Source organism: Rhinatrema bivittatum, chromosome 2, assembly GCF_901001135.1.
Source record: "Rhinatrema bivittatum chromosome 2, aRhiBiv1.1, whole genome shotgun sequence".
Taxonomy (NCBI): domain Eukaryota; kingdom Metazoa; phylum Chordata; class Amphibia; order Gymnophiona; family Rhinatrematidae; genus Rhinatrema; species Rhinatrema bivittatum.
The window spans coordinates 151,898,618-153,035,175 of NC_042616.1; the positions used below are offsets into that span (position 1 = coordinate 151,898,618).

The 1,136,558-nt window shown below is 43.5% G+C and overlaps 3 protein-coding genes and 1 long non-coding RNA gene across 14 annotated transcripts; 1 reads left to right on the plus strand and 3 right to left on the minus strand.

Annotated features, from left to right (window-relative positions):
* Nucleotides 1-472: 472 nt before the first annotated feature.
* NSUN6 (NOP2/Sun RNA methyltransferase 6) lies at nt 473-155,222 on the plus strand. Of its 8 annotated transcripts, none has more exons than XM_029588741.1 (13): nt 473-494; nt 58,671-58,786; nt 67,538-67,693; nt 73,329-73,388; nt 74,690-74,769; nt 88,701-88,810; nt 95,245-95,398; nt 107,581-107,662; nt 114,805-114,924; nt 126,195-126,339; nt 143,762-143,910; nt 149,044-149,169; nt 154,946-155,222. In XM_029588741.1, exons 2-13 carry the CDS (start codon nt 58,700-58,702, stop codon nt 155,180-155,182), a joined length of 1,506 nt encoding a protein of 501 aa, XP_029444601.1. In that variant the 5' UTR covers nt 473-494; nt 58,671-58,699; the 3' UTR covers nt 155,183-155,222. The 8 variants fall into 8 exon arrangements, with proteins under 8 accessions (XP_029444601.1, XP_029444598.1, XP_029444602.1 ...); XM_029588738.1 differs by lacking the exon at nt 473-494 and adding an exon at nt 46,956-47,219; XM_029588737.1 differs by lacking the exon at nt 473-494 and adding an exon at nt 48,007-48,414 and having other exon boundaries at nt 149,044-149,094.
* Nucleotides 41,487-46,549, minus strand: LOC115084200. The gene is made up of 3 exons (XR_003854503.1): nt 45,460-46,549; nt 42,716-42,848; nt 41,487-41,985 (listed from the first exon to the last, which is right to left on the minus strand). It is a non-coding gene; the product is annotated as an uncharacterized LOC115084200 (long non-coding RNA).
* Nucleotides 155,223-186,495: 31,273 nt separating the features above from the next.
* CACNB2 (calcium voltage-gated channel auxiliary subunit beta 2) lies at nt 186,496-918,412 on the minus strand. Of its 4 annotated transcripts, XM_029588744.1 has the most exons (15): nt 918,333-918,412; nt 918,140-918,212; nt 893,403-893,495; nt 439,502-439,621; nt 300,346-300,468; nt 295,771-295,907; nt 283,848-283,924; nt 281,078-281,211; nt 270,565-270,645; nt 259,780-259,838; nt 250,509-250,618; nt 225,941-226,092; nt 200,893-200,988; nt 195,900-196,085; nt 186,496-189,001 (listed from the first exon to the last, which is right to left on the minus strand). In XM_029588744.1, exons 2-15 carry the CDS (start codon nt 918,206-918,208, stop codon nt 188,507-188,509), a joined length of 1,932 nt encoding a protein of 643 aa, XP_029444604.1. In that variant the 5' UTR covers nt 918,209-918,212; nt 918,333-918,412; the 3' UTR covers nt 186,496-188,506. The 4 variants fall into 4 exon arrangements, with proteins under 4 accessions (XP_029444604.1, XP_029444606.1, XP_029444607.1 ...); XM_029588746.1 differs by lacking the exons at nt 893,403-893,495; nt 918,140-918,212; nt 918,333-918,412 and adding an exon at nt 515,981-516,312; XM_029588747.1 differs by lacking the exons at nt 281,078-281,211; nt 893,403-893,495; nt 918,140-918,212; nt 918,333-918,412 and adding exons at nt 280,909-280,928; nt 440,400-440,888.
* A 90,560-nt stretch (nt 918,413-1,008,972) lies between these two features.
* SLC39A12 (solute carrier family 39 member 12) lies at nt 1,008,973-1,123,527 on the minus strand. Its single transcript, XM_029588748.1, has 12 exons — nt 1,123,360-1,123,527; nt 1,119,351-1,119,635; nt 1,100,467-1,100,674; nt 1,087,860-1,088,062; nt 1,077,989-1,078,160; nt 1,075,519-1,075,691; nt 1,074,279-1,074,428; nt 1,061,034-1,061,141; nt 1,057,685-1,057,748; nt 1,040,096-1,040,254; nt 1,028,791-1,028,978; nt 1,008,973-1,009,239 (listed from the first exon to the last, which is right to left on the minus strand). Exons 1-12 carry the CDS (start codon nt 1,123,438-1,123,440, stop codon nt 1,009,099-1,009,101), a joined length of 1,932 nt encoding a protein of 643 aa, XP_029444608.1. The 5' UTR covers nt 1,123,441-1,123,527; the 3' UTR covers nt 1,008,973-1,009,098.
* Nucleotides 1,123,528-1,136,558: the final 13,031 nt, after the last annotated feature.

Below are 1,136,558 nucleotides of genomic sequence, written 5' to 3' on the forward strand. Positions count from 1 at the left end.
GGGAATTCAATAAGTGTCTTATCTATGTTCCCAGCCCCTAACTTCCCCCTCTCCCCAGGGTTTTCCCTTGTTTTGCTGCTTTCCAGCTCTGTTGCACTGCTACTTGGTAAATCATGTCTTCATCATTTGCTACTTTTATGTGCATGGTGAGCAGTTTTTTGGCATAAGTTGTCTCAGTTTATGAATATGTGTCTAAGACAGCTTCACCTAAATATAAAGTACAAATTAAAAAATGTCCTCATTTCCCCTCTGTCCTGTTCTAATTCATCCCTTTTAATTTAAAACATAATTGAATTTCTTAAAAGCATATCAGTGAAGTCACAGGTCATCAATTACATTCTGGTCCGTGGGGAAGACTTTTGCAGATCTCATTTGCATATAAAACAGGCAAAGTTCTTCAGATTCCTTAGAGAAGTGCGCTGATCCAACCTGGTGACCAAGATTCAGTATACTGTGACTTACTTCCTGACTCCCACAGGAGAGACGAGCAAAGCGTGAGTCTGATACATAGCTGATGTACTCAGGTGCTATAGTTTCTTTGGTGCTCTGATAGTTTTCTAATTTATAACCCAAGAGTTCACAGAATCTCCAAGGAAAAGAGAGCTTTAACAGTTCCTCACAAGCAGCATTTTAAGGTCTTGATTTTCAAGCTCTTTATGTACATAAAAACCCTATTTATGTGCTTAAATTGTGCTTTGAAAATGAACTGAGGGGTGGGGAATTGCATGGGTAAAAACCTGATTTTATGTGTAATTTTACCTACGCTCGAAAGAGACATTCCAGAGGGAGAAGTCCTGGCAGGGTAAGGATTTATGCATATGCTTTCACTTTTCAAATGTTTCCCATAAATGTAACTGCAGAAAGTTACATCTGTTCCATGCTTTCTTTACTTATGTCCATGCACATTCCAGGACAACTCACAAATTTTCAAAAGCAGATTTATGCACATAATTCCACTTTCAAAATTCAGGCTAAAGACTGCAGTTACAAAGCACCTGCAAACTTTCGCCCTAGGTGAGAATCTTGTAAAGGGATTAAAAGTTCTCTTGCACAGGCTGCTGCCCTTTCAGACTGGGGGACCTTGTTCTGTATAGTTTGTGTTTTGCTGCCACCCTGTGGACTGTGGTTGTATTGTTTAATCTGTATGGCATTAATTTACAAAAGATACAACCTGATAGGTCATGAATAGGGGATTTTCTGTGCTGTGATAGAACACGCTATACTTTCCATTTTCTGATTCAGGATGTACTCTTTATCCCAACTGGTCACCCCAAGAGATCCCAGGGCATTACAGAGAAACAGAAAGGGATAGCAGAAAAAGGCTGTAATATCTGCCCATCCATACAACTGCTCAGCTCTTCAATCCCTATCACTCCCTCAGAGATCCCCTGAATTTGAGAAAGCATGAAACAAACACAGATACTCTCCTTGTCTCCACTGCCTCCACTGGGAGGCTGTACTATTCATCTACCATCCTTATTTCCTTATGTTATTCCTAACCTACTCCCTTTCACCCTCATCCAATGAACCCTCCCTTCCAGATCCTCTTTTCTGTTGAAAGAGGCCCTCTTCCTTTGCAGTAATACTTTGGAGATATTTAATTGTCTCTAACATATGTTCCTATCCTGCCTTTCCTCTAGAGCAGAGGTTCCCAAACCTGTCCTGGGGGACCCCCAGCCAATTGGGACTTCAGAATCTCTGCAATGAATATACATAAAACAGATTTGCATGCACCAACTTCACTGCATGCAAATTTATCTCATGCATATTCACTTCAGGTATCTTGAAAACCTAAGCCTGACTGGCTGGAGATCCCCCAGGACAGGTTTGGGAACTACAGCTCCAGGGTATACATGTTTAGATCTTGCAGTCTGATCCCATATGCTTTACAACAAAGGCTATGGATAGGAACCTTCATTTTTCAGTTTTTAGTTTGCTTTGCCTGGGAATTTCAGTGTTAGAACAAAAAAAGAGATCAGAGGAAAAATGACTTTTCCACTGATCTTTCTCTTGTGTGTTATATTAAAGTCATTTTTTCCATTGATTTTTTTTTTGTTATAACATTAAAATTCCCAGGCAAAATAAAATATAAACTGAAAATGCAAGTCCCTAAATGTAGATCATTTTATTATCCATTTGTGGATCGACTCCATCCAGCTCATATCCTTTTGAAGGTTCGTGTTTCAGAATTGTACACAGTATTCCAAATAAGATCTCAGCAGGGACCTAAACAGGGCAATATCACCTGCTTTTCTCTGCTGACCATTCCTCTCTCTATGCACCCAAGTATCTTTCTGGCTTTTGCCATCAACTTATACACCTGTTTGGCCACCTTAAAATCATCAGATACCATCACCCCCAGATCACACTCTGGTTTCATCTTTAGAAGAACGTCACCTAATCTGTACCACTCCCTTGGGTGCACTTTTAAACATGGAGGGGTAGATTTTATAAATTTACGCGCGCGCATACTTTTGTTCGTGCACCAGGCGCGAACAAAAGTACGCTGGATTTTATAAGATACGCGCGTAGCCACGCATATCTTATAAAATCCGGGATCGGCGTGCGCAAGGGGGTGCACATTTGTGCAACCTGCGTGCGCCGAACCCGGCGTGCGCTGCCTGTTCCCTCCAAGGCCGCTCCAAAATCGGAGCGGCCTCGGAGGGAACTTTACTGCCACCTCCCCTCACCTTCCCCTCCCTTCCCCTACCTAACTGAACTCCCCCCCCGGCCGTATCTAAACCCCCCCCTACCTTTGTCGGCAGATTTACGCCTGCCGAAAGCAGGCGTAAATCTGCGCGCGCCAGCAGGCTGCTGGCGCGCCATCACCCAACCCGGGGGCTGGTCCGGAGGCCTCGACCACACCCCCTGGCCAGTGTCACGCCCCCGACACGCCTCCCGCCCTGCCCCGAAATTCGTGCCGCCCACCCGACACGCCCCCTTTGCAAAGCCCCGGGACTTACACGCGTCCCGGGGCTTGCGCGTGCCGCCGAGCCTATGCAAAATAGGCTCGGTGAGCGCAGGGGGGGGTTGTGGTAGGTTTTCGGGGGGGTACGCGCGTATCCCTTTGAAAATCTACCCCTAAATATTAGCTGCCAGAATCTAGACCATAACTCCTGCTTCACTAGATCCCTCCTCATGGTTTCCACATCTTCCTAGGTGTCTACCCTGTTGCAGATTTTGGTATCATCTGCAAAAAGACAAACTGTTATGGATAGTTCTTCCACAATATCACTTGCAAAAATGTTGAAAAGAATGGTCCAAGGACATATCCCTGTGGCACATCATTATTTTACTTATTTATTTAAAATCTTTTCTATACTGTCATTCAGTATATTACCGTCACAACGGTTTACATAGAGGCACATATAGTAAATTGTACATGTATCTGTTCATATTAGTAGTGGAGGTGCCTTATAAGCTCGTAGTAACATCCCTTTCCTTGGGGTGAACTCCACTTATCACTTCCTTTTGTTGCTTCCCATTCAGTTTGTAACACAGTCAGTCACTTTAGGACCCATAGCAAGGGTGCTTAATTTTATTTATAAGTCGCCTATGCGGAGCCATGTCAAAGGCCTTATTGAAATTCAAGTATTCTACATCTAGCACATTCCCTTGTTCCAACTCTCTGTTCGCCCAAAGAAATTGATCAGATACATTGACAAAACTTACCTCAGGTAAAACTATGCTGCTTTGAATCATGTAATCCATTGAATTCCAGAAATTGTACAATTCTCTGCTTTAGCTGCGATTTCATTAATTTACTTATCACCAAAGTCATGTGATAAGGGTTTTACTTGAATAGCGGCTGGCCAGCTCCATTTTGATTCAGATAGCACAGGGCCCGGAGCCTAGATGGCCCTCTGAGCCCCACTAGACCAACAGAGTTTTAAAGGTATGCCTGGAGGTGGGGATGGGGATTTTGGAGGCTGGTGTGGGTGTCTTTTTTTTATAAAGGAGTCAGATTGAGAAGGGTGGGGGAGAGACTTTCATCACATGAAATTAAACTAATTTTTTTTTAAATGTTGGCATTGGATCTGCCTCAAGAGACACAATATCTCACAAGGCTCCCGGGGTTTTGGGACACTTTTGGGGTTACTTCATTTAGACCACTCAGGCTCTTTAACATGACTGCAGCCCCAGGCTGAGGGGCTGCCATCACACGGTGTTAGTGGGACTTTTAACCCATGGTATTTGTCACCACAATATTTTTCTGCCAGGTAAAATACCATGCTTTTCCAAAGCAACGGTACCACTATGACATCAGAAACTCTCCTCAATGGAAAGCACTAGGTCCAGTATTACCCCTCCTGGACACTAGGTCCAGTGTTACCAACTGAGAGAACAGTTCTTTTTGCAGAGACTCCAGGCTCTCCCTACTTCTAGATGACATCTGGATACTCCAGTTAACATTCAGGAGATTGAAATCACCTAGCAATAGCACCTCCCTTTTCACAACAACTTTGTGAATATCCTCCATTAAATCTCTATCCAATTATTTTGCCTGAAATGGAGGTTTGTATGCCAAACCAGTATAGCTGTTCCATTCCCTCTTTCCAGATTAACCCACAGTGCCTGCTCTTTACCTTGTAAGCCCCACAGTTCTGTTGCTTTAATATATTTTTTTAATATAGTGACACTCCTCTTCCCTTTTAGTCTACCCGTCCATCCTGAATAGATTATAGCCTGATATAACTTGTTGTGTCCCGCGGCCGTGGGAGGCCACGACCGCGATCCCCTACCTCGTCCACGGCGGCGACCCACCGCAGCAGCTTCGGGGGAAACCCCTGACCAGGTGCTCACTGCCCCGGCACAGGTCCCCGGCCTGACCGTCGGGTGGAGAGTCGTCCCTGCTCTGCCCCCGCGCCGTTCCTGCAGCCGTTCTTCCGCGGAGGAAATCCAAGATGGCCGTCACCATCTTTAGGCGTGAGGCCGCGCCCCCTTCACAGATTTAAAGGGACCTGATCCCTTTAACAAGTTTCACCCGTCCTTGATCAGCCTGAGCAGAAGAAGTATAAAGGGAAGCTTCCTCTGCTCATTCTCTGACTTGGCAACGTCCTCCAGCGCTGTCTAGTCTGCTTGCTTCGGTGAGTTCCTTGAGCTACGGATCCTTGTTCCTGTTATGTCTTGGTTTTCCCTGTTCCTGACTTCGGATTGGCTTCTGGTGATTCTCTGGTGTGCGACTCGGATTGGCAAGTGGTGATTCTCTGGTGTGACTTCGGACTGGCAAGTGGTGATCCCTCGGTGTGTGACCTCGGACTGGTAAGTGATGACTCTCCGGCACTTGATCTTGGACCCCCTCCTGGACTCCGTCTCCAAGGGCCCGCCTAAGTCCCAGTGGTCCGGGTCCCTACGGGCTCCTCCTGGGGGGACCGCGGACTTCCAGGGCAAAGCTCCAGTCAGCCCTTGCACCGATACCGCGACCCCTCTGGGTCTACCTAAGTCCCAGCGGTCTGGGTCCCTACGGGCAGACTTCCAGGGCTGAAGACACAGCTCCTCTTCTAGCCTCTTCATCTGCCTGCAGTCGCATCCGTCTCCAGTGCTGAGGGTCAGCTGCTCTCCTCTTCTGTTCTGCCTCACCACCCGACGAGAGAACCTATGGATCCTCCGCAAGGTATGCCATCCTCTCGTCGGCCCAAGGGTCCACAAGCCTGAGCATAATAGATTGCCAAGTCCATGGACCCGGCGGAGGTATCTGCCTGCCAGGCCATTCCTGGAATGCCCCAGCACCTGAAGTATCAACAACAGACCCTCGATGCCCTGGTCTCTGCAGTACAGGGCTTGACCCAACGCCTCAAGGCATTAGGGCCCGCAAACCCTACGCTTCCATCTCTGCCTGGGGCTCAAGGAGGTCACCCTACCCAGCCACACACCGTCCAGGGCTCCAGGGACGACCAGGGGCCAGTAACGCCCACTCAACTTCCGGCGCCCTCTCGATATGCCGGAGATGCGAAGTTGTGTCGATGATTCCTCAGCCAGTGCCAGGTCCATCTTTCCTTGTTGCCTGCGCAGTTCCCCAGCGACCTGGTCAAAACCAGCTACATTATGTCCCTGCTCGATGGTGAGTTCCTTGATCTTCGAATCCTTGTTCCTGTTACATCTTGGTCTTCCCGGTTCCTGACTTCGGATTGGCAAGCGTTGATTCTCTGGTGTGACTTCGGACTGGCAAATGGTGATCTCTCGGTATGTGACCTCGGACTGGTAAGCAACGACTCTCTGGCACTTGATCTTGGACCCCTCGTGGACTCTGTCTCCAAGGGCCCGCCTAAGTCCCAGCAGTCCGGGTCCCTACGGGCTCCTCCCGGGGGGACCGAGGACTTCCAGGGCGAAGCTCCAGTCAGCCCTTGCACCGATACCATGACCCCTCTGGGTCCATCTAAGTCCCAGCGGTCTGAGTCTCTATGGGCTCCTCCTGGGGGGACCACAGACTTCCAGGGGTGAAGACACAGCTCCTCTTCTAGCCTCTTCATCTGCCTGCAGTCGCCCCCATCTCCAGTGCCGAGGGTCAGCTGCTCTCCTCTTCTGTTCTGCCTCACCACCCGACGAGAGAACATACGGATCCTCCCCAAGGTATACCATCCTCTCGTCGGCCCAAGGGTCCACAAGCCTGAGCATAACATAGCTATATCCCAAGTCATGGTTTTCCACACACCATGTCTCTGTGACAGCCACGGCATCCAAATCAACCTCTTCCTTGACTGCCTCTAGATCAGAGACTTTATTTTCCATATTATGAGCATTAGTGTACATAGCTTTCCAGGAGATCCCCTTTTTTTCCCATTTCTCTATAAATATTTAAAAATTCAATTACCTGAGTATCTTAGAGCTTTATTCATCCATCTCCAACCATCCTAGTTTATAGCCCTCCTCAGTAGTTTTGTCAGTCTGTTGTGAAAGATGTCGTACTGCTTCTTTGACAGATGGACAGATGCCAGAGGATATGGTTAGTGCAGTTAGTGTAGCTGGGTTCAAAAAAGGTTTGGATAAGTTCTTGGAAGAGAAGTCCATTAACTGCTATTAATCAAGTTTACTTAGGGAATAGCCATTGCTATTAATTGCATCAGTAGCATGGGATCTTCTTGGTGTTTGGGTAATTGCCAGGTTCTTGTGGCCTGGTTTGGCCTCTGTTGGAAACAGGATGCTGGGCTTGATGGACCCTTGGTCTGACCCAGCATGGCAATTTCTTATGTTCTTATGTTGTGTTCAGCCGTCCTTGAAACATAATCTGATGGCCCAGGAAGTCAAAATACTTGCTGGCATCAGCCATGCAGCTATAGGGGCAATTCCCTGTAAAACCCTCTGATTGTGTATGTGGCATACAAAATGGAGTCTCTGAAAACAAGATGGATGCTTGGCCTATTTTTCTCTGCATGTATGCTGAGAAGCTGGACCTTTCCAAACATAAAGGCAAATGCCTTGTGTGAGGCCAAATAAACAAACTTATTTGCAGCGATGTCCTGGAAACAAAGGAAGGACTATTTACCTGCAAAGAACAGGTGAGAGTGCATGTGAGAGAGAGAGGGAGCTTGTGTGAGGGGTAGTAAGAACATAAGAACATGCCATACTGGGTCAGACCAAGGTCCATCAAGCCCAGCATCCTGTTTCCAACAGTGGCCAATCCAGATCATAAGAACCTGGCAAGTACCCAAAAACTAAGTCTATTCCATGTTACCGTTGCAAGTAATAGTGGTGGTTATTATCTAAGTCAACTTAATTAATAGCAGGTAATGGACTTCTCGTCCAAGAACTTATCCAATCCTTTTTTAAACACAACTATACTAACTGCACTAACCACAGCATCTGGCAACAAATTCCAGAGTTTAATTGTGCGTTGAGTGAAAAAGAACTTTCTCCGAATAGTTTTAAATGTGCCCCATGCTAACTTCATGGACTGCCCCCTAGTTTTTCTATTATCCGAAAGAGTAAAAAAATGATTCACATCTACCCGTTCTAGACCTCTCATGATTTTAAACACTTCTATCATATCCCCCCTCAGCCGTCTCTTCTCCAAGCTGAAAATTCCTAACCTCTTTAGTCTTTCCTCATAGGGGAGCTGTTCCATTCCCTTTACCATTTTGGTGGCCCTTCTCTGTACCTTCTCCATTGCAATTATATCTTTTTTGAGATGCGGCGACCAGAGTTGTACACAATATTCAACGTGCGGTCTCACCATGGAGCGATACAGAGGCATTATGACATTTTCCGTTTTATTCACCATTCCCTTTCTAATAATTCCCAACATTCTGTTTGCTTTTTTGACTGCCGCAGCACACTGAACCGATGATTTCAATGTGTTATCCACTATGACGCCTAGATCTCTTTCTTGAGTAGTAGCACCTAATATGGAACCTAACATTGTGTAACTATAGCATGGGTTATTTTTCCCTATATGCATCACCTTGCACTTGTCCACATTAAACTTCATCTGCCATTTAGATGCCCAATTTTCCAGCCTCACAAGGTCTTCCTGCAATTTATCACAATCTGCTTGTGATTTAACTACTCTGAACAATGTTGTATCATCTGCAAATTTGATTACCTCACTCGTCGGATTTCTTTCCAGATCATTTATAAATATATTGAAAAGTAAGGGTCCCAGTACAGATCCCTGAGGCACTCCACTGCCCACTCCCTTCCACTGAGAAAATTGTCCATTTAGTCCTACTCTCTGTTTCCTGTCTTTTAGCCAGTTTGTCATCCACTAAAGGACATCGCCACCTATCCCATGACTTTTTACTTTTCCTAGAAGCCTCTCATGAGGAACTTTGTCAAATGCCTTCTGAAAATCCAAGTACACTACATCTACCGGTTCACCTTTATCCACATGTTTATTAACTCCTTCAAAAAAGTGAAGCAGATTTGTGAGGCAAGACTTGTCTTGGGTAAAGCCATGCTGACTTTGTTCCAACCATGTCTTTCCTTATGTTCTGTGATTTTGATTTTGATGTTTAGAACATGAGAGAGAGGGGGGCTAGTGGGCTGCGAGCGGAGCCTATCTCACTCACGTCTGAAGATTAGGTCCAGCGGGCAGAGTACATCCCGCCCACGGCTGAAGACACAGAGTAATGAAGCCTGAGAGAGAGGGAACCTATGTGAGAGAGGGTGTGCACATGAGAGAAAGGAAGCCTGTGTGTGGGTGTGTGTGTGTGTGGGTGGGTGGGTGTGTGTGAGTAAGAGAGAGAGAGAGAGATGGAGCCTGTATGATAGGGGTGTGTGTGAGAGAGATGAGAGAGCCTGTTTGAGGGGCAGTGTATGCAAGTGAGAGAGGGAGTCTGTGTGGTGGGGTGTGTATGTATGAGAAAGAGATGGAGCCTGTATGATGGGGAGGGGTGAGAGAGAGAAGGGGAGAGCCTGTGTGAGGGGGTGTATGCAAGTGAGAGGGAGTCTGTGTGATGGTGAGTGTGTAAGAGAGAGAAAGAAGAGCCTATGTGTGGGTTTGTATAAGAGAGGGGACAAACTCTAGGAATGGAGGGCTGTTGGGTGGAGATAGAATGGAAGGGGTTGAGCCTAGAAGGGGAGGGAGAGATATAGTGGAGAGTAGAGGAGTTGAGGCCTGAGAGGGCAGAGTGAAAGGGGTCTGGCCAGGGTAGTAGGGAGTGAGTATAAGGGACACTCTTGCAGTGTCCTTCTAGGGGAATTCTGCTCAAAATATTTAAAACTCTGCATCTTTGAGTAATAACATTTCTGTATTACATATTAAATTAAATTATTTAGAGACTGTGATATATATATATATAGTGTTATTTAGACCAATATAAAGTATGCAGAATTTTAAATTCTTGTGCACAGAATTCCCCCAGGAGTATGAAATTAAGACTCTTGCAGTCTCCAAATTTGGATCAGGGTTGCATAAACATTAGGGATGTGAATCGTTTTTTGACGATTTAAAATATCGTCCAATATATTTTAAATCGTCAAAAATCGTTAGAGGCGATATATAATAGAAATTCCCCCGATTTATCTTCAAAAATCGTAAATCGGGGGAAGGGGGAGGGCGGGAAAACCGGCACACTAAAACAACCCTAAAACCCACCCCGACCCTTTGAAATAAATCCCCCACCCTCCCGAACCCCCCCAAAATGTCTTAAATTACCTGGGGTCCAGTGGGGGGGGGGGTCCCCAGTGTGTTAGAAAAAAACTGAAAGGAGCAGCTACAAAACTAAAAAAATGTGCAAGAGGCATGGTCATTGTTAAAAAATACCATTCTAGAAGCACAGTCCAGATGTATTCTACACATTAAGAAAGGTGGAAAGAAGGCAAAACGATTACCGGCATGGTTAAAAGGGGAGGTGAAAGAAGCTATTTTAGCCAAAAGATCTTCATCCAAGAATTGGAAGAAGGATCCAACAGAAGAAAATAGGATAATGCATAAACGTTGGCAAGTTAAATGTAAGACATTGATAAGACAGGCTAAGAGAGAATTTGAAAAGAAGTTGGCAGTAGAGGCAAAAACTCACAGTAAAAACTTTTTAAAATATATCCAAAGCAGAAACCTGTGAGGGAGTCAGTTGGACCGTTAGATGATCGAGGGGTTGAAGGGGCACTTAGAGAAGATAAGGCCATCATGGAAAGATTAAATGATTTCTTTGCTTCGGTGTTTACTGAAGAGGATGTTGGGGAGGTACCTGTACTGGAGAAGGTTTTCATGGGTAATGATTCAGATGGACTGAATCAAATCACGGTGAACCTAGAAGATGTGGTAGACCCGAATGACAAACTGAAGAGTAGTAAATCACCTGGACCGGATGGTATACAACCCAGAGTTCTGAAGGAACTAAAAAATGAAATTTCAGACCTATTAGTAAAAATTTGTAACCTATCATTAAAATCATCCATTGTACCTGAAGACTGGAGGATAGCTAAAGTAACCCCAATATTTAAAAAGGGCTCCAGGGGCGATCCGGGAAACTACAGACTGGTTAGCCTGACTTCTGTGCCAGGATAAATAGTGGAAAGTGTTCTAAACATCGAAATCACAGAACATATAGAATAATGCAGGTAATATTGGGGTAATTTAATCGAACAAAGTCAGCATGGCTTTACCCAAGGCAAGTCTTGCCTCACAAATCTGCTTCACTTTTTTGAAGGAGTTAATAAACATGTGGATAAAGGTGAACCGGAAGATGTAGTATACTTGGATTTTCAGAAGGTGTTTGACAAAGTTCCTCATGAGAGGCTTCTAGGAAAATTAAAAAGTCATGGGATAGGTGGCAATGTCCTTTCATGGATTGTAAACTGGCTAAAAGACAGGAAACAGAGAGCAGGATTAAATGGACAATTTTCTCAGTGGAAGGGAGTGGGCAGTGGAGTGCCTCGTGATGTCATCCTGAGTGTTCCTCTTCAGCCCTACAAAAGGGCTCAGCCTTCAGTTCTTCTTCGCCTTCACAAGGAGTCAGTCAAGGAGTCAGACTGCTCCTGGATCCTCCGTTCCAGCTCTTCGGTCCAGGAGTTCCTGACATCCAGCTCCGCTTCTTCAAGGCACTCTGTCCTTCGTGGGAATTCCCTTTTCTTTCTCTGTCATTCCTGATCCTTCGTCTGCATCTTCGTTCCATGTTTGTTCTCTCGACGGATCCTAAGTCCTTGTCTTCAGATGTCTTCGTCGTCCGACCCTCCTGATACCTTCATCTTCAGATCTTCCTGAAGTCCTCGCCTTCTGATGTCCTGTTCTTCCTGATGTCCTGCATCTTGGAGCCTCCTCGATGCTCTTGGTTGGGTGAACTGGGAATCCGAGGCCCAGATGTGCAGATGTCTCAGATGTCTTGTTCTCCAGTTCTCTCAACACCTCCACGATGCTCTTGATTGAGTGTCCTGGGGGTTAAAGTCCAGATGTTCTGACATTCCAGACATCTTCATGTCAAGTTGTCTTCATCTTCAGATCCTTTTGACGTCTTTGTCTTCAGTCCTTTCTCTGTCAAGCATTCAGACCCTTTTTGGCTCCTAACATAAGAAAATAAGAAATTGCCATGCTGGGTCAGACCAAGGGTCCATCAAGCCCAGCATCCTGTTTCCAACAGAGGCCAAACCAGGCCACAAGAACCTGGCAATTACCCAAACACTAAGAAGATCCCATGCTACTGATGCAATTAATAGCAGTGGCTATTCCCTAAGTAAACTTGATTAATAGCAGTTAATGGACTTCTCTCCTCCAAGAACTTATCCAAATCTTTTTTGAACCCAGCTTCACTAACTGCACTAACCACATCCTCTGGCAACAAACTCCAGAGCTTTATTGTGTGTTGGGTGAAAAAGAATTTTCTCTGATTAGTCTTAAATGTGCTACTTGCTAAACTCATGGAATGCCCCCCTAGTCCTTCGATTATTCGAAAATATAAATAACTGATTCACATCTACTCATTCAAGACCTCTCATGATCTTAAATACCTCTATCATATCCCCCTCAGCCATGTCTTCTCCAAGCTGAACAGCCCTACCCTCTTCAGCCTTTCCTCATAGGGAAGCGGTTCCATCCCCTTTATCATTTTAGTTACCCTTCTCTGTACCTTCTCCATCGCAATTATATCTTTTTTGAGATGAGGCGACCAGAATTGTACACAGAATTCATGGTGCGGTCTCACCATGGAGCGATATAGAGGCATTATGACATTTTTCATTTTATTAACCATTCCATTCCTAATAATTCCTAACATTTTGTTTGCTTTTTTGACTGCTGCAGCACACTGAGCCAAAGATTTTAAAGTATTATCCACTATGATGCCTAAATCTTTTTCCTGAGTGGTAGCTCTTAATATGGAACCTAACATCGTGTAACTACAGCAAGGGTTATTTTTCCCTATATGCAACACCTTGCACTTGTCCACATTAAATTTCATCTGCCATTTAGATGCCAAATCTTCCAGTCTTCAAGGTCCTCCTGTAATGTATCACAATCCACTTGTGATTTAACTACTCTGAATAATTTTGAATCATCCGCAAATTTGATAACCTCACTCGTCGTATTCCTTTCCAGATCATTTATATATATATTGAAAAGCACCGGTCCAAGTACAGATCCCTGAGGCACTCCACTGTTTACCCTTTTCCACTGAGAAAATTGACCATTTAATCCTACTCTCTGTTTCCTATCTTTTAACCAGTTTATAATCCATGAAACGATATTGCCTCCTACCCCATGACTTTTTAGTTTTCTTAGAAGCCTCTCATGAGGGACTTTGTCAAACGCCTTCTGAAAATCCAAATACACTACATCTACCGGTTCACCTTTATCCACATGTTTATTAAACCTTTGAAAAAAGTGAAGCAGATTTCGTTGGCAGGACTTCCCTTGGGTAAATCCATGTTGACTGTGTTCCATTAAACCATGTCTTTCTATATGCTCTATGATTTTGATCTTTAAAATAGTTTCCACTATTTTTCCCAGCACTGAAGTCAGGCTCACTGGTCTATAGTTACCTGGATCACCCCTGGAGCCTTTTTTAAATATTGGGGTTACATTGGCCACCCTCCAGTCTTCAGGTACAATGGATGATTTTAATGATAGGTTACAAATTTTAACTAATAGATCAGAAATTTCATTTTTTAGTTCCTTCAGTACCCTAGGATGCATACCATGTGGTCCAGATAATTTGCTAATCTTTAGTTTGTCAATCTGGCCTACTATGTCTTCCAGGTTCACAGTGATTTTGTTCAGTTCGTCTGACTCATCACCCCTGAAAATCACCTCCGGAACTGGTAACTCCTCAACATCCTCATTAGTAAACACGGAAGTAAAGAATTAATTTAGTCCTTCTGCAATGATCTTATCTTCCCTAAGAGCCACTTTAATCCCTCGGTCATCTAATGGTCCAACCGACTCCCTCACAGGTTTCTTGCTTCGGATATATTTTTAAAAGATTTTATTATGAGTTTTTGCCTCTATGGCCAACTTCATTTCAAATTCTCTCTTTGCCTGTCTTATCAATGTTTTACACTTAACTTGACAATGCTTATGTTTTATCCTATTTTCTTCAGATGGATCCTTCTTCCAATCTTTGAAGGATTTTTTTTTGGCTAAAATAGCCTCTTTCACCTCACCTTTTAACCATGACGGTAATCATTTTGCCTTTCTTAATGTGTGGAATACATATGGACTGCACCTCTAGGATTGTATTTTTAAACAATGTCCATGCCTGTTGAACACTTTTAACCTTTGCAACTGCACCTTTCAGTTTTTTCTATTTTCCTCATTTTATCAAAGTTTCCCTTTTGAAAGTTTAGTGTTAGAGCTGCAGATTTACTTATTGTCCCCCTTCCAGTTATTAGTTTAAATTTGATCATGTTATGATCACTGTTGCCAAGTGGCCCCATCACTGTTACCTTTCTCACCAAATCCTATGTTCCACTAAGAATTACATCTAAAATAGCTCCCTCTCTTGTTGGTTCCTGAACCAATTGCTCCATGAAGCAGTCATTTATTACATCCAGGAACTTTATGTCTCTACCCATATAGATTCTACTGAGCATTTAGTCTCTTATATGATCTTTATCCTGTTGGACTCTATACCCTCCTGGACGTAAAATGCCACACCCCCACCAAGTTGATCCTCCCTATCACTGTGATATAATTTGTACCCTGATATAGCACTGTCCTATTGGTTTCCTCCTTCCACCAAGTCTCTGGATGCCAATTATGTCAATCTCATCATTTGCTGCTATACACTCTAACTTTCCCATCTTACTTCTTAGATGTCTGGCATTGGCATACAGACATTTCAAAGTGTGTTTTTTGTTTGTATTGACAACCTGCTTTTCAGTTGTTAGGGATAATTCGGAAATCATTAGCTTCAGTTATTTTTTACATATAGGCATATGGACTATGTTTGCTTTTATTGGAACCTCTCTGTTGGGATGCCCTAACTCTTCTGTTTTATTAGTTTCCTTCAAGTACACATTTCTCCAAACTATGCACTGCTGAGTGACTGTCGGCTTTCCCCCTTGTTCTAGTTTAAAAGCTGCTCTATCTCCTTTTTGAAAGTTAGTGCCAGCAGCTTGGTTCCTCTCTGGTTAAGGTGGAGCCCATCCTTTTGGAAAAAAGTCTCCCCTTCCCCATAAGTTTCCCCAGGTCCTTACAAAACTGAATCCCTCATCGCTGCACCATCGTCTCATCCACGCATTGAAACTCTGGAGCTCCCCCTGCCTCAGGGGACCTGCATGTGGAACAGAAAGCATTTCAGAGAATATGGAAAACAAAAGGGACCAGCTAGTGTCCAATTCAAATTATACACAAAACTAACTGTAACAACTTACATAAGTTATCTTATATTATTGATCTCTGTTAAAAATTATACTTTATTTTTTCCAAAAATATTTTTTGATTAAGCGACAAAGACCTCAGAACTGGCAAAAAAGGGGTCTAATTGACCACTAATTTTGTGACCAGTAAGTTCAATCATAGGTCTTAATTTTGTCTCTTTTTTCTTTTTTTATAAAAACATTTTTAATTCTCATTGTATATGAGCAGCTATTTGGTTCTCATCCAGTATCAATTGCTTTTTGGCAACAAAGTTTTTCAATAACTCAGCAAATTTTTTAATATTAATTTTCTAATGAAACGTTGTAAATCAACTCTAAACTGAAATGCATTATGTCTTTCTGTCGGGACAAAAGAAAGTCCAAAATTTAGAACCTTTTCTTCTTCCGTGAGGGGATTATTCGACAAATTAATTATCACTTTCTCTTCCCTCTGGCTGTCCCTCTGGATCTCGTCCAAATATTCGATGTCGATGTCTTCTGCTGATCTTTCCATCCTGTTTTTCCTTTTTTTGTGCTGTGTATGCTGTTCCCTAAAAAATCATTGTTATATGAGTGGTACATGCTATTTCTTCCTTGTCAGATGAACTACTCGAAGATGCATTAAAGGCAACCTTCCTTTTTTTGTCTTTGGGTAACATCCAGTTATATATACTTCCCCGCTTATAATCTTGTTCATCTCTGATGAATTTGGACAATTTGTATTCTCTAAGATCTCTCTTGAAATTATCGATACTTTTTTGCAAATCAGACAAGCTTGTTTCAAATTGTTTGGCTTCCATTTCTGCCTTCATTGCTACTAATTTTTCTTTTTTTCAATTATTTATTTATTGGGATTTTCAAACATTCTACATAAATATATTACTTCACATATCAAGGAAATCCTAACATTGGATACATAACCTTATATAACATAAACCAGTTCAAACATTACATACTCATATTTTCCAAGTTGGATATAATAATGAGAGGGGTCCACATCATAAAGAAAAAGCAAATACATATACATTTATATAATTAAACATCATGTGAAGGGACATTTTCTTCTTTATTTTCTAATGCCTCTCCTAGAATCGAATCTTGGTTAACAGCCTGGCATGTTTTATCTTTCAGGAAATTCTCTAACTGTAATGGTTCATTGAAGCTGAATTTCTTTCCCTTGAAATTTATAAAACATCTTGAAGGATATCTCAAATAAAATGTTGCTCCGATTTCAAGGGTCTTACTTTTCAGAGTCAAGAACTGCCTTCTACGGGCCTGTATCATTCTTGAGACATCTGGGAATATATACATTTTTGGGACACAAAATTGGATATCTTTATTCCTAAAGAATTTCTCAAGCATATACTCCTTGTCTCTCTCAGCCATAAAGAATACAAAGAGAGTTGCTCTGCTATTAATAATATCAGTTGATTCCTCTAGAAAAGTGGTGATTCCTATACTATTTTCTTCATTCATCTTACTATTTTTATTATATTGTGACAAAAAATAATATATCTTAGAAATAGCTGGGATTTCTTTATCCACATACATTAGAACTTCTTTTAGATATTTAACCAACATCTCTGTCGGAGATAGTAACCTAGTCATTGGAAAATTAACCAATCTTAAGATTTTAACTCTTATTAAATTTTCCACATTTTCTATCTCAGTATGTAAGAAGGTATTATCTTTAATTAACACATTTTCCAGATTTTGCATACTACCAATTTTCTCAGATACCTCATTAAACATAACTTCAGCTGCACTCAATCTTTTACCCTGTTCCAATATAGATGATCTATTAGCATTTACTAACGATGATAGAGATGAGTTAACTTGAGTTAAATTCATGTCAAGCTTTACCAGAACCCTCCAAAGGTTAAAGAGAGTCACATTTGCAGGGTCAACAGAATTAATCTGAGTATTACCAATGGTCACAACAAGGTTCTCTTCACATGCCTCAGTTGGAGAAACTTTGAGGCAGGGGGAGAATTCAGAGTCAACCAACGCTTCTTGCACATTTTTTGCACTCACGTTTGATGAATCTTTTCCATCCTGTTGTTCTCCACTTGGATTCCTTTGTGGTTGAGGGGGAGTAGGCTGGTTACCTGGACTAAGCGAAGCTTCAGATGAGTCTCGCATAGTATCCATTACAGGCGGTCCCTGCCGACTCACGTGGGCATCCATGGGGCCTATTTTGGTTGTGGTAGGCGACGATGTAATGAATCTAGCTTTTCTTTTTCGCCCTATCAATCCTCCAAAAGGGTCCAGTTGTGCAGTCAAAGCCAGTCTAAGCTGCGCGCTGGCGTCTCTCGGGTTTTATCCCGGTCACCTGGTGATGACGTAGGTCTCAGGATCAGCTGATTTTAATTGCTGAATCTTTCCGCTACTCGCGTCTCCCTGCAGCTGGTAATCGGCAGGCGTTCTCACTCCTGAGGACCAAACCAGGGCGGCTTGATGTCCCTTCACTCCACATCCAGACCCCTGTTGCTACTAATTTTTCATCCAATTGTATCTTAAGTTGATTACATAAATTTTGGGAAGATTCTATAATTAAGATCATCAGATCTAAAGAGCATTTATTAAGAATGGAGTTCCAATGCTCGAGAAATGTTGTATCATCGGTAAACAATTTAGGCTCTTTCTGTATTCTTAAACCTCTAGGAATCTTCTCTTGCTAACAATATTCTACTAGAGTTGCTCCGTGTAATTCGCTCCTTGTAATACGTTTTGATAATGTTAATAATTCTGACCAAGAGCTGGATGTCATTTTTAATGTGGTACTGGAAAACAAAGATGTAGTATTAAGTAAATTGGTCACATATTCATGGGAGTAGCTGAAGGTGCTCTGCAAGAATGTGCCATTCCTATAATATATCAATATATGGAAAACAAAAGGGACCAGCTAGTGTCCAATTCAAATTATACACAAAACTAACTGTAACAACTTACATAAGTTATCTTATATTATTGATCTCTGTTAAAAATTATACTTTATTTTTTCAAAAATATTTTTTGATTAAGAGACAAAGACCTCAGAACTGGCAAAAAAGGGGTCTAATTGACCACTAATTTTGTGACCAGTAAGTTCAATCATACGTCTTAATTTTGTCTTTTTTTTCTTTTTTTATAAAAACATTTTTAATTCTCATTGATTATGAGCAGCTATTTGGTTCTCATCCAGTATCAATTGCTTTTTTGGCAACAAAGTTTATCGATAACTCAGCAAACTTAACGATATTGTCTGCTGGCCAATGTCACGGCAAACTTAAAGAGGTTGTCTGCTGACCAAATTCAATTGGCATATATGTTGTCACCGCTTTACTGCCACAATAACATGTTTTAGTATAAGCCCATCAACTTAATGTATCTTTCCTTCAAAACAGAGTTAACGTGTTAGAAGTTTTGCTTGTTCATGAAACTTGCCCGACATCATGACAAAGCACTTATCTTAAAACTTGTTGTAATTTTCCTTCATTTTGAACAAGTTTGTGCTGCACATCACCACCAACGTTAACGTTTCGCCTAACACTTCCTCAGGGCGGGTTAGGTAAAATAATGCAGTTGACATAGCATAAGTTAAAAATCATTTCAGATGTCAGCTTGTTTCTAAATTTAAATTGTAGTCAGTCTGTACTCACGTAACGCTCTTAATCTTTCAACGTTCGGGCTCCATAATGCCAACAACCATGGCTACGTTTTTTATAGCACTCCCTAGCTTTGAAATGTAACCAATCAATGAACGCATCTAGACTTACTTAAAGCTCTTATTTGACAAGTGAATGACATTAGACTGCAAAAATTAAAGTTATCATCTTATGTGTGTTTCAATATTTCAAATTTATATCCGGCAACTTGTAAACAGGAGAATTCCGATTATTGAATCAAACTGTTCTACTCAATCTTACTGTTGAGACCCTTTGGCTCTTCAGAACCCAACTTAAAAGATCCATTCCTGTTCCCTTTGGTATAGTAATTTCTCTCGATTACCTCCTCTTGAATTCAAACTGATATGATCAATCGCAAACCAGCATAATTCCTGTACTTTATGATTTTTAGAAAGACAATGTTCCACAATAGGTGCTGTTATTCTTTTATTATTTAAGCCACTAATACGGGAACTCAAATTCCTGGTCGTTTGACCTATATAAATCTTCTGACATGGACAGATAATTATGTAAATAACAAAGTTGGTTTGACAGGTCTTAAAATGTCATAACTTGTATATAATACCAGTTTGAGAGCAGGTGTATTCTTTCAATTCAACGGTTTGACCACAAATTTACAGAACCCGCCCTGAGGAAGCGTTAGGTGAAACATTAACTTTGGCGGTGATGTGCAGCACAAACTTGTTCAAAATGAAGGAAAATTACAACAAGTTTTAAGATAAGTGCTTTGTCATGATGTCGGGCAAGTTTCATGAAAAAGCGAAACTTAGCATGGGGCACATTTAAAACTAATCGGAGAAAGTTCTTTTTTACTCAACGCACAATGAAACTCTGGAATTTGTTGCCAGAGGATGTGGTTAGTGCAGTTAGTACAGCTGTGTTTAAAAAAGGATTGGATAAGTTCTTGAAGGAGAAGTCCATTACCTGCTATTAAGTTCACTTAGGGGCGGATTTTCAAAGGCCTGCGCGCCGGCGCGCCTATTTTGCATAGGCCGCCGGTGTGTGTAAAGCCCTGGGACACGCATAAGTCCTGGGGCTTCCTGTCGGGGGCATGTCGGGGGGGCGTGTCGAGATGACGCGCCGTTTAGGGGGTGGGGCGCGGCGTTTCAGGGGCGGCGATGTGGGCGTGGTTTCAGCCCGGGGGCGTTCCAGGGGCGTGGCCGCGACCTCCGGAACAGCCCCCGGGACCAGACCACGGAGCGGGGCACCCAGCCGACGCACGCAAAGGTAAGGGGGGGGTTTAGATAGGGCCGGGGGGGGGTTGGGTTAGGTAGGGGAAGGGAGGGGAAGGTGTGGGGAGGGGGAAGAAAAGTTCCCTCCGAGGCCGCTCCAAAATTGGAGCGGCCTTGGAGGGAACGGAGGCAGGCTGCGCGGCTCGGCGCGCGCAGGCTGCCGATTTTGCGCAGCCTTGCGCGCGCCGACCCCAGATTTTATAAGATACGCCCGGCTACGCGCGTATCTTATAAAATCAGGCATACTTTTGTTCGCGCCTGCTGCGCGAACAAAAGTACGCGCTCACGCAACTTTTTAAAATCTGCCCCTTAGAGAATAGGCACTGCCCTTAGCAATGGTAACATGGAATAGACTTAGTTTTTGGGAACTTCCCAGGTTCTTATGGACTGGATTGACCACTATTGGAAACAGGATGCTGGGCTTGATGGACCCTTGGTCTGACCCAGTATGGCATGTTCTTATGTTCTAACACGTTAACTCTGCTTTGAAGGAAAGAGACATTAAGTTGATGGGCTTTTACTAAAACATAAGTTATCGTGGCAGTAAAGTAGTGACAACATATATGCTGTTTGAATTTGTCAGCAGACAACATCTTTAAGTTTGCCGTGACACTGGCCAGCAGACAGTATCGTTAAGTTTGCTGAATTATTGATAAACTTTGTTGCCAAAAAAGCAATTGATACTGGATGAGAACCAAATAGCTGCTCATATACAATGAGAATTAAAAATGTTTTTATAAAAAAAGAAAAAAAGAGACAAAATTAAGAGCTATGATCGAACTTACTGGTCACAAAATTAGTGGTCAATTAGACCCCTTTTTTTGCCAGTTCTAAGGTCTTTGTCTCTTAGTCAAAAAATATTTTTGGAAAAAATAAAGTATAATTTTTAACAGAGATCAATAATATAAGATAACTTATGTAAGTTGTTACAGTTAGTTTTCAGCATTTCAGAGAATGCCTGGAGGTTCTGGATTTCAGCTTCCTACCTAAAATCCTAAATTTGGCTTCCAGAACCTCTTTCCCACATTTTCCTATGTCATTGGTGCCCACATGTACCACAACAGCCGGCTCCTCCCCAGCACTGTCTATAATCTTATCTCGGTGATGTGTGAGGTCTGCTACTTTCGCACTAGGCAGGCAAGTTACCAGGCGGTCCTCATGTCCACCAGCCACCCTGCTATCTATATTTCTAATAATTGAATCACCAACTATGATGGCCGGCCTAACCCTTCCCTCCTGGGCAGTAGCCCTGGGAGACTTTTCCTCAATGTGAGAGGACAATACATCACCTGTAGAGCAGCTCCTTGCTCCAGGATCATTTCCTGCTACACCAGGGTGATGTTGTCCTACTGGGAGACCTTTCTGATCCAAGGCAGCACTGGGGCTGCCAGACTGGATTTGGGACTTGGCTACTATGTCCCTGAAGGTCTCATCAATGTACCTCTCTGTCTGCCTCAGCTCCTCCAAGTCTGCTACTCTAGCTTCCAGAGATTGGACTCATTCCCTGAGAACCAGGAGCTCTTTGCACCAAGTGCACACATACAATCTCTCACCAGCAGGTAAAAAATCATACATGTGACACTCAATGCAAAAGACTGGAAAGCCCCCCTCTTGCTGCTGGACTGCTGCCTTCATCTTAGTTTTATTGAGTTCCTAGTTAAGTTTAGGATACTATGGGAGTTGGAATGAGAGTACTTTAAATTTACAGGTGAATTTACTAATTAATCAGCTAGTGTCCTACAAGGGGATGATTAAACTTTCAATATGGGCTGGTGCAATAGTATGATTTAGATAAGACCCTGATTGATTTTTAATGAGAAAGTGTCTCATGCCTAAAAATCAAGGGTTGAGTGGGTGGGAAAGACAGATACTAGAATTAACTATCTCTGGCTTGCTTATTACCTCAAACACACACAAACTCTAAAGAATATATTCCTCAATTTCACCTTTCACCAAACTTTTATAAGTCCACAAATTTCTGAAAGCTATACTTACCATCCTCTTTAACCACCATTAAATTAATCTTCACTCAGTTAATTGAAGGGTTTGAGATTCACGTGCCGTTAGGCATGCGCTTCCGGTCCTCCTCTATTGTAAAGGGTGCAGGGCCTCTGGAAGCTGGGGCTGTGGAAGTCAATCCCTGAATCGCTTGCGGTGACCTCTGGACTTCTCTCCTGGGGGATCCTGAGAGCAGTATGCGGATGAGCCTTCTGGTCCTCCTCAACTGCAAAGGGTGCAGGGCCTCTGGAAGCTGGGGCTATGGAAGTCAATCCCTGGATCGCATGCGGAGACTTTTGGACTCCTCTCCTGGGAGATGCTGGGAGCAGTATGCAGATGAGCCTTCCGATCCTCCTCTACTCCTACATCTAGGAAGCCTTCAGACTCTTTGGCTCCCTCGTCAGGGTAGCCTTCCTCTCGGATGTCTTGGTTCTGGATTTTACCTCCTAGTGGCCCGTCCTTTCTTCAACTTCGGGATGACCATTGGATGCATCTTCCATGCTGGGTCTAAAGCCGTTGCTTCTTCAGGTTGGCCTGTGCCGATCACGCCTGTTTCCTGAAGCTCAGTGCAGGATGGATGCTGCTAGGAGCCATGGCCGAATACCTTCATACTGAGTTTTAATTCTTCTGTCGTCTATCCATTCAACAAGAGTCTTCATCAGTGTCCCTGATGTTCTTCTCTTCAGCCTTGCCTCATCCTTATCCAGTATCATCTGACCTCGTCTTCAAGTATTGTCTGATTATTGTTTTCAGTCTTCAAGTCTCATCTAGTCTTCATGTCTTGTTCCAGTTCCATTGTCTGCCCTCGACCTCTGTCCATCCTGGTGCATTTGCCGTTCCTGTATGGCAGGTCCAAAAGGGCTATCAAGTGGCCAGAGGGCTACCCCGGAGACCAGCATTGCGTTGTTGGGTCTCTACTGATGTGTCAGGTTCAGTAGAGGTCAGAGTCCCTGGTCTTCTGCCTGTCCACCTATGCTTGGACATGTCTCACCTGCCTCGGCGCTTCCACGGAGCTCCTCTCTGCAGTCACATCATGGTCCAAGGGCACAGCACTCTCCCTGGAAGTGGGATCGCTCCCTAGCGCTCCCCTAACAGTCACTGTTAAATCTGCCCTTGGCTGTAAGTAGCCTTGACAAGATACCATTGGGAAAGTGCCTATGAAAGCTTTCTGTAAACTGGATACTGATTTCTTCCCAGTAGAAAACCAGAACTCCTGCTAATACACTTCAGAAACCCCTTTGCTGATTCTTTCCTTCAAGCAGCTGCTCTGAAGGATATTCTCTCTGCAAGGCAGTCTTCCTTGCAACTCCCTACAAAGAAAATATATTTCTCTAATACACTGAATAATCTCTCTCGTACAGATGAGGCATATGATACTAATTCACCTCATCCTTCAGACCTCTGGTTCCTTGGAATATTTCAGATATCCACTCGGACCCTATGACCTCTCCGATCCTAAAGGCTTGGATACAACCCGGCACCCTCTCTGAACAGGAGACAGGAAGGAAGGAACCTGAGCTAAGTGGGTTCATGAGTTTTGTTAAACCACTCACTTCAGATAGACACCTTCCATTAGGGATTTTTAGACACACCACTTCACTCCTACTTTCTCTGACTTTATCTACCAGTGTTTGGAGATACTAAAGTAAGGACTTTTTGGTAACACCTTTACAAGAGCATACAGTTCTCACTGCTTGCTGAATTCATAGATTTCAAACAGTGGAAAATCACTCTGTATTGACCTCAGGCCAATGGTGAAGCTGAATACTTCATAAGAACACTCAAGAAAACATTGCAGACTGCGAATACAACTGGGTCTAGCATTCAGCAAGAGTTATTTCAATTTCTGTCCAATTACAGGGCTATATCAAATAGTTCCATTAGTGCTACTCTAGCCATTACTATTTTTAACAAACCTATACATACCAAATTTCCTCAATTTGAGAAGAGATGCCACAACAACCCAAATGCACTTCTACAGCAACATGACATCACTCCCAAATACAAAATAAAACCTCATGTGTACTGTTCTAGGAATACCAAAACTCACTGGGGACAAAGTCATAGTAAGGAATTTGAGGCCATAAAGCTAGTTGTACACATCAGCTTTTTAACAAAATCACCAAAATGAAAGGTACCCAGATCACTGCTCAAAGTCAAAGAGAATGCCGCTCATGTTAAAATACTATTATGAACCTCATTCTGTGACTGGTGATGCATTCAACAATGACAACAATGCAGGTACCCACATTCCATCATCCACCAATTTGAGAGAACCTGAAGATTTCCAGGTGACAGCTCTACCTGAATTGCCTCCTCCTGAACTGCTTTCACCATCTCCAACCTTACCACTTCTAGAAACAAAACAATCTGAGTTAAGCCCTTCCATTCCAAATGAGGCACCAACACTGAATCTCCTTGTCCAAGGCTACAGGTCAATGGGCATGCCTCCTCTTCAATTTCAGGACTAAATATTTTAATTTATTCAGTAACACACAAAAAGCAATACACTAATATATGTAAGAGATTTAATATAATGCTCTCAACATCAATATGTCTCCCACAATATTTTATTTTTTATCAATAAGCATAGAGTTGTATAGATTTTACCATCATACAGATTAAGGCTAAGAAATGATTGGATAACCATTTGAAGAAAAATTATATTTTATTTTGCATACCATATGAATAAATATATAGTACAAAAAAGTTTAACATTTGTCAGATAACAGGTGACCACAGATTATATTAATGCTGAATTACAATGAACACTATTAATTGGCACTATATGTGGATGAAGCCTACAATGAAGATCATATTTATACGATGTTATGTTCATTGATTAAAAAAAAATAAAATATTGTGGGAGACACATTGTTGATGAAAGCATTCATTTATCCAATGGCAATTTTTAATTTGTTTGGCAGTTTTCTCCAGTTTAAGATATATGCTGGATATATAATTTGGTTTGTTGAAAGAAAAGGAGGGATGTAATGTCCTGTTAAGACTTCCTCTGGCAATCCTTACCATGATTTGTTTGTGCTACCTACTAGTTCTGTTTATTCTTCACACTACCAACCTTCCTGGGGTCAGAGGTTCAGGTGCCATACAGAGGCAGACCAAAGAACTATAACAGCAACCACATTAAACTGTAATCATTAATAAATGTGTTTAGTTCAGTCTTGAGCCTTGGTCCTAATTTCTAAACAATATTGAATCACTAATAGACTGGTCAGGAGCTTAAATCTCAGGCAGCCATTCACTGTGTTGACATAACCAGAACTATCTACAAGTGCTTTATTACAGAAGAAAAATAGTTTGGGTATAGTAAAAAGTAGCTCCCTATGTCGCGTATTGCCATGGCACACATGAAAGAGATATTACTGTTAATACAATACTCATAGGAGATTATTTGAAGAATTACAAACCATCTCTCCCTAATCCACAGATGCTGTAATTTAAAAAAAAGCATGTGAAGCATACATATAAGTAAGAGACTGATAAAAGTGGGGCAAATATTCTCATGATATGCAAATAGCCAATTAGAGCAACATCTAAACATGTATTGCTTAAAGCAGAAATCTCTGTATGGGAGACCCTGCAAAGACCAGCAAGCTACCTAAATTATACAAATATTTTTACATGACTTGTGAGGAAATGAGAATAAAGTTGGAGATGAAGTAGAGTCTCTGTCATTGCAGTAGGAATAGAAAATGGGCAGATTAAATGTAGTCATTGTCTGCCATCTATACATGGGGCAGAGGTTGCATTTTATAGCCTAATCTCAATGTTCAAAATGCCTTATTCATTCAGTTCATCAGCCTGATTTACTGATTTTTATGACATGAAAATTGCAATCTCATCAGTAGCTAAGAAAAATGAAAAGCTGAGGTATTTATGATCCAGGAGCAGCTGCACATAATACCATAGATATAAGATTACAGGCTTCAAGTTTGTATTTAGATTGGATGTTTCTGGCATATCTCTGAACAATGTCTGAATTAAAGATGAGTAGCCTAGTTTGGATCTTAAATTAGCTCTGAACTGGAAAGACAGTCAGGAATTTCTTTACCAAAGCTCACTGTGGCAGTGTAGCTCATATTAAATCCAAGTCAACCGTGACTTGTCTCTGAGTCCTAACTTGTTCAGCCAGGACATGAGTGATTTAGGAACTTAATTAAATAACTGCATTAACTCTTTACAGTATGTTACATGCTTGCTTTGATGTCTGAGCATTAAAATAGCAACAATGCATGTTACAGGTAATATAAAACTTTGTGTTACCAGTAAAGCATAAAAATATCCCTGTACAGAGAATATTTAAATAAGCCATGATGCACATGTGAGGAAATGAAGAACATCAGGTTGTAAACTATTGAGGATACACACCATTAGTCAGAACTAGAACCGTTTCGATGGGCTCCACTTTAACCAGAGTGGAACTGTAAACTACTGAAGAACACCACACTATCAGGCACAGACAGATAAGAAAGCACCTAAGTTTTATTACAGCGGTTTCCTGACAATAACAGAATATAAAGTAGCATTTTTAATCATTTTCCTGTGTAATTATTACAGCACAATTAAAGAGAGCTGAACTTCCTTTCTCTCACTGAACAATAGACAGTATAAACATTATTTTGTGAGTTTAATAACTTATATATTCTTTCTCTTACTTTATAAGTACAAAAATTGTCATTTCCTTCCTCAGTTGTTTGTTGGAAGGATTTTTATTTTTTATCATTAGTTTCTTCAGTTGTTGTCCGTTAATATTCCTTTCTTTTCTAGACAACATCTGAAAACATGCCATTCTAAACTTAAAGTTGACTATATACAGGAAATGGTAAATCATAAACCCAGTCTCAAAATCTTGGATTCCTATTGCCCCAAATTAATCTCTAGGCTAACTATCTATAATTGTAATGTACAAATGGGCTAAATCTTAGTGGACCAGGTCCACGGGGGTCCGGGAGCGACCTCCTGCACGCGGGCCGTATTGCCAATATTCAAAATGGCGCCGGCGCTACTTTTGCCCTCACTATGTCGACATAGTGAGGGCAAAAATGGCGCCGGCGCCATTTTGAATATTGGCAATACGGCCCGCGTGCAGGAGGTCGCTCCCGGACCCCCGCTGGACTTTTGGCAAGTCTTGTGAGGGTCAGGAGGCTCTCCCAAGCTGGCCAAAAGTCCCTGGGGGTCCAGCGGGGGTCCGGGAGTGATCTCCTGCACTCGTGACATCGGGTGACAGGAACCAAAATGGCGCTGGCGCTACCTTTGCCCTGTCATATGGTAAGGGAAAGGGCCACCGGCGCCATTTCTTTTAACGCAGCCGTGGCCAGAGCGGGAGATCGCGCCGGGACCCCCCTACTGGACCCCAGGTAATTTAAAACATTTTGGGGGGCTTCGAGAGGGTGGGGGATTTATTTTAAAGGGTCGGGGTTGGTTTTTAGGGTGCCGGTTTTCCCGCCCTCCCCCGATTTACGATTTTTTGACGATAAATCGGGGGAACTGTTACTGTATCGCGGCTCTAACGATTTTTGACGATTTAAAATATATCTGACGATTGTTTTAAATCGTCAAAAAACGATTCACATCCCTACTTTACAAGGTCAGCTGTTTCTATTTTGATGATTGCAGTGAGTTGGACAGAATGAGTGTGATCCTCTTGCCCCAAAGAACCTCATCATCAGATGGGGAAAATAGATGTAAATAGGATACCCAAAAAGAAAATCAAAAGAATAGGTCACCTGTTTCAGAGGAGGGCCTGGGATAACCTGGGCTGAAGAGTCCACTGGCAATGTGGGAGTTCTAAGGTTTACCTGGGGCTGAGAGCCAAAGAAGAGACCTGATATGAAGGGGCTGGATGTAACAGAAATGCCGTGAGATCTGCAATACTAAGATGCAGAGTGATCATCAGGCAATGCTGGACAGGCCCAGGAGGAGTGTTGGAAGGAGGCAGGGACTGATCCAGCCTATGTGATGAAGAGGAGAAATGACATGATTGAGCTGGGGGGCCCAAGCTGCACTGCCATCTCAAAAGGAGGGTGGGAGAAAACAGCTGGCTGACACTGGTCAGTTGTTAGCAGGATCACTGCCACTGCTGGCCGCCTACCACCACAATGTCCTGGAGCCAGTGGTGACTGTGTAGAGAAAGAAAGGAGGGATAAAGAGTCACTACGGTTTTCTTTAAAAATTGAGCAGCTGGTGTCAGAGATCCCTGGAAAGCCCATGATGTGATGAAGCCGGCATGGATGCGATACTGTCAGTGACAGCTTCGATGATCAAGTCCAGACAGCATGAGAATGTGCTTTGGGACAGTCTTCCCATGAACCCTACTGAGGTTTGGAAGGAGCCATTTGCCGTGAAATGGAGGGTAGCCAAGAATTTGGCGAGGCTACGTACAGCATGGGACCTTGTGGTGACAGGATCCATATCCCCTCGGATGTCTTCATATAATTTCAGGATTGCACGAGAGCTGAGACGATACCTGCTTACCACAAAGCCGTCAGGCATGCCCAGCAAGGATGTTTGTGGCAAAAAGATATGCTCCCTGTATCTTCTGGGCCGAGGCCGGGTGCGTGCCCGCCGCTGGGCCAGGGTCTGAGTCTGCGGCAGTGGAGCTTCTGCCTGCATTGCTGGTCCTTCCCTTAGATGTCTTGGAAGTGGCCTTGGCTGTTGTTCTGTTTGTCCTTCTTCCACGTCTTGTTTGTCTGCTACGAGCCAGGCAAGACATGAATTGTGCTTGTACAAGTACACTTGACAGTGACAAAATGGTGTTAGGAAGGTTGCCATGGTAAAAACAGGCATTTGTATTGGTCCAGGAGTACTTGGTAGCTGTGTGGGGATTGTTTGGAGATATTATCACGTGCGACATGTGCCACAATAAAACAGCGGCCCGTGATACCACCCACGATCGGACCCATACCACCAGAAAAAAGGTGTAGCTATTAGCTGCGTTACTGACCCGTGATAACGTGCAATACTTATCACATGCCATGCTACCACCCCCTACATTACATTTATCGCACCCCAACTCCTCTCACTTGAATATAAATTAATCCATTTGCATATGCAATTTGCGATAGGCCATGTTAGTGTGCGGTATGGTAGTATCACATGTGATACCGCTGTAATGCATGCAATAACAGCCTATTGCAATTTGATAAATGACCCTAATAATTAGCTACCAGAAGAATTGTTGGTGTTAGGAAGTCACTCTTTCTTATTGATTTTGTAAAATGTCAGGAAGTAGGCACAGAGCTGAGAGACAAAAGGAACAATCAACGCACCCCAGCTATGAACTCAAAGAACACTAAACAAGCCAAGAAGAAAAAAAGTTGTGTGTGATGACAAAAACAGGCCTGTTCATTAAAGACAACAGAGGACACAGCACAATAGAAAAGACACTGAAAGAAAGGAAAAGAGAGTAAGAAAAAACACATAAAGCGAGGCAGTAAACAGGAAAGAAAAGTATTAAAAGAACAAAAAAGAAAATACTTAGCCAGGAACACTCCTGAAATAAGAACAAGTATCCACTGATGACATATTCATTGGTACCCTAAGGAGACATAAAAAACCACAAAGTATCAATTCCTAAGGTTGCACAAAAGAAATAGATAAGAAGTGAAACAATAGTTTAAAAAATATTGAACTGATACTTATCTGACAGAGTTACTTGATAGAGTGTATAATTCTCAAGTCGTGTATAATTCTGAAGGCTTTGTACTGTGCTCTTGAACTACAGTTTAGATATTAAGACAAGAAAGTTAGAGAAAACTTAGTGTATTCTGTCTAACATATCACTGTGTTTGAAAACATAACTATTGTGTGTTAGCTGTTGTTTTTAATAAATACTATTAAATTTGAATATCTCTGAGGGAAATTCATTCACTTGTTTTATCCTTGTCTCCTCACTTAACCCTGGGAGATTCTGCTGGATAGGTTTCAGACCCTTATCCCTTTGGGAGACATGGCTGAGAGGAAGGCTTTGGAATTGCACAAAATGGGGCAGATTTTCAAAGGGGTACGTGCGTAAGATACGCGCGTACCCCCCCCCCCCCCGAAAACCTGCCCCAAGCTCCCCCTGCGCGTGCCAAGCCTATGTTGAATAGGCTCAGCGGTGCCCGCAAGCCCCGGGACGCACATAAGTCCCGGAGCTTTGCTAAGGGGGGCGTGTCGGGGCAGCGTGATATTCGGGGGCGTTCCAGGGGGCGCGTCGGGGGCATGGTGCCGGCCCGGGGGCGTGGCCGAGGCCTCTGGACCAGCCCCCGGCTCGGGTGATGGCGAGCCAGCAGCACACCGGCAGGCGTAACTTTTCAAACAAAGGTGGAGGGGGTTTAGATAGGGCTGGGTGGGGTGGGTTAGGTAGGGGAAAGGAGGGGAAGGTGCGGTGGGGTGGAAGGAAAGTTACCTCCGAGGCCGCTCCGACTTCGGAGCGGCCTCGGAGGGAATGGAGGCAGGCAGCGCGGCTCGGCGTACGCAGGCTGCCGATTTTGCGCAGCTTTGCACGCGCCAACCCCGGATTTTAAAAAATACGTGCCGCTACGCACGTATCTATTAACATCCGGCGTACTCTTGTTTGCGCTGGTCAGGCGTACTTTTTTAAAATCTGCCCCACTGTGTAACATCAGAAGATCCTAACCATCGGCACAATGATTACATTTCTATAACAGCCACAATAGGAGGAAGGAATCTTCACCACGAGGGAGGGAGCAGTTCATATGCAGGTGGGGGAACCAGAAGGTGCCGGGAGATCAACCAGAGGAGAGATATCAGGACTCCAATTCCTTACCCAGATATTTTGGTGTGGGGTATTAGGGAAGAGAAGGGGGTAAAAGTATGATGTTTGGCTGTTAGTGGCCATTTGGTTTGCCAAGAGGGGGTAGAATAGCTCTACATTCCTGAAGTCAGTGACACTCATGCTTTACCAGCAAAAGAATGCAGATGCTGTGTTTACCAGTTATAAAGTTACCAGATTTTTGGTGATCAAATCTAGGATACCTGTTCCCATGGTACTTGTAGTGAGTGCTGAGCAGTTTATAGACAGTGGGCCAGATATTTAAAGGAGCGCACGCGGGTACATTTGTGTGCGCTACCCGGAGCACACAAATGTACACCCAATTTTATAACATGCGCGGTCGGCGCGTGCAAGGGGGTGCACACTAGAGATGTGAATCGTGTCCTCGATCGTCTTAACGATCGATTTCGGCTGGGAGGGGGAGGGAATCGTATTGTTGCCATTTGGGTGTGTAAACTATCGTGAAAAATCGTTAAAATCGTGAGCCGGCACACTAAACCCCCCTAAAACCCACCCCGACCCTTTAAATTAATTCCCCACCCTCGCGAACCCCCCCCCTCAAATGCTTTAAATTACCTGGGGATCCGGCGGTGGTCCAGAACGGCGGCGGTCCGGAACGGCCCCCTCAATAGAATCGTGTTGTCTTCAGCCGACGCCATTTTTCAAAATGGCCTCCGCAAAATGGCGGTGGCCATAGACAAAAACGATTCGGAGGAGGTCGTTCCGGACCCCCGCTGGACTTTTGGCAAGTCTTGTGGGGGTCAGGAGGCCCCCCCAAGCTGGCCAAAAGTTTCCTGGGAGTCCAGCGGGGTTCCGGGAGCGATTTCTTGCCGCGAATCGTTTTCTTACGGAAAATGGCGCCGGCAGGAGATCGACTGCAGGAGGTCGTTCAGCGGGGGTTCCGGATCGCCGCTGAACGACCTCCTGCACTCGATCTCCTGCCGGCGCCATTTTCCGTAGGAAAACGATTCGCGGCAAGAAATCGCTCCCGGAACCCCGCTGGACTCCCAGGAAACTTTTGGCCAGCTTGGGGGGGCCTCCTGACCCCCACAAGACTTGCCAAAAGTCCAGCGGGGGTCCAGAACGACCTCCTCCGTCGAATCGTTTTTGTCTATGGCCGCCGCCATTTTGCGGCGGCCATTTTGAAAAATGGCACCGGCTGAAGACAACACGATTCTATTGAGGGGGCCGTTCCGGACCGCCGCCGTTCTGGACCACCGCCGGATCCCCAGGTAATTTAAAGCATTGGGGGGGGGGGTTCGCGAGGGTGGGGGATTTAATTTAAAGGGTCGGGGGTGGGTTTTAGGGGGTTTTAGTGTGCCGGTTTTCCTGCCCTCCCCCTTCCCCCGATTTACGATTTTTTAACGATAAATCGGGGAAATTGGTATTGTATCGTGGCTCTAACGATTTTTTGACGATTTAAAATATATCGGACGATATTTTAAATCGTCAAAAAACGATTCACATCCCTAGTGCACACTTGTGCACCTTGAGCACTCTGAGCCCTAGGGGAGGTCTGATGGCTTTCCCTGTTCCCTCAGAGGAAACTTTCTTTTCGCTCCCCCCACACGTCCCCTCCTTTCCTCTTTCTTCCTGCTCTCCTGATATACCCCTTACCCTCCCTTTCTACCCCTCCCTGCTATCTGACTTGATACGTTAAATGTTATGAAAATGTTCTCACTCTACTGTTATACATCTACTAAGAAAAATGTATATTGTTCACAAAGTTTTACTGTGCCCAACTACTATGATAATTGCATATTTTTGTATGATAATTGCATATTTTGTAAACCGTTATGATGGCTCTACCGAATAACGGAATATAAAACTCTACAAATAAATAAATCTAACCTACCCCCCAGCCCTACCTAATTCCCCAGCCCTACCTTTGTTCTCTAAGTTACGCCTGCCCGAGGCAAGCGTAACTTGCGCAAACCTCCGGCACGGCCACTGTGCCATAGGACTCGGGCCCGCCCATGGACCACCCCTGGATTGGCACCATGCCCAAGACCCTGCCCCTTCCCGCCCCTTTTTCAAAGCCCCGGGACATACTCGCGTCCTGGGGCTTACGTGTGCCGCCGAGCCTATGCAAAATAGGCTCGGCGCACGCAGGGGCAGGTTTTCGGGGATATGCGCATAACTCTTTGAAAATCTACCCCAGTGTATGCAAAGATTTTAGCAATCTAGTCTCAAAGTAAGGAACTCTTTGAAACTTTAAAAGCACAACTTTTAAGGGTCCTTTTTTTAAATCCCATACCATTATTTCCTCAGCTGAAACTATCAGAGGCATATACTACATGCAAGGGGTACATAATACCAGAATAGGCCAAATCAGTCAAATGGAGAAATTCAGTCTTACTGGTTAATTTCCTTTCCTTTAGTCCTGCTACATGGTTAATCCCTGCCTACTAGCAGATGGAAATAGAGGACACAGACTTTTTCAGTGACATCATTGCCCCAGCAATAGCAAGTATTCTTATGTCAAAGCAATAGAAAATACCAACTATCTCTAAAACCACAATTAACTTTAGGAACAATAAATAGAGACTTCATAAACAGGAAAGACAGAAGAAAGTCTCCTGTATGTTTGTCCTACTTAGAAAGGAAACTCATCTGAGCTGATTTGTGTCTCACATATCTCCTTATAGCACTGTGCCTGCCCAGCAGTTCAACAGGAGAGATAAATAGTACAGAAGGAGCACTTCCTTAGTGCTACTTAAGTTAATGGTACCTGTACATATTTTCAACTGTACATAGTTCCCTTTATTTTATTCTATTCTATTTTATTTTGTTTTTTACTTCATTTATCTATCTGCCTCTTCCCATTCCCCCCCTTCCCCTCCCTCCCTCCCCTTGTCCCGACTCCTCTGCCTATCCTCCCCTACCTCTCCTTCCCCTATCCTCCCTTATTTTATTACTCCCTTGGTTCATTGTATTATTGTTATTGCTATTAATGTTATATTGTTTTATTGTATTTCCCGCCTGAGTTCATTGTAAACCGGCATGATGTGCTTCACAAATGTCGGTAAATAAAAGTTAAATAAATAAATAAATAAATAAATAAATAAATAAATAAAGGCAGCCTTGTGTGCACCTTAAAGGCAAAATCAAAATTTTCTGCCAAAATCAAGGGCTAATTGCCAAGAACAACAGGGCAGGCCCTGAATTTTCAAAAGGGTCCTGGATAGGTGTTATTGGGACTCAAGGAAAGAAAATTAACAGGTAAAACAAAATGTAGCCTTCCTTATCATCCTGCTACAGCAGTCCAGATATGGAGGATGGACCCAAGCCCATTCTAATGAAGCTGGGAAGAAGATTGGGCTGCTCTGAGAATGCCTACATTAAGGGGTAGATTTTCAAAGGGTTACGCGCGTAACCCCCGAAAACCTACCCCTGCGCGCGCTGTTGCATAGACTCGGCGGCGCGCACAAGCCCCGGGACGTGTGTATGTCCCGGGGCTTCCAAAATGGGCAGTCCGGGGGCGTGATAGTGGTCTGGGGACAGTCCCGAGACCTCCGGCACCGCGGCCTGTGCCGGGGGATGGCACGCCAGCAGCTGTCAGGCAGGCGTAACTTTTGAAACAAAGGTAGGGGGGGGGGGGGAATTAGTTAGGGCTGGGGGGGTTAGATAGGGGAAGGGAGGGGAAGGTGGGGGGCTGAAAAAAAGTTCCCTCCAAGGCCACTCCAATTTCGGAGCGGCCTTGGAGGGAACGGGGAAAGCCGTCAGGGTTCCCCTCGGTCTCGGTGCACCCGCTTGCATGCGCCGACCCCGGATTTTATAACATGCACACGGCAGGAAATCACATTATCAAAGGAGTTAGTATAAAGGGAGAAGAGAAGAGTTCCCAGGACAGAACGCTGAGGCACACCAATTGATGTTGGAATGGCAATAAAGGAGGAACCACCAGAGGAAATGTTATAAGCTCAATGGGAGAGGTAAGAAGAAAATCAAGACAGGACAGAGTCCCAAGCTAGGAAAGTGGATCAAGGTGTGATTAATGGTGTCAAAGGCAGTAGATCAGTTATAAGAACATAAGTACATGCCATACTGGGTCAGACCAAGGGTCCATCAAGCCAAGCATCCTATTTCCAACTGTGGCCAATCCAGGCCATAAGAACCTGGCAAGTATCCAAAAACTAAGTCTATTTCATGTTACCGTTGCTAGTAATAGCAGTAGCTATTTTCTAAGTCAACTTAATTAATAGCAGATAATGGACTTCTCCTCCAAGAACTTATCCAATCCTTTTTTAAACATAGCTATACTATCTGCACTAACCACATCCTTTGTTAACAAATTCCAGAGTTTAACTGTGCATTGAGTGAAAAAGAACTTTCTCCGATTAGTTTTAAATGTGCCACATGCTAACTTCATGGAGTGTCCCCTAGTCTGTCTGTTACCTGAAAGACTAACCGATTCACATCTACCCGTTCTAGGCCTCTCATGATTTTAAACACCTCTATCATATCCCCCCTCCAAGCTGAAAAGTCCTAACCTCTTTAGTTTTTCCTCATAGGGGAGCTGTTCCATTCCCCTTATCATTTTGGTCACCTTTCTCTGTACCTTCTCCATCACAATCATATCTTTTTTGAGATGCGTCGACCAGAATTGTACACAGTATTCAAGGTGCAGTCTCACCATGGAACGATACAGAGGCATTATGACATTTTCCGTTTTATTCACCATTCCCTTCCTGATAATTCCCAACATTCTGTTTGCTTTTTTGACTGTCGCAGCACACTGAACCAACGATTTCAATGTGTTATCCACTATGACACCTAGATCTCTTTCTTAAGTGGTAGCACCTAATATGGAACCTAACATTGTGTAACTATAGCATGGGTTATTTTTCCCTATCTGCATCACCTTACACTTATCCACATTAAATTTCATCTGCATTTCGATGACCAATTTTCTAGTCTCACAAGGTCTTCCTGCAATTTATCACAATCTGCTTGTAATTTAACTACTCTGAACAATTTTGTATCATCTGCAAATTTGATTATCTCACTCGTATTTCTTTCCAGATCATTTATAAATATATTGAAAAGTAAGGGTCCCAATACAGATCCCTGAGGCACTCCACTGCCCACTCCCTTCCACTGAGAAAATTGTCCATTTAATCCTACTCTCTGTTTTCTGCCTTTTAGCCAGTGTGCAATCCATGAAAGGACATTGCCACCTATCCCATGACTTTTTAATTTTCCTAGAAGCCTCTCATGAGGAACTTTGTCAAACGCCTTCTGAAAATCCAAGTATACTACATCTACCGGTTCACCTTTATCCACATGTTTATTAACTCCTTCAAAAAAGTGAAGCAGATTTGTGAGGCAAGACTTGCCTTGGGTAAAGCCATGCTGACTTTGTTCCATTAAACCATGTCTTTCTATATGTTCTGTGATTTTGATGCTTAGAACACTTTCCACTATTTTTCCTGGCACTGAAGTCAGGCTAACCGGTCTGTAGTTTCCTGGATCGCCCATGGAGCCCTTTTTAAATATTAGGATTACATTAGCTATCCTCCAGACTTCAGGTACAATGGATGATATTAATGATAGGTTACAAATTTTTACTAATAGGTCTGAAATTTCATTTTTTAGTTCCTTCAGCACTCTGGGGTGTATATCATCAGGTCCAGGTGATTTACTACTCTTCAGTTTATCAATCAGGCCTACCACATCTTCTAGGTTCACTGTGATTTGGTTCAGTCCATCTGAATCATTACCCATGAAAACCTTCTCCGGAACTGGTATCTTCCCAACATATTCTTTAGTAAACACCGAAGCAAAGAAATCATTGATGGCCTTATCTTCTCTAAGTACCCCTTTAACCCCTCGATCATCTAACCGTTCCACTGACTCCCTCATAGGCTTTCTGCTTCGGATATATTTTTAAACGTTTTTACTGTTTGCCTCTACGGCCAACTTCTTTTCAAATTCTCTCTTAGCCTGTCTTATCAATGTCTTCATTTAACTTGCCAACTCTTATGCATTATCCTATTTTCTTCTGTTGGATCCTTCATCCAATTTTTGAATGAAGATCTTTTGGCTAAAATAGCTTTTTTCACCTCCCCTTATAACCATGCCGGTAATAGTTTTGCCTTCTTTGCACCTTTTTTAATGTGTGGAATACATCTGGACTGTGCTTCTAGGATGGTATTTTTTTTTTTAACAATGACCACACCTCTTGCACACTTTTTATCTTTGTTGCTGCTCCTTTCAGTTTTTTTCTTACAATTTTTCTCATTTTATCAAAGTTTCCCTTTTGAAAGTTTAGCACGAGAGCCATGGATTTGCTTACTGTCCCCCTTCCAGTCATTAATTCAAATTTGATCATATTATGATCACTATTGCCAAGCGGCCCCCATCACAGTTATCTCTCTCACCAAATGCTGTGCTCCACTGAGAATTAGATCTAAAATTGCTCCCTCTTGTCGGTTCCTGAACCGATTGCTCCATAAAAATGTAATTTATTCCATCCAGGAACTTTATATCTCTAGCATATACTGATGATACATTTCATTTACCCAGTCAATATTGGGGTAATTGAAATCTGATAGAGAAACATGTCTATTTATCCACAGAACAACGATCCGAGTAACATCAAGAAAAATATGTTGTATCACAATTTTTTGTTTTTTAGGTGCTATAATGTTTAACTTGGTATTTCCATATAAATCATTTATGAATTTGGGACCTTCATAACACCCATGGTGCTGCAAGTATATACTTGTATTTCACACCTGTGTGGGTCATTTTTAATCATAGGCCCATTATTCCAACTTTTGCAAAGTAATTTTTAACTTTTTTACGTTTTTCTTAAAACTCAAAGAATTGTACTTCCCTTTGTTCTTTGAGGCTGTATCGGAGTCAAGGGTCCAATGCGCGCATTTCGCGAGCCACTGCTTCAGGGACGTCTCGCGCTGACTCACTCTGCCCGGCGCACCTCCGGATACTTCACAGGGTGCTGCTGCAGGGAAATCTCTAAATTCTTATATGTGATGATTTTATAGAGGTCCCTCCAAATAGTTCTAAAAATCAAAGTACTTTTAGTTATATAACCACCATTAAAGCCTCACTTATTCACAATTTGCAGTGTGCACATCCTAAGCAAACTGGGAAAAAACGCTGATCTGTCTTGCTTACCGTACCTGCCACTGTTGAAACAATGTGAACAGAAATGGATTTATCAGTTGAAATCAGTCATTCCGGGTGGCCTCAATAAAGAAATCGAATGGTTTCATTTTATGTGATTTCCCCAATTAAATCATGATTAAGACTGGTATCAGGTGAGATCTGTGAATCAGTTATAAATCAGACTCGTTTTCGGTCAGTAACTCGCCTACATGCCGAGACAGGAAATAGTGGCAGGTACGGTAAGCAAGACTGATCAGCATTTTTTCCCAGTTTGTTTAGGATGTGCCCACTGCAAATTGTGAATAAGTGAGGCTTTAATGGTTATATAACTAAAAGTACTTTGATTTTTAGAACTATTTGGAGGGACTTCTATAAAATCAACACATATAAGAATTTAGAGATTTCCCCGCAGCAGCACCCTGTGAAGTATCTGGAGGTGCGCCGGGCAGAGTGAGTCAGCATGAGACATCCCTGAAGCAGCGGTTCACAAAACGCATGCGTCGGACCCTTGACTCCGATACAGCCTCAAAGAACAAATTACTGATAAACCTATGCATAGAGCAGGACACTCTCTCGATATATCATTCATTAACCACAGCCACCTAGAACACATTAAAACCGATTACACACCCATCCCATGGTCAGATCACTTCCTCATACAATCCTTGATTAAACACATTGAACCCCAAACACAAGAAAAGAAAAAAGAACCCATTAAATTTAAATATCGCCCACCGTATGACTTAGAAACCCTAAAAGACAAGTTATAAGAAAAATTAACAAAATTAGACTACACCAACTGCTGCTCCACTACCACAGCATGGATGCAAACAACCAGAAAGCTAGCTGAAGAGATAAACCCAATCAAATATATTAACATTAGGGATACCAAACAAACGAACCCATGGTATAATGAAAAGATAAAGGAAATCAAGAGACAGCTAAGAAAAAAAGAAAAAGTTTGGAGAAAAAATAAAACTAACGAAAACCTAACAAAATACAGAAAACACCTAGCTTACTATAAACATGTTATTCTAGATACAAAAAAACAATTCTATAGCTCTAAAATAGAAAAATATGCAAACAACCCAAGAACCTTATTTACCATAGTAAGAAACCTCACTATTGACAAATCAGAATCTCCACAAAACCTTCCAGAAAATAGATGCAATGAAATTGCAACATTTTTCAATGACAAAATTAAGAACCTAAAAAATAAAATCCCAAATACAACGAAACAGGAAATTAAAATGAAAAAAAAAGATGTTAAACAATGGTCAACATTCAATGAGGTATCAGAACTGGAAATCGAATCTATACTAAAAAAACTAAATCCCGCCCCACATGCTTATGACACAGTAACAACCGCAGACATAAAAAAAAGTAGCCAATACTTTATCCCAGATACTGGCAAAAATCGTTAATCTATCCGTAGAGGAAGGATCCATGCCAGACGCACTAAAAGGTGCAATAGTAAAACCGATTTTAAAGAAGAAAAACAGCGACCCACTTAACCTGAGCAACTACAGACCAGTATCAAACCTACCATTAATTGCAAAATTAATAGAAAAAACTATACAAAAGCAACTAGCAGAACACCTAGATAGCAATAACATCCTATATCCCTCACAACATGGCTTTCGAAAACACTATAGCACAGAGACACTCCTACTTGTGCTAATAGGTAACATTATGAGGGGATTTGATAATGGTAAACATTACATTCTAGTGATGCTAGACCTCTCAGCAGCGTTTGATACGGTAAATCACAACATACTTTTAAATAGACTAGAAGAAATAGGATTAAACAACAAAACAATCAGTTGGTTTAGATCATATCTAAACAACAGATATTTTCAAGTGCAAATCAAAGATTCTATCTCAGACAAAATAGACCTCCAAACAGGAGTACCACAGGGATCCGCCCTATCTGCTACACTTTTCAACATATACCTGCTACCATTATGCCACCTGTTAGCTGGTCTGGGAATCACACACTATATATACGCGGATGATATTCAATTAATATTACCCATTGACAATACAATTGAAAAGACATTAAACTTAGCGAACATGTATCTAGATATTATCAAGCAGCTATTAAACCAAATGGAGCTAATGATTAATATAGAGAAGACAGAATTCCTACATTTAGAACGGAAAAAAAATATGGAAATCTCACAGAGCCCTATCACACTCAATAACAACAAACAAATAATACTAGCAGAGAAAGTACGGAATCTAGGAGTAATAATTGACACAGAACTAAGCTTAAAACAGCATATATCACTAAAAGTAAAGGAAGGATACGCCAAACTCATGGTCCTCAAAAGACTTAAACCACTTCTAACAACAGCCAACTTTCGATCAGTACTACAGGCATTGATATTCATAAGCAATGATTATTGTAATGCCCTTCTACTGGGTTTACCATACACCTCACTAAGACCACTGCAAATCTTGCAAAACACAGCTGCAAGAGTCCTAACTGGAAAGAGTAAAAGAGACCACATCACTGAAACACTGGCTGAATTACACTGGCTTCCCATTGAACAAAGAATACAGTACAAAACGCTATGCACCATACACAAATTAATACACAACGAAAACGCAGACTGGCTAAACACGGCCCTTCGTGTATACATCCCCAACAGAAACGTAAGATCAGCCAACAAAGCACTCCTAACTATTCCATCAGTCAAAACAGCATGACTAACCCAGGTAAGAGAGAGAGCATTATCCCTAGCGGGACCCATACTATGGAACTCCATGCCCCTGGGGTGTGGTCGAGGCCTCCGGACCAGCCCCCGGGACTGGAGGACGGAGCGGGGCTGCCGGCAACGCGCGCAAAATTACGCCTGCTTTCAGCAGGCGTAACTTTGCCGACAAAGGTAAGGGGGGGTTTAGATAGGGCCGGGGGGGTGGGTTAGGTAGGGGACGGGAGGGGAAGGTGGGGGAGGGTGAAGAAAAGTTCCCTCCGAGGCCGCTCCGAAATCAGAGCGGCCTCGGAGGGAACATGCAGCTCGCGCTGGGCTCGGCGCGCGCAGGTTGCACAAATGTGCACCCCCTTGTGTGCGCCGACCCCGGATTTTATAAGATACGCGCGGCTACGCGTGTATCTTATAAAATCCAGCGTACTTTTTTTTGCGCCTGGTGCGTGAACAAAAGTACGCACTCGCGTATTTTTTAAAAATCTGCCCATAAGTGTAACAAATTTTTCTTGAAAAGCATTTTTAGAACCATGTTCTTGTGGTACTGCAATTTTTAAAAAAGGTGGTTGGTGATTAGTTAATGTTTACATCTAAGACAAACAAGGTTACCTGGTTGTTACTGTAGATTGAGTATGAAACAACCATTGCCTACTTTCACATATTGAATAATATATTAAGCAGTTTTTTCCACAATAACATTGCTTTCCCAGAGTTGTAGAAGGTAGAAAACCCCAAAACATTTATTAACAATATAGTAAGTAGAAAAATTATCTAGAACATCAGAAAACAAGGCTATTGCAACGTATTGCATATTGGCACATTCCTCCTCAGTGGGGATGGTACTGGTTTCCAAAATAGTTCGCAATCAACTTGTGCCTGACCTCATTCTTCCTTGCTATGATTATCTACTTCTGAAGCAGGAGCACTCAGCTCTGTCTCTATTGCAAGGTCGGGATTCAGGTCTTGCGGAATACTATGTTGGAGGGCAATGTTATGCAGCATGCAACATACTGCAACAATATCTGCCACCTTTTCTGGTGAATATTGTAATGCCCCTCCAGAGTGGTCCAGGCAGCTAAGACTCTGCAGAAGACCAAATGTCCACTCGATCACTCCCCTAGTTCTGACACGTGCCTCTTGGTATCTCATTTCAGTAGGAGTATGTGGCACTGACAGTGGCGTAAGCAGCCATGACTTGTATCTATACCCGGCATCACCTGTAGAACAAAAAAAAAAAGAGATCATGATTTATGTTGTTTGGAAAAAAGTGAACTAGTTTCCTTCAGTACCCGCCCCTGCAAGCTGACATCTATAACAAATTACTGTGTGCACTGATACACAATAACATGGAATAGACTTAGTTTTGGGGTACTTGCCAGGTTCTTATGGCCTGGATTGGCCACTGTTGGAAACAGATGCTGGGCTTGATGGACCCTTGCTCTGACCCAGTATGGCATGTTCTTATGTTCTTACCCATGGACCAGAAAAGCCCTTACTATTCTGCTTTCAGTACTTACCCCCACATGCTGACATGTGTAGCATATTGATAGGCATACTGTAGCATCCAGTGTGTACAATGTTGCCTTTACTATACATGACAGCAGACAGATTAGAATGTTCTGATACATGTGCCAAAGCACATACTAATCTGTTAAACATGTCAGCTCACAGGGAAGGGTCCCTAGGGCAGAATAGTAATCTTTTTGCTGCATGGGTGCAAAAACACCCACTAAACAGTTATACATGTGAGCTTGCAGGTGGATAGCCAAATTAGTAAGTGCTTTGGCACCCCTGTACCAGAAAGCACGTACTAACTTGCCTTTGGTTCCCTCCCCTGCACACTTACTTTTGCCTAAACTTTTGATTATGTTAGTGTATATCCCTGATCCCACACATTTGATTGCAACTCAAAGAAAGTATTTGTATGGGCTTTTGTTTCTAACTTACCCAGCAACCAGCCTTCACCATTTTTCCCCTTCTATGAAATTTTTTCTGCCAGTGCCAGGATGAGAGAGTCATGATTGCTTCCAGTGAATTTGGAGACCATGCTTAGGATCTTCATTTGCGCATTGCAAACAACCTGCATATTCAGAGAGTGATAATGCTTCCCTGTTGTGATATGCCATTTTGCCATTTCTTTACCATATTGGGGGTGGCGGGGGAAGGTTGAGTACGACATGAGTGCAATCAATTGCACCCATTACATTTGGCATGCCAGCAATGTAGTAGAAAGCCCACTTCATCTCCTGCCACTTCGTACACTGCTGTTGGTACTTTATGTACTGCCTGACCCATTTCAACATAGCCCTCAGTACCTGACTGAAATGCCTGGAGAACGTTGACTGCTCCATGCCAGCCATCACAGCCACTGTATTCTGAAATGAGCCATTGGCCAGAAAATGAAGGGGTCCGAGAAGCTTGACTAGGCCTGGAATGGCACTGCCACACTTTTTCAGAGGATCTGTGTCTTATTTGATCTCTAGAGACAGAGGATAGCCCTGGAGCTTAGCCTGTAGTTACAGACCACATCAGTCTCCAGCATCCCCTGCAGCATTGTCCTCAGATGAAATATCTGCTGCCTGCATGCCCTTCTGTGAACAATGGCCTCCGACGTTAGCGCTTTCACTTAACTTCCTCCCCAACTCAGGCACTAAAAAACTCGCACTAACCTTTCTCCCTGCTAGAGTGGCTCCTTACATTGCCTGTGAATAGATAATTGCCTCCTTTACTTACCATTTGCATGCACTTGTGCAAAGCCAGTCACGGGTTTTCAAACGGGTTTTTGTGCATGCTTTTTCTGTGCTGAACATATTAAATCCACGCATAAGACTAGCGTGGGAAAACTACGCACAAAGTATGAGCAAAAACATGTGGCAGCTTTAGCACAGTTTATTACATTGGCTCGAGTGTGTAACACAGGAAACCCAACCCATCTTACAGTCACCAGTATAGGGCAGAGTCTACATTATGTAGAAGTTAGGGTCAGCAAACAAGTTGTAGGTAACACCTTTTTATTAATTAACTTAATCTAACCAATAAAAACGCATTACCTACAACTTGTTTGCTAACCCTTATTTGTACATATTAAAGTGTTCTAAAATGGAAATCACAATTCTGTAAAGTTTAGGTGAAACCTATATATTTAAAAACTCAGGAAACTGTGATCTGAACTAAGGGACACAAATGATAATTTAGCTATCTTTGTTGCAGATAGTATTGGTTCCTATTTCATAACTACATACAGTGCTATGACATGTTGATGTGCACAGGGTGGTGCAGTTGCCCAAGATCAGTCGTGATTGGAAGATCCAAGGCATTGGTATAGAATTTGGGGTGAAAAAGATGCTGTGAGAGCAGTGGGATCAGGAGCTGCTCGGAGCGGTGTCAGGAGCACAAAACCTGATCTCTTTTGGCTGCGGGAGCTATGGGAATGTGAAGCTTGAGCATGCCACTGTGGCTCTGTGAGTTCAGAAGCACTGAAGCAACAGGACTAATTTGGGAGGTGCAATGGCCCCCAAATGCTCTAGAAATGAATTAGACATCCCCACCCCATTTCGCAGGCAAATGCAACCTACTGATGCTTGTCTGATGGAATCGATGAATCTTTCAGAGCTGGTTTTAATTGCTGAATTCTACTTTAAAATAAGGTGCATACTGAAATTCAGTAACATTTTAGCTTTTTTAGAATTACAAAAGTCTGTGGGTCTTCAAGTTTGGAGATGTGTCATGCATTTGGAAGGCATAATAATGGTACTGGGCTTTTCAAGGAAAGTTTTTGAAAAGCAAATATAACTTGATTATTGGGGGGGGGGGGGACTATAGAGAGACTACTTTGTGCATAAGAAGACATCTGCTGAATAGAATATAAATCTGATTCAAAGTGAACTGTTTGTTCATACTGGGTGCTTTGTGATTAAAAAAAAAAAAATACAGGATGTGTACCTAAGTCACAAGGGTATTTAAATCAAATATGTCTTTTCATGTTCAAGTTATCTGAGCCCAACATTGCTTTTAAACACACATTTCGCTTCCTCCTTACTGCCTGAATATGTTGTCATGCACCAGCTAGTGCTGTTAGATTATAAATGGGGTTTAAAGCCCCAAACTAGCCCAACTAATTAGGGAAAAGGGAAATCTCAAGGCCAAAAATAGCCAAATCTTCAGAGGACCAAATAAAGCTAATATAAATGGTATTTTCAATAATTGTATCTCTTATGTATTAATACAAACATGCGTATTTACAGTATTTCAGATATACAAAACTGCATAAATACAATAAATATTGAAACCCATCCCTCACTACATTACACACAGAAAGACATTCCAGCATTACTGCTAGTCCACTTGGGAATAGTTCTATGAAAAGTTAATTATGACTCTGATAGAGCAACTAAATTCTTTACCAGTTTTGAGAGGACAGGGAAGGAGGGTGAAAGCAATAAAAAGAAACAATAGCGACTATACATCCCTAACATAACTACCTCTACCAATATTTCTTCCCCCAACAAAATGTGTCCAACAGACTTTGCACCTCTCCCACCATCTCACTCCCTACTCCCCTTCAGGCCCAGCACTATAAGTGTGCATTCCATGCAACTGCATGGGATGGCACTATGGTGGTGGTGGAAAATGGAAGCACACTTCAGAGTCAGCATCGGCCCGGTGTAAAGCCTGCAGGCAGTGGTCAGTACCTTCAATCCAGTGGATCCGATTGCAGTCATGTGCCAGCACAAGAAGATCAAAAGGGTGATGGGATGCAGCACCTGGAGCTGATGTCTTTTGAAGAGAGTGCAGATTAATAGGCCATAAGCATGAAGCCCAACAGACTTAAGTTGCTCTCACTTATGCAACAAATATGGACCCCAGCAGCATTATTTTTTTCCTAGTTCTGCATGGCTGCTACTGATGCGCTTCTCCTGCACAGCCAATAGTGAGGTTGAAAGCAGCAGGAGCAGTGGAGCTGTTTCAATGAAATGACCTGAGTTTCTCCAGTGGCAAGACAAGGGGGGAGGAAGGCAGGGGCAGCTGAGGCAAAGTTTGGCTACTCGGTACTTCTGAATACTTTTTTTCTGCTAGTGTATGGCTCTTGTGGTGCCCAGCAAATTACCTGTTGTTCTTGCAGGACTTTTAAGATCAGACTTCTCATTACAGTGGGAATCCTGCTAGAAAACCAGGAGGAGGAGCAGCACCCAAATAGAAGCCAGGAGGCAGCATACTAATGGAGCCCATCCTGTAGAGCAAGTGTGTATGTGAGGGGGAGAGAGTGTATTTGTGAAGGAGAGAGAAGGGGCGAGAGCATGGGTGAGATTTGTTGAGAAGTGTGGTATATTTTATTAAAAGTAAACAGAGAACGTGTGATTGTGAGCATTAGTGTATCTATGAAAGAGAGGAGAGAAAGAAATGTTACAGAATGTGTTTATATGAGAGAGGAGAAAGTTTGTGCACTTCACTTCGCTACGATCATGGATTGAGAAGGTGTCAGGTTTTAAAAACATGTATTTATAAATTTGTTTTTACAATACCATTACAAATTCAGTTGAAGAAAAGTCAGTGTAAACTATAAAAACCAAACAGGAATATAGATATATATATTAAAAAAAAGAAAAAACATTATTCTGACACAAAGCTAAAAGGGAATCTAGCTAGTGTTGTAATACAAGGAAAACAGTGCAATAAAGACAATCAATACTTATTCGATATACCCATTTCAGTTTTTAAAGTTCAGATCACTGGATGGAGCCAAGCTTTTCTGAGAAGACCCGGGCCAGAGACTGAAGCGGAAGGGGAAGACACTGTAATTGTGCAGGGCAGCATAAATGCTAGCCCTGACTCCGCTTCCCTTTCTGCCCTCCTCTCCCTTGCCATCCTCCTGTCCTCCATACTCTCTCTGCTTACCAATTCTTTCTTTGCCCCACACGCCTCTTGCCCCTCACCCACATCTCTCCTCCCTTCTTGCTTCTACCTTTGACACTGCACCAGTATCCTCACACTGCGTTTTCCCTCTTTTCATGGTGTTCAACATCGTCTTTTTTCTTCAAAACTCCCTTTCTACCCATCTCTTGTCCTCCACCTATCCTACAGTGCTACTCTCTCTTTTTCCCCCAGGAAGCTAATCCTCAACCAGGCAAAAAAAAAAGTCTTCACTTAAGCAGATAATTCTGTTTTCTCAAAAACTGCCAGCACCGCTGTGGAAGTAAAACCAGACACAGAAGGCTGGAAGAACTCTCCACGTACACCTTCCTCTTCCTTCCGTGTTCTGTAGTCACCCTGTGGTTTCTGACACTCTGGTTGGTTGCTGCCTATGAGTCATCACTCTGCGACTGTATGATCCTTCCTCTTTCTTCCGTGTTCAGTATCCACCATGCGATTTCTGTCACCTCTGGTTGGCTGCTGCTAAAAAGTCATCACTCTGCGACTGCTGGGCGGCCCGAGGCAAAGAAAGCGGATGAAGGTGAGAGTGAGGACTGGAGCAAAGAGGAGAAGCGTTGGGTAGAGAGTGTGTGGGGGACAAAAAGATGCCGGGGGCAGAGCTAGGTTAACTTTTTTGCTGCTTTGCACAATTACGGTTGTTCTCCTCCCCCAATTCATTCAATCTCTGTCCTGGGCTTGTACAAAAAAGCCCGGCTCCCTCTAGCGATGCAAACTTAAAAAAATGAAATAGGTATATTGGATAAATATTGCCTTTATTGTATTGTATTGCTTTGCTATGCCAATTAGATCTCCCTTTGTGTTTATTTTTTACATTTTACACTTATTTATTTGTTTTATATACTGTCATTCCATATGCAAATCACTAGATCATAATGGTGTACAGGTTTGACATTCATAAATAGTGAAAAACTGAGGTAGGCATATGTACAGGTAGTAAACTAGGGAAAATGACTTTTCTTCAATTGCACTTGTAATGGTATTGTAAAAAATTCTTTATAAATTATTAAAAATCTAACACCCCCTAATCCACGATTGGAGTCGGGGGAGGTGCACAAATGTTCTCCGCACATATACACATTCATTCCCTTACTCACATTGTCACACACTCATGCTCAAACACACTTCCTCTCTAATTTTAATAAAATATACCACTCTTCTAAAAAAAAAAAAAAATCTCACACACATTCTCACACATGCACTATAGGATGAGTTCTATTAGTACACTGGCTCCTAGTTGGGTGTGGCCCCTCTGCCCAGTTCTGCAGCAGGATTCCTGAGGCAATGTGAAGTCTGACTTGCCTGAAGGGCCTTTGAGAACAAATGTAATCTGGGCATCTCAAGAGCCATACACTAGCAGAAAAAATACATCAGCAGTAATAAGTAGCCAGACTTTGCCTTGGCTGCCCCTCCCCCTTCCCCTTGTTACTGGAGGTCCTCACTGGCACAGCAATGCTACTGCTGCTTTCAACCTCACTATTGACTGTGCAGGGGCAGCGAGTCAGCAATAGCCATGCGGAACCAGGAAAAAAATAATGCTGCTGGGGGTCTAGGTTTGCTGCTTATGCAAGAGCAGCTTAAATCTGTTGCACTTCTCGCTCATGGACTATCACTATGCACTCCTCTTCAGAAGTCATCAGCTGTAGGTGCTGCATCCCTACACCATTTTGATCTTCCTGTGCTGGCACATGACTGCGATCATACCTGCTGGACTGAAGGTACTGACCATTGCCTGTACGCTCTACATCGGGCTGATGCCAACTCTTCAGTGTGCTGCTGTTGTCCTCCCACCTCCCTGGATGCCATCCCGTGCAGTTGCATGGAATGCATACCTGATACTGCAGGACCTAATGTGGAGTAGTGTGTGAGATGTGGAGGTGGGAGAGATGCAGAGGCTGTTGGACACATTGTGCAAAAGGAAAAAATATTGGTAGAGGTGATAGGGATGTTTAGTACCTATTGCTTTTTTTTATTTCTCTCACGCTCCTGCCCTGTCCTTTACCAAAGTTTTGAGAGAGAATGTAGTTGCTGAGGAGGTATGTTGCTTTTATCAGGAGTCACAATTAACTGTCAAAGGTAGAACTATTCCCAATTGTACTAACAGTTATGCCGTATTTCTTAGCATTCAGACACGTTAATCCACAACCAGTGGGTTATGCACTTCTACCAGCAGATGAAAATGGAGCAAAGCTGACTCCACAATATATATACCCGCCAGTATTCTCCGTCTCCAGCAGATAGTGGATGTGCATCTCCCTACTGGGAATTGCTTAAAAAAAACTTTAGAAGGAGAAAAGAAGGAAATTTTACCCTGCTCTCTTGTGTTGATACCTTATGGTCCCTCCCTCATTTGAGTTTTCCTGAGGTGATATCTGCGGATCCCTCCCTCACTAGAGTGCTTTGGTCTGGTAGCTATTTTTCCGGCGTGGACTTTGCTGTAGAGAGAAACAGCTGAGAGGCTAGTGGGTGCAGGAAGGCGAGCTCGATGGTGAAGGCTTTTGCCCTCTCCCCTTGCAGCTGGAGACCTACTCTATACTAGGCCGAGGTGGGCTGAGCTCAGGTAAAGAGTAAATATAAAAATAAAAAAAAAAAGAAGGTGAGATAATTTTAGGGATTCCATTCCCCTTCTGGCTCCGAGCCAGAAGGGGAATGGAATCCCGTGTCCTTAGTGTGCGCTTATTGGACAGAACTTGTTTTTGGGCTCCCTGTCCAGGCTTGCTTGTGTGAATGCACAGTTGGGCGCGTAATTGTCAGATGTCTTTGGGACCATACTGCTTGTGGGTGTTTATGTATGGCGCCGGTAGCAAAGAAGCCTAAGCACCGTACCCTTGTGCTGCTTGCCATATTTGAGCATCTCAGCCTCTGGCGTCCCCTCTAACTTGTGTCAGCACTGCTTGGAGGCTCAGGGAGAGATGTCTTCAGCTGATTTTGCTGAGCCCGGCCCTTCCCAGCATGATGCGGGCATAGGAGCAGAGGGGGTCCTGTCAGAGTTTTTGCCTGGTTTTGGGGCTCCTCTAACTGGTTCGCCAGCAGTGGAAGGCAACTCAGTGGGCGCAGTTTTATGCCCCCTGGTTTTGGTATGGATCCTTCTGCCCTTTCTTGGATGGAATTTTTTTCAAGGGCTGCAGTCCTTTCTTCAGGCACAATCGGCAGAGCTAGCCAATCCTAAGAGTTCAGAATCGCAGACTGTGGATTTCTGCATACCTGGTGCCCCAGGTAAGCGTCTCAGTACGTCTAGACCTGCTGCGGGTCACACTGATAGGGACCCAGATGCACGGATACTCCCGGGAGGATGGGGAAATTCCTCTGGGGTTGGACTGATTCCATGTCTGAGCCAAAGAAGAATCCCATTTTAGTTTCTTTGTGTAAAGAATCATGTTCCTTCTGCATTATGGATACTATTCATGAATTGATTGATCTTGAATGGGGTGCCCCGGAAGCTAATCTTAAAGAGGGAAGCACTGTAACCCCTGGATCTGGTGACTAGAGAGCAGTTGTGTTTTCCAAAAGTGGATGCGCTGGTGTCTGCCGTCACCAAGCTGATGACTATCCCAGTAGAAGAGGGACCGGCATTGAAGGATGCATAGGACAGGAGAAATGAGCTATCCATAAGTAGGCCTTCGAGGCAGTGGCAATGAATTTGTAATTAACCTCTTGCTGTTCTCTAGTGGTTCACTTTTGCTTGCTTCTCTCTCAGGAAGTTGATGAGTTTGTTTTGAATTCCAGGGCAGTGATGGACCAGCAATCGCCTTTTTGGTGGTTGCGGGCTGTAACCTGGTCCGCACCTCTGCCAGAGAAGTGGCTTTCGGGATACCAGCCAGGCGTCGGCTATAGCTGAGGAATTGGTTGGCTGATACAATTTCAAAATCTAATCTTACGAAATTGCCCTTTAAAAGATTGCTCTTGTTTGGGAGTGACTTGAAAAAAGTGGTCAATAAGTGGGGTGAGTCCCAGGTTCCTCGGTTACCAGAGGATAAAAAGCAGATGCTGCACTCATTTGGCGTGAGAGGTCGTGCTAGGGGTTTCAAACGTTATTAACCCTACAGAGGAGCAGCGTTTCAGAGGGCTCAACTTTTGGGTAGGTCTCGGTCCTTCGTCCCAGGCAGCCCAGATGGGGCGCGGGCTCGAGCGGTGATGCCCCCGACTTCCTCAATGAGGGTGTGCCGACCCACCCCCAGGAACAGAAGATAGGGGGTAGCCTGCCTCTTTTTTTTTTTTTTTTTTCGGAGGTGAGTCAAGATCATGGTAGCCCAATGAGTTCTAGAGGTGATAAGAGATGGCTATGCTCTGGAGTTTCCTGGCGTTCCTCGGGACATATTCATGGTGTCTCCCTGCAGCTCTCCGCAGGAGATACAGTGGAGTATATGTTGTCAAGCCTCCTCAGCCTGTGGGCCAGGATCCCAGTGCCCATGTCACAAGAAAATGTAGGCAGATATTCCATTTATTTCATTGTACCCAAGAAAGAGGATTCCTTTTGCCCCATTCTGCATCCCAAGGGAGTCCACAGTCATTTGCGAGTGACTCGTTTCCGCATGGAAACCTTACACTCAGTGATAATGGCAGTACAATCGAGGGAGTTTCTTGAGACTCTGGATTTGTCAGAGGTGTATCTTCATTTTCCCATCCGGCTGAAACATCAACAGTTTTCTGCATTTCACTGTTTTGAGCACTACCCTTCAGTTTGGCTACCATACCCAGAACCTTCTCCAAGGTCATGATGGTGGTAGCGGCAGCGTTGAGAGAGGATGGCATTCTGGTCCACCCATACTTAGATGATTGGCTAATTTGGGCCAAGAACGTGAAAGAGAGTCTGCAGGCCTTGCACAAAGTGATCTCCTTCCTACAGGAACTAGATTGGGTGGGAAACTTGGCCAAGAGCAATCTGCAGCCATCCAAGACACTGGAGTATCTCGGTGTTCATTTCAACATGAAGTAAAGCAGGATGTTCCTATCGGAGATCTGCATGCAGAAACTTATGTCGCAGGTGTGACTATTGACAGAAATAATATGCCCGATGGTGTGGTCTTATCTACAAGGGCTCAGGTTGATGGCAGTCACCATAGATGTGGTGCATGTGTCCTCTTCAGCGCACACTGCTTGTATGTTGGAGGCCGCAGTCCCAGGACTACTCAATACAGCTTCAGTTACCGGTGGAGATCGACATCCAACTGCTGTGGTGGTTGTAAGCGAATCATCTAAGGAAGGGCGTTCCCCTACGAACCCCAGACTGACTAGTACTCACAACAAATGCAAGCCTCAGAGTTGGGGAGGGGCTCACTGTCAGGAGTTGACTGTGCAGGGGAGCTAGAGTACAGAGGAGTCTCTCTGGGGCATCAATTGGCTGGAAGCCCGTGCTGTTCGGTTGGTATGCTTGTGATTCATCGATTGCTTGCAGGGTCAAACGGTCCAAATGATGTTGGGCAATGCGACAGCAGTGGCTTACATCAATTGCCAGGGAGGAACCAAGAGCCAGCAAGTGTTGCAGGGAATAGCCCAACTCAGGGAATGGGCAGAAGTACATCTTCAGGAGATCTCAGCCTTGCACATTGCTGGAAAAGACAATGTATGAGCCTTCTTTCTCAGCACACAGAGTCTGGATCCTGGAGAATGGGCATTGTCAAACGAAGCATTCTAGCTCATAGTGGGCCACTGGGGCCTCCCGTTTCTAGACTTGCCGGTGACATCATACAGCGCATGGTTACTCGCTTCTTCAGTCGCAGGAGAGATCTGAAGTCTTTGGGTAACAATGCCCTTGTGCAGGAGTGGCCAGAAGGCAAGCTTCTATATGCCTTTTCCCTGTGGCCCATGTTGAGCAGAATGATTCAGAGGATTGAGAGAGACACGGGGGTTGGTGCTTCTGGTGGCACCAGATTGGCCCAGGAGGCTGTGGTTATGCAGATCTGCGGAGGCTCCTGGTGGACTCTCCTCTATGATTACCCGTCCACAGGGATCTTCTATAGCAGGGGCCTATTCTTTACAAAGATCTGACTCAATTTTGTTTTATGGTATGACCCTTGAGAGGGTTCGGTTGCTGAAGCACGGATATTCCACTGTTGTGATTCTATCTTACTTCAAGGGTGAAAGTTCTCCACTTCCTAGGCCTATGTTCGGGTTTATCGCATCCTCATTTGGTCAAGACCCCAGTTATTTTGGATTTTTTGCAGGATGGGTTGATTAAGGGCTTGTCCCTTAATTCCTTGAAGGTACAGATGGTGGCTTTTGCCTGTTTCCGAAGTCAGGTGAATGGTGAGTCCTTGTCGGCCCACCCGGATGTGGCCTGGTTCTTGAAAGGAGTGAAGTATTTTCGTTCCCCCTTGCATTTGCCGGTGCCCTCGTGGAATCTTAATCTGGTTCTGGATTTTCTGGCAGGTCCAACCTTTTGACCACTGCATAGCCTCTAATTGAAGTTACTTATCACGAGGTCTGTGTTCTGCACGTACAGTTTCCGAAATGCAGGCTCTTTCTTGCCGGGAACTGTTCCTGTGAGTGACTCCGGGGGTGGTCCAGCTGCAAACTGTTCCATCTTTTTTGCCGAAGGTGGCCTTGGATTTTCACTTGAATCAATCGGTTTCCCTACCGATACTGGACAGGGAGAGAGATGTGGATGAATATCGCCTGTTACAGTCCTTGGCTGTCAAGAGGCATATCTTGAGCTATTCGGAGGTTTCTGAACCCCTCAGGAAGATGGACTGGCTGTTTATACTCCACAGTGGGGGTATACACAGTGAGCCAGGATCGTGGTCTACAATAGCCCACTAGATTAAGGAAGTTATCGCACATACTCAATGACTTCCTTTTAGAAACCAAACCAGACATCTGTGCAACCACAGAAACCCGGTTAAAACCCACAGACACAGTGTTAATAAATCAGCTCCCCATTCAAACTTATGACCCCCTCTCAATTCCCAGACTCAAAAAAAAGAGGAGGAGGACTGCTCCTAGCAGCAAAAAAAGGGCTAGGCCTAACCCTATATCTCTCAAATGCTACAACCAATCCGGAATTCGCCTTTTTTAAATCAAAGTTCCTTCAAATCGGCCTAATCTACGCTCCGCCAGGAATTCTTGAATCCGACCCGTCTCCTGTTATCGAACTCATCGCGAAACACCTCATCGCGGACAAACCAGCCATCCTGACGGGAGACTTTAATCTGCACGTGGACGCCCAGCCACCCTCCGCGAACCGCAAAACCCCACCCGCCACTTCCAGCCATACGGGATTCAGACAAATCGTCAACAGCCCAACCCATAAAGCGGGCCACACTTCAGACCTCATTTTCATAAATGAGGGCATCTCGCTTCCTGCCAACCCAATATGCTCTCCAGTCCCAGGGTCAGATCACCAGATCATCTTCCACGGTCCTAGAGATTAAGGAACACACTCCCCAGGCAGCCCCTATAACCCCGGTAACATTCAGGAAACCTTGTTCCAGAGAACTCCTTAGCACGCAGCTCCCCAACGAATTAGTTCAACTCAACCTTTCTGACGCCAACACTGCGACCTCGTCTTGGATCAACATCACCAACAAAGTAGCTGAACGAACTTGCCCAACGACCACTAAAACACTTCTTCCGGAGAGGGACAACAGGAATCCTTGGTTTACACCTGAACTGAAGTCCCTCAAACAGGACCTTAGAAGCAAGGAACATAGGTGGTGTAAAAACCCCTCCGCGACAACCCTAGCTGCCTTCAAATCATGCCTAAATGTCTACAGGAATGTCATCAACAGAACAAAGAAAGAATTCTTCTCAAAAAAGATCCATCACTTCATCTTCGATTCCAGAGCACTGTTCTCTTGCGTATTAGCCCTCACTAAACTGTCCATACCTCTCATTCCAGACGACCAAGCCACCAGTAAAGCCAATGAATTGGCCGACTACTTTGAGAGAAAATTCTCCATTCTTATTGTGCCCCTCATGGCGCCCATACCTCCTCCGTCCTCCTCCTCCACCTGTCATCAACGAAACACATCTCTAGTCTCCTTCGAATTGATGTCTTCTCTAGAAATAGAAAACATCCTTAAGAAACTTAAACCATCTTCACACCCATCAGACCACATACCATCCAACTTGCTCTTTACCATTTCGAATATCATTGCCAAGCCATTAGCAGATGTCATAAACTGCTCCCTAGCTCAAGGTCATGTTCCAGACCAACTCAAGCTTGCAATGCTTAAACCTCTTTTTAAAAAACCCAACCTTTCACCATCAGACCCAGCCAACTTCCGCCCCATAGCGAATTTGCTGATGATTGCCAAACTCATGGAAAAAGTCGTAAACAAACAACTATCTGAATACCTGGAAGAAAATGATATTCTCGCCCCAACACAATTTGGCTTCCGCAAGGCACTAAACATGGGAACTTTACTATCTTCTCTCTCATCCTCCTAAACTTGGAAAAAGGACAACCATACCTACTCGCTCTTCTGGATCTATCCGCAGCTTTCGACACCGTGAACCATACGATCTTATTACAGCGACTAGCAGACATTGGCATCAAAGGATCTGCATTCAACTGATTCAAATCCTTCCTTGAAAACAGGTTTTACAAGGTGAGGATCAACAATAAAGAATCACACCCAGTCAGATCCAACATGGGAGTCCTCCAAGGATCATCTCTTTCACCCACTCTATTCAACATCTACCTCCTCCCGCTCTGCCATTTACATACTAACCTAAAGTTAACTCACTTCCTATATGCGGACGACATCCAGATCCTCATCCCTATCACTGAGTCTCTTCACAAAACCTGGTCCCATTGGAATAACTGTCTTCTAGCAATCAACCGACTTCTCACTAGCCTCAACCTGGTCCTCAATACCAACAAGACCGAGATCCTACTAATAGCTCATGACAACAACAACATTCTTCTCAACTACTCAAGTTCTTCCCAACTAGCCAAAACATCAATTAATCATTCATCACATGTGAGAGGCCTGGGGGTTCTGCTCGACAACCAACTTAACCTGAAAAAATTCGTAAATAACACCACCAAAGAATGCTTTTTCAAATTGCAGGTACTAAGAAAACTAAAACCACTCCTACACCTCCGAGACTTCCGCTTGGTACTACAATCTATCATCCTATCTAAAGTGGATTACTGCAACTCCCTCCTTCTGGGTCTACCCGCCAACACAATTAAACCACTATGGATGGTCCAGAACGCTACGGCCAGGATTCTCACAAACGCCAACAAAAGGGAACATATCACCCCCATCCTTCAGAACCTTCACTGGTTACCAATCAAATTCAGGATTCTCTTTAAAGCCCTCATGATGATCCACAAGGCCTTGCATAATATCTCCCCCCTCAATCTAACCTTCCAACTACGGCCGCACATCTCAAACAGACCCATCAGAAGAGCATACAAGGATACACTTTATACCCCACCTGCTAAAACCTGTTTAAGGAAACACGCCCTCTCCACAGCTGGTCCTCCCCTTTGGAACTCGCTCCCGCCGGACCTCCACCAAGAACCCTGCCCTCTGGTTTTCAAAAAGAAACTGAAAACATGGTTCTTCTGCCAGGCCTTTTCGGAGAGATAATTCCTCGCACTAAGGCTCCCCTGGTCTATGTCCAACTATAGACCAGATTTGCGACTCTAAGCCCTCTTATCTATACCGGCACTCCATATATCCCCCAGATCTTTGACTTCTCCGGGAGACAAAGATTACATTAATTCCTTAACCTAGCCGCGGACTTTCACACAGCTACAAGTCACGTAGTCCCTCTATGAATCCTCTTAAGTTTAATGTCTTATTGCACTTTGTGGACTTCTTCCCTCTTAACTTGCCCACATGCATAGTTAGTTCTCTCCTGTTACCCTTCAGTTACGCCTCCTTTCCTGTCATGATGACTTTCTCCTAAAGATTATTTGGAAGTTTCATCAGGCATAGCCCTAGGTTTTCTATTTTATTATTATTATTATTATCTTATTATTATTTTTTTATTATTATTATATTATAGTGTATTTCTAATGTTCCGCATGTTCATTGTACCACATGTTTCATTGTATCCGCCCTTCGGCGACAGTTCAGTTTCATGTAAACCGGTGCAATATGTATCCTATACAGGAACATCGGTATATAAAAGTAAAAAATAAATAAATAAAATTATCATGGTTGTGTATGTGGATGCAGAGCAGCTATTGCCTAGTCAGATTAGGGCTCATTCCACTAGGGCTCAGGCAGGGTATTGGGCAGAGATTAGACTGTTGTCTTCTGTAAAGATTTGCCGAGCTGCACTGTGGTCCTCCTTACATATTTTTCTAGGTATTACCGCTTGGATGTGCAGGCCCTGGAGTATGCAGCTTTCGAGTGTGTGATTGTTGATCGGACCGCAGGCTGCCTCCCGCCCTGTTCTAGAGTAGCTTTGGTACATACCACTGGTTGTGGATTAACCTCTCTGAATGCTAAGAAAAGAGAAATTATTACTTACCTGGTAATTTTCCTTTTCTTTAATGAAGACAGGTTAATCCACATTCCCACCCTGGGCTGCCGGGTGGTGGTTTTATTGACCTCCTATGTGGTTGCATGTTTGGGGATTTCTGGTAAGTGTCAGATTCAGTCCCTAGATTAGTGATGTTACACTTCTTGTCTGAGCTCAGTGTTTTCCTGTTAAGTGAGTGCTTGAATGGATGTCTGTTAATAGTTATGAGTACGTATTTTTATAGTTGTCCACAGTTGGCTTTTGCAGAGAATACTGTTGGGCTGATGTCAGTGCAGGGGTATATATACCATGACTTCAGCTTTGCTCATCTCTATCTGCTGGTCGAGGTGCATTAACCCACTGGTTGTGGATTAACCTGTCTTCATTAAAGAAAAGGAAATTATCAGGTAAGTAGTAATTTCTCCATGTCCTTCTGTGTATAATGTAGTGAGGGATAAATTTCAATATTTATTGTATTTATGCAGTTTTGTATATCCACCTGTTGACATACTGTAAATACACAAGTTTGCATGATTTAATACATAAGAAATAAAATAATTGAAAATACCATTTATATTAGCTTTATTTGGTCCTCTGGACTGTTTGTTTGGGCTTGAGACATCCCTTTTTCGCTAGTTAGTTGGGCTAGTTTTGGGCTATAACGTCTCTTACTTTGGGCTACAAACCCCACTTAAAACCTGGCAACACTGGAATTCACTGGGAAACCGGAAGCAGTGATAGCTTGCAGGGAGCATGCACGGCATTATTAGTCGGCGAGAGACTGGAAGCAGTTCTTGGATTCCAGCTGGCTCTCACTGGCAGGCTGCCTGTGATGTTTCCGTGTTGGTGCACATCCTCTGAGTACTGCCCATCCACCCTTGCTTCTACCCCGTCTAGAGCTGAATGTGAAGCAAAGATAAAAAAAAAAAAATCATGGTTCCTTGTTGGTGACAGCGTGATGAAAAACCCGCTGCAGGAAAAAAAAAAGCCTGCTTCTAATTTATAAAGTATCCCAATTTAGCAGACCTCCTACTTGGTACCACAGTTCACGAGTACTGTTCTATGCATGCCTTGCAACTGTACCGGCTTCTAGTCACAACTTACATGTATGTTCTGTGGATGGTCAGTCTCTGATCTAGTTCTGGAATTGCCGTCAGAGAGACCTGCCATCTTTTGTTTTTTCTCTACTGCAACCTCCCTGTTTTGCTTTTAACTCTGTTTTCACTCTTGTATTTAAAATGCAAATCTAAAAGTAGTCAAATTGTACAGTTTTTGCTTAAGCCCAGTCTGCCCTGTGCTCAAAGTGTTAACTTAACTTCCCTGTCTGAAGTGATGTAACTGTCTATTTGGAGTTGTATCAACTGTTGATGGTTGGTTATATTTGCCATGGTCAAGCTGAGTGTTATGATATGACAAGCGCTTTTGCATATAATGGTAGTAATCGTAGGTATCACTGTGTATGATGAGTATTGCCCATTGGGAGATTGTGAAAGTTACTTGTATCATGAATGGGCCAAATGGATGAACATGAATTCCTTGTTTGTTTCAGTTGGTTACCTGAAGAACATAAAGAGGTTTATGAAGAAAATGTCTGTGTTTCCAAAAATCATATTGAGAGCTGAGGTAGAAGATTACTTGAGGAATACCATCTTTAAAAATAAAGAGGTGTGTATTAGCTGTATAGTAGTAGGCAGTGCACAGTTTGCTTTGAACAGTGGTAGGCATAGATTGCCTTTGGCATTAGTTTTAGTGGTGGGTGTTTGTCCGGTTAAGAGATATTGGGTTGCTCTACATCTCTTAGCCTAAAAAAGGAAGAAACATTATAGCAAGAGTTTTATAAAACTATTCATTCCCTGTACGTACCCGGATCAGTCCAGACTCCTGGGTTTATTCATCCCTGCCAGCAGATGGAGACAGAGAAAAGCCTCGCTGACACTGCTTGATAAGCCCTGGTGCCACCTGCAGTAGAGCAGTATTTCTCTGTCTCCAGCAGATGGCTGGTGCATAAACCTTGCTTCGTTATCTCAAGGTTACTAATGATTTCAGGTGGTCGGATCATCTTTTTGTTTTATGGAGCAGATCGAAGAAAGGTGTCCATGCCTCCAAGGCCACCATTGGCAGGTGGCTTAAGGATGCTATTGGGTCAGTGTATACTCTCAAGGGCCGTCAAGTTCCTGAGGGTTTACGGACTCAGGCGGCTTCGTGAGCGGAGGCTCAGTTGGTGTCTCCGCAGGAGATTTGCAGGGCGGCGACTTGAAAATCTCACTTTTGCGAGGCATTACGGATTTGGATTTGGGAAATTTGGATTCCCGTTTTTTTGGTGAAAGTGTCTTGCGAGCGGGACTCTGCAAGTCCCACCCTCTATAGGAAGCTTTGGTACACCCCAGGAGTCTGCACTGATCCGGGTACATACAGGGAAAAGAAAATTGGTTCTTACCTACTAATTTTCGTTCCTGTAGTTCCAACGGATCAGTCCAGAACCCACCCGGGTTGGAGGGGGGAGAGTCTTCCACTCAGCTATAATCCTTTACAGCATGCTTCTGTTCTTAGTTTGTTCATACATTACAAGTTTTTTACAAGCTTTTAAGCAATTTTTGGCATATAATGTTTTTTTGGCTTGGGTACAGATTAATATTGCTTTACTGCAGGTGGCACCAGGGATTATCAAGCAGTGTCAGCGAGGCTTTTCTCTGTCTCCATCTGCTGGCAGGGATGAATAAACCCAGGAGTCTGGACTGAACCGTTGGTACTACAGGAACGAAAATTAGCAGGTAAGAACCAATTTTCTTTTGGCTGAGTACCTGCCCCAGTACCTCTTTGAAAGAGTCCTCTGTGATCCTGCTAGCCAGAGTGCTGCTGTCACAGTGGTTTGCATTGTAACTGACTCTTGCTGACCTGTGGAACACCAAAAAACATACTTTACTTTCATGTATCAGTTTATAATATTAATTCCCCTTTGAGTTAGTCCTGGCAGAGTTAAGGATCCAACGTGAATTTTCTACTAGGAAAACATCTGCTTGTTAGCATTATTATTATTTTTTTTGCTTTATATTTATTCAGTTTTAAATAATCACATAATTAAATTTGCATAGAAAACAAATATCTTCCTTCCAGGAAAAAAGAGAACAAAGTAATATAAAAATTATCACAGCAGACCACAATTATAGTATTATAAGGGGAAGAAGAGACTTACAGGAGAAAATAAAGGAATCTTAATTAGGAAAACTGTCTTAGCATGAAACCTGCAGACATATGCTGCATGCCCTAATTAACAAATGCTGTCTGGAGACTAGAGAACAGAAAACTTTTCATAGAACGTACAAAACTTTGTAATTGCTCAGGAAGAAAGAATCATTGTGATATTTAACTAAACCTTTGCAGGTATATAGCACAAATGAAAAGTGGCTCCCAAAGCAAAAAGTTCTTGACCCAATGACGGAAAACTTTTCCTTCTTTCCTGAGTTTCACCGGACAAGTTAGGAACAATTCTGATTTTTAAACCCATAAACTGCGCGTTCAAGTTTCTGAAGTAACTCTTCATAACTAAACTAAGATCATGTTCAGAAAAAAAGTAACCAGTTAAGTAACCCCATTCTTTTATGAGGCAGGATTGGACATTGTTTAAAGAAGAAATATCTTCCTCCACTTTAGAGATTTTACACAAAATTTCCTGTTGGTAAGTTTCACAAACCACAAAATGGGAGTCCAATCTAGTTGATAGGGAATCCACCTTAGCTGAACGTGAAATGCCAGCAAGCCCAATACTGGCCACCAGATCCCAGAGAGCATCAAGAATTACCACTACCGGCGTAGGGGGAATCAAATTCGCAAGGTGATTTACTTCAGTTTGTCAATCTGACCTACCACATCTTCCAGGTTCACCGTGACTAGTTAATTTCATCTGAATTGTCACCCCTGAAACTGTCTCTGGAACAGGTATTTCCCCAACATCCTCTTCAGTAAACACCGAAGCAAATAATGTGTTTAGCCTTCCCCTCAATAGCCTTATGTTCCTTAAGTGCCCCTTCAACCCCTCGATCATCTAATGGTCCAACCAACTCCCTTGCAGGCTTTCTGCTTTGGATATATTTTAAAAGGTTTTTATTATGAGTTTTTGCCTCTGTCCAACTTCTTTTCAAACCCTCTCTTAGCCTGTCTTACATTTAATTTGCCAGTGCTTATATTTCATCCTGTTTTCTTCTGATGTATCCTCCTTCCAGTTTTTTAATGAAGATCTTTTGGTTAAAATAGCCTCTTTCATTTCACTTTCTGGCCATGCTGGCAATCGTTTGACCTTCCTTCCACCTTTCTTAATGTGTGCAATACATCTAGACTATGCTTCTAAGATGGTATTTTTTAACAATGTCCATTCCTGTTGCACACTCTTAACCTTTGTAACTGCACCTTTCAGGTTTGTTTGTTTTTTCAAACTTTTTTTTCTCATTTTATCAAAGTTTCCCTTTTGAAGGTTTAGTGCTAGAGCTGTGGATGTATTTACTGTCCCCCTTCCAGTCATTAATTCAAATTTTATCATATTATTTATTTAACACTTTTCTATACCGACCTTCATGGTAGAGGACCATATCAGATCGGTTTACATCGAATTGGGGAACTGAACCATAAACTGTAACCAAAAACCATAGTTTGAGCAGGAAGAACAAAGTTACATTCAACAGGGAAAGTAAACTTGGAAGCATAGATTGCTGGGAAGAAAGAAAGGCTTAAGAATGTATGATCACTATTGCCAAGTGGCCCCATCGCTGTTACCTCTCTTACCAAATCCTGCACTCCACTGAGAATTAGATCTAAAATTGCTCCCTCCCTCATCGATTCCTAAACCAGTTGTAACATAAAACTGTCGTTTATTCCATCCAAGAATGTTATCTCTCTAGCATGTTACACTTACCCAATCAATACTGGGGTAATTGAAATCGCCCATTATTACTACACTATCAATTTGGTTAGCTTCCCTAATTTTTCTTAGCATTTCACTGTCCATTTCATCATTTTGGACAGGTGGATGGTAGTATACTGCTATCGCTAAACTCTTCCCCAACACACAAGGGATTTGTACCCATAAAGATTTGAATGTGCATTTATTCTCTTGCAGGATCTTTATCCTATTGGACTCCATGCCATCCCAGACATAAAGTTGCTGAGAGCATTCTATAACTGAAAATCCCTCCAAGCAATAGACTATCATCCAGGACTACTTGGAGTTAAAGGGAATAATTAAAAAAAAAAAAAAAAAAAAAAAAAAGTGGGTGGTCTGGTGGTTAGAGCACCAGGGCAGCCAGGGTTCCCACAGTCACACCTTGTGTCCTTCTGCAGGTCATTTCTCCTTACAGTGTCTCTGGTATGAAATAATTAAAAAAAAACTCAGAGAAAGGAATGGCAGATCAAACAAGGTTCAGTCTGAAAACGGATCTTGACTCTCCTTCAGGGTTTTATTGCACTGCAGGTGTAAGCCTTATTTGATTTTTTTATATCCTGCTTTTCAGCTCTTCAAAGCAAATATTATTCAGGTAGTATAATTATTTCTCTATCCCCAAAGGGCTCACAATCTAAGTTTGTACCTGAGGCAATGGAGGGTAAAGTGATTTGCCCAGGGTCACAAGGAGTGGCAGTGGTATCTGAACCCTGATTCGTAGCCTGCTGCTCTAACCACTGTGCTTCTCCTCCACTTATAAGTTGAGAAGGCAGTAATGATCCAGGTCAGCTGAATCATGGATAGGAATCCTAGTTCAGAACCAAGGAGTATAGATCTAGGCAGAGGGCCAGAGCTGGCCATGTAACATTGCAGAAATCCTGGCTTCTAGCTCAAAAAAAGGCAGCCTAAGCAGTAGAGGTTGAGGTAACACCTTTAGCTAATGAGAAGAAGTAGGTCTCAAAGTACCTGGTAAGTGAGTAAGATTTGGTCTGGATAGAGTCCCCCTGCAGGAGCGAGCAGTAGCCACATGGCCAGCACCTTCACCATACAGACAAATGTTTTGAACTGACACTCTTGAGACCCTGAAATGTAAGGATCAGCAAACATGGCCTTTGCCCTACTGGGGGCAGGTAGTGCATTTCCATGAGTGGATTTCAGACCAGCCAGAAGAAGTGACTAGATGAACAAGTTCTTCAGCCGAAAAAGGAAAGCTGTAACCAGGGAAATTCAAATTTCCTGGTAGAACCAGGACTGGCATGTATATCTCCCGAAAACCTGTGCATTTCCTGGACTGAGTTCTGAAGGTGCAAACGGGTGCTCCTTTACACTAGTCAGAGGATTCCTCCCTAGAAGATCCCCTTCTTGACTGTTGAGAGCCAGACTACATAGTGAAGAAATGTAATATCAGGGGGTTACTGCCTTTGGTGATGTGAAGGTAGATTACGCAGCAGATCTTATAGTTTGGAGCTTTGCAAAGTCAGTTCACGGAGAAGACTATTTCCGGTTGAGTGATCCATTCTTTTAATTTTGTCCTTCCACCAAAGGAGATTAGGATGAAGGCATAACTCGCAATCTCACAGAGGGAAGAGACTGGCTCTGGCTTGTTACAAGAGACACAAGCAGGGAAGCTCTGTCCCTACTCTCTCAGATTTAGACACTTTCTCCCAAAGACTCAAAATCCAAAGCCCTCCACTGTGGGAGGACTCCTTGACTCAGAAGTGAGCTGTTGTGTCCGTTGGTGCCCGATGCCCTCTCTCCACCCTCCTTACCTCTCTGGTGCCTCCCTCTCCGACTGCGGGAAGATTGACTGCCACGGCATTCTTCTACCGCAAGTCTTCGGGCATTCCCGGACCGGCTCAACGCTGCTATCCGCCATGTTCCTGGAGGCCTAGGGGTGCGCGCGCGGCGCGTCCCCAACTGAAGTACCGGCTATGGCGCGAACCTCAAGGGCATTCCCCGAAGATGACGTCACCTGCGACGGATATTTAAGGTTTCAGTATTTGCTAACACATCGAGTTAGCAAGGATTGACAACAGACTCGCTTTGTCTTTCTAAGCAACTCTTCCTCCTCGGACTTACCAGAGGTACCCTCTCCTCTAGGGCCTCGCTCTCTACTTTGTTTTTCAGATGCAGTCTGGAACCAGTGCTCGCTCCTCGAGGGCACTTGTTCCCAGACTTGCTTCATATACTCTTCTGCCTGGAAGTCATCACTACCAACTATACCAGCTACATCAGTGAGTTACCATCGTTCTCTCTGAGCTTTCTCTGGAACCAGGTACTCGCTCCTCGAGGGCCTATACATTCCAGTGCCTGGGCTTTATTGGGACATTGTGTGAGTGTTACCATCTGCATACCCTGCCTACTCACTATATCTCAGTTTCTCTACAGCTCAGCCTCCAGGGATCGCTGTTCCAGTATCTGAGGGACTACAGCCCAGCCGGGCTTTCCAGCTCACTACTGCCATCTCTGGTAGTTCAATATATTGTTTAATAAAAGAACTAGTGTGTATCTGTCTCCAAACTCTGAGCCTGACCTGTGGTCCCTTTCGGGATCTTCCCCCGGGGGCGTGGTCATCTGCCACCGGCCCAAGGATCCACCCACAACTATAACAGAGACTGCTAACTCCTTAGCAAATTCTGAACATGAGCTTAGTTTGAAGAGATCTGGCACCTCTTTCTCTCTTTGTAGGATAGCATCTCTTTGAGACTTGTTTAAGTCCTTAGTGCTTTTGATAAATTTAAAGGAAAGGGTATCTCTGAATCCAAATCACCCTTTGTTTTGGAGGGTAGTGCTTCACTCCTGTTGCAATTGGGCATTTCTCATTTAAAAGAGTAAGAAAGTTAGGCGATGTAGCAGGGATGAGGATGACCACTACAAGTCCATTGTAGGCTACCTTTGAGATATTTGTAGGTGACCATTTTATTCTCAGATAAATCTTTGATCTATTATTGTGTCTTGTTAAATCCCAATGAGTTCTAAGGCATCACTTTCAGGAGTAATCGAGGAAAGGAGCATGTTGGCCCACTCCAGCAAGAGCTTTTAGGTCTCAGTGACCCCACTTAATGATGTGGATGGATTCCTCATAGGCAGAATCAGAATTTGTCCTTCCAAAAGATAATGGCAGGGCAGTGCCCTTGCCCCCATTACATCCCTGGTCTAAGTACTTCAGTGGAGGGTGCAGGCAAAGAGTGTTGCGCTGGTGGTGGACCCTTGGCCCGAGGTGGGGTTGATGCTACTTGTAGGGCAAGCCCTACGGGTCCCCACTGTCAGGAGGCGGAGCAGACTAGGAGACGGAGGCCAACTGGAGCTTCGCCAATACCAGCCCTCGTTCCCCGCAGTTTGAGCTCTTGGGTGCTGGCGCTGGCTGGTCTTAGGCGGGCCTCCGTATGATGACTCCCAGTAGGTGGAAAGCAAGGGTTCGCCAGGGACCAGCAGATGTATCAGAGGACTGAGGACTGTCCGGACGAGGCAGGGATCCAGAGACCTGGACGCTGACAGGAACAGGGCAAGGCAGTAGGCGTCCAGGTAGCAATAGGCCGAAGCCTGAAAGGCCAAGTTCGAGGGATACCGTAGACAAGATCAAGGCAAGCTGGAGTCGGGGCAGGCGGCTGAGCAAGCAAGGTACCAGGAAGCAGAGCAAGGGTCAAAGCCAAAGGATCAGTCCAAGCGTAATCCAACGAAGCAGGGGTCAAAGCCAGAAGATCAGTCCAAGTGTAGTCCAATGAAGCAGGGGTCAAAGCCAGAAGATCAGTCCAAGGGAACAAGAAGGAGACCAATGAGCAATCAGGAACAGGAACGGAGTCAGGAGCAAGGAACCAGGAACGATGGGCAATGAGCACACGAGCAATAGTGGAGAGCTGTTGCCAAGGCTGGGAACAAGTGGCTAGGCCCTGCCTTAAATACTAAGGCCCAGTGATGTCATCATCCAGGGCCGGGGGCTATTTTCCTGCTGCGGCCCCTTTAAAAGGGCAGGAGTTGCGCGCCTAAGCCGGGGCCCAGAGGAGGCAGGATGGCGGCGTCTCTCCGTGGCCCGCGCAGGGAGGAACCGCAGAGGAGTTGGAAGCGGCAGAGGAGGCTGCAGGCACTTGAGGACGGAGGTGGCTGCCCGCCGCCACAAGCGAAGATGATCTGAGACTGGCAGCTGGGTTCCCGGGGTGAGGTAGGCCCGGACGTGGGCCTACTGCTGACGGGACGCGTAACAAAGTGCTTCAAGTGCTATTGTGTCTTTTTTCCGCCTGGGCTGCATATCCCTCTTGTCTGGATTGGTCTGGCAGAGGCGATAAGGAATGTGAAATTAGGTTCTTGCCTGATAATTTGCTTTTCTTGAGTCCTTTCAAACTAGTTCAGGGCCCTTCCAAAGACATCATAGAAGCAAGGACTCCTATTCAGCTAAGGTCAGAAATCTAACAGCGAGTACTTTCATGCCCATGCTGAAGGTAATAGGCCTAACTGAGAGTTGGTTGTAAGGATTCTTATTTCTGGAGCAATAACCATGGAGTGAAGTTTTCTGGCTGTATCAAGTTTTGGTTATGATAAGAACATAAGAAATTGTCATGCTGGGTCAGACCAAGGGTCCATCAAGCCCAGCATCCTGTTTCCAACAGAGGCCAAACCAGATCACAAGAACCTGGCAAGTACCCAAACACTAAGAAGATCCTATGCTACTGATGCCAGTATTAGCTGAGGTCATTCCTTAAGTCACCTTGATTAATAGCCGTTAATGGACTTCTCCTCCAAGAACTTATCCAAACCTTTTTTAAACCCAGGTACACTAACCGCACTAACCACATCCTCTGGCAACCAATTCCAGAGCTTAATTGTACGTTGAGTGAAAAAGAATTTTCTCCGATTGGTCTTAAATGTGCTACTTGCTGATGATTTGTAAGCCAAAAACAGCAGCACCAGATCTTTAAAGGGGACATTAAGTCAGCTTTGAGCTTTTTCTCTTTCTCCATCTGCTGGCAGGAAGACATAACCCACTTATCTGGACTGGTTTGGCAGGAATGAAGAAAAGGAAATTATTAAGTAAGAACCTAATTTCACATCATTTTTTCTTTCTGATGTATGTAGCATAATAATTTAATGTATACATCTTGCATTTCACTTGAAGTAATTATCTATATTTTAGAACTTTATTGTAAGTAAACCTGATTTATTTTTAAATTTGCAAGAAAAATCTTTGTGTGAATGGCAGACATGCTATCACAGAGAGGCCTTATTTAATTTTAAAAAGAAAATAATTAACTTTTAAAGCTTCATATTTAAATGTCTAAACTCTTTTGTGCCATTTGATTGCTGACAAAATAACAGATAAGCTGGGCAATTTGCATAAGAATGCTCATTATTAGTATGGTCTCATCAAGGTGCTAAGGATTATCAGGAATGCCAAGGAATAAAAATCAGTATGAAAACATCTGATTTGATTATGTGCAGAGAAGTGTAATTCAAAAGCAACTGACATATCTTAATTGAATTTTTTTTTTCAGCTTTTAGCTTCTGTGGGAATGCAAGAAGCGGAAAGAAAGTTTGAAAATTTATTAAGTCAGCTGTCACACCCTCCAGCTTTTACAACTGTCAGAGTTAATACCCTGTTGGCCCCTGTGGAGCAAGTGAAACAGCTACTGGTAGAGGAGATACATAAGGTTTGCCTAAATATTTTGTAAAATAGTCTTAAGAAACAGAAGTAGGCTTGATTTTCTTAAGAGTTTTCAAATCACCATAGCAAAAATGCTGGGACCTGCTTTTGTAGCACAGAACAGCAGATGTCATCACCCTGAAATTGGAAGGTTGTTAGCTCAAGCCTTGAGAGTACTTGTCAGTGAAATTGTTGGGAATGGGAAGAAAAGTGAAAAATTCAATACTAGTCACATTTTTCCAAAAGCACAATTTGGTTATGTGTACACATAGTGGATCTGAACAGAGGTCACCTTTACTCTTTGGTTAATCACAGATCCTGGGTGGTATCTGGTTCCCAAGAACCAAAACATTTGTTGTGGAAATCTTTCAACTGGAAAATGGTGCAGAAAACTATTTCCTTATCTCTGTAAAATGTCCTTACTACTGCCTAGAAAATGCTAAAGAGAGGAGACACTGGTTTTAGGGGAATAATGTATTGAAAACATTAGGTTTCTATAGGAGCCAGCACTGGTATTCTTTGGAGAGAGATGCTATAAAATAAATGTAGGCTGTCATTTTTCTCTGAACACAAGCAGGATGGCAGTCCTCACACATTGGTGTTGCGTCCGTCGGTCGCAGACGGCTGCGACCGCTCTGCCTCACCTCTCTTCTACCCTTTTCCTCCTCCCTGGCAAGGATGGCTGCCTCCGGTGCTGATTGCCGAAACCCTCGGCGTCTCCGACACAAAATGGGCGTCCCTGTCCACCATGCTTCTTCCTGAGGCCTCCTAGGCGCGCGCACGCCACCTACGCCTTTGAATACGTCATGGTGGGAACTTCGGGGTCGTCCTCACCTCATGATGTCAGTACCTCCGGGTATTTAAACCTCCGCTCCGCTCTAGCCCAATGAGTTAGCAAGAATTTCAGTTTTGCTACTCTGACCGCTTCTAAGCTGCTCGCTTGGATTCCTCACTACCCTCCGGGGTAACTCGCTTCTACAGAAGCTCTGGGTACCTGCTTCTCGGGGGCCTCTCGCTTCTATCTGCCCTTCGGGGTTCTACTACCTAACCTAAGGACACCTGCTCCTCGGGGGTCCTATCTACTTCTACCAGGATTCCTCGGTACTCTTAGGTATTCGCTCCTCGAGGGCCTATCCTGCACAGGGTATCCTGCACCTTGGACCTTAGGTCCCCCTTTCCATTCTGCCACCAAGGAAGTTACTAGCACTGCCTCTCTGTGAGTATCGCTACGCTCCAGCTCTCCTTATTCCACCCTTCAGGTTCGGCTTATCCCGCGCTGCGGAACACTACCCAACCTTGCTACATCCGGGTGAGACCATCATCTATAGAGACTGTCTGAGCTTACTGTGATATCGCTGGTCTACAGTACTATCCCTTCCTTGAAGCAAGATTCAACTTACATCAGTTCAATAAAGCTTTCTTTCCTCACTGTCTGCTTACTAGAGTCTAGCCTATCGTTGTGGTTCCCCATGAGGCCCCTCCCTGTGGGAGGAGTCATCACCACTTTGACCAAGAGTCCACAATATGCCACAAACCCAACAATGGGTGACGACATGGGATGGAGCCCGGTACGAAAAATTTATGTCAAAGTTGCTAGAACTTTGATTGAGCCTCATTGAGCAAGCTCTGCATGCATTATACCACGCATCCACATGGGGTCCCCTTCAATCTCTTCTTTTCCATGGAGCCTATTGTTTCATGGTTGGGTGAGAGCCTCACTTTACCAACTTTTTGGCCTACTTTTCAATTTCTAAATTTTTCTTGCAATTCTTTTTTGGGCCTTGTGCAGTCAACGTGGGGTCTCCCTAGTTCTCCTGTTAATGTCCTAGAAAGGTTTTTTGATATTTATTGGTAACTTTATTTTCGTTGTTGATGCCCCTGGGGGAGCAGTATGCTTGGTGCTTACTGGCCATCAATGGCTGCCACCATCAGTTTTGATCTCATGTCCCTATTATGTCATGATGGCATGTCCACGTCTAGTTTTATGCGATGCCCAGGTGTACGAGGACCATGTCTATCACGGACCACTATGATAGATGTGTTCTCTGCCTTGGGGCATTGCATGACGGGGGTTGCAGCAAATGTGCCAAGATAATCCCGAAGGGAAGTAAAGTCTGACTTGATAATACGGAGCGCCTCTTCGGGCTGGGGAGACGGATCCATCAGCATCGAGGGACCTTGGAGCCGCACCGATGGACCCAGAGCATTCAAAATTGGCAAGGTTGTCAGTTTCATCTAGGTCATCAACTGAAAGGCACGCCGACCGGCCATCATCAGGTTCCTCCAGGTCGAGGGCTTCAGGTTCCCTGGTACAGAGAAGGGCGACCAAAATGATAAGAGAATGGAACAGCTCCCTTATGAGTAAAGACTAAAGAGGTTAGGACTTTTCAGCTTGGAGAAGAGACGGCTGAGGGGGGATATGATAGAGGTGTTTAAAATCATGAGAGGTCTAGAATGTGTAGATGTGAATCGGTTAGTTAGTCTTTCAGATAATAGAAAGACTAGGGGGCACTCCATGAAGTTAGCATGTGGCACATTTAAAACTAATCGGAGAAAGTTCTTCTTCACTCAACGCACAATTAAACTGGAATTTGTTGCCAGAGGATATGGTTAGTGCAGTTAGTATAGCTGTGTTTAAAAAAGGATTGGATGAGTTCTTGGAGGAGAAGTCCATTACTTGCTATTGATTAAGATGACTTGGAAAATGGCCATTGCTATTACTGGCAACGGTAACATGAAATAGACTTAGTTTTTGGGTACTTGCCAGGTTCTTATGGCCTGGATTGGCCACTGTTGGAAACAGGATGCTGGGTTTGATGGACCCTTGGTCTGACCCAGTATGGCATGTTTTTATGTTCTTATGTCCTTGACCTCGGCACTGGGGAAGAACCGTGCCGAGCATCAAGGGAAGCCGAAGAAGTATCAGCATTTGTCCCCATCAGTGCATGGTGCCGAGCATGGGGATGCACCAATTCATGCTGTGATGCCTCCAAAATGACTACGCGGCGAGGAGCGCCATCCACCATCAATGTCAGGGATATGCCATGGATTCCATCAGTCCTGATGCCAACCACCAATCCTTATCTTGATTCCAAAAAGGAGCTGGTTACACCTCCTGCATCCCAGCCTGCCTTGGCATCGGCGATGTTCGAGGAGGAATTGGAGAAGCATGTGCAGCTGTCCATTGAGAAGGCAATGCATGGCCTCTGTGTGCAGCACTGATGACACTGGCACGTTGCCCCTCAAGCCGCTGCTGGAATCCCTGCACTCGCTTATTGGCGTGTTATTGACCCAGGTGATGTCAGTTCCTAGGGCGACATCAATGCTCTGTGGGGCACTGCTGCCAACTCCTGCCATTCCGGTCATCATAGCCGGGTCCCCCTAGAACGGCAAAAACAACTGGGGTCTGTGATCCCACATCTTGCACTACTGGACGGGCAGGCCACCTAGGGCCCCATACCCAGTTGATAACAGTGGAATGAGGGCATGTATGACCCCCTGGGGGACATCCGTGGTCTCTGACTATGATTTTGATGGGCTTCCTTCAGATCCATCTCCTCCAGAGGAGCAAAGAATCTTGCTTTCTCAGGGTTTGTCTGGTTGGTGGCGGAAGCCATCCCCTTTCAGTTAATGACAGAAGAGGATACCAGGCACAAAATGCTCGATATCCTCCAGTTTCTGGAGCATTCCAGTGCATGAGAGGCTTGTGGAGTTACTGTTTAGCATGTGGAAACACCCCCTTCACAGTGCCTCTGTGAACAGAAGGCAGACGCGGTCTATCTCGTCAAGAAGGCTCTCGGCTTTGACAAGTGTCAGCTGCCTCACCAATCATTGGCTGTCTAATCTGCTTTCAAGAAGGCCAAGCGTTCTCTGACCCATTCCTTGCCACAGATGGGGAAAGCCAGTGGAATCATTGAATTTGGATGCGCTAATTCAGAAGTGGCCGCTGAAAAGTTGTCTTTATGTGTTTCTGCTTTGGCCCTTGGTAGGCATGATTTTGCAGAAGATCTTCAAGCATTGGAGACTGGTGATTTTGGTGGGCTTGATTAGCCAAGTCATCCTGGTATGCAGATCTAGTAAGAATGCTGATGACAATCCAATGGTATTACCACAGTCTAGAGAGTTGCTATGCAAGGGTTTGATGGTACCCCAAGAGCCATCTCAGTTTTGTCTTATGGCCAGGCCCTTGAAAGTGTTCGCTTAGTCAAGGAGTGGTGATTACTCTCATACATGCCAAAAAAGTTTCTATGTCCTTGGCGTATGGAAGAATTTGGAAAGTATTTGAAGTCTGGTGTACGAGTAAGGGACTGTTGACCAAAAGAGCCTTGCTGCCTTCGATTTTGGAATTCCTACAGAAGGGTTTCAATAAGGTCTTAGCCCTGAACTCCTGAAAGTGCCAATGGTGACTGTTGCTCGTTACAGAGGTGGTTTGGGGAGGGGGGTGAGTCTGTGGCTGGGCATATCTTGGTTCCTTTGTAGTGTAAAGCATATTCAGCCCAAGAGATCTAGTTCCTGCCTGGAATCTGAATCTGGTGTTGAGATACCTTACCGGTCAGCCATTTGAACCAATGAGGAAGGCTTCAATTAAAATTCTTACTCGGTGTTTTTGGTGGCAATTTGTTCAGGCGTATTTCAGAGATTCAAGTTCTGTCTTGTAGGTAGCCCTTTCTGGGCATTTCAGACAAGGTGGTATACATTCCTTCCTTTCCAAGGTGGTTTTGGCATTTTATCTGAATCAGATGGTTTGTTTGTCACTTTTTCAGAGGGCTGTATGTGGAGACAAATATTGTTTGTTACAACATTTGAATGTGAAAAGAATTTTGTTGCAGTACTTGAAGGTGACTAATGAATTTAGGAAGTCAGATTATCTGTTTGTCCTTTTCAGTGATTCCAGAAAGGTGAAGCAGCGTCCAAAGCTCACTAGCCCAATGGATTAAGGAAACTATAGGCATTGCCTGTGTAGTCAAGGAGTTGCCTTTTCCTGAGAGACTGAGGACTTGCTTGACTTGAGCAAAGATGGCATCTTGGACAGAGTTCTGTTTGGTGTCACTGGTAGACATTTGCAAGGTGGCAACTTGGTTGTCATTGCATTCCCTTTCAAAACATTATTGTCTTGACATCTGGGCCAAGGAATAAGCAGCATTTGGCTCAAGGATGCTGAGTGCGGGGTTGGCAGTCTCACCCATATGAGTAGCAGCATGGGTACATTCCATGTGTAAGGACTGGCCTGACTGGATTGTGAGGAAGGAGAAATTTACTCTTACCATATAATTTCCTTTCCTTGAATCCAGCCAGACCAGCCCAGAAACCTCCTGGACTGCCAATGATTAATCTGCTCTTTCTGTGGAGTGGTTGTGATTTTAGTGGCTCATGCTGGAAAAATGTGTTGGTCAGTATCAGTGCTGGTGGAGCCATGGACTTCTTTGCTCAGTTGAGTGATCTGCTCAGATTCCTATCTTTTTCTATGTTATATTTCTTCTTGATTGTTCCCTGGAAACTCTTTTTGTTTCTTTGGTAGGGCAGTATGGTCTGATTTCTTTCTTAGTTTGTTACATAGAATACTGGCAAGCTGAGCACAGCACAAGACCCTATAAGAAGTGATGTCAGGAAACTTTTTATTCTTTGTCTCCATCTGTTGGTAGGGAAACATAACCCATCGTTCTGGACTGGTCTGGCTGGACTCAAGGAAAGGAAATTATCTGGTAAGAGTAAATGTCTCTATTCTTTTCTCTTTTCTAAGTTTATTGGATCTAGTCCATTGTGTTGGAGTGCATGTTTTGGATCACAAATATATGGTACTGTAGATTTGTGCAAGAACTTTGGTTCCAAATTACAGATAAAAATACATGTTATCATTAACACTAACACTTCCCTCACTCCCCCTGTTTGTTTGATTGGTTATTGGGGCTACACTGGTGTGGGGTTTTTTAAAGTAATTTTTATTCTGCAAGGATGCATATTACAACAAACAGCAAGAGGTATCACAGACAAAATTATATCTTTATTGTAGCACAAATATGCAGTAAAATATATAGAAAATAACGCTATAAGATCATCTTACAATATGAAAACCCACAGTTTTACACTTTAAATGCAGTGCAACCTAACAACAGCATAACACTAACATACCAAACATCCCACACAATCACTTTTACCAGGCCACACAGTACCAAATATCCATCCAAATAGGCATCAACAACCTCACAACACTCCACTCCACAAATAAACCATACTCACCACATACAAACATCCCTGCCTCACACCGTCCGTTGGAGGAATAAAAGGCTGGAACTGACATCAAGGTAACAGTAAAATACCAGCAGGTATCTGTCAATAGTTCATTAAATCTTATTTGATAGAGATTTACTCCAGTTCCACAGAATATTACAGATCAGCCAAACTTTGCTGAATATCTGATGGTAACTGAGTAAAAAATACATTCCATTCTGCAACATAGGAATATGGTATTCTTTGTTTAGATAACTACACATCTAACCTCTCAATTTGCATAAATGCAGACATTTTAGTTTGCCACAGGGTAATCTGTTTAACCCCTGGAAATAGCTTTGACAGTTGCCCTTAAAGAGTTTATTAAAGAGAGTCCCCTGCTTGTGAATGACTGACTGTGGCATGTCACAGTTCACCAGTTGTTTGCTCCCTGTCTTTTGTCTTTACCTGCTTACCTTCTCTTTTGCCCTTCAGTAAGAATGGTGTATACAATGTGACTTATCTATCAGGTCTGAAGCTTGGGCCTGTGAAGGGAAAAATGTCTTTGTTTACCTACATGTTTGGAGGCTGCTACTAATGGAAAATTTCAGATGCAGAATTTGCTGTGAAACAAAGGAAAACCTTGAGCTGGTCAGTCAGTTTGACTGATTTCAAGTTTTGGGGCATTTGAAGCATACTACACAGCTGAAAAGTTCTCTCTGAACTGAGTATTTGGTAGCACAACTTCAAGCTAACACCTGACTTCCCACAAATGTGCATTTGTGTTTTTGAACAGCAATTTGATGGGCTTAATGTTCCAGTCCTTCAGCACCCTAGACTGCTGGATGTTTTACTGATCCCAGTTATCGGTCCCAGGTTTGTAATTTTTTCCACTTCCAGTAAGTAATTTGATTTTCTTCATCCTATTGGGCATCTAGAATCTCTCATGCTATTGCAATGTGTGTGATGAAGAGTGGTGGTGTGAACCTACCACACAGCTCAGTAGCATGCTCGGACAACGATATGCATCCATCAGTCAGGAACTTTCCTCCACTCAAGAGATGCAGGCAGCTTGGAAGAGACCTGCAGATCGTGAGAGAAGAAAGATCACCAGAGACTTTTTCTAAAACCCATTCCCTGTACGTACCCGGATCAGTCCAGACTCCTGGGTTTGGCCCCCCCCCCTCTAGCAGATGGAAACAGAAGTTTACAAGCAAAAACTCTGCCTATATCTAGGCTGGTGCCACCTACAGTCCGGCAGTATTCTTCTGTCTCCTAGCAGGTGGAGAGGGTGCCAAACCTACAGTCTGTGCTGAGGCCTAGATTTTGGTGGTAGATAGTGTAAAAAAAAAAAAAAAAAAGAAAGATCAGCAAGAGAAGGAAGAAAACAGATTAGGGCTCGGACCGCAGAGGCTTGCCTGCTGGTCACCGAGCCTGCCTCCCAGAGGGTAGCGAGATCCTGAGGGGACCATCCCCTCTGGTTGAGGCTGCTGACACGTGGGGGAGCTCCACTTCCAGCGTCCATCAGTGCTGGGGGTGACACCAGGGTGCCCGGTTCACTCCCCCCAGCTGGGCCCAGACCTGCTTTGCCGGTAACTGTGTCTGTGTGTGGGAAAAAGAACTACGCTGACTGTTCTTTTGTTTGTGCCTCGTCTCTCCTGTTCCTCGTAGGGGGGTGGGGAGGTGGAGCACCGCCGTCGCCGGGAAGGAGTGGTTTTTTCTTTTTGTTTCCTCATTTTTTCTTGTTCGGCTCTTCTCGTCGGGGCTGCGATGCCGCGGAGGGCTGCATGTGGTGCCTGCGGGTCCGCGGTAACGCGGCTGTCGGGACAGCCTTTGCTCTGCGTGCGTTTCCGGTGGGAAGGGAGGGTCCACTGTGCCGGTAGGGACCCGGGGAAGCAGGCAGTTGCGCGCCGGACCCGAGGCTGGCAGGCCGGCGATTAGTGCCAGGCCGGCTTCGGGGAAGCCGGGTCCGGGTGCCATTTTGTTTTCCTCGCCGGTGGTTTCGGCGGGAATGGTGGCCATTTTAGTACCGCGGGAAACCGCGGCAGGTGCAATGCTGGCATGTGAGGGGGAGGATGACCCTCCGCCGAGGTTATCCCCGCAGCGGGGGGTTCCCAAGGGGGACAGTCTCACTACTGCCATTGGGCCCTTGCCTCTACATCTCTCTGAGGGGGAGGACGAGGAGGATACGGACTCGGACTCTTCATTTGGGTCCCCGTTCGTGCTCCTAATGCATAAGGCTTTCAAGGCCCGTCGTCGGGCCAAGAAGAGGGCATTGGAGACCCCCACTCTGGACTCGGGGCCTCGGGCAGAGAAAAGATCCAAAACAGGTCTGGGGTCAGAGGGCCAGAGTAGGGCCTGACCACTCTGGCCCTCGGCTCCCAGGGGGGGGACCTTGAATCGACCACGGATACGGATGAGCCAGAGGAGCCGTCTGGGGATCCCGAGCTCCCGTCCCAGCCTCCGCGGGGGGTTGATGCGGACGGAGAACAGGGGACCTCGGGATCCCGAGGGTCCCATGCTACCGAGGGGCATGACCCGAAGGTCATTCGATTGTTTAGGAAGGATGAGCTGGGGCCTCTTATCCCAGAAATTCTGGGGGAATTAGGGATCCAGGTGCCGCAGGAGGAGTCACGGCTCGGAGTAATGGACCCGGTCGTTTTGGGACTCAGAGGTCCTCCTTCAGCCTTCCCATTGCATTTTTCTGCCTCTGACTTAGTGTTTAAGGAGTGGGATACTCCGGATTTGGGGCTGAAGTTGGCAAAAGCGATGGAGTTGGCAAAAGCGATGGATAAGCTTTATCCCTTACCGGAGGACGCCCTGGAGATGTTGCGCATGCCGAAGATAGACTGGCAGTAGCGGCGGTCACGAAGAAGACCACCATTCCGGTCACCGGAGGTACTGCTCTTAAGGATTTGCAGGACAGGAAGCTGGAGGTGCAGCTGAAAAAGATCTTCGAAGTCTCAGCGTTAGGAATTCATGCGGCGATTTGTAGTAATTTTTCCCTTCGGGCAGGTCTCCGCTGGGCACAGCAACTCTTGGCCAATGAGTCTCTGTCGCCAGAAGAAGCACGCCAAGCGGGACGCTTGGAAGCGGAGATCGCTTATAGTGTGGATGCTTTTTATGATCTTCTTCGCACTTCGGCCAGAACGATGGTTTCGGCGGTGGCCGTGCGGAGGCTGTTGTGGCTACGACATTGGTTGGCGGACGTGACTTCTAAAGCCCGGCTAGGCTCCTTGCCCTTCCGGGGGAAACTGTTATTTGGCAAAGAATTGGAAGATTTGATTGAGTCCCTGGGGGAGAATAAGGTTCACCGTTTACCGGAAGACAGACCGCGGTCTAGGGGGGCTGCCCCTACCCGGTCGTGGTTTCGCAGTGGTTGCCGGCCTCGAGGCTCCCGGGGATCAGTTTCTTCTTTTCGTCACAGTGCCCAGCGCCAACAATCTTATTCACAGTCCTTTTGCGGGCGCTGTTTCGGTCATTCGGGCGCCGGTCAGACTGTGCAGGGGGGCAAGCCTGCACAATGATGGGCGGCTGGTCCATTCCTCCGTTCCCAGAATTGGGGGGCGTCTCAGCCGATTTTACGAGGAATGGACCAGGATCACATCGGACTATCGGGTTCTAGATGTGATAAAACACGGTTACGAGAGAGATTTTTCACGCCAGCCGTTCCCGTTTTTTCTGGTATCCCCTTGCAGGTTCTCAGCGAAGCGCCGGGTAGTACGGTCCACCCTGGCTCGCCTCAGGGAGCTCGGCGCAATAGTTCCCGTTCCGGACAACGAGCTTCGCAGGGGCCGGTATTCCATTTACTTCGTGGTACCAAAGAAGGAAGGAATGTTTTGGCCTATCCTGGACCTGAAGGGGGTCAACAAATGTCTGCGGGTTCCTCGATTTCGAATGCAAACTTTACGTTCCGTGCTCGCTTCCATGCGTCAGGGAGAGTTTCTGGCCTCCCTGGACCTCACGGAGGCGTATCTCCACATCGGCATTCGAGCGGAGCATCAACAGTTTCTTTGGTTTGCAGTACTGGGGCAGTATTTTCAATTCCAGGCGCTCCCGTTCTGCCTGGCCACAGTGCCTTGAACGTTCACCAAGATTATGGTGGTAGTGGCAGCGCACCTCCAAAGGGAAGGTCTGTTGGTGCACCCGTACTTGGACGATTGGCTGATTCGTGCCAAGTTGGAGATGCTCTGCCAAGCGGCGATCCAGCGGGTACTCCAATTGTTGCACAAACTTGGTTGGATAGTCAATGTCTCCAAGAGTCAGCTGAAGCCGTTGCAGTCACTGGAGTTTTTGGGAGTGTTGTTCGACACACGTCAGGGAATGGTTTCTCTCACGCAAGAACGGATGTTCACATTGCAAGCGCAAATTCGCTGATTGTTATCCAAGCAGGTGCCCATTGTCTGGGACTATTTGCAGGTGTTGGGGTCCATGATGTCGACACTGGAATTGGTTCCTTGGGCGTTCGCCCATATGAGGCCTTTACAGTCAGCGTTGCTCTCCCGATGGAACCCGGTCTCGGAAGAATTTCAGCTGCCCTTGCCCCTGACACAGGCAGCCAGGGACAGCTTGGATTGGTGGTTGTGTCCGACCAACTTGTGTCGACGTGTTCCTTTAGAGATCCCATCTTGGACGGTCATTACCACGGATGCCAGTCTACTCGGCTGGGGAGCGGTGTGTTTACGGCGCTCAATACAGGGGCAGTGGTCACCTCAGGAGGCGTCTTGGTCCATAAATCGATTGGAAACCAGAGCGGTCAGGTTGGCTCTTCTGGAGTTCCTAACACTCATTCGCGGTCGGGCAGTCAGAGTGTTGTCCGACAACGCGACCATGGTGGCGTACATCAACTGACAAGGGGGAACCAAGCGTCAAGCAGTAGCGTTCGAAGCTCGTCTCATGTTCGCCTGGGCGGAGCAACATCTCAGTTGTTTAGCAGCCTCCCACATAGCCGGGGTAGACAATGTTCAGGCCGATTTCTTGAGTCGAAATTGGCTGGATCTCGGAGAGTGGGTGCTAGCGGAGGACGCTTTTCAGCTCATTTGTGCTCGGTGGGGCACACCCGCGGTCGATTTGATGGCAACCTTCCGGAATACGAAAGCGCCTCGGTTCTTTGCTCGAAGGCGGGAGACGGCAGCAGAGGGAGTCGATGCTCTGGCACTGCCATGGCCGACGGAGGGTACTACTCTATGTGTTTCCACCGTGGCCACTCATAGGAAAGGTGTTGCGGTGGATCGAGGCACACTCGGCGGACGTTGTACTGGTGGCACCCGAGTGGCCACGACGCCCGTGGTTCGCAGACCCTTCTGAACTTGGCGGTAGAGGAGCCTCTTCGTTTCCCGTATGTTCCGGATCTCCTGCACCAAGGACCAGTGTGTTTCGACCAGGTCGATCGCTTTTGTCTAGTAACCTGGCTTTTGAGAAGCAAAGGCTGAGGTCCAAGGGCTACGTGGAACCGGTGGTCTCCACTCTCTTACGTTCCCGGAAGACGTCTACTTCATTAGCCTATGTAAGGGTCTGGAAGTTGTTTGTATCATGGTGCTTGGACCGGGATGTGATTCCTATGCGAGCAGCCATGCTGGATATCCTTCTGTTTCTGCAGGACGGTTTGTCTAAGGGTCTTTCATGTAGTTCCCTGCGGGTCCAGGTGGCAGCGCTGGGTTCCTTACGTGGTTTGATCCAGGGGAAGCCAGTGGCGGCTCATCCCAATGTAGCGCGTTTTCTGTGGGGGTTGAAACATCTGCGGCCTCCGGTTCGTCAGCCTTGCCCGTCCTGGAATTTGAATCTTGTCCTTCGGGCCTTGTGTGGCGCTCCCTTTGAGCCTATTCGCAAAACCACCTTGAAGGATTTGACGCTAAAGGTGGTGTTCTTAGTGGCCATTGTTTCGGTGCATCGAATTTCAGAGCTTCAAGCTTTATCGTGCAGGGAGCCTTTTTTGAGGATATCAGAGTCAGGAGTATCCTTGCGTACAGTTCCCTCCTTTTTACCCAAGGTGGTTTCTTCCTTCCATGTCAACCAGACGGTTGAGCTCCCGTCGTTCTTGCAACTCGATGATTCGGATCCCTTGGCTAAGGAGCTCCGTAAATTGGATGTGCGGCACGTCCTGTTACGTTACCTGGAGGTAACTAATGCGTTTCGGGTTTCCGATCATCTCTTTGTGCTCTGGAGTAGTCCTCGAAGGGGCAATGCGGCGTCCAAGACTACCATTGCACGGTGGTTAAAAGAGGCCATCAATTCGGCATATATGCTGCAGGGTCGGTCTCTGCTGTTGGGGCTACGTGCCCATTCTACTCACTCCCAGGCCACTTCCTGGGCGGAGTGTCAGCATATCTCGGCGGAGGAAATTTGCAGGGAGGCCACGTGGAAATCTTTGCATACTTTTTCCCGGCACTATCGTTTGGATGTCAAGGCTCCCGGTGCGGGAGAGTTTGGAGAAGGTGTGCTTAGAGCGGGCCTCTCCGGATCCCATCCCAGGTAAAGTGCGCTTGGGTACATCCCAGGAGTCTGGACTGATCCGGGTACGTACAGGGAAAAGAAAATTAGGTTCTTACCTTTGATAATTTTCGTTCCTGTAGTATCACGGATCAGTCCAGAGTCCCGCCCAGTTGAGTGCTGCTACCGGGAGAGGCCATGTTGTACGTGGGCTGCTGCTGTCTGTTCTATATCATGCTATCTCTGTCTGTTATCGGTATCTCTGGTTCGGTTTCCCAGTTGGGGGTTGAGAACCGGTAATGATGATTCTGTTGGACCGGTGTTAATGGTCCTGGTTATGTGGTTTGTTAGCCAGTTTGATTTGCGTTATTCTGCTCTGACATTAAGTAATACTGCCGGACTGTAGGGGGCACCAGCCTAGATATAGGTGGAGTGTTTGTTTGTAAACTTCTGTCTCCATCTGCTAGAGGGGGGGCCAAACCCAGGAGTCTGGACTGATCCGTGGTACTATAGGAACGAAAATTATCAAAGGTAAGAACCTAATTTTCTTTTACTTATGCATCCTAAGTCTAGTTAGCAGGTGTCACCAATAAGCAATGGATTTAACTCTGACCCTTCCAGGGACTGTGAGCATTGCTTCTGTAGCATTTCCAGTCTGGCCAGTCCAGGGAGCAGAAGACATTTCTTCTGCCATGTTGTTGGGCAAGTCACTTTACCCTCCATTGCCTCAGGTGTAAACTTATATTGTGAGCCCTCTGGGGACAGGGAAATCCCTACAGTACCTGAAAGTAATCCATTTTCAAGTGTCTGAAAGGTGGAATATAAATAAATATAAACTTCATCAGTGAATCAAACCCAGATCTTCCACATGGCAATGTACAGCACTGCTGCTCAGCCACTGGGCCCGTACCCACTTTTGGTTTTAAAAAGTGACTACACAATTAGAAAGAGATCTGGGAAGCCCATTCTCTCCCGTCCTACTTTATTCAAGCTGTTGCTTGTAGCTAGTGATACTTACTGCCAGTATGTTATGTCAGCTTCTGCTTCAAAATGACACATTAAAAAAAAACAGTGGTGAAAATAGTCCTTCCCTGTACGTACCCGGATCAGTCCAGACTCCTGTGTTTTGCTCTCCTCCTGACTTCAGTGCCAGGAAAAATAATGGAAACTGTTCTAAATATCAAAATCACAGTACATATAGAAAGACATGGTTTAATGGAACAAAGTCAGCATGGCTTTACCCAAGGCAAGTCTTGCCTCACAAATCTGCTTCACGTTTTTGAAGGAGTTAATAAACATGTGGATAAAGGTGAACCGGTAGATGTAGTGTACTTGGATTTTCAGAAGGCGTTTGATAAAGTTCCTCATGAGAGGTTTCTAGGAAAAGTAAAAAGTCATGGGATAGGTGGCGATGTCCTTTCGTGGATTACAAACTGGTTAAAAGACAAGAAACAGAGAATAGGATTAAATGGACAATTTCTCAGTGGAAGGAACTGGGCAGTGCAGTGCCTCAGGGATCTATATTGGGACCCTTAATTTTCAATATATTTATAAATGATCTGGAAAGAAATATGACGAGTGAGGTAATCAAATTTGCAGATGATACAAAATTGTTCAGAGTAGTTAAATCACAAGCAGATTGTGTTAAATTGCAGGAAGACCTTGTGAGACTGGGAAAATTGGGCTTCGAAATGGCAGATGAAATTTAATGTAGATAAGTGCAAGGTGATGCATATAGGGAAAAATAACCCATGCTATAGTTACACAATGTTAGGTTCCATATTAGGTGCTACCACCCAAGAAAGAGATCTAGGCGTCATAGTAGATAACACATTGAAATTGTCGGTTCAATGTGCTGCGGCAGTCAAAAAAGCAAACAGAATGTTGGGAATTATTAGAAAGGGAATGGTGAATAAAACGGAAAATGTCATAATGCCTCTGTATCGCTCCATGGTGAGACCGCACCTTGAATACTGTGTACAATTCTGGTCACCACATCTCAATAAAGATATAATTGCGATGGAGAAGGTACAGACAAGGGCAACCAAAATGATAAGGGGAATGGAACAGCTCCCCTATGAGGAAAGACTAAAGAGGTTAGGACTTTTCAGCTTGGAGAAGAGACGGCTGAGGGGGGATATGATAGATGTGTTTAAAATCGTAAGAGGTCTAGAACGGGTAGATGTGAATCGGTTATTTACTCTTCCTGATAATAGAAAGACTAGGGGGCACTCCATGAAGTTAGCATGTGGCACATTTAAAACTAATCGGAGAAAGTTCTTTTTTACTCAATGCAAAATTAAACTCTGGAATTTGTTGCCAGAGGATGTGGTTAGTGCAGTTGTATAGTTTGTTTAAAAAAGGATTGGATAAGTTCTTGGAGGAGAAGTCCATTACCTGCTATTAATTGAGTTGACTTAGAACATAGCCACTGCTATTACTAGCAATGGTGACATGGAATAGACTTAGTTTTTGGGTACTTGCCAGGTTCTTATGGTCTGGATTGGCCAGTGTTGGAAATAGGATGCTGGGCTTGATGAAACCCTTGGTCTGACCCAGTATGGCATGTTCTTATGTTCTTATATATACCCAGGTGCCACCTACAGTCCGACAGTATTTCTCTGTCTCCAGCAGATGGTTAGGGTGCCTAACCTACAGTCTGGTCTGATTGCTTAGTGTGAAATATGAGAGGTTAGGTTAAGTGACGGATAGGTTTAAAAAAATAAATAAATAAAATAAAATAGAAGAAGGCTGGAAAGGAGACAGTCTTCAACCTCCCAGGGGGTTGTTAGGTCCTGAGGGGACCATCCCCCCTGGTTGTTGAGGCAGCTGCAGCTCAGGGTCCAGGGCCCTATAGTCGTCTTTGTGCAGCCCTGGGGGTGATACCGGGGAGCCCGGCTCACTCCTCCTAGGCGGACCCGGAGGCGGTAGGACAAATTAAAAAAAAATACATTTTCTTTTTCGGGCTATTGACTCTCCCTTTCCTCGCGTTCACTTTTGGGCTTTTTTTTTATTGCATTTCGCCGCTTTTTCGTCTGCTTTTTTTTTGTCAGCCTTGTTCCTTTTTATTTTTGGCTGACATGCCGCGCAATGAGAGCTCGGCTTTTGAGGGACACGGAGTATGTTCAAATTGTCTCTCAGGGGGAGAGGGAGCCTCCGCGACCCCTGCGAGGGTCGTCCTAAGGGTCCAGACTGTCTTCGGTGCTTTTGGGGAGCTTCCGCCTCCTTCTCTCAGTCAGTCCCCACTAAGCACGGGAATGGGTGCCATCTTTGATTCCCTCGTGGCGGTGAGGTTAGCAACGCTGACAGCGGCGGGGAAGGGGAATCTCCTGTCGCGCTTATCCCCTCAAAAGGATGGTCCCTTGAGGGTGGCCAAGCGGGGGGAGGGGAGCTTGGTTTTAAAGCCTTGGAGGCTGTCCCCGAGGGGGATTCGAATGCCTCATCATCTGCTTCATCATTTTCCTCAGAATTTGTGCTTTTAATGCATAAAGCTTTTAAAGCTCGGAAGGCAGGCAAAAAGAGGAGTGATGACCAAGCTATGTTACAGGGCTCTATTCCAAAGGCAAAGAAGCTATCCTGGTGTATGGTGGACGAGGGTTCCGTGGGGACCAATCGGCCTTTGCGGTCTGTGGCTTCTCAGCCTGCATCTGATTCATCTTCCAGTTCTGAGGATCCTGACAGTCAAGACCTACCATCCCCGCCTCCGAGGGCGGTTGAAGGGGATTCAGACCCCCCACAGAATGCTCCACGTGGCTCGCATGTGACGGAAGGTGATGACCCAAAAGTGGTCCGTCTCTTTCGGAAGGATGAGCTTGGACCCCTGATTCCAGCTATTTTAAAGGAGTTGGGGATTGAGACTCCTCAGGAGGAATCCAGACTAGAAGCCACGGATCCAGTGTTGTTAGGCTTACGGGGTCCTTCTACGTCTTTTCCATTCCATTTTTCAGCCACGGATTTGCTTTTCCAGGAATGGGACACCCCTGACTTGGGCCTGAAGGTTGCCAAGGCAGTGGATAAGCTATATCCTCTGCCAGAGGAGGCTTAAGATCTTCTTCGGGTGCCCAGGGTGGATGCCGCGGTGTCGGCAGTCACAAAAAAGACTACCATTCCGGTTACTGGTTCAATGGCCCTCAAGGACTTGCAGGATCGAAAGTTGGAGCTGCAGCTCAAGAAAATTTTGAAGGTCTCCGCGCTGGGGGTCTGAGCGGCTATGTATAGCAATTTTTCTTTGAGAGCGGGCCTTCGTTGGCTGCAACAACTACAGGTCAACAATTCGCTTTCGGAGGCAGAAGCTGTACAGGCTGGGCGGCTGGAGGCTGTCATTGCTTATAGTTTGGATGCCTTTTATGATTTGCTTCGCACATCAGCCAGGGTAATGGTGTCCGCCGTCTCGGCACATCGTCTGTTGTGGTTACGAAATTGGGCGGCAGATGTCTCTTCCAAAGCCCAGCTGGGGTCCCTGCCTTTCAAGGGCAAACTGCTGTTTGGTAAGGAGCTGGAGGACCTCATTCAGTCTCTGGGTGACAATGAGGTGCATCGGTTGCCGGAGGATCGACCAAAGCCGAAGGGTTCTTTTTCTTTGAAGTCTCGTTTTCGTGGGGGTCGAAGGTCCCGAGCATCTCGAGCGCCCTTTTCCTCTTTTAGGCAGAACTCGAACAGAGTCCTGGCCTCAGTTCTTTTGTGGGCAGTGCTTCGGAAGACCTGGTAGCACCCAGTCCACATAGGCTGGAAACCTTCACAATGATGTGCGGCCGGTCCATTCCTCAGTTCTGGTAGTAGAAGGCAGACTGTCTCTGTTTTACGAGGAGTGGACCAAACTCATGTTGGACCAGTGGGTTCTATCTGGGTCAGCATTACCAGTTTCAAGTTCTTCCCTTCGGTCTTGCTACCGCACCCAGGACGTTTATCAAGGTCATGGTGGTGGTGGCAGCTCAGCTACGCAGGGAAGGATTGCTGGTTCACCCGTATCTGGACGATTGGCTGATTCGAGCAAAATCGGAAGTGCTTTGCCAAGCAACGATCACCTGGGTGCTTCAGCTATTATGGGCGCTCGGATGGGTAGTCAATCGAGCCAAGAGTCGTCTGATTCCCTCTCAGTCTTTGGAGTTTCTGGGAGTGCTATTCGATACACAGCAAGGGAGAGTGTTCCTGACAGCCGAACACATTGTAAAGTTGCAAGGTCAGGTGCGTGCCTTGTTGTCAAAGCATCCTCTGAAAGTCTGGGATTATTTTCAAGTACTGGGGTCCAAGACACCAACGCTGGAACTGGTTCCCTGGCCTTTGCCCACATGCCGTTACAGTCAGCATTGCTTTCCCGATGGAATCCGGTTTCCGAAGAATTTCACCTACTCCTGCCTCTGACAGAGGACGTACGGTCCAGTCTGGATTGGTGGCTGTGTTCGGACCACTTGCGTCGAGGAGTTCCTTTAGTGGTCCCAGAATTGACGGTGATTACTATGGATGCCAGTCTCTCTGGGTGGGGAGCGGTTTGTCTGCAGAAGTCCGTGTAGGGGCAGTGGTCCCGAGAGGAGTCCAGATGGTCTATCAATCGGCTGGCGACCAGTGCGATGCAGCTAGCGTTGCAGGAGTTCCTTCTGCTCCTCAGGGGGAAGTTGGTCTGGGTGCTGTCTGACAATGCGACCACTGTGGCTTACATCAATCGTCATGGAAGGACCAAAAGCTAGAAGCTCGTCAGTTAATCGACTGGGCAGAGCAGAACCTTATCAGCATAGCGGCATCCCATATAGCTGGGGTCGACAACGTTCACGCTGATTTTCTCAGTCGACATCATCTCGATCCCGGGGAATGGGAGCTAGCTGACGAAGCCTTTTACCTCATCTGTGACAGGTGGGACACACCTTGCATGGACCTGATGGCGACGTTCAAGAATTCCAAGGCCCCATGCTTCTTCGCTCGCCACAGAGATACGGGAGCAGAGGGAGTAGATGCTCTGGTTCTCCCCTGGTCGACGAATGTCCTGCTTTACGTATTTTCCCCTTGGCCTCTGATCGACAAGGTACTCAGGAGAATAGAACCATACCCAGCAGAAGTGATTCTAGTGGCTCTCGAGTGGCCGCGTCGTCTGTGGTTTGCGGATCTGGCCAACCTAGTGGTGGAGGGTCTGCTGCGGTTTGTGGATTTTTCGAACCTTCTGCATCAAGGGCCCGTCTGTTTCGATCAGGCCGATTGCTTCTGTCTAGCGGCATGGCTTTTGAGAGGCAGTATCTGAAAGGCAAAGGGTATTCAGACACGGTAGTGGCTACGCTTTTGAGGTCGCGTAAAACGTCCACTTCTCTGTCATATGTTCATGTCTGGAAGGTCTTTGAATCTTGGTGCGATGGCTTTTATGTTCGTGGGCAGAGTGCCAGACATTTTGGATTTCCTTCAAGCCGGTTTGGCTAAGGGATTATCATGTAGTTCCTTAAAAGTGCAAGTAGCAGCTCTGGGGTGTTTACGCGATGCTATTCAGGGAGTAGCGTTGTCTGCACATCCAGATGTTTCTCGTTTCCTTAGGGGAGCGAAGCATTTACGCCCGCCGGTCAAACATCCTTGCCGTCCTGGAATTTAAACTTAGTCCTTATGGTTTTGTGTGCGGCGCCTTTTGAGCCTTTGAAGAGAGCAACATTGAAAGACCTTACTTTGAATTTGGTATTTCTTGTAGCAATTACCTCTGCTTGATGGGTATCTGAGATTCAGGCTCTATCATGCAGGGAGCCCTTCTTGAGGATTTCAGATTCTGGTGTTTCCTTGTGAATGGTTCCTTCTTTCCTCCCAAAGGTGGGTTCCTCCTTTCATTTAAATCAATCAGTGGAGCTTCCATCCTTTTCATATTTGGACCGGTCGGATCCTTTTTCTAAGGACTTAAGGAAGTTGGATGTTCGCAGGGCTTTGATGCGTTATCTGGAAATTACCAACAGTTTTCGTGTCTCGGATCATCTCTTCATGCTCTGGTGTGGGCCCAAGAGGGGTAATATGGCATCTAAAACGACGATCATCCGATGGTTAAAAGAGGCTATAAATTCTGCATATTTGCTCCGTGGCAAGCCCTTACCTTTGGGTCTCCGGGCACATTCTACTCATTCGTAGGCGGCGGCGTGGGCAGAGTGCCAACAGATTTCGCCGCAGGAGATTTGTAGAGTGGCTACATGGAAATCCTTACATACTTTTGCCCGGCATTACCAGGATGTCCAGGTTCCAGGGGCAGGAGGATTTGGAGAAGGTGTGCTTAGAGCGGGCCTCTCCAGATCCCATCCCAGGTAAGAAAGCTCTGGTACATCCCAGGAGTCTGGACTGATCCAGGTATGTACAGGGAAAGGAAAATTGGTTCTTACCTGATAAGTTTTGTTCCTGTAGTACCATGGATCAGTCCAGAGTCCCGCCCTGGTGTAGAGGTAATGGAGAGTCTGCTCATTTCAGCATTGGTTTAGTTTGGGTCTGCAGATCAATTTTGTTTTCTCGTGTTCTACGGAATCGGGGCCCAATTGAGGTGAGTGACCCGGTTCAGGTTGTTAGGTTACTGTGTATATATATATATATATATATAAATAGTTTGGTTTGGTACAATTCTGCTTTGTTACTGAGTAATACTGTCGGTCTGTACATGGCCCCTGGGTATATATGGCAGAGTCCTTCAAAATTTCTCTGTCTCCATCTACTGGAGGGGAGGCAAAACACAGGAGTCTGGACTGATCAGTGGTACCGAGCAATAACAGTTTAACAAACAAAAACAACTTTTTATTATTGTTTCACTAAACGATAACAATAATAAAAAGTTGTTTTTGTTTGTTAAACTGTTATTGCTCAATATAATTATTTGCCGCACATTATTCTTTTGGTTATCTACCTAAATGCGTGTGCTTTCTAATCTGCACCCCCTTTGTGCTGATCTGTGGTACTACAGGAACGAAAATTATCAGGTAAGAACCAATTTTCCTTTAGGATTGTTCAAAGAAGAAGGCAAATCATCACTATTTTAAATAATGTTGTATTCTAGTTTTTAGTAAAACATAGGGCAAACATAATGTTGTAAATATTATGCATTTTTTTTGGCTGGGTCGGAAACTCTGTTTTTAGTGGTCATTTTGCATTGATGATAGGAATTCATTAATTTGATTTCATATAAAACTGGTAATGTAGGTAGCACTGTACAGGGTAAAGATACATATGGTCAGTACAGTTCAGTGTATGATTAACAAGTCATACAGGCTGAGGAATTCCCTGTTGTGTAAAGCTTATGATTTATAAGGGATATGCCATGAACAGAAAGTCGGTAGCAGTTTTTTTTTGTGGTTCTCTAACCCTGGCTGGCATGAAGAGAGGACTGGTGCTGCTTTGCCAGGCTTTTCTCCTCGCTTACTGATGTATGTCTATATCTGCAGGAGGAACTTGGAAAAGCATTCCTCCCATGTCATTGTGGATGTCCAATGTGGAAACGCTGTTTTGCGAGGAGCCCATGTCTATGCTCCTGGAATCCTGTCCACTCCTAAATGTGAGTCCAGCAAATAAGATGTGTTTCCCTGCTTATGCCTTTGTTCTCATCTACTGTTTAGTTTCTGTAATTTTTCTTTATGAAAACTCATTTCTCCAAGGAGCAGCAGGATAACAGTCTTAACACATAGGTGGCATCATCGGATGGAGCCCGACCCAGAACTTTGATCTCAAAGATTCTAGAGATTTCAAACATGCCCTACTGAGCATGTGCAGCTGTAGTTATCATCCTGCTCCCTAGGCAGAGTCCCTCAGTTTCTTTTTTTTTTTTTTTTCCGTAGAGCTGTGTAGTCGTGGTATTCAGCTTTGCTTTCTCCTCACATTTTTTATTGTGATTTTTTTCTGGAACTGCAGCTGTTTTTCTTTTTCTTTTCCTTATAGTAGTTTTTGTTAATTATTTTATGTTCTCTTCTTTTCAACTTTCTGCCAGCCGCATGGCAGGCTTATTTATTGTCCAGCCTGGCAGAGTCTAATTGTATTCCTTAATAAATACTGCATCTTCAGTTGGTTTCTGTTTCCTCTCCTTAATCTATCTGTTTGTGCCTTTGTCTGGTGCTGACAGGACTAACGGAATGCAGTCCATAGGTGATCTGTGTAGGCCGCTGAGGCTAGGGACTCGCCTGAGTTCTACCTGGGCAGGAGTTCCATGTAATTTCACTGATTAATCGACATCGATGGAGACGCAGATAGTGAAGGGATCAAGGCCCGCACTGCTCCTGTGAGGAGGAGAGCTCATCCTCCCCACATTGTAAGAAACTAGTCTCCACGGGCAAGAACCTTGGACAACGTAGCCTCCCCTCTTGCTTTCCAGTGCTGGCAGTTCAGTCTCCTGAGGGTGAGCAGGAGCCCGGTATTGGTTGCTCATTCGCACCTATGCCAGTGCACAGATTTGAAATGTCGATGACCAGGACTGCCATTGTGCACCATGGTCACCCTTGACATCATCAAAGTGCTGGGACGTCCTCGATGCTATTGAGGTGTGTGATTGTACTCAACACCGTAAGGGCTATACAGCGCTGTACACACTGTCAATTGCCCTGGCTAGGGTTGGGAGCCCTTCTGTGCTGTAGGTGTCGGCAGGCACCATCAAGTGCAATAGGCTCTCAATATACTGGAGAAACGGCACCGACCGGGGGGGGGGGGGCTGCTCTTCCAAAGCGCCTCAGTTGCTGGCATGTGTGTTCTCTCTGTTGGTGCCATGCACATCCATGCCAGAGGAGGTGGGAATGCCATCATCACATCAAGGTATCGACTTCCTCATTTGTTTTGTATCTTAGGGTGTGATGGCACCCTTCTTGTTAGCATCCCATCACACACTCTTGAATTGCTTTTTGGCAGTGTGCAGCTGCCAACTCTAACAGGTGGTGCTTGGTCCCTTTGTGCCCCGTGGGATTCTACCCACAAGCACAGTAAAGGGATACATTTGTGCGCTGCCATTCTCAAGCTGACGTACCGCTGCATGAGTACTGGTCATTGCACTTTTAAAAGCGGAGGGAACTATTCCTCCAGTTACTGTCTATTGTAGGGGTGTTTGTGTTTCCCTCTGGTGAGCACAACAGGTTGTGTGCCACTGCCACAAGACTGACCTAAGACCGCGTTCCTGGTAGAACTACTAGGGGCTGGATACCAGGAGGGTAGTGTTGGGAGTTTTTCCCTCCCACAGAAGAGGGATATGTCTTTCTCACAGGAGGAGCAGGATGTTAGTCCTCACATATGGGTGACATCATCAGGATGGAGCCCAGTCACGGAACACTTTCGTCAAAGTTTCTAGAACTTTGACTGGCACCTACTGGGCATGCCCAGCAATGCACTGACTCTGCATCCAGCAGGGGTCCCCCTTCAGTCTTCTTTTTTCCGCGTAGTAGTAGCCAGGCGGGTTACGGAGCTCTCTTGAGATTCCTGACAGGAATTTTCCTCACGGAACGTCTTTCAAAAATGTCAAAAAATGTTTACCCCATAGGTGTCCCTCTATCGATATCCATACTCCGCGGTCGAAAGGGCCTACCAGCCATCGATCACACCGCGGCTAAATTTTTTGACGGAGTCATGGCGTCTGGTTTTCGTCGGTGCCCCGACTGTACTCAAACAATGTGACGTGCGTGTGGTCTGTGTTATGTGTTTGGGGTCCGACCACGATGTCCTAACTTGCACCAAATGTGCCCAAATGACACCGAAGGGCTGTAAGGCTTGTTTAGGGAAAATGGAGTTTCTCTTTCAGTCGAAAACCCCGACTCCATCGATAGCTTCAACTTCATCTGAGCCGGTGCCATCAACCTCTTGTCAACACCGCTGCTGCCTGACCGGTGTCGACAATTCCAAAGGTGTCGATTCCCTCCTTGCCTCAAGAAAAGGACCGAGGAGATCATTGAGAAAGACGTCAACACCGTCAGCGCAATCAGTCCGCCGATCCAGGCAAGCCCTTGGCATCGGTGTCGACAGAGCCACTGGCAAAGAAGCCCCATCCAGAAAAGGGCCCATCCCCTTCTGTGACCGGGTCACCGAGGCATTCCCCACCTTCAGTGGTTCTGGGATCCGCGATTCCACCTTCACCAGTGGACCCTCCGTCTATGCCAGTGCTGCCTCCTACTCCGGAGCCGGGGTTCCACGCCCCAGGCTTCTGCGAGGAATTGGATCAGATGATCCAAGAGGCCATCAGTAAAGCACTTCAGGGCTTCCAACCTCCATCGACGCTGGTACCGGTCCCTGAGCCAGTCACTGATCCGATTCCCATAGCGCTCGCACCGCTACTGGGTAGACCGGATGTTGATCGGTGCCCTTCCACCGTTGGAACCGAGAGCACCGGTGGGTCCGATGCCTTCCACACTGATTCCATTATCATCGAATGATGAGGAAACGCCGATACCCATTCCACCATCTGGGATTTTACCACCGATTTGTCCATCAATGTCACCGGCACCTTTGGTGCCTCCATTGATGCCGTCGATGCCTCCTTCGATGCTGTCTGTTCCTCCATCGATGCCACCGATGCCTAGACCTGGTCCTTCAGGATTAGCACCATTTCTCCCCGCTGGAGACCCACTAGGTGCTGGAGATCAGCCCTATGATCCTTGGACCGATGATTTGTCCCAAGATACAGATGATCTACCATCAGAGCCCTCTCCCCCAGATGAAAGACGACGCTCTCCACCAGAAGATCTGTCTTTTATTAATTTCATCAAGGAAATGTCTGAAACTATTCCTTTTCAACTTCAGACAGAAGAGGACTCTAGGCACAAAATGTTGGAAGTACTCCAATTTCTAGTTGTTCCTAAGGAAATCATGTCTATACCTATTCATGAAATCCTGCTTGTTCTCCTGAAGCGAAACTGGGAACACCCAAGTTCGGTCCCACCTGTCAACCGTAAGACAGATGCCACCTATCTTGTGCAGTCAGCTCCTGGATTCCAAAAGTCACAGTTGGATCATCACTCTGTGGTTGTTGAATCAGCCCAGAAGAAGGCACGACGTTCAAAACCTCATTCCTCCATACCTCCAGGGAAGGAACAAAAATCCCTGGATGCTTTTGGCAGGCGTGTCTTCCATGGCTCGATGCTCATATCTTGCATTGCCTCTTATCAGTTATACATGACCCAATATAACAGAGACCCAGTATAACAGAGACCTTTTTAAGAGGATCCAGGATTTCTTTGAGTCTTTACCAGAGCAACTCCAGGTTCAAATTCATACTCTGGCTCAAAAAGGTCTGCGTCTGCGCTGCGTATGATATCTTTGACACTGCCTCTAGGGTGTCTGCAGTAGGCATTAGTGCAAGAAGATGGGCCTGGCTTAAATCCTCGGACTTAAGACCAGAGGTCCAAGACAGGTTAGCGGATCTACCCTGTGTGGGTGATAATCTCTTTGGGGAAAAGATCCAAGAGACCGTGGCGCAGTTGAAAGACCTATGATATTAATCACAAAAAAATAAGCCCTTGAAAACCCACGTATTCCAGAACCCTCACACACTGTAAACACACATCAAAATAAGGGGGTATCACTAGTCAAAAGTAATTCTGATAGGCACAATGGGCCTATCAGCCAATCAATGGACATGCTTCTGCAAAGGCATTCTGTCCTTCTGATGCTAGTGGCCCACAGTTTCTTTCTGCAGGGCTTTCTTTGATTTTTTGGTTGTCTTGTGACACAGAAGGAAATTGTGCGGTCTTCATCCAAGAGTTCTCTTGATTGATTCTCTATGCCTTTTCCTATATCCAGGGGGATCTAGACATTCTTTGCGTGTCAGGGTTCACTGATCCAAAACCCTGACTGTAATAGTCCTATGAGGCAAAGTATGCTTCTTGCTGGACTTTGCATCACATCTGTGCCTTAGTTGCCTCTACTACACATCGGGGTATTTGTGTCTCTGTCCGTTCTATGGTTTTCTTTTGTAGAATCTAACTCTTTTCCAGCCTAGACCCATTTTTGAGTCGGCTGCCTCACAGGCAAATGGGAAAAAGATGGTCCTTTCAGCACTGTGGGGTTCCCTGCTTTGACATGTTTTGAGCAGCCTTTAGCTAGGGTTTCACCCATGTGTGAGGACTGCTATCCTGCTTGTCCTTGGAGAAAGCAGAGTTGCTTACCTGTAACAGGTGTTCTTCGAGGACAGCAGGATGTCAGTCCTGACAAAACTCTCCCGCCTCCCCTGGAAGTTGGTTTCTCCATGTATTAGCTATATCATGGACTGAGAGACTCTGCCTAAGAGGCAGGGTGATAGCTACAGCTTCACATGTTCAGTAGAGTATGCTGAAAGCTCTACAATTTTTAGATCAAAGTTCCATGCCGGGCTCAATCGGATGATGTCACCCATGTGTGAGGGCTGTTGCTACTTCTTCTTCCAAGTGTTGCTTGGGTTTTTCATCCCATTGTTACTATTAGCCAATCATTGAGAGTGCTTCTGCAAATGCATTCTGTCCTTCAGATGCTAGTGGTCCATGGTTTCTTTCTGGAGGGCTCTCTGGCCCCAGTTGGTTTTTTGACTGTCTTGTGTCACCAAAGGAAACTGTGCGGTGTTTGTCCAAGAATTCTTCTTTTGATTGGTTCTTTAGGCCTTTTCCTGTACCCAGAAGGATCTAAACCTACATTACTCATCAGGGTCTGCTGATCTAAAACCTTAACTGTAATAATCCCATGAGGCAAAGTATGCTTCTTGCTGGACTTCGCATCACGCCCCTGCTTTAGGTACCTCTGCTATGCATCGGTGTATTTGTGTTTTAGTCTGTTCTTTGCTTTACTTTTGTAGATCCCAACTCTTTTCCCACCTAGAACAATGGTTCTAGGTGGGAAAAGGTGTTGGGATCTAGGTGGGAAAAGGTGTTGGGATCTAGGTGTTTGAATCAGCTGCCTCACAGGCAAATGGGAGAAAGGTGGTGCTTTCAGCACTTTGGGGTTCCGCGTGTGGCCCCTTGCGGTCAGCCTATAGCTTGGGAATCACCCAAGTATGAGGACTGCCATCCTACTTGTCCTTGGGGGAAAAAGTAGAGTTGCTTACCCGTAACAGGTGTGTTCCGAGGACAAGCAGGATGTCAGTCCTCATGAAATCCACCCACCTCCCCTGGGGAGTTGGTTTCTCCATGTATTAGCTATATCATGGACTGAGGGACTCTGCCTAGGAGGCAGGGTGATAATTACAGCTGCACATGCTCATTAGGGCATGTTTGAATGCTCTAGAATCTTTGAGATCAAAGTTCTGGGCCTGGCTCCATATGATGATGTCGCCCATGTGTGAGGACTGCCATCCTGCTGTCCTTCGAGAACACCTGATACAGGTAAGCAACTCTGCTTTATGCATTATTTCACCCACACCCCCCTGGTATAACCATTGTGGGCTGCTAAGTATATGAATCTAGGAGCCCTTTCACTTCACTCAAAAGTTTTCAGTCTGTTCTTTTATGTTTTTACAATCTCTAAAATTCTTTAATCTCTAAAATAGAAGAATGGAAGCAAGTCCACAAAAGCAATTATTTTTTGTTTTATTTTTTTGGGGGGCCTGAAAGTGTTCTCCTGTTCTTTTAGGCTTTCAGATTAATCAGAACTGGGGCTGGAATTTGACACCATGAGCCTTCATTCGCAGCTACTTGGGAACTCTTTCACCTCCTTGTTTTATGTCACCTTCTAACTCACTTAGCCCAGTTATTGCTGTAACAATCCTAAGATCAGGGCCCCATTCTGGAACACTTCTGTCTGGGCCTTAAATCCAGCCACTGGGCGTAGCTATTGTGTGATGAATGGGTCTTCCTCTCCTGGTAGTGTGAGCGCTGCTTTCACAGCATCTCTTGCTGATCTGGGGAATAGAAGACTTAAGCCAAGAATGGAACCCAGGTCCCAGTGCACAGCAGTGTGCAGTACTACCACCAGGCCGGCCTGAAATTTTTGTTGGAAATGCTGAGAGATTCTCATGCAAAGACATTTCAAATTAAAACTTCTTTCTTTTCCCCTTAGTTATGAAGGCTGGAGATGTGGTCTCTGTGTACTCTGATGTTGAAAGGAAGTGTAAAAGAGGAGCCAGAGAATTTTGGGGAACCAAAGTTTATGTCGGGAATGGGATTGCGGAGCTGAGTCGCAGTGAAATCTTCAGTTCAGGCAGTCCGTTGAAGTAGGTCATCAGGAGGTAGAACTGGATTATTTTTGCTTGAGTGTATCAGCAGCTTTTGTGTTTTGACTTTTTCAGGATAGGATTTATTCTTGTATGTTTATAGTGATAACTGGATGGTATCTACATATATGTTGGTAATGCCTTAGAACCAGATAGTCATCAACCTGTGATGAGTGATTCAATCACAGAACCATGCCAGTGTTTTGTATTTATGAGATGTTCTACAACCAAAAGTCTGAGAGAGACCATGAACAGCAACATCGCATAATTATGTGATTCATTGCATTGTGCAGCAAGAGCAGAGGTACCGCACGGGTGTCGTTCAAATGTACACTTGACAGAAAGTTCAATGGGGGGTGCCTGTGAGAGAATGTCTGGTAAAGCCAAAAGGGGCAGACCAGCTGGAAATAGCTACGGTGATGAATATTCTGACTGTGGTTTATCTATGCTACCCGCTCACTAGATAGGAACTAAAGCCGGTTTTAGGAATAGGCAACATAGGCATATGCCTTGGGTGCCAAATTCTGAAGGTAACCAAAAACAGGGCGACTCCTTCTGCTTTCCAAGGGAGAGCAAGGAAGAAACTCCTTGTTCTTAAGTCTTCTGCCTGTGGGCACTGTCATCTTAAATCCAGCACTGAGAGGGACAAATGTGATTTTTGTTTTCAGTTATTAAACTAATCTCTCTACCCTAACAAAGGGGAAATAATTTTAATTTAAAAAAAAACAAGCAGATGCGTAGCAAGGGTCCGGCGCCCGGGGGCCACTGCATTTGTGTTGCCTCCCTGGCACCTCCTCCCCTCCCCAAATCCTCTGTGTAGAAATGCTTAAAAGCAAGAAAGTCACACGAATAGAAACCCCAGAAGAGAAATGAACTGCCAGACTGTTGTGAACAGTCTATAGGGCAAAAGCTTCCCTGCCTGCAGACAGGCCACCAATATTGCCCCTTCTGGGTAAAGAATGAGAGTCAAGGACTGGGATGTAAAATTTATAAATTGTTCCAAAATTTCCAATTTTTCCACATCTGTCCATTAGGAGAAAAAAAAAAAATTACAGCATACTGCCTGTTAGGGATGTGCATTCATTACATTTGTTTTGGTGGGTATGCACATACCTCATTGACTTTCTAGTAGACATAGGAAAATGGATAGTATGCATGTATCTCATTAAATATATATGCATACTCTTCATTTCCTGCGCGTACCCGCCAAAACAGATGAGATGTATGCACATCCCTACTGCATGTCCCTTCACCAAATACAGAATAACTGACAACAAATTAGAAAGAGAAACATAGAGACAAAAGCTGAACTGGAAACCCTAAAAGCCAGGCTCTGCCTGCAATATAACACCAGAGAAATAATATAGAAATATTCAGATACACATTTCCCAAAAATGATGGTGAGGAAATCAAATTCTCCCACTTCCCATCTCAGAGAAACAGAAGCAGTAGAAGTCTCACTCTCCTACCCTCCCAGACCTCAGCAATCTTGCTCTCCAGCCCCCTCTCCTCTCTCCCCTCCCAGACCTCCCAGCCTCTCTCCCCTCAAAGCCAGATGTATATGCTCTTAACAGACCTCGGCCGAGGTCTGTTACGAGCATATAAATCTCCCAACATTTCCCTATCAAACCTGCTCTTGCAAACGACCCTGCATACAACACCCTTCCATCGCTTCTCTACGCTAGAAACCTCGGGGTTCAGATCGACCAACAACTGAACCTTAAGAAACGTATCAACATAATCCTCAAGGAGGGATTTTACAAACTCAATGTTATGAAAAAACTAAAACCCTTACTGCACCCTGGTGATTTCTGCACCGTCATCCAAGCCACACTCTCTGCCAAACTGGACTACTGTAATTCCCTCTTCCTCGGCCTGCCCTACTCCTCCATAAAACCCCTCCAAATGCTGCAAAATGCAGTAGCCAGAACCATCTCCGGCGCACGCAAATATGACCATATCGCCCCAATTCTCAAAGACCTTTACTGGCTCCCAGTATCATCACGTATACTCTTCAAAACCCTTACCATTACCCATAAAGCCATCTTCACACATAATTCAGATTGGCTTGAAGAACCCCTCTGTCGCTCATGCCCTAATCGACCTACCAGAACCTCCAACAAAGGGACCCTCTTTTTGCCCTCCCTCAAGAAGGCACACCTATCATCTACGAGAGATCGGGCCTTCTCCATTGCCGGGCCCACGCACTGGAACTCTCTCCCGACCAACCTCAGGCTTGAATCATGCCCTTTGAAATTCAGATCCCAACTTAAGACTTGGTTATTCAAACAAGCCTACCCTCCGGACCATTAAGAACTCCCCCCCCCCCCCAATCGCGCCCCATGCCCTCAGACACTTACCAATCCTTGTATTTAGTTTGTACATAGTTATGTTATAATTGCTATGCATTCGTTTCCTAGTTTCCTCTGCGCTTTGTTTTTTTTTGCTCTTTCCATGCTTCTCCTATCTGTTCTTTGTACCCCCTCCCCTGTTAATTGTATTTTCCATTCTTTTGTTCCACTGTAAACCGATATGATGTTTCGACTAATATCGGTATAAAAAAATTCTTAAATAAATAAATATGCATTGGAATAATACAAAAATAGAAACATCACCATGTATCATAAAACAAAATCAAGAAATATAAATCCATTATAATAGTAAACCATGTTAATAAAATCAATATTTCACAACAAATGATGAATAGAGCATCTAATAAATAATAAGGATAAAATTAATTTTAAACACTTCCCAAAAATCAATTAAATATTTCAGAACAGTAGACACATTAAATAACACCCAATAAGTAAGACAAATAAGGCTAAAAAATGTTCCCCTTGCTATACCTGGAACTTTTGATTTCCAGTCACTTTCAGATTGTCGTGGATTAGTAAGGAGGGGGGGGGGGGGCAGGAGAGGAGGGAACACACAAACTCCATCAAAAGTGATGCATCAGTCAAAGCTGTAGTCTCAAGTAAAGTGTAAATATAAACTTTTCATTGTAAATATGAACTTAGCATTCAATGTTAGAAGAATCTTATGTAGAAACAGGTCTACTTAGCCGATTAATTTTCCTCCCAGCATAGCCGAGCTTCGGAACAACATTCCTTCTTCAGGGGACCTGACACGGCCAAAAGGATAACAAACTTTTGTCTAGCTTCTTCACGACTCAGTCATACAAGCACGGCCAAATAGCCAACATTCTTGCATGAAAGATTCTTCTCAATTCAGTTATACATCTGGCACGATAGTCTACGGCTATGTTACTGACAACAGCTTCCTAGGTATAAATACCTATGCACGTCCTCCTCCCTCCTCCCCTGCGGGGTCCCAGTGTCGTACTTTGAACCATGTGGCACACCAATCAGGCCCTGGCAGGGGAGGAAGGAGGATGCACCTGAGCAGCTGCATGGCCCCATTCTCCTCCTCCTGTTTTAGGATAGGCGAGTGAGTGAAGGACTCTGGAGGAGGGAGGGGGCATTGTCCCGCTGTTTTGTTTCTTCAGCTTTCCCCTTACAGACGGACGCCTGGGGGTCTTGCCCCCCCTCCCCCCAATACGCCACTGAGAATAAGTTTAAAAATATAAAGAAAAAGCCCAGAGTATGTGGATTGTCTTTTGACCTTATAAACCTTCAAAAATGTATGTGTGTTTTGTCTAGCTTCTTCACGACTCAGTCATACAAACACGGCCAAATAGCCAACATTCTTGCATGAAAGATTCTTCTCAGTTACTTCATCTCCCCCATATCAAGTTTAATTAACTATTATTAAGGCTCAAATGAGAACATTTCTTTGGGGTTTATTGAGAAATCCGCGTATTTTGGTGTTCATATGTTATCATGTTTGCTTTTAAATGGGCAAATTTACATTTTGAGTATGGAGTACCCAGCATGCCAAATATCATGTCAGCTTTAAAAATTAAAATAAACTAACCAGTTCACAGTTTTAAATTGTAGAATGATGCCCAGTGATTTTGCATTTAAATTGGAAATATTTTCTCTGTTTGGTATCTCTTTTGCATAATGTATTTGTCTCGTTTGGCAGTTTACTTATAGTGTGCTGTTGTTTTTTTATGTGCAAAATTAGTTAAAGGAAAACCAGAAAAGTAGTAGTGTAGAGTTGATAAATTGGCCAGGCTTCTGAATGCTTTCAGGGCTACTGAGGTTCCTTCCTCAGATAACTTTTGCATTATGACCTTTGCAGTTTAGGCATAGATTAAACCAAGTTGCAAATAAATATCACTAGCAACATGGACTGGAATAGCTGAGCAGACACCAAATGTGGCTCAGGTTCAGTGACTGCACATTCAAAACCTGCTATGCCTGTGTTATTGAATACAGTTGGAGTGTAAGTGTATTTTAGGAAACATTTTCTGAGAGGGTAGTAAATGTTTACAATAATTGTATGCTCATTTGGCAAATCAACTTTTGCGAGGCCCATATAATAACTATAACAATAAAGTAAATATAGCCACCACTAAATCAAGAATTATATAAACATTTTTATTACAGCTGTTACTTAAAACTATAAAAGTATTCCGTAATTCCATCATATAAAAGATAGGAAACTGAATTTTTTTTTTTTTAATTTCATACGTAAACTTTAACAAACAACTCAATAACACATAGGAAATTCCTTTACAATCCTCCTATACGGTAGTACAGCACAACCTTAGCATGCCCATGTCAGGGTAGAAGGAAATAGCATCTATCATCAACTAGTAACATAGTACTCCTGGGGAAATTCTGCCTACACAGATGTGTAGAATTCCTCTCCTACACAGAATTCTGCATTTGCCTGACAGAATTAAGTGTGGTGACCAGGAAGCAACAGCAACGGCAGTGGAGGCCTGCCAGAAGAAAGGAAGGAATGTCGTCTGTGTAAGCTGGAAGTTGGAAAGCAGCAGCGGGCTGACCTAAGCGGACCATAACAGAGTTGGGAGAGTTGTCATTCCTGTACATACCCAGATCAGTCCAGACCAGTGGGTTATGCATTCCCACCAGCAGATGGAGTCAGAGAGCAAAGCTTTGAGGCACTGGTATCCCAAGTGTGCCACCGGCAGCTCATCAGTATTTCTCTGACTCCAGCAGATGGTGATCGTGTATACCTGCAGCTCTGTGTGCAGCTTAGCCCAGCGCACTGTATAACCCGCAGTTGGACGTGGGTTGTATAGGCGCTAAATAATCCCCTTATGCAATAAGGGGATTAGCGCCTCTACAACGTACGTCCAACATGGAGTGCAACTAATAGTGCTCATCACATGCAAATGTATGTGAATGAGGCTATTAGCTATTCACTCCCAATGCAAAAAAAAAGAGGTGCGTCTAGGACGCACATTTTAGCGATCAGAAATTAACACCCCCTAGTGTGTCTAATAAGAATAGAAGGTAGAGTAAAATAACTACATATAGCTGTTATTAAAAATCACTGTTTGTCTAGATATAAACATTGATGTGGAGTTAATTTTAAAGCAAAACTGAAAGCATTCCTGAAACAGCCTTGCTCTAACCAGCTTGGTCAGCAGACTCACAGAACCAGCAGGGGGCAATTAGATCATTTGAGGGCTGTGCTCAGCCAAAATACAGGAAATACTAAAGCTTCTTGTGTTCAGCTAAGTAAAACGTTTAACATAGTAAGCCAATCTGGGGGAGGCTATTGTCAAACACAATAGCAGATACAGGGTCCTGAGAGCAACCTTGACCAAGGGTAACTGTTTAACTCCCTCCCACCCCTGGGGTTGGGTTTCTGATATAATCTGCCTGAATACATAATTTGTCAACTATATAGGCTGGTAATTTGGTAATTCCTTAAGAGTTATCCATCAAATTTACCAAAATGAGGACTATCCAATGCAACTGTTGTGGAGCCTTTATATTGAGGGTAATCATATGGAAACTTAAGGCATGGCCCATTTGTTCAGAACTCTCTACTTTGGAAAAGGAGCTGGCTGAAGTTAAAGCTGAATTAGCTTCAATAAAGAAAGTCTCAGCCACTTTACATCATTCAGGAATTAATTTCCTATTACCATAGAATATCCAAAAGTCAAGGAAAAAGAGATTTACTGTGGGCTCAGGTAGGATAAGACCTGTGACCCACAGACACCCGTTATTGACAGCTGTGCAGCCCACAACTCTACCCCTCCACTCACGCAGGGCATTAAGGAACTAAAAAAACAGTATTACAGTGGGCTCTGGTAGAATTAGACCTGTGATCTGGAGACACACACTGTATCAAGTGCAATAAATACAAAATGCCTTCTCTGTATTAAATACTGAAGAAGTTCTTGAGAAAAAGATTGAAGTGTTATCTGAAAAGAGAGAAGAAACCCAATGCATACAGAAATTCCAGATCAGAAACCAAAGAAAAAAGCTCACTGTGGTGGATGAATCTGTCATCAGAGGCACTAATCTTTTTCCTTGCACAAATGCAAAGGGAAAAGTGGATAACAAAACTCAACTAAAGAGGTCACAAAAAGGAGTCCAGGAACAGCAGTATCCTGAACAAAGAAAACTGGAAAGCTATGAGCACAAATGCTCGTAGTTTGGGCAATAAAATCCCAGATCTGCAAGCCCTAATAGTGGAGGCGGACTTGGACGTTGTTGCTGTCACAGAAACGTAGTTTACGGAATCTCATGACTGGGATACGGCAATACCAGGCTATAATTTGTTAAGGAAGGACAGAGAGGATAGGAAAGGGGGAGGAGTGGCTCTTTATGTCAGAAACAATATCCAAGCATCTGAGCTACAAGAAAGATGGGGCAATGAAGAAGCACTATGGGCCACCCTAAAAATAGATGGGGCATCCATTTTTATTGGAGTGGTTTACAGGCCTCCAAACCAAAAGGAAGAGCTGGACAGAGATCTGGTTGAAGACATCCAAAAGAAGGGAGAAGTGAGAAGTGGTGATCGTTGGAGACTTTAATATGCCATATGTAGACTGGAGAATCCCATCTGCAAAATCTAATAATAGTAGAGAAATAGTGGATGCCCTGCAAGTAGCTTTGTTCAAACAAATGGTAATGGAACCCACAAGAGAACGAGCTATACTCGACTTAGTACTCACTAATGGAGATGATGTCTCTGATGTCCAGGTGGGCGCCCACCTCAGCACCAGTGATCATCAAACGGTATGGTTTAATATCACAAAAAGGATAAGGAAAAGAAGCACAAAGACCCAAGTTTTGCAGTTCAAAAACATGGACTTTGATGAAATGGGGAAGTACCTGGAGGAAGAACTAAAAGGCTGGGAGAACGAGAGTGATGTGGATCAACAGTGGACCAATCTAAAAGGAGCAATTACCAAGGCAACTAATCTATATGTTAGAAAAGTAAAGAAAAGCAAAAGAAAAATGAAACCTATCTGGTTCTCAAAGGAGGTGGCTGACAAAATAAAGGATAAAAGAACAGCGTTTAAGAAATATAAAAGATCCCAAAGGGAGGAGCACAAAGAAGAATATCTGGTAGAACTGAGGGAGACGAAGAAATTAAGATGGCAAAAGTCAAGCGGAAGAGAGGATTGCCAAGGAGGTAAAGAGAGGTGACAAAACATTTTTCAGATACATCAGTGAAAAGAGAAAAGTTCAAAGTGGTATAGTGAAATTGAAAGGTGGAAAGGATCAATGTGTGGAGAGAGATGAAGACATGGCAGAAAGATTAAACGAATACTTCAGTTCTGTGTTCACTAAAGAGGACCCTGGAGAAGGACCGTCTCTAGTTAACAAGAAACTGGAGGGGAGTGGAGTAGATGTAACTCCATTTACAGTAGAAAATGTATGGGAAGAGCTGGAGAAATTGAAAGTGGACAAAGCCATGGGGCCTGATGAAGTTCATCCCAGGATATTGAGGGAGCTCAGAGATGTGCTGGCGGGTCCGCTGTGTGACCTGTTCAATAGATCCCTAGAAACGCGAGTGGTGCCAGGTGATTGGAGAAGAGCGGTGGTGGTCCCGCTTCACAAGAGTGGGAACAGAGAAGAGGCTGGTAACTACAGACCAGTTAGCCTCACTTCGGTGGTGGGAAAAGTAATGGAGTCACTGTTGAAAGAAAGAATAGTGAACTATCTACAGTTGGGAGAATTGCTGGACCAGAGGCAGCATGGATTCACCAGGGGAAGATCCTGTCAGACAAATCTGATTGACTTTTTTGACTGGGAACCAAGGAATTGGATCAAGGAAGAACACTAGATGTCATCTACTTTGATTTCAGCAAAGATTTTGATACAGTCCCGCACAGGAGACTGGTGAATAAAATGAGAAGCTCAGGAGTGAGTGCCGAGGTGGTGGTCTGGATTGCAAACTGGTTGACAGACAGAAGACAATGTTTGATGGTAAATGGAACTCTCTGAAGAGAGCGGTTTTAAGCAGTGTATCGCAAGGATCGGTGTTGGGACCGGTCCTGTTCAATATCTTTGTGAACTACATTGCGGACGGGATAGAAGGTAAGGTTTGTCTTTTTGCGGATGACACTAAGATCTGCAACAGAGTGGACACGCTGGAAGGAGTGGAGAGAATGAGACGGGATTTAAGGAAGCTAGAAGAGTGGTCGAAGATATGGCAGCTGAGATTCAATGCCAAGAAGTGCAGAGTCATGCATATGAGGAGTGGAAATCCGAATGAACTGTATTCGATGGGGGGAGAAAGGCTGATGTGCACGGAGCAGGAGAGAGACCTTGGGGTGATAGTGTCTAATGATCTGAAGTCGGCGAAACAGTGTGACAAGGCGATAGCTAAAGCCAGAAGAATGCTGGGCTGCATAGAGAGAGGAATATCGAATAAGAAAAGGGAAGTAATTATCCCCTTGTACAGGTCCTTGGTGAGGCCTCACCTGGAGTACTATGTTCAGTTCTGGAGACCATATCTCCAAAGAGACAGAAACAAGATGGAGGCGATCCAGAGAAGGCTGACCAAAAAGGTGGATGGTCTTCATCAAATGACTTATAAGGAGAGATTGAAGAATCTAAATATGTACACCCTGGAGGAAAGGAGGAGCAGAGGTGATATGATACAGACTTTCAGATACTTGAAAGGTTTTAATGATCCAAAGACAACGACAAACCTTTTCCATTGGGAAAAAAATCAGCAGAACCAGGGGTCACGATTTGAAGCTCCAGGGAGGAAGACTCAGAACCAATGTCAGGAAGTATTTCTTCACGGAGAGGGTGGTGGATGCCTGGAATGCCCTTCCGGAGGAAGTGGTGAAGACCAGAACTGTGAAGGACTTCAAAGGGGCGTGGGATAAACACTGTGGATCCATAAAGTCTAGAGGACGTGAATGAAAAGTGGGTGGCTCGCGGGAATGATGGCTACTACCTGGAGATAATACCCTTATTCAATAAACATACACATGGTTAATGCGACTCCAACATTGCTCTAAGCTTCAACGGCAAGAGGAAATGTGGAAAAAAGGATTTGATTTCACAAAAAAGCGGGGAATAGCTCGCTTGTTACAGCGGTTACTACCCCAAACCAAATAAGCCTGATACTTCACTTTCAATGCATATCCAGCATAGCTCTCTGCTTCAACGGCAGGGGAGAAAGTCTGATACTTCACTTTCAATGCATATACAGCATAACTCTCTGCTTCAACGGCAGGGGGAATGAAGAAAAGTGGATCTATATACAGACAACAACCAACAAGGACTGAATTACATAGTCTGGGTTAAAAAATAAGCATGGGTGTAGCTCGTTTATTGCGGCGGTTACTACCCCTAACAAATTAAGCTAGATATTTCACTTAGATGCAGTTCCAACACTGCTCTCTACATTAATGGTGGGGGTGGAAGGGAAATAGAACCAAAAGGTTACTAAGAGCCAAGAGTAACAGATAAGTATGAGGGAAAAAAAAGTGTGAAACTTGCTGGGCAGACTAGATGGGCTGTTTGGTCGTCTTCTGCCGTCATTTCTATGTTTCTATAACGCCTGCCCGGAGCGCAACAGTGCGAGCCCTAATTTAAATATTGCATCGCGCCCCCAGGAGAGGTGTCTGGGGGCGCGTTATGAAAGCGTGAGCTGAACACACAGCGCCTGCTTTCAGCGCAACTTTTTTCTAATCCATCATACATACATATACATAAAAAACCATAATCTTCAAAAAGCGTATGCAACTTAGGGTCCTATTTACTAAGCATTTTTCCTGTAGACATAATGTAGGAAAAAACTTTTAGTAAAAAGCCTCCTTAGTTTGATATTTTTTGGAAATGTTTTATGCAAAAGCCACAAATCTGTTGTGTTCTTCAGAAACCTTCTAACCACTATCTGCTGTATAACTCAAACTCTGATGCAGATTATGTTTCACTGCTACCTCAGGTAAATTTCTAACAAATGTAGCAGGTTAACCTGCCACAGAAGGGGTGGAAAAACAGTACAGTGATAGGATTCAAGCAAGATGTGAAAAGATATAGAGAACAGTAATAGAATCGTGGTTGGTGGCTGTCGGATTGAAAACAATGCTGCCCTTCACGCCATAAAGAGCAGAGGCAAGGAAAAGTGACGAAGAGAAAATCTGGGCCAGACAAAGGAAGCATGACTTAGCGAAACTGAAGATCACAGTTACAACATCTTAGAAACCATTTGAACTGATGTCAGCAGGTTGGTGATAGCTGGGTAATATTCAGCGAGGCCATGGGACCTAGGCTTCCAGATATTTGGGCAACAACCTTGCTGGTTTTGGTAACTAAACATATAATTACAAAGATTAGTGGTAAGATATGGGGTGGCTAAACGTTGCATTAAGTATTCATGTCTGTGCAGGATGATAAGAAAACAGAGGAAGGGAAGAAAAACTAACTGGGATAGGTAGTGATGGCCTACAAGCAGTCAAGTTTCTACTGCTGGCAGCTGGGATATACCCTTAGCGTAGACTGCAGTATCTGATCAATGGGTCTTTAACTGCCGTCATCTGCCGTATTTCTTGAGTTCCCCATTTATTACTGCAGAGTAGTGGTGTGCCATACATTAATGCCCAGCTGTCACTCTGCAAGTGACTTTCTACGTCCCTTCGCACTCACCAGAATTATACCTACAGTCTATTGGCATCTACCCTGTGGATTCTAGAGAGAGGTCCATGTGTTTTAGGATGTTACAGTTCTCATGTTAAGGAGAGTCTGCTGCATTATGGTATCATTGTTGCAGGACACATTGAAGAACTGCACAGAAATAAAGGTTATCAAATAAAAACAAAATAAAAATATATAAGGTAATACTTATTATTCGCATAACTTAATATATTTCTTGAATAGCTTCTGAAAGCTCTCTTCCTGAAAAATTTCTACTGTTTATGCTTTAGTCTGCAAAACAAACTGTACAAATTTGACACGAAAGAATATTGTAAAAAAGTGCCATAAAATAAAACCATCCTTTTCTGGGATATTGAATATTAACACCATTGTAGATTTGCAAGCTCGTTCATAAATCACTTTTTTTTGTTTTTTTAATTTTTAAGTAAATCTTTTTATAGTGTAAGAAATCAGACTCCAGAAAATGTTCTTTTCATGCATTAGCTGCCTCTAGCTTTCTTCTTTTCTTTGTCATTGCATACATATATATATCAAGGTCAACAAGTAAGTTTTAAGTGATATATGTTGCTAGACTAACCATAAATTTGTGAATATTTAGTCCCATTGCAATGTTATTACCTGCAGCATGTTTGTTTAACCTTTATTTCTGTATATAGTGAAATATGCCAGCCACATTACTGCTTTCATTGCTAAAATTGAAAATGCATACTTATCTGCCTTTGGTTCCTAGGTTCATTCCAGATATTTTTGTATAAGAACTGATTGATTTTTTATTTTGCCCAATTTTGTAATGACAGATATCAGACTTGCTTCTTCATTCATATTTTTAACTAAAGATTTTGACTTAATATCTCCAAACCAGCAGGGACAAGAAATATATTTGAAGGGCAAATGGCATCACCACATTTGCCTAAAATGAATATTGTAGGATGCATTACAGGGCAGTATATGAATTGACTATCCTGTGGTTGAAAAAATTGTGGTAAGGAAATGGACTGAGGAATTACCATTAACAGATAGTTATCTATCTTGAGATACTGTCTGAGTGCTGCTAGAGGGGCAGCTTGAGTTAACCTGCCTGAAATGCTATACAGATGACAAGGAAAAGGAAGGGGGTGTGGCCGTCCATCAAGATCAAATTATCCTAATTTTCTCCTTCATTCTGTCTAGGGGTATGGGTGTCAGAATGACAGAGCCAGTCTACCTCAGTCCTTCCTTTGACAAAATGCTTCCTGGTTATTTATTTTTACAGGTGAGTTCCTTTTTTACCAAAGAGTTCAAAGCATGTTACAGGTCCTGAATTATTACATTTATAGTTTTAATTGTGCAAATAGAGGCTCTCAATAATATCACATCAGAAAACTTTAGTTATATAAGCTCATAGTTACAGAAGTATATAATTATAACAGCACAACAATAACAGTTCCAATAGTTTGGTGTTTGTGAGGCACAATGTCTTTAGGGCTGGCACAGTTAGTTTGGGTTTGGAATAGTGAGTGTGATGGGCAAATTGGATTGTATAGTGTGAGATAGCTTTTGAAGTATAGTGGTGGGCTTCCATTGATAGCCTTGTAGACCTGAGTCAGAATTTTGTATTTGGCATGGTAGAAAACTGGAAGCCAGTGGAGGGTTTTAAGATTAATATGATTTTGTCAACATTTCTCATGTTTATCATAATTAAACTCTGTAATTCATTGCTGGAGGATGTGGTAAAAACTGTTAGTGTAGCTGGATTTAAAAAAAGGACTGGACAAATTCCTGGAAGAAAACTCCATAAATCATTATGAAGGTAGACTTGGGGTAATCCACTGCTTCTCCGAGGAAAAGCAGGATGGTAGTTCTCACACGTGGGTGACATCATCAGATGGAGCCCCGACATGGAAAATTTATGTCAAAGTTTCTAAAACTTTGACTTGGGCAAATTGAGCATGCCCAGCATGCCCTATACCACGTGTCCATGCATGGTCCCTCTTCAGTCTCTTTTCCGCAGAACTGCAGCATCGCAGTTAGAGAGTCTCGTCTTTTTCAGCCTTCTGGCAAATTTTTGGAAAACGTTCCACACGATTTTTTCTTGGTTTGTTGTGGTTGCTGTGCCAGCAATCAACGCTGGGTCCCTCTTGGTCCTTCTTCTAGCATCCTAGGGTTTTTGACGTTTTTGGTAAATTTCCTTTCATACTCGTTACAGCTGCTACCATCGAGTTTGATCTACATCCCTTTTCTTTGGTCCCTTCATTGCTGCGTCTGGGTTTAACCGATGCCCTCAGTGCCTGAGGACCATATCCATCATGGACCCCAATGATGACTGTGTCCTCTGCCTGGGGGCATCACATGATGTCTGGGGTTGCCACAAATGCTCCCAGATGATCCCAAAAAGAAAGCAAAAAGATGTTGACTCAATAAGATGGAGTGCTTCTTCGGGTTGAAGAAGTCCGAGCCATTGGCATTGAGGGACCACAGAGCCGCACTGAAGGACAGTGAACTGTCTATATCATGGCACCAAGTTCCATCGGCTGATAGGGGCGCAAGAGACCGACTATTGTCGAACTCCTCCAGACCGAGGAAATTGGGTTCATTGGCACCATGGAAGGACCGTGTCGAGCATCAAGGGAAGCCGAAGAAACATTGGCATTGCGTCCCCATCGATACACTGTGCCGAGCATGGGGATGCGCCAGCTTATGTTGTGATTCCCCGAAGAGACCCCGTGATGAGCATAACCAATCTGGTCTCACCTCCTCCCTACCAGTCAGTTTTGGCATTGACATTGATTGAGGAGGAGCTTGAGAGGTGTGTGCAGTTGGCTGTCGAGCAGGTGATTCGGAGTGTTGTCACCGTGTGTCTTGGAGCCACTGCTGTAATTTCTTCATGCACGCATTGGTGTGATACTGATCCAGCCGGTGTCGGTTTCCAGAATGGCACCAATGCCCTTCGGGGCATTGCAGCCTCCCCATGCCAATAGGGTGGTTGTGGCCGGTTCTTCAGAGGAGGAGGAAGCTCCCCCCAGACCGGCTGAGCCACCGAGGCCTGCAACCCCCCCCCCCCTCCCCACCGTCTAGTGCCATTGGTGCCTATGTTGCTGGATGAAGGCCAAGCGCCAGGGCTCCATCCCCAGGTGATGACAGTGGGGATGAGGAGGCTTGTTAATTCCTGGGGGGGATGACTCAGCGGAGGTCTCCGACAATAACTCTGATGGTCTCTCCTCAGACCCATCTCCTCCGGAGGCCTGAAGAAGGTCCCTGCCTGAGGACCTTACCTTCACAGGGTTTGTCTGGTTGATGGAGGAGGCCATACCCTTTCAATTGTTACCCAAAAAGGATGCCAGGCATAAATGCTTGAGATCCTCCAGTTCATGGAGTCTCCTAAGGAGGTTGTGGCAGTCCTGGTGCATGACATCGTTATGGAGTTGCTGTTGAGGATCTGGGAACACCCCCTCACAGTGCCTTTCGTGAATAAGAAGGCTGACGTGGAAAGGCTGCCGGATTCGACAAGCGTTAGCTGCTCCACCAATTGGTGGTAGTTGAGTCTGCTCTCAAGAGAGCCAAGCATTGTAGGACCCATTCCTTGGCGCCCCCAGGGAAGGATCACAGAACGTTGGATGCTCTTGGGAGGAAGGTCTTTCAGGGAGCTATGCTCATTGCCCGCCTAGCTTCCTACCAGCTCTAGAGCCAGTACTCACAGGACATCTGGAAGCAGGTGCAGGACATGGATGACCAGCTGCCTCAACAGCAGCAGGACACCCTCATGTCACTGCTGTACAATGGCCTGGAGTGTGGAAAACACAAGGTCCGCGCGGCCTACAATGTTTTTGAAATGACATCGAGGGTCTCTGCAGTGGGAATCGGCACCGGCAAAATGTCATGGTTACGGGCCTCATCTCCGACCGGAGGTATAAGAAAGACTTGCTGACATACAGTGCACTGGAGAGAATCTCTTTGGAGATAAGTTGAAGGATGCAGTTGCCCAGCTTCTGGATCATCATGAGACCCTTCAGCAACCTTCTGCCAGCACTCCAGACCCATCCTCCTCATCTAGGAGGTCTGCGAGATCGGGACAGAAGTCTTTCTTTCTCCACAGGAAGTATTATTCTCTGCCCTCTCACTCCCGTCCGCAGTATCAGAGCTCTTGCAGCCATTCCAGGCAGTAAAGAGCTCCAAAGGCCCAGCCGGTGCCTCAGTCAACTCCAGGGATGGGGTTATGACTGGATCGTAGGGAGCATAGCCCAGTTCCTCCATACCAGGGTGGTTGATCTGCCAGTTCTTTGCGGACTGGTGGCCCAGTGTAACCTCAGACCCCTGCGTTCTTTCCATTATCCATCAAGGCTACCAATTGAACATTTTGGATGCCCCACCAAATTGCCTCTCCCCCCCCCCCCCCCCCCCCCCCCCCCCCCCCCCCCCCCGGGCCCAGTAGCACATCAGGTGTTATTGCTTACGGAGCTTTCCTCCCTCTTAATAGCCAGAGCAGTCGAGCCTATTCCACCAGGTCAAAGAGGGTGGGGATTTTACTCCAGGTAGTGTCTGATTCCAAAGAAGACAGGAGGACTCCATCCCATCCTAGACCTGAGGGTCTTGAACAAATTTCTCCAAAAGGAAAAGTTCAAGATGGTTTCCCAGGGCACCTTGATCCCTTTTCTGAAAATAGGGGACTGGCTATACTCCCTTGATATGAAGGACGCATACACCCACATCGAGATCTTCCCCAGTCACCGGAAGTATCTCAGATTCATGGTGGGAAAACAGCACTTCCAGTATCGCGTGTTGCCATTTGGGCTCACATCAGCCCCATGTGTCTTTAGAAAATGCCTGGCCATGGTGATGGCACATCTGAGCATGATGGGAGTGCATGTCTTCCCTTATCTGGATGATTGGCTGGTCAAGAGCACCTCTTAGACAGGCACCATTAGGTCCATGCACTTGACCATCTGGGTGTTGGAGTGACTAGGATTCGTCATCAACTACCCAAAGTCCCATTTGAGCCCTTCACCTCAATTAGACTTCATAGGAGCCCTGCTAGACACAGCACAGGCCAAGGCCTTCCTACCTCGTCAAAGGGCAACCTGATGACCATCATGGCAGAGATTCAGTGGAGTCAGCAGATGTCGCCTTGGCACATGTTGTGGTTGTTGGGCCAGTAAAAGCTCTATTATCCAGCAGAGAGGATGCCATTTAATCAAATATGCTGATTATCTGAGAGTTCCCCCCCCCCAAATATAATACATAAAAGTTTTCAAAACAGAAGCTAAGCTAGTGCTATTTCTCCCTCCCTACTCTATTGCTATTCCTCTTAGTGCTCACCTTTTCCAACCACACTGCACTCCCTTCCACCCATGTGGTCTCCCTTCCCTTAGTGCTTTTATTCAACAAAGCTACCAGATGTGCCATGTGCCATAAACACGTCTGAAAAAAAGGCCCTGGGTGAAATGTTGGTTAACAGAGCATTCCGGTTGGTAAAGTGCCAGATAATGGAGAATTTACTGTAAATGCTTTATCTTTTAGATCTTGCTGTATGCAGCATTTTTGTGTATAAGCGCTGCTTTCATAACATTAGCTGCTTTTGGGAACTGATTATAGAAACTAAGATGAATCTCATGGCTTTATCTGAAGTCATCCTAAAGATCAGTAAAAAAAAAAAAAAAAAGTTTATTAATGATTCAGTGAGAGGGTCCTTTAATTTTGGTGCCTGTAGAACAATTCCTGGGATTTCAAAATTTTAATATTGGGCTTCTGTTAATTTTTCATCCTGTATCTAAGGGCACTGGTGCCTGAAACATTTACTCTTTAGCGATGAAACAGCAGCTTTTAGCATGTTTTGAAAAAAGTTTACAAAAAAACAAATACTGATTCTTGAAGTCCCTTTCTAAAGTGCACTGCACCTCATTCTGGCAACCTGTCCCAATTTTTCCTTGTTCACTTTGTTTTCATCAGGAGTTTGTTAGGTGGTCTGATATTCAAAATGGATATTTCTGTCATAGTTTTAAATATTTTAATTCTTCCTTGTGTAATCCCATCCCTGGGTGTGGACTGCAACCTGCTGGGGCCATAAAAGAATTTGTTTGACTCTTTGGGGCTGGAACCTTACCTAGCTAACTCGAACACAGTCTCTTACTTCCAGGGCCTGGATTCTTGATTGAGTAGGGGGAGGGCAGGAGATTACTTCCAAGACCCTGAGTGCTAGGGGTGACTCTTTGTACCTTTTGCTCCCATCCCTAGGAAAGGGGTATCTGTATGTCATAATGTGTGCTGAGTGTGCCAGATAAAACCACTGGAGCCACTGATTCAGTGTCCAAAAATAAAATCTTTACTGTTGAAATTTGATGAAGTTTGGCCCAACAATTTAATCCACAGCACTACAGAGTCTTTTACTTTTACAATCTCTTTCCTCAACTTGGCACCAGAACCCAGGAAACTTCTACCTTGCAGAGCTTGGAAAAGTAGAGTCCCCAGGTGGGCAGGTTATCCCTTAGATGGGCAGGAAACCCCTTCAACTGGCAAAATTATAAAGTTACTGTTTTTGCACAGAGAGCCCAAACCAACTGTCTCTCCAGGGTGAAGACTCCAGATGGGTGTCCTCAATGATCTTAAAGTTCTTTTTACTCAGAGTTAGTTGGTGGTCTAGACATTGATAAGACAGGCTAATAAAAAGTGTGGTCGGTTGGAGGTTTTTAAGACCAATGATTACAATTACCTCATACATGTTGTGTGTTCTTGATAGTACAAACATGAGGCTCTGAGGTCTTTTTCCTCCATTTTCTAAATATCTGAGTAGACTCACACTTTAAGTTGTTGGTGAAAATTGGGGAGTGAAGTTTTGTTTGATTGTAAGAGTAAGCAGCATACATGAAGATGTCCACAAGAAATTGGCACACCTTCCTTGCTTAGGGGACAACTTTGTTGGTGAAAGGCTCAAAGAAATGATCGCTCAGCTTAAAAATCAGAATCTCTCTTGATGGCTCCCGAGCAGCCCTCTACTTTATGACATTCCTTCTTCTCTTATAAACAATTGTACTACTACAGATGCCCTTACCAGTCTGTTCAACAGTCTACAATCCTTTCCAGCCCAGCATCAACAGCCACTTCCAGCCAGACCTTGACAGAAGGAATGCTGTCAGCTAAAGTCTGTGCAACAGACCCAGTTCAAACCTGGGCCCAATTGTTGATTACTCTGAGCAATCCTTACCCCTCTGTCCCAGAGAGGTGAAGAATCCAGACCTTCTTAGAAATGTGGTACTTGTTTGAAACCTCTTGTAGGCCCTCCTGCTGGGAACTCAAGGTCTGTAGAATAGTCTGATTGAATCAAATATGTATATTAAAGATATATATTAGTCATCTCTGGTTTAATTAGAGATCCTTTCCCTTCTTAACTCACTTATCCTCTGCTATTCCCAAGTCAAAGGTCGTATATACTGACTCAGTAACTTATCTTGAAAACTTAAAGCCAATCAACAATTTTAAGCATCATTTATGTTGTCAGTGACCCAAATTTAGTAAAGTTTGACTACATTCATTTCAGAAGCATTTTGGCTATTTATCAGTGTAATTAATCCTATTATGTTTAAGAATGCAGTTAAAATATGTAAATATATCTTATGTATGTTTCTTGTGGCTAACTTGAAAAAGAGTGGGTTGGACAGGAGCTCTAGGATTAGGTTGAAAACAACTGCACTCTATTCTACGGAGGATTATGAAGAAAGATACTCTACAGATTACAGTTAAGGCAATGTGTTTAAATTATATGATAATTGGAATACCTTGTTTACAGGTATTTGTTTCCTCTGAAGAATGTAGTTTCAAAATACCATACTCTCAGTATTGTGTTTGCAGTGGTGGGACAAGTATTTGACTTGCACACTTTGTGTATACTCTGATCAAGCTTATTAATGTTGTAAAGCATCTACTGGATTTTCCAGAAATGTTTTTCAAATTTTCCTGATCAAAGAATTGTGGTTGCTTTGTTAGTCCACTTGGATATGTAAAATTAAGGGTCTACAAACAAGTTGTAGATGATACCTTTTTATTGGACTAACTTAATATCTCTATTATTATTTTTTGAGAGCTATGATCCATCTGTCAACTCTCCTCCCCCTTCCCTTTATTGAGCTGTAATGACATATGCAGTCAGCATAATATCTAGCTGACTTTGTACTATTTAAACCCAGTGTAACTGCACTGTTTCTTCACTGACCTGATGAAGAGAGAAAAACTGTTGAAAGTTAGATACAGATTTATTAAGTTAGTCCAGTAGAAAGTCAACTTATTTGTTGATCCAAAGTCGTCGTCCCCCCCCCAAAAAAAAAAAAAAAAAAAGAAATCCTTAGTAATTTTGTGCACTCAAGCACATTTCGGCTGAAGTGAAGATGTGCCTTGACTGCCATTGTCCATCCATCTTGTGTTTTACAGAACTTGCCATCTGCAGCTGTGAGCCATGTTATGAATCCTCGGCCTGGAGAAAGGATTTTGGATATGTGTGCTGCTCCTGGAGGAAAGACAACCCATCTTGCAACACTAATGTATGATCAGGTAAGAGCAGGGCTGGATTTAAGATTACAGTGCCCATAGGCAGAAGACTGGGGTGGGATGTTTTGTCCCCAGAAATAAAAATGTAGCAAGGGAGAGTCCCAGGTTTTGGGCACCTTCAGAATGTTGCCTATGCCTAAATCCAGCCATGGGTAAGAGCAGGGAATAGCTTCTGTCTTGAGGAGGATGTAACTTGCCTTCCCTTAACATGCCCTATTTCTCTTACCTTCTAACTGTTTTTAATATTTGACTAGGTGGCATATTTACCTGTTCTCAACGTTCAGTGTATTGGAGTTCCTGAAACAAATGGGGATTGTGCTATCTGAGTCACCTTACAGGAATAGGCCTCCTCAGAACTAAAGTTCAGAGATTGAGTTTTAAAGAAAAATGTTTGGAAGCATCTTTTGTTGAAATATAATTTTAAAAAATTGACCATGGCATCCCAGAAAGTCTTGGCAAGAGTGAAATATGAAGCACTGGAGTAACATGTAACTTTTCTGAATATGGGTAACCTGCACTGAGCAGCAGTTAGTTACAACCTAAACAAGAAGACGAAGGGGCAACCCGCACGGAGCAGCAATTACAACCCTAAACAACTTGCTGGCAAATTGGATGGACTATTTGGTATTTATCTGATGTCAGTTAGTATGTTACTATGTGTGGAAGAATTGTGACCCTCATTTTACTGTAAACAGTTCTGCAGCATAGTTGTTAGAGCAAAAATGAACAGAAGGTATTTTCCATACCCCACCTCTGCTAAAGCTTAGAATGGGCCCTTGGTTTGATTTATAATAGAGAAGCATTTTTATGTGTTTGAATGATAATGGAATGCTGCTTCTTTCCAATAATTGTGATTTGTTTTAGCAGTACTGCCTATTAGAGAAAGTACCTGTGAGTCTGTGTCCATGCCTGCCATACTAGAGCCCTCACTTGCAAATGCCTTCTAGTGAGAGCAGTATTATTACTGTAAACCTGATGTTAAAAAGAAATCATTTAAAAGTATTTGTGGTAGATAAAAACACTGTCAGAAGCAGAGATGACCTTCAAAAAAAGAGCTGGCATGGATTTGTACTCTTTCTCCATTGACATGCATGTTTGAGTTTTCGATGACACATGGGTGACATCATCCGACAGCACCAAACCGACCCTTCTCTCCTAGCTCATAAGACGTTTTGCTCTTCTGAGCATGTGTAACAGTTCCTGCACGTACACTGCCTCGTGAGCTCCTTGGTCTTTTCTTGCCTGAGCTCCTGCATGGACGTGTATCCTGTCTCTTCTGTTTTGGTACTTTGTAGTTTTTCTTTCTTCTTTGAACTCACTTCGAGTTGCTTCACTGCTTTGCCAGCCCCTCAACAGCACTTTTAAGTGCTATCCAAAAATATAATAAAAATACTTAAATTTAATACAGAAAAGTTTAAGGCGTGTCCGCCTCCATAAAGGCTACCTCTAGTCTAGTGGCTTCAAGGATTGTAGGTGTGGCCAAATGATGTATATCACTGAAGGCCATAAGATTTGTTATAAATGTCTAGGGCCAGTTCCATGTACGTACTGGATCAGTCCAGACTCCTGGGTTATGCCTCCGCACCAGCAGGTGGAAACAGAGCAAACCTTGACAGGCTCTGCCATATATACCAGGGTGCCGCCCACAGCCTGTCAGTATTTCTCTGTTTCCAGCAGGTGGTATGGGTGCATAGCTCACAGCCTAGAAAAAAAAAAAAAGGGGGAATAGGGAAGTTTGAGGACTGGTTTCTGGAGATAGAGAGTCAGTGTACTTTATTCTTTGGTTTTTTTGTCTCTTTCAATTAAGTTTAAAACAAAAAAACTAGTCTTCTGTTTGTTATTTCCTCTCACAGGCTAGAAGAACGGTTTCTGCTCCCAGGGGGTTGTCAGGTCCTGAGAGGGCCATCCCTCCTGGTCCAGCAGATCGCTGGGGCTAGGGGTTGAGGACCCTACTTGCGCAAGCCCAGCCAGGGTGATACCGGGGAGCCCGGCTCACTCACCCCAGCCGACATGTTCCAGTACTCGGGGGACAGCGCCGACAAGGTTAAAAAAAAAAAAAAAATTAAGATACAGTTTGTTTCTTGCGGCGTCTCTCCGAGCTGTGCGGCGGCGATTTCCTCAGTCTTTACCCCCTCCCTCGTGGCGCTCGTTCCGGGGAATTTCGCGGTTTTGCTTCTCAGAGTCGGGCAGGCCAATGCCACGTGGCATTGGCCTGCGGGACCAGGAGCGCGCGCCTTTCCCGGGATGCAGGCTGTACCTCAGCCTGCATCCCGGGAGGCGAGGGGCCATCGGGGGCGATTCGGGGGGGTGCTGGTACGGAGGACGTCCGTGGCGATCGCGATGGTTTCGCGATCCCCTCAGGTCTCTAAGTCATCCAGGAGGAGCGGGGGAACTCCCGTCATTTTGCCGCCGGCGCCTGTTAGTGAGGAGTCGACCACGGAGGGGTCCAGAGATTTCCCCCCCCCCTCTCCCCACAGCGGCCAGCTTCTCGACCAACTTCCCCTGCAGCGGCTGCGGGAAAGGGAGCTGCGCAGGAGACAGACTCAGATTCGGATGGCTCCTGCGCCTCTTTTAAAGCCCGCAAGGCTCTCAAGAAGTGCCCGTATCAGCCGGAGCCCCAGGGGACCCCACCCACGGCCAGATGACATAGCCGGTCCTTCCAAGGCTAAACGGCCACTGCAGGCCTTTCCACCCAAGGAGGATACGGATTTCTCAGATGTCTCAGAGGACTTTGAGGATCAAGAGGAGCCCTCCCCGCCCCCGAGGGGGGCACAGGGGGATGGCACTCCCACGCAAGGAGCGGCACGACAAGGCCAGAATTCGGAGGGAGATGACCCGAGGGTGCTACGTCTCTTCCGTCGTGATGAGTTGGGCTCCCTTATTCCTGCCATTTTGGAGGAATTGGGGACTGCAGCGCCTCCAGAGGAGTCCCGGATCGGCTCCATGGATCCAGTACTATTGGGCCTCAGTGGACCTCCTACCACTTTTCCCTTTCATTTTTCCTCGACTGATCTGCTCTTTCGAGAATGGGATACTCCAGATTTGGGTCTGAAGGTATTGAAGGCCATGGATAAGCTTTATTCCTTGCCAGAGGATGCGTTGGAGGTCCTGAGGGTCCCGAAGGTGGACACCTCGGTTTCGGCGGTGACAAAGCAGACGACCATTCCAGTCACGGGTACCACGGCGCTGAAGGATCTTCAAGATCGGAAGTAAATTCAGTTGAAGAAGATTTTCGAAGTCTCTGCCCTGGGTGCCCTAGCTGCGATCTGCAGTAACTTCGCCTTGCGGGCCGGCCTGCTTTGGGTGCAACAGCTTCTGGCCAACGAGGGCCTATCAGAGGATGAAGCCCGGCAGGCCGGACGCCTGGAAGTGGTGGTCGCCTACAGTGCAGACGCCCTGCATGACCTTCTTCAGACTTCGGCTCGTTCCAATGTGTCCGCTGTTTCGGCCAGACGGCTCTTGTGGTTGAGGAACTGGTTGGCGGACGGGACTTCTACATCTCGGCTGGGGTCCCTCCCCTTCAAGGGAAAATTGCTCTTTGGTAAGGAATTGGATGACATGATCCAGCTACTGGGCGAGAATAAAGGTTACCGTCTGCCGGAGGACAGGTATTGGTGTAAGGGGTCCTTTTCGTCCTGATCCCGCTATCGGAGTAGTCATAGGTCCCGGTCATCCCATCCGAGTACCTCTTCTTCTTCCTTTCGTGCAGGAAGCGGGAGGCAGCATTCTCAGTCCTTTCGAGGTAGACGCTTCGGTAGATCCGCCTCCACCCCTTCGGCAATGGGTGGTAAGTCCGCCCAATGATGGCCTGTCGGTCCATCCCTCGGTCCCGAAGGTAGGGGGCAGGCTGTCCCTCTTCTACGAGGCTTGGACCGCAATCAAGACAGACCAATGGGTCCTCTCGGTGATAAGATACGGCTACGCTTTAGATTTTGCTCGCCTTCCCCAGCACTGGTTTTTTCCCTCCCCGTACGGAGACACAGTCAGGCGGGAAGCAGTGCGCCAGACTTGGGTCCGGTTGGCGGATCTGGGTGCCATCGCCCTGGTCCCTGCCTCGGAACAACGAAGAGGACACTACTCCATGTACTTCGTTGTTCCAAAGAAAGAGGGCTCTTTCCGGCCCATTCTCGACCTGAAGGAGGTCATTCGGTGTCTCTGGGTCCCGCGATTCCGCATGGAGACTCTGAGGTCAGTGATTGCGTCCGTTCGACCGGGAGAATTCCTGGCGTCGCTAGATCTCATGGAGGCATATCTGCACATCGGGATTCGCAAGGAGCATCAGAAATATCTTCGCTTCTTTGTGTTGGGGAAGCACTATCAGTTCCAGGCGTTGCCGTTCGGGCTAGCGACGGCCCCCAGAACTTTCACCAAGATACTGGTGGTGGTGGCGGCCCAATTGCGCCGAGAGGGCCTGCTAGTCCATCCGTACCTGGATGATTGGCTGATCCGCGCAAAGTTGGAGGAGTTGTGCAGGTCAGCGATTCGGCGGGTTTTGCAGCTGTTACACTCGCTCGGCTGGGTGGTCAACACAGCCAAAAGTTATCTCCAACCCTCACAGTCTCTGGAATTTTTGGGAGCGTTCTTCGACACGCGACAAGGCAAGGTTTTCCTCTCGGTAGACCGCTGCCGCAAGTTACAAGCTCAGGTCCGGGCTATTCTGCAGATGCAGCCGCCGACAGTCTGGGACTACCTGCAGTTGATTGGTTCCATGGCCTCTACGCTGGAATTGGTTCCGTGGGCTTTCGCGCACATGCAACCCTTATAGTCGGCGTTACTCTCCCGCTGGAGTCCGATATCCGCGCAGTTCCCGTTACCTCTGACGGTTGCAGCCCGTTCCAGTCTGGATTGGTGGTTGGATCCGGGCAGTCTTCTGCAGGGGGTCTCGATTGTGGCCCCGGACTGGACGGTGGTCACCACGGACGCGAGCCTCTCCGGCTGGGGGGCGGTATGCTTAAGACAGTCCGTGCAAGGGCGCTGGTCTGCGACCGAGTCGCGCTGGTCAATCAATCGGTTGGAGACCAGGGCGGTTTGCCTGGCGTTGCAGGCATTCCTACCATTAGTTCAGAGGAAATCGGTCAGGGTCCTTTCCGACAATGCGACCACAGTGGCTTATATCAATCGTCAGGGGGGGACTCGGAGTCACCCAGTGGCCTTGGAAGCCCGGTTGCTCTTCCAGTGGGCGGAAAGGCACCTGGTCAGCATCGCCGCGTCTCACATCATGGGGGTAGACAACATACGTGCGGACTTCCTGAGTCATCCCCAGCTAGATCCAGGAGAGTGGGAGCTAGCGGACGATGTCTTCCAGCTCATCTGCGACAGGTGGGGACGACCGGCCATGCATCTGATGGCGACCTTTCAGAACGCCAAGGTGCCACGCTTCTTAGCCCGTCGCAGGGAACCAGGGGCGGAGGGCGTGGATGCCCTGGCGCTCCCCTGGCCGACGTCCGTCCTCCTGTACGTCTTTCCCCCGTGGCCTCTCATAGGCAAGGTCCTGCGTCGCATAGAGAGCCATCCCGCGGAGGTCATCCTGGTGGCCCCAGAGTGGCCCTGAAGGCCGTGGTTCGCAGATCTCATCAATCTGACCTTGGAACCTCCGCTCCGTCTCCCAGCAGTACCGGATCTTCTTCATCAGGGCCCCGTCTATTTCGATCAGGTAGATCACTTTTGTCTAACGGCATAGCTTTTGAAAGGCGCCATTTGAAAGGCAAGGGCTATTCGGATGCGGTAGTGGCCACTCTTTTGCGGTCTCGCAAGGTGTCGACTTCCCTGTCCTACATGCACGTTTGAAAGGTTTTTGAGTCCTGGTGTGTCTCCCGAGCGATTCGACCTACCCAGACTTCCATTCCCAACATATTAGCCTTCCTCCAGGAGGGCTTGGTCAAGGGTCTGTCCTGCAATTCCTTGCGCGTACAGGTAGCTGCCCTTGGTTGTTTGTGCGGCACAGTGGACGGCGGATCGTTGGCATCCCATCCTGATTTGATTCGATTCCTGAAGGGGGCGACACATTTACGTCCACCTCTGGTGTCCCCTTGTCGTTCCTGGAATTTAAATTTGATGCTTAAGGCGCTGTGTGGGCCCCCGTTCGAACCTTTGAAGGGAGCTACGTTGAAGGACCTCAAGTTGAAGGTGGTCTTTTTGGTCTCAATCACTTCTGCCAGAAGAGTTTCTGAGCTTCAGGCCTTATCCTGTCGGGAACCCTTCTTGCGGATCTCTGAGTCTGGAGTTAGTCTCTGGACGGTTCCTTCTTTCATCCCAAAGGTAGTGTCGGCCTTTCATCTGAACCAGTCAGTGGAGCTTCCGGCGTTCCTACAGCTCGAGCGATCGGATCCGTCCTCCAAGGACTTGAGGAAGTTGGTCGTGCGTAAGGCCCTTGTACGCTATCTCGAGGTTACCAATGGTTTCCGTGTTTCGGACAATCTCTTTGTGCTCTGGAAGGGCCCCAGGAAGGGGGACACGGTGTCCAAGACAACCATATCACGCTGGGTGAAGGAAGCTATAAATTCGGCCTATCTCCTGAGGGGTCGACCGCTGCCTTTGGGGCTGAAAGCGCATTCCACGCACGCCCAGGCTGCGTCCTGGGCGGAGTGTCAACAGATCTCTCCTCTAGAGATCTGTAGGGCAGCAACTTGGAAATCGTTACACACCTTTGTGCAGCATTATCGTCTGGATGTACAGGGTTCCAGAGAGGGAAATTTTGGAGCAGGCGTGTTGAGAGCGGGCCTCTCTGTTTCCCACCCTAAGTAATTAGCTCTGGTACATCCCAGGAGTCTGGACTGATCAGGTACGTACAGGGAAATGAAAATTAGGTCTTACCTCCAATAATTTTCGTTCCTGTAGTACGTAGGATCAGTCCAGAGTCCCGCCCTATGCTGCAGCACGTTCGGAGAGTCCGCTATTATGAATAAACAAAGAAATGTTTGGCTCATGGCAACATTTTTTCAATCTGTTGTAATTCGTTTGTCTGGGTCAGGTTCTTGTTGGGGGAAGTGACCCGAGGGTTCCCCGTTGCTCTTCATGTATATAGTTAGTTTAGTTTATATTGGGGAGCCACACTGCTCTGACATGGTGTAATACTGACAGGCTGTGGGCAGCACCCTGGTATATATGGCAGAGCCTGTCAAGGTTTGCTCTGTTTCCACCTGCTGGTGCGGAGGCATAACCCAGGAGTCTGGACTGATCCTAGGTACTACAGGAATGAAAATTATCGGAGGTAAGACCTAATTTTCATATAATGACATACACATTAGAGAACACACAATTCTTGTAACACATCAAACATCAATCCATGCAAACATTTTTTTATTGAGACCACATAATTAAAAAATCTCTATCTAGACAATAAATACTATCTAGCACATACATTCATTCATAATTCTATCATTCACTCATTCACAACCCTGCCATTCAACCACTAAAAAAGTCACACAATGCATATACTTTAGCATTCACAAACATGATATGACATATTCAACATCTAGTGAAAAATGTACATGGAGTTACAGCTCAAAATTTCAATGGTCATCTCTAAAAATTGAACAATATAATATACAGATCTTATAGCTTGTCCAATCAAGAATCAATGACCGCTGAACATCCAATATGTCTCACCGCTTGGAAACTAACACATCCCATAGGCTCATTCAATTTCAAAATGTAGAATCGGCACCGTCCAATGGACTCAACCGACAAGGAATCCTTGTTTCACCCGAAAAAAACCGGGCTTCTTCAGGGATAAATTTTCGCCAAAACTGTACTCACCAACAATTCTTCCACAACGTCCATGCAGTCTGGAATGTTGTGGTGGTTATAGATTTTGCTATTTTCGAAGGTAAGACCTAATTTTCTTTTCCCTGTACGTACCGGATCAGTCCAGACTCCTGGGATGTACCAGAGCTCAACTACTTAGGGTGGGAACCGGAGAGGCCCACTCTCAAGACACCTGCTCCGAAATTGCCCTCCCTGGAGTCCTGTACATCCAGACGATAATGACGTGCGAACGTGTGTATCGATTTTCAAGTTGCTGCTCTATAGATCTCTAGCGGAGAGATCTGCTGACACTCCGCCCAGGAAGCCGCCTGAGAGCGATTGGAGTGAGCCTTCAGGGCCAGAGGTAAGGGTCGGCCAGCCAACAGATACGCGGAATTGATGGTTTCTTTCAACCACCGCGAGATAGTGGCCTTAGATGCCATATTACACTTTTTGGGACCCTTCCAAAGGACGAAGAGGTGATCCGACACCCGAAAACCATTAGTAACCTCCAGATAACGTAAGAGAACCCTACGCACATCCAGCTTTTTTAAATCCTTGGCAAGAGAATCCAAGCTGTCAAGATTTATTTATTTATTTATTTCGGATTTTTATATACCGACATTCTCAATACAAGTATCGAATCAGGTCGGTTTACATAGAACAAAACTGTCGCAATAAAGGCGTTACATTAAACAGCGTTTCTTAACATATGAGATGAGAGAACGATGGAAGCTCCACCGACTGATTGAGATGAAAAGAGGAGACTACCTTGGGAAGAAAGGAAGGGACCGTCCTGAGACTGACTCCGGAATCAGAAATCCGCAAGAAGGGTTCCCGACAGGACAATGCCTGAAGCTCAGAAATCCTCCTGGCCGAGGTGATAGCCACCAAGAATACAACTTTCAAAGTAAGATCCTTCAGGGTCGCTCTCTTTAGAGGCTCGAATGGGGGTGCACACAAGGCTTTGAGCACCACATTTAAGTTCCAGGAAGGACGAGGAGCCATTAGCGGAGGACGTAAGTGCTGCACCACAACTTTTGTATCCTGCGTTACATAATTGCTGAATGCTCCTGAAGTAACTAAACATTAGTAGAACCAAATTTTGTCCTTTTGTATAAGCAAAACAGATAATGATATTGTGTTCCAATGCTTTTTTATTATAGTTACAATCTCTCGTGTCAAATTGAAAAACTGTAATGCGCACACTATCTCTGGCACATTTGTTAATTTTTGCATTGAAACAAACATAGTCCAAAAACAATGTGTGTTTATAAGTGCGCCCGATTACAGGAATATGATATCCATGTTAAATAAATGTTTGTGACATGATGTGGGCTGCTTGTTTACAGTTCTCTAATTGTTTACTTATATTGATATGAGAATTACAATGATTGAAACAGTCTACGAATTCCTTCAAATGTTCTACCGAACCAATCCATAAAAGGAATATATCATCGATGAAATGTTTCCACATCATAATCATAGCTGCATACTTAGACTGATATACCCATCAAGACTCAAAATCATTCAGAATCCTGCAATCATGGGCCTCCAATCCAACCACTAGGTGTCACCCCTCTTCCAGTCATATCCTTCTCCACTCACAATAAAAAATTATGCATTTATAAAATTAGATTTTACATAAAAAGGACATTCTTAGGTAAAAAATCACTTACAACAACATGCATTGCTGTTGTGCCAACCAGAAAACCCTCCAAAAAAAGTCGCTTGGAACCCATATGGGTATTAGGCCTATGGTAGCACGTGTTAGGTGTATTTATTTAGTTAGATATTTAAAAAATATTTGTTACCTGCCACTCCAAAGATCATAGCAGGGTACTGATAAAAAAATACATAATAAAAAGAGGTATGCTTGGCGCTCAGAAAGCCATAAATTACAGTTATACTAAATTACAGTTATATACTAAATCTCTCATACCAAAACAATAACTGCCAGCACTCAAAAAAAGTAAGAAGCTACCTATGAAAGGGCAACTCTACAAATATTATACCAGGCCCTAAAACACCAATACACATCCTATTAGGAAAACAGAACAAGCCAGGCTGTTATAGATCCCCATACAGGTACTACATGCCAGCAAAGCAATTCAACTTGTTCACATATGCTGAACAAAGACAGATCCTTATCAAAGGATAGAGAGACCATAACGTGTAAATAGAAACATGCAGACAAAAACTGAACTGGAAACCACAACAAGCCAGATTCTGTATGCATTGCAACTATGGAAAAACAGAAACCTAGAAAGGACAGCAGAAAAAGACCAAATGGTCCATCCAGTCTGCCCAGCAAGCTTATGGCAGTATGTGCCGCACGTATGGGTTACCCCCATGCTTATCAATTTCCCAAACCGTAAAAATCAGGGCCCTCATTGGTTACTGTCTGAATCCAATTCCCTGTTACTCTGCCGTTGAAGCAGTGAGCAAATGTTGAAGTTGCATCAAAAGTATCAGGCTTGTTTAAGGGTGGTAACTACCACACAAGCAAGTTACCCCCATGCTTATTTGTTTCCCCAGACTATAAATTTTGGGGTGTTGTTGGTTGCTGTCTAAATCCCATTCCCCATTTCCCCTGCCATTGAAGCAGAGAGCAATGATGGACTTTCATTAACAGTATGTAGGCTTATTGGTTAAGGGTAGTAACCTCCGCATCAGCAAGTTACCCCCATGCACTCTTTTCTCCATTTCCATCCTCTAGTTTTTAGGGATCCATAGTGTTTATCCCATACCCCTTTGAATTATTTCACTGTTTTCATCTTCACCATCTCTTCTGGAAGGGCATCCACCATCCTCTACGTGAAGTAATATTTCCTGATGTTGGTTCTGAGTCGTCCTCCCTGACATTTCATTACGTGACCCTTAGTTCTACTGACTTTTTCCAACAGAAAATGTTTAACGATTTTGCATCATTTCAGGTATCTGAAGGTCTGTATCATATCTCCCCTGCACCTCCTCTCTTCCAGGGTATACATATTCAGATCCTTCAGCCTCTCTTCATAGGTCTTCTGATATAGACCTCTCACCATTTTGGTTGCTCTTCTCTGGACCGCCTCCATCCTGTCTTTATTCCCCTTCAGATAAGGACTCCAGAATTGAACACAGTACTCCAAATGAGGCCTCACCAAGGACCTGTACAAGGGCATCAACCTCTCTTTCTTACTGGTTATTCCTCTCTCTGTGCAGCCCAGCATTATTCTGGCTTTAGCTATCTCCTTGTCACATTGTTTCGCCATCTTCAGATTTCCAGGCACTATTACCCCAAACTTTCTCTCCTGGTCCATGCACATCAGTCTTACATCCCCCATCACATACAGCTCTTTTGGATATGTAATGCAGCTTTCCATGTGTGTTTCTGAAATAGTGCACAGTATCAAAAGGTACAGTGCAAAAAGTATCAAAGCCTGCTTTCTTACTGTCTTTCATGCTTAGATTTCTTAGTGTCGTTCATTAATTTATAAATGACAATGTCTGAAAACTTTGTCTTCCTTTTTTTTTTTTCCTGCTAGGGAGAAGTAATAGCCATGGACAAGATTGCCAGTAAAGTAGAAAAAATTAAGCACAGTGCTGAATTGTTAAAGATAAACTGCATTAAGGCAATTTGCTATGATGGCACTAAAGCACTTGCAGTTGACAGGATAGACGGCAGTAAAGGTAAAAACATTACTTCTAAGAGTGAATCCTAATTTGCAAAATATAAGTTTTAATCCAGGCTTTTTCTGCTTGAAATCTGACTGCCAGGGTATTGTAGAAGTAAATTGTAGTTTATATTGCCCAGAGTCAGTAGAGAGAGGCAGAAATAACCTCTCACAATAGTCCTCAACCTTTCCTAGCTGAGTTTTTGCTTCACAGAATCCCCGTCTTTACCTGTGGCCCCTTATTATATTTTGTACTGTATCACTCCTACATATATATCTTCCTTGCAACTAAAGGCCTTGTTCACATGATTTCTAACAGATTTGAGGGAGGAATCCCACCATAAAATTAATTTTTCATCAATAAGCAGGCTGAATTAGCACAGAAAGCCTGTGAGGGAGTCAGTTGGACCGTTAGATGATCGAGGGGTTAAAGGGGCACTTAGAGAAGATAAGGCAATTGCGGAAAGATTAAATGATTTCTTTGCTTCGGTGTTTACTGAAGAGGATGTTGGGGAGGTACCCGTAATGGAGAAGGCTTTCATGGGTAATGATTCAGATGGACTGAATCAAATCACGGTGAACCTAGAAGATGTGGTAGGCCTGATTGACAAACTGAAGAGTAGTAAATCACCTGGACCAGATGGTATACACCCCAGAGTTCTGAAGGAACTAAAAAATGAAATTTCAGACCTATTAGTAAAAATTTGTAACTTATCATTAAAATCATCCATTGTACCTGAAGACTGGAGGATAGCAAATGTAACCCCAATATTTAAGAAGGGCTCCAGGGGCGATCCGGGAAACTACAGACCGATTAGCCTGCTTCAGTGCCAGGAAAAATAGTGGAAAGTGTTCTAAACATCAAAATCACAGAACATATAGAAAGACATGGTTTAATGGAACAAAGTCAGCATGGCTTTACCCAGGGCAAGTCTTGCCTCACAAATCTGCTTCACTTTTTTGAAGGAGTTAATAAACATGTGGATAAAGGTGAACCGGTAGATATAGTATACTTGGATTTTCAGAAGGCGTTTGACAAAGTTCCTCATGAGAGGCTTCTAGGAAAAGTAAAAAGTCATGGGATAGGTGGCGATGTCCTTTCGTGGATTGCAAACTGGCTAAAAGACAGGAAACAGAGAGTAGGATTAAATGGGCAATTTTCTCAGTGGAAGGGAGTGGACAGTGGAGTGCCTCAGGGATCTGTATTGGGACCCTTACTTTTCAATATATTTATAAATGATCTGGAAAGAAATACGACAAGTGAGATAATCAAATTTGCAGATGACACCAAATTGTTCAGAGTAGTTAAATCACAAGCAGATTGTGATAAATTGCAGGAAGACCTTGTGAGATTGGAAAATTGGGCATCCAAATGGCAGATGAAATTTAATGTGGATAAGTGCAAGGTGATGCATATAGGGAAAAATAACCCATGCTATAATTACACAGTGTTGGGTTCCATATTAGGTGCTACAACCCAAGAAAGAGATCTAGGTGTCATAGTGGATAACACATTGAAATCGTCGGTACAGTGTGCTGCGGCAGTCAAAAAAGCAAACAGAATGTTGGGAATTATTAGAAAGGGAATGGTGAATAAAACGGAAAATGTCATAATGCCTCTGTATCGCTCCATGGTGAGACCACACCTTGAATACTGTGTACAATTCTGGTCGCCGCATCTCAAAAAAGATATAATTGCGATGGAGAAGGTACAGAGAAGGGCTACCAAAATGATAAGGGGAATGGAACAGCTCTCCTATGAGGAAAGACTAAAGAGGTTATGACTTTTCAGCTTGGAGAAGAGACGACTGAGGGGGGATATGATAGAGGTGTTTAAAATCATGAGAGGTCTAGAACGGGTAGATGTGAATCGGTTATTTAGTCTTTCGGATAGTAGAAAGACTAGGGGGCACTCCATGAAGTTAGCATGGGGCACATTTAAAACTAATCAGAGAAATTCTTTTTTACTCAACGCACAATTAAACTCTGGAATTGGTTGCCAGAGGATGTGGTTAGTGCAGTTAGTATAGCTGTGTTTAAAAAAGGATTGGATACGTTCTTGGAGGAGAAGTCCATTACCTGCTATTAAGTTCACTTAGAGAATAGCCACTGCCATTAGCAATGGTAACATGGAATAGACTTAGTTTTTGGGTACTTGCCAGGTTCTTATGGCCTGGATTGGCCACTGTTGGAAACAGGATGCTGGGCTTGATGGACCCTTGGTCTGACCCAGTATGGCATTTTCTTATGTTCTTATGATCTTGGGTGTTGGGTGACACCTCTCTCCTAGTTTGTACAGCTTTTGCTCTACTGAGCATATGCAGGATTCTCTCCCCTGCCGACCATTGCCTCTGAGATCCCTCAGTCTTTTTTGGTCTGCGCTGGGGCATGGGTGGACTTCTCTCTCTTTTCTCTATTTTTTTCTCACTCTTCATTTTCGGCTTTGCCTCTCTCTCCAGCAGTCCCCCAACAGCACTTTTCAGTGCTACCTTTCCAGTTCACTGTTTTGTTTAAAAAAAAAATAAAAACAAAAAGAAAGAAGACTGGAAAATGGAGTCAAAAAAGGCTGTTTGCTCCTCTCGAGAGAGGCAAATAACGTCGGAACTTATACTGGCGAGACGATGGAACCTGCAGCAGCCTTCCTGATGGTCGCAAGCTCAGTCCTAGTGCGTACCTCAGTCAGAGGAGTAGCCTCGGTAGTGGCAGTCAGAAGACAGTTATGGCTGCGAAATTGGTCTGCTGACGCGACCTCTAAAGCAAATCTCATGAGAATGCCCTTTAAAGGATCTCTCCTATTCGGAAGTGAACTGGAAAAGTTAGCTAGCAAGTGGGGCAAATCACCATTGCCTCGGCTACTGAAAGACAGGGGTAAAAGATCCCAGTGCCCCTCACCCAGAAGAGCCATGGGCAGAGATTTTCAACACTTTAGACCCTACAGGAACTCACAGTTCCAAGCGCCCCGTCCTTCCGGAACCAACAGACCAAAAGAGAAACAAGCCCGGGGGCATGCTCCAGCCGTGCCCCCCAAGGAGAAGGGGCTGATCCATCCACAGGAAGAGGAAGTAGGAGGTCGACTTTCCCTCTTTTACCAAAGATGGGTCGAGATCACGTCAGACAAAAGGGTGCTAAACATCATTCGAGAAGTTTACTCTCTGGAGTTCCGCAGCATTCCTCGGAACAAATTTATTATATCACCCTGCCACACCCATACCAAAAGACTGGCAGTGGAAGCCACTCTAACAAGATTACTCAGCCTGAAGGCAATAACTCTGGTTCCTGCGCCCCAACAAAATATGAGGCACTATTCCATCTATTTTATCGTTCCCAAGAAGAAAGGATCATTCCGGCCCGTCTTGGACCTCAAGAACATCAACTGTCATCTGCGGATACTACACTTCCACATGGAAACCCTTCGCTCCGTAACAATGGCAGTACAGCCAGGGGAGTTCCTGACCTCCTTGGACCTCTCGGAAGCCTACCTTCACATTCCAGTCCATCAAGAGCACCAGCATTTTCTACGCTTTGCGATTCTGGGTCACCATTACCAGTTCCGAGCACTATCCTTTGGCCTGGCAAACCGCCCCAGAACATTCTTCAAAATCATGGTGGTCATGGTGGCAACACTAAGGAAAGACGGGATCTTGGTTCACCTTTACTTGGACGACTGGCTGTTCAGGGCAAAGTCTTCGGAAGAGAGCCAGCAGGTGACTAGCAAAGTCAAGAACCTACTGCAGGAGCTCGATTGGGTCGTGAACATGGGTAAGAGCAGTCTGCAGCCCTCCCAGTCTCTAAAGTACCTGGGGGCCCATTTTGACACCAAACAGAACAAAGTCTTTCTTCTTCCCCCGAGGAGAAGGAAGCTGATGGAACAGTTTTGACGATTGATGACCAATGTGCACCCCAGAGTATGGGGCTATCTTCTAGGCCTCATGGTATCAACCCTGGAAGTCGTTCCATGGGCAAGGGCCCACATGCGACCGCTCCAGTGATCCTTGCTCTCACGATGGAACCCACTGTCCCAGGACTACTCAATTCGCCTCCAACTTCCAGCAGAGGTATGTTCTCAGCTTCAGTGGTGGCTACAGGAAGAACACCTAAGCAGAGGAGTAAACCTATCCCCACCGAACTGGATCTTGCTCACCACAGATGCGAGCCTGCGAGGGTGGGGAGCCCAGGGACAATGGAGCGAGGAAGAGGCAGGATGGAACATAAACCGCCTGGAAGCTCGAGCAGTCAGACTAGCTGCGAGACAAAGCAATTTGAGTAATGTCGGACAATGCCACAATGGTGGCCTACATCAACCACCAGGGAGGAACCAGGAGCCAGCAGGTCCCTGGAGATAGATCCTGTCATGGCATGGGCGGAGATAAATCTACAAGGGATCTTGGCCTCCCACATCGCAGGAAAAGACAATGTCTCAGCAGATTTTCTCAGCAGAGAGAGCCTGGACCCGGGGGAATGGACGCTGTTGACCACAGCCTTCCAACTGATAGTGAATTACTGGGGCCTACCAACCATGGATCTACTGGCCACCTACTTCAGTGCCCAAGTCCCCAGGTTCTTCAGCCGCAGACGAGAGCCACAATCCCAAGGGATCGATGTCCTCGTCCAGACCTGGCCAGAGGAAGTCTTACTGTATGCCTTCTCCCCATGGCCACTACTGGGCAAGGTCATCCGCAAGATAGAACACCACAGGGGACTAGTTCTACTAGTAGCCGCGGATTGGCCAAGACGCCCATGGTATGCAGACATGTAAAGACTCCTTGCGGGGAGCCCTCTGTGCCTACCTCCACACAGGGACCTTCTCCAGCAGGGCCCAATTCTTCACGAAGATCCATCTCGATTGTCTCTTACAGTTTGGCCTTGAGAGGACTCGCCTGAAGAAACATGGTTACTCGAAACCCGTGATTGACACTCTGCTCCGAGCACGCAAGTTCATCACATCCCTGGCATACATACGGACCTGGAGAATATTCGAAGCCTCTCCCGTGGACAGCCAAAATCCCCATGATCCTACAGGACGGTATGATGAAGGGGCTGTCTCTCAACTCACTCAATGTCCAAGTAGCCGCCCTCTCCTGCTTCAGAGCTGAAGTGAACGGTATCCGTCTAGCAGCTCATCCGGATTTGACCCGTTTCCTAAAAGGGGTTAAGCAATTTTGGCCACCCGTAAAGTGGCCGGTGCCTCTATGGAACCTCAGTCTGGTATTAGACTTCCTAGCAGGGGCTTCTTTCAGACCAACATGTGGTCTATCACTACGCCTCTTAACACTGAAGCCGGTATTCTTGGTGGCATTATGTTCAGCTCGTTGTATCTCCAAACTACAGGCACTATCCTTCCTGTGACCCTTCCTTAGGTTCACTCCTGGAACCATACAGCTGCGCACCGTTCCCTCCTTCCAACCGAAAGTGGTTTCCGATTTTCACCTGAACCAAGCCATCTCCCTACCATCTCCTGATGAACATAAGGACTCTGACGACTCATGCCTTCTTCGCCACCTAAATGTCGGTAGAATCCTGATGCGATACCTGGAAAGATCGGAACCGATGTGCAAAATAGATTGTTTGTTCGTCCTTCACAGCGGGAAGAAACAAGGAGAAGCAGCCTCGTGGGCAACCATAGCCTGCTGGCTCAAGGACGTAATCAAGGCAGCCTACATAGAGGCAGGGAAGCCCTTACCACTGCAGGTTAAGGCCCATTCTACTAGGGCCCAAGCAGTATCTTGGGCAGAGACCAAACTGCTATCGCCCGCCGAGATCTGTCGGGCGGCAATGTGGTCCTCCCTACACACTTTCTCCAGGTTCTACCGCCTGGATGTTCAGGCCCAAGAAGACACAACCTTCACAAGGGAAGTACTAAGTGGGCCACGGGCAGCCTCCCGCCCAGTCCGGGAGTAGCTTTTGTACATCCCACAGGTCTGAGTCCATCTGGCTACACGCTAGGAAATGGAGAAATTACTTACCTGATAATTTCGTTTTCCTTAGTGTAGACAGATGGATTCAGCATCCTGCCCACAGTTGCTCCGAGAAGGAGGACCTGGGAAAGCAAGCCTTGAGACCAAACAAATACGGGTAAGCCATTGCCTACTCTTAGTTCAAGACACCCACAGTCTGGTGTCGGCGTTGACTTAGTTGAATGCACTGGCGGTCTCCAGTTTTTTAATTCAGTTGAATAAATTAATCAAGTTTAATAAGTATAACCAAGTTATGCAAAATATATATCTACAATGGCTTTTTGGCGAGGATACTGAGGAAGTGAGGTCAGTGCAGGGGTATATGTACCCTGGATGACGTCAGCTTGAAATCTGACTCCGTCTCCCATCTGCTAGCAGAGGAGGCACATAACCCACTGGTCTGAGTCCATCTGTCTACACTAAGGAAAACAAAATTATCAGGTAAGTAATTTCTCCATTACTCCAGATCTCCTTAAAGAGCTTTGAAGCATTTCTCTTCCGGAGCACAGAGGCATTGCGCACTTTCACCGTCTTCCTCAATGCATTTGTTGAGACCCAAGACATCCCAGCGAGTGACCGCAGTGTCAACGCCTGTTCATTCCACGAGACAGTCTCAACACAGGAGGTGAAGTACTTGAGGCCTGACTTGGACGTTTTAGGGGCGGTGCTTCCGGTGCCCTATAGACACTTACCCCTTCCGGCCGTCAGGATTAGTGCAAACACGGAGGCTTGTTCGAGCACCTGAGAATTGAAGAAATAACTGCTTGAAAAAGGACGAAATGAGGATGAATAGACCCTGAGGAAGACAGTACTTGTCGAAACTTGCGCAAGTCGGGATTATTCGAGACATTTTAAAGCTAAGTATAACAGCTAAATCTCCGACGGCTGAATGAACAGTTTAAGTGTGTTTCACACGAAGAAAATAAATTGATATTAAATTGAAGTATAAAATAAAAAACAAAAAGAGGGGTTTCTCTGCAGCCCATCTCATGAGATTTTTATGAAAAATATATTCTTGAATAAAAATAATGGAGGCTGGAGGGTCTGTTTATGATTAGAACAACAATGGCACCGAGGAGGTAGCCCATTAATATATGAAACCATCCCCCACTCTCCTATCAAATTTAATTTGAGTGGATATTTTGAGTAGGTTGACAGAGAATACCCTATATAAAACATAAGTACCAGGTGGAGGGGTTTTGTTTGGTTCTCTATAGAGCAGCACAGTCTTCTTGGATACTTTCAGAAAGAAGGACTTCCAGAGTTCTATGTTAGTGGCCTGCATAATACATCACAAATTCTACATGGTTCAGTATGTTCATAGTGGTATATAGGCCCTTAAGCCAAACATCCTAGATGATTTGTGAGTGCCAGTCATCCTGCAGCCTCTCCTGGAACTGGAGGAAGCGTTACGATACCTATTATGAGCCTTCTGAGTCGTTCCATCTAGTTGCAAGGATGTCAGCGACATCAGTGGGTGTCCGTCGGATGGCATGGCTGCAAGCGAGTTCCATCTGCGGTGATGTGCACGAGAAGCTAGCAGATCTCCTGTGCTTTGGAGCTAATCTGTTTGAGGAAAAGCTGAGGGAGACAATGTCTCAACTTAAAGAACAACATGTGGCAGTCCAGTCCCTGTCTTTCTTGGACCACTCTGGCATCCCACTTCACCCTTATTACAGTTTTAAGTGACCATATTACTCGTGCTGGCATTTCTGACCATTTCAACAATATCGCTTGCCACACTTACACAGCCAAAGACAGAACCAGTCACTGCTGAGCAGAGGATGACCATGCAATTGCAGGCAAAACCCACTCAGAGTTTTTAGTACAGCCAATCCTGATGAATCTCAGTCCAGTGGGAGGCACTGTAATGCATTATTTGATGGTTTGGTATGCAATAACAATAGATCAGTGAGTCTTCTCTATTGAATGATGAAGATATCATCTGAATTTCTCCCAACTTCCCCCTCTGCCATTCGTATCTACCAATCATGCAGACCAGCTACTGCAGGGGGAGGTCCAGAAGCTTCTGAAGCACTGGGCAATAGAATGGGTCCCCTTCCGGATCAGATCAGTATAGGGTTTTATTCCCGATATTTTCTTATTCAGAAAAATTTGGGGGCCTTTGCCCAATCCTGGACATTTGCAAGTTGAATACCTTCATACATAGAGAGAAATTCAAGATGAACTCTTTGGACACTTTTTGCCATTCATTCAGAAGGGAGACTGGCTACGCTTCCTGGATCAGCAGGGTGTGTATGCACACATACCCATTCATATGTCCTGTTGGAAATACCTCCAATTCCAGGTGAATGGAACGCACAAGCAATACAAAGTGCTTTCCTTTGGCCTTTCCGCTGCACCATGGGTGTTCACCAAGTGTCTTGTGGTGGTAGCGGTACATCTTTGCCGGCAAGGAATCCAGGTCTTTCCTTACCTGGACAATTGGCTGATAACTACTCCTACCAGAGAGGAAACCCACAAATCCCTTCTGTTCATTGTCAAGCTTCTTCATGATCTTGGGTTCTTCATCAACTTCGAAAAGTCTCACCTGAATCCCACTCAATCTCTACAATTCATAGAGGCACATCTGGACACCCTAGCTGCCAGAGCATACTTGCCATTGGAAAGGTAGGCAGTTCTGCACAATCATGTGAACTGACTTATCCATCAGTGGATTAGGATGGCTCAACAGCTGCTTGTGGTGCTGGGACACATGGTGTCTGTGATACATGTGGTGCTGTTCACACATGCAACACCTGCAATGGGGCCTCAGGGCACATTGGAATCAGTGATGTCAACCACTCGCATACTCTGTTCAACTCACTTTGGAAATGAAGGAAGATCTGGCCTAGTGACTCCACTCGAGGTCCATAGGAGAGGACATTCCACTGACTCCACCCCTTATCACATCATACTCACCTCGGATGCATCGAATGTAGGATGGGGAGCACGTTCTCTCGGTGCAAATGCAGGGAACCTGGACATGTGCGGAAAGATTGCTCTAAATCAATCACTTGGAATTGTGATCTATAAAAATGGTCTAAGGCCTTTGCCCATCTGCTGGAGGAACAGAGCATTCTCATTCGGACTGACAACCAGGTCGCAATGTTCTACGTGAACAAGAAAAGGGGAATGGGTTCCTGGGCCCTCTGTCAGACTAGAAATCTGGCAGTGGGCTCTGAACGATCAAGCCACTTTCCATGTGACGTATGTACCTGGCCTGGAAAACACACAGGTGGATCAACTCAGCAGAATTTTCAATCCACATCAGTCTATAGTGGACAGGATTTTCAGATGCTGGGAATTGCCCAAAATTGACCTCTTCTCATCAGAAGCGAATCAGAAACAGATTTATTTTGTTCAATCCGATGGAACCCTGTGAAACTTGTGCAAGATGCATTTCTGATCGATCGGTCACAAGACCTCTGTACGCTTTTCCTTCATTCCCTTCCATCGCCAGGACAGTACAAAAGTTAATCAGGGACAGGGCTTACATGATCCTAATCATACCTGCTTGGCCCAGACAAGTTTGGTATGCATATCTTGTACAACTGTCATCTCATCCCCCGATTTTGCTGGGAGAGAGCCCCGACTTGCTAACGCAAGAGGAGAGGAGCCTTCTGCAGCCAGATCTGGCTATGCTTCATCTAATAGCATGCATGTTGAAATGCAGTAATTGCTAACGTTGCTCTTCTAGCTGAGGTGTGAACCATCTATTGCTGGCCTTCCAAAAACCATCCACTAGAAAGAATTACACTGTAAAATGGAGATGCTACTCCTCTTGGTTCCTTTTTGAAAGGATATGCCCCTCATTCATATGAGATCACAACTCTAGAAAGCTATCTCAATCTTTCCTCAGTGGGTCTAGCCAGCTCTTCTGTATTGGGTGCATCTTGGAGCAATTGTGGTTTGCCATAACCAAATCAATTACTGCTATATCGCAGTACATCCATTGGTTGCTCTCTTCATGAAAGGGCTGCTTCACATTCATCCCCCAATGAGGCACCCTGCTTCCCCATGAGACCTTAATGTTGTTGTTCAGCAGCTCATGCGACTCCCGTTTGAACCTTTGGAGTCAGCACCACTGAAATATCTGATGTGGAAGGTATTTTTCCTCGTGACTAGAACGTCAGCATGCTGCATTAGCAAACTTCAGGCCCTTGTTCACTACCCGCTTTACCTGTTCTTCCATCAAGACAAAATGGTGTTGCAGACTAACCCTACTTCTACCAAAAGTGGTATCTTCATTCGATATAAATCATTGTTTTACCTACCTTTTTTCCTCATGCTCATCAGAGTGAAAAGGACTTTGCATAGACTGGCCTGTAACAGGGCATTGGCATTCTATAAGTGGAAGATAGAGATTTTCCAAAACTCTTCACACCTATTTGTCTCTTATAACCCTAATTACACTGTTGCAAAACAGACGATGGCAAATTAGCTGGCAAACTGCTTTTGTCACTGCTATGATGTGGCCCACTTTTTAACTCATCGGTTCCATTCATGACCATCAAATTTGTGCCACAGTGACGTCTGTGGCTAATTTACACAACATCCCCATTGAGGACATCTGCAGGGTGGTAATATGGTCTTCACTACATTCTTTCTCCTCCCATGATTGCCTGGAGAAGCAAGCGGAGGCGGACAGCACTGTGGGTAGAGCGGTGCTATCGCAAGTACGTCAGTCCTAGTCTGATCTCCACCTTGGAAGGCTGGGTTGCAAAAAAAAAAACAAAAAACCATATATATATATAGTTGTATTCTTTGATTTCGCAGCCCTTTACTGAGGACTCCCCAAGATCATGCCTAATTCAGCCGGCTTATTGATAGAAAAAAAGCAGGTTTGCTTACCATAAATGGTGTTTTCCATACATAGCAGGATGAATTAGCCATGAGTTACCTGCTCACCTCCCTAGAGATCCGTTGGGATTCCTTCCTAAAGCTAAATATAGATTGAGGGATCTCTGAAACAATGGGGTGCGTGGGAAATCATGCACATGCTCAGTAGAGCAAAAGCTGTATGAGCTAGGAGAGATAGGTCTGGTTCAGTGCCACCAGGAGCCATCACCCAAGATCATGGCTAATTCATCTTGCTCTCTATGGAAAACACCAAGCATACTAACAGAAGATCCCAAATGGGATTAGAGTCTTTCTGGTAGATTATTCAGATATCAGAGGAGTTGACTTGGGGACTAGATTGGATGTAGACAAGGAGGTTAAATGTCTAGTGGAATCCTTAATGAACTGGGATACAAACTGCATTGCTAAGATTGCTGATGAAGAAAGAAAAGAGAGGGATTTTGATACCAGAGTACACTTGGGTACAAATGACCTGATTAGCTGGAGCAAACGCACAAGGCAGTATAGTAGGAAGGAGTTTTAGGCAGTAGGCAGTAACATTTTCTGAAGTATTACCTTTGTATGGTAAGGAGGAGGAAAGGCAATGCCATATCATCTTCTTCAATATATGCCTCAAAACCTGGTGTAAAGAATGTTGCTTTAGTTTTATTGGTCTTTCTGTGAGAGGGAAAAAGATTATAGGTGAGAGATACAGATTCTACATTGATGCATATTTAAGCCAGAGGTGGGGTTGGGGGAAAGGAAAGGAGTAGATACATAGGTGATATTGGAAAGGGGAGAAGACAGTTTGACTTGGGCAGAAGAACTGGACATAAATATGGTCAAAGACATCCAAAAGTGGGGAATGTAGGGGGAAGTGATGTTGGGTGAATTGATGTATCACCTCTGTGGAATCCATTAAAAGTAGAGTTCCTGGATTCCTTTTACAGTAACATAGTAAATGATGGCAGATAAAGACCAAAATCATCCATCCAGTGTTTAAAAGGGCTTTCCTTTCCACAAGGGAATGGGGGATTTTGGATGTGATATTTGTGAACAAAACAAATGTTTCTAACATCCAGTTATGTGGCTAATTGAGCACCAGTGATTATCAGACAATATAGTTTAATAGAAAAGGCAAGAGAGGAGCTGCTCAAAAGCAAAGTCCAAAAATACCATTTGTCCAGTTAACTTTATCAACACACAGCAAGTTGAATTTTGGCCTCTGTTACTTTGTCTCTTTATTACCATTTTCTTTATTTGACAGCAGGTTGCTACTTTTTTTAATATCACAAAGTACAAGTCCCTTTTAGGTCCTGGTGATGTAATGCTGCAGATTTCTGTGTAAATCTATGAGCAGTATAAGGCATCCTATATTGGGTATACTGGAAGTTCTATCTGTACTCTCACCCATGCACACATTTCATCAGATTTCTGTGTTCTCGCTGTACACTTGCTTCATGCTTTTTCATGAAAATTCCTTATCCTGCTACACCAGTCCAGACTAATGGGTTATCTCACAAGTTGATGGAGACAGAGAACATACATTGTTGATGTAAACAGAGGAGTCACATTTCTTAATGGCATCATCATTTGGTATATAGGCTGGTTCTGCACCAGAATTAGCCAGTATTTCTCTCCTTCCAGCAGATGGACACACACTGAACTGGTACAGTAAGATTCCTTGGCCTTTGAGGTTACTTCCAGGGCAACAGCTTGTGTGCTGTTTTCCCTGATGGTGTAGGATCTCTGCTCCTAGGGCAACAATGTTTGTGTGTGTTCTGCTAGTGGAGCAGGCCTACATGATGACTCCCAGGGTTCTCTTCACAGCCCAGTTGAGCAGAACCTGAATCATGACTCTCTAGTTCCCTTTGGTGACTGGTTGAGAGAAGCGTGGGTTGTGACTTCCAAGTTCCTTTCAGAGCCTAGTTGAGAAAAGTCTGGATGGTGACTCCCGGATTCCCATTAGGACCTGGGAATTTGGGAGCAGGGTCTTAGCTCCCAGGCCTCCAGCCAAGACTGGTTGAGATTTTACCTTTCTGGTAGGGGATGTCTTTGGCATGTCCCCCTCTACTTGAAGCTTCTGGGTGGGGTGTGGGACTTCCTCCCACTTTTCCTCCTTGCCTCAAGCCCTGTCCCTCCTCCTCCTCCTCCCCTGCACTTGGATTTATTTTCTTTACAGCTAGACAGCAGAGGAAAAACTGTTTATCAAAGAAAACAATTGTATAGCCAGCTGCGGTTCTTCAGCAGCTGCTGCAGCAGTTTACAGAACTGAAAGCAGAGAAAGGTCTTTTCCTTTCTGGAGACCCTCCAAGCTGGCATAAATATTCACCATTGTGGGCGGGACTTGAGGCTGTTGGGGAACTCAGTTTGCCCTTTTGAAGTCAAACGCCTCTGGCTTTTTTTCCTTCCCTGAGGTATGTTTGGACAGGGGCTGCTGCTGTTGTGGCAAAAACCAGCCCTTAAAAGGGGGGGGTCTTTGCAACGTGATGGGAGCATTTTTGTTGGCAGAGAGAGCATTTTTGTTGGCAAAGAGAGCCGAAACTTTCAATTGTTTGTCCGTTGCATAGGAAAAGCCATGAGGTGGAGGGAAGCAGATAGCCCTGCTACAATCTGCACTAGTAGCGCCACTCATAAGTTTGGGGTATTTCATGCGACTACACATTTGCTACTCAGAGTGACTGGTTAGAGGTCCCTGAGGCCAAGTGATGCTCTTTTAAGTTTATATATACACAGGTGATGTGAATCCAGCAAGACCATGATTTCAGCACAGAGCTCATTATCAGAAGGCATCATGTTAAAGATATTATGAAGGCCTGCAGTTTGTTATGCATGGAGGGTCTGTTTTACTCTTGCATTCCTTGTACTTGTGGGAAAATTTGTGGGCCCAAACTAAAAAGTATCGCTTGCTCCTCTCTCAAACTCGAGTTCCGGTCCTTCTCAATTTGGGCTCTTAAAACGTGCGTGGAGTTGGGGGGGAAAAGGAGCTACTTCCTGACTTTTGTAGTCTATGAGCCTTAGTGAAACCCTTCTTCCCTCTCCCTAGGGACCTTCTTCCATACAGGGGTGTAGCAACCTTCCACCCTAGGCTGGCTAGTGAACCTCAGGCTTCTAGGAGGCCTCCTCCACCAGATTCCCTTGTGGCCAATTAGGTTCTCTTCCAGAAAGAGAAGCTTGTTCTCGCTTGTCCTTTGGTTTGATGTCATGGTGTTTGCTGTGGACTGCAAGACAGGGCAGCATGTTTAAAGTTTAACACTTGTCTTAGTATTTCCTTTTAGGGTTACTATTTGAACAAGATCTGGGAGGGCTAAATCACAGACTGCCAGAGGATAGTGTCCACAGGCCTTGTGACTGTTTGAAGGGCCTTGAGGATGCCAGAAGAGTCAGCCCAAAGAAGTGATATTCTATCCAGATATTGATCAACTCATTTGTAGGGTGATGAAGACAAGAATTGCTGATACAGGGATTTTTCCAGATTCAGGGATTTCTCCATAGAGTGTTGGTGTGTCTCCCCCTCCCAAGCAATTCTGGTAGATAGCTGGTTATAGTGGTCTTATTGCAAGTGATTACTCAACCGATCAGGCAAATGGTTCTGGTCATGGTATGGGATGGATGGTCCCTAAAGGTTGCCTCTCCTTTGTTCCAATGCCTTGGTAGTTTTTCTGTGCATGTCAGCCTCCAAGTGTGGGTGGCTGCTATTTTTTGGTACAAATCAAGGCTCATGGTTTAGACTGGTACTCCTGTTTGGGATTCTGAAAGAAAAAAGCTGGTCTCCTCTGGCACTTCCTTGGTCTGAAGGAGGGTTGATAGATGTCTTGGGATGCCCTGCTTTGATATGGAAACCTTTGCTCCATCAGTCTGGTGGTAAGGCTTGAAGAGTTCTTTTCTTCCTTTGACTTTTTAGAAGCTTCTGTCGAATTCCAGTCTGGGAAGATCTCTAAGGGTTCTATCAAAAGGAATGGATTTGTGTCCTCCCAGATTAATTGTGAGCATGTCAGATGTAAACCTGGTATGCTGTGGTGTGTTCTGTCACCTTTGGAATAGCCCAAGGGGTTCCAAGAAGAAGAGGTAATATGTGGCTTATAAACAAATCGGATGCCAAGGTTATAAGGACAGCCTAGCTGCAGTTTCTGCACTTAATGGTTGCTTATATGAATGGGTGAGGGGATACTCGGAGACCAATGATAGCCCAGGAAGCAAGTACATTGTTCTGATGGGTGGAGCAGAACTTAACTATGGTTTTAGCAGTTCACATTAGCAAGGGTAGCAGACATTAACACTGACGTGAACAGGAATAAGTTAGTCCTTAGAGCATGTGAGCTCAGACTTGGAAGCTTTCCTGAACAGAATAGATTATGGGGATCCCCTACAATTGAATATGATGGCAAATCACAAGTTTCCAAGGCCAAAAGATTCTTCAGCTGCCAGGGAAAAAAGTTCAGCATTTCCTAGCAGCCTGGTATGCCAAGAACTGACTTTGATTTTTTTTTCTTATCAGCCTAACCCTTGAGGAGCATGTTAGCTCAGAGAGGAATATTCTTCAGCAGTGATTCTTTCTGCTGGAGTTGATTAGACTTGAGGCTTCTTTTAAATCTCTGGCCATTTCATCCTAGCAGGTGAACATCTCATCCATGCTGACTTCCTGCAAAAGAGTTTTTTTCTTACAAGAGCTGAGCTCTTAATTCCCTGTTTTGTATAAAGCATATTTTCCCTCTCTTTGGGCTCTGGTGTCCCAATGGGATTTGGATCTGGTGCTTAGAACTCTTGCCTCCTTCTTTCAAGATACTTAGTCACGCTTTCTCAAATTATATTCCTTAAAGATAGTATCTCTAGTGGCTCTGGCCTATGCCCAGATTTACAGACCTTAATTGGCAGTGATTCCTTTTCCATAGAGTTGGTCCTCATATTCTGTTTAAATCAGACAGATGATCTCCTTAGCCTTTTGTTGATGAGTCAACAGGTTCTGAAGGTACTTCATGTTCATTCTTCAAGGGCTCAGGCTTACTCTTGGACAAAGTCTACAGTGCCTGCTCCAGAGGACATTTTGTTAAGCATTAAATCAGCTTAAAGGCGCTGCCCCATGAACACAAAGGTACCATACCAAATTTAGTAGAAACAAATGTAAGTTTATTATTGCATATAAAAAAACAATCAGGTACCTTTGGGAGAAACGGAGTAGCAGTTCCCTCTTTACCGAACTACTGCTGTGTGTCTCCCCATAAGGCAACATATAATAGTCCAAACCACAAGCAACTTAGGTACTCAGACATTACATAAAAACAATTTGTAAGGCAGCCACTTGGTCTTTACATTCTCTCATAGATGCTGTGATTTAGATGTTCAATCCAAGGGAGATAATGCCAAGGGGCAGGCATTCTTGGAGCAGTTCTGTCTTCTTCCCACCTGTGTTGGAATGGTCTTGGGTACATCCCACTAGTCTGGACTGGTGTAGCAGGATGGTAAGAGAGCTGAAATTTAGTCTTGCCTGTTAATTTCCTTTCCTTGAGTCCTGCTACACCAGTCCAGGACCCTCCTGGGAAGTCAGAATCTGCACTGTTATTCTTGGCAGCAGACCTTGGATTTAGTAGAAAATTTTTATTTTTGCCTTTGAAGTGTGCCTGAGGCTGCTACTTCTGGGCCATTTATCTCTCTTGTTGTGCTGCTTGGAGTGCACAATGCTGTATAGATATATGTAAGGTACGGTTCCTGCTCAGCAGAGTTTGCTTTCTGTGCAGGACAAACAGAAGAATTTCCTCTGTCCCTCCTGTTTATGAAGTCTCTGTTGTTTGTTCCTGAAGTTAATTGTGTTTTGGGGAAGTTAGTATTTACCATCACTTTGCTATAAGATTACTGGATATTGCTGGTGAATTATTATCCTATATACCAAGGGATGATGACACTGACAAAAAGTGTGTCCTCGGTCTCCATATGCTATTAGTTGGAGATAGCCCTCTAGTCTAGATTGGTGTAGTAGGACTCGAAAAGAAATTGATTGGAAGACTAAATTTCTCATTCACAGCCCCGCTGGCCACCCGCAAGTAATGTAGTTAATGCTCAGTTATTCATTCTATATTCTCTATTTAGGATAAAATACACAAGTGTAGTAGCAAGAGGATAGAAATTAAGCACTGGGGTAAAACATAACTTTTCTGGATGTGGGTAACCTGCACAACATTACAGTTTCATCCCTGAGCACCTTGCTGGGCAGACTTGATGAACCATTTTTGTCTTTATTTGCCATTATTTACGACGAGGTCCATATTCAGCTGCTGTGCGGCTCATCTAGTTAGCTGGATAAACGTATCCGGCTAACTTAGCCCATATGAATATATATGGCTAGCTTTAGGACATCCTATGTACCAACCAGACTATCCGGCTGATTATGAATATCTGAGTTAGCCGGATAACTTATCTGACTAAGTCAGCCTATCTCTGGAATGTCCTTGCCCCACCCACCATTTAGCCAGATAATTATTTAGCAGGATAACTAGTTATCCAGCTAAGTAGAGGACGATCGGCAGGGCTGGATATTTCAGCTACAGCTATTTAGCCAGTCCTAACTTATCCAGCTAAGTAGCATGAATATTGCCCTCAGCATTACTGTGTGTTGATAATTTTCCTTTTATATTCCATTTGCTTCAGAAGGACCTCCATTCTTGCCAGAGTCCTTTGACCGAATTCTCCTTGATGCTCCTTGTAGTGGGATGGGACAGAGACCAAGTATGTGTTGTGCCTGGACGTTAAAGGAAGTGACCTCTTACCCACCACTGCAGCGCAAACTCTTTTCTGTGGTATGTGTCCTGTCGTTTTCAACATGATTAACATGATTATCTGGATGTTTGTCTCACAATTGAACTACAAACATTCTTTCACTTTTTGTATTTAGATGCTAATCAAATTACTGCCACAGACTGAAATGCTAAGGGAGGTTTTGATTTGTTGTGTTTTTTTATTTTGGCCCAGCAGTTTCCTCCTGCTCCATTTGTCTTCTAGCTCAGTCATAACCAGCCTCCTTTGTGTATTGCAGCACTATGAGCATTCACAACAAACCTGGACAATTTTTCCACCTTTATTTTATATCCCTTTCCAGCTCACCTAGCTGAGCTTGTGGGCACATAGAGCAGCTCTTTCCTTAGCACAGTAATATTCCAGGGATTACCAGTGCAGTAAAAGATGGGAAGTTCTCTGAGGTGCAAGGGTCAGAAACAAGATTGATGTAGAAGTTGATGCTGTTCACAGAGTTTCTCTTTAGTGCAGTTGATGCCATCAGCAAGTAAAGGTGAAGTGTCTCATCGGCTGTCAGATTCCCTAGCACTGCTGGTACTCATGGGTAAGACTTTGGGGGTTAAGGCAGGGGGAGGAGTCTCAGTGTGCTGATGCTGGAAATGAGTCAGAACTAGAGCCTGCACTGGAACTTGGAGCTGAGCGCAGAGCTCTGAACATGTGCTGGAGTCTGAAGCTTGAATGTGAACCTGGAGCAGGAGTCTGCTGGAACGAGCAGCTGGAACTGAAAATCCAAACAGAGATTAGAACTGAGGACTTGGCACCGAGAACCGGAGCTAGAGCTTGATATGCAAACCAGAGTTGAAGCTCAACACAGAAACTGGAACTGCAGCTTGAAGCAAAGGCTGGAATCTTAGCTCAATGCACTTGGGAATTTGGAACAAGGCAGAGCTGGAACTTCAAGCAAGTAGCGGAGCTTGGCTGTAGAAGGAAGGAGTTTCCCCTTCTCAAGATCTTGGGTTGCTTTTAACAACTTTTAACAACTTTCAATTCCCAGCAGCCCCTCTTAACACTGGAACTCCTCTCCCCGCCTCAACCCCCAAAGTCCTATCCATGAGTACCAGCAGGGCTAGGAAACCTGACAGCCAATTACTCTGACCTTGATTTAATTACACAGGCTATCAATTCAACTGCCTGAAGACATTCAAGACCCTATTAAAATGGTTTCTTATTAAGCAGGCCAATCCTTAAGTTGAGACCTGGTAATTTTATTTCTAGATAATTTTACTAAATGATGTCACAATTTTACTGCATGTTTGAACTGTGTGAATTATGTATGTTTTAACTTCTACATCGCTTAGTGCCTATGCAGTTAAGCGATTAACAAATTTTAATAAAGATAAGGGGAATTATCTTCCCCCTTTCTGGCCTCTGGCCCTGCATATACCCAGTTCCCTGGTTGCCTCTGTGGCTAAGCCTCTGGCTCTTCATCTCCCAGCTTTCGCTGGTTTGAACCCCATTGGTGGTTTCCCCTGACATTGGTGCATAAATATTCTTGGCAGCAATATTTTTTGTTTGGTGGAGAGTAGTAAAAAAAAAAACCCATCTAAAATTACTCTAGCAAAGTCACTATAAAAAGGACAAGAAGGTTTGCACTGAAAATGCCCATTCTAATTGCAGAATCAAGCAGTTCCTCCTGCTCCGACAGATCAGCATTCCTTTCTGAAAAAGATATGGGAAGACTTTGTAAAGAACCATTTTACCATGTGTCCAATTTGCTGCTTCCTCCTCCATTAGAGAAAATGATCCCTATTTTGAACTCCATGGCTTTGAGATTGGATGGTCACATCCACTATTCTACTATATCTAGGCGGGGATGAAATAGTTCAAAGGTTTCTCTTCTTAAAGTGTTTGGTTTCTAAGAAGACTCTGTCTCCAGTGCCTCACTCTCATACTGTTCAGAAGATGAGCTATCCATAGGTCTTCTGTCCAGTCCCTTCCCTAAGCAACCTAGGAGTACATCTCTTCCTGAAGATATGACATTCACCTTTGTGTAGAAAATGGCTAATGAAATTCCTTTCAATTTGCATGAAAAATTGGAACCTAGAGAATATATCTTTGGTTTGTTTAATTACATTTACACATCTAGGCAAGTACTGGCAGTTCCAGCACACAAGCTGCTTCAGGAAATTAAGCCAGAATGTGTCAAATGCCTGTATTCATTACCCCTGTATCAAGGAAGTTAAATCTAAAATACAGAGTTCAGCCATTTCAGGTGCATGATAAAGTTTGTTCACCGTCACTCTGTAGTAGTAGAGTGAGCCAAAAGAAAAGAACTCCAAGAAATTTTCCAACACCCTTTCTAAAAAAGATGCCAGGATGATGGACAACATGGCAGAAAAAGAGCTTTGCTAAGCTCCAGAATAGCAGCTCATCAGTTACATATGATTGAATATATACATGCTTGTCTACAAAAATTAGTCTCCAGCAGTACAATTTCTGATAGATGAGATGAACATCTTTATTTCTGCCATTCAGAAGGCAAAAAACTGGGGCAAAATCCTAATAAGATTAACATAAATACCTATGACACTTATAGAAAATCAGCCAGAAGGTTTGCTTGGCTGTGTGCATATCATCTTCATGAGGGTGTACATGAAAAGCTCTCAGCACTGGTGATAATTGCTCTGAGGAAACAGTGAATGTTATTAAGAATCACTATGCTGCTCTCTTTACGGTGGCGAAATCTTCCAACTCCAGAAAGACCGAGCTTCATATTTATAGACGGAAATATTACTCTCCATGGATAAACAGAAACAGATTCAGCCACACAAATGGGATGATGTCATCCAACAGAGTCAACATGGACGTGTACTCACAGAGCTCAGAAACAGAAGTATTTCTGAGCATGCGCAGAAGTTCCCATACACTGGCCATGCATGAGTCTCCTCAGTTTTCTTCAGCTGATACATAACATGGACTTCTGCTTTCTCACACCCCCCTGCATTTTTGGAAGAGATTTTTCTTATTACTTTCTTCAGTAGTAGTAATAGTAATTTAGTTCTTCATTTTAGTTCTTTTTAAGTCTCCTAAAAAAAAAAATCTTCAGGATTAGTCATCTCAAGCAGGCAACCTTTTCAAATTGTGCCAAATGCAGCCACAAAATGGCTAGCATCAACCTCCACAATATCTGTTTGCTGCTTGGGCTCTTCACAAGATGTAAATAATTGTAGTCTAAGTAGAAAAATGTCCCTGTGAGCCTTGAAATTTCTGGAATTTAAAAGTATGAGACCTCTTCTCCAGCAGAAAAGTATCTCATTTTCAGATAGACCAGTGCCTTTCAAGAAAAAGAGTTCAGAGTCGCCAGAATGCCGAAGTAGAGAAACCTCCTCCTTATCCCATTCTCTTCCGGGCAAGTATAGTCCCCGTCAGCTCATAAATCAGTGCAAGAGAACTTGGTGCAGGTAAAGGTAAAACATAAGTTTGCACCGTCATTTGGCGATTCCTCAGCACCACCCACCTTGACTTCCTCTGTGCCTATACCTTCATCACTACACATTTTTGTATGTAGAACTATACTTCCATTGTAGCAAGGAGTTTATTGCACAAAAAATGTGCTCACAACCCTAAGTAATATGTGCACACAGATCAGTGTTCCTCCTTGCAAATCCTATTTTTGTTAAGGTATTAGCTATTTCTCCCTAAAGCAGAGAGATTTTATTCATGTTTTCTTAATACTGGAAATTTAACTCCTGGTCAGATGTGAAGTAAAGTTTCTGGGTCTAGTGATAGTCTACGGACTTAACCTGGAGTTCTTGGTATCGGGATTCTGTTCTCAGTATCTATATGCATAAAACACAATGGGGCGGATTTTAAAAGGGTTACGCGCGCCGAGCCTATGTCCCGGGGCTTGAAAAAATGGGCAGGGCGTGGGCATGGCCAGAGGCCTCGCCACTGCCTCTGGGCCCGGGGATCGCATGCCGGCACTCGGCCGGCGCGCGCAACCTACGCCTGCCCAGAGGCAGGCGTAAATAATAAAACAAAGGTGGGGGGGATTTAGATAGGGCTGGGGGGCGAGTTAGATAGGGGAAGGTGGTGGGGGGGGGGCGGAAGGAAAGTTCCCTCTGAGGCCGCTCTGAAATCGGAGCGGCCTCGGAGGGAACGGGGAAAGCCATCGGGGCTCCCCTAGGGCTCGGCGCACGCAAGGTGCACAAGTGTGCACCCCTTGTGTGCGCCGACCCCGGATTTTATAACATGCGTGCGGCTGCGCACGCATGTTATAAAATCGGGCATAGATATGTGTGGTATGCGCGTAGGTTACAAAATCTGGCCCAATGTGTCTTTTGTGTGCACAGCTTACTTATGCTCCTAGCTCCTGTTTTGTATGCACAGCTTTTGTGCTCCTAACTCATGTTTTGTGCACACAACGTTTATGTACTGTACCTAAATCATGTTTTGGTGCATTAACCATGACGTATATACACTAAACATTGTTTATGAGCATAAACCTTTTTTGTGCTTTTAAATTTTTGTTTGTGGACATAAATTATGTTTTATGAGTGTAAGCCATGATTTGTGCATTAAATGGGATTTATTTTATTATTTTATTTAAAATCATTTATGAATCACTTAACTGATATAATCTCCCTAAGCGATGTACAATAAAATCAACATCTAAAATAATACAATAAATCCAACTGTAAAATAAAGCATAAAATACTGCCTGCCTTATGCATGCTATTCAATTTTTTGCACACATTTTTAGGTTTGCATGCTTTTTTAGAACTCCCCATTTGTTTGCGTACTATTAGTTTACTACATTGGGAGTTAACATTGTTTTTCTTTAGCTTGTGAGTAAAGAAAATGTGCACTGAAGTTCAGCACACATTTTTGCTTGCGTCTTATTACATCAGGGCTTCATTTGTTTTTAGATATATATATATATATATATACAGCCTAGACTTCTACACAGACGTGAAGCCATAATCCTCCTTTAGGGAACCTTATGTATTTCATTTTAGATAGACATTCTAGATATTAATATAGGAAAACAATTTTTTCATTGAACGTTATTGTATGTCTCAGAGAGTAGGGAGAGAAAACCTAAAATGTCTAATATAACAATATGTGATTGTAGACTGATAATGCGGATTATCAAGACAAACGATTATGTTTTCCTTTATACTATATGTATCCTTCAGGCAGTAAAGCTGCTGAAGCCAGGGGGCGTATTGGTGTACAGTACATGCACGGTAAGCCTGGCTGAGAACGAAGAACAAGTTGCATGGGCATTAGCCACCTTTCCTTGTCTTCAACTTGAGTCACAGGTGAGGATGTGTGTTAAGCATATGTTCCAGTGCTTAAGCTTTAACGTTTATCAGTATAATGTCATTTGGGAACCTAACTTCAGGAGATAAGTGTTTAGATTTGCCTAACTAAAAATTCCCATCTTTTGAGCACCTAAATATAGGCACTGAAAAATGGTGGGTAGATAGGTGGAATTAGGTCATGAGATAGAAGGCCTAAATCTAGGGGCTAGAACCAGTAATGGTTCTCTTCCCAGAGCCATGATGCCCCCTCCACTCCAAAGCCTGAATCCTAATATTGTAAGGGGATTGCCCTCCCCGCCCATTCTGCTGGCTGTCCAATATCTAGAAAATCCTTGGTGAGGGTCTCTCCTCCCCTAGCATTAAGAAGATACAAATGCCACCTCTCTGCAATTTGGGCTTTTATTGTACACCAATAGATTTTGATGCTGAAGACAGGTGAATATACAGTGAAATCAGTGTCAGATATCAAAAAATAGAGCGCAATAAAAATAGAAAAAGCAGAGACAAAATAGGGACACTTGTATATGTATCTTTCCTCACAAAGACATCAGCTGGCCTTCGCCTTCTTACTTTACAATATGCACATAGAATGTGCTGGAATCCCTTGTGGCAGGGCTTCTCAACCCTTTTTATTTCATGGCACATTTTCAAGTTTGCTTGATCTTCATGGTGCATCAAACCAAATTTTGCACAATTCTCACTCCTTCCCCCCCCATTATCAGTAGGAGAAGAGTAGCACTTTGTACCTGTTTGTGCCTCATTCTGCCCGCTTCAGTTTGCCATTTGAACATGAGGAACCAGTTGATCCTATGAGATTACAGGACTCCTCCACTCATCCAAACATCAGTCTGAAGTCGGCCGTGGAGGTGCTTACTGGTAAGAAGCGCTGCTCTTCTCCTTCCATTGGGAAGAAGGGAAATGGGTAAGATTACCAGAGTTCTCGTGGGTGAATCTTGAGCACTTGTTTGTAGTAATCTCTTCTCAACATATACTTACAAGCATATTCTTTGTTTTGTAACCACAAAATATTTTTTGGCCAAATATAAAAGCCTCCGTGCAGGTAGATATCTCCTGCATGCAAGAGAATTAATTATACATCAGAAAGTCAAAATTAGTCCACAAAATTCACTTCCCAATGTGTAAAATCTATGTGGGAGATAAGTCCAGGTCAGAGTCTTTGATCTGTGTCCCAGTATATTTTATACTGATATATTATTAATATTCTCTATCTGGCAATAAAGTTTCTAACTTTCATGTCTCTGGCTTGCTTTTCTGGCTGAATGTGCTTTTTTTCCCTCATTCTCAAGTCTTCTCTCTGTTCTTTTTTGTTTTACCCCTCTTTGGTATCATCCTTCCATCTTTTTGGTCTTTTTTCCTTGAATAGATATTTTAATATCTACTAATATCTAATGTCCTAGCTAATCACCCTCACCTCTTTACTACTTAATCTCCTTTTACTCCGACTTCTCATACTTCCAAGTTATTTTCCCCTGCTCATTGTAACTTTGCCTCTTTTCCGTGTTATGCCACCCGAGTTACATATAAACCGATGTGATATTTATATGAATGTCTGTATAGAAAAGTTTTAAATAAAATAAATAAATAATACTTTCTCTTCCCTTGATGTTCTTCCTTCCTCATTCCTCCTTCTCTTTCTCCTGTTCTCTATCTTCCATTCCTCATTCCCTTTCTCCTACATTAGAATTCTCCCATTCCCAAATCCAGAATCCTTTCTCTCATCCCTTTTCTTTCTCTATTTCTGAGTAATTTCCTCATCTCTATCTTCCCAGTATCTGGTTGTCTCTCTCTCATTTTGTATCCTGGGTTCTCATTCCCTCTCTGTCACTCTGCCTCTTATCCAGGATCCTTTCTCCCTTCTTCCTCTCCCTCATTCCCTAGTCTTCTCTCTCTCTCTCACTCTCTTGTTCCTTCCTGTTTTTTTCTCTGGTTCCCTCTCCCCTGGGTATGGCCCAGCTTGTCCTTCCAATCCTCTCCCCACCCAGCAGTAGCAGCACATATTATACCCCCCAAGCATTCACCTCTTCTCCCTTCACCTCCTTTCCTTCCCACAAAACACTCACCTGGCTGCATCTCCACTCTGCTGTCATCCAGGTCCCCAAGACTCTGCAGCACAGAATCTAAGGTCTGGGGCAGTGGTTCTCCAAGCAAGCAGAGCACAGCAGAGAAGAGTCCTGTGGGGGAGGGACGTGAGCAAAGGCTCTTCCCTCTAATTCACTGCAGTTGTGTGAGCCTCCTGCTCCTGCCCTTCTGGTCTTCCTCAGTGTTGTCTGGTTGCTGTGGGGACAGGTAGGGTGGGACTGAAGCAGCAAGCAGGAGATTTAGGGCAATAAAATCCAGGAAGAGGATCATGCTGAGGCTGTCAGGCTCAGCAGTGGGGCAGAGGAAGAACTTTCTCAAGGCACACTGGTTGCGAAGCACTGCCTTATGGCACATGGCACCCGGTGGTTATAATGGACAAATTCTGTTGAGAATGGATGCCCAAGGCTTGCTTCCCATTGAACAAATGTGATGAACTTCTCAAAGTAGGCGCAAGATATGGAGCAGCCCATCAACAGGCATTTGTCGAAGTAATATTTACCCTGAAATTGGAACCCCAACAAATGAAAACAGCTGGGGCATATTGGTAGCAAACGGAAGGCTGACTCGATGTCTGCCTTGGCCAACCATGCTCCCTGCCCCCAATGCCTCACCATGTCTGATGCGTAAGATACAGAGCATACTTCAGGGTCCAAGTAATCGTTAACTTGGACCCCATCGGGAAGGACAGATGGTAAATCATTCTGAATTCACCTGGCTCTTTTTTAGGTACAACCCCAAGCGGTGAAATCCTAAAGTTGGGTAGTGGTTTCCTTTTAAATGGCCCTTCTACCCTGCTTAAAGAGCACTCTCTCTTAATTTTCTGAGCTATAATATTCTCATTGTCCCTTGCTGATGGGAGTATCAGCCTCTGTAGAGGTTTCGGGACCCTTGAAAGGGATGTGGAAACCTTCCAAGAATTTGTAATAGAGCCACCTCGCCACCTCAGGCTGATAATCCTTTAATATGCTCCATAACGTATGCAGGATGATAGGCGTCGGAGCTATACCCCAACTAGTGCTGCTCTGTCTGTTGGCTGCCACCTCCATTCGTACACTTGGATTGAGGGTGGCCTGCCCCACATCCCGAGCATGAGTTTCTGAATCTGCAAGCTCCTGCGTATCTGCAAAAACCATTATTGTGCAGGCGGTAGATGGGAGCGCCTCCCCTAAATCTCGCAGGTTGCATAAACCACTGTACTTGACGAACGGGTTGCCCTTGACAAAAAGGGGGCCTCCCTGGAAAAGTCTGGTGTCGAAACGCCGACCATGTATTAGGCTGGTAAGCGTTTCCTGAGAAGCTGGGGGTGACTTCATGCACCGGTCTATAAGGGGTGATTTTGGAAAGCCACAGATCTATTCCAGTCTAAACTAGGGTTCACTCTCATGTTTTGCCTAACTACTCGTCGTACTCTAACCAAGCAGTACCCCCATATGTGCGGTATGCGTAGATAACATCCAGATATGCGAACAGAGAGCAACATTTTTCCGGGTATTTTTCCCCTATAATACTGGGCAAAATTCTAAAACCCGCCAACCAATTGGCTAGAGATCTTGCTATAATGGGTTTGTCTTTAGCTGCCAGCTTGCATGCCTCATGACACTTTGGCTCGGCTCCTTCCCTTCCCTCCTAAGCAACTCGAATATGTCCACATACTCATTGCGGCAGATTTTTGCTTTCAATGCTTCGGAGACATGCGCGGTGAGAGAGCCCACAGTACATATATATTGTGCCGCATTAATCATTGTGGTGAATGAGTTTGCTGCATGCTCTTGACCTTTGTTCCCTGCATGTCTCTCTGCTGCTACTGCTGCTGTTGTGGGCTTGGGATCCGCCCCGTTTTGTGTTGCCGGTAACAGGAAAGCCTCCCCGCTGGCTCGCCCTGGTGGCCCCTGTCCCTGCGGAGAAACATGACTTGGCGCTACCGGGCCCCCGGCCCCATGTCCATTAATGTTCTCAGAAAGGGCTTTCATGGCAGCTAATATATCTGTTGTACCCCCTTGTGACCCCAGCCACACTTCGTTGCCACTACTGTTTAGCGTGTTTAGCGCTTGTGGCAGGTAAATGAGCTGTTCTTGGGTAGCCTGCGCATTAGCATGGCCCATGTTTAAAGCAGTCTCTTTCTTGTTAGTAATGGCTTGGCTCATGTGGAGTAGGGGTGTTGCCAGCTGCCCCTTGATGTGGGACGACAGTTGCATTGTTATACTGCGCGGGGGCCCGGTTGTTGTTCTGTAACCCCGCAAGCAGTGACCTCACTGCGACCAGTGCCTGCTCCGTGGCAAGTAGCAGCTCCTTTCCCGGTTGTGTAGAGCTCGCTCTGTCGTCGTGAGCTTGTTGTGGTGCTGCTGTTCTCGCAGGGGCCACACCTTCCATCGGGCGTCGCTCTGGCACATAGCAGCCCAAGTGGCTGATGCTGCATGGTTGCCGCCTGGTCCCTGCTTTGCGTGCCTTGTTCCTCTGTGTCCTGGACTTGCTTCTTGTGCGGTTGCCGTCATCCGGGGTAGCTGCAAAGTTTTCTTGTGGCTTGCTTGGCTTCCTCCTCGCTCTTTTTCCGGTTGGGGCATGATCTGCTATTGTTAGCCATAGCCAGATGGATGCAGGTGTGAATGGGGAGATGTAACCAGTAGGAAAAAGGAGGTGATAATGCCTTCATACAGGTCATTGCTGAGACCTCACCTGGCGCGTAGTCCGGTTCTGTAGACTATACCTCTGAACGGATATATGCATGGTTGAGGCAGTCCAACCAGAGAAGGACTACCAAAATAGTGCAGGGTGTGCATGACAAACTTTATTAAAGGAGACTTAAGGTACTAAATATGCATAATTTAAAGGACAGGAAAGACAGGGCAGATAAGATAGAAACATTGAACTACCTGTGTGAGGGAGTCTACAGGAAACTCCCTCAAACCACCTTAATAGACTGGCCACAGCTATCTGGCCCAGTCCTCTTTAAGGATCAGCCATGCAAGGGCTCTGGAAGAAGGGAGGATCCCCTCACCATACTATAAGGAATCAGGGCCCAGAAGGATTAGGGAGGCCATACAGTACCGCCAGGTGACTTGTAGTTCCAAAAGCATTAAACATAAGGAAGGATTTCTGAGGTAAGCAACCTTTGGAAGCTGTTTATCTTCTGTTTTTGTAAATAAAACTGTTGTATGCAAACCAACCAGAATCTGCCTCCTGCTCCCTTGGCTGGTTCCAAAGCCGTGACCTCCTCCCAGTTATCACAACCTGAAAGTATAAATAATTCACAAGAAACAAACTTTTTTTCATGGGAAAGAGTGTTCTAGAGCAAGAGGTCATAATAACTAAGTGAACAGTAACAAAAGAAAATATTCCTTCACACAAATGTTGGAACAGCCTCCCAGTGTAGATGGTGGAAACATCAAAAAAGGATGTGAAATGCACAGAGGATTCTTACTTGCAAAAAAAGTGAAAGAAAAGCCAGAGGTTAACTGAGATCTATGACATTGCACCAGAAATGAAATTGGCTGAGTAGCTAGGCCTTTATGGTCCTTATTTGCCATCTTTGTTTCTTTTATCAAACTATGTATTGTAGAAGTTTATTATATGCCTACATAAGCTCTGTTGAATTTGTTCTCTGTCTTTCAAATATATTTCCTCATTGCCAGACTGGTCCATTTTATTGATGACTATACCTTCTCATTGTATACAGGAACCACATATTGGAGGGGAAGGTATGATGGGAGCTGGATTGTCGACTGATCAACTGAAACTGCTACAGAGGTTTGATCCATCTAGTGCAACTTTGCAAGGCGTGGATATTAACCCTCCAAATTACCCTGGAACTGAAGATATGATTCAATTAGCAAATAAGGACAGTATAGGTTTTTTTATTGCAAAGTTTTGTAAAAAAAAAAAAAAGTTAGCAGATATGGTATTAGGAAAATAAAGCCTTAAAAACAATTTTTTAAATAAAGTCAGGATTCAGCCAAATGTTATTTGCATTCTTTACTGTTGCAGTATTGATAGAATGCTTGCTATAGAACCAATCTGCTGTTTAACTGAGGATCAAGAACCACAGGTTAAAGAAAGTCAGATGAAGAGAGGTGGGTTATTTTATTTGCAAAGCTTCCTTTTCTTTGCCTGTACTAAGAACATGTAAATAAATGCATCACTAAGAATTTTATTGATGTCAGAGATGGGAACATAAGTATAATTGTTTCATGTTTTAGTTTTTTATTCTTTTTTGTATATTTGACCAATAAATATAATACCTATATCTTAATGTATAAAATGTAAAGTTGCTTTATTTTATAACATGGAAGATTTAAAAAAAAAAATGAAAATGAATTATGTGAGGGTTCTAGCATGCCAACAAAAATGATGGCTGCTTAGACCCTGAGTATTGTCTTATCTCTACTCTTGAGATCAAATTTTGATAAGATCCAAGGAATTTATAATGCTTATTGTCCTCTATTTCACAGTCTCCTGCCTATGCACAGGTTTTTTGAGGTCTTTCAAATAATAAAACATGGGGACTAGTAAAAGTTTGTTTCACTTTGCCTTCTATGAACAGTGCAGCGAGGCGCAGAAGGGATTACTCGTGGTGACTGCTTATTATGCAGCTCCAGTTGGATTTCAGAATTAGTGAAGTTTCTAGCTTTTAAATACCTTGGAATTGGTGAGCAGCATGAATTGGAGTGCAAGCAACCAACCTCTGTTTCTTTATAGCACTGATCTGCCTGGAGAGATTGCAGAGTTGTTAGGCTCACCACCCACGGGACAGCCCGGTGAGCAACTCTACTCACTCTGATGCCGGCCAGACTTGGCCGCTCCATGCGAAAGAGGGATGCCACTGACACCGCTTCTCCAATGCTGTTCCATGACGTGCGCATGTGATACTGTTTCCTTTAAAGGGCCCGTGGCAGGGAAAGTCTTGGCACCCTCATATCATGTCATTCCTGCCTGCCCTATAAAAAGGTGGTTCTCATACTCCATCGTTGTCTCAGCAAGAAGGTCTCCTGGTTCCAATCTTGCTTTAGTCACAATCCCTTTCCAAGTCTTCAGCTACTTTTCAGCTTCAGCCTGGTTCCTGTCTTCAGTTTTCAGCTCCATTTCAGCCATCAGCCTTGCCTCAAACCTTCAGCCTTGCCTTTGCCAGTCTCAACCTCATATTTGCGTAGAATTTTGGACCCTGTGCCAAGACTTGCTCACCCGTTGTCGGCATGAGCCTTGGGGCCCAGCCCTTCAGGTTGCGCCACAGCAAAAGGGGCTCTCACATACGTGGTTCCCAACAGTTTGCTGAGGCCATGAGCTCAGTGAATGTGTCCCTGCAGTGAGGCATCGCTGCCTTGATCAACCAAATGCATGAGCAAAAAACACAATTGATTGGTCTCCTGCACCAGTTTATGCAACAGGCCCAGCAGCAACTTGATCAAGTAAAAGACTCATTACAGACCTTGTCACAGTGATTAGACTTAATACAAGTTCAATGTCTAGCTTCTGTCTCAGTTCCAGTTCTGGCAAACCCTGTATGGCACTTATCCGGATTGACGAGTCCATGATTCAACTCCCGCCACCTCCAAAGTAAAGGGTGTGAGAATTCCTTAAGGTGTGCAAGATGCAATTTGAGTTACAGCCTGCTCGTTTTTTCTCTGACCATGTCAAGATTACGTATATACTCTCCTTGTTATAGACAGTCTTGCCCTCACTTGGACGTCTCCCTTGTGGGAATAAGATGATTTGCTTTTCAGGAATTTGACAATTTCATTCAGCAATTCTGTCTGATCTTTGATCAACCTGCATGCGTCACATTCGCTGCCACAGAACTCCCTTGTATTCGTCAAGGCAACCGTTCTATTGGAGAATATGTGGTAGAATTCCGTACCTTAGCTTCCGAGTTCGTTTGAGACAAATATAGCCAAACTGCATTTTTTTGGCAGGGATTATCTGAGAGAATTAAAGATAGACTTGCAGCTCGGGATCTTCCTCTGTCCCTCGAAGTACTCATTGCCTTAGCTATTCGTATTGACCTGTGATTCCAGGAACAGGCTCGTGAAAAAAAAAACTCCCAGTGGACCTCGCTCATGGTTCCCAGACCTCCAAATCTTTTACAACCCATTCTAGAACCACCAAAGTTGGCCACCTTTGAAGAACCCATGCAATTGGGTAATACCTGACTTTCGTTTGATGAGAAACAAAGACAAAGATCACAAAATCTGTCTCTATTGTGCCACACAATCATTTTTTTCCCTTAATGTTCCCTGAGACCAGAAAATTCTATAAAGAGGAGTTTCTTCAGGAAGGTAGCCATGCACCATCCTGCTGTATCCCTACTACTAATGATTCCACTGGGTCTCACCTATGGAAAACACTCAGTTCAGACTGAAGCCTTAGTAGTACCCAGAGCTGGGGGCAACATTATCCAAGTGTCATTGCTACGTCAGTGTGGTTGCCCTACTACCAGCTTAATCACCCCCTGTATTATTTCATCCATTTATGGACAACTCCTACCTGGTCATGTGACTACAGCTTCCTTTCCTATTACAATGCAGATTGGGTCTCACCAAGAGAACCTTCAGTTCTACGTACTTTCCAAAGCATCTGGCCCTCTTGTACTTGGACTATCCTAGCTGAGTCTCCAACAACTGTCTGTTGACTGGAATTCCTTACAGATTGACCAATGGGGTCCGTCCTGCTGAGAGCTTGTATCATTTTACCCTTGTCTCTGGGCACTTCACTTCAAACTTCCTCTTCCAAAGTGTCAGTGTTACTGCTTCAATGAACTTCCTGTTTCTGTGTGAATCCTGAATTGTGTTGTTCTCCTGCTAAAGATTTCTTGTTTATCGATCAAAACCAGTCTCCGTCTTTGTCTAAGTCTCCAGTCTTGTCGTCGTCCAAGCCTTCAGCCTTGGTATTCCAGTTCAGCCCTGAAATCAAAACATTTCTGTATCCTTCAAACCCCCAGTTGGTAAAGAAGTACCTTGGTTTCCTTGAAAGCCACAGAAGAGAGGCTTGAGGAAGGGGTACTGTTAGGCTCATTGCTCGTGGGATGGCCCTGCAAGTGCCTCTGATCCCGCTGACACTGGTCAGATGCTGCTACTCCATTGCAGCAGAGGGACTTTGTTGATGCCACTCCTCTGATGCTGCTCCTAAGAGAGTGCACACCATATAATTTCCTTTAAAGGGCCCATGGCAGGAAAAACTGAGGTTCTCTCGGATGATGTCATTCCTGGCAGGAATGGCATCATCCGAGAGAACCTCAGCAAGAAGGGCTATGGTTCCTGCTGTCTCTTGATTCCAGTCTTGTTTTTGCCACAATCCTGCTCCAAGTCTTCAGCTACTCTTCAGCTTCAGCCTGGTTCCTGTTGTCTGCCTTCAGCTCTGTTTCGGTATTCAGCTTCAGCCTAGTTCCTGTCTTCAGTTTTCAGCCTTGTCTCAAACATTCAGCCTTGTCTCAAGCCGTCAGCCTTGCCTTTGCCAAGTCTTCAGTCTCGGCCTCATCTTTGCATAGATTCTTGGACCCTGTCTTAGCCTGGCCCATGCCAAGACTTGCTCACTTGCTTTTAGCGTGGGCCTTGGGACCCAACCCTTGAAGTTGCACCACTGCAAACGTGGCTCACACATATGCGGTTCCCAACAAGAGTGAATACTGAATTGGTACTCGTCCCAGCCATTCATGGCAGTGGTGTTCAGATAGTCTTTGGAGACCTGCAAGAGTGTGAGGTGCACCTATTGATCCTTGAACTGGATTTAGGAAAATTTAAAGTCAGTAAATGAGGATGTGATGGGGCTTGTTATGTTTTGAGGTGTGGGCCCTGGTTGCTGCAAGAGATGGCACCTCCCACAGGGCTCTGCCCTGTGGGGACTTGGCTAGCTCCAAGCAGAGATGGACACAGAGAAAGGTAGTCTTTATTATACTGCAACATAGATGGTAACCCGAGGAATGGGCAATGATCCCAGCCAGAAGAGGAGATATCTGATGGCAATGTTCTGTCTGAAAGCTGCAGAGTGGCAAGGCAGTCACACAGTCTCACCAAGTCCCGAGAGGGAGATGGGTCCGGTAGTGGTCTGCGAAGCAGGGTAGGCTGAGAACCTAGGCCTAGATGGAAGGCCAATGAGAGTAGATCCGGTAGTGGTCCACGGTGCGGGGTAGGCCCAGGATATAGGTGGAGAGAGATGAGACAATGCAGAGACAGAACTGGAGCAGTAGTATTCACTCTGATGCTGGCAGTTGTAGTAGGAGAGAACCCCCGAGGAGCGGAGGTCTGGGACGAAATAAGGCCCCCGAAGAGCCGGGTACCTTAGGCGTCCTTGTTGGTAGCAGGTAACCCTGGAGGGTGTAGAAGAGCGAGTCAAGGCCCCCGAGGAGCAGGTACCTAAGTCAGCCTGGAGATCAGCATGGAGGATTCCTTGCTAACTCGTATTAGGAATCGTTAACGGAGTTTAAATACCAGAGCTCGTGACGTCATGCAGTGGGGACGCCCCTCGATGTTCCCACCTTAATGCATGTAATGGACAGGGCTGCGCATGCATGCCTTAGGTGACTCCGGGAGAAAGATGGCAAATGCAATCGCTCATGCCGGTCTGGGGACGCCAGAGGGGTCGGCGTCAAGAAGCGGAGGAAGCCATCGTCCCAAAAGGAACAGAGTCAGGCAGAAAAAAGGTGAGCAATAGAGGGCGCAGCTGTCTGCGACTGGGCGCAACAGTACCCCCCTTCCAAGGGCCCCGCCCAGGGGGTTTAAGCTTTTGAGGATGAGTGATGGAAGCGACGGATCATCTCTTTATCCACGATATTGGCCATGGGCTCCCAGGAGTTCTCCTCCGGTCCGTATCCCTTCCAGGAGATAAGGTACTTCCAACATTTACCTCTCTTGCGCACATCCAGTATGCCATCAGCGGTATATGCAATATCCTCTTCGGCATCAAGCAGTGCTGGCTCCGGTGCTTTGTTGGAAAATTCAGACAAGATGAGAGGTTTCAGTAGTGCCACGTGGAAGGGATTATGAATCTTCATGGATGGTGGTAGCTTCAAACTGTAAGTCAAATTCACAAGATGTCGGAGGACGGCAAAAGGTCCAATGTACCGCAGAACAAAACATGCGGAGGAGCTTTGTACTAAGCCATACCTTATCCCCAGGCTGAAATTGAGGTGCCTTCCTGTGGTGAGCATCGTAAGTCTTTTTGGCCCTTTGGCTCGCCTTGAGGAGTAGATCCTTAGTCTGTTTTCACAATCGTTGTAATTCCATTGCGGTGACTTGAGCTGCTGGAAATGTCACGGAGAGTGGCAGAGGTAACGGAGGTAATGGTTGGTAACCATACACCACTTGAAAAGACATAGATCCCATAGCAACAGCTGGATGAGAGTTTAAGGAGAATTTGGCGCAAGGGAGTAATTCTGCCCAGTCACTTTGTCTAGTATTCACATATGAGAGTAGGAATTGTTTGAGCATCCGATTCATTCACTCTGTTTGGCCATTGGACTGCGGGTGAAAGGCCGAGGTCAGGTCGAACTTCCGACACAGAGCTCTCCAAAGGTTTGCGGTAAATTGGACGCCTCTATCAGACAAAATGTGTTTGGGCAGGCCGTAGAGGTGAAAGATGTGCTTCACAAATAATTTAGCCAGTTCAGCAGCAGATGTTAAACCTGGCAGGGCCATAAAATGTGCCATTTTCGAGAATCGATCAATGGTCACCCAGATCGTATTGTTTCCGTTAGAAGGAGGTAAGTCCACCACAAAGTCGGTCACAATGTGCGTCCCAAGGTTCCTCTGGTACTGGCAGAGGTTGGAGGAGACCCCAGGGGCGTCCGGCAGGAGGTTTTTGTCTCGCACAGGTGGTGCAGGTGGCCCCGTAAGCTTGGACATCAGTTTTCATAGTAGGCCACCAATAGAAACGTTGGAGCATGGCTAATGTACGACCTTGCCCGGGGTGGCCGGCCAGACAGGAGTCATGTGCCCACTTTAGCAATTTCTTTCTCATTCCCAGCGGCGGCACTGTTTTCCCAGTGGGGATGGCATGAGTAGCTGCTAACTCCACCTTCTCAGGACTGATGATGTGACGAGGTTTGGGTATGTCCACCGGAGAGAAGAAGCGTGAAAGAGCATCTGCCTTAACATTTTTTTCTGCATAACGGCATTTTAGTAGGAAGTCAAAGCAGTTGAAAAACAATGACCACCTCCATTGCCGGTGATTAAGGCGTTGGGCATGTCATAGATATTCCAAATTTTTATGATCGGTATACACTTATTTGGTGCTGCGCGCCTTCCAGCCATGGACGCCACTCCTCAAAGGCCAATTTTATAGCTAACAGTTCTTTATCTCTGATTCCATAATTCTTCTTGGCTGGAGAGAATCGCTGTGACAAGAAAGAGCAGGGATGGAGGACATGGGCATCGCTGTATTGGCTCAGTATTACTCCCACACCGACTTCAGAGGCGTCAACCTCAATGATGAAAGGATGCTGAGGATTGGGGTGACGAAGATAAGGCTTGGTTTGGAAGGCTTCTTTGAGAGTTTGGAAGGTCGCTAAGCCTCAGCAGACCATCGAGATGGATCAGCCCCTTTTCTGGTCATGGCCATTAGTGGTGCTGTGAGGGTGGAATAATGCTTGTTGAAGGTACGGTAGTAGTTTGTGAAGCCGAGGAAATGGCGTAAAGCTTTTAAGCCAGTGGGTTGAGGCCATTCTTGAATGCTTTTCAGCTTTTAAGGGTACATCTGGAAGCCATTCTTGGAAATGATGTACCCCAAAAAGGGCACTGACTCCTGATAAAAAGCACACTTCTCAAGCTTCACGTAAAGGTGATTGTCACATAGCCTTTGTAGTAACTTTATCACGTCTGCCTAGTGTGTCTGGAGGTCCTGAGAGAAAATCAGGATGTCATCTAAATATACCACCACACACTGGTACAGTAAATCTGGCAATATATCATTCATCATATTCTGAAACACCACTGGTGCATTGCACAATCCAAAGGGCATGACTAAGTATTCAAAGCGTCTGTCACGGGTGTTAAAAGCTGTTTTCCATTCATCCCCATGACAGATTTGGACCAAGTTGTAGGCCCCTTTTAAGTCCAGCTTAGTAAACACCTTGGCCCCCTGGAGTCTGTCGAACAGCTCGATTATCAGTGGTAGAGGGTAGCGATCCTTGATGGTGATTTCATTGAGACCTCTGTAATCAATACAAGGACGAAGGGATCCGTCTTTTTTCCCAACAAAAAAGAACTCCGCACCAGCCAGGGGCCGAGTTAGGCTTGAGGTTTATTGCACAATCAAAGGTTCTGTGTGGAGGTAATACATCTGCTGCCTGCTTGGAGAAGACATCCTGAAAAGACGCATATTGCAGCGGAAGACCAGGGAGTGAGGGAGTCATTGACATGCAGGGCAGCGGTGAATCTTTGGCTAGACAACGATCGTGGCAGCCAGGGGCCCCCTCAGAAAGCTCTATGGTGGTCCAGTTGAACTAAGGTGTGTGTTCCTGTAGCCACGGTAGGCCGAGTATCACGGGGGTGAATGGCCTTCTCAAGGAGCAGAAAGGAGATGTTCTCAGTGTGTAAGGCCCCTGTGCGAAGACATATGGGTTGCATGATAAGCGAGACTTCACCTGGAAGTGGTTCTCCATGTATAGAAGACAGCAGTAAGGGGGTAGCTATTGGTGTAGTGCGAATACGCAGATGGTCTGCAATTCTCTTTAGCATAACATTTCCTCCCGCACCTGAGTCCACGAGTGCGAGTGTTGAAAATTCAAGGCCTCCAGAAATGAGAGAGACGGGAAGAGATAATGGAGGAGAAGGTGCAGTTAGACCTAGGAGGAGTCCTCCAGCAGATCCTAGGTCTGGCCTTTTTCCGGACAGATAGGGCAGGTCTGAACAGCATGGCCGAATTGGCCACAGTACATACAGAGGCCTAAGGGTCTGCGAAAACATCTCTCTTTAGAGGTCAGGTGACTGCGTCCTAACTGCATAGGTGGTTCTTCTTCTTCACTGGGCACAGAAGATTGGGCTGAAGTCGTGTGCATGGCTCGAGGGCGATTACCTCCAATAGGGTGCTTCTTGTGACACTTTGCCTCGTGAGTCCGATCGCGTATCCTGCGATCAACTCTCCCTGCTAAGTCAGTGAGAGATTCCAGGGTGTCTGGCAAGTCACGAGCCGCTAGTTCATCTTTGATACGGGTGTTGGGGCCCTCTAAAAATATAGCATGTAGACATCCCAAGACCCAGTGGAGTTCAGATGCTAGTGTCTTGAATTCAATAACATAGTCCGGTAAAGGCTTCCTTGTTGAAGGTGAAGAAGAGTAGACCCTGTGATGGTCTGACGGTGCTAGATCATCAAATACTGATTTGAACAGTTTCAAGAAGTCAGACAGATCATTTAAAACAGGGTCACTGCGTTCCCAGAGAGGTGAAGCCCAGGCCAGGGCTCTTCCATCGAATAGCGATAGGATATAGGTAGTCTTGGAAACAGCATTGGGAAAGTAGTTTGGTTTGCAACGAGAAGTGCATACAGCACTGATTAATAAAACCCCTCCACATCTGGGCATCACTAGAGAAGCGTGTTGGAGCTGGCAGCAGTACAGTAGTTTGAACTGCAACCACTTGAAGAGAAGAATCTTTCTCTGGAACCGTTGTCGTATTCAGTTGGGCATTCAACTGGTTGAGAGCAGCGGTTAGTGTCTCCAGAGATTTCTGTTGCTCTGCAATCCGCTGGGCCAGGCCAAGAATAGCCTGTAAGACTGAGAGCTGAGCCGGGTCCATGGAGTCAGCAATCTGTTATGTTTTGAGGTGTGGGCCCCTGGTCGCTGCAAGAGATGGCACCTCCCACAGGGCGGAACCCTGCAGGGACTTGCAGTGATAGGCTAGCTCCAAGCAGAGATGGACACGGAGAAAGGTAGTCTTTATTATACTGCAACGTAGATGGTAACCCGAGGAACGGGCAATGATCAAAGCCAGAAGAGGAGAACTCTGATGGCAATGTTCCGTCTGAAAGCTGCAGAGTGGCAAGGCAGTCACACAGTCTCACCAAGTCCCGAGAGGGAGATGGGTCCGGTAGTGGTCTGCAAAGCAGGGTAGGCCGAGAACCCAGGCCTAGATGGAAGGCCAATGAGAGTAGATCTGGTAGTGGTCTGCGGTGTGGGGTAGGCTGAGGATCTAGGTAGACAGAGATGAGACATCTCTACCTACTGCTCCAGTTCTGTCAATGCAGAGACAGAACTGGAGCAGTAGTACTCACTCTGATGCTGGCAGTTATAGTAGGAGAGAACCCCCGAGGAGTGGAGGTCCGGGACGAAGTAAGGCCCCTGAAGAGCGGGTACCTTAGGCGTCCTTGAAGGTGGTAGGCACCCCAGATGGTAGACAGGAGCGAGGCAAGATCCAATGGTTCCAGAGAAAGATTCTTCTCTTCAAGTGGTTGCAGTTCGAACCACTGTACCACTGCCAGCTCCAACACGCTTCTCTGGTGATGCCCAGATGTGGAGGGGTTTTATGTAAGGAAATTTCTAAGTGGAAGTCTGATGTGATCTTCTTCAGGAAAGCCAATATATGATATCAAAAGAAATTGGTCTTAAGACCTATCCACTTTCTTAGAATTATTTCTCAAATGTGATTATGAAGATAAAGGGAGTTGGGATTCTCTTAGCAAAAAGTTTCCCTTTTCAGGTAGACAGAGAGCTGAGAGAGAGACAATAATGTCTAAGGGTAAGATTTGATCAGAGATTAACTGTAGCTTCTGTCTATACCCCCAGTGATAATCAGCTTTCATTTCTGATTTCTTCCTAACTTTGTCCTCTGCAGAAGGGGACATTCTAGTCGGGGATGACTTCAATATGACTGTGAATCTAGGTGATGAAAAAATGGGACATGTCTGTAAACAATTTTTAAGACATTCCAAAATATTTGAAAATATAGACAAAGAAGGAGGCCTATGCAATTTGTGGAGACATGTTCATCCCTGTGAAAAGGAAGTAACTTTTCTCTACCTCACAATATATATTCAGATATTGACCTAATACTAGGGAGCACGAGTCTTCTGTCTGTTATCACTAATGCTAAAATAGGCCCAATATTGCGGTCAGACAACATGCTGGTATCAGTATCATGTTTCTTGTAACTTAATTATTCAGAAGTAATGGCTTTTTGATGACACAATATTGCATAAGGAGAATGTTGTATGAATAAGTGGGTGTTTGTGGATTATTTCACACAAAATGATTCCCCAGAACTATCAAAAGCAGTTTTTGGAGGTCATGTTATTTTATGACGTGCTCAGCCTATAGAAAAGAGAAGAAGTAGAAATAGCCTAAAAAGAGAGATTAAGGCCTTTGACAACAGGAATGTGTCATAACAGTCTATTAAAATAAATAGGAAATTAGTACATAGCAGAAGCCTCAAGGGTAGTGGCAAACTTTGTAAATTAAAACTTCCTACTTTTACTGAAGAGCATCAAGAAAAATTTAGATGCCTTGTCTCTCTTCAGGTGTCATGGTTTGGGAGCATCTTGGCAGTAAAAATGAATATACTTCCAAGGATCATATTAAAGCTAGAAATGCTCCCTATTAGGGTCCTACCTTCCTCCTTTGATGATCTAAACATAGCTTTTGCTAAATATATGTGGGGTGGAAGAAAGCCTACAATTAAGAATAAATTCTTGATGGGATTAAAGGGTAGGGGGAAGCTTGGCCTACTGGACTTATTGAACTATCAAAAAGATATGCATCTTAAAAGTATTGTAATATGGAAAATGCCATCCACTAGTTCACCTATATCTACATGTTTATAAACCCCTTCAAAAAAAATGAAGCATATTTGTGAGGCAAGACTTCCCTTGGATAAATCCATGCTGTGTTCTATTAAATCAAGTCTTTCTATATGCTCTTTGATTTTGATTTTTAGAATAGTTTCCTCTATTTTTCCTGACACTGAAGACAGGCTCATCGGGTTATAGCTTCTCGGATCACCCCTGTAGCCCTTTTTAAATATTGGGGTTACACTGGCCACCCTCCAGTCTTCAGGTACAATGGATGATTTTAATAATAGTTTACAAATTTTAACTAATAAATCTGAAATTTCATTTTTGAGTTCCTTCAGAACCATGGAGGTGCATACTATCCGGTCCAGGTGACTTGCTACTTTTTAGTTTGTCAGTCTAGCCTACTACATCTTCTAGGTTCACAGTGATACTATGTTTGTTTTTCAATAAACATGAAATAAAAAAAAAAGAATAGTACCCAGGTCCTGGAAGGGAGAAAAGATAACCACGGCATGAATATATATAACCCTTGTATATTATCCTCGGCATACGAGCCTGGTGTATAAACCTATATAACCTTTGTATATTATCCCTTTGTTATATAATCACTGTTTAAAAATCTGCTGTATAATGAAACCAACAGTTGAACTGACCTCTTCTCCCTTTAAGTAACCGAACTATTTCCGAGCGAGTCATCCCCTATACCTCGTTATCTCAACCTATCTCTGACTCCTTCCACCTCCAAGTTATTTCCCTCTGTTTTATTGTAACTTTGCCTCTGCTTCTGTGTTAATCTACCCGAGTTCCATGTAAACCGATTTGATATTTTTATGAATGTCGGTATAAAAAAGTTTTAAATAAATAAAGTAAATAAATAAATACAAAATGATAGCTAGTATTTATTTTATTTATTTATTTATTTATTTATTTAAGCTTTTTATATACCGACACTCGGGAACATCTTATTGGTTTTCAGAGAAAATAATGCAGCAACAGGCTTTACATGGAACACTTAAGGGTAATAATATTAGTGGGAATCCAAAAACAGGAGAGGAGCTATAACGCATAATTGACGATAATATGATGGTTGAAGAACATATATACATAGGCAAACAATGCATTAGAATAATATTTACATATATACATAGGCAAACAATGCACTAGAATAATGTTTACAAATGTAGGTGTGTGGCTTTGAGATGCAGTGGAATAGAAAAGGGAGGTGGTTAGAGCGGGAGGGAAATGGGGCAGAGGCTATGGGTAAGGGAAAGTTAAGGAGGAAGTTAAAGGGAAGGGAGGAGGGGGAGGGTGGGGCGAAGGCAGGGGGATGGAGAGGCATGGGGTAGGGGTGAAGAATAGGGTATTAATTGTAGACTTGCTTGAAAAGCCATGTCTTGAGGTTCTGCTTTAATTTCTTATGGCATGGTTCTAGGTGAAGATTGGGGGGCATGTTGTTTATTTAAGATTTTTTTAAAGATTTTTATATACCGGTGTTAGTGGGGACATCACACCGGTTTATATTTGAACTGCAGGTGAGAAATTACATTTTAACAGGGAGTCAGTTGTTCCAATGTGTTGGACCTGCTAAGGAGAGAGCATGGTCGGAGGTGGATTTAAGCCTTGTGAGTTTGTGTGAGGGAGTACGTAGTGTTACGAGATGGTGGTTTCTTGTGGGTACTGGAAAAATCTCTGCCAGTCAACCAGTGGTGCTGAAGTTGTGTCTTGGATAATTTATTCCCTTTACCTTGTCTCGTCTAGGCATGCCAATTGAGGGAAGTGGGGATTAAAGATAAAAGGCTAAAGGAGAAAAGGCAGAAAAAACAAACTCTGCTACAAGTGCTATGGTGTACTGGTTTATAAAAATGTGATATCAAAGCATAATTTACTACAGGAAAAAAAATCCAGATTCATGAACTATATGAAACTTTATTAAGAGTACTGTAGATTTTATTTGCATTTCTGTGCAAATGCTATTGCTATATTATTGTATCTATGTAAGTCATTGGAATTGTGTACAGTGCACTTGTTCAAATTTGGAACTTAGATATTTGTCATGTTTGGCGAATAAAAGGAATTGCATGTTATGTTTAAAAAAATAGTAATGCTTCAGCCCTATATATATTTTAAAAGTTATATAAATATCTCCATTAGACGAGGCCCCATGCAGACCCATGTAAAACATTGTCAGGGTCATCATCCCTTTTCAAATGAGTAAAATTGCTCTCTTAGCATCACCAGCCTCTGAAATTAAGAAGATGAAGTACAGTGCCCATGCTCCTAGTAACAGAAGTGTCACACTTATGGTGAAGTCTGAAAAAAGAACAGAAAAGGGTCTCATGCACATTACAGAGGAAATTTTCAATAGGGTGTCTAATGGGCATTATACAAGCATTCTTTATTGAGCATACAAACCCCCTGCTTCTTCAATTTGAAATGAAGTTGGCCATAGAGGCAAAAACTCATAATAAAAACTTTTTAAAATATATCCGAATCAAGAAACCTGTGAGGGAGTCGGTTGGACCATTAGATGACAGAGGGGTTATAGGGGCTCTTAGGGAAGATAAGGCCATTGCAGAAAGACTAAATGAATTCTTTGCTTCCATGTTTACTAATGAGGATGTTGGGGAGATAGCAGTTCTGGAGATGGTTTTCAGGGGTGATAAGACGGACGAACTGAACAAAATCACTGGTACCCTGGAAGATGTAGTAGGCCAGATTGACAAACTAAAGAGTAGCAAATCACCTGGACCGGATGGTATGCATCCTAGGGTACTGAAGGAACTCAAGAATGAAATTTCTGATGAATTAGTTAAAATTTGCAACCTATCATTAAAATCATCCATTGTACCTGAAGACTGGAGGGTGGCCAATGTAACCCCACTATGTAAAAAAGGCTCCAGGGGTGATCCGGGTAACTATAGACCAGTGAGCCTAACTTCAGTGCCGGGAAAAACAGTGGAAACTATTCTCAAGATCAAAATTGTAGAGCATATAGAAAGACATGGTTTAATGGAACACAGTCAACATGAATTTACCCAAGGGAACGCTTGCCTAACAAATCTGCTTCATTTTTTTGAAGGGGTTAATAAACATGTGGATAAAGGTGAACTGGTAGATGTAGTATATTTGGATTTTCAGAAGGCGTTTGACAAAGTCCCTCATGAGAGGCTTCTAAGAAAACTAAAAAGTCATGGGATAGGAGGCGATGTCCTTTCATGGATTACAAACTGGTTAAAAGACAGGAAACAGAGAGTAGGATTAAATGGTCAATTTTCTCAGTGGAAAAGGGTAAACAGTGGAGTGCCTCAGGGATCTGTACTTGGACCGGTGCTTTTCAATATACATTACAGGAGGACCTTGCAAGACTGGAAGATTGGGATCCAAATGTCAGATGAAATTTAATGTGGACAAGTGCAAGGTGTGGCATATAGGGAAAAATAACCCTTGCTGTAGTTACACGATGTTAGATTCAATATTAGGAGCTACCACCCAGGAAAAAGATCTAGGCATCATAGTGGATAATACTTTAAAATAGTTGGCTCAGTGTGTGGCAGCAGTCAAAAAAGCAAACAGAATGTTAGGAATTATTAGGAAGGGAATGGTTAATAAAACGGAAAATGTCATAATGCCTCTATATCACTCCATGGTGAGATCACACCTGGAATACTGTGTACAATTCTGGTCTCCGCATCTCAAAAAAAGATATAGTTGCGATGGAGAAGGTACAGAGAAGGGCAACCAAAACGATAAAGGGGATGGAACAGCTCCCTTATGAGGAAAGGCTGAAGAGGTTAGGGCTGTTCAGCTTGGAGAAGAGACAGCTGAGGGGGGATATGATAGAGGTCTTTAAGATCATGAGAGGTCTTGAACGAGTAGATATGAATCGGTTATTTACACTTTTGAATAATAGAAGGACTAGGGGGCATTTCATGAAGTTAGCAAGTAGCACATTTAAGACTAATCGGAGAAAATTCTTTTTCACTCAATGCAAAATAAAGCTGTGGAATTTGTTGCCAGAGGATGTGGTTAGTGCAGTTAGTGTAGCTGGGTTCAAAAAAGGTTTGGCTAAGTTCTTGGAGAAGTCCATTAATGGCTATTAATCAAATTTACTTAGGGAATAGCCACTGCTATTAATTGCATCAGTGGTATGGGATCTTCTTAGTGTTTGGGCAATTACCAGGTTCTTGTGGCTTGGTTTGACCTCTGTTGGAAACAGGATACTGGGCTTGATGGACCATTGGTGTGACCCAGCATGGCAATTTCTTATGTTCTTGGGAATATGATGTGTGAATGTGGGTGCTGTGACCTCTCAGAACCTTGCCGCAGGAATCCTCATAGAGCCGCTGATTGGCTGCTTTCTTGGGGGGGAGGAAGAACTGGCTTTGCAACACTTAAAGAGCCTGAAGGTTTTCAACCCTTTGTAAACTAAGGGCCCAATTTTAAAAGCCTAGCGCGCACAAATCCCGGGAGATATGTGCGTGGCTGTGCGCATGCTAAGAGCATTTTTGAAACAGCCCGGCCACGCGTGTATCTCCTGGTATGTGCGAAAGTGCATGGCTGCATAAAAGTGGTGGGCTGAGGTCGGGGCAAGGGGTCGGCTGGGACAACGCATGCCAGACGTTACTGCTGCTCCGTGAAGCAGGTAAGTTCAGGGATAAAAAAAATTTGGGTAGGTAGGTGGGGTTTAGAGATCGGGGAGGAGAGGGGAAGAGGGAGGAAGGATAGGGTTAGCGTTAGGGAAGTTCCCTCCCAGTCTGCTCATTTATTGGAGTGGACAGGGAGGCAACTGGCGTAGGCCTACTCACGTCGTTGCGCAGTTTTTACAAAAATTTCCCCTCTATGTGTGCGAGTGAGGCACCCACGTGCGCATTTGTGCGGCGATGCACGCATGTTGTAAAATCACGTCCATGTGCGCATGGGTTTTAAAATTTACTCGTAACGTTTCTTAGAGTGGGTATACCCACCATGTCATAGAGAGATATTTGTAAATCCATTCCCAGCTGAAGTAATAAATTGTAATGCAGCTTACATTTAATGAATTGCTATTTATGTTTGTTGGTATTTCTACCAATAAGAATTTTGATTTAGCATTAGAGATGGCAAGTTATATTTGAAACAAATCAGACAAAGCATCGATTGATTTCTCAAGAACAATTCTAAATGTTTGCAGAAAGAACATTAAAATACATACATTTAAAGGGGCTGAAGCAATACTGTGCGCTCAGCCGAGCGTACTGTTTAACCCACTGTCGGACGCGGGTTAAATAGACGCTAATCCACCCCCTAATGCAATAGGGGGATTAGCGCCTATTTAACGCGCGTCCACAGAGTGAATGAGTTAGTGCTCATCACATGCAAATTACTCATTCACTCCAAGTGCAAAAAGATAAATGTGCATCTGAAATGCACATTTATCACTTAGATATTAACGCCTGCCTGGAGCAGGCAATTATAGCTGAGCGCATTGCAAAGAAGTACAGAAAAGCAGAAAAAACTGCTTTTCTGTACTTCTTTTTTAAAGTAAAAAAAATAAAATAACAGATAAACACGGCGGCCGTTTTCATTACTGGCAGACAGGCAGGTTATGAAAACGGAGGCAGATTTTACCGGCGTCGGTCTTCATAACTGGCAGCCGAGGCGGGTCGCGTTAGCAAGGAGGCGCTAAGGTCGCACAAGCGACCCTAGCGCCTCCTTCCTAGCTCCACCCCCTAATTTACATATTGCATGGCACCCCCCTTGCGGGTGCCATGCGTGCGTTAAGAATGCGGGCGCTGAAAAGTCAGTGCCCGCTTTCCGCGAAATTATTGCATCGGCCCCAAATTAACTATGCTGCAACAAACATGAAAATGCAAAAACATTTAAAACAAAATGATTAAATAAAAGCAAAACCATTAGCTATACTTTTCTTTACCATGGTAGAATTGTAAAATTAGTATCCATCAACAGACTTAGGGCAAAACCTCAAAATGTCCAATAGCTTTCATAAGTGTGGGATTGATGAGAGGATAACTTGGAGAAATGGAGGAAATCTCCAAAATGGAAAATTTCTTACACAAAAAAGAGAGACTATTTTATTCTATTTCTTTACTAATCAAAAGTACATTGGCCATATTTGTATTCTTTTGTACAGCAAGTTTGTGCAGCAGTGGTAGTTTTCTGGAAAATATACGCATTTGTAAGAAATGTAAAAGTATTGTTTTCAACCCTTTCACTGAGTTATGCACCTGAGTTATAAGAGGAGGGGAAGATATGGAAAACTGTTATTGGCTGTCTGCCATTTTTCATCAACCTCTGACAGCAGTAGATAGTAGAGATGTGAATCAGAACAGGAATCGGTCACATGGTAGGAGCACGGGATGGCCCGCGCCATTTTTAAAGATGGTGCTGGCCGTCCATTACTCCTACCATGTGACAGGGGCCGGCCAATGGCACGGATACCCTGTCACATGGTAAGGGCAAAGGGCCATCGGCGCCATTTTTATTAGTGGCAGCCGACGGCCCGAGAGTGGGTGATCGCTCCCGGGACTCCCACTGGACCACCAGGTACTTGTAAAAAGTTTTTGGGGGGGGTCGGGAGAGTGGGGGAAGCTAAGGGATCCGTTTTAAAGGGTCGGGGTGGGTTTAGGGGTTGTTTTTGTTTGCCGTTTTTCCCACCCTCCCCCAAAACAATAAGAGAACCCCACAAACAATTTTGTGGGGTTTTCCTATCGGTTTCGGGGAGCCCCCGATTTGTGACGACTTTGAAAATATCATACGATATTTTCAATCGTCAGAAGCACGATTCACATGCCTAGTAGATTGGGTATTCTCAGTATAGTGTCTTTTAGCCCTATTGCATATGTGCATAGCTCTCAAGATGTCAACACACCAGCGAATGAGATTTTCTTCACTCCACAGGCTTCCCCCAAGCCCTCTTACCTCAAAAGAAGCAGCACTAGTAATGGCAGTATGGACAGAGGTGAAAGTGAACAAGCTCTCCACCTCTTGTTCATGTGGCTGTTCTTCATCTCTGGCCCCAGCATGCACTTTCAGTTTAGGGTAGATGTACATCATAGGAAGGTGAAGCGGTGTAGGAGTAGGGAATATTGTCATTTTGGCCTGATTTGCTGCTCTTCCTACATCTTCCTACAGCAGGACTTTCACTATGGAATTCTATTCCTCCGGATCTGAGACAAGAACCATGCCTACCTACTTTCAGAAAAAGGCTTAAGACTTGGCTATTTAAGCAAGCCTTCCCAGATCCCAACTGAATGACAGCAACAGCTTATAAGAGATTTCACAATTTAATGTAAATAGTTAATCCTAAATGCTCAATTATCTTACTCTAATTCTCTCCCCTGCTATATTTACCTTGTTGTAATGTAACTTTATGAACTCTTTGCACTTGTTAACGTTCCGTTTTTTTTTCACACCCCTTGTTATATGTAAACCGGCATGATGTGATTTTAATCACGAATGCCGGTATAGAAAAAACTCTAAATAAATAAATAAAATAAATCAAAGGCCACAAAGTATAAACAGCAAGAGAGTGGGGAAACAGGAGGAAAGATAGCTCAGGGGATTCCTGGGCTTTCTACTCTGCTCATATAGGGATAGATTTTTAAACTGACACAGCTATTTTATAACACGCATGTGCGCACGGCCCGTGACTCGTGTGCACGGGGGGGGGGGAGGTAAATTTTTAATTTTACGCACAGCGACACGATGGTCCCTTTTCCCAGTTCCCTCCCAATCCCTACCCCCCTACTGTAACTCCTTCACTCTTCCCCTCTCCTCCCCACCCCCTAAATCCTTTCTCCTACCTTTCCTATTTTTTGTTTCATTGCTTACTGCTCCGTTGGAAGCAACTTGAGCACGCTGGCCAACTGCCGGCATGAGCTTCCCCGGCACAGCGGCAAATGACCGCTGTATTGGCCGTCTCCAGCCCCCCCCCCCCCCCTTCTCTGGGCCCGGCACTTTGGCGCATAACAGGGGTTACGCGTGTGGCCGGGCCCCTTTGAAAATGCGCGCAGTGCACGCAAGGCCTGGCCACGTGCGTAACTGATTTAAAATTTGCCCGATATGATTTAAATTTCACTATGCATAAGACTTTACATGAACATTTGTATGAAAAGAGTTGCAGAAGTGTCAGTCTCATAAATAATGCATGAGACTTGAGGTGTATGTGTATTATATCATCTGGGGGCATGGGATATCCATCTAAATATAAATCATAAGTACATGCAGTGAGGTAGCTGATCCTTAAAGATGCATAAACCCCATTTGCATGTTGTTGCAGAGATAGCAAATGTTGCTTACCTGTAACAGGTGTTCTCACAGGACAGCAGGATGTTAGTCCTCACATATGGGTGACATCATCAGGATGAAGCCCAATTACGGAAAACTTCTGTCAAAGTTTCCAGAACAGTTTCCAGGGTTAGTGCCCCTACTGGGCATGCCCAGCATGGCACTAACCCTGCAGCCAGCAGGGGGTCCCCCTTCAGTGTTATTTGAAAGCTACAGGCAGTGCCGAAAAATAAAATAAAAAAATGTTACGAACCTAACACCGCGGGGCGGTGGGCGGGTTTCGTCAGGACTAACATCCTGCTGTCCTTTGAGAACACCTGTTACAGGTAAGGAACATTTGCTTTCTCACAGGACAAGCAGGATGGAAGTCCTCACATATGGGTGAGTACCAAGTTGAGGATGTCCAAACATGCACCAAATGTACCCAAAGGCGTGCAACAGGCACAACAACTGGGGCAGAATTTGGTTGAGGGCATCCTGAACCCCATCGGGCAGGCAGAAGGGTGTTGGTACGTCACGTTGTAAACAGGTTACGAAGGACAGATTGGCCGAAGATGGAATCTTGTCTTCCAGCTTTGTCCAAGCAATAGTGGGCTGCAAAGGTGTGGAGAGAACTCCAGGTAGCAGCCCTGCAAATCTCAGGAAGCGGCACCGAGCGTAGGTGTGCTACTGAAGTTGCCATGGCCCTCACAGAGTGTGCTTTAACACGGTCTTGGAATGGAATGCCCGCTTGCTGATAGCAGAAGGATATGCAATCCGCCAACCGGGAGGAGAGTGTCTGCTTACCCACAGGCTTCCCTAACTTGTTAGGGTGGAAAGAAACGAACAATTGAGTGCTTTCCCTGTGGGCAGCTGTACGGTCTAGGTAAAACGCTAGAGCCTGTTTACAGTCAAGGGTATGCAGAGCCTGTTCTCCTGGGTTGGCATGGGGCCTGGGAAAAAAGGTAGTATAATGGATTAAGATGAAAATCAGAAACCTTAGGCGAGAATTTAGGGTGAGTGCAGAGTACCGCCTGGTCCTGCAGAAATTTAGTGTAAGGTGTATAGGTAACTAGAGCCTGCAATTCACTAACTCTGCGAGCTGAAGTGATAGCCAAAAGGAAAATCACCTTCCATGTGAGATATCGAAGGTCACAGGAGTGAAGAGGCTTGAACGGTGGTTTCATGAGCCAACCCAAAACCAGATTAAGATCCCAAGAAGGGGCCGGAGGACGTAGTGGAGGCTTGATATGGAGCAAACCCTTTAAAAAGCATGTTACAAGGGGTTGTACTGATATAGGGACATCCCCGACACCTTTATGGAAGGCAGCTACCGCACTGACATGCATTCTGATGGAAGAAGTCTTTAGACCTGACTCAGATAGATGCCAGAGATAGTCCAGAAACTTCGGGATTGGACAGAAAAGGGGGGTCAAGGGACTGAGAAGAGCACCATGACGTGAACCTTTTCCATTGGTAAGAGTAAGATTTTCTCGTGGAAGGCTTCCGAGAAGCAATCAAGACATGGGAAACTGGTTCAGAAAGGTTAAGTGGTTGGAGGATTAAACTTTCAACATCCATGCCATCAGGGATAAGGCGTGAAAATTGGGATGGCGTAGGCTCCCGTCGTTCTGAGTGATCAGAAGCGGGTCTTTTCCTAAGGGAATGTGCCTGCGGATGGAGAGATCCTGAAGTATTGGAAACCACACTTGGCGTGGCCAGTGAGGTGTTATCAGGATCATGGTTCCTTTGTCCTGACGTAAATTCACAAGAGACTTCGAGAGAAGAGGAAGTGGAGGGAATGCATAGAGCAGACCGGTTGTCCACGAGAAGGAAACTGCGTCTCTGGGTTGAGAGAGTTTGCTGAAAATGAGAGCAGTAGTTTTCCACTTTGTGGTTTTGTGGGGACGCAGAGATCTATTCGAGGATACCCCATTGTTGAAAAATGGAGTTTGCTACCGAGGGGTTGAGAGACCACTCGTGTGGTTGAAAGACGAGACTCAGCTTGTCTGCCAGCACATTGTCCACTCCCGGTAAGTAGGTGGCTTTGAGGTACATCGAATGGAGGGGGCTTCTGCCCAAATCTGTGCAGCTTTCTGACACTGAAGGAAGGAACCCGTACCTCTCTGCTTGTTGATGTACCACATGGCCACCTGAGTGAAGAGGCTTGAACGGTGGTTTCATGAGCCAACCCAAAACCAGATTAAGATCCCAAGAAGGGGCCGGAGGACGTAGTGGAGGCTTGATATGGAGCAAACCCTTTAAAAAGCATGTTACAAGGGGTTGTACTGATATAGGGACATCCCCGACACCTTTATGGAAGGCAGCTACCGCACTGACATGCATTCTGATGGAAGAAGTCTTTAGACCTGACTCAGATAGATGCCAGAGATAGTCCAGAAACTTCGGGATTGGACAGAAAAGGGGGGTCAAGGGACTGAGAAGAGCACCATGACGTGAACCTTTTCCATTGGTAAGAGTAAGATTTTCTCGTGGAAGGCTTCCGAGAAGCAATCAAGACATGGGAAACTGGTTCAGAAAGGTTAAGTGGTTGGAGGATTAAACTTTCAACATCCATGCCATCAGGGATAAGGCGTGAAAATTGGGATGGCGTAGGCTCCCGTCGTTCTGAGTGATCAGAAGCGGGTCTTTTCCTAAGGGAATGTGCCTGCGGATGGAGAGATCCTGAAGTATTGGAAACCACACTTGGCGTGGCCAGTGAGGTGTTATCAGGATCATGGTTCCTTTGTCCTGACGTAAATTCACAAGAGACTTCGAGAGAAGAGGAAGTGGAGGGAATGCATAGAGCAGACCGGTTGTCCACGAGAAGGAAACTGCGTCTCTGGGTTGAGAGAGTTTGCTGAAAATGAGAGCAGTAGTTTTCCACTTTGTGGTTTTGTGGGGACGCAGAGATCTATTCGAGGATACCCCATTGTTGAAAAATGGAGTTTGCTACCGAGGGGTTGAGAGACCACTCGTGTGGTTGAAAGACGAGACTCAGCTTGTCTGCCAGCACATTGTCCACTCCCGGTAAGTAGGTGGCTTTGAGGTACATCGAATGGAGGGGGCTTCTGCCCAAATCTGTGCAGCTTTCTGACACTGAAGGAAGGAACCCGTACCTCTCTGCTTGTTGATGTACCACATGGCCACCTGATTGTCCGTCTGAATCAGGATGACCTGATTTGAGAGGCGATCCTGAAAAGCTCTGAGAGCATATCTGATTGCTCGAAACTCCAGGAAATGTATTTGGTGTTTGGCTTCCTCTGGAGACCAAGAGCCTTGTGTCTGCAGATTGGCTACGTGGGCTCCCCACCCAAGGTTGGAAGCATCGGTGGTGAGAATGATTTGAGGATTTGGAACCTGGAAGGCAACCCCTGGAGGAGATTGGTCTGATTTTTCCACCAGGTGAGAGACAGACGGAGTGAGTCAGTGACGTGGACAATGGCAGACAGAGGCTGAATAGCTTGAGTCCAATGAGACCTCAAAGTCCAGTGCATGAGTCTCATGGCCAAGCGGGCCATTGGTGTGACATGGGCTGATGACACCATGTGTCCCAGGAGGACAAGAAATTGGCGTGCAGTCGCAGAGTGCTGAGACTGCAGTTGGTGAGCAAGAGATACAAGAGTCAGTGCTTGTTGTCGAGGCAGGAAAGCCTTTGTCTGTAAGGTGTCCAAGTCTGCCCCAATGAACGACAAGGTTTGAGATGGGACTAAGTAGGATTTGTGGTAATTGATGAGAAATCCTAACGAAATTAGAGTGTGTAAGGTTAGATTGAGGGACGACAGAGCAGCTTGCTGAGTGGGAGCCCTGATTAACCAGTCGTCCAGATAGGGGTAGACGTCAACACCTTGTGTCCTGAGGAAGGCTGCGATGACTACAAGGCATTTTGTAAAGACTCGTGGTGCAGACGCTAGGCCGAATGGAAGCACTCGGTATCGATAGTGCTTGGGGCCTACTAGGAACCTCAGGTACTTACAATGAGCTGGACTTATCACAATATGGGTGTATGCATCCTGGAGATCCAGAGAGCAGAGCCAATCCCCTCTTTGTAGAAGAGATCCCAAGGTGACCATCTTGAACTTTTCTCGCTGGAGGTACTTGTTGAGGGCCCGTAGGTCCAGAATAGGACGGACGCCTCCCGAATTTTTTGGGGATTAGGAAGTACTGGGACTAGAACCTTAGGCCTTGCTGAGAGTATGGAAAGGGTTCTATTGCTCTTGACTGGAGAAGGAGGGAAACCTCTTGATCCAGAAGAATGGAGTGTTCGGCTGTTCTCAACGTCTGTAGAGGTGGGGAGTCCGGTGGCAGGGCGAGAAAGTTCAGATGGTAACCCTGAGCAATGATTGCCAATACCCATTGGTCAGATGTGATTGAATGCCACATGTTGTGGAAGTGGCACAATCGACCTCCCACTGGTATGTGCGACAGAGGAATCTGGCTGCTGCTCTCTAAGTGGAAGTCAAAAACCTGAAGCAGGTTCTGGTTGAGGAGCTGCTTGTGGTTTTTGTTTACGGGCTTGACAAGACTGTAGTTTTTGATAAGGTCTCGTGGCATGGGATCTGGTTGGTGGCGGGTAAGACTTCTTCGGGCGGAACATAAGAACATAAGAAAATGCCATACTGGGTCAGACCAAGGGTCCATCAAGCCCAGCATCCTGTTTCCAACAGTGGCCAATCCAGGCCATAAGAACCTGGCAAGAACCCAAAAACTAAGTCTATTCCATGTTACCATTGCTAATGTCAGTGGCTATTCTCTAAGTGAACTTAATAGCAGGTAATGGACTTCTCCTCCAAGAACTTATCCAATCCTTTTTTAAACACAGCTATACTAACTGCACTGACCACATCCTCTGGTAACAAATTCCAGAGTTGAATTGTTCGTTGAGTAAAAAAGAACTTTCTCCGATTAGTTTTAAATGTGCCCCATGCTAACTTCATGGAGTGCCCCCTAGTCTTTCTACTATCCGAAAGAGTAAATAACCGATTCACATCTACCCGTTTTAGACCTCTCATGATTTTAAACACCTCTATCATATCCCCCCTCAGTCGTCTCTTCTACAAGCTGAAAAGTCCTAACCTCTTTAGTCTTTCCTCATAGGGGAGCTGTTCAATTCCCCTTATCATTTTGGTAGCCCTTCTCTGTACCTTCTCCATCGCAATTATATCTTTTTTGAGATGCGGCGACCAGAATTGTACACAGTATTCAAGGTGCGGTTTCACCATGGAGCAAAACAGAGGCATTATGACATTTTCCGTTTTACTCACCATTCCCTTTCTAATAATTCCCAACATTCTGTTTGCTTTTTTGACTGCCGTAGCACACTGAACCGACGATTTCAATGTGTTATCCACTATGACAACAACCCAACAACATATTAGGTGCTACAACCCAAGATCTCTTTCTTGGGTTGTAGCACCTAATATGGAACCTAACATTGTGTAATTATTTTTCCCTATATGCATCACCTTGCACTTATCCACATTAAATTTCATCTGCCATTTGGATGCCCAATTTTCCAGTCTCACAAGGTCTTCCTGCAATTTATCACAATCTGCTTGTGATTTAACTATTCTGAACAATTTTGTCTCATCTGCAAATTTGATTATCTCACTCGTCGTATTTCTTTCCAGATCATTTATAAATATATTGAAAAGTAAGGGTCCCAATACAGATCCCTGAGGCACTCCACTGTCCACTCCCTTCCACTGAGAAAATTGTCCATTTAATCCTACTCTCTGTTTCCTGTCTTTTAGCCAGTTTGCAATCCACGAAAGGACATCGCCACCTATCCCATGAAAGGAGCAGCTACAAAAGTAAAAAATGTCCAAGAGGTGTGGTCATTGTTAAAAAATACCATTCTAGAAGCACAGTCCAGATGTATTCCACACATTAAGAAAGGTGGAAAGAAGGCAAAACGATTACCGGCATGGTTAAAAGGGGAGGTGAAAGAAGCTATTTTAGCCAAAAGATCTTCATTCAAAAATTGGAAGAAGGATCCAACAGAAGAAAACAGGATAAAGCATAAACATTGGCAAGTTAAATGTAAAACATTGATAAGACAGGCTAAGAGAGAATTTGAAAAGAAGTTGGCTGTAGAAGCAAAAACTCACAGTAAAAACTTTTTAAAATATATCCGAAGCAGAAAGCCTGTGAGGGAGTCAGTTGGACCGTTAGATGATCGATGGGTTAAAGGGGCACTTAGAGAAGTTTGTTTTTTGTTTGTATTTTCATTCTGCTTTTTAATTGATAGGGATAAGTTTGAATTTTTTAGCTCAGGTGAGTTTTTAGTTAAGGCACTTGGACTGCTTTTCTAATTATTGGAACCTCACTGTCGGGATGCCCTAATTCTAATGCATCATTAGTATCCTTTAAGGATACCTCTCTCCGAACCATGCGCTGCTGAGCGACTGTCGGCTTTCCCCTTTGTTCTAGTTTAAAAGCTGCTCTATCTCCTTTTTAAAGGTTAGCACCAGCAGTCTGGTTCCACCCTGGTTAAGGTGGAGCCCATCCCTTCGGAAGAGACTCCCCCTTCCACAAAAGGTTCCCCAATTCCTAAGAAAACTGAATCTTTCTTCCTTGCACCATCGTCTCATCCACGCATTGAGACTCCGGAGCTCTGCCTGCCTCTGGTGACCTGCGCGTGGAACAGGGAACATTTCAGAGAATGCTACCCTGGAGGTTCTGGATTTAAGCTTTCTACCTAAGAGCCTAAATTTGGCTTCCAGAACCTTCCTCCCACATTTTCCTATGTCGTTGGTGCCCACATGTACCACGACAGCCGGCTCCTCCCCAGCATTGTCTAAAATCCTATCTAGGTGACGCCTGAGGTCCGCCACCTTCGCACCAGGTAGGCATGTTACCAGGCGATCCTCATGCCCACCAGCCACCCAGCTATCTACATTCCTTTCTTAAGAGTCCTTTCTGAAGGGCTGTTTTGAGGAGAAGTCGGAAGGCATCAAAGAGAGCTGTCTTAGGGTCTCATGATGGTCCTTTAATTCTGCCAAAGTCCGTTGAATCTGTTCGCCAAACAGATTATCTCTGACACAAGGCAGGTCGGATAACCAGTCTTGCACTTCTGTGCGAAGGTCAGAAGACTTGAGCCAGGCCCACCGTCTCGCTGAAGGAGCAGCTGCAGACACTCTGGTAGAAGTGTAAAAAATGTCATAAGATGTTCTAATCTCATGCATGCCTGCCTCAAAACCCTTGTTTACTAGGGTTTGTAATTGTTCTTGAAATTGCTGAGGCAGGGAGTCTGAGAAGTCCTGTATCTGCTTAAAGGTGACCCTGTTATATTGGGTCATATAAAGCTGATAGATGGCAATTCGGGAGATGAACATGGCCCCTTGGAATACTCGGTGACCAATGTTATCTAGGAACTTCTGTTCCTTTCCAGGAGGAACTTCTGTTCCTTTCCAGGAGGAACAAGATGAGTGAGGCTTTGACCTCTTTACCCTCTTTTGTGCAGACTCTACCATGACCAAGTGGTGATCAAGCTGTGATTTTTGAAAACCCGGGGCTGACTATACCAAATAGGTAGTGTCAGCTTTCCTGTGTAATGGAGCAATTGATCCAGGATGTTCCCAGTTCTTCTTGAGGAGATCGAGAAGGACCTGATGGATGGGAATAGAGGTGATTACCTTGGGGGCATCCAGGAATTGGAGCAACTCTATCGTCTGGTGCCTATCATCCTGTTCCATCTGTAATTGAAAGGGAACCAATTCAGACATTTCCTTCATTAAGTTTATAAAGGAGAGGTCCTCTGGAGGAGAACGCTTCCTACTCTCAGTGGGTGAAGGTGGTGAAGGTAAATCATCGGTGTCTGTTGAGGTATCATCAGCCCAGTTATCATAAGGATCAGCACCTGTCCCTCTAGGAACTAGAGGGGGAAAGGGTGGTTGGATACATGAAGGTCCCGGTCTAGGCCCCGAAGGAATCAGAGGAATTATCGGAGGCACCGATGATGGCATCGAGGGCACCGATGGATGGGTCGGTGGCGAGGGACGTAATGGCATCAATGGCGGAGGCAGAACTCCTGATGGAGGGATGCGGAATGGTATTTCTCCTCCCGATGATGCTGTCAGTGGGGAGGGCATCGGAGACCCGGGATCCATTGGTGGAAAAGTGGCCATAAGCACTTCCATCCTGGATAGCAGCGGTTCCTCGTTGCCGGAGGAACCTGAAGACGTTGCATCGCCTTGTCGATGGCCTCCTGAACCATCCGGTCCAGTTCTTCTCGGAGACCTGGAGCAAGCAGCCCCGGCTCTGGAACAGAAGAAGGAGGCAGAGGCATAGCCGGAGGGACCACCATTAAAGGCGGAGTCGCGGCTCCCGATCCCCAATCGGGTGAGGGTTGCCTCGGTGACCCGGTCGCAGGAATGATCGGTGCCTTTCCTGGACGGGGTTTCTTCGACAGCGGCTCGGACGATGGCGAGGTCGATGATTTCGCTCCTCGATGGTCCGAGTCTTACTGTGTCGATGGCGATGTTTCTCCCTGCGATCCCCTCGATCCTGAGGGGGAGTAGAAGGTGTCGATGGCCGAGAAGTCGTCGATGCCGGTCGATCACCGGTTGGTGGTCGATGCTGGCGCGAAGTTGATGGTGCCGGTTCTGACGACATCGATGCAATGGACGGAGTTGGGGTTTGAGCATGGAAGAGAAGTTCCATCTTCTCCATTCTGGCCTTGCGACCTTTCGGTGTCATTAGGGCACATTTGGTGCAGGTCAAGACATCGTGCTCGCATCCTAGACACATTACACAGACTTTATGGGGGTCTGTGATAGACATGGTGCGGGTACAGTCTGGGCTCCGACAAAATCACGACGGCATGGAAAAAAATTGAGCCGCGGTACGGTCGACGGCCAGTAGGCCGCGAGGGCCAAACTCGACGGTAATCGACGGGAAACGGGTAAAAACTTACTGGAGTACCGCGGACTGAGAAAAGTTAGAGGAAGGACCCCTGTGGGGCAATTTAACTTTTAGTAGTTCCGTGAGGAAAATTCCTGTCAGGAATCTCTTCAGAGCTCCTTTACCACAAGGCTACTGCTGCGCGGAAAAAAGAAGACTGAAGGCGGACCCCTGCTGGCTGCAAGGTTAGTGCCATGCTGGGCACGCCCAGTAGGGGCCAGTCAAAGTTCTGGAAACTTTGACAGAAGTTTTCCGTGATTGGGCTTCATCCTGATGATGTCACCCATATGTGAAGACTACCATCCTGCTTGTCTTGTGAGAAATACAGTTCCTCTCCGGCCTATTTTTAAATGTAGATAGAGAAAAAACAGTTCAAGTGTATATTCTAGGGATGTGAATCATATTTCTGACGATTGAAAATATCGTACGATATTTTCAAAATCGTCAGAAATCGGGGGCTCCCCGTAACCGATAGGAAAACCCCACAAAATTGTTTGTGGGGTTCTCTTATCGTTTTGGGGGAGGGCGGGAAAAACAGCACACAAAAATAACCCCTGAACCCACCCCGACCCTTTAAAACTAATCCCTTAGCTTCCCCCACCCTCCCGATCCCCCAAAAAACTTTTTACAGGTACCTGGTGGTCCAGTGGGGGTCCCGGGAGCGATCTCCCGCTCCCGGGCCGTTGGCTGCCACTAATCAAAATGGCGCCGATGGCCCTTTGCCCTTACCATTTGACAGGGTATCCGTGCCATTGGCCGGCCCCTGTCACATGGAGGGAGCACTGGATGGCCGGCGTCATCTTTAAAAATGGTGCGGGCCATCCAGTGCTCCTATCATTTGACAGGGGCTGCCCAATGGCACAGATACCCTGTCCCATGGTAAGGGCAAAAGGCCATCGGCGCCATTTTAATTAGTGGCAGCCGACGGCCCGAGAGCGGGAGACCGCTCCCGGGACCTCCACTGGACCACCAGGTACCTGGGGGGTGGGGGAAGCTAAGGGATTAGTTTTAAAAGGTCGGGGGGGGGGGGGTTTGTTTATCGGCTCGGGCGCAGCCGATAAACAAAACCGCGATCGGGCCGGACGAAAAAAAAATCACGCTGTGAATTGGAATCGGAACCGGTTCCGGGTCCGATTCACATCTCTAGTATATTCTCCTCATGTCCTTATCACAAATCAGCGATGAAGTGTGCAGCAGGATTCACAGTTGAAGAATTCTACAGGGGGCAAGATGTAAATGCCTCTACTGTTGTCGTTTGAACTGGATTGAGATCACCAACTCATTTTACATAGGCTACCAATTTAGGTCCTAAAACTATGAGCTGGATTTGACCCAGTGGTTTATGGGATGTAAAACTATACCTCAATTATTTGAAATATTCAGCTATATTAGTCTGGAATCAATTGAGAAAAGGACCTTCATATGCATGAACCATTCATCTATTTAGCTCAAGACTCATTGTTCATGGTTCTTAGGTTCTAATCATAGGTCCCATTAGATACCGCAACATATATTTTTTGTTTGCATAATAAAAGTACTTACTTGGTATTGATACAAATGTATAATTCTTGTTGGGCTGGTCCGACACAGAGCCATATTTCACTTATCACTGCATTAGGGAAATAAACTTTGCAAAAAAGCAGCAAAGGGTGTCTTATCACTTCACTATTCTATCCATCGTTTTTGCAAAAAAAAAAAACCCCAAACACTGCTTTTAAAAGTCTTAGCAGCCACTAGAATACATGTAGCACTTACTTGAGATCATACTAAGATTGATCAATCAGTAACTGTTATATATTTAAAGCAACGAAAGCTACTCCATTCATTTTGACTGGTTTTACTGTACCAACATGAAAAATTCAATATTGCTCCTGAAAATTAAGATGAGCTAAAAAGATCACCTCCCCTCCATGATAGGAGAACCTAATACGTCCTCTACTCTCTGTAAAGAAATGTTCCATTTTGTTACTGCTAAGTCTATCTCTCTGCAAGCCTCATATCATATCCCCTTGATCTATAAAAATGAAAGGCATTACCCTGTATTTTGTAATTTAGAGAATTTTGAGGTTAGCAGGCTTCAAGCAAAAAAATACCATCAACCAAAAACAGAGGACTATAGTTGCTTGTAGATGTTCTACGGTATTCATACTACAACTGTTTTGAGTAGTATTGATTAACAAGGATGCATAGTGGATCTGCTGCTGTACCTATTCATAGGCTGAGAAACATATTGGGATAATGCTATAACGCGTGCGTTAAATAGCACAAGAGTTAGTGTAGAAATGTGACATTTGCTATGCAAGTGGAAGGAGTGAATGGTATTCAGCAACTCCTAATGTCAAATGCAACAAAGTGACGCACAGCAATGTGGGTTTCAATGCCAGAAATAACTACACCTTTTTTCTGTGCATTGTGCCGCATTAGTTGTGTGTCACCGGGAAAAGGCTTTTATCGCACATGCTGCGAGAGAGAGCCTCAGTAGAGTGCAACAAGCTAAGTAGAGAGGCGCTCTCTCAAAACCTTGTCCCGGTAACGCACTCTGCGGTGCATTGATTAGCGCATGCAGCAAAAAAATAGCACAGGTGCAATACATTTACTGCACCTTGCGGAAATTACCTAAGCAATGCAGAAGCATGGAAATTAGCCTAACCACGCTCCCTTTTTTTATCACGGGCACTATATTTATAGCATTTCGCTAAATCTAGGCCATAGTTTGGTGACAATTAAAGAAGCTGATAGGAAAGATTATGAAAAAGTCAAAGGAATCATGGTGTTCAAAACCAGTTATTGCTTAGTAAGTATTCCATTAAATGTTGTGGCAATTCATTGTCATCATTAGATCTCCCAAACTTTGATACTGCAACTAGAATGTTCCAAGAGCTGCTCTTTATGAAAAAACTGTCCTTGTACATTCTATTATCAAATATCCCATGGGCCTGGCAGTTTTATTATGCTGTTTGTACATAAGTTTATTAATCTGTTTACATGTATTCCCAATGTACAGTGTTTTTATATTTCTTTAAATATTTGAAAACCTGCAAAACAAAGTCCATTAAAAATACTTTAGGCAGGACAAAAAACCTACATCAAGTAAAGATTAAAACATTTAAAACCCATGTTCAGAATGCTAAGTGAAATCCAAAGGGGACTATAGGGGAAAGAATTAACTGGCATGATACAGTAGTGTGGCGTGCATTCAAGGGAAATGTTATTCATAATTCAACAAGCTAAGTGTTATGGGTTCTGCAGCATAGCTAAATCAGAGAAATATTTCAGACTAAAGATTGATATGAGACCTTTTTTTTTTTTTTTAACAGCAAAAGTACTGAAAGAAAGACTGCTGATGCATTGAGATTTCAACATGTACATTACAGCCACCATTTCTACAGTATAATAAATACATCTATTTAACAGTGCAACAGGTCTACTTACCTACTATCATTCATCTACACAGGCAATTATGAGTATATACAAATGCTTACAAATCTGATTCTGGAAAAAATAAAAGTTATTGTGTACAGATGTACATGTAAATTTCCCAAAGGTTATATTTAAGAAGAAATACTTCAGTGCTTCCATTTTTCATTGTTGTAAGAAACATTTTATCAAATAGGGGTACATGTGATATACTGAAAACTGAAATAATCATTTGGAACTTTTCCTTAAACTGGGATTTTTGCACTATTCAGTTTTGATAAATAATATATTGGTGTACAGTAATTATGCCTGACTTTTACAAGACCCCAGAACTGCCAGAGAAAATATGTGAAATGATTAAAACCTGTATTTGTAAATCTAACCGAATCCATAGGGAGTAAATGCGTATGCTCTGTATTCTAGGTAAATTCTGAAAACTGCTAGAAAGGTTTTGTTGCTGTAAAAAATAGTATTGTTCAGTCTACACTGGGCAATTAATTGCTAAGAAAAATAAGTAGTTAGTTGGGTTCTAAATAAATAAGGTCAATATGGATGTGTTAGCCAACAGGTAGGACATCCTTTATGACCCAATATTTATTGCTGATTATGGCCTTACACAGGCCTCACCTTTTTGCATTGATATAAGGTCAAAATCGTAAAGGTGCTAGGAAAATGTGAGCCATGCTCTCAATCATTTATCTAAAATTATGATAGGAAAGTATGTATAGAATAGTACACAATATATTTTGGACACGTGATAGCATAAAAAATGGTTGGATTAGCACACATTTGAAACTTCTTTGTAGCAATACTTCATGTTCAAACCATAACATGGGATAACTACACACAAGTTCCAAAAGTGTGCAAATTTAACCCTTTTTATGTATGCAAATGCATATTAAATTTTTAATCACAGATAAAAAAAAATGCCTAGGCTGAAATTAGTTGCAAACTTTCTAAATTAATTTAATATAGTTTCAGTTTACAGAAACTGAAAAGCAAATCCACTGAGTTGTTATTAGGATTCTAAAGTGATGTAGTCAGGTAATGCGAAGGTGTTTACAAAATATGTTATAAGTGTGTATATATACACACATACCAATATCTATATATAGTGCTCTCTCTAAATATTGATATAGAGAGATAAATACACAGATATATGTATATCTCTGTTTCTCAGATCTATATATATATATTCATATATATTACAAAGATACACATATCTCCATATATCCATACATATCTGAATTTTCTCTATATAGATATAAATACACAAATATATACATACATATATGTACATATGTATACACACGCGCGCACACACATACATACACACTGAGTACACAGTACCAGTACATAGAAAATAGATTTTAACTTTAATGATCCCCTCTTATGTAAGGCAAGACTGAATTCTGTTCCCAAACTTAGTTGACTAGAGGTATGAACAAGAGATATTGGCCCTTAAATCAAAATGTAAATCAGGTGCATGCACATTAAAAATCAGAAGAAACAAAATTTAAGTTTTCTTGTGCTGATTCTGGTCTGTGAAATATATTGGAGGTTATTAAATCTCAATTAGGTGTTGTAAAACATTAACACCACCTTGATGGCAACAGATATTGTTCAAATGGCAGCTACCAAAACAGCTCAAACAAGCACAGTACAACACCAGATCTGTAGTTGTACCATTAGCACTAATGAAAAAATACATGTATAGTTATTCCTTGTATTTCTATGCAAGCAAAAGAAATACAAAACAAATTACAGAAGGATACTAGAGGCCTTATTCAATAAAGATTTTTTTTCCATAGGCACAGACTGGGGAAAGTTCTTTTTGAATAGGGCCCTATATTTTTTGCATTGCAGAACCCAACAATTTATTAGGGGGCCATTTTTATACATGATGTCAAAGAAACACAAATAAAGGCGCCAAAGTCTAAAGTTACTGACGGATATAAACATCCCTGTTCCAATCTCCTGCATCATTGCGTTTCTTGGATACAACATCCCCATCCCTGTCGCAATATCGATCCCTAGATTTATGACGACTTCGTTGTTTGTTGCATTCATTGTGGTCCTGTTCTCGGTCATGATCCTTTGACCTATGTCTTGATTCCCTGTGTCTGTGGTCAGTGTCCCCATGTGACTCATCCCTATGATTATGATCCTTATGGGGGTCTTGGTGGTCACTCTGCTCATATGAACAGTCATCCTTTGGCTCTGTATAGGCTGAATCTCTGCTGTCTTGTGTTTCAGAGTCAAATGTGTCCTGTCGAGACAGGCCTCGGCTAACACCACTTCGACGACTGTGATGGTGTGCCGAGGTGGAAGAACGATGTTGGGACCGTCGTGTTGGTTCAACATGCGTGTCCTCTTCAGCTTGGGAGCTAGTTCGTTCAAGTGCTGGATAGTCATCCTTCTGATCCACTTGGGTACCCTGGTCAAAATATACATATTTCATTTGAAAGAGTTAATAGCAGGGTTGAGCAAACCTCTTTTGAATCAGTTGAATTTTCAAAGATTTCAGAGTTAATTGGCACATTTTGAATGCAAATCAGACTGTTTTTCAAAACTTGATCTACTAGTCTTCAGTTACTGTCAGATTTACAGTATTCATGAGCATGAGGGTTTAACTTGCATGAATGTGCAAAAGTAAGAAAGCTTAATATCTGTATGGTATGGAGAAGTGTAATCCTGGGCAGGGTTTCATCACAAGTTAATGACGTCAATTTTTAGGGTACACTAATACATGTAAAACATATTATTGTAAGGCTCTGTCTTGCTCTCATATATTCAAGGTACATCAAAATGTTCAGATTCAAGTTATAGTGTGAGGCTAAGTCAGTTTGCAAATGTTTGATTTATCCCTCCTAAAGGCTGATGTACTAAACCGTGGGGTTTTGGCCATTTTGAACAAATGTTTGCTACCCATACAACATATTGCTATGGGGACCCAGCAAAAATAACTTCATTGAGGTATAATTATCTTTTTTCCAAAAACATGCATATAAAAATCTTTTCATACATTAGGTTATGCAAAAGTCATAATTATTACTAACACAGTAAATGATGGCAGAAAAAGACCAAAATTGTCCATCCAGTCTGCCCAGCAAAGTGATCAAGGTTGAAACTGCTGCTTTGTGCAGGTTACCCCATTGCTTTCTTATTCATTGTTATTACTACTTCTCCATGCAAATAAAACCCCATGCAGAAGAATTACCATAAGTTACCCCAGTGCTTCATTTCAATCCTCGTGTCATTAGGTTTCCTCTTTGTTTATCCCATGCCCTTTTGAATTCCTTCTACATTTCTGTCTACACCACCTCTTCCAGAAGGACACTCCAGGCATCAGGCATCCGCCAAACTCTCCATAAAAAATATATTTCCTGGAATTGTTTCTGAGTCTATTGCATTATTTTGCATAACCAGCTAATTGAATGCTAATACCAGGTCTAAATATAGTTGGATAGGTTTGTCTTTGCTTAGCCGGTTAACTACTTAGCTGGCTATCTTTAGCCAGAGCTAAATTTCCTGCTTACCAAGAATCTGAAATTCTGTGGCAAAAATTGTTGAGTTCTGCATCAATTCTGGAGCACCTGTGCATGGATTTGCATACAAGTTTACATTTTTAATATGTAAAATAGTCCTACACTATAAAAATAAATATTTGGATATTTCATTCTCTTATGCTTTTCTTTAATTTCTCTCCCTTTTTTTTTCTTTTTTACATTTTCATTGCTTTCTTTCTCCACTTTCTTCTGTCTTCTCAAACCTCCTATCATTACAACCTGTCTTAATTGCTCCTAAAGGTGCCTTTACTCTTGCCTGCATCTACTTCTCTAATATTATTTTCTGTCTTCACAAACTAATTCCCTTCCTTTTTATTTTTAATTTATTTATAAAAAAATACATTTCGCTACATCCAATTACAATTGATCAAATGGTTACATATTTATGTTCATAATATACTTACAACCACATACAATCAAATATAAAATCCTATAAATCATTTTACTTCATTCATCACTCATAAGCCTTGACGGCCTCCTATCTCATATACTTGGAATAGAATCTATCTTTTTGTATTCATCTTGCAGTTTTTCCTTCTTCAAGTCTCTCACCACTGTCTCCCAGTTCCACCCCCTGCCTTTCCTTTCATACAGCCTCATCACCCAGTTCATCCTTCCCTCATTTGTCCCTTCTCTGCCATCCTATCCCTGGACCTCTCCCTTCCCCTCCCTGGGCCAGTCCTCTTCCCAGGCTAGTGGAAAGAAGAGAGCAGCACGTCAGGCCACATTTGCCTCCTGGCACTTGGGCCAGACTCATGGTTTTACCATGTGGGACCGTGTAATGCTGTGTGGCTCAAAGAACAGTCAAGTCAGAATGGCGGGAGGAGGCAGATGCATCATGAAGTTCCGCCACATTCCTCCCCCACCTGCCACTATATCACCATGCAGATTGGTGGGGAAGGGGGTATAAGGGGAGCACTGCACGTCTGGTCAGCCTTTGCTTCCCCCTTGTTTGTCATGATTCCACAGTGATACTGCTGAGATTGGGGAAACCTGTAGCAAGGGTCAGATTTTGTGGCCCTTACCACACTTGTAGACTTGCAGGAGATAAATGGCCCTATCTTTAGCCAGCTAACTTTACTTAATTGTCTGTCTTTAGCTGGCTTACTATTGAGTTGGAATAGCACAGAGGCTAGTGGCACCTTATGGACTATAAATTATTGAGGCATAAGATTTGAAATACAAGAATCCAATTTACCAGATACATAGTGGAGAAAGTGGGTATATACACAAGTTGATGAAGTAGATGGGGTGGTGGGTGTAAGGATACAATGTATAGAAAAGATAATTCTACCTTGGCATAGCTAAGTAAACAGGGCAGAATGTACAGACTTTTAGCATAGTTTAATTAATACTTGCAGTGGATCAGGAAACTATTTACATGATAAAAGTTAATTTACTTAACATCTGAGTCCATTGTGCCTTTTTTAGGCCCAGGGTTACGGTATCCTGCTTAATTTTAATGCAGCAATTTCACAGTGGAGTATCCCTTTGAGGTTCCACTGTAGGAGTATGGTAATCTTAAAGTCAGTTTGGGTACTTGTCAGGTTCTTGTAGCCTGGTTTGGCCTCTGTTGGAAACAGGATGGACCCTTGGTCTGATCCAGCATGGCAATTTCTTATGTTGTCATGTTATAGAGTGTCCTAGGAGCTTTAAATGTTCTGGTTTATGGATATTGCCATTTCTGATATTAGGTTTATGCCTATCTATTCTTTTTCTCAGGGACTGTATGTAGACTGTAGAGGAATATTGTTAGTAGATGATGATATATATCATGTTGTGTATATCAGGTTCCTCCTGTTTTCCCCAGGGCCTCTCTTCCCTTCTGGGTTTTGCTAGATATCCACCTTACTAGAGGCCTCCTCCTAGACCAGGATTCCCTGTTCTCTGGGGCGTAAGGTGGACCAGGCCAGATCTCTGGACCCAGTCCCTTAATGTATTCTGGGGTTTTCTTGTGTATACCCTTCACATGTGGTTTCAGAAATTTTAGATATACCCACTTCCTGCACTACACTTTATGCATCTGACGAAGAAGACTTTTTTCCTCAAAAGCTTATGCCTCAATACATTTCTTAGTTTAATATATGCTACTGGTCTCTGCACTATATTTACTACTACAGACTAATATAGCTACCCCTAATGAAGTTTTAATTAGAGTATTTTTAGGTGGCTAATATACTTGCATATTTTTACTCCTGCTATTTATCTGGCCTAAGTGATATTAAACATGTTTATTGTGTAGTACTGACTGAGTGGAAAATTTGGGTGAATTGGGAGAAGTTCATGCCCAAAGAACTAGGAAGGTTTTGATGGCCTGGAGGACTGGGCGAACAGGCAAATTAATTGGTAAACTAGATCATTTCATTTATGCTCGCATGTCTTAACATTGGCCAGTTTACACGAGTAAGTCCTTTACTTTCGTGCGCAAAATATACATGTGTGTATTTTTAAAAGAGGAAAAGTAGGCATGTTCAGTACATTGATATATGTGGTTTTAATGCATTGCATGTATTCATGCATAAGCATAATTATATATGTGTATGTCGCGGGGTAGAAATGTGTTTATTTTATAAAATATGTGAGTTATAAAATACTTACATATATCTGCTCACAGTCATATGCATGCATATATGCTGCTGCTCGCATTTGCTTGAAAGTTATCTTTCATATGTGTAGCTGAGTTGCATGTCATGAATGATATGGAAATGGCTAATACTACATCCAGGCATTGGATATACGACCAACATTTGACTGCAAAGCAGCAAATATGGAAGCAACATCTGACATGCAGGGAAAAGCAAGATACAGCCTTCCTGCAGGCATTTGAGTGAGATTTGCCATATATTCAATGGTACTGTAGTTGTGCTTTGAGGTACCTACTCCCATATTCAAAGAGGCAGGATGGCTCAGAGGCAAGAAGAAGGGTTGCAAGTGAGGGGAATATAGCATTTTTTACCCTTTGTCCTAATTATGTAGAAGGAAATTGGCCTGTGGTCATAGCTCTTCTTCTCCCTCCTCTTTGCTAGATCTATGTCTGGCCTCTGGCTCCTGTGCTTATTACCAGCTAGGGGTTCTGGCACAGGATCATGACATATGGCTGGAGGGACCCCCCACACTCATCAATAATCCACCCCCCATATTTCTCGTCTCCTACTACATCTTCTGTTTTCTACTCTGTGGTTGTAGGATGTGACCCTCCTTAGCGTGCAAGCTCCTTAAATTCAAGCCGATGCAATACCGTGCGTTCGGGCTAGCACACCACTTAACACAGAAATGGACGCGTGTTTTGGATGAGCAAAAATAACTCCCAATGCAATATGGGATTAGCGTGTCCAAAACGTGCATAGCAAATAGCGCTCATCACATGTAAATTGCATGCAGATGAGGCTATTAGCTATTACTCTGAGATTCAAAACATACCTGGGTGGCCAATGCGCCCATTATAACCCGGCAAGTTTCTGCCAGCCCGCAAGCTGATGTTAAGGCATGCTGCACTCAAGGGCTTGATCACTAAAACAGAAATCCTGCTTTCTGTGGTTCCTCCTATAAGTATCGTCTCTATACTAAGTAGGAGGAACCACAGAAAGCATCATCATGCAAAAATAAAAAGTCTTGAAATAAAAACAATTCTAGACGCTGTGCCTGGCAGGGTGGGCAGCTCGGTGGCCGCTCTGCTGATCAAATGGGAAGGTGAGCGCTACAGACTGGCCAGCCTGGGGTAGTGGGCTTGGGCGGAGCTTGGTGGCTCCGGTGACTCGCAGAGGGAAGGTGCTGACACTTAAAAATTCATTTATTCACTCCATCACAGTGCCGATTGGTCCATTCACTGTCACATGTCAGTGAAAAGACCAATCCCCTTTCAGAATGTTGTCCTGAAAGGGGGGAGGACTGCTCCTTTCACTGACAAGTTTTAGTGAAAAGGACCAATCGGGAACAGCCCTGCCGGGGGTGGGGAGGGAGCTCTGGCCAGATCAGTTGCTGGGCGCCTGATGCTGTTGTGGGTGCACAGCCACGTCTCCTGATGCTTGAGCACTAGGGGCGCACAAGTTTTACCTAGCACATCCCTTTTAGCCCGCAATTCATTAACGTATTGCATCGTGCGCCCAGGAGTGGTGGATGTGCGCACTTTGGAAAAAACGTGCGCCCAGTTTGGAGACACATTTTTATGCGCGTCATATTGCATTGGCCTGATAGTTTGTTCTGTACCCTTTGCTAATAGTGGTGCCTTATGAGAGAGAAACCAAGAGTGTATCTTGAAAATCTATACTGAATGGATACTGAATTTTCAGACAACTGTGTATGCCCTCCAGGATTATGGACTGTACAGTTCTTTGATGTTTTGTTGTGACCTAGGAAGAAAAAAAAAAGTTGCTGATGGGTTGCTATAAAGGCAGAAAGATATCAAGGAGCACCCCATCAAATTTAAAGTCATTACTATATCATACAGAACATTTTTAGCATTCCCTAAGAATGCTAAAAATGACTTAGGGCTCTGTGATTTCTACACAAGAATAATGTATCCTTTTGTATTAATTGGAAATGTGACTGTTACATTGTGAAAGTGCTTTACGAAGGTAAGAACATAATGTACTGTAGAAAAATTGTTACTGTCTCTTTAAAAAATGGCAAGAAAGGCTTTCAAATTGAGACTTTTGGAAATCTCTGTTCTGACAACAGTTTTTTTTTCTTCCCATATTGTACGTGAATGGAATATGGACCTGTAAAAAAGGACATTGAATGACATGGCCTAGCACTATGATTTTCTATGGAAGGAATTGAAAAGACAGTTGGCAAATTTCCTTTCATAGCTGCTGTTCTCAGGTGATTGTGGTGTTCGAAATGATGATGCTCGGTTGATGCTGTTCTGCATAGGGGGTTGGTTTCTCTAGTTCTCCTAGTTGATGCTAGCATTGTATCTGTGCCTGCTTTCTGGTTTTATCTAAAATGCTATTTTTACTGTTCTCACCTGCTGTAAGAGTGTGTAATAAATAAACAAATGGTTGATTGAGATGGTAATACAAGCTATGCAGTGAAAAAGTTAATTTTAACTTAAATCTATTCAAGAAAGAAAGCCTCCAACTGGTGCATAAAAAGGCTGTGTATGTGTGGGACGGTGTAACTGTTTCAGGAATTAGGTTTAGGGCATTAATCAAACACCTATGATGGCTCTAACTTCTGTGCAGCAGAAAAATTTTGGGGTTTTTTTTCAAGTTCTGCTGAATTGATGTTTGTCTGACCCAAATATGGCCTGAACTGATCCTTTTATAACAGTTGCTATTTGGAATATCGAGCACTGTTCACCAAGGGAGGCACAAAATAACAGAAATGAATCGACCCTTATCTTGCTGTAGCTCAGTTTAGCCAAATGCAATAAGGTCATAATAATAACATTGTTCTTTCTCCCTTCACCCTTTACAATCTTTCATGCAGCCCGGATAATTGAAATCTGCTGCCAAGCCATCCATCCCAGATGCAGCTGCATTTATGGGATTTTTGGGTTTGTTTTTATTTTTTTTTTGGAAGATTAGATTATAAAAGGAATCCTGTTTGGGTGAAAGGTGCTCTATAAACTTTAATTATGAATGCATCATTATAAATGAGACTATGGATATTTGGACTAGAAAAAAATGCCGCAAGAGAAGTTTTAGGTTAACTGAAAGGAGACTTATTCGGAGAAATGACAGGATCTCTCAATTAGCAACAATTATATCAACTATGACAGGATATAAGGCATGCCTGCATTTCAGCAAAGGAATGAAAAGGCACCTGTAAGCTGGAGGCCGGTGCAGGGGTGATGGGAAGAGTGGCTGTGGTGAGTGCACGAGACAGAAGTGGATTGGGAAGATTGCTGCTGGGAGGATGAGTTGCCTTCCAGTAGGCTTCCAGGTAGTCCGCCAGGTGCTCACATGCATCTTCCAGCTGATTCTCATCCAGAATGACATCAAACATTTCCTGTGCAAGAAAGCACTGGTTAGGGCAATCGCTCCTTTTATGTTTCATATCTACTATGTCTTTGCCGAGTTTAAAGCTTGTTTGGAAAGCACAAGTGCAAATCCGGCTCAGCGGTGGCATAACTACTTACAGACTAAGTTGGACCTCAAGCCAAGAGCAGTACATGAAGGTAACACCCACCACTAAGAGGAACATCACTTTCAGAGAATAGAAGGATGGAATTGTGTTGTATGGCTTATTTTAATGCACATGTTTATTTTATAAAATTGCATATTTAAAAATGAAATGCTCCTGTCAGACAGGTCCATACTCAAATGCATTTAGCTGGATAGTTAAATGAATATTTGGCCACTTATCTGGCTAAATTCTAGCCTAGGAGTAGGCACTGTCAGTCTTGGATTGCCACAACCAAGTCTTGTTTTCAGCATATCCATAATGAATATGCATGAGGTATATCTGCATGCACTGTCTCCATTGTATGCAAATATAACTCATGTATACTCATTATGGTTGTCCTGTAAACCAGACTTATTTATGGAACTCCGGGACCAGAGCTGCCTACCTCGTTCTAGGATGATATCTATTTAGCCGGCTACAATTTGCATAGATAAGTAAGGGGCATTCCAGGGAGGAGCTGAGTTAGCTGGATAAGTTATCTAGCTAACTTCAATATTCAGATTTAGCTGAGAAACTTATCCAGCTAACTCTGGTCATGCTGCAGACCTGTCCTAAAGTTAGCCAGATCAGCGTATCTAGCTAACTTTAGGATATCCGGGTATATTCCATTGAATATACTACACTAGTTAGCCAAATAAGTATCTGCCTAACTAGCAGAGCTACACAGTGGCTGTAATATGTAACTCAAGGCTGATTGGCTTTTTGTATGATCCATTTTCTGAACCTTACATACATTACCGTAAACCAATACTGTACCTCAGAGCAAATAAGATAGTTTATATTTTCTAAGTAGATGTTCTCAAAGTAGTACATGAGAACAACCACCAAAGGCAAGAAGTGAAAAATCAATACCACCATCCCTGAACGGGGAAAACCTTTTGCTCAAAATTCAAGGCAACTTGTTTTCCAGACAGCTGAAAATACTCTTCTTGATAAACAGTTAAGCTTTATCCCAAAACAAACTGGAAGCTAGCTGGATATGAAGAAGGCTGCTGAAAACATCCACAATGTGCTGCAGCAGCAAAGCAGGGATATCAGCTTGTCCAACTCATTTGAGAGAAACTGGACACATGCTGGCACCTCTGAGGGTTCTGATCCTGCTCTCCCAAAACAGATGGGCCCCCATGTACTGGGGGGGGGGGGGGCTCCTTTACAATCAGAGAAAGGCTGACACATAATGGGGGCATATACATTCCCTTCAAAAACTGCCACAGAGAAAAAGTATTCACAGACATTTGTGCCTGCTTTTTTTGCAGGAACATTTTGTATTAAAAATCATGCAAGTACGTTTGAAAATGCAGTCTCCTCAGACTACTTTCCTTCCCTGATCTAAACACTTTGTGGAACTCTGAGCATAATTGTAGTCAGGCTGCGGGCTGGGCAATTTTCTAAAAGCCCTTTTATAGGGATGTGCAGAGGGACGCCATACGTTGCATTCGGGATTCGTATTCGTCGGGGGGGGGGGGGGGGGGCAGATACATTGCATTCAGCAAGGGAGGCCGCCGATACGTACATGCGTTAATTCTTATTTGTTTCCTGGCTAAAATTGAATTAAGTACCACCCCCCACCCTCCTGACCCCCCACAAGACTTGCCAAAAGTCCCTGGTGGTCCAGCGGGGGTCCGGGAGCGATCTCCTGCACTCGGGCCGTCGGCTGCCAGTATTCAAAATGGCGCCGATAACCTTTGCCCTCACTATGTGACAAGGGCCAACCGTGTCTGTGACATAGTGAGGGCAAAGGCTATCGGCGCTACTTTGAATACTGGCAGCCGACAGCCCGAGTGCAGGAGGTCGCTCCCGGACCCCTGCTGGACTTTTGGCAAGTCTTGTGGGGGTCAGGAGGGTCCCCCAAGACTTGCCAAAAGTCCTTGGTGGTCCAGCAGGGGCGCCGGCCATCCATTGCTCCTACCATGTGACAGGCTGACCAATGGCACCGGTAGCCCCTGTGACATAGAAGGCCAAAGGCTATCGGCGCCATTTTGAATACCGGCAGCTGAGGGTGTGAGTGCTTGAGATGGCTCCTGGCCCCCCCCCCCCCCCCGCTGGACCACCAGGGAGTTTTGGTAAGTCTTGGGGGAGGTCAGGAGGGTGGGGGGTTTGTTTAAATCGGCTCCTTTAGATGGCCGAATAATTTGGCGAAGATTCATTGTATTCGTGGGGAATCGCGATACGTTTCACTTCCCCACGAATACAACGAATATGGCCCTATACGTTGCGGATTACAAATATGTAGGAAATGAATGCACACCTCTACCCTTTTACCCAGGTAAATCAGGATTTACTCAAGGAAATGGCTTTTGAAAATTGCCCTTAATAGCAGACAGTGACTGCCAAGTCCCATTAACCTATCCCTACTGCCATCCTAGATTTGTCAAAAGGAACCCAATATATCTGTGCCTATGGTGGCAAACATTTAGGGGCAGCAGGCCGGCTAAGATTTGCTGTCTTACAGCTCTGCTGAATCTCATTCAGCAAAGAACAGCCTTTGCTAGCCTGTAACAGTCCCTTACAGAAGGGGGGGAGAGGGAGGTGAAAGCGCCTAGAGGTGGCAAAACCCTAAATCCATCTCTGCAGAGCTTATTGATTACCATATATACTCATGTATAAGCCGATCTTGTGCATAAGTCAAGGATATTTTTGGCCACAAAAGTAAGAAAATTGCTGTGATCCATGGATAAGTCTAGGGTAAAACCTAGAGGGCTTATGACTATCCCCAGAGGTTCACTCTTTCTCTCTCTCTCTCCCCACTGGCTATCCCCAGTGGTTCACTCCATGGCTATCCACGACTCAATGTTAGTTTCCTCCTCCTCCCCACCCCCCCAATAATTATTCTGATGACTATCTGTGGTCCTTCTCTCCCTTCCTCATGGCTATCCCAGCTCATTCACTCCTTCTGTCCCTCCTCCTCCTGATACCTTAACTCACGAGCTGCTAGCAGATGAAGACAGGAGTTTGGGGGCATCCCGGGCCTGGGCTTCAGCTGTGGAAATAACAGGAGAGGTTGCTCTAGCTGCTGTAATCATCACAAAGGAGTGGGATTAGCAGACTGAGGCAGCCAAGATGGTCCCATGCCCCATGGATGCAGAGAAAGTGCCGGCCAGCCCATGTTTCCCAGGTTGTGGTGAAGAGCTATGTGCCGGGAGAGGAGGTGGAGCTAACACTCATGATTGCAGCTGAACCTAGGACTTACTGTAATGCACTAGCTGCAAGCAGGATGATGATGGGAGTTGCCGATGTTCAGATGTGTCCTGTCTTCTCCCCTAAAAGCAAAGCGGTACTCGGTCTAAGGTAGCCACGGATGTGAAAAAAATAGGAAAGAAGACCGACGCCTTGGAAAGGAGATTTATTCAATAGTACAGTACCCGCCCGACTCTGGCCAAGTTTCGCCCTTACGGCTGCATCAGGGGCACTGCAAGGTTTTCAAGAGCATGAACATGATGTCAACCAATTATGGCCATTTTCTAAGATGGAGCCGGCCATCCATTGCTTCTACCATGTAACAGGGGCCGACCAATGGCTCCGGTAGCCTCTGTCACATGGTAAGGGCAAAGGGCCACCGGTGCCATTTTGTTTACTGGCAGCTGATGGCACGAGAGTGGAAGATTGCTCCCGGGACTCCCGCTGGACCACCAGGGACTTTAGGCAATTTTTGGGGAGGTCGGGAGGGTGAGGGAGTTGTAATTAAGTAAATGTGAAGGGTTGGGGTGGGTTTGGGGTTTTTTTTTAATTAAATGTGCCCCTCCCTCTGCGCAAACCCGAAAAATGATTTTTCGCCAAAATTTCTGGGAAAACCCGATCATTTTTTGGGTCCTCCAATCCATGCCGAATTGGACAATTTCACTGAAATTCTCCAATTTGGCAAAAACGAATGCACATCTCTAGTATCTTGTGTGGTTGTGGATGAGCAGTTCAATTTTTGTTTCATCACTTTAAAGCACTTTGTTCCAAAACGTTTTAGGCTTATCAAGGTTTTGTTTTGCATACTGTAGACAATGACTTTTGTGATGAGGTCATAGAAAAGGTTTTCTTCTGACAACTCTCCCATGCAAATCATGGTTGTGTAAGCAATGCTGCATGGTGCAGCTGTGGACAATTACTCCAGTGTCAGCTAAATTTTTCCACAGGTCATTTACAATGATCTATGAGTTTTGTTTTGCAGACCAGTTTCTGGGAAGTTCAATCACAAAATTTTCTTGGTCTTCTAGATCTTGCCTCGACTTCAACAATTCCATGTAACTTCAATTTTTTAACCATGTTTCTGACAATTGAAATTACTAGCTGAAAGTGTTAAGAGAGATTTTTTTAAAAGACTTCCCTTGCTTTCTAAGAATGAATTATTTTAATTTTCAAATGCTCCGACAACTGCTGTTTAGAGGAGCCTATGGTTGTTGAAAGTAGACAGAATAATGACAGACTGAGAGGTTAAAAGGGTTAGAGTATTTGTTCAACCATGGAATTCTCTCCACCTGATCCCAGTTTCAGAAAGGTTTCTCTCATTCTATGCCTCTGCAAACCTGTTGAATATAGAGCTCTAAACAGTTGTTATATGGCAAGTTAACAGATCAGGCCTACTGCTAGTTAAGTTTAATGCATTTTCAAAGCTACACAGTAGAAATTAACATTAACTTACTGGAGGACATTGAGCCAGTTTGTCAGCTGCCACCATCTGAACATTAAGGTGTTTAGCCTGAGATTTCCCTCTAGACTTTATTAGCCTTTGTAAGACCTGTTGGAGAAAATTTAGACTTAGCTGGAAGTACACATAGAAGTACAAAATAATTGTTGCAGCGGTGTTCTGGATTGCTATTCTGAAATTAGGCAGCTATGTGCCTCTCTCCTCGTTTCCTCACCACCTTGAGGCTGGTTAAGGGTTGAAACATGCGGGGAGTGATGGGCAGAGTCCAATGGGGAGCAGCTATGCTATGTGTTGTCATAGCTGCTCCCCAATGTATCTCCAGAGGATCCTGCTAGCAAGAAAAATCAGGATACTGTTTTGCCTACATAAGTTAACTGAATCATTGCTAAGCAACAAACATTTTTTTTAAATACCCTTGCTATATTTACCACAACAAAACAATAACATTGCCTATTCAATGCTACAATATGTTTTAGAGATGTGCTTTATCATTAGATATCATCAAAAACCATGTAAGCCTGGACAACTGTGAAACACCGTATAATACAAAAAACATATTCCAGAAGCAAATCTGATCAATCGAAACATGGATCTATGTTGAGTAGAGGGGAAACTTGCTGATTTTGCAAGTTAATGGGTTGATTATGAAAACATTGCGCACGTGAAACGTGCATGGTTGGGCCTTGCATGCACCGCGTGCATTTTCAAAGAGGCCTAGCCTCGCACATAACTCCTGTTACGTGCAGAAGTGCTGGGTCAAAGAAAAGGGATAGTTTGGGGCCGGGGAGGGGCGGAACTGGAGGTGGGCGGTATAGCAGCCATTTGCTGCTGTACTGGGAAGGGACAGAGGGCGCGTGCAAGTTGCTACTGCTCCAACGGAGCAGTAAGCAACAAAATAAGAAAAAAAAAAAAAGGTAAGGGAAAGGGTAACGATAAGGGAGGTAAGATAGGGAAGGCCGGGATGCGTCACTGTGCAAAGTTAGCATAAATGGTCTCCCCCCCCCTTGTACGTGCCGCATACACATGCATGCGCAGCCCACCGATTTTATAACATGTGCGAACTGGCGCGTGCATGTTATAAAGTCGGCTCATCCATGTGTGTGCGCTGGAAAGTGTGCGCATATATTAAAATCTACCCCTAAGTACAGTTATTTAAAGGTTGGATATTATCAATTCCAAAACATAAAAAAATGGACATTAATCTCTATGGAACAAATGATTAGAAATAAAATATGAAGTTCTATGTTAAATTAATGAGCCAGTTTGTCAAAGTATGAAGGTTCCTTGTCATTATTACCAATCTATTATTGTATGGCGGCAGTATTAAAGGTGAATTTTTGCATTATATGGCATTATCATAAGATGCCATTTTAAAAGTTTACTGTTGCAGCTCATCCAAAAAACACCTCCAAACCCACTACCGCCTTTTTTTTTTTTCTGTTTTAGTTTTGTACCTTGCTTGTTCGGGAATTGTGAAGGTTGATGAAGGTTCATATTACCTAATATCTTAGCTCCTATGAAACTAGTGGTATGCTTTTAAGAACATAAAATAAGAATAATGTGCAATATTCTCACATACTTCATTATGGGGTTAATTTTCTGTGTGTAAATGACCACTTAAAAATTAACCAAGGGGCTGTGCAAATAAAAGTACACATAAAAGTGATTTCATGCATACTCTTCTGTGCACTACAAAGAGCCATTCCGGGGAGGGAATTGGAATGATGACAAGATTACACATGCTTTCCATTTTCAAATGTATGCACATAAATATCAAGCAGATTTTAAAAGGCCCACACGTGTAAAATTCAGGGGTTATGTGCGTGCATAAAAATGGTGGCTATTTAACTTCAAAATTTTTTGCATAAGAATTCAATTCCTAACCAGAAAAAGCTATAAACCGGACGTTACCAGAAGCTAGCAAAGTGGTGTTTATTTTAAGACAGACGTCAATGGAAACTAAAGCAGTAAATATCAGTAGATGCCGTGCAGGGTCCAGAGATTTTTATGTTTGTGTTGCATTTTCAATGACGCTATATATTGAACCGCACATAGATATGTCTAAAATTGTCTTACTGAATTTTAAGTTGCCGTTTCCATCATGATTGTTGTCCACCTTGCTCTTAAGGATGTGTTTCTTAATGCAATCTGTTTTATCTTTTTGAACAACTAAAGTTTTGTCTGTCCCTCCCAACTCAGCCTCACGGCGAAGAACGGGTCCGTGTCGGGGGACCCGTTTGCACCTTAAACTGCTGTAATATACACGGTGGAGTTGTCGTTTAAAATGAAAACATTATATTATTGAACTTTGTGTGGACATTGAATTTTTCCTGCACATTTTCTGTGGTTCGCTGACATAAATATATATGCACATAATTACATCTCCCGGCACTGTTTCTGCACACATCTACAAACTGTTAAAGCGGATTTATGTGCATACATCCACTTTGAAAATTTGTGTTAACGTCTGTGGGTAAAAGGTACCCACAGACTTCAGCCTAGGCAGGCTGTTTGAAAATAACCCTTCCCAACCTTGGTGAAGAGTCACGGGATGGGTGGCGATGTCCTTTCGTGGATTGCAGGCTGGCTGGAGGACGGGAAGCGGAAAGTGGGATTGGGTGGAAGGTTTTCTCAGTGGAGGGGAGTGGACAGTGGAGTGCCTCAGGGATCTTATAATTATGTCTTCTCTATACCATGTTAATACTGAGTTAGGTTTCGACCCTTGTTGTTTGTAAACCGTCATGATATGATATCTATCATGAATGCCGGTATAAAAAAAGCACTAAATAAATAAATAAATAAATAAAATATCATGTTTCTATATGCTATCATTGTCCAAACCACTTATATCAGAATATCCGTAGAGTGGTTTAGGCACTCTATTAGACAAAATGGAGGGAATTTATCCTAGTTATGCTTCTTGCTAGTTTCCCACTACAGCAAAACTTTTATACATCTTCCCAAAATGTATTGAAAGGCAGGCAATGATGTCATGAAATTATTAGTTACCTCTGAGGAAGTGCAAAAACTATAGGGGTGAATTAGGATCACCTAAAGAATCATTTGGGGGGGCGGGGAGGGAATGGGAGGTTTCCTTCCATCAAATAAATTCTGAAATTCTCACATAAAAATGATGAAGACTTTTTTTTTTTTACACAGATTTTCTCCTGTTTTCATTCTTGTCAGCATAAACCCTGATAAATACCCAGGAAAAAAAATCCATAAATGAAGGTCCCTATGGATACAGCTAATCTGCAATAGTGGTTATTCTACATGCACAATTAAGGCTGCCAAGCTATGTCAGCATAAATTCTATTGTTCATTTTTTTTTTAAGATATTGTGACTTCAATCAATTCTTGTTACATAACAGGGTGTTTTTGTGTGCCCTTGGGCTTCAGTCCGACCCCAGACGGATCCAGGACTGAACCGAGGGTTGACGGCGTGTTCCACCATGGCAGACGGTCTTACCCTCCGCCAGGCCTGCAAGCTCCCAAGGCCAACAACAGGATGTTGTTGGAATGTGAATGGTCCTCTGACCATTCCGAGCCCTTTCGGACCTGCCACTTAGATCGGCATGGAGCAGCAGGCCTGGCCTGAGGAAGAGGGTAGACGGGCCTTGACATGAAGACATGACACCAAGATTGATGCAACAGCATCGCAGATGAGGGTTGAAGACATGACACCAGGGTTGTTGAAGACACCAAGGCTGATACTGACGGTATCAAAGACGTGGGCTGGAACAAGACATGACACCAAGGTAGTTGAAGACATGACAGCAAGGTTAATGCGAGAACATCACAGACCAATGGTCGATGCGATGGCATCCCGTACCAGGGTCGATGCGACGGCATCAGGAATATACAAGGAACTTGACAGTCCAGATGAGACAAGACGCTGGGCAGGAAGACATTGGCACTGTCTCTCAGGGCGCCCTACTCAGCCCACCTTCACGGGCGGACCCAATGGGCTGGTCGCGGACCACCCTGTCCCACTGCGCGCCCTACACAGCCCGAGGAGGCTGGTCACGGACCACGCTGAGAATGGGACGAGCGCAGGGAGGAAACCAGCCAAGGCAGCACTTCAACGACGAAGCCGTGAGTCATCCAAGGCACCATGAAGGCTGGCAGGACATGACTGTTCAGGAGCACAGGAACAAATTCCACCTGTAGGCTACTCCACGCTTGGGAAAGACGTCATCCGAGAGAGCAACAGCCTAACAGGACCAGAAGGCTCAGGAGCACTGAAGCAAACACCAAGAAGGGCAAGACACCAAGGAACCTGGAACATCAGGGAGCGGAGGATCAAGACGAGACACCAGGACACCTGGACGAGGACCTCAGGCACAAAGACTTGACTTGACATAACATGATGAAACGAAGAGGAGCTCCACGAAGAAGATCTGATGGAGCTCTGGCAGGCAGGAGCCTCCAGAGTGAAGTAACTCCGATGCAAGGCGAAGACGTACTGTGAAGATAGCCCTTATATAGGGCTAGGCAGGAAATCCAATCCTAGGTGGAGTCAGCCACACTTCCTGTGGCTGGCCCTTTAAATTCTGTGAAGAGGCGCGGCCGCGCACCTAGGAGGAGCAGGAAGCTGGCTGTGCAGGACCGTGGACAGCGGCCAGCAGAGCATTGTCATGTAAGAAACAGGGCTGGCCTGAGAAGCAGGCCCGATGACTGCAGCGGCTCCAGCCACCTCAGGAGACCCCGGGGGTGGCTCCAGCCGCTACTCGAGCCCGGGGAAGCGGCCTGCTGCCGCGAAGACGGAAACGGTGTTGGCGGCGGCTTCCAGCCGCGAAGGACGACAGAGAAGTCCGCGGCTCCAGCCGCGGTGAAGAGGAGACTCAATGGGCAGCCTCCGGGCCGCAGGGAAAGTCCAGTCCGCGGCCGACATTGGTGGCATCGCGCCGCGAAGAAAAAGGCAAAGATGAGCAGGGCCTGCTCGTGGGGGAACCTGCGGGCAGCGTTCCATAACAATTCTTGCAGTCTCATCAGCTTGGATTGGGATAATCTGCACCCCACACTGACTGAGTCCAAGCTGTATCCCCTAAAGGGGGAAATTATTAAAGGCATTTATGTGCATAAATCCTGTTTTATGTACCAAAATGGCTCTTTGAGAATAGTTCTGACCAGTGTGCGTGGAACACGATTTTGCACATACTTTTATGCACGGGGGGGGGGGGGGTGTGTGGAGGAGTTGGGGGGGGGGGATCAGGATTTGCATGCTTTTGATTTCCACATGCACAAAGTTAAAAGCTCATGCTTTAATAAATTGGTTAATCTATAAGGTGTCACTTGAACCCTGTCAAAGTTAAACCTGTTTGTGAGTAGGTGTAATTTTGTGCATCTATTTTTTTGTACACAGCCACACATTTTTAAAGAGTATGTATGCGCTTAATTCACTTTGAAAATTCTGGCTAAAGTATATAGGTAAAAAGTGCCTGCAACCTTTAGCCTATGCAGGCTGTTTAAAAATGGGCCTTCTGTTTTGTCATTGGTCAAAGAGATGCTGAGGCTCGCAGCTCCTGATTGAAAACTCTGGAGCATCTTTGAAGTCATTCTTGGGCCACAAAGAAGAAATCATTCAAAATAGGGGACAGTGTTCCTTGAACTAGTCACTCTTGAGAAAGCCCAATGAATGAATGAGCTAAACATCCCAAAGCAAGCACACAAATCAACATAAAATTAGTTATGAAAACATGCTGTATCAGACCAAACTCCATTACATCCAGCATCCTGTCTCCAACATTGGTCCATCTGGGTCACTAATTACCCAGAAGATCACAAACTATAGATCCATTTGTTATTGCTCACATCCAGGGATAAAGCGGTGGCTTTCCTAAGTCTACCTGGCTAATAATAGTTTAGAGACTTTTTGAAAAAAACAAAAACATAAGGTAAGCATAAATAAATCCAACATATGCAGATCCACCCTACTATACGCCCAGGTCTGCTCAAATCAATAAATTGTTGTAAAAGACCTTCATACAAGGGACTCACTATTTTTGCAAAAATCTTTTATAGTAGCAGTTCACAAATATAATCACAAGTCTTCCAAAAGTTGCTCTCCTTTTTTTTTTTTTTTTAGCAATTATTAGATGTTTTTATGATGCCAATAAAATTGAGATAGTAATGTTTATTATATCACTGTAAAGTTCACTGCCCTTATCTTGTTGGCCAGTATCACAAATATCTGACATGGCTTTGTATTTCGAGAATGTTTTTGCATCAGGGGTGTTCAATTTAGCTTGCATCCCACAGTAGTAGTGGGTCTCTTGGAATGATTTCAGCAGATTCTGGAGATATATGAGGGTGGATTTACATATTATGGCCTTTTCCTCATGGAGCTTTCTCAAACCCAAATTCCACAGCTTTATTCTGCACTGAGTGAAACATACTTTCTCCAATTTGTTGTAAATTTGCTGTTAATTTTTTGGGGTGTCCCCTAATCTTAGGGTAAATAACCATTCCCTATTTGTTCTATGCCACTCATAAATCTCTACCATATATCCTCTCGGTCATCTCTTCAAGCTGAAGAGTCCTAACCTGTTTAGCCTTTACTCATGAGGAAGCCATTCCATCCCCTTTATCAATTCTATTTGCCTTCTCTGCTCTGTACTTTTTCTAGTTCTGATATATATTTTTTCTGGAGATGGGGGTGACCATAACTGCACACAATAGTAAAGATGCGGTCACACCGTGGATCGATACAGAGGCATTACAATATTCTCCATTTTATTCTTTCTGAACAATTCCTAGCATCTTATTTGCTTTTTTGACCACATTACTCCTAACAATGGAAAATGGAAAGGAGTCAGAAAATTGATTCAATGTCAGCTTTAACATTGTGACCACAATCTGTGACTCATGACAGTACAATCAAAAGAGGCATATTGAACTGAGCATTCTTTGAAAGAAAAGTAATCACTGCCAGAGGTATTCACTGGGTAAGATAAGTTCTGTATAAGATAGAACTTGTTAGGTACTTTTTTGGTCATGACCACCAATAGAAAAGTGATCATTTTGGAGAACGTGTGTCATAGGAAAAGTCCAAGTCATGCAGGGAACCTAACCTTGTGCTCAGTTTTTGCTGGCATATTTCTTTGAACCAGTTTTTGAGTTACCTTCACCTATAGTTTCACTATAAGGGATATAGAAACCACAAGTAAAAACCCTTGTGCAAAATGCATACAGGCTACATTTTTTCTGTAGATATAGGAAAGGAAGCTCCAGAATACTGACAAATTAACTGGGTTGCATGGGAGATTTTTTTGCACATTTTTTAGAGCAACTACTTATTGGTTAGTTGGTGATGCATTACGAACAGAAGTGCCTAAAACGGCAGCCCTGAAATGAATATGTGGCTCTATGGTAGTGACAATACATGTCCACATCGATGATGTGTTTTTCTTATGGCATTCGGATGAAACGAGTCTTTTACAATTCAATCAATGGATCAACTCTTTGGATATGCATTTGAGGTTTACTATGACATTTCATTTTCACGTGATTAATTTTTTGGATATTTTGATTATCAAGGAAGAAGATTCTGTGGTTACTAGTATCTATATGAAACCCTATGAGAGTAATACTCTGCTGCATTTTTCTAGCTTCCACCCTTTTCATTTGTGAAAAAATTTGCCAGTGGGACAGGTTTTACGTCTCCGACGATTGTGCAGTACTAAGCATGAGTTCATACTGCAATCTGAATTGCTTTTTCGGAAATTATTGGACCAAGATTATCCAATGAAATACATCAGGAAAGCATATGACAGCTATAAATGCCGAACGCCAATGGCTATTGTTGGATAAGGCACCAGCTCAATCATCTTCACCGCTGTTTTGTACATTGACGTATTCTGCTAAAGCACCGGCTATAGCAGCGCTGATTTTACAACATTGGCCGGTTTTAAAAATGCATGAAGTTTTTGTGGATAGACCAGTGAAAGCATACAGTCGAGGAATGAATATTAGTGATCATTTGATACATTCCTATTTAAAGTCAGTCCCAGTGGTTGAAGAGACTAGATAATTAGGACTTTGGTCATGTCAGAATTGTAACTTATGTGATCAGGTGATTACAGGACCTTACTGGATTGATACACAAGGAAAAGAACATGTAGCCCATCAATATATGGATTGCTTGTCTAACCATGTGGTGTACCTAATAGTCTGCCCGTGTAATTTATATTATGTAGGCAGAACAAAGTGGACCATCCGTACATGTCTTATTGAGCATCAGAGTTGTTTATCCACCGGGAAGGTACAAGCCCCTATTGTTTCTCATTGTATTCAATTTCAACATACTTTACAAGATCTAAAGTGGAGGGTGATCGAAAAAGTGTATGAAAATCCATGAGGTGGTGATCCTAATGGGATTTTAAACTATAAAGAGCAACAATGGATTTTTCGTTTAAATACACCGCATCTAGGTGGTTTGAATGCAGCAGTAGAATGGAACACCCTTATTTAAATGTTATGACGAGAAAGATGGTTGAGTAAGTAGGAGGGGTTTTGAATGTTCACCAATCCCTGTATTCTCAATGATAGGAGTGACGTGTATTTGCAAGAATATATTTAAACGATGTTCTGGTTGGGACCGGAAAAAGAACGCTGAGCAGCCATGATATAGTTGAGAAAATGTACCAATAATAAGTATGAGACTTGTAAGTGCCTGTCATTGAAAAACTTATATAAGTATTCCTGTGTAATTCTGTCAATATATTGAAGGTTACAAAGAACATGATTATGATTCGAGTTCCTTTATAAACACAGATTCTGAGCCCTTGAAAAAGGATGTAGGCCCGAAACTCTGTCCCATGTCGGGCGTCGGCAATGTAATGCAACCTTAACAATGTTATTCTGTATTCAATGATTTCAACATGTTCTAGGATGATCTGGGCTTGAAGATAAGTGCATATAATATTTTTACAGCTTTTGGAGTATAATAGATGGTAAAATGCAAAAAGAAAAACTTTTTGATTAAAGACTGTAATTGTATGAGAAAAAGTAAAAAACATATTGAATATAATAATGGGGACATTAGGTCACTGGATACACATGACCGATGATTAAAAGTAAGGCTGAGTCTTGAAGTTTAAGTAATATACAATGAAGCCTAGTATGATGGTTATAAAAAAGTGAATAATAATAATAATTCTTGTTCCATCTTAATTCTTTGCATCTTTTGATTATGAAGGATTTTAGTGGATTTGGTTGGTTTTTTTAAGGTATATACTGAATTAGTGTAAGTCATGTTGTGACTGTAGAAGTTTTGACCTTCAGAAATGATTGACCTTGTCATCCCTTTACAACAGACTTGGACAATTGAATTCATTGAGGTCCACCAACCCTAATGAATGTATGTGAGAGATTAAGGTGCACCCTACCTCAACTGTATGAAAATCTATCATATACATATGCATTAGGGATATTCTTAAAACCCAACTGGGTGATGACCCTCAAGGACCAGAGTTGCACACTCCTTCCCTATTGTGTGCTTTATTAGTTATGTGCTTCAAGGCATGCACTTAATCAAGTATGCAATAAACATAGGGGTAGATTTTCATATGTATGTCCGATTTTACAACGTGCTCGCACATGTTATAAAATTGGGAGTCAGCACGCGCAGGGGGTGCACAATTGTGCACCCTGTGCACACCGATGCCCACAGGCTTCCCTCGTTCCCTCCCCCCTAAACTAACCTTCCCACCCCTTCCCCTAACCTTTCCCCCCTCTAACTCTATTCTTATCCCCCACCCCCAAATTGTTATTCTACCTTTTGTGTCTGCTGGCATCCTGCCAGCACACGATCCTCCAGCACAGCGGCAAATGGCAGCTGTGCCGGAGGCCTCTAGCCCCACCGCACTTCGGACCGCCCATTTTATAAAGCCCTGGGACTTAGACACATCTGGAATTACGCGTGTAGGGCTTTGAAAATCAATCCCGTAATATCCTATGTACCTCATTTTGTCCCTGAAATGCTTATTATTGAACAAAGCCCATCCTTCACAATCCTTCCAAGGTTCAAGAATGGGATCACAAAAAAGTGAAACCTCCCAATTTTAAATTAATTAAAAAAAAACTCCAACTCACTAGAGGTACAATAAAAAAATAATTCTGTGCAAAGTAAGATAAGATCAACTTTTGAAAAAATTGAGAAACCGCACTGGGTTAGTCAAACAGATATCATCATCTCTCAATCTTGATTCATTTCTCTTTTGAAAAAATACTCTCTCCAATTAAGTGAAATTTATTTTCAAATTTTCATTTACAAATAAAATAATTACTATTAAAAAAATGTCCATCAGGCAGATCTTCCAAATTTTATTTTATCTTTCAAGAAAACATAAAAAAATAGAAATATATATAAATCCAATCATCTAATAACATTTTTTTGCAGGAGAGATAATTATTGAAAAATCATATTTATTGTAAATCTAATTTTGTATCTTTGAAAAACATACCAAAAGTATCTATTTATTTAGTAATTTGAAAACATCTCAACTGCAAAAAGCACTTATCAGGATGGAAGAAAATCAAATAGTTTTCATGCAATAGCTCAGCAATCTAGTTCTTTCTTGAAATGTGATGTCCAGTAAGATGTTTACTAAACTATAGCACAATGTTTCGTAACCAGTGTGCCTTCAAGTCTGATCAGAGGTTCCACAGAAAAGTCACTACTGCCTAATGCTCAGATCAAGATCATTATCTGGGTTCTGCCCTCAGCATCTTGCAACAACAAAAGACATTAAGAGGTAGATTTTAAAAGGGTTACGCGCATAAGTTATGAGCGTAACCCTTTCAAAAACCCCCTGCGCACGCCGAGCCTATTTTGCATAGGCTTGGGGCGCGCAAGCCCCGGGACGTGCATCGGGGGCGTGTTGGGGGGCAGCGCAACGTTCGGGGCATTCCAGAGGGCATGTCGGGGGCGTGATGCCGGCCCAGGGATGTTTCAGGGGCATGGCCGAGGCCTCCGAAATCGCTCCCGGGCCGGGGAATCGCGCGGCGGCGGCCAATCAGCGCAAGCAAGTTATGCCTGCCTGGAGCAGGCATAACTTTCTCGATAAAGGTAGGGGGGTGTAGATAGGGCTGGAGGGTGGGTTAGGTAGGGGAAGGGAGGGGAAGGTGGGGGGAGGCCGAAGGAAGGTTCCCTCCGAGGCCGCTCCGATTTTGGAGCGGCCTCAGAAGGAACGGGCAGCGCGCGCAGGGCTCGGCGCGCGCAAGGTGCACAAATGTGCACCCCCTTGTGCGCGCCGACCCCAGATGTTATAAGATACGCGCGGCTATGTGCGTATCTTATAAAATCCGGTGTACTTTTGTTTGCGCGGGTGTACATTTATAAAATCTACCCCTAAATTTGCAAGAACTCCTTTTTGAGCACATGTAGTCTTAAGGCCTTCTTCCCTTAATGCGGGAATTAATGAGCAGCATTGCAGTGCACGGATAGCCCTAATCTAAACATTGGGCCCCTCCTCTGCATCAGTTAATTGCAAAATCACTGGAAGACCGTACCATTGTGATAGATCCATGTGTGTGTGTCTTTCCTTTCTCTCTCTTTGTTTTAAAATTTGGATGAAAGGCTAGGGCATTCAGTGCTTCCCTAGCTCTTTTGGCCATATGAGTCCTTTTCATGCCACACTGCTTGCTCCATGGAGGCTGGGGTGCCACACAACATTTTTATTAAAGTAGGTGTGCCTTGGGCTTGAAAAGGTTGGGAAGCATTGCTGCTGCACATTTAAACATAGAACTGTTGTCAGATATAAACTACTGCAGACTCCTGATTTGACCTGCGCTTCGCCAACAGGCTGCTTCAAGGGAAGTTTCTTTGTTTCAAAACATATAAAGATGAATTTTAAAAGCCCGGTGTGCGCCAAAGTCAGGAGATATGTGCCGACATACCATTTAACTGTAAACAAACATGGGGGTCACTTGCTTGATGCGGCAGTTACTGCCCTTAACCAATAAACCTGATACTTCACTTTTGATGCAACTCCAACATTACTCTGTGCTTCAACGGCAGGGGGTGGCAGGAAATTGGACTCAAACAGTAACCAACAAGGGCCCTGACCTTGGCGGTCTGAAAACTAAGTATGGGAAACTGTTAGGTATGGGAGCTTGCTGGGCAGACTGGAAGGGCCGATTGGTCTTTTTTCTGCCGTCATTTCTATGTTTCTATATGTAAGTCAGGCTGGCACGTGCTGCAGGATTTTAAAAGGCGTCCGAGTACGGTACGCACACAAAACATTTTTTGCCAAAAAAGGGGCGAGATGTGGGCATGGTCTGGGTGGGGCATGGGCATTTCAGGATTTATGAATGAAACCAGCGCGTAAATACTTACGCACACAAGCACGCACCAAGGTCCCCTACTGCTTTACTTCTGCTATGGATGGCATGTAAGTCCTAAAACAAAACAAACTAGGCTAGTCAGCAGAATTTTAAGGGTAGGGGCTAACAGAGTAAAAGGGAGGCTAATTAACTCTGGGAGTTAGGAAGTCCTATCTTTTACCTGGGCAAGCTAGTAATTGCAACAGCGTGCGTGTCTACTAAAATCCTTCCACTTCTGCAATAGAGGCGGCATTTGCATGTATATGCACACATCCATATAAAATTGTGTGCACGTATACGTTCATACAGCCCATTTTATACCATGCATGCATATGTTATAATATGTTCACGTCCTTTGCAGCGAGCCGGCATATGTGCATACATGTGCCCCCACGCGGCTGTTTCAAAGGTACCATCCCTGTGAATAAACTGCCTCCCACAGCTGAGGGCAGATTTTAGTGCTAACGGCTTCATGATACTACAGAGAACAGGTTTTCTGACATTTTCAGCCAGGCAATTGGCCAACAACCCTTTTGGTTGGGAGAGACTTGGCTGGGTAGTGTTGATTTTTAGGCACCTAATCATAAGCACACAAACATTGAAAAGAAATGTAGTGGCTAAGTTGCCATAAACTAGGAGCTAGGTTGCAACCTAAACGTTAGCTGGCTGAGTTGGATGGCTAGTGCTCATTCGAAAACTTACTCCGAGTAGTGAACCCAGTCACTCAGGTGTTAATTATATTGTTCTGATGCTTCACGCTAGTGATGCTAATCATGTTCAGTAAACAGCTGAATATACAAACACTAGTAAAATTGAATACCATGAAAAAGCATTGTTTAATATAAACACTCCATTGCAATAATGCCTGAATTTATTTTTTGCAAGAAAACTCTAGACACATTATTGAAATAGTACAGCAGAACTAAATTTATCACAATGACAGTATTTATATACCCCCCCAAAATGCTTCATTTTTCTTGTTTTATATGTGATGCACAAGTTCATATGTAATGCACTTGTTTTTATTGTATCTGCATGCTTTTATGTTATTTGTTAAAGGAAAATTAGTTCTTACCTGTTAATTTTCGTTCCTGTAGTACCACGGATCAGTCCAGACTGTGGGTTGAGCCTCCTTTCCAGCAGGTGGAGACAGACTAAAACTGAAAAGGGTATCCTATATGAGGACAGAGCCTATCCAGTAACCCTTCAGTATAACCAATGTCAAAGCAGAAAATAACAAAACCAGAATAGGATCAAGCAAGTAACCATAAAGCTCAATGGAGCAACTGTGGAACAATGTAAGAAACATGGCATAACTGTCCACGCTTGCATATACTTGGTGCATGAGCAACCAAGGCTTCCGGTGTAATTGCTCAGTATTCTTGCAAAAAATGAAGTATCAAAATCTGCGAATATGCAAGAAAAACAAGCTTCATGAGGACAGAAAAACAGACAGACAGGGAAGGGCGTCTGGACTGATCTGTGGTACTACAGGAATGAAAATTAACAGGTAAGAACTAATTTTCCTTTCCCTGTACGTACCCGGATCAGTCCAGACTGTGGGATGTACCAAAGTTTCCCTAAACTGGGTGGGACCGAGACAGTCCCGCTCGAAGCACTTGCCGCACAAAAGAACCAAAAATTGGAGCTTGCACATCCAGCCGGTAGTGTCGAGCAAAAGTATGCAAGGACGTCCATGTGGCGACCCTGCAAATCTCCTGCGGAGAAACAGATTGTCTCTCCGCCCAGGAAGTAGCTTGAGAACGTAGCGAATGAGCCTTTAGGCCCTCGGGGACCGCTCGACCTTGGCAAAGATAGGCCGAGGAGATTGCTTCTTTCAACCACCGCACAATAGGGGGCCACTCCAGAGGACAAAGAGATGGTCCAAGACCCGGAAATCGTTGGTAACCTGGAGATAGCAAAGCAGAACTCATTTCACATCCAACTTACGGAGATCGCCCCCAGCCGTACCCACAATCTCCTCTGGGGAAAACTCAGGGAGTTCTACCAACTGGTTGACATGGAAGTTGGAAACAATCTTTGGCAAGCAAGAGGGGGCCATCTTGAGGGATACCCCTGAATCGGAAAAATGCAAAAAGGGTTCCCGACAGGACAACGCTTGAATCTCGGAGATCCGTCAAGCGGAGGAGATAGAGACCAGAAAGACTGTCTTGAGCGTAAGATCTTTTAACGTAGCACAATGGAGAGGTTCGAACGGAGCAGCACAAAGGGCCCGAAGGACCAGGTTAAGACTCCACGATGGGCAAGTGGTACGAGAAGGCGGACGTAGGTGTTTGATGCCCTTCCAGAACCGGACCACGGCCGGGTGGCCCGCTAAGGGATGACCTTCTACCCGACCTAGGAAGGAAGCGAGAGCGGAGACTTGCACGTGCAGAGAACTGAAGGAAAGGCCCTTGGAAAGACCCTTCTGAAGAAAAGAAAGGACCAATGAAACCGGGGCGGAGTGCGCAGAGACACCCGACTCCGCGCAAACGGTTCCAAAAACCTTCCAGATACGCACGTAAGCCAGTGAAGTCGACTGCTTACGGGCCCGCAGCAAGGTGGAGATGACCTCCTCCTTGTAGCCCTTACACCTCAGGCGTCGCCATTCAAAAGCCTGGCCGCTAGACAGAAGCGATCGGCCTAGTCTAAATATACGGGTCCCTGCTGAAGAAGCCGAGGAAGGTGGCCTAACCGCAGAGATCTGTCCGTCGCTAGTGTGACGAGGTCCGCGAACCATGGCCTGTGCGGCCACTCGGGTGCTACCTGAACCACGGGTCCCCGGTGGAGTTCTACTCTTCTGAGAACTTTCCCCACCAGGGGCCACGGGGGGGAACACGTACATAAGGACGTCTGCCGGCCAGGAGAGAGCTAAAGCATCCACGCCCTCCGAACCGTGCTCCCTCCAGCGGCTGAAGAACCGATTTGCCTTGGCATTGCGGAGGGTCGCCATGAGGTCTAGGTGGGGGGGGACCCCACCTGTCGATGATGAGATCCATAGCCGCGTCCGAGAGTTCCCACTCCCCCGGATCGAGTGATTGACGAGTGAGAAAATTGGCCTGAACATTCTCCTTGCTCGCGATGTGGGAAGCCGCCAGGCACTGCAGATGTCGCTTGGCCCAGGTGAAGAGACAGCTGGTTTCTAGAGCCACCAGCGGACTGCGGGTGCCCCTTGACGACTGATGTAAGCCACGGTGGTGGAGTTGTCGGACAGAACCCTTACCGCTTTCCCACGGATGAGGGGCACTGAAGAGCCAAGAACACCGCTCGAGTCTCCAATCGATTGATGTGCCAGCGAGACTGAGCTGTCGACCAGATCCCTTGGGTGGACTGGGAAAGACAGACCGCACCCCAGCCCAAGAGACTGGCGTCCGTGGTTACTATCGTCCACTGTGGGGCTTGGAGAGGCATTCCCTGCAGAAGATGAGGAAGGGAAAACCACCACTGCAAGTCGGAGGACTATGTGAAACTGCTCCGACACTGGCTGCCAATGGGATAGCAAAGCTTTCTGTAATGGTCGCATATGAGCAAAAGCCCAGGGACTAGGTCGATGGTGGACACCATGGATCCCAAGACCTGTAGGTAGTCCCAGGCCATCGGAAAAGGTAGCGAGATCAGATTCTGAATCTGGTCGATCAACTTGAGAGCCCTCGCACGCGGCAAGAAGACCTTGCCCACCCGGGTGTCGAAGTGGGCTCCCAGGAACTCTAACTCCTGGGAGGGCTGAAGGTTGCTCTTGGAGAAATTCACTATCCACCCGAGAGACGCAAGAAGAGCTAACACGCAAGCCACCGCCTGCCGACAAAGAGCCTCCAACTTGGCCCACACTAGCCAGTTGTCCAGGTAGGGGTGAACAAGAATTCCCTCTCTGCGAAGAGCCACCACCACCACCATCATTACCTTGGTGAAGGTGCGCAGCGCGGTCATGAGACCAAAGGGAAATCCCGATTGAGGACATGGAAGCGAAGATACTTCTGGTAATTGTGGTGATCGGAATATGGAAGTACGCCTCTGTCAGATCGAGGGAGGCGAGGAACTCTCCGGGGCAAACCGCCGCGATAACCGCTCGCAGGGTTTCCATGCAGAAATGCGGGATCTTGAGGGCCCGGTTGACTCTTTTGAGGTCTAAGATCGGACAAAAAGACCCATCCTTCTTGGGGACGACGAAGTAAATAGAATACTGGCCTGTGCCAAGCTCCTTCTCCGGAACCGGGACCACCGCTCCCAGACTCAGGAGCCTGGCGAGGGTTTGCTCCACCGCTTCCCGCTTGGACCGCCCGCATGGGGAAAAGAGAAAAAGATCCGGTAGGTTGCGAACAATTTCGAAGGTGTACCCATCTCTAATGTCGAGGACCCACTGGCCCAACGTGATTTTGTCCCATTCCTCGAAAAACAGGGAGAGGCGGCTGCCTAGGAAGGGGACCGAGGAATGAGCCAAGTGAACTTCATTGGGTGGCCGGCTTGAGGGTGGAGCGCGCGGGCTGGCCCTCGCAAAAGGGATGACGCCCATGAAAGGGCTGCGACCAAGACTGAGAGCAAGAAGCATAACCCCTCGAGGAGCCACCCCGGCTATGTGGGGTATACCGTCTCTGACCCCGGAAGCGAGGACGAGAGGGTGTAAAGGAGCGGGATGGCCTCGGCCGGTCCTCCGGGAGCTTATAGACCTTATTGTCCCCCAAGGAATCCATAAGCTTCGAGGTCCTCACCAAAAAGCAGCTTACCTTTGAAAGGCAACGTGCCCAGCCGGGCATTGGAGGAAGGATCGGCCGACCAATTGCGCAGCCAAAGAAGTCGTCTGGCGGAGACTGCCGAGGCCTTCACCTTAGACTGGACACGAATGAGGTCATAGAGCGCATCAGCACCATAAGCGACAACGGCTTTGAGACGCTCAGCCTATTCCGCCTCTGCCGACGGGGGGTCCTGGTTGCAGAGTAACTGTTGAACCCACCTAAGACCTGCCCGTAGCATGAGACTGCTGCAAAAAGTCGCACGAACCCCCAGCGCCAAGACTTCAAAAATACGCTTCATATGTGCCTCGAGCTTGTGGACCTGGGCATCTTTCAGGGCCGCAGATCCCTCCATAGGGATGGTGGTATGTTTGGTGACCGCAGAGACGGAGAAGTCCACGGAGGGATTTTTTTAAATTTCTAAACAGTCCTCCAAGAGGGGGTAGAGCTTGCCCATGGCACACGCCACCCGGAGGCCTGCTTCGGGAGCCTCCCATTCCCGCAGGAGTAACAGCTTATGCATGGGATGAAAAGGGAAGGCGGTAGCTGGAGCTCTGAGTCCCGCCAGGACCGGGTCCATATCTTTAGGCAAAGAGGCCATAAGGGTGTCCACGGGGGGCCCCTCCAACCCTAATTCCTGGAGGATAGGGATGAGGGGTTCCAGCTCCTCCCTGCGGAACATCCGTAGGACCCTGGGGTCGTCCCCCTCCAGGGAGGGAAGGGTATCCTCTGCATCAAGGGAGACGTCAGGATCCGGAAGTACCAGGTCCACCAGGGGGTACACCCTGGACCACCCGCACCCGAATAGGGCCCAGGAGCTCCGCAGCGGGCCAGGCATCAACGGCGCAGAGCGAGGAATTTTTGCCGGGGGGGGGGCCCGTCCTCCTCCTCCTGCAGGCTAGCTAAATAGAATTTGTGCAGGAGGAGGACAAATTCTGTGGAGTAACGGGCCCTAGATTTCCGGGGGGGGGGGGGGGTGAGGGGGAGTTGGGGAACCCATCTTGGGTGGCCGCGGGGCTCAAATTGTGGGGGTCTCTGAAAAAAATCAGCCCCTCCCCAGCCCCAGGCAGCTCTGAAAACAGAGCCGCTGAAAAATCCAAACTGGCCGCCATTCCCGGGCTTTGCCGACCCGGGAACGGCCTGGCCATGCTTTGGGGACTCGATTCCCGGTCTAAATTTGCCTGCCCTGCCGAGGAGGGGCCTTCCCACCCGGCAGGCATACTGAGCAGAGGCGAGGCAGGCTGTCTGTCGCGGCATCGGAGCCGCATTGAGAAAAAAAGTTGAAGAAAAAAAGCTTTGAGTGACAGCCTGCAGGCCCGGAGTGAAGCAGGAGGGAAACCTGCTGACTCCTGCCTTTCTGCCTGCCGGTACGATTCCCCTGAAGAAAAAAAGAGGCTCTACTGCTGTCAGAAAAGGATAAATTAAAGACTTTAAACACTTTTATTTTATTTTATTTTTTTAACTGAGGACAGCAGTGGGGTGCTAAGCCCCTCAGGCAGCCAGAGATGGGGAGACGAGAACTGGACCACCAGCCTCGGTCCCCACACCTGGAAGCGCCCACGGACTCAGGCTATGCTCCGCACAAGGGGCGAAGCCCCCCTGAGTCCGGCAAGAGCCAGGAGATGACTAGCGTCTCCTATTCAGAAAAAGACAAAGTACTGATCTAACAAAAAAATCCTAGTTTTTGTTTTTTTTTTTTGAAAGAAGCCAAACACAAACTAAGGAGAAGTACTTGCTTGATCCACGAAAGAGAAAAAGAGACGGCTAACTAGCCGAAAACAGGAGACCGAAGGGTGAGCTGATACACCTGCTGGAGACAGACGAATACTGAAGGGTTACAGGATAGGCTCTGTCCTCATATAGGATATCCTTTCAGTTTTAGTCTGCCTCCACCTGCTGGAAAGGAGGCTCAACCCACAGTCTGGTCTGATCCGGGTACGTACAGGGAAATGCTGTTTTAGTGTAAGCTGCTTAGTCAAAGTAAAGAAAAAATACCATTTATTAGAGATGTGAATCGTGTGATCGATCGTCTTAACGATCGATTTTGGCTGGGGGGGGGGAGGGAATCGGATCGTCGCGGTTTTTTTAAATATCGTGTAAATCTTAAATCGGGGGAGGGTGTGTTGCCGTATTGCTGGGGGGGGGGAGGGAATCGGATCGTCGCGGTTTTGTTTTTTTAAATATCGTGTAAATCTTAAATCGGGGGAGGGCGTGTTGCCATTTTGCAATACGGCAACACGATTCGAGTGCAGGAGGTCGTTCCCGGACCCCCGCTGGACTTTTGGCAAGTCTTGTGGGGGTCAGGAGGCCCCCCCAAGCTGGCCAAAAGTCCCTGGGGGTCCAGCGGGGGTCCGGGAACGATCTCCTACGCTCGTGACGTCGGGGGACAGGAACCAAAATGGCGCCGGCGCTACCTTTGCCCTGTCATATGACAGGATACAATACTTCTGGCTATTAATCTAATATATCACACTACAATAATATTCAACAACATATAGTGACATATAAATATATTTCTCAATCTTTATTGATAACAAAAGGTATTAAAAACCTCTAAACAATTTTGTTCTAAATATACCCCGGATCACCACATTTAAAAGTACACCAATACCATATTCTTTCACATACCATCCATTCAACACATTCACACAACAAAGTATACAAAAAAGTTTTTTACAAACAATTCCTCAAAATTCACATTAGATACACAACAGCTAATTCATATATCTTTTATAAGCAGAAAGAGTCCAATTTCACCAAATTTTCTTCTTCGTTCCCAAAAACGTCAGACACTTCAATAAATCTTTTTATCCTCTCTCTTTATCCTCTCGACATGTTTCGCCTCTTGTCAGGCTTCTTCAGGAGAGCTTGTGTAAAGTCTCCTGCTGCTTATATTTTGATCTTCAATCGATATCCAAAGGAATTATTTTTCTACAAACATTTCACAAATTTAATTAATATTTTCTAAAAAAATTTTTCAATTCTAACATTTTACAAAATCATTCTAAAACATTTCATCATTAGCTATTTTACCTGAACGTCCTAGCTAATCTCTCCTGGACGTGCAGCAGATATCCCCGACTCTTTTTTTCACCATTTAAATATATCTTACTTCACCTAGAGACAAGTAATTTAAGAGACTTTAACTTTCCCAAACTCCAAAGAGAAAAATTTCACACATACTTAGAATATATAAGAGAATCCTACCTTTTCTTCATTTCAGCAAAAAACGCCATGACCAAACCTTCAGAAAACGTCCAAACCGAGTGAGTCAGCGGAAGTATGACCTACCACATCCTCCAAACTTTTTAAAGTCCATTGAACCAATCACAACAGAGAATATCTCCACACTCCACCCCTCAATCACCCGCGAAAATCAAACCTATCAGCACAATGGTTCATTTCCACACTACAGTTCTCAAAACTTAGAGACACGCCACCCAATCAATTTTATCGTTTAATCCCTTTGGCCACATAGTTCCTAAAGAGAAAATCCAACGCTGCTCCGTTTGCAATAATTTCTTATTCAGATTACCTCCACGTCTATTACAAATCTCTTGCAAAACAAAGAAACGGAGTTCTTCTACCAAATGCTGTTGTTCCCGCCAATGTTTTACCAAAGGTGCTGTCTCCACTCCATGTCTAATCCTACTACAGTGTTCAAGTATGCAAAGTCTAATCACTCTTAATGTCTTTCCAACATAAAAAAGCCCACAAGGGCACTGTATTATATAAACCACTGACCGTGTCTGACATGTTGTAAAATTTCTTAGTACATACGTTTTTCCCGAAACCGGGTGAATGAAGGATTGAAGCGATAAAGATAATCTACATACACTACATCTTGAACAAGGGAAGTGACCACCTTCACTCCTATCTTCTTTCATTTCAACTCCAATATCCGAGTGTACCAATATATCTTTAAGATTCCTCGATCTTCTAAACGAAAAAAGTGGAGGATCCATCATCCCTTTAAACCCGCTTACAAGATGCCAGTGATCTTTAATCACCTGTATCAAATCCCCTACTCTATTTGAATAGGGTAACACACAAACTAACGAAGGGGTCTTCTGATCTCTTTTAGGGTTCAGTAACAAATCCCTATTCATATACCGGGCTCTTTTATATGCCCGACGAATTACACGTTTAGGATACCCCCTTTTTTCAAACCTTTCCTGTAAGTCTTTCGCATGAGTCTTAAATGTGGTTATATCGGAACAAATCCTCCTAATCCTAAAGAATTGCCCAACTGGGATATTTTCCCTAATATGCCGCGGATGAAAACTACTAAAATGTAGTAACCCATTCCTGTCTATTTCCTTCCAATACAACTCAGTTACTAATACCCCATCCTTTTTACCCACTTTCATGTCTAAAAAAGGAACCCATCGTGTCTGGATATCACAGGTAAATTTAAGATTGATATCTTGAGTATTCAAATATTGAAAAAAATTTTTGAATTCACTCTCAGTTCCAGACCAAACAATAAAGATATCATCAATGTATCGACACCATAACCTTACTTGCTTGTACCATTGTGAAGAGTAAACAAACTGTTCCTCAAAAGATGTCACGTACAAACAAGCAAGGTCCGGTGCCATTGTAGCACCCATAGCGGTTCCATGAACCTGCTGAACCTGCTGATAGAAATCATCCTGAAACAAAAAATAGTTCTGGGTAAGTGCCATGGTACTTACCCAGGTAAGTACATCGACTTACCCATGGTACTTACCCATGGTACTTACCCAGGTAAGTACTTACCCAGGAGGTACATCGACAATTGGGGGATAAAATTTTTTATAGACGATTGGAATCTGATCCGACTGAAACATTGGCTTCTCAGATCGCTGAGGTGATTACAGAAGCACTTAGTGTGGGATGGGTAACAATAAAAGAAGCAGCATTTCTGGTGAATCGGAACCCCCAAATTCCTGTCTTTTATATATTGCCAAAGGTGCACAAATCTTTACAGTCCCCTCCAGGAAGACCTATAGTGGCCGGAATCGGCTCTGTGTTGGAACCTTTATCGATCTATGTAGATCATTTTTTAAGACCTTTTATTTCTATGGCTAGATCTTATATAAGAGACTCATCTCACTTGATAACTGTATTGAAAAGTCTTTCTGACATATCAGAGTCCACTTTGTTAATATCGATGGATATTGAATCATTGTATTCAAATATCCCCCAGAGGGCGACTATTCAGTTGATAGAGAGGGTTTTGGACACAAGGATTGATAAGCGGGTTCCGACGCATTTTTTAGTTGAGTTAGCAACCATGGCACTTACCCAGAACTATTTTTTGTTTCAGGATGATTTCTATTAGCAGGTTCATGGAACCGCTATGGGTGCTACAATGGCAACGGACCTTGCTTGTTTGTACGTGACATCTTTTGAGGAACAGTTTGTTTACTCTTCACAATGGTACAAGCAAATAAGGTTATGGTGTCGATACATTGATGATATCTTTATTGTTTGGTCTGGAACTGAGAGTGAATTCAAAATTTTTTTTCAATATTTGAATACTCAAGATATCAATCTTAAATTTACCTGTGATATCCAGACACGATGGGTTCCTTTTTTAGACATGAAAGTGGGTAAAAAGGATGGGGTATTAGTAACTGAGTTGTATCGGAAGGAAATAGACAGGAATGGGTTACTACATTTTAGTAGTTTTCATCCGAGGCATATTAGGGAAAATATCCCAGTTGGGCAATTCTTTAGGATTAGGAGGATTTGTTCCGATATAACCACATTTAAGACTCATGCGAAAGACTTACAGGAAAGGTTTGAAAAAAGGGGGTATCCTAAACGTGTAATTCGTCGGGCATATAAAAGAGCCCGGTATATGAATAGGGATTTGTTACTGAACCCTAAAAGAGATCAGAAGACCCCTTCGTTAGTTTGTGTGTTACCCTATTCAAATAGAGTAGGGGATTTGATACAGGTGATTAAAGATCACTGGCATCTTGTAAGCGGGTTTAAAGGGATGATGGATCCTCCACTTTTTTCGTTTAGAAGATCGAGGAATCTTAAAGATATATTGGTACACTCGGATATTGGAGTTGAAATGAAAGAAGATAGGAGTGAAGGTGGTCACTTCCCTTGTTCAAGATGTAGTGTATGTAGATTATCTTTATCGCTTCAATCCTTCATTCACCCGGTTTCGGGAAAAACGTATGTACTAAGAAATTTTACAACATGTCAGACACGGTCAGTGGTTTATATAATACAGTGCCCTTGTGGGCTTTTTTATGTTGGAAAGACATCAAGAGTGATTAGACTTCGCATACTTGAACACTGTAGTAGGATTAGACATGGAGTGGAGACAGCACCTTTGGTAAAACATTGGCGGGAACAACAGCATTTGGTAGAAGAACTCCGTTTCTTTGTTTTGCAAGAGATTTGTAATAGACGTGGAGGTAATCTGAATAAGAAATTATTGCAAACGGAGCAGCGTTGGATTTTCTCTTTAGGAACTATGTGGCCAAAGGGATTAAACGATAAAATTGATTGGGTGGCGTGTCTCTAAGTTTTGAGAACTGTAGTGTGGAAATGAACCATTGTGCTGATAGGTTTGATTTTCGAGGGTGATTGAGGGGTGGAGTGTGGAGATATTCTCTGTTGTGATTGGTTCAATGGACTTTAAAAAGTTTGGAGGATGTGGTAGGTCATACTTCCGCTGACTCACTCGGTTTGGACGTTTTCTGAAGGTTTGGTCATGGCGTTTTTTGCTGAAATGAAGAAAAGGTAGGATTCTCTTATATATTCTAAGTATGTGTGAAATTTTTCTCTTTGGAGTTTGGGAAAGTTAAAGTCTCTTAAATTACTTGTCTCTAGGTGAAGTAAGATATATTTAAATGGTGAAAAAAAGAGTCGGGGATATCTGCTGCACGTCCAGGAGAGATTAGCTAGGACGTTCAGGTAAAATAGCTAATGATGAAATGTTTTAGAATGATTTTGTAAAATGTTAGAATTGAAAATTTTTTTTAGAAAATATTAATTAAATTTGTGAAATGTTTGTAGAAAAATAATTCCTTTGGATATCGATTGAAGATCAAAATATAAGCAGCAGGAGACTTTACACAAGCTCTCCTGAAGAAGCCTGACAAGAGGCGAAACATGTCGAGAGGATAAAGAGAGAGGATAAAAAGATTTATTGAAGTGTCTGACGTTTTTGGGAACGAAGAAGAAAATTTGGTGAAATTGGACTCTTTCTGCTTATAAAAGATATATGAATTAGCTGTTGTGTATCTAATGTGAATTTTGAGGAATTGTTTGTAAAAAACTTTTTTGTATACTTTGTTGTGTGAATGTGTTGAATGGATGGTATGTGAAAGAATATGGTATTGGTGTACTTTTAAATGTGGTGATCCGGGGTATATTTAGAACAAAATTGTTTAGAGGTTTTTAATACCTTTTGTTATCAATAAAGATTGAGAAATATATTTATATGTCACTATATGTTGTTGAATACTGTCATATGACAGGGCAAAGGTAGCGCCGGCGCCATTTCTATCAACGCACCCGTGGCCCGAGAGTAAAAGATCACACCGGGACCCCCCCACTGGACCCCAGGTAATTTAAGACATTTTGGGGGGGTTCAGGAGGGTGGGGGATTTATTTTAAAGGGTCGGGGTGGGTTTTAGGGTTGTTTTAGTGTGCCGGTTTTCCCGCCCTCCCCCTTCCCCCGATTTACGATTTTTGACGATAAATCGGGGGAATTCCTATTATATATTGCCTCTAACGATTTTTGACGATTTAAAATATATCGGACGATATTTTAAATCGTCAAAAAACGATTCACATCCCTACCATTTATATTTGAATAATTCATACCTTACAATAATACTATTAGTTTATACTTTCACACATATGCAGATTAGATTTGGTATAAAATTTGTTTTTTAAATTCTGATTTTTCACATTAAAAATATAAACATATCCAATGCAGAAAGTATTCTGACGTTAACAACAATGACATTTACCTTTGGAGAGGAAATCTTTACGTAAACTATAATGGGTGCCAAAGAGGTTTTACAGAGCTGGGTGGGATGATTAATAGTATCGGCATCAAGTACTACCAACTGCAGTGTTCGTGCTAATTCAAAGATCCGTTCAATTTCACTCTGAACTTCAGCTGAAAGTGGAAAAAAAAAAAGAGAGAAATTTGCTGTTTTGGTTTATTCAAAGCTATAAGAAAAAGTTACATTGAGGTGAATTAGCATGTAATTTCTATCACTCAAAAGTGGAGAAAGAGCCCAGTGTTTAGAGCAGCAGGCTGAGAATCAGAGAACCCAGGGTTCAAATCCCACTTCTCTCACTGATGCTCCTTGTGACCTTGGGCAAGTCACTTGGACCTTATTCATTAAGCTGCAATATTTTTCCTGGAGGGGAAAATACTGCAGGGTTTCCTAAGGAGCAGCATTTGGTACTGCTACTTTGTAAACCCCATGGTATTTTCCCTGGTGGTAAAATATTGCCAGGAAAATACTACAGCTTTACTACCCTTGTAAATTATATGCAATGATGGCCCTAGGACTGTAGGGCCACTGTGCCTTACAGGGGCCAATCAGCCCTGACTAACACCCCACCCAACTGTCAGGCCGCTACAGTAAGGAGCGTAGGAAGAGGTGCGTTACGACCGGGCGCACCCGCGTTTGCCGCACGCACAGTTCGGATCACCTACCGCTCGACACTGTATTTAAATAGCTTGCAAATGCAAGCCGCGTCCAAGAAGCGTCCGTGAAGCGTTAGGCCTGCGCAATCCATTTTACTGTTCACAGCGCTATACAGTATCCTGGGTGCAGTGGTACCTGTCATTTCAAATGACGTTTGAAATGACAGGTACCAGGGGGGATTGCGAGTCCTCTCCCCCCCTCCCGAAGCAAGGCAGCGCGAAAATTAAAACAAAAGTGAATAAAGTGTAATAAGAGTAATAAAAGTAAACTTACTGCATGTGAATTTCCTTTGAACAGTCCTCTCTCTCTCTCCTCCTCCCGGGCGGGCGAAAGCGTATGGGCGAAAGCGTACGGCGTGCATTCATTCACTCACCTTCGCCGGCGGGCGTGCATTCATCCAGCGGAGGGAGCCGGCGGCGAAAGTGGCTTCCAGCAGCCCCCGCCGGCGGTGAATGAATGCACGCCTGTGCGTGCAATTTGGGAGCTCAAGGCGTGACGTCACGACGTTTGACGTCACGGCGTGTGACGTCAGCGTTCGCTAATGCACTGCCTTGAGCGCCCAAATTGCACACACAGGCGTGCATTCATTCACCTTCGCCGGCGGGGGCAGGGGAGCCAAAGCGGCTTCCAGCAGCCCCCGCCGGCGAAGGTGAATGAATGCAATTTGGGCGCTCAAGGCAGTGCATTAGCGAACGCCGACGTCACACGTCGTGACGTCACACCTTGAGCGACCAGATTGCACGTACAGGTGCGCATTCAATCACCTTCGCCGGCGGGGGCTGCTGGAAGCCGCTTTCGCCGCCGCCTCCCTCCGCTGGATGGATGCATGCACACCCGCCGGCGAAGGTGAGTGAATGAATGCACGCCCGCCGGCTCCCGCTGTGTACGGGTGTGCATTCATTCACTTTTGCCCGCACGCTTTCGCCTGCCGCTTTCGCCGCCAGCTGCCCCCGGGAAGCAGGGGAGCCGCAGTATGCGCCTTGGGAGGAGGAGGAGAGAGAGAGGACTGTTCAAAGAAAATTCACATGCAGTAAGTTTACTTTTATTACACTTTATTTACTTTTGTTTTAATGACATGTTGATTTTCGCCCTGCGCCCTGCTTTGGGAGGGGGGGATTTTGACCGGAGCCTGCCTATTGCTGTCACACCACACTAACGCCAGGGTAAGGGTCCCGGGGGGTGAGGGGGTCGTTTGCCCATGAAATTTCGTCTCTCTGACCTGACGCTCCACACTAACGCAGGGGTAAGGGTAGGCGGTAAGTTAGCAGGTTAAACGTGCGGCAAAACTACAGGTTAAAAAGGAGATAATCGGGGCGCACATTGCTGTATGGGAGGGAATAGCTAATCGGAGTGTTTACATCTCATATACATGCTGCGGGCGGAAAGGGTTACCCGGTGATTTAAAGAAGCGGTAAGGATGAGTTTAAAGGGGTAGTGAATCGCGGGTTGGACTTACGCAGACAAATTGTGAGTTAGAAGCGGGTTAGAAGCAGGGTAACCGCGGCCGCACTTTACTGTATCGGCCTGTGTGTTATTTAAGTTTTTATTAATCCAAGAGTTACAATACTCTTTGTCAACAGTTCCAGCCGTAGAAAGAACATAAAAGCAAGAAAATATATTTCCAGGGATATTTTCCATTGAATTCCCCCTTCACCCCATCCCTGCAATTGTCCAAAATGTTAACTAGAATTAAGCAAGCTGGCTGATATGAGATTTAAGTAAAACAACATGCCATGTCCATATTTAGCTTTACTTAGCTTTGCTGTTTATACCACCGTATGAAGGGTTCCCAAACAGCTACATGAGAAGCCACCTTATCTCTACGGATTACTGTTAGGTAGCTCATATAGGGGAGGATTTAAAAAAAACAAAAACAAAACAAAAACACGCACACGTCTATGTGCGTGCATTACCCAGCGCGCGCGATTTTATAACATGTGCGTGTCGGTGCGCACGTTACAAAATTAAGGGTGGAGCACACAAGGGGGGGGGGGTACACTTTTGCGATTTTCACGCAGCGACTCATCGGGGCCTTCCCCGGTCCACTCCAATTTAGGAGCGGACTGGGAGGGAAATTTCCTACCCCCTACCCTAACCTCCCTTCCCCTTCCCCTCTCCTCCCTACCCTCTAAAAACCAATTTTAAATGTTTTTAACTTTTATTTTACAAGTTACTTCAGGGTCCGACCTGAAGTCACTTGCGCGTGCCGGCAGCCGATCGGCGCACAATGCGCCGGGATAGCAAACAATGGTGCTATCCTGGCCCACTCCCCTGCCTCACCCCTCCCCATCCAAAACACACCCTCCCTCAGGCCCGCCCCTTCCAAGAGATCCGGCACTTGAGCACGTCCCAGCCTTTATGCGCTTGGTCGGGCCTCTTGGAAGATTCCCCCGGTGCATGTAAGGCCTGGCCATGCGCGTAAACACCGAGATTTATGCATGCCGGGAATTTAAAATCTGTCCTATAATATAATGTCAAAGTCTTCCAAAGAAATGACCTTTGCCTTGGAGTGTTCACCCTCTTCCAATGAGCTGTTACTTCAATTCGAGCTAAACACATAATATGGTTTACCAGCTTTTTCACGTTAGGAGACCAGATACTCGGATAAATAGACAGTAGAAAGACTATGGGATCCCAAAGAATTGTTATGGATGTCATCTCTTTGACCAGACCATCAATCCACTCCCAAAATTCTTCTACATTTAGACATGTTCCCACAGTTCCACATTGTCTCCAGCAATCCACCTCTTAATTGAAGTATATTTTATTTAGCTTATAAAGCATGATGTACCATCTATACAGAATTTCATAGTTTGTTTCAACAACTGTGGAGGATATTAAACTCTTAGCCATTGCCAAATAGCAATCTTCCCATGTTTTATCATCAACAGAATCCCCTCAATCCTTTTCCCACTCTACAACATGTCTGCATTTAACTTCATGTGTAGGGAACAACATTAAAATAAATTTTGGAAAGTAGACCTTTCTTTCTAAATTGTTTAATACACATTTCTTTAAAGTCAGACAAAACACAAATTACGTGACTCTTAATAGGGTCTCAAGATAAGCAGTGACTCAGTTGTACTTTTTTTCAGTTATATTTTTATTACATTTTTTATTGTTACATAAATAAAAAAAAACATCAGACCTGGGTCCTGGTCGAGGCCTAAGCATCAGAACCCAGCTTCAGGATCTGGTATCAGACCTGGGCCCGGGCTCTCTGGAGTGGGCTGGGACATCAGAGCAGATAAGTTTTCAAAGTTTTTGAAGCATGGGCTTTTGCTCGGGTCTCGGCAAAGGCCCTGGCAGTGGGCCAGGACCAAGGCTGAGACACTGGCATCATGTTCGGCCATATGCTGTGGCCCTTGCATTGGGTTGCAGCCTATGCCTAGGCCAGGCCCTGGTTTCGGGTATAGGCTTAGGCCGAGGCACCTGCATTGTGTTCGGACATAGGACGAGGCCCAAGCTTTGAGTCTCAGCCTATTCCCTATATGGGGCCCAAGTTTTGGGTGTAGGCCAAGGTCCAATAGGTTAATTTTTTTTTCTGATTTCAAAATGGAACAAAATTCCAATGAATTTTCATAAGAATTTAAATTGCTCGGTTTTGAAAATGACCAAAAATAAATAGGAAATTTTGTCTCATTTCCTATTTCATTTCTTCCAAATGCTAATCCTTATTGAGCAGGTCTAACTTATTTGGTTAACTTTACCGGATAAGTTTCAATATCGTTACTTATCTAGCTAAGGCCTATATTTATCAAAATGCTATAAATATAGCGGAAATAGTCCCCGCAATAAAAAAAATGGGGGTGTTAGGCTAATTACCCTGCTTCTGCATCACATAGGCAATTTGTCGCACCTGTGCTATTTTTTGCTTTACACGCTGATTAATACATTGCAGAGAGAGAGAGAGAGAGAGAACCTCTGTTTAGAGTCAGTCTGACACTCTCTATATATGTATCGCTGTAGAGGGGCACTTTGAATCGGGGTGGTTTCAGAAGGTGGCGGGTGGTTTAGGATTGTGGTGTCATAGAAACATTCTGAGGTATTCATCCCCCTAAACCCCCCCACTTTCCAAAACCCACCCCAATTCAAAGTGCCCCTCTACAGCGGTACATATATAGAGTATCATACTAACTCTATACTGAATCTCTCTCTCTCTCTCATTTTCTCCACAAGCACCACATGATTGGTGCACTTTCGTGGCTCTAAGTGTGCCAATCAGGCCCTGGCTTGGGAGGAGGGAAGACGTGCCTGAACAACTTCAAGTCATGTTGTCGTTCTGACAGCAGCGAGTGGGTGAGTTAAAGGATTGGGAGAGGTGTGGGGGATAAGCTGTCTGAATACCACACTGAGATGGGGGAGGAGGGAGGATGTGTCTTAGCCACTGCAAATGCTGTTATCGTCCTGACTGCAGCGGGTGAGTTAAGGGATCGGGCAGGGGAGCATGCAAAGAATTCAATCATGCATTTTGAATTACCGGTATTAATGTGGATTGACCTGTGGATAAGGCAATCACGATTTTAAGGATCTATTTTTGTACTAAACTTTTTCGACTTATACACGAGTATATATGGTAGTTATCCAGCTAAATGGCAATAGCTGAATGGGACCAGATATTCATCTGCCACCATTTAGCTGAATAGGGACCCTGATTATCCGGCTAAGTAGCGCTGAATATCAGCCCCTTAAAGTCCATTTCCTCAGTTAAACAGTTTTACCCAGAGCAGTGGCTTTGAAAATTATCCTTGTCAGTGAATTTTCTGAGGGAAGCTATCCAGGTAGTTTTTCTTTGAAAAGTGCTCAAGGAATCTGCCACTAGATGGTTTTGTGAAAATTGCCCCAGAGTGGGCAGCAGCAGTAAATGTGTACTTGTTGGGAATGCAGGCACATCAAGAAAGGGACTGCTAAAACCAGCAAGAAATGCATTGCAATAATGGAGGCAGGACAAGATGAAAGAGGCAACAAAAGTCTAGGAAGGTTGGGGGAACAGGAGTTCAGATCTAGCTCAGTCCGGCACTCCTAGAGAAGGATGAGTACCCTGATTAATGGATACATTCCCCGCTGACTTATAACTGCTCTTTAGCATTTTTCCTTGATATTTTCCTTTCAGGGCTTTGTTTCCCTTTATATTTTTGTAATTGGATCACCCATAGTGGACCTCTGGGTGTAGGAATGCAATTTTACTTTTTTTTCTTTTGATCATTTACTGGAGACGTGTTTTTCCTCTCCTCCACCCTATGCTATTTCAAGATTGTATCTCTTGATTTCAAACAAAATTGCATAAATAAAAAATTTAAAAAAAGGAAAAAGGAAAGCAGTGTTCAGGGTATGCTACCTTATTCTGGGTAAGGAAATAATCCAAGCTCCTGAGCTGTGTTTACTCGGTTTTTGGAAGAAACATAGCCTCACGGTTGCACAAAGAAAGCTAGCTGATCACTTTAATTCATGCAGGACAATTTACTATCGTGCTAAGGTGGAAATCACCTCCTACTTTGTAATGTTGGCTGTGACAGGTACACAAGATTGCTCTTGTGGAGAAGCTCGTAAATGAAAAGAATCAGTATACGACACACTATGGTCCCCTGAACTTGTGCAAGCCGTAGCTTCTGGACACCCACCCCTCCCACCCTTGACCACACAAAGGCACAGTAAGGTAAATCATGTTCCTTTATTGAGTGGAAGAAACGGCCACAGCCAATTAACATTACTTTAAACATTAACCATCAACAAATATTGAACAAGCTTAACAATTGGCAATACCTATAGCCTATGCCCTCACCGGTATAATTGCATGTTCTTACCCACCCCTCTGTTTTTTGGAGACGGCAGCCCTCCATCCTTCCGCTCCGTGAAGGTGGTATACCATTGGCATCCCGCTCCGTGAATGCCACTCCAGCCTTCCGCTCCATGAAGATGGAACACCCACCACTGGCATCCCGCTCCGTGAATGCCTCTGTGGCTACTGCCACTCCGTGCAGTGTTCTGCCGCCTCCTCCCACCCCTGGCCTTGCGGGCCCCGGTTATTGCTTATGCCAGGCCTTCATTGGGCCACCCCCCAGACTGGCCATCATCTTTGTCTGTGCCATGCTTAGCGTATATCCATACCCACGCTTTCCCCCTATGCAAAGTCCTTGGTGCTCTGCTCCTCCCCTTCCCCCACCCCTGACACCAAAAACTTCCCCCCTATGCAGCGACAAATCTCCTTATGCACCGGTGAGGACCCTGCCAAAGTAGGAAACAGTAACACCTTATTTGTTTCCTACCCCCACTAATCCACTAGTGCTGCTGTGGCCGTTTGCAGGGTGAGGATGAAGATATCCAAGCCCACATCGGATAGGTGAACCCCATCCGGCCTATACATGCCTGCACAGGTAGTAGAAATATCATCATGTCTGATGACGTGACCCCCTATCGCCGTCACCTAGGTACCCACTTCCCTATTTAATTTATGCCTGCATTTCTCGATGCCTTTATGTGACTTTGCATCCCTCCGTACCAATCGAGGGATAATGTGAGTCCACATCGATACCATGGATGGCCAAAGAGCCTTAACTGCAGTCAAATCTTTCTTGATAGCAATTATAAGGTCAATGTTTTTGACTGAGACCAAATCATTACCTCCTAAATGAAAGATGATAATGTCTGGCCATGGAAGTTGCGTGGTGTATTGCAGGATGGACGGCATTAGTTGGACCCACCTCATCCCTCGGTTGCCTAGCCAGAATATGCTGGCCTTGCTGTGAGATATGCCCATCTGATCACTGGAGGTCTTTTTTCTGGCTCTAATGTGAGCCCAATAAATGTATGAGTGCCCCAGGATCCAGATCACCTTCATGACTGCAGCTGACGAGTCTATGATAGATAAGAATAAGAACGGTTATGGGGAACTGGATATGTGGCGAAGTGCCCTGTTACGTTTTCCTAGGGAACCTGTTTTGTGGGCAGTATGTATGACTTGTATTTACCGGATTTCCATCGCCCTACCGCTTTTATTTGATCCTCGCTGAAACCAGGCAGAGCAATACTAAGTCCCGCAGTAGCCTAACGACCCTGGGAGAGTGAGCAGTGAGAGAGTTTATGGCCTGTACCACCGCCATGTTGTCAGACCAGAAAACTACTCTCCTATTCTGGAAACATGACCTCCACATGTGTATGGCCGCAACAATGGGGAGAAAAGTGATATCTCTGAGCACGCCCTCGGTTTCCCACTGTGTCAGCCACCGCTCCGCACACCATCCCTCGGCCAGGTAGGCCCCAAATCCTACGTTACCAGCCGCATCGGTGTAGAGCTGTAATTCCCTATTGGTCACTAACGGGTCCCTCCATACCGTCCTCCCATTATACTCTCCCAAGAAGTCTGCCATACTCTGAGGTCCTCCCTGAGCTCCTGGGTGACTCTAATGAAATGATGGCTCTTTCGGATACCCGCTGTGGATTGGGACATTCTTCTAATGAATGGGCGACCCATGGGCATGATTTTGCACGCGAAATTAAGATGACCGATGAGCGACTGCATTCGTTTTAAAGTGACCTTCCTTGAGTTTTCAGTGACCAAGATGGAGGCGCGTAATGCTTCTATTTTTGCAGGTGGGAGGCATGTGACCATTTGTTGAGTATCAATTTCGATTCCGAGAAAGGACAATATTTGAGCTGGCCCCTCTGTTTTTTGTTGGGCTAGTGGGATACCTAACTTGTCAGCTTTACAGATGAATGCTTTAAGGGCTTGGGTGCAGGCCTGTGTGTCCCTATGGCCAGTGAACAAAAAATCATCCAAATAGTGTATTATTTTTCCTCTCCCGATGTCCTGCTCCACCACCCATTGTACAAATGTGCTGAACCTCTCAAAGTAGGCGCAAGATATGGAGCAGCCCATCGGGAGGCATTTATCAAAGTAATACTTTCCTTGAAATTGAAACCCCAACAGATGAAAACAGCTTGGATGTATTGGTAGCAAGCGGAAGGCTGATTCGATGTCCGCTTTGGCCAACCATGCTCCTTGTCCCCAATGCCTTACCATGTCTAACGCCTGGTCGAATGATGTGTAGGCTACTGAGCATGCTTCGGGGTCCAGGTAATCATTAACTGACCCACCCTCTGGGAAGGATAAATGATGAATCATTTGGAATTCACCTGGCTCTTTTTTGGGTACCACCCCTAGTGGGGAAATTCTAAAGTTGGGTAGCGGTTTTTCATCAAATGGGCCTTCAACCCTACCCATGAAGCATTCTTTTTTAATTTTTAAAGCTATGACCTCTTCTTTACTCCTTGCAGATAGTAAATTGTTAGCTTCTGTAGCAGTTTCGGGGCCCATGAACGGTATGTGGAAACCTTGGGAAAATCCTTCATAAAGCCACCTTGCCTCCTCGGGCTGATAACCCATAAATATGTTGTGCAAACTATGTATGTTAATGGGCGTCGGAGCCCTACTAAATCTAGTACTGTTCTGAATGTAGGCTGTTACCACCCCTTGCGCATTTTGTTTGAGGGTGGCCTGCCCCGCATACCGTGCAGGAGTGTCTGAATTTAAGGCTCCTGCATATCTGCAAAAACCGGCGTTGGATGGCTGACAGAAGGGAGCCCCGCCCCTAAATCTCGTGGGTTGCATGAACCGTTGCCCTTGACGAAAGGGCTGTCCCTGACGAAATGGGGGCCTTCCAGGAAAAGTCTGGTAGCGAGGTGCCGACCATATACTAGGCTGGTATGCGTTACCTGAGAAGCCAGGGAACACTTCCTGTACAGGTCTGTACGGGGTGATTTTTGAGAGCCAGAGATCAATATCTTTGCGATCCCAGTCCAAGCTAGGGTTCACAGCCATATTTCTTCTGAACTGCTCATCGTATTCTAACCAAGCCGTACCCCCATATGTGCAGTATGCACCGCAAATAACATCTTGGTATGCGAACAGGGAGCAACATTTTTCAGGGTGTTTTTGTCCTATGATAGTTGACAAAATTCTAAAACCTGCCGACCAATTAGCTAAAGTTCTGGCTATGAAGGGTTTATCCCTAGCTGTTAGTTTGCATGCTTCGTGGCACTTTGGCTCAGCTCCTTCCCCATCCCTCCTGAGCAACTCGAATATGTCGACATACTCGCTGCGCCATATTTTCGCTTTTATTGCTTCTGAAACATGCGCGGTGAGGGAGCCCACAGTACATGTGTATTGTGTCGCATTATTAACTTTAGCGGTTGGGCTAACGGTGTGTTCCTGCCCTGTGGTCCCCACCTGACTCTCCGCTGTTTCTGTTGCTGTAGTTTGGGTTTGTGTTATCGGTAAAGCCTCCCCCATGGGTTGGCCTGAAAGCCCCGGTTCCTGTGTATCGACTTGTTTTGGTGGTACTGTACCCACACTACCCTGTCCAGTAAAGTTATCAAAAAATGCTTTCATGGCAGAGAAAATATCTATTGGAGCCCCTTGTGTCCCCAGCAACACTTCGCTGCCATTACCCCTCAGCGCATTACTTGTTTGCGGCGGGTAACTGGGCTGTTTTTGGGGGACCTGCGCATTAGCCTGGCCCACGCTTAAAACAGAGTACTCACAGTTCTGTCCCTCTTGAGAGTGCCGGTTTAAGCTCGTTGACGCTCGAGTGATGCGCTGGCAAATGGGTGCTGACAGATGCACTTTGATGTGGGCCGACAGGTGCTTCGTTGTACTGCGGGGGGAACGGGCTGCCGGTTTGAGTTAACCCTGCCAACAGTGACTTCACCCTGTCGGTGCCATGGATCGCCGCTGCCGCCAGTGCTTGATCCATGACCTGTCGTAGATCGTTTTCTGTTCTTGCGTCGTAAACTTCTTACGGCGCTGCTGTAGGGGTCGTGTCTTTTAACGGGCGTTGCTCAGGGACATAGCAGCCCAAGTGGCTGATGCTGTGGTTGTCGTCTGGACGCTGTTTTCTGTTTCTTGTTCTTCTGCGTCCTGGCCTTGCCTCTTGTCCGTTTGTCGTCATCTGGGGTTGCCGCGAAGTTTTCTTGCAGCTTGCTTGGCTTCTTCCTTGCTCGTTTGGCTGCTGGAGCCTGGTCCAGCACAGCGAGTTGGGGTGCGGCCAAGCCGGTGGCCATGGAAGAATGAATGGCTGACATGCTGTGTAAACATATAACAGGGTTAGATCCCAATCGGGGGGTGGATGAGTCGGTAACCTGCTGTAGGTTATGGGGGAGGGGTTGGGGCAGCATGGGGGTGAGTGGGGTAGTTTACCCAACAAAGTTGTTTGCCAATGATCAAACTTGATTGGGTACGTGGGGGGGAGGGCTGGCAAAACACTGAAAGGGGGGAGGAAAAAGGGGGGGGGGGGCAAAATGCTGGGGCATGGAAGAGGTTTACAAGGGGTTTGTTTCAAAAACCTGATGTGGGAGCTATTATCCCTCTGCCCAGATTAAATGGCTTGCAATCACCATTTGTTGGCAGATGGGGGGGCAGAATGTATCTATAATTAAGTGGGGGGGCAGGGGGGCTGCCGAGGGAACAAGGGGGAAGGCCCAAAGGGGAGGGGGGCCGGCGAGGGGCATGCGGCAGAGGGGGGGACGCCGTGTGGCTGTTGGGGGGGCGGAAGTTGATGCGGGGGTGGATGCGCCAAATATCTGGTATAATGCGGGGGAGGGGCTGGCACGGAGGGGGGGGGGCACGGCGACGATGGAGGGGGCCCTGAGGCAGAGCGAAAAAATTTCAGAGGGAGGGGGCGGGGCCAGCGGCGTGGTAGTCGGAGAGTAATCACGCGGGCTGGGGCGGGCCTGGACCACGTGGGTCGGGGTAGCAGGGACGCTGGCTGGCGCCGAGGAGGCATCCGCGGGCCGAAAAAATTGTCGGGAATTGGGAGAAAGGCTCGGGGGGGGGGGGGGGGGAGTTGCTGACGGCATGGGAGACCACATGGTGGGCCGGGTAGCTGGGGGTTCAGATCTGCCGGGGGGCAGGAAAGGGGGGGGCAACGGCTGTGGGATGGGGGGGGGGATAACAAGCATTTTTCTTGGGTGATTGGAACACGCGGCCGCATGGGTCTGGCTAGGAAACGCGGGAGGGGGCAGGCTGGGGCGTGCGAGGGCAAACATCATTTCATGGGGCGGGGGGGAGGGGAGGGAAGGGCAATCCAAGGGGGGCTGGTGGTAACGGGCGGCTGCTGAGGATGCTGATAAAGGGGGGGGGGGGGGGGGGGGGCTGTGGCGGGGCCTGGCATGGGGGAACCGGGGAAGGTTAAAAACAGCCAGGCAGGGAAGGGGCTGAGAGCTGCTCTGTGTGTGTGTGGGGGGGGGGGCTGTTGCCGGCTTAGTGTAGCATAGTAGGCAGAGGGCAGCGGGGCGGCAGGGCCCGGGGGAGAAGGGGAGGATGGGGGCGGGAAGGGCAAAACGGGCTCCGAGGCGGCATGACCAGGTGGGGGGTAAAGCTCTTAAATGAAAAGAATCAGTAAACGACACAATATGGTCCCCTTTATTGGGCTTACAGGAGGACATTCCTTGTATAATAACAACCTTCAGCTGATGTCAGACACTGTTAAGTGTTGCTGGGTTAAAACCTGGGTATACTTGCATAACCTATTTACTCTGTTCAATGTGTGCTCTTTGTCCGGCTGCTGGAAGGGTAGGTAAAGGGATAACTACTGGCTTATTTCATTCTGTATTAAGCTTTTATTCTCTGTATCAATGAAAATTCTAAAATAAAGAGTTAAAAAAAAAAAAAAAAAGGAAGTTTGGGGAACGCTAAGATGATGAAATGTGGCTTTTTGTTGGATACGGCCGAAGAGTGTGCGACAAACAAATTCACTTCAAAACACAGCAAACAAGAAATGCATTTCTTGGTCAGTTTATAGATTGGTGTGTTTAGGAGTTAACACCATTATGCACTTTTTAAACTGAAATAGTTTAGGATTAGAAATGCCTTTCAAAAATAATACACCCGTTTAAATGAATTTGTGAACATTGCTGGCATTTTAACCAGCAGTCTCTGAAAAGGCTGCATGCAGCTCTGCCAGTCAAGATAAAAAAAAAAGAAAACACTGATCTAGATTTTAGCCAGTAGATGTCTCTTATGTTTGACCCACTTACATCAAAAGCAGGCTCCTCAAATGGGAAAAGCCAAAGAATAAGAAAAGCTGTAGCTGACAAGAATATTTGGCTAAATCAACAGTTACAAATGACATGGAAATAGGGGAAATACATTTCATAAAGCCTGAGAATCTAAAACATGGACTGAAATTCCCTTGTCCCGTTTTAAATTTGCTTTCAACAGATCATACTGTGGAAATGAGCATTCCTGGTGCTAAGCTGAAATGCTGCCTTGTGCAAATGATTTTTTTTAAAAACCCTGGGCCACCAAACATACTTTATAATAAATAATTCAATATCCATATGGACTCAAGCAGTTTACTAGTCTAAACAGATCAGCTTGTTATTACAAAGAGTTCAGATGAGGGAAAGCCACAGTATAGTCAAACAAATCTAGGTACAGTGTATTTTAATATTATTACTGCTACTAATAGTAATATATCCTTTGCCCTAAAGTTATGTAATACTACTTAAGAAATTACTTACAATATGCCTTTGATTTTTCCAACTACGGCCCACATTTAGCTGGACAAACCATTTGAAGATTGATCCCCATCATTTTATGTCCCACTCGATTGTGAATACTGGTTTGGTTTATGACCCAGGAAAAAAAATTGTTTTTAAAGTTAAATGATTAGAATATATTCCTGCAAGCAAATGATGAAATAGAAACTCATAGCTATGATGTGTGTCGAGGAATGTACAAACATCTCTAGGATAAGGCCATTCTTTAACTCCTGATAAGATCCCTAAGCATTAAAGATGCATAATAAAATGCCAAACATCAATAATTTCATACATGCAAAAGGGCAATTTCAAAAATACTTTCTCTGACAACTTTAAGCTATTCAGTCTATAGATTACTCATTGGCCATTATTGATTTTGATTTCTTAATAATTATATACATTTCTTGCCTTGGACTATCAGCCTATTAGTCTTGATGTAGCTGACTTTGTAATTTTATGATCAGATCCTTTTCTTCCTGTTCTTTTAGAATTGGCCTTTCCTATCGCTATAGCACCATGGGCCTTCATTCATAACCAGTTGGGGTTTCCTTGGCCCCTCTCATCCATATTTTAACCCTCTCCCTATCCTTTCATCCAGCCCAGTTACTATGAAGACAAGAGGGGTCACTGAATGCAGAAAGCGTGTGGACACATGAGGTATTGCTGTTGTGTAAGGGACTGGGGCTGTGATCACTGACTGCACCATGGCAGGAGCAGAAGCTGGACTCTGGAATCAAACCTGGACTTCCTGTATGACAGCATGCAACACTGCCGTCGAGGTGTTGGGCTGGTCCCAACGCTGTCATTTTAATTGAGTTTTAGTAATGCTTAATTGAGTGATGAAATTAAAAAGCACATGGAGATCAAAGTGTTCATAGGTAAAGGAGAGAAAATTATATAATGATTAAGACTTTCAGGCCTGCTTTTATTAAGGCAAAAACAAACAAAGGGACAACCTTATGCCGTGGAAAGATTTTATTAAAGAGCCCGACTCCGGCCAAGTTTCGCCAATCAAGGCTGCATCAGGGGCTAAAACTTAAAATTAAAAAAGTTATATTAAAATTTCAAAATCGCGCCTAGGATTCAGACCTAGGAGTCAGACCCCTCCTGGGGCAAGGCGGCAGGTTCAACTCCTTCCTGAGGCAGCAAAGCAGTCCATAACCCCTCCTGGGGTGATAAGGCAGACACAAACCCTACCTGGGGCAGCAAAATAGTCCATAACCCCTCCTGGGGCAAGGCGGCAGGGTTAGACCCCTCTTGAGGAGACAGGGCAGGTGCTAACCCCTCCTGGGACGACAGCAGGGCCGGTACGGACCCCTCCAGGGGCGGCAGCAGCAGGACCGGTACGGCCCCCTCCAGGGGCAGCAGCAGCAGGACCGATACGGACCCCTCCAGGGGCGGCAGTAGCAGGACCAGTTCAAACCCCTCCAGGGGCGGCAGTAGGACCGGTTTGGACCCCTCCAGGGGCGGCAGCAGCAGGACCGATACGGACCCCTCCAGGGGCGGCAGTAGCAGGACCAGTTCAAACCCCTCCAGGGGCGGCAGTAGGACCGGTTTGGACCCCTCCAGGGGCGACAGTAGCAGGACTGGTTCAAACCCCTCCAGGGGCGGCAGTAGGAGTGGTTCGGACCCCTCCAGGGGCGGCAGCTGGACCGGTACGGACCCCTCCAGGGGCGACAGTAGCAGGACCAGTTCAAACCCCTCCATGGGCGGCAATAGGACTGGTTCGGACCCCTCCGGGGGCAGCAGCTGGACCGGTACGGACCCCTCCGGGGGCAGCAGCTGGACCGGTACGGACCCCTCCGGGGGCAGCAGCTGGACCGGTACGGACCCCTCCGGGGGCGACAGGGCAGGCTCCAGTCCCTTCTGGGATACTGCGACAGTCTGAGATGGCAGAGTAATAAAGTCAGTTGTGGATTGTTGACCAGTTAGGGGAATCATTATGCTGGGGTGAGAGGAGGATAAAGACTGGGCTGTAGAGGACATGGTAAATGAAGACAGATTCTTAAACCCCAGATCATGGTTCCTTGATTCTGCAGCGGAGACTTGCAGCTTAGTGAAGACACGGGCAGCTTTGGGCCGTCTTGGGAAGGTGCTCGTTAGTGTCCGATTGGCAGCTGTGGGAAGCAGAGCCCTGCTAGAGTTAATTACTTCCCTCAGCTTTCATTTCTGAGGCTCTAGTGTGGAAGTTATAGAAGCCTTCTTAACCAGGTGAGTCTTTTCTAAAATATCCCTTACTTCTTGGTGAGATGTTTTATGAAATGATGTACTGGAATTCTTAGTTTGCAAACTGCCAACAGTGAAAACCTTCTTAGTAGGACCAGAAGCATGATATAGTGTAGTAGAACTAGCTGAGCTTTTTGGAGAAACAGATGGCCCGTTAACTTTGCAGCGGGGGCAGGGTTCGCCTGGAGGCAAAAGGCACGGAAGGCAAGGGCAGGTCCACCATCCTGGTCTAGAAGTACTACAATTTAAACACTCTTGGTAGACCGAGACATTCCTCTTGTGACAACTGCTACATACCCAGTGTTCTTGATCTGAGAGCTGACAAGCAAGACAGTTCTGGTAACTGGGGTAGTTTAAGGTCTGGCAACGAGCACAGATATAAAATCTTGAAGACTGAGGCATTTTGTAATAGTGGAAAAAAAAGTTGACTCACCGGTTTAGCACAAAGACCTATCTCTTCCCCTGGAATTTGATGGCTTCGGCATTCTGTTACACTCGGGCTGTGTTCTGGTGTTGTGAACACCACCCAGAAGGGTGGCTCCAGGTGGAGAGAGATAGGGATGGCTGGGAGCAGTGTCAAAATCCAGGCTGCGTCAAGGCAGGTGGCAAGCAACAGTGTCAGGGTCCAGGCTGGGTCAATTCAGGCGGCAGGCAACAGTGTCAGAGTCCCAGCTGGGTCAAGGCAGGCGGCAGGCAACAGTGTCAGAGTCCAGGCCGGGTCAACGCAGGCGGCAGGCAACAGTGTCAGAGTCCAGGCTGGGTCAAGGCAGGCGGCAGGCAACAGTGTCAGAGTCCAGGCTGGGTCAGGGCACCTAGTAGTAAGACAGAGAGCCTGAAGGCCACACACACACACACACACACGCACGGCAAGGCAAGGCAGAAAGCTCGAAGGCCACACACACACAGCAAGGCAGAGAGCCCGAAGGCCACACACACAGCAAGGCAGCCGGCCAGGAGGCCCCACACGCACACAGTAGGACAGCGGACCCGAAGGCCTCACTCACATGGCAGAGCAGAGGGCCCGGAGGCCTAACTCACACGGCTGGGCAGAGGGCCCGAGGACCGCACGCGCAGTAAGCAAGGCAAGGCAGGGCAGAAGGCCCGAAGACCACACACAGCGAAAGGCAAGGCAAAGCAGGGTAGAAGGCCCGAAGGCCATACATAGCACAAGGCAAAGCAGGGTAGAAGGCCCAAAGGCCACACACAGCGCAAGGCAAGGCAAAGCAGGATAGAAGGCCCGAAGGCCATACACAGCGCAAGGCAAGGTAAAGCAGGGTAGAAGGCCCAAAGGCCACACACAGCACAAGGCAAGGCAAAGCAGGATAGAAGGCCCGAAGGCCATACACAGCGCAAGGCAAGGTAAAGCAGGGTAGAAGGCCCGAAGGCCATACACAGCGCAAGGCAAGGTAAAGCAGGGTAGAAGGCCCGAAGGCTACACACAGCACAAGGCAAGGCAAAGCAGGATAGAAGGCCCGAAGGCCATACACAGCGCAAGGCAAGGTAAAGCAGGGTAGAAGGCCCGAAGGCCACACACAGCGCAAAGCAAGGTCCAAGACCACACGCACAGCAAGCAAGGAAGGCTAGAGCAGGGAGCCCAGGCGAGCTCAATGCCAAGCCCTGAGGGAACTGCCAGGCAGGGATATAAAGGGAAGTCCTGAACATAGAGTGAACAGGGAGATGGACTGGGCCCATCAGGAGAGCCAGCTCTAGAGGGACCCCTGGTGGTGAGGCGGTTGCACAGCAGCCATAGCCGTAACACACTGTGGAGTTGCCGTTTCAAAAGAATATATTTCCTCACTCAAAATTATGTGTGGAGATTGAATTTATCCTGCACATTCTCCTGGTCTATTTGATTGTTTGCATGCAGTAGTGCTCCTTTTTTGTTTTTTGAGGATTATTTTCACACATTCTTTCACTCACCTCTTACATTATTACCATAGTGCACTGAGTAAAAGTTAAGTGCTCATCAACAGTCGCGCTTAACACAACATGTAGTCACAACCTGAGAAGGTGCCACCAAGTATTTTCATATTTTGAATGTTATAAGTGTTAAAGCACTGTTATCTGTACTCCTGTGTACTCTGCCTATACTCTCAACTGGGTGCAAAGTGATGACTCATAGTATCAGATGGTTTCCACTTAAGGTAGATAACAAAATAGTTCCTCTCACTTTAATAGCAGCTCTACTGTTTGTCACTCCCTTCTTTTCCTTTAGCTTTCTCAATGGGTTCTGTTATCAGCTTTGATATAAGGAATCTTACAGTTTCATATAGTTAGTCTGTCTCTCACTGCAGCACACCACTACAGTAAACTAGATCTTCTCCTGAATTAGACTCTGGTTCTCCTAGCACAGTTCAAATGGAGAGAATACACTTTTCAGAAGATATGTGTATTCTCTTATATTATGAGAGCTATAGCTCTCTCCTTGATCGAGAAAGTCAAGATCACTTATATTCTATATTTCTTAAAAGCAAGCCATAATAGTGGCCTAGACAGCCATATGTATGTATAGTGATTGGAAAATCTCTCACTTTGTCCACATTACATTTGCCAAATTTTCATTCAACTCTTATGATGCTGTCAATGGCTGATGAAAATTCACCGCGATACAGGCAGGTTTATTTAATATTAATGATTAAACTGCCTACCCTGAACTTACCTGGAATTTACCTTATTTTTAAAACAAATATTACACTAACACAGTCACATATACTTCAACAACCATACTGGAAATGTGCGCTTTCCTCTCTGTGCTCTACTGTTGTGTATTTCTGGAATTTCAGAGCAGTCTCTGAAGAGAACTGGCCAGGTGCCTTCTGCTCTCTCACTTAGTCAAACCAAGACTAATTGAAATTTCCAACTGACACCCCCAGGAAGATCAGTGCTCCTATGATGACCTCAACAAAAAATAGTTCTAAGGGGCACTTAGGACCAGTTTTAATATAATTTTGACCTATGGACAACACCCATCTTTGTATGAAGTTGTTGAAAAGAAAATTTGGGAATTTTGAGACATAGTTTGAGACTGACATGGAATCTGAATTTCTTTATCACTGATAAACTTATATGTATCAGTGCACTAGCCCCTTCACATAATTTCCCTCCAGCACTGGCTCAAAAAATGGTGTCACCAGCTCATTTGCATAGACAGATACTTTCGTCAGGATTCCAGTGACAAAATGGAGTTTGCTGGCATTTTAGTCCCATACGTTTCACCTTTTAAACTGTTTTGGTTCCCCTTTCTCCAATTCTGCTCATCTCCAGAGCACAGCCTCTTAAACCTCACAAAATCTCTCCAAAAAACACAGGATATATTTAGTTAGGCATCTCTTACCTGGCCAATAGGGAGCTTCAGGTCCATCTTAGGCACTCTGGGGTATTTTTGACACATTCTGAGACCCCAGACCACCTTTGGCTGCCAGGAGAAGTCCCTCCAACTTGGGTCCAATGCTTATTTTATCACAATTTTAACTTTAAAAAAGGCTGTGGGGACCCCCCCCCCCTAAAAAAAAAAATTGATTTTGGCAAAATACAATTGAGGCTATAAATCCAAGGTGGGAGCTCAGATGGAGCTCAGATCCATTTTTATAAAATGTATTGCACACACACTGCCTCCTGCTCTGCTTCTAATACAGTATAAATCAGCCGATGGCTGTCCCTGAGCTACAACTATAGGGTAAGACACTAGGGGTGTTTTCGACATATTGGCAATCCGCAACATATATGTCCCTATTTGTGGGGTCATGAAACATATGGCGAACCCCCACGAATACAACGTATCTAACGAATAAACCACCCACCCTCCTGACCCCCCCCCCAAGACTTGCCAAAAGTCCCTGGTGAATACTGGCAGCCGACGGCCCGAGTGCAGGATATGGGTCCAGGACCCCCGCTGGACCACCAGGGACTTTTGGCAAGTCTTGGGGGGGGGGTCAGGAGGGTGGGGGGTTGTAGTTAATTAAATTTAAAGGGCTGGGATGGGTTTTCTTTTGGGAAACAAATACATACGTAACTAATTAACGGATCGGGGGCCCCCGAGAATGGATGCAACAGATTTGGCTCCCCACGAATATGAATACCGAATGGGATGAATCCGTCCCTGCTGCACATCCCTATAAGATACTCTTGTAGCTACTTCTTTTTATTTTCTCTCATTCTCTTTCATTTGTTACAGCATTATGCAAAAACAAAAACAAATACTGTTTTCTTACTACACTGGCCACATTAATTTTAGTGTCAGCATTTTCTCCAGCATTTTTCAGTAAGTGTTCCAGGGACCATGACAGCCTCACTGAATATGCAGAATCCATAGCATTTAGCTAGAATCATAACAGCTATCTTTGCCAGATTTCTAGCAGCTCTCTCTCCTTGCAGGAACTCAGGATACAGTCATGTGAGCCATAGCAAAACTCCCAGTCATCAGATTCTCAGCAGCACAGGGAGGGGAGCAGGAGCTCTTACAGCTGCCTGCACATCTTCCCCATGCAGAAACATACACAGTGAGAGAGAACCGGGGTGGGCGGGGGGGAGAAACATGCCACATCCCAGCAATGCTTTCTTACAGCCCAGGTTTCAGGTCAGTAAAAAAAAATGTTTACTCCCCTTATTTCTATATTTTAACCTGTGGTTACATTTGCCTGTTGTTTTCCTTCCTAGACTTACACATGTTTCCAGGGCAGCCTTTTTGCAATCTGGCTACAGCTCTGCACATTGTGAATGCCTGTTCATGTGCCTTCAGTCAGACAAGGGCAAATCTCACCCAGATAAATGCCTTGTCTTAATATCTGAAACTGAGTTTCTGGCATGACGGTAACAAGGTTGCTGTGTTTGTCCACTCAAATGCATAGTAAGAAAGGTAACAAAATTCATTGCTAGACAAAGCGGAGGCTGTCCTGGAGGTGTTAAATTTTATTTTCATTTTATGCAGCATTTAAAATCAGTCCTCCTTGCTTTGGGAAGCCATTTCCTCTTCATGGAGGCTCTGCAGATAAGCTGGTGTGAGGGGGCTCTACCAGTCACTAACTTTTGCTCCCAAGTATTCTTCTAGCAATGGGCAGTAGGAGGCGTCTGATATTTAGGATTCCTCCTCTTGCTATAACCCCCACTTTTTGGAGGGAGGCTTTTGCAGAATATAAATATCCCCCCTTGAGCATGCTCAGTCTTCAATTGGTTAAGAGTTAATAAGGACAGAAGCTAGAGATCATCCCTAGGTCTCAAGCAACTGAGATTGGAGGAAGGAGTTTGGAGCTTAGCTGTAAGATCTTTTTTCCTCATCCCTGGAGGTTAGGATCTACAGTTGGGGCTTTCGGGTTTCTGGAAGTAGAGAGAACATTTTTAGATACAGACTGTTTCAGCCTGGATGGAAGCGTAGCCCCCTGGGGATCCTGTAGGACTGAATTCAGAGAGATATTTTTGACTGAGCACAAGAAGAAGCAAGGGTGAGAATAAGTATTTGTTTGGACTCCTGTACTAGGCACATCAAGAGACCCGCTGGAGATTTTTGCAGTTGGATTATAGTTTGAGTTTTTTAAAATGTTGTATTTGTTCTAATAATTTTGGACTTGGGGATATTTTTCCATCTTGACCAGAGTATGTTGGAGCTATTCTAGTTATCTTACCCTCACTGGGGAGGATAGTTTTGATATGGATGGTGGTGGGAGGCTAGTGAGATCTAAAATGAACAAGGAAACCATTGTTTTCATTATTCTGATATTGTTGATGCTCTTTTTTGATTTTCCTGGTTTTGGCTGGATAGTTCTGTTTAAGTTAAAGTAATAATTGAATTTGAACACCATCAAGAACTCTATGTGGTTATTTATTTATTTTTTTTTGCAGTGCTCCATGTGAATGGACGGACATTGGCTTGGTTATTTCTTTTCACCCTTTCTGATCATTTTTGCTTCCTTGCTCCTATATTGAACACTCATGCATGTGGTGGGAATCATCCAGCTGGAGTATGAGCCATCAGAGTGAAAGAGTAGTCACTGTGCCAGGGCCCCAGAAAGATTTCCTCCCCCCCCTCCATCGGACTTGAGCCTTGGAAACCCATAGCACCCCCCTGGATGATTTTTTTTTGTAGAAATGGGGGACCCGCTACACTGGACTATATCTGAAAGCTATGATTTAAATATGCAATATTATTTTTCTAGACCTGCTGAAAGATGCCTCGGTGCCCCTCATGACTATTAACAAACCACCATCACTATTGGCTGCGGTGAGGAGTGACATCATTTGGCCTTCCTGGAGGCCTGCCCACCCACCCCAGCTCCATATTTTTCTTATATTTTTTATTATGCGATGAACAGATTGTTTAGAAGGCAGAGGCCTGATTTCTTGCAGTTTAGGTCAATTAATTCCATCTAATAACCCACCTAGTACTGGTAATTCCCATTCAGGCCCTTGTTGATTTTAATTCTGAGAGTCTCTTATTTCTTTTGTCTGTGGGTCTTGACCAGAGTGTAAGCTCTAAGGCACAGAACTGTCTTATGTGTCTCTGGACAGCATTGCCTACATTTGGAAGGGCAACGCAAATAAACAATAATCATAATAATTTTGCTATTTCCATCTTAGCTCTCTGCTCTCTCTTTCCCATTCACACCACCACTGTAATATTATCTGTGATTCACTCGTCACAGTCAGGGAATGTCATCCCTCTGCCTGCTCATTTTGTTTGACTTGATGAAGTGAGTACACAAAAGCTGATCAAGAAATTAGTTATTAAAGGGATTGAATTAGTAAGTGTCCTTTATGGGAGTAATTTTATAACAGGCTCGAGTAAGATTTCAGGTTGTTAATTTCTTAAGTTACATCAATTTCCACAGCAAACTTACCTATATAAGTTTGCTTTCAAAATTATCCCATCTACTACCTTGTGCAGGAAAAGGTTTTGTGGAAATTTATATGCATACTTTTCAAAATAAATAAAGTATGTGTGTAAATGCAAACCCTGCCCAGACTCTGTCCCTCCGCCCCACCTCCTGCCTCTCGCTGATACTTTGTTTACCTTTGTTTCCAGGTATCCAAATGGACTCATAGAGCAACCAGACTGCCTTCATAAATTGGGTAAAATGAAAATCATTTACAAGAGCATACTGGCTACTTATCTAGGACATCAAAGCAACTTCTTTCCAGTACTGCTCTGTAAAGGTGTAAACACTTTCAGCATCAGAAGGTTTAACTTCTTGGGATGAAGGGATATTTTAAACCAAACCAAAGCACTTCAGTAGAAGGATATTAGAATGCCTCGGCCTAGTTTTTCTGCAAAAACCTATGGGGGCTGAGCTGCCAAGACTTTTCTCCCCACATGGCAAGCAATTTTCAAAGCCATTTCCCCTGAGGAAATAATGATCTACCTGGGTATAATGGACTGATGGAAACTTACTTTTCCTCTGCTTCCATGGCAGGCCACGCTTATTAGCTGAGTCAAGAGGCAGCATTTCTGTGGGCATGCTTAGGTTGGGGGAAGTAATTTAAAAAACCTCCACACATCCATGGGATTTTCAAATTGTAACGCACCCAGTTTTACCACTTTGGGCCACCCGCACAAATTGCTGGTGCAGCGTGCGTGGGTGCATTCAACATGCATGTTCTTTATGACTGAGAGCTAAGTGCGAAAATATCTGACAGATAAAGTCTTACAAAAGATTTTTTTACAAAAATGCACACAACATAATTGGTAAAAGGACCTTCATTTTTAACTCAATATCATCGCAAAGCTTCAAACGGCATAGTAGTCATTGCCTGGCCCCATAATAAATAATCATCGGTCCTGTATTCATGAACCACTCATTTTTTATACACATTTTTTATGCATGTAAAAATGAGTTACTTTTCTTATGAAGCCCGCAGCCGAATTGAGCCATCTTGGTATATAAAACATCTAAATAAAAATAAATAAACGTCCAATTCCAGGAATCAGGCACGTTTTCAAATTACAGTCTTTCCAGTAAATCTGCGATAGATCTGCAACTCCAGCACTGTTACCACGCTGCTCCTCTATCACTACCCAATATGGACCGGGTTTCAAAGGACAACACCTTCTTCCTCAGGGGATCATTCACACACTCGAATGTTGCAGTTCTATCCCAGATTTACTGGAGTCATTCGAGTGGCGTCAAATGCTGCGAAATGCATGTTTTGCTGCAGAATGCTGCTGTGTGAACGATCCCCTGAGGAAGAAGGCATGTTCCTTGAAACCCGGTCCATGTTGGGTAGCGACAGAGGGGCAGCGTGGTAACAGTGTTACAGCTGCAGTTCTATCGCAGATTTACTAGAAAACCTGTGCAATTTGAAGAGTTGCCCGATTCCTTGAATTGGGACATTTGATGGCTCGATTCAGCTGCGGGCTTAACAAGAAAAGTAACTCATTTTTACATGCTTAAAAAAATGTGTATAAAAAGTGAGTGGTTCACAAATACAGGACTGATGATTATATATTATGGGTCCAGGCAATGATTTCTTTGCCATTTGAAGCTTTGTGATGATATTGCCCTAAAAATGAAGGTCCTTTAATCAATTAGGTTGGGTGCATTGTAAATAAAATCCTTTGTAAGACTTTTTTTGTTAGAGTTTTTCACAAAATAATTTCTTAGAATTTTGTGTGGCCTTAAGTATTGTTGTTTTTCCACACTGGACATTTTTTGATTTAGATTGTTTTGAGAGTTAAGTGTGCATATTGCACAAAACACGAGTTATTCAGAACTGCCCTTTGCACCTATGGGAAAAGACTGATGAAACAAACCCATATATAAATTTATAATCATTTCAGTATTATTGACCAAAGCAATGTGCTATCAAATAATTTGAACTGCACCTTTTTGAAGCAAATAAGATTATTGTATTTATTTGTTTAATAAACCATTTAGAAAACAACCACGAATATGTATCAGTGATGTCCATGCCGGCATTTCTAGTCCCTCCCTTACATGACAATCTCTGCTAAGAAGGAATTTAATTCATACAGCCATATTTTACCAGTTAAATTTGGAATTCAGTGATGCCAGGAATCTTTACTTCCGGATGAATGACATCAGAGGTAAGAATAAGGCCACCAATGGGGAAGTACGTCAGGGGAGCAAGAGTGTCAATAATCCTCTGAATGTACACTTACCTAAACTTGACCTTGTATTAGAGCGTTCTATTATTGCGTGCTTACTGGGATTGTTTAATACTGAACGTTTGGCAAGCGAGATATCTGCTGTGACCCGTGTAATTGATATTCTGTGCAGACAAAAAAAGAAAAAAAGATAAAGACAAGATTTGTATGGCAATGTTCATCAGCTAGGGAAAAGTAAATGAACAAACTAAATTACAGAGCTTCTATTAAAATTGAATTATATTAGAAATTAGATACCTCCTTTAGGCCTGGATTTATCAAAATGCACTAAATATTGCATGCGATAGAAAAAGGGTTGAGTTTTTTATGGTAATAGGCAGTTTATCGCAATTTGCACTAATACCTATGTGAAGCGCTAACACTTTGAGATAAGTGTGAGAATTGTGGTACTATCAGGGCTGGGGGAGGGAGGGAGAGAGAGAGAGAGAAGTCATAATGTTCTCACACTAGATAGGTATTTATATCTCTATGGGAGGCCCACCTAGTAACTCGAGGTGAGGTGTAGGTATTAGTGTAGGGGGTTAGGGGCCACACTTTGACATTCAAAGTGAGACATACAAACAGAACAGTGCTCTCTTGTGAAGATTTGATGACCTTCGGAGTGAGGAAACTCACCCAAAGATGAGATTTGTGCAATGTTCTCTCAACCTAGCTTGATGTTAACCAGGGAGAGAAGCCATCAAGCTAGAGTTTCCTCAATCCAAAGGTCATCAGATCTTCACAAGAGAGCACTGTTCTGTTCGTACGTCTCACTTTGAAGGTCAATTGCCCCTAGATACCTAAACCTCACCTCGAGTTACTAGGTGGGCCTCCCATAGAGATATAAATACCTATCTAGGGTGAGGGCATTATGGCTAGGCTTTCTCTCTCTCTCTCTCTCTCTCTCTCAGACAGGCCCTGATAGCTAGGCTGGCTCTCCAGGAGCTTCAAAACAACTTAAACCAGCATGGGCAAAAATATCACAATGTTAAAGCCATGCAATAGGGCTTCACAAAACAGTGAACCCACCCCTAACTCCTCTTTTTCTGATTTGCATCACACCATGCGTTAAATGCATTTTCGCATGCGTTAAGGGGTTTTCGCATGTGTTAAAGGTGCTTAACACATGCGAAAATGCCTTAACGCATGCAAAAACGCCATAACGCTATTTGATAAATGACCCTGTTGGTTTACTCTGGTGACCTCTTCAGTAAAAAGAAATCTAACCTTAAAAATCCTTTGGGTGCTAGAATTGCTTTGTGATGTTACAAAATACTTTCACACCAAGAATGCACAATGATGACATTCTGTATGTAAACCTGTGCATGCAATATCTCGGTGACCTCTCATCAAGCTCTATTCCTCCTTTCCCCTCTTGCTCCAGTCTTCATGTCCCTATCTCATAAGAATTACTGCCTTCAATCTCAATACTGCAGGTTTCATAGATTCTCCTTTGCCCTCCTGAAGATCTTGAAACAAACTTCCTTTTGACTGCTTGGGCTTTTTTTCTCTCTCTTTTTTTGTTTTTCTCTAAATTGTACTATAAATAAAAGGCATTGAGCCAGGACATGCAGTTGCAGCCAAAAACATGGTGCCATGCCCTGACACTCCCTTCCCTCCAGTAAGACCCATTCGCCAGAGACCTTTATTATAATTCAAAATCACAGCAGAACAATGCCCACTGCAATGGATTGGGAGGATGTCAGGAAACTTTAGGAATTTGAGCTGCATTACAGGAAGGGTTTAAGAGAACAGTGGATTCGGGTACTCTTTTCCCTTCTCAGTGTGGTCACTCACTTCCAATCACCCATGAACACAGACACAGGTTGGGGACAGAAAGTTCAGGAGAGGGTATTTTTTGCTTTTTGAATTCATCATAGATTTAGGTTGAAGTTCTAGGGTACCTGAACCAAAGAGACGGGGGCAGGGGTGCGGCCCAGGCGGATGTCAGCAATGAGCAGTAGCTGAATCCAAAGGAATGTTGCTCAGGGGTAGGGAGCTACCTCTTCCTGGTCAGGCAGTCTCGTAGCACAGGGGAAGCAGCAGCAGCTAGGCCCAGGGGTTTCCCAATTGCTGGACCCATCTGGCTGACAGATATCCACTGGGGCGTTATGAACAGGGTTCTGTTGCACCAGAAGAGGACAGCCTAGCTGGTAACATGGCAGGGGCCCAGATGACAAAGCACAGCGTGCATGTGCGTTAGTGGCACTGAAGATCCAGAGAAAGCACTGGCAGTTAAATGAAGAACTTTCTGGAACTGACCAGAACTGCAAGTATTGTGGAATGCAGTAACTGTATGTACTCAGGAATGCAGTGGGGAGTCAATCAGTGCTATGAATTTGAGATTTGTAGGGTGCATGGCTTAGGTATATGAAACAGTTTTGTTATTTATAATAAATATAAGCTGCATATGTTGATTTTTCCACTAAATTGTTTCCATTTTAATTATTGAGCAACATGCTTTGTATTTGATTTGATGATTTGAAGTGGTAGGACTGGATTAGGTATAGTGTTTGAAATAGGGAAGGAAGGGATGCCAACAAGGGTCTCGACTGTCCTTATTATATTTTCCTGTCTGTTATTGTTGTCTCTCTGTATCTATACTGTATTAAAAATACTCTATACAACTATACTTTATTGCCTTATGCAGAGGATAACTTTCAAATAACATCACATGGTGGTATATATGTGTGTATATGGCAGCACATAGATTTACTATAGTATTTTATTATTTATTTATTTATTTACTTACTGCCATTTCTTCTGCTGATCCACCCAATCTCAGCAGATTACAGTCAACAAACACAGTAAAGCATAACAAACCTTACACAACACAAAACATAAACATGCCAAAACAACTAAAAAGCAACATTGCTATACATCTCTTGGACTTCAACAACCAACACCCATCCAAAAGGGAACTTCTCGTATTGTAGTTTCTTTTGTGCGGTGGCTAGCGTAGCGTCAGCCTTGATTTTGGCTTGACTCTATATGCCAGCGTCCGCGTTTTTATTCTTTATTTTTATTTGGAAATCACTTTTTTTTGTATCTATTTTTTTATAAATAGTTAAGAATAGTGCTTCATGGCGCTCCCGTTTATGCAGGCTGACCCGGTTTTAATAATAAGTCTTAATCTTCAGATCGCACTTAGCTTAATATGTGTCTTATTGCCGCTGCTGATTAGGGTCCGCTTCTGCTTGCCGGACCCTAATCAGCAGCGGCAATAAGACACATATTAAGCTAAGTGCGATCTGAAGATTAAGACTTATTATTAAAACCGGGTCAGCCTGCATAAACGGGAGCGCCATGAAGCACTATTCTTAACTATTTATAAAAAAATAGATACAAAAAAAAGTGATTTCCAAATAAAAATAAAGAATAAAAACGCGGACGCTGGCATATAGAGTCAAGCCAAAATCAAGGCTGACGCTACGCTAGCCACCGCACAAAAGAAACTACAATACGAGAAGTTCCCTTTTGGATGGATGTTGGTTGTTGAAGTATAATAGATAAGGGAACGAGGTTGGTTATACATTAGTGAATACATCTCTTGGAAACAAAAAACCCCATAGCTTAACAAGATCGAGCAATATTAATGCGAGCGTGGATGGGTGTTTCAGAGCATGAGGCCCTGTGCCGCGATGTGACCTGCACAACCCCAGGGCTGGCTATGGTCCACGCTGTTGGCGGGCGAACGCATACGGGCACGGGCTTGCTGAAACAAGAACACTCTTAGCTTGGAACCAGAAACACTTGGACATCCAACATGCTCCTAGAACTGAGAACCAGCAACCCATGCTGGTCTCTGGGGTAGCCCTTCAACACGCAAAAGCCCTTTCGGACTGCCGCTTAGAAGCAGTTAGAGCATGAGGACAGACAGAGGCTGAGGACTCTGGAACAAGACGAAGGCTCAGGACTTGGAACATGATGAAGGCTCTGAGAGAGTCTGGCACCACTGTGTGCCCTACACAACCCCGGGGCTGGCTGCAGACTATGCCAACAACAGCACAGGCATTGGACTCAAAGACCTGGAACAAGGCGGAAGCTGGAACATGAACTCCGAAGACCAGGGATGGGAACTCGAATTCAGACTTAGACTCAGACTCAGACTTTAAAACCAAGGAAGGACTTCCAAAGACTTGAACCAGCAACAAAGACTCTGAAGACTCTAGACAGGATGAAGGCTTGGAACAAGGAACAAGGCAAGGACTTGGATTCAGGAACAAGGTGAAGAGATCACAGGAATCAGGAGACCAGAAACGTGAAGCATGGATGACCTTGAAAGCGCTAGCAGACCTTTTCGAAGGCCACAAAGAACTGACTGAAGAGCCCTTTTATAGGATTTCAAGAAGGACATCATCAGGAGGGGCCGTGAGGCTTTTCCCACCATGGTCCCTTTAAATTAAGAAGAGGCATGTGGGTGCCTAGAAGAATGCTGCCGGTGGCAATCCGGCAGTGTCTGTGGAATTTCCACCTACGTCAGGACTACAGGGAAAGGCAGATGCGGCATTTCCAGGCCATGCAGGAGCGAGGTGGCCCAGCAGAGTAGGCAGCATACAGGCTGTGAAGAAGATGGCAGCAGTGGAGGCTCACAGTCACATGGCAGACTGCCAGCATCTCTCTAGCCGCATGGCTCACTTAGGCAAGGGCGCACAGGAGAGCAGAACCAGTAGAGGCCAGCATTGGTAAGTGAGGCTGCTCGTGGCAGTGACATAAATGTCATTTCCTACTAGTGGAATCACAAAAATACTCAGTCTGGGAAGGCTAGAGAAAAGAGATGTGTCTAAATTCTTCCTAAACTGAGAAAGATCACTCTCTGCTCTAACAGATGCAGTAAGGCTGTTTCAGAGCAGGGTCTATGATACAAAAGATCTGCTTGCAGAGGTTGTGAGGGTCTATGATACAAAAGATCTGCTTGCGGAGGTTGCTAATTAGACAAGGAGAGCGATGGAATCTCAACCAAATACTGTGAGGAGCGGAGGCAGCGGGTGGGGCAGTGCCTCTTTTAGAAGACACAATGCCTGGAGGGGCCAGACTGTGGAGAGCTTTAAACATCAAAAGGAGGACTTTAAACTTCATCTGCCAGTGAAGGCTAGCTAGAGCTGGAGAAATATGGTCACGAATTTTGGTACCAAAAATGAGACGAGCTGCAGAGTTCTGTATAAATTGCAGTACCTGTAATAGGTTTTGGGAATAAAACATTGCATTAGTCCAATGAAGACAGAATAAATGATTGAGTTACAGTATGAAAATCTGAGATTTTTATAACACATGCATATGTAGAGACCCCTGGTCTCTACTAGATGGCTCTCGATCCCTGCCCTTGAATTTAGTCAGCTAGAAGGGAGATACCATTCTCTATAGCAACTCCCCCCGAAGATACCGGAGGTGGTATAATCCCAACCCAGAAGAGGGGATTCCTCTATGGAGTAGTGTGGCAGTGTAGATTTGATTTTGGAGGGGATAGAAGTTTTTGATGTGCTCTCCAATTTGGTCCCTCTGCCTGGATAAGGAAGGAGAGATACTGCTTGCCAGGTCTCTGCGACAAGGACTGGAGGGAAGAAAGACAAAGAGTTTTTTTCCCCATTGGTAGTATTTTAAGATTTTTGTGTACCAGACTGTACCTTCTGGGAGGCAGGAACCCCTCTCCAAGAGTGGAGGGACTTGCACACCTCTTTGCCCCAGCCGAGGAGGTTGCAGAGATGCCAGGGAAGAGACATCCTTTTTCTATTAAAGATTTGAGTTTTCCCATCAAATTGGGAAGTTAAGACCTGCTTCTAGTGTTGACCTTTCCTCCAGGAGGGTCCCTTGATATCTGAGTGGAGAACAGTTTCAGGAGAGCAGAGAACAAGAAGACACTCTAAGACCGACCCAGAATGCAGGACAGCAGCCAGGCTGGAGATTGGGATTTAGACCATAGACCTCAGGTACCGTGGGAACCAGGGTGCCTTATCCACTGCTAGACACCCTGGCCATGTTGGGATAATTATTCTTGCCCCAATGGAGGATAATCAGATCTCAATTCACCACATTGAGGAACATTTACACAGAGAGGAAAAGACTAAATCCTGTACTTTTCTGCCATCGGTAAACCTGGATGTATTTGGACCTTATGTTATTTATACATCTTGATTACATTACAACAGATCACAGTAAACTTTCATTTGAACACCTAGCCAGTGAGTCTCACCTGGTCTGTACAAGTACCTGCCCCAAAGAGCCTGGATAATGCACACACAAAGTAAGATACACCTGCCCTGGGCCTTAAAAGTTATCCTTTCCCCCAACAAAAAAAGCCCACCCTGGGGACTGGAAGAAGGGAAAAGAGATTGACAAGATACAAATTCTTTTATGGCCCTTTAGGACACATGTCATCCTTGAAAAAAGGGTTACATGTATGATATACATATGTTATAACATGCACGCATCTCTACCCTGCAACATTCACGTGTATTTAGGCTTATGCTCTAATACATGCAATGTATTAAAACCACATATATCAATATGCTGAACGTGCATTCTCTACCCACCTATTTTAAAAAGATACGTGCATATATGTTACGTACGTAACGTTTTGAAAATTCACTTTAAAGTTGCTTCAGTAACATTCTTGGTCTAGATGTTTAGATATAAAAATCATTCAGTAATAAACATATTTGGAAGAGTATGGTTATAGCCTTAAATGGTGATTACTGGCCTAACTGCCTCTACTTTCAGTTGGGTCCCTGGATATAATTCAGATTTGTGAATGATTGAAGAAAAGCAAACCAGTGAGAATACTCTGATATTTATTCATTGATATTGATCAACTAGAGTAACACTTTATGCCTTCTCTTTATAGCATGCAAATAGCTTCTGCGGCTTTATTTTTCTTTAAGCATATAAATCCAAGCTGGAGCTCAGCCTTAGTGCTGGTTTGGCTCTGTCATTAATAAACCTGCTTTGGCCCAAGTCAGCTACATCTCACATTCTTCCAAAGATGTGAGTTTAACATGATCTAAGTTATAAACCGTTGCGATGGTACATAACTTAACAACGGTATAGAAAGATTTGAAATAATAAATAAAATAAATAAATATTTTTAAAAGAATTATAGATTTTTGTTTTAAGAGCAATCAAATTCATTGTGTCCAGTTGAACACAATCCATGCAGCGGGGAGTGCTGAATATAGCATATCCAATGCAGTCTTCCATTTCAGTACTGCTATCAGAACTTAAGAACTAAAAATTAAGAACTATCACATTTCTGTTGTTTATACAATAATGTACAACCCTTGACTAGAAACCGCAATTCCTTGCAAGTCAGACTTCTACTTTTTAAACTTTAACAGAAAGTACTGAATTTATTATATTTAGTTGCTAAAAGTTATCTATAAGGGTGATATTCAGTGTCATTTGTCAGGCTAAATCAGGTTCGGACTTAGCTAGATAAATTCAGGATTTCAAAACACTTCTGGCTGATTGGCTGCATAGCTAATCGGATAAACTAAGCCAGATAACTTGGAGGCATTCCGGGGCATTTTGAAGCTGTTAAGTTATCTGATTAATGCTGGTCATGCCGTAAAGCAGTCCCCAAGTTAGTTGGGTAAACCTAGCTTTAAGATATTTGGGTATACTCAGTGCTGCTGCTGCTGCTGCTGCACTGCAGAATATCTCAACAAAGTTAGTCTGATAAGTTTATCCAGCTAACTCTGCTGACCAGAGACCGGCTGAAAATTCTTCAGAATATTTTTGTGTGAATATTTGGGTTGCACATATCCATATTCTATTAAATATGCCTCAAAGCACTGCTTTGGAAGGAAAGCAGCAGTCATTACTGTCCTTTCTATAAGCAAGCAATCAGCTGAGCCACTGTTTTCCTGACCTCCTTTAATCAACCTTGTACAACACCGCTTTGGAAAGGTGAATGATGTTAGTGATTCTGATTTACAGAATTTTGTGTCTTTACATTTCTATATTCGGGGGAATATATTTGATAGGTGTGTGCAGGCCAATCAATTTAGTTTTGTTTTCTTTCACTGGGAGAGGTTTGCACTCAAATTTTGTTTCATTGAGGGGCTTTTTTCATTTGTTTGTTTTGGGAAATCTCGTGCACTATTTGCCGAAACAAAAAAAAAAATCCAAATTTCGGCAGGATTATCTTTTCAACAAGGGTGTTTCATTGCATTTTTTCTTTTTTTTTTTTCTTCTAACAAATGCACATCCCTAATACTCATCCACCTTTCCAAGTTCATTACTTTCCTCACCACATTATTTTTCATTAACACATGCATGCGCAAGTTATAAAATCAGGGGTCAGCGCGCGCAAGGCTGCCTTCCCCCGTTCCCCTAACCGCACCTGCCTCTGGGCAGGCGCAAGTTGGGCGCGCCGGCAGCCTGCCGGCGCTCGATCCTCCAACACAGAGGCAATGGCCGCTCTGTCGGAGGCCTTTGGCCCTGCTCTGCCCCCGGACCACCCCGTCCCCAGACCGCCCCTTTTGTAAATCCCTGGGACTTACACGTGTCCCGGGCCTCTTTAAAACAGGCCCGGCGCGCATAAGACAGGTTACGTGCGTGAATCCTCCTGATTTACGCGCGTAACCTTTTTAAAATCCGGCCCTTAGGGACTATGTACTAAACTACATTAAAATCAGCTGTTAATGTGCTGACTTTAATATGGACATTAGCAGCAAATTTAGCACCCAATGTACTAAAATGCATAGAGTCGTTAGTACACTGGGTATTAAAGTGGGTTTTACCACTAACTACCCTTCAGTGCTCCTGCTGCCATTAATGCAGTTGTTACTGCTACTAGTAACATTAGAGACAATGGGGATTCAAACCATCCTAGCCCAGACTCATCATTCAATGGGCCTCTGTGCATCAGACTCAAAAACGACCCGGTAGAAAAAACAAAGCTCATCTCTAATATCTACTATTTAATTTATTCTTAGTCAAAAAAGTTTAACAAAGGTATGCCATCACACACCTATATCTATCTATATATCTATCTATCTCTATATTAAATATATAAATATATATATATATATATATATATATATATATATATATATATATATATATACACACACACACACACACACACACAAAAAGGTACACGGATACTATATGTTCACATAGGGTGATAAAACTACCCATCTTGAACACTTGCCATTTACGTCTCTCAATAGCACTTCCTATTTATTGCCATAAGTGACCTTTTATGCCTATAAACATTTTCCAGTCTCCCGGTAGCATCAATGAGAAAAGGACCAGATGGAAAAATTGTAACATTAGCAATACTTACCGCCCTTCAAATCTGTGTTTTAAAAAATCAAATAATGCTTTCTGCATCATATCTGTCACCTGAAAATGAAAGCAACATATTACAAATTCATAAATTTTGTAAGCCATATCTAGATCATCATAAGGTGATATCCAGATGTTTAATCAGGTAGGATTCTAATTTTAAGTCAGTAGTAAATCAATGCTGACTTAAAAAAACAGCACACACTAAAGTTTGGTGAATGAAAACTCAAAGATATCACCGCTAAATCCCACATACTGTACATACCAATTTGTGGAAATTAAAATTTCAGTTTTTCAGTTTCTAGTCAGGATTCTTTTCCAGAGTGAGGGACCAAAATGTTGGAACTATTTGACCCTTCTATGTATGTTAGAATGAATTGAGAGTCCATTTCCAGGAGTTTTTAAACACTTGAACAAATCTCTCATCATATCTCAAATGTGCTTCGTGTATGAAATGCGAAATTTATAAATAGTAACTTGTACTTACTAAAGTGAAGGAAAGAGAAAAAAAAAATAAAAGGGACAATAATCAAAAGTGTTCATGTTGGATCAAACTACATAGATACTTTTGTCTGTGAGGCTTGCACCAAAAAGCAAGGAAAACTACCCTGGAAGTTTTGTTGAGATTATTGCCTAACAAAAAGCTACCTGCTCAGATTTTACAAAGCTTTTTTTTACGGGCCATTTACCAGAACAAAACTATGCAAGTTGCTCCATTCTCTTACCTAACCTCACCCCCTGGAAAACCTCCCCAGTTTATGGCTAAAAATAGAGGCATTTTTGCATTCAAAGTGGGCAATAATGAAAGGGTCCATTTCCATGGGTAAAAAAACAATTTTATCCATGGAAATGCCTTTGATTATTACACCGAAAGAGTTCAGAAAGGAACTAAGGTTTGGGTCAATTCTTTTCTCACCAAATAAGAATCAGGGCAAAATTCCTTCTTCATAAAGCAATTTTGGCACTATGTTCTTATTTCTTTTTTTGTTAAAGAGTTTTATCTACATTAAAAGATGACTTCTTTAAAAACTGACATTCATGAAAACACTCTATTTGTTTCCTGTTTTCCTTTTGAACATTCATAACATGTAAGTTTGCAGTTTGAATATTTTCGGGGTATATATTGGCTAAGGATAGGCATTTGTTTGAAATAAATGAGTAAAACACGATGAATGAGGCCATTTTTGGTTGGTACAAATAAAATGAACCAGAAATAGCCTCCAACGAAAATACCCCAAATTATTCTGGATATTTTCATTTTGTAAATTAAAAAACAAAAGGAGCCTCAGGCAGGAGTAGGCTTCTGATTGGTCCCTTTGCGGAGGCCTAGGCCCAGTGCAGGGTCCCTGGTGCCATTTCTGGGGCCCAGACCAAGACTAGGTTCTGTCTCTGACACTGGGGCCTGGCCAAGGCCAGATCCCGTTGTTGAGATCCAAGCATGATCCTGGTGCCAGGTTCAGACCTGGCACCAGGACCTGGCTCGAGAGCAGATCCCATCACCAAGTCTTAGGTCCTCAAGCCTAGACCCAGCCCAGAAGGCTGGTCCCATCGCCCAACATCAGGGTCTAGTCCAAGGCCAGGTCCTGCCACTGAGGCCCATGCCTAGCTTGAAGCCTAGTCTGAAGCCCAAGGCCAGGTTCTCATCACCAAGGTCTGGGCCTAGGCCTTACGTCAGGGCCTGGCTTGTCGCTGAGGCCCCAGGCCCAGGATGTCTGATGTCTTCCTTCTTCTGCGATGATCAAAAATGCGCTGTCTGCTGGAAGGATACACTACAGTGATGCCACTTGCGGCCCTCTCCTCCAAGTGGACAAGTAACTATTTGATGTACAGCCATTGAAATGTATGTTTATACATCAATATTCAGTCATCTGATTAGGGAGAAAGGGGGCCGCAGTGGCGTCACTGTGGTTCGTTCTTCCAATGGACAGCAATGTTTTCAGCAATTGCAAAAGAAAAAAGATGGCACAAGACCTTTTCCTGGGCCTCTGGAGCTTCCTGGGTCTGGGCCATGGTCTTGGACTGGACTTCTACGTTGGAATTGGGCCTGGACCTAGGCCTGGGCCTGAACAGTGGGACCTAGCTTTGGGCCAGGCCCTGACATCAGGCGTGGCATAGGCTCAGGCTTTGATGATGGGACCCTGGCCTAGACAACAGATCCAGCCTTGGACTGGGCCTTGGTGTTTGTTTTAGGTGATAAGACCAGGCCTTGAGGTGCATCCCAGTGTCAGGCCTGGGCCTCAGCAATGGGACCTAGCCTCGGGCCAAACTCTGGTATTGGGCAGGGGCCTCCACAATGGGATGGGCCCTGGCAGTGGACGAGGGCCTAGGACTGGACCCCAGCCTATTTTTTGTTTATATTGAAGTCAAGGGACTAAAGATCGCTTCCCCAATGACTTTAATGTAAAACAAGAAAGCAAATCTTATGAAGACATATTTTTTTTTTGTTTCAGATTGATTCTAACAAACAATTATGAGCTACAAAATGAATGAATGAACCAAAACAAAGTTTTTTAACTCTGTGTGTAATTGGGCTTTTTTATGATATTTGTTGATACATCTAGCACAAGGAATGGGGCCAGACAGGATACATTCAAAGATATAAGGGGGGCAATTTTCAAATACATTTCCATGCATAAAACACTTTTATGTGCAGAAATGTGGTTGAATAAACTTTCTTATCCAATGTGCAGATAAACTTATGCACATATACCTTGTTTGCATGTAAATTTTACCCAGAATGCGCAGACATACCTAATCCCAAGAGTGTAGTTTTCACTTTTATGCATACTTTTTTATTTTAATAAGTATGCACATAAATTTACATAGGAAATTTACCTGCTCTAGATAGTCAGTGTAACTAATGCAGGTAACTTTTGATGGGATAATTTTCAAAGCAAATATGTGTACATTCCCGTTAAAAATTGGTGTAACTTGGATGCATATTTTAAGCATATGTTACCTATGATATTACAAAATTAACCCTCTTAGAGAACTTGATGGGCCTACCAATTTTGCTCAGTCATTTTTGGAGACAGAAGTGGTTGTTGAAGACTGATATGGACAGACTTGATCTCCTTTCATAAAACTGGGAGCAAAGACAAGGCAAAAATTTCAGGTCAGTAAAACTTACCCTAATGGTAGGAATTTAATAGAGATGTGATTTGCTGAGCCTTTGGTTCAGCCTTTGTTATCAGCCTGCTGCAGAAATTTTTGTTTTCCTGCAGTTTGGGCCAATTTTTTATTTCGGCTGCCCCGAAACGAAAAAACCCGAACACACCCAACCCCCCACCTTCCCTACCCCACCCCCAAAACTTGCCGAAAGTCCCTGGTGGTCCAGCAGGGGTCCCAGGAGCCATCTTAAGAAATGTCGCGGGCCATTCATTGCTCCTACCATGTGACAGGGGCCGACCAATGGCACTGGTAGCCCCTGTCACATGGTAAGGGCAAAGAGCCCACCAGCGCCATTTTGATTAGTGGCAGCCGATGAACTGAGAGGGGGGAGATCGCTCCCGGGACCCTACTGGACCACCAGGGACTTTTGGCAAGTCTTGGGGGGGGGGGGGGTTTGCAATAATTTAAGTTGAAGGGTTGGCGTGGGTTTGGATTTTTTTTTTTATGTGCCCATTCTCTCCCCCCCCCAAAAAAAAATAAGAAAACCACACACACGGAATTTCGTGGGGTTTCCTATTGTTTCGTCGGCCCCCACTCCCCCCCCCCAAAACGCAATGAAATAGGAAATATCGTCTTTATTTTCTATTTCATTGCAAATCAATGCACATCACCTAGAATTAATGAATTATGTTAACCTTTGAAAATATTAGACTGCATGATTTCAGCAGAGTAAGTATATGCCAAGTGGAACCAGGGCTGGCTGGAGCATTAGGCCGGCCACTAAGGATGCCATGCCGTAGTGGAATGTGAGAGCGGCATTTTTGAAAGCGGAAAGCGAGGGTGGAGAGGTATGGAGCTTTTTGTTTTGGGGAGGGGTTAGGGGTTTGAATGTAGGGACTTCAGTGAAGCTGGGGGGATTGTTTGCTGTTACTTTTCGATGATGCGAGGGTGGGTTAGAGAGTTTTCAATGGAGGGCAGCGTCGGGGGGCTGGAGGGTTTTCATGAGGCACTTTGGGGTGGTGGGGATTGACTGATTTTACTTTGGGGGTGGGGGTGGCTCAGGGAAAAGTGGTGCCAGATTCCTGAAGTAATTTTGGCTGTGTGTGTGTGGGGGGCGCTCTACGTGCACACTTGTAGCTTTTTTCTCATTTTAGATGTGATAAGGCCACCTCAACTGGAAGTCCCAGTGGGTATCAGCACTGAGACTCCGCTCTCAAACATCCACCATTTGGCTCAGTGACTTTTTATTTTTTTTTTGCCGCTTTAATGTGTCTAGCGGGAGCCTTCTGAGACCTGTATTAGTGGTCCCAGATCTCCTAGCCGAGCACCTCTCAACGTTTTTCAAATAGGTGTAGATTTATTTTATTGCCTGGGCTGACCACCTTTTAGGCGTCAGTCGGCCATGATAAAATATTTACATAAAATTGACAATTAATGACTTTCTTTCCATGCATTTGCATTATTCATCATGCAAATTGCATGCAAGGAAGGTCACTGTAATAGGGGAGGGTATCTGGGCGGGGAGATGCAAAATATATCAAAGCATGTTATGGACCTAATGCGGTTTGCTGAATCACCTGGTTAGCCAGTTAGAACTGAAATTGGCTAAGTTAGGGGGCCGATGCAATAATTATGCGCAGAAAGCAGGTGCTGACAGTTAGCAATAAGGGGATTAGTTAGCGCCTCTACAACCCCGTCCAACTGCAGGTTAACAGTGCGCTCGGCTGAGCACACTGTATTGCATCGGCCCCTTAGCCCGGATAACTAAACCCCTCCCAAAATGCCTCTTTTTTTATCTAGTTATAGTTAGCTAGATGACGACTTATCCAGCTAAAATCTAGCCAGCTAAATGGTTCAATATTCAGAAACTTGCCATTTAGATGGATAGCTATGAGTTTTCCTATCTAAATGGCTTTAAATATTGACATTTTCGTGCTGAGAATGTGTGTGGGGGGTGTTTACCCTCTCGTCCTCGGTTAATTTTCATTTTTTTTTTAAAACCTGGGGTAGGGAGTAGGAGGGAGAAGGATCACCTGCTTGGCTCCTGCTATTCTTTTGAAACTCAGATGGGGGTGGAAGGGAGGAGGAGTCAATTGGTGCAGCTGCTACTTTAAAAAAAATGATTTTCTGTCTAAATTTAGGCCTACAGTTTTTCTGATCAGAGTTAGCTGGATAACTTTACCTGTTTAGCACTGAATATCAGCAGTAGCTAGATAAATTTAGGCCATGGCCCCAGAATATCCCCTCTTTACTCTTTTGTTTATCTAAGTTTTAGCTGGGTAATGAGTTACCCGGCTTACACCTAGCTGTTCAGTGAGTTAAGAAATACAAAACCTGAACTTGGAAAAACATTTTTTAATCCTGACCCCTACAGTAATATATCAAGTCCATGTTTTACAATTTGAAGAGTCCCAAGTCTCATAATTTATTCATTTTAAAATAAAATGAAAAAACCCACATTATTTGTTGAGTATTTTAACACCTGAAATATGTTTAATAATTGTTTTGTAGAACTGTCAGTTGTCTCTCATGGTTACCTAGAGTTCTAATGGTCATATTGGTCCTGGAGAAAACTGTATTTCTTTGCAGGTTATGATATCTTTTATGTAACCGAATAATCCAAAGATGTGGTAGTGTATTTTTCTTAGAATATTTTTTTAGGATGTAAATAGTTCACCTTCCCACAAGAAACATTCAAAGTAAAGTGTAACAAATGATTAAAAATATTTGTAACTCCCTTACAGTTGAGTAGACTGGTTTAAGGGGGCCATACAGTTCCCAGGATACTAACATTTTACCAGATCTCCTTTTTATTCCTCTATCGCACACATAAATAGCTCCTGGGATGCCAGGGTTCACTGGTGGGGAGGAGTTATAGACCTCCAGGGCCCTTGGTGTGGTGGTGGGAATCTGCAACACAGTCATTCAGTCTCAGACACTATCCAGTTTATCCTCACAATAGAAAAGTTCAATAGGCTATAGAGGTACTGAAGTGAAAATCACAGCAAGGAGCCAGTAACAGTGATCAACAGAAAAGAACATTTACTTTAACTTAAAAAAACAAGATCCATGCCAATATTGCAAAAAATCATAAACAGAAGAATGAAAGTTCATAATTCTAAATATGTCACAGTATCTTTGTCCATGGTGTAAACTCTTCCAGCTACATTTTCTACTTCTGAATTACAGCCTTGAAAACCCTCCCTGTAAAGGGTGGGAAAAATCCACAAATCCTCAGACTCCAAACAGATTCAAAATTAGTCTTCAACTCCAACAGTATCCACTGGAACTCCAGCTCTTCCAGCAAGGTGAGTTGGCCCTTGTGTCAGGAACTGGTCAAAAGGTGTTCTCAAATCTCCAAAATCTAGCAATAGACTTCAAAAATCTTCCAATACTCCAACTACATTCTTTGGTGAGCCGTGAGGCCTACCGAAAATCAGCACCTTCAGCTACACTCCTCTCAAAAATTCTCTACATCCTAATCAGCTCAGAACTTGAACAAAACCCAGAACTACAAGCAACTGACCGAGGCATCCTCAAACTCCAATTTCTAAAGGGCTAAGCCCATTCCAAAAAGGGAAGGTCAAAAACTGGGGGATGATCCCCGAAATGCAACACTCCAAAGCAGGTAAGGCAAGGAAAATATTTTGGGATGATGGAAAAGTCTCGTCACATATACTCAAACAACAAAATAATAAAACACAAAAGTAAATAATAATTATGCTTGTAACAGAGATCCATACCCAGAATAATTGTCTCCATCCACTGCCACACCTTTAACTTCATGAACAGTCCTTATATAAGTGGTACTTAAATTGTATATAGTCTTTTGTAATTAACCTATCTGTTACCGTTTTAAAGTTTAATTTTTTTTAAATTCAATACCCTGTGCTCTTTGTAATTACTCTCTCCCCCTTCCCCTCCCTGTTGATTGTATTTTCAGTCTTTGAGTTGCAATGTAAACCGGTATGATGTTTGCATACTAATGCCGGTATATAAAAGTCTTAAATAAATAATAAATAATAATATTAAAAAACTCACAGAGCAGGAACGTTACCCAGGTAACATTAGGCTTGCTATTCATTAGAAACTAGATATGCTGATGATTTCATAGCAATTCCTGATTAAGCAGAGTTGCCAAGCTTAATAGTTCTTCAGCTAAACCTGTTCTTCAGCATGAATTTTAACTCGTTTGTATCTAAATTTACAAATACAGACATTTTTTTTCTTTCTTGAAAAGGAGGCTTCTGCAATAATTGCCAATGCATCTATATAAAGGGGCAGATTTTAAAAGGTACGCACGTGGCGTACATTTGTGCGTGCTACCCGGCGCACACAAATGTACGCCCGATTTTATAACATGTACACGCAGCTGCGCGCATGTTATAAAATCAAGGGTCGGCGTGTGCAAAGGGGTGCACACTAGTGCACCTTGCGTGTGCCGAACCCTCGGGGAGACCATCTGGCTTTCCCCGTTCCCTCCGAGGCTGCTCCGAAATTGGAGCGGCCTCCGAGGCCGCTCCAATTTCGGCCAAGTGCCAGTGCCAGTGCCCAATCTCCCGGCACAGCAGCCGTGTGGAGGCTTCTGGCCATGCCCCCACCCTGGACCACCCAGCCACGCTCCCGAACCGCCCCCTGCCCGCCCATTCAGAAAAGCCCCGGGACATACGCGCATCCCGGGGCTTTACACGTGCCACCGGGCCTTTTGAAAATAGGCCCGGCATGCGTAGGGCTTTTAAAATCTGCCCCTAAATTATTTTACCAATGTATGGTGAGGAAAACTGCTGAATTTATGTAAGGCTTCTCATTGACATTTGATGGACCACACCACTGAGGATTTTACATTGATCTCTTGGAATAATTTTTACAAACAACATTCACTAAAATAATATTGGATTTAGTAGTCCCTTCAAGCAGGAGTTTCTGCAGAAACAGTCATGTCAGGACTTTTGTTTTAATTTTGAACCCAGTCTTATATTTTATGTATTTTTGTGTTGAATTTCTATTGATTACGGATGACTTTATGTGGATTTTTAATTGTTTTAACTATTTAGTGTTAAAAGTATTTTCATCCTGCTCTCTTGGTGCATGCATTCAGTGCTGAAGCGAAGATATGATGCAGGACTCAGATTTCTGGACCAATTAGCCAATTGTACAAAGAGGGTTTGATCAAGCCCTTTATTACCTTGAAAGGGAAATTTGTGGTGCCTGATACTACTCACTCCTATTTTGAAAAGCTTCTAAGAGCACTAGACAGGACACAAGCTGAGGGTTAGGTCTAGAGAGAGCCTTCTCCAATGGAAGTGGCCTTTATTGGTAATGAGGCCCCCATGGAAGCTGTGCTTGCATCTGTACAAGGCAGGGATCCCTCCTCAGTGGTGGAAAGACAATTATGTAGAGACTTGGACCTTGAGATAGATGCATGAGGTTGGAGTTGGAGCTTGAAGGATGTCCACAGAACAGAACTACTGGTCAAGTTAGTGCTCTGCTGTTACAGATATCCTCTTTTCTTTAATAGATATTGCCTCTTTGCATCCCCCCCTCTGTTGGAGAGGATGTGGTCAAGAGGGAATGCATAGTGGGCGTGCCCCTTCGTGAGCTCCTTTTCGTTAAGAGTGAGGAGAGTCAGATTATTGATAGCCAAGTGATCATCATACAGCAGTGGGTGTTCTGGGATTTTGGAACTTCCAAGGATTAGATAGATACAAGAAGTTGCTGGACCAACAACTTATACTTGTGGCTCGCTTTTCAGTAGCGACTAAATGAAAATCACCCCTTACCTTTGAATTTATTTATTTATTTTTATTTATTTAGAGTTTTTCTATACCGGCATTCGTGATTAAAAATCACATCATGCCGGTTTACATATAACAGGGGGTGTGAACACAGAAATGGAATATTGACAAGTGCAAAGAGTTCTTAAAGTTACATTACAACAGGGATTGTATAACTGGGTAGAGAAATAGAGTAAGATAACCGAGCAGTTAGTATAACTATTTACATTATATTGTGAAGTCTCTTATAATATTAGAATATTGGAGAGAATATTGGAGAGAACAGATTAATACAATTGCATTGATTGAAACATGATTTATATGCTGAGGGACAATATCGCACTGCATGATAAGATCTGGGAACAATATTGGCTGTTTTATAATACTAGCAGTGCTGTATAGACCATGTATGGATTTTTGTCATGTAGCTCCTGAATGAAGGCTAAATGCTCTCAATGTTGTAGATACAGACATGATTGGTTATGTTGTTATGCTGGATTTACAAATAAAAAGTTTATAAAAAGTATTTTCATATCTTTTTCATTACTGCTTAAGGTTTGCACATGCAGTGATCTTGAGAATTTTTCATTTTGCTAAGATCTGCCACTTTGTTCCTCTTTGAGGACCTCCTACTTTGTGGTGATAATGCCTCTCTTTGCTTGGTGTTTTCTGCTATTCATCAGGCCAGACTCATACAGAGAACTTCATCTAGCCAGCACTGAATATCAGTGCTAGCTGGACAAAGTAGAATCGAACCCCAGGAAACACTCCCAGCACAGCCTCCTTTTACCTGGTAAACATTGTCTAGGCAAAGATTTTCCTGGACAAAATTTAGCTGGTGAGCAGAGTTTTGAGGGGAGAGGGGGAAAGAAATTCAAACACTGGGGGGTTTTCTGACTAACTCCAAAAACTCTCCAGACCACCCCTTTGCATATGGACCTCTAAATCATAATAATAATGAAGAAAAACACTAAAACAATAAATAGTCCAAGGAATATTAAAATACTAAAACTTATTATAAAAGTATTATAAGCTCATCTCTTATCTTCTAAAGGCCCACATATCCAATAGGGATATGCATTTGTTGGTTGATTTGTCTCATTCGTTTCGGCTGTACATTCATATCTCATGAATAGAGAGTAGGCGTGAAAACTGATGGTATGCGCATATGTAATTGGCCACCCACGTACGCGCATGCCATCAGTTTTGTGCACCTATTCTCCATTAGAGAGATATGCGTGTACCACCAGAATGAATGAAATGAACCTACCAATGAATGTACATCCCTAATACCCAATACTCAATATATAAATCCGCCAACTAATCATTAAAATAGGACAGATAGTAATAAAAAAGATAGACTTAACAGCTGTGTGCTTGACAAAAGAGTCAGGATTTTAGCAGATGGTGAAAGAAGAAAAAAGTCCTTTGTACAACAGGCTTCCCTGGGGAGTAAATTGCACAGAACAGAAATAATACACAAACATGCTCATCTGTGAGCCCTCGCAAATCTTTAGAGATGGAATTAGGCAACCCCTCAAGCAAAGGTGGCCTTGATCAATCAAGGTTCTGAAATCCAAGCTCAAGGCCTTACACTGTGCCCGAAACAGATTGGCAGCATGAGCTACATTTGCATAAGGTGCCTCTGGTCTCAAAACTTCAGGTATTACAACATCTTTGGATTATCACAACCTACAAAGAATGTAGTTATTTCTTTATGAAAATGGTTCCATTTTCCACTGTTCCTGGTTTGGTTTTTTTTAGTAATTCATTTTAATCAGAAGTTAAGGCATCTCTCCCTCCTTTGTATTCCAAATCTCCCTCTTAAGAGCTTTTTTATCTTAGTACATATGCCTTAGTACAAATTTGGTAGCAGCACACTAGTAAAATTTGCTTACCTCATATCCCTTTAAAGAGGGCCCAACTAAAACTACTGGTCGCATAGAAGGCACTACGTCATAGGGAGGGATGTGCTCCGTCTGTACAAAGAGAAAATGTTTTCAGAATCCAAGCAGACAAAGAAACTGAGCTTGGTTTCATTTTACATAACACTGAATCCATTATAGCATCAGCAGGAAAAAACAGAGTGTCTGTTCCTTGATCAGTGTTTTACCTCTCAGGTTGGAAGTTATAGTATACAAATTTGTTGATCCATCCTGTTTCCTCAGTCAGTATTTGTAAAATAGGGATCTTTTACCCCAAATCCTGAAAGGCTGTTTGAAAAGTGCACAGGGAGCTTGAAAGAAGGCAGAGCAGGCAAAAGTGGAGATGGATATCTCTCTTATCTTGACAGCTGACTCGTGTTCTCTTCTTCGCCTCCTATTCCCTAACACCACCCCTTGCAGTTTCCTGTTTAACTTTGTTGGCAACACTCCTGTAGATTGCTGTAGAACTATAAAACATTATACAACTGACTCAATGCTTGTGAAGGAAAACTACCACACGACTGATTATACTGTGTTTATCCTTAGGAGAATATCAATTACTCTAAACAGCTAGGAGCTGTGGGTTTTTTTATCCAAATGTAAATGAAGCTTTATTTTCTGTATTAAGTATACTATAGATGATGATGGCTTCTATTTTAAATAGCTCAACACATGGTCAATGTGTCAAATGTTCCCTTCATTTTCTATACCTTACCATCTGATTTACTAAGAAGTGTTATTTTCAAGACTTTCAGTATTTGAAAAGGGCAATTTTCAAATCTGTTCAATGTTGTCCTTTGAAAACCGCTTACAGAGTTGCCAAGTACTTCGCATCCACTACTTCCGCAGGTAGCTTAATGGGCTAAAAGAGTGCACCTATGTTTGAAAATCAAATGTAGGCACATTGTCTTCTGCTCTCCAACATCCCGCCCTCCCCCCCAAGAACACCTCTGTTCAATCTGGCTACAAATACATGTGCAATGGAAGCTTATAGGAGGGGGGAACACTTTTAAACCAAGGCAGTCTACCTAAGTAAATGCCTTTGAGAACAGTTCTCAACATGGACTGATGTTTAAAGACGAAAAGTCATCTTTTCAGGTTGGAATCACGTGGGCTGTAGTAGGCTCTAGCAATATTATAATATCTGAAATTTCAAAACAAGTTTTTATTTTTTTTCAATATTTTATGTTAGGTTTAAATTATATAATTAAATATGGAACCATTTTGTTTTCCATAGTAGATGAAGCTGAAAATAAGCTGTAATATAAAAAGTGATTTCCTTGTATGGGGATGTTGTTATTGCCCTAAACTGGACATCTGACTACAGGTTGAGTTGAAGGTCTTCCTCTTGTAAAGGTTGTTGTCTCTGACCTCTATGAGTCTCAATAAGAAGGTTACAACTCTCTTCCTAGGACAGTGATCTCCTCACAGTGAAGTTTTTAGAGATTATATGCCATTAAAAAGTGGTTGGATTAAGTTTGCGTTCGTCCTTCTCTTGTTATTTTTCTTTCTTTTCCCCTATGCTTTTACCTGACAAAAATGTTGACCTTTCAAATTGAAGATGCCATTTTAGTTTCATCATTGCTCTTCAGTTTTAATTCCCCACAGCCTAAGGACTTTTCTATACTATGCTGTGTGAATCCAGCTTATCACAATGCAAAGTTAATCAGTTTCTACCTTTAAAGGATGCAAATTTCAAAACAGCCCAAACATCATCATTCTCCTATACTAACCATGCCCAAGAAGAAAGCTTCCTCAGTTATATCAGTTCACAATTACACATCAAGGTAAAAAATAAAAATAAAAAAAAGCAAAGTCACAAGATGTTGGTCATTTTTAAACTGAAAAGTAATAATCCTACAAAGCTTCCTATCATAAGAGTGCCTTGATGTTTCCTGCTACATGAAATGCAGAAACCAAATCTGAACAGTTCTAGCATCAAATGAAGGAGAAATGAGGTCATTCATCTAAGAGATGCTCAGAGATCCTTTCATATACTAATTGTCACAGAATTTAAAAATAAAAACAAAAATAGGAAAATACTGAAAATCCAAAGGACTTTGTTGCTATTTACCTTGATGGACAACTCAGACCTCAGAAAATAAATATAAACAGCTCTCACTCAAGGTGGTGAAGGCATCCAATAGGATGATATCGTCATAATTTCTAACTGCTACTTAGCTTAGCTTTGTCAATATGCCTATACAGTATGGGGCCAGTAATGAAAATGATCCAGCTGCTTAATTCTAGAGAAAGGCAGCTAAATGTATAATTTTAGAAAAAATTGTCTCTCTCTCTCTTTCTCTCTCTCTCAAATGGAATCAGCTTAACGCCAGGAAAAAAGATGTTGTTATTTCCGGTGTTAAAAGTGTGCGATAGTGCATGTTACACTATCATACAGTGCGATAATGCCCCTCATTGTCATTAATCCCGCCTAAACCCCTCCCCTATCCCACCCCTTTTAATAAATTTGTATTTGCGCCGTGTACTGCGATAACTATTGCAGGTGTTAACGTCATAACGCACTTTGATGAATGACCCTGTTAGTTGGCTAGCACCAAGCGCAGTCATAGATGGTTTAAATCTAGCCAGCTAGATTTAAGCATGTTTTCAGTTACAAACTAGCTGGCTCTGTTGTGGCTGAAAGTTATTCTGAAGATAGCCAGCTCATCTTAGTTGGCTGTCTTGGCTACTCAGTGGGTCTATAGGAATCTACCTCTATACACTTAAATTCTGATCAGTATCAGACTTTTTGACACGGAAGGTAATTTTTAAAGGCATTTGTTCATGGAAATTGGCTCTTTAAAAATTGCCTTCTCTCTACATGTGAGATTATATGTCTAGTGCCAGTATATGTGTACTTTTATGCATAGAGAGCAGATATTTGAAAGTTGCCCTCATTTTAATCAGAGCAGTCAAATGAAGGGCAGGTTAGCAAGAGGCATTCTGGTATATATATAGCAACTAGCAATTTAAGTAAGGTACAGTCATAATCAAATGAGTTCTAAATGAGGATTGGTTCCCTTAATTAGGATTACAATGAATAAATGCCAGTAACTGTCAGTGGGAACTTACACTTTAGAGGATAACTTTCTTAAACTGGGTGCAGAAGTGTAAAGTGTGTGGGTACTTTTTATCTGCAAACATTATGTCAATTTTCAAAGGGGAGACTGTGTGCCTATGTGCTTAACTCCTAGGGAATGCTTCCGTTCTCTGCGCATATTGTCACTATGCACATACGGGTGAATATTAAAATGTGTGCGCACACAAATACCAAGGGATACATGCATAGCCGGGCCCTGTGCACGCCGAGCATATTTTCAAAAGGGGCCGGCCACACACGGATCTCCTGATACGTGCAGAAGTGCCAGGCCAGCCAAAAGGGGCGGGCCAGGAGGCGTGGTTTGGGTGGGGAGGAGCAGGCGGGGGCCAGCCGGGACAGCGGCCATTAGGCCCTGTCCCAGACAAGCGCCCGCCGGCAGTCGGCCAGTGTATTTAACTTACTTCTGCTCCAAAGGAACAGGTAAGTTAAAAAAAACAAATAAAATAGGGTAGCTAGGTAGGGGTTAGGGGTCGGGTGGAGAAGGGAAAAGGGAGGAAGGTTAGGTGGGGGGAGGGGGAGGGAACTGGAAAAGGCCTACCTGGGTCACCATATGTATTTTTTAATAATCCCCCCCCCTTTGTGCATTAGATGACACCCGAATGCACATGCATGTGCCGATTATAAAATCAGCACGTCCATGTGCGCGCACCGGGAGCCGCACACACATGGTCAAGCATGCGCAGGTCTTGAAATCGACCCCATACTGCACTTCTGTACAGAGATGCCAGGGAATATACAAAGAGCCTATTTCCACTCCTAAAGCACCATTTTATTCACAAAACCGCTCTCCATAGACTCAATTCAGATAAAAAGTTAGGACCTGGCAGGGTTCTAGAAATGGTCAAGAAGCATCTTGGACAGCCTGGAATTTGTTTAGATCTCGTCCTAATTGATTTTCCCTATTTCTGTCTATGGTGAAACTCCTCAGATAATGAGGACATGTTGCAATGAACAGCAAGAGATTTTAGGTGATGGGTCATGGAAGTCTATGCATTTTTCATTACAGAAAATTTAGGATAACTATACCTTAAGAATATAAGTTTTCTTTCTAAATTTAAAATGCAATAGCAGGTCAACTTGAAAATCTTGAAATTCATATGCTGCATTCTCCAGTAGGAAGTCTATGTCCTTCGTATTCCTGTCTTAGGTTCTCTTAATTGGAGTGGACTGGGAGGGAAATCCACCACGCATGTGCGCACACCCCTCGTATTTTATAGCACATGCGCGCCGATGCATTTGTGTTATAAAATAGCCGCATCCATGTTTGCACGCTAGGAAGCGCGCGCACATGGACACATGGACACATAGGGGTAGTTTAAAAATCTACCCCTATGTGTTTCTTTTTCATGTTTTGAATTAAATTTACTCCTCTTCTGTATGAAGGCTGTCAGTTAGATGTTAAGTGTGCTGCTGTACTATTACATCTACCATACAACTGTTCTCTCCATTATAAAATCTTCCCATCACAATTATGCGTGTGTCCCCCTCCCCCTCCAGCAAATTGTTCTTCTATATTCAAATCCTAAATAAAATGATTTCAGACCACCTAGATAGATAGCTTCCATATATTATGGAGGTCTCACAGGATATTGGGAAACTAGTTGTGGTAACTTTTCATGTAACATGTGTCATAAGTGAAGGCTAGCAATCCTAAAGCCCACCTATAATTCCAGTGGGGTTTTTTAAATTGTGAGCGTAAACTGTGATTATATGATCCCTTAAAATCAGAGAAAAAAAATGGAAAACTCCCCTTTGCCATTTTCGCTGGATTTGAGAAATTGTAGAACCACCATCTATGATCACAATTAAAACCTGTACACCAGAAACTCCTTGGATCATAGGGAGAATTAAGGATTATGATCCTGGATCTGAAAATGTCACCCTCTCTTTATTTAGAAACACTGGTAGAATTGGCATACTGTAGTTTTTACAAATTGTCTTAGGACGAATAAACAAATCAACAATTCCAACCTCAGAAAACAGAAATGTAAAGAAATATTCCAGATTTTATGTTTTTAATTATTATATAAGAAAGAAACAATCAAAGGCATCACAGAAGATGGATTCAAATGAACCAAACCAAGAAAGCAGAAAACATTTTCCAATAAAAAACAAGACAAACAAATACAGTAACAGCACACAATGACAGACAAGAAGCTGCTTAAAAGCAATCTCAAACATTTTAAAATAATTGAGTGATTTAAGCTTTAGTGCTTGCAATGAAGTTTGATAGGTAACAAAATTATCATATATACCAGTGCCTGAGGCATCATAAGCATGAGTTATGAACTTGCTTACACAATACAGTGACAGTTTAATATGTTTGCATACCAAGGGTCTCATTTACTAAATCATTTAGTAAATCAGGCCCTAAGCTTCTGTAACTATATCTGCTCATCGAAAACAAACTGCATCCAATTTTTGTATCTGAAGAGTGAATAGAGTCTGATGCACATATTTTGTTAGAATCCCCAGGAATAGTCCATGGTAAGCCTAAAATGTCAGGCGTATTGGTGTTTTAACACTATCAAATCTTTCTTTGGTGCTGTTTGGTTGACAATCATTAATATCTACATTTCTGTTAGTAATAAACAGCTCTAGCTCTATGGGCTGCCTAGGGTTGGTACAGAAATTGCCTTATTTGATGGAATCTGAATGGGTTTGTATATCTACCAATTTACATGAAGTTTATTTTCTAAGAGGTAGATTTTAAAAGCGTTGCTCACGCAAAAACAGTCACATACATGCGTATGCGGGCAAGCAAGCAAATTGTAAGAATCCGCGAACTATGCGCATACATACTCATGTGCGCATCACGAATAAGGGGGCAGGAAAGGCGCGAGGCATGGGCAGTGCATGGGCATTCCGGGGCAGGGCTAAGACTCATGTGCGTAACTCCGAATTTTAAAAAAATCTGACCATAACGCACGTCCGGGTGTTGTCCCTGTAACTTTGCTGCAGGTCCTGATGAGGAGCAAGTCTACAGATCTTGAGTTTTAGGGCTTTCAGCACAGCGTGAAGGTTTGGGGGTCAAGTGGGGGGCTTAAAAGATGAAGAACCAGAGGAGTCTTGAAGAGCTCAACATCAACTGGACAAATTGGTAGACTGATTGGAAAAACCGTTTTTTCCCCTTGCGCGAGCACTTTTAAAATCCGCCTGCATACATGCGTAGAAGCCGCTAAAACCCTAGCGGAAATAAGCACGGGACATTTACTCGAGCCACCTGTTAAGATTATGTACATACATATGCACAGCAGGGGAAATTTAAATGATATGCATATACTTGCACGCATGATATAAAATTGCAGCGTATCTCCGCTCGTGCACCAATACGCGTGTTTATGGACGTATGCACGTTCCTTTTAAAATTAGCCAGTAAGTGTAAGATTAACAGAAAAAAATCCAAGTGATAATCATTTTGATGTTCGTAGAACTATTAAGGATATTGTGAAAGCAATATGATTTGGAAACATTTCTGAATTTTTGTATGCATATAAAACAAGAGTAGACGTGTAGCTGATAGAAAGAAAGAGAATTCAATAAACTGTTGTTCAGTCCTTCATACCTACAGTGGATTCATGCATTAGTCTCAGGAGCTCCATTCCCTGCGATGCAGTGCCAATAATTTAGGGGTAGATTATAAAAGGGTACGCCCAGGCACAAGCAAGTTATATAATCAGGGGTTGGCGCGCGCAAGGGGGTGCACAATTGTGCACCTTGTGCGCGCTGAGCCCCGCTGCCTTTCCCCTAGCCTGACCTTCCCACCCCTTCCCCTAACCTTTCTCCCCCAGCCCTACTCTAACCCCCCCAAATATTTTATCATACCTTTTGCGCATGCTGGCAGCCTGCCAGCACGCGATCCTTCGACACAGCGGCAATGGCCACTGTGTGGGAGGCCTCTGGTCCGGGGGGGACCGCCCATTTTTGCAAGCCCCGGGACTTACATGCACCCCGGGGCTTTACATGCGTCGCCGAGCCTTTTTGATAATAGGCACGGCGCATGTAGGGCTTTTAAAATCTGCTCCATAATGTTTTCTTTTCAATGAATGCAAACAGACCTAATATTTTATATTAAAACTATTCGCATCTGCAGGTTCTTTTTGGCTAATTATGCATGATTCTGTTTTGCTAGACTGAGAATAATAATTAGAGGCAGAGCCTCTTTCAAATGTTTTTATGCAACTGGCAGATTATTTGAGGATAAAGAATGTTCAATCCTCCCAATCTTTCACCTGAGATGATCATTAATATTTTTGCTCTATTGAACCTTCCATGTCCCCCATCTCACTATCCATAGTTAATTATGGCAGCACTTTTCCAGAACTCTTTAAAAAGAATTCACTAGGTTAACAACTAACTATAAATGCAGTTAATAGTCTGGTACCTGAAGCCAGGATTTTCTGAGTCACAAATAGACAGGTCGATACTCTAAGGCCGCGGTAGAAAGAGTGCGGCAGTGCCTGGCGCACCCTCGTTTCCCGCACGAACAGTTCTCTTCACCTACCGCTCGATACTCTCTTCTAATTGCATGCAAATGCATGCCGCGTCTGCAAAGTGTTAGGGAAGCGTTAGGCCCGCGCAACCCATTTTACTGTATAGAGCGCCTACACAGTAACCTGGGTGCTCGGGCCTAACGCTTCACGGCCACGCTGGTATCTGTCATTTCAAATGTCATTTGAAATGACAGATACCAGGAAGTCGGGATTGCCGTCCCCTCTCCCCTCCTCCCGAAGCAAAAAAAAAGTGAAAAAAAAAGTTGCAAGAGAGAGAGGGGAGAGGACGGCAATCCTACGCTCAGCAACTTACTTTTGCAGCCCCCCTCCGGACATTGTGGCTTCCCCCGTGCCAGTTCCCCTTCCCCTCTTCCCGAAGCAGGGCGCGAAAAGCGCGAAGCGACTTACTTTTGCAGCCCCCTCCGGACATCGGACGACCTCTCCTGCCTCCAGCTGCTCACGAAGATGGACGCCTGCACGGCCGCTGAAGACGTGACGTCACATGCCTGAGGCCAAACGTCGTGACGTCACGTCTTCAGCGGCCGTGCAGGCGTCCATCTTCGCGAGCAGCTGGAGGCAGGAGAGGTCGTCCGATGTCCGGAAGGGGCTGCAAAAAGTAAGTCGCTTCGCCGCTTTACACTGCCAGTCCCTTCTTCCCTCCTCCCGGAGCAAGGCTGCTTTTCGCGCCCTGCTTCGGGAGGAGGGGAGGGGGAACTGGCACGGGGGAAGCCACGATGTCCGGAGGAGGGGGGCTGCAAAAGTAAGTCGCCGAGCGTAGGATTGCCGTCCTCTCCCCCCTCTCTCTCGCAACTTTTTTTTTTCGCTTTTTTTTTCTTCGGGAGGAGGGGGGAGGACTGGGGCTGCCCCGGAGGCCAACATCCATGGACGCGGCCAGGGCAGGTGAGAGGGGGCTGGGGGAAAGCTTGCCGTCTACCCTTACCCCTGCCTCTAACGCAGGGGTAGGGGTAGGCGGTAAGTTAGCAGGTTAAACGCGGGGCAAAATGGCAGCGATAGTCGGGGCGCGCGTTACAGTATCGGAGGGGAATAGCTAATTCCTTCATTATACAGCTAATTCATTCAATTACATATCATATACATGTTGCGTGCGGAAAGGGTTATGCGTCTGTTTTAAGAAGCGCTAAGGACGCGTGAAACTGGAGACTGTATCACTGGATCGCCTTACGCGTCCGAATTGTGCGCTCCCAGCACGTTACAGACGGGAAATCTTCAACCGCACATTACAGTATCGACCTGAGAATTAGAACTAAAGGTACAAGCTCCAAGCCTAGACACTCTGCTGGGTAATCTGTAAAGGGTGGACATGGAACTTAGAGATTGATTTAGGTTTACATTTTTAATGAAAAGGATTTTAACAGATAGTTTGAGAATACAACTGCAAACTCATGGCCTACTGACTGGGAGTTCAGATTTGGAAATAGGACTAACCAGGAGTTCAAATTCCTACTGACTCAGAGTTATAATGTAGAGTCCCTAAGTACATTTTAGAATCTACTCAAAGCCAGAGCTGCAAACTGCAGTAGTCTTTAGTGGGTGTTTTTGGGTCAGTTCATGCAAAGCCATTGGCTCTAATAGGAGTATCTAGGCCTATTGTATTTCGATAATGGTAAGAGGAAGGAGAAGGAAGGAAGAGTGAGAGATAAATTATAGATGACACAAGGAAAAATGTTCAGTAAACCTCCAAAACAAGGCTACATTTTCCACCAGTCTTGATTATCTGCAGATTTTTGCATCTTGTGCATTTGAAGTTTAAATAGTGGCTAAATTAACGATTTTAATTTTCTTCAGTGCAAGCTGTGCAACTTGATGATGTAATTAAATTGCAATCATTGTTTTAATAGGCTGAACTACAAGCTTTATTTTTTTCTTAGAAAAGGTCAGAACTGTTGCCAGCTTAGAGGCAGTGCTGCACACTACCACGAAGAGTACCTGGGTTTAGTTCTCAGGTCAGGCCTTCTGCTTTTCTTGCTGGCCAGGGCTGGGATGCTCTGGAGATAGCTTTCATGGGGCCCTGGGGGAAGGAAGTCTCAGTCATTGTGCAACGGTGTCCAGCTTTAGAGTCCACCTTAGAAGACTTCCAGAGGGAGCAGTGGTTTGTGGCCTCACGCTAAGGACTGGCTGAGTTAAGGTGGGGAAGGGGATAAGAGTATTTGGTAGCTGCAAAGGAAGGATCATGGCACCATAACCCAAGAGACTGGTTCCGACTGAGTTGAAAGCCCAGAAGAGCAGGTTGAAAACTGCAGGGCCGAAAAAAAAAGTAAAGAAAAAGTCAAAACTAAAAAGAGAAAGATATAGACAAAGTGAATAAGCATGTCATTTTTTATTCTCGTACTGTTCATTTTTTTTCTTTTGTTTATGCTCGCCTTGAATGTAAACCGCTTATACCTACCATAAATCGTATAGGCGGTATAAAAAAGATTTTAAATAAATAAAAAATAATAAATAAATGTAGCTAGGTGCATCATAGAACTGGCAGCGGGTTTCTAATGAAACTTCCCACAGTGACCTATTATTCCATCAAAAAGGAGAGCTGTTCCGCTGAGTGGCTCGTCTTAATTCATGTCTAATGCAAGGAATCGACTAGCAGTATGATAGCTTTCTCACTGAATACTGAAATGATGGGTAGCATTGCATAAACTGTGGGTACTAATGCTAATGATGCCGGTGGCAGTATAAACACAGCCGATGTCAGTGTAAACTTACCGATTTCTGCTTCTGCTTAGCTATAGCAGCATGGAAAAAAAGAAACAAAGAACAACAAAGCATGCATGTTATTGACTTGCAAAAGGACACAAACAGTAAGCAGGACTTAGTGACGTGGCGTGGTGCATTGAAGCAGGTGGACAGACGGCAGCTTGGATGCGGGCGTTACCTTCTTAAAGAAGGGCATTCTTTTCTCTTTGGAGTGGGGTGACGTTACACTGTTTGCACAGGTTTTAGGGGAGCGATGGTTTGCCGGATTATCATTCTCTTCTGCCTCTAAGCCAGTGGCATCTATGTCTATAGCTATACACAGACAAATAATTCAAAATGATCAGGTAGGGAGAGGAGCAGCAACAGGTTCAAACATAAATTAAATTCTACTGAAATTACCCGAAAGTCAAAAAATAAAATAATGATAATAAAGGATAGGGTACAATACACAAAATAGAGGAAAAGGTGGAAGGAGCAACACATTAGGGTAAAATCTGCATACTATACACAATACTATAACGGATGACATCCCAGATAATAACACTGTTATATAAATAGTTATTGCATAGAAAACTTAATGCAATATTGCTCTGTAATAAATCAGTACGCAGGAAAGCTTGTACTGTGAACTTCAGTCTATTAAGTGAAATAGCTCAGTGAAGCTATGTGATTTGTTTTAATTCTATTTATCTTTTGGAAAAAAAAAATACCAAACATAAGAAATGAAAAGGCAACAAGTTCATTAATGTAGAAGCAAGAATCAAGAAAGGTCTATGCGTTAATGCTATTCAAATCACTTCCACATCAAGGAAATATTTTTAACTTCTCACCTACAGTATTCTGCTCTGTCTCATATTTAAATTTAGATCCCATGCAAGGGCTTAATAACCACCGCATTAAAATCTTAACCACCAAAAAAAAAAACCTTCCAGGAACTTCTAGGAACCCCTTAACAGTGCCAAGCCTGACAAACTGCAAACATTGACTTGTGTTGTAGTGGTGAAGTTTGCAGCTTGCCCCAGACAGCCATGGCTTGTTATGGACTTCTGTAAGCACATCTCTTCTTTAGTCTATGGAACCTGAAGCACTGCTCTGGAATGAGAGCACAGTCACACAAGGATCACATGCCTTTGAGGTTGCAGTGCCAGCAACATTCGCAGAGATCACTGGCATCATTGCATCCATAATTAAAAGGTTTTATTTCCACTGCTCACTCAGGAGGGGAGGCGTTTCCTTAACTAACTTGGGAGTGGTGGAAATACACCCTATCTCCCCTATGATCAAGGACAATAAAAAGTAGATCGACTGGGAAAAACCATTAGGATATTTTTTTTTTCCAAGCTAGAGTGTCCATGGCCTGTCTGATATCACGTGGCTCTGTGACTCAAGGTGTTATCAAAGCTATAGCTAATGAGAAGACACACTTTTGATATTTTATGTCAAGTGATAACCTGATTTACACAACTCTGGTTCAAAAGTTAAATCTACCCTTGGAATACAATTGTTTTGGGGAAACAATATGGGTAATTCAGTATCTATGACCACATTGTTAATTCATTTTTAGCAGCTACAGGTTCCAGAAAAGAAAGGATTTGCAATATCACAGATGCCAGAAATAAAATGACATTATTTTGAGGAATCAGATGGTTGTGTTAAACATCTCAACAGGTCTAGGACATAAATGATGTAAAATGTATTTCTATAGTGGCAAAATGTTACTATCTGAAAATGTTTAGGTAACTGAGAAGCGAATTGTATAAATATATCTGTAAAATGATATGGCATATTAATCGAAACAAAGGACTAGTCACATTTTAAGTCCAAAAGGTTGAAAGTAGTACACATTAACTAGAGAATAAAACATGCTACCATGCTTAAAACACTAATTTTGTGTATGTAAAGGAACCATTCCAAATCCACAGTGCAGAAAATAATTGACTCCAAACTGCTAGCAGTAGGTGATTTTGGCAACATAGTGGTGATATGAGAATATACTGCACCTTAAAGATACAGATTTTCTCCTAATGACAGGCTATTCACTTTCCAGAAAACCTAACTGTAGAAAAAAATACCTTGACTTAAACCATAGGTTTTAAAAACCGCCCATTTCACTTTGACCAGACATCTAAGGACTGTAGTTGAAGGACTTGATTGCGAATTTGCGTACAGCCACATAAAATGGTTGAGGAAGAAAAGTCAGTGGGGCCGCAGACATGACTTTTCCTGTCTCTCCAGTGAATCTCCCCAGATTTTGGTCTTCATACTTTAGATCCTCTACTTTCTCACACGTGTGCCTTTCAAATATGTCTCCCATCAATCAGGCCACTAAATATTTATGGTTCTTTTGGTTTCTGCTTCTCTAAAACACTCAGATCTTGGGTCCTCATCAGATCTACATTCTATGGGCAATCTAAGAGTTGGGTCTTTTTCTTCTTGGTTTTCTTTTCTGCAGATGAACTCACTTCTCCAAGTGACAGGTTCTCTATTATGTGATATGCAATTTTTGCAATGTTTGCTTGAAATATGAGATGTATGTCTAAAATTGTCAGCTACTAGTGTAAGTGCTGCAAGGATCTAAAAGCAACTAAACATTTACTGTTGAAATTTAACACTACTGACTGGTCTGTTACCAACTAATTCCATCTTCAAGATAATCAAGTGGTTTTCCCAAGAGGCTCTAATATAACCACATGCTTACTAGGAATTGAAATATTTCTCCTTTGAATCATACTAAGTCTTGACTGATCTAGTGAGTAAAATGACACCATTCTCGCATTGTGAGTCCCAAGCGAGGCTCAACACAACCTAATGGTACTATGCTGTATAGCTGTCATTTAAAAAGCTCTTATTTTCTGTTCTGCAGTACCACCCACAGTAATTTAAAGATTAAGGAAACATGCATGCTGGTGAATGCACTGTGAAAGGTGTCAGAATAGTTATCTACTTACCAGATGATGGAGGAGTCGATCTTCTGGAACTAGGTACTATGTCACCCAAACTGGAAGATGAGTTTGCTCCTGATTTACTAAAGAAATAAGATGAACACAATAAGAATGTTATTGTCAGTCCCTTGTCAATATAAAATGGAGCTCATTAACCACATTAACAAAGATTAGCAGCCTTCTTAGTTTTGCTACAATTTTTTATCCACATTATTGAAACCATTTGGCCAAATACTTATATCCTTTGTAAAGGGGGTTGACTGATTGGAAAAGTTAAAATCAGCTAATCTGCTCAACTAACTCACCATTTCCTAGTACTTAAAATCTCTAAATGCAATAGTACAGAGTTCAAGTTTGAATACATCCTAGTTATTTTTCATCTTTGACATTTTGGGGTTTGGGAATTTCAAGGTGAGAAAGAGAAATCAATTTTCATACTTGCCTATTCCTATAGAATAGCATATGTAATTTATTTCATTCACATTCACTGGAGTGAACAGTTCACTGAACATTTATTTAATTGTATGTTAGTTTTTGAGAGGCGTCTGTGAAAAAAGCGACTTGTGCAAAGAATAAATTTCTTTGCACAAGTCCAGTCATGCCTCCTGCTTCAGCTGCCTCTCTATTACCAACTGAGGCTTGCCTGCTTCAGCTCTCCTCTTCTCCTGGAAATGACCACCACGCAAACAAACGAGACTAAGACTCCTCCCCCTGCTGACATCATCTAGTGGCATGGGTGGAAAAGCGCGAGCGCACTGCCAGAGGCATTTTAAACATCTTGCCTCCTGCTTCAGCTGCCTCTCTATTACCAACTGACGCTTGCCTGCTTCAGTTCTCCTCTTCTCCTCAGAATAACCGCCACGCAAACCCGCGAGACTGTGACTCTTCCCCCTGCTAACGTCATCTCGGGACACGGGGTGAAAAGTGCGAGAGTGCCACCGGACGCACCGCATGCAGGACATCACATGCCGAAGGTGCGCGCACTAGTGGCTGGCCCCCATGTGCGCCCTTTCGTGTCACCCCAAAAAAGAACATTGATAACTCTTACTGGACTCGTCATTGGAAAGAAGTGAGTAAAATCATGACTGAACCTCAACAAAATTTTATAAATGTTATAATAAACTGAGGAAGGTATGGCATTGGTTCAAATAAGCAAAGACAAAAAAGAAATAGAAATATTCTTCAAATTCCACTAAAGCAGAGCACTTCTGTTACCTCATGTTTTTTGCTGTCTATACTTTTGAATAATGCACAATCTTTAACAAAAAAAATACCGGTAATTAATTATTTATTAGATGAATACTCCCCTGTGATTTGCTGTATTATTGAAACATGATTAAAAGTGTCGGATTCAGTTTTAATGAATCGAATTGCACACCAATCATATAACATTTTTTCAATACCAAGAAAAGACTGGAAAGGTAGTGGCCTAATGTTAATTGCAAAAAAAGATTTAAATTTGAAGCAAATTCAAATATCTTTTGAAGCAGGTTTATTCAAAGCCAACCACCTTCAATTATTTTTAGCATACTGCCCCCTGGTTTACTGGAATGTAATAGCTCTCCATTGATTGAATTGCTGGTAAACAACTTAGCAGGTGATGTTCTAGCTGATATTCTTGGTGATTTTAATCTCGACTTAGATACAATACCACATTTACCTGCATGTGAGGCCTTCCTCAATACTCTTACAGCACTAGAGTGGGATCAGATTGTTAGTGACCCAACTTATAGGGGAGGACAACAATTGACCTAGTCTTTGTAAATAACGATATAGTCGATAAAACAGTAATGGTTACTAAATCTATTCTCTGGTCTGATCATAAACTAATTCATATTACAATACCTCCCAATACTAGTTCTCTCTCTACCAAGAGTAAAAAACGTTTTCTCCTACCATAAGCCTATAAAGACAGAGGAATTAGAAACTACCAGGAGCCCTCCATAATATAACCTACGATAATATTGAAACAGCAGTGATAACCAGGAAAGATATAACCACTACGATCGCTGATAAACTGAGTCCTGTTATCAGCAGGCATCTGTTAAACAGAAAATTATAATCAAAAGCACCTACTTATCTAAAAACAGATTCTATGAAAACAGAATTGACTAATCATGCACCTGATGTGGGTAAGATAATTGATGGTGATCTCAATATAAAGAAGCACATCAGTTACAAAATTAGAGATGGTTGCAATAAATTATATATCTTTAAGTGCCTAAAACCTCTGCTTAATTATGAAGATATTCACTCAGTACTTCAAATAATTATATTTTCTAATCTAGATTACTGCACTGCTCCCTTATTTGGTTTGCCTGCAGGCACAATAAGACCATTAGCTATTACAAAATGCTACAGCCAGGGCCCTGATGGGTAGCAGCAGATTTGATCACATCACCCCAACACTGATGGCCTTACAATGGTTACCTGTAAAATTCAGAATTTATTTCAAAGTGCTATGCCCATTACATAAATCCACCAACAATCTCTGTACCTTTATACCCTACAATGAAATTTAAGATCTGCAACAAAGGTCTTTTAGATATTCCTTTGGCATGAACTGCGCATTTAAGTGAGGTAAGGAAAGAGCTATAACAATAATTGCAGGACCCTAACTATGGAACTCTTTACCCTGTGAACTCAGAGTGCAAAGAGACTTTATGGGTTTTAAGAAAAATTTGAAAACCTGGCTGTTTAAACAGGCATACAAGAGCACTGATTTAACTTAAATTAGATGAGTTATTGGAATTAGGTTAATGTACGGAGATAAGATAGAATTGGAAAATCACGAACGATTGAGGCATTTTTTCTTTTATTTAGGAAATGTACTAAATTGTTTTATTGTTATTATCCTAATCTTTTTATGCTATCTCTTATTTTAATGTAATTTCATGATTTTATTGATTTTAAGACCTGCGTGGGCGTCCATGTGAGCGCAGTTCCTGGTGCGTTCACATGGATGCACCAATTTTACAACATGCGAGCACCAACACCACATGTTATAAAATCCTCTAGCCATGTGCACATGTGCGCCCAATTTTATGTCGGCGCGGGCACCTGCGCGCAAATACCGACTCGCGTGTATAAGGGGGGGATTTCGGTAGATGCTCATGGCGACATGATAGGCCCTTTTCCCAGTTCCTTCCCAGTCCACTCCAATAAAGGAGCAGACTGGGAGGGAACTCCCTAAACCCCCTAGTTAACCTGCCTCCCTTTTCCACTATCCGCCCTGACCCCTAAAATCCCGCTAACTACTGTTCTTTTTTTTGTTTCATTACTTATCTGCTCTCCGTAGCTGGTTGGCTGCCGGTGAGCGCTTCATTGGGACAGTGCCTAATGGCGCTGTCCTGGCTCACCCCTCCCCACCCACACCCTGCCCAGACCCCACCCCTCCCCCGGCCTGCCCCTTTTTTTTTGCCGTTTCTTCTGCACATACCGGGAGATTTGTGCTTGACCGCAAGCGTTCGATAATCCCCGCGGCTGCGTGCAGCTGAGCCACACGTGTATCCCCTGGTTTTAACGCGCATAGGCCTTTTAAAATTAACCTGTTATTCTTCTTGTAAACCATTGTGATTGGTCACAGAATGACGGTATATAAATACAATAAATAAATAAGTAGATAGATAAATAAGAACTCTTTGAACTTTGACAGATGGTTGGCATTTTTCTTCCTCAACACTATATCTCAACATTAACACCATGAAGAAGAAAGACCTTTTTGATACGCTGCAGAGCCAGGGGTTTTTGTAAAAGAACTTGCAACTCGATTCATAAATGAACACACTTTCGAGGAATGAATGGTCTTGAAACCTGTCATGGTGTTTGTAGAGTTCTACAACCTGAGATAAGAATTGGCTTTTTATTTTACCCGTTTTGATCTCATCTGAGGCATTTTACTTGCATTTTAAAACACTTAAAAAGAAAATAAGCAAAAAACCAAACAATAACAGAGGGTGAATCAAACTTTCTAAGATCGATGACTGGAAACCTTAAGGCACTGTTTGATAGGATATAAGGCACTGACAAACAATATGGTGCATTCCCGGTGCTTTTCTTGTTGAGGTCTTTACATACAATTAAATACATGTGCAGGTGAACGTATATTCCTGTCTATGTAAGTGAGATAAATTGCATGTGCTGTATTGTTTTTTTCACTCATGCGGGTTCTCAATTTTTAGTATTCCTATAGAATCTCAGCACTATGAAAATACAGGGTTACTCATAGCACCTTTGGAGCTGCGCTGGATAAACTGTTTTTAGTAACATGACCCGTGTACTCGTCCTTTTGTTCCTTGAATGAACTGGGAGCCACTTCCACATGTGAATTTATTCTTGTCTGCTGAACCTCTTTTTAAAATTACGGTTAGGGCTTAACTATTAGGGATGTACATTGGGTGCCTGATCGTTTGCGCTTTCGGGTTCGTGTGGCTGCGGATCGGCATTTTGCGCACTAACCCCAAAAATGATTTTCATGAAAATTCGGGGGGAAAAGTGTTTGTTTCTTGTTTTAACCAATATGTAACGAATTAAGAAATATCATACGATATTTCAATTTGTTATTAAAAACAATTCACATCCCTATTAACTGTACCCCAGCTGATTTTTACTGACACGTCTCAAGGATCTGGTTGTCAACCTACTCACAAGTCACTATGTACTTTGATTTCTTTCTTTATTTTTTTGGCATGCCTGACTTTCTATATGGGATGACATATTGCTCTCCTGCTCTCATATCCTTCTGTGTCACATCTTGTCTGACAGCAGTTTTCTTGGCGGTCCTGTCACTATTTCAGACTTAGCACAGTTAAAACAGAACTTGGGTTCCTCTCTCATTCTAGCTTCCCTCCACCCCCACCTTTTGGCAAACCCATCAGATGGCAGTTCTCCATTTTCCCTTGCTGAAATGCAATTATTCTCCTCCACTCTTATTACATTTTGAAACTTGAATTGGAAATTCCATCATTTTCTTTCTCCAAAACCTAGAAACTCTTTGTGCATGCACAGCTGATAATTTGTCTTGATTAATTTAACTGTTTCTTGACCCAGTTTCCTCCCTTGATTATCAAAACTCTTTAACTGATTCAAAATGATCCTGCCAGACTAATTTTTGGCACACAATATACTTATCTTACCCTAGTTTCTCATTTTTCCTCACCTCCATTTAAAAATTCTGGCACATCCTTTGATATGCATTTAACCCATGGCCTCCATTTAATCCCCATTTTATTATTACCTACTACTATCCAACCTGCATATTCCATTCATAACAAAAATACTACCTCTAAGCCCCATATAACCAGGCCAAATTTTACACGTTTTCGTTTATGACCCTACTATGATAGATCGCATTCATTCACCATCTCCTACCCTATTCTGGAATCCTCCATTACACTTAAAATCTTTGGACAACACATGGTCACTGTGTTAGTCCAGCTGAATGTGCAGATATAAGGGTCAAATAATAATAATAATGATATATATAAGATGATACATTTTTATGGCCAAGAAATGTATTAAGTTATATATGCCAAACCTTTAAACTAACCTGAAAACCCGCCTGTTCCTTATCCAGTCTTAAAATTTCTATTGCTATTCCACTGAAAGTTTTATGATTATTTTATTGCCCTATATGCCTTTATGTTCAATGCTTTTGATGAAAAGAACAGTATCAATAAATAATATCATCATAAAGGCTATCTTTGTGGTGTCTGATTTAAAAGTGTATTGCAGAAGTCATAGAAACTTTACATAGATTTAGAGCATCTTGCAAATATCTTGATTCCAGACACCATAAAGTCATTTCTTTAGATTCTTATTTCATGCTCATGTATTGCAGATTCTACACTACAAGGCAGTGCTGTTTTAAATATAGTCCAATTTTGCTTACTATAGCTCTCTGGATATCTCCTTTGCATTTTTTAAAATTTGGCTCTCTAATGTTTTTATAATGTATGCAACTCTTGTTACTGCTAAGATCTGTGGATTAGCGGGCTACAAATTTGTAAAGCAAATAAATTAATTAATTAATTAATTAATGTGATTTAGACTAAGGATTGTGAATTGTGTTTCATGCTTTAAAATATTAATGGCTATATATAGTCTTCCTTAACAGCCTATCGGCCTAAAAAAGAATCGATTTTATGTGAAAAAGTAAAGTAAAATATTCCCACAATAACAACCTCCCACAAATCCTCTGAAGCAGCCAAAGACTGATCACAAAAATGACTTGCTTGAAGAAGATGGCGCTAGTATTTCTTTAGCACTGGAATCTCCCCCCCTTCTCCCATCTAATTATTTTCTTATATAACAAGCACACCCAGGAAACAGAGCACAGCACAGTAGAAGTGGTGGCCAGCAGAACACAGGTCGGATATTCCACTCTCTTCCTACTGACTGGTCGGGGTGGGGAGGGTTGGTAGAGGATCAGATGGAGGTCTAGGACCAGGAGCAGAGGCCTGAATCATGAGGAGGGCTCAAATAAGCAAGGGGAAAGATAAGGACGTGTGGCTGCGAAGAGGCTAGTGGTTTGTGTCGCACGTTAAGGGTTTGGTCCATAGCACGGTTAACACCACACAGTAAATATGCTGCATCGATAGGAGAATTATAGGAAACCTTGGGTCTCTGCTTCCAGGCATTTAGAGTCTTTGGACAAATAAAACATCATGGCAAGCTGACGTGGGAACATTTCATTCTGCTTTTACCAGTTTGTTATTCAGCAGCCTTGAAAAAGTATTTGCTTCATGAGAGGCTTCTTCAGAGCGCTGCAGGAGCAAATAGGTCATCAGTATTTAGGGAACTAAAGTGGGGGAAATTGGTTCCTCTCCCTACATCGCTTTGTGTGAGGTGTGACAGGCCACTGATTTGAAGATGCTATGGCACACAGAGAGGACATGTTTCAAAGTCATTTACAGGGCTAAATAGCAAGGTACGCAGGTAAATTAGCCTGTTTGAAAAATGCCACACTTTAAGGGTATGAACTATTAGGTGTTGACCTAGTTATTCATCTGATGACTTGGGAGGGAGGATGCATAAGAAGAAGAGCTCTCAGATCAGTGTTATCCATGGATCATGACAATAATGCAACCAAGATAAATCAGACTCTCTACATACCCAAAATCATATGGGCTGGATTTTAAAAACTTACACACGTAAAACCCAAACCCCGGGATGCATGTAAGTCCTGGGGCTAGCCAAAGGGGTGGTCCGGGTGCGGGGCAGGGCAGGGCTAGAGGCGCCCGGCACAGTGGCCATTTGTCGCTGTGCCGGGGATCACGCGCTGGCAAGGTGCCGGCACACGCAACTTGCTCCTGCTCAGAAGCAGGAGAAAAAGGTAAGATAAGAAATTTGGGAATATTTAGGATAGGGATGGGGGAGGGCAGGATAGGGAAAGGGGAAGGGAGGTTAGGCTAGGGGTTTGGGAAGTTTCCTCCCAGTCCGCTCCTTAATTGGAGCGGACTGGGAGGGAACTGGGAAAGGCCCTGAGGCGTCGCCGCACATAATTGAATTAGTCTACTCCCCGTTGCGTGCGCCAGAGTGCATGTTACAAAATTTCGCATCCATATGTGCATGCCGGGTAGCACACGCACATGGACGCGCGCGCCTACGTTTGAAAATCTACCACTATATTTGTTAATCTGGCTGCCCAAAAATAAAATTTAAGGTTTGATAAGGCCATTCTTTCCTGATCAATGGGCAATTGCATATCTCTGGCTCAGTTTAAATATTACTGGTTAATGATTATATAAATTGGCAAGATCTATACCCCACATGAAAGGGAAACAGAACAAGAAAATGGAGGCAAACCAGTTAAGGAACATTTTGAAAGCTGGTCTATTATAGTCACTATCCCCTGTTTTCCTGTGGCAAGAGTTATCAAATTCCGTGGCAGATTTTTCAAAATTCTGCTGCAATTATAAAATAAATTTGCATAATTCAGCATAGATTTGCATTTTAATTTCTTTTTACTTTATAAAAATACTTATTTTTTGACATTTCTGAGTTAATTTATTTGGTTTTTTTATTAGAGGAAAAGGGATCTTAAGTGGGGAAGAGGTATGGGAATGGGAGAGAAGGAATCTCAGAAAAGGGAAAAGGGATCTCAGATGCAGGAAATGAAGAAGGGATCTCAGCAGGAGGAGGAAAAAACGGGGATTCCAGGAGGATAAGGAAAGGGAATGAAAGAAGGGGAGGAAGGAGGGATCAGGAATGGGGAGGAGGGAGGATTGCGGATGGGGAGGTGAGAAGAAAAGGGGGATTGGAGATGAAGGTGGAAGAAAAGGAGAACTGGGGATGGGGTGAAGGAGAAGAAGAGATCGAGACAGGGTGGAGAAGCAGGAAAGATTGGGGATGGAAAGGAAAAAGAAGGATGGAAGGAAGATTGGGGATAGGGAGGAGGGAGAATAACAGGATGGGAGGGAGGTCCTGAGATCTTTGGCTGGAGGAAAGCTGGAGAGAAGAGAGGGGAGAAAGGTGTCCCTCCTTTGTCTATAGTCCTACTCCCTTTTATATCCCAATTGCGCTCTTTCTCTCTCTCTCTCTGTGCGTATATATATATATATATATATATATATATATATATATATGTTTATATATAGCACCCTTTCCACCCCATACACTCTCTTCTTTCTTTTCTCCATCCCCATTTATTTATTTTATTTATTTAGAAGCTTTTATATACAGATGAAAGTTGGGAACATCTCATTGGTTCACAATAAACTGAATGAAGCTAACAGAGCTTTACAGTGCAACAGAGAACAATATGCATAAAATTACATAAAATTAAAATAAAGTGCATAATAACAATAAAATGGTACAAATGATACTACTAACAGTATAAGTATTTACAAGAATAAAGTCAGAATTTATATTCCACCTTTGAGGCACTTCCAAGCAGGTTACATTTAGGTGATATAGGTATTTCCCTGTCCCCAGAGGGCTTACAATCTTACAGTTCTTTTATTGTCCCCATCCCACCTGACCAGGCACAAGCACTCAACCATCTACCCTGCCCCCAGCATCACTTACACACAAACCCTGATTCCCCCATCACTCCCCCCCCCCCCAATCTCCCCAGTCCCTTGTCAGACACCTCCCTCAGCCTCTTTCCAGGACTCCTCTAACCTATCATAACCCCATGCCCTATTTCCCACTACCCCATACAATCACACCCCCACTCTCCTCTTTCCCATACTCCCCCTCCAGGGTCTCCCCTGTTTCACAGACCATTCCCAATCACATTTCCCTGTCTACTCTTTCCTTTCTCCTCCAGGACTCTCCCTGTTTCACACAATCTCCATCACCTATTTCTCTAATTCCTCCCTCTCCACCACCACCACCACCTCTCCCTTGTTTCACACAACTTCCCCGACCATCAAAACCCCCTATCTCCTGGAGGGCCAGGTCACTGAAGAAGGTTTGCTGAGAGAGACCTGAACTGCAAGCTCAGAGGACAATATAGCTATGTAGTTACTCTCTTTACAAACAGCAGGAGCTGTCATAAAGTTTGAAAACACAGAAGAACGTCACAAGGTTATCAGTTCTGGAGCTGGCTATACAGAATGTTAACACACAAGTTATGTTATGATCAGGAAGTGGATCCTTGGGCCGACCGTTGAAGGCAACGATCGGGAGGCAGACACGTCCAGCAGAGGCCAGATCTTCACCTGGAAACCCGAGACGCCCCCAGAGGAGCTGTGGACGCCCGGGTCGCTAGGGCTTAGGTGTCTTCGCCCTGGAAGTCCGAGGTCCCCCCAGGAGGAGCCCGTAGGGACCCGAACCGCTGGGACTTAGGAGAGAAGCAGGCGGGGCGAACCCCGGACCGGAACAGGAGTAGCGGCAGGAGCGGAGAGAGGATTAACCGGGTCTGGACTGGAAGCAGGAATCAGGAATGAAGAACAGGCCTAGGTCTAGGCAAGCAGCTGGAATCAGGAACGAGAAATCAGTCCGTGATCAAGGCAGGCAGCAGGAATCAGAAACGAGTAATCAGTCCGTGGTCAAGGCAGGCAGCAGGAATCAGAAACGAGTAATCAGTCCGTGGTCAAGGCAGGCAGCAGGAATCAGAAACGAGTAATCAGTCCGTGGTCAAGGCAGGCAGCAGGAATCAGAAACGAGTAATCAGTCCGTGGTCAAGGCAGGCAGCAGGAATCAGAAATGAGTAATCAGTCCGTGGTCAAGGCAGAAATCAGGAACAGGAACGCTGAAACCGGCAAGCAGGAACAGGAGCACCTGGAACAGCAACTAACCCACAGTAGTGACCTCGTTGCAAGGCAAATCAGGAAGGGCTGGTGCCGACTTAAATTCCCCGCCGGTGCTGACGTCAATAAGTGGGCGGTCCAGCACATCCGGGTGCTGGACCGTCAAAAGCTCGACCCTCGCGCGCGTTCCCCCAAGGGGGAGGAGTCATCCGCGGAGCTCGGCGGCGTCTCCCACGCGGAGAGGCTCTCCCCATGCGGCCCGACCGAGCCCGAATCCCGTGGTTCGCGGCCGGCCCCTGGACCCAGCTGACGAGGTAAGGACTCGGAGGCCACTGCGGCGGCCGAGGCCGTAACAAGTTACACATCTAGGATCTGTGATCTAGGACACTAAACATATGACAAGCAGATTCCATCAATATCTAAATCAAATAACCAGGGAACATTGCTGTACACTTTTCTTCAAAATAAATACTTGGATCAAGGAGGTTACTATTATGCATAAAAAAAAATTCCAGTTAATGAAGCCTGGTATGCAGTGCTCATTTGATTACACTGTTAATAATAAAAGTATGATGGGGGAAACCCCTAATTCCTTTTATAACAGCATTGTGAAATCTTAATGTAACATTTCTGTCTGATAAAAATAAATCACCATGCAATTCAATTCCTGGAAGAAGACAATGCCATTTAGTTGCAGTTCTGACTGATCACATAGAAAGGTCCACTGCGCTCATATCTAAAACCCTTTCTTTTTTTCAGGCACCGTTTTGCAGTTTGTGTTCTCTTTGTTTACTTTTAAAGTTAATTTACACTGACAAATATTGGTGCATGGGTGTCAAGGTCTATAATGTAAGTGGGGGTAGCCGGGCTGAGGGAGAAGGAGAGAGTGTTGGAGCAGGGGGGGGGGGAGTGTTGGGGGACCAGCTGGGGGAGGAGAAGAGAGAATACTGAAGGAGAGTGAGAGAATGTAGGACGAGAGGATTGTACTGCCTAAGGGTTAGGGCTTCTGATTTTTCAGGAATTTTAATTTTGCAATTAACAACATCCAAAAGGAACTAAAGACAGCCCTGACTTCTTCCACCTGCTATCATTTAGTAACCACAAGTATCAGCAGCTGGCAGACCCAGATTTAGGCATAGGCGGCACTATAGGCAATTGCCTGGGCTGCCAAATTTTGAAGGCATCAAACATGCAGACCAGAGAGAAGCCAGCTTCTGCTTGCCATAGTGCCGTGTGCTAGCACAGCTTCAAAGGCCATGGCACTTGCCTGTGGGTGCCACAATCTTAAATCTGGCCCTGGCAGCTGGAAGACGCAGCACTGCTGCAGCTCAGATTGCTAAAGTAAAACTGCTGAACACCAGAAGCCCTTGCTATGATGCATTTTTACTTTACTCCTGGGGGAATTCTGCATCTTTCTTTCTATTTTGAATTTTATATTATTTACCACTCAGAGATAGTGATTATATTGCATTCTTTTGATAAGCTTATTATGCAGAATTTTAAAATATTGTATGCAGAAGTTTTAATTTTTCTGCACAGAACTTTACATTTTTTTTTTGCAAAATTTCCCCAGGTGTAATAATATGAACCAACTAAACTTGATGGTAGAGAAAAAGTCACATGGATATAAAGCTCGTTCTAATGTTGTTCTAATCAAAATTTACTAAACCATAATTCATTATGTGAAATTGCAGACAGATTGTCAAATATGTTGAGAACTGTTTGGTTTTTACCTTGTGTAGAACTTTCCTTGCTTCGCCTTTTGTTCATGCTGTAATCTCATATTTTCCAGTTTGACTGGACTTGGAATGAATCCTATTTCACAGCCTTCTTTTACCAATCGACCTATCCACCAGTCATTATTAAATTTCTAAAAATGGAAACAAAATCCATGCACTGTCAAATGTTATGCTGCCCAAGGGGATTACATGTTTCTCATTATTTCTTTATAAAATCTGCAATCATTTTACTTTGCGTTCTCTTAATAAAGATGCTGCCTCCCTCCTCCAGTGCTAATGTGTACCATTGATAGTTTAGTATAAGCTGTAGCAGACCAAGTACTGCAACGCTCCTGGCAAACAAACCTCATTGGGATATGCTTCATGAACTTGTGCTGAACTGACCATTTTGGATGCACCATAGGGAATCAGGAACTAACTCAAGCTTAGTAAGAAAGATGCAATAAATATTTTCCCTCATTTTCCCCATATGCCCCCTTAGTGTATCAGCCATTGGGGGCATACGGGGTGAGTCTATTCACCGAAATGTGATAAATCTCACCCCATTTCACACAAAACTCCAGACCTTTAAGTCACGGTAGTTCTACAAGGGCAATCTGCTGAATTCACCGAGAACTCTCTCTGCAAAAATATATGTACAGATATTAAAAAGACAGATTTCTGTAAAATATTGTGGTTCCATTTGAGGATGGCTCCATGTGAACATCTGTCCATGGGATGGTGGCATAGCCAGAACTGATATTTTTGAGGGGCCCTACTAGTTGTACTCTTATTGATAAATAATTCCTTACAGTGCACCTGACAATGAATTTTTTAGTAGTCTCCAACAGCCATTATGCATCATGAATGTAACTTTAAAATATTTTAACTCAATTATTTCAAGCACTTACCAACATTAAAAATTCCTTATTAATCTGTATTCATTTTATGTTTATTGCAGTTAATACACAAAAATATCATGTACAAAGCAAACACCACAAACACCAGATCCAATCAATCATGTACTAAAACAAATATCAATGTATTCTTTCATGAATTCTCTTTCCAGAAAGGCAGAGATAATCATACCTACAATTAAATAGCAATAATCTTAAGAACGGGAGTAAAGCAAAACTAGGACAGTTCACTTTACAACTCAACATACAAAAAATATATATGTTTAAATTCTGGTGTCACCTCAGCAAAACAAAATCCTTCCACTGCAAAACACTTTGGGGTGAATTTTGAAAGAGTTGCTTATGTTAAAAGGCTCACATACATGAGTATATGGCCAAGCATAAGCAACTCTTATATTAAAACTGGCAAATTACGCACATATATGTGCTAAAAAATGGGTTGTTTTGAGGCAGACCAAGGTTGTTCTGGTTCAGGGCCAATGTTTATGTGCATAAATCCCAATTTTAAAACTGGTAAATGCTATGGGTGGAGGGCTGTTACCTGTGCATATTTACGTCTGCTGCTTTTCAGGTGTATGACAGAAAACAATTGACTGAGTGAGGAGTGTGGCTAAACTGAGGGGAGTGCAGGCTGAAGAACCAGAGGGTCTTAATGAACTAGAGATAGACTGGGCAAACTGGTGGACTAAATGTTCAAACCAGTTGTTCCCTTTATACATGCATGCTTTAAAATATGCTCACTTGCATGTGTAAAAGTCAACAAGTCCTAAGAAAAGATCCATGACCGCTTTAAGGGGGTCATTCATCAAATTGGGATGGGCCGTTATCGCACCTCGATTTGAAAACGTAAATTAGGGAAAGGGGAGGAGTTTGGGCGGGGTTTAGGTAAATCAGGGGCCTGTAGTGCTGCGGGCGATAATGTATCACACATTATCGCCCTCAGCAGTGCTGGAAATAACTACAGTTATTTAATTGGTGCTAGGGGGGTTATAGTGTGCAACGCGGCCGCAACCGTGGCGAGCAAAAATGCACCGCTGCAATATGGCCGCCTGCTCACTATCGCTCCACCCCTTTTTTTTCACGGCTTATCATTCTGCTATAATTATAAGAACATCTTACTCCCCTGCCTCCTCTCCCCATCCCTTCCCTTCCCATCTGACTCACTTGCTCAGCTTCCCTTCCTTCCCCTTCCAGTCCACTGACAAGGGAGGGGAGGAAAGGGGAGCTGAGCTGAATAAGTGAAAGGGAAGGGAGGTGGTTTTGAGTGAGGAAATGTTGAGTGAGATGGAAGGGAAGGGATTAGTGAGAGGGGAAGGAGGTCAGGAGGTTGGGGTAAGGGGAAGAGAAGGAGGATGAGTGAGAAAGAAGGAAAGGAAAGGGAATGGAGGAAAAATGAGAGGCAAGGGAGGAGTTAGTGAGAGGGAAGGGAAGGAATGGGAAGGTAGGAGGAGTAAGTAAAAGGGACGGGGTAAGAGGAAAGGGAAGGGAAGAGGCATGAGAGAGAAGAAAAGGGAATCTATGAGGGAGAAGGAAGGGGGAAAGGGGAGGGAGTAAGTGAGTTAGAAGGAAGAAGCAGGAACAATGTTGCAGTGAGAGGATAACTGTGAGACTGTTGGGGATGGAGCAGCAGTGAAGGGTGAATGTGAGATTCATCTCTTTTGTGTGTGTGTGTGTGTGTGTGTGTGTGTATATGAGAGCAAGAGTGTATGTGTGAGTGTGAGAGTGAAAGAGAGAGAGAAAAAGCATGGGGCACTTATGTGTGTGTGAGCCTGAAAGCGAAAGCATGTGTGCGTATGGGTGTGTATGGATATGCATGTGTGTGAGGGAGCATGTGAAGGAAAGCATGTGAGAACTTGTGTGTGTTTATGTTTGCGTCAAAACCTGTATGTGAGAAAAGAGAGAGCATATGATGGTGAGAGCCAGTGTGTATTTGGGAGCCTATGAGAGTGAGCCCATGTATGAGAGAAGGGCGAGCATGTGAGAGTGAGAGCCTGTGTATGTATGTGGGTATCTGAGAGCACGAGCCTGTGAGAGAGTTCATTTGAGAGTCTGTGTGGTGAAAGAGAGAACATGTGAAAGTGAGAACATGTATATGTGTGAGCAGGAGGATGGGAAGAAGATAAGAGGAGAAAGAAGAAATAGAAAGAAAAATAAGACCCTAAAAAAAATTAAGAAAAGACTGATAAGGGGAAAGTGGAATAAAGAGACCAATGCCAACCAATTAGAAAAATAAATAGATAAGACAACAAAGTTAAAAAAACCCAAAAAACTAGAACTTTTAATAATTGGAATATGCCATCTTTGGGAATGTGCATTTCTTATATTTTTGTATTTTGCTCTGTTTTTTTTATACTTCCACTGTTCCAAGCTTGGTATCTTGGGCTTTCTATTTCAGTTTTGTCTGCATGTTCCTGCTTCTAATTTGTAGCCCCCGCAATTCCTGTATTAGGTAACAATCGGTCTGTGTTCTGCCTGTTTGTGACTGAGGTGCAGTATTTCCGCTAGTATGTATTTTCTTTGAAGAGGAATTGCAGCAGTCTGGCTGGTGTAAATAGGGCCTGGTGTAATATTTGCATTGCTGTTGTTTGATTCCTAAGAGTTAGTGCTGTGATTGTATGTGACGGCAAAGTTCTAAGCATCTTTTTTTTTTTTTTTTTAACAGAGGTTTGTGTTACTTCATAGCTCCGGTAACTTTAAAACGTGCATGTGTGTGTGCCCACATACACTGGTATTTTAGATCATGCATGCAAGTGCTTGCAATGCTCCTAATTCACTGCCTGTCTCCCTGTGGCCTGTTGGGCATGTTTTTCAGCCTCGATGTGGGCTTCCTCAGTCCGCAGGGGATGGGACACTCATAGGCAGATCATCACTATTCTGCCATGGTTTTACTCTTATGCCTATGGGGGCTGGGAACTTTGTGGCCAAGTCATCACTGTGCCACCATGGTTCTGCTCTTGTTCCCACAGGAAGTGGGATCCCTGTGGGCATGTCATCATTGCCCTGCTGCCCATACAGATTCATCTGTGGCTACATTACTACCTTGGGAATATGCTAGTTTGAAAAATATGCACACATAGGCCCAATGCAATCATCACACTCCTGTTTAGGGTTGTAACTTCCACTTCATGCAGGTTACCCCAATTAGTCAGGTTAGAGTCAACTGAGTCAAGGGACCATTATTAACTCTCAATATCATCTTAACTCCCTCATGGTGACAGCATGATACAAACATATTTAAAAATTTCATTATAAAGCCTCTGTATCTATAAATCCAGATATGCACAATTTTGTGATACGAGATGAGCGCCACAATATTAATGCAGTTTTAGGTGTTTATTTTCATGATGAGCTTGCGGGGGTCACTAATGAGTGAGATGCAATGATTACAGTCAAGGAATTGCAGTATATAGGAGGGCAATATTACAAAAAAAAATCCATAAAGAGGAAGTATGACTACCTTCCTCTGCAGCTGTCAAAGATTCAGTGAGGATGAAGTGAGAGGAATGGCTGCAGTGATGGCACATTACACTACAGGCCCTCAAGGAAATGAGAATAAAACTCCTGCAACTAAGGAGAGTATGATGGGAAAATACTTTTTCAAATGTCCATTCTGCCATTAACTAAGCTCGTGTTTCAGGGGCTGGAAGCTATACAGCTTTTCTAGTCTTCTTACTTCTTTGACATGAAGAAAGTCTTTCGCCTCAAACGAGATGGCCATGCCTGGAACTGGGACATCGTCATCATGAGCTGCGCTGTAGCCAACATTCGTCCGGACTGCAAATGCAACGGGCTTACTCTATAGAGAAGAAAACAAAAACAGGCATAGCTTCTTATTTCCTGAAAGCAATAGCACGATACAAACATGTTAAAAAGTGCAGGCTCCAAAACAAGAAAAGGTACTTCATTACTACAAATCATTCTTTAACATAAGGTACCCCCCCCCCCCCCACTCAATTTTCTTTTATACTTTGAGTTTACGATACAACATGAGGATATTACCTTCGTAGTATGAAACTGTATTTAATTTCTGTTGGACAAAATATTTCAACTGGAGACCAGAATGTTTCCAAAACCCAAATACCTTGCAAACAGAAAATAACATAACACAGTGGATGACAAAAGAAAAAGGTCAAATGGCCCACTGAACCTGCCCAATTATTTTAGTCCCTATTGTCAAATGACATATCCCAACTGCGAGCCACAGATGCTTGAGTCTGAAAAATATGTACGTCAACGATGATATGCAGCTACCAGGATCAACTCAAGAAATCCCGGGTGCTTCCAAAGACAATACTGTGATCGCAACAATCTATTCAAATGACATGGCATGCTGTCAAAGAAAGGCATACTAGTCATTAAATAAAATGCTAACATTTAGGGTTTTATTTAGCATCTTTCATTCAAATCATTTTACTATGCAATACTTAATTACACATGCAGATAAATGAGCCTGCACACTTCTAATAACTGCCCAGCATGAAAGCTTGTAAAGATTCAATGTTATTATTTCTAGAGAGGTGTGAACTAAAAAAAAATGTAAACTAATTCAACAAATGATTCACCAAATCCTCTAAATCAGTAAATCACTTTATTCTGGTGAGTCTGCTTGGGAAAACTTGAACACATTTTCCCACTAGATTTGGGGACAAGCCATATTCTGGCAAACTTGCCAAGGCTGAAATCCATCTGATTAGTGTTTGACCTTGAAGTATTTAAATATTTGCAAGTAGGTAATCTGGACATAAATGGATTTGCCAAACAACACAGAGCGTTAAATTTTAAAATGTATTATTTTGTGAATTTTTTTGTATATCTAATTATTATTCTAATCCACTTTGTTCAACTTGGTGGCTACAAAGTCAAAATATAAATTCTAGAATTAAATTATATTTATCAAATATTTGTACCAGTGAAAACTTGCTACAGATTTATCAAATTGCCATGGGGGCAAAACTGCAGAATATTTTGTACTAAAGCAAACCTAGAGCAAAATTTTCATAATCTGCCCTGGATTGCCAGAAGTGGCAGTGGGGTATCTGAATTTGCATTTCAGGGCTTTTCCTGATATGTACAGCTCAGTGCTAGGGATGCGCATTTGCTATTGCATTCATTTCAGTAGTATACGCATATTTCACAAATTTATTTATTTATTTGATGAGTTTTATATACCGTTATTCGGTAGAGCCATGGAAAACGAATGATATGCGCATATGTATACTGCCAACTATATACACACACACCATCTGTTTTGCGCTTCTACTATCCATTCGTGAGATATGCATGTACCACTGAAACAATGAAATGAATGGAGCAAGAAATGCACATTCCTACTCAGTGCTAGAGCCACAGCCAGGGTATTAGGCACCTGTGGCCTAGCATACACAATGGGTAAGCAAAAAAAGAGAGAAATATCATAAATGTATCAACTTGTCAAAAGCACACATCTATATTAATTTCCTCTAAGGAGAACAAGGTATCAGCAAGCCAGATGATGTTTGAATCTCGTCCATCACTCAGTTTTATCTATCATCCACCTTTCAAACGAGCAAGTGGAAAACAAAACAGTGTGATAAAAAGTAGCTGTTACTTTTTTAGTCTTTTGATAGTACACTAAAACCAAAGGATGCCCCTTGACATAAGCTTATGTATATTATGCTGGAAACATAGTCAATTTAAAAAGAAAATACCTCAACATCAACTAACGTTTCGTTCCTTGACTGCTTCAGGGGGAAAATTTTAGATAAAAACTTATGTGAAAAATGCTGTGCTTAGTCAGAACCATTCATAATCTCAAGAAGCCGCATGAAAACATCACACCACCATGAGCGGGAAGACTGATATATTTTTCTCTCTTCTCTCCAGTAGGCACCCCTTTTGCCCCCCCTTCATCTCCATTAGGCACTCCTCCTCTCCCTTGCCACCTACCTCTTCTATATCAGGTACACCCTTTCCCTATCTCCCTCATCAGGGACTTTGCCTCTCTTCTTTCTCCCTCCTCCATTAGGCACTTCTCTCTCTCTCTTTCCCCCCTCTACCACCCCTTCCCCATCTAGCACCCCCTTTCTACCCTCTTCCCCCATCAGGCACCCCCTTCTCTCACGTCTACATCAGGCATCCCTTCTTCCCCTTCCCCCCTTCCTGAGACCACATTCTTGAATGCCAAACTTTTTGCCCTTAGTTTTTCAGTCACCTCTTTGGATAGCCATACTGGTTACTTTTTCTTCTTACTTTTATTTTGTTTTCTGACAAAAAGATCTGTTGCCCTTTCTATAGCTCCTTTTAATTTAGCCCACAGTTCTTCCACTTCAATCACTTCTTCCCACCCTGCCACTGCCTTTGAAGTACTTCCTAGTTTTTTTCAAAGTCAGTAGTTTTGAAATCCAGGACTTTGAACTTTGTATAACTTCTCTCTGCCTTGGTTTTTAGGTTAAATCACGCCATCTGATGGTCACTTGTATTCAGATGGCCACCTACCTGATCAATAGAGACACTGTCTCCATTTATAAGTACAAAGTCCAATATCATTCCTTCCCCTCATGGGTTCCATCACCATTTGTCTGAGATGGGGTCCCTTAGAGGGGGGCCAGGATCTCTCTATTTCTAACTGAGCCTACCGATGGGATATTCCAGTCTATATCCAGTAAGTTAAAATCTCCCACCAATACCAGCTCCCCCTTCTTTCCCACTTTTTGGAAGGTATTGGTTAGATTACTGTCCATTTCCTCCAACTGAATAGGAGGTCTGTGTAGACAGAACTGCCATTGCCCCTTTCCATTATAACCTCAGCATCTCCTCCTTTTCCCATATCCCCAGCATTTCTGTTGATATTATTATTTTTTTTACATGAAGAGCTTTTCCTCTCCCTTTTTATCCCAATCCTGTCCTTCTTAAACAGATTATAGCCCGGTATAGTCATATGCCATTATCCCATTAATAAGACTCGTTGAACAATTTGATAGCAACTATATCCAGGCCAACCTCCACAATTAGGATGTGCAGATCTGGAATTTTGTTGCATAGACTGAGAATTTGTGCTCATAACTTCCCAGCTATTTCTCCTTGGGTTCCTTATAAAATGTTTAATTTCCTCCATGCAGAACAAGATGTCAGCAAGCCAGTCGATGTTTGAATCTCTCGTCCATCATTCAGTTTTATCTATCATCCACCTTTCAAAATGAGCAAGCGGGAAAACAAAAAACAGTGTGATGCAAAGTAGCTGTTGCTTAAACACTATTTTTCAGTCTATTTGATATTGCACTAAAACCAAAGGATGCCCCTTGTGGTAAGTTTATATATCTTATGCTGGAAACGTAGTCAATTCAAAGAGAAATCATACTTCTACGCTGTCACTCAAGAGGAGACACTACACAGCTCATCCCTTCCATTTGTTTCCCACAGAATTTCTCTTTGTTTGTTGTGGTGACAGTCCCAGTCCATTAGATTATGTCCGCCTATTGATGTAAGATCAGAATGTCTCACTTAGAATCTTTTCTCCACTTGCAGAATGACCATTATTATAACATAGCCTTTTATTGTTCCATTCACATACACACAGCCCCATTCTTCTTTGCACTAGGTTTTGAGTTTAACAGTTGACCAAAGAGCAGCATTAGGAGTAGTGTTTAAAGAAGCCACATCCTTCTCCCTTAGTACTGAGATTATATTAGTAACGAATCTATGAGGAATAAGCTGTGGGGAAAAAAATAGAACAGTTAAAAGGGAAGACGTATGAACTGATGCTTTGCAGAAGAGTGTCTTCCGCATTTAATTTCCTTTACATGTGAGTACAGTCCCATCGGCTGTACTCACATGTAAGGGAAATTTGTAAACTATCAGTAACATCATCTATTGTACTTGAAGCCTGGAGAGTTGCCAATGTAAGGCCAATTTTCAAAAAGGAATCAAGGGGTGATCCAGGAAACTACAGACCAGCGAGTCTAATGTTTGTGCCAAGTAAAATGGTAAAAACTATCATAAAAAACAAAACTGCTGAACATATAGATAATTTAATGGGACAAAGTCAACATGCATTTAGCCAAGGGAAGTCTTGCCTCACAAATATGCTACATTTTTTTGAAGGCGTAAATAAACATATGGATAAAGGTGAGCCAGTTGATAGAGTCTATCTGGATTTCCAGAGAGCATTTGACAAGTCCCTGAAGAGAGACTTCTTAGGTAATTAAAAAATCACGGGATGGGGGCAGTGTCCTATTGCAGATTGCCCCCTGGTTAAAAGATAGAAAATAGAGAGTAGGGCTAAATGGTTAATTTTCCCAATAGAGAAAGGTGAATAGTAGAATCCTCCAGGGACCTGTTCTGTGACCACTGCTTTTTAATATATTTATAAATGACCTTGAAATGGGAACAGCAAGTGAGGTGATCAAATTTGCTGATGACAGAAAATTAATGAAAGTTGTTAAATCACAAAAGAATTGTGAGAAATTACAAAAGGATATTGTAAAATTGGGAGATTGGGCATGAGAATGGCAAATAAAATTTAATGTGTTCAAGTGTGATGTGATGCACTTACAAATACATTTTCAAAGGCCCGTGCATGCAAATACCGGGGTTTATGCATGTGGCCGGGCCTTGCACGTGCTGCATGCATTTTATAAAGTAAACCCCACCCCGGCCAGCCTCTCCAAAGTGGCTAGCCGGGTGGGGTCTGGTTGAGGAGAGGCGGAGCGGAGGGGTGGGCCGGGACAGCGCCATTCAATGCTGTCCCGGAGAAGTGCACGCAGCAGCCGGTCGGCACACGCAGATTACTTCTGCTCCAGAGGAACAGTGAGTACTGAAAGAATTTGGGGTTAGTTAAGTTAGGTTTACGGGGCAGGGAGGAGAGGGGAAGAGGGAGGAAGGTTAGGTAGGGGGGGAGGAAACTGGGGGAGGCCCAATTGTTGCCGCATGTATTTACTGAAAATTCCCCCCCTGCGCTCACCGCCCACACATGTGTGCAGCCATTGGATTTTATAACATGCATGTTATAAAATTGGCGCACCCGCGTGCACATGAACAGCTGTGCCCTGCTTTTAAAATCAGCCCCTAAGGGAAGAGTAAGCCAAATTATGGCTACACAATGCAAGGTTCCACATTAGGAGTCATCACTCGGGAAAAGCTTCTAGGTGTCATTGTTGAAAAAACATTGAAATCTTCTACTTAGTATACAGCAGCAACCAAGGAAGCAAATAGAATGCTGGGGATTATTAGGAAAGAAATGGAGAATAACATAGAGAATATCATAATACCTCTGTATCACTCCGTGTTGAGTATTGGCTGCAGTTCTGATCACCACATCTCAAAAAAGATATAGCAGAATTTAAAAAAGGTATGGAGAAGGGCAATCAAAATGTATTTATTTTATTTTAAATCTTTTTGTACACCATTTATATAGAGTGAGATCTAGGCAGTTTATATAAAGTAAACATGCATAATTAGGCAAATAAGTACTCAAAGTTTTACAGTTACGACGTAACTGGGTATACATTTAAAAAGGAGCATTAAATAACATAAAAGGGAAGGTATCAGTTTGAGTGGAATGTGCTGAATGCGATAGAGCATAGTTTTTAATTTTTTCCTGAATTCTTTGGGATTAGTCAGAAGTCTGAGTGTTGCTGGGATGGAGTTCCAAAGGGATGGACCTGCCACTGATAAGGCACACTTTCTTGTCATTTCAAGCCTAGCTGTGATAAAGAGGCTGGAATAATTCCCCTTTGAAGAAAGGCTAAAGAGGTTAGGACTCTTCAACTTGAAGAAGAGACGGTTGAGGGGAAATAGGATAGAGGTCTAAAAAATAATGATTGGAATGGAATGAGTAAATGTTAATTAGTTGTCTACTCCTTCAAAAAGTACAAAGATTAGGGGACACACAATGAAGTTACTAGGTCATACATTTAAAAGTAACAGGAGAACATATTTTTTTGCTCAATGCATAATTAAACTCTGGAATTCATTGCCAGAGGATGTGGTGAAAGATATTAATGTAGCTGTGTTTAAAGAAGGTTTGGTCAAGTTCCTGATGGAAAAATCCATTAATCATTATTAAGGTAGAGTTGCAGAAATACACTGCTTATTTTTAGGATAATCAGCTTGATTCTATTTACCCCTTGGCATCTTACCAGATACTTGTGGCCTGGATTGGCCACTGTTGGAAACAGGATACTGGGTTTGATGAACTTTTGGTTTGACCCAGTATGGCAAGTCTTATATTCTTATGACTTAAAATAAATGGGTGACTATAACTTTTATCATTTCTATAGTAGTGTTAGCTATATGCAGTGCTGTACAGTTACATATAGGAGACACTACAGTCCTTTCATGGTAGAATTTATAATCTACTTAAAGACAAACATGACAAGTAAGAGCGTTGGGGAGTTTAATTTATTATAGAAAATGATTACAACAAATAAGTCTGTAATCAGGAGAATTAGAGGTTAACATTTAAAAGCCTGGCTGGAATTTAATAAGAGTACAGAGGGAGCATGAGGCACAAACTCGGGAGGTCTATTCTAGGTATATGGTGCAACAAGTTTGAAAGCATGGAGTTTGGAGTTGGTGATGGAGAAGGACATAGATAAGAGTGACTTGACCCTTGAGCAGTGTTAACAAGGAGGGGGTGCACTAAAAGACAGGAGAGAAGAGGTAATGAGGGGCTGCAGAAATAATGTATTTGTCAATTTATTTATTTAAAAACATTTATATTCTGCCCTTCCTGGATGGCAGATTACAATTTGAAAGAACAATTTCTGAAATACATAATCAAGAACATAAAAGAAGCTTGACTGTATGCAGGAACAAGCAGGGAGCCAATATAATGACTTGAGAAGAACAGTTACATAGGTGTAGTGATACTGGTGGAAGATAATTCGTGCAGCTGAATTTTGAATAGATTGTAGTGGAGTGAAATGGCTTGGTGAGAAACTTGAGGGGAACAAGTTGCAGCAGGTGATGAGAACATGGATAAGGGTTTTGGTAGTGGGTTCAGAAAGGAAGGAATGGATTTTAATAATGTTACAGAGAAACTAACAATAAGTTTTAACAGTGTTTTGGATGAGTTTAGAGAAAGAGAAAGGGAGAGCGAGGAGTTAAAGATGACCTTATGGCTAGGGGCTGTGGAAACTGGAAGGATGACCATGCTATCCACAGAACTAGAGAAAGGGGAAAGAGGGCTTGGGGGAGGGGAAAGTAATATGTTTTGTCTGGTGTGGGGAGGTAGATCTGGAAGTCATCTGCATAAAGCCCTGGAAGCACTGGAAGCCATTAGAGAAGAAGATCAGAGCACCAAGGGAACAAGTATAGTGAGAGAAGTTCCAAGACTGATAGTGGTGAAGTGGTGGAAGAATATCCACCAGAGATTACAATAAAAGTAGGATGGGAGTGGTAAGAAGAGAACCAAGGCAGAACGGAGCACAGAATATCAAGGAGTAGGTGGTGAGCAACAGTGGCAAAAACAGCAGCTAGATCGAGGAAGAGGATCTGGCCAGGAACAGGTCACTGTAAGTGTTTCTGTGGAATGTAGAGAGAGCAAAAGCCAGATTGGAGTGGCTCAAGAACTGTTTGCCTAACCTACTCCCATTTTATGCCCTGGCTAATTCAGTGTGAGTGTGTGTTGTGAAGGGAATGGTGAGGGCTTTTTGAGTGGAGGGCACAAACATCAGTATTATGTACACAACTTTTTCTTATTTCTCACTTCCATCCCATCTCCAAGTTGCACTTATCTCCTACTGTAGAGTGTGCTGAATGCAGTCTCCATTTTGGGCTACTTCAGTTTCATAGTTTCTCCAATTATTAGCAGGTACACCAAAAAAACAGAAACAAACAAACAATCTCTCTTCTCTTTTCCCTTCCCCTACACTTCAGTCAAAACGGATAAAAAGAAAATACAGGTCTTTCATTAGAACAAATTAAATAAGAATAACTACTCTGGAATATATCCAGTAGTGTCCAGGGCTGCCAGTGTTAGTGTAACAGAGAAATTAATTATTTGTTAATGGAGAATCTTCTTAATCTATTCAGACACACAGTTTTTATTCTTATAGATTTCAGGGAAACATAAGAATATCAGTTTTACCAGCTTAAGCACAAAACCCATTTTTTGTGACATTTTGAACTCAGAGCTTGCTAGACAAAATGAAGGTAGGAAGCATGGTCACTAAAATAAAGGGCCAGTCTTCCTCTCGGGGAAGAAAGGGAAACAAATTCTGAAGAATTTTATTTTAAAAAATGGTTATTTACATTGTGTAACACTTCTTATTTCATATTTGTAGTATTTTTTTTTAATAATTTACTGCTAAAGGTACAATGAATGGAACAGGCTGCTCAGTGCTCTATAGGACATTTTCAAAAGGATATAGAGCCACATATGGGTACAATGAAATGCTAAATGAACAGCAAGATTAACAATGAGTTTCTAGAATACTTACCCAGATGCTAAACAGAATAGAAAAAAACTCGCAATAGATGATTTTTGTACCATATTAAGATGGTTATGGCTGGTCTGTTTCCTATGTGTTAATACCCACACAAAACCTGCCTGAATTGTCTCTAAATACTTTGCATGCTTACACAGAAGAAATCATGATATTAATCTGTTCAGTTATTTTCGTTAATTCAAATATTCATTAAAAAAAAGGAGCCTAAAAGTTGGCAAAAGCCAAAAGGAGTTTGGTGTGGCAATGAAATAAGTGCTACAACAGTGGAATACTAAGAAATACCAGGAGCTAATAATGAGCCCATCCGTTTTCTCCATGTATTTTCTCCATTACATACAGACAAACGTACAACTTGTCTTAGGGGATGGTTTCCCACGTTAGTACATCAGTTTCTACTGAGACATACAAGTTTTGGTCCTCTGTAACCAGTGGATCCTCATGTCTGCCTAGATGCTTTAAACACACTTACAAAACACAAGCTCAGTGGAAGCAGGTTTTCATTCAGCAACTGGCAGAGGTAAAAAAAAAAAAAGTGCGAGCGCTCAGCACAGAAGACTAAATGAAAAGATAAAATGTAATTGTCAGCAATGTGCAGGAAAACCACCTTACCTTCTTCATCTTCCCACCTTGGCATACTGCTCCCCAGTTCTGCCTGTAGGTCAGTTTCTTATCATGAGAAATATAAAACCAGGAGGCTGCACAATAGCTTTGTGATGTTTAAATAATGAAAAAGAAAGACAAAGGGGATCAGAGGAAAGTGATCCGCCACTGCCATTTATTACTTAACAAGGAGAACGAGTGCGTGATTATGTCACATGCTTTGGAAGAGGTGGTTAGTCAATGGTTTGGCACAGATGGTTCTGAAATAATGCCATAGCTTCTTCTTTCATGCTAGACCGAGTCAGAGTGAAAAATTAAACAACTGGCTTCCTGCAACTGCAGCAGAAACAGTTGTTGTACCTTGAAAATTAGGACCATCCCAGAAACAGAACTGCACTTTCTTGTGCTATAGTTTGTAGTCAGCCTGCTGCTGCCTTACAGCAGATTATGCAAAACCAGAAAACATGGGAAAGGTGTGGACCACAAAAAGGAAAATCATTATTTATAGAAAACACTCAAGGGAACGCAAGCAGAGGCATGGCTTGGGAAGGGGAATAGGGGGTGTAGGGAGAGGCAGTGGGAGGAATGGGTGTGTTTGGGGGGATGAAGGATATGGGTGTATGAAGAGGTAATGATGGGGTGTGTTTGGGTGGGTGGGGGAAACTGATGTATTTGGGCATTTGGAAGGTATATATGAGGAGGGTACAGGACCATGTGTAGTGAGAGTTTACCTAGGGGGATGGATGTGTGGGCTGTATGTGTTTTTAGATGAGTAGGGGGCTGTATTGGGAAGGGATTTGAGGAAGGGTTAGCCTAGTGTAAAATATATAGCAAAAACTAATATAGTATTAAAGGAGTATTTTTATTTGGAAAAGGGAAAAATGATAAAAGTTCGATTGGGTTCCATTCCCAGAGTTTGGAGGTAAAAGACCTGTGCGCTGGGCTGCAGCTCCGTGCTATAAGGGAAACCACTGCTAGCTAAAGGCAGTACTCAGGGGTACAGCCCAGGAGAGGCTCCTTTTCCAGCCATTGTCAACCAGGGATCTTGGCTCACGAGGCATGAATGTTGAGAGTGAGAGGGTGAGGAGGAAAAAAGAGAGTGCGGAGGAAATATTAGGCTAGAAACTACACACTTGAGAAAGCAATCAGAAATACTAAAATCTATTTTCTATTTATATCTTTTTTTCTATTTTGCCATCAGTAGCACATCTTCTCTTTATTTTTTCTCAGGTACAAATTAGCAAAAGGTTATTGATATGACCATATTTATAAAGTGCTAGCAATGTACATAGCATGGTACATGATTCTATGAGTAACAATTAAACTGATCGATTTTAAAAGCCCTATGTGCGCCAAAGCTGGGAGATACGCACGTGACTCAGCCTATCGCAGGCTGCACGGATTTTAAAACCCCTGTGGGTACACGCATAAAAATTTGTTTCACTGAAAGGGGCAGGATGTGGATGTGGTCTGGGAAGGGCATGAGCAGGACATGGGCGGGCTGAACTGCACCATGAAGTCTGCATGTATGCGTTTACATGCACAAGGGCACGCCAGGGTCCCCTACTGCGTAACTTTACTTCCATTATGGACGGTGTGTAAGTCGGGTAACCAAAAAAACAAGGCTAGTCAGCGGAATTTTAAGGCTTGGGGCTAATAGGGTAAAAGGGAGGCAAGTCAGCTAAGAAGACCTCTTTTTTACTGGAGTAAACTGGGAGCAAACTGGGAAAAAGACCTATTATGTCAGTTTGCATACCTACTAAAATTCACCCCACTTACTTGCTCGAAACAGCATTTGTGTACACATGCGCATGTCAATATAAAATCGTGCACACATGTACGTGCGGATAGCCAATTTTATAACATGCACACGTATGTTATAAAATTGGCGCGTCCATGTGCGCACGCCGGCAAACGCATGCACGCGTGTGTACACGTGCAGCTCTTAAATTTTCAGCAAGGCTTTTGATACGGTCCCGCACAGAAGACTGGTGAATAAAATAAGCTTAGGAGTGAGTGCCGAGGTGGTGACCTGGATTGCAAACTGGTTGATGGACAGAAAACAATGTGTGATGGTAAATGGAACTTACTCTGAAGAGAGAGCAGTGTTGAGCGGAGTGCCGCAGGGATCGGTGTTGGGACTGGTCCTGTTCAATATCTTTGTAAGCGACATTGCGGATGGGATAGAAGGTAAGGTTTGTCTTTTTGCGGATGACACTAAGATCTGCAACAGAGTGGACACGCCGGAAGGAGTGGAGAGAATGAGACGGGATTTAAGGAAGCTGGAAGAATGGTCGAAGATATGGCAGCTGAGATTCAATGCCAAGAAGTGCAGAGTCATGCACATGGGGTGTGGAAATCCGAAAGAACTGTATTCGATGGGGGGAGTAGGGCTGATATGTACGGAGCAGGAGAGAGACCTTGGGGTGATAGTCTCTAATGATCTGAAGTCGGCGAAACAATGTGACAAGGTGATAGCTAAAGCCAGAAGAATGCTGGGCTGCACAGAGAGAGGAATATTGAGTAAGAAAAGGGAAGTGATAATCCCCTTGTACAGGTCCTTGGTGAGGCCTCACCTGGAGTACTGTGTTCAGTTCTGGAGACCGTATCTCCGAAGGGACAGAGACAGGATGGAGGCGGTCCAGAGAAGGGCGACCAAAAAGGTGGAAGGTCTTCATAGAATGACTTATGAGGAGAGATTGAAGAATCTAAATATGTACACCCTGGAGGAAAGGAGGAGCAGGGGTGATATGATTCAAACTTTCAGATACTTGAAATGTTTTAATGATCCAAAGACAATGGCAAACCTTTTCCGTTGCAAAAAAAATCAACAGAACCAGGGGTCACAATTTAAAACTCCAGGGAGGAAGACTCAGAACCAATGTCAGGAAATATTTCTTCATGGAGAGGGTGGTGGATGCCTGGAATGCCCTTCTGGAGGAAGTGGTGAAGACCAAAACCGTGAAGGATTTCAAAGGGGCGTGGGATAAACACTGTGGATCCATAAAGTCTAGACTAGAGAATGTGAATGAAGAGAAGAGGCAAGGGGTGGCTTGCTTGTGGGAATGACGGCTACTACCTGGAGATTAATATCCTTATTCAATAAACATACACACAGTTAATGCGACTCCAATATTGCTCTATGCTTCAACGGCAAGAGGAAATGTGGAAAAAAGGATTTGCATCCACAAAAAAGCAGGGGAGTAGCTTGCTTGTTACGGCGGTTACTACCCCAAATCAAATAAGCCTGATACTTCACTTTCAATGCACATCCAGCATAGCTCTCTCCTTCAACGGCAGGGAAAATGAAGAAAAGATGATTTATATTCAGCATCAACCAACAAGGAATGAATTACATAGTCTGGGTAAACAAATAAGCTTGTTATGGTGGCTACTACCCCGAATCAATTAAGCATGATACTTGACTTGGAATAAGTATCCAGCGCAGCTCACTGCTTCAGCAACAGAGGGAATTAAGTAAAGAGGATTTTTATTCAGACAACCAACAATGGCTGAATTGCACATGCAGGGTAAACAAACGGGAGTAGCTTGCTTATTATGGCGGTTACTACCCCAAACCAATTAGCTAGATACTTCACTTAGATGCAGCTCCAGCACTGCTGTCTGCATTGATGGTGGGGGTGGAAGGGAATTGGAACCAAAAAGTTACCAATAAGGGCCCTGACCTCAGCGGTCAGAGTAACAGATTATGAAAACAAATAGGTGTGAAAGCTTGCTGGGCAGACTGGATGGGCCGTTTGGTCTTCTTCTGCTGTCACTTCTATGTTTCTATGTTTCTAAGTGTCTTCACTTCGAGGAACTTGCCTCCTGAGTTTTAGCTCTGGGAAATTATGTGATTCCTTCAAAATTGTATAACGTTCTGATCCCATGTTTCACATTTTCACCACTCTGTGCTTTGCAACTTCATTACACTGCCAGCTTATCTGCAGATTCTAATGAATAGCATACTTCTCACCCGAGTAAAATATTCATATAATAACTGTAAAACTATTCATGAAATGCACATAGAATCCCAACAGGCAAGACTGAAACCTGTGTGTTAACTATGAGGCCCTGCTGGGCAAGGCCCTCTGCTTCAGGAGGACTCTTAGACACTCAGTCCTCCCAGCTATATGGCCCACATTTCCTGCTGGCAGTCATCTTGTTCCTGTTTGGACATAGTTACATTCCAAGCTCACAGTCTGTACTTTACATAGAAACATCTTGGCAGAAAAAGATCATATGGCTTATGACCCATCCACATCAACTACTCAGCTTTACAACATCTATCACTCCCTCAGAGATCCTCTGTGCTTATCCCATGCTTTCTTGATTTGAGATATTATCCTTGTCTTTTCAACCTTCATGAGGAGGCTGTTTCATGCATCCATCACCTTCTCTTTTTTTATAATTTTATCTTTATTGAACCAACAACAGCATATAATACAACAATGTTGAAGAACAATTCAACAAAAGTATCCCACGACATATCCAATGAAGTCCTGAGTCTACCCTCTTTCATCCTCATACCATGATACCTTGTTCTGTGGCTTCCTTTCTCTTGAAAGAGGCCTTCCTCCTGCACATATAAACCTTGGAAATATTTAAAAGTCTCTATCATATCTTCCTATCCCGCCTTTCCTCTAAGTCTGTAAGTCTATCCCCATATGCTTTAGAACAAAGACTACTGACCATTTTAGTTGCCACCCTCTAGACCAACTCCAATCTAAGGGAAGGTGGCATCACAGGCAGAAGACATCCTGCCCCTTCTCCAGATAGAACTCACCAGTCTTGCCCTGTCTATGCACTGATCGCTGTCGGAGACCAAGGGTCCTGCTGTTGCTCCTTTTTTAAGCTTGTTCACTGTGGAAATTTCATCTTTAAGATGGAATTTCACCCACGAGAAAGCTTCACAGAAAGGGGAGAATCTGAGCACTAGGTAATCATTTAACAGAAGGGAGTTAGAGAAGCAGGGAGGAGTTGCTACGGCCTGAACAACACATGTTAGAAATGGCACTTGCCAGCCAAAAGTTGGTGGGGCCATGGCTCATTCATCCCAACCTGATCAGATGCCTATAAAAGAATTAATGCCACAAAATGGGCACATCTACCCAAGAAAAATGTGTACCTATATGGGCCTGTAAAGCACATTGTTAGGTAGATCTATGGCAGATAGTTCAAAGACTTCAAATTCCTGTTTCTGCTATCTGAGCAGGAGAGGACTCGAAGGCAGCAATCCAAAAGATAGCATTTTGGCAGTATGCCTGTGCAGAAAGTGAAATATGTAGATGTAGTGGCAGCATCAATATATATGGATCCTGATATGTATGGGTCAACATTCCTGGTTCTGTTTTCAGCCTGCCAGAGAATGTTATTCTGAAGGATCCCTTTCTGAAGGAGTATGGAATGAATTAGGAGAGTGAGAAAGTAGGAATATGGGGACAAGGAAATGGGGAGGGGAGGGGGACAAAGATATGGGGAGTGTCAGGATGAAAACTGGGAGGATAAGTATTACTAAACATTTTTATAGCACTACTAGATATACAGAGCACTGTACAGATGCATATTAGAGATAGTTCCTGCATCATGGACCTTACAGACTGGTCAAGGCTTACAGGCAAGATAAAGGTAGAGAGAAAGGATAAGAAAGTTCAATGCTGCGATTTGGATGACAGTTTGGAGGGAGACACGGCAACAGGAGGAAAGGACTCAGGGTGAAGTAAAAAAATGGAAAAAGACAGATACCAGAGAGCGAGAGAAATAAAAGATTGATGCACTAGAAATGACTGAGGCTGAACAGACTGACAAGAAATTGGGAGAACAGAAACTGTGAGAAAGTGACAAAATAGAAAAAAACAAGTAAGTACTGCTCTTTATGACCTTGAGCAAGTCAATTTATTCTGCATTGCCTCAGGTACAAACTGAGGCCTATATTTATTTCCTAAGCTGTGATAAGGGTATAGTGCGCATAAAACAGCGTATATCACACGATATCCCCATACTGCAGCCAAATTGAGCAATTTTTGTGATATTGTGTTTTTCTCCCCAAAGAATCTGCCCCTATTGAAATTAGCTGCTTTCTATGCATAAATTATACTAATGTACGCAAAGTAGCTAATGCATAAATAATCTGATGCAAATAGAATAACGTAGCTTGCCTCAAAAAAAGCAAGCCACGTTATTGTAACACAAACTCAGGAGTTGTAGATAAAAGATTCCAGTATATCAGGACGCTAACATGAATCCCGATGCCCCTGGGATGCTTCTTAAAGGGCCACGCATCCTACAAATGAGATCTCCTCTCAAAGTATAAAATGTCCCCGGGGGTCTTGACAGACTTCCACCCATCCCCCTCCACCTGTCGAGATGGCCTCGTAGTAAAAAATATGTACAGTATATATATATTTCCTTCTTTATTTTCTTTAGTTATTTATATTCTGCTTTTTGGTACTTCAAAGCGGATTACATTCAGGTACTGTAGGCATTTCCCTATCCCCAGAGAGCTTACAATGTAACTTTCAAACCGGCATGCAGGCACACTTTGGCACATGCGCGTTGGCGTGCTCCCAGATACGTGATCATTTTATAACTTGCGCGCATATGTGCGTGCACGTTATAAAATAGCCTGACCGTGTGCACATGTGCGCATAAACCTCACTTCTACCACATAAGTTGGGGAATTTTAAAAGGGACACATGTCCACGCCATTGCCAATTTCACCAGTTCGTCCATCAGTTCATCCAGTTAACAGCCATGTCCCTCCAAACCCCCACCCCCAGTTGAATAGCTTTCACTACCCGAGTTACCCCAGACCCTCAGGTATGGCTAGTGTTTTTTTTTTTTAAACTTTCACCTCGTACCTAGCAGAAGTAAACTTGTGCAACAGGGGATCTGGGTGCATGCCAAGCGCATAAGTATTTATGCACTTTTCTTGGCCATGCCCCACAGCACCCATGCCCCGCCCAGAACATTCCATGCCCCGTCCCTTTTTTAAAACGTTTGAGATGTGCGCGCATCAGGAGATCGCACACATATGGGCGGCAATTAAAATACTGTAGGGGGCGCGCAAGCCCCACTTGCGCACGTATCTCCTGATTTTGGCGTGCGCTGGGCTTTTAAAATCTACCACTAAGTTTGTACCTGAGGCAACGGTGGGTAAAATGGCTCGCCCAAGGTCACAAAGAGAGGTAAATCCTTTTAATGGCGTGCGACCACCCGCCCCTTTGAATAAAATACCTTCCCCCAGTACAAACCACCAGGCATCCAGAGCCGCCACTCCCACTCCAGAAACCCCATCCAGAGAATAGAATCCTTGGTGTCTAGTGGCCTCCCACCCTCTCCTACTCCCCTTTAGTGAAAATAGACCCTGATAGTTTTAGGGCTGCCGCCAAACCTCCCCTGCCACCGGATGCTCCCATACCTTTAGAAGATATCCCTGGGGTTCCAGGGTGGCCAGAAGTGACCCTAGGCTCCGGGTCAGTCGATGCCATTTTCCAAAATGATGCTGACCGGCCTTTGACCCTAGACATCAGAGATTTTATTCTATGGAAGGCGGTCCGGGGTGAAGGTGGGAGGGTTGGGTGCCTGGATTGGGGTTTGAATAGGGGGGAGTATTTTATTACAAGGAGGTTTGGGAAGGTAGCGAGCATTGCCGTGCACTATTAAAAGGATTTATTTTTAATTATTTTTACTACAGGGCTGCCTCAACAGGCAGCTGGGGGGAGGCATTTTACACTTTGGGAGGGTGGTCAATTTTGAGCCATGTGGCTCTTTAACACAATGGCAAAGTGGGCCGCCATTACATTTTTTTGTGGCATTCCACAGCAATAATTTTTACTGCTGAATTTATCCACGATAAACTACATCAATGTGAAACTGCCACCATATTTTTCCAGGGAGGGGTAAAATATTGCAGCTTGATAAATGACCCCCTTAGATTGTAAACCCTTTGGGAATAGGGAAATACCTACAGTACCTGAATGTAATCAGCCTTGAAGAGCCAAAAGGCGGAATACAAATCAAATACAAAAAAAATAAAATAAATAAAAAGAAGTAAACAATGAGGAAGAGAGCCGGAGCAAAATGGCAGCAAGAGCTGAGGGGTCAGAGACATAATTGCCACAGACAAACTTAGAAAACAGGAAAAATCTGAAACAAAAGAAAGGAGGAATAAACACATGACATGGAGAAAGAAAAGAAAGACAGAGATGAGCATTGGTGCAAAAATAATGCAAAAGGACAGGATGGTACAGAAAAGAAGCTGAAGAATAATGGTGGGGCTGTGGGGAAGAGTGAGGGACAGAAAAAAAGAAGTCAGAAAAGAGAAACTCAAGAAAGAAGAAGCATAAGAGGATTGTCTGAAAGGTTATGATCCTGACATTAGTAAAAACGTGTGGGCCTCTTATTCCAGCCACATCTTTCCTCGGAGGTTGCTTATGGCTACAGGACACTCGGACGGACTCTCCAGGAAAAGATTTGAGTGCAGAGTTGTGCTTACCATGTCAGTCCATTTGAATATGAAGAAGTCATTTAAATATGAAGAGTCAACAAACAAGAGTGTAGGCGATATGGTTTTATCAAACTAACTCAGTACCTCTGTGACTAGCTTTTGAGAGCCATGTGTCCTTCATCAGATCAGTGAAGCAACAATGCAGCTATGTTGGCTTTTAAATGGTACAGAGTCAACTAGGCTTTAGGCTGTTACAGCATTTCCGCAGGTAAACTTGTTCTTCTACCCAGGGACATGGCCTGCTATAAAACTGCCTGCCCAATATGTGAGTAAATTTACACACATATAGCCTGTATGCATGCAAGTTTACCAGCAATGAGCAGCGGCATTCCTGATGGTGGAGTGGGGGGGCAGGATTTGCACTTACATACACCCACACTTGTGCATTATGACGAGTGTACATTTTCTCAACAACTTTCTGTGCAAAAATCAGCAGGGGTAAATGTGGGTGGGGTAGTTTTGGTGGGGGAATATTTGGAGAGAACTTACACTCTTTCAATTCACTTTGAAAATTGGTGCAACGCGCATATTTCAAATGTATGCAGGCAGTTAGAAAAGTACACCCTGGACAGAGAGAAGGTGTTTAACAGAGAAGACTGTGACAGTAAAACTTTACAGATCAAAGGGCCTATTTCTCACTCATTATCAGATATAGGTCCTCTGAACCATTAAGTATTACTGTCACAGTAAATAAAGCTGTGGCAAATTTTATTCCACTAGGTCTGTTTTTCTATGTTGATGTTTGTATCCCTGCTAGGAGGATGGGGGGTGATGGCTTGTGATCAAGGTGAGGGGGGGTGGGAGGTAGTAATTCAGCTGGCTAGCCTGTGGTTTGCTATTGTTAAGTGAGTCTCAGTTCAGAGAACTGCCACTCTCGGCGTGCTATGATCTCACAAAGGTGTGTCCTCGGCGTGACCTCGTTCACAATCAAAAGGAAGAAAATTGCTAAGCTGCTTTCATCTACCTTACAGCCCTGCCTCTGGGTGAATGACTTTCAGTTTTTCTTCAACTCACGTCAAATTCATAGTCAGATAGTGTTGGCAGCAGCGGTTCAAGGCAATCTGCTTTCTGAAGCAAAGGATGAAATGATGCCCCCTCCCTTACCCAAGGCCATGGCACAGGTCAAATCAGCAAGAAGGCAAAAGGGAGGGGGAAAGCCCCTGGAGTCTGACCTTTTTGGTAATTTGAAGTATTAGGAGGAGGGGATGGGGGTCGGGGTTGCCGAAGGAGTGGCAGAATCTTTGTGAGTGACAAAGCAGAAGGGTTAGAAGGAAAGATGTGTCTTTCTGCAGATGACACCAAGACCCGCAACAGAGTGAACATGCCTGAAGGAGCAGGGAGAAAGAAAAGGGATTGGAGAAAGCCCGAGGAGTGGATGAAGGTTGGCAGCTGGGATTAAGAGTCCTGCATTTGGGGTGCGGAAATGCAAAGGAGCTCTATATGATAGGGGGTGAAAGACATATGTACACGGATTGGAAAAGAGACCTCAGGGTGATCGTGTCAGATGATCTGAAGGTGGCGAAGCAGTGTGACTAGACTGTGCTGAAGGCTAGAAGGATGCTGGGCTGCATAGAGTTTTCCCACGAAGCGCCCAAACCAAAACCAGACCCGAGCCAGAAAAACAAAGCTCATCTCACTGCTGGACCACCAGGGAATTTTCCCCAAAGCTCAGGGAAAATTTGTTTCGTCATTCAGGTCCTCCCTGAACCACAACAAATTAGGTAACAAATGAATGCACATCTCTAACAGTAACATGAAATAGACTTAGTGTTTGGGCACTTGCCAGGTTTCTTATGGCCTGGATTGGCCACTGTTGGAAACAGGATGCTGCGCTTGATGGACCCTTGGTCTGACCCAGTATGGCATGTTCTTATGTTAGAATGGGAACCTGAGTGCGTGAGTGAGAGTTTGTGTGTGTGTGTTAGAATATGTGAGAGTGAGAGCCTGTGTGTTTAAGGGAATCTGTGAGAGAAAGTATGAGTCTTTGTGTGTGTGTGTGAGAGAGAGAGAGAGGAAGGGAAGAAGTTAGGGGAAAGAGAATAAATGGAAAGAGAAGAATGATCCTGAAGAAAGAATTAGAAAAAGTTTGACAAAGGGAAAGTGGAAAAAAGAGACCAGGATCAACTGATTAGAAAAATTAAAAGACAGACAAGAAAGGTAAAAAAATATATATATATTTTGAGATTTTAGCAATTGGAATATGCCATCTTTGGATATGTGCATTTCATATAATTTTGAATTTTGCTCTTTCGTATTCCACTGTTCAGAGTCTGGTTTCTCAGGCTCTCTATTTCTAAATTGTAGTCCCTTATTTCTGTATTAGATAAGGGTCAGTCTGTGTTCTGCCAGTGTGTGACTGAGAAGCAATATTGCTGCTAGCATATAGAGATGTGAATCGTGTGCCAGATCGTCTTAACAATCAGATTCGGCTGGGGGGGGAGGGAAAAATCTGATCGTTAAGATATGTGAATTGGAATCGTTTCCGATTCCAATTCACATCGCTAATTTTTTTTTTTAGGGAGGCCTGCGCCAATAAAAAAAAAAACCCACCCGACCCTTTAAATCGACCCCACCCTCCCGACCCCCCCAAAACCTTTTAAAATTACCTGGTGGTCCAGGGGGGCCTCGGGGAGAGATCCAGGGGGGCCTCGGGGAGAGGAGAGATCCAGGGGGGCCTCGGGGAGAGATTTCCCGTTCCCAGGCATCAGCTGTTCTAAAAAAAAAATGGCGCCGATGCCCCTTTGCCCTTACCATGTGACAGGGTATCCATGCCATTGGCCAGCCCCTGTCACATGGTAGGAGCACTGGATGGCCGGCACCATCTTTAAAGATGGCGCCGGCCATCTTTACTCATCAGCAATAAATATAAAATAAAATAATAAAGCTTAATAAGGAATTTTTAATGTTGGTAAGTGCTTGAAATAAGTGTTAAAATATTCTAAAAAGTTTCACTCATGATGTATAAAGGCTGTTGTAGACTACTTAGGAACCCACTGGAGTACAACTAGTAGGGTTTAGACCTGTATGCCTACTGCCCATACTTGTTAACTTTGGGTCCACCCAAAAAAATCAGTTCTGGCTATGCCACCGCCGAAGGGTATTAATGATGCACAGGAATCGTGCCTTTTCTAGTGGAAAGAAAGCTGTAGACCTAGGGGTCATAATAAGAAGCTACAAGGGGGTAAACTCAGGAACAACATCAGGAAATATTTCCTCATGGATAGGGCGGTAGATGGATTGAGTGCCCTCCCGGAAGAGGTGATAAAGACAGAAACAGTCATGGAATTCAAAAGGGCTCAACTCAGCACATGAGGAGCCCAAAGGGGTCTTGCTCTGAGAAGAGCGGATGTCTTTTTACTAACTTGCAGAGCTCCTCCATCTTCCAGGCCCGGCTCCACTGAGATGTAGGTTACATCCGATCGCATTCATAGCAATTAGCTGAGTCATGATCAGTCCCGGGCACTTGCAGCATATATCATGACCATTGGTAATGGACATCTTGCAGCCATGCACACAGTACTTGAAGCCACTGGTCGTGGCCTTCTTGAAGCCAGACATATCAATGACTTTTCTTTTTTTTTTTAAGGAATGAAAATTGCTCTTGAGGTGCTGCTGAGGGTTAGCAGTTGAAGTGGGATTATGGCTCCCAACACATTACTCTAACCACTAGACCATTCTTCCTCCTTAAATCAATGAAAATTCTAGAGTAGTTCAAGCTGAGTTCCCACTCAGGGTATTCCACTACTTGACTCCAACAGTGTTCCCTTTCCTTGTGAGCTTCTGCTGGAAACCCTGGTCTGATCGAGATTAAAGGAAACAAGCTAGCTGATGACTCTGCTTAACTGCTGTGCAATTATTTATTTATGTATTTTCCACCTTTCAGAAACACTATGAAGTGTGCAACAGTGGCTTTCTATGATTTTAGGAAGCTATCAACATTAAACTGATGTCAAACAGCCATAACCTATGGGAGGAACAGGAAAATATATTTTATCAGATTAAATCAGAATTTGAACTGTGCACAATTTAGTTTAAAGGAATTGTAGGGAGGAAGTGGTGCTGGTCGAAATGCACACTGGAAGTGGCCTTGTCACTCACCAGTATATTTTGAAGATGAGATGCCACAGATTTGTGAGAGCTGTATGTAGTAACTCCCTCTCCCTCAGTCGTGGGTTACCTTCGGTGGCTGCAGAGGAAGTGAGTGACCTTTCTGCAGCCCCAGAATAGATTAAAACACAGAGTTCAACCAATCAGGGACCAGAAAAAATACAGGAGGCCCAAGGGCAGACTTGCACTTACTCAGGAAAACAATTATAGGTTCACACCAGAAATGCGTTTCTAAAACAGATATAAACTTTATAATAAAGGCCAAAAAAGAAATCAGTCCAGATAGGGCAAAATAACAGTAGCAAACCCCCCCCCCCAAAAAAACCAACAACTTCAGGCACACAAGTCCAAACAAAATGCAAACAGCTTCTCACTTCCAACTCTCCAACTCCATCACAGAGGCTATTCACATTTTCTCTTTACTGCAATAATTATCCCAAGCTGTGGGCTTCCCAAGGCCAGACAGAGAAAATCTCCAAACCTCAGAGGAAAGCTCTTCTTCTTACAAACCCTTCCTTGGTTCAACACATTCAGGCTTCACATTCACAGACCTCCTTAGAACATTTCTAATTAGGTTACCAGGCTGCAAGACTTCACTTGCTTCACTGTTCACTTCAGGCCCCAGCAACACTGCTCCAAAACACCTGATCCTCCCAAGTTCTTGTGGAAGTCCCTTTTATAACTTCCTCCCAACCCATCCCCCTTTGGGGGAAGGAACTCCTTGTCACGCCACACATGTGCTCACACCTCTGGAAGGCTCTTCATTTTAACCAATTCACTTCATAGTAAGATCTGAGCTGCCTTTCATGTAAGAAGGTTTTCACCATGAGCTAGGCCTTGCTTGCCCATCTGGTCTTTAATTTGGCACGCTTGGCATTGCTGCTGAGCCAACCAGAATAACCCATCACTCTAGATCAGAGGTGAACAACCCTAGTCCTTGAGGGCCACAAACAGGCCTCGTTTTCTGAATATCCAGAAAGGACAGAAGAACCCCCCTGAAGGACGGGTCTGCTCCATTCACTCTCCTGGCAAAGAAAAGGAGCTGGCAGCAGCCCAAAGAGAAGTGCCTTTAGGTCAGGGAATGAAAAGGGGAGAGGAGAGGAAGGCAGAGAAGAGAACTGTCTTACAGAAAGGGGGATAAATAAATGCAAGATATAAATGAATAAAATGAAGGAGGGGAAGTATCCCACCTCCCTTACCCACTCCTTCCACTCACACACTTACTCCCCCACCCACCCCACCATCAGAGATCCCCACCACACCCTCTTGCCCAAAACCATACACCTACATACCCGTTACCACACATGTACACAAGCACCTCTCCCTGCAGACATATAACTCTTCACACACCCATTCCTAGCAACACACCGCTCCCAACCTAGCCATCCCTACAACCCACCATTCCATCCCTACTCCTCCACTACCACCACAGAACAACTGCAAGACAAACACGCACACCTGGAGGAGCTGTAATACAAATATGTAGATCATGGATTCATAAAACACACTATTTTGAAGCTGCCATACAACTTCAAAAGACTAGTTTCTTACATAGCTTACCATTTCCTTCTGCGCCTTTCGGACTTCCATCTCATCTGTAATTGATTTTTGGGCTCTAGCACCATAAGCCATCATTCGCAACCTCATGGGGGTGGGGTGGGGGAGTGTCACTCTACATTTTAGAGTTCCCCTCCCATCTAGTCCAGCTAGCACAGTGACAGTCTTTGGCCAGGGGCCACATACATCAGCTACTTCCATAATCCAGTACACATCCACCACTAAAGACATGTACTGGGTTGGTTATGTGTACTAAGCTTTCTTCACCATAGATACAGAAGGGAGAGAAGACTTAATGAATCAGAACCTAAGCATCACAGTTCTGCCACAGCGAACACTTCCTCCCCTTAAGGGCTCTTAACATGGTCTCTGCAGTGTCCTCATCCCCGGATGGCCTGGAGAGCAGAACAATCTATTGACTGTTTTCAAAATTTTAATTCAAAATTATTGATGTAAACTGTAATCATTGTAATTGTTGAAGTTATATAATGTATAATTGCCGACCTGATTTTATAGTTTTTAAATAATTTTAATCGTCTAAGGATGGCAATAATAAAAGCCATTGCCATGGGTAAAATGCTGTTTTGCCCACAAACATGAACTGTTTGATTATCGCCCACTTTCTATGCATACATGTATGTCAACAAAGCACATACTTTTACCTGTGAATTTCCGCAGGCAATTCTAGAGCGGAGTTAGGCCAGGGGAGACAATTACACGCATAGTTTTGGATATTCAAAAGTACGCACATTTTGTTTGCCTTAAAAAGAACTCCCCACAAAAAGCAGGTAGAACTTTGTAGGGGTACTTTTGAGGGGGCAAAAATAAAAGTACCCGTGTACTTTTTGGTTTCATTACTGCAGTAAGTGGAGCAGGTAGTCTGATTATTGCCGCTATATGGCCTAGTTCTCACTGTGCTAAAAAAATTCAAACAAATTAGTACTGCCTACTTGTACTGCTGGATGGGTATGAGGTATAGCATACGACAATACCTCAGCCAATGCTCATCCCAAGCTGACAGAATTCAAGCAACGCACAATACATGCCATTTTATTACATAGCAAGCAAGATATTTTTAACAGGTGACGGCCATCTAAAACCCTCAGAAGTGCAGAACACAAAGCCTTCTTTAACATAATTTCAGAGAAAAAAAAAAAGAAGAACACAATAGGAACCAGAATAGCTATTTAAAAGCAGAAGTACAAGATGAGCTGTTAAGTATAAAGCATTGTTATTCTTCCTTCAAAGAAAAAAAAAAGTATGAATCAAACTACAATACGGTATTCCAAAGGATACTCTACCATTCTGAACCCCATAATTAGAACTCTAGTGTAAGTGGAAAATGTTAAACTTATGGTATCACTATAATTTCATTCTTATTTCATGCTGCCATAATATCTGCTCGATTTCTATTAGTATTCCCATGTTCCAAAACAGAATATTAAAAGACAAATAAAGGACCTGGTTTACCTTGATATCTCTTCAAAGGTACTATAAGGAGAACATGTACTAAACTGAGTTGTCAGTTGTGGGAAACCGTGATGGTTGATAGACGGGAGACTCAACCATAACAGGTGAAAGGTCAACAGAGTCTTTATTCCACTGCTCCCTACAATATAAAACAACTTTCAGGCAGCATCTGTAAAGGAATCAGACAAATTATCTCAAGTGGAAGTTCTTGCAGTTGTATCTTGAGTCCAGTCCACTGACAAAAGCTTTTTACAGGTCTCAGAAGCAGAGCTGTAGACAAGAGTGAGAGATGAGGTGGGGCATGATATGAGATGAAATGCGAGTTTTTCCTGAGCCCCATGCTCGCTGACAACCTATTGCCCCAATGCTTTCCTTGCTTCTGGGCCCGCAAATGGCCTCAGCAATTTCCCTCAATTTAAGAGAGAGCTAGTACAATGAAGAATTAGGGTCCATGTGTATAGAAACATATGAACCATCATATTGAGTCAGACCGAGGATCCATCAAGCCCAGTACCTGCTATTAATCAAATACCTGGCAGGATCCCAAATAGTAGATAGATTCTGTTTTTGCCCAGGGATAAGCAGTGGCTTTCCTCAAGTCTATCTGATTAATAACAGTTTATGAACTCAGTTAGTATGATTTCAATGAAATATCAACTATGGCACGCATTTCTTTATCCAGGGTGGTAACTCCTAAAATGGAACCTAACTTGTAGCTGCAGCATTGCACATAGGGAAAAACAACCCATGCTGCAGCTACAAGTTGTTAGTTTCATTTTAGGAGTTACCACTCAGGAAAAAGATCTGGGTGTCATAGTTGATATTACATTGAAATTGTCAGCTCAGAGTGCTGTGGTGGTCAAAAAAGCAAACAATATGTTAGGAATTATAAGGAAGAGAAAAGCAAATAAAACGGAGGATGTCATGATGCTTCTGTATCGCTCAATGGTTAGACTGCATCTTGAATACTGTGTACAATTCTGGTTGCTGCATCTCAAAAAAGATATAGTGGCACTGAAGAATGTACAGAGAAGGGCAACCAAAATCATAAAGGACATGGAACAGCTCTCATATGAGGAAAGGCTAAAGAGTTTAGGGCTGTTCAGCTTGGAGAAGAGATGGCTGAGGAGGGATATGATAAAGGTCTATAAAATCATGAAAGGACTTGAATGGGGAAATGGTTATTTACTCTTTTGGATAATACAGGCACTGGGGGCATTCCATGAAGTTAGCAAGTAGCATATTTAAAACAAATTGCAGAAAATTCTTTTTCACTGAACATACAATTAAGCTCTGGAATTCCTTACCAAGGATGTGGTTAAGGCAGCTAGTGTAGCTGGATTTAAAAAAGGTTTGGATAACTTCCTGGAGGAGAAGTCCATAAACTGCTATTAATCAATAGGGAATAGCCACTGCTTGTTGCCAGCATTAGTAGCATGGGATCTATTTAAGGTTTGGGTACTTGCCAGGTAATTATGTCTTGGATTGGCTGCTGTTAGAGACAGGATTCTGGGCTTGATGGATCCTTGGTCTGACCTAGTAAGGCATATCTTATGTTCTTATGTAACTTGTTCAAACCTTTTTTAAATGCCACTATGCTAACTGCTTTTATTAAATCCTCTGGCAATAAATTTCAGAGCTTGTTTGTTGAGTGAAAAAAAATATTTTCTTTGATTTGTTTTAGATGTGCTATTTAGTAACTACATGGAATATCCCTCAGTCTTTGAATTTTTTGAAAGAGTAAACAACTGATTTGAATTTACCTGTTCCATTCCACCCATGATTTTATAGACCTCTATTATATCTCCCCTCAATCATCTCTTCTCCAAGCTGAAAAGCCCTAACCTCTTTAGTCTTCCCTCATTAGTGAGCCATTCCATCTCCATATTATTTTGATCACCCTTCTTTGTACCTTTTCTAGTTCTACTATATCTTTTTTGAGATGCAGAGAACAGAACTGCATACAGTAATTTAGGTGCAGTTGCACCATGGAGTGGAACAGAGGTATTATGATGTAAGGATTTCAAAATATTGTCCACGATGATGCTTAAATCTCTTTCCTGCACAGTGATTCCTGATATGGAACCTAACATCATATAACTACAGTTTGGATTATTTTTCTGTATGTGCATCACTTCGCAGTTGACTATATTAAATTTCATAAGGATCCTCTCTGCATTTTTTGAAAGAAGTTCTTTTGGCAATAGTAGCCTCTTTGTCCTCACTTTTTAACCATGCCAGCAATCACTTGGCATTCCTTCTGCCTTTTTTAGTGCGTAGAAATACATCTGGTATGGGCTTCCAACATGGTACTTTTAAATAATGTCCACACATATATACTTTTAATTTTTACAGCTTCATCTTTAATATTTTTCTATTTTCCTCATTTTATCTTAGTCTTCTTTTTGAAAATTCAAATGCTAGAGAATTAGTTTTCTGCAGTGTCCTCCCTCCAGTTATTACGTCAAATTTGATAATATTATGATCACCATTGCCTTCCTCCACACTACAGAGTCATCTTTAGCCCTATTAGGTTGGGTTGTCTGATAGGTTATCCCTGACCAGCCCTGAAAATACATAAAACACTACTTAGTATATATCCTAGCAAAGATCAGAGTAAATTTACTATTTTTATATACTATCACTCTCTTGAACATACAAACAGCATATCAGAAACCAAACTTATATACACAGTTTTTGAACAAAATATTTCCTATTATTGGAGAAGGTAGATTCTCTCAGGCATGCCTTGAATGGAGTCCTAAAGAGTGTGTGTGTGGCAGAGGCAGAGCTCTTGTGTGGGGCATATGGGGCTGCTTTCCCTCCTGCATGTATCCTTCTTGTCTTATTGTGTGCTGAGCAATGCTATTATTAAATGGGAAAGGGTAGAGCATTAATTAATTTGAGTGAGGTAAAGTTGTCATTTGCTATTTGAAGTCTTATAGTGTCACCTTTACAGGCAATCAGATAAGGAAATGGTCTTTGTTCTTCTATTTAGAAAGTCGGTAGCAGTGTATCATGTGCACCTTCCTAAGCCACTGGGGTTGTTTTTCTTAATGGATAAGAAAGGGTTTTCAATGTGTGTCATCATGCTGCTTTTTTGTATATTGCTTCCTAGGAAGCAAGGTCATGTAACCTTTTGGGAATATATTTAAATTAAGCTGAGAGGTGACTGCAGACAAGTATTTTTAAGAGAGTGGGAGAGAGGGAGAGAGAGAGAGAGAGGGAATGAGGAAAAAAACCTCTTTATAGGGCTCAGCCTGACAATCAATATATGCATCATTGTAAGGCGGGGGGGCACTCTGATTCGGGGTGAGTTTTCGGGAGGTGGGGTTGGGGTTTGGGGGGTGGGGGTGGTGTTACAGACACCACATTCAGAGGTATTCATTATAAAATTGACATCATTAAAGAATTTTAGACCTTATAAGCAATGAAAATTCTAACGAGAGGAGTTGATTTGTACACTTCAGTATCTGCTAGCTGCATTATACAAACCATCTCCTTTTCATCATTTATAAGGACTAACATTCTTTAATGATGTCAATTTTACAATGAATACCTCTGAATATTTCAGAAACACCACCCCCCAAACCACCTCCAGAAAACTCACCCCGAATCAGTGCCCCCCCCCTTACAATGATGCATATATTGATTGTCAGGCTGAGCCCTATAAAGAGGTTTTTTTTCCTTCTCTCTCTCTCTCTCTCCCTCCCTCCCTTCCCCACCTGGAATACCCTGCCCCTTTTCCACCTAATGTTTCTGGATGCACTTAGATTCATGTACACGCATCCTTCCCAGCTAATTAAAATTTGCATCACTTACGCACAAATATGACTGATTTTTGCGCACGCAAGGCTTTTAAAATCTACCTCATTGAAAACCAGATTGGCTGTGGAGTCCCCAGGAGAGGTTTGGGAAGCCTTACCTTATACAGGTCATGGTGTGAGCTTACTCTGTGTATTTCTTCTACCCTATTCCAGATGTTACGGATGGCAGTAGATTGACCCTGCCTGTCTAGAAAGGACCAATGCATATTGTAATAGAAAGAGGGAGTCAGCCTGAAACCATACATGAAAGGGGTTGAGGGCGGTGTTTCAGTGCTTTTCAAGATACATTGGACTTTAGGCAGCCTTTTTCAAACATAGGATACAAATTGATTCATTAAATACAAGTTATGTTCAGGCATGAAATTCAGAGAATCAAGAAATAGTGAGTGGAAGGTTATTTCAAGGCTGTCTGATAACTGCTGATTATTTCTGCTATGAAATCAGTGTTTGCAGGGTAAGGCATTCTACCACAAGTTATATTTCCTGAAAAAAAGCACCGATTTAGGGCTGTATTACAATTCCTTCTTCTACAAAAGTCTTTTGCCCATGAGCATCTTGAATTGGAGGATTATTACTGAAAACCAGTGATTCTATACTTTTGTTCTAGCACATGGAATATTATGGATAAGAAATTGGTAAAATGTTTCACCTATTTATGAAATAAAGTTATGCACAGATGCTGTGTTGTTCAGCCACTGAATTCACAGAACCAAGCGAAGGTAGGCCATAGGTTGGTTCGAGCGTGTCTGTAACTCACTGCCTATTTCTCCAATGAAAAGAGGGTCTGCACAATAAGATGGAAGCTTTTAAACAGGGGCGCGGGTGCACATATGTATGGTTCGTCAGTCCGCAGCAGTAACCAGGGACGTGGCCTTTTTATAAAATATGCAGCTATATGCGCGCATGTTATAAAATAGCCTATTCGCGGGCACATGTGCATGTAATTTTAAGTGGGTGCTCTCTCCTGCAGGCAAATACTGCTTCTACCATGAAAGTCCCTCATTAGAGGCTTCTAAGAAAACTAAAAAGTCATGGGATAGGAGGCGATATCCTTTCATGGATTACAAACTGGTTAAAAGACAAGAAACAGAGAGAAGGATTAAATGGTCAATTTTCTCAGTGGAAACGGGTAAACAGTGGAGTGCCTCAAGGATCTGTACTTGAACTGGTGCTTTTCAATATATTTATAAATGATCTGGAAAGGAATACGACAAGTGACATTATCAAATTTGCGAATGATGCAAAATTATTCAGAGTAGTTAAATCACAAGCGGATTGTGATACATTCCAGTGGGAGCACTGAGAGGAAAAGCACCTTGCTGGTGGCTGAAAGGAATCAGTAAGTTTTTGCTTGGGACATTGTCTTTTTTAAAAGTATTGGGGCAAAGTTAACTATTTGGAAATATTATTTAGTATGTTTGTGTTTTTAATAGTCAGTAAGACAGCGAATAAACAAGTTAGACTGTATTTTTAAATAGTCAGTCAATAAGGCAGCTAGTAAGCAGTAGGTAGTGTGTTTATTTTTAAAAGTCTGTAAGGCAGCTAGTAAGCAGAACTGAGTGTTTGTATTTAACAAAAAACAAAAAAAAAAAACAAAAAGTAGCCAGAAGCTAGAAATAAGCTAGGAGCAGTGTATACCTAAGTAAAAAGGTTGAAAAGTTCAGCTGAGTTACTCACCTTGGAAAGGTGTTGAGGTAGTGTGATTAGGTTTGAATAGGTACCAACATTTGTTAATCAAGAGAGCAGTGAGTCACTGGCTGACTAACTGAAGTTAGACTGTTTGTGTTTCCCAACCCACCCCTAGCTCATCCCTTAATTTATAGGCAGGTGCCACTTTCACAAAAAAAACCCAAAAAACCAAACAACAAAAACTTTATTAAGAGTTTGATCAGACCCCGGTAGGCCACTACCAGACATATAGTGAATTCACTAAAACATTTAAAGGACGTTAGACACATTCCTACTCCCATAGCAACCTAAAACTTAACTAGGAACTGATCAAAATTGAGATGAAGGCAGCAGTCCAGCAGCAAGAGGGGGGCTTCCCAGTCTTTTGCATCGAGTGTCACATGTATGATTTTTTACCCACCGGTGAGAAGTTGTACATGTGCATGCGATGCAAAGAGCTCCTGGCTCTCAGAGAACGAGTCCGATCTCTGGAGGCTAGAGTGGCAGACCTGGAGGAGCTGAGGCAGACAGAGAGGTATATAAATGAGACCTTCAGGGACATAGTAGTCAAGTTCCAACTTCAGACTGGCAGCCCTGGTGATGCCTTGGAGGAAGAAGGTCTCATGATTGGAAAGCATCAACCGGGTGCAGCAGGAAAGGATCCTGTAGCAAGGACCTGCTCTCCAGGTGATACGTTGTTCTTTCGCACTGAGGCTATCTCCCCAAGGCCTTCTGCCCAGGAGGGAAGGGTTAGGTCGGCTGTCACAGTTGGTGATTCGATTATTAGGAATGTAGATAGCTGGGTGGTTGGTGGGCGTGAGGATCGCCTGGTAACATGCCTACCTGGTGCGAAGGTGGTGGACCTCACGCATCACCTAGATAGGATTTTAGACAGTGCTGGGGAGGAGCCGGCTGTCATGGTACGTGTGGGCACCAATGACATAGGAAAATGTGGGAGGGAAGTTCTGGAAGCCAAATTTAGGCTCTTAGGTAGAAAGCTTAACTCCAGAACCTCCAGGGTAGCATTCTTTGAAATGCTCCCTGTTCCACGCGCAGGTCACTAGAGGCAGGCAGAGCTCCGGAGTCTCAATACTTGGATGAGACGATGGTGCAAGGAAGAGGGATTCAGTTTTGTTAGGAACTGGGGAACCTTTTGGGGAAGGAGGAGTCTCTTCCGAAGGGATGGGCTCCACCTTAACCAGGGTGGAACTATACTGCTGGCGCTAACCTTTAAAAAGGAGATAGAGCAGCTTTTAAACTAGAACAAAGGGGAAAGCCGACAGTCACTCAGCAGCGCATGGTTCGGAGAGAGGTATCTTCAAAGGATACTAATGATGCATTAGAATTAGGGCATCCCGACTGTGAGGTTCCAATAATAAAAAAAGTAGTCCAAGTGCCTGTAACTAAAAACTCACCTGAGCTAAAAAATTCTAACTTATCCCTATCAATTAAAAAGCAGAATGAAAATACAAACAAAAAAAAACTTTGAAATGTTTGTATGCTAATGCCAGAAGTCTAAGAAGTAAAATGGGAGAATTAGAATGTATAGCAGTGAATGACATAGACTTAATTGGCATCTCAGAGACATGGTGGAAGGAGGATAACTAATGGGACAGTGCTATACCGGGGTACAAATTATATCGCAATGACAGAGAGGAGCACCCGGGAGGCGGTGTGGCGCTTTATGTCTGGGATGGCATAGAGTACAACAGGATAAACATCCTGCATGAGACTAAATGCAAAATTGAATCTTTATGGGTAGAAATCCCTTGTGTGTCGGGGAAGACTATAGTGATAGTATACTACCGTCCACCTGGTCAAGATGGTGAGACGGACAGTGAAATGCTAAGAGAAATTAGGGAAGCTAACCAAATTGGTAGTGCGGTAATAATGGGAGACATCAATTACCCCAATATTGACTGGGTAAATGTATCATCGGGACATGCTAGAGAGATAACGTTCCTGGATGGAATAAATGATAGCTTTATGGAGGATTTGGTTCAGGAACTGATGAGAGAGGGAGCAATTTTAGATCTAATTCTCAGTGGAGCACAGGACTTGGTGAGAGAGGTAATGGTGGTGGGGCCGCTTGGCAACAGTGATCATAATATGATCAAATTTGTATTAATGACTGGAAAAGGAACAGTATCCAATCCACGGCTCTCGTGCTAAACTTTCAAAAGGGAAAATGAGAAAATGAGAAAAAATGTTAGAAAAAAACTGAAAGGAGCAGCTACAAAAGTAAAAAATGTGCAAGAGGCGTGGTCATTGTTAAAAAATACCATTCTAGAAGCACAGTCCAGATGTATTTCACACATTAAGAAAAGTGGAAAGCAGGCAAAACGATTACCAGCATGGTTAAAAGGGGAGGTGAAAGAAGCTATTTTAGCCAAAAGATCTTCATTCAAAAATTGGAAAAAGGATCCAACAGAAGAAAATAGGATAATACATAAATGATGGCAAGTTAAATGTAAGACATTGATAAGACAGGCTAAGAGAAAATTTGAAAAGAAGTTGGCCGTAAAGGCAAAAACTCACAGTAAAAACTTTTTAAAATATATCCGAAGCAGAAAGCTTGTGAGGGAGTCAGTTGGACCGTTAGATGATCGAGGGGTTAAAGGGGCACTTAGAGAAGATAAGGCCATCGCTGAAAGATTAAATGATTTCTTAGCTTCGGTATTTACTGAAGAGGATGTTGGGGAGGTACCCGTACTGGAGAAAGTTTTCATGGGCAATGATTCAGATGGACTGAATCAAATCATGGTGAACCTAGAAGATGTGGTAGATCTGATTGACAAACTGAAGAGTAGTAAATCACCTGGACCGGATGTTATACACCCCAGAGTTCTAAAGGAACTAAAAAATGAAATTTCAGACCTGTTAGTAAAAATTTGTAACTTATCATTAAAATCATCCATTGTACCTGAAGACTGGAGGATAGCAAATGTAACCCCAATATTTAAAAAGGGCTCTAGGGGCGATCCGGGAAACTACAGACTGGTTAGCCTGACTTCAGTGCCAGGAAAAATAGTGGAAAGTGTTCTAAACATCAAAATCACAGAACATTTTTTTGAAAGAGTTAATAAACATGTTGATAAAGGTGAACCAGTAGATGTAGTATACTTGGATTTTCAGAAGGCATTTGACAAAGTTCCTCATGAGAGGCTTCTAGGAAAAGTAAAAAGTCATGGGATAGGTGGCGATGTCCTTTCATGGATTGCAAACTGGTTAAAAGACAGAAAACAAAGAGTAGGATTAAATGGACGATTTTCTCAGTGGAAGGAAGTGGCCAGTGGAGTGCCTCAGGGATCTGTATTGGGACCCTTACTTTTCAATATATTTATAAATGATCTGGAAAGAAATACGACGAGTGAGATAATCAAATTTGCAGATGATACAAAATTGTTCAGAGTAGTTAAATCACAAGCAGATTGTGATAAATTGCAGGAAGACCTTGTGAGACTGGAAAATTGGGCATCAAAATGGCAGATGAAATTTAATGTGGATAAGTGCAAGGTGATGCATATAGGGAAAAATAACCCGTGCTATAGTTACACAATGTTAGGTTCCATATTAGGTGCTACAACCCAAGAAAGAGATCTAGGCGTCATAGTGGATAACACATTGAAATCGTCGGCTCAGTGTGCTGCAGCAGTCAAAAAAATCGAACAGAATGTTAGGAATTATTAGCAAGGGAATGGTTAATAAAACGGAAAATGTCATAATGCCTCTGTATCACTCCATGGTGAGACCGCACCTTGAATTCTGTGTACAATTCTGGTCGCCGCATCTCAAAAAATATATAGTTGCAATGGAGAAGGTACAGAGAAGGGCAACCAAATGATAAAGTGGATGGAACAGCTCCCCTATGAGGAACGGCTGAAGAGGTTAGGGCTCTTCAGCTTGGAGAAGAGACGGCTGAGGGGGATATGATAGAGGTCTTTAAGATCATGAGAGGTCTTGAACGAGTAGATGTGAATTGATTATTTACTCTTTCAGATAATAGAAGGACTAGGGGGCATTCCATGAAGTTAGCAAGTAGCACATTTTAAAAGTAATTGGAGAAAATTCTTTTTCACTCAATGCACAATTAAACTCTGGAATTTATTGCCAGGGGATGTGGTTAGTGCAGTTAGTGTAGCTGTGTTTAAAAAGGATTGGATACGTTCTTGGAGGAGAAGTCCATTACCTGCTATTAAATAAGTTGACTTAGAAAATAGCCACTGCTATTACTAGCAACAGTAACATGGGATAAACTTAGCTTTTGGTTACTTGCCAGGTTCTTATGGCCTGGATTGGCCACTGTTGGAAACAGGATACTGGGCTTGATGGACTTTTGATCTGATCCAGTATGGCATGTTCTTATGTTTTTATAGAAGGGATTTTATAAGTCACGTGCGCTGATGCCTTTACCTGTTTTACCAGTTTGTTCCCAGTTCTCCAAACCCTCCTAGATTTAGTAGCCTCCCTAATCCCGTTAGCCCCAACCCTTAAAACCCCGCCAATCTATCTATCTGTCTTTATTTTATAACTTGCACGCCATCCATAGTAGAAGTAAAGTTACGCAGCATGCCTGTGTGCATAAGTATTTACTCGCAGATTTCAATGTGAAATCCAGGCACGGCCATGCCTCACCCACATCCTGTCCCTTTTTTGGAACTTTTCATTTGTGCGCTTACCGGCAAGTACACACATACTCAGGCAGCTTTTAAAAAAACGCTCGGCGCCTGCCGGCCAAACTTGTGCACATAGCTCCCGATTTCACCTTTTGGGCATCCTGCCAAACACACTGTTTTTTAAAATCTTTATTTTCAAGTTACACAAAAAACACAAAAAATCAAACAGAGCTCAGATGAGGTTGAATCAAGTCCAGTAATTATCATTACAGACAACCCTCTGTGCCTACCCACCAGTCACATGGTGCATATATTATTTCCCAAATCAATAGATGATCCAACCACAGTAACATTTAGTTCTGTGACATTAAAATATACAAACAAAGGCTTGTTTTAAAGGACCATCGTACTAGACATTTGAGGATACTTGTATTTCAAAACTGCCTACAATTTCATTCTATATATTTACATCAGTCCATTTTTATAATCTATAAAGTCACTCCTTTATCTTGTATCTTTTTTTTCTTTTTGTAATGGTATTTTGCTAATAATCAGGCTGACGGAGCGCACTGTTAACCTGCCATTGGACGTGCGTTTTCCCTTACCCCTTATTCAGTAAGGGGCCGAAAACTCGCGTCCAACCCGCCGAACCTAATAGCACCCGCAACATGCAAATGCATGTTGATGGCCCTATTAGGTATTCCCGCGCGATTCAGAAAACAAAATGTGCAGCCAAGTCGCACATTTTGCTTTCAGAAATTAACGCCTACCCAAAGGTAGGCGCTAATTTCTTCGGGCACTGGGAAAGTGCACAGGCAAGCAGTAAAAACTGCTTTTCTGTGCACCCTCTGACTTAATATCATGGCGATATTAAGTCAGAGGTCCCGAAGGGTAAAAAAAGTAAAAAAGAAAAAAAAAATTTGAAGTCGGCCCGTGGCTGTCGGGTCGAAAACCAGACGCTCAATTTTGCCGGCGTCCGGTTTCCGAGTCCGTGGCTGTCAGCAGGCTCGGGAACAGAAGCCAGCAAAATTGAGCTTCAGCTGTCAAACCCGCTGACAGCCACCACTCTGGGCCAATAGGAGGCATTAGGGATGCGCTAGTGTCCCTAGTGCCTCCTTTTGCCTGTTTCTACTGCCGTGCCTCATTTAAATACTAAATTGCATGCACAGGCGAGTGGCCTGTGCGCGCGCCGGGAGAGCGGGCGTTCGCCCGTGGACTTTACTGAATCGGCCCGAATATCAGATAAGTAAAGTTTACAAAAATAATTTTAATTGTGTTCAAAAAGACAAAAAGATACGAAATAAAGGAGTGACTTTTTAGTTTATAAAAAATGGACTGATGATTATATATTACATGAAATTCTGGGCAGTTTTGGAATAGAAGTAACTTCAAACACCCAGTATGATGGTCCATTAACACAAGCCTTTGTTTGTAAATATTAGTGTCACAGAAATAAATGTTACAGTGGTGGGATCCTCCAAATAAACTGTTTAGACTTTTGATCTGGAGTACAGGGCCTTCTGCCATTCCCATTAGGGTCCATGTTCCTATCCTTCCGATTTGTTTTTAAGCAAATATGTAATCATCTTCATGCAGGCTATTTCTGCTACTACTCCTCTCCACTGCCCTAGTTAGGACATTGTCTTCCAGTAGAATGCTATCATTATTCTGGTCCCAGGAAGCAGATGAGAAATCAGCCTCTTCACTTTAGCGTCAAAGAACTGCATTTCACCTCTCCGACAACCAGAAAGGTGCGGGCACAGAAATGATTTCTGAACACCAATCCAAAAACTTCTCACAACAGCACAATTCCATAGTGCCTAAACTCCACAGCCTCTCCAATAGAATGGACTAGAGATACTAAATTTAGAATAAAATAATGGATATTTATACATTCTATGAAAAGTTTATATATAAATTCTTTATTTTTGAGAGGTCGGGTAGGCTTCATGTTTGCCCGAACAAGATAATATGGCGCCAGGCTCGCTAATGCAAGCCTGGCTGGCATCAAGCAGGGGGAAGGGGAGCCTCGAAGTAGCCAGCCGGCCCCCGGGCTCCTCGTGCTTCCTGCTGCTTTTGGATTGGTGGTTCTTTTGAACCACATAGTGGTGGGAGCCAATTGGCTCCTGTGGTGACTAGTTGGGAGGGAGGAGGAGGAGTTGGAAGAGAGACTACCTGATTCTTCGGGTCTGTCTCTCTTCTCGGCCTGCATCCCACCCGCCCGCCCTTGTTGCTATTGTTTGTTGGGGTTTTATCGTTGTCGCAGCTTCATTGGGGGGGGGGAGGGGTGTGGCGGATAGCCCGAGTCGATTAGTGGGGGGTTGTGCTGCGGTAACTGGTGGCTGACCTGGCAGGGGGGCAGGTCAGTGGTCCCTAGCCAAACAAATGGGTGCAGTTGTGGCTGGTACAGCTCCTTGCTGGACGGTGGCAGGGGTCGATTTATTCGGCTCCTTGGTTGATGGCGGCGGGAGTCATAGGGACGTGATAAAGGTGGGCGCTTCATACAAGCTGGGTTAGCCTGGGGAGCGCCCATCCGGCAGGCTGGGATAGCCTGGGTTTATACAATTTGCAGGCTGGGTTAGCCTGGGTTGCCCATCTTGCTGGTGTGCGGCGGATGGGTGTAAATGGGGAAATTCAAGGTTATGTGTGTATGGCTCGGGCTCTGGGGTGTTTAATAAAGCTGCAGCCTGTTGACTCCCAAATCTGTGTTTGTGTATTATGTGGTTGTAAAGGGGCGGGCTTGGGCAGAAGCGTCAGTCCTGGCTGCCCATATTATGTTACAGTGTGACATCTTTTGAAGTGACTAAATATGCCAGTCATCAACATCAACATCAAGTGACATAGCAGCCAAGAAAGCAAATAGAATGCAAGGATTATTAAGATACGAATAGAGAATAAAACAGAGAATATCATAATGCTTCTGTATCATTCCATGGTGCAATCTCATCTTGAGTATTGTGTTCAATTCTGGTCACCACATCTCAAGAAAGATATAGCAGAATTAGAAAAGGTACAGAGAAGGGCGACTAAGATGATAAAGCGGATGGAACAATTCCCCTATGAAGAAAGGTTATCATGTTACTCCTTAGTCATATGGGTTTCCTGTAGAAATGCAATCTGAGCATTCTGTCTCTTACAAAACTCTTAAAGGTGAATTTTAAAAGCCAGGCGTGCCAAAATCAGGAGATATGTGCACAAGTTGGGCACGCGCACACCCACCAAATTTTAAAAGCCACTCAGATGCGCATATACCTCCTACTGCGTGCATACCTCAAAAGTTTTCAATAAGGGGGCGGGGCATGGTGTGATCTAGGTGGGAATGGGCATTTCAGGGTGGGGCAAGAGATGTGGACATAAATACTTATGGCCCTTGGGTGCATGCCCAGATTCCATGCCGCTTAAGTTTATTTCTGCAATGGAGGAGATGTAAGTTAAAAAAGAAAAATAAAAAAAACATTTCTCAGGAGTTTAAAGAGGCTGGCGTAACTGGTAGGAGTGCAGACTGTCAAACCAGGAGAGAGTTTGGAGGAGCAAGCTGTTAACTGGACAACCTAGTGAAACTGGAAATGGCATGGATACACGCCCCTTTTAAAATTCCGAAACTTATGCAGTAGAAGTGGGATTTACGTGCATAGGCATGGGCCTACTTAAAATTGGGCACACATGTATGCATGATTAGGCTATTTTATAACATGCATGCATATAAATGTGCAAGTAATAAAATGTCCATGAATCTGGGCTTGTGTGCCAAATCAAATGTGCCAAAATGCACCTGTGCCAGTTTGAAAGTTACCATCATATTCTTTTAATTGGAGTAGAGATACCTCTACCTTTCATCAAAACAATTTGAATTTTATATTACACAGATTCAAAATACAATCCTAAGTACAAATATGCTAATAGTCGGGCCGATACAGTAAAGTCCGCGGGAGAGCGGGCAATCGCCCGCTCTCCTGTGCGCGCGATTCACTATTCAAATTAGGCCCGGCGGTAAAAACAGGCAAAAGGAGGCGCTAGGGACACTAGCACATTCCTAGCGCCTCCTTTTGGACCGGAGCGGCAGCTGTCAGCGGGTTTGACAGCCAACGCTCAATTTTGCCGGCGTCGGTTCCCAAGCCCGCTGACAGCCATGGGCTCGGAAACCGAACGCCGGCAAAATTGAGCGTCCGGTTTTCGACCCGACAGCCGCGGGCCGACTTCAAATTTTTTTGTTTTTTTACTTTTGGAAACTTTCGGGACCTCCAACTTCGTATCGCCATGATATTAAGTTGGAGGGTGCACAGAAAAGCAGTTTTTACTGCTTTTCTGTGCACTTTCCCGGTGCCCGAAGAAATTAGCACCCACCTTTGGGTAGGCGCTAATTTCTGAAAGCAAAATGTGCGGCTTGGCTGCACATTTGGTTTTCTGAATCGCGTGGGAATACCTAATAGGGCCATCAACATGCATTTGCATGCTGCGGGTGCTATTAGGTTCGGGGGGTTTGACGCGCGTTTTCGGCCCCTTACTGAATAAGGGGTAACGCTAGCGCATCGGAAACGCGCGTCCAATAGAGGATTAACAGTGAGCTCCGTTGGAGCGCACTGTACTGTATCGGCCCGAGTGTGTGTTAAGCAGATAGACGGAAGTGTTCTAAAATGGTCCTACTTTCTAGCAGATAGGACATTCCAAGTCAAACTGGGCAACCACATATCTGACTCATTCCCTATCGATACAGGTGTCCCCCAGGGCTCAGCAATCTCAGCAACACTTTTCAACATTTATATGCTTCTTCTGTGTACCCTAGCAAAACTAGGAATCAACTTCTTCCTATACGCAGATGACATACAGTTCTACATTTCATTCTCCAAATCAATTGAAAACACAGCATCGAATCTCTCAACATACATGAAGGCAATACAGCAAGAACTGTCGCAGCTTAAACTAACACTAAACACAAAAAAAAAACCCGCCACCTCTATACGGGACCTTGGAATACAGATCGATGAGAACATCGCAATGAAAAATCACATAAATGAATTAAAACAGGATACTTCAAGCTGTGAACTGAATATTACATCGGCTGAAACCTCTTCTAACATTCTACAAACACAAATATTCTCAAACATTGATTATTGCAACTCCCTATTACTAGGCCTATTGTTGGGACTTTTAAAGCCACTATAATTAATACAAAATGCCTCAGCAAGACTTTTATTAGGAACAAGAAAATTTGACCACATCACCCCCTCGCTGATAGCTCTGCACTGGCTGCCGGTACAATCCAGAATCCATTATAAAGTGCTACCACTAATTTTTAACATCATGAACAACAGAAACCCCTGCTTAATAGGCATGAATCTCCATCTATACACACCACAGCGAACACTAAGATCAAAAAAACAAAGGACTATTAAGTGCCAACAACGCAAAGTACTCATCTAGTGCAAATAAGAAACCGAATGTTTTCCATAGCAAGCCCCAGGTTGTAGAATTTTATGTTACGTTTGATAACAGACAGAAAAAGCTTCAAACATGAGCTGAAAACCTGACTCTTCAAAAATGCATATGATCTAACAAAATATCAATATGAAGAAAACTGTAAGATTATAAGCACTTTAAATATTACAATGAATGACAAGTATTGAATGATGTAAAGTGCATTATGACAACTCTATGACTAATATATGAAGACAATTGAAATAGAAATTACATATCACAAATGACTATCCTAATCCTATAGTTAACATGTTTTAGATGTGTTAATCTATAATATGAATGTCGCTTTTGTAAACTATTGTGATCTTCTTTTGGAACGATGGTATATAAAATGCATAAATAAATATTAATAATGCCTATTAAATTATTAAGAACTTGGTCACCTACCAACATACCATGCTGCGTTATCTAGTATTCTTGCATGCCTTGTTACATGCTTTCTATTTTTGTGCCTAAAATCTAACTTATAACTTCCAACCTTTACCCCCTTCTCAACCTGAACAATTCACCAGGCATTGTACAGACCCTCACCAAATACAGAAAAAGGGATCACAAGCTAGAAAAAGAAATATACAGACAAAATCCCCCCAAGAAGCCAGATTCTGTATGCAATGGAACACTAGAGAAATAGAAACAGAAATGCTTTTACTCCTGAACTATACAAAATCCAAAGAGATAAGAGATGCACATTTATGTTCTTTTGTTCAATTCTCTAATTATTGTTTAATGTAACGCCGCACGGTTTTTTGTTAAATACTCTGTTTATTGTTTAATGTAACGCCTCACCGGCGACAGTTTTGTTCTATGGAAACCGACTTGATTTGATATGTATATCGAGAATGTCAGTATAAAAAAACCCTAAATAAATAAATAAATTTCCCAAGACCAAAAGAGAATATCAAAGGTTTCCCATAATGAGCAGGTAAAACTCTATAGTCCTGTGTTACCCAAATGAAACAGCAGCCAAATATGTTGCATCCTGCCACCAAGCCAGAAAGGTAATCTGACTAGGGACAATTCGGACCTGCACCAAAACTTGTGAGTTGTCCTTCTAAAGGTCTTTTCTGTACACTGCAATTTTATCTTATTATAATTAGCACTATTGTATGCAAGGGAGGTTGGGATGGGAGGGTCAGCTCCTAATTGGGGTTTGGTGTGGTTTGGGGGGAAAGGAGACAGGAAAGGTTGGCGCTTGATGCCAGAGTATAACTTTTACATTTTAAGATCGGAAGGGGCATGAGGGTCCAGACGAGGGGGGCCACTAAGGTCACCAGGGTAAATGGCAAAAATCATGCGCAAATAAGGTTCAATGGATGACAAGTACAGAGCTAAAAAGGCTCTTCCAATTTATGTGTATGAAAAACTTCCTTTATCATGTTAAGAGACCAGTGTAATAAGACCTGCAGTGAAACTGGCGCTGTCTTTCAGCGCGTATATTTTTTTTAGAGCACGCGGCAAAAGCAGGCGCCTCTGCGGGATGTAATAAGGGAATGGAATGCAAATGAAATACGCACAGAAAATCCATGCAAAATAAATGCCTGCCCAGATAGGCGCGCTACAATGCGCGCTTAAGGCCCTATGCAATAAACAGCGCATAAACCCGGATTAATGTGGTGATCTGCGATTGATTCTTTCATAAGACAGTAGTGGTGGCCCAAGAATGGGGCTGAAGGTGGGTAGAGCAATGTCAACCCTTTCATGATCCGTCACTAACATGTGGGAGCTGTAATGGCAGATGCCGGTGAGTGGGGTGAAATGCAGCAGAGATTTGGAAGGGGCTACAAAAGCATTCAGCATTTCTGACATGTGCCTATTCCCTCTCCGACTTCTCTTCTGGCTTCTGCTGCTTAATTTTTCAACCTCCAAACAGGCACTTACAATTATCTCCCTGACCCAGATGCTAAAAAACCCGCTTAGAAAAACCTGTACTAACACCAGCGCAACTCTCTGCACTGCCCAATCAAAGTTAATTGCGCCCTTTGCATGGCATTAGCAAGGACTTGTGCTAAACCAGCTGCGGCTTTTTACGCGGGTTTGTTCATGCGGTTTTTCCATGCTATCCGCATTATTGCATATACACATATGATTAGCAAGAAAAAATGCGCGGAATACCACGTGCAAATAAACATGGCAGGTCTACTGCAGCTTATTACAACGGCCCCTAAATTTGCTTAAAGAAACATTAATTTGTTTCTCAACCAAATGAAGTCTAGTTCATAGGAAACCAGAAAATCTGACAATATGATCTATAAAGAAGAACTAAAATCTGGGATAGGACTGGTAATCGCTTTCCCCAATCATGATTCTGTCTAGGCAATAATTCTTATTGGATCACTTCAAAAATATATTATTGATCTTACATGACAAGTCCTTTCTTCTGATACACTGTAAAACTCCAAAGCAGCAGTATGCTAAGAAAAAATTCCCCTTTAATATAAACATGGTAAGTCTATTCTAAGACGGTCATTTTCAATGCTGTGCAGAAATCAGTACACAACTAGGTGCTCTAAAGTTACACCTGCATTTTATAAACTGTGGAGTACGAGTTACAGTTTATCAAATACTGCATATCATCACCCCAAAAGTATGTGCATTTGTTTCAGTACAAGCATATTCTTTTAATGCAGGGATTCACAGAGTTTTTTCACCAATTTTATAAAAGTACATGCATATATTTTACACGTGAAATAACTGTGCATAATAACCCTCAGTTTATGCATGGAGGAAGATATTTTATAAAGCTGGCAGACATATGTGTGTATCTCTCATAGGAAAATACTTGTGTATACTTCCAAGCACCAGCATGCTGAAAGCTTCACCAGGTCACCAGTTCACCCACAGCCTCCACCAGAGCCCTCACCCAAAAACTGCAGACAAAAGAAAAGTCAGATTTAACTTTCGCTGACCTGATTAGCAGGTGTTAGGGCAAAAAAAAAAAATCTTCAGATCTTGAATCAGGATCTGCTTGGCTCAGGGCTGAAATGCTATATGTAGACCCATAGACTGGCTCTGAGAAAGCCAGGCTCAGATTACTGAGAGCCTGGTGCATGGCCCCATCCCCTAGGATCCAGATTGATCCTTAAGGGATTCAAAAGTTATACTGGGATACCAGACCAGAATCAAGCAAATGCTTTTTGCCCTAATATCAGGTGTAAAAACATGCACACGTTTTATGGCATATATATATATACTCCGTTTAGAAAATATGTAAATGTCCATTTACTTCCAAACCCCACACTGGAACGACCTTGAAATATTTTCTCTGTATATGCACACTTTTCTGCAGGGCAGCAACATTATGTGTATACTCTAGCCTTTCTGAAAATTCACTTATCATGCAGAGGCTACTTGCAAGGGTATAAGCAACCCCATGTAAGTCTTTGAAAATCCACTCCTCAATTTATATATTCCATTTATATATTTATTTTTATTTATTTAATATAGGAATCATCTTTCCAATAACTTAGTAATTTACAGTAAAACAATCAAAATTATAAATAACACATTATGGCCTAGATTCATCAAGCTGCTTTGTATTTTCACAGGAGGGGTTCCACTATCACGGGGGCGGGGGGTCGCCACTATAGTCAGGCCCCTCCCCTGAAAACACATTGCAGCTCAATTCAGAGAAACAGTATGAGAAGAGTCTGCGCCGATGAATTGGATGGTAACGCCTGAAGCAGGTGGAAGAGTCTGCCAAAACGTGAGCTCATGTCGGAAGTTGTGACTTTGGCGATTACAGTGAGGACGTGTAATGAATCCTTGTTGTTCTAACGTAAGTATTCAGAATTTTTTCTTTGAGGATTTTAAGCATATACAGTAATAAAATTTAGTTAGGAAGTTTAAAAAGATAGTTCTTTTGAACCGGCAGATGATTGAAGAGATGACATGTCCATTGCTGATATCGCTTGGGGCCCATTGTGTAGCGAGAGGCGGTGGATGTAAACTTAGGTACCACCATTGTTTCTGAGGCTGTGTTCTTAAAGGCTGATAGATTAAATGAATGGTTATGAATGTTGTGGCTAATAGTATTTTGATCCCTTAATTTGTGGTGTAGTTTCTGTTTGAAGGGGTCTCTGCTTGTGTTTATTGTGTTCTTTTGTGTCACAACCAAACACCGCAACACAAAAGAAGGCAAAAAGCAGCCCTTTAATACGATGGCAGTCCCAACCTCACAGGGTCACCATCGTTTTCAAGGGCTACTGCCCCCCCCCCAAAAAAAAAAGCCCCACAGTGAAACGGGGAGGTTGAGCAGGGGTCAGTGTTGACCCACCCAGTCTTTACCACTACACAGGCTGCTTGAAAATTATCCTCTATAAGGGCAATTTTATAATTGTGTTGGAGGGGGTAAAGTCTACGTATACCTTTTAAGCACAGATTTCACCGTCAAATGTCTGACTAACTAATGTGCATGAGTTTGCATTGAAAATTCCCACGTGAGTGGGCTGCCCTGTACACAGATTCACCCGCACAAAGTTACGCCTGCTCCATCAAGGGGCTAAAACTCAAGCAGATGAATTTATGAACACACTTTTTAAAATACATAAGTTTGTGCATACGTCCCAACTACACTCCCCAGAATGCATCACCCCAATGCGTATGAAATCAGACAATGGATGAACTTTTACGCCCATAGGGGCGGATTTTAAAAGGAGCGCGAATAGCCTACTTTTGTTTGCGCTCCAGGCGCAAACAAAAGTACGCTGGATTTTAGTAGATACGCGCGGAGCCGCGCGTATCTGCTAAAAACCTGGATCGGCGCGCGCAAGGCTATGGATTTTGTATCGCCGGCGCGCGCCGAGCCGCGCAGCCTACCCCCGTTCCCTCCAAGGCCGCTCCGAAATCGGAGCGGCCTCGGAGGGAACTTTCCTTTGCCCTCCCCTCACCTTCCCCTCCCTTCCCCTACCTAACCCACCCACCCGGCCCTGTCTAAACCCCCCCCTTACCTTTGTCGGGGGATTTACGCCTCCCGGAGGGAGAAGTAAATCCCCACGCGTCAGCGGGCCTCCTGCGCGCCGGGACGCGACTTGGGGGCGGGTCCGGAGGGCACGGCCACGCCCCCGGGCCGCCCCGGGCCGCAGCCACGCCCCCGGGCCCGCCCCCGGAACGCTCCAGACACGCCCTGAAAACGCCGCGCGGTTCGGGCCCGCCCCCCGACACGCCCCCTCCGAAAACCCCGGGACTTACGCGAGTCCCGGGGCTCTTCGCGCGCCGGTAGGCCTATGTAAAATAGGCTTACCGGCGCGCAGGGCCCTGCTCGCGTAAATCCGCCCCATTGTGTTCCAGACAATTTTATAACAGCCATTTATGTGCATAAATGAATGATTTATTAGAGTAAATGGCTTTGGAAATTTAGCCTTCGATAATCAGTTTCTAGCCCAACTATTTTTGGGAACACGGTCCCCACTAGCCTTTGGGGTAGATTTTAAAAGAAGCGCGATCAGCCTACTTTTGCTTGCGCATCAGACTCAAGCAAAAGTACGCTGGATTTTAGTAGATACGCGCGGAGCCGCGCGTATCCACTAAAATCCCTGGATCGGCGCGCGCAAGGCTATTGATTTTGTATAGCCGGCGCGCGCCGAGCCGCGCTGCCTAACCCGTTCCCTCCAAGGCCGCTCCGAAATCGGAGCGGCCTCGGAGGGAACTTTCCTTTGCCCTCCCCTCACCTTCCCCTCCCTTCCCCTACCTAACCCACCCGCCCGGCCCTGTCTAAACCCCCCCCTTACCTTTGTCGGGGGATTTACGCCTCCCGGAGGGAGACGTAAATCCCCGCGCGCCAGCGGGCCTCCTGCGCGCCGGGCCGCGACCTGGGGGCGGGTACGGAGGGCGCGGCCACGCCCCCGGGCCGTAGCCACGCCCCGTACCCGCCCCCAAAACGCTGCCGACACGCCCCCGGAACGCCGCGACGACCGGGCCCGCCCTCGACACGCCCCCCTCCGAGAACCCCGGGACTTACGCGAGTCCCGGGGCTCTGCGCGCGCCGGGAGGCCTATGTAAAATAGGCTTCCCGGCGCGCAGGGCCCTGCTCGCCTAAATCCGCCCGGTTTTGGGCGGATTTAGGCGAGCAGGGCTCTGAAAATCTACCCCTTTATCTCTTTAAACATAGAGATGTTCAGGACCCCGTCATTTGTTTACTTTGAAACTTGATCAGGAACATATGGACTTATTTACTCAACTAGAAACTAGGCCCACTCCCGTTTGACGCTTTGAAAGTTAAGCAAAGAATGTTCAACTGGACAGGAAAGGCGACTGGAAGGTAATGCAAGCTATACAAAATTGGGTAAGTTAACCAGATAAGTTAGACCTGCCACAGAGCAGATCTAACTTAGTGGATTTAACTTATCTGGCTAAGTAGTAATTTGTACATGGATATTCAGCAGAATAATGTGCTGCTGAATATCCCATTTAAATTTGTCGAATAAATCTTATCCGGTTAATTTAAATAAATGTTTAGTTTGGAATATTGGCCCCCTAAATTCTTAACTTTAGACTGTAAGGGAAGAATAATAGCATCTGATTCTATTTGGTGCTTTACCAATCGAAGGTCAGCTTTACTAACCCACAGAACCTCACATTTTGTGAAATTCAGTTTCAAACGATTGTTTTTCATCCAAATGGAGATATTCTTCAGCCGTTACTGGACAATATAATTTGGATCTTGCCTGCTTAACAATGAAATTTAAAACAAGAGGATCTGATTATCTCCATTAACGAATGAAGAGAAATATTTAAAAACTTTGGGGAAAGCACCTCGGCATTCTGCACATTAGAACCTACTCAGAACACAGCCTCCCATTCCATAAAATTGACCATAATCTGCATTTCAAAAAGGATGCAAACAATAAAAAAGCCGTATCTTTGATATGGACATCCATTAGCCTATGTAACTCAAGTGTGCTACCCAAAGGCTATCTGGGTCCAATTACAAGGAACACATTACTCCAATACTTTGAGACTTCCACTGTCTTCCAGTTCCCTACTGGGCTTAATTCAAATCCCTTTATAAAGCATGCAAATCCCAAAAAGGACTAAGCCTTACCTATCTAAGGGACTGCCTGTGCCCCCCCTTATAAGCCCATTTACAGGCTAAGATCCAAAACAGGGGCCCTTTTACATCTCCTTGCTTCCAAAGACTCCAGAATTGCCTGAACCCGCAAGCATGTCTTACACTTGTTCCTCCCCAGCCCCTAGAATATTTTCTTAGTAGAGGCCAGATGTGCAACTAAAATACTGACATTCCTTTGCACAGTTAAAACTTGACTTTTTAACCATGCCTACTCTCGCAACCCCGACTGTCCACAGTACTAACCTTAGTGCACTGCATATTTATCTGCATACTACATGACTGTGTATAATGTACATCACACTTTACATTATTCTCTATTATTTGTAATGGTCCTGTACAGTTGTACTACATCACACTGTACCATATTCTGTTCTGTTTTATCTGTAATTGTAATGTATTATTTTAAATGAAACACTTATCACAGGGGTGGCCAACTCTGGTCCTTGAAAGCCACAAACATGCCAGATTTTCAGGATATCCACAATGAATATGCATGAGAAAAATGTGCATACAATGGAGTTGGCCACCCGTGGCTTATTATATGTAGACCATACAATAGCCCTATACTTTGCTCTGAATACCATAGTAGGGGGCCGATGTAATAAGACCTGTGCTGAAATCCGTACAGATTTTTGTGCATGGAATTTTTGGGCGTGCACAGCAAAATCCAGCTGAAGCACAGGATGTGTATGCTAATAAGATACATGCATAAAATCCACACACACCAAACATATGCACCATTATGCATGCAGTAATGTGAACTCATGGCCCTATGTAGTAAAATGCGCAGACATCCATGCAGAAACCTACGATTGATTCTTGGGGCGAAAGCCTTTCTTTTTCAAAAAAATGAATACATTAGTGGTCCAGAAGATGATGTGAAGGTGGGTAGAGCAATATCTAACCCCTTCATGAATGGGCTCCGACCACCAGCGAGAGTTGAAATGCAGATCGGTGATTCTGCCTCATTGAGAAGCTGCCTCCTCTCTACCCATTCCGTCTGCTGCTTGGATGACCCGGAAAAGCATCAAAAAAAATCGGTCTCTACACCGGCATTTTCACTTACCTCCTGCCTCAACCCAAGCCCTAAAAACCCATATTAAAAATCCCGTACTAACACGATCCCTCCCTGTTAGCGAGGCTCCCTGCATTACCCATAAATAGATAATCACTTCCTTTGCATGCCATTAGCATGCACTTACTCAGAAAACTATGGATCTGTAAGCATGCTTTTTTCCCGTGCACAAAACCCTTATTACATACCCGTATAGGGCTTTGCACGGGGAAAATGCACATAGAAATGCGCACAAATTGTGGTAGCTTCAGGTGACCTTATTACATCAGCGCCTGTGTGAGCAAGTAATAAATAAATAAATACATATGTATCTCAATCTGATAATCCCTAACAGTGGTTCAAATGAAACACGGCTATTTTGGTGTGCTGGTCCTCTTCTACGTGATTAGTATTGAATCAATCAAGGCCTGAAGCCTACACAACCACTCAGCTTTCCTTTCTGTTTCTCCTTCTCCAAAACCATACTAAAAGATGATATACATGAGGCAGGACTAGGGACCTTCATTTTTGGTTTTTACTGTTCATTATTTTTCCTGGGAATTGATCAGGGCTTATTATGACAAAAACAGGAGTAAATCAGATGAAAAAAATGATTCATTATTTTTCAGGGTAAATTGAGTTTATTCTGGTGGACAGAAGCCAGGACAATAAAACAATATTAAGCAGATTCTCCCATCCCACCCATTTAGCAGCACCACCTTCTCTACCCTAATCCCCTGCCTAGCAAGTCCCTCTCTTCCCCCCCATCCTCTGCAACAGCTTTCATCCTTACTGGATAGCTCCAGGCTTTTCTCTCTTTCAGCGGCTCGCTTACTGAGGCTCCCATGCTCTGCAGCACTGCACGTCTGCTTTGGTGCAGGGCCAGGGAGCTTGCCAGGAAGTGCTTCTGGTGGACAGGGCCTGCTTCAAATGCATTCGTGGCACCAGACAGCAGGCACTTTGGCTGCTTGAGGTGTAAGGAGGCAGGACTTGAAACACAGCATGGACGGCAATGAAGGGCGCGCACTATCATTGGGGGAGCGTGGGACATGAAACACAGCATACGCTTTGGCGCACACTGGCTTCTAGCAGTGGCTGGAGGCCTTTAAATCCTGCATCGGAAGCTCTGGACCTACTTTCTAATCAGCCTAAAATTAGGAAGAAAATCGATTTAAACCGATTGTCACCTTTGGAATTTAAATGATGAAAATTGGTTTAAACTGAAAACAAAGGACCCTAGGTAGGACATACTATATGCTTCTTAAAAATATGTAGCTGTACCAGACCGGTAAGGAGGAAGGGAGACCCGCCTGAATCTGCTGAACCCCAGACCATCTAAAGGTTACCCTTTTTGAGACTCGCAGTGGCGGATGATTCCTTTGTCGGCCCGGTGTCCTGACGACATCATCTGGGGACGCCAGGCAGGGACATTTAAACGCTTCTCCAGTAGCACCCTGCCGCTGCCGAAGCCGCGCATGCCAAAGAGGTGCATGGCTTTGAATTACATTGAACTCATTTCAAGTAAGGTCTCTATATTTTCTCCCATTAATTTCCTTTGTAACTCCTGTAGATCATATGGGTAAGAAGAGGAAAGGAACTGTTCGCCCACCTGTGCTTTCAGGCCCACCCTCTTCTTCCCAACCATCAATTGAGGAGTTTATGCAGTCTTTTTGCACCAGTACAACCTCAGGGCTGAATCAGCTAGGTTCGTGGTCACTTACCAATTTGACTGAGAATTCCATCTCCCTAAGCCCTGATACTCGCTTACCACCTCTAGTGAACTCTGGGTTTTCAGCATTTTCTCAAGAGGTATCTCCATCAGTCCAACTGGCTGCAAGCTCTACCTCTGTGGTGGGGGGACCTGCTTTGACCGAGTTGCAAGATCTGGCTGGAAACACCAATGAGATCTTGCTGAATTTTAGTTTGGGATGTGTTCCTGAAGTTCCATCCTTATAGACTCCTTCGCAATTTACTCTGGAGACACTTTGGTTAGCTATTAAAGGTTTAGAGCAGTGTTTGGTATCTAAACTAGGTTCTGTCAATTCTGCTGATGCACAAATTCAAACTCAAGTCCTGGGACATGATCATGTTATCAAGAGCAATACAGAACGTATTACTAATCTAGAGAAACAGCAAGAATCTTTGGGGAAATGTGATTTGTCTTTGATTAAAGGCCAAGATTTTTTGCAATGTGATTAGAAGCTCTTAAGAATAATTCTCATAAGTTGAATTTACGTATACTAAATTTTCCTGAAGCTATTAGCGTTTCCCCAGTTGAGCTGTTAAGAAAATTCTATGTTGAAGTTCTAAAGCAGGGCTTCCCAAACCTGTCCTGGGGACCCCACAGCCAGTCGGGTTTTCAGGATATCCACAATGAATATACATGAGATACATTTGCATACCATGGAGACTCAGTATATGCAAATGTGTCTCATGCATATTCATTGTGGATATCCTGAAAACCCGACTGGCTGTGGGGTCCCCAGGACAGGTTTGGGAAGTCCTGTTCTAAAGGTTCCTCATGATTCAGTTCCTCCTATTACTAAAGCATACTATTTACCTTATAGATCTATTGGGATTTCCAATGGTCAGGTCCCTTTGCAGGCTTATGCATTGGAGAACTTGACAGCTTTATTGCAGGAATCTCAGACATGTTCAAGGTGTTGCTACTTTTCTTGTATTTGCATTGGAATATGATCATATATGGACCATGAAAATGCTTTTTTGTTCCTCTAATAAGTTTTTTTGAGGGGCAACATTTGGCAATATTTCTGTTACAAGCGCCGGCCACAGCAAACCCATGACTCGGCCCCTTCACCTCTTTCAAAGTACTCCAGCATCTGGTCCCTCGTCTCTGGTGGCTGTGGGTTGCCAGCTCCGTCCTCGGGCCGCCCCTGGTGCCTCCAGCTCTGCTACAGCTTCTGATGCTCCTGATGCTCCACGTTGGGCCTCTCCGCATGGCCCGTGGAGAGACGCTGTCCCGACCTAGGCACGCGCACACGCACAGCTAGACTTTAAATAGGGCCCGTGGCGGGAACCTGGCCGCGGCCCCGGTTGATGACTTCGGCGGAGCTCTGGTATATAAGCCTGGGCTCCACTCTCTCAAATTCCCTTTGCAATAGGTCCCCTCGCTAGTCGAGTGCTCATTGCCTCTTCAGTTCCTGGTTCCCGATCCTGATTGCCTTCATTCCTGTTTCCTTCTCCTGTGTTCCTGTTCCTCATCTCTCCTTCGGATTGCTGACCTGGTTTGATCTCTGCATCGTCTGACTATTCCATTGCCTCTCTCCAGCCCCAGACCTCTACTTTGCCTGACTACTCCATTGCCTCTCTCCAGCCCCGGACCTCTGCATTGCTCGATTACGCCATTGCTTCTCTCCAGCCCTGGACTTCTGCTTCGTCTGACCATCCTTTGACTCTTTCCTCGTCTAGACCTCAGCCTTGCTTGCCACTGCTCCCAGATTGCTGCGAGCCCTGATCCCAGCTTGCTTAAAGATGCCTCTTCAGCCTTTGTCCTGGACGTGGTTCATTCAGGCTTCGGCCTGCTCTTGCTCGGGCGCCCTCTGTCAGACTGTGTTCCTATTGGCGCCTGGGTCTCCGGGACTCCACCTCATCCAGTGCAGACTGATACCTATACTAGTTGCTGCCTCTGGGCTGACCTCGATCCACCCATCGACGACCACAGATGGAGGCCACCTAAGTTCAGCCGGCCCCGGCACCCAAAGGCTCAACCCGCGGGGAACGAGAGCTGGTATTGGTGAAGCACCAGCCGGCCTCCATCCATCAGCCCTCTGCCTGCCGACAGTGGGGGACCCGTAGGAACCCTCCTATGGGTAGCGTCAACCCCACCTCAGCCCAAGGGTCCACCTCCGGCGCCACAATTTCCTGATGTTGCCAAGTTGACCCAACTTAGACGGAGGTTATTTTTTACTAAAAAGCAATGTGTATTAAATATTGGTACATCTTTTCTTCTACAATTTCTCTGTAAGTGTATTGTTAAAATGCTTACCAATACTTTTATTTTTTTTTTGACCCAGACCAGTTGGAAAATTTTCTTTTGATCCGAGAAGAACCATTTCCTGTTCTTCCTTAGTGACTTTGCTCCATTATTAATGGCAAGTTATATTATAGATTTATGGTGCTTTTCTTACTATAATTGTGTATCCTATAATTTAGGTTGCCATTATTGTGTTATTACTGGATAATAATTCTTCTGTTTTTCAAATTACTGGAATTTCTTTGGTTGATATATATCCATATTCTGATTGTCCTTGTTTATTTGTTAATTTTTCAAAAAATTCTGAAAATAAAAATTATATATATATGTACATGTTAAGGCCCCATAGGGATCCTTACCGGAGAGTGTGGCTTTGTAGAAAGGTCATACAGAACAGCATTGCCATGTGGGGTTGCTGAAATGATTTATTCCAGGTTCCATAAAAGACAGCTGACCCTGAACTCCTAGTGAAGGTGTGGATTTTTGTGTTGGAAGCTAAAGGGGCAGGCATATTTCTTCTCAGTATTTCTTCCCCAGGAATCCAAGCCCAAAAGCTGAGGGATAGGATCATGAAATAGAGAGAGATTCTTGTCTGAGTCACCATCCGTGTCTGGAAAGATCACTTTTTTTGTGCTGAACTTCATTCGGCAGGAAGATTTTTTCATCCTTCCTTTCCCTTTTTTTTTTGTGGCTGGAGGTTGATCTTCTGTTTTGGGACCCTTAAGTCACTCCTGAATCCCTCAGACTAAGAGATCCTATGCCCACATGGCAGAAGCATTTTAGGAGCAGAAGTGGATACCTGTCCAGCAACAACTCGGGAGGAGAAGGGAGAAGAAGAGCCACCAGTATGTGTGCATCAGAGACTGAACAGAGGTGCCCAATGAGTGAGATTAAGGAGTGGCTATGGGAGACACAATCAAGCAGTGGAAGCCAGGTACAGACAAAGGAAACCCCCAACTTAAGGGAGGATTTGTGTCAGTTGTCCTGGGATAGTTCCATATTCCTGGATGGAAACAAAAAGGGATTCCAGATGTCCTGTATGAACATCTATTTCTGTACAATGAATTTAACAAATATAAAATGTACCATGTGCCAAATCACTCATATTGCACAAGCGTCTAGTAAAGTTTTGTGTTGGAATCCCAGCTCTGTGTCCTGGCTACTCACTGGCGCACCCAAGACAATAACACAGCCTATGCCCTGTGCCCTGAAGGTTAATTATATCCCCTAGCAGAGAAATCACATTGCAGCTGAGACAAAGTGAGTTGAGGACATAGTCACAGTATTGAGTGCGCGCCCCTCTATTATTGGGACAGAACCAAGAAGAGGGTTCATAAACATTAAAAGCCTTCCAACAGAGAGGATACAAACACTTTGACTAAAAGCTGTTGAATTTCGGTGAACTCAATGCTCCTGAAGATTCTGCGATTCCATGAGATCTTTTTTTTCCCCTTTACATGAAGGTCGATTTGTTTTTTTAACCTTTGTCATTTAGCAAGAGTTCCAATATCTTTCTCATTCTCGGTCTCATTCAACAATAGTGCGTGAGCATTACTTCAATAGCTCAAGACTCTTTTGTAAGGAAAAGGTCAGCCTTCACCTAAAAGCACAGTGCAGCAGTTGCTGTAGCACACAGCACTGACAACCTTTGTTATTTTTGTCGTATTTTACAATGATGCTATGGGATCATGACCTAAAAGTTCTTCAGTCTGAACTTTAAAACACGTATCAAAAGCCTCACCCTATCTCGCATTAAAACAAAATCGTTAGACTTCTGATCTATTCAAAGAATGCATTCTATGTCAACACCACTGGGGTTGATCCAAGCATATTCTGCTTGACTGAAAATAAACATCAAAGGTCCATAAAGCAGACTACTTAAGATTTTATTCAGGGGTGATTTTGAAGGAAAACAAAGTTACCAAGTCCTGCCAACCTTTTTTTTTCTCTGCTCCTCCCCCCCCCCTGGCACTGAACTTATTTCTCCTCCCCTCCCCATCAGATGGGTGGCACCTCCTGTCTTCGGCTTGCAGAGCTCATCCCACCCGCTGCCACCACAGCACGGATCCAGGGGCAACCTGATACCCTTTGGTAGCTGGCAGGATGAGCTCTGCCAACCGCTCCATCCCTGCAACCAAGAGCAGTCCTGAAACTGTCGGGTCAGGTTCGGGAGTTCCCCTGGCTGCTGATCTCAGGAGATCAGTAACCAGGAAGTGCCAGCACCTTCTCCCCCCCCCCCCCCCCCCCCGAGTTTAAAAAAACTCATGGTGCAAAGCTGGTGGTGGCTTAAGTATGCAACACCGTTCCCTGGTCTCTGGAGCCTTGAACCGTGGCAAATTCATTACAGTTCAAAAAAAAACCAAACCAAAAACTCTGGATTGGCAACTTGGAAGGAAATCACCACTGATTTTATTTATCATGGTTTGTGCCTTACTGTATTCAATATTCCAGTGAAAAATTCAAGACGACATATATAAAACTTTTATACTAAAAAAGAAAAAAAAAGGGGATAAAATGCTCTTTTCATATTTCTCTACAACACTGATGTTGCAAAATAAAACAAAATCCTGTGAAAAAATTAGGGAACTTCATACACAGCTTGCATGTAAATCAATTCAAAGCAGTACTCACAAAGTTGAAAGCTTCCTGTAATCACAACCCCAGAGAAAACCAGGTGCAAAAAATATTAATAGAAAGAAGCACAAGCTCCATGAGTTCTGACATTAAACCATGTCAGTACTGAGGGCTAATCATGCATCTGAACTAGCTCTCGTTTCCTCCCCTTCCACAACATTTCAAAATAAGGTGGCAAGGGACATGCAAATATAGAAAGATGCCCCATTCACCTCTCTGTCGAACAATTATTTGAATTCATCCAGGCCAATAGTGACAAAATAATTCAAATGTACACTCATCACCATGGCCTCTGATCGCCAAAGGTCAGGCGTGTCAAAAGTTATGCACAATAGTAAACCATTCAGGAACAGAGCCTTATGTCTCTTCTACAGTATGAAAACAAATCCCACGTGCTGAATATCGCTGGGTAGTTAGTCATACGGCGCTTGCATAATAGATGCCAGTGGTAATCATATACACCAATCTTTCCAACCAGCGGAATCCATTTTATGAAGGACGTGTTTGTGGAGTGCAGGCCCTGATATGACAATTCCCAGAATACTCCTTTGGAGGGGTGGTCCAAATGGATCATTCCTGCAATGAGACGGAGAGACCCCTAGCGTTGCAGAAGAGTGAATTTTTGGGGAGTTGAGATTGGCTGTGAAGAGGAGAGGGAGCATATATTTTCCTTTCTTCTGCAGTGAGTTGCAGAAGGGGCACAGACAGTGTGGGATTTGTGGCATGTCCTGGCACTACTATGTGCCCAGAGGAAGGGGCTAGTGAGCTCTATCCTCCATTTCTGGAGAGCAAAGGAAGACGTTGCTGAAGCTTTTTGTTTTATGTCCTAATAGGATTAGTAAAGGTTTAAGGATTCACAGATATAGGTCTTATCCTTAGGAGTTTTTTCCCCTGCTAGAGGAAGTCTTATTTTGTAAGCTTATATGAATTAACATTTTATCTTGCTTTGATTTGTGAAACAGTCCGCTGCCAGTTTAAATCTTTTTTTTTTTTAGGGTGGGGGAGGAGTTTGCACACCGATATACAACATAAGACCATAAGAAATGTCACACTGGGTCACGCCAAGGTCCACTGAACCAAGCATCCTGCTTCCAACGCAGCTTGTCTGGGTTGCAAGTACCTGGCAGATCCCAAAAAGTAAATCTATTTCTTCTTACTCATTCCCAGGTATAGCACTATCTTTACCTACTCTACCTGGATAATAATATAACATAAAAACATAGTAAATGACTTTATGCACATTTACAGACCTTGTACAATCCACTTTTAAACCCCGCTATGCTAGTGGCCGTGACCACATCCTCTGACAACAGATTCCACACTTGATTATGCGTGGAGTGAAACAGTGCCCTTTCTGTTTTGTTTCAAATCTGCAGGTTGTTTTTTTCATGGAGTGTCCCCTTGTTTTAGTATTTGAAAGGGTACTTAACCATCTCTTATTTACCTGTACCACCCCACTAAATTTTATAAACTTCCAATATGTCCCCTATAAGTCAACTCTTTTCCAAGCTGAAGAGTCCTAACCTGTATAGCCTTTCTTCGTTGTTCAGATTGTGTGTCCAAGTGCCATCCAAGCATTAATCTGGAGGATTTAAAGTATCTTGTTTGACTTTGTTTGTCTCTTGACTGTCTGCCTCAAATAGATTATAAGCCCCAAGGAGTAGGGACTGTCTATTAAGTGTCTCCACATAGCAATGTGTACATTGCAGGTACCCTCAAAAGCAAGTTCTAGATGCAAAGTGGATGATCCCAGGAGTGGGCTATTGTCCTATGTTTGATTACTTTGAAATTATAATAGTTCTGTAGAAATGATATATTTGCTAAGATTTACTATTTTTGGCAACAAACGAAAGTTTTACTTCCCCTGAATGGAGAAGTTACAGAATTTGCTGATGCCTGGATGTTAAATAGCTAAGTTTTAATGCTAACATGTTTGACCATATGCAGTAGAAGTTGAATATTTTACAGTCTACTTAGCAGTACTGCTTCAGATGAAATTAGCAAATTAATAATCACTGCAATATACAGTAACTAGTCATCTGATGATTTATTTTCTAGGAAAAAAATGTATCCCACTATGAAATAGGTATTCAAATAATTCTAGAGCAGGGCTTCCCAAACTAGTCTATTGGGTTTTCAGGATATCAACAATGAATATGCATGAGATAAATTTGCATATTATGATGAGTCAGGAAACAGCTTAAGACCTTATTGTTTAAAGAAACATTTACTTGAGAAAGTTATGGTAGTTGTTTTATTGTTTGTTGCCCATGATTTTATTGCTGTAAGTTAAGATGTGATCTGCTTAGCTTGAAAGTTTTATTATAGGTTTACAAAAATAGTTTTCTTAAATAAACAAACAAAGTAAATTTGCGTATTATGATGACTCAGTATTTGCAAATTTAGCTTTTGCATATTCATTATGGATATCTTGGAAACCTGACTGGCTGTAGGGCCCCAGGACGGGTTTGGGAAGCTCTGCTCTAGAATGTAATTTTCAAAGGTACTGCCATGGGTAAAACAGTGCTTTAGCTTGGAAATAATATTTTTTTTATTTATATTCTGCCTTTTGTGCTCCTTCAAAGCAGATTACATTCATGAGCATCAGGTATTTCCCTATCCCCAGAGGTCTTACAATCTATGGGGCACGTTTACTAAAACTTTTCTCCCATTTAATGTTTATGGGAAAATGTTTAATAAATAGGGCCCCTAGTTTGTACCTGAGGCAATGGAAGGTGAGTTGACTTGCTCCAGATAAGGAGTATCAACAATTTTGGAACCCTGGCTTCGCTAGTTTACAGGCTCTAACCACCAGGCTACTCATCCACTCAAAAAGGTTTACTATAAAATTGCCTACCTGATATGTAGGTAATCTTACCTGCAGTGAGCAGAGGTGGTACTAGGGATGGAGATGAGGAAGGGTGTTGCACTTATAATACACACATACTTTGGTATTTTGCGTGTATGTATGTAAATTTCCTAAAAAATGTTATGCACATATTTTAGCAGGTGTAAATGTGTGCAGGTGGAGAGAATTTTCAAAGGGAAAGCACTAGGAATGCACATTCATTTTTAACAAAATGGCGCGGGCTGCACCAAAGGTGTCACAGTGACATCATTTTTGGTGCTGTTCCCAGACAGAGTTATAGGAGTTGTCATCCTCTTCATCTACAAAATAAATCCCAGTAGGGCAGTTTCTGTGTCTTAGAGAATTGTGTTTCTCAAATGAAGGTTTCAAGCATTATTCAGCTGATATGACAAATTGATTTTTGCAATGTGGTTACCCTTCTTCTATTGTTAAAACAGCATATAAACGTGCTGAATGGGCCCCAGCATGACCTTTTGCTATGATCAGGTTCTTTGTCACAAGATAATTCATGCCTTGTTTAGTCCAATTTAGTCTTAAAAGAGATTGGTCTGTATAACAATTACATCCTGCTTTGCAATCTTCTCCCTTATTTGCATGTACACAGGACGGTTCATTTAACATTTTCTGATGAATTCATCTCCCCTATATTTAAGGCAGAGGTGGATCATTTTCAGTGTGGGCATTGCTCCATATGTGAACAATACCATGAAGGTGAGAGGATCCTGGGAGTTGCTTAAGTTGGTGTATGGGATGGCTCGGGCACCTGGTTGTATTATCTAATAAAGCTGCGGTCTGTCTGATTCCAATTTGCTGTCAGTGTTTATTATTGGAGCTTTATAAAAGGGCGGATGTGGAAGAAGTGTATGTCCTGGCTACCCATATTATGGGAAGACGGACAGGCCTGGTGCCTGGGCAGCCAAAGTAATATGGTGCCAGGCACACACTTGGAGCAGGCCGAGTGGGGGAAGGGTGGGGGCTTGAGATGAACGGGGGGAGGGGAATAAGAGAGCGGGTTGACTGGAATCCCAGTCTGTTAGGTAGCCATTATTTTGCTTTTAAAATTTCGTGGGCTTTGAGCTGATTGGCTCGTAGGTCTCTAGGCCTCATGGGAAGGGGAGGAGTTTGGGGGCTTTTGGATGCCAGTAACGGAGCATTCTTGCACTTGCCTTTCCATTGCTGCCGTGGTCACTTCCCTCCCACCTGCCCTTACTTTATCACAGTTGTTTGGGTGTTTGGCTTTGTAGCAGCGGGAGGAGCCAAGAGTGACTCTATGAAATGGGAAGGTGGTTCTGGCAAGGCTAGGTAAAATGGATCTGGAGCATGGGTGTGTTATGAGCAGTGAGGAGGAGCTTTGGCAATGCTGGGGATGAAGCTCACTGAGGCCCCCTAGTTGAGAGGAATCTGCACTACAGGCAGAGTCAGGTAGCCGGTGAGGCAATGGCTTGGGTGGTTTGGGGCAGAACTCACTGGAGGCCTCTGGTGGTAGAGAGGTGTCACAGCATGGAACAGTGCATAGTAGGGCTGCACAGCAGGCAAAACCGTGACACTTTCCCCTTTCAGGATCCTCCCTGCCCAAAAGGATATCACTTCTTCCGGTGCTGCCCCTGTGGAGGGACAGACTCACCAAGCGTCCTCTCTAGGAGAAACACCTGTTCCCTCAGCCCTGATCTAAGGCTGATCCTGACTCACCCCATGTCACATGAGCACAAGAGTTTTGTTAGCACATTGACCCCTCCCAATGAGGAATGATAAACACTAAGGGCTAGATTTACCAACATCGCAGGGCTCCCTGAATTGCATGCTAATGGGGGGCAGGGGGGTGAAACAGGGGGGGTGGTCCTGCGATATCCGGCAGCAATCGCACCTCCGTGGTGCGATCGCTGCTGGCGTTGCGCCAAATAACTACACCATAAAAGGTGTAGTTATTCGGCGCGAAACTGGCAGCGAAAACACAGCGTACCTTTCGCTGTCAACGAAGTCTTGCGGCGTCAGCCCTAGTGTCGCCCCGAATCCTCCTCTTCTGTGGCTGATGCCACCCCGATCTTGGTATCGCATGCGATAAGGGACTTTTCGCGTGCGAAATGTCCCTTATCGCGTGCGATCCGCTTGGAAAATGACCCCTTTAGTTACCTACTGTACACTGGCCTCGCACAGAAAGGCAAAATCTGGATGAAGACCTCCGATTCACACTGCTGGCAGGATGACCTGTTGAGGCTACAACTGCCATTCCACTAAAGGCCAAACACTGCTAGTAAGGAACAGATTTTAGGATCTCCTTACATATGTATTCTTTAAATGATTCCAATAACAGATTTGAACAAGATGTCACAAATACTATTTTAGAATGAAGTAGCACAACCTTCTCTCTGTTAATATTTGTTATGACCCACATGGAAGACGCTATAAAAACATTTAATTTCTTGGTCTTCATTCAAATGTTAGTTGTCAGTTATTTTAGACTGTCTCCTTGACTTGATGGCAAAATAACATGCTCTAGTTCCACATGTTCCAGTGAAAATAGTGGCCATCTGATTCAGCATGAAATATTTCACAACAGAAGTGTGCTCATTTCCACTGTTCCCCAAGCTGATGTACATATTTTGCCTTTCCCATATGCATTTTTCTGCATATACATGTAACCCCTGGGCAGGATGGATTCTTTAAGTGGCACCCAGAGGCACATAGAAAGAAACCCCAAACCTCTCTCAATTATCTATGCACATAACCTCCCCAGTAAACTGGTACACTCCTGTAGTAAAGGGAAACCAAAAGTCCCTTACATACAGATTAACATGTACCCTATGTATCTTATCCCCTCTCAGCTGGCTGAGAGGGGATAAGATACAGGACTATAAAATCATAAGAGGACTAGAACAGGTAAGTGTGAATTGGTTACTTACTCTTTCAGATAATACAGAGAATAAGGCAAAAGCCACAATCCTACCAAACATTGACTACTGTAACGCACTACTTCTGGGTCTCCCGAAGAACACAATTCAACCCTTACAGATGTTGCAGAATGCTGCTGCTCGGTTACTTACGAACACTCGACGACATGAACACATTACACCAGCACTCATGTTCCTACAATGGCTTCCTGTATCCTACAGGATTACATTTAAAGTTCTCTTGCTCATCCACAAATCTATTCACAACCAAGAGATGCAATGGTTTTCTGATCAGTTTATTTTTCACACTTCCAACAGACCAATCAGAACTATTCTCCAAGCGAAACTATCTACTCATCCTCTAAAACACATCAAACATGTATCCACCAGAGACCGCTCATTCTCAATAGCTGGTATCAAAATCTGGAACAACATGCCATTGGACCTGCGTCTCGAATCCTGCCACAAAACTTTCAAACAAAACCTCAAAACATGGTTGTTTGAACAAGCCTTCTATCAATGATTTATCTCTACCCTTAAACCCAGCAATCCCATTTTTTTTTTCTCATTCCCTCTATCCCCACCTTATCCCTCTCACCTCTCCCCCTGTCATTCAAACCGATTTATGGAATCTAATGTGACTTAAGACTGTGCCTTCGTCAGTTTAATGATACTGTGTAAAGCCAGAAGTTTTATACATTATGGTTATTATAGCTAATGAAGTTAGCAGATTTACCTTGAATGCCATTATTTTTATTATTTGTATAGACTGTTGCTGTTTAATGGAAAGCCTGTTTCTGATTATTGTTCTCCTATGTAAACTGTTATATGTAAAGCCTGTTGCTAAATTATTGTTCCCTGTAAACCGAGGTGATGTATAGCTATACGTACCTCGGTATAAAAGATTCTATAAATAAATAAATAAATAAATAAATAAATAAGGGGCACACCATGAAGTTAGCAAGTAGCACATTTAAACAAATCAGAGAAAATTATTTTTCATTCAATGCACAATTAAGCCCTGGATTTCATTGCCATTGGATGTGCTTAAGGCAGTTAGTGTAGTTGGGTTTAAAAAAAGGTTTGGAAAAGTTCCTGGAGGAGAAGTCCATAAATTGCTATTAATCAACCTGAATTAGGAAATAGACACTGCTTATTACTGACATTCAGGCCGATACAGTACAGTGCGCACTGTTAGCCTGCTATTGGACGCGCGTTTTCCCTTACCCCTTATTCAGTAAGGGGAGGAAAACGCACGTCCAACCCGCGGCACCTAATAGCGCCCTCAACATGCAAATGCATGTTGATGGCCCTATTAGGTATGCGCGCGGGATACAGAAAGTAAAATGTGCAGCCAAGCCGCACATTTTACTTTCAGAAATTAGCGCCGACCCAAAGGTCGGCGCTAATTTCTTCCAGCGCCGGGAATGTGCACAGAAAAGCAGTAAAAACTGCTTTTCTGTGCACCCTTTGACTTAATATCATAGCGATATTAAGTCGGAGGTCCCGAAGAGTAAAAAAAGTAAAAAAAAAAAAAATTTTGAATTCGGCCCGCGGCTGTCGGGCCAAAAACCGGACGCTCAATTTTGCCGGCGTCCGGTTTCTGAGCCTGTGGCTGTCAGCGGGCTCGAGAACCAACACCAGCAAAATTGAGCGTCGGCTGTCAAACCCGCTGACAGCCGCCGCTCCTATCAAAAAGGAGGCGCTAGGGACGCGCTAGTGTCCCTAGCGCCTCCTTTTCCCCGTTTCTACCGCGCCACCTTATTTAAATACTGCATCGCGCGCACCGGCGAGGGGCCGGTGCACACGCCGGGAGAGCGGGTGTTAGTCCGCTCTCCCGCGGACTTTACTGAATCGGCCTGATTATTAGCATGTTTGAATAGTTGCCAGGTACTTGTAACCTGGATTGGCCACTGTTGGAAACAGGATGTTGGGTTTGATAGACCCTCAGTCTGACCCAGTATGGCAACTTCTTATGTTCAACTACTTGCATTGCTGACCTCACAAGGCATAGGTAACTGACCCAAATTAGCAACTAATTTATATCAGTTATATGCAAATTAGTATTGTACAAATATAACATGAATATTCTAAATAGCTGAACTGTTGTTGCCCGTGATTCAGTTTCTAGAGAGAAACTTTAGGCCTGCCCTGCATTTCTGATATGCTCCTCCTGATATAGTCAAACACATGCAATGCTTATTTCAAATGGAAGGAGAAGTACAAACACTATAATGTGCTGTGGTAGAAATTTAAACAGCAAGAGCAAATACAAGTTTTCTTCCAGAAACTGGGTCACTTGGTAGCTCTCTTGTTATCATCAGACTCTTGTCTACCAAGCATCCTGCTAGCTGTCCTATGCTCCAGATAAAATATAAGATGCAATGCAGTGAAATGCCTATTGTAAAACTCTACAGACATCTATTTGAAAGACAATTTGGCCATTGACAGAATGGAAGACATTCTTTGAAAAAAAGGATTTGATACATGGATTTTTTTTTCTTTTTTTTGGGGAGGGAGCGGGGGAGAAGATACAGAAATTCATGCTCACACAAAGTCTGAAACTTAAGCAACTGAATTACGTTTTAAATACACAGAACACCCAATGCTGGTTTACATTCAACTCAGGAGGCAACAAAGACAGATATAGCTTCAGTGACGCACGAGAAGTGTTCTCACATGAACAAGGTTCTGCCTTTTATCAGGTCCTAATATCATCAGTCAATGCTGGTCTGCCATCCTTGTTTGTTGGTATGTAAACACTGTGTGTGTTTTTACATATCTCTAGCATTCTGGGAATTAAGGGAATGCATTAAACACAAAGAGGAAGAGACGACATCTCATGAGTCTTGTGGCTCTCCCATAAACATGCTTATATTTGCAGCAAATGAAAGCTGTCATCTGAAACAACAGCTGAAATAGAAAAATGAACTTACAAAGTCACATGCAGTGGCCAGTTATTCCATTGTTTTTATTTCTTTTAATTTTCCATAAAAACAATGATGCATGCAAAATGAAGAAAAATATACATTAGGTTTCATGGGGAGTTTTTTTTCTAGAATGCTTTATATTCTGGTAGCAAAATAAAGTAAGGGTTTGTTACATATCTGAAATTTAAACAAATTAATAGTTCAAAAGCTTACTTCAAGCAAATCATAGGAGCAGCTCATTATTATATACTTTTAAACACTTCCACTTCAAAGCAGCAGCAATATGCACTTATTCATTATTAGAGATGTGACTCGTGTGCCAGATCCTCTTAACGATCAGATTCGGCTGGGGGGGGGAAATCTGATCGTTAAGATATGTGAATTGGAATCGTTTCCGATTCCAATTCACATCACTAATTTTTTTTTTTTAGGGAGGCCCGCGCCGCTAAAAAAAAACAACCCACCCGACCCTTCAAATCGACCCCCCCAAAACCTTTTAAAATTACCTGGTGGTCCAGGGGGGCCTCGGGGAGAGATCCAGGGGGGCCTCGGGGAAAGATTTCCCGTTCCCAGGCATCAGCTGTTCTAAAAAAAAATGGCGCCGATGCCCCTTTGCCCTTACCATGTAAAGGGTATCCGTGCCATTGGCCGGCCCCTGTCACATGGTAGGAGCACTGGATGGCCCCTGTCACATGGTAGGAGCACCGGACATCTTTACCCGAGGCCCCCTGGATCTCTCCTCTCCCCGAGGCCCCCCTGGACCACTAGGTAATTTTAAAAGGTTTTGGGGGGGTCGGGAGGGGGGGGGGGTCGATTTAAAGGGTCGAGTAGGTTGGGGTTTTTTTTAGCGGCGCGGGCCTCCCTAAAAAAAAAGGGTCGGGAGGGTGGGGGAGGCTAAGGGGGGTCGATTTAAAGGGTCGGGTGGGTTTTTTTTTATCGGGCCATCGGCGCCATTTTAATTAGTGGCAGCCAAAATGGCGCCGATGGCCCGAGAGCGAGAGATCGCGCCTGGACCCCCCCCCCCCCCCCCCACTGGACCACCAGGTAACTTAATATTTTGGGGGGGTTCGGGAGGGTAAGGAATTGGTTTTAAAGGGTCGGGGTGGGTTTAGGGGTTGTTTTGGTGTGCCGGTTTTCCCGCCCTCCCCCAAATAATTCCCGTGCCCTATTTAACGATATAATACAAATGCCCCTGACGATAAATCGGGGGCATTTGTATTGTATTGTGCACTCTAACGATTTAGAACGAATTTAAAATTATCTGACGATAATTTTAATCGTTCAAAAACGATTCACATCCCTATTCATTATATAACCAATGCAGTTAAAGTATAATTTAATGCTTATCTTCAACCTATCATGCTCCTCCACTCCTTTCCCTCAGTTTTCAAACATGCTGTTGTAAATCATTACATTAAAAAAAATTATTGATTTATTCTCCAGCTTTGACTATTTTTCATGTCCTTTTCCCATCCATCTCAAATTTCATTGATTTCATTATATATGCTTCCAGTTTTGCTGGCATTTTTTTCACTAAATGATTCTAATTAGGAGTGTGCAGGGATAAAAAAAATGTGTTTTTGTTTTTCAGTTCATTTTCGGGAAGTTTTTTTCCTCACAAATTTTGGTTTGTGGAATGTACGATTTGTTTCATTTGTGTAAAAAAACCAACAAATCAAATATTAAAAAAAAAAAAAAGAAAAGAAAAAGAAAGGAGGCGTGTTTTATGGTAATAGGCTGAAGCTGTGTAAGGTTACCATGACCTCAACCTTGGCCCATGCAAAGCAGACACCTCACTCTCAGGTCTAGGCCAGAAACTGGGTCCAGGCTCTATGCAGTGTCCCAGCCAGGAGGCCAGGTCCTGACACCTGAGCCTTGGCTAGGCCAGAACCCATGCTCAAGCCCAGGCCTGAGACTGTGGCCTGATCTGGAGGCCATGTACTGATGCCAGAGCCTCAGCTTAGAGACGAGTCCAGGCCTTCCATCTCCATGGATGCTGTCATCTTTTCTTCTTTAAACTGACGCAGTGTGCTGGGGTCATGCTGGACCTGGGTCTGGGCCAAAGACCTGGCCAGCAGACTAGACCATGGCATTCGGCCTAGGCCCAGGCATCAAGACTCGGCCTCTGGGCCAGGCCCCAGCGTCAGGCCAGAGACTGGGACCTAGCCTAAGTCAAGGTCCAGGTGTCAGGACCTGGCCTCTGCGACTGGCCCTGGTGTCAGGCCTGGGTCTGGGTAGAGGCCCTGTAATTGGAATTCAGCCTCCGGGCTGGTTGCAGCAACGGGTCGAGGCCCAGGCATCGAGATCCGTTTCGGGCCTGTGCCTGGGCCCTGGTCACTGTGCTGGGCCCGGGTCTGGGCTGAGGCCCCAGCATCTGGTTCAGGCTGTGGTGTAGGCCTGGGCCCAGGTCCACACTGAATCAAACAAATTGCCCTTAATCAGTGAGTTTTTGAAATTCATTTAGAACAAATGCACATTCCTGATTCTAATTAGATATTATTCCGAAGAACTCTATTGAAATAGTGCTTGTTATCAAATAGCCTCCTTTCTCTAGCCAAACTACGCTGTCACTTTTCTATTTTAATGCTTTGAAATACCTCCATCCATTCTCTTGGATTCCACAAATATATTCCGTTTTTGTATTACATTAAAATTTAGATGTATATGTCATCTCCTCCAAAATAAAGACCCAGGGTGGCTTACAGTATATCAAAATGCATAAAGAAAATACAGTATAATAGCATACGTATCGAAGTACAATAGAATGGCATAGAAGTATAATAGCATATAAAAACAAAAAAATAACTATCCCCTCCCTAGTCCTCCTACAAACACTTTTCTGGGGCCCCCTAAATTCATCAGAGATTCCCATTTAATATTATTGTCAATTAATTTAGAATTTTTAAAGTAAGTAACTTATTTATATTCTGCTTTTTCAGGTACTTCAAAGTAGATTAAAATCAGGTACAGTGGATATTTGTCTGTTTCTAGAAGATTCATAATCTAAGGCCTAGATTTATCAATCTGCAGTAAATATAGCATGCATTAGGTAAAGGGGCGTGTTTTATGTTAATAACCTATTTATCTCAATGTGTGTTATCTTAGCGCTTCACATAGTATTACTGGAAAGTGCATTTACTTTTCGCACTTTGCGGTAACACCTACCTAATTGCATTTTCCTACCTGCACAGTGCTCATGTCACTACTGGGGGGGGGGGGGGGGAGGGAGAGAGAGAGAGGCCAAACACTGCTAGTAAGGAACAGATTTTAGGATCCCCTTACATATGCATTCTTTAAATGAAAATTACCCTAACCATGCCCCTTTTTTAATCACAATATTTGGAATGTGGATCCCTCCATAAGAGACAAATTTGTGTGGTTTTTCACTTTTTTTTTTTTTTTTATCACAGGCACAATTTTTCACAATTTTATAGCAAAATGATGAATCTAGGCCTTATTTGTTGAGAGAGCATGAAAACCTCATGAATCCCTCATATGCTTCACACTGTACAAACATCTGAATGGGTGATTTTTCTTCTTTAATATTTTACCTTTTGGAGTTAGGAATCCTAAATTCAAAATCCTTTTGAAAATTTACTAGGGCTGAGCTCCTAAATGTAGGATCCTAAAAAGTGGGTGGCAAAGGGGCAGAGTTAGGGCAGGGAAACAAAGTTAGGAGCTTAGCACTGATTTTCAGAACTAGGCACTTAATTTAGTGGCCTAGATCTGGGCAAATGAACAGCAGACCTAACTTTAGGGACTTAACTTTCAGAAACCTAAATTTATATGAATTTTTAGCTGAAAACTTAAGAAACTAACTGGGTCGAGTTAGGGTCTTATTGTGTGAGATAAATAATGCAACGTAAAATGCATATGCAAATTAAAATCTGAGTATTCAAGTGGGAGGAGTTTGGGCGGAGTAAATGGAAATGAAGGTCTGCTAGCATGGAGTGCGATAGAATAATGCACACTATCATGAGATTTAGCACCGAAAATAATCACACTTTTATTTTTTGCGGTATGGTGAAAAAAATATTGCGCTCCCGTGGCCAATATCACGGATTGTGGGTATTGTCGCAGCAATTATCGCACGCGATTAAAAAGAAGAATTATAATGGACACACCTACCAGGCCTTCCTGCTCCAATAAAAACACCTGTCTTACTTGATCTAGATTTCTAAAACTGTACTGTTTGAGGCAAGTTTACTTGATGGGGGATACTGGATGCTTTGGGAAGCTCGCTGCAGACAGCAAGCAGAACAACAACAACCTCAAGAACAGGCAAGGGCAGTTCCAAGCCCTTCTAGGGAAGTCCCTGCACCAGAGGCCGAGCCAAGGGCCCCATAGGGACAGGGCCCAGGGTAGCGCTTGGCACGCAGGCGGCCATGACAGAAGAGATACAGGGAGCGCATCTTTCCTCGATGAACATCCTTGTTGGGCATGCCAGAGGACTATGTGGTTTGCAAGTATCGCCTCAGCCCTTGGGCTATCCTAGAATTACATGAAGAAATCTGAGAGGATTTGGATCCAGTCACAGAAAGTTCCCACGCTGTGCCTGGCCTCACCAAACTGTTGGCCACCCTGCATTTCATGGCAATCGGCTCCTTCCAAACAGCAGTAGGGCTCATGGGGGGAAGTGCCAAACCACTTTTTCACACTGTCTGGACCAGGTCATCACAGCAGTCTCTGACCGCCTTAATCGCTACATAGCATTTCCTCAGAACAGGCAGGACTTGATGGACTTGAAGCGAGGCTTTTATGCCTTCACAAATTATCCCAATGTTCTGGAAGCTATCGAATGCACTCACGTGGCCATCATTCCACCCTGTGACAGGGAGGAGACGTACCGCAACAGAAAGCTCTTCCATTCCATCAACGTGCAAGTGGTTTGCGATGCTCAAATGCGCATTCTTGACGTGATGGCCAGGTACCCGGGAACTGCGCATGATTGCTTTATACTTAGGCAATCCCTCCTGTGTGAAAATTTTGAGGATGGCCTGTACAGTGACAGTTGGCGCATAGGTAAAAGAGATGCTTCTTTTTTTATATTCCCTTTCTGGCTATGTGTTTGTGGCAAATGGCACACACCCTAAAGCTTGGTGTGTGAGCAGGAACTATACACTTTCAACATGTTCATTTTCAAAATGGCCCTGTTCCCATCAGGAGCTATTTAAATATCACTGGTTAATGACAAGCTTGAAGTGTCATCCAGATTGTCGGCCACAGTTTGTCTTAAGCCTCACACACCTCAACCAGAAGCAATGTCCTGTGTATGTTGGTGATCTGGTATATTCCCTGTGTCAGGGTTCAAAATTTGGTTTCTGTGGAGGACATACTGCAGAGCCGGCAGGGACATTCACAATCACACCATGAGGTACCGTTTTTTCAGCTAAAAGATTTGTAGAGCTCTTATGTAATGCTTCAAGGTTGGCAGCCTGCTAAATACCAGTAGCCTTAGCTTGGTTGCGAGGGCCTGGGACTCAATTGTTGCGATTTAGTAGTCCAGAAGAGCTGAGCTATTTTTGGCTTCTGCTATACTGCACATATACTGGCCCAGAACAATGTGACATGCACTTAGGCTAAGCAAATCGGACTTTAAGGCTCCAGGAAAGGTACAGGCTACCTTATACAGTCTTATAGGATGCTGTGGTTTGCAAGATCTGAAAGTGACAATGCTATGATTGATGACTTAAATCTGTCTTTCCCGCAAGAGATTCTGGATATGGTTGCAAGACCTGGCTTCTCACCCACGTTGCTATTCCCATCACGCTGGCAGAGATGAGATATAGTGAGGCTTTATGTGCTACCCGCTGTGTCATTGAACATACTTTTGGAGTTCTCAAAAGTCGATTTCACTGTTTGGACAAGACAGGAGGATCTTTAATGTATGCCCCACCCAAAGTTGGAGATATAGTGCTGCTCTGCCCATGGTGTACAGCCATAATCTCGCTGTACACCATGGGCTATGAATGGATATAGTTCTGGATCTCTCCATGGATCCCCCATGTGTCTCCACACGAGCCGAGGACACTAAGCTGAGTGGCAGCCAGCTTCGCCAAAACCTTATACAACGCTACTTTGCCTAATAGGCCTCACCTACCACATCCCCTTCCGGGGAAGGGAGGCCAGTAGACTGCTAGCTGCTGCTCTCCTCGCTATCATCTTTCTTTCTCTCACTGCTTCTCTGTCTGGGTCACTGTGTAACAGAAAACACATATGCCTACTCAGGATTCATCTTGTCAATGGAGTCATACAGTGTACTGGAAAAACAGTTGTGAAAGTAAAGATGACATAAAATACATGTGGCAGTCATAATGTGTTTTGCCTCATAGTGACACTAAAAGAGGCATGTGTGGCATGTGAGTTTGGGAAAGACTGCCAGCACAGTGTTCATAGTTTGGCTTAGCTAGCGCAGTGTGGCATGCTGGACCTCATCCTAGCGCTCACATGCGGATGTGCCATAAGTGTGATGCTACTCCAGCTGGTCCTTGAGCATGGAGAGCTACAGCTCTAGAAATGCTGTAAATATCAAAGAGCTCTGAAGCTTAAAGCCTAAAGGTACAGGTAGACAGTTAAACATTTCAATGACAGAGTTCCCATTTTACTGCCTCATTCCGTAGCTGGCAAATGTGTGCATGTGAAGATATACACCTGTACTGGGTCAGCTTTCTGTCACATGGGCGTGCCAAGACACAGCTGACACCACTGTGTCACCAGTTTTAGAGCCACTGCTGACTCGGTTTTCCAACTGGCTCCAGATTTCCTGGATATGTTCATCTAGTCCTGGTCTTACTCCCATGCATGCAGGTATTGATGGTCTTGGTTTTTGCTCAGAAAAACTATAGGGAAATCTGATGAAATCCCTGCATGCAATGTGTTCCAAACCAGGATAGGATTTACCTGTCCTGAAAATTGGAGCCAATTGGCATCCCTTTTGCTGACATCAGAGTGCTCTAGTAACACACCTTCCCTTACAGCCTTAGGTAAAGCTCCTGTGCTACCTGGTGCCATTTCCACAATGTGCACAGGTCCTTCCAAGATAGCATGCCTATCGGTGGTTGCATGTACCCTGACACACATACTATACCTACCTATGCAATTTGTAAATGATAATGTGCAGAAGGTAGGGCCTTGGCCATTGTGATGTCATGTAGGTTCAGTTAGCTTCTCGGTGAGTCTACACCAGGATGCACATCCGGCTTTGTGAAAGCAGGATTGAGAAACAGATGGTGTCCTGCCTTCACTTATATTTTCCTTTGAGCTTGGAGATGTCACTCTCACTGAATAGTTTCTAATGACCCTAAGAGCAAACACATCTCTCCTGATCAAAGGCTGACATCATAAGAAGCCAATGGTTAGGTGTGTTTGAACCTTCTGCCTTCAAATCAGCCGTCACAACTAGCCTTACAGAGATATTGAGATGTGAGGGTGCTGCAAGGTCCTTGGCCATTATGGCTCAATGATAGTCATGTGGTGCTGCTGTATGGACATATGTAAGTACCCAGAAACTATGCAGAGTATTTTGCTTTGAGCAATAGCTAGTATCTCTTACAGTCCTGATCTCTTACCACTCTTAATGCACATAAGCTGAGCACTCCTGCGCCAAACAACTTGCAGATCGTTCCATTTGCAACATCACTGTACAAGTTTCCATGGTATAATGGTTGCAGGCCCTTGCTGACCCACATGCCTCTCATGACTTGTGGGGAATCAGGAAGAGCTGCTGTTCTCTACATTGTGCCTCTTGTGGTGTAAGTCACTTTTACAGTTAGTGGTGATCAGGGCAGGTGTGCTCCTACATTCTCAGTGATCTGCTCTTTGTAAAGCATTAAGGCTAGAAAAACTGTTGTCAACTGATGACTTCATGAGCCTACAAGCAGCCTCCATAGTACACAGGACTCAGTGATGAATGTATAGGCCTACTATTCTCAGAGGTCTCATGTGGTTTGCATGATGGCCTCTCTGTGTTGGTCTCTTGCCAGACACGCATTTAGTGCCACCTAAGGCCTTGAGAGGCCCATGTCAGTACCTCATAAAAAGTAGGTGTCATATATGCTTCTGACTGATGTGTTTTATGTGACCAGGTATGCATAATCAGTGCCGAGGAAGGACTCAGACTACCTCATTAGCAGTTATCCACAAGCTGCCACACACACATCAATGTTGTTTGATTACAAACATTGCACGAAAATGCGCACTACCCATGTGTAGGTGCACAAAGTGCTGCAGGTAGTCCAATAAAATAAATAAATACTCAAAAGGTAAGTGTGTCAATGTGCAACTCGTGGAGTGATGTGCTGAGTTACCCTCTGTCAATCTCTGTCTCTGAGGGTGCTGTTGCACTAGGAGGTCCCTCCCTTACCATAGTAATCCATACCCCAGAGAGGGCAGTTTTGTGCATTCATTTTGCACACATTGCTTTTGGACAGCAGAAAAGGGGCACCTTTGAGAGTTGACTGTGTGGGCTGCATTATGCATGGCCTCAGGCCTTGTATTCTAAAATTTCCCCTAGTCCACTCATTGTTTATACCTAACGTTGAGAGAGGGGCAGAGGTGTGAAATTTGCCAGTGTCACACATCAAATGTGCAGTCCTATAAGTGTACGTATTAGTTGACATTTGCCTATAATGCACACCGTACAACCCCCACCATGAAGGCTTTTCCACCTAGTACTTGGAGTGGACCTAATAGTCCACATATTTGGGGGTGTGCAGGCTATCCAGAGCTTAAGCTGTCACTGAGCCTTGCCACTTTAGGGAGGTAGGAAGTGGGTGTTAAGAAGCTGTCCACTGAATGTGGGTATGCTGAAATGGCAGGAACCTGGACTGGCAAGGACCACCTCATGGCATCGATGTTGGGCTGATTCAGATGAATGGTCTGGAATAGGGTTAAGTGGCAGCATGTAGTGAGATACCCGGTGCAGGGGGGGTTTGTGTGTGTATGTGTATGGAGGGTTGGTTTGCTTGGCAGATGCCAGAGGCCTGGCGGCAGTCCTATTTGAGAGTCTCTTTTTCCAGTCACTGGTCTTCTTAGCCTCCTCTCTGTTGATCATATCATGCACTGTAGACACAGAAGCTGCCACCCTAGGCCGCATCATTGGACACTCACTCTGTCCTCTGTATACGCTGGCAGGGTAGGGCTACCTTCTTTCTGCCATATGTAGGGCAATAGCTTTCCTGTGCATATATAGAGGTGTTGCGGCCATATCTGCTATAGAATCTAGAGAGACAGGTTTTGCTTAGCACTTTCGGCGCTTCACTTGTTCACTAACAAACCTTTCCCTTTGACACTGATGTATAATTGGTGAATGTTGGAGTACAGTTTCAACTGCTATGTTGTGACAACTAGGGAGGAGGGGTGAGGAAGTAGTGTCTTGTCAAGAAAGTCCACAGGGGAAGAGCAGAGGGCCTAGAGGGCTGCTGCTGTTTGGGACCAGGCAGACTTCCACCCCTGTAGTGGGCTCCCTTCGGGATCTGAATACTACCTGTAAGGTCATCCTTACCTTACATATATTATACAGATCCCCAAGCCATGCAGTACAGGGGTGCAGCCAATATGTGGAAGTGTGCCTGGTCCCAAGCAGCAGCAGCAGCCCTTTAAGCCTCCACTGTTGACCTATGGACATTCTTGACACATTCTTGTACACAGCAACTGACACTCTGTTCCAACTATCAGCAAGTAGCCATATTTGGTTTACTGTGTAAGGTACAAATGGTTGAGTACAAAAGTCCAGCGGGGGTCCGGGAGCGACCTCCTGCACGCGAGCCATATTGCCAATATTCAAAATAGGGTTATGTCATACGACCCGTATGACATAGTGAGGGCAAAAGTAGCGCCGGCGCCATTTTGAATATTGGCAATACGGCTCGCGTGCAGGAGGTCACTCCCGGACCCCCGCTGGACTTTTGGCAAGTCTTGTGGGGGTCAGGAGGCCCCCCCAAGCTGGCCAAAAGTCCCTGGGGGTCCAGCAGGGGTCCGGGAGCGATCTCCTGCACTCCTGACGTCTGGTGACAGGAACCAAAATGGCACCGGCGCTACCTTTGCCCTGTCATATGGTAAGGGCAAAGGGCCACCGGCGCCATTTCTATTAACGCAGCCATGGCCCGACAGCGGGAGATCGTGCCGGGACACCCCCACTGGACCCCAGGTAATTTAAAACATTTTGGGGGGGTGGGGGATTTGTTTTAAAGGGTCGGGGTGGGTTTTAGGGTTGTTTTGGTGTGCCGGTTTTCCCGCCCTCCCACGATTTGCATGCACCTCTATTGATCCTGCCCTGGAATGCCCACAACCCACCCACACCCTGCCCCTTTTACATTCAAGGTGAGAAATTTGCATATTGGAAGATGTGCATGCATGGAGGCGGCTTTTAAAATCTGGTGGACACACACATTTTTTTTTTTCATTTATTAAAATTTATTGATTGCCCAACACAAACAGGTCTAGGCGATATACATCATAAACATACATAATAAAAACATGTAATTTAACATGTACATGACACAAAAAAATCATTAGTTTCACAGAAACCAAAATAACTAATACGATCCGGTGAAATCAACGATAATTGACTCTCAATTATATAACTTCCTACATGTGCACAAATCTCCTGATTTTGATGTGTGCCCAGCTTTTAAAATTTGCCACATTGAAAAGTACTTAGCATTCAGATAATAGAAGGACCAGGGGGCACTCCATGAAGTTAGCAAGTAGCTCATTTAAAACAAAATCGAAGAAAATTCTTTTTCACTCAGAGCATAATTAAGCTCTGGAATTCATTACCAGAGGATGTGGTTACAGCAGTTAGTGTAACTGGGTTTAAAAAAGATTTGGATAAGTTCCTAGAGAAAAAAAATCCATAAACTGCTATTATGGTAATTAATTAGCAATAGTAGCTTGTGATTTATCTAATGTTTAGGTACTTGCCAGCTACTTGTGACTTGGATTGGCCACTGTTGGAAACAGGATGCTGGGCTTGGTGGACCCTTGGTCTGACCCAGTATGGCATATCTTGTGTTCTTATTCCTCAGATTGTCTGGTTCACAAGTAATATAAATTTTCAAAACCAAACAAAGGTGAAAAATATAAATATTCTTTAAATATGTTAACAAATTAAAAGGTGAATTTTAAAAGCTGCTCAGATGCACGCATATCTCTCACTGCATACACATCTCTCTCCATTTCAAAAAGTGTCATGGACTGGGCAAGGCATGGGCATTTCAGGGCAAAGCCAAGAGATGTTCCTGTAAATATTTATGCACCCTGGTCCACTGCTGAGGAACTTTATTTCTGCTATGGAGGAGGTGTAAATTGTAAAAAAAAAAATAATAATAATATACCACCAGCCATTTTGGAGGAATTTAAAGGTCTGGAGTAACGGGGGGGGGGGGGGGGGGGGGGGGGTTGTAGGCATAATATTAAATCAGGTGGATTTGGAGGACCTAGCTCAACACTGAGCGAACTCATGGACGAACTTCTGAAACTGGTCATGGCATGGAAGCATGTCCGTTTTAAAATACCTCAACTTACACTGTAGAAATGGGATTTATGCACCTAGGCACGCGCCTACTTAAAGTTAGGTGCACATGTGCAAGCATTCAGGCTATTTTATGACATGCGCACATATGTGTGTGTACAAGTTATAAAATCGCTGTGTCCCTGGATGTACAGGGATGCACACGTACTAATGTGCTCCTGCGTGCCACTTTGAAGGTTACTGTCCAAGAGAAGAGTGTAGGTAAGTGTGTGTGTTTGTGAGCCTCAGAGACAGGACCACGCCCAGAGCACATGGTCTTTGTATAATGCACCTTCCACTGTTCAGGGTGTTGCCTGGTGGCCACAGACACAAATGGGTGACTGACACCCAATTTCGGAGCGGCCTCGGAGGGAACGGGGAAAGCCATCGGGCCTCCCCTAGGGCTCGGCGCGTGCAAGGCGCACAAGTGTGCACCCCCTTGCACGCGCCGACCCTGGATTTTATAAAATGCGCACGGCAGCGCACCCATGTTATAAAATCGGGTGTACATTTGTGTGCGCAAGATTAAAAGTCTGCCCCATATTGCATAGCACATTCCAGTGAAAGAGGATATCCCAAATGAAAAATATGCTCAAACAATTCAACCCTTGATAAATACCTAGAGGAATGTAGTCTTCAAAACTCTCATCTGACAGATGCTGCTGATAATCTTGATGATTTTGGTGTAAATGATCAATCCCTAGACCTACAGAAAACATTAATAATGTACAAATACACTGAAGTAACAACAGCATAGTATCTACTAGCAAAACAATTATAAGAACTTGGCTTCCTATAACGTCTCACTACTGTATTACCATGTAATATCTGGACAGAGGGCAATTTTCAAACCCCACCCATAGGGCTAAAGCCCACAGACTGGAACCTGAATTTTCAAAGTGGACTTAAATGCACAATTCCACTATGAAAATATATCTGTGTAACCATACCTACTGAAGTACTACTCTGGGGTAATTTCCCATTGTCACAGCTCTGTATTCAGGTTACACCAATCACAGCTAATTCAATAGTAAAGGATTACATAAAATAATACTATCCCTCCATATTGTGGATGTTAAGAATACGAGTGACTCTCTCGATGATATGGGTGAGGGACTTTTTGCGACCGTCGGTCTGCGACAGCTTCACCCCACCTACCTTACTCTTCTTGCGGCTCCTCCCGCTCACCTCGGACTACTGGCTGCCGCGGCGTCTGTCTGCCGATCTCTCCGGCGTCCCCGGACCGGCTTTGGTGCTGCTTCCCGTCATGTTCCTCCAAGGTACCATAGGGCGTGCGTGCGCACGCTGCCCTAATCTTTATTTCCTCATTGGCGCGAACCTCAGGGGCGTCCCCCTGAGATGACGTCACGCTGCCCGGATATTTAAGCCTACCACTTTTGCTAGCTAATCGAGTTAGCAACTCTCTCTGATTATTACGGATGGGATTCGCTCTCCGTACCGAAGCTGCTCTGACACTCCAGCATTATCTGGAACTCTTGCACCCTTCGGGGTTGCTAACGGGGTACCCGCTCCTCGGGGGCCTCTTCTGCTTCTTTCAGGTGCTTTCAGGAAACCGGTACTCGCTCCTCGAGGGCCCATGTTTCCTGAGTCGCTGCCTGCATCTACAACCTTTTCTACTTGGAAGACTTCACTAACAGTTTCCATCTGTGAGTACAACTACCATCTATTCCACAGTACTGCTTCCCTGGAACCAGGTACTCGCTCCTTGAGGGCCTGCCCTCTGTTCCAGTGCCAGACCTCTCGTCTAGTGGAATCGCTGTGTGAGTACAATACCACTGAGTCTCTCTACTCTAAGGGATCAGGTACTCGCTCCTCAAGGGCCTGCTCTCCCTATCTTGGAGCTTCTCCTATTCTACCTGGGACTCTGTATGTTTCTCACTGTGTACTCATAACTCTCAGTCTCTTTCAACTACAGCACAGCCAAGCAGAGGATTCGCTGTTCCAGCGTCCTGTGGGATTCTCGCCCAGCCGGGCTCAACATCTACTACTCACTACTGCCACCTCTGGTGGTTTCCAAAAATGTTTAAATAAAGATTCAATCTGTGTTTGTGTGACCAGAGCCTAGCCTGACACCGTGGTCCCTCATGGGATTGCCCCCCATGGGCGTGGTCAGCTGCCATAGTGTCCAAGGATCCACCCAAACATCAATAACCGTAACAGGACTATTGAAGTAAAGAATTTAAATTTTGAAAAATAAATCTAAATCTATAAGAAAAATCTATATTTCCATGTCAAATGAAAGGAAAGATATTACATTTAATGGTTTTTATAAAATAGTTAAGGGAAAAAGTAAACAGTCTCTATTCACATTACATCAATATTTATTGCTCATTACTGTACCTCAGGAAAATAATTTCATTTTAAAGTATATAAGTATGTACTGCAAGAATTTCTGGCCATAAATTCTATTAAAGTTGTCTGACTTTACAGTTTCACTTGTCAGTTCTAACTGATCTATAAGGCATGCCGGTACACCTTCTTCTTGGATCAGCACACCCAGATTAACTTTGTTGCTTCCCAGCTCGGGAGCTTGAACCTCTTTTCTCTGGAAGAACCTACTCCCTATCTTTAATGAAATAAAAAACAGGTCACCTACTCTAAACCCGCTATTCTTCCAAAATCTGTCTCAAGGTAGGACTTGTTCTTCAGGAACATTAATGTGAACAGAGAATCTAAATAATCAAATTAAATAGAAGGTAGTATTTCTTTGACTAATTATTCCAATTAAATCCATGTGTGAGCATGGATTTAATGAAATAATACCCCTATGATTACCCTAATAAAGTCATTAGCATACTCATTCACCCTAGTACTTTCCCTGATCAAGAAGATTTTAGTAACAATTTACTTCAAAACTTCTTCAGAATTATTCTGTAGAAAACTGATTGCTTTAAAAAAGTTCTGGTCTTTTTTTCTTTCAGAATTTTCATATATGATCTGCTGTCAGTTAGTGCCAGACTGTGCTAACCCACTGTCACTGTTTCTCTACATTTAATGGTTTTCCATTTGCTGGTTCAATTTTTCACATCTGTTGATGAAGCCACTTCTGTAACCCACCCTGAGGAATCAGAAAACCATCCTGCACATGGTGATTGAAAAAGAAATGTTACAATTACTAAATAGGATGCTTTCTGAGATGTTCTCTCTCACAGGCAGTCACAAAGGAGAATTCCATATCCCTTCTTAAAATTAAATAGGGTTTGCAACTCACTTTGTTTAGTCTCCCATAGATAGGGAAGGAAACAGCCACATATTTTATTATATTAAAACATTTAGTAATTGTAATACTTAAATAAAATAACTACAGAAAAATCATTTAATATACATTAAAATGAAAACACTATAACCAGCTAGCAAGAAGTATCGCTTAACATTAGATAGGAACAGTTGAAATTTGCAAATATGTTCAAAATCAGTTACTTTTGTTTTACAGAACCTTCTCAACAGGAAGAATGTGTTTTGTCACTTTGATCTCATTTTTTTTTTAAACAGATCATCAGATAAGTATCCTTCCCTTAGATTTTTCTCTTAAAGCACTTAACGTTTAAACACCTCTGTGTTTGTCTTTACTCAGGCCTGAGTGAAAATTAGAGGGTGTACACTTATCGTTATCTGGAAAAAAAAATCTCTTTCCTTGGTGCCAGTCAGAGTTGTCTTAAGCATCTCTCTTTTCAGCCTTCTTCTGTTTTCTGCTTGTTTCCTACTAAACTGACTAAAAGAACAGGAAAAATGACTGACTAAACTCTCATATCCATCTTCAGCAAACAATACAAATTAGTGTCTTGCTAACATTTTCTGGATTTTAAATTGCTTTGTTAGATTTACTAAGAGTTCAATAAAATTAAAGTATCATTATCTAAATTCCAATATTAATATCAACCTTTTTTTTAATCTTTATTACTATTTATTCTTTTCTCTCTCTTATATTAGAAACTTGGGTCAAGATTGTTTTATTTAGAGATGTGAATCGGAACTGGAATCTGATCGGTTCCGGTTCCGATCCAAATCTTAAAATTTGTATCGCCCAGCCCGATTTGAGATCTAATTATCGGCTGTGCCCGATCCGATAATAAAAAAACCCTCCCTCACCCTCCCGAACCCCCAAAAAAGGTTTTAAAATTACCTGGTGGTCCAGCGGGAGCGATCTCCCTCTCTCAGGCCATCGACTGCGTTAATAAAAATGGCGCCGATGGCCCTTTGCCCTTACCATGTGACAGGACAAAGGTAGCGCCGGCGCCATTTTGAATATTGGCAATACAGCCTGAGTGCAGGAAATCGCTCCCGGACCCCCGCTGGACCCCCAGGGACTTTTGGCCAGCTTGGGGGGGCCTCCTTACCCCCCCCAAGACTTACCAAAAGTTCAGCGGGGGTCCGGGAGCGACCTCCTGCACTCAGGCCGTATTGCCAGTATTCAAAATGGCACCGGCGCTACCTTTGCCCTCACTATGTCATAGGGGCCGAGGTCAGGAGGCCCCCCCCAAGCTGGCCAAAAGTCCCTGGGGGTCCAGCAGGGGTCCGGGAGTGATCTCCTGCACTCAGGCCGTATTGCCAATATTCAAAATGGCGCCGGCGCTACCTTTGCCCTGTCACATGGTAAGGGCAAAGGGCCATCGGCGCCATTTTTATTAACGCAGCCGATGGCCTGAGAGCGGGAGATCGCTCCCCGCGCTCCCGCTGGACCACCAGGTAATTTTAAAAGGTTTTGAGGGTGGGGGGAGGCTAAGGGGGTCATTTTAAAGGGTCAGGTGTTTTTTTTTTAAATCGGGCCATCGGCGCCATTTATATTAGTGGCAGCCAAAATGGCGCCGATGGCCCGAGAGCAGGAGATCGCGCCGGGACCCCTCCCTCCCACTGGACCACCAAGTAATTTAAAATATTTGGGGGGGTTCGGGAGGGTGGGGGATTTGTTTTAAAGGGACGGGTTGGGTTTAGGGGTTGTTTTGGTGTGCCAGTTTTCCCGCCCTCCTCCCCCTCCCCCGATTTTTCACGATAAATCGGGGGAATTTCTATTGTATTGCTACTCTAACGATTTTTGACGATTTAAAAAATATCTGACGATTTTTTTAAATCGTCAAAAACGATTCACATCTCTAGTTTTATTTCTGTAGTTTTTGTTACTCATCCAACTCATTTTCAGTCACTTTTCTTAGTTATATCACTTGTCTCTCAGTTTCTCTCTCTCTGTTACTGCTCCCTCCCTTCTGCTGCTTCTGCCATTAACAGACTCACTTCTGATCATTCCACTGGTTACTGGAAGTTCAATGTCCTTACTGAAATGGTACTTTCTCCACTGATAGGCTTTAAACTCTTTCAGAAGAAATGGATGCTTCTACCCAATTTCCCTGACTTGAGCTTTATTCAGTCAGACCAAAACACTTGGTCCCAATTACTCTAAACACTTAAGTAGGAAATAGCCAAAACTCCCTGTCAGTATTCTGCAATCAGACAGTTTTCATTTTTTTTTTTATATATAGACGTATTGTTATACAATTTATTTAAACTAATATCCCTTTAGCCTTGCTACTCTGTTGCTTTTCACTCAAAATCTGAAAAAGAAAGAAAATGTAATTTTCCATAACTCTGCCTAATATGAATTATCTAATGATACCCTTAACTTTCAGAAATCACTTTGGGGTACATTTTAAAACATAGTGCGCACGCGTACTTTTGTTCGTGCACCAGACGCGAACAAAAGTACGCAGGATTTTATAAGATACGCGCGTATCTTATAAAATCTGGGATCGGCGCGCGCAAGGGGGTGCACATTTGTGCAACTTGCGAGCGCCGAGCCCTGCGCGCGCTGCCCGTTCCCTCCGCCTCCCCCCACCTTCCCCTACCTAACCCACCCCCCGGCCCTATCTAACCCCCTCCTACCTTTGTCGCAGAAGTTACGCCTGCTCAAAGCAGGCGTAACTTTGAGCGCGCAGGGCCGGCTGCCCGGCGCCATGTTCCGTTCCAGGGGCTGGTCCGGAGGCCATGGCCATAACCCCGGAATGCCCCCGGGGCTGAAACCACGCCCCCTGACACGCCCCCGGATGACGCTCCGATTGCATCATGCCCCCCGACACGCCCACTCCAAGAAAGCCCTGGGACTTGCGCGCGCCGGAAGCCTATGCAATATAGGCTCAGTGTGCGCAGGGCCGTTTTAGAAGGGTTACGCGCATACCTTATGAGCGTAACCCTTTTAAAATCCGGCCCTTTTTGTTTTTCATTAGAAACATTCACTTCTTCCCTTCATATTTATTTTTTAAAATACACCATCCGCTTTGTGCTTCACAGTATGTTAGGCTTAGCGCCTCAAGGGAGGGCTCCGTGAGCCGTAGCACTCACCCCATGACGCTGAAAACTTCTTCATGGCTTGCAAGCCGCCATAAGGAGTACAACTGCGGCCAGTCCCTGCATGGCGAGGATGCCGCTGATGTAGATGCCACTCCATGTGCTCCCCTTGATCTCCCTTAGGTGCACGCACATCCAGCTCACCCATTCTTAAAAGGCCCAAGGCAGGAACTCAGCCACAATACCCCCTGATGATATCGCACTTTTCTCACTATGAGGTGAATTTTCAAAGGAGTTATGCGTGTAAATGTCACATACTATTGTAGCAATTTTCAAAAGCCATTTATTCGAGTAAAGTGCACTTCTGTGAATAAATCCTATGGACAATTCAATGGCATATATTGTAGCAATTTTCAAAAGCCCACCTACTTGAGTAATGTGCACTTACTTGAGTAAAACCCAGTTTTACGCATGTAAATGCTTTTTAAAATCAGGCCCTTAATAAGGATCCTCCCAAGGAGCAGCAGATGCCTCAGCAATGGATCTCCTGCCTAGCAGTGTGTTGCTAGCATTCCTGGTTCCTGCATCCAGACTTGTCTTCCAGCCTTGCCTCATCCAAGCCTCATCTTCCAGCCTTGTCTGGTCTACCTTACTTGTCTCATCCAGTATCTTCAGTGTGTCTTTGAACACAGTGCCTTGCCTCTCTGGAACTTGTTCTCTTGCCTGGACCGGACTATTTTTACCTGCTACCTGGATCTGACCTCTTGCCTGGACCGGACTATTTTTCCTGGCTGCCTTCCCTGACTTGCCTGTATATGACTCTGTTAGCCAGCTGTCTACTCTGATCCTGGTGTGTCTCTAGACTCCTAGTTATCACCATCACCCTAGGGATCTACCTAAGCCCTGCTGGCCACCAGAAACCAAGGGCTCAAACTGTGGAGGAGACAGCTGGTAAAGATGAAGCTCCAGACATTCCTGCTACAGAGCATGCTCACCAGCTGCCAGCATAGGCCTTGGGGATTTGCCCTTGAGGCTGAGTCAGCTATATACACACAGTGGGGCGGGTTACATGCATAACCCCGAAAACCTGTCCTTGAGTGCGCCGAGCCTATTTTGCATAGGCTAGGCGATGCACGCAAACCCCGGGACGCGCGAATGTCCCGGGGCTTTGAAAAAGGGGTGGGAAGGGGGCGGGGGCAGAACTGAGGCCTCCAGCACAGTGGCCTTGCCGGGGGTTCGCGCACTGGCACTTAGCCGATGTGCGCAAGTTACGCCTGCCTAGAGGCAGGCATAAGTCACAAAATTAAGGTGGGGGGGATTTAGGTAGGGCTGGGGGGCGGGAGGAACGGGGAAATCCATCGGGGCTCCCCTAGGGCTCAGCGCACGCAAGGTGCACAAATGTGCACCCCCTTGCATGCGCCGACCCCGGATTTTATAACATGTGCGCGGCTGCGTGCACATGTTATAAAATCTGGCCCATTATGAAGAGGCATTCTTGTGGGGAGAGCTGGAGTGAGGTTTGGAATTATATGTATACTTCGGCTTTCACAATAAATGAACGTTTTTCCTTCAAAAAACTATAGGCCTGATTTTAAAAAGCATGTAGACGCTTAAAATTGGGTTTTACATATGTAAATGCACTTTACCCATGTAAGTGGGCTTTTGAAAATTGCTACAATATATGACATTGAATTGTCCATAGGATAGTCACGTGTAAGTGCACTTTTAGCGCATAAATGGGTATTTAAAATTGCTACAACAGTAAATTTCATTTACACATGTAACTCCTTTTAAAATTACCATTGGGGATGGTAACTTTCAAATGCACATATATGCAAGTGTGTGGCTATGCGCCCAGAGATGTGGCAATTTTATAATGTGTGCACACATAGTCTAGGCGCTTGTATTTGTGCTCCTAATTTTAAGCTTCTGCATGCTCAGCAACAAAAGTTGGTTTACAGATGCACATGTGAGTGTATTTTAAAACAGATGTGCATCCAGCCGATGACCAGTTTCACCAGTTCGTCCACCAGTTTACCCAGGGTTTAGAAAGGTCCTCCCAAACCTCCTGGTTCTTTATCCTGCACTCCCTCCAGTTACCCCAGACCCCTCAAACACCTAACAGATGCCTGTAAATTTTTTTTCTCTAGACTTGTACCTCCTCCATAGCAGAAGAAATCGTTACGTGGTACAGGACCTGGTGTACACCTAAGCACATAGGTACTTGCGTGCACATCTCTTGGCCCCTCCCTGGAACACCCACTCCCCACCCACACTCCACCCCTTTTTTCTCCTACGCGAGATATTCATGCGTTGGGACTTGTGCGCACATGTGGGTGGCTTTGAAATCGGGTGGACACGTGCATGTCCCACATGCGTACCCATCTCTCGATTTTGGCATGTGCCCAGCTTTTAAAATTCACCTTAAAGTGTGTACATTAGCAGGTGCAAAAGTGTGCAGGTAGTTTTGCTGGGATCATTTTCAAAGAGAGAATGCCCGTACCTTCCTTTTGAAAACTACAATGAAGTCTGTGGATAAAAAGAACCTACCGACTATTAACCTATATAGGCAGTTGCACAATTACCGCCTACATTTGTGTCAGTAAAGCACTTTTCTAGTGCCTGATTCTATAAGACAATTCTATTAAATCACTTCCCAAGTGACTATGAAATAATTAATGTTCAATCTGATACCAAAATAATTCTAATATGTAATAAAAACTGTATTTAAATCCCTAAACTTTCATTTACCAAGGCAAACAACGTTGCAAAACTTTTCAGTGAAAAGAGATGAACTAATAATGGTTAGTTGGTCATTCTTCAGGTGTTTTCTTCCCAGACTCAGATTAAAAACAATTCTATCCGATATTCAACCTCCAAGCAACTTCTTTCTTATTATAACCATCCTGGTAACCTACCCCTAAGCATTATAAACATCCAGAAATTTCATTACTTTTGATTTCTTCTTTATTGTTAAAAACGACATATTTGTACTGAACAATTCATTGTAAATCACACACTTCCACTTTTGGAAATTCTACCATTCTACGGGTTTATACACTATGTTAAAGTTACTATCTTTTCTTCTTCTTGCTCCTAGTTGTACAACTCCTTGTTTATTGTAACTGCATCTATAATATGTATAGTACATATTATTTCGTTCTCTGTTCCGGTTATCACCCCATTGTTTATTGTAAACCGGCTTGATGTGATATTATCACGAATGCCGGTATAGAAAAAATTAAAATAAATAAAAATAAAATGTTGTGCCCAATATTGTCTGACCAAGACCTTGAATTTCTGAATGTAAACTCCAACTAGGAAACAACTTTGCAAACCAAACATACAGTTCTTGTTTTTCAATCATGCAGCATCTTGACTCTCAAATAGCACAAATAGTTAAATTAAGAAGCATAACTTGGATTTACATATTTCCTACAGCGAGAATCCCAACATGCTTTAAAATTCTAGCACTTTGCCAATGTAAATGTAGCAGCCCATCAACTCTGAATCACATTAGCAGCTCAAAATGTGAGGTGCAGGGTCGGTGCAAGGGTATTTGGCTCCCTAGGTGAATCTTACTGTCTTGTGCGCCCTCTCCCCCCACTTATAATTTAGAAATTATACATTTATAATGTTTTGCTGAAAAGGGACATTCTGAGGTAAAATATCACTTACAACATGTATATTATATTTGCATGCAGTGCTGTGGTGCCAACCAGAAAACCCTGCAAAAAAAAAAAAGACACAGGGTTGGTAACTTTCAAACTGGTACGTGGGCACAGTTTGGCACATGTGCATCGGCGCCTGCCCAGATAAGCAGTCATTTTATAACTTGCGTGCACATGTGCACACAAATTTTTAAGTAGGCACATGTAAATTCCATTTATTCCGCATAAGTTGGGGAATTTTAAAAGGGGCGCGCATCCATGCCATTGCCAGTTTCACCAGTTCATCCAGTTAACAGCTAAGTCCTCCAAACCCCCCTGGTTTGATAATCTGCACTCCCCCCGCCCCCAGTTTAGCCCCGACTCTTTAAATCCTTGAGAAATGGCTCTTTTTATTTTTAAACTTACACCTTCTGCTTCTAGCAACAATGTTCAGTTTGATAAGCCAGTTCTTTTAGTAATTACACATTACATCCTTGTTTTATTAGACCTCTCAGCATTCGACACAGTAAATCATGAAATATTGATTAAAAGACTAAGAAATAGGGCTGCACAATAACATACTAGCCTGGTTTAAGTCATATTTAAATAACAGATTTTTTTCAGGTAAAAATCAAACACACTACGTCAGAGAAAGTAAATTTACAAACAGGAGTACCACAAGGATCAGCATTGTCCGCAACACTCTAACATTTACCTCCTCCCATTATGCCACCTGCTAGCAGACCTTGGAATCATACACTATATATATGCTGATGACATACAGTTAATCCTGCCCATAGATGACACAATTGAAAAGACAATCAAACTAGCCATTATGTATCTAGACATAATCAAACAGCTATTAAACCAAATGGAGCTAGTGATAAACATTGATAAAACTGAATTCCTGCACTTAGAATGAAAAAAACAAACCCAATCCATTCAACAATAACTAACAATAACCAAAGTGTAGAATTAGCCGAAAAGGTACGTAACCTAGGTATCTACCTTATAAATGGCCTGTGACCGACGGCCCGCAAATGCGCAGTAGAGCGCAGCTCTACTGCGCATGTGCGGGCAAGGATGTCGATCAGAAAAAAAAAATGGCGGTGGGGCCGCAGGAGCGGGAGGAGAAGCAGCGGCGCCGCGCGCGCGCGCGGTGCCGCTGCTTCTCCTCCCCAGATCTGCCGGCAGATCTCGGGGGGGGGGGGGTGTCACTCCCGCGCCCCCCCCACCGAGATCTGCCGGCAGGAGCGGGAGGAGTTAATGGAGCCGGGTGAGGGTTGCGGGAAGTCGCGCTTACGGCGCCGGGAGGAAATGGAGGTGGGTGGAGGGAGGGAGGGAGAGAGGGAGAGGGGGACTGAGTGAGTGGGAGGGAGAGGGGGACTGAGTGAGTGGGAGGGAGGGAGAGGGGGGACTGAGTGGGAGGGAGTGAGGGAGAGGGGGGACTGAGTGAGAGGAGAGGGAGGGTGGAGAGGAGTGGGTGGGGGAGGGGGGTGGTGAAGAGTGAGGGGAGAGAGAATGAGGGGGAGGTGAGAGACAGAGGGATGTAGCCCGTTTTAACGGGCTTTACGGCTTGTCTTAATAGACTCTGAACTAAACCTGAAACAACACATATCACTGAAAATAAGAGGGATACGCTAAACTAATGGTACTCAGGAAGTTAAAACCTTTACCTACACTATCAAATTTCCGAACAGTTTTACAAGCACTAATTTTCGCAAGCACTGACTATTGCAATGCCCTGTTCCTAGGACTCCCACAGGTGACAACACGACCTCTTCAAATTTTACAAAATTCAGCCGCAAGAATATTGACAGGTAAAAGAAAAAGACCATATTACTGGAACACTTGCAGAACTTCATTGGCTACCTATTCAACAAAGAGTACACTATAAAGCACTATGCATTATACATAAATTAATTCATGACGAAAAAGTAGAATGGCTGAACACAGCACTACAAGTACATGTTCCACACAGAAATCTAAGATCAGCTAACAAAGCACTATCATCCATCCCCTCGGTTAAATCTGCTAGACTCACACAAGTAAGGGAGCGAGCACTATCATTGGCAGGACCCACATTGTGGAATTCAATGCCTCTGGAGATGACTGCAGAAAAACTTCAAACTTTTCAGAGTAATCCTTAAAACCTGGCTCTTTAAACATGCTTTTTACAAAGAGAACGAAGAGAGCAAATAAGAGCAAAACCCGGCACCGATTACGTAGTTTTTTAATTTCCTTTTCTTTCCCACCTTTAAATACACTTAAGATTATTCTCTTTATAGATGAACTGCAGTAGTAACCTCAGACTAATAAAATCAATAATTAAAGTTTTATATTGAAAGAATCCTGTTACCGCATATTTTTGGCACGTCTCTACCGGTAATGTTTTAGCTTTCCTAATTAATTTCTATTACTACATGTGCCTTTATGTGAACTGTTGTGATGGTTAATTTACTTAACGACAGTATAGAAAAGTTTTTAAATAAATAAATATAAATAAATAACTCCTTCCCCCATCCAATTAAGGGATTTATAGCTGATTCTTCCCATTGTGAAATGGATAGAAATTTGATCCAATATACTTAACAGAATGAAAAGCCCCAGTCTGGCTGACACTGCTCAGCCTCCCACGTAGAGCTGGTGGAAGCACTAGGTAACTGCCCCAAACCTGTGCAACACTAGGCAACTGCCTAGGCCTTCTACTGGCCCTGTTTTATCATTACATGTTGCCATTCTAAGGTGAGAAGCTGAGCTGGTAAGAGGGAAGAGACTCCCCACCTGCCCATTTGGCCTGGAGCGAATCTCGGGAATGAGGGAGGGGGACTATGTATTGTTTTCGGCAGAGGGACTGGTGGGCAGGTAACCTCAGGTGGGAAAGGCCCAGGACATTGACAGAACACCAAGTTCAGTAGTTTACTACATCTCAGGAGGTATAGTCAAATTTAACTTGGCAATCTGACTGAAATAAAGTTAATGCCCTATGTAAATACTATAGTAATGACTAATGAACCCATCATCATGGTAGGGCGTGATTGCCTTATTTTTTAACATGACAATGTTAAGGGGCCTTGAAACATATGCATTTATTAATGTGTGTGTTATTAAACACAGTTCAGCATGCTCAATAGCCTTAATATATAAGTCCCAAAGTGACTTGTCCAAGGTTAGGACAAGCATCTGTGGGTGAGGCAGGATTTGAACCTAGATCTGATCCCCAGCCCATTAGTCTAACAAAACATAACTGGGAAAACCAGGCCCCCAGAAACAAAGTGATTTCTCAACCTTATTCTTGTAATGCTGTGCCAACAATATTAACAAAAGAGATTGTGATTAGATTTGTGAACAAACTATGATTAAAAGGCAGTCTGGTAACTAACAGTATTGATAGAGTACCCTAAATTTAAAAGCAGTTATTTGTCTGTGTATGCAATTTCTATTGATTCGAAGCATGCTTAGTGCTAATGCAGTTTCCAAACAAAACAATACAATAATGAGCAGTTGCACAATTTAAAAGTTAGTGAAAGCGATTAGTTAAAAACAGTTATTAGACTGGTGATTTATTAAATGAGATCTGAAATTCAGACAAAATAGCAGCAGCAGCAGTGTTGAAAGGAAGCTAAGTCCAAGGCAGTGGTAGTAGAAGGGCAGCACAGTATGAATGGAACAGAACACAGACTGAAGGAAGACCAAGAAAAGAGAATGAGTGGGTGTGTACAGATCAGACTGACATGTAAGAAGGAATAGTAACATGACGATATAAGCAAAATAACAGAATGACTGACTAAAGATATTTTAGGGCTCGATTTTGAAAAAGGAATTTATCTGCGTAAAACCCTATTTTATGCACATAAGTGGTGCTTTAAAAACAATAGAGGTAGGGGTTCCCAAACCACCATGGGCCAGATCTCGCCCCTGAAGCTCATTTTTTGGCCCCCCTTGCTTCTTCTTTCCCACAGCCAAATGAAGCCTGTGGAGGAAGCTTTCTTTTTCCCCCTCATGTGGCGGCAGCGACACACGCTGGCGGAATTCCCCAGACCCCATCGGCAGAAGAGGATCCAGCCAGACTACCCCTACATAGAGCCACAGGTAGAAGAGGAAGCAGAACCCAAGATGGGGTAAGAGGGAAGAGAGAGGTGTAAAAAAGAGAGAGAAGGGAAGAGAGTCAGAGTGAAGGAAAATGAAGAGAAGGGAGGGGAGGAGAGGAAGTAAGTGAGTGAGTGAGAGGGAAGGGAGTGAAGGAAAGAGGGGAAAAGGAGAGAGATTAGGGAGGAGAGCCCTAAAGGAGGGGAGGGGATGAGAGAGAAGGAAGCAGACTGAATGGGGGGGTGAGGGAGTAGCAAGGAGAGTCAGAGGGAAGAGGATGGGAAGAAGAAAGAAAGGATGGGAGGTGTGAGAAAGAAAACAGCAGAATGAAGGAAAAGAGGTATAGTATAGTGAGTTCAATTCTTCTAAGCTCAAAAGAGGAGTAGGATCTGGGAGTGATTGTAGCTGATGATCTTAAGGTGGCCAAACAGGTAGATAAGACAATGAGCGGCAAAAGTCAGAAGGATGCTTGGCTACATAGGGAGAGGAATGGTCAGCAAAAAAAAAGGGAGGTGATAATTGCCTCTGTATAGATCCCTAGTGAGGCTTCATTTGGAACACTGTGTTCAATTCTGGAAACCACACTTTCAAAAGGATAAACTGGTTAGATTGGTTGCTCAATGGTCTTCATTCTAAAGCATGTGGAGACAGACTTAAAGATCTAAATAAGTATACCCTAGCAGAAAGACAAGATAGGGGAGATATGATAGAAAAAATTAAATTCTCTACGGCTTCCATGCACAGGTGGAGAGCCTCTTTAAATGGAAAGGAGGCTCTAGAATGAAAGGTCATGGGATGAGAGTGATTGGGAATAGACTCAAGAGTAATCTATGGAAATATCTCTTTACAGAGAGGGTAATGAATGCATGGAACGGCCTTCCAGAGAAGCTGGTGGAAACAAAACAGTAACTGAATTTAAGAAAGCATGGGATAAACACAGAGGAGATCTGATGAAATGGTCAGGAATTCTAAAGCTCAATTAGTTGGGTGGATGGGCAGACTAGATAGGCCATATGGACTTTTTTTCCCATCATGTTTCTCTGTACGACAGATGATGTGGGGGAAAAAAGAGGCAGAGTTGTTAACTTTTGAGATATATAGAAATATTATAGACATTCTTACTACCTGCCATACATCTAAGAACCTCTCCCTTTCCCAGCATTTCAAATCAAAAGGGCAAGACACATTCCCTCCTTTTCCCCCACCCCAGCTCTCTTCGCAATTTAAAATGCTCTCTGTGGCCCTTCCCTTGAAAAGTTTTGGGACCCCTGAATCAGGGGGCTTTGCATGTAAAATTATGCACAAAACTAATTTCACACATACTTTTACCTGCACTAGCAAGAGTCATTCTGGGGGGATAGAGTTAGAGCAGGGAAAGCATGTATGTGTACACTTTCAATTTTCAAAAGAATGCACATACGTGTTCACATCACACAAACTGGGAGAACCCATACATTTTCAGAGCAGATTTATGTGCAAAAGTCTGCTTTGAAAATTCAGGATAATATCTGCAGGTACTTGGTACGTTAGTCTTACATGGGCTACTATTATCCCTATGTTTCACTCAACGCACAATTAAACTCTGGAATTTGTTGCCAGAAGATGTGGTTAGTGCAGTTAGTATAGCTGTGTTTAAAAAAGGATTGGATAAGTTCCTGGAGGAGAAGTCCTTTATCCTCTATTAATTAAGCTGACTTAGATAATAACCACTGCTATTACTAGCAACGGTAACATGGAATAGATTTAGTTTTTGGGTACTTGCCAGGTTCTTATGGCCTGGATTGGCCACTGTTGGAAACAGGATGCTGGGCTTGATGGACCCTTGGTCTGAACCAGTATGGCATGTTCTTATGCTCTTACTAAACTAACAGATGGTCTATCTGTTCTGTAATCCAAACCTACTTCCCATTTCCCCTACTGCTCTTCCTCTGCAGTCTCACCTGGTCCTGCTTTCCACTCCTTTCAGGAATTATTTGGAGGGAACTTCTCTCCTTGCTCCTCACACTCGTCAGATCACTGCCCCCCCCCCCCCCCCTACCAAACAGCCACACAAGGCACCACTTGGGCTAAGGCCAGGCCTGAATGTTCCAGCAGCCTTATCTGGACACTTTATTTATTTATTACCCACTCAACGAAGTATATAACAGGTACTACAACTTGGATAAAAAAAGGAAACAGAGGCACAGTATCATAGAAAGGCAAATGAGGATAAAACATGCAATAAACAGGCAAACAATCAACTAGGTGTGCCATTTAAGATTGAAAAGGGAGGCTGAGCACCTGAATGGCATCGTGGCTCTGGGTCTCAAGCATGCTGCAGAGAGTCAAATATACACCGAGCTAGGAACAGAGTTCAATTCCTATGGAATACTTGGATATTGGCATACAGTCCACTAAAGGCTCGACAGAAAAGCCACGCTTTTGCTTGATTTCTGAATTGCAGGTAGTGAAGATCTTCCAGAAGAGAGTTCCAGATGGACGGAGCTGTTCCTGAGAAGGTCCATTGCTGGGTATCGGACCTTTTGATGTCTTATTATAATTATGGAAGCTCCTTGGGAGGCTCTTAAGGGCCTGGCTGGGGTGTATTGAGATAAATTGTCTTTCAGGTACTCTGGAATATTCCATTTCAGACACAAAATGAGAAAAACTCTTTTTAGTGCATCAGGCTCCAAGTTTTCATATAGGCTACATCTGAACTTGGTATATAATCAAAGTCTAAGCAGAGCAAAGATTAGATGACCTGCACTTCCCTCAAATGCCATATTTCTGCTTGCTCTTTTACATAGTTGCCCCATTACCAGGGCCAGTGCAAGAGTATTTGGCACCCTAGGTGAACCTTCGGTCAAGCAACCCCCTCCCCCACTTACCTCCAGCACAGCACTTCCTCCTATCGGCAGCAGTAGCTCCAGCACAGTATTCACGTCTTTGGCGGTATTTGGTTCTAGCTCAGCTCCCCTTTGGGCCTTGTGCTGGTGGCATTTCGCTGCCCCCAAAACGTAGGTGAATGCCAAGTTTGCCTAGTGGAAGCACCGTGCCTGTCCAGTAGCAGTGAAGAGATTGTCTTCAGGAAATACTTTGGTTTCCTACAGTCTTTTCTGCATGTAGTGTTCTCTGTCACTCACCTTGAAGCAGAAGTCTAATTACTCAGTCAGGATCAACATTTTCCCCCGCAGTTTGAAAAAGGAATGTTTAAAAGCAGCTGTGTCATTCTTCCACTATGTGTGACTGACACAGAACAGAAAGACACTGGAGGAAAAACAGAAAAAAACTACACCAAGCAACCAAGCAATCAAGGAACCTACTCTGACTTTCTGCACAGTGAAACATGATATATAGAAACAAACAAACAGAGAAACAAGAAGGCAGGAAAAAATCGTAGGACCCATCTAGTCTGCACATGTGCCCAATTAATTTAGCGTTATAATTCCCATCACTCAGAGATCCCCTGTATTTATTCCATGCTTTCTTGAATTCAGATACTGTTTTTGTCTCTACCACCTGCACTACACTCTCTAAAGAAATATTTCCTAAGATTACTCGCTGGGATGAGTTTGAAGAGGGTTATGATCAGGAGTAATCTTAGGAAATATTTCTTTAGAGAGTGTAGTGGAGGTGGTAGAGAAAGAGGCTCAGCTCCTGTCGGGCCGATACAGTAAAAACCGCGGGAGAGCCGGTGCTCTGAGGTGAGCGCCCGCTCTTCCGACGCGTGCCCAGGCCACTCTCCTGGGCATGCGATAGAGTATTTAAATGAAGGCCTGCGGTAATAAGGAGGCGCTAGGGACACTAATACGTCTCTAGCGCCTCCTTATTGACAGATGTAGCGGCGTCTGTTCTCGAACCCGCTGACAGCCACGGGTTGGGAAAACGGATGCCGACAAAATTGAGTGTCCGTCTTCCAACCCGCGGGCCACGGGCAGATTTTTAATTTCTTTTTTTTAATTTTAATTTTTTTTTAAATTTTTGGGGCCTCGATCTTAATATCGCTATGATATTAAGTCGGAGGGTGTACAGAAAAGCAATTTTTTTCTGCTTTTCTGTACGTTTTCCCGGTGCTGGCCGAAATTAACTCCTGCCTTTGGGCAGGCGTTACTTTCTGTATTGCGCGGGAATAACTAATAGGCCCATCAACATGCATTTGCATGTTGCGGGTGCTATTAGTTTCGGGGGGGGGGGGAGGTGGATGGCCGCACATTTTCCACGCGCTATTACCTCTTACTGTATAAAGGGTAAAAATAGCACGTCGAAAGCGCACAGCCAAACGGGGGCTAACGGTGCGCTCGGCTGAGTGCACCATTCTGAATCGGCCCGTGTGTATGGAAACCTTTGAGATATTGAAATACCTCTATCATAGCTCCACTATCTTACCTTAGCTCTAGGGTATACATATTTAGATCTTTAAGTCTACCTCCATATGCTTTAGAACAAAGATCACTAACCATTTTAGTAGCCATCCTCTAGACCAACTCCATCCTGTTTCTATCCTTATGAAGGTGCAGTCTCCAGAACTGCACACAGTATTCTGAATGAGGTCTCACCCGAACCTATACAGGGGCAATATCACCGCCCTTTTTCTGCTGACCATTCCTCACCCCCAGATCCTGCTCTTCCTTTGTGCCTAGAATTTCTCTTCCAATACTGTCCTTCTCTCTTGGGTGTTAGCATTTCTAAATGCATCACTCTGCATTTCTTAGCAGCCAGACTGTAGACCATTTTTCCAGCTTTGCTAGATCCTTCCTCATGACATAAACCTAATTTTGTTAGTTTTTAATATTTGAAACAAATCACATTCCAACAGAAGATACAAAATGCTGTACTCTATCTGGAATTGCTGGTGGGAACAGTAAAGTAATTTCTAACAATATTTAGAATACAGCTGGAGGTTGAGTAACTTACTAAAGGACACAAAGGGATCAATTTTAAAATCATTGCTCATGCACAAATTCCCACATTCCGTTAGCAATGCTGGGGCAGATTTTATAAATCTGCGCACACGTGTACTCTTGTTCGCACACTAGGCGCGAACAAGAGTACGCGGGATTTCAATAGATGCGCGCGTAGCCACGCGTATCCATTAAAATCCGGGGTCGGCGCGCGCAAGGCTGCCCAAAATCGGCAGCCTGCGCGCACCGAGCCGCGCAGCCTGCCTCCATTCCCTCCGAGGCCGCTCCAAAATTAGAGCTGCCTCAGAGGGAACTTTCCTTTGCCCTCCCCCCACCTTCCCCACCTAACCCACCCCCCCGGCCCTATCTAAACCTCCCCCCTACCTCTATCACGAAAGTTACGCCTGCTCGAAGCAGGTGTTCCGGTCTGGGGGCTGGTCCAGGGGCCGCTGTCACGCCCCCGGGCCGGAACCACGCCCTGGACATGCCCCCAAAACGCCGCGTCACTCCCGACACGCCCCCAAAACGCCCCTCCATGCAAGCCCCGGGACTTACGTGCATCCCGGGGCTTGTGCTCGCTGCCGAGCCTATGCAAAATAGGCTCGGCGCGCGCAGGGGGGTTTGGGGTAGGTTTTCGGGGAGTACGTGCGTATCTTACGTGCGTACCCCTTTGAAAATCTACCCCATGGATTTTAAAAGCCGCAATTTATGTGTGCATATACCAGTGCACTGCTATAAATAAGGGGGTAGAAAGGGGGCAGGGCACGGGTGTTCCGGGATGGGGTCAAAGTGTACTCGTGTAACTCCACATTTTAAAACCAGAGGCCCCAGCACGCATCAGCTTGTTAGCTGCGAAAGAATACCGCTGCTCCAGATGACGAGAAAATCTATAGGTCTCGAGTTTTAGGGCCACAGGATAGAGTGAGGGGTCTGGGTCAACTGGAGGCGTGCAGGATGAAGAATTAGAGGGTCTGGAAGACTTCGATATTAACTAGGCAAACTGCTGAACTAATTGGAAAAACTGGTTTGTCCCTCGCATGAGCATGTTTTAAAATCCACCTACATAAGCATGTCGAAACCAGCAATGTCCTAGGAAAGACACGCAAAGTACATTTTCTCAGTCTCTTAAGATTAGGCACATACTGAGGCGTGGAAGGTGTATTTTAAAACATACGTGCGCAAGTGCGTGCAAAATGTAAAATTGCAGTGTATCTCTGCTCGTGTGCCAATGTGCGCATGTATGGGCACATGCGTGCTCGTTTTAAAATTAGCCTGTAAGATCATAGGAATAAAAGTTAACTTGCTGTAGACAATACAATTTTGTTGCGACTAACATAATATTTTGTAACATAATACAATCTTTCGAGAGCTATACTCTCTTAAATCATCCGTAGCTCATTTTTCATTGATCTATTTGACTTATAACTTGCTTATTCACCAACGCACTCCAAGCAAGAGACATAGGGAAAGTGCTATATGAATTCTGACAGTAATAATATAAACTGATATCCTATGCATATAGTCAGGGTGATATCTATCTGTAGGCCGGAATATAACACCAATATTTGATTTGAAAGCCATAAAGAGTAGTGTAAAAGGACAGGAGGTTAGAGAGAGTTGATGTGCCATTGTGTCCTTCAAGCCTTTAAAATCTGTTTCTTTAGATATGTAAATACTTCAGGGATTGATATAATATGGTTCATTAGGATGAGTGCACATTTGTGCTCACGTCTGTGCATACCTTTTTGTATACATAACATTATTCATCATATAATAAGGATTTTAGTGCACAAAATATGTGGGAAATAATCAGTAAAAATATGTGCACATAGCACACCTCCTTGTAAATCGCATGCTAATAAAGACATTAGCTGTACTCCCCAGTGCAGGGAGGTGTGTTGAAGCCCTGAAGGCTTGACTCATGTTTCTTAACATTGGAAAATGAACTCCTGGATTAGAGGTGGAGTAAAGTTAATTCACATTTATGGTGGCTACAGTTAGTCTGCAGTGCTGTGCCATCATTGTCCTGGACCTGGAGTTCCTGTGTGTGGAGCTCCTGAATTCAGGCCTACCAAGTTCTGGCTAAACCACTGCACACTTGCTAACATTAGCCAAAGAAATGTGATTTCTAACCCAGGATTCCAAGCCTAAAAGAAAAACAAATCGGCTAAGAACTTGGGTCCTCTAGTTCAAGACCCCCTGAGTCAGAGGGATTCTACCCCAGGACTCCCAAGCCAGAGGAACTCTGCCCTAGATTTCCCACACATTCACTAAAACCACCCACCTGTGTCCCATCCATCCTCTAACCCACTCAACTAACAACCCCTCCACCCATCCTGTCTCATCTCAGCTGAAGTCACTTTATGCTAGTCTAGTGCACCTTTTCAGGTTTTATGCCCAAACTGGGAGACTGTCACACAAACCACACCTTATAAATGGTACATGAAACAGTCTTTTTTTTTTAGTACAATTCAAGTACGTATTACCAAACTTTGTAACTGATATTTTTATATTTTTCCTTATATTTTTGGGACCATCATAATATCCCCTTTATTGTCTTTCAGAACATAAATTATGCTCCATCAACAGACTAACGGGATTGTCATTTAATCATCAGTCCTTTTTTTTTTTTTTTAATGTATTTAAGCACCATGAACGTGGTAATAATGATAACGAATAAACTACTTCCCCTTTGTTTTGCGAGTTGTATCAAGCCCAGTTGTATCAAGCCCAACATGATACCATGTTTCGCGAGTAGCTGCTTCAGGGGCTAGATCGCTGTTTATCAGCCTAGTATTAATTCCACATATTTTTCGCTCAGCGTCTTGAAGGTTTGACGCTATGATTTTGAAATGAAGGCTGATCATTAACAGAAAAAATTATTACGGGACTAAAAAGACATGGAATTAATACTAGGCTGATAAACAGCGATCTAGCCCTTGAAGCAGCTACTCGCGAAACATGGTATCGTGTTGGGCTTGATACAACTGGGCTTGATACAACTCATAAAACAAAGGGGAAGTAGTTTATTCCTTATTATTATCACGTTCATGGTGCTTAAATACATTAAAAAAAAAAAAAAAAAGGACCGATGATTAAATGACAATCCCGTTAGCCTGTTGATGGAGCATAATTTATGTTCTAAAAGACAATAAAGGGGATACTATGATAGTCCCAAAAATAAGGAAAAATATAAATATATCAGTTACGAAGTTTGGTAATACGTGTTCAAACTGGGAGACTGAGCATGCAAATGGCAAATGAAATGTAATGTAGCCAAGTACAAAGTGATGCACTTATGGAAAAGTAACTCAAATAAAGCTACACAATGCAAGGTGTCATATTAGGAGTCACCTTTCAGGAAAAGGATCTAGACATCGTTGATTACACGTTGAAATCTTCTGCTCAGTGTGTAGCAGCAGCCAAGAAAGCAAAGAGAATGCTATGAATTATTAGGAAAGGAATGGAGAATAAAACAGAGAATATCATAATGCCTATATATTGTTACATAGTGCAACCTCATCTTGAGTACTGTGTGCAATTATGGTCACCACATCTCAAAAAGATATGGCAAAATTAGATAAGGTACAGAGAAGAATGATCAAAATGATAAATGGGATGGAACGATTCCCTTTGAGGAAAAGCTAAAGAAGTTAGGACTCTTCAGTTGGAGATGAGATGGATAGGAGAGATAGAGGTCTACAAAAAAGTGAATGGAGTGGAACAAGTAAACGCGAATCAGTTGTTTACTCTTTCAGAAATTATAAAGACTAGGGGACACTCAATGAAGTTACTGAGTTGTATATTTAAAACTAATAGGAGAAATTTTTTTTTTACTCAATGCATAATTAAGCTCTGGAATTCGTTGCCAGAGGGCATGGTGAAAACTGATAGTGTAGGTTTGGATAAGTTCCTGGAGGAAAAGTCCATAAACCATTATTAAGGGAGAGTTGCAAAAATCTACTGCTTATCCCTGGGGTAAGTAGCATGGACTCTATCTACCCTTTTGGATCCTGCCAGGTTTTCTGACCCGGATTGGCTACTGTTGGAAACAGGATACTGGACTTGATGGACCTTTTTTCTGACCCAGTATGGCAATCTTATGCTCTTATGTATATGTTATGCTCACATTTGGACAAAATGTTTGTGTTAGCACACTTTTTTTAAAATTCCAGATGCATTAGAAGATCATTAATTTACTAATTGGGAGGGACTTTCATTTTTTATTTTATATTTACTAGGAATTTATCAGTGTTTATTAAAACCAACAAATACTGAAGAAATCAGTGCAAAGTTAGTCTTTTTTGTTTTGTTTTGCATTAAGCTTCAGTTTTTGTTTCTTATAATAAACACTGATAAATTCTTGGAAAAAACAATATAAAAGAGAAATTGAAGGTCCCTATGTATTGGGAAATAATTCATTTTTAGCATTTGAGTAAAGAAAATGTGCTTAAAATTTAGAACATGATTTTTACTCATATTTTATTATATCAGCCCCCCTTTCAGATGGATAAAAAAAGGTGAAGGATTCAGCAGACATTGCAGGATAAGAAAGATGAGGTCTTCATACTAAAGGATATTAAAATAATCAGGTAACGCATACCCAGCTAGACTGGGCCCTCAGCATCCTTCTGAAAATTACCTCAGTCTGGACAAGACTATTTCCTGACACAATGCATGTAAGGTTCTCTCTTATTTTATGTGCATGAGGAAAATGCCTAGGGCCCAAGATACAGAAACATTTTCATTTAACTTCTATACAATACAACTCAAATCAATTTCAAACTGTCTTTAATGTGTTCCATGATTTTAAAAACAAAGTTTCCAAATTCACTGTGTAAGCAAGTCAAGTGAGAATTTTACTGGGTTATCTTTAAGGATCTGATTTAATAAAACTTTTATTCTAGTCTGTAATTATGGGGGGAAAAAAAAGAAAGAGACATAGTGAATCAGTCCTCAAGTATAACTTAGTACATTGTTTTCCTTTTCAAAAGGCATTATTGCTAGCCTTTTGTGCTAGGAGGAACACAGAAGCATGTGACAGGAAACCTACTGCCACATAGAGAATCTTAGAATAATTACTGTATCGCCTATTTTATTTTCTTTAGGTGTCTGTTCTGTGAAATTCAGAGTGTTGCTTAAATACCATGCACATGAGTAAATCTCCATGGGATGAACTGCTTATTCCACAGTCCCTCTTCTTCTCCAGACGATTTGAATATTTTCTATTCTGCAGATTGAATATCCCTTCATATTTAGCCATTTACATGGCTGAAGAATTCTGCGGATTAGAGGCCTTCATAGTCCTTACTTATTTGATATAGATGAAGTATTAAGGGGTTGACCTGGTTTTAGAATCAATCTATTTTGAAAATGAATACGAGCACCTCTTTCCCTTTTTATCTTATCATCCATTTATTATAATACACAGAAATATGCCATGACAAAGGTCTCAAAACATAGTGGCATGATGGCAGAAACAGAACATTACACCAGCAATAAACCACCACATCTCCATTTGCTCATGCTATAAAGCTCACAATTATATGATGAGATATTCAGAGGGACAGCCGTGTTAATCTGGTGTAGCAAAAATGAGACGAGGTGGGTGGCAGCCTATAGACTATCCAATTTATTGAAGCAAGAGTTTTCGAAGACAGACTTCACTTCATCAGAGGCAGAAATGAGAGATTTTCAAGAGGTCACAGCAAAAGTGAAACAAGAAAACATAAATCCTACCCAACAAAGAAATAAAAGCAAACAAAAATGTGTAAGATAAATCAAAGGGAATAACCACCATACAGATAATCTATATGCACAAAGAAATCTAGATCTATATATTATACATTTCATTTATCAGGAAGAGTGGTTAGATTAAGAGTACTTAAAAAAAAACGTTGTTTTCAATGCATTTGTTCAGTGATAAAACTCTTGACAACCAGGCCTTTGAAATTGTATACTGATAGATGGCATTTTTAAAAGTCTGTCCTTTTGCAGAATCATTTACAGCAGGTGACCACTAACTACGTGGTTTTTTCTTAATATATTATTGAGTTTTAGTGAGCAAGACTTTACTTTTCTTATGTGCATAAAATAAAGCACACGAGCTGCTTCATAGAAATCAAGCAAAACTGCCATGAAGTCTGTTTTTGCACCCCAGGCACTGCACAGCTTTAGATGTTTCACAGGTCTTCTCACGCCTGCTGTTTACAAGTTGTGGAACAGTTGGAGCCAAGGTCAGATCTGAAGACTGTTCCTTTGCCAGCTGGAGTGAGAACATTGTTTTGATGTACAGAGATACAGCCTAAAACTAAGGTCAAGATCAGCTCACACTTTTTTTGTTCTAAATAGTGATAGCAGCTGTGCTAGAGGTCATGAATATTACATAAGTCCTTGCCCATGCATTCAAGTCAGCATTACTAAGCCAAATTCCCATAGCAACCCACACATGGATTTACTCATCACAGAGTTGTCAGCAGTAAGTGTTCAACCATTCTTATTATTTTTCTATAAATGTGCTTAATACTTATTTCCTCTCCATTAAAAACCTAAGCGGCTTCTTTTCTGCACCTTCCCACTTCCCTTACAAATACAATTTATTATTATATTCACTACTTCTAGCCATAGTTACGTAACATCTCTCGAGACAAAACATTGCTTCTTTACACATTTTAGGAAAAAATCTATCCTGTCTTTGTCATTCCTATCTCTAATCTCCATAAGCGCAAGCAATGTTTCATACTCACTTTTCAACAATTCAACAGAGTACAAGTTGCAAAACACAGACAAAAATTACAGCTTGGCCATCTTAACTCCAGGAAATGAACTAGAAATTGGAATTAATGTTGGTCTTTCAGGGAAAATAGATGCTCTAGCGCAATATTGGTAACTTTATGATTTTAGCTGATAATACAATTATACCTTACTATTCACTGTGAAGGAGCAAGGGCTCTGCATAGTCAGCAGCAGTCCAGAGACACAAAGCAGTTAGCTGGCTGAAGCTAAACAGAAATGAGTAATACTGGAATTCTAAAAACTGTAGTCGAAGGGAGTTGTGACATCAGAAAGGAAAAGGTGAAGCCACTTTAAGAGCAAGAATTATGGGGATTATAGTCCCAGGGAAGTTTGGCAGGGAAGGTCTGCTGAAGATAACTAGACTATGGCCAGACCAGAAAAGAGTTTTCAGAGGAGACAGCAGAGAAAACAGACTAGGGGGAAGTAGGCAGTCAGGAAGACAGATGGTTGCAGGCTGTCCAGAAGGCACAAAGAAGCACAGGCCATTCAAAGAGAGAGACTAGTCAATGAGGATGAAAGATGTCCCGAAGGTATGCTGGAGAGTCAGAGGCTAGGACCTAACAAAGAGGTTGGCTGCAGTTTCAAAGGGGGAATTCAAGTTGGTTACAAGCAGCTATATATCAGCCTCTGTGTGCAGAGGCCTGTCATACATATTGGCCAGACTCATAACCTGAAATTGGTGTTGTTTTGAATATGAGCTAACAGATCCAGAAATGGAAGAGAGACAATGTTTTGGCTGTAAATTGTTTATTTGCTCAGTGTTATTGGGCTTGCTTGGAGGTGGGACCACAGCAGGTCACAAGGGACAACTCTATGACAATTACAATAAAAAAAACAGTCCATGTTCAACAGAATGCAATGTTCACATAATTCATGATTAAGAAAACTGCAGAACAGAGAATTATAGAACAGTAAAATTCTTAGTTTCTGCAATCAAAGCATCATTCTGCCAACAAATATAAAAACAACAAGCAAGAAATTATTTTAGGGAAATGGAAGACAAGCTTGAGCTTTGATGGTCCAGAAACCTTATCCCTTGAAATCCACCATTATTCTGAGATCTAAACAATCATCAGTTACTTCCCCTGTAAACAAAAGTGGCAGAGAAGCATAAGAAAACAAACAAGGAGGATTACAACTAAGGAGGGCCAGGTGCCGCCAATTCTAAGATGACTGATAAAGGCTCCAAGTCTGATCGACACGGAGCAGGAGGCCTTGGCAGATAAAATAAAATGAGAAGTCATCAGTGGAGAAAGAAAACTAAAGCATTAGAGAAGGGGTGGGCAACTCTAGTACTTGAGTACAGCATGCCGGTCCGGTTTTCAGGATGTCCACACTGAATATGCATGAGATGCATTTGCATGTACTGCCTCCAGTGCCTGCAGATTCATCTCACGTACATTTCTTGTGGACATTCTGAAAACCCGACTGACTTGTGGCACTCGAGGACCAGAGTTGCCTACCTCTGCAGCAGAATATTGGTGGCAATGAAAGCAATGGACCTCAAATTTGATATTATAGCAATGGATATTAAAGATTTGTCTGGTTCAATGAACTCTCTGAATGCCAAGATTGATGCCATACATCTGAGACTGAAAAACAGAGAAGACTCAAGTGACTTTTATAATGGCCTCATTACCAGTAAGCTCTGGTAAATATTTTTTTTGGGTGGGTGGGGGTTTGATTTAGGGACTTCTGGAGGACGGGGTGGGGGGGGGTGTGCATCTAGGCTATGGGGATCAGGGGGTGGGGGAATTGAAAGAAAGCACTTCAGGGGCTGTGAGGTTGGGGGGATGTTGCTTCTAGGCACTTCAGGGGGGCTGGGAGATTTGCAAGGATGCACTTTGGGGGGGGGGGGATTGACTGATTTACTTGGGAAGGTGGGATGGGTATAGGAAGGGGGAAGGGGCGCCGGGACTCGAAAGTCATTTCTGAAGGGGAGGAGCTACTGCTGCATGCAGACTTTTAACTTTGTTTCAAATTCTGTGGGAATTGGGGCCACTGGTTCAGCACTGACTCCCACTCAACCTCTCCATTTGCCGAAAATATTTTTTTGGGGGACCAGCAGCCCTTTAAGGCGATGGCGGTCCCATGAGGTTGGAGCCACCTTTGCCTTAAAGGGCAGCTCGCCATGTTCTTTTGTGCCGTGGTGTTTGGCCGCAACACAAAAGAAGGTGCCATAGAGCCACAATCAGGGCAACATCACCCCCGTAATAGTGGGAACCCTCCTGCAGGAAAACTTTGTGACTTATTGCATTTAGGGCAGTGGTTCTCAACTGTTTTTTTTTCTTTCACGACACATCTGATGGATGGTTTTCACATGCGTGACACAGTGAACACAAGACATTCACAAGGCTAAATGTAAATGTACACTTTGCATCCTCAGGAACCCCAGCCCCACCCCTCAACAATGGGTATAAAGCAGAACTAGAACATTCCCCGTACAACTCACCATACAAATAATATATTCTGGTGTTATCTCAATAACAGTAACACAGACTCCCTCTACTACCAGGCGCAATAGCCCTGCTTATAAAAAGACAGCAGTTCACCACCCATGCATATCCAACTGAGAAAACACAACAAATAAAACGAGGTATTTTATGTGCCTACATACTAGTTAAATACCTCATCTCTGTCACACACACAAGATCGACCTTCACCAAGTACAGACCACAAGTTACAAATATGGAGAAAGAAACTGGAATGGAAACCCAAAAAGCTATTCTGCATGCAGTAAAAAACTGGAGAAATGGAAACAGAAATATAGCAACTAACAGTCCCAGGATCTGCAATAATGCACAGAAACTAATCCGCACACAGTTACACTTGTATTATGGAATGCACTCAAATGGAACAAACCTACCTATAAAAAGGCAACACTACAAATATTAAACCAGGCCCTAAACACCAATACACCTTCAATTAGGGAAACAGAAAAAGCCAAGCTGCTATAGATTCACATACAGAAATAATTGTAAAACTGTATGAAAAAATGCTTCAAAATAGCTGATGAACAGAACATCTACCAATCAAAAACAATTAAAAATGATTAAAAATTACAAATTCTCCAAAAACCAATAAAATATTTCAAAACAGGAGTCACATCACATAATACCCAATAATTAAAATGGCAGTCAATCAAGAAAAATTAAGTTAAAAATCCATCTTTACTTACCCCTCTCCTGCAGTTCTACTCCTTTCCCTTGCAGGCCACACCAGAAGCAGCAGTAGCTGCTGAAGCTGTCCTCATGGTCCTCTTCCTTCGGGATCACAACCAACCTCTATCTCTCTCAGATACACACACACCAGTCCCCTCCCTGATCAGTCTGTCTCACATAAGCACGTTATCTCTCTAACCAGGCTTTCAATCACACACATGCCCCCTCTCTCTCACAGCCACAGCCAGCCAGAAACATACTCCCTCTCTCTCTCACACACAAGCACCCTCCGTCTCCCACATACACACACACACACACAAGAACCCTCCCCCTCACATACACACCTTACACACACACACAAGCACCCTCCCCCTCACATATATACAGATACAGACACAGAAGCATCCTCCTTCTCTCACATATATACAGATACAGACACAGAAGCACCCTCCCAATTTCAAATACATACACACACCGGCCCCCAGCTGAACAGCTCCAGCCTTTGGCTCCACCGGCCTGATCTCCGGCAATGGCCAGTGCTTCGATTTTTGGCCCTGCTGGCCTGGTCTCCAACGGTGGCCAGTGGCTCTGATCTTCGGCCCTGCCGACTGCGGGTAGCATGCGACACACCTGCCGGTGCTTGGTGACACACCGGTTGAGAAATGGTAAACTGGCAATGATGTGGACGTGCTTCCCTTTTAAAATGCCCCAACTTATACAGTAGAAGTGGGATTTGTGCGGCTATGCGTGTGCCCACTTAAAATTTGGCACACATGTGCACGCAGCCAGGCTATTTTATAACGTGTGTATTATACACACACACAAGTTATAAAATGCCCAAGTCCCTGGGCATGCTGACGCACACACCCGTGTGCCAGTTTGAAAGTTAGACATAGTATAGATATACAATAGGTAGCTGCATTACATGAGCAGTTCATGACAATATTGTTGAGAGGAAAGAACATTGTTCAGTTATTCAAATTGTCATATTTTACAGAAAATCTAACCCCTCAGCAAATTTACCCCAGTATCATCGTTTACAGAGAATGTATCTTCTTAATAATTTGATCTCCTAAGTACAGAATCATTTATTACAGGATCAAATATATGATATTTAACTGGTGCAGGTTAACTTGCCAAAGAGCCACATTTTTGGTTGTGCTGAAAGTCCAAGTAGTGGTTAATGTTTTGCTGACAGAAGAATATACTATGTATCCCATTGTTATTTCCCATATTATATTAATGGCCTGTGACTCTTACCTACTGAAGGCTGCAGGTCAGGAGTTCTATGGCACTCTTCAACTCTAAGGGCATTTAGTCACTGCAAGTCCCAAGGAGATGATTAAAGCAATTTAGCATGAATATCTATCTATCTATCTATTTATTTATTTAAAAGTATTTATATACCGTTTTTCAAAACGGTTTACCGAGGTAAACATGAAATTAAAAATTAAAAATAAATTAATTAAAATACATAAACTGGTATATACCTAGTAGGTAACAGTATTAACAAAAATCTATTAGTAATGGAGCTGGGCCGTAGGTCACTTTATAATCTGGAGGTCTATCACGTCATTCTCTTCTTGGACCTCACAATGTACTAATTTGATTGATGCGATCAATCTTCCATGTCAGTATATTCATTTGTAGTGGATATCTCTAGTTTTTTCAGATTGCTGCATCCCAATGTTCTCTCTTCTCTTTGAGTGGCAGCTAACCACCGAGGGGCCATAAAAGTATTTAGTATCTCTTTGGGGCTGGAACCTTGTTAGTTAGCTCTGTCACAGTCTCTTACCCCCTAGGGTCCGGATTCTTTGTTGGGGGGGGGGGGGGGCGGAGTTTTAACTTTCAGGGCCCGGAATGACAGGGGTGACTTCTGGTAACTTTCCTTTCCTTAAGAGGGGTATTTTTCCTTCCCTGTGTGCACTGTGAGAACCAATAATTACATTGGAGTCTTGGGTTTAAAGTCCAAAATGAGTGTTTTCTGATGGGGAATCAGAGAGATAAATGGCAAAATACATAAAATTCCAAGCACCACAGATGTTCTTGTCTTTCTTACAATCCTCGGCTCTATCTGTGCATGTGTCTCACATACTAGGACATGGAGAAACACTCACCCTCTAGGGCTTGGCTACATGAGGTTCCCATGTGGCCAGAGTCTCCCTTGTCAGGACAGGAAAGCCCCCTCCAATACTGGTAAAAAGGGCATCACACTGTCTGTGCATAGAGAGTCCAAGATTATCTCTCTCTCTCTCTCTCTCTCTCTCCCAGAGATGAAGATTCCAGGTGGATGTCCTCAAAAGTCTCAAATGTTTTCCTACTCACAGTTAGTTGATGATTATTCTTCTCATTCTCTCTCAATCAAATTCTGGATGGGAAGGATCCTCTTTGGGACTTGCAGCTCTTGTCCCCTTGTAGGGCAGGAAGAGGGGCAGCAAAATATTCCTCCATATTCTTCTGATAATCAAAATCTGTGTCCCAAATGGAAGGTAACACCGGAGTGTCCTTGCATCAGATCACCACCATTACCTCCTTCCTCGCAGCAGTACAGAGGGGTAGGTCTTCCCTACCCTGGCCACCCCAGGAATAGTGTTACATGTGCCCTGAACCCTGGTAACACCCAGGGCTCTCACAAAGCCTCCTACAAAAAAATACGTATCCCGAAAACAACCCAGGGGGGCAGAGGTGGATTGGCCTATCGGGGAATAGTGCATCCCCTGGTGGGCCGGTTTCACTGGTCACATGGTTTTCATCTCAGCTCCTGCTGAGGGATTGTTGAGGAACAAGTTCTTTTGTGTGGCCGCATCACTTGATGTGGCCTGAGGGAGGATTCGGCAGGGCCATAACGGAGCCCACCCTGACGTGGCCTGATGAAAGACCTACAGGCTTGGCAGAAGGACACATCTGGCAATTTCAGGGCCGCTTCCTCCCACTTCCTCTCCGGCAGTAAATGAGCAGCGTGGGCACGGCCAAGGATGCTTGAGAAGTATGTGTGTGTGGGTGTGTGTGAATGAGAGAAAGCGCCAATGTGTGTGTATAAAAGAGAGAGAGCCTGCATGTATGCAGGAAAGAAAGAGTCTGAATATGTGAATAAGAGTGAGCCTGCATGTGTGTAAGAGAGAGCCTGAATATTCCCCAAAGTTGACATATTCTATTCACTAAACTAAATATAAAATGCTTTTCTCTGCCTCTGCTGTCTGGACTTTATTTTTCTAATCACTTTGCTCCTCATTTCGTTATACTGCTTTCCTCTTCTTGGTCTCCTAACTACAGTGGGCTCAGGTAAGATAAGACCCGTGACTCAACTCACCCATTCTTCACAATTGTGCAGGCCACATGTCCGTTCCCCCGACACACACACACACTTTCACAGAGCATAAAGGAACCTAAGAACAAATGGATTTCAGTGAGCTCTGGAAGAATAAGACCTGTGATGCAGAGACACCCACTCTCTCAAGTGACACAAGTACAAAATACCTTCTCTGTATTACATAATGAAGAAGCTCTAGCGATGGAGATTGAAGTGGTATCTGAAAAGAAAGAAGAAGCCCAATGCACACAGAAATTCCATAATACAACCAATAACCATAACAAAAAGCTCATTGTGTTGGGTGACTCAGTCAGAGGCACTAATTTGGGAACTCTTTTCAAGGGAAATACTATAGTTAAAAGCCTTCCAAGATCATCAGCTTCTAGAAATGCTATTCAGAAATAGTCAATGCATTCAAACAAGAAAGTAAGGAACCTGAAGTTGATATTATCATCCATCTGGGAACCAACAGCCTTGCTAGATACAATATCCAAGTGGTACAGAGAGATTTTCAGACTCTGGGGAAGCAGATTAGTCACAAGGCGAAGACTATTGCCTTTTCAGTCGTGTTACCTGTTCATGGAAAGGGGAAAGAAAGGCTAAGCCATGTAGATAACTTCAATGCAAGGTTAAAAACCTGGTGTAAGAAGAACGTTTTAAATATATTGGGAGTTGGGGCCATGTAAGGAACAGTAAATGGCTCTGTGTCAATGGTGGCTTACATAGGTCTGTGGCAGGAAAAAATATCCTACGTGATAAATACAATTCCTATGCCATAATGCATTTAAACTAGAGGACAGGGAAACTGGAATGTCACCCCCCCAAAAAAATCTCAAAGAAATGGGTGAAAGGGGTAACAAAAGTTATCTGAATAAAGGCACAAAAGAAGTCCAAGAAGAGCAGTAACCTGAAGGAGGGAAGCTGGAAATCTATTAGCACAAATGCTCTTAGTCTGGGCAATAAAATCTCCGACCTGCAGGCACTAATGGTGGAAGCGGATCTGGACATTGTTGCTGTTATAGAAATATGGTTTATGGAGACACATGACTGGGATATAGCCATCCCTGGCTATAACTTATTAAGGAAGAACAGAGGACCTACCGCATGTCCCTTGCAATAGAAATGCAAGGGTCATGCAGTAGGGAAGAAGCATTAAGGGCTAGCCTAAAAAAAAAAGATGATGATGCTTCCATTTACATCAGTGTGGTCCATAGGCCTCTAATTCAGCTGGACAGAGATCTGATCGAAGACATCAAAAAGATGGGAAAGAAGGGAGAACTGTTGCTCATTGGAGATTTTATCTGCAGGATGTAGACTGGAGTATCCCTTCTGTGGAATCTACAAGAATTAGAGAGATAGTGGATGCCCTCCAAATGGCTATGCTCAAATAAATTACTACATGTGCCATCCATGGCAGACACACAGCATGGTCCCCTCACCTTCCTACAGTGACTCCAGCTCCTGGTTCCTCCTTGCTGGTGACGGTAGGCCGTCAGCTCTGTCCTCGGGCCTCCCCAAGTGCTTTCGGCCCAGCTGCAGTCCCTGGCATTCCTAGTCTAGCCACCACATCCATCGCTTCTCATCGGGCATCTCCACGTGGCCTGCAAAGAGACGCTGCTACTGGGCGCTGCGCACCCCTCCCTAGGCGCGTGCTCATCACCGAGATTTAAGTAGGGACTGTGGCGGGAACCTAGCTGTGCCCCGGATAATGACGTCAGTGGAGCTTCAGTATTTAAGCGCAGGCTCCGCTCCCTAGATTTGCCTTTGCAACAGGTCTCCTTACATAAGAACATAAGAAATTGCCATGCTGGGACAGACCAAGGGTCCATCTAGCCCAGCATCCTGTTTCCAACAGAGGCCAAAAACCAGGCCACAAGAACCTGGCAATTACCCAAACACTAAGAAGAACCCATGCTACTGATGCAATTGATAGCAGTGGCTATTCCATAAGTATAATTGATTAATAGCCATTAATGGACTTCTCCTCCAAGAACTTATCCAAACCTTTTTTGAACCCAGCTACACTAACTGCACTAACTACCTTCTCTGGCAACAAATTCCAGAGCTTTATTGTGCGTTGAGTGAAAAAGAATTTTCTCCGATTAGTCTTAAATGTGTTACTTGCTAACTTCATGGAATGCCCCCTAGTCCTTCTATTATTCGAAAGTGTAAATAACCGAGTCACATCTACTCGTTCAAGACCTCTCATGATCTTAAAGACCTCTATCATATCCCCCCTCAGCCGTCTCTTCTCCAAGCTGAACAGCCCTAACCTCTTCAGCCTTTCCTCATAGGGGAGCTGTTCCATCCCCTTTATCATTTTGGTTGCCCTTCTCTGTACCTTCTCCATCGCAACTATATCTTTTTTGAGATGCGGCGACCAGAATTGTACACAGTATTCAAGGTGCGGTCTCACCATGGAGCGATACAGAGGCATTATGACATTTTCCGTTCTATTAACCATTCTCTTCCTAATAATTCCTAACATTCTATTTGCTTTTTTGACTGCTGCAGCACACTGAGCCGACGATTTTAAAGTATTATCCACTATGATGCCTAGATCTTTTTCCTGGGTGGTAGCTCCTAACATGGAAACTAACATCGTGTAACTACAGCAAGGGTTATTTTTCCCTATGTGCATCACCTTGCATTTGTCCACATTAAATTTCATCTGCCATTTGGATGCCCAATCTTCCAGTCTTGTAAGGTCCTCCTGTAATGTATCACAGTCTGCCTGTGATTTAACTACTCTGAATAATTTTGTATCATCCACAAATTTGATAACCTCACTCGTCGTATTCCTTTCCAGATCATTTATATATATATATATATATATATATATATATTGAAAAGCACCGGTCCCAATACAGATCCCTGAGGTACTCCACTGTTTACCCTTTTCCACTGAGAATATTGACCATTTAATCCTACTCTCTGTTTCCTGTCTTTTAACCAGTTTGTAATCGACGAAAGGACATTGCCTCCTATCCCATGACTTTTTAGTTTTCGTAGAATCCTCTCATGAGGGACTTTGTCAAACGCCTTCTGAAAATCCAAATACACTACATCTACCGGTTCACCTTTATCCACATGTTTATTAACCCCTTCAAAAAAATGAAGCAGATTTGTTAGGCAAGACTTCCCTTGGGTAAATCCATGTTGACCGTGTCCCATTAAATCATGTCTTTCTATATGCTCTACAATTTTGATCTTGAGAATAGTTTCCACTATTTTTCCCGGCACTGAAGTCAGGCTCACTGGTCTATAATTACCCGGATCGCCCCTGGAGCCTTTTTTAAATATTGGGGTTACATTGGCCACCCTCCAGTCTTCAGGTACAATGGATGATTTTAATGATAGGTTACAAATTTTAACTAATAGATCAGAAATTTCATTTTTGAGTTCCTTCAGAACCCTAGGATGCATACCATCCGGTCCAGGTGATTTGCTACTCTTTAGTTTGTCAATCTGGCCTACTACATCTTCCAGGTTCACAGTGATTTCGTTCAGTTCATCTGACTCATCACCCCTGAAAACCATCTCCGGAACTGGTATCTCCCCAACATCCTCATTAGTAAACACGGAGGCAAAGAATTCATTTAGTCTTTCTGCAATGGCCTTATCTTCCCTAAGAGCCCCTTTAACCCCTTTAATCCCTAAGAGCCCCTTTAACCCCTCTGGTCGAGTACTCATTGCCTCCTCCTAGAGATTCATCTCACTCCTGCGTTCCTGTCTCCTTGTTCCTGGCCTTGCTCCATACCTCAGATTGCCTACACGGACTGCTTAACCTGACCACGCCATTGACTCTCTCCAAGCCTGGACCTCTGCTTCACCTAACTACGCTGTTGCCCATCTCCAGACCAGACCTCTGCTTTGCCTGACTGTGCTGTTGCCTCTCTCCAGACCCAGACCTCTGCTTTGCCTGACTACGTCATTGCCTCTCTCCAGACCCAGACCTGAGCATCATTTGACTATCTCCATGATCAGACCTCAGCCTTGCTTGCCACTGCCTCCGGATTGCCGCCAACCCCGACTCAAGCCTGTTCCTCGATGCCTCTCCATCTTACTCCCTGGACTTGGTCTATTCTGGCTTCGGCCTGCTCTTGCTCGGTCACCCCCTGTCTGCCTCCATTCCTTTGGTGCCCGAGTCTCCGGGACACTACCTTGTCCAGTGTAAGACACTGCCATCTCTCACCTGCTGTCTCTAGGCTGAACCCGATCTCTACATCGACTACATACAGAGGCCCACCTAAGTCCAGCCGGCCCCGGCACCCAAAGCCTCAACCCGCGGGGAACGAGGGCTGGTATTGGTGAAGCTCCAGCTGGCCTCTGTCCATCAGCCCACTCCATCTGCCAACAGTGGGAACCAGTAGCTCCCTACCTATGGGTTGCATCAACCCCACCTCAGCCCAAGGGTCCACCTCCAGTGCAACATAAATGGTAATTGATCCCACGAGGGATGATGTAATCCTGGACCTAGTGCTCACAAATGGGGATAAATGTCTAAAATGTCCAGACAGGTGCCTGTTAGAAAAGTAAACAAAAGTTCAAGGAAAAAAAACCCAATTTGGTTCTCAGAGGTGGCTGCAAAAATATAGGCAAAAAATCAGTGTTCAAGAAGTATTAAAGGATCCCAAAAAGAGGAACACAGGGAATAATACCTGGTAACAATGAGGGAGATGAAGAAAGAAATCAGAAAAGCAAAAGGTCAAGTGGAAGAAAGGATTGCCCAAGAGATAAAGAGAGGTAACAAAACATTTTTCAGATATATAAGAGAAAGAAGGAAAGCCCAAAGTGGTATAGTGAAATTGAAAGGTGACGAGGAGCAATGTGCTGAGACAGACAAGGAAATGGTGTAAATATTAAGCAAATACTTTAGTTCTGTGTTCACTAAAGAAGACCCTGGAGAAGGACCATTGCTGATTGACAAGATCGTAGAAGGGAATGGGTTAGACATAACTCCTTTTATAGAAGTGTATGTATGGGAAAAGCTAGGAAAACTGAATGTGGAAAAGTCCATGGGGCTAGATGAGGTACATCCCAGGTTACTACAAGAACTCAGATGTCTTGGCCGGTACGCTAAATGACCTGTTCAATAGATCCCTGGAAATGGGAGTGGTGCCACGAGATTGAGAAGAGCATTTGTGGTCCCGCTTCATAAGAGTGGTAGCAGAGAGGAGGCTGAAAACTACAGGCCGGTTAGCCTCACTTCGGTGGTGGGAAAATTAATGGAGACACTGCTGAAAGAAAGGATACTGAACTATCTGTCACACAAATATGATTGATTTTTTTGATTGGGTGAATAGAGAATTGGATCAAGGAAGAGCACTTGATGTCATCTATTTGGATTTCAGCAAAGCTTCTGATACTGTTCCACATAGGAGGCTTGTGAACAAAATGAGAAACTTAGGAGTGAGCACCAAGGTGGTGGAGTGGATTACAAACTGGTTGGCTGATAGAAGACAGAGTGTAATGGTAAATGGAATCTACTTTGAAGAGAGAGCCATGTTAAGTGGAGTGCCAAAGGAATCGGTATTGGGACCGGTTCTGTTCAATATCTTTGTAAGCAACACTGTGGAAAGGATAGAAGATAGACAAACTTTATTTGCGGATGATACAAAGATCTGCAACAGAGTGGATTCGCCTGAAGGAGTAGAGAGAATGAAAAGTGATTTACAAAGGCTTGAAGAGTGGTTGAAGATTTGGCAGCTGGGATTCAATGCCAAGAAGTGCAGTCATACATCTGGTATGCGGTAATCCAAAACTCTATGAAATGAGGGGGGGGGGGGGGGGGGAGGCTGATATGAACGACCAAGAGTGGGATCTTGGAGGGATAGTTTCTGGAGATCTGAAGATGGTGTTGCATTGTGACAAAGTGTTAGCTAAAGCCAGAAAAATGCTGGGCTGCATAGAGAGGAATAACCATTGAGAAAATGGAAGTGGTGATGCCCTTGTACAGGTCCTTGGTGAGGCCTCACCTGGAGTACTGTGCTCAGTTCTGGAGCCCTTATCTTAAAAGGGATAGAGATAGCCTAGAAGTGTTCCAGAGAAGGACTACCAAAATGGTGTAGGGTCAGTATCAGAAAAGCTATGAGGAGAGACTGAAGGATATGAATATGTATATCCTGGAAGAGACGAGATGCAGGGGTGATATGATACAGACCTTCAGATACCTAAAAGGGTTTCAATGATGTGCAAACGTCAAACCTTTTCCATTGAAAAGAAATCAGTAGAACTAGGGGTCACGAAACGAAACTCCAAGGAGGATGCCTCTGAACCACCGTTAGAAAATATTTCTTCATAGAGAGGGTAGTGGATGCCTGGAATGCCCTTACGGAGGAGGTGGTGAAAAGCAAAAACAGTGAAAGAATTCAAAAGGGCATGGGATAAAAACCGTGTATCCCTAAAGGCTAAAGGATGGAAATGAATAAAAGAGTGCATTGAGTAACTTGCTGATGCGGCAGTTACTGCCCTTAACCAATAAGAATGATACTGTTGATGAAACTCAAAATTGCTCTCTGCTTCAACAGCTGGGGGAAAAGGGGAAATGGATTCATTCAACAACCGAGGGCCCAACATTTATGGTCTGGGGAAATAAGTATGGAGGTAACTTGCTGATGAGGCGGTTACTGCCCTTAACCAATAAGACTGATACTTTGATGAAACTCAGAATTTCTCTCTGCTTCAACAGCAAGGTATAACAGGGAATTGGATTCAAACAGCAACCAATGAGGGCCCTGACATTTATGGTCTGGGAAACAGATAAGCATGGGGTAACCTATACGGCACAGCAGATACTACCATAAGCTTACTGAGCAGACGGACCATTTGGTCCTTTTCTGCCATCATTTCTATGTTTCCGTTAGAGTCTCCTATTCATTTTCCATTTCATCTCTCTCGTCCTGTCTTCTTCAGTTCCTCTCCTACATCTCTGCCTAAATTTGATCTTTCCCTTTTCTTCTCTTTTTTCTTCTGTTATATCTGCCTCTCTAGTAACTCATCTAGATTTCATCCTCCTCTTTTTCCAGTTCTCTGGGCCAATCCTTCACCTCCCCAAATCTCCCCTCTATTGCCTCCTCTCAGACTTCCATCTTCCCCTCACTGAATTGCTTATTTTACCATCTTCAGCTGTCTGGCCCCATTGTTCTTCCCCTCCCATCTATCTCCCCTACAGTTGCATCCTTTCTTGTGCTCTTAAAACCTTCTCACCTACAAATCCTCCTCTTACCTTCCCCCTCTCTCATCTTCCACTGTTATCTTCCAACCAATCATACCTTCCACTCTTCCCTAGGACCAGTGTATAGGTATTATTAAATATCCTACGTGAACCTTATAGCCTTACACCCACCTCCTCACTGGTTGCATCCGCACCACATACAAATCTATGTGCAGTTCTGGTTGATGCATCTCAACAAATATATAGTTGCACAGAGTAAGTACAGAGAAGAATGACAAAAATGATAAAGGGCATGGAAGGACTCCCCTATGAGGAAAGGCTAAAGAGGTTAGGGTTGTTCAACTTGGAGACGAGACGGCTGAAGTGGATATGATAGAGGTCTACAAAATCATGAAAGGATTTGAATGGGTAAATATGAATTGGTTATTTACTCTCTCACATAATACAAGGACTAGGGGGCACTCCATAAAGTTAGTAAATGGCAAATTTAAAACAAATCGGAGAAAATTCTTTTTCACTCAATGCACAATTAAAATCTGGAATTCATTGCCAGAGGACGTGGTTAAGGCAGCTAGTGTAGCTGGGTTTAAAAAAGGTTTGGTTAAGTTCCTGAAGTCCATAAACTGCTATTAATCAACAGGGAACAGTCACTGCTTGTTGCTGGCATTAGTAGCATATAATCTATTTAATGTTTGGGTACTTGCCAGGTACTAGTGACTTGGTTTGGCCACTGTTGGAAACAAGATATTGGGCTTGATGTACACTTGGTCTGACCCAGTATGGCATATCTTATGTTCTTATAATTCAAAATTATGCATTTATAACAGATTTGACATGAGAAAGGACTGAGGTAAAAATATCACATACATGTATATTATATTCCTATGCACTGCTGTGGTGCCAACCAGAAATCTTGCAAAAAAATTAAAAAAAGACACTTGGAACCTATATGGTATTAGACCTATGGTAACACATGTTGGATGTGGGTTTGGCCCTGGGAAAGCTATATATTTAATTACAATATTGTAAACCTCCCATACCAAAACAACCCTAACTGCCATCACTCAAACAGTAAATATCCTTCGTATGAAAAAGCAACATTGTAAATATTACACCAGGTTCTAAAACACCAATATGCCTTCCATTAGGAAAACAAAAACAAGCCAGGCTGCTATAGAAAATACACACTAGCAGAATACCTCACCTCTATCACATGTACAGAATATAGACAGACTTCACTAATTACAGAACAGAGACCATAATTTATAGATAGAAATGTGCAGACCAAAACTGAACTGGAAACCTCAAAAAGCCAGACTCTGTATGCAATACAAGGGAAAAACAGAAACATTACCATTCCTCATAAAAAAATCAAATATAATCAAGAAATATAAAACATCAATCATAACAGTAAAAACAAACTAACAAAAAATATTTCAAAACAGCTGACAAATACAACAGCATCCAATAATTAAAAACTCATAAAACTTTTCCAAATGGCAATAAAATATTTCAAAACAGCAGATACATTAAATAACACTCAATAATTAAAACTAATTAATAAATCTCCCGCTTTCCATACCTGGGAACTTTCTAGATGCCCTGAGTTTGTCATGGATTAGCGAGGTGATAGGGGGAGCTGTTTGTTGCACACAAACGTTTTTCTTTCTAACACACATGTTCATTTATTCTCTCACATACACAATCATACACACACACACACACACACACACACACACTTGTTTGCTCTCTCACAAGTTCAACCATATACACAAACTCATTTGCTCTCTCATATGCTCAGTCATACACACAGATGCTTGTTTTCCCTCTAACATGCTCAGTCATACACATGTACACACTTGCTCAATTCTACAAGCACACACGTTTGCTCTCACATATTCTCAATCATACACACAAATGCCCGTTCTCTCTCACATATTCAGTCAACACACTTGCTTCACTCTCTCTCACACATGCTCAATCACACACATGGCCATTCACTCTCATATGCTAAGTCATATACACACACTCATTCATTCGCTCACATGCTCCTGTGCTGTCTCTCTCTTACACACTCTGATCAACCATACACACACACACACATGCTTGTTCGCTGTATCACATATACACAGTCCTTTGCTTTCTCTCTCAAACATACACACACATATGTTCCTTAATTCTCTCTCTCTCATTGCAGCCATGCTTCTTCTGACAACAGGGGCAGGATGGGAAGCCTTAGTTTCTTTTTTTCAGTCCGCAAGCCATGCTGTTCCTAAATGTGGGGGAGGTGGAGGAGGCCGATGCTATTTTACGAGCTGGTTCCTTCGGACTTCAGGGAGTTGGAGGTGGACAAGGGCGGATTGCCCTATCGGGGGTTCGGGCTTCCCCCGGTGGGCCAGTTGCTCTCATCACGTGATTGTTTTTTTTAAACTTCCTGGCCAAAGGGAAGAAGAGGGGCTGCTGCGGCCCAAAGAGAAGCCGGCGAGGCCGCATCAGACAGCCATACGGGGCTGGGAGGCCTGCAAGGCCCTGGCAGAGCCCATCCTGTCGCGGCTCAAAGAAAGCCCAAACAGAGCCCACCTAAACAGAGATTACTGACGCCGCAGCATGATGATGACATGTCCACAGGGAACCCCTCTGCATGCTCATGAGCAGAAGTTACTGGGGTGACATGGTGATGACGATCCTGTCCCACGGCAGCACACTGACGATCCTACTCCCCGACCCCTGGGAGTACATAAACACGGCCGCGGCTCGGTGAAGACCTGTCCGCGAGGGTTCCACCCCTGCGGGCTGAAGATCACGGTGACTTGACAGGCTTCAGGAGGTGTGAAAGGGGGAAGATAGGACAGTGGGAACGACTCACTCCCTCAGCCTCTTCTACCCATACGTTCCTTTTCCATCTGCCTCAGCGCTCAGCTCCCCTTCCCTCCCTATTTCTAAGAATGGAGGGGAGGAAAAGGGAGCCGAACTGAATAAGTGAAAGGGTTGGGAGCTGGTTGTGAGTGAGAGGAAAAGAGTTTATGAAGGGAGGAGGAGGAAGAGTGAGTGGAAGGAAAGGGAAGGGTAGTGAGAGAAGAAAAAGGGGGGGAGTGAGTGAGAGGGAAGGGAGCAAGGGAAGAAGCAGGAACAATGTTGGCAGTGAGAATGACTGTAGGACTGCTGGGGATGGGTAGGCAATGAGGGGTAATTGTGAAACTGCTGGGACAGGAGCATTGAGGGATGATGTGTGTGTGTGTGTGTGTGTGTGTGTGTGTGTGTGTGTGTGTGTGAGTGAGAGAGAGAGAGATAGAGAGCGAGCCTATGTGTGTGGAGACCCTGAGAGTGAGAGCCTGTGTGTGTTTGTGAGAGAGTGAGAGCCTGTGTGTAAGAACTAAGGAGGTAATTTTCAAAGAAATTACATGAGTAAACGTAATGTATTATTGTAGAAATTTTCAAAAGTCATTTACGCAAGTAAAGTGCACTTACACACATAATACCTATTGACAATTCAATGTCATATAGTGTGTCAATTTTCAATAGCCCACTTACACATGTAAAGTACAGTTACACATGTAAAACACAGTTTTAAGTGTGTAAAGACTTTTGAAAATGAACTCCTTAGTGTACCTTCTGTGGCCACCATATCTCAAAAAAGATATAGTTGCATTGGAAAAGGTACAGAGAAGGGAGAACAAAACGATAAAGAGGATGGAATGGCTCCCCTATGAGGAAATGCTAAAGAGTTTGGGTCTGTTCAGCTTGGAGAGAGAGATCTATAAAATCATGAGTGGAATAGAATGGATAAATGTAAATTGGTCATTTACTTTTTAAAAAAATACAAAGACTATAGGGCACTCCATGAAGTTAGTGAGCAGCATATTTAAAACAAATCAGAGAAAATTCTTTCACTCCGTGCACAATTAAGCTCTGGAATTAATTACCAGAGGATGTGGTTAAGGCAGTTAATGTAGCTGGGTTTAAAAAGGTTTAGACATATTTCTGGAGGTGAAGTCAATAAACTGGTAGCTTTATTTATGTTTTATGGGGTGTGTGCATATATATTAGGGGTGTGCATTCGTTTCCTACGTATTGGTAATCTGCAATGTATAGGGCCATTTTCGTTGTATTCGTGGGGAAGCGAAAAGTATCGCAATTCCCCATGAATACAACGAATCTTCGCCAAATTATTCGGCCATCTAAAGAAGCGAATTTAAATAAACCCCCCACCCTCCTGACCCCCCCCCCTCCCAAAACTTACCAAAACTCCCTGGTGGTCCAGCGAGGGGTCCAGGAGCCATCTCCTGCACTCACGCCCTTGGCTGCCGGTATTCAAAATGGCACCGATAGCCTTTGACCTTACTATGTCACAGGGGCTACCGGTGCCATTGGTCAGCCCCTGTCACATGGTAGGAGCACAAGATGGCGCGGGCCATCCAGTGCTCCTACCATGAGACAGGGGCCGACCAATGGCACCGGTAGCCCCTGTGACATAGTGAGGGCAAAGGCTATTGGCGCCATTTTGATTACTTGCAGCCGATGGCCCGAGTGCAGGAGATTGCTCCCGGACCCCTCGCTGGACCACCAGGGACTTTTGGTAAGTCTTGGGGGGGGGGGTCAGGAGGGGGGGTTAGTTAATTCAATTTTAGCCGGGAAACGAATAAGAATTAACGCATGAACGTATCGGGGGCCCCCCTTGCCGAATGCAACGTATCTGCCCCCCGACGAATATGAATCCCGAATGCAACATGTGGCGTCCCTCTACACATCCCTAATATATGTAAATTATATATGTAAATTATATTGTATGTGTAATTGGGTACCCATGGGCCAGTATGGAGAATAATCCCCCGGGCCACTATTTTCCCACAATCCGCCCCTGGAGGTGGATGCTGCTTTTTGTGGTTCCGTGGGCTTCACTCAATCTGACTGATGAGGAAGGGTAGAATCCAATGAAGCTCCGAAGTTCGTACTTCTTCAGACTGCGAGGGTGGGGCGAGAGGCTAATGATTGTTTTTTCGGCCCGCAGCTCACGCTCTCCCTAAATGCAGTGGAGGAGACTGATGCTGCTTGGCAGGGTGTGTTCCTGCCTTCTGGGGGTGGGAGGCCAATGCAGCATCTTGCAGCTCGGCGGACCCCTCTGCTCCTGACTGTGCATGGGCAGCGTTAGTGATTTTATTTCGACCCGATTTGGGGGCCGCTGCTGCGCCCCTCACCCCCGGACTCCAGAAGCTGGTGCAGCAGCTCTTCTCCCCTCTAGCAGATGAGGGACCAAGCCTCTATTGGTAGAGGGGAGACCAGCAGATTGTCTATCAAATTTTGAAAGTGATGGCGCCCCTCGTGGATAGGGCTATGGCACAGGCAATATCAGCCATAGACTAGCTATGGCTCTGGGAGTAGCTGTATCACTCAGCAGCCCTTCCTTACCCTTCCTGTTGATCCTTTCAGGAAAAGGGGTTTTGGTTGAGCTGATTTTATGGATGACCTTCACTAAATTCAATGCATGTGATCTTGCTTAGAGCTATTGATTTTAACTGATAAATACAGGTATACCTGCTCCCACCCTCAACTTTCCCTGACCTATGGATCTTTTCTATATATATTGCCTGGACTTTTTGGCTGTAAGTTCTGTATAGCATCATATGCCCCTGTTCACTGGTGCACACTGGCTACACTAAGCGATTAAAACTTGGATTAAACAATATAAGAGCTGTATCCGAATCAGCAAGAAGAAATCTCTCTTATCGAACTTTTAAGCAATCTGAAGCATAGTATGGAAAATGTCAGATTTTTTTTGTCATTAAACAAAGTAATCTGCAATGAGGGGAGGGCAATAGAAAATAGAGTCTGCTTCAGTGTGAACAGCAGTTAATCTTTTCAGTGAGACACTCTTCATCGAAAAGGACTAAAACAGGAATTTCAGTGGCAAGTATTTTCTGTGGTATGCACCTGAAGATGGGGAGTAACATAGTGAATGACAGCAGATATAGATCAAAGAAAGTCCACCTGGTCTGTCCAGCAATTTCTTCTTTTTTTTTTTTTTTTAGGTAATAGCGGCTGCTGCTCTATGTAGGCTACCCCAAAGCCTTTTGGTAAAAGTAGTAGCAGCTGCCACTCTGTGCAGGCTACCCACAAGCAACAGCGGAAGCTATAGGTGTAACAGAAAGTTACCACATTTCTTCATTTCCATGGTCTAGCCTGCAGGAATCCTCTGTATTGGTCCCACACCCTTTTGAATTTATCATTCTTGTCTTCACCACTCTTCCGGGAGGGCATTCCATGCATCCACAACCCTTTCTGTGAAGAAATATTTCCCATCATTGTTCCTGAGTCTTCCCCTTGGAGTTTCATATTGTGACTCCTAGTTTTACAGCTTCCTTTCCATCAGAAAATATTTGATTTTTGTGCATCCTTAATTTCTTTCTGTATCATATTGCCCCTGTCTCTTCTCTATTCAAGGGTATTGTTGAAGTCAAAAGATTTATTTGTATCTCTCTGTTCAATTCAACTTAAACAAAATCCCATACTTATTCTTGCATAAAACCAAATGTATTAGTTGTTGCAAAACTTGATCCCTACACTAGTAAAATACTGAAGTATTAAGCAATCCTTAGATAGGCCTAATAGCACTATGTCAAGGTTGACGAATTATGTGTGGTAGAAAATAGATATAATGCTGAGACGTCCTTGTTTATGATTAAAAGTGTGCTGCACTTGTATGAAATTGCGATGAGGGCCTGGGTCATGCTGACCTGTTAATTTAGTCATGATTTAGAATGAGATGATGAAAAGAAATTTAAGTGAAATTATGATTTTAAAAAAAAAAAAAAACCCAAAACATTTCAGATGAACTAACCATATTTTTGTAATAGATAGAGGACATATAAGCTTGATTGTATGCATTAGTTTTTCAGAAGTACCTTGAGTGTACTTCTCATATAATATTACATTGGATAAAAATAGATACTTATACTGTTTTAATGACTTGTCTATTTCTATTTTTGAGGTACAAGAGGGAAAATGTTTTTAAATTCTACAGAATACATAAGGTCCTTCAGTCTCATCTCATATGGCTTTCAGGACAATCTACATACCATTTTGGCCACTTTTCTCTGGACCATTTCCATTCTGTCCTTATCCTTTTTGAGATGAGGTCTCCAGAACTGAACACAGTATTCCAGTTGAGGCCTCCCCAACGATCTGTATAGTGGCATTAATCTCTCCTTTTTCCTGCTGGTTACGCCTCTTTTGATGCAGCCTAGCATCCCTCTAGCCTTAGCTACCACCTTCTCACATTGCTTGAAAGTCTTCATATCAGACACTATCACCCTGTGGTCCCGCTCCAGTTTGTGCACATCTGTCTCTTGCCTCCCAACACATACAACTCCTTCGGATTGTCATACACCAAATTTATGACTCTGCACTTCTTGGTACTGAATTCCAATTGCCAAATCTTTGATCACTCTTTAAGCTTTCTTAGGTCACTTCTCATTCTTTCAACTTCTTCAGGTATGTCCATTCTATTGCATATCTTATCATCATCTGCAAAAAAGACATTTTACTTTCTAATCCCTCTTCAATATCACTCACAAAGATATTGAACAGAATCGGTCCCAGAACCAAACCCTGAGGAACTCCACTTATCACTTATCTTTCTTCAGAATAGGTTCCATTTACTACTACTTGCAGACATCTGTCAATCAGGCAATTTGTGATCCATTCCTCAACCTTGATACTCACTCCCAGGCTTTTCATTTTATTTATGAGCCTCTTGTGCAGGATCGTATCAACATATAGCACTCTTGCTTGATCCAATTCTCTAGTCATTCAATCAAAAAAAATCAAACAGACTCATTTGACAGGACCTTCCTCTGGTTAAACCATGTTGCCTCAGATCATGTAACCCACTGAATTGCAGATAAGACATATCCTTTCCTTTAGAAGTCTCTCCATTAAGTTTCCCACCACCAAGGTATGGCTAAACAGCCTATAGCCTCCTCCCTGCTGCTATATTTATGAAGCGGGACCATGACCGCCCTTCTCCATTCCTGAGCCACTACTCCCCTCTCCAAGGATTTATCAAACATGAACTTTTCCCGAGTCCTCTAGAAAAGCAGATAACTCAGCTCCCATAAATGAACCTTGAGAGTTTCTTGCAGCAATATCATCTTTCTCCTCAACAGGCAAATTTTTGCAATAGGTAGAACTGCTTGAAAAGGCATTTTTAATATCTCAAGCATATATTTTGAAATTGCTTCAATGGTGATATTTTAATATTAGGAAAATTCAAGACACTCAGATTCAAGTAGTGAATGGCATTTTCCAGATTTTCAAACTTTTTGGGATGCACCAAGTCACTCTGGACCAAACCAGATTGAACATTATGTATTTGGGTAACCTGCTGATCCAAATCAGCTAACTTCACTTGCTGAGAAGTTAGCTGATTCAGAAGTCTGAATAAGCCGATGAATATTGGCCATAGCAGAATCTAAAGAGGAAATAGATTTTTCCAACAATACCAAAGCCACCCACATGGCAACAAGAGTAATAATCAGAGGTTTGAGAAGATTAACCTTATGGAGCAAGCTAACCAGCCCTACCTCACTGAGAGATCCTGACAAATCAAGATTCCCAGCAGGTTCCTCTCAACCCGAAGGTGTTGAAGTCAGGGCAGGCAAACCTTGGGCCAAACTTTCCTCCTCCGAGGTCTGATGCTCTTCCTGCACCAGCAAACATGCTGGCAAAATATCTGCCCTGACTCTTGTGGCTTCCATAGGGGGAGACGCCCCAAAAATCACCATTGCCTTCAAGACTGAATCCATCTGGATGTGGGGCAGTTCCAATTTGCCCAAGAAGTTATGGCTTCGTGAAGGAGGGGTAGTCGGTGCTCCAGGGCTCAAAGGTATTGAAGATCCTGGTGATAATGGCACTTGCTCAGTGTCAGTGATCTCCAAGGAAACGACTCCTGGAGTTTCAAGAGATGCTGAGGTAAGGAACCCATCAATTCTCTGCTGAATTGGGCTCGATAAGGGGACAGCTGGTGTAGCCTCCCTTAGTTTCCCCTTCCTTTTGGTTTGATGCATTTTGAGGCAAAAAGTAAAGGCATGAACAGAGCTGAATCAAACCAAGTCTTTCACTCAGATGCCATCTTGGGTTCTCCTAAGGTCTTATTCACAGAGAGTTTTATAGAGAGTTTCGGAGTTATTTATGTTGGAAGATCTATTTTTTAACAAAGGGATTGTTATACTTCTAGCCCCTGTTTCATAGTAGAAATTGAAAAAGGTTATCCTGCCCTCAAAAGAGAAAGGATTCTAGAGTTGGACACTGGTTCAGTTGGGAGAAGAACAACTTGAAGATTTACCACCGAGAAAGAGACTAATGCTTTTTTATCATGATTTTTTTTTGTGTTATTTTACATTTTTTCCATACTGGCCTGGATCTTAATTTTCAAACTTTAAGTAAATTTTTCTTTGAACCTCATTCTCGGTCTCTGTAGTTATTTGCTATCTGAATCTTCAATGGAAATACTACCCACCTGAGAATACCACTGACCAGTGACTGAGAAGAGTGGGGTGAGCATATTTTGATGACTGTTCCCACGACTGCACCAGGGGCCCAGGAGGTTCTCTCTCATCTCCACTGGTTGAACCCCGGTGTCTCCAGGGGCTCTTGTAAGGCATGTATGAGAAAAGGAAAGGTCTGAGATATAGAAGAGCTACCTGGGGAACATTGTGACCCCCTAAATTCGCTACACTCCATGAAGGGAGAGTTGCATAAGTTATATAACTTATTCACACAAATTTACACCTGCCAATTAACTAGCACAGTTGATATCAGTTTCCAAATACACATGCAAGAAAGTATTTGGAATCACCAAATAAAATATTTGGTTTTATGTGTATGTTATGTTTATTTTAAGCACCTAAAATATACTCATGCATGTTTATAAAATACATAGAAAAAGAAAATGCATTATTGCATTGGAAATGTATCCATATTCTGAAAAATATGCATCTACTTTCAGAACAGGAATTATTAAGAAAAGGAATGGACAATAAAATAGAAAATATTATAATGCTCTGTATCGCTCCATAGTGCAACTGTACTTTTAGTATTGTGTGCAGTTCTGGTCACTGCATCTCAAAAAAGATATATCAGAATTAGAAAAGGTATAGAGAAGGGTGACCAAAATAACGAAGGGAATGGAACAATTCCTCTATGAGGAAAGCTAAAGAGGTTAGGACACTTCAGTTTGGAGAAGAGATGGCTGAGGGCAGATATGATAGAGGTCTATAAAATAATGAGTGGAGTAGAACGGGGACATTTTAATCAGTTGTTTGCTCTTTCAAAAAGTACAAAGACTAGGGAACATTCAATGAAGTTACTAGCAGGTCGATACAGTACAGTGCACTCCGATGGAGAACACTGTTAGCCTGCTATTGGACGCGCGTTTTCCCTTACCCCTTATTCAGTAAGGGGAGGAAAATGCGCGTCCAACCCGCGGCACCTAAAAGCACCCTCAACATGCAAATGCATGTTGAAAGTCCTATTAGGTATGCGCACGGGATACAGAAAGTAAAATGTGCAGCCAAACCGCACATTTTACTTTCAGAAATTAGCGCCGACCCAAAGGTCGGCACTAATTTCTTCCAGCACCGGAAGGTCCCGAAAAGTAAAAAAAGTAAAAAAAACCGGATGCTCAATTTTGCCGGTATCCGGTTTCCGAGCCTGTGGCTGTCAGCAGGCTCGAGAACTGATGCCGGCAAAATTGAGAGTCGGCTGTCAAACCCGCTGACAGCCGCCGCTCCTGTCAAAAAGGAGGCACTAGGGATGCGCTAGTGTCCCTAGCGCCTCCTTTTCCCCGTTTTTACCGCGTCACCTAACTTAAATACAGAATCGCGCGCACCAGCAAAGGGCCGGTGCGTGCACCGGGAGAGTGGGCTTTCGTCCACTCTCCCGCGGACTTTACTTAATCGGCCTGCAGGTGATACATTTAAGACAAATAGAAGAAAATATTTTTTTACTCAACGCATAATTAAACTCTGGAATTTGTTGCCGGAGGATGTGGTAAAAGCTGTTAGTATAACTGGGTTTAAAAATGTTTAGACAAGTTCCTCGAAGAAAAATCCATAAACCATTGGTACACTTGGGGAAATCAATTGCTTATCCCTAGGATAAGCAGCATAGAATATATTTACCTTTTGGAATCCTGGCAGGTATTTGAAACATACAAACATAGAAACATAGAAATGACGGCAGAAGAAGACCAAACAGCCCATCCAGTCTGCCCAGCAAGCCACGCAGTCCATCCATTTATTTATTTATTTATTTATTTATTTAGTTTTGTTTTTTCCCAGCCTTTTTCTCCCTCCACCCTTTTTTTTTCCCTTTTTTTTCCCACCCTTTTTCTCCCTCCACCCTTTTTCTCCCTCCCACCCATCACCATTGGCTTCCAGCACCCTCCGGCCCCAACTCCCTTCCACCCCTCCACCATGCAGCGAGCTTCCAGCATCCTCCGGCCCCAACTCCCCTCCACCCCTCCACCATGCAGAGAGCAGCGCTGTATCCGCATCCCAGTGAACATCCAGCTCAAACAGGGGTAGCAACCGCCGCAACATGCAGGCCACACCCCTGCCCCATACTCCTACCCACCCCTGCTTTGTTTGTTTGTTTCTTGTTTTAGTTTTATTTGGAGATGGCAGCCCTCCGTGAAGGCGGAACACCAACCACTGGCCACTGGCATCCCGCTCTGTGAATGCCTCTGTGGCTACTGCTGCTCCGTGCAGTGTTTTGCTGCCTGAAGGTGGAACACCAACTACTGATTGGCCATGGTTGGAAATAGGACATGGGCTTGATGGACCTTTGGGCTGAGCCAGTATGGCAATCTAATATTCTTATAAACACCTGGTGTTTTATAAGCTATGTTGCTCCCACTATACAGTTTATAAAATATTAGGATAAATCTCTGCATGGTCCCTTTTTTGTGTATTAAAGTTAACACAACTAATAAATTGCCAATGTAGAAGTAAGCTTCCTTAAGTAGTCTGTCTCTCTCATTGTTTTAACACTTTAAAAGTTTTCTGCTGCTAATCTCAACATTTTAAAAGTCCTTCCTCCCTATACCTCTCCTTCTCATACCAGAATTGATTTTCTTATATAGTCATCCTAGGGCATATAACCAGGGATCGTCAATTACATTATTGTCAATTATCAAAATAAAGGTATTATATATGAAAAGAAATTAACATAACATAATGGCTACAATAAATGTAATAAATGTTTATTTTTATTTAAAAGATTTATATGCTGCTCTAGGCATCTTGCTATTATAAATTAGGTCCTTTTTATAACGAAGGTATCCTTATTGCTCAATCATAGAGCTAATGGCTACCTAGTGAAACTTAGTTATGCTGTTATTATTTGTCAATTAGACAGTGCATGTCTGCCTATGAGTCTCATTTACTTTTAGGGGGGGGGGGGGATCTAGAGGGATAACACACACAAGGTTAGCTTAGCTTACACATTTAGCCCATTTGCCAAAATGACTTCATACAGTTCTGTCCTCCGAACTGGTACTTGGGTGTGCCACTTTGCCATTTGTAAGTGGCACAAGAGGGAAATGAGAAGTATGCCTGAACACAAAACCAAAATGGAGAAGGAAATCCCCAGAACCCTCTGTGTGTCTTTGGCCTGCCTGGGCTGAATGGACTCTGAGTGACTTACAGAATGTCCCTGGATATCTGTGGAGGCAAGCTGGCACCAGACAGGTGATGTCTATTCATAGAGTCACCACAAGGGAGCTTCAGGCACTATTCTCAGGAGTTTGTAATTCACACAGTTACAGACATGTTGATTTTCTTGACCAGTAAGAGTTTACCAGAACAAAGAAAGTCATGGGAAATGGGCTACACATCCTGGGAAGCCAATCAGGATAGTTAGCGATGATTTAATCATGCAGTTGACATCACAACTTATGTAAATGATTCTTTGGGCAGTCATGCAAGTTCCTAGAACCTTCTATCCTTTTCCTGTATTTGAATGTTACCTATAAAAGAAGGATATCTTCCTGTATCCAGAGAGATGCTGGTCAGATTGTAAGACTAAGGGCACCCAGTACCCAGCATCTCCCAAGAACACTTATATTGACTAATAAAAATACATTATACTTTTACTGAGTCTAAGTGTTCTTGTGTCCCTGGCCATAAGCATAGAGTAAGCTTTAATACCATTTCTCTGAGGGTGTCCAAATCTGAATGCAAGAGGGCTTCAGAACCTAAAGACTTTCTGACAATAAACTGAAACTGATCTAAAACATGATGATCTTGAATGAAACTGTCTAGTTGTTTCAGTACTACAAATTCAAATGTGATGCTTTCATCCTAAGACAGACCATCTGGACACTCAGAGCTTGCCCCATCTGTTTCCAACTCTCTACAATGGAAAATGAATTAACACAAAGCAGAATTAGCTACAATTAAAAGGGCCAAAGAGGAATTTACTACCATTAGAAAGGACTCCCCCACCATTCAGCAAATCACCCCCCACACCCAAAGTGGATTTGAAAAAACAGAAATAAATGGGCAACTGCGGGCTCTGGTATCTAAGACCTGTGATACAAAAGGGACCCCCTCCCCCAAATAATACCCATTCAAGACACCTTTTCTGCATTGGAAAATGACAATACTCCAGAAATGAAAACTGAAGTGGTATCAGAAATAAAAAATGAAACTCCATGTACACACAAACCCCAAAATATTTTCAAACAAAAGCTCTCAAATATCAAAATAGAAAACTCAGTTAAATGCCTTTCAAGATCCTCAGCTGGTAGAAATGCAAACCAGATTGTCAATGCAATTAAAGAAGAAAGTAAGTAAGGACTGGGAAATCTATGTGATAATCTATCTGGGCACCAAAAGCCTCTCTAGAAGTAGCTGGGTATGTGCTGCAGGAAAAAAATTAGTTTTGTTTTAAAATTCATTTTGTGGGGACCCTAATTCACTTCTTTAGTTTCAAAACAAACAACAAAAAATTAGTTTTTTTCATTTGATTTGTTTTCATTTGCCATTAAAGTCATAGGTAATTTTTCAGCCTATATTGCGCTCCAGAATAGGTGTTTTTTAATTGTCTTAAAACTTGTTGGAAGAAATAAACAGAAATGGGGAAAGAACTCCAAGGTACCTAGAAAGACCGAGGAGACTGAAAAGCGGCACCATAAATGTCATGAAGGGCCTACAACTCCATAAAGGGGCAAAGGGGTACCAGGACTGGCAGGATTTCACCAAGTCTCTGAAAGAGGAGCAAAGAGGTAGAAAAAGTGGTAAGAACAACCCAAAGCTCCAAAAGAGGGCACCAGAAACAGTGCCATGAATCCTTGAAGGCATCCCAAGTGGCAAACTGGCACCAAAAGTGGCATTAGCACCCTAAGGCAGTTTGAAGGGGGAACAAAGCAGAAAAGGTGTCAGTAAAACCCCCAAGCAGGAACTGATAAAGGAGCCAAGCAGCACAAGGAGTGGCTTTAAGGTTCTAAACCACCATGAGAGGTACAAAGCATCCCCTCTCCCCAGACTGGAAAGGTGTTAGCTCTAGGGTACGACAGCAAGGCAGAGTGGCAAAGGGAACTCCAAGGTGTAAGGTCTAGGGGTGGAAGCAAGGCTGAATGGCACAAAGACTCCCGATGTGAGGGTGGAATTTAGATTTTCTTGTAGAATGTGTTTGACAAATGTATAATTTATTATCACAATTAGTACATCATAAAAGTTTCTCTAATGCTTGTGGGGTGGTTTTCCAGGAAAGTCCTGAGGTCTGCTTTATTTAGAAACCATTTCCCACATCATTGAGTTTCCCTCAGCCTGTTTTACTTCCTGATTTTCTGGTTTTGCATGAAATCTCTGGCATTACTCTGTTTTAATCACATGCGTATATCAAAATGGTTTCTCTTGAGCATCTTTTGTGATGTGCTAAGTGTGATAATAACCAAACCTTACACCTTTAAGTCACTCTTTGTGCTGCTTGGCTTCTTTATCAGTTCCTGCCTTGGAGGTTTTACTGCCATCTTTTCTGCTTTGTTCCCCCTTCATGTTAACTTAGGATGCTACTGACACTTTTGGTGTCAGTTTGCTACTTGAGATGCCATCAAGGGTTTATGGCACTGTTGCTGGTAAGTGGTAACCTCTTTTAGAGCCTTGGGGCGTTCCTCCTGCATTTGATCTCTTCTTGTTTTGCTATACTGGGACTGCTTTTGGGGTTCTTGCTGACTTGACAGTGCCAACCTGCCCAATTTTAGACACATTTGCATTTATTTCAATTACTCTGCTTTTCGCTGACAATGACATGATTGTTTTTATGTCATTGGGGATGTGAAGATTACAATGATTTAATATTTCACAGTGATATTATAATGTCCACTGCCTAGTGCCCACTGCCAGGCAACGGTGAGTGTCATACTGTTTGCTCTGTCTGTACCATTTTTCTGACACAGACAGGTTTCACAATAAAGCTGCACTCTCTGCCCTGCCCTCACTGCTCACTTATGCCTAGTACTACCTAGTGCCCACTGCCCACAATGTGCCTGCTGCCAGGCAAACAGAGAATAAATGACTAATGTCAAGTATACTAAGACTTCAATCACCAGAAAGGAAAAACAGAATAGCAACTGCAAGCAAAGCAACACAAATTTGCAATGAGACACAGATATTGTGATGCAGATCTGCCTCACTGCTTTGCTTTCCTCTCTTGTAAATATTTGTTTCTGCCATTGAGTTACTTTCTGCTTTGTCTTCTTCTTCCCCCAGTTCCATTACCCCTGTTTCATTGTAACTTTTGCCTCTCACCTCTAGATTAATATTTAAGGTTATGTTTTTTTACCCCGGTTCCTTGTAAACCGATATGATATGATTGTATCATGAATGCCGGTATAAAAAAGCACTAAATAAAATCAATATTGATGGGCTGGCACAGTGAAACTATAAAATATGCCTCAGCAGAAAATACCAAGAGCTCAGAGAGCAGAGCTATGCTTTCACACAGACAATGTATTGAGAAGCACTGCAGAGCAAATCTCTGGCATGCTCAGCTTTCAAGATCAGCATTGCTGTATCCGGTCTGCAGCGATAAGTCAGATTGGCAAAATGCTTCACTGTGATATATGTCCCTCCTCTCATTTCCTTAACATGCCCATCTTCCCCTTCTCTGCTGACTGCCTGCTCTACACACATATGCACCTGTTGCTTTCCAATGATTTCTATGAGTTCACTCATTATAATGTCTTAGAAATCATTCCAATTCAAACAAATGAAACAAAACAGGATTCGTTTAATTCATGGGACCCTCTTAATTCATTTCAGAGTTCTCAGAAAGAAACAAACAAATTAGCCCTTATTTGTTTCATTTTTCGATTTCATTTGAAACTAATACACATGCCTAGAAACAGCATTCAGACAAGAACTGCAATGGAATTCAAAAGGATGTGGGATAAACAGAGGATTCTTAGTTATAAAAGAATGGAAATTAAGAACTGAGATAACGTGTGTTAACGTTTGGTGTAACATTTCTGAATAGGGATAGCAGCATGAATCTGCAGTTACAACCCTAAACATATGCTGGGCAGAATAGATGGCCAATGTTTTCACACACAACTTTATTTACAACAACAGAAAGATACAGAACAAAAGGCTGCCTACCTTTGCAGACCTTAGGAATTCAAAGTCCTTGATTATAAGTGGTATGTCTGTACAACAGTTTCCTGCCTTCTCCCTGGGGCCCCTCCAGTCCTCCTGGGCACTGTCTTCTTATCCTATATTGAAAGGAACCTCCCTGGATCCAGAATCCCTTGCTGGGTTGGCTCTTAAGGAGGATCAGGCCAGATAGCTGTGGCCAGTCCTTTAAGGTGCTCTGAGGGAGTTTCCTATACACTATCTCACATACCCTCCCCCCTCAGCTCAGCCTTCCTAGGGTGCACATCTGTCTGTACAAGGGAGACCTCACTAGACAAGAAGTTCATATTAATATTTTCTTTCCTAGCAGTTCCTAATCATTGCTTATGTTTCCTCCATTGCTGGTACCTTCATCGCTTAGTCATTTTATATGAAGCCAAGTTTTTGTATGGGAAATTCTCCCGCAGAGATGAATCATTGCAAGCTGAGCTATTCAAGCTAAATGTGAAGTGAGCCAATTATAGATAATCTTACCCTAGTACCACAGGGTATGGGAGTTGAGGAAGGACTCCAACCTCTACACAGTTCTGACCTGCCAGGATTGTCAGTACAGACTGACTTGTAGGGTATTGCTGCTGGTCCCCATCTATACAGGTAAAAATACTGATTTCCCTAGATTAAGCAGTACTACGTTGGCTAAGTTACTCTGGAGAAGAGTCCTTTGACTCCCTGAGTCCATCAAGGCTTGTGTGGGAAGGTCCTCCATTTCCACTGGGATCACAAAACTACTATGTCCAGGCAATGATCCATACAGCAGGTTACAATTGTAAAACTCTTGTTAGATTGGCATCCAAAACATCTTCCCCCTTATTTTTTTTTTTCGGCTCTGCCAGCTGGCGTTCCCATTCTGTATTATCTAGCCACAGGCAGTCCTCATCTGTATGATTTGTCATTTTACAAAAGGAGCATTCTGTAGAGGATTTTTTCAGATTACCCTCATTGCTTTCCCCATGGATTTCTCCATCTCTTTCCTTCTCATATAAGCAGCAGTGTCTTCAAGCCCATTTTCCGCATGAAGGGCACAAAAGGAAAAAGGAGTTGGACCGTCAACACCCAGGTGGAGAGGTACCTCCTTGCCTCTCTTCTTGTTTTCAGAATCGTTCCTCCTTTAAGGATTCACTTGAGCTAGCAAACGTTACAGCCTTTTGGATAGGCTGTACTAGCAGATGCACTTCCATGGGCTCGTTGCCTATATACCCACAGTCTTTGGTGAAATGGCCTCGCCTACCACAACTGAAACAGACTGAGCAGCTTTTTGGCTGTCCTCTGAACACTCTCCTGCAGATGGTTGCTGGGCCTCTCTAATATTTTGGTCATCAACAGGTTCCTGGATGGGGTCTGCCCCTATTCTCCTCTGTACTGCAGGATATTCAGTGGCAATCTGGGCTTGATAGAAGATGTCGGCCACCTCTATTGTAGATCCCAAAGGAAGCTTGGTGTGTTGGCATAGCCATCATCACATGATTTTTTTTTTTTAAGCAAGGTGATCTCATCCAGTTCCTGGCCTGACTTTCCAGTAGGCTGTAGCCATTTCCACTCAAGATCTTTGAGTCAATGAATAGGTTCCTGGGGTTTTCTCCAGAGCAAAGGATCCCTTTACAGTACCATAGCTGATAGGCCTCCAGGTTCCAGCCAACCCTTTCCAGCATTACTGCCTTAATAGTGGCACAACTAGCCCATCCATTTGGGTTGGCAACTTGATATGCTGCTTGACTCTCGCCGGTCAATACATTTCCCAAATAGGTAGTCCATTCAGCCTCTTAACATTCAGCTAGTTGGGCTGTCTGCTCAAATTTTATGAGGAAATCTTCTGGGTCTTCTCCCGGAGCTAGCTTTGGTAACATGGGAACTGTTTGAATATGTTGCACTGTACCTGTTCTCAGTGCCACCACCATGGCACTCCATTGCTTGGCCATCTCTTCTTGCAAACTTTTCAATTGATCTATAAGCTGTGATATTGAACCCCCTAGGTCTGTACAACAACTTACAGCTGTGTCTGTCCCTCCACAAGGACCTGTATCATCCGGTCCATTTTGCCTCTTCAACAAAAAACTTTTCCTTTCTGCTTATCAAAGTGAGTAAGCAGCAAAGCTTGGTGACTCTCCAGGCTAGGGGAGAAAGAAAATATAAAGACCTTTGTGGCCTGTCTGGCCCTTACTGACAGAACAGACCCTAGCTACTTCAGGTGGGGCTGGATTTATTCACCTGCTATAACAGACTCCAGGATGTCCCTGCAGCCAGGCCCCAGGAAAGAAAATAAAATCCAGTGAATCTGTGTGTGTGTGGGGGGGGGCTTTCCCCCCTGTGTCTGTGGGCTCCTGTCTGTGCTTCCCACTTAGGTTAGCATGGTCCCACTGCTGCTGCCATATATGATAGCTGTGAATAGCCACGGCTTGGGAAAACAGCCAGGAGGAATGAGTGAAGCAGACTCTGGCTATTTTCATACACAACTTTATTTACAACATAAAAATACAGAACAACAGGCTGCCTACCTTTGTAGACCTTAGCAGTTCAAAGTTCATACCCATAAGTGGTACGTCTGTACAATTGCTTCCTGCCTTCTTCCTGGGACCTCTCCAACCCTGCTTGGCCCTGTCTTCATATCCTGTGCTGAAAGGAACCTCCATGGACCCAGAATCCCTTGCTAGGTTGGCTCTTAAGGAGGACCAGGCCAGATAGTTGTGGCCAGTCCTTTAAGGTGTTCTGAAGGAGTTTCCTGTATACTCCCTCACAGCTATATTAAATAGTACATTAAGAAGTGGAGCCAATTCTATCTACACATATTTGTAGAAGTCTAAATGAAGCTTACATTTTCCCCAGATTCTTCCAAAGGGATATTGCCTGCAGAGTCATAAGGATATTCATTTCTGATATAGGGGTCACCAGGTCCTCTCTGAATTCAGCTAGTATCTTAAAACAATTTTATTCCATCTAGCAATCTTTCAATTTCATTCACTGACACCTATCCAGTTTCTCTATATAAAGATATAGAACAAGTTCTGAATATACTGGCAATCTCCAAAATAAAGTATCTTAGCACACCCTGACTGTCCTTTATAATGCTCATAGCTGAACCTGAAAAATACATTCTGACAATATGAACCAGGCTTATTGCCTCTCATAAAACGTCTGCTTGGTAAAGCATAGGGATTTGTCAACCTGAGCTATCTGCAATGCATTCAGCTCATTCCTGGCTATCACCAAAGCCCTACAGGTTTTATTGGAGCAATCTTGTTTATGTTCAGTTTACAACTTCTGGATCTGCTCTGCAAGATCCATGTTGCCTCTGCTTATTCCTGTGACTGGAGAAGGTTATTTGGCAACTCTGAACTGTCTTCAGCATCTTCTTGAAAAGTTGATTGGGCACAAATCAGACCACAATTAATCAGAGAATAAACTAAGCCAAGAAAATACAAATATACATTTTGTGGAATTCTGTTATTTAAAATAATAATGTTATGGACATCCATATTTTGGAATACTCTTTTTTTCAGTAATACAATACCAAGCAGTCAGAATGTTTGACAGAAAAATAGAGTATTATGAACAAAGAAATCAAAATATAAGCAATCATAAAAAATATACATTAATATAATATCCTATATCAAGACCCCAAAAGAATGAAGAGTAGCTAAGGGCCACAGAAAAGAAAGAAAAATAAAAATAAAAACAGCAAATTGCTGACTAAGAGAATTCTAAATAAAAAACATTCAAACAGACTCTGGAGTGGAAGCAGGCACTACAATAATTCTGCTATCTAGAAATTCCTTCAGTTGGCTAGAATCAAAGAAAACATATCTACTGGCATTCAACTTAATTAAACATTTAGCAGGATATCTTAGAGAAAATTCTCCCCATAAACCAAACACAGTTTCACGTAACGGAAGAATAGATTTCCTCCTAATCTGGGTCTATTTACAAACATCTGGGAAAACCCAGAACTTCTGACTCAGGAAAGAGAAGTCTTGATTACTGAAGAACAATCTCATTATAAGGTTTTTATCAGTCTCCAAAGCACAATCGATCAATAAAGTAGCATGATCCTTCACTTCTTCAGTTGATTGCTGTAAGAAACTAGTTAAATTCAAGCTTTCAGACAAAACAGGAGAGGTATCTAAAGCTCTATCATCCTTTTTCTTAAAAGGCAAATAAAAAAACCTTGGTTAAGGTGGACAATGCCTCCTCAGAAAGGCCAAACCTTCTTTTATGTATTTTCTAATTAATTCTTTGGGACCGATGAAGAGAGATCTAGGAAAACTAAGTAGACAAGGATTCTAAGCTCCTCACCTAGTCTTAAAAGTTTCTAACCTTCTATGATCTTTAACTAAAGCAGCTCTAAACTCTTGAGACAACAGGTTCCGAGAATGTAACACTTTCATCTTTTTATCATGTCCCTCAGTAATTAATTGGACAGCAGATAATTGTCCTTTCACTAACTCAGCTGAAGAAGAAAGTCCAAGTCTTTTACTCCTTGTTCTTTCTAGGGTCACTATAGTTTGCCATACATCCTCCAGACTGATAACAGGTCTCTCCATATTAGACTTCCACAAGGCATCACAAAACTTAATAGATGAAAAACCCACCACAGCTGGTGACACAGAACTAAACTCAGTCCCAGGCACAGCTGCTGCAGACAAGACTGACTCTAGGGTCTGATACATAGGAGATAATTGGAAATCACGATTCAATCATGTTTCACCCTCAGGCAGGTTAAGCACCATCTTTTTAGCACTACCTGCAGTGAGGGCATCATCCGAGTTTAACTGCTCCATGTTTCCCATCAACAACCATGGAATAATTAACTGGTAAGGGATGCAAACTATTTTTTGTAATATTTGTAGACAAAACATTTGACGTAGTGAAAACAAAATAAGACCTATACTTTAAGGGATATCACACCTGTCAAGGCAATTCTATTCTCAGCAGTTAATCTGAAGGGATTAAAGTGAAATCTAGAGTTCTCTGCTATGGAATAACTTCTGTTATTTAAGAAACACTAACAGAGCGAAATATCCCCCATCCCGGTACAGAGAATGAACAGTCAAAAATGTAAGAAAATATTGAACTATACTATAAATTAACCATATTCTAGGCAAAGTGTTGGAGGGATTGCAATACAAAGAGCTTGCTTCTCCAAATAATATTTTATTGTCTAGTAATAAACAATTTCTGGTTTACTATGTTGAGCACAATAGTGGCTACAATAAGTACACTGATACCAACCGAGATAAAGATCTTAATAGTAGAGAATAGGAATGTGCATTTGTTTCTAACAAATGCCAAAAATGCAACTAATGAGGCCATTTTTGGTTCATTCTGAATGGAATGAACCAAAAATAGCCTCCTATGAAAATACCTGAAAACCTTTGGGCATTTTTGTATTCATAGCATAAAAAAAAAAAAAAAGAAGAAGAACAGGCCCTTCAACCGCCCTGGCTGGGCCTCCTCGGGCCAAAAAACGAATCTGGTATAACTCTGGCTTCAGGGCCTAGGGCCAAAATGGGCCTGGTGCTAGGGCCTAGGCCACAAACTAGGCCCAGCCAAGGCCCACTCCTGTGTAAAATGTGCCAAAAAATATATTTTTACAGCAGTACATGATAATGGCACTGGAAGAAGCACAAAGTAATGTCACTTTATTGCCATTCTTCAGGCAGACAATGACATTCTTAAAGCATCAGGACCCAGGCAAGAGAGACTGGGTATTGCTCCTGCCCTTTTTCAGTCGAGATCTAGAAAGGAGTTAAGTGTGCACCAGGGTAGGAGCTCCCAACCCCAGCAGTTTTACACAGGTTGGAGAGTCTACCCCTGGTCAGGACCAGCTCCTGGTGTTGGGTGCAGTTTGGGCCCAGGGATCTGGTGCAGGGCCTGGGCAGTTTTTTGGCCCGGGAAGGCCCAGCCAGGATTGCCAGAGACCCTTTTTTTTTCAAAAATAGCAGTTCAAGGTTTGTTTGGGGTTTTTTTTGCTTTGAGTTTCCTTTTCTTTTTCAGTTTGGTATATATGAACTGAACTGAGAAAAACATTAAACAAACTGAAGAAAAACCAAAAAAATCCACAAGGAAAAAACAAAGTGAAATGAAATTTTTAGGGCTGCACATCTCCAATAGAGAAAGAAATGTTGGAATTTAACAAAATGTACAAATCTCCAGATTCACCCATTTTGGCTAGCTGGGAAATTAACTATTACAAGGAATTGGAACAATCCCAGCATTTCCCCCACATTTTATGATTGGTTCAGGGAAGTTTGGGATATAAAAGAAATGGAACAGCTAACTACATTCATTAATAACATTAATGAGAAACTATTTAAGGGTCACGATCACTTCATGATACATTACTTCATAGGAATGTGCTGTCATTTGAAATGAAAAAAGAAATATAATTTCCTGTTTCGTTTTATGTTTGAAAAAAATGAAAAAAAAATTGAACAAAATATTGTTAGCTTTCCTTTAGTTTGGTGCTGCTGCTGTCATTAAAAAAAAACAAAACCCAAACTTAGCTGCTATTTTGTAAAGATCTCTCTCCCGGGGCTCATAGGCACCTCCAGACTGTCACATACACTGCCTGGGTCCCTATAGTGCTGTGCCATTTTATTGTATGGCAAATAGCCAGTGCCATTATCCAAAATGGTACCGGTAGGGCAGGAGTGACTGGGGATTGACCCTGCCTCCAGGGGAAGTTTTGCTTTTAAGGTACCTGAAATGCAAGTCAAGGAGTAGCCCTCAGGGGATCAAGGGGAATGTGAAATGTCCAAGAGGAGAGGCCCGTGGGGAACTTTAAAAAAATGGCAACGGGGGTTGGGTTTTACTGCCCTCTATTCTAAAACAGTATACGCTAAAATGAAACAAAATGACGACATGGCAAAAACCCAGAAACATTTCTCCTGCACACCCCTATAGCTCTGAGGGAGAAAGAGAATGCATGGACGAGGGATAAGATAAAATGTAAGCTGTCTAGCAAGTTCAGATAATTTTGTTGTATATGAAAAGTACTTGATTTGCCGACTTGGCTTTGCATTACATTATAAAGTAAAGAAGAAAACATTATTGGAGATTCTGTTGATATTTATTTTAGAAATTCAATTTTATTTCACTTATGTTTCTTTTCTTTTTCTCAAGCACATGAACTCAATTACTATGTCTAAATGATTAAGTGCTGATATCATTTCAGGTCTTTATAAGGACAATATTCCTCAAATATTGCAAAAATGAGACGGTGAGAAGAATAAAGGTATACTGCTGATACATCAGTGACAGTTGCAGACATTCTGATGATACTTGTAAAAGACATGAAAATATTGTTACCTATTCTTTTTTCTTTTTCCATCTTCAATGTAAATTATTTTAAAAACCCCACATTTTAATTTCAGTTATATTAAATTCTGTCTTCAGTTAGACCTTTGAGTAGTACAAGTACAAATGGATAGTTCAGAAATCTTTCCAAGTCTTTTATAAAATTCTATGCATATTTTTGTTGATCACTATCAAATATTCTCAATAACAGCAAATTTGGCCAAAGACACAAAAAGCTATCAATTCATTTAATAAGCACAGTATGAGACAAATGTCTGACTGTACCTTTGCTTTTTCCAGCTGTGCCTGGGCCTGTCTCTCTGCCTCTCTCCGCAATGCTTCTCTATCTTCCTCCAGAGACACATCTGAATCAGACGGACGGCTGGTATAGGAGTCCGCCGAACCCTGCCAGGGGAAAAGCAGACGAGTAGCAAAACAAGGCATTAGAACCCAGGTCCAGCAGCGAGATCTATATTAAAATATTCTACATTTTATTTGCAAGTATTTTATACACCATTTAAAACAAGGGAATACATTTCATACACACTTCATTTAGAAAGCCATGTACATATCTATACATAAAATAAATGCATTGGAGAATTTCTGCATGGAAAATACCATACACTGTTTCCCAGAGCTTGTGATAAGTTATTTTTTGTTTGATAGCCAGTTTCTGCATGGTATCTCGGTAATGGTGCACTGCAGAGATAAAGGACATACAATACAGCAGTTTCAAGGATAGTTCTAGAAAAAAATCAACAAGAGTATTTCAAGACACTTAGAAACTAGTAAAATGAAATATAACAATGAGGTAAAAAAAAGGCAAGATACACAACTGCCTAATGTGCGCTGAGTTTTAACCCATGACATCCCACTTCGGGAACTGAATGCACTCTCTCACCTGTTCTCTCTCCTAACCCAAGAGAATATAAGAAAACCACCTTGGTCCATTTGCAGAAACACCTGCAGTACACGACCAGAATCCATAAAATCCGTACATGTCAGAATAATCCTAGGATGATACAAGCCACTACACACTCAAATATAACAGAGGTTATGATGAATTCTGCTTCTCCCTTCAGCACCACAAGAAAGGGAATGCTACTCTGTCATAAATAAGCATTTTTGCTCTTATCACTGCAGGCAGGGGAAAAAAAAATCACACAAAAGCAAAAGGGCTTACACAGATATCGGAATTCTTCAAACGTCCTCCTTTGGCTCTTTTCAGAAGCCTGATCCAGGTGGCCTTCATTAGCCAGACAGCTCAGTTATGGTCCGCAGCTGCAGCGCCCGGCACAGATTCTCACAAAACATGTGCACATTGAGCCGTGCAGCCTCTCTGCTCCTTTCCTAGCCATGTTCTGCTGCACGCTCCTTCTTCCTCATCCCTTCTGCTTTGCAACTATCCGTCTCCGCGGCTGGAAAGGATTATTCTTCTCCCTTCCCAGCAAAATCAAAATGGTAACATAACACCCCCTCCCCCACCCTGATCCTCCAACTTAAAAATTATTCCCTAATGAGAGATCTCTCAGCTCAGAAGGAATCTACACATTTTCCCTCCCTGTTGTTGTGCTTGGGCTTTACATAATTTTCAGCATGCAGGAAAACCATTTTGCAATCATGTACAAAATATATTCAATGACATGTGCAAGTACAAAGTTCAGTCCGTCTCTTCAGGATCCTTGCTGGGGAGGGAGGGAGAAGGCTTTTCATATCATTGCGCATGCCCAGTATTTAGTTGGAGCCCTTCACGCAGTTACTCACATCACACGGTATTGTTGTTCCATGTCAGATTGCCATTTTGCATCTCAAGGGTAAACAGCTTGGAAACAGCAAGGTCCCTGGAACAACGAGGAAAGCCTCTCATTTTTTTTTTTTGTCAAAGCTCTTCCACAAATTAGGATCCTTTCCCAAAGACCATATTTCTTTCATACCATGGCTTCCGTTTCTCAGGTAGCTCTTAAAAAAACACAGCAGGACCTATTGATTTAGTAATTTTTTTTTTTCATGGTCACATAATACTCTGTGCAACGCTGAATAATTGTTATATAATGTGTTGGATTCTGAAAAAGCAATATTTTAAGACACTGAACTTTGTAGGAATTGATTTAGTCCATGACAATTTGCAGTAAATCATTTTTCACAATGGTAGAAGAATGATGTCTCTGCAGGTTCTCCATTAGAAGACAATAAAAAAGAAAGCCCTATAAAACAGCATAAATAATAGACACTTCTGGTGTCTTTAAGAACCATATGCCGGAAAACTGCAAAATAAAAATTACATAGTAACATAGATAACGGCAGATATAGAACATTTGGTCCTGGGGTTGCCAACCAGCTGGTTCGTGGCCATTTTTCATTAAAGACGGCTGACAGCCAGCAGAACCATTAAATCAGCAATGTAACTGCCGATATTCTGCCGGCTGCCGGCCTCCATGTCAGCAAACTCTCCCCCATCTCCCAGAACTTCTCTCATCCTCCCCTACTCCCCTTGCCCCAGGGGAACTTTTCTTCAGAAGTAAAATTTGATACTAGGCCTGACTGGCAGTGCCAAAGTGGCACATTGTGAAGGCCCGTGGGCCAGGACTGAGTCTGCGCATGCTCGGCTCCAAAGCTCTGCCATCCATATGAAAGTGAGAAGAAGGCGGCGATGGAAAGTTTACATAGGAAACTTGGAGCAGAGCTCATGCTGCTTCAGTTCCAACTTGCATGGCAGTTATAACTTGTTGCTGCTATTGTCAGGCCTACGACCAGCTCCTGATTTCCTACAGTCCACCAGGAGGAAAACACTTAAGTGTGCTTGTGGACAGAAGGTCTACCGGGAAGGATGAGATCAAGGGAAGAATGGCTGATTGTTGTTGTCGGCAATGGTATTTGGAACATTTAGTCTGTCCAGTTTTTCTGGACTGCACTGCTAAGGATATAACTGAACTTCCAGTCATAGAAGCATGATTATAAGATATCAGAGATGGGCATTCTGGAGAAACAAAATAGGAAATAAGATGAAATTTCCTATTTCGTTACTGATTGTTTTCAAAACAGACCGAGTTAAATTCAGACAAATTTTATAGGAATCTCATTTTATTTTGAAAACTTATTTAAAAAATAAAACATCACCAGTCAGGCCGAGGTCTAGGCCCAAACCCAGGGCCTCACCTAGGGAATAGGCAGAGACCCAAAGCAGGGGTCCTGGCCGAGTGCAGCTCTGGCACCTGGGCCTAGGTCCAGGCTCAAACCCTGGGGCTCACCTAGACATAGGATGCGACCCGACGATGGGGCCATGACACAGAGAACTCGGCCTAGGCCCTGGCCCAATGCCAGAACCTAGACCGAGAGCCAAGCAAAGGCCCAGGACTGGGAAATTTCCAGATGACCCCCAGCTCAATACTTACCAAATCTGAAGCCGCGTCCTGACCTGGAGGCCAGATTCTAACACCTGGGTCTCAGCCTGGCTTGGCAGTCAGGTCCCAACGCTTTCACTTTGACCTAGGTCAGAACCCAGGCCCAGGCCCAATCCTGTGGCCCAGCCTGGAAGCCAGGTCCCACAGTTGGGGCCTTGGCCCGGACCCTGGCCTGACACTGGGGGTCCGGCCTGGAGGCCAGGTTTTGACGCTTGGTCCTAGGGTCAGGCCCAGGTCCAGAGCTCAGGCCTCAGAGCTCTTCTTCAGCATCTTCTGTCTTCAGCACTTCTTCGCCATTTGACACTGTACGCTGGGGTCATTGCACCAAAGTTAATTAACTCTAGCATAACGACCAAGGTGGAGGATGCCATTTTACATAACAACATAAGATATGCCATACTGGGTAAGACCAAGGGTCCATCAAGCTCAGTATCCTGTTTCCAACAATGGCCAATCCAAGTCAAAAATACCTGGAAAGTACCAAACATTAAACAGATCCCATGCCATTAATGTCAGCAGCAAGCAGTGGCTATTCCCTATTGATTAATAGCAGTTTATGGACTTCTCCTCAAGGAACTTACCCAAAACGTTTTTAAACCCATTCTCTGGCAATGAATTCAAGAACTTAACTGTGCATTGAGTAAAAAAAAGAAATGTCTCTGATTTTTTTTAAATGTCCTACTTCCTAACTTCATGAAGTACCTTCTAGTCCTTGTATTATCCAAAAGAGTAAATAAACGATTTATATTAACCCATTCAAGTCCTTTCAATGATTTTGTAGACCTCTATCAAATCCCCCTCAGCCGTTTCTTCTCCAAGCTGAAAACCCCAAACTCTTTAGCCTTTCCTCATAGAGGAGATGTTCCATAGAAACATAAAAATGAAGGCAGAAGACCAAATGGCCCATCTAGTCTGCCCAGCAAGCTTTCACACTTATTTTTCTCATACTACTCTTGGCCCTTATTGGTAACTTTTTGGTTCCAATTTCCTTCCCCCCTGCCATTGATGCAGAGAGCAGTGCTGGAGCCGCATCAAAGTAAATTATCTAACTTAATTGGTTAGGGGTAGTAACCGCCTCAATAAGCAAGCTACTCCCACTCTTATTTGTTTACCCAGCCTGTCAATTCAGTCCTTGTTGGTTGTTGTCTGAATATAAATCCTCTTTTCTTCATTCCCCCTGCCATTGAAGCAGTGAGCTGTGCTGGATATGTATTCCAAGTGAAGTATCAGGCTTATTTGGTTTGGGGTAGTAACCGCTGCAACAAGCAAGCTACACCCCCGCTTATTTGTGAATGCAAGTCCTTTTTTCCACATTTTCTCTTGCCGTTGAGGCATTGAGCAATGTTGGAGTCACATTAACCGTGTGTGTGTTTATTGAATAATGGTATTAATCACCAGGTAGTAGGCGTCATTCCTGCAAGCCACCCCCATGCCTCTTCTCCTCATTCACATCCTCCAGATTTTATGGATCCACAATGTTAATCCCATGCCTCTTTGAAATCCTTCACCGTTTTAGTGTTCACCACTTCCCCCGGAAGGGCATTCCAGGCATCCACCACCCTCTCCGTGAAGAAATACTTCCTGACATTGGTTCTGAGTCTTCCTCCCTGGAGTTTTAACTCATGACCCCTGGTTCTGCTGATTTTTTTCTGATGGAAAAGGTTTGTCATTGACTTTGGATCATTAAAACCTTTCAAGTATCTGAAAGTCTGTATCATATCACCCCTGCTCCTCCTTTCCACCATGGTATACATGTTTAGGTTCTTCAATCTCTCCTCATAAGTCATTCGCTGAAGACTATCCACCTTTTTGGTCGCCCTTCCCTGGACTGCCTCCATCCTGTCTCTGTCCCTTCGGTCCCCAGAACTGAGCACAGTACTCCAGGTGAGGCCTCACCAAGGACCTGTACAAGGGGATAATCACTTCCCTTTATTACTCAATATTCCTCTCTCTATGCAGCCCAGCATTCTTCTGGCTTTAGCTATCGCCTTGTCACATTGTTTCGCCGACTTCCATGCTCTTTTACCATTTTGGTCAGCCTTCTCTGTACTTTCTCCAGTGCACTATATCTTTTTAGAAATGCGGCAACCAGAACTACACACAGTATTCAAGATATGGTCTCACCATAGAGTGATACATAGGCATTAAGATATCCTCCGTTTTATTTGCCATTCCCTTCCTAATAATTACTAACATTCTGTTGTTTTTTTTGACCACTACAGCACACTTAGCTGACAATTTCAATGTAATATCATCTATGAACCCAGATCTTTTTCCTGGGTGACAACTTCTAATATGGCACTTAACAGCATGGGTTATTTTTCCCTATATTCATTAATTTGCTTTGTATACATTATATTTCATCTGCCATATGGATGCCCAATCTTCCAGTCTTGCAAGGTCCTCCTGCAATTTATCACAATTAGCTTGTGATTTAACTATTCTGGATAATTTTGTGTCATCTGCAAATGTTTTTCACCTCATGCGTCCGATCCCTGTCCAGATCATTTATAAATATATTAAAAAGCACTAGTCCATTTTTGATGTATGGCAGTTGAATTAGCTGCTGTACATTAACATGGCACCCTCGACTTGGGTCGGGGCCTAGACCTCATCTGTGGCTTCCCCCTAGATCGGGTAAGTGGGGGCCAAGAAGGATCCTGGCCCTGGCATTTTTCTGGTTGGGAGGGATGGGTGGGAGGAACAGGAGGCCCTGTGAGACCCCACCCCATTTCCCTTTTTTACAGGGGGGGGGGTTGGTTTTTTTCTGGTGGGAGGGTTTCAATGTTTATTTCCATTTTTTTTAACTAAAGAAACTAAATAAACATTACATGAAATGAAATTCATGATGGAAAAGCTCCCCAAAAACAAAACTTACCCCTCTTCCCAACCCTATAGGATATTGCTCCTAAATCAGTTTTTGTTAGTCCATTCTTTGCATCTCCACCATTGTGGATAGATGAGTATACCAGTTTTTATGCTTAATCTAACACCAAAGCCCTCTCCCCAACCCCCATGTCTTATCAGCAAGATTTGTAATAATCTAAACAGATACTAAAACTAGATAGGTTATTGTTGGAGATATGTGGCACAAAGGAGATTTCCAAAGAAAAAATAATGGCCACTAGATGGCATACTGGTAATGAAAAAGAATGGGAATTATGTTTTTCAAGGAAAATCTTTCACAATGGAAGATTGTGGAAGGTCAGTGGAAGTTCAGAGGTGTTCTGGTAGTTTGTGCATGCTGTAACATCAGGGATTTGCTGGAAAATGAAGATACAAAACCCTGCCTCCCATGAGGCACAGGAGGAAGAAAAAAGTATAGTTCTTTGGAGTAGTTGGGATGTTTTGTGAAGCCTTCAAAGGGAAGTATGGAGTGAGAAACTGAAGAATTTGGAGATTACAGAGAGCAAGAAGGAACTGTGTTGGGGACATGCAGGATCAGTACAGAGCTGGGGAAACTAGGTCTGCCACAGAACAGGGGATGAGTTGTCCTGGAGCCACTCCTGACCTCTTGTGAGTAACTGAAACTGGTGAAAAGAGACCTTGTGTTTGTTTCTGGGACCCTAGAGGACCTGGGAGGGTGAAGAAAAGAAGATCTGTTTTGGGGAAAAATCTTTTGGAGAGTGTGGATGGTGATTTTTGTGATTTGAACTGTTTCCTGTAACTTTAGGTTGTGTTTGAAAGGGAATTTTTGTATATCTTGGTGATCTGGTTAATTTTGTTGTAAATTTTATTTCATGTTGAGAAGGACAATGTTTGTGTGAATATTGTGCTCTTTAAGGTATCCTTCTCCCAGTTTGGCTCGCAGGTGAGCCTGATCCCAATCCACGGCACCCTGAAGTGAATTCCTCAACCCTGATTTGAGTGTATTCATTCACTTGCAACAGTGTTGCAAGTGACTGTTAGTTACAACAGTGTTAGTACAAAAAAATTCTCTTTTTGAAGATGATATTAAGATCTGCAACAGCATGGAGACACCTGATAGACAGTCAAAATGAGGAGTCATCTACAGTAAGAAAGCTTGAAAAGTTGTTAAATGTCTGGCAACTAAGATTCAATGCAAAAAATAGAGTCATTTAGTTGGGATGTAGAAATGATGGCAGAAGTACACAATTGGAGCTAAGATACTGATATGTACCAAACAAGAAAAAGATAGAGAGGTAATAAGGTTGCAAAACAGGATCAGAAAGCAATGGCCAAATCCAGAAGAATGCCAGGGTAAATAAACAGTTATTACCAACAGAATAAAGGAGGTAATAATGACTCTGTATAAGCCATCTGGCATATTATGTCCAATTCTGGAGATTGTACCTACTGAGCTCAATATTCAGTAAGCCAGTGAATGGCAAGTTAGCCGGATAACTTGTTCCCGATATTCAGTGGGATAAAAGTCCCGCTGAATATACTCACCTAAAGTTATCCAGCTTCATGTAGCCAGATAACTTTACAACTTAAGCAGCTATGGGCCTCATTTTCCAAGCCGCTCGCACACGATAAGGGATCTTTCGCACGCGAAAAGTCCCTTATCGCGTGCGATACCAGGATGGGGGCGGAGTCGGCCCCAGAAGAGGAGGAGTCGGGGCGTCACCGGGGCCGAATCTGCGCCGACGCTGCGGACAGCAAAAAGGTAAGGGCCTTTTCGCTGCCTATTTCGCTCCCAATAGCTACACCTCCTATGGTGGCGCTATTGGGTGTGAAACCGGCAGCAATCACACCGCGACGGAGCGATCGCTGCCGGCTAGCACAGGCCCGCCCCCCGTTTTGGCTCCCCGCCCCTCATCTTCTAAAGTATCGCAGGCCTGTGATACTTTAGAAAATGAGGCCCTATATCTGTATATAACCAGTTAGGTCTTAAAGTTATCCAGCCTCATGTGGCTGAATAACTTGCCACTTAACCAGATTTTTGAAAAGATAATCCAGTTAAGTAGCATTGTTTTGATTTAAAAAAAAAAAAAAAGGTAACTTGCGGGCCTACAAATCGATTCCCATCCCTCCCCCAACATTTAGCACAGGGCCCTGCTGGGCCAAGTATCCCACCCCCATCTTCCAAACCCCCTCAAAAGGACATAATAAAATGTTTTAAGGTCTGCAAGTCAGCCTCCTCCCAGCCCCCTCCCTGGTTAGCAATAAAATGGCCCTAAATGTCTCTCCATTCCCTCTCCCAACCGGATCTTACCACTCCAACCTATCCAGCATAGGAGTCAGTTTTTCAAAATGATTGGGGGAGCTAAACACAACACAAATTATCCCCTCCCTGCTCTCACACAGCTGGCTTCTATACCACCCAGTATCTTGAAACATTAAGGCCTTGTGCTGGGATTGCCGTGCTCAACAGCGATACCAGCCGCCTTTAGCATTGTTCTCATAGCAATGCTGAAAGTGACCAGGATCATTCTTGAGTATGGCGCTTCCGACACAAGGCCTCAATGTTTCAAGGTACCAAGTGGATGTGAGAGGTTGGACTGGGATAGGGCGTGGAAAAGAAGAAATGAAAAGGCACTTAGGGCTATTTTATCTAGAATCTGGGAGGGTGACCTGCAGACCCCAAACATTTAGTTATGTCCTTTCAGAGGTATTTGGGAGTGGGGGTACTCAGCCTGACAGGGCCATTTATTAAATATTGGGGGTGGGAGTAGATTTGTTAATTTACCATTTTTTAAATCAAACCGTGCTACTTATCCAGATATCGTTTCAGTATATCCTGTTAAGTAGCAAGTTATCCACCTAAACAAGGCTGAATAACTTTAGGCACGCTCTGAGGCAGATCCGTCAAACTCCGCTTAGAACCGTCCCTGAGCCATTTCAAAAAAGGAATCAAGACATGGCTCTTTAAACAGGCATACCCCAATTCCTCTCAATCCTAGTCACTGCTCTCCTTGAACCACCCCAGTTCCAATTCACCTCTGTACCCTCCCTCCTACCATCCCTGTACCCCACCTGCTCCCTCCCCAAGCGCCCCCTGTCTCTCACCCCGCCCTCTCACCCCCTAGCAACCTCTCCCTGAAAGAACCCCCACCCTAATGCACCCTATTCCCTCCACCCCCTCCACTCCTTTTCCCCTGTTCCCTCCATCCCTCCCAACCCCCCCCTGCACCAGCTTTTAATTGTACATACGTGCACTTGCCTCTGTCATATTGTAAATAAGTTTCATAAACTAATATCTTAAGTGCACATGCCCCTTAACATTGTTTATTAGTTCATTTGCACTTCTAATCCTAATATGAATGCAAATAGTTGTAACTCTTCCTGCTGAATCTCTTCTCCTGTACTTTTGTATATCTTCCAATTAACCCCCTCCCCTGTTCATTGTAATTTCCTTTCCTTTATCAGTTACTTGTAAACCGACATGATGTGTCCTACGAATGCCGGTATAAAAAAAAAGTGTTAAAAAATAAAGTTATCTGGTTAACTTAGCTAGATACAACTGAAAATCAGCTAAGTTATCCAGATAATTTTCCCCTGCTCCAGAATGCTCCAAGCATTCCTCTTTTTTTTATCCTGCTAGATTTTAGCCAGATATGTTCCCCAATATTCAAAAAGTTGTCATTTAGCTGAATAACTTGTGAGTTATCTGGTTAAATGGTTTTGAATATTGACTTCACTATTATTATTATTTATTAGAGATGTGAATCGTGTCCTCGATCGTCTTAACGATCGATTTCGGCTGGGAGGGGGAGGGAATCGTATTGTTGCCGTTTGGGTGTGTAAATTATCGTGAAAAATCGTTAAAATCGTGAGCCGGCACACTAAACCCCCCAAAAACCCACCCCGACCCTTTAAATTAAATCCCCCACCCTCCCGAACCCCCCCCCCCAAATGCTTTAAATTACCTGGGGATCCGGCGGTGGTCCAGAACGGCGGCGGTCCGGAGCGGCCCCCTCAATAGAATCGTGTTGTCTTCAGCCGGCGCCATTTTTCAAAATGGCCGCCGCAAAATGGCAGCAGGGTTCCGGGAGCGATTTCTCGCCGCAAATCGTTTTCGTATGGAAAATGGCGCCGGCAGGAGATCGAGTGCAGGAGGTCGTTCAGCGGCGGTCCGGAACCCCCGCTGAACGACCTCCTGCAGTCGATCTCCTGCCGGCGCCATTTTCCGTACGAAAACGATTTGCGGCGAGAAATCGCTCTCGGAACCCCGCTGGACTCCCAGGAAACTTTTGGCCAGCTTGGGGGGGCCTCCTGACCCCCACAAGACTTGCCAAAAGTCCAGCGGGGGTCCGGAACGACCTCCTCCATCGAATCGTTTTTGTCTATGGCCGCCGCCATTTTGCGGCAGCCATTTTGAAAATGGCGCCGGCTGAAGACAACACGATTCTATTGAGGGGGCCGTTCCGGACCGCCGCCGTTCTGGACCACCGCCGGATCCCCAGGTAATTTAAAGCATGGGGGGGGGGGTTCGGGAGGGTGGGGGATTTAATTTAAAGGGTCGGGGGTGGGTTTTAGGGGGTTTTAGTGTGCCGGTTTTCCTGCCCTCCCCCTTCCCCCGATTTACGATTTTTTAACGAAAAATCGGGGGAATTGGTTTTGTATCGTGGCCCTAACGATTTTTTGACGATTTAAAATATATCGGACGATATTTTAAATCGTCAAAAAACGATTCACATCTCTATTATTTATCATTTCTATAGTGCTCAAGGCATATGCAGCATTGTATAGACAGACATAAGAGAGTTTACAATCCAGTCATGACACAGACAAGACAAATGCCATATCACCAAAGAACATAAGATTTGCCATATTGGATCAGACCAAAGGTTCATCAAGCCCACTATCCTAGCAATGGACAATCTAGGTCACAAGAAACTGTTAGGATCCCAAATTTCGATAGATTCCATGCTGCTTATCCCAGGGATAAGCAGTGGATTTCCCCAAGTCCAACTTAATAATGGTTTATGGACTTTTCTTCTTGGAACTTGTCTAAACCTTTTTTAAACCCAGCTACACTAACAGCTTTCACCACATCTTCTGGAAATGAATTCTAGAGTTTAGTTATATATTGAGCTAAAAAATATTTTCTGCTATTTGCCTATTTGTCTTAAATGTATCACCTAGTAGCTTCACTGAATGTCTCCTAGTCTTTGAACTTTATGAAAGAGTGAACAACCGATTTGTGTTTACCCATTCCACTCCACTCATAATTTTAGAGACCTCTATCATATCTCCCTTCAGCCATCTCTTCTCCAAGATTAAGAGCCCTAACCTCTTTAGCCTTTCCTCATAGGGGAATCATTCCTTCCCCTTTATTATTTTGGTTACCCTTCCCTTACATTTTCTAATTCTGCTATGTCTTTTTTTGAGATACAGTGACCAGAACTGCATAAAATATTCAAGGTGCAGTTGCACCATGGAGCTGTACAGAGGCATTATGATATTCTCTGTTTTATTCTCCATTCTTTTCCTAATAATGCCTAGCATTCTATTTGCTTTCTTAGCCACCGCTGCACACTGAGCAGAGGATTTTAACATATTATCCATGACAACGCCTAGATCCTTTTCCTGGGTGTTGATTCCCAATGTTGATATAGATGGACTAGACAGACCATAGAAGGGTAACAAAAATAGTGCAGAGTCTGCACAAAAAGCAATATGAAATCAGACTTAAGAATCTATTTACTTATTTTTAAAACTTATAACCCACATTATCCTCAGTTCTAAGTGTATAATAATCAATACTTTCATAAATTAAACATAAAATTCATAAAATAGTCATTTTCTATGTTTGTATGTTTCTATGACTTGTGTTTTTACCATTTACGCCAAAGCTGCCCAAGTATATTTAGTGGCACATACAAACTATAAGACTCATCTTGTCTGCCCAATTTACTTCCTTTTACATTAGAATAGATCCTAGATGATCTATGGCTTTTTCGTCACAAGTAAGAATCCTCAGTACTTATCACATGCTTTTTTGAATTCTATTATTGCTTCTGCCTCCATCACCTTCATTAGGAGGCTTTTGCATCACCTTTTCTGTGAATAAATATTTCTATATATTGCTTCTGAATCTACTTCTTTTGAGCCTCATTCTAGAACTTCATTTCTACTTGAAAATGCTTGCTTCTTGTATATATTTATAACTTTAACATATTTGAATATATCTATCGTATTCCTCCACTCCCTCCTCTACTCTAGGATATACATATTTAGGTTTTTAAGTCTCATTTCATAGGGCTTATGGAAAAGAATTCCTGGACTGCCTCTAATCTGTCTATATATTTTTGGAGATAGGGTATCCCATTTTGGAAACATTGCTCCAGATGAAGTCTCACCAATAACTTGTACTCTCTTTTTTTTTTTTTTTTTCTATTTATGCAATTTTACATATTTAAACAAGATACATTTCTTGATTGGAAATACAAGAAAACAAATAAGTAATAAGTTCACAAAAAGAAAATCATTAAAGAATTAAACATTATTGTTTCTTTAACTTAAGTCCTCAAGTCGAGAGGGCTAGATATACACAACCTTAAGAAATATTTGTGAAATACTTGAAGAAATTAAAGCCGATCAGTATAGGATTCTAAACCAATTTCTTTTCAAAGGGAACTGGGAACATTATCACAGGGTTCTATGGAGCCCACAGGAGTTTTCCCTGCTAAAAACTGAGACAGCTGAGGGGGGTCATAAAATACATATGAATTACCATTATGCTTTACTAAGCATTTACACGGAAACTTAAGGAAAAAAACTCCCCCAATCTGAATCACTTGTGGCCTCATTAGGAGAAAGACCTTTCTCCTCTTTTGGGTTTCTCGGGCAACATCCGGGAAAACTCTTACATTACATCCTAGAAACTGATCATTTCTATGTCTAAGACAACATTTCAATAACCAATCTCTGTCTGGTTCCAATACCAAATTCACTATTAAAGTAGCCGGTGTAGCAAGTTCAGTGTCCGAAGTCTCTAAGAAGGTGGAAATATTCAAGGGCTGGTCAGCAGTAGGCACTAGAGACGTTAATCCTCCATTCTGTTCTGTTGATCTTTTTGCTTTTGGAAGATAGAAAATCTTTGAAATTGGTGGCATTTCATTTTCCCCAACCTGTTACACTTCCTGTAGGTACCTTTTAAAGATATCTCTCGGGGGTATTAAAGATATCTGTGGAAAGTTTATAAATCTTAAATTTTTACTTCTGATTACATTTTCCATCTGTTCCAGTTTCATTGATATGTTCTTCCTTTCTTTTATCATTGCAGTTTGGGTTAACTCTATATTTTTGATTTTATCTCGATTAATTATAATCTGCTGTTCCATGTCCACTTGTGCATTACTCACAATTTTAACTTTTCCTCCATTTCTTTTCCTGTGTCATTTAAGATTTTAATTTGCGACAAAATAGAAACTTTCAGGTCCACTAAAGTCTCCCAGATAGTTTCTAGCGTAAATGTAGCTGGTCTTACCACAGCAATTGTAGATCTTTCAGGGATACCTCCTTCAGCTCCAGCAGACTCCCTCAGCAATGTCCCGTTCACTTCCCCGATCTGCCCGATGTTAATATTGGGCTCATGGTCGCGGGTTCTCCTTTATCAGACCCTATGGAGCTCTGACGATGGACTCTCTGGTCCGACGGCGGTACTCCCGACTCCGGAGAACTCCATACTGCGGCCGGATTCTCGGGGGGGGGGGGGGTTCCCTGTGCAGGGCTCAATGGTGATAATGAGCCAGGGAGAGAGGGTAGCTCATCTTCCCCTCCCCCTCTCTCCAGCGGCTGAGCTTCTGCTGTTTGGTTTATCCTCACGACGTGCGCGTCCATCGGACCAGGGACCGAGACGTTCGAGGGGGCTATAGGGTATGGCTCACCTCTCGGCTTACGTTTTCGTCCCATTTTCAAGAAAATTGCAGCAAGAAAAAGTTTTTTTATCTCTGTTCGAGGAGTGCTGAACGCCGTGCACTGCTACCGGTCGGCCATCTTAGATCCGCCACTCTCTCTTAAATAATGAAGAAGCTCTAGCGATTAGGGGTGTGAATCATTTTTTGACAATTTAAAATATCGTCCGATATATTTTAAATCGTCAAAAATCATTAGAGGCGCGATACAATAGGAATTCCCCCGATTTATCGTCAAAAATCGTAAATCGGGGGAGGGGAAGGGGGAGGGCGGGAAAACCAGCACACTAAAACAACCCTAAAACCCACCCCGACCCTTTAAAATAAATCCCCCACCCTCCCGAATCCCCCCAAAATGTTTTAAATGACCTGGGGTCCAGTGGGGGGGGGGGGGGTCTGGTGTGATCTTCCACTCTCGGGCCACGGCTGCGTTAATAGAAATGGCGCCAGCGCTACCTTTGCCCTGTCATATGACAGGGCAAAGGTAGCGCCGGCACCATTTTGGTTCCTGTCCCCGACGTCACGAGCGCAGGAGATCGCTCCCGGACCCCAGCTGGACCCCCAGGGACTTTTGGCCAGCTTGGGGGGCCTCCTGACCCCCACAAGACTTGCCAAAAGTCCAGCGGGGGTCCGGGAGCGACCTCCCTGCACTCGGGCCGTATTGGAAAATGGCGCTGGCCGTATGGCCGTATTGCAAAATGGCGCCGGCCGTATGGCCGTATGGTAGTGCCATTTCTATTAACGCAGCCATGGCCCGAGAGTGGAAGATCACACCGGGACCCCCCCACTGGACCCCAGGTAATTTAAAACATTTTGGGGGGGGTTCGGGAGGGTGGGGGATTTATTTTAAAGGGTCGGGGTGGGTTTTAGGGTTGTTTTAGTGTGCCGGTTTTCCCGCCCTCCCCCGATTTACGATTTAAACAAAAAAAAAAAACCCGCGACGATCAGATTCCCTCCCCCCCAGCCAAAATCGATCATTAAGACGATCGATCACACGATTCACATCTCTACTAGCGATGGAGATTGAAGTGGTATCTGAAGGGAATGAATGAATGAAGGAAGAAACCCAAATCACTAAAAAATTAAATTATACAACCAAAAAACATAAGAATAAGTTCATTGTGCTGGGTGACTCAATCATCAGAGGCACTAAAATGGAAACTATCTTCGAGGGAAACACTATAGTTAAAAGCCTTCCAGGATCATCAGCTTGTAGAAATGCTATTCAGATAGTCAATGCAATCTAAGAAGAAAGTAAGGACTCTGAAGTTGATATTATCATCTATCTGGGAACCAACAGCCTTGCTAGATACAATATCCAAGTGGTACAGAGAGAGTAAAATGTGTGGCTTGGCTGCACATTTTACTTTCTGTATTGAGCATGACTAACTAATAGGTTCATCAACATGCATTTGCATGTTGAGCGCGCGCTATTAGTTTCGGGGTGGGGTAGGCCGCGCATTTTCCACGTGCTATTATTACCCTTTACTGTATAAGAGGTAATAATAGCGCGTCGAAAACGCACATCCAAACGGGGCTAACAGTGGAGCGCTTGGCATGTGTGCACCATAATGAATTGACCTGTTTGTGAGTGACATTGCGGAAGGGATAGAAAGTAAAGTTTGTCTTTTGTGCGGATGATACTAAGATCTGCAACAGAATGGACATGCGTTCATGGATCCTTAAACCGAGGCAGGGTTGATGCAACCTGCAGGTAGGAGCTCTGCAGGACCCCACCATTGACAGGCTGACCTGGATGAAGCAGAGACTCAGCTGTAGCTTTGCATTTACCAGCCCACGTTCCCCTCAGGTTGAGCCTTTGGGTGCTGGGGCCGACAGGTCTTAGGTGGGGGCCTCTGCTGTTGGCAGAGAGATCCATTGAGGTAGCTGGGTCGGAGTGGGAGTAGGTACAGCATCTGCGGTGGCAAGCAGAAGTCAGTGGCAGGTGATGATCAAGAGTGTCCGGGAGTCAGGCAGTAGTGAGTGGCAGGCAGTGATTAAGAGTGACCAGGAGTCAGGCCAAGGTCAGGGAAATGGCGGGACAGAAAGGAAGGGCAGAAGGCAAGGAAAAGAACAAGCGGGCAGCAAGGGAGGCATGGAAAAACTGAAGACAGTGAAACTGGAACTGAAGAACCAAAGACAAGGAACACTGGAGCATGGAGACCTGTTGCCAAGGCAAAGAAGTGAAGGTCTGGAGGGCCTTTTATAGGCCTGGTCATGTGAAATCATCAGGTCAGGCTACAGGGCTTTTCCTGCCATGGGATCTTTAAATCTGGCAGCATTGGCCATGCGCATGCCTAGGGGGATGCATGGCGGCAGAGATTTGGAAGCGTCTAGCCATGAGGCGAGCTGGTGGCATGTTGCTGTAAAGAAGAACTGGGCCTGGAGCGAAGGGGAGCGGCATCTTGCCACAACTGGGGCCTGGCCCAAGAGGTGGGGGTCGCAGTTCGCGAGGTTAGCCCAAGGACCGCTGAACACAACAAAATTTAAGTATACTACATCTATTACTCATCCCTGAACTAACTCCATGTTCACCCAGTCAAAGAAATTGATCGGTTTTATCCAGAGGCATAGAGTGACTTCCAAAATTGGTGGTGCACCAGAAAATTTGCTGCTCCTATAAGAAGAGGAATAATAAGCTTCTATAAGCCAAATATAGTGAAGTGCATTAAATTTCTTACTGCCATGTAGTTGTGACAAAATTGACAATACTGGCACAGAGTAGTAATGGGGAAAACATTAGCATGCAAGCTCTGCCAACAGGGTCCCAATGTTAACTTTTCTGACAAACCCTTCAACATCAAAGACAGTATCTAGCTGATTGCTCCCCTGTCTTCAGAACACAATAAGAAATTCACACAAACCCTAACACCTCTGCTGCTTCTTCAACACAGCAAGGCTGGAAGACTACCGACTCCTTAGGTCTTCCTGATCTCCCATTCCTCCCCTGCAGTCAGAAGGAGAGGTGCTTACCTACTACTGTTTTGCCCAATACTGTTAAAATCATGCCAGCTCCCCATCACCTCATGCTTTGTCTACATGCAGATCAAAGTGTGAAGTAGGGATGAGCTGGCAACATTTTGTCAATGATGGTCAAGAGAGCAGGAGATAAGCAGGCCTCCTCCTTATGTAACTCCTGATGGGCCGCTGAATATATGCCCATGTTCAGGCCGCCGCCCAGCTGTATAACTTATAGGCGTGTAGTGGGCGGATCAGGGAGGAGTAAGTTAGCCGTACAAGTTATGCGGCCAACTGCCGATATTAAATCTTAGCTGCATAAGTTATGCATATAAGTTAGACGTCCCAAAGAGCAGGTCTAAACTTAGCTGGTTATAACTTAAATGGCTAAGCACAATATATATGTGTATATTCAGTGGTTTAGCCATGTCGCTGAATATGCCTTGTAATTTAGCCGGATAAATTATATTTGGCTAAATTCCTTACATGGCCAGCTTTGAATATTGACCTCATTGTATCACGTTTCAAAAAAACAACTTGCAACTTTATCTTCTGGTATATTAGTCCTGGGGGAATTCTGTGCTACTGCGGAGCGCAAAATTTGTGCAGAATTCCCCCCCGCACAGAATTGCCAAATTCTGCCCAGAAAATGTCAGAGACACTGGCATGCCGTGAACTGAGCGCACCGTTTGCGGCAAAGATGAAGGCCCCCGGCGTGCCGGTTGCGCTGAAGATGAAGGCCCCTGGCGTGCCAGTCGCAGCGAAGATGAAGGCCCCAGCATGCTACAAACGGAGCGCGTGCACGCCATTCGCAGTGAACATGAAGGCCCCTGCATGCCTCGGGATGCACTCCACTCGCAGCAAAGATGAAGGTCCAGTGAGCATGATGTGTGTGTGTGTGTGTGTGTGTGAGATGGGGGGGGTGTGAGAGGGAGGATGGGGTGTAAAGGAGTGGAGGGGGAGGGAGTGTGAAAAGGGGGAGGGGAGGTGGGAAGAGAGAGAGGAGGGGAGGGTGAGAGAGATGAGGGGGAGGGAAGATGAGAGATTAGGAGGGAGGAGGAGTGAGGGGGTGAGAGAGAGAGAGCAGGGGTGAGAGGGTAAGAGACAGAGAGCAGGGGGGTGAGCAGGAGGGTGGGAGAGAGCAGGGGAATGTGACAGAGACCAGGAAGGGTAAGCAGGGGTGTGTGAGAGAGAGCAGGAGGGTGTTTGAGTGTGGGTGCCAGAGAGAGGGAGCCTATACAAGGAGATTGTGAAGCAGTGTGTGTGTGTGTGTGAGAGAGAGATTGGGAGCTGGTGTGTATGAAAAAGGGACCCTGTGTATGTGAGGGTGCTGGCCTGTGTGAAGAGACTGTGTATGTGAGAGAGAACCTGTGTGAAGGAGTGCGTGAGAGACATAGGTAGCCTGTGTGAGGGTATATGCGTGAGAGAGAAAGGGAGCTTGTGAGAGTGTGCATGCAAGACAGAGGGACTCTGTATGCGGGGATGTTTGTGTGCGAGAGAGTGAGGGAGCCTGTATGAGGGTGTGTGTATGTGATATTAGAGAGAGGGAGCATGTGTGTGAGAGAGGGAGGGACAGAGGGAGCCTGTGGGAGGGGCAGTACTGAGAACGGGGTCAAACTCTGGGACTGGCAATAGAATGGAAGGGGTTGAGCCTAGAGGTGGAGGAGAAAGATACTGGCAGGTGGAGGAGTTGGGGCCTGAGGGGGCAAAGTGGCCAGGGGAGTAGGGAGAGCGAGTGGAAGGGTCACTCTTAGTGAATTTCTAAGGAAATTCTGCTCAAAATATTTAAAATTCTGCATCTTTAAGTAATAACTTTTTTCTGTATTAATTTAAAATGTAATTACTTAAGGACCATCATGTAAATTGTGTTATTTTGACCAATATAAAGTTTGCAGAATTTTAAGTTTTTTGTGCACAGAATTTATATTTTTTATGCACAGAATTTTAAATTTTTTTGCTCAGAATTCCCCCAGGAGTAGTATGTGCAGCCACCCAAGAACTATTTACGTGGATGAGAAAGTGTTTCACAACATACTAAGCAAGTCAGAAAATCATGGGCTTCCACACAGGTGGGTTATTACAATTACTGCTACTATAAGGAGTTACCATGTTATGCTTTTCACTGCCTTTTCTCTCTTTCAGCCGAATGGGAGGGCTGTTGTTGTTTTTTTCCTTCAGGCATACCCACACCAAAACTCTTATTAATGGGCACCTAAATACATAAGCACAAAAGTCCATGACAGTAAAATGCACCATCACTTTTCCCAGGATACTGCTCACATCCCACATTAGTTCTGGATCTCTTTGTACTGACCTGCACAATACCAGCCTTCCCTGCTGGTTTCCTCAGACACAGCACTAATAAGGACTTCTTGGGGCAATTCTTCCATACAAACTCACCACACTATTTATCACAGTTCTTCCTCTCTTGGAGCATCCTGCTCTGCACCTTTTGAGTAGCTCCTTGGGAGGAGAAAAATGCCACTTCGTACTCTTGCCACCAGCTCCTCCATTTCACCATTACGGGAAGCTCCTCTAAGGAAGGAGGAAACCTCTCCTTTCCATCTGTTCTAGGGGACCCAGACCCCACATATCAAGAACACACTAGGGCAGTTCCCCATTGGGTTAACTCACCCACGCCCACATCTCTCTTTTTGGCTGTATGGTAGTTCCCCTGGGGGCGGGGGGGGGGAGAACCCACTCCTTGCCATTCTGGCACTCCTTTGTTCTGGTCCAACCGTGAAGAGGGACGGACACTCTGCTCCATGTCTTCTCGACCTATGGCCTGTTCCCTTGGAGGGTCCAGGGCCTCCCAGCCCACAGGCTAGGTACTACATCCGATTACACAGCTGAAGACCCTAATCCCCATCCTATATTGAAGAGAGCAGGGGAAGAAAGGGCAAAAATGCACCAAAACTTTCCCCTTTATATTGCTCGCTCTTTAGAATCCACCAATAAGGGAACTCCAAACTTTAAAGGGAATATACACATTTTTTTTCCCAAAAGCACATTAAACAAATTTACATCCTGACTCATTCCTTTAAAATGCCATCCAGTGGTCATTTCTTGGTACTACATAATAATTATTTAACACATTTCCTAACAAGTCAGGACAATGATGAGGGTAGGTCTCCCCCACCTAGACGATTTTGCACATTTCAACACAGAAGAAAAAATAGGGTCAACCCAAGGGGGTTGCCACACTTACAAGGGATAGGATGAATCAGTTCAGGGAATCTTGGGCCCTGGGTAAGTCTGAAAAGTGGGTGGCCTTGTTACAGACAGCCCAATTTTGGATTGTGAATTTTAAAAAGACAGGCAGGGCAGAGTTGGGAAGAGAAACAAAAGTTACAGTGTGTGTGTACACAACATTCCCCTCCAGGCCTAAAATAGCAAACATAATTTTCAAAATGCAATTGCTCTATACAACAGATCATAGAATTAACATAAGGAAAGCACTGCCATACATCTGGTGTTGATTATTACACCTAGAATCAGACTGTTGTTCGGCTAAATGGCACCCCAGGCAGTCACCCATCTTGCCCACCCCTTCCAATGACCCTGTCTACAAAGTTGAAAACTAATATTTTTAAAAATACTTAAAAAATATTCTAAAACTCCCCAAAGTTGCATAATCAAAATAAATGGTTTCTTTAGGATTGCCACCTCACTCCAGTTCAACTAAACATGCTGATCCAGACCTGGTACCCCACTGCATGTACGGAGCTATAGTTCTGATTTTCTTAGACAAATCAATAGGAAAATCAGAACTGCAAGTCTAAGTTTGCAATGGAGAGGTGGGGGACCAAAACAATGATTGAATCAGCTTGTTTAATTATCTGGAAGGTCACAATTGTATTTTTCATAAGCCTGTCTCTCATTACTTCCTAGCTGGCCAATCCTAGTCTTTAGCTATCACACCTTCTTCCAGCCCTAGCTTGTAGCTATCAGTCTCCCACTCTGCACTCATGCTTTGCTCAGCTTCTTAGATTATAGGCTCTTTGGGCTAGCGACCTATTTATTTACATTCCACTTTTTCAGGTACTGTAGGTATTTCTCTGCCCCAGAGGGCTCACAATCTAAGTTTTGCTTGCAGTTCATTCAAACTATTTTATCTCTATATAATACTTTTCCCTGGCATTCATTCATACTTCATTAAATAGACTTTTCTAGAAAATGAAGAACCTAGCTTGCCAGTCTTACAAACATTTTACTTGTCATGGAGTAAGTAAGAGAGATACAGGGCCGACAGAGACCACAGAATCTAGAGAGGTGATTCCTGTGGCTGATTTCCCATCAGCCACAGGAAAAACCAAGACTAATGGAACCCTGGGACGGGACCTCTGAGAACTGGAAAGCTGGTGGCTCCTGCAGTCCTCCAAACACAACGGTCAGTGTCAAGGTGAAACTTATTAAACCTGAACAATTATCCCCATTGTAAAGCACTAAATATGTCCAATAGCACTATAAAATTGATAGTTATTAAGTCCTTTTACCCAGCTTTTTAGATTTTAAACTCTTAGGGATAGGGCCACTCTCCCTTCACCCACTGTCCAGAATCTCTCCTTCTTCCTCGCTCTCCACACTCTGCCCACATTGCCCAGCATCTTCTTCTCCCTACTCCACTCTCACTCTTGTCCCTGACCAGCATCACCCTCCCTACCCCTCATCTTGCTCCTTCCCCCCTCCCCCCAAACTGTCTGACTTTTAATACTCTCTAGTCCTGGGTCATCCTATTGGCAGTGGTTCCCATGTTGGCAGAACGCTCCCTCAGCCCCTCCTTCAACAGTTCTGTGTCAGCATAAATGATTGTAGGCTCCTCCAGTATCAGCAGGAAACTCTGCAACTCCCAGCTCCTGCACGTGGCAGTGGCTCAGTAGCCAGGTTAGGCCTAAAAGTTATAACGGGCACACATGTCTGCACCAGTCCAGGTCCCAGGAACACACCTGGGAACTTTTTCAGTTGTGGTCATCCTGTAATTCACTGTGGAGGGAAGGGGCCACATTCTCTCACACACACGTTCTTCTCCACCTTCCTCCAGAGATGACCCTAGCACCCTCCCCTAATCACCAAACATGACACCAGGGTTCTCCCCCCTCACTAGGCATCTCATTCAGCAGAAAATAGCCCTCTGCTTCCTGCTCCAATCCCTCCTCTCCCCTCCAGGCAGCCTGCAAGGAACAAGAGAGGAAGGGGTGATGCTGAAACTTGAGCAGACAGAGTTAGACAACTTTATCAGGTGACAGTTTTCACATAGTGTTGCCAAAGCTCCACAATTTGCTTGAACAAGAATTAGGTGCTCAGTGTTGGGAAATGTTTAAATATTGCGGTTTGCCTAACTCCAACAGTTAGCTGGACACACTCTTTGGATGTCAACCTCAAATTTTTAGAGGAAAAAGGGAAAAAAAATGTATAAAATAGTGATAACAATAGTAAGATAAAATTATCAGCTTGTGGTGCTGGTCCGTATTGCCCTTTGGTCAGATCAAGTTTTTGGCCTGATGGCAGAATACAACATATTTTGCTGCTATAACTACTGTAGTTCCTGCTACTACTTTTGTCCCTCTTTTTCCAGCATAGGGGTTTTTGCATTTCTGGGGTCTCGTTTTTGGTGGGATGTGTTTCAGGGATATAAACGTTCCTCTTAGGAGGGGCTGACTTTCTTTCGTCTGTGGGGGGTCTATCCTACAGGACTCATCAGGGTTTTTCTGCTCACCTGGAAGATTGGCCCAGGAGTATGGAAAAGTGAAGAGTAGCTGGAGAAGTGAGCAGAAAGAACTTTTGAGAAGATTTTAGAGAAGTGAAGAGTTTGGTAGTTGTTTTCCTGTGGACCAGTTCCTGAAAGAAGGACAAACCACCCCATCTCTGGATGGACTGAGTCTTGGGGTTTTTTTCCTCTTTGCCCCTGGTTAACAGCAAAGGAGAAGACCTGTGGGTCTGTGTCTGTGGAAAGTGAATTTTTGCAACAGCCATTTTTGAACAATGTTTGTTTTTTGTTGGGTTTTTTTTTTTTTTGGGGGGGGGGGCTATCCCAGTTTTATGATTGTTAATGAGGACACTCATCCCACCCTCTATAAAGAAGGGATAGTGGAGACTGTGGAAACTGGTCAGTTAGAGGAAGGAGAGTGGTTAACAAATGCACCACAGACATAGAAACTATTACTTTACTGATTATGATTTTATTTTGCTATTTATAATTTTTGTAACACTTTCTTGGATTACCCTTTTTTAAACTGAAGTAAAGTTTTTCATTCAAACACCACCAACTGCCTCTGTGTGTGGATGCCATTTGAATTTTTTGGGATTCACAATTTTCATTTATAAAAAAATTTCTTCAAAAAAAAGTACTGTTTGAGTGGAGTCGGTGGGGGTTGATGATTATAACCAATTACACATTGGTACGGAGTTGCCTACATTATATATGAAATTTCCACCTCTCCACAAAAATATTTTTTAAGTTTTTCATTATTTTTGAAAAAGATTTTTTTGAAATTTTGTTTCACAGAGTGTAGGGTAATCAAGCAATTTTTTGAAGTTTTTGAATAACAAATACTATTTCTAAAGAACCCATAGTGAAATATAATCTGGCAGCGACATAGCAGCTACATGTTGCTTTTGATTTATTTCTGTGTGCATTTGGCCATCAGAGAAGTTCAGCCACTGTGAGTACTCATTGACCCGGGTGCCTGTGCCTTTTGGGCTGAGTCTTGATGCCAACTACTGCATCAGGGGCCTCAGAGGTGTAAACCTCCTTCCTGCTAGATGAACCTGGCATCCCAGGGGATAAATGAGCAAGTCTGAGAGGAGGAGTTAACCAGGAAGGAAGAGAGAGCCCTGAGAACTGTGTAGTACTTTGGCTTCAGCACACCAGTGAACTGGGGGGGTCCAGCTACAATACTTTTTCTCTTGTTTCCCTTAGAAGATAGCAGAATCACCCTGCTCCTTTAAGGATCCTCCCCCCCCCCCCCCCCCCCCCCCCCCCGCCCTTCCAGGAAGCCTGTACAGAACTGGAAGGGAAAGGTCAGGACCCAAAGATTTCCCGGCTGACTTCAGAGACACTCCTTCCCCTTCCCCAGTCCCAGGAACTATGATTACAGATCAGCAGGGGAGAGGAGGAGGAGTTTGTGAGCTCTCAGTTTCTGTAGTTGTGGGAAAAGCTGAGAGTTCCAAAATCCTACTCACATCCTCTGCCCTTCCCCCTCCATCATCCCTGCCTTGGTTGTAGCTCACAAAGCATCATTTACTCTAGCCCTGGATTGCCTTGCACCCCGGCATCTTTGATTGGTTGTGAATGGCACATTTGTTTTTTTTAATGCTCGTGCTGTCTATGCACTTATAATGCTACACGTTTTATCTGACATGATCTACCTCTGGTAAAACAATGCTGCCTTGGATTCTGTAACCTGTTGGATCCAAGATGCTCCACTATACTGTCCTTTAGTAGTGACTCCATTAATTTAGCCACCGCAGAGGACAGGCAGGGATGGCCTGTAGTTGACAACTTCTTCCCCATCTACACTTTTATGAAGAGGAATAATATCTGCCTATATCCAGTCTTCCACAACCGATCGTCTCTCCACAGAATCACTAAGCTGAACTTCAGGGCTCCCAGAACCTGCCTATAGTCTTTTAATATCTTAAGAAACATTCTAGCTAGCGCCTATTGCTTTGTCCACTTTGCTTTAAGCACTCCACTATAATTTATTTTTTTTTAAACTTTAGTTATGGCAATAACCAGTTTTCTATGTGGAGGAGAATATAAAACATTCATTATAAAAAGATGTTAACCCCATAAACAAATATAATAAACAAAATAAAAAGAACCTAGCAACACTGTTTAAGGTCTGTTTAAATAGAGAGACCTTCAACTGCTTCTTAAATAAAGGTGGATAAACATGCTTCCACTCTTAGATGTGGCAGAAGTGAATTCCAAAGTAAAGGACCAGTGCTGGAAAACGTTATGTTGTTTACTCTCAGCAAAACACGCCAGTTTAACAGATGGAACATCTAGCAGATTCTGTCCTAATGATCTCAAACTACAAGATGATCCTGTATATTTTAAGAAGTGGAACTAAAAACCTCAGGCTTTATGAACAAGAATTAAAATTCTGAAGCTAATCTGAAACTGAATTGGGAGCCCATGCAGTGAATAAACTACTGGTGTACCGAAAACAAATATTAATTGTCAACAGACATATTCCAACTCTGTAAAAACCAGCAGCAAAAGATATAGAGGGGAGAATGGAGCCAAAAACATTTACTTACTTATTTAGAATTCTTATAAATTGCTTATCACAAGTCTGCATATAGGCAATATCCAACATCTAAACTGGACAAACTTTTGCAAAGGGGAGACAAATATTAAAAAGGATAGCTGATAGAGATGAGGCTTGTGGGACACCAGTATTCAATGCTGCCAGTATTGAGGTACCTGTTCCAGTCCTGATGCACCGAGATCATCCTAAATATGATATGAACAAGTGTAAGACAGCATCAGAGATCCCAAAGCTTTCAAGTCTAGCTAATAAGATACGATTATATACCGTATCAAAGGCAGCAGAGATATCAAAGAGGACAAGTATATAATTGGCACCATTATCAAAGTCACGATGGAAAACATCCAGGCTGTAATGTATGAGAGTCTCTGTGCTATGTCCTGGACAAAAACTGAATTGAAAACAAAAACTGAATATTAGTGTCCCACGATGGAATACATCCAGGCAGAAAATACCTGAGTAGCGGTAGTAGAAGACAGGGAGGAACAGTAAGATACTTGGCCTGGTTGGGGTCTCCAGTTGTTTTTTTTTTGTTTTGTTTTTTTTAACTTAAAAAAAAAAAAGGAAACCCCAACCAGGCCACTGCTCCTTACTGTTCCTCCCTGTCTCCCAGTATAGCTATTCAGGTCTTTTCACAGCATTCAGCAAAACTCTTCACAATCTCCTCTAAACTATTCCAAGTACTCCTTCAAAAACTCCCAAAAGGTCCTCCTGTGCCTCATGGCAGGTATAGTTTATACTCCTAAATATACATCCCCTTTGGGGGGAAGTACCCTGTCACTCAGCTAAAACACACACACACCCTCTGAATTCCTTCTGAACCTCCTTTGCAGAAAGAGACCCCATGTTAAAAGATAGCCCACACCCTGAGGACACTTCTGCTCTTCCAGTGAACTCTCTGCTGCTGGAAGTATTCTGTGATAGATTACACTCTAGTACACACTAGTGATCAAACAGGGGTAACATTAAGATAAAAAGTAAGAATGTGTGAGGCCAACAAGGAAAAAGCAGAAATACTAAAATATATATTTTTCAGCTAAAATCCATGATGTCTGCTTTATGTCATATTGAGTGTTGTTGGTGAAAGACTTTGATTTTTCATGATAGATCCCAATATCTTACAGCCTTATCTAAAAATAGATCTAACTGTTGTTTGCAAAAACAATATTATTTGGCCTATATTACCTTTTCATTAAATCGTCCTAGCTAGGAAATTACTTTGTACTATGAAACTTTTGTCCAGTGACATTTCACCACCAGGTAATGTTGTCTGTCCATCTTTCTCTTGTGAGCAATTTGCTTGCTTTTTTGTGGATAAAATTGAAAAGATTTGTACTAAGTTTTCTGAACCAGTATACCTTCACGGTGTGTGTATTGTCCCTGAGACTGATAGTTAAGTTGTATGTCAGTTTATCTGAAATCCAGCAGTTGTTTTTTTCTTCAGAAATATTAAAATCTAATAATTTATTAAATAATACTAACTGTCCTGCCACTTTTTGTTCCACTGCTGTGATGAAGGCAGTGAGTTTGGAAATTGCTGATTCCCTTACTGCACCCATCGATGCTTGACTGTCTTCAGGCAGCGTGCCAATACTGTTAAAATGTACATCTGTTTGCCCTATTCTCTAGAAATTATCTATAGATCCCTAGGCATTGACAAATTATCACCTAAACACTTCTTTACCTTTTATCTCTAAAGTGTTAGAGAAATGTGTTCTTAACAGCTACAAGATTTCTTGGATTCTCAGCATGTTCTTGACCATTTTCAATTCAATTTTTGTCCAGGACATAGCACAGAGACCCTCTTACTTTCCAGTCTTGATGTTTTCCATTGTGGCTTTGATAATGGTTCCAGTTATATATTTGTCCTCTTTGAAATCTCTTCCACCTTCGATACAGAAGATCATCGTATCTTATTAGCTAGACTTGATAACATTGGGATCTCTAATGCTGTCTTAAGACAGATTCACGTCACATTTAGAAGGACAATCTTGGTGCATCAGGATGGGAACAGGTACCTCAATATTGGTAGCATTGAATACTGGTGTCCCACAGGGCTCATCTCTGTTGGCTAACCTTTTAAATATTTATTTCTCTCCCCTTTGCAAAATTTTGGACAGCTTAGATGTTGGTTATCACCTATATGCCCCTTAGTGCACCCCTTCGTGCACACCATTGATAGTCTTCCTTTAACCACAAACCACAGAGTCACCATACCAGCCTTCTTACCTCCACTTGGAACTTAATGTTCAAATATAGAATGTCCAGTGAACACTCTGGGGTAGATTTTCAAAGGGTTATGCACATAACCCCCGAAAACCTACCCCTGCGCGCGCCGAGCCTATTTTGCATAGGCTCGGCGGCGTGTGCAAGCCCCAGGACGCGCGTATGTCGCGGGGTTTCCAAAATGGGCGGGACGGGGGCATGGCGGTGGTCTGGGGGCGGGGACGGTTCCGAGTGTTCTGGCACAGTGTGCTGGCAGCCGGCCGGGAGGCGTAACTCCTGAAAAAAAGGTAGGGGGGATTTAGTTAGGGCTGGGGGATGCGTTAGATAGGGGAAGGGAGGGAAGGTGGGGGGGATCGAAAAAAAAGTTCCCTCCAAGGCCGCTCCACCCCAAAATACACAAGAAAAAGAAAAACCCCAAAACCCTATGTTCTTCTTTTATAAAAAGGAGAAAAACTTTGAATAAAACCCCACTATGAGGTATTGCATTGAAAAATTGTAATCCATTCAAAAAATTAATAATAACAAGATAGTCCACTCCAAAACAGCTACCACAAGATGAATGAACAATCGAGAAACTCACAGGCCCTCCAAGCCGATTTCGGAGCGGCCTTGGATGGAACGGGGAAAGCCATCAGGGCTCCCCTTGGGCTCGGCGCGCGCAAGGTGCACAAGTGTGTACCCCCTTGCTCGCGCTGACTTTGGATTTTATAACATGCATGCGGCAGCGTGTGCATGTTATAAATTTGGGTGTACATTTGTGCGCGCCCCATCAGTTCAAGAATTCTGCCCCAGGACCTCGGGACTTTGATGGAGACAAGAGACCCTACAGAAAAAAGGCACTGGGACCCTCATGTGCCCCTGGCCTATAAACTGGAGAAGGGGTTGCACCAGGAATAATTAATTCATCATCATCAACTTTATCTATCTGATGCTTTACCATACAACCAAGGCGACTTACAAAATATTCAATAACAAATTATAAAACTGAAAAAGCATGTAATACTAAATCTCTGTCCATTTCCAAGGCAAATGATACCAAAAGTGTCACTCATTTCCACTACTCATTTCCTGGGCATTCTCAAGAAATTCCATCAAATTTAAAGTAGAGGCATCTTCCCCTCACCTGACAGGAGATAATTTAAATCCAGTTATATACGCGAAAGACCGGTTGGATCAAATCTGGGGAAATATTTAATGTATCCAAAACGTACTTTTTAAACATCTCCTAGGGGGAACGTTAATCATATATAAACTTTTATAAGTTTACCTTCCATTTCAAGGTAGAAATTTCATTGATCAAGGATGTTTTTGCATGTTACACGAAAGCAATTTGGTTTTGGCATTGCTCGATCTTAGTATTGCAGTCTGCTTGAGGTCATAAGAAGAAAATGTAAGCTCGGCATCATCAGTGGATTTACAAAGTTGGGAAACAACTAAACTCCCCTCATTCCTGGCCTTTATTCTCTGGAGGTTTTCCAGGGAAGCCTTCCCAGGAGCTTGCAAATACTCCTCCAGTGTACCTGATTTTAATGCTGGTGAGCGCACTGCCTTAGGGATCCCAAACTTGCAGAAAAATCCTTTGGCAAGTTTCCAGTTATCGCAGGTCTCCCTACTGAGCACCACACCAGCAGGATCTTTATGGGAACTCATATCCCTCCCAAGTCTTCATTCAGCTCCACCCCCAAAATGCTGTGGCTCATCTGCAGCCTCTCATCCCTCTCCAACTCCTCTTCCAGTGTTTCCATTTGGGCCTGCTGCAAGGGTAGCGCAATTGGAAAGAATGGGGAAAAGCCGAAGGTCACCCTCTGGTAACAGCAGCTGCTCTCTTCCACCTTGGCTCAGCAATACAAACACTACTGACCTCTCCTCCTCAGAAGCCACCAGTCTGGAGCCCTTTTCAGTGGAAACGCCAGCAACTCAAAGGCCCACAAATGAAACAATTGGGGCAATAATAAATGTTGGAGTTTTGGAGGGACAAGTTTTGACTTTATCCTTCCTTTTCACCATTTTTGAGGGGGGAAAAAGGCTGCTTTTGCATGGGGACTTGCCATTTGGGATCCTCATATCTTCCCTTTCTTAACTCATTGTGGCTCCTCCCTCCAACTTATCCTCTGCATTTCAGTTATACTGTTTTGTTTTTTTTTATTTAGGTGCTAGCTCTCCCCCCTTTCCTTTAAGCAGGTTTGGTAAGAGAGAGGAAGGTAGAGATTCCTTTCTCTTTTTTTCATTTTGGATAAAGAAATTAAAATAAAATAAACCACAAATGAAAAGACAAAAAAATAAAGTAAAACAAAAATAAACAAAATGAACATTTTTCAAGCATATACCTCAAGTAACCTGAGGGCCACTATGCTGGTAGGGATATCCATATAAAATGGCTGTGTGTTTTTGCAGCTTGATGAAGATCAGTGGGAAAGTGATTGCTCATGAAATTTGTGTTAGTCTATTTAAATAGCTGCTGTACATGCCTCGAACAACCCTGGTGCCTCACACATGCTGAACAGAAATTGGAAGAAAATAAAGATAGTGTGGTCAATATTCAGAGACCCAATAATTGGGTAGAGTTATATATGAAAGTTTATCCAGATATTCAGTGGGACTTATCCAGAAATGTCTGCTGCTCAATATACAGTTATTTGCATAACTTTATCTGGATAGCTTTAGGGCAGGTATTTTTGGTTCACACCAGCTAATGTTTAGCCGCCCCCCCCCACCTCCTCCCCCGAAACACATCCAGCACCATCTTTTTTTATCAGGATACATTTTATGCATACAATGAATTGTGCCAGCTAAATTTAACCATTCAGTGGGGGAGGGGGAGGAATATTTGAATCTTTGCTTTTGTCCAGTTATCTCCAAAAGTTATCCGGATAAAGCCTTTGAATATCAGCCTGTTTTCCTGCAAGTTGTCTGGCTGTGCAGGGTGTTCCTGGCTATTGGACAGTTATTTGGAGCAGATCACTCGTTATATATGTCTCTGTGATAGCAACAATAGCCAAATCTGCCTCTGCCATTAGGCTTTAAGTCTGGGATTTTATTACTTTGCACATAATCGTCCTTGTTTTTCCCTCAGTATATCCTCATATCTATCCACTTTATTCTCCCTTTTCTGTAGAAGTGGCTATGTTGGATTCTAACTTTTATGTATCTCCAGTGCCATCTTTCTGGAAAAAAGGTGCCGGTACTCACATGCAAGATGCATGTTTTTTGGGTTTTTTTTTTTTGCTTTCTTTTTTTGAGAAGCTACAGGGCAAAGCAAGCAGATGGAAGATGAAAAAAAGCCCGGTGTATTTCTCTACTCACCTTATTTGTTTCTTGGACATGAATGCTCAATTTAACCAGCTTTCAGCCACTACATCCCTCATGGAGTTTAAACACTTGTCAACATATGAAACAATCAATCCACCAAGGAACCTTCTCGGAAAAGATGCATGCAAGTATTTTATCTCTGCAAGTGGAATCGCAATCCCCAATAAATCCAAAGCCTTCTTCCTTACACCAGCTCTTTAGACAATGCCTTCTGGCAACTGTTCTTGATAGCTGCCGAAGACCCTCTCCTATTTTCCTGAAATTCCCTAACCTGGTTTTCTGGCAGGTCACTTGTCCTTGAGTAGACTGTGACATTAACCTCTTCCTCCCTTCTTTTTGCTGCACTAATCCTGTGAATGTGCTTTTTAGCTCTGCAAGTTATGGATCCCGGTAGGCATTTAACTTTCTTCAATTATTCCACCAGATATATTCATCTGATGATGGGATCCTCCACGAGGAATTTATTTTTCTAGGATCTTCTGCTAGTATTCTTAATAGAGATGTGAATCGTGTCCTCGATCGTCTTAACGATCGATTTTCGGCTGAGAGGGGGAGGGAATCGTATTGTTGCCGTTTGGGTGTGTAAAGTATCGTGAAAATCGTTAAAATCGTGAGCCGGCACACTAAAACCCCCTAAAACCCACCCCCGACCCTTTAAATTAAATCCCCCACCCTCCCGAACCCCCCCCAAATGCCTTAAATTACCTGGGGGTCCAGCGGCACACTAAAACCCCCTAAAACCCACCCCGACCCTTTAAATTAAATCCCCCACCCTCCCGAACCCCCCCCCAAATGCCTTAAATTACCTGGGGGTCCGTAGCCTTAAATTACCTCCGTAGCGGCGGTCCGTAGCTAAATCGGGGGAAGGGGGAGAGCAGGAAAAGTGGCACACTAAATTGTGTAGTCTTCAGCCGGCGCCATTTTGCAAAATGGCCACCGTAAAATGGCGGCGGCCATAAACCAAAACGATTCGACGCAGGAGGTCGTTCCGGACCCCCGCTGGACTTTTGGCAAATCTTGTGGGGGTCAGGAGGCCCCCCCAAGCTGGCCAAAAGTTCCTGGGGGTCCAGCGGGGGTCCGGGAGCGATTTCCTGCCGCGAATCATTTTCCGTACGGAAAATGGCGCCGGCAGGAGATCGACTGCAGGAGGTCGTTCAGCGAGGGTTCCGGACCCTCGCTGAACGACCTCCTGCAGTGAGGGTGGGGGATTTAATTTAAAGGGTCGGGGTGGGTTTTAGTGTGCCGTGTTTTAGTGTGCCGTGTTTTAGTGTGCCGCTGGACCCCCAGGTAATTTAAGGCATTTGGGGGGGGGGGGTTCGGGAGGGTGGGGGATTTAATTTAAAGGGTCGGGGGTGGGTTTTAGGGTGTTTTAGTGTGCCGGTTTTCCTGCCCTCCCCCTTCCCCCGATTTACGATTTTTTGACGATAAATCGGGGGAATTGGTATTGTATCGTGGCCCTAACGATTTTTGACGATTTAAAATATATCGGACGATATTTTAAATCGTCAAAAAACGATTCACATCCCTAATTCTTAAACTATCCAAAATCACACCAAATATTCCATTCACAGCCACTGATCCCAATAAGACGCCTTATGTTCTCAAACCCCCAAAGAATCCATGTTAAATTGCCCTCACATACAATTATGCATTTAATTAAAAAAATAAAACAATTTAATTCAAACCAAAAGTCAAAGAGATGTTTCTAAAACCACCCCTTAGGTGACCATCACCAGCAAAATAAACTTTCTGAGGCATTTTCCCACTTTTCTAATCACCACGGACCCTCCACAAAAACAGGTTGAAAATCTTTTCTAAAATCCATTTTGGCCCCAAATTTCTGGTGTGATCAGATTAGAAAATCTGCCAAACCTGGCCAATATTGCCAAAAATTGAACCTTTATTATTAATTTGGGAAAGTTGTGTTAATGAGTTGGCACTGGGTTCACTATCCTGCTTCCCAGGGGCTGAAACTTATGTGACAGCTTCTCCAATGGCTTGCCACAAAAAATGCCAGGATTTAAAATTTGTATTTTATTTTTTATTCACTTAAAAAGTGCTTAAAGGCACTGATTTGGCCACCCACTCATTCACCGATGTCAATATAGATGTCAGTGAGGACCCCTGGCCTTGTGCTGTTCACATCAAGGCTTGCCTATTGGGCCGCTGCTGAGTATTACCCCATTAATTTAATATGCAGTGACAGCATTCCCAGCACTAGTGCTGCCAAATGCTGCCTTCCAGCCGCGCAGCGATGCACAGTAATACATCATCAGCTGTTTTCAATTCAACTGTTGTTACGCGTGCCGCCCGCGGCAGACCCATGGCGCGGCCCTCTCACCTTCTTCCACGGACTCCAGCTCCTGGTTCCTCTTCACTGACGGCGATGGGCCGCCAGCTCCGACCTTGGGTTGCCTCCGGTGCCTCCGGCTCTGCCATGGTCCCCAGCATTGCCAGCCAAGATGTCCTTGCTTGTCGGGCCTCTCCGCATGGCCCGCGGAGAGATGCCCCATTGGCGCCGCGCCCCTCCCTAGGCGTGCGCGCACACATCACTAATCATTTTAAAGGGCCCATGGTGGGAACCTGGCCACAGTTCCAGATGTTGACGACAGATTCTTCAGTGTATATAAGCTCAGGCCTCGCTCCATAGTGCTGCCTTTGCAACAGGTCTCCTTGTACTCCTTTTGTACTGGTTGCTGATAGAGAATCCTCTCTACTTCGTGTTCCTGACTCCCGTGGTTTCCGGTTCCTGTCTTCCTCGTTCCTGCCTTGTCAATGTGTTGGACTTACTCTCTGGATTTCGACTTTGCTTGACCATTCTTCAGCCTATCTCCAGTCCCGGACCTCTGCTACGCCGAACTACTCTTCAGCTTTTCTCCAGCCGTGGACCTCTGCTATGCCTGACTACTCTTCAGCCTATCTCCAGCCCCGGACCTCTGCTACGCTTGACTACTCTTCAGCCTATCTCCAGCCCCGGACCTCTGCTACGCCTGACTACGCCTGCCTTCTCCGTGCCCTGACCATTGCCTTGACTGACTACGCTTGCCTTTCTCCATGCCCTGACCATTGCCTTGATGGACTACACCTGCCTTCTCCGTGCCCTGACCATTGCCTTGATTGATTACGCTACAGACTTCTCCATGTCCAGAATTCTACATTACTTGCCATGAACTCCACTTGCCGCTGGCCCTGATCCCAGCCTGTCAGTGACGCCTCCTCTAGCCAATTCCCTGGACGTGGACTTACAAGGCTCCAGTCTTTCTTTGCTTGAGGGCCTCCAGTTTCTCTCCGTTCCATTGGCACCTGAGTTCCTGTACCGAACCCAGTCCAGGGTAGGGCTACACCACCTATTGACTGCTGTCTCTGGGCTGAACCACCTCTCTTCACAAACCGGCCCCGGCACCCAAAGACTCAACCTGCAGGGAATGAGGGCTGGTATATTTGAAGCTCCAGCGGCCTTTACCTTCAGCCCACTCCACCTGCCAATGGTTTTGACCCGTAGATGCCTATGGGTTGTGTCAACCCTACCTCGGCCCAAGGGTCCACCTCTTACGCAATAACCATGGCCCTGCTCATTTCTGAGGTGTCGGAGCAGGCAGCGATGGCCTTACCACTCCGGCTCCTACCTCGCTCTGACCCTTAAACTTTTCACCATGAGGAGCTCCCCAGGCTCCCGCAGCATTGCTCTCCCTTGCAGCTTTCAGCCACATTCATTTTGAATTCACTTCTCAGCCACTAGATCCTGAAAGCTTCCTCTCATCCGGGCTTTCAAATAAAAATAAAAAAATATCGAGCCATGCTCCTCAGGCCTTCTCAGCCCTACAGACACCAGGCCTTCCTAAATTAAAAAAAAAAGAAAAGGTGCAATTTGGCTGGCTTTGTCTGGGTGTGCAGGGTGGGGATGGCCAGGAATTGGAGCCAGGAAGAGAGGAGTGCATTTGGAAGCCCTGCAATCATTTCTTCTACTGAAAAGCTAATTATCGAGAGAGAGAGAGAAGTTTCTTGTGAAGATTTCATGACCTTCGGAGTGAGGAAACTCACCCAAAGATGAGATTTGTGCAATATTCTCTCTACCTGAGAATATTGCACAAATCTCATCTTTGGGTGAGTTTCCTCACTCCGAAGGTCATCAAATCTTCACAAAAGAGCACTGTTCTGTTCATACATCTCACTTTGAATGTCAAAGTGGCCCCTAACCCCTACACTAATACCTAAACCTCACCTCGAGTTACTAGGTGGGCCTCCCATAGAGATATAAATACCTATCTAGCGTGATTGAATCATGGCTAGTCTCTCTCTCTCTCTTTCTCTCTCTCTCTCTCTCTCAGCTTAAACCTACTAAACATGGTCCCCCCAGTGGTTGTATGTAGTAAATACATCAATTCTGGCACTTATCACAATGTGCAAAAATGCTATTGCATTTTGCACTAAGATAGCGCTTCACATAGGTATTAGCGCAAATTATGATAAACTGCCTATTACCATAAAAACCCATTTTCCTATCACATGCGATATTTAGTGCATTTTGATAAATCCAGGCCTAAGATAAGTATTCTAAACTTTGCATAGAGAGTATCTTAGCAAAAGAGGGAGATGGTTTATTTTCTTGCCTTTTGTCACAAATTCAGTATCTCATCTTAACTGCTTCAGCCTTTCAGCCCAAGTCAAGCATAAACCCTTCCTGACAGGTTTGGAAAGAAAAACTGGTGGACCGTGGTCTTTCTGTAAGAGACGGAAACCAAGCCCACTTTCTGGGGCTTGGTTTCAGTCTCTCTCCTGGGGAAGCTAATCAGGGCTCACCAAAAACTTCCAGCCCACCACTTGGTGGTGGGCTGGAAGTTTTTGGAGGGATCCAGCTTTTCGGGGTCAAGGAGAGGGCAGAGATTGTAGCTTCACCGGGCTTGTGCAGGTTGTAAGGATCCTTTCTGTTAAGCGCAGGGGTGTGGGGGTGTGGGGATGGGAGGGAAATATGGTGCTGCAAAGCTGAGTGATGTAATGATAGTAGCTAAGCTAGTAATAATAGGAGGTACATTCCCCCCACAGACATCAGGCTAGAAGCTGAACGAGAGAAGTCTGAGGTGGGCTTGGGAGAGTAAGGGCTCCTGAATCGGAAGTGTCTGTTAATCTTGAGTAAACTGAAAGGATTCCTTCAGCCATCCAGAAGGAGAAACCCTAAAGAAAAAAGGGGGACTTTTCCTCCTGGGGAAGCTCTAGGAAAGAAGTTTATTTGAAGCATGTTATCTCGAAGACCTTGGGGTTAAATGTGGATTTTTGTGTGTTTTCCTCTGCAAAGGGATTTATTTGAAGAAGGTATCTCTACTGCTATTGTGTTATTTTTGGACTGTATCCTGTGACCTGACTGAAGATTTTTTTCTCTGAAAAGGTGTTATGCACTATAAATTTCCTTGTTTGGAAGCAAGCACAGGTATGGACTTTGGACTTTATTGAGTTTGGTAAGTCTTACCTTGAGCCTCCCAGAGGCAATTCCTGGAGCCCCCAAGGAAAAGGGGGTTACACCAGGGTTTACCAAACCTGTCCTGAGGACCCCAAAGCCAGTCGGGTTTTCAGGATATCTACAATGAATATGCATGATATAAATTTGCATGCACTGAATCTCCATGGTATGCAAATGTATCTCATGCATATTCATTGTGGATATCCTGAAAACCTGACTGGCTGTGGTATCCCCAGGACTTGTCTTTCTGAGCACTAAATCATATCCTTAACCCTGCATAATCATCTTAACTCTCATTTGCCACATATGCCCCTCCATTCCAGTCTTACCAGATCATCACATTCTCAGTCTCATGCATAAATTAGTTGTACTGTACACATGTATACATACTACTCCACTCAACTTTCACCATGCTCATGAATAAACATACCTACAAGAAGAGACAGCACTTAGTATAATCACAGAAAATACATATTTTACTTAAATAATTAAATTTTTTGGTCCCATCTGTTGGGAAGAAGAGCTTTGCTCCCACATTTGAGCTGTCAGTTCTCTCACAACATCTTTTGGGGAATTGGAGAGGTCTTTTTTCCATTCCATGCTCGGGCTGGCCCAGGGAGGAGGGAGGAAATGAAGGAGAGTCATTGCCCTAGGCTAGGCAGTAGCAGGAGAGAAAAAAGGAGGACAGTTCTGGATTGTGTCAGGGCATGGGGGCCATTTGTTTCTGGCTCAAACCCACCTTCCAAGGGAGATGGAGGTTAAAGAGCATGCTACCATTTAAGTGATTTGCAGCAGAGAAAAAAAAATGGACAATGTAGCTATGTAACATGAGCTGCCAGCCAAGGAAACCAAGAATGAGATTGAAAAGGTTGCCAGACCCCTTTACTCTAAAGGTGCTTAAATGACCATTGAATAGGTGAGTCAGAGACTCGGGAAGGGGATTTGCATGTCTCAGCCCCCTGGACTACTGTTAGTAACTTACAGTGAAATATAACTTTAGATCAAAGGATAGCAAAATCCTAAATTACAGAACTATGACTGGAAAAGTCCTGCATTGGAGAATTCTGAATGAGAGAAGGATTTGTGAGAAAAATGTACTGAAAAACAGTTCTAGGAAGCAAACAGATTCTCACCCTGACTAACAAGGAGAGTCAGACCCTTGGGTACCCAGTTCTCAGGCAAAAGAAAAAGGCCAGGCACGATGGAAGGGTGTGCACACATTCCCTTTCCATGGTCCTGCCTGGGTCTTGGCCTTTTGGCTGAGAGAATGTGATCCATCCTGGATAGGTAACAGTAAATGACTGGCCATGAACCTAGCAGAGCTAAAATCACTGAAAGCTGAGACTGTGGAGGGCCTGAATCACTGAATGCTAAATAATCCATGAGCCTAAGTGAAGCTGTAAACCCAAGCCAGGGAAAACCCTCCTACTAAGAGAGAAGAACTGGGGACCCCAGGTGCAGCACGGGATGTAATCCTCAGTCCCTCTGGAGCAAGAGGACCGATCAAGCAGACCCCCAGGAGGAAGGGGATCCCAGAGGCAGATTGAGCGTTCCCCGAGGAAGAAGGGACCCCAGCAGCAGGGCCAGAGGTGCAGTTGGGTTCCCAAAGAGGGCACGGACCCTAGCAGCATTCCAGGAGGTGGAATTGGGTCCCTCAGGAGGGTGTGAACCCCAGCGATATACCGGGAAGTGGAGTCATGTCCCCAGGAGGGTGTGGACACTAGCATTGGCACAAAGCTTTCAGCGGAGCAGAAGAGACACTGAGGAGATGGCAGCAGTTTAGATACAACAGATCCTTCAGGCCAACACTGCCCACCAGCCCAGTTGCATCTTTTCACATGAGTGAGACTTGGGGAAAAAAGGGGGAGGATAATAATAATACTTGATTAAGCAGGAACTCAAGAGGTCCCTTCTGTTCTATATGGTGGTATATTGTGGGGGCCAGCAACCCCAAATTCCTAATATTAAATGTTCCTGCTATCTTGTAGAAATGTACATAGTTGTGTGGCCCGAGACTATTAATCACGAATAGATAAGTGTGCTGATTGACATCCTATTAGCAATGTACATAGTCATGTAGAAATGTATATACTTATATAGTCTAATAAACCTGTATATATTTGTACATACTGCCAGTCTTGTTCACAGTCCCATTTGTTTTCCTGGGGTGAAAGAAGGGAAATCCCACCCACTAATACCTTCTTCCCCAAGTGGAGGCACCAGGCGCCAAGAATATAAGGACCAATGGGGTCTGCCCTGGGGGGAGTCTGCCGCCAGGTTGGTCCTGGACCCAGGAAAGAGGTAAGCGGTCAAGGGGGTATTACATGGTTAATCCTCAATATGTGATGGTAGAACTGAACAAATGCATTACTGAACAAAGGGAAAGAAAAAAATACTGAAGAAAGAGCTAGAAACAATTATAAGTATGAACAGGAAAGCAAGAATAAAAAGAGGAGAAAAGACAACACAGGATGTAGCAATTTCAGAAAGAATAATCACTCTGCACACACAAAGCATCTGCATTGCCTTTACATGCAACAACAAAGCACATCCCAAACACACAATCCAAATAATGTTAGAATACACACAACAGGCACAAAGAACAGAGACATGAGCAGTGGGTATTCAATATGAGCAATGATACAAAAGAAAAATGCTAACAGCACCTGTCACACCTGCATGCCTGCCGGGCACAGCATGTGAAAGCACACATTTAGCGACACACAAACTGCCATGGAAAAAAGAGAGACATGCAAAGAAAAATACTCATAAGGTGGAGGAAAACCATCCATTACAGTTCACATTCTAGGCTATGATATCTATTAGGGCTGTCTTCCAGACACTGGGACACTTTCATATTCAAAACCTCCCTCTGGATGGAATAGAGTGGAAGGATGCCCTGCTTCAAGGCCTGGAAATGACAGACAGTTGAGGCTGGCCATGAGCAGTCTGCAAGGAAAAAGAAAATGCAAGAAACACATTTTAGCTGATAGGCTACCAAAGATGAGAGAAAAGTACAAATACCCTATCACCGTTTACTTTCACCCTCCCGTTATACAATGCACATAGTAGCAAAGTGCTAGCACCCACAAGTTCAGAGATGCTGTATTTCTATGGAAATAAGATTTCATCTTACCAGAGTCGGGAGCAGTACCCATCCAGGTGATGATGACCTGCAGAAGGGCTGGTCTCACTAGGACGTGGCAGAGCAGCTGTGTTGTCATCTGGACTTTTCAGTCAGACATTGAGCAGCAGAATGCAGTGTGTCCACAGGGGCAACACTGCAAACCATCTATGGGGCCCACGTCTGGCACAACACATTTCTAAAGGTGCACGGGCCAGAAAATGTCGTTTAAAGGTTGATTTTCGCTGTCGTTAGTGTTTTTCCAATTTTGGGGGAATTTTTTTTTTTATGTTTCTGAAAGCATTCACACTATTTCTGAAAAGTGCGCACTAATCGGAAACAGCACACTAACAACAATAAAAGAAAATAAAAATGTCTCACTGTCGGAGAACATCCTGCCACACGTTTTCCCAATAACGAGCTACCATTCTCAAAGGGGCAATGTGACCAAGCGGCAAATGTCACTCTTCTGGTTCTGGTTGTATGCAGTCCTTTCTACGTGCCATTGTTGCCCACATGCCATCTGACATACGGTGTCCCTGTACACAGCAGAAGAATAAGATTGTGATTATAGGTTTTCCATAGTATGGATAACTTTCACAATGTGGGTGATGGATGCGGTAGCCAAGTATCCTTAGTCGTGCCAATAGCGACGAGTGAGATAATCAAATTTGCAGATGACACAAAATTGTTCAGAGTAGTTAAATCACAAGCAGATTGTGATAAATTGCAGGAAGACCTTGTGAGACTGGAAACTTGGGCATCCAAATGGCAGATTAAATTTAATGTGGATAAGTGCAAGGTGATGCATATAGGGAAAAATAACCCATGCTATAATTACACAATGTTGGGTTCCATATTAGGTGCTACAACCCAAGAAAGAGATCTAGGTGTCATAGTGGATAACACATTGAAATCGTCGGTGCAGTGTGCTGCGGTAGTCAAAAAAGCAAACAGAATGTTGGGAATTATTAGAAAAGGAATGATGAATAAAACGGAAAATGTCATAATGCCTCTGTATCGCTCCATGGTGAGACCGCACCTTGAATACTGTGTACAATTCTGGTCGCCGCATCTCAAAAAAGATATAATTGCGATAGAGAAGGTACAGAGAAGGGCTACCAAAATGATAAGGGGAATGGAACAACTCCCCTATGAGGAAAGACTAAAGAGGTTAGGACTTTTCAGCCTGGAGAAGAGACGACTGAGGGGGGATATGATAGAGGTGTTTAAAATCATGAGAGGTCTAGAACGGGTAGATGTGAATTGGTTATTTACTCTTTCGGATAGTAGAAAGACTAGGGGGCACTCCATGAAGTTAGCATGGGGCACATTTAAAACTAATCGGAGAAAGTTCTTTTTTACTCAACGCACAATTAAACTCTGGAATTTGTTGCCAGAGAATGTGGTTAGTGCAGTTAGTATAGCTGTGTTTAAAAAAGGATTGGATAAGTTCTTGGAGAAAAGTCCATTACCTGCTATTAAGTTCACTTAGAGAATAGCCACTGCCATTAGCAATGGTTACATGGAATAGACTTAGTTTTTGGGTACTTGCCAGGTTCTTATGGCCTGGATTGGCCACTGTTGGAAACAGGATGCTGGGCTTGATGGACCCTTGGTCTGACCCAGTATGGCATTTTCTTATGTTCTTATGTTCTTATGATATGTATGCAGACAGATCCCTCAGTACAAGTTATAACTGCTGGTGTTGCCCTGAAAGGAGTCCTGAAACGTGCCAGGCACAGGACGATCTGGTGTGGCCCATATAAGGTCTACACTTCCCACTGCCGTTTCCCATCCTTTCCACATTTTCGCTATTGTCAGATGTGCAGGAACTGGGGCAATAAGTATTCTGTGTAAGGGGAATGGTGACCTTTGCCATCTGAGGTGCCAATGTTAAGAAGAATGTTTTTTACCTACATAGTAAAACGTCATAAGTTTTGAGATAATTTAGATTTCCATGATAATAGTCTATTAGCATTTGTACCTTCCTAAGGAATCGCCATATTTTCAAACAAGGTACATTTTTCTCTGTGTGAATTGCTTTTGGTTTCTTTCCCATACTTTGGGCTGATATAACGAGCATTCTGCATATGATCTCTTCCATCATATTTCAAATTCTGTCAGAAATACAGTTAGCTTTTTGTAATCCTTAGGCAGTCGGTGCCTGGCCTCTCCCTCTTCTTCCTAGGAAGATCAAATCTGGTCTGAGACAGTTGCCCGTAGTAGCATCTTGGCAGCCTGGCCCTTTTGTCATGGCCTCTGCCATGCAGTGAAAGCTGCAGAGGTGGAAAGCAGGCTGATACCACCAAGTACCTACCCAAATCACAAAACATACCTCTCTCAAAGGAACATGCAATTGTACAGTCTTCAGGGGCAGCAGCTGTAGCCACGATCTGCCACAACATTTTGTGATCCTCAGAACTTTCCTGCTCCCTAGAATTTTGTCACTTTAGACACAGACACAGTAGGTCTGTAGGAAAATACAATTCTAGATGTTGCTGATAGCAGCAGACTTACAATGTATGTCTAAAAAGGGATAGCAAACCTCAACGAACATAAGATATGCCATACTGGGTCAGACCAAGGGTCCATCAAGCCCAGTATCCTGTTTCCAACAGTGGCCAATCCAAGTCACAACTAACTGGCAAATATAAATACCAAAACATTAAACAGATCCTAACGCTGGCAACAAGCAGTGGTGATTCACCATTGATTAATAGCAGTTTATGGACTTCTCCTTCAGGAACTTATCCAATAGGGATGTGTATTTATTTAAAACAAAAATGCAAAATACAAAGAATAAAGCTAATTCATTTCATTTGAGGGCCCCCAAACCAAATCAGGGGCCTCCAAATGAAATGAACCTTATTTGTTAATTTTGTTTTAAACAAATGTATCAGGACTAGGTCTAGGCCTGAAGCTGTGGCCTCGCCTAGTGCATAGGCCCTCCACGTCGGATTGCATTGTTGAGCCTGATTTTGGGCAGAGGCCCCGGCATTAGGACCCAGCCTCTGGGTTGGGTCATGGCATTGGGCCTTGGCTTGGGACCTGGCCTCTAGGCCAGGTCACAGCAACAGGCCTGGATCTGGGTCTAGGCCCTGGCATCGGGACATGGCCTCTTGATCAGGTCACAGAATCATGCCTGGTTCCGGTCTGAGGTCCCAGTGTTAGGACCCAGCCTCCATGTCAGGTCGCAGCATCACGCCTGGGTCCGAGCCAAGGCCCAGGAGTCAGGACCTAGCCTTTAGGTCGGGATGTGGCGTCGGGCTTGGATCTGGGCCATGGCCCAGGCCAAGACCCCAGTTTCTGAACCTGGCATCTGGGCCGGGCCACAGCATTGTGCCTGAGTTTGGGCTCCAGCCTAGGCCGAGATGTTGGCCTTGAGTAGGCCAATGCCACAGCAACTCAAGTCAAAGGCTTCTTTGGCCTAGTCACCACCAGCGGATCTCCACCAGACTGGGTAAGTGGGGGTCGGGGAGGGAGACCTAGTTTGTGTTTTTTTGGCCCTTTGAGGTTTTTTTTTTTTAATTGCTTGATTCATTTTTTTCACACAAATCAAGCAATCCATGAACCGAAATTCATTGGAAAAAATTTCCCAAAAACAAACTGAATGATGAAAACAAATTTTTTTCCCCTGCACATCCCTATTAACCAAACCTTTTTTAAACCCAGCTACACTGTCTTAACCATATCCTGTCAATGAATTCCAGAACTTAATTGTGCGTTGAGTGAAAAAAATATTCTTTGATTTGTTTTAAATGAGCTACTTGCTAACTTCATGGAGTGCCGCCTACACCACTGGAATGAAATTGATGTGGGGGCAGAGCTAAAATACTAAGTCAAGTGAGTTTATTCATGATTTCTCAGTTGTATGGGACCTTTCAGCAGTTTCATTCAAGTTCAAGATATAAATGTATTCACCCACAATGGTAAACACATATTTCGCCTGAAAGCTTTCAATATCCTGAATAAAGGATAAATCATTTCGTAAATCAATACATCAAATAATGAATCAACCAAGGTAAAAAACGTTTCTGGAAAAAAAAATATGAAAGGACCAGTCTGGTGGATAAGTGGTGGAGGACCTTGGTTTGATTTCCAAGTGAAGTCTTTCACTTCATGGGCTGGTCAGGGCTGGGGCTCCTGAAGATGAAGCATTCATAATCTCTAGGAGAGGAAGCCGAGGTCGACACATAATGGCAACTAGTGTAGTGCAGCCAAAAACTTGTTTCAATTTGTTTCAGCTTTTTTTTGTTTCGCTTTATGTCTTGGCTTTGACACGCACAAATAGGGGTAGATTTTAAAAACGCGCCTATTTTGCACAGGCCGCCGGCGCGCGCAAAGCCCTGGGATGTGCGTAAGTCCCAGGGCTTGCTAAAATGGGCGGTCTGGGGGGCGTGTCTGTGGTCCAGGTGCGTGTCTGGGGTGTGTGTCTGTGGTCCGGGGCGGTCCGGTGGCGTGCCGAGTGCCCCGACACAGCGGCCTGTGTCGGGGCCTGGCCAGCCGGCACGCGCAAGTTATGCCTGCCAGTGGCAGGCGTAACTACATCGAACAAGGGGGGGGGGGGATTTAGGTAGGGCTGGGGGGGTGGGTTAGATAGGGGAAGGGAGGGAAAGGTGGGGGGGACAAAAAAAAAAGTACCCTCCGAGGCCGCTCCGATTTCGGAGCGGCCTCGGAGGGAACGGAGGCAGGCTGCGCGGCTCGGCACGCGCAGGTTGCCGATTTTGCGCAGCTTTGTGCGCACCGACCCTGGATTTTAAAAGATACTCGCGGCTACGCACGTATCTTTTAAAATCTGGCATACTTTTGTTCGCGCTGGTTGTGCGAACAAAAGTACGTGCGCACGCTGTTTTTTAAAATGTACCCCATATTTTTTTAGTATGCATTAAAGTTCATGTAATGTGATTTACATGCACTAAATTGGTTTTAATGCATTCTAATTTGATATAGTGTGCATTAAAAATGTAGTGCACACTAAATGAAACAAACACCTAATATAACACCTAGTACCTAGATTTTAGGCCCATGACTGCAGGGTTCCCAATGTAGTATTGCTGCATGGCTCCAAGTTGGGCACCATTGACACAAAGACTGTGCTAGCTGAATTTGAAACGGGTAGGCAACTCCAGACCTGGACTGCCACAAACAGGCCTGGTGTTCCTGATATCCCCAATGAATATGCATGAGATAGATTTGTATACGATGAAGGCAGTGTATGCAAATCTATCTCATGCATATTCATTGTGGATTTCCTGAAAGCCAGGCTTGTTTGTGTCTTTCGAGGGCTGAAGTTGCCTGTCCCTGGGATATAAAATAGGGGAATAGCATCCCACGTAGTTGCAAATGAAGGTTTATATCCTGGATTCCAAACCTACCCCCTCATTTATCAAAATGCGCTAAGGCATTTTCACATGCGTTAAGGGCTTATCGCATGCGAAAAGCCCCATTAACGCATGCGATAGGCCCTTACTGCATGCGAAAACGTCTTTAACGCATGCGATGGCACCATATCGTATGGTGCGATGCAAATTAGAAAAACAGGAGGAGTTAGGGGCAGGCTGGTCTCTGAAGTAACACACCTTTTTTATTAGTGTTAAGCTGTGTAATAGCTTACCTTATGGGGTGGTAAGGTTTTATTGCATTGTGCAATTGCTCCCAAAAGGCCTGTACTATTAGAGGTGATGTGAGAGAGAGAGAGAAGCCATGATGTCTTGGGCAATGTTCTCTAGCTTGAGGGACTCTCTACTTGAGTAACATCAAGCTAGATTGAGAGAACATTGCCCAAATCTCATCTTTGGGTGAGTTTCCTCACTCCGAAGGCCATCAAATCTTCACAAGAGACCACTGTTCTGTTCGTACGTGTCACGTAGAATGTCAAAGTGGCCCCTAACCCCATACACTAATACCTAAACCTCACCTCGAGTTACTAGGTAGGCCTCCCATAGGGATACAAATACCTATCTAGGGAAAAGACCTTATGGCTTCTTTCTCTCTCTCTCTCCAGGAAATACAGCAGGTCTGAACTTGTTATTGCATTTTGCACTAACTTAGCTCTTCGTATAGGTAATTAGTGCAAATTGCGATAAACTGTATATTAGCATAAAACACACCCCTTTTGCTATCACATGCGATTCTTATCGCATTTTGATAAATCCAGGCCCTAGTTCCAAGTAAGCAAGAGGCAAAAATGAATACAAGGAAATAAACAAGGCCTCACTCAAAAAAAAAGATTACAAAATTATATTCACTAAATATAATTATTTATGTGTAGTCTCCACATGAAATAGTGAAAAAAAATCCAAGAAAAACACACAGACATCAACTGCATAGTTTGTTTGTTTTGGGTTTTTTTTTACTATGTGGGGATTTGAGAGGGAGTGTATTTTTGATGTTATTTGTAATGCAGTCTGTGCTAACTCCCTAGTGAAAATGGGTGAGTAGGTGAGATTAAGCTACAATAGGGATTTATTTATTTTGTATTTATGCATTTACAAAGTACAATTCAAGAATCAACTTGAAAGGCAATACATGAGACAAAACAGAAAAAAATACAAAATAAGAAATAAATATTATAAAACATTCATATGTCTCAAACTCTCCAAGTCCTCAATAGGGGGATCCAAATACACAACCCCAGGAAAATAACATTTATCACTGAAAAATCACTAGCACAAAGGGGGGGGGGGGTAGCTTATTACAAACATGAGGGGGCTACATTACTGGACATTCTGCGTTCTACCTATGGAGGTTGGGAAAGAACTTAAGGTAACCCTAGATTTGTCACTCAAGAAAGCTGATAATTGAGATGTTGAAAAAAAACATAAGAAGCATCACGATATTTTATTAAACATTTGCAGGGAAACTAAAGAAAAAACGCACCAAGTTCTAAACCCTGGAGTTTCATTAACAAAAATTGTCTGCTCCTCTTCTGTGTTTGACTCCAAGATCTGGAAAAATTTGTACTTTTAGGTTTAAGAACGATACCATATGATGGGGGAAATACATTTTAAGAACCCAGTCCCTGTCAGACTCTAGTACAAAGGAAACAATCAGAGTAGCCGGAAAGACTCCATTTTTTTCCTCAAATGTTTCCAAAATTGTAGTAAGGTCCAGTTTACCTGGATCTATAGGCGAGAGAACCTGCATATTATTTTGATCAGAGAGACCTTTCTTAAAAAAAGGTAGCTACACACAAAAAAACTGAGCTTTCAATATTTACCCCTGCATAGATTTTGCGCATGCACAAAAAAAAAAAAAGGATGCATAGAAAAAGGATGCGTAGAAAAAGGATGCGTAGAAAAAGGGCTGTGTACTGAGGAGTTCCAGAGGGAAGGCTAAACCTTAGCTGGCAAGCGCGCAAATTCAGTGCTCTCCAGCTACAGTTATATGTGCAAGTCTAGTCAGAGAAATCAGAGTCCTAATTTAACTTTATGCACAAATAGTCACAGGGAAACATATGCGTGTAAGCCCCATAGAATATCTGGGAAACGTTAGATGCGTACGTTTACCTGCAATGTCTCTATATAGTACTGTAAATAATTATTAAATTTATTTATATTTCCCTTACAGTTCCTGTTACACCCCACTCTCCCCCTTTCTGCTCATTCCATGTTATTTACCCCTGTTTTTTGTAACTGCTTCCCCCCTTGCACAAGTTTAGTTCTACTGTTCGTTGCACCCCTTGTTCTATGTGAACCGGCATGATGTGACTTGTTCATGAATGCCGGTATATAAAAAAGCTAAATAAATAAATAAATAAATACATTGTTACTTGCTGGCTCTCTAAATATTGACCTCTCAGTGCAATTCCTTAGCACTATACGTATCTTACCTTTTACAATCTAAAATATAAAGCCTTGTTGAAACCTTTCAGGATAACTAAAACACTATACATCACCTAACATAAAAAAACAAGAACTTTAGTTCACCCTGGCAGACTATCGTGTGACCTGCATATCACAAGAATTTTCCTAACCTCATATCCAACTTGGCAGCTTTGAGTAACTGTCCAAATAGAAAAGGACCCTAGGAGCTAGAGGCAAAGTATGGGCAAAAGTCTCCCACTCTTATTTGCATATCTCTCAGAGCGCATTAATTAATTTTTTAAGCACCACATGTATGCCTGAAGCAAAATCTGTCTTGCTTCACAATTGTGCAGATGAAATACTTTATGGCATGCTTTTCTATCATTTTTCCCCCTACAGCAGCCTAATCCAACAAAAGGAAGGAGCTTTTGTTTTCTGTGAGTCTTAAATCTCGCACGTATGCATAAATCATTCTTCAAGCAAAATACTCAGAGTCCTGTGGGTTCTTTTTCAATATTAGTATTTTTCTCAAATCATAATCTCAAATCAGGCCCTAAGTGTTTGCTAAATTACAAAATAATCACTACTGGATAGTATATGAATTTCATATTAAAACTAAAATTAATGTATCATAGTTAAAATTAGCCATTAAAATTTTCAAATCCATATTAGCAAACTAACAGGGTCATCCAACAAAATGTGCTAGGGCGTTATTGCGGGAGTCAGGACAGGGAGGAGTTTGGGCAGGTTTTATGAAAATGAGGGATGTTTAGCATTGTGTGTGACAGCATAATGCATGTTATTGTGCTGGAAATAACTACACCTTTTTTCCTGGCGTTAAGCTGTGCGATATGCCTGAAATGGGATATGTGATAAATATTGTGACTCCTGTTTTGGGCAGGGAGGGAGAAAGGAGAGGGGCAAGAGAGAGGGAGTAGAGTAGAGTGGAGAAAGAGAGGGAATCTTTGGGGGGGGGTATGCATATTAGTCATTTATTTATACCACTATAGGAGGGTCATCTAGTAACTCGAGGTGAGGTTTTGGTGGAGGTCTAGGGTTTGGGAAGCAGTTTTGCATGCTCAGGGGCTGATGCAATCGGCATTGGTTTTCGTCCGGGTCGTCCGCCAGTCAGGAAAAACAACGCCGATAAACTCGGCGTAGGTTTTCGTGACGGATGTCCACCAGTAAGGAAAACTGACGCCAATAAACTTGGCGTTGGTTTCTCTTGTTGGTGGACAGCCGGATCATGAAAACCGATTGGGTTCTCATTAGTAAGGAGGTGCTAGGGTCACACAAGCGACCCTAGCGCCTCCTTGCTAATGCAACCCCCTAATTTAAATATTGCATGGCGCTCCCCTTACGGCATGGCGCTCCTCTGGGGCATGTTAAGAGTGCGGGCACTGACTGTTCAGCACCCGCTTTCTTCGCAAATTTATTGCATCGGCCCCACAGTTAGACATATGGACAGCCCAGTACACATCTGTGAAGATTTGAGGTGATTTGGAATGAGGAAAGGTACACAAAGATGAGATTTCTACAATGTACTCTCGCCCTAGCTTTGAGGTGATTTGGAATGAGGAAAGGTACACAAAGATGAGCACTGGTGCTATCAAGCTAGGGCGAGAGTACATTGTAGAAATCTCATCTTTGTGTACCTTTCCTCATTCCAAATCACCTCAAATCTTCACAGATGTGTACTGGGCTGTTCATATGTCTAACTGTGCATTTAAAACTGCCCCCGAACCCTAGACCACCACCAAAACCTCATTTTGAGTTATTAGATGAACCTCCTATAGTGGTATAAGTAGATGACTAATATGAGAACCTTATAGAGCCTCTCTCTCTCTCTCTCTCTCACTCACACCCAAAACAAGGAAATGCCTGTCTGGGCCCTAACACCCCTTTTTTTTTATCATGTGCGCTATTCATGCGAAATTTATAGCAAAATGATGAATGTAGGCCTAAGATATAAGTTGGTTTAGGTTACTTAAGGTTACTGGGAACAGTTGATGCTTTTCTAACTGCTCTTCTGCCAAGAAATTACAAAAAACTAATCTCCAAGGATTACTTTCGTTGAAATAAAAGACAGCATCAACATGTCACAGTGCATTACTATTCCCAATTCATTTGTAGGGAGATTTGGATTTAAAACCATTACTTACAGATCTTTATTTGCAGAACAAATGGCTGGGAAAATAATTTAGACTACGAGAGAGAGAGTTTCTCCTGCAGAATAACATGCTGAAAAAAATATTTTGAAGAGTGAAAAACAAAGAAACCAATGTTTCCTCTATTTGTTAGAAAGTCATTTTTTCTAAGAAGGGCTAACAGTAAATGACTGCAGGCTCTGTGATATACTGTTTATTTATTCAATTTATATTCTTTTTCAGGCACTTCAAAGCAGATTACATTCATGTACTGTACACCCTATCAGGGATATTTCCCTATCCCCAGAGGTTTTACAATCCAAGGAGCAGATTCATTAAGGCTTTTCTCCCATTCTCTGTCTGTAGGGAAAACCATTAAAGGTAGATTTTAAAACTGGCATGCAGGCGTCTATGTACACACGGTTCACAGTCCGCCCACAGTCCACCCAGACTCCACCCCCAGTCCCCCTTTGAATCGAGCTAGTCTTCAGCACATATCGGGAGATACTTGCGTGGTCGGGGCCCTTTAAAACTCCACCTGGCGTGCGCGCGGCCCAACCATGCACGTATTTCCGGGTTTTTACGCGCACCGGTGTTTTACAGTTTACCTGTTAGTGAATCACATACTAAGTGCCTGATTTACTAAGCATTTATCCCATAGATACAAAATGGGGAAAAAGCCTTAGAAAATTATTCCCAGGGATGGTAACTTTTAAACAGCTGTCTGTGTGCTTACCTGTACTTGCGTATGCCGGCTTGCACGAATGGACGCAGCCATTTTATAATATATGCACATATATGCACACATGTTGTACAATCGTGCGGTAAAGGACCCTGGCACGCGCTTGTGCATGTAAATAGTTACGCACATGCGTCAGATTACAGACCCGGAATGCCCATGTCCCACTCATTCCCCGTGCAGACTTCACCCATGCCCTTTTTTTTTATAATTTTATTTTTATTAATTTTCAGCATATACAATTAGGATAAACCTTACTATAAGTAAATGAAAATTATATATCATGAACAAAACATTTGTAACATTCACAGAAATCAGCACTGGATATTACATTTTCTACACAAGAAATACAATTTAAAGAAGGGCTCAAATATTAAGGGAGATCAATAATCTAAAAAATAAAGGAGATTGGCTTAACGTGTTACGACAATACATCTCATATACATCTTCTGGCCTAGACAATACTAGGAGTTAGCATACAAACACTCCTAGAATTAATCAAGGACTTGAGTTGTTCCGGAAGGAAAAACACGAAGCATTCATTGGTGGAGCAGATAATACTTACAAGGGTATCTTAACACAAAGGAGAAACTCAGTGCCACAATCTGAGATTTTAATACAAGGAAATCCCTTCTTTTTTCCTGAGTAGCTCTAACAAAATCTGGGTATATACGAATCTCTTGACCATAGAAAAGACTATTAATATTCTTGAAAAATCTTCTCATAACTTCACTTTTAAAGTAATATATGAATCCTCCCCTACCACTTTAGGAAAATTTAGGAACCGTAGATTCAGATGCCTTATATAATTCTCTACATTTTCTAATCTACATGATGTATATGTAAGACCTTTAATTATTTTAACTTCTCATGCTTGTGTCACTGCAACAGAAAACTCCATAGTCTCTAGTTGACTTTTAAAATAACAGTTTGAGAATCAAATTTTGCTTCCAAAGATTCCACCTTCTTAGTCAAGTTTCCTAGCTTAGAGTGTTGCTCCTTTAAAGAACATCCAAATCCTGCCACCAGGTCCCAGAGCGCTTCTAAAGTAACCACTGCAGGTTTTATTGGAAGCTGGATCATCTCATCCCCCCCCCCCCAAAAAACTTGGAGCAAGGGCACCTGCTTCTGCTGTACTTTCCGCCGGTCTAGTCGCTTCCCCGCTGATTGCTCCAACCTTCTCCGTTGGGGTCGAGATAATTGCAGAGGAAACCTGATCCGAAAAGCCAAAAGCCTCTAAGGAGCCAGGAGAAATCAAAAGCGGCGGCGTTGCCCCTCCACTCTGGCCTCCTCCACCTCTGGTCGCAGCGACTACATCATCAGCCTGTGCTGGGGTCAGGAGTGAAAGGTCTATGTTCCCCGGCGGTAGCAGCGCTCGAAGATTCAGGAGGCTAAAGGTAACCTCCCTAAGTGGTTCTGGCGCTCCCTCGCCAATAACCACAGCGGAGCTATGCTCCCCCATCCTCAAAGTCGTCCTGGGCGTGTACGATGTATTCAGGCGCTGACCTGACGGGAAATCTGTGTCGAGGGGGGGGGGGGGGGAGACACGCACTTTCCCCTTTCTTTTCGAAGGCATCTCAAGGTAAAATCTGCAAAGAAGGAGAGTGCCTAAACACAGCCCTCCTCACGCCGCCATCTTGCCCCGAGCCCCATGCCCCTTTTTTGACTTCCTGATTTGTTAATGTACTGGGAGATACTCGTGTACTTGGGCACCTCTTAAAATCTACGCAGCGCACGCTGTCCCCATATACTCGTGACAAAGAACACAAAGCTGTCCTAGATAAGTATTACCTTACAAGTGGTCATGCTCTACGGCTGGCAACTGGGATGTATCCTTAGTAAGGAGGATGGAAATAACTGGATACACCAGATTTACAATTGATCATTTTCTGCCATCCTCTACCGTGATCAAAACCTCAGTATGGAAACACACATTTCCAAAGTAGTAAAAACCTAATTCATGCACCTGCTTCAGATCCACCAACTCTGAAACTACCTAGACAAAAAGAATCTGGCTCTAGTAATTCAGGCACTAATCATTGGTACAACAGACTATTGCAATTCTTTATTCAAAATGTCTTCAGCTCTCACATAACACAGCAGCAAGAATCCTAGTAAGAGCAAAAGCATCTCACAACATAAAACATATTCTCTCAGCTACACTGGGTACCAATAGAGAGTAGAATCAAGTACAAACACTCTGCTTGGTCTTCAGGCCCCAGAAAGCAGAGTTGCTTACTTGTAACAGGTGATGACTACAGCTGCACATACTCAGTGGGGCATCAGATGAAGCCTGGCACAGAACTTTGAACTCAAAGAATCCAGAACTTTCAAACATGCCTTACTAGCATGTGCAGCTGTAGCCATCAGTCCCTCAGTCCATAATATAGCTAATACATGGACAAACCAACTTCTAGGGGAGGCGGATGGGTTTCATGAGGACTATCTTGCTGTCCTCTGAGAACACCTGTTACTGGTAAGCAACTCTGCTTTCTCTGAGAACAAGCAGGATGGTAGTCCTCATACATGGGCGAATCCCTAGCTATAGGCTGTCTGAGCAGGCCAAAGTGGGAAACCGCACAGTGCAGAAGCACTACCTGTCTCCCTTTTGCCTGTGAGGCAGCTGACCCACAAGGGGTCCAGGCTGGAGAAGAGTTGGGTTCTACAAAGAAAACCATAGAAATGACTGAGACACAAACCTTCATGCGTAGGAGGGGTGCCTAAGGCAGAGGAGTGATGCGAGTATGAGCAGAAGCATACTCCGCATCACGGAAAACATTACAAGCAGGGTTTTGGATCAGTAACTCTGTCAATGAAGTAGGCCTAGAACTTCCTGGGTACAGGAAAATGCCTAGAGATGTAAACAAGAGAAGGATTCTTGGATGAAGACCGCCCAGTTTCTTTCGGTGTTAGAAGACAACCGAAAACCCAACTGAGGACCGAGAACTCCCAAGAAGAAAACTGCGGTCCACTAACATCCGAAGGACAAAATGTCTCTGCAGAAGTGTGCCCATGTGTGACTGATAGGCACAATGGGCAGAAAAGCCCAAGCAATGCTTGGAGAATAATCAGCAACAATGGCAGGGCCTGAGACAGACCATACGTGCCGAAGCATCAGACCTAGCTGATCATGCAGGACAGTGTCAAAAGTTTCAGGGAATAAACAGCAACCCCTGAATAGATCATTAGTCCGAGCAGAAAGAGAAGTTAGGCCTGAAGCTCAACCACACTGCACTCTGTCAAGGGCAGGGCTATCCATCCTGTTTACAGGATCAGTCACGTGGACAGGAAGGCACTTTGGGCAACCTAGTGAAGAGAGAAAGGCTAAAGGCAGCATTGGCCAGAGCCTGGTGAAACATAGGGAAACCATGGTGTATCTTTCCCTGCAGGTATACACTATGATATTCCATGAATGCTTTAGCTTTTCCTCCCTTCCCTCCGAAATCCCAACCAGAAGTTGGAGGGAGTTAGAACACAAGGAGGCAGACCGCTGGAATGCCAGGGCAAGTACAAGTTGCTAGGAGGTATATCCCAATCCCAATCCCAGGGAATAACCCACTGCCGACCCCATAGGGAATTACCCACTGAGATAGAGCCCTCAGCCCACTTGGAACAATTGAATCTGAGAGCAAATTCCCCAGGGAAGACATCCAGAAATACTCCACTAAGAGACAGGAAGCCAGGTTGCCGCAAGTGCAACACCTGTTGAACAGGATTTATTCACTGGCCCAGAAACCCTATTGGTACCAGCGCAGGGCCAGGGCAATCTTAGAACAGATTGCCAGGCACCTGGCTTAGGTATTAATACTTAAGCCATGATTGCAAATACTTCCCCCAAGAAAGCACGCAGTCCAGTAATGGAACAATAGTTGTATGAACCAGAACTCCCTCATCCGCAGGTAGGGTTCTCTCTAAAATGGGAAAGAATAGCTTGCAAGCCACAGCAACCATGAGCAGCACCTCTGTTGAAGGGTCCCTCATCCCTCAACCCCCTCAGCCATGGATATAGTGATAGGTTGAAAGGCAAACTCGCCAATTAGATGGACTAGAACTCTCCTCATTGAGATAGGGTCCCGCAGGCGAGAATGACTGGCCAGAATGACCCATTGAGCTCAGCAGGTAAAAAGGTGATTCCTGGACAGGAGAAATCCTTAAGATTCAACTGGGAGCTACTCTGGAAAGGCTTCTTTGCGAAATAGACCTGCTGTGCCTTAGAAAAACCTAAAGAAAATGCCACCGCTCGACAAGTTCTTAGAGCTCGCGAGGAACAGAGAACTGCCAGTCAGAAGTGGTGACATCCCTTCCCTGGGAACAAAGAACAAGGAACACCCCTTGTGGTGTTGGACAATCGGGCACCTGGAAGGGAACCCATAAGGATTGCCCTGGAACCCAGTCAAATCTCCCCTTCTTGAAGGGAGAGTAGAAATGGGAATTGGGGCCTCCTGATTCCAAAAACCTTTCAACTCTCTCATTGAAAGTTGAGTTACAATCACTGATCACTGTTGTGCTCACCACGAGGGAAACACACACACAGATACACCCATTCAGCAGAGGGCAACTGGAAAAAAGAGCCCTCCGCTGTAAAAACACATTGACCACCAGTACTCAGTGGTATCCACTTACTGGAGTAGGTGGCAACGCATTGCCAAAAAACAAATAATAGTGTGCTATGACGCCTTCCCCGCCAGTGCTCCCCAGCACTTTGCAGTGTAGAACTGATGAGGAGACCATGACATGACAATGGCAGAACCCTGGCTTGGCTGAGAACTGCACAGCTGCCTGCCATCTTTCGAAGTGCTTGGAATAGATGTCTTGCCATACCCAAATGCGCATGCTGTGTTCTACTGTCACCATAACTCTCAGTGCAGTGCATAGGAACAGTGTGACCCTGGCGTCCCCAGTACCACTGGGGCTCTGGGTATGGCAGGGTGGTGGGTGGTGTTCTATGGTGTTGCCCCCTCCAGTACCTGATAACACTCCAAGAGGCTGGACACAACCCTTGAAACTGCGTTGGGAATGGCTCTCTGCCATTTCCCTCATGGAACGACAGCAGCGAAGTCGATGGTGACTCTGCAGTCGCTCATGCAGCAACCGAGTCCACTAGTGCCCACAGTGGTTACGGTGCCCATAGAGCCCATAGCGCTTTTGTGTTCACCAACGATGGATCACATCCAGGGCACCAGATGACTCTGTACCAGGGCTTCGACAGCATAAACTGTCCAGTGGCACCGATAGAGACCCCGTTACCTGAAAACATCGATGGACAGCAGTACAGGATGCCAGGGGCGCCTGCAGGCAGAGGCTCTGCAGCTCTGACAAGGCCCTGACATGCCTCATTGGTGCCCAGAGGAACCGATGACTGAAAGTGCCATTGACTGTTTCCCTCAGCTCACCTCTCTGTCTGAGGACATCGATGCTGCAAGCTCAATGGCGACCCTTGCCAGCAGCTATGGCTGATGATAGCCTTGCTAGCACTCATTAACACCAATGGTGCATGAATCCAGGCAAGCCCTCAGATAACCTCTGACCCCAGTGGCTCAGAGCCCCCGATATCACTGGTATCCATGGTGCCCGATAGCCAGAGGCCAGAGATAGGACAGCACAATGTCCCTCAGTGGGACACCACCAAGGTGCATCGAGGGCACCAGACCACTATGCTGGTATGCCTCAGTGTACCAAGGTGCCTTGAGTAAAGGGCAGCAACCCCAGTGCTTGATCTATTTCAGGCCGAAGTCCCTGCTGCTAAAGGGCTTCAATGACAATTGTGGGCTCCCAAGAGCCCTGGAGGTCGATGGCCTCGGGGACAACCAGGGCCCAATGGCCTTCATGGTGGCCCTGAACCCCAATGGCATTGAGGGCGTTGATGGTATTGGGGCAGCTCTGCACTGTGATGACAGTGAGGACATGCACTGAAACAGCCCCCAGGGTGACCGCAGCATTGAGGTCACACCCCTTGATGGCACTGGGAGTGGCCACTCACACATCTTGATGGGATCGAGGGCATCGATGGCACTAAGGACTTCATTGGCATGGAATGGAACCGAGGCATCCATGGCAGGTGGTGAAGATGAAGCCAGTATCAGAATTCAAGACAATATGGGAGAAGCACAGAGGAGCTCTAAAGGATAAGAAGGGACTATAAAGCTTTGCAAGAGATGAGGATGAGTAGACTGGATAGGCTTGATTTGTCATCATGTTCTATGTTTCTAGGAAACAATATTTTGCATAGCATGTTAAATCCTGTTTCAATGTGCAGAGGCAAACTTTTTTTTATAACATGTTTTAATGCATAGGACCCTTTGAGTAAAATAGTATTTTCTTCTCTCTGTATTAAAATTGTTTAAGTGAATATTAGTGGTGCCTCCTAGTATTTCTTACTTTTAGGATTACAATAACCTTTTTGTTTTTCATTAGTCGAGCCCGGTTTCGCGTTTAAATTCATCATATACCTTGACACCATACAGATTGCCTTAGGTTACAAAAGATGATTGATATGCAGACCTCCCCAAATTTCACATTTAGGCATTAATAGATGTCTCTCACTGGTAGTAAATAGAACAAGTAAAACCTACAAGCCATATGAACTGGCTGGGTTATAGCCTTAAGGAACAATCCTGAACAATTTTAAAAATCACTTCAGTGGGACAGACTGGTATATCATCACTCTTTTCTATGCTTCATACAACACACAGGAAATGCACTAGTGATCCATTTAATGTTTGCTTTGTTTTGAAGTTAGAAATTAATTTGTCAGTCTTATTCTGACTTGAAAGGAAATAAAGAGCATACATTGTATTCAGCAATATAAATTCTGATCTGTGGATTATTTTCAGCTACAGTCAACCTACAGATGTGAATTGCTTCTTCCCAGCCCCATAAATTGTCAGCTGACAGTAAAGTGAGAGAAAGGAATTAATATTTTTTTGTTAACTCTACAGAGGGATAATTAAGGTGAGAAACGTCAATGGTCTGAAAACTGCATATCAATTTGATTCTTGCCAGCTGTCAAGAAGAAGGGGAGAATATTTTTTTTCAACTCTTATGCCCTGTGCATGCACAATTTTATGTAAATTAAGTGACACAAAGAAGCAGCATATTATTTTATACTGTATTTTAAACTGAATGTGTGAATGAATGACAGAGGTAGCTTTATTTACAGCATATTCTGACTTTTCAAATAGCAAGGCATATTGGCATATTATATAAATCATTTTATTATTAGTATTTCTAACAATTCAGCATCAAAAAAGGAAGACTGGGAAGATTTCACCACAGGAGAAAAATAACTAAGGAGCGGATTTTAAGAGCCCTGCTCGCGTAAATCCGCCCGGATTTACGCGAGCAGGGCCCTGTGCGCCGGTGCGCCTATTTTACATAGGCCTACCGGCGCGCGCAGAGCCCCGGGACTCGCGTAAGTCCCGGGGTTTTCCGAGGGGGGCATGAGGGGGGCGGGCCCGATTCTCGCAGCATTTTTGGGGCAGGGACGGAGCGTTTCGGGGGCGGGTCCGGGGGCGTGGCCGCGCCCTCCGGACCCGCCCCCAGGTCGCGTCCCGGCGCACTAGCGCCGGGACGTGATCTGGGGGCGGGTCCAGGTTTAGACAGGGCCGGGGGGGTGGGTTAGGTAGGGGAAGGGAGGGGAAGGTGAGAGGAGGGCAAAAGAAAGTTCCCTTCGAGGCCGCTCCGATTTCGGAGCGACCTCGGAGGGAACGGAGGTAGGCTGCGCGGCTCGGCGCGCGCCGGCTATACGGAATCGGTAGCCTTGCGCGCGCCGATCCAGGATTTTAGCGGCTACGCGCGTATCTACTAAAATCCAGCGTACATTTGTTTGCACCTGATGCGCCAACAAAAGTACGCCAAATCGTGCTTTTTGAAAATCTACCCCTAAATCTATAATCCAAAAACTGATAGTTTTCAAAGAGTGAATTATAAAAGGCTTACAGGTGAATTTTCAGAGGAGTTATTATTGTAGCAATTTTCAAATAACATTTACTTGTGTTAAGTATATTTAACATGGGTAAACCTATTGAAAGTTCAATGAAATATATTGTAGCAATTTTCAAAAAACCCCACACATATGGGTGCAGTGCATTTACATGTGTAAAACGCAATTTTAAGCATGTACAGTAAATGCTTTTTAACATCAGGGCCTATGAATCAACTTTCAAACCTATTTGCGGTACTGCATTTGCATGCACAAGTGGACGTACAGCGAAGTGCCCTAGAATTTTTATTAAACTCTGCAGAAATACCAAGTAGTTCTGCTCTGAAAGAATGTGCAGATATTTCAATGCAGTGAAAGTGCATACTTTCTCTATCTAGTTTATAAACATATGCACATATATTTTAGGTGCAAAGAAAATATAACATGTTCAGTGTAATAACCCTGATTCATACACAAAGGCAGTTATTTTATAGAAGTTTGCACGCATACCATTTTGAAAATACTTGTACGCGAGGGTGCATCACTGCACTGATTCCTCCACCAGTTCACTCAGCCATCTCCAGTAAATGTAGACCTTCTAACATTTAATCCTGAACTGCCAGCAGTTTACCCAGGCCTCCCACCCAAAAACTGCAGAGAACAGACAAGTTTGATTTCATTTGTGCTCGTCAATTGGCAGCTGTAAAATTGTACAAATAATTTTGATCATTTATACATGTAAATATCTTGTAAAATAGCACTTCCATACATACTTCTTGACCCTGCCCTGGAACGCTTCTAGACTGTTCCTTTTTTACACTGGTAAAATGTGTGTGCTAAATCAAAAATGGACGTGTATTTTTTATGTTTATAAAATAGCACATATGCGAATATGTGTGGCAAATCTTTGGGAATCACCACTATATGGCCCTAATTATTAAACCACTTTTTGAGCTAGGATAAGGAGATAGGTAGTAGAGGAAAGGTGCACCATTTTTGGAACAGCATCTCCATAGAGGTTGCTGGCATGGCTAGTCTCCTGCTGGCATAAAAGCAGTCTGATTCATAGATAAAGGTGGCATTTTTGGTTAGCAGAGGTGAAAGAGCTAGTTTTCCTGAGTTGATGTTTGTTCTCAGGTAAATTTTAAAAGGAGCGCACATGTGCCCATATTAGGCACGTGAGCAAAGATAAACTTAATTTTATATTGTGTGTGCAAATACACACATATCATTTAAAATATCCCTGCCGCACATATGTGTGCGGCCTTTCCAAGGGAGAGAGGGAGAGAGAAAGAGAGAATCTGACACTCTCTATATCTCCCACTGTAAGGGGGGCACTTTTAACTCAGGGTGGGTTTTGGGGGGGCAGTGTTACAAGGCTCTACAGACCCTTGTGCCCTAGGCAGACCAATGTAACACCGCCCATCCCCCAAACTCACCCTGAGCTGAAAGTGCTCCTCTTACAGTGGGATATACAGAGAGTGTCAGATTATTTCTCTCTCTCGCTCCCTCTCTTCCCAGTGTTCAGGATCCCTCTGGCTCAAAATCTCCAGACTTGCACCTCATCAGGACCAGTAGTAAAGTTACCCAGGTAACATGTTCAGCCTTGCAAAATTCGGGGGTTACATGCATAAATCTTGGCCCCACCCCGGAATGCTCAGGCTCCGCCCCTTTTCTGCCTCCTTATTCTTGACATGGACACAGGTATCTACGCGCATATTTCCCGGCTTCTTAAAATTCGCATTGCTTGCTCGCGGCCCACAAACGCGTGTACTGTTTGTGGGCTTCTATTTTTACTTGAGCAACTCTTTTAAAATCTCCCTGTTAGTATACTAGGCCTTCTGGCTTGGAACCCTACACTGAGTAGGATGAGGGCCAGTACCTTTCTAGTGCTAGCCGAAAGGGTTGCTTAGGGGATTTTGGATCTTATATTTTGGGAATTTTTCCTGAGAGAGCCTAATATCCCTGGCTCAAAGAATTTTGGGGAGTCCCTGGCTAGGTTAATCAGGAACTTGGAAAAATTCCACTTTTCTCCATTTCACACAGAGTGGATGGCTTAAGAAGTGATTCGCTGCAAGAGAATTCCAGATTTTTGACCCTTTTGTGAAGACTTCTACTTGTGTTTTGGGGAAATGTTTTGCTGCCACACTTCCTGCTCTGAACTGGAGACAACCAAGAGAGCTGTTTGAACCCTGCTGCCTGTACCTTTCATAATAAAGACCCTGTGTGTCATCTGAAGAAGAAACACTGTAAGACCTTTTATTATACTTGGAGGAAGTAATTTTGGAAGGGGAGTTTTTTCTGCCAAAGTTGGATACCCTTCTTCACCTAGGAAACCTTCCTTTTCCAAGCCCTGGAGGATTAGAGTTTTTCCTGGCCCAACTACTGACAGTAAACTTGCGAACTGTGATTTCAAGCTATTTATGCCAAGATTTGATGTCTAAAGTGCCAATTTTGCCATTTAAGAAGTTCTACAGTAAAAATATATTTTGGACACTAAACGTGAGCCTCCAGAGTATTTTGTTGGCACTCAGATCCCTTACTGGTGAGGGTGAACCGATACCTCCCAGTCATTTTACCACTCACATGGAAATTCTGGAAATACAAGCAAAAGCAGATAGATTTTCAAAAAGATCAGCTTTTCCATCAACTCTGGTGCAAGCCTTTAGTGATGAGGACTTACGATGTCTGCTATCATTGAGAAGAAACGTTAACTAAACATGGTGGCTATTGGGTAGTAAAGAGAGTGCTGAGTCACCTTGTCTAGGTCTGACAAGACTGTGAATCTGTGTACACAATACACCAACTAATGTGTGTCCATGTCCTCTTTTTAAGATGGTGTTTGGGGATGATTCAATGTAGTACCAGGTATTTGTTATTTAGGAACATTGTTTTAAAAACTCTCCACTTTGGCACATAGGAATGATTCCTGTGTAGTACCAGGCATTTGGGGATGACTCCTGTGCAGATCCAAGTATTACATTAGTTTATGAATTCTTTTGCATTTACATTTCTGTTATGCTTTTTTTTTTTTTTTTTTTTACCAGAAGGCTAGCGGTCTCTTGTTTTAAATTTTTACTTGTTTATTTTATTTTGCTTTACCTTTTTGTTTATTATGCCTACTTTTCTGTAATATTTTCTGTATTTGTGTTCTTTTAAGATTGTTTTATTAGTTGTTTTACTTATTTATTATGACACTAACTTTAAAACAGCCAAGTGGTTTACAAGAAGCACGTATGCCGCATGTGGCCATTTTATAACCTGCTTGTGTATATGCACGCATCTTATAAAATCGGCTGGACATGCGTAAATGGGCATGCCATTTTATATGGATGCGTGCATGTGCTGCTTCTATCACATAAGTGGGGGGATTTCACGTGCGCCAATGCAATTACCAATTAAACCAGTTCATTCCCACTTTGCCCTGCTACAGGATAGGACTTCCTACCCCCCAGCTAACTAACCTCTCTTTTCCTCTGCCTGCCCCAACTCTTAAAACCCCACTGACTAGTCTAGTTTGATTTTTTTATAACTTGCACGCCATCTATAGCTGAAGTAAAGTTATGCCATAGGGGACCCTGTAGATACTTATGTGCTGGTTCCATTTGCATTCACAGAACGCCCATGCCCTGCCCAGACCACGCCCATGCGCCATCCCTTTTTTGGACTTTTTCTTTTCTACGTGTACCGGGAGACGCGCATATCTCCCTGATTTCAAAATCTACCTCTGTATTTGTTTTGTTGTGATTCACCTTGAACCGTGAAATGTGGAGAATATAAATTGTCTAATAAATAAATAAAATGAACTCTGCAAGATAGTGTGACACAGAAATTTGTGCTGGGGTCTCCTTTGCTGGGGTGGGGTGAGGGTCTCCCTTGCCAGCAACTTTAGCTATGGCCTATACCGGGACAGATGGCATTTTGCAGGCAACGTGGCTTTGGTATATTGAGATGGGAAGAAGAAATAATAGCTGACAGGGTGCTGCTCCTGCTTCCACTACTCTCTGAGGTGGCCACTCTTTTCTGTGCTGCCTCCCTGCTGTGCTTCTACCTCTGGTGCTCCTCTTCACACACCTTAGCTATCAGCATCTCTTTATGAACTGAGATGCTGGAACTGGAGGGTGAGACTCCCTTTCACCCATGGATCTCAAAGTGTAGCAAGCATGTATGCATTATTTTGTGCAAGAGGTTTCAGTCTCTCTTGCACCAGTTCTGCAAAGAATCCACAAGCTGTAACAGCTTTGTTTTTATTCCCTCATACTCACGTAAGCCCTTTTAAGTCTTCCTCCAGAATATTTACTATAGTAATGATCATGCCCAGAGTGGCACTTCCAGATCTCAGATCCTCTGTGGCATTCTTGAATGGCTTCATGATTTCCAGCAATTTTCTCATCACTACCCAATCATGATGCCCCAGGGGACAATGCACACCTCTCTCTGTTTCCAAAAACACATTGGGGCAGATTTTTAAAAAGTACGCTCGTGTACTTTTGTTCGCGCACCCGGCGCAAACAAGAGTACGGCTACACGCGTATCTGTTAAAATCCGGGGTCGGCGCGTGCAAGGCTGCGCAAAATCGGCAGCCTGCACACGTCAAGCCGCGCAGCCTGCCTCCGTTCCCTCCGAGGCCACTCCGAAATCGGAGTGGCCTCGGAGGGAACTTTCTTTCCGGCGGCCCCCACCTTCCCTTTCCTTCCCCTAACTAACCCGCCCCCCGGCCCTAACTAATTCCCCCCCCCACCTTTATTTCAAAAGTTATGCCTGCCCGAGGCGGGTGTAACTTGCGCGTGCCGGGCCGGCTGCCGGCGCGCCATGCTCCAGTCCAGGAGCTGGTCCGGAGGCCACGCCCCCAGAACGCCCCTGGGCCGGAACCACGCCCATACCCCCCGGAACGCCCCCGATGACGCACCGGCCGCGACATGCCCCCTGACATGCCCCCCCAGGAAAGCCCCGGGACGGCTTAAGTCCCGGGGCTTGCGCTCGCCGCCGACCCTATGCAAGTTAGGCACGGCGCGCACAGGGGGTGGAAGGGGCAGCTTTTCGGGGGTTACGCGCGTAACCCTTTGAAAATCTGCCCCGTTATGAAGAGGGGTTTGCTGCGTCACTAACCTCTGCAGCATCATATAGGTGGAATTCCAGTAGACACTTTTGGGCTGCTGGAGAGAGAGAGAGAGAACACCTCATTATAAGGCTGTTATATGTCAACCATTTATACCACTGTAGGAGGGACAACTAGTTGTCCCTCTTACAGTCATATAAAAATTGACTAAAAATGGGATTTGCGATTTTTTGTGCAAATCTCATTTTGGGTATAATGCACAGCCTAACACCAGGAAAAAAGGTGTAGCTATTTCTGGTGTTAAAACCCACAATAACATGCGTTATACTATAGCATGCGATGTTAAGCACCCCTCATTTTCATTTATTCCACTCAAACTTTTCCCAAACTCCTCCCACTTGACTAAATTTTTAAAATTTGCATATGCATCTCGCAATGCGTTATTTATCGCAGGCATTATGACGTTATCATGGGCGTCAGGGCCGTAACGCTCACAATAAGGCCCTAAGGCGATTTAATAAATGACCCTGTTAGTTGGCTGTTTAATTAAGGAATAGTAGAGGACCCCAACATTGAAAGGGAATTATGTGAAATTGAGGGGAATTATTGAAATTGAGGGAAATTGAGAGGGGATTATGTAAGCAGTTACATGTGTCTGCCCTAGCTGGTCTTGAGTGAGATAAAAAATAAGGTGAAGAGGCAGCCTGGTAGTACAGTGGCAGCATGATATACTATCATGCAGAGTAATCTGAGTTCAATTCACAGCTCAGGTGGCTTAGAGCTGGGGATGCTGTGGATGTAATGTTCAGAGCCCCTGAGAAAGGGACCCATAGTCATTGTTAATGGTAACACCTAGTGGGCAGATTTAGGGTTCATGGTTGCAAGGTTCCGAAAAGAACCCTAGTTCATGGCCCCCATCCAAGGACGGTTATTATAGCGACTGGACTAAGTAAGTTACAACAGGGGGAAAAATCCCTGAAGAGTTGGCCTTGATTTCAACTGAGCAGAGAGCCAAAGGAAACTGCCTGGTCAAAAAACAAAGATGTAAATCTATCAGACTGTACATTGATTCATTTTAAACATGGGAATAGATCACAAGCGTCTGGATTATTGCCTTGCTAGTGAGTAACCCAATTTTTTGCCAGAATGAGAGAAATACTGAAGTAGGAAAAAGCAGGGTTATGTAGATGATATGCTTTGCTCTTTTGATTACTATGGGGTCAAGATGGCACTGCATCTAGGGATCCCTTTTAATCTGTGGTGATTTCCTAATAATAATAATTAAAAAAAAAGATACCAGGAAGGGTCCAGTAGCAGCTTCCATCTTCCACTCCAGCTGTACTAAGGAAAAGGAAGCAAATCTGCCACAGTTCAAAAACGTTCCAGATTGGCACCCTGATGTGATCTGGCAGACAATCACCACTTTTTTCCATGATCTGCAAACAACATATCTCATCACTCAATCACAGAGACTCCCAATTTGTAACAATCAATCACTTTCGCTTTGAATTTCTTCCAAAAGATTTTACAACCAATTAAATGGACAATTATTTTTTCTCCAGGTTCATCAAATTGTTTAAAGAACCCATTTTGAAGAAGTTCATGTCTCTCTCTCTCTCTCACTATCAGTGGCTTGTCCTGTGAATCACTTCCTGTTTTTCTCTCTTTGAGTGCCATAACCTGATCTATAGGACATTTGCCAGCTTTTAATGCCCCCCTTGCTAAAGATAGCTGAAAGACTTTTTCATCTTATGCTTTAACTCAAAGAATTAACTGATAATAAATTCCTTGTTCAGAGGGAATTGCGGATATTACATGCTAACAATCTTCATTTAGGGCTTATTTTAAAAACACAATGGGTTTTTTTTCTTAAAGTAGTAGCTATACAAACATTTTGAACATTTAAGATAGTATGATAGAGCAATTCTAGGGCAAGAACACTGTGCTTTTCACCCAGCCTACTGCAGAGTCTAAGATGCTTTCTTGCTTCTTTGTTTATACAGTATATTTTGCTACATTTGTCTCTCGTGAATCTGATCATGTGCTCCAGGTGAGTTATAACATTTAAAATTAAACAAGCAGCAAAATTACAACAAATAAAACTGACCAATAACAACAAACATAAGACAGAATAAACTTCACATATAATAAAGACAAAAAAAAAACCCTGACAAATATAAATTAGCCAGTTAAAATGAAAATGAAACCCAGATCAAATAAAAACTAATCAGCCCAATATAAAATCCAATAAAATCCTCCAATCCTTAATCACCAACATACAGCACAAGCAAAACAACCATACCATAATTCACAAAAACAAGTCAGGGGTATCTAGTTAAAGGCTTTGTTGGCTTTTCAATGACTTGTCTCCGGATTGCTTTTAAATGTACAGCATTTACTTTTCCTGGATCCTCTGTTTCATTTCCAGCTGGTTTCTTTCTGCTTTAGTCCATTTTCTACTCCTGATTATGTTTCACTTTTGGCCGGCATTCAAATATTTATTTCCCTGTCAGCACATCTTACGTTTGTTCTTTTGTTCTTTTTTTTTTTTTCAGAAAACCTCTTCTTGTTTCTTTCCTTTAGTCAAACTTTTTTTTTTTTTGCTCCAGCCTCCTTTATCCCTTGTGAAATTTACCCCATTTCACCTCCTTTTTTCAGGCTTTTCCCATTTAGAAGACTACACAAAAATGGTGGTGATCAGGGAACTTAATAATGTGAAGAAATGTTGCATTAGGATTGCACTTAGCTAACCACAAGCATGTATTATCTGCACTTACATTGAAAAGTCTTGAATTATAGAAGGAAAATCAACTAAAATCAGATATCACATATGCTCACTAACCCTGTTAGCAGGCAAATACAAAACAGCAACAGATTTCAAGTATTAAGCACAAGAAGACATTTTGGGGTCTGTATAAAGAGGTTTTTACCATATCTGCACCTCAGGACAGAGCTCTGACCTTGGAGAAGTTGCTCTCACCAAACTGTTAGGTTTAGCTTAGCTATCCAGACTTCCTTTTTCTAAGGTAACATACTTATTTAGAAGTCTAAGGACTGCAGCATTGTTAAGACACCACTTGATTATGCTTTAGGCCAAAAATATGCAGCAATCATTTAAAGAAGGGAGGGAGTAAGCAACTCCAGATATTGATAGGCTGTTGAAGGCCTATCTGCATCTGTGGCTGCAACAAATACCCAAAACAATACAGGCAATAATTGCAGTAAGATTTATTGTTAAAGTAAATCGCCTAATGAAGTGTATGGTGTAACTGATTTTGCAAGTCAACACAGATAACAGTAAGGATGGCTAAGAAAGAAAATAAATCCCTCTTCAGCTGGTTTGCTAAAGATGAGACATTTGGTTGCTATCCAAATAGGTCCTCATGCTTGACAAACTATACAAATGTCAGGAGGTAGGAGCCCATAACTCCTCCTTTTCCCTCACCCTGAGATTTTGATAATTAACTCAATCTCAATCTGCATCTCCCCCCCTCCCCCCCGCACTAAGAGCAATCTTATACAAACACATAATTGGACATCACACAAATGATCTCTGTTTTACGTTCTCCATTCAGCTGCAATTAGAGAGTCATCAATTATGACGTGAAAGGGAAACCGCCCTGTTGGTTTGACTCTGGTGGGGATCCAATGGCTCTCTCTCCATACCCGCCTTCTACCAAATTCTATTCAAACAGAGACTGGGCACCTCTGCTCATAAAGTAGGAGGCACTGCATTTTGCTCCATTGTCTTAAGGCACTGGGTGTGCATGCCAGTGGTAGCTCTAGACAGAAGGGCCTTCTAGAACAAGAAAGAAACAACTAGCCAGTTTCAACCATCTATTAAAACTACCACTAAAATTATTTGAGAGCATCAATGAATAAAAATTCTGGAGTCTATACAAGATAGGACAGAATCTCAATATAAACCCTGTGCCTCAAGTTCTACATTACTTTGCATTCGCAGAAACTCCTCTAAGAAAGGATAAAGAGCAGAATACGGATATGTCCCTTAGTACTCATCACAGAAAAATAATATTCCAATTCAGGTGTTACCTCAGTAAGAGCAACACAAACACCCTCCACTATCAGGAACATTGTGTTCTAATTCAAAAGCCTGCAAAAAATGTACTCAGAACCTACAGTAAACCTGCCATATCATAACATATTAACTACCAGATTCCAACAGCAAGAACCTGACTTATGAAGAGGCAGTACTGGAAATCTTACACCATATCCTAAAACACCAATATATCTCCTATTATAATAATAATAATTATTAAAACAGAACACGTCAGGCTGCTACAGATCCCTACACAGAAACTGCACCCAAGTAGAATACTTCACCTCAGTCTTACATGCAGAACACAGACAGAACCACACCAAATAAAGAATAAAGAGACCATAAAGAATAAACAGAAACCTGCAGACAAAATGCAAACTGGAAACCACAAGAAGCCAGGCTATTGATATGCAGAGCAACAATGGAAAAACAGACACATCATCATTCCTCATAAAACATCAAACAATAAAATGAAGAAATATAAACAATCATAATTGTAAAACCACACTAATAAAACAATATATATTTCAAAACAGCTGATGAAAAGATCATCCAATAATAAAAAACTCATATAAGAATGTTTAGAAATTCCCCAAAAATCAATAAAATATTTCAAAAGAGCAGACATCAAATAACAATTATAAATAAAAATAATAATTATAACTAATAAAGATAAACAAATCCCCTGCTCTCCATACCTGAGAACGTTTAATTTCCAGTCACCCTAAGACTGTTGTGGACTAGCAGTAGGATGGGAGGGGACCCACACAAATGTTATCCTCTCTGTCATATACAAACACATACATGCTTATATACACACATACTATATATATACTCTCATACACACACTCCCTATCTCTCTCACATACACTCTTTCACACTCCCTCTCTCTCTCTCACATATGCTTTCAAACACACTCCCTCTCTCACACACACACGCTCACACACACACACACTCCCTCTCTCACACACATACATGTTCTCACATACACACACCCTCTCTCGCACACATACTCTCTCATATACACACACCCGACTGTCTCACACACATGCACAAATGCACACACTAGCACACACACACACACACACACACACGCACACTCTTCTCATGCACACTCCCTTTCACTCTCACACACATTCCTTCTCTCACATACTCTCTCACTCTCATTTGGGGACTCCCCCTCAGCCTCACTGGCCTCTTGTTTGGCCACTATGTAATCAGGTCTACAGCTGCCCCACTGGGTCAGTATCTGCGGTGCTCAGGCTACTACTTTTCACTGTTGGAGGCTTAGGACAGTAAGAAAGAGAATCTGGGCATAGGCCCTGTGTGCCTAGAGACAATATCCCTGTTATTGTCAGGGAACCATTTAAGAAGCATTTCAGAGTAGTGATTTCACTTCAATGGATAAACTGATAATAGCATAGAACTGGGGACTGTAAGAATTATTCTTAAACTGGGGCTTTATCACTTCTTTCTCACAGGTCATACAGTAGGTTGTATTAGCACATAAGCCGAATTCTCTACTAAATGAAAGGAAAGGAATAGATCCCAAAAATGTGGAAGTTCAAAACTTCACATTCGAAGATGAAATCAATATAAATATATTGCACATATGATTTATTAAATTGGATATTTTAATACCATGAAAGTATTGATAATTGTTGGCACATGGAATTGTTTGATATTCATAACACAAAACCTATTTTTATCGACCCTCTTAAATGAAATGCAAAGAATAAAACATATTTTTTTTTCTATTTACATGTTCTGCCTTTTGTGACACTTCATAAAGAGTACATCTTTGAAAAGTAACAAAACTTTGCAAATGTAGAGTTGCTATACTAGCTGGTTTACTCCAATCCTGGATGTGCCTTTTTGTAAGATAACTTAATGGTAAATTCTAGCTCTGGTTACATAGGAAAGTACATGTGCATATAGTTAAATTCCCTCATGTAGTCTTTTCAAAAGGATTTACGTGCATAAATTCTGGTTTAATGTATGAAAATGGACTTATAAATTACCTGGGGGGTTGTACATTAAAAAGTACACGCAAAAGCGATGTCACATGAACTTTTATGCACACTACAAAGAGGAATTCTGGGAACTATGCTAGGGGTGGGGACATGATTTATGCTCGCACTTTCAATTTTGGGAAGTATGCACATAAATCTACATGCGCAAAATGACATCTGCTCCCGAATAGCTGTAACGTGCACGCATGTCAGCCCTGGTTCTGCGCGCATACCCATGAATTTTTAAAGCAGATTTATTCATGTAAATCTGCTTCAGCCTATATAAGAGCTCTTTGAAAATCCAAACCATGTACCAAGTACCTTGACCTCTTCCAGCAGTCTACGCTTCTTTTCTAAATTCGAGATTAGGGGCTGGAGTATTATTTTAAAGTTTAATGAATTATGATATATGTATGTAAACTGCATGGATGGTCTGTAGCCAAGGCTGAAGGCCTGAGGACTGGCACCACTATTCATAAGTTTCACATTTGTGCCACAGTCCAGCATTTCCCAACTAGTGGGCCAGGGCACACTGGTGTGTCTTCAGACCCAATCAAGTGTTGTCAAGGACAAGTCACCACTGCCTAATGCTCAGATCTAGGCCAGCACCTGGGCTGTACTCTTAGCACCTTGTAGCAACAAGAGACACCAGCAGTGACTTTTAAACATGTAGGAACTCCTTTATAAGAACACGTGGAATCATGTGGTAATTCATAGGCAGCATGCAGGGCATTAACAACAACCAGGCCCCTTTTTATGCAGTACAGATTGAGCCCAGCACCTCCTCATCGTCCCCATCCTGAGCCTCCTCTTCTGAGTCCTTCCAGCCTCTGTACTATAAACAGGCTGAGGGAGACAGGGAAAGCGTGCACTGAGCACTTGATGTGAATTACCCTGAGTGTCAGGAGCAGCAGCAGCAGCAGCAGAGAATAGAGGTGTGAATCGTGTAATCGATCGTCTTAACGATCGATTTTGGCTGGGGGGGAGGGAAATCTGATCATCTAGTTTTTTTTTTTTCTAAAAATAGTTAAAAATCGTAAAGCAGGGGAGGGCGGGAAAACCGGCACACCAAAAAAACCCTAAAACCCACCCGAACCTTTAAAACAAATCCCCCACCCTCCCGAACCCCCCCAAAATGTTTTAAATTACCTGGGGTCCAGTGGGGGGGGTCCCGACGCGATCTCCTCCCGCTCTCTGGCCACCGCTGTGTTGAGAAATGGCGCCGGTGGCCCTTTGCCCTTATCATGTGACAGGGCAAAGGTAGCGCCGGCGCCATTTTGTTTCCTGGCTCCCGACGTCACGCGTGCTGGAGATCGCCCCCGGACCCCCGCTGGACCCCCAGGGACTTTTGGCCAGCTTGGGGGGCGCCTCCTGACCCCCACAAGACTTGCCAAAAGTCCAGCGGGGGTCCGGGAGCGACCTCCTGCACGCGGGCCGTATTGCCAATCTTCAAAATGGCGCCGGTGCTACCTTTGCCCTCACTATGTCATCCGGGTTCGGGAGGGTGGGGGATTTGTTTTAAAGGGTCGGGGTGGGGTTTAGGGTTGTTTTGGTGTGCCGGTTTTCCCGCGCCCTATTTAACGATACAATACAAATGCCCCTGACGATAAATCGGGGGCATTTGAATTGTATCGCGTATCTAACGATTTTGGACGATTTTAAAATTATCTGACGATAATTTTAATCGTTCAAAAACGATTCACATCCCTAGCAGAGAATGTGCTCTGGCAGCCACAGGTGGTAGCCAAGATGACTAACTTAACTGGCTTCCCACACCACAGGGATTTCTCCTTTCTCCTGCACTTGTTTACAGAGGGGGGGGGGGGGACTGGTCTATTATGACAGGTTCATATGTGTGTTTGCCCCCTCTCTCCCTTTGTTTTCAAATATGGAAAAGAGACTGGTGGGGCTTTCAAAGCTTTCCTAACACTCCTTTTAGCCATAGGAGATCTCTCCATGTTCACACACTGCCTGCTCCTTAGAGGTTGGTGTGCCACAGAACATATTTTGTTACTGCAGATTTGCCTAGGGTTTTAAAAGGTTGGGAAACACTGCTATGCTCAACCATTTCTAAACAGATTTATTTTGATTAAAAACTCTTGTGGCCTACACACAGCGACAGCTGCTACTACCCTTAAAAAAATAATCTTACTGTGCAAACTGGATGGACCATTTTGGTTTTTAATCTGCTGTCATTTATTACGTTACTATTACCCAACTAGAAGTGCTCTATGGAGTATGTGTTTTTTTCCATTCCTGTGTCTATCTTTATCATCATTAGTTTCTAGTCTAATTTCAAAGACCCCAGTTTATAGTTAGGGCTGAAATGCAAGAAATCTAGGGCTGGATTTTAAAAGGGTTATGTGCATAAGTTATGCGCGTAACCCTCTTAAAAGGCCCCTGCGTGCGTCGAGCCTATTTTACATAGGCTAGACGGCGCGCGTAAGTCCCAGGGCTTTGCAAAGGGGGCGGGGCAGGTGGGCGGCGCAAATTTTGGGGTGGGACGGGAGGCATGTCAGGGGCGTGATGCCGGCCCGGAGGCGTGGTTGAGGCCTCCGGACTAACCCCTGCCTCTGGCAGGCGTAAATCTGCCGACAAAGGTGGGGGGAGGGGGGTTTAGATAGGGCCGGGGGGGTGGGTTAGGTAGGGGAAGGGAGGGGAAGGTGAGGGGAGGCGGAAGGAAAGTTCCCTCCGAGGCCGCTCTGATTTCGGAGCGGCCTCGGAGGGATCAGGCAGTGCACGCCAGGCTCGGCACGCGCAAGTTGCACAAATGTGCACCCCCTTGCGCGCGCCGACCCCGGATTTTATAAGATACGCACGTATCTTATAAAATCAAGCGTACTTTTGTTCGCGTGTGGTGTGTGAACAAAAGTACGTGCGCGCTGTTTTTGAAAATGTAACCCCTAATTTGTATGGTGATTGTAATTAACGAGATACAGTACTTAGATTACAAGAAAGGCATGCAGGTAGGTATTCTGTCCTATCAGAGCACTGGCTGCACTTTTCTGTGCAGTGACTCATAAGTGTTGCTGTAGGCTGGTAACACCAGCGTCTTTTTCTTCAATGCAGAACATATGTTTTCATTAGCTGTGCTTTTTTTTTTGTTTGTTTAGGAAAAAACTGATATTCAAAATGCTGTTAGAAAAAATTATCTTCCCTGCAAAATATTACACATTTTATTTCCTGCTATGTCAAATAATTTCTGTTTTACTGCAGTGCATACCTCTCTGTATCTCAGTTTTCCTCCCTGTAGGCAGCAGTGAGGCAGCAAGTCACTTCACCCTCCTTTGCCTCAGGTAACAAACTTACCCCTGGATTCATCAGTCCGCTATATTTATTTATAGCGGACTGATGATGGTGGTGCATTTTCGCCCGCCGCAGTTACGGGCCTACTGCACACTTTCGCCCCTGCACCACCAATGGGAAAGGGGTAGTTATTTCCGGCGGTACTGCCGGTGATAATATGTAAAACATTTAGCGCCCGCAGTGTTACCGGACCCTACATTTTTTAAAACCCGCCCAAACCCCTCCCCTTTCCCTCAGTTAAATTTGAAAGTCACAATATGATAACGGCCCATCGCGATTTGAAGAATGACCCTGATAGATTGTGAGCCCACTGGGGACAGGGAAATACCTACAGTACCTGAATGTAATCTGCTTTGAAGTGCCTGAAAGGCAGAAAATAAATATACCACAAAACTTCTATGGCAATACCCCTCAAGTTACAATTACCAAAAAACAATTTTTAACGTATGAGGGAAACTGCAAAATATAGTAATAAATTATTGATTAATTATTAAAATATTGGGAATCGGTATCAGAATATTCAGTGCTTCAATCTCCTGGGCTCTTGCCCATTTACTTCATCCCGTTTGTTGTGTCTTTTTACTTTTATGTCAGAAGTGAAATCTACTCTAAATGTTACCCTTTAAAATACCCTTAAGTGAATTACTCTTGATACAACTTATCTCTTTTTTGTTACTGCTTCTGATGTAAATGACGTTGTAAAAAGCGCGTGCAGATGAGAGGGGTTGCAGCCCTTTACGGGCAAGAGCCCAGGAGATTGAAGCACTGAATACTCTGATACCGATATTTTAATAATGAATCAATAATTTATTACTATATTTTATAGTTTCCCTCATACGTTAAAAATTGTTTTTGAGAAAATAAATATAAACATAATTCTAGTGTCTTCTAAGCTTGCACACACAATACCTGCAAAATCTGTTCACAAAGTTTTGGTCTAGCACAATTACAGTAAAGATACGATAACATAAAAGCCTTCTGAGATTGAGGAAGCAAATGACCTTAAGAAGCATCTCACTTTTGGAACACATCCTTGAACTGAAGTCATGCTATGGCCAGACTGCCTTTGACGTCATTTCAGCTCTTTTAACACTAGAGTCTTAAATTTTAACTGCAAGAGTATGCAAAGCATGTACAATTGATAGGGTTTTGTATTCTAATAAACATCAAATGCTGCAAAGTCAGCCTCTAGTAGAGTTTACTTTCAGAAATGTTTAGAGAATACTATAGCATGCGCTGCAGCTTAGCAACACCTTGGCATTTCTGCACCACACCAAAGTCAAAAGTATGTTTTTCAAACTTGATTTCTGACTCGTAACTTTTCTAAGCCTATGAACCTATATGGTAACAGGGATGTGCTTTCATTTGAAACATCATAGACAATATCAACAACATTGTCTAGGTTATTACAAATCATTTATAAATGAAACATTAGGGAAAAAAAACACAAAGTTCTGTGTTTCTTTTTCTATTTTTTTTTGTGCAAATAGGGGCAGATTTTAAAAGCCCTACGTGCATTAAATCCAGCTGGATTTACGCGCGCAGGGGGGTTACGCATGCTGAGCCTATTTTGCATAGGCCCGGCGACGCGCGCAAGGCCCGGGACACACGTATGTCTCGGGGCTTTGTGAAAGGAATGGGGCGGGGTGGGGGCGGGGGCAGGACTGAGTCCTCCGGCACAGCAGCCGTGTTGTGGGATGGTGCACAGGCGCAAGCACAACTTCCAAAATAAAGGTTGGGGGGGTTAGGTAGGGGAAGGGAGGGGAAGGTTGGGGGGGGGGGGGGGCGGAAGGAAAGTTCCCTCCAAGGCTGCTCCAATTTCGGAGCAGTCTCTGAGGGAACAGGGAAAGCCATCGGGGCTCCCCTAGGGCTCGGCGCGCGCAAGGTGCACAAGTTTGCACCCCCTTGTGTGCGCCGACCCCGGATTTTATGACATGCACGCGGCTGCACGTGCATGTTATAAAATCGGGCGTAGATTTGTGTGCGCTGGGTTGCGTGCACAAATCTACACCCGCGCGTAGGTACTAAAATCTGGCCCGTACGCCGCACAGGTTATCCCTGACAAACTTCTTAACCAGAGAATCTCCGGAGAACCCTTCTCCCAAATCTCTACTGTCCCTGGAAATGGCCAAAATTCACCCAGAAACGTAATATATGTGGAAAAATCCCCTTCATATGTCCCACCCTCAACCTCTTCCTTCTGTTTAAAAAATAGCCCTCCCCATATCTACCAGACCCCTCATCATCCCTCCTAATGCACCCTCCCAAGCCCCCAAGACTTATAAAATTGCCCTGGTAGTCTACTGGTCCCAGCAGCCACCATTATAAAAAACGGTGCCAGCCCAGTGAACGTATCATGTGACAATGACTACCCAATGGCAATCGTATGACAGGGGCCAAGGGGCAGCTATTGCTAGTAGGGGGTTCACGCTCAGTTCCCACTAGAACACCAAAGCAATTTTGGTAAGGATGAGGGAGGGGTCAGGTAAGTGGGCTAGATTTGGTGATGGGGGTCTGGTAGCTGGGTGAGGGGGAGTTAGTTTTTAAACAAAAGGAAGGGGTTAGGGGTGTGACATTTGAATAGGAGTTTATCCACAAATATTACATTTCTGAGTAACTTAGGATGTAGCCACTGCTATTACTGGCATCAGTAGCATGGGATCTTCTTGGTTTTTGGGTACTTGCCAGGTTCTTATGGCCTGGATTGGCCACTGTTGGAAACAGGATGCTGGGCTTGATGGACCCTTGGTCTGACCCAGCATGGCAATTTCTTATGTTCTTATCAGTGAACTTCAGCCACCTCCAGGGGAGATGTGGGGTGGAACAGCGGGATCTCTGGAGACCAGGAGGCCTTATTTGGGTTTTTTCCTTTGTTTTTAGGTATCGGGAAATAGCACACTTTATTTCTAAATAGTGCACACTTTTTTCATATAGCACATACTATCTTTTGAAACCGAAATCAAAACATCCCTATTTAGTAAAGGTTTTATTCACGTGATGAACATTTTCATACTAAAAAGGCCCCTATTTATCTGAGAGTCTAATGGCAACTGCTTGATTTTAAGGGAAACCTAAAAGAGAATATGAGTATTTGGGAGCAAGGTCTTTTTTCCTGGTTCTCCCTCAGCAGTCACTGCTACTCACCTCTTTTCACTCTACCCCAAACAGCATACCAGAGCAGCTCAGGGGAGCCTTGCTGGGTGAGCAGCCACAGAGGTGCATCTTCAGAGCTGGCTAGTTGACCAGCAGGGGTCACCAGGGTCGCAGCAGCTGTTTTCCCTCCGTCTCCAAGCCTCAGGCAAGCAGCCCTGTGGTGTGCTGGGGCTCAATCAGCTCTAACAGATAAACGCGATGAACCCAGATCCTCTGTGCTACAGCATGCAGAGTAATAGACCAAGTCCCAGGGCTAGCCCTGAACAATTTGTTTTAAGTCCTGTTTTCTTTCCAACACTATTCCAGTGATCTAGGATGCCAGTTTTTTAGAATTAAAGGTAACAAAAAAAAAATCTATCATTACTCTGAAGGAGATTTTTAAAATTAGAGTAAATCTCAATTAGATCTTTAGAAAAAAATGTCTTTAAGACAAAATCTTTAGGAGCGGGATTCATTTAAATTGTACTATTATGAAAACACTGAAACATAGTATATGACAGCAATGAAGGCAGTAAGATCCATCTTCATCTGCCCATTTTTCATTCCTGCTGCAGTGCTACTTCAGGATCTCTCTTCACATTCACGTAACTAAGGACCCTCTGTGTGGATCCCATTCTTTCCTGAATTCTGATACTGTTTTCTTTTTGCCCTGAGTACTTTCCCTGAGAATCTGCTCCATTTATGCACCAACCTTCCTGTGAAGAAATATTTCCTTATGTTGATTCTGAAAAGTATCCCCTTGAAGTTATAAAAATGTCATCTCTCCACCTTTATGAGATGAAAATAACACAGCCACAAATGTTCAACGGAACCTGAACAATTTTTTGTAGTCAATGACTTAAGCAAAAGTAAGTTGTTCAACTTATTCCCCCACCTTCAATACTTAAAAAGCCACTTTTCTTACATCAGTAAGGAAAAAGCACATCAGCTTTAAAAACCGCACATCTTCAGAAAATTAAAACACATATCTGGTTTCCATCTTACCACTTCAGACTCCTCACTGCCATAAAGATACATATCCGTCATCCCAAATCTTGCATTTCCTTAACGTTAGCTTGGCTCATTTGTTTTTAAAATTTCGGTATCTGAGGCTATAGCTTCTACAGCTGGAACTCAGGGCTGCCTCTTTCCCACGCTCAAAATGCTCCTTAAATATGATCTCAGAGGCAGAAAACACAGCCTTTTGGAGTAAGCAGTTAAGGAAAGAATTGCCTGGCAAGCTCGTGTGCTCAGCTGAAAAATTCCAGGGTCTGGGGGAAGCTGAAAGCGAGCAGTACCAGTTACGCCCTGCCACTCTGTTACTGCAAGTAGAGTGGGACACGGGGTGAGAGGGTGGGAAAGAGAAGCTAAGGAGGATGGGGAAGATCAGACAGGGTCCAGTTTAATGAACTTAGTCACATGCTTCTCACCAAAACAGTGGATTGGCTACTTGCACAGGCACAGTAAGGCAAAGAGCAGAAGAAAAACTCTTAATAGCCTGGCGGGGGGGTTCAGATGAAAGCACTCAGTGATGAAGGTCCACAGGTTTAAAAGCACAGTGCAAAAGTAAATTAGTGAGTACTGCACCTCTTAAATGAAGCACTCTCGGAGGATGGACTCTGTGTAAATGCTTTAAAGATCAGCAGTGCCGTTAATAGTCTATTTTCATACTGAGATGCCAACGCTGTTTTTGTTTTGACTAGGGAAATGATTTCATTTGCAACTTAGCATTTTCTCTCTCTTCTATAGTCCTCTCACAGCTGGCACTTTATCACTGGAAATTCAGTAAAAGCAAAACTTGTGGGGGAGGGGTTAATAATACTTCCTCCCCCAGATACAATCACTGTGCTGGGATATTATGTTTAGGAACTCTTAGTCCAATCATAGCACAGAGATTCTTCCAAAAATGTTATAGTCTATAACAATTTGTGCCATAAAACATAGAATATGACAGCAGATATGGGCTGTAAAGCCCTTCTAGTCATCCCAATTGTATTCCTATATTCCTGGTGTAAGCCCGAGGACCTCAGCTGATCTTTGCCTTTTTCCTCACTTCTTCGCGATTTGAAGATGCTCTGAGTTTATCCCATACTTTCTAGAATTTTGTTACCATATGTTAATTCTACCACCTCCCCCAGAAAGCCAATTCATTGATCCAGCACCCTCTTCATGAAGAAATATTCTCTGAGGTTGCTCCTGAGTCTATGCCTTTGGAGCTTCACACTGTGACCATTTTTTCATTCAGGTTCTGGGCTCCACAAACTTTGGACCTACACTATAATTAGCCCAAATTCATGCATTCAAAGATATATTTTTCTATTTTGAGAAATGAATTAAACCTGCTGTAGTGTAAGCTTCCAGCGCAGCTCCTGGCGGGGATTTTTGAGATCAGGAAGTGGGGGGAAGAGCCAGGGGAGGCAATGAGATTAGGGAGTGGGGGAATGGCCTGGCCTCATGGGTTGGTATCATCAAGGGGTTTGTCGGGGGGGGGGGGGGCGCGCATGATGGCTTCATACAATTTTAAAATGGTGGGTGGGGGATATAAAGTCCTATAGGGCTCCTTTTATACTACATGGGGAAGACACCAAATCGGGCCATAGGCCCCTTTAATTCTAAGAGTTTTTGGAGGCAAGAGTATTACTTACCGGGTTATCTTTTGAAGATATCAGGGTAAGTAGCAGGTTATCCGGCCACACAAGACCAGATAATTTTAGACCTGCTTCCAAGCAGGTCTAAAGTTATCTGGGTAACTTAGTCGGATATCTGCGATATTCTGCTAAGTTAGCGAGATAACTGAACTCCTCCCTGGAACACCCCAGTAACAATGGAGGCAGAACATGCAAATATACCTCATACATATTCCTTAAACCTAGATCTTTTTGTAGCACTCGAGGAATGGAGTTGCCTACCCCTTCTTTAGAGTCTGATTTACTAAGCTTTTTTTCTAAAAACACAGAGGGGCCGAAGCAAAAAACTTGTGCTGAAAGTGGGCGCTGTGTATTCAATGCCCCCAGGCACCTCTCCTGAGGACGCAATGCAATATTTAAATTAGGGCTCACCCTGTTAAGGAGGTGCTAGGGGCGATTGCGTGGCCCGAGTGCCTCATTGACAACACAAGCCGGAAAGAGGTCCGTTGTGGTGGCTGTCCACCGGTTAAGAAAACGGACGCTGAATTTATCAGCGGCCCGTTTTCCTAACCAGCACACATGCAGGGGTTAGGAAAATGGACCGGCACCAGAAGGAGTGTATAAATTAATATTAAAGTGTCGGGCACTTAATATTAATTTATTCATTCCTTCACTTATTGCAGATTGGTCCCTTTACTGTCACATGTCAGTGAAAGGACCAATCTCCTTTCAGAAGGCTGTCCTGAAAGGGGATTGGTCCTTTCACTGACATGTGACAGTGTAGGGGCCAATTGCTGATTGGTCCCTTTACTGTCCAATGGGCAATAAGTGAAGGAGTGAATAAATTAATATTAATTGCCCGACACTAATATTGATTTATATACTCCTTCTGGTGCCGGTAGTCAGGTTCGGAGAATGGACGCTGAATTAACCAGCGTCCATTTTCCAAACCCCTGCCCGTACTTTTTTAAAACTTTTTTTAAATTATTTTTTTAAAGAGTTGTTCCTCCCACTTAATATCCCAAGGATATTAAGTAGGAGGCAGTACTGAAAAGCAGTTTTTTATGATTTTCTGTACTAGTTTTAGTAGCGCTCAGCAATTAACGCCTGCTCCGGGCAGGCATTAATTTCTGATCGATAAAATGTGCGTCCTAGACACACATTTTTTTTTTTTTTTTTGCATAGGGAGTGATGAGCGCTATTAGTTTCACTCCATGTTGGACGTGCGTTGTAGAGGCGCTAATCCCCTTATTGCATAAGGGGATTAGTTAGCACCTCTACAACCCACATCCAACTGCAGGTTATACAGTGCACTGGACTCAGTGCACTGTATTGCATCAGCCCCAGAATGAGGGAAAAGTCTTAGTGAATCAGGCCCTTAGCCTTGGAAGTAGGCAACTAATGTGAAACAATATTTGAAATGAACTGGTTACCCTGAGATTCAGGTGCCTATGGGCTTCAACATGTATACTTTCCTGCCATACATTTTTAGAATCTTTCCATGTACTACTTCGTATAAGATCATAAACTATGTACTAGTGATTGGCCCTGATTTCAGTAGAACTATCAGTGGAAGAACTAAAGCAGAAGTGTACATAACAATAATTAGAATAAAACTCCATTCTCCAGAACTTTGCCATCCAGAATGCTATGTTAACCAACATCTCACCCAGGCAGCACCATCGGTTTGGGGGATTGACAGGAGGGGTGTGGTTTAATTATGCTTTGTCCACTCCAGCATCAACTTCTCCCCTCCTGTTCCCTACACTCCACTGCCTAGGAAGGGAGAAATTGGAGCAGGAAGCAGAGGACGCTCAGATAACCAGTTTAGTTCATTAACTGGCACCCCTATTCACCATAGATGCCGGATGATAGAGCTTTTACTGTATACCAAAAATAATAATAAAAGTGCAAGTATTTTGTTATAAAAGTGCTAGCAGTAATTGTTCTTGTTAGTCCATTTCTTGCCATCATTTCTGGACCATGGCGGTTCCTGTACTAACCCGCATGAAATAGATAGAGCACATCACCCACAGCTTGTAACACAGGAGTTACATCACAGTTTAATGCAGAATTTATAATACTAATGAGATGCAGAACATGGCTGCATTAAAAGCTGCGTGGTTCCAATAACACCACTGCCACATTCGGCAGCTCAACTTTCCCTGCACAAACTAGGCCAAAGCAAAAGGGCCATTGTAAATCCCTGGATATGTGGTTCTGTCAGCCAGGACCCATCTCTTCCTTAGCTATCGCAAGAAGACTTCTTCACAGAACAATTAATATATTCTAGGAACTTGACATTTACAGCAAATTGTAAAATGAAAAGTAAGATATGAAAAGCAGAGAGAGAAGTGTGTTCTGAAATGTTTGCTGTGTTGCATATTTTATAGGGAATAAATCAAACATTTACACATGCAAGGGACCTTAGTTTTCCCCTTACTTAAGGAGTGTACCATTAATCTGGGGAGATTCCTCAGGAAACAACTGAGAGAGGTTTGGGTTTGCTCCCCCTTGTAGGAACATGCAGATGGGGTGTGCTGGCTGTTTATCATCCCAACCCACCTGCTATCCTCGTGGACTTTTAGTTTGGAATTTGAGTTAACACATTGTTCCCTTCTCCTGCTTTAATTTTTCCTCATTTATGGGATTTGGAGTAAGGAAGTTTTCCCATGTAGGAGCCAGCCTCCACTGATGCCTCGATACAGCCTTTAAGATTGTTTTGGACTCTTTTAAGCCAATTTTTGAGAGCCTTGGTACCCCTTCACAGTGGATTGGGGCGTCTGCTCTGTAAGGGGAGATTCTGGCAGTCTTTTTGTCTCTCCTCCAGAGGATTTTAATTGTCTGGTGACCTGATGCAGAGAAATTATAATTTTACATTAACTGTCTTTTTTAACTATCTCCCTCTGTTTGGAGGCAAGAAATTATTTTCTATGGTGCCATCTAACAGATACAAACATTGCCCAGATCCTAAAGTTGTTTCAGTAATTTGTCCTGATCTTATTGCTAACATGGTGGAATTTTTCCAATTGTTCATTTATGCATCTGAGTAGAGCCTCCTCTGCTCATTCCAAGGCTGATCTCTTGGCTCTTAGAGCCTGATTTTAAAAAGTATTTTTATCTTAAAATTGGGTTTTACATGTGTAAATGCTTTTTTTCTTGTGTAAGTGGGCTTTGAAAATTGCTACAGTATATATGCCATTGAATTGTCCATAGGTCATGTGTGTACAAGTGCACTTTACGTGTGTAAATAGCTTTTAAAAATTGCTACAATAGTATGTTATATTTACATATGTAGCTCTGATTTCTATACGGCTAAACGGGGTGGACATTGGTTTTATCCTGCACATATAAAAGTGATCCCCAGTTGGACTGATGAGTGGTGGGATCTATTCTGCTTATTGTAATGTGTATTTTTAACCAACACTCGAAGCAAATAACACAGCCCTGCAAAAGATTCTCAACCAATCAGGAGTGAGTTTCATCTGATGTCTGTGTTCAAGCCCCCAGAGGGAGGGGATAGAGAGAGCCTCTAAGAGAGCTAAGGAGAGGATGGGCGTGTGTTGCAGCTGCTGCCCGAGCAGTTGGAAGAGAGAGAGAATGCTCGCAAGACTAAATCCTGAGACTGCAATGAAGTTACTGAAATCACATCTTTGTGGATTTCCAGTTTCCAAGAAACAGGAGCTGGTTTGAAGTATACGCTGGTGTGTGCAATAGAGGTAGCAATCATGGAGTTGAAGGCATGTTCCCTGAAGGAAAAACAGGGTTAAGCATGCCAGGACTGGAACCAGATGCTGAGACCAAGTTTTCATAGTTCATTCTACTCAACTGCAGAACCGTGAATTGTGGGTTTCCCATAAAAAGCTGAGGTGACAGCATATTAAGGAGTAAAGATTTCAACACAAACCTCAAGACAAAGTAAACTAGAACTTTGAGTGGCTAAAGAAGGAAGAAAATCCTAACGTGCACCAACTAGAGATCTCTAACTATCCCTTAGCTTTATCAAAATGTGATCATTTTGAGAGAGAGAGAGAGAGACTGACTGACTATCTATAAAGCTTTCATATTAGTCAACTATTTATATCACTATAGGAGGGTCAGCTAGGTGAGGTTTTGGTAGTAGTCTAGGGTTTTGGGGCCAGTTTTACATACAGAGTGAGATGCATGAACAGCACAGTAGACATCGGTGAAGATTTGATGTGATTTAGAGTGAGGACACTTTAAAGCTTAAACTGGATACCTCTTCTGCCTTCACTGTTTCTCACAGCAGGATCCATCACTGGTGCTTGCTCACATGGGGGTAGATTTTATAAATTTACGTGCGCGCATACTTTTGTTCGTGCACCAGGTGCGAACTAAAGTACGCTGGATTTTATAAGATATGCACATAGCCGCGCGTATCTTATAAAATCCAGGGTCGACGCGCGCAAGGGGGTGCACATTTGTGCAACCTGCGCGCGCTGAGCCCGGTGCGCGCTGCCTGTTCCCTCCGAGGCCGCTCTGAAATCGGAGCGGCCTCGGAGGGAACTTTCCATCCACCTCCCCTCACCTTCCCCTACCTAACCCACCCCCCCCCCGGCCCTATCTAAACCCCCCCCCACCTTTGTTGGCAGATTTACGCCTGCCGAAAGCAGGTGTAAATCTGCGCGCGCCAGCAGGCTGCTGGTGCGCCATCACCTGACCCGGGGGCTGGTCCAGAGGCCTCGACCACACCCCGGACTGGCGTCATGCCCCCGACACGCCTCCTGCCCCACCCCGAAATTTGTGCCGCCCACCCGACACGCCCCCTTTGCAAAGCCCCGGGACTTACGCGCGTCTCAGGGCTTGCGCGCGCCGCCAAGCCTATGCAAAATAGGCTGGGCATGCGCAGGGGGGGGGTTTGGGGTAGGTTTTCGGGGGGTACGCGCGTACCCCTTTGAAAATCTACCTCCTAGGGTTTAAAGTGCGCTCTCGGGTCTTTGGTCCCCTGTTGAGAACCCTTTTGCTCCTAAAGGGTAGCAGGATTAAAAATCTATCTCTCTGTAACTTATAAGATGGACCCTCAGGCAGGTAGTGCACTGGGAGGTGTCACTCTAAAACACACTCCTTAGGGTGAAGCTGGGAGGCTCCACCAGAGTGTGGAAAAAGTACATCTTCACTCCTTGACTTAAACTGAACCCAAACTGTATTAAAATGGCTAGGCTAGATAGTGTTCAGGCATCCAATCCAGACCTTCCAGGTGGGAGGGATTGAGGGGTATGGATGGATTTTACCAAATGTATTCTAATGACAGGGACAGTGACATCTGGTGGCCAGACTGGGAGGGTCTGCCACAGGCTATTTACTCTTTCAGATAACTGAAGGACTAGGGGGCTCGCCATGAAGTTAGCAAGTAGCACATTTAAAAGAAATCAGAGAAAATTATTTTTCAATCAATGCACAATTCAGCTCTGGAATTCATTGCCAGAGGATGTGATTAGGGTATTTAGTATAGCTAGGTGTAAAAAAAAGTTTGGATAAGTTCCTGAAGGAGAAGTCCATAAACTGCTATTAATCAATTTGACTTAGGGAACAGCCACTGCTATTACTGGCATTAGTAGCATGGGATCTATTTAATGTTTGGTTACTTGCCAGGTACTTGTATCCTGGATTGGCCACTGTTGGAAACAGGATGCTAGGCTTGATGGACCCTCGGTCTGAGCCAGTATGGCAACTTCTTATCTCATCTTACCCTTAACATAAGGCTTGAGGGTAACCTGCACTGATCGGGAGTTACTACCATAAAAACTTGCTGAACAAACTGGATAGACCATTTTGTCTTTTTCTGCCATCATTACTATGTTACTATGTAACCCAGATGTATGACTCTGCACTTATTGCAGGAATACCTTGCAAGACTGGACATCAAAATGGCCAATGAAGTTTAATGTGGACAAGTGCAAGGGAAAAGTAATCCAAATTGTAGTTACATAATATTAGGTTTCACATTAAGCAATACCAGCCATGAAAAGGATCAAGGTGTTGTTGTGAACAATACTTCCAAATCCTTCATTCAATGTGCAATGGCAATCAAAAGAGCAAACAGAATGTTAGAAATTATTTGCAAGGAATGGAGAATAAAATGAAGAATGTCAATTTCTCTGTATCGCTCCATCGTGAGACTGCTCCTAGAATACTGTTTACAATTCTGGTCATCCCAAGAAAGCTATAGCTGAACTGGAAAAGGTACAGACTAGGGATACAAAATGATAAAGGGAATGGAATGACTCCCCTATAAGTAAAGGTTAAAGAAGTTAGAGCTTTTCAGCTTGGAGAAGAGATGGCTAAGAAGGGATAGAAGAAAAATCTAAAAAATCAAGAGTGGAGTAGAAAGGATAAATGTGACATGTCTGTTTACACATTCAAAAAATTCAACAACTAGAGAACACTTCAGAGAGTTAGTAAGTAGCACATTTTAAATAAATTGGAGAGAATATTTTTATACTCAGTACACAATTATGCTCTGGAATTCACTGCAGGAGGATGTGGTAAAGGCAGTTAGCGTAGTTGTGTTTAAAAAAGTCTGAACAAGTTCTTGGAGGAAAATTCCATAAACCATTATTAACCAGATAGACTTGAGGGAAAGTTAATACTTAATCCCTGGGCGACAGCAGCATGGGCTCTATCTTCTATCTGAGATCGTGCTAGGTACTTGTGACCTGGATTGGACACTGTTAGAAACAGGATACTGGGCTTGATGGACACTTGTTCTGCCCCAATATGGCAGCTTTTATATTCTTTTACATGTCTGCCTTGCCAATGCTAATTAACCATCAACTAGGCTCAAATATCAATTTCGCAACAGAAGAAAAATCCTGTGAGTAGAACATCTCCAGATATGTCCATTTATTTATTTATTTGCAGCTTAAAAGTTTTGAAGAACCGATGTCAAAGTTTTCCTATAGTGCTGTGCCATTGTATCCAATCTTTTCCATAACTGGTAATACCACAGTGACTCTCATTTGCTGCATGCACTCTTTGGATCAGATAAAATATTATTATAAACAGAATATTTTTATAACAGTAATAATCTCCACATGTAGGACCACACTGTGACTTAGAAAAAGTTTTAAGAAGTGGAATATTCTTATACCAGGAAACAATTAAGGTGGAATTAACTGCCTTGTACTGTAACAGAGAACTAGGAAGTATAGAAGCAGCTCTTGTGAGACACTGGAAAATATAACACACATACATATCCATCTACAAAGGAATTCATTCTAGACATACCTGCTCCCTGCCTCCACCCAGCCCAGAAATGTCTGTTCATCGAGCTCCATCTATTACATACAATTGCTCACTTGCTGGTTTTTAAGGGCTATGATCAGTTGTTACAAATGAAAAAGTGTTTAAAAAAATGGACATTTCCTTTCCTGACCACATAAAGTACAGGCAACAGAGGATTTTCAGAAGAGGAAAACTGAAAAATCCAAGTTCTTATAGTATTTCTGAGCTGGCGTCCTGATTCTTAACAGGCAACTTGAAAAATGAAAGACGTTTCATGTTAATAATATTCATCTAAATCTCAATATACATGTAATTTAGTCTTGATACAATAGGCAGAGTTTACTTCTAATTATAACATTTTTCCGCTAAAATTACTCTTTACTAACTGGTCTGCAGACATATTTGATATTTCTCTCCTAAGCCTTAACACACTGAGCATCTGGTCCACACAACCCCAACATATGCTTACCACAGGAATAATGAACTCAGTCCGAGGAGACATCAGCCGCCTGTCAAGCATGCCAGATAAGTTCCCAGTGGGTTGGCCTCTCCTGCGGCAACCGCTCTTGCAGGCACAATCCCCAGTTAAAAATGTACAAGCTCAAATATAAGCTCAGAAATGAAAAGCCCCAGGTCAGAGTAACCAAGTCTTGGACAACTTTCCTTCCCTCTGTTCCATAGCCTAGGTAAGAAGTGCTGTTTAGGTCTGCAAAGAGTCCAAAACAGGGCATGTGCTGTAGTAACTGATCCCCTCCCCCCCCCCCCCCGGTCGATCGGCTTCAGCTCTTGCTTTCAATTAATTACAGTTCAGGAGGGAAAGCCCGTCAGCATCAATGAACAAGAGAACGGGAGGTCCATTCGCTCTGATGTCAGCAGGCTTGGGAGAGGAGCCCGTGCACTTGTCAAGAGCAAAAAACAACATTTCATTAGTCTGAGGTCTAAGCTTCTGAGCAAGCAAAGGTCAGGATGCTGGATAATGACAGACTTGGATATGGACCTGCCTTTAACTACTGGCTACCCACTCAGAAGCAAGTTATTTGTTCATCAAAGCAACTTCAGCAAGAAAACAGTGCCAGCTTTCTCCTTTCCATGTGCTATTACCGGAAAGCAAATACTCTAAAAATCTGGGACTGAAGGACTGCCATATTATTTCTAATAAAGCAAGCCCAATGATTGATTTATTTATTTATTTAGAAACTTTTATATACCGGTATTAGTGGGGACATCCTACCGGTTTACAGTTGAACAAAAGAATTGAAAGTACATATTAACAGGGGAAAATGAACAAGGAGGGGATAAACCAGAGGCAGTATGGAAGCAGTAGATTAAAATAAACAAGAACAGAACATAACATAACAATATAGTAATATAGTTAAATCCTTAATGTAAGGAATATGCGATCACCATATGGTGGTGCAGGGTACTGAGGGGTATACTATTCTGGGTAAGCTTGTTTGAACAGCAGTGTTTTTAATTTCTTTTTAAATTTGATGGCACATGGTTGGAGGCGCATGTGCACGGGGAGGGAGTTGCAGAGGGCGGGGCCTGCAATAGTGAGGGCACGTTCGCGAGTGGGAGAGAGGTGGGCAGTTTTAAGAGAGGGGACGTGTAAAGTGCCTTTGTTGGTGGATCTGGTGAGACGGGTGGACTGAGGGGCGATGAAAGGGAAGTCAAGCCAATTGGAGCTGTGGGCATGGATGGATTTGTGTACTATGGTCAGGGTTTTGTAGTGGATGCGGGAGAGAACGGGGAGCCAATGAAGGTCTCTAAGGATGGGGGTGATGTTTTCATATTTACGCGTGTTTGTAATGAGTCTTGCTGTGGCGATTTCTCCTTTTATAAAAAAAAAAAAAAAAAGCCTGATTCTTTATTTTAATACAGCTTGAAGAGCTAAAGGATTTTTTTTTCTTGCTGTTATAACCCACAGTGCAGTAAAAATGTTGCTCGTGAGTTCTCTAGCCAGAGAACAAGTCCTATTATGAAAAACGTGCAAAATGTTTCCCCCAGTAACAGAATACTTACTGCTATGGAATCAAAGCAGGAAACATCACTGCACGTGTCACAGGGATAAACAGAAATAGCATGATGAACAAGCAACAAAGCAAACATCACACACACAGATGAAAGGCACTTTTCTATTTTTTTATTCATTAATTGACTAGTTTAAAGGTGTATAAATTTACATGGAAATACTGACTGTAAATATTACTTAAAAGAGAGAGAGGCCTGGCAATAGTCAATGGCAAGTTCAACAGAAAGGCAGTTCCAATATTTCTGCTTCCATTTTTCTTCAGGGTCCTCTGCAGATCTAGACAGTTCTCTAACAGTGCACCTCAGGGAAATGGACCTTCTTGTAATGCAAAAAGAAGTGGAAAATGTCAGCTGACAGTTTTCACTGATCAAGTCCAGAAACAGCCAAAATTTATGTCCACAGGAAAAGCTGTTTTATTTTAAATATATATATATATAAAATTTCTAAGTTAATGACAAAAGCAAACCCAAACTAGTGTTAAACATGCTACAAGAGAAGCTTAATGCTTTATTTCAACAAAGCGGGTCAAAAATCATTAACTGTGAAATGCTGGCTCCCAGCTGCAGGCTATTAGGTAAAGTAGCACTATGCAATCTTTCAGGCTGATTCAGTAAAGTCTGCGGGAGAGCGGGTGAATGCCCGCTCTCCCGGCACGCGCACAGGCCACTCGCCTGTGCGCGCGATGCAGTATTTAAATTAGGTCCGGCGGTAGAAACGGGCATCCCTAGCGCCTCCTTTTGGCCCGGAGCGGCAGCTGTCAGTGGGTTTGACAGCCGACGCTCAATTTTGCCGGCGTCGGTTCTCGAGCCCGCTGACAGCTACGGGCTCGGAAACCGGCCGCCAGCAAAATTGAGCATCTGGTTTTTGACACGACAGCCGCCGGCCGATTTCAAATTTTTTTTCTTTTTTTTTTACTTTTTTTTACCTTTCGAGACCTCCGACTTAATATCGCCATGATATTAAGTCGGAGGGTGCACAGAAAAGCAGTTTTTACTGCTTTTCTGCGCACTTTCCCGGTGCCTGAAGAAATTAGCGCCTACCTTTGGGTAGGCACTAATTTCTGAAAGTAAAATGTGTGGCTTTGGCTGCACATTTTACTTTCTGAATCGCACGGGCCATCAACATGCATTTGCATGTTGAGTTCGCTATTAGGTTCGGCGGGTTGGACGCGCATTTTCCGCCCCTTACTGAATAAGGGGTAAGGGAAAACGCGTGTCCAATGACAGGTTAACAGTGCGCTCCGTCGGAGTGCACTGTACTGTATCGGCCTGTTTGAGTGGTATCTCCTCAGTATTATGCATAATCAGTTATTTTGCAAGGCTGATTCTGAGAAAAGTTGCAACAACAACAATGATAGTAACAAAACAGAATGGCAGCAGAAAAAGACCAGCCAGCCAAACCAGCCTGCCCAGTATTTCCTGTCCACATTGCCAAGGTGTAGGAGCACGGCCTCTCGGGGTTGAGGCACAAGCCTGGATTCAGCAGAGTCAACTCACTTTTCCTCTCTCTGGCAGAACATACTGAGGTTTTCAGGAACATAGGGGGCAATATTCAGCTGCTGAGCAGTTTGGCTAGTTAGCCAGATAAACCTATCTGGCTAACAAGCAGGGCATACTCAGCGGCAGGGTTGCACTGCTGAATATAATTGTCATTCTTAAAGCTAGCCAGATATATTTATCCAGCTAACTTTAGGACTGTAGATCAGGCCTGAGTCTGGTCTCTGGACCTTACCCCAGTCATATGGCTAGGACAAGGTCAGGTCGGTGCCATTTTGCAAAATGGTGCCGACCAGGCTGGGTGCAAGGGTGTACCCATGGGTTCCTTTTTAAGGTACAGTAGGGTGCAGGAGTCAATTTAACCTTTGAGAGAAGGGGTGGGTATGGGAAGGGGGAACCAAAGCCTGGTCTTTATCTTTATTTGATGAACTAAGGGGCCAACCTTAATTTGGACTTAGAGGGTGGGAAGTGGTTAAGGGAAGGGGACCGGGACCCCAAATTTTATGTTTTTAGCTCGGGGGGGGGGAGGGCCAGGTCCAGGTCTATATTTTTGTTTGATGGACTGGGGGGGGAGGCCAGGGCCTAGTCTACATTTTTATTTGATGGACTGAGGGAGTATGAGAACAGGGGCTGGGGCCTGGTCTACATTTTTATTTTATGGACTTGTCGGGTAGGGGGATGGAACAATCATGACGTGGGCTCATTTTCTAAATTTTACACTTTGGGGAAGTCTGGTTTGCCTTGAGTGGCAGCCCCAGGTTCAGACGGGGCCTCCGCTCAACCTCCCCATTTGGCGGCACAATTTTTTGGGGGGCCAGCAGCCCTTTAAGGCACTGGCAGTCCCTTGAGGATGGGCTGCCGTTGCGTTAAATGGCTGCTAAGTGCATTCTTTTGTCCCGTGGGGTTTGGCTGCAAGACATAGGATGCCAGCCAGGCCCAACATGTGAGCCCCCACATGTCCTCTAGAACTTCCAGTTATTATTGCATCACAGTCTGCCAGGCAGACCCACTTCCAGTTAATTCTATCGCGTCGCAGCCTGCCAGACAAACTGAGTTGTTTATTTATTTAATTTATATCCCACTTTTTGACACTTCAAAGCGGATTACATTCAGGTACTGTAGGTATTTCTCTGTTTCCAAAGGGCTTACAATCTAACCCCTGGATGCATTAAGCTGGAATGTTTTATCATGGGAGGGATCCGACTGTCACAGGGGGTATCACCGTGATAGTGGGGTCCTCCCATGAAAAATCATTGTGTCTGCATGGTGCCTTATTTTGTTTTGCAGACAAACCCCACGGGACAAAAGAATGCACCTAGCAGTCCTCAAGGGACTGCTGGCCCCCCAAAAAATTGTGCCGCCAAATGGGGAGGTTGAGCGGAGACCCCATCTGAACCTGGGGCTGCCACTCAAAAGCATTGTCAAGTTAAGTGTAAAACACTGATAAGGCAGGCTAAGAGAAAATTTGAAATGAAGTTGGCCATAGAGGCAAAACTCATAATAAAACCTTTTTAAAATAAATCTGAAGCAAGAAAACTGTTAGGGCGTCGGTTGGACTGTTAGATGACTGAGGGGTTAAAGGGGCTGTTAGGAAAGATAAAGCCATTGCAGAAAGACTAAATACATTCTTTGCTTCTGTGTTTACTAATGAGGACATTGGGAAGATACCAGTTCCGGAGATGGTTTTCAAGGATGATGAGTCAGATTAACTGAACTAAATCACTGTGAACCTGGAAGATGACAAACTAAAGATAGTAAATCACCTGGACCAGATGGTATACACCCCAGGGTTCTAAAGGAACTAAAAAATGAAATTTCAGATCAATTAGTTAAAATTTGTAATCTATCATTAAAATCATCCATTGCACCTGAAGACTGGAGGGTGGCCAATGTAACCCCAATATTTAAAAAGGTCTCCAGGGCAATCCAGGAAACTATAGACAAGTGAGCCTGACTCCAGTGCTGGGAAAAATAGTAGAAACTATTCTAAAGATCAAAATTACAGAGCATATAGAAAGACATGGTTTAATGGAACACAGCATGGATTTACCCAAGGGAAGTCTTGCCTCACAAATCTGCTTCATTTTTTTTGAAGGGGTTAATAAACACGTGGATAAAGGTAAACCGGTACATGTAGTGTATTTGGATATTTAGAAGGTGTTTGAAAAAGTCCCTCTTGAGAGGTTTCTAAGAAAACTAAAATGTCATGGCTTAGGAAGCAATGTCCTTTCATGGATTACAAACTGGTTAAAAGGCACGAAACAGAGAGTAGGATTAAATGGTCAATTTTCTCAGTTGAAAAGGATAAACAAAGGAGTGCCTCAAGGATCTGTACTTGGACCGGTGTTTTTCAATATATTTATAAATGATCTGGAAAGGAATTTGACAAGTGAGGTAATCAAATTTGCAGATGATACAAAATGACTTAGAGTAGTTAAATCACAAGCAGATTGTGATATATTGCAGGAGGACCTTGTGAGACTGGAAGATTGGGCATGCAAATGGCAGATGAAATTTAATGTGAACAAGTGCAAGTGATGCATATAGGGAAAAATAACCCATGTTGTAGTTACACAACATTAGGTTCCATATTAGGGGCAACCAACCAGGAAAAAGATCTAGGTGTCATAGTGGATAATACATTGAAATCATTGGCTCAGTCAAAAAAGGAAACAAAATGTTAGGAATTGGTGACGGGAATGGTAAATGAAGTGGAAAATGTCATAATGCCTCTGTATCACTCCATGAGTACTCTGTATTATTCTGGTCGCCACATCTCAAAAAAGATAATAGTTGCACTGAAGAAGGTACGGAGAAGGGCAACCAAAATGATAAAGGGATGGAACAGCTCCCCTATGAGGAAAGGCTAAAGAGGTTAGGGCTGTTCAGCTTGGAGAAGAGATGGCTGAGGGGTGATATGATAGAGATCTTTAAAATCATGAGGGGTCTAGAATGGGTAAATGTGAATTGGTTATTTACACTTTTGGATAATAGAAGGACTAGGGGGCATACCATGAAGTTATCAAGTAGCACATTTAAAACTAATTTGAGGAAATTCTTTATCATTCAACACACAATTAAGCTCTGAAATTTGTTGCCAGAGGATGTGGTTAGTGTAGTAAGTGTAGCTGGGATTAAAAAAGGTTTGAATAAGTTCTTGGAGGAGAAGTCCATTGCTGTTATTAATCAAGTTTACTTAGAGAATAGCCACTTCTATTACTAGCATCAGTAGCATGGGATCTGCTTAGTGTTTGGGTACTTGCCAGGTGGTACCTGTAGCCTGGTTTGGCCACTGTTGGAAACAGGATGCTGGGCTTGATAGATCCTTGGTCTGACCCTGTATCGCAATTTCTTATGTTCTTATGTTCTTATAACAAGGCGTATTGGATGGGCTGTTTGGTCTTTTTCCTCCATCATTTATGTTATAAAGCAAGTCACTGAGGAGAACCAATGCCAGGGTATATATGGAAAAGTACAATCAACAGCATAAAGGAGCCTGCACATTGCATAAGAATAACACTGCATATCAAGAATGATACACAGAGCCTTAATTTCTATTGTACATACATTGAGACTTTGAATGGCATTTAAAATGGATTTTTACTTTTTTCCTGAATGTTCTTCCATTTTGCTATTTTTTGATCATCCTCAAAATCATACTGTTTCAAGTGTTCATTTTTCTGCTGTCTTCTAAGTTCTCTTCTGCGGCAGAAGCAGACTTTTCTTCACCAACAAAGGGAAAAGCTTTAGTAAACCAAGGTCCCCAAACAATCACAGACGCTAAAACAGGATTTGATTTCAAGCTTGTTGGCAAGGCAGATTATAAATATACCAACAGAAGAGGAAGAACGGTCCAGATTACAGAGAAGTCAGGAAGCATGAAGATGGGACAGCCATATCCTCAATAGCAAAAAGGCCATGAGCAGGAACAAAACCAGTGTCATAGTCATCAGTATCATTCACCACCTTTATGGCTGCTGCTACCTTCATTTTTTTTTTTTTTTATTTAAATTTTTGAAATTATAACATTTACAAACAAATGATATAATCAAGTATTACATAACTCTTAGATCACAATATTTAACAAAGAAAAATCAATTTATTCTAGCCCACATTTTGGGGGAGGAAAGAGTTATTAACTGCAGCTTGCTACCTTCATTTTTATTGCCAGAATATCTACTACTACTATGAAACCTTTATATAAAAACTATCAAATGTACACAGCGCTGTACCAAAATAAATAAGGGGCAGTACCCCCGCTCCATGGAACTTACAACCTGGCCAAGAGACAGAGACAAATTAGATGCTTAGGTTAGGATCAATGAAGTTTGGTGGTATTTAACTGTAAGGAACTACTTATCTGAGTAAATCTACAAAAATAATCATGTGTCTGATCATTAAGAGGTCATGCAAATATTTTGCTCATGCAAAAATGCACGCTTATGCACGAATGAGCAACGTGGATTTTAGAAAAAACACGATTTTCACACATATACATGCATGGGCGTGCCAAAATTAAGGGAGCGAAAAAGGGGCAGGGCATGGTCATTCCAGGGTGGGGCCAACACTTTCACACATAACTCAGTTTTTTAAAACCAGAGGCCACAGCGCAAATCGACTTGTTAGTCGCATAACTTTTCTGCTGCTCCTGAGCAGCAGCAAATATGTAGATCTCTCACAACAGGGTTAGGGGTCCGGGTCAACTGGGGTGGGGGCATACAGGATGAAGAACCAGAGGGGTCAGGAAGACCTCAAGATTGACTGGGCAAACTGGTGGGCTATGTGGAAAAACTGGGAAATGTCCCTCGCGCGAGCATGTTTGAAAATCTGCTTACATACGCCCAGAAAAGCCAGCAAAGTCCTATGGGAGATACGTGAAGTAGGTTCACTCAAGTAACCTCTTAAAATTAGGAGCATACTTTTGCACGGGAGGTACATTTTAAATCATACGCACGCATGATTTAAAATTAAATGTATCTCCGGTCGTGTGCCGATACGCACTTCCATGAGCGCATACGTTTTAAAATTAGCTTCTATAAAGCTATGTAAGAACAAGAAGAGGGATGGGGAAACCAAGATCTTTGCTGGGCTAAATGGCAACCTATGAGATTGGGGGAAGCAGAGATCTCCATCTAGAGTTACAGTCAGCAAGGGGAGGGGATTCCCATCTGATGCAACAAGCCAATCAATTTTCATCTGAGGATGTAGCCATATGGAAGCTTACTGCAGATATGCTAGCACCCACCGTGTCGAGCATGCCAAGCAGGTTCCTATATTGCTCACCTTTTCCAATGGCCCTGGATGGGACTCTGAAGTCAGATCCTTCATTTGTGCAACTGAGGTAGGCACTCTGCCCATAAAACACAGACAAAATCACCCATAAGACGAAACATGGAGCCAATATATGTAGTCAGAGGTGTTGTCCATACAATGATGAATTCCCTTCAATGAACTATCCCTAAAAAGAGTATTCTAGTAGTGCACCAAACCTCTTTACTTCAGAGCTAACAAACACAGCAAGGTAAAACAGTGCAGCTTTTATTGTTTCAAGAACTGAGGTTGCAGCACGAAAAATATACAAAAAGAATTAATCATTTATATTTTGTACTCTTGCACCTCATTTGTATATTTTGTATATTTTGTACTCTTGCACCTTATTTAACCATTTGTTACCATTCCTCTCACTTCGCTCCTTCTCTCTAATTGTTGGGGTCCCCCCCTTCTGACCCCCGGTTTCTTAGTTCTCCCCGTCCCCTCCCCCCTGTTATTTGTATTTTCTACCTTTTGTTATTATGTAAACCGATATGATGTGTACTTTAATGTCGGTATAACAAAGCTGTCCATTAAATAAATAAATAAATGCTAGACAAATATGAATATAGATACACAGTTAAACCAATTTTCAGTGATACAACGCTGTAGGACAATAAACTATGATTAATATATATATACTTATACTTCTATTGGTTCCAAGGCCTTGTATACCTTTATATGTCTAATGAACTCACTATGATCCTTGAAGATATATATTTACACTATTAACTAGGCCCAGTAATATACATGCATAAGCATATACAATTCCCCCCAGGCACTCTGAAGACAACTGTTGTACTACATATATAGACCTTTAACCCTTGGCGGTAGCTGCAAAGTCATGTACTTTCAATCCCTTTGTGAGTAACAGGAAATAATGAGGAATGCAAAGGGATGTCTCCTTTTATCCCTGGTATGATGATGTGACCAAGGATTCAAGGGTTACAATTACAAGCAATAAAGAACTTGGGCTAACTTCAATCCACAGGTTTACATCTGGTATAGATGAATAACTCTGTGTAAAGTAGTGATGAAGTCGATGGAGTATAATCTGATGGCTCATTTTCCTAACAATCCCTCCGATTAGTGATCTTCTCTTCAGTCTGTGGGATCTATATCCTCCATATGTAGGCTGTAGCAAACAATTCCCCAGTCACAGATCACAGGAGGCCTGACAGTAGATCTTAGCCATAACAGCAATGACAACGGCTCAGCAGTGAAGGAGTACTGTATCTCTTAGCGAGTTACAGCTAGACTCTTCCTAACTCGCTCATCAGATTTGCCATACTGGGTCAGACCAAAGGTCCATCAAGCCTAGTATCCTGTTTCCAACAGTGACCAATCCAAGTCACAAGAACCTGGCAGGATCCCAAGGGATAAATAGATTCCATGCTGCTTATCTCAGGGATAAGCAGTAGACTTCTGCACTTCACCTTAATATTGGCTTATGGACTTTTCCTCCAGGAACTTGCCAAAACCTTTTTATAAATGCAGCTACACTAATAGCTTTCACCATATGCTCTGGTAATGAATTCATTGAGTAAAAAAAATATTTTCATTTATTTGTTTTTAGTAACTTAATTGTGTGTTCTCTAATCTTTGCACTCTTAGTAAGAGTAAACTACTGATTAACTTTTTCACGTTCCACTCCACTCATTATTTTATAGACCTCTATCATCTCCCCTCAGCTGTCTCTTCTCCTAGCTGAAAAGTCCTAACCTCTTTAGCTTTTCTCATATAGAATTCATTCCATCCCCTTAATCATTTTGGATTCCCTTCTCTGTATCTTCTCTAATTCTGCTATATCTTTCTTGAGATGTGATGACCAGAACTGCACACAATATTCAACATAAGGTCACACCATAGGGTGATACAGAGGCATTATGATATTCTCTGTTTTATTCTTCATTCCTTTCCTAATAATCCCAAGCATTCTATTTGCTTTCTTAGATACTGCTGCACACTGAGCAGAAAATTTCAACATATTATCAACGATGTCACCTAGATCCTCTTCCTGAATGGTGGCTCCTAATGTGAAATCCTGCATTGTGAAGTTATAGTTTGGGTTACTCTTCCCTAAATGCATTACTTTGCATTTGCCTACATTAAATTTCATTTGCCAATTGCATGCCCAGTCTCCCAATTTTGCAAGGTCCTCTTGTGATTTAACAATTTTGAATAGTTTAGTTTATTAGCATTTCTATACCGTTACATCAGACATGCCTTCACAACGGTTTACAAGTTAAAACACACAAGAAATACATTGTTTTGTTAAGATAGTAACAGCTAAAAACTACATAAGAGAGGAAAATTAAATAAATTAGCTGTTAGAGTAAAAGATAAAATTAAATAAAATTATACCTAAAACAAAATATCAAATTGCATAAATATAAATAGCAGTAATAGGGCAATAAACTTAATTACTATAAAAATAAAATAAAAATAAGAACAGAATTCATAGATGTTAAGCACATAATATATTCTGGTGTTTTGCAGCTTATATCTTAAAATTTTGTACTCTGTAAAGATGTTTCATGCTCTGCAAAGGCGCACTTGAATAACCAAGTTTTCAATTCAGATTTAAATTGCTTTTTTTCTGCTGACAGTCTCAAGTGCGTTGGTAGTGAGTTCCAGACTTTTGTTCCCGCAATAGATATGACACGATCTCTTACATGGCTGAGTCTTGCTGATTTAATTGTAGACACTGATAAAAGCCCCTTATTGGCGGATCTCAGGTCTCTCTACGGTACATAGAGGTGCATAGATGTGTTAAGCCATTCAGTTTGTTCTCCATATATAACATTATAAACTATACAGGCAATTTTATATTGAATACGATAATGAATTGGAAGCCAATGTAATTTGATCAGGGCAGGGGTAATGTGATCACATTTTCGTTGGCCTGTCAGAACTCGCGCAGCCGCATTCTGCAAGACCTGAAGAGGCCGAATACTGGAAGCAGGTAAACCAAGGAGCAAAGAGTTGCAATAATCTATATTTGCGAAAATAAGAGCTTGCAGGACAAACCTGAAGTCTTTATGCTCAAGAAAAGGTTTTAACTTTTGTAAAGTTAACAGTTTGAAATAGCCATCTTTTAGTTTTGTAGCTATATGTTTTTTCATAGAGAACTCTGTGTGAATAGTAACACCTAAATCCCGTGTATAAAATGAAGGAAGTATTTTAATATTATCATTAAATGTCAGTGCTGGAATACTGTTAAAATGACATTTTCGTTCAAGTAAAACAATTTCTGTTTTGTCCATGTTTAAAATTACTCGTAAATGCTGAAGTAATTTTTTTTAATGACGATATATAAACTTTAATAATTTCTAATGTGTCTTCTACCAATTTTTCTGTGGGAACCAAGAATTGTATATCATCCACATAAAGATAAAATTTTAAAGCTAGACCATTTAAAAAATGACAAATTGGTAAAACATAGACATTAAAAAACGAGGCAGACAATGTAGAACCCTAAGGAACTCCTGTTTGTAGGGGAATTTTATCAGAAGTGGAGTTGTTGATTTTAGCTTGGTACGACCAGTTGTTAAGAAAAGACGCAAACCAATTTAAAACTATATCATTAATCCCGATTTCTGTTAGACGCTTCAATAAAATACTATGATCAACGGTGTCAAAGGCAGAAGATAGATCTAAAAGCACTAAAAAATAGCTTTTACCGGTATCAAAACCTCTTAAAACTGTATCCATAAGAGCAATTAAAAGAGTTTCAGTATTACAATTTTTCTAAATCCGAACTGATTAGGAAATAAAATATTGTTGGATTCTAAAAAGAAATCAAGCTGTTTTTGAGTTACCTTTTCTAAAATTTTAGCTAAAAAATATAGGTTGGAGATAGGTCTAAAATATTTTGAGTATTATCTGAAGATGGCTTTTTCAGAATTGACTTGATTATCGCATTCTTTAATAAGTCAGGAAAGATACCCTCCTTTAACGATGCATTAATGATATCGGTTATGAAAGGAGCTATCGTGTCTGCAATGGATTTAACAAAACAAACTTGGATGGCATCTAATGGATGTTTAGCTGGGTTAAGTTTTTTAATAAGAGATTCGATTTCCAAAGATGAAACAGTATCAAAAGTAACCCAACTTATGTCTGGTTTTATAGGCATCTTAACTTCTTGATTTACATAAAGGTTGTTATTGGAGTTTAATGAGTCGCATTACATTTATCCTCAGGTAACCTATCAACATGGGTTGGTATTTTAGTTAAGTTATTAACAATCCTGAATAGTTCTCTTGGGTTATGCAAGGAAATCTCAATTTTTTTCTTAAAGAACTCTTTTTTTGCATTCTAGATGCATTTTTTATAGCGATGTAAAGCTGTTCTATATATACCTAATGATTGAACTGTTTTGTTTCTTCTCCAGCTTAATTCCAGTCTTTTTAATACTTGTTTTTGTATTTTTAATTCCTTATTAAACCAAGGATTGGAACTTTGCTTAGGTTTAATTTCTTTACTCTTAAATGGACACAGTTTACATGCAATATTAGTGCATTCTGTTAGCCAGGCAGAAGTTAACTTAATTATGTTATTGACCTTAAAACTATTTTTGATATTTTGAAATTCTGTAATTAAATCATCAAGTTTTGGTTTAAGTTGAAAGGTAATATATGATGCTTCTTCCTTTTTAAAACTGATCAGGAAATCAAATTTTGCTTCGGCATAAATTAGAAAATGGTCAGACCAAGGTTATATACTCTTTCAGATAATAGAAAGACTAGGGGGCACTCCATGACGTTAGCATGGGGCACATTTAAAACTAATCGGAGAAAGTTCTTTTTCACTCAATGCACAATTAAACTCTGGAATTTGTTGCCAGAGGATGTGGTTAGTGCAGTTAGTATAGCTGTGTTTAAAAAAGGATTAGATAAGTTCTTGGAGGAGAAGTCCATTACCTGCCATTAATTAAGTTGACTTAGAAAATAGCCACTGCTATTACTAGCAACAGTAACATGGGATCTTCTTAGTGTTTGGGTACTTGCCAGATTCTTATGGCCTGGATTGGCCACTGTTGGAAACAGGATGCTGGGCTTGATGGACCCTTGGTCTGACCCAGTATGGCATGTTCTTATGTCCTTAAGCACTTTGGCTCTCCTCGTCTCTCTATTTCCAACTGCCATTCAAAAATCCAGGCAGATTTGGAATCTTTTCCTCTCCCACTTTCTGATTGACCAAATACTCCTCTGAATTCACATTAGCTCTTAGTCATGTGATCAGGGGCATAGTTCAGACCATGTTGAGAAGGTCTGCATATGTCCCAGAAGCAACAAATCAACAACTGCCTGACTGCACTTTTGTGATAGGCAAGAAGGTATGGCATGATTGCACAAAGAATAGGGCATTACATGTAAAAACCAGTAAATTAAACCATAAAACAGCTATCCATTGAAGTTCACAAATGTTACCCAGTGGGCAACCTTAAACCATAATAACTTAGCTGAAACACTCCCAGTTGTGTCTGAAAGAGTTTGGTGGAAACTGCTGCCTCATAAGAACATAAGAAATTGCCATGCTGGGTCAGACCAAGGGTCCATCAAGCCCAGCATCCTGTTTCCAACAGTGGCCAATCCAGGCCATAAGAATCTGGCAAGTACCCAAACACTAAGAAGATCCCATGTTACTGTTGCTAGTAATAGCAGTGGCTATTTTCTAAGTCAACTTAATTAATGGCAGGTAATGGACTTCTCCTCCAAGAACTTATCTAATCCTTTTTTAAACACAGCTATACTAACTGCACTAACCACATCGGAAGAGCGTTAAATAGGCGCTAATCCCCCTATTGTATTAGGGAGTGGATTAGCGCCTATTTAACCCGCTTCCGACTGCGGGTTATACAGAGCGCTCGGCTGAGCGCACTGCATTGCATCGGCCCCACTGAAAGGAAGGAGGATGAGGCAAACACACCAGGGGTCCAAGATTGTTGCCAAAAGGAACATTTCTTAGTCTAACATAGTAAAGGTTCTAAAATTCTGATATAACTCTGTAAAAAAATCTATGCAAAAGGTAAATTACATTAGGGAGTTTGACACTGGGAACCTTCTTTCTCCTCTCTCATTTTGTTTAGAGCAGTGGTTTTCAGCCTTTTTTCCTCAGTGGAAGAAAAACACTTAGCTCTCATGACCCTAACAATATTATCATTTTCTTACTTCAGTTTTTATAAAATAAAGATGAAGGGCAATAATTGCTTGCTATAGTCACTTCACATCAAGCAATAACTAAAATTACACACTGATGATGCTGGTAAATCATTTTAAACATAGGTAAAACTAAGTGAGACCAGGATGTTTCATTACATTTAATATGATGATTTGGTCTGCCTGTTTCCGACCTCCTTCCAACCTCAATCAAAAAATGAGTGCTGCCCACGTACTGGGTCTGCCCTTCTGCCTCTCTGTCTCTCACTTAAAGTGCTCACTCCCCATTCCTCCTCACGAACTCTATCACTCCTGTCAGTCTGCATTGCCCGCTCTTATGAGCTTGTCCCCACTAGTTATTCACTCCTCCCCAACCCCCACTGCTCACTCTTATTCCCTCCCCCGCCCTCACTACTCATTCTGTCACACTCCCGGCCCCCACTGGTTCACCTTCCCCAACCCAGTTTCTCCCCCCCCCCCCCCCCCAACCCAGCTTGCTCTCTCTCACACCCACCCTCCAGCCTCTAATGGCAGGCCTGAGGCAGCACTGGAGAGACTCCACAGAAGCAGTCGTCCTGAATCCAGAGCAGAAGGTTTTATTTTAGCCCCTGAACCGGGAGACACTGTCCCTAATGAGGAAGCCCACAAGCTGGCAACAGCATCACATGAGGAAATGTCCATACTATAAAGAGTAGCTGTAAAACTCAAAATGCTCTTCGCCTGGACCAGAGAAACATGCTTGCCATCCTGCTATTCTCCCCACTGAAGGTGCTCTGGCATTTCCAGCCTCGGCTCTGGCCCAACCTGGTGAAGTCCGAGTTATTGCTTGATGTGAAGTGACTATAGCCTCCCCAGGGGCAATCCAAAATGAAGGCCGCCCCATGCAAAGATTCTTAGATAGCGAGTTGACATTGGGCGTAGTCAATATGCCTGGTTGGGTAGGCTCTAGTATGGTTAAGCCTCTTCCATTTGTTCTATATTTTAGTTTTAAGGAATGGGCTCAGGTGGGCAGGGTTGGTTGGGTTATTATGAAATGGATTGTTAAGAATTTAATTTATGCTTATTTGTATTATGTAATATATGGGTTTAGGGGAGATGGGGGTGTAAATTATTCTGTTTTGTTTTGGTTTATTACCATGCAGACTGTTGTAGCTCCCTTGTGAGATGGGGGTGGGGGGGAAGGTCCGATTGTATCAGGGATTTTTATATTGATGTATATTATATTTATGCATTATGATATGGCTTTTGATGATTTATATTGTATTATGAATATATATTACTAGCCTTATTTTAACACCTATTGCGTGTGGTTTTGCCCGCAGAAAGATCTGAGTAAACTTACATTACATTATATTGCTCACTCTCTCACCCCACTCTTTCTCCCCCTTTACTCTCTTCCATCCCCACTACTCACACTCTCAGCATCTCCAGTCCTCGTTGCTTTCACACACACATACATACCCTAGACTTAACTGTTCCCTCTCACCCTCTCCCCAGTCCCCGTCCCTCACTCTCTCACACATCTTCCAAACCAATTGTTTACATTCACCCTCCAATTGCTCACTCTTTTTGATACTCTTGCCAACTTACAGCTCTGTGATGCTCTCAGTCGTTCCGAGACATGTGGGGCCTATACTCCAGCAGTCATTCCAAGAAAGTGCAGGAGCTTGGGTAAAACAGCTCAAACGTCCTGAGTGTTACTTGGAGTCAGCACTTCCTTCCATCCCTGGAGAACAACTTAACAGCAGGAACAGGTGCAAGTACAGGAACGGGGCCATAAACCAGTCACTGGAATGCAACTTCTAGACTGCAACCCCAAGTTTGAAAGCCACACTGATTTAGAAGCATTAAGGGGAAAATGGTGTTTCCTCTTCACCCTCACGTGTCCTTTATGTAGCGGACACTACCTTTCACGCTACCAATAGGATTGCCAACTGGTTTCAGATTTTCAGGGCAGGTTGATCAGTCCTGGTGGTTTTTTTTTTTTTTGGTTTTTTTCATTTTCGTATTTGTATTTTACTTTTTTATTGAAAGCATAGATAGGTTCAAAAATTAAGCCAATGTGACATAGAAACATCCCAGTCCTGGTTTTACTCCTCTGCATGCAGGTACTTAGAGTCTTGCTTTTGTAAGGGAATACAATAGGGAAATTAGAATAAGTCCCAGCATGCAACAGGGTAAAACCAGGACTGGATCAACCTATCCTGAAATTCTGGAGCCAGTTGGCAACCCTAGCTTCCAGTAAATCCTGGGTATCAGATGTCAGCTACTTAGAGTAGGATGATTTATGGGGAGGGTCCATTCAAATACAGCCCTGTTTGGTGGTCCTGACCAGGGTCGGGAGGGTTTTTTTTTCTTTCCAGTTCACTCCCTCGCTGCTTTGGATTTTTTTCCTCTGGATAGGTTTTTTGTATTTGGAGCCTATTCACCCTCTGGGCCTAGGTCTGGAGCTGTGCAGGTTATGGAAGACCTGCCCTCCATACCCTCCACAAGGAAGGTGGTGCCAGTGACCTGCAGTAAGGCTACAGTCCAGTGTTATTCTCAGTTTTGGAAGATTTGGTTTCAAGATGCAGGAGGAAGTTCTGGCTGCCCTTCCTTCCTGACTGAAGCACAGACAATCCTGCTTCAGGGGGATCCCTCCCATCAGGGAGCACATCAGAACAAAGAGAGAAAAAGGACTGCAACAGAAACAAAGAAATCAGAAATCAACTAACTCTGAGTAAAGGCAAAGCCTAACATCCTTGAAGACACCCATCCATTGATCCTAACCCCCCAGGGAGAGAGACTGGTTATCTCTCTGTGCAGAGACAGTAACTTTTTATCCATGCCAGATGGAAGGGCTGTTCTGCCCAGTCAAAGGCCCTTCCTGGGGACTTTATTTTTCCAAGCCCTGGAAGGTAGACATTCCTGCACTGATTGAGGAGGAAACTGTAAACAAGCAGATGGTGTGGTGCTGCGGATTAAATTGCTGTGCCATTCTTCAAACATTTTCAACAGTAAAGATTTTGTTTGAACACTACCACAGTGGCTCCAGTGACTTTATCTGGCACATCCAGCACACACTGGGACATAACAAGCATCCCTCTCCCAGGGACAAGAAAAAGAACATGATGTGTGACTGTTAGCACTCAGGGCCTTGGAGTAATCTCCCCCCCCCCCCCCCCCCCCCCCCCACACACACACACACACACTTTCTCTCTCTCAACAAAGGATCCAGGCCCTGAAAGGAAGAGTCATTGTTCAAGCTAACCTGGCAAGGTTCCAGCCTCAAAGAGTAATATAAATTATTTTCTGGCACTATCAGGAAGCAATCCACACCCAGGGAGGGGGGATTACCCTTACTTTATCATTGTAATGGTAACTATACTCTCTTACCAGTATTTTTCTCTTGTTCCAGCCAAAGGAAGAGACTTTGCATTTTTAGATCCTCCCCACGTTTGGTCATTCCCCCTGTTTTGGGCTTGGTCAGTGCTCCTCTATATAAACTGGGCTGAGCACGAGGAAGGTGTGGTTGGAGCTGCAAGGAATTTTGATGGTGGATCCCCTACGGGCCACTATTCTGCACCAATGGGATTATTTCAAGTGCAGAAGCCCTACTAGAGCCTTCTGACTTGTGGAAGAGGAGAAGACGACTTTTGGACTATTTTTCTGACCAGCTCCCAGCTCAGAAGGATAGACCCACCTGTCTGAGGTGACTGGAGTTTGGTTTCCTGTGCTCTGTGCCAAGCTAAAGCAGAGTCACTGCAGTCAGGGTACTCCATCGGGCTCTGCCCAGTAAAAGTGGGGTGTGTGGTTTTCCAGATTAAGAACTGATTTTTGGAAGAGCTGTGTGGGAAGAAGGCTCTTTCTTTTGCATGGAGGGAGATATTTTTTCCACCACCATTTCCCTATTTATTTTTGTGAGAAGAGAAATTTTTCTTTCCCATCGCTGGGAAGGGACTTGTACACTTTGGACTCAGAGGAGTCAGAGGATAAACTTGGATAGAGAGACTGAAGTACTTGGAGATATTATCTGTTTTACCTTTTGCTGATTTTCCTATGCTTATCTGGATTCTTTTTTTTTTTTTAGTTACAGTAAGCTATTTATGTTTGAACAACACTCCAAGTCTTCCTATTTTCTTCCTGAACTATGGAGATCTACCATTGTGAGTACTACTGGGCAAGAGACTGATTGATGTGAGAAACTGTCCAAGGTTTCTATGCCCAGGAGCTTAGGGCCGCAGAAGTTGGCCTTCCTGCCCACTGGTTGGACGCTGGCTTCCTAGGTGCTAACTACTGCAGAGAAATTGTGTGAAGGTTGAAAGGTCTGGGACAGTTAGTGTGGCCCTGAGACTGTGTCAGCCCCATATTAAGCACCCAAAACCAAGTCTGATTTTCTTTTAAAACTTGTTTTATAGTTTATTACATTTTCTCACTGTCATCTTTCTTTTATCTCAGTGTATCATCTGTCTCTAGCTCTTTATCTCTCTGATAGCCTCTCTAAAAAAGTGGAGCAGATTTGATTGAATACACTCATAATTTCTTGGAATGTACAATACTACAACAATGACAGGAAGAAGTCATTTACAATGTATTGTAGTGCAAACCTATAACAGAAATTATCAATTCACTTTTGTGATTATGTATTGAATTTTTGGTGATCCAGTCTTTCTGAATAGTTTTTAGATTTGCAATCTTCTGAAACACCCAGATTGATGGCGTTCCAGAATTTTGTTTTTCAAATTGCATCACTTCTATTAGTTGACTCAGTTGTATGCGGTTATTTTATGCAAAGCACTTGCAATGTTGCCAGCTATCTGCCATGTCCTCAAGAGATTATGATCCACTCCTAGTTTACATCATCCATCTCAATGTATTTTGTACAACAAAAGGCACCAGAGTGCATTTGGAGGAGACAGAGAAAAAAGCAAGACTGATTTCACATTTCACGATGAGATGCGAGTCTGGTTTTTGGTTTTCTAACACTGTAAGAGGAAATTTGTGCTATGTTTACAGAATCTCCCAGACAATTCCTTATCTAGAAGGCAGTTGCAGGCTATTTCAATGATATTAGCCTCTTGTATGTTACTCCACCAAAAGAATTAATTGAGTCTGCAGACTTCAATATGCCTAACATTCAAGGATAACATTTCTAATTCTGGGCCATGTGAAATGACTTGCACAGTAGCATGGAAGCTGAAGACTCTTGGAAAGTGAGACGGACATTCTTCTGTCTCTTCTACAATGCTCTGACTGTAAAATATTTATGTATTTTATGTGGAATAAGGTGCTTATAATTGTTTTAAAAATCCTTAAAAGATCAATTGGATCTGAAGGATTTTTTCATAAATTTTATTAAAGTTTGAGATACTTTTTTTTTTAAATGAGAGAGACATTTCTACTATGAAAAAAAATGTATAAAAACAAAAAATGAAAATTAAGAGGTCAATATTCCAAGGCTGACTTTTTAAGAAGTCATTATCTGGTTAGCATTTACATGAATAAGTGGGAGGTGTTTCAGGGGCATTCTGGGGCAGAACTGGGCAACTCCAGTCCTCGAGAATCACAAACAGACCTAGTTTTCAGGATATTCACAATGAATATGCATGAAATAGATTTGCATACAATGGAGGCAGGACATATAAATCTATCTCATGCATATTCACTGTGGATACCCTGAAAACCTGGCCTGTTTGTGGCTCTCATGGACTGAAGTTGGCCACCCCTGAGCTAACCAAATAACTTAGTGGGGCCAATGCAAAAAGGTGTGTTCAGCAGAGCGCACAGTTGTGCACAAACATTACTCCCAATGCAGCAAGGAGGTCTGTGTGTAAAACTGTGTGCCTACTTAGTGCCCTTGCAAAGAAATCCCATGCAAATGAAGGAATTAACTCTTAACCCCCAATGCAGAGATGTGTGCTGGCTTAACTAGGCTTTCTTAGCACTGGAAAGTACTTCTGGTCAGAGGTGGAGTCAAACTTCCAGTGCTAGTGTCAGTCTATGGCTGGGGTGGTCAGCTCCAGTTCTCAATAGCCACAAAACAACCAGGTTTTCAGGATATCCATAATGAATATGCATGAGATAGATTTGTATATGTGACCCGGCTTCCCCTCTCACTACGATTTTTCTGGTTTTTCCATCATAGGAATTGGGTGGCCATTTTGGAGTCCTCCCCTTGCTCTATTCCCACTTTTTTGTGGGATGTGTCTGGGCAACATACAATTACCATGGAGCATACTCATAAGTGAAAGGGAAGGAAGACTTGAAGAGAGTTGGAGGAAGTAAGGAATTGCTGTGGTGTGGTCTTTGCCATTCTCCAGGTGGATTGACCAAGAGAGGAGTTTTTGTCGATTGGAATATTTTGTACTTTTGGAGTTGAATCAGTTCCTGCAGTCTGGAAGGCCTAGGTTCTATCATTTTTTTATTTATTTTTTTTTTTTACCTTTGCTTATGGTCAACAACAAGGGTGAAGATTATGAAGATTTTTGAGATATTGGACATTGTTATAAGAGTTTGGACTGTCCCTGTTTTGGAAGACTAGTTTAACTTTTTGGAACATGGGCTGTTGCCACCCTTTTCCAGCCTTTGCATGCTGGAGTTACAAAGAGACTACCCTATCCTCCAAGGGCAAGGGATTTTGGACACAGATGCTGGTACAGGGGTAAGAAGAACATCCAGGAGAAGTACCATGGACAAGGAGACTAAGGTTTTCCTAACTGATTTTTCTCATTTTTTCTATTGTGGCTTGGATTTTGATTTTTAAATTCAAGATTTGTTTTTCCTCCAGGGGCATTAGGACTGTGAGTACAGAGAGAGAATTAATTTTATTTTTGGCCTCCTGGAGGACAACCCTAACCAGTGACTAAGACTAAATGAGGTCGACCACGGACATGACCACCCCGAGGGCCCAGGAGGTTAAGCCTCTCCTCGATAGTTGAACCCTGGCATTGTAGCTCCCTGCCTTCAGCCAGCAAGCCAACTGGGGATCCAGCTACATATACAATGGAGGCAGTGCATGCAGATCTCTTTCATGCTATTTCCTGTGGATATCCTGAAAGTCAGGCCTGTTTGTGGCCCTTGAGGACCAGAGCTGGCCACCCCTGGTTGATGGGCAGAAGCTGAAATTCCGACACTGGGACCTGAAATTGGGATTTATGCGCAAAAAACATGCTTTGCGCATACATAGCATATTTTCTGTGCAACTTTCTGTGCTGAAAGCATTTTTGTATGCATACTGTAAATCACATTTTATGTGCACAAATCATGTTTAGTTTGGGGCATGTAAATCACTTCTGAGAGACTCTCCCCCAGAGTTTAAAATGTGTGTTTAACCTCTGCAAAGCACACATTTTAACTTGGGTTTGTGTGCACATTTTCCAGTCAGCAGACTTTTAAAATTCCCGATGCATTAGCATACCATTAGATTATTGCACTGGAAGATAAAAAAAAAAATGTTAACTTATGCATTAAGAAATTGTGCACTGTTTTTAAGCGCACAGTTTTAACCCATATGTTATTGCATCGGCCTATTATTCAGCTAACTCTGACATTTGGATGTGGGAAGTGGGCAACTAGAAACAAATGCCTGGATAACTTTAACCTTGATCAGCTATAGTCAAAGAATATAACCAGTTAAGCAGCAAAACCTGTCAAAAAAAAAAGAAACAAGCAACAACTGCCAAGAGGGCCTGTTGGCCTGATCCTCCACTTCTTACCCAAGTGCAACAAATAAATGCCCCTCCCCCCCCCTTCCAGGCCCTCAAAATATTAGCAAATTGTTGCAAGTCTATAAGCCCAAAAAGCCTCCCTCCCCCTCACCATCCCAGAACTGGCATAACAGAATAAAGGATGAAGGTCCAAGGCAGCAGCCCCTCCCCCACCAACACCTTACTGTGAGCAGGAGCTCATAATAAATGTCCAGCTCCTGGTGTGTCCAGCATTCGTCTGACAGCAGGCTAAGCCCCCAGCATTTCAGTCAAAGTAATGCTGGACATAACAGAAATTGGAAGTTTGTTCCAAGTTCCCGGTTGTTGTAAGGGGTTTGTGGTGTTCTGGATAGAGCAGGAGAGTTACAGATGGTTTGACAGGTGTTGGCGGGAGGGGGTGATATGGGGTTACATTGCTCTTTAAACTGTTCTGCAGATTTGGGGGGGGGGGAGGGAAGGAAGGCTTTCAAGGGCCTATAGACCCTCAATTATTTTTTTATAATTTGGGTTGCTTGAGCCCTCAGGGCTGACTTTTGTTGCACTGAGGTAGAAGATGAGGGATTGTGCCATTAGGCCTGCTCAGCACCTGTTCTTTTAAATTTGACTTTTTACAGGTTCACTGCTTAACCTGCTACATTCTGGCCATGGCAATGCGTGAAAAAGGTCTGCCACAATTTTGCTACAGATGCTAATAAGCTCCAAGGTCATTAGCATCTGTAGCAAAATTGTGTGCAAAAGGGCCTTTAACTTAAATACAGCAGGCTAGTACAGCAGCCTCTAAGTATGCTGTTTCTTGATCTGGTCTAAAACAGGGTCCAGGAACGCTTCTTCTAAAAATGTATATTGGATGTGAAACAGGAGTACTGTTGTATTTGTGGATCCTTGAGCTGAGGCGAGATTGGCTCTACCTGCAGGTTCTCATCGTCAGCAGGTGGACCCAGGCGAAGCAGAGATCAGTCAGGAGCTTCACCTTTAGCAGCCCACATTCCCCTCAGGTTGAGTATTTGGGTGATAGGGCCAGCAGGACTTAGGTGAGGGTCTCTGCTGAAGAGAGAAGATGTGGTCCAAGGCCAGGCTAAGGTCATAGGCTTCAGCGATTGGATGCATCCGGGGTTCAGGCAGGAGTCAATGGCAGCCAGCGATCAGGCATATCCAGGGTTCAGGCAAGGGTCAAAACCAGGCGTCCATCCAATGGAGAGAAAGAGGAGCGGATGGAGCTGAGGCAGACAGGCAAGGCAGGTTGGGCAGATAAGGACTGGAACAGGCTGTGACAAAGACTGGAACAGGCTGAGACGAAGGCAAGAATCAGGCTGGGGAGCAACACGTACTACTCACGGTCTGAGGAACAACACGTACTACTCACGGTAACTAGAACTGTTGCTGAGGTGAGTTGCTTTTGGAGATCAGCCCTTATATAGGGCAGTGGTAGTAACGTCATCACTAGGGGCCATGGGAACTTTCCCACCGTGATCCCTTTAAAAATGTAGAAAGGTCATGCATGCGCACGTCTAAGAAGAGGCATGGCGCGATGCTCTCAGTGTCCTGCCGTGCGGTGTCTGGCAATGTGCTGGCAGTGTCTCGCCTCACCGGGAAGTACTGTGGCCAACCTGGTGCCTGAGGTAAGAGCGGCAGTTCATGGCATTAACCCACGAACCATGGAATGCAACAAGAACTTTTAGCTGCTTAGTGGATGGCCACTTTACAGACAGACAATTTACCTTGGTAAATCATTTACTTGGCTAAATGAGTTTGAAAATTGTCCTCCCCATAATTAAAAAAAAACAACAAAACTAAAGTTTGTCTGTAAGGAAACAAGAACTTTCTTTTAATGTAATTTAATGCAGCGTTGGCATTTTACCTACTATATGATATTTAAGTAATCGCAAGCGAATGCATATAGATTCATGCCAGTGATGCAGAGGCATGGTCTCTGTCAGCAACGCAAAGGCATTTAATTATTCTCTTTCTCCCATCTTAGAAAGCCACATACTGTGCTTAGTTTACAGCCAGGGTTGTAAACCAGCAGAAAATGTTGGCAACACTCCTAGTTCTTTTTGGAATGTGCAAATATCTTTTCTCACTGTAGTATGTCAATGTTCTCTAAGAAGCAAGCATGGAAAAAAAGAGGTTGAAGAATTCATTTTCAGTGACTTAGGCACTTTTTACAAAGCTAAAATCCACTTTCATGGGTGTTTGCTGATTTAGGGAGGTTAAGTCCACAAGGCTGCTGTCCCTGCCATGCAGCTGAGGGCATAACATAGATGCCGGTTGCATGGTCGGGGGTTGGGGGGGGGGAATGTGTTTCCTGGGACAGGGGTAGTGTTCTGGCCTCTAGCCCGGGTCCAGAGTGCGGGCTGGAGTGCAGGGGCCAGGCATCTTCCTTTGCTCCTCATCGCCAGAGCTCTTATGGCAGCGATGGGTCCTCTGTGTACCACTGAAGCAACAAGACACAAAATTTTAAATGTTGGGCAAAATGTTTGGCCGCTACTTGCCCTTGTAGCCGAAGTGAGACCTTCATACCTATGCAGAAGTTATAAAAGGGGGAGAGGTCAGGCCAGTCACAGCTCACACGGCTGGATGGAGTCTCCTGACCTGCAAAATAACACCACCCGCTCAAACGTGAAGAGATGTTGGGCCCTCTCTTCACCCCTGGGTGGGTTGGGAGGACACCTCCCCAAGGCAAGGTGGTGACCAACAGAAATAATTAATTAACAAATTCAAACCTAATGACAAGCCCAGATGAACCTCCATTGGATTACAATCAGAAAATGGATTTACGCCATGTGCTTATTTAAAATTTGAAGCCTCTGTATCATAAGTGGGGAGGGGAAAAATGCTATGTATGAGAGCCCCCGAGACCAGCGAGTCTGACTGGACAGGGTTGAGTGGATTTTTAGTTGCCTGAAAATATGTGCAAACTTCGGGCTGCAATGAAGAGAGGTGTTCTGAGGAGCCTTTCAAGCCTCACACATGAATTTCATTTTCACAAAAGTACACACATAGTAGTATGCAACTGAAGTGTGTACTTTATTTTTTTGTATTGAAAATTTTTATTGAAAATCAATAATCACACAACTATTAACAATTAACATAAAAAAAAGCTTAAGACATGGCTGTTCCAACAAGCCTACACTTGAATAAGCTCCCCCTTCCATAACTCCTTCCCTCTCTAACACCCTCCTCCAAAATTATACAATCAATGATGCTACAGTTGTTGTTCTATCTGCCTAACTCCTCCCGCCTAGGTCACCTGACCATTCTTCTTCAACCCTCCCAAGTTTTTTATACCCCTGTTATATGTAACTTTATTCTTCCCTCTCAGTTTCAATATATTTATCCCCCTGTTATTTGTGAACCGATGTGATATGTCTTTGAACCTCTGTATATAAAAGTTTTTAAATAAATAAATAAATAAATAAATAAATAAATAAATTGGTTCAACCCAATAAAAATTATGACATGTGAACACTGACATTCAAATTTTGTCTGTGAATCATTATCTCCCATCCCGTCCCCCCTTACCACCTGTTACAATTAAGGTAAATTTGCATTAAAGAACATAATAGTGTAATCGCTATCACGTCAACGTCCGTTCACTGTCTGCTATATTGCAGTACCACACAGAAAGCATCACTTTAGTGATCATATATATAGTACAATCACTTGAACTAAAAGATTGTTGTGATAAGCCAGCTCTTCCCCTTGCTTCAGGTAAAATAGTTGCCTGCCTGTACCCACTTTTTAAAGGGTTCCCAAGTCCTCAAGAAGGCCTGTTTGCTGGAATTCTTGGAAGCTGTTATGGCTGCTATCTTATGGTAGTGGTGTAACCTTTGTATGATTTTTATTTTAAATGTGTACTTTTAGCTGCATTGACAACCCAATATCAAAATGCAAAGCATGCAGGGCTCATGTTTTTGAAAACCAGCTTGCAGGCTTGCACATATGAACATGCTACTGAAAATTTACACTTTAAGGAATCTGGAACCTGAAGATCACAAAAAACATATTCCCTAACGTATATAATATGTAGAGCTGCCTACTTTGGAAAATCAATAGCAATTCCATTTTCTGAATGAATTATACACTAGTTTGACTACTTCAAAACAAGTCATTGAACACTGCAATCTTTCGATACATCTTTGTAGCACAATTATATTCAAATGGAGATGACTCAAGGTATTAAGGCTATGAAGGGGGAAATTTTGTTTGGCCTCGGCCTAGGCTTCAGGTTAGCTGGTACCGATACTTAGGCCCAAGCCGAAGCCTCGGCCTTGCATAGGCCTATTATATGATAGGTTGCCACGACCTGGGTCCTATGCAAAGCCCAGGCTTGGAGGCCTAGACACAATGCCTGGGTCTTGGTTCAGGGTCAGGCCCCACCCCAGCGCATAGGCCTCATAGGTCTTCTTTCTTCTTATATGAAATGATGCCATCCACTTGGGAGACACTGGAGTTAATTAACTCTGGCACAAATTCCCCAGTGGAGGGCACCATTTTGATGTAGGACAGTACAATTAGCTGCCGTACATGAAAATGGCACCCTCTCTTTGGGAGAATGCGTCAGTTAATTAACTCCAGCACAACCCGATCTGACCGCATCATTTTGTCGAAGAAGAAAGCGAAGAAAGAATACTTCCGAGGCTTGGGCGCCAGGCCAGGGCCTAACCTTGGGCCAATGCGCCAGTGTTGGACCTGGGTCCAAGCCAAAGCTCTGGCATTGGGATTCGGCCTCCAGGCCAAGGTCCAGGTGTTGGGATGCGACTTCGGCCTAGGCCGAGGCACCGTCAGGATTCGGCCTCCAGGACAGGCCACATTTTGGGTCTGGACCCAGGTCCTGGCCTAGGTTAGGCATAGGCATCAGGACCCTCCTCCAGGCCTGGATCCGGTGTCAGGTCTGGGAAGGGCTGAGGTCCCGGCATTGTGATCCAGCCTCTTGGCTGAGTTGTGTCATCAGGACCCAGCTTCTGGGCCAGGCCCCAGCATCAGGTCTGAGTCTGTGGTAAGGTCCTGGCATCGGGACTCAGCCTCCTGGCTGGGTCATAGCATCAAGCCTGGGTCCGTACTGAGACCTCGGTGTTGGGACCAAGCCAGGACGTAATGTCAGATTTGGTAAGTATTGGGGGGGGGGGGCAGTTGGGGCCGGTTGTCGGGAAATTTCCCAGGGCTGGGCCTTTGCTTGGGTCTCAGCCTAGGCTGAGACTCTGGCACAGGCGATCGGGCATAGGCCATTGGCCCTTTGTCAGGTCACGGTCTATGCCTAGGCAAGGCCCAGGTTTCAGGCCTAGGTCTAAGCACTGGAGTTGCATTCAGGAGAGGCCTGGACCCCTGTTTTGGGTCCCAGCCTACTCCCTGGTTGAGACCTCGTCTTTGGGCCTAGGCCTAGGCCTGACCGGTGGCAATTTTTTAAAATAGGTTTTCAAAGCAAAATGAGTTTCCGATAACATTTTGTCAGAATTTAACTCATTCCATTTTGAAAATGATTCAAAGTGAAATAGAAGATTTAATCTCTTTTAGTTTCTCCCCAATGCCTATCCTTACAAGATATATCCACGACCCATTCTGTTTTATGTTTGTGAAACTCATGACAGCTTCATACTTTAGTATCACTTGCCTTTGTTCAGACACATATACACATCATCTGATCCCTCTTTAAAAGATAAATGTGAGGGTGCATTATAAACTCATGGAGGTCCATATTCAGTGCCATTTGGCCAGCTAGGTTTGGACTTAGCTGGACAAATGACTGGAGTTGAAAATTCCACGTTATCTTGTTAAGTAGTTAGCAAGATAAAATTTAGTCAGATAACTTGGAGGCATTTCAGGGAGGACTTAAGTCAGCCAGATAATTTATCTGGCTATCTCCAATATTCAAACTTAGCATGATAATTTTTCTACTAAGTCTTGTTGTGTCATAGAGACATCCTAAAGTTAGCCAGATAATTTTATCCAGCTAACTTGGACCTTGTCCAGCTATATTCAGGGGAGCCCCTAATCGGCAGCACCCCACTGAATATTTGTGACAATTTATCTGGCTATCTTTAGCCAGCTAATTTGTCCACTTGCTGTATTGCTGAATAATGACCTCTTGGTACTCTGACTCACTTGTAACAGCAACAGACTATATGTAGCATTTAATAATATTTTATTACATATGTTTTATTGTAAAAAATCAACACAACAATTATTTATGATAATTTCTAAGAACATCTCATTGGAGACTCCAAGATCTGCCATAAATTAAATATCGTGCTTTAAAGTAGGCAATAGCTCATGTAGCAGGCAACAGTCCATGTAATGATGCTATTATCTTTTCTGTCTGTTGTTCAGAACAGTCTTTTCATACTACAATTCACTCTCCCAAAGAAAGGACAAAATTGGCTGTGGAGGATGAATAGTATCCCTCAGAAGTTTATTGCCCTTATCCATTAGTTCAATAATGTAATCCTCTGTCATTAATACTCCCTCCCCAGAGGTAATTTTCACATTTTGTTCTTAATAGGGCCATCACTGTCATTCTAACTAGAATTGTAGGAATGTACTTGGTCAACATTTTTATTTTGGTTTGTTTCTTTTTTTTTTTTTTTCAGGCTGATTTTTCGCGTGAAATTCATTTTAGAGAGTTTGTTTGTTTTTTTATTCAGTGCCGGGAAAAATGGTGGAAACTATTCTAAATATCAAAATCACAGAGCATATAGAAAGACATGGTTTAATGGAACAGAGTCAGCATGGATTTACTCAAGCGAAGTCTTGCCTAACAAATCTGCTTCATTTTTTTGAAGGGGTTAATAAACATGTGGATAGAGGTGAACCGGTGGATGTAGTGTATATGGATTTTCAGAAGGCATTTGACAAAGTCCCTCAAGAGAGGCTTCTAAGAAAAATAAAAAGTCATGGGATATGAGGCAATGTCCTTTCGTGGATTACAAACTGGTTAAAAATCAGGAAACAGAGAGTAGGATTAAATAGTCAATTTTCTCAGTGGAAAAGGGTAAACAGTGGAGTGCCTCAGGGATCTGTATTTGGAATGGTGCTTTTCAATATATAAATGATCGGGAAAGGAATACGATGAGTGAGGTTATCAAATTTGCAGTTGAAACAAAATTATGCAGAGTATTTAAATCATAAGTGGATTGTGATAAACTGCAGGAGGATCTTGCGAGACTGGAAGATTGGGCATCCAAATGGCAGATGAAATTTAATGCGTAAAAGTGTTGTGGGAGTCTCAGTTTAGTGGACCCTTGGGCCGACCCGCTGGAGACTGGGAATAGATGGTCAATGTCTCTGATGAATAGCAGGCCGGGAGGCAGATGTTCAGGCGGGATGTAGATGCTCTTCACCCTGGAAGCTGGTACTTCCCCGGGAAGAGCCCGTAGGAGCCCAACCGCTGGGACTTAGGTGGCTTCACCCTTGGAAGCCGAAGGCCCCCCCGGGAGGAGCCCGTAGGGGCCCGGCCACTGGGACAGGCGGGTCATGGATCAGGACAGGTAACTGGAACCAGACTAGGACAGTAGCAATACTGTAACTGGGTTCGGGTTCTGGAATCAGGCAGGAACTGTAGCAAGACTCGGGTACTGGAACCAGGCAGGAACTGTAGCAGGACTCAGGTACTGGAACCAGGCAGGAACTGTAGCAGGACTCGGGTACTGGAACCAGGCAGGAACTGTAACAAGACTCGGGTACTGGAACCAGGCAGGATCTGTAGCAGGTAAACAGGAACCAAGCAGGTACTGTAGCAGGCAGGCAGGAACCAAGCAGGTACTGTAGCAAGCAGACAGGAACCAAGCAGGTACTGTAGCAGGAACGGAGCGACGAAGCCAAGCGAGTCACTCCGGGGCACAGCACAACAAGAAACCGGGAAGCTAACCCATTGCAAGGCAAGGACTGGATGGCCGCGGCTGGCTTATCAAGGCCGCGGCGTCTGACATCAAGAACTGGGTGGAGTCACCACTGGCGGGAAACGGGGTAGAAAGGCGCCCAAATGGCGCGCGGACGCGCCTAGGAGCAGTGCATCCTCAGGCACCTTCGCGTCAGCGCAGCCCCAGCGTGGACTCCGCCAAACAGGCCACAAGCCAGGGCTCCGGAGGCGGAAGCAGGTCTGGGAACAAGGAGGTAAGGGCCTGGTCGTGTTGCTCGCGGCCAGGACCGCAACAAAAAGTGCAAGGTGATGCATATAGGGAAAAATAACCCATGCTGAGTTACACAATATTAGAACCCATGCTGAGTTACACATTATTAGATTCCATATTAGGAGTTACCACTCAGGAAAAAAATCTAGGCATCATAGTGGATAAAACATTGAAATTGTCGGCCCAGTGTGCTGCAGCAGTTAAAATGTTAGGAATTATTAAGAAGCGGGTGGTGAATAAAACGGAAAATGTCATAATGCCTTTGCATCGTTCCATGGAGAGACTGCACCTTGAGTACTGTGTTCAATTCTGGTCACCGCATCTCAAAAAAGATATAGTTGCACTGGAGAAGATACAGAGAAGGGCGACCAAAATGATAAAGGGGATGGAACAGCTCCCCTATGAGGAAAGGCTGAAGACGTTAGGGCTGTCCAGCTTGAAGAAGAGACGGCTGACGGGGGATGTGATAAAGGTCTTTAAAATCATGCCAGGTCTAGAACGGGTAGATGTGAATCTGTTATTTACTCTTTCGGATAATAGAAGGAATAGGAGGCACTCCATGAAGTTAGCAAGTAGCACATTTAAAATAAATCGGACTCACTCAACGTACAATTAAGCTCTGGAATTTGTTGCCAGAAGATGTGGTTAATGCAGTTAATGCAGCTGGGTTTAAAAAAGGTTTGGATAAGTTCTTCGAGAAGTCCATTAACTGCTATTAATCAAGTTGACTTAGGGTATAGCAACTGCTATTACTGGCATCAGTAGCATGGGATCTGCTTAGTGTTTGGGTACTTGCCAGGTACTTGTAGCCTGGTTTGGCCACTGTTGGAAACAGGATGCTGGGATTGATGGACTCTTGGTCTGATCCAGTATTGTTGCACGCTCCATCTGCGGCCCCAAGGCAGACGGCCCTGCTCACCTCGGTCGCGCTCCAACAGGCTCTGGTTCAGTTTCTCCCGCAGCCACAGCCAGTCGCTGCCATCCTCGGCACTCCTCGTTGGCATCTCCTGCTCCATCTGGGCCCTTAACCTCCCAGGCCACCCTGCAGACGTCTCGCAGGACCTCGGTGTCCTCCCTCACCGAGACCATGCCCCTAGGCACACGCGCAGATCCCATGGCCCTTTAAAGGGTCAGCGGCGGGAACTTACTCCACGGCGCATGGGGATGACGTTACCTGAATCGACTACTTAAGGCGAGGCCCTTTCCCTAGTTCTTCGCCTTGGCAAACGGGTCGTCACTATTGTGTGCTAATTGCCGTCCTCGTTTCTATGTTCCTGTGCTTGTTCCAGTGTTCCTGTGCTTGTTCCTGTGTTCCTGTTCTCGTTCCAGTGTTCCTGTTCTCGTTCCAGTGTTCCTGTTCTCGTTCCAGTGTTCCTGTGTTTGTTCCTGTGTTCCCGTGGCCCTTCCTGTGTTCCAGCACCTGTTCCTGTATTTCTCATTCCTGAGTCTTGTTCCACGTTCCGCAACCCGGTACTGACCTCGGCTTGCCTCTGACTACACTTGGACAGATACCCTGAACTGACCTTCACTTGCCCTTTGACCATGCTTGGACTGATACCTGGAACTGACCTCTGCTTGCCCCTGACCATGCTTGGACTGATACCTGGAACTGACCCTTGCTTTGGCTGATCATCCTCGGACGGATACCCTGGTTTTGACCCTTGTGCTCCATTGGGACACTCTCTTCGCTTCTCCTGTGACCACCAGGTCTGCCTGCCTTGACGATGCCCGCGGCCTTCCTCGAGCTAGACTACTAGGCGCTGCCTATGCTGCCCGGAGGACCTTCAGTTCCTGCCTCGTACCCATGGTCTCCGGTACTCTCTGTTCCGGTGTAGCTCGTCTGCTCATCGTCAGCCGCAAATCTCTACTCTTCATGGACACACCTCTCCAGCATCTCTCCGGGAGACCCCCAGAGGCCCACTTAATCCCAGGCAGTCCGGGAATCCAAGGGCTCAACCCGCGGAGCCCCCAGGCTGTTATTGGTGAAGCTCCAGCTAGCCTCTGTCTCCTTGGGTGCTCCGCTTCTTGGCAGCAGGCACCCCTCTGGGTCCCCTCAGAGGGCTGTACCAATCCTGCGCCAGGCCAAGGGTCCAACTCCACTGCAACAAGCATGGCAATTTCTTATGTTCTTATGTTCATTTTTTGTTACAGAAAATAGTGTGCTATTTGCAAATAGCGCATCTTATTTTCGAAAATCAATTTTTAAATGTTTTGGATTTATAGAGGTCATATTTTATTTGTTTTGGATTTAAGAAAAAGAAAAAGGCCCAGTTTTGGTTTGTAATTCATACGCATTTAATACAAAACCTTAGAAACTGTATTACAACACACTGCATAAAAACAGAATCACCAAGGTATAGTGAGAGGATATTCAAAGTCAGAGATTTATAAAATATGAAAAGGATAACTATAAAAAACCTGAACATTTTAGAAAAAAATGTGATGACTAATAGCCATTTTTTGATTCTTGGTATGTAATAAGGAATAAACAGCAGATATAAGCTTTGCAACGTAAAGTGGATCTGACAAATGCTATTCAAACGCCTGACTGCTTAAGAAAAATCTCTGCAGCTAAAAAAATTTTGTAATTTATTGTCTGGGATTCAGATGTTCTCAATAACCATAGAAGTATTTATTTGCTATCTCCATGTTATAATTAGTGAGGTTTGGGTGGACCCTTGGACACTGTGGCAGCTGACCACGCCCACGGGGGGAAAGTCCCGTGAGAGGCCAGAGGTCAGGCTCAGCTTAGGACACACAAACACAGAGATTGATCTTTTATTAGACAATGTAGTGAAGCTACCAGAGGTGGCAATAGTGAGCAGCAGAAGTAGCCCAGCTGGGCTAGTATCCCTCAGGCACTGGAACAGCGACTCCTCCGGTAGCAGTGCTGTAGTGGAAAGAACTGAGAATAATGAGTACAGTGGAATAAGCACAGAGCTCCAATATGGAGAACCCAGGATAGGGAAAGCAGGCCCTCGAGGAGCGAGTACCTGATCCCTGAGAGCTGAGAGTCTTGAAGGTAATGTATTCACACAGTAGTTCCACGTAGGAGATAGCACAAGGGCTGGAACTGAGGCAGGCCTTCGAGGAGCGAGTACCTGGTTCCAGGGAACAGCTCTGAGGAGAAGATGGTAGTACTCACTGGTGTTGAAGATAGCGAATCCTTCCAGGCAGAAGGTAGGAGCAGGCAGCGAGTCAGGGAACATGGGCCCTCGAGGAGCAAGTACCGGTTTCCTGATAGTGACATGAAAAACAAGTGAGGCCCCCGAGGAGCGGGTACCCCGTTAGTGTTAAGAGTCCAATGGAAAATTGGAGAGGCAGAGTAGCTGCGTACGGAGAGCAAATCCCATCCGTAAGAAACCCCCTTGATAACTCAAAGGCTAGCAAACATCGCAGGCTTTAAATATCCGGGCAGCATGACGTCATCACAGGGGGACGCCCCTGAGGTTCGCGCCAATTAGGAAATAAGAGTGAGGGCTGTGCGGCGAGTGCGCCCTAAGGTACCAGCGGAGCATGGCAGGAGGCAGTGCCCAAGCCGGTCCGAGGACGCCGGAGAGGACGGCAGGCAGACCCGCGGCATCCAGGTGTCCATCCATAGCGAGAGGAGGTGCAAAGAAAGGTAGGCGGAGTGAAGCCGTCGGGAAGGGACGGTTGCAACAGTACCCCCCTTCAAAGGGCGAGCTCCTCTGTGGGTACCAGGTTTTGGTTTCCAAGAATGCAAGAGATGAAACTGATGGAGCATCTCTTTGTCAAGGATAATAGCCAGAGGCTCCCAAGAATTTTCTTCGGGGCCAAAAGCTTCCCATAAGAGAAGGTATTCCCAGGTTTTGCCTCGTTTGCGGACATCAAGAATGGCTTTGATATTTTATTCTAGGTCATCTTCTGCATTGATAGGAGATGGTTCCTGAGATTTGGAAGAGAATTCACTGATGATGAGTGGTTTCAGAAGTGAAACATGAAAAGCGTTATGGATGTTCAATCCAGGTGGTAACTTCAGACTGTAGATAACATTGCCAAGACGTCAGAGGATTGGAAATGGTCCAACATAGCGAGGAGCAAATCGAGAGGAGGGTAACTTCAGTCTAAGGTGCTTAGTGGATAGCCAGACTTTGTCACCAGGTTAAAAGACTGGTGCTTTGGAATGATGAGTGTCATAAAACCTTTTGGCTCGATCACTCGCTTTGAGTAGCATTGCTTTCGTCTGAGTCCATAATTGATGGATTTCTTCAACAGTGGATTGAGCTGCTGGGGATGTCACTGAGAGCTTCAGTGGAAGTGGTGGTGATGGGGAACGTCCATATACCACTTCAAATGGTGTTGATCCAGTTGATGTTGCTGGATGAGAATTAATGGCGAATTCAGCCCATGGTAACAATTCGGCCCAGTTATTCTCATGGCAACTCACATAGGCCCAGATGAACTGTTTCAGGGTCCTATTCATCCGTTCTGTTTGGCCATTAGATTGAGGATGATAGGTAGATGTATAATCTAGAGAGATGTCGAAGAGTTTGCACAGGGCCTTCCAGAATCTTGCCGTGAACTGTGATCCTCAATCTGAGACTATGTGCTTCGGTAGGCCGTGGAGGCGAAAGATATGGACTATGAAGAGCTTCGCAAGTTCTGAGGCTGAGGGTAAGCCAGGTAGTGCCACGAAGTGGGCCATCTTGCTGAAGCGGTTGACTGTGACCCAGATAGTATTCTTACCTCCAGAAAGGGGAAGATCAACTACATGCGTCCAGGGCACTTTCTTTCTGAGATGCTTTGGCATGATGGTTTTACCAGTGGGCACAGAATGAGTAGCCGCTAAGACGACTTTCTTCGGGTCGATTATGTGCTGTGGCTCTTCCAGAATATCCTCCGAGAGAAAGGAGCGTGATAGGGTGTCAGCTCTGGTATTCTTGTCTCCGGGGCGATATATTGAGCACGAAGTCAAAGCGGTTGAAAAATAAGGACCATCTAGCTTGTCTATGGTTAAGACATTGTGCATGGTGGAGATACTCTAGATTCTTATGGTCCGTAAACACAGTAATTTGATGTTGAGCGCCTTCGAGCCAAGGCCGCCATTCCTCGAATGCTAACTTAATAGCCAGGAGCTCTTTGTCACCGATCCGATAATTCTTCTCTGCCAGAGAGAAATGTTGTGAGAAGAAAGAGCAGGGATGTAAGGACTTGGAATCTCCAATCTGGCTCAGAACAGCCCCCACACCAATGTCAGAGGCGTCGACCTGTACGATGAATGGCTTGTTGATGTCCGGATGACGTAGGCATGTTTCCATGGAAAAGGCAGTCTTTAAACCTTCGAATGCGGAAATGGCCTCCGCAGACCATTTAGAAGCATTGGCCCCTTTCCAGGTCATAGCAGTCAAGGGCACCGTTAAAGAAGAATAGTTGGGAGTCACGTGATGTGGTGAGCTTAGCAGCAGCAAAAACTCTGAGCTCCGACTCCCACCCCTGATGCATCCCTCATCATCCTCTTCTAATTTCTCTTGTTTGCTCCTGTGAGCTACTACTGGATTCCTCAGAAGCCCAGAATCAAGACTGAGTGGCCATTGTATCTCTTATGGCGACAAGGACGACGAGAAAAGAAAAAGAAAAACTTCGGCCTCCAGATACCAAGATGGTCGCCGCAGTCCCGGAGAACGAAGGCCTACCCGCTGAATCCCTGGAGGAAAAAATATCTCAAGCGGTGGTGGCGGCCCTAGATGTCAGACTTCATCAGTTATCGGAGCAGATAGCAGAGGTGAGAGCCTCTCTTACTGACTTTGACTCGCGGATCGAGCATACCGAAGGCCGGGTCAGCCTCGTGGAGGACGATGTGGGCGCGCTTGAGCGGAAAGTAGCGGAGCTTGAAAAAGCGGCATTAGCAGCTACGGAGAAACTAGACGATTTGGAAAATCGTTCCCGCCGCAACAACCTGAGGTTTGTGGGGTTTCCAGAGTCGTTAGCGGAACCAGATCTTCCCCATATTTTGGAAGCCTGGCTTTTGGGCCTGGTACCATCTCTGGCCTCTCCTTCGGGGGGATTGCTAGAGCGTGCGCATCGCATTGGCAAGAAACCTGCCGCTGCCCAGAATAGCCGTCCCAGGGTGGTCATTACCCGCTTCCTACACTTTGCTCACAAAACCCTAGTGCTCCAGCATTATCGGAAGCAAAAGGAATTTTTTTATGAGACTTTTAAGATCTTGGTTTTTCAAGACTTCTCGCCTGCAGTCACTTTGAAGCGTAAAGCTTTTCATGAGGTCTGTTCCACGCTGGTTGCCAAGAAAATCCGCATTTCTCTATTATACCCAGCTCAACTCCGCATCTCCTATCAAGGATCTTCGCAATCTTTTTCGTCAGCGGAGGAAGCGAAAGCGTATGTTCAGAATTTACAAGAAGTATCTGGGGATGATGCTCCTTGAGTAATACTTTTGGACTCTGGAAGAGGATGATTTCAGTTACTTATGGCTAAACTCAACGGACTTCCATGTTTGCCTAGATTTTGGTTAGACTGTTTGCAGTGCGCTTTATTTATTTATTTTTTTTCTCGTCTTTAGGGCTTAGCCTGTGCCATATTGGCTATCTGTCCTTTCGCCATGGGCTCATGGCGATTGCCGGAATCTATCTGCGTTATATGGCTAAGCCCAGGTCTTTCATGTTTGGATAGGCACTGCTCACTGTGGTTGAGTTTATTTTTTGTGTTATTGGGATGGCGCAGGGGTGGAGGTCGAGCACACTGAAGATCTAGTGGCTCCTGGTATGATATGCATATGTTTGGGATGCAATAGTCAGATCGCTAGGTTCTGGTCTGTGATACTGTACTTTTCTATGATCTATGTGGTTTTTTGTTTGCTAGAACCTGGTATGGGAGGGGGGAGGGGGGATGGGGAATATAGGGGTTTGTCAGTATATCATGTTCCTGGATTGCTTTTTGTTATATGTGATTACACTGGTATTCTGTTATGAATGGCTGAGGAGCTTAATGTTAACTTTACTGAGTGAGAATCTACCTAAGATATATTTCCCCCTCAAGTTATGGGTCTAGAGTTTATTTCATGGAACGTGGCAGGTTTGGGTACTCCAGTTAAGAGGGAAAAGGTGCTTGCTCATCTTCAAAAATTACATGCCAGCATTGCCTTTTTGCAAGAGACCCATCTCTCTTCTACTGAAGTAGTTAAATTAAAGAAAAAATGGGTTGCCCAAATATTCTATGCCACGAGATCCACCAAGAGTAGGGGGGTGGCAATTCTAGTTAATAAAAATACTGCCTTCCGAGCTCAAGCCACAGAGGTTGACCCTAATGGGCGGTACATTCTTGTGAAGGGAGACCTGATGGGTATGCCTATTGTTTTAGCATCTGTTTATGCTCCTAACTCCTATGATCATGGATTTTTTAGTACCCTTCTGACTCAACTTTCCAAATTTGGCACCTGCCCCATTGTTTTGGGTGGTGATTTGAACATAGTCACAGACCCGCAATTAGATAGATCCCCCTCATTGGGTGGCCACCCCCTGAGCGAGCGAAAGGGCCCGGTGTTTCTTGGTAAACATTTGCAGTTATTAGACTTGTGGCGGGTCTTACACCCGGGGGAATGCGACTTTACGCATCTGGCGAGGGCTCACTCTACCCGCTCACGAATTGACTACCTATTGATTTCCGAAAGCTTGTTTCCTAAATTTGTCAAGGCTTCTATTGGGTCCCTAGTGATCTCGGATCACTGCCCAGTCATGGGTGCAATGTGTATGCAAGACTCCTCTACCCCTACACAATGGCGACTTCCCTCCCACTTGAATGCTGATCCTGAGTTTCCCAAATTTTTAAGGCGTAAATGGCAGGATTTCATGTTTTTTAATGCCCAGCACGCTACTGACCCTGTACTATTGTGGGAAACGGGTAAAACTGTACTACGGGGTGAAATTATCAGTTATGCTAGTCATAAAAAGCGTACAGCGGCAGAGGCCATTATTTCTTTGGAAAAGAAACTTCAAGCTCTTAAACGCCAGCTGAATAGGGGAGGAGAAGAATCAGTGCTCTCCCAATATAAGGCTGTTCAGCTCGCGTTGAACAGCCTTCTTCATGCTAGAGCGGAAAGGTCCCTGCGTTTTAGGCAGTATACTTTTTTCCAATACAGCAATAAAGCGGGGGGCCTCCTGGCCCGCCTTCTCCGGGCTCAAGAGACGTCTAAATTTATAGCTAACCTGAAAACTCCTAGTGGGGAGGTAAAATCTAAATCTTCGGATATTGCTCGGTTGTTCTCTGAGTATTATCATGGCCTGTACTCGGCGGAGGAAGTGGATGAGGTGGCTGTTACGGAATTTCTGCAATCCCTCCCATTACCTACTCTAACAGAGGACCAGCGTCTCTCCCTCAATAGCCCCATTACGTTGTCCGAAGTGTTGCTTGCTATAAAGGTTTTGAAAGATAATAAAGCCCCTGGCCCGGATGGCATGTCTGCAACGTTTTACAAGGCTCTATCGCAGGACATTGCCCCTACTTTACAATCTCTATTTGAGAAGATGGCCACTCAGGGCTCTATGCCAGCCTCGATTCGATCGGCTACTATTGTGGTGCTACCCAAGCCGGGCAGGGATCCTTTATTGGCCTCTTCCTATCGACCAATTTCCCTTCTGAACTTAGATATCAAACTCTATGCCAAGATACCAGCTACCCGCCTTCAGCCCTTTATGCCTCAGCTTATTTCCTCAGGGCAGGTTGGCTTTGTAGCAGGTAGGAGATCAGCGGTAAACATTCATAAGGTGCTAGCTGCCCTGGAGAACTGTCATAATTCTTCTTTTCCCGATCCACTTCTAGTGACGTGTGATGCGGAGAAGGCGTTTGACAGGGTGGCCTGGCCCTTCCTCCGGCAGGTTCTTGTTCAAATGGGCCTCACTGGGAGGATTTTTGAGTATATTACTTTGCTCTATTCTAACCCCACAGCGAGAGTATTGGTCAATGGTATGTTGTCTGCAGAGTTTCAGTTGGGGAGAGGTACGCGACAGGGATGTCCCCTTTCCCCGTTGCTTTTTATTTTAACAGTGGAGCCTCTTGTCTGCAGGTTGCACCTAGATGTTGGGGTTGAGGGGATCCCTGTTGGGGCGCAGGTCTATAAGACTTTGCTTTTTGCAGATGACATTCTGCTTCTCCTCACACATGCACGTACTGCTCTTCCAGTGGCCCTGCAGATATTTTCTCACTATCAGTCCCTTTCGGGTTTTAAGCTTAATCTGGACAAAACCAAAGCCCTAGATATCAGAGGTACACTAGCTCCTGGATGGGTGGATTTTCCTGTGAAATGGGCGGGGCAAAAAATAAAATACTTGGGAGTTCAACTTAACTCACATCCTGACACGTGGTATGCTTTGAATATTCCGCCTGCTATTGCTAAAGGCGTGTCTACTTTGCAGAGCTGGCAATCATTGCCTTTATCGTTACAGGGTAGAATCGCCTTGATTAAAATGGTCCTTGCCCCCCGCCTACTTTATTTACTTTCAATGATTCCATGTCTATTGGTAGCCAAGGACAATCGTAAACTGCAGATTGCAATCCGTCACTTTGTTTGGCGGGGGAAGAGGGCTAGATTGGCCTATACCACGTTGACCGCTCCTAAAGCACAAGGGGGTCTGGGTCTTCCAGACTTTATGTATTACTCCCGGGCGGCAAATCTACGTTTTTTAGGAGATTGGCTGTTTGGTTCTTCCCAATATACTGACCCGTCACTTATTAAGGCCTTGTGTGCTCCGCTGGATCCCCCTTATGTTCTGCATATCCAGGATGACGGGTGTATTGAAAGACAGCGAAAGTATAGGCTGGTTAAAACCATGAGGAAGGTGTGGTCGCATATCCGCTCCGTTCTGGGACTCCCAGTGCATGTATCTACCCAATTCCCGCTAGCTAGCCTCATTGATATATCTCCCCTTCCTCCTAAAACATTTAATCTTTCTGTCTCCACGGGATGGCCCTTGGGGGAATTTTGGTTGCTGCAAACGGAACGCTTTCGTTCCTTTTCCCAATGTCAGGAGCAACTGGGTATGCGACAGCATCATTTTCTATTATATGGGAACCTGAAAGCAGCTTATACTACTGTGACGAAGGGAATTACGGATCGTATTGATTCTCCTCAATTCTCGGCCTTAGTTGCATGCTTTCGTGCTAAAACTGCCTCATTGTCTTGTTTATATGCCTATATGACTGTTCAACATGATTATTGCGTGTATTCGTCCTTGCGTCCTAAGTGGACACGAGATTGTGGGGAGGACTTGACTGTATCGATGCTTAAGGACGCATATGCTTCTATACCCAAAATGGTCCCCAGTGTCACGCTACGGGAACTTCAACAACGGGTTTTTCACAGGACTATCATCTCCCCGGCCCATGCTACGGCCATGGGAGTGGTGAAGTCGGATATTTGTCTTAAATGCAAACAACCTGGTGCTACCCTGGTCCACTGTTTGTGGTCATGCCATTGCATTCAAGTATTTTGGGAGGCTCTGAGGGGCTCCTTAGCAGCTATCTTGGGAGCTGATCTTACCTGGTCCTGTTCGTTCTGTCTTCTTAATGTTGACTCTGGGGATGCTAGTGTTTCAGTGGATAATATTCTTTTTATCTCCAAGGCGTGTCTTATTGCCAAGAAGTGCATTCTGCTTCGCTGGATTGAACCATCTGCACCAACGCGATCCCAGTGGTCCCACCTAATGATGGAACTCTTCCAAATGGAATATGGCTCTCTTTACAAAAAATATCCACCTCGCAAACGAAGGTATTTCCGGGATATTTGGCAGGCATACTATGCTTCTCTCCCAGCTGATGTGCAACGATTATCACCGTTAGAGATGGACCTCCCTGTCGATGGAAAAATGAGTGTTTGATTGTAGGAAGTCTGCCAGCTTGCCCTTTCCGACTAGAACGATTGGGTGCGGAACTCAACTTATTCGCCTTTCCATCTGTCTTTGTACCCTGCAAGTCTTACCAGCTCCTCAGTCTTTGATTTGATTTGATTTGATTTGACCTGACGGATCTTTTCCAGTGTGATATACAGACTATTGTTATATAGTAGCAATCCAGTTTGCAATTATTCTATACTGTTGGATAGGGGGGATGGGGGTGAGGGGATAAGGGTTTGGGATGGTGGGTGAAAAATTGAATAACCGAAATGTTGAGAGACTTGTGTTTTCTATGTTCTGATTGCCTGTTTAAATGTGTATTCTCTCAATAAAATTACTTTACAAAAAAAAAAAGAAGAATAGTTCTTTATAAAGCTTCTATAGTAATTGGTGAACCCAAAAATCATCTCAGGGTCTTCAGGCTGGTAGGTTGGGACCAATTCTTGATACTTTCTAATTTTTGGGGATCCATCTGGAAGCCATTTTTAGACACAATGTAGCCAAGAAAAGGCACAGAGTCTTTATGGAATTCACACTTGGATAGCTTGGCATAGAGTCGGTGTTCTCGGAGCCTTAGTAGAACTTGCTTGATGTCTTCTAGATGAGTAGACAGATTCTGAGAAAATATCAGGATGTCATCTAGGTACACAATGACACTTGTACAACACTCCACAACCATTTTCTCCCCTTTTCTTCAGTTCCTACAGGATGGATTATTTATGTAGGAGTAAAAGTAGTCATTTGTGGCCAGGTTATGAAGAGCAATTTCCTGAATGTGTGCATTTATTTGCTGATCTTAAGGGCTGAGATGCTGGGATAAAACAGGCTAGACACTTTCCTGGGTATTCAAAATAAAATTTACTGATTCTCTTATAGTTAAATCAATGTCCAATCAATCCAAATGGTGAGATTACAGCTGTATTGTTTTTCTTCTCTGGGTATGTGTCCTGTCTCTGAAATACCTGGGATGGAGCTTACCACTCCTTATTGAACAGGTAGATTTTTAAAGCATTCCTCACACAAAAATGGGCCACGTGAATGAGACAATATGGCACTCTATATCTCTCCCACTGTAAGAGAGAGAGAGAGAGAGAGAGAGAGAGAGAGAGAGAACACTTCTGTAGAGGCTCATAAAATAGTTAACTATTTATAGCACTGTAAGAGGGGCCACTAGTAACTCAGGGTGAGTTTTGTGGGGTGAGTTGGGTTTTGGGAAGCAGTTTACCATGCACAGTCATACGTACGAATAGCACAGTTACCATCAGTGAAGATTTAATTTGATTTGGAGTGATGAAATGTGAAAGAAAAGTTGGTTTGTACCATGATCTCTCTACCTAGCTTGAGATGTCCTGGAAGCTGGCTGACTTTTGACTTTTGCAATGCTTCTTTAGAATTTGGAGTACTGGAGATAGGTTAATATGGTTCTTATTCCTAAAAGTGGAAGTAAGGAGGAGGCTGGGAACTACATTCTGGTTAGTCGTATCTCTGTGATGAGCAAATTAATGGAATTGCTGCTAAAACAGAGGATAGTGCAGTTTTTTTTAATCCAATTGATTGCAAAATCCTAAGGCTGCATGGATTTACCAAAGATAAATCTTGTCAGATGAATCTGATCAATTTCTTTGATTGGGTGACAAGAGAGTTGGATCAAAGGAAAGCACTAGATGAAGTGTACTTGGATTTTAGTAAGGCCTTTGACACAGTTCCACTTAGGAGATTTATAAGTAAATTGAACGCCCTTGGTATGGGATCTAAAATGATTGACTAGGTTAGAAACTGGCTGAGTAGGAGGCCACAAAGGTAAATGGAGTTTTCTCTGAGGAAGGGAGTATTACTTGTAGTGAGCCTCAGGGCTGTCCTTAGACCAGATCTTTTCAACATTTTCAGAAGAAACTTACCAAAATGATAATCCAGAAATGCTTGTCTTTTTGCTGATGATATAAAAATCTGCAATAGGGTGAACAGCCAGGAAGGTGTGGAAAACATGAGGAGGGATCTAATGGAGCTTGAGGAATGGTCTATGATCTGACAGCTAAGATGTAATGCTAAAAAATGCAGAGTAATGAATTTAGGATGCAAAATCTCAAGGGAGAAGTACAGTATTTCAGGTGAAATTCTTCTAAGTGTGAAAGAATAGAGGGAGTGGTTGTATATGATGAGCTTAAGGTGACCAAACAGATGGATAAAGTGATGATAAAAGCTAGAAAGATGCTTAGCTGCATAGGGAGAGGAATGGTCAGCAGAAAAAGGGAGGTGATATCACCTCTATATAGATCCCTTGTGAGACCTCACTTGCAATCCTATGTACAGTTCTGGAGATACATCTTCAAAATGATATAAACAGGATGGAGTCAGTCCAGAGGGTATTAACTAAGATGGTCAGTGGTCTTCATTCTAAAGTATATGGAGATAGACTTAAAGCTCTAAACATGTACACCCTAAAGGAAAGCTGAGGTAGGGGAGGTATGATAGAAACATTTAAATATCTTAAAGGTTTCCATGCACAGGAGGCTTTAGAACAAGGAGTAATTAGATGAGGGTGAATGGGAGTAGTCTCAGGAGTGATCTTAGGAAATATTTCTTTACAGATAAGGTGGTGGATTTATGGAACAGCCTCACAGTGAAAGCGGTGGAGACAAAAGCAGTATCTGAATTCAAGAAAATACTGTATATATTGTATATAGGATATATGCTACAAACTTATACTCACATTCTTTTGTATTCATATGTTACAATGTTACAATGTTTTTACTGCAATAGTTTAATTAATTGTTATCTTGTTAAATGTAAAATAGGGCAGATCCCGCCCTATTCAACCTGTTATCTGGAAACCGATGTGATATCTCGATCGAATGTCGGTATACAAAAGAAAGAAAGAAATAAATAAAAATAAATACAGGGAATCTCTGAGAGAGTGATGGGAATTGTGATGCTAAATTGGTTGGATGGATGGGCAGATTGGATAGGACATTTATCTTCTGCCATTCTGTTTCTATGTTTTTATGTTTCTAAGTGGACATACATCAATCTATAAGCTTCAACAGCCAAAGATAGAGGTTTGACAGAAATGACACTCACATTCAAACTTCAACAGCTGGGAGGCTGTTGCTGTTAGAGTTGTGTGAAGGGTTGTGCACTCACCCTTGAGCTTCAACGGTCAGGGTTGGGGCTCCAAGTTAACTAAGAGGGAAGGCCTTGTGCTCACTTTTGAACTTCAATGCCATGGCTGATGCTCCTCTCCACAAGAAGGAAAAAAATGTTGTAAGAGTGTTTGTATCAGTTATATGATATGCTTTATGTTTCACAGTGGATGTTTTATGTACACCACTTAGTTCTTAGTTGTAATTTGCAGTCTCTAAGCTTTTAAAAAGCAAATAAATAAATAAATAAGATGGGAAAGACAACATTCATGTTTTTTCCACTTATTAACAATAAATATGTGGTTGATTTGTACCTAATAGTCATACCTGGAAACTTTTAATTTACCCTGGGATTTTCATCAATTTAAAAGGAGGACAGCAGGAGCATGAGAGGGCAGATCAGGCAATATGTGCACAAGCTTTCTCCTCTTTTATACACACATACTCTAACACATTTGTATGTTCACCCTCAATGCTCTCACACACATACACACATTCATTTTCACACACATGTTCACTTGCATTCCTCTCATTCTCCCACGCCCAAACATACCCCTTCAGATACACGCCCTCTCCCAACACACATGCCCACTTAATATTAATACACACATACCCCCTAGCATACCACACTCACTCATTGTCTCTCCCCACCCCAAAATCAGCAGCAGTAGCAACCTCCTCCTTAGAGCCCCTGCAGCTGATGGGACTCCTCCTTCTTTCAGCTTCTTCTGCATGTAGGGCCAATGGAACTCCCTCTTCTTCCTGCCTAAGGTGGGTAGGAAAAAGGGAGGAGGCCTTCGATTGATGGCATTGCTATACATCAAAATGGCGCTGTCCACTGCGGTTGCACCAGAGTTCAATTGGCTTTCAAGTGCTGAAGAAAGAAAACCAAGAAGAGGAGCTCTGAGCCTGGGCCAGAGACCTGGCCTCTGGTTCAGGCTGCAGCGTTGGGCCTTGGCTCAGGCCCAACCTAGGCTGAAGCCCAGGGGTCAGGCCTGGGTCTGGGCTGAGGGTCCAGTATCTGGACCTGGGCTCTGGAATGGGCTTGGGCCCAGGACCCAGCCTAGGATGAGGTCCAGGCGTCAGGACCCGGCTTCTGGGTTGGGTTGTGGCATCGGGCCTAAGTATGGGTTGAGGCCCTGAAGTCAGGTCCCAGCCTCCGGGCTAGACCGTTGTTTCTGGACCCTGGCCTAGGCTGAGTCATCTAGACCCAGCCTTCATCAGATACCTGATGAATCAGGTAAAAAAAAAAATTTAATTTTTGGGGGTCTTGGCTGAGGCCCCAGCATTGGCTCTGGCCTCCTCAAAGATGCTAATATCACCCTTGGGACTGGCTGCGGCCCCTGCTTTGGGCCTCAGCCCATTGCCCGAGGTGAGGCCCCGGCTTCGGGCCTAGACCTAGGATTGATAAATTAGTTTAAAATCAATGGAACAAATGTGGTTCATTTCATTTGGGGGGGGGGGAGGCCCCCTGATTCGATTACAAGGACTCCGAATGAAACAAATCAGCCTTATTTGTTGCGTTTTGCACTTTTGTTTTAAATGACTGCACATTCCTATTGTACAATAAAGTATTTAAAACTCTAAGTGATGATTCAGTGAAATTTATTGGGACTGAGAGGGAGCAAGGAAAGAGATGACCCAGGGCAAGACCAAGGAGTTGCCTCATCTAGCTTGAGGACCCTGCTTTCTGACATAAGTGGGTCTCTAGTTCACTGTAGGCTCTGACAATTCACAATTTCCATGACACTTATCTAGAGGAATCAGGGAGAACAAAAGTGCACTAATCTTAGTGGCTTTCTAACCTCTTAAAGCTGAAGGAACCATAGAACGTTATTCCTCCTACTCAGCATTCATAGACTTGTCCACCGACTCCATCTTACCACGCCAAGGCCAGGCATTTCTCCATTACACTCAATGTATTAAATACTGCAGAGTGGGAACAAATCTAAAAACCTACTTACAGGAATTTCTTTTCCTGGAAGATCCATGATGTATGTGACCTCTCAGCAGCTTTATTTTTTTCCAGACACAGTCTATAATTATTCTTATGGTATTTGCCTGAGAAAAATGTATTTCTGCTGGAAATATTTCTAAATTGACCCTTAAATATTTCACAATATGCTAACGCTACCTCATGAACTGGCTGACTAGTCTTCTGATTATTGTAACAGAAAGCATTAATCCAGAACAACTGGGCTAGCATATTTCAATCTCTGGGAACAGCTTGTCCACTAGTATTAGTTGCAGAATTTTTTATGTCAAACTGAAATTTTCCAGGGTAACTCAAGCGCAACAGATTTTAAAACCTGTGTGCAGAACACTGGGATTAGCATTCATGAAGGCTACAAATATAACCAAAGGATCTCTGTGATGTAGTATAAAGGAGAGACAACTTCACTTTAAGAGCTTACCCAAAAGTTGACATCTCTATCTCTAGCAGCACACAACTGTACTGAAATACTGGTTTGCAAACATTGACTATATTAACCCTCCCTGACACTAAGGCACCAACAACAGAGAGAACATGGTGCTCTCTAAAGGTCCCCTAAAGCCGTGTGTTTGTTTGGCTGCTGAGAGCTACTGCTTCTTGTTGTCAAGAACATTTACTAACTGTTGATTAACAATCCTTTCTAATGCATATTTGCAAATGAACCCCTGACTCAGATTAATGCTGTGTTTGTCTAGCACTGTTTCAACATAAATCAACTGCATCTGCCGTGTTACGGTTTAGGAACTAACCACCAAATTACTGAGAAATAATTTTTTCCTGTAGTTCTGTTTTAAGTGCAAACCACTGTGACCATTGTGAGGGCAAGTGTTATACAAAATCATGGATTTTTAATCTTAAAGGACAAAAAACTAAACATCTTTTAAACATTTTTCAGAGTGAGGCATGAAAAGAAAAAAAAAACCCTAAACAGCAACCATTTTAAAAGTAACAAACAAATCAACCCAAAAAAAAAAAACCACATCCAAAAAACCTCCAACAGCAACAGCAGCTTACTGTGGCAAATCTAGTTTACAGTCTTTCAACTCACTACTACAAACATCTTTTCATCATAGATACTTACTATCCACATTTCAAGTCAGAAACACACAACTGTAGGAGAATTGTACAGACAAGATGAGACCCAATGGCACCAATGCACCAACAAAAACAATTCAAGACCAAATATAAAAATCCACAGAAGAAATTGCACAAAAAACATCTGCAAAGGACTGTTAGATTTTTACTCATTAGATTCCAATTTACTAAGGCATTTCCACATTCTGTGTCTATGGAGTGATAATTTATGACTCCGCTAGAGTGTCCTGTTTTACTTCTATTTTCCTATCTGGTTGAATTTACTGGATTTATTCTAGTTTAATTCTAACATTATAAGTCTTATTCAATAAAAATGTGGCATAGGCAGAGACTTGAAACAAATATTCTTTTGGAATAAGGCCTTAAATCAAGGTGTCCCATAATTACTTTTCCGTAGTCAGCAACAAAACTTACTTTGACACTGAGAAACTTAGCAATAACATTACAAAGAAAGCACAATTTTCACGTTTGGCCCGATTTTAAAAGGGCAACATGCATAAAAAAAATGGGAGTTACACACGAGGATGGGCGTGGGTACCATGCGCATTTTAGAACAGGCTCGGCCAGGTGCATAACCCCTGTAGAGCGCCGAAGTGCTGGGCCCTGCAAAAGAGGCAGGCGGAGCGATTGGTCTGGGCAGGGAGGGGTCAGGGCGGGGGGGTGGGCCAGGACAGCGCCATTAGCTGCCATCCCGGGGAAGCACACTCCAGCAGCCGGCCAGCGCACAGAGTTTATTTCTGCTCCTGGGGAGAAGTAAGTATTAAAATAAAAAAAAATTAGGGATAGGTAGGTTTAGTTTAGGGGTCAGGGAGGAGAGGGGAAGAGGTAGGAAGGGTAGGGTTAGGGATAGGAAAGTTCCCTCCAGTTCGCTCCTTAATTGGAATGGACTGGGAGGGAACTGGGGGCGGCCCGACTGCGTTGCCATGTATATTTTGATAAAATTGCCCCCCCCCTTGCGCACGCGAGTCACGGGCTGCCCACACATGTGTGCGCAGCCATCGGATTTTATAACGTCATAAAATCTGCGAGTCCATGTGCACGTGCTGGGAACCGCGCGCACATGGACACATGCACGCGGGTCTCAAAATCAACCTCTTTGTTAATATTTTGGGACGTATTCTGCAAAATTCTCATTCACAAGACTACTCAAAATAGCTTTCAATTGGAGAATGTCTCCTTTTTTTTATTTAAAAAGCAGAGATTACAAATACAAAGACATTAATTTTGCCAGATATTTGCCTGAGTTAAAACATTTCCCTTCAAAGTCAATAGTAAAATAATTCTAGACTCTTGTACACCTTTCCAGCAAAAAAAAGAACCCAAGGAATGCTGTTAAAGGAAGTAGCGTATTAGCTTTATCAGATGGGAGGGATATAATTTTTTTGTCTCAGATAAATCCCATTTTTAAATGAATGTAAATAAATGAATCTAAATACAACAGTCTTTTTTTTTTCTTTCTGCTAAATACATTTCTTGGAATGCATGCATAAAATCAGGCCATTATTGATTTTGTTGAATAATATCTTAAATCATAGTTCTCAGGTACAGCGTTAAGACAAGATAAAATCTGTACTGTATGCCTCAGTTTAATACAGGCATAGTATAGCACTGATTGCACATATCCTTTAGTTAATTTGCAGCACCTTAATTGTTGATGAAAAAGAAATTAGCAGCCACTTCAAATCTCTATGGTAATGAGACACCACAAAGAGGCAAATCAGTCAGGTTAGCAAATTTAGGTCCTTATTCAGATCTAATCCCTCGTCTCTCCGGGGTGTATTCTCGTAATGACCCTCCTGCTTCTGTGGCAGAGGCAGCGGTGGCTCAGCAATAGGGTTTCAGGTGGTATCAGAGGAGTCACCAATTGTAATTGCCCAGAGAGGGAAAGGATAGAAAAGGAATTTTCCTTCTTACCGGGTCTCCCAATATTAGGAATAGGGGTCCGGAACCCACCCAGCGAGTCTCCCAGGGGAAGAGAGGGAAGGCAGAACCCAAATAGAATAAAACTTGAATGCAAGCAGATAAAATGTTTACAAATTCTGAGCTATGACTCAGATTCATTATCAAAAGTTTAAACAGTGAGAAGTACTGATAATATTATAAATGTACTGTAAGTTTTCCACAGTTAACACATCTTGCTTTTCTTTCAATTCCTAATTGACAAGTATTTTAAATGAAAAGAACTGTAAAACAATCAGATAAGTATGGTTTGAGTATTAACTGCTACACTTTCTATATCAAGAACTAATTAATGCTACTATGAAGAAAGTGAATCTTTGTGTCCCAAGTCTGTCCTGCAGATGCAGAAGGACAGAATCAACACTTTAATTTCAGGTCAGTAGATAACAACATTATGTGGATGGACTGGTGGACTGATACATACAAGTTTCTCACTGATAAAGAAATTCAGATTCCATGTCAGTCTCAAACTATGTCTCAAAATTCCCAAATTTTCTTTTTTATAACTTTTGCAAAGATGAGTGTTGTCCATAGATCAAAATTACATTAAAATTGGTCCTAAATGCCTCTTAGAACTATTTTTTGCTGAGGTCAGGATGGAGCACTGATCTTACTGGGTGTCAGTTGAGATTTCAGTTAGTCTGGGTTTGACTAAGTAAGAGAGCAGAAGGCACCTGCCAATTCTCTTCAGAGATTGCTCTGAAATCCCAGAAATACACAACAGTGGTATTGCACTCCTGCTCGTGGCCTGTGCCACGAGCAGGCACTTACCTTGCGGCCTAGAGGCCACCATCCTGTCTGTGCGGCAGGAGCCACCCCCAGACCTTCCAGCATGGCTGGGGCTGCTGCCGACGTCTTTCGCGGCATGGAGCTGCAGCCTGCCTCTCTTCTTCACCACGGCAGGGAACTGCAGACTTCAGCCTCCTTGGCGGCATGGGGCCGCCAGTGTTGCAGTCTCCCGGCAAGACAAGGGAGAAGTGACGGAAGAGCCCTGATATAGGGCTCTATTGGAGACGCCCAGGGAGGAGTCCAAAGTTGGGGCCAGGGGCATATCCAGCCGCAGGCCCTTTAAATAAAGAAGAGAGGTGCGGCCTTACCCCTAGGGGCGGAGCCTGAGGCGGAATGATGGCGGCATCCATGCTGCTGCGGAGCATGCCTCTGGGCCTGCCGGGAGACGGCAACACCGGCGGCCCCATGCTGCCAAGGAGGCTGAAGTCTGCAGTTCCCTGCCGTGGTGAAGAAGAGAGGCAGGCTGCAGCTCCATGCCGCGAAAGACGTCGGCAACAGCCCCAGCCATGCTGGAAGGTCTGGGGGTGGCTCCTGCCGCACAGACAGGATGGCGGCCTCCAGGCCACAAGGTAAGTGCCTGCTCGTGGCACAGGCCACGAGCAGGAGTGCAATACCACTGTTGTGTATTTCTGGGATTTCAGAGCAATCTCTGAAGAGAACTGGCAGGTGCCTTCTGCTCTCTTACTTAGTCAAACCCAGACTATCTTCTTCTTCTGACCATTGTAAAACTAGGAACTACCTCCTCCATGTAGAACACAGATAAAACCTCACCAAATACAGAACAAGGAGACCGTAAGGTAAACATTAAAAAATGCGCAGACAAAAACTGAACTGAAAGTAGCGTAAAATCTCTAAAATCTGTGCTCAATTTGCACCTCTAGAACCTGGATTTTAAAGTAAGTTCTCACCTGAAACTCCCAACTACAGAACTGCCATGTAAAACCTAACCACATCAGGCACAGTGTGATTTTTATCTTAAACAAACATGATCATGCAGTATATCACTCATGTACAAGCTCTGGCAATGGTGAGTATGAGCAAATGCTGCTCAAACAATAGCACAGCAGAAGCAACTCAAGCAAGTAGCCAGAGGTACACTGCAACATGAATAACATAGGGATGCGAGACTTGCGCCTCCGTACCTCTCCCCCCCACCACACACACAAAAGACATGACTGCACTATGGTTTTACAAAAGGCCACAGTTTATTCACAGACAACCTAACCCGAACCCTCATGACACTAACAATCAAGCAATACCTCGTCATCTCGCTTCCCCACCCCCCTCTCCCCCCAATTCGCATGCCACCACACCCCAGTGGCACCCGGAATTAAACAGTCCTCCAGTATTACTCACCCCGCCACACCCCAGCAAGGGTAAGTCAACAGCCTGAACAGCAACCCACCCTGCTAGTTAGCTTTCTCCTGTAGCAATCCCCCCAACTACATGAGGTCTCCCCCCCCCCCTCCAAATGCCCCCTTTTAACTCACAATTATTAACAACTGGCAACATTTTGGGCTCGGGTTTCTGCCTCCAAACTGCGACAAAAAAAAAAACAAAAACAAAAACATCTCATCAAAATCAAAACGTAACATAGGGAGGGAGGGAAGAAAAAAAATCCTTGCTGTGACGCTCGATCCCCGAACTGCGGCGCTGGATTCTGCTCGCGCGGCAGCAGAAAGCCCAGGCTGCCCTCGGGAACCAATGGCAATCAAGCATTTCAAAATTGTTGCCAAACTATAACGGCACCCGAGGCGCAGCACCATAACCACCCCCCCCCCCCCCCCCCAGTCAATGCAAAATAAAAAATAAAAACCGCGATGCACATCCCGCCCTCTTGTTAATATCAGCTGGGGCGGGACAGGGCCCACCCAGCCTTTAAATTACCTTTATTGAAAGTTCTATGACAGGGAAAACCATAGGAAAACCCCACAGAATTCTATCCCCATTAGTGTTTCGCTTGGGATCAAAGAGTCAGCATTGTTTTGTCGGGGGCTGTTTTTGAGATTCCTAGCATCAGTTTTGCCCTAGGAGCGGAGCTGTTTGAAGTGGGAAAGGACTTACATGTATGAAGCAAGCAACTTCTGCTCTGGTCACTCATGCTCTGGGCAAAACATCTGGTGCATAACAACAACTGCAGAGCTGACCACAAGGACAGCAAAAATGAGTCAGTGATTTCCCTCTGGCAAAATACACACAAGTTCACAGAAGAAAGAGCTATCGATATAGAAAGTGCAGATGTTGAGATAGATATTTAATATGGACATGCTTTGTACCCAAGTTTAGTTCTAGAAGACCATATGTCTCCCTGGCCCCTTACCATAATAAGTAAAGGCAGTCATAAATAGCCAAGAATGTATTGCAAGGACATGAGGCAAGAGAGAGAATGGAATACTGAGAAGATTGTTTTTGAAAGAAAGAATCCCTCTTGACGTGCAGTGATGCTCACAAGGGAGAGATACAAGGTGTACAAAGAGGTTTCTTTCTTTTCACATACAGGTGAGTCTTTTTTTAACACCTATATTGCATTTTATTTAATGTCATAGCTTTTTCATAAAAAATGAAAGATTTCTTGGTTGCCTTTATTTTTTTTATATGATTACTATGGAGTTGGGCTATACGAGGTTTTCTGAGCTTATTTAAATGAAGCACTGTAGAGACTGGAGTGTGGGTAAGATTTTTTTCCTTTGACTTCTTACACTTAATTCAAACTCACATCGCAGTCAGTCAGTGAACTTTCTCCACTCCAGTCCAGATGTTAAGAGATAAGAACTGAGGGTGTGCAAGGGAAAAAAAAATTGTTTTTATTTTTTTGTTCATTTTTGGGAGGTCTTTTCTCACAAATTTTGGTTAGTGGAATGTTTGAATTGTTTTATTCATGTGAAAAAAATGAAACATTAAAAAAACAAAACAAAACAGAGCCTTCTATGACCTCCCATCCCATCCTCCTTACCCCGAAAAATGCCAGGGTCAGGCTCCCTCCCAAGCCCCCACTTATCCTGTCCAGTAGGGATCAGCCAGGTCAGGCCCTAGTGTTAGACCTGGGTCCAAGACGAGACAATGATGTCAAGACCTGGCCTGCGGGCTGGGCTATATCATCAAGCTTGGGCCTGCATTCCAGCCTAGGTTGAGGCCCAGGCACCAGGACCCAGCATCAAGCTTGGGCCCAGGCTCTAGCCTAGGCCGAGGCCCAGGTGTTTGGACCCAGCCTCTGGGCCAGGCCATGGTGTTGGGCCTGTGCCTAGGCTCAAGGGCTACGTGTCAAGACCCAGCCTCCAGGCCAGGCCCCAGCATCAACTGGGTCTGGGTCAAGGCCCCGGCATCAGGACCCAGCATCCAGGTCAGGCCTAGGCCCATGCTCTGGCCTAACCCGAGACCCAGGCATCAGGAACAATCTTCCAGGCTGGCCCCTGATATAGGGTCTGGGTCGAGGCCCAGGCATCGAGACCCAGTCTGGTTGTTTCCACGGATACCTGATGTATCAGATAAGTGATTGTTCGGGCGGGGGGGGGCTCAAGTCTCTGCCAAGACCCAGGTCTAAGCCAAGATCCTGGCATCGTGTTCCGGCCTAGGTTAGAACCCCTGGTTTGGACCTCAAGCCTATGCTCTAGGCAAGGCCTAGGCCTGATGCATTCATTTAATGAATAAGGTTTGTTTCATTCAGTGCGGCCCTCGATTCATTTTGGTGTTCCTGAATGAAACTTATTACCACTTAAAATTTTGTAGACATGTGCTGCCAGGCTATTGTACAACATGCGCATATGCATGCATATGTTATAAAATGGCCATGTCCCTGGGCGCGGACCAATGTATGTTTGCAAATGTGCACACATTCGCTGGTTTGAAAGTTACCATCCCTGGCAATTTGACTAATAGCAGTTTATGGACTTCTCCTCCGGGAACTTGCCCCAACCTTTTTTAAACCCAGCTAAACTAACTGCCTTAACTATATCCTCTGGCAACAAATTCCAGAGCTTAATTGTTCATTGAATGAAAAAGAATTTTCTTCAGTTTGTTTGTTTTTTTTTCAATTATCTCTTTATTAATTTTAAATGCAAATTTACAAACATAAATCTCATTCTCCAATTCAAGGCAATCTTAAAGAGAAAATATACATAACTTTTTTCACTTATAATTACCATACATAAGGAATTTCTTCTCAAATTTTCTATTTAGGAACAAATAATGTTGAGGGCTTAATTTAAACGTATACAAAAAAAAATTTAATAATATCATTTTAAGAAGGGATATTAATCTCATCTTTCTATGGCGCTATTACTGATGATACCTCCTGGTTTTCTATTGGACTTAATTTATCTTTTAGAAAACAATCTAAATGATGTGGTTCAGTAAATATACATTTTTTACTCTGGTAGTTTATAAAACACTTCGCAGGATATTTTAAATAAAAAGTAGCACCAATTTCCAGAGTTTTACTTTTAAGTTCCAGAAACTTTCTCCTACGAACCTGAGTGGTTCTAGAGACGTCTGGAAAAATAAACACTTTTTGGCCACAGAATTTTAGATCTTTATTTCTAAAAAACTTTTCCAATAACACATCTTTCTCTCTCTCTAAAGCAAATGACACAAAAAGTGTTGATCTTTTATTTATAATGTCTGTACTTTCTTCTAAAAAAGTAGAAATACCTACAGAATTTTCTTCAACTATTTTTACTTCCTTATTGGATCTTGAAGTAAAATAATATATCTTGGATATAGATGGTATATCCTTCTCATCATACGACAAAATCTCTTTCAAATATTTCACTAGCATTTCTTTAGGTGACAACAACCTAGTAACCGGAAAGTTAACCAGTCTCAAGTTTTTGATTCTAATTAAGTTTTCCACATTTTCTAGTTCAGAGTGTAGCATTTTATTGTCTCCAATAATCATATTTTCTAAATTCTGAGTCTTATTAACTTTTACAGACAAATCTTTCAATACTGACTCTACTTCATTCACTCTTTTACCTTGATTTACAATAGATAGTCTATTCACATTTACTAGAGCTGAGAGGGAAGAGTTAACCTGTATTAAATTGGAGTCCAATTTCACCAGCACTTTCCACAAATCCCCAAGATTCACATTGGCTGGATCTACAGAACTTATCTGAGAGTCACCAATGTTAACAATGATATTCTCCTCCCCTACTTCAGCGTAGGTGGCTGATTCGGGCTCAACCAAAACATGTTGCGATTCAAAATCACTCACATTTGATGATTCCGTCCCAGCATGGGGTACCTCTTTCATTGCTCCTGGTGGTTGTGGAGGTGTTAGCGCTGTGCCTGGACTTGGCGAAGCATCTGAGGTGCTACCTATACTGTCCATTCTTGGCCTTTCTAGCCGATTTACATGGGCGTCCATGGGTCCAATTTTGGAGGTAGTTGGCGATGAGGTGGTATATCTCGCTTTCCTTTTCCTTCCCATTCCAAGTTGTTTCCCACACTTCACTGGAAGGGACTCTTCCTCGATCAAACACAGTCAAACACGTTCAAAGCCGGTCTAAGCTGCGCGCCGGCGTGCCTCGGGATTTAAAGATCCCGGGCCCTGGTGATGACGTCGAGAACTTTGGTCAGCTGGTCTCTCGCTCTCTCGCTTCTCACCTCCTCCTCTGGCGATTGTGATGGTAATCAGCTGCGTTTCTTTCCTCAGAGTCTCTAACCAGGACGGCACGATATCCCTTCCAGCCAAAGCCAGCCCCCCAATTTGTTTTGTTTTTTTGTTTTTGTTTTTTTTTGTAATATATGTTTATTGTTGTGAAGTGATAAAGTACAAACACTACACTCTACAAATTCAGCCAAATGTAACAAGTCCAGGTGTAGACTATGTACAAAATAAAACTCACAAAAGATAGCAAAAAGTGGTCTTCTCCATAAAGCCTTCACTAATAAAGTTCAACAGTTATTGTAGCAACATAACATGAAAAACAAATAAACCGTATGGCTTTTGAGCCAGAGTATCTTCACTTTTTCTAGTTCCTAGGGTCTTTCCCAAACCCCTCCCCTTATCCCCTTCCCCCCTTCCCCCCTCCCTCCCCAATGTGTGTGTCGTATATAGGCAGGCAGGTAGATGGACGTGCTACTTGGTAAATAAATGGAATGCACCCTTGTCCTTGTATTAGCTGAAAGAGTAAACATACAATTTACACTAACCTGTTCTGGATCTCTCATGATTTTATAGACCTCATCCAACTCTTCTCCAAGCTGAACAGCCCTAAACATTTTAGCCTTTCCTCATAAGGGATCAATTCCATTCCCTTTATCATTTTGGCTGCCCTTCGCTGTACCTTCTCCAATGCATCTATATCTTTTTTGAGATGCAGAGACCAGAAATGAACAAAGTACTTGAGGTGCCGTCTCATCATGAAGTGATATAGAGGCATTATGACATCCTCCATTTTATGCACCATTCATTTCCTAACATTGTGTTTGCATTTTTAACTGCCACAGCACACTGAGACGATGATTTCAATGTATTGTCCACTATGACATATTTTTTCCAAGATTTGGCTGGCTGTCAACTTTAGGGCATTTTTCAACATGAGAGATTATATTTGACATCATCACTGAATATCTTTTGCCATAAACAGTTCTAAGTATGGTTCTGGGTGAATTCAGGCACCATCCATTTACCTAATAGATTTGTATCTGTGAAGGTGCATACAAGCTTACAAAACTGAAAATCAGCGCAGTTGCTACAAAGCTGAATCGTAACAATGTCCATAATTCATCACCTGAAAAAAAAAGTGAGTCATCACTCATGGCAGAGATTCACTGTATCACCATGCATCCCTTACACATTTTTTAAAATTACTTTGTATTAGCATTTAAAACACTTAACATAAATTAATGCAAGAAAAGAATGAAATATGCAAGAAATGGCTTATCAGTAAATGTAAAATAAACAAAAAATAAGTATATTGTATATCAAAGTTCACATTTAAAGGCAACAAAGAGGGAATAATATAACAACATAAAAATGTTAAGAAAATAGTGTTGGCAATTAAGCCTTGGTTATTCTTTAGAACCCCAAAACCACCAATCCTTCTAAACCTCCCTTCTCAATAATTTATTTATTTATTTATTTTTAATTTTTATATACCGAATAATGTTTTACTTAGGCACATTCCTTAACAAAAGTTAGTGAAGATACAGCGAAAAAGAAATGAGAACCAAAATCGATACTCTTCACACCACAGCTGTCTACTACAGCATGTTTCATGGATTTCCGTATCTGTTAAAGGGAACTTTGCCCACAGAAATAAGACCAACCCGGCTAGTGTTCAACTGCCCATGTGATAGAGCGACCTCGGGTCATTCAACAGAAACGGCAGTTCCATTTTGGGAAACCTGAGAAAAAAAAAGAGAGTGAAATCCTGTCTGGCTCAAAAATGAGAAAAACTGATCTGCAGGAATACGCTGTTCATCCAGTGCAGTACACAGAAGATGGGTATGACACAGTAACGTAAATGTAAGGAAGTACTCTGAGCTGAAAAAAGCCAGATGCGTATTCCTGCTGTGTATGGAATTTAAGGCGATGCAGCCCTTGCTGAAGCTCAGAATGAATGGGTCTTTTTCTCATGTGGGTAAACCAAATGTATTAAAATGGGTGTAAGAGAATGTCTCTTTTATCAACAGTCATATTTCCTGTGCTACAACCCACAGGTCATGAGGCGCAACTAGCTTTCAAAGTGCTGGGCTACGCCCTACATTTAGCCCTAATGTACTCCTGAGGGAATTCTGCATTTAAAATTCTGTGCACAAACTTTGGAATATTTTATTAGTTAAAATGACACAATGTAGTACTGTCATCCAATAATAATAAATTGAAATTACAATGCAGATAAGCATCTTTTTATTAGGATCACATTTTTTTTATTTTGAAAATTTGTCATATCTGCATCGTTTTCTAAAAGACCTAGGATTATATCGAAGTCATTGGCAGTATAAACTTAAAACTAGCAGTTCCCGTGCCAGTTTTCGAAATGAAAGTCTCCCAGATCAAAAGGTGCTTTATATGTTAAGGAAGTTTGGTAGGAATTTTGTTTTTTGCATGTACACAATCCTTACACGTGGAATGAGTTTAAAGCCCTGCCTTTTCCAGAGTGACTGCATTAATTTGTGAGGTCAGTTAAGGCTCTGTTTAGGGGAAAGAGGGTCAGTGGGCAGAGAGAGAGAGAGTTCCAGAGAGAGTCGCAACTCGCAGTCTAGGTGGGAGAGGGTAAGCCTGTGGCCACCACAGTGGATGGAGGATGCCAGAGTGAAAGTGCTGGAAAGTCTGCTTTTGGATCACAGCAGACTAGTAATTACTGATAGAACTGAGTTGTTTTTTTGTGTGTTTACTGTATGGTTTATAATATATGCAGGCTCTCACGGGTCAGGTGCCTGCTGAACCCTTTTGAAGTTCCCCTGGTGCTTCAGGAGAAATTAAACTAGTGTTTCCCAACCTTTTTGCACCCAAGGCACACGTGCAGTAACAAAAAGATTGTGTGGCTCCTCAGTCTCCATGGGTCAGGCAGCGCGGACATGAAGAGGACTCATATTTCCATAGGAAGAACTGGGGAAGCACTGTAAGCTCTACAAGTCTCTTTCCCAAATTTTAAAACAAAGGAAAAAAGGAGGTGAAGACACACATGAAGCCATTGTGATGGACTAGCTTACTTTATATAAAAGTTCAGGAGAAGGGAGATGTTGGGCAGCCAGAGCTCCTTCACTACTGCTGCTCCTCCCCAAAGCTTAAAGTGAATCCCATTTGGTGTTCAGTAAATTGCTCTCCTCATCTCACTCTGCCAGGGGATAAGAGGCTGGGAGGTCTCCAAGCCAGGGAAGATGAGGAGGTGCTGGGTGCAATGTGTGCATTGCATACAGTGGGACCCAGCTATCCGTTAGCATGGGGCACATTTAAAACTAATCGGAGAAAGTTCTTTTTTACTCAACGCACAATTAAACTCTGGAATTTGTTGCCGGAGAATGTGGTTAGTGCAGTTAGTATAGCTGTGTTTAAAAAAGGATTGGATAAGTTCTTGGAGGAGAAGTCCATTACCTGCTATTAAGTTCACTTAGGGGTAGATTTTCAAATAGCGTGATTTGGCGTACTTTTGTTGGCGCATCAGGCGCCAACAAAAGTACGCTGGATTTTAGTAGATACGCGTGTAGCCGCGCATATCCACTAAAATCCGGGATCGGTGCGCGCAAGGCTATCGATTCCGTATAGCCGGCGCGCGCCGAGCTTGCAGCCTACCTCCGTTCCCTCCGAGGCCGCTCCGAAATCGGAGCGGCCTCGGAGGGAACTTTCTTTTGCCCTCCCCTCACCTTCCCCTCCCTTCCCCTACCTAACCCACCCGCCCGGCCCTGTCTAAACCCCCCCCCTTACCTTTGTCAGGGGATTTACGCCTCCCGGAGGGAGACGTAAATCTGCGCGCACCAGCGGGCCGCTAGCGCGCTGGGACGCGACCTGGGGGCGGGTCTGGAGGGCGCAGCCACGCCCCCGGACCGGCCCAGGCCATAACCACGCCCCCAGGCCCGCCCCCGAAACGCTACGTCCCGCCCCGAAAACGCCGCGCGGATCGGGCCCGCCCCTCGACACGCCCCCCTCGGAAAACCCCGGGACTTACGCGAGTCCCGGGGTCTGCGCGCGCCGGTAGGCCTATTGAACATAGGCGCACCGGCGCTCAGGGCCCTGCTCGCCTAAATCCGGGCGGATTTAGGCAAGCAGGGCTCTGAAAATCCGCCCCTTAGAGAATAGCCACTGCCATTAGCAATGGTTACTTGGAATAGACTTAGTTTTTGGGTACTTGCCAGGTTCTTATGGCCTGGATTGGCCACTGTTGGAAACAGGATGCTGGGATTGATGGACCCTTGGTCTGACCCAGTATGGCATTTTCTTATGTTCTTATGTTCTTATGTACCCTGCATGCTGCCTCTTAATTACCAGACTCCAGGGCTCATGCTGTAGCTAGGAAGAGACGGCATGCATGCTTACATAGGTTCTCAGAAAGGAGCTCCTTATAAGTTTAAGAGCCCACTGCTGGGGAGTCTTGTGGCTGCAAAATGCTGAGAGTAAAGCCCAGGTGCAGGCCTGTTTTTTAGCATCAGGCAGTGGTGACATTTTCAATGATGCACCTGATCAGGTCTGAAGGCACACTAGTGGACCATGACATACTGGTTAGAAAATATTGAGTTAAACAGACTTTTCTGAGAGAAATAAAGATATGGAGGGTAATTTTCAAAAAAAGATTTAAGCGCTTTAAACTAGGTTTTATACATGTAAGGGGGCTTTTGAAAATTGCTACAATATATGCTATTGAATTGTCAACAGGTTTTACGCGGGTGAGTGCACTTTTACCACATAATGGGCTTTTGAAAATTGTTATTATATATGCTTTTACATGCATAAATCCTTTGGAAAATTACCCCCATTGGTTTTTACAAGTTCCTCTGCTACATTTTTTCTGCTTTACTAGCCAGCAATCAGAACCTGGTCACAGGGGGTGAAGTACCACATAATCCATAAATTTAATTCTTAAAAATGCCCTCCAAAACTCAAACTGAATGTTGCGCACCAGGAGTCCCCATACTAGGCCCTCGAGGGCCACAACTCCATTGGGTTTTCTATATTTCCAGAATGAATATGCATGCAATCAGTTTGCATGCATCATCTCCATTGTGTGCAAATAGATCTCATGCATATTCATTGGGGGAATCCCAAAATCCGACTGGGGTTTCGGCCCTTGAGGATCAAATTTGAGCATCCCATTGTGCACTTTAGGGATGACAAACTAGGTAACACAGCAAGTCACAGCATCAGCACAAATGAAAGTGAGTGTCCAGGAAAAGCAGCAAGATGTATGTATGACTATGAATGATGACACTAGTGGTAGTCTACAAAATAGAAGAAGGAACTGTTTATCCAGATTATAGATAATGGGACTGGAGGAGAGATAAAACAAAGGAAAGGACAAGTGACAGAAATATATAGCAAAGCATAAATAGAAGGAAAATAAGTAAAATAAAACTAAGATAAGACATGGATCCTGAATAATTACTTTTTTTGTGTGTGTGGTTACCATGTTAGTCCACTTGAATTTTGATCTTTATTTTCATATATTTTATTTTTTAAAAGAAATGTAATTTGATTAATGATTTATGTACCTTCCAAGCATAATTGAACCCTTAACATGTTTAGCATGGGCTAGTAAAACCCCCAAAATGGACATTAGTAGTTCTGATTCTGAGTTAATTACTGCAAGTCCTGGGCTGGACAAAAAAACCCAGTTGTGAGTTTTGTGTATGGGAAGTAGCAAACTGTTTTCTTTGGCTACTTGATCAATGGTCTATTTACTTTACTTGTATGAGCAATACCAAACTTTCCCATAGCCAGTCAAATGCAGAGTAAATAGACTGTAATATTAAAAAACCCAGGCCTTTGAGAGCCAAAGCTGATATGAAACAGGCGGTTAAACAGATGATACTTTTAAATTAGCCTTTAAGATGAGCCATTTTCATTACTTATGACGGTGACCCAATGTAATCTGTTGATTGCTTACCAGTAGGTTTTAAAAGGCCCGCGCACATTCGACTGGGAGGGGAAGGGGGGGGGGGGTGGCTGGGCCTTGTGCATACATGCACATTTTACAAAGGGACCAGCTACTCGCGTAACCCCCGTTACACGCTGAAGTACCAGGCCCAAAGAAAGGAGCAGGCCAGGACAGCACTCACCGGCAGCTGGCCGGCACACAGAGATTACTTCTGCTCCAGAGGAGCAGTAAGTATGAAAATAAGAAATTTGGGGATAGTTAGGGTAAGTTTAGGGGTGGGGAGGAGAAGGAAGAGGAAGAGTAATTAACTCAGAATCAGAACTATTACTGTCTGCTTCGGGGGTTTTACTAGCCTTTGCTAAAATTGTTAAGGGTTCAGTTACATTTAGAAGGTACGTGAATCATTAATCATATTACATTTCTTTGGAGACAATGCATGCAAACTGATTTCATGCATATTCATTCTGGAAATGTGTGCATGTGTGCGTGGTCTTTGGATTTTATAACATGCGCTGTAATGCCTAGGGACTTCTTTGCAAATGAACAAATGGGCTAATCTTACAGGCATTCAAAATGGGACAAATAAAAATATATTATCAACCAGCCACTCTCTCATCCCATAAATAATTTGCAAAGGGTGCCTGTATCATTATTTTTGTACTTTTTGTTTTTTGTGGCAAAAGTCCTTCTACATCTCTAATCATCACTGCATTAATTTTCAAACCACTATGTTTTTTCAAAGTAATTTTTATTCGCAAATGAAACAGCAATACAATTCACACTTACTTAGTTTTGCAGCAACACAATAACACAAGGAAGACTTCACAATAATAAAAAGCATAGATCCACAATTAATAACTCAAAGGTAAGTAACACTTGCTTTTTAACATTTTTGAACCCCCCACCCCCACCCCCAGCCTAAATCCCCAAAGCAACCTCAGAGGAACACATCCACACTCATTCACTCACCTACCTCTACTCCCTCCTCAACTTCTCCCCCCCCCCCCCCCGAGACACAGACATCATTCATTCCACTTCTCGAATACTTCAATCCACACAATGTTGTGAAAGCTTCACCGAGTAGTTTATCACTGAATATGTTCCACAAATGTACATACAGGGGCAGATTTTTAAACGAGCTCGCGCGGGGTACATTTGTGCGCGCTACCCGGCACGCACAAATGTACACCCAATTTTATAACATGCGCGCACTGCCTTTCTAGGGAAGGTCCTACAGTTGACCGTGCAGGTCAGAGCAAAACCAAGGCCATGAAGTTGAAGGAATTTTCTGTAGACCTCTGGGACAGGATTGTGTCAAGGCACAGATCTGGGGAAGGGTACAAAAAAATTGCTGCAATATTAAAGGTCCCAAAGAACACAGTGGCCTCCCTTATTCTTAAATGGAAGATGTTGGAACCACCAGAACTCTTCCTAGAGCTGGCCGCCCGCTCAAACTGAGCAATCGGGGGAAAAGAGCCTTGGTCAGAGAGGTGATCAAGGACTTGATGGTCACTCTGACAGAGCTCCAGAGTTCCACTGTGGAGATGGAAAAACCTTCCAGAAGGAGAACCATCTCTGAAGCACTCCACCAATCAGGTCTTTAGACCAGACGGAAGTCACTTCTCAGTAAAAGGCACATGGCACCTGCTTGGAGTTTGCCAAGAATGTCCTTGAGTGGCCCAGCCAGAACCTGGAATTGAATCCGAGAACATCTCTGGAGAGACCTGAAAATAACTGTGCATTGACGCTCCCCATCCAACCTGACAGAGCTAGAGAAGATCTGCAGAGAAGAATGTGAGAAAATCCCCAAATCCAGGGGACTTGAAGCTGTAACTGCAAAATGTGCCTCAACAAAGTACTAAGAAAAGGGTCTGAATTCTTAGGTAAATGTGATATTTTAGGGGGTTTTAAAAATGAATTTGCACAATTTTCTACAAACCTGATTTTACTTTGTCATTATGGGGTATTGTGTGTAGACTGAGGAGGGAAAAAAATGCATATTATCCATTTTAGAATAAGGCGGTAATATAACAAAATGTGGAAAAAGTGAAGGGGTCTGAATCTATTCTGAATGCACCTTAACCCTCATCCACCTTATTATGTGAAAGCATAGACTGTAGAAAAAAAGCATTTCTGTCCAAGAATCATTGTAAACTGGTTAGATTATAGAAATAATAATGCTTCAGTTTTTATTTTCTATTGGATAAGAATATAAGAAATTGCCATGCTGGGTCAGACCAAGGGTCCATCAAGCCCAGCATCCTGTTTCCAAAGGAGGTCAAACCAGGTCACAAGAACCTGGCAAGTACTCAAACACCAAGAAGATCCCATGCGACTGATGCAATTAATAGCAGTGGGTATTCCCTAAGTCAACTTGATTAATAGCCGTTAATGGACTTCTCCTCCAAGAACTTATCCAAACCTTTTTTGAACCCAGCTACACTAACTGCACTAACCACATCCTCTGGCAACAAATTCCAGAGCTTAATTGTGCATTGAGTGAAAAAGAATTTTATACAATTAGTCTTAAATGTGCTACTTGCTAATTTCATGGAATGCCCCTTCTATTATCTGAAAGTGTAAATAACCAATTAGGGATGTGCAGCAGGGACGGATTCATCCAATTCGGTATTCGTCAGGACCCAAAACCGTTGCAACCGTTTTCGGGGGACCCCGATTTGTCCATTAGTTACATATGGTATTCGTTTCCCATTAAAGTTGAAAAAACCCCCATCCCAACCCTTTAAATTGAATTAACTATAACCCCCCCCCTCCTGACCCCCCCAAGACTTGCCAAAAGTCCCTGGTGGTCCAGCGTGGGTCCTGGAGCGATCTCCTGCACTTGGGCCATCAGCTGCTGGTATTCAAAATGGCGCCGATAGCCTTTGCCCTTACTATGTCACAGGGGCTACCGGTGCCATTGGTTGGCCCCTGTCACATGGTAGGACAATGGATGTGCTCCTACCATGTGACTGGGGCCAACCAATGGCACCGGTAGCCCCTGTGACATAGTAAGGACAAAGGCTATTGGCGCCATTTTGAATACAGGCAGCCGAGGGTGTGAGAGCAGGAGATGGCTCCCGGACCCCTGCTGGACCACCAGGGAGTTTTGGTAAGTCTTGGGGGTGTCAGGAGGGTGGGGGTTTTATTCGTTAATGATACATTGCATTCGTGGGGATTCGCCATACGTTTTGGGACCCCACGAATGCAACAAATAGGGAACTATACGTTGCGGATTGCACATTCATTCAAAATGAATGCACATCCCTATAACCGATTCACATCTACTCGTCCGAGACCTCTCATGATCTTAAAGACCTCTATCATATCCCCCCTCAGCAGTCTCTTCTCCAAGCTGAACGGCCTTTCCTCATAGGGGAGCTGTTCCATTCCCTTAATCATTTTGGTTGCCCTTCTCTGTACCTTCTCCATCGTAACTATATCTTTTTTGAGATGCGGTGACCAGAACTGTACACAGTATTCAAGGTGCGGTCTCACCATGGAGCGATACAGAGGCATTATGACATTTTCCGTTTTATTAAGCATTCTCTTCCTAATAGCTCCTAACATTGTTTGCTTTTTTGACTGCTGCAGCACACTGAGCCGACGATTTCAAAGTATTATCCACTATGATGCCTAGATATTTTTCCTGGGTGGTAGCTCCTAATATGGAATCTAACATCGTATAATATGGAATCTAACATTGTATAACTACATCAAGGGTTATTTTTCCCTATATGCAACACCTTGCACATCTACATTGGATTCAGAATGAATCTGAGACTATCGTAATCATTTCCAAATTCCTAATGCCTTCCACCTCAATCACTCCCATTGCTGGTAAACTCTCAAGACAATGTGAGATCTTCTACTGTATAATCATAGCTAGAGAATATTTCACAAAATTGGCATGCAGTTTTGCCTAGTTTGCCAAATAAAAATCAGATTAACTGGTCTAATTTTGTGGAAGGTTGATAAATGCTATTATAGACTTGCATATGAATGTTAAATTGGTAGCTCAAGTAAACAAAATCATTCAGGAAGGAATCTTAGCAGCTCAAAACCATACAATATCAGCAGATAACCACTTGGTCCACCCGGTCTGTCCATCTGTGCCTGTCTTCTGCACTGCCATTGGTCTTACTCTATCTTTGGCCATCTCCTTCCCTTCCCCTGCCAATAAGATCCCTTTTGGGGATCATTTTCAAAAGGTTTAACTAGCTAACTCTGGGAGGCAGCTAGATAAACCTCTGCTTTTCAAAATTTCCCCAGCTAATTTCACAAGGACGCCAAATTTGGCTGAGAAAAGAAGAGGTGACTCCAGGGGTGGGGACTTAAGACTTAACATGTCTTTTTAATACACTTTAGAAAATTGGCCTCTCGGCAGAACAAAGTAGGTCATTTGAATGACCCAGTACTAATAATTCTCTTGGCTGTAATAAAAGTGCTGCTATGTGTGCTTCAATGCACAGAGAGAGGATCAACATCTTTGCAGGGAAAAATCATCCCAATAAAATAAAATAAAATAAAATCTTGAATGCCTTTGTCTTCTAGATTTGGTATCTGAGAAATGGCTGTGGATGTGATGATAAAGTAAAGATGGACTTGAAAAAATGGCAATTGTATAGATTGAAGTTGTTATGGCTTGCCTGGGAACTGGCCAAAAAAAAAGGTAAAAATTAGTATTGCTTATTAAAGTTTTACAGTAAAGAATGAGATGTCTCAAATATTATAAAATACCAGTGCTCTGGCAAGATTTCTGTGGAATATTTACATTCCTGGATAAAATGGATATATTATTTCATAACTGTGCAAGTAAACTGACTTGAAGGCTTTTACACCTTTCAGTCACATATTTGAATCTGGCCAGTAAAATCACTGAACATCATAGCTGTTGAAAAAAGGTCTATGGAAATTTCTGAAACCTAAAAGTTTGCATCCTAAACTTCACTTTTAACCTCCCCATGGTAGAGTGAATTTTGACAATTATGGTCAGACTCCTTGACCTCTCTAGGCTGCACTATAAACTGGAATTGTGTTTCAGATGGGATCAACAGCAAACCACAAAACAGCTGGAAAAAATGGACAGAAGTAAACAGAGGACACCAGCATCTGCTCTACACGACAGTTTTTATTTTTACTAAGCATCTGTTATTAGATTGGTTACATTACTGGTCCAACAGCAACCTCTGAAAAACAGCAGATACTCAAGCTCAATTCCAACCTCTGTGAAAGCATTTAATGCCATATATAAAGACTTGCATGGGTTTCATTGAGAAAAAAACTCCTGCTGCAATAATTTTCTTTAGAAAATATACTTATAACAATAACATAATTCCATGCTAACAATGAAAGCTTAAACAGCAATTTCTTGTTTCCCATTGCTTAAAAACTTTACTGGTATTTTTGGGCAACATGTCTTCTGCAAAAATGATGACTATCAAAATCCAGTCTGGAAGGACCTCAGAAAGTCTGGCTACAAGAAAACCAAATGTAACTAAAGTCACTGAATTCAAATAAGTCTCATGAATATTAATTGTGACTATCCTGATAAACAAACCTGTATATGACCTTCACAAATCAGTGTTTGATATTATTGGCATCTTGTTAGGCTCCTTTTGTCTTAAGAGACCATAGATATATGTTCTTTATGATCCTCTCTGTCTTTAGGAAGGCAGCACATTCTGTGACTATGAACAGCAGTCTGTTGCAATGACTACAATAGAAAGTGAAGGAATGGCCTAATGCAGGGGTGACCAACTCCAGTCCTCGAGAGCGACAAACAGGTCAGGTTTTCAGGATATCCACAAGGAATAGGCATGAGATAGACTGGCATGCACTGCCTCCATTGTATGCAAATCTGTCTCATGCATATTCAATGTAGATATCCTGAAAACCATGCCTGTTTGTGGCTCTTGAGGACTGGAGCTGGCCACCCCTGGCCTATTGGTAAGAGCAGTAGGCTGAGAACCAGGGAAGGCAGGGTTCAAATCTTGCTTCTCCAACTGATGCTCCCTATGGAAAAGACATTTCACCCTTCATTCCTCAGATACAAACAGAGGGCCTAATTTACTAAACCATATTTCTAAGGCTTTATTCCCTCTCTGTCTATAGGAAAAATGCTTAGTAAACTGAGTCCTTAGATTCTTCATGATATAGGCCTCAGGGAGGTGGCTAAAAGCCACATATTTAGATAGACACTATATATTACCCTTTAGGGGAGAACTTGGGAGGTGGAATGAACTCTGGTAATGTAGAGTATAATATGGTGTTGCCTCTTATTTTTGAGGAGATTTTCTGAGTAATTTTGAGTTTCCCAAAACACACTATACGGTGACCAAAATATCACCTTTGATAACAGTAAATATTCAAGAAAACTCAACATCTACATTTTCGTAAATGATAAAATCTGCAAAAGGGTAGACACCATGGAAAACACAAAGTGGGATCTAGTGAAGTTTGATGAATGATTTAGAGTTTGGCAGCTAAGATTCAAAGCTAAAAAATGCAAGATTATGCACTTCAATTGCAAAAACCCAATGGAATAATACAGTATAAGAGGTGAAGGTCTTCTGTGCACAAAATATGATCTGGGGGTGATCATGTCTGATGAACTTAATGTAGCCAAACAGGTACATAAGACAATGGCAAAAGCCAAAAGAATACTTGGGAGCATTTTCCCAGCAGGAAGAATGGAAGTGATATTGCCTCTGTAAAATGTTTTGTGAGAATGCATTTGGAGTATACAATTCTGCAGCCTGCACCTTCCAAAGGTTATAAACTGAATGGAATTGGTTCAGAGGGCAGTTATGAAAATGGTCAACAATCTCCATTATGAAGCATGTAGGGAAAGATTTCAAGATCTAAACACGTATACCCTAGAAGAAAGGAAGAAAAGAGAGATAGGATAAGACCTGTAAATACTCCAAGCAATAAATGCATAGGAGGTAGGCCTCTTTTAATGGAAAGGAGGCTCTAGAATTAGTGGACTGGTATGAGGGTGACAGTGGGAACACTCAGGGGCTATCTAACAAAATATTTCTTTACAGTAAGAATGGATGATGCATGAAATAGCCTTTCTGTGGAGGTGATAGAGACAAGGATAGTATTTGAATTCAAGATAGCATGAGACAAGGTGAAGGAAGGGTATGCAAAACTCATGGTACTCAGAAAGCTAAAACCATTACTCTCGCTGCCAAACTTTCGTACAGTGCTCCAATCACTGATATTTGCAAGCACTGACTACTGTAATGCTTTACTACTCGGCCTACCCTATACTACTGTAAGACCCCTGCAAATTTTACAAAACACCGCAGCTAGAATTCTCACTGGGAAAAGTAAAAGGGATCACATCACAGATACTCTCGCCACGCTACATTGGCTACCCATTGAACAAAGAATACAGTTCAAAGCTCTTTGCACAATACACAAACTTATCCATGACGAAAAAGCAGAATGGCTGAACACAGCACTTCGAGTCCACGTTCCACACAGAAATTTAAGATCAGCAAACAGAGCACTTTTAACCATTCCATCCGTGAAAACAGCAAGACTTACCCAAGTCAGAGAACGTGCACTGTCTCTTGCCGGTCCCATTTTATGGAACTCCATGCCCCTTGAACTTAGACTTCAGAGCAACCAAACATTTTTCAAAACACAACTCAAAACCTGGCTTTTCAAACTAGCCTTCAACAAAGAGAGTGATGCAAGCAGGTAAACAAGAATAAGCGGACATGTAGCAACAAGCTCACAAAATCCAGTTACTACTGGAAATTAGCTCACCACTAATTTTAACTGTAGTCAAACCACAGGATACATCGCTATAAAACAGACAATCCCCCAATTGATTTTCTTCATATGCATAATCCTTATAGTAAATTATATTAGTCCATGTTGTTTGTTACCGAATAGAATGGCACCATCCATGTAAATTATGAGTTATATTTTTCTTTGATATAGGTGCACTATTGTAAACCGTTATGATGGTAAATAACTTAATGACGGTATATAAAAACTCTTAAATAAAATAAATAAATAATAAATAAGTACAGAGGATCTCTGAAGGAGAGGCAGGTATTATAAAGCTAAGAGGGATGGGCAGATTGCATGGACAAAATGGTTTTTATCTATCATTATGTTCTAGAGATATCCATTCATTTGAAACAAATGGGTAAAACACAACAAATGAGTCTATTTTTTATACCACAAATTTAAATTATTTTTTTGTCTCATTCAACTATGTTTCCCATTCAAGTCTATGGCTGTGCTAAGAAAATAGTTGCAGGCAGGGTCTAAACCTAACTCTTGCCTGTGTCACCTCACAGCCTCCTGGAAACTGAGGCAGGACAAGCTGGCAAAGAAACGGTACAGAGGACATATCATGGTGCAGCCTAGACTGTAACTGCTATCTGGATTAAGTGACATTGACGCACTCCCATTTTAAAGTGTGTAGCATGTACAAGAAGCTCTGTATTTCCTCTCTAGCAGGTATTATTGAATGATCTGTTTTTAAATTCTTTCAGAGTTTAAAAAAAGCTATTAAAAGTTGGATTTGGCACTGATAAAGGGCTGTTTCTGATTTTCTCTGCTACAGTGGTCTCACTCCCTTTGCCAGAAAGATAGAAGCAGTGGCACTGCTGCTTTTTCTCTTTACTGGGAGAGGGACAGGGTAGGAGTTTGGAGATTGTAACAGTGCTAGGGATTTTTTTTTACTTCTGTCTGTCTAAGATAGAACAGCAGTGAGGTTAACATAGCACACTGACATATTGAAAAGAAGAAGAGTCTTATCAGGCCAATGAGTGCACACAACAAACATATACACCGTATACTGAATGTATGTGTGTGTTCATTTTTTGGAGGTTTTTTCCCACATTAATTTTGGTTCGTGAAATATTTGGTCCATTTGATTTATAGTTTTTTCATGAATGAAACATAAAAAAAAAAGAAAACCCAAAAAAAGAAAATAGGGCCTCCCAAGGCCTCCTGTCCCATCCCCACTACTCATCCCTCCCATCTGAAAAATGCCGGGGCCAGGATTCCCCCGGCCCCCACTTACTTGGTATGGTGAGGATCCGCCAGCAAGGCCAATGCCCAAGCTGAAGCCGCGGTCTTGCTTAAGTCGAGGCAGGTCGCCATGATCTTGGCCTTGGCTGGATAACAGGCCCAGGCCCAATGTCACAGCCTGGTCCAAAGGCTGGGTCTTGATGTTGGCCTTGCCCTCGGATACCTGACGGATCAACTACGTGATTGATAGGGGTCTAGGATCTCAGCCAAGACCCTGGCTTCACGCTAGAGCCTGGGTTGCTTTGGGCCTCAGTCTATGCCCAAGGCGAGGACTGGGCCCGATGCAATCATTTTAAATGATTGCAACAACTAAATTCATTTCATTCAGGGGCCCTCAATTTGTTTTTGAAAGACATTTAAAACAAATGCACATCCCTAGTATTTAACTGAGTGTAACTCTCAGGAACTCCGAACTGAGCTGGCCATTTACTCTATGTTGCTTGGTAAGCTGCTCCTTATAAGATGTCTTATAATAAAGAGTAAAGATTTTTCTCTTACTGGCTGTTGATATTCAGTATTTATTAGCACCTCTATATTATGCGTAACTGAAATGCTACAGATGTACGACCTTAGGTGCCATGCTGCCCCTATGCCTACCTGCCATTCCCCTGATATACTGTCTTAGGGGTCTTGCTGCTACTATGTCTACCTGCCTTGCACCAGATGTACCACCTTGAGGTCTTGCTGCCACCAAGCCTAGCTGACATTTCCAGATACAAAACCTTGTCTGAATGTCAAGAAATGCTTTGGTTTCAAAAAAGTTTTTAGACAATGAAACTCGTACCCGCGGCACTTACCGCAGAACTCGATGGAGAGGCCAGCAAGATTACCATTCAACCACGGGCAAAGTGACATGCCAGCAGGCGCAAAAGAGTCATCAGCTATAGTCAATTTATCATCATTGACATTGACAAAAGATCAGATACAAGTATTGGACAATGGTTTATTATTTGTCCTTACCATGTTTCATAGACCATTTGAGGCAAGAATTGCTATCCATCGTTTCATCAGAAAATTGAATTGCCGATTATTTTTTCACCAACAAGGTGATATAAACCTGGATATGTCGATAGTTAAGTTGAGATCAACGTGGACCCCCCCTGGACCAATAGACCCGCCCATTTTTACTTTCAGACTATTGCAAGATATAGAACAGATGGAACTGAAACAGATGCCACAATATCATAATCTCCCACAAGAGTTATGTTCAGTATTATCTTCTCTTTCTAAAGAACATGAAGTGGTTATTAAACCAGCGGATAAGGGAGGAGCAATTGTTTTACAGGATTGAGAGGTATATGAAAAAACTATGTTGGCACATTTACAGGATGTCAATTATTATCGGATGATAGTACAGGATCCAACTGAGGAGTTATTACAGCAAAATTAAGAAATATGTGGATGGAGCAAACTTTTTTACAGTTAAAGAAAAGAAGTTTTTAGTGAAGGACCATCCAAGTACTCCAATCATAGACTCCATTCCTAAAATTCATAAAAACATTCAGGCTCCCACCATTAGACCTATAGTGTCTTTAAGAGGCTCCATTTTGGAACCTCTTGCAATACTTGTGGATATTTTTCTGCAACCATTGGTGGTGTGGGCTCCATCATACCTTAAAGACACCAGCCATTTTTTTTTTTTTTTTTTTTAATTACAGACAATAGTAGTGTGGGATCCAACATGGACATTGGTAACCATGGACATACAGTCGTTGTACACCCAAATCCCTCAGGAAGGGGCTTTTGAGGTAGTATCTAAGAAGCTGAAGGTAGATAGTGAGTCCCAACACATTCCCGTGGAGTTTTTGATACAATTGTTGAAGTTGGTGTTATTCAATAATTTTTTTCTGTTGAAAGACACCTATTATCATTAGACTCATGGGATAGCTGTGGGGGTCATTGTTAGCCCCATCAGTGGCGAATCTGTACGTTTCAGATTTTGAATCAAAATTTGTTTATTCTTCAAGATGGTGGAAATCGATTGCCTGTTAGAGTCGTTACATAGATGACATTTTTTGTTTGGATGGCATCTGAAAATGAATTAACATCATTTGTAAGTTGGATGAACACTTTAAATCCATTTTTGCAATTTACATATAGTTCTAGTAGAGAGTTGATCCCTTATCTGGATGTGTTGGTGGGTATCAAGGGTGGAGGTATTACCAGTACGGTAAATCAGAAAACGACGGATCGGAACAACTTATTGAGATATCATAGTCATCACCCATTCTCCTTCCAAGAAAGGGTTACCTGTAAGCCAATTCTTTCAAATCAGTTGCATATGTTCAACATTGGGTGAATTTGGGATACAAGCAGAGGTCCTGGCTAAACATTTTCAGTCTCGGGGTTATCCCCGGTCAGTAATTTAAAAAGCATATAAATATGCAGATATGTATGCAGATAGGGATCAATTACTATATTACCAACATAGGAAAGACCAGGACAGACTAGTATGTGTGTTGCAACAAAGTACATCCATGGCGATGATAGCAGATTTGATACGTAAACATTGGCATGTATTGGCCCTTCATGAGGTATTCAAAGATTTTCCATTGATAGATACTACTTGAGGTACAAATATATGGGATCAGATAGTTCACACACATATGGAGGGACATGCAGTCCCCCGCACGGGTTCACATAATAAGTGTCAAAGGTGTGATTTATGCAGTTTGACCATTGAAGGGGAAGAGTGGGTTGAAATGACATCCGGGTTTAGGATAAAACGTAGATACAGAACAGATTGCACATCCACAAATGTGATCTATCTTTTGATTTGTCCGTGCCCTAAAGTTTATGTAGGATGAACCAGCCGGGTGATCTAAAGATGGTTGCTAAAGCATCGATCCCAATTAAATACACAGACAGTGTCTGCACCTATAGTACAACATTGTATGGACAATCATCATATTTTTCAGGAATTAAGGTGGACTGTGATTGATCAAGTTCAGAAGAAGATTAGTGGAGGGGACGATGTAGCTAAACTCAATTACCGTGAACAATTCTGGATTTACAAATTAAACACAGTGATATCCAATGGTCTTAATGAGGAACTGGATTGGCTGTCATTAATAAATGGGTGAAAAAATCCCTGCTGATTGGTTGCTTGTGTATTCAACGGTGTAGTATATATAATGGTTGACTTTGACTTTGTGAAGTTCCCGTTTCATTTAGACAAACATCTTGGAGAGGAATCATGTGTGACACTCTCCCCAATGAAGAAATTTTGAATTTCGAAACATGGCCATGTTGGGAGATTCTATACAAGGATTGTATGAGCAATACAAAAGTTAAGTACAAGACAGGAAGATTTTAACATTGTTGCATGGATATGTAAAAAAAAATAAAAAATGTAAAAAATAATATATAAAATCAATTAATAAATTAAAAGTTTTTGGTGGGATTTTTTGGCTTTTTGAAAAGGGAGGAAGGTGGTATGTTAATGATTAAGACAATAATAAGAGACCAACATCAACACAATTTTGTGGTGTAGAATGAATGGGTCAATATATGAAACTACCATTTTCTCTCTTTAATAATTTTTACATCAAATTTGTTAGAGTTGAGAAGTTATTGCACAGAAGATTTTGATCCCGGGAGTTATCAGACAAAGAAGGGGGTTGGCATTGAGTTATTTCTTTTTTTTTATTTTCTCTTTTATGCATTTAACAAAATTATAACAAGAATTCCTCTTGAAAAATGAAATACAGAGATGTTACATACAATCTAACAAAGCTGCAAGCTTCAGAAAAATAATATAATTGAAGAAAATCGAACAAACATCTTCAACATCTCTGCAATAAAGTCCACCAGTTGAGGGGGGCAGGATTTACTCTACGTAAAGAAATTAAGGATAAATCCTTATTTAACATATTAGCTAAATAGATACAGAGATCTTTAATTATATAGGACAAGCAGTTTCAATGTTGTCACTTGCTGGGGTTATGACAGCTTTCCCAATCAAAAATTGAGTCAACTGTGGAGGGTCATAGAATATGTAGGTATTATTATTGTACTTAACAGTACATTTACAGGGGAATTTCAGGAAAAATGACCCTCCAATAAGCAAAACTTGCGGTTTTAACAGTAGAAAGGCTTTTCTTCTCTTTTGTGTCTCACGAGAGACATCAGGAAAAACTCTTATGTTACAACCAAGAAATACTTTGTTTCTATATTGCAAACATAATCGCAAAAGCCAATCTTTGTCATGGTCCAGTGCTAGGCACACTATTAGTGTCGCTGGTGTAGCCAAGTCAGTGTCTGAACTTTCCAAGATGTTAGAAATATCCATTATTTGATTTTGCCCAGGGTCCACAGGTCCTCTCCCTTGTGTTTACACATCAGATCTTCTTACTTTAGGTGCATAAAACATCTTTAAAATAGGGGGCATTGCTGCTTCTTCAATCTTTAATATTTCCAACAAGTAACGTTTAAACAAGTCCCTTGTCAGAGGTACCTGGGGAAAATTTATGAATCTTAAATTTCTGTATTTGCTCAGATTCTCCAAATTTTCTAATTTCCTAGCAGTGCTATTTCTATCTTTAATAAACATTTCCTGAGTTGCCTTGATTTCTATTATCTGCTGTCTATCGATCACTCCTTGGTTTTCCAGATTCACTGTAGCGTGTTTTAGCACTTTCACTTCCTCTTCAAACTGAGTCATTTTTGTTAATGGCTGAACAAGCTGTATAATAGAAGCTCGCATTTCTATAATTGTTTCCCATAAAGTCTCCATTGTAAAATGAGAAGGTCTTACCACCTCAGGAATACTCTGAACCGGGCCTGCTTTAGTTCCCCCAGCTCTGTCCAACAAAGATAATCCTGCATTCACGTCGGTTTGTCCCTCGCTGAAACTTGGGCTTGCTGGCGATGTTACAACCCCTCCAATCCCTGCCGGGTTACACCCTTCGGCTCGTTGGTCATCTGGCGTTCCCATCTGCACTGGGGTGCCTCTCTCGCCTACTGGATTCTCCAGTGGTGTCCTCGTCACGGAGCTCAGGGGTGACATCGAGCCTGGGAGAGAGGGGAGCTCTTCTTCTACTCCCCGTGTCTCCAACAGCTATTTCCTGTGTTTGCCTCTCTGCGCACAATATGAGCATCCATTGGCCCCAAAATTGGTGTTGATGATGAGGGAACTGCAGGGAAAGGTTCCCCTTGCGGTTTTCGCTTCCTTCCCATTTGAGGTAATCAAAATTAGCAGGAAATATTCAGGCAACTCAGGAGCTCAAAAATTGCACTGCTCTACCGGGCGGCCATCTTGAGTCGTGCCCCCAACAGCATTTAGTTATTTCTGATTAAGTGGGTGAATCCCTTGAGTGGAGAAATATAATTTTAGTGTTTGTCAACAAGAAGGCAGACATCTCCCATGCCCCTCTGCTTTGCTTCTATATCCCTTATCTAACACCTTAGGAGAATTTCTTTCACTCAGCATTGCTGCCATTCCCACCTTGAGGGCATTGCTGTCACTCTCCCTTGCTGTCAGATCCCACACTATACACCTTGGGGTGTTCTTGCCTCATTGGGGGGGGGGGGGGGGGGAGGAGCTAATTTGCACCTTTCATAGTGCCTTGGAATGCTGATGCCACTATTTGTGCTGCTTTGTACCTTTATCAGTGCCGTGGGGCTTTTCCTGCAACCTTCTGCTTTGTTTCCCCATCTTGATGCCTTATGATGTTGATGCCACTTTTGGTGCCACTTTGTCTCTCATGCTGCCTTCAATGGTTCATGCCAGTGTTTCTGTCCTCGTTTGAAGCACAGGGTGTTCTTACCACTCTTGAAGATTCTTTGCTCCTCTCACGGTGTCTTGAAGAACTCCTGCCCTGCCATTTGCCCCTTTACAATACCCATTTGTCCCTTTATTTATTTTATTTTATTTATTTATTTATTTAGAATTTTTATATACCGGCAATCATGAGAACATATCTTGCTGGTTTACATAAAACAGGAGTGCATTATATACATAGGAAACTAGAACTGTGGTGATCGAAGGTACAGTTACATTTAACAAGGGTAGCCTAACTTGGAGAGGGAAGAAGATAGGAGAGAATAGAAATGGTTAAATAATATACAATTTAAGTATAGTATACAAAATAAATGTTATATAGTATATAGTATATATACCATATGTTATATAGTATGTTATATAATGTTATCTATAATGTTATATATATAATGTTATAATGTTATATAGTATATAGTATACAAAATAAATGTTATATAGTGGCATTTTGCTACAGTCTAGCTGATTTGGAGTTCTTTCCCACTTCTAATGATATCTTCCCACAGGTTTCATTATAGTTGATAAGAAAACCCCAATTTTGGATCCAAAATAGGTTACAGAGCTTCCTCCATTGATTTCAATGGTAAACGAATAAAACAAACAAACAAAATTTCATTTTCATTTGATATGAGCCAAATGAAGAGAGGTGACCTGCAAAATGAATTAACAAACTAAAAGGAAAATTTTGCCTTTTTGCGTCCCTATTATATTCTAAATTTCCATGTTTCTATGCAACCCACCATGAGATGGACCAAAAACAGCTGGGCTAAACTGATTCTTGCTTTTTAAATATATTTTGAAATCTGACTTTTACAATTTAGAAAAAATAACTATCTTCATTGAACTATTTTTGTTACTACACTTAAAAGAGAGAATTGGCTAACAGGATGAGTTATGGTTCTGTAGCTCACTCTTTTTAAAATTACTTATTGATTATTCAGCAGACAGTCAGTGGTTATGATCAGTTCCATGAAAAGTGAAATGCTGGTAAGAACAGAGCAATTAATTCAAGTGAACAAAGCTTGACAAGCTACAACAAAGAAGCTTAGCAAGTTCTTCAGTTGTTTTGACGGAAAAAAAAAAGCAACTCACTAATCATTCAGAGACTGGTAATGCTTGTTAAAAATTCCCATACTCTAGGCTTCTTACAAGATAACTGACTAAAGAAAATTATTTTATATTAATCATTGATATCCTAAATTAAGTGTAATAAAAATCATATTACATACAAATTTTAGACTTGGAAAAAGGTGGTCATCTTCACTATAGAATCAATTCACAAGATGTTATGCAGGTAATATGTGGCTGCCACAGTCAATCTGATTGGCCAATTCAGTCATTTCCAGTCAAAGATTTAATTCATGGCTTCTTTTCAGGTGTGCAAAATATTCAAAAGACTACATTATAATTGTAATCTAGTGGAAAATAAGCTCCTCAGTAAAATACATGCAGTTTGGACTGGGGAAGCAATGTAAGCTTGATTATCTACTGATCAGATTGCTTTTTACCAGGAAAAGCTCACTTTGCCAGGTCTAGAAAACACTCACTGCTTTCTCCTCTTTGATGGTCTGAGAAATAACGTTATATCATCAAAGTTCACATTATGTTTCATAATGAGCCTTGAGACGGTACAGTAAATTATATCATGGCCAATAACAAATGTAATTATAGAAGTACTAGTGAGAGATAAACCTGACCACAACTGGACAATCATCACCAACTCATTTGAAGAAACATTATTGAAAAGAGCAAACTTAGTTAACTGTCTGTAAATAAATAAATAGATAATGAAGAAAACAACTGACATTTGTGTTCTGAGTTTTTATTTCATGGCTGGAGAGATGTGCCTTTTTGAAAGCTCCTCGTGCGTAGACACTCCCAGGGTAACCCCCAATAGAGCCTTCAGCCTGACTGTAGCCTTGCTAAGGTACAATGGAAGCTCTCAGGATGTGCAGCCTTGGATTCAAGGACTGTTGCTGACTTGGTGCACAGTCTCACTAAGATCATACCTCATGGAAGATGGATTACTGTTGTTTCAGTGTGCACCTGGGCTATGACCCTGATGGATTAAAAATAAACTGTGGTGTTCCAGTAATTATCTTAACAGTGGACGACTTCTGCATGTAGAAATATTTGAAAGAATGTACTGATGCACATATGAGGTTGCAGGTGTGATATTACCACTCAGAATAATGGCAGTGCATGTTTTGTGGCTTTTTGTTCAGAACATGTGGGTTTAAAAGTTTATAGCTATTGCTCCATTCTTTCTGAGACGCTGGTATTATCAGAAATAGACTAGTCATATAACTTGTTTATCATAGAATAAAACTCATAACCACAAGGACTAAAGCACCAATAAGTGAGGTGGGCCTTGTTTTCTGGGAAAAAAGACAATTGTAGATTCTTTTACTAAGAAACAGTGAAGGATTTCCCATACACACACACATACACACACAAATACACAATCACACATCATCTCCTTTTTGGACTTAATGTACTAAGATTCATCTGGAGGTTTGTAAAAAAAAAAAAAAAACCCCAAAAAAACCAACACCCAAAAAGCAAAGACAGATCAGATCTTCTGCTACTCTGACAGTGTCCTGATCATGCTGAGACTCCCTCCCAGAAAAAGAGAGAGACAGTTCTGACAAGGCTACATTGGACAAGAGGGATGAGAAACAAGATGCTATGACTCTATCTTGCCCATTTGGGAAAGGAATATGGATGAGAAATGCATGCAGTTGTTTTGTTTTAGAATCGAGCAATACATTAATAATAGTAATCTAATCTTATTGTTTCTCTTGTGCAAGGCAGGCTTGTGTGAAAAGAATGCTATTCCTTCTTGTCCTATTTTTAGTGTTTATTATTTGGCTTTGTGGCTCATTGTCTTAGGTACTGTCATAATTGGTGGGGGAATTATTCTATTCTCCCATTCCTGAAGGCCTCCATAAAATGAAGCATTTCTAAAAACAAATAAACAAACAAACAAAAAAACTGAGATCCTGGGACCCAATATAGTAAGAATATTTATAAAAGACAGGAATAATCTGAGCATTTGTTTTTAGAATAACTAGAAGTCTCTCATCTTTATGGATAAGTGAATTATGAAGATTTTATTCCTGTAATGGGCTGTGGGGATTATCTCTATACCCCTTGTCATGAAAAATCAGAGAGTATATATTCAGGAGACCACCGTATCTCCCAGAAACAAGAGTGACAGTCTAATATTCTGATTTGTTGTACTATTATCTATTCCCTTACTGGTATAGGTTTTGATCCCCAAGGTATAAAGATCCAAAAAGGAATTCTTGTAACACCAACCTTATGAATTTTAGTACATCATTGTGCTGCTCTCATGATCCTTAGCAGAACACCATGAAGTCAATATGCTGGCACAAAGAAAGTGCATAAGCAAGGAAGAGTGGACACAGGGAAGCAGCTTTTTAGGAAAAAGGGAGGGAACATAAGTGAAAAATGCACACGTTATACAATTGTTTAAGAACTATGGGCTGGATTCATCATTCTTCGCAGAAGATAATGAATCCTGCAAAAAAGGGGGTGAGGAGCAGGCCTGCAAAAGGCTGCAGCCGTCTGCACCGCAGCGGTGCGATTTCGCCGGCCGCAATGTGGCCGCACTGCAACCTTTTGCACAAATAGCACCACCGTAAAAAGGTGGTGCTGTTCGCCACGCTATTGCTGGCAATAATGTTCCTCACATTATCGCCGGCAGCGATGCCGCGGCAGACTCCTCCCTTCCCAGTCATTTACTTCCTGTCGCACGCAAAAAGGCCCTTTTCGCGTGCCATAGGGGTTTATCGTGTGCGTTAGGGCCTTATCGCGATAACGCACACGATAAACCCCTTTGGCACGCAAACGGAGCCTTTTCGCGTGCGATAGGAAGTAAATGACTGGGAGGGGAGGAGTTGGCCGCAGCACAGCAGCCGGCGATAATATGACCTCTTTTTCGCAGGATTTATCATTCTGCGAAGAATGGTGAATCCAGCCCTATGGTTGCTGTATTATTTCACAAGTTGTAGGTGTTACCATTTAAGTGGATTAAACTGTTGTGTGCAACACCATGAGCCTTAATGTGGAACTGCTCCGGAGATCCCCCTATTTTTATATGCCTACTTCAAATCCAATTAGCCCAGGCACTGTAGCAACAGTCTTCGGCTGGGAGTCATACACTACGGCTACTTCCCTTCAATTTTGGGACCCACGTTCAGCTACAGATGTCATTTTTGAACAATGACTGGAACTCACCCCCACCTGGTGCTCTGTATGCTATAATTTATTACGAAAGTAACAACCAAAATCAGTAATGATTATTATTTTCCTGTAAAAGTCAGATTTAAAGAATAATAAGTTCACTGGCTGGCTTGCAGACTTTAAAAAATGTATTTTATTTTACGTTTCTAACAATTTCTATACCTTCCTTTCTATGAACAATACTAGACAGTTGACAAATAAATTATAAAATCAAATATTAGAAAAATTACCAAAAATTATCTATACATCTCATTTCTCAACATACCAAACATTTCTAAATTCAAATATAAAATAAAATCCAGATGTTTTCTGCCTCTGTTCCCCAACCCAATTTTACTGAAAACCTCCATGTCAGCCAACAATCTAAAATCTCAGCCAATCTCGGAGTCACCTTAAGGTGCTTTCTGAACAGCAAATAAACTTGTAACTACTGTAACTCATCAGGAAAGCTTTTCCATAGCATAGATGCAATCACAGAAAGCTGTCTTTAGAAATCTTTGCAAGCCTCATCTGAAATGGTAGGAATGACCAATAAACCTTTCTGAGCAAAGCACATTTGGCAAGTTGGCACATAGCTCTGTAGATTATCTTTCAGAGGGGACCCAACTCTTTTTGGTCCTTAAAATGTCAGAACAATAAACGAACTGATATTGGAAAGTTTATTACCTGAAATTTCATAATAGTATTAATGGTGTTAATCAGTACTTGTAAACTTAGAAGGAAGACTGCTCTTATCAACCAAGCAACTGTACATGTAGTACTTTTAAGGGCCTGATGTGGAATTCAATCCCTGGATGGCTTGTGGTGCCCTCTGGACTCCTCTCCCAGGGGATGCTGGGAGCAGTATGCAGACGAGCCTTCCGGTCCTCTTCTACTGCCATACACAGCTTTCCTTACTCTGGTTGTATTTACATCATTTAATATAGGTTTCTTTAATTCTTGTTTTAAAGAATCCCCCTCTTTTTCTCTTTATTTATCGATTGATTCTACACTTCCTCCTAGTCTTTTAATAATGTCCTCCTCTTGTTCCTCTTAATTTCTTTTCAAGATTACTTTGTTGCATGGTTCTGTCCGTGCATTAGGTATATTATTTACAACCTATAAACTTTTATCTACATACTCCCTAGTCTAAATTTTACAATCTTCTGTTTTTATGTAATTTTAGGATTGCATACACAGTGATTTGGCCTCTTTTACAGAGGATGATTTCTCTTTATAAGTTTTCTCTCTCAATGAAGAATATTCTCTCCTTTTGTCAAAACTTTATTTGTGTGTTCCTCTGTATTGAATGTGTGTGTATATATATATATATATATATATATATATATATATATATATATATATATATATATATATATATATAAATATGCCTCTTGCTGTATGCCCTTTTTGTGGTCCTGTATCATGTTGATGTTTCAGCCTTTACTTTCTTGATGTTTTATTTCCAAATTGCATTGTACATTTTTAAAGTCAGACTTTGACCCTCCTGATACAACTCTGCGAAATACAGTCCCATGTCAGGGGACTGAATTTGTTAACATCGATCTAGGTGCCTGTTTTGTACATTTAATTAGATTCGTAAAGAAATACTCTTAATTAAAAGTATTTCCAATTTAAGATGCTGTATGCTGAATTAAATTCACTGCGTTGATAATTTATTTGATTTATTGTCCTCACCAACAATCCACTACAAGTGTTATCGCAGAACACAATTGCTTTTTTGATTTTCCTACTGATGTGTGTTATGACCGTCGGTCGCAGGCAACTGTGACCGCTATTTCTCACTTCGTGTGCTGCTATCCTCTCTCCTCTGGGGAAACTCGTGGCTGTGGCTAGCCGCTTCCAACGCACATGGCTCCGTTCCAGGACTTCCCAAGGTGGCGAGGACACTGCCGATTGCCATGTCTCTCCTGGGCCTTCCTAGGCACGCGCTCGCTACATGGCGCTCCCTTAAGGAAGCCAGGTTGGAAACCTCAGGGGCGTCTCCTCTTGATGACATCACTAGCCCTGGACTCTTAAGCATCATAGGAGCCTGGCTCTAATCGACTTGGCAATGAGTTCCCTCCTTGCTGAATCCTGCTGATCTCTCTACGGACGCTGGTTCCTGGTTCCTGCTCCTCCTGCTGTGAGACACTCTCGGGTAGCGGCTCCTCAGGGGCCCTGCTCCTGTCTCTGGCTATCCGCTCCTTGGAGGGCCCTGCACCTCGGGTGCTGTCTGCCAGCTCCCCTGCTCCTTGGGGTTGCTCCCGGAGCTACTCAACCCGTGAGACTCTACATCGGAGTACCCCGCTCTGTGGACCACTGCAGTTCTACTCTGCTACATGGAAACTCAGTGTGGTGTGCCCCGCTCTGCGGACCATTGCCATATGACTCTGCTTCGTGGAGACCAACGTAGGTGTATCCTGCCCTGCAGGCCCTGCCCTGCAGGCCATTGCCTCATCTAGAAGTGTAATTGTATATTTTATTATTTTAATTCATCATCATTAATATAGAATAATTTAAGAGATATGCAATATAAAGTTCAATTCTTGTATGATTTGCCTATTAATCATATAAAAGGACAGGATCCAGATCACACATCATATACCTTATATTATGAAAAATTGTTACCGATAAATGTTCTGGCACTCTGGTAGTAAGAATTTAACCAAATGGAAATTAACGTGCCTCCCTGTAAACCGTTGTGATGGTGCACTACTAAACGACGGAATAGAAAAGATTTTAAATAAATAAATAAATACTCTGATTCGTGGAGACCTAGCGCTGGTGTATCCCACTCCGCGGGCAATTGCCTTTCACTTGTGACTAAGCCACGCCCCCCGCTCCTCGGGGTAGCGCGTTGTGAACTTTGGGACTGTGCCGCGCTCCCTTGCTCCTTGGAGCAGCGCCTTGTATATTCATGTTACTATGTCCCGGTCCCCGCTCCTCGGGGTAGCATGCTGCCTTATCTCTGAGACTGTACCACACTCCCCTGCTCCTCAGGGTAGTGTCCTCTTGCACTGCCAGAGACCCCTGGGCTTCTCAGTGTCTTGGGTAAGCCTACGTCATACCTCCCCCGTGCTGACTCTCTCTATGGCTCCACCCCCTGGGGTTGCTCTCTCAAGCACTCTTCCACACCCTGCCTGCATTCCCTGCTCCTCGGGGCCTGCTCAGCACTCCACCACTAGGAGGACCTATTCTGGTAATCGCAACCATACTCCAGTCTCCTGCTCTCCCTGTACTCACTGGGCTGTGTCACCTTTTGCTCAGACCTCGCCTCCCGATGGTGAGGCTCAGTGGGGCTCCTCCCCGTGGGCAGTACCATCTCTCACCTCAGGCCAAGGGTCCACTAACCTACACATCCTAACAGATTGCCAAGTCCATGGACCCAGCAGAGGTCTTGGCTCTCCAGGCCATTCCTGGCCGAGTGCAATGAATTTCTGAACAACAAAAATTCTTGGAATCTTTGGCAGCAGCCATAGATAACCTGAGTACCCAGTTGGACTCTGCCTCGACGTTTGCCAAATCTATTCCTGCGAAAGAAACAAACCGAAACCGATCCAAAATTGCAAGTAGCGACCAAACAAAGAAAGAGATCGGTAAACACCAAGGAGTTTATTAATTTATAAAAAGCTCAACTCAGACCAAGTTTTGCTCTGTTCCGAGCTGCTTCAGGGGCTACATAGAAACAAATATACACATGTATAAACATATAAACACATATAAAACAATGCATGACATTAAATAATTAAAAAATCAAAACTTATATAGCCAATACTGATTAGGACTAGATAAAAAAGGAAAACACAAATATTTACCCATCAAATTGATAGTTGTGGTCAGACGAAGAGTATACAATTATGTCTATGATTGAAAGTCAAAGTATGTATTATAAGAGTACAGTTATATAACAAAACAGGGGTTGGTATTTTTTAACCATTCTAATTAGCAATAATGGTATGAAAAGTGGTACAGAATCGATTCTAACTTTGCTTATGATTAGAAAACTAATATAACATGATCAATCAGTAGTCATATATTTAGGAAACAGCTTACTGTATATCTTTGAGCTATAAAACAAGGGTGATATGTTTCTTAATTAGTTTTAAGAAATGAACTCCCATTGTTCAACATTAATTCATGTCTCAAACAATATCCTCCCATTTAAAAATATTAAATAATATCTGCAATGGTACCATATAGAATCAACAAAAAATAATAAAATAATAAAATAATAAAATTAAAACAAGGGCAATGAAAAGTTGTAAAACTACATGTTGAATAATGATATCGGTGTTTGCCTGTGTGAAGAACTATGACAAATAGGTTTATTTAAAAACAATAAAAGTTTTTAAAGGGCTCACGGGCTTTTTTATACAGTTGTTTAAGAGGTAAACTCAGTCAGGTTTTACTTTCTTTTGGGTATTTTAATTTTTTTATTGGTTTTCCATTCCTTTTTTATTGTTGTTCTATTCTTATTCTTTTATTTATGCTTGTTTTTCCATCCTTGTTTTTTAAGAGTTTTTAAGCACAATATACGGAATGTAAGGACCTTGTAGGTGCATGAAGTGCTGACAACACCGCTATCATTATTCAACAGGTAGTTTTACAACTTTTCATTGCCCTTGTTTTAATTTTATTATTATTTTATTATTTTTTGTTGATTCTATATGGGTACCATTGCAGATATTATTTAATATTTTTAAATGGGGCATATTGTTTGACACATGAATTAATGTTGAACAATGGGAGTTCATTTCTTAACACTAATTAAGAAAAATACTACCCTTGTTTTATAGCTGTTTCCTAAATATATGACTACTGATTGACCATGTTATATTAGTTTTCTAATCATAAGCAAAGTTAGAATAGATTCTGTACCACTTTTCATAATACTATTGCTAATTAGATTGGTTAAGAAATACCAACCCCTGTTTTGTTACATAACGGTACTCTTATAATACATACTTTGATTTTCAATCATAGGCATAATTCTGTACTCTTCGTCACAACTATCAATTTGCTGATTCCGAGCAAGTGTCATGATTTGAATCGCACAGCACTAAGGCACCCTGCACATTTCAACGCATGGTGGCAGTCCCAGAAAGCCGAGGGAGAGGGACGCACACTGAAGCACTGCATTGCTATTGTGCTACACCAGAATGGGAGGGTGAAGGGATCAGAGACAGGACTGAATGAGGGGATCAGAAAGAGAATGGGGGGATCAAAGGAAGCACAAGGAGGAAAGAGTAAATGAAGGGATTGGGGCAAAAATGAGAGGAGATTGGAGGTATTGTGGGGGTGTCAGTGAGTGAATGAGCGTGAAGGTAGGCTAGGAGTGAGGGTATAGTAGGGACTGTCAAAAGAGCAAGGGGCTTGGAATTTCAGTGGGAACTGAGGGAATCAGAGGGGCTGTGTAGTGTGGGTGAGGAGCTCAGAGGACAGGCAGAGGCAATCAGAGCCTGTGAGAAAAAGAAATGAGTGGATTGAAGAGGTCTTGGTGTGAGTTAGGGGACAGGAAGTGGAAGAGTGAGAAAGAAGGGATTTGTACTGAGAGGACAGTGAGTGAATCATCCCTCCCTCTTCAGAATCCCTTTTTTCTCCTTTTCCCTCCCTTAACCCCTTTGCTTCTCCTACACTCATTCCCTTTCCCTCTGTTCCACGACTCCCCCGTGCTCCCCTCAATCTGTGCCTCTGTCTCCACCCCTCCTGTTTGACATTCCTTATCTATTGACCTTCTCTGACCTTACTTCTATCACCCTCCTCCCTTTCCCCAAGAAAAGAACTCGATAAATTAACCGGGCACAGAAATGTTAGAAATTAACTTTATTTTTATAGTTTATATATAGTTAATATGCAAATATATGCAAAATTGTGCAAGTTTACCTCATAATTGTTCCGGGACTTTGAAAAATATGACATACAACTTGGTAACTCTTGCCTCGGAGTCTTGAAAGGTCTGTCACAGGGAACCGGGAGGCACTGGCTATACTTAATAAATATGCCAAATTGTTTTTAACAAAATTACTTTTAAATTAAAAATCGGCCCCTTGGAAACCATTCTCCAGGATTCCATATTTCCATTGATTTTAAATTACAAGGTGGAAAGACATTTTAAGAAAGAGGTGATTTGTAGACCTACGAAAAGCACCTCGCAAAAGAATTCATCACATTGCTATATGGCAGGTGGATAAGATGACAAACTCCACAGTTGTGTCATTCTGACCATTACAAAGAACAAACGCCAACAAAATGAAATATGATTTACAGTTGTTTTTATTGAGGGTTGGCCAGTTAGCATCGCTCTATAAATGTGATTTCTGTAACATGCTCTGTAGTTAATTGCTAGTATGATGCAGAGGCATCAAGAGCACCCATGTATGTTACGATCATAGGCTACTGTATAATGAAGAAAATGAGGCTAATTTCTCCATGCAAACTCAGCATCATGTCCTTCTATCCCTGATGTTAATATCTGTATTGAGCATAATCTTTGGAGAGGAGGTGTGCTGTAGCTCTCAGAGCAGCAAGCGGAGTCCACAAGAGCCTCTGGGACTCACAAGCTCAGCACCTGCTGTTCAGGCTTAGCTACATTCTGGACACTGCGTTTCTCGCATGCCTGAGAACCGACCATTCAACACAGCCTTCATATTCCTGCTGCTATAAATCAACTAGCAAAATCTTCTCTTATTATATGCTCTGGGGTATGAGTAAGAAAATGTGATAGCATAATTTTCAGTTTTCATCTTTTCAAAAATTTTAACGAGCATTTATTGTCTAGCAGAACAGAGATTAGCTTTATGTAAAATGACCAAAATAGATTAGGCAATAATTAAGATTCTTCTAACGAAAGATAATAAAGTCTACTGAGATTGTTCCCTCTCATATCAGGGATAAAGAAAACTGCATATTCATTTGCCTTTCTATGTTGGATCATAAATATTAATACAGTCATGAACTCTGTACATATTGCATAACAGCCTCCCTCTCTCTCAGACACCTTCCCTTCCACTACACGTCAGTAAATGCACCACTCAGCGATTATAAGCAAGACTGTGCTATATATGCATTTTAATCAACACGGAAACAGACTGAATGCAAGGCCCATTACGTTTGCCCACTGGCAATAATGTACACCTTACTTGATCTCCAGCCTTACACTTGCTTTCCCACAACTAAGAATTTATATTGCCAAACTAAATCAGAATAAAAATAAAAAGCAATAAGGCTTAAGTAGTGAAATTTTATAAATCAAATCTTACAGGCCCAATTGAAAATATAAGAAATATTTATGCAAGTACCTGAGTGGGTTTTAAAGAGGTCATAAATTGCACTTGGAAATATTTCTCAAACTTTTAGTCACAATATTTAATGTTTAGGAAACATAGTACCAGTCTTTGCCCTGTTTTGATTGGTCCATATTGACAGACATTAAAACAGTCCCTAATGTTGTGTCAAAGTTTATGCCAGCTGCTGCAGTTCATTTGAGTTTATAAATTCCAAGCTGAGTGTAGGATAACAGACTTTGCCTTAATTTTCATTATTAAAATTGCTTTGCATGCACATTTATCTCGTGCACATTCATCGTAGATATCCTGAAAACCTGGCCTGCTTGTGGCTCTTGAGGACCGAAGTTGGCCACCCCTGTCTTGGTGAATGTATGTAAAGTATATATATACACTAGATTTAGGCTTAGTAATCACATAACAAAATTTATAGCTATACATTTAGAATGGATCTATAATTAACATGCAAAGACGTGTGGAACAGTGGAGTAAACAAACAATGAGGCAAAAATATTTGATAAATTAGGACCTTTGTGTTCCAAAACTTAAAAAACAGTCAGGATAATCTGGAAAGCGATGTCCCCTCCAGGCTTTGAGGCTGGTGTCAGCTGTCAGTGCAGTCTGGCTCTGGGATGGGATGTTTGAAAGAGGGACAAGCATGGTGAAAAAACCCTTCTCAAAAGATCTTAAAATAACCTTGTTGCACTTACCCATGACACATTTTTACCCTTGGGCATTTTCAGCATGGCAACATGCAGCGCTGAGATGAAGAGCAGCAGCCCCACCAGCATGGACAATCAGATGGCGGGGTGTTCCAGATGTCTTTGTTATCCAAAGGTAACCAGCCCCCTGGCCCAGATAATAGAGGCATGGTGAAGAACAGAGAGCGTCACAGCGTAAAAAGCCATTCGTCTTCTAACAGAGAGAAAACTGCTGCCTGCCAAAATATTTCGAGTGGCGTGCATCCACCAAATCCAAAGTTGCCTCCTCTTCTCTCCAAAAGGTGCACGAGAAAATTCATAAACAAAAGTCTAACCTAAAAATTACAAAATGCATTCACCCTTCGGCTATGGAGCAGCAGTGCCCGATTACTCATCAAGCTTTAATTAATGCTTTGAGGCTTCAGCTTACAAAATAATTAAGACATAATACTGGAAGCAGCTAGCATTCAGAAGACCTTTGAAGGCTGGCTCCTGAGGTGCATGAATTTCAGACTTAGCTCCCTCAAACACTTCTCAAACAGCTGCAGGGACCTGTTTCAGATGCGAAGGTGTCCGCCTCGATAAACAATGCGTGGAAACAGGTGCAGCGCGTGTGTGTATGTGCTGCTCCCTTCTGCGCAAGGCAAACCCTCTCCATGGCTGCCCCTTCAGAGACTCTGAGCGCACCTGTTGTTGCTGTAACTACACACTGAGCACCTGATTACCTAACCACCAACAGCATTTCTTTAGAAGAGAAAGAGAGATGCCCCAGAAGGAAGAGAAAAGCTGCAAATCACTGTCCCTGCTTGTTCCCCTTTGTTTCTCTGCCCTCCTGTCCCTTTACTTTTACTTTCTGTCAATCTAGATTATGCAAGCAGATCCAGGCTAAATTCTGCAACTATCACCAGTGATTAGTTTGAGTTGATTGAAATCGGATTATGCAGGAAGGATCTCTGCCTCTCACTCAGCAAGCAGGCCAGTACCATTTGAACAACAGCCATGCTTTCCCTGCCAGAATACTACTGTACTTGGAGCAGATCGTTTTATGGGAAATATTAACATGATTGTGATATATTCTGTCTTCTGGGCTCCACGAGCCCCCATCCCTACCCCCCTTAATAGTTTTGGTGTTTGGTATCCTGTTTCGATCAGATTTTCATGCCAACAGGGAAGCATAAGGATTTTGACAGGGATAGGGGTTTTTTGGATGTATGCATATTTGGGGACTGCAGATGTACTTGTGTGTGTATGTGTGCGTGCGCACATCCCAGAAAATAGGCTCCATACGTTCTGAGTCAGACTCCTTGCTTTTTAAAGAGCAATTCTTTTTTTTTTTTTAATTTGACAATTTTTTTTTATTATGCACACGTTAACTACAACAGCAATAGACACAATCACTCCCAAATGACAAGTGGGACCAGCGCACACCAAGTTAAACATCAGTTTTGAAACCCCTGTTTGTGTTTTACATTTTTCTCCCCCCCTCCCTTCCCTCACAACCCAACTGCACAAGGGGCACAAGAGTGGCAGCGCAGACAATAGCAATAGCGATAATGTAATAGTAACAATAATGATAGTAACAATGATAATAGTGAGGGAAGACATAGATTTACAGATCCCCATCGTTCCTTTTGGCAACAAGTACTGCCGGAACTGCCAGCTTGAGGGGATAACCGGTTAACGACAGGTTGCCACGAGGTTGCAAATTTGGCTGTCATGCGCCGTCTCAGAGCTGTCAACTTATGAAAGTGGTAAACGCTCCCATGCAGCACTGTACGCCCTCCAGAGACAGCGCTACCGGTCTTCTCTAATATCTAGCTACTTCACATACTATTTGACATTTGTATCACAAACAGTTGTAATGTACTCCGAGAAAAATGTCCTACACAGGGGATTTTTAGTGGCAGACAACACGGACTCTCTTTAAGGAAAATGGTTGCAGGTATGTCATCTCTCTCCATTCAAATGATGGCAAACATGGGGGAGGTTCCTTGTCATTGTCCACCTTCCCCTATCCACCATGGCTGTTACAATTCAACCAAATGTTCCACTCTCAGGACTTCTCAAATTAAAATAACACTACTTTAAATACACTTTGAAGCTCACTTTTAATTATGGCCAACAATGCACTCCAATATGTTTCCATGAAACATAAAAAATAGAAACATGGAAGATGTTGGCAAAAAAGGACCACTAGATGCCCCTACTCTCTGCATTTGTTCCTGCTTACAGTGCTGTCAAAGATCTTACTTGATCTGTGGTTTTCTTCCTCCCCCTGTGGCAAGAGTCCCTTTCTATCTGAAGTACAGAATATGACAGCAGGCAAAGATTTCAAGGCCGGTCTAGTTTAGTCTATTTTCTATTGCTGATGCAATAACACAGAGCCCACTTGATCTCTTTTACCTTCACATCTTCACAACTAAGTGTAACCTCCTACCACCTATGGGAGGGCCACGTAAATAACGCCACCACTCAGCTGTGTGATTTAGAGTGAGCACATGGAACACAGCGACACAGCTAAAGGGTCTCCTAGGAAAGGGGAGGAGAGGCTGGAGCAAAAAATAAAATAAACACACTGGGGTAGATTTACAAAAAGGGCGCCCTCGCGTACTTTTGTAGGCGCATCAGGCGCAAACAAAAGTACGCAGGATTTTAATGGATATGCACGTAGCCGCGCGTATCCGCTAAAATCCTGGATCGGCGCGCGCAAGGCTACTGATTTTGTGTAGCCGGCGCGCGCCAAGCCGCGCAGCCTACCTCCGTTCCCTCCAAGGCCGCTCCGAAATCGGAGAAGTAAATCGGAGAAGTAAATCGGAGCAGTAAATCGGAGCGGCCTCGGAGGGAATTCGCTAACGCCCTCCCTCACCTTCCCCTCCCTTCCCTCTACCTAACCCACCCCCCCCGGCCCTGTCTAAAACCCCCCCCACCTTTGTTGGGGGATTTACGCCTCCCAGAGGGAGAAGTAAATCCCCGCGCACCAGCGGGCCGCTGGCGCGCCTAGACGCAACCCGGGGGCAGTTCCGGAGGGCGCGGCCACGCCCCGGACCGCCCCGGGCCGAAACCACGCCCCAGGCCAGCCCCCGAAGCGCCGCGCCCCGCCCCGAAAACGGTGCGCCGCTCGGCCCCGCCCCCGACACGCCCCCCCTCGGAAAACCCCGGGACTTACGCGAGTCCCGGGGCTCTGCGCGCGCCGGTAGGCCTATTGAACATAGGCGCACCGGCGAGCAGGGCTCTTATAAATCCGCTCCCCCCACCACCCCACCACACTATTATACTCGCAAGTAACATAAGCAAAATCAGTGCATGAACATTTACATAGCACATAATCCCTTAGATTCATCATCCTGCAGTGCAAAACATTATTGCCCGCTGCCGGGAGATAACTCTGCCTAAACCCCACCCACACTCCTCTCCTTCCCCTAATTTAAATAATACCGGCACATCGCAAAGTAATGAATGAACCTATTAAGAACATAAGAGATTGCCATGCTGGGTCAGATCAAGGGTCCATCAAGCCCAGCATCCTGTTTCCAACAGAGGCCAAACCAGGCCACAAGAACCTGGCAATTACCCAACACTAAGAAGATCCCATGCTACTGATGCAATTAATAGCAGTGGCTATTCCCAAGTAAACTTGATTAATAGCAGTTAATGGACTTCTCCTCCAAGAACTTATGCAAACCTTTTTTGAACCCAGCTACACTAACCACATCCTCTGACAAAAAATTCCAGAGCTTTATTGTGCTTTGAGTAAAAAAGGCTTTTCTCCGATTAGTCTTAAATGTGCTACTTGCTAACTTCATGGAATGCTTCCTAGTCCTTTTATTATTCGAAAGTGTAAATAACCGATTCACATTTACTCATTCAGGACCTCTTATGAGGTATTAGATATACGCCATAGAAATAGAAGCAAGTAGTATATAGTAAAAGATAAATTTGTGTAGGAAAATAAAGAAAATTAGCTTTTTGTAAATTATCACATAAAATCACTTACTCCACCCTATATATCTGTTCAGTTGAAGAAACTTAAAATATTGGGTTTCAAAATTCTCTTCTAGATTCTGGCCATAATATTAGCATATGTTCTCAGTTCAATGTCACGTGATGGTTGGACTTTTTAGATGCACGTCTTTACAGTCCAAATGAATGATGAAGCAGTTGCTGCTGTTTGGGAAGACTTGTTTCCAGCTCTCCTTAAAAAACAGTCTTCTTTTTCAAAATAAACTATAAAAATTTCCTCTCTATCCTGAATAAATTCACAGTAATTTTTCTGAAACTTCCCTCTCACTTAGACTAATACTAATTGTTTACACTTTTCATTTGACTTGAAACAAAACAAAGTCAGGTAATATCTGAAAATCACTTTCCTTTCCCAAAGCTACAAAATAACAAAACAGCCTTGTCTCAACACTGCTAAATAAGCACTTTTCTTCAGATAATGACTACAAGGAAACGTCCTGCTACCTGAAAACTGCTTTCTTTTGTTAGGAGAAGCACGCAGTAGGCTGCACTTAGGTCTCATCTCATGGCTTAATCCCTTTGGGGCGGATTTTAAAAGCCCTGCTCGCGTAAATCCGCCTGGATTTATGCGAGCAGGGCCTTGCGCGCTGGTGCGCCTATGTTCCATAGGCCTACCGGCGCGCGCAGAGCCCCGGGACTCGCGTAAGCCCCGGGGTTTTTCGAGGGGGGCGTGTCGGGGGCGTGTCGGGGCGGGGCCGATCGCCCCCAGGTCGCGTCTCGGCGCGCTAGCGGCCCGCTGGCGCGCAGGGATTTACTTCTCCCTCCGGGAGGCGTAAATCCCCCGACAAAGGTAGGGGGGGGGTCTAGATAGGGCCGGGGGGGTGGGTTAGATAGAGGAAGGGAGGGGAAGGTGAGGGGAGGGCAAAAGCGAGTTCCCTCCAAGGCCGCTCCGATTTCGGAGCTGCCTTGGAGGGAATGGCGGCAGGCTGCGCGGCTCGGCGCGCGCCGGCTACACGACATCGGCAGCCTTGCACGCGCCGATCCTGGATTTTAGCAGCTATGCGCGTATCTACTAAAATCAAGTGTACTTTTGTTTGCGCCTGGTGCGCCAACAAAAGTACGCGAAGGCGCACTTTCTTAAAATCTACCCCTTTATCTTTCCCTGTGTCTCTCTTTCTCTCTAAAACCAAAAGACAGTCACCTTTTATACTTAATTAAAAAAGATTCATTAGTATTCAATCCCTTGCCCCTCACTGGCTCCAGGCAGGTACTGCCTACCCAAGCTCTGATTCAAGGATATCTCATTTGTCCGATTCAAAAATAAGTCTATGTTTCATAGGCTGAACAAGAAAAGTTAATTACAATACATTTTAACATCTTCTTTATTCAGTAATACCCACTTGGTGTCTGTGTGGTCTAGAAAATAATACAGCCTTGGCTTCTAGCCAAAGCAGCCAGCTGGGAAGACAGAGACCACAAAGGGAATCTGCTCAGGAACAAACCATTTAGCAGTCCTCTATAAAAACAATTACCCTTCCCATTGTCATTCAATTTTTGCATTTGCATTCCTTTGTAAGCAACAAAAGAAAGATTTCAAGAAACTGTTTCAAGTTGTTGCAGACGAATACTTTAACTTAATAAATGCTTATAAGTCACTGACTCCTAGATTCATCATTTTGCTATAAATTTCGCAGGCCAATGTGGCCCCTTGTGCCCCACTCCCTCTGGAGTTGTGAAATCAGTGGAGGTTTATAGAGACCTCTCCTGTCTCCCAAACCATCCCCTCTCATCCCCTGAGGCAAAGGTTACACATTTTTTCAAAATTCTGTAAGCTGGCCCCACTCCATCCTAAAACCCCTCCCCTTTGTAAAAAAAAAAAAAAATTGACTACCCCCATCCCCCTGGGTCCACTATTAGCCCTGATGCTCTGGGTCTGACACCATTTCCAAAATGGTGCCAGCAGCATCATGTGCTCCTTTGCCTAGGAATCTTCTTTCCCTATCTGTCCCATTCATGTTTCAATTCTACCCCTGATTTGGCTCCTATCATCTTCACTGGAAGAACATTTCTGATGTATACCACCCATATATTTCACTTCAGTCTTCCTCCCTTCAATTTCATATGAAGTCCTCTTATCCCTGAAGTTATATTCTGATACCTTATTGAAGCCTGCAGCATATTCAGAAGTGTATATTGTGTCTTCTCTATCCTTCCTATCTTCTAAAGCAGTGGTTCTCAACCCCGTTCTCAGAACAAACCCAGCCAGTCTGGTATTTAGGATATCCACAAAGAATATGCACAATAGATTTGCATAAAGTTGCATGCAAATTTATCTCATGCATATTCATTGTGGATATCCTGAAAACCAGACTGACTTTACTGATTGGACAACATAATCCTCCGATTGAGCCTTTGCTGGTCTAGCTGTCCTTCCTGCCTCCCTTTTTTCTCCTGGTAATTTGGCTGGTCCTCCTGCATCTCTTTATATTTTTAAGAAAAAGCCAAACAAGTTGCAAGTTAAGCTATTTTATTGAACTAGCTGAATACATCTGTGATTAGCTTCCGAGAGCTATGCTCCCGCTTATCAGGTCAGTGAAGTAATATGATTGCGTTTGATTTAAATAGCACAGAATCAGCTAGGCCCAAGGTAAATGCCTGTATATGCCAGGAATTTACAGTTTACATTACAGTAAAGGGATAGGGTGATGTTTGACAGAGAAGACAGACAGTAGCAAGTTAAAGTTTCAGGGGCCTATGTCTGATAGTGGTTGAGAAAACCAATGTCCTTGTTAAATGTTTTTTAATTTTTCCCCCCAAAGTATCTGATCATCTTGATTACAAATGTTCTGCATTCTTGCATTGCTCTGATATTCCCTTTAAGTATCCTAATTGTGACATCATCACACACCTGCTGCTTTCCCTTGCATAGCTTTCACCTACTAAGGTGTCACTTTGTTCTTTGTAAGGTGTTGTTATATATCTGTGAAGGTTTATTCTTGTCCTTAATCTAGGCCTATAGACATACCATGAAATGTTTTGTTGTTCAGTGAACCTTTTGGCTTTTTTTTTTCTTATAAGGGCTAGAGGATTTATTTAACAGAGACAGGAATTTTTTGCATCTCTGAACAATGGGCACTGTCAAGTTTGGTATTGAAAATTATTCTGGATGATGTTTTCTCATCCTTGCTATTTTCCTAGTTACTGGAGCTAACTTTTGTAGGGTTTTCTTTTTTTTCATTTTTAAAGGCATTGTTTTTCATAATACAAATGTTGGAGATGTCTGATTAAAATTGCAACACCACTTTTTAAGTTCCATAGTCGGCTATTCATGTGATTCCCCTTTTTAAAATATTTTTTTACATTAAATCAGACCTCTACTACTACTACTATTTATCATTTCTAAAGTGCTACTAGATGTGCATTGCTGTATAGAAACACATAAGACACAGTCCCTACCTTCCTGAAGCTTACAATCTAGTCAAGATAAACATACCAAAAACAAGAGTCTATGGGAAGTGGATTTATTGCAGAAAATTGTTTATCATTTAAGAGCAGCTTCAAAAGGTGATTTTTCTTTTTAAGCTGGATTTGAAGGCGGTCAGAGAGGGAGCGTCACATAAACCAGGAAGTCTAATCTAGGAATATGGCAGAGGAAGTTGGAAAATGCAGTCAGGAGTTGGCAGTGGAGGAGGAGGGCACAGATAAGAATGACCTGCTCAATGAACAAAGCTCTTGAGAAAAGGTGTAGAGAGAGAGGAGAATATAAGTAATGAGGAAATGCTGATAGAATGCACTCATAGGCAAGTAACAATAGCTTGTATTGTATGTGAAAGCAGACAGGAAGTCAATGTAGTAACTTCAGAAGAGGGGTTTCATGATCATAGCAAAGCTGAGGGAAGATCAGTTGTATAACTGATGTTTTAATAGATTGCAATGGATAAAGACTGTTCAATGGGAGGCCTGCAAAAAGCAAACTTCTGTAGTTTAAGCAGAAGTTAATAAGAAAGCAGATGAGTATTTTGGTAGCATGCTCAGAAAGGAAGGACCAGATTTTAGCAATGATAGTGAAGAAGACATTGCACACTTTAGCAGTGTTTTGGATATGCGTAGAGAAGAAAAGAGGCATCAAAGATGATCCCCATGGTTACAGGCCAAGGGAACCAGGAGGATGAGGTTACGAGGACAGAAAAAGAAGGAAGAGGTTTTGGGGAGTTTAATGTGGCTTTGGGACATCCAGGTGGCAATGTTAGACAAGAAGGCTGAAATTTGGGATTGGATTCAAGGTGAAATTTCTGATGCAGAGAAGTAGATCTAGGAGTCATCATCATAAAAGTAGTACTTAAAGCTGTGGGAAGAGATCAGAGCACCAAGGGAAGAACTGTAGAGAGGAAAGAGAAGAAGGTCTAGGGCAGAACATTAAGACATACTGACGGATAGCGGAACAGCAGTGAAGGAAGAACCACCAGGAGTTACAGTAAAAGTATGATGGGAGAGGAAAGAAGAAGACGAGTGTAGAGCCCTACTGGATCTCTACTAAGAAAATTATCTCCTCAGCATAGGTAGAGGAAAGCATACAACTTATTTTCCAACTCTCCCATATGGGCTGCTACAGTGGTTGCTGCCTACATCCTTAAAGGCAGAGGTACCCATTGAGGGTGGGAATTTTTGGTTTGGGTCTGGAAGGAAAAGGAACATTTCTTTTTTGTTCCAGTTTTTTCTTCCAATTCTGTTTTGAGGGACTTATTTTGCATCTTTGGATTCAAGTGATGAAGTTCTTAACCCACCTTTCATTCTATTTTGGATTTGGTTGGTCTATCTTGTACTATTGAACTGTTCTGAACCTCTCCTTCTGAAAGATTCAATTATCAACCGGGGTCTGGAAGGAGACATGGACCAGGAAGAGAAGAGGAGGAGCAAAGAAGTAGAGTGGCATCCCACGAGTGTAGATCCACTAAGATATCCAAAGGATATTCAGGGAAGGAGCTGGAATAGAATCTATCATGTACAACAAAAAGTGAAAGGAACCAGAAGAGTGTGAAACTTGAATACCAAGACATCTTATCTAAAGTATTGTAAACTTGAAATTGAATTGATTCCAAAATTCCACCAGTGTAGAGATCCCCTCAGAGGAAGCTTGAAAAGTACCCCTAACTTGGGAGGGAACAGGGTTGGGAAATACATTATGGAAGGAACTGCAGAGTAACAGATTTATCCTTGGTAATGTTTGTGCTATAGAATGCGTAATGAGAAGAATTTCGTAAACAATATTATTTTTTATCTGGCAACAATCAATCAGTAAATTTATATTGGAACTTTACCATGGAGTCCAGTGTAATTATTATTGCCTATAGAGACTGTGAAAGGACAATGCCCAGAGTTTAGGAGAGTATTCGTATATTTTACCGCTATTCTGTAAAATGCTTTGATCTCTCCCATTGGAAGAGTGTGAAATAAATAAACGATGATGATGATAAGGATGATTTTGCTATTCTTTCCCTCTACAGGGAATCCTAGAGAATGTGAGGCTAATGGACTGTATGGGAATGAAGATTGTTGGAGCATCAAGATTTATTGTGCAACTTTGGAATCCTAAAGAGGACTTCAGCCCAAGACAGAGCACAGGCCTGACATCTGACCAAGTACAGTGTGTCAAGAAGTAGACAGTGATCGGTGGTGTCAAAAGCAGATGTAAAGACCCCCTTGGGATCTCCTCTACTTGACACTAGTCAAAGTCCTTGGATAGAGGAGTGTAGGAGTGAAGCAAACCACCTGATACAGCACCCCTGAGTAGTGGCTGTGGTGGTGATAGGCTCCTGCCTGTGGCAGTAGAAGGATCTGTTCTTTTCGTCTGGTTCCCTTACTAGTAGGCTAAATCTTATACTCCTGGCTATTCAGGATAGGAATAGAGACTTGCTGTTCATTAATTGGTTGGACAGGAGTGACTCTGTATGGTAGAGAATCTGTTTTTTGAGTATTTTTGTAGAGATTTTCTCTTTTGTTTGGTGTGAAAGTTTGCTTCTACCCTTCTTGCCCAGGAGTGGGGAAATAAGGATATTTTTCTTGCCTTGTTGGAGTTTTCTGTACTTGTGTTCAAAAGATCACATTTTACCATCTGGAAAGGAGAACGATGACGGTAACTTTTAAACAGTTGCATGGGTGTACATGTAAGCACGTATGGGAGCTCACAGAAATGTATGTGGCCATTTTATAGCATACACGCATACATGCTCAGATAACATAAAATTGGCTGTACACACATACATTTGCATTCAATCTCATATAGCCGATTACATCTCTCAAGACTCTTATTCTTGTTCCACCACTAAAGAAACCGAAAACAAGTTTTTTTTACCTCCAAAAGCCAATTAACATAGGTTAATAAATTTTCTATAAACCCAGCGGCGGTGTTTGGTTGTAATGTTTTGCACTATTAAGAGGCATGAGTAAATTGCGATATGGGGGTGAATATGATGGGGATATAGTAATGGAGTGGAGGTGTTATATAATGTTTTGGTTGTTCATTATAGTAGTCAAAAGCAGTTCTGGGAAGGTGTGCCCACAGCTGAAAATGACCTTGGGTTATATCGATGGTATAATGAAATATGGTGAAGATTTACATTAGAGGTAAGCTTTGGGTTTATAGAAAATTTATTAACCTATGTTAATTGGCTTTTGGAGGTAAAAAAAACCTTGTTTTCGGTTTCTTTAGTGGTGGAACAAGAATAAGAGTCTTGAGAGATATAATCGGCTATATGAGATTTGAGTCCCTGAGGAAGCCTATTGAAAGGCGAAACAAGGAGATCCTTTGTTACATTGTTACAGCTATGTAAAACATATGTAAGCAATCGATTGTAATCTTGGATTATTGAATATCAGGACAAACACAGAGGAATATGGGAATAAAAATGATGTGAATAACTTAATGTAATAATAATTCTATACATCTGACATTGTTACAGCTATGTAAAACATATGTAAGCAATCGATTGTAATCTTGGATTATTGAATATCATTTGTGCAATACAGATATTTTTATATGATTGGTGTGTGATTGATGGATGAATGTGTGAGTTTAGATTTTAAATGTCTAGATAGGTAAATACCTTGTGATTTCTAATAAATGATAAATTATGACAGACAAATGTAGGTCATCCATACCATATAATATTTTAATGCTCCATACATGGCCCCAGCCTCCAATGTATCCAAAACCATTTTCCTTACACCAGGTTTTGAGACAGACATTGAAATTATCTATATGGTATAACCTTTCCTTTCCATGAACTGGTAGTACTTCTGAAAAGGCAACAGTCTTTGGCATGTATCTAATCTTCTTCTCCACTAGATTTTGGAAATCTTCCTATACTTTCTACACACAGTTTACAGTGAGGTCATTGGTTCCCAGGTGGATGAGAACATTGATATCAAGTCCTTACTTTCTTCTATAATTTCACTGACCACCTGTTTTGCATTTCTATTAGTTGAGCATCCTGGAATGCATTTAACCATTGTGTCCCCATCAAATTGAGTTCCCAAATTGGTTCTTCTGATGACAGAATGCCACCCAATGCACCCAATGCCACCCAATGCACCCAGAAACCCTTCAACATTTGACCATGTTGAAGGGTTTCTGGGTGCATTGGGTGACTACTTCCCTTTCAGATATCACTTCATGTGCTGTTGCTGGGACTTCATTTTTTAAAGCAGAAAAAGCATTATGCAAGGGTAATATTTGAGAGAGTGGGTGTCTCTTCATCACAGGCCTTATTCTGCTTGAGCCAACTGTAATCCAGTTGTTCCTAGGATTCTGAATCTTGGATGTATTGTCTGACTTCTCTATGGGAATAAGAGATTTTCACAGATAAAAAGCATTTTACCCACATAAATTGGCTGTCAGAAAATTGGATAATCTGGATGTAGTTAAAATTTGGGCAAAGTTCCACAACCTGTGTACTTTTGTCTACATTATACTGGAGGCATTAAGCCAAGTGAGAAAACCACAAATATAGTTTGGGATTTTCAAAACAATGCATGTAGTTTCCGTCAGAAAAGGTATCTGCAGGAAAAGTGGATGCAAATCTCTGTGAGCATTTTTTCTTTTGGCAATGTTCAAAGTAAAATTACGTGCATAATTTTCCTTTGGAAACTGGTACAAAGGCCATGGGCAAAAAGTACCCATGGACTTTGCAGCAGTGCAGGCAATTTGAAAATTGTGCCCATATGTACATGGGCTTGATTCACCAGAGCTTTTCTCCATTCTATGTCTCTAGGAAAATAGCTTACAGACACAATATGTATGCCTATGACAGAATCTTAGTTGTAAACCTCTTATAGAGTTAATTCAAACCAAGCAGAAACAAGTAGAAAACTGTGTTTCTTATAAACAAAATTTAAATGTATATATTTGCATCTTCAGTACAAAAAGATTTTTTCATATGTTGTGTCTATGAGACAATGCTTAGTACATAAGGCCCCATAGTTTGAGGACTGCAGTATATAATCATTGGCCAAAATTGTCTATTAAGGAGCTATTCCTTATTTATAAAAACAGCTTAACTGCCTTAGCAAAACAACAGACTAAACAATTGTCCGATAAGATCTATTTCCTTTTACTGCATACGCCATCAAACCAAGCCTAGCTGAAAAAATAAAATACAGCTGGCAGCTCTTTTCTGCTGAGCTTCTGTGATATTAACTCATTTTCACAGAAGCTCAGATCACCAGCTGGAGGCTTGACAGGCACGTGCTCAAGTAAGAAAGATTGCATTTATTCCTGTATACTCTACATGTGTGAAGAGTACTATTCAAGTGTCCATTTTCCATATACAATAGTGTAAAATCTCAGAATGGGGTTGTTTTTTTTCAGCAGATTTGGCTATAAAGAAAGTAGATCAACACTAGCTAACACAGGAATAGGTCTGACTAGGACTTCCCATCGGTTTACACAAGGAAATGTCCAGCAATGGGAGATTCCCTAGAAGGTATCATTATTTTCAGTGACAGTAAAGGTCCAACCCCAGCAGGCTGGGTCATTGGTCCACATCCTTAAAAGATAACATTATAAGTCACTGGGAGGAGTTTATTAACAGAGGGAGCAAAGGAGAGACAAGGGCTTTGGCTCTCTTTTAGGTGGATCTAATACAGTGTGCTCAGCTGAGCGCACTGTTTAAGCCCTGGTTGGACGCGGGTTTTGGATGCACGCCCACAACCCCTTATTCTATAAGGTGATCAGCGCGTCCAAAACGCGCTTCCAACCCCCCTCCCCCGCAAAGCTAACAGCGCTCATCACATGCAAATGCATGTTGACGAAGCCATTAACTCTTCTCACCTGATCCCCCCCCCCCAAAAAAAAATGTGTGTGCCCAATCCGCACATTTATACGCTCAGAAATGAATGCCTGCCTCCATTTTCCTAACCTGCTGACAGCCGACCTCTCCTAAGCACCAGCTGCCCAGGAGGTGCTAGTGGCGCACATTTGTCCCCAGCGCCTCCTTAGCAGTGCGACCCCCTCATTTAAATATTCGATGGCACGCCCAGGAGAGGTGGCTGGGCGCGTGTTAGGAAAGCAGGGCACTCAACTCTGAGCACCCGTTTTCTGTGCCGATTTATTGGATCGGTCTGTTTAACAGCAGGAAGGCAACCAGGTGTCGCCTTTCCTTTCCACTGGGAGAGGAATTCTCTTTTTTTTTTGCAAGCAGGTGGAGGGATCTCAAGAGTGACCTCACAGTCCACAGGTCTCAGGGTCAGGACTGCTTGTCTGAGAGGCCGAAAATATCAACCAAGCAATGCCAAACTTTCCAAATGGGAGAGGAGGATTTTCCAGTTTCTGAGGGGCGTGAAGGGAGAACCTATGCCATTGGGAGCTAGAGGAATACCCACTTTTAAACTGTAGTTTTGTAATATAGACTGTTGAAATCCTACCAATTGTTTATTTCTATTTTCTAACCACTGAAACGTTTTGTTTTTTGAACTCCCGTAAAGCATATTTGTTTCTGGACTGCAACCAGTTGTGGGCATAGGGAGGTTGACATTCAAAAGCCATTTAGATGGATAACTGAAACATTATCTATATAAATGGCTACCAGGCGATATTCATCACTGTGCTAGGGTTAGCTGCATAAGTCGGGGGCATGCCTGGGGCGTGTGGGAGGCATTTCCAGGTGGAACAGAGTTAGCCACATAAGTTATGCGGCTAACTCCAATATTTGGCCTCAAAAACATTACATAGTGCTGGCACAAATAAAGCATAAGCACACACACATTTCAAATAAACAAACTCTTACCATTTATTTCTGGGTTTACAGTCAGCAACTATGTGCCTGGTGGATAAAACTGTCAATACTGAATAATCAGAATTGGGACACAACAGCCAGCAATAAAATATTTTCCCCAAATGTAATATGAGGTACTCCATAGTACGGCTTCCCAGTCTCTCAGCCTTCACTTGAAAATCATTTAGATCTCTGTTACCAGGAATATAATGTTTACATTCCCCAGATTACCACTCTTCCCCCAATCACCAGGGCAACTATTCTTTCTTCTTCCAACTTCCTACCCTCCCCCACACCACAAAGAACAGATTCAGGTCCAGATTAAGGCATTGGCAACTGCCTTTGTCACCAGATTTATGTAGGCCCCAGAGTACCTACATCTGAGCCTGGTGTCATGGAACTGCTTCTGTCCTCTAAGCGCTGGAAGGTGAAGGAAAAATCTGCACAGGGCCTTCATGGAAACCCATGAGAGGGGAGGGGAACTGTAGGATCAGTCAGCATATCAAGACTGCTGAAAACCCCACATTGATTTTTCCTTCATCTTCAGGTGCCATTAGGAGAGAAGTAGTGCCACAACTTGGAGGTGAGGAGGGAGGAAAGGGGAATTTGTGCTGGAGGAATCATCTCCAACGGCCCTCCCCCACCCCCATGCAGGAAGGAGGATAACTCCCATCCACCCATTGCCTATGGGTGCCTTCCTCCTTAATCTGGCCCTGCCCAGATTTCTCTTCAAGTTTAACCCCGGTCTCAGCCCTCTATAATGGAATAGGGTTCACTCCCTTAAACCTTACTCAGAACACTTTATGCACCCAGTCTTCTCCCTTGGTCTCCCATATCAAGATTCACATCCAAAAGGGATTCACAATTTCATTTCCCAGAAATACTCACTATACCTGGACCCCAATCTTCTCCATTCTCAGAGTGTGTAGGGTTCCCCAGCATCCTCTATGTAAAGGACATCTTGGGACACGCTTCACGTCAGAATCACCCCAGGCTCCTGTTTGTCTCGGCCATTTTTCCTCAAAGAGAGGAACCGCCTCTTCATCACCTCAGCTCCTGGTCATTTCCTCAGGATGAAAAGAAAACCTTCACCATGCCACGGCCACAGGCCTCTCCCCTTGATGGGGAGAACCTGTAAGGCTCCGCTCCCACTGGGAGAGTCCTCAGGCCCACCAGCCAGCAGGATGGGCCACTCCAGGCCACTACATCAAAGAGGTCTGTTCTTTTACAAGCCCCATACAGAAACAGCAGGAACAAAAAGGATAAGCTGCCGCCAAATCCTCCCCCTTTTATACCTCCCACTCAATCCTTTTCCACCAATCACACACCCCAGGTTCTTAAGGGGACATTCACCATCCCTTAAGTAAGTCACATTAATGCATCATGTTACAATGCTCACTTCTCTAAAAATGCCATCCAGTGGTCATTTGCTATTACAACATGTACAAACATTCAAATATTTCCCAAAAGGTGAACCATGATAAATTTTCCTGGCGACTTCCAACCAGAATATTTTGTGAAGCTAGAAACCAAAAAGAAGGTCACATTTGGGGGTCTTCCCATATTTGTGAGCTTTGTATCTGCATTTGGGCAACAGTTTTCATTCTATACCCTTTCTCCAGAGACATGCCCACACTTGGAAAATAAAAACTGTTGGGGAACCGGTGGAAGGAGAGAGAGAGTGGGGCACCCAAGCCCTGTCTTCACCTGATCTGAGAACCCTGAAACATCTGGGAGAGACCCTCGGAACAGCAGGGGGGATCCGTTTTGCCTGGACCCGGAAGGAAGTCGATCTAGTGACGTCAGTGGAGAGCGTCTGCCACTACAAAACGAGCGGCAGACACGTATGAGTCTTGGGAGCCGGTGGAAGGAGAGAGAGAGTGGGGCATCCAAGCCCTGTCTTCACCTGATCGGAGAACCCTGAAACATCTGGGAGAGACCCTCGGAACAGCAAGAGGGACCCGGTTTGCCTGGACCTGGAAGGAAGTCGATCTAGTGACATCAGTGGAGAGCGTCTGCCGCTACAAAATGAGCGGCAGACGGAGCACCGCCACTGTCGACGCGCTGCCTAAGCCACGCGCTCCGTAAGGGGCACGCAGCTTGGTTTGGCTTAGGCCAGCGAAGGCTGGAAGGCTGTCATCGCAACTTTCCTTATTGGACTGGAATCTCCACTTGGTCTCTCAACTTCCACATTTAATTAGGATTTTCGACAGAAGTGTGAGTAAAGCCCTCAAACTTGGTTTTTGTTCTTTTCTTGACTGTGTTACTTATGCCGCACACTAAACGAAAGGGCAAAGTCAGGCAGGAAGCCTCAACCCCTGCAAGACCTAGACCCATTCAAACAACGTTAACAGGATTTTACTCCCTTACAGAAAGCCTGACCCCGGAGAGTTCCATTACAGTAGCAGACGGAGAGCAAGCGTCTCTACTGTTGGGAGATGTCAGTCTTAGTCCCGGGGCCACAACAACACCTGCACCACCCAAAAGCAATGCAACTACCAATGATCCTGGCTCACCCATCATACGGACTGCGTTTCCTAAGGTGTGCCCGTTTGAGGAGGACCATGGTATGAGGGTAGCATTGTCAAAAGAAGCTGGAGGACAGGATCCTCTGTTTCAGTCGGTGGAGCAAAGAGTCGGTGAATGGAGAGAAACCGATGGAAGATCTATAGTATCTGGAGGAAATGTGCCCACCTCCCTCTCAGGGAACAGTGCTAAACAAGAACTTGCTAATTCTTTAACCTTATCCTCCACGCCTATTGCTAGGGCAGGAAATAAAAAACATGTGTCTTTGGAAATGTTATGGCAAGCTATAATATCATTACAAAATAATATTGCTAATTTAAATGTTAATATAAAAGATATGCAGAATGTTTTGTTGAATCTAAATCCTTTAGTTACTAATAATGGAGCAACTCTGGTGAAAGTAGAAGAGGACTTAACCTTGATAAAGAATGTTCAAACATCAATAATAAAGGGGGAAAACATGCTATCTAAGAAAGTTGAAAATCTAGAAAATTCTGTAGGTATTCTAATCTTAGATTTGTTAATTTCCCCAAATGTAAATTAGTCTCTTCAAGAGAACAATTAAAAAATTATTTTATTGAAGTATTGTTACTTTCATCAGAGAAATTGCCAATGATTACAAATGTTTATTTTTTAAGTGAGAGAAATCAAGGTACAAATTTAGAACAAGTACCACAGGAAACAACATTAAATGTTACAGAATTGATAGAGACATCTTATAGTGCCCAGATAGAGAGAAGGGGTACTCTTATGGTAAAATTTGCCCTTTCTTCTGATAGGGACAAAGTTTTGCAACTTTTTATGTTACATAGAACCTCTCTCTATCTGGGCCAAAAGATTTGGATCTAGCCAGATGTAGCCAAAGAAACTCAACTTAGAAGAAAAAAGTTTATTGCATTAGCAAATTTAGGGGGTTATTTACCAATGTGTGTTAAGGGTTAGCTAGTGTGCAAAGTGCTATTGCACAGAGTTAATGTTGATTTCAGCTACACCTCTTTCATTTGTGTTATGTTGTGTGATTGCATGTGCTACAGGCTGGTAAGGGTTTATCACGGCTCAGGTCGTCTCCTGGCAGGGGGGAGGGGGAGGGGGAGGGGAGAGAGAGGGAGAGAGAGAGAGAGAGAGAGAGAGCACCTTGCCATAGTGTCCCCTCCCTAGACAGGTATTTGTACCACATTTGTATCACATTTGTATCACATTCAACGTGAGACGTACGAACAGAACAGTGGTCTCTTGTGAAGATTTGATGACCTACGGAGTGAAGAAACTCACTCCAAGATGAGATTTGCGCAATGTTCTCTTCACCTAGCTTGTTGTTACCCAGGTAGAGAGTCCATCAAGCTATGTTGAGAGAACATTGCCCAAATCTCATCTTGGAGTGAGTTTCTTCACTCCATAGGTCATCAAATCTTCACAAGAGAGCACTGTTCTGTTCGTACGTCTCACGTTGAATGTGAAAGTGGCCCCTAACCCCCTACACTAATACTTAAACCTCACCTCGAGTTACTAGGTGGGCCTCCCATAGGGATAAAAATACCTGTCTAGGAAGGGGACACTATGGCAAGGTGCTCTCTCTCTCTCTCTCTCTCTCTCTCTCTCTCTCTCTCTCTCTCTCTCTCTCTCTCTCTCTCTCTCTCTCTCTTATATATCAGAAATAGAACAGGTCTGGTAGCCCAATTTGGGATAACAGCCTTTCACATAGTTGATAGTGCAACTTGTGATACACATGCTTATTAGCATAAGGTACACCCCTTTTTGGTATCGCATGCGATATTGGAAAATGAGGCCCTTAGCTAGAGCTTTCAGTATTCAAATCGTTATAAGATTTCCATGCAAATGCATTATGCGAGTAGAAGGGGTAAGGTATATATATTATGATCCTGAGCATTTAGAAAAGTTCTTGGAAGAGCGTAGAATCCAGAGAGAAGGGGCTGGTGCCCAATCCCATGATTAAGTTGGAAGTAATTAATTATATATATAATCTGTAATACTTCTGTCTTATATGTTTAAGAATATTTGTCTCTTTGTTACTTTACTTGCTTATATATAGGCTCCCCAACAATACGTTTGGTAATTGGAAACCAGGTGAAAATAAGAATGTGGCTGTTTTTATGATTTGTATAATTATAAATGTATGAAGTAAAAGAACCTGTTTTTCCTAAAATATTCAATGTAAAAATTGAATATCATATATATGAATTGATTTTACTTTGTAATTTAAAATTCATAAATAAAGAATTGAAGGAAAATAAAAACTATTACCAATTTTGTGACTGCTTAGAAAACCATTTTAAAATTACTATTTGTGGGAAAAATAAGCAGCAAAAAAAATGTAGGATTTGGCAAATATTTAAATTAAATAATACTGCTGCTCTAATGTGATCTTCAAACGAAAAAGCATTGGAGGGCTCAGGCAACAAAGATCTGAGATTCCTAATTGCTTCTTTTTAAAAATGTTTTCTTTTCCAATACCAGTTGCAGTTTACAGCTCTTAGCAGCAGTTTCTCTATTAAGTAGCAGGAGAGAGATATATGATACAGACAAGCCTACTTCATTCTAAGACAATTGGAAGGCAATTTTCAAAAGCATTTCCAAGGGCAAAAAAGTGCTTTACCCATAGAAATGGTTTGTTATAAAGTTGTTTGCCTGTTATGTGGGTAAACTTACACAGTATATATCTTGCAAGTTTACCTGGACTGAGTGGAGACATTCCCGGAGGCAAAGTTCAGTAGGGGTGTCATCTTTTTTTTTTTTTTTTTTTTTTAAGAAACATGAAGGCAGAAAAAGACCATATGGCCCATCCAGTCTGCCTATCTGTCCAATTAATTTAGCATCACTTCCTTAGAGATCCCCTGGATTTATCTGCTTCTTGAATTCAGTTTCCACCACTTCCACTAGGAGGCTATTCCACACATCTACTCTGGACTGACTCCATCCTGTTTATATTCTTTTGAAGATGCGGTCTCCAGAATTGTTATAGTATTCCAAGTGAGGTCTCACCAGGATCCTAAACAGCAGCAATACTAATTCGCTTTTTCTGCTGACCATTCATTTCCCTATACCGCCAAGTATCTTTCTGGCTTTTACAGTCACTTTATCCACCTGTTTGGCCACCTTAAGCTCATCAATTGCAATTATCTCCAGATCCCTCTCTTCCTTTGTGCTTAGAAGAATTTTAATTTTCAAAAGCTTGCACACACATTTTTCCGTTTCAAAACAAGTACCTGATTCACTAAAGGTTTTTCCCATAGACACAAAATGGGAGAAAAGCCTTAAGACTGAATTTTCAAACGTCCACGCATGTAAAAATTGGCACTTACGTGTGTGGCTGGGCCCTGCATGCAGCCAGCATGATTTTTCAAAAAGATCCAGCCATGTACGTAAGTGCCATGTCCTGAAAAAGGCCAGGGGTGGTGGTCTGGGCAGGGAGGGGTGGGGCAGGGCGGGACAGATGGTGGCCTGGACACTGCGCACATGTTTTAAAATCTGCCCCTTAATGAATCTGGCCCTAAGTTAGCTTTGAAAATAAGTGTGTAATTTATGCATGTATTTGCTGACTTTTCTATGTGCGCAATTACAAAATTACCTCTGTTATGTAACTGCTTAATTTTAGTTACGTCGTAGCATGGTAGTTCTTGGCAACTAAGGACTTCTTGGCTACCCAACCTGTGCATGATTACACATGCCTTCTATGCTATCCCTGACCCTACTCGATCTCTGGCCATCTCCCTGCTTTGTTTAGACCACAATGAATGGTCTATGTGCCAAGCCTGTTTGAATTATATCACTGTTCTGCTAACAACTTAGGGGTCTATTTACTAAGCCATGGTATTTTTCCAAGGGAGATACTTCAGGATGCTCTCAAGGTGCTGAACCAATCCTTACCAACCAAGCCCTGGTAGCCCGGTGGGGCCCAGAACACCCCCAAGGGTTTTGGGTCCAGCATTGTCATTGTAAAAATGGGCCCTGCTGAACCACCAGGACTTGATGGGTAAGGACTGGGGCAGGGGTTACCAACTCCAGTCCGCACGAGCCATAAACAAGCCTGGTTTTCAGGATATCCTTTATGACACCACATGAGATAGGTTTGCATTTAGTGAAGGCAGTGCATGCGAATCTGTCTCATGCATATTCATTGTGGATATCCTGAAAACCAGAGGCCTGATTATGGCTCTTGAGACCTAGAGTTGGCCACCCCTGGACTGGGAGGTCGGGGGGGGGGGCAAGCTCCAGTGATTTTGTTTTTCAAAAAGGGAAAGTGTTTGGGAGAGGGGGTGGGGTCCTCTTAGTTGCACTGGTTTTCTAAACGGACAACACTGACAAGACTCATTTAGCATAAAACTTGCCTCAATACTAAGAAAGTACCAAGCTCCTGTTATCAATCATTGTTTAACATTTCAACACACGTTTAACCAGTTGAAATGGGCTATCGTCAAATAAATACATTCTTGCAGTTTGGTAGGGAGGTGACCATGGAATATTGCTGAATTGCTAAGAGCAGCTTTGGATCTTTACAGATTTATTATTCATTCTGATTGGCTCTATCAGTGTATTAAGGTGGTGGAATAAAATCCTGGTTCTTGTCCTTTGTGTAGATAATGTGAGATGTAAGAGAAGCGGCATTCCTCTGAGGCAGAGAAGCTTTTTGAAACACATTACAGTGTTGGGATTGGGTGTAAAGATCACAGACAAGAGCACATATTAGATTGAAGCTATTTTTAATGAAGATAAGTAATTTGGACTTGTTATAATGTTGGAGTCTTGAATACACGCATACTGTACATCAAGTAATTATTGACTATATAGCTATGCACAGCCATATATGAAGGTCTACCAGAACAATAGAGATTGGTGTCATATCATTACATGACACAAAGTGTATAATAAGCTGGAATTATATTTATTACAATTATTGATTGTTTCCATCTCATCTGATTTTGATTTAAAGTATTAGGATAACATAGTAACATAGTGAAATGACAGCATATAAAGACAAAATTGTTCCATCGAGTCTGACCAGTTGCTTCCCTCTTTTGCCAGTAAGTACACAGACAACCCATACCCAAACACCACTATACCTGCACCACTGACTCCACTCCCACCTTTGCCATCCATGTCTATCCAAATTATGCTCTTTCTATGGCAGGAGGGAATGAAGAAAAGAGGATTTATATTCAGACAACAACCAACAAGGACTAAATTGCACAGGCTGGGTAAACAAATAGGCATGGGAGTAGCTTGCTTATTGCGGCGGTTACTACCCCTAACCATTTAGGCTTGATACTTCACATTGATGCAGCTCCAGCACTGCTCTCTACATCAATGGTGCGGGTGGAGGGAAATTGGAACCAAAAAGTTACCAGTGAGGGCCCTGACCTCGGAGTAACGGATAAGTATGAGAAAAATAAGTACGAAAGTTTGCTGGGCAGACTGGATGGGCCATTTGGTCTTCTTCTGCCGTCATTTCTATGTTCTATGTTTCTATATGCAGGTTAGTCCAGTCTTGTTGGAAGCCTAATAAAGCCTTACATTTAATAAACTTTATTTTATTTTTACAATATTCAAAAATGTCATAATTGTAGGACAAAAATAAATCATATGGCCTAAAAAGCCAATGATGGCACTGCAGTAGCTGCATAAACTGGAGAGGATCCTGTCAATGTGTTAGACACCAGATTACTCTAAAAAAAAAAGATTGTAATACAGAGGTCAAGGACTGTATTGATTTGATCCAAAATATCCACTGATTGTCATTCATATCAATCCTCACATTCCTTTCCTAGACTCTCTCAATCTCTGCAATCTTGCCAAAACACAAAATTATGTAACTCACAGATGTTACATGGTCTTAAGGGAAAGGACTTTACAGATAATCATGCTCCCCAGTAATTGTGAAGAAAATGAGGACAGAGCAGTCCATGCTGAAATTAATTTCAACTGCAAGAAATTAATATAATTAGGGAAACTGAAATTTTACAACCAGCTCTTGGAATAATATGAACTGACTCTCTGGAATTAAATTACCTACCTGATTCCTTTACTATTCCGCTCATACCAACAAAACACTGGGTTATTAATTTTAAAATAGGGATGAAACTACAAAGGTGCATAATATGTTTTATGCCATCTAACAGATACCACTCTTTCCAATACCTGGAAAGAGAAATGAATAGCCTGGACAAAAGGTCAATCTCTGACACTCAGGGCAGAAACTATTCAGAATGACATGGAAATCATGAATTTTTTCTTTTGTTTTCAATTAGTCTCAAGCCAAAATATTGTTTCCTGTCAAAGTGCATGCTAGAATGACAAAAATTGAACACAAAAGAAATAAATAAACAGAAAATTAAAAGAGAAAAGTTTCCATGCACACCCCTAGAAACCGTCTGACAATAGCTTGTTCCAATATAAAATACTCTGGAGCTGCGATGCATCAACAGTCTCGCCTTAAAATAAAAGCATGATAATTATAAAAGCTTGGAGCGTTAACAGAGCCTTTTTTATATAATTGAATCTTCTTAAGCGATATATGAGTAAGATCAGACTCCCAAAGGAAGTTAGACATATCAGAGCATATACAACATGACTGGAATTGCAATCAGTCACAGTACTTTGTGTAATCTTAGAACCAGTCACTGGGTGATGCCATTCTGTCCCCTCAACAGTGCTCAGCGGGACAGAGCTCTATTTGCAGAGCAGCAATGCAGGCACGGGGAAACTCTTCTCTTTATTATATAAAAAATGTATTATTTGGATGTATTGCCTGCACTTTAAGCACTGTCCCCCATCCCCAGTCTGGATGGACCAAACTACTGATGACAGTAAACAATCTTAAGGCCAGGGCTTTAGTTTTTGAATCAAAGTTTATCAAAGATATAAGCCTATATTTCTAGCAGAGCAAGGGATCTCTGTCTGATTTCTCCAATAATATTAAAGCAGCTTTGGAAAATCTGTTTTTTAGCATGTCTTCTTTTAAAAATCCTGATAAAGCTTTAACAACTTTATTTATTTAGTTATTTAGTTATTTAAAGTCTTTTCTATACTGTCACTAAGTTATATACCATCGCAACGGTTTACATGTAGGCACATAAGTAAGTTTGGAGTAAGTGTACTATAGTACATTCTAACAGGTGCCATTAAGTTTCGGTTACATTAAATCATAAAAATACATACAAATGTTTAGTGATGTAGGTTCTGGCCAGGTATACCTAGAAGGTACTTTTACAGATTAAAGAAATCACATTTACTGTGTTATATTATTACATTCATTGTGTACTCAATTTGTTAAAATATTGTAATGCACATTTATGAGAATAGTGCTGTGTGCCAGTGCTCTTCGGTTTATTCCAGTGTATTTTCTATTCTCTGGTCTCTTTATAAGAGGCTTGTTTAAAAAACCATGTCTTTAGACTTCTCTTGAATGTTTTGGGGTCTCTCTGTAATCTGATCTCCAAAGGCATTGTGTTCCAGAGTGTGGGTCCTGCTAAAGACAATGCCCTTTCTCTTACCTGGGTTAGTCTCGCTGTCTTGACTGAGGGAATGGTTAAGAGAGCTTTGTTTGCTGAATGAAGGTACCTGTGTGGTACGTGTACCCTACGTGTACCCGTAGTGCAGTGTTTAGCCAGTCTGCTTTTTCATCATGTATTAGTTTATGTATGGTGCATAGTGCTTTGTATTTTATTCTTTGTTCTATGGGTAGCCAGTGAAGTTCGGCCAGAGTTTCAGTTATATGGTCTCTTCTTCTTTTTCCAGTTAGTATTCTCGCTGCTGTGTTTTGTAGAATTTGAAGTGGTCTTATTGTGGTATTTGGGAGTCCTAGAAAAAGTGCATTACGGTACTGGCAAAAAGTAGTGCCTGAAGCATTGTTCTGAAATCTGCAGGCGTTAGTAACAGTTTAAGTTTTCTGAGGATCATGAGTTTAGCATAGCCTTCTTTTACTTTTAGCGATATGTGTTTTAGATTAATTTCGGGGTCCATTATTATTCCAAGGTTCCTTACTTTTTCCGCTAGTTCTATTTTCTGGTTGTTTTTGAGTATAATTGAGGTTTGAATGATTTTGATATTTTTTCTAAGTGTAGAAATTCCATTTTTTCAATATTGATCACTAGTTCCATTCGGTTTAATAGTTGTTTTATGATGTCTAGGTACATGTTAGCTGTCGATTGGTAGAAGTAATTTAATATCATCTGCATAGATGTAATGTATGATTCCTAATCCTGCTAGTAGATGGCATAATGGAAGCATGTATATGTTAAAAAGGATGCGGACAAGGCTGATCCCTGCGGTACACCTGTTTCAAGATTGAATTTGTCTGATAGTGTGTTGTTGATCTGAACTTGAAAGAACCAATTTTTTTAGATATGAGCTGAACCAGTTTATTGTTTCGTTGTGTAGTCCAATCTCTTCTAGTCTTTTTAGTAAATTTTATGGTTTACTGTGTCAAAGGCTGCTATCAAAACCTCTTAGGATGCTGTCTGTAAGTGAGAGGAATAGTGTTTCGGTACTGTAGTGTTTGCAAAATCCATGTAGTGACGCATATAGTAAGTTATTGATATCAAGGTGTTCCGCTGGTTGTTTCTGTATCATTTTTTCTATTAATTTGGCTAATAAGGGTAGATTTGAGACTGGACAGTAGTTGTTTAGGATCAAGGGGTCACTGTTTTTTTTCTTTATGATTGGTTTTATAATTGCTCCTTTTAGTATATCTGGAATTGTTCCTTCTTTTAGGGATAGGTTTATAATCTTAGCTAAGGTTGGGGAGACTGTGTTGGCTGCTTTTTTTTTTTATGTCAAATGTTGGTATTGTGTCGATTTTGTGTGGAGCCGGGTTTAGATTTTTTAGTATGGATTCTACTTCTAGCTCTGATATTTCAGTGAATGAGGACCACTGAGTAACTTCTTTTTTTTTGCAATTGAATTCCTTGTTTGGAAGTTTGGATCTTAAGTTTGTAATTTTGTCACTGAAGAATTTCATTGCATTTTGATTCTGATAGACTTAGGGGTGATTCTTGTTTGTCATTGGTGAGATTTGCTACTATGGAGAATAAGGTTCTTGGGTTGTTAGCGAACTTCTCAATTTTGTTGCTGTAGTATTCTTTTTTAACGGTCAGGATTAAATTTTTGTGAAAGGCAAGATGTTTTCTGAATTTGGTTAGGGTTTCGGTTGTTTTGAGCTTTCTCCATTTTTTCTCTATTTTCCTGAGAGTTCTTTTTGCATCTTTTAGTTTTTCATTGTGCCAGGGATTAACTTGTTTCGCTTCTTTTTTACACATTACTTTGATGGGGTTTATTTCATCTGCTATCCTATTGGTTGAGTCGAACCATGCTTCCGTTGCGGAGCTGCAGTCATTGTAGTCAATATTTGTGAGATTTTCCTCTAGTTTGTCTTTTAGTTTTTCAATATTATAGGGTGGACGGTACTTGAATTCTATCGGTTTATCATTTAGTTTTGTTTGTGGTTTAAGGAATTTAACATTGGAATGAATCAGGAAATGGTCTGACCAAGGTATTTGAGTGTAGTCAGTTTTAACATGTTCTAAACATTTATGGTTGATGAAGGTGAGATTGAGAGAGTATCCCACTTTGTGTGTTGAGTTGTCTGTTATTAATGAGAAACCTAATGCTGTCATAGTGTCTAACATGTATCAGTTAACCCTTATTAGCCAAATATAAAGATTAAAGTCACCTAGCACTATGGAGGGTTTAGATATGTTTAAGTGTGTTGTAAGAAACTCGATAAGTAGTGAGATTTAATTCAAGGAGGGTGGGTGGACAGTAAATGAGGCATATTTGTATGTTGTTAGTGTCAAAGATGGAGATTTCATGATTTGTAGGGGGAGTTATTGGGATTAATTTACATTTAAAGGTTTTTTCAATAATTAATAAGAGCCCACCTCCTCGCTTATTTATTCTGGGTACTGAGAAAACTTCATAATTTCTATGTGCTATTTGATTTTTTAGAACTACATCTGATTTTTTTAGCCATGATTCAGTTATTGCAATGAAGTTTGGTTTATTGTCATATAGCAGGTCTGTGACTTTGAAGTCCATATGCAAAAAACGTTAGCCAGCTAAATTAATATTTGTGCACATAGACGGCTATATTCTAGCTTCCTAATAAGTTAGGAGATTAGAATTTAGCTGGCTAATTTAGGGGCATTCCATTGGCATAACTGGAAGTTAGCCAGCTATATAAACCAGCTAACTCCAATATTCAGAGTTACCTGGATGATTTGGCCAGCAGTGTCTGCTTGAGCCAAAGAGCTCTCCTAAAGTTAAGAGGGCTATAATTAGCTATATTACTCTTTGGGATAATAGAAGGACTAGGGTGCACTCCATTAAGTTAGCAAGCAGCCCATTTAAAACTAATCGAAGAAAATTATTTTTCACTCAATGAGCAATTCAGCTCTGGAATGTTTCCAAAGGATGTGATTAGTGCAGGTACAAGTACATTTTCAAAGGGCTATGTGCGTAAATTTCAAGGTTTACGTGTGTGGCTGGGCCTTGCGCTTCTCTGCACGTATTTTACAACAGGCCCAGCCACACGCGTAAACCCCTGTATGCGCAGAAGTGCCGGCCGAGGGGAAATGGGGCAGCTTGGGGGGCATGGTCTGGGCTGGAAGGGGAGGGGGGCAGGCCAGGACAGCCATTGTCCTCAGGAAGCACGAACCGACTGCCAGCAGGCATGCACAGATTACATCTTCTCCGGAGGAGCAGTAAGTGTATTAAAATAAAAAAATTAGGAATAGTTTGGGTAGGTTTAGGGGGCGGGGAGGAGAAAGAGGGAGGAAGGATAGAGTTAAGTGGAAGAAAGGTCCCTCCTAGTTCACACCTTAATTGGAGCGGACTGGGAGGGAACTGGGGGAGGCCCAATTTTATCGCTGCATTTGCTTTGTAAAATTCTTCCCCCCCCCCCCCCTCCTGCATGCGGCCATCGGATTTTATAACATGTGCGCACTGGCCGGGAACCGCACACATGGACGTGCACGCAAACCTTTTAAAGTTGACCCCTTAATGTAACTGGGTTTAAAAAAGGATTGGATAAGTTCTTGGAGGAGAAGTCTATTAACGGCTATTAATCAAGTTTACTTAGGGAATAACTCACTGCTATTACTAGCGTTAGTAGCATGGGATCTATTTAGTGTTTGGGTACTTGCCAGGTACTTGTAGCCTGGATTGGCCACTGTTGGAAACAGGATGCTGGGTTTGAAGGACCCTTGGTCTGACCCAGTATTGCAACATTTTATGTTCTTATGTAATAATCCAGGTCTAAAATCCTTGAAACAAGCTTGGTCGGACACTAAAATATGATCACTATCAGCAGTACTTTTGGGAAACAAGGTTGCAGAAACAAAATAAATTCATTCTAGAAAGGTAGATGAGGTGCCGAAAAGAAAGTAAAACCCCTCTCTGTGAGATGGACAGGTCTCTATAGATCAAGTATGAGGTTGCACAACATAGTGAATGCCTCGTAGGGGACAGTAAATCTAAGGGAAGATTAAAATCATCTTCTACATCAATCTGACAATCATCTGCACCTGGAATCTATAGAAGAATTATTTGAAATCAATTGGTGGAGTCACATATTAGAGCAGTTGACTACTCAAGGAGAATTACAATTTCACACATTAACAAAATTCAATACTCCCAACACTGCATTGTTGGGAGTATTCCTTTTCATCATTTTCATCATTTATAAGGTCTAAAATTCTTTAATGATGTCAATTTTACAATGGATACCTCTGAATCTGTCTGTAATAACACCCCTCTAACCCCAAGCCACCTCCCAAAAACTCACTCCTCTAACCCCAACCTACCTCACTGAAAACTCTTGTGCAGGTTATAAAATAGCGCGTATTTTTGTGCCCGGTGAGATATACGCGTTTATGGGTGCATATGCAGCCCTTTTATAATCTACCTTGTAATTTTTTAGTTCAAAATTAAGTGCTTTCAAAGTATTAGAAGCTAAAGTTGATACCCAGGAAGTGATTTGAGCCAATAAAAGTCTATGGGGTAAATTAACTGAAACAAGCACCCAGTAGCACAAAGGTTCCTTGTGTCTATGGGTCTCCTGTTACAGGCTAATTTGCAAAGACACAGATGTCAGCTTTCCATGGGGAAAAAAGCCTTGTTCTTATTTCTTAGTAAGCAAGCTGGTGGAAGGACTCTAAGAGCTGTAATATGACTGTGTTCCCTAAAAGTTTAAACTATGTTTAATAGAGATGTGAATCGGAACCGGTTCTGATTCTGGTTCTGATTCACATCGTGGTTTTTTTTTTCGTCCGGCCCGATCGCAGTTTTGTTTATCGGTTGTGCCCGAGCCGATAAACAAAAAACCCACCCTGACCCTTTAAAACTGACCCCCTTAGCCTCCCCCACCCTCCCGACCCCCCCAAAAACATTTTAAAATTAACTGGTGGTCCAGTGGGGGCGCGGGGAGCAATCTCCCGCTCTCGGGCCGTCGGCTGCGCTAATAAAAATGGCTCCGATGGTCCTTTGCCCTTACCATGTGACAGGGTATCCGTGCCATTGGCCGGCCCCTGTCACATGGTAGGAGTACTGGATGGCCGGCGCCATCTTTAAAAATGTTCTGGAGAAATGTGTCACACTAATAATCTCTCCAAAGAGATAACTTCAAACCTCCTCCTTCCCCTAGTAACACACATCCATCATTGATGTAATACAAGGCTCACATTTCTACACAACACAACCAACACAACATGCACCATCTAATTTATCTAAGCCAGCAGCAAACACAAGCCATATAATATCTCAATGTGACTAATAATGGGAGTCAAGAGACTGGGGATGGGAAAAAAGATTTAAGTCCAACCTTTAAGAACATAAACTACTGCTTTTGGACAAAAATATATATCTTTCAAGAAGCTTCAGGTTTAGAAAGAGAAGGATTGTGAAAAAATGTGCACCCACACAAATGTAATTAAAAATGAAAGGCATATTTTATGACACAAAAAAGGCCATATTCAAAACCTTGCTGAATGGGTATGTTAACCAGCTAATTTCAGCCAGCTATCTTTAAGAAAATATTCAACTTCCCCTAAGCAGGCCAGGTCTCAGTTGAATGTTCACCTAAATGAGACCGGTCAAAAATTGACCAGCAAGATTTATCATGCCTGGCTTCTCCACTGGCTAAACTTAGGTGGTTAGTACTGAAAATCAGAAACTAACAGGCTAAGCCTTCTTTAAAAATGAAAAAAAAAAATCAATACACATTCCTTCCCCATTCCTTAAAATAGAAAATATATCCACCCCCCCTCCCCACCCCCCCTGGGTGCAGCAGTCCCCTTCCCTCCATCCCGCCACCATTTAAAATACGAAAAAATTCAGCTACCGGGTGGTTTCCCCTTCCTGTCATCTCTCCACCCTTTAAAGAAATGCCCCCGCAGGGTTGCAGACCATTTCCCTTCTGCCTTCTATAGCGGTCAAACTTGACCACTGCAGCAGATTCCACTTTCCTTCTAAAGAAGTCAGCGATGGCTGGGTATTGCACCCCTCCAGGAAAGGATAAGTCCTTTTCCGGACAGGATGGAGGAGGAAATCCCCAGCCATCACTGTCCTGTTAAGAAGAAAAGTAGAATCCCACTGCACTTCTGCACAAATGTACCTTGATAGTGCCGAATATGATGCTAACCGGAAGAACATGTTAGCCCGCCCTTGCCAAGCCTCAAGCCCTGCCCCCTTTCTGCAGAGACAACTTTGTCCACACAAAATTTTAATGTGGATTACATTTGCCCAAAGGAGGCTTATTTTTAAGAGGGCAATTTCCAACAGCCCATGTAAGGATAAAGTCTGCAGATTTTAGCCTGAATTATCAAAGCAGATTTATGTGCAAAAGCCTGTTTTGAAAATTCCTGGGTTGTGCTTGTGGACATACTCGCCGGACGTTACATTTGCTCCAGAGGAGGTGTAACTTTCTGGGTGAACATTTACGTGCCTACCTCCAAAAATATGAGCATAAATGCTTTCCCTGCCACAGCTGTGTCCCTGTAATCCCCGCCACGAGTACAGGAAAAGCAGCCATGTAATCCAGTTACTCACATATCTTTCCCTGCACAGCCCCCTATTTAAGAGTTTAAATTGGGGTTTATGCATGTAAATCCTTTTTGAAAATTGGTCCCAAAGGGCCTGATTTATGAAGGTAAAAGCCAATTTTCCCTGCATACATTTTTTTAACATGGATTTCAAACTGGTTAAATGGTGCTCACTGTTTGTTTGCAACACTGAGAACTGACGCAGAAAGATAATTTATTTACTCTCTACTACTATTTATCACTTCCGTAGTGCTATTCAACGTATGAGAGATTTTCCCTTCTCTGGAGAGCTTACAATTTAATCAAGACAAACATACAGGGCAAAAGAGATTCTGGGAATTTCATTTATTAAGAAAATAGTTAAAAATCAATAACGTTGTAAGCACTGCACTGCATTCAAATTTACCATTCAGATTACATCAGAGCATGGCCCTGCTGGTCTTGTAATCATAAACAAGACATCCTTCGACAAATGGGATACCCACTGTGCTTGCCTAAGAATATGACATTTCCACAACCGAGACGCGGCTAATACTTCACATCTGTGATCTGTTCTGACTTCTTAACAAGCTGAAGATAAGAAAACGCCAATTGTAATGACACAGTTTGCTCAGTCTACATTAAGTCTTCAGTTCTGTATCACATGCTTATGTGACATACAGAATGACTTAGCACACACCCCAAGCCAGTGGAAAGCATTTGGCATTTCTCTTTTTTTTTTCAGCTTTTAGGTTGGTCCCTCCTTGTGGAATTTTATCCATTAATATCCATCTCACAAAGAATGATACTTTGCTCTTTCATTTCTTACCCAGCGTAAAGACAGCAGGAACAAAGGTGGAATAATACACTAACTTCACTATGGCACTTTTTAATCCCCTACTGCAACAATAAAATCCAAAGCAAGCAGCTGTGCAACCTGAACTTCAAGAGGATTCTAATGGTGCTCCTCGTGGCTAAGCCAAACTCTGCACAGGTCTCTCTCTCCCCCCCCATCCCCACTAGTTACTGCATTTAGAATGGAAAAATCACTGATCACAAAGCTGATCCAGACACACACAATATCCGTCATGCTCATTCATACTTGGCGAAGCCATTACACATGCTCTCTCCATGCTGCACTTGAGTTTAACACAGAATTTCATACAAGAGAGGAAAGCCACGTCCCTATATTTTTTTTCCCCACTATTAACACGGTTTTTACGATAATTGAAACTTACATAGGAAACCTGAATTCGACGCCGGTGTCCCAGCCCACAGCACTGCATGAAGAGGACCAGCAGCAGAATACAATCGGCATATGGCTTCACTTAGCTCCAATTTGACTCGCCCTCTCCTCGGAGCCACTGTCCATGGCTGCTCACCTTCCAGCTCCAGGTAGATGAGAGAAGCAGGAACATTGCGCCTGCAATGCCAGGGCAGCCAGTCCTGAATACAGATGATACTTTTTCCTTCCTTCTAGGCAGGAAATCAATCTCTTCTGATTCAGACGAATGAATATTTGCAGGATAGGAGAAAAGTACCCTGGTTCTTTACTATAAAATTAGGCTGTTCCTAAGATGCAAGTTTATTTTGTTAATCTAAATCCTGCCGAGTGGTACTCTCTCTGCCCTTTCCGAGTTAGCAATTCAGAATCGCCAGACATCACATACCTGCAGTACCCTGATTTTTGAAGATCTCTCCTGCTGCTGCTGCTGCAGCTGAGGCTGCTTGCACAGCCCGTTTCACAAAGCACACACTGTTAGTGCTACCACTCTTATTTAAATATTACATCTATATTGGGGGAAAACTAATCTCTTATTTTTACCTCTCCTCTTTCAGCCTTCCAAAATGACGGGGGTCTAGACTTTCATTCATTCTGGATTTCTTGTGCTACACTCTCTCCCTCAAAACCTCCAGACGCTTTGTCTTTTGCTACGTGTTTCACATGAATTGGTAGGCAGAATTGCTCAGTAGCTTTATTACCTGATTCGCAGAGCCGTTGCAGCTCTCTCTCTTTTTTTTTTTAACATTTTATTTTCTGGTGCTAATGTACATTAATACTGTTAGTATCAAAGGGAAAAGAATAAGGTGTAAGACCAGAATTTAAATTTGGATCTTGATTTTAGCACCTTGGTTCTAAACAGTACTGAAATTAATTAAATGTGTACATAGAATATTACCATATCACTTTCATGCTGATATTGAAACAAACAGCATGATGAAGAAAGTAGCTATCCTGTTATCCTTTAAAAAGGTGGCTGGGAAGGTGTTCTCCCTAGGGATGCAAAAAATTTCCCAAAGACATTCATTCAATGCCCTTCCCCCCAAGCCCCACAGTCCCACTCACACATACACCCCCCACCTCTCACATATACACACACCTTGCTCACTCCCGCCAGCCCCTCCCCTCTCACACCACAGTTCTTCCTAACCACCCTCTTAGTTATTCCCCCTTCTCATCCTTCAGTCATGCCTCAGTCCCTGCAATCCCCCTTTTATTCCTTCAGACCCAATTCATACCCTGCCCTGCCAATGCTCCTCTCATTCCTCCAGACTTTTCTCATACTCTCTGCCAATCCTACTCTCTTTCCCTGCCTTCACCCTTCTCCTCTCATCAACCCTGACCCTCCTTACATGCCCACAGCCAGTGCTCCCCAGAACCTCCCTACTGAGCTGATTCCCTCACCTCATACCAATCCCACTGCTACTTATTTGGGCTGGCAAGAGGACAAGAACAATGGTCCCTTGGGCTGCATCCTTCTACTCTGTCACTTGGGCCTTGAGGAGAACTTTGAACCACACAGGACACCGTACTGCCACATGGCTCAAAGTGCCAGTCAGGCTCCATGCAAAAAAGAAGGTGCAACATGAAGCACTGCTGTTCTTCTCCTCCTCCTTCTGTTGGCCCAGATGTGGCAGATGGGAAAGTAGGGGGAAGAGTTGACCAGTGAGGGAATCAATCCTCATCTCAGCAAAATGGGCTGAGCAGGGCCATCTCAGCAACAGACTTTATTCTTTGGCCGGGTGAGGTGGGCTCTGCAGGACTGACTCGGTAAACTCCTGTTCCGAGGCCTCAATTGGGGAGAAGGCTCCACTTCCACCGGCTTCATCCCAGAGTATGTACACTATGGAGCTTGATGCATGTGCAGATGAGAAAAGGTGCAGATACATCATCAGGTGCATAAGGCTTTCTAAAATATGAATACCAAAAAGAATAACTAAAAAGTAATAAATGATCTGAAATGCATTTACCAGATTAAATTCATCCTATCTTTTTCTTTTAACTATTTATTTTTTCAAAATAGCATACAAGCGTAACTTGTGAAGCAATATAAGTCATATATGCAGCAAAAATAGCAAATAGTAATTAGTACAAGGAAAAATAAATTTTTGCAATGCTGGCTAAGGCAGTCCCAAATACAAGAAGAAGGGGATAGGAAACAAGGGAGTGAAAAATAATGAAAATAATACAAAAAGAAAACTCTTCCAAGTAGCTGTCCCTATCTACACTTATATACAGATATTAACCCCATCCCTCACCAACCCCCATTCACCCTATCTTTGATCATATACGGTACCACATAATCACCATCATTCCTTGCAGACAGAAACTTGTGGCTATAAACCAGAGAATGCCATCAGTATGACTTAACAGGCATGATATATGTAAAAGGGGATGGAAGAAAAAAAATGTTCATTTTGTTTTTCATTTCGTTTTCAGGGGTTAGATTTTCCATCAATTTCATTTCGTCAAATGTTTATTTCATTTAACTAGTTAAAAAAAAATGAAATAAACATTTAAACAAAAAAAAAAAAGAAAAGGTGCCTGCCAAGTTCCCACCCATTTTTCCCCCCCCAAAAAAAATCTTCCCAGCCTCCACTTACTCGGTCACGTAGAGTGTAGACTGAGACCACAAAGACCTAACGTGGCCTAGGCCTACGCAATGCCGAGGCTTCAGCCAGGGCCTAAGCATCTGGTTGGTCCCGATGTATGACAGTGCTGTATATCAAAATAGCTCTGTGTGCTGGGATGAAAGTTCCAGAGTTAATTAACTCTGGTGCAACCCCAGGGACAGCTTCAGTTGGCTTCAAGAGCCAAAGAAAGACGATGGAAGAGGAGCACTAAGAGGCCTAGGCTCCGAGGTCTGGGCCTGACATCAAGGCTCGGCAGCAGGCCCACATCTGGGTCAAGGCCCTGGTGTTGGAATCTGGTCTCCAGTCTCCGAACCAAGTCACAGCATCGGGCTGAGGTCCAGGCATCATGACCCGGCTTCTGGTTTGGGTCAGGCCGGAGTTGGACTTCGGCATGGACTGTGATGCTGGATCCCTGGAGCAGGTAAGTTTTTATATTTTTGGGGTCTCGGTCAAGGCCCTACAATTGGGCCTCAGCCTATTCCCTAGGTGGAACCCCAGCTTTGGGCTTGTTGGATTTTCAATCCTTTTGCTTTGATAACAAAATAATATAAAATAGGAAATTTCATATAAATTCTTATTTCATTTCTCCTGAATGTCCATCTCTAATATGTAACCCCTCTGATGATTGAACCCGGATAACACATCCAGAGGCCATATCTCACACTTCTATTTATTTATTTAGTTAGTTATTCCATTAGACTTGTTTTCAAGTTTTCCTGCAATGGAGGAAAGTTTCCTTTCAGGGCCCTCACATTGCTTTGTATTTTTTCCCATAGTTAAGTCTCTTGCACATAGATAATCTCAGTTTAGAGAATAGTGAAGTCATTACCCAATAAGACATAGGAGAATTGTTTGGTGGTTTCCAATATTTCTCTTTTACTGCTGTGTACATAATTTTCAAGACGGTACAGAATTCTTTTAATAAGTTTGTGACTTCTTAAAATCTTTCTTAAGTTCAGATGTTTCTCCAATTTAAGTAGTTCTTTTATTTACTTGATTTTGTCCCTCCCACTGGAATATAGGGCCAGTGAGGTTCTCCCCTCCCAATGGAGTTGAAGTATCTATATTTTGCATTTAAAGTGTTAAATCTTTTATCTCCTACCTCTTCTTGTAGTATCAAGGGTGACCACACCTTGAATACTGTGTACAATTCTGGTCGCTGCATCTCAAAAAAGATATAGTTGCGATGGAGAAGGTACAGAGAAGGGCAACCAAAATGATAAAGGGGATGGAACAGCTTCCCTATGAGGAAAGGCTGAAGAGGTTAGGGCTGTTCAACTTGGAGAAGAGATGGCTGAGGGGGGATATTATAGAGGTCTTTAAGATCATGAGAGGTCTTGAACGAGTAAATGTGACTCGGTTATTTTCACTTTCGAATAACAGAAGGACTAGAGGCATTCCATGAAGTTAGCAAGTAGCACATTTAAGACTAATCGGAGAAAATTCTTTTTCACTCAACGCACAATAAAGCTCTGGAATTTGTTGCCAGAGGATGTGGTTAGTGCAGTTAGTGTAGCTGGGTTCAAAAAAGGTTTGGATAAGTTCTTGGAGGAGAAGTCCATTAATGGCTATTAATCAATTTTACTTAGGGAATAGCCACTGCTATTAATTGCATCAGTAGCATGGGATCTTCTTAGTGTTTGGGTAATTGCCAGGTTCTTGTGGCCTGGTTTTGGCCTCTGTTGGAAACAGGATACTGGGCTTGATGGACCCTTGGTCTGACCCAGCATGGCTATTTCTTATGTTCTTTTGTTCTTATACCTTTTTCTCCTCTTTTTGCCAATAAGTGGTCCATCTCCTTGCCTCTTTCTCCTTCTTCCTTCTCTCAGGATGGGTGGAAGTCATTCTTTCCTTGGATTCTGGTGATCTCAGGTTCCACTTGTAAGAAGGAAACCTCTTTCATTTTTAGAAGAGAAAACTTAAAACAGCTTAACGGAATCCAAAAGAATTTGGAACTCCAAAACCAAATAAGTTAAAGGTGACTTGAGAGGGTGGAAAGAAACTCTCATCCAAAACAAAAGCTCCATGAAGCTTAAAGTTAAGAATTAGAAACAGAGAAACATAGAAATGATGGCAGAAAAGGGCTAAATGAACAACCCAGTCTGCCCAGCAAGCTTATGCCAGTATATGCTGCACTGTGGAGGTTACCCTCATGCCTATCAATTTCCCAGACCATAAAAGTCAGGGCCCTCGGATGCTGTCCGAATCCAGTATTCCCTAACCCCTGCCATGGAAGCAGAGAACAATGATGAAGCCACATCAAAAGAATCAAGCTTAATGATTAAGGATGGTAAAAACCAAATCAGCAAGTTACCCCATGTTTTTTTTGTTCCCCAAACCGTAAAAGTCGGGGCCCTCGGTTGCTGTCTGAATCCAATTCCCCTTTTCCCACTGCCATTGAAGCAGAGAGCAATCAGGGAGTTGCATTAAGTCTAGATACTGTTATTTTTAAGGGTAGCAACTACCACACTAGCAAGTTACCCCCAGTTACCCACATGTACTCTTTTCTTCATTTCCATCTTCTAGCCTTTAGGGATCCACAGGGTTTATCTCATGCCCCTTTGAATTCCTTCACTGTTTCTGTCTTCACCACCTCCTCCAGAAGGGCATTCCAGGCATTCACCACCCTCTCCGTCAAGAAAAATTTCCTGACACTGGTTCCGAATCATCCTCCCTGGAGTTTCATTTCATGACCTCTAGTTCTATTGTTCTTTCCACCAGAAAAGGTTTGATGATTGTGCATCATTAAAACCTTTCAGGTATTTGAAGGTCTGTATCATATCTCCCATGCACCTCCTCTCTTCCAGGGTATACATATTCAGATCCTTCAGCCACTCCTCATGTTTTTCAATGCTGACCCCTCACCAATTTGTTAACTCTTCTTTGGACCACCCTTTATCCTATCTTTATCCTTTTTGAGATATGGGCACCAGTTCTGAATGCAGTACTCCAGGTGAGGAATCAAGAAAGACCTGCACAAGGGCATTATCAGCTCTTTTTTCTTACTGGTTATTACTCTCTCTATGCAGCCCAGCATTCTTCAGGCTTTAGCTATCATCTTGTCATATTACTTTGCCACCTTCAGATCACAGACTCTATCACACCAAGGTCCCTCTCACAGTCCATGCGCATTAGTCTTTCACCGTTCATAACATACAGCTCTTTTGGATTGCCGCACCCCAGATGCATGACTCTGCACTTCTTGGCATTGAATCCCAGCTGCCAAATCTTTGACCACTCTTCAAATTTTCTTAAATCACTTTTAATTGTCTCTACTATTTCAGGTGTGTCCACTCTGTTGCAGATCTTAGTATCATCCACAAATAGACAAACTTTACCTTCTATCCCTTCCGCCAGGTCGCTCAAAGATGTTGATCAGAACCGGCCCCAAAACCGATCCCTGTGGCACTCCACTTATCACCGTTCTTTCTTAAGAGTAGGTTCCATTTACCATTACATGCTGTCTCTTGTCAATCAACCAGTTTGTAATCCATACTACTACCTTGGCACCCACTCCCAAGCTTCTCATTTTGTTCCCAAGTCTCTTATGTGTGACCATATCAAAAGCTTTACTAAAATCTAAGTCAGTCACATCCAGCATTCTTCCCTGATACAATTCTGTAGTCACCCAATCAAAAAAAAAAATCAGATTTGTCTGATAGGACCTTTCCCTGGTGAATCAATTCTGCTGCCTCAGATTGAGCAACCCACTGGATTGTAGATAGTTCATTATTTTTTCCTTCAGCAGAGTCTCCATTAATTTTCCCACCAATGAGGTGAGGCTAATTAGCCTGTAGTTTCCAGCTTCCTCTCTGCTCCCACTCTTGTGAAGTAGGACCACCACCGCTCTTCTCCAATCTTGCAGCACCACTCCTGTTACCAGGGATCTATTGAAAAGTTCCTTCAGCAGACTCGCCAGCACATCTCTGAGCTCTCTCAATTTCCTAAGGTGTATCTCATCCGGCCCCATGGCCTTGTCCACTTTCAGTTTTCCTAGCTCTTCCAATACATTCTCTTCTGTAAACAGAGTATCATCTACTTTACCCCGATGCACAGTCGACTAGCAATGGTCCTTCTCCTGCGTCTTTAGTGAACACTGAACTGAAGTATTTGTTTAATATTTCAGCCATTTCTTTGTCTCTCTCCACACATTGATCTTTGTCACATTTCAATTTCACTTCGGACCTTTCTCCTTTCACTGATATATCTGAAAAATGTTTTGTCATCTCACTTTACCTCTTTGGCAATCCTTTCTTCCACCTGACTTTTTGCTTTCTTTATTTCTTTCTTCATCTCTCTCAGTTTCATCAGATATTCTTCCCTGTGTTCCTCTTTTTGGGATCCTTTATATTTCTTCAAAGCTGCTTATTTTGCCTTTATTTTGACAGCCACGCCCTTTGAGAACCAAAGTGGTTTCTTATTTCTTTTACTTTTGTTTAATTTTCTCACATAAAGATTTGTTGCCTTTGTAATTGCTCTTTTTATTTTGGCCCACTATTGTTCCTATTTTCTCCCAGTCTTCTAGTTCTACCTCCAGATATGTCCCCATTTCAACAAAGTCCATATTTTGAAATTCAAAATTCGAGTCTTTGTGTGACCTCTCTGTATCCCATTTGTGACCTCTCTGTATCCCATACAGTTTGATGATCACTGGTGATCAGTTGGGCACCCACCCAGATATTATTTATTTATTTTATTTTATTTATTAACTTTTTTATACCGACATTCGTGAGAAACATCACGCCGGTTTACATAATAACTGAAGAAAATGCAGAGAATTACAAAAAACAAGGGAGCAGGGGAGGAGAGCAGCGCGGAAGATAGGAGTGAGAGAAACAGCAGTGAAAAAAGGCAGTGGGAAATCCATAGGAACAGTACCAGGAGATGGTACAGGCAGAATTATACGTGGGCAGAGTGAAACTAGCTATTATTTAAAAGGGGAGGTCAATCATTGCAGTTGGGGAACCTTGATGGATTGGGAGAAGGCAGAGCAATGAGATAGCGGATGCCCATTAGTGAGGACTAGATCAAGTATAACTCCCTCCCTCGTGAGTTCCATTACCATTTGTTTGAACAGAGCCCCTTGAAAGGCATCCACTATTTCCCTACTTTAGGTAGATTCCTCAGAAGGGATTCTCCAGTCTACATCCGGCAGATCAACACTTCTCCCTTCTTTCCCACCTTCTGGATGTCTTCAACCAGATCTCTGTTTAGTTCTTCTGTTTGCTTCGGAGGTCTGTAAACCACTCCAGTAAAAATGGATGCACCATCTTTTTTCAGGACGGCCCATAATGCATCTTCTCTACCCCACATTCCTTGCAGTTCAGTTGCTTGGATATTGTTTTTTCATAAATAGCTATTCCTCCCCCTTTTCTGTCCTCTCTGTCCTTCCTTAACAAGTTATAGCCTGGGATGGCCATATCCTAATCATGAGACGCAGTGAACCAGGTCTCTGAAACATGAATTATGTCCAAGAAAAATGAGAGGACAGCCTAGGACATGCTGCCTCCTCAAAAGTAAAAAGAATCCACAAGAGCAAAATGGTGACCTCTCTAGAAAAACACTGGGGACACTACCATTGCTAGTTGCCACATGGGGGAGCTGGAAACCAAAAGCTACCAACCTGTCTACCCCCCACACCCAAATGGTATATTCTAGATACAGTATTAGCAGGGGAGTAACAGGATCCCTACATATACAAAAGTTGAAAATTAAATAATGTAAGTGGCAAACCCCAGTCCTCGAGACCCACAAACAGGCCAGGTTTTCAGGATATCCACAATGAGTATAGATGCTTCCATTGTATTCAAATATATCTCATCTATATTCATTGTGGATATCCTGAAAACTGGTCTGTTTGTGGCTCACGAGGACCAGAATTGGCCACCCCTGCTACAGGAAACTCCCTCAGGCTACCTTAAGGGACTGGGCACAGCTGTCTCGCCCAGTCCTTCTTAAGATCCAGATCCACAAGGGATCCTGAGTGAAGTGAGGAGCTCTTCACCAGAGTATAAGAACTCAGGACTTAGAAGGGTTAGACAGGCCCCAGAGAGCAGGCAGGAACCCAGTCTACACAAAGCCCTTCTATGTTTGATGTCTGTATGCTACCTGAACTTAAGGTGAACTATGTTTAATTTTGCTTTTCACTGAAAATAAATTGCACATACAGGAAAGAGACAGAGTTTGTCTCCTTATTCATCCTGGCTGATTCCCAAGCCACTAACACCCAAGTTACCACAGTAAGACATCATGATTAAGATGCACTGTCTGCTTTTGAGTCAACATTCCTACTATTCCGATTTTAGTAACTGCTAATAAAACACTTATGTATCCATTTTTACCCTCCCAATATCTTAGTAGAATAGCTAGCATACCTAGCTCCCTCTTCTGTCCTTCCTGCTTACTGTGGGTGGCAGAGACCCTCTATTCTCCCCACTCTCTGGATTCTGCGAATACGAGTATACCATAGTTTCAGGGCCCAAGCACACAGGTGTTTTCCCTGCTTGAAACAATTAAAAGTTCACACACTCTACTGGCTATCCCAATAAAGGAGTCGATATTCAGCTGCTGAGTGGCTTGCTAACTTAGCCGGGATATTCAGTGGCATAGCAGCACCGCTGAATATACCCGGCTATCAAAGTTAGCCGGATAAATATATTGGCTAACTTTTTGACAGCCTTATGGCAAAACTAGAGTTAGCCAGATAAGTTAACCAGCTAATTCCGAATATCAGAGTTAGCTGGTTGGATAGTCAACAGCTGGTTGATGTATTCAACTAACTCCTCTCCTCCCCAGAATGCCTACTGCCTGCCCCAGGAATGCCCCTGACTTATCTGGTTAAATTGTAGCTGGATAACTCATTATGCAGTTAGAATTTAGTTGGATAAGTCATTAAATATCATGGCTAAGCCATTTAAACTGAACTTTTCATTTATCTGTCTAAATGGCTTTTGAATATCGGTCTCATTATGTTTTACAGTGAAGAGTTGTTTTCAACATAAAGAAATGGCATATTTATTTATTTTAAAGATTTTTAGACCATCTAGGCCCAAGTTCAAAGCAGTTTACAAGATTAGACAATCATAAAGCAATAACATGAAAAAACAATAAAAACACATCTGTAGCCAGTCCCCTGTATGGATGATAATCCTCAACCAGTGGTGCTATGGGTTCAGGTCGAAGTCCAGATGGAGGGAAGAATCTATTCTGCTGGGCCCCTAGCATGGTCAGTCACTATATCAGTCACAGGCTTACCCTCTAGCTAAAAGATCTCCACTAGGCACAAAAATATCCATTATAAAGAGCAAGGAAACCAGGATTAGTAAAATGAGTAGAAAATAAGAACCAAACCAGTGTCCATCTGTTCAGCCAGTGCTCTGGGTAAAAGAAGAAAAAAATCAGAGTCCAAATGTGGTGTTCAAAATAATCAGTTTATTGCAACTTAAAAAAAAAGAGTATCCAGGCCAAAATCACAAAAATCAAAACAAACATCAAATCACCACCATGAAAATAATGGTTTCATTGTCCATTTTTTATCTTCGCCTTTTCCTTTCTCTTGCACCTTCATCCACAGAAAAGATATCATCACAATTGAGGGTGGCATAAATAAACTAGTCAAATGGAAACATATCCTCAAGCAAAAACATTGTTAAACTGGGTTCCAACAAGTTAAAAACCTTCAGCTGTTATGCAAAACTTTCATAAGTGTCCTCAAATCTCTTCATTCTCTTCTCAAATCATAACTTCTTCTTACCTCAGCTGATAATTGGTAGCCTAGGCAAAAAGATCCTTTGATATAGCCCTTTGGGATACTGGGGGTAGGCCCTTCCCCTCTGGAACTGATCAATCTTTATCCAAAAATCCTCTCAAGAAATAACAGTTCATTAGAAATAAACAGGTATTTCCAAAATTAAAAGCTTCCTGAATTAAAAGTGTTTTAAAAGTTGTTTGTTTGTTTTTTTAACTACTTTATACACTCTTGGCAAATTGTTCCATAAAATAAGCCCAGCTAGGGAAAAGCCCTTTCTCTCGTTTCATCTAGTCTGGCAAGTTTCACAGATGGAACACACAACAATTTAGCCTGCGATGAGCGAAGGAGATGAGATGGATTATAGACTTTCAGCATAGCATTACCCCATAAGGAACTAGAATGCTCCAACAGCTTGTAAACCATAAGATCTGTCTTATACTTGATATGAGCTAAAATCAGAAGCCAGTCTAACTGCATTAAAACACAGCGATATGCTGTATACTTCCAGTACTAGTAGAGAATAGCCACTGCCATTAGCAATGGTAACATGGAATAGACTTAGTTTTTGGGTACTTGCCAGGTTCTTATAGCCTGGATTGGCCACTGTTGGAAGCAGGATGCTGGGCTTGATGGACCCTTGGTCTGACCCAGTATGGCATTTTCTTATGTTCTTATGAACTCTGGCTGCCGAATTTTAAGATATTTTTAACGCTCCAATCATGTAAGATGGTACTCCCGAGTATAATACACTACAATAGTCAAAATCAGAGAAAACTAATGCCTGTGATACTGTACAAAATTTGGAGGGACCAAGTAGAGGTTTTAACCACCTTAACTTTCCAAGTTTACAAAACATCATTTTAATTACCGCATTTTTTTGCAGATGCAGTGTTAGGCTACAGTCAAGAATCACGCCTAAACCTTTTACCTGAGAAACAATAGGAATTATTGATTTTCAAAAGTAAATGAGGTTGGACAGTCAACAGAAGGATACCTTTCTAAAATAATTATTTCAGTTTTGGTAAGATTAAGTAAAAAAAAAATGTATTGTACATTAACCAAGATTTAATTATCGAAAGACAGAAAGACAGCAATTGGAATGTAGATTCCAATTCACTACAAAATCTTAACCTTAATATTCAATTTAATCCACAATCCATAATCCATTGACTATCTGGCTATGTACAACCCTCCATTTATATCATCCCCAGTGTCTCTTACAGTCATTAGACAAAAACCTTCTTGAAGTCCCAACAATTAAAATCATGAGACTAGAAATGACAAGAAAATGTGCTTTTTCAGTAGCAGGCCCTCTACTTTGGAATTCCTTCCCAACCTCTCTCAAAACAACATCTAATCCAAAAGAATTCAAGAAAAAACTGAAAACATCTCTCTGCTGCACTGCCTTCAATCTAACATAGACTTTCAGCCTATGATATTTTCCTCTGCATTATGTTTTATTTTGTTACTGTTATTTGCTTTGTTGAAAATATTAATTTTCACTTTATTTTATATAATTTTAATCAAATATATTTTATTTTTAATGCCTATGTTTTTTACCCTTTAAATTATCTATGTGCTATCTAAATTGTAAACCGCTTAGACCATGCTATGAATAAGCGGTATATATCATCCATGTACAATAGATAATTATTTCCAAGACATGCCAACAATTTACATACCAGTACAATATAAATATTAAAAAGTGTGGCAGAGAGCACTGATTGTTGCAGAACATGGTTTTAATATATCAGTGTGGGTTGCTTCCATGGAACATATGCTGACAAATCTCAAATGTGAGAGCTGGTATCTCGATTTATCCCACTCTGGGATCCCCCATTTTTTCCTTCTGAAGTTAGTTTTCCCTTTAATTGATGAAACAGGTCACTCTTCCCTAGGTTTAACCCTGTAACCTTTAATCCAATAGACAGATGAACACAATCGTTGTATGTTCGTTTTCTCCTCCAGATGCCAGGATAGTATTTATTTCTCGACTCTTCCCCCTTAAGCCTGGATGGCTCTGACCACTCAAACTCCCTGGGTGCAATCACTGAATGGCTCTGTTGATCTCCTCGCCGATTAGTGGATCTGGACGGATCCCACAAGACCTCTCAGATTTTTGCCAGGCAGGCACTAAACTCCTAGACCAAACTACGATTCCCTAAAACACCTTTTCTTTCACATAAAAATACAAAATCCTACACAGCTCCTTTCATGGGCCACCCCAAAAAGTTAAGGCTTTCATCCAGAGACTGGCTAACCTCTGGCCTAAACAAAACCCAACAAAAATGAAAAGAAATAAAGAACTTTCTTCAACCTGTCAGGTGCCGAGAGGGCCAATAGATGTTATAGCAGTAAAATTATGTAAACCTTCCTTTTACAAGGGGCCACCTTCAGATGCTGTAGAATACTCTCCAACTCAGTGCAGCTTTGAAGGTGGCCCCTTGTAAAAGGGAGGTTACAAAATTATGGGTCATATAGGAAGTACCCCCCCAAGCGAGAAGGGGGTAAAGAGCATGCTACCATTTAAGTGAACTGCAATAGAAAAAGAGGGCAATGCAGCTATGTAACATGAGCCGTCAGCCCAGGAAAAACAGAGTGATGACTATTGAACAGACGAGTCAGAGACTCAGGTAGGGAATTTGCATGTCACAGCCCCCTTGACTACAGCTGGTAACTTATAGCGAAACACTTTAAAAACAAAGGATGGCAAAACCTTAAGTTATAGAACTTTAACTGAAAAAGACTTACATTGCAGAGTTCTGACAGAGAGGAATTTGTGAGCGAAATGTACTGAAAAACAGTCCTAGGAAGCAAACAGATTCTCACTCTGACTAATAAGGGAACCAGAACCCTTGGGTACCTAGTTCTCAGACAACAGACAAAAAGAGGGGCCAGGCAGGATGGAAGTGCTTGCACATATTCTCTTTCCATAGTCCTGCCTGGGTCTTGGCCTTTTGGCAGAAAGGAGTTGATCCGTCCAGGCTGGCTAACAGCAAATGATTGCCCATGAGCTTAGCTGAGCTGGAATCACTGAGCTATAAGCAAGCCATGAGCATAGTGGAGCTGTAAACCCAAGCAAGGGAAAGCCTTATCACTGAGGAAGGAGAGCCTAAGGTCAGTGACAGACCAGGAGGTGGATTTGGGTTCCCAGGAGGGTGTGGACCCTAGTGTCACACCAGGAGGCAGAGTTGACCTCAGTAGTGGATCACGAGGTAAAGTTGGTCCCCCAGGAGGGTGGGGACCCAGCAGTGGATCAGGAAACAAGTCAGATCCCCCCAGGAGGATACAGACCCCAATGGTGGACCGAAAGTTAGAGTTCAGTCCCCTAATGAGGGAACGGGCCTGTCAGCAGAGTATAAGTGGCAAAGAGGAGATGGCAGCAGTTTTGATACAATGGACCTTCCCCCCTCCACCCCCAACCAGCACTGCCCACCAGCCCAGTTGCATCTTTTCACATGGATGAGATTTGGGTAAAAAAGGAGGGAGGATAATAATACTTAATTAAGCGGGAATGCAAGAGACTCTTCCTATTCTAATGTGATATACCGTCGGGGCCAACTACCCCAACTAGCCAAATATTAAATGTTCTTGCTATCTTATAGAAATGTATGTAGTTGCAGACTATTTAAATTAGTAGAGACTACTAATAGTAGAGACTATATAAATCAGTAGAGACTACTCATCATGAGCGTGCTGTTTGATATCCTATTAGTACATAGTCATGTAGAAATGTGTATATATATATATATATATATATATATATATATATATATATATATAAGGGCAGATTACGCGCATAACCCACGAAAAGCTGCCCCAAGCTGCCCCTGCGCGCGCCGAGCCTATCTTGCATAAGCTCGGCGGCGCACGCAAGCCCCGGGACGTGTGTATGTCCCGGGGCTTGCAAAAAGGGGTGGGGCGTGGGCAGTCCGGGGGCAGAGTGGGGCCTGAGCTTCCAGGCACAGTGGCCATTTGCCGCTGTGCCCGGGATCGCGGGCCGGCTGTCGGCCGGCGCACATAACTTCTTCAATAAAGGCATGGGGGGGGGGGGGTTAGATAGTCTGGGGGGCGGGTTAGGTAGGGGAAGGGAGGGGAAGGTGCGGGGGGGCAGAATGGAGGCAGGCTGCGCAGCTTAGCCTGCGCAAGTTGCACAATTTTGCACCTCCTTGTGCACGCCGACCCTGGATTTTATAACATGTGCGCAGCTGCGCGCGTATGTTATAAAATCGGGTATAGATTTGTTCACACCGGGTTTCGTGAACAAATCTGCGCCCACACGCAGGTTTTAAAATCTGCCCCATATAGTCTAATAAACCTGTACATATTTGTACATACTGCCAGCCTTGTTCATAGTCCTATTTGTTCTCCTCGGGTGAAGGGAGGGAAATCTCATCCACTAACACTTTCTTCCTCAACTGGAGGCACCAGGTGCCAAGAACGCAAGGACTGATGGAGTCTGCCCTAGGGGTGCTCCTGCCACAGCCTGGGTCTTGGCCCAGGAACGCCCCATGAGGAAACGGTAAAGGGAGCATTACAAAAATTTAAGAGATCAAAGATTGTTCTAAAACTTGATTTTTAACATTTTTCTGAAATTGCATCATTTTTATGCCTCAGGGATTGTTTTTAATGTGTTCTCAAGATGGCCACCTTCCTGATCAGGGGGCAGTGTGCCAAGGAGGAAAAGGCCCATGGATACTTACCAAAGGGAGGAGTTTGCATCATCAGGCAGGAGGATCCGAATGATTCACTGAAATGTCGCCTGGAGGAGAATCTGTGAAGGTCTGTAGCTCAGGATCTCTGGGGCCTACACCCAAAATAAATGTGGCCTGCAGAAGAGAAGGAGATAAGCTGCCATGTTGGGAACAAGGCCCTGTTCTTAGCTCAGGGGGCAGAAGATGTGCAGGAATTTTCTGCCATATGCTATCAGGAGCCCGGGCACCAGCTGCCAGCTGCCTCCCTTGCTTTCCTTGATACCACAAAGCCAAAGTGTTTAGGCTCCTGCAACCCTGTGGAAGACTAGGAAGGGTCCTCTGGAAGAACATGGTGCTGGCTGAAGCCCGTACATAAAGAGCTGGCCCGAGTACCACTGCAGCACCATGGAAGACAAACAGTTGGTGATGCTACGATTCCTTCTTTTACTTCCCAGCTTGTGCCCCAGAATGCTGAGGACTAGATTAAGAGCCAATGGGACCTAGAGGGATCAGCTCCTAAAACATGTGAGGCAGAAGCAGACAGCAAGAGTAACAGAGACCAGAGGTGGGTGGACGGAAGCTGAACCAGACTTCTGCCTCTGACAACTGCCACTGCACGGATGTTTGGAAGACAGACTGCAGGAACTAATGCAGCAGCGGCCGGAAGTGAGTGGGCCCCGGACTGCATGCCTGAAGGTGCCTCCACCACCCAAAGAGGATCTGTTGCTGGCAGTTGTTCCCGCAGTGCTGTACAGATGTTAAGCAGTACCCAGTGGGATCCTAAAGCCAGAATGGCGCATGTGTACTCAAAAAGGGCATGGTAACAATGTGACGGGAAGCTGCTGAAGAGTCTCCCTGCCTTCATCCCCTCAATCTTGCATGAGCTTGTTGATGAGTTATTGCCCCCGGCCTGGGTTGTTGCAATGAAGTGTCCCCTAAAGATGAGCTAGAGAACACCTGCTGGATGAAGGAGCATAAGGGTAAGTTTATCTGCTCTTCTGCCCTAAGCCCATTACAAGGGAGATGAGTCTGATCCTGCCAGACTCTATATCCTACCTGTACGTTTAGTGTCAGCATTGCCTGCTGTTGCTGGTGCTACTGCCTGGAACTGAAATTTGGGCACACCCTGAAGCCAACAGCACATCGGGGGGGATGAGCCCTACTGGGAGCTGGCAGAATGCCTGCAGATTATATATGAATCCCTCCTACAGCGTGGGGGAGCAGCTGCTGCTGCTGAACACCACTGGAGCAGGTAAATTAATGTGAAAGACAGAGAGTGCCTGTATCTGGTTGGACACCGCGCCTACCCAGGTGACAGGATGGAAGTGCCCAGGAGCCAAGATACATTTGCTCACAGCTAGAATATGTTTTCTATTATGGAGCTGTTCCAGAATTGCCAAAAATCTGAGAGGTATGCTGAGGAGCTGTTTAGTCTGTTATGGTGTAGTGTTTAATGTAATTTTTTTGATTGTTCTCTTCTTCCCTGCCTTGAAGTCTGGCCTAGTGCAGGCAGGTGGGTGGATTAAAATGTCCTTTTTTCTGATGGATTGGTAGGTTGTGAAACAACGTGGAAGACAGTTGATAATAGTAATGTTAAGGAGTTATACGGAGTAAAATATAGGTAAGCATTTTGTTGGAATTTAAGGATAGTGACTGGACAAATAGTTTATCTTTAAATTTAATACATTCTACATTTTTTAATAAATTATTAATAATAAAACATTTATGTATTTAGGATTGTGTTTTATCACAGATGGCACAAGCAACAAGTACCCTATGAATTATATAGAGAAGTTCCCGGCTTTTCAAATGAAAGCAATGAGTGAATAACGGTCCCCTGAGGAAACCACCTCTGTGAAACGGAAGTTTTTCGTCGGGAGTTTATATAAAGTAATGAATATGACAGGGAACTGAGAGGGAGTTTTCTAATAACAAAGAATATCTAGAGGGAGACTAATAAGAAATAAGGGTGGGTTGGATGACAAATGAAATATATAACATAAAATTGGTGCTATCTGATTGTAATAATTTTGGATGTATTTTAATATGTTGGTAATAGGTGAATTGCTGTATTAGAATTAGGTGCAATATTTTTTCTGTGTTATGTGATTGTGCATGTGTGAATGTGGTATGAGTGATAGTATTGGTTTTAACATAAATTTGTGGATTGTATATGTGTATTAAATTAAAAGATTAATAATAAAACAGAGTTAAATTATACACAGGTATTTATATATTATTTATCCATAAGAATTATACCTGTGGGTTACCCATATGATGTTATATTTATTTGACCCTAGTGCAGGCAGAGCCAGGAGCAGCTTTTCCTGCACCCAGGGCAGATATTCAGAATTACACCCCCCCCCCGCTACACACACACACACACACATTCTTTTTGAGTTTTAGTTGTAAACAATGTGGTTTATCATAGATTCCACATGGCAGTGAGCCTGTAATGCCGATATATCTAGAATAATGTAAGAGTAACGAGTTAATCCATAAGGGAAACATCTTTAATGCCTATTGTCACAGCAGCAGAGCTGCCAGCCCAGCATACACTCTTATTCCAGAAAATAATCAGCTCCATACAATAACAGGCTAGGCCAGGGGTGGCCTGCCTTATGCATGAATAAATATCCGCAAAACCAGAACCGACAGCAGTAAAGACCCTTTGAAGAGAGCAGACATTGTCCCCCGCCCCTCACCAACCAAAGGGCCAACTCTGTGTCTTTCCCAGCATATCTCTACCGATTTGTCTCTCTCCTCACTCTCTCTCCTGCCTCTCTGTCCCTCTGACTTCTCCATTCATCACTCTGCCCAACCTCCCTCTCACTCTGTCTCTCCACACACTGCCCACCCTGTCTCTGACACTACCCCCACATACTGCCCAGACTATCTCCCCCTCCACCCCCACACTCTGCCCAGCCTGTCTCTCCCCCACCCCACCCCCCCATACAATGCCCAGCCTGTCTCTCCCCCACCCCACCCCTATACACTGCCCAGCCTGTCTCTCCCTCCTCCTCTCCACACACTGCCCAGCCTGTCTCTCACCCCAGCCCCACACTCTGCCCAGCCAGTCTCTCCCTGCACCTCCTCACTCACTGCCCAGCCTGTTTTTCCCCCACCCCCACACACTTCCCAGCCTGTCTCTCCCCCACACTCTGCCCAGCCTGTCTCTCCCCACCCCCACACACTACCCAGCCTGTCTCTCCCCCACCTCCCACACTCTGCCCAGCCTGTTTATCCCACCCTCCACACTCTGCCCTGCCTGTCTCTCCCTCCTCCTCCCCACACTCTGCCCAGCCTGTCTCTCCCCCACCCACACACTGCCCAGCCTGTCTCTCCCTCCACCTCCCCACACTCTGCCCAGCCTGTCTCTCACTCCACCTCCCCCGCACTGCCCAGCCTGTCTCCCTGTCCACCTCCCTCGCACTGCCCAGCCTGTCTCTCCCCTCCACCTTCCCCCACACTGCCCAGCCTGTCTCTCCCCTCCACCTCCCCCCACACTCTGCCCAGCATCTCTCTCTGAACACTCTACTCAGTTTCTCTGTCTCCCCATCTCTCCAACCCCCATATTCTGCCCAGCCTCTTTCACTCTCTGTACACTCTGCCCAGTCTCTCTCTATCCCCACCACTCTCTACTCACTGTCCAACCTCACTCTCTCTGGGCGGATGGGTAGATTAGATGGGCTATCATGTTTCTCTGTTTTTCCCCTACCTCCACACTCTGTCCAGCCTGTCTTTCCATACTCTGCCCAGCTTCGCTCTCCTCCCCCTCTCTCACGCTTCTCAGTCTCTCTCTGTCTCTTCATATTCTGCAAAGCCTCTCTCCCCATCCTCATACTCTGCCCAGCCTCTCTCTCCTCCCCCTCCCTCATGCTTCTCAGTCTCTCTCTGTCTCTTCACATTCTGCAAAGCCTCTCTCCCCATCCTCATACTCTGCCCAGCTTCTCTCTCCTCCCCCTCCCTCATGCTACTCAGTCTCTCTCTGTCTCTTCATATTCTGTAAAGACTCTCTCCCCATCCTCATACTCTGCCCAGCTTCTCTCTCCTCCCCCTCCCTCACGCTTCTCAGTCTCTCTCTGTCTCTTCATATTCTGCAAAGCCTCTCTCCCCATCCTCATACTCTGCCCAGACTCTCTCTCCTCCCCCTCCCTCACGCTTCTCAGTCTCTCTCTGTCTCTTCACATTCTGCAAAGCCTCTCTCCCCATCCTCATACTCTGCCCAGCTTCTCTCTCCTCCCCTCCCTCACGCTTCTCAGTCTCTCTCTGTCTCTTCACATTCTGCAAAGCCTCTCTCCCCATCCTCATACTCTGCCCAGCCTCTCTCTCCTCCCCCTCCCTCATGCTTCTCAGTCTCTCTCTGTCTCTTCACATTCTGCAAAGACTCTCTCCCCCATCCTCATACTCTGCCCAGCCTCTCTTATGCTCTGCCCCGTCTCTTTCTCTCTCCAGCCCCTCAGTCTCTTCCCAGTTTCTCTCTCATTGTCTCTGTACACTCTGCAAAACCTCTGTCTCTTTTCTCTACCCCCACATTTTCACCCTCAGTCTCCACATTCTGCTCAGGCTTTCTTTCTCCCTGCCCCACCTCTCTCTCCCACCTTCCCCACACTCTGCTCAGTCTCTCACACTCTCTCTCCACAGTCTCCCTAGTCTCTCTCAGTCTTTCCTTCTTTCAGCAGTTTCTCAAACTTCCCTCCCCCCATTGCTGTTTCTTATGTTGCCCTGGCGTTTTCTTTCAAACTCCCATGGCTAGCAGGTGGGCTTCAGCCCAAGATGCAAATTTAAAAATGATTGTTTTACTCTATTTACTCACTTGTTAGAGCAAGGCAGTGCCCCTTTTATGGTGGGTGTCCCATTCAGCTCTGAGCTGGTAGAGGCTTGTGGCACCTGCATGATTTTTTTTATTTTACTCTGAGACTCCAGGAAGGAAGAGAGGCCAGCGGATACAAGAGAGTCAGCATCCCACCTCCAAGGGGCAGACAAGCAGCGAGAACGCTCCCGATGGGCTCCCCTTGTAGTTGGGGAAGTCCCTGAAGAGCTACACGGCAAACCCGGGAGGGAAGAGCGGTGCTGCAGACAGCTGTTCCATGCATGCAGGAGCAACGTGCGAGAGAGAGAGAGAGGGGGCGACCGTAGCTCAAGGCAGCTAGCAGGGCTTCTGGGTTTGCCGCTGCTTTATGTCCCTCAACACTTTTTGCAATTTTGAACGTACTTTTTTATGGCTGCGATCTGAGGTGCAATGTTCTGTAGATTCAAAGGGAAGCTACAGCTCCCGGCAGTCCCTCCCGAGTCCCAGCCGTGTCCGTTCAGCAGGTCAGCAGGGTGCACACCAGAAGCAAAAAGGGCCTACACGTGCTCCAGGCCCTTTTTTTAAACTTGCTCGCAGGAAGTTGTCTTTAAGATGTAGCTCCCCCTGCAAGCAAGCTGTAGCTCAGGCTGGAGGGGAAGGAGCAGTAGGAGTTGCTGTTGCTGCTTCCGCCCTTCTGATCACAAGCATAGGAGGAGGAGAGGAGCAAGGGAAGGGGCAGGGGCAGGGTCGTTGTTGTCAGGGGGTGGCCCTTGCAGTCCTCCCTGTTCTGACGCCCACGGCTACGCTGATGCCTGCCCTACAGAGACGCACAATACAAGATGGGAAGGGCTCTGCCGAAGCCCCCTGTGGTGCTGCACCAGGGGTAGCCACCCTGTTTGCCCCCCCAACCACCAGTCCTGGCTCTAAGTGCACGTTACAAATATTTTAAAGAAATAAATACAAATTTCAGGAATACTAGCCGGCCTAGCTCAGAGACATGCAGGCTCTTGTAATACCTGTCAGGGTTTACAAAAATGACTGATTCAAGAGTTATGGTTTGTGTGAATGAAATACAGTCAGTTTGATGAACTGTGGTATCCCTTAGGGATCGCCACTATCACCCGTTCTTTTTAACATCTTTATGCAGCCTCTACAGAAGCTATTTCACGATTTAGGGTTGGGTCCATCTATACGGACAATGTTCAATTGATCTGCCCATTGTTTACTGATGTACCTGCAACTGTACTGCATGGTAAATCTGCTAGTCAGGTTGTAGCAAACTGGCTTTTACTGAACATGCTAGAGGTAAATGGCCAGAAGACAGAGGTGCTGCTGGTGGGTCGATCATTTATATATGTTTCCAGTCTCCGTTGTTGATATTGAATTTGCTTGCAACATGCTGACACCCATGGGCTTCTGCTCCACGGCTGGCGTCCTGTGCCTGGCGAGGTGTCCTGCGATCTGCTGGGGTCACCCAACTTGTCTCCTGGCATCCTGCCCCCTCCACACTATCCGGCTGCTCTGAGTAGGCCTCGTAGTAACACACCAGTTTTATAGACCCAGCAAACCTGCCTCCAAGAGATTTGCATTTGTTTTTGCTGAATTAGACAATTTCAACAAAATTGTCTAATTCAGCATGGTTCTTGGGGACAAAACCTGAAAATGTTTTTTCCAAATTTTCGGAAAAATTCGTATTTAAGGTTAGTGCGCATTAACCCCCCTTTAGTGCACACTAACCCAAAAATCAGGGGCTCACAAAAAAAACAAACAAACCCTGAACTGAGGGAAAAATGAAGTTTCCCGCGGTTCACAGAAAATGAAGCCCAAAACGATATTTAAAAACTATGCACATCTCTAATAAAGTGCATAAATAAAATTTCCAAATCATCCAGATTCCTTGTCTTTGATACATGATGTCTCCCTCTGTGGAAGTCTCCCTTTTTACTGAAACTTGGAACTTGTAATCCATCCATGGTGTGGAATGAATGTCTGTCCCAAGGGGAAGGTGTATCTTAACCAGGGCAGATATTCCTTTTCCTAAACAATACCTGGCTCCAGAAAAGCACTTCCAATATTCACCTGCCTGTGTCCCATGTCCCAGGGTGGAGACTCTGGTTGAGGGTCTCCTGATGGTCTTCTTCTCCAAACTCCTCTGAAAAATAGCTCTCTCACTGGGCAAGAAGGCGGAGGGGCAGCAAAACATCTTCCTTCCCACAAAATAGAAAAAAAAAAACCCCAAAACGTGATTTCCCTTGCTGGGCACTGCAAGCTCCCCTCTTGATGGGTTGAAGGTGTGTACAGGTCCTTTCTGCACCTCTGGCAAGGGGGTTACAGCCTCCCAGAAGGTGCAGGTCAAATCAGCCAAAATCCTTACTCTCAGTCTAGGAAAAATTACAAAAATCACTCTTTACCTCCAGCCTATCACCAGTGTCTCTCCCTTCTTCTGTGAAGCTGAGGGCCTAAGTCTGGAGAGCACACTGAAATATATCATTCCTTCTTGAAATCAAAACTACACCGGCTCCTAGTCTCCCCCCCCCCCCTGTGCCTAACAGACTGCCTGACTATTCCTGCAAGCCTCTACAAAAGGAGCAGTATTGAATGGCAGAGCCTGCAATGCAAACGGACTAAAATTAAAGGCTTGGGATTAGGGCCATTTGATGGAGACCTCTTAGTCTCTTCACCCATAAGACATGAACCACACCACCACAGCATAAAGGTGAATAAAATGAAAGATAAGAACTCCATTGGTGCAGGGAGGGAGGGAGGGAGGAATATAATGGAGGGGTGGTTTTGGGTTTTGGAGGGAGGAATAGAATGTAGGGGTGGTTTGGGGTTTTGAGAAAAGGGATGGGAGTTAAATGGACTAGGAAGAGAAAAATGAACATAAGAGTTTTACAAAAATATGCTGTATGTAATCAGATATATATATATTGTAATGTTCATTATTGTATGTTTTTTAAAAAATAAAAACAGATTTATCATAAAATGAAAGATACTTCCCTGTAGCAGGTGTTCTGCGAGAACTGCAGGATATAAGTCCTTACAGATGGGTGATGTCATCAGATAGTACCTAGCTGATATCACTGACTCCACAACTACTACAGCTTTCAAAGCTCTACTGAGCATTTGAAAGCTTGCAGGGATCCCTCTTATTTCTTTACGTTAAATAAAGAAGCCAATTCCTAGGGGAGGCAGGTAGGTTCTGTGATGACTTACATCCTGCTGTCCTTAGAGAACACCTATAGATGAGTAACTTTTGTTTTTCTCCAAGGACAAGCAGCATGTTAGAGACCTCACATGTGGGGAATACCTAACTATAGGTTGCATTCAAACAAAAACGAGAAAAATACAAGAATGCCAGTGGGCACAAAAAAGTTTTTCTTGGCAACAACATTTTTAAGAAAATAGCATCCCTTTTTTTTTTTTTTTTAAAGGAAGAGAAGAGTTGAAGAAACTAAAAGATAAACTTTATTTTGGAGAGTTGAACCAACCAGCTCCATGAGAAAAAAAAAGAACTGAGAGGATCCCTACATGTTGCCCATGCTGTACAATAAGCCTGCACATTCTCAGCAGAGCCTTGAAAGCTCTAGAAGCTGTAAAGTCAGAGATACTGGCCAGGGCTCTGTCTGATGACATCACCCACCTATAAGGAATCAAAGTCCTGCTTGTCCTCCAATCAGAACCCCCAACCTCTACAACCAAATGAAAGTAAACTTTAAAATAAAGAAATATCAAATATCACAGTGGTATCTCCTGGTCATGCATATAATATTTCTCCCTAACATTCTCAGAAACCTCACAGTCTAATTATGGGTTCCTTCATGGGTCACATATATAATTACCAATATGTATTTAGCTAAAATATTCATAATTTAACAAAGGGGAAAACTCTATTATGATAACTAATTTAAACTCATTTAACCTTCCTGCTAGGTTGTGTTTGAGCCATGAAATGAAAAAAATATATTTGAGTTGGTTCTCCTTGAAGCAGACCCCTGTGTGTCATGGGGTGGGGGCAGACTAATTAGGGGTAAACTCCCAGCAGGGACAGAGCAGGATAGAGAGCAGAGCAGGGTAGGATCTTCACCTAATCGGCCACCTCCTCCTTGGGTTGAGCCCTCAGGTTGTCAGTAGGATTTCACTAACAGGAGACAGAGGCCAAAGCCGGCTGTGGTCAGGGCTGAATTGAACATCCGAGGCAAGGAAGGAGACAGAAAACCGGGCAGGCAAGACAAAATCAAGCAAACAAGGACAGACAAGAGACAGAAACTGGAACAGGGTGCAAGGCAAAGGATATATAGGCAGGAACAAGGTAAATCACACAGGCAGGAAAAGAAAGGCATACAGGCCAGGCCACTGGGAGACTTAAATAAGACAAGGGTACAGAGGTAAGGAGGGCCACTGGAGGCCCAGCAGGACAGGAACAAGGCAAGATACAAGTTAGGTCACTGAAAGACCTAGATAGATAAAGATAAGGCAAAACCAGAGGGCCAGTGGGAGACCCATAGGGAATAGGAGGGCCACTGGGAGACCCAGAAGGAACAGGAGAATCACTGGGAGATCCAAAGGGAATTAAAGGGTCAGTGGGAGACCCACAGGGAACAGAAGGGTCACTGGGAAACCCAGAGGGAATAGAAGGGCCACCAGGAGACCTAGACAGGACCAGGGCAAGGAACACACAAAGGCTCATAAAAAGACAAGCAAGGAACACAGGAACAAACAAAGCAGAAGCTAGACAAGGCAAGAAGGCCTCTAGCAGGCCATACAGGGAAAAAGGTCAAAGCTTAGGGTTGGTCATAGTAAGGAGCCAGAGTGACTCAATGATGAGGCCCCGCGCAAGCAGTAAGGGAGAGTTTTCTGGGGCTGGCTGACCTTGCTGCATCATGAAGCCTTCAATATGGAGGCTATAACAGGATTGAGTGAGGAACACTGAGGGCCTCTGCTGGTAGGAGGGCTGTCTAGCCAGCATTGTTACACTATGGCTCAAAACAGCATCATTGTCATGGATCATGATCTCTGGGGCATAAAAAGGATAAGTAGTTCTGTTATCTATTTTAGAATGTTATGATAACATTTTTAGTTAATAGTTTTTCACTGAGCATATGTAATGAAGGTTGTTTTCCTGTGATTAAGATTCAGGGGTGATATGATACAGACTTTCTGATACTTGAAAGGTTTTAATGATCCATGGTCAACAACAAACCTTTTCCATTGGAAAAAAATCAGTAGAACTAGGGGTCACAATTTGAAACTCCAGGGAGGAAGACTCAGAACCAATGTCAGGAAATATTTCTTCATGGAGAGGGTGGTGGATGCCTGGAACGCCCTTCCGGAAGAAGTGGTGAAGACTAAAACTGTGAAGGATTTCAAAGGGGCATGGGATAAACACTGTGGATCCATAAAGGCTAGAGGATGGGAATGAAGAGAAGAGCCATGGGGGTGGCTTGCTGGAAAGGTGGCTACTACCTGGTGATTACTACCCTTACTCACTAAGCCTTCACATGGTTAATGCAACTCCAACATTGCTTTCTGCTTCAACGGCAAGTAGAAATGTGGAAAAGAGGATTTGCATTTAGACAACAACCAACAAGGACTGAACTACATAGTCTGGGTACACAAATAAGCGTGGGGGTAGCTTGCTTATTGCAACGGCTATTACCCTAAACCAATTAAGCCTGATACTTCACTTTTAATGCATATACAGCATTGCTCCCTACTTCAACAGCAGGGGGAAATGTGGAAGAGAGGATTTACATTCAGACAACATCCAACAAGGCATTGATCTGTGCAGTCTGGGTAAACAAACATCGGGGTAGCTTGCTTGATGTGGCGGTTACTACCCTTAACCATTAAACCTTATGATTCACCTTTGATGCAACTCCAACATTACTCTCTGCATCAAAGGCAGGGGGTGGCAGGAAATTCAAATCAAACAGTTATCAGCAAGGCCCTGAATTTGGTGGTCGGTGAAACAGATAAGTATGGGAAAATAAGTGTGGGAGCTTGCTGGGCAGACTGGATGGGCCAATTAGTCTTTTTCTGCCGTCATTTCTATGTTTCTATAGTTGCAGTGGCCGGCAGTCAACTTTTGTTGGAGCTATTTTGCTAGTTAAGTACAACTTCCCAGCTTTTAAGTACTCATTAGTATGAAACCACTGAGTCGGTTGCTGTGATTTGAATATTTCCTGTGCATAATTACCTCTTAGTGAGGTTAAGGGAGGTTAAAATAGTTATCTAAACTGAGTTTTCCCTACAGCTTTCTGTGACTGATATTTATTCTGGCTCTGCAATTCAGCTTAACAATGTCCCCTTTTTCATATATGTGCCTAGCTATGGCAATTAGGGATATGTATTCATTAGAAATAAAGTGGAAGATTTTAACAAGGCCTCCTATTTCATTTTATGTTGCTTTTAAAAGGAAAAGAAAGATGAACAATATGCTGTTTTTGTTCATTTCATTATAAAAATGAACAGTCTAGGTCTCCCAGTGGCCCACTGCAAAAAATCAATTTTTTCCATACAAGAAAATAGCACCAGCCTGATTCAGGCCAGCACGATTTTATTTAGTTATAAACATTTGATATTCTACCTTTTCCTAAAGATAGGCTGAAAGTAGAGTACACAAAGTAACAAGGCAGTGAGTATATAAGTAACGGATAAATACTGATATGATACAAAGGTATGAGGCAGACTGCAAGTAAACAGACAAGAAGTAAGGTATATTAGATAAGAATAAAGAAGTGGGAGCAATGGGTATACATTGCATATATATAATGAAGACATAAGTTAAACACCAGCGGTATGAGAGATTAAGAACCAGTTAGACAGAAGTAGCCTGGAAGTGGGCCAACCTTGAGGAATGTTTGGTCAGGAAGACTTTCCAATAGGTGCAACAGGATCAGTCTCTGCTGTGGAATTCTAAGAGAGGGCCTGGCTAAACAGCCATGTTTGACTTTTTTTCTGGAAAATGAGGTAACGGGTTACCAGGGCAGCATGTCAGTTTGGCTGAAGACAGTGGAGGGGAGGATAGAAAGGTTGTTGGGAGGATCGAAATTCCTTTGTGAGAGAGCAGCAGTAAAGGTATTTACCGTATTTTTCGCTCCATAAGACACACTTTTTCCCCCCAAAAGTGGGGGAAAATGTCTGTGCGTCTTATGGAGTGAATATAAAAAAAAAACAAAAAACGAATTACAACCCCCCACCCTCCTGACCCCCCCAAGACCTGCCAAAAGTCCCTGGTGGTCCAGCGGGGGTCCGGGAGTGATCTCCTGCACTTGGGCCGTTGGCCAGTAATCAAAATGGCGCCATGGCCCTTTGCCCTTACTATGTCACAGGAGCTACCGGTGCCATTGGTCGACCCCTGTGACAAAATAAGGGCAAAGGGCTGTCGGTGCCATTTTGATTACTGGCAGCCGACGGCCCAAGTGCAGGAGATCGCTCCTGGACCCCCGCTGGACCACCAGGGGCTTTTGGCAGGTCTTGTGGGGTTCAGGAGGGTGGGGGCTTGTAGTTAATTAAATTTAAAGGGTTGGGATTGGGGGGGGGGGGGTTCCCACAGAAAGAGAACAATACAAGTTTTCTGATCTGGGGAGTGGACCGAAATATCCTTCCCCAGACCCAAAAACGAAATGGGGACAAAAAAAAAAATTTATGCACTCCCCTAATTTGCTCCATAAGACGCACAGACACCCGGGAACAGAGCCAGTTTAGCACACCATTTTTTTAAAATTAATTTTCCCCCTCTGAATCCTAGGTGCGTCTTATGGTCAGGTGCATCTTATGGAGCAAAAAATACAGTAGTGAATTCCTGCATTTGAAAACAATGCAAAGTGTTTTAAATTTTATCTTGCTATTGAACAAGAGCCACTCAAAATTGGCATATGGTGGGTGTATTTGGCCGCTATCAAAAGTTTAGCTGCTGTCTTTGTAAAATTTGGAGGCATTTGAGATTGTATTATGAGTTGCCATAGAATAGAAAGTTACAGTAGTCAGTGCAATTGGTGATCAGTGAGCATACAGCGGTACCTAGATAGTGTTTCTCAAAGTAATTACACAATTGACAAATCTGGCATAAAAGAGGTCTTACCGCTGCTGAAATGTGGGTTTCCATTATGACATAGTAACATATAGTAACAAAGTAATGATGACAGAAAAGGACCAGATGGTCCATCCAGTCTACCCAGCAAACTTCTTATAGTAGTATTTGCTGCTCCATGTTTCTCTTAAGGGTAGTAAACTACAACTCCATAAGACCAAGTCTTATGATAACAGTAGTAATATTTACAATCAAGCAACTGTCAAGACCATAAATTACTGCCAGCAATATTATTATTGGATGAGGAGAATTCTTGATAATTTAGACAAAGCTATTTAACATCCTTGCTTTGGGACTTGGCCATAGAAGCCATTCTGTGCGTTTCCCCTTATGTTTCTGTGTCAGTACCGCACACCATAAAAGTCAGGGACCATGTTGGTTGTTGTCTATATCCATTTCCCCCTTTTCTCCCCCCCACCTCCCACCGTCAAAGTGGGGAGCAATGTTGCAGTTGCATCAAAAACATCAAAGTTATTGATTGAGGGTAGTAATCTATATGCCTTCTGTTAAGAATAGTAACTTCCACTCTGTGCAGGTTACCTCCATGCACCCTCTTCTTCATTTTCATCCCCTAGCCTTTGGAGATCCACAGTGTTTATCCCATGCCACTTTCAATTCGTTGACTGTTTTCTTTTTCTTTTTCCAAGCATCCACCACTCTCTCCATGAAGAAATATTTCCTGATGTTGGTTCTGAGTCATCCCCCCTGGAGTTTCATTTTGTGACCCCTAGTTCTACTGTTTTCTTTCGGACGGAAAAGGTTTGAAGTTTGTGGATCATTAAAGCCTTTCAGGTATCTGAATGTCTGAATCATATCTCCCCTGAAACTCCTCTCTTCCAAGGTATACATATTTAGATCCTTCAGCCTCTCTTCATAAGTCTTCTGATACAGTTCCCACACCAATTTGGTCACCCTTCTCTAGACTGCCTCCATCCTGTCTGTATCCACTCTGAGATACGGTCTCCAGAACTGAACAAGAACTCCAGGTGAGGCCTCACTAAGGACCTGTATAAGGTCATTATCACCTCCTTTTGCCTGCTGTTTATTCCTTTCTCTATGCAGCCCAGCATTCACCTGGCATTAGCTATTGCCTTGTCATATTGCTTCGCTGTCTTCAGATCACCAGATACTATTTCTCCAAGGTCTTTCTCTTGGTCCATGCACATCAGTGTTTCACTCACCATCATATATGAGATGTTGGTCAAGCTGTACTCTCAGACTACATACAGAATCTTTAGGTTGTAAAAGGTTCCTGAGATGGAGGGTGAAGTTAACAGAGAATGTTCTTGTTGGCTTAACTAGAGTAGTTCAGAGTTACAGGGGTTTAGCTTGAGTTTGTGTTTGTTAAACTATATGGTCACTGCTCAGAAACAGTCATTGAGATTAATGACCACTGCAGTTTGGTCAGTCCCTATTTTGATGCTAAGCTGGATGTCATCAGCAAATAGGTGAGATCACAGATTTGGATTTAGATGTTGAAAAGGCCTGGGGAAAGCACAGAATCCTGGGGCACTCCACAGGTACTATCCACATGTATGACTGTTTGGTTGGTCTATGAGGTAGACTGTGATCGGTTGGTCAGGAATGAATTTAACTATTTAAAACCCGAACTCTCAATACTGATGTCTCTCAAGTGTTGTGGAAAAGTATAGTAGAACCAGGAGGGAGGTGCCATCTTGGTCAGCATGTAGATGGATGCTGTCAATTAAGGCTAATTAGACAGATTTTGTTCTGTGACCTTTCCTGAATACAAATTGATAAGTATGGAGGATGCTGGCCTCCTCTAGGAGTTGAAAGTGGAAAGCATTCTCCAGAGCCTGGATAGGAAGGGATGGCTTGAGACTGACTAATAGTGATCAACTATTCTGGGGTTTGTGGCAGTGCCTTGTCCTTCAAAATGGGTTTGATCACAGCTTTTTTATGTGGAATAGGTAGGTAGCCTTGAGTTAACATAGCATTGATTATGGTGATTAGCTAGGGGGCTAGATAGATTTTGTCTCAGGATGCAGATGAATTTAAGAGTTCAAGGGGACTGATTGATCCTTTAGAGAATCTTTCTACCTCTTTGGTGGAGATCATCCTTAATTCAGACAGTGGGATGAATTTTGGTGGAAGCTGAATAAGTCTGGCTGAAGTTGGAAGAGGATGTCTGAGGTGCTTTTATTTCATAGACCTGTGGGAGGTGAGGAGGGAGATGGGATGCAAAGCAGGAGCAGATTTCAAAAATTCAAAAATTCAAGCTAATTCTTCGGCTGAGAGTCCCTCCATGGTGGTATTGGGTGCCATAGCATTGTGTCTGAAGATTTGGAATAGTGATTCTTTGCTAGTTTGATGTTTTTGGAGATGTAGTCTTTTTGCCATCTGAATGGGCTATCTTGTATTTTTTTTTGCATGTACCTTGCATATGCATAAGTTAATATCTGATTTTTTGTTTATGCCATTTCTACTCAAATTGGTTGGATTGATGCTCAAGGAATGGTAGATCATTGTAGAATCAAGGGGAATCAAGGGGAGTTCCTGTGAGATCTAGTTGGATTGGGTTTGAGGGAGGCTAAGGTGTTGATGGCTATAGTAAATTCTTCATTCCATTTTTGGACAAGATGTTCTGCTGGCTCTAAAACAGTTGCCTTTTCGATAGGTTAAGAGTTTGCTGATAAGGTCACTATTGACTAAAGACATATTCCTGGTGAGAGATTTGGGATCAGAAATATCAAGGGTTTTGTCTATAGTGGATACCATAACCTCACTAGACAGTGGTCTGACCAGGTGATACGATCCATCATTAATGTATTAGCATCTACATAAATGCTGGGGAAGCAGAATATCAAGTTTAGAGAGTGGTCACCCTGCTGGATAGGCACTTTAATTAACTGAGGCCCATATCCTCCATGTTTCATTGAAAGCTGATGATGTTATATTTGTGAGGAGCTTTTCCATGTTAGTTGAAATCTCCTATAGCAGGGAGTTTAAAGGTAGCAAGGTCACAAAAGAATTCTGATAGTTGAAGGAAGCAATCAGGCTGATTATCTGGTGGGTGGTAGATTAGGACAAATTTTTAGATCCCTCATCGCCTTGGAATTTCAGGACAAGGCAGTCTGATTTGTCTGCTGGCTTGGTTGCAACCAGGTCAAGTGCTAGAGATTGGTGAAAAATGACAGTTACTTCTCCATTGTGATCCATGGACTGGGGTGTGAGGTGCATAGCTGGGCATGTGTGACTTATTGCCTTCCCCTATACAGGTTTCTGTGAGACATAGAATGAGGAGTTTACATTCTTCAATTAGGTCCATGAAGAGAGAAGCTGAAGGCAGAAGAATTGACTTGTTTGAGACAGACATGTTAGTGGGCTGTAAAGTGATATATGGAAAGCATCTAGAGTGGGTTGGTTTTGTTGAGTGGGCTTCCGCCTGCCCAAAACCACTTTCAGGGGTAGGATAGTTTTGCTGACACACAGTATGGTGATATATAGATTACGATACATGCTTTCAAGTAGTTTCAGGCTGGCAATGATGCCATGGGGGAGGGGAGGGGGAAAATAGCACAATTTAGGCTTGTCTATGTAAACTGTATAACTGAGGTACTGACCAGCTATCCTGAACAAGCTTGTAACTGTAGCTAAGATCAGGTTACAGTATTCTGCTTTGGATCATTAATAATATTGCATATGAGAAGGGATGCTCTGCTCTTAATGTACAGAGGAAGTTTGCAGGCACAGGTCTTCAAAATTAATTACCTTTCACAATTCCATAGGTGGGAGCTGTGGTCTCAGGATGGCTGCATAAATGTCTCTTGTATTGAATGCATTTTCACTGGAAAAGCAAATGAAGATTACAGCTTTTCATTCCTTTAGGAAATGCCTTGTCAGACATTTAGCTTGGGCAATTTTTTTTTTTTTTAAACTAAGTCCACTAATTGTTGCTTGAATGCCTGGAACTATCATTGTAGTATCACACTGAAGGTTCTCTGAAGCATGTGAGAAACAGCATTTGATCTGATCTTTTATTTATTTTATATTTTTTTTTACCTATATCTGAACCACTGTCCTTTCAGACAAATCTCAATGGTATTTTTGTTTGCTTCTTTGGTTATTATCCTTTTCACTCTGCTCTAGGCCTGCATGTGACCTCTTTTATTGCAAATAGGTGCAAGCTAGCCTCTCCCTTTCTATATCCTCGCTTTTGATACATAATTTTTTTCCTCTTGAAAACCTTTGCTTGTTATACCCTCCCCGAGATCCTGTCTTCTTTTTTCTGAGTTTCAAAGCTCCTTGGACAGATATTGGGTTCCCAGGCTCCCTAAGATACTGTATATTTTATCGGGTTTTCCAAATGTTTGAATTCTTCTCCTGCTTTTCTACTTCTCTCCTTTGGATTCCCCGATCAGATCACTGAATGGGCAGCTCTACAAATACACCAGGGAAAGTCGAAGAGCCTTCCCCCCAAAAAAAAGCAAAGGAATAAAAGCCTCAATAAAGAAATACACTACTAATAAAAGTGAGGACTGGTTTTCAAACACAAACTAAGCAGAAATATATGGAAATTATACATTTAACCTAAAGAAAATACAATTTTTTTCAGCTTTGCTGCGGGAGCTGATGTGAACATAAACCTCTCCTACCAAGCACAAGCTGATCCTCCATGGGCTGATCCTGTGAGGAAAAAAAAAAAAAAAAATCGATAATGGTGCCGGCCTCAATCTGCCAGTGCCATTTACAATTGTAATACCAATTCAGCAAGAGCGATCCGGGGAGACTTGGGAGGAAGAGCCCAGGAGGGGGATTTTGTTTGATTTATTTTTGCTGCAGGAGTGACCCAGCATATTTTTGTTTTCTTTCGTGCTTTTTTTTTTAATTAATATTTCTTTTTTTTTTGTTTCAAATAAAATCTAAATAAAAAGCAAAATGGCAACAAAAAATAGAAAACAAAATGGAAAAAAAATGTGTGCGCGCACCCCTATTAGCAACTGTTAGAGTCCAAACTATTAAAAGCAAAGATTAAAGGAGCACTGGGGAGGCTGGAGGAGGGGGAGCAGTACTGTCACATAACTCACAGTCAGATTCATATCAGAACCTTGGAACTGCTGAGCAAATAAACCAAGGGCAGGATTCCCTGCACGATATCATTATTCTTAGGCTTGATTCATATAAAATGGGACCACCGGAATGGTGGCGTTCAATCCATAAGAAATGAGACTTAAGACCTAAATAGGTTTACACTGAAGGGAAGGGTAGGTGAATGATTATTTGAACGTCCTCAGAAAGTGAATTTAAAGGGTGGCAGCTCTCATTTAGATTACACAAGTTTATCAGTAAAAACTATAAAGCGAAAAAGCTCTTTTTAAAAATCACTCACTTAACACTAAGAGCCACTTTAAATTCACAAGGAATATTTATTATTATGTTAGAGCGTTTTTTGACTAAGCAATGATGAGTTTAGAAGCTACTGCTCTATTTGTTAAATGATGGAAATTGAGCTGGCCTTTGTCATTCTAAATAAGATTTAATCAATATGTATAATATACTACAGGATATTTCTTTGGTCCTCATTTGTGTTTGTTTTTTTGTATACATACATAAAAATGGTTTTCAAGTGTAGGGAACCCTTGGTTTCCCTAACTAAAAGGAGCGTACTAACTTGCTGTGGAGGTTCTGCTCCTAAATAGGGGTGTGAGGTTTGGGGTTTTCTCCCCCATGTGGGAACATGCATATGGTGTGTCCTAGCTGTTTATCAGCCCAGCACTTTTGCTATCCTTGTGGATTTTAGCTTGGATATTTTTGGAGTAGGAACTCTTTGTCTCCAGTCTTCTAATTTTTCCTTATAATTTATGGGAAATGATTTAAAGAAGGTCCCACTCAGGGCTTGGCCTCTCATTGACTCATCTACCTGTCTTTGAAGATTGTTTGGACTCCTTTAAGCTTTTTATTGAGGCTTTCCTATGGGAGCCCATCCCCCTTGTCGCAGTGGATTGGGACGTTCCTGTAGTCAAAGCTGGATGTGGGGTAATGAAGGCCTGCTCCTAACGAGCATGCACAGTGACAGTGACCTGCTGCAGAGGAAGAATATTTTTGCATTAACTGTTTCGAACTATCTCCTCTGTTGTGGGCATGCAAGTTTTTCCACCCTTCCTTTTTCTTGCTTAATTTTTCTCTTTTGGGTTTTAAATAATCTTTTTGTCCACTTGGAGCTGATCACCCAAGGTACCTGGAGTTCCTAACTTTATTGAAGAGAGACTCAGAGGAGTTACCAAGAATACCTAAAGATAGGGATTCCAGTAAAGCACACTATTAGAAAAAACACAGAAGATGCAAGGTAAAGGCAATTAGAGGAATCATCAGAAAGTGTAAGAAGTGTCCACCAAACGCTGCCGAGGAATTGAAAAGAACTGAGGAAAATACAAGGGAAAGTAAAGTATCCTTCAGGTGCTGTTTAAGGAGTTAAAGTATTTGAAGAGAATTTCTGGAAGAGTATTAAATCTGGGACTAAGTTCCGATTAAATATTTGGACTATGTATATATTCTAACCATCTCCCGTGGGAAGAGCCAAAAGAAAATAAATTGTGGAAGTGAAGGAAGATTAAATTAATTTTAATCTGCATAATCTGAGGAATTTAAGGAATTTGATACAAGGAGGAATTCTGTGTAAATACAGAGCTTCAACATAGAAGTAGAGACTTTACTAAGACGAAGAGTCACAAGTTTATTCGCTCTCTCTGTTATCTTATTATTTATTGCGAGAAGTGTAAATATTATTCAGTCATCTAATCAAACTATCAGTAAAGAAGTTGGAAACTACAATTCCTCTGCTGTGTGTTTATTGGATGCTGATTCTGTATAAATATTGCTGCTATACATTAAGTATGGAAACTGGGCTAAATTGCAAAGAGGCTGGGTACAAGAGCTATTGTTCATCGCCTCACACTGGAACCCAACGACTCAAATAAAAGCTATCTGGTAGGGAGAAGGAACTGAATAGAGACAGAGGAATTGTGCAGGAAGGGTCCATCTCTACATTTTTTTTCTATGTGCCCCTGGGTGCCAAGTAAAGAATCTGTCCTATTCAGGGGTTACACAAGATTTCAATACTTCTAAGGCAAAATCAGATCAAGTAAAAGGATCGCCTGATCTATAGGTGGGCCATCAAATGTTCAATTAAATTTTGCTTTCTCTGGCTTATGATTATTGCCAGCAAATGTAGAAGATGCCAGTAACCACAGACAGTGGCTTCAATTAGCTTTTTACAAAGCTTCTATAAAATTCTATATTCAAAATGTTTAGTAAATGTTTGAATTTAAATAGCCAACATTATATTATTGACACAGGTTTAGGACTGTGATAATAGTGACTGTCCTATATAAGACAGAAATCCACCAAGAGACATGGGGGCTAGGGGATGCAGGCTTCCATGTATTGGAAACAGTATCCACATATCACAGAACTCCGAGATTCACATAAGGGTTGACAAAAGTGATCACTAACAGAAAGAATTGCAAAGATTTTTGGAAAGCGGGCAAACTACTAGTTAACAGAGTAAGTTAGTGTTAAGAAATCTGCAACTTTTCACTAATCCAGTTATTGCACAGATTCTACAACATCAGTGAATTAACTTTTCTTCTACAGATATGGATAGGATCAGACTGCAATTTCTTACCCTGATCCTTGGCTGATAACCTTTTTTTGCAATTAATTTAAAACAAATATAGCACCTTCTTATTGCAGCTTAATGATGATGATTCTCTCACTATTAAAAGGAAGATTCAACAAACAGTGCTGTTATCAGGACATGCTAGAGACAAAGTTCCTAGATATCATAACTGACTGCTTCATGGAGCAACTGGTTGAGGAACCAACGAGAGAGAGAGCTATTTTAGATTTAATTCTTAGTGGAATGCAGGATTTGGTGAGAGAGGTAACGGTGGTGGGGCCACTTGGCAATAGTGATCATAACATGATCAATTTTAAACTAATAACTGGAAGGGGGACAAAAAGTAAATCTACAGCTCTAACACTAAATTTTCAAAAGATAAACTGGTTAGAAAAGTTTCAAGAGAGGAAAATAGTTTCAAAAGAGGAAAATAGTTAGAAAAACTGAAAGGTGCAGCTGCAAAGGTTAAAAGTGTTCAACAGGCATGGACATTGTTTAAAAATACAATCCTAGATGTGCAGTCCAGATGTATTCCATGCATTAAGAAAGGTGGAAGGAAGGCAAATCGATTACTGGTATGGGTAAAAGGTGAAATGAAAGAGGCTATTTTAGCAAAAAAAAAAAAAAAAATCCTTCAAAAATTGGAAGAATGACCCATCTGAAGAAAATAGGATACAGCATAAGCACTGTCAAGTTAAGTGTAAATCATTGATAAGACAGGCGAAGAGAGAATTTGAAATGAAGTTGGCCATAGAGGCAAAAACTCCTAATAAAAACTTTTTAAAATATCTCCGAAGCATGAAACCTATGAGGGAGTCTATTGGATATTAGATGACCGAGGGGTTAAAGGGAATCTTAGGGAAGATAAGGTCATTGCAGAAAAACTAAATTAATTCTTTGCTTGCGTGTTTACTAATGAAGATGTTGGGGAGATACCAGTTCTGGAGATGGTTTTCAAGGGTGATGAGTCAGAACAACTGAACCAAATCACTGTGAACCTAGAAGTAGTAGGCCAGATTAACAAACTAAAGAGTAGCAAATCACCTGGACCAGATGGTATGCATAGTAGGGTACTGAAATGAATGAAATTTCTGATATATTAGTTAAAATTTGTAACCTATCATTAAAATCACCCATTGTACCTGAAGACCGGAGGGTGGCCAATGTTTAAAAAGGGCTCCAGGGGCGATCCGAGAAACTATAGACCCGTGAGCCTGACTTCAGTGCCGGGAAAAATAGTGGAAACTATTTTAAAGATCAAAATCGTAGAGCATATAGAAAGACATGGATAGATGGAACACAGTCAATATGGATTTACTCAACGGAAGTCTTGCATAACAAATCTGCTTCATTTTTTTGAAGGGGGTTAATAAACATGTGGATAAAGGTGAACCAGTAGATGTAATGTATTTGGATTTTCAGAAGGCATTTGACAAAGTCCCTCATGAGAGGCTTCCAAAAAACTAAAAATTCATGGGATAGGAGGCGATGTCCTTTCGTGGATTACAAACTGGTTAAAAGAAAGGAAACAGAGAGTAGGATTAAATGGTCAATTTTCTCAGTGGAAAAGGGTAAACAGTGGCGTGCCTTAGGGATCTGTACTTGGGCCGGTGCTTTTCAATATATTTATAAATGATCTGGAAAGGAATATGACGAGTGAGGTTATCAAATTTGCGGATGATACAAAATTATTCAGAGTAGTTAAATCACAAACGGATTATGATACATTTCAGGAGGACCTTGCAAGCCTGGAAGATTGGGCATTGAAATGGCAGATGAAATTTAATGTGGACAAGTGCAAGGTGTTGAATATAGGGAAAATAATCCTTGCTGTAGTTACACGATGTTAGGTTCCATATTAGGAGCTACCACTCAGGAAAAAGATCTAGGCATCATGGTGGATAATATTTTGAAATCATTAGCTCAGTGTGCTGCAGCAGTCAAAAAAGCAAACAGAAAGTTAGGAATTATTAGGAAGGGAATGGTTAATAAAACGGAAAATGTCACAATGCCTCTGTATCGCTCCATGCTGAGAACGCACCTTGAATATTGTGTACAATTCTGGTCGCCGCATCTAAAAAAAAGATATAGTTGTGATGGAGAAGGTACACAGAAGGGCAACCAAAATGATAAAGGGGAAGGAACATCTGCCCTATGAGAAAAGACTGAAGAGGTTAGGGTTGTTCAGCTTGGAGAAGAGACGGCTGGGGGGGGGGGGGGTGTGATAGAGGTATTTAAGATCATGAGAGGTCTTTAACGAGTAAATATGAATCTGTTATTTACACTTTCAGATAATAGAAGGACTAAGGGGCATTCCATGAAGTTAGCAAGTAGCACATTTAACACTAATCGGAGAAAATTCTTTTTCACTCAACGTACAATTAAGCTCTGGAAATTGTTGCCAGAGGATATGGTTAGTGTAGTTAGTGTAGCTGGGTTCAAAAAAGGTTTGGATAAGTTCTTGAAGGAGACGTCCATTAACTGCTATTGATCAAGTTTACTTGGGGAATAGCCATTTCTATTGATTGCATCAGTGGCATGGGATCTTCTTGGTGTTTGGGTAATTGCCAGGTTACTGTGGCCTGGTTTGGCCTCTGTTGGAAACGGGATGCTAGGCTTGATGGACCCTTGGTCTGACCCAGCATGGCAATTTCTTATGTTCTTATTAGCATGCTCTGTACTATTACTTTAGCTCAGGTGAGAACTCATACAAAATTGACTGTAGCTGTGCTAAATTTGAATGCATGTCAGGAATAGGGATGTGCATTCATTTGAAATAACAAAACAATGTCAATGACATAGTCTATGTCATTTCTTGTCATTTTGAAAACAAAACGATAGCAAAAACATTAAATTTCATGTTTTTCTTCTATTGTTTTTAGTGCGCACTGTTTCCAAATAGTATACACTATGCAAAAATAGCGTGAACTCTTTCCAAAAATGTAAAAAAAAAAGGGGGCAAATATTAAGAACAAAAACCGACCACCCATATGACACAACATGACACAAAACAACATTTTTTTGGTCTGCACACACATTGGTTAGGAATGGTCAGTTTTGTGAGCACCTGACTCAGCAAGGAAGCATCAGTACCTATTAATGTCCAGGGTACACTGCTCTGGAAGTTATAGAGCTGTGGTGTCAGCAGTTATCTAAGGAGGAAGGCTGGGTTAGTGTAGATGGGCAAGCGTGGGTCCAGGCAGGCATTGGGAAGGCAGGTGTTTAGGTAGAACATCACAGGAACAGGATTTACAAAATGAGTGCCAGCATTCTGGTTACATTACCAAAGGAGATGGAGAAGCCTGGGCTTTAAAAATACTCTAGCCAATCAGTAGTGGTTCCCTTATTGGGCCAGTGATAGCTTTTCCTTTCATCTAGCATCTGCAGGCTAAGTTACTGATCCACCTTCCACCATTTTTGGGGAAATGGTGGCCTACTCGTTAAGCACCTTGGCTATGAATCATGCGACTACCAATTCAAACCTGGCTGGGCCTAACAGTACATCTATGTATTTAATTTTCCCCTTATTCTTTATGATGTGCATAATACCCTTCTCCCTCCCTTCTCTACTAATTTGCACAGTTGAGCCACTACGAAAAATGTTTGGTCCAACTGATAAAGTGGTACTAAGGCACTAGGGTGCCGTTAACACAGCATGTAAGCTCCTTGGCAACTGGAATCCTATTCTTAGTTATCATATAGAAGCCTCCCTCTCTTTTTCCAGACCACGTCAGGCATTAAACACCCACCCCAACTCCTGCGGCCCTAAAACCCAATCTCTGGACACCCCCCCCCACACACACACACACACACACCACACACATTCACAGACTCTCCCACCCCTTTGAACCTCTACTCTCACAAAACTTCACTTCACCCCCAATTAATCTTTGTATACCACAGCAGCAGCAGACTGGACCCCCTCATCAGCACCAGGATAAAGCCTTAGCTCCTGCTGGCTCCTTCGTCATCTTCAACATGGTGCTGATGAATGGTGCTGTAGCTCTAATCCACATGTCTGGGAATGGGAAGGTCGTCTGGGAATGGAAATTGGGTAAGGGTGATTCTATAACACTGAGGGAGCAGAGGTCCAGAGGGGCTGACTAAGGCTATAAGGTCCTGGGCAGGGGGGTCGGGGATGGGGGGGGGGGGGGGAACAGTCATCCACAACAGCAAAGGGCCAGGAAAAGGGAAGGAATGCTGCTGAGATTCTTCCCTGCACTAACCAGACTTGTTATTTTAAGCAGGATAGCAAGGGAAAATCAGGAAGCTAATGAAATGCAGAGCGTGGCAGTGCTCCGCTCATTATTTGCTTCCAAAGGGCCTGATGAAATAAGGTGTGCTCAGTCGAACACATAACTTTTCTGCGCAAATGTCACTCCCGATGCAGCAAGGAGTAATGCGCACAAAAAAACGTGTGTGTGTGTAAAACTGTGCATCTCGCTCAGCGCCCTCACATGCAAATCCCTTGCTGTTGAAGGAATTAGTTGTTACCCCCCAAAGCAGATAGGTGCACTGACTTAACTTTGGCTTTCTTAGCGCTGGAAATTTCAATCCTGGTTAGAAGGAGAGTAAACGTTTCCAGCGCTGGGGTCAGTCTATGGGCAGAAGTCGGAGTACTGGCACCAGGACCAATAATCGGGATTTATGCGCAGAAAACATGCTTTGTGCACACAAATCATGTTTTCTGTGCAGATATATGTTATGTGCAAAAGACCTGTTTCTGTACTGATAACATTTTTGAGTGAATACTCTGAATTAAAAGGTATGCTCAGCACAGGCTGATCACACATTTTAATTTGGGAGTGGGGGGAGCTGGAGAGTCTCTCAGATATGATTTATGTGCACAAAACCTGAATTTTATGCACAGAAAACACTTATGCACAGAAAAACCTCGTGTGCATAAAATATGATTTGTGTGCACATTTTCCAGTCAGCACACTTTTTAAACTCCCAATGCATTAGCAGACCATTAACTTGCTGCATCGGGAATTAAACATTTTTTGAACCTGGGTGTTAAGAACCAGTGTGCTCACTTTAAGTGCACATTTTTAACCCACAGCTTATTACATCGAGCCTAGAATTGAGTAAATCAACCCATTTTAAATGGCCACACTATTTTTTCAATCTATCCAGGGTGACCTCACAAAAATAGCACACATCAGTGAACCAGCCCCAAAGTCTCTTTTAGCCACACACAAAATAGAGGTGGCGTTAGGTCAGAGGAGTGAAAGCAGTTACAGAGATTTCACTTTTGAAATCTCAGCATGTACTTGAACCTGCTTCCCTAAGGCTGCAAATTACGCAGGGAACAACATGCTTATGTTGTGTACCCCAGCTGATTGAAGCTATATTGTAGTTTGCCTCATGGTTCCTTGAATACCTAGGCAAAAAAAAAAAATCAACTTCGAATAAACAAACAAAGAAACAAAATAAATAAAGCACCTACATTTTCAAAGGAAAACTCTGTGAGGAGTTTCCTTTGGAGAATGAGCTTGCAGGCCAATCAGTACTTTGTACCATGAGTCAGCAAGGTCCCCAGGGGAATTTCAAAATTGCCCATCCCATTCAGTGAGGTGTATCTATCCAAGAAATTACAAAGTAGGTTCTCTACAGTCCCTGTATATGTAACCTTCAAGAATGCAATTCAAATCAATTTTGCAGTTTCTTCCGGCTCCTTTTGTAATTTCCGCTGAATCAGAAGCAGGGCTGGGATCTGGCACCCTGAGCCTTTATTCAAAACTAGCCATGGATTTTCCCCCCTCTTCTGTATCCCCTCTCCCTTTCATCCTGCCTTCTCTTGTAATTGCAGCATCCCCAGTAGATCTGGAGATCGGGAGCCCTGACTCTGGGATCCTTCCACACGACAGTGCACAGCACTTGCCACCCGAGGTGCCGGGCCGGCCTTCCATTTTAATTTTTATACATAATCCAGCTAACGAGGGGGGGAAAAGCCGTTTTCAGGAGGTAGTGCGGCTCCCAGCGTGCCTTATGAGGGCAATTTTCAAAGCCATTTGTTTCCACGCGTGGAACAGTGCCGTGGGCGCAAAAAGGCAGAATTTGAGAATGTAAACTCTCTGCGCATAAAGTTCTGCATGCAGCGGCATTCCACACGTAACGTTAGGCACAGACGGGCGAGGCGCGGTGAGACTAGGCAAGTGGTTAGCACTTTCGCAAGAACATCTGAAGTTTCTCATGCCAGGAAAAAGTACAGGCACAAACGGCAGGTGCGAGGCTGTGCACGTACTTTTTTTCCGACTCGGATTTCAAAGGGAACGTTTTCCCTTTTAAAATTGCCATAAAGTCTGCAGGTAAAAGATCCTGCAGGCTTTAGCCTTCTGCACATAGTCTGAACGTCCACACCTCCCCCCTTCCAAGTCTCACTTCAAAATAAGCTCAATAATTTAGCAGCAGTTTCCATGCTTTTCTTGCTTTTTCTTGCTCCTTCTGAACTGTAAATATGTAGCAAACATCTCGCAGTAAGAAAACGGTACATAAAATGCTATTTCACTGGTTTGTACTGGAGAAGTGTGTGTCATTGATTACATCACTGTTAATCAACATGATCCCCTCTGTGTGAACTGCAAGGGCTGAAGTGGAAAATTGTGACAACTGCTCCTCCTGTCCAGGCAACAAATCACTCTGATTCCCTTCTCCCATTCTATCACCCTTCCTGCCCGTATCTTCATCCACCTTTCACCCATCATATGTTCACTTCTTACCCGATATCCTCCTGTACCTCTCTCCTTTTTTCTCTCTCTCGACTTTCCTCTCTTCCCCTTTCCCTCCTCCACCTTCAGATTAGCCCCATAACTTCCACTCTTCCCCAATGTCCCCACTGCTTTCTGGACACAGACCTGCCCCTTCAGATTTCTCTTCTTACCCATATTCCACCTTTAGACTTCCTCACTCCTCCTCCAATCATATTCCTCTTCAAATAAAATAGAGGATGTCATAATGCCTCTGCATTGCTCAATGGTTAGACTGCTCCTTGAATACTGTGTGCAATTCCGGTCGCCGCATCTCAAAAAAGATATAGTGGCACTGAAGAATGTACAGAGAAGGGCGACCAAAATACTAAAAGGCATGGAACAGCTCCCCTGTGAGGAAAGACTAAAGAGGTTAGGGCTGTTGAGTTTGGAGAAGAGACAGCTGAGGGGGGGATATGATAGAGGTCTACAAAATCATGAAAGGACTTGAACAGGTAAATGTAAAACAGTTATTTATTCTTTCGCATAATACAAGGACTAGGGGGCACTCCATGAAGATAGCAAGTAGCACATTTAAAATAAATCAAAGAAAATTCTTGTTCACTCAACGCACAATTAAGCTCTGGAATTTGTTGCCAGAGAATGTGGTTAAGGCAGTTAGTGTATCTGGGTTTAAAAAAGGTGTGGATAATTTCCTGGAGGAGAAGTCCATAAACTGCTATTAATCAGTAGGGGATAGTCACTGTTTGTTGCTAGCATTAGTAGCATGGAATTTATTTAATATTTGGGTACTTGCCAGGGAGTTGTAACTTAGATTGGCCACTATTGGAGACAGGATACTGGGCTTAATGGACCCTTGGTCTGATCCAGTGTGGCATATCTTATGTTCTTATGTTATGTTCTTCCCCATCTCCAGGTCCTAACTAAAAGATGGATAAATTTAAGCTAGTATATTCAGCGGGATGTTAGTGGGATAACTTGCCTATTAAACTGCCTACTGAATATTGGCCTCACTGTAATCATCATCACTATAATAGAAAAGAAGGTGGGGCTGCTGGCTTTTATGATTGTTCATATTGCATGCAGCACATAGCAATACATGTAGTCTGCAAGTCGGAGTGAGTTGGTACCATCTTGGCTGTCACTGATGGCTAGGCAGAAGCACTCTGGTATGGCTCCTGCTCTTGAGGAGAAGGGAGGCTGTTGTGGGGGACTGCAGAGATGAGGCAGAACTGAATCGCGGTGCTGTATGATGGCTGGAAGGGGTTACAGCAGTGCAGATCTAGGGGAGTGAGCTCATTCTCGTCTGTCATTTTTGACGGGCTGTTGTACTAGGACGAGATAATTTTCTGCCTGTACATGTACATGCATGCGCACTACTTGTATTCTGCCACTAGGTGGCAAAATTGATCAAAAAACAAACGTTATTCCTTGGTATAGCATAACAATTTTCAGCATTCTAATCAAAATATTTGTATCAAGTACAGATTATTACACTGATCACAAACATAACAAAAAATACAACACAATATGAATACAACTCAAAAAATGCATTCTATAGCTTGCTAGAGAGTAACCGACCTTCTAAGCTCCAATTATTGGTGTGTTCTTGGTTTAAACAAAAACTCAAAATAGAATTCTAAAACCAAACATAACAAAACTGTTCTGCTTTTCAGCATCATTGCAAGTTATTCATCAAATTTAACAAAATGATAAAATGTTACAGTTGTCATAATAATAAAAAGAACAAGCAGTGAATTAAAAAGTGCACCTCACTATTGATCTGGCAGTTCTAAAAAATATAAAAGATAAACACAGTGTACTTAAGCTGATGTGAAATGCCTCATAGAACAGTCTGTCTCCTTAGCAATGACTACAGTTACACATTAGGTCATATTCATATCCAGTACCATTATTAAATAACAAGTATCCCAGAAGTCATAAACTGAAGGCCCTTTGCTATGAAAAGTCAAGGAAGTGATATCCAATTAACAGCAATTTTTTCTTACTACAACATATTGTTTAGTTGTTAAACCTGAGCACTTAATACCTGATTGTTAATTAACTAGACTGGATCCACCTATTTCAGTAATTTTCTTATATTGCAGATCATTCAGAAAATAGTTTAGAGCACATCAGGAACAGAAAAGAGCTTCTATTTCTGTATCAGAAAATTAAATAGCAGTAGAAAAGCAATCTACGTTTATGACACAGAAAGAAACCTATGTATGTTTTATTCATTAAACAAAGTGTGAGTCTAAGCCAGCCGTAACCCTTGATGCTTTCATGTGTAATGTGCTATCACAGGCATAAACAGCAGTAATAGTAGAGGTTCCAGGTCTACTTCAATTCCACTTACAATAGCCCAGCCATCACAGAATCCTGGCAGAGTAGTATGCTTTGCCAAAACACTGCTCAGACCAGTACTCCCACATATATCAACCTGTACAGTATCACCTTCTTCGCCAAAGATGACATCCTTGGGCCTTATATATAATGGCTACATCGCAAATGTCTCATTATGTATTGATTCAGAATAATGGGTGAGTCAGAAAGCTGAAGCATGAACAGTCTCTGACATTATTTGTGCATCGTGTGTGTTAATCTCTGTGTTAAAGAATTTCTTGCACGATCCTGAAAACCAAACCGCAACATTTGTCCCTTGCTGTGGACATATCCATGATCTGTCAAAAAGAAACCTGGCTTTTGCTAAAATGGGTATTTAAAATATTGACTACTAATTTAACTTTTTCCCATGGTAGGAGCACTGGATGGCCGGCGCCGGCCATCCAGTGCTCGGATACCCTGTCACAAGGCACGGATACCCTGTCACAAGGTAAGGGCAAAGGACGGCCTGGTAGCCGGAGGACGGCCCGGAGCGGGAGATCGCGGGAGATCGCTCCCGGGACCCCCACTGGACCACCAGGTACCTGTAAAAAGGTTTTGGGGGGGGGGGTCGGAAGGGTGGAGGAAGCTAAGGGGTTACTTTTAAAGGGTCGGGGTGGGTTTAGGGGTTATTTTTGTGTGCCGTTTTTCCCGCCCTCCCCCAAGGGAAGCCCTACGATCACGAGCTCCTGACCTCCACAAGACTTGAGGGCAAAGGCTAGCGCCGGCGCCATTTTGAATACTGGCAATATGGCCCGAGTGCAGGAGGTCACTCCCAGATCCCCGCTGGACTTTTGGCAAGTCTTGTGGGGGTCAGGAGGCCCCCCCAAGCTGACCAAAAGTCCCTGGGGGTCCAGCAGGGGTCTGGGAGCGATCTCCTGCACTCAGCCCCTGTCACATGGTAGGAGCACAAGATGGCGCCGGCCATCCAGTGTTCCTACCATGTGACAGGATCCGGCCAATGGCATGGATACCCTGTCACAAGGTAAGGGCAAAGGACGGCCCGGTAGCCGGAGGACGGCCCGGAGCGGGAGATCGCTCCCGGGACCCCCACTGGACCACCAGGTACCTGTAAAAAGGTTTTTTGGGGGGGGGGGTCGGGAGGGTGGGGGAAGCTAAGGGGTTACTTTTAAAGAGTCGGGGTGGGTTTTTTGTTTATCGGCTGGGCAGCCGATAAACAAAACGCGAACGGGCCTGATGGGAAAAAACCCACATGTGAATCTGAACCGGAATCCGAACCGATTCCGGTTCTGATTCACATCTCTAATAGATACATCCTCATTCTACTCAACCTCTCCGCCGCTTTCAACACGGTCGAACATAAAAGCCTAATCTCCAGACTAGCTGAAATCGGTCTATCTGGTAAAACTCTAGACTGGTTTACCTCTTTCCTTAAAAACAGATATTTCAAGGTAAACATCAACAACCACTCCTCAGATGCCATACCACTAGAAACCGGAGTTCCCCAAAGATCCACTCTTTCAGCCACTCTGTTTAATATATACCTCCTGCCTCTTTGCCAACTACTCTCGAGTCTCGGCATCACAAACTTCATGTACGCCGACGATATCCAACTAATCATACCTGTATTAAACACCCTCGAAAGCGCAATGAAACTCTCAGCCACATACCTCAATACTATAAAAAACATGCTAAACCACATGAAGCTATGCCTTAATATGGAGAAAACTGAATGTATACTGCTGGAAAGAAAAAACTCCGGAGATCACCAGAACCATGCCATCCAAATTGACAAAACACTCATCAAATTAAAAGAAAATGTGAAAGATCTAGGAATATGGATTGACCAAGAGCTGAATTACAAAAAACACATTGTAATGAAAATCAAAGTAGGCTTCCACAAATTACTAATCCTCAAACACCTAAAACCACCATTGAATCACCCTGAATTCAGAACCATTCTACAATCACTTATCTTTACAAGCTATGATTACTGCAACTCACTCCTGATAGGCCTATCCATATCAACCATCCGAACACTCCAAATACTAAAGAACGCCACAGTCAGAATCCTCACTGGCCACAAAAAAACTGACCACATCACCCCTGTGCTAAAAGGATTACACTAGCTACTGTAGAAAAAAGAATCGAATACAAAACTATTTTCCACAATGCAATACACAACAGTGAAAGCACATGCCTAAACACTATTATACAATGACACAATTCTTAATGCAATACTAAATCAACAAACAAAGCACAGCTAGACATCCCATCAGTCACAACAGCCAAACTCACTACCGTAAGAAACAGAGCCATATCAATAGCAGGACCTCGCCTCTGAAACTCCCTACCAGAACACCTAAGACTACAGAACAACACTAAAATATTTAGACAACTGCTCAAAACCTGGCTCTTCAGACAAGCCTACAAAGAAGGAATTGGCTAATTGTTCACGCGGCAACAACAACCAAGAATCTCAACTCCCATTATGAACCTTACTAACTCAACCAAGCCATTCACCGCCCAGCTCTCATTCCTGCATCATACTCAGTTGGAGCCTCTAAGCCCAACTGATATCACACTATTGTAATTATAAAATCACGATATATCACCACGCAGAGAAACCACTAACGCTAGATGACAAAAAACCCAAGATGACATAAACACCATGACAAACCCGACTGCATTAACATACACAGCTTGTCGATTCATTTCTCTAGTTTTTTTGCACCTCCCACAGTCACTTTCTATTCCCCATATCTACTCGTATAAACATATGTTCTCTGTAATGTTTTTCTTTCAGAGGGAAAGACTACGTTTTTTGTAACTGATGTTATACCTGTTATGTTACACCTGTAAACTGTTGTTATATAATCTGTTATAACATTTGGTGTAACTGATGCGATACCTGTTGTGTTGCACCAGTAAACTGTTGTTATAACTGTAAACCGGAGTGAAGGCCTTTCGTTAAACTTCGGTATATAAAAACTTACAAATAAATATTCTGAGGAGTGAAGCTGGAATGGGCACAGCTGGAACTGAATTCTGGTTTGGAGGAACTGTTGGGCTAGGACAGAGCCCGGCTTTAGTGCCCAAATTTTAAATCCCAAAAGCTGCTCCTTTCCCCAGAGGCAGTGAATGCTGCTTCTGCAGCATTCTCGGTTCTGGCTGGCCCAAGAATGAACCATTGGACTAACATGGAAAAAAAATATGTGACAACCCTTTGGGATCATCATGATATGCCCTTAGTTATGAACCCTGTGAGCTGGGATAGGAAAGGTAGTAGAGAGAGGGTTGTACCATTCGGATCAGCTCCTCCACTGAGATTGCTGGAATGGCTAGCCCATTCTGATTATAAAAGCATGCTGCAGCAATTCAGTGTGGCATTCTGGTTAGGAGTTAGAATGTTTTTCTTGCATTGCTCCCCTGCGTGGTTACTGGTTTTCACAGTCTGTGTTAATATCTTAGTGGGAAGGGGACCAATGCATGCCTTGGTGCTGGTTCAACATTTTGGTTGATGGTTTTTGGATGATTTTGCCTTTTTGATGATTCCTTCTTGCACGAGCCCAAGAACCCCTGGCTGGAGGATTCCAGGTTATCTTCCAGTTAGGATAGATCAGGGGGTAGGGAAGACTCCACTGCTCTCCAGCCTTCACAGAGAGGGCTAGACTAAAGGTGGCATGCATACCAAGTTCTGGACGGACTTGCAGCGTGTGGTACCTAGCCAAGCATTGTGATGGCTGGGCTAGACGGGAGGAAAGGTTCTAGAACTGGGCGGGGGCAGGGTAAACCTGGGTAGTTGTGAATGAAAACTCATGGCCCTGTAACTCATTAGATGCTGGTTTCAATTGAGTTGGCAACCCAACATAAACAAGAGGAAACTGCCAGGCTGATTCATTTTTATTTTTACACTTTTCTCTTACTCAGCTTTCTAGAATAGCAAAACTATCAGTCATCTGAATAGCACATAAACCAGTGTACCAAGTTCCAATACACAAAAACAGAATTTCTTGAATGCTGTCAGCCCAGTTACATATCCTTTAAGCAAGATACATAGAGGTATATGGGCTAAAAAATTAAAAGGTCCAGGAATGCGACATCAATTTTGTATTTCTTAGAAATTTTTCTCAAAATTAATTTTGCTGCAATTCATCTAGGGAAACATTCAAGCCATATTTCCAAATATGCTTAGTACCAATACAATGTCTATGTTTGCTGGAACATAAAAGACTGTAAAAGCCAGGAGCAACATGGTCTATTCGGAGAAGAGCCTTCCAGTGGCTCACCCAGACAGCGAAGATCAAATACATTCATCTGAATGCAGTTTTTTCAGCTGCATATACTGTATTTAAACAGTTCCAAACTTGGGACGTTATTTTCAAAGGAGTTATGAGTGTAAATGTAACATACTATCATTTCAATTTTCAAAAGCTCATTTATGAGCTTAAAGTACACTCACGCGTGTAAAACTTATTGACAATTAAATGGCATACATTTTCAAAAGCCCACTTACACAAGTAAACTGCAGTTACACATGTAAAACCCAATTTTATACATGTAAATGCTTTTGAAAATTACTCCATAGTAAACTGCACTTAAAGCCTCAAAACTGAATTGCAATTAATTGCTAATTTAACTTTGGTATATTTAATTTTATTTTAAATATTTCTATCCCATCTATCTTTAATTCTAGGCGAGGAAAAAAATAACAAATACAAATACAAAAAAAACCAAACTATACATACAAGAACATAAGAACATAAGAAATTGCCATGCTGGGTCAGACCAAGGTTCCATCAAGCCCAGCATCCAGTTTCCAACAGAGGCCAAAACCAGGCCACAAGAACCTGGCAATTACACAAACACTAAAAAGATCCCATGCTACTGATGCAATTAATAGCAGTGGCTATTCCCCAAGTAAACTTGATTAATAGCCATTAATGGACTTCTCAAAGAACTTATCCAAACCTTTTTTGAACCCAGCTACACTAACTACACTAACCACATCCCTCTGGCAACAAATTCCAGAGCTTTATTGCACGTTGAGTGAAAAAGAATTTTCTCCAATTAGTCTTAAATGTGCTACTTGCTAACTTCATGGAATGCCCCCTAGTCCTTCTATTATTCAAAAGTGTAAATAAACAATTCACATCTACTCGTTTAAGACCTCTCATGATCTTAAAGACCTCTCATGATCTCAAAGACCTCTATCATATCACCCCTCAGCCGTCTCTTCTCCAAGCTGAACAGCCCTAACCTCTTCAGCCTTTCCTCATAGGGGAGCTGTTCCATCCCTTTTATCATTTTGGTTGCCCTTCTCTATACCTTCCAAAAGCTGTCTAACACATTCCTCAACCGAGCTGCAAGTTCAACTACTATTCTCCACTTTAAATATTGAAAACATGCTTAAATAGCAAGCCCTTCACGTTTTTGCTTTTTGGTGTTCTGTTACATTATTAAATGTATAGTCAGTAGGGATGTGAATCGGGCTTCGGACGATTGAAAATATTGTCGATATTTTCAAAATCGTCAGAAATCGGGGGTTCCCCCGAAACAATAGGAAAACCCCACGATATTGATCGTGGGGGTTCTCTTATCGTTTTGGGAGAGGGCGGGAAAAACGGCACACAAAAATAACCCCTAAACCCACTCTGACCCTTTAAAACTAATCCCTTTGCTTCCCCCACCCTCCCGACCACCCCAAAAACATTTTACAGGTACCTGGTGGTCCAGTGGGGGTCCCGGGAGCGATCTTCCGCTCCCTGGCCGACGGCTGCCACTAATCAAAATGGCGCCGATGGCCCTTTGCCCTTACCATGTGACAGGGTATCCATGCCAATGGCCGGCCCCTGTCACATGGTAGGAGCACTGGATGGTTGGCGCCATTTTTAAAGATGGCGCCGGCCATCCAGTGCTCCCGTCATGTGACAGGGGCTGGCCAATGGCACGGATACCCTGTCACATGGTAAGGGCAAAGGGCCATCTGCACCATTTTGATTAGTGGCAGCCGACGGCCAGGGAGCGGGAGATCGCTCCTGGGTCCCCCACTGGACCACCAGGTACCTGTAAAATGTTTCTGGGGGGGGTTAGGAGGGTGGGGGAAGCAAAGGGATTAGTTTTAAAGGGTCGGGGTAGGTTTTTTGTTTATCGGCTTGGGCACAGCCGATAAACAAAACCGAGATCGGGCCCGATGGAAAAAAAACCCACATGTGAATTGGAACCGGAATCGGAACCGATTCCGGTTCCGATTCACATCTCTAATAGTCAGAAACTTGGACTGGATTTTACTTAGAAAATGAAAAATGAAAATCTCTGCAGGAATCAAGATAGCCACTAAGCAGCAGCCACTATGTCTCTGAGCAAAGGGTTCTTTGGATAACTTTTCCCAATATAGGGCAAAGACAAGGTGCAATTCTTGTATTTCCTTCAGCACCAGATCCTGGGCTGAAGGATCACTTTATTATCAAAGCAAGAATGCAACTGTGGATTCATAACCAATGGATTAAATTTGTCTCAGCCCAAGGATCCATTTCATTTCATATTTTATTTATAGACTTTGTCCCAAACATGAGACTCTAAGTGGTTTACATCATAAATAATACAAACGATACATCAAAATACAACAAGCACTTTTCCCTAATATAAGCCTACCCCATCCCCTACTCTCTCCAGGGAATGAGTCAGCCATTCACATAACTAAAAATCAAACAAAATTGAAATACTTTCCATCCTAAAAAAAAAAAAAAAAAGCTCCAAAATAAGCAAAATATAAATAACTTACACCATAATAAATATACCATCATATTGCCATACCTTTGAAACTTGGTCTGAATAGTCAAATTCCTATTGGGGGTCTCTCAAAAAATGCTGACCTTGACTGGAGAGGTGAATCCCACCTCCATAGATGAGGATCTGGGAATGACAGGCTATAGTAAAGGGAGATATGGCAAGATTAGTGAGGAAAGCGAGACATTGTGCCAATCCAATGACTCACAAAGCGAAGAAGGTCAGAGGTGCTAGTGGCATTTCTGGTGCGGCCCTACAGGGAAAGTTAATGAGTGTTCTATGAACTGCTTAGACTATTACTTTAAAAGAAATATGGAAGACCATACTCAAATTTTAGCTTACAATTAATGCCCAAGTCTAGGATGTGTCTGTAAGAAAAATAACAATAATGGAATCCCAGGTTTCTGAATAGTCAAGTATTCTAGATTACTATGGAAAAGGTTAGCAGTATCTGCTGAAAGTTAATTGATTAACTTCTAGAATATGAATGTTGTAGATATTAAAGATATGTAACCAGCTGCTGATGAGTGGGTTCCATACCCTTCTCTGGTTGCTGGGTTCTTAACAGAAATGGTTGAGCAGTTCCTATAGTGGACCAGGTACAAGGTGATTCATTCACTGGATAGAGAGAATTATCCACTCTGTTGCCATCAAATTACACTTCCTAATTACTGGCTCCTTCAGACAAGAACAATCTTCTGGCAAATCTTTACCTTACTAGAATCTGAACCATGGAAATGAGCTCAGTCCAACATTGGTTGCGGTTCCATAATGCTTCAACAAGCTCCAACGCCACAGGCATTACAGCAAATAGCAGCATATTTCAGTAGCAAACAGAACTCTTCATTGCTTGAATTCATTCTCCACATGGTAAAACATGTACGGTATATATTGCTGAGGATTGAATTAGAGGTTAAGATGAGTTTCCACATCCCTTGATCCCTATAGTACCCTTAGGGGGTTCTTGGAGACAGCTAATTCATTGGGCCTAGGAGTAGAATATTTGTGATATTTCTATCATGAGACAGTACATATATCTGCTTCTGCACTAATAGTGCCATAGCATGCCTTTTGTCAATAAGGCCTTGGCCATAGGCACTACCTAAAGAATGCCATAGTACTGGTGGTGATGTTGTCCTGAGGAGGAGCAACCCTGCCGCCCTGCCAACATTGCCAGCAGAGTCTGGGGAGGAGGAGCAATGTTATGGCCCTCTGCAATCACCGGCAAGGACCTGAAGAGGAGGAGCAATGCCGCAGCATAGCCAGAATTGCTGGCAATACATGGGGAGGAGGAGCAATGCTGTGGCCCTGCTAGAATTGCTAGCGGGGCCTTAAGAGGAGAATTGGCACAACCTACTCTGCAGGAAGGAGCTCTAGGTCAGAGCTGGGTCGACCCCAGAAGAAGTCCTGTTGGCTGCGAGGGATGAAGAAGTAGACTGCTGCTGCTATTTCAATAGGGGTGGAAAAGTTAGAGAGTGTGTCTGTGTGTAGGGGTGTGTGTGTGTGTGAGAGAAGGGGAGCGTGTGTGTGTATATGTGAGAAAGCATGTGTGTATGTCTGAGAGTGTGGAAGAATGTGAGAGAACATGTGTGCATGTGTGAGAGAATGAGAGCTATTTGTTCATGCTTGTGTGTATGTATGTGCATGTGTATGTATGAGAGAGCGTGGACCTGTGTGAAAGCATGTGAGGGAATTAGGGACAGCATGTGTGTGTGAGAGTGAGAGAGCATATCCATTTGTGTGTGTGTTAGAGAAAAAGAGCATATGTGTGTGTGAGAATAGAAAACAACAAATCTCCATCCTCTCTCCCTGCTAATCCGTGACAATCTCAGGGCATCTGGAAATCAAAAACTCCAGGTATGAAAAGTAGGGGATTTTTTAAAATCCTTATGTGTTTTAATTATTGGGTGCTATTTGTTGTGTCCGTTTTGAAATATTTATTGGTGTTTGGAAAATATTTATATTTTAAGTTTTTTAATTTTAATTTTTAAATTTTTGATTGTTTTTTATTTATCTGTTTTGAATTATACTCTTTCTTGATAATTTATATTTCTTGATTTTATTGTTTTATGAGGAATGGTAATGTTTAATTTTTTTCCATTGCTGCACTGCATACAGAGTCTGGCTTCTTGCAATTTCAGTTCAGTTTTTGTCTGCACTTTTCCATTTATTATTTTATGGCCTCTTTATTCTATATTTGGTTAGGATTTGATTGTGTTCTAAATGTGTGACTGAGGTGAAGTATTCAACTAGTGTATAGTTTCTATGCAGAGACCCATAGTATCTTGGCTTGTTATGTTTTTCTAATACGGGATATATTAGTGTTTTAGGGCCTATTATAATGTTTGCATTGTTACTATTTCATAGGTAGGGTTGTTGCTGCTTGAGTGCTGGCAGTTAGTGCTATTTTGATTAGAAAATTTATTGTATTGTAATTCTGTTTTCTTGTGGCTTTCAGAGGGCAAGGCCCATGTCCATGATGTGTTACAGTAGGCCTAATATCATATGGGTTCCAAGTGTCTGTTTTGCTTTTTTGCAGGGTTTTCTAGTTGACACCACAGCATTGCATGAAAATATAACATATATTATAAATAATATTTTATTTCAGAACACTATACTTTGAATATCCTTTTTCATGTAAAATCTGTTATTATAACTGTATAATTTTTAATTGTTTGTAGGGAGGATGTGACAAAGTGGGATGGGTGTGCAAGGCTGTAAAGTTAGTCTAGGACACCTAACACCCTTGTACCGGCTATGGGCATTGCTGTACAAACATTTGACAGAGTCTCCTCTTAGTGTCATGTTTTGTGTAATGGGTGAGGGCACAGCTTTTCACTTGGCCATAGACGCCAAATTGCCTGGCTACAGCTCTGCTAATAGTCAATGCAGACCTCTCTCTCTTCTATAATTAGCAGAATCTCTTTTGAATCTCCCAGTTTCTCTCTTCCTGCAGCCTTATCTTTTTATTTATTTATTTATTTAACACTTTTCTATACCGACCTTCATGGTAGAGACCATATCAGGTCGGTTCACATCGAATAGGGGAACTGAACCAAGAACAGTAACCAAAAACAAAAGGTTGAACATGAAAAAGCAAAGTTACATTTAACAGGGAAATTAAACTTGGAGGCATAGACTGCTGGAAGGAAGGAAAGGCTAGAGATAGCGGAGAAATTATTAGAATAAACAGAGCAGTCAGGAGGCTCTTATTCTGGGCTTAGGGGTAAAATGGAAATCCATTGCTCCTAAAGGAAGTTCTGTCGACTATTGTGTGTCATGGGTATCTGAGAAGGCTTGGCGGAAAAGCCAGGTCTTAAGTTTTTTCTTGAATGTTGGTAGGCAGGGCTCCATTCTGAGGTCAGCTGGGATGTCGTTCCAGATAGTTGGGCCTGCTGTTGAAAAGGATCGGTCTTTAGTTGAGATGAGGTGTGTGGCTTTTGTAGGTGGGGTCTGTAGGGTTCCTTTATATATTTCTCTAGTCGGTCTGTTGGTGAGGTGGAGATTGAGGGGGAATTCGAGGTCCAGATGCAAGTGATTGTAGATGACTTTGTGGATTAAAGTGAGTGATTTGTGGAGGATTCTGTACTTCACTGGGAGCCAGTGTAGGTTACGTAGGATGGGAGATATGTGTTCTCCCCGGTTGGTGTTAGTCAAGATTCTTGCGGCAGCGTTCTGTATCAACTGTAGCGGCTTGGTGGTAGAGCTGGGGAGTCCCAAGAGGAGTGCACTGCAGTAGTCGATTTAGCAAATATCAAGGCTTGCAGGACTGTTCTGAAGTCGTGGAAAAAAAGTAGGGGTTTGAGTCTTTTTAGGACTTGAAGCCTGTAGAAACAATCTTTGGTTGTGGTGTTGATCATTTTCTTGAGGTTTAAGCGGTTGTCTAGTAACACCCCGAGATCTCGTACGTGGGTATGCATGAGCTGGGTGTTAAGGATGGTCTGTGGGAGTGGGTTGTCTTGGTTAGAGGAGATGAGGAGGAGTTCGGTCTTGGATGCGTTAAGGACCAAGTTGAGGCTGTTAAGAAGGCTGGTGATCCGATTTAGGCAGTTGTTCCAGAGTGAGAGTGATTTTGCGATGGATTCTGTTATCGGAATCAAAATCTGCACGTCATCTGCATATAGAAAATGAATAAGGTTAAGGTCTGTTAGAAGCTGACAGAGTGGGAGGAGGTATATATTAAAGAGAGTGGGTGATAACGATGATCCTTGGGGTACTCCGAGTGAGGACCTTGTTGAAGGAGATTCTTTATTATTTATTTTAACTTTGTAACTTCTGTTACTAAGGAAAGACGTGAACCAACTCAAGATTCTCCACAAGTGACACCTTCATTTCTTAAAGTCATAGGATCCCTTTTATATCCCTTCTACTATTAAAAGAAAAGCATAAAGATCACTATTTTGGGACAGGACTACAGATACCTGGTTATTCCATCAGAAAACTGAGAATTTAAATGTAGCCCTTTTGGTAACAAATGATACAAGATGGATTGATGAAGGTTCTTCTACATAAAGAGAACACATGTGTAGGGCTTATTAGATTATGTTACAACAGATCAATTTTCTAGTAAGGGGAATTCTGAAGGGAAAGTGACTACTTAGGAGTGACAGAAAAATCCATCCCATAAATGGTGGGCCAGTAAGGAGGTCTATAAAAAAAGTAATTCATGAGTCACTAGAGGGATTTCTGAGAGTTCTTTGTGGTTTAGTCCAAGGAACTAATGAGAGGTAGCCAAGGGGTTGTGGCTCTCAACTGCTCATGAAAGAGGGGTGATTGGTTGCCTCTCTTCCTTTTCTCAAGGTGATGAAGGATTCTATGGGAGTCAAAGGGTGTTCATATCCAAGCTGGGTTCCTGACTCCTTCCTGATTGAAGGAAGAAAGAAAGGTCTGGTAAAGTACCTGATGTAGCCATCAAGTACCATTCTACTACTCTTTGTGCGAGAGAAGAAGATATTTCTAGTGCAAGGGTTTCAAAGAGAAATGAAGCCTTATGGAGAATTAAGAGGTTTGAGAACTTGTCTCTGTTACCGTGCTGAACTCAATTTTGGATAAAGACCATTTCTTTTCTTTTTGTATTGTTGGACTGTTTCTACTAATTTCTCCAGTTATTTTTTGTTTAGGACAGAACACTTCGGGCGTGGACTTTTTATTTTCGCAAGAGATCCTCTTTAGAACCCTATAAATTAACCTTGTCCCCATCACAGTCCTCAACCCTGCACTGAGTGGATCAGTGCTCAGCAGGATTAGAAAGCATAGTGTCCCCTCCTCATTTGAAAAGCACGGGGCGGCATAGTCAAAGCACATTCAAAGCACGTTCAGCGCTTGATAACCAGATAAGTAGGACTTATCTGGCTACCTAGTGGGCTGCTGAATATCTGAATATATTCAGTGACTGCTAGATAGCCAGATAAGTCACAGCTTTCCCCTGTCTCAACAGTTTTCAAGGAGCCTCCTGAAAACACACCTTTGTCCTCTACATCCTAGAGACAAAGAGCCTCTACTTCAGACATATACTAAAAATGAGCACATTTGAGGAGTGCATGGAACTTGTTGATGCTCGCTATGGTCGAGATACAGGTTAATTTTAGTAAGTGACCAGAAGACTCACATACAGAAAATTCCATCAAAACAAACTATTTGCTTGTACAAGGAAATAGACATGAAAAGTAATTTGTAGGAAAAGCTTTACTAATGGCAAAAAAGGGATGAAGAACAGAGAAAGCATCAACTCTCAATGTAATTTGGCACCACATAATTTGATGGCAAAAGAACTGAAAACCACCCAGAGTGAAAGGTTTTTAATATGTGGGAGTTTATATCTAATCGCTACCACACAAGGCAAAGAGTAATGTGATCAACAGTCGATTTGTGGGACAGCATATTTGTTTGCCATATCTAGGAATATATGGAGACAAGTACTAATTTTTCTCATGATTTTCACAGCCTACTTTTCTGAGTTCTCCTCTTCTCTTTCAGCGAGAGTTGATTTAGATTTGATGCTTATTATACCAACTGGGTTATGGGTTCATGAGATGGGGTGGGGGAGGGAGGATTTAAGCTTGTGTTTCTGTTTTCATTTGGAGCTCAAGGGAATCAAAATCATAAATGTTGCTGAGCCTAAACTTGGGGAGTGGTAACATAATTGAAAATTACAACAATGCAGCCTAAAGTATATTGCTTATTGTTGCTTTATATCTGAATAAAGAAATATACAGTAATAAACTTGTACACAAATATTTTTAATGAGGTTTGAAAGTATTATATGAAGCAAGTTATAGGTTCTGTGCTTTGAATAATCCTGTGCAACCTCTTAGTGAGAAATCCCGGCTAGCTCACTTCAGATCAAATCACAAAACTCAGATCTGATAGTCCAGGGTTCCCTGTGGGGGGGGGGGAGAGTTTAACTTTTTGGTCCTTTTTCATTACTTAACTCATAAGTGCCCTTTCACCCTGTGTCACAATAAAAGAGCTGCAATAATCACACTGGAAGCTGTGTGGGTTCCAGCTCAGTTTTTCTGATAAGTTGTGACATGAATGAATGATTCTTTACAGCTCTTGATGAATAAAGTGTAATTAATCCATACAAGTTGAAATTTAATAAATATGTGAGCTTACTCTTCCTGAAAAAAATCTTTACAATAATTAAGCCAATTCCTTGAGTAAGTTATCTCCTTACTTCTCAATTTTCTAAATTGATCTCCAGCTTCTCCACATAGATAATGGTTAGAAATTTGATCCCAGGTAAATTCCCGTGTTACATCTCTCCTGTAGTCGTCACTATTCTCCACTCCTAAATGAACAATACCAGGTTGGTGCTGGATCCCACCTCTTCTCCAAGTGACTCTCACTTAGGCTAGCAGTAAAACTCTTGAACAATATCTCAGTGCTTCTTCTCTCTGGTGATGGATGTGAGTCCATACGTCCTTGATGGTGCAGCTCCTCCTCAGGTCCTTTCCAGGCAAAAGGCACCTCTTCCTCTGAACAAAAAAAAATCAGAATCCCTGGGCCTTTGGGTACTCGGTAACATATAACAATTCTATGCAAAAGGGCAACAAGAGGCATGAAGGGTGGAAAAAACCTCCCCCTCTGGCAACCAAATCATGGGCAAAAATACAGGAACAAGACAATATCTCCTTTCTTGTCCCAGGTGAAATTCAGAGTGAATTCAGAGTGAACCCAGAGTGAACCCAGAGTCCTATCCCAGGAACTTGGTACAGCATAGGACATGCTGACTTTTGGAAGGTTAAACCAGGAAATCTTAACTAAAAAAATCCACATTCTGAGAGGGTGGCCTAGGTTTATAAAGGCTGCAAACACACTCTCAACTTCTCCCTCATGGGGGAGCCCAAACCCCAATCTCTATTCACTAGTCTCTCTGTACCTCCCCAGACTTTTGGTTTAAACTTTCTGGTAAGGAAACCTATGGTTCCTTACACAAGGGAGGGAGGGAGAGGGAGCAGTTAAATTCTGGGTCGAGTAGTAGAGTTTTTTTTTAAAGGGCAATTTCTAAAGTGGTTAAATGACAGTGCTATAACTATGATAAATGTGGTATGTAATAGGAACAATTATTTACCATATTGTTTGCTTCTTTAATTTAAAAAAACTGACTTGAACTAACATTTAATGTAGTGTCTATAACCATCCTTCTTGATAATGAGTCAATTAGCAGAAATTTTTCTGGTAATCAGCTCATTTGCTATTAATGCTTCATAGTATATCCAGCAATAACATCTAGTCATGTTAACACGGGCCTTATAAGGCAGGAAACTTAACCAAGTCTCAGGAAGCCTAGCTAAATTTCCATACAGTAATGCCAACAGACTCGCACTGAACTACAGCCTGAAGTGCTGGTGACCAACCAATGCCACCAGGAAATGCCAGAGACCCCTCCCCAAACACAATTGAGCCTTTGGGTCAACATCCTGTCCATCCTTAAACACAATTGGGCTCCTGTACCCGCGATCACCCCCCCCCCCCCAAAAAAAAAAAAATCTGGAGCCAACACAGGCACCACAGCAGCCCCACCCATGAACCTTAAGCCCACTTACCTCCAATCCTGAATGTGTGGCCCCCAATGCAGTCCCCTCCTACCCCAGTATTTCCCATGAACTTGTAGCCCCAGTTCCATTCCCCCTTACCCCTGGAGCCAACATTGGGGCTGCTACTTCTCCATGAAGTATCAGCCCCAATTCTTATCTGCAATCAGAACCTCTGAGACCCTCCCCCAAGTCATGACCCCAGTTGCATGCATGCTCTCTAACCCACATTCCCTAGTCCAGATACTCATTATCCCCCAACTGGAAGATATAGTGCCCTCTCTTTGAAAGCCACATAGGCTTTTGTGACCCATGACCTTCATCCCTCCCCTAAACATCTCAGGCTTCATTTACCAAACCAATCAGGCCTCTAGGAATCTCTGCTGGAGGTAAAGAGCTGGTTTCCAAACTGCTGGACATCATATCGAAATTAAAATGGCTCCACAAACCCTCTCACCCAAACATAAAAGAATATATATTTTGATTCTGGTGCTATGACTGGATCAAGGGAAACTGGCTGCCTCCATCTGGAGAATATCCAGAAACCCAGCCAGCTTGATAAGTGGGTTCAACGTGTTGCTGGGGGTGAGGGAGGCATGGGCCACAAAGGCCCACATGAACTTTGGAGGGACCATTGTGTTCTGTCAGTGGTACAGGAGCCTTGGAGTTGGGGCAGCTTTTAGCGACAGGGGTTGAGAGAGAGAGCTGAAATTGGGGGCTAAGAGGGAGCTGGAACTGGGGCTGTGAGTTCAAGGAGGCCTTGGGGGGGGGGGGGTCCGGAGGATGTTAGAACTTTGGCATCCATAGCTCCAGGTAGGAGGTTAGAATTGTGACCATAAAATTGGGGGGGGGGGGGGGTTGAGGACATCAGAAGTTTCAAGGAAGAGAAACAGAATTGGGGATAACATTTTGGGAAGGCATTGGGTTTTCTAGTGGAAAAGTAAAGGCACAATTGGAGTCATAAATTCAGGAGGTAGGGCAGTGTGTAAAGTTTTGATGGGATGCTGCAACTGGAGGATGTGGTGAAGACCAGAACTGTGAAGGACTTCAAAGGGGCGTGGGATAAACACTGTGGATCCATAAAGTCAAGAGGCTGCCAATGAAGAGTGGGTGACTCGCCAGAATGATGGCTACTGCCTGGAGTCAATACCCTTATTAAATAAACATACACAGGCTTACGGTGACTCCAACATCGCTCTAAGCTTCAACAGCAAGAGGAAATGTGGAAAAAAGGATTCACACTCACAAAGAGGGGAGTAGCTGGCTTGTTACGGCGGTTACTACCCCAAATCAAATAAGCCTGATACTTCACTTTCAATGCATATACAGCAAAGTTCTCTGATTCAACGGCAGGGGAGAAGAAAAACTGATACTTCACACATCCAGCAGAGCTCTCTGCTTCAACGGCAGGGGAGAAGAAAAGAGGGTTCGCACTCACAAAGCGGGGAGTAGCTGGCTTGTTACGGCGGTTACTACCCCAAACCAAATGTGCCTGATACTTCACTTTCGATGCACATCCAGCATGGCTCTCTGCTTCAACGGCATGGGAGAAGACTTATATGTCACGCATATCCAGCATAGCTCCCTGCTTCAACGGCAGGGGAGAAGAAAAACAACCAATAAGGGCTAATAACATAGTCTGGGTAAAACAAATAAGCATGGGTGCAGCTTGCTTATTGCGGCGGCTACTACCCCTAACGAATCAAGCTAGATATTTCACTTGGATGCAGCTCCATCACTGCTCTCTACATTAAAGGTGGGGGTGGAAGGGAAATAGAACCAAGAGCTAAGAGAAACAGATAAGTATGAGAGAAAATATGTGTGAAGCTTGCTGGGCAGACTAGATGGGCCATTTGGTCTTCTTCTGCCGTCATTTCTATGTTTCTATGTTTCTATATGTAATCATCTTTCGGGGGTGGGGGAATATGTGTCAGGACACTGTGGACCTGAAGGTTACATCATTCTTCTTGGGAAGATGGAGGAATGGGGGAGAGTTCCCTACAATAACTGGCTCTTTCTCTTTGGGCTAGTTAATTTATTTTATTTTATTTATTTAGCTTTTTTATATACCGGCATTCATGAACAAGTCACATCATGCCGGTTTACATAGAACAAGGGGTGCAAAGAACAGAAGAACTAAACTTGTGCAAGGGGAAGCAGTTACAAAAAACAGGTTAAAAAAAATAGTTAATGCAGAGAAAACTGATAAGCAGGTCACAGCCTGTATTACCATGACCATGCTGTCTTTAAGGCAGTCATGATGATGTAGGCCCCACTGTGCATATTATTAATTAGCACATCAAGTGTTAAACCCTCAAGTAGAATTGGTGTCAAAATCAACAGGTAACTTGCATTACTTTCCAGATTTAAATGCCAGTTAATCCATGGAGCCCTAAATATTGACACATTGCAGTGCAGTTGTGAGTTCAGTAGAACAAACAGTATTACCACGTATCGAGTACCATAGTAAATGATGGGAGAAAAAGATCAAAATTGCCCATTTAGTCTGCCCAGTTGAGATTTTTCCACTTGAGACAGATGACCATATAAATTCCCATATGCAACCCAACTCCTGTCCTTATCCATATCATTTCTTGTATACGACCTCTCAACCCTTTTTCAACCATCACCTGCCACAGCATGCCCAAAATCTGTTAAAATACTGACCGCCACTACCTCCACTGATAGGCCACTTCAGGTCTTGTCATCTTCCTCTATGATTCTTAGAAGACCAAAACTAAATCCAACAACCTAGTCCCCAACCACATCTTATTATCAAGTTTTCTATTAATCCACACAGCCATTATAGCTGGCAAAGCCATTGCCCAATGCATCCTGTCACCCCATGCTCATTGAAACCTGGATTTTAACTATGGTCATTCTATGCAGGTTACCTCATTGCCTTCTTGGAAGCCCAATGCAGCCCCACCATTTATTGAGGCCACTCTTGCAAAAAGGCAGAATATCAAATGTCTTAAAATAAATATGTAATAACTATGCTGTGCAGATTACCTCATAGCTCCCTCATACTGTGGATCACAAGCCTAACAAATGTTTAAAGCTGCAAATTTTCAGGATTATTAAGATTCTTTCCCTAGTCAAACTCTTTTAGCCCTGAAAGTCTATATTTTAAAAATGTGTCAGGCACAGGCCAATCTTGAACTGGTGCCCTGGGGTTTCTGGAGCACCTTTTCTCCAGGACAAACTCTTCTCCTTCCTGGGGACTGAATGTCAGGCAGCTCTGTACTGCTTGTGTCATATGCTGCACGTGCAGATTATTCCCTGTCCCGACTGGCCCAGAAGGGATCAGTCCTTATTGGTTAGGGTGTTTCTGCCTCACCAAGGGCTGCGTTCTCTGCTAATTCACTGACTGCCTGGGTTCCTTTGTGTCCTCTTGGTTCCAGTCCCCCATGTTCTTAGATGCCTATGTTACATTCATGCTTCTGGATCCTTACTATAGTCCATGCTTGGCATGAGTTCCTATTACCTGGATTTCTTTGACTGTGTATTTCCTGACCTTGCCTTGTTGCCTTTGAACTGCTACTAAGGTTATAATGAAATTAAACTAACCTCGTTCAGCCTCTTGTTGTTCCTAGTCTATGTTTGGCAGGAATCCCTAGTTTATGAGGGCTGCCCATGTTTCAGTCCTGAGATTCCCTGATTTAGGCTTTTTAAAGTTATTTCTAAAAACCTACTCTGCTGATTTAATTTTCACTAATTATATTTTTGGTGAGCTAACATGGTGCTTTATCTTTCAACAAAGAATTTGAATAAATCTATTACAATGTTAATCAAAACTTAATGTTTTGCATCAAAATAGTATTTGTGTATTTCAAGAGGCTCTTAAGAAGCCACTGATTTAGGGGCCTATTTACTAAAGGGTTTTTCCCATTCTGTGTCTATGGAAATAATGCTTAGTAAATGACCTCCTTAGTTTGCAGCAGTCTGCATCACAGTGATGAGACTAGAAAACTCTTAGAAACTCCTTAAGTAAACATCCTCAGCCTTTTTTCTCACTTTTGTTCCATCTTAGTGATGGGGTGATGCAGTACATGGGTAAGCAGCTTTCATTTCTCTCTTTGCCAGCTGGACAAGCTTTGCCAATGTTTTTAATCTAGCTGCGTCATAGGCAGCAAAGTATTTTTATATCTTACGTTAGACTGATAGTTGGGAAAGAAAAACAAAGAGGGTTTTTTTTTTTTTTTTCCCCTGACTTCTTCAGCTTGCTTTTGGGAAGGATTTGCCTTTTGAGGATGCCAGCAGTCTGAAGAGTGCCTGTTAACCCAACAAATGGGGGGAGGGGAAGAGGTGCTGACATCACTTCCATGAGAGATTCTGACTGTATTGACCTGTGAACTGCAGTGCATTAACTCGGCATGTTTGCAAAAAATACTCCACACAAACCTGTTTCCTCTTACTGGATGACAATTCCCCACAAATTACGATGATCCGGCAGTTTCCCAACTATCAGAAAAATTAATTTTCTTATTCAAATGCTCACAGGGAATCAACAGATTGCTTCTTTTTATTTTTAAGCAGCAATAATTCCACGGGCAGTGCTTGCTACAAAATTCAAAGCTGCAGTAAATGCATCCAAACCTAAATATAACACAGATACAGAAAAATTCCAGGTGCATACATTGGACACTTACTAACATATATTAGAGATGTGAATCGTGTGATCGATCATCTTAACGATTGATTTTGGCTGGGGGGGGGAGGGAATCGGATCGTCGCGGTTTTGTTTTTTTAAATATCGTGTAAATCGTAAATCGGGGGACGGCGGGAAAACCGGCATACTAAAACATCCCTAAAACCCTCCCCGACCCTTTAATATAAATCCCCCACCCTCCGAAAGCCCCCCAACATGTCTTAAATTACCTGGGGTCCAGTGGGGGGGGCGGGGTCCCGGTGTGATCTTCCACTCTCGGAGAGGCAGAGGGAAAGGAAATAAAGCAATGGCTTTCATAATACCTACAGATCAACAGGAAATACTGGTGTGCGACTCACTCTGCACTGACCCAGAAGGAGTAGATTCTCAGGGAAGCTCAATTCTTAAGGCAAGAATACTTTTGAAATAACTCTCTGTCTGTAAATAGAGGTGGCGCGGTACCTTACAACAGGGGTGAGCTGAGGGGCAGGCCTCCCGGGCACTAGGAGCTTTAACAGTGCTGAAGTGAAGCATACTGGCTGCCCAATCAAGGAGAAAAAAATGCCCTTGCTGTCGAGTCTCAGTGCATGCAGACAGTGCAAGCTCAGAAGGGAGGGAGATGTCAGAACGTCATTATATTATTCTAAACATGCCATAGCTTAGCTATATGTTACTTTCGGTGGTGCAGGGAGTGGAGCTGCTTCTGCTTTGGCAAGCCCAGGTGGAGAGTTGCTTGCTCTGTGGCAGAACTGGACATGGGAGCAGCCCGGAAGGAGGAGGACCTGCTACTACCAGATCTCTAATCAGGGAAAGACATCACAGCTATTGGCCACCAGTGGAAAAGAAGTGGTGAGATAGAGGAGGAGAATGAGCAAAGAGGCCAGAGAAAATGAGAAGGTGGAGGAGAGAGAAGAAGGAGATAGGGAAGGGAGAATAAAGACAAAAAGCAACTCAAAACTTGAGCAAACTAAGAAAAATACATAAACAGAAAGATTAATAGGAACAATTTGCGAAAACAGTGAAAAAGCAAAGATAAAGTTGGGCAGGATAGGAAGGAGTTTCTCTCAGCTTGGGAAACATTTTAAGTGGCACTTAAGTTTTTAGAAAAGTTTTTCAGCCATTACCATTGTGGTGTGTGACCTGTGTGTCTAGATGTAGTATGGAGTGTGGTCTCTCTGTTTGTCTGGTGGGCTTTGGTCTGTGTGTCTGTATGGTCTATGTCTATGTGTGATGTGGTTTGCTAGCCTGTGTCTGTATCTGGATGAAGCGTGTTTGGTCGTATCTATGCCTCTGTCTCTCTGTGGGTGTCTGTTTTTGGATTTGAGGCATCTTTGTCTCTCCGTTTCTGTTACAGTGAGGAGTAACTATGTCTGTCTAGGTGTCTGTTTCATTCTGAGTTTGGTCTGAATTTGGGGTGTCTGTGCCTGTCTGGGCATGACATATCTGTTTGTCTCTGTGTGTATCTGGACACGGGATGTCTGCTTCTCTATACCTGTGTATGAGAGAGAGAGATTAGAGAGCTAGAGATTCCCCCTGGATCTCAAGCAATTTGGAGTTGGAGAGAGAAGGAAAGGAGAGTGGGGACTCAACTCAAGTCTCAACTGAGGAGAGCTAAATTTTGGAAATTCACCCCGAATCTCTGCTAGAAGAGAAGTGTTTTGACTCTCTTTAAGGATTTTTGTTCTGGACCTTGATATGAAGGGAAGGGTTAACCCCTGTCTCTCTGAGGAGAGAATTTTGAAGGAAAGAAAAGCAAGATTTGAACTTCAAAAACATCTGGAGATTTTTTGACACCTGTTGGATATTTTTTTAGGACTTGGGGACTATTTCTTCCACTTCATTTTGATAGATGTTGGAGTTACACTCTAACTATCGTACCCTTACTGGTGAGGATGTCTTGTCTTAGGCTGAATTTCCAAGAGCAGGAAGGGAAGTGATTAGAAGAAGAACTGATAGAGAAACCATCTGTTTTCTATTTTCTATTGGATGTATGATGATTCTTATTTTTGTAATCTTGGCTTGGATACTCTTCTTTAAGTTACAGTAAAGACTATCTTTTATTTGAACACCAAATATGGACTCCAGTGTTTTTTCTTTTGAAATCACCCCAGTGTGGACTTACTAAGAGATGGATGGACCCTTTTGTGACTCCTGGTTTCTTCCTGTGGTTTTGATTTTGGCTTCCCTGCTCTTGTTTTTCACCATCTGGCACCTCCTGGAGATTTTTGGCCTAGAGTGTGAAGTGGGTCACTGAGATAGTAATCAATAGCGTTGGGGGCCCCAGAAGAGAACTCATCCTCCCTGTCCAGACTTGACTAGGGATTCTACATGTCCAGATTCAAGGATAAAACACCGAAATGGGGGACCTGCTATGTGTGTGTGTGTGTATGTGTATATATATAGTAACACATCTTAGAGGCCCTTAATCAATTGCATGAATGGAAGGGAAGGCCATAGCTCAAACGGTTGCTCATCCCTGCCTTACAAAAACACTTTAGCCATCAGTTTCATAGCTGGCACAATCATGATTATTGTTGAATCAGGACTTCCTCTTAATTCAGAGATTCCCTCTTTCTTACTGAGCAATAGCTCCTTTCAGAGTCACTAGGTGTTACAACCATTTGTGTGGTCATGGCCTTTTCTACCAGACTTTTATTCCCCCAACTCAGCAATTGTGGACTTGATTGTCTCAGTGTCAATTTCATATTTTGAAAAAAAAAAAGAATACAACCTCATGATCGGGGGAACTACACATAGCTTTTGGGGGTCAGTGCTTGGGCAACTTCTCTATATTTCAATGTTGTCTCTTTCACATTCCACTTTTACATATACAACCTTTTCAGAGGTCTAGGTACTCTTGCATTTGACACAGCTGGCGACCTATTACGCGGAGCGGTGGACCCTTGCCGAGGCGAGGTTGGCGCCACCTATAGGGGAAGGCCCCGATAGCTCTTCGTCTTTGGGAGGCAGATGCAAGTGATGGAGACCCAACCAGACCTTCACCTATACCAGCCCTCGTTCCCCACAGGTTGAGCCCTTGGGTGCCGGGGCCGGCAGACTTAGGCATGGGTCTCAGACAAAGATGATCTTTGAAGGCAAGAGGCAGAGGCAAAGTTAGGCGTTCCAGAGGTCAGGGCTGGTAGCAGGCAGGAAAATCCGGGAACGGGCCAGAGGTTGAGGCAGGTGGCTAACAGAAGAGTCGACGAGCGAGCAGATGGTCAGGGCAGGCGGCAGATGAAGCAGAATCCAGGGACGAACAGAGTGAAAACCAGAACCAACTGAGAGGATCAGGAACGGAGGAGGCAGACAAGTTGGATGGGGCAGTGTCAGGAACAGACTAGCAAACAAGGCAACCAGTGGCTCTAAGGCAGATCGAGACCTGTTGCAGAGGCAACTATGGCTTGCCAGGGCCGAGGTTAAATAGGTCCCCTGGCTGCCACATCATCAGTGAGGGCCACAGCATTTCCTGCCACTAGCCCTTTAAGAGAGAAGCGGTGCGCACGCACCTAGGGGGCCGGGCGCGGATCGCGCATCAGATGGCGTCCCTGCCGCGCGGCAGGAGCAGGACTGGAAGCGGCCTCCTGGGGACACCAGCGGGGATTCCCTGTCACAACAAGTGAGTCCCCGGAGGTCCTGGAGCGATGGTAGGCCACGCCGAACGTCCAGCGGCGTGGCGGGTAACACCTCCTGTGCTGTACTGATGCAGACTTCATAAGGTGAATGTTCAAAGGAGTTATGCACATAAATAGCTTGTACTCGCGTACATGCTATTTTATAAACATAAAAAATGTGCGCATATTTTCGGTGTCACGTGCATATTTACATGTGCAAAAAAAGGGCAGTCTAGGGGCGTTCCAGGGTGGGGCTAAGAATTTACACATGTAAGTTGCTATTTTATATGAGACTTATGCGAGTACATTTAGCAACTTAATGCAATTTTACAGCTGGTAATTATCTCGTGCAATTGATATCAGACTCATTTGTTTGCTACTGGTTCGGTGGGTGAACTGAAGAAAGTTCAGGGTGAAGAACTAGGAGGGTCTTGATGACCTGAAGAAGGACTGGATAAACTCATGGAGGTATAGGCAAACGTGATTTCCGTTACGCATTCATGTTTTCAAATATTCCAACTTCTCCGTATAAATCAGGGTTTTATGTGAACCATTTATATTTTTTTTGTTCATAAAATATACACACATTTTTATGTATATTCCGTTTTTCAGGCTTCATAGAGGATTACTCTCAGGTACTGTAGGTATTTCCCTTTGCCCAACAGGAATTATTAGGAAGGGAATGGTTAATAAAACGGAAATTGTCATAATGCCTCTATATCGCTCTATGGTGAGACCGCACCTTGAATACTGTGTACAATTCTGGTCGCCGCATCTCAAAAAAGATATAGTTGCGATGGAGAAGGTACAGAGAAGGGCAACCAAAATGATAAAGGGGATGGAACAGCTCCCCTATGAGGAAAGGCTGAAGAGGTTAGGGCTGTTCAGCTTGGAGAAGAGACGGCTGAGGGGGGATATGATAGAGGTCTTTAAGATCATGAGAGGTCTTAAATGAGTAGATGTGAATTGGTCATTTACACTTTTGAATAATAGAAGGACTGGGGGCATTCCATGAAGTTAGCAAGTAGCACATTTAAGACTAATGGGAGAAAATTCTTTTTCACTCAACGCACAATTAAGCTCTGGAATTTGTTGCCAGAGGACGTGGTTAGTGCAGTTAGTGTAGCTGGGTTCAAAAAAGGTTTGGATACGTTCTTGGAGGAGAAGTCCATTAACGGCTATTAATCAAGTTGACTTAGGGAATAGCCACTGCTATTAATTGCATCAGTAGCATGGGATCTTCTTAGTGTTTGGGTAATTGCAAGGTTCTTGTGGCCTGGTTTGGCCTCTGTAGGAAACAGGATGACTCTCAGACGTCCTCTTTTCTTCTGGACCTTGGCCGAGTCCACACTGCTCATTTACTGCCGGAGGGGGAAGTAGAAGGAAGTGGTCCTGCAACTGCCAGATGCTTCCTGATGCTGATCTTGTAGGCCTTTCTTTGGGCCACGACCACCTTTGGGCCATGCGCAGACCTCCTTCAGGCTGCGCCGACACTTTCTTTGTGCCTCAGTGGGTTGGACTCCATCGCGGCCCTGCCAAAACCTCCCTTGAGCAGTGCGGATGCGCTGACACCTCCCTCGGGCCACGTTGAGTTCCATGGCAATCACTCAGAAGGAGCTAAGATTACCACATGATCAGGGCGACCGGCCCACTGGGAGATGCCCGATCCATCGATAGGCCAATCTACCCCTGCTCCTGCCAAAGAAGCGTGATCAAAGGTAGATCAGAAACTTTTTCATCTGCTATCAGCATGGAGGTACTTTAGGGGGATGGGATGAGTGACTATTGTCTGTGCCCAAGACCCCCTCTCATCAGCTGGAGTCAATGATCTGCGACAGATGTCCTAAGAGCAATGATCTGATCCTGCCTCAAAGCCGATTATTTGTTATGCAATGAAATGTGTCCTGTAGGGTACGTATATGAAGGGTTAGCCAGACTAGGTAAGACTAGAGGTGGAGTTCTTATTTTGGTTTGAAAAACATTGAAACCAGCAAGATTATCCTCATCATTTTTTTGCAGAGTTGGAGGATATGCTAATAAAAATAGAAAATTGGATTTTGTGTTTCATCTATTCAACATCAAGTGCTCAAAAACCTGTAATTTTGTAGTTATTTGAAATGTTTTCAATTTTTCATATATTTATCTAATTTAATTATTGTCGGGGATTTTACAGCATCCAGTGTTGAAGAACTTTTGTCAGCCATGTCTACTGTTGGCCTAATTCAGCTAACACAAGTCCTTACTCACAAATGAGGTCATACTTTGAATTTATTGTTCTGTCAATATATAGAACAGGATTTAGATTGTACTCGGGGTTTCCAGGTATTGTTTACTATTTGAATGGACCATCATTGGATGTTGTTTTCAGTTATACATAAAGGTGTGGTTAAAAGTAAGAACGCACAAAAAAGTCTTTTTAAAACCGAAGCTAGATCGAGATAAATTTCAATTAAGCTGGATGCAGGTTCAGGGCTACCAAGAGTTAGATACAATGAATGAGTTAACAGAGTGAGTTTCATTTTTTTCTGATCACATGATAAGGTAGACCTGAGAAAATGATTGAATTAAAAGTAAGAATAATATTCCTTAGTTTTCAGCTGAGTTGAAAAAGGAGAGACAAGCATCACTAAAGATAAAACATTGTTGCTGTTGGACAAAGTATCCTGAAGATAAAGAATCTAATAAGAAAACTCTGAATTGCTATAAGCTGAATGTACAGATGGCAAAAAGAAGCTGCTATTCTGGTAATATAAAGAACTGTTTGAACCAACCAAGTGAATAGCTTCATCTGGTAAAAAATATTAGTGAAAAAACCAAACATGGTTGATGAAGTTATTATTGATATTGAAGAGTCAATGAGCTCTTTTCTAAAAGGAAAATCTATAGTAATTGAGGGCTATGTGAATGTTTTGGAGGAATTAGATATTGAATGAGGCCAATTTAGATTAATACCAGTACTGATATCCCAAAATTGATTTCTCAGTTAAGATCTACTTTTTATATAATTGATCCTTGTCTGTTCTGGTTTGTATAGAGTTTAAAAGAAATTAACTAAAAGCCATTGGGGAAAAAAATTATATAAGTGCATTATTATTGGTTGAGGGTTTGATATCTGATCTTTTGCAGAAAGCTGTGGTGAGTCCAATAATTGAGAACGAGGTGGTTTCTGTTCCTGAAAAATTAAATTACTGTCCAAGATCAAATTTGCCCACATCCTGTCTCTGACAGTGGCCAATCCAGGTCGCAGTATCTGGCACATTCCATAAAGTAAATAATATGGACACTCATATAAATCTCCTCTTTCTGTCCCAGCATCCCCAGAGGCCACACTCAATCTCTCTCTCTCAGTCCTCCTCTTTTCCAGCAGTCACTTCTCCTCAGTCTTCAACCTTAGCATTTGAAAAAACAAATAGGAATGGAAAGCTTTAGACTTGCCTCCAAATGTTTTAGGAGAGGGAGATAGCTTACAGAACACTGCACATAGTCTGCAGCTACTCCCCTGCATACCACAGTCCCAAGCTGCCTATGTGCCTTCCTACTTTTTACTCCTGTCTCTTCTATAAACTCTCATGGAGCTGATTTTGCGGTAAGAGCTGCGAGATTGGCCCTGCGGCAGCAGGAGATGACGTTTGGATAAACACGACTCCTGCTGCCTGGAAGGAGGTGTGATGCCACTGAATGGATAGGGCAGGGCTTTGGTTTATCCCTGCGCTACTGAATTCCTACGCGGGGTACAGCTTAGAGAGAACAGTGGCCCCTACATATGTATTAGACTTTATAAAGGACTGTTCCATAGGTTTTATAAATGTATGTAAATCACCAAGGGCATGCGTTAATTAGGGGATGCGTGATTAAGTTGGGCTTGCGGGTCCCAGCAGATACATGTGTCTATCCCGCAGCACGCACATCTGCAAAGTTTTCAAACAGGGGCGGGGAATGGGTGCTTGTCTGGATGGGGCATGGGCTTTTTGGGGCGTGAACCAGAGATGTGAGATTAAATGTTTACACTATGGAGCAAGTGTAAGCTATAAAAGTAATGAAAAACAGGCAGGTCTGCAGGGTTTTAAGGGTTGGGGCTAACTGGGAGGAGTGAAGGCTATTAAACTCAGAGGGTTTAGAGGACCTATCCCTTAACTGGGTGAACTGGGGACGAACTGGTTTAACTGGCAATGGCATCAGCATGTGCCTTTTTAAAAAATCCCCCAATTTATGTGGTAGCAGTGGGATGTGCTTGCACATGCACGCACCCATTTAAAATTTGGCGCACATGTGCGCCCAGCCAGACTATTTTTATAACAAACGCGCATACAAACTCGTATGTTATAAAATGGCTGTGGCCCTGGATGTGGGCCATCGTATGCACGCAAATGTGCGCCCATCTGTTGGTTTGAAAGTTACCTTATTTTTTACTTCTGAAGGTTACGTAGCATGCCAAACCCCAAAATACCACAGTAAGTGTGCTATAAACTATTTGGTTAAAGATAAAAATATTTGACAGGGTCTGATAAAAGAGATCTTATATCTGCTATGGCGCCCACAGACCTGTCCACAAACACTGAATCCCCTGGATACCTATATTCCTCTTCTTTGCCTCCATCGGCCCATAAACCAGACTGGAGTTTGCATAAATTCAGGCAAGACAGCTATTGCAGTCATGCAGTTCCATTCCTTCTTGGGAACAACTGTGTTACCTTTTTACATTGCCTAATTTCATCGTGGATAGAAACATACAAAGTGATGAGACTATATCTAAACAAATATTTAGTTCTAACTGCATGAAAAAAATTGTTACTTTTTTTTTTTTCCCAAAAACAGAAAAGGGCACTTAAACAGCAGATCAAGATTTCTTTAAGGATAATATATCCAGTCATCAAAAACTACTTAATTTTAATCAGGCCCCCCCATCTCATAGAGTTATATTCACACACACAAAATGAATCCCGGTGTTCAAAAGTGAAATCATTACTTATATAGTCAGCTACAGATACCAACAAGGTCTCCATTCCCTGGCTTCTACAGAATCCACACTGATTTACATTTAAGATTTTATTATACTCTACAAAATTCACTAATTGCGTCAGCAGTACCCTCTCTTGGACTTTATCCAGAGAGGGGAGGATCGAAACTGGACGATAATTAGCAGGGTCCTTAAGCAGCAAATGCCTATTTTTCAAGAAATGACAGACCATTCCCTTATTAAATTGCTGAAATCACCCCCTCTGCCAAAGAACAATTTACCAAAGTCGTGATAGTTCTTAACACCTTCTCACCTAGACCCCATAGGACGCATAAGAGGCACATATCCAATGGACAATAAGAGGCCCACTGCAAAGAGAGCACCACATTTACCTCAGTAGAGGCTACTGGCTCAAAGCAGTTCCAAGTTATCTCACCCTCAAAAATGGGGGCATCCCCCTCGGGCTGCCTCAGACCCTGCAGAGACCCCTGTACCTTAGCCAACTTACCCCAACAATATTGGGCAACACTATCACAAAACTGTCTTCTGAATATACCCCTTCTGAGGTAGTCTCGGTCAACTGTAATACTAACTCAAACAAAGCTTGTGCATGATTTAAGGATGCCTGTAAGTATCTGGTATAGTGTTGCTCCGACTTTCCTCAAATTCTACCTTTATATCGGGATCTAGCTACCACGTATGCTTGCATGGTCTCTTGATATGCCCTTTTTCGCCATTTGCTTTTGGCGCATCTCAGGATTCTTTCTTTCTCAAGTAGGGAAGTGTTAAACCAAGGAACCTCACTCCTTTTCAATGGAATCTGCAAACGATCGGGCACCTGATGCACATCCCTAATAAAGTGTAACCAGCGCAGGAGGAAAGTAAAGTGACAGTGCAATTCTCTATGTCTTTTATCTGCTGACAATTCCTCTTCCTATGAATTCTAGCATCTTTATAGCATTTGCCATTGCCTTACTCAAATGTTTGACCACTGTAAGATCAGTGGATTCAATCAACCCCAGATCGTGCACTTGCTTCATGTTTAGAAGAATTTCACCCGCCCTACTGTACTGCTTCCTTGAGTTTTTGCAGCCCAAATGCATTTGTTAACATTAAATCTTAGCTGCCAAACTCTAGACCAGGAGTGGCCAACTATGGTCCTTGAGAGCCAAAAACAAGCCAGGTTTTCAGCATATTCACAATAAATATGTATGTTACACAACATAATGGTAGGCCCACCTAGTAACTCGAGGTGAGGGTTAGGTATTGGTGTAGGGGGTTAGGGGCCACTTTGACATTCAATGTGAGACATACGAACAGAACAGTGGTCTCTTGTGAAGATCTGAGGACCAATGGAGAGAGGAAACTCACTCCAAGATGAGATTTGGGCAATGTTCTCTCAACCTAGCTTGATGGACTCTCTACCTGGGCGAAATGTGATAAAACCTTAATGCCCAGTAATGCAAGCTATCGTATGGCTTAACGCTATTCAAAAAGGTGTAGTTAAAGTCGGCGTTAAGTCTGTGCAATAGCATTTCACACACTGGCATACCCAGCCCACTCCCTGTCCCTAATTCCTCCTCTTTTCCAAATTTGCATCGCTCCATACGATATGGTGCTATCGCATGCGTTAAAGACGTTTCTGCATGCAGTAAGGGCCTATTGCATGCGTTAATGGGGCTTTTCGCATGCAATAAGCCCTTAATGCATGCAAAAACGCCTTAGCGCATTTTGATAAATGACCCCCTTAGTCGGCTAAGCACTAAGTTATATGTGTATATTCAGCGGCACAGCCGTGCCGCTGAATATATATCATAACTTAGTCGGATAGGTTCTAACTAGCGAAGGTACTTAGCCAGCCAGTCCAAAAAGGATTCTCTCAAAACTTCTCTTTTCTGGGCAGATGCAAAAGCCACCCCACTTCAGATGGGGCGCAGGGCAAGTGATGCACCCGGGCTCTCTTTCCCTTAGGCAGGGGGAGGGGGGGGGTTCCTCTTGAAACTGGGATCAAGTCTCAAAACAGTATCAAGTGAAATCTTTCTTCCAAAAAATCAACCTCTCCAACACAAACCTCCTTTTCTTCTCCAGGGTAGGGGGGGGGGGGAGGGGGCTAGCCAGGGACTTCCATCAAAATCTCTCCTCACAGCATCAGTTCCAACACCCTCTGTCTTCTGCACATGCTAGGCCTCAATTTATAGGGCCAAGCTGACCAATCCCAGCCTTGGGAGAAGGAAACTTTTAGGGATGTCTAAAAAAAAGAACAAACCTGCAAGTCCCTAGTGCTGGTCAAAGGGGTAGAACACTTTGGTAAGGGATCCAAGTATCCCTTACACTACCTTGATTCTAACGAGGGGAACAGAAGTTCTTTTCTAATATTAGCAAATGTTGTGATTGATCTATGCATCCCAAATCTGCCATGGAACTGCCATCCTTACTGTCCTGTTACTATCTCTAATGTGTTATATTTATTGCCTAAAACTGTAACTAAATTACTTATGGCAATCATATACCACAAGAAAGAAAAACAAATACCACAGAAAAGTTTAAGATTCCTTAAGTAGAAAGAAATTGTTTTAACATCAAAAAACCAAAACAAATTCATACAACTTGGCCAAGCACTTCAAGATATTAGCAAAAGACTGGGAAACCTCAGCCATGTTGTCTGAAAAAGTAAACACAAGTAATCTAGCAAGCTATAAAAAGATTTTTTTTTCTCTGGAAATGAAAGGAACTATAAAAGTGAGTTTTAAATACCGTACTTCCCATGAAAGCCAGTCCTGTCTTCTCACACTACTGGGCAAAGCTGCCCTAATATGTTTTCTTCGAGGTCACCCATAAACTAAAACATGGTATACCAGTAAAGCTACGGTTTAAGTATCGGAGGAATTGTGATGTAGGCTTCTGTATTATTTTACTGGGGCTTCTCTTTGAAATTCCATGCAAATTTTTTTCTTCCCTAAAGAATGCAAAAGTAATCTCAGTTCTGTTGACAAATCCTTGCTCTCAGTAACTGAGGGCACACATTTTTTCACAGTAGCTGAGCTGATTTATCAACAGAAAAGAAGAATACTGTTTGGGGCTGCTAGGGGCACCCAACAGTTTTATGGTTTTAGAGGGGCTGTCCTTTCATGGTTTGCTCCTATCTGTGGCGGCATTAATTTCATGTCAAATCTGGTCAGTCTATCTCGTCCTGGAAATCTTTAGTGAAAGGTGTCCCCTCAGAGTTCTGCCCTTTCCTCTGTGTTGTTCATTTTATCTTTGGTACCACTATGTTATGTTCTATCATGTCTTCTTTTGTGGACACATTTAAAATTTAGGCAGATAACAGACAGCATTTCTTGGCACTGCTTCTTTAGCAACTGTAATGAGAGACTGTAGCAGAATATATTTCTGCTGTGAATTGTTGGCTTAAGTACAATGGCCTAATCATTAATCTTCCGAAGACTGAACCTTTGTGGTTAAGTAGACAACATCCTCCTCTTGATCTACCAAACATCAAAGTAGATAGGTCTTTCACTTGCCTTTGCTACTACCATGCGTGACTTGGGGTGTTTGTTTTAGATCCTGCCCTCTCTATTAAGCCCCAGTTGAGAGCAGTAGTTAGATTAGCATTCTATAAATCACGCACACTTCAACCCTTGAAATTTCTCTTGCCTGCTACTGATTTCAGAATTTTAGTTCAGGGGTTCATCCTGTCTACTTTAGATTACTGTAACTCTCTATATATTGGTTTGCTGCACTATATTAACTGCTGCACAACGCTGATGCATATTTACCTGCCTCTCATTCAATCGGAAAGCATATTTCTCCTGTGCTCCAGCAATTAAACTGGCTTCCAGTCAACTACAAGACCCAGTTCAAGCTGATGACCATAGTATTCAGAGCCCTTCATTCAGACAGCCCAGCATATCTGGCCAAGAAGCTAATCAGATATGTTCCCCAGCATTCCCTAAGATCAGCCAACTGTGAAAATTTACCATTTGCAAACTGTTTGTGCCAGATCCTTCTCTGTTATTGGCCTCAGCCTGTGGCATGCTCTACCTGTGGCAGTTAGAAATGTTTCTGACTATAAGATTTTTAGGAAACAACTGAAAGTCCTTTACTTTCAGATAGCCTTTACTTAATTTCCTGTGTCTTTTTGTGTATAATGAATGGTTTCTGTTTAACTATTTGACTTGTTTATTTATTTTTTATTTATTAACTTTTATCTACCGACATTCGTGAAGCACATCATGCCGGTTTACAATGAACTCAGGTGGGAGATACAGTATAACAATATGACAATAAAACAGTATGAAAAAACTAACGCAAGAGCAAAAAACAAACCAAAACCAAATACAACAAAATAAACAATAAATGGAACCAAGGAATAGAGATTTGAGGGGGGTAGGGGGGGGAGAAAAGGGAAGGTGTAGGAGGTGGGTGGGAAAGGGGGATAAGGGGGGGAAGGGGGGAGAGGTATAGTTAACAGAGGTAAAGGGAGGGAATAAAGCGGAAAAGAGGAATACTATGTACAGATGACTAATGTACAGGAAACATTTGATTAAATAGGAATATGGAACAATTGAAACAGGAGGTAATTGCTGGGAAGGGTTTCTTCAAGGGTATGTAGGGGGTGTGGAGGGCAGGGGAAAAAGGGGAAAAAAAAGGGGGGGGGGGTAGGGTGGTGGCTGGGTGTCGAGGATAAAGGGAGGTGGCCAGGGGAGGAGGGGAGGGGATCAGGCGGGCTGAGAGAGAGGGTGGAAGGCCAGGCGGGGGGGACCTGGGGGGGGGGGGGCGCAGGGTGTCAGGTCGTGCAGAGGGGGGGCTAAGGTGCGGAGATATTAAGTTTGGTTTGTGTCAGGGTAGGCCTGTCGGAATAGCCATGTTTTGACTCCTTTCTTAAAGTTGTGAAAGGATGTCTCTTGGCGTAGGAAGGTGGGGAGGGAGTTCCAGAGGGTGGGGCCAGCGACGGAGAAGGCTCTCCCTCTGGTGTGGGTTGAGTGTGCTGTTTTGAGGGATGGGATGTGGAGAGTGCCTGTGTGGGTTGTTCTTGTGGGGCGGTTGGAGGAGCGGTAGCGAGGCATTTCATCGAGCCAGTTGTGGTTGTGTTTATGTAGGGTGTTGTGAAGGATGGTGAGGGTTTTGTATTGTGAGCGGAAGGAGATGGGCAACCAATGTAGGTCTTTTAGTATGGGGGTGATGTGGTCCCTTTTACGCGCACCGGTTATGATTCTAGCCATGGAGTTTTGTAGAATCTGGAGGGGTTTGATGGTGGTGTTGGGGAGTCCTAGTAGCAGGGAGTTACAATAGTCTAATTTCGTGAGCATGGTGGTCTGTACGACTGTGCGGAAATCATGGGTGTGGAGGAGGGGTTTGAGTTTTTTTAGGATGTTAAGTTTATAGAAACCCCCCTTAAGAAGAGCTTTGATGTGGGGTTTAAAACTTAGGTGCTGATCTATAAAGACGCCCAGGTCTCTTACAAAATGGGCCTGAGGGAGGGTTGTGGTTGTCTTTTGAGGAGTGTTCTGTCGCATGGGGAGAGTGAAGCGTTCTGGTTGATTGGAGATGATGAGTAGTTCTGTTTTTGAGGTATTTAGAGCTAGATGGAGATCAGATAAAAATGTGCTTATGGTGGCGAGGCTAGATTCCCAGCGTTGCAAGGGTTCGCTAGTGGACCCTTGAAACGGGATGAGAATCTGCACGTCATCTGCATATAGGAAGAAATTCAGGCCTAGGTCGGAGAGGAGGTGGCATAGGGGTAGGAGGTAAATATTAAAGAGGGTGGAGGATAGGGATGAACCTTGGGGTACACCTTGTGTGATAGGTATGTGTGAGGATTCGTGTTTGTCGATTTTTACTAGGTATTCTCTGTGAGTGAGGTAGGAGGAGAGCCATGAGAGGGCTGTGCCGGCGATGCCTATTTCTGCTAGGCGGGTCATTAGTATTTGATGGTTGACTGTATCGTAGGCAGCTGAGATGTCTAATAGGGCGAGTAGGTACGAGTTTCCATGATCCATACCTTTAAGCATGGTGTCTGTCATGGCCAGTAGTAAGGTTTCGGTACTTCGGGCTTTACGAAAGCCGAACTGTTGAGTGTGGAGGACATTGTGGTCTTCTAAAAAGTCCGTCAGTTGTTTGTTAATAACCCTTTCTAGGACTTTGGATAAGAACGGAAGATTGGAAATCGGTCGGTAATTGGCAGGGTCTGAGGGGTCAAGGGTAGGCTTCTTTAGGAGGGGTTTGACTATTGCCAGTTTGAGTGGGTTTGGGACACTGCCTGCAGTAATGGAGCAGTTGATTATGTCCTTAATAGGTTTGGTGATGGCGGGGGTAATAGAGAGGAGGATTTTTGAGGGAATGGTGTCTGAGGGGTGTGTGGCGGGTTTCATCTTTTGAAGGATGGCTTCTACTTCTATGTTAGTGGTGAGGTCAAATGCACTAAGGGTGATCTTTTTGTCATTGGGGATGGGGGCGAGGGGGGTGGTGTTGGCAGGGAAGCGAATTAGGATATTGTCGATTTTGTTCTTGAAGTAGAGAGCTAGTTCTTCGCATCTTTTGTTAGAGATGGTTTCGTTGAGGGTGGGTGTGTTTGAAATGGTGAGTTCTGAGACATATGTGAATAAGGCATTTGCATTAAATTGGTAGTCATGGATCTTAGCTGCGTGGAAATCACGCTTGGCTTGGGTAATTGCATGACGGTATGCGTGTAAGGTGTTACTGTAGGTAGCTTTAAGTGTAGCGGATGGTTGTTTGCGCCAGGCGCGTTCTTTAGCTCTTAGTTCTTGTTTCATTGTTTTTAAGTCGGTGGAGAACCATGGTTTTCTTTTCTCACGTTGTGCAATGGGTATTTCTTTGTAGATGATGGGGCACATTTCGTTGGCTATGGTCGTTGTAAGATTGTTCCAGGAGTGAAGTGCAGTGTCTGGGTTGGTGAGGTCGATGTTGTTATTTATATTGTCGAAAGCTAGGGTGAGCTCTTCTGTACTACAGTGTTTACGGAAGGAGATAGTTTTATGGTGTTTTTGTGTGGAAGGTGTGGGGGATTTGGTTTCAAGGGTTGTATTGATGAGAAAATGGTCGGACCAGGGTACTGGGGTAATTACAGGGGGGGTGGCAATGGTTATTTTAGAATTCACAAAGATTAGGTCGAGTGTGTGGCCCGCTTTGTGCGTGGGTTTGGTGATGATTTGATTGAAGCCCAGGGCTTTGAGGGTGTCCAGTAGGATCTCGCAGGCGGGGGTGGCTGGGTGGGCATCCACATGGAGATTGAAATCCCCTAGAATAATGGTAGGAAGGTCTGTTTTGATGTTGACAGTGAGATATTCCGTGATAGGTGAGGGATCTTGTTCAATTAGGCCTGGGGGGGCGTAGACTAGGCAGATTTGCAGGGATTTGGATGTAAATAGCGCAATTTCTAGTTTGGGCGGGGGTTGGATGGTTTGGAGTTTGAGGCTGAGTCTTTTTTTGGCTGCCAAGAGTAGACCCCCGCCTCTCTTTTTAGGTCTTGGGATGTTGTTGTTAGTTAATTGTTTTTATATTATCTGCTTTGTATCATTCTATTGTTTTGTAAACCACCTAGCACAGATTTTCTGAAACAGGCCTTTATAAGATACAGCTTCTGAATGGGATGAGGGACTGGGCTGTGTATGGGGGGAAAATTTGGGTAGGAATACTTCCTCAATGCTTATTTTAGTGTTTCCTCCTGTTTGTTGTTGTTGTGAACCTCAATAAAGATATATTGGGAAAAAAATCTGGAAATAAAATAAAAATAAATAAACACCCTGACCCCCCATCCCCCAAAAGAAATAAAAACAAACAATTGGACTCAAATTATGGCCAATTAAAACTGAACAAATTCAAAAACTGAACTACATTTAGACTGTGGTGGGGTGGGGTGGAGGGAAGGGCTTAGGAGAGAGCCTGATGATCATCTATGGAAATTTGTGAACCACCTAGAAATGCTACATCCCCTTCACATTCCCTCATATTGGTCATTCCATGACGGATGTGACCTTGTGCAGGTCCATCCATAGGCTGTCTATTAAAATCACATATTCTAGGAATTATAAGGACCTCTTGTCAAATTCACATTTTTTAACTTTTTAAATAGTCTTACTTCTTAATGTGCCTAAGACCTGGTATATTTGCTGGTCATGATCTTCTGGATTGCTTGAGATGACTCAGAAGTTGTCAGGCTAAATAAATATTTAGGAACTTATCCAGCTAAATTATAGCTGGATATCTTATCATCAGTTAAAATGTAGCTGGATATCTTAGGGGTGTTCTGGGGTATTCTAGCAAACTCCAATACTCTGTTAGCTGGAATTGCTTATCTGGCTAAGTCTGGTCATGCCATAGAGCTGGCTTAAAGTTAATGGGATAACTTTTCTTTAAGGTAGCTGGCTACATTCAATACTGTGGCTCCAAAATTAGCCAGGTAAGTTTATCTGTCTAACTTTGCTATCTAGGCTGTGACTGAAGATGGACCTCTTCATTAATAAACTTACGGGATGTGACCACTGAGCTTTGTAATCCAAATGGCATAACCAGATACTCAAAGTGTAGTTCAGGACTTCCCAAATTTGCAATTGTGACACTACAGCCTGTTGAATTTTCAGGATATCCATAATAAATATGCATATGAAAAATGTGCATACAACAGGTCTCCTAGGTATACAAATTTATCTCACGCATATTCACTCTAAATATCTTGAAAACCCAACTGGCTGTGTGGTCACCAGGGCAGATTTGGAAGCCCTTCCATAAGTGGGTACAAAATGCAGTCTTCAATGCATTGCCCTCTTGTAGGTTATAGGCTCCCCTAAGATCCAGCCTGTTAAAGAATTGGGCAAACCACAGGCATTCCAAAAGTTTATTAACAGGGAGGGGTACATATTGTGGATGTGCAATTGCACTAAGCAGCAGTAAAGTTAACGGATAACAAGGCGATGTGCACCGTGGTCTCCGGTTTCAAAATACGGAGTTACACACGTAACTGTCGGCCCCGCCCTGGAAGGCCCATGCTCTGCCCATGCTCCACTCCTTTTCTGCTCTCTTATTTTTGATGCACACACCAATATATACACGCAAACTTTGTGGCTTTTTAAAATCCAAGCTGCTTGCACGCGGCCCACATATGAATGTATGTGGCCATTTCTGCATGAGCCACGCTTTTAAAATCAAACTCTATGCACATAAATGGCTTTTTGAAGTTGCTGATATTATGTTACCTTTATACGTGTAATTCATTTTAAAATTATCTCCTAAGCTTTTGTGCATAAGCTTTATAGTCAATGAGTTTAGCAGCTACTATTCATTTGACTTTGAATTGGCAAAATGTGTTGTGAGTAATTGAGGATATACACTTCAATTTCCAGATGGTTGATGTCCAACTATATTGGAAATTGTATTTGCCCCTCTCATGGTACCTTAGGGTTTTGATGCCTCACTGCTTTGCTCTGCCTCAAAGATTTGGTGTTTTAGCACTAGTACTCTGCTGCCTTATTTATTTATTTATTTAAAAATGTTTATATACCGCTTTTACAATTCGGAGGAATTAATCAAAACGGTTCACAGCCAAACATACATAATAAGTAAACTTAACAAATAAAACAAATTAAAACTAACAATTTATACTTATACTGATGTTGGTGCTTTGTAATGTTAGAGATGTGCTTCGTTTTTTTCTGCCGGGTCGTTTTTCGGTTCGGATACTTCGTGGTACAATTCGGGTTTTCTCGTTTCGTTTTTCGAAAAAACGAAACGAGGAAACCCGAAACCGAACCAAAAAACGAATCGGGAAACGAAGTTAAAAAAAAACCCACCCCCAAGCATTTTCAAGCATTTTAGAGCATTTTTGTACACATATACAACCCCCCCCTGATCCCTCCCCAAGACTTACGAACATCCCTGGTGGTCCAGCGGGGTCCCGGGTGCCAATTGATCCTTCGTGCCCATGTGCGCTATTGCCAGGCTTGCTCAAAATGGTGCCGACTGCCGAATAGCCTCTGAACTACCATGTCACAGGGGCTACCGGCACCATTGGTCAGCCCCTGTCACATGGCCATCGGCGCCATCTTGTGCTCCTGTCATGTGACTGGAGCTGACCAATGGCGCCGAAAGCCTCTGTGACATAGTATGGGCAAAGGCTATCGGCGCCATTTTGATTACTGGCAGCCGACAACAAAATCGCTCCCGGACCCCCGCTGGACCCCCAGGGATTATTGGCAAGCCTTAGGGGGGTCAAGAGCCCCCTCCTGACCCCCCCAAGGCTTGCCAATAATCCCTGGGGGTCCAGCGGGGGTCCGGGAGCGATGTCGTTGTCGGCTGCCAGTAATCAAAATGGCGCCGATAGCCTTTGCCCATACTATGTCACAGAGGCTTTCGGTGCCATTGGTCAGCTCCAGTCACATGACAGGAGCACAAGATGGCGCCGATGGCCATGTGACAGGGGCTGACCAATGGCGCCGGTAGCCCCTGTGACATGGTAGTTCAGGCTATTCGGCACCATTTTGAGCAAGCCTGGCAATAGCGCACATGGGCACGAAGGATTAAATGGCACCCGGGACCCCGCTGGACCACCAGGGATGTTCGTAAGTCTTGGGGAGGGATCGGGATCAGGGGGGGGTGTTGCATTATAGTTTATTTAAATGTTTGGGGTGTTTTTTAATTTAAAAAAAAAAATTTGTGCCCCTCTCCCCCGGCAAACCCGAAAAACGAAATTTCCCCGAAATTCGGGGAAAATTCATTTCGGGTTTCGGGGCCTCCAAAACAACAACGAATTAGGAAATTTCATGCAATTTCCTAATTCGGGCAAAAAACGAACCACATCTCTACTACCCCTATTGCTTTGCCTTTTATTCAGTGCCTTGGGTATCAGAATTGATTATTGCCCTCACCTTCATAATCATTGTTTATTACACACTCTTCCAGCAGGAAGTGTTCAAAGCAAGTTACAGACAATAAACAGGAACAATTTTACGTCCCAAGTAGGAGAATTGTACAGAGAAGAGATACAAACAGTACACAGGAGAGCAATTTTAAAACACAAAACATTTACTTATTTAGAAAACTTATATACTGCATAACCTGTTCACAAAAGCTGTTTTCTCAATTTGCATACATAATTAAATAAAATCAATATCAATACACACAGTCTACAAATATTTAAATTAAAAAATACATTAACAACTCAGACAAAACAAAATACTAAAAACCATAAAGCATGCTACACTATTCCCCTGTGCTCACTTCAAACCTTAGCAAGGTACAAAAAGGTGCCCCAAGATACAATTTATCTCTTCACAGACATCTTTAGGCCCCACAGAGCACGTTACTCATTGAAGGAAAACAAATGAGACTTGACCATTTTCTGGAATTTCAAATAGTTACACTTGTTCCTTTTCATCACAGGCAGACTATTCCAAATCTGTGGGCCAACAGCCATAAAGGCTCATTTAGAGCCTCTGCTAGATCTAAATGTAAACCCATATGATAGCTGTAACTGCTCAGTCTGTGAAGCTCAGATATGTCAACTAGAAGTGTGCCATAACAATTTAGCTGACAAATACTGCAAGCCGTCTAGACGTAAACAACGAAAAATCAGCATTATCAATTTAAATTCTGCTCTCTCCACAACCGGAAGCCAGTGCAGCCAGGCTAGCAGCAGCAAAACCCTATCCCTCCTCGCTTTTCCACATACTAGCCTCACTGCACTTTTCTGAATCCGCTACAATTTCCTCACCAATTACCATGGCAAACCCACCAGTAAACTATTACCACAATCCAAGGTCCCTAATACAAAGACCACCATCAATATCTTCTCTGCTCTATCATCTAAATAAGGCCTCCTCTTCATTTGCAAATAAGCTTTCCTAAGGGTTTGATTTACAAATGCCCCCATCAAAAAAGCTGCATCTAATACCACTCCAAGACATTTTGCCTGAACCACAACATTCCCAGGAAAACTATCCAAGTTAAGCTATAAAAGAAAGAAAGGCTTAACAAAAACATGACTCACACTCATAACTCGGGCACGCCGTAGCTTACGGATGACCGCCCCTCCCACCCTTGACCACACGACAGCAGAGTAGGTAAACCATGATAGCCTTTATTCAGTGGAAGAAACGGCCACAGCCAAAATTAACATTATAACATTATTACAACCTTAATATCCGCTAATAATGCAGCAGCTTAAACACAATTGGCATTAACTCTAGCCAATGCCCTCACCGGTATACTTCCTTGTTCTTCCCCACCCCTCTGTTTTTTGGAGACGGCAGCCCTCCATCCTTCCGCTCCGTGAAGGTGGTATACCATTGGCACCCCGCTCCGTGAACGCCTCCGTGGCTACTGCCGCTCCGTGCAGTATTCTGCCGCCTCCTCCCACCCCTGGCCTTGCGGGCCGCAGTTCTTGCTTATGCCAGGCCTTCATTGGGCCACCCCCAGACCGGCCATTATCTCGGTCTCCGCCATGCTTATTTATATCCATGCCCCCGCTTTTCCCCCTATGCAAAGTCCTTGGTGCTGTGCTCCTCCCCTTCCCCCTCCCCCAACACCAAAAACTTCCCCCCTATGCAGCGACACATCTCCTTATGCACCGGTGAGGACCCTGCCAAAGTAGGAAACAGTAAAACCTTATTTGTTTCCTACCCCCACTAATTAACTAAAGCTGCTGTGGCCGTTTGCAGAGCGAGAATGAAGATATCTACCCCCACATCTGATAAATGAACCCCGTCTGTTCTGTACATGCCTGGACATGTGTGAGAAATATCCTCGTGTGTAATGACGTAGCCCCCTATTGCCCTCAACCAGGTCCCCACTTTGTTTAATTTGTGCCTGCTTTTTTCGTGGCTTTATGCGACCTCGCGTCCCGCCATACCAAACGGGGGATAATGTGGGACCACACCAATACCACGGATGGCCATATAGCCTTAATTGCAGTCAAGTCCTTCTTGATACAGATTATTAGGTCAATGTTCTTGACTGCGACCAAATCGTTACCTCCCAAATGACAGATGATAATATCAGGCCGTGGTAATTGCCTGGCGTATTGGAGGATGCAAGGTATTAGTTGGGCCCACCTCATCCCTCGGTTGCCCAGCCAGTATATGCTGGCCTTGCTACGCGGTATGCCCATCTGATCGCTGGAGGTCTTTTTCTTGTTTCTAATGTGCGCCCAATAAATGTAGGAGTGCCCCATGATCCATATCACTTTTGCGCTCCCCGCTGACGAGTCTATGATAGACAAAATAAAACGGTTATGGGGGACAGGATGGTAAATATATATTTTCAAATGAATCTGTTCATTGGGCCATATTATTGGGCCGGATATGGCTTCCGGCCCGTCCGCACTTATGCCGGACCAGGCTCAGGCTCCAGCCAAGCGAGCACGGCGGAAGCCAAGCAAACTGCAAGAAAACTTCGCGGCAACGCCAGAAGTCGACAAACGTAAAACCAAGACACAGAGGAATAAGAAGAGGAAATCAGCAAACAGACGACAACCATGGAGCATCAGCCATTTGGGCTGCTATGTTCCGGAGCCGCCCCCTCCACGGGTCACGACCCCGGCAGCACCTAACCCTGCACCGACCCCTGCAGCACCGCCACAAACGATCTACAGCATGGGAACAGAAAGAGAGTTACGGCAGCTCATGGACCAAACCTTGGCAGCGGCTGCTGTCCATGGCACAGACAGGGTAAAGGCAATGCTGGCTGCGTTAACGCATACCGGCAGCCCGCCCCCCCCAGCAGTATGGCTCAGTGCCCATGCTCTCGATTCCAGGCTGCAAATGTGCTCCCCCCACCCCGCACTACCTCTAAGTACCTGAGCTCTGAGACGCCGCCTTCTCTGTCTCATTGGCTCCTGCTCTGTTTTGCACTGGGCCCACTAATCCTATCGTCCGCCCCTTTCCCCACCTAGCCCAGCACCTTTGGGCTGCCCCCCCTCCCTCCTCCTGCCTACAGCACGTCTGCCCAGTTATACGGCCCTTGCCTCCAGAGGCAGGGCCTCCTTTATCTCTGTTTTTGAATTATTCACAAATAGCTGACTCTCCAACAACCAGCTTGAAATACTACTCAAACATTTCTGCAACCGACCCGTTAACCCATCCAATCCTTCTCCATAAGCAAAAAATAAGTTGGATATCATCCGCATATATATAAGCTACCAGGAAGAAAAACAGGATCCTTGGGGTACTCCCCTCCTAACAAGAACAAACTGTAAACACTGCTCTCCTATTTGAACCATTTGAGTCCTACCACTGAGAAAACATGAAATCCAGCCAAGCTACTTTACCCCCTAATCCTAACTGGCAACATCTATCTATCAGAATCTTATGGTTCACCAAATCAAAAGCACTTGAAAGATCTAGAAAACAAGAACACCCTTATCTATAAGATGCAAAACATCATCTGCCAAAGATACCGTAATTCCTTCAGTATTATGACCTAGGTGGAACCCTGACTGGATACTTGTTAATCTTCCCGCCTCCTCCACATACTGTGAAATCTGATCTGCTACAATTTTTTCAATCAGTTTTGACAAGAATGCTAAATGCGCCACAGCTCTATAATTTTCACATCATGAAGGATCCACTGTGCCTTCTTCAATAAAGGGGAAATTTATTGATCTCTTTAAAAACCAATGGAAAATAGCCTGTCTTCAGAGATACATTTATCAATTCCACCAAGCATTCAAAGGCCTTCCTTGCTAAAGGTTTAACCAAATGAGGTATGAATCTACATTATACAGGCCATCACATATTTGTCCCTGCTCACTAATTTATATCAACGCAAATGAATCACTTTTTTAATTGAAAAAATTACTTTATTAAATCACAACCTCATGTATAAATATTAAGCCTATAAAACATCCAAATAAAGATATATATTGTTTTTCATCCACAATCAATCAGCAACATATTCCAATTCCCCAGTCACACCACACTACCCATACGCATCACTCACGCATACTTTTACCCCATTCAGGTCAGATTTGGCCTGTTCTAAATAGTACAATTGTGTACTCTTGCTCTCACGGCTAAATAATACAATCACAAATGTTTTTCTAAATAGATTTATTTGTTTGATCAGCTGTCTTTATTGTTTAAATTTGAAAATTTATAATGAGAAATGAAGAGAATATTACAGTTTGAGAAATCCATTTGTGTTGCTCAGCTGCGTGTCACTGATGTCATAGCGAGGGGTGGGAAAATGGGCGGGGTTACAGGGTTTTAAACCCGGAAGTTTTCGCGGTTAAGCTCACAGCTGTGTTGAGAAGTGTTTCTTCAGAACTCTGTGATAAGGTATGGTTTTCTAAGTCATTTTGTTTGATACTGCCAAATATTTATTGTGAAAATTTAGTTTGAGTGAAAATGCTTTTGTTGGATATGGACTTTGTGTATGTATGGGAAGAATGCATGGTTGACTTTTAAAAGCTGTGGTTGGTTAGTTTGATGTATGAATGTGGGTGTTTGGGCAGATGAGTTTAAGAGGTAAGGGATTAATATACATATATGAAAATAAGACTTAATTTAATGAAGTTGTTTGGGAGGGGTTCTTTTCGAATTGGGTCTCTTATGGTATTCAAAATGGCACCAATGGCCTTTGCCCTTACTATGTCACAGGGGCTACCAGTGCCATTGGTCGGCCCCTGTCACATGGTAGGAGCACAAGATGGCGCCGGCTGTCCATTGCTCCTGCCATGTGACAGGGGCCGACCAATGGCACCGGTAGCCCCTGTGACATAGTAAGGGCAAAGGCTATCGGCGCCATTTTGAATGCTGGCAGCTGACGGCCTGAGTGCAGGAGAATGCTCCAGGACCCCCGCTGGACCACCAGGGACCTTTGGCAAGTCTTGGGGGAGTCAGAAGGGTGTGGGGTTGTAGTTAATTAAATTTAAAGGTTGGGATGGGGTTTTTTTTGTTTGTTTTTTTTTAACTTTAATGAGAAACGAATACCATACGTAACTAATGGATGAATCGGGGGTCCCCTAAAAACGGATGTAACGGATTTGGGTCCCGACAAATACGAATACCGAATCGAATGTATCCGTCCCTGCTGCACATCCCTAGTGGTCACAGTGGAAGGAATTGAAAGAGGGAATGTAGGATTTTGCTTAAGTAAGGGCATCCACAGACTCTCTACGTTTTGCAGATTCTCCAGAATGGATACCCCAATTCATGACTGACAGATTACAGTCTCCAAAAAACAGCACTACCCCCTTCCTTCCCACCTTTTAGAAATCTTCAGATAGATCTCTATCCAGTTCTTCCAACTGAAGACCACATCAGTGTAAAATGGAAGTGCCATCATCTCTTTTTAAGAGAGTCCACAGTGCTTCCTCCTTTTCCCATGCCCCCTGCATTTCAGTCGCTAGGATATGGCCGGATTTCACTGGGCAACAATGAAAGTGTTACTGACCTAAAAAGGTCCTACTCTGTAGTATCTTGATGTGCTGAACACGAATATGACCATGAAAAGTTTTTATTGGCTCTCGTTTTGAAGATATTTAATATAGTTCACTTTCTATGTTTAGTCATGTAAATTTATCCAGTAGGACTGTAAATAAGCCTAGAATGATGTAATATTGCATCATATTGCATAATACCATCATGCACACATCATCCAGAGTTTATTACTGAACTTCATTTTCTGATGCAATGCAGTTCTACTGCCATGCTGCTGCCGAGTAAGCTGGCGTCAGCAGTGTACTATATGAAGCCCAGTCAGAAAGGGTGAGCATTTGAAATATTCATGCTGGCTGACTACTGCTGGATACTCCGCAGAGATGCTCCCGAACAAGAGACAAGCAAAGAAATCTAAGACGTAGTTTATGTCTTCATTTTTCAAACGGTATTAACCGTAGGTCTCCTACTATTGGCATACAGTTCAAGATGTAATTATATTATTGCATATTACAAAAAAACTAGAGCCAATTTTGCATTTTCACAGTCACATTCGTGTTTAGCACATGGAAATGTATAAGAATTGACTAATTTCATTTCCGTAACATGACTTTTGTGAAAATTTGTTGCCCAGTGTTTTAAATCCCTCTTGCGAGTAAAATCTGTCCTTTACACACGCCGAGCCTATTTTCAAAAAGGCCCGGCCACGCGCATAAAGGCTGGTACGCACATAAGTGCCAGCCTTCCTGCAAAGGGCGGGCCCGGAGGCGTGTTCTGGGCGGGGAGGAGGGACAGGACAGCGGCATTGATCGCTGTCCCAGCGCGCGCAGCTCACTTCAGGTCGGGCCCTGAAGTAAGTTGGGAAAAAACAGAAAAAACAAAAAAGGTAGGACTTAGGGGTTGGGGAGGAGAGGGGAAGGGAAGGGAAGCTAGGGTAGGGGGTAGGGAAGTTCCCTCCCAGTTCTCTCCTTAATTGGAGCGGACTGGGAGGGAACTGAGGAAGGCCGTGATGCATTGCTGCGCAAAACTAGCAAAAATCTACTCCCCTTGTGCGCACTGAGCACACTTGCGCATACCAATTACAGAATCCGGTGCATGTTATAAAATTGGAACATCCATGTGCGTGCGCTGGGTATTGCGCGCACATGGACGTGCACGCACCTATTAAAGTCTACCCCATACTATTTTTTACATTATTTACTCCTCCCCCATTTCTGTCATCTCTATCCTTTTTGAATAAGTTATAGCCTGGTATGGCTGTATCCCATTCATGAAACTCACTGACCCATGATTCCATAACAGCAACAATATCCAAGTTCACCTCTACCCTTAGGGCTTGATGATCTCGAACTTTATTGCCCAGATTACAAGCAGTTATGCTCATAGCTTTCCTGCTTTTTTCTCTGTTTGCTTATCTTCCTGGATGCCTTTTCTGTCCTATTAAACTGGTATTTTTTTAATTTTTCCACCTAATTCCTCCATTTGTTGGGATTACATTCCAACTTCCTTCTGCCACCCCCATCCTCTAGTTTAAATGTCTTAGGACATACAATTTGAATTTTTCACTGTAGGATCATTTTTCCTGCCACAGACAGATGTAAATCATCTTTAACAATTAGCCTTTTACTGTTCCATACACAGCCCAAACCACCAATATATCCAAAACCCTCTTCCTTATATCAGGTTTTTGAGCCATGAATTGAAGTTGGAGGGTAGTCTGCTTATGCTGTCCAGTTTTCTAAGAATATCTGTGATATCCTGAATGAAACTGTTGGTAGTGGCTACCAGTAGTTTTAAAATGCCTCACGCCTAGATATGTTTTTTGTAAGAGTTTTTTGAATTTTGAGACAATGAGTTGACTGCATACAAAGGACCATTCATATCTCAGCCACCCAATAACTGGAATTTATTCTCACATGGAATAGCAATTCAATTGAATATGCTTCTTACAGGTCATGAGAACTGCAATGAGCACAGGAACACCATCATGATACGGTCACATAATGCCAGTTTCTATCCCAGCCAAAAATGACCATCTGTAATGTTCACTACAGTCAGATTAAGACACAGGAAATAGATGGCTTTCTACAAGTGGCAGTACCTCTAACCAGTAAAACCCCAGACAAAACGACAAAGAAATGGAACATGTTGTAATGCTATCCTTTAAAAGCCTACTACAATACAGAGAGCAAAAACAAATGGGGTTTTTTTTCTACAGAACTATATTTGTTGGTTCTAACAAGTTTACATACTAACTAATATTTTCTTTTTCAACTTTCACCTCCTGAAAAACCGTTATCACAGGACATCAAAAGGAGAAAGATTGAAAGTTAGCAATAGCTCTCATCAGGAAATGTCATGTTTTACGAGGCAGACTTTACAATATATCATTTTGTTCGCACAGATGATCAAGCAACAAACAGAAGAGTGTTTTCACTGAAACTCTGTGCTAGAAATAAAACTTCTAAAACTGTATTCCCTCATGACATGTATTTGAATTGATTGTTTAACTGCATTAAGTTTGACTTGACAGTTGGCAGATATCCAGGCTCCCTTAACGTCTAAGAACCTATTTTAGCCTCAGCTATCTTCCCAGCCAGGATCATAATTGCTGGAATTTTGAAGACCCAAGAGTTTCCCTCTCCGGAAATAGAAAACCTCATTTTCCTTGCAGATAGAATTTTTTTTTTTTTTAGAACATTTTATGGCTCACCTTCCAACATAAAATAATTTTTGTATTGTTTTTAGTCATTTGGCATGTAGGTAATAAATTAGAAGCATAAAACTGACAGCAAACATTACAACTCAAAAGAGCTTTTACTATTTTTATATTCTGAATAGTATATGTGACTCATGACACTGTAGATTTATAAAGGAGTCATTTCTGGGATATTAAGGAGCAAGGGTTGTCCTTAATAGGATAGAAGCAGGAATCACCAAAGCTGTAACATTTTGAAGAAAGCCCAGCTGAATACAATTCTATGAAGCATAACCAGAGGAAGATGACAGTCCATACAAGTTAAAAACTATGAGGTTAATATCAAAAAAGGTTTGTCTGGGTAACATTTAAAGTTACTCAGATACTTGGAATTAAGAGTCCCCCAAACCCGTTGCAGGTGATACCGTTTAATTGGACTAACAATATAAATGTGATAAATTTTGAGATTAATCCTAATTCTAGAAAGCTTATCAGAGATATATTGATAAATAAATAAAACGGTATCACCTACAACTTGTTTGTGGACCCTTAATTCCACATATCAAAGTGTACTAATGTAATCACAATTCTTTTCTCCAGGTTATTCAGACAAGATTTCAACCCCAAGATTTCAATTTGCCACCTCACCTACTGACAAAACCTCCTACTGACAAAACCTTACCTTTTACCCAGAGAAAATTTAGCTGGATAAAAAGAGGAAGAGAAGTGGGCCTTCCAGGGGCATGATCTTGAAGACAGCGGGGTGCTGCACAGCGATCGACATCACATATCTCAAGGTCCTGAGTCCAGCATGGTCCTTGGCAGCCTGATCATTTGATGTATCCTGCAGCTCTGTCTAAGGGCCCTCAGTCAGCAACTCAGTAGTTCTATAGACCCAGCACCAAGAATTTCCCTTGGGTGCACCCTGATAACATTGTCACTACTCTCCTATAAAAAGAAGCTCAGTACTCTGAACCGATATCTGAGCAACAGAATTTGGTTCTGTGTTTCAGCATTGCTGTTCTTGTTGCTGCCTTTCACCTGTGACCCAGCCTGATCCCTGTCTCTGCCTTGTCTGCTGCCTATCTTGATCGCTGCTTGCCTTTGACTTTGTTTGAACTCTGCCTACCCTGATCTGTTGCTTGCCTCTTGGTTATGACTGAATTCCACCTGCCCCAATCTTGGCTTGCCTCCTGACATTGCATGAATTCTGCCTGCCCTGACCCTGCCTGTCTGATCTTGCTTCTGCATCCTGATTCTTTTCTGATGTTTTGGTCTTGACCATAGGCTGCTGTGAGTCCACCCTGTCGTCCATGATAATTTGCTCAGGCAATGGATGCCACTGACAATCCCCTGCCAGACTTTCTGCGGGGTCTCTCACAGACGGTTCAGCAGCAACAGAAGAACCATGTTCACTAAGGGGCCAATGCAATACCATGTGCTAGCCGCTGCGCAAGCTTAACATGCATTTTGGATGTGAGTCCATAACCATGATCCAATACAGGGATTAGCGTGTCCAAAACGCGTGTCCAAATCACCGCGTAGCTAATAGCGATCATCACATGTAAATTCATGTAGATGAGGCTATTAGCTATTCCCCGCAATCCAATACATTTTCCACATGGCTAATGTACCCTTGTAACGTGGCAAATTTTACACTAGCTCGGGGCTGGAGTAAAGTTATGCCATGCTCAAGGGCGCATTAAAGAAATAAAAGAAAAATCCTGCTTTCTATGATTCCTCCTAATAGTTTTGTCGAAATACTAAGTAGGAGGAACCAAATAAATCAGTATTTAGTTTAAAAAAAAAGGTTTTGAAAAAAAAAAATTCTGGACGCCCAATACATACACAAGATCCATGGTCCAGGCCATGTATCTTATGAGTGTATGTAGCAGGAGAAAACAGACACTTGTAGATTGAGCATCCGTTTTCCCAAACTGTTTGAAGCCACCTCTCCTGTGTGCCTGATTTGTCCCTAGCGCCTCCATTTTAGTGTGGGTCGGGTGGACAGTACGCCCCAGTTGACAGTCGCGCCGCATGCTGAGCCTCGTCTTGCCTTGCCTCCTTGTCTTTCCCCTATCAACACCACAGCGACCTGACTACCTCCGCTCTGCCAGCCTGTGTTGCCCCTTTCAAAACCATAACCACCTGACTACCTCAGCTCTGCCAGCCTGTCTAGCTCCTATCAAAACCACAGGGACCAGACTACCTCCGCTCGGCCATCCTGTTTTGCACCTATCAACTTTCTGCCATTCTGCCTTGTGGTGTTCTTGTTTACCTGTGAACAGCGCCCCAAAATATCAGATAAATATACGTATCTATAACGTTCAATAGGGTATTTATTAACTTTACAATTCAAATTTAAAAGTAAAGTTTTGGAATTGATTCTTTGTATAATTTCTTTTTTTTTAATCTTTCAGGAGCTTCCAGAACTTAGAAAATCATTTAGGTAAGTGAAATTTTAACTACCTTTCTTTTCTCTCGTCGGTTCAGTGTGCTGCGGCAGTCAAAAAAGCAAACAGAATTTTGGGAATTATTAGAAAGGGAATGGTGAATAAAACGGAAAATGTCATAATGCCTCTGTATCGCTCCATGGTGAGACCGCACCTTGAATACTGTGTACAATTCTGGTTGCCGCATCTCAAAAAAGATATAATTGCGATGGAGAAGGTACAGAGAAGGGCTACCAAAATGATAAGGGGAATGGAACAGCTCCCTTATGAGGAAAGACTAAAGAGGTTAGGACTTTTCAGCTTGGAGAAGAGACGGCTGAGGGGGGATATGATAGAGATGTTAACAATCATGAGAGGTCTAGAATGGGTAGATGTGAATTGGTTATTTATTCATTCGGATAATAGAAAGACTAGGGGGCACGCCATGAAGTTAGCAGGGGGCACATTTAAAACTAATCGGAGAAAGTTCTTTTTTACTCAACGCACAATTAAACTCTGGAATTTGTTGCCAGAGGATGTGGTTAGTGCAGTTAGTATAGCTGTGTTTAAAAAAGGATTGGATACGTTCTTGGAGGAGAAGTCCATTGCCTGCTATTAAGTTCACTTAGAGAATAGCCACTGCCATTAGCAATGGTAACATGGAATAGACTTAGTTTTTGGGTACTTGCCAGGTTCTTATGGCCTGGATTGGCCACTGTTGGAAACAGGATGCTGGGCTTGATGGGACCCTTGGTCTGACCCAGTATGGCATTTTATTATGTTCTTATGTTCTCTATTTGTATCTGTATGGTATATCTCTCTTTCTTCTGTTTCTCTTTACTGTTGAAAGGTGATTGTTAATACTGTCTCTTTCTCTTGTATGTCCTGTAGCTGAACATGTAGGTGACTACATACTTAGCTGAATTTAAAAGAAATGTGTGAGCTCTGCTAAGGTTCCAAGCTAGCTATAAACATCAGGGGCACTTGCCACTAAGTTTAATCTTCTTCCTACTCTCTACCTTAAAAACTTAAAAAGAAAAATAAACTTTCTGTCACCATCAATCTTCCATCAACTAAAATGTTCCCTCAGAGTTGTCTCAAAGTCTTATTGAATTCAATTAATTAGCTATGAGAAAAATATAATACCTGATACTCTTTAACTAATAAAGCCTGATTCATCAAAGTATTTTCTCAGAGACACAGAATGGGAGAAAAGCCTTAGAGGAAGATCTTCAAAAGATTCGCGAGTGCGTACTTTTGCGCGCGTCGCCGGCAGCCCTGCTCCGTCCTCCGGTCCCGGGGGCTGGTCCGGAGGCCTCGACCACGCCCCCGGGCCGGCACCACGCCCCCGGGCCCGCCCCCAAAACGCCACGGCACGCCCCCGAAACGCCGCGTCGTTTCGGGGACGACCCCGGACACGCCCCCTCCCGCCCCTTTTCGAAAGTCCCGGGACTTACGCGCGTCCCGGGGCTTTACGCGTGCCGGCGGCCTATGCAAAATAGGCGCACATAAATCCTTCCGGATTTACGCGCGCGGCCCTTTCAAAATCCGCCCCTATGTGAATCAGGCAGTAAATGAGAGGAGACTGTAATAATTTCTCACCATGATGACTGAATCAGTCAATATTTCATTCATCACTCTCTTGTAGAAATTTTATCTTGAGAGATATATCTAATAAGAATAAATTTGTTTCTCAATTATTTGTTCACTTTTGTTTAATTTAATATATGGGGGTGAACTTTGATAGTCAGAATAATTAGCATATAACAATGAGAAACAAAGTAGTATCTCCAATTATAACACTTCTAAGAATGTTGTTAAACTTTTCTTAAGACACTATAAGTATAAGCTGCTGCACTAATTGGCCTGGAAGTGGTACAGTGCTATAGTACTTTGCAGGGAACACTTAGCTCTTTAACAGGCCAATACCGTAAGAATCGCAGGAGAGTGGGCGCTCCGTGTTGATCGAGTGTCCAGCCACCTCTCCTGGGTGCACGATTCAGTATTTAAATGAGGGGGTCCCTAGCGCCTCCTTATTAGCGTAGAGGTAGCTGTTAGAGGGTTCCGACAACCGATGCTCAATTTTGCAGGTGCTGGTTTCCGAACCCGCTGACAGCCACAGGTTAGGAAAATGGATGCGGTAAAATTGAGCAGTATTTTCTGCTTTTCTGTATAATTTCCGGGTTACCTGCCTTGGGCAGGTGTTATTTTCAGAGAGGAAAATGTGTGGCTTAGCTGCACGTTTTACTTTCAGTATCCCGGGTGACTAACTAATAGCCTCATCAACATGCATTTGCATGTAATAAGCGCTATTAGTTTTAAGGGGGGGTGGGGGTTTGGCCGCATGTTTTTGACGCGCTGAACCCCTTACTGTATAAGGGGTAATAGGCGTGCATCGAAAACACGGGGCCAATTGTGTGCTAAACAGTGCGCTCGGCCAAGCGCATTGTACTGTATTGGCCTGCAAAATCTTTTACCCTTTACCATATACACACAGCAAGACTTTTTCTCCAGCAGAAGGGCCACGCCTCTAAACTGGGCTCAAATCTTAGGGTAGGTGAGAAAGCACTTTTCTTTCTTCCTTGAAAGCTTATTATTCAATTTCTCTTTCATATAGAGTTCATTCACCACCTCTAACTAAATACAACTGACTTTTACTGTATCGTGGGTCAACTGTAAATAAATTAACACACTATCTAAATTTAATCCTACCTTTTTCAATACAACAATTTACATTCGCTTCTACAAATATTCTTAGGTTTTAAATAACTGCTCTTCTCATAATTCTGTTTTGCTTGTTGGTTTTTTTATTTTACAAAGCCTCAAAAAGAATTACACTTTAAACTCTCCTTCTCTGTTAGCTTCCTACTCTTCCCTCTTCTGTGTCCTAAAACTGTCACAATTTCTACTGTGTGGAAGAAACTCAAAGATAAAGAAGATTGCGGTGCAGTAAATAAAAATGTCTAACAAGAAAATATTTTGCCCCCAAAGAATCTTGATCGCACGATCATAAGAACATAAGATATGCCATACTAGGTCAGACCAAGGGTCCATCAAGCCAGGCATTCCTGTGTCCAACAGTGGCCAGTCCAAGTCATATGTATCTGGCAAGTACTCAAACATTAAATAGATCCCAAGTTACTATTCCTTATTGAGTAATAGCAGTTTATGGATTTGTTTAGGAACTTATCCAAACCTTTTTTAAACCCAGTTACTCTAACTACCATAACCACATCCTCTGGCAGTGTATTCCAGAGCTTAATTATGCGTTGAATGAAAAATAATTTTCTCCAATTTGTTTTAAATGAGCTACTTGCTAACTTCATGGAGTGCCCCCTAGTCTTTCTACTTTCTGAGGGAGTAAATAACCAATTTATGTTAACCTGTTCAAGTCCTTTCATGTTTCTGTAGACCTCTATCATATCTTCTATCAGCCAACTCTTCTATAAGCTGAACAGCCCTAACCTCTTTAGCCTTTCCTTATAGGGGAGCCATTTAATGCCCTTTATCATTTAGAATTGGGCTTTTTGTTTATTTAGGAGTAAAAAACTTCGGATGTCAAGTTTGTGTGATCTCACAGACTTGGTGTCTAAGCAAAATCTTGAGTCAGAAAAACCTCCGTTCTTTATATTTTTCAGTGATGAACCCAAGTATCTGTTGCTGTATGAACAACATATCTTCAAACTGAAGCCATGGAAGCTGAAAGTGAACTCCCTGATACAGCCATTGGAGGCAAAACACTGGCTAGGTTGAAGTGTTTAAAACATTAACGGGTGAATTTTAAAAATCCTACACACGCCAAAATTGGGAGATACACATGCATATTGGTCCAGCATGCGCCATGCAGATTTTAAGAGGTGCCGTGTACGCGCGTATCTCCTGGTATGTAAGTAAAATATTTTTTCATAAAAGGGGCGGGGTATGGGCGTTCCAGGAAATGTGAATGAAACCTTGCACCCTAGCCACATAACTTTACTTCTGCTATGAATGGCGTGTAAGTATGGAAACAAAAAATAAACTAGACTACTCTGTGGGGTTTTAAGAGTCGGGGCTAATAGGGTAAAAAGAAGGCAAGTTAGCTAGGGGGTTTAGGAAGTTCTCTCCTTTACTGAGGCAAACTGAAGAAACAGGTAATTATGTCGGCGCGCATATCTACTAAACCACCCCACACACACACACTTACCTGATGAAGGTGGCATTTACACGCAGATGTACGTGTCAGTGTAAAATTATGCGCACATATACGTGCATATCATCAATTTTATACCATGCGTGCACTCATAGATCAAGGAAGCAAAGCCAGTCTCCCCGGCACAGGAGAGGAATAAGGGCACCCAGTGAGACCATCTTAAACTTCTCCCGCATGAGGAATTTGTTCAAGGCCCTTGTCCAATATCAGATAAAGGCCTCCTGTCCTCTTTGGGATGAGGAAATACCTGAAGTAGAGGTCGCTTCCCCGTTGACCAGGAGGAATGGGTTTGACTGCCTTGGCCATTGTGAGGGCGGAGAGCTCCTTGAGTAGTATTTCCTGATCTCTGAAGCCCCCCTAAGAGGGGCATGGAAGAGAGTCCAGGGAAACCTCTTGGAAATGTAACCTGTACCCCTGGTGGATGATGAAGAGGACCCATCGATCTGAGGTGATGGCCGTCCAACGGTCTGCAAAGGACGTGAGCCGACCTCTGACTGGAAGGTCCATTGCCGGCTGCATTGGTAACTGGCTTGGACTCCCTTGCAGCCAGTCAAAAGCCCGTAGCGGAAGTCTGCTGTAGGGCTGGCTGAGTTCTGGGGACATGCTGTTGCTAGGATGAGACCTCGGCCCGGCTCATTGAGACCCTGCCCTACTTGCAGAAGGGTAGTACTTTCTCAGCCAGTAAAAAGGGCATCAGGTTCCTTGCCTCAAGGATTTTTTGTCTGAGGACTGTGGGCCCGAAGTGCTAGCTGAGAGATGCTGCAAGGTCTCATGATGATCTTTGATTTGTGATACTGCCTCCTTGATTTTGTGGCCAAAGAGATTCTCTCCAGTACAAAGCAGGTCAGAAATACAGTCTTGCAAATGGGTTGGAGATCGGAGGCTCAAAGGCAAGCCATAGGATGAGCCCAAGTGCCCACCATGGCTACCCTCGCCTGAGACTTGCTGGCTCTCAAATCCAAGTGCTCACCTGCAGGGTAAAGGGTTGTTATAAGTGAAACCAGTCCTGGTCCCAGTTCCTGCAAGTCTGCCTACTGTCATTGGGGGCCCAGCTGAGTCACCAGTCGGGCAGCGCCAATCTCACCCCAGTACAAAGGCTCAAACACCATGACAGAGTCATGCAGAAAACAAAATGCACTGTGGAATCTCTATGGATAGAAATTCCATGCATGATGGGGAAAAGTAGGAAAAGTAGAGCTGTAGGGATATACTACCATCCACTTAGCCAAGATGACGAGCAGGGCAGTGGAATGCTAATACAAATTAGGAAATTAGGTAACACGATAATAATGGGAGATTTCAATTACCTAATATTCACTGGGTACATTTTTTATCCGGACATGCTAAGGAGATAAAATTTCTAAATGCTTTATATGACTTCTAAATGCTATACATGACTGCCTCATGGAGCAGCTGGTCCTGGAATAATGAGGGGGGGGGGATACTGCTCTAATACTCACTATGATGCAGGATATGATGCACAAACTAATGGTGATGGGGCTACTTGGCAACAGTAATCATAGTCTAATGAAATTTAAACACAAGTACTGAAGGGTGGAATTTAAGGAAAACTACTGTGGAAGCATTTAACTTTAAATAAGGAGAATATTTTTTAAAAATTAAAAGGAACAGCTGCAAAGATTAAAAGTTTGCATGAGGCACTGATACTGTTTAAAAAAAACAACTTGGAAGCCCAGACAAGATATATTCCATGCATTAGAAAAGGTAGAAAAAAGACCAAATGATTGCCAGCATGGTAAAATGGTGAGATGAAAGAGCATGGCTCCCATGGGCCTGATTCATCAAGGCATTTTCCCACAGACACAGAATGGGACAAATGCCTTAGTGAATCAGGCCCATAGGTTGCTAAGGGAGTAGGAATGCGCTTATACTAATATAAAGCCCTTCAGATTTATTTGATGTATTTTATGTTAGTTTGGCAATTATTTGCAAGGAGACAACAGTTAATATATTGATAAAGGCTGGGTTACTCCCTTATTTCATCTAAATCCCTGATTCAAATGAAGTAAGAGCATAAGCAATGGAAAGTACATAAGCATGGCAAGTTGGATGTAGAGCATTAATAAGGCAGGCAAAAAGAGAATTTGAAAAGAAGCTTGCCAGAGAGACTAAAACCCCAAATAAAAACATTTTCAAGTTCATTTGAAATAAGTGAGAGAATCAACTGAACTGCAGAAGGGTAAAAGGAGAGCTCAGGGAAGACAGGCCTAAGCAGAAAAACTAAATGAATTATTTGCTTCTTTCTTTACTGAGGACAAGGTTTTTGAGGGTGGTAATTGAGAGGAAATGAAGCAAATCATGGTTAACCAGGAAGACGTAATGGAGGAAACTGACAAACTAAAAAGTAACAAATCATTGGGAGCAACTGGTAATACTGTAATGAACCATGGAAGACAACATTGTTAGTGATACCGTATGGTAGATCCTTCCCTGATCAGACAGCACTTGCTCAATGTTGTTCATTAATTCAATTTAAGGAACATTATTACCAGACCATGAGAACCGGGCACTGCAGCTGGGAGTGCAGGTTATGCACAAAATATTGTCTGAGATCTGCATGTAGTAGTTAAACTTAGCCAGGTTAACAAGGTTTATGCTTTTCCGCTTTCAAATGCAGACCTTGAAAGGCATGAAAAGCAGAATATAGATCAAATAAATAAACAAATAAAGAAGCAATCTTGTTTACAATGGATTATAAGGGGAAGGGAAGGGCGGTCTCATTGAGCTTCATCCAGGACTGAGAATTCATGAATGATGCCTAGAACTGTGGTTGCAGCATCCTATAAGTTGTGTTCATGGCTCCCAGTTGTTGAGCAAAACAAGAATATAAGCATTTATTTATTTACCTGTAACTATGATATGCTGTTTGCTTCCTATCATATTGTTGTAGTTTGTTATCTATGACATTATTTACTATTGTGTTGTCATAGTTACCTGTGATTTGTGATTATTCAGCTAGTTGTAGTAGAATAATATGTTTTCTTGTTTGTATCATTTCCAACCTGAGTCACACAGCTTATTACATATACACCCCAGAGTTCTGAAAGAACTAAAAAATGAAATTGCAGACTTATCACTAGTAATCCCTAACTTGTGACCTTGGGCAAGTCACTTTACCCTACATTGCCTCAGGTACAAAAACTTAGATTGTAAGCCCTCTGGGGATAGAGAAATACCTACAGTACCTGAATGTAAACCGGTGTGATATCTCAATTGAGATGAATGTCGGTATATAAAAAAAAAAAAAAAAACCAACTTCTCATTCAAATCAGTTATGGAACTTGAGGATAGGAGGTGGTCAACATAATGCCCATTCTTACAATTCCAGGGATGATCTAGGTCAACAGACCGGTGAGCTTGATGTCTGTACCATGCAAAATGGTAGAAGTTATTCTGAAAACAAAATTGCTGGCCATCTTGATAAACAGATTAATGGGGCAGAAACAATATGGATTTAGCAAAGAGAAAAACTGTCTTACAATATGTTAGATTATTTTGAAAGGATTAATAAAAATATGGTCAAGGTTGAGTCAGCTGATATAGTGAATCTGGATTCTCAAAAGGCATTTGGAAAAATAACTCATGAGGGTTTCATTAGGAAATTAAAGAGCCATGGGAGAGGAGGCAATGTCCTATTGTAGACTGATAAGTGGTTAAAAGTTAGGAAACAGAAAGAAGGAATAAGTAGTCATTTCTCTCAATGGAGGAAAGTAAATAGTAGAATGCACCAGGGTTCTGTACTGAGACCGGTGCTTTTTAAAAATATTTATAAATGATCTGGGAAAGGGAATGAGTGAGGGTATCCAAATTGCAGATGACACAAAATTATTCAAAGTAGTTAAATTACAATCCAATTGTGAGAAATTGCAAAAGGATCTCACAAAACTAGGGAACTGAGCTTCAAATGACAGATAAAACTGAATGTGGAAAAGTGGGAAGTGAAGCATATAGGGAAGAATAACCCAAACTATAGTTACACAATGTTGACTTCCGTATTAAACATCACCACCCATACTCCCCTACTAGACCAAAGATTCAAAGGGAAACCACAAGCAGTATCAAAATGACCTCTCCCATGTAATTCATTTACAATTACATCCTTAATCCAGAAGTTTTGTGTTTTCCTAATACATTCAAATCAACAAAATGTAATTCTTCACATTCATATTCCAATTTCAACTGCAATCTTGGAGTCACTATGGATCAGTGCTTCCCAACCCTCTCCTGGAGGCACAATTAGTTTTCAGGATTGCCACAACGAATATGCATGAGGTAGATTTGCATACATTGGAGACCCTGTGCATGCAAATCTATTTTATGTATATTCCTTAAGGAGATCCTGAAAACTAGACAGGTTAGGTGTGCCTCCAAGACAGGGTTGGGAAACACTGCTATGGAAAATAATTTGAAATTCTCGGCTCAGTGTGTGGCAGCTATCAAACTGCACCTTGAGTACTGTGTGCAGCTCTGGTCACCCCATCTCTAAAAAGATATAGCGGAACTGGAAAAGGTACAGAGAAGGTTGACCAAAATGATAAAGGGGATGGAATGGCTCTCTTATAAGAATAGAGTAACCAGGTTAGGATTCTTCAGCCTGGAGAAGAGACGATTCAAAAGAGATATGATAAAGGTCAGTAAAATCATGAGATGGAATGGGTAAATAGAGAATGGTTATTTACCTTTCTAATAGTAATTGGGCTAGGGGACACTACATGAAGCTAACAGGAAGGACTTGTTCTTAAACAAATCTTGGAAAGTATTTTTTTCACTCAGTGCATAACTAAACTGTGGAATTTGTTACCAAAAGATGTGGTGAAAGCAGTTAACACAGTTGGGATTAAAAAGGGTCTAGACAAGTTCCTCGAAGAAAAATGCATAAAATACTATTGGTCTGGTAGATGTGGGGAAGCCATTACTTATATACTTGTATATTATTTTAAAAAAAGGAAATGTCCTCTGACTAATGATGCTACAGCTAACAACCCAAAAAGCATCTCATTTCAATCACCGGTCAAAAAACGACCAACCTCCATTTTATTATTCTTAGTGTAAATGCTTTATCTTAGTGCTATATCAGGGTACAAATTATCAGCCAAATTTTAAAAGTCTGGTGCACATAAAAATCGGTACCTTCCGCGCATGGCCCTGCACGCATCGCGCACATTTTCAAAAGGGCACGGCCATGCGCGTAAGTACTGATACGCGCACAAGTGCTGGGCCCTGAAAAAGGAGTGGACTGGAGGGCGTGGTCTGCGCAGGGAATGGTGGGACAGAGGCCAGCCTGGACAGTGGCCATTAGCCATTGAGCCAGGAAAGCGCACACCGGCAGCCGGCTGTCGCGCGTAAATTTCTTCTGCTGCCAAGGAGCAGTAAGTAATAAAATAAAAGAAATTGAGGAAAGGTAGGTTAAGTTTAGGGGGTGGGGAGGAGAGGGGAAGAGGAAGCAAGGTTAGGCACGGGGTTAGGGAAATTCCTTAATTTGAGCAGACTGGGAGGGAAATGGGGAAGGCCTGATTGCCGCACATACTTTGCAAAACCTCACCCCCCCCCCCCCTTGTGCGTGCCACCTGCACATGTGAGCGCAGATTGTAAAATCAGTTGCACAAGTGGGTGTGGCTACCTGGTTTTATAACATGCTCACACGTTATAAAATCGGCGTATCTTTTAAAATCTACCCCTATATCGCAATAACAGGGAGGATCAACTTGGTGGGGCAGTGGCATTTTATGTCCGGGAGGACAGAGAGTTCCGCAGGATAAAGTTCATACAAGACACTAAACACTCAGTAGAATCTACTTGGGTAGAATCCCATGTGTGTTGGGTAAGAGTATAGTGATAGGAGTATACTACCGTCCACCTGGCCAAAATGATCAGACAGATGATGAAATGCTAAGAGAAATCAGGGAAGCTAACCAATTTGGCTGTGCAATAATAATCTGAGATTTCAATTACCCCAATATTGACTGGGTAAATGTAACATTAGGACATGCTAGAACCAAAAAGTTCCAGGATGGAATAAACAACTCCTTCATGGAGTAATTGATTCAGAAACCAATAAGAGAGGGAGCTATTTTAGATTTAATTCTTAGTGGAATGCTTTGGTGAGAGGGTTAACAATGGTGGGGCTACTTGGCAATAGTGATGAAAACATCATCAAATTTGAACTAATAACTGGAAGGGGGAACAATATGTAAATCTATAGCTCTAACACTAAGGGGCAGATTTTAAAAGCCCTACGCGGGCCTATTTTCAAAAGGCCCGGCGACGTGCATAAAGCCCCAGGACGTGTGTAAGTCCCGGGGCTTGCAAAAAGGGGTGGGGAAGTCCGGGAGCGTGGCCAGAGGCCTCCGCACGGCTTCTATGCCAGGGAATCGCGTAACTTGTGAGATAAAGGTACGGGGGGGGGGGGGGGGGTTGGGGGCGGGACAGGTAGGGGAAGGGAGAGGAAGGTGGGGGGGAAAAAGAAAGTTCCCTCCGGAGGGAACGGGGAAAGCCAGCTGGTCTCCCCGAGGGCTTGGCGGGCGCAGAATGCACTAGAATGAACCTCCTTGCACGCGCCAACCCCTGATTTTATAACATGTGCGCAGCTGGTTTCTTCTGTTGCTGCAATTTTCCGCTCTGTTCAGTAATGCGATTGCAGTGCCAAAAGGAACCCAAAATACTGTGATTCTTCAGTAGTAACATAATACCTTAAGATGTGCTGAAAATGTGAGATCAAACTCAAAGTAAGAAAATTTCAACCTCATTTGACAGAATTTTCAGATTTTTTTTCTGATTCACCAAAGAAGGCTGAACATTTTTTCCAGCAAATATTTGCTGGGTAAAAAATGACAGATCTGATGCTGATATGTGGGAATCTACATTTATTCTGACCACCACTGAAGATCGGGCAGATACTGCAAATCCGCTTAAATTGCGTTCTCCGTGGTTATATGGACAACAGCATGTAGGGGGGAGGGGAATTGGTTTATATATTTCCATCGTAATTCCATGCTAATTGCAGATGTATTGGCCCCTGGGCCCTGTTGTGTTTGATTTACTATCTGTCTTATAGAATGCAATAAAAATTGCAAATTAAAAAAAAAAACAAACTTGGTTGCAGAATCACCAGTACAAGAAATCACAACTGCATTTTTAAGTTTTTCAATCTAATTCAAGGCACTGGAAGCTTTCTTGCAGGTTTGTCAAACCAGCTTGTGAGCTTTTTTGAAAAGTTCTCTCATTCTTAGTAGTAGCAATTGTCCAAGCAAGCAACTGTGAAATCAATTTTCAAACCTTTATTTGGGTTTAGCTATGTCTAAAATCTTCTTTGAAAATCCCTCCCCCTACTGGTGCAGGTTTGAGTTGGAGGAGTAAAAATCTGTTTCAAATCCCTGTATGTACTTCTAGGGATATGAGGTCAAAAAATATTTGTTTCTTTTTTTTTTTTTATGTCATTTCAATTCAGCATACATTAAATTTTTTTAGTACCCATAAAAAACATTAAAGGCCGAATTTTGAAATGGCCAGGTGCGCAAATATCATACTTATGTGTGTGGCTGGGCCCTGCATGTACTGCGCGCATTTTCAAAAGGGCCCAACCACGCACATGATTGCTGGGCCCTGAAAAAGGGGCGGGGCAGAGGCCGGCCGGGACAGTGGCCATTAGCAGCTGACCTGGGGAAGCGCGCGCCAGCAGTCAGCCGGCACATGCAAACTACTACTGCTCCAGGGGAGCAGTAAGTAGTAAAACAAAAAACCCATAAGTTGCTGGGACGGGTTTAGGGGGTGGGGAGGAGAGAGAAAGAGGGAGGGAGTTTAGGTGGAGGGGGTAGGGAACTGGGGAAGGCCCGATTGCTTCGCTGCACGTAATTTACTAAATCCCCCTCCCCCCCACACGTCCTGCCCACACATGTGCGTGCCTGTTTTAAAATCTGCACATGTGCGTGCGGCCCAAGGATTTTATAACATGCGTGTGCCAGCCCGCTCATGTTATAAAATCCGTGCGTCCATGTGCACGCGCCGGGAACTGTGCGCACACCTTTTAAAATCTACCCCTATGTGAAGACTAAATCAATTTAGTATGTGCGCTTTCATTTAGTACATTCATTTTCAACTGCATACACACATATTCAGCACAGTCAATTTAGTGTGCATTAAAATAATTTGCACTAAAAAAAAGAAACAAAAAACACATACCTAGGTACTTTCACACACAATTTGCACCTGCTTTAGAATAGGAGCAAAGCATGTGGATACAAAGGTGCCGATGCAATACAGTGCGCTCAGCCAAGCGCACTGTTTAACCCGCTGTCGGACGCGGGTTAAATAGGCGCTAATCCACCCCTAATGCAATAGGAGGAGTAGCGCCTATTTAACGTGCGTCCGACGCGGAGTGAATGAGTTAGCACTCATCACATGCTCAGTGTCTGTTTTCATAATGAAAACAGACGCCCATAAACTCAGCATCGGTTTTCATAACCGGCAGACCGCCGGTAACCACGGGGTCACGCGACCACCTAATTTGCGTATTTCATGGTGCCCCCCTTGCGGGTACCATGTGTGTGTTAAGAAAGCGGGCGCTGAAAAGTTAGCGCCCGCTTTCCGCGAATAATATTGCATCGGCCCCTTGGTACCCATATTCCCCTACCAAACATTCAAAGGAAAACCACAAACTATCAAAATTGCTCCCCCAATGTAATTAATTTACAATTAAATCCTTAATCCGGAAGTTTCATGTTTTCCTAATACATTCAAATCAACCAAAGACTATTCCTTCACATTCGTATTCCAATTATTACTACAAAGCAATACAATTATTTAATAACTTCCCAATAAACTTTTTCAAATATTGCATAGATTTAACTTTTAATATAAAAACAAAACTCTGCAGTCACATTAATAGAACAGATATGTGAAAACCACAATATGATTTATGTAGTCCCAATGAAACTGTCCAGCTAAGCCACACATATGCACGATGGGCAGATCAGTTCCCATCTAATTCAGTCGTCAGAACTGGCAGAGCCTGATAACTTAAGTGCCAATGTCAGTGGTTGTTTTTAGGAATGCCTGCAAATGTCCACTCAGAACTCACCACCAAGTCATTTCACACAGATCATAATCACACACAGTCATTAGCAGTCCAGGTCATATCTAGGTCAGTTAGTTAAGAACTGCAGAACTAGAATTGAAAGGTTGTATATTCCTAGGCCAATCTACTGTGTTATCTAGTTCCCTTCAGGTAATATATTAAGATAAAATGTCAAGGACGAGTTGAAAAAAAAACCAAGCAGAAACATTGATATCATCGGTAGACAGTGGTTCTCAAATATTTTGGGTCAAATCGCCCCTTTTTATGCTTTTCAATGTTGGAAAGAATTATACAACAGGTGATATCCATCTGTCTGTCTGTAGGCACAATAAAAATAGAAAGAGCAAGCCAAAACCTAAAAACATGACCCTACCTAAAAAGGAGAGGCAACTATAAAAATGTCACACGTGATTTTAATAACTAAACATTCACCCAGACACTAGCACTGAATATAAGAAAAGTGGCAATGAGAGTCTCAGAAGAAATTAAAGGACTCTGGGCACCAGGTCGTCAATGCTGTCCAAACTCTTCTCACTGAAATATGTAATGTTAATCATGATGCCCAAAACAATAGGTGCTGAAAGATCACCTCAGAAAACACAAATAAAAACAAAACCTTACAGTTCAAAAAAGTAAGTCACCAGGACCCCGACATCAGTGATGTTTCAGTGTATGCCTTCTTCAGGAGGAATTATTTGAATAAAACACTTATCTGGTGCTGGGTGAAAGCCAGCCCGTCAGGTCACTGTACCAAACGTAGGTAATGTGTCTGAGTGGAGTCTGAACAAGGGTCGTTGGAATTTTTAAATCCTTACCTGCGTATCATGATGCTGGCATATCATTGTCAGCTGATATAACATGACTGAAGGCACAGCTGTCAAACTTGACAGGAGTGCTAAATGCTGGAGTAAGGAAAAACCTCACCTACAGCCTTAAGGACCACCCTCAAGGATGCGTCACTCCCAGGTGTGTCACTCCCAAAGCAGGGCCACCTCTTTTGGAGTTCCTTTGAGAGTGACTGTTCACTTTTGTTCATTAAAATAACACCGATGAATTCCAGGAAAAGATAAAATAAAAATGAAATTTAAAGGGCCTATCTGTCGCTAAGTAGTTTCTTTCTAATCCATTCTATCACCTCGGGGACCATCATCAGGATGTTCAACCTTTTTATGAGCTTCCTATATAGGACACTTAAAATCTTTGTTTAAATAATATCAAAACACATCCAGCCCACAACCTCAGTCTAATTCTTTAGTCACCCATTGTTGTGTCCGTCAGTGCCCGACGCCCTCTCTCCGCCCTCCTTACCTCCTTGGCACCTCCCTCTTTGTCCGCGGGAAGATTGGCTGCCGCGGCGTCCTTCTGCCGCAAGTCTTCGGGCGTTCCCGGACCGGCTTGACGCTGCTATCCCCCATGTTCCTGGAGGCCTAGGGGCGCGCGCATGGCGCGGCCCCGACTGAGGTACCAGCAATGGCGCGAACCTCGGGGATGTCCCCTGAAGATGATGTCACCTGCGACAGATATTTAAGGTCTCAGTATTTGCTAACACATTGAGTTAGCAAGGAATGTCTCTGGATTCGCTCTAACTTCCAAGCTATTCTGCCTCCTCGGACTTATCAAGGGTTTCGCTATCTAAGCTACTCTGCATCCTCGGACTTACCAGAGGTACCCGCTCCTCGGGGGCCTCGCTATCTCCTTTATTTTTCAGGTGACAGTCTGGAACCGGTACTCGCTCTTCGAGGGCCCTTGTTCCCAGACTTGCTCCGTATACTCTTCTGCCTGGAAGTCATCACTGTCAACTATATCAGCTACATCAGTGAGTTACCATCGTTCTCTCTGAGCTTTCCCTGGAACCAGGTACTCGTTCCTCGAGGGCCTATACATTCCAGCTTCTGGGCTTCATTGGGACATTGTGCGAGTGTTACCATCTGCATACCCTGCCTACTCACTATATCTCAGTTTCTCTAGAGCTCAGCCTCCAGGGATCGCTGTTCCAGTATCTGAGGGACTACAGCCCAGCCAGGCTTACCAGCTCACTACTGCCACCTCTGGTGGTTCAATATACTGTCTAATAAAAGAACTAGTGTGTGTTTGTCTCCTAACTCTGATCCTGACCGGTGGTCCCTCTCGGGATCATTCCCCGTGGGCGTGGACATCTGCCACTGGTCCAAGGATCCACCCACAACTCTCCTATATAACTGCAGATTGCTAACTCCCTAGCAGACTGCTAACTCCAATAACAACACCCATTTCTGAAACTGATCAGTTTTGTTTGACCAAATCTCTCTCTGGTAAAGTTATGCTGCCTCAGGTAGTACAGTAGTAGGAGCTAAGATGATGGCCTGTAAACCTAAGCTAGAGGAGTCTGGATGTCCCAACTGCTGATTTGTTATGTGAGCTCATCGAATGCCTGAATCACTTAGATATGGGATCCATCTTTGAACAAGCATTCCTGATCTGCCAGTGGCTATGTTGTATTTGGAGATGAATGAAAAACCACAAGTAATTTATTGGTAGCCAGGTAAGGATCAATCCCTTGATCTAACCAATTTGGCTGGATACTAATTGAGCTGGAAGTAAATGGGGAATGTTCTGTGTTGTAAAGAGAGATTACCTTATTCATGTGGATCCAGAAGTGAGAAAAGTAAATGAGATTGTATTAAGTTACTGTCCCTCTGACAGAGAGGTATATGAGCAAAAGATTAACTGTATTGATAAATTCCAACCAACTTCTTTCTATTCAATGGATATAAATAATTGCAACTGTCAACCTCTGCTTGCAAGAAAAGTATTTGGGAACATCAAGCACTTGCCGAGTTTTATTTGTGGGAAATAAGTACTTGAAACATATAGTCCCCCTATGGACAAGAAACCTAGAGGTCCATAGTCAGCCGCTGGCCAGAATGCAAAGTTTGCCAGAAAAACTTAACAGGCTAACTTTGCTCTGCAGGGTGGCTATGTGTGATGGTATTGCTTGGCAGGAGTTTGGTAAAATGGATTTGCTCAGATAGCCAGAGTCCTCTCACTAACCCCCAGAAAGGAGAAAAGGAGAAAAGAAAACAAATGTGTTCAGGGGCAGCTGAAACCCTCAAGGTTAAGCAAGTTGTTTCTCTTTTTGAGGAGGTGCCCTTCCTAATGCATACCTTCATTTGTACAGAAGAAACAGGATAAATATCAGAAACCCTGTAATGAGAGATCAGATTATTTCAACCTGAACTTCCAGAAGCTGCACAGATTGAGATCCCTCCACATCAGTAAGGTTACTGAGCTTTTGTTTGACACAGAATTAGGTGCTGATTATCATTGCTTATTGCCATATTATTAATATTTGCATTGAATCCTGGTGTACATTCAAGCTAATAATAATAAATCAGCTCTTATTATCTGGATTTGTCGTGTAGGCCACCTTTCTTAAAATGTAGAATACATCTGGACTACGTTTCTAAGATGCTGTATTTTAACAATATCTACACCTGTTATGCAATCTTAACCTTTGTAGCTGCACCTTTTAGGTTTTTTGGTTTGTTTGTTTGTTTTAACTATTTTTCTCATTTTATCAGTGTCCCTTTTGAAAGTTTAGTGCTAGAGCAATGGATTTGCTTACTGTCCCCCTTCCAGTCTTTAATTCAAATTTTATCATATTATGATCACTATTGCCAAGCGGCCCCACCACTGTTACCTCTCTCACCAAGTCCTGTGCTCCACTGAGAATTAGATCTAAAATTGCTCCCTCTCTCGGATTCTGAACCAATTGCTGCATAAAACTGTCATTTATTCTATCTACGAACGTTATCTCTCTAGCATATCCTGATGTTTCACTTACCCAGACAATATTGGGGTAATTGAAATCTCCCATTATTACTGCACTACCAATTTGGTTAGCTTCCCTAATTTCTCTTAGCATTTCACTGTCCATCTCATCATTTTGGCCAGGTAGACAGCAGTATACTCCTATTACAATACTCTTCTCCAATACTCAAGGGATTCCTACCCATAAAGATTTGATTGTGCATTTAGTCTCTTGCAGAATCTTTATCCTGTTGGATTCTATGCCATCCCGAACATAAAGTGCCACCCTGCTATCACGTTGCTCCTCTCTATCATTGCGATATAATTTGTACCCCGGTATAGCACTGTCCCATTAGTTATCCTCTTTCTACCATGTCTCTGAGATGCCAATTAAGTCTATGTCATCATTCACTGCTATACATTCTAATTCTCCCATCTTACTTCTTAGACTTCTGGCATTAGCATACAAACTTTTAAAAGTGTGTTTTTTGTTTGTATTTTCATTCTGCTTTTTAATTGATAGGGATAAATTTGAATTTTTTAGCTCAGGTGACTTTTTAGTTATAGTTATAGACACTTGGACTACTTTCCTTATTATGGAGCCTCCTTTGAAGGTACCTCCCTTCAAATTATGCACTGCTGCGCGACTGTCAGCTTTTCCCTGTGTTCTAGTTTAAAAGCTGCTCTATCTCCTTTTTAAAGGTTAGCGCCAGCAGTTTGGTTCCACCCTGATTAAGGTGGAGCCCATCCCTTCAGAAAAGACTTCCCCTTCCCCAAAAGGTTCCCCAGTTCCTTACAAAACTGAATCCCTCTTCCTTACCTAAATTTGGATTCCAGAACCTCCCTCCCTTATTTTCCTATGTCGTTGGTGCCCACATGTACCACGACAGCCGGCTTCTCCCCAGCACAGTCTAAAATCCTAGTTAGGGGTGACACATGAGGTTCGCCACCTTCACACCAGGTAGGCATGTTACCAGGTGATCATTATGCCCACCAGCCACCCAGCTGCCTACATTCCTAATAATCAAATCACCAACTATGATGGCCGACCTAACCCTTCCCTCCTGGGCAACAGACCTGGGAGACACACCCTCATTGCAAGAGGACAATGTACCACCTGGAGAGCAGGTCCTTGCTACAGGATCATTTCCTGCTGCACCAGATTGATGCTCTCTGATCAGGAGACCTTCCTCCTCCAAGGCAGCACCAGGGCTGCCAGACTGAATTTGAGACTTGGCTACTATGTCCCTGAAGGTCTCATCAATGTACCTCTCTGTCTGACTCAGCTCCTCCAGGTCTAGCCTCCAGAGATTGGACTCGTTCTCTGAGAGACAGGAGCTCTTTGCACCGGGTACACACATACAATCTCTCAAAGGTGGGCAAAAAAATCATACATATGGCACTCAATGCAGAAGACTGGAAAGCCCCCCCCCCCCCCTTGCTGCTGGACTGCTGCCTTGATCTTAAATTTGTTCAGTTCCTAGTTAAATTTAGGTTGCTATGGGACTAGGAATGCGTACCATTAGGGTCCTTTAAATGTATTAGTGTATTCACTATTTATCTGGGTGTGACCTAAAAGGGAATGATTAAACTTTTGATAAGGTGTGGGGAATATCTGAATTAAAGTTAAAAGAATGATTTATTTATTTATTTATTTATTGTGTGAATGTGACACATGCCTATAAATCAAAGGATGAGCTAGGGTTGGGAGGTAGGAAAAGGCAAACACACAAATTCCTGGTTTTTGCCTGCCCTCTGACTAGCTATTTAATACAGACACACAAACACACTAAATAACATACTCCACTAGTTTACTTCTCCCCAAAACTTTAAGTTCTAAAATTTCCCCAAGCAGTACTTACAGATTCTTTCCTATTGTACATTATTTTTACCTTGGAAATGCTAGTCACTAGTATACATGGTGTGGTTCCTGTGTGCCACAGAGTTGTGCACGGTTTAATACAAAGAAGATGTATTTTTTGTCTCTTAAGAGAAGTCTTTTAAGGGTTGTGTCATTGTGGTTGTGGGAAGGTTCCTGTGTAAGACATTCATTTTGAGGACAAGAGGGTGTATCATTCTACACTGAGAGTAACAAGAGCATTCAACCCTTTGGGGCATGGTTTAGAGTAGGATATAAAAGCCTTGTTTACACATGGGACTGGAGCTTCTCCAGAGTGACCAAGTAACCGAAAGAAGGAGCTGTTACCCCCTCCAGGGGAATACAGCTAGGGATTCCAGGAGATCAGGTGAAATTCTCCCCAAGTAACCTGATAGAGACATGCTAAAATGCTGAATCGAAGTGTGAAGCATTTGGATAAGGTTCTGTAACTGTGCTGGGAACTGGAAAGGACCAGGAGGGGTCTGGCTGGAACTTATCATGGGGCTTGGATAATTTCATTGCTGAAGAGAATCTTCCTTAGAGCTGTTCTGGATATTTGTGAGTATAAGAAGCTGAATCAAGAGACTGTGTTTTGGGACATAGGCCATGGATTTCAGACAGAGTAGAAGAGAGGACATTATGAAGAAGTTTTTCATTATTTGGAACTGTTTGATGTGCCTGTTGCTGAATTTAGCATGAAATGTGAGCTGATTTTTTGTTTGTGGTTTACTCTGCTGAACTGTTTTGTTTTTTTCCAAGAAACCTGCTTTTTGCTTTTGGAGCACAACAGTTTGAGTGGACTGAGTTTTTTGGATATGCATGTGTGGGTCCTCAGTCCAACCTGGCTGTGCAGGTTAGCCTGCCCCCAGCCCACTGCCAAAGATACTGTGTGTGTTTCCCCACCTTGGAAGAGCTGGCAATAGCACCCTAGGTTTGGGAAGGGTTACAATGTTTGTGTTGCATTTTTTTTTTTTTTTTATCGGAGATGCAAAACATTAACTCCAATTTAATTCAAGTTCCTGCCTTTATCTGTCTATTCTTCTGGCACATATTCTAATGCTTTAAGAGTTTCTCTACTATATGCCTTTCACACATTCTGTAATTACAGCTTCAAATCTGCAAAAGTACTGTTTGTGTCCTGATTTTAATACAGGACATCTTTACCAATAGATTCTATACACTTCTAGCATTTACTGCTGACAGCACAGCATTAGCAGTGGATTTTCTTCTAGCTGTTTTTGACATGACTACAGAGAGAGAGAAAGAGAGAAATACCTCCTCCCAATAATTCAGTTTGATATTTGTCTCTGTTTTTGATGTTTTCCATTTTTAGATTATTTCCTAATGGGTCTCTCTTACCCCCTGATTAATCTGGTCTGTAGACAATAAAAATAGCTACTGTTACACTGCTCATGACCTGCTGTTTGCTCCCTGGTGATTTTTGCAGGTTGATGTCAGGAACAGAGCTTGTGGTGCAGGCTTGTTGTTCTTCAATACTTTTTTCAAGCCACAGAAAGATGGCATGCTGATGTTGGTAGGGACACTATTACCTCATATCCAGACAGACAGAGAGAGACAAAGACTCCCCATATCCAGACACAGATACCCCACAGAGAGACAAAAACAAATATACAACTCTTACAGGCCAATGTAATAAGGTGCACCCAGCTTAGTGCATGGGTTTACTTGCGGTTGGGCAAACCTTTTGGATGCTCAAGAATAGCATCCAATGCAATAAGGAGATTAGCGCATCCAAAATGCGCATCCTAATAAACACATTCCCAAAATCACCCAACGCTGCAAATTCTATGAAAATAAAGAAATTACAGGAGGAGGGGGATCCAAGATGGCCACGTCAGAGCTCACAGCATGAGCAAGGCTTTTTTTTATTCCCGTCTTTGACTAATTATTTCCTTTTGCAATGCTGCATTCGGCCCGAAAACAGCGGGCAAAAGAACAGACCTACTGATGTGTTCTCCGTGAGGAGTTAGCAATCTGATGTGTTCTCGGAGAGGAGTTAGCAAACTGTTGTCAATCTGTTAACAAAGGTCTGTAGAGAAAGCTGGGAGTTAGCAATCTGTCAGAAAGCTCTGTTGTTAAAGCTGGTATTTAGCAATCTGTAGTTATTTAGAATAGCTGTGGGTAGATTCTTGGAACAGTGGCAGGTGACCACACCCTCGGGGGAAATCCCGAGAAGGACCACTGGTCAGGCTTAGTGTAGGAGACAGACACACACTAGTTTTTTTATTAGACAATATAGTAAACCACCAAAGGTGGCAATAGTGAGCTGGAAGCGCCCGGTTGGGCTATAGTCCCTCAGGTTCTGGAACAGCGATCCCAAGGTGGCTGAGCTGTAGAGAAACTCACGGGCCAATACAGTAAAGTCTGCGGGAGAGCGGGCAAACGGCCGCTCTCCCGGCGCGCGCACTGGCCATTCGCCGGTGCGCACGATGCAGTATTTAAATTAGGTCCGGCGGTAGATCCGGGCAAAAGGAGGCACTATGATATTAAGTCGGAGGGTGCACAGAAAAGCAGTTTTTACTGCTTTTCTGTGCACTTTCCCGGTGCCGGAAGAAATTAGCACCAACCTTTGGGTCGGCGCTAATTTCTGAAAGTAAAATGTGCGGCTTGGCTACACATTTTACTTTCTGTATCCCGCGCGCATACCTAATAGGGCCATCAGCATGCATTTGCATGTTGAGGGCGCTATTAGGTGCCGCGGGTTGGATGCGCTTTTTCCTCCCCTTACTGAATATGGAGTAAGGGAAAATGCGCGTCCAATAGCAGGCTAACAGTGCACTCCGTCGGAACGCACTGTACTGTATCGGCCTGCAAGACAGTGAGTAGGCAAAGCATGTGGCGTTCAGGAACAAGAGCTTGATGGTAACACTGCTACAATAGTCTCTTAAGGCAGCCCAGGAGTTGGCATGCATTAGACCCTCGAGGAGCGAGTACCTGGTTCCAGGAAATGCTCTGAGAGATAGATACAGACTCACTGATGTTAAGCAACAAAGACTTCTTAGAAGCAATATATTAAACCACCAAAGGTGGCAGTAGTGAGCTGGAAGGGCTCGGCTGGGCTGTAGTCCCTCAGGTATTGGAACAGTGATCCCAGGGTGGCTGAGCTGTAGAGAAACTAAGAAAGTGAGTAGGCAGTATATGCAGAGTTCTGGAACACGTCCTTGATGGTTACACTCACACAATAGTCTCTTAAGGCATCGAGTACCTGGACCCAGGGAAAGCTCTAAGAGATAGATGGAAACTCACAATGTTATAAGCAGCAATGTCTTCTTAGCAGAAGTGGTATTCAGGAGCAAGTCCGGGACGTGGGCTCTTGAGGAGCGAGTACCGGTTCCGGACTGCGACCTGAAAAGAAAAAGAGAGAGCGAGGCCCCCGAGGAGCGGGTACCTCTAGTGAAGTCCGAGGAGGCAGAGTAGCTGGGTTTGTGAAGAGCGAATCCCATCAACAGTGACCAGGAGGAAGCGAACCCTTGCTAATTCATCTTGTTAGCGAAAACTGAGACCTTAAATATCTGGAGCTGGTGACGTCATCTCAAAGGGACGCCCCTGAGGTTCGCGCCAATGCTGGTACATCAGTTGGGCCGCGCGCGTGCCCTTAGGCATCTGGTCAACATTGCGGCTTGCAGCGTCGAGCCAGTCAGGGAACGCCGGAGGAGGACGGCCTGGAGATGCAGCAGCAGCTAGCCTTCCATCAACCCCGAAGGGAGTCACCAACGAGGTAAGGTGGGCAGAGCAGAGACATCGGACAGCGACGGACACAACACCTACCCCACGGTCCCTCTAGACTCCCCCCTCTTGGGACCCATGGATGCTCATGTTCAGCAAGGACCTCGGTCAGAGGTTTTGTCATTGGGGAAGGAAGTAGTACCTGAGTTGATTGCCTCCACCACGGACTCAGTGACATCTTTATCCCCAATCATTAGGGTTCCTCCTGCAAACTCGGCAGTCTCCAGAGGTTATGGCTTCCTGCCGGGAGGGTTAACGATGACGCCGATACCCTGTGACTTGGTGCGGGGTCAAGACGCCCTGAAAGCTCTGGAGGAGCTGTTGGTGAGTGCCTTGTTGAGCGTTTAGCCAGCTCACCTTCTATTGGAGATTCTTTGATTTTGGAAGAACATATTAATATTGCTGCTCTGAGTCCGTTGAAGAAACTTTCAGCCCCGGCAATGGTAAGACCTCAGCAGATTAACTATTGCTTCCCAAATAGAATCAAGAGTAATCTTGGAACTGCTATTACTATTCAGTTAAATCCTATTATTGATCAGATTAATGTTGTTGAAAACAGACTCTCTTCTTTAGAACTATTTAAAGTTGCCTCTCAAAAGATACAGCAGAAGCTCAATTTGTCTTCAAAGTCTGAAACTCTCTCAAGATCAGATAAGGGAAAATCTATTACTCCAGCATAAAATCAAGAGTCTTGAAAATGTCATTCATGGCAGAAATTTATGCTTTATTAATTTTCCCAGACTTCCTCATATTACTGCAAAGGACATGTTCAAGAAATATTAAGTAGAACACCTCAAAGTTCCTCCTATTTCTAAATCATTCCATCTGCCCCCATTTAAGAAGCAAGAAACTCAAGAAGAAGCTCAAGATATGGATGTGTTAACACTTAATGTTGATATATCTCTGTTGTTGGAAATCTCAGACACTGCCCTTGTACAAGTGGCCACAATGGTAGTCACGTTTGCTTTTGAATTCAATCGTGATTGGGTTCTGCAATTATTTTTTAAACATTCTCTTGAGCCTTTTCTTTAAACTGTTGTTAGAGTATATCCAGATGTTTCCCAGCAGACACAGAAGAGGAGGCATCAGTTTCCATTGATGAGCCACAGGGTTTTGCAGATCAGGGCCAGGTTCGTTTTGAAATTTCCAAGCAAATGTCTTGTTAAATATAAAGGCTTGAAATATGTATTTTTTGTTCCTTATCAATAATCTTCTTTTCTCTGTGACAAACCAGTGCTTCAGTCTACAGGTCCTGATTTAGCTCAGTCTGTTTCTCCTTCAGTAGGCTGAGTACCCTATTTATAGGTTTATTGTCTCTGCTATAATACTATGCTCTCTAATAATTTTTCCTTAAATACTTTTATTGTTAAATTTCTAATTGGATCCCTTATTGTGGACTTATAGAGGTGAAGGGATATATGTTTTTTTTTCCTTTTTTAGTATTGTTTGTATTGTACTTGTTGCGCTGCGATGGAAGAAAGCGCTAGGGGGCGTTCCCGATTGCGGGTCAAGTGGTGTGTGCCCCTGCGGTGAGATGAACCTCATCTGGAAATGGAGTTCTGAAGAGATGAAGGCTTGGAACTGAAGTTAGGAGAGACGACTTGGCACTTGGAACTGAAGACAAGGACGTGGACATTGAAGAGACGAAGGCAAGAGCAAGGAGCTCCGCAGACCTGGACACAGTTCAGGGGAGAGCTCGGAGACAGAACTCAGAGCCAGGTACCCAGAGACGGAACTCTGAGCCAGAACACTGAGGCGGGACTCAGTGCAAGGAAGGTTAAAAGCCAGGAACCTCAGGAGACTTGCACAGACATGGAGACATCAGGAGACAAAGAACGTCAAGACAAGGAAGACTGAAGACATCACAGGAACATGGATGAGGGATCCAAGACAGAGGATGTCAGGCAGGAACAGAAGACGAAAGTCCAACGGAGCAGAAACAAGGAGTCCAAGGGAGGACTGTTCCAAGGAGGCTTGCTCCTTGCCAAGACGAAGCTGGAATGACTGCTGAGCCTTTTATAGGGCTCACGAAGGAGGCTCCCCGGTGATGTCATCAGGTGGGGCAAGGAGGGCCACACCTACGCTGTCCCTTTAAGAAGGGGAGAGAGGCGCAGCCTGGCCCCTTAGGAGAAGGGGACAGGACCCTGGACAGCGGCCATGCTGCCACTGCGGAGTGCAGGAGGAAGCTGGGCTGCAGGCAGGCCCCGAGGCTGGAGTGGCGGCGTCCTGCCACTGAAGCAGAAACTGGGGGCAGCCCCAGCCAGAGTAGAGGCCAAGGAGGCCGCAGCCCATGCCGCTGAAGAGGAGCAAGGCCGCGGCTCCTGCCGCAGTGAAGAGGAGATCCGGGTGTGGCTCCAGACCGTGAAGAGGATGGCGAAGTCTGCGGCCCCTGCTGCGGTGAAGGCCCGGCGTTGGCGGTTCCTGCCGCGGAGGTAAGTGCCTGCTTGGGGCTAGGCCCGCGAGCAGGAGTGCAACAGAACTATGTTTCCTTTTCCTTTTGTCTTTTTCTATTTCAAGATTGTACTTCTTGAATATTTTGAAAATATATAAATAAAGAATAAAAATGAAAAAGACATTACCTATTACTGCCCGAAACAGGAAAGTGTGCCTAAAGGCTGGGTGCCCAATGTGCATTTTTTTATGTTGGAAAATTAACTCCAGTTCTGGAGGTAACGTTTACTTGCAGACAAGAGCTCATGAGAAACAGAAAAAAATTGTTCCTCTGTGTTGATGAAAAAATGTGTCCTCCTCCTCCATAGTAAAATATTTGCTATTTCTCAGATTTCCCTGGGCAAGTCGAAGTATATATTTTTCTACACCTTGTTTCCTTATAACCAACTTAATAAATGAAGAGAATTACAGCCTGAGGAATAAATCAGGATTTTAATTGGTATTCTCAAAATGCATGTTCAAGAATGAACCTGAAATTGTAACAAATGTACAATTTTGTGTTCAATGTAATAAACTTAGATGTCTGTGCACCCAAAACAATAAACGTTTGAGTGCTTTAATCTCACATTTCTCCCTCGTGTGCCCTTTTTGTATGCTGCTCCAATTTCGCTCTCATTTGAATATTGCATTGGGCATACAGAGGATGTGACTGCACGCCGATTAGGAAAACGGGTGCATGTGTTATTGCATCGGCATGTCAGACAGAACAAGCACACACCACCCGCAGGCAGAAGACAGATACACAGAGGGGCCAATGCTATAATAAATGCAGAAAGCGGGTGCTGACTTTTCAGCTCCTGCAAGGGGGGCGCCATGCTATAAACAAATTAGGGGGTCGCGCTAGCAAAGAGGCGCTAGGGTCGCTTGTGTGACCTCAGCGCCTCCTTGCTAACGCGACCCCGCGGTTACCAGCGGTCTGCCAGTTATGAACACCAACGCCAATAAACTCGGCGTCTGTTTTCAAAACTGCAGTCGCCGGTTATGAAAACCGACACCGAGTTTATCGGCGTCGGTTTTCATAATGCAAACGCCCAGTTATGAAAACAGACGCTGAGCATATCGGCGTCGGTCTTCAATGCGGCTGGCTGAGGTAATTTTTTAATTTTTTTTTTACTTTTAAAGAAGTACAGAAAAGCAGTTTTTTCTGCTTTTCTGTACTTTTTTCAATGCGCTCAGCTGTTAATGCCTGCTCCAGGTAGGCATTAATATCTGAGCGATAAATGTGCGTCTGAGATGCACATTTATATTTTGCATTTGGAGTGAATGAGTAATAGCCTCATGCACATACATTTGCATGTGACGAGCGCTAACTCATTCACTCTGCGTTGGACACGCGTTAAATAGGCGCTAATCCCCCTATTGCATTAGGGGTGGATTAGCACCTATTTAACCCGTGTCAGACTGCGGGTTATACAGAGAGCTCAGCTGAGTGCACTGTATTGCATCAGCCCCAGAGAAAGGCATAGACATATCAAACGCAGACACAGAAAGATACAAGGGGACAGATCACATCATACACAGACATTTCAGAACACACACAGAGACCAAAGCATTCCAGACAAACTTGGAGACACACACTTCACACCATACCCAGACACCAGGCCACACACCAGAATGATAGGGGCTGGAATGTTTTTCAAAAGTATAGGTGCCAGCCAAAATTTTTTTATGAGCTGAGAAAAACTCCATCCCTCAATGTCCAACTTTTTTTTTTTTTTGCTTTTTTACTATTTTCACTCATTTGTTTTTCCTATTTTATCCTTATTTTGTATTTTTCCTTAGTTTGCTCATCCTTTGAATTTGCTTATTTAACTTTTTTTTTGTTACACTTTTGCCTTTATTCTCCTTTCTCCACCTATCTGACCTCTTTACCATTACCCTCCCCTACTTCACCATTTCTTTTCCCTCAGACAGACAACGGCTGAGATCTCTTTCCCGGGGTAGGGAGCCGGAGGCAGCAGGAACTCCTCCAGGGCTGAGGCTAGAAGGTGGCAGATCTTCCTGGATTGTAGAATACCGCAGTGGCTGTTCCTATATCCAGTTCTGTTGAAGAGTAAGTACCGTATTTTTCGCTCCATAAGACGCACTTTTTTTCCCCCAAAGGTGGGGGGAAAATGTATGTGCGTCTTATGGAGCGAATATAAAAAAAAAACCAAACAAAAATCTAACAAACACCCCCCCCCGACTCCCCCAAGACCTGCCGACTTAATTTCCTACAAACCCCCCCCCAAGACCTGACAAATTAATTTCCTGCAACCCCCCACCCTCCTGACCCCCCCAAGACCTGCCAAACGTCCCTGGTGGTCCAGCGGGGGTCCGGGAATGATCTCCTGGGCGTGGGCCATCGGCTGCCAGTAAACAAAATGGCGCCGACGGCCCTATGCCCTCACTATGTCACTGAGACCGACCGCTGCTGTTGGTCGGTCTCAGTGACATAGTGAGGGCATAGGGCCGTCGGCGCCATTTTGTTTACTGGCAGCCGACGGCCCTATGCCCTCACTATGTCACTGAGACCGACCGCTGCTATTGGTCGGTCTCAGTGACATAGTGAGGGCATAGGGCCGTCAGCTGCCAGTAAACAAAATGGCGCCGACGGCCCTATGCCCTCACTATGTCACTGAGACCGACCAACAGCAGCGGTCGGTCTCAGTGACATAGTGAGGGCATAGGGCCGTCGGCGCCATTTTGTTTACTGGCAGCCGACGGCTCACGCCCAGGAGATCGTTCCCGGACCGCTCCTGGACCCCCGCTGGACCACCAGGGACGTTTGGCAGGTCTTGGGGGGGTCAGGAGGGTGGGGGGTTGCAGGAAATTAATTCGGCAGGTCTTGGGGGGGTCAGGAGGGTGGGGGGGTTGCAGGAAATTAATTCGGCAGGTCTTGGGGGGGTCAGGGGGGTGGAGGTTGTTAATTTAAAGGGTTGGGATGGGGGGGTTTGGGGGTTCCCACAGAAAGAAAAATATTCTGATCTGGGGAGTGGACCGAAATGGCCCTCCCCAGACCCGAAAACAAAATGGGGAGAAAAAAAAAACCTATGCACTCCCCTAATTTGCTCCATAAGACGCCCAGACGCAGAACCGGTTTAGCACAATTTTTTTTTTTTTTAAATTTTCCCCCTCTGAATCCTAGGTGCGTCTTATGGTCAGGTGCGTCTTATGGAGCGAAAAATACGGTAGATCCCTAGCAGAGCCTGCCACAGCAGAAGTAGCATGAACAGGGGCGGATTGTGGGAAAATAGTGGCCTGGGGGATTTTTCTCCATACTGGCCCATGGGTACCCATTTACACATACAATTTGGTGAGTCACCAAATACAGAATAAAGGGACCATAAAATATACACAGAAATGCACAGACAAACTGAACTGGAAATCACAACAAGTTAGACTGTATGTAATGCAGCAATGGAAAAACAGAAAATACCATCATTCCTCATAAAACATCAAACAATAAAATCAAGAACTATAAAACATCACACTAGGAAAATCATACTAAAAATATATATCTCAAAACTGCTGATGAATAGAACCTCCAGTAATTTAACTCAGGGAAATTTTCAAAAATGTGTATATAACACCAATAAAATATTTCAAAAAGAGCAGACATCAAATAATATTCAATAATTAAAACTAATAAGGATTTTAAAAAGCCCCTGCTGTCCCCTTCTGTGGGAGCTCTTGATTTCCATTCACCCTGATATTGTCGAGGATTAGGAGGTTATCCTCTCTTTCTCACACATACTCACATGTCCATTCTCTCTCACGCATACACTGTCACATACATACACATTCATTCTCTTATATCCACCATAACCTCTCGCTCTCACTGACACTGACACACTCTCAGGCTCTAAGACACTCTCTCCCCCTCCACATACAAACTCTTACACCCTTGGATTTTCTCATACACACTCATGCTCTCACACTCACTGGCTCCCTCACATACACACAAACACACACACCCAGGCAAGCTCCCAGTCATTTTCACACACACACACTGACCCCCCAGGCAGGCTCCCATTCATTTTCACACCACTCCCTCCTCATCCCCCAGGCATGCACACATTCATTCTCACACACACAGACCCCCCAGGCAGGCACCCATGCATTCACACACATACACCCCCAGGCAGAGTCCCATTCATACACATGCACACACTAAAAGCAGACCCCCCCTCTCTTTTGCCAGCAACCTCAGAGCCTCTCTCATTCCTCTGCTGCCTCTATCACTGCTGCCACATGGCTATTGGGGAGGTGCTGATTGCTGCTACTGACACTCAAGCCCATTCTGCTGCCTCCTCTGTGCAGGCCCTGTGGGCTTCCATTTTCTCCATGCTGATCTCGTACATTGTGAGATCCGCATAGAGAAAGTGCTAGTTCTCATTCTCACATGCATTTCTCTCTCTCACATACACACAGGCTCTCACTGTCACATGCTCTCTCATATAAAATCATTCATATACACAGTCTCTCAGTGGCACATACTGTCTGACTCTCACACACACAGGCTCTCGCTTACTCCCACATGCTGTCTTGCTCAAGGACAGGCTCTCACTGTCACATGCTGTCTGACTCTCACACACCCAGGCTCTCTCTCACTCCCACATGCTGTCTTACTCAAGCACAGGCTCTCATTGTCACATGCTCTCGATCTCACACGCTGTCTCTGCAAACATTCAGGTCCTCACTCTCACACACACTCTCTCAATTCATCTCATACACGCACACACACACACACTCTACGGGCCCTCAGCCTCTCTCTCACCTCTGGGCCTCCTCTTCGCGGGTCGCTGCAGGATGGGCTCTGCATTGGCCCTGATCTTCTCGGGCCGCGGCGGCCCTGCTACCGGGCCTCTTCCTCTTCTCGGCCTGTAAGCGCTACTCCTCTTCTGCACGCGCTGATGCTCCTCCTCCTTCCTGCCTACGCGGCTCCGTGCAACGTTTACTTCCGGGGCTGCGCAGGCAGGAAGGAGGAGGAGCATTAATGCGTTTAAACAGGATCTTTTTCTTCGGGCCTCACCACGGCCCTGCCGATCTGCCTGTCGCAGCACTGCATGAGCCTCCCTGCGCCCGGGGGCATTGGTTCCCCTCGGGATACCACTGCTCGCGGTGGCCCAGGCCTAGTGCTTCCACCGGCCCTACCCGCAGGTTTCTCTTCAGGCCGCAGCGCCAGCAGACCCTCTTCTCGTCTTTGGCCGGGAAGTTTAAAAAAAAAAAAATCACGTGATGGGAGCGACCGGCCCACCGGGGGATGCCCGATCCCCCGATAGGCCAATCCGCCTCTGAGCATGAATAAGAAGTGGCATGCTTACAGTGATGTCACTATATTCTGGCAGCTCCCTTCCTCCTCAGCTTGCAGTACCTCCATGACACTAAGCCTCGACAGTGTGGCCATTTTTTCTTCCCCAGTTGGGCAGTCAGTGTGCCTCCTTCCGGATTGTTCAAGCTCCCCCAAGGGGCCTGCCCCCCCAGTTTGCTCATTCCTGTCCTAGACAGCAGTAAAATTATATTTTCTGTTTCATGTTGATAATAAAAGCACACCACCAAATCTCATTCTAGGAACAAACTGTAGATGCTGTAGCTGATGAGATAATGTATAACAAAACTTAGTGCAGATGACAAGTGTGATAGCTCAGTTAGGAAAAGTAGCAGTATGAGCCTCCAAATCTGTAATATTATCTACATGAAGCAGATGATCAAGTAAATATTTTATTAGTGCAGGGTAAACATCTGAAAGTAAGCAATGGAAATAGAAATATCATGTATAGTTAACAGGACAACATTGACGCCTCCGACACCTCCAGTCTACTGAGATTCCACAATCATCCCTGCCACAGAATTTGCCTGTTGCCAGGAAAATGTGGCAAAGTGCCCTCACTCTCACCACCCACCTCCTCTTGCTGCCTTTCATTCTGCTTCCCTACTTCTCCCACCATTCATACTATCTCCTCTTTAGTGTCATGCTTACTATTCTTCTAAACTTATGTGTGCTTTTAAAATCAAAAACTAAGTACTTGAAGTTAGTCACGGTGAGATTTCTGAGCAAAAAGGGGGGGGGCACTTATTTTATTTATGCTTATTTTGTTATTATATTAATGTAACTTATTATATATTGTTGTTTATGTATTTGGCCTTTGGTCATGAAGATTTGATGAGACTTTATTTGTCTTTTTTTAGACAATATGTATTGTTGTTTTACTATTATTTTGTTATTTAGTTTCTATGAAACTATATTGTCTGTATTCATACTTTTTATATGCTGTACACCATGCCAGCCAAGTCCAGTATCTAAGTCAGTTGTATGTAAGAAATGAGAAATAAATAATAAATACTAAAATTGCAATGCTACCCTCCTCCCCCCCTTCCCCCCGGAACGCTTTTCCTCAATGCACGTAAAACTACCCAGAAAACTGACTTATGAATGTACTTTACATGCACCGAGGCCTGACTGAAATAAATATGTGGGCAGAAAGACCTTATGACCTATCTACTTGGCCCATCCACACCATCAGACCACTTACACCCATAAAACAAGGTTTTAAGCATGTAGATCATTTTGAAAATCAAGGCCCAAATGTTCCAGGAATTTCCCTGATCTGATGTTTTATATCACAACCATGGTTACATTATCCTACCCACATCATTAAGCAACACAAATCTTTTTTATGGTTCATTCTATTTAGAGTTAAAAAGTGGTTTGGGGGGGGGGGGTTAAATATTAATGATTGTTGAACTATATAGAGGTTAATATTCAAAGGAATATAACTAAATAAATCGCAATTTACCCAGCCTAATGGCAAGTTTTGAAATATTGAGTCATTTAGGGTACATTTTAGATGGATAAGTCATTATAGTCCTAAATTTTAGCAGGTTAAAAAGAAGATATTCTGGGGTGTTCAGGGGTTGGGTAAAGTTATCTGGCTAATTTAGCTAATTTTTAACGATAACCGTCTAACAGGGTCATTCATCAAAATGCGTTAGGGCCCTAATGCCCATGATAATGCCATAACACTTGCGTTATTTTTTGCATTGCAAGATGTGTATGCAAATTTTGAAAATTTAGTCAATGGAGAGGAGTTTGGGCTGGGTTTATGAAAATGAGGGATGTTTCACAATGCGTGCAATAGCATAACACATGTTTTAATGCAAGAAATAAATACACCTTTTTTCCTGGCGTTAAGCTGTACGATATGCCCGAAATGGGATACACAATATTTATTGCCAATCCCGTTTCATTATCCAGCTAGAATTTAGCCAGATAAGCCTTTCAAATATGCAGCTAAGCTATTTAGTCAGCTAGCTTTCCCGTTATCTATCTAAATGGCTTTTGAATATGTACCCCTCTGTTTTTAAGGAAGGCTTTTCTACTATTTAGTCAGGAACAGTCTATAGTTTCCCGGATAATCCCCGAAGTCTGTTTTAAAAATCTGAATCACACTGGCTACCTTCTAATCTTCAAGAATTGTGGCTGTTTTAAATGATAGATTACAGATTACTACTAACAGGTTAACAATTTCATGTTTTAGTACTTTTACAACTCGGGGGTGGATGAAATTTGGTTCTGGTGATTTGTTATTCTTTCACTTGTCAATCTGACCCAGTATAACAATTTTTATATTCTTACATCAATATGAACAAAAATAAAATTATGGGATATGTAATGGTGACCTGGTTCTTGTTTATGAAAAATATTCTAATATTACTACACTGCTTTAGTAAATTACTCTTCCAGAAAGATAACAATTTTAATAATTACTCTCATTGAAAAGACAAGGAAAATGTTATTTATCACAGTAAACAATATCCACTTGGTCGTGGATATTTTTTAGAAAAAAGTGGACAAATGATAATTACTTAATAGGTTTAGCTGCTACATGAAAAACTAAAATACTGTCAAGAATTAATAAAAAGTAAAATTCTTAAATATGTGCAACCCGATTAATTATAAATTTGCAGATTTATATTTTATATATTAATCATCTTGCTAGCACAGTAAACCAATAGTTACAAAAACATATATTATTTGCCCAGCAGTACCATCAGTTTCCTTAGATCTATAGAACACTATCCATACGGATATCAAACCCTACCCTTTGTGATTTAAGGAATACAAGAAAGTTGAATAACCGGTTGACAATCATACAATGAGTGCTCAAGAGGGTTATAATATGCTTTCAATTTTTTTTATAGTGTGTTGGTTATTTTATATATTTATGATATAGTGCAAAGGCTAAATTATTGTTTGTTAATAAGATATTGGAGAAATTACTTACCTGATCATTTTGTTTTCCTTAGTGTAGGCAGATGGACTTGGGGCCAGTGAGTTTATGCACCCCTGCCAGGAGATGGAGACAGAGCAAGTTGACATCACAATATATATACTCCTGCAGTGACCCCAGTTTGCCAGTATTCTCTTCAAAAGCAACTGTGGACAGACTAGCAAAAAACTTGATTAAAACATGATTAAAAACAGGTAACCAGAACTGTACTCAACCAACAAGAAACACTGACCTCATGTAAGATTATAGGAACCCCAAGCTAGGGACTGGATGAACATTTACCAGTAATCCCTGGGAACCCAGAGCCCCACAGGAGGACTACTGATACACTCATGCTGCAGCCGAGAAGCTGAGTCCATCTATCTACACTAACAAAACCAAAATTATCAGGTAAGTAATTTCTCCATTTCTTAGCGTGCAGACAGATAGACTAAGAGCTAATGGGATGTACCAAAGCTACTCCCCAACAGGGTGAGAGGCTGTCCGTGATCCAGTAACATTACATGTGCAAAGGCTGCATCCTCCCGGGCCTGCACATCCAGATGATAAAACCTGGAAAAAGTGTGAAGGACCACCACATCGCAGCTCGGCAGATATCCATGGGAGACAACAAACTAACCTTCACCCATGACACTGCCTGAGCCCTAGTAGAATGAACCCTATCCTGAGTAGGCAACGGCTTTTCAGCATCCACATAAGTGGCCATGACTACTTCCTTAATCCAGCGAGCTATGGTAGCCAGTGAAGCGGGAGCACCCTGCTTACTCCCGCCATGGAAAACAAACAGGCGATCCGTCTTTCGAAAAGGTTTAGAAACCTCCAGATACCATATGACAAGTCTCTTGACATCCAAGGAGTGCAAGAGGTGCTACTCCTCCGCATCCCTGACCTTATCCAGGGACTGCAAAGAAATGGACTGATTCAAATGAAAGTCTGAGACCACCTGCTTGATTCTGCAGCCTGTGGCTGAACTGCAAGCATGCCAGCTGTACCGCCTGAGCTTCCACACAATTGATGTTCCAGTGGGACTTTTCGGCATTCCAATGCTCTTGGACTAATAATTCCAGACAGTGAGCTCCCCCAACCATGGAAACTCGCATCTTTCACGAGTACCAACCAGGATGGAGAGGATAAGGGAACTCCCATTCTCAGATGATCCTCCTGCAACCACCACTGTAGGCGGGAGCAGATTTCCATCGGCAAGTGGAGTCAAACCGCATAATCCTGAGACAGCGGGTTCCAATGAGACAGCAGAAAGTACTGAAGAGGAAACAAATGTGCACTCATCCAAGGCATCATTTCCAGGGTTGCTGCCATCATGCCAAGTACCTATAGGTAGGATCACACCATCGGACGTATGGTGTTGACCGACTGACGCACTTGAGACATCAATTTCTGAATGTGAACTTCCAGTAGGAAAACTCTGTCCTGCCCCGTACTGAACCGGACCCCCAGATACTCCAACAAATGGGATGGCTGGACAAGGTCAGGGATTGCTCTTCATCAGGTTCACCACCCAACCGAGCTCCTGCAATAAGGAGATCACCTTGTGTTTCACCAGGCAGCTCTCTCCTTGAGACTTGGCTCGAATCAGCCAGTCTTCCAAATACTGCTTCACCAGGATCCCTTTTCTTCGCAAGGCTGCCGCTACAACCAACATAACCTTGGAAAATGATCATGGCTAGACCAAAGGACAGTGCCCTAAACTGATATTGGCACCCCAACACCTCAAAGCATAGAAAGCATTGGTTTTCCAACTGGATGGAAATATGAAGGTAAGCCTCTGACAGATCCAGAGAGGTCAGAAATTCCCCCAAATGAACCGCCATTATTGCAGAGCATAAGGTTTCAATGCAAAAATGAGTCACCTTCAAATGATGATTGACCTTCTTGAGATCCAGGAAAGGATGAAAGAAGACCTCCTTATTAGGCACAACAAAATAAATGGAATATTGCCCCATACTTTCTTGAGATGTGGGAACCAGAACCAAAGCCCTCAACCTGAGCAGTCTTTAAAGCGTGAACTTCACTGCCTGCTTCTTCTGCAGGGAGTGGCAAGGGGTCACCATGAACACATCCCGAGGAATACTGTAAAATCTCAGCATATATTGTTCTCTAATAAAAGAGAGCGAGACATTCCCCCTTATCTCTTGTTCTTGAAGGTGGGTCGGCAAACTTTCATTGGGAAGCTCGGAAAGGTCCGCCATCCGAGCCCGCTCCTCTCTTGGGTTGTCAGGGGTGAAAGGACTGAGACCTACCGAAAAGCCAAGTCCGCTGAAAGGGACGAAACCACTTGGAACCACGGAGATGATCCCTCATACCAAAGGGATGCTGTAACACCCTCTTATCTTCTGGCAACTGAGGAACCGGAGATTCGCCCTACTTACTGGCCAGTTTCTCCAACTCAGTCCCAAACAAGAGTGAGCCTTTAAAAGGCATCTTGGCAAGATTAGCTTTAGAGGCTGCACCAGCTGACCAATTTCACAACCAGAGTTGCTGCCTGGTTGCTATCACCAAAGCCACTCCTCTGGCCGAGGTACAGACCAAATCACAGCCTGTGTCTGCTAAAAAGGTGGTAGCAGACTCTATAACCGCTCTTCAATTTCCACCAGACTCATCAACCTCCTTAGAGAGAAGCAGACAAGATTGTGCCTTTAGGGCGAAACAGGAAGCAATCTGTAAAGTTATTGCCACTGCCTCAAAGGCTTGCTTAAGAATAGCCTCAATCCTTCTATCATGTACTATCCTTCAAGGCCGCTCCTCCCTCTATGGGGATAGTCGTCTACTTAGAGAAGGCACATACCAGTGCATCTACTTTGGTAAAATGCAAACACTTTCTCACAGCCATATCCAGGGGGTACAGGACTTCCAATATCTGACACCCTTTGAAATTTGCTCTGGACCATCCCATTCCAGATCAATCAATTCCTGAATGGCATCCATCACAGGGAAAAACAAGAGGCTTTACATAAGGAAACAAAAATGGGATTCTTCCTCGGTTCCACAAGACATCCAAACCAGGGACACCCAGCTGTTTCAAAGTCTGGGAAAACAGGGCCAGCAGCTCATCTCTATGAAAGAACCACAACATGGTTTGATACAGTTCCAGTCCTTGAGGAATTTTCCCATCGTCCAGGGAATCAGGATCATAACCTCATCATCAGTGCCATCCGAATTCCTGTCAGAAACACCCACAGGGAGCCGAGGCAAGGTCCGGCACTTAAATATAGGACTGAGAGAGGAAGGAGCCACCAGTTGAGAGTGACTGGACATGAATGGGTGAAGTGGAGGACTGCGCTTGAGAAAAAGCTTGTAAGTCTTGAAAAAATTCCACCCAAGAAAAAGCAGCCAGATCCAGACCAAGCCCAGAAGGAACTGGTGCTAGTCCCATGAGCTGCCCTCACCTGCAGAGGAGTCAGTCAAGGAAGAACCAAGATCTGGCGTCCCTTCAGTCAAGGGCATGACCAACTCTTCATCAGAATGGAAGGAGCCAGACTTAGCAAAATCCAAGGAAGACAACTCTCCCTGAGCGTCTGAGCAGCGCTGACATGGGTTAGAAGCCAGGTCAGGCTGAGAAGCCCTAATACGACAGGCAACACAAATAGGAAGATGCTTAGGCTTCTTGTTTACCAGTGCTATCACAGCAGTAAATGTGCGTCTGGCTCGCACTAAAAAAGGCTATGCACACAAAAAATAAGCGCTGCATAAGGAAGCGTGGCAAGGCACACGCACGTGTGCTCCAAGCTAAGCGTGTGAACAGTTTAAAACTTGTGCACATAAAAGGCATGCCCAAAACTGATTGCACAATGTCTGTACAGAGCCGATGCACTGTGCACACAGACAGCCTGTAGAGGGCAGCTGAGCATGCAGAGGAGCACACAAAAAAACACCACTGCGACCTACCACGTGGCTTGGAAGAAAAAAGCCTAACTGTGGGGCCTAGCACACTGGAGGCTGCCCAGTTCCCCCACCCCAACGGGAGCGGAAATGAATGTCGGGACGATGCACCAAGCAAGGAGACAGGAAGAATTCCTGAAACCCCTCTAACTCTCTCTGTTTCAAAGGTAAAAATTCTCTATTTCTTTTTTTTTTTTTTTTTTTAAACCTTACCTGAACTCAGCGCTTACCGGCTGAGTACAGAGACTGTCTCTGGCTGCGGGGGGGAGAGGGTATCTGCCGTTACCGCCACGCTTGGCCTCTTGTACCTGCTGCCTTTCAGCAGAACTAACCAGGCTCACACCTCTGAGAGCCATACCTCTGGCTCATACCTCTGAGAGCCACAGAAATCACCTCAGGAATTCTCAACTAGGAGAGGGAACTTTTGGTATCACCGCAGGAGAGCAGGGCTTTCTTTGCCTTAATTTAGATTTTAAATTTCTCCTTCCAAAAAACTCGAAGCTATTCCCTTAGGGAGATGCACATCCACCATCTGCTGGAGACGGAGAATACTGGTAAGCTGGGGTCAATGCAGGAGTATATATATTGTGATGTCAGTTTGCTCCATCTCCATGTGCTGGCAGGAGTCCTGAGACTATCTGTCTACACACTAGGAAATTATTATTTTGTGATATTTTAACATTGTGCATCACTTTGTTGCTATAAGGAATTGTTATATATTAAATCACAAACTAGACTAAAAGCCTATCAGAGTTCTAGTTTTGCAGCTTTGTGATCTTACCATAGTGCTACTTTGACAACTCACAACTTACGGCTACTGAAACCACTCTAGACACATCTGCATTTTTCAAAGCAGCATATGCTGCATCAAACTTTTATCTGAGCTGCATCAGGAGATTCACTTAGAACCAGTGTTAACTTGGCATTAGTAGTTGAAATTCAGACCATCACCAGCTGAAACAAGTTAAAGAGTAGCATTTCCATAAGTAGAATAAGCCTAGAACATTCTACAATTCATAGGAATAAAAAAAATACCTGGCCTTTCTGGATCTGCACGCTCTGCCCAACACTAATTTCACGAAATATTTAAATGAAATATCAGACAGAATGTGCAATGTGAATACTGAACCAAGCAAAACTCCTCCAAATTATGTTACAGCTTTGTAGGGGTAATTTTCAAAACCAAAACGGCTGTTTAAAAAAACATCCAGGGCTATGTTCATGTAAAAGACTGCACATAACCTGGTCCTGTGCACCTTTACGCATGGGAACTTTAAAACTTGTGCATCCATATAAACATGAATATGGGCGCGCAGCCATATATGCTGTAGATTTCTATTCCGCAAACAGAAACACGCACATATGATAAAATACGTCTGGCACATGTATGCGTGCTCCTAATTTTAAGCATGTACGTGCACAACAGGAAAATGCTGGCAGTCAGAAGCACAAGTGAAGAAATTTTATAATATGCCCGCATCCAAGAAATAACCAGTTTAACCAGTTCAGCCAACAGTTTGCCCAGCCTATAGCTCTGTCCTCAAGACCCCCCTGAATTCTTTAGCCTGCACTCCTCCCAGTTAACCCAGACCCCCTTGAGCAGTTCATATATGGCTAGAAAAAGTTTTATTCAGACTCACACCTCATTAATAACAGAAGTAACTTTGTGATGAAATGGACCTGGACACGAGCCCATGTGCGTAGATAGTGCAAATCTCTTGGCCCCACTCCAGAATACCCATCCCTCACCCATATTCCGCCCCTTTTTTTCCCCCAATGCGAGATATGCATGCAACAGTACCTCTGTGCACATGTGGAAGGTTTATAAAATCAGGCGGACACGCACATGTGCGAGATGCACGTGCATCTCCCAGTTATGTTGCGTATATCACTTTGAGAATTCACCTTAAACTGTGCAGAGGAGTTCTGAGGGGTGGAGTAGACACTTACATACTTCCTTTCATATTTTAAAAAGTATGGATTCAATATTCAGTGGCATTTAGCCAGATAACTACTGAGTTCTGGGGGGTTCATGCTGGCTTTTGAATTCTTCTGCCATTTATCTGGCTAAAGTTTAACCAGATAATTATCAGCTAAAATTTAGCTGCATATCATGGTAGTATTCCGAGATGGCTAGCCAGATAATACCAATATTCAAAGTTAGCCGTATAACTTATCCAGCTAACTCTGGTTATACCATAGAGTAGTCCGAAAGGTAGCTGGATAAAGAGGAAATGTAACTGCTCACAAGTGAATCTCTGCACATAGATGGCCACTTAGCCGCAAATTTTCAAAGCAACTTATCTGCATAAGTTTGCTTTGAAAATCCTTAGCAAATTCCATATATGCAATGTACATGCAGAATATGCCGCTGTAGGGTAAGGATGTGCATTTGGATAAACCAAATATACAAAACAAAATGCAAAGGGCCAAGTTGTTCCTTATGTGAGGACCCAAAATGATTTGAGTGGGTCTCCTGAATTAAACAAAACGTATTTGTTTCTTTCGTAAAAAAAAAAAAATCTCCTGTCCAGCCCAAACTTAGGCCCGAAGCCAGAGGCTTGCCTAGGGAATAGGCCGAGGCCAAAAGCAGGGGCTACAGCCTACACCAGAGTGCGACGCTAATGCTTCTAAGCCAGGTCATCGCCTAGACATAGGCCACAGCCCATCACAAGGGTGACGTCCTATGCCTGAGCATGAAGCTGGGGTCTCAGCCTAGGCCTGGGCTGAATGCCAGGGCCTTGGCCAGGAGCAAAGCAAAGGCCCATGTCTGAAATATTTTGCCAGGGTCAGGAAATTTCCTGACCCTCATTCACTAGATCCACTGGAGATCTGATGCCAGGGCCCCGCCCAGAGGCCAGGGCCCAAAACCAGTGCCCGGCCATTGATTTACCCAGTTAATTAAAACATACTCACTCAGCAGGGCGGGAAATTCAGAACTCAAGGCTTCTACTGCCAAATCTGAACTTAGCCAGATAAACCTCAGTGTAATTAGCATACGTATTTTGAAATGGAGCATTTCACTTGATTTTTTTATTCATTCAATGTATTTGTAAGGGCTGTGATTTTTTTTTTGTATGGTTCCTTCTAACTTGATGGGTGTGTTTTAAGGCAGGAGCACCTAAAACAAATGCAGTGCAGATCTGTGAACAAGAAATGCTCTTTATGTTCATTCTAAACATTTTTATTTGTAAAGATGCAGTTTGTATAGCAAATTTGTAATGTGCATTGTTACAGCACATTTTTAATGTGAAATGTTTCTACAGCTCATGCTGAAGATGCAGTAACAGAGTTCATTAAGCTTTCTTTTCTAAGGGAATATTTTTATAGAGCCTTTGCTTGGGGCATCTATTGGAAGCTTTGTGGAGCTACAGGATGTGTCTTTTTGTTTTATTTGTGCTGATTGCCAAAAGAGACATTCAATTTAATCGCACAAGAAACTAGATACAGTTGGTTTATTGTCCAACGTAATTCTTCTTTGGCATCACTGAAATTTGTTACTAATCACTATTCCCAGGATAAACTTTGTCTATCGTGTATGTTTGTTTAAATATTTTTTTTGCAATCTACACTGGCAAATGATTAACACGGCCACAGGATCCATGGAGACAAGTGCAGAGCGTGTTAAATGATTGCCTCTTTTCATCTACCTTTATCTTTTCCTATTTCCTTTCGTAAACACATTTGGTCCAGCAAGTTGATTCTTTTGTTTGAGCAGAAACCTAAAATGATTCCAATGTCCAGAGAGAAATTAGATGGCAAATATGCACATAAGGTAGAACCAATATCCAAAGGGAAAGTATGCACTTAGTAACTTTGAAACAGTCACTCGGGCGCACATGCCCACACGTATGCCGGCTTGCACCAAAGAACGTGGCCATATTATAACATAAGCGTGTATATGCGTGCATGGTATGAAATAGGCTGTACGCGCGTACATGCGCGCACAATTTTATATGGAGATGTGCATGTGCGCGCAAATGCCGCCTCTACCGCATAAGTGGGGGGATTTTAGTAGACGCGCTGACACAATTACCAGTTTCCTCAGTTCATTCCCAGTTCACCCAGGTAAAGGACAGAATGTCCTAATCCCCCTAGTTAACTAACCTCCCTTTTCCTCTGTTAGCCTCGACCCTTAAAATGCCGCTAACATCTTTATTTTGTTTCAGGACTTACATGCCATCCATAGTAGAAGTAAAGTCATGCAGTAGGGATCCCCAGTGTGTGCTTGTGCACGTAAATACTTACATGCAGATTTCGTTGAGAATGCCCATGCCCCACCCAGACCATGCCCACGTCCCACTCCTTTTTTGCAAAAGATTTATTGTGCGCGTTCCAGGAGATATGCGCGTACGCGCATGCTTTTTAAGATCCGCACGGTGCACACCGGCCCGACTTTGCGTATATCCTGGCTTTTGCACACATAGAGCTTTTAAAATTTATGTTTTGGGGTAATTTTCAAAAGGATTGACATGTGTAAATGTAACTATTATTGTAGCAGTTTTCACAAGCCACTTACACTGGTAAAGTGCATTTACACGTGTAAAACCCATTTTTAAACATGTACATGCTTTTGAAAATCAGGCCCATACTTTTCCTTTCGAAAATCATCCCACTGAAACTGCATGTACAGGATTGTACCTGCTAAATTGTGCACAGAAAGTTTTGTGGAAGTTTTCATGCATACTTTTAAAAATGGAAAAGAATGCACTTAAATGCAAACCCCTCCCCCACAAACTTTTGTTGTTTATATTCTGCTTTTAGGCACCTCAAAGCGGACGGATTACATTCAGGTACTGTAGGTATTTCTCTATCCTCAGAGGGCTCACAAACCTGGACGTTAACTTTAAAACTAGCGCATGGGTGCACATGTACACGTGTATATGGGTGCATGGCCAGATATGCAGCAATGTTATATCCTGTGCACACATATATGTGCATGTTATAAAACTGCCCTGGCACATATGTGTGCACCTAATTTTAAGCTTGTACGTGCACAGCAGCATAAGTCAGCTTTAGGATGTGCAAGTGAGGGAATTTTATAGCAGACACATGTCCAGCCCATGACCAGTTTCATCCACCAATTCAATCTCCAGTTTGCCCAGTCTAGAGCTAGATACTCCAAATCCCCCTGGCTCTAGCCTGCACTCCCTCCAGTTTTCCCAGACCCCTCAAACATTTCAGAGATACCTGGAAATAGTTTTATTAAGACTCAAACCTCATTTATAGCAGATGTAAATTTGTGCTGAAATGGACCTGTATGCATGCCCGTGTGCGTACACACATTTATCTATTTATTTATTTAAAACATTTCTCACCTGCTGATCTACAAAGCTCAGCAAATAACAACTGAATATATAGGATGGAAGCAGTACAATAAAACCAAACGGATAACAATGAAATAGACAAAACTAATAAATTTGTACATCTACACAGTATAAGCCTGACAACCTAAGGTGAAGACAACAGATGGTCCTAACCAGCAGAGGACACCTGGTTTGAGTCCAAGGTTTTGTATTCTGACTTTAGATTAAGGGCACAAGTGAACTGAAAGGCCTTCAACATTTTTCTAAAATGCAAATAATTGCATTCTTTCTTAGGTTTTCTGGAAGCTTTTTCCAGAAGGAAAGACGCACAAACTGGAACATGCGATCCCAAGAGGTTTGTAGGTGAATGGCTTTGTGAGATGAGTTACCAATAAGTGTTTACTAGAGGACCATAAGGTACGTGGGACAGTAAGAATCTAATTCAGGGAGACCGTGTGGATAGACTTGAAGTGAATGGGCAGCCAATGGAGCTGATACGAAGCAGGGGTGATGTGGTAAAAAAGAGCGTGACATGTAATTAGATGGGCTGTGGAATTTTATATAAGTTGCAAGGCCTTTAAAGTGCACTTGGGTAAACCCACGTAAAGAGAATTACAGTAATCAAGAAAAGTGAGAATGAAACCCCATGTAAACACTTGAATATCAGGAGGATTTAGGAAAGGTTTTAAAGACTGGAGGAGCCACAATTTGAAAAACGAAGTATGGACTAAAGACTGGATTTGTTTGCGAAAGGCGAGTGACATATCAATTTTCATTCCCAAGTTAAAAGCACTAGAAGAAATAGGGATAGAGGTACCATTAAACCGAGTGCAAGAGAGCTGAACATTCTCATGTTTCTTGAGGTTAAAAAACAGATTATTGTCCAGTAACCAGGATTTTATTTTAGTTAAATAGGAAGCCAACTCATAGAACATTGCATCATTTGTGGTGGAAATGGGTAGCAGAAACTGAATATCATCAGCATAAGCTTTAAACGTGAGACCCAGGTGAGATAATATAGTGCAGAAAGACAAAAAATAAATGTTGAATACAATGGATGAAAGAGCTGATCCCTGAGGGACACCGGTGGACAAAGGGACTAGGTGGGAACATGAATCCCCAGTAGTTTCCCTATGGAAGCAATGTGTCAAAAATGAAGAGAACCAAAAGAGTACCTGAACAGAAATACTCAGAGATTCCAAATGCTTCAATAGGATGACATGATTAACTATGTCAAAAGCTGTGGTCAGATCTAAGAGGACAAGGGCATAGTGCCTCCCAGCTTCAAAGCCCCCTCTAACCATTTCCAGGGAAGACAAGAGAAGCAGCTCTGTGTCATGCTTAGGACAAACCCCAAACTGAGAGTTGTGCAAGAGATGGTTATCATCTAAGAATTCTTGAAGCTGGCATAATACTGCCTTTTCAATTATCTTTGCCAGAAGAGGGATGGAAGAAATAGGATGAAAGTTAGAGAGATCTGTGGGAAAGGAAGTGGGAGTCTTAGGAATAGGATGAACCAAAGCAACTTATAGTCCAGGGGGCAAAACTCCTTGAAGCAGAGAAGCTTCACCCAGATCTTCCCGTAGCATCTTAATAACTACAGTTGAACACAAGTTGATTGGACAAAATTATCCTTTATTGCAGACAGCATAGAGCAGACCTCTGCTGAAGAAGATAATTCGAAGTGGCTCCATACTGTTGCAGCTGGAGACAAAAGAGCCTGAGGAAGGAAATTGCAAGCAAGACTGGTGGCAAGCTAGGCTATTTTTTGCTGGAAAAAGGAAGCAAAATGTTCATAAGTAGCCTCAGAGACTTCCAATGATTCATCCCAAGATGAATGAACCAATGCATAAACTACCGTAAATAATTCTTGGGGCCAAGAGGCCGCAGACGCAATGTGCTTAGAGTATAGTCCTTCTTGGCATTATCTAAGGCAACTCTATAGTGAGAGAGAGTAGACCTGTAAAGCTCCAAATTGTCCGTAGTTTTGGCTTTTCTCTGACAACGCTCAGCCCTCCAGGCTGCTTTAAGGACCTCTTTCTCTTTGAAGGAGCTGTAGCAAAGTTATGCTGGCTGAGGAAGATTAGAGGTTATATGCTGGCCCCCACCTCTAGAGCACCTGCGCCCTGCCCCTTTTCCACCTATTTTTCTGAGCACATGCATATGAATGCATGTGTGTTCTTCCCAGCTATTTAAAATTGTGGCCAGTTTTGCACGTGATTGTAAATCCCAGTTTTGCACGCGATTGTAAATCCCACCTACAAGAATGCCATTTCACACTGCAGGTTAAAAGTATGTACTTGCCTTTAACTGTATATAGGAAGGACAATATTTTTAAAAACAATTTCTATAGGTGAAGCACATTTTTACCCATGGAAGTAGTTTTTAAAATTACCCTCAGAAGGATCAGATGCTGCTCGGGTGGATGAAGGGAAGACATTCATAGGGGGTCTTCAGAGAAATATGAAATCACCCATGCTAAGTGGCCATTCGATTCACGTTGTCTAACATGGTAGACTTGTTAGTGGCTGTACAGTTATAGGCCTTGCACGCATGCTCCAAGGAAGGTAATACATGTTTTTGCATTACTAAGTACAAAGTAAATAAAGTGCAAAGGCTAAAGCTTCATTTGCGTGGGATATCTTATTTACATTCATGTACATATTAATTTTATTGCATTCATGCTAACATCTTCTAACCCAGGTTAAGATGCATGCTAGGCTAGTACTGCACAGCTCATTATTTTTAGTGGATGCTAAATGGCCTTATTGTGAATGCTAAGCTTTACTACATAGTAAATTTTACACAGGGAAAAGTGAATTTACCCTCCTAATTCAATCCTATCTAGGTAAGTGGATTTTTAGCTACCAGAAAGTCCATATATACTTCTCTTATCCATGCCCAGAAGGCGTACTTCTGGGCATGGATAAGAGACAATCCAAGAGGTGTTTCAAAGGCTTATTTGATAACTACATGCATACATGAATTAAAAAAAAATGCACATGTTGTAGGCATGCTGCTTATACAGCTAACATAAAATTGTTTTGAAAAATGTGAGAGTATGCATGAATTTTTAGCTGCCTGAAAACACATTATTCAAGCAGAATGTAGATGGATACCGTCTGAAAATCGACTTGTTTCATGTGAGCTAAAAAGTGCATATGTATCTTTGCCATTAGGAACTCTACTGAAAATTTCTCCATAGGTGTGCTTTCAAAATTAGTGCGACTATAGTTTAATTTGCTAATATGGTTTATTTTGTTTTTCACTTCATTTTGCTTGTGTCTGATCCTTCCATCAAGATCTATTGAAGAAATGCTGATGAGGTGTTTTGAGAGCTTTCACAAAGCTTTTTTTGCTAAGGAGGCCTATTTATTTGTTTCATCCATACTGATGATGTCTAGAAATGTTTAATTTAAGACTGTGTATCTTCATCTGAATTCAAAATCCATTTTTATGCAAAAAGGCCAGAAAACAATTCAAACAGTAATCATAGTAATCCCCTTCGAGTAAAGCTAAAATATAACACCTACATACAACGTTACACATACTTGCATATGTGTAAGCATACATAGATTTTTATAACTGAAAAATATATTATTTTGGGTGTGGGTTAGTCCAGTGTCTCACTGCTATCTGAACAGCCTGGGCTCAGTTTCTGGTTCAGGCTTCTCAGTTGTGTTGAGAGTGGAGTACTGCTGAAGAAGCATTACTAGTCCCCAACGATATGTAGGGTTGAGCGAAGCGCCGATCTTACAGACATGCTAGTAGCAAAATGAAATATGTGTATTCCAGCAAGCCTTTGCAGCCCTATGAGAGACTGGGAGATACAGGAGAGGAGGTGCATGAAGTCCTCCAGGTGAAAAAGCAATTAGCTTTGTCATCTTCAATGCCAAGAAGTGCAGAGTCATACATCTGGGATGCAGTAATCCAAAAGAGCTGTATGTCATATGGGGGGTGTGTGTGTGTGAAAGACTGATGTGTATGGACCAAGAGAGGGATCTTGGGTGATAGTGTCTGGTGATCTGAAGGCAGTAAAGCCAGAAGAATGCTGGGCTGCATAGAGAGAGGAATAACCAACCAGTAAGAAAAAGGAGGTGATGATGCCCTTGTACAGGTCCTTGGTAAGGCTTCAATTGAAGTAGTGTGTTCAGTTCTGGAGCCCGCATATCAAAAAGGACAGAGACAGGATGGAAACAGTCCAGAGAAGGCCAACCAAAATAGTATGCATCAGTATTAGAAGACTTATGAGAAGAGGCTGAAGGATCTAAATACGTATTCCCTGGAAGGGAGGAGGTGCAGGGGAGATACCTGAAACATTTTAATGATGAACAATCTTCAAACCTTTCTACTGGAAAGAAATCCGTGGAAGTAGGGGTCACAAAATAAAACTCCAGAAGGGATGACTCGAAACCAACACCAGAAAATATTTCTTCACAGAGAGGGTGTGGATTTTGGAATGCCTTTCTGGAGGAGGTGGTGAAGACGAAAACAGTCAAAGAATTCAAAGTGGCATGGGATAAACACTGTGGATCCCTAAATGATAGATGATGGAAATGAAGAAAAGGATGCATGGGGGTAACTTGCTGGTGTGGCAGTTACTATCCTTAACTAATAAGCTTTGATACCTTTGATGCAACTGCAACATTGCTCTCCATTTGAATGGCAGGGATAAAAGGGGATTAAATTTAGGTATAGGTGAAGCTCCAGCCTGTCCCACTACAGGGCGCGTTTGCCAGTTGTCGGCATAGGTTTGCCTATGAGGCAGTGTCAACTATGCCACAGCACCAAGGGCTCACTTCCACACCACTCTTCACAGTTTGAAACAGGATACTGGGCTTGCTGGATCTTTGGTCTGACCCAGAATGGCAAATCTTACGTTCTAATGTTCTCAGGCTGAGATAAAAGGCAGGAAACCCTTTTTCCTGTATTCCAATCACTATTCCCCAGTAATTTTTTTCCCAATAGGAACAGTGGTCCCAGTCTTCCTGGATGGCCTTTCAGCCTTACTATAGAGAGAACTCCCCCTTCAGCAGAACTTTAAATGCTCAAAGTAAAGCACAGCCCCTTGGTTGCCTATCCCCAAGCTCCCGGCAAGAAGTCTCTCACTTCACTCCAACCTAGAACGCCTCATTGATTTAGAGAGTCACCCTATATATCCTGTAGTCAATGACCCGCCCTTTGGGGGATGGACCCTCTTTCCACTCATTTTACAATCCACACCTCCTGATCCTCCTATTGCTGTAAAATTCCCTATTGTACAGAATGGTAGGGGCTAGACAGCCCTACAAAAATAAGTACAGCAGGATGGAAAGACTTAACATTCCAGAAAAATACAAGGGAATGTTGCAGACTCCAAACTAGTTCGGAGAGAACCCACCGTATAAAGTTCCAAAAGACAAAACTGCTTTAGTACTGGGTCTGGACTCAGGGAACAACTCCAAAAGCAATTTTCTCGCTTAGAAAACCTTGGAATCTGGAAAATCCTTTTCTCCCACTCAAGTATTATTAGCACAGTACCTGGTTGGAAACCTAGTCTCCAAGATGATTTATGTTATGCTGGTGAACCATTAAACTGAGGGGGAGTTGCTGCTATCTGTGGGGAGGAGCCCCACAGGTCCTCACTGTTGGTAGACAAGGCTGATGGGAAGCAGTAGGAACTTCACCACTACCAGCCTATGTTCCCCCCTTAGGTTGAGCCCTCGAGTGCCGGGACCAGCTGGACTTAGGTGGGGGCTCTGCAGTGATGGAAGTCCTGGGGTAGAAATTAAGCAGGAGCTCAGGCCAAGATCCAGAACCGGCAAGGCTCATGGTCAAGGTCCAGGGCAAGGCTCATGGTCAAGGTCCAGGGCAAGGGTCGAGGCAGGCGATGAAGTCAAGGTCCAGTCAAGGGTCCACTACATAGAAGCAAGGAGACCAGTTGCCAAGGCAAAGAATGGAGGCAGGATCCAGCCCTATATAGTTGTGAGGTGATTATTTTATCAGTAAGAGCCATGGGGCTTTTCCCGTCGCAGGCTCTTTAAATTCAGGAGGGAGGCACATGCACCTAGGGGAACAAGTGCATTATTAGACCTCTTAGACTATTAGACCTCACCGATCCGAACACTGCCATTCGCTCCTGGAACAACATAACAGAAAATATAGCCAATAAGCTCTGTCCTTCAACTACAAAAAAAATCTCACACCAATGCCGCCAGCAGACAACCTTGGTTCACTATTGAACTCAGGAAACTTAAACAAAACTTAAGAAAAAAAGAAGCAATCTGGCGCAAAACCCCTAGCGACACCACCATCTCCTCATACAAATCTACACTATACCAGTACAAATCCCTCACTTCAAAATCAAAAAAAGACTATTATGCATCTAAGATACACAACCTGGTCTTTGACGCCAAAGCCCTCTTCGCTTATGTCTCCAGCCTCACCCAATCCTTACCGCGAGAAATCCCCGCCAACATGGCTCAACCCAAAGCTGAAGAACTCGCTCAGTTCTTCCAAAATAAAATTACCAATCTCTTAATACAACTGCCTCCTGACACCGCCGCCCTCCAGACTTATCAACAATCTTCCCACAGAAACGTCAGCTTAAACACCTTTGAACCTGTCTCTTCCACTGAGATACAAGCCATCCTGAGAAGAATGAAACCTTTGTCTCATCCGGCAGACCACATCCCCTCCAAACTAGTCCTTTCTATTCCAGACACAATAGCCACATCATTGACAAATATCATCAACTGCTCCCTAGCCCAAGGAAACTTCCCAGATGATCTCAAAATGGCATCAATCTCACCGCTCCTTAAGAAACCTAACCTTGACCCGAAGGACCCCAATAACTTCCGCCCCATAGCTAACCTCCCATTCATCGCCAAGATCATGGAAAAACTTGTGAACTCACAACTCTCTGATTTCATTGAAGACAACAATCTTCTCTTCACCCCACAACACGGTTTCCGAAAAAATTGAGGCACAGAATTCCTCCTCACCTCGTTGACAGACCTTTTCTTACTGGGATTCGACAAAGGAAACTCTTTCCTACTGATCTTGTTAGACCTATCCGCAGCATTCGACACGGTCAACCACACCATCCTTCTTAACCAACTGTCGTCCATAGGAATCAGCGGCACCGTCCTATCCTGGTTCAAAACCTTTCTCAACAACAGAGGCTACAAAGTTAAACTCCAAAACAAGGAATCGTCAAGATTCGAAACTGTCATAGGAGTCCCACAAGGTTCTTCATTATCTCCGACTCTATTCAATATTTACCTTCTTCCTCTCTGCCAACTTCTTACCGACCTCAATCTAAAGTATTTCCTATACGCAGATGATATTCAAATCATCATCCCCATCAAAGACACATACACTAAAACTCTCGACTACTGGGAATCATACCACCAGAAAATCAAACAACTACTTAACAGCCTACACCTCATCTTAAATTCCTCCAAGACGGAAATCTTACTCATCTCTCCTGAGAACAATAGCTCCAACACTTCTCTTCCTACCAACCTACCTACCTCACAAGTTAGAGACTTAGGAGTGATAATAGACAACCGGCTAAACTTCAAAGCACATATCAACAAAACAACCAAAGACTGTTTCTATAAACTCCAGGTCCTGAAAAGGATCAGACCTCTTTTCCATGCTCAAGACTTCAGAACGATCATCCAAGCAGTCATCTTTTCAAAATTAGACTACTGCAATTCCCTATTGCTAGGTCTGCCCTCATCCTATTCCAAACCATTACAGATGGTTCAAAACTCAGCAGCCCGACTACTAACAGGAGCAAGAAAGAGAGACCACATATCTCCCATCCTGAAAGAGCTACACTGGCTGCCCGTATACTTCCGTATCATGTATAAAGCCTTATGTATAATCTTCAAAACTATACATCAACGCACTTCCCTCGATCTACAAATCCCCCTCCAAGTATACAATTTGACAAGACCTACCAGAGATGTATACAGAGGCGCCCTCCAAGTTCCCCCTGCGAAAACGACCAGACACATTACCCTAAGAGATCGTGCCACCTCCACAGCTGGCCCTTCTCTTTGGAATTCCATTCCTACAGATCTCAGACTGGAACCCTGCCTCCCAACTTTCAGGAAAAGACTTAAGACTTGGTTATTCAAGCAAGCTTTCCCAGACACAATCTAAAGACATAATCCAAGGACATAATCCATTAACCTTGCCATTTGTACATAGTATTTAACTTAATTTGTATATTGTCTAACCATTTATTCTTTCCTTTCTCTTCCTTCTTCTCCAAGTTCTGCGACCCTTGTTAATTGTAATTATCTCCTTCGGTCACCACAGTTTTGAGTTTGATGTTTATTAATGCACCCCCGTTTCATGTAAACCAGCAAGATATGTGCTCATGATTGCCAGTATATAAAAACCTTAAATAAATAAATAAATAAGTGCAGAGCAAGAACTCGGCAGCGTTCCCAGCTGCGCAGAAAGCCCTGATGGCTTCGGTGGCACCCTGAGCCACATGGAAGTAGGAGCATTGCTCAGGGCCGTGAAGAAGAAGGGTAGGGTCAGTGGCGGCTCCCCGCTGCTACCAGGGAGCCAGGGACTGCATCCGCTGCAATGGAGCGGTTCTGGGTTAGCAAGGCCAGTCGTGGGGCTCTGAGGCCGGCAAGCTAACAATTTCCTTTATTCCTTTGACTCTGGAATTGGAAACCATCCCGAGTCTGGATGAAGATGGCTCCCTCATAGAAACTACTCCAACTTTAATATGGACAAGGGAAGAAAAACTACTGTCTCCCCTCACAGGAGCCAGGAGGGCCATAGCTTCTTGGCTGTCTCTCCAGCAACCTCGTTAATGACTCCCCCCAAAGAGCTCCTTTTATAAACTTTCATTTATGACCCATCCTTTAGGGAATGGACTCCACTGTGACTCAGAAAATCAGTAACATCCCTTAGAACCTCCCATTAATTAAATGTCCCTTTATTTCTCTGTGGATAAAGGCCGAGCAAGCTCTACATAAGGAAGAACTTATGAGTGTGAAAAACATAGTTATCACTGTTTACAAACTGTTTTGGGGGGGAATTGCCTCTTAGGTTTCACTGGTAAACAAATTTCTGGGAACATTTTGTTTCCTCCACAACCTTCGGTTAAACAAGTAGATTTTAACAAGATGAACACAAATATGCATTTATTATGTCTGTATCATGTATCATTGGCCAGAAAAGTGAGATATACATTAAGCATTGTTACGTGTCTGTAGTGACATAAGCTATAATGGCAATGTTGGCACCAGAAAACAAAACTAAAAATGTTTTGCCACAGATTTTCGTTTGTAATCACTGTCTGACGCTTAGCGGATTAGAGTCCAACAATAGTCACCCAGCATGGAGGAGTTCCACATGCCTTGATACCGTTTCTCCATTTTGACAATGTCTTGATGAAACCTTTCACCATGTTCGTCACTCACAGCACCAAGGTTGTCTGGGAAGAAGTCCAAGTGGGAATAAAGAAAATGTATCTTATTCTTCAATGACATGTTGCACTTTATCAATTTGTATGCCTGAAGCAGATTTTCAACCTGTTCGACATAGTCTGCTGCCTTATAGTTGCCTGGAAAGTATATGAAATTAAATCCACAAGCTTTAAACTCAACAGTTTTAGCGATACGATTCGCTCATTCACACAGACGTTGCATAAGAGACTACTCGTTGCTGCTGTTTATATAAGGCTGCGTCATCATGGAAACAAGTTGGAATCTTGCAGCCAAGCTGGGACTTGCCCGAGCAAGTTCGGGCATGATCAGGCAGAGTTTCTTGGTGTTACATGTTACATTGCTTATGGTCGTCAAAAATACGACATGAATTTTACAAATCATAAAAACTACTGTCCAGCAAGAAAATATATGTATGTGAGATTGTTTAAAAATTTCACAATTATTGTAACACAAAATTGTCCGTTTCTCAAAAACATTACATGATGTACAAATGTACAAATGTCGAAGTAATATCTGTGATCAGCATCAAAAAATTTATTTGTAACATGAAAAAGCCTGAAGGAAACAAAAACTTTGTTTTCCAGTGTTTCAGTAGGAATTCTTATGCAAATCAACTTTTCACTGCAGACATGTGCTGGAATACTTTATTTTCAGAATTCTCAAGTCCTAGTCAACTTTCAAAAGCACTGACTTAGGCATCTACCCACATAAATTTGGCACCTATAGCCTTTGAAAAGTGACCCCATAGTTTAATGAAAGAACACAAAAGGCTGCAAATAAAACACCTGGGATACCTTGTGATCTACAGGTTTCCACATTTTCTATCATTTCCTTATATTTTTCAGCTGCTGCAACTTCACATTTCTGTATCAAACATATCATATTCCTCCAAGTATTTATATTTAGGAAGAAATTTTCCTTCCAATTAAAGATGATTTTAAGACCCAGGAAAAAATAGCATCTATTAATTTCAGTAATTACAATCTATTTCCAAACAATAATTTGGAATTCAGTTCAGCTGCTAAATCCATGCTCAAAGCAGCTGTTCAATAAAGCTGAAATAAAAAAAAAAATCATGAAAGCTCACATTTCATATTCAGTGTAGAGAACTACACAGGCTCCACAAATTCTTTTCCCATACATTTTCTACCCTTGGTAATCCCCCAGTAAGTGCATTCTGCAAGCATTAGAAAAACCTCAAAGCCAAGTAAAAAGACATCAGCACCTTATCACAACCTTTAACTCCCATCTCAATTCATTTAAGAATTGTTCATTTTAACCATTGGATTGTATAATAGATGCATTCTGGTAGTGTCTCTCCATTTCATTTTCAATTAATCATCAACACTCCAAAATGTTGTCCAGCTGATATTAAAGTTAACAATTTTAATTAAATTTATAGGAGCCATCTCTGGAATATGACATAGAGGAAGAGGAAGGAGGCCATCACTTTGGTGTGGCAGGAAGGGATCTTGTAGCTAGGACTTGCCCTCCAGGTGATGCCTTATTCATTCACACCAAGTATGTGGATCCACAGGTGCGTGCTCAAGAGGGAAGGGTTAGGATTATCACTATCGCTGGCAATTCAGTCATCATGAACATAGATAGTTGGGTAGCTGGTGGATGTATGGATCATTAGAAACGTTCCTATCTAGTGCAAAGGTAGCGGACCTCATGTATCACCTACATAGAATTTTGGAAAGTGCTGGGGAGGATCTTACTGGGTAACAACGATATAGAAATGTACAAGAGGGAGGTTCTAGAGGCTAAATTTATGTGTAATCCCTGAACTAGTATCCCACTAAAGAACCCCAGGGACCACCCTGAAATCCATAGGCAAATGTGACTTATGCTTCCTCTTCTGTCTCCAAGCCCCTCTGATGTCCAGTATTCCCAGTCGGGGGGGGGGGGGGGGAGTTTGTTGGAGATAATTTCCAAGGCCCTGAGCATTGTTAACACAGTCTTTTGACTACAACAGTAATAATTGTGCTGGAAGTTGATTATGGTTTCCAACTTTACTTTATTGAAAAATTGCTGGTTGAATAGTGAAAATGACTATTTACAAATCCTCATACAATCCAATCCATTTACATGTTTGGCTCTTCAATAAATCTGTGACTTTATAATTCAAATTAATTTGTTCTTTTATTTCTGATCCTTTCCAATATTTAGGGTCATTTTAAAGCTTCCTCCAAAAATTAGTGGATAGGAGAATTAAACCCATTTTAGTTAGCATAAATTGAACTCCTATATTTCTAGGTCCTTTGTTTTCAGTTAGAACTGTTTTTCACCCATAAATTCCCAGATTTTTCCAAAAGTGATAAATCAATTTAAACTGATTTTAACCCTAATTTTAGGCTGATTAAAGAGCAGCTCCAGTGCTGCAGATGCAATGTTACAAGACCTCCAGCAACTGCTGGAAGCCGTTATGGGCCAAAGCACCTGCAGCATTTCAAATACCGCTCCCCACCAGTAAAAGTGCTCGCTCTCCAGTGCTGCTGATGTGGCACTGGAGAATGATTGCCTGCCTCCCCCTCCCTAAGTGTCTGCTGCTTGGTGCCACTAATGCAGCATTTGAAGCGGGCCATGCCCACCAGAAGCACTTCCAGGCAGGCTTCCTAGCCCCACACCAAAGCAGAAGTGCAGAGCTGCCAAGCATGGGAGCCTCAGGAAGCACGCCGCTGAAGGAGAGAGGAGAAACCTGGAACCATCACTAGTAAGGAGGAATGCTGTTGGAATTGGGGGGGAGGGGAGAGAAAGGGGCACGCTAGGAAATGGAAGTAGAGATAGGGATGCTGCTGAGTAGGTGACTGGGAAAATGTGCTTTATATTGTTTTATTTTACTGGCTTCTGTCCAGCAAAATAAAAGCTATTTACCCAGAAGAATAATGGGTCATATTTTTTCACTGATTTTCTCCTCTTTTGGTTCTTGTCATAATAAACCCTGATCAATTCCCCAGAAAAGAATTAAAAAAAGAAAACCGAAATTGAAGGTCTCTACATATCTCATACCTTTGTCCAGTTATACAGAATGCACATCTTACTTCATATTCATTCTCCCTACAGTCCTTGATAGCACCTGCAAGGTACCTCCTCATTCCTCACATCAATATCAAGATGATATCATAGTGGTTAACACCAGATGGGTGCCACTGTTCTTTTCTGAAGTCCACTTCTCCTCCTCCCTGAAATGAATGGAAACTCATTTCTTCAGGCACCTTCCAAGGGCCCATGGATCTCTCAGGGTGAGAGACTCAGACTCCATTTACATGTTAAACACTAAATCCCTGGATCCTTGGGAACCCAGCCAGACAGTAAAACTAAACCAAAGAAAATGAGGAAAGAAGAGTGGTTAAAACTTCCTACACCCAAAATCAAAAGGGCAAAGAATGGCTTCCTTTGAAGATGGGAAAAAGGCACCCTTCTCCTAGTCCATACCTGGATTTCACTCCACGAAGCCCAAGGGGCCCTTCCCCCAAAAACAAATCCCCCCCCAAAAAAAAACCAAGGAGCAAGAACTGGAACATCTTGCATCCTCAAAGGACTAAACAAAAATCTATGCTGCATAATAGTGGTATGGGATTTTATATTCAATGGTCCCTACCATTTCAACCTCCTACATGAGGGAGCTAAACCCAACCAACAATTACTTCTATTCCCCCTGCACATATGGGATAACCCTCTTAGTAGACACCCAGTAGTGTTCTCTACATAGGCTTTTAAAGGTGAATTTTAAAAGTCCTATGCGGATCAAGCTGGGAGATATGCACACGTCTCAGGCCATCGTGTGATGTGTGGATTTTAAGAAGCTCCCGAGTACGCACATATCTCCTGGTATGCACACAAATCAAAAAGTTTTAAAAAAGAGCAGGGCATGGACGTGGTCTAGACAGAGCATGGGTGGGACATGGGTGTTCCGGGAAGGTGAATTTAAATGTGCACGTATTTACATGCACAAGTGCATGCAGAGGTCTCCTACTGTGTAACTTTACTTCTACTATGGATGGCGTGTAAGATTTAAAATAAAAAAAATCAGGCTAGTCAGTTGGGTTTGAATGGTTGTGGCTAATAGGGTAAAAGGGAGGAAGGTTAATTAGGGGAGTTAGGAAACTCGGAAAGTCCACGTGTAGAACAGATAGCCACCAGGAACACTGTCTTCAAGTTCAATAACCACAAGGAAGGGCTATACAGCAGTCAGAACATAGGGCACGCCAAGAAGTCCAACACCAAAGTAAGACTCCATAAAGGGACCAGTAGCCTCAAGGGAGGCCGAATATGCTTCACTCCCTTCAAAAAATGGACCACATCAGGATGAGACTATAAGAAATCACAATGCATCGGGCCCCAGAAACAGGCAACAGCTGCACCTGTACCTTCAAGGAATTAAGGCCAATCCTTTGCTTAATCCATCCTGCAAATTTTTGACCAAACGAGGAGGAACATCCGATCCTCACACCAGGCCTCAAACACTCTCCAAACCTGCACATAGGCCAAGGAAGTGGAGAACTTCCAAGTGCGGAGCAAGGTAGCAATCACCGCAGAAGAATATTCCCACGTCAATAAGCGAGCCCTCTCAAGGGTCAAACCGTAAAACAAAACAGAGACAGATGTTCATGAAGGACAGGTCCCTACTGCAACAGATCCTTGTTCGGCAGAAGATGAAGGGGGGAGGGGTCTCTACCAGTAGTCTTCGCAGATCCAGGGGGCATCGGGGCCAATCTGTTGCCAACAGGAGGGATATCCCCTATGGCCTTCAATCCTGCGAACCATCCTGCCCAACAAGGGCCATGGAGGAAAGGCATAAAGCAACATGTCTTCCAGCCAGGCTTGTACGAAAGCATCTATGCACAGGGACCGCAGATCTCTCCTGCGACCAAAGAATCGAAGCACCTTCGCATTGAGAGAAGTCACTAGCAGGTCTAAGAACGTAAGCTCCAGCGATCCACTATCAGCTGAAATGCCTTGTCTGACAACACCCATTCTCCTGGGTCCAGACTGTCCCTGCTGAGAAAGTCTGCTCTTACATTGTCTTTTCCTGCAATGTGAGAGGCCTAGATCATCTGTAAATGTCCTTCCGCCTATTTCCTGCAATACTTGCCGACTCTTGGTTCCTCCCTGTTGATTGATCTAGGCTACTGTCATTGCACATCTCTCGGACCGCTTGATCCTGCAGTCTGTGGCTGAACTGCAAGCATGCCAACCAGACTGCCTGGGCTTCCAGGCAATTGATGTTCCAGAGGGACTCTTTGGCATTCCAACACCCTTGAGTTGTCAGCTCAAGGGTAAGCTCCCCAACCCTGGAGACTCACATCTGTCTTGAGTATCAACCAGGTTGGGGAGCTCAAGGAAACACCCTTTCTCAGATGAACCTCCTGCAACCACCACTGGAGGTAAGAGAAGATTTCCATCGGCAATGGAGCTGAACCAAATAGTCCTGAGATTGCGGGTTCCAACAAGACAGCAGTGAGCACTGAAGAGGATGCATATGCGCCCTCGCCCACAGCACCACTTCCAGGGTTGCCGCCATCAAACAGAGCACCTGTTGATAGGACCACACTGTTGGGTATATAGTGCTCTCCAACTGATGCACTTGTGACATCAGTTTCTGCATCCAAACTTCTGGCAGGAAATCTTGTCCTGTCTCATGTCGAACTGAACACCCAGATATTCCAACGACTGGGATGGCTGGAGATTGCTCTTGGTCACCGAGCTCCTGCAATAAGGAGATCCCCTTGTGTGTCACCAGACGGCTCTCTCCCTGACACTTAGCTCGAAGGCACACCAGGATTCCTTCTCTTCTCAACGCCACCACCACTACCTAACCATGATTTTGGAAAACATTTTGAGAGTGGTGGCTAGACCAAAAGGCAGCACCCTAAACTGATAATGGTGCCCCAGCACCGCATAACGTAGAAAACATTGGTGCTCCAAACAGATGGGAATATGAAGGTAGGCCTCAGACAGATCCAGGGAGGTCAGAAATTCCCTCGACGGCACAGCCATTATCATTGAGCGTAAGGTTTCCATGCGAAAATGAGTCACTCTCAAATGACGGTTCACACTTTTGAGATCCAGGATGGGACGAAAGAAGCTGTCCTTCTTAGGCACAACAAAATAAATAGAATATCACCCCATACTTTCTTGGGACATAGACACTGAAACCACAGCCCTCAACCGGAGAAGCCTTATAAGTGTAGATTCCCTGCCTGCTTCTTCTGCGGGGAGTGGCAAGAAGACATCATGAACATGTTCCGAGGAATACTGCGAAATTCCAGTGCATATCCTTCTTGTATCATCTCCAGGACCCACTGATCCAATATGATCTGGACCCATCTCTGATAAAAGAGAGACAGGAGTCCCCCTATCTCTTGCTCCTGAAGGTAGGTCGGCAAACCTTCATTGGGAAGCTCAGGATGATCCGCCCCCCAAGCCCGCTCCTCTCTTGGGCTGTCTGGAACGAAAGGACTGAAACCTAACAAAACAGCGATTCCTCTGAAAGGTTGACCCTCTGTAGGGACGAAAACACTTGGAACCCTGGGGAAGACCCTCATACCAGAGGGGCACTGCAACTGCTTCTTATCCTCCAGCAACCACGGGATCGGAGATTCGCCCCATTTACTAGCCAATCTGTCCAATTCACGTCGAAACAAGAGTGAGACTTTAAAGGGCATTTTTGTAAGATTAGCCTTGGAGGCACCATCAGCTGACCAATGTTGCAACTATAGTTGACGCCTGGCCTCTATCACCGAAGCCACTCCTCTGGCCGAGGTACGGACCAAATCACAGCCTGTGTCTGTTAAATAGGTGGCAGCAGGATCATTAACTGCTCTGGAATTCACTCCAGAATCATCAACTTCCTGAGAGATAAGCAGACAAGATCGTGCCACTAACTCTGCCACGTTAGTGCTCACTATCGGGAGTTAGCACGCACTAACCCGAAAATTGGGGCCCCTGAAAAAAAAAACCCGAACCGCAAGAAAAACAAAATTCCTGCAGGGGGCCCCGAAACAAAACCAGACACGATAGCAAAACCCGATGCATTTCTCTACTATAGGACTAGTGAGCTTGATTTTGGTACTAGGCAAAATGATAGAAACTATTCTCAAGAACAAAATTATTAACCATCTGGATAGACACAGGCTAATGGGTAGAGCCAACACAGATTTAGCAAAGAAAAGCTTTGCTTTGCAGATCTCTTAGATTTTTTTTTTAAGTGGTTAACAAACATGTGAACAAGGGTGAGTCGGATGATACAGTGTGTATGGATATTCAGAAGATATCGGACAAAATCCCTAATGGAAGACTCATCAGGAAATTAAAAATTCATGGTATAAGAGATGACATCCTATTATGGATTGGTAAATTGCTAAAGGATAAGAAACAGAGAGTAGGACTGAGTGGTCATTTCTCTCAATAAAGGAAGGTAAATAGTGGAGTGCCCTAGGGATCTGTACTGGGACTGGTGCTTTTTAAAATGTTTATAAATGATCTGGAAAAGGGAGTGATACATGAAGTGATCATATTTTCAGATGATACAAAATTATCAAAATCTGATACATCATAAGCTGATTGTGAGGAAGTACAAGGTAACTTTGAGAAACTGGAGAACTGGTCATCTAGATGTCTAATGAAATTGAATGTGGACAAGTGCAAAGTGAGATACATAGAGAAGCATAAGCCAAACCATGCTGTGTTCCATATTAGGTGCCACCACCCAAGAAAAAGGATCTTGGAATCAATATGGATAATTCTTTGAAATCCTTGGATCAGTGCACAGCTGCAGTTAAATAAGTAAACAGAAAATTAGGTATTATAATGAAAGGACTGGAAAAGAAAACAGAGGAAAAGAAACCATCCTGGGTCTGGAATTTACCTTCAGATGACAAACTCCTCTCTCTCTTCCTGGAGTACTTGAGAGCCACAGCCCAGAGATGCCTCTCATTGCTCCCTGAAAGATATCTCTTCCAATTACTTCAATCAACTATTCACAGTCACTGGGAATAGTTTATCAACTTTCAAGCTGACTCACCCTTTTGAGGACAGATCCTCAATATCATTCAAAATTTCAATACCTCTCATGGATTCTCCCATTGCTGGAAATTTCCTCTTTCTATCTTAAGATGAAGTCTAGTGCGCATTACACTGTTTTAATTAGCATCATCTTTCTCCTCCGTTAATTCTTCCCTCTTTGAAGACTTTACTGATTAGATTTCTGTAATATAGTTTTTGCCAGTGTTCATCTGGCAAATTTGTTTTGCTTTCCTGTTATACTGCTTCTTCAGAAGTGACAGATGGAGTTGTTTATCAGAACACCAGAATGTCAGTGAACCCTGAAAAGGGAAAGTGATGATTTTTCCAGAAAACTATGAATTTCAACCAGAATATAAAGGAAGCAGGGCTCGGACCAAATTTCAACAGACCTAATAATATAAAGTTCTCATAAAAGAATGATTTCAAAAATCTCTAGAGATCCACTTAAATTTATTTTACCAATTGCTATCTACCCACCTGTGGCCTGTAACATTTTAGGAAAAAAGTGCTAAGTAGAACTCAACCTCCAACAACAACCTGGTGGATAACTTACAGTCAATACACTTTGTTCCACAGTTGATGACATGCAAAATCTAAATGCCACTTCATACAAGTTAATACACAGAAGCCTTAAAGGTACCATGGCAACAGGAAGAGCCTGGCCTGGTTTCTATAGTAACTATCACAGACCATCTGTACTCAAGTGGAGCTCATAGGAAGGAAAGTAAAATGGATGTTTTGGCACAGGCCTATTTGCCCATTAATACAAGTTGGAGTTTAGCATTCAAAGAATTAAGTAACAGTTTGCCTTTTTAAAATTTGTTTAAACTAAATTTATATATGTTTAAAAAATGTTGAATAAATAAATAATTTGAGAATTCAGTTAGCACTGGGACTGACAACATTTTGAGCGACCTACAGTACTGTAACAAAAGTTAATGTAGTGCATTTTTAATCCTGCACAAAAAAGTGGGCATTACTAGATAGTTATAAATGAAGAACAAATAGATTAACTAGAGACTGCATATTCATGATTTTAGGCTAATTAATGAGGCAACAATGCTGAGAAACAGGTTCTAATGGGTTGCCATAGTTGCTATATCAGAAGAGCCAGGTCAACATTTTTCCATAGATCTGAAAGAGTCCCCAAATGCAGTAAGATTTACTGAATGCAACAGCAAAATGACATGGAAATCTCAGACAGCTCTTCAGAAAAATTATCTCTCTCTGTCAGTAACCAAGCCATTCAAAAGTCAAAGTAAGCATAGTGTCATCAAATCTGAGGACCCTGAAATTGTTGTCAGGTTATCATGCCACAGTTGTTGGTCACCATGTCTCTTTTTCAATACTTATAATCCTCAGAGGAATATCCAAAGTGCATGGCATTAGATAATAAAGTAACAGATGTTATCATTTTGACTTACCTTAACACCGGTGTTCTCAACCTAGTCTTCAGGACACACCTAGTTAGTCAGGTTTTCAGGATATCCACAACGAATATGCATGAGAGCGATTTGCATACAATGGAGGCAGTACATGCAAATCTATCCCATAAATATTTGTTGTGGATATCCCAAATCCTGACTGGCTAGGGGTGTTCTGAGGACTGGGTTAAGAACCCCTGCCTTAACATATTAAGATTAGATAAATGCTCCTTAGAGCACCTTGGTACACTTTTACCAAAGAATGTCTGAGGCTTTCAGATTTTATTTGATATGAAGATCAAAGTGTAAAATGTGTTGCCTTGTCCAATGTCACATATCTGTTTCCTTCTGGTATACATTAAAAGACTTTCCAGAAATGTTGTTAAGTTCTTACTAGAATAAATTGTTAAATCTAGCTTGACCTTTGATATTTATGTTGACTACATAAAATGTATCTCACTACAGCAAAAAGCAATGTTTCACACCATACTGCAGCATGAGTAATATCTGCCCTTTCACTGGTATATCAACTAGAGATGGGTAAATTTTTTCTTTAATTTATGGTAATGCACGCTATTAGGAAACAAATCTCAGTTAAAAAAATATGAAAATTAATGGAGAGGTACACCTTTTCTAGTAATTCATAAACACCCCACCAAATATTTTTTAAATAATTCCATAAAGGATCTCTCTTAACATAGAAACAGAGAAATGACGGCAGAAAAGGACCAAATGGTCCATCCAGTCTGCCCAACAAGCTTATGCCAGTATCTGCTGCATTGTGCAGGCTACCCCCATGCTTGTCAGTTTGCCAGCCCGTAAACGTCAGGGCTCTTGTTTGCAGTTTGAATCCAAATTCCCATGACCCCCAAGCTTATCAGTTTCCCAGACTATAAAAGTGTTGCGTCAGTCGCTGCTCGATGCCCTCACTCCACCCTCTTTACCTCTGTGGCGACTACCTCCAGGTCTGATGGACAGTTAGCAGCCACGGCGTCTTGTTGCCGTCTCCCTCCGGTGTCCCCGGACCGGCACGATGCTGCGGATCCGCCGTGTTCCTGACGTAGGGCGCACGCATGCGCTCCGATTGATGTACCAGCAAGGGCGCAAATCTCGGGGGCGTCCCCCTGAGATGACTTCATCTGCGTCTAAGCATGCAACTTAGAGCGGTCAGATTGATCCTTTTCACCTTTCAATTTCTCTATACTAGAGATGTGAATTGGGTGCCGGAATTGGTTCCGGTTTCGGTATTGTGGACCCGTGGGAAAATCTATTTCCCATGGTCCGGACAGTTTTTTTTTCGGCTGCCTGAGACGAAAAAAAACCCCACCCGACCCTTTAGATCTAATTTACAATCCCCCACCCTCCCAACCCCCCCCCCCCAAACTTGCCTAAAGTCCCTGGTGGTCCAGCGGGGGTCCCGGGAGTGATCGCCCACTCTCGGGCCATCGGCTGCTAGTAAACAAAATGGCACCGATGGCTCTTTGCCTTTACCATGTGACAGGGGCTATCGGTGCCATTGGCCGGCCCCTGTCACATGGTAGAAGCAATGGACGGCTGGCACCATCTTAAAAAATGGCACCATCTTAAAAAATGGAGCGGTCCATCCATTGCTCCTACCATGTGACAGGGGCTGGCCAATGGCACCGATAGCCCCTGTCACATGGTAAGGGCCATTGGCGCCATTTTTATTAGTGGCAGCCGACAGCCCGAGAGGGGAACATCGCTCCCGGGACCCCCACTGGACCACCAGGGACTTTAGGCAAGTTTTAGGGGGGGGGTCAGGGGGGGACTGTAAATAATTAGATCTAAAGGGTCGGGGTGGGTTGGGGGGGGGGGTTCTGTGTGCCCTTTCTTCCCCCCTAACAAAATGATAAGAAAACCACATGAAAATTTCATGGGGTTTTCCTATCATTTTCGGGGACCACCGATACATGATGGATTAGAAAATAACGACGATATTTTCATCCGTCAAAAAAACATCCCTACACTATACCACTTTGGACTTTTCTCCTTTCACTGATGTATCTGAAAAATGTTTTGTCACCTTTGGCAATCCTTTCTTCCACTTGACTTTTCACTTTCTTGATAACTTTGTCTCCCTCAGTTTTACCAGATATTCTTCCTTGTGATCCTCCCTTTGGGATCTTTCATATTTCTTAAACGCCGTTCTTTTATCTTTTATTTTATCAGCCACCTCCTTTGTGAACCAAATAGGTTTCATTCTTTTCTTGCTTTTCTAACATATATATTAGTCGCTTCGGTAATTGCTCCTTTTAGTTTGGCTCACTGTTGTTCCACATCTCTCGTTTTCTCCCATCCTTCTAGTTCTTCCTCCAGGTACTTCCCCATTTCAACAAAGTCCGTGTTTTTGAAACACAAAACCCTGGTTTTTGTGTGACTTCTCTGTATCGTATTAGTGATATGAAACCAGAGGGGTAGATTTTCAAAAACCGCGAATAGGCGTACTTTTGTTGGCGCTCCAGGCGCCAACAAAAGTACGCTGGATTTCAGTAGATACGCGCGTAGCCGCGCATATCCGCTGAAATCCGGGATTGGCGTGCGCAAGGCTATCGATTTTGTATAGCCGGCGCGCGCCGAGCCGCGCAGCCTACCCCCGTTCCCTTCCGAGGCCGCTCCGAAATCGGAGCGGCCTCGGAGGGAACTTTCTTTTGCCCTCCCCTCACCTTCCCCTCCCTTCCCCTACCTAACCCACCCACCCGCCCGGCCCTGTCTAAACCCCCCCCTTACCTTTGTTGGGGGATTTACGCCTCCCGGAGGGAGAAGTAAATCCCCGCGCGCCATCGGGCCGCTAGCGCGCCGGGACGCGATCTGGGGCGGCTCCGGAGGGCGCGGCCACGCCCCCGGGCCGCCCTGGGCCGTAGCCATGCCCCGGGCCCGCCCCTGGAACGCTCCCGACACGCCCCGAAAACGCAGTGCGGTTCGGGCCCGCCCCCGACACGCCCCCCGACACGCCCCCTCCGAAAACCCCGGGACTTATGTGAGTCCCGGGGCTCTGCGCGCGCCGGTAGGCCTATGTAAAATAGGCTTACTGGCGCGCAGGGCCCTGCTCGCCTAAATCCGCCCGGTTTTGGGCGGATTTAGGCGAGCAGGGATCTTAAAATCCGCCCCATACTGTTTGATGATCACTGGTGCTGAGGTGGGTACCCACCCGGATATTAGAGACATTATCTGCATTAGTGAGCACTAAATCAAGTATAGCTTCCTCCCTCGAAGGCTCCATTACCATGTGTTTGAACAGAGCCACGTGCAGGGCATCCACTATCTCTCTATTTCTGTTAAATTCTGCAAAAGGGATTCTCCAGTTTACATCCGGTAGATTAAAATCTCCAACAATCACCACTTTTCCCTTCTTACTCATCTTTTGGATGTCTTCAATCAGATCTCTGTCTAGTACTTCCATTTGATTTGGAGGCCTGTAAGCCATGCCAATAAAAACGGATGCCCATCATCTTTTTTTAGGCCAGCCCATAACGCTTTTTCTTTGCCCCATCTTCCCTGCAGCTCAGATGCTTGGATATTGTTTTTGACATAAAGAGCTCTCCTTGCCCTTTTCTGTCCTCTCTGTCCTTCCTTAATAAGTTATATCCCGATATGATAGTATCCCAATCATGTGAATCCGTGAACCACGTCTCCGTGACAGCAACAATGTCCAAGTCCGCTTCCACCATTAGAGCTTTCAGGTCTGGGATTTTATTGCCCAAACTACGAGCTTTTGTGCAATAACTTTCCAGCTATTCTGGTACAGGTTAATGCTTTTCTTGGACTCTCTATTTGACATATTTAGCGGACTTTTGTTATCCACTTTGCCCTTTTTTATTGCATTTGAATTTGTATTTCGGGGGTGACATTCTAATGTCCTACTGTCACTGATTATTTGAATAGCATGTTGCGGTCTGCTCCGCTTCCCCTCTCTCCGCCTGGACCGGCGCTTACCTTCGGGTCAGGGAACGCCGCGCTCACCATCCCCCGGCTCCCAGGGACGCACATAGGCCCATGTGGCCTCCGCCATTTCCTTGCTCCGCTGGCAGTGGCCGCGCGCGAGGACGGACTCTTTGTGTGCCCAGAACCCGGAAGCCTGGCTCCGCCCACAGTGATGACGTCACCCGCCACCCAGATATAACCGGCGCTCAGACTATTCCTCTTCGCCTTGCAACGAGGTTCACTACAGTCCTGTAGCTCTGAGTTGCGTTCCTTGCTGTGTTGGCTGCCTGCCTTGACTTCGGTTCGTCCTGACTACGCCTTGCCTGCTGCCTGCCTTGACTTCGGTTTGTCCCGACTGCGCCTTGCTCCGCCACAACCCCGGACTCCACGTCGGGCGCCTCTTGCACTTCGCCTGTGAGATAGAGTTGTCTCTGCTGTTCCCTAAGTCCCACGGTGCTGGAACCCTACGGGCTCCTCCTGGGGGGTTCCAGGTGCCCGGGTGAAGTTCTGGTCTTGGACTCTATTCTCTCCGAACTGTCTAGTTCCTTGCTGCAGCCTCTCTCTCTGGGGTCTAAGTCCCAAGGCGCCAGAACCCTACGGGCCCCTCCCGGGGGGTTCCGGGTGCCTGGTGAAGAGCTTGTGTCAACCCCTGTCTTCTGTGGACTCCCTGGTTCTCTGTTGCTGGACTCTCCCTCGGGGGCCCAAGTCCCAAGGTGCCGGAACCCTACGAGCTCCTCCTGGGGGGTTCTGTGTACCCGGGTGAAGATCCTATATCAGACTCTATTGCTACTAACATCCAGCCCTCTGAGTCTTGGCTCCGCCTCCCGACCTACTCCGCCCCTCGGGGTGGGTTGGCCCAAGGGTCCACTATTCAGCCGCAGAACCCGGCCGCAACATAGCATTTCAGCTGGCCACTTCAATCTCTTTCTCAAGAATGTCTTCGGTATTTAATACAGAGAAGGCGTTTTGTACTTGTGTCACTTGATAAAGTGTGTGTCTCCGCATCACAGGTCTAATTCTAACAGAGCCCACTGTAAGCCTGTTTTTTTAGAAAATTATAGTGCAATCTGAACAACAAAACAACAGGAAATGATTGTGTAGCACTCAACTTTGCAAGGAGATAGGAAGAATATTTGTGGCTCTTTAGTGACATCTACTTGTCACTTTTCATGAAGCTTAAGACAAGGGATACAGAGGGTACCCTAAGACCTAAATGGGCACAAAATTGAAGAAATCATTTACAAACAGAACCAATGTTTAATTGGGTGTTCAACTATATGGCAGGACATGAATCAACAAAAGGAATGACTGATGTAGAGTCCTCTTGGGGTCTCCGCTAGATCTCCCTAGTCCCAGCACTTGGGTAGTAGATGCAGAGGTTCAAACCATTCATGGCAGCATCTCCCCCAGAATTTGTCTGGAATTGGATATTCCTTAGGCACAAGGGGGGGGGGAGCTAGATTAGGTAAGGGGAGGCAGTTGTAGTTTGCTTTTGAAAGGGAAGGTTGTATTTCAAGTGTGCTCTCAGAGTTAAGCCCCCAGTCTGACAAAGGAGAAGAGAGGTTCATGCCTTGCCAGGTCCTGTAATAGGGCTGGAAGGAAGAAGGACTGAGAGAGTTTTTGAAGTTTTTCAGGTTCTCTGCACTTTTGCCCTCTTCTACTCCTAGCAGGCACAATCCCCTGCTCAGGGTGGTCAGGAGGGACTATATACTTTTTTAAGCTGCATAAGAGGAGGTTGCAGCACCCAGTGTGAGAAAAGACCATAATCTGAATATTGCAAGTTGAAGTTTTCCACCACTGGGGCAAGGTAGATTTTTTTGACCCCTTCCTTTTCCCTTGAAGTGGAGGCGTTGATAGCTGTCTCCCGTACAGGCCTTTCCTCCTGGGAGGCCAATTGCTGTCTTTTGAAAAGAAATCATCAAGGGAGAAACATCTGGAGACCCTTAACCGGAGTTTCTACTCTGTGGCACAGGAAACCACCAGGTGAAGTTCAAGATTCAACGTGGACCCAACAGTGACTGGGAAGGGATCCAGTCACTGTTAGGATTCCCCAGCCACCATGGGATAATCATCTTTCCTTACCATGGAGGATACCCCTGTTCTAAGCCCCTGCCTGGAAGCATATTTCCACAGACTTAGAGAGCAGTCATATCCTGTTTTCTGTAAATCTGGGAGCACCGGAAATATCTGGTCTCTTTATGTTTTGCATCTATTAATTCTCTTACAAAGAATCACATTCAATTATAATTTAAACACCCATCCAGTGAATCCTGCCTGGTTTGTAAGTATGCCTTCCCCAAAGAGCTATGGTAATACACACACTTGGGAAAACACTACTGCCTGGGCCAAAAAGGTTAGCCACCCCCACAGAAAGGACCCCCCCCCACACACACACACACACACACACACACACACACACACTGAGGACTCTGGAAAGGGGAGTGAGAAGTATGAGGACAGCCCCAGTTATAAATTATTTTATGGCCATTCAGGATATGTGCCATCTGCCAAAAAAGGGTTACACTAAGAACACTCAACAGGCAATCACAAAACAATATATTTCAAATAAAATAAAATTGGCTTTAAACTATTTTATAAATGAATTTTAAATTTAATGCATTTTTTTGTTTTCAGCTGTTCTCTTGTTTTTTCTTATGTAGCTTTGCAGTAGAGTTTGAATGTAAATACAGTAAAAGACTTTCAGAATTATGCATGTATCTGTCTCCAGGACAACTATGCCTGCTACATGCTAGCTAAAGAGAAGAAATATTATTATAAAAATGTCCAAATTGGCACACTTGGGAAAACATACAACCTGGTGATCTGCTATTCTGTTCCAAAACACAGTCATATTAGAAGATTTCACTGCTCCATTTCATGTAGACAGACCAGGCCATGGAAGACATGGCAGTGATTATTCTAATCTAGCTGTATTTTTCACTCCTGTATTTGATAGGATTCAATTCCTTGCGCTTCTTAGATGTGTCCATGTTGATATTTTTTTCTCATCTCAATGAGAGTGACAGCATTAAGGACTTTTTTGGTATCTCTCACAAAAGCTGCAATAGCATACTCTTATTACTCTCTGGTTGCAAGAAGTTGCAGTCATTGAGGAGAAAGTAAACTGATTTGTCCAAAGTCATACACAGCATGAACACTGGAACTTAGAAATCAAGATTTTCAATTACCATCTCAACCCGCTAAACATTTTCGTTTGCTCATCCATTGCCAGCAACACAAGATTAAATTCTTTATGAAACTGAAAATGCGTTGCTATTATTCTGTATAGTCATTTGAAACAACAACATATATTATTCACAAAGCAAGAATGCTCCACATTAAGACTCAACCTTGTTGTGCACCACAATAAGAACAGAGCCTCCAGTTTCATACACTGTCATCCAGTACTCCATGGAACTTCTCATTGCACTGATTCTTCCCTGTCCCATGCACACATACCGACAATTCCCAGTAACCTACCACCCCCTAAATTCCACGTGACTGACAGAGTCGCGTGGAATTTACGAGTTATTAGCCCGAGATATCTTAGAACCTCAAACTTTGCGGGGAGCACTCCTTGTGATTTACATCAGAAATAGGACCTCCTTTATTGTGCAAGCTAGGGATCCTATCTTTTTCAAAATATGACATGACTGAACTCACAGGACGTTCCCCAAGCAAAATGGAGAGAAAACTAAGAAAAACCTTCTTTTTGTATTTTGACCTGGCAGTTTTTTCCTGTTGCTTTTGGGTTTCCAACCGAATAGGAACAACGGCTGCGATATGGTGTCATCAGCCTTCCTTCATCACCATTTCTGGGCTCCCCCCCCCCCCCCCACCTTATGTTATATCCCCTCTCAATGTAATTTGGCCCAGTCATTGTAGTGACAGTCCTCATTCAGGAGCCATACACCAGGGATCCTTCCAGTAACCTGCAGACATGGGCCCCAAATCCAGCCATTAGGTGTTAACACTGAACCGTGACTTTGACACCTTCTCCACTCTTCTCGAGGACTATGAATGCTGCCCTCTGCAGCATCCCCAGACAACCTGGGAAGTAAGGACCTCAGCTGAGAAAAGAACCCAGGTTCCTTCACTGAGCCAGGCAGAAAAAGCAGCTTTCTGTCAACAATAAAATGGAGAAACTGGTAGTTAAAAGTGCTTGTGATTGTATGTTAAAGGCAGTAATTTACCAATGCGTCTCATTTATTTACAAAAATAACAGCAAGGATGAGGGAGTCTATCCACGTCATACCACATACAAGCACTATCACTTTAGATTACTACATGCATTTAGGCAGGATGCAGTTTTATGAAAGGTAAAATTATGGCACTACAGATGTGCTATAATTATTACAAGCAGTTGGTATAATTGGAGTTCATGATGGTTTAAAATCATTTCAAATGCTGTATATAATGTACTGTATCATTATTTACTGAAACTTTCAAACTGCTCTTTGAATATAAGGGAAAAATTTAATACAAGTAAGCTTATTTTCCTAATATCTATGCTTGGCATGCTGATAACATTCCATTTATACTTTGTTCTCTTTAAAATAATAGGAACTAAATCTTTCATTTTCAAAAGTCAGACTTTTTTTGTGTCCCAACTAATATTCTATCAAAAATAATTTTGATTTTTTTTTTTTGACAAAGCAGCTTATTGGGAGGCCCTGAAGGTCAGTTTTTGTGTCCTGCCAGCAGACAGCCTTGGTGAGCCTCTGGGACTATCTGATTAGTATTCCTAGCTATATGGTCCACATGTCTTCCTGGCAGCCATCTTGTTCCTGTCTGGACACAGTCATATTCCAGGCTTCCAGTTTACACTTTGCCAGAAGTTGGTTGGTTGGTTCAAGTTCTTATTTGCTTCTAGGTTATTTTGTCTATCCACTGTTCCTACTCCAGTGTGTGTCTTCTACTTCCAGTCCTCCTGCAGTGGTCCTGCACTGCTTCTGTGGGTGCCTTCATGTTTCCAGATTTTCCTGCAGTGATCCTACCCCGTTTCTGTGAGTGCCTCCATGTCTCCAGATTGGGGTTCTACATTGCCTTACAGTATGCCTTGTGTTTCCTGTTTTTCCTATCCAAGTCCTGCCGGCTGCCGGCATCTGAGGGCTCATTCCAAGGGTAATGTGGCTTATGCTTGCAAAAGATGTCTTTCTCTGCTCTTGTTAGAAACCACCAGAATCATACTGTCTGTGCACCACCCGCTCTCAGCTTTGGGGTCATACCTCCAGCTGACTACACTGTCACATTGATTTTCTATTTTTACCCTGTACTTCTTTCTTCTGAAGAGCTATGGTGCTTTCCCATTTCATTGTTTCCATATATTCTACTTGAAATCAGTTTCACTCACATTGCTACAATGGGGGTGGGGTGAAGGAATTTTATGCCACTGCTTAAAATATATAGAAAAAAATGTTCCTGCCACTTTTTAATTCCATGATTTAGTGAGCCTCAATATTGGCAGGTGACACATACAAATAAAAATTCCCAACTCCTTAGCTAGTAGTAGTAGTTCTGATTAATGGCTAATAAACACTTCAGTCTTTAGATCATAGAGGGTCCTGTGAACTGAAACTCATGCTGAATAGCTTTTTGGCATGCACAGGCTAAAAACCTTAGAGGTGAATTTTAAAAGCCCAACGCAAGCTTTAATTATGGAATGTGTGAAAAAGTCGGGCTCGTGCACACTGAGCAGATTTTAAAAGCCTCCGAGATACACGCATATTTCCAGCACACACATCTCGAAAGTTTTTAAAAAATGGGTGGGGAATGGGCATGGTCTGGGCGGGGAATGAGCATTTTGGGACGTGAATCTAAGATGTGCGCGTAAATACTGATGTGACCCGGCACTCGCCGAGGCCACTTCTGCTATGGATATTGTGTAAGTTAAAATTCAAAGAAAACTAAGCAGATCTGCAGGGTTTTAAGAGTCGGGGCTAACTGGGAGGAGTGAAGACTGTCAAACCATGGGGGGGTTGGAAGATCAATCTCTTAAGTGAGCAAGCTGGGGACAAATTGGTAAAAGTGGGCGTGGCATTGACACGCGCCCCTTTTTAAATTCCCCAATTTACGCAGCAGAAGTGAGATTTTGCGAGTACATGCAACGGAAAGCATATTTTATAATGTATACACATACACACGTATGTTATAAAATGTCTGCATACCTGGGCGTGGGCCGACATATGCAGGCATATGTGCTCTCACACGCCAGTTTGAAAGTTATCATCCCTCTGTGTATGCTAACTCATCACTTAACATGCAATGCACTAAGCTAGTTAGTGCATATGACAAAAAATAACTTCAATAATACATAAATCCTAATAGTATGCACATTAGCCCATAAAACTGTAGTATCTCTGCACTAATAATGTCTGTGCGCTAATAGCGTCAGTTTACTAGAAGAAAAGCATGTACATAGTAAAATAATCATGTGCAGTCTTGAGGTCCTTCAGTTGCATCTCATAGGACTTTTGGTACAAATTCCACTCCAATTTGGTTGCCTTTCTCTGTACCGTCTCTTGCTTCTCTATATCCTTTCTGAGTTATGACCTCCAGAACTGATCATAGTACTCTAGGTGAGGCTTCACCAATGGCCTGTAAAGAGGCATTATTACTTCCTTTTTTCTACTAGTTATGCCTTTTCCTAAACATGCCAACATCTCTCTGGCTCTGGCCACTATCTTATAACACTGTTTCCTTACCTTGAGATTTTTAGACACTATCATCTCGAGGTCTCTCTCCTGGTTGGTGTACATACAAACATAGAAACATGATTACAGAAAAAGACCATATGACTTATCTAGTCTGCTCATTCACATCAGCTATTTAGTTTTACAATCCCTATTACTCTCTCAGAGATCCTTTGTATTTATCCCATGCTTTCTTGAATTCATATATTGTCCTTGTCTCCACCAAATAAGAACATAAGAATTTGACATACTGGGTCCATCAAGCCCAGCATCCTGTTTCCAACAGTGGCCAATTCAGGTTACAAGTACCTGGAAAGTAACCAAATATTAAGTAGGTCTCATCCTACTAATGCCAGTAATAGCAGTGGCTATTCCCTAAATCAGCTTGATTAATAGCAGTTAATGGACTTCTCCTCCAAGAACTTATCCAAACCTTTTTTAAACCCAACTACATTAACTGCCCTAACCACATCCTCTAGCAACAAATTCCAGAGCTTAATTGTACATTGCGTGAAAAAGAATTTTCTCAGATTAGTTTTAAATGTGCTACTTGCTAACTTCATGGAGTGCCCCCTAGTTTTTCTATTATCTGAAAGAGTAAATAACTGATTTATAGACCTCCCATGGTTGGGGTACTATCCAGAACCCAATGCACCTTTAATCCATCTGACTTTACAGCCCATCTAGACTGTCAAATTGTTCTTTTTGCAATGTCATAAACCACAATTGATCTCTGGTTTTCTCCATGTGTATACCTAGATATTTTTTCTCTCTTGTGTGTTATTTATTCCCTCTCCTAAAAGGGCAAATTTATAATGACTAATTCTACAAGCAGATCAATTATGCACCACTAAAAATCAAATTGTTGTAAGCACTTACAATCACAGTGTAATGAATTCCTTCTAATGGTGAGAAAAACACTTGTAAAGAAAGAAAGACTGTGGCTAGTAACAGGTTTTCTTGTAACTAATCGGAAGAGCTGCTGTTTTCAGACCAGAAGGATTCCAGTTCTTGTCCTTGCTGGGAAATATTTCCTCGAGACTAGAAGGCTGCATCTGTACTGACTCACTGCATACTATTTCCTGAAGAACATTGTGTGTCTGTAAGTGAAATGTTGAGTAAGCACAGCTATGATTAAATAAGTAACTTTATTATTTTTGTTAGGGTGGATCTGGTTCTTTGCTTCTAATTTTAATCTAGATGGTGGGTGGGAGGGAGAAGGGAAGATTGTTGAGAGAAAAGGTAGAGAAACAAGCCAGGATTTTAAGGCTGGTTTTTTGTTTTTTTTTTAAACAAATGTAAGATGTATTATATAGAACTTGATCATCCTGACAATCTGGACTGCCATAATCCATGAGGACTGGAGTAAGGGAAACCTAATCCTGGAGGTTAATGAAAAAATTAAGTATCTATTTGTTTTACAAATACTCATTATGGGGTAAATAATCAAAATTGGATATGTTGATGCAAACCTCACAGGAACATGTGTAACCTGTAGTGTTTGCCCCAGTGATTAAAGCCAAACTACACTGGTAGATTTGCTTTGACTACTGCCTAATGAAAAATTGTGTGTGGAGATCTCCACCTGCTTTCCTGTGTGCAATGTTTTGGCACAAAACTACATGGATTGATTCATTTTCCACTCTGTCCTATGCCCAGAATGCCACCTCAGTATGCAGTCTGGATGTGCAGGGAGATTTTCAGTGTGTATTTTGTGTTCTCAGATCTTTTATTTTATTTTTGTTTTGTTTTGTGGGCATACGTTGTCATTTTTTCATTTCAGAAAATAGCACATGCCATTTTTCTAAAACAAATGAACCTGAAAAATGTTATGATTTTGGGGAATGTGCATTTATTTTGAGGTATATCAAACTAAAACAAACACACCCATTTTGGCAGGGTCCACGCAACGTACTGTGCAAACCATGTACTTGCACAGGGTGGCGGCTCTGAGAGAGCAGCAGACTGGGCCACCTCCAGCCAAAATGGAACGGAGGCTGCAGGACCACCCAGTATACTCCACCCCACCGGCGGCAGAAGTAAAAAAAAAAAAAAAAAAGGTCAGCAGACAGCCTGCGGCATAGGAACCACAAATGGAGGCTTGCCAGCTCAGATTGGGCAGAGGTAACCCAAACCCCTGCCCGATCCAATGCATCAAAGGTAGATCTCCTGCGCGAGCCAGCAGCAGCAGCATTTGAATGATGACATCTCCTGCTGCTGCAGAGACAGTCTCGCGAGATGCATGGAATGCTCTCCCAGAATTAGATGGTAAAGACAAGAACAGTAAGGGCCTGATTTTCAAAAGCATCTACACGTTTAAAAATGGGTCTTACATGTGTAAATGCACTTTACTCGTGTAAATCGGATTTTGAAAATTGCTACAATATATGCCTCTGAATTTTCCCATAGGATTTACCCAGGTGAGTACAATTTAAGGGGGCAAATAGCTTTTGAAAATTACTTTGATCGTATGTTACATTTACGTGCATAACTCCTTTGAAATGCACCTGTAATAGAGTTCAAAAGGGCATGGGATAAACACAGAGGATCCCTAGTGGCTAGAGGATGGAAATGAAGAAACAAAGTAAACTGTGTTAAGATAAGTACAGATCAAAGACTAAATGACAAGTACACTACTGAAGATCTGTTCTTCTGTATCTCATCGGGATTATCACTTGGGAGTGCAATGAACACTTAATTAAAAATCATGTTTAGACCCATGCGTGGTAAATAGGCAGTAGCCACTTTGGAAACAGCCAGAAGGAATGAAGAGGAAGACTCTAGCTGTTTCCTTTATGTGCAATTTGTTTTCAGTGAAAGGAAGGTCAAACAAATGCAGCTCACCTTAGGTTCAGGTAGTGCACAAACATCACACACAACAGGTCTTTGCATAGAATGGGTTTGTGTCTGCTCCTCAGGGCCTCTCTAAGCCTTCTAGGCCCTGAAGTCTTGTACACTGGTAAGGGCTCCTCCCTTCACCCTAGATTCTGCTATTTTAGAGCTACTCTGAAGTATTGGAAGTATGTTGCTTTGGCTAAATGAAGTGAATCATCCAATTCTTGTTTAATGGCTCAGTGTAAACACCCATTACAAGATACTAAGTCCAAAAGTAAAATAAGAATTAAGATTAGATAAACTGTTTTGCAAAACTCAAAACCCTTTACCCCTCCCCCAGTATACAGACCATACCCTGGACTTTGATAAATACAGATATTGAAGTCAAATCTCTGAATCTGAGTCAGGCTCCTGGTTTCCTGCCAGACAGGAAAGGCTAAAAGTGTGAAAAGAAAGACAGGTCAAATTGTTTTTCTTTTCATTTGAATGCTTAGGGTTGAGGTTAGGGTACAGACAGGCTACAACATAATATGAGAAGTTTGGAAACAAGTAGAGAAAGCAAGCTGTAGGTATAATTGCTCACCAATTTCAGAGGTGAGCCAAGGAGTGCTTTCAGCATGGTTGTATGATGGCAATGGACTATCTAAGGGGCTAATTTTGTGCTGGACAGGAGTGAGGAAAACAGGGAAACAACAAGGAAGGAGAAATAGCTGACAGGAATACAGGGATGGAAACAGAGCTGACAAAGGCAAACAAGTTTGAAAAGGGTGATTATCAATGTCCTATTAGTACTTAAATCACAAAGAACAATTATTTACCATTGGTTCACTCAACAAGTTTGGATTGTTGACTTCAGGGAAGAAGTTTAGCCATTGACAGAGAGAGAGAGAGAGAGGGAGGGAGAGAGAGGCAATCACTGTGTTCCTGGGAAGTTTTTGGACTGATTCAGTATGACTCAAAGAAAGGAAATTAACAGGTAAAAATCTCTTTCCTTATCATCCTGATAGATCGGTCCAGACAAGTGAGGATTACCCAAACCAAAATTAGTCTGAGTGGGAGGAAGACAGGGCTGCTCTGAGAACACCCAGTCTGAACTCAGGATAACCAAGTGGCTGCCTCACAGATATCCTTCTGGGACCACTGCAAAGGATTCTGCTTATGATGGCCACGTGGATCTTTGTGGAACGAGCAAGGAGCACCTCCAGTGCCTACTGGCACTCCAGCAAGTATGCTGGTGTTACAGCCTCCATAATCCATCTGACCAGAGTAGCATTAGAAGTTGTCATGCCCTTATGAGGGCCATCATTCAGAATTAAAAATCTGTCCATTTTCCTAAAAGGATTTGTCATCTTCAGATACCTGAGAAGAATGCAACTAATATCTAAAAGATGGAGACTGTAAACTTTTCAGTGACATTTGCTCGTCCCAAAGGATGTAAGCAAGATAGATTGATTACGATGAAAAGGCAACATTACCTTTGGAAAGGATGTAACACAATGAAAGGTAACAGATTCAGCAGAGAAAACCAGGTAGGGATCCCTGCAAGAAAGAACCTGCAATTTTGAAATATGATGGTCACCAGAAAAACAAAAGCTGATCGGTGCCATTTTGGTAAATAGTATCAACTGGCCCAGAGCTAGGGGGCACTCCATGCTGCCACTGGACCACCATGGATTGCATTTTTAGATAAGGGGGGAATTCAGATGTGTGGGGATTTTGGGAGCACCCCTAGACCACCAGGATCTATTTTCTATGTTAGGGGATTGGGAAGGCCACTAGACTACCAGGGATTATGGTTTATGTTGTGGGGGGAGGGGATCTGCAACTTGGGGGAGGTTGAATACAAGAGGGGGGGTCTTTGGTTGCAGTGGGCAATTTTTGAGCAAGTGGAGGTGTTTGGGAAGAGGTGTCATCGAGCTGCTATTATTTACATTTTTTTTTTTACTTTTGGGCCTGCTGGACCACCTCAACAGGTGGCAGAGGGATGGGTGTGGATTTATTTGGACCCCTGGAGGATTTAACTCTTTGGGATGGAGGAGTTTCCAAGACATGTGGCTTTTAAAATGATAGCAGCCACGGGCAAAGTGGGCCACCATTGTGACTTAGTAAGCCTTTTCCCGCGATATTTTATCACAGTTTGTTTTTTTTCATAAAAAAATATTGCAGGAAAACCATAACAATATTTTCCCAGAAAAGGGCAAAATATCTCAGGAACATTACCCCACAATTTTTCATCCCTCCTGCTGTAAAATATTGCAGCTTTATCAATGACCCCCCCCCCCCCCCCCCTGTTTATTATGTTTTGTGATGTTTTATGAATATGATTTGTATTTTGGACAAAGTGAGGGATATAAATAATGTTAAATAAATAAGTTATCATGCCTGGGTTTCATTTCCCTATCTCAGTGCGTTTAGATAGTGGGAAGAGCGGAAGGGCTGGTGGCCAGTTTTTAGTGCATGCTATTTTAAAACAAAATGATCAAAATGGGATAAAAAATAAACCCTGCACATCCCTGGACTACATACCTTCTTCCTAACCCTGTGATGGGCTTCAGGAATTCTGAATATTTTGCATTATTAGAGATGGACTGCAGAATACTTTGCAAATTGATTTTCTCTCAAACACAGCTGTAAAGGCTAATCAAAGAGCCCTAAACTGATGCTGAAACTCCAGATACAGATCCAAACCCGGTCACTGTTACTTCAGCAAAGTGGATGAAGATGCAAGCAAATCTGAGCCCGATCATGGTAAGCTCAAATATCTCTGCTATTCACATGCAATTTCTTTGTTATCCAGTTACTTTTACAGAAGTGGTTTGCCTAATCACTGTGCATAACTGTGTTTATTCATATTGATAATCTGCTTACTCCAGGCACAGCTGGACCATCTTATAAAGATGCTGAATTCAGGAAGTCATTATAATTAAATGTTGTTTACTCTAGCAATATTAGAAATCTACATGGAATAAAAGACACTTCCAGTTCCTTACTGACGTTTGCCAAAGTAATAAATTTGTTCGCCAAGGAATTATGTCTGTATTTCCACTAAATATTTAGTTCATTTTAGTTTGATCAGGCCATCCTATCACTCGCTAGTATGGTGCTTTATTCAGATCCTCTTGAATCTATATGTGTAGACCGCACATTTCTGCCTATACCAGCTTGTCTCATTTTAACAAAGAAATATAATGGACTTAAATAATGAGAATTGCACAGTGTACGATTTCCAGTTTCCCTCCTGAATCTTTTATGGAAGTGATTAGTCGTATCGTAAACACAAATGCTATCATAGAGCATATCAATTCTTTATCTAGAAGAGAATATTTAGTAAAATCATGGTATTTTGCAGTGAGTTTTACAAGAGAAAGGTGATTGGGTGTCATCTATGGGAACCTGTTGGGACTGCACTGTTAACAGTTAATGACCTTTTTCAAAAACCACTGTGTTTGCCTAGTAGTTTTTGTTAGGGTTATAAAGTGAATGCTATGAATGGCATGGAAGTGAACCCTTGCTGCTGCAGTGTAGTTGATGCAGCCTTGTAGGTGAACCTATGAGGCCTATGCCAACGGCCAGACAACTTGCCCTGTAGTGGGACAACTGAAGCTTCACTTTTACCAGCCCCCCCCCCCCCCCCCCCCCCCCGCAGGTTGAGCCATTGGGTTCTAGTAGCTGGCAGGACTTAGGTGGGTCACTAGGGTGGCAGAAAGATCAAGATTCAAAAGGCTCACTGAAGTCAGGGCAGACAGCAGACTGGAGGTTCCAGAACAGGCCAAGGATTGGGGCAGGCAGCAAGCAAGCATATTCGGAAAGCAGGCTAAATTTAAGGACCAGGAGCGGGAAATCATGGTCAGGTCTAAGCAGGAGGTCATATATCCAGAGATCAAGCCAAGGGTTGACAAAGACAATGAAGATACACTGGGACAAGGCAGGGAAGGGAGGATTAGGCTGGACAAGACAAGCTGGAAGACAGAAGAAGGCAAGGCTGGAAGGCAGGACAAGGCAAGAAGAACCAGGAATGCAGGAGACACGATCGCAGGAGCAACATGCACTGTAATGATACAAGAGACCCATTGCTGAAGTGAAGATCTTGGGCAACAGTGGGGTTTAAATGGCCCTGCCATGGGACCAGTAAAACTTGCTTCTCCGGGGAGGCAAGATAGCAGTGTAAGGCAGGAGGTTTTTGCTGCTCCTGGATTTTCTCACTGGTTGCCTTACCATGCCTTTGAAGCGTAAAGGGCGTTCCCACCCCCCAACACCATTCTTCTTGGGCAGCAGCATATTTCATCTTTCATGACATTCTGCCAGCGCCACCTTTGGAAAGGGCTGTAGATAGCTTGGCACTTGAGCAGTCACTTCCCTTGTTGCTGCTCGGGGAATCCAGGGAAGAGAGTTTTGTTACCCGCTTGCCCTCCTTGCCGGTTGCAGTTTGGGGAGAGCCTTTGCCATTATTTAAGCCTGTGTTGACGGGCAGTGTGAGGTTAGTTCTGCATGACTCCCCTGGTGAGTTCTCTCCTTTGACTATCAAGCCAGTAGTAGTAATGTTGGACACTATCTAGGGCCTACTAGTGAGCCTTGGTTGCTCCCTCAAAGACACTAATAATAAAAATTGATCTTCTTGCCAATAAGTTTGAATCCATAAAGACAAACTTTGACTCCCAAATTGCTGCCATTCAGGAAAAGATGATCAATAATCTACTATTAAGGATATGCAAGCCTTTAATACGTCTGTGGTTAAGGATTCTAACATTTTGTCTCAACGTGCGGCGTGACTGGAAAATCAAGTCAGACAATTAAATCTCAGATTCCTTAATTTTCCTAAAGTGATGGTAGAAACTCTACTTACCACTCTAAAAAAAATATTTTGTAGTTGTTCTTCAGTTTGACTCTGAAAACATTCCCATTAATTAACAAAGTCTTTTTCCTCCCCGCTAATCATGGGGTTAATGCTCAGTATTCTCAGCCAGTTTCTTTTATATTGCTGATAATGTATCTGAAGTTCTAGAAAGTTCAGGTGTTGATATAGTTGAGCAATCCATACTGTTAGATTTTTTTTTTTTTTATTTCTGAGCATGCTGTGTCTGCTCCAGCCTCACCACTCCCCTTCCTCTGGGGACTAGAGGGGACGGGGATGAAGCTGGAGCAGACACTGCACAATAAAAAAAACAACTGTTCTACTCCCTTTCACCAGCTCCTCTCCTCCTATTCCCTGCCTGCTGCCTGAAGGGGAGGGACTGAAGCACTAAACACTGAATTCCAAGGAATGGGGATCAGAAGGCACCTTCAAAATCTGGCACCAGAGACAATTGCCTGTCTTGCCCATTAATAAATAAAAGTCTGGTTGCAACAGTTACCAGAACCTGATATAGAGAGAAAAAAGTGGAATTACTTTGGGGACTCAGTTTTAAATGTAGCCACTGCTGCTCTCCTAAGATTCTTTCAATCTATAACTGCTTCTTCTTCAATGCCATGAAACAAAAAAACAAAAAAAAAATTTCTTACGAAAAAAAAACCAAGCAGAAATGTAAGGTCTACACATATATAAAACATTTTAAACAAAGCAAAAATCTGAAAATAGGAGCATTTGCCCACAGGAATAATTTATTAAAAGATTTTCTCACTATAATTTTACAATCCATAATCAGAAGCATAGCATAAACACCTCAGCAGTTTGAATTACTTTTCCTGAGAATTCATCATTGATTTTTTACTTTTTTTTTTTGTGAGAAGTCATCAAAATGCGTAGCTTCCCTGTTTCTCCTAGACGATTTTTTTTTTTTTTTGGGGGGGGAAGCTTTTCCCAAATTTCAATTGCTTGTAAAAATGATTTTACATTGACCCATGGGCCAAACATTTTCACTTAAAGGTGAAATCTGCATACCACATTCTACTAAAATTCAGAGCAAGAAAGAAACTGATTTTTTGCACACCCTTAGCAAGGACCTGGGATAAAATGAAAGTTCTGCAGCCCCAGACCTAAAGGAAGCTGGGAATAAATGAGGTGCCTACGGTTGCTAAAAGTACAAAGATCACAATCGGAGAAGTCAGAAGGGTTAGAATATTTATTCAACCATAAAATTGTCTTTACTCGATTAAATGAAGGCCTAACTTATTGGACTTTATTAACAACTTAAAAAAAAAAGTAGTAGTGAATCAACTGGAAGGGTTCCAAACATTTGCATAACCCATATTCACTGTTTTATTTTCAATAGGTTAAAATCAGCACATAAATAGTAATATCGCATTAAAAACTGCAGAAAGATGTCGTGTTTAACTTTGTACAATGAAAGGTTGTGTCAGTTTCTGTTCACTTAGAGATTCATTGAAACATACAATTTGACCAGGGATGCCTAAACCTTTGCACACAATAGTTGCCCACAAATCTGAACAAATCTGTTCCTCTGAACCAAAATAAGATGGAAGAAAGGATAACAAAACATTATGGATATCCTCCTCCAGGGATAGGCAATTGTTTACTTCAAGTGCCACAAAACAGATTTGGTTTCCAGGATATTCACAATGAATATACATCAGATATATCTGCATACTGTGGAGGCAGTGCATGCAAATAAATTACATGCATATTCATTGTGGATATCCTGAAAATGAGACCTATTTGCAGCACATGATGACCAGAGTTGCCTATCCTATTCTACTTCATGTTTTAAGACAGAAATGCAGACACTGAAAAAATATACCTAGGTTATAAAACCTTATTTGACAATGTTGCCAGACTGTCTACCTCCAGCCTTGACTGTCCAAGTTCATTATTTCAGGCATTAGACACTGCATATCTTTAAACATTCCTGAGATATGATACATCTGTATGCAAAGCATGGGACAAGCACAAAGAAACTCAGAAACATGATGGCAGAAAAAGACCATATAGCCTATCTAGTCTGCCCATCTATGAAATTAAGACCTAGATTTCTCATTTTGCTATAAATTTTGCAAGAATAGCACCTGTGATTAAAAAAAAAAAAGGGGGGCATGGTTAGGGTAATTTTCAAGATACCACAATGCACACTATTTTATGAGAGAGAGAGAGAAAGAGAGAGAGAACCTCTTTAGAAGGCTCGCATATAAGTAAATTATTTATACCACTGTCAGGCCGATACAGTTCAGTGCACTCCAACAAAGCGCACTGTTAACCTGCCCTTGGATGCGCATTTTCCCTTACCCCTTATTCAGTAAGGGGCAGAAAACGCACGTCCAACCCGCGGCACCTAATAGTAGGGATGTGAATCGTTTTTTGACGATTTAAAAAATCGTCAGATATTTTTTAAATCGTCAAAAATCGTTAGAGTCACGATACAATAGAAATTCCCCCGATTTATCGTGAAAAATCGTAAATCGGGGGAAGGCAGGAAAATCGGCACACCAAAACAACCCCTAAACCCACCCCAACCCTTTAAAACGAATCCCCCAGCCTCCCAAACCCCCCAAAATGTTTTAAATTACCTGGTGGTCCAGTGGGGGTGTGTCCCGGCGCGATCTTCCACTCTTGGGCCATCGGCGCCATTTTGGCTGCCACTAAAAAAATGACGCCGATGGCCCGATAAAAAAACCCCACCCGACCCTTTAAATTGACCCCCTTAGCCTCCCCCACCCTCCTGAAACCCCCCCAAACCTTTTAAAATTACCTGGTGGTCCAGTGGGGGCACGGGGAGCGATCTCCCACTCTCGGGCCATCGGCTGCCACTAATAAAAATGGCGCCAATGGCCCTTTGCCCTTACCATGTGACAGGGTATCCATGCCATTGGCCGCCGGCCATCCGTGCCATTGGCGCCGGCCATCCAGTGCTCCTACCATGTGACAGGGGCCGGCCATGGCATGGTTACCCTGTCACATGGTAAGGGCAAAGGGCCATCGGCGCCATTTTTATTAACGCAGCCAATGGCCCAAGAGCGGGAGGTCGCTCCCCGCGCCCCCACTGGACCACCAGGTAATTTTAAAGTTGTTTTTGGGGGTTCGGGAGGGTGGGGGAGGTTTTTTTTTGTTATCGGATCGGGCGGAGCCGATAAAAAAAAAATCGAGCCGGACGATCAAAATTTTAAGATTTTGAATCAGAACCAGAACCGATCAGATTCCGGTTCCGATTCACATCTCTACCTAATAGCGCTCTCAACATGCAAATGCATGTTCATGGCTGTATTAGGTATGCCCGCGCGATACAGAAAGTAAAATGTGCAGCCAAGCCGCACATTTTACTTTCAGAAATTAGCGCCTACCCAAAGGTAGGCACTAGTTTCTGCTGGCACCGGTAAATTGCACAGAAAAGCAGTAAAAACTGCTTTTCTGGGCACCCTCCGACTTTAAGTCGCTATTAAGTTGGAGGTCCCGAAGAATAAAAAAAGTAAAAAAAAAAAGAAAAAAAATTTTTAAATGGGCCGGCGGCTGTCAGGCTGAAAACCGGACGCTCAATTTTTCCGGCGTCTGGTTTCCGAGCCCGTGGCTGTCAGCTGGCTCGAGAACCGACGCCAGCAAAATTGAGCGTCTGCTGTCAAACCCGCTGACAGCCGCTGCTCCGGCTCAAAAGGAGGCGCTAGGGACACTAGCTTGTCCCTAGCACCCGTATCTACCACACCACTTAATTTAAATACAGAATTAAATACAGTAAAATACTGCACGGAGCGGCAGTAGCCACAGAGGCATTCACGGAGCGGGATGCCAGTGGCCAGTGGTAGGTGTCCATATAAAGAGCAGGTAGTAAAATACTGCACAGAGCGGCAGTAGCCACAGAGGCATTCACGGAGCGGGATGCCAGTGGCCAGTGGTAGGTGTCCACCTTCACGGAGCGGAAGGATGGAGGGCTGTCATCTCCCAATTAAATAAATAATAAAAAAACCCAGGGATGGGATCCATCAGTTCTAGAGGACGCATATAAAGAGCAGGTAGTAAAACACTGCATGGAGCGGCAGTAGCCACAGAGGCATTAACGGAGCGGGATGCCAGTGGCCGGTGGTAGGTGTCCACCTTCACAGAGTAGAAGGATGAAGGGCATCCATCTCCCAATTAAAAAAAGAAAAGAAAAAAAGAAAAAAAAACAGGGATGGGTTCATGGGCTTATAGGTATTACCAATTATTAGGCTTTTCAATATTTGATGATAGTTAATGTGACTTTCAAGGCATTCTTCACTTTCGGTGCATGTCCGGCATGACTCCTTGCTTCAATGACAGGGGAAAAGAAAAACTGATACTTCACACATTTCCAGCATTGCCCTCTGCTTCATGGCAGAGAGCTATGCTGCCGCTTACCCAACTAATCAAACTTAATATTTCACTTGGAAGCAGCTCCAGCACTGCTCTCTACATTAATGGTGGGGGTGAAAAGGGAATTAGAACATAAGGTTACTAAGAGCCAAGAGAAACAGTTAAGTATGAGAACAAATGTGTGAGGCTTGCTGGGCAGACTGGATGGACCGGTTGGTCTTCTTCTGCCGTCATTTCTATGTTTCTATGTTTCTATATTAATCGCACGCACAGGCGACTGGCCTGTGCGCGCGCCAGGAGAGCGGGCGTTCGTCCGCTCTCCTGCGGACTTTACTGAATCGGCCCATGTGGGAGGGGCAACCAGTAATTCGGGGTGAGGTTTTGGTGGTGGCCTAGGTTTTGGGGGGCAGTTTACATGCAGTCAGAGTTATGAAGAGCACAATACACATCAGTGAAGATTTGATGTGATTTGGAGTGATGAAAGGTACACAAAGATAAGATTTGTATATTGTACTCTCAACCTAGCTTGATAGCAGTTAGGTAGAGAGTGCATGCAGGCGTTAACACTGCTGAACATCCCCATCAAAATCACCACTTGGCAAGAAATGTTATATTTGGCTATGTAAGACCTGCACTAATCACAATTGCACCGCCCCAACCTGCCCACTGCTTGCCCACACCTTATCCAGCTAAGTGGCGGCTACTGAACGTAGCAGATAACTTGTAATTTATTCGGCTAAGTAGCCGGGCTCAAGAAGAAAAATTTTCAAAGTCATTTATCTAGATAAACTGGCTTGTCTTAAAATTGTCATCTGCAGTCCAACTAAAAGGACATGCAGGCTTTCACAACATGAATACTTTTAGCTGGATTGAAGGGAGATGTCCTCAGGGGTCTTTTGTGACATGTTGGAAACCAACATTGTATTTTCTACATGTAATTCTTCCTAGCAACAAACTAGCCACGGACTTTACAAGAACAATGTCCATTGATATTTTCTAACCACAGAAGCCATCAGCAATTTTCATAGGGAAACTAACTATGCAATTTCCCTCTGAAAATCATCTACAAGGCCTTTTCTAGATCATTTACAAATATATTAGAAAGTACTGGTCCCCATATAGATTCTTGGGTACTCCATTATTTACCTTCCTCCATGGAAAAAGATGACCTTGTAGTCCTACTCTTTGTTTACTATCTTCTAATCAGTTTGCAATTCATTTGCATCTTTTAATCAGTTTACAATTCAGGAAAGAGTTAAAAACATGGGGGCAGATTTTCAAAGGCTATGCACGTAACATGCGCTTGTAACCCGAGAAAATTTGCCCCTGCGCGCGCCAAGCCTATTTTGCATAGGCTCGGCGACACGCACAAGCCCTGGGACGCACGTATGTTCCGGGGCTCGCAAAAAGGGGCAGTCCGAGGGCATGGCGGTGGATCGGGGGCGGTCATCCCGTGCGCATGTTATAAAATCCAGGGTCGGCGCACACAAGGGGGTGCACACTTCTGCACCTTGTACGTGCCGTGCCCTAGGGGAGTCCCGATGGTTTCCACTCCCCCCCCGACTTCCACTCCCCCCCACCTTCCCCTCCCTTCTCCTATCTAACCCACCCCCCAGCCCTACCTAAATCCCCCCTACCTTGTTTCACTTTTTACACCTGACTTTGGCATCTTGCGCGCGCCGGCCAGCTGCCGGGGCGCCATCCCCCGGCACAGATGCTGTGCCGGATGCCTCGGTCCCGCCCTCGGAACGGCCCCACGCCCCGCCCCATCCTGTCCCTTTTTCAAAGCCCCGGGACAGATGCGCGTCCCGGGGCTTGCGAGCGCCGCCAAGCCTATGCAAAATAGGCTCGGCATGCGCAGGAGCAGGTTTTCGGGGTTACGCGCATAACTCTTGAAAATCTACCCCTTAGAGTGCACCTGACAATGGATTTCTTTGTAGTCTGTAACAGCCATCATGTATCATGAGGGACAGTTTAAAATATTTTGTTTCAAGTACTTACTAACATTTAAAAATAGCTTATTGATCTATATTAATGTATTTTATATCTTGCAATTTAGAAATACACAATATTATATAAAAAGTAAATAAAAAACACTTAACAAAAACATCAGATCCAATCACGTAATAAAACAAATAGAAATGTATTCTTTTATGAATCCTTTTTCCCGAAATGCAGAGTATATCATAACTACAAAAAACGGTAATAATCATAAGAATCATAAGAACTTAAGATCTGCAACAGGTGCAGCGCAGAACTAGGATTGTTCATATAATAATCAAACATGCAAAAAATATATATTCAGATTTTGGTGCTACCTCAGTAACAGCAAAACAAGCTCCCTCCTCTGCCAAGCACTCTGTAAAGTGCTTGGCAGAGGAGGGAGCTTGTTTTGTTGTAAAAAACCACCAAGAGCCTTGCCATACCATACCATAACAGAAGTAACTCTCAGGATTCAAACAGCAGCAACCTTATCTATGAAATGGCAGCAAGGTAAACACTACACCAGGCCTTAGAACACTAATACACCATCTATTGGCAAACAAGCCAGACTGCTACAAATCCCTACACGCTAGCTGAAATACTATAACTGTCACAAATGCACCTCACAGACAGACCATTCCCTAATACAGAATAAGAGACTACAAATTAAAAACAGAAACACACAGACAAAACTAAAATGGAAAGCCTGAGAAAACAGACTCTGTGAATAGTGGAATACTGAAGAAAAAGTAAAATACAAATATAGAAGAATTGCACATTCCCAAAGATGGCATATTCAATCACTGAAAGTAATTTTTTTTTTTTTTACCTATGTTGTCTGATCCTATTTTTCTAATTGGTTGATCACAGTCTCTGTTTTCCACTTGTCTGTCTTTCCTATTTCCTCTTTCAAAGTCTCTTTTATTCTGTTTCTTCTCTCCTCTCCTGTCTCCTTTCCTTACTCCCTCATACAGACTCCCACTCCCACACATTCTCTCTTACCCAGGCTCCCATTCTCACATTCAGACTCTCAATCTCATATACTCTCTCTAACAGGCAGGTTCCCACTCCCACATACACACAGGCTCACACTCTTAAATACTCTCTCTCACATGCAGGCTCCCACTTCTACACACTTTCTCTCTCACATCCACAGGATCTCACACCCACAAGCTCTCTCTGTCACACCCATACAGGCTCTCCATGCCTACATGTTCTCTCTCTTTCACACTCACATAGGGTCTCCACTCCACATGCTTTCTCTCTCAAAAACACATACAGGCTCACTCCCACATGCTCTCTCTCACACATACAACCTTCACACTCCCATGCTTTCTCTCACACATACAAGCTTCTCCCTCCCATGCTCTCACACATACTCACACAAGCTTCTCACTCCCATGCTCTCTCTCACACAGACACAGACTTCTCACTCCCATGCTCTCTCTCTCACACAGACTTCTCACTCCCATGCTCTCTCTCTCACACAGACACAGACACAGACACACACACACACAGGCTTCTCATTCCTGTGTTCTCTGCAGGGGCGGATTAGCCTATCGGGGGATCGGGCATCCCCCGGTGGGCCGATCGCTCCAGTCACGTGGTCTGCTGTGCACAGCCGTGACAGAGCCGTGCTTGACAGATCATGTGATGTGTCCTGGGCCAGCCTGGGCGGCGAATACCCGGGCCGGTCCGACTTCGTGAATCCGCCGCTGGTTCTCTGTCATGCATACACACACACACAGGCTTCACATTCCCACACACTCTGTCAGGACTCTCCCTCTCTTCTGGACCTCCTTTCTGCAACGAGCTTCCTCTTCCTGGGTTACGCAGGATGAGCTCCGCGACTGCCCTGCATCAGGCCTCTTGTTCTTGAGCTGCATGGGATGAGCTCTGTGACGGGCCTCCTCTTCTCTCTAGGGATAAGCTCCGCAATGTGACTCCTCTTCTTGGGCTGCAAGAAATGAGCTCCATGACGGCCCTGCAATGCGCTTCCTCTTCTTGGGCCACATAGAATGAGCTCTGTGATGGCCCTGCAATGGGCCTCCTCTTCTCAGGCCACATAGGATAAGCTCTATGATGGCCCTGTGATGGGCCTCTTCTTCTCGGGCCACATGGGATAAGCTCTGTGATGGTCCTGCAAGGGACCTCCTCTTCTTGGGCCACATGGATTGAGCTCCATGACAGCCCTACAATGGGCCACGACCCATTTGTGGCTTCACCAACCACCCAGGCCCACTTATGGCTACACCACTACCTTCCACTGTGTTGATGTTGGAGTTGCACAATCCAGGGCTTGTTGTTACTTATCTGGATGGACATGCAGGAGGGACATAGACATTGATTTAAGTAGTAGAAAGCACTCAGTGTAGTAGCATTATTGGTCTTGAGCGCTATGAAGATTCCCTTGGTTGGTGTGAGCTTCTAGCCAGGTTTTGCCACCATGCCTGCATTTCAGAGTTTACTGACATTGCTCCCAATGGTAATGCTGAATGCTAAACAGTCCCCCATTACTTTGGTCAGCATTTGGTTACTTCTTTCCTCCATGGAGCAGTCATTAACTTCCTTAACTGTTTCCACCAAAAACATTTTATCCCGTATTCAGTCTCAAGAGGTTACTGTTTCCTCTCATTCTAAAGATATTCAGGATCTTAAAGTTGCTACAGAGAATTTTTCCAAGGTCCAGGTTTTCATACTTAAGAATAAGATGATTGAATTTCAGAGAATAGAACACTCGGAAAACTCTGTATGGGCGACCAATCTATGAGTGGTTAATTTTCCTACTGTCCCTATGATTTCTCCTGCTGAACTTTTCAAATTACACAAACGAGAGATTTTGGGAATTTAAAATGAAATTTCTCCTACTATTGTTAAAGCATATTATCTTCCCTGAAAAACCTCTCTTGCAATTAGTGATCCAAGTCAAGTAGGCACAGTTTGACCTGCGGACATGGACCTTTCCACTTTTCTGGAATCAAATGTGGTTGATGAAGAACATAGGGCTACATTACTGGTTTCTTTTGTCTCAATTACTCTTGCGTCTGTCGGTCTCAGATGGCTTCGCCCCATATGCCTCACCTTGTTCTCGGCTCCTCCCGCTTACCTTGGGAAAATGGCTACCACCGCGTCTGCAAGCCGCCCTCTCTGACGTCCCCGGAACGGCTATGGCGTGGCCTACCACCATGTTCCTCCCAAGGGCCTACTAGGGTATGCACGCGTGCGCTACTCACATCTTTATTTTGACTATGGCGCGAACCTTGGGGGCGTCCCCCTCGAGTGACGTCACAACATCCAGGTATTTAGCTTGCCTGCATTTGCTAGCTAATCAAGTTAGCAAGGACTGGATCTCGGATTGGTGTCCTCCGATGTACGCTGCTCTGCCGCTTCCATGCAGCCGCTGGAAGCTTTCTCTCTGCCCTTCGGGGTAACTACTAAACTGGGTACCCGCTCCTCGGGGGCCCTTCTTCTTCTTCTTTCAGGTGCCTTACTGGGATCAGGTACTCGCTCCTCGAGGGCCTGCTCTCCCTACCGTGGTGCCTGGAACCATCTACTTCTGCCTGGTGGAAACCTTCTTCATCACAGCTACCATCTAGTGAGTAATCTAATTCTCAGTCTATCTCATCTACAGCTTTTTCGTGCTGGGAAACCTACACCGGAACCTCCCTATACCAACCTGGGTAGAAGGGTCCCTCCTCCGAGGGTCCCTGGACTGTTACTTCAGAACCTGCTCATTACTGCTACCTCTGGTGGCTTACATCAGCTGTATAATAAAAGACAATTCAGTTTTTGTGTGTCCTGAGTCTAGCCCAGTACTGTGGCTCCCCACGGGGCTCCTCCCCGTGGACGTGGTCATCTGCCACAGTACCTAAGAATCCACCCAAACACCTCAAAACCTTAACAATTACTCAGCGGGATTTTGTTCTTAATCTCTTTTTTCGTGCTGCTCAACTGCCTTTCATGGGATCTAAAGTTTGGGTGATTCCCATTTTCTCTAGTGACTCAAGCAAGAAAAACCTTTCTGGGTGTAATGGTTTATATGCAGCTTTTCCACTGCATTGTCCATCTAAATGTCAAATTTATATTTCTTCAGAAAGATATGGTTTGTTTGGGTTTTTTTAACCTTCCCAGCTCTGTCCTTTTAAGATTTTAGACTAGCAAGGGCTGAAGATCAAAGTGCTGTCTCTTGAATGGGGGTTAGTACAGTATGGGCTTGGAATCTGCTTTGTAATGTATGATGGAGATGTCTTCTTGGAAGAATTTTTCATTTAAATATTTTCTTTTTTTTAAATCTCTGTTTCTGGTTCTCTTCCTCCTTATTTTGGGTCTGTCTTAGCCCATATGGTTATATTGTAATAGTATTTTGTGTCTGTGTGTGGGGGGGGGGGGGGGGGGGGGGTTCTTTATGTGAAGATGTTCTTATTATATGATTGGCTTAATTTGCCTTACAAGTTATACTTATATGTTATTTTGAAAAAAAAAAATATATATATATATAAAGAGTTAAAAAAAAAGAATAGTCTCTACAATTTTTCTCAGCACTAACATCAGGCTCAGTGGTCTGTAGTTTCCCACAGCATCCTTGCCCTTTTTAAAGATTGGAGGGTAGCCAATGTGACACCAATCTTCAGGTATAATAGCCAATTTTAATGATAGGATATAAATTACTAGCAGTAAGTTTGTACTTTCATTTTTTTTGTTTTTTGTTCTTTCTGGGCTCTAGACCTTGTGGTTCAGGTGATTTTCATTAGTTTGTCAATTTTCTCTTACATTTTCCAGTTTCACATTTCTTTCAGTTCCCCTGAATCTTCACCATTTCCAGCATGGGTATCTCCCCAATATTCTCCTCCATAAACCCTGAAGCAAAGAATTCATTTAGCCTTTCTGCTATGGCTTTGTCTTCCTAAGTGCCCTTTTTACCACTCGGTCTTCTAATGGTCCAATTGACTCCCTCACAGGCTTCCTGCTTTGGATGTATTTGAAAATGTTTTTATTATGAGTTTTTGTCTCTAAGGCAAGCTTCTTTTCAAATTCTCTTTTTTGCCTACTTTATCAATGCTTTGCCTCTAACTTGCCAGTGCTCATGCTTTTTTCTTGATTTCTTCTATTAGATACTTTTTCCATTTTCTAAAAGAAGTTATTTTGGCTGTAATAGCCTCTTTCAGCTCACCTTTAAACTATGCCAGTAGTCATTTGGCTTTCCTTCTGACTTTTTTTTAAATGTGTCTGGGCTTCCAAGATGGTATTTACAAACAATGTCCACGCCTAATATAAACTATTAACCTTTGCAATGGCACCTTTCCGTTTTTTACTATTTTTCTCCACGCCTTCCTTTTGAAAGTTAAATACTAGAGCAGTAATTTTCCTTAATGTCCTTCCTCCAGTTATTAAGTCAAATTTGATCACATTATGATCACTGTCACAATGTGACTCTTTCACCAAATCTTGCTAAAATAGCTTTCCTTCTCATCAGTTCTTGGACTAGCTGCTCCATGAGGCAGCCATTTATTTAATCTAGAAACTTTACCTTCCTAATATGCCCTGATAGGACAATTCTCTTATTATTACTGTGGTGCCAAGTGTGCCCGCTTCCCTAATTTCTGTTAGAATTCATTATCCATCTGTTCATTCTGGCCAGGCAGATGGTATTAAACCTCTACCTCTACAACCTTCCCCATCACACAGAGCATTGTTAGCAGAGTGAACTGCTGAGAATTGGACTACCATGAGAGTTAAGCTTCAGGGGGATAGAGACTAAACCTAAATATGAAACCTAAACAGTATCAAACCCTTGAGAAGCCAATTGTATTGAATCCTTACTAATAAATTCCAAATCTAACCGCTAATGTCAGCATGCTTAGCAGTTTAAGGAACTTAAACTTATTAAGCATTCCCCAATCCCCACGCCCTTTATTGGGTAACAAGCCGTTAAGCCCGTTAAAACGGGCTACATTACATTTTTTTTCAGTCCATTTTCAAACACAGCCCCTCTCACCTCTCCCCTCTCTCTCCTCCCCACCTCTCCCCTCCCCTCCCTCTCCTCCCCTCCTCTCCCCTCCTCAACTCCCTCTCCCTAACTCTCACCACCAAGTTCACAGCTCCTCCCCGCCCCGTCCCTCACCCTCCCTCCCTCACCACCGAGTTTGCTGCTCCTCGCCGCACCTCCCTTCACCACCGAGTTCGCTGCTCCTCGCTGCTGCTGCCGCCTCCCTCCTTCCCTCACCACCGAGTTCGCTGCTCCTTGCTGCTGCCGCCACCCCCCTCCCTCCCTCACCACCGAGTTCGCCGCCGCTCCTCGCTGTCGCCACCGCCGCTCCTCACCGCCGATAGTGCTCCTTACCGCCGCCATGTTTTTTTAACAGCTGACGCTCCGCTTGACCGACGTGCTCGCCCGCACATGCGCGGTAGAGCTGCTCTCTACTGCGCATTTGCGGCACATCAGTCAAGCTTCATTTATTAGGTTGATTTTGTAACTGTCTGCATAAGTCTAAAGTATGGGGGGGCCCAAATTTAGTCCTCAAGGGCTACAACCCAGTGAGGATTTCAGGATTTCCACAATGACTGCTCATTAAGGAGATCTTGATGTTCTAACTGCGTTGTAGCCCTCGAGGCCAGAGTTTGGGGGACCCCCCCAGTGTAGTATGCGGTTGCCTTTAACTTGTAGACTTTATATCAGTTTTCAAAGGGACAGTTCACACATATTTTCCCTTTGAAATTATCCCACCAAAACTATTCACATGCCTTTATACTTGCTAATGTGTACACAGGGATTTTTTGGGAAACATTATGCGCATACTTATAAAAATATTACTGTAACTGCAAACCCCTTATTCCTGGGAGACCCTCTGCTCATTGAAGGTGAACTTATATGTATACAGGCCATTCGCAGTTAGTTTTACTTGCATATCAGGAAAGCAATTTTGTAAAAGCCCATTTCCGCACATAAGGCAGAAATGATTGTGAAGCACCTACTTAATAACCCCCCCCCCCTTCCCCAAAATGCTAAAAGCAGGCAAGTAGGATTGAAGCTATCTGGTCTTTTACACTGAGTTCCATGAAGAGAGGTCAAATGCATGCACACAGTATAAAGAGCATCTAGTTCTGAAATAATGACTATAGTCTTTGAAGGCTAGAGTGGCAGACCTGGAGTGGCTGAGGCCTAGATATATATAGTGGAGACCTTAAGGGACACAGTAAAGTAGTCTCACTCTGGCAGCTCTTGTGCTGCTTTGGAGAAGTAAGATCACTAGAAAGGTAAGAGTGGTAGGAAGTGATCCTGTAGCTGGGACATGCCTTCCAGGGGATGTGTTATTCCTCTCTTACCAAGCAGGCATCTCTAATGATGTGTACATATGAGGGTAGAAATAGGACTGCCATTGTTACTGGCAAGTCTATCATTAGAAGTGGCCATGAAGATCACTTTGCAATTTGCCTGCCTGGTGTAAAGGTAGCAAACCGTACATATTAGCCAGTTAGAATTCTACAGATGCTCGGAAGGAGCCCACTGTCATGGTAAATATGGGTAGAAATGATATAGGAAGGTGCAAGAGGGAAGTTTGGGAGGTCACATTTTGGCTCTTAGGTAGGAGACTGAAATTGTTAGGGCCAGTAGCTGAGTTTCATTCGGATTAAGATTGAACATAAATCTTGGGAATAAGCTGCCCCTTCCCCACCAAATTCTCCAATTCCCAATGAATCTAAAGCCCTCCTTTCTGCGCTGTTGTCTCACACATGAGCTCAGCCTTGCCTCGGGGAACTGGCAACGGAACTCGGAACATTTCTGAAAACGGAACACTCAAAGATGTGCTCAATCTTAATCCAAATGAAGCCCGGCTACTGGCCTTAACAATTAAGAAGGCAAAAGAGCAGCCTTTGAACTAGGTCATGGGAAGAGCTGACAGTCACTCAAGTGTGCATGATTCAAAAGCAGCTCAGACAGATTTAAAGAAAGAGCAGATTCCAAACTATCTGAATGAACTACTAATAGGCAGGTTTTAATTAGGAATAAAAAGAATAGATTTAGATGTCTATAATACAAATATAGAAACTTTAAAAAGTAAGATTGGAGAATTAGTGGCTATGGCAATAAGGGCCTGATTTACTAAGGGCTTTTTTCATTCTAAGCCTAGGGAAAAAGCTTAGTAAACCCTTGAATGAAAAGCCACACTTAGACATAAATCTAGACAGACTTAAATAGGCGCATGGATGCACATGTGCACATGTTCATCGGCCTGCGCCCAGGGACACAGCCATTTTAACACATATGCGTGTATATGTGCACGTTATAAAATAGCCTGATCATGCGTATATGTGCGCACAAATCCAGTTTCTACTGCATAATTTATTTTTATTTATTTATTATTTTTATATACCGACATTCGATCTCAGTCGAGATATCACACCGGTTTACATTCAGGTACTGTAGGTATTTCTCTATCCCCAGAGGGCTTACAATCTAAGTTTTTGTACCTGAGGCAATGGAATAAGTGGCGGAATTTCAAAAGACTTGCTCACCATCATTGCCCGCTTTCTCAATTCATTCCCAGTTCGCCCAGTTAAGGGATCGGACTTCAAACCCCACTAGCTTATTAGTCCTTCTTCCCGTTAGTCCCAACCCTTAAAACCCCACTGATCTGTTTAGCTTTTTTTTTGTTTTATGACTTACACACCATCCCAACCAGAAGTAAAGTTATGCAGCAGCACCTGTGCATGTAAGTATTTGTGCACAAAACTGAAGCTGAAATTCAGGAATGCCCATGCCCCACCCAGACCACAGTTCATCCCTTTTTTGGAACTTTCCATTTTTGTGCATACTGGCAAATACGCAGGCACCTTTTAAAATCCGCTTGGCATATGCCAGCCCAACATATTCACATATCTCCTGGTTTTGGCGCATGCCAGGCTTTTAAAATTCACCTATTAATAGGCATCTCAGAGACTTGGTGGAAAGAATATCACTAATGGGACAATGTGATACCAGGTAAAAAATAAGAGGCTGATATTCAAAAAGATTTAAAAAACTTTTCTCCCCACTCCTCAGCCAAGATTTGTCCAAGCAAATCATTGCCCCCACAAAATGGATCCAGGTAAAATGAAGCAGTTCTGGGGGCATTCCTGGGGTGTAGTTTCATTTTGTCTGGACAGTACAGATATTCAGCACTGCCTGGACAAAAGTACCTGGTAAGTTTAGATGGACAAAGGGCTACCCTAAAGTTGCTCAGACTACTTTAGACAAAATATTTAGCCTGGCCACATTTGAGCTGAACATTCAGATAAAGTTACCTGGACAAAATTGTATGAGTGACTTTATCCAACAACAACTAGCTGAATATTGACCTCTATGAAAAAGTAGATCAGACTGGTGGTAGGACAGCACTATATTTTAAGGATGGCATCATATCAAGTAAGATAAAAATTCTGCAGGAAATATACTTAACTCTGGAATCTCTATGAATAAAAGTTGCATGCTTGACAGGAGGAGTATAACAACGGGGATACACATCTATCTATCTATCTAACTAGGATGGTGAAACGGACTGTGAATTACTAGCAGAGATTAGGCAGGCTACTACAACTGGAAACACAATAATGGGAGATTTCAGTTACCCCAATATCAAATGAGTGAATGTCCATTTGAAAAATAATTCTAACTATAGGTACATAATGCTGGATTCTACGTTAGACGTTACCACACAGGAAATAGAACCTTAGAGTTATTGAGGATTAATCCATTTAAATCCTCAGCTCTATATGGAATGTCAGTCAAAAAAAGAAAATAGAATGTTAGGAATTATTCAGAAAGGAACAGAGAATAAAACTGAGAATTTAATGGGCAACCTCGCCTTGGGTATTATGTGCAGCTTTGGATTCCCCCATCTTAAAGATACAGCAGAAATAGAAGTATAGAGAAGGGCCACAAAAATAATGAAAAGGGAGAACAGCCCCATTATGAATAAAGGCTTAACAGGTTAGGACTTTTCAGCTTGGAAAAGAGAAGACAGGGAATATGATAGAGGTTTATAAAATGATTTGTGGTTTCATAAAATCAAATTGATTGAATCTGGAAAATACTGTAGGCAATGTGAAAAGGAGGGCTCTATGTACTATGTCCAGTAATTAAGACCTATTGGAAGGAGATTATATCCTGGTTATACAAAATCGTAAATGTCAAATTAATAGAGGATCCAGTATGGCTTCTGCTTGGCTTGCGCAACCTGTAAGCAGCTCCAGGCTGCAAAAATGTAACAATTTTGCTAAAGTATATTTTACTCGCTGCCAAATAGAATATTGCTCAGTACTGGAAGAGCTGTTCAATACCCCCAGTTAGTGGCTGGGTTCAAACTTTATGGAAAATGTTCAGTCTGGAACTGATAATATTTGATGTCAGAGAAAAACCAGAATGTTCTGGTAATATGGGCTCCCTGCTTGAGTTTCGACAGTGTTGGGAAGTCATAGATGCCCATTCAGAAGCAGGATATAGATGTTTCTCCTGGATACGTTGAGTGTTGGGGCATAAAGACATTGGTTTGTGCCAAGGGTGACCTCAAACTTGCAAATGTACAGACTGGTTAGCCTGACTTCAGTGCCAGGAAAAATAGTGGAAAGTGTTCTAAATATCAAAATCACAGAACATATAGAAAGACAGGTTTAATGGAACAAAGTCAGCATGGCTTTACCCAGGGCAAGTCTTGCCTCACAAATCTGCTTCACTTTTTTGAAGGAGTTAATAAACATGTGGATAAAGGTGAATCAGTAGATGTAGTATACTTGGATTTTCAGAAGGCGTTTGACAAAGTTCCTCATGAGAGGCTTCTAGGAAAAGTAAAAAGTCATGGGATAGGTGGTGACGTCCTTTCATGGATTGCAAACTGGCTAAAAGACAGGAAACAGAGAGTAGGATTAAATGGACAATTTTCTCAGTGGAAGGGAGTGGACAGTGGAGTGCCTCAGGGATCTGTATTGGGACCCTTACTTTTCAATATATTTATAAATGATCTGGAAAGAAATACGACGACTGAGATAATCAAATTTGCAGATGACACAAAATTGTTCAGAGTAGTTAAATCACAAACAGATTGTGATAAATTGCAGGAAGACCTTATGAGACTGGAAAATTGGGCATCCAAATGGCAGATGAAATTTAATGTGGATAAGTGCAAGGTGATGCATATAGGGAAAAATAACCCATGCTATAATTACACAATGTTGGGTTCCATATTAGGTGCTACAACCCAAGAAAGAGATCTAGGTGTCATAGTGGATAACACATTGAAATAGTTGGTTCAGTGTGCTGTGGCAGTCAAAAAAGCAAACAGAATGTTGGGAATTATTAGAAAGGGAATGGTGAATAAAATGGAAAATGTCATAATGCCTCTGCATCGCTCCATGGTGAGACCGCACCTTGAATACTGTGTACAATTCTGGTCGCCGCATCTCAAAAAAGATATAATTGCAATGGAGAAGGTACAGAGAAGGGCTACCAAAATGATAAGGGGAATGGAACAACTTCCCTACGAGGAAAGACTAAAGAGGTTAGGACTTTTCAGCATGGAGAAGAAACAACTGAGGGGGGATATGATAGAGGTGTTTAAAATCATGAGAGGTCTAGAACGGGTAGATGTGAATCGGTTATTTACTCTTTCGGATAGTAGAAAGACTAGGGGGCACTCCATGAAGTTACCATGGGGCACATTTAAAACTAATCGGAGAAAGTTCTTTTTTACTCAACGCACAATTAAACTCTGGAATTTGTTACCAGAGGATGTGGTCAGTGCAGTTAGTGTAGCTGTGTTTAAAAAAGGAATGGATAAGTTCTTGGAGGAGAAGTCCATTACCTGCAATTAAGTTCACTTAGAGAATAGCCACTGACATTAGCAATGGTAACATGGAATAGACTTAGTTTTTGGGTAATTGCCAGGTTCTTATGGCATGGATTGGCCACTGTTGGAAACAGGATGCTGGGCTTGATGGACCCTTGGTCTGACCCAGCATGGCAATTTCTTATGTTCTTATGTTCTTGTGGCCTGGTTTTGGCCTCTGTTGGAAACAGGATGCTGGGCTTGATGGACCCTTGGTCTGACCCAGCATGGCATTTTCTTATGTTCTTATGTTCTTATGTTCTTCTGGCCTTCTCTCTGGGGGGCAGAGAACAGTATTTACCCTGTACATTGATATTGTTTACCTTTGGAAAAGATATCTCCTTTCTGTTTTATATCTTATATGCTGAACCAATGCCTTTTGCTGTTACTTTGTCTCAATAAAGATTGCTTGAAAAAAAATTAATGTGTGGCATGGAACAAGTTAACAGAAAACAGTTATTTACCCTTTCAAACTGTACCAGGACTAGGGGAACACTCCATGAAACTAACTGGAAGCAGATTTAAAACAAAGTATTTTTTTCGGGCAACACAAATTAAACAGTAGAATTTGTTGCAAGATGATGTGGTGAAGGTTAATAGTATAGATAGGTTTAAAAAAGGTTTGGACAAGTTTTCCTTTTCAATTACCGTATTTTTCGCTCCATAAGACGCACTTTTTTCCCTCCAAAAATGGGGGGAAAATGTGGGTGCGTCTTATGGAGCGAATGTAGTGTCTCTCCCTCTCGCGCGCCATTCCCCGCCCCCTCCGAACTCCTCCCAATCAGCATGGTGAAGCGGGTGTGTCGTATTCTGCCGGCGGAACTTGAGCTCCCTGCCAGTCTGCTGTTCCCGGGGTGCATCTTGCTGCGAGGGTCGGCGAGGCACAGGTCAGACATCAACTGTTTGAATTGCGGGGGCTCCAGAGGCCCCTCCAGTTCGTACGGCTGGCGTTTGACCTGTGCCGCGCCGGCCTTCGCAGTGGGATGCACCCTGGGAACAGCAGACCAGCAGGGAGCTGTTTGAACTGGAGGGGCCTCCGTAGCCCACGCGGTTCAAACAGATGATGACTGACCTGCGCCACGCCGATCTTGCAGTGAGATGCACCCCGAGACCGGCGGGGAGCTCGGGCTCTGCCGGAGGACCTCTCTTGCAGTCCAGAGTAAGAACTTCACTCCTTGTGGTTTGGATGTATTGGAGGGTCATGGGGGTGGTATTCTGCCTGCGATGGAGGACACATGACACAGACCAGCAAATAGAATTACTGCCTGTGCTGATTAAGTGGCTACCTGTTGAAATATTAGGAGCAATTGCTCTCCTAATCAATGTAATATAGCCCTGACTATTTATTATTGAACTTTGGAGCAGTCATGAAAGTTTAAAATAACTGGTGTGAGAGAGCTGTGCGTATGAGGGAGAGAGTCTGAGTGAGTGATTGTCTGTGGGTATGTGCATATGTGAGGGAGAGCCAGTGATTTGAGTGGGGGAGAGAACTAGTGAGTGTGAAAGAGCCTATGTATGATTGTTAGGGAGAGAAAACCGGCAAGTACCTGTGTGAATGTTCTCTGCCTTACTATAAAAAAACAAAACAAAAACAAATCCCAAGGACGGCCACCAGGGGGGAGCTCCGTACAGAGCTCATCATGGAAACAGAATTTTTTTCTTAATTTTCCTCCTCCAAATCCTAGGTGCGTCCTATGGTCAGGTGCGTCTTATAGTGCGAAAAATACGGTATTGGCCAAGTAGATTTAAGGAACTGTCACCCCTTACTTCTGGGAGCAAGCAACAACAAATGGACTTATTAGTTAAAATCTACTAGCTACTTCCTAATTTATTCCATTTATTTAATTATTTTAAAAAGCTTTAGGCGAGTAGCATAAAATTCATAATTACAAAACTACATTAAAATGACAGGAAATTAATCAACAGACACATATAGACAGTTATAAAGGTGCCTCCCATTGCTTACAGTAGGCGACATATCAACAAAGACTATATCAGAAAAGAATGCCAAGGGATTGAAACAATACTCTACAGGCACTTGCAGCATCCGGCTACGTCAACCACCAGTTAATATATATTGCTCAGCATACAAATCAAATGCTAGTGTGAAGGGAATGGATTTAAGCATTTTTCTAAAATAGGGAAAAGATGCTTTGGATTTAAAAGTCTCCTGCCAGTGAGTTCCAGAGTAAAGGACTGGCCATGTAAAAAAGATGTTCCCAGAACTCAGAGAATAGCCATTGCTCGAAACATGATGGGCTTGATGGATCACTGCACTTCTTACATTCTTATGTCAGTATTAAATGTCTGGAGAATGCTATGTATGGTCTTAAACAGAAATGTTCCCGTCTTTCTTTCTCTGCAAATCTACAAAGAATCATGTTCACTTCTTCTGACACAAAGTACCAACATATTAACAAACATAGAAGAGACTTACTCTGACATGAATTAACCAATCTAATTCATTGTATTACCAATCCCACGGCACTCTGTGATATTCAACATGACATTTTTAAGATAGCATTTCCCCATTATAAAGTACTTAGTATCCATCTGCTTTCTTCCCCTACCTACCATATCTTGCCAGCAGGCAGTAAAGTAGCAACTACACCTAATAAAACTGAGCACTTAAGGGTGGAAAATTGATATGGTATACATGTATTGCTTATAAAGTAGGAGATATTCATTAAGTAAAAGAGATGGTTGGAAAAACTGCTTCTAGTCAACCCCCATGGCATTCAAGTTTCCAACCAAAAAGTCTATTTTTTCTGCAATATCCCTTTCTTCAGGATAATGTGTAAGATTCAACCATATTAGATTTTTGGCCTTCTCCTTTGAATATTCAGCTCCGAAAACTAGGGTAGCCAACTTCAATCTTCACGAGCCACAAAAAGGCCTGGTTTTCAGGATATCCTGTTGTGGTCTCCACCGCTTCCCCTTTTGTTGCTGTATTCAGGACTCACCTCCGATGCCGGGAACGCCGCTCTCGCGGCTCTGCTGGGCCTTTGGGGCGTCCGCCATTACTGGGCCATCTCGCTGCTGCCCCGCGCGCATGCGAGGATGCGCATTATGGACGCACGCTCACCGGAAGTCTGGCCCCGCCTGGGTTAACCACGCCACGCCCCAAGCCTGATTTAACCGGCGTTCATCTGCCTTCTCATTGCCTTGCAACAAGGGTCGCTACTGTTAGTAGTTCTTAGTTGCGCTTCTGCTGTTCTGTTTCCCGGTTGACCTCAGCTTGTTCCTGACTACGCCTCTGCCTGCCGCCTGCCTTTGACTTCAGCTTCGTTCCTGACTCCGCTTCTGCCTGCCGCCTGCCATTGACCTCTGCTCGTTCCTGACTCCGCTTCTGCCTGCCGCCTGCCACTGACCTCAGTGTGTTCCCGACTCCGCCTCTGCTTGCAGCCCGCCATTGACTTCAGCTTGTGTCCGACTCCGCTCCTGCTTGCCGCCAGCCTCCGACCCTGCCTGCATCAAGGACTGCTTCTACTCTCTGCCAGGTCTGGGTCTTTGCACGCTACTGGCTCCGATCCTGCCTTCAGCAGTTCACACCCAACGATACTCTACAGACTCTGTTCTGGTTACCTGTCTGCTCCACTCCGTGGCACACTACAGACTCTATCTACTGCCCCGCTCTCGCTGGGCCTACCTGCTCTCTGCTGCTGGACTCTCTGGTTTACCCTTGCCCAGGCCTTTTCCTTAGAGACTGTTACTGTGCTCCTAAGTCCCAAGGTTCTGGGACCCTACGGGCTCCTCCTGGGGGGTTCCCGGTTCCTGGGTGAAGACCTGTGCCTGTGTCTCTCAAGTCCCAAGGTTCTAGGACCCTACGGGCTCCTCCTGGGGGGTTCCTGGTTCCCGGGTGAAGATCTGTGCCTGTGGCTCCGCCTCCCAAGCTACTCTACCCAGGGTGGTTCGATCCAAGGGTCCACACCTGGACTGCAGCTTCCCAGACTGCAACAGTTTGCAAGGCCATGGACTCGGCGGAGTCCCCCAGTCTGCAGGCTATACCTGGGATGGCGCAACGCCTTCAACAACAGCAACATTTAATTGATACTCTTGCTGCCACTGTGGACCAACTGGTCTCCCGTCTAGAAGCTTCTACTCGCCAAGGGCCTTCTGTGTCAGGCGCTGTACCCAATACACAGTTGCCAGCCCCCAGCAGGTACGCTGGAGACAGTAAGTCCTGTCGTGGGTTCCTGAACCAATGTCAAGTACGCTTCACCTTGTTACCAACCCAGTTTCCCACAGAAGCGGCCAAGGTGGCATATATTTTTTCTTTACTAGATGGCAAGGCGCTAGAATGGGCTTCACCCTTGTGGGAACACTCGGATCCTCTGCTACAGAATCTTCAGGAATTCCTTCTTCAGTTTCGCCTGGCCTTTGATGACCCTGCACGCCAGTCCACAGCGGCATCTGAACTCCTGCATCTCCGGCAGGGCACACGTCCAGTTGCAGAGTATATTATCAACTTTCGAACCCTAGCCATGGAACTGGCTTGGCAGAATGATTGTTTAAAGGGGATCTTCCTCGAAGGTCTGGCTGGTCGGATTAAAGATGAACTGGCAGGACGGGAGATTCCTGAGGAGTTGAATGACTTAATGGACATTGCCGGCAAGGTTGACCGCCGGCTCCAACAGCGTGACAGAGAGACTCGGTCTGGTAATAGGAGTCAGCCTCGCCTACACGTCTCCTCCAGGTCTCCTCTGCAGAGGATTTCTCCTGCTACTAATCCTGCTTCTGAACCCATGCAGCTGGGCAGGTCACCACTTACTCCGGAAAAGAGGAGTCGTCGGCGCTCACTAGGCCTCTGCCTTTATTGTGGAGGTAAAGGACATTACCTGTCATCCTGCACTGAGCGTCCGGGAAACGGCCGTGCCTAGGTTATACCGAAGAGCTACACCTAGGCGCTACCGGATCCGCTCCTCTCTGCACTCTGCCTGTAACCCTCAAGTACCGGGGTGGGGAGATCCAGATTCGGGCCTTTGTCGATTCTGGGGCCGAGGGGAACTTTATTGTGGCTGAGCTGGTGAACCAACTGGGCTTGCCTACAGAACCAAGGAATCCTCCCCTACGCATCTCTTCGATCCGAGGGACCTTGTTGCCCGGAGTTATCTCTCGCTCTACGAGACCAGTGACCTTGCAGACGGGTCTATTTCACTCCGAGGAGATTTCTCTACTCGTCCTGGAACGAGCCGTGCATCCATTGGTGCTGGGACTTCCATGGCTCCGTCTGCACTCCCCCGTCATCAGATGGGATGACTTCCAGCTGGTTAGCTGGGGCCCTGCCTGCTTTGACCAATGTTTGCGGCTTCCTCGTCCTCCCAACGCTCTGCATCTCTGTTCCACACACCTCCTGCCAGAGGCTTATCTAGGGTTTCAAGATGTCTTCTCCAAGGAGATGGAGGAGATCCTTCCGGAACACAGACCCTTTGACTGTCCCATTGATCTGGTTCCTGGTACTACACCGCCCCGTGGCCATGTATACCCTCTCTCTCTACCAGAGACTAAGGCGATGTCTCAGTACATCTCCGAGAACTTAGCCAAGGGATTTATTCATCCTTCCCACTCCCCGGCAGGTGCGGGGTTCTTTTTCGTGGGCAAAAAGGATGGTTCGCTACGACTATGTATTGACTACTGTGGTCTCAACGCCATTACTAAGCGAAACCGCTATCCATTGCCACTCATCCCGGAACTACTGGACCGCCTCCAAGGAGCTCGCATCTTTACCAAGTTGGACCTGAGAGGGGCCTATAACCTCGTACGTATTCGCCCAGGAGACGAGTGGAAGACTGCATTCAACACACGTGATGGGCATTACGAGTACCTCATGATGCCCTTTGGGCTTTGTAATGCCCCCGCCGTCTTCCAGCACCTCATGAACGAGGTTCTTCGAGAGATGCTCCATTCCCATGTAATAGTCTACTTGGATGATGTCCTCATATACTCAAAGGACATAGACTCCCACCGTCAGCATGTCTGCCAGGTCCTTCAGGCCCTCCGGGCCAATCACCTATATGCCAAGCTTGAGAAATGTGTGTTTGAAGCTGAATCTCTACCCTTCCTGGGATATATTATCTCAGCAGCTGGGTTTTGCATGGACCCTGAAAAGGTAGCTGCCATCACGAAATGGCCCCAGCCCACAGGTCTCAAAGCCCTCCAGCGCTTCCTGGGCTTTGCGAACTTTTATAGACATTTTATTCCACGTTACTCTCACCGTGTGGCTCCTCTCACAGCCTTGACCCGGAAAGGAGCAGATGTCAAGCATTGGCCAGAGGCAGCCATCGCGGCCTTTTCCGATCTCAAGGAGGCCTTCCTCTCGGATGTCTGTCTCCGACACCCGGACCCTTCGCGACCATTCATCGTGGAGGTCGATGCCTCCAGCATCACTGTGGGAGCGGTTCTCAGCCAGCACTCTGACTCTGGACAACTCCTTCCTTGCTCGTACTATTCCCAAAAGTTCTCACCCGTGGAAATCAACTATTCCATTGGGGATAAGGAGTTGCTGGCGATAAAACTCGCCTCCGAGGAATGGAGACAGTGGCTCGAGGGCTCCTTACACACAACCACGTTTACACGGATCATAAGAACTTGGAATTTCTGACCCAGGCTCAACGACTGAACCCTCGCCAAGCCCGCTGGGCCTTGTTCTTCAGTCGGTTTGACTTCATTGTACAATACCGTCCCGCTGCCAAGAATCTCCGGGCTGACGCCCTGTCTCGCACCTCTTGTGCCGAGGAGGATATGGACCCACCACAGTTCATCTTGGACCCCTCTAAGATTCGGCTCTCTGCCCTGACCATCCTCTCGCAAGACCGCACAGTGCTCTCACGCTGGGACCGCTTGACAGCATTACGATGGGCCCACAACTCCTTGATTGGAGGACATGCTGGTCGAGAAAGGACTCTAGAGCTGGTTAACCGGTACTACTGGTGGCCCAACATCCGGCATGACGTCGCTTCATATGTGGCTTCTTGCCCTACCTGCGCTCGCCAGAAGCCCAATTCTGGCTCCCCATATGGTCTCCTGCACCCGCTTCCGGTTCCCACCGAACCATGGACCCATATAGCCACAGACTTCATAGTGGACCTGCCTCCTTCTCAGGGACATACGGTTGTCTGGGTCACGGTTGACCGTTTTTCTAAAATGGTCCACCTGGTCCCCCTGCCTAAGCTTCCCTCTGCACCCGAGCTGGCCCTCCTGTTCACCCAACATGTGTTCAGGCTTCACGGTCTCCCGCAAGACATCGTTTCGGACAGAGGTTCGCAGTTCGTGGCCCGCTACTGGAGAGCCCTCTGCAAATGCTTCCAAGTTAAGCTTAGTTTCTCCACTGCCTTTCATCCTCAAAGCAACGGACAGACCGAGAGGATGAACAGGACTCTAAAGGCCTACCTCCGGGCCTTCATTAATGAGAGGCAAGATAATTGGTCCGAGCTTTTACCCTGGGCCGAATTTGCCTATAACAACCAGGTCCATGCCGCCACGGGCAAATCTCCGTTCCATCTAGTGTATGATAAACCATTACGACCACCACTCCCACTAGAGGCTCCCAGTGCCTCACCACTGCTCAAGTTACAGCCCAGCAACTCCAGGCGTTGTGGCACATGACACGAAGACAGATTCTCCGTGCAACCGCGAAGGCCAAGCAGACGGCCGATCGCCATCGTCGGCCAGCCCCCACATTCCAGCCGGGGGATAGAGTCTGGCTGAGTACGAAGAATTTGCACCTTCGACTTCCGTCACGAAGATTCACTCCAAAGTTCTGTGGCCCGTTCCGAGTGGCTGAACGAGTGGGACTGGTATCGTACCGGCTTCGGTTACCCTCCTCCTTCAAAGTACACAACGTGTTTCATGCCTCTTTACTCAAGCCTGTAGTCCTCTCCCGGTATCATCATGCACCTCCGGACCCTGTAAAAACTACCATTGATGATGATCCTACATACCAAGTACGAGACGTCCTGGACATTCGTTTTCACAATCGCAGATGGGAGTATTTATTGGCATGGGAAGGGTGTGGTGACGAGGATAACACCTGGGAGCCCAGCCGTAATATTCTAGATAAAGATCTCCTGCACCAATTTCACCGGGACCATCCAGAGAAACCTGGTCCTCTCAAAAGGGGCCGTAAAGGGGGGGTACTGTTGCGGTCTCCACCGCTTCCCCTTTTGTTGCTGTATTCAGGACTCACCTCCGATGCCGGGAACGCCGCTCTCGCGGCTCTGCTGGGCCTTTGGGGCGTCCGCCATTACTGGGCCATCTCGCTGCTGCCCGACGCGCATTATGGACGCACGCTCACCGGAGGTCTGGCCCCGCCTGGGTTAACCACGCCACACCCCAAGCCTGATTTAACCGATGTTCATCTGCCTTCTCATTGACTTGCAACGAGGGTCGCTACTGTTAGTAGTTCTTAGTTGCGCTTCTGCTGTTCTGCTTCCCGGTTGACCTCAGCTTGTTCCTGACTACGCCTCTGCCTGCCGCCGGCCTTTGACTTCAGCTTCGTTCCTGACTCCGCTTCTGCCTGCCATTGACCTCTGCTCGTTCCTGACTCCGCTTCTGCCTGCCGCCTGCCACTGACCTCAGTGTGTTCCCGACTCCGCCTCTGCTTGCAGCCCGCCATTGACTTCAGCTTGTGTCCGACTCCGCTCCTGCTTGCCGCCAGCCTCCGATCCTGCCTGCATCAAGGACTGCTTCTACTCTCTGCCAGGTCTGGGTCTTTGCACGCTACTGGCTCCGATCCTGCCTTCAGCAGTTCACACCCAACGATACTCTTCAGACTCTGTTCCGGTTACCTGTCTGCTCCACTCCGTGGCACACTACAGACTATCTACTGCCCCGCTCTCGCTCGGCCTACCTGCTCTCTGCTGCTGGACTCTCTGGTTTACCCTTGCCCAGGCCATTTCCTTAGAGACTGTTACTGTGCTCCTGTCCCAAGGTTCTGGGACCCTACGGGCTCCTCCTGGGGGGTTCCCGGTTCCCGGGTGAAGACCTGTGCCTGTGTCTCTCAAGTCCCAAGGTTCTAGGACCCTACGGGCTCCTCCTGGGGGGTTCCTGGTTCCCGGGTGAAGATCTGTGCCTGTGGCTCCGCCTCCCGAGCTACTCTACCCAGGGTGGTTCGGTCCAAGGGTCCACACCTGGACTGCAGCTTCCCAGACTGCAACATATCCATAATAAATATGCATGAGATAGAGCTGCATACAATGGAGACAGTGTATGCAAATCTATCACATGCATATTTATTGTGGATATCCTGAAAACCAGACCGGTTTGCGGTTTCTGAGGACCAGAATTGACCACCCCTGCCATAAACATTCATTTGCAATTAGGCAGAAATTTCACTGGTTCCCTACTTTTCAACCCACTCTCCCCTTCCAACTAGCCCAGCTGTTACAGCATCAGCCCTCAGTCAGGGACTCCAGACTGTAGCTCCTCCAAGAACCCATCCAGATCAACCTGAGCAAGCGATCCAACCTGTTTTGCCTCATGGCCTGCATGGAATCTGATTTCCCCTAAGGAAAATTAAGACTACATTTCCATGCCAAATCAGGACTGGATCAGACTGCCCAGGTAGACCTGGGTGAAGTGGAAACCCTACTGTGAATGCTGCCTCCGCAGCCCCCTCCCCCAGAAGTGCCTGAGAAAACAGAAGCTAAGATTGAGAAACAAACCTTGGTCTCCCACATGGCTGTATAAATCACTAGCACCGAGGCATCAGCCCGGCCCTAAGATTAGATTATTGATGGCTATCTCAATGCACATTGGAAAATTCTGTACTTTTGATTTTAGGATTATGCTTCAAGTGGAAATTTGTACTCCTTTTTAGTTTTCTTCACATGTGATCAGACCAAGTGGAAAAGTACATTATCTGTTTTCAAGATATTAAGCTGTTTGTAAGCCTCTCTTTACATCCTGCTTTAAAATGTTCCTCAAGCCCACCCACACAACCACAGTGCTATCTCTTGACATCAATATAATCTTTTCTCTTTTATTCCTATAGACTCAATATTCTTCTCTATTGCTTCTGGTCTTCAAATTCAGTTAAAACAGATCAAAAACATGTTTTCCTGCTCAAAGTCTCTATTTGTGTCCTGGTTTCTTACCTGTGCAGTCTTCGGTTTGGCTAATGCTGAACGTGCCCAGATTAAGCAGAACGTTTTCACAGACTGAGATATATTGTATCAGCAGTATTCCTGATTTTCTAAAATCTCTGACTTTGTGTGTGGCATTTTATACTGTAAATGGATTTTTGCTGCTCCCTGTGGTCAATATGATAGGATAAATGTGCAAGACTCACAGCTTTACTGTAACAATGGTCTCGTGCAGTGGGGAGGCGGCGGGGGATGGCCTCTACTGACCAAAGAATGGTGCCTGAGGGTTAGTCTCCCATTACTCAGGCTAGTTAGGCCTCCCATGTCACCCAGCCACAGGGGAGGAGTCAGGGGGAGGGGAGATACATGAAAAAGTAAAAAATGATGCTGAGGGAGGAAGAAATCCTCATGTTGTCCTTTCTTGTCTTTGCATGATTCTTCATTTGGAAATGCAGATTTTAGTGCCTTCTCAGGTTAATCATAATAAAGAGTGAAAAATCTGTCAACTTCCTTTTTGCGACATGGCTCACACTAGGGTGAAATATAGTGAGGAGACGGAGAGGGTTCGGTGACTTGAGGCATTGCACACCATTGGTCTCTTCCAGTTGTTCCTTCCAGTTACACTGATTACTCCTATGCCATTTCCAGGTTACAAGGGACACTACAAAATTTCATTCATGTCATGTATTTCTTATTTATCTGCCACCTAAGGTATGATGCTGAGTATGTGGTTTGCGTGATTGTGTGCTATGCGATGGGTGTGGACTGGTGGTGTGATTAAATGACGCTCTAATAGAAAGAAGCATTATGGAGGCTGGCGCCTAGCTAGAGAGGCAGATGATTTATGCTTACAGATGTAAGAAGGACTGCAGTGATTCGCCCTGTAAGATGATGTTCTGGATGCTTGTCGGGGTCCTTTTATGTTTTATACTGAGCCCAATTAATAATGACTCTAAGACCTTTCCTAATACCGCTGCCATCTTCTGCTTCTGTTGCATTCTCAGCTAACAGAGACAGAAAGAAAATGAAAGAATAAAGGTGTAATACTTTATGATTGTTGAGAATTAACATTCAGCTCTGTTCCATTGACTGTCCATTTTCTGTTGTCCTCATAAATGTAAAGTACGCCTGGGTAGTTTCCCTTTGAAAATTAGCTACAAGTACATGCATTCTATGTAGCCATGTACTTTGCACCTGCTATTTCGACAGATGGCCATTCAGAGCTAAAACAGCAAGCAGACAAATGAAAATAGAAGTATACAACAGGTGTTCATGCCCCCGACCTAAACATTCTCCCAGCAATGCCCATTTTTACTTGGCTAAGAGTATGCATATTGTGAAATAAAGAGCTCACAACCCGATACTAGGGGTGTGCATTCGTTCCCTACGAATTGGGAATTCACAACGTATAGGGCCCTATTCGTTGTATTCATGGGGAAGCAAAAAGTATCGCAATTCCCCACGAATACAACAAATCTTTGCCAAATTATTTGGCTGCCTAGGAGCCAATTTAAACAAACCCCCCACCCTCCTGACCCCCCCCCCCAAGACTTACCAAAACTCCCTGGTGGTCCAGTGGGGGGTCCAGGAGCCATCACCTGCACTCACACCCTCGGTGCGGTTTCAAAATGGTGCCGATAGCCTTTGACCTATGTCACAGGCGCTACCGGTGCCATTGGTTAGCCCCTGTCACATGGCCATCGGTGCCATCTTGTGCTCCTACCATGTGACAGGGGCTGACCAATAGCACCGGTAGCCCCTGTGACATAGTAAGCGCAAAGGCTATTGGCGCCATTTTGATTACTGGCAGCTGATGGCCCGAGTGCAAGAGATCGCTCCCAGACCCCACTGGACCACCAGGGACTTTTGGCAAGTCTTGGGGGGGTCAGGAGGGTCCCCCAAGACTTGCCAAAAGCCCCTGGTAGTCCAGCAGGGGTCCGGGAGTGACCTCCTGCACTCGGACCGTCGGCTGCCAGTATTCAAAATGGTGCCGATAGCCTTTGCGCTTACTATGTCACAGGGGCTACCGGTGCCATTGGTCAGCCCCTGTCACATGGTAGGAGCACAAGATGGCGCCGACCATCCAGTGCTCCTACCATGTGACAGGATCCGGCCAATGGCACGGATACCCTGTCACATGGTAAGGGCAAAGGGCCATCGGCGCCATTTTGATTAGTGGCAGCCGACGGCCCAAGAGCGGGAGATCACTCCCCGTGCCCCCACTGGACCACCAGGTAATTTTTAAACGGTTTTGGGGGGGGGGGTTCGGGAGGGTGGGGGAAGCAAAGGGGTCATTTTTAAAGGGTCGGTGGGTTGTTTTTTTTTTTATCGGGCCATCGGCGCCATTTTTATTAGTGGCAGCCAAAATGGCGCCGATGGCCCGAGAGCAGGAGATCAGTCCCGGGGCTTCCACTGGACCACTAGGTACTCGTAAAAAGTTTTGGGGGGGTTCGGGAGGGCGGGGGAAGATAAGGGTTTAGTTTTAAAGCGTCGGGGTGGGTTTAGGGGTTGTTTTGGTGTGCCGATTTTCCAGCCCTCCCCCCAAATAACTCTCGTTAGTGGACACTAACCCATTAATGATTTTTCACAATAAATCGGGGGAATTTCAATTGTATCGTGCACTCTAACGATTTTTGACGATTTAAAAAATATTGGATGATTTTTTTTAAATCGTCAAAAAACGATTCACATCTCTAATCTCTAGTAGTTTATGCTTCCAATGCAGTTTTAACTGAAGCTGTGCTGGAGATCGCCAAGGGTAGGTAAGTTATGACCTCGATCCCAGCAAGGATTTTTTAAGTTCTGGGAGATTGGGGGAGGGTCTGGGGAAGGGGTTAAAGGTACAATGGGGATCTTATTTAGGTGGCAGGGAGGTGGGGGAGTAGGAGGGCCTGGCGGCAGCAGTTAATCTCAATCCAGGGAAAGGGCTTTGGGGATGGACAGCATCAGACCACGGGTCATTTCTGAGGTTTAGGAGGGGATGTGGAGTGGGGGAGCACAAGGGGCATAAATGACATTTGGTGGTGAAGAGGAGGAAATTGGGCCACAGGTATATGTCTTTTCTTTTTTAATTAAGTTTCCCAGTGCTACTTATCTTGGTATCTTCAAAACATATCCGGATAACTAGCAAGTTATCCAATCAGATAAGGCCGGATAAATTTAGAACTGCCGTAAAGCCAGACAGCACTAAAAATCAGTTAATTTAGCCGAATAACTTTTCTCGTCCTCAAAACACCCCTGGAATGCTTCTTTTTTTTATCCAGCTTAATTCTAGCTGGATAAGGGGCTGAATATCTCACATCTTGGCATTTAGAGGGAGGAGGAATAGCCTAGTGGTTAAAGCAGTGGGCTATGAACCCAGAGACCAGCGTTTGAGTCCTGGTCCTGGTAGCTCCTTGTGACCTTGGGCAAGTCACTTTACCCTCTATTACCTCAGGTACAAAAACTTAAGACTGTAAAAGCCCTCTAGGGATAGGGAAATACCTACAGTACCTGAATGTAAACTGATGTGATATCTCAGATCAAATATTGGTATATAAAAATAATAGATGGATAACTTGTGAGTATTCTGTCTAAATAGCTTTTGAATATTGACCTCCTAGTGTATGTATACAACTGCAGTGATCAGCCTTAACAGGTCACTTAGTAGGACTTACATACATATTTTTGCACAGACAGCTGATGACATAAATGACTGATGATGTAGAACAGTCAGTACTTCTATGTAATTAATGGACTCTTCCTGTGTTAGGATGTTGCCACAATGTGCCTGAAATAGTCTTGAGCGCAAAATGAACAGGAGCTGCCTGCATAAGGGCCAGACTCCTTATCCTCAGACATATTACCTATTGGTTGCATTCCTGCTTTTACTGCTAGATCTTTGCTGCTATAGCCTCTGGTGTAAGCAATGAAAGGCTACTGAGAAAATGAAGTGCTAATACATGCCAATGTTTAAAAAAATGAATGCGATCACCACTTACTTATTGGTATATTGTAAAATGCACATGATTTTAGAGTCCAGTTGAGGCTGTTTTGTATGTCAACAGCAGATCTCTCTTTGATAAACAGCAAGTAAATAAGCTGTTTTAACTATTTTATTGGGGTAGCCCCTTGTTAAAATACTGCCGGCAAGTTCTTGCACTTATATTTTAAAAATCCTGAATGGCATTACTTAGACATTGTAATCTCAAAAACTGACTGAGCCTTCTGGGATGAAAGCTCTTGTATCGCAAAAAATCATTATGCTCTGTTGATTTCCAGTATATGATTGTAAATTTGCTTTAAAAATGTTAATATCCAAAAAAGAAATTCTTTATGAATCAAAATGCATTGTAGAGTTTAACCATTCCAAAATATATTGTAAAAGTGTGATCGATGCTTGCCCAATAAAAAAATATATCATCTATATATCTATTCCAATTCCAATATGGAAAGATCTGTTCAGATATAAACAAACTAAATGATAATACTGAGTGGCAATCTTTGGTTTAATTTTACTGAGTATTATGTAGCCATATAAGGCCATTATGTAGAACATTTGTCTGATTTTTCTATGATAGGATTTAAGTCAGGTGGTCCGCTGGGTATTTAACAGTGCAATATTGAGTTTCTGCAGTAAGGTATACTGGCAATGAAGGTGCTAATGGCTGCCTGTAGCCTCTGAAGTGATTTTCATCAACACCTGAAGCAGCTTAATGAGAAACACAGTCTGTGTCAGGTTGTGAGTGACAGTGGATGCAACTGCTTCAGTTCAGATTGGTTTTATGGTGCAGCTTATAAAAATCCATAAAAAATAGTTATTGGACTTTGGACCTATGATTTCAAATAAAGAACCATTAACTACTTCTGTGTGAAGTGAGACAGTTCCTGCTATGATGGTCCACATACGAATAAAAAGCTACATTTCTTATGTTACTCACTTTTTTAGATATGTTTCTTTGTTTAAATATTTGCTTAATATTTTACCACATTTGGACTTTTTCTTTTCTGGTGAAAAAAAGAAACATTTAGGTTTCACCGCTCTAAGGGGAACAGTTTTCTAAGAGAGTGAATACCTATTTACCTGACTACAAATTATAATTCTAGCCATTCCTGACTGCCAGGTTGGCTGATCCTACGAATTGGTAATCCACAACTTATACGGCCATATTCATTGTATTCATGGGGAAGCGAAACGTATCGCGATTCCCCATGAATACAACGAATCTTCACCGAATTATTTGGCCGTCTAAAGGAGCGAATTTAAACAAACCCTCCACCCTCCTGACCCCCCCCCAAGACTTACCAAAACTCCCTGGTGGTCCAGCGGGGGGTCTGGGAGCCATCTCCTGCACTCACGCCCTCGGCTGCCGGTATTCAAAATGGCGCCGATAGCCTTTGACCTACTATGTCACATGGGGCTACCGGTGCCATTGGTCAGCCCCTGTCACATGGTAGGAGCAATGGTTGGCCGGCGCCATCCATGGTAGGAGCAATGGATAGCCAGCACCATCCTTTGCCCTCACTATATCACAGGGGCCGACGGTCGGCCCCTGTGACATAGTGAGGGCAAAGGCTATCGGCGCCATTTTGAATACTGGCAGCCGACAGTCCGAGTGCAGGAGGTCGCTCCTGGACCCCCGCTGGACTTTTGGCAAGTCTTGTGGGGGTCAAGAGGGTCCCCCAAGACTTGCCAAAAGTCCCTGGTGGTCCAGCGGGGGTCTGGGAGCAATCTCTTGCACTCGGGCCATCGGCTGCCAGTAATCAAAATGGCACCAATAGCCTTTGCCCTTACTGTGTCACAGGGGCTACCGGTGCCATTGGTCAGCCCCTGTCACATGGTAGGAGCACAAGATGGTGCCGGCCATCCATTGCTCCTACCATGTGACAGGGGCTGCCCAATGGCACCGGTAGCCCCATGTGACATAGTAAGTCAAAGGCTATCGGCGCCATTTTGAATACCGGCAGCCAAGGGTGTGAGTGCAGGAGATGGCTCCGGGACCCCCCGCTGGACCACCAGGGAGTTTTGGTAAGTCTTGGGGGGGTCAGGAGGGTGGGGGTTTGTAGTTAATTAAATTTTAGCCAGGAAACGAATAAGAATCAACGTATAAATGTATCGGGGACCCCCCTTGCTGAATGCAACGTATCTGCCCCCCCCCCCAATGAATACAAATCCCGAATGCAACATATGGCATCCCTCTGCTCATCCCTAGTCTAGTCAAAGATTGGTGTTGACGTCACCATGACTTCTTCTTTAATGGCTATCCTGCAAGTCCTCCTACCTCCTCTCCCTGCAAAATGATAACATTTTATAGCATAAAGAAAATAGAAGCAAAACCGAAAGATAATGGGAGATAAATAGAAGTGGCAGTTTTTAATTTGAGAAGAAGTAATTTTTGATGGGCATACATTTTAATTAAATCACCTATTACAGATCTAATCTCTACCACTTTATGGTTTTACTTAAGACATTCACATATTTTTCTCAAGGTATAAAAAGTGCTTGGCCCCCTCTTGAGAAGGGTGTAGACAATTTTTATCAGGTGGATTCAAAGAATACTTCACAGCAGCTGATTGTTCAATCCTCACCTCTATAATTTTCCTGCCTTACAGCCCTCGCAGCTTCTTTGTGTTGTACACAGATTTTGCGTAGGTCACATAATGCTACAGAGAAAAAAATTATAATTCTAGCCATTCCTGACTGCCAGGTTGGCTGATCCTATACAGTGGATCAGGAGGAGAACCATTACATAATACAATTCTTTTTATTATTATTATTTTTTATTTTTTTGCAACTCTTCATTTGGACAACTTAAGCAGTAAAGGTAGTAGATATAAATTCAAGTATACATTCCTCTGAAACAATAATGTTACGGGTCCCGGAGTCCAGGAAACTCACCTGGAGAGTGGCATGGGACTGCAAGGCAGGACTCGGGACAAAACAAGGGCCAGTCTTCCACCTAGCCAGTCCCCTCCCACACTGGTTGGGCCCTAGAGTTCTTGGGGTCAGTAAGTCTCTGCGACAGTTCGGGGGGGGGGGGGGTGTCACTAAATCTCTGCCTTATTGGTCTTGTCCTGTCTTTTCCTTTATCCTGTCCACTCCTGCCTGTACCAGAGTCTTGGTCCTTGCCTTGTCTCACCCTTGATTTATCTAGTTCCAGGTCCTGTTCAAGTTTTTCTCTAGCCTGCCTTGTCTCAAGCACACAGACAAGGCTTGGACAAGGTAGGCTGAAGACAAGGCTTGGACAGGACCTGGAACTAAACAAGAGAAAGATGAGACAAGGCAAGGGCAAGACTCTGGTACATGCAGGACTGGACAGGATAAAAGAACAGACAGAACAAGACCAACAAGGAAGACTAGGGCAGGACAGATAAGGGAAACACCAAACAAAGAACACAAAAGCCCAAAGGCAGCAAGGTTTGGAACAGGAAGTATAGACCCGAAGGCTTCAAGCAGGATACAAGAGAGAATAGGCCAGAAGGCTTCAAGGCAAGGCAGAAGGCCCATAGACCACAAGGCAAGGCAGGCCACTAGGTAAAGCAAGGCAAGACAGAATGCCCGTAGGCCACTGACAAGGCAAGGCAGAAGGTCCATAAGACAAGGCAAGAACAAGGGTCAGATCATGGAGCCAGAAGTGACACCATGAGAAGACAAGGCTACTATACCAAAACGGGTTTACATAGTGCTGTGACCAGGCATGGCAAGGGTAGTGAGGAGGAACTTGACAAGACTAGTGATGAGGCATACTGAGGGACTCTGCTGATGGGGAGACGTTATGAAGGTAGGATAAGGCTGCATAGCAGGTTAAATCCTAACAAATAACAGTCGTTACAAAACTCAATAGGATAATTTAATATATAACAAATATCTCATGTTATCGAGACAGATACTTTGTAATTACCCTCTTTCTCCTTTTAATATCCCATGCATCTATCATTCACACAAGCAGCCATCGCTCATATTTACCAGCTGTTGGCATGGCACTGAAGTATTCCACCAGCACATTCCTAGCATAAATCATTTTGGGCCTCATTTTCTAAAGTATCGCAGGCCTGCGATACTTTAGATGAGTGGCAGGGGGCTGAAACTGGGGGCGGGCCTGCGCTAGCCGGCAGCGATCGCACCGTCGCGGTGCGATCACTGGCGGTTTCGCACCCAATAGCGCCACCATAGGAGGTGTAGCTATTGGGAGCGAAATAGGCAGCAAAAAGGCACTTACCTTTTCGCTGTGCGTGCCGTCGTCGAGGAGTCGGTCCCAGTGACGCCCCGACTCCTCCTCTTCCGGGGCCGACTCCGCCCCCATTTTGGTATCGCATGCGAAAAAGGACATTTCGCGTGCGAAACGTCCCTTACCGCGTGCGATACGTTTGGAAAATAAGGCCCTTTATTTTGATTGTGCTCCTCATTTTGACTCTACCACATGTTGGTAACTTTAAAATGGGCATGCATGTGTATATGAGCACTGACATTTTATATCATGCATGAAAGTACACATGTATGGTTTAAAACAGGCCAGGTTTGTGTATGTGTCCCGCTGTCGCTCCTTGTGACCTTGGGCAAGTCACTTTACCCTCCATTGCCTCAGGTACAACCTTAGATTGTAAGCTCTCTGGGGATAGGGAAATATCTACAGTATCTGAATGTAAACCGATGTGATATCTCAGATCGAACGTCGGTATATAAAAATAAATAAATAAATAAATGTGTGCATCTATTTTTAAACTTATACATGTACAGCAGCGAAAAGTCGGCTTGGAGCCGCATAAAAGGAATTTTAAAACAGGCGTGCATCCAGCCCATGACCCGTTTCACCAGTTCCTCCACCAGTTTGCCAAGTCTAGAGCTAGGTCCTCCAAACCCCCCTGGTTCTTTAGCCTGCTTCCCCCCCCCTCCCCCCTCAGTTAACTCAGACCCTTCAAACACTTCATAGATTCCTGGAAATAGTTTTATTAAGACTTATGCCTCATCAAGGCAGAAATCATTTTCTGCTGCAATATACCTGGGTGTGCACCCAGGCGCATAGCTACTTGTGCACATCACTCTTGACCCCACCCCTAGAACACCCATGCCCCGCCCACATTTCATCCCTTTTTTTTTTCCCCCGGTGCAAGATGTGCACCTATCGGTACTTGTGCACATATGTGGCCAGTTTATAAAATCAGGAGGACCTGCAGATGTGCTAGATGTGCATCCATCTCCCAATGTTTTAAAATTCATCTTTATAGATATATATAATTTAATTATATTTGTAATTATGAGTGGTTTTTTTATGTGATCCATGTTATCCGAATATTACTTTTCATTGCCTCGGGTACAAACTCAAGGGTTCATTCACTAAGCTGCGGGAAAAATACTGTGGCAGTAAATGGCCCCCAAGCTGTGAGAAAAAGAATTTTATTCTGACAATGTTCAAGCCCGACTCTGGCCGAGTTTTGCTCTTTGTGAAGAGCTGCCTCTACATAGGCATTACATATCATTTCATCCGCTGACAAATTCCATCATCCTGTTTGAACTCCTATTCTTGGTTTCTTTCATATGCCATTGTGATTTCTCCACACATATATATATGTTTTTGTGCAATAACATGTGAGTTGTTTTTTATTCATGTATTGATTTATATCTTTTATGATTTATGTTGTCTGTAATATCTACACACCCATGTATGTTGTTTATTGTTTCTTATATGTGTGTTTTAATTTAAAATTTAATTTTTAATTTTAATTTCAGTAGCCCCTGAGGCAGCTCTTCACAAAGAGTGAAACTCGGCATAAGTCGGGCTCGAATATTGTCAGAATAAAGCTTCTTTTTCACACACCGATCTTGTATCTTCTGTTCGCTACGCAGCCATCTTGGATCGGCTTCCGGTTTGTTTTTTGGACACAAACTTTGAGGCCACTAACACTTAAAGGGGCCACTTGGACCCGAGTAATCGCTCTCCAAAATGACTAAAAAACTCTTGAGTTGTAGCTTGCAATTTTTGATGCAAGCTGCATTATTTGATTTGAATAGTTTAAGCTGGTAATGAACATGCTATTCAGCTCATTTTAATATGCATGGGCCAACAGCAGAATAATGTGAGGTATTTCAGATACCTCACATTATCCCTGATTTGGCCTAACACAGCTTTGTGAATGAGCCCCTTAAATTGTATTTTCTCTCATGGGACAGGGAAAATACCTATGATACCTGACTGTAATTTGCCTTGAGCTACCAATGAGAAGGCATAAGCTAAATACAGAAGTAAAAATAAAATACCTGACTTATGCAAAATACAAACCTGGAATAAAAATACAATTTTAATTCACCAGAAATACTATGTGGAATCTATCCATTAATTGAAATCTTTAGAAGATTCTGCATCTTTTGACTTGCATTTAAAGAGTTTCCACATATTCATACATTTAAGTTCTTAATTTGTTCTATTGCAAAGGTTGGTTTTCTCTCTCTGCAACATGTCAAAACATTAACATTGCCTCTTCTGTTCTTCTGACCATGATATATTTTCTAACCACAAAAAAAGAATACATTCACCTTGTGTTTATTTCAGCCTTATTATCTGTCAAACATAATCCTAAACACAATACAGTTCTGATCAACAGCAGGGAGCCTACTACATTATGATATCAGACTCTTGTATCTAAATCACAAAATTAACTGTGTGCATCTTTGCAATCAGCCCTCTGGCTTGTGCTGAAAAAGCTGCATTATTCCTATGGAGTGACCATATGCTCTGATTTGTTCCATTTGTAGGGATTACCATATATTCCACAGGTTCATGATCTGAATTACAAATCTGATTTGTTTTGTTTCCGTTTGTGTGACTTCACTTCTGGCAGCTGCTGGATAGGTTGATGAACTGCGGCCTGCACATGTGACCCGCTTTTGTCACAACCACCTGCCCTAGAAGGCAGGGTGGTAGAATTTCAAGCCAGTGGCAGTGGCCAATATCAAAGGAGTATTAGGCTGCATAGTAGGTCTATGCATTCATTTTTAAATACAATGAATAACGTGACAAAATGCACACATTTTGTTTCATAAGAGAAAAAAACCCCTAAACTTAGGATATTTTCGTTGACTTTTGTTTGAGAAAGTCAATGAAAAACAAGCTGCAATATTCTTCCCTCCCCCACAGCTTTCCCCTAATCCTCCCTGACCTCACTTATCCCTTTTGTAGGGGTCTTCAATGCAGAAAGGGGCATGGGCGAGCCCTAAGTGCTCCTGCCCCACTGACTCCTAGTTCAAAAATGGTGTTGGCCAGCCCTGAGGCTGGTGCCGATTTGTTTTATGGAATCTGGGGGTGGGCTCCATTTCTCTGGTGTTTCGGGGGGGGGGGGGGTTATGTTTCAGTTCAACAAATGGAACAAACCTAAAAACAAGTAAAATAAACCCGCCAGAAAATAAAGCAAAACATTTTTTCTGTGCTCCTTCCTACCGCATACATAGAGAGATATAACCAGCAGAAAAAAATGAGGTGACAATGCCGCTTTATGAGCTCATGGCAAGACCTCATCTGGACCCTCGTGTCCAGTTTTGGAGGACATACCTCCAGATGAAGATAAACAGAATGGAAGTAGTCCAGAAGAGGACTACTAAAATGGTACGTGAAATGCGATTTAAGGACCTAAATATGAACACCCAAGGAAAAAGCAGAAAAGAGACAGAAGACATTCAGCTACTTCAAATACTTCAGAGGCATAAATAAAAATAAATGCTCAAGAAGCAAAACTTGATTCAGAAAGAAAAAGGAAGTCCTAGAACAAGAGGTCCTGCTACAAAGTTCCAAGGGAGTACATTCAGGAGCAATATCAGGAAACATTTTTATTTATTTATTTATTTATTCTATTTCAGAGTTTTTAGATACCGAGGCTCGTTTGGAACATCACCTCGGTTTACAATAGAACATAATGCAGCAACGGGCTTTACAAGAAGCACGTGAGGGAACTAACCAGAGCAACAGGCTTTACACTAAAACATTCATAAATTAACAGGAACTGCATAAAATTCATAACGTTTCTGCATAAACAAAATTAATTTTTTCACAGAAAACATGGCAGATGATTAGAATGCTTTCCTACAATAAGTTGTGAAGGCTAAAACAGCAATGGGTTTTAAGAGGGTATGGGACAAGAACAGAGGATCCTTAGTTGCAAAAATAAAGAGAGAAACACATGCCAGTAGATCAGACTATTGTAAAGTCATACTCAGATGATACAACCATGAGTGTTGGTGCTGTAGGAATGAATGACAAAGAGGATAATATGAAATGTTAGACCTAGGGAAAACAGAGGCAGCCACGCAGGTAGATCAGTCTGCCAGGCTGCAATGACAGAATTAAGTCATTGTATTTGCAGGCTGCAAATACAATAATAACTATTAGTCCTAGCAGAAATGCAGGCATTCACATAGCTAGGTCTGGCTAGCAGGCTATGTAGGGGACCTAGGAGACTGAATGTTTGGGCAACAGCCATACTAACATTGGTAGCCATTTAGATTATTACAAAGTTTTGCGGTTAGACATTGGATGGGTGACAACTAAGGGACAGATTTTCAAAGCAGCACACACACGCACATCCATGTGTGCGCGGTTCCCGACACACGCACATGGATGCGCCGATTTTATAACATGCAAGCACCGGCGTGCACTTGCTATAAAATCGATGCCCGCGCACACATGCGCACCAGATTTTAAAATCCAAGTGCGCACGTGCACGCAGTGCACACAGGGGGGCAAATTATTGTCAAATATATGCAGGGACACAATTGGGCCTTCCCCACTTCCCTCCCAGTCAGCTTCAATTAAGGAGCAGACTGGGAGGGAACTTCCTTGCCACCCTACCTAAACTTCCTCCCTCTTCCCCTCTCCTCCCCACCCCCTAAACCTAACCTACCTTTCCCAAAATTTTTTATTTTATTACTTACTGCTCCTCCAGAGCGGAAGCAAGTTACGCGCGCCAGTCAGCTGCCGGCGCACATTTCCCCTGAACAGCGGCTAATGGCCGCTGTCCCGACCGTCCTCCGTCCCTCCTGCCCCTCCCCGCCCGTTTTTCAGGGCCCAGCACTTGTGTACCGGGGTTTATGCGCGTGGCTGAGCCCACTACAAAATAACTAGGGAGACTGGGTGGCCTGACTGGTCTGTTTTTGCTGTCATCTACTATGACACTTATATGTTACTTTGTCATAATAGTTATATATGCAGTGTACATACAGGATCTAAGCCATGGCAGCAGATAATTCGTCCTCTAGAGCCACCCTACCCTTGCCAAAAGAAAGAAAAGTGGCTAGCAAAAGAGTCAAGAGCACCTGATTCAGAGGAGAAGGAGATCAGTCGAGGAAAAGTGAATAGCACAGAATGAGACCCTTACTCTTACTCTTACGGACATTCCTCTACAGGGTCTGCACCTGCCTCGTCTGCTTGGATCAGACTACAGAGAAAGAGGAATGGTTGAGTTGTGGACATCAACAGAGATGCGTAACCTAACGAAATTGGTCAGAGTACATTTCCAAACCAGAAGCCACCAGGAGAAAGAAAAAAGGAAAAGAAGAAAAGAAGACAGACTGTACAAAACCAAGTGAATAAATCCAGGAAATAGGCAAAGACAAGCGGAACCCAGGTATTCCCTGATGGAGCCTTCCAGTTGCTGGCAGGGAGACCTGCTTTTCTCTTTTCCTTTCCTCCAAGATCTTCTCTGAGGAACTGAATATAAATTGGGGCAGTTATGCCCATTGATTGCCTGACTGGCTTAAGTGTGCCACCTAGTGCCAAATAATTTCTAGACAGCGAATGAAAAAGGACACAGGGGTAGGAGCTACAGGGCAGCCTTAGTGCCATGAACTGAGCCCTGGCAGTACTGAGAGTGGGAGAGGGGGACCTAAGAAAGTAATTGCATTCAGGACTGACTTAGCAGTGCCACAGAGATTTATTTAGGGGACAATAGGGGAGAAGGCCCTAGCATAAAAAGTGTGATGATGATTCAGGAAGAACTACAGGTCAGGTCCCAATTCTGCCAAGAATGAGGGTGAAATAAGAGAAGCTATGATTGAACCCAGTTCCATTAAGCTAAAGGGGAAACGATGAGAGAAATTGCTTGGAATGTGGTGCCACTGCGAGTAAGGGAGTGGAGCTGCAGCTATGACCCTGTGTCACTAATATGAGAGGGTTCTGAAAGAAATGCTCTGGTTGGGACCTGGTCATTCTAAGAATGAAAAAAGCCATAACAGAAGCTATAGTTGGGATCAGGTGTCACTAAGAATGACGAGGAGCCAGAAGAGAATAGGAATGTGCATTTATTTAAAACTAATACATAAAACACAACAATAAGGCCAATTTATTGCATTTGTTTTATATAAATGCATCATGCCTAGACCTGGCCCAAGGCCAGGGCCTCACCTAGGGCACAGGCTAAGACCCAACGCAGGGGCTGCAGTCTACACCCGAGAGCAATGCTAGCACCTCGGCCTAGGCCTGAAACCGAGCCTTGCCTAGGGAATAGGCTGAGGCCCAAAGCAAGGGCCACGGCCTAGGGCTGAGTGTGATGCCAGGACCTCAGCCAAGCCTCCCCCCCCCCCCCCCAAACAAACTTACCTGCTCCGTTGGGTATCTGTGGAAGGGGCCAGGATGGGACCCAATGCCTCGGCCTCAGCCTAGGCTGGAGCCTGGACCTAGACCCAATGCCGGGGCCAAGCCCAGAGGCCATATCCTGAGTCCTGGGCCTCAGCCTAAGCTGGAGCCTGGGCCCAGGCCCAACAGAGACTTACATCACAATGGTGCCATCAACTGGGATGAATGCATCTCTGGCATAATCCCAGCGAACGGTGTCAGTTGAAGAAGAAAAGAAGAGGATGCCGGTTGCATTGGTGCTGCTCCAAGGCCAGTGCTCCAAGCCTGGGCCTGACCCTAGGCTGAGGTCCAGGCATTGAGACTCAGTCTCTGGGTCAGGCCCTGGCATTGTTTGACTTCATGGTCTGTGTTGGTACATGCATTAGTAATCTTGCATATAAAAGTGAATGTTTTCAGAGTGGCCAACATCTCAGGGTGAATTTCTCTAATACTACCATTGAATATCAACTTCCCCATAATTCAATTCACACTCCTCTAATGAAGAATTCCCAGCAGTTTTTCAGTTTCTAAAGTACATTTTCATTTTGCTCAGAACATTGTTTTCAGATTCATTTACACTGTTTCCATGGAGAGAAAAGCCTATAAACCATAATAGTAACAAATATTCTGTTAATGAAGTGAAATACATATTTCTAGAATTGAAATCAAATTGTAGCTTGAACATTTATTAATATCAGGTTTTCAGGTGAATATTAATATATCCTTCCTATCTGAAAATAAGACTATCATAGACAGATAAAGACCATATAAGGCCAACTATTGTGCTCAATTTCCTTCCTTTTTCTATGCCATAGACCACGGTTAATCTGTCTTTCTCTTCACTGCTTTGCAATTAAGGATTCTCTGCACTTATTTCATCTTGAATTCTATGATTGTTTTGACTCCAACACCTTTACTGGGATTCTGTTCCATGCATCCTTTTATGAAGATTTATTGTTTAATGGTAGTCCTAAGTCTGCCCACCTTGAATCTGATATCATGACCTCTTTCCCTAGAAAATCCCTTCCATTGAAAAAGAAAATTGCTTTTACACACTATGGGGTTAAACTTCAAAGGGGCATCTGGGGGTAAAAACACTGTTTCAAATGCAGAAATGGCCTTTTACCCAATCGCCCAGATATGTGGTAACTTACAAGTGAATGTCATGTTTGCACGTAAGTTCACCAGACTGAGTGGAAGCATTCCTGGGTTTGGAGTAGGGGAGGGGTTTAGTTTTAAACATATAAAGGTGAATTTTTAAAGCCCAGTGCATGCCAAAATCAGGAGCTATGCGCACAAGTTGGGTTTGCACACACCCACTGAATTTTCAAAGCTGCCCAGATGTGCAAAGATCTCCCCACTGCGCGCACATCTCAGGAGTTTTCACAACAGGTGGGGAATGGGCGTGGTCCGGGCAGAGCATGGGCGTCTCAGGGAGTGCTAATAGATGTGCATGTGTGCCCAGATCCCCTGCCGCATAAGTTTACTTCTGCTATGGAAGAGGTGTAAGTTAAAAAAATAAAAATAAAGAGCCACTTCTGACAGGGATACTTGGGGGGAGTGCAGACTATCAAACCAGGAGGGGTTTGGAGGACCTAGCTGTTAACTGGGTGAACTGGTGAATGAACTGGTGAAACTGGCAAGGGCATGGATGCGCGCCCCCTTTTAAAATGCCCCAACTTACACGGTACAATCAGGATTTATGCTGCTAGGCGTGCGCCCATTTAAAATTAGGAAGACATGTGCGCGAGACTAGTGCATATGTGCGTGCAAGTTATAAAAGTGCCGCTTCCCTGGGCACGTGACGACGCACATGCGCCAAAGCACCCACACAGCAGTTTGAAAATTACCATCATAGTTTGTAAATTTTGCCGGTACAAATTTTTGGGAAATTTTGTGCATACCGAATATCAGGTGTAACTAGTGTGGGCTAGATTTGGTGGAATCATTTTCAAAGCCAACTTATGCGTTTAAGTATGCTTTGAAAATTGGCATAATTTATTCATAGTCTTTGAAAGTTACCTTCCCTATTTATTACTTTGTGATATTTGAATGTTTCTTTTTTCTTCAAGGGTATACAATACATATTTAGGCCTCTCTCATCTCATAGGGCTTTTGGGTGTAAACTCTGCAACATTTTAGTAGTCCTTTTCTGGACTACTTGTAATATCCTTTAGGAGGCATGGCCTTCAGAATGTTAGTCTAGAGCAGTGGTTCTCAACCCTGTCCTGGGGACCCCCCAGCCAGTCGGGTTTTCATGATATCCACAATGAATATGCATGAGAGAACATTTGCATGCACTGCCTCCATAACATGCAAATTTTCTCTCATGCATATTCATTGTGGATATCATGAAAACCCGACTGGCTGGGGGGTCCCCAGGACAGGGTTGAGAACCACTGGTCTAGAGCCTCGGCAGTGATAGCCCATACTCAGTAACAGGATTTTAAGCAAATATTTATTTAAATATAAACAGAACACAGGAAGGACCTAGCATATACACTAGCATATACACTAAGGCCGAGTGTGATGTAACAAATCAGCTTTGTAACATCAATCAGTGTTTTGGGGGCAAGGCTTTAACCATTCCATAAATCTGATTCAGACTCTAGGCACATAGTACATCTTTAGTTCTTCTTACATATAAAATATACTATCTTCGTACTTCAACATCTAAGAATACTTTAACATCCCATAAAAGTACAAGAACTCACAGTTCTGCTCAGCTTGGCCTCTTGACCTTCAGATTGCCCAGAATTCTCACTTAAAAGCCCTGAAGACCAATTGGGTTCCTCAGGGTGGGACCACTGGAATACATCAGCCTTTATGTAAAAGCTGCTAAGCCTACTTTTAGTTAATCCACTCCATTGCTTTACACTCAGAAACCCATCCTCTGACTGAGCAGACCCCAGTTAAAGGCCAATTGAAGCACTTTTTGCCCCGACACAGAATTGACCAGAGGCTAAACAGGCCATATGGTCTTTTTCTGCCATCGTATTTCACTTTCTATGTTTTTATGAGACTTCATCAATGGCCTGTTATAACCTGGTGTCTCAAGTGAAACTTTCAACACTGCTTTGGCCTTCAACTTAGCTTGGCAAGAATTGAAGCTTAAATTGCTTGAGTCAGATCTCTGTTTCCCAGTGACTAAATCAAGTCATAAAAGCCTCCATACATTCTTTACCCCTGCTCAGTCTTTCTTCCATAGGCTATCAATCACAAATTCAAGGTACCATTCTCCTCTACTTTCAGTTAGCTGCATAACTGATCCTATGACAGCTCCCTCTGTCCACTGAAGCAATTATATGAGATATTCAATAAACACTCTATGACGTATCATATTCTTCCCCTGCCTTAGTCTCTACTTTCCAGGAGAATAGAAAAGTGGAACCTTTTTGCTCAAGGGTTTGAACCATCTACCACTTCCTTATTCCACTGCTTAGCCCTTCCTTCTTGAGATGGTTCTGGGATCTCTGTTTACTCTACTCTGATAGCCCACCCCAAGGCTCAACGATTCCACTCTCTTCTTTAGGATTCTTTGTACTGTAGCCCATATAACTCTGCTTTGTCCTGGAAGCTTCTTTCTTTCTAGTTAGCCTTTTATGTTCTTGATAACCACCTCCTCCCCATCTTTGGGCATTTGCCTGCCAGAGTCATTGATGCCTTTTTTTTCCTACTGGTTATAAAAGTATTCCCCCCCCCCCCCAACTTTCTTCTGGCTCTGCTCTTTGCCTTGCCACACCATTTTGCTACCTGGAGGTGATCTGATATAATCATCTTCGGGGAGGAAGACTAAGAACCAATGTCAGGAAGTATTTCTTCACGGAAAGGGTGGTGGATGCCTGGAATGCCCTTCCGGAGGAAGTGGTGAAGTCTAAAACTGTGAAGGACTTCAAAGGGGCGTGGGATAAACACTGTGGATCCATCAAGTCTAGTGGGCGTAAATAAAGAGGAGGCAGCAAAACACTGCACAGAGCGGCAGTAGCCACAGAGGCGTTCACGGAGCGGGATGCCAGTGGCCAGTAGGTGCTCCACCTTCAGGCAGCAAAACACTGCACGGAGCGGCAGCAGCCACAGAGGCATTCATGGAGTGGGATGCCAGTGGCCAGTAGTTGGTGTTCCACCTTCAGGCAGCAAAACACTGCACGGAGCGGCAGTAGCCACAGAGGCATTCACGGAGCGGGATGCCAGTGGCCAGTGGTTGGTGTTCCACCTTCAGGCAGCAAAACACTGCACGGAGCGGTAGTAGCCACAGAGGCATTCACGGAACGGGATGCCAGTGGCCAGTGGTTGGTGTTCCGCCTTCACGGAGGGCTGCCATCTCCAAATAAAACTAAAACAAGAAACAAACAAAGCAGGGGTGGGTAGGAGTATGGGGCAGGGGTGTGGCCTGCTTGTTGCGGCGGTTGCTACCCCTGATTGAGCTGGATGTTCACTGGGATGCGGATACGGGGCTGCTCTCTGCATGGTGGAGGGGTGGAAGGGAGTTGGGGCCGGAGGGTGCTGGAAGCCAATAGTGATGGGTGGGAGGGAGAAAAAGGGTGGAGGGAGAAAAAGGGTGAGAAAAATAAAAAAATAAATGGATGAACTGCGTGGCTTGCTGGGCAGACTGGATGGGCCGTTTGGTCTTCTTCTGCCGTCATTTCTATGTATGTTTCTATGTTTCTTCCTCCTACATGGTTCACATCAGTATCTCACCCCTTACATGCATGACAGCATTGTTTTGCAGTGAAAGTTAGCTGCCATGCTCTAGAAAACTCCAAGGTATTTTTTTTAAATCACTCTGAATTCAGTCTAGTCCCTCAATGTTGACGATCTTAGTATCAACTGCAAAAGGAACCCTAAAATTTTCCCAACTCCTCTGCAACAGTAGTCACAAAAATATCGAACAGCACTAGCCCCAGGACAGATCCTCCAGGCATTTCACTGATCAGCCTTCTTTCCTTACAGTGATCTTCACTTGCCACCACTATCTGTTGTCTATCTTCCAACCAGTTTCTCACCCAGTGAACCACTATGGGTCCCACCTAGGCTGTTCTGTTTATTTATGCACGTTTTAAATGGAACCGTGTCAAAAGCTTTACTGAAATCCAGTTACACCATATCCAGTGCAAGCCCCTACTCTAACTGTCTGCTCACCTGATCAAAGAGGTTGATCAGATTTGTTTGACAAATTATTCTTCTGATAAACGTATGCTGCCTTGGATGCTGCAACCCGTTGGATTCAAAACACTTTACTATCAAGAATGTAAATAAAGAAAAGGTAGTAGAAGAATGAAAAATAAAAAATATCAATAATATTCATCTGCCTTTCACTCCTCAGACAGCTGTCATGTTGCTTGGGTGGCAAAAAGGTACTGGAGAAGCATCCATTCCAGAGGTTGCTGCATCTGTGTTTCTGAACTATTAAAACTACTGTGCACTGAATCCTGTTTGTATGGGAAGTGCTTTATACATCTAAATTATCAAGCGTTATTTTATTAATACTAACAGCAATATTTTCCATAATTAATATTTCTTTATCTTATTAGGGCACTTTATTTATTTTGTCATTTACTACCTTAGATCTGTCAGGCAGTATGTTCCACCATGGCCATATTCCAAAAATTTAAATAAACAAATCCTCATTTCACTGGCAATTTGCCATACCTGCTGATATAAGACAGACTAATTACTCTGTTTTCCTTTTCTCCCACTAACTGTCAGTAACAGTGGGCATCCTGGACATCAGAGGCTTCCTGCAGCATAACATTTCAATGGCAACACTGTTTTCCTGTGAGAGAGTGGCAGCTGGATCATTTACATGAATTCAGAATTGGTGGCACACTATTTAGTCCTCACAAGCACAGCAGTTTCCAAGACTGATTGTCATTTGTCTATCATAGTACAGTGTTTAGCATGTGCTTGAGCAAGTTCCTTATTTCTACCCCTTCCCATCTTTAAGATTTCTCTTCAGATTGCATTATATTCCTTTCTTTAATAAACTTTCATGTATGTATGTATTTATACACACAGTGACTCTCCCTGCCCATATATTCCATAAAAACAGGCCCTGTTTCTAATTTGAAGCAAAAGCACCTTCTACTCGCTCATTTTTGGTCAAATCCAAGTCCCTAGTTAAATGAAATGCCCAAATTCTTTCATTCCCATGCCTCTCAGATTTAGTGGAAAAGTACTGTTAAAAAAGAAATTATGAGGTGAAGATCCAATTATGATACTGTCATCAGTGCATTGCAAAGATGTTTCTACTTTTTTGCCATGTCCCTCTTAGTGCAAAATGGAATATGAGCAAGGAAAAAGAAAGATCTAGGAATATCACACAAACTAAACTATCCCTTCTTTCTCCCCCTCACTAGGCAACATAGAGGGGATGGGAGTGGGGACAGCAAGGGAAGGGTTAAAATAAAAAGAACATAGCAAAGAGTTACTGGTCCCAAAAGTCCCGAATTTGGCCCCACTGAATGTTAACACACAAATTATTTGCATAAGGTCTTCTGAGCCAATTTGCATTATTCAGAGGAGTTTAAAAGAAAAGAATTAATAAAAGGCCAAAATCAGAACTATTGTTTAGAGCCCTATTAACAACATTACTTTGTCAGTATTCAGTTTAACTGTGCATTGAGAAGTCACACGATAGCGAGCTGCCGAGCAGCTGGACTGCGGGAAGAGCTTCCTGCAAGACTTTATCAAAATTTTATATTTCAGATGGACAGCTTTCACCGGAATAAGGTATTAAACACTTTGGGAGCCATTTTCAATAGCCCACATTGTTTTCACATAAGTGAGCACTTTTAGCCCATATGTATTACTGTAATTTTGAAAGGGAAACCATGTGTGAGTGCCCATATATTTTGAATCTGTGCAGGTGACTGAGGGGGAGTAAAATGGCAGGCATGCATGCTATTTTCAAATGTACGTGCATTAATATACTCCTCCGACTACTGCAAGTAAGTGCAAGGGTATTAGGAGCCCTGTGAGAACCTTCAGACTTGTGCTCCCCAACTCCCTCACACACACAAAAAAAATCTGCAGCTATAACAACATTTTCAGGAAAAGGACATTCAAAGTACAGTCTTATGAGGTAAAAATAGCACTTACAATGAGATGTCTATTACAGTATATTTATATGCATTGTTGTCATGCCAACCAGAAAGCCCTGCAAAAATAGACACTCAGAACCTATAGTGCAAACCTACCATATCAAATCAGCACTAACTACTAGCATTCGAACAGCAACAATGCTAACCTAGGAAAAAACAACATAGATAGGTATTAATGAAGATCCTAGAACATCAATACAGTATATCTCCTATTAGGACAAACAGAAAAGGCTAAATTGCTATAGATCCCTATGCAGAAAATACATGCTAGCAGAATACCTTATCTCAGTCATATACAGAACACAGACATACCCTCACCAAATACAGAATAAGTGACCATAAATTCGAAATAAAAAGATGCAAACAAAATTGAACTAGAAACCACAAAAACCCAGAATCTGTCTGCAATGCAGCAATGGAAAACGAAAAACATCACTATTCCTTAAAAGTGCTCCAGCCCCTCCTTTTATAGCAGCTCTGGTACAGCATGCCTTTCATCACTCTGTCATACAATCAGCGCAGATCCTCCATGTTTTACTTTCAAATAACGCAATGCAATCGAGGATAGATCAATTTTCTTTCTATAAATAGATCAGTTACCTTTCTCATCCTTCTTTAAAAAAAAACCTATAAAATTCCTGGACATTTTGATTGTTATTCTCACCAGGTGGTTTATGCAAAACTCTGCCTGTGCAATTTAATTTACATTGGACAAACAAAGCACCTATTTTAGAATATGAAAGATGCGTTCGGATAGGTAAGATTCAGACACTCTTTGTTGAACCCTGGGGCTTGACAAAACATTTGCTTGAGGACTTGAAATTTTTTGTAAGGACATATTTCACATTTGCTTATTCAGCAAGAGCAATGGTTGATTTATGAATGGCGTACAGCTAAACTGAAGGGATTAAATCAATATATTGACTGGACAGCTTTTTTTTATAATGTTGTCAGGTGACTTTCTGTTGGATCTATTTATAGCAAGGAAATTGTTTTATCTAGGCATGCACCACATTTTTTTTTAAGTACAACATGGCAGATATGTGCTGGTGATTATGTGACAAAGTGAAACAGTTGTTCCGGCTGTAAGTCTTTTTTGAAAAAAAAAACTGGTCTGCTAAAATGTGTATTGACATATTTTATAAGACATTTAGATAGAGTATGGCGTGAGAATTCAGAGTTGTATGCTTTTATGCGGCAGGTCGACTATTATAAACGTCTCTTTGTCCTAAGGCTTGGTCCTTGCCAGCTTAAAAAAGCATCAGTCAGGCCTTTACTCAAAAATCCTGGCCTAGACCCTGAGGAAATGGCTAATCATCATCCTATATCCTCCTCTCTTCCTTTTATAACCAAGGTTCTTGAGTGTTCCATACTGCAACAACTATGCAGTTTTTTGGATGTACATCATTTAAGCAACCCTTTCCAGTTTGGCTTCAGAAAGCCTTTGAGCACTGAAACCCTGATGGTTTCCCTGCTCAACATCTTCCAGAGAGGCTTGGACCCTGGCAAGAGCTTTGTTCTTGTGTTGCTGAATATATCAGCTATGTTCAACACCCTGGACCACCAAATTCTCTTATATTGCTTTAGGGAATGTGGTATCATAGGTGTCATCTTGGACTTGTTTAAGTCATACCTGTCCAAACTCTCTCTCTCATCAGATGAGACTTAGCAGTAAATCATCAAGATGGTCATCAATGTCAACAGGCATTCCACAAGGCTCTGCCTTGCCGGCAACACTTTTTAACATCTGACACCAGTAGGTAAGCTCTTCACAGGGCTCTGCAATGGATATATCATCTGTGCCAACGATAAACAGTTTTATATATCTTTTTCAAAATAGTTGGCCCAGTATGGTAAAATTACTTAACATTTGTTTATCTACCATCAAAAGATGGCTGTCACACAATAAACTCACCCTCAACATTACAAAAACAGAATTATTGTTATTCAACATCCCTATGCTAAATCTCCACCTTTGTCTATTTGTATTGACAATGTAACACTGCCAATTCTCTCTCCTAGAAGTGTCAGTGGATGCATATTTAACACTTTCACTACACATTAAGGGCCAGATTTTAAAAGCCCTGCGCGCGCCGAGCCTATTTTGCATAGGCCCGGCGACGTGCACAAGCCCCGGGATGCGCGTATGTCCCGGGGCTTTGAAAAAGGGGCGGGAAGGGGGCGTGGGCAGGGTGCCGGTCTGGGGGCTGGACCGAGGCCTCTGGCACAGTGGCTGTGTCGGGGGATCGCTTGCAAGTTACGCCTGCCAGAGGTAGGCATAAAAAACAAAATAAAGGTGGGGGGATTTAGGTAGGGCTGGGGGGGGGACACGGAAGGAAAGTTCCCTCCAAGGTCGCTCCGATTTCGGAGCGGCCTCAGAGGAAATGGGAAAAGCCATCGGGGCTCCCCTAGGGCTCGGCGCACGCAAGGTGCACAAGCGTGCACCCCCTTGCACTCGCTGACCCAGGATTTTATAACATGCGCGCAGCTGCGCGCACATGTTATAAAATTGGGCGTTGATTTGTGCGTGCCGGGTTGCGCGCACAAATCGACGCCTGCGCGTAGCTTTTAATATCTGCCCCTAAATCAGTGGTTCATCCAGGCTTTTTAAAATTTTATTTCTCTGTGGACTCTGCCATCCACTTGATCCCACTGATTTTTGTCTGGTTGTGCAAACCCTGATCTTACTCCTAACTGATTATTTCAATGCCATTTACATTGGCCTTCTGGCCTCCTCCTTGAAAGCAATACAAATACTGCAGAAAGTAGCTGCTTGGCTGATTGCCGGGAAGTCAATTAGATAATACATGCCACCAGTTCTAATGAACCTTCACTGGTTACCAGTGCATTTTCGGATTCAGTACAAGATTGCCTTAATAATCCACCATTTACTAATTAACTCCTTTCCTTGGGCAAATGCCTTGTTGAAAATATACAATCCTTCTTATGCCCTACAATCCAGACATATTCCCTACAATCCAGACATATGCCCTACAATCCAGACATATTCCATCGCCTAAACAGGCCAGACTAGTCGAAATATGAGAAAGAGCTTTCTCTGTTGCTGCACCCACTCTGTGGAACTCTCTTCCAGAACAGTTACGCTCGATGGATTGTACTAGAATATTTAAAACATCATTGAAAACCTTTTTTTTTTTTTTTAAATTGACTTACTTGTAGGTGGTGAGGCTAGGCATATTTTACATCAGGGCCCTTCCAGAACGTCTCCCTTATAGTCTAGTCTTTCTGCTTTTCTTTGATTCTATATTGTATTTTGCAATTTTTGGTGAAGATCCACACGAGGATGCGCTGACTATATCCCATCTTATCCTGTAGTCTGTATAAAATTCTTTATGTTGACAGGCCTTTTTCAGCTTAGTGAAGAATGCGAAAACAGTCTAGTTTTATCTTACTTTGTTTTTATTGTTTGACTATCTTTTTTGTATATTGTAACTTCATACATTGCTTGGTGTTATGCTTTAAGCGATTCATAAGTCTGAATAAAATAAAAATAAAATAAAGTAGATGGCACTGACTTGAACAGTATTTGCGGGAACGTTGGGACAGGTTTAAGTGTTATGCTATAGGAGTTCTCACAAAAATTTAAAGGTATAATCTTTAATTGTTGAAATTATTTTTTACTTAGGTGTCGAGATGTGTTTTTGATTACGGTAATTTAATTATCTTAATGTTTCAGATTGCATAAGATATGTATATATCTCCATACTTATTAAAATATCCTTTGGCAGTCATTTGGGTGAAGCTGTTCCCCTGGAGAACACTTCATTTACAAGATCAAGTTAACTTGTGCAAGAACTACATAGCCACCAGTTGTTGATGTTTAATATGTTTTATTATAGTATGACGGGGTCTCAGCCCATCACTAATATTTATTCTTCAAAGTATATTTTTCTAAGCAGTGGGAGGACTGTTGTTTTTAGAATTCCACCCATTGCTTAAATTCCACCTTTTTGGGGAAGAGACAATCTGGGGTATATAAACCCTAGGAGCATGCCTAGTGAGTCAAATGGTTAGTGGATTGGAAAGCAGCTAGAAATCCCCCCAGGATCTCAGAGCAGTTAAGGATTAGGCGTGGCTGAGGAAGCCAGGAGAAAGGAGTCCGAGATCCCTCCCAAAATTCAGAGAGGGAAGGGGAAAAGAAAGAAATGATGTGGAGAGCTGAAGATCACTCTTTGATCCTGAGCAAAGTTGGAGTCTGAGAGAATAGAAGTCGGAGAGCTAACGTGCAATCGTGGGAGAGGGGATAAAATGTCCAGATGGTCTGCAAACAGCAGCTATTTAATCTTTGAGTCATTTAGTTTCAGGCCTGGGTCTGAAGATCTCTCCACTAGTATGGGAAAATTATTGATGTAGTTATTAAAGATGGTGGGATGGAGACTGCATCCTTGTCTTAGTCCTCATTCAACCTGAAGCTATGTGCAGGTTGTTTTTCTTTACTTTCAGCTGATGGATTTAATTATATCCTAGATTTTCCCTGATTCCTTAAAAAAAGATCTAAAAACATGGATGTTCAACAAAGCATACCAACTCACCCAATGATCAACACAATGCCAACCCCCTCCATTTTAACCTGAAGAAAAATGAAACTCATCACAATAACTAAGAAGTGAAATGTAAAATTGAACAGTAACTAACTTGTATATGATACCCCTATGTTATCAACAATTTGAACCTTTTTGAAACCCTTGTTATTCCCCCTTAACCTTGTAACCTTCGTATTTTTGTAAACCGTTATGATGGCGAAACCGAATGATGGTATATAAAACTCGATAAATAAATAAAAAATAAAAAATTGGAGATTCCACTGGAGAAGAAGAAGTTTGGACTTTTGAAGATTTTTTACTTCTTGGTCTGAAAGGAAGGGTGGCCCTTCTATCTTCCTGAAGATTGGGATTTGGATATCTTTCTGCTCAAGCAACCAGTCAAGTGAGGTTGGAAAGAGAGGAGAGTTAAGGACTTTGGAAAAGAAGAACCCAGAATCTCAATTGTAAAAAAGTTGGATTTACAGTTTAATGTTTTGGGAAGTATGGAATCCTTTTTTATATTTTTGGATTGAGAACATTTTTCCAATCGAGTTGCTGATGCTGGAAGCCATATTCTATTTATCCCACCCTACTGGTGAGGATATGTTGGATAAGGATGAAGGTGCAAGAAGTAGGAAAAGAGTGAAGAACTTTAGAATGGACAAGGACACTACTGTTTTTCTCATTTTGATTGTTTTGATTTTCTCACTCTTGGCTTGGATACTTTTATTACATATATAGTAAACAATTTATGTCAAACACTGCTTCTGGACTCCTTTTGAATTTTTCCTGCTGATTCCAGTGAAAGGGTTGACTGGATGGACACTGGATTGAGTTTATTTTCTACCTCTTCTACTTATTTGTTTCCTTGCTCCTCTTATGGACAATAATGCCCCTTAGCAAGATTTTATACCTAGAGTGTGAGCTCGTCAGAGAGTGACTGTGCCCAGGAGCCCAGAAGAGAAGTCTTTCTCCTCGTCTGGACTTGAACCCAAACCCGTGGCACCTCTAGTTAAGGATAACACACTAGACAGGGGACCCACTACAATAGCAATAGTTTCGTAGATCAACAGATCATTGCTGAACAATCCCCTGATGAAGCCAGATTCTGGCAAAACAAGGGCTCCTTGTTGGGGAGATAAACTATTAGAGATGTGAATCGGTTCCGGAATCGTTTCCGGTATTGTGTTCATAGAACGGTAAGAAATCTTTGTTTCCCGCAGTTCTGACTGCTTTTTTTTCAGCTGTCCTGAGCCAAAAAAAAAACAAAACCCACCCCGACCCTTTAAATCTAATTATTTAGAATCCCCCACCCTCCCAACCCCCCAAAAACTTTCCTAAAGCACCTGATGGTCCAGCGGGGGTCCCAGGAGCGAACTCCCGCTCTCAGGCTGTCGGCTGCCAGTAAACAAAATGGCGCAGATGGCCCTTTGCCCTTACCATGTGACAGGGGCTATCGGTGCCATTGGCCGGTCCCTGTCACATGGTAGGAGCAATGGACGGCCGGTGCCATCTTAAAAAATGGCACATGCCATCCATAGCTCCTACCATGACACCCCCCAAAATACTGGGACCCAAACCTGATAAAACTTTGTGGCTTAGTGGCTCTAGGCCTTACAAGTCAATTTTAAAATCATTGCTTATGCAAAAATGCCCACATATGTGTATATGTGGGCCACATGTGAGCAACATGGATTTTAGAAAGCTGCAAAGTACGTGAGTATATACCGGTGCATGCGTGAGGAATAAGGGAGTGGAAAAGGGGAAAGGCATGGGCGATCTGGGGTAGGGACAAGACTTATGCTTGTAAATCAGAATTTTAAAAACGAAACCCGGAACATGCTTACATTACATATCCACAAAACTTTACTGCTGCTCCTGATGAGGAGCAAGCCTGTGGATCTCAAGCAGCATGCAGGATGAAGAACTAGAAAGGTCTGAAAGACATGGCTATTAACTGGACAAACTGGTGGACTAATTAGAAAACTGGGAATGTGCCTCGTGCAAGCATGTTTTAAAATATGCTGACATATGCATGTAAATGTCGACATGGTCCTATTGAAGACACACATGTGCTAGCTGTGCTCACGTAATCTCTTAAAATTAGGAGCATACTTATGTGCAGTTGTTGCATTTTAAAACATACCCTCAAAACTGCGTGCACGATTAAAAATTTGAACGTATCCTTGCTCGCGTACCAATACGTGCATGTATGGGCACACTCACCTTTTAAAAATCGACTATTTAGGTCGTAAGGGGTTTCCTGTCAAAGAACGTAAAGTTAATATAGAATGTCCTTGTCGGTTTAACCAGATGAGTTCAAACTCAATTGGTTTAGCTTGAGTTTGTGTTTGTGAAGCCATAGGGCCACTGCTGAGAGACCATCATTAAGATTTTTGATGGCTGCAGACCCTAATTTGATGCAAAGCAGGATATCATCAGCAAATAAATGAGTTTCAATGTTGAGAGATTGAATCAGATCATAGATTGAGTTAATGTATGTGTAGAAAAGGACTGGGGAAGCAGCAAATCCTGGGACACACCTGAGTTGACATTCCTAGATGTGGATGTTTTGTTGGCTCATAAGACAGACTGTGATCAGTTAGTCAAGAATGATCTGAAATATTCATGAGCAGACACCTTAATACCAATTTCTCTCAAACATTGTGTGGTAAGTGTCAAATTTGACAGGTCAGCAGGTTCTTTTTTGGTCAATTGTTTCAAAGTGTCAAAGTCAGTCTCCTGGTAAGTATTTAATGCAACTTGGCTTTTCTATCTTTTGCTGCCAGATGAATATCAATAATTCAGGTCTGTTGCTGTCTGTCTTACTGTATCCATGCAAGTTTTTTACTGTAAGGCTTTTTGACAATGGAGCACTTTGAGTACCCCTTGGAATCATGCAGCACAGAAATTTGTTTAAATAAATAAATAATCTGGAGACATCTTACTATTAATGCTAGGCAGAGCCATTAGACTAAAACAGTGGACATAACACCCTCATAGTAAACCCCTGCGGATAAAAATATTTGTACAGCAATCTCCTATTCTGAAGAAAGGAAACAGCATTACTAAATCAGGACTGTAAAATGCAGACATAAAAGTAAAATGAATTATGACTAAGATAAAAGACATGTAATCAAGGCACCCGAAAAAGGTTATACAACACTAGAAAAGGCATAGAAGGAAAGGCCTGGCTATCTTACAAGAGACTGAGAGAAAAATGTAACTCTGTGTTCTTCTTTGATGGTGAGATTGTCTTTTATTCAAGATCTTTAAATGGGCCTTCTTTTCATTAGAAACCAGAGGCGCAACTGCATAGTAATCAGGCATCTGAGTAACTAGATCTGTAATAGGGTAAATTGCATGCATGTTTTTAATTTCAAGTGACCACACACAGGATATTTTACAAGCATAATTAAATACATTTTCACATTTCTTTAAAAAATGGATTCAATAAGCATCCATGCAAAAACAAGGAATAATATACATATTCCTACAAATGCAGTGCTGCAGATCTAACAGTAATAGAAGAGGCATTAAAATATATGTGTGAAATATATGGTTATCAAACCAAAAATAAAGATACCGAAATTTGGTCCTCAATTCCAAATATAGCTAAACAAAGTGAACAAAAACCATTTATGTAGTGCCTTTTACCTTGCTCTTTGTCCAGTCGCCCCATACTTTCATGCCTGTCACAGAAGTGCAGCCAGGATGTCTGCTGCCCTTTTCAAAATGGCTGCCTCAACCAGTCATTGTCTTCTGGGCCAGCACTATGCTCCTGATCATATTTATCTATCTATTTTTGTTTAGTACATTTCTATTCGCCAGTTTTCAATACAAGATCATTCAATGAAGATAATAATAAATACAATAAAAAAAATAAAAAAAAGACATGCATAACAATATAAAGTTACAGAATTATAAAATACAAACATTGCCAAAATAAAATAATTAAAACCAAAATATAAGAGAATAAGCTTTAAAACTGCTTCATGTATCCTTACCAAATGTCTCAGTAAAAAAGTCTTCAATTTTTTTTCAAACCTGCCCTAAATCTTTCTCTTGCCTAAGGATTAAAGGCAAACTGTTCTACGTGCGAGGACCTGCAATTGAAAAAGCCTGACTTTGAATGGTTTAAAGCTGGTAAATATGACTAAGAACATATGACAGCGCAGGAGAAAATCTAACCAATGAGAAAGCTGGAAAAGGAAAATGTTTCAAATCTGCTAGAGCTTTTAAGTTCAGTTAGAGAGAGATAGCATAGGTCAGCTGACTGCAGCCTGTTACTCTGCTAAATTAGACCTGTTACCACTGCAGGGGTGATGGGAGATAAGTAAGACAACATGGACAAGGCCAGCTGTAATTCACTAAGAGTTACAGCTCCACTGCTCTTCTGAGCCCTTGTCATTATTGTTTTTGCTCAGTTGCTATCAGGACCCCGCAATATATAATAGGAGCACTTTTTGCTAGAGCAAACATGCAGAGGATAAAGGTCTCTTGAAGCAGAGTTCAGAACACTACCTGGTGGCCCTTGGAAGAGTGAGTACCCTTTTCAGACACATACAGGGGAAAGAGATTTTACATACTGGGCTCTTGTACAAAATTTGAGATTTTGCAGATTTTAGGAAAGAGATATTCATCAAATCCTTATGATGCAGTTAACTGTATTCTTATGTAAGACTGTGTTACAATTAAATGTTTCCAACATTAATCCTTAAATCCTCAATCCCATTAGTGGTGGAAGGGGCATCTTTAGGCACATCTCAATTGAACTGTTTGTGTGTTCCTGCCCTCAGTTAGCCTTAGTACACACTAAATGGCTGCTGACCCCTGAAGATTGAGTAACAACATTCATTACAGAAATAGCTCATTGAGAAGCTGAGGACAATTGTATATGTTCATGCATGTATATGTGGCAACCCCTGGTCAGCCACTAGATAGCCCTAGCCTCCATTGCCCTTAGGATTATAACAGTTTAGAATGAGGCATCATTCCTATACAGCACTTCCCCCTGAGGTTGTCTGCGATTGGTGGTCTCATAGTCTATTGGGGGGTAGCCCAAGTTTGAGTGTTGCAATATAGATTTCATATTTAGGACTCATGATTTCAGTGTGCTCTCCAAGTTAGGCCTTCAGTTAGGCCAGCTTAGCATAGAAGGGAGAGACACTGCCCTGCCAGGTCAAGAATCCGGAGACCCCAACAGAGTTTCCACTATGGGACACTGCCAGGTTGGAGTTCGAGATTCAACATGGTCCTCAGGTTATGGTCAGGACAACCCCAGCCCACTTGGGACACTTATCCCCATCCATGGAGGATAAGCAAGTTTCAACCCCCTGCATGAATGGACACATCCACAGAGGTAGAGATCAGGTAAGTCTAAGGACCTTGGACACTTTATTTTATCCACCTATTGATTCTTTTGAGAGAAATCACAGTAACCTTTAATTTGATCATCCAGCCAGTGAGTTCAGCCTGGTTTGTAAGTGTGTAAGAGCTTTGGTAACACACTCATCATGGAACTCACACATCACTGCCTGGGCCAAGAAGGTTTCCCTTCATCCCCACAGAAAGGACCCACCCCTTGGGAAAAGAATGTGGAGAAAGAGGAGGTAGCACTGAATTCTGTAAATTCTTTTATAATGCCGTCCACCAAAAAAGGGAGATTAGTGTTACGATCCCCCCTGTTGCTGCGCTACAGGTGGTCTCTCACCTTCCTCCGGAGGCCGCTCCGAAGCCAGGGCCTCGCCTGTGTTCCACCCGGGACTTGCTCCAGGGCCTGAGAGGCCTAGCTGTGCCTGTGGCTTGCATGCCAGCGTTTGGACTTCCTGTTTGGTGACGCCCTTCCCTAGGGGCCGGCCCGCAGCTCTCCTCCTTATTTATAGGACCAGTGAGGGGCGGTCCTGGCAAGCTCCTCCTAGGGAGTTGCCTTCTACTTCCAGTATTTAAGGACTTTCTTGTCATTTGCAACTGGCCTTCGGATTGTGCATTACAGTCGCCTGTAACCTTGCCGATCCAGGTCCTCCATGTATTGATGGCTCCTTGTCCTGTCTCTGTCCGGATGTCCGTGCCTTGATGTGTTACCTGATGTCTGATCCTGTGCCTGATCCAGTTCCTGCTTTTCCTTGATGTCCTGTCTCTGTCCGGATGTCTGTTCCTGACCTTGCTTTGATGTCTGTTCCTGAAGCTGCCTGATCCTGTTCCAGTTCCGGTTGTTCTGCCCTATGTCCTCATCTGGTTCCTGAGCCTTCTGTTCTGTTGGGCCCTGGAGTGGCCAACAGGAGGGATTCGTCCCCCGGGCTCTTGAGCTTCCCTGCCTGCCAGCCGAAGGGGCTTCGGATGTCAGTATCCCAGCATCGGAGTTCCTGCTCGTCTGGACCTTTCCTGCACCCTCCTTTCCTCAGCGTGGTCCGCGACCAGCCTTCCTGGGCTGTGTAGGGCGCGTCTGGGACGGGGTGGTCCGCGACTCAGTCCCGTGGGTGGGCTGAGTAGGGCGCTCTGTTGGACAGTGCCATGTCTCCTTCCAGCCCTCCTCTTCAACGTCTTGCTTCAGCCTGTCTTGGATGTCTGCTTCAGCCCCCGTCTGACGTCTTCTGTGTAAAGGACTCTGTCTGCCCTCGCCTCTGTCCGGCCTGCTGCCCATTGCCGTTCCCAGCGGCAGGTCCGAAAGGGCAGGGAACAGTCGGAGGACCGTTCATCAGTCAACTTCCCAGTGTTGGCTACCATGGGCGTGCAGGTCCGGCTGAGGGTCAGACTCTGTGCCTGCTTCTGTACCCGCCTGGCTCACCATGCCTGCCCAGCTCACCTCCCACGGTGTGGCTGGGGCTCCTCCCTAGCTTTCGCCGTGGCCCAAGGGCTCACCACCAGCTCGAGACGACCGCGCGCGCTCGTAACAATTAGTATGATGATAAACCTTTAAGGGTTACAGTGAGCTCACTGATACATTCAAAGTATACCAGATCTTGTCACAGTAAATACAAGGTTATACATTATTCTTAGTTTTATTGCTCTAAAGGAAGAGAATTACTAAAAACTGGTTTGCACTGTTTGTACCTATGTTAATCCTTAATTTCCATCTCTATTACCACAATCCTAGTTCCTGAAAAAATACAAGTGTTATTTACTTTGTGTTCACTGGCTCATTGGTAAAAGAGTTAGATGCACTATTAGGATACTCGTTGCAGGGACAGGCCCCCTTAGAATTCTATTGGCAGAGAAGGAATCCATCATTATATTCATGGGTAGAACTACACAATAATATAGGAGCCTAATGTAGTATTACTACTATTAATTTCTATAGCACTACTAGATGTATACAATACAGTCCATCCTTTTTGAAGAAAATAGGTATCATAGCACTGTTCAACTCAACCCAGTGAAAATGGATTGGAAAAGAATGTAACCTGAAGGGAGGGAGACTTATGTGATCACCAGGTCAGCATATGTGTCTGTCCCCCTATAATAAGTTTCTTAGTCGGTGTGTTATTGATACCAAATTTTCAGGGCATGTCAGGGGAGCTAAGAGGAGTCAGACATGGATATTTTTTTCTGGAGCCACTTATGCCATGAATATACATGCACAGTTATCATCCCCTGATGACTTTTATGTTATACATCCACACCAAAATTTCATAACATGTCATTGGAGAACATGAAGATTCTGAAGGGGGTATTTTTGGATTCATGTATTCCACGAATATGCATATGCAACTGTAAAGCTTAATACATTTTCCCATTTTGTCCCACCAAGCCAATTCAGATGCTTAGGTTATGCTTTCCTGCCAGCAGATGGAGACAGACAATAACTAGATTATCTGAACTCCCATATATAGGGTGCTGTGCAATATTCTAGATCTCCAGTGGAGGGTAAATGTGTATCTGGAAAGGACTGGAAGAAGTTGCTTCGAGAGGTTTAGGCTGGAGGGTCGGCTCCCAGTTGAGAAGGGCTGAGAAGGTGCGGTCTGGTGGTCCCCAACTTGAACTGACCTGCAGGCTGCTGAGGGACTCATAAGCAGAAGAATCTGGTTCCCTCTTCTCTCCCTCCCCCCTCAACAATAACAAAAAAAATAGCGGAGGATTCTTTGGCTTGAAATTGCCTTGCTAGTATAATTCTCTGTACTGTTTTTTCTGCTGACAAAGTTATTGAAATGAAAGCAAACGTGAAGAGGATCAGAGCATAGGAACAACATCTCCTGGCTTCAAAGGGCAGGGGTGGGGGTGGGGTTGGAGGAGTATTTGCTCCAAGCGGATGCCTTTTCTGAGCAGCAGGGCTGTGACTGGCTGAATGCAGGGGACCACCACAGGAGCACCACTTGGGTGTTGTCAGCTGACCCAATCTGAGCATGGGGCAAGACTCCTTCAACTGAAGGTGGGTGCGGGGAGAGGGTGGGTTTCCTTGGCACCAGGCCTGTTGGCGGCAGCAGGGCCTGATGGAGGCCTCTCCAATGGGGAGGGTCTTGCAATGGCAAGAACATGACATTTTTGTTACGTCGAAGGTGGACCCCTGGGCCAAGGTGGGGTTGACACTACCCATAGGTAAGGACCTACGGGTCCCCACCATCAGCAGGTGGAGTGGGCTGAAGCTAGAGGCTGCTGGAGCTTCACCTATACCAGCCTCATTCCCCGTGGGTTAAGCCTTTGGGTGCCGGGGCCAACAGGACTTAGGTGGGCCTCTCTATGTAGTTGCAGTTGGAGTTCGTTCAGCCCAGAAACAGCAGGTGAGAGATGGTACAGTCTTACTCTGGACTAGGTAATGTCCTGGAAACTCGGGCGCCAATGGAACAAAGGCAAACCAAAGCCTGAAGAAACCACGTACAGGAGGTAAGCAGAAGAGTCCAAAGGCAGGCTTGAGTTGGCTGAGGCGATCCGAAGGCAGTGGCAAGCAAGGCTGAGGTCTGGTCACAGAGATGGTCAGTATTGTAGTCAAGCAAAGCTGAGGTCTAATCATGGAGATAGTCAATAGCGTAGTCGGGCGAAGCAGAGGTCCGGGTCTGGAGATAGGCAGTACCGGAGTCAAGCGAAGCAGGTCTGGACTTGGAGATAGACAGTGGCAGCATCAGACAAAGCGAGATCAAAGTCCGTGTAGTCAATCCAAAGCATAAGCAGGGTAGGAACGAAGAGACAGGAACCAGGACAACAAGGAACAGGAACGTAGAGATTAACCTCTAGAAGCAACGAGTACTCGACCAGCTAGGGGACCTATTGCAAAGGCACCGCTAGGGAGCGGAGCCTGAACTTAAATACTGAGATTGGGTAGATGTCATCATCCGGGGCCGCAGCCAGGTTCCCACCACGGTCCCTACTTAAGAGTCCATGGTGCACGCACATGCGCCTAGGGAGGGGCCTGGCGCGAGTAGCAGCATCTCTCCGCGAGCCAAGTGGAGAGGCCCGATGAGCAGTGGAAGCAGGACCGGAAACGTCGGGGACTGTGGCAGAGCCGCAGGCATTGGGGGAGGCCCGAGGACGAAGCTGACGGCCCACCGCTGTCAGCGAGGAGGAACCAGTGGCTGGAGTTACTGTAGAAAGGGGAGGTGGCCATGCCGCGGGTCTGCCGCGGATGGCACGCATAACAATTTTCATTGGCAGCCTCATGGAAGATCAGTTTCTGGAAACCTTAGCCTTTTTCCACTGGCGCTGGAGGTAAGATCTGGACAGATCATGGGGATCTTTGCTCATCAGACTTCCTCTTTTTACTTTTTTCACCTGAATTTGTTCTGTTACTGCATCTGACTATTTGTTTAAAGCAGGGATATCCTCCACAGACTACTGCAGTCTCTTCCTTCTCCCCTATTTATTTTATTTAAGTATTTTTATATACCGCGGCTCGTTGGCAAACATCACCTCGGTTTACAATGAACATTAAGTGAGCAACAGGCTTTACAATCCAACATATTTAAGAAGGGATACAATAGCTATCCGGCAGGGGCCTGGATCCCCAGCTCAAGCAGAGAGACCTAGGTGGGACACATCTGGACCAGGATGGTCGATCCATAGCTTTTGGGGTCATTTCCTTCAGTTGTGGCTCTGAGGGCCAGGAAGACTGGGGCACTGATCCCATGGGAGGGGTTCTGGAAGAGGTCTCCAGATATTTAATATTTTACATGGTGTGGCATAGAAGACAAAATGAACTATAAATACATACAGTGTGTTATCATCTTATATGTTTTTAATAAGTTAGATTCATCTTTTCTTCTTAAATGCAAAGTACACTTAATCTTTTATTCCTAAAGCAGAAAGATCACTCAACCTTAAGGATTTATTTTTCTCTCTCTCAATTTGGTAAAAAAAAAAAAATGAAAGCAAGCAAAATATTATTTGTTTGAGGGGGTAGAATGTCAAAGTTTCCAAAGAGTTTATAAAAAAATATATGTTGAATTTGGTAATAAGTGTCTCACTCATCTCCCCAGTACTTCATTGGCCATGATAGACCTGAATAGACATTTTTTGAAGACCATGCTATTTTATTAATCTTTAATCCATACATTTTCCAGTTTCATCAGATTTAGCTCTAATTTTTAAAAATTATTCTGCTGGGGTAATTTTTACATTTTCTTAAATGATTTAATTATGGCACTCTATGGAATCAGATTTTGAAGCAATACCATTTTGTAAAACAAAGAAAAAAAAACCTGTGTATATAACATTTTTTGAGAGAATTCTAATGGTGTCTTAATTTATTTATTATTTCCATTTCCCTTCAACTAGGGTTCTGGGCACATACACAACATACAACAAAAATTACAAACAACATTAAGACCAAACATAACCAAATATCAATAAAATATTGACTAAATTAAAGAATATCAATGTTTAAAAATTAAAATGCATAAACTTGACAATTCTTCTAGAAACATTTAATTAAAATCCCTAAAAAAATGTCCAGGTCTTACAGGCTTTACAAAAACTTAAGTCTTCGATAGACTGGACATGTATGCACAAACTACTATCAGCTTTCCGAAAATAGTTACATTGCTTTTAACGACTGGGTAAATTTATAGCACTGTTATTAAGGGTCCTGTAAAAAAGAAACCGAGTGTTTATTTTATATGATTTACAGCATCTCTCTGAAAATATGCTTGTCTTTTAATGTGTTTATTTTACCATAACCCTGGTGACTTCCTAATTGATATCATTTTCAAGACTGACATGGGGCAGTAGCACTGCTTATGGAAGATCAAACGCAGCCACACATCAGTAAAAATTACACACTAGAATAATGACCTATGCATGGAATAAACAAGACTGTTTCCTGTGCTTCTGCGTCTGCAGCAAACATCGTAAAATCTGCCCACACTGTGGAACTGGGAAAGTATCCGAACTCCCTTGAGTCACTTGGGTTCCCACATCTTGTGTCTGCCCAACCTACCCCTAGCTCCATTCATTTTCCAATTGGGCCAATTCCCTTCTCCTCCCTCCCTGGCACAGCGGATTGCTGAGTCCCACAAACTCCCGGACCCCTACCTGCCAGATATCAAGCTTGCCCCTCACCCCCCACTCTTCTACAGAGACAGGCTGAACTGGAAGCAGGAGAAACAGGTATGGAGGAACTGGGAGTGCTGCATCAAAGCAATAGGGGAAGGAAAGAGGAAAAGCAGAGCACGGAGAGAAATAATAGAAAACAGAAGGAGGAGGGGAAGAGCAAACAGGAGAAATAGAGAGAAGGAATGAAAAGGAGCAAGAAGAAGGAAAGGTATAGTCCGGAAGAGTGGAAGCCGGCGAGAGGCTAAAAGGCATTGGGCCAGATTTTTTAAAAAGTGCGGGGGCGTAGATTTGTTCGCGCAATCCGGCGCAAACAAATCTACGCTTGATTTTATAACATGCGTGCAGAGCCACGCGCATGTTATAGAATCCAGGGTCGGCGCGTGCAAGGGGGTGCACACTTGTGCACCCCCTTGCACGCGCCGAGCCCTAGGGGAGCCCCGATGGCTTTCCCCGGTCCCTCCGAGGCCGCTTCGAAATTGGAGCGGCCTCGGAGGGAACTTTCCTTCTGCCCACCCCCCCACCGTTCCCTCCCTTCCCCTATCTAACCAGCCCCCCCCCCCAGCCCTAACTAAAACCCCCCTCCTGACCTTTATCTCCGGCACAGCTGCCATCCCTCAGCATGGCAGCTGTGCCGGAGGCCTCGGTCCCACCCCCAGAACGCTCCTTTTTGCAAGCACCGGGACACACGCGCGTCCCGGGGCTTGCGCGTGCCGCCGAGCCTATGCAAAACAGGCTCAGCGCGCGCAGGGGCAGATTTTCTCGGGTTACGTGCGTATGTTACGCGCGTAGCCTTTAAAAATCTGCCCCATTGTGTGTGAGGGGAAAGACAGGCTATAGCAAAAGTGGTTAGGGTAATATAGAAGAGCAGGAGAGAAGACAAAAAAAAGAATATAAATTAAGAAAAGCAGAGGGAAAAATGAATGAGGAAAACACATTATTCAGACACATAAGAGTACTTAATTTTCCAACTATTTCCGTGCCTAATAAGCGATGTAAGAGAATCCGAGGTCCTTGCTAGAAAACATCTTTTATCTGAACAAATGGCAAGTATTTGGTGGTTTTGTGGTAAAACCTTCTGTGGTCTTTGTTAGGGACCATGGTAAAGTCATAAGGCTAAGAAGATTTGAGATTTAAAGTAAGATAAAAGCATCAGTAATACACCCATATATTCTTACAAGCCTGGAACTGTGAAAATATCATGCAAATAAGGTATGTTTGATCATGTGACCCCCCCCCCCAAAAAAAAAAAAAAAGTTCAGGTTTCACCATATGCAAATGGCCATCTGGGATTGAGATTTCTAAGACAGAAAAGAGTTTCAGAATAATGCAGGAAGATAATAAATGCAGTACTATTTATAGGCATGTTTGTAACTGGAGACAGCGTAACAGGCTGCAGGCCAGTGTTTAAGGCTTGAAAGAGTATGTTTATAAAACCCTGACTCTTTCGGTGTAAGCAGGGGAGCCTGCAGTCTGTATCACAAATTCATCTGTAGTCATAATGCAGAATGTAGAAATATGGACCGTCGCCATGTTTGTAATCACTGGACTTTAGAATAATATCCGAGCAATGCAGAACCTTCAACAGTCAGTTTTGCTTAAAACAATGCCATTTTTGACAGTCTCAGTAACGCACTCCAAAACCCACTGAAAACTTTAAAACTATGCTTTGGCCAGCAGTTGGTGGCTACACTCCAGATATGGAAGAGCATGTTTCTACTGTAACCTGACCATCCTGTCGGGCTACCAGTTAAGACCTGGGTAGTTCATGTTCAGAGAGGCAGTGTAGGTTAGTAATTAAGGGGAAGCACCATTCGTACCCAGCCCCTCCCTTTGAGGAGTCTGGAATGGCCATCACCTTCGAGAGTCTTATATAGCAGCATCCTATAGGGAGGCAGTCCCTTATGGTTTGTTGAGAGTTAGGAGGTAGTGAGGAGTTTTGCTCAAGTTGTTTTCCAGGCCCAGTGAGAGGAGCCAGGCAAACCCTGCCTGAGAAGACTGACCAGGGTCGGGAGGGGTTTCCTTTTCCAGTCCACTCCCTGGCTGGCTAGGAGGTTTCCTCTGGGTATATTTTTTGGGTTTAAGACTTTAAAGTGGTAAGAACCTTGTAAGAGCCTGTACACAGTCTGGGCCCAGGGCATGGGGCTGTGGAGGATAAGGAAGACCTGCCCTCCATACCTTCCATGAGGAAGAAGGTGTCAGTGACCTGCTACAAGAAGGAACTCCGGTGTTTAATTCAGTTGAGAGAAAAAGACTAAATTCAAGATCCAGGAGGACGTTTTGGCTGCCCAGTCCTTCCTGTTTGAGGCAAGAGAGCAACATGCTTCAAGGGGATCCCGCCCATCAGGGATCCAGAAAGAAGAAATAAAGAGACTGTGTGAGAACCAAAGAGATCCTAGAAGACCATCTATCTGCGAGTAAAGAGAACTTGAAAATCATTGAGGACCCCCATCTGGGGTCAACCTGGGGAGGGAGACAATTTCTCTCTCTGTGCAGACAGAGTAACTATATATTTTTGCCCGTTTGGAAGGGGTTACCTGCCCATCTAAGGGATACCCTGCCTATCTGGGAACTCTGTTTTTCCAAGCCCTGGACGGTAGAAGTTTCCCTGGCTATGGTGCCAGAGGTTCCTGCACAGATTGAGGAAAGAGATTATAATAGGGAAAGGCTCTGTGGTGTTGTGGATTAAGTTGTTGGGCCAAACCTCATCAAATTTCAAACAGTAAAGACTTTGGTTTTTGGACACTGAATCAGTGGCAACCGTGGTTTAAATTTATTTAACACACACACACTACGACATACAGATACCCCTCTCCCAGGGGTGAAAACAAAAGACACCAAAGGGTCGCCCTTAGCACTCGGGACCTTGGAAGTAATCTCCCCCCGCCAGGAGCCTGTGTTTAAGCTAGCCTGGAAAGTTCCAGCCCAGAAGAGTCAAATCATTTTATGGCCTTATAGGGTAGCAATCTGCACCCGGGGATAGGGTGACACTACCATGAACTAAAGGGCCTTCATTGTACAAAATTAATTAATATTACCCACAGAAACGGGCAACTCCTAGTTCAGTGGTCCTCATCCTACTCCTGGTTTTCAGGATATCCACAATGAATATGTAAGAGATAGATTTAAATACACCATACCTGACAAGGACAATATTCAGACGATTTTATCAGGATAACTCGGTAGTTACTCGGGTAAATAAAATCAGCAGCTGAACATTGACCTTCCCCCCTATGTGGGTAAAAGCAGCCTTGCTAATTCACACTGCAGGTGCTTTCACCCAGCTTGCAAAGGGGCGGAGCAGGGAACAGGGCTGGCAAGCATCCCGGGGGGTGTTCATTTTGAAATCCCCGCATGCGCTTTATGATGCCAACTTTGCGCCCGATTTACAAGTACTTCTGGCGCTGCCCAGCCCCACGGGGAGTTTCCCCTTTGAAAATCTGCTTGCAGGCTCACAAGTATAAAAGTACCCGTGGGTCTGCTGCGTGCATTGCGGGAATGCTTAAACTGCCCCCCAGTATGTAAACGTCTCTCGTGCACATTCGTTGTGCTGAAACCCAGGTTGGCCGAGTGGATCCGGAGGATCAGATTAAGAACTGCGGTTCCAGATGGGTGGAGTAAAAAAAAAGAGATCAAGGTGAAGCTGGAGGGTCTCCTTTATTCTCCTTCCTCTCCTGCCTGTACCTCTTCTGCTACCAATTGGTAAGGGTAACACCGAAAATGAAAAACTATCTTAAAAAGATAAAACCTTAGGAGCATAAAACTTTGATTTTTTTTTTTTTTCACTTTACCAGTTGGAAAGATATCAAATATGTCTGCAGTCTAATTATCAGATTTAATTTTTTCCAACACTTGGCTTAAAAAATAACTACAATTTGGTAGGGTCATGTTTTCACAAAAATCTTTGTAGACAGAAAAAAAAACTGGGGTTGAACTTGATGACATGCAACCGGGTAGAGCATTTTTTTTTCTACAGTAAATCTCAACATATGCTATGCCAGATTCAGCTTTCTATAAAATCTTGCTATTTCGTGTGTCCTGAAGTCATTGATTTTTGTGTTTCATTGGATTTAATCTTACAATGGATGCTGTTTTAGCAAGTTTCTTCTGTGACTGAATGAACCTATCCACGGATTTCCTGAGCAGAGCTCAGCCAATTGGGGCAGAGCTGAAGCCTTGACTGGTATTCATCCCTCCTGCCATGCAACTTTTGTGCAGCTTGAAGTCAGCCAATCAGAATACAGCTACTGGTTGTGCTACCATTCTTCCCGCCCCCTCCCCCACACACCTCTTTGTACAATCAGGTTTACTTTCTTTCCTTGGGCTAACATTTTAGGATGGGAAAATAAACTACAGTTTCTGAAATTAAAACTCCTTTCTCCTTCAGCTGAATTCAACTGAAAACATATACAGTAAAAGCCCTAATATCCAGCACTCAGCCTAGCGGAAAGCTCAACAAACCAACATCCAGCAGCAAAACCTTAAAAAAAAAATTTTTTTTTTGTGCTGATAAGAAGGTTTAAACAAAATGCTAATCAACATCAGGGAACACGGTAGCTTTCCTCAGCTCGGAGCTCCCTTCACTTCTGCATCATCCTTTCCCCCTTCTCTTCTCTGCAAGGGACAGCAGAATAGCTTCTCTTTGCTATGTTCTGTGCTTTGTCCACACCAGCATCACCTGCTCCCATCCTGGGCCCTGCAAGATGCTGCCTGGAACAGGAAGCAGGGGGGCCTTCAGATAACCAGCACATTCAATTAACCGGCAAGGATTATTCCCTATGCATGATGGATACAGGCACTTTTGCTGTTAGGACCCAAAAAGCTCTGCCTGACAGATCCTACAATTCAAGCTGTGGCTAGCAACGGGATGTTCATTATAGCAAGAGAAATGGCACTGAAAATCTAAGCAATTTATGTCATAGGATAAGAAAAAAAAACATGTATTTTATTTTAATTGTTCCTATGCAGTGGACAGTAGTCAAAACCACCAGTTTACTAACTTGACTAGCATTAGGATTGACGACGTCGCAGAAACTACTATAAACAGCACTTCTGTGAGCTTTCATATCAATCTAACACTCCCATGCAGGGTTTCTCTCATTTTCTAACAATACAACACAGGATTCTAGATGTCAAAATAGTTTGGCTAGTACGAAACGCATTCCTGAATCTCATTAAGTAATTTTAGTGATCCAAAAGAAACAATCTAACCTTACCAAAGAACCCATTATTGTTTTCACACAAAACACAAAAATAAATATAAAGCATGTAATAATTATACTACAGCAGAGATGGATGAGTTAGCAATGGCTTGGCTTGTCTCCCAGGATATGGCTGATTTGGGCCTGTGAGCTTCACAATGCTCAGCAAAGGCACTGTTTCATCAGCAATTTTCCCGCATCACATTGACTCATTATTTCATGGGAAGCAGGTCCAAATGTTACCATTTGTTTCTGAAAGATCATCTGACTATAAATATTTGTACATGTTGCACAGATTGAGCTGCGGAAATTAAAATTGAGCAACAACCAGTCCAAGTCCAGGTCCTCCATCAAACATCACCAGCTCAGAAATCATCATCATCCAGAGTTAATAATAATAATAATAATAATAATAATAATATAATTCATCCAGCATCCTCAAATTAAACCATTATTAAAATGCCTTTAGCCCACATATTTATTTTATTTATTTATTTAACAGCTTTTAATATACCGGTGTTCGTGCAAGCACATCACACCGGTTTACAATAAACTTGAGAAAGGAGGAAATTACAAAAAACAGGGAGTGGGGGAGTGGAGCAGGAGCGAAAAGAGGGGGGGGGGAAAAGGGGGGAGAGAGGTAAAGGAGGAAAGACAGCAGCTGAGAAAGGTACAAGGAACATATCAGTATTTACAGGATAGGTTGCTTAATGAGGTTAGAACAAGGTTGATTTTTTACAGCGGTTAATGAGGAATAAATAGATTATATAATGATAAATATTAAAGCTTAATTACAGCAGTTATGGTGGATTATATAGATAACTTATTAAACAATTAAACACATATATATAAAGTATTAGCTTATTTACAGCAGTTACAGCAGGTAATAACGGAGTCTTGATTTCGACATATAGGTTGTAAGTTTTAACTGGGTTACAGTGGAGCACGGTGGGAGGGTGGCGGGGGTATAGGGAAAGGGTAGGGGGAGGGAGGGTGGGGGTATGGGTGGGTTTGACGGGTGAGGCTCGGGTGGATTCAGGGTGGTGAGGCAGGGGAGAGACAGGGGGGAGCGATTGGGGGGGTTTCAGGGGGGTAGACTATAGGGGGCCGGGGCAGATTTAGGGGGGTGGACTACGAGGGGCTGGAGCAGTGGTAAGCCTGTCGGAAGAGCCAGGTCTTAATGCCTTTTTTGAAGATGGTTAGGGAGGGTTCAAGACGGAGGTATGTGGGGAGGGAATTCCAGAGGGCGGGGCCTGCGATGGTAAAGGCTCTTTCTCTGGTGGTGGATAGGCGGGCAGTTTTGAGGGGGGGAGTGTGGAGGGTGCCTGTGGAGGTGGATCTAGTCTGGCGGGTGGAGAGGTGGAAGTGGGGCATTTCTTTAAGCCAGGGGGAGTTGTTATTGTAGAGGGTGTTGTGAAGAATAGTAAGGGTTTTGTATTGGGAGCGGAACTGGATGGGCAGCCAATGTAGGTCTACTAAGATGGGTGTGATATGCTCTCTTTTACGTGTGTTAGTAAGGATACGAGCCATGGCGTTTTGAAGAGTTTGTAGGGGTTTGATGGTGGAGAAGGGGAGGCCTAGTAGGAGGGCGTTGCAGTAGTCCACTTTGGAGAAAATAGTGGACTGTAGGACTAATCTGAAGTCTTGAGTATGGAGTAAGGGCTTGAGTTTTTTGAGGATCTGGAGTTTGTAGAAACCTGCTTTGAGGAGGGACTTGATGTGTGGTTTGTGTGGTAGGAGGGACTTGATGTGTGGTAGGGCCTTATTAAAATAAAAGTCCTACCACAGGCACAAAATGGAACAAACCTTTTTAGAAACAGGGCCTATACTTCTCAACATTATAGTATCCTATACTCATTTAGCTACCAGTCTATCATGACCAAACAAAATATATTTGTTTATGCAGCCAACAAAATTGAACACTGCAAAAATAAAATAAAAGATGAAAACATACCTGTCGGACAAAACTATTAGAGGTAGTGTCAGATGATGTGCTGCCATCAGACCCTTTAAATCTGTTTTTTCTTCTAGCCCCTTTTCCATAAGCCTGAAAAAAAGAAGAGAGTGCCACATTATTATTGTACATGAAGACCTGCAGTATACTGTCGCACACATATACCCAAAACAACTGCTCAAAAGACTACTAAAATCACAGTGGAACTTGCATCAAACATCTGGAGTAAGGGTGACAGGAAGACAAGGGCAGGAAAGAGATGAAGATCTGTATTCACTCATTCAAACAGCATGCTTAGGAGTGAAATAGGAGATAGATATGTCCACATAAGTCCCTTGGTGAACAATGAGGTATCATTGAGTCTTCCATCCCTCTCAGCCCCTCCCAACCTGGAGGTTCTGGATTGAACAAGTCACCCTATTTAGCCCAGCCATTTTAGATGGTTTGGTGTTACACTCTGGTGAGGCCTCCCAGCCTCACCCTGCACCTTCAGCTCAAAGTGATACCTCATTGTCCACATTCTGCCCACCTAAGAAGTCAGGCAGAAGCTCGCGTGCTCTCTCAGAGCGTTGGCATCAGACAGCCTCACCAGAAACTGTAGGGTGAATGCCAACCCCTACCATGTCGCCCCTGCCAAGTGAGCCAAAGTTCTTCCGGTCAGTAAATTCACCTGTGAGCTGGTTTTCTCATCTTTAACAGAGAGCAAAAGAAATATTTGCTATGTCTGCCAAGGGCTGCATTCAAAGTCATTTGAATGAAGTTGAATAGCTGATTTTTAACTCCTTTTGATATCCATGGAACCTGACTGACATTTCCCTCCCCCCTTCTCTAAAGCTCCTGTGTGCCACCATAGAACTGAAGATGACTGATTGTCCTTCACAAAGGTAACTCCGTGATTTCATTAAGCATTTCAGGAACCATAAGCTAGGCTGGCAAAAAAAAAAAAGCCCCTTTGTGTAGTCCTACCAGAACTGGATGATTTCTTTCATATCTTTTTACACTATTACGAATTCTAAAATCTTTTGTCCTTCTGACCCTTTTTTGTTTTTGGCTCCACAGGTGTGCTTGACATAACTGCACACATACAACATGCACATCATATGCATTGTCTATACAGAAATAAAGCTTTCTTACGTGGTGGAGCGAGGCTGATTTGGGAGGGGGATTTAGACGGGACAGGGACACCATTTTCCCAGCAAACCTCTTAAAGTGTGCAAGCCATTCACATTTTTGTTCAGTTTGGAATTATAACAACCAGATGAATCCTCTTTTTCCTGTCTTTTTTGAATTATGTCCTAGGAGTTGAAAAGTGAAGGTACTGAATGCTTCTCCTACTAACCCATTCCTTCCATTGTGGATCAAATATAATGAAGGTTGTGTTGAGCTGATCATTGTTACATGACTAAAAAGCATGAGTGCTGCATAGTTACTGATGGACAAGGGAGGGGAATTAATTGGAACAATATTTAATAATATATGCCTATCTCTGAAGCCTTTAAACTGTCAAAATACAGTATAAGAAAGCACATACACATACTCCTAATTATCATGCAATGGCAACACCTAACAGCAGGGTTCCAGCAGGCTGCCAGCCAAGAACTGCGAGGTGGGAGGAAATATAAAAATCAAAATACATAAAGTAGTGCAAAGAAGTCCCCAAGTAATTGTGTGTGCCACTAGGTCCCTGTAAAAAACATTAATATTATGAGTCTTCCATCCCTCTCAGCCCCTCCCAACCTGGAGGATCTGACTTGAACAACTCACCCCATTTCTTCCAAGCCATTTTAGATGGTTTGGTGTTAGTCTCTGGTGAGGCCTCCCAGCCTCACCCTGCACCTTCAGTTCAAAGTGATACCTCATTGTACACACTTCTACCAGAGGGTTCTTCTCACATTAATTACAGAGAGACAGATTTTAAGCCAGATTTCCTTTTGGGGCAAAAGGGCTCTCGACCAGAGGACTGAAGCCATGTGAGCCCACTCTAAACCCTAGGTGAGACAAGCACCAGTGACACCCGGCTGAGAGAGACAGTGATGGCTGAAGATGTATCCAGTTTTACCTTTTGGAAGGATATTTTGGAAGTGTGTGGAGATTTTTCAGATCCACCCCTCCCCACAAGGATGCAGACTGGAACAGCCTGATCAAATTTTGACTTTTCCTTCAAAAGAAGTCCCCAATAATAACAAATAAGGAGAATGTGCAAGATCAGGAGACCTCAACCGGATCTCCACCTATGGGACCAGGACAGGCTGGGTGTCCAGGCAGAATATGAGGCAGGTAGGACTGTTTTGCTGTGAATGTGGGGATCCCTCCAATAGCATTCCCAGTTAGCCGCTGGGTGAGCTTGGTGCATGTAAAATCACTAGGGTTGTGCATTCGTTTGCAACGTATTGGCAATCTGCAACGTATATGCCATATTCGTATTCGTGGGGGGCATGAAACGTATGGTGAACCCCCACGAATGCAATGTATCACTAACGAATAAACCCCCACCCTCCTGACCCCCCCATCCCCAAGACTTGCCAAAAGTCCCTGGTGGTCCAGCAGGGGTCCTGGAGCGATCTCCTGCACTCAGGCTGTCGGCTGCCGGTATTCAAAATGGCGCTGATAGCCTTTGCCCTTACTATGTCTCAGGGGCTACTGGTGCCATTGGTTGGCCCCTGTCACATTGTAGGAGCAATGAATGGCTGGCGCCATCTTGTGCTCCTACCATGTGACAGGGTACGATCAATGGCACTGGTAGCCCCTGTGACAAAGTAAGGGCAAAGGCTATCGGCGCCATTTTGAATAAGGGCATCAGATGGCCTGAGTGCAGGAGATCGCTCCAGGACCCCCGCTGGACCACCAGGGACTTTTGGCAAGTCTTGCGGGGGTCAGGAGGGTGGGGGGTTGTAGTTAATTAAATTTAAATGGTTGGGATGGGGGGTTTTTTGGGAAACAAATACATATGTAACTAATGAACGGATCGGGGTCCCCCGAGAACAGATGCAATGGATTTGGGTCCCGACGAATACGAATACCAAATGGGACGAATCCATCCCTGCTGCACATCCCTAAAAATCACCATGGGAGCTCTAGCCAAATGCCTGAAACCAAAGGAAACCTACCTACAGAGAAATACATACATACCAGCAGTCAGATGTTACTTCAACATTATGAACAAATGGACTTTTATTTAATTATTACCAATCAGTAAACTTTATTTTAACACCCAAAGCCTGGTCCTGTCTGATTTGTCCCAGCATCTCATCCCTTGGGATGCAGCTGCTAAAAACACACACTTGAAATGAGACACCATGGACCAGACCCTAAGCGAGGGCGTCCCCCCATGAAAAGAATCCCCCATGGGATAGAGAGTCAAGCATGGGAGTTAACTGCTAGCCAGTGCAGCACTGAAGAAAACGATATGTTTGTGTGCCCTTGAGACTTAAACCACGTGAATGAAGGTTTATGGCAGCAAATCCGAGCCCAAATTCCAACTGAGTTAGAAGTTCAAAAGATCAAAATGGGATTGCCAAATCCAAAAATAACAATACAGACACAGTTATGATTTTAACAGTCAATAAAACTGGCCACAATAAGATGAGAGACATAATGGGGGTAATTTTCTAACTGCTCGCATTGGCACAAAGTTTGCAGGTACCTTCTACCCACAGAATATGTCACAATTTTCAAAGTGTTAAGTACAAGTGTACTTTCACTTTGGAAATCATCTCAGGAAAACTGCACACATATACATCTACTATTTTGTGTGGGTAGTTTTCTGAAGAAAATCAAAAGTAGAGGTGTAAGTGTAAGTTCCTGCCCAGCCCCAGCCATGGGAACGCCTCACTGTGGGTAACGTTAAACATGTGTAACCTGCTTTCAGGGCACATAAATTGACTTAGGGTCTGATGCCTGTTTGTGAGCTGAGCATTGGTCTCTACGTGGGCTGAAAAACAAAAAAAGGTTAAGCAGATGATGGTGTAATGGATCTAGCTCAGAGGCAAGGATTGCAGTTATTATGCTGGACAAGGAAGGTCCAATCAAATGCCTCTTTCCCCCTCTGGGACCCATCTCCGCTTGCTCCCCAACTTCTTCCACAACTGATAACGGCAGCCTCAGTCACACCCATGCCTTGGGGAAAAGGAGGGCCTCACTCGAAAGGGAACCTTCAAACAGAATTTATTTCACAATTCTGGGGTTACCAGCAGTCAAAGTAAAACTGATAAAAATCATGATTTCTCAGGATACGCAGGTTTCTATTATCATTAGTAGCAGAAACAACAGGAAAATGGACCACATCTCCCCTATCCTCCAAAAACTTCATTGGCTACCAATCCACTATAGAATCATGTATAAATCCATCAACATCATATACAAGACCATCAACCAACTCACACAACTAGATCTTCAAATACCATTTAAAAAATACACTTCTGCCAGACCTATTAGGGAATACTACAAAGAGTCACTCCAAATTCCAAATGCCAAAACCTATCAACATAAATCTTTGAGTCTCAGAGCCGTCTCTACAGCAGGTCCAGTTCTGTGGAACTCTATACCACCTGATCTAAGACAAGAGCCATGCGCTCTAACATTTAGGAAAAGACTAAAAACTTGGCTTTTCAAAAAAGCATTTCCAAGCCTTGAATAAAATACACTCATCAACACAAACTGCCATGTAACCTCTGGATCCAAATAAGAATCCACCTATCATAATCTTATCACTATTACGTTTTGAGTTTTATCATATCATCACCATACTCTACTGTGTCATATTGATTCTCTTGTTTATATTACCGCTCATATTTATGTACCGTCACATTCATGCAAATAGGCTTATTTACTTACTCTGCTGCACTATCACTTTAATTGTGTTAAATGTAAATATTGCATTGTTTAACCTCTCCCCTCTTCCAGTTCCAAGTTAATTTTCCCTGTTATATTGTAACTTTCTCACACCTTTTAATTGATTCTCTGTATTTAAAGTTCAAATTTGTATTGGAAATATTTATTACGTTACGCTATACTTTGCACACATTGTTATTTGTAAACCGGGTTGATGTGATCCCTATCATGAAACTCGGTATAACAAAAATAATAAATAAATAAATAAATATTTCCTCAAAAAATCTCTTTTAGTATAGTATTTATTTTATTTGTAATTTCTTATATTCCGCAGCCTCCACAGTGTGTTTGGTATGGAGTATATGACAACCATACATAATACAAATTAAACAGTGCAACATGTCAGTCTACAGCATAACATATCACATGAATATAGTAACAAATGCTAGCTAAAACATTTAAACAGAATGCCTTAACCTGCTTTCTAAACATTTTTATATCCTTAATGTTGCGTAATTCAGCAAGCAAGGCATTCCACAAAAATGAAGCCAAATGAGTGAAAGCCTTACTTTATGTAATCTGCAATTTACAGTCTTGCACAGAGGGTACACCTAATAAATTTAAGTCCTGAGACCTCAATAATCATGTAGGAGAACATTTCCATATCTTGCCATCTAAAGCACATGGATATAAAACAATCACTAATATCTTAAATCAAGCTCTCCAATTTAAGATAACTCCTGCAAGACTGGACATATAGTAAAGTAAAGTAAGATGGGAGAATTAGAATGTATAGCAGTGGATGATGACAGACTTAATTGGCATTTCAGAGACATGTGGAAGGAGGACAACCAATGGGACAGTGCTATACCGGGGTACAAATTATATCGCAATGACAGAGAGGAGCATCTGGGAGGCAGTGTGGCGCTTTATGTCCAGGATGGCATAGAGTCCAACAGGATAAACATCCTGCATGAGACTAAATGCACAATTGAATCTTTATAGGTAGAAATCCCTTGTGTGTCGGGGAAGACTATAGGAGTATACTACCGTCCAGCTGGTCAAGATGGTGAGACTGACAGTGAAATGCTAAGAGAAATTAGGGAAGCTAACCAAATTGGTAGTGTGGTAACAATGGGAGACTTCAATTACCCCAATATTGACTGGGTAAATGTTTCATCGGTACATGCTAGAAATGGATGGAATAAATGACATTTTTATGGAGCAATTGGTTCAGGAACCGACAAGAGAGGGAGCAATTTTAGATCTAATTATCAGTGGAGCACAGGATTTGGTGAGCGAGGTAACAGTGGTGAGGCCACTTGGCAATAGTGATTATAATATGATCAAATTTGAATTAATGACTGGAAGGGGGACAGTAAGCAAATCCATGGCTCTCGTGCTAAACTTTCAAATGGGAAACTTTGATAAAATGAGAAAAATTGTTACAAAAAAACTGAAAGGAGCAACTACAAAGGTAAAAGGTGTGCAAGAGGCGTCGTCATTGTTAAAAAAAAAAAAACCTTCCTAGAAGCACAGTCCAGATGTATTCCACACATTAAAAAAGGTGGAAAGAAGGAAAAACGATTACCGGCATGGTTAAAAGGGGAGGTGAAAGAAGCTATTTTAGCCAAAAAATCTTATTCAAAAATTGGAAGAAGGATCCAACAGAAGAAAATAGGATAATAGATAAGCGTTGGCAAGTTAAATGTAAGACATTGATAAGACAGGCTAAGAGAGAATTTGAAAAGAAGTTGGCCGTAGAGGAAAAAACTCACAGAAAGCCAGTGAAGGAGTCAGTTGGACCATTAGATAATGAGTCAGACTAAGGGTCCATCAAGCCCAGCATCCTGTTTCCAACAGTGGCCAATCCAGGCCATAAAAACCTGGCAAGTACCCAAAAACTAAATCTATTCCATGTTATGGTTGACTATTTTCTTAGTCAACTTAATTAATAGCAGGTAATGGACTTCTCCTCCAAGAACTTATTCAATCCTTTTTTAAACACAGATATACTAACTGCACTAACCACATCCTCTGGCAACAAATTCCAGAGTTTAATTGTGTGTTGAGTGAAAAAGAACTTTCTCCGATTAGTTTTAAATGTGCCACATGCTAACTTCATGGAGTGCCCCCTAGTCTTTCTATTATCTGAAAGAGTAAATAACAGATTCACATCTACCTGTTCTAGACCTCTCATGATTTTAAACACCTATCATATCCCCCTTCAGCCGTCTCTTCTCCAAGCTGAAAAGTCCTAACCTCTTTAGTCTTTCCTCATAGGGGAGCTGTTCCATTCCCCTTATCATTTTGGTCACTCTTCTCTGTACCTTCTCCATCATAACTATATCTTTTTTTGAGATGCGGCGACCAGAATTGTACACAGTATTCAAGGTGCGGTCTCACCATGGAGCGATACAGAGGCATTATGACATTTTCCGTTTTATTCACCATTCCTTTTCTAATAATTCCCAACATTCTGTTTGCTTTTTTGATTGCCGCAGCACACTGAACTGACGATTTCAATGTGTTATCCACTATGACGCCTAGATCTCTTTCTTGGGTGGTAGCACCTAATATGGAACCTAACCTATAGCATGGGTTATTTTTCCCTATATGTATCACCTTGCACTTAACCACAATAAATTTCATCTGCCATTTTGATGCCAAATTTTCCAGTTTCACAAGGTCTTCCTGCAATGCTCCAGCAATTGTTTAAATTATGCACATTTATCTCAGTCATGGGCTCATTCATTTTCTGCTGAGGGTACAATTATAATAGTATAAATCCTATCTGAATTTAGAAATTCCACACTTAGCAAAATATAAGCATGGAAATGGTTTTGGTAAAGGTACTATTGCTTGAGAATCTGCCTTAGCATTTCATTTGCTCATTTTGGAAAATATGAATTGACTTCTCATGGCGGTGCTCATGAAAGCTCTCAAAAGTCAGCAGATACATGTTTTTAGTCATGCTTGATTCCCATGCAGGCCAAATAAAGGACACAATGGGACTCATTTATTGAAGGTTTGCACCTTCAATAAATAAGTCCCATCTCAATCGATGAAAAAATATGTACCAGATTCTTCAACGCAAACACCCCATTTATTCAGAAATGGCAGGAAAAACATTGGCACAAACTTTGAATAAATGAGCCACTGTATCTGTTGAGATCTATAGAAGATTTGAATCAGGCCCATTACCCTTCAAAGTGCTAGTATTGTGAAATATAATTATTTCACTATTGAAGTTCATTACCAAGCAATACACGATATACCATGGTCGAATGAAATGCATGTATTCTGTACTACAGAGTCCTCTTCTCCTAGTGATATTGACAGGTCTATTCTTCCCTTGTTTTCATTCAAGAATATTAAAATTACAAAATCAACACTATTACAACGTCACTGAAAAGAAAAGGCAAACACTATACAGCAACAGATATTTTGGTTTCATTTAATGTACAGGGCGGGGGGGGGGGGGGGGGGTTGTTCTTTTCCAAGTGTTAACATATTAATTGGAAAGCTGAAAGTGCAGTACTGCTTTTGTAAGCTGTGATATCTTTGAAAGGCCCCACAAAGGTATGAAATTTACACAGACTATAGTTTCCTCCAGGACCAATACATCAACTAAATCTTCACACTAAAGGGCAATACTACGCTTAGAAAATGCCCAAGGAAAGAAACTTCAGCAGTCTACAAAGCCTACACAATTCAACACTTGCTAGCGTAATAAATGTATCATCTCTACCTAATCTACTTTGGTGATTATTTTTTTTAAATGTTATTTTTGGTGTTCCAACATGGTACACCAATTCTATCCTCTGAAACCTCTGCTTAGCGACCTATGCCAGGGATGGCCAACTCTGGTCCTCAAGAGACACAAAGAGGTCTAGTTTTCTGGATATCCACTATGAATATGCATGAAATGAGATAGATTTGCATACAATGGAGGCAGTTCATGCACATCTCTCTCACGCATATTCATTGTGCATATCCTGAAACCCAAACCTGTTTGTGGTTCTTGATGACCGGAGTTGGCCACCCCTGACCTATGCAATAAAGCTTATTATCATGCACATTAAGGCAATTGTGCATGTATTAACAATGACGTTATGCAAAAATCCCTTAACATGTACACTACATTGGACTGAAAAGACAGCTTGTGCACACTAAAATTAGCAGGCAGGTAGATGTTGTAGAACAGGTTCAGCCTCACCGGAAGACATAATGCTATAATTACTCATATGCAGATGAGATTTTAGACTGACGCAGATCACAGTTGGTGATCAAAATACAGGCCTGTGTTGAGCGTGCTGTTGAATCTACCATTCGGGTTGTAGGATCTAACCCAAGTGACCCTTAAAAGAGCTGTATGTGTCAATAAACAAAATGGTTCTGATCCAAAGAATATGGACCCTGGCTGGAATGTCTTAGACAACGAACTCCTCTTGTTTCATATAAAGGACATTGTTTAAACTAGCTAACATGGCTAACCATATATACATTTTTTGGGCTGCTATAGCCTTCACAGACACTGTATCTGGTAAAGCAGCACATACTGATCAACAGGCTGTGTCTCCCAGCATATCTATCATCACATGAGCCTAAGAGTGAAAAATCATCTTGTAATCACCCACTAATAATATACCCATGGACTGTGGCATATTCAATCGATGCTCACTTTTGGGGAATAGTTGGCATTTACATCTGATCCCGGGAGCCATAACAGTCTGGGGAGAAAGGATCTAACGAAGAAAAAGAAGGAACCTAAAGGAGGCAAGGCCTTTTGTCCTGCTGGAGTTTTCTTTAAAAATCCCAGTCCATGCTGCTTCAAGATTCCTGAATGCCACATTGGTACACTCCCTGTGGTCCCTGCCTGTATACAAGTGTTGCAAGCTAGACTAGCCTTTAAAGTTTTATTGTTAGCTTGAAATCTCCATCTGCCAGTCGATCCTCGCAGAAACCAATTTGTTAGGGGAAGAACAGAGGATTTGGGCTCCTCCATATGGGAGATCCAGATGGTGTGCTCCTAGAATATATATGCCTCTGCCGTCATCTTAGTGTATGGATTCTTAATTGATTTACTTTGCTGTGGGAAAGTTTCTGTGCTGTCCCAACTTTCGATTATTTTTCAGGGAAAAAGGACTCTGGGGTTCTCGCTGACAGAGGTCTTGGTAAAGAACTGGAGACAGAATGTCTTGCCCCTGTTTTGGTCCAGATTTTTGGAGACTTCTGTTGACTGAGAAGAAAGGTTTTCCCATTCTTCCTATTAGGGGAGGGCAGGGATAAAAAATTAGTTTTCATTTTTCAGTTCGTTGTCAGGAGATTTTTTTCACATGCATTTCAGTTCATGGAATGTTTGATTAATTTCATTCATGTAAAAAAAAAAAAAAAAGAATCAAACATAAAAAAACAAAAATAAAAATGAAGAAACAAATGAAAATGGGGCCCCCTGACCCCACTACCCCTCCCTTTTACCCACTCAGAAAAATACTGGGGCCAGGATCCCTCTGGCCACCACTTAACCAGTCCAGTAGGGATAAGTCAACGAGGTCTCGGTCTTGTGTAGGCCAAGACTGAGGTAGCTCATTGTGACCTCAGTCTCAGCCTATGCAAGGCCAAGGCTTTAGCCTAGGCCGCAACCTGGGGGCCGCGGCCGAGGCTTTGCGAAGGCCAAGGTCACGGTAGGTAGCCGCGACTTTAGCCTATGCAAGGCTGAGGCCTCTGCCTAGGCCAGAGCCCAGGCCTGACACCGCAGCCCGACCTGAAGGCCAGGTCCTGACACCTGGGCCTCAGCCTAGAGTCAGGCCCAGGCCTCAGAGATCCTCTTCTGCTTCTTGTACCTTCAGCTCTTTTATGCCAACTGATACTATCCACTAGAGTCACACCGGAGTTAATTAACTCCAGCGCATTCACCCCAGTGGACAGCAAAATTTTGATGGAAAGAATCAACAAGTAAATTTGGGAGAAAGTTTACACTGTCTTCATTTTGATCAACTGGATAGGGGAAGGAGATAATTTACTAAGAAACTGGCTTTATCAATTGAAGATATTTACTGGAGTAGAAGGTCACAAATGTATTCATACCACTGATTGTAAATCAATTGGACTTTAACATCAAAAGCTATAAAGAATTTTTCATTTAATTCTCCCAAATTATCAATAAAACTGAGTTGGAAACCAGCCCAAGTTCCAGCATGATCATTGCTGCTGAATATTTAATGTGATTATCAGTACTGTGTTCAAAGGAAGTTAAAGGGTGACTTGGAGTAAACAATGTAAAAGAGCCTTGAAGTTGTTCCCCCCCAGGGAGCCCTGGATTCTTAGAGCTGAATTAACACCTTTGGCGAACTGAGATTTAAGCCTTTGGGTCCACTCTCCAGGCTTTCCCACTCAGGGGTTACATATGTAATACCTGGGCCTGGATTACTTCTATACTGGTTAGTTAACTCTGCAATACAAGTATGGCTTGGTCTTGATTCTGATACCAGTGACATAGGCATTTACCAAATCCAGAATGATTTGTAGCTAATGCCTAACAAGTCTGAGTCATGTCTCATGTAACTATCATCCATTGTGAATTATAGCATGGCACAATAAAACTCCACACTAGAAACAAAAAAAGGTGTAATGTAATTCTGTCCCTAGTGAATTCAGATTTATTGGCTGGAATAGAAGTAGTCTCAGCTAAAAATACAACATGTGGCTATTATGCACCCTGCGGAGTGCAATCTTTAGGCCTGCAAATTTGTTTATCATTAGGATGCTGGGGCTCTGTTAATTAATCGGCCTATCAGGATGCTGTTTTTGCACTCTTGACATGAGCACTGAAGTTTCTCTTTCCATCTGAGTGTGGCAACTCTCTACCCTTCAGCAATTTGTTTAAGCTTCTAAGTATAGAAGTTAGGCTGCAATATCGATCCTTTTGAGAATTTACTAGGGCTGTATACCTAAATTTAGGCTCCTTAATTTAGGACCCTAAAAAATTGGTGGCTAAGGGAGCAGAGTTGGGGTGAGAAACAAATTTAGAAGCTTAGCACTGATTTTCAGCACTAGGTATCTAATTTAGGAGCATAAATTTAGGCAAATGAATAGCAGATCTAGATTTAGGATGCTAAATTTATGAGAATTTTCAGCTGAAAACTTGGGCCCCTAAATTTGGCTGAAAATAGGTGCCTAATTTAGGTACTTAACTTAGGAATCTAAATTTAGAGGCTCAGGTTTTTGTTTGTTTTTTTACAGTAATCCAAAAGAACTGTATGTGATGGTGATGTAAGACTGATATGCACGGACCAGGAGAGAGATCTTGAGGTAAAAGTATCTGGAAATGGCAAAACAATGTGACAAGGCGATAGCTAAAGCCAGAAGAATGCTGGGCTGCATAGAGAGAGGAATAGCCAGTAAGAAAAAGGAGGTAATAATCCCCTTGTACAGGTCCTTGGTGAGGCCTCACATGGAGTACTGTGTTCGGTTCTGGAGCCCGTATCTGAAGGGGGATAAAGACAGGATAGAGGCAATCCAGAGAAGCACAACCAAATTAGTGTAGGGTCTGTATTAGAAGATCTACGAGGAGAGGCTGAAGAATCTGAATATGTATACTATGGGAGAGAGGAGGTGCAGGGGAGATATGATATAGACTTTCAGATACCTGAAAGGTTTTAATGATGCACAATAGTCAAACCTTTTCTGTTGGAAAGAAATCAGTAGAGCTAGAGGTCACGAAATTTAACTTCAGAGAAGATGACTCAGAACCATCAGCAGGAAATATTTCTTCATGGAAAGATGGTGAATGCCTGGAATGCCTTTCTGAGGGAAGTGATGAGGACGAACACAGTGAAAGAAATCAAAGGGGTTTGGGATAAACACTGTGGATCCCTAAAAACTAGAGGATGGAAAGGAAGAAAAGAGTGTATGGAGGTAACTTACCAGTTACTACCCTTAACCAATAAGCCTACATACTATTAATGCAACTCCATCATTGCTCTCTGCTTCAGAGGAAAAGGGGAATGGGATTCAGACAGCAACCGAGGGCCCCAACTTTTATGGTCTAGGGAAACAAATGGGGATAACCTTCTGGTGAAGCAGTTACTATCCTTAATCAATAAGCCTGATACTTTTGATGCAACTTCAACGTTTGCTCTCTGCTTCAATGGCAGGGGTAACAGGGAATTGGATTCAGACAGTAACCAAGGAGAGCCTTGACTTTCACGGTCTGGGAAACTGATAGGCATGGGGGTATCCTGCACTGCGCAGCAGATACTACCATAAGCTTTCTGGGCAGACTAGATGAACCATTTGGTCCTTTTCTGCTGACATTTCTATGAATATTGGTCTCTGAGTTTTCAATTGCAAATAAAATAAAATATATAAAAACAATAGCCAGAAAGATTGGTTCACAAGGGACAAAATTATTTTTGTATATTAATTCAAATTTGGACTGTTGTTCACTTTTTTGATGTTCAGTTTCTGATGTCCCTAAATATATATTTCTTTGTGCTAATCTAGTTTGGCGTTGATTGTGAATATATCGTTTTGTGCATTCATGTATCACTGCCGTATAAATGAACGACATATGTAAATGAAGCTTTAGTGTGCAAGTAAATACACAACATACTCTTCCAACTACTATTAACTATCTGCTCGCTAAAACCAAAATTGCAACATTTGCCTCAGGCCACATGTTGTTAACTTTTTAGTATACATGGCTCAGCACTGTACACACCACAGTGTAAAAAGCCAACGACTCTAAGAAAGGACAATGTCTTAGATTACAAACAGATAGCATGGTTACCATGATTGTTGCTATTCTTGATGGCTTTTGCCTTGGGATATCATACTTTACTCGCATTCAAGGTGCTAAGCTCATCAACACAAGATTAGAGTTATGAGCAGAGGATAATCCCTTCTTGGCATTTTGGCTGACATTAAAAAAAAATAAAAGAAACTGTGGAATTCAGGGGTTAACGCCATTCCACCCAACCCTTCTATGGGGCATCATGCTGTAATAGCTATTGCCAAAGTGGAAAGATTAAATCTATTCCATAAAAAAAAGCATAAAGCTGTCCTTGATGTACTTGAATTAATGCGCATGATATAATAGCATGAACATGCCATCAGGGAAACGTTTTAGCGTGCAAACACTAAAAGTTACTGTATAGCCCATTAAATGGCATTTTAATGTGCACATTAAATTTTGACCGAATTGCAGACTAAAAAATGTTTAGCACGAGCTCTATTGTATAGGTCCTTAATGTTAATGGATACTTTAAAGGATTAATAAAGAAAGTATATTTCTTCTAAGATGTCGCCTCTCCTGAGGCACAATTGCCTATTGGCACGGGGAATTTGATCAAAGCTCAAAACTTCTGACAGCTTAAGTAAAAGCCTCCATGTCTGAAATGAACTTGGATGCCCTGCTCGGTAGTGCACAGCGCAACAACCAAACCATCAAACTGGCCCTGATGAAAGATGTTTCACCCTGCAAACCTGGCTTTTATTTTGACTGGGGATCATTGCTTCACCAGCCTATAAGGTCAATGGAATGGGAGATTTATAGTACACATCCCTCTGCCAGGTCATTAGTAACCAAGAAAGCAGTCTGGCAAAAATAGCCACCACCAACATTTTCTCTTCATCACTGACAAGTGAAAAGTGTTCTGCGGTGCTAGTATCCATGTTTATTTCAGGTATTCCAGCTCCTGTTAACAGCATCCGAATTTTGTAGTTGCCATGGCTACTACTATTGTCTTTAAACAGTGAAGGTTAACAACTGCATAGAATTCTCATAAACTGTAATCACACACGAGTTACATCTGCTCTGGGGTTACAGGAATTCACCCAGTTTCTTTCTAGAAAGACTTTCTAAATTTGTATGTTGTTTGTTTTTTTTTTTTAACTGTAATTTTATGCTTCCAACCTCCTCATTAGGGATGTCGACAACTATTTTCAATTACGTAGTCAGTGCCTCCTGCGGTGGACATGCCTCCCCCAGGCAATAACCACGCCCTGCAGAGACCAGGCCTGGATTTGCCAATAGGCACACTAGGCCGTGCCTAGGGGGGCACAGCAGGCTAGCTGAAAATGTGCTGCCTCTCGGCTGTGCTGAATCTCAGGCAGCAGAGAACAGCCCTCTGCTTCCTGCACTAACCTTTCCCCTCCTAGTGCAGAGATCAAGAGGAGAAGGATGAGGCTAGAAGGGACAAAGCATAGAAAAACAGCTCTGTTCCCTTTTACAGCACCCCCCCCCCCACACACACACACACACACACACACTGCACAGCCCCCACCATCCTGTGCTGGGAACAGGAGGAGAGGCTGAGGCCAGAATGCACAGCAGGGAGCAAAGAAAAGCCCTGCTCCCTAATCCAGCCCTTCCCCTCCTGTCATTCAGGAACACGAGGGGAGGAAGTGAGCCTGGAGCAGACAGGCCTAGAGCAAAGAACACTCTGCCTTACATTTTCTGCTCTGTGGTCCTCTGTTTGGGGCAAGGGGAGCGGGGAAGTAGGGTGACAGCGCCAGCAGTGCCTAGGGGGTGGCAAAATCCTAAATCCCTCACTGGTACAGACCCCTGTTCATCCTGTTTTCATTCACTGAGGCAACAATTGTAAACAAAAGTCCCTGTACTAGTCCATATTTGTATATCTCATACATAGCCTCGCACAGCTTTTGAGAATGCACCCCCACCACAATCCAGATACAGGAATGTGATTATATAGTAGAGATGTGAATCGGAACTGAAATCCGAACCGACTCTGGTTCCGATTCACATCTCTATTATATAGTAGAGATGTGCATAAAAAAAAAAATGTTTTGCGCCAGTTCGTTTTTCGGTTTGGCTGTGGACCATTTCGGTCCACCCCCGAAATCAGGATTTTTTTTTCCATTGCCAATTTTGTTAAAAAAAAAAAAAAAAAGCCGCAATCCTTCAAATTTAACTAAAGGGAAAGCCCCCCCCCCCCCCCGATCCCCCCACGACTCACTCAATGTCGCTGGTGGTCCAGTGGGGGGGGGGGCCAGGAGCTCAGAGCTATGTCCAGGTCCCGGCTATCAGCTGCCAGTATTCAAAATGGCACCAGTGGCTCTTTGCCCTTACCATGTGACAGGGGCTACTGGTGCCACTGGTGCCACTGGCCGGCCCCGGTGACATGGTAGGAGCAATGGATGGCCCATGCCATTTTGAATACTGGCAGCTGACGCCTGGGAGCTGGAGATCGTTCTGAGCTCCCGGGCCCCCCGCTGGACCACCAGGGACCCCCTATCGTTTTTTTTCTTCCCGAGATGCAACAAAATAGGAAATTTCATTTTTATTTACTATTTCGTTGCAAACAACTGCACATCTCTATATTCAGTACAAATAAGACCTCACTCAAGCTGTCCAGAAAAGAGAGAGATCATTTCTACTAGCAACAATTAGGGATGTGCATTGTTTTTATGATGAAAGGAAATATCGTATGATGTTTCCTTTTTCGTCATGTATCGGGGGTCCCCGAAAATGATAGGAAAAGCCCACAAAATTTTGTGTGGTTTTCTATCGTTTTTGGGGGGGAAGGGCACACAGAAAGGGCCATCCATTGCTCCTACCATGTGACAGGGACCAGCCAGTGACACCAATAGCCCCTTTCACATGGTAAGGGCAAAGGGCCACCGGCGCCATTTTGTTTACTGGCAGCCAATGGCCCGAGAGCGGGAGATCGCTCCCAGGACCCCTGCTGGACCACCAGGGACTTTAGGCAAGTTTTTTGGGGGGGGGTCAGGAGGGTGGGGGATTGTAAATAATTAGATCTGAAGGGTTGGGATAGGTTTGGGGGGTGTTTTTTGTAAATAATTAAATGTGAAGGATCGGGGTGCATGCTAATGGGTTTGTGTTAGTGCGCACTAACGGAAGCTAGCACGCGCTAACTCCCTTTAGTGTGCACTAAACCGGAAACAATTTTATACGAAAAAAAAAAATGCTGATCCGTGGGAATACGAACTTTTCCCGCGGCTACATGAAACCGAAAGCAGAAACGATCGGGCACCCGATGCACATCTCTAGCAACAATCATGCTTGTTGAGGGTTGTTTCTCAATATCATTCCCCTTTTTTTTTTTCAAAGCCTAAGAGCAATTCTGTGTGCACTCAGGGCTCGATTTATAGTGGTTCCATGAAAAATATTTCTGCATCTTGGAAAGTTAATCTCATGGTCAGATATTTTATTCATTTGTTTGCAGGTATTAATGTATTAGCCATATTAATAACTTGATAGCACAAAGCTGCTAATGATCAGACTCCACTGTACTCTGTAAACCATCCACCTAGCTATTAGTCAGATGTGTCAGGTTCTCTTACAACAAGCTACGTTGCCATAGATGAAAAAACATACAACACTCTTATGTTTAAATTCTACTGCTTCTTAAGATACCAATCATATTATGCAAGGTTGTATCTTTTTAAAACAGGAACACGCAATATGCATTTTGAATCATCAAATGAGACCCAAAGTTAAAAAAAAAAAAAATCATGAAAATAAAAAAGCTTTATTTTTATTTTCTGTGGTGTAAAATTATCATTCTATCTCTTTGAAGGCTTTATTAAAAAAATATTCTTTCCATAGGTCTCAAATGAGATAAATCCTTCCTTTCTGAACAAGACCTTTAGAGTACAATCAAAGGCTGTAGAAAATACTGTGATATTAATCAGTGCCCTCATGACATGCATAATGGTCCAAATATTGCATTAGTATTATAAATTAAATGTATTACTTCATAGTCCCATTACAATTAATAAATGACTTCCTACAACTTCCTACCACATTCTTCATGGGTGACACCATTGTTAATAATAATGTTTGAATAAACTGCACAGACTTTAATAAGGCCAGCTATAAACGTCCCATTTGACTTTTTTTTTTCGTGTTTGGGGGGGGGGGGGGGGAGAAGGTCGAGGAGGAACAGTACTGTTGGTAAAATAGTAGAATTTTTTTTAGACATGATAGCAAAATATTAAGTAGGAGATCAAATTGTCAAGCAGCCCTCTTTCTCTAGAGTTTGCCTGAACTTATCTGAATGGTTCCCAGGAGATTGGTTACATTTAAAGTTCTGGGAGTTGAAAACAGACCATGTGTCCAAATTTGAAAAAGTCTTTTCATGGTTTTTTGCCATACCACATTTTAATGGAAGAAAAACACATTTTGGGGAGCCAACTACTTCCCCTTCCTGATATTTTTATGTTTTTACAAATATTTTATAGACTTAAAATACAACCAGAGATGAAATAAAATCTTGATTTTTCCATAATCTGTCATAGCTGCTGTTTGTGGGAACTCTCGCCTCTGCTTTTCTTGTCCATTTTACCTACTCAGAGAGGATATTTTAATTTAATTTTTTTTGTATTTCTGACAAACATTACATCAAACTCATTTGCTTTCAGAGCACTATCAGTCCTTGAACTCAGGATCTGAAGCTAAGCAACCAGAGGATTAGGTAACATCGTAAAAAGTTTGCAGTTATTGTACATCTGTTTCATCTTACTGAGACGATAAAAACTACAGGGGCTGCATGCCCATACTGGGACACCTTCAGTCCTAAAATGCCACTGATTTTAAAGAAACAAACACTTTCCTTCTTGTAGATGAACTATGCAGCAAGTAACTGTATTTTTGCAATCAAAAATAATCCAACAACAAATAAAACACTTGAATCTGGTTTTAGCCTGGTGCTATGTTCACAATGCAATACGATGACGTATGAAGAAAGGGAGTCAGCAATGACTGACTGACTGACTAAATAAATTCACACACACACACACACACACACACACACACACACACATATATATATATATATATATGATTTTAGCCCACCTTCCCAGGTGATGTTCAAGGCAGCTTCTAGCATTATTAGATTTCAGGTACAACATGTCAGTGCCCCAGAGAACTTACAATCTAACTGGGCACCTGAGGCAATAGGAGATCTTACAAATACTTTATTTTGCTTCCACATATATTTTTTTAATCTAAATTTTCAAGAGAATGTATGTTTTCTAATGCACTTTTGTACCTTTTCTTTGGTTTTTGGCATGTTTTTCTCTGCCTGGAGCATTTGGACAATCAAGCTGATAAAAATGTAAAAAAAAAGAAAAATTTAAATTCTCTGTTTTGTCTAGGGGTAGCTCTTCGTTGAAATAATCTGAGTAATTATAGTTCTCCGCCAGAGAAAATCCCTCAGGAATAGCACTTCCGGACATCACCAGCAGATATCTCATGTAGTACAACAAAGGTGATCACAATCATGCTGATAGTTTGCAAAGCCATAATCAAGTTGTTTTCTCACCTTTCCCCAATTGTTAATTAATTTCAAGGTCTGGGTTTTACAGAGCATCTTTTTTTAAACTTCTGATATTTTAAATAAGACAATGACAAAGAAACATTGTTCTTCACATTTAATGATAGTTATGTTTTAGATGTGACTTAGGTTTAATACAATTTTAGCACTTTTTTTGATCTCTGATACTGCCCAACCAAAGATTTATCACAGTAAAATGTCACCTTTGTCCAGTTTGAGATTCACATGAAAGTTTATGCATTCTGCTCCAAACAAATTAACACATATTACATGTGTAAAATATGTAGAGATGGTCTCTTTCCTCAAGTGCTTACAATTTATAAATAAAATCTGCATTTTTAGCCTGCCTTTCCAAATATTACTCAAGGCAGTTTACAGTATTATTAATATTTAGTTACAATAAGTCTCTGTCCCAAAGAGCTTACAATCTAAGCAGGTACCTGAGGAAATGGGAAATAAAGTGCCCATGCTCACAAGCACTGTAAGTGATGGTAATAGTATTTGAACCCTAAGTTCCTTGGTTCTCAGCCCATTGCTTTAACCATTAGGCTACTCCTCCAGTATAACCATTTTGTGTGCACCACTTGCAAACAGTGTGCACTATGTGCAAATAGTTTGCACAGATACTCTCAGGGGCCTCTGGAGGCCCCTGTCCCCCTCTCCTGGGCTGCTCCTGGAGGCAGATGTTTCCCCAGAAATGTAATTTAAAAAAAAAAAAAAAAACGGTCACAAGCCTTGCCCCCAACCTCTTCCCTTTGGGGTAAATATATCCCCCCTCGCCCCCCACCCCCAGACTCACCAAATCCTGCCTGATGGTAAGTGAGGGCCCAGAGCAGCCCCTCTGCTCCTGGGCCCTGCCAGTGCCATTTTCTAAAATTGTGTCAGCCAGACCTTTGCCCTATCAGGCACGGGAAGCCCGGGTCACATTATAGGGCAAACGTCTGGCTGGATCCGGGAGCAAAAGGGGTTCTCCAGACCCGCACTAGACTACCATGGAGGAATGGGTGAGTCTGGGGGTAGGGTTATGTTTTAACAAAGGGGAGGGGTTGGGATTCGGGGTGGGTCCCGTGACTGGGAATGTTTTCTAATAAATATCTCCTTTTCTGGAGGAACGGCCACCTCCAGAGGCGGAGCAGGGAGTGGAACAGAGGATCTCTGGAGACCCCTGGGGTCTGAGACTATGGGGTTTTTTTCTCTTTTACCTTTTGGAAAATAGTACACCCTATTTGCAAGTAGCATGCACTATTTTCTGGAACAAAAAAAAATGAAACAAAAAAAAACAATGCTAACTAAACAAAATGGGAAATGAAATGACAATTTTTTCTTTGCACAGTCCTACTAACTCTATGACTGTGCAAAAAATGATTTTTGTTAAGAGTACATGTGATCAGAGTTCACCATGTTTTCTAAAGAAACTGTATTCGATGGGGGGTGAAGGGCTGATGTGCACGGAGCAGGAGAGAGACCTTGGGGTGATAGTGTCTAATGATCTGAAGTCGGCGAAACAATGTGACAAGACGATAGCTAAAGCCAGAAGAATGCTGGGCTGCATAGAGAGAGGAATATCGAGTAAGAAAAGGGAAGTGATTATCCCCTTGTACAGGTCCTTGGTGAGGCCTCACCTGTAGTACTGTGTTCAGTTCTGGAGACCGTATCTCCAAAGAGAGAGACAAGATGGAGGCGGTCCAGAGAAGGGTGACCAAAAAGGTGGAGGGTCTTCATCAAATGACTTATGAGGAGAGATTGAAGAATCTAAATATGTACAACCTGGAGGAAAGGAGGGCAGGGGTGATATGATACAAACTTTCAGATACTTGAAAGGTTTTAATGATCCAAAGACAACGACAAACCTTTTCTGTCGGAAAAAAATCAGCAGAACCAGGGGTCACGATTTGAAGTTCCAGGGAGGAAGACTCAGGGGCGATCTGGGAAACTACAGACTTCGGTGCCAGGAAAAATAGTGGAAAGTGTTCTAAACATCAAAATCACAGAACATATAGAAAGACATGGTTTAATGGAACAAAGTCAGCATGGCTTTACCCAGGGCAAGTCTTGCCTCACAAATCTGCTTCATTTTTTTGAAGAAGTTAATAAACATGTGGATAAAGGTGAACCGGTAGATGTAGTATATTTGGATTTTCAGAAGGCGTTTGAAAAAGTTCCTCATGAGAGGCTTCTAGGAAAAGTAAAAAGTCATGGGATAGGTGGCGATGTCCTTTCGTGGATTGCAAACTGGCTAAAAGACAGGAAACAGAGAGTAGGATTAAATGGACAATTTTCTCAGTGGAAGGGAGTGGACAGTGGAGTGCCTCAGGGATCTGTATTGGGACCCTTACTTTTCAATATATTTATAAATGATCTGGAAAGAAATACGACGAGTGAGATAATCAAATTTGCAGATGACACAAAATTGTTCAGAGTAGTTAAATCACAAGCAGATTGTGATAAATTGCAGGAAGACCTTGTGAGACTGGAAAAATTGGGCATCCAAATGAAGAGATGAAATTTAATCTGGATAAGTGCAAGGTGATGCATATAGGGAAAAATAACCCATGCTATAATTACACGATGTTGGGTTCCATATCAGGTGCTACAACCCAAGAAAGAGATCTAGGCGTCATAGTGGATAACACATTGAAATCGTCAGTTCAGTGTGCTGCGGCAGTCAAAAAAGCAAACAGAATGTTGGGAATTATTAGAAAGAGAATGGTGAATAAAACGGAAAATGTCATAATGCCTCTGTATCGCTCCATGGTGAGACCACACCTTGAATACTGTGTACAATTCCTGTCGCCGCATCTCAAAAAAGATATAATTGAAATGGAGAAGGTACAGAGAAGGGCTACCAAAATGATAAGGGGAATGGAACAGCTCCCCTATGAGGAAAGACTAAAGAGGTTAGGACTTTTCAGCTTGGAGAAGAGACAGCTGAGGGAGGATATGATAGAGATGTTTAAAATCATAAGAGGTCTAGAACGGGTAGATGTGAATCGGTTATTTACTCTTTCGGATAGTAGAAAGATTAGGGGGCACTCCATGAAGTTAGCATGGGGCACATTTAAAACTAATCGGAGAAAGTTATTTTTTACTCAACGCACAATTAAACTCTGGAATTTGTTGCCAGAGGATGTGGTTAGTGCAGTTAGTATAGCTGTGTTTAAAAAAGGATTGGATAAGTTCTTGGAGGAGAAGTCCATTACCTGCTATTAAGTTCACTTAGAGAATAGCCACTGCCATTAGCAATGGTAACATGGAATAGACTTAGTTTTTGGGTACTTGCCAGGTTCTTATGGCCTGGATTGGCCACTGTTGGAAACAGAATGCTGGGCTTGATGGACCCTTGGTCTGACCCAGTATGGCATTTTCTTATGTTCTTAACCAATGTCAGGAAGTATTTCTTCACGGAGAGGGTGGTGGATGCCTGGAACGCCCTTCTGGGGGAAGTGGTGAAGACCAAAACTGTGAAGGATTTCAAAGGGACGTGGGATAAACACTGTGAATCCATAAAATCTAGAGGATGTGAATGAAGAGAAGAGGCATGGGGGTGGCTTGCGGGAATGACCGCTACTACCTGGTGATTAATACCTTTATTCAATAAACATACACATGGTTAATGCAACACCAACATTGCTCTATGGTTCAACGGCAAGAGGAAATGTGGAAAAAAGGATTTGCATCCACAAAAAAGCAGGGGAGTAGCTTGCTTGTTATGGCGGTTACTACCCAGAATCAATTAAGCCTGAAACTTCACTTGGAATACATATCCAGTGCAGCTCACTGCTTCAACAGCAGGGGGGAATGAAGAAAAGAGCATTTATATTCAGACAACAACCAATAAGGACTGAATTGCACAGGCTGGGTAAACAAGCGTGGGAGTAGCTTGCTTATTACGGTGGTTACTACCCATAAACAATTAGCAAGATACTTCACTTAGATGCAGCACCAGCACTGCTATCTATATTGATGGCGCGGGGTGGAAGGGAAATAGAACCAAAAAGTTACGTATAAGGGCCAAGAGTAACAGCTAAGTATGCAAAAAATAAGTTCGAAAGCTTGCTGGGCAGACTGGATGGGCCGTTTGATCTTCTTCTGTCGTCATTTCTATGTTTCTATGTTAAACCTATCAAAAAAAAAGAAAAAGCTGAAACACTCTAGGACCAATTATAACCAAATGAGAAAGTGTTTTATTATTTAACAAAGATTTCTATACCTCTCGTATTTTTACATCCTCATCCTCACTTTTTATTGGTTATGTATTACCTACAAGAACAAATCTGGAGCATATGGGGACAGACTTAAAAATTTAAAAGTGGAGGAAAAGAGAGAGATTCTAAAGACATTTAAATACCTCCAAGGAATAAACGCGCAGGAGGCAGGCCTCTTAATGGTAAGGTGGCTCTGAAACAAGGTGTTATGGGATTACTCAGGAGTGATCTAATTTTTTTTTTTTTTTTTAGAAAGGGTTAGATGCAAGGAACAACCTCTCAGCGGAGGTGGTAGCTAGGAGGACAGCATCTGAATTTAAGAAAACATGGGACAAGCACAGAGCATCCCTGAGGAAGATGAAGATGAGCAGCAGGTGTGAATGAGCCATATGATCTTTATCTGCATCAAGTTCTCAACCCATCCTAGAAAGGTCCAGTACCTACTAGCAGTAGCTAATTAACAAGGCATACATAGTGGCACAACCGCCCTAAAGGATCTAGGGCAGATTTTCTCAAATGCAACCAGAGCAGATTATCTACTCAAGTAATGCTGAGCATTTTAGGAAAAAAATGTATCCACCAGTAAGAGTTGGTGACAGACCCAGAGGCCACCGGAAAATCTGATCTAGGCCTTGATATATAAACGATTTAGGACCTGATATATAAACGAATTTTCCCAAAAGGTACAAAACAGAGAAGACAGAGTTTTTATAAAAGAAGGTGCTCCTTAATTCCTTATTCATTCTTCACACAAGCAATGTGTTTCACTTGTTAAATTGACATTTCCAGTGCTGTAAGAGTGCGCTGGGAGGATATGAAGAGATACGGTAGAAGGGTAATTTCGACCCCACAAAAACAAATAAGTGATGTTTGACAGCTTTAACATGATTTTGACATCTTAAATCCCCATAAAACTTTTTTTTTTCAACTAGAAAAGCTACAACATCCCCTTTCCAGGATTTTTGAAGATCATTTCAGGATTTTTTTTTTCTGGAAACTCCGTTACATGGAGAGGCGCTTAAAAAGCTGGGGTCTCCGCATAAAAAGCAGGGGAACCAAAATATCCAAGATCCAACCAACAGGTGGGAGACTCGGGGCAACCCGCCCCGCTGCAACACCTCCCAAAGTTTCGAAATCGAGACACGGCTGCAGTTTCTCCAGCCCGTAGCCAAGCTAGCCCTACGCACCTCGGCTGATTCCGTCCCGGTGGCGGCTGCTCGGCGCTCCGGTGTGGACCCCCCTCGAGGGGGAGGGGGGGGGGAGGGTGGAAGGAAGAAGGGAGCAGGGAGCAGGAAGCCGAGTTGTCTCCGGCACTGCAGCCCCCAACGAGCGCTGGAAAAGTAGAAAAGAAAGAGGAGCAGGGAGTGGCAGCACCTACCTGCACGCTCGGATTCTCCAGCACGTCCATCTGGATCTCCTGAGAAGCAGAGGGTGTTTTGGACATCATGTTGCTGTGGACCATTTGATAAGGTAAAAAAATAAAAAAATCGTAAAAAGGCAGCACAGAACAAAAATAATAATTTAAAAAAAAACAAAAGAAGCACCACCAAGCTCAGCTCCCCTTAAACCACCTGCGGATGCTGCCGCTGGGTTGGCCGGCGGCTCGGGCGCTGCGGGCAGGTCGCTCTCTCCCCGGCTCCGGCCGCCTTCCTCGTCGCTGCTGCTGCTGCTGCTGCTGCTGCCTCCCGGGGCTGGGAGGGAGGGAGGGGGCGGGATCCCCAGGGGAAGGGCGGGGCTGCAGCGAAGGGGCGTGGCTCAAGGGGCTGCGATTCAGCCAAGGAGAGCAAGGGAAACAGAGCTCCACACACACAAACCCGAAAGGAAGGCGGTGAAGGGGGGGCACCTGCCTGGGCTTATCTGAGACTCATCCTGGTGGGCTCGGCTGTTACAGAATCCTCGCTGCTGCTCTCCGTACTTCCGGGAATGATTTTATGCATCTGAAGGGGAACTCCCTGTTTTGTTTTGTGTTTGTTTTGCTCTATCACTGCCATACTTCCTATGAGGATGTGATCGGTCCGCCTGCTGACGGGTCGGAGAATGCGAGGAACACGTGCATCATGTCGGACCCCCTTGGCTATTAATGCTCAGTGACATTCGTGAGGCGCTTTAGATTTAATGAGCTTAGTATAAAGCTAAGAGGAGGCTGCAGACGACCGAGCAGGTGCAAGCACAGAGCACCGTACGGCCAAAAACGCCCATTGGTCAGTTTACTTGGATAGTTTGGAACAGAACATCTTCTGGACCAGATTAGTATTTCCTGCATAAAAAAGGATGTAAGCAACACCTTCTTTTTAAAGTTCACTGTGGCTCTTTCCCATCTTTACATTTTGCTCCTTACGGAACAAGTCCTGAAGCGTTGTTTTTGCACAAGTTTTTACTTAGGAACATTTTTTTCTCTTCTCGAAGCACAAGAAATGAAAATCGTGGGTGAAATGTGCATAGTTTCAAAATTGTGCAAGTAAATTAACTTGGTAGACGTTTTGCTATTGTACTTTTTATTTTTTGTCCAGCCCTTACATCTTGACACAGTGAATCTAACAGTTGTAATTGAGCCCTACTGACCAATCAAGACCATGCTACGGTAACATCCAGGGCAGAATCTGAAAATATTGTTTTGTATTCCATAAGGCTTGAGCTGTTTTAGTTTCCGTTACTGAAAGAAGAAGTGCATATTTTATAGGTACCAAAACAGTTTTATAAGGAGACCTTATTTGCTTGGGCTCAGATTTTTGAATTATTTGGAAAAGAGAGAGGGAAGCTGGATCAGATTTGTCAGGGAAGTTCCCCCATCCTTTTGCACCCAGTCTCTTTCTGTTTCTGACCTCAGCTCAGGAAGGGTTGCCTTGACTCTGTCCAGTAAGATCAACACCCTCTTAATTTTGCCCTGGAGTCATTAGGCAGAATCCATTACTGGATTTAGGAACAAGCTACTTTTCTAAAATGAATTTGTTTAGATTGAGTTCAGGCCTTTTCTTTGGCAGGTCAAGATGAGTTACATTTGAGTACAGTACCTGAGCTACTGTTTAGAGCCTCAAATTATGAGGGGTCTCTAAATACAATTTACTGAATTTCAGATTTGACATGCTTTTGGCCATGTTTTGGTGCATCGAAGGGTTGATCAACTCCGGTCCTCTAGAGCAAGAACCAGAGCCGGTTTTCAGGCTACCCGCCCTGATTATGCATGAGAGAGATTTGCATGCCCTGCCTCCATTGTGTGAATATGCATCAGATATCTGCATCTTGGATAGCCTGAAAACCAGATTTGCTTGTGATTCTTGAAGAGTGGAGTTGGCCATCTCTGCCTTTAGAGCCTCAGCACGCCTTAATGCGGTCCTAGACGAACCTCTCAACCTGCCTCACTAGTAACTACCACATCAAAAATAACTCTCATTCCTGTTTTGTAGTCGTTTGGTAAATTAGAATATCAAAGTAAGGCTGGTAGTTGGAAGAGATCTCCTAAGACATACACTCCGGCCGCTGTAACCGCTGTAAAATGAAAAGAGCCTGCAGGTAAGGCTGTGTGACCTGTTGCATCATTTTCCAAGCTCTGCAAAGGCTCTCAGCCTTCCATCAAAGGAAGTAAAAGTCATAGACAGATATCCAGTTCAGAACTGAAACCAAACCCTCATCAATTTGGCTGCACCCTTGGCTTTCAGCTCAGTCACCCAAATTGTTTTTCACTTCTAGAAGGCAAAAGTGGGAGAAAACTTGAATAGCCACAATCACAAAGGCTGATATACATTAGGGATGTGAATCATTTTTTGACGATTTAAAAAAATCGTCAGATATATTTTAAATCGTCAAAAATCATTAGTCATGATACAATAGAAATTCCCCGATTTATCGTGAAAAATCATAAATTGGGGGAGGGGGAGGGTGGGAAAACCGGCACACCAAAACAACCCTAAAACCCACCCCGACCCTTTAAAACAAATCCCCCACCCTCCCAAACCCCCCCAACATGTTTTAAATTACCTGGTGGTCCAGTGGGGGTGTCCCGGCGCGATCTCCCGCTCTCAGGCCATCGGCGCCATTTTGGCTGCCACTAATATAAATGGCGCCGATGGCCCGATAAAAAAAAAAACCACCTGACCCTTTAAAATTACCCCCTTAGCCTCCCCCACTCTCCCAACACCCCCCAAAAACTTTTTACACATATCTGGTGGTCCAAGGGGGCCCCGGGCAGCGATCTCCCATTCCCACGCTATCAGCTGCGCTAAAGAAAATGGCGCCGATGGCCCTTTGCCCTTACCATGTGACAGGGCATTGATAGCGGCGGCGCCATTTTGAATATTGGGTCGGCCGACGGTCGGCCCCTGTGACATTGTGAGGACAAAGGTAGCACCGGCGCCATTTTGAGTACTGGCAATACGGCCGGAGTGCAGGAGGTCGCTCCTGGACCCCCGCTGGACTTTTGGCAAGTCTTGTGGGGGTCAGGAGGCCCCCCAAGCTGGCCAAAAGTCCCTGGGGGTCCAGCGGGGGTCCGGGAGCGATCTCCTGCACGCGGGCCGTATTGCCAATATTCAAAATGGCACCGGCGCTACCTTTGCCCTGTCACATGGTAAGGGCAAAGGGCCATCGGCGAAATTTTTTTAGCGCAGCTGATAGCGTGGGAACGGGAGATCGCTGCCCGCGGCCCCCCTGGACCACCAGGTATGTGTAAAACATTTTTTTTGGGGGGGTCGGGAGAGTGGGGGAGGCTACGGGGGTAATTTTAAAGGGTCGGGGTGGGGGGGGGGTTTATCAGTGCGGGCCTCACTAAAAAAATTAGTGATGTGAATTGGAATCGGAACCGATTCCAATTCACATCTCGTAACGATCCGATTTCCCCCCCCCTCCCCCCAGCTGAACCCGATCGTTAAAACGATCGGGCACACGATTCACATCCCTAATATACATTAGATATTTGTATAAAAACGTACTTATCGTGGTCTGAAATCAGATATTCGGAAGGTGCAGGAGGGGGAGCCACAATAGAAAGTGCATTTGCACATTTCACTCAGATATGCCAACAATCATTCATTCACCCAAATACATAAGTAGTGCCCCTGGAACCTGCAGCAGATGTTTTAAGATTCTGCAGCAAGTATTAGCACATTATGTGGCTGATTTTTTAAAATCCAGTGGCAATAATATAGCAAATTTGCATATATAAATGTACATTTTTAAAGACTTTATAAAAATTGTAATTTTCTGACATTTTTGTGTCCTGTTAATTTATTTGTTTCTTTATTAGAGGAAAAGGGATCTTAGTGATTGGGGCTGGGGAGGAAGGAGGAAAAAGGGTCTGGGAATGAGGTAGTCTCAGAAGAGGGAAATAAAAGGGATCTCAGGCAGGAGGGGTAGAGGAATAAGGGACGGAGAAGATGGGGGAATCAGAGGATAAGGAAGGAGATGGGAGAAGGGGAGGGAAGAGAAGAGGGATCAGGAATGGGGCAAAGGAGGAGAAGAGAAGAGGAGGATTGGGGAAGGAGAATGAGAATAGAAGAAAGAACAGGGATAGGGGATGGAGGTAGGACGGGGAAGAGCGGGATGGGGAAGGACGATCTGGAGAGATAAGTGTCCCTCCCCTGGATCCAGCCCTGCTCTTCCACACATTCTAACCCCCAGTCCCTATTCCGTCACCCTTCCCACCCCATGTTTTCTCTCTTTTCCTGTCTCCACTCCCAATTCTTTTATTGTTACCCAACCCACCTGCTCATGCACACACACACACACCCATCCACAGCTCTTCTTTCACATAACCTCTGATTCCCCAGGCCTTGTGTTGTACTCCCTATCTGCCCAGTCTCTTGCCCTCCATCAGCCACCCGCATCTCACAGCCTCTTTCCTAGAACCTCTCTCTCACAACCCCACCCTTTGTTTCAACACAGACTACCTGCAATCATACCCCCATCCCCTCTACCACATCTCTCTCTCCTGCTCCTCCCAACTCCCTCACCCCTCCCTGCTGGCGCTGGTCACGCTGCAAGGAGGAGGAAGAGGAGAGCTTCAGTACATTGGGCCATGTCCTCCTCCTCTGCCAGCCGGGCCCAACTTCTGCTTTCAACTGCACTGTTGTACAATATCCCATGGCTGAAAACAGCAGTCGGGCCCGGGTGGCAGAGGAGGAAAGAGCGCAAGGTCTGCTGCGCTGTGCCTCATCACATGATCAAGTAAGCGTACCTAAAGTTACTTCTGTATTTTATAAACTGTGCAGCAGGAGCCACAAAGTTTATTAGATACTGCATATCTCCACCCGTATGTTTCAGTATGCACACATCTGCTTTATGTAGAGATCCTGATTAGTTTGTACACCTATTTTATTAAAGTATGTGCAGATATTTTATTCACAAAATCATTCTAATGTGTGCCTAGTAACTCTCAGTTTATGTGCGGAGGCAGGTATCTTATAAAGTTGGCTGATATATGCACATAGCTTACTTATGAAAATACTTAACTTGTGTGTGTCTGCTTCCAAGTACCAGTTCACCAAGACCTTCACCAGTTCATCCCCATCCTCCACCACTTCCCATTGACTCTTCCCCACCCCTCACCACTCACAAACTGCAAACAAAAGAGAAATCAGATTAAAGTTCTATGAATTAATTAGCAGGTATAACAGCACACGCTTATATTTGATGGCATGTGCGCGTACTCTGCTTATAAAATAGACAAATGTGTACAAATACAATGCCTTCGCAATGCCCCCATAATGCTGACTTTCTCTGCATATACTTTTTTTCACATAGCAGCAGAAGTACATGTGTACTTGTGGCCTTCTGAAAATTTGGCCTACTTGAAAGCTACTTAAATGTGTATACAGTATACCAATTTTATGCTCACAACCCCCACATAAGCCTTTGAAAATGCATCTCTATAGGTGTAAAATAGAAGTACACACAGAAGTGCTCCTTAGGCAGGCCAGTCTAATATTCAAAAGGTAGAAAATGCATATGAACTGCTGAGATCACAGCTTAATGTAAGTGCAGAGAAAATGGCCCTTCTGAGAGCACTGCGGGGGGGGGTGATCTTGAACTACAGACTCAGCGCATATTTTATAAGGCTCGTACACATTGTGATAACATGATGCGCAGCCTTGGACTTCAGTGGCCAGGAGGTGCTGGAGGACAGGAAACAGCCTGGGCTCTGGCTTCCAAAAAAAAAAAAAAGAGCATCTTCATAGTGCACAGAACAAAACTACAGAGCCAGCTTACCTTAGCAGCTTTTGCAACAAAAAGTCAGATGTACTCCTTAGAACTTCCTGTCTTCTTTCTGAATCTGGGCTTTTATTTCCCTCCCCAAGGAACTACTCCCTGACTTGGGTTCCCAACTTGGGTATCCCTTAAGTTGGACCAGGCTGGCTAACTGAACCTGGTCCCCTAAAATGTTCTGGTAGTCTAACCTATACACCTCTTCACACATGCATGTGTCAGACATGCATATATGCATTTGCACTTTCAATTTAACCTCATGTGTCTTTTTGGACCTGGTGGTTAGATTGGTGATTTGTGAAGTTGTTGATGAACTGTGGCCAGTGTTTGCAATTCTCTGTCATTTATATTCTCTTACCCGGCTGTTTATTTCATTTGTTATTTGTGAATGTACCTGCTGTGTTTGTGGGTTAGTGTGACTGCTCTGTGTTTGTGAGTTAGAGTGCCTGCTTTTTGGGTGGAGGGTTTTGGGGTGAATTAGTGATGGATCATTTGGTGGTATCAAGGTGTGGATCCTGTGGAATATGTGGCAAGAGAGGAAGAGAAGGCACCTCCTGGAGAGGATCTATGGATCCAGAATCCAATTATTGGACTTGTCTGAGCAGCGACATTCACAGGTTTCACTTTGACATGGAAATCATTGTTTACCTCTGCCAGCAGTTACAGATGGATTTGAAGCCTGACACATAGATAGGTCATGCCTTAGCAATCCTCCTCAAAGTCACTACAGCCCTGGCTTTTTTCTCCACTGCCAACTTTTAGGACACTTTGGGATCTCATCTTAAATACGCCAGATCACCACCTCATATTGTATTACACAGTTTCTGGGTGTTATTCAGAGGAGAATGAATCAATTTATTTCTTTTCCTGAAGATATACAGCTCCAACAGTAAACTATGACAGAATTTTATGGCAGTGCTCAATTTCCATCAGTTTTGGGGGGTAATTGATTGCTTGCACATTACAATTAAGCTACAATCTGGAAATAAAGAGCGCTACAAAAACCAAAATGCCTTCCACTCACTCACTCTTTATACAGGTCTCATAGCTGATGTATGTTTTAGGTTTTCAGGATCATGCCATGATACCTACATTTTATTTATTTATTTAGGAATTTTTATATACCGAAACATATTGTGTACACTTCATGTCGGTTTACATCGTATTTGTGGACAATCTTTAATGACATGGCCTAAAAAGAGCATTAAAACAAATAAATAACCCTATAAATAATACTAAAACAACATCTAAAAATAGTATATACTTAATTTTACAAAATAATAAAATACATAAAATTCATCTAATATCATACTATTTATAAAATAGGGTTCATCACAGTCTGAGATGCATGACTGCATTCAGAGTGGCAAAATCATAGAGGGATTACTTCTTGGTTAGTAGGGAGGTCTGGCAGCCACTTTCTACCTAAGCATCGTTCTGTTCTATGATTATGCTTCAAAGACTGAGCCTGATTCTCTAAGGAGTAGATTTTAAAACTTACGTGGGCGCATCCATGTGCGCGCATGTTATGAAATGCCGGGTCGGCACGCGCAAGGTGGGGGCTACTTTAGCAATTACATGCGGCGACGCATCGGGGCCTTCCCCAGTTCCCTCCCAGTCCGCTCCAATTAAGGAGCGGACTGGGAGGGAACTTCTCAACCCCCTAGCCTGACCTCCCTTCCCCTATCCTGCCCTCCCCTATCCCTATAGTAAGTAGCCCAACTTTTTTTGTTATACCTTTTGCTCCTGCCGCGGAGGAGGAGCAAGTTGCGCAAGCTGGCACAGCAGCAAATTGTTGCTGTGCCGGGCGCCTCCAGCCCCGCCCCCAGACCGGCCCTTTTTCAAGCCCTGGGACTTACACGTGTCCCGGGGTTTACGTGCGTGGCCGGGCCGTTTGAAAATTGGTTCAGCGCATGTAAGGCCCGGCCACGCACGTAAACCCCGGGCTTTTACACACGCCAGGGTTTGAAAGTCTACCCCTAAGCATTTTTCCCATAGACATAGAATGGGAGAAAAGCCTTAGTGAATCAAGCCCAATTGTTTGCAGTTCTGGTGAAGGAAGACCACTCAGGCCTCAACAATGGTAATCAATAGAGATGTGAATCGTGTGATCGATCGTCTTAACGATCGATTTCGGCTGGGGGGGGGGGAGGGAATCTTATTGTTGCGGTTTTGTTTTTTAAAATATCGTGTAAATCGGGGGAGGGCGGAAAAACCGGCACACTAAAACAACCCTAAAACCCACCCCGACCCTTTAAAATAAATCCCCCACCCTCCCGAACCCCCCCAAAATGCCTTAAATTACCTGGGGTCCAGAGCGGGGGTCCCGGTGTGATCTTTTACTCTCGGGCCTGCGGTGCGTTGTAGAAATGGCGCCGGCGCTACCTTTGCCCTGTCATATGACAGGGCAAAGGTAGCGCCGGCGCCATTTTGTTTTTTGTCCCCTGACATCAGGAGCGTAGGAGATCGCTCCCGGACCTCCGCTGGACCCCCAGGGACTTTTGACCAGCTTGGGGGGGTCTCCTGACCCCCACAAAACTTGCCAAAAGTCCAGCGGGGGTCCAGGAGCGACCTCCTGCACTCCGGCCGTATTGCCAGTATTCAAAATGGCGCCGGTGCTACCTTTGCCACAGAAAGCCCACTGGAGGAACAGATTAGACACTGTGCTGCAATATGAATATATGACTGCAAGCAGTAAGCCATTATGAGCACAGCACTTATGTACAGAGACCTGGCGGGGATATTGGAACATATTTCCACAATCCAAGAAGGACCTAATAACACAACTTACTACTAACAAGTACAAAGCATCTTCTCGAACGACACTATCGACTTAATGATTTGAAGAGAACTCATTCAGTTTGGGGGAGGGGGAGGGGGGAATTGCATAACTAAACACAAAGAACAGGGAAGGGTTTTGTTACCGAATTAATGTGGATGTAAAGTTCTATGTATGTTCTTTAATGAAACATTTAATAGAGAAATATACAAAAAAAAAATACATAACAAGTTGTAGAAAATATATGGCCATTGGTCTCATTATTCAACCACAAAGCCCAGGATAGCATGCCTGTTTGAGCCCTCTATTGTGGTTTTATTTTGGAAGCTGGAGCATATTTCAGTATAGTATGTAACCTGCTAGTTTCTCCATCAGTGTTTGGAAGCTTTAGCCGTGACAAATATAATCCAGCTTGCCAGCATAGCAAGGGTTTGTGACAAAATACACATGAAGTAAAAAAATTACAGGTAGCCGATATGAGCTGCGCCCACAACTGGAAATCCCATGAGATGTTCTACTATACTGCACCTCTGAGACTGTAGCAAAGTCTAAAAAATATAATTTTTAAAGAAAAAAATAGAAAAACAGGACACTTCAAACTATTCCAAAATGAAGGACAAGCAGTGCCCGCTCACACATCAAGTCCGCATTTTTCCATCCCCTGGATCTAACTTGTTTTCTCCTGCATCAGTCACTTTTTGTAACTGGCAGCCAATATACCATGTTCTAGTCCGAGTTTGCTGTATTTACCTCCCTCAGGAACATTTGCACCGTTTCCACCGTCTCAAATATGTCATTCTTTTAGATGCACTTACTCTCAAACATACTGGATAAAGCATGGCTATGGGAAGCCCTTCACCCTCAGTGTGCACTTCAGATCATTGAAACTTGCTCTACGCTTCTGAGCACTCACAGTAAAATCTTGAAAAAAGAAAAATTCTATACGAATTATAAAACATTTCTCGTTTTGAGTCTTGCTTTTGCTATTATATGATTTTTATCTGCAAAGCTCTGAAGCTGGAGAATTACCACCCGGATGCTGCCTCCCAAAGCCAAGAAGGGCAGGAGCCAAAGCACAGTGGGCCCACACTATCTTCACTAGGCCGTTTTTCTGTTTGAGCTCCAGAACCTGACAGCCATCTTGAAAAGGCCACCGGATGCTGTCCTTTTGCCACTTCGGGGAGACCGACCACTCAGATATTTTTCCTGTGGCCTCAATTTCCCAGGTCATTGCATTTTTTCAGCCAGAGCAATGTATTTAGTTTCTAGAGCGTCCACCTTTGTGCATGCCTAAGCAAGTGACATCTTGACCACTTCCACACGCTCCACCATTTCAGTTATCCAGTTGGTGTTCCCTTGGACAAAAGACATCAGTCGCCACCTTTCTTACACTACAGCAAGCTTTGAGGTAATACAGTTAGTTTTTTCAAAAAGTGTCACTCTCTAATGGCCATTCCTCCTCCAACTCCATTTCCTCCGCCTGGCTTTCTTTGTCGGCTGCTGGTTTTTTTTTTTTGAGACAATATGGATTACCAGATTTTCTTGCCCATAATGCCGGTATTGACGTCTTTGATATTGTGGGGCTTTATCCACCAAGGTTTTCGATGTGGGAGATATAATAATAGTTAATCAATTTATAAGGCTGAGGGAGCTCAGCGGCACCACGTCTGCCCTCTAGCAGTACATCATGTGACTTCTATCCCTTCCATTTTTGTGAGAAAGCTTAAGGGGACTGTAAAAATCCCACTAGAATGTGATTTGGGTCTTTGCCATCCCTCAGGTTGACTGACCAGGAGGAGAGAGGCTTTCTCTGCTTGGAGAAGACCAAGGGAGCATATTTGGATTTCTCGAGGATTTGTACTAGTTTGAGACTTCTATTTGCACCAGTTCCCCTGATATGTGGACAGACTGAATGTGGTGGTTTCTTATATCTGGTGAAGGAGAAAAGCAAGAAATAAAGAAATCTAAGATTTTTGCACATCCCAGAAGGAAAGACTAGAGTGGGTTTTTTGACTTTGAAGACTATTTTTTGTATTGAGGGGATTTTTCCACCTTTACCCAATTTTTGATGTTGGAGATGCAACGGGGATATCCTACCCTAAGAGGGGAAGGATTACTTGATATGGATTATGGGGCAAGGGATAAAAGAGCTATGAAAAAGAGAGGCATAGATACAGGGACTATGGCATTATTGACTCTTGTTTTCCTCATGTTATTTTTGATATTTTACCATCCTGGCTTGGATTTTAATTTACAAACTTAAGTAAACTTTTGAACACCAAGTGATCTCTAAGACTTGTTCTTTTTCTTGGACTTAGATCAGTAAGAAAGGAGGGAGAGTGTTGTGGTGTTTTTTGTGTTTATTATTCTGTGGAGTTGTTTTGGGGTTTTTTTGGCCTCTCCAGCATCTCACCTTGGCACAAATTTAGCAGAGCAGTGAGTATTTGAAGGACTGTAATTGACCATGGATCAAATCTAGGACAAGGGCCCAGGAAATGAAGCTCCCCGACCCCCACCAGAGGAACCCCGGCATTGTAGCACTCCGAGTGCAGCCAACCAGAGTTCTGCTGCATATTCATTCTCCAAATTCAGTATCCTATGTCCATAAATATCACCCAAGCCAAACCTGGTAGAAAACAAATCATGGACTGGTAAAATCCAACATCCGTTTGGATCACAAACAACCTTCCTGATAGTTATAGGCAATGATTTGTGGAAGAGTACCCCGCCCTCCCCCGGCTTTTAGAATTGCAAGAATTATAGTATAAATCTCTATCCAGTCCGATGTAAGTTTAAAACATAAGAACATAAAATTGTATGTGCTCTATTATGTGAGTCTCTTGAAACAAAGCTACTTGGCTTTTTAAAAAAAATGAAACTCCCTATTTTTCTTTACAGGGGATGATATCCCGCAAATGTTTAATGAAACAATTTTCAACTCCGGTCTCTCCTTGTCATACACATAAAAGGAAGTCTGAATATAACAGAATGTAAAACATTGATAAGACAGGCTAATTGAGATTTTGAAAAGAAGTTGGCCATAGACAGGGTGGATTGGCCTATTGGGGCTTCGGGCATGCCCCAGTGGGCTGGTCCAGCAAATCACATGGTTAGTGTTGGTCACAGCGGCCCCCCATGCCTGTGAGGCTGCAGCGACTAACATGGGGCCCCCAGTCGTGGTTCTCTCACGAGAGTTTCCATCAGGGGTGTCGTAAGCACAGTCAGTGCCCCAGCTCTCAGCATTAGCTCTCGCTAAGGAGGAGGCTACAGTGCTGCCGTGTCAGCAGGGGCCTGCATGGCACAAGGAGGAGGGGCTTTAGCTGTGACAGTGGGGCTGCACGGCCCAAGATCGAGGAAGAAGCTGCAAGGCCTGAGAAGGAGGGGGCTGCAGCTGTATCAACCGGATCGCAAGGCCCAAAGAGGTATCAGTTGCTGTGTTGGCTAGGATCCCCCCCCCCCTCACCACTGCGGAGACAGGAAAAGGTGTAGGCTCCTCCCCTCATTGGCTCGGGTTATGTCTCTCCCTTCAGGAGGCAGGCGGTAAGCCTCCTGCTGGCTCCATGCTGCAAGCTTTCTGCTCCTCTGCCGTAGATCCCATAGTTTTCGGGCCATTGCAAAAAAAATAAATAAATAAAAATAGTATTGAGGTTCACAGCCTGCCTCCTCCCGCAGCAACAAACTGCTCACCAGGAACCTGTTAATCCATGGCTTTGCCTGCATCCCCCTAACCACCAATGTGAGTAAAAAAAAACAATTTTTAAAGTTTATTGGCTGCCGCTACTGCTCCCGCACTTTTTTTGGGGGTAGGGGAGAGAGAGTGTGTGAGTGTGTGTGACTATGTGAGTAAGCATGTGTGACTGAGCGAATGTGTGTGTTGGTGAGCATGTGAAAAAGTGTATGTGAGACTGGGCATTTCAGTCAGTGAGCATCTGACAAAGTGTGTGAGACTCAGCATGTGTCAGTGAGTGTCTGAGAGAATGTATATGTGAGACTAAGCATTTCTGTGTCTGAATGTCTGAAAAGTGTGAGAAACTGAGCATTTGTGTGTGTCAGCATGTGAGAAGTGTCAATTAGTGAGTGTGTGTGACGGTACTGTGCATATGAGTCTGAGTGTGCGTGACTGTGTGTGCCCTAACATGTATGTGTCAGTGAGTGCCCGAGAGAGTGTATGTATTAAATGTGTGTATATGAGAGCAAGAGGAGAAAAAGTCTGGGCACATCCCTCATTTCTGACCATCTCTGGGTTTTTGGAATGAAAAGAAAATGTTCTGAGACATTTTATTTATTTATTTAAGAATAGGGGATTTTTAAAATCTTTATTGGTTTTAATTGTTGGGTGTTGTGTCTGCTGTTTTGAAATATTTTATTGGGGTTTGGGAAATTGTTTAAACATTTTATATGAAATTTTAATTATCGGATATTCTGTTTCTGAACTGTTTGAAATATGTTAGTGGGTCCCTCATTCTCTGTGTCTTAACTAGGAGTGTTAGAGGTCTGGGTGGAGTCCAGATGGGAAGTATAATCAATAGGTCTTAGACGCGTAAGTGCACTGTAAGTGCATCAATGGACTTTTGAAAGTTGCTGCGTTAGTATGTTACATTTACACATGCAACTCCTTTGAAAATTATAACAGCAGGATGTGTCTGTATTTGAGCCACTGATTGGCAATGTGGTTGCCTCATCACTTGATCACTTGGCAACTTGCTCAAGAACTGATTGGTTAGCAAAAGACTTTAACACCAGCTCAGGAATCCAGGATATATATATGTGTGTACGTGTGTATACAAATGAGAGAGACCGTATCTCAAATGAGAGAGAAACAGAAAGGTTACCAAAATAGTGAGGGGGTCTGTATGAAAAGCCATATGAGATGAGACTGAAGGACCTGAATATGTTTACCCTGGAGGAGAGGAGAGAGAGAGGAGATACAATCAATGCAGGTCTTTAAATTCCTGAAAGGCGTTAATGATACACAAGAATAGAACCTTTTCCAATGGAAAAAAAAGAATCTGTAGAACCAGGGTCATGACATGAAACTCCGAGGCAATAGGAACTGTGCTAGGAAATATTTCTCCAAGGGTGGTGGATGCATGGAATGCTTTCCCAGAACAGGTGATGCAGTTCAAAAGGGTGTGGGATAAACACAGAGGATCCATAGTGGCAAAAGGACAGAAATGATAAAACGAGGTAGCTTGCATGGAGCAGCAGTTATTTCCCAAAAATTAATAAAACAAGCAAAGAAAAATTTGCTGGGCAAACTGGATGGACCACTGCTGTCATTTACTGTGTTAACCAGACCTGTGAGGGGCACAGGGCCAACCAGTTGAATGGATGGAAGGGGGACTGCAGTTCAGTTTGCTCATCCCTGGTCTAGGGCAGTGATTTTCAACCTTTTTTGAGCCGCGGCACACTTTTTACACTTAAAAAATCCCGGGGCACACCACCAACCAAAATGGCACAAAATGACACTAAAACAGTACATATTATACATATGTTTAAAAATATAGATTCTAAATGTATCTATACTCATTCAGTGTGAAACCTGGGCCTGTTTCGATGAACACAAAAGGGATATCCTGGCAGGAATGGTGGAAAGACACACACGAAGCTCTTCCTCAACAGTTCTCAGTCTCTCCCTGTTTTTAGTTTTTATGGCAGTCAAGCTTGAGAAGCCCAGCTCACATAGATATGTGGTTGAAAATGGGAGCAATGTCAAAATAGCTTTGTTGGCCAGAATGGGGAACTCCTTGGCAACAGATAACCAAAAACTGTCTAAAGGAAGATCAGCAAACTTTAGCTTTAAACCGCGATCTTGCTTCAGTTCAATGAGTTCCTCTTGCTCCTTTAAAGTCATGTCCTTTCCAGCAACGGATAATGAACTGTATGGGTCCCTAACCCAGTCAAGGCATTCTGTGAAGGCTGAAGAGAAATAAAACGACAATTTCTCCTCAAGAGTTTTCAAATGTCTGCCAATCACCTCGCACATTGCAGCAGTGTTGCCATCATGCAGTTTCTCGGTGAGCGGGAACATCTGAAGGTTGCCACCCTGAACATGTTGTTGCCAGAGCTGCACCTTTAAACGGAATCCGTTCATTTTATCAGTGCTTGTAAGCAGGTTTTCATTTCGGCCTTGCATCCGTGTGTTCAGTTCATTCAGATATTGAAATATATCAGCCAGGTATGCCAGCTTTGTACACCACTCATCACTTGCAAGCAGCTTTGAAAAATCGGACCTCTCGTTTGTCAGAAATATTTTAAGTTCCTCTCGCAACTCATACACACGGGCCAGCACTTTGCCGCGTGACAGCCACCGGACCTCCGTGTGGAGCAATAAGATTTTATGTTCCGCTTCCATTTCTGTACACAAAGACGCAAATAAGCGACATCGCAAAGGTCGCATCTTCACAAAGTTCACTATGCGCACAACATCATCCAACACAGGAACTAGATCTGCTGGTAAGGTCTTTGCAACGAGGGCCTCATGGTGCAAGAAACAGTGGGTAACAAGAACATCTGGGTTTCTTTCTTTAACCCTACTTACAAAGCCTTTGATGCGCCCGACCATGGCTGCGGCTCCATCAGTGCAGACACCTGTGCAGTTTTCCCATGTAAGCCCACTTTTATCAAGATATTCCGATGTGACCTGGAATATTACCTCTCCTGTTGATTTTTCTGGCAGTGCCTTGCAAAATAGGAAGTTTTCTCTAATGGCTTCTCCATCCACAAAACGCACATTGGCCAACAGCTGACAATGTCCACTGATATCCGTCGACTCATCAAGTTGCAAGGCAAATTTCTTACTGATGCGCACCTTTTCCAAAACAACTGTTTCAATGTCAGCAGACATGTCATCAATCCGTCTGGAAATTGTGTTATCAGAGAGAGGCACTTTAGCTATCTCTTTGGCTGCGTCAGGGCCAAGCATCTCATTTACAATAGCTTTACAAGCTGGTAGTATTAATGTTTCTGCCACAGTGTGAGACTTTTTTGATTTAGCTATGAGTTCAGCAACAAGGTAGCTAGCTTTGAGGGCTCTCTCATTTACCTGTGTGCTTTTTCTCAAAAAAGTTGCTTCTTTCTCATTGTTTGTACGTAAGCGTACAAAATACTCCATCGGCTTGTTTTGAACGGAAGAGTGTTTCGTTTGGAGATGGCGTTTAAGCTTGCTTGGCACCATGGCGCTATTGGATAGCTTCTCACCACACACCAAGCACAGTGGTGTTGGTGCTGTCGCATCCCCAGTGAAAGTAAATCCAAATGAAAGATAGCTTTCACTGTATTGCCTTGAGCTCACCGTCTTGTCTTTTTTCTTTTGTCGACCTCTCATACTAGGGCCTTCATCTAGGTCAGAATTGTGTCCAGGGTCCTGTTCGGCATTTGCCTTTTCCATTCTCAAATACTTCTCCATCACTGCTGAGATAGTGTGCGCAGCCACACACTAAAATAGAAGAGTATTACATTATCTGCCACACTTAAAGGACCTCTGCCAAGCATATACTGCAATATAAAGGGGTACAATGAGAAATACTATGGTCATGAGGCCAGAGTACAAGTACCAGCTCGGTGATGTCATTAAGTCGCGCGAGCGTTCAAAGCTCGCGCATGTGTTATTGTACACGGCTCCTACACTGTAGGAAGCGTGACTGCGCATCGTAGGGCAGGGGTCAGGAACCTTTTTGGCTGAGAGAGCCATAAACGCCACATATTTTAAAATGTAATTCCATGAGAGCCATATAATATGTTTAAAACTAAATATAAGTAAATGTGTGCATTTTATGTAAGATCACACTTTTAAAGTACAATAAGTCTCTGAAAATATTACACCAGGCCTTAAGACACCAATACATCTCCTATTAGGAAAACGGACCAAGTCAGGCTGCTATAGAGTCCTACACAGAAACTACACGCCAGCAGAAAACCTCACCTGAATCACGTGCTGTCCCTCACCTAACATAGAATAAAGAGACCAAAACGCATAACAAGAAGCATACAGAAAAAAATGAATTGGAAACTGCAACAAGCCAGAGTCTCTGTATGCAGTGTAACAAAGGAAAAAAGAAACATCACCCATCCTTATAAAACAAATCAAGAAATATAAAATCATCAGCAGTAAAACTGTACTAACAAAAAGAACATATTTCGAAACAGCTAATGAGTGGAATATCCAATAAATAAAAACACATATAAAACATTTCCAGATACCAACAAAATATTTCAAAATAGCAGACACAAAGACCCAGTAATGAAAAATAATAAGGATACAAAAATTTTTTTGCTCTGCATACCTGGGAACGTTTGATATCCAGGTGTCCTGAGATTGTTCTGAATTAGCAGGAGGTGGGGTGGTTTGCTTGGAACTTTCTCCTCTCTCAGTCACATACCAGCGCTCTCTCTCACACTGGCTCTCAATGACACACCTATACACACATGCTCTCAGTACTCACATATACACATGTTTTTTCTCACTCACTTATATAGGCTCTTAATTACACATTTACACACATGCTGTCTATCTTTTCACGCTTACACACACACACAGGCTTTCAATCACATAAATACATGCTGTCTTTTTCTCTCACACACAGACTCTCATTCACATAGAAACATAGAAACATAGAAACATAGAAATGACGGCAGAAGGAGACCAAATGGCCCATCTAGTCTGCCCCGCAAATTTTCTCTCTCATACTTATCTGTTTCTCTTAGCTCTTGGTTCTATTTCCCTTCCACCCCCACCTTTAATGTAGAGAGCAGTGATGGAGCTGCATCCAAGTGAAATATCTAGCTTGATTAGTTAGGGGTAGAAGCCGCCGCAATAAGCAATCTGCACCCATGTTTATTTGTTTTACCCAGACTGTTATACAGCCCTTATTGGTTGATTTTCTTCTCCCATGCCGTTGAAGCAGAGAGCTATGCTGGATATGCATCGAAAGTGAAGTATCAGGCACATTTGGTTTGGGGTAGTAACCACCGTAACAAGCCAGCTACTCCCTGCTTTGCGAGTGCGAGCCCTCTTTTCTGGATGTGTGAAGTATCAGTTTTTCTTCTCCCCTGCCGTTGAATCAGAGAACTATGCTGTATATGCATTGAAAGTGAAGTATCAGGCTTATTTGATTTGGGGTAGTAACCGCCGTAACAAGCCAGCTACTCCCCTCTTTGTGAGTGTGAATCCTTTTTTCCACATTTCCTCTTGCTGTTGAAGCTTAGAGCGATTTTGGAGTCACAGTAAGCCTGTGTATGTTTATTTAATAAGGGTATTGACTCCAGGCAGTAGCCGTCATTCTGGCGAGTCACCCACTCTTCATTGGCAGCCTCTTGACTTTATGGATCCACAGTGTTTATCCCATGCCCCTTTGAAGTCCTTCACAGTTCTGGTCTTCACCACATCCTCCGGAAGGGCATTCCAGGCATCCACCACCCTCTCCGTGAAGAAATACTTCCTGACATTGGTTCTGAATCTTCCTCCCTGGAGCTTCAAATCGTGACCCCTGGTTCTGCTGATTTTTTTCCTTCGGAAAAGGTTTGTCGTTGTCTTTTGATCATTAACACCTTTCAAGTATCTGAAAGTCTGTATCATATCACCTCTGCTCCTCCTTTCCTCCAGGGTGTACATATTTAGATTCTTCAATCTCTCCTCATACGTCATCCGATGAAGATCCTCCACCTTCCTGGTCGCCCTTCTCTGTACCGCCTCCATCTTGTCTTTGTCTTTTTGAAGGTACGGTCTCCAGAACTGAACACAGTACTCCAGGTGAGGCCTCACCAAGGACCTGTACAAGGGAATAATCACTTCCCTTTTCTTACTCGATATTCCTCTCTCTATGCAGCCCAGCATTCTTCTGGCTTTAGCTATCGCCTTGTCGCATTGTTTCGCCGACTTCAGATCATTAGACACCATCACCCCAAGGTCCCTCTCCTGCTCCGTGCACATCAGCCTTTCCCCCCCCATCGAATACAGTTCATTCGGATTTCCACTCCCCATATGCATGACTTTGCACTTCTTGGCATTGAATCTCAGCTGCCATATCTTTGTCCACTCTTCCAGTTTCCTTAGATCCCGTCTCATTCTCTCCACTCCTTCCGGCGTGTCCACTCTTCCAGTTTCCTTAGATCCCGTCTCATTCTCTCCACTCCTTCCGGCGTGTCCACTCTGTTGCAGATCTTAGTGTCATCCGCAAAAAGACAAACCTTACCTTCTATCCCGTCCGCAATGTCGCTCACAAAGATATTGAACAGGACCGGTCCCAAAACCGATCCTTGTGGTACACCGCTTAAAACCGCTCTCTCTTCAGAGAGAGTTCCATTTACCATCACACATTGTCTTCTGTCCGTCAACCAATTTGCAATCCAGGTCACCACCTCGGCACTCACTCCCAAGCTTCTCGTTTTATTCACCAGTCTCCTGTGCGGAACCGTATCAAAAGCTTTGCTGAAATCCAAGTAGATGACATCGAGCGCTCTTCCTTGATCCAATTCCTTGGTTACCCAGTCAAAAAAGTCAATCAGATTTGTCTGACAGGATCTTCCCCTGGTGAATCCATGTTGCCTCTGGTCCATTAATTCTCCTGACTGTAGATAGTTCACTATTCTCTCTTTCAACAGTGACTCCATTACTTTTCCCACCACCGAAGTGAGGCTGACCGGTCTGTAGTTGCCAGCCTCCTCCCTGTTCCCACTCTTGTGAAGCGGGACCACCACTGCTCTTCTCCAATCTCTTGGTACCACTCCTGTTTCTAGGGATCTATTGAACAGGTCACACAGCGGACCCGCCAGAACATCTCTGAGCTCCCTCAGTATCCTTGGATGAATCCCATCAGGCCCCATGGCTTTGTCCACTTTCAGGTTCTTTAGCTGTTCCCATACATTCTCTTCTGTAAAAGGATTTTCATCTATTCCTCTTCCCTCCAGTTTCTTGTTGTGTAAAGATGGTCCTTCTCCAGGGTCTTCTTTAGTGAACACAGAGCTGAAGTATTCGTTTAATATTTCTGCCATTTCTTCATCTCCCTCCATACATTGATCATTACCACCTTTCAATTTCACTATACCACTTTGGACCTTTCTCTTTTCGCTGATGTATCTGAAAAATGTTTTGTCACCATTTTTTATCTCCTTGGCAATCCTCTCTTCCGCTTGACTTTTTGCCAACTTGATTAATTTCTTTGTCTCCCTCAGTTGATACAAATATTCTTCTTTGTGTTCCTCCCTTTGGGAACTTTTATATTTCTTGTATGCTGTTCTTTTAGCTTTAATTTTGTCAGCCACCTCCTTTGAGAACCAGATAGGTTTCAATTTTCTTTTGCTTTTCTTTACATTTCTAACATATAGAGCAGTTGCCTTGGTGATTGCTCCTTTTAGATTGGTCCACTGCTGATCCACATCTCTTTCATTCTCCCATCCTTTTAGTTCTTCCTCCAGGTACTTCCCCATTTCCTCAAAGTCTGTGTTTTTGAACTGTAAAACTCGGGTCTTTGTGGTTCTTTTCCCTATTCTTTTAGTGATATTAAACCATATCGTTTGATGATCACTGGTGCTGAGGTGGGTGCCCACCTGGACATCGGAGACATTATCTCCATTAGTGAGCACTAAGTCTAGAATAGCTCCTTCTCTCGTGGGTTCCAACACCATTTGTTTGAACAAAGATACTTGCATGGCATCCACTATCGCTCTGCTATTTTTAGATTCTGCAGATGGGATTTTCCAGTCTACATCTGGCATATTAAAGTCACCCACGATCACCACTTCTCCCTTCTTACCTATCTTATGGATGTCTTCAACCAGATCTCTGTCCAGCTCTTCCTTTTGGTTTGGAGGCCTGTAAACCACTCCAATATAAATGGATGGTCCGTCATCTTTTTTTAGGTCAACCCATAGTGCTTCTTCCTTGCCCCAACTTCCTTGCAGCTCAGATGCTTGGATGTTGTTTCTGACATAAAGAGCCACACCTCCCCCTTTTCTATCCACTCTGTCCTTCCTTAACAAGTTATAGCCTGGTATTGTTGTATCCCATTCATGAGATTCTGTGAACCATGTCTCTGTGATAGCAACAATGTCCAATTCTGCCTCTGTCATTAGGGCCTGTAGATCTGGGATTTTATTTCCCAAACTATGAGCATTTGTGGTCATAGCCTTCCAGGTACTCTCTTTAAGGTTATTGCTTTTCCTGGACTCCTTATGAGACTTTGGTTGAGATTTGTTATTCACTTCACTCATTCCTTTTGCGGTTGTGCCACTGTTGACAGAGTTATCTATCTGAATTAGATTTTTCTTTTGGTTATGGAACTTGAAATTCTGCATGCATTGTGTTTTTTTTCTCATTTCTGGTAACACGTCAATGTTTTTCTCAAGAACTTAATTAGTTTTTAATATAGAGAAGGCTTTTTGTTCTTTTTGCATCTGGTACATTGTGTGTCTCCTTATCACAGGTCTAATTCTACCAGAGCCCACTGTAATCCTGGATTTTAAAGAATTTCTTAATGACCTGTCCTCTCTTTCTCTCATTTACACAAAGGCTCTCAATCACATACTCACATGCTCCATCACCTAAACCAGCTCTCAATCACACACAGACACACATGGTCTCTCTCTCTCATTTAAACACAGGCTCTCAATCACATACTCACATGCTCCATCACCTAAACCAGCTCTCAGTCACACACAGACACACATGGTCTCTCTCTCTCATTTAAACACAGGCTCTCAATCACATACTCACATGCTCCATCACCTAAACCAGCTCTCAATCACACACAGACACACATGATCTCTCTCTTACTTATACACACAGGCTCTTAATCATACATACACATGATTTCTCTCACACACAAAGGATCTCAATCATACACACATACTCTTTCACACAAACAGGTTTTCAATCACAAACTTACACATACAGGTTCCCAATGGTAAACTTACATTCATGCTCTCTCTCTCTCTCACAGGCAGGCTCTCAATCACAGACGTACTCTCTTTCACATGTACAGGCTCTTAATCATTCACATACATGCAATCTCTCACTCTCACACACACACACACACACACACACACAGAGGCCCCCCCGCGGCCCGGAAGAGGAAGTGAAGAGTATCGGGTGCCTGCGCGGCAAGAAGAGGCCACGCTAGTGCGCTCGGCATCGGCCCAAAGAAAAGAAGACTGCAGCGCGGCTCGGAGGAAAATGAAGAGGTTCAACCGCGGCCGATGGGACTCCGCCTCCGCGAGGGCTGTAAGTAAGAGGTGAGCGTTGGGAAGAGGCTGCTGCTGCTGCTCGCGAGTTCCCGGGGTGGGGGAGAGAGAGAGTGAATGAGCGAGTTCACTCTCTCTCTCCCCCACCCCGGAAACTCGCGAGCAGCAGCAGCAGCCTTCTCCCAACGCTCACCTCTTCATTTTCAGCCCTCGCGGAGGCGGAGTCCCATTCGCCGTGGTTGAACCTCTTCATTTTCCTCCGAGCCGCGCTGCAGTCTTCTTTTCTTCAGGCCGATGCCGAGCGCACTAGCGTGGCCTCTTCTTGCCGCGCAGGCACCCGATACTCTTCACTTCCTCTTCCGGGCCAGGAGGGGGGGCGAAGAGAGCACGCCGGTGCCGCTGACTCCAGCTGTCCTGCCGCGTTCCGCCCGGGCTGACAGCATTTTAAGCCCGGGCGGAGGAGGACCGGGGAGCAGCTGGGTCAGTGGGAAAGTGTGGCGACTGTCTGCGAGCCAGATGCAGCCCTCAAAAGAGCCATGGGTTCCCGACCCCTGTCGTAGGGGAACAAAACACAGGGGGCACTATAGTTTGGGGAACTTTCCCCGCGGCACACCCGACCATGTGTCGCGGCACACTAGTGTACCGCGGCACACTGGTTGAAAATCACTGGTCTAGGGTATGCTCTACTTCTTAGTTCTTTAGGAAAAATGTGGAATTTACATTAGAGATATTTTGGCTCCAGGTCATATGATGGACCTCTCAAGGGTCGGCTTGCCATGCTTTTGGGAGCTGTTGAACATGTAGCTGCATAGAAAGCGCACAAGGGTGTCGGGCATATAACCCGTGGGCCTATTTGGAAAAAATCCCCCAGGCTGATATTTTCCTACAATCTGCCCCCGTCTCCCATTATTGTTTAGCTTCCCTGATTTCTCTTAGCGTTTCATTGTCCATCAAGTGGACAGTAGTATACTCCTGTCACTATACTCTTCCCTAACACACACGGGATTTCTACTTCATAAAGATTCTGCTATGCATTTAGTCTCTTGCAGGAATATTATCCAGTTAGACTCTTTGGCATCCTGAATATAAAGCGCCACCCCATCATGTTGATCCACCCTATCATTGCTATATAATTTGTACTCTGGTATAGCACTGTGTCATTGGTTATCCTCTTCCACCAGTTCTCTGAGATGCCAATTATTTCTACCTCTTCATTCAGTGCTATACCTTTTTAATTCTCCCAGCTTACTTCTTAGACTTCTGACAGACATTTCAAAGTATGATTTTTGTTTTTAACAACCTGCTTTTCAGTTGACAGGGATAATTTGGAATCTTTTTGCTCAGGTGATTCTTTACTTATAGGCACAGGGACTACTTTTTCTTTCCTTGAAACCTCTCTGTTGGATGCCATAACTCACCTGCTTCATTAGTATCCTTCAAAGATACCTCCCTCCGAACCATGTGCTGGTGAATGAATGTCGGCTTTCCCCTTTGTTCTAGTTTAAAAACTGTTCTAAAATTCAGATATTAATGTGCTGGAGAGAGCAACACTTCTGGTCTCCTTTATTTCCTTAACAGATTTACAACTGGTTATGAGAAAATATTTTGGTTCTTTTCCAGTTTCATATATGAATGCTAATGTTAAAATCTACCCTGACTTGGCTGCTGCTACACAAATAAGACGTAGAGGCTTTTTAGCCCTACGTCAGGAAGTGATTGCCTTAGGTTTTTCTTTTATGTTAAAGTTTCCGTGTAAATGCGTGCTCAAGAAAGGAGTAGATACCTTTATTCTTTTTTCTCCTGAACAGTTAAAGTCCTTTATTGATTTGAGAAAGCCAGCCACATCGACTCCCACAAATGTATGATTTTTTTTGTTTGCTGCATAGCGTGTAAAGGCCATTTTCCTTTTGAATATTTTATTTCCTGTAATTCTCTCTTAAAATTCCATGGAGTTGTCCCATTAATGATATTGGGGCGGATTTTAAAAGGCGCGCGAATAGCCTACTTTTGTTTGCGCTCCAGGCGCAAACAAAAGTACGCTGGATTTTAGTAGATACGCGCGGAGCCGCGCGTATCTGCTAAAATCCTGGATCGGCGCGCGCAAGGCTATGGATTTTGTATAGCCGGCGCGCGCCGAGCCGCGCAGCCTACCCCCGTTCCCTCCAAGGCCGCTCCGAAATCGGAGCGGCCTCGGAGGGAACTTTCCTTTGCCCTCCCCTCACCTTTCCCTCCCTTCCCCTACCTAACCCACCCACCCGGCCCTGTCTAAACCCCCCCCTTACCTTTGTCGGGGGATTTACGCCTCCCGGAGGGAGGCGTAAATCCCCGCGCGCCAGCGGGCCTCCTGCGCGCCGGGCCGCGACCTGGGGGCGGGTACGGAGGGCGCGGCCACGCCCCCGGACCGCCCCGGGCCGTAGCCACGCCCCCGTACCCGCCCCCAAAATGCTGCCGACACGCCCCCCCTCGGAGAACCCCGGGACTTACGCGAGTCCCGGGGCTCTGCGCGTGCCGGGAGGCCTATGTAAAATAGGCTTCCCGGCGCGCAGGGTCCTGCTCGCGTAAATCCGCCCGGTTTTGGGCGGATTTACGCGAGCAGGGCTCTGAAAATCCGCCCCATTGATTTTTGGGTAAATGGAAATATTTCGATAACAAAAGATGGTGAAGTAATGTGATAGGATTTAGTTTCATCTAGTTTTATTTTTTTTTTGTTTTCCTTCTAATATTATAATTGGTTGTTCCATTTTCTGTATTGCAAAAATGATGAATTTTTGTAAACTGAAAAGCAGATAAATAAAGAATTAAAAAAACAAAAAACTGTTCTATCATCTTTTTAAAGGTTAGTGCCAGCAGCCTGGTTCCACCTGGTTAACTTGGACCCCATTCTTTCCCTAAAAGGTTGGCCAGTTCCTTACAAAACTGAATCCCTCTTCCTTGCACCATCGTCTCATCCATGCATTGAGACTCCGGAGCTCTGCCTGCCTCTGGTGACCTGCGCGTGGAACAGGGAGCATTTCAGAGAATGCTACCCTGGAGGTTCTGGATTTAAGCTTTCTACCTAAGAGCCTAAATTTGGCTTCTAGAACCCTCACCCCCCCCAAATCATACTTTTCTATGTTGTTGGTGCCCATATGTACATGACAGCCGGTTCCTCCCCAGCACGGTTTAAAATTCTTTCTAGGTGACACATGAGGTCAGCCATCTTTGTACCAAGCAGACAAGTTACCAACCGATCCTTTTCTCCATTGCAACTGGAATGGAAGGTAGACACTACTAAGGGTCCTGACCTGGTAAATATTTTTTTGGAAAATTTTCACAGTATTCTTTCCTTCTTTCTCCCCTTCTCCCCTCCTTTTTCCTTTTCTGACAGGCCACAGCACTGCTTCTCCATATAGTAGCTCAATGGTAAATAATACTGTTTAAACAAGGCTGTTTAAACAAGCCTACAATCTGTGATCCTGTTCCTTCTGTAAAAATATATAATATGACTTTTATATAATTCTATCTTCCCATTCCAATCTATCTATTGTTTAATAACACTAAACACACTTTGGTGACATATTTACTTGCAATATTATTAATATTGTTATTTAGCTATCATCTAATTCTGACCTTGTAAGATCTGTACTGTTAATAATGTACCATTAATTTGATACTCCGGCTCCTTATGCCCCCTGTCAATTTAGTTTAATTTAGTTTATTTGAATTATATTATAATTTAATGTTATCAGCGATGTATCTCTATTTAATAATGTTGGATTGTAAAGCTTGTTGCTAATTTATGTTCATTGTAAACCGAGGTGATGTTTACTAACGAGCCGCGGTATATAAAAACCCTTAAATAAATAAATTAATAAAATACTCCACTTTCAGTGCTTCTACTTTCTGCTGGCTGAAGCACTGATCCTTTTGAGCCTGTTATATCTGGGCCCCACAGTAAGTAGCATGGTCTGTGTTAGCTACAACACAGGGATATTAGAAAAGATGAATCCTCCCTCTACAAAAATACCTGTTGAAATAGAGGTGCAGTCATTAGAAACAGACACACCACCAGGAACAGGCATGCACTGGAGAAGATACTTGTCCAATTCATACTCCAAAAGATAGCTGTGTATGAATAGCCTCATATCATTGCTCAGTTAGTACATTATGAGGACACTTTTCCAGCCATTTACATGACAAAATAGTAATTTATGCATATAAATTGGCTGTCTGAAAATGTCCTTCCCTCAGTGCAAAAAAAAGAGTGCATGCGCTGTTCCATGACAGCCTCATTTAGGGAAGGTATAACTGGGGGCATGATATTGGTAGGATCAGAAAAGCATGCAGGCAGAATGTAATTTCAGCACAATGCACTTTATTTTCCATGGAAAATCTTCCTACAAACAAAGCAGATGAAAAAGTCAGCAGGCACTTTCAACCCACAGCAAAATTTCAAAGTGAAAGTACACACACACATTTTCTCTTTGAATCTTGGTGGAAAGTGCAGGTAAAAAGAATTCACAGACTTTGTCCCCGCATGAACAGTCTAAAAATTGCCCCTATAAAATCATATGATAGGCGTGTCAGATGAATAAGATCCTAGGTGCACCTTTGCTTCCTTACATGTAGTACAAAAACAGAGAAAGACACAGGGTGTATGATGGCAGGGGATTATATGTAAAGGAGATTTGTGAATGGCAAAAACCTCAGGGAGCAGGAATCTCTCTACTAGAATTCCCTGGTGACTGAGAAAGGGTGATTTGATATTCATCTGGTGTAAGACTCCTGCCTAAAGTCACAGATTATGTGGGCAACCCGCTTCAATCATGGGAAATCTTTCTGTTCCATCAATTTCTAATGTATGCAGGCTTACACTAAAAGTGTAAATCAGATTGCATAAAATATTGGTACTCTGTAAACTTAAATTGATTGTTAAAAAAAAAAAAAAATCCTAGGTTTTGATTCAGCTCAGGTTGACTAAGAAATCTGAGCACCAGTGCCATCCGGAATTGAAGAATGAACCCAGCCTTCTCACACATGTCTAAAACACATGGTATTAAATAGGGGAAGAAATGATTAGCAACATTTATGCTGCCTGTCATAACTTGACAAGCTTCGATGCAAAGATTGAACTATTTTCTCCTTGTTGACAGAAAAAAATGAAATGTCCCAAACAATTTGGTTGACTTTGCTTCTAATAAAATACCAAACAAAATTTTCAGTTTCAGAAAGATATGATTCTCTGTTGCTAAAAATAAAAAAAATAATATTGACATAATAAATTATGAAATGACTGTTTTTTAGCAGCACTAATTAGAAAGTGCACATTTCTGCATCTCTTCCAATCTGATGTAGAACTGATGAAGTGCAGCTATTATGACCATAGAATGTCTTTCAACCTCTTTCGAGTTGTTTTTCACTCAGGAAGTTAATACTTCAATTACTGAATTTTTCAACCTTTTCAGCCATCTAAATATTGCAAAGGGATACAAGCAAGGGAGGTTTTTGGTATTTTGCAGAAATCAAAGCATAGTTAGGAGATGCTAAAACTCTTATTAGGAATATCCCCCCCTTAGTTAATGTCAGCTCTAAAAAAAGATAAACATTTTGGGCTCAATTCACCTATCTAGAGGCTGGAAAGAAGGTTGTGGTGAATACTTATTCAGGAAGGTCACAGAAGGGATTGTGCAGATATGATCTTATTCAGCCCACCCTTAGGGAGCTATATTTTGCTGCCAGTGAAATTCAGATCCCAATTCAATCTGATTATCATAATTCATAAAATTACTATATAATGATAATAGCTGTTCAGTGGGAAAGAAACCAATATACCTCCTATTAGGTTTAGGTAGATAAAGTTACTCAGTTCTGAAATGGGATTGGTCCCTTCACAGACAGGTATCAGGGCAGGAGATTTGAACCTCAGGGTTAAGAAAAAAATACAGAAAAGGGTAACAAAATGAATATGGGTATGGATTGGCTCCCTTAAAAAGTAAAACTAAACAGGTTGGAGATAAGACGATAGTGTGGATATAATAGTTTATAAAATCTTGAGTGGTATGGAACAGGTTAATAGGGGAACAGTTATTTTACACTATCAAATAGTACTAGGCCCAAGGGATATTGCCTGAAACTAATAAGTAGCAGATTTAAAATAAACTTAAAAACATATTTTTTCATTCAAGGCACAATTGAGCTATGGAACTTCTTGCCAGAAAAGTTTGTTAAGGCTAATAGTATAAATGAGTTTAATAAAGGTTTTGATTAGTTTCTGGAAGACAGGTCTATAAATAATTACTATTCAGAAAGATTTTGATTTTTCCACCGCTAAATTCTTGCAGGCAGCAACATGAAACAGACTTTCATATTAGGATTTGTTGGGTGCTTCCATGCAATCCAGACTGGCCACTGTTGGAAACAAGATTCTGGGTTCGATGGACCATTGCTCTGACCTGGTATGGCATTTAAGCTATCCTGTCCTTCATAGAAACATAGAAATGACGGCAGAAGAAGACCAATCGGCCCATCCAGTCTGCCCAGCAAGCCTCACACTTCTTTCCTTTCATACTTATCTGTTTCTCTTGGCTCTTAGCAACCCTTGGTTCTATTTCCCTTTCACCGCCACCCTTAATGCAGAGAGCAGTGATGGAGCTGCATCCAAGTGAAATATCAAGCTTGATTAGTTAGGGGTAGTAACCGCCGCAACAAGCAAGCTATACCCATACTTATTGTTTACCCAGACTATGTTATTCAGCCCTTATTGGTTGTTTTTCTTCTCCCCTGCCGTTGAAGCAGAGAGCTATGCTGGATATGCGTGAAGTATTCGTTTTTCTTCTCCCCTGCCGTTGAAGCAGAGAGCTATGCTGGATATGCGTGAAGTATCAGTTTTTCTTCTCCCTTGCCGTTGAAGCAGAGAGCTATGCTGGATATGCTTGAAGTATCAGACTTTCTCCCCTGCCGTTGAAGCAGAGAGCTATGCTGGATATGCGTGAAGTATCAGTTTTTTTCTTCTCCCCTGCCGTTGAAGCAGAGAGCTATGCTGGATATGCGTGAAGTATCAGTTTTTTTCTTCTCCCTTGCCGTTGAAGCAGAGAGCTATGCTGGACATGCGTGAAGTATCAGTTTTTTTCTTCTCCCTTGCTGTTGAAGCAGAGAGCTATGCTGGATATGCGTGAACTATTAGTTTTACTTCTCTCTTGCTGTTGAAGCAGAGAGCTATGCTGGATATGCGTGAAGTCTTAGTTTTACTTCTCCCTTGCCGTTGAAGCAGAGAGCTATGCTGGATATGCGTGAAGTCTTAGTTTTACTTCTCCCTTGCCGTTGAAGCAGAGAGCTATGCTGGATATGCGTAAAGTATCAGTTTTTCTTCTCCCTTGCCGTTGAAGCAGAGAGGTATGCTGGATATGCTTGAAGTATCAGACTTTCTCCCCTGCCGTTGAAGCAGAGAGCTATGCTGGATATGCATGAAGTATCAGTTTTTTTCTTCTCCCCTGCCATTGAAGCAGAGAGCTATGCTGGATATGCGTGAACTATTAGTTTTACTTCTCCCTTGCCGTTGAAGCAGAGAGCTATGCTGGATATGCGTGAAGTCTTAGTTTTACTTCTCCCTTGCCGTTGAAGCAGAGAGCTATGCTGGATATGCGTGAAGTCTTAGTTTTACTTCTCCCTTGCCGTTGAAGCAGAGCTATGCTGGATATGCGTGAAGTATTAGTTTTTCTTCTCCCCTGCCGTTGAAGCAGAGAGCTATGCTGGATATGCATTGAAAGAGAAGTATGCATTGAAAGCCACATTAACTATCAACAAATATTGAATAAGCCTAATAATTGGTAATACCTATAGCCTATGAACTCTCCGTTAATTTTACATACTCTTACCCACCTCTGTTTTGGTTTTTTTTTGTTTGTTTGTTTTTTTAATTTGGAGATGGCAGCACTCCATCCTTCCACTCCATGAAGGTGGAACACCACCTTATTATTTTGTATTTCTTATCTGTCCTTTTCATTCTTCCTTTCCACTGTAATTGTATGTTCATATGTTTGACTGTTAACCATCTTGAATATTACTTTCCTTTCTATTCTTTTTTCCTCGTGACTCTATAGACTAGGGGTGTGCAGAGTCAAAAAGATTAGTTTTGGTTTATTTGTATTGTCATTTATAATCATTCTCTAGGTTCATATCAAGCAAAAATACATTTTTTGTTGTCTTATTTGTTTTTTTGTTTTACATTGAAATTAATGGAGAAACAAGCCATAGGCCCTACTGCCTTTACTTTATAAAAGAAAAAAAATAGGCCTAGGCCTGATGATGGGGCCTGTCCAGAGGCTGAGTCCCATTGACGAGGCCTAGACCTAGGCCCAGGCCTGAAGCCAAGCTCTGTCGCCAATGTTTGAGCCTAGACCTATGCCAACCACTGGGGCCCAGCTCGAGGCTGAGACTCATTGCTGAGGCCTGGGCCTAAGAATAGGCCCAAGTCTGGGTCCCATCACTGAGGCCCGGGCCTAGGCCTAATTTTGACGCCGGGAACCGGTCCAAGGCCAGGTCCCATTGCCGGGGCCTAGACCTAGGCCTGACACCTGGGCCTGGCTCAAAGCAGGTCCATTTGCAAAGCCCAAGGTTAAACCTAGGCCCAATTCCAGGCTCTCCTGAGGCTGGGTACTATTACTAAAGCCCATGCCTAGCCTTAGGCTGAGCTATGATGTCTGTTCTGGGCCTAGTCTTGGACTTAGGCCTGTGTCTCAGTGACAGGACCCAGCCTCGGGATGGTCCCCGGCATCAGGTCTAAGCTTAGACCTGGGCCCTGTTGACAGGATCCAGCTTCAGACTAGGCCTTGGCGCTGGAACTTGGCTTCAAATCTGGGCCCTGTTGCCAAGACTAGACTTTAATGATGGGACCAGGCCTTGGCCTGGTACCAACAGAGGCACTTTTTTAAAAAATGTAAACAAATTTGAAAATAGCCGAAAATCTTTGGGTACTTTCATCAAAAGCTATTTCCAGTTCATTCCATTCATAACAAATTGAATATAGCCCCATTTGTTGCATTTTGTACATTCGTTTGAAACAAATGCACATCTATAGCATATACCATGCACTCAGTGTCTTTCTAAAGGGTATGAGTCCCAAAGTTCAGGCTTGCTACAAGCACATGCAACCATGCATGCCCTGGTGTTTCCCCTTGCATTGAAGAGATGTCTCTTTTTGTATTTGTAAGTACTGCATCTTTTGTACAGGTGCTGCCTCATTTCTTCTTTTGCTTGTACTGCTTTCTTCATTCTTTGTATTACCAGTTGTCTGACCAGTCACTTTCTTTTTTTCACAAAAATGACATGCTGTCTTCAGAAACAGGCAAAAGCAAAAATTGTTGTTGTCTTGGAGTAGGAGGCGGCTCATAGAAACATTTAAATAGAAAGATATACCTCCTAGAAAAATACACTTAGGATGTGATACTTACCCTGGCCCCCTATAAGAGTTTAGAAAAACATGACTTAATTTTTTATGCAGAAAACTAAAGTAAAATTTTCTTATTTTAGCAAATTCTTCTGTGGGTTTAGTAATGTATGAAAGAAGCTGATTTGCAAGAGGACCTGATGGCACCTCCCTCTGCAGTGGAGTAATCTGCAGACCTCACACACAAGCAACAAGCAACATAACTGGATAGAGATCTAATCAAAGCCATATATAAACTGCAATAAAGGGGGAAGTATTATAGTTGGACAATTTTAATTTATCAGATGTTGCTTGGATTATTCCAATTGTGGAATTAGTTTGACACAGAAAGATCCTGTATCCCTTCCAAGAGACACTCGGGCAAATTGCAATAGAACCCACAAAGTATTGGATGATAGAGGACCTGGTGCTTACAAATAGAGAAAATGTTTCTAATGTGCAGGTAGATGGTCCCCCAAACTCTAGTGATCATCATGTTGCACAGGATCCTCTCTGTATTGATGAAGGGAGGTTTTCAGGATATCCACAATAAAGATGCATGATATAAATGTGCATATCTATGCATGAGATAAATTTGCATGTACCGAGTCTCCATGATATGCACATTTATATCATGCATATTTATTGTGGATATCCTGAAAACCCAACTGCCTGGGGGATACCCAGGCAGGGCCAGTGGAAGCACTAGGCGAACTAGGCCTGGACCTAGGGCACTGACCATTAGGGGGCGTGAGCCATGTTGGGGCACGAGCAGTAGTACCAAAGAGGAGATTCGGCAATCTCCATTCCTCTTTGTCGCCATCACTCGTGGCCCCTTATGGCTCACTCTCCCTAACGAGGGTGGTGGCGTGATGACGGGGGTGGGTGCAAGGCAGAAGGTGCCTAAGGCACCTAATCCCTTTGCACCGGCCCTACCCCTAGGATAGGTTTAGGAAGCTCTGCTCAAGACCTTTTAAAATGTTGTCAGGGATTTGGACTCTCCAGGTTTCAATAAGCCTCCTTTTCTTTTTATCAGAGTTCTTACTAGAATATGCAGAAAAACTTTGTTCCCTTTGGATTAGTCACACAGCACCTCATTGGTGCAGCAATAAACTCCATAGGTCCAGGGCTGGTTTATGCATTATCTCTCCTATGGTGCTTGCTGCTGGAAGGTGGAAGGGTAGCAAAGAACAGCAGTAGTGACAGGAAAACAAAAGGTCCTGGCAGTTACACAAACTCAAAAAGCCATCAATGCTTTTAATAATTTGTCTTCACGACTAAACAGCCAGAGAAAGTACTGCTTTTCAACATGGTTTGCTTACTTGTGTATTTTAGGTTTTACTTTTGTGTAGTTTGACTCACTTTGGGGCAGATGCAATACAGAAATGATGTGTGTGTGTGTGCTTTAAGGCTAAGTGAAAGAATAAGTCTTTGGAGATTTCCCAACTTTTGGGGATAAGGTAAGAATTAAGAGTAGCTAAAAATAAAATCTAAGCTGAAACATGGAATTTTTAAATCAGTTTTTAATAGCTGTCTGTTGGAATGACTGAAAACAGGATTTAAAGATAAAACTGACTGAGATGTGTGTGGGTAAACACACGTCCAACTCTGGGTTACATACCATACTGTATTCTGAATGGCATAAAAAGGAGCCGGAGCATTGAAGAGCTTGGCGTCCTCAACAGTATAACACAATTATTGTTTTAGATGGCAGAATCAGAGAGTCTGGTGACAGAAGGGCAAGCCTGATTCCAGAGAGAGAATGGAATACCCAGTACAGGGGGTCTGAAATAGATCTGGCGTTAATAAGCAGCAAACGTCTAAAAAACCTGCTAATTGTCAGCAATAATCTCTAGTACTGTTTCCAGATATATGGGAAAGGTTCCACAATAGCAGCAAAATTGAATTAGACAACTCCAGATCAAGTTCAGTCCAAATTTGTAACACAGAGCAGACATAAGGAAGGTATGATGTTTAAGCAACTAATCAGTATTTTTAGGCAAAAGTGAGAATAAAAATGAGTATATAAGTTGAAAAATATTTGTACCAATTGTTCCTCCAGTCAACCAGAATAGGGGCTTTTAATTATGCATTTATTTCTATCTTAGCTAGAATACAGTTAAATCATCGGGGACATATTCTGGGGAACACCCTAAAAAAAGAGACGATGGAGAAAGGGTAGACTATATTTCTTTTTGATTTATTCACAAGACAGGATGGTAGCTAACCAGAGAATAAAGAAGATGACAGCTGATCAACATAAAGGACAGCAGAAATAATGCTCCCCCAAATTCCAGAAAAAAAAAATATGTTGCGCACTTTCACAGAAGGGATATACTTTCACTTTTAACTATATAGGCAATGTCAAAGGCATTGCCTACATCATTTCATTTAATTATTTATTTATTAGTTTTTATATACCGGTGTTCAATTTGGAATATCACATCGGTTTACATTGTAATTGTATTCAAGAAGAAGGGGCTTCCTGTTTTACATTAGTAGGCCCTGGATCCCTTTTCTCCTTCTTGCTGCAGTTCCAAAATGGCTGCTGTTCCTGGTAAGGCAGCTTGCTTGCCGAAATATTGTTTCAAAATTGAAAGTTTTTTTACCTTTTTTATTTTAGTGCATATTATGTACATTTAGTGCGCACTATTGCAACTCAAATAAAGTGCAATAAATGGAAATAGTGCACAGTAAAATAAAAAACCCTCACAAATTAAAAAAAACCAAAAAACAGGCACCTAATCAAGCAAACCAAACCTGAAATGAGAATTTTATCGATATACATCCCTATTTTATACTGGGTCATTTAGTATGGCTAGAGGCAAAAAGGACTGCATATGAGATATAAAACAAACCACAAACAACCACTTACAGGAGACAGAAAGAAGACCAACTCAGCAAAAGGAAGACGCTTTAAACTACAAAAGTAAAATAAAAAATATTTGAGAACAATAATCAGGAGAACTGGAAAGTTTTGTAAGGAAACAAAAACATCACAAAAAATCAATTCCATCTGACAGTTCACTAACTTACAAACACACATCTATATAAAATCCATAAACTATTAATTAAATAAGCAATAGTAGCTTGAGATTTATTTAATGTTTGGGTACTTGCCAGGTACTTGCCATGGAAAAAGGATGCTGGGCTTGATGGATCCTTGGTCTGACCTAGTAATGGCAATTCTTACCATTACGGATGTGCATCATTTTTATGACGAATTAAAATATCGTACAATATTTCATAATTTGTCATGTATCGGGGGTCCCCGAAAATGATCGGAAAACCCCACAAAATTTCGTGTGGTTTTCTTAACATTTTTGGGGAGCAGCGAAAGAGCACACAGAAAAAAAACCCAACCCCAAACCCACCCCAACCCTTCAGATATAATTATTTACAATCCCCCACCCTCCTGACCCCCCAAAAACTTGCCTAAAGTCCCTGGTGGTCCAGCGGGGGTCCCGAGAGCGATGCCCCCCTCTCGGGCCATCGGCTGCCACAAATCAAAATGGTGCCGATGGCCCTTTGCCCTTACCATGTGACAGGGGCTATCGGTGCCATTGGCCGGCCCTTGTCACATGGTAGGAGCAATGGATGGCCCATGCCATTTTTTAAGATGGCGCCGACCATCCATTGCTCCTACCATGTGACAGGGACCGGCCAATGGCACTGATACCCCTGTCACATGGTAAGGGCAAAGGGCCACCGGTGCCATTTTGTTTACTGGCAGCCAACAGCCTGAGAGCGGGAGATCGCTCCTGGGACCCCCACTGGACCACCAGGGACATTAGGAAAGTTTTGGTGGGGGGGGGGGGGTCGGGAGGATGGGGGATTGTAAATAATTAAATGTGAAGGATCAGGTTGCGCACTAACGAGTTAGTGCGTGCTAAACCCGAAAACGATTCTATTCGGAAAAAAAATGCCGATCCGCGGGAATATGAACTTTTCCCACGGCTACATAAAACCGAAAGCGGAAACGATCAGGCACCCGATGCACATCTCTAATTCTTATGTTCTTATGATTCATCAAGCCCCGATTTCTTTTTTTTGTGGGAGGGGTCCCACTGTCAAAGGAAGGTGTAGCCATGATTATGGGCCCCTTCCCCTAAAAAAATATTGTGGCTTTGTTTTGTCTCACAGCAAAACAATACAAGCAAAACAACATGGCATTGTCCCTTTACATGCAAAGTTGGCCGCAAAGCACAGGGCTGCCATTGCCTTCAAGGGTTGACCTATGGTAAAAAACAAAATTTTCAAATTTGTAAAAACAGTGCAGGGTTCAAACCTGAACCGCTCCCCCTCTGCAGCCCACAGCTACCACTCAAGGTGGCCCCGACAAATAAAATAAAAAAAATATAAGTATATATTGTCGTGGGTCACCTCTGATGTCACTCACAGGAGGGTAGTCCAGTGCTGCATGGTCCTCAAGTCTCTCTTTTTTTCAGGGATCTCCGCTGCTGGGCTCGGCTGCCCTTTGCTTTTCCAGACCCCACTGTGGGCCTCCAGGCCTCTATAGAGCCTGCCCTCGAACTAGGGAATGGCCTGGCAGCCAGTCCGCCAAGCTCCCAATCAATAAACACAAAAACGAATCATGGTCAAAATGTATCAGTCTTTCACTTTTCTATAGTTCCCCCTGACAACCAATTTATGTGGCAGATGGGCCAGCTCCCCTTGGTTGTGCAGCAGGTTGCGGCCTTCCCACTCCAATAAACAGAAAAACATGGTGTAGCCAAACTAAAGTAAAAACATTCCTCAAAACACCTTAAATTCCTCCTCCTTCAGCAATGTCACTCACTCCGTTTCCATGCTGGATTCCGAGGGTTCCTCCGCTGGGGAATCGATGTCCATCTCCTCCTCCTTCCCCGAGGAGCTCAGCTTTTCAGGCCACACGACCCATTCTGGTATGCCTTCATCCTCTACCACTATTGGTCCAGGTGTGTCCAATTCACTGGAGCTCAGCTCAGCTGCTTGATCAGCATCTTCTCTTGCCCATTGGCTCAGCTGTGCCTCCGTAAACCTGGGAGTTGTAGATCTTTTTAAACCCTCAAGCGCCCTCTGCTGCCTCATCTGGAAATGGGCAATAGGAAACGGACTGTGCAGTGTAACCCCTGACCTTCAGCCTTCCCTGGAGTTGTATCTTTAGGACGTATAGGGGTTTTTCTTTTGGGCAGTGGCGCACGCCCTCCTTCCGAGCGCGTGCACGGGAAGTGTGAGGCGATCCTGCCCTTAGTTAGTCACGAGCCTTGGGGTCCCACTTAGGCAGATGGGAGCAACCTCACAGCCCCCTGCCTGGATTACAGCCCCCATCCCCTCCTCCCAGACCCTGAAGTCGGCTGCCCCCTCTTCAAAGTTGTCCCAGGAGTGAGATACCTGAGCAGAGGTAACTTCCTACCCTTCCCTCCCCTCCCCCCATGCTCAGAGCTCGAGAGCTAAGACACCTTTAGACAGCCAGTCATAGTACCATCTGTGACTTCAGTTTTTAGTCATTTTTACGTCTCCTGTGGGATGCAGTGGGGGGGGGGGGGTACATACTTGAAACCAAATGAAATTTTCGACTTGGAGGGACCGGGGGAGGAGGGAGCACCACTATGTCATGGACGTAAGCCCTTAGACTGTGACATTGTTGACGCTGCCTAGCAGGAAATCCCACTGGGCCCACGTCGACAGCAGGTAGATGCGCTCTGGGACAAGGCTGGACTTCACCTATACCAGCCCCTTTCTCCACAGATTAAATCCTTGGATTCTGGGGCTGGCAGGACTAAAGCAAGGGTCCCAGGGAACAGGCAAGCAACTTCAAGAGATGGGCCAAGGTCAGGGCAGGTGGTTGGCAGGAGAATTGATATCCGGAAAAAAGTCATGGCAGGTGGAGATCAAGCAGTGACAGGTTCCAGGCAGTGGTCAGGGCATAAGAGAACAGTCCGAGGGAAGGGAAGGCAAGGCAGGCTGGATGAGGCAAGGCAGGAGGAAGAAAGGAACCCACACTGTAAGCACAGCAGGACGACCTGTTGCTGAGGCATCAGCTGTAGTGTGGCTGGAGTTTAAAAACCCAGCTGTGTGACATCATCACTGAGCACCTGCTCCCAGGTTTCCCACCATGGGGCCCTCATTGGATGACACATACCTAAAGGCAGCATCGGTGGTCAAGAGGAGACGGTGGCATCTCGTGACTCAGCGTGGCTCTCGGTATTCCATGGTGAGTGCAGCCAGCCATGGGACCATCCACTGGCCAGCCAAACATGACACACTAGACACCAACAAGATGGGTTTTTTAAATTGGGGGATTGTAGGAATAGTGGGGTTGGGCGTGGTACATTATGCCCAATTTTTTTCTACATTTTAATAGGTTTCGAGGGAGCCTCTGTTGTCATGCCCACATATTCTTATTTTTTTTACTTTCTTTGCTGGAGTCGCCTATAGTGGTGGTCCAGGGCTGAAGGGAGTCAGGCTTGACTCCCCTGCACTCTTAACAAATTTTAGCACTTTTTTTTTTTTACAAGTGGCCCCTTTAAATCTAATGTGGGAGCATCAGGACTTGCATTACATTATCATTTTTCCAGGAGCTGTAGCTAAATTAACATGGCTGAAACTTTCAAAGTCAGCCATGTTAATTATTTACATCAAATTACCTATGCATGAGGTGCTTTGATTGGATTCACAAAATTCTTGCATGTAATGGTGGGAATCTGGGGGAAAATATGTAAAATATTGCGAATATCATTGTTAAACACGCGTTATAGCCCTACCGCGCCTTGATGAATCTCCCATACAGATAGGAGAAAAGAGAACATAAAAAAACCTTATACTTCTCTGATAAGACACCATTTTTCTCTTATAAGAACTGGTTCTAGATAAGATAAAAAAAATAAAATAACTTAGTTATGTTGTTAACTTGTTTGATTTATTTAATCCTTGTTCTTTTTCATACTTGTTGCCAGCTGATTGTTATAATATAATAAAATGTAACCAGAAAAGTCATAAGATTACATTTATCATTTTACTATTTTATCCCTGCTTTCCCTCTTTACCCCTGGGAGACTAAACTGAATGGGCTTCTAACCCCACTGAACTCAGTAGGATAGAAGGCACCTGGTAGCTTACCCCATGAGTTTCCCCATCTAGGGATCTTGCAGTCATATATCTTTTAAACCCCACTACACACAGCCACCAACAGTGGGAAGGTCTTTGCAATGGGAAATGGGCTGTTTGTGTTTACATTACCCAGATCCAGAAGGGAGATTTTAGGCCAAGCCTAGATTTCTGACAAATCTATTCTAATGCTTTCTGGTACTTGCAGCAGCTGATTTCCATAGGTAGAACCAGGGAGTGCAAATACCATCATGTATTGTAAGCTCAAAACTAGAGCTGGCCAAAAAAATCTCCCTACAGGAATTGGATAATTTTGCAGCTCGGTATAATAAAAGCAATAATTTTTTTTTTACATTAGGAAAATAAAAATACACAATCATGCATATGAGGTTTAGTTATCCAAGGGAACAATACATGATGGGGTGAAGGGAGAGATACTCACTAGCCAGGGGAGTTACCTTGGTGTCATCAGTTCTGATGATCTCTGAGAAGGGTATTGGGTATGTGAGAGCTTTGTGCTCTGGCGGAGATGATGCAGCCTCGAGGGCAAACTGCCGAGGACCATGCTGGCAACTGGAAAATGCACCCTGTAGCAGGGCAGTCTGGAGCTTCACCTACACCAGCTGCCTCCCGTGCAGGTTGAGCCTTGGGGTTCTGGTGGCAGGCAGGACTTAGGCAGGTCCCTAGGGCGGAGAAGATAACTAGAGTCCAAAGGCATACTGGGGTCAGGGCAGGCAGCAGACTAACAGAGTCAGAGACAGGCCAAGGTTGTGGCAGGCAGCTGGCAAGGGGTCAGGTCCAGGCGGCAGCAATCGTGGTCATGTCCAAGAAAGAGATCAAGATTCAGATAGTCAAGCCAAGGGAGGATGAAAACACACTGAAGACACTAGACAAAGCGGATAAAACAAGGCAAGGCTGGAGGACAAGGCTGGACAAGGCAAGGCTGGATTCAGAAGAACAGGAACCAGGAACATGCAAGCAACAAGTACTGCAAGGCGGGACCCCCATTGCTGAGGTAAGGTACTGCCACAGGGCCATTGCTGTAATAGCCTGGTCAGGCTGACGTCATCAGGAGCACAGTTCCCACCATGGGGCCTATATTATGTGCGCTCATGCGCATGCCCCTAGGGAAAGCAGTCTGGCAGAGTCAGCAGTGGTTGGTAGCGTGCATGGACAGTGGAATTCTACCATAACAAGAGGCCTCCGGCAGCATCAGTCAGCAGAGGGGGTGAGTGCGGCGGCTTGCAGGCTGCCAAATATAACAATTTCAAGGTGGTGAATCAGTGTTTTAAGATGCTGGCCAAAGCCAGAAGACTTGGGTACAAAGGGAGTGGTATAACCATTAGAATAAAGGAGGTTGTAATGCCTCTGTACTGGTTGTTGGTGAGACATCACCTAGAATATTGTATCCAGTTCTAGAGTCGGTACATTCAAATGGATTTTAGCAGGGTGAAGGTAGTCCAGAAAGAGACTACCAAAATGCTGCTGGGTCTACACCAGGAGTCCCCAAACTCAATCATTAAGGGCTGCAATACAGACTGTTTTTCAAGATTTCCACAATGAATATGCATGAGATCTATTTGCATATAATGAAGATGCAGTGCATGCCATCAGATCTCATGCAAATTCATTGTGGAAATCTTGAAAACCCAACTGGTTGTGGCCTTCAAGGTCTGAGTTTGGGGATATTTGATGTATGCTAAATGTCATATGAGACTTTAGGATCTAAAAAGGTTTAGAATCCTAATTTTGGGGACTTTAGAGACCAAGATGGCCACCACATGAGACATGCATAAGGAGCTCTCTCTATACCTCTCTGTGTTTTTCGAAATTACCTCTAAATTACCTTTGAATATTTCAATATGCCACACACATAACGAAAAGCTCATCTTAAAGAAAATGTTACCACTAAGAAAGAAGGATTTCAACAGCCAAAGATAGAGAGCTTCTTCGAGTCCACCCCGAAATCACCGGAGGCGAGGGCCACTGGGAGAGAGATCCAGGAGCTCAGATCACGTTCTGTGGCCGATGAGCTATCGCTTAACCTGGAGGCACCCGAGACGGCACCGCCGCCGCCGCGAGGTCAGACGGGAGTAGAGGAGGAGGAAACATCGCGAGCTCTGGAGTTGAGGAGGAGAGAGCCGCCTTCCCCCGAGTCTGATGGAGAAAGCGGCAGGTTGGTGACTGGAGGAGGTGGAGGAGTAATGGAGAGAGTGGTTACCTCCACACCCGAACCCCATATGGCTGAAACAGCATGGGACATCGAAGGGAACAGAGCACTTCAAGACCTGGTAATATTGCAATCTAAAAATGTATTTTCTCTACAAAAAAACCCCAGTTGTAACTTTGGACACTTTGTGGAAAGCAATGATTTCTATTGAATTGGCCATTACAACTTTAACACAAGCATTTTTGGAATTGAATAAAAGACTGAATACCGAAAAAATAATGAATATAAATCAAGAGAAAATAGTGAAGTTGGAGGAAAAGATTACAAAAATTGAAAATATTCAGACTAATTTAATAAAATCTGATGTAAATACAGAGAGAAAGTTTGAAAATATAGCGAACACCCTTCGCTATTTAAATTTACGAATAGTAAATTTTCCTGTGGTGAAAGGATTGGCCCCGGTGGAAATGTTCAAAGAATATTTAAGTGACTGTCTAAAGATTCCTAAGGAAATAACCCCTGTTATTTCCAAAGTTTTTTTTTGTCTCAAAGAAGAGTCTGCCTTTAAGGGGAGTAGAGGAAATACAAGAGCAACAGTCATTGAATCCCTCCGAGTTGATCGAGTTGTCGATACAAATGGAAATTAAAACGAGAGGCACATTACTGGCCACTTTTGCTTTTGAGCAAGATAGTAATCTTGTCTTAAAATACTTCTTTAGGAATAGAGTTGCTCAGAATTATGGACAAAGTGTTTGGATATACCCGGACATTGTCCGCTCCTCACAGGAGCGAAGGAGAAAGTTTCTGCTTATGAGAGCTGAGGTGATACATAGAGGTGCCAGTATGCAGCTGAGATATCCTTGTAAATGTTTTATAAAATTTCAAGAAGAAAAACACATCTTTTTTGAACCAGATCAACTAAGGGGCTTTCTGGATGGGAAGGGATGAAGTGCTATAATGTATAGTAGGGGGCAACGTCCCATGTGACGGTTTATTCCTTTTGTTTTGGATATAAATCTGTTTTTGAGCTCCTTAATTACCTGAATGTACATCTTGGTCCTAAAATTTCCTAAAAATATAGAGATCTATGTTTAAATGTAATTATAAAAAAAAAATTTCCTTTGAAATGTAATAATGGACCTCTTATACTTTTGATGTATGATGTAATATATCTGAAATTGAATAAATAAAAAAAAAAGAATCCTAATTTTGGGAGTTAGGTGCCTAAATTTACTCATTTGAAAATTGGGTTTGAACATCTAAATTTAGGTTCCTATTTTCACTAGGAGGTTCATTTTAAAAGACCGCTGAGCAGTTAAGTTACTCAAGTAACTTTATCTGGTTATTCATTGGCTCTTATTTGGATAAAGGTGCCACTAAATATATCCAGATACATTTTTTTGAGTAAAATTACCCATGTAACTTTAGGCCTGCTATTTATTCTGTCACATTTACCCAGATAGTTTTGTCCAGCCAATGCTGAATATCAGTGCCACATGGTCAAAATGAAACCATGTCCCAGGAACATCCATCCCAGTGCCACCTTTTTCCTGGATAAATGTTAACAGTCATCAATTTGCCCAGACAAAATTTTGCTAGGAATCAGGTAAAAACTTTAGACCTCAAGATCTGTCTAACTAATTCCAAATTTTAGCCAGAAAAACCCTTTGAATATTGACCTCTAGTGACCTAAATTTAGGCCTCTATAAAGTAGGTGTAACTAGGTGGTAGGGGGAAAATGATAGCACTGATTTTCCATGCTAGCCACCTAACTTGGATGGCCAAATCTAGGCACTGTGGAGATATCCAATCCCAAGGGTGGAGAGCAATCTCACCTCACGAATAATCAGACACAAGGGAAAAGTGAGGAGGTATGAAAATGGATTAAATCTTTGATCTAAATCTTAATCCAATTGTTCAAAAAGAGATTGAAGTAGTCTGCATTTATTCATCCAGATCAAAAAAGTTTATTTCATCTCAATATGACAGAACAGAGAAGATATGTAGAAAGAGCTATGTCTCCCTCTTTTTGAACAATTGAATTAAGACTTAGACCAAAGATCTGATCCATTTTTATACCTCCTCACCTGTCAAATCTAGGCACCGCCAGAGCAGCCTCTAATCTAGCTACCCAGATCCTTCTTCTCTCTCATGCAAATGGAAAGTCGGGGGCTTCAACCTTTGTGCCTCACCTTTCTGCTCTCCCTGCTAGCCTTGGGAAGATGGCTACTGCTGCGTCTGCATGCCGCTCTCTCCGGCGTCCCCGGAATGGCAATGGCAAAGCCTCACGCCATGTTTCTCCTAAGGACCTCCTAGGGTGCGTGCACGCATGCCACCCACGTCTTTATCCACGTCATGGCGGGAACCTCGGGGGCATCCCCCTCGAGTAACGTCACGCCAGCCTGCCCTTGTTTGCTCGCTCATCGAGTTAGCAAGGATTGGACTTGTCCGGTCTAAACTACACTGCCACTTCCTTGCTGCCGCTGGAAGCTCTCTCTGCCCTTCAGGGTAATTCTCTAACCTGGGTACCTGCTCCTCGGGGGCCCTTTGCTTTCTTTCTCTCCGCCTCTTTGCTTTCTTTCTCCCTGCCTCGGTGCCTGTAACCAACTACTTCTGCCTGCTGGAATCGCCATCTATATAGCTACCCACTTAGTGAGTAATCTAACTTGTCAGTCTGTCTCATCTACAGCTCTGCTGCATTGGGAACCTGCAACCGGATCTCCCTATACTATCTCTGTGAGATGGGTCTCCTCTGCCGAGGATCCCTGGACTGCTATCTCTGGATCACCTCACTACTGCCACCTCTGGTGGAACACATCAGCTGTATAATAAAAGATAAATCTCTGTGTTTGTGTGTCCCGAGTCTAGCCTAGTACCGTGGCTCCTCACAGGGCTCCTCCCTGTGGGCGTGGTCATCTCCACAGTACCCAAGAAACCACTCAAACACCTCTATACCAAAACAGCCAGCAATCAACTGAAGTCTTGCACCCAGAATGAAACTGGGCAGACTAGTTGGACCTCATGGTCTTTATCTATTGTTATATTCTAGTTTTGGAAAAGGAAAAGGAGAATATTATGGTTTCATTTTTTACTTTTGGTCTGCCACTTTCCTCCTTCTCATTTGGGCTATGACAGCATGAGTTTTAATTTGCAATAACCTGGGGTTTTCCCCTAATTTATGAACCACCACCATCACAATCACCAAGTTGGTGATTTAAGGGTAGATTTTCAAAGGCTTAGGTGTTTTTAAGAGAGAAGTTTTCAAATAAAGTAGGTAGGCGCTGTTAGCACTCTCACTATACATGGATAGTTTCTTCTTGAAAATTAGTGTAACGTGCATGCACTAAAAGTGGCCATGTACTTAGCAGCTGCTTTTTTGAGTAGGTGACGGTGTCCAATACGAATAATTGTGAAAATGTCATGTGTACATGATATATTCCTCCCCCTGACCAAAATGCACCTTTAGAAACACCTTCTCATAGCCTGGCCAAAATTATGCACAATATGGAAGACTGAACACACTTTTAGCTGGTCAGAGGACAGCCATTTTTAGCTGGCCTTGAAACTTTTCCTCCCCATGGGTAAAAAAAAAGAGCTAATTAACCCACCTAAATCAGTGATATCTGGGTATCACTATAAAAGAGTACATCTGCACTTTTGGCTGCATTGATGACAACAGGCTTTCTAGATATGGGGAGAGAGGAGGGAATTTCAGAGACTGGAAACTAAGCATGTATATCATTTTCGAAAATGTATTCACCAAGTAAGCATGCCACTAGCCTGTGTACTTTATGTCATTTAAAAATGTATGAGTGTCTGCGCATACTTTTAGTTGCATAACAAGAAGATATTCAAACACGATCTATGCAGATACCTTGTGTTTGAAAATCAGCTGGATTTGTGTGGGCTTAAAAGTAGGTGCACATTGCTTGCCAGTCAGGAGCCCTATTGAAAATGTACCCCAATATGTTCTGAGTAACTAGCACTTTTACATGTCTTACTGAAAGAGAGTGATTTTCGTGGTTGTCAAGGCTACCTGTCTTGCTTCTTTTCTACACAAACAATGCATACCCAGTGTTGAGTTGCAACCCTGAAATAGACTGTTTTTCAGAATCACATACTGATCCATAGAATGTATGAATCATGAGTGCTCATTTATTACTGCACACTAGCTGTGCAGGGAGCAGTGTGCATGCATTTTCTTATCCTCCCTAGTGAAGGAAGGGTCTTTATGGCTGTTCTGAATAGCTAGAAGGATGTAACAGTAATGAAGAGATCCTTTATGGTAAGCGGTGTTATATAGCGTATTTCTACTGTAAAAGGGAGCAATGCTTCTAGATGCCAACATTTTAAAACTCCCAAAAGCTAAGATTAATTGCCAAATGTTCTTGGAAGCTTATCATCACCCTTCCCCAGCTTTCCGGTCATCATTCCTCACCGCACTTACTGAACATCTTTCCTGCTCTTTGTGAGATTCTCACCGATTAGCACCCAGATTGTTTCCTGACTACACTGGTTTTACATCAAAACAATAAGCTTAGGAGAGTGGCCTGAGAATCGGTGGAAGAGCTGCAGAAAAAGCCAGAGCGGTGGTAGCTCAATGCCTGCCTTCCCGTTTGCTAGACATGCGCTAGGCTGCTGAAATGAGAGGGGAATGATTGGTACCCTACTTAACACACCTGCCAAACATACAGGGCAATTTTCAAAACCGCCTGTGTAATTTCTCTTTGAAAATTATTATAGAGTATGTGCACTAGAAAGCAATCATGTACTTTGCACCTGCTGTTTTGCACAGGTGGCCAAAAGGGAGAAAACAGCACACATTCTGCTGAAAATGTTATGTATATGAATTATTTTCTTCCTCTGACCTACCCCCCTCATAATGCAATCTCTCTGACTGCTTCTAGAAAGCCATGCCATAGTAAAGGCTTCAGGTTAAAGTGAGAAAAATTCCAGGAGTGTATTTTCTGAATGATTTTCTTGGTCTATTCCAAACAGGATGGGTCTCTATGAGGCATTAGAGTGAGTTGTCCAGCAGAAGTTCAAGGAACAAGTAGCTGTCTTTCTGCAGAGTTCCTGGAAAGGGAAGGGCGTCTTGCCGTTCCTTTCTGTTTAGAGAGTGTGTTTCTCTCCTTGAATCAGTTGGAATGAGTTCCTGGGGGGACTCTGACAGCAGTGCCTAAAAGGGTGAATATTATGTCTCAGGCTTAGAAATTTGCCCTTGCTGCAGTGTTCAACAACGTGATGTTTGAGTATTTCTTTTCTAAGTGGGAGAAGGAGATTATTTTGAAGTTCCATTTGGAGTCTTGTGCGGACAGACAGCCTCTGCAGCACACAGACAAAGGTTCTGGTTGCAAACTATTGTGTTCATGGACCTTTAGACAGAGGCAGGGTTGATGCAACCTGCAGGGAGGAGCCCTGCAGGTCCCCACCATCGTCAGGCAGACCCGGACAAAGCAGAAGCCCAGCAAGAGCTTTGCCTTTACCAGCCTATATTCCCAAGTTAAGCCTTTGGGTGTCAGGGCTGGCAGTTCTTAGGTGGGGGCCTCTGCTGATGGTGGAGAGATCCGTTGAGGTAGCTGGGTTGGAGTGGGCATAGATGAGGACTATCTAGAGGAAGCAGAGGTCAGTGGCAGCAGAGGTCAGTGGCAGGTGGTGATCAAGAGTATCCAAAAGTCAGGCTAAGGTCAGTGTCAGGTATCTGTCCAAAGGGAAAGGCAGGATGGATAGACAGGGCAGAAAGGCAAGGACAAGAACAACCAGGCAGCAAGTGAGGCATAAAAGAACTGAAGACAAGGACGCTGAAACTGAGACAGGATGCTGGAGTAACACACACGGATACTGGAGCAGGGAGACCTGCTGTGGAGACAAGAACGCTGTTAGGACCGCCGGCCGCGGCGGCCTACGACTGGGGCCAGGTGTCATGGCTGCCGGCCGTGGTAGGTCGTGACCCGGGTTGGGCCGACGGCCGCGGCAATGATTACTCAACCAAAGCGTCAGGCTTATCGGAAGCTCCTGCTGTGTCAGGCAGCCTTCTTTCTGCCTTCCTCAGGGCTGCTGCCGCTGCCAAGCCCGACAGCATGGTTCCTCTCAGCTGGGCTGGCTCCTCCCCCGCTGCCTCTGCTAGGAGCCGCTCGTGCGGCTGAAGATGATATTTAAAGGAGCCATGACAGGGAATTGTCATGGCTCCTCCTGGGACTCTGCCCCCTGGTTCCTGTATTTAAGGCAAGGTCTAACACTCAGATCTTGCCTTGGCATTGAGGCTCTGTGCTCAGTTCCTGTGTTCCATGCTCCTGGATCCGCTCTCTGTCCCGCTCTGCCTCTTCTCCCCATTGGATTGACTCTTTGGCTCCTGACCTTCGGACCGGTGGTGGTGATGTTCTGGTATTGACCTGGACTGGCTTTGGACCCTTCTCTGTTGTTACTCCTGGATTGGCTTCAGACCATTCTCCTGTCTGCTCCTGGACCGGCTCTCGACCTCTCTTTGGACTTCAACCCTTGGACTGGCTTTGGACTATTCTTCGACGTATACCCCTGGACTACTCATGACCAGCTGGAGGCACCAGCCGACTGGAAACCACGACCTGCAGGAGGCGCCTGCATCCAGACCATCTTCACTCTTCAGGGAATCTCCTAAGTCCCAGTGGCCATGTCCCTACGGGCCCCTCCTGGGGGGATCACGAGCTTCCAGGGTGAAGCCTTCATCCAAACATCTTCATCAGCAGGCCTTGCCATCCGACGGTAGAGACCAAAGAGGGTTGACCTCCTTTTTGGGAGTGCTGACTCTACCTCGGAACAGGGGTCCACATTCTAATTCATAACAGAATACCAAGGCCATGGACCTGCCAGAGGCCTCAGCTCACCAGGCCATTCCTGGACTAGCCCAGAAGGTCATGGAACAGCAACGCATACTAGAATCCATGGTGGCTTCCTTGGAACGACTTAACGCCCGTTTGGACTCTATAGCTACAGCTCAGGCAGCCCCTCCACCATTACCATCGGTGATGCAGAGTAATACCCGGTCCGTAATTCCATTACCGACTCCTCCACGTTACGCCGGTGAACCATGCTTGTGTCAAGGATTTCTCGACCAGTGCAGTATGCACTTTCATCTTCAAGCCTCCCTCTTTCCAGATGATCTTACCAAAACTACATATATCATGTCACTGTTAGAGGGTAAGGCCCTGGCCTGGGCATCTCCCTTCTGGCGATGGTCGGATCCAGTCCTACAAAATCTTCCTAAGTTCTTGGAATTTTTCAAGTGGTGTTTGACGATCCAGGGAAACAAGTGGTTGCTGGTTCCAAGCTTCTACAACTCCAGCAAGGAGGGCGACCACTGGCTGATTATACCATTGAATTCAGGACCCTTGCATCGGAACTCCATTGGGAAGAGAACTGTCTCCGGTCCATATTCTTGGAGGGCCTGTCACCCAGAATAAAGGATGAAATGGCAGCCTGGGAGTTACCTCAATCCTTGGATTCCATTGTGGATTTGGTAACCCGGATTGACCGCCGGCTACAGGAAAAAGCTCGGGAGGGATCAAGCACGAGAAGGCACATGGCGGGTGCAACTCTTTCTCGTTCTGTTCCTGCCTCCCAAACCACACCTACCCCTGAAGGAACAACGGAAGAACCTATGCAATTGGGTCGGGGTCCTCTTTCTCTGGAGGATTACACCGCAAGGCAGGTCTCTGCCTCTATTGTGGAGGAGCGGGTCATCTCATTGCCCATTGTCCAACACATCCGGGAAACTCCAAAGCCTAGGCTCCATCAGGGGAGTAACCCTAGGCATCACCTCTCCAGCTCCCCCACTAACTCAGCATGTCACCCTAGGTTGCGAAGATCATCAGTTCTCCACTCTGGCTTTAGTAGATTCTGGAGCTGGTGGAAATTTTATTCTACAAGATGTGGTAGAGCAACTACACATTCCTACTTGCTTGTGTCCAAAGCCGTTAATTGTATCTTCCATTCATGGAGATCTCCTGCCGGGGAAGATACCTCATCATACAGTTCCGATGGAGTGCCAAATTGCCCCGAACCACATTGAAAGTATCTCCTTCTATATCATCCAGAAAGCCATCCATCCCATAGTTCTTGGTATTCCATGGTTTCAACAGCACAACCTCCAGTTTGACTGGACATCTTTAAAACTTATCCACTGGGGTCCAGCATGATTCCTCTTGGCCGGGCTGGCTCCTCCCCCTCTTCCAAGAGCTGCGCGCGCGGCTGAAGAAGATATTTAAAGGAGCCATGACAGGAAATTGTCATGGCTCGTCCTGGGACTCTGCCCCATGGTTCCTGTATTTAAGGCAAGGTCTAACACTCAGATCTTGCCTTGGTATCGAGGCTCTGTGCTCAGTTCCTGTTTTCCATGCTCCTGGATCCACTCTCTCTCCCGCTCTGCCTCTCCTCCCCATTGGATTGACTCTTTGGCTCCTGACCTTCGGACCGGTGGTGGTGATTTTCTGGTAATGACCTGGACTGGCTTTGGACCCTTCTCCATTGTTACTCCTGGATTGGCTTCAGACCATTCTCCCGTCTGCACCTGGACCGGCTCTCGACCTCTCTTTGGACTTCGACCCTTGGACCGGCTTTGGACTATTCTTCGACGAATACTCCCGTCTACTCATGACCAGCTGGAGGCGCCAGCCATCTGGAACCCAAGACCTGCAGGAGGCGCCTGCATCCAGACTATCTTCACTCTTCAGGGAGTCTCCTAAGTCCCAGCGGCTGTGTCCCTATGGGCCCCTCCTGGGGGGATCACAAGCTTCCAGGGTGAAGCCTTCATCCAAACATCTTCATCAGCAGGCCTTGCCATCCGACGGTAGAGACCGAAGAGGGTTGGCCTCCTTTTTGGTAGTGGTGACTATCTCGGAACAGGGGTCCACGTTCTAATTCATAACAGACGTGAAGGTCTGGAGGGCCTTTTAGGGGCCTGTCTGCATGAGATCATCGAGCCGTGCGTGAGACTTTTCCCACTGTGGGCCCTTTAAATCTGGCAGCACCTAGGGGGAGGCGCAGCAGCAAAGAGTCGGCAGCATCCAGCACGATTCAAGCGCAAAGTGTTGCCATGAAGAGGAGCAGGTCCTGGTGCAGAGGAGTGCAGCTTCCTGCCATGAGGGCTTCTTGTAATGACCAGAGCCCAGCCCAAGAGGTGAGGGCAGCGGTTCACGGGGTTAACCCATGGACCACCAAACGTAACAGTACCCCCCATTTTAAGGACTCTACCTGAGGCTCTAGGCTTTCTTGGATGACGTTGATGACACTCATTTACAAGATAATGGTCCAAGATGCTGGAGGCTGGCCCCCCAGGAGTTCTCTTCTGGAACATAGTCCTTTCAAGATAAGATATTCAATTTTCTTGCCCCTACAGTGAGAATCTAAGATTTCCTTTACTTTGTATACAGTCTCTCCATCAATGGTTATATCCTGGGGGTTCTGGTAATGCCCTAGAGGGCCATGAGAGTACCAGTAGCTTGAGTAGTGAGACATGAAATACAGTACATTTATATGTATCTTAAGTGCAGATGGCAACTTTAGTTGATATGTGATTGGCCCCAGTTGTCAGATTATGGAGAAGGGTCCAATGTAGAGTGAGGCTAGATGCATGGAAGGGACCCGCAATTGTAAATGCCGTGTGCTTAGCCAGACTTTCTCTCCAACCTTAAACTGAGAAGCTGGTCTCTAGAGCCATCCATCATTCTCTTGGACCAGTCAGCAGCTTTCTGGATTAGATGGTTAATCTGTCCTCTAGTTCTTGCAATTCCTAGGTGGAGAGTTGCGCTGCTGGCAAGGATACTGTCACAGGCAGTGGCAGAGGGGCAATGGTTGTTTCCAATAGACAAGTTGGAAAGGAGAGGACCCGGTGGCTGTTAATATGGGTATTATGAAAGAACTTAGCCCATGGTAAGAGTGTGATCCAATTGTTCTGATGATCATTGACGCATGAGCAGAGGAATGACTTGAGATTGTGACTGGTGTGCTCTGCTTGTCGGTTCCTTTGTGGGTGATAAGCAGTAGTGAAGTCCAGCCTGATGCCAAACTTCTTACAGATGGAGCACCAGTATCATGTGGTGAATTATACACCTCTGTCTGACAAAATGTGCTTTGGCAAACTATGCAGGTGGAAAATATGGAGAGTAAAAAGATGTATCAATACTGGTGCAGAAACAAGGCCCAGTAGTGGGACAAAGTGTGTCATTATGTATTGAAACATCATAAGACACATAATATTTTATGTGTCTTATGATACTAGCTCACAGGATGCCCCTGCGTGCCAGGTGACTCACCTCACACTGCCCAAACTGGACCAGCACCACCATTCCACATGGCCTGCAATGCCATCACCTCCAACTTTGGGGATACCTCCTAGGTGCACACATATGTGGTGCACACACCAACTAATGAAGGCCTCGTGGCAGGAACAAACTCCACTCGTGCTGTTTAATGACATCACACAGCTGGGTATTTAATCCTCGGCTATGCAATGCTACAGTGCCTCAGGGTTGACTATCCTTGTGATAGAGTATGTTGCTGCTCCATCTTCCAGCCTTGCCTTCGTCTCTCACTCTTGCCTTCATCTTCCAGCCTTACTTTTGTGTTTCCAGCCTTGTCACTTTGTCTTCAGCCTTGCCCAGCTTCCCTTTGTCTTCTCCATCTTGCCCTCCATCCCCTCCATATTCCATCTTCTACCTCAGACAGATCTTTGGTAATTGACCATAACCTGGACTCTCGACATTCTTGCCTGCCACCTGCCTTCAACCTTCTCCTGGCCCTGGGTTTTCTTTACTGCCAGCTTCACAGAGACAGCCACCTAAGTCCTGCTGGCTCCTGGAACCCAAAGACTCAACCCCAGGAGAAAGGAGTTGGTACAGGCAAAGCTCCAGCTCGGTCTCTGCACCGTCAGTTCCACCAGTTGGCAGTGAGGACCTACAAGGCCTACCCTGTAGATTGCACCAATTTCACCCCAACACAAGGGTTCATAATCCTAACAATGTGGTTTGAGTCATTTTAGAAGCCATCTTTTAAAAGAAAATTCTGTTGGGTTTAGGATCCCTGCTGATTCCCCCTCTCTCATCCACCCTTTCAAAAAAAAATATGGTAAGGGTCAGGCATTCCCCCTCCTTATGCTCTTGCCCAGCTCTGCCTATTTTTTGTACAAAGCGATGGCTCCAGGCCTCCAGCCAGCCCCAACCTCTACCTCTTATCTCCCCTCCGTATGCCCCCAAACTCCTTGAAATTCCCTATGCCAAGCTGTTAGCAGGACTTTCTCCTACCTGCTATTGACTTGGCATCCAGCATTGCTCTGATAATGCTACTCTAGTTATGCTGGTTAAATTAACAATACAATGGCACAAAAACATTTTTTTCCATGCACATCCTTAACAAACAATGACATATTATATACAATATACTGGGTTTGGAAGATTAGTGTGGCAGCAAAGCTGAATATGTAATATTATGAACTGCAAATACTAATGCTTGGGCATAAAAACTTCAGCAGTGCATACAGGCTAAAGAGACAACTACAAAATAGCAGTTCTGCTACCTAGAAGATAAGTGCCAATCTGACAATAAGCTGTCAGATATTTAAAATGCTGATTTTGGTCAAAAGAAGCAAAATCAGCAATTTCTCTGTGAACCATAATGGAAGAAAATGTAGAAAGCTGCATTCAAAATACTCAAGGATATTCTCCTGATCCCTGAATCATTGGCAACAAAGTAACAGAGACATTTTGAAGCTACAGCCAAACCCTGAAGTCCAATGGGCATGTATTCTGGTTATGAGTGAAAGCAGACCCACTACAAAAAGTTATAATTATAACCAGAACCAAGGGACTCTGGATATACCCTGGAAAGTACTTTCTAAAAGATCTCAAACAAAATCTAACAAGTACAATTATTCTCTGTATTAGAATTTACTATAATTTATGATGGCCTATTCCTGTGATTTGGTTTTGTAATACAATAAAACATTGTAATTTCAAGCTGTTGTTAAGGTAGATGTTGTCTTTCTAGTAATATGGTCTGATTATTTTTTACTAATTGGAACAATAAAATCTCCTCTTTGTTCTATTACCAGTAATAAAGTAACAAACAATGTTAGTGTAAGAATTGATCCAGATTATTTTATAAGGTCATGGGATCAATGTGATTTTTTGGATGATTTCTCTGCTATTAAAGTTGAGGAATTAGTTACATTTTGGTTTGCACAGTTAAAGATTTTATATGACTAACTGGCTCCTGAACATGAAATTTCAGGCTGGTGTATCACAAAAAGGTTTCCATGGTGTAACCTAGAATTTTGTGATAAATGCAAAGAAGTTTGTAAGTTAGAGAGAAGATGGCGTAAAAATATGTCAACAGCAGATAAGGATGAATACCTGTCAAATTAAAATGGTATAAAACTGAAATAAAGATGAGAAAAGGGAGAATATTATAGGACACAAACTGCTTCCTCACTCAATCAACCTAGAGAGTTGTTTGTGGTGGTAAACTCATTAAGGAAAAGGCCCATGGGTAGGGAGATGGATTATGTGGATTGTGAGGGACTTGCTGATTTTTTTGAGCAAACTATAATTGTTGATTTGCAAGTTTCTATTGATAAATCCAATAACAGAGAATTACTACTTCAACGTGATGTGAGAATAGTTGAAGAATGGGCAAATTTTAAGTTAATAACTGAGGAGGATGTTTAAAAAATGGTTGAGCGATTAAAGTATTTCAGTTCTCCTTGTGATCCCATTCCTTTTTTGGATCTTAACTGGTCTTTCAGCTCAGATGTATCCTATAATTATGTATATTATCAATAAATCATTGAAGGAGGAAATCATCCCAAAAGAACTTAAACAAGTAGCTGTGTGACCAATTAAAAAAGACAGTACTATTTTTGGAACAAATTTAGGAAATTTTCATCCAATCTCAAATTTATCCACAGTATCTAAAACTTTTGGAGAAATGGGTATTGCTGCAATTAGAGAAACATTTAGAGGTCAATAGGGTTTTGGATCCATATCAACTAGGGTTTTAGGTAAGGCTGTGACACCGAAAGCCTGTTGGTGTTGTTATTTGATTATCTACTCCATGAACTTTGTCTAGTTCCATGCTTTGTTATTAGTTCATTTGGACATGGCTGAAGTCTTTGACTCAGTGGACCATAATTTGCTGTTTGGCTGCTTGAGTTCAATTGGGCTCAATTCCACTGTGTTAGCCGGGATTACCCCATACCTATTAGGTATGGGGTAAACCCGGCATATAGTGATGAATCATAATTTGCCTTCCTGGAGGCTGGTGCTGTCAGGGGTTCTGCAGGCTTCCTCATTATCTTCAATACTTTTTAACATGTATATGCAATAGAGAAGTGCATTTGTTTTTCACGAATTAGACAACGTCAATGAAATGATCTAATTCATCATGGCTTGGGGGCACCAAAAAATGAATGGAATTTTTCAGAAATTTCAGAAAAATGTGTAGTTCAAGTTAGTGCATCCTAAACATAGTTAGCGCGCACTAACTTGTAAATGTTAGTGCACACTAACTTCCATTAGCGCGCACTAACACAAAAAAATTGGGACCCACAAAAAAAACAAAAACCTCCGAATCGCAGGAAAAACGACATTTCCCATGGGGGCTCGAATATGAAGCCCAAACCAAAAGAACTAAACAATGCACATTTCTAATATGCAACCAATTGGTGCCCTTTTTCATGCCCTTGATGTTCGGTGTTTTATGTATGTGGGCAATCTGCAATTTATCTTACCCTTTGCTGCTGCTGATGTAATTCCTGAAGAAAAAGAATTTGTGAACTCTATGACCGCAGATCAGTCTTGGTTAAACTGGAAAATGTTAGTTTTAAATGTTAAAAAAACAGTACTGTTACAAGTAAGTCATAAAGAGGTAAATATGACCTATGAGATTAAATTTGGAGATGTAATGCTTCCCATAGTTAAGGAGGTAAAAAAAACTTGGGAATTCATTTAGATGCGAGTTTAACTCTAAAACCACACATTAATGTAGAAGCAAAGGCTGCTAGATTCATTGCAGTTGCTTCGTCCATTGAAACAGTTGTTGTCACCTTGTGATTTTCGTACAGTGATGCAGGCTTTGGTATTATCGGAAATAGATTACTGTAACTCCCTGTTTATTGGGCTGCCAAACAAGTTATTTCCTAGTTCCTGGTGCAGTCACGGTTTTAAAGGGAGCTAAATATTGTGAGCTTATAACACCTATACTGGAATCATTACACTGCCTACCAAATTGAAGAATGGATTACATTTAAAATAGTTACTTTAGATTTTTTGTTTTTAATTTAAATTTTTTATTGGGAAATGTAAGAACGTGACAAATATAATGAAAGGCATATATATCCAATTTCCCAAATCAAACACCCCAAACCCACTCCCCACATAATATACTTGGCAGAATAAACTGACACAAGGTGCAGAAGTAAGACAAAACAATCTGGCTTACACGTTAAACAACAACCAGAGCATTTCAAGGTGTTCTTTAAACAATGCATAAATCTCTCAAGTAAAGGGTAATCAGTAAAAACAAGGCTGAGAAGCATCCCCCTCATTAAACCTTCAGTCCAAAAGTTCTGTACCAAGAAATAAAAGGACCTCCAAAGGGCAGCCACAGAAGATAATCTATTATGTCGTACAGTGGTAAGATGAACCAATCTATAATTGTCATACAAGCGTGAAATAATCTGTGAGACAGAGGGCACATCCGCTTGTTTCCAATAGGATGCCAATATGCATCAGGCAGCTATGTACACCTGATGGCACAAGTATCGATGATGCTTATCAACAATATTAAGGAGAATACAGCGAGTATCCTTAACTACCTTCACTCCCAAAATTTCAGAAATCCATGCCATAATTTGTTGCCAAAAGGAAGAGAGTACCTCACAATGCCACCATAAATGAATAAAAGTGCAGTGTGACCACAGTTTTTCCAGCATTGATCAGACACATTTTCATACATACGATGGAGGCGTTCCGGAGTTATATACCAATGAAATAACAGTTTATAACAGTTCTCCTATAATGCAACGGAAATAGAGCATTTGCTAGAGTAGCTAAAGGCCAGGTCACATTCATCTGAACTCAATGGCATCCCCAGATCCATGTCCCAAGCATGTTGATGCTTAAGAGGTTCATGCAGGCGCCCATTGAGGATATTACAGATTTTTGAAATAGCACTCCTCATACTGTCCACCTGACTACAATAATTCTCAAAAGGGACTTGCTCTTCCTCAGATCATTCACTCGCCATTGAGATCATATAAAGTCTCTCACTTAAATATAAGCAAGAAACTCAGCCTTGGCCAGGCAATATTTGTCTTTGAGATCCTGAATGGAAATGACTTGTCCTCTATCCAGAAAGTGCTTGAGGGTGAAGGATACCCAAATCCAACCATACTCTAAAGGTTCTAGACTGGTAATCCACTGAGAAAGAATTATTAGAGAAAAGATGGGAGAGAAAAAAGTACAAGCTAGGGCCCACCAGTGCAGCTTTCCATTTAGACCATACTCGCAAGGTGTTGTATAGCACTATGGGCATGCATCGCAGATGCCTCCATGTGGATCTAGATTGCCAGTGTAGGGTTGAAAGAGGCATTTCCCCTACTAATGAGTTACTTTAGTTTTTAAGGCCTTGCATTGTGAGGGCCATCCTTTGGCTGAGTCCATTGAGCTTTATGTTCCAGGAAGGTCACTGTGCTCTGATGGGCAGAACTTTCGTCAAGTCCTCTGGGTAACAAGTTGTAAGACACAAGAAACTAGGTCAAGAGCTTTTTCTCAGATAAGCCCAATGCTTTGGAATGATCATACCTGGAAACTCTCCGGATTTGGCCCGGAGACACTGGAATTCTAAACAAATTGCCAGGTCTCCAGGCCAACACACGAAAACTCTGGGTGTCCTGCTGCATAATTTTATTTATTTATTTATTTATTTGCTTTTGTATACCGACATTCATTGGGGTACATCACATCAATTTACAACATCGCATCGATTTACATGTTGGCGTGGAGAAATAGTAGGAAGAATGTGTCCTACTATTTTTACGTGGAATGGAGGCATATCAAAAGTTAGTACAGATAAATTTTCGCTGTGTAGAGCATCAAGGAGAATTTATTCAGTCAGTTCAATGGGGTGATTAGATTCAAACATCTCAACATGTTTACATGGGGATGTTTGTCATGGGGGACTTATTGGGGTTTATTGGAGTGTGCGGACATGTCTAAGGTAGGTTGGAATTGTGAAGTTACCATTTTTATTGTGAGGCTGGGGTGGGAATGGGGGGGGGGGGGTAGGCTTGGGGGGGGAAAGGCTTTTTGGAATAGCCAGGTTAACAACATAAGAACATAAGAACATGCCATACTGGGTCAGACCAAGGGCCCATCAAGCCCAGCATCCTGTTTCCAACAGTGGCCAATCCAGGCCATAAGAACCTGGCAAGTACCCAAAAACTAAATCTATTCCATATTACTGTTGCTAGTAATAGCAGTGGTTATTATCTAAGTCAATGTAATTAATAGCAGGTAATGGATTTCTCCTCCAAGAACTTATCCAATCCTTTTTTAAACACAGCTACACTAAATGCACTAACCACATCTTCTGGCAACAAATTCCAGGTTTTTAGGGTTTTTTTGAAAGATTGGGTGGAAGTCTCCAATCTGAGTTGTTCAGGGAGTGTGTTCCATAGGGAGGGGCCCGCTATTGATATGGTGCATTCTCTGGTTGCGGTGAGGTGTGCTTGTTTTGCGGAGGGGATGTTTAGCAGGCTGGTGTTCTTTGATCTGAGGTTTCTTTGGGTGAAATGGTGGTGGAGGGTATATTTTAGCCATTCTGTGTTTTTTTTTGTGTATTGATTTTGTGTAGTAGGGAGAGGGCTTTGTATTGTATTCTGTAGGATATTGGGAGCCAGTGGAGGTCTTTGAGGATGGGTGTAATGTGGGCTGATTGATTGCTGTTTGTTAGGGATCTGGCTGCTGCGTTTTGGAGTAGTTGCAGTGGAAGAAAGGAGTCCGAGTAGAAGGGAGTTGCAGTAGTCCAGTTTGGAGAATAGGAGGGATTGAAGTACTGTCCTGTAGGGATGTGAATACCTGGTGGTCCAGCGGGGGTCCTGGGAGCATTCTCCCGCGCTCGGGCTGTTGGCTGCCATTAATCAAAATGGCGCCAATGGCCCTTTGCTCTTACCATATGACAGGGGCTATCGATGCCATTGGTCGGCTCCTGTCACATGGTAGGTGCACTGGATGGCCCACACCATTTTTAAAGATGGCGCTGGCCGTCCATTGCTCCTACCAAGTGACAGGGACCGGCCAATGGCACGGATACCCTGTCACATGCTAAGGGCAAGGGGCCATCGGCGCCATTTTGTTTACAGGCAGCCGATGGCCCGCGCGCAGGAGAATGCTCCCGGGACCCCCGCTGGACCACCAGGTATTTAAACATTTTTTTGGGGGGGGGTCCGGAGGGTGGGGGATACTAACAAACTCATTTTAAAGAGTCGGCTATATTTTTTGGTTATCGGCTTGGGCGCAGCCGATAAAAAAAACCCGATCGGACTGCAAGATAAAAATTTCACGATGTGAATCGGAACCGGAATCTGAACCGATACCGGTTCCGATTCACATCTCTACTGTCCTGTAATCATGGCTGAAGAGGAGGGGTTTGATTTTCTTGAGAACTTGTAACTTGAAGTAGCTGTCTTTTATTATTGCGGTGATGTGGTTTTTTTAGGTTGAGCTCGGAGTCCAGTGTAACGCCTAGGTCTTTTGCTTCAGTAGTGCATTGGCTGGAAGGTTGGGTGGGTGGGGGAATTTGGTTGTTCTTTGTGAGGTGCTTGTTTGTTATGTATAGTATTTCGGTTTTTGAGTGATTGAGTGTGAGGGAAAGCATAAGGCTGGAAGAAAAAACGGCTGGAGCAGCACAGGCCCGAAGGAGGAGGAGTGTCAGCACCTGGAGGATGAGAAAAAGTGTGGGCCTCACAGGAAGAGCGAGTAGAGCAGGAGCAGGAGGAAAAAGAAACTGCAGGAAAAAGAAACTGCAGACGCAGGAAAAGCATTTGCATCGAGCTGCATACAGAAATGAAACAAGGGCAGTGTGGGCCTGATGTTGCAGAAGAGGAGGAAGTGGCACATTTATCTCGTGAGTCTGAGGAAAGAAGTGGCTCCTGCGGTTGAATGGGGATTAACGTGAGAAGATAGAATGAGTATGCATGTATGTGTATGAGGGTGCATGTGTGTGTGGAAGAGGGAGAGAAGTGAATAAGTGTGTGTGTGTATGTATGTATGAGAGTGCATATGTGTGTAGAAGAGAGAGAAGTGAATGAGTGTGTATAGAAAAGGGAGAATAGTGAGTCTGCAAGTGTGTGAGAGTGCATGTATGTGAGTGGTGTGGAAGAGATGTGAATGAGTGTGTGTGTGCAAAAGGAAGAAGTGAGTGTGCGTGTGTATGAGAGTGCATGTAGTAGTGTGGAAGAGGGAGGGAAGTGAATGAGTGTGGGGAAAAGGGAGTGGAGTGAGTGTGCATTTGTGTGGGAGAGTGCATGAATGTGTATGGAAGAGGGAGAGAAATGAATGTGTGTGTGTGTATGTGTATGTGGAAAAGGGAGAAGAGTGTGTGTGCATGTGTGTGTGAGCATATGTGTTTGGAAGAGGAAGAGAAGTGTGTGTGTGTGTGAAAATGAGTATATATGTGTGTGTGTGAGAGTGTGAATGAGTGCAGGTGTGAGTGTGATAGTCTGTGAGATAGAAAGTTTGTGCACATGCTACTACCAGGCCCTCCTCCCCGCGCGCTACCCTGTGAAGATCTCAGGGTGACAGCAAATGAAAAGTTCCCAGGTATGGGAATGATTTACCTCTGGTTTTAAGAGGCCATGAAGATTATAAGCTGTTTAGGAAACAACTCAAAGCCTTATTTTTTTTAGAAAGGTTTATTTTTCATGAGACATGTATTATATTATTTTGTTGTTTACTTTTATGTTTTTAGTTTGTGTATTTAGAAACATAGAAACATGACAGCAGAAAAAGACTGTATGGCCATTCCAATCTGTCCATTCGTCCAATTAATTTAGCATTATAATTCTCATCACTTCCCTAGACATCCCCTGTATTTATCCCATGCTTTCTTGAATTCAGATACTGTTTTTGTCTCCACCACCTCCACTGGTTGGTTATGATGATGTAAATGTTTTTACTTAGAATGTGTGTACATTGTGTAATCCGCTCTGATCGATTGAATTTGGATGCAGTGGACTTTAAGAATAAATAAATAAATATGTAGCCAGCCACATAAGGTTTATTAACATACCGCAGCAAATACAGCCCTTTTTTATTCTGCCCTCTGAATATTCAAGTTCAGTTCAGTATAATGTGGATTGTGGGATTTGTATGGTAGATAATACAACAGTTTTTAATCAAAAGTCCTTTTTTTAAATTGCTATTTGCAATCTGTCTTTTGTTCATCGCTGCTATATTTACATGGTGGTGGTTTAGATTGCAAAGAGATTCCTTGAAATGTTTTGACATCTCCACACATTCTTCATTGTCGGCAGATGTCAGTGTGTCACCCCACTACCACCCAGAGAGAAATGTTTGACTAATCTCTCCTCATTCCACCATAGTTTAGACACAGTAAATCCATACTGCTTTTGATGCATCATTGTTGCTTCTCTCATTTCTATTGTTTAGCTTATTTCTATAACTTGTATTTCTATTGCATATATTACACTGTGCATTCTGTTTCTTGTGACATTGAAAGGGAGATAGTCAAACAGTCTGCAGAGGCTAGCTCGTGCGATCGGCGCTAACCCACTAGGGTTAAGGGCTCACTGATATCTTTCGCCGACCCTAGTCCACCCACGGACCCTACAGGCAGCCTACCATGACCTCTCCTGAACGGCGGTAAACCCCACCCACCTCCATCAGCATCAGCAATGATACCGAGCCCTTTAAGGGTCCACACCGTATACTATCTCCTTCCATTCGGCCTCACGAGCTAGCCTGTGTGATCGGTGCTAACCCGTCAGGGTCAAGGGCTCACTGATGTCTTTCGCCGACAAGCACAGTCGACATCAGTAACATGAGGACACGTAGCTCTTTCTAAACGGGGGAGGGTGGGGGGCCTGGGAATCCATAATGTTCACTGTTAGTAGTTCTAATCAAGTGTTTTGATGAATGTTGGATGTAACAGTATCATTAGGTCTGAAACAATGCACATTCTTCTGGTTCTCGCATTCTGATTTTGGTCTTCAAAGATGCATATGAAAATCAATGTTGTTTTTTTACTCCTCAGTTAACATTATGGGGTTATTTTAAAATTGTCTGAAATGCTGCTAGCTCGTGAGGCCGAATGGAAGGAGATGGCATCTGGTGTGGGCCCTTAAAGGGCTCGGTAATATTGCTGATGCTGACGGTGGTGGGCGGGGCTTACTGCCGTTCGGGAGAGGTCGTGGTGGGCCGTCCGTAGGGTCCGCGGGTGGACTAGGGTCAGTGAAAGACGTCAGTGAGCCCTTAATCCCGGCGGGTTAGCACCGATCACATGGGTTAGCTCGTGAGGCTGAATGGAAGCAGATGGCATGTGGGTCCTTAAAGGGCTCGGTCACATTGCCGCCGCTGACGATGGTGGGCAGGGCTTACTGCCATTCGAGAGAGGTTGTGGTGGGCCATCTGTAGGGTCCACGGGTGGACTTGGGTCGGCGAAAGACGTCGGTGAGCTCTTAACCCTGGCGGGTTAGCGCCTATCGCGCGGGTTAGCTCGTGAGGCCGAATGGAAGGAGATGGCATCGCCGTTCGGTGTATACACATAACTGGGCAGGATCTAAATAAACATATCTAACTCCATGATATAAGTTTAAACATTTACATGGAAATCTTAATATAAACTTCGCCCCAAGTGCCATAATTTTAGAACGCATCACTAAAAATCTTTTATGCCTTTGTTGAGTTGTATAGGTAATACCTGGATATACCCAGACACACTGGCCATAAAAAACGGAAAGCCTGTATCAGTAAAATTGTCTCAGAACAAGATCTCTATCCTGGGAGAAAACAAAAAAAATGAAAAGAGTTCCACATTGAGAAATAGTCGCTTCCATAGAAGATTCCAACACCTTAGTTAAATTAGAATCTGACTCTTGAACATTTTCCACTTGTCCTGAGCCCAAAGTTTTATCATATAATCTTTAGCAACAGGAGGAATGGCTTCAGTAGGAATCTTGAGGATCTCAGATGAATATTTTTTAAACATATCTAATACAGATATATAATTAGATTGAAAATTCAAAATCCTAAGATTCAAATATCTAAGAGAATTTTCAGTATTTTCCATCTTCCTTAGTTGAGCCATATCAGATTTAATCATCGTATCTTGAACCTGTTGTAATGTGGTAACTTGTTGGTTTAAATCTTGTTGGTTTAAATCCTCCAGTTTCAATTATGTGAATACGATTGGAAAAGATAGAAGTATCATCAACCAGTGAAGAAATAGACTTTTCAAGGGTGACTAAAGCTGACCAGATAGAGTCCAGGGTTATCATGAAATGTTTAGGCAAAACAGGTTGAACAAGATGAAAATCTTCTGTAACTTCACCCCTTTGAATGAACCAGGATCAAGATTACTCACATTTTCCCCTGGAGTAGAAGTTGTTAAACAAATTCTGACCGCTGAATTCTCTTCACTTTCAGAGTCCCCAATTGGCTCCGAGAACACCGGTAAATTTTCCAAGATATCAGCAGATATTATCGCGGCTCATTCAGAGGAAACCTCCCCAGCTACTGTCAAACTAGGGCGAACAAGCCCACTTGACAGTAAGGAATCACCAGAAATGGCCACTGAAAGGGGTAGAGGCGGGGTCGATGGAGCACCAGGGCTCAGAATAATGTCATGGTCCGCTCCATGGCTCTGAACACAAAGGATGCTTCTGGAGTAAACTCAGGTTTCAGAGTCAAGAAGACCTCGATGGTAGGCTGAAGAGGATTGGATTTTGGAGTAATTGGGGGCTCTTCCCTTATCCGAGCCTCATGTTTAGTTATGAGGCATATTGAAGGTAAAAGAATTAGGAAGAAATGAGGAGCTTCAAAGAACCGTGCCTCTCTTCAGGCAGCCATCTTAAATCTCCCCCTGCTATAGTCTTTAGAAGAGAGTCAAATAAGTTTAATTTTGAATACAATCATTGCTTTCTTTGTTAATATCTACTATAGCTCTTATGAATACTGATATGAAAACTATGATAAACATTTAAAAAATTGCCGTGGACTTTCAAAACCCTGAACTCTCCTGTCATGTTGTGATTATACTGTTTAGTGGACCCTTGGGCCGGCTTGCCGGAGACTATGGTAAGATGGACTATTGTCTCCTAAGAAGGGGGAGCAGGCCGGGAGGCGGACATCAGGCCGGGTGAAGGAGGTGGCCTTCACACCGGGCGCCCGTACTCCCCAGGAGGAGCCTGTGGGAGTCGAGGGATAGGGCTAGGAGTGGAAGAGGTGTCTTAACCCTGGAAGCCGAGACTTCCTCGGGAGGAGCCCGTAGGAGCCCAGCCACTGGGACATAGGAGATTGGTGGTGATGACTTCACCCTGGAAGCTGAGACTCCCCCGGAAGGAGCCCATAGGAGTCCGGCTGCTGGGACTTAGGCGAGTAAGGTTGCCAAGAAGGTGAACCAGGATCAAGCAGGTATCTTGGCTGGAACTGAGGCAAGGCACGGAAGCTGGAACCAGGCTGGGACTGAAGCAGGGTGCTGGGGCAGGAACCTGGCTGAAACTGAAGCAAGACACAGAAGCAGGAACCAGGCTGGAACTGAAGCAGGATACGAAGGCAGGAACCTGGCTGGAACTGAACAGAAGCAGGAACCAGGTTGGAACTGGAGCAAGACACAGAAGCAGGAACCAGGCTGGAACTGAAGCAGGCTACAAGCAAGAAGTTAGCGAACTCCGAGGCACACAGCAACTAGGAACCGCAAGGTAACCTCATTGCAAGGCATCTGCTAGAGGCAGGCACCGACCTTACATACCCGCCAGCGTCTGACGTCACGGGAGCGAGTGGAGCAGTGAGTGGCGGGAAAGGGCCTATATCTTCGGCCTCTTTGCGTGCGTGCATGCCTAGGAGGAGGGCGGCTGGCTTGGGCGTCCCGATGGCGTCACCCCCGCGGGGACGCCGCTGAACAGGCCCGGAACCGGCAAAGCTCTCCAGTGGGACTGGACCTGATGCCAGAAGCCAAGAAGTAAGGCCCCGGTCGCGGCAAGTGACCGGGACCGCAACAGTACCTCCCCTCTTACCCCCCCTCTTAGCAGGTCCGGGTTTACCTGGGTGCTGACGATGGAATTGTCGTAGAAGTTCTTTATCCAGGATGTTGCTGCCTGGTTCCCATGTGTTGTCCTCGGGGCCACAGCCCTCCCAGGCAAGCAGATATTCCCAGCGTCAGTGATGGAACCGTACGTCTAGGACTTCTTGGACTTGATAGATAGGCTCGTCCGGCATTGATGGATCTGTGGAATCAGGAACTCGAGGACGATACCTGGAGAGAACAAGGGATTTCAACAAGGAAACATGGAACACATTGTGTATTTGAATGGAGGAGGGTAGGCGTAGTCGATAAGATACTGCCCCTATGTGCTCAGCAACGCGGAAGGGCCCACAGTATCTTGGAGCTAGCCTTCGAGACGGGATTCGAAGCTGATGATTCCTTGTGCTGAGCCAAATCCGGTCTCCGAGAAGGAAGATAGGCGCCGGCTACCTGTGCTTATCTGTCCATCTCTTAGTGGCCTTGGCCGCTTTAGCAAGTTTTCTCTGGATAGATGTCCATAGCGAAAGTAATTGTCGGGCGGAAAGTTGCACCACGGGTAACGCACTAGGAAGGGGCAGAGGTAATGGCGGTCACAACTGCTTTCCATAAACTATAAGGAAGGGCGATCTTCCTGTAGTAAAATGCGTATGGTTGTTATATGAGAATTCTGCCCATGGCATTAGCTTTGCCCAATTGTCCTGTCTCTCATTGACAAAAGAGCGGAGAAACGTCTTCAGAGTCCGGTTGGTGCGTTCCGTCTGCCCATTGCTTTGGGGGTGGAACGCAGACGACAGGCTGAGTTGCACGTTGAATCTCTTACACAAGGCTCTCAAGTATCGGGCGGTGAACTGAAGACCACAATCAGACACTATGTCCTGCGGTAGGCCATGGATCCGAAAGATGTGTTGTGCGAATAGGTTAGCCAGCTCCTGGGCTGATGGTAATTTCGGCAAGGGAATGAAGTGAGCCATTTTGGAGAACCGGTCCACAGTCACCCAGATGATGGTGTTCCCTTCGGAAACTGGGAGGTCCACCACAAAATCAGTGGAGATGTGAGTCCATGGTTCTACTGGAATGGGTAATGGCTGTAGTAGGCCCCACGGTTTCCCTGAGCATGGCTTCTGCAAGGCGCAGGTGGGACAGGAATCCACAAATGCGCGGACATCTTGCTTTATCGTAGGTCACCAATAGAACCGGTTAATCAGGTCGAGAGTCCTTTCACGGCCAGTATGGCCCCCAGTGAGGAAGTCATGGGCCCAGACAAGAACCGCTCTCCGCGAGCGTCGGGGGACTACGTTCTTCCCTAGGGAGCTCACCGAGGTCACCGAAATATTGACCTTTGTGGGGTCCAGGATATACTGTGGCTGTTCCTCAGCCTCTTCCAGTTCGGTGGAATGAGACAAGGCGTCGGCACGGACATTCTTGGAGGCTGGCCGATAATGCAGTGTGAAATTAAAGCAGTTGAAGAACAGGGACCAGTGGGCCTGTCTCGGGTTCAGGCGTTGAGCCTGACACAGGAACTCCAAGTTCTTGTGATCGGTGTATACCGTGATGGGATGGTTGGCTCCCTCCAACCACTGCCTCCACTCTTCAAAAGCAAGCTTTATGGCCAGCAACTCCTTGTCTCAATGCAGTAGTTGTTCTCGGCGGTCGAGAATCTCCTTGAAAAGTACGAGCAGGGTAGTAGTTTTCCAGAGTCGGAGTAATGGCTGAGCACGGCCCCCACCGTGACATTGGATACGTCCACCTCCACCACGAATGGTCGGAGTGGGTCAGGGTGGCGGAGGCAGGTATCCTGCAAGAAAGCCTCCTTGAGGGTTTCAAAGGCTTGACAAGCGGAGTCGGGCCAGTCTACTGCATTGGCTCCCTTCCGGGTAAGGGTGGTGAGCAGAGCCACAATACGTGAATAGTTTGGGATGAAATGTCTATAAAAGTTTGCAAAGCTGAGGAAGCGTTGTAACGCCTTTAAGCCTCTCATCCGAGGCCAGTTTCTAATGGTGGCTACCTTCTCTGGGTCCATCTGGAATCCGGAGGCAGAGACTATGTAGCCCAGGAAAGGCAGGGAAGTCTTCTCAAAGGTACACTTCTCCAGTTTAGCATACAGACCATTATCTCTGAGGATCTGTAGGACTTGACGAACCTGCTGGTGATGTGACGGTAGATCATGGGAGTAAATTAATACGTTGTCAAGATAGATGATGACTGAGGTGTTCAGGAGGTCTTGCAGTACCTCATTCATTAGGTGCTGGAATACCGCAGGGGCATTGCATAGCCCAAAGGGCATCACGAGGTACTCATAGTGCCCGTCCCTGGTATTTAAAGCGGTTTTCCACTCGTCCCCAGGACGGATATCGACCAGATTATAGGCACCTCACAAGTCAAGCTTCGTGAAAATCTTTGCCCCTTGCAGTCTATCTAGGAGTTCTGGTATTAATGGGAGGGGGTAGCGATCCCGCTTCGTGATCGCGTTAAGGCCCCGATAGTCTATGCATGGCCTTAATGAACCGTCTTTCTTCCTCACGAAAAAGAAACCCGCCCCAGCTGGCGATTTGGATGGGTGGATGAAACCTTTAGCCAGGTTTTCCGAGATGTATTCCAACATGGCCCGGGTCTCGGGTAGAGACAAGGGGTATACCCTACCCCAAGGAGGCATGGTTCCGGGTAGTAGCTCAATGGCACAATCAAAAGGACGGTGCTGGGGAAGGATCTCCGCCTTTGCTTTTGAGAATATGTTGGAAAAGTCTTCCTAGGGTGCAGGAAGACTGACGGCAGCGTGCAGAAGAGGAAGGCTGGGAGGCTGGGGCACCTTCAGGCAGTTGGTGAAACAAAATGGACTCCACTTAGTAATTTGCAAAGTGTCCCATTGGATGGTGGGAGAGTGTTTCTATAGCCATGGCAACCCTAGCACCACGGGGTGGACGGCCTTCTCCAATACCAGAAAGGCTATCTCCTCCGAATGGATCGCCCCAGTGCATACGGTGATGGGTGCCGTGGAAGCTGTGATGCGGCCTGGAAGAAGGGTTCCCTGGATGGAGGTAATCCATAGAGGTGTCTCCCGACACTGAGTGTGGATCTGCAACTGGTGTACCAGATCCTTCAGAATAAAGTTACCTCCCGTGCCGGAATCCAGGAAGGCGAGGGTTTCCAGGGACCCTCCCGGGTAGTCCAGGGTAATAGGTACCGTACATTGAGGAGCTGCAGCACAACCTAGGAGGAGCTCCTCACGACCTCCTAGGTTCTGGCGTTTCCCAAAATGCTCCTGGCAGCATGCCAGGAAATGGCCTTTCTGACCGCAATAGAGGCAAAGGCCCAGTGTGCGGCGACGTTGTCTCTCCTCAGCGGAGAGTGGGGCACGCCCCAACTGCATAGGTTCACTGGAACAAGTCTCTGGACGCACAGTCTTGGGAGAGGACAGTGGTTTAGAGGGTGCAGAAGCCAATGAAGGAGTGTGTCTGGCCGGCCGTAACTCTCTGGCCCTCTGCTGGAGGCGATGGTTGATACGAGCCGCCATTTCTATAAGACCATTGAGGTCCTCCGGGAGGTCACGGGTGGCTATTTCATCCTTGATACGCCCGGCCAGGCCCTCCAGGAAGATGGCTCTGAGGCTGTCTTCCCGCCATCCCACTTCTTGGGTGAGCGTGCAAAAATCCATGGCATAGTCCGCCAAGGAGCGTACTCCCTGGCGCAACTGTAGCAAGTCAGTTGTGGCGGTGGCTAGTCTAGATGGCTCATCGAAGGCTTGTTTGAAGTTGGAGATGAATTGTGGCAAATCCTCGAGAGAGGAGTCATTATGTTCCCAGAGCGGGGAGGCCTAAACTAGTGCCTTCCCATCTAGCAAGGACAGGATGTACGCCACCTTGACCGCATCGGTAGGGAACTGCTGAGGAAGCAGGGAGAACCGTATGAAGCATTGGTTCAAAAACCCTCGACAGGTTTTCGCTTCCCCAGCATAGCGTGATGGTGCTGGCAACTGAGTAACAGTGCTAGAGTTTCCCTCTTGAGCCGGTGGCGCAGTGGGCGGAGGGTCCGTGGGCATAGTATCTAGGCGGGCAGCTAGCTGCTCCACAGTAGCTTCTAGAACATCAAGGCAAAGCTGTTGTTGTTGCATTCCTTGAGCCATTCCAGGAATGGCCTGAAGGCCCGGCATATCCGCCGAGTCCATGGCCTTGCAAAATGTTGTGATTATACTGTTTAGTGGATCATTGGGCCGGCCTGCCGGAGACTATGTTAAGATAGACTATTGTCTCCGAAGGAGGGGGAGCAGGCCGGGAGGCGGACACCAGGCCGGGTGAAGGAGGTGGCCTTCACACCGGGAGCCCGTACTCCCTAGGAGGAGCCTGTGGGAGTCGAAGGATAGGGCTAGGAGTGGAAGAGGTGTCTTCACCCTGGAAGCCCCCGTGGGGACTCCGCCGAACAGGCCCGGAACTCGGCGAAGCTCTCCAGTGGGACTGGACCCGATGCCAGAAGCCAAGAGGTAAGGCCCCGGTCGCGAGTGCCGCGACCGGGACCGCAACATGTCATCCACTGTATTTCAGCACTTCATCTCATCTCTTCTTATATTCTCTTTTTCCGGCATTCCATGCTGCTCCTTTCATTTCTTCAGTCTTCTTCCAGCTACTATATCCTTTATTGCTGCACTTTTTCTCTAGAACTTAAATTCCCATTTCAAAGCCTGCTTCTTTCACCAACTCCCAGTCTACACTCTGTCTTTTTCAATCTCATGTGCCCTTCATTATTATTTTCTCTTAGATTGTAAATCTTCTGGATAAGGGCTGTACAACCTTCTTTGTCTGAAATGTCAATTATGCTATGAAACTTGCTGATTTTTATTTTACTTGCATTTTTTTCTATTACTAACATATGTAGACTAGAATTGCTTCTACTGACATAAATAACTAACAAAATGAAACATTTACATTCTGAAACCATTTAGTTGTTTTAACTTGAAACAGTATTTGAAAGATGAACTTCTATGAATATATTAAAATAACAGACTTTACAAATGTAAACATTTTCTGAAACCAGGGATTTTATATTTCCCAGATAACATGAGAAAGATGATGGCCAGACCTCTCACTTTATTCAATTGGAGCTCGACTTAGAATCCCTAAGACTTTGATGTGACCCACAAATAATGATCAAGCTCAGTGCAAGCCAGAAAGCCTGTTTTAGTATTTTGGAGTAGGCCCATGTCTTAAATTAAACAGCTGGTCTCAAAATGTAACCATAAGTATTTTACACACATATTCACTGGCTACGTTTTAGTTTAAAACCTTTATTGGCTGAAGTGTGCCTGTAAATGCTTTTGAAAATCAGGCCTTAAGGTTTTAACACACATAATCAGTATCACTGCCTACTAAAATAGAGAAAATTCAAATTTTGAGCACATGAATTTGGAAGAATCTGTGCTTATATTAACTTAAACATTGTTTATAATAATTTATTACATACATTGATATGAAGGAGCACTAAAGGCATTCTTATGATTCAGATTAACAAGTGGTTTACAAATTAATACACAAATCTAAGTACAATTTAAGAAGCACAAAATTCACTTTTATGCTCAAATGAAATTTTTTTTTCTTGTAAGTTGATTAGGTGGCAAAATGGTGAGTTAATCTTTTCCTGTGAATGATTTTGTTTTTAATATAGCATATCCTTTTTAGAGAAGAATCATACAATTGAGTATAGCTTTGCCCTGAGGATTTTATACATATATTCTTCTTAGCCACCTATGGTCCATTACATCATCTACTTGACCAAATACACCGAGAACTCACATGCAATAGCTGTAACAGATCTCCTGACACTTCATAGCTACACTAAGACCAACAGTTATTAACAGAATCACTCTCGTTCAATACAATAGACAATGAAGATATGAAATAAACCAAAGGGATCAGAAAAAAAGGAGAACCATAGACAGAAGGCAAGAAACTACAGTTAATAATCTACCTAAAAGCTAAATACTACAATGCCTAGGAATAGAGATGATATTCTTCTGGCAGCATTAACCAAATCTGCTTTATCTTAGAGGTCTGTATTTTTTGGTGGGCAGAGTAAAAATGGGCTAATGAAAAAAAATGTATTGTTGTAAACAATGTGAGCATGAATACCCCTTGCTGTGGCAACCTCAAGGTCAGGGCCCCTAAGGTCTGCGTCAACAGCAGGCGAACGAGTCTTTGCATAGGCCAGGCTAGGACAAAGTCCAAAAGTCTAAGACTATGGTAAGATCCTAAGCCAAACAAGGATGATGTGGAGCAAGGCTGAGGCTGAAGCTGGACATGGACATGGAGCAAAGCTGAGGGTGCGGTTGAAGACTTGGCTGAAGCAAGGCTGAAGACCGGCAGGCTCGAAAACTAGAACAAGGCTAGCAGGCAAACTTTGCTGAGGCAACTTTTGTTGTACGGCCAGGGTTTAAATTCCCGGATGTGTGATGTCATCAGAGAGTGCCGGGAACATAGTTTCCTGCCATGGGGTCCTTATATCTTGGTGCGCGTGTGCCTAAGGGGAAGACAGGAGTGGCAGGATTTCCCTGCCACAGCGAGCGGCAATCTTTGGCTGGCAGCATTGGGGTGAGTGAAGCCACTCGCGGGGCCATCTCATGAGCGGTAAACATTAGAGATGTGCTTAGAGTAAAACTTTTGTGTCGGGCTTCGTTTTGGGTCCCCCTGCGGGAATTTTGTTTTTCCCGCGGTTTGTGGTTTTTTTTTCAGGGGCCCCGAATTTCAGGTTAGTGCGCACTATCGGGAGTTAGCGCGCACTAACTCAAAAATGAATTTTTTTCCAAAATTTCGGAAAAAATTAAATTGTTTTTCGGTTCTACCTGTTACGACTGTCGCTGCCCGATGTCTCCACTCCGCCCACCTTACCTTTTTTGCGACTCCTCCCGCGGTTGATGGACGCCTGGCTGCTGCGGCACTGCCTGCCATCCTCTCCGATGTCCCCAGTCCAGCTTGGGCGCTGCATCCCGCCATGTTGTCCAGGTACCATAGGGTGTGTACGCCGCGCAGCACTGCTTCTTTTTCTCTCTTTGGCGTCTCGGGGGTGTCCCCCTGTGATGACATCACACATCCCGGATACAAAAACCTACACTTTTTGCTAGCTAATCGAGTTAGCAAGGTGAGATCTCCTTAAGGATGGGATTCGCTCTCCGTACCTAGCTACTTTGCCTCTCCAACTTTTGGACTTTATCTTAATGGGGTACCTGCTCCTCGGGGGCCTCTCTCATTTCTTTCAGGTCGCTATCAGGAACCGATTCTCGCTCCTCGAGGGCCCATGTTCCCTGACTCGCTGCCTGAACTTATCGCTTCTGCTTGGAAGAAACCGCTGCCTACATCATCAGTGAGTTATCAACTTTATTTCCTCAGAGCTGTTCCCTGGAACCAGGTACTCGCTCCTCGAGGGCCTGCCTCTATTCCAGCTTCTGTGTCACCTTCCGGGAGAAACCGCTGTGTGAGTAACTTTACCAATGAGGCTCCATACCAGAACTCTGTGTATGCTCCACTGTACTCACTATCTCAGTTTTCTCCATTACAGCACAGCCATAGAGGGAATCTCTGTTCCAGTACCCTGAGGAACCCTAGCCCAGCCAGGCTTCATCTCTACTCACTACTGCCATCTCTGGTGGCTTCTCAACTCTGTCTAATAAAAGATATAATTCTGTGTTGTGTGTCCCAAAGCTGAGCCTGACCTGTGGCCCCTCATGGGACTTCGCCCCGTGGGTGTGGTCAGCTGCCAAAGTGTCCAAGAGTCCACCCAAAACCTTACAAACAATAGCACTACCGACCCATTTCGAATTAGGCAATTTCATTGACATTGCCTAATTCAGGGAAAACGATTGCATATCCCTAGTAAACATAACAATACTCCCTCCTTTAAGCTTCTTCCTCAAGCCTCTTTTCTTTGGCTTATGGGGAGACATAAAGGTAGATCTTTAGCATCAGGGAACTCGAGGTTTTCAACATGATTTCTAGGGATTCTTTGTTCTTTGGACGAGGCTGGAGAAACATCTGTTGGTCGATCCTGTTCTACAGACAAAGATCCTTTGGAAGAATGAAGACATGACTTGTAGGTTTTAAGATCATCGTGTTAAATGAGGTCAGCCCCTGCTGTCTTTGCAGTGGCTTCTACCTCCACAATGAAGGACTTTGAAGATTTGGAATGGTCGGCTAGGGCTTCTTGTTGTTTCTCATAGTGTATGCTGGAACAGGATATATACAGGTGCAGCAGATCTGGTCCCTGGATCAGAGCATCCAAAGATGACTTAGTGCAATGCTTCCTGCAGGATAAACCCCAGTGGTTGATCTATAAGGTGTTCTAGTCAATAGATAGTTGATGGAATCTGAGCCAGGATAATCCAAGTATCAGGGGGATGGATGCCTTAGGTAGCACATGGAACTGAAGATTTTCTTGGTGAGGCCCTATCTGCATGGTAATGGGCACGGTGCTGCAGTCATGTGACTGGGTATGGGTTCTCTGAAAATGAAAGAAATAACAAGAGGAGTAATCAGGTTGGTAGTAGGGCAGCCACACTGGTTTAACAATGAATCTTGAATAAAGTTGCCCCCTGCCCCTGTATCTTTTAAGGCTTCAGTACAAACTGAGTATTTCCCAAAAGTGAGGGACACTGGTACCATCAACTGTGAGGTAGTAGCAAGTTGATGAAGAACCGCACTTTCCACTACACATGGTTCTTTGAGTTTCCTGGTCTCTCAGGGCACTGACTAATAAAATGTCCCTGTGCTGTGCAGTAAAGGTAGAGGTTGTGCTGTCTTCGCGTTTGTCTTTCCCTAACCGAGTTCAGGTTTGCTCAAATGCATGGGTTCTTCGAAGGCAACCACCTTTGACAGTTCAGGGGTAGAGTCCAAGTGGCTCAGGGGCTTGGGAGCTATGGGAGTAGCCCAATGGGAGGCCTTCCTCTCTTGAGCTTGTTCCTGAAATCTCAGATCTAATTGAATAGCCAAGGGAATCAGTGCTTCTAGGGCTGGGGAAAGGTCTTGAGCTCCTTGTTCATCTTTTATTCTCCTGAATATACCTTGCTAAAATATGGTGATTTAGCTAGTATCTTCCCCCCAACTGAGTTCAGAAGCTAGGGTATGAAACTACCGTATATTCACCAACTGAGCGAGCACTTTGATGAATACAAAGAAGCTCTGTGGTGGAGGACGAGACATGCTTGGGTTGGTCAAATATCAGGCAAAATTGATGTGTGAAGTTATCCAAGTTCCTGAGAAGTACATCATCTTGTTCTCACAAGGAAGAAGTCCAGGCAAGAGCAGGACCATCCAAATGGGAGAGAATAAATGTAATATGGACATGATGAGAAAAATAACAAGCCAACTGAGACTCGAAGTGCATCTTGCAAACACCGAGGAACTCTCTGCACCCCTTAGGGTCATCACTATACTTCGGAGGTGGTGGGAGTTCATTCATGCAAAAAGGCCAGATAGGTGCCGGTGCAGGGTTCACCAGATCTAGAACTGGGACTGAAGCCAGGCATTGGGCTTGAATCATATCTAAGCGCTGGGACAAGGTCAGTAATAACCCATTTACTTGATCAAGTTGCTGCTGGGCTTGCTGCATGAACCTCTTCAGGAGACCATTTAATTCAGTCTTTTGCTCCTGCATCTGGGAGGCCAACGCAGCAATAGTTCATAGCGGAGACGTGTTCATAGAGTTCATGTCCTCAGCAATCTGTTGTAAATGATGTGAGTGTTTGTCCTTCTTGCCATGGCGCACGTGGTGCAATCTCGAGGGTAGGGCTCTAAGGTCTGCCCTGATGGGTGGGCAAACAAGTCTTTGCACATAACAGGCTATGACAAAGTCCAAAAGTCTAAGACTATGGTAAGATCCGAAGCCAGACAAGGCTGAAAGATCAGGCAGAAGCTGCGGGCTGATGTGGAGCAAGGCTGAGGCTGAAGCCGAAGATGGACGTGGAGCGAGGCTGAAGCTGAGACTGAAGACTTCACTGGAGCAAGGCTGAAGACTGGCATGCTTGAAAACTGGAACAAGGCTGACAGGCTGGTGGGTTTGGGGTGACTGAAGCCACTTGCGGGGCCATCCTGCAAGTGGTAAACCTATTATGTATGCACAATTTTTTCTTTTAAAAGGGGATTATTTTTTTCTATATTTTTGTGAATTTAACTTCTCTTAGAGATTTGTGGCATAACAGAGATTGTTTAGATAAGAGAAGGCTTTCTAAAAAAAAAAAAAAAAAAAGCAAGCAGGGATTATTCCTTTTTGCAAAAACAGTATCAGCATTGCTTATATTAATAAGGTAAAAGAAGCTGTAAGCAACCAGTAACTCAACTCACACAGAAACAGGATGCAAGTTAATATAAATACAGAGCAGATTGGAAGCCTAGTAGCTCAAAAAAGTTCAGTACTAGATAATTCGGCACAGTCCAGCACAGTGACATGAAACATGTTTCCAACGCTCTTCCACTCACATGAATGTCACTTGCTATGATAAACTTCTCTAATGATTCAAAATCCTTGTATATAGAATTGATTCTTATTCTTCTGAAGTGGTTTGGTCGAGTCATCAGTAATCATCTCATCTGTTGTGATGTAGCTCAGTTGAGATTTTTCCCTGTTTCATCTAATTTTTTATGAATAAGCATTTAAGATCAATGTGTTATGTTTGCTAAGGTTGAGTTGTACTTCCTTCCAGTTTCATTATGGATTGGCTATCAGATTTTATGTCAACTGGGTTTTTATAGTACTTGTTAAATCCAAGTTCTTCCACAGTTTTAGTTAACCATTTTTCTTCTTTGATAATTTAGCATACTGTATTTAGCTTCACAAATAAAATAAGCACACTATCTGTGTTGTGGTCCCGGTCGTGGCACTCGCAACCGGGACCTTACCTTGTCCTCCCGGGTTCCAGGGTCGGGAGCTCCGCGATAGCTCGCTGGGCCCCGGGCCTGGTTTCCCGCAGCAGTCTCGGTGTCCGGGCGGTTTGGCAAGGCCTGTTCTGCGGCGGCGTCTCCACGAGGGAGACACCGCAGAGTCGCTGAAGTCAGCCCCTTCCCTCTTATGCGCGCACGCACGAGGAGGCTGAATTTAAAGGGCCTTTCCCGCCTCTTGGCGGTCTGCCCCTTTCCATGACGTCAGACGCCGGCAGATATTTAATGCCGGCGTCTGCCCCTGTTAGAGGCCTTGCAACAAGGTTCCCTCTGGGTGCTTAGTTGCTGTGTGCTCTGGATACTCGCTTGCTTCACCGCTGGTCTCTGTTCTAGTTCTTGCTTCAGTTCCAGCCCTGGTTCCTCGGATTCCTGACTCCGGTTCCTGCTTTTGTTCCAGTTCGGATCTTCCCTGCCTGTCCTGGGATTGCTCCTTTGGTTCTGACTACTGCCTGCTCCTGACGCCTCTTGCCTGCTGCCTGCCTCGACCCCGGGTCGTCTCTATGGACTGCGCTGTTCGCCTAAGCCCCAGCGGCCCGGGCTCCTCCCGGGGGAGCCTCGGGCTTCCAGGGTAAACTCCGATCTCCTAAGGCCCAGCGGCCACTCCTCCTGGGGGAGTGCGGGCTTCCAGGGTGAAAATCTTTCACATCGCCTAGTCCAGTATCCACCTCCCGCCCTGACTTCCATTCTTTCCACCCATTCTCTCCATCAGGCCGGCCCAAGGGTCCACCGAAATACCCTCAACAATCTGTTACTTAACGGCTTTCCAACTAATTTCCGCTTGCTATGTTTGTGTACATAACCTCTGGTAGATCTTCCAGGAGTTCCAACTTGCATAGAAATAACCAATTATTCTTTCTCCAAAAGCTTCATAATATAAAATATCATCTTTTGTTCCTTGAAGATATCTGAGAATATGTTTGGCCATCTTCCAAATTTCAGGTGCATAGTAATTATTGAAATGGATCAAACAATGAATTGCAAATGTAATATCAAAATTCCAATAAGAGCATCTGGTGATTTATTCCTTGTGGATCTTCATTTTCTTTATTGTTTAGTTTAATGGGTATTGATACTGGCTTATAATTACTCAGAAACCAAGATAATCCTACATTAGTGGTAATAAGATAAATCACAATGATAAAACTACAAAAAAGAGACACACTTTATAAATGATATGGAGACCTTCATAACATATAGTATAAATGTCACATAATATAGTGCTTTAACTTTTTTTTTATAATCTTTAGTCTCAATAGCCTGTACTAACTACAGTCCAATATTATTTTGGAAAAATTTGTTTGCACTTAGAATTCCTTAATACTGGAAAAGTACAGCACTGTCTCAACTTTGTCGACCAATGATTATAGGAAAGAGCTAGATCACTATACTATGTGACATTTATGCTCCATACCATTTATACAGTGTGTCTCTTTTTTTGATGGTTCTATAGTTCTGATTTATAGTCACTCATGCCATAATTGTTAAGGATTTCTTTAGTATAGCTCTATTGACTGACTGACAATTGTTTTTTTTCTCTGCATTTCTCTTTGTGTCGATGTCTAAGATTTTCTTGAATTTCCTAAATCTTTTAGTTCAGTCTTGGTCTTTTGAAAAATCGTCACTCCTTTTAGAAACTTGTCACTTGTTATTACTACTTGCATGTCACCTTCATAAATAGCTAGTAAAGCATAATATTCTCCTTGTTATTTGATTATAACCCTTGCCTGGTAGTAAGAACATAAGAATATAAGAAATTGCCATGCTGGGTCAGACCAAAGGTCCATCAAGCCCAGTATCCTGTTTCAAATAGAGGCCAAACCAGGCCACAAGAACCTGGTAAGTACCCAAACACCAAGAAGGATCCCAAGCTACTGATGCCAGTAATAGCAGAGGCCATTCCCTAAGTCAACTTGATTAATAGCAGTTAATGGACTTCTCCAAGAACTTATCCAAGCCTTTTTTAAACCCAGCTACACTAACTGCACTAACCACATCCTCTGGCAACAAATTCCAGAGCTTAATTGTACATTGAGTGAAAAAGAATTTTCTCCGATTAGTCTTAAATGTGCTATTTTCTAACTTCATGGAATGCCCTCTAGTCCTTCTGTTATCCGAAAGTGTAAATAACCAATTCACATCTACTTGTTCAAGACATCTCATGATTTTAAAGACCTCTATCATATTCTCTCTCAGCCATCTCTTCTCCAAGTTAAACAGCCCTTACCCCTCTTCAGTCTTTCCTCATAGGAGAGCTATTTCATTCCTTTTATCATTTTGGTTGCCCTTCTCTGTACCTTCTCTATTGCAACTATATCTTTTTTGAGATTCGGCGACCAGAATTGTTCACAGTATTCAAGGTGCAGTCTTACCATGGAGCAATACAGAAGCATTATGACATTTTCTGTTTTATTAACCATTCCCTTCCAATAATTCCTAACTTTCTGTTTGTAGTTGGTCTAATGTCTTGTACCTTGTATGACCTAATTGTTTTAATCCATATGTTGCCTTTTTGAGCTTGCAAACTCTTGTTATCTTTCCTTTTCAACAGTCAATGGAGGTTGCTATATGTTAACTTCTTTTTGTAGTTCTTCATTAAGATGCACTGCTTTCATATCAAATTGTATATTTAAATATATTTTTTATTTGCTAAAGCCAATAATAATCTAAGTGTAACCCGTGGTTACCAACTGCTTGGTACTCCGGTGCCACCTAGTGGCAATTCTTCATATTTTTGCTACTATATAAGAGCATGCTCTTGCACTAATGACATCACTCCATGGAGGATTTGGAAGCAGCAACATCTATTTTCCTCTGCATGCAGCTATAGAGGAATCCAGCTGCCTGTAGAGAATCTGGAGGCTCCAGGGAGGATAATGCCAACTATTTTTTGGGACTTCTCTGGCTGAAACATGGGCATGTACTTGTGTGTGAGTACCATGATGTTACAGCAATTCCACAATTAGTGAATTCTCAAAGTTTTCAGCAGCATTGTCTAATATGGGACTGAATAAAGTGGATCAGATGGTAAAGTCATCTATCGATGTGCTGACATTTTGGAATTTTATTGAATATATTGCTCTACCTTATGTTCGGAACCTGCATCATCTGGGTCTTGAGTATGTCAGGAAATAAATGAGATAGTTGGTCTCAGAGTTACATAGAAACATAGAAATGACGGCAGAAGAAGACCAAATGGCCCATCCAGTCTGCCCAGCAAGCTTCACACATTTTTTCTCTCATACTTATCTATTTCTCTTAGCTCTTGGTTCTATTTCCCTTCCACCCCCACCTTTAATGTAGAGAGCAGTGATGGAACTGCATCCAAGTGAAATATCTAGCTTGATTCGTTAGGGGTAGTAGTAGAGTTGATTCCGTAGTTTTATTTGGATTCAAAAGTATGCATGGAGGATGGGAAACTGGACAAAATATATATCCAAAGCTTACCCCCTTGAATAAGATCCTGCCAACTTGGAAGGCTAGTGCAATAGGTCATTACATATTCACTGGTAATGTCATTTGCATTACCAGTGAATATATTTCTTGATAGACAGTTCGTATCACTGATCATAACCAGTTACCACTAGTCGTGCTTTATAGAACTCTGTGTCATCTATAGGTTTTAATTTTAACTTAAATATCCATTTATAATAATTTTCATGTCCTTTTTTGGCACTAGTTCCCAAGTTTTCATCCTGTTGTGAGATGGAAGCTCTTCAACATTAGCCTCTACCCGCTTATTATGCTAGACGATCTTCATTGCATCTTTAATAAATATTGATTCATCCATTTTATGATGCACATTATTGCAATAAGACTTTGCCTTTGGAGATTTTTCACACAAAACCTTTCAAAGAGGTTTTGTGTGAAAAAATGCCTTGTATGCACGTACATTTGGCATATGCATGTACAAGTGATTTTAAAACAAGTGGCATATGCACAAACTCATGTGTTCACATGAGAAAGTAAGCATGTATAAAATGGATATATTTCAGGCATGTCGGAGCATGGTTTGGATGTTCACGTATAGTTAGCTAGTTTATAACTAATGCACAGGTGTAGATTATCAAGAATGTGTGAATGCTTTTAACTATTTAGTGCACAAAATTCAAAATCTCAGTGTTATTTTGGATCTGGTGTTTTGCATGCTTGCTTCTCATGGTGAGTGGAAAGGGCAGCTTGCTAGGACTAGAGTGAGAGTGTTTGTGGGGCTAACGAGAAATCATTGTCCTTGCCCATAAATGTGTTTGGCATATGATTTTAGTACTTTTTGCAGATCTGTCCTTCCAACTCAGTAGGAAGCTCATTCCACAGCTTAGGGCCAGCCATGGAAATGCTTCTATCTCTGACCTGACTTAGATCGGCTGAATTTACCGATGGTATTGTTAGAAGCCCTTTATTAGCATATCTCAAGTTTCTCTAGGGTTTAGGTAGATGAATTGCTGCATTCAGCCAGTCTGTTTGATCTCCATAAATAATTTTATGTAAAATGCAGAGCACTTTATATTGGATACAGTATTTTATAGGTAGGCAGTGAAGTTTCATCAAGATAGGTGTTATGTGATCACTCTTTTTAGATCCAGTTAGTACCCTTGTGTGGTATTAAGGGAAATTTAGAGTCATCATCACAGAAGACTTGATCTTTGGCCCCCTCATATGTGTCATGACTCAAAGGCTATCTGTACCCAACCATTTGTGCCTTTCACAGTAAACCAAATATGACGTCTGCTTACTGATAGTTGGAACAGAGTATCAGCTGCTGTGTGACAACTAGGGAGGAGGAGTGACAGAGTATTGTTGTGTTGCGAATTTTCACAGGACAACAACAGAGGCCTAGAGGGCTGCTGCTGCTTGGGACCAGGCAGACTTCCACAGACTGGCTGGCACCCCTGAACTGGCATGGCTTGGGGATCTGTATAATACGTGTAAGGTAAGGCTGACCTTACAGGTACAGTACTAGGTGGAAAAGCCTCCGTGGCGGGGGTTGCACGGTGTACATTACAGGCAAATGTCAGCTAATACGCATACTTGTACTGCACATTTGATGTGTGACGCTGGCAAGTTTCACACCTCCACCCCTCTCTCAAAGCTAGGTATAAACAGTGAGCAGACTAGGGGAAATTTTAGAGTACAAGGCCTGAGGCCATGCATACCACAGCCCTTACGGTCAACTCTCAGAGGCTTCCCTTCTCAAGAGTGGAAGCACTCGATCACTGTTGTCCAAAAGCAATGTGTGCAAAATGAATGCACACACACTACCTGCTCTGGTGGATGGATTGCTGTGGTAAGGGAGGGACCTCCTACTGCAACATCACCCACAGAGACAGAGATTGACAGAGGGTAACTCAGCACATCACTCCATGAGTTGCACACTGACACACTTATCTTTTGAATATGGACTACCTGCAGCACTTTGTTCGTGGAATGTTTGTTATCAAACAACATTGATGTGTGTGGCAGCTTGTGGATAACTGCTAATGAGGTAGTTGGAGTCCTTCCTTGGCACTGATTATGTATACCTGGCTACATAAAATAAGTCTGTCAGAGGCATATATGACACCTACTTAATTTATTTATTTACTTATTTGGGCGTTTTATATACCGTCGTTCCAAAATCAGATCACAACGGTTTACAATATTGTCTTACAGTTGCTGGGTCAACATTCCCATTTTGTTTCAATGCTCATATTCTAGGTCGATATAACGGCATGTATATTTTCTAGTAAATATATTTTAGGTCAATTTTTTTATACAATATCAAGTTCATCTCAACAGTAAATGCGTATTCTGAGTTGATACATCAACATTTATTGCGGTGCTTTGAAGTAGAATTATAACCTAAGATTTCCATTACATTATCCTTCATGTTATATTCAGAATACATCACTCAATACGTATTACTCCGGCTGTTAGCATAGTCTTATGTTCCGACAGCTATGTTATTAGCGTATTAGAGTTTTACATTAGTTCCTATGCATTTATAAAGAGTCATGTTTTGTCTGAGGTATAGACATGGGTCCCTCAAGGCCTTAGGTGGCACTAAATGTGTGTCTGGCATAAGAACAACACAGAAAGGCCATCACCCATCATGCTGACTACATGCTGGGAGCAGTAGGCCTATACATTCAGTACTGTATCTCGTGCACTATGGAGGCAGCTTGTAGGCTCATGAAATCAGCTGACAACAGTTTCTCTAGCCTTAATGCTTTATACAGAGCAGATCACTGAGATTGTAGAAGCATACCTGCCCTGCTCACCACTAACTGTAAAATTGACATACTCCACATGAGGCACAGCGTAAAGGACAGCAGCTCTTTCTGATTCCAGTCAAACAGACTGGCTGAATGCAGCAATTCATGTCATGGCATGCATATGGATCAGCAAGGGCCTGGAACCATTAAATCACGGAAATGTGTGGAGTGACGTTGCAAACGGAACTATCTGCAAGTTGTTCGGTGCAGGAGTGCTCAGCCTTTGTGCTTTGTGCTTTAAGGGTAGTAACGGATCACGCCAGGACTGTAAGAGATACTAGCTATTGCGCAAAGCAAAATACTCTGCATATTTTCTTGGTACATACATACATACAACTGCACCACATGACTATCAGTGAGCCATAATGGTCAAGGGCCTTGCAGCAGCCAGACATCTCAATATCTCTGTAAAGCTCGCTGTGACAGGTGATTTGAAGGCAGGAGGTTCAAACACACCTAACTTTTGGCTTCTATGTCATCAACCTTTGCTCAGAAGAAATGTGTGTGCTCTTACAGTCATTAGAAACTAGAGATGTGAATCGGAACCGGAATCGGTTCGGATTCCGATTCCGATTCACATTGTGGTTTTTGTTTTCGTACGGCCCGATCGCGGTTTTGTTTATCGGCTGCGCCCGAGCCGATAAACAAAAAAACCACCCCGACCCCTTAGCTTCCCCCACCCTCCCGACCTCCCCAAAAACATTTTACAGGTACCTGGTGGTCCAGTGGGGGTCCCGGGAGTGATCTCCTGCTCCCGGGCCGTCGGCTGCCACTAATAAAAATGGCGCTGATGGCCTTTGCCCTTGCCATGTGACAGAGTATCCGTGCCATTGGCCGGCCCCTGTCACATGGAGGGAGCACTGGATGGCTGGTGCCATCTTTAAAAATGGTGCAGGCCATCCAGTGCTCCTACCATGTGACAGGGGCCAGCCAATGGCACGGATACCCTGTCACATGGCAAGGGCAAAGGGCCATCGGCGCCATTTTGATTAGTGGCAGCCGACGGCCCGGGAGCGGGAGATCGCTCCCGGGACCTCCACTGGACCACCAGGTACCTGTAAAAAGTTTTTTGGGGGGTTGGGAGGGTGGGGAAGCTAAGGGATTAGTTTTAAAGGGTCGGGGTGGGTTTAGGGGTTATTTTTGTGTGCCGTTTTTCCCGCCCTCCCCCAAAACGATAAGAGAACCCCCACGATATTGATCGTGGGGGTTTTCCTATCATTTTGGGGGAACCCCCGATTTCTGACGATTTTGAAAATATCGTACAGTATTTTCAATTGTCCGAAGCCCGATTCACATCCCTATTAGACACTATATGGTGATGGTGACATCTCTGAGCTCATAGGACAATACAAGTGAAGGCAGGACACCATCTGATTCCCAATCCTGCCATCACAGAGCCGGACGAACATCCTGGTGTAGCTCGCTGAGAAGCTAACCAAACCTACATGACATCACAATGGCGAAGGTCCTCACCTTCTGCACATTGTCATTTACAAATTGCATAGGTAGGTATAGTATGATGCACCTATTTAGGGGTGCATACAACCACCAAGAGGTATGCTACCTTGGAAGGACCTGTGCACATTGTGGGAATAGCACCAGGTAGCACAGGTGCTTTACCCAAGGCTGTAAGGGAAGGTGTGCTACTAGAGCACTCTGATGTCAGCAGTAGGGTTGCCAACTGGCTCCAGTTTTCAGGACAGGTAAATTCTTTCCTGGTTTGGAACACATTACATGCAGGGATTTAATCAGATTTCCCTATAGTTTTTCCAAGCAAAACCAAGACTATCAATACCTGCATGCATGGGAGTAAGACCAGGACTGGATCATCAACATATCCTGGAAATCTGGATCCAATTGGAAAACCGAGTCAGCAGTGACTGTAAAACTGGTGACGCAGTGGTGTCAGCTGTGTCTTGGCACGCCCATGTGACAGAAAGCTGACCCAGTACAGGTGTATAATTTCACATTCACGTTTGTCAGCTACATAATGAGGCCGTAAAATAGGAACTCTGTCATTGAAACCTTTAACTGTCTACCTGTACCTTTAGGCTGTGCCTTTAAGCTTCAGAGTTATTTGATATTTACAGCATTTCTGTGACTCCTCATGCTCGAGGACCAGCTAGGGTGCCATCACACTTGAGGCACTATCTCATCAACGTGTGAGTGCTAGGATGGGGTCAGCAGGTGAGGGCTGGCAAGCCAAACTGCGAGAGCTAGGCCAAACTATGAACACTGTGTTGGTAGTCGTTCACAAACTCACGTGCCGCACATGCCTCTTTTAGTGTCACTAGGAGGAAAAACATTATGGCAGCCGCATATATTTTATGTCATCTTTTCTTTCACAACTGTTTTTCCAGTACACTGTACGGCTCCATTGTCAAGATGAATCCTGAGTAGGCATACGTGTTTTCTGTTACACAGTGACCCAGACAGAGAAGTAGTGAGAGAAGGAAAGATGATAGGGAGGAGAGCAGCAACTAACAATTTACTGGCCTTCCTTCCCTGGAAGGGGATGTGGTTGGTGAGGCCTATCAGGCAAAGTAGCATTGTATAAGGTTTGACAAATCTGGCTGCCACTCGGCGTGGTGTCCTCGGCTCGTGCTGGGACATATGGGGGATCCAGGGGGAGAGCCATTCGTAGTCCATGGCATAGAGTGAGATTATGGAAGACACAGTAGAGCAGCACTATATTTCCAACTTCAAAGCTCCACCTGTCTTTTCCAAATAGTGAAATCAACTATTGAGACCTCCGAAGGGGCATTTGATGAAACAGCAGGTAGCACATAAGGCCTCACTCTGCCTCATCTCCGCTGGCATGTTAGGAATGGCAACAGGGGTGAGAAGCCACGTCCTGCAACCGTACCCAGAATCTCCTATGGCAAAACAAATTTAAGCCATCAGTCATAGCATTGTCACTTGCAGATCTGGCTTGCAAACCACAGAATCCTATAAGACTGTTTAAGGTAGCCTGTACCTTTCCCTGAGCCTTAAAGGCTGATTTGCCTAGCCTAAGTGCATGTCACATTGTTCTGGGCCAGGATAGCAGTAGCCAAAAGTAGCTCAGCTCTTCCGGACTACTGAATCACATCTGGATATTCCAACAATTGTGTGCCAGGCCCTCGCAATCAAGCTAAGGCTACTGGTGTGTAGTAGCCTGCCAACCTTGAAGCAATACATAAGAGCTGCTATACCTGTGTTAGCTGAAAAAACAGTACCAGTACCTCATGGTGTGATTGTGAATGTCCCTGCCGGCTCTGCAGTTTGTCATCCATAGAAACCAATTTGTGAGCCCCCAACACAGGGAATATGCCAGGCCACCAATATGCACAGGACACTGCCTCTGGCTGAGGTGTGTGAGGCTCAAGACAAACTGTGGCCGACAATCTGGATAATGTCTCACTAACTGGCCACACATGATCGTGCAGGGCCAGCAGTGTGGACACTTCAAGCTTGTCATTAACCAGTGAGATTTAAATAGCTCCCAATGGGAGGATAGGAACAGGGCCATTTTGACAATGAACACATTGAAAGTGTATAGTGCCTGCTCACACACCAAGCTTTAGGGCTGGTGCATTGTTTGTTGTCACAAGATTAGCAGGCATGGGGCAAAAAAGCCATGCTCTGAGGCAATTGCCTGAAGACATAATTGTACAAGCCACTTGTCATGGCAGTGATGCTTTTCCTCCCCCCCCCCCCCAGCCATACCCCATGTCCGTGCCATTTGCCACAAACAGACAGAGATGGAAAAGAGAAAGAAGAGTCTCTCTTACTGATGAGCCAACCATCACTGTACAGGCCGCCCTCAAAGTTTTCACACAGGCTTGTTTGCCTACGTATAAAGGAATCGTGTGTGACTCCCAGGTACCTGGCCATCATGTCAAGGATGCGCATTTGAGCATCACAGATCACTTGCACGTTTAATGGAGTGGAAGAGCTTTCTGTGCGGTACATCTCTTCTCTGTCATGGGGTGGAATGATGGCCACATGAGCGCAGTTGATAGCGAAGGCATAAAAGCCTCTCTTCAAGTCCATCAAGTCCTGCCTGTCTCGAGGAAATGTTATGTAGCGATTAATGCTGTCAGAGACTGCTGTAGTGACCTGGTCCAGACAGTATGAAAAAATGGTTTGGGACATTCCCCCCACGACCCCTACTGTCGATTGGAAGGAGTTGCTTGCCATGGAATGCAGGGTGGCCAACAGTTTGGTGAGGCCTGGCACAGCGTGGGACCTTTCTGTGACTGGATCCAAATCCCCTTGGATTTCTTCATATAATTCCAGGATAGCCCGAGAGCTGAGGCGATACCTGCAAACCACATAGTCCTCTGGCATTCCCAGCAAGGATGTTCATGGAGGAAAGATGCGCTCCCTGCATCTCCTCTGCCATGGCCGCCTGCGTGCCAGGTGCTGCCCTAGGCCCTGATCCTGCAGGGCCTGTGCTTGGCTTCCGGTGCAGGGACTTCCCTATGGGGGCTTGGTACTGGCCTTGCCTGTTCTTGAGGTTGTTGTTCCACTTATTGTTACCTGCAGCGAGCCCTCCCGAAGCATCCAGTATCCCCCAACAATTAAACTTGCCACAAACATTATGGCTTTAGGAAGCTAGAACAGGTAAGAACAGGTGTTTTTATTGGGGCAGGAAGGCCTGGCAGGTATGTCCATTATAATTCCTCTTTTATCGCGTGCGATAATCACTGTGATAACTGCTGCGATAATAACTCAAGGACAGGCAAGGCCAGTTCCAAGCCCTCATAGGGAAGTCCCTGCACCGAAAGCCAAGCCACAGGCCCTGCAGGGTCTGGGCCCAGGGCAGCACCTGGCAAGCAGGCAGCCATGGCAGAGGAGGCAGGCAGGACTTGATGGACTTGAAGAGAGGCTTTTATGCCTTCGCTATCAACTGCGCTCACGTGGCCATCATTCCACCCCATGACAGGGAAGAGATGTACCGCAACAGAAAGCTCTTCCACTCCATTAATGTGCAACTGATCTGTGACACTTAAATGTGCATTCTTGACATGGTGGCCAGGCACGTGGGAACCGTGCACAATTTCTTTATACATAGGCAAACAGGCCTGTGTGAAAACTTTGAGAGCGGCCTGTATAGTGATGGTTGGCTCATCAGTAAGAGAGATTCTTCATTCTATTTTCCATCTCTGTCTAAGTGTTTGTGGCAAACTGCACAATCATGGGGTGTGGCTGCAGGGAGGAAAAGCATCACTGCCATGTCAATGGCTTGTACAATCATATCTGCAGGCCATTGCCCCAAGGCCTAACTTTTTCACCCCATGCCACAGAGGCCTGCTAATCTTGAGATGACAAACAATGCACCAACCCTAAAGCTTGGTGTGTGAGCAGGCACTATATACGTTCAATATCGGCAGTGGGAGCACGATAAATAGTATTTTCACCATACCTCAAAAAAAAGGTGTAGTTATTTCCAGCATTAAATCCCATGATAGCATGCATTACTCTATCACACTCCATGCTAGCAGACCCTCATTTCCATTTACTCCATCCAAACCCCTCCCACACGAATAAACAATTTTTAATTTGCATACGCATTTTGTGTTGTCTTATTTATCACGCACTAAGGCCCTAGGCGTGAAATGATAAATGACCCAGTTAGTGTGCTTGCTGGAGTAGGGGAGGGATAGGATGATATGGTGAAAATTCTCTAAATGCAGACTTCACCGGTGTAGGGGAGACCAAAGTCTTTCATGGCAGGGAAATTCAGAGAGGGGAACGTCATGATATGAATTGCAGGGAGGGGATTGTAGAAGAAGCATTAAAAGATACATCCTTGCTAGGAAGGTGATTGATGCCTGTGGTGGCCCTACTGGCAGAGGCTGTGACAATCAAACCATGTTTGGGGTGGACAAAGTGCATCATGGCTAATGGCTCGTATGGGTATCAGAAGAAATGACAAAGGGATGTATTTAGAGTAGTTGTGGAGGGTAGTGGGAGCAGAGTTGAAGGTTCAGGTCAGGGACATGGACTGGGAGCTTATCTTTGCAGATGGCAGATGGGAATGAAGAAAAGAGTACATGAGGGTAACTTGCTGGTGTGGCGGTTACTACCCTTAACCAATAAAGCCTTTATGCTGATGATGCAACTCCATCATTGCTCTCTGCTTCAATGGCAGGGGGAAAAGAGGAAAAGGGGAATTAGATTCAGACAGCACCTGACAAGGACATTGAATTGCACAGTCTGGGAAAACAAATAAGCATGGGGGTAACTCCAACGTTGCTCTCTGCTTCAATGGTGAGAAGTAAGGGGGAATTGGTACTAAACAGCAACCAACAAGGGCCCTGACTTTGATGGTTTGGGCAACTGATAATTATAAAGGTGACTTGTATGGCGCAGTATTTACTACCAGAAGCTTGCTGGGCAGACTGGATGGACCATTTGGCCCTTTTCTGCCATCATTTCTTTAACTAGAAAAAAAGGATTCTTAAATGTTCGGGCAGACTGGATTTCTTCAATAAGGAATAGTAGCTTGAGATTTATTTAATGTTTGAGTATTTGCCATGTACTTGTGACTTGGATTGGCCACTGTTAGAAACAGGATACGGGGCCTGATGGACCCTTGGTCTGACCCAGTATGGCATGTTCTTATGTTCTTATGTTTATTTTACTGACAGTCTAGCCTAATTTTCAAAGAAAGCACAAGACACAAATAACTACACTGCAAATGCTTACATTTAGAACTTTATTGCCTTGGAATGTTAGAAAACATTTTTAAAACACAGTCACAGAGGTCTACAGCATTATCCTAGCAAGTAAAGTTAACCATTATGTATTTGTTAAAGTTCTGCTGTTTCTTAAATGGAACTAGAACTGTAAATATAAACATCACAGTATTGGAGCATCACAGTGAAGACAAGCCTCATTCTTTGTGACATCGCTTTCTACTGCAGTTTCTTGATGTCCCTTACTGCTGTATCACAATAATGGGCTACTGTGAAAATGAACACTACAATGCATTGCAGGGATGGAAATGTTACTAGAAGTGCTGCGTGGAATAATGATATGAATATACCTTCCGAATCCTCTGGCATGTAATCTGTGCCTTTACCCAATTACTATTCTATGGCCCTGTTTTCAAAGGAGGTTTCCAGGAGGCACAACATTCTGTAGAGTGTTCTTCTATCAGCAGTGAGATATACTGTACTGCACCCTGCAGGGCATTTTGTCAGTCTCTGAAATGTGTTTGAAGCTGATGCACAGATTGTGAGTTTATCTATGAACTAGAATTCCTGAGCAGCAGCATAATTACATTGGAGGCTGAAAAGATAGGGATAATTCTCATGATATGCCAGGCTGATGGGATTTGAAACTAAACATATTTATTCATTGTAACTTGGAGTTCACATAAATGTCAACTGCCAACAGGGCTCAGCATTGCCTTGGCACCTTCTTCCCTGCTTGGTAATAAGTCTGAATGAATCAAGAACTTGAAAATGCATTATGCAGAATTATAGGAGATTAATTTTTTTATTGAATTTATATTCTGCTTTTCAGGCACTTCATAGCAGATTACATTCAGGCATTGTAGGTATTTTTCCTGTACTTAGAGGGCTTACAATCTAAGGTTTATATTAATAAGTTGCATTAGGTGTTTATCACGCAACAAATGCTTTTTATCATGCGATAAATGCCCATTGCAGCAATATTGTGTGATATTTTACCCATAAAGCAGGTATGTAAATGAGCTGCTTTGCATGCATAAGCTTTGCAAATACATGCAAAACAGCTCATTATTAGGTGATTTTGTGTAAATAAAATAATGCATCTTGCCTCAAAGAACTCAAGCTGAATTATCTTCCTGAAAGTTAGCTACTAAATCAGGAGTTGTAGCTAACTCTTCCTGGGGGCAATGGGATGCTAACACACATCTCGATACTCTTGGTCTGCTTCTTAAAGGGCCATGATATCCTAACGAGACCCCCCCCCCCCCAACATGTAAAAGACACCCATGGGGGTCTTGAGAGACTCCGGCTGCCTCAGACCCCCCTTTCAAAGATTGCCCCTGGATCCCATTATGGCCCCCCGCCCCCCACACTAGGATCCTGCCACCGCCTTTCATGAACCCTGACCCCCTGGGCATATGTGGGAGTCTGGTGGGGACCATGGTGCCCCCTAGGCTCAGGGTCAGCCGCTCACTCAATCCAAAATGGCATGATAGGGGTGCACCTAGTATAAAATGGCTGGCCGGCCAGTTTGCAGCTTTGGAAGTCTGTGTAAAAATATCCATCAGTTAGTAAATGACTCCCTAAGTTTGTACCTGAGGCAATGGACGGGGAAGTGGCTTGTCCAAGCTCACATGGAGCAGCAGGAGGATTTGAACCCTGGTTTCCAGCCACAGCTGCTCTAACCACTAGGCTTAGCTACTCTTCCACTTTTTTTTTGTATAGTTAAAATCTTTCTGCTTTAGTCTCCTTATTGAATGTTAAGCCAGTATTCATAAGTAGAAATGGTATATAGCGCTGGAGATTCACGGATCCTTGTGGTGAGTTCATCAAAAAATGAGAACTTAAGGCACACGTTTCCACCTTTTATTCAGGGATACTTAAAGCAAGGTTTTGGTCCCCGGAACACGTGCCTTAAGTTCCCATTTTTTGATGAACTCATCACAAGGATCCGTGATTCTCCAGCGCTATATACCATTTCTACTTATGGTTAATCACCACTAGCGTATATCGCTCATCATCTCCACGTCCTATTGGCTGAAGTCAGTATTCATAACAACTGGGCATAATGTAGTTATGTTTTTGCAAATATAGATCAGGAATGTAGCATACTGTATGGCCAGGGCAGCATGATCAATTGATCACTCTGGTGAAAGTATTGACGGTTGTACCACCACAGATGCACTGTGTTTAACTTGCATGGACACGATTTTCAAAGCTTCACTGATCAATTTTAGCCAGTTTTCTTTTCAGACAAACCTAACTGGCTAGATTTTTGGATGAAAATGTAGCTATTCCTTGAGAAGGTGTAGTTAAGATTTTTGTGATACAGGCGGTTGCTGAATTGCACATGTATTCTAGCTACTGGGTTTATTTGCATATAATTTCAGCACGCTAAAATAAGTGCACTAAGCACTAGTTACTGTGTGTGCTTTCACGAGGTTTGCTGCTGCTTCAGCCTGCTTAGTGCTTTGGCCTGTTAGTCATAAGACCACCCCAGGAATGCACCTGTAACTGCTCCTTTTTTGTCCAGTTAAATTCCCTGGCCTTGTGAGCTTAGGGAATTTAATCTTGCCACTCGATGGGGGAAAACATTTAAAAACAGAGGCTCACCTGGCTAACTCATGAAGTTATCTGGATAAACCTTTGAAAAATCAACCCCTAAAATATTTTGAGGCCTCTCACATGTATGGAAAATGCACAGCAATGCTTAATAATTTAGCATTGGTTTCTGACATTTATTTATTTTTTTGCCTTAGGAAAAAAAACTTTGCATATTAAAAAGTCTGAACATTAGACCATATACTGGAAAGGAGCAACCTAATTACCAGTCCATCATCCTGTTTCAATACTTTCTAGGCACATAGATAGACAATTTAAACTAGGGCTCAGAATATGGCATATTTGCCTGCACGTTATATAATGAAAGCACCTGTTTAAAAGTTACTGTCCCTGACTTTACTGCCACATGGGCTGTTGCAAAATTACCCTCTAAAAGATTATATTCAACAGTGGTTTTCTGTATGGTTCCTCACAGACAATAGTTGGAAAATGTACTTTGCTACAGCTGTTGAACAGCGCTTTAAGAAACTGCTAATTGTTTTTTATGGCAAAAGGCCCCAAAATTTTGAACTTGTAATTTGGTAAGCTCAGCTAAGATGTGAAAAAACCTAAACTATGACATTTATAGCAGTAGTAGGGGCTCTGTTCATCAGCACTAATGTTCCTATTTCCTACAACCCAAGTAGAGACTTAGAGGGATAACAGATGGGATAAGCTTGGACGAGCCCTGAGTTAATAACGTCTAAAGGATAAAGGTCATGTCTAAATCACAAATAAGACAGAATAAGAAAAAGTGCAAACATTCATAGAAGGCCTTTGGAAAGTTCAGTATAAATTTGGTACTTTAATTTTATGTTCATATATAGCCAGAAGTAAGAGGCAAAGCCAACCTAATAGCAGTCCAAGGTTTTGCAGAAGAAACAGCAACCAGGGTCGTTGTGTATGAATGTGAATCATTTCCGGAAGCTACAAAAAGAAAAGAAAAGAACACTTAAGATTCGTTACAAAATGACCACAATCATCCCTGAGGGCACAAGTAAATGAAAGGAAAAAAGGATTCTCAGAATAAACATGATAGCTTCATCCCTCAATATTTTGGAATATATAAAATATATCCTTTGCAAAGCAAAGCAAGATTACTCGTTCAGATAACAATGATCATAATTTTTTTTTTGCCAGAATTAGTTTTTCAAGAATAATAGAAATAAAGGTCTACAAACAAGCTGTGGGTGATACCTTTATACTGGATTAACTTAATACATCCGTGATCAACTTTCAAGTTTCAACAGCTATGGTCCTCTGATCAAGTCAAGGAAAGAAAAATAAAAGAATCCTTGAACTATATTTTAGATGCAAGAACATTTAAGTTTTTTTGTAACTATTTTCCAAAAACATCTCGTTTTTCCATAACACCAAATTTACTGTGTTCCTGTATACAAACATTTTGTACATAAAAATCCTATTGTGAATTCCATAGACAAATTAAATTTCTTTTCATGATCTCTGCCTTGAAGATTATATTTGAAATTGCATAAATACAAGTTTTTAAAAATCCTGTTGTGATAGCATTATACAGTTATAGTACAGATGTGTCCTTTTGGAGTGACATCCATGGCAACTAGGGCATGATGAAAAGCCAAAGTAGAGGAAGAGAGAGAATGAGACCTTATAGACCATTTTCTCCATTGCCAATTTGTTAAACTAAAATGTTGCAAATACCAAAATGGATAAAAGCTCTTACACAGTAACATGGTGAATGATGACAGACAAAGACCAAAATGGTCTATCTAGTCTGCCCAGCAAGCTTTTTAGAGTAGTAGCAACTGCCGCTCTATGCATACTACCCCTAAGCCTTCTGATAAGGGTGGTAGTAACTGCTGCTCTGTTCAGGCTACTTCCAGGCAGAAATGTAAACTTTAGGAGTAATAGAAAAGTTATGCCATTTCTTCATTTCCATTCTCTAGCTATTAGGGATCCTTTGTGATTGCCCCATGCCTTTTTGAATTCCATAATTCCTGTCTTCACCACTTCTTCCGGGAAGGTATTCTGTGCATCCAGCACCCTTTCTATGAAGAAATATTTCCTGACATTGTTTCTGAATCTTCACCCTTGGAGTTTCCATATCATGACCTCTAGTTTTACAGCTTCCTTTCCATAAAAAAATTTGATTTTTGAGATTAACTTTATGTTTGTTGTGATATGTTGTAACCTACCTAGTACAACAGTTTTGCTATAGGTGGGCTATAAATATAAATAATACATAAATAATTCCTTTCAGGTTCTTGAATGTCATAGTTGTGAGCCCTTGGGCTGTGGGTGATTCCTTGTAAGCGAACTTACTAGGCCCATGCTGACAACTAGCGAACACACCCTATTGAGACTGGAGTGGAGCTTCACATGTACCAGCCCCATCCCCCACAGGTTGAACATTTGGGTTTCAGGGGCCAGCAAGGCTTAGGCAAGTGTCCCCTAAGGAGTGATCAGAGAGATTCCAGGTAAGGGAAGTGGTCAGGGCAGGCAGCGAGCAGATGTTACCTGGATCAAGGCCAAGGGTCAAGGCAGGCAGCAATCCAGGAGCAAAGTCAGAATTCAAAGCAGAGTTCAGAACTGGAGAATCAAGCCAAGACAAGCAAGACAGGCAGAGATAAGACACCAAGGGCCTAGGCAGGGCAGGATGGACAAGGCAAGACAATGGGGCAAGGCAAGGACATGAACATGGCTAGGCAAGGGCTTGAACAAGGCAAGGTAAGATAACGGGAGAACGGGGCAGCAGGACAAGGCACAGGAACAGCAAGACAAGGCACAGGGAATAGAAACATGCACTGCAGAGCTGAGGCAAAGAGTGAAGCACAGCTGAGCCTTAAATCCCCCGGGCTGGCTAACGTCATAGAAGAATGCTGGTATACATTTCCCGCCACAGGGTATTTAAGAAGTGTGGTGTGATGCATGCACATGCCTAGGGAGGCTGGAACCTGAACCAGCATGGCAGCTTCCCAGCCTCATCGGAGGAGCATGGCATTGGGACAGGGTCGGTGGCATTCCACAGTGAGTGTAGCCAATTGCAGGAGTGTCCTGTGACCGGCCAAATGTTACATTGAAGATCTCTTGGGGATTGTTTTCCTTAGTATAGTAAAGTCTATCTTCCTGCTCACGGCAAATGTTAACTTTGATGGAAGACTGCTGGTATAAATAGCAAAATGTTTTTTTGCTTTTTTCCTTCCACATGGTATCAACTATGGATGGACAAATTAGCTTGAATATAATAGCCTAATATAATAATACATACAATTCAGGAATAATCCAGTTTTCCATTCAATTTGGCTTATGACAAAGTCATCTTTTATAATATTTATTGTGTATAAAAGTCAAAATTGCTTTATGAACTTACAAATAAATGAAATCATGGAGATTTTTTTTTTTTTGATCAGAAAGCTAATCTATAAGGTAGAATGTCCAGTTCAATACAAAACTAATTTGCTTGCCCAAGTAGGAACAAATCCAATTAAATGTAAAACTTTGCTTTTATGTTATTGCTCACAGGTTCAAACATGACAGAATCATTTAACTGAAATTATGAATGAATATTATTTTTCATTGCAGGGGTGAAGAACTTTGAATTTAATTGTCATGAGGTGCTGTGCTAGGGATGTGCAGGGGGACCACATACATTGCATTCGGTATTCGTATTCATCGGGGGGCAGATACATTGCATTCGGCAAGGGGAACCCCCGATACATTCATGCGTTCATTCTTTTTCGTTTCCCAGTTAAAATGTAATTAACTACAACCCCCTACCCTCCTGACCCCCCCCCAAGACTCACCAAAACTCCCTGGTGGTCCAGCGGGGGGGTCCAGGAGTCATCTACTGCCTCACGCCATCGGCTGACGGTATTCAAAATGGCACCGATAGCCTTTGACCTTACTATGTCACAGGGCCTACCGGTGCCATTGGTCGGCCCCTGTCACATGGTAGGAACAATGGATGGCCGGTGCCATCTTGTGCTCCTACCATGTGACAGGGGCTGACCAATGGCACCAGTAGCCCCTGTGACATAGTAAGGGCAAAGGCTATCGGCACCATTTTGATTACTGGCAGCTGAAGGCCCGAGTGCAGGAGATCGCTCCCGGTACCCCGCTGGACCACCAGGGACTTTTGGCAAGTCTTGGGGGATGCTCCTGACCCCCCACAAAACTTGCCAAAAGTCCCTGGTGGTCCAGCGAGGGTCCGGGAGCAAACTCCTGCACTCGGGCCATCAGCTGCCAGTATTCAAAATGGCGCCAATAGCCTTTGCCCTTACTATGTCTCAGGGGCTACGGGTGCAATTGGTCAGCCCCTGTCACATGGTAGGAGCACAAGATGGTGCCGGCTGATGGTGTGAGCGCAGGAGATGGCTCCCGGACCCCCAGCTGGACCACCAGGAAGTTTTGGTAAGTCTTGGGGGGATCAGGAGGGTGGGGGGTTTGTTTAAATTTGCTCCTTTAAACAGCCAAATAATTCGGTGAAGATTCGTTGTATTCGTGGGAATCGTGATACATTTCACTTCCCCACGAATACAACGAATATGGCCCTATACATTGCGGATTACCAATACGTTCCAAATGAATGCACACCCCTATGCTGTGCTACATATCTGGAATTCAGTAATAATAGTTTCACTGGGATATTATGTTCTATCTAAAAATGTCTGCTGGAGAAATAATAATTGGTTATTCAGTTGTGAGTTGGAATTCTTTGACTCAAAATGGAAGATCTACTGGAGGTTATGTTTACAAGATATCACAAGAAGCTGTTAGCTGGAATGCTGTTAAACAACAGATGGTGTGCATATCTGCTTGTGAAACTGAAAACATTGCTCTATATGAAACTATCAAAGAAGGAAAGTAGTTAACTAAAATTCTAGAAGATCTTGAATTTAACAAATACTGTAAAAACAGTTGGCATAAAAACTGAGAGCCAGTCCACGATGAGACAAGCAGAGAGTACAATTCAACTTGAACAAACAAAACATATTCAAGTTAATTTTCAAAGCAAGTTACATTAGCATATTTGCATGTAAGTAGCTTGCACTTATATATATGCTATTTTAGATACATCAAAAGTACACACATACTTTTGGTTCCACGTGCACAAATTTACACATGCCAATTAGGGGCAGTCTGCGGGTGTTGTGGAGGAGTGTGACATAAGTTGCTTTTTTATAAGAGACTTATTGGAGTACATTTGGCAACTTATTTGCTCAGTTTTACACCATCTAATTATCTAGTGCACTTGATATCAGACTTGTCTATGGTCTGCTATTTTTGGGTGGGAGGTCTGGATGAAATGGGGAAAGTTCAGGTCAAGATCTAGGAGGGTATTGATGACCTGGAGAAGGACTGGGTGAATTGGTAGAGGGGTCAGCAAACTGTCGATTTCAATTAAACGCGCATGTTTTAAAAAATTCCAACTTCCACATATTAATAAAGGTTTATGTAAGCAAGTTATATTTTTTTTATGTGCATAACATATCTGTACGTATGCATATAAAATAGTTGGGAAAAGTATGAGCTTTCAATTCATTGCAAGTATTTGTGCATAATCAAACATATGCACATATGTTGGGGTAAATATATGCATATTTTATGATTTGCATATACCTGATATGCACAGAATATAAAATACTGTAATAGATCTCTGCATGGCCATACACATGTATATATATGGGGCAGCACAGAGCTGTTTGTAAATTGCCCTCTATGAATTTAAATGCTTATTCATAAGAGATGAAGTGAAACAAGGAAAATTTAGATTGAGCTTTCTGTGCCCCAGCAAAAAGAGATACTCACTTATGCCTTGATCAAACCACTTCAGAAGAATAAGAATCAAATCTGTATGTAAGGATTTGGAATTAGAGTAGAGTAGATTACCATAGCAGGTGACATTCACACGAGTGGCAGAGTATCAGAAACTTGTTTCATATTACTGTGGTGGAATGTTTGCAGCTCTTTGTGCTTCCGTACTGCTCTGGGATTTTTTTTTTTGTTTTTTGTTTTACTTTTTCTTTATTGAATTCTATCATTACTACAAGACAACACTTGTAATTAAAGAAAAATTGTATTGCTAAAATACAAAAAAATAACAAGAAATACAAATCAAAAGGAAAAATTGAAAGCACAATAGCATTACCTATTAGATCACAAAGAGGTCATGGGAGGAAGAAACAGAAAAAGAAAGGATAAAAATGTAAAAGAAAAATAATTCAGGTATATCCAGGTACATCCAAGTACATCAAGAAAAAAGGCATGAACCCAGCCCAATTAAAAAATGATCAACCAATCACAAAGATACCATCAACTAAGTAGAAAATGGGTAGAAAATTGTTTTAGTTCTTCCAATTTAAGAAATACATAACTCACATTTCCATATTTTACAAGACACTTGTAGGAAATCTTTGGTCTCTCTTACTAAAAGGAATGTGCTCTCTGTAGGGGGAGGTTCACTAAAGAACTCAGCAGAGAGGTTCGGATTTTTGCTCCTCCATGTGGGAATAGCAGATGGTACAATCTGTTGGACCTGATTGTTACGAAGGACGAAATCCGGAAGTGAATCCTTAGGCCGACTGACCCGAGGGGGCAGTCGGGAGGCAGAACTCCCACTGGGCAGATGGAGCTTCACCTGGAAACCCGTGACTCCTCCAGAGGAGCTGTGGGAGCCCGGGTCGCTAGGACTTAGGAGTCTTCGCCCTGGAAGCCCGAGGTCCCCCCGGGAGGAGCCCGTAGGGACCCGGACCGCTGGGACTTAGGCGAGGACGGAGAAGCCCAGGAGTGGAATACGAACCGGAGTCTAGGCAGGCTGAAGACAAGCAGGAATCGGAGTCATGGACCGGAGTCAAGGCAGGCTGAAGACAAGCAGGAATCGGAGTCACGGACCGGAGTCAAGGCAGGCTGAAGACAAGCAGGAATCGGAGTCACGGACCGGGGTCAAGGCAGGCTGAAGACAAGCAGGAATCGGAGTCACGGACCGGAGTCAAGGCAGGCTGAAGACAAGCAGGAATCGGAGTCACGGACCGGAATCAAGGCAGGCTGAAGATAAGCAGGAATCCAGGAACCAGGCAGGAATCAAGCAGGCAGGCAGGCAATCAGCGGGGAACAGGAACGACGGCAACTAGCTCTTCAAGGAAGGAACCTCGTTGCAAGGCACTTTGGTGAGGAAAGAGCCCGGTTTAAATCCCCCGGTCGGCGTCTGACGTCACGGGGGGCGTGTCAGCACATCCGGGTGCTGACAGCACAAAACGCTGCCCTTCGCGCGCGCGCGCGTTCCCTCGCCGAGGGGAGGAGTCTCCGGCGACGTCTCCCTCGTGGAGACGCCGCTGCCAAGCCGCGTGGAGGGCCCCGAACCCGGCGGTTCGCAGCGCGGGTGAGAGAGGTAAGCTCCCGGTCACTAGTCTAGTGACCGGGATCGTAACACTGATTCTGTTTATTTTATACTCTTAAGCCAATTTTTGAGAGTTCTCTGTGTGTGAGCCTTGGTACCTTTATCCATAGAGGATTGGGGCATCCCTGTGTGAGGCATCATTAACGGGTAGGGGAAAACCTGTAAAGTGCTACTCCTCCTCCAGAGAGTAGACTTGACAATGACCTGATGCAGAGGAGTTCACCTGTGTATTGTCTGTCCTTTTGCACTTCTTGTTTCTCTTTGGAGACAAGGAAAATTTCCCAATTTTCCTGTTTCTTGTTTTGACTTTTCCCCTTTTAATTGGGGTGAGAGAATATTTTTGTTCTCTGGAGCTGTGTGCCCTTGGTACCAGGGATTCAGTTACCAACCCATTGGGAGAGAGGTGTTTTCCCATCTGAAAGAACCTGCAAACTGAATGAATCCACAAAGAAGGGAGTTCTGCCCATTGCAGAAAACAAAAAAAAAGGAGTGAAGGTATTTCTAAGGAATGTGCATGCTGCTGACGCAAGTGAGAAAGGATGTACCCACTTGATACTTTCAGGAGAGTTTAAGAAGACTCAAGAAAGATATGAGGAATGGGGACTATGTTCTGATTAAGTATTGGTATTATATGTCTAATTGCCCTACAGTGGGGAGGAACTGGGATTCAATTGGAAGTTGGAAGAGGATTGAATATCTTCAATCTAATAAATCTGAGTAGCTGGAATAATTGGAGTAATTGGGAAAAGAAAAAGTTCAAGGGTTAAGAAGAGTGCTTCCAAGGAATTAAGAGACTTTGCTGGAAGAATGAGGTCACAAACTTATTAATCCTCACTGTCCTATTATTTATTGATTTTATTTAACTCTGGAAATGAAGCTGTAAATATTATTCAGTCATCAAGCTCAACTATCAGTAAAAGAAGCTGGAAACTACTTTACCGTGGGTGTGATTTTTGCTGCTAGAGTCTTGGGAGTTTATTGGTACTGTGTAAAAGGAAAAGGGCTTGTGTAGGGTTTATTGCAAAAGGGCCTAGGAATCATTGCTCACCCACCCACCCCATGGAGTCCTGAAACTCAGATTATAATTGCTATCCGTAGAGAACTGAGAAATTGAGAGAATGGTGTGCAGAAAGGATTCATCAACTATTTTGTCTTTCCTATGGGCCCCTGGGGACAAGCTAAAGGATCTATCCCACCCAGGAGTTACATACTTATAAGGATATCTAAGGAAAAAACTCTCACCAATAGTTAAAGCATCTTGTTGCAGAGCAAGAAAGAGTTTCCAATGTTCTTGAGCAGTCCTTGAAAAATCTGGAAAAATCCAGACCTTTTGTCCCATAAATAGCTCTTTCGCTTTGTGGAAATATGAACGTAAAATAAAGTTAATACCTTGTTGAAACCCAAAAGATCAAGTAAAGTAGCCATTAAAATAGAGCCTTGCACTGGAGTCTCAGACAGTACGGTAGAACCTACAATTTCAGATGACTCAGGAGAAACCTTAGAAACAGTTCTTTGACAAGGTAAATAATAGGTCTTATTAATAGCTGGGTAAACTTAATCAGAAATCAATAGAACCTGAGAGAAATATTGTTTCAGCAAACCATTAGAATAAGTCCTTTCTGGGGGCCAAGAAAAATAAAAAATACATACATTTAGATGCCACAAATAGTTGTCCAAGTGTCCTTATCTTCTTTGCAACAGAGTTGCCCTTAACAAGTGCAACATTAATCTTTTTAAAATTGTAATATCATTATCATACTGAGCACATTGGTTTTTAATCTGATGTAATTGAGATTCCTGAGTGTCCAAGTGAAGTTAATATCATTAGAAAGGGAAAAGAGTGGAGCAATTTATGCTCATCACTGCTGACAAGATGGAGTCCAGCATCATCACCACCACCACAGGTTTGTCAAGGCTCATAGGAGAACTAGAAAAGGAAGGCCCCGCATTCATAAGAGTTCCAGCCCAATACTCCAGCACTGAAGCAGTTGATGCCTTCATGGGTCTTTCAGCCAGAAACTCAAACTTCAGAGGCAAAACAGCATTGGCAACTTCCCTCTGCATGACCACAATACAATGTCATCTTCATGCATTGGGGTTGACAATGGGCTCAAGCTCTCCTCTGGACAAGGCGGCCACCTGTGATCTGGGAGAGAAAGAGAAAGATCTAGAACCGACTGTCCCAGCTCCTCCTCTACAATAGGCTGTGTCCCAAAAAAAAGATGGAATGGTGATCTGAGCCGCAGGTGAAGAGACTTCAGAGGAAAGATTCTTACTTCCACTTTCCGCTTAGGGCTAGTGAAAAAATGACAGAATGACAAAATGAATACTGAACTACTCCCTATATCCACAGATCAGGACAGCTTGGAAAGCAGCAATCCATACTTCCTCGCATCTCTTTGTCAACTTGCTTCTACCGTGCTCTGGAGAAACCATCTATTAAGAAGGTGAATAATTCATTCTCCATGTTTGTGCAATTTTTAACTTCTCTGCTAAGACTGTGAGCAAGTTTAATTAATTAATCAATCAATTAATTAAGAATAATTAATATAATGTTTCACCAGAAAACTATCCATAGCAGTAAATATATATGTAGAAAAACTACATCAAAATATCAACAATTAAGAACACCAAGGCTAAGAGGAACCTACAAAAAGTTCCAAAATGTGATGTTTCTTTTTGTTTTCTAATGATGTGGACATCTTTTCACTGGGAACTGGGCTGAGACCATCAGTTCATGTCATATGAGCCATCAAATGACTTTCAGATGACTTTTAATTACTACTGACGTAGGTCAAGTTTGAATTGATGACCTGCAACCCTGTGATAATTCCCATGAGTCATCCAGTATTTCTGGGAATAATGTTTTATGAGTGCCAGTAGAAGTGGGCAATGATTCTATAGGTTCATCGTGACATAGACATGGGGGAGGATATCTTTTTCACAGATTTTTATGTGGATAAACAGGTTTAGCAGTGTAAAAACTGGCTTTTGAAAATTGCAGGGCCAGATGGTTTCTTTCTTTTTGAAAACTAGAGTGAAGTATACTTATTAAAAGCAGTCACACTTTGGACTTGATATTTTCTGCAGGCAGTCAAACGGGGTAAAATAGCACATGCACTTCTGAAACTGTCATATGTACAAACTAGTTTTTCTTGCCAGACCTAAACATGCCCCTGGGAAAATCTCTCACAAACTAACTAAAAAAGAACTTTTAGCTGGCAAAGGGAGGACAATTTTCAGACAGAGAAATCTAGGTGAATGAATCCATTTCACCACTGCCAGACTGCTTTGCAGATTGTCCTCTATCAGTTTAGCAAGTGTTGGCATGTGAAAGTTTAACAAGTGTTGGCATGTGATGTAGATTAAATAAGCTCTCAGTAGGTGGCACTCTTATATTGATTATGGAAAGGTTAACATTGTCAGTATACATCAGCACAGTAATTATGGTTTATTTTCAGTTCCAGCTCTTAATGAATTCATGCATGGTCCACTGACTAAAGTAATTCTTATCATCCATAATAAAAATGAAAAAAGCTCTCTTTGCTATCTTTTAGCGTACATAAATAAAAATGCCAAGAACTAATATCACATCTGTGCAAATAGGGGTTCCATTTTCAACAGAAAACACAATAAATGCTTGGCCATTCACATATTTAATTTTGGTTAAGCATATAATTTTCTTAGGGGATGTGCCAGTGTGTGTATTTAGAAAACACTTAGAATGGTGCTGTACCTGTGGAAATGGTCTGTTATAAAATTGCATCACAGTATCAACAATTAAAAACACCAAGGCTAAGACGAACCTACAAAAAGTTCCAAAAAGTGATATTTCTTTTGGTTTTCTAATGATTTGGACATCTGTTCACTGGGAACTGGACTGAGACCATCAGTTCATGTATCTGGCTCAGATGAGCATAAGTATACCTGGACTGAGTAGAAGCATTCTCAGAAGAGGGTTTGGGAAGGGTTTGTGTTTGCATACATATTGCACTTTCAAAATACACAAGTCAAATTTCTTGAAAAATTTCTGCATACATAATCCCAGGTGCAATTGTGTGTGAGTAGTTTTGGTGGGATAATTTTCAAAGAGAACTTATGGGTGTAAGCTGACTTTGAAAATTGGTGCAATTTATGTGTAGGGACCTTCATTTTTGTTTTTTATTTTATGTGTCCTGCTATAACAAAAATAAAACAATGGAAAAATGACTTTTCTATAGCAAGCAGAAGAAAAATCAGTGGAAAAGACATTTTTCCAATGTTTGTTATAATTGAAATTCCTAGGATAACTAAAATAAAAATTGAAAATGAAAGTCCCTACTTAAGTATATTTTTCCCACTTAACTTATGCAAGCTGTTACTCCTGATTAAAAAAAACAGTAAGGGGCAGATTTTCAAAGGGGTACATGTGTAAGATATGCGCGTACCCCCCGAAAACCTGCCCCAGGTTCCCCCTGCGCGCGCCGAGCCTATGTTGAATAGGCTCGGTGGCACGCGTAAGCCCCGGGATGCGCGTAAGTCCCGGGGCTTTCCTGGGGGGGGGGGGCGTGTCGGGGGTGTGTTGCGGCGGCGCCTCATTCGGGAGTGGGGCCGCGGGTATGGTTCCGGCCCGGGGGCGTTTCGAGGGCGTGGCCGAGGCCTCCGAAACAGCTCCCGGGCCGGGGAATCGCGCACCTTTAAAACAAAGGTAGGGGGTTTAGATAGGGCTGGGGGGGGGGGGGGTTAGGTAGGGGAAGGGAGGAGAAGGAGCAGGGGAGTGGAGGGAACGGAGGCAGGCTGCACGGCTCGGCGTGCGCAGGCTGACGATTTTAGGCAGCCTTGCGTGCGCCGACCCCGGATTTTAAAGGATACGTGCGGCTACGCGCGTATCCTTTAAAATCCAGCGTACTTTTGTTTGCGCCTGGTGCACGAACAAAAGTTCGCGCAGGCGCACTTTTATAAAATCTACCCCTAAGTGCACAGGTGGCTGAGAATTGTTTAATTTGGCCAACTTTTCTGAACATTTGTTTGTCTCACTTCTGAAAATAAACAACCAAATTTTAAAAGGCCAGCACGCAGCAATGCTGGGAGATAAGTGTGTGGCTGGGCTGGGTGAGATGTTAATGGCAAGTTATCTCTTCTTGTCATTTCAGCTCTCCAGCCAGTGAGAAGGAGTTGTGGAGGGGAACCTTTGAGGGGGGGGGGCACTGTTGCACCCCTGCCCGCACTTCACGCGGACAAGGCCTTACCTTCACAGCCGGTACTGCCCCCGACGCTGCTCTCATGGCCCGGATGCCGCAGCCGCAGCCGGGTGCTCCCGCAGCCGGCTGCCATCTTGCCGGAACAAAAGGAGCCGTGCCGGGTCTTCGCCTCGCCTGGAGGCCACCTCCGTTGTTGGGGGTCTTACCTGCGGCCCAGCCTTCTCCTTCCCGATGCGGCAGGACGACACCAACGTCATTGGGGCCTGCCCGGAGGCCCAGGATCCTCCACTCTGTCTCCTCCCTGCACAGCGGCAGGGATGCTGCTGTCCAGGTTTCTGGACTTCCTGTTCCTGCTCCTCTTATAGGGGGGCAGGCCCGCGGCTCTCTGTCCCTTCTTAAAGGGACAGAGAGGTGTGGTCCTCCTGGTAGCTCCTCCCAGGGAGTTGCCCTCTCAGCCCTATAACAGGGCCTTGCTTCATTCCACCTTTGTCTTCGCATCTGCTCAGATGCTCGTGGAGTTCTCCTCATCTCAGATGCCTATCCAGATGCTCCTGTAGATATCTCTTCTACCTGATGTCTGTTCCTGAGTTTGGATCCTGACGTCTGTTCCTGAGTTCGGATCCTGATGTCTGCTCCAAGTTCAGATGTCTGTGAGTCCAGCTCCCGAGGTCCGCTCCAAGTTCGGACGTCCATGAGCCCAGATTCCGATGTCCGTTCCAAGCCCGGATGTCCGTGAGTCCTGTTCCAGATGTCTGTTACAAGTCCTGCAGTCCATTCCAAGTCCTGCAGTTCATTCCAAGATGTTCCTAGTTCCAAGATGTTCCTAGTTCCTAGTTCCAAGATGTCTGTGAGTCCTTGTCCAGTGATGTCCCCTTTTGATGTTGTCCTGGTCCTACTGCTCCAGGTCCGGTGGGACCCGTGCCTCCGGAGATTCCCTGCTTTTACTCCGAGTTTCCTAGTTCCAAGGTTTTATCTGTTTCCTAGTTCTGGCTCCTGAGGATCTGAGGGGTTTCCACTAACCTGCGCTATCAGATTTCCTGAGCCTATCCCGATCTCCTCGTGGTCCACAACCAGCCATCCAGCTGTGTAGGGCATGAAGGGGACAGTGTGGTCCATGACCAGCCCCACGTGCTGTGTAGGGTGCCTGAGGGACTCGCCTTCCTCGACCTAGTCCACGTGCTGTGTAGGGTGCCTGAGGGACTCGCCTTCCTCGACCTAGTCCACGTCTTCCAAGTCTACGTCTCCTACCCCAGCTGGACAAAAGTATTGTGAGTTGTTGCCTATTGCCTTTGAAAGATGCCTGAGCAGTGAGAGGACACGAGTTATCCAGCTTTGGGTTCCTGGTGAGATTGAAATCTCTGCGATCAATAGAGAACCCTCAGCGTTATCTAGCATAACTCTATTCAAATACTGAAAGAAAGATCCCTGGTCAGTATTTGAGGTGTAAACACTGACTATCATGAATATTTCCTTCCCCATCCATAACTTTATTAGACAATAACGGCCTTTTGGGTCTGATAAGTGAGATATCATCTCATGAACAAACTGAGATGAAATCAAAATAGCTACTCCGGGATTTCTGCTTTCTTTAGTACTAGCAGCTAAATATTTGTGAGGGTAATCAGGTAGAGTCAAAAGATGCTCATGTCTTTTTCTGATGCGTTTCCTGAATTAGTGTGATAAAGGCTTTATATGCTTTTAACTCTTGGGCTACTAAATACCATGTCCTGTATGTATTAAGGCCCTTTACATTTAACAAAACTAATTTGGACTCCATAAAAATGTAGATATCCAGAAATTAAACAATTTAAAAAAACTTGGAAAGCATGAAGCATAGAAAAACCCATACATATCCATTAAAAATATCGAATAATATATGTGACTTTCCCCCAAAATAACCCCCAACCCTCAACACTATTCGCCCAACCTACCCGGCGAATACCCCTACCTTTTGGGGACAGAGACAACAAACCAGAAATAAACTCCCTGCCACTTCCCCCCTCCTCCGCATTGTTAATAACAACGTCAGCACCTTTCATGAAATTAAACTTATAAAACCGTATTGAGAATGAGGTTTAATAAACATGCAAATATTATTGTTCTAGCCTACATAAAACATTCACGTTTTAATATCCAGATAGCTAAATCTTCCTCCCAATCAGACTCGCAGAAAGATTCTGTATTTCTGAAATTATTTATTGTACAAGTAATCGGTTACTTACAATTATTGCACTTCTGAAGTAATGCCCCAGGACAAGGATTCTTGGAGAGATGTGTGGCTTTATTGCAGACATGAGGAGATGAGGAGATTAAATGAGGATACTTATCAGGAGAATGAGGCTGATTTAATGGAAAGAGGAAAGGTGAAAAGCCAATTTGCTTCAGGGGACAGCAAAGTGCCCTGTTACATGCAGGCAAGCATGGAGGAACTGCCTCATGGTCAGAGGAAGCAGGAAACCAGTCTCCTCAAGGGGCAGAGGACAAAGGTGTGGCCAATGGTCTGGCCTAAGATCCATTTGACATGGGGTTCAACCAAGTAATCTTTGAACTGGGAAACATATCTGGAGGACCTAAGTCAGGGAGTCAATGATCAAGCCTAAGTGCAGGGAAAGGGGGCGGGCCTTTCAGACAAAGGCCAACAAGACACAGTATGTACATTAGCAAGGTTAGCTGCAGAATTTAAAAGACTACATTACCTGCAATACAATTTTCACAGTTGTAAGGCAGTACTGCAGCACTGAACACAGTTCACAGTCACATGGTAAATATATGCAAATGTGTACATACTGCTGGGGACAGAACAATTATAGCTCTGGTATTAACAGAACATGCCTAAGTAAAACAGTGTGTATAGAGGCAAGATTCAATACACTGCGAGTCCTCAACCTTGGTATGACAAAGCAGAGCGAGAGTCCTCTGAGTGCCTTCATAGCCATCTGACTCCCTTGCCAATGCTGTGCCAGCAAGGTTGTATGTCCACTTTCAGCGAAGTATCCGTTGTTTTAGACAGCGAGAATGTGACCGTAAAGTCTGCCTTCTGGAAAGCTTCCTTAGCCTCCGCAGGAGTTTTGATGCGGTATGTAGTTCTTTAAGCATAAACTGCTAGCTGAAAGGTAAGTTCCATTGATAGCGTATTCCAGCCGATCTCAAGGAGGCGGTCATTTCACGGAGCTCGATTCTTCTTCGAAAAGTTGAAGGGGCCAGATCATTAAATATGGCTATAGAATGGCCCTCCCACTTCCATTCCTTCTGCTTCCTCGCTGCAGAAATGATTTGAGTCTTCTGTGTGAGACTATGTAAACAGAAAATAAGATCTCTTGGTTTGTTCTCTACACGAGGTCCCAGTGCTCTATGAGCTCTCTCAATCTTTATGTGGGACGTAGTGATCTCATCAGCCTGGGCTCCCTCATCTTGAGAACTGAGGATGTGAGCACATATTTTCTGGGCTACCTCGTGCACATTTGAGCATTCAGCTACATTGGGCACCCTTATTATCCTCAAGTTGCAGCGGTGGGACTTGTTTTCTAGCTCCTCCAATTTGTCTGCCAGGGAAGCACACTCCTCCTATAGCGATTTCTGAAGCCCCACCATGTTAGTGAGGGCTGAGCTAAGACTCTCTGCTCTCAAGTCCAGCACATCAACCCTGGAGCCCAGGGCCGAAAGATCCTCGCAGGTCTCAGCGATGGATGCAAGTAGCTCTGTTTTGTGCTGTTTTAAGTCTGCTCGCAGGTCAGTGAACCAGCTGCAGAAATCGCTTCTTGAAGGAAAATCAGAGAGGTCTCTTGTTACTGCCGGATCAAGCACCATTCCCTCTGCAGTTTTATCTCCTCCCTCGACTCTGGCGGGCAGGCTTGTTTCTTCTTCTTCACTAGCAGAGGTCACTGCCATTTTGCTAAAGAAGAACTGTTTAAGATCGGCATTTTTTCATCTGGCTGCCATCGGTAGCTGGTAAGCAACTTGTTTTTGCCGTCTTTTCTCAGCAATCACTGGGCTGAAACTTTTTAATGGATTAAATCTAGTGTAGGGGAGAGGAGCACCGATATCAAGCAGCCATCCTGGTTAGTGTCGCAACAGTGCCCCCCCTTCCACCTTTCTTAATGTGAGGAATATATATGGACTGTGCTTCTAGGACTGTGCTTAACAATGTCCACGCCTCTTGCACACTTTTTACCTTTGTAGATGCAGTTTTCAATTTATTTTTAAACTATTTTTCTCATTCTATCAAAGTTTCCCTTTTGAAAGTTTAGTGCTAGAGCCATGGATTTACTTACTGTCCCCCTTCCAGTCATTAATTCATATTTGATCATATTACGATCACTATTTCCAAGCATCTCTACCACCATTACCTCTCTCACCAAGTCCTGTGCTCCACTGAGAATTAGATCTAAAATTGCCCCCTCTCTCGTTGCTTCCTGAACCAATTGCTCCTTAGCTGCCTGCTGCCTGCTTCGACCTCTGGCTTGTCTTCCATGTCCACTATCTGCCAACTGCCCAGACCAACACTTAGGGATGCCAACTGGCTCCAGATTTTCAGGACAGATAGATCCAATCCTGGTTTTACTCCCCTGCATGAAGGTACTGCTTTACTTTTCTTAGGGCATGCAAAAGGGAAATCAGAATAAATCCCAGCATGCAATGGTGTAAAACCAGGACTGGATCAACTTGTCCTGAAAATCTGGTACCAGTTGGCAACCCTACCTAATCTGTGACTTGGACCTGGCTCAGGTCTACCCTGGGGACCCACCTAAGACCTGCCGGCCACCAGAACACAAGGGCTCAACCTACAGGGAAGGTGGCTGTATAGGCGAAGCTCCAGCTGGTCCACCTCTGGGCTTCTCTGCCAGCTGATGGTGTGGGCCTAGTGGGCTTGCCCACTAGGCAGCATCAACCACACCTCAGTACTAAGGGTCTACATCCCTGTCGAGCCTTACAACAACTTTGAGCAATCACCATTTTTTTTCTTCATTTCTCTTCTGGATTTCAGAAAGAGATGTTTTGTTTCCGAAGCTTTCACAGAGGTAAAGAAAAAGTAGAAAAAGAAAAGATTTAGAAAGGAAAAGAAGAAGAATCTTACAGTAAGCTAGACTGTGATGTTTCCTCTTATCACATAGTGTCACACTGCAGTTTTCTGTCTGTTCAATGTTACAGAGTTACTGCTGTGCCGTATCACTAAACAGGCAGAAGTAAGAGAGTGGGGTGCTCTTTGTGTTCACTGAGTACATTTGTGCAGTTCAGTGCAGACTGCAGAGAGAGAGAGAGATCTGTCTGTTTTTATTTTAACATTTGCAGTAACTTAGTAAATGATGGCAGATAAAGAACAAAATAGTCCATCCAGTCTGCCCAGGAATTTGTTTTTTTTGTTTTGGTGGGGGGGAGGGGGGTAGTAACTGCCACGCCATACATGTTATCCCCGTGCATTGACCCATGATCACTGTACTGACCAGATTTAACACCAAGGGCCTCATTTTCTAAAGTATCGCAGGCCTGCGATACTTTAGAAAATCGCGCTAACGGGGGGTGGGGGCCGAAGCGGGGGGGGGGGGGCTGTCCGGCAGCGATCGCACCGCCGCGGTATAGAAGGTGTAGTTATTGGGCGCGAAATAGAGAGCGAAAAGGGCCTTACCTTTCCACTCGGCGCGCTGTCCTCGCGGAGTCAACCCCGGTGACGCCCCCGACTCCTCCTCTTCCGGGGCCGACTCCGCCCCGATTTCAGTAGCGCAGGCCTGCGCTACTTTCGCTAGCTATCGCAGGCTTGCGCCAACAGCGCAAGCCTGCGATAGCTTTGGAAAATGAGGCCCTTTATTTGGTTAAAAAAGGAATCAATCCTGGTTTACATAAAGCATATTCTCTAATAATATATTATGAAACCAAGCTCAAGCAAAAATTATGAAGTTATTAACATACATAATTGGGCATTACCTGTCACGTATGCATAAAACCTGTGGTGCCAGGAAATCTTGTCATGTTGCACAACTCTTGTGCTGCTGGCTCAGCCTTGTAAATGCTATATACTAAATTTCCTTTTTTTTGTGAGGATGCTGCTCACTATAATTCTGCCATTCAGCCTCTCCCATCCAACTAACTGATCTGGGAAAGAGCAGCCAAATTTGATTATTGCCTATTCTAACAGAAAGATTTTTGTTAGATGTAATATAGCATGACCAGCAGAGACAGGAAAACATCAGTGTGTGCAACACCCATTCCTTCTCACCTGGATATCTTCCAAAAAGGGCTCGTGTTCTGCAGTGTATCAAGTGGGAAATCAGTCTCTCACAATCTAGGAAATTAGCCAATGTAGACTAAATATTTGCACTAGCTTCATATATCTGAGGCAAGCGGTATGTGGCTAGCTAATCTTTATTTTGTTAAAACAAGATTATACAATGCAGGTGTTTGTATATTTGTATGATTCTCCTTTTGCCTAAACTTCCATATTGGCTGACTACAGAAAACCAAAATAAACAGCATGTCCCTATTGCATAATAAACCATGTTGCTGCTGGTTAACACATATAATATGCTTAATGTTGTTGGCAGATGTGACAGACATTACCTAGTGTGGACTTCACTTATGAGTATTAATTCTTATTAAAGAAAAAATAAACACATTTTAGCAGGATTAAAATATTTTTCATGAAATGAAACCCATATTAGTGGTAATGGGAGAGAATTGTTTGTTAGTATTTTAGGGATGACATCTTTTAAGCTTTTTGAAAACATTTTTTTACTAGATTTTTCTTCAAAATAGTAAGGTGCTGGAGCCTTCATGTGCAACAGCACACCTAACTTTTTTTTTTTTAGTTTTTAGGTATTATCAAAGCTCTGCAGGATGGCACAGTGCTATTTTTTCTATTTAGACATTTTGGTAGTTGCACAATAAAAACAGATAAAAGTAAAATTACATATTTATATGATAGCATAGTAAATGAAGACCAATTAAGACCAAAATGGCCCATCCAGTTTACTCAGTTGAGACAGATCATTTTTTGGTAGATGTGCATATAAAATTTCCAAATGCAGCCCAATACCAACTTTCCCCTTGAGTCATCCACCCTCCTCTTATATCTGTCCTAAGCAAGGGCAAGTTCATCATGGTCATCACACTGTTGGCTTCCCCATGGCTTTTTTTTTTTTTTTTAGCCCTGATGAAGTCATAGTACTGCTATTTGGGGTTGTAATTGCCACTCTGTGAAGGTTACCTCCATGCTTCTATTGCAGCCCTAATGCAATTGAACCACTGCTGTTTTGGGTTGTAAATGCTAATCTGTGAAAGTCATTCCGATCAACTTCATTTCTATCCTCTAGCCACTCTGGATCATATCATTTTATCTCATATGTTTTTGTCTTCACAACCAGCTCCAAAAGGGCATTTCAGGAATCTACCAATCTTTTGGTGAAAAATAATTTCCCGATGTTGTTCCTGACTCTTCCCTCTCAGAGTTTCACATCATGACCCCTAATTATACAACTTTCCTTCCATTGAAAAAGGTTTGCCTCTTGGGTACTATGAATACCTTTCAGGTATTTAAGTATTTGTATGTCTGTATATGGATATAAATATATATCAATAAAATGAAGCCATCTTACTATAGCAAGAATACTATCTCTGTAAAATATTTGCTTATTTTACTTGTATAAAATAGCCCCTTTGAAAATACGAACAAGGCATATGTATTACAAGCACAACACTTTTTAAAAATGAGAGATTAATCATGATTTTAAAATCAATGGCATTTTTATGAAAATACGAGCCTCTCATTATAATTAATTTTCAGTTACTGTTCTATGGATTACCCTTTTAATAAAAATATCTTGGTGAGGGAAATTCAGATTGCCAAATTAATTTCCATTTCTGTAAGGCTAATAATAATTTCTATACAAGAAGGGTAAAAAGTTAATGCTTATGAAATATTTTATTGCTTACCATTTCAACCAATGATACATACAAGAACATTCCAGCTGTGACAGTAAATATCCAGATTTGAACACTTGGGTCTGCCGATATGGAAAGGCCAATAAAAAGTCCCACAAAGGCTGTTAGTGCACTTATAAAATTAATTAAACAGGCTATCTTTGCTGATAGTCCAGTATTTAACAGAATAGCAAAATCTCCTGTAATGGAAGACAAAAGAAAATATATAATTTAGTTCTGAATACTTGAAAAACAATTACCCAATGGGGTTCATATTTAGATGCAATTCAGCTGACTAAGGGGGTTATTTTCTAAAGCTTTATCGCGTGCGTTAGGAGTCGGGGCGGGGAGGGGGCGAAGCCGGCGGTGGCTTCGCTGCCGGCGATAATGTTACTAACATTATCGTCGGCAGTAGCGCACCGAATAGCGCCACCTTTCACAGTGGCGCTATTCGGTGCAAAAGCCGGCAGCCGGCGCACCGCCGTGGTGCAGAGGCTGCGAGCTTTCGCAGGCCCGCCCCCCGTTTTCGCAGGATTCATCATTCTGCGAAGCATGATGAATCCAGGCGTAAATTAGCCAGATAAACTTATCTAGCTAACTTGGCTGAAATATTCAGCGGCATGGCTGCTCCGCTGAATATACTCGGCAATCTAATAGCTAACTGGATAAACTATCCAGCTACTTTTAGACCAGCTGAATAGCAGGTCTAACTTGGACTTAGATTTATCATTTTGCAATAAATATAGCACCTGCAAAAAAAAAAGGGGCATGGTTAGGGTAATTTTTGAGATACTACAACCCAAGCTAGGTCAAGTGTACAATGTTCAAATCTCATCTTTGTGTACCTTTCATCAATCCAAATCACATCAAATCTTCACCTGATGTGTATTTGTGCTGTGTTTGTACCTCTGACCGTGCATGTAAGACTGCCCCCCCAAAACCTACACCACCACCAAAAGCTCACCCCGAGTTACTAGTTACTACTCTTACAGTGGTATAAAACGTTGACTAATATGTGTGCCTCCATAAAGTCTCTCTCTGCCCAAAAAAGGATTTTCAATTCTTAGCACAAATCCTGTTTCAGGCATAATTCACAGCATAACGCCAGGAAAAAAAGTGTAGTTATTTCCAGTGTGAAAACCTGCGATAACTAAGCACCCTTCATTTTAATTTACTCAGCCCAAACTCCTCCCATTTGGGAAAAATGTTAAAATTTGCATACTTATCTTTCAATGCGTTATTTATCACGGGTGTTATGAGGTTATCACGGGCGTTAGGGCCCTAACGCCTGCGATAAGGCCCTAATGTGATATGAAAAATGACCCTGTTACTTGGTTAACTTAACAGAATAAGACTGAATATTGGCACTTATCCAGCTATGGGCCAGATTCATTAAGGGCCAGATATTTGTGCCTATGTGCGGGCGTAGATTTGTGTGCGTAACCCGGTGTGCACAAATCTACGCCTGATTTTATAACATGCACGCGCAGCCGTGCGCATGTTATAAAATCCGGGGTCAGCGCGCAAGGGGGTACACACTTGTGCACCTTGCTCGCACCGAGCCCTAGGGGAGCCCTGATGGCTTTCCCCGTTCCTTCCGAGGCCGTTCCGAAATCGGAGCGGCCTCGGAGGGAACTTACTTCCGCCCCCCCCCAACCTTCCCCTCCCTTCCCCTATCTAACCTGCCCCCCATCCCTACCTAAATCCCTCCCACCTTTATTTTGTTTATTTACGCCTGCCCAGAGGCAGGCGTAGGTTGCGCGCACCGGCCAAGTGCCGGCGCACAATCCCCAGGCCCAGCACCAGTAGAGAGAGCTCTGGCCACGCCCATTCCCCACCCATTTTTTCAAGCCCTAGGACTTACATGCGTCCCGGGGCTTGTGAGCATTGCCAGGCCTATGCAAAATAGGCTTGGCGCGCTCAGGAGCAGGTTTTCGGGGTTTCGCGCGTAATATATGCATGTAACCCTTTTAAAATCCGCCCCTAAGGTTTTTCTCCCATTTTGTGCCTATGCAAAAAAACCCTTAGTAAATCACGTATTAAATTAGATGGATGAATAGCTCTGCCCTGTTCCACCACACATTTATCAGGATAACTTTTTAACCGGTTAAAAAGTTATCTGGATAAGTGGTGGCCCCAGAATGCAACCGAATATTGAAACAGTGCCACTTAGCCTGATAAGTCCAAACTTATCCAGTTAAGTGGTGCTGAATATTGGTCTCTGTACATTTAATAATAAATGAATACATTTAGATGATGAATTTCTCATTTCTCAAATCAAAAGCTTTTTTGTATCATATAAGAAGCATGATAAAATGTCTCCCTGAGAAGGGCAGAGTATGGGAAAACAATGTCTAGAGAACTGAAACTAAAATATTAACAAACCAATAATAAATCATGAGTTTTCAACTGTAACCTGAAGAAGTTCAGGTTCATTGAATTCTGAGTCTTTCTAGGAGGAAGATAAAGAAGAGATCTTTCACAGACAAGATCCTGGTATTCAGCATTAAATAAAAATGTATTGAGACCACCAGCATATAGTTATATGGAACTGGCCTTCAATTTCTTGAAAATTATAATAAATGCATGTTGTGTGGGGGCAGAGGGATCAATTCACTCACTTTAGAGGCTGAAAAGGGGCCTGCGGTGAATACTATTCAGAAGCATCAGGCAAAACGTGTATATATTATTCTGAGTTTGCAAAAAGGCTTCTTGGAAGCCCACATAGCAATGCATAGGCCAATAATGAGTGTATAATAAGGGATCTCATGCAGTTTGCTCTTTGAGGCATGGAAATTATTATTTGCCTCTCTGCAATATGTAAGAGGCTCAATATAATTTGGATATATAGAGGGTAATTTTCAAAGAGACTTCTGCAGGTAAAATAATGTTTTATTCACAGAAATGGTCTTTTACAAGTTCTCTGCCCGACATGACGGTAACTTTCAAACCGGCGCACAGGCACACATTTGCGCGTATTCGCCAGCCTGTGCTGAGAGACGCGGCCATTTTATAACATAAGCACACATATGGGTGCATGCTTTAAACAGCTGTAGGCACATGCGCACCAAATTTTAAGTGGGCACGCGCATAGGTGCGCAAATCCCGCTTATACCATGTAAATTGGGGGGATTTTAAACAGGGGGCGTGCGCAGGCCCCATTCCAAATTTTTCCAGTTCGTCCACTTAAGAGCTAGGTCCTGCAAACCTCCTCTAGTTGAATAGTCTTCACTCCCCACAGTTAGCCTCAACCCTTAAAACCCTGCAGATCTGCCTCGTTTTCTTTCACTTTGAACTTACACGTCTTCCATGGCAGAAGTAAAGTTAATGTGGCAGGGGACCTCGGCGCGTGCCCAAGGGTGCGAAAGTATTTAACGCGCACATCTCTGGTTTGGGCTCTGAAATGCCCGTGCCCCACCCACGTCATGGCCCTCTTCGAGAACCTTAAGAACATGAGAACATAAGAACATGCCATACTGGGTCAAACCAAAGGTCCATCAAGCCCAGTATCCTGTTTCCAACAGTGGCCAAGCCAAGTCACAAGTACCTGGCACGATCCCAAGGGGGTAGATGGGTTAAGCAGCTTGGAATCTAAGAATAAGCAGCTGATTTCTACAACTGTACCTTAATTGTTAATGGACCTTTCCTCTAGGAACTTGTCCAAACTAATAGCTTTTACCACATCTGTTGGCAACAAATTCCAAAGCTTATGTGTTAAGAGAAAATATTTTCCCATCGATAGCAGGCTTGGAGATGCGCGCGCTGCGGGAGATAAAGCGCATATCCAGGCAGCCTTTAGAATCCGCTCGGTGCATGAGCCTGACTTATTCGTGCATCCTCTAATTAAAGTACCCACCGGGCTCTTAAAATTCATCTCTAAGTGAGTAACTTACAGGCGCATGTCATGTATGCTCATCAGTTTACCTGGACTGAGCGGAGGAGTTCCTGGGGATGATTTTGGCCTTAAACACGTATGTTTCTGAATTTCCAAATGTAGCCCATGTAAATTTTCAAGCACAAATTCTGCAGACATTTTAGCAGGTGAAAGAGTGTGTGAGTACATCTGGTGGGATATTTTTTCAAAGTGGACTTATGTGTGTAAGGCCACTCTGAAAACCGGTGAGAACTTACCCATGCTTTTGTTGATTTTATTTTATGTGAGCTATTTGAAATTTATCCTCAGAAAGTTATTTTATTGGCTTGGGTTTCCCATAAATAACGGTGCAGGAAAACACATAGAGCATGCGTTGAAGGAGTGATGGCAGTGGAATCGAAATGCAAAAGCCCCTCACAAAAAGAGTTTGCCCACACTTTAGTCACAACTCTTCATCATTTATATATGCTCTGAAATGCATACGTGTGACACATATAGCAAATCCCTTGTCAGGGTCAAACACAACTGCTTAGAAATGTGCAAAGGAATGAACAACTCGTATGGAAAGTCTGCATGTGTGGAAACATTAGAAGACACATTTTTCCAATCTATGCCATCAGTTTTCTCCTGCATTAAATGCTGGTTGCTCTGACCATTAAAATATTAGGGCATGTGCAGCATTTTTTTCGTTTTTGTTTTCTTTTGTTTCAATAGTTATTGCATTTATTTTTGTTTCTTTAAAATGAAAAGAGGGAACAAAAACCAAAATTGTAAAAACAAAAAATGGTGGTCCGCTTCAACCCCCACCCCCCCAAAAAAAAAACAAAAAACAAACAAACCCTAAAATACTTCTAGGCCTCCCACCCCTTGGGAATCTTTACCTTATTGCTGAAACTTTCTTCACGGAGTAGGAGCAATCACAAGTTCTCCTGCCCCATCAATGTTCCTCTTGTAAATGATGCTGAAGGCCTGAGGCTGGCACCATTGGAAACTTTTTGTCATAGGAAATGGTGTTGGCCAGGCCCGAATCCAGGCTGCGTGGCAAACGTTAACAATGGCATCAGCCTTGGCCTGCCAGTACCATTTACAAGTGCAGCATCAACGAGGCAGGAATGAGTGGGGATCACTCCTGCCCTGTGAAGAAAGTCTCTCCAAAAGAGTAAGGGGCTTGCGGGTGGGGATGAGTGAGGCAGCTAGGGATGAGGATTGGAGGAAGGGCCAGGAAAGGTGGGGGGAGGAGTTGTGGTGTGGGGCATGAATAAATACAATTATCTTCTTTTTTTTTCTTTTTATAAACAAAATGAAATGAAATGGCAAATTTCATTAAATTATCTCACTTAATTTCAAGCAAATGCACAGCCTTATTAAAATACAGCACTGGCATCTCAGCTGCTATCGTAGAAGTTTCCCCTTACATAGACCATATAATATGAACTCCTGTACTGCTTTCCTTGACATGGCAGCTCACAACATCAGTGAACACAGCAACACAGGACAGCAAAGTTTGAGGCAGTGGGAAATGATGCCTCGTCTGCCTCACCGATAAGGCTCCAACTGTGCATTGCCTACCCCGCTGGACGACATGCAGTGCTGCCCAAGCAGTGATACCCTTATATATTGGGCTTAGCCTTCACATATGCCAATCTCTGCAGAAGCCAGGTACCGACACACTAAATCCATTCCCCCCCCCCCCCGAAATAGGAAAAGTGCCTTTCTTACCTTCCACTTTCTCAGTTCAGTAAGGGATATTACATGTCATGAGACTTGTAATTAATCATGTTATTTTCAAAGAAAATAGAAAATCTGCAGACAGAAAAAATTAGTTTTGCAATTCACTGTCCCTGGCTTTTTTCGACAAGCTGTTTGTCATTGTCTCAAAGAGGCAGAGATAAGGGTCCTTTAAATGACTATGTGCCACTCATCAGTGGTGCTGGACACTAGCGTACAGCAGTTATGTGCTCATATTCATCGCTTCAATGAAAGTATCCAATGCAACATCACCCTCAACCACCTCTGCAGCTGCCTGCAAGGCAGCCAGCACTTGTTTGCCTACTTTCCTGCTTCTGGCCTTCTTAGATCAGTACCGGGACAACTCTGTCTAACCCTGGTGGGTCCTCCTACCTCCTCCATTAACTATCTGTGCCTTTTCTTAAAAAATTAAATCAAAAAGACATATATAGGAACAATACAAAACTTCAAATGTATTCAAATTTCACAAGATATATCTTTCCCTTTTTAATTACAAGTATATCGTTCAAGGATAATTCAAACAACACCTTATAATAATTATCTCACTCAAATGCATCACACAAATATCACGATATACTTGTAATTAAAAAGGGAAAGATATATCTTGTGAAATTTGAATACATTCGAAGTTTTGTATTGTTCCTATATATGTCGTTTTGATTTAACTTTTGAAGATAGCCAGACAAAGCCGAAGGTTTGACTGTCTTGCTCACCCAGCAGTTAATCTGAGATTTTACTGGTACGCAGGTGGTGATATTTGTGTGCCATATTTGTGTGAGATATTTATAAGGTATTCTTTGAATTATCCTTGAATGATATATTTGTAATTAAAAGGATAAGGATATTTCTTGTGAAGTTTGAAAATTTGAATTGTTCCTATATATGTTTTTTGATTCAGTTGATTAGCAACAGAGCAGTGGTTTATTTGTTTAGTATTAGTTTATCTTCAAAAGTTAGCCAGATGAAACCTTTTGGATGCTGACCTACCAGCTTTCATTGAATAACAGATTTTAGGTGCATATGTTATGGATAAGACAGGAGCTCAGTGGCATGCAGTCAAGGCCTTCAAGAGATTCAATGTCAGCAGTAGGAGTTTTGTTTAACCAAGCATCATCTCCTGCTGCTGGGAGACCAGTCTTGCAGCTCTTACCATGAGAACAGCCCTGCAGCAGCAGGGAATGGCATTTCGATAAATGTGACTCCTGCTGCCACCAATCCCACATCCTGGCAAGCCACCGCAGAGCCTATCCCGATGAGAAAGAGGACTTGATGGCTGCCAGCGGACCACTTCTTGCTGTCAGCTCAAGAATAAGAGAGGCTTGGCAGACCTGTGTGGGGGATGTGAGCTTGTGTAGGTAACTGCCTGGTTGGGTGAGTTACTGCCTGGGTGGATTAGTAACTGCCTAGGTAGATGTTGGTGTGTATGTGAGAGAGAGGCTGTGTGTGTGTGTGTGTGTGTGGGGGGGGGGGGGGTTGAGAGGCTATATGTGCATGTGTGTGGGGATGGGGGAGAGAATCTATGGATGGGTGAGAGACTGTGTGTGTGTGTGTGTGTGTGTGTATGTGTGTTTGTGGCTGGAAGAATAGGTGAATAAATAAAGGCCTGTGTGTATGTGGGTGAGAGCATGTGTGTGTGTGTGTGTGTATGGGTATGTGTATTTGTGTGACTGCCTGTCTATGTGTTTGATGGGTATTGCCTCTGTGTGTGTGTATGTGTGTGTGTGTGTGTGTGGGGGGGGGGGGGTTGAGTCTGTGATTGGGTGACTAACCGGGAGGGTGAGAGCCAGCGTGTGTCTGTGGGTGGGTAGGTGTGGGTGACAACCAGTATATATGTGTGTGTATGTGTGTGAGTGTTTGTTTGTGTGTGTGTGTGTGTGTGAGAGAGAGAGAGCTGGTATGTGTGGGTGAAAGCCAGTGTGTGTATATGTGGAGGTGGGTGGGTGAGAGTGGGTTTATTGTGGGGTGGTGGGAAGATAAGAGCCTGTGTTTGTGTGTGTGTATATGTGCATGTGTGTGTAGGTGGGTGAGAGCCTGTGTTTGGGTGAGAGTCTGTGTATGTGAGTGGTGGAGGTGGTGTGGCTGCCTGTGTGTGTATATATGTCTGTCTGTCTGGGGTGACTACTGGTATGTGTTTGAAAGCCAGTGTGTGTGATGTGTGTGTTTGAGAGCCTGTGTGTGTGTGTGTGTGTGTGTGTAGCAGAACCTGTATATTTGTATATGTATGTGTGTGTGTGTGTGTGTGTGTGTATTTGTGTGACTGCTTGTCTATGTGATGGTGACTGCCTGTGTGTGTGAGGCGGGTTAAAGTCTGTGTGATTGGGTGACTGCTCGGGTGGGTGAGAGCCAGCATGTGTCTGTATGTGGGTGTGGGTGACAACCGGTATATATGTGTGTGTGCATGTGGGGGGGGAGGGGGGGAGAGTGGGTTTATTGCTGAGTGGTGGGAAGATAAGATCCTGTGTTTGTGTGTGTGTGTGTATGTGCATGTGTGTAGGTGGATGAGAGTCTGTGTGTGGATGAGATCCTGTGTCTGAGTATGTGTGGTGGTAGTGGGGTGGCTGCCTGTGTGTGTATATGCATGGGTATGGGGGGTGACAGCTGGTGTGTATATGTTGGTGACTACTGGTATGTGTTTGGTATGTGTTTGAAAGCCAGTGTGTGTGATATGTGTGTTTGTGTGTGTATGTGTGTGTAGCAGAACCTTTTTGTGGGTGTGTGTATGTCTGTGTTAGCGGGTGAGGGCCTGTCTGTGTGTGTGTGAGAGAGAAAGAATAAAGTTTGTGCATCCCCCCTTCCCTAATCAACAACAATCTCAAAGTGGCTAGAAATTGAAACATTCCAGGTATGGACAGTGGGAGATTTTAAATTATTAGATTAGTGTTTTGGGAAATTGTATGAACATTTTCTGAGGTTTTAATTACTGTATGTTCTAGTCATCAATTGTTTTTAAATATTTATTCTTTTTATTAGTATGGTTTTACTTTTATGTTGCTGTTTTATATTTCTTTATTTTGTTGTTTGTTGGTCTCTTTTCTGTCTTTGGTAAGTGTCTGTCTGAGGTGAGGGATTCTGTTAGTATATACTATAGCTTCTCTGCAGGGGTCTACAACAGTTCATCTTGTTCCATTTTCAATAAGAGGTGTATTGGACTTCTAGGGCCTGATGCAATATTTGCAGTGTTGCTCTTTCCTGGATAGGGTTGTTGCTGTTTGAGTCCTGGGATTTAGTGCTGTTTTCATATGGCAGATTTGTCTCTTGGGGTAAACTGCATTCTTGGCAGGTTATGAATAGCTTTTATTGGATGTGTGCAATTATTATCCAAAAATATTGTATGTGAGCTAATGAGACAATATAGGACCCATTGTTATGTAACAGATCTGGATGATGGACCCTTGATCCGAGGTGACGCAACCTAAGGAAAACCCACTAGGTCCACTCTGTCCCTGTGATGGGAAGGACTGAAGCTTTGCTAATACCAACCACCTTCCCCACAGGTTGAGCTCTTGGGTTCTGGCAGCTGGCAGGTCTTAGGCGAGTCTCTAGGGTGGTGGCAAGAACAAGAGCCCAAGGCCAAAAAAAGTCAGGGCAGGCAGAAGGCCAGGAGAACCAGTAGATGGGCTGGAGGTCAGGGCAGGCAACAGACAAGGTAAAGTCAGGTCCAAAGCAAGAGTCAGGTCAGGAGAGCAAACAAGAAAAGTCAAGGTCCAGAGCCAAGGTCAGAATCTAGGAAATCAGACCAAGGAAGGACAAGACAAAACAAGACAAGACTGAACAAAAGCAATGATAGGGCAAGGCAGGAAAACAGGAACAAAGCAGGACACTGTAACGAGGATCATAGGAACATGGAGAAAGACAAGACTGCAGGAATAAGGCAACATGCACTAATGAGCAAAGCATGACGGGATACCTGTTGCTGAGGTGAGGAACTGCTGTAAGTCCTGGGCATAAATAAGCCACGAGGCTCACATCATCATGGGGTGCTGCTCTGAGTTTTACGGGCACTGTGCACCTATTATGCACGCAATTGATTGTGCACATGCCTATGGAGTGGGCTGGGTTGCAGAGACATGGTGGCCTGCGTCGTGGATCTGGTGGCATTCCTGCTGCGATGAGACCAGACAGCCTTGGTGATGATTGCTGTGGCTCATGGGGCTACCCGTGGTCTGTGGGTCTTAACACTTTAGATGTGAGTACCTCTAATCTGACATCTGAAGAAGAGACTTATGTAGTTTTAAAAGCCTTTGCACAATATTTTTAGGTACATATATTTTTATTTTATAGGTATTTTAGGCAGCCTGGCTTGTTCTGTTTTCCAAATAGTAGATGTATTGGTATTTCAGAGCCTAATGAAATATTTGCAGTATTGTCAGTTTGTCAGTTTGAGTGCTGACAGTTAGTACTGTTTTTGATGTGGGAGGTTTACTTTATTGTAAATATTTATTCATAGCTTTCTGAGGGCCAGGCCCACACCCGTTACATGTTACAATAGGCCTAAATCCATATGGGTTCCATGTGTTTTTTGTGTGTTGGGGACATAGGATTAAGGGAATGAGACTGCTGGAGACTGGGGAAGGGGAGGGGCAGGCGGTGGACGTGGGAGGAGAGAGGGGACTGAGGGAATGAGATTACTGATCACTTGGGGGAGGGGGTGGGATGGGAACAGAGAGGGGGGCTGAAGGCATTCGAGACTAAATGCCTTGCTATAAATATCACTGCACTCCACTGCAGGAGCTGCATGTGAACAGTAACAGAAGAGTTTGGAGAATAATGTTAACTAAACATTGTACAGATAATGATCAATTGGAGATTAAAATGGTGCATTTATGACTTAATATGTAATTATATACTTAATTGCATGAAGTGCATACCTGGGAATTCTCCGGATTTGGCCATGAGACTCCAAAATTCAAAATAAATTGCTAGGTCTCCGGTCCAAAATCCAAACCTCTGGGTGCTGCAGCAGATGCAAGCTCCAGAATTAAAAGGGAGGAGAGGAGGAGTGTCAGACTCAGACCAAGTGGACAGAAGAAAGAGGATTGTCAGCCTCTACATGGGAGAAGAAGAAGAAACAGAAGCAGCATGGGCACCAGGAGGGAGAAGGAAAAGAACCATTGGCCCCTGCGCAGGGGAAAAAGAAACAGGAGTAGTGATTGCCCTGCTCAAGGGCAATGAAAGTGAAAGAGAACCATTGACCCACACAGGGCGAAAGGTGAAGAAGTAGGAGATATGTGGGCCTGGAGGAGAAGGCCATTGTCCCTGGTGGTTTTGAGGTGAGGAAAGAGAATTAGTAAGCATGTGTGTGAATGAGAGAGTGAATGCTTGTGTGTGGAAGAGGGAGAGAATTGAGTGAGCTTGACTGAGAAGTTGTGTGTGTGAGGATGAGAGGAGTGAGAGCGTGTGTGTGTGTGAGAGAGAATGAGCATTTAAGTATGTGAACGGCACAATGAGTGTGAACATGTCACTGTACAAGTGTGTGTATATGTATGAAAGAAAATGTGTGCACATGCTGCTGCAACTTCTGCCCCCACCCCTCTCTCTCTGCCCCCTCCCCCAACTAATCCATGATAATCTCAGGATCAATGGAAACCAGAGGTTTCCCTGTATAATGAAGTGCCCAAGACTGAAATTTCATCTGCATTTGACTGAAACAAATTGATCCTGCAAATTCAGAATTCATTCCAATGAAATTCTTACCCATCTCATGAGGAATTTCATGACAAAGCATTGCCACACTGGTTGCTATACCACCTTCTGTTGAAGATGAAAAAGCTGCTCCTATGACCATGCCATCAGCAAAATTATGTAGACTGTCACCCACCAGAATCATAACGGCTAACAAACTAATTCTTTTGCCTGCAAAAAAGAGTTTAAAAAGTATAAGAACATTGTTTTGTTCTGTTAGGTTTATAATTTCTTTCCTCCCAAACATATTTTCTGATTAACTTAGACATAGTGTAGTGTTGCATTACATTGCTGTCAGAACTATGCTGGAGCCAAACCATTTTTTGGATATGCGGAGAAGGAGGAGAGGATTCAGGGCTGGAGAGGGGCTCAGTGTTAGAAGGTGGCTGGGTAGAGGCCCAAGTCAGATTATGGTACACACAGGTTGGGTAAACCCTGCTCCAGGGCAGTCTGGAATCAGGCAGAAGTTCGATCGCACATTTGTATTCTCTATTGGGGAGGGGGGGCAGAGTTTTGGCTTGTTTCTTTGAGAATACTTCAGCATAGTCATTGTACTGTGAAGGTATGCCAGGCAACATGGCACCCAAGGGTAGGCAGAGTGGGGGTTGCACCTGCTCCAAACAAGAGGTGTGACAATTAGAGTTACAGCGTGGTCCAGTCAAACTGGGGTGAATGCAACTGGAACCAGGGTAGCCCCAGTACAATGGGATGGACGACTTTGTTGATGACATGGAAGGCTAGGTGTTCCACATGAAGTATTCTGGTACTTACTGTTAATGGTGCAATGGTATGAGTAATCCTTCCAGGCAAGGAATCCCCATAGATTGATGAGATATTAGGGATTGCTTCCTGGACACAGTGGGCAGCTGAAGGTGGTCCACCAAGGCCTTCATCAGGAAGGTCCCTCCTGCTTCGGAGTCTTCTAGGGCTAAAGTGAAGAAGTTCTGATCTCCTACATAAATCGTTACTGGCAGGGTCAGTTGGGGAGCCAGAGTTGTGAAACCTAGGATCAACTCCCCACTGGATCCTAGGCTCTGCATTTTCCTGGCCGGATTGGGCACGGGTAAGGCGGTAACCCCGTTCCAGCACAGTCTGGGACAGGCCTAATTGATGCCGACAACATCTTTCCTTGGGAGTGAGGTGTCCCTGCCAGAATTGCATGGGCTCCTCAGGCCATACCAAGGGTGGAGAGACTGAGGCAGATAGGAATAGCAGCTCCTGGAAGTGGGTTCCAGTGTAATGACCCTCCATGGTGGGTGGAGCTCCCTGGCCCATTGTTAGAGGCAGTGGTCAACTTGGCTGACCAAGTCAATGAGACCCTTCAGAGAATCCAGGAGCTCCCGGGCTGCCAGCTTGTCCTTTTTCCTGGAGGACAAGCCCTCCAGGAAGCTGGTATGAAAACAGTCCTCCCTCCAATTCAGCTTGGTGGCTAGGGTCTGAAATTCTATGGTGTAGTCCATTAGCATTCAGGTACTCAGGTGCAGATGGAGATCAGAGGCTGACATGTCCAGTTCGCCAGGTTCATCAAAGACGGTTTTGAAAGCTGTGACAAATTGCTGGAGATCCTGGAAAATCAGATCGGTGCTTTCCCACAGAGGTATGGCTCAAGACAGGGCCTTTCTAAATGAAGGACCTCTTTCAGTGGAGTTATTTATGGTATTAGGAAATAAGAATCTCTGATACCACCCTATCAAGAAGATTGACATGTCTCTTGGTGTCAAACTGAAAGACTGGTCCCGTTAACTCCACCCAGTCAGGATGATTGACATAATTTTTGCCGCCAACTCTAGTATTAAATCGCTGTTAATACACGACTTCACCTTTTACTACATTGGAATGTTATAAGATCTGATGTCCAGGATCCTATTTCTTAATTTATTTTGGTTGTCGGGAGTACATGCTTCTAAACTGATTACTTCTAAATGTAAGTAATACCTATGTTGAACGGCAAATTGCTTAGAGCAGGGAATGGTTATGAATTTAAACTCTCGGCCGGACTCCACTGAAAGTGATCCTTTATTTAGAAATTCATTAGGAAGCAATCTAATCTCTGCGGCTTACTGATCCTAAATTTAAATTGTAGTAGTGCACCGGTGTTCGGCACATCTCAAATCACTCTCTGTTCTAATATCGAAACCAAAACTATTTTTCTAAATGTATTGGGCACCAATGTATAAAATTGATTTGATAAATTAGTGTTTAAGGTATAAACATTACCGGTTAGAATGTGTCTGTTGATTAATGTAAACACTCACTATATATTTTAAGGCATCAAATAGCATGACTTTGTTTATCCCTTGGGACCTGTAAGTTTGATGTTGATGGTACCATCGCGTTATGTTGTTTATTTATGAACACTGTCCATATTTAAATATAAAACTTTCACTTAGTTTATAAACCTTAATAATAATAAGATCTTTTTCATCAAGTTGCACTGTTCATGTAATCCTTCACATTTCTGCAGATTTACGGGAAAGCATCATAATCTTATTTTCAATTTTGATTTTAATACTTTTTCATTCTCTTTTCATTCGGAAAAGATATTTAAGTATACAATTTTTGCTATAATTAAAAGGATTTTATATTAATCTTAGATTCAATAATATATTGAGAGAGACCTGACCAGCAAGCTTTACATGAGTGGACTAGGTAATCATAATATTTAGAGTGCTTTCTTTATGTAATCATGTCATTTTTCACCCCTACTTACATACTTATGCAATTTTAATTATTTTAAGGATACCACCAAATGTTTGTTCAAACCTGCACTATACCATATGAAAGTTATATTGTCAGCATAGGTATCTAATTTTTAACTAATAGTTTTTATTTGCTTCCTTTTTACATTTATGCTTGTAAACACAATTAACATATTTTAATATACATACAGGCCATTTGTCCTTTTTGCTGATGTTTTTACTATTTTTTTTAATTCTTTGTTTATAATTTTGATTACAAATTTAATAAAAAAATACACGTATAATATTCATACAATGAAGATTATTTTTGAAGAAGAAGGTTATCATAAATACATCCCTAAATATTCAAAACAATAATCAATAATTAGTCACCTTCTTCCAAGTTACTTAACTAATTGGGAGCCTAAAAATAAGCAAGTAAAAAGACAATAGGGATTAAATCCTAAACAAAATTACAGAAGTTTCTCAGATTTACCTTATAATACCAACATGTTCTTGGTTAGAAATTCTATTCTCCTTCTCTTTGGACTCTCTGTTCTTCTAAGAACTTTTCTAAACATTGCGGATCATAATATATGTTTTTATCCTTCACCCACATTATGCACTTACATGGAAACCTTATAATAATTCGAATTCTGAAAGTTTTAGCAAGATTTGCCAATGTTATAAACCTTTTCCTTCTAATTTGAGTTTCCTTAGCTATGTCCGGATAAATCCAGATCCTTTGACCCAAGTAGAGAGAGGTTCTTTTTAACATAAAGAGTTTAAGAACTTTATCTCTGTCCATAGACTGAGAAAATTTTAACAAGAGAGTACCCCTACTCTCTACTTGGGTACTAAGGGAAGTCTCTAATAATTCCGTAACATTCAGGGTTGTTTCCTGATATTCTTGATCTTTATTCTCAACCTGGTTACTCTTCCCTATAAAATAGGCATTGGATATTGAGGGTAAATTCTCTGATGTCATAGATAGAATTTCCATGAAATAATTTCTCAACTGCTCTCTAGATGACATTAACTTGCATCTAGGAAAGTTAACTATTCTAAGATTTAAATAACGAGCAGCATTTTCTAAAGTTTCCACTTTCCTAGCCACTATATTTTCTCCTTTTATGATATTAACCTGTACATTCTTAATTGAATTTAATTCTTCCTCAACTTTAACCAATGTTATGCTGTTATTGGTAACCAGGGGATTTATATTGAGCAAAACATTTTGCATCTCTTTTATGTTCAGATTTAAATTGGCAATATTTTTTGTAAAGCTGTTATTGCTTGCCACAACATTTCTAATGACACCTGTTTAGGGTTTTCAGGTTTAGCAATAGGGGTTGAGGATAAAGTCAAATTCTCTGCAAGTTCTTGATTAACAGTGTTCCTTGAGACAGGAGAAAGAGACTTCTCTCCATCATCTTGAGATCTTCCGTCGGTTCCCAACAAAGTTTCGCCGACTCTATGCTCCCCCATTTGAGATGTAAGCATGGCTTCTCCAAGCTCCCTTAATTGTACTGACCGCATACCCTGAACCTCCTCATTTGGGCTCACTACAAAAAACGACTTCTGTATATTGAGTGTGCCTGATTCACTGGTATTGTCAGTACCCTGGGGCGGAGCAGGAACAGTTGGTGCCCTGGGACTTAGACTGACTTCGCCTAATAGTGGAGATACTTGCTCCTTATCTGCCACTATAATACGCCTCTCCGGGGTTATATTCTCTGACGGTGAGTAAAATCCCGTTATCATTGATTGAATAGGGCTGGGTCTTACAGGTATTAAGGCCTCCTGCTTAATTTTGCCCTTTTGTTTGGAATGAGGCATTTTAATAAGGAAATAAGAAAAATTGCTCAACAAGTCTGGGCGTTTACTCACACTTCTGTAGTTCAACAAAGGTAGTCAAAACTTCAAGAGGTTTAACGGAACCGCTGGACCAGATAGAAAGATCCTAGGCTCCTTCTCGCCTTCGCCGGCCTAAGCCGGACCAAGCCGGACCAAGCCGCGCGCCCCTTACGGAGAGTACCCCTACTCTCTACTTGGGTACTAAGAGAAGTCTCTAATAATTCCGTAACATTCAGGGTTGTTTCCTGATATTCTTGATCTTTATTCTCAACCTGGTTACTCTTCCCTATAAAATAGGCATTGGATATTGAGGGTAAATTCTCTGATGTCATAGATAGAATTTCCATGAAATAATTTCTCAACTGCTCTCTAGACGACAAGAAGTGATATCTTTGGGATATTCGTTTAACCTACGATTTCCCTGCAAATGTTTATTAAAGAAAGAACAGGACATGTTCATTTTCTTTTTACCAGACCAATTAAAAGAATTTTTGGAACAGAGAAAATTACCTACCTCGTCCCCAATATCTAGTGGATAAGAATTAGTGTGCAGATAACTGTGAAATGTGAATTAAGGAAAATTATTTTATGGTTTCTCCCCTTGATCTCATTAGCCTTTGATTTGTTGTTGGTAGATATCAGATATTATAATTGATTTAAAACAGCAATATTAAATTTGTATGCTGGAAGTTAAATACTTTTTGTTTTAAATGCATAAGAGATGTATCTGTATTAATTTTGAAAAATCAATAAAAATATAATTAAAAAAAAAAAAAAAGTTAGTTGCATAAGTTTGGGCGGGCAGTGGGTGGAGCGACTTGGCCGCATAACTCATGCAATTAAGTAGCAATATTCGGTCTTAGCCACATAAGTTTACCAGCTATGTTAGATGGTTATAACTGATACAGCTAAGTACAAATATATATGTGTATATTCAGTGACATAGCCGTGCTTCAGAATATACCATGTAATTTAGCAGGATAAGTTATATCTGGCCAAGTTATTTAAATGGCCATCTTTCAATATTAATAAGTCACATAAATTTGTTCTACTATTTCCCAAACACCAATAAAATATTTCCAAACAGCATATTCATGAAATAATTCCCCAAAATTTAAAATAATTAATAATTAAATAATTAAACAAGCTCCAGCTCTCCATACCATTAAACAAATGTTTATCTGGAATCTTTTGATTTCCCACAGATTGATGTGGATTTGGGTGAAGAAAGCCACACAATCTTTATCCTCTCTCTCTCTCTCACTCTCTCTCCTTCACACACATAGGCACTCTCTCTCACACACACACACATGCAGACTCTCTCTCTCACACACACACATGCAGACTCTCTCTCTTACACACACACATGCAGACTCTCTCTCTCTCATACACACATGCAGGCTTTTTCTCTCTTTCTCATGGATACAAGCAGGATCTCACTCTGTCAAGGACACATGCAGACTCTCACTCTCTCATGCACACATGTAAGTGCTCTCGTACAGACATGCAGGTTCTCACTCTGTCATGCACATATGCAGGTACTTTCATACAGACATGTAGGCCAGCTCTCTCTCATACACATGCAGGCACTCACACACATGCAGGTGCTCACTCTCATGCACAAATACAGGCTCTCTCTCATACATACTTGCAGGCTCTTTCATGCACACATGCAGACTCTTTCATACACAAGTGCAGGCTCACTCATGTACATATTCAGACTCTCTTTCATACACACATGCAGGTTCACTTTCATGCACATATTCAGGCTCTCTCTCTTTTTGATACACACATTCAAGCTCTCTCTCTCATGCATATTTTCAGACTCTCATCCACACTTGCAGGCTCTTTCTCTTTCACACGCACATGCAGGTTTACTCTCTTGCACATATTCAAGCTCTCTCTCTTTCATACACACATGCTGGTGCTTTCTCTTATATAAACACACACCTCTCATGCGTCCTCCTTTCTTCTGGGCCTTGGTTGTGCCCATGCTGCTCATTTGCTGCCAGAGGGGAAGTGGGAGGAAGCAGCCCTGCAAATGCCAGATGTTTCCTTCTGCCGAGCCTGTAGGCCTTTCTTTGGGCCGCATCGGGTTGGGCTCCACTGCAGCCCTGCCAAGACCTCCTTCAGGCTGCAATGTGTTGGATTCCATTGAGGCCCAGCTGACACCTCCCTTGGGCTGTGAAGGGTTGGGCTCTGTCTCGGCCCTGCTGATACCTCTCTCAGGCCACTTGGTCACAGAGTGTTCCAGGGCTCGATGTTAACAGCCAGGATTGCTTGTTATCAACTATATGGAGCAATACTCCAAGAACCTCTGGAAACAAGCCCAGGAGATGGGAGCATGCCTCCCACAGAAATTCCAGGAGGATTTGCAGAAGATAGTCCACCATGGCCTGGACTGTGATAAACACGAGGTCCATTTAGCATACAACATACTTGAGACAGCTATGAGGGTTGCTGTCGCGGGTATTGGGGCTCACTAAGGCTTGGCTACACACCTCTGATGTACTCCCTGAGGTCCAGGGCTATCTGGAAGACCTGCCCTGTATGGGAGAACCTTTTCGGGGACAAGATCAAAGAGGCAATGGCTCAATTGAAGGACTATCATGAAACCCTTCAACAGTTGTCAGCCAGCCCTTTGGATACTCAGCCTTCCAGCAAAAACACTCCTAGGCAGTATCCGAAGTGGCCCTTTTATCGTCCATGGAAGCACTACCCACCAGCTTCTAGATCGAGACCTTAACGGGCCCCGCTGAGAGCGAGGGCATATCAACCTCATACACCACGACCGTATCTTGCCCCATCTCAAAACCTGGATTTTGACTGGAGGCCAGGGAGTTTGAGCCAACCAACCTCTTAATAGCTTGAGTGGTCGAACCAGTCCCACCAAGCCAACAGGAGATGGGTTCTACTTCAGGTATTTCCTGATTCCCAAGAAAACTGGTGGCCTTTGCCCAATTCTGGATCTGAAGGCCTTGAACCAGTTTCTTGTCAGAGAGAAGTTCAAAATGGTCTCTTTGGGTACTTTGACTCCCCTCCTCAGGGATAGGGACTGTCTCTGCTCCCTCAGTCTCAAAGATGCATACACACTTATCCCCATTTCTCCAGCGGATCAGAGGTACCCTTGATTCCTGGTGGAAGATGACCATTACCAATACCGCGTACTGCCCTTTGGCCTAGCATGAGCACCCCAGGTCTTCACCAAATGCCTGGTGGTAGTGGGAGCCTATCTTCGGAGGAAAGGGGTTCATGTCTTCCCTTATCTCGACAACTGGCTTATCAAGAGTGACTCCAGGCAGGGGGTGTTACATTCCCTACAGATCACCATTCGCATCCTGGAGAATCTGGGATTTCTGATCAGCTATCTAAAATCCCATCTTCAGCCATCGCTGCAACTGGACTTTATTGGGGCCAGGCCGGACACCATCCTGAAGAAAGCCTTTCTGTCCCGAAGCAAGGCAGAGACTCTTGCCACCCTGGCTCGGGTAGTCTCCAGTTGCTCTCATGTCTCAGCATTCCAGTTTCTACGGCTTCTGGGGCATATGGCTGTGACGGTGCATGTTACCCCATTTGCTCAGCTTCACATGTGCAGGGCTCAGTGGACATTATGCTCCTAAAGGTGTCAAGCTACCCAGGATCTTCAGGCTTGTGTCCTGATCATCACTCCCCTCCAGCAATACCATGTGTAATGGGAAACTCTGTCCAATCTAGAGCAAGGAATGCCTTTCTAGGGCCTGAAGCCTCAGGTTTTCCTCACCACAGATGCGTCTTACATGGGTTGGGGAGTCCATGTTGCGGATCTCCACACTCAGGATCTTTGGTCCTTGCAGGAAAAGCAGTCCCAGATAAATTTCCTAGAGTTACGGGTGATTCGTTATGCCCTGTGGGTATTCAGAGACTATCTGTCCAACAAGGTGGACCTGGTTTAGAACGACAATCTGAACAAACAGGGATGAACAGTGTTGTACTTCTTTTGTCAGGAGGCAGTCCTGCGCATGGGTCCTTGAGAACAGCAGCTTTCTCTGAGCTGTTTATCTCCTCAGGACAGACAATGTCCTGGTTGACTCCTTGAATCGGGCCTTCTGACCCCCAAGTGGTCCCTGAATCAAGAGGTAGCAAACCATCTCTTTCATTTGTGGAGGACCCCAGTCGTGGATCTGTTTACTTCCCCAGAAAACAGGAAAGTTGATCGATTCTGTTCACTGGGAAGGGCGAGCAGGGGATCGGTGTCGGACGCCTTTTCACTTCACTGAGGCACTGGTCTACTCTACGCTTATCCTACACTCAAGCGATTCTGCAGCTTGATGGCCATATCAAGGCCCATTCTGTCCGAGCCATGTCGGTTTTGGTGGCTCACTTGCATGCTTCCCATTCACGAGATATGCAGGGTGGCGACCTGGAGCTCCCTCCACATATTCGCCTCTCATTATTATCTGGACAAGGATGGACGACGTGACAGTCATTTTGGGCAGTTGGTCCTCTGTAATCTTTTTCAGATATGAAACCCAACTCTTCCTATCTTGGGCTCTTTCCTTGGTTGCAGGCTTGCTCTCCTGGTTCTAGCAGCTCTACTGGTTGTGCATATTGGCACTTGTTCTACCCTGCACATGTTGGGAGCAGCCTGTAGCAACATAATCACCCATGTGTGAGGATTATCATCCTGCTTGGCCTTGGAGAAAGCAGAGTTTCTTACCTGTAACAGGCATTCTCCACGGACAGCAGGATGTTAGTCCTCATGAAACCCACTTGCCACCCCAAGGAGTTGAGTTTCTTCTGCTTTGTTATTTTATTTTTCTCAAACTCTATGTTATAAGACTGAAGAGGGACCCCACATGGATGCATGGTTAGCGGCATGCTGGGCATGCTCACTGTGTCTGACAAAGTTTCTAGAACTTTGACAAATGTTTTCTGTGCCGGGCTCCATCTAATGATGACACCCATGTGTGAGGACTAACATCCTGCTGTCCTTGGAGAACACCTGTTACATGTAAGCAACTCTGCTCTGCCTGTAAGTCATCTGAAATAAATAAAATAAAGTAATGTGGTTGCTATGTTAGTCCATTTCCCCTTCATATTATCATTGGATTGTTTTTGCTTTTTATGATTCATTTGCATTTTCTGGTATTGTCATCTTTTGGTTATTCTGTTTTGAATTGAGGAAGAGAGTGTGTCAGGTTAGGGGCTTGACAAGACACAGATATGGTCTCAAGTCAGCTTTAATTTGGGTTTTATTCTTGAATTCAAACATGGTTACTTCACTATGTAAATCAAACACAAAACACAGCACTGGCTGCTACCACTGGTCTGCAGTACAAGTAACTAGATGCAAGGTTTTCCAGAATACAAGGCATGGTGCTCACATAGATACTAGGCACAAAGTACTCTGGTTCTGGGTTCAAGGTACAAGGCTAGGACAAAGTCCTTGTTCAAGGATTCTTGGCAAGGGCAAAGCAAATGATTCAAGATTTCTCAGTTCACAAAGTCTGGTTCAAGACTACTCAGTTCAAAGATTCATCTTGCTTCACAAGATCTGCATCAAGGAGTCTTGGCAAGGTACAGACTTTCCTCTGGAATCCACAGCATGGTTCTCCTCCCTAGACCCTGCAGGTTGCTGGGAACACTGGGATAAGCCCACTGATACCTTATGAACTGCTGAAGAGCAATCCAGTTCTTGGAGGTTGGGGATGCAGGTCTGGCTGAAAGCAGACGTCTCCACTGAATATACCTGGTTATCTTAAAGTTAGCTATCTGGCTAACTGTGAATATCAGACTTATCCAACTAAGTTGATTCCTCCCTGATCATCCCATTCCTCGCCCCTGGGTCATCTGGCTAAAAACTTAGCTGGATAAGTCACTAATCTGGCTAGGTGGTGCCTGCTGACTGTAGCTAGATAGTCAGTGGTGCCACTTAACCAGATATGTCCAACTTATCCAGCTACATTTTTTGAATATTAGGCTCTAGAAAAATGCATAAAGACTAATTAAAGCACTACTGGGAAAAGGGGGCATGTAGCAGAAAAACTCCTCTAACATTTATTTATTTATTTTCTATACCGACATTCATGATCAGTATCATATCATGTTGGTTTACAAGGAACAAGGGGGTTGTAACTTTAACAAACCATTTAACAAGAAGCAAAAAGTTACATTAAACAAGGTGAAATGAACTTGGGAGCTGAGGTAGCCGGAAACAAAGGATAGAAGAGGTAAATAAAACTTAACTGTCGGAGGAAAGGGGTGGTGCCTAGCAGTATGTATATACATAGACCAGATGTTATGTCTTGTTAGAGTGTGAACCCTGGGCCGAGGTGAGAGATGTGTCCACCCACAGAGAGGAGCCCTGTGAGCCTCACCGTCGGTAGGTGCGGTCTCAGTGATGTCAGACACAGCTGTAGAATAGTCTTTATTAAGAGAAGAGAAAGGCACAACCCGCGGAGCGGGAGATGCAGTAAAGTATAGTTCTGAGCAGAGGGGTATACCCCAGGGTGATACCTCAGATGTGAAGATCCAGTAGTGGCCTGCGGAGCGGGGTACGCCAGGAAGTCTTGCAGTAGTGTAGAAATACCTCAGATATGCAGATCCTGTAGTGGCCCGTGGAGCAGGGCTATGCCGGAGAGGTGTCTCAGAAGTGGTAATGAGATGGTAGTCCGAGGTGCAGGAACCTCGATGAGGTTCCTGTAGTGGTAGTTATGTGGTAATGACCTGCAGGGCAGGATATACCGGAATGGTTCCTTCTGGGATGAAGCAGTAGTGGCCCGAGGCACGAGGTACACTGAAGAGGATCCCACAAAGAGGCTTGAAATAGTTGAAGTCCGTAAAAATAGGTACTCACAGGAGGTAGTTCCAGGAGAGGTCCCGGGGAGCGGGACAGATAGACGTCCAAGGCAGAAAGGCCCTCCGAGGAGCGGATAGCCAGAGACGGTGCAGGGCCCCCGAGGAGCGGGTACCCAGAGTGTCTCATGCCAAGCGTAGAATCTGGAACCGGAAGTCCAAGGATGGAGCAAAATTCAGCAACATGGGAACTCCTTGCTAACTCGTCAAACCGAAGGGCCAGCCAGAAGTACAAGAGATGGGTGAAGTCATCCGGAGGGGACGCCCCCGAGGTTTCCGCCATGACGTGTAAAAAGGTGGCCCGTGCGCGCATGCGAATAGGTAACTCCTGAAACAAGATGGCAGTCGACAGTGCCCATGCTGTCCCGGGAATGCCAGGCTGGTTGGCGGTGGTTGGTGGAGGCCGCCATTTTTCCAGTGGGTGACAATGCAGCAAAGAGAGAGGTGAGCCTCAGTGGTCGCAGTCATATGCGATCGACGGGTGTCTTGAGACAAAATCTGGCTGTGGAAGTTGTCTGGGATTTGTCCTTCTCTGATGTCTGAAAAACACAAACTTTACCTAACATGCAGAAAACCATAAAAAATGCTGAGAAAGCTTTCATTGAAATTTCTGGACAGATTCTCCATGCAGACAGGAGAGAGAGTCATGTGACCCATTTAAGTGGTTCTATTTCATTTGCTTGTCATCAGAGAATAGTGTTTTTCTGTTGTATCAAATATTTGCATAGGTATATACCTGTATATGACTGCAAGTACAATTTCAATCGCTGTCTGCTTCTAGTGCTTGCTACTTTTGAAAATGCTAAAATATGCATGTAAGTGCAAAATCCCCTCCATCCTCGGCCCAGGAATACCTCTGTTCACTGTGGATTCCTAGGAGAAGAGGAAATCCTATCCCATGCCGTACCCGAGCTCCAGAAGTATTTCAGATTCTCCAAACTCACCCTCTTCTTCTCCCGGGACAGAGACTCCAGTAGGGGTCTCCAGATGAACACAACTTCTTATTTTCATTTTTCCACTCCACACAGTAACATGGGATCTTTCAGAATGAAAGGTTCAGGCAGCAGGGAAAATAATCACTTTTGGGCAGGAAGGTGACTGCAAAGTTCACCTAAAACAAAAAGATAAAAATCTCCCCAAAAATACTCAGCCACTCAAAATAGAATCACCACTGAGCATCCATTGGGTTTGAGAAGAAACAGCAGATCTTCTTTAACCTGGATCCCTCTAAATGCAAGGGATTTTGCATCCTGGGGACGAGGCCATGGGATCCAGGGGAAAACACCAAAAGTAAGGTCCAAAAATCCTCAAGAAACTTCAAAAACACTGAGGCAACCTCTTCATCCAGTGTAAACCTGTTTGGTGTAGTGCAAGATACCTCGAAACAATTATATTCTTTTTCTTGTAGAAACCTTATACCATGTCCAAATAAGCATCAGATTATTCTCCTTGAATATCTCATTGCTTTTCTCTGTATGCATACTCTCAAAACCACCATCCTATTGTTTATTACTTTCTCTGCTGGTAATCCTTCCTCCTCTAATTGTGGTGGACTTCTATAATGGACAATGATCTGTTTCTTCTGAGATTATGGATCATATCTGTTTGATTTGTAGTATTTTTTCTGTTTTCTTTTTTCCATTACTTTTCTATCAAGATATATTTCTTGATTTTTGTCATTATAAAATAGTATAAATAAAAAGTATTAAAAAAATGATTAACTTCCAGTCAAAAGAAATCTCATGTGCCTCTCTCAGTTTCCTAAGGTACACACTGGCACTGCTATTATACTAATCTCTTTAGCTGTTCCCCTTTAAATTGCTGCCTGCATACTACAAGTTATCTCTTTTTTTCTCTTGGAGTATGGCAGGGCCAGTACAGCACTTTTGCCCTAGTTCAGTCATATCTGTCTGCTCCCTTTAATCCTTTTTTTTCCAAAACCCTTTGTCCCCAGACAGCAAATCCCTGCTGTGATGACTTTTCAAAAATAGTGCCAGCCTAAAAGTTTTCAGAAACCTTAATCCTGTGCTCACCAGCCTTCCTTATTCCATGGCACAAGTGCCAGCCACTTCTATTTAATGTCTAACATTTTTCAAAGTAGCTGTGGCGCTCCAGAAATCCCCCGTTTGCTAGGGCTTCCCTGGTATTCCTCCGCTGGGCATTTCATTCCCATGAGCCCACGGGGGCTATGCCATCGGCTGTGATTGACAGGATGACCTTCTTTGCTGTTCGGGGCTCTGAGGGAGAGAGAGAACAATGGACTGCAGGTAGAGTTGCAGGTAAAACCTAGACCTGATTCCCGAGGACACTGAATACTCTGGTATAGGGGCATTCTCTGATCACAAAAATATGCCCAAATTCACTTGCATGTGTGATGGCAGAATATGCTAGGCATGCCATCACTAAAATTGCCCCAACTCTGTTTTAAATTGTTTTCACTGACTGCTTTCCGGGTTTCCACTGTCTCCAAAGCACACAGTAGCAGAGCTCTTCAAAGGGCCAGGACTATGGGAAAAAAAAAAGTCCCCTTTTTTTTTTTTAAACACAGGCAAGACCTTTCAAAGGGCCATGATAGTCCCTGCCTCTGCAGCACCAGGGCTAGGACAGCCCCTCTTCCAGCCAACCCTAACAGCCAGCCTAAATGTGCCAGGGGGCATGGAAGCGCCACCAGGCAACAGATTAAAAAACATATTTTGGTGTACAATAAGACAATACTAAAAAGTAAGTAACAATGAAGTAACAAAACATTACATCGAACAAAATAAAAACAAAGTAAAATGCATCAGATCAAGCACAATAAATAATAAAAAATAAATAACATGCACATTTTATGTAAGTAAAAACATAAAAATATAAGATAAAAATCTCTCTGACCACAGATGGAGCTGGTCTCAAAATGCATAACGCCAATTAATACTCAGTTTTCATATGCTTTTTTAAACAGCCAGGTTTTAAGATTCATTGTGGATAATCCTGAGAGCCGGACCTGATTGTGACTCTTGAGGACTAGAGTTTACCACTCCTGACTAGAGTTTCAGTGCTCATCAATAGCATTACCATTGAGAATCTGATATTTTTAAAGGAACGAGAGGGATGCTCATTGCCTCCACTATTATTTATAATCTTACTTGAACTACCAGCAATAACCCTAGAGAGAACCTGGGGACTAGGTTTAGAAATTAGCATTGTTTGCAGATGGTATGCTTCTTGTTTTAGAAATATAAAGGTAGCTCTACACAAGATCATAGAGAAAATTGAATAGTTAATCCCTTTTTCAGGTCTTACGATAAAGTTAGATTCATTAAGAAGCTAATTTCTTAATGCATCAAATTTAAATTAGAAAGAATATCCTTTTTATTGGGCACTGAATGACTAGTCAACAATCTAGGTCTTAATCTGCCAGTCAATATACACAATTTGTTTAAATGGAATTTTGGGCAATACTTTGGTGTAGCTGGGTTCAAAAAAGGTTATAAGTTCTTGGAGGAGAAGTCCATTAATGGCTATTAATCAAATTCACTTAGGGGTAGATCTTAAAAAAGTATGCGGAACCGGCGCAAACAAAAGTACCCCGGATTTTATAAGATATACGTGTAGCCACGCGTATCTTATAAAATCCGGGGTCAGCGCACGCAAGGCTGCACAAAATCGGCAGCCTGCGTGCGCTGAGCCGCACAGCCTGCCTCCGTTCCCTCCGAGGTCGCTCCGAAATCGGAGCGGCCTCGGAGGGAACTTTCCTTCCGAGTCCCCCCACCTTCCCCTCCCTTCCCCTATCTAACCCACCCCCCAGCCCTACCTAAATCCCCCCCCTACCTTTGTTGTACAAGTTACGCCTGCTTGAGGCAGGCGTAACTTGCGCACGCCGCCTCGCCATCCTCCGGCACAGGCCGCAGTGCCGGGGGACTCGGAACCACCCTCCCGGCCCGCCCCCGAACCATCACCAAGCCCCCGGACCAGCCTCGGACCACCCCCTGACCCCAGACACGCCCCAGGACACACCCCCAGACACACACACCCTCCCACCCCTTTTACGAAGCCCCATGACTTACGCGCATCCCAGGGCTTTGCGCGCGCTGGCGGCCTATGCAAAATAGGTGCGCCGGCGCGCGAGTGCCCTGCGCACATAGATCCGGCAGGATTTACTCGCTCAGGGCTTTTAAAATCTACCCCTTAGGGAATAGCCACTGCTATTAATTGCATCAGTGGCATGGGATCTTCTTAGTGTTTGTGTAATTGCCAGGTTCTTGTGGCCTGGTTTGGCCTCTGTTGGAAACAGGATGCTGGGCTTGATGGACCCTTGGTCTGACCCAGCATGGCAATTTCTTATGTTCTTATGTTCTAAGTGATTTTCCAATTGCAATAACACTGTTTTTTGCAGAACGTTTGCGATAAATAGCAAGTTGGATATTGGTCTATAATTATCCCAATTGTTGATTCTACCAGTTTTATTTTTCAGAACTGGTTCGATCACAGCTTGTTTCACTATACATGGGACCAGCGCTCCTGAGAGTGAGTGGTTGATTATGGTTCTGATTGTTGGAGTAATTATGTCATGTACTATTTAAAGGGAACTTGCCTGGATTGGGTCTAGTGGGTGGATAACAGGTTTAATTTTGGAAATGATTTGATATATTTCTAGTAGCTTGGTTGCTATGTCGAAAGTGTTCCATGTAGGACTTCCGGGGGTTTTTTTCATGTTCTTTTATTAGTGAGTAAGTGAGGAATTGAATTTTAATCTATTTATTTTAACTAACAAGGAGGTGGCATATTATTGCAGTCCTTCTCTGAGAAGTTGTATATTCTTGAGTTGGAGGAAAATGGTTGTTTGATTAATTTTTTAACAGTTTCAAAGAGTAATTTGGAATTAAATATTACTCCATGAATTTGATTTGCATAGTAGTCTTTTTTTTTTTTTTTTTTGCTTGATTGATTTGTTCATGGCATTTAGATAGGAGGGATCTGTATTTTTCTAAGGCTATTGCTAGTGCTGATGGGTATTTCTTCCATTGTTCCTCTGGTTTTCTCAGTGTCTGTTTAATTTGTCTCAGCTCTTTGTTGTACCAAGGTTTCTTTTGTTTTGAGGTATTCCAATTATTTTGGAATGTTTTTGTCTGTACTGGGATTAGGTTATCAGCAATATCATTGACAATTAAATCCCAGGAGTTAAAGGCGGATGTAGAATTAGTTTGATTGAACTCAACTAGCTTATTTTTCAATGATTCTTCAAGAATATCTGATTTTATCTTCTTTCTGAAGGTGAAGTTTGGATATTGTTTGCATTTGTTTTCTTAGTGTTGAGGAGTGTTATTTATGCTTTTATTAGTTGGTGATCAGACTAGGGCAATGTATTGTGGGAGGTATTGATTAAATAATTATTGTCATTGGCAAATATTATATCTAGGATATGTCCAGCTTTATGAGTGGGGTTGGATACAAATTGTGACCATCCCATTGCTTCCATTGTATCTAAAAAGATTTCACACGCTGTAGTTCTAGGTGATCTACCTACTTGTAGGTTAAAGTCTCCTACTATTATATTGGAGTCTAGTGATGGAAATGCTTTTGTGAATAATTCAATTAGGGTTGAGCAATCTTTTTGAAGAGTTCCAGGGGGGCAATATACCAATCCAATGTTTAGCTGTGGTGATTTTAATATTGCTACCTCGTAGAGTGGATTAATCTGTACTTTGTAAGGAGTGAGTTTGAGATTTTTTTTTTACTGATTATTGGTAGGCCTCCACCTTTACGTTTAGGTCTGAGGAAGTACCTCAGTACTCTAAGTATCATTTGTAATTCCTACAGCACTATGAATGTATAGCCCTCTGGGATTTTGCAGTTTGAGTTCATGAAAGTTGGATATGTGATGATGAAGTTACATTCATGATCATTTAATTTCATGTATCCCAATTTTTAAGTGTGAACTAAAATTATTACCATGCACTAAAAGAATTTTAACACATACTAAAAAAATGTGTACACTAAAATGAAAGAACCCCTCCCCTGAAATGAAATGAAGCAAAATAAACAAAAAAATTTCAGCTGTACACCTATAATCTGAGCCAGTTACTTCTCATCAAGTCAACCGGAGTGAAGGCATCTAGCTATACTTCGGTATAAAAAAAACCATCTAAATAAATAAATAAATAAATAAATAAATAAATAAATAAAAACTGCTTGCACCTTAATTATCTGTTTGGATTGATCTTACATTGTTTTATCTTTTAGTTCTTACTTTTTCTGATGGCTGAAATGTTATCTAGTGAAAGGTCCGTTGACTCTGAATCTTCAGGACTTCTCTAAAGAAACAAAGAAAAATAAATTATTCTTGTGTTTTTAAAAGGGAATTGAACCCACAACATGTTGTACACATGATGTACAATCTATACTGTCTACAAATTTATTTTAAAGTTGTTTCTTTTGAAATTCTTCAAGCTGCAGTCTTATAATTCCCCTGTGGCCAATATTCAAAGGCATTTAGCCAGACAATTCTGAAGTTATCCGGCTGGATGCCATCTTTTTGAATATTGGGGCACTTATCCAGCTAGACTTTAGCCTGATAAGTCATTATCCAGCTTAAATCTAGCCAGATAAAAAAGGTGTTCTGGGGAGGGCTAAAGTTATCCGGGTAACTTAGTTGATTTTCATTTGTATTCTGCTATGTTAACTGGATAACTTTAGACCTGCTTTAGATCAGGTTATTCGGCCTTGTTGGATATCTTCAAAGCTATCTGGTTAACTTGCATTGTAAAGAGTAAAGTGCGGGCCTATTGCCCAGTTCCCATCCCCCTTCCCCAATATGTCATATATGGCTCTGGCAGGCCAAGCACCTCCCTAAACCAATCCGATGTTTAGAAAATGGATGCAGATCTCTGGGTCAGCCCCCTCAGCCCATTCCCCATTGTTTTTACTTATAAATCAGGCTCTCTCCTATTGGAAATGTAAATTGCAGGTACAGTAGTTTATGCTTCCAGCTGGGGTTTTCTGGGTCTGTGGTGGGAGGTCCATGGGGAACAGCCCGGGCATAAAGAAGCTGAGGGTGGATGAAGAGTGGGGAGAGAGAAAGGAGAGAGCCTGAATTAAAAACAATGGGGCCTGACTTGCAGACCCGCATCATTTTTCTAAACATCGGAAGGGTGTGTGGTCCAGCAGAGTCATTTATGACGTATTGGGGGAGGCGGGTGAGAATCCAGCCACAGACCCACATGGTACTTTTTTATTTTTATTTTTTTACTTTACAGTGTCACTTAATCGGATAGCTGTGCAACTATTTTGTAAAGTGAAAGCTTATGTGGACATACAAGGCTGAATAATTTTTGACCTTTACTAAAGCAGGTCTAAAGTTATCCAGATGCCTTATCTGGATACAACTGAAAATCAAATAAGTTAACTTGATAACTTAGGCCCGCCCTGCGACGCCTCTTTCATATCTGGCTAGATTTTAGCCAGATGATGAATTATATGGCTAAAATCTAGCTGGATAAGTACCCCAATATTCAAAAAGTTGGCATTTAATCAGATTACTTGTGAGTTATCCACTTAATACCTTTGAATGCTATCTTTGTTTAAAGAGATGCTGTGTGGGTAAGTTTGTGGGATGTTCTCTCCTCCTGCCCCTCACTCACCCTTCCCTTAGGGTAGAGTCCTGAATTACTGCAGATTTACTCTTTAAGATAATTTATCAATTTACCCACCTCACAAAAAACTTCTAAAAAGTCTTGTCTTATCTGTATGTCTTGACTAGATTGTAAGCTCCACAGAGCTCGACCCAGAATCAGGCCCAGGCCCAGGCCTCAAGGCTGATGCGCTGGCCATGTAGGTCCTCTTATTTTCTACTTTCTTCTGCAAATGACTGCGTTTGCTGGGGACACACCAGACTAAATTAACTCCAGTGCATCCTCCTCAGCGGAGGGTGCCATTTTGCTATTCGGTTGCTGTATAGCACAGTGCCATAAAGCAAAATGGCTCCCTCTGCTAAGGAGAACTTGCTAGAGTTAATATACTCCAGCATGTCCCCAGTGGATGCCATCATTTGCAAAAGAAAGAAGACAAGAAGAGGACTTACATGGCCAGTGCTTTAGCCTCAGGATCTGGGCCTGACCCTGGAGTGAGGCCCTGCCGCCAGGACACGGCCTCTGGGTCGGGCTCCAGCATTGGGTCTGGGTCAAGCTCAGGTGTTGGGACCTGGCCTCTGGACTGGGCCCTGGCATCAGGCCTAGGCTTGAGCCAAGGCCCAGGCTTCAGGTCCCGGCCTGACCATGGCATCAGATACCCAATGGATCAGCTAAGTGGACTGAAATTTCCCGAACCTGGCAAAAAAGTTTTTTGTTTTTTTTTTTGGGGGGGGGGATCCTGTGCTTTTGCTCCGATCTCAGCTGAGGCCCCTGCTTTAGGCCTTGGCCTATTGCCTACACGAGGCTCAGCCTCTGGCCTAGGCCTTGGTTTGACCAGAAATTTTAACCAAATTAAATGAATAAGATTTGTTTAATTTTGGGGGAGCCCAAATGAATTGATTTGGCCCTTATTCATCACATTTTGCAAATCTGGTTAAAATAAATGCACATCTTTTATTATTAATGCAGACAGTTGGTTTTTGAGTGTGAGGCTCGCTTTGGGCCTTATAGCTCTTGCTATTTCCCAGTGGAAGGAGATCTGGTTCTGGAGCTACAGAAATGTTTTCCCCACCTCTGCAGTTGCCAAAGGTAATCTCCAGTGATGGGGAAGTGAATTAAAATAATAATAATATCACATCATATGCTGCATAATACAATCAGATTCTAGTGTGTAAGAAGTTACTTGATACTGTTTCAAAGATTTCTGTTCCTAGGAAGCAAACACATTGTGACAGGTTGCCTTGCTTCCCAGGAACTAGACAGAGGAAATATGCATTTGGATTTTCGGGGGTAAAATGGGAAGCAGCATTTTATTTTTCATGTAAACTGCAGGAATTCAGTGTTACATCTTGAGTTGCCAAATAACTTTTTCAGCTAACTCCAAATATTGCAGTTAGCCAAATATATTATTCAGCTAACTCAACTGGGCCCCAGAATGCCCCTGAAATGCCTATCACTTATCCAGATGTACTTTATGCAGATAATAATTTAGCTGAATAAGGCTTATCAAGATAAATGATACCAGTATTCAAAAGTTGTCATTTATCTGGATAACCTTTGAGTTAGCCAGATAGGTCTATCTGCCTGACTTTAGACCTGCCCTACAGTGTGGCCAGAGTTAGTTGGTTAGGTTACCTGGCTAACTCCATTCCTTCCGGTAATGCCTATTGCCTTCCCCCAGAATGCCCTCGACTTACCTGGCTATATTCTAGCTGGAAAAGAGTTTTAAAATCATGGTTTGTCCATTTAGACGGTTAACTTTCCAGTTATCTGTCTAAATGGCTTTTGAATATCTACCCCTAATTAATTAATTACATTTTCTGGATTTGTATTTAATTTTTATTTACTTTCAGCTAAAATAATAACTTATTTTAATGTCTACATTGAGACAAAAAACATTTCTCATAAGAGTTTACACTGTTTGTAAAGAAGTAAATTATGCTAGCAAGGCAATATAGATTAGTAGAATACCAGCTGTATGGTTGAAGTGGATTTGCTTCTCCCTGATTGTTGACTCAAATCAGATTCCACTGGAAGGTCATGTGAATGTCCCACATGTCCATTAACCAAAGAAAGGTCCTGTTAGACAAAAATGTTCTACAATTAGATTTGCAATATTGCCCAATTAATGTAAAAGCAGCCTCTCTTTATTTGGGAATCAGTTTTCAAAAGTTAGCAAAACAAAAGCCCAAACAGTTGGGCACATATCTCAGTCAGACTTGTTTTTAGTTGTGTGCAATTTCTAAATTCAAGCAGGCACATACAGTTATGAATTTGTACACCTAGCAGAAATCTAGTGTGAAAATGGCCAGCATAGCTACACAATTTGACCAATTTCTTAAAGAAACTACCTGGCCAAAAACATTTGTTTTGTTTCAGGAGGGTTTTGTCACCAAATTTCATTTCTATGTAGTGTTCTCTTTTGTTTTATTTTAGAAAATAGTGTGTGGTATTCAGGAATAGTGAGAGCTATTGGCAAAGTGCTCATGCTATTTCTTAAAACAAAAAAAAAATGAAAAAACTCCGAATTTTGGTGGGATATTTTCATTTCATTTGCAAATTAAACAAAACAAGGGTCTTTCATTGCACTTTTTATTTCATTTGCTTACAAATGCATATTCCTAAAAGAAGCTAGAAGATTCATCCCTGAAAGGCTCATTGGTAATGGTAGCTATTTAAATCATACTGTGATGACAGAATCAGACTAGCAGCTGGTTTTGTCTGGCAGAGAGTACAAGTATACAGTAAGAAAGAGAAGTTCTAGTGGAAATGTAAGCACTCACAGAGGGGACCCAGGAGGGTGGACAATGACCACCCTTGTATTGCTGGCTATTTAGATTATTATAGAGTTTACGTAGTGGTAATTTTCTAAAATAAAAGATAGAGTCAATGGTCTCCTCCTTCCACTCCAGCTTCAGTGGAAAAGGAAGAAAGATTCAAAAAGGTTTACTCAGGGCACCATTGCTGGATAATGGGGTAACTGCTAGGGCAGAAGCAGGCTGGAGCCAAGAATAGGCTATGCAGGACAGTACCTTCTACCTGACTGGCCACATCCCCCTTGGGTTCAGCCTTCAGGTTCTGGTGGCCGGTAAGACTTCACTGGAGGTGCTGGCATGGGACTAGAATGCAACCACTACAAAAGGGCAAAGCTGCAGCAGGAACAAGAACAAAAGGGTGCCCACAAAACCAGATAAAACAAAATACAAGACAGCAAGAAGACCAGCACACACAAGAACATGAGAACACAAGAACATGAGAACATAAGAACATAAGAAAATGCCATACTGGGTCAGACCAAGGGTCCATCAAGCCCAGCATCCTGTTTCCAACAGTGGCCAATCCAGGCCATAAGAAACCTGGCAAGTACCCAAAAACTAAGTCTATTCCATGTAACCATTGCTAATGGCAGTGGCTATTCTCTAAGTGAACTTAATAGCAGGTAATGGACTTCTCCTCCAAGAACTTATCCAATCCTTTTTTAAACACAGCTATACTAACTGCACTAACCACATTCTCTGGCAATGAGAATGCCAACTAGCAGACAAAAACAAGGCAGGAACAAAACAGAACAAACAACACAAACACACAGAGCCAGAAGGCCAGAAGGAACAGGCCAAGTACAGAGAAGAGAACAAAACAAGAATAAAAGGCCAAGAACACAGATGATCATAGCAAGGGCTAAAGTTAGATCCAAGCTAAGGTGAGGAGTTTACAGGGAAGCAGGCTTATAAGGTTATGACAGTCCTGAGTCATGGTATAAACATGACTGCCAACAGGACCTCCAAGCTGCAGAACTGAGCAGAATACTGAATGTGAGATCTCACTAGTTATTTTTTTTACACATTTCTTTTTTTTTTTTAATTTTCAAAATTACGTGAATCACTTGTAATGAAATTCAGTACATTTTCTGGTATACACATTTTTATATCATCCAACCAGGATAAAGTAACATATAATATAAACTAGAAAATCCCTCCAGATTATGCACCTAAATATAGGAAATTCTGGGGCAAGAAAATTACAGAACAAAAATAAACATTTATTACTATATAGGTAAGCAACCATTAATTTTTAGTCGATCACACTCCGGAGACTTCTTGGGAATAGCCTAATAGGAAATCCTGCAGTTGCTTAGGGTCAAAGAAAACATAATTATTCTCTTGATACCTAATGCAGCATTTACAGGGAAATTTTAATACATAACGGGCACCCAAATCGATAACCCTTTGCTTCATAGCTAGAAAATCTTTCCTACGCTGCTGCGTTTCCTTAATTACATCAGGATAGATCCAGATTTTTTTACACATTTCTAAACCACTATATCCAATGGTCTAAGTGGTATAGATTAAAACATATATAATAAAATGAAAACATCCAAAAAGTAATCTTAAAAACAACAAAAAATCAAATATAAATAGAACATGACAAGAAATGCTACCATAACATGCTTAATCATATACCTGCTTAAACAAATAGATGTTTAAATGCTTCTTGAAGGTGGTAACACATTTCCTGTGATCTATACTATGGAAAAAAGTAGGTAACATTGCCTTTCTATAGGTCACTAGTGAGACTCCATCTTGAGTACTGTGTTCATTTCTGGAGGCCATGTATTTATAAGGATATTGAGAGAATGGAAGTGATTCAGAAAAAGGCTACTAAAATTATAGAAGTCCTATAATACAAACCCTACAAAGAGAGGCTTATGACACTCAAAGAGAGTAACTGTCAAACAAATCTGCATGGCCCCATGTATGCATGTATATAGCCACCCAGGGATCTGTGACACTATTTTATAACCTATTGTATGAAATATGAGCAGATTATAAAATTGTACGCCTACCTCAAAACATATTCATATATGTATGATTATGTAGGAATACCTGCATTACATTGAAAGTGCGTATTTGAATGCATTGAAAGCACATAAACGTAGATTTTCAAAGCAGCGCAGGTGCACGTGGTTTCCAGCACATGCACATGGATGCGCCAATTTTATAACATGCACGCACCGGCCTCTGCCCTGCTCGGCCCACCCCTTTTTCAGGGCCTGACATTTGTGCGCATTTCGGGACTTACGTGCGTGGCCGGGCCCTTTTGAAAATGCGTGTGGCGGGCGCAGGGCCTGGCTATGCATGTAAGTCCCAATTTTTAAGCATGCGGCCCTTTGAAAATTTGCCCAATACTTTTCCTTCCTTTTTTAAACACATATGCAAGTATATTTTGCATGTGAAAAAAATCATAGCATGTTCACGTAAAACCCTGCTTATGCACGGAAGTCGATATATTTTAAAACATGCGCGCAAAATTGAAATCACCGGTATGCCAAAACCTTCAACAGAGCAATCAGTCTTTTTCCAGGTCATGGAGACCTACCTAAATTCTTCACGCTAAATTTCCCCCAACCAACAGTAAACAATAGATGAGCCTGATATCAATTGCACAAGATAATCAGCAGCTGGAAAATTATGCAAATAAGGTGATAAATGCACGTGAATATGCCCCTTATAAAACAGCAGCTTCCACATGTAGCTCATGGACCTGCCCCAGAACACCCCTAGACCACCCCTTTTTTTACACGTGCAAGTGAGACTGATCTTTTTAAATCAGGATGTACACGAATACAAGCTAATGACACACAAATATGCTAATTTTAGGCATGTAAATGTTTTGAAAAATTCACCCCAAAATGGAGGAAAGAAGAGAAAGGGGAGGAAATAATAGAAACATTCAAATATATGCCAGTCTTTAATAAAGTATGGCAAAGTGAAATTTTGCATAGAAAAGGAAATTGAAGGACAAGGAATCATGATTAAGAAGTTAAAGGGAGGAAAGTTAATAAGAAACATGAGAAAATACTTATTTATCAAGAGGTTAGTAAATACCTGGAATAGCCTACATGTAGAGGTAGAGGCAACTGAAACCTTGACAAAATTCAAGCATGCTTGAGAGAGATTATAGAGGACAGGCGTGAAAATAAGCTTATGTGGGTGCAATATGGAAAACAACTCATTCTTGATTTCTTCATGATCCGAGGCAAGTGAAGCAGTATCAAGCATGGGCTAATCCTGAACTGGTAGCCTGGGAGTTCAAGGGTCCATTCTCCCTGCAGGTACTATTTGGACTCCTAGAAAACTATCTTCCAGCCAGCTAACTGTGTCGTTTGTTTGTATTCGATGTTCTGATTGGTCAAGTGGGAGCCGACTCAGATTTGCCAGGATAGTTTTTCCCTACCCCTTGCTGCACTCCTCGCTAGCAGAATACAAACACGACACCTCTCCAGAATGCCAAATAGCTCCTTCAAATAGAATGAGCCCTAGCACCCCTAGACCTCCAGTTCAAGGCTGGCTCATGCCTGATAAGAGGTGACAAGGAGAAGACTAGGCATGGATAAAGGATGTATGAGCTGGTAGGGGATGTACACAGCACTAAAGCTTTTGGTTTGTTTTTTTTTCATTTTGGATAGGGGTTGTTTTTTTTATTTTCTTTGTTCCTTTAAATGTTGTTGTTTTTTTTTTTTTTGTTTGTTTGATTCATTTGTAAAAATGAAAAACCATTAAACATGAATAAACTCCAAAACATAAAAAAAAAAAATGAACCAATAAAAAAATAAACAGGTCTCCAGTGGACCTGGCTAGGCCTTCCTGAGCCAAATATTTCTGAAAGCCAGGTCTGGTACTGTGGCCTAGTCCTAAGTTGCACGCAGTGCTGGAGCCGGGGACTAGTCCCTCCCCCACCTTTTAAAAGTGCTGGGACTGTGGAGTGCCATTCCAACCCCACATGCCCCCTTCTTGGATCTGGTTCCAAAATTCCAGGAGGAAAGCCCATTTACTCCCGCCCAGGTCCTGGCATTTAAAAAATGGCACATCTGTCTGGAGGATGGCGTCAAAATGATGTCATTCTGGTGCCTTCCACCAGTGTGGCTCATGCCATTTTAAAGTACAGCCATACATTTCCATGGCTGTACATCAAAATGGAACCAGCTGCATCGGTGGAAGATGCTGAAGTGACGTCACTTTGGCACCATCTTCCAGGAAGATGGCACCATTTTTAAAGTGCCAGGATCTAGTCGGGAGTGACTAGGCATTACTCCTACTCTTTTTGGAACTGGAAGGGGGGGTAAGATGAGCCAGGGTGGGAGCTCCCTGCCCCTGCCATGGCAGGACCTAGCCAGCAGGCTCTGGGACAGACCCTGACCAGGCCAGCTCCTAGGCAGGCTGGATTCGTTTTTAAACTCAGGCAGACCCAACCAGAGTTTTCAGAAACCGCCCCCCACCCCCCTTTTCTTTTAAATGCCACAAATGTAAAAATACTTGAAAAGTCTGTGACAAACTGAAAAAGCCACATAGCCTCATTTGTTGCATTTTTGGCATTTGTTAGAAACGAATTAACATCCCTATGAGCTGGCAACAATACAGGTTACTGAATAGTAGGGTGGGAACTGGTACACCTTAACTCCTTAGAAACCATCTGGGCAATGTTGGCAGGTCGGTAGGGAACAGGTCCTGTCCAGCAAAGCCTCAGGGACATAGACAGCCTCACTAGTTTTCTAAGATGTTTAGATTATTACAAAAATTGGTGGTAAGGCACTAGGGAGAGGAGCAAGGGCTAGGTGTGGGATGTATTCTAATCTACCCAGTATGAGAGAGAACCAAAAAGGAAGAAATTAAGGACTGAAATCCTATAAGCAGTCAAGCTTTTACAATTGGCAGCCGAGATATATCCTGAGCATTATAGACCAGAAAGACTGGGCACACTTGATAGGCCAATTAGTCTGTATCTGCCATTACCTGCTAGGTTATATTAGTTCAGTGGTACCAGATATACATTCATACCTTCAAGCATTTTATGCTGAAAATCTCCTGCTTAAGAGTTATCCCCCCTTGGCAATGCTAAGAACATGCCTTGCTTTGCTCTGATGAGGGTGGGAGCCTGAACAGTGTTTGCTCTAAAGTTGTTCTGTTTGATATAAAACTGCCTCCCTTCTAACACCATTGACTGTTTCCTGAGAACATCAGTGTCAGGCTCCCTCACAGGTAGTACACAGGGCATGTAAGCATTAAAAATGAAAATGGCAAAGCACGTTCACATACATACAACTTCATTTTACGATGTTCTGTGTCATCGTCAAATCTGTTTTGAAAGTAGTTTCACTATGTAGCTGCAACTAACTTTTTACATTTAGGGTCTAACATTTAAAGCCATTTATTTGCATAAAACCCAGCAAGGAGCTATAAAAGTACCTTCCCTGGGGGGTAATAAAGAAGCCATTTAAAGGGCAAGCTTTCCGGCTACAGTTAGCCAAATAACTTGTCCAGTATAATCAATGGGCTAAATGTCCCACTGAATATACTCGTTTAAAGTTATACGGTTACATGTAGCCAGATAACTTGAACTCTAACTGGCTAATGATAGAATATGGCCAGTTAGACCTAAAGTTATCCAGGCTCATGTGGTTGGATAATTTGCTACTTACCTGGATATCTTCAGAGATATCAGGGTAAGCAGCGCCTTTCAGAAGGGAAAAAATACTGCTGGCCTCCCAGCCCAATGCCCACCCTCTCATACCACATGTATGTACCCCCACAAGCTTTAAAACTGGAAAAGTTTTAAAGTTCCAGTCATTGATCATTGCTGGCCCGAGCCTCCCCCTTCCTCCCTTTTAAAAATTCTTTCTTTGTACCTCCTCTGCCCCCCCCCCCACCTCTTTCCCTAACCCCTTGTTGATACCGTCTCACCCACCTGTTACCTGCAAAACTGGCCCCTCTGCACCGGGATCACTCTTCCCGATCAGTTCTAATGCAAGTTCAGCTCTTACCTAAGTAACACTTCCCGCGTTACATAGGTAATAATTCTGGAAGCGTAGTTTTACATTAGCTTAAAGTTAGTCGGCGTCGGGCCGTTCTGCAGGGCTTCCGGGATCCAAGATGGCCGCCCTGCCCTTAGGCACGAGGCCGCGCCTCCTTGGCTGATTTAAAGGGGCCTCGTCCTCCAAACTGCCTGCACCTGTTTCTAATGGACTAGACTGCTCACTCCTCAACTTGGCAACTTGTTTGCTACGAGTCTGCTTGCTTCGGTGAGTCTTCTGGTGCCTCGGGTTCCTGATTCCTGGTTCCTGCTTCTTCTTGGTGATTCCTCGGTGTGTGACTTCGGACTGGCAAGCGGTGATTCCTCAGTGTGTGACTTCGGACTGGCAAGTGGTGATCCCTCGGTGTGTGACCTCAGACTGGCAAGCAGTGTTCCTCTGGTACTCGACCTCAGACTTCTTCTAGACCACCCGTTTTCAAGGGCCCACCTAAGTCCCAGCAGTCCGGGCTCCTCCCGGGGGGGCCACGGGCTTCCAGTGGCGAAGATCCAGTTGGCTCTGCTCCAATGTCACGTTTCTTCGCCCTCTTAATGACTGTCCCCAGCCTTCAGCACTGAAGGACCAGCCGGTTCCATCTTCGGTTCCGCCTCGCCACCCGATGGGGGAACCAAAGGAGCCATCTCCTAAGGTATACTAACCTCCCATTGGTCCAAGGGTTCACGACCCTCCAGATCATAACATGATTTTAAACATCTCTATCATATCCCCCCTCAGCCGTCTCTTCTCCAAGCTGAACAGCCCTAACCTCTTCAGCCTTTCCTCATAGGGGAGCTGTTCCATCCCCTTTATCATTTTGGTTGCCCTTCTCTGTACCTTCTCCATCGCAACTATATCTTTTTTGAGATGTGGCGACCAGAATTGTACACAGTATTCAAGGTGGGGTCTCACTTTTCAAACATTGTAACTCTGGGTAATCTTTTGGAAACTTTTGGAACTTTTGGAAAAAATAGTTGGAACTTTTGGAAAAAATAGTTTATTCTCAGTTAACGGACTTTCTTACTGAAAATCAAATATTGCATAAATATCAATGCGGATCCAGGCAACAATATAGCACTGAAACATTGCTTCATTCTATGCTTGATTTTTTGCTTTTGCAGTTTGATAAGGGAGAATCAGTTACTGCTTTCTTCATTGATGTTTCATCGGCATTTGATACAGTTTATCATACTATCTTACTTGACAGGCTAAAATAAATAGGCATAGATGGGGTTGTTCTAGCCTGGTTTAGGTCATTTTTAGAAATTAGAAAACAGCAGGTTCTGCCTCTTGTGGGGTACCACTTGGTTCGATCTTAGCTGAGGTGTTGTTTAATTTCTATATAAGACCATTTTGCTCAATTCTGGAATCACAGTCTATAATTTTCAGGTTTTATGCAGATGTTTTGCAGTTAAAGTTTGTTACAAATGGTCATCCTTTAGCATCTATAAATTGTATTACAGATTGTAGGCAATGAATTAATGACTGGATGAAGGAAAACATTTAATACTGAATGCTCGAAAAACTGAAGCAATATGCTTCTCTCATGGTCATCATTATTTGATGAAATAAAATATTGATTCTTTGTCATTACTAGACACTGATATCCAGTTTAAAAACTCTGTGCTTAATCTTGTTTTGTTTGACAGTCGGCTAATATTTAAGAATCATTTTCAAATTAAATTGAGATTGCTGCAACACCTGAAATACGTACTTGACAAGGATGATTTCTGAACCGTAGTTCAGGTCTTGTAATGTCTAATGTTGATTATTTAATTCTCTTTTCATTGGTTTGCCAGCGGATTCATTGTGAGCCATACAGATTTTGCAGAATTCTGCGGCCCGTATGATATTTGGGGGAAAGCGATGGGATTATGTCACACCTTGGATTATGGTACTCCATTGGTTGCCTGTAAAATTCTGGCTGGAGTTTAAAATTTTGGTGCTTGTTTTTAAAGTTCTAAAATTAAATGGACCTTTTCATCTAGCTGAATTGTTATATAAGTATACCCCAATGCGCGGTTTGTGCTCTACTGATAAGGGATTGTTAGCGATCCCTTCTATTCATTCTGCTCATTTGCAGGAGACATGGGGTGGGTCACTCATGATGGCTGGGCCTAAACTGTGGAATTCTTTTCCCAAGGCATTATGTGCCTGTGGAGATATAAAAGTGTTTAGGAAGCTTCTTAAGGCTCATTTGTTTAAGCAGGCCTTCTCACATAGGACCTAATGTACTGTTGCTTGTGTAATTTTTAATGCTATTTTAATGTTTTTCTGTTGTGTTTTGTTTAATTTATTAAATGTATTTTATTATGTTTTATTTACTGTAAACCACTTAGTATATTTTTGTTGTTATAAGTGGTCTAGAAACATTTTAAAATAAATAAATGGCTGGATAAGGACTGAATTTAGCCGGGTAACCCAATATAAGGATAACTATTATTTTATCCATCTAAATCGTTGAGCTAGAGGTGGACCCTTGGCCTGGTGCAGAATTGGTATGGCCCTCTGGTACAAAAGGTCCTGGGAAATCTTGTTCATTAGCTGCTGGAAGACTGCAGGGGCGTTGCAAAGTCTTAGGCCTCAATGAGGCTTAAGATGTGGTTGTTTAAGCAAGCCTTTCCAGACCTCACCTGACCATTAATTCGCCAACAACTACAATCAGACATTCTCTGAACATTGCAAACAATTGCTCGTTCCGTTAAATTCCTATTGCCTTTCCTTCTCCTCCCAGTTTTGAACACCCCTGTTTTATTGTAACTTCAGAGTTTCCTTTCACTTGTTACTGTTTGAGTTTATTTGCATTTTCACCCCCTGATAAATGTAAACCAGCATGATGTGATCCTTATCTCGAATGCTGCTATAGAAAAGCACTAAATAAATAAATAAATAAATAAATAAATAAATAAATAAATAAATAAAGTCTGAAGAGCATTACTATATACTCGTAGTGACCATCTCTTGTGTTGAAGGCGGTTTTCCAGATGTCTTCCAGTTGAATCCGTATTAGGTTATATGCTCCCCGGAGATCCAATTTAGTAAAAGTTTGTGCGCCCTGTAGGTGGTCGAACAGTTCACTAATAAGTGGTAGTGGGTACTGGTCCTTACAGGTTACTGCGTTCAAACCTCTGTAGTCTATACATGGTCTTAGCCATCCTTCTTCTTGACAAAGAAGAACCCGGCACCTGCAGGAGAATTAGAGGGTCTTATGAACCCTTTGGCCAATTTTTCCTTGATGTTTGTTGACATTGCTTGGGTTTCTGGGAGTGAAAGGGGATAGGTTCTGCCCTTGGGAGGCATGGTTCCAGGTAGGAGTTCTATTGGGCAGTTAAACTCTCGGAGTGGAGTCAGGTTATCAACGTTTTGTTTGGAGAACACGTCTTTGAATTCTGAGTATGGAACAGGTAAGCCAGGAAGGGTTGTAGAGCTTAAAACTGTCACAGATGGAGACATTTGCCGTAAACAGTGGGTTTGACATTGGGGGCCCCACTGGGTGAGTTGCAGGGATTGCCAGTCGAAGTGGGGTGCTTGTAACTGGAGCCAAGGAAGTCCAAGGACTATGGGGTGTGTTGATCATTTCAAGATCAGGAAGGAGATCTCCTTGTCATGGAGAGTCTCAATGGTGAGGCGAATGGCCATGGTACAGTGAGTGATATGATCGGGGAATTGAGGCGATACGGAGTGGTATCTCCAGAGGTTGGATTGGTATCTGCAAGAGCTTGACGATCTCTTCCATAATGACATTTTCACTCATCCCAGTGTCCACGAGGGTGATGGTGGCGAATGGACATGACTCCCTAAGGAGGGAGATAGGCATCAACAGTTGACGGCCAGAAACTGTAGCACCCAAGCTCAGGACCCCCAATGGGCTCAGGCTTTGGGGTTTCCCAGATGTACAGGGAAAGTCTGGAGAAGGTGTTCGGAACCACCACAATATATGCAGAGTCCTGATTTTCTGCATTGCAGACATTCCTCTGGGGTCAGGTGGCCGCGGTTGATTTGCATAGGCTCCTCAGGAGGTTGAGGGGCCGCTGGTAAGGCCTTCAACCGAGGACTCTCCGAACGGGGTGATCGTAGGGCAGGAGGTCAAAGAACCCTTACCTCCTGATGCCGTTGACGAAGGCAGTAGTCGATTCTACCGACCAGGGAGATCAGGTCTTCCAGAGATACGGGGATCTCATGGGCAGCCAGTTCATCCTTAAGGGCCAGAGACAGTCCCTCAATGTAGAGTGCCCACAGGCAGTCTTCTTGCCAACCTAACTCAGCCGCTAGAGTTCTAAACTCCATGGTATATTCAGCAAGCAAGCGCGAGCCTTGATAGAGGTGGAGTAGATGGTGGCCAGCAACCGCCTATTGGCCTAGGTCCTCGAAGGTGCATTGGAAGATGGAGATGAACTGAGGGAGCTGGCGAAGGATTGAGTCAGAATGCTCCCAGAGTGGGGAAGCCCATGCCAGGGCCTTCCCCTTAAGATGTGAGAGGATGAATATGATTTCTGTTGCCTCATCGGGAAATAGCGAGGGTTGCCGTGAGAACTGCAAATAACATTGGTTTATGAAGCCTTGACAGAGGTGAGGATCTCCATTGAAATGGGGTGGAGCTGGGAGGGCCAGCGGTGCCCGTGAGGGCGAGGTATAGGCAAGAGCCCCTGGGTTGGACATGGCAGATTCCTCCAATTGAGAACGCATCTTTTCCATGGAGGAAGCCAACACTTCCATGATCCATTGTTGTTCTCGGACATGATTGACCAAACCAGGGATGGCCTGCAAGGCAGGAGATGCCACCAAGTCCATGGCCTTGGCAACCAAGGGAGGTGAACCTTTGGCCTGGTGCAGGATTGGTATGGCCCTCTGGTTGGACCTGCCACCAGGAGGTGGAGCTCACAAGGATACAGAGGCTAGCTGGAGCTTTGCCAATAACAGTCCAAGGTTTCCGCAGGTTGAGCCCTTGGGTACTCGGACTGCCTGGACTTAGGTGGGCCTCGGATGGCCTCCCGGAGAAGTAACGGAGGGGTGTGCCCACCACGAGCAAGGGTGCGCAGCTGATGTAGAGGTGATGGACCAGATCCGAACTGGAAGCTCTGGAGACCTCAGGGAGGTAACAGTTCAGGAAGGTTCTCCAGGCGACACAGGCAGCGCCTGTGGGTCTAGTCAGGTGAAGGCCGCTGGTGGATCCCGAGCAGGTTAGTCTGGTAGCCTCAGTAGGCCAGAAGAGAGTGTCCGAGTGAAGTGCAAGGGTCAGAGCCAGAGTATCAGTCCAGAAGTGGTCAGCCAAAGCAGGGGTCAATACCAAGGTTAGTCCGAGTGTAGTCAAGGCAACAGAGGGTTAGTTCCAGGTGGCAGATGAAGGGAATGGTCAGGCAGGCAGTGGTCAGTTCCAGGCAACAGACAAGAGAATGGACAGGCAGACAGAGGTCAGTTCCAGGCAGCAGACGAGAGAATGGTCAGGTAGGCAGAGGTCAGTACCAGAGATCAGTCCGAGGAGGTACTATCCAAGTAGGATACAGGAACACACGGAGACTCAGGAACAAGGAAACGCTGGAACACAGGGTTAGGCAAACTTAGAACATCACGGTGTCGACCCGATTGCCAAGGCAAGGTCCTGGGGACAGGGCATCGCTATTTATGGTCAAGCTAAGTGATTTCATCACTTCACATCCAGATCGGGTTCCCCGCACTTGGCCCTTTAAATAGCAAGACGTGGGCCGCACGTGCGCCTAGGGGTGGGGCCGAGAAGGTCGAAGGTGCAGAACCCCGGCGAAGCTCTGCTGCGAGGCCTGCGGCGTAAAGAAAACAGTGGAGGGCCGTGGTGAGCGACGGTTACAGCGGGAACCAGAGGCAGTGGCGAGACTGGAGCTGGTTGAGGGTAGTGCAAGGTTTGCAGGCCTGGTTATGGCACCCACGTGGCCGGGACGTGCAACATAAATGGCTTTTGAATATGGGCCTCCATATTGTAAGAGTTTTTTTGGCTGAAGTGTATGTTTTAGTCTGTATTTTTTTATTTATTTATTGTATTAGTATTGTTATGTGGATTTTATGCCTATATATTTGTAATCTGCACTGGATGAAATATAACATTTATAAATAAATAAATAGGTTAATTTTCAAAAGGACTTCTGTGGATAAAATAATTCTTTATGCCCAGAAATTGCCTTTGACAAAATTGCTCATCCCAAATTTCGGTAAATCCATGTGACTATAAGCAAATTTGGGTGCACCAGACTGCTTTGAAAATTGGTGTCTTATGTGCAATTTTGATTATCTTCTTATGCAGGCTGTTAGAAAATATCCCCTCTAATGACTATATTTTAAATGTGTCATACTGCAATGTAAAATTTAGTTTAAAAAAGAAGAAATTTATAAAAAGGAACTATTACCTGCCCAGTTGATAATAGAAGTAAGTAAAGTTTTTCTAGAAGAAAAAATACATAAATGCCTCCAATTATTGCCAGCAGTTTCCAAATATATTCATTATCTTCATGGGAGTTCTCGTCCTCTTCCTCATTATGATCATGCAAGTTAAGTATCTAAAAAGCAAATTAAGTAAAAGAAAAAACATAAGTAATGAAGCCTTGATTTAGCCTTCCTCTCCTTGCCCCTTCTTCCCTAAGCACAGAATCTTTTGTACTGCCCAAACCATCAGAAACCAGGGATATGTACAGCCATAGTTTTCGTTTTGGTTTGTTTCTTTTAGTTTTTTAAATGAATGCGTATCTCTATTAGAAACCAAGAAGTTCTTTTCCAGCTGCTGTGCGGCTCAGCTAGTTAGCATTGTTTAAGTGGCTAACTCTGAATATTGGAGTTAGCTGTATAATAAGTTATATGCTTCAAAACGCCCCCCACCCAGCCCCGGAATGCCCCTTTCTTACCCAGCTAAATTCTAGCTGGGTAATTAGTTACCCAGCTAGAATTTAGATGGATAAGGGCTAAATATAGCCGGGTAAGCCATTTAGATGGATAACTATTACATTGTCCATCTAAATGGCTTTTGAATATCGACCTGCAGTGTGTAGGTTATCTTCCTCAAATTTGTTCCCTTTACTCATTACATCCTTCCTCTGTTCCCATTTCTCTTACCTCCAAACACCTAATTCTCTTACACCCCTCACACACACACACACACATCTTAAACCTCTCCCCGCATAATATTGACTGCCTTTAGCCTTTGAACTGAGCTTGATAGTAGGACGATGACAGTGGCAGAGCAGCACCCCGGGCCACAATCTTCCTCATCTGATGCTCAGTGCCAGAGTGTTTCATGTTGAACTGGGCAGCATTATAGTTCCCCACATAGTTCAAAATTTGACACTCCGGTCCTGGAAAGCAGAAGAGAAGGATGCAGCTCAGGACGCTGTGCCACTGTTGCCCTCCTCCTAGTTCCAATCCCAGACTGGCATGGGGTGAAGATGGGTCATTGCCACCATCACGTCCACTTCAACCTGGCCCAGGGTCTCTGATAGCAATTCTGGAAGGAGCAGAGAATTCCCTGGGGAGGGCCAGATTGTACAGCCCTCGTCATGGCTGTGGAATCATAGGGGACCCGAGTCCCTTCTTATTGTGTAGTTTTATTACACAGTAATCTAACATTAAAAAGAGAAATGCAGATTTGCTCATTACCTGAGGAATAAAATGTAACAGGGCATCACCAGAAAGTGTCCCAACAGCTAAGCCTACAAACAGCTGTAAAATGAGCTGGTACGTCTCTTTGTAAGAAACAAACAGAATGAGGGTGATACCGAACATAGAGCCCACCGTAAGAAGTAACACGGCAATTATGCTGTAGCCATACTCTGAAAACAAAAGTAATAATAATAATAATTAGGGGTAGTAGTCTGCAAAAATTTTGTTGTGATTTTGTTTTCATTCCGGAGGTGGGCCATTTCAGGTCCACCTCTGGATAGCTTTTAAAAAATGTGTTGCCCGTTTCATTTAAAAACAAACAAAACAAACACAACCCCAGAACCTGCCCCAGTTTATTAAAATATGAAGGCCCCCACATGTACCCCCCTGCCCATCCTCCAGGCCCCCTGCTAAACTCACCAAAAATCCCTGGTGGTCCAGCGGGAGGGAGGGGGGGTGGTGTCCAGGGAACAACCTCCCACTCCCAGGCTGGCAGCTGCCATTACTCAAAATGGTGTCGGCTGCCCTTTGCCCTTACCATGTGACAGCAGCTGCCTAACAGGGGCAAAGGGGAGCTGGTGCCATTTTACCTAATGGCAGCTGCCAGCCCGGGAGTGGGAGGTCACTCCAGGGTCCCCCGCTAGACCACCAGGGATTTTTGTTGAATCCTAGGAGCGTCTGGAGGGTGAGCTATGGTGTGGAGAGCTCCATATTTTAATAAATGGGAAGGGTTGGGGCGGATTCTGGGTGGTGGCTTTTTCATAACATGCTTTTTTAACCTCCTCCCAAAAAAAAAAAACAATAGGAAAAAATATATGACATTTTGTGGTTTTTCTTATGTTTTTTTTTTAATTCCTGAAATACAACGAAATGGGAAATATCATTGGTATTCCCTATTTCATTGCAAACAAATACCCACCTCTAATAATACTCACAAAAAGAAAAACATTCTAAAAAGGTATAATTATTTTATAAAGATGCTTAGCATAGCTGAGAAAGGAAACTATATCATACCTCCAAAACCTGCCTTAATAACAGGTACTGATAAGACATCATATCCAGTATGTACGGAAAGAGCCTAGACAATTATCTTAACATAAGAAGATGACAAATTTTCTACAACTAATAGTTTATTGAAAACTGGGTTAAGCAAATTGATTTTTTTTTTACTTTGTACAGAAGTCCATATTATATCTATATACTAACTATAGTTGTGGCATAGGTAGTCTTGAAGAATGACAAAACATTCTATATAAGTTTGCAAGTGACAGTAGACCTAATTTATCAGATGGTTTCTTCTGTCATAAGTCTATAGGAAAAACTATGATTAATTATGTTCATAGTGTCATATCATGATGTTTTGGAGAAAGTTAATCTTTTCCATATACAGTAGAACAATGATTTCAATATGATCAGGATATTATCCTGCTTCTGTGAAATTGATATTGTTTCCTTACTACCTCAGCACAAATTGCTTGCATTTTTACAGTATATATGCATCTGAACTCTTATACCCAACTTTATATTTTTGATATCCATTTTACCCACTGGAATCTATTATCTAATATATGCTCTATTTTAACCTAGATGGCTTCTTACAATCTACCTCTTGTCTTTAGCCATATCTGTATATTACTCTAACCTCATTTTAAGTGCCTTTGATTTGATTGATTAGTTTCTTATAATTTTTATTGTGATCTGCCTTGAGATGAATTTAGGAAAAGGTGAAATATCAAATATTTATAAATAAATAAATAAATACTACAAGAGGTCATTTTGAGGAAGCAATTAAGTTAGTAAGGTAAACCAGTGATTCTCAAACCTATCCTGGGAGATCCTCAACCAATCAGGATTTCAGGATATCCACCAGGAATATGCATGAAATAAATCTGCATGCAATGGAGTCAGCGCATGTAAATCTATTTCACGCATATTTACTGCAGATATTCTGAAAATTTGACTGGCTTGGAGTCCCCCAAGACAGAGTAATATAGATCAGATAAAAACCATACTGCTCATCTCGACTGCCCATCCACAACTCCTCATTTTGTCTATGCCAGTGGTTTCTGAACCAATAGCATAGACAACATCTAAGATACAGAATTTTCTATGCATGTAAATACTCATTATTTTCAACTATTGTCCCAACATATGTAAAAGTTTGAATGCTAACATACAGGTTTTTTGTTTATATCCTTTGGAAATATATTTGTTTGCATTATAGTACTGCAAATAAAAAATGACAAAGATTTATTTTCTAACAGTATCATTTTTATTCTTGTCTGGAATTACAGACTTTAAGAAATGGACTTATATTCTTCCAAATGTAGAAATGTACAGGAATTTATTTATGTACTCAATGAATTCATAATTAATAAACACAAATGGTGTGTACAGATTTTAATTCCTGTTACCCTTGCCCTTAATAACCACAATTAGCCCAGAGGAAAAATATACTGTAACTCACTTTCTAGTGTTGTTGGTTTATGATTTGTATGCTGGTGTCTAGTGAGTTGACACGAGCAGCTTAATATTTGCTGAATAATCGCAGGACTGATTTGCTTAAATTGATCTTTAGAAACAGAAGAATAACTGTTTTGTAAAAAGATCTTCATAAGTTCATTGGCAGAGAAGCAAGTCTGTATAGAAAAAAAATATGTTAATCATATATGTAAGTTACATTTATGTATACACATGTATACACATACACACACACACACACACAATTTAAATTATATATAAAATAAAATAATTATATAGCCTAAACTGGATGAAGATTGGACCTCTTGTATCATGGATTATTTCCATTCTTTAGCTTTTGGAAAACCTATGAAAAATAAGGTATTTTGTGTCTCCTATTTCCTGTCTTGTATCCTCAGTTAAATATAGAATTATCCATACTTAAATATTCAGTGCCCTTCATTTCTTTTCCAAGCATTTGAACACAAACACAGCATGACTGTCACCATGTATCTTGTCACATAAATATACTTCTAGGAATAAAATAAAATGGTGTTATTCACACATCTGAACTAAGACCTTTCTTAACCTTATATAAAGTAGAGATGTGCATTAGTTTTTGCTGAATTGGAAAATTTCAACAAAATTGTCCAATTCGGCATGTTTCAGGGAGCCCGAAAAAGATCGGGATTTCCCCGTTTTTTTGCAAAAAATCATTTTTCCGATTAGTGTGCACTAACAGGAGTAACAAAAAGTAACAAAATCTAATGTTTTTTGTTAGCGCGCGCTAATGGGGAGTTAGCACGCACTAACGGGGAGATAGCGCGCGCTAACTAAAAATCGATTTTTCGTGAAAAAAAAGACCTGAACCGAAAAAACCCGAAATTTTTCATGGCGGACGAAAAACGAGGAATGACACGAACACAAAAATTGATGCACATCTCTAATATAAAGTACTCTGTCTAGGTAATTTAAACAGAAATTATGACTTTCACAGAAAATAACAATGACTCAAAGGAATTCTAATTGCAATGTTGTTCTCCTCATCCTCTTGGCAGCCCAGATAAGTAGCAGTGAGAGATGGGAGCTAGAGAATGTAATGAGCAAGAGGGGGAGCAGAAAGGAGGGTGAGGATGGTCTAGGGAATGGTGAGGAAGGGCTGGGTTTTCCACTGGAAGAGGGTAATGGAGAAGGGCTGGGGGATGAAAGAATGATTGATTGAGGATGGATGAAAGGATGAGGGTTTGGCAGAGAATAAGAATTGTCAGGGATGGGGATTGGCTGTGAGCTGAGAGAAGCTAGAGAGGGTGAGAAGGTTTGGGAGTGAGAAAGGGGAGATGTATGTGTATGAGGGGTGAGGAAGAGACAGGGGTGTGAGTGAGAAGAACAGCTAGGGATGAGAGAGGTACTGACTGGATGCATGTGAGGGACAGAGAGGGGGAGGTGTGTGATAGGGACAGAGGAGTGTAAGAGGGGATGGCTAGGGGGTTGAGAAGGATCTGGAAATGAGATGATTAGCTGGGTGACTTGAGGGATTGCTGGGGGTGAGAGAGAATCAGCTAGGGCAGGGGGATTGACTAGATGTGTGTGTGGGAGTGTGGAGTGTGGAGAAGAAGGGAGATAAAGCATGACATTTTGTGTACTCCAAGCAGTACAATCTTGTTATTTTATTTTCTTCCGATGAAATGTCATGGGAACTTTGCCACACTATTTCATTTACTTCTATCATATTCCATTAGAAAAGAATTGGGAAAAAGTCTCAAGAAAGAGCCAAACAAAAGTTCTCTTTGCAGCAGTATCTGGATACTTCTAAAGAGATTAATGATGTGCACTTGTTTTTAATGAATGCAAAAAATGCAACAAATGAGGCCATATTCAGTATTCACTTCATTCTAAATGGAATGAACCAAAAATAGTATCCTATAAAAATATCCAAAATTGGTTTTGGTATTTTTGTATTTGTTGCATTTTAAAAAATAATAATAATAAAAACAGGCCTTCAGAGGGATCAAGCCTTAACGCCAGGCCTTTCACCTAGGCTTAGGCCTGGGCCGGATACCAAGGCTTGGTGCCAGTCTTGAGGCCTAAGTGTGGTGCTTGGGCCAGGTGCTGTGGGCAGGTCATGGTGCCGTGGGCAAGGCCTGGTGTCAGGGTTCAGCCAGGGATGGATTTAGGATTTTGCTGCATCTAAACACTTGTTTTCACCCCTCCATCTTCTGTAAGGGTCTGTTACAGAGTAGCAGGGGGCTGCTCTTTGATTAATGAGATCTACCAGAATTGGAAGGTGGCAAATCTTAGCCAGCTTGCCCCTAAATGTTTGCATGCCACTCTAGGCACAGAATGGGTGCCTATTGACAAATCCAGGGCTGAGTCCAGCCCTAAAGCCTGGTCGCAGGAAGATAAAGCAGAGTTGCTTACCTGTAACAGGTGTTCTCCAAGGATAGCAGGATGGCAACAGCAATGCCCTATCTATTCTTATCAAAAGAAACAGAAAGCTCCATGGTGAGACCGCACCTTGAAATCTGTGTACAATTCTGGTCGCCACATCTCAAAAAAGATATAGTGATGGTACAGAGAAGGGTAAACAAAATGATAAAGGGGATGGAACAGCTCCCCTATGAAGAAAGGCTGAAAAGGTTAGGCCTGTTCAGCTTGGAGAAGAGACGGCTGAGGGGGGGATATGATAGAGGTCTTTAGGATCATGAGAGGTCTTGAATGAGTAGAAGTGAATTGTTATTTACACTTTTGGATAATAGAAGGACTAGGGGGCAATCCATGAAGTTAGCAAGTAGCACATTTAAAACAAATTGGAGAAAATTCTTTTTCATTCAATGTACAATTATTTAATTCTTTATTTATTCATTTTTAAACAAATCATTACAAGAAATTTCTTGTTCAGGAAAAGAAAAAGAATTTAGACAAGCAATAATACATTATTACATAAAGAATTGATATCCTCTCTTTCTATAAGTAGTCCACTATAATCATGATTGATCTAAGGTGTATACATTATTTTAAGCAAAACATAATTTAATCATATTTCAATTTACCAAAGCAGAGATTACAGCAATCTATTCCTATTAGAGTGGCCTATACATTATATAGGAGTATTTAATCATCTACATCTCCTTATTCAATGGCATTTTCTCAACTAAGAAAATGGATAATTGCGAAGGAGAGAAAAAAACAGGAGGTGCCCAATTTAAATTAGGAAGGGAAACAAGTTATGGATACAATTTCAGCTAGTCTAGATTTCTCTCAAATTTTGGAAACATACGGACTTAGTGAAAGCAGCAACCTTAATTGTAACCTTTGTTTTAGAACCCGATCGGGATTGGGTTTTAAGGATGTTTTTCAAATATCGTCTTGTTGAATTTTACAATTTGAAAGTTAGGGGATACCCAGATATGTCGAAACAGACACAAAAAAAGGAGACGTCATTTCTTATTATTAAGATTGAAAGTTCTACAGATAGGGGGATTGTTTTTATTGAAATATCCATGCAAGTGTTTCAATGCACAATTAAGCTCTGGAATTTGTTGCCAGAGGATGTGGTTAGTGCAGTTAGTGTAGCTGAGTTCAAAAAAGGTTTGGATAAGTTCTTGGAGGAGAAGTCCATTAACTTCTATTAATCAAGTTTCCTTAGGGAATAGCCACTGCTATTAATTGCATCAGTAGCATGGGATCTTCTTGGTGTTTGGGTAATTGCCAGGTTCTTGTGGCCTGGTTTGGCCTCTCTTGGAAACAGGATGCTGGGCTTGATGGACCCTTGGTCTGACCCAGCATGGCAATTTCTTATGTTCTTCTTAAGGCTTCTGGATTCTATAAGCATCAGTTTCCTCACCAGTTAGTGGTGGTCAAATCTGCCCTTAGAAGGGCCAAGCACTCTCTGACCCATTCTTCCACCACAGAGTGATGACCCAATGTAACCTTGAACCAGTGGGTTCTATCCATCATCCACCAGGGGTATCAATTAAATCTATTGGGTGTTCCACCAAATTGCCCTCCATGCTCACTTTGGGGAGCAGTAGCACATCAGAAGGTACTATGAACAGAGGTCTACTCCCACTTAACATCCAGAGCAGTTGAGCCCATACTACTAGGACAAAGAGGGTGGTGATTCTACTCCAGGTACTTCCTGATTCCAAAGAGAACAGGAGGACTAGATCCCATCCTAGACCTGAGGGACTTGACAAATTTCTAAAAAAAGAAAAGTTCAAGATGTTTTCCCTGGGCACCTTGATCCCCCTTTTGCAAAAAGGGGACTGGCTATGCTCCCTCAATCTAAAGGCTGCTTGCACCCATATTGTAATCTTCCCAGGTCATAGGAAGCATTTCAGATTCGTGGTGGGAAAACAGAACTTCAGTTCTGGGTGTTGTCATTTGTGCTCACGTCTGCCCCACGTGTCTTCACAAAATGGCTGGCCGTGGTCATGGCACACTTCCACAGACTGGGAGTGCATGTTTTTCCATATCTGGACAATTGATTGGTCAAGACATGTCTCAGTCAGGGGCCACCAGGTCCATGCACTTGACCATCTAGGTGGTGGAGTCACTAGGGTTTGTTCTCAACCAGCCAAAGTCCCATCTCAGCCTGTCACCTTAATTGGATCTCATAGGAGCCCTGATGACATGACTCAGGCCAAGTCCTTTCTTCCATGTCAGAGAGCCATCACCTTTGTGACTATTGTGGCAGAATTTCAACAGAGCCAGCAGGTATCAGCCTGGCACATGTTGAGGCTATTGGGCCACATGGCTGCAACCTTCCAAATTACTCTTTTAGCACGCTTACACATGCGCAGAGTCCAGTGGACCCTTAGGTCACAGTGGCACCAGGCCACTCAGAGCTCCAGGATTGAATCCGAGTCAACCCATCTCTCAGGGACTCCTTGTCCTGGTGGCAGGTAAGCTCTAATCTAGAACAGGGGATTTCCTTTCGGAGTCTCCCAATTCAAACTATGTTAACCATGGATGCATCCACCCTGGGGTGGGGAGCTCATGAGGATGGCACCCAGGGTTTATGGTCCACCCAACTTCTTGGAGCTCTGGGTGATCAGGTATGCACTTTGGGCTTTCAGAGGTCAGCTGTCCAGCAAAGTTGTCCTGATCCAGACTGACAACCAAGTAGCTATGTGGGATGTCTACAAGAAGGGAGGCATGGGATCATACCTCCTGTGTCAAGAAGCAGTCCAGATCTGGCCTTGGGTTCTGTCTCATGGGGTAGTGCCCAGGGCCATATACCTGGCCAGGATGGAGAACATAGTTGTGGACAGGCTGTATTGAGCCTTCAGACCCTACGAGTGGTCCCTGGACCAGGGGGTAGCAAATTGGATATTCCGCCTCTGGGGGAGCCCAGATGTAGATCTGTTCACATCCCCCTGCAACAGGAAGGTCAGGTCAGATGGCAAACCAGTCTCAGATGCCCTGGTCTGTCAATGGGAAAAGGGTCTTCTGTCTCCGTATCCTCCAATTCCCTTAGTGGCAAAGACTCTCTTAAAGCTTCGTAAGGACAGGGGGACTATGATCCTCATAGCCCCTCATTGGCCAAGACAGGTCTGGTTTCCACTCCTGCGGGAATTATCCATCCAGAAACCGATCAGTCTGGGGAATTCCCCAGATCTCATCATGCAAGATCAAGATAGGATGTGGCATCCCAACTTCTAAGCCCTGTCGTTTATGGCCTGCATGTTGAGAGGTTAATCCTGCAGCTGCTTGATCTTTCTGAGAATGTGTCTCAGGTCCTGGTGGATTCTACAAAGCCTTCCACTAGAAAGTCCAACGGACTGAAGTGGAGGAAATTTTCCATGTGATGTGAGCAGAAGGCCCTCGATCAGTTCTACTGCCCCACACAAAAACTGCTTTATTACCTTTACATCTTTCAGAGGCTGGCTTAAAAGCCAACTCTGACAGAGTTCATCTTAGTACAGTTGGCGCATACCACCATGATGTAGATGGTACACCCATCTCTGTACAGCCTTTAGTTGTATGTTTTGTACAGGGCCTGCTTCAACTGAAGCTTCCCCTAAGCCTCCCACTGTGTCTTGGAACCCCAATGTGGTGTTAGCTTAGTTGATGAAAGCTCCTTTTGAGCTGCTGCGCACCTGTGTCCTGAAGTGTCTGACCTGGAAGTTTATACTTTTGGTGGCGGTCACTTCAATGCACAGGGTCAGCGAGCTCCAGGCCTTAGTGACTTATCCACCTCAGACTAAGTTTTATCATAACAGGGTGGTCTTGTATACGCACCCTAAGTTCCTGCCTAAATTGGTGATGGATTTTCATCTTAACCAGTCAATCATCCTACCAATTTTCTTTCCCAGGCACCAATCACACCAAGGCAAATGAGCACTGCACAGTTTGGACTGCAAGCCAACCTTAGCCTTCTATCTGGAGCAGACAGAAGCCCATAGACAGTTCATACAACTTTAAGAACATAAGAAATTGCCATGCTGGGTCAGACAAAGGGTCCATCAAGCCCAGCATTCTGTTTCCAACAGTTAATGGACTTCTCCTCCAAGAACTTATCCAAACCTTTTTTGAACCCAGCTACACTAACTGCACTAACCACATCCTCTGGCAACAAATTCCAGAGCTTTATTGTGCATTGAGTGAAAAAGGATTTTATCCGATTAGTCTTAAATGTGCTACTTGCTAACTTCATGGAATGCCCCCTAATCCTTCTATTATTCGAAAGTGTAAATAACCGATTCACATCTACTTGTGCAAGACCTCTCATGATCTTAAAGACCTCTATCATATTCCCCTCAGCTGTCTCTTCTCCAAGCTGAACAGCCCTAACCTCTTCAGCCTTTCCTCATAGGGGAGCTGTTCCATCCCCTTTATCAGTTTGGTTGCCCTTCTCTGTACCTTCTCCATTGCAACTATATCGCCTTCTAGCGAGGTAAACCCCATCTGCCTTCTTATTAAAGGGAGGCACTGTGAAGGGGTGTTCCCAAATCCTCAGCAGCAAATCCTTAAGGATCTCATGTATCCGGACTGCCATGATCTCCTTAGGAGACTCCTCGAACTGAAGGATCTCAAGCATTTTATGCATGGCATCCTCTTCAGTTAAAAGCTGGAATGGGATGGCCTCCACCATCAGCCTCACAAAACCTGTGAAGATTAGGTCCTCTGGCAGAGACCTCCTTTGCTCATCTGGAGTAGAAGAGTCTGACGGGAGACCATCTGAGCCCTCAGAAGAGGACTTCATTTGATCATCCCCCCAGGGACTCATCCTCACTGTGTGCCTCAGGGGATGGGACCATAGGTGCTCAGCCTGCCTCCAGAGCTGCAGTCACCGATGGAACTCGATGGGGGACTATAGACCTTAGCATGCCCATCAGCCTCAGTGGAGCTTCCTCCTCCTTGGAACCAGCGACAACCATTGTATCAGTGGGGGGAGGCCTCGGTGCCCCATTGGGCACCAGTGCCATAATGGGAACTAATGCCAGCTGGGGCGGTAATGCACCAATAAGCACATTGAGCTTCTCCAGAAGAGAAGAGAGCCTCCAAACTCATGTTGTGTATAGAGTGAGGGCACACTTTGGCCATAGGCACAAAATTGCTTGGCTACGGCTCTGCCTATATGCTTTACAACAAAGACCATTTTAGTACCCACTCTCTAGACCGACTCCAACTGGTTATATCCTTTTGAAGGTGCGGGCTCCAGTATTCCAAATGAGATCTCACAAAGAACTTATACAGGTATATTAGCGAGCCCTGGATTTGTCAATAGGAACCCATTGTGCCTGTGCCTAGGGCAGCAAATATTTAGGGGCAGCATACCTGCTTTAATTTGCTGCCTTCCAGCTCTGCTGAATCTCATTCAGCAGAGAACAGCCCTCTGCTATGCAATAACAAGCCTATAGGTCGTGCTTTCACTGCCCCGCCCCTGGCCGTACCTTATAGGAGGTGCGGCTGGGGGTGAGGGGGAGGTGAAAGCATGAAAAGTGACTAAGGACAGCAAAAACCTAAATCTGGCAATATTGCTTCTTTTTTACAGCTGACAATTCCTCTTCCTATGCAATTTAACCCAAGCATCTTTCTGGCTTTTCCTGTTTCTTTATTGATCTATTTGGCCACCTTAATATCATCAGATACTAGAGATGTGAATCGTGTGATCGATCGTCTTAACGATCGATTTCGGCTGGGAGGGGGAGGGAATCGGATCGTCGCAGTTTGGGTTTTTTAAATATCGTGTAAATCGTGTAAATCGTGTAAATTGAAAACCGGCACACTAAAACATCCCTAAAATAAATCCCCCACCCTCCCGAACCCCCCCAAAATGCCTTAAATTACCTGGGGTCCAGTGGGGGGGGGGGGAGGGAGGGAAAACCGGCACACTAAAACAACCCTAAAACCCACCCCGACCCTTTAAAATAAATCCCCCACCCTCCCAAAGCCCCCCAAAATGCCTTAAATTACCTGGGGTCCAGAGGAAGGGTCCCGGTGTGATCTTTTACTCTCGGACCTCGGACCTTCGTGGTCTGTAGAAACAAAATGGCGCCGGCGCTACCTTTGACCTGTCACAGGGCAAAGGTAGCGCCGGCCGTACAGCAACATGATTTGACTGCAGGAGGTCATTCCGGACCCCCGCTGGACTTTTGGCAAGTCTTGTGGGGGTCAGGAGGCCCCCCCAAGCTGGCCAAAAGTCCCTGGGGGTCCAGCGGGGGTCCGGAACGACCTCCTGCAGTCGAATCGTTTTTCCGTACGGAAAAACAATTCGCGGTAGGAGATCGTTCCGGACCCCCGCTGGACTTTTGGCAAGTCTTGTGGGGGTCAGGAGGCCCCCCCAAGCTGGCCAAAAGTCCCTGCGGGTCCGGGAGCGATCTCCTACGCTCCTGCCGTTGGGGGACAAAAAAAACAAAATGGCGCCGGCGCTACCTTTGCCCTGTCATATTACAGGTCAAAGGTAGTGCCAGCGCCATTTTGTTTCTACAGACCATGGAGGTCCGAGAGTAAAAGATCACACCGGGACCCTTCCTCTGGACCCCAGGTAATTTAAGGCATTTTGGGGGGTTCAGGAGGGTGGGGGATTTATTTTAAAGGGTCGGGGTGGGTTTTAGGGTTGTTTTAGTGTGCCGGTTTTCCCGCCCTCCCCTTCCCCTCCCCCTTCCCCCGATTTACGATTTTTTAACGATAAATCAGGGGAATTGTTATTGTATCGCAGCTCTAACGATTTTTGACGATTTAAAATATATCGGACGATATTTTAAATCGTCAAAAAACGATTCACATCCCTATCAGATACAATCACCCACAGATGCCGCTCATGCTTCATGCACTGAAGAATTTCACTTCCTATACTGTACTGCTTCCTTGGGTTTTTTGCAGCCCAATACATGATGTTGCATTTTTTTAGCATTAAATAGCGGCTTCATAAGATCCCTCTTCATGTTTTCCACACCTTCTTGGGATCCTATCTTGTTGCTGATTTTTGTGTCATCTGCAAAATGACCAACCTTTTCTAATAGTCCTTCTGCAATATTGCTTATGAAAATGTTGAAATGTTGAAAGGAATTGGTCCAAGGACCTAGCCCTGTGGCACACAGTAACAAACCTTTCCTCTGAGTAAACTTCTTTGTTGCCTTTCACCCAACCAGTTTCTAACCCAATGACTTTGTCAATGTACTACACAATAATAATAATAGCAAATCTTTTTATGCTCAGTTGCCATTTAGAATTATTAAAACTGTAGATTAAATATCAATTCAGACTCATGCTGTAATTAGAAATTGTGTTTCTTTGGCACCAATACAATTGGCTGAATGTGCAACTATAGGAACTAATGTAATAGGTTCTCCAACACCACTATTCCACATCCTTCTTTCTATTACTGTTTCAATTCAACTGAAAATCAATAGTATTAAGAATAAATTAACCTGCTCCCAATCTGCAGCGCTCTCTCTGTGTTCATGGAAGTCTTTTATGTAGTCATCCTGTTTTTGTTTCAGTGGAAGAAACAGACTTTGCTGTCCAACATCAGTGATTGATATGCTCCTTTGCTTTTGTCCAGTGTTGTCAATATGTTCATGGTTTCTACAGCTTCTCACTGTTTTCAGTTTGCTGAGGAGTTCTTCAATTTCTGGGAGAAGATATACTTTGTTGTCAATGAAAAATGCTAGACACAAAAAAGCATGATTTGCTAAAAGGTAAACTAGCAATTTTTGCAGCCTCCACATATTCCTACAACTGGTAGACTGGCTAATAACTCCCAAACTGTCATAAACAGATTTTTAATTTGTGAAGGAGATATAAAGGGGTACATTTTCAATAGGAGATCTAACTTCAAAAGTTATATGTACTTTTCAGCCTATACAAATCCAGCCCATTTAGAAACACAAAATACTTGCATACATTGTCTTTGAAGATCAGCTTGTTATGCAGCTAAAAGTCCATGCATACACTTAAGGAGTATTGAAGGATGGTGTAAATTGGACATGTTAGTGATATGCCTACTAGGCAAGTATAGTTTTTAAAAATGAATGTATGCACTCAGTTTTCAACCATGCCCCAGAAACATATGCACTTTTAGGCAACTGAAAATCCATGTATGCAGAGTCAGCTGATCTACTTATTATTTGGCTTGTAGATCTTGAATCAATCTTTGAAAATTTACCCCAAAGAGGTTTGAGACAAATATTTCATCGTCTCATTTCTTGCAGCAAATGAAGCCATGGAGCTACACTAATGTTTGCCCTGGCAGTTTCTCCTGCTTCTTTGAAATTCCAGCTTTATTGAAACTGGCCTGCACGGAGCTCTGAAAAGGCAGACTCAAGAGCAATATCAGGAAATATATTTTCATGGAAATAGTGAAATGCATAGAGTGCCCTCCTGAAGAAGGTACTGGAAGCTAAAATGGTAATGGACTTCCAAAAGGCATTGAATAAACAGAGGATCCTAAATTGCACAAAAATGAAGAAATAGTGGAAGAATTAATTAGCAGCTGGGTCTTCTGGTAGGCTGATTGTACAGAAATAGAATATGAACTGATCAATCAAAGTGATCGATGGACTGAATTCTCTGAGATGTTGAAGATCTAGTTCAAGGGAAGCCAACTCTGGTCCTGAAGAGCCACAAACAGTTCTGGTTTTCAGGATATCCACAATGAAGCATGAGATATATTTGCATACAATGGCAGCAGTATATGCAACTATATTTCATGCATTAAGAAAAGTGGAAGGAAGGCCAAACAACTGCCAGCTTGGCTGAAAGGCAAAGTGAAAGAGGCTATTTTAGCCAAAAAAAATACTTGCTTCAAAAATTGGAAGAAGGATCCATCTGAAGAAAATAGGAAAAAGCATAAGCACTGGCAAGTTAAATGTAAAACTTTGATAAGACTAAGAGAGAAGTTAGCCATGGAGACAAAAATTCATAGTAAAACATTTTAAAATATATCCAAAGCAGGAGGCCTACGAAGCAGTCAATTGAACCATTAAATGATCAAGGGGTTAAAGGCGCACTCAGGGAAGATAAGACAAATGCAGAAAGACTAAATGAATTTTTTGTTTCAGTGTTTACTAATGAAGATGCTGGGGAAATACCCGTACCAGAGACAGTTTTCAAGGGTGATGATTCAGAAGAACTGAACCAAATCATGCTGAAATGTGGAAGATTTAGTAAGCCAGATTGACAAACTGTAAAAGTAGCAAATCACCAGGACCAGATGATATATGCCCCATGGGTCAGTAAGAACTCAAAAATGAAATTTCAGATCTATTACTAGTAATTTGTAACCTATCATTAATATTGTCCATCGTTTCTGAAGACTGGAAAGTGGCCAATATAACCCCGATATTTAGAAAGGGATCCATGGGTGATCTGGGAAACTATAGACCAATGAGCCTGATTCTAGTGCCAGGAATAATCGTGTAAACCAGTGGTCTCAACCTTTTTCCCGTTGTGACGCACCTGATAGACAATGCTCACTTGTGTGACATACCATTTACAATAATCCACAGCTAAACTAAAAAAAAAAGCATCAGTATTACTTTTATTGTTAAGAATGACACAAAGGAAAGATAAAAATACTGTTTCTGAACATACAAAATTTTTATACAAGTTGCATTCTCTGTCCCCCTGTGGGGCCACCAACCTATTTTCTTCTACTGTCACTTTCGGGCCCAGCAGGGAAAGATAGAATCAGTTATAACTAGCCCAGAAGAGAAAGATAATTGCCATTTCTTGCTGGGCTTTGACAGACATGAAGGACAAGAGCTGTGTCCTACTGGGCCTAGTGGGTGATGAATTCTGCCTTGTGAACCGTACAGCCTTGCACACCCTCCCCTCCCCACACAATTAAAAATTATGCATTTATAATAGATTTCGAATGAAAAATGGCATTAAAAGTACAGTCTGATGTAAAAAAAAAATATCACTTACAACTTGTATATTATATTTACATGCACTGTTGTGGAGCCAACCAGAAAACCCTGCAAAAAAAGTTGAAAAAAAGGCACTTGGAACCCATATGCCATTAGGCTTAATGTAATGTGTCCAGTGTACGCTTAGCACTCAGAAAGTCACGAGTGAAAGAATTATAACTATAACAATATAGTAAAATCTCCATACTAAAACAACACTAACTGCCAGCATGCAAACAGTAACAACCCTACTTATGAAAAAGTAGAAGTGCTAATAATACACTAGGCTCTAAAATACTATTAAGGAAATAAAACAAGTCAGGCTGCTAAAAGAGCATACTGTAGGAACGAATAGAAAAATACAGACAAAAACTGAACTGGAAACCACAATAGTACAATAATGGAAAAACAGAAACTATTTCTCATAAAAAAATCAAAAAATATAAAATCAATAGTAATAAAATCATACTAATAAAAAAATACATATTTCATAACAGCTGAAGAACAGAATAACATCCAACAATTAAAAACTCTTTAAAAAGTTCCAAACACCAATAAAACATTTGAAAACAGCAGACACAAGCATCCAATAATTAAAACTAATAAGAATAAAACAAAAATCCCCTGCTCTCCATACTTGGAAACTTTTGATTTCACGGTGCCCTGATATTGTCTTAGATTAACAAGAGAAGAGAAGGGGGTTGTTGTTTAAAACTTTCTCCTTCCTCTCTCTCATATATGCACATACTGTCTCCCCCACTCTCACATGCTCAGTCTCACACAAGCACACAGGCTGTCTCTCATTCGCTTTTGCTCAGTTTTGTGCACATACACACATATACATACACACACGTAGGCTGTCTCTCAGTTTTACATGCTCAGCCTCATACAGGCACACATACACAGGCTGTCTCTTTCTTATGTGCTCAGTCTCACACAGGCACACACACACACAAACACTGGCTGTTTCTCACTCTCACATGCTCAGTCTTCACAGGCTGTCTCAGTCATGTGCTCAATCTTTCACAGGTATACACCCAGAGGCAGTTTCTTACTTTCATATGCTCAGACTCACAGACACATACATAGGCTGTCTCTTTTTCTTTCATGTGCTCAATCTCACATACCCATACGCACACACACTGGCTATCTCTCAATCACATGCTCAGCCTCACACAGGGAAACACACCCACAGTTTCTCTTTCATTCTCACATGCTCAGTCTCACACAGGCTGTCTCTCACTCATATGCTCAGTTTCACACAGGCACACACATACATACAGGCAGTCTCTTATTTTCACATGCTCAGTTTCACACAGGCACACATATACATATTGGCAGTCTCTTACTTTCACATGCGCAGTTTCACATAGAAATACAAACACAGGCTGTCTCTTCCACTCACATAGGCATGCCAAGACACAGGCTATATCTTACTCGCATACACTCAGTTTCACACAGACACACACAGGCTGTCTCTTACTCACATGCTCAGTCTCACACAGGCTGTCTCTCACTGTCACATGCTCAGTCTCACACAGGCACACATACACACACCCTATTTCTCTCCTCCCAGAAGCACAAGCAACAGCAGCAGCAGCAGCTTGAAACTTCAGCCTGTCCTCCTCCAGCCCCTGTGGCAGATGGGACTCATTCTCTTTCTTGGGTCTGCGAGGGCTGAATCTGTGCCTCTTGAAATTTGCTTGCACTGCTCCTTTTCTTGTTCCTGTGCAGGACCACCTCATTTCTTCTTCTGGGCCATGCCGATATGGAGGCCATACCACCCGCATGGGTCCCTCACCCTGATATATTCTTTCTAGATGGCTGTTTAGTGCTGCAATTGGCTCTGCTGTTAGCGTTCCGTTTGGGCTTGAAAATGCTGACAGCCCGGGTAGAGGAGGCGATCTCTGCATTCCATTGGAGCAGAAGAGTGGGAGGGAATATTAGCTGCATCAGCAGGAGACCAGGGAGCGTGGTATTTAGCAATCATAGCCGGGGAGGGGAAGAGAGCTGGCTGGAGTCTGGGTGGGTATATGTGACAAAGAGAGCAACCTGCTCAGGTCTGAGGATGGGGAAGTGCTGACTGGGGTCTGGACCAGTGGGAGTTTACTGGCAGTTTGAGGAGTCTCACTTTCAGGCTGCTGTGATGAAAAAAGCAACAGTGAGCAAGCATCAGCCAGCTTTTACAGGCTCCCTCCCCCCACCTCAATCTTAGGGGTTTCTCCCTTGCATTTTTCAATCTGTTGGGGGGAGGGGGCAGATCCTGCTCTGTCTAGTATGAGCCATATGAAGAATGCATGGCTGCCATCCCAGCATTCAAGGTAACTTTCCTGAAATTAATTAAGCAATATGACCCAAGAAAGAGATCTAGGTGTCATAGTGGATAACACATTGAAATCATCAGCTCAGTGTGCTGCGGCAGTCAAAAAAGCAAACAGAATGTTGGGAATTATTAGAAAAGGAATGGTGAATAAAACGGAAAATGTCATAATGCCTCTGTATCGCTCCATGGTGAGACCGCACCTTGAATACTGTGTACAATTCTGGTCGCCGCATCTCAAAAAAGATATAATTGCGATGGAGAAGGTACAGAGAAGGGCTACCAAAATGATAAAGGGAATGGAACAACTCCCCTATGAGGAAAGACTAAAGAGGTTAGGACTTTTCAGCTTGGAGAAGAGACGACTGAGGGGGGATATGATAGAGGTGTTTAAAATCATGAGAGGTCTAGAACGGGTAGATGTGAATCGGTTATTTACTTTTTCGGATAGTAGAAAGACTAGGGGGCACTCCATGAAGTTAGCATGGGGCACATTTAAAACTAATCGGAGAAAGTTCTTTTTTACTCAACGCACAATTAAACTCTGGAATTTGTTGCCAGAGAATGTGGTTCGTGCAGTTAGTATAGCTGTGTTTAAAAAAGGATTGGATAAGTTTTTGGAGGAGAAGTCCATTACCTGCTATTAAGTTCACTTAGAGAATAGCCACTGCCATTAGCAATGGTTACATGGAATAGACTTAGTTTTTGGGTACTTGCCAGGTTCTTGTGGCCTGGATTGGCCACTGTTGGAAACAGGATGCTGGGCTTGATGGACCCTTGGTCTGACCCAGTATGGCATTTTCTTATGTTCTTATGTTCTTATGAGATGACAAGGTTATGTTATAGAATTTCAGAATATACTAGGTATGTTGCAAAACACTGGAAGTACTGATATCCACAAAGTACACCTTGGAATGATTAAATACTGACTTAATTTTTTTTTTTTTTTAATTATTGTGAAGTGTATTTTTTTCAAAATCTATAGGGTTTCTTTATATAATTTCTAATAGATGGATAGCTGTCCCCAAAATGCTGTTTTCGAACAAGATAAAATAAGTTGGAAAATAAGTTGGACGTCACACAACTTTTGTGTCCAATTGCAATTACCTTTCCCAGTCTCTGCTTAACAGAGCTGCCATGTGACTCAGTTTTGAAGAAAGATTTTAATTCAGTCCTAGCTTTCAAAAATCTTTCCTAATACATTGTGGTGCTTATATTACTGATTAGGGATTAGCATTTATTTGAAACAAAAGTGTAAAATGTGACAAATGAGTCCATTTTTGTTTTATTTCAAACTAACTGAAAAATGAAAAAAAAAATGTGAATTTTTCATTTTCGGGAAATTGCACCCAATTAGCAAATAGGGTACACTATGTCCCGAAGACAACCCTCCCCCCACCACAAAAAAAAAAAACAAAAAAAAAACTCCCAATGAAAATGAAAAACAACAACAACAAAGCAAAACAAAAATTAAAATAATTAGCACGCACAACTTTAATACTGAGTTCTAATGGCAGCTAATGGGAGCACAACAAATACAAAACTGAAAGCTTGCTCAAAGCCTCCCACCGGAATTTCAGGCACTCGGCAGCTGTGAAATTAACATAAAGAATTAGTTTCCCTTGTGCTAATCTGGGAGTGCCTCTTTCAGTTTACCTGCAGCACCTGGCACTAAATATGAACATTTTAAAACACGGAATCCCATGATTCTACAGCTTTGGGTCAATAAAGCAATCTTATTGCATATCGCTGGGCATTTCCTTCCTTCATGCCTAAGAGCAGGAACCATCCAGCTGCACATCAGTCATATGTTTTCAGTCAATGGCTATCGTGTATTTTTAAAATATTTTTGATATACTGCAGGCCCATACAAGAGTAAGCAGTTGATATATCTACCAGTGCTTGAACCTGCTGCTTTCATAATTAATGGAAGTACAGTTTTCAAATACATTCATTCCTCATTAGGGCCACAGCATGGGGCGGGCACTGAGAGAGAAGAGTGTCACCCCTTTGCTACCGGTGCTTCACCCTCTCGCAATTCACCCAGCACCTGCTTGAACTGCAGGATGGGGCTCTGTGGATACAGAGTGCATGGGGTTCAAACAGCTGATCAATGAATAGTGCAGCTACAGCAACCACAGTAGAAGAGCCACGGAAAGAGCAGGAGCCAGCTGGGATATACAAGCCGAGAGTTTCACAGGGACTAAGGAAGAAGAAGAGAGCAGCAGCGTCTTCCAGCAGGGCTGTCGGCTTGGCTGCACTAGAGGGGAGGGGAGTGAAGGAGAGGAGGATCCCCTCCCATCTCCGGCCATGACGGTCCTAATCACATGGTCCATATATTGGACCCATGATAACAAATACACAAAGGGGACTATGTGCTAAAAGTTTTCTCCCGTTTTGTCTGCATTGGAAAAAACGCTTACTTGCATGGGGATGAAGAGACAGAATTAGCACAAGTTTGAAACCTATCAGCAGCAGTGCCGGTTATCATGGCTTCAACCCTGGCTACTTGTCCATTTATGCAGTATCTCATAAGCTTGCATATGTTTTTTCTTAATTTTTCTAAAATGTCAGTTCCCTAATCGTCCGCAAAGAGCTCAAAGCCATTATACTTATTTGTTCTTCTTAAGAAAGTGAGTGGAAGACTTACTTTTATGTTGGAAAATCTTTTTTTTTTTTATATTTTAAAGGCAATTGAATTATGAATGCTTATAAGAGATACCTGAATGGTTATAGCCAGGGTTGAAGTCTTGATGTCTTCTGCTACTGTGCATGAGATATAAAAAAAATCTTGCGCTAATTCAGTTCTGTTTCTGTGTAAAATATAGTCAGAACTTTGAATTGGGGATGAACAGAATTTCAGATTAAGGGGTTCCAAAAGAACTGAAACATTGTTTTCCTCTGGTTCCTGTTATTAATATGCATTGGATCAGGGGAAGGGAGAACAGCAGATAGTAGGGCAGGAGACAAAAGTGAGAAATAAAGAAGGGAGAGACAGTCAGACAGTGGAGAGAGAAAAAGCAAGGATAGTCAGAAGAAAGAGAGAGAGAGATTCATGGTGGGGAAGGGCCTGCTGGCAGGATCCCTTTAATGGTGTAATCCAACTCATGTTATTATGCTAGGACAGGGGAAACCAACTCTGGTCCTCGAGAGCCACTAATAGGCCAGGATTTCAGGATTTCCACAATATGCATGACATAGATTTGCATGCACTGCCTTCATTGTATGCAGATCTATCTCATCCATATTCATTGTGGATATCGTGGAAATTGTTGCGGCTGTGGCTGCTGTGCTGCCGCCTCACCACCAGGGGTCCCTCTAGTGCTGGCTTTCCTGACAGGCCCAGTCTGTTACGGCTGTGGCTGCTGTGCTACCGCCTCACCACCAGGGGTCCCTCTAGTGCTGGCTTTCCTGACAGGCCCAGTCCATCTCCTATGTCCACTCTATGCTCTGGGTGTGCCCTCTTAACCCTGCCTGACAGTTGCCTCGGTGCTTCGGCATCGAGCTCTCCTGGGCTCCCTGCTCTAGCCTGCCTTGCGCGGCCTTCGGGCCTATCCTTGCCTTGCCTTGCGTGGCCTTCGGGCCTATCCTTGCCTTGCCTTGCGTGGCCTTCGGGCCTATCCTTGCCTTGCCTTGCCTTGCGCGGCCTTCGGGCCTATCCTTGCCTTGCCTTGTCTTGCGCGGCCTTCGGGCCTATCCTTGCCTTGCCTTGCCTTGCGCGGCCTTCGGGCCTATCCTTGCCTTGCCTTGTGTGGCCTTCGGGCCTTCCGTGTGTGTGTGTGTGGCCTACGGGCCTTCTGACCTGCCTTGCCCCGTCTATGGTGTGTGGCCTACGGGCCTTCCGTGTGTGTGTGTGTGGCCTACGGGCCTTCTGACCTGCCTTGCCCCGTCTATGGTGTGTGGCCTACGGGCCTTCCGTGTGTGTGTGTGTGGCCTACGGGCCTTCTGACCTGCCTTGCCCCGTCTATGGTGTGTGGCCTACGGGCCTTCCGTGTGTGTGTGTGTGGCCTACGGGCCTTCTGACCTGCCTTGCCCCGTCTATGGTGTGTGGCCTACGGGCCTTCCGTGTGTGTGTGTGTGTGTGTGTGGCCTACGGGCCTTCTGACCTGCCTTGCCCTGACCCAGCCTGGACCCAGACCCTGCTGACTGCCGCCTGCCCTGACCCAGCCTGTACTTGACACTGCCACTTGCCGCCTGCCCTGACCCAGCCTGAACCCAGTCTCTGATTCTTGCTGCCTGCCCTGACCCAGCCTGGTACCTGACTCTGTTCGAGCTTCCTGTCTCTCTCCACCTGGAGCCACCCTGCTGGGTGGTGTGCACGACTCCTGACCGGAGCCCAAGCGTAACAGTATGCCGAAGCCATCACATTTTCCAGGGGAAGAGATAGGTCTGTGTCCTGCCGGTGAGTCAACTTTTCACTAATTCAAGATGCCTCCTTCTTTAAAGTTTTATACCTGCAATTCCTGTCAAACTTTGAATTATCCAAGCTATCAGAACTGTCTAGCCTGTGAACTTGTTGGTCAGGAACACTGGTCATGCAATAATTGCAACAAGAAAAATGTCTCTGTCTATCAGGAATGTTTGAACTGTCTGGCTCCTAAACCAGGGTGGTGGAAATGCTCCTGTCTTCCGTGTTTGTTACCACCAGGCAAACCCTGCCCCTGTTGTTCTGCTCAAGGACCAGCTGTGCCATTAGTAAAAGCTATCAGCTCTCCTAACCAGTTTTCTGTTTCTGGCTCAACTAAAACAGACATTTTTGCTGGCAGTTTGTGGGTAGAAAAACCCAGGACTTACCTGGCCAAGAAGGCTTCTGTGAGACCAGTGCTAGAGCCTCGGGAACAGGTTTCTCTACAACGGAGAGAGCTGATTAACTCTAGCAGGGCTCAGCTTCCCACAGCTGCCAAGTGGACACTAACGAGCACCTTCCCTAGACGTCCTAGAACTGCCTGTGCCTTCTCTAAACTGCTCCTCCAGAAACAAAATCAGGAGCATCAGACTTTGGCTCGAGGTATCAAGCCCACGGCAGTACAATCTGTGTCTTCCATGCACACTACCTTTAACCATGCTACTCTGCCATCTGAACCTGCTGCACTACCCCGAGAAGAGCCTGAGTCTGCTGAACCGGCCCTGCTGCCGTCCTCGGAGGGGTCCGCACCAGCCCTGCTGACAGACTTTCTAACTCTGCCATCTGAGCCTGCCGAACCGGCCCTGCTGCCGTCTTCAGAGGGGTCCGAACCAGTCCTACTGACAGACTTCCTGAGTCAGCCATCGGAGTCTGCTGAACTGGTCCTGCTGCCACCCCGGAAGGGGTCCATACCGGTCCTGCTGCCACCCCTGGAGGGGTCCATACCGGTCCTGCTGACGCCCCGAGAGGGGTTCGAGCCTGCTTCATCGCCCCGAGAGGGGTTCGAGCCTGCTTCATCGCCCCGAGAGGGGTCCGAGCCTGTTACAACGCCCCGAGAGGGGTCCGAGCCTGCTTCATCGCCCCGAGAGGGGTCCGAGCCTGCTACAACGCCCCGAGAGGGGTCCGAGCCTGCTTCATCGCCCCGAGAGGGGTCCGAGCCTGCTACAACGCCCCGAGAGGGGTCCGAGCCTGCTTCATCGCTCCGAGAGGGGTCCGAGCCTGCTACAATGCCCCGAGAGGAGTCCGAGCCTGCTTCATCGCCCCGAGAGGGGTCCGAGCCTGTTACAACGCCCCGAGAGGGGTCCGAGCCTGCTTCATCGCCCCGAGAGGGGTCCGAGCCTGCTACAACGCCCCGAGAGGGGTCCGAGCCTGCTACAATGCCCCGAGAGGGGTCTGAGCCTGCTTCATCGCCCCGAGAGGGGTTCGAGCCTGCTACAAACGCCCCGAGAGGGGTCCGAGCCTGCTACAATGCCCCGAGAGGGGTCCGAGCCTGCTTCATCGCCCCGAGAGGGGTCAGAGGCTGCTACAAACGCCCCGAGAGGGGTCCGAGCCTGCTACAAACGCCCCGAGAGGGGTCCGAGCCTGCTACAATTGCCCGAGTAGGATCCGAGCCTGCTGTACTGGCCCAGCTGCCGCCCCTGGAGGGGCCTGTACCGGTCTTAATGCCGACCTTGGAAGGGTCCGGACCGGTCCTACTATCGCCTCAAGAAGGGTTACGGACTATTTCTCTGCCCCAGGTGGGGTTTGTGTTCCCCTTGTCACCCCAGGAGGGGTTATGGAAATCTGCACCGCCTCTGCTACCCCGGGAGGGGTCTAACCCTGCCGCCTTGTCCCAGGAGGGGTTATGGACTATTTTTCTGCCCCAGGTTGGGGTTGTGTTCCCCTTGTCACCCCAGGTGGGGTTATGGACTGCCTTATTTCCTCGGGAAGGAGTTGACCCTGCCGCATCACCCCCGGAGTGGTCTCCCGTTATTCTTGATTACCTCCTGCACAGATGGGATCCAGGAGGAGGGGGAGGCCTTGAGGGGGGGGGTACTGTTGCGGCTGTGGCTGCTGTGCTGCCGCCTCACCACCAGGGGTCCCTCTAGTGCTGGCTTTCCTGACAGGCCCAGTCTGTTACGGCTGTGGCTGCTGTGCTACCGCCTCACCACCAGGGGTCCCTCTAGTGCTGGCTTTCCTGACAGGCCCAGTCCATCTCCTATGTCCACTCTATGCTCTGGGTGTGCCCTCTTAACCCTGCCTGACAGTTGCCTCGGTGCTTCGGCATCGAGCTCTCCTGGGCTCCCTGCTCTAGCCTGCCTTGCGCGGCCTTCGGGCCTATCCTTGCCTTGCCTTGCGTGGCCTTCGGGCCTATCCTTGCCTTGCCTTGCGTGGCCTTCGGGCCTATCCTTGCCTTGCCTTGCCTTGCGCGGCCTTCGGGCCTATCCTTGCCTTGCCTTGTCTTGAGCGGCCTTCGGGCCTATCCTTGCCTTGCCTTGCCTTGCGCGGCCTTCGGGCCTATCCTTGCCTTGCCTTGTGCGGCCTTCGGGCCTTCCGTGTGTGTGTGTGTGGCCTACGGGCCTTCTGACCTGCCTTGCCCCGTCTATGGTGTGTGGCCTACGGGCCTTCCGTGTGTGTGTGTGTGGCCTACGGGCCTTCTGACCTGCCTTGCCCCGTCTATGGTGTGTGGCCTACGGGCCTTCCGTGTGTGTGTGTGTGGCCTACGGGCCTTCTGACCTGCCTTGCCCCGTCTATGGTGTGTGGCCTACGGGCCTTCCGTGTGTGTGTGTGTGGCCTACGGGCCTTCTGACCTGCCTTGCCCCGTCTATGGTGTGTGGCCTACGGGCCTTCCGTGTGTGTGTGTGTGTGTGTGTGGCCTACGGGCCTTCTGACCTGCCTTGCCCTGACCCAGCCTGGACCCAGACCCTGCTGACTGCCGCCTGCCCTGACCCAGCCTGTACTTGACACTGCCACTTGCCGCCTGCCCTGACCCAGCCTGAACCCAGTCTCTGATTCTTGCTGCCTGCCCTGACCCAGCCTGGTACCTGACTCTGTTCGAGCTTCCTGTCTCTCTCCACCTGGAGCCACCCTGCTGGGTGGTGTGCACGACTCCTGACCGGAGCCCAAGCGTAACAGAAATCTGGCCTATTTGTGGTTCTCAAGGACTGGCCACTCCTGTGGTAATTATGAATGTGAACTTGTCTTGGCCAATCAGGATTTGGGATTTTCACAAGACATTTCATAATATACAGGAACATATTTTGTGCCAGCACTTATGTCACACTGTCCCAGATTTAATATACAGGGAAATTCACTGAATGTTTGGTATGCTGATATTTATAATTTTATAGTATATATTTTGCAATTGTATCATTTAGCATTGAGAGCATTGTGTAAGAAAGTAACAGTGAAAAATGTCCTACCTGTTACATGGAGGTCATCGGTGCAGTTTAAAGAGCTGAAAATATATTCTGTGAAGAAATCTGGTGAGGGTAAGTTTGTTTTGCCCATGCAGACACCTTGGAGAGCCAAGGCAATAATAGCAGAAGCCAGTGCTGGCAATGTCTTAACATCAACGCCTTTACTGTCCAGTATGCCAGCATCCTGTTCCAGAGCAGATACACTGACACACTGAAAAAGGAGCAGAAAGAATATTTTTTAAAAAATACATACAAGTGGAAGCACCAACCATGAAACTGTGTTTTCCCAGTGTAAAATGGACTATTCTGGGAATAACAAAGATTTCTGTTTATGAATGATTTTTACTTGGTGGTGGTTTATTTGACTGCTTACATCTTATTCTGACCCAGGAATTACATCTTATTCTGACCCAGGAATTCAGACCAGAGAGTTACCATGTCTCCTCTTTTCAAAGCATACATATGTATGTCCCGGAGAAGAGGAGTAAAGGAGTGGATATGAGAGTGAAATTCAAATACCTGAAGGGTATAAATGACACCCAACAGAAAGCATTTTTAAATGTAAAGAAAGTTCTAGAACAAGAGATAATAAGTGACTGTAGAGATTACTCTCAGAAGTAAAATAAGGAAGCACGTCTTCACAGAAATGGTGGCAGATGCATGGACAAGCTTCTTAGTTAAGGTGAAAGGAACAAAAACGATATCAAGATTTTAAAAAGGCATGCGAGAGGCACTGAGCATCCTTAATGGTGTGATAGCGAGGGAAAAGTCAGAAACAAGTAGGGCGTGCAGCACTGCAGTAGATAAGGTGGTGATTACCTTCCTAAATTACTATTGGCTGGCTCAGCCCAACTTTAGGTCTTAACAAATTTTACAACCAAACATTATTTGCTGAGTTTTGCTGGGTTTTAGGGTTGATTTTTACAATATGTATGCATGAGTCTCATTATGCCTTTTGGAGTATGCAGAGTTGCTCTCCTGATGTCAGCAACATCTGGAATAGGATGTGCAGGAAATAGACTGCGCAGTATCAGAGTGTGAATTAAGGGAATGAAGCCAAAAATGCTAGTCCACACGTCAATCACTGCACTGCCTCATTTAAATATCCTATCATAAACAGGCCCCTATTTGATAGGAAGCAATGGTGAAAAATATGAAATATTCAAAATGTTTGATTTCCTGCTGGAAAATGATGGTATCATAAGAAAAGAAGGAAGTTAAAGGCAATGATCTGCTGGAAACAATAGAAATGGTCAAGTTTCCTTAATGAAACCCCATAAATTCCATCTCAAAGTGCACATTGCTCTGGGGCCTCAATGGATTATAAGCCTCATCGAAGATCACAGTGCGACACTGTTTCTATACAAACACAAGTGACCATTCCAGAACTGCCAAGCAACAAATTCCACTCAAAGTTTACAAAGTAGTATACAATCACAGGTCAACACCAAACAATACTGAATGTAGGAAAAGAGTTTAGAGGGGTGGGAAACAGCCATCTGAGAAAAATGTTTTCCTAGTGAGTAGACAGATGGACTCAGGACCAGTGGCTTAAGCTCCCCTGCCAGCAGATGGAGATGGAGCAATCTGACATCACAGTATATATACTCCTGTAGTGATCCCAGCCTGGCAGTATTCTCTGTCTCCAGCAGATGGTGGACGTGCATCTCCCTACGGGGATTGCTTCAGATTTTGGTAGGAAAATTTTAAATTGAATAAAGAAAAGCCCCACTCTCCTGTGGTGATACCAAGTGGTCCTTCCCCCAGTTGAGAATTCCTGAGGTGATTTCCGTGATCCCTCAGATATGTTCCTTGGTCCAGTAGTTCAGTTTCTCGGTGTGGATGTAGCTGATTATACAGCTTAAAGGTAGCGGATGCAGGAGGCCGAGCGGAGCGGTGACAGCAGATACCATCTTCCATCATAGCCAGAGACCATCTTTGTACTCAGCCAGTAAGCACTGAGCTCAGGTTTTTACGTTCCAAAACAGAGACAGTTAGAGGGGTTTCAGGTCTTCTTCTGGTCTCCATGCTTGGCGTGCCATTCTGACGTTTGTTCACACTCCGATTGGGGGTTAGGGGAACTGGGCAGCTGGCGGGATGAATGGCCCATTGTCCTAGACCCCACAGATAGGCTTTTTGCCTGCGTACCACATGGTAGGCCACGGTGGCATTTTTCGCGCACTTCTGTAAATGCTTTCCTGCCCTCTTCAGGACTTTGGTGTGTGCAGTACATCGCCTCTGCACAAGCATTGTTCACTCAGTTTGGGCACACTTTTTGCATACCTAAATTTTTAGCTTGGTGATACACTCAAGCCTTGGCACATAAGTTGTGCTTGTATTTTAGTGGCACATAATTGTGAGGTGCCTAAATTTTGTGCACATACATTTTGGAGCGTGAGCCATTTGGATGCATATTCACCGCCTCTTATGGCACCGGTGAACAAAAAGCCTAAGCGCCTTTCTCTCTGTGTTGCCTGTCATAGTTGGCCTTCTCAGCCTGACCTGTCTTCTAACGTGTCAGCACTATTTGGACAGGTCAGGCTGAAAGGCAGACCGTTGTCTTCCTCTGATTTCACTAAGCCTGGATCCTCTCATCCTGATGTTTTAGTTACAGTTTTGTCCAGAGGGACGACAGACCTTGGTACTCCCTTGTCTGGCTCCTCCACAGAAAATGGCAGTTCAGTGGACCCCGTTCCAGTTCCCTCTGGGTTTGGACTGGATCTGGCTGCCTTTTCTTGGGTGGAGTTTTTTCAAGGCTTACAAGCCTTTCTTCAGGCGCAGTCCTCAACTTTACCCAATCCTGTCATGTCATATCTTCAGCCGGTGACTTCTCCCTTGGGATACCGGTTCGTCAGTAGGGGGCAAAGGGGCTGATGCCATAAGTAAACCCTGAGGAGGATCTCCTTTATGGACTTGTATCCATTGCTGGACAGGCTTTTCAGTGGGGTCAAAGCAAGTAATTGTATTTCCAGCTGTGCATACGCTGTATCGTGTGGAGTTGTATGTGCAATACATAATAATCCCTCCACATTCGTATTGGGACGTACAATAGGGTGGAAGTTTTGGTTATGCTGTCTACCATTATGGTGATGCATGCTGCACAGTCAGGGTCAGTATTGTATAATTCCTATGATTAAGCGCCAGAGCTCACCTCGGTTCGTGACAGGTATCCCTGACAGGAACCCAGATGGCACTGATGATGAGGCAGATCCTGATTCCCTGGAAGATGGGGAAATTCATCCGGGACTAGAACCAATCGGGCCATGTTACTGTTCTTTCATGGAGATAAGTTGCCAGCTTTGATTTCCCAGACCTTGAAGAAGCTAGGTGTTCCTAATATGGATACCATATCGGAGGCAAAGAAGAATCCCATTTTGGTTTCCTTGTATAAAGCCTCTTGTGTTTTCCCTATTATGGACGCCTTTCAGGAATTGATTGCTCTTGAATGGGATGCCCCAGAGGCAAATTTCAAAGGGGTCAGACATTGGAAGTCCTGTACCCCCTGGATCCAGCTGTGAGAAAGCGTTTGCATTTTCCCAAAGTGGATGCACTGGTCTGTGCCATCTCTAAGCGGATGAATATCCCCACTGAGGGAGGAGCGACCTTGAAGGATGTGCATGATAGGAGGATTGAGGCCATCCTTAAGCAAGCCTTTGTGGTGGTGGCAATGACTTTAAAGATAGCTTCCTGTTGCGCCCTAGTGGGAAGTCTGCTTCTCTCTCAGGAGGTTGATGATTCTGGAGAGAATTCCAGAGTGGTTATGGAGCCCACTGCCGGCTTTTTAGCAGACTCAGGCTGCAATTTGGTCTATACTTCGGCCAGAGGAGTGGCTTTGGTGATAGCGGCCAGGCATCAATTATGGTTGTGAAATTGGTTAGCTGATGCAGCCTCCAAAGCTAATTTAATGAAAATACCTTTTAAAAGTTCACTCTTGTTTGGGAGCAAGTTGGAGAAACTGGCCAGTAAGTGAGGCAAATCTCCAGTTCCTCTGTTGCCAGAGGATAAGAAGCAATTGCAGTGCCCCTTTGGTATGAGGGGTAGTCTCCAGATTTCCAAGCGGTTTTGTCTCTACAGAGGGTCAACCTTTCAGAGGACTTGGCCTTTTAGTAGGTCCCAGTCCTTTTGTCCCAGTTAGCCCAAGTGAGGAGCAGGCTCGAGTAGCAGTTCTTCCCGAGCTTCCTAATGAAGGTGTGCTGACCCACCTTCGGGAATAAAAATAAGAGGACAGCTCTCTCACTTTTAGCAGAGGTGAGTCAAGATCACATTGGACCAGTGAGTTCTGGAAGTGATATGAGAAGGATATGCGCTGGAATTTTGCATTGTTCCTCAGGATGTGTTCATGGTATGTGAGAGAGGTGTGAGCTTGTGAGAGAGAGCCTATGTGTGTATGTGTATGATTGAGCATGTGAGGAAGAGGTATGAGCATGTGTGTGTGACTGAGCATATGAAAGAGAATGAATGAGCCTATGTATGTTTGTGTATAGTTGAGCAAGAGAGAATGAACAAGTGTCTTTGTGTCTATGATTGAGCATGCATGAGAGAGAGCATATGAGCATGTGTGAATGACTTGAGCCTGTGAGAGTATGAGCCTGTATATATATATATTTTTTTTTTTTGATTCCTTCGGGGTCCAGCGGTGAACTTGGCCTGCGCGATCGGCGCTGAAGCCCGTCGGGGTAAGGCCTCTTGTTCCGCTCACCCCGATCGGGCTCCCTCGCCGATCGCCGGCCCTTCTATCCAGCAGCCCTCCAGCAGCTCACCTTCCTGCAAGGCCGCGAACTTCCGCTCTCTTCGGCCTCGACCTGGGCCACGAGCCCTTGCTTCCTGCAGGCCCCGACCCGAGCGAACATCCGGACCCGGAGACCTCGTGCCCTGCAGGCCTCGACCCGAGCCGCGAGCCCACGCCCCAGAACCGCCAGCACAAAACAAGAAACGCCCACGAAAACGTCGCGGCGGTGACGTCAGAGGCGCGACCGACCGGCGGGGTATTTAAACTGCCGCTCTCCTCTACTTACTCCTTTTTGATTCCTTCGGGGTCCAGCGGTGAACTTGGCCTGCGCGATCGGCGCTGAAGCCCGTCGGGGTAAGGCCTCTTGTTCCGCTCACCCCGATCGGGCTCCCTCGCCGATCGCCGGCCCTTCTATCCAGCAGCCCTCCAGCAGTTCACCTTCCTGCAAGGCCGCGAACTTCCGCTCCCTTCGGCCTCGACCTGGGCCACGAGCCCTTGCTTCCTGCAGGCCCCGACCCGAGCGAACATCCGGACCCGGAGACCTCGTGCCCTGCAGGCCTCGACCCGAGCCGCGAGCCCACGCCCCAGAACCGCCAGCACAAAACAAGAAACGCCCACGAAAACGTCGCGGCGGTGACGTCAGAGGCGCGACCGACCGGCGGGGTATTTAAACTGCCGCTCTCCTCTACTTACTCCTTTTTGATTCCTTCGGGGTCCAGCGGTGAACTTGGCCTGCGCGATCGGCGCTGAAGCCCGTCGGGGTAAGGCCTCTTGTTCCGCTCACCCCGATCGGGCTCCCTCGCCGATCGCCGGCCCTTCTATCCAGCAGCCCTCCAGCAGCTCACCTTCCTGCAAGGCCGCGAACTTCCGCTCTCTTCGGCCTCGACCTGGGCCACGAGCCCTTGCTTCCTGCAGGCCCCGACCCGAGCGAACATCCGGACCCGGAGACCTCGTGCCCTGCAGGCCTCGACCCGAGCCGCGAGCCCACGCCCCAGAACCGCCAGCACAAAACAAGAAACGCCCACGAAAACGTCGCGGCGGTGACGTCAGAGGCGCGACCGACCGGCGGGGTATTTAAACTGCCGCTCTCCTCTACTTACTCCTTTTTGATTCCTTCGGGGTCCAGCGGTGAACTTGGCCTGCGCGATCGGCGCTGAAGCCCGTCGGGGTAAGGCCTCTTGTTCCGCTCACCCCGATCGGGCTCCCTCGCCGATCGCCGGCCCTTCTATCCAGCAGCCCTCCAGCAGCTCACCTTCCTGCAAGGCCGCGAACTTCCGCTCTCTTCGGCCTCGACCTGGGCCACGAGCCCTTGCTTCCTGCAGGCCCCGACCCGAGCGAACATCCGGACCCGGAGACCTCGTGCCCTGCAGGCCTCGACCCGAGCCGCGAGCCCACGCCCCAGAACCGCCAGCACAAAACAAGAAACGCCCACGAAAACGTCGCGGCGGTGACGTCAGAGGCGCGACCGACCGGCGGGGTATTTAAACTGCCGCTCTCCTCTACTTACTCCTTTTTGATTCCTTCGGGGTCCAGCGGTGAACTTGGCCTGCGCGATCGGCGCTGAAGCCCGTCGGGGTAAGGCCTCTTGTTCCGCTCACCCCGATCGGGCTCCCTCGCCGATCGCCGGCCCTTCTATCCAGCAGCCCTCCAGCAGCTCACCTTCCTGCAAGGCCGCGAACTTCCGCTCTCTTCGGCCTCGACCTGGGCCACGAGCCCTTGCTTCCTGCAGGCCCCGACCCGAGCGAACATCCGGACCCGGAGACCTCGTGCCCTGCAGGCCTCGACCCGAGCCGCGAGCCCACGCCCCAGAACCGCCAGCACAAAACAAGAAACGCCCACGAAAACGTCGCGGCGGTGACGTCAGAGGCGCAACCGACCGGCGGGGTATTTAAACTGCCGCTCTCCTCTACTTACTCCTTTTTGATTCCTTCGGGGTCCAGCGGTGAACTTGGCCTGCGCGATCGGCGCTGAAGCCCGTCGGGGTAAGGCCTCTTGTTCCGCTCACCCCGATCGGGCTCCCTCGCCGATCGCCGGCCCTTCTATCCAGCAGCCCTCCAGCAGCTCACCTTCCTGCAAGGCCGCGAACTTCCGCTCTCTTCGGCCTCGACCTGGGCCACGAGCCCTTGCTTCCTGCAGGCCCCGACCCGAGCGAACATCCGGACCCGGAGACCTCGTGCCCTGCAGGCCTCGACCCGAGCCGCGAGCCCACGCCCCAGAACCGCCAGCACAAAACAAGAAACGCCCACGAAAACGTCGCGGCGGTGACGTCAGAGGCGCGACCGACCGGCGGGGTATTTAAACCGCCACCCTCCCTGGCGTCGCGCGCACGAAGGAGCGCGACAAAGGGGCCTGCCCCTTTGTTTCGCCCCTTCGATTCGCCCCGAGCAGTACCCCACCAGCACCGTACTAGTGCTCACCCTATGCCCACCCTGCACTCTACCTGCTAGCGCTCATCCTGCAACAACTTCCAGCGCTCACCAAACAACCATCCAGCGCTCACCAAACAACCATCCAGCGCTCACCAAACAACCATCCAGCGCTCACCAAACAACAATCCAGCGCTCACCAAACAACAATCCAGCGCTCACCAAACAACAATCCAGCGCTCACCAAACAACCATCCAGCGCTCACCAAACAACAATCCAGCGCTCACCAAACAACAATCCAGCGCTCACCAAACAACAATCCAGCGTTCAAACAACAATCCAGCGCTCACCAAACAACAATCCAGCGTTCAAACAACAATCCAGCGCTCACCAAACAACAATCCAGCGCTCAAACAACAATCCAGCGCTCAAACAACAATCCAGCGCTCAAACAACAATCCAGCGCTCACCAAACAACAATCCAGCGCTCAAACAACAATCCAGCGCTCAACAAACAACAATCCAGCGCTCAAACAACTTTCTAGCGCTCACCAAACAACCATCCAGCGCTCATCCTACAAACAACCATCCAGCGCTCACCAAACAACCATCCAGCGCTCAAACAACCATCCAGCGCTCAAACAACAATCCAGCGCTCACCAAACAACAATCCAGCGCTCAAACAACAATCCAGCGCTCAAACAACAATCCAGCGCTCACCAAACAACAATCCAGCGCTCATCCTACAAACAACCATCCAGCGCTCACCAAACAACCATCCAGCGCTCTTCCTGAACTCTTCCAGCAAGCAGCTAACCAGCGTTCATCCAGAGCCCTAACCTCCCAATTAATTTATCCTCTCATCCTAGCCTCCCCCCCATTGGCCTTCCATTTTAACCTCAGCGACATCTTACCTCAGCGACAGCCAGTTAACCATCCATTATGTCTCCAGCTCTTCCAATACCAACGTTGCAACACCGCCTCCTACCTAAAAGACCATCCACCAGACAAGCCATTCACAACAACTTAAAATCACTCACCCCTATTCTGATTGCACCAATCACCCAGCTTTTAGGCCTCACCCTCTTCTCACTCTCACTCTTCAATGCACAATCCCTAACAAAAAAATCCCTTATTTTCAACGATTATCTCACCGACGCCAAGCCTGATATTTGTGCTGTAACCGAAACATGGCTTAAGCCCACAGATACAGCTTTAATAAACCAACTCCCTACGCTGACCTACGACTTCTTCTCACTCCCGAGACTGAAAAAAAGAGGAGGTGGAATCCTTCTAGCTACTAAAAAAAGTCTTAATTTCACCCAACACCCATTCACTTCTAACACAAAACTGGAAGTCGGTTTCTTCACATCACAACATCTTCAAATCCTCCTTGTCTACGCCCCCCCAGGGCTCCTAGAAGCAGACATCTCCCCAATCCTCGAAATCACCACCACACTCATCGACCTGGATTCTCCAACAATCATCTTAGGAGATTTCAATCTGCACATAGACAATCCTTCACCATCTAATAGCTGCGTAACCCTCCTCACAGCCCTTTCAGCAATGGGATTCCAACAATTAGTCATCGAACCCACTCACAAAGCGGGTCACACACTGGACTTGATCTTCAGCAACAAAGGCATTACGACTACATCAAATTTGAAGATCCAAAAAGTACCATGGTCGGACCACATGCTTATCTCTACCTCTTTCACTTTGAAAGAAACCACCACTCCTAATATCCCTTCACCTTCATTCCAATACAGGAGGCGATGCTCCCCAGATGATCTCAACAACTTGCTAGAGTCACAGCTCCCTCTATTAGATCTCACCGACCCGAACACTGCCATTCGCTCCTGGAATAATATAACAGAAAATATAGCAAACAAGCTCTGCCCTTCAACTATAAAAAAATCTCACACCAATGCCTCCAACAGACAACCTTGGTTCACCAATGAACTCAGAAAACTAAAACAAAGTTTAAGAAAGAAAGAAGCGACTTGGCGTAAAACTCCTTGTGACTTCACCATTTCATCATACAAATCCACGCTATACCAATACAAAGCCCTCACTTCAAAATCAAAAAAAGATTACTTTGCATCTAAGATTCACAACTTGGTCTTTGATTCTAAAGCCCTCTTCGCTTATGTATCCAGCCTCACTCAAACTATACCACGAGAAATCCCCAGCGACTTGACACAATCCAAAGCTGAAGAACTCGCCCAGTTTTTCCAAAATAAAATCAACAATCTTTTAACTCAACTGCCTTCCAATACAGCTGATGCCCTCCCGACATATAATCACCCGACTTACATAAACTCCAGCCTAAACACTTTTGAGCCCATCTCTTCCACTGAGATACAAACCATCCTGAGAAGAATGAAACCTTCGTCTCATCCTGCTGACCACATCCCCACCAAACTACTCCTATCTATTCCTGACTCAATAGCCACATCATTAACAAACATCATCAACTGCTCTCTAGCCCAAGGATCCTTCCCAGATGATCTCAAAATGGCCTCAATCTCACCACTCCTAAAGAAACCCAACCTTGACCCGAAGGACCCCAACAACTTCCGACCCATTGCTAACCTCCCATTCATCGCCAAGATCATGGAAAAACTAGTCAACTCTCAACTGTCAAACTACATCGAAGACAATAATCTCTTCTTTGCCCCTCAACACGGATTCCGAAAAAACCGAGGCACAGAATCTCTCCTTATCTCTTTGACAGACCATCTCCTACTGGGCCTCGACAAAGGAAACTCATTCCTTTTGATCTTGCTAGACCTATCCGCAGCGTTCGACACGGTCAACCACGCTATCCTCCTAAACCAGTTGTCATCCATAGGAATCAGAGGCACCGTCCTTTCCTGGTTTAAAACCTTTCTCAACAATAGAGGTTACAAAGTCAAACTCCAAAACAAGGAATCCTCAAGATTTGATTCTACCATAGGAGTCCCACAAGGTTCTTCATTATCTCCGACTCTATTCAATATTTACCTTCTTCCTCTATGCCAACTTCTCACCGACCTCAATCTAAAGTTTTTTCTATACGCAGACGATATCCAAATCATCATCCCCATCAAAGACACATACTCTAATACTCTTGACTACTGGGAATCATGCCACCAAAAAATCAAACAACTACTCAACAGTCTACACCTCATCTTAAATTCCTCCAAGACTGAGATCCTTCTTATCTCACCTGAAAACAACACCAACAACAGTACTCTTCCCACCAATCTCCCTACCACACAAACTAGAGACCTAGGAGTGTTAATAGATAACCGGCTAAACTTCAAAGCACACATCAACAAAACAACCAAAGACTGTTTCTACAAACTCCAGGTCCTGAAAAGGATAAGACCTCTTTTCCACGCTCAAGACTTCAGAACGATCATCCAAGCAGTCATATTTTCGAAACTGGACTACTGCAACTCCCTATTGCTAGGTCTACCTTCATCATACTCCAAACCACTACAGATGGTTCAAAATTCAGCTGCCCGTATTCTGACAGGCGCAAGGAAAAGAGACCACATTTCACCCATCCTGAAAGAGCTTCATTGGTTACCCGTATACTTCCGCATCATGTATAAAGCCTTAACTATCACCTATAAAACTATACATCAACTCACCACTCTCGATCTCCAATTCCCTCTCCAAGTACATAATTCCACCAGACCTACCAGAGATGCATATAGAGGTTCCCTCCTGGTTCCCCCAGCGAAAACAACCAAACACATTACCGTAAGAGATCGTGCCACCTCCACAGCTGGCCCTCTACTGTGGAATTCCATTCCTACAGACCTCAGACAGGAGCCTTGCCTCCCAAATTTTAGGAAAAAACTTAAGACTTGGTTATTCAAGCAAGCCTTTCCGGACACAACTCAATGACACAATCCAATAACTCCTAAATCACCTTGCAGTTTGTTTATAACATTTATCTATTTTGTATACTACATTTAAATTGTATATTGTTTAACCATTTTCTATCCTCTTTTCTATTTTTCCTACTCCAAGTTTGGCCACCTTGTTAAATGTAACTGTACCTTCTGTCACCACAGTTCTAGTTCTTTGTTCTTAAGTTCTATGTATTTTATTGCACCCCCATTCTATGTAAACCAGCAAGATATGTTTTCATGATTGCCGGTATATAAAAACTTTAAATAAATAAATAAATAAATATATATATGATTTATCATGTGACAGAGATTGAATGTGTGTATGATTGAGCATGAGAGAGAAAAAGTGAATAAGCATGTGTACGTGTGTATACAGTTGAACATGAGAGGGCAAACAAGCGTGTAAGTGTGTATATGATTGAACATGTATGAAAGAAAGCATGGAGAAAGTTTGTATGCAACAATCCCCTCCTCTCTCCCTGCTAATCCATGACAATCTCAGGTCATCTGGAAATGAAAATTTCCCAGGTATGGACAGAAGGGGATTTTTAAAATTATCCTTATTAGTTTTAATTATTGGATGATATTTGATGTATCCAGTGTTTTGAAATATTTTATTGTCTTTAGGAAATGGATAGAGACATGAGTTTTTAATTATTGGATGTTCTATCCATCAGCTGTTTTGAAATATTTACAATTTTTATTTGTATGGTTTTACTATTTAAGATTTATGTTTCTTGATTTTATTGATGTTTTATGAGGAATGGTGGTATTTCTGTTTTTCCATAGTTACACTACATACAGCCTGGTTTGTTGTGGCTTGCAGTTCAGTTGTTGTCTGCACATTTCTTTTACACTTTACAGTCTCTACATTAGGAATTTGGTGAGGGTCTGTCTGTGTTCAGGATGTGTGGGGATCTATAACAGCCTGGTTTGTTCTGTTTTCTTAATAGGAGGTTTGGTATTTACGGGGCCTGGTGTAATATTTGCAATGTTACCTTTTCATAGGAAGGATTGAATGCTGGCAGTTAGAACTGTTTTGGCCATAGATACCACATGGCTTGGCTACGGCTCTGAACTCAGGAGCAACATCAAGAAATATTTTTTCCTAGAAAGGGTAGTGGTGCATGGAATGTCCTCCTTGAGTAAATGGAAAAAGCTAAAACAATAACAGATTTCAAGAAGGCATGGGATGAGCATACAGAATCACTAGTTGCAAGTAAGTGAAGAGCAGAAATATGACCTAATGGCATGTGTTTAGAGTAACCTACCCCAAAAAGTTCAAGAAGTATTTGAGCTGCCAAAATGAATAGCAGAGTTGATACATTAAATGCTAGACGTTCTAGCAGAAAATGCAGACTATCTTTTAATAGAGTCCATCAGCAGGCTGAAGCAATAGAATTAACATACAAGCCCTAGTGGAAACATAGGAAACCAACACAGCCTATCTGGCAGGCTGCAAGAACAGTAATAACCAGAAGTCCTAGCGGAAATGCAGATACTCATGTAACTAGGTCTGTCTGGCACTGACAGGATCAATGCAGCAGGTCAATGGTGACAGGTATCATTCAGCATGGTGACAGGGATCTAGGAAACTGGATGATTGATCAACAGTCATACTAAAATGGTTAGCTATTTAGATTTATTACAAGCCTTTGTGATTGTACATGGGAAGGGAGGGGTGCTGAGTTTAAATTAAATAAGAGACCTTGTATCCTCATCTGTCACAAAGGGTAGAGTAGAAAGGAGAAAAATAACAAAATCTTTCTTGAATTAAGAGTGATATCCTATAAGAGGTCACCCTTTATGACTGACAGCTGGGATATGTTCTTGGCAGTGTGGACAGGAATAACTGGGCAGACTGGATGAGCCACTAGTCCTTTTCTGCTATCATCTCTGTTGTTATGATATATATTATATTATGTTATATTAAAAACCCAAGATTAGATGTAATGTTACCAAGTTACAGCAATATCAGAGAAGAGGCAGCAGGAGCTCAGTATGGGAGGATTTGTAAAATTGTTAAAAATATTTGTAAACTTTGAAACATTTAAAAAATTAACAGAAATAGAGTGGTATAATATATTCTGCATCTTACATTGATATAGATTTGATAAAATTAATTTGCCTACTCTAGAAACTACCTTTCTAGCTCTTGTACACACAATGAGATAGATTTCAAAAGTCCTGCACACACATGAATTAGGAGACGAGTGAATAAAGTTGGGCTCGTGCATGCTGAGCGGATTTTAAAATTATGTGCGGATCTCCCGCAGCACGCACATCTCCAAAGATTTCAAAAAAGGGCATGGGAATGGTCTGAGCGGAACGTGGGCATTTTGGGGCGTGAACCAGAGATGTGCAAGTAAATACTTACACGCCCCAGCGCACGGGGTCCCCTGTCGCATAAATGTACTTCTGCTATGGATGACCTGTAAGTTACAAAATAAAGAAGACTAGGCAGATCTGCAGGGTTTTCAGGGTTGGGGCTAACTGAGGAGAGTGAAGGCTATTAAATTAGGGGGAGTTGGAGGACCTCTCTCCTAACTGGGCGAACTGGGGATGAACTGGTAAAACTGGGAATGGCGTCAGCGTGTGCCTTTTAAAATCCCCTGATTTATGTGGTAGAAGCAGGATTTTCATGCACATTCACGTGTCCACTTAAAATCTGGTGCATATATGCGCATGGCCAGACTATTTTATAACATGCATGCATATGTTATAAAATGGCCACATTCCTGGGTTAGGGCCGACGTATGTGCACAAATATGTGCTGTGCACCGATTTGAAAGTTACCGTCCCTATGTTTGCTTTTATAAGTTTTCTATAACCTAACACTTTCTTTCAAAGCTATTTAAAATATGGACTCACATGCTCGGTGTTGTGCGCCAAAAGATTTTAATACTGAAGAAAGTTGAATATAAAGTGAAATCAACATCAAATAGAAAAAAAACAGAGAGAAAATAGAAAAAGCCTTGACAAAATGGGGAAACTCATATATGTAGCCTGCTTGTATAAACTCCATTTCACCTTCACCTTCTTACTTTTTAGTACACACACAGTATATGCTAGAATACTTTATAGCCCACTGCACACGGAATACGTTTTTGGTTATAATGAACAAAAAACTCTGAGAATGGACATCAAGGCTTGCTTCCATTAGCATTTCTCATTCTCTTTTCAGATCCGTTTGGCTAAGCTAGTTAACACAGCACAGAAATGTCTAGAGTAATAAAGCAGACCAATTGTCTATGAGTTTGTAGAGACCCATTGGTCTTAAATAGATGGCCCTAGATCCCTGCCCTTGTACTTAGTCAGCTAGAAGGGATATACCGTTCTCTATAGCATCTCCCTCAGAGGCTGGCTGGATAGTATAATCCCATTCCTGAAAGGGGGGTGAATCTAGGGTATAGTTGAGGCAGTGTAGTTTTGATTTTGAGGAAGGAAGAAGTGTTTTGGTGTGCTCTCCAAGTTTAGGCTCCCTGCATAGATAAAGAAGGAAGAGATACTGCCCTGCCAGGTCTTTGTAATAAAGAGAGAGCTGGCGTGAATGGGTGTGTATACTATGCATTTGCATAGATGGCACACCGTGGGGGGGGGGGGCAGAAGAGGCCGCAGAGCCGCCAGTGGAGCCAAACCTGCCAGTGGCTCAAGAGGAAATACTGTGCCCCCGCAGAGTTCCCTATAATATACTGCATGTACATCCACACAACTTTTCCCATGTTAGCGACAACCCCCCCCCCCCCCCCCACCAAAGAGCAGGAAGTCCAGCAGGTCATAATGGGGCCAATGAGAAGAGGAGTCCACAGGGCCAAGATGGAGCTCATCCCACCACATTCTGAAAAGAAGAGGAGCCCATGGGTCTGTGGTGGATCTCATCCCACCATGGCCCAAAAAGAAGAGCCTGAGGAGCCGTAATGGAGCTTATCCTACCATGGGCCGAAGAGAAAAGGAGCCTGTGGGACCGTGGTGGAGCTCATCTCACCAGGCCCGAAGAGAAGAAGAGTCCGGGGGCCATGATGGAGCTAATCCTACCAGGCCCAAAGAGAACAGAAGGCTGTGTATGTATGGTCTGAGTCTGTGTGAGAGCTTGTGTATGTGTGTATGTCTGTGTACGAGCCTATGTAAGTCTGTGTCTGTGTGAAAGTTTGTGTGTGTGTGTGACAGCCTGTATGCATATGTGTGTCTGTGTGAAAGCTTGTGTGTGTATGGCTGTGTGACATCCTGTGTGCATGTGTATCACTGTGTTGTCGCTGTGTGAGAGCTTGTGTGTGGCCATGTGAGAACTTATGTGTTTGTGTGTGTGTGTCTGTGAGTGCCTATGTGCATGTGTGTATGTGTTTGTATGAGGCCTGTATGAGCCTGTGTGTATGTGTATATGTGTGTGTGTGCCTCTGAGAGCCCACGTATCAAATATAGGCTCTCACAGGCATGTACACACACACATTATATGTCTCTGAGGAGAGAGGGAGTATGTGTGAGAGCATAGGCTCTCCTGGCTATTTCACCAAGCCTTCGCCGACCCACCAGACAATCACTAGTTGTCCTTCACTCTTACCCGTTATGGTGATTACACTCACTAATGGACTCTGACACCTCCAGGTTAAAGCACCATTATGCTTTAACCCGTACGCCCTATGGTATCACCTCATATTTATTTCATGCCTTATCTTCTTTCCAGCTTGTTGCAAGCTTCCAAGTTCTCTTACCCTGTTGATTGTAACTTTTTGACTCATTCCTACCTACTGTTTTTTGCTGTACTTGAATTGTTACCCCAGTTATTTTCTTGTTAATTGTAAACCGATCCAATATGGTTATTTACTATGAAGGTCGGTATATAAAAACTATTAAATAAATAAAATAAATAGGCATGTATATGAGACAAGGAGTGTGTGAGAGAATCAATGTGATATTGTGGTTGTGTGAGCAAGAGAGAAGACAAAGTTTGTGCGGCCCTATCTCCCCGAATCCATGAAAATCTCAGGGTAACTGGAAATCAGATCCCAGGTATGGAGAGCAGGAGATTTTTTTAACCCTTATTAGTTTTATTTATTGGGTGTAACTTGATGTTTTTGCTGTTTTAAATACTTTATTGTTTTTTGGGGAAATATTAGAACATATTTAATTATTGGATTTTTTGAAATATTATATTGGTGTTTAGGAAATTTTGGATATTCTCTTCATTAACTGGTTTGAAATATGTATTCTTTTTATGAATATGAATTTACTATTGAGTTTTATATTTCTTGATTTTATTATTAAATGTTTTATGAAGAATGGTAATGTTTCTGTTTTTCCATTGTTGTTCTGCAATTAGAGGCTGGCTTGTTGTGGGTTCCAGTCATTTATTCTCAGTATGTTTCTATTTATACTTTCTGGACTCTTTATTCTGTATTTGGTCAGGGTCTGTCTGTATTTGCATATGTGATGTGGTGAGCTATTTTGTTGGCATGTAGTTTCTATATAGGGATCTATAGGAGCCTGACTTGTTCTGTTTTTCCAATAGGAGGTGTATTGATGTCCTAGGGCTTGATGTAATATTTGCAGTGTTGCCTGTTCATAGATAAGGTTGCTAATGTTTTGAGTGCTGGCAGTTAGGATTGTTTTGGTATGGCTGGAGATCTCAGGGACAATGGGAATCAGGGATCCTACCCACTGCTAGGACACCCCGGCCATGCTGGGATACATATTCTTTCCCAATGAAGGATACAAAAATCTCTACGTCCCCACACTGAGGGACACTTACACAGGAACTGAGAGACTGTAAGCCTGACACTCTTGTACCACCTGAAAACCTGGATTCATTTGGGACTTATTTTACTTACACATCTTAATTACCTTAACAACAATCACAGTAAAATATTATTTGAACACCCATCCAGTGAGTCTTGCCTGGTTTGTACAAGTACCTGCCCTGAAGAGCCGGGACAATGTACACATGAAGGAAACTATAACTATAACTTAAAGGGAAGGGTATATGAGATAAATGATAGCTGTGTTATGATAGTACCACAGTTAAATGACTATCACTATCCATCAACTGATTAAGTCATGGAATTTGAAATAGTAATTAATTTCTCATGGAATCTTATGAAAGAGCTTGGCAGGAATTTGAGAAATCTCTTAAGCTTTACAGTTCTTTTCCAGCCTGATCCCTACTTGTACACAAAAACATGAGGATCAGCTGCATTAAGAGATTTCTCCCATTCTACATCCATGGGAAAATTGCTAACTACATTTGACTCATTATAACTTCCTTTCCCTCCAGATGTAATGGACAAAGATTGGGTGAACAGATGCACCCACTACAAAAGGGCTGCCCTTTCATGCTTTAGCTATTTAACTTCAGATTTCTGAGGAATAAGCATGTTTATGCAGGAGAAGTAAATTAAATGTACAGTTCCTGGTGCTAACATTTTATGAGGTAGAGCAGTTTTTAAACTAAATTATGGAGGAAAACCATAGTTTTCAAAGGATACTGGCATTATGAGAAAGTCAGAATATCCTAATAGAGAGAGAATGTGATAAAGGCAGAAGTAGCCTGGATGCATTTAAATATAGAGCAGACAGAGATAAATGACTCCAAACTACCCATTCAACTTCTGGGCATTGAACGAAGATGTAGGTATAATAGACATACTGAAAGTTTCAAGTTTCATGGATCTGTTGCAGTCAAAGTAAGATCTAGAAGTTCAAGAAAAATCTCTGATAGAACTGCCCATAACTGCTCAGATCTACAATACAGAACCCACAGACACAGATCACTTTAAATGAGTTGTTTAGAGAAGTTGTCCAGAGCTCCACAGTATAGCGTTGCTCACACAACAATGATTTGCATGAGAGAGTTGTTAGAAGGAAACCTAATAACAAACATCATCGCCTAAAGTATGCAAAAGAAACCTTGATAGGCCTGAAACATTTTGGAACAAAGTGTTTTGAACTGATGAAATGAAAATTAAACTGTCTGCCATAGACAAAAAAGGTACTGTAGAAACTTCCATTTTTTACCAGTGTTTCTGACTGTTGAAGTTGCTAGCTGGAAAAGTTTAGAGAGATTTTTAGAGCCTTCCCCTGCTTTGTAAGAGTGAATTATCTTCATTTTCAAATGTTCACATAACTGCTTAGAGGTGCCCATAGTTATTGAAAATAGAACAACAATGACAACATGAAAGGTTAGAAGGGTCATAGTGTTCAACCGTGGAATAGTCTTCACCTGACTAATGCCTAAAAAAGTCAATGAACGTTTGGGGCTTTATTTACAACTTTTTAATAAAATAGAAATGAATGAACTGGAAGGGTGTCTGCATTTTTGCACATCATATTCTCTGTTTTATTATGTTCAATCTGTTAAAATCAGCAAATAGTAATTTTTCATTAAAAATTACAAAAGTATGACTAATGGTAAATAAATGATTCTATGTCAAATATTACAAGTCAAGTATGTCTCTCCCTCATTGTATGATCAGCTGCTCGATCATCTTTGATCACAGTGATATATGATACCATTAGGCCTTTTCTGGGATATTTTAGGTGCTACCACATTTTTGAACCTTACTCCTAAACATTCTCTGTTATTTTGTTGTTGCTTTGTGTATCAGTTAGTGTTTGTGTTTACCTTTGCACTTTGTATAGGTTGTGTCAGCTTCTGTCCAGTTAGAGATGCATTGAAACATAACAATTTAACTAGGGGTGCATAACATTCTGCATACAACTGTATCACATTTTTTTAAAATGAATTATTTAAAATGTACTGCTTTAGAACAAAGAACACAGACAACCTGCAGTTCTAAATACAATTTGAAACAATGCACATATTTTTTTCTCTTTTCATGTATTTTGCTTCCAAAAACATTTAAATAAGAGAATATAAGAAGAAATGTTACCATGCCTTCTTCAGAAATTTTAAAATGATGTCTTATTTTTGCCAAGATATCTTCAGTTTCATTATGAGAAAGGTGATAGCAGTCTTCCTCCTGCCTTAAATTGAGCAACCCATGGAGATAGAAGGCATAATCCTTGTTACTGTGATTGATAACAGCAGAGCAGAAGTCTCTTTGATTAATGATGTAGTAAAGAAGAACAACAGAGATTTTCTGGAGAATTTCTTCACTGGAATAGTTGTGTAAGTTTCCTCCAACCATTAATAACACATAATTTGCTTCTAGGCACTGTAAACACAACATATGGAAAGTTTTAAAAATATATTGGAATTTAGTAGGACTGAGCATTTTAATGATCCAAGTTTTAAATTTGATCCAAATAAGCCAAATTTCATTTGATTTGGGTCTTCTGAATTGAATGATTGCAGTGCCTCAAAAAATCTGAATCCTTTTCAGCTCATTTGGTTCAGTCACATTAAAGTTTATAGGGAAAGCAAAGCAAGACAGAGTGGAACTGTTTAGGGATGGGACAAGGAGGAGCAAGAACAACTAGCCTATCCTAGCCGGCAGCTGCATGATTGATTTTTATAATTTTTTAGGTGAAAATTAAACTAAAAGCTAAGAGCAGGATTTTAAAAAGGTGATGCACGCCGGGCCTATTTTCAAAAGGCCCGGCGACGCACGTAAAGCCCCGAGACTCATGTAAGTCCCCGCTATTCTTGGGATTGCGTGCAACTTACTTCAGCCCCAGGGCTGAAGTAAGTTTAGAAACAGAAAAAAGAAGAGAAAAAAGGTAGGGAGGAAAGGGCGGGGGAGGAAGGGGAAGGGAAGGGAAGGTGGGGTGGGGGGGTAGGGAAGTTCCCTCTGAGGCTGTTCTGATTTCGGAGTGACCTGGGAGTGAATGGGGGAAGGCACCGCGGCTCAGAGCAGGCTCAGCACGCGCAAGGTGCACAATTGTGCACCTTGCGCGCGCTGACCCTGGATTTCATAACATGCGCGTGCTTGCGCATGCATGTTATAGAATCAGGCGTACATGTGTGCGCGCCGGGTAGTGCGCGCACATGTAAGCCCGCGCGCTCCTTTTTAAAATCTACCCCTAATTGAGCAGCCAGTGACCATTTTGTTCTTGGTCATTCTCTGTTGGATATCAGAGAGCGAGAGAGAGAGAGAGAAGACAGATTTTAAAGCTCCTTGCTTTAAAGATTCAGAGTTAAAGAAACGATTAGGAAAAAAGCTTTATATTTAGAGAAGAAAGCAAGATGTGCTCTTATAGTCATTATCACTATGTTCTAACTGTGCAGCGAGCAACATGAGAAATTATAATCTCTCTGTCCTAGGGTTACAATGTAACTGTATGTTATCCTGGTCAAAATGCACTTCTTTATCAGGCAGGCAGCATGTGACAGTGTTTGTAAGCAACATGCAGACGGGCTGATACAGTACAGTGCGCTCCGGTGGAGCGCACTGTTAGCCCGCGTTTGGACGCGCGTTTTCGACACCTAGCTTTACCCCTTATACAGTAAGGGGTAATAGCGCATCGAAAACGTGCATCCAACCCCCCCGAAGCCGCACATTTTACTTTCAAAAATTAACGCCTGCCCAAAGGCTGGGGATAATTTCTGCCGGTGCCAGGGAAGTGTACAGAAAAGCAGAAAAAACAGCTTTTCTGTAAACCCTCTGACTTAATATCAGAGCTTCTGATATTAGTTTCGGGGGGGTTGGCCGCACGTTTTCGATGCGCTATTACCCCTTACTGTATAAGGGGTAAAGCTAGCATGTCGAAAACGCGCGTCTAATCCCCCCGAAACTAATAGCGCCCGCAACATGCAAATGCATGTTGATGGCCCTATTAGTTATTCCCGCGCTATCCAGAAAGCAAAATGTATGGCGAAGCCACACATTTTACTTTCAAAAATTAACGCCTGCCCAAAGGCTGGCGTTAATTTCTGCCGGCACTGGGGAAGTGTACAGAAAAGCAGAAAAAAATGCTTTTCTGTACACCCTCCGACTTAATATCGCTGCAATATTAATTTCGCTCTTTTACTGTATCAGAGCGATATTAAGTCAGAGGCCCCAAAAATCCTAAAAAAAAATAAATTTAAATCGGCCTGCGGTCTGTGGGTCAGAAGACGGACGCTCAATTTTGCCGGTGTCCGTTTTCCGAACCTGTGGCTGTCAGCGGGTTTGAGAACTGATGCCGGCAAAATTGAGCGTCGGCTGTCAAACTCACTGACAGCTGCCGCTACTGTAAAAAAAAAGGCGCTAGGGATGCGCTAGTGTCCCTAGCGCCTCTTTTTATCTCAGGCCCTCATTAGTATATTCTTCCCCCCTGAATCGCGTGCATAGGAGAGTGGCCTGTGCGTGCTCTGGGACAGCGGGCACTTGCCCACTCTCCCGCGACTTTTACTGTATCGGCCCGAGAGAGAGAGAGAGAGAGATTTCTCTTTCAGGATGTACGGATGGTCAATGACTGCCTGTGATGGGACAGTTCATTTTTTCTGTATAAAATTTACAAGAACATAAGAAATTGCTATACTGGGTCAGACTGAGGGACCATCAAGCTCTGCATACAGTTTCCAACAGTGGTCAATCCAGATTACAAATACTTGCAAGTACCCAAACATTAAAGGATCCCATGCTATTAATGCCAATAATAGCAGCGGCTATTCCCTAAGGGGTAGATTTTAAAAGAATGCGCGCGTGCGTCCATGTGCATGCGCTACGTGGCGGACACACATGGACACGCAATATTATAACATGCATGCGCCGGTGCATGCATGTTATAAAATCGGGGGTCGGCGCATGCAAGGGGGTGCACTTTTGTGCAACCTGTGCGCGACAACACCCGCGGCCTTCTGCAGTTCCCTTCCAGTCCGCTCCAATTTAGGAGCGAACTGGGAGGGAACTTCCCTACCCCCTATACTAACCTTCGTACCCCTTCCCCTAACTTTTCCGACCCCTAGCCCTATCCTAACCCCCCACAAATCCTTATCTTACCTTTTGTGCCTGCCTCGAGCAGGCGCAAGTTGCACACGCCGACACCCTGCTGGCACGTGATCCCCTGGCATAGTGGCAAATGGCCGCTGTGCTGGGCACCTCTAGCCATGCCCCGCCACCTCCCCACCCCTTTCCCGAAGCCTTGGGACTTCTACGCATCCTGGGGATTTACGCGCATGGCCGGGCCTTTGAAAATCTACCCCTAAGTCATCTTGATTAATAGCAGTTTATGGGCTTCTCCTCCAGAAACTTACCCAAACCTTTTTAAAACCCAGCTAAACTAATTGCCCTATCCACATCCTCTGGCAATGATTTTCAGAGCTTAATTGTGCGTTGAGTGAAAAATTATTTTCTCCGATCTGTTTTAAATGAGCTACTTGCTCACTTCATGGAGTGCTCCCTAGTCCTTCTATTAGAGAATAGTAATTTTTTTGGATACATTGCTGACAGGTCTGACAGGAATCAGGTGGAAATGTTAGGATTACTAATGCTGATATATTTGTTTTATTGATGTATGTTTTTTATATTTACAATTTATTGTATCTTGCCTTGATGTTTTGAGATAAGAAGTGAGTAATCAAAAAATAAGGTACATTTAATCAAGTATGGACTAATTTTGCATTTCATTAAATTTCTGCTACAATTAACAGAATGATTTTCCTTCAGTGGTATAATCTATCTCTATCCTTATTAATGGTAATTAGTCAATATTTACAGGAATTTGTTGTTCACATAAAAATATATATTTAAATAAAATGTTGATTAATAGCCAGTTTCATTAATCATCATGATTACAATTGTATCCCTGTTCTCATACTATTTTAAGTTACTTCGGTGCAGTCAAGTATAAATAGCAGATTATAGATAAAAATATATGCAAGAATAGAGATATACGGTACTTCATGCTTAATACAAGTCATGGGTACAATAAAGGAGTGTGTGAACAAAAAGCATACAGTACAATCTTGTAATTAGGTTTTAAATATAACTTTACCAATTATTATTATCCACTCACCCGATAACAGCTTTCTTGTGCCTCTTGATTCCTTTTTGGGCATTCAGTTTTCTCCAGTAATACTGATATAAGTTCCTCCATGTAATTCTCATGAAATTTGGTACTGTTTTCAGTTGCAAGGAGGTGTAAAACTTCCAACAGAGATCCTCCGTTGTGTGTGTAGTTGGTGCTCTCATGATGTGTCACTGGCTGTGCTTGAGTGAAGACCATGCTGAACAGGAAAACAGACACTGCTCCCAAAAATGAAAGTCTGTTCCAACGGGATATGTTTTCAGACATATTCAGCAGTATGCGAATGCTTCTGCTGTAGGTTGGACATAGCGGTAAAAAAGTCATTAGGCTTACAACCAGGGATGGTAACTTTCAAGCCGGCGCAAGGGTGCACATGTGCACACACGAGTTGTCCCACAGCCAAGGACGCGGCTATTTTACAGCTTGTGTGTATATATCCACGCATATTATAAAATAGCCTAGCCATGAGCACGTGTGCACCAAATTTTACGTGGGCACACAAAGGTCACTTCCACCGCATACATCAGGCCAGTGCCATTCCCAATTTTACCATTTTGTCCCCATTTGGCCTAGTTCAGACAGAGGTCCTCCAGCTACCCTTGGTTTGATAGCCGTCACTTCTCCCAGTTAGCTCCAACCATTAAAACCCCTGCAGATCTGCCTATTTTTCTTTATTTTTTAAACTTACACGTCATCCATAGCAAGGTAAAGTTATGCAGCAGTGGGCCTTGGCGCGTGCCGGATCACATAAGTATTTATGCGCACATTCCTGGTTCATGGCCCTGAAACGTCCATGCCCTGTCCAGATCATACCCACACCATCCCCCTTTTTGAAAGCCTCCAAGATGTGGGTGCTGCGGGAGATACGCGTGTATCTCGCCGCTTTTTAATATCTGATCTGCATGTGCGGATCTGACTTATCCACGCATTCCCTAATTAATGCGCGCGTCAGGCTTTTAAAATTCACCTTTAAGGGATTTTGTATGTTAAGGCAACCGTGTGAAAGAATTTAATTGGTTGACTAAAGTTTATTTAGTGTTCCAAGTCATTTTTGAACAATGAGCAGACTAGAGAGAGTTAAGGATCTGAAGCAGCAGGATGTAAGATGATTGAGGGTTCAAAACTGCTTGAACATTTCATCCTAATCTTTCAGAAAATGCATCGAAATAAAGGTCAACAAACATTTGTACTGGATTTTCTTTCTATGTATTCATGTGGACTAGCATGTCAAGCTCACTTATTTATGCAAAAAAATGCATAGAATTATTACAGCTTTGCTGCAAAGTCTGTGGTACATAGTCAAGTTTATTAAAATCACTCATGAAAAATACATATTTTTAAACCAGTGCTCTTCATGTTAAGTATTACAAAGGAATATTATGCTTTTTCTAAAAATATTAAAAATTAGGGTTCAAATTATTAACATATTTGTTTTTTAAAGACTATTTTCTTTAACATACCACTGTTAAAAAAAAATCATTGAAATCCTTATACAGAATGTGAACATTTTAAAGCATGCTGCTGAAGATCTTTGTAGAATGTATAGTAGGTGAAAATCTTACTAGATTGGCTCTTTATAAATTAGAAAGATACTCATGATTTCTGAACGTATGTTGCAGTGATCAAGCATTCCACAGCAGTCAAAAGCATTATAAAAAATACAAGAGTTTCTGCTAATTGCCTTTAATAAGAAGAGAATGGGAAGAAATGGAAAACGATGTGCTTTTCTTTGTTCCTTCTTTCTCATCTATCTTCCTGACTAGATGCAAAGGTTTTACTTTGGTTGATTAATAGTCAATGTAAAATACAGTTTTAGAAATATAACGTGTTGCTTGTTAAGGAAGTAATAACGTACTCCCTATATACTACATGCATTCCTCATAAACTATAGATCATCTTCATTATTTGCTTTATGAAAAGATAGTTGAATACTAAAGTATGTTAAATGAATTATGGCCATTTAATTAGCATTCATCACTCACAGGCTTCATTGAAAACTGTGTGGTGGTGACATTGCAAGAAGCTGGATGAGCTTTCAAAACTTATGCAGATATCAACTGGATTTCTGCAATTAAAATCAGAATAGTTATCTTGAAAGAAGTTATTGCTTCTTTTGATACAATTTTCTTACCTTATCACAAAAGTATACTTCTTATTTGCTTTTGTCTCCTCTGTCCAAGACGTGCCCAGCTCGTAGAAAGTCTGTAGTTTTTAAAATTCCTTCATGGTGCCCTTGAAGTTGAAAAGGATTAGCTATTTCTGCCTCTACAGGTTCACCGTTGCTATGGAGAGAGCTGCTTTTAAGGTAACAATGGAGGTGGATAAGAACTCTGTACAAATCACATTGGCAGTCCAGTCATTAGCAACTCACTGGCTCAGGCGCATCACTAGTTATTTTAATTATTTTAGATAACTTTCACTAATTATCATATGAATGCTGCCTGCGCATTCTACTAAACTATTTGCCATGTTAGTGGTTTAAAAATATGAAATATAGAGTGAATGCTAAGAATGGGTGAATGAGTTTGAATTAGATCTGAGCCCTATTTGAACTTGGCAGGGGAGAAGTTTGGATAATTAAAGTAAACTCAAACGGATTGGAAACTAATGAATATAACTCTAAGACATTTTCAGATGGACTTAACTAAGTCTAAAAACTTCACATAGATTGGAGAGTTAGAGTGAATGGCACAAGAAGAAATTGGCATAATAGGCATCTCAGAGAAATGGCGAAAATAGACAACCAATGGGACACACTGATACCAAGGTATAAAGTATAGTATATAGAGATGACTGAGCAAAGAGAAATAGTGATGTTTTTATTTATTTATTTATTTATTTATTTATTTCAGGTTTTTATATACCGGCATTCGAGATCGCAGTCACATCATGCTGGTTCACATAAAACAAGGGTGCATCGTGAAACATAAACTAAAACAGTGGTGCGGAAAAAGCAGTTACATATAACAGGGTAATTAAAACTTGGCGGGGAGGAAGAGAAAGGACAGATTATAATTCAAACATGTAAAAACGATAGTGGAGATAATTGATTATAGTGTGGGCGGAGATAAGGAGTGGCGTGGATGAGCTAAATCAGTTGGAGTCCGGGAATGCTTGTATGAATATCCATGTCTTTAGTCTTTTTTTGAAGGTTGAGATGCATGTTTCCAGTCTGAGGTTTGTGGGGATGGAGTTCCATATTGGTGGAATGGCTGTGGAGAAAGCCCGATATTCTATAGGGTCATGTAGAACACATCTTCTATAGGATACAAACTGCAGGCTGATATCCCTTTGAATAGAAATTCCATATGTGATGTGGAGGAGGGTGGCAGTGGGAACTTATTGCCACCACCTGACCAGGATGGTGAAACAGATTGTACAATACTAATAGAACTTAAGACAGGCTATTGAACATGGAAACACAATAATGGAGATTTCAATTACCTCAATATCCATAGGTGAATGTCTCACCGGGGTATGTCAAGGAGATAAAGTTTCTGTCATACTCATTAGCATCTCTATAAGGACTAGAGCAGGGGTCAGGAACCTTTTTGGCTGAGAGAGCCATAAACGCCATATATTTTAAAATGTAATTCCATGAGAGCCATACAATATGTTTAAAACTAAATACAAGTAAATGTGTGCATTTTATGTAAGATCACACTTTTAAAGTACAATAAGTCTCTGAAAATATTACACCAGGCCTTAAGACACCAATACATCTCCTATTAGGAAAACGGACCAAGTCAGGCTGCTATAGAGTCCTACACAGAAACTACACGCCAGCAGAAAACCTCACCTGAATCACGTGCTGTCCCTCACCTAACATAGAATAAAGAGACCAAAACGCATAACAAGAAGCATGCAGACAAAAACTGAATTGGAAACTGCAACAAGCCAGAGTCTCTGTATGCAGTGTAACAAAGGAAAAAAGAAACATCACACATCCTTATAAAACAAATCAAGAAATATAAAATCATCAGCAGTAAAACTGTACTAACAAAAAGAACATATTTCGAAACAGCTGATGAGTGGAATATCCAATAATTAAAAACTCATATAAAACATTTCCAGATACCAACAAAATATTTCAAAATAGCAGACACAAAGATCCAGTAATGAAAAATAATAAGGATACAAAAATTTTTTTGCTCTGCATACCTGGGAACGTTTGATATCCAGGTGTCCTGAGATTGTTCTGAATTAGCAGGAGGTGGGGTGGTTTGCTTGGAACTTTCTCCTCTCTCAGTCACATACCAGCGCTCTCTCTCACACTGGCTCTCAATGACACACCTATACACACATGCTCTCAGTCACTCACATATACAAATGTTTTTTCTCTCTCACTTATATAGGCTCTTAATTACACATTTACACACATGCTGTCTATCTTTTCACGCTTACACACACACACAGGCTTTCAATCACATAAATACATGCTGTCTTTTTCTCTCACACACAGACTCTCATTCACATGCTTACAAACATGTCCTCTCTTTCTCTCATTTACACACAGGCTCTCAATCACATACTCACATGCTCCCTCACCTAAATCAGCTCTCAATCACACACAGACACACATGGTCTCTCTCTCTCATTTAAACACAGGCTCTCAATCACATACTCACATGCTCCCTCACCTAAATCAGCTCTCAATCACACAGACACACATGGTCTCTCTCTCTCATTTAAACACAGGCTCTCAATCACATACTCACATGCTCCCTCACCTAAATCAGCTCTCAATCACACACAGACACACATGGTCTCTCTCTCTCATTTAAACACAGGCTCTCAATCACATACTCACATGCTCCCTCACCTAAATCAGCTCTCAATCACACAGACACACATGGTCTCTCTCTCTCATTTAAACACAGGCTCTCAATCACATACTCACATGCTCCATCACCTAAACCAGCTGTCAATCAGACACAGACACACATGATCTCTCTCTTACTTATACACACAGGCTCTTAATCATACATACACATGATCTCTCTCACACACAAAGGATCTCAATCATACACACATACTCTTTCAAACAAACAGGTTTTCAATTACAAACTTACACATACAGGGTCCCAATGGTAAACTTACATTCATGCTCTCTCTCTCACAGGCAGGATCTCAATCACAGACATACTCTCTTTCACATATACAGGCTCTCAATCATTCACATACATGCAATCTCTCACTCACACACACAGGATCTCAAACACACATGCTTGCTCGCTCATTCACTCTCTCTCTCCCCCTTCCCCCCCCCCCGGGAACTCGCGGCAGCAGCAGCCACCTCCCAACGCTAACCTCCTTCATTTTCAGCCCTCGCGGAGGCGAAGGCGGAGTCCCATCGGCCGCGGTTGAAGATTTTCATTTTCCTCCGAGCCGCGCTGCAGTCTTCTTCCCGTCGGACACCAGTGTGCCTGCGCGGGTCTTCCTGCGCAGGCACCCGATGCTCTCCACTTCCTCTTCCGGGCCACGGGAAGAAGAGAGCACCGGCGTGCTCTCTTCTTCCCGCGGCCCGGAAGAGGAAGTGGAGAGCATCGGGTGCCTGCGCGGGAAGACCCGCGCAGGCACCCGATGACTCCAGCGCTGGCACCCGGCTGACACCCGCGCAGGCACCCGGATGACTCCAGTCGGCGTGCTCTCTTCTCCTCCCCCCCGCGGCCCGGAAGAGGAAGTGGAGAGCATCGGGTGCCTGCGCGGAAGAAGAGACCACGCTAGTGTGGTCTCTTCTTCCCGCGCAGGCACCCGATGCTCTCCACTTCCTCTTCCGGGCCGCGGGGGGGGGGGGGGAGGAGAAGAGAGCACGCCGGTGCCGCTGACTCCAGCTGTCCTGCCGCGTTCCGCCCGGGCTGACAGTATTTTAAGCCCGGGCAGCGGAGGACCGAGGAGCAGCTGGGTCAGCGGGGAACCGCGAAGTATGGCGACACTTGTCTGCGAGCCAGATGCAGCCCTCAAAAGAGCCATATCTGGCTCGCGAGCCATGGGTTCCCGACCCCTGGACTAGAGCTTGTCAGGAAAAATTCTGTAATAAAAGGTTAATGAGACCTTCATTCATGGTCTCTGTACAGCTTCTTATAACTGCTCTGTTAGGCAGATCTCCAGGGTAATCATTGGTCTCATTTGCTGTGTTATTACATTTACACAGTGAACCTAAATAATAAATAGTGATACTTATTTATTTATTTTTATTTATTTTTAATTTTTATATACCGGAATTCCTGTATGCAATACAAATCATTCCGGTTTACAAGTAACGAAAAGGTTGCCCTGGTCTGGGAGGTTAGACCGGGGTTTTGTACATAGAACATTAAACATTGAACAATAACAATCAACCATTAAACATTATTACAAGGAACATTGAAGGTAAAAATAACATTTAGCAAATGGCAATTAACATTATTAGTGTTTTGGAATAGAATGTGTGTGTACAACTTTTTACAAGGAACTTTAGTAGTGAAGATAATCTGCAAATGTACTGTTATATAGTATGTAAATAATGACTGTTAAATAAACATAACGAATAAGCAAGTACATATATGTAATTAAGTGCAAGGTGTTAATGTCAACCTGCAATGGTTGGAACTGAGAGTCATGCTGAGGTGCCTATTTACCCTCTGGGAATTGAAAGGCTTGACTGAAGAGCCAGGTTTTTAACCGTTTTTTATCCCATGCTGTGGGACATGGAAATCCATGTCCCATGCTGTGGACATGGATTTCTTCTATTTCTTTCAGCTGTCTGTGTAAGCAGTATTCATAGAAAGTCCAGTTTCCACTGACCAATTCTCTGTATCAATTCTCTGTATCAATCCATGGTGCAACTGCATTTTGAGCATTGCAAGAAGTTCTAGTCGATTCATCTCAAAAAAGATATAGTGGAACTGGAAAAGTACAGAGAAATGATAAAGGATATGCAACACCTCATGATGTCTTCTTCCATCTGATGTCATCTTCAAATGATTTTGTCCACTGGAAGGAAGCGCCACGGTGACATCATTGTAGTGCATATCTCATGAGCAGATGATACCAGTTTGATGTAAAAATACTGCAATGTACGGTTGTACATCAATATGGCACTGTCTGCTCGGAAAGCAGTCACCATGGTGCATCCTTCCAATGATTGGTAGCATTTTGAAGAGAACGTCAGACAGAAAAGGATGTCATGAGGCCTGATCTGGGTCTAGCTTTGGACCTAGGCCTAGGCCTCAGCATCAGTACCAAGCTTTGGTGATGGAATCTGGCCTGAAGTCCAAGACTCAGTGATGGTACCCAGCCTTAGGCTGGGGCCTATACCCAAGCCTTCACTGGGCCCTGGTGTCAGGCCAGACCTATGCCTAAGCTTTAGCAACCAGTTACAAAAATTCAAATATTCATCTTAAAACAAACACTAATGGGGGCAGCCCTCCAGTTGCTCCATGAGCCCTTTCAGACTGGTTGGAGGTGGACATGTGAACCCTTGACTCTGGAACAGTGGATTATTATGTGGCTTCCTCTTGGAGTGACTGGAGTACTTGCAAGCATTCCATGTAGGTATGCCCATCTAATAGGAGGTTTTGAAGGGTTGCTGGTGTCCTGGGAGGCCTTTCTAGGTTGGAACTGTGGAAGAGAGGGACCTCCAGGATGTAGTTGGCCACATCATTCACCATCATTGTCCAGAAGGGCATGTGCCTTTCTGGACTTTCAGTGGCCACATCAGACACCCCCCATAAACAAGCCCTTCAGGAATTTCAGTGGCCACATCAGACACCCCTCCCCCCCTTCATAAACTATCCTTTCTGGATTTTCAGCGGGCACATCATACATCCCCCATGGGCTGGTGGAGCTGGAGTCCCCTCCAGTATGGAGTGGGCTCTGATGGGAGTGGAGAGTTGGAGATTCTTTCCCATAAGGAACTGGCTGGGAAGAAGAGTAGTGAGTGATTCCTTTACCCAAGAAAGAGCATGCCTGGAGGAGAAGATCGAGGAGATGTCCTGAGATGAGGGGAACTCCAATGAGAACGGGAGTGTGGAGGAGGACAGGGAATCCTGCACATTGTTCAAGTCAGAAGCCCAGAATGAAGGAAGAGATTCCTGAGGTCATAAAGTTGTCAGTAACCCTTGGGGGTCGGGTATGAAAGACCAGAAGGGTAATTGGGGATGTGCACTCTATGTTCTATATGTTGTAGAGAAGAATAGGGATTAAAAAGTTTTAGTTTCTGTTCAAGTGTAGACTGGGAGGAGAGGATTACAAATGTTACCGGTACCGTGTAGGTTTTAATAATGTATGCTTTATTCTGACTGTGTATCCCATGAACTCTGAGTATTCAGTGCCCAAATTTTACCCTATACTAGTATGAATATAGTGCCTGTTTATAAAATCTAGAAATAAAGTTAAGAGTTTTGGTTATTCCTTGGAGTGGTGTGATTCTGTTAATGGAGGAGAGAACTGCTAATGCACTCCCTGACCAGTCAGGAAAAAGTCACTTCACCATCTGCATGACCAAATTTCGGAACCCACTAAATAAATGTGAGTCTGACCTCCATCATGCAGGGACAGAACGTGTCCCTGCATGATGGAGGTCATGTTACGTGATGTTACGTGATGTTACGGTTATACATAAGAACATAAGAAATGCCATGCTGGGTCAGACCAAGCCCAGCATACTGTTTCTAACAGTGTTCAGTATGGATCTTAAGTACCTGGCAAATCCTATGGTGTACACCTATTTCTTGTTACATACTTTCTAGGATAGCAATAGCTTTCTTTAGGCTTCCTAGCTAATAATGTTTTTTTGGACTTTTCCTCCAGGAGTTTGTCCAAACCTCTTTTAAACCCTACGATACTAACTACCTCGACTTCATCCTCTAGTAACAGACTCAACAGACAGCTTGATTGTGCGCTGAGTGAAACAGTACTTTCTACAATTTGTTTTAAATCTGCTGGTTGTTAGTTTCATGGAGAGTCCCCTTGATTTTAGTATTATCTTAAAAGATTTATAGCCCACACACTTCTCAGAGTTTGCAGTGAGTTACAATAAAAATATATGTAACCCCTTCCCTGGGTGTTTGCTAGACATGATGGAGCCATAAAAGACTTTTAAGTGTCTTTGGGGCTGGAACCACTCCTGGCTAACTCTGATACTGTCCTTTTTCCCAGGGTCTGGATTCTTTATCGATTGGGGGGAAGAAAATGACCCTTTCAAGGCCCAAACGTGACAGAGGTGTCCTGATTGTGCTTTCTTTTCCCTGGGGCATGTACACTGTTTCCCCACCCCTGTGGAAGCTGTAGGTGCCAGAAAAATACATTGGAGACTTTATTTTTTTGTGTCCAAAATTAAAGTCTTTACTGATGGTTACTCAGGTGAAACAATAGCACAATTCAAATCAAATCAGCTCCTTTGATTTCCACAGGTGGCTGCTGTTAACAGTTCCTGTTATTTCTCTATCTGTGCAAGGGTCTCTTTGGTCCAGGGGCAAGGGAAGCACTCACCCTCCAGGGCTTGAATTAATGAGGTTCCCAAGTGAGCAAGGGTATCTTAATTGGGACAGAAACCACCCCTCCAGCTGGCCAAAAAAACCTCTTTCATAGTCTCTGTACAGATTCCCAAATATCTCTCCCAGGCGCATGCATGTTATAAAATCAGGGGTGCCTTCCTCCGTTCCCTCCCAGGCCACTCCGAAATCGGAGCGGCCTGTGAGAGAACTTCCATTCCCCCTAACCTAATCTTCCCACCCCTTCCCCCCGCATGCCCTACTCTAACCCCCCCCCCCCCCAAGACTTTTTGTGCCTGCCCGGAGGCAGACGCAGGTTGCGCGCACTGGCAGCCTACCGGCACGCAATCCCCTGACAGAGCAGCAATGGCTGCTATGTCAGAGACCTCTGGCCCCACCCAGCCCCGCCCCTTTTTACAAGCCTCAGGACTTACACGCATCCCAGTGCGCATTGCCGGGCCTTTTTAAAATAGGCCTGGCATGCGTAAACACCCCCCCCCCCCCAGCGCGTAAATCCTCTGGATTTACGTACGTAGGGCTTTTAAAATCTGGCCCTCTGTGCATAGTTAAACTCTAGAATTCAGTGCCAGAGGATGTGCTTATTGCAGTTAGAGTAATTGGGTTTAATAAAGGTAGGGTTACTTTCCTAGATGAAAAATCCATAAGCTGCTATTAATCAGTAAGGAATAGTAGCTTGAGATCTGTTTAATGTTTGTGTACTTGCCAGGTACTTGTGACTTGGAATGTGCCACTGTTGGAAACAGGATACTGGGCTTGATGGGCCCTTGGTCTGACCCAGTATGGCAATTTCTTATGTTCTTATGACAATGGATGGGTGAAAAGTAGAGGGAACAAGGATGATGGAGGGCTGACAGTGGGGAAGAACCAGAAGGGGATATTAGAAAGCGAAGTAAGCGAGGATATTGAAAAGAATTGCAGAAATGTAGACCACAGGGTAAAAAGTAAGGAAGAATGAGGGAAAGTGGAGAAAGAGTGTGTGCATGAGGGAGAGGTGGAGAGAGGCATAGGGGAATGGAGAAAAGGTGAAGGGAGAGGGGCATGAGAGAGAAATGGATGTAGGGGACTAAGAAAAGAGGATAGTAGAGGATTGAAGCCTGAGAGCTAGGACAGGGCAAAAAGAGAGAGAGAAAGGAAATGAGTCAAACTATGAGGAGATTGAGACTCAGATAAAAGAACAGGAAGAGGAAGAAGAAGAAGAGAAAAACAAAGTGAGAGACATGGAGATAAAGGAATAAACTTTGGAAATAGAGATGTGGGGAGAGAGGGAATGAGAAATATAAAACCAGTAATAAAAGCAAAGAGATTGTTGAAAAAAGGAAGGAGAAAATAAGATGAAAGAGAGACATCGGTAATGAAGGGGATGATGAAGAAAGAAGAAATGAAGAAAATTCTTTCTGGCTTGTCAAGGACAGTGTCCATATGTGCAAGGGCTTTTTAAAAGCTGTTTACCATTAACCTTCCTAAAATTATTCTTGTGGATTCACCACAGCGAGGTCAAATTCAAAGCGTGTTCAGCGCTGTTTAGCTGGAGAAGCAGGATTTATGCAGCTAAGTAGTAGCTACTGAATATGCACCCATGTTTAGTGGCTGCCGTTTAATTGTATAAGTCCCTTATATGGCTAAAATGTTAGCTGCATGAGTTGTGGGTGGGCAGTGGGTGGATCGGGGCTGAGCAAGTTAGCCGTACAACTTATGCGGCTAGCTGCTGATATGCGGACTTAGCTGCATAAATTTTACAGCTAAGCTTACATGTGCCATTCAGCAAGTCTAACCTTAGCCGGTTAGACTTATCTAGCTAAGCACTCAGTCATAAGGAGTGGAGGAATAGCCCCAGTAGTTAGCACAGCAGGCTATAAACCAGGGCTCAAATTCCACTGTTGCTCCTTGTGATCTTAGGCAAGTCACTTTACCCTCTATTGCCTCAGATACAAAATTAGATTGTAAGCTCTCTGGGCAGGGCCGGCGCGTCCATTAGGCGAACTTCGGCGGTTGCCTAGGGTGCCGAGCTGTAGGGGGTGCCGAAGAGCAGCCAGGTGGTGCCACAAGTGGGGCCTATCCCTCTCGCAGCAAACAGAAATAGAGACTGTGTGCTTCTCAGCGTGCTGCTCACGGCCCTGAGAAGCACACAGTGTCACGTCCCCCCTCCCCCTCCCCCCCCCCCCCCCCCCACCACCACCACCTGTTTTGGCGCCGACTGTTTCTATTTCTCTTTGCCGCGAGCGGGATAGGCCCCGCTTGTGGCACCAAATGGCTGCTCTTCGGTGTCTCCTACGGCTCGGCGCCCTGAGAAGCACACAGTTGGTGCCGAAACAGGTGGGGGGGGGGGGGGCGCGACCAGGAAGGGGGCGCGACTGGGGGGGGACAGCAGCGCAAGGGTCGCCTAGGGCGACCCTTGTGCTGCTAAATGAATGCACTGGCCCTGTTTCTGGGATAGGGAAAATAATCTACAGTACCTGAATGTAATCTGCTTTGAAGTGCTGAAAAACAGAATATAAAAATCTCATTAAAAAATATATGCAGATAGCAGCATAGCTGTGCTGCTCAATGTATGTTGTTACGTAGCTGGATAAGTTCTAAGCAGTTATCTAAACAGCCAGTTCTGAATATTGACCCCAGCATGTGTAATTTATGATGGATTTAGGGGAGGGGCTCCTTGGGGAGTGCTTTATGGTGGGATTTGGAAATAGTGCACTTAAGTTGCATTTTCAAATGTACGCATGCCATTTCCCAGCCAAATTTAGCCTGCATAAAAAAGCTGGAGCAGGATTCCAAGGGTACTGTGTGTCTCAGCAATTCTCAAAGGGAAAGTCCATGTGAATTTTCCTTTTGAAAATTTTTGCTAAGTCTGGGAGTGCAAAGTACCTGCAGACTTTGCACCATGGCTGGCTGCTTTTAAAAGTACCCACATAATTGTGTTTAGCTATTAGAATATATGATCGTTAAATCTATGAAAAATGTATATTCTATGAGCAATTCATTTTAAGTTTTTAAAAACCATGTTTGTAAGAATTGCCAAATGGCCATGCTTTACCCTTGCTATCTCTTTCTTCTGCCTTTTATTTGTTTCTGTGCCTAATATGAGCAAAATGCTACTCCATCTACTTAACTCAGCATTGCAAACTTCTGCTGTATGAAAGTGTGAGGTCATACTAAAAAGGTACCATTTTGACCCCCAATGAGCAAGCCGCAGGAGGTAAGCTCCTCTTTTCCTGTCAGCTAAGAGGTGGGGCTGAAAGAAACCTGTGGGATCCAGGTGGCTTTGTATTAGGGAAGAAGCTGAGGTGATTGCATCTGGGCAGCCTTATTGGTGAATCAGGGTCCATGCAGCTTTGTTGTGTCGCCAGTGAGATCAACATCTGGGCAGCCGTGTTATTTGGGCCGCAGCAGAAGGGGGAAAGGGATCAGGGGAATCTGGGCAGTGGTCTTGGTGTCATGTGAGAATCAGGGATGGGGGGGGGGGGGGGTCGATGTGGGTTTATTGTTGGTGTTGCATTGGGTGAACTTGTTCTGTTGAGTGATCGGGATTCGAGTGGTCCTGTTGTGTCAAGGTGGTCTGGGTGAGCTTGACGTATTTGGGGATGGAGGAAGGAGTGTGTTTGGCAGACTTCTTGTTATGCTGTGGAGGTGAAGGGATTGGGGACTGGGTGGACTTTTTATGTTGGGTGAGATTGGGAGGGGGAGGGGTATGGT

Coding starts and splice junctions, on each gene's coding strand:
- NSUN6 (XM_029588735.1), top strand. CDS start 48,210: ATGCGGAACCAGGAAAAAAATAATGCTGCTGGGGGTCTAGGTTTGCTG. Junction 48,415..58,670: donor TCATACCTGCTGGACTGAAG/GTACTGACCATT, acceptor TGTTTGTTTCAG/TTGGTTACCTGAAGAACATA. Junction 114,925..126,194: donor CAACACTAATGTATGATCAG/GTAAGAGCAGGG, acceptor TTTTCCTGCTAG/GGAGAAGTAATAGCCATGGA.
- CACNB2 (XM_029588744.1), bottom strand. CDS start 918,208: ATGATGTCCAAAACACCCTCTGCTTCTCAGGAGATCCAGATGGACGTG. Junction 439,622..893,402: donor CTAATAGTTTTGTCCGACAG/GTATGTTTTCAT, acceptor TTCCCCTGGCAG/GGTTCGGCGGACTCCTATAC. Junction 270,646..281,077: donor GAATGCCCTTCTTTAAGAAG/GTAACGCCCGCA, acceptor CTCTTTGTACAG/ACGGAGCACATCCCTCCCTA.
- SLC39A12 (XM_029588748.1), bottom strand. CDS start 1,123,440: ATGGAGGAACTTATATCAGTATTACTGGAGAAAACTGAATGCCCAAAA. Junction 1,100,675..1,119,350: donor AAATTTCTGAAGAAGGCATG/GTAACATTTCTT, acceptor CTCCTTTTTCAG/TGTGTCAGTGTATCTGCTCT. Junction 1,078,161..1,087,859: donor GCGCTGCAGATTGGGAGCAG/GTTAATTTATTC, acceptor TTTTCTATACAG/ACTTGCTTCTCTGCCAATGA.